Source organism: Homo sapiens, chromosome 2 (genome assembly GCF_000001405.40).
Source record: "Homo sapiens chromosome 2, GRCh38.p14 Primary Assembly".
Classification (NCBI taxonomy): Eukaryota; Metazoa; Chordata; class Mammalia; order Primates; family Hominidae; genus Homo; species Homo sapiens.
In genome coordinates, this window is record NC_000002.12 from 144,383,754 (window position 1) to 145,537,186 (window position 1,153,433).

Here is a 1,153,433-nt window from a genome sequence, read left to right on the forward strand (position 1 = left end):
CACCCACATACACTTTACTTCCCTTTGACTGCTCTGAAAATGGTCAGAACAGGATCATAATGCACAAATCTTTCTCTGAATGTTTCCTTATGTTAGATCAATTCCTTCTGAGTTCTGTGCTTGCCAATGCTAAATTTCCTGCCAGGGCAGTAGTCTATTTTTAACATTTTGGGGGCTTATCCTTCGTTCCAAATCTAACAGGCATATTCCATGGAGTGAAAGAGAGAAAGCTGACTGGGTGCACTTACAAATCAGGATAATCAGGATTTGCAATTTCTGTGGAATCAAAGCTATGAATGAGAAAGACCAATTAGAATACTTAAAAGATCATTTGTCATCACTTTAATCTTCATGTATTTTTTACTCATCATTTTCTTTGACTAAAATTATTAGAATCTTTGTCATATTAATCTCAAGACCAAATCGGAACAGTAGTGTTCATTTTCTATTTTCAGTATTTTGGAGCATTTTAACATGTCATGCTAGATTATAGGTAGTAGGCGACTCGTTTAATAGAGAAAGTTTTAGCTTGTGGCATATTCAGCATCATATTATCTCGGTGCCATTTCTCTGACTAATTCCACATTTCAGATACAAATGAAGACTGAAGGATTTATTTCTGTTATTTAATAGCATTTGTTTAATTCCGAGATTAATATATCATCTTCAACCCTGAAACAGAGGCCCTCTGAAACATCAGACCCAAAAAATTGGACACAGCCTACTAGCCCAAAAAGAACATGTTGCCAATTATCTCCATGTTTATTTAAATATTTTGCTCTAAAGGAAGCAATCATTCCTTTATACTTCTTTAAATTTAGTATTGACATTTTTATTTTGGGAAAGGAGGTCTTTTTTTTTTTTAACATGGATACAGGAAAAGAAAACTCTCCAATAAAAATATTGTCTAAAAAGTTTGTTTTGTCTGCATGATTTACTAAATATGTACAATTTCAATTCACAGCGAAGGTAACAAAGATTTAAACAGCCAACATCACAAATGTCTCAAGTTCTAAAAAAAAATCACTGTGCACAGTTTAACAATTTAATTGAAAAAACCAAAGCTAAGCCTTCAGTCTGAATCTTTTTTTATGATGGGCACAAGCCATGTATTTTCTTCATCTTTGTTACACGATGCATATTTCAGTGACTAAAAGCCCCTTCCCATTTTAGTATATTAGGTTATGTCAGTACATACTTAAGAGAGGCATAAATTGCCTCTTGGTACACCAATATGATTTGTGATGTGTTCACATATATGTCATAATATTTATTAATATATAGAATGATCAGATGAGTCACCTGTGATTTTTCTTAATGTCTTCAAATGTAGGAATGTTTTGTTGCATGTATAAAATTTTTCAGAATTTATAGGAGTGCTTATATAAGCGATAATAATTGGACCAGTGTCCCTTGATGTAAGGTGTCTAGAAAGAACTCTTCTGCTCTTGAAATATAGAGATTTCACATCTCTACACAATACAGGTTTATAAAGTTTGCTATTATATGATCAAGTGAGTGAACCAATTAATCATTAGAAACAAATGTCATTGAATACAGAATAGTTGAGTTACAGTTAAGAAGGGAGCCATAACCTCAGCTGCCCTATAAAATCTATAATAAGGTGGTTTTCATATATATATTTTTTCCCCATGTGAATTCTTTGGTGTTTTTTCCCCCTCTTTTTTTAGTGCTATGATTGATGAACATGCAATGTGAGATTCAAATAATTGCATTGAGCATGTTTATTTGAATAATTGCCCCATTGCACAATAAATAAATCCGCTGAGTGTGTTTGTTTGAATGTTTTTACATGTACATGGGATCACATAGTCAAATAAATGCAGCTGTGTTTATTACAATGTGTGGGGCTCCAGATATACACACACTTGTTTGTGTGTATATCCAGGGCCCTACAGCCCCTGAATGGCCTCACACATCTTGGAGCAAAAGCATGGTTAACAATTTTTCAGTTCAAATACATGTAAACTTATTATTGGGCAGTCTCCTCAAATTTGTGACTAAGATTTGCTTTTATTAAGGCTTACATTATTAGAAAGATAAAAAATGACCTTTTTAAAAGTTATCTGATTGTGAAAAGTATCTAATACATTTATTCATATTTATTCAAATATAGTCCCTTCTTTCCCCTTTCCTCCAAGCCCTCCCACTCCGCCCCCAGTCCAATTCATGCTAAGGAAGATGTATGTTTTGTTTAGCTCTTGCGGAGAAATTCTGATACGCATCTCTCTTCCCAGTTATTTCAGGCCTAAGCTTACAGTGTCATGTGAAGAAAAAAGAAAAGATTGCACAGATATGCTAGAATACAAAAGGCTCTTGGAGAAAATGGGCAGGGGTGTTCAGTTGTTCCAGTGTTTCCTCATCCTCCCCTGCCCCCTATTCGAGGGGGGAAAGGTTAGATTTAGAACTAAGCGTGTGGGAAGAGTAAGTAGTTGATAAAACAGAAGAACACATCTGATGTTACTAAAATGCACATCTCTTGGTTGTGGAGGGGAATTTCTTGTTTGCGACCTTGGAGAAGAATCTTAAGACAAATCAAAAGTTTTTATTTTTCCCTAGAGTTAGAGGATTATGCAGCCCTAATGTGCAATCGTGTCCAGCGGATAAATAGCATTAAAAAAAACTCCTCAGATATGGGACATTGTAGTGATTGTCACAATTCACAAGTGTTATCCTGATATTTTCAGACTCAGGTATTCTGAGCCTGCCTATGAAATGGAGTTAGGAACAAATGACAGAGAAGGGGGTAACAGGAGGGGCAAGGCAGGGTCTGCCCACCCTCCTCTACTTCGTGCACACTTTCTTCTTTCCAAGGAGAAAGAGTTAGGTTGCACATTCATTGTTTGTTGGTCCTATCTCTTGTGGATTGGGACACAGATATGCCCCATGGGCAACAGAGACCTACATTGCTTTAAAAGAGGCCACAGGGATTTATTCTACCCGGACAAAATTTAATGGCTTGATATTTTCAGGTTGAATTAATAAAGTTATCGCCTAGAGCCTTTCAAACCAGAAAAATTTATGTAGTGTATTTATTTGTGCCATTCAAAGAAGGAGAAACGAGGATAGAATTTTCTAAACTTTCCAAATATAAAAACTCTAGGCTGTGGATAACAGGAGGCATAGCATTTTGATGCCACTCCTCCCCCTGCCCCCCCCACCCCCTCTGCCAGAAAGTTTGAAGATAGAGCTAAAAACATGTTTTTCTAAAAAGGTCTGCTCAACTATTACTGTATCTTCATTACATCCTTTCTGTGTATGTGTGTGTGTGTATATATATATATATATACACACACACACATACACACTTTCTATTGAGTTTCAAGTTGCAAAGAATGACTTTTGTGAAATTTAGGAAAGTGGTATTATGGCTAAGGAATAAATATAAATATGTTGTTCTTGCCAACTGGAAATATCATACTCAAAATTTTAGCAAATTTAATAGCAAAATGATGCTTTTCTTCTTTGATTCTAAAGTAGAAAAAATACATGGACAGCTACTATATTATAGTTCTGTATATTCAAGAGCTGTAAATTTGATAAGGTAATCTGTTTTTTCTGTTATTCTTCACTTGGCAATTAGATTTAAGAAGCAGAATCTAGTTTCTTGATAAAAGTCATTATGTAAAACCTACGAATACATTCATATTCTGAATATTAGGGTCATCTTGTAAAAACTGAAAAACTGTCTTAGAAAATCACGGTTATTTTTGTTAGCATTTGCTTTTAGCTTTTCCTCTCCCACCCACGCCTTCTAGTTTCAGATAAACGGTAAACTACTGTCTGCATTTCAAAAAGTGAGATAAACTATCCCAATCCTTTAAAAAAGGTTACATATTATAAATAACACTGAATAATAGCTGTCTTTTTGAAATTAGACTTTTTTTTGAATAAATCACAAAGACCCCTTGGACAGAGAAGTGAATTTTTAACACATAATCTCTAAATACTCGTAATGCAAAAGTAGAAATGTCTGTAAAGTAAATAGACTAAATTTGAATAATATAACCTCACATAAAAATACACAATCTGGAATCAGGATCAGTTGAGAAAAGCTGTAAAATTGCTGTACATAGGTATGGAATTTTAAAAAACAGTTATTGGTACCAGTCAAAATTATTGCTAAACTAAAATTATATGAAAAAAACATAATTAGCATTATTATAAGCATAAAGCATGTTACATGTTAATGGTCATTGAAGGAAAACTCTCTAAAAGTACAGAACTCATTAACTACATTCTTAGTTTGGCTACATTTTTATTCGAGCATGGTCATTTTCAAAAGAAATTACAAATTGAAAATTCAATAATACTTTTACAAAGACAATTCAGGAAAGATTTTTGTCATGGTATCATACATTGTATTTAACAGTCCCTCTTTTTAGCTAAAAAACAAGATGAAGAAAGTGGAATTTTCAGTCGAAAATACAGTGTTTTCACAAGATCGTATCAAAAGTTCCCAAATTTGGAATTTCCAGTAATTGGAAAAAAACAAAAATAAAATAATAAAATTGAAAAATCCCATCTCACAATTAATGTTCCAAAACACAATAAATGCTCTTCTCTTTACGTAAAATTTGCCCAAATGATCAACGTCATGTTCCTTTTTTACTAAAATATATCTATATATTGAAGAACTATAATACTGTACACTACAGTATGAAATAAATAAAATTAGGAAATATAAAATGAGCCACATAAATAAAATGTTATTTGACCTAAAATTAAATGAATGCAAAAAAAATTTTTTTGTTGCAAAAACAGTTTGGTGTAATACTGACAAAATTAATGAACAAAAAAGTACAGAAAATAATTGCACAAACATATGTAAACTAAGGAACTGCTGCCTATTCTTCTAATACTGACATGGGTGCTTCAAAGAACAGGGTGAGCTTAACACTGAAGCTGGTGCAAAGGTAACCCATGTTACCCTCTTAACACTGTACAAGGATGGCACTTGCAGAAACACAGATTAAAAGGTTTGCATATAAGGCTTTTAAAACCACCTTACAAAGGCTTTCTTTATTTCTCATCTTACTTTTTCCTTCACGTCCAGGTCACTTTAAGACTTCGGTATCTTAAATTCACACATGCATCACTTCAAGTTCCTTCACAGAAAAAAAAAAAAATTGAGGCCTAAAATTGTGTGGTTACTTAAGCTGAAAAAAAAAATGGGAAATTGATGAATAGCGAAAGGAAAGTACAGAGGAATCATAATACTGATGCATTGTAGTGCGAGCACATTAAATTAAAAAGGAATAACAATAATAATAATAAAAATACTGATGTATGGTAGTGCGGGCACCTTTTTAAAATGTATTAATATAAATTAGACATAGTTTTTTAAAGTTTGTAGTGATACATAAGTAGAGTGCAATTCTTACAATTTTCTAGTTGTGCTTAAAGTATAAATGCTATTAAACACAGGAATTAGTCTCTGAACCACACAGTTTTTAGGCCTTAACACTGTACAAAATTTTTGCATAATGCAGTTTTTAACAATACCCAGCTCCAACTCCGTCTACATCTGTCTTGGCTGAACCGCCCCTTCTGTCCCTCTCTACAGCTTCCTGGAAGCGTCAGGCACGTGCATGAACAGCTTAACACAGCAGTGTTTTCAAGCAGGTAACAATACTACTGGAAAAAAAAATAGGAAGCTTAAAATGCAGTAGTTTATTACATGCCATCTTCCATATTGTCTTCCTCGTGGTCTGATTTGGTTTCCATTTTCCCATCCTCCGAACTATCGTCCATGGAGTGATCTCCAGTCTCTTCTTCATCTCGTATCGTTTCGGGATCCGTATCCATACTTTTATTTTCACTTTCTTCCTCTTCCTCCTCGAACTCCTCGTCGCCATCCTGTCTGCCCAGCTTCCCGTAGCCATCCTCGCCTTCTTTCTCGTGCTCCTTCTCGCTCTCGCCATCCCTCGGCATACTCTCCCTCTCCTCCGAGTCAGAGTACCCCTGAGGGGTAATGCTCTGCAAGTAAGCCCGGTTCATCAGCAGCTCGGTGGGTTCCAAGTGCCCTTTCTCGCGCGCCTCGCGCTCCGCCGCTTCCCGCTCCTCCGCCTCCCGCTTGCAGTAGGAATACCTGTGATTCATGTGCTGCGAGTACGAGCCCGAGTGTGAGAAGCGCTTGCCACATTTATCACACTGATAGGGCTTCTCGCCCGAGTGAAGCCTTGAGTGCTCGATAAGGTGGTGCTTGTGTTTAAACGCTTTCTTACAAATCTGACACTGATGTGGTCTTTTTCCTGGGAGAAAGAACAAGATGACAGGGTGATTAGTGTCTTTGCATGAAGTCTCTTTCCACTAATTCTGTACGCGAGTCCAGACTCAGGCATAAGCGTGTGTACTTATGCCTGAAAGATCAACACACCCCGGTCTAATCGATGGAGAGTTAGGAAGATGCATTTCCATCCCACAATTTGGTTTTCTAATGCTTGCTGATGCAATGTAGTTAATAAACAAGAAGAACTTAGAAAGCTGCTGGAGGAAAATTCTCAGACAGGAAGCTTTCCATTGCTAATTGTCTCATTTTAAAACTTGGAAAAATGTTCTATTCAACAAGACATTTCTAGTGATCTAGCACATGTTTTCATCAGGTAATTCTCTTCCTTACATTTTTAAAACAAAGACTTGTACAAAAGTGATAAAGATGGCATCATCGCTGGCATTGGCATGTATATCCTCTGCTTGTTATATCATGAGATAGTTGCTTTGAAAGGGGATCTTAGGTCTTAAATGGGAGCAAACTGCCAAGTTAGGAGGGAGTGGAAGAAACAGAGGAAAGAGGATGTCAAGACTGTCTTATCAGTCATAGGAGTCTAAGAATAAAAATCAGAGAAGAAACCATTAGAAAATACAAATTAGGAGGGTGTATATCATGGAGGCTGAACTGATTCCAAATAGTGTTTTCCCTCTAAAGTTTTCCATAAGATGTCAGCCACTTGTTGAGTGTTAAAATACTCTTCAGCTAGGGAATGCTGTATTTCCTTTGGCATTCCAGGCAGTTTCTAACCAGTGTTTGGAACTTAAAGCCAGTGCCAAGCCTAAACACATCTGGTTGATTCCAGGCCACAAATAGCACTGGAATGCCTTCAACACCTTCCATAGCTGCCATACTTGAAAGTTTATTTCCAAAATAGAACTGATAAAAAAAAATTATCAGCCTGATGCTCCAGAGTTAAAGTCAGAAATGTGTCATGTAGAGTGCCATGGATCACTGTAACATATATGAAGTTGTATGCTTTATTTCCTAATACAAACTTGCATTTCAGCAAATTAAATTAAAACCCAACAAAGTAGATCCAATCCCATTTTCGTTTGCTAAGTGTCATGTTATAAGTTTAGGGACCCATTCTATACACTTTAGGTATTCAGTTATATGGTGATATAAAATCTCAATCAGTAATTAAATATCTTTAATAATGTTATTGAATGCCTCCAGGGCATGCCACTATTCGGAAAGTGCTGTAGACTGCTATATGTCATTTCATTAATGGTCTTTATTTAACTGGAATGTCCACTAGAAATTTAGTGATGATAAATGTAGTAAGGTATAATATTAGAGTAGAAAGAAGTTATTTAACTGGAAGAGTGGAAATCAGAAAGATATTTGTTGGTGACTACTAGTTATATGGGAAATAAAGACAGTTCTAATAACCTACTTCAAGGTAGCTCATACTCTGAAGAAAGCAAGTATAATTCAAACCACACAAGAACCATTCCTTAACTTTTGGAAAAGATGTTTTGAATGAGGTAAACTGGATAACAGAGAATCCCAATGGAGTGCCAAGAGTCTGCAAAGATAGCATGCTTTTCCATTTGGAAAGACACCGTGGTAGGAAGGTAATTTAAGAGGAAGCAGACGTGTATTTGGGAAAAAGACAAGAGGTTTTGTCTCCCGGGAAACTTCATGTCATTATGTTATGAATTTGGTCTCACTTGTGTGGACTTGGACCTTAAAGGAAAGGATGCTGTCAGGAGAAAGGATAAGACGTTTCTAGTCGCAGCAATTCATCCATAGGGGCAGTGTTAAATGAATATGATTATCTGGGTTCACATCCATCATTTATGACAGGCTGTGCATTCTCAGGCATGTTAACTTCTCTCAGGATCAGTAGGTAAAAGGAAGATCATTTGGGGACCTAACTCATGGACTGGGCATAAAGAATAAGGAAGACAACTTATATAAAGCATTTAGTACAAGGATTGCACATAGTAGGCAGTCAGTTAATGTTAGATCATGTTATTCTTATTCATTAATACATGTTCAATAATTTCTCAAGTTCTAAGTAGGACGCATGCAGCAGGAGCAGAGTACATGGAAGTAATAAATCTGAATAGAGAGAAGAGAAATTATAGATGAAAATTTTCTTGATGCTCTAGTTGCTACGGCGTGTATGGGCAAACTGTCCTACAACCTCTTTTGGATACTAATGTCTCATTAGCTCAGGAGCACAAAAAGGTCAACTACTTAGGTAACTTCTGGAAGAGACTGTATGAATAATTTTGAATGAACATTATGATATGGCTTTCTTTTCCAAAGCAACAAAACACAGAGCAGTGTCCAGAGAGAGCAAGCATCCTCTGTTATAGGTTTCAAGGCCCGTTAGCAATGCTTCGGGCATGCCCACTAAACTGCAGTCTGTCTTAGAGATATGCCTTGGTTATAGACATTCAATTTTCAGAGAACTCATTCGATAATAAACAGTATGCTTATAATACGCATATATTAATCCTGCATTATGAATTGACAACCTGAAAAAATAAAATGTTCAGTTATGATACCATGCAAAGGATAGAATCTGGGAGCAGGTGAGAGTTTTGACATATACCTTACACTAAATAGTCTACTGATCTCCAGAAGTTTCAGTGGTAAGCATTTAATAAATTCAATTTAAATAGTAACTGACTTGGACATTCATCTCTTTTTAACTTGTTTTGCTGGTTTACCTGATTCAAATCAAGATGTCCTAGAATTAAATTTCCACATGACCAAGATTCAGAACATCCAAATTGATACTGAGTGAATCAAGCTTTCTTAGGGTAAATATTTTCTCTAATATCTAGATTTGTGATTCACCTGACAGCTAGAATGGTAACTGAACTTAATAATAAATGAAAGGTTTGTGGTATGAAAAAAATTACCATATAACTGAGAAACAAGATTGACTGGTAAATTTATTTAAAACTTAGACTTATCTACTCAAAAGTAGAAACATTTGTATTACTTTTCTAAATAAGGTGGGTTTCAAAAGCACCTACCATGATGTCTCAACAGAGAAAGCACTCAATAAAGGTCAGATTTAAATTTTAGAATACAAATGAGTTCTTGACAGTGCCTAACAGGAGTTTCAGAGTTTTTAATTTCACAGTCCTTGTTTGTGACAATTAATTCTGTTGAAGTCAACATTTACATAGTGTTTCCCTCCTCTGTCCCAGTCCCAGGTCCCAGGAAAAGCAAGCAAGCAATAAGCCATTGGTAAGAAAAATGAAGCATGATGACTTTGGTATCTGCCTAGGAAATAAATTGAGGCAAAAAAAGCACTGGGTCTCAAGAATAAGTAGCTCATAATTTCCTTCTTAAGTTAAACGATTCTATATGTAAAATTGTAGACAGACATCACAAACACACTTTACCAAGGACACATTCATAATCAATGCATAATGAAATGATGATTCAATTTTATTTCCCGACCTTAGAATCAGTCAGTCCCAAGACAGTTCTCACTTATAATTTTCATCTTAGTGCATTCTCAAAATATTACTAGTGCTTAATGTAAACAAATGAAAGGCTAGTGGGATAGGAACTATCCCACAGGTTCAATTGGGATAGGAACATGGACTAAATTTCCACATACATCACATCAATAGAAAATCCATGAAGAACTTGATTTGAATAGAACCTAATACACTGACAGTAGTAATGTCATGAGATGTTTGGTCAAGTGACCAAAAAGTTAACATGCTGGAAACTTGACAAGTTGGAAAGCCAACAGGAAGATAATTAATCACAAGTTTAGAGCAACCATTGAATGATTAGCATCTTGTTGCTAGGCAATGTTTCGAGGCAGCAGCTCTCACATCTTGAAGGAGCAGAATAGTTTATTTTTACTTTAAAAAACAAAGTTTGTTTGTTTATTTATTTATTTATTTATTTGAGATGGAGTCTCACACTGTCGGCCAGGCTGGAGTGCAGTGGCCTTATCTTGGCTCACTGCAACCTCCGCCTCCCGGGTTCAAGTGATTCTCCTGCCTTAGCCTCCCAAGTAGCTGGGATTACAGGCATGCACCACCACACCCAGCTAATTTTGTATTTTTAGTAGAGACGGGGTTTCTCCATGTTGGTCAGGCTGGTCTTGAACTCCCGCTCTCAGGTGATCCACCTGCCTCTGCCTCCAAAAGTGCTGGGATTATAGGCATGAGCCACCGCATCAGGCCTGAAGTTTATTTTTCAAATAAATTATGCATATTTGTGTTTGTCAACTTTTGGGCCTCTCAACTATCTACAGACCTATGAAGGTTACAATTCTCTAATTTATAAGAAGTAAATATATTGACTGGATGTCAATGTGTATGACAGCCCTCACTAAAATAAAAGTTGTACACTCACCGTGTAGTAAATGATAGAGTTTGCATATGGTCATATAATAAAACCAATCAGAGAGGGAAAGATGCCTTCAGTGATGTGCCTATTGTAGCTGAATAATGGAATACAAAATATATTTAAGGTTGATTAAAATATTAAAATTAAAGTAAAATTTAGGTATGAAAATATCTTTACTTTGTAAATGCTTAAGTAGCACTTAGTACTAAAGAAAATATCTACACTAAAAGAAAATTTTGATGTTTCAAACATTGAATTATATAACACAAGTATAAAAGCTGTTTGGATTTAGATTGGGTTGTCTTTAAGGTATCATTAAACTTTTAAAATAATAACAATGAATATCAGACAGCTAAAGAAAAAGAAAACTGTATTGGTTGGAGTAAGAACCCTGTTATTTATCAACCTTGTTGCTTCACAAAAACCCTCCCCACACTATCAGGCTGATGCTGGTCACTTGAGCTGCCTCCAGCATGTGCCCAGTGAGGAATAATAGCCGATGATGAGTACGAGTACTTCCCAAGGACAGTTTTCAGTGACAGAAAAGAGTGCCTTGTATCTAGGTAGTCAAAATATGACAGGAAGTATTCACCTTCCCTTCGCTTTTTTTTTTTTTTTTTTTTTTTTGAGATAGGGTCTCACTCTGTTGCTCAGGCTGAGGTGCAGTGGCACAATCATGGCTCACTGCAGCATCGACCTCTTGGGCTCAAGCCATCCTCCTACCTCAGCCTCCCAAGTAGCTGGGACTACAGGCTTGAGCTACCACATCCAGCTAATTTTTAAAAAATATTTTGTAGAGTCAAGGTCTCACTATGTTGTGCAGGCTGGTCTCAAACTCTTGGGCTCAAGCAGTCTTCCTGCCTTGGTCTTTCAAAGTGCTGGGATTACAGGCGTGAGCTGCTGCGCCTGGCTCATATTCCCTTTTCTGTCTTCCTTCTTTTTCTTTTGTGCCTCATCATCGCTTTTCCCCCAAAAAGCTTTCCCCCCAAAGTGCTAGTTTTTTTTCCTCCATATTGAAATGTTTGATACTAGACTTCCTGGTTTAGAATGAGTTGTTTTCCTATACTCCCCTATTTTTTTTGTTCCCTCGTGCCAAAATTTTGACTGAGATCCTACACTTTTTCCCCCCCGATCCAGGGCTAATAGAGCATGCCAAATTTCCAGTGGAGAAGAATTGGAGATGGGCTAGGGGTAGGGATGAGGTTCAGCTACCTTATTGTTCAGGGAGGTGGGGATGGAGCCAGGGAGGAAACACAAGTGGAGCTCAACCATAGAGCTGCAGATCTTGGATTGTGGGAAGTAATATTAAATTACATATGGTACTTCATCTTTCTTTTCAAAAATTAACCCACTATCTCTCTACTCATAGTGAAGAATTAGGCTGTTTTCTTGTCAACTCTTTGTAATTGTTCCTAATTAGTAATGCATGAATTGGAAATATACTAATTAAAATTTAGAAAGTTTTATTTCAATCTTCCAAATATAGGTGGTTTCAAGTAGCTCATCTGATCTATTACTTTTCTTTTATGACACTAATGCCTTTAGTTCTTTCAAAATGTGGCGAATTTAAAAAAAAAAGGCAAACAAAATTACCCCTAAATTATGGCTTTCTTGGTGTTTTGGATGATGAAACTAATGTATTACTGTCTGAATTTCTTATTAGATTTTTACATATATAGGTTCATCTTAAGCTTTGAAACTTAAGAATTTGAAGGTATTTTCAATAACTGGCTGTGTCATGCCATTTCATTGCCCTGGCCATCTGACTGTCCCTTTGACATAATTTCTAAATTTGGTTTACAGAATAACTGGAAAGATATTAAGACAAGCACACTCATAAAGACATGAATGATCCAATAAACAGGCAACAAAAAAGTCCTACTGAGCTCGGCAAAAGCATTATTTCTTCCTTGTTGAAGGTATCAGCATATGTTACATCTTATGTTGCACAAGTGTGCTCATTAAATATTATGAAATGTACAGCAGGACGGGAAGCTCTAACCAGTTAGGCAAAGTCACTCATACCTGTGTGTTCGTATTTATGTCGCAGAAGGGAACTGCTTTTCTGGAATGTCTTGTCACATAAGTCACATGCATACATGCCACTCTCTGTCTTCTTGATCTTTTTGCGAGACAGACAGGAGTCGGAGTCTGTCATATCATCTAGGCCTGACATGTAGTCTTGTGCTCCATCAAGCAATTCTCCCTGCGATAGAATCACACAGTTCAATACAGTGGCTTCTCTTTGTGCTCACACCAAACAACTTCACATAGGGGGACATTTGGAGAACCTCAAAATTGCTTGCTACTAATTGATTGAGTTAAACATTTTTTTTTCCATGAACAATATATGAGGTCTCAATATGCAGTATATGCAACAATATACGCAACAAAAATATAAACTTCTCTGCCCTGGAAGGTAGATCTCACTGTTTTTTAAGGACAGGAAATGGTCAACTCTGAAGGTGAGAGAAACAAATTTTTCTAAAATCCTTCATTTCCTTTATACCAAGAAATACCCATAAGTGAAAATTTAACATTGAAATTTGTGTATTTTCCAGTATGCTTAACTTTAGAAATGATCTGTAGCTGTAGAAACCCGATTTTAATTGAATTTTATATTTAGGTACAAAATGTTATTATTATGCAATCTATTTAAATGTATGTCTACCAACTAAAGGCCTCAAGCTATATTTTTATATTTAATTTTCTAATTTGAAATAGGGAATATTAATAACACTTTTTATCAATGTTCTATGTTAAAACAGCCTTCAGCATTGAACATTAATGAATGTGGATCAGTAAATTATTAAATTTCTTGATATTTATTTTGTCTTGATCCAAAGGAGTGCAAACTTGCATGATAACATACATTTCCATTTGCTAGCCCACAGTTCAGTTTTCTTAGACTATGTTTGTACTAATTAATATTAGAGAAGATTAAATAGGCTTAAATACATTTACAAAGAGGGCAGATGTACTGTAAATTGGAATACTGGAACAGCTGTTACAGAGGTGCACTGCTACTTATGCTCCTATTTTGCAAACAAAGATTATATGCTGCATAATGTTAAAATATAACTGCTTTCCTATTTGATAAAGCATAATTATTAACTACTTTGAAGATTTGGTAAGAAGTCATGTGAAATATGGAAGATATTTTTAAGAATACTCTTCAAAATAAACCATTCTCTGTAAAACAAATGTACCTATTAAAATGTGTATATACATTATTGCAAGTTGTGCACATCTTTATATTTATTTATTTATTTAAGACAGAGTCTTGCTCTGTCTCTCAGGCTGGAGTGCTGTGGCACGATCTCTGCTCAGTGCAACCTCAGCCTCCTGGGTTCAAGTGATTCTTCTGCCTCAGCCTTTCAAGTAGCTGGGATTACAGGCACCCAGCACTACACCCAGCTAATTTTTGTATTTTTAGGACAGATGGTGTTTTACCATGTTGGCCAGGCTGGTCTCAAACTCCTGACCTCAAGTGATCCACCCTCGTTGGCCTCCCAAAGTGCTGGGATTACAGGCATGAGCCATCACACCTGTCCTGTGTACATCTTTAAAAGCACGTGACGGTTATAAACTTTAACTTCTAGCACCTAGGTAAGTCCTACCAAATATTTTCACCAAAGTTTAATTTTAAAAGCAGATGAGTCCATCTAAATACATCTCAAAATAAATATTAATTTCTTCTTTATCCTTTTTGTTTTTAAAGCAAATGTGCTTAGAGTACAGTGATCCACTGTTTCATCCATTGTTCTAGCCCACTGATGGTTTTAGGTTCATGTTAAAGCAAACTCTTCTGTTTCTGCTGAGTTTTTTCACTAAGATTTTTTTTTCCTACATGCACATAATCAAAATAATTGCCACCTCTTTTCTTCATAGCAGAAAAACATTTGTCTCTTTACCTGAAATCCTTGTTTCCGCTGGTACTTTCTCCTTTGCTGCATATCAGCAAAAGTAGCTGCTCCAGTTGGGTAGGTGTAGGCCATATGTGGTAGGAAGCTCATCTGATCCAGTCCTGGGTATGGTCGTAGCCCAGGAATACTGGTCTGGACTGGTGGCATGAAAGTAGCAGGGGGAAATGCGCTTTGAGGTGGAAGAGCTGTGTATAAAGGTTTGGCACTAAATGGGTTCATGCTGAACACTGGGTTAGTGCTTTTGTTGTCCAGATTATTTGAATTTGAAAATTCCTTCTTGATAAAAGTCAAGTTCAGAGGCTCATCTGAGTTTTCAGATGAGGAAGAAACACTGTTATGATCTAAACTGATGCTACTAGCTTTTGTTTTGTTCTTTGTGGCTATAATACTTTTGGGTTCTTTCATTTGTTTTGGTAATGACAAGTCTAAAGGCTCAGCCTGGAGCTCCTCAGAAGAGAAGCTGTTTGGAGTGTATGAACTACTGTGGGAGTTTTTAGAAGATGTGGAGGAAAGATTTAAGGGAGAAGGAGTATTACTCCTGGAGTGGTCCAATTTTTCAACTGGTTTAATATTGGTAAAATGGGAAGGTTTTGTTAGCCTGAGAGGAGGATCACAATTCGTAACACTGTTGTGGAGTTCTGCTATAGATGGTGATGTTATGGAGTCCATAGGTTTTACAGGAGACCTGGGTAATAAAGAGTCTTTTGTGGGAGGGTTACTGTTGGGAGCTAACGGCTTGGAGCTTCTTTCCAGGGATGGGGACCTGGAATTTGAGTACTGGTAGACTTTTCGTTGTTCAAACCATTCCTTCACAAATTCCTGAGGAAGGCCCACAGCAATGGAAATTTTCAGCAGTTCATCGGAGTTGGGCTCCATGTTCATAGCATAGTATGCTTTGAGTACAGACATGTGGTCCTTGTATGGGTTGATGGGGCTTGTCATTCCTTTCTCAGAAAGTACAGATGACAAGAGGAGGGCTTTATTATCAACAAAAACTCCGGCTTTGTTGGGGACTATGTTTTCATGAGGCTGCAGGACCGCCTTGATCTCTTCATTCATCTTACAAAGGTAACGTTCATGCTGATGCAAAGGGATGGGGCCAGGAAAACTTTCTTTACAGAACTGGCATGAAAATGGAGTGGATATGTTGTGGTTCTCAATCATTTTGTCATCAGTGACCAAATCTATTAAAGTACGTAGCTTCTCTTTCTTTATATTACTGATCTGTCTCCTTGAGTCAGTAGTCAAGCTCTGGAGGCAAGCTTTGGCTTCATTGACTTTTTCCAACGTATAGTCAATAATACTTTTAGTGGCACCATTATGACTCACTACCGGAAGACCGACAGGCGGAATATTAGGAGAAGTAACTCCTTGTTCCTCAGGTTGAGAGCATGGATCCTTCATGTGATAACCTTTCAACTTTGAAATTTCTTCAGCCTTGCAGTCCATTTTTTGCCTGGAAACAGTATTGTCCACAATCTGTAGAACCTTTTGTACCTCACTTAAATTACTATTCATGGTGGGAAACCCAAGTAAAGGGGCTTCCATCCCTACACCTAAGTGCTGCATTGGACTCTGAGCAGATGGATGAACTCCTAAAGGGCTGGTGGCTCCAAGCCCACCATTCATAAAGGGACTAGTGCCACTAAACCCGTGTGTAGCCATAAGAACTTTATAGTCATTGAAGTCTAGTGGTTCTGTTTTAATTTTAAGTAAGCCTGTCTGTTCAGACATACTAAGTGGTTTTCCATTCTCCAACTTGTTTCTTAACTGGGTAATGGCTGAATTAGTAGGAGAAGAAGAAACAGAATTAGGGGAAGAACCCGTCTTGATATTGTTTCTCATTCGGCCATTTACAGAGATTAAACCAATACATTTCTTGCTGCTGATGTGCGAACTGTAGGAACCAGAATGGGAGAAACGTTTCTTGCAGTTTGGGCACTCGTAAGGTTTTTCACCTAAAATGATAATTAAAATTACCGTTACATTTCCTTGATTAGATAACAATTGCAATTGTCTACCAAGAGAAGAATCTGTGAAACCAAACAAAAGGAACACAATGGGGTACCTCTACATTCTAGGTACTTAGATTAGAATTATGTGACCATAACCATTTCTGAACTTTATCTGCCCTGGGAGGACATAATTCAAGATGTTCACAGTGGAAGGTAAGGGCTATCTATGCCTTTTTCAGCTGAGATCCCAAATCTTGTCTGCCATCGGCAGCCTCCTATTTAAACAGAGTGTCAGACTAATGTGTGGTCAATAGCACAATAAAGATGTCACAGTATTTAAAGGCAAGTGTAGCCATGGCTTTAATAAACTTTGTGGAGATTCCATTGATTCTACCAATCCAACTAGTCCTTTGAATAGCATCCAACTTGGTAATAAAATGCTTGGCAGAGCTATCAAACTAGTTATAAAGAGGAAATCTCAGTGGTAGGATTCTGTTCTGTGATCCACGGCCCTCAGGAATCAGGGAGTATTTATCATACATAGCTCTTATCCAAAATTCTTCACCCTTTTTTTCATGGGTAGGTCTCAAAAATTAATATCTTTCAGAATTTGCCAGTTGAGTTTCCTCAGGTCAGAAATATTTATTCTGGAGAAGCGGTTTTAAAAGGACAAAAAGGAGCCTCTAGATTTTGTAATAAATCAAAGCATTTGTAATTTTTAAGACATGTAAGCATTCTGCTTCTTTTTATAAGACAGTGCTACTGGTTGTACCATAAGTCTCATGAACACAAATCAGGCACACAGAGTTGATGAAATAAATAGATAGTTCCAAAAAGCTACAAATAGGACTGTGTAAATTTTAAACAATCTTTTAAAACTCCCCTAATTAAGTAAAATGCAAATGCGAGCTCCAGCACCTCTGCTACTCACCACTGTGAATTCGCAGGTGTTCTTTCAGATGGTGTTTATATTTGAAGGCCTTGCCACACTCTGTGCATTTGAACTTGCGATTACCTGCTCCTTGGGTTAGCATTTGGTGCTATAAAAGGAGAAAGACTGACATCAGTTTTGTGCAGGAGGAACAAAGAAAATTTGTTACAAATATTTTTAAAAGGCCTCTGTTTTTCAGACAGGCCAAAAGGTTTGAGTGCATGCTTATTTATCTGCTCAGTCTTTCAGAGTTGCAATAAAAGTGATAATGTTGGTAATAAAATTGGAACAAATAAAAAAAAGTGCTTTCACATGCGCATCCAACACTTGCTTTAGAATTATTTCTGTAGTGTCTTTTCCAAAATGTTTCTTTGAACCTTTGGGGACGAGGAAGTATAACTGTAAAGATATTTGTTGTTTTTCGTGTTTACCACAAATTCTAAAATATGAACATTCTCTGCTAGAATGTGACAATTCTGTCAAGAAAAAAATATTTTCCTGAAAATTCTGAATAGTCTCAAGAAAAACCACCCCCACACAACAAAAGTTATCAATTTTTTTGTATCAGCATAAAAGTATATCTTATACTGAAGCAATCTAAAATTTAAAAAAGAAAAAAAACCCAATCCCAAACCAAAAACACACAAACAAAAAAACCTTGACTATAAATATTTCATTACATGATGAGCATGTTTAAATATCCTATTCATTGTGCTAGTAGCAAATATAAGCCCAGTTTTTCCTGAGGTGTCGCCTATCAGATTTGATTCATTATCAAACGTAAGAGACAACATCTTGGGTTATAGCTGCTTGAGCAGTTTTATCACAGGCCAGTAGGAAAGACTTCAACGACTTTTCATTTTCCTTTTTAGTAGTGTGCTAGGGAGTAGGGACAAAAAAGGAAAAAAAGTTTCCTGAAAAGACAAGTTAAAAGCAGCAAAGATATAATCAAACACAGCTGACCTTTTTGAACAAGGGGAAAAAAGCAGTGTGACTTAGAATTCTGGAAAAAAAATGCAGTCATCCACTCTGGATGCTCAAGGTAGGAGGTCAGCCTTTTTCTAGCAGCAATGACACAAAAGCCTTTTGCAAAAAGACAGCACAGAAACGGTATGACAACTGCTAGGGTGTGCTGAATCTTCCCACATTCCTAGTGAGACAGATGGTGTTACATGGGACACAGGGAGGTTTGTTCAAACAGCAGCAACCTTCAAAGATCAAGCAGAGCCCAGCCCGCCGAGCGCCATTGAGGGACCAGCGCTCATATGTTGCTGAGTTGCATAAACAAACAGCAACAGCTGCTTTGTCTCCCCCCACAGCCCTCAGAGGACTACTATAAACTTTAGTTGTGCCACTGTTAATATGATACAATCATTTTAATTTACTAATTGTAAATGCCATGAGCAAATGAGGGGACTTTTCAACACCAAAGCTACCATTCATAATGCGCCAACACAATCACACTTCTGCATGTGAAATTTAAAGCGGTTATGCTAGATAAATATCTAGGCACTTTTTTTTTCCTTGAGTTTTTGTGCATATAAGCAAGGGGAGATAAACTGTTACATAAGTGCAACTATGCAAGCATATTTTTTATAACTCATCTTTGAAAAGCATTCAGGTGACAAGCCCAATCAGATATAAATGGAATAATTTACATGAGCTGTTCTCCTAAAATAGTAAAATTCCATAATCTAGTCTTATCACCATTATTGACTGTGTTTGCTTATCCTCATTTTCCTTATTCGAAGAAAATGAAGGTTATAAGGAAAACCTAAGAATTTTGAATACAATATCATGTTCAATAATTTTAAAAACAGACATGGTGTCAAGACTTAAATTAAGTGATTCCGGATCTGTAGGGCCAGTTATTGTGACTTAAGGCACACCACTTCTGTCCATGCAAACATATCATAATATCAATTTGCAGAGTCAATCCTCCCAGTGGGAAAGAGGAGTTTTGATGTAACATTTAAGGAACACTGTGAATCAATCCTATTCAGTTGTTTTAAAGATTTAAGAAGCTATACTTAACTGTTGAAGACAGAGTTTTTATTTTTGAGACAAGTAAGCAAAAAGAGGGGGAGTAATTTTAACATTTAGCTACAAATATGTATATTAAGGGATCATTTTTAATGTACATCCAACGTTTTAGTACTAATCCAATTTATTTTATATATTATATATACACAGATAATATATGCCTTTTTGATTTTCCTTAAAACACTTAATCAGATTTCATAAACTAGTAGCAGCTTATAAAAATACTCTAAGTAATTGAAGGTGTTATATGAAAAATGAAAGAAATACACACTTCTTTTTCTATGACTTAGATCCTATATGAAAAGAAAATTTCTAAGTAAAGCGAGGTGAAAAATGGAATTAAAATTGCTGAGATGTTTAATAATGTATAATTAAAATGCTACAATTTCATTCACTTTTTGTGGAACATAAAAATGAAACTAAAGTCAAGTTAAAGTGCAAATAAAATTTCTAAATTAGAAATTAACACACTCATTCGATCGTGAACATAAGACTATTAAATCATATTAGAAGAGACCATCAAAAAATCATTTAGACCTCAATTAAAGCTATTACCATTAAAAGATCTGCATCTTCAAAATGCCATGAAAAATTAATAATGATTGCCAATCAAAGCAATATCGTTTCTCTAAGGGGTTATTATAGAAAGAAATCACTTAAAACCATCCCCCCACCTGATCTGTCCCTGGCTTGTGTGTCACCATATGCCGCTCGAGCTGGGTGCGGTAGGCAAACGTGTAGCTACAGAGAGGGCAGGAAAAGTTCTCTTCATTCTTCTCGTGGCGGTACTTGATGTGCTCCTTCAGTGATGTCAAGCGCTTGTAGCCCCGGTCGCAGTAGGGGCAGGTCAGCAGTTGGGCAAAAGCATCTGGAGTTCCAGGTGGCAGGTCTGTAGCCGAGAGACAGAGAGAGAGAGAAGCGGGCCAAAAGGTCAGTAAATCAATGGCAGCTAATGGGCTGACTGCCCGGGATGGTATGACAGGAATCACTGCAATCTGCTCCACAGAGTGCCATCATTGCACCCGGCCCCCTCGCACACCAGTCCCCTCGCATGCCCAGGACAGACTTGTCGGAATCAGCTCACACTGTGCTCAAAAATTAATTAATTACTTCAGGTTTTTTTTTTTTGGGGGGGTGGGGGGGACTTAAACAGCTGATAAATGAGGAAATTCTCTTTAGGTGACTGACAGTTCCTATGAAACCTGTAGCCACAGATTACTCAGGAACTCACAGTGTGAAGGGGCGTTTCAGGTGTCGGTGGAGAAGAACAAAAGGTGAGGGAGTGTCGGTCTCAACTTTTTTTTCCTCAAAAGTAAAATATTTCAGAAAGATAGGAATACATTTAGATATTTTTATCTCTTAGAAATGGGCTCTAATTGTTCTTGTTCTTTATTGGATGTACAAATGACACAAATTTGCTGACAAAAAAATTTCACAATACCCTAAAATTACAGTTCTAATCTTTGCTCATGAAATTCCATGCCTCTGCAGCTGTTCTTCAAATTTTAAGGTAAACACCCAGGCATGTAGTGCATTTGTAATTGTAACAGCTGCAGAGGTCAGTGCAGTGGCTAAAAATGATTTACAGCCTCACCATTTTCTTCTTGCCCATTGGCCTCTGGCGTGCCAAGGCGAGACAGCTCCTCAGGGGCTTCTGGGTAAATAATGGCTGTGTCACTGCGCTGAAGGTACTCCTCGATGCTGACTGCATGACCATCGCGTTCCTCCAGTTTTCTTTTGGCAAAGTATTCCTCAAAATCTGATGTGCAATTTGCATTCTTCACTGAAATCATAAAAGGAGAAGAAATGTTGTTTCCGGGCCTTCTTCCTAGGATCCCAAGTCCATCTCCATCATAGCCAGTGAGAAATGCTGACTTGCAATAGACTACAAAACCTAGTTTATTTGTAAGAAGTGTTGAAGATGACCGATTATTGACTGAATGCTTATTCTTGCAATATATGCAAGAAGGCGGGCACTTTCCTTCAAGTTAAATAAGCACATTTTATTTTATTTTTTCTTCCTGGAATATTAGTCTGTATATACAAAGAATGAAAGAAATTTAAAATGTTTTTCATAAATTTTTTTTAAAAAGCCAACAACTGCATTCTAAGATCCATAAACATTAAAGATAATATAAGATTAAGCCTATTTTAATAGTCTATCTGAAATTTCATTTTCTTCTAAGAAAGGTATATTTAATTTTTCATTGTCCACTAGACTGAGCGTCCCTAACCACAGATACATCCTGTTGCTAAATATAAGTTTTTAACCCTCCACCCTCTGAATGTCACAGACAGCCAGGACTACATAGTCTGAGACAGATGCAAAAGGAAAGATATTCCTAGACAGATAATAATGCAACTTTGTTAAAAAAAAAAAAGCACCAGAATGTGGCATTTTATCTTTCCCTATAATTTTAATCTTTAGTTCCGTATTTTAAAGCTGCTGAAAATAAAATTAAGCTCACAGCTGATAGAAATAAAATAAAAAGTAACAGAGGGAGTTAAGAAACTGGTGTGTGATTTTGATGTGACTTTAACTTTTGTAATTATGACTCTATTCCTGTGAAATGAATAACAGTTGTAACTCAATTTTAGCAACTTGTGTCATAAGATTTTGTATATTTGAAACCTCTAGATGTGTTTCTGAAATAAGATGTGGCTTAGCTATCATAAATAATATTTTTATGCTAACAAAGTTGGGAGAGTAGCTGTTATATTATTCTTTATCCTAAGTAGGTGAAAAAAGTGCTTTGCTGGTACAATTAATGGTGGAATCCTATTATCATAGTTTTTGAAAGCAGTTAACCTTGGTGCCACGAGATTCTTCACCTTGTCTTCTCTACCATAAACAATATTATAGTATTTGACATACTAATTCTCTTTGGCAACTGTGGCAGGGTGATGCGCAAGCAAGCTAGGCAATTTTTTTTTTTTGCTTTCATGATTATGAACTTGGATTTTTTATGAGGGGAATAGAAAGTGGAACTATCCATTAATTCAACAAGTATTTTCTGAATGCCTAGTGTGTGATAGGCATCATGTCCTGCTCTGGTGAGCAGAAAACAGTTCTAGGCTCATCCTTCGGGAAGCCATGAGAGAGATTAATACAACTGATATTATCTCCAAAGTAAACACATCATTACAAACTCAGATAAGTATTATGAAAGAAAGTTATATGGTGGTATAAAAAAAGTAACACAGGAACCTGATGGCAGCTAGAAGATCAGGAAGGTCTTAACTGAAGAAGCATGAAGTTAACTAAATGTAGAAGCTGGAGAAGAGCAGCATGTGCAATGTGGTGACTGAAACAAGCATGGGACATCTCAGGATGTTAAAAAAAAAGGACAGTGCTGGAGTGCAGAGGATGAAAGGGGAACCACGTGATGTAAGGGTGGAGAGTAAGGCGGGAGCCAGGCCATGCAGCAGGTAAGAGCTTGTTTAAGGATTTGGGTTTTTACTCTAAAAGAAGCAGGAAGCTATTGAAGAGTATTAAGCAAGGAGGATGGCTGGATGAAACTATGATTATTTGCATTTTTAGATGACATCCTTGGCTATAGTATGATAGGGATTGGAGAAAGAGAAAAGTAGGTCCTGGGAATCCGGTTAGGAGGTTCCTGTCCTAGGCCAGGCAAAAGATACTGTTAAGGAATTGATGATGGAGATGAAGGAAGTGTCTGGATTTGAGAAATACCTAAGATCCAAAATTCCTCAGATTCATCTGGGAAAGAATTCAGTTTGTCAAGTTGGGAGATGCTAAGGTACCTCCCTCAGGTTTATACTTTCCAAATTTGATGGATGGTAGGTGACATTCATCAAAGCAAAGAACACTAGAATTCTAAAAAGACTTGAAACTATAAACAAATATATGGGACCAAATAAAAGGAAGTGGGAGAATTACACTATGTGGACCACTAAACTAAGCGCCAGTAATCCTGAATGCTGTGATCTCAAACCTTTCTTTTTTGCCTCTGTAACTTCTAATAAGGTTAACAAGAACAACGGTCTATTCCAAGACCGTATTTCCCTCAAAAATAGATTTGGAATGTACAGTAGTGGATTAAGATTTTATACCTTGAAATTTTGCTTAAATCTGTTATTAGCTGGACTTAATAAAGAATATGGGCTTTAGATAAGATCACTTTCCCCTTGCTGTATGCACAATGTCATGGATGCTTTCCAATGGATACTTATTGGTGGTGACTGTGATGATGTCATTTCACTTGCATCACTGAGCCCCTATGGAGTATGTAGAAACTGTCAACTTGCATAAAGTATTTGCTCATTGTTTTGGATCATCAAAATAACATCAGATCTATCAAAAAATCACCTTTTACTTTTGATGGGAAGAAAGGATAAAAGGGGCAAAATGGCAGAGCCATGATGAATGTCTTTTGAGTAACTTCACTGATTTTATCAGTGACTGACTTCTTTTTCAGTACTATGACAGCACAAAGTAACGTAATAGCTCCTTTCTGAATTCGTATCTACTTGAGGGTTGTCAATGGTTTATGTTAAGGGTTAAGACATGGTTTAAGTTTTTTGAGAATATTGTCCTACTTGATGACCTTAGTGTAACCTAGTAAACATAGATGGATGTACATTTAATATCCTAATTTTATCTTGATATTTCAGCAACTATTTGAATGATCTGGCTATCTTTGCATGAATTTTCATTTGCATATGAATGTTTCCATCAGAAATGTAATCATATGCAAATTCAATTGGATTTGCATTAATAGCCTTTTGGCTTAAAAGGGAGGAAAATTCTGATTTTTCTGGATAGGCAAACAAAACTGCATCTAGATACACTACTGTTGTTTGGAGAGGTAATTCAATTGCTAGATCAAATTTGGCTATGCTAGATTTCTATGTCAAGTGTGATGGGGACAAAATACATCAAATCATGCGCTCTCTTTAAGGATTCATCTTTGATCATCTTTGTATCCTGGGCATTGAATATATTGCCTAGAAATTAGTAGGCTCTCAAGAATCATTTATGGGATGAATGTGGAATAAATTATGTCCTTAACACTAATCTTGGTGTAGAGGTCTTTTGGTAAAAGGAAGCATAAAATAAGATACCTGCAGCTGAGCTAGGAACTTAGACCTAATACTCAGGCAACTGTAGAATAATTATTTGATAAACTGTGTAGTAGTGGTCATAAATACTTGAAAGAGTTTGATAGGGCTCAGATAAGTATTCAAAAAGGGTTTCATGAAGATGTCACTCAATCATTTAAATCCATTTGCTCCATCTGGATATTTCTTCATGCTGTATAGATATTCTGTTGTTTATATATCTCACATACCTAGGGTCACTTAAGTGGGCTAGAGTTAAACCTCCCAGAAACTAGGTATCACCAGCATGAATCTAATGTAGTTTTTCCATGAGGTGCAATAGGTGCTAGTAATATACAGTTTTTCTGCCCAGTACTTCAACATTCACCTTGTCCTAGGAATGCTTCTCCATTTCCTGATTGCCAAGGCTTATGGTACCCAAGGAGCTGCTGTGTTACCATGTGATCCTGCTCCCCTAGCCACAATTGATCTCTGTTGCTCAGGTGAGCCAATCTCAGTCCTCTCTTCTCCAGGCCAACTTGTTGATTGGTCCAGGGTAGCCAATAGATCCAATTAAATTCAATAAATCCCTTCCCTATGATTTTAGGACTTTGTTCCAGAAAAAGCATCAAGGCAGTTTTTTTTTTCTGCCAAGTGACTGTAGCTATAAAATGTGGAATGAAGGAATTGTTATTTTCCATCTAGAAAAAGAAGATTTATGAAGAGAGAATAAAGCAGACATACAGAGAAAAGCAGACAAGATTGCATGTTCTGACAGTTCATTTCTAGCTCTTCTCGTTCCTGAGGCCGAGGTGCACCTTGCAGTGGTTCGGTTGACCACCTTCCTTAAATTCCGTGAGCCAAGAAACTTCCTTTTCTGCTTGAAGGTATGTTGTGTTTCAGTCTCTTAAAACTAAAATCACCCTAACAGTTACAATACTAGGACAAATGATGGGATTCAATTTTGGTTACTCTCAGAATTGTTGGGAAGAATGAAGTTTTGATTGTATCTGAAAGTTTGTATGTTTGTTTTTAGAAAGATTATGCAATAATGTGTACTGGACACAGGAATGAGGTACAAAAGTAGCTGAAAGGTTGTAGAATTCTTCACTGCATTTTTCTAGTGTAAAATCAACCTCATTTTCCTTCTTTCTGTAATCCTCTTCACTCCCTGGTCTCTTTGGAAGAACTGCCAAAACACACTGACAAAGGATATTTGCATGGTATTTATGATCAAACCATAACAAAAATTCACAAGAAGGCTCAAGTAATTTCTTCCCATACCTTCTCCAGAGATTTTGCATTTAGTCCTAAAATTTACCCTAATGTCTTGCAAATATCTCTCAATCTTCTCTAAGGTTAGATAACCTTTTCTCTATCCAAAAAAAGAATATCTAGCTTGGGCAACAAATCTCGTCTCTATAGAAAGTAAAAGAATTAGCCTGGCATGGTGGTGCGTGCCTGTGGTCCCTGCTACTGGGGAGGCAGAGGTAGCAGAAACGCTTGAGCTTGGGAGGTTGAGGCTGCAGAGAGCTGTGATCGCACCACTGCATTCCAGCCTGAGTGACAAAGTGAGACCCCTGTCTCAAAAAAACCAAAAAAAAGTTGTTGTTTTTTTTTTTTTTTTGAGACAGAGTCTTGCTCTGTCGCCCAGGCTAAAGTGCAGTAGTGCAATCTCGGCTCACTGCCAGCTCCGTCTCCCAGGTTCACACTATTCTCCTGCCTCGGCCTCCTGTGTAGCTGGGACTACAGGTGCCTGCCACCACGCCCGGCTAATTTTTCGTATTTTTAGTAGAGACAGGGTTTCACCGTTAGCCAGGATGGTCTCGATCTCCTGACCTCGTGATCCACCCACCTCGGCCTCCCAAAGTGCTGGGATTACAGGCGTGAGCCACCGCGCCCAGCCATAAAAAAGAATGTTAATTAAAAATGTTTCCTCATGACCATGTGTATTTTAATACTGTTAGATTGTTAGGGTGAATTTTCAGGTCCCTTTTTGTCAGGAAAGCCTCAGTTCTCTTGGCAATATGTTGGCCACTCTTACTAATGTTGCTTATTAATGACACTTTTATAGATATCTTTATGGCTGCGTTAGATAGATAATTGATTTTTCAGACAGATAATAATAAATATCAACATAGACTGGCCTTAAAAATTATTGCCTAAAATTCAAGCGATGTTAACAGAACTCTAAATAAAAGAGAAATATTGGTCCCCAAATTAGTCAGCCCCCATAATCAAGTTGCTTTAGAATACTTTCTCAAAGATACTTAAAAGTGGGCTTTGCTTAGTGTTTACAGGTAATGAAATATAGACCAGATACTTATTCTTTATCATTTTCTGTTTCCCTTTGGCATTCATTTTCTTTATTTGTAGCAAGCCTGTGTTCACAGTGGAAGACAGGTACTCTATTATCACTGGTTTAGTGTCCTGCATGCTTTTAATTTTCATAAAAAATGGAAGAAAATTGAATATTATGTTAAGCCATTTAAGTAAACATCAAAATGAATAAATAATTCTTTTTAAAAAGAAAATATCTTGGAAGGTACAGAGGAGTTGCAGCAAGTATATGTAAAAAACTGAGTAGAATCATCCATCCATCCCCTTGTTTAATAACTGTTTATTGAGTGCCTACTAGTGCCAGTGTTCTTGGAAATGAGGACATGAGTGGTAAATTTTTTTCCTACTTCTGTGATTCACCCGTTTGGAGATATATACACATAATGGTTGTGATTCTGCAATATACAGACATGTCTATATATATATATATATATATATATATATATATATATATATATGTATAATAGGGCATCTCATATATACACACACACACACACACACACACACGCTTCCCCAGTGTAATGTAATGTATATAACATAAATTATGTATTTATCATATAATCTGGCTTTTGCTTACTTCACTATGAAAGGCAAAGGGACCTGAAGAAGCAATTACAAATCTAGGTAACTGTATTTATCATCTTTTTGAAAAACAGCCTTTTTGTTAACATCTCAGATGATAAGAAAACACGAAAATTATTTTGAATGTAGTCATTTGTATTGAGTTTTTTAGTTTAAGGAAGCACATATTCAGCATTTGTTGAGGTCTATAGATTCTCATGGCTACTTTGTTTAAAGTTGACTAATTAATAAATGTAAGCTTTTCATCATTAAAAGTGCATGTATGCGTTTTTGCAGAAGGTTTCCAAAAGACATATTGGCACTAGTTACCTAAAAACAACCGTGAGGGAAGAGGATGATCTTTTTCTCATTACACAGCTACATGGGCGGCCTCGCAGAGCCTCCAGCTGGTACAGAGGCATGGATAAAGCCAGGTCGTCAAGAGCAACAGAAAAGTTTTCTGCTCTTCCTGGGAATTAGTACAGCATCTTGGCCGCTCTCTCCACCCCTGCTCTGAACATGGCTTTCTCCAGGGAACACATGTTCAGATGCCAATGAGAGTTTCTCATGTAAGAGAGCTTCAGGAGAGCGAGGTGAAGAGTGGACAAGGAATGGGAATCTGTAGTAGTCTGCAGTATCAAATATCTCCCTAAACAGCAGGAGATCTTACATTAGGGGATTTTGAATATCAAGATGTAGAGACTGCTAACACTCAACGATTTTGATTGCTGTGTATTGGCACAGAATGATAGAGTCCATTACTTTTTTAAAAATTCCCAAGATAGGCCGGGCACGGTGGCTTACGCCTGTAATCCCAGCACTTTGGGAGGCCGAGGTGGGCGGATCACCTGAGGTCAGGAGTTCAAGACCAGCCTGACCAACATGGAGAAACACCATCTCTACTAAAAATACAAAATTAGCCGGGTGTGGTGGCACATGCCTATAATCCCAGCTACTAGGGAGGCTGAGGCAGGAGAATCACTTGAACCTGGGAGGCGGAGGTTGCGGTGAGCCGAGATCGTGCCACTGCACTCCAGCCTGGGCAACAAGAGTGAAACTCCATCTCACACACACAAAGAAAAATTCCCAATATAGACAATATGCACTTGTCTTTCACATTACTGTGTAACCTAAAAATTTGGAATTGGCATATTACCAAAAAGATAGACTAGTTTATTATAATTTAGAGGAGTTGATGAAGTAAGGTGATTTTGCCCAGCAATTCAATGCTCTTTTCTTATGCTTTATGTAGAGACACGTGAAACCTAAGAATGCTCAGGACAGTCAGTGATTTTCAAAAGTCAGTGGCATCCGTATCATCTGGGAGCTTGCTTGAAATGCAAATTATTGGGGCCCATCCAAACCTATGGAACCAGCAATCTGTGTTTTAACAAGTCTTTCACGAAATTCTGACCCTTGTCCAATTTAAGAACTCTACAAATTCAATCCTCTGCCTCGCATGGCTAAATGAGACATTCATAACATGATTTTGGAGAGAAGCACAATTGGTCCCATATTATTATTATTAGGTAGCTTTCCTGACTATCTCAGCCTGAGTTCACATAGACTTCCTTCTTCACTTACTGAATGTCATCTGTGTGTCTCAATCATTGAATTGATCACATCCCATCGTAATCTTTCTCTTACGTGTCTGTGAGCTGATAAAAGAATGAACCATATGTTATTCAGCTTTGTGTCACCAGCACCTAGCATAGTGCCTGGGTCACAGTTATTATGCAATAATTGAATGATTAGGCAAGGTTCAGGGTCCTTGGACTCCTCATTTTGGCTCAGTTATTTCATGTTTTTGAATTTCAATTTCCTCATCTGTAAAATGAGCCAGGGTGTGCTTTCTGGGGTGTCCTCAAAGTTCCAGAATTCCATAATTTCAATTAATTAATTACTTTAATCAGTTTGCTTTTTCTTTACTGGCTAGGCCTAGAGAATTTTATCTGTATTCTTTTCAATTAAAAACTCAAAACAACACAGCTTTCTGATGGGGAAAACAAACATGCAGATTAAGAGAAAATATTTTGGAAGTGCCTGGAAACCCCAGACAACATCACAAGCAAAACAGCGCTTATTAAATATTTGTTGAATGAATGAAGGAGGCACTCAAGAAGCTTGAAATATCAGTTATTTCTTGTGGGAACACTTGCTGTGAAGTGAAGATAGCTGCTCCTAATCGCAAACAAAGCTAATAAAACAACAGCATTCATTAGCCAGGAAGTGAACAGGCTCTTCTTGGCGTTCACTGATTATAGTCTGAAAATCATCCCCCGTCTCACCTGCCAAGCACTACTTCTATTTTTCTCTCCTCCAAACCTATCTCTTTCTCCACCTTATTTTTAAAAACTCAATGTATGAAGTTAACTAAGAAATTAAAAAATAATGACTTCCCTGACAGATGTCTGACTGGCAGACAAAACTCTTCCAACCTATAAAAATGTGATAGATACAACCAAGAAGAATATGACATACTTTGTAATAGTATGATTCCCTCCTTGTTAAGTATTTAGGTACTAACTGAATTATCTGATAAACTGATTTTGTACAATTGATTAACATTATATATCCACTCAACTCTTGCAGAGAAATACGTTATAATCAAACTTGTATCGCTTCTGTTACTGATATAAGAAAGCTAACTAATTTAAAAGTTTTAATTTAAGCTCCATGTTAAGAGGAACAGGAGAAATTGAGAGTTATTAAACCAAGAGGATAGTGAAAGTAAAAAAAGTTCTTCTTTCCCCCACTTTCCCCTATGCTAACGATGCGATGCACAGAATTGATGGTTAAAGAGACTTAATTGCTGGCTAGGCTGCCAACCTTATACTAATATTATCAGTTTAGGGGAGTTACACCTGGCACCACTGTATTTCTTGCTGAGGCAAGATTTTCAGTCTAGATCTGGATCTTTACTTGGGGTTCAATTGCTCTGGAGACACCCAAAGAAGGATCCTGTAAACTTAGACCTAACTGGCATTTCTGTTCAATACTTGAAGCAGTGCCTCTCTGATTCCACCACTTCCCATCCTAGCTTGTACTCTGCTATTCTTCTCATGTATTTTGTGAGACATGAACAGGACTGGCTATATGGTTGGTGGGGCCCAGTGTAAAATGAAAATGTTGGGCCCCTCATTCAAAAATTGTCAAGAGCTTCAAGACAGCAACTGCAGAGCCAACCAAGCAGCCCTTCTCAGTGCTGGGCCCTGTGCGACTGTGCAGGTCCCAGACCCAGGAAGCTGGCCCTGTGTATGTTATCGTGAGGCAGGGCCCCCGAGAGCCTCCCATCCCATGACGGCTAGTGCGGTCCAGTAATTTTTTTGTTCATGCTTCCAGTAAAATTTCATTAGAAGAAAGGGCAGGGTGGGGTGGAGTTCAAAATTTCTAGCCTGATTTCCTCATTTAACAGATGTTACAACTAAGGTACAGTGAGGTTAGTGATTCATACAAAGTTGCACAAGTAATTTCTGGAAGAGCTGTATGTAGGATTTATGTATCCTGACTCTTCACCCACTGCTCTTTCTACTGCACCATAATGACTCAACATGAGAGAAAGAGGCAAGAAAAGAGAGAACCTCATCTTTTTAGTTTTTCATCATGCCTGACTTGGTACCATTTGAACAGGCCCTACATACTGAAACGATCACAATGACATTATAAGCAATTCTAAATAGCAACATTATTACACCATACAATGAATATGGGGGGAAGTCAGTTAAAATGCCCACTTCAGAGTGTATGTGTGTGTGTGTGTGTGTTTGTATATGTGTGTGTAGAAAATTTTTACTTTTTTTCTTTTTTTTTTTTAAATGTCCCCATTCCTCTGAATCCTAGACACTTGTTTTATTCTTACATTTTTTTTTTTAACTGGGTAATCCAGAGCTGGGTCTAGTGGGGCAAAGAGAACACATAAAAGTTTTTCAAATTCTCTGTTCAAGATGCTTATTTAAAATTTCCATTTAATATTTAAGGATTGTATTTCCTAATTTGACTGTTTCTAATTTGTAATCAAGTTTCTAAAGGCGCTCAATAAAGAATAACTTTCCATAGCACCTTGCAAAGGTGAATTTTTATTAGGTATTATTTTAACATCTGTTAAAATAGCAGGTATTAGTTATTAGTTAGCAGATATTAGATATTTTGTGGTTATAGTAAACAAGAAATGCCTCAAGCTTAACTTTGGACTAGAAACCAAAAAAGAACTTTATTCCCGGTTCATTTTGCTTTCCCATTTCACATATTACTCGTTATTTTCCTCCCATGCTTAATTATATCCTCCTACATGTGTTCCACTTCTTCAGACTAAATGAAACTGTGTCATCCCCTGATAATAACCCATCCCTTACAGACCTTTTCCACAGGGCCATTCCTGCTTTCATTTGTTATGACTCACAGAACAAAGAGGAAGGGTCAACAAACTCCTTAATTCACGCTACTGCTTCCAATCAATGTTCCTGTTTCGTCAACTCACTCATCATTTATTTCTTTGTTTATTTATTCATTAATTCAACAAATACCCTGGTTATGAACCATTAACACTGTATAAACCACTGCATCCTCTGAGAGGGATTATGGAGAAGAGCAGACCTAACCTCTACCCTCAAATTGTTTCCACTCTGTAGCTGTAATGGTTTGAAGTCGAAGTCGAAAGTCATCCATTTTCACCGTCATGTTTTAGGACATTGCCTGTATACTGCAAGCAAAATGACGCCTGTCCCATGATTACATTTCCCACAGGATGCCATTGCATTCTGGGAAACTTCATCACTTAATAGATAGTCCATGCAGAACCTGGCTTCACAGTGCTTAGGCTTTCTCTAATCCAGCAACATGGATGGCCACACTTGCTCCTGGGCTAACCCTGGGACAAGAACCAGAACCGCGAACTTTCGCTCTCTGATTTCTACTTTCTCCCCTTGCCTATCATCCAGTTTCTCATTCCCTTGAAACGTGTACTTCAATGTGACAATCAGGCCCTGAAAAGTTTCCTAGTCCCTTTTACCCATTCTGATTTTATTTACCTCAGTTCACCTTGGAACTTGAAATCATCACTTCCATCTCTGTCCCTTACACTTGTATCATTCTTACCCTGCTGAACTACGATCCAGTCCAATTTCTGGAGTATCAAACGTATCTTAAAAAAATCTTAAATAATAGTATAGTCTTGTTGCAGACTATGTTTTCAAAATGGGATATTCCTTCCTAATAATTGAATCTCCACGCATTGTCCACAGCAATTATTCTACATGTCCATGTCTCAAGATTCCAACTGTATTCCTATTCCCTTACTGCTGACTGATAGTCTCTTTTTCCTATTGACTTCAAAGAGTGCAACCCATACAGTGTGTATTCCTTGGATCATCTTAAATTGACTACATTCTCTCCTATCATCATTCTGTCTTCTTCTTCTGATCTTACTGCTAAAAAATAAACATTATTGTGGCTATCATCTAAAATTATTCTCTTACAACTCGTTTGATAACCCACTCCATCTTTCACCCAGTCTCCTTTTACATTTCAGCCTTTCTCTCTTTCTCTCTTGTGCACAGAGGCATACCCAGCAAGTCTTTGTCTTGAAGAAAGTCTTCCCTGAAATTTGCAATTTCTTTAAGGCACCTCTCTTGTCCTATCTCCAATATTTGACCCTATACTGTCAGAAACCCTCTACAATACTGAACACTTTGCATTTGAACTTACATAGCTTGCTGTATTTCAAATAAAACGTCTTAATCCAGATGATATTATAATCAATAATAATGGCTAGAAATGATAGCGCATTTATTATGCGCTAACGTTGCACTAAATATTTTACATGCATTTCGTATTCGTCTACCACTGTTTTATTCACCCGGATGAATGTAGGTCCTTAATGACAGTGACTCTTCTTTTCTCACTGTATCTTTTGTGATGACTAACAAAATGCCTTGCACTTAGTAGGGTCCCAATAAGTGACCATTGAGTTGAATAACTAATGAGGCTATAATTATTTATTTGTAAATTTTCTCTTCTTGTCATTATGATTTTTTTTTATCAACACCCCTAAAATTTTATGTTGCTTAGTGGAAGGAACTCACCCTTCTATTTCCTTAAAGTTTCCTCAAGCCTCAGTTCAAATTCTACATACAACAAACACTCTGAATGTATGTATTTTAGTGGTTGTTAACAATGGGCAAATGCTTCGTTTTTGTTTATTGGTTGTTATCCAGGGTAAGAAGAAAAAAATATATATGATTTTTCTCCACTTCCATGAGAACAGCTTTTTAGATTCCACATATGAGTGAGGTCAAGTGATATTTATGTTTCTGTGCTTGGCTTATTTCACTCAGCATAATGTCCTCCAGGTTTATCCATGTTGCTGCAAATGACATGATTTCATTATTTTTTATGGCTAAATAGTATTCCATTGGGTATATATACCATTCATTATCCATTCATCTGTTGATGGACATTTAGGCTGATTCCAGAAGATGAGGAGAGTAGGGGGAAGGGTGAACAATGAGAGATTTCTCAATGGGTACAAAACTACAGTTAGATAGGAGAAATAGTTATGTTGGTCTATTATGTGACTGGAGCTCACAAAAATGTAGTGCATATTTCAGAATAGCTAGAACGGGGGTTCTCGAATGTCCTTATCACAAAGAAATGATAAATGTTTAAGGAGATGGATATGCTAATCACCTTGATTTGATCATTAATTTATACATGTATCAAAACATCATGTTGCACCTCACGAATATTAATATGTAAAATTGTTATGTGTCAATAATAAATTTTTAAAAAGAATACGATTCCTGATGTGAGTCAGTTGTCAAAGAAAGGAAAAGTCTGACAGCTTTCATCATTATTATACGTAATCATTATAAATACTACTAAATCCTCCTCCTACACAGTTAAAGAAGGGATGCTACATAAAAATGAAATCAGATATAAAACGAAACTAGTTCTTAACCTTCATATTTTAGCCTCAAATGCCAGAGTACTGAAAATAATGTGTCCTACAACTTGTCTGTGTAGTTTTCCAGAATGTCAAAAGAACTTAAATGTCAAAGCCTCTCAAAATTGGTTAGTTCTTTCATTACAAATTTGTTAAAATTGTATTTTTGTTTCCTAGAGAAAAAGTTAAGGAGGAACCAGTATGAATGGAGAAAACCGTTTACGATGTATTCATTTCTTAATGAACAAAAATAGTTTGAAGTTGGCCAGGCCTGGTGGCTCATGCCTGTAATCCCAGCACTTTGGGAGGCTGAGGCGGGGGGACACCTGAGGTCAGGAGTTCAAGATCAGCCTGGCCAACATGACAAAACCCCATCTCTACTAAAAGTACAAAAATTAGCCGGGCGTGGTGGCGCATGCCTGTAATCCCAGCTACTCAGGAGGCTGAGGCAGGAGAATTGCTTGAACCCAGGAGGCGGAGGTTGCAGTGAGCCGAAATTGCACCATTGCACTCCAGCCCGGGCAAAAAGAGCGAGACTCCATCTCAAAAAAAAACAAACAAACAAAAAAAAAAAAAAACTGGCAAAACAAAACAGGGTGAGCATCTAGTCTATGTTAGTTGTTGTACTGGGTGCTTTAAAAATGGCATGCCATGAGAATGACACAATGGACTTTGGGGAAATGGTGGGAGGGTGATGAGGGAAAAAAAACTACACATTGGGCACGGTGTACACTGCTTGGGTGATGGGTGCGCCAAAACCTCAGAAATCACTACTAAAGAGCTTATTCATGTAACCAAACATCACCTGTTCCCCAAAACCTATTGAAATAAAAAAAGAAAGAAAATAAAAATAAAGTTAAAAAATAAATAAATAAAAATGTCATGCCATTTAATCCCTACAGCGAGGCCTTGTACATAAGGAATCATGATTTCCACTTTACCGATGTAGAAATGAAGGCTTATCAATTACACACTCAAGTTAATGTAACTAGTAATTGGTAGAGATAAAATTCAAGTGTAGGTAATTGGTCTCTAGAATCTGGAGCCTCCCAAAACAATTGCCTCTCATATGTGAAATAATTTATGTATTATTCTTAGAATACTGGAAACAAGTTTGACTATAGTTAGAGTCTATAAAGTTAGTTCTTAGACAAGAAATTTATTGTGTTGTGTAAGATTAAGAACTGATGCCTAAATTGGCCTTGCCCAGTTTCTGGATGTAAGGTACCTCTTCCCCCTCTTAGCAAAGGAAGCGCAGATGCAGGTGGTTATTAATAGCCCTTTATAACTAGAGGTACTAGATTGTCTGAGTAAATATAACTTTCACACATTCAAAGAGTAAAACATCAGGGCCCTATTTGGATATTGATATGCACGTGGAACTGCATTAATGCTAATGATCACCATGCACCTAAGATAGCTCCTTGTTACTACTAGCACGTAGGCAAACTCATGTGTATAATGCTTCCAAGTTTTTCCATTTCTCTACTCTTCTTAGAAAATGGTTCATTCACACACTTAAAAATTTTACCTAATAATTTCATTTTGAATTTAAATCCTATTAATATCTGAAAGTTGTAAGGCTCTTTGTTAGAAGATATTCTTTATCTTACGTGTGAAAGCATTACAATTTTGTTCCTTTTTTAAAAAAAAATAAAAACTGGTGAACTTATGCAATGTGGAAAGTTATTAATATAAATCCAGGTTTGCACTGTTTTATGTGTTATAGATCAATTTTGCCATTCAGTTAATCTAACTTTGTTGTTAAAAAAAAAATGTAGTGATACTCTAGGCTATTCTTCTTTGCCTTTAACAAGGCAAAATCCTTCAGGGACTTAGATCCTAGTTTCACTCTCTGAAGATACTTAGTCTCCTCCACAGAGAATGTTTTCCCCTACTGTGGCTTCCTTTATCAGAATCCATTTCTTCTCCACCAAATATTCATTCATTGATTCATTCATTCATTTCACCAGTTGTAATATCTGCCATGTGTGCTCCCTGCTATAACTGGGCTTGTTGAGGCAAATGGAATAGTCCTTTCCTTAGGGCAAACATTTTTTTAGTCACTTACTAATATCGACATATACATTCTGATTATTACTATTTTTGAGATAGGGTCTTGCTCTGTCACCCAGGCTGGAGTGCAGTGGATTATGGCTCACTGTAGCCTCCAACTCCTGGACTGAAGCCATCCTCCAGCCTCGACCTCCTGAGTAGCTGAGATTATGGGCCAGACCACCACAACTGGCTTCATTATTTATTTAATTACCTCAGTAATTATTTATTTAATTACTGGCTAGAGAACAAGGTCAGCCAATGAGGTAGATACCAGGATGATCCACCCTCATTTTTCAGCTGAAGAAACCTCTTGTCTTCATGAAATTGACTACATGAAATAAGGGCAAACAATATAAGGAGGAACGATGAAACATGCTGAAGTTAGCCACATACACCTTAGGGTTGTGGGATTTCAGAACCCCACAAGGGTTCTGAAGAGATTGCTGTCGTTTGGGGTGTTCAGAGATGACCACATTAAGGAAATGGGATGTGACCTGGACTTGAAGAACAGAAGGATGGGGAGAATTTGGATGACTGGAAGAAAGGAGCTGGGGGATTAGGGTCTGAAGGGATAGCATGGGCAGAGATTCAGAGGTTGGTATAAATGTGGTTCTTTTTTGTTGTCACCAAGGGATTTGGTCTGACAAGAATGGAGCGCCATTGGTATACAATGGATGGCACTTATTATCGGACTGAAGAACGTCCTGTAGGTGCTAAGGGGCAATTCAGGATTCTAAGAAGGGAATTTGGACATTGAGGAAACTGTTATAGGAAAGATGTGGGCTGACTAAATAGAGGAGGACATGAGGGACAGAGAACAGTCAAATATAACTAAGGCTTTCAAGTTTGGATGACTGGAATAATGGAGAGATGAAAATGTCTGGTTGGTTACTTCAGGCCAGGGCTCAAAAATATGTTAACCTGAAAATACAAAAGGGAAGTCCAAGTGCTGTTTGTCTCCCATTCACTCGCTCATTTCTTCAGACACACTTTGTGATGGAGACCATTCCAGGATCCATGGCGATAAAGCAGCCCAAACCCCACAGGCTCATTGGAGGGAGACATTCTAGTGTGGAATGGCTAGAGAAGAAATTCAGCCAATAGCAGGAGCTTGATGAGCAAGACTTGGGAGCAGAGGAAGATAGTCTTTTAGATGCAATTTCAACCAGAAAAGATGTATTATTTCTAAAACCACATGTATTTAGCATCCAAAGAGATGTCAGGGAGAAGAAGTGGTAAACTTGTAGCTAGGAAGAAAGAATATGTACTTATTCTCTCAAAGGGCAGAGTTGTAAGCTGAAGATCACTAGTAAATTTCTAATTAACTAAGTCCAGTGTATTTGCTCAGCTTTCTTTCAAGGGTAGTTATTTGAAGCTTTTAACTGAGTTCTCACCTTTACGAAATTCTCTTTCTTTGCTTCTGAATGTTTAATTTTTTTCTCTTGTGTCATAATCTTTTTTTTTTTTTTTCAAAAGAAAATCTTTGTTGATTTTCCTCCCCACCCACCAGGAGCCCTGGCCTCAGCTTTCTACTTGCTTCAACAAATACACTCAGTTGTAAATCTCATAGTCCTGTGTGATCTTGAACATGATCTGAGTATATTTGCATAACTCTCAAATCTCTATCTCCAGCCCTGACTTCTTGGGTTTCAATTCCTCATTTCCAAAGGACATTCCTATATTCCCATATCTATATATCTTTTATATGAAAATACTTGTGTCTAAAGGCTGGTTCAAGATCTTCTCAAAATTAGATCCTTCTTCTGTAAATCTAGAAATAGCAAGTACTGCTATATGCTAAACATGCAGATCTGTAATTTTGAAGCCATTTTGCCTCCATCATTCAGAGAATCAATTGTTTGTTAAGAAGTCATGTTGCTAATTTCATCACTGTCTCCACCTTAGGACAAGATTTTTATCACTTCACACCTGGATAACTACAGTGACTTCCAGTTGGTCTCTCAGAGTCTGGTTTTCACCCACAGAAATCATGGTAGCATAACATGACCCAGACTCTTCTGTCTGGTGCTTTATATTCTCCACCATCTGGCTTTAACTTAAATGTCCAGCTTTATTTCCCAGAAATTGCCTCCTAGGACTCTCTGATTCAGCCAAAACCCTTTACTCACTATCCTCTGAATAGATGTCACACTTTCCCTTCTTGGCTCACAGACTCCTCTTCAATTAGAAAGCCCTTCCTCACTCCTCCATGACTATTGAAAATGTATTTAGTTCGAATTCTACCTCCTTCACAAAACCTGATGTGAATGCCCATTCCATAGACTCTCTCTCACTTCTGTAATTCAAATAATTATAGGCCAGGCGCAGTGGCACATGCCTGTAATCCCGGCACTTCGGGAGGCCGAGGTGGGAGGATCACCTGAGGTCATGAGTTCGAGACCAGCCTGGCCAACATGGTGAAACCCCGTCTCTACTAGAAATACAAAAATTAGCCGGGCATGGTGGTGCATGCCTGAAATCCCAGCTACTAGGGAGGCTGAGGCAGGAGAATCGCTTGAACCTGGGAGGGAGAGGTTGCAGTGAGCCGAGATTGCACCACTGCACTCCAGCCTGGGTGACAAAGTGACACTCTTGTCTCAAACAAAACAAAACAAATCAAAACAAAACAACAAAAAACTAAATAATTATGGCTCCTACCATTTGTTGCAGGTTTATCACATATTTTCACTTATTCTTCATCATTATTTTTTCAGGTGTATTAGTCTCATCTTCCAAATGAAATGATAACCATGTTTTAGTCTTCCTGACCCATCTTCTACCACATATGCACACAGCAGTGACTATATAGAACACACTCAATGAACACTTATTGATTTATTTATTGACTGAATACATATGAACTACAAGGTACAGCAGGTATTATGAGAAAAAAGGGGTGTTTAAAGCCTGGTGAAAAGACATTCAAGATTGATTTTTAAACCTTCTGAATAGAAGCAATTTTTATTAACCTCACTTTAAACTCTAGGTGTATACAACAGCTAGTAAATTGTTACTTTGTGGGGTAAATTTTCTTTTGTGACACTTTAAGTGCTTATAAGGGTAATCAAAATCAGCTTTTATTTATGCTGGAGGCTGAAATTTAACATTTATCTTTAAAAGGAACTTGAAGCCATTTTTGATCCCATGAGTTGGGACATTATAGAAAGTATCTAATTCATGATATCGCTTTATTTTTGTTTTAATATGAAGTTATTTTATCTTGTTTCTATTTTTACATGGTGATAATACCCATGCAACATAAAATATTAAAACTAGAAGTATTATTATCAAGAAACTAGTTGAATCTATTCGTTTTGCAGTTGTGGGAACTGAGTTCCAAAGAGGAAAACTGACTTGCCCAAGGGTTACAATCTAGTCATTGTCAGGGCTGTGTGTAAAAATTAGGATTCTTGGTGCTTGATTCTATACTTTTTCTAGAATCATCTATTGTACAGCTTTATTTTTATACCTTAAATTGACATTATTCGAATGAATAGAATGACAATAGGTTTTTATTATTTCTCTTATTTTATACCCAGGAAAGTGAATTCATGCTTTTAAGTTATTAATAAGCACATTTTAAACAGAAACACAACATGAGCAGTCTATCATGATGTGTATCAACATAAGGGTGATGTAAAATCATCTTAGTTTTTTACATTTCATAAAACTTCAAGTTATTTTTCATGGATGAGTTGAGTAGAAGTAGTTACATTTTTTTTTTGTTTTATTTTGGAAGATAATTTTATGGTGGACACTATGCTAATATTTGTGATGGTAGTGTAGAGGACTGTTTGCAACACCCCTCCCCTCCACAAAATAAATAGTCTCATCTAGGAAAAGAGAGATGGAACATGTAAATTTGTGTTGGTGATGTAAGAATGTGAGAGAAGATGCCATTCAGTGTTTGGGAAAAAACATGGAATATCACAGTTGTCCTGAAACTCCATTCTATTGCAGTAGCAGAGTAAAACAAAACACCACTCAGTATCTTCCCACTGTAATTTTTTAGCTTCATTAAAAATAAGTAAACTTGTCAATTCTTCTCTAAAACTGCCTGGAAAAAATTATTTAAAAGGGCTCAAGGATGCAGAGAATTACAAGTAAAGAAAGGATTAAAAGGAACTGAGATGATTAATTATTGAGAGAAATGTTCGTGGAAATTTGTCTTTCTGAAAAAAAAATTTTACAGTCTAAATTACACCTTATCATTTGAATTCTCAACGACTGATATCAAGTGGTGGCTAGCAGAGGTATATCATATCCTAATTTTAAAATAATTTTTTGCAGTCTTTTAAAATAAAAGTTACTACTAGAAATTCACCCAACTCATGCACTGAAAGGATCCATTCATAGAGTTCAGTATTCTTGAGCGTCACAGGTAAATTAGGGGTGTGAGAATGAAAGATGTATTTGCTTAGTAAAATACCAAAATGTAGGAAATTTTGATTTGAAACAAAACCAGAGACCTGTAAAGTTGACTACTTGTTAAGTCATGGAGATACAAATGGATGTGTCACTGTTTCCTTCCCTGCCTCACTAAACCCACATGACACAGGACAAATGTGATCTGAGCGTGGCCAACATAACTCACCTGTACCATTGTTAATTGCGGTCTGGATCGTGGCTTCTGGCCCCATAGTGTCATAGTCTTCCTTCATTTCTTCTGTGGGGGAAAATTATCTTTAGCATTTGAGAATTGTAGAAAGGCTTACTATACTAAGCATGCCAAGCACAGGAACAAGGAAGATTCTTTTAAAGGAAACAGAGAAAAGGCTTGTTGTAGACCTCTAAACAATAGCTTTGTTCAGGCAATTGAATGAATCCAATAGTGCTAGCTGCACAAGAACTTATTTACTTTAAGCATTACTGCAAGCTGTGAAAAACAGAAGTGCTTATTTGGAGCAAATGAAGGGCTTTTCTTCTGGTGGCAGTTCTAGTGACAAATGGGGGAAAGATATTATTTTTTCAATAAGAGTCAAAAGCAACTAAGTATTTGCACTCATGAAGAGGCATGCTGGCTGCTATGCCTCTGGAAACTCTGGATGCTTAGTGGCAAGTCAGAATTTCACATTTTGTTTTCATGCTTTTCTTTCCCCTTGGGGTGGCTATAATGGTGCTAATCTATGCAAGCATACTTTTTGAAAACCTAATTCTACATATCAAAACTTGGAATGCCCAGTTTGTACAACAAATATCCCAGAAGTAACAACAATACCTGTTTCACTGCTTGATACAAACTTCTAAAACGTACCTGCCTTATTCCTATCCCAACTACTCCATAAATGTCTTGTCCTCATCATGATTTATGCCCCTGTAGGTAATCATAATCATTTTCTGGGGAAACATATATAACAACAGCTCAGTGTTCTGATGAAGGTGAATATATATAATGTTGAAGTTAAAAATTCATAAACAATTAAAGGTCATTGTCAAAAACTGCAATATTTTAAAATAAGGGAGAATTTGAAAAATAGGGGCACTCTCAAATTTTCTGCCTACCAGATTGTAGAGGACGTAGGAGGACAGAGCAGGATAGCTGATAGTTAAAAATCTCTTAAGTAAATTAAACGTGAAGTTTAAAAATTTTTATTTTTACTATGACAATACTAATGAGACCAAATATGCTCCAGGATGAATATCTCTCTGTGATAATCATTTTACTTAAAACAAGGGAAACTTTGTAACTAGGACTCTACGAATTTCCAAATCTGTCCTGGTCATTCTTTGCTTATCATATTCTAATCTACTTTCATGAAAGAACAGGTTCTAGAAAATGTTACAGCAAAAATAAAATAAAATATATTTTACAAGCAGTGCAGCAAATCTCTTTATGGAATCAGAACTGAAAAATCATGATCCTCTTAAGGTAAAATACACAGATATACCTGGATGCTAATTTAATCTCACTCCTCATAATAATCAGATAATTTGAATGATATTTGTTTAAGCTGTACAACCACTTAAATTCATTCCTGAGCAAGGAATTTTCCTTTATTTAAAAAATATTTTCAGAGAGACATTTTACATTAAACATTTAGAAGTTTAATATATAGCAATATTGTATTGTCAATTGTAATCATTGATCATTTGAAAGTCTCCCTCATCTGATATTTTTATCAGTCTCTGCAAGGAATCATATTAAGGTATTTCTGAGAAGTTCAGGGCTAGATATAAATATAGCTTTTGTGTCTTTCTTCCTTGCTCATCTCATGTGATTTCGGGTAGCCAAGAGTCACAAGAATCATAAGTTTTCCATCTGAGAGCACATCAAGTCACTGAGGGGAAAACAGTTAACAGCATTTTTTTTTTTTTTGCATAATAGTGGTAATGTTCAAGATTTCTGCTGCACTTCCTTCCTCATTGTCATTTTCTTATGAAAAAGTAAAGAGAAGTTACAGTAGTTGGTTGCTTCCCAAATTAATAAATGCTGGGTATACAAATGTGTAGTCAGCACATTGTGTAAATTGCATTTTGTAGTATTATTTAGTTATAACCCTTTTTATCCAAAGACTGTGCAACTGAGATCTTTCAGAGACATTGGATGAGATGGTGTCACTTTTACCTAGAAAGTACTTTGCTTTGATTCACTGAGCATCAATCTTTTTCTTTTTTGAATATCAAGCTCAATGTGTGAAAATGAAACACTACTAAGCCTTTTCAGGTATGTATTTGAAATGTTATGTATATGCCTATTTAATTAAGTTTCAAGTGAATCCATATTCAGAAGGACATAATGATACACAGTTTAGGAATATTGCCTCCGAATTAAAGGCAATCTGGCTGTCTTTCTGCCTTATGTCTAACCTTAAACATTCTCTAAGACACCTCTGACTCAGCATACTGTGTCTAAAACCACATAGTATATTTATTTTTAAAACACTTGTAAAAGTTTGCGTCTTCCAGTCACCCCTGGGATGAAGATTTGTAAAAATAAAGAGCACTTTCTTCCTTAAGATGAAGAATCCTTGAATAAGCAGAAAGAGGCCAAGATGCAGGTGATTTATTTAAGTCTGTGTCAATGATAATGATGTCATGGTTTCCAGCACACTGTGTCCACCCCATTGTGGGACGAAAGAATGTCAAGGACAATTCCAAACACAAAACTTTGATTGTGCTGGAACCGGAAAGGCACAGTAAGAACTCCACTGCGCTCTTCAGTTCAAAACCTGCATCCTGCAGACAAACTCCAGAAAGCATGGGAGAAAGAGCAAAGGAGAGAGGGCTTATCTCAGAGTAAAGCTATGTGCTGAGGTATGACTGTAGACAGCCAGGCACCGGGGATAAAACACTACTAAATAAAACTGCACCAGAATTAGAGTTATTGTCTATATTGTGTGTTTTGAACAATAAATAAGAAAAATATTTTATCAGAAGAAAAATGTGTTATCTCAGAGTCAGGATAAACAATGAGTAGCTTTTTAAGACCAATTTCTTTTCATTAGACATCAAGGCACCACATCAGAGCACTTTTAGAACAATAAAAAAAAAGAACAATAAATCATTAGTAATCATTAGAACTAGACAGGTAATAGCCGGGTAAGTTTCTTGGTCCAAATAGCCAAATGAGATTAGGGATTTACATTTTATTTAATTATTGTGACTCCAGAATGCTGGTTTATTTACCATAAAGGTAAGAGCAAAGAACAGCCTGTTCACTTGTATCACAGGCACCATTAACTACAGGTGATAACAGGGTCTGCAATGCATTCATATGGATTACTGTATATTAAAACGTTTAGAATTATGATCCATGACCAACACAAAAAGCTGCCACAATCACAAACTACTACAGCTTGACATTGCTGTTTGGCTGTTTTTCAACTATTGATATTAAATTTTTTAAATTAAACTTTTTTAAAAGAGGTTTGGGGCTGTACATTTGTTACATTGTTATTAATTATTCTTCTAAGGGTGGAAATTCTAGTAATTGGTCCTTACCCTTGATTTCTAGATATTAAAATTTAAAGCATCAGAACATTCATTCTTATAGCCCTGCATATCTAGTTCATTAACAAATATGAATAGCTAACACCAGCTCATTTAAATAGTATGTCTTACATGAGTTCTCGCCACACTCTGTTTCTGTCACACTGCTCCCAAGAATCATTGGCTCTTATTATACATGTAAATGGCTATCATAAAAATAAAAATTTCATTTAAGATTGTTAATGACTTCTGCAGCAGTCAGACTTCCTTTAATGATCATCCTCTGCCCCTAATTAAACGTATTTATCTTTCAAGCATCTTTGGCTGAGTTCTCCCTCATAGTTGAAAATCTAAAACCTTAAGGCTTAATGGATATAACGATAAATGTTTATGTGTGGGATTGCTGAGATTCGAGAAACCTTCACCGAAAGCAAAATTGGAAACGGAAAGAGTAGAAAACTTGGCACAGTATGTTAGGAAAACGAAAAACAAATACACTGTACTCAAATTGCCATCAGTCTTTTTTCTTTTTCTTTCATCTCACATTTAATTTTCTTTCGTAGTGGAAGTGCTTTTATTATCCTCCTTCCAGTATACCAAACAATTATTCTGCCTATGTTTGATGGTTTATAGTCTGCGACATCACAACAGCATATAGGTAGACTCCTTCCCAGCCACTTCACCTATTTATAAAAATGCTTTTGTTGCTTATGTTGTCAAAGAAAAAACAAGGTGGGGTAAACAATGATAACTCTCAGTGGGTCCTGGGAATAGAGATGAAGGTGACATGAGGTCTGAATTAGAGAGGTCATTTAAACAAATTTTCCAGGCCACTTTACCATGTAAAGATGAGCAGAGAAAGTTCACAGGAATAAGATTTCTTGTATTTTGTTAAACATTTCATACCTTAGCGATTCTCCGTCATAAGTGAATTTTAGACCAAGACATTTCCCGTTTGCACAGTGTTGTCGGAAGTTTTAGTTTGAATATAATTTACCTTAGTTTTATTATAGTTGGCCTGGGACCATTTTTACTTCCCTTGAGAGTCCCACCAAACAGCAGGAATCATTATCAAGTACTTAGCTGATAAATAATAAGAAAGCTACCTGACCAGGTAAAAGTGTGAAATCACATTCACACTTAACAAAAGGGAATCATTAAACGATTGAATTCCAATAGGAGGTGTCAGACAGACACTGAAGCTACATTAAACTGACAGTTATTTGGTTTGAAATGCTACATAATTTCCACACAAAATATTTTTATATACATATATATGTTGTGAGTTTTTACATTTGCTTCCATTTCCTATCATGAAAGTATAGATCTTGATCATGTTACATAATTTGCACATTGTAAATGTGGTGCAAATACCTCATGTTATGTGTTGAAAGTGTGGTTCATGTTTGACTTGCATCAAAACTGAAATATAATCCCTTCCTAAGATGTAACTGCCGCAATGTGATAACATTACTATCACTTCATAATCTGTCACCAGCTTTGGTATCTCTATTCTGCAAGGGCTCAATGGAAAGAAATATTTTAATTATTTGGTTGTGGGCGATCTGCTAGGTGGAACAGATTAGTTGAAGATGTGAAGATGGTACAGGAAGAGGCCAAGTGATTTTAGACACTTACCTGGACCATCTACAGAGGCTTGTAGAATCTCGTTGTTGTGCCAGGGGTGTTCCACTCCACCCTCCCTTATTTCATCTTCCTCTTCCTCTCTTGGCAACAGAGCTTGGCTCACGTGTGGGGAGGACTCATGGTTGGGCACACTAGCTGGACTCGTCTCCTGGTCCAGAGGGTTGGCAATACCGTCATCCTCAGCAATATGAAGCTTGTCTTCCTCATCTGTTTCAGAACCTGTGTCCACTACATTGTCATAGTTCACCACTGCAGAAGAAGCACAAAACACACTCTCTAAACACTCTGTTGAGAAACATCAGCCACCCCTAATTGTTTAGTTAAATGGAAAATAATTAATATTTTCATAACTGAATTACTCAACCATGTCAGGAAAATATAATTAATATCCTTCAGGTTTTAGCATTTTTATTCTTTTTCAATTATAGCTGGGTGCTCTTTCTGATTTTAAACAATTTTTTCCTAAAAATGATGGGAAATTCTAAAAAGCAACAGAAACATAGACACACAAACTATGCCTATACTGCATATGTAAAGAGACGTATTGCAATATGTACTTTCGATACTCCACAAAAACTTATAAAATAGATCTACAATAGACAATTTTATTAGCTTAGAGACATGAAGTATTTACTATATAATGTTGTACTATAAATACGAGATGACTTCACTATATTAACTGTGGTTTTTTCCCTAGAAACAGTAGACACACACACACACGTCCATCTATTTACCCAAATACACAAACACATACACAAACCTGCTCCATCTGAATTTTCACTCTTTCTTCTATGTCAACCGTCATGTGCTAAGGCCATTTATATCCTAATCTTTTAAGCAGAAAATGAGGAAAAGCCATATCTTCTGGGCCATTAATACTACTATTGAGATGTCTTCATAGTGTCATAATTACAGAAGATTTCAAAGTGACACAGGCAAGACCAACACAAATGTTAAAATAACTCACAAGAACCGGCGGGCTGCTTTTGCAGCCCTCAGTCCCAGCAATGCTCAGTAGCTTTTCTTAAAATAGACAGCCTGTAAATAAGGTCTGTGAACTCAATTGAAGGTGGCTGTTTCTGAATTAGTCAGCCCTCACAGGCTCTCGGCCTACATGCTAGTACATAAATTGTCCACTTTACCACCAGACAAGAAAGATTAGAGTAATAAACACGGGGCATTAGCTCAGCTAGAGAAACACACCAGCCGTTACGCACACACAGGATTGCCAAGAACTGTTAACCCAACTCTCCAGAAACACACACAAAAAAACAAGTTAGAACCATGACATCATGGGAACAAGAGGGAGAGAGAAAGGGGGAAAAAAGGCTGTGGAAAAAAAAAGCGCAAACAATTTTCAGGTTCATTTTGATTTCTCTGCGCCTAATAAAGCAATCCTCCGCTAAGTTATCAACTGAGCTATCTCAAGTGGCTCTTGCCAGCTATCGGATTATACAAAAGTGGCAGAAAAGGAGGAAAAAAATGAAAAGGATTGTGTGTCAGGTTCATAATGCTTTTGGAGAATTCTGGAAACATGTCTAGTTACAAATTTTAGTCAGTCATATCTGTTTGCTTTGACAGGTTCCCAGGGAGTAAAAAAGGAACAAAAAGAGAGAGATTTTTTTTTTTTGTCATGTGAAGCTGGGGACAAAAAGATTACACCGTGCATATCTGCTCATAATATGATCTTTGTATAATCCGCGGGTCTGCACTTGCCTTCCGAACAACTGCACAACAGGTGCAAATTAAAATGAAAACGGCAGCGGAGCCGGGCAAACAGAATCTGCTGACCTGGTTTGAATACCAATTGACGGGGGAAACAAAACCTTTTCAAGAGGTGTGACCACAAGGGCTTAGGCAAGTTCAGGCTGGGTAATGCCCTCAGATCTACAAAAAGAGAGATATTCTAACATCTCTGCTCTAGCTGTGTGGTCCAGATATACCTTAGTACAATCAATAATGTGCTTCTTTTTTTTTTTCCTGGTGACTGAGATTTAACTATTTCTTAGCAACAAGCAGAAGATTCTTTACAAATTTTCAGAATGCTGGGGGTAGGGGGGAGTGGGAATGGGGGGGCTACAACAAAAGCTCCTAAGGCCTGGGAAGCTTTCAACCCACCTCCTAAAAACTGATCTCTGGGCACAGGAGGAATAAAGAAAGGTCCAGAAGGAGTGAATAAAATTATCTAAGGCTGGACAGGCATTAAAAGGCCTTTATCCTGGAAAAAAAAAAAAAAAAACCCATGCCTTTTAAGGTCTTTTTCTGCATGGACCACAATATCCCGTGTGACACGTGAGTGTTCCTGCAGCAATACAATTGAAATATTTTCTTGTGGAAAAAAAAGAGAGATAAATGATTTATGAACAGCCCTTGAGGAGTCCCAAATATCAGAACAATCTAAACAAGCAATGAAGTCATGTCTCACCATATAGGGTCAGGAGTACAGCATCCATCACCTTCACAGGACAACAATACTTCACAACCTTTAGGGTTTGTGCTCACAAATAGTAGTAAATACTTTTAAACTAAATAAATAACTGCTGTCAAATTCACTTACAGAGGCAGTATGCCATCTTTTCTAGCGCTGTGTTAACTAGGATATGCATTTCCATATGCCATTATGCTGGTGTGCCACTCTCCCAACCCCTTTTTAAATCCAGGTACAACAATTCATAACATAGTTTTTATATCTGAATTCAAATGAGACAATCTCATTCTGCTCTTTCTGGTTGACCATCTGACAATCAAAATTAAATGCACTGAGATGGACTTTGCACTTCCTGATCCCTACCCCATGCCCCGACTTCTAAATCCCAGGATTTTCCTTTAAAATGTTCCCTCACGTCTAGTCAGTGGATTTGCCTAGTACAAGTACTGTGGAAATTTTCACCATAAAATATTCTTACTCTAGAATGGCCAATACTTGATGGGTTTAGCCGCACTTACATTATGAAATAAAAATAAGCTCATTTTCCCATTTGGACCTGTTTTGATGTTTGCCCACCATCATCACCACTGGCAGAAGAGATCTTAATAATGTAGCTTTGTCTCTGCAAAGAAGAGATTCAATTTTGTATAATAACCAACGTATACTGGTTTTAAATGAGGTTCATTGGGCAGAATATATTAGGCCAGTGTCTGTTTTTGAACTTATGATATATATCTTTTTATTCAGCATTTAAAAGCCTGGAAGTTCCCATATAACGTAGCAAAGTTCTATTCAGTCCTTACAGGTCAAATAAGCCACCCTTTGCATGAGTCTCAGCAAAATTTTAGACATGTATTGGAGCTACATGGCTGGCACAAAAACAGACAGTTACTTCAAAACCACAAAGAAGTGGGAGCCCAAAGAATTCCTTTCTGCAATTCAATAAACAAGAGGAAAGATGTACTGTTTGCTGGCTCAAAATAGACACTAATTTTACATCTGTCTCTGAGGCATAGCAAAAAGCCAACTAAAGAGCAGTAATAAATGTCCAAAAACAGCATCAGTATCCAAAACTCTCACAGTAGTCTTCAGAGGAATTAATTACAATTCTGTGTAACAGTTGCATTGGCAAAATGCACCTATAATTATATACAGGTACTGTACTGTATTACAGGGAAATTTGCCATGTGATACTATGTTTACATGATAATTGATGGATAAGATAAAACTATTTGCATATGAAGGGCATAAGAATTACTGGCATGGCTCACCATTTTATGTGGAATCATATTAAAGTTTCATTTTCTCTAAAACTGTATGTATAATATGGGGTTACCAAAGGGCATAAAGCTGATACTTAAATTTGCTTTATAGCAAATGGGCCTGGAAAGATATATCTGCATATGCATTACTAAAAGCCTATATTTAAAAGGCTTTATAGTTTATCTATAATAAGCATTATTTTCACTTCACCAGATTACATTATATTAAATCCTCTCTACTCTTCCTTCCAAGTAAACAATACTCTAAATTATATCACTATGCCAATTAATTTTACAGTCATATGCAAAACAAATAATGGTTTCTCTTCCTTGCCTATACATATAACTTTTATTTTCAGATTTTTGTGTTCTGGTGACATGTAATAGAATAGTAGCAAAATTTGACATTTTTATAACGTCCATACCTGCTGGAAAATTTCAGCATTTGCAAAAATGGCCTATCATAGCATTTAAACATTGCTGATAATTAGCTTGACATTTGAAATAGCAGAACTGTTGTTTTGAAGATGCCCTATACAATGTTACCTTACTAACCCCTTTTCCTACTTATATGCTTTCTCTACATTATTCTGTCAGTTACAGTACAAATAAGATATCAGTTGCTAATGTATTAACATACAGAAGAACTGATGTGAAGGGGCAATACTTCGTCTTCACCAGAAGCAGAAACTCTATTGATGTAAAGGAAAATTACATATGCAGCTTATAGACAGCTAATTGTTAATAAGGCAGCCAATAATGATTTCCTATAACTCTACTCAAGCGTGCCAATAAATCGTTCAATGCCATCATCAAACATTTATTAAATACCCACAATGTGGCAAATCCAGAAGATAGAAGGAAGTGCCATTCTCACCTCAGGAAGCTTACAATTTATTTGGAGAAATATAATCACAAAATTGTAGTTCCAGAAGGACACTTGAAGTCAACTCTTTGACAAAGGAGGTAATACAGGCACAGTGAGGTCAAATGGCTTGTCAAAGGCCGTACAGCTAGTTGGTAGCAAAGCCGGTACCAGAAAGCATGTCTTTAGGTGTACAACAGCCAAACAAAAACATACATGATAATACAAATTCCCAGTGCAGAATGCAATCTAAGTTTAAACCCCACATGACCAGAGTAAGGGATGGAAATCCCTGGGACTTTTTGGGATTTTCATGCCACAAAAATGGAGATTGTTGCTTAATTTTAAATTGTTTTGATGATTGTTACTTTCATGGATCCCCTTAATTTGAGTTATAGAAGCCTACCAATTTGATCAATTACCAGAATCTAACAATACACCCATGTTTCCTGCAATAGTTTGGAAACAATAGAGATAAAGAGGCAGTTCACAGAATTATGAGCTTGAAGACTTGCCTTGTCCCAGAACCAACGTGTAACCAGCTGTGTGGCCTTGGCCTATCATCCAAGGAAGCTTGGTAGAAATGAGTAAAAATCATGATAATGGTTCCCTGTTTATGAGGTTGTCATAGGAGCCTACAAAGTTGTATGTGCAATGGCACTGTGTGATGTATAAAACAGTAACATGGAAATGCAAGGTGATGTAACTGGTATAATCACTGAAATACCATTGTTTCAGTGTCTGTTGTCTTTTCTCTGGTGCTGCAATGTGTGGTGGCTACGAGGAAAAAGGAAGATTTGAACTTGTGCCAGTCACAATTTTTGTGTTGGCCCTTCACTTAGAAATTTATTTGCAAATGCTTCCTCAAGTAGGAAGGCCATGATGAGAGAGACCATGCCTAATCCTTCAGCTTAGACGTGACACAGACATGTAACTTCATTTTAAAAATGTCTCTGCTGGTAATATGACTTCAAATTTAAAATAAGTCCTTTTGGCCAGGTATGGTGGCTCACACCTGTAATCCCAACACTTTGGGAGGCCAAGCAGGGAGAATTTCTTGAGGTCAGGAGTTTGTGATCAGCCTGGGCAAGACCCCATCTCTACAAGAAATAAAAAATCAGTCAGGTATGGTGTTGCATGCCAATAGTCCCAGTCACTCAGGAGGTTGAGGTAGGAGGATTGTTTGAGTTTGGGAGGTCGAGGCTGTAGTGAGCTATGATCACACCACTGCACTCCAGCCTGGGCAACAGAATGAGACCCTGTCTTTAAAAAAAAAAAAAAAAAAGAAGTGTTTTGGAATTTTATGAATCATTTGGTTTCCTAAATCTCTTATGCTTACATGCTTAGAGATCATTTATGTTTGAGCCAGTGGATTAAAGGCCTTGTGGGCCTGCTTTCTTACAACGTCTTTACATGTGGCAAGTGTCGGGAAGACCTTCTAAGACTTTTCTCCTGAACCTTAGCCTTTATTCCTCCTTGTCTTCCCCACAAAATTTCAATTTCCAAGTATGTGCTACTGAGGAGAGGATGCAGCTATTTTTCAATAATTTTTGTCCAGTGACTCTTGCCCATCCGGGGGGATTTATCATTGACTTTTTTTTTTTTTTTAAATCACAGTTACCTTGTTACCTCCGTGCTTGGGTGGGTAAAGATCATAGGACTAAATGCAAGGTTCAATTTCTTATTTAATAATGGAGGCCTAGTGACAAATACGTATTACAAGGCAAAGACAAACTCAAACAGAGATTTTCTTCTGAATTTGAACATCTGTCACTGAAATGCATGAATCTTGATTTCTCCATTTAAAAATGGGAATAACTTTATTACTTGGGGATGCAAGATGAATGAATTAATGCCAGTTAGAAGGGACCATGCCAATTTGAAATATTCAGATGGAATGTGCTATCCAATACAAAATATTGTTATAAATAATTATTGTTAACATACTATAGTCAGCCTTTATACAAACTAGCTTGGCCACTTTAATTTTTTATCCCAGGAACATTCGAAGGCATTAAACCTGCATTATAAATTAATGAGTTGTAAAATGTCAGCTGATAAAACAAAAGCAGTTCTCAGTATAGGGATAAAAATGTTTCCATTTCAGATTAGCTATGTAAAAAAATACGCATATTAAATAAAATGAGAGCAGAATTTCTGCAATGCCATGGTTGCAGTGGAGAGAGGCCAGTTCTGAGGCTCCTCCAACTTCCTGGTTACAGGAGCATCTTGGGAAGATGGCAGCCACTCATTCCCTCTGGAAATATTAGCAGGTTCCCTGGTACCTGGGAGAGGTTTTCAAATTTCAGTATGCTGGTGATTTTCAAAAAGGTTCAAATTTCCATACATTTGTTGAGGTTCTGGATAGGCTCCAACATGCAGGTAATAACATCTTAGATATGTAATTTTCCCCTCCAAACCTCTTCCTTAATATCAAAAATATAAACATAATGGCAAATAAGAATAAAAGCAAGGACCCTCCCTTTGTCAAGCTATCCTAAAAACAGATATTGGTCGAAGAATTTGTAACAGTAAATTCACTTTCTTTCAAGAAGACACGGTATTTCTAGGTCACAGTGTTCTCAGTGAAATTTATGATTTCCCAAAGACTTGACATCTGTTTATTTTTTTACAAAAGTAAACATATTCGGGTTTTCCTGTATATCTAGGACTCATAATGGTTTTGATTACCTTACTTAACTCCTACCAAAGGAAACTAGTCATTGTATTGATGTTTCAAACATACAGGCCCCTGACCGCTCCTTTCATTTAGTGAGTTTTTGTAGTTATTTCTATCCTTTAGAAATTTTTTCAGCTTCACTTTCTGTCAACATCTATAATATGCTTACAATCCAAGGACATAATACTTAGCTATATTCCAGAACACAAGTCAATAATGCCCTTTGATGGCTAAAAAGTCTAACAGCACCTTCATCAGCAAGCCTAGCATGATGGCATGCTGAGGGAAGACCCCCAAAACAACTGCTATACACAAATAATTTCATATATATTGTACATCTACTGCCAATAATTCCACAGACTTTCATAAATACATCAAGTGACTATATGTCTTCCAACAATATGTCAAAAGGAAAAAAAGATTTTAGAAGACTCTCTCTAATTATTGGAATCCACGATCATTCAACAACTTGCTCTATACAAACCATCAGAAGGAAAGTATTAAGGGGCTTTACAGAAAAAATATGCTCACTATCATGCCTGAAGGATATTCAAGAGGAATGTGAAAATAACTGTAATTTATTTAGGACCTGGAAGTATGAAAAAATAAGCTTCTGAGCCATCAAAATTGTTTTGGTATTTTTTTTTATCTGACATGAGGGCAGACCTTGTCTAGCTTTAAGTTTTATAGTAATAAGACCTTGGAAATAAAACCTTGAATAAACGGAATATAAAGAAAGGGGAAATGTGTCCTTGTGTAAATAGATATTGTGTCTATCACCTTCCTCTGAAAAGGTTACACAACTTTCAAAGCCCATAAAAGGTGTAAAGTCAGTAACTGCCAGAGTACGTTGGAATGTGCTGTAAAAAATAAACACGAAATAGAAAAACTATAAAAATTTTCTCTGATTGTTTTAGTTGCCCCACCCTAAACCTTGTCTGTAACTGTACATTTTTCTAAGATACAGATATAACTGAAATACACTTTTAGCTATTGTAGTCCCACGAAATTAAACCACCTCCCCTCAAAAACCTTAGCATGAACCCATACCTTCATCTGAAGTAGCAACAGCTTGTCTCTTAAAGAAATATTTTTCTTGCAAAAGGCATTCCATGCTTCCATGAAAAAGGAGACTGGAGTTCTAGCCTATCCATAAAAATAATTGCTTTCAAATATTTGTCCATCCAACAGACCTATTTGGTGACTTTCTTGGTTTTCTGCAGTTTACTGAAGTCAATAATAATTCTTGAGTCTAAGGAATGTTACATGGAGGTACCGTAATGCTTCTACTCCATCAGCTGAAATAATGGGAAAGAACAGCTCTTCCAGAGGAAAACAATTACCTTCAAGGTAGCAAGAGGTGTGGCTCATCTTAATAGATCTTAGTGGATGGGGAGAAGTGAAATCATTGAGGGGGAAATAGAGTCATAGGTCTTTAGAAGAGATGTGGCTCGAAGTAGGGGGGCTGGAGATCTGCTTGTGGTAGAGGTTTCATCAGTAGCTTTCTCCTGATCGCTGTGGCTTAAAGTATGGGTCGTTACAAACTTGATCACATGCAAAAAATTCTAATCTCAGTCAATCTTGCCTCTTACCCCAAAGAAATGCCTGAAAGGGGATCATGCAATGGAGTCCAATTCTTCATACTGCCCTGACCAGATTTATCTTTGAAATCTCAGTTTTAAGCTACATCTAATACCTGAGAAAGGCATGTAAAGTTCACTTCCCTACCCAAAGGATTTCTCTTAAGGCTTAGCAGTAGATTCAGGTCTATTGGGCTAATGACATTATTTACTGTGTAGTATGTTTAAAACTGCAGCCACCCTACTCACATAGCAACACCCTGACTAGGACCCTGTTTTCAAAACAGCATCATTGCACCTCACAATTGACAAAACCAGACAACGGTGAAAGGGACAGTGACATGGCAGACACAAAAGCTCAACACATTATGGCCACTCTAAACAGAGTACAAAAGGAAGGGAGTCAGTGATGTGTAAACCAAACAATGTGAGGGGAAAAATATTGAATAATTTCTGTCATGAGGCACTGACTACAGCCAGGCTCTAATTGAATTAAACTCCCATTTATTTGCTCAGGCCTAAACAACAGGCTGGGAGGAAGAAAAAAAAAAAAAAAAAAAAACTTAAGGTTTGCTCAACTGTTCTGAGGTACCACCTTTCCTCACCCCTGTATAAATCCACCATCTGTGCTCACAAGCACACATGTTCCCTCTCTCAACAAATGCATGGAGACCCTACCAGGCACAGAAGCCAAAAAAGCACAAGGCACACAAAAGCTCCCCAGGCTGCCCCAGGTCTAAAGGAGCAAAAGGGGTAGAAAAGATCTTTTGCTCATTGCCCAGGTGAGACGGCCTGGTGCGTCCTCTCAGCCTCGACACGCGTCAAGTAAAAGAAAGGTTAAAATTAGAAAATTCAATTTATTTGATAATTTCCCAGAATAATTAGAGTTAATATGGGTTAATTAATATGCAAATCTCTCAGCAGATGTTCTGCAGCAGGGCCTGTGTGAGAAAACAGCCTTTGCTTTCTCCTACGTGATTTTGGCTGTCAGTTATTGGGTATAATTACTGTAACTAACCGAATACACACAAAACCTTTGGAATATAAAATTGTTACAGTTCTAGCTCTGCACAAGCTGCTACTTTTCTGCAATAAAAGCGAACAATTTCTTTCAGAAAATAGGAGCCTTTTTGTTCCTTTCTTGATTTAAAAAGAAGAAATGAATCAAGTAAATGGCTTATCTTTTTCTATGCATAATTAGGTCAGTATTATATGAACATTCCAATGAGCAGTGGTACAAACGTACATATAAAATGATAGCTCAAACCACCTGCAAAATCACATAAAATTGTTTTATTCAGAATCTTTTTTTTCCTTCCCCACCAGAACTTTGAAATGCTGAATGTCTTTCTTTCCAACATTGCCAACATTTTCTAAATTCAAAAGGATCCTACAACTTTATTAATTTTTTTTCTCTTCAAAGACACAAAAGAATAAAGTGGCTAAATGTTTTTAAAGGTACATAAAAGGGTGGACTCTTTTGTAAAAGAACTTGTGTGGAGTTTTAAACTTTTAAAAATGCTTGCACTTTGAATGGCTATTTATTTACATGTTTGGGCTGTTCACCAGCCTATGAAATGCACAAAGGTTCAGGGAGGCTGGAACTCAGACTCATGAGAGATAGGCTGCTTTGCATATGTCAAACTCATGAATACTTCTAAATGTTGTAATCATTTACTTAAGAGACGCTTGGTATATTTCTATACTTTGTACAATTGATCATTTTATTGAAACTGCTTTATCCTCATGTATTTGTAAACTTCTAAAGGTATACTCAAAGGCAGTGGAGAAATTTTAGGCCTGCTCTATACATTTACATTATTTGTTAAATACTTAAATCCATTTTATGGAATTATCCCCGACCAATTGTTCAACCTCAGTACCCAAAAGCAGTATATATATATATATATATATATATATATATTTTTTTTTTTTTTTTTTTTTTTTTTTAACTAGTGGTTAACTTTTGTAAAGTCCAGTAATCACCAAGCATCTATGAAATAAAATTATTCATCCCATTTTTTGGCCAGAACAATTGAGTCACACGCATGGTGTGCCTTGTCCAAATTTTCTACTTTAGTACAGGGAGGGGCAGGAGTGGGTGGCTGGGGGGACCCTTTACCCTTTAAATTTTTAGTTGACTAATTTAGTGTCAAGTCTCATTTTACAAAAGGATCCTGAGGCTTATATTGGTGGTGTAAATTGCCAACAAGGTCAATGAACTAGAGAAAATAATGTCACGATTCAGAGTAAGAGAAAGAAAAATGGATGGATTGATGTCTTAACCTTCAGAATGTTCAAATAATTGGGGGTTGGATGACATGGCATATGGTTAAGTCTTCTTGCAGCTGATGTCACCCAGACTTTCCCCTTTTTTTGCCACCCAAACTGCATGTAAACAAACAGTCCAACAACAAGTGTCCTCAAGCAGGGCGCTCCATGCTTGGAGCAATCTAGTTTGCCGCCACCAGACACGGCTCTGCTTGGACACCACAGCGCCTAACTCCAGACTTGCCCCTAAAGTCGTTCAATGATCACCCTCTTTTCCTTCCTTCTCTTCCTTTAGCTGCACGAGAGAGAGAGAGAGAGAGAGAGAGAGAGAGAGAGAGAGAGAGAACCTCATGCCTCCCTAGTATGCTTCAACTGCTTCTCCCCATGCCTCAATTCCCCTTCCCTGCCGCCTTCTGTCATTTTCAGGTAGTGGAATTTGCTGACCCTGGCCGCTTGGCGGCCTAAGCCTGGACGTGGCAAAAGTCAGATAGTCACAGTGCACTATTGAGTTCATCTGTGTCACAAAAGGGCTTTTGCTTTAGATCTCTAGTTTGGTTCAGTAATTTCCATGGACTTCCTTCCTTCACTGAAAAGAGAGGCCAAATCATATGCTTCTTCCTCATTTTACCTCAAGGAACAGGTTACACAAGTTAAACAATCACACCAGCATTAATTTTCTAAAAAAAAAAAAAAAAAAGGAGTAAATTTTCACTTTCTGAGGTGGCAAGGAAAATTCCTCAAACAAAGAGACCACTCTTTTACTGTAAACAAATGTACTTACAATTTTTTTACTCCCTAATTCTTTGGGAAATAATTTTTTAAGTCCTTCCTAAGTGTTTTAGACTAAGCCACCTTTTTCTCTGTTAGCTTCTTTTTACTCATCAAGATTATCTGTTGGCAGACAGCTGCATGATCTATGACCCACACCCTAAAAAAAGGGAGCAGTTTGAAAGTGACTATAAATTTTATTCATTCTCTGGCCAAAGTTATCTTATGAAGTATTGATAACACATTATCTTACAGAGCAGAATAATACTGCACAAAATGATACTAAGAGGTTTAAGACTCCTGCCTTACTGAAAGTTATTATTCAGAAGTTTACATAGTCTGCAAACACTTATCAGAAGCCCTGGGCAGAAAGAACAGAACCTCCGTTTCATTAAGATACAGTGGAATGTTAGAGGTTTAGGACAGATAAAGGCCAATTCTCAAAAGTTCAAAATCTTCCTTGATGATAAACAACGACATAAATTAAAATGAATGTCTCTTGGAGGTGAAGACCTGAATATGGGTATTCATACATGACTATAAAGTTTTACCAAGACCTGCCTTTCTCAATTTATTATGGTGGAAAATCACAGAATCACTGTACAAATCACTTTTGTATTGAGCCCAAAGAGGTCACACTGTTGCATATATGCTCTTTTAGTGAAGAAATTCCTGATACAAGCAATATCAAAATATTCAGTTAAATTATTTAAAAAATTTAGTTTCATATCATCAGAACTACCCAGAATCTATATAAGTTCATGAATATGCTTTACATAATGTAACTCACTAACATAGGAAAAGAAAGCTATGTACTGTTAGGCTCACTCAATTTTCAAGCCAAGGAACATATTTATTGTTAAGACTTATAAGAATAAGAAATCACTCTTCCCTTATTCTTCAAATATTTTTTGCAAAATAAATTAATCAATACCTACAGGAACACCTAATTTACTATTTTTGAAAGAGGTAAAATAAAGATTTAAGTGATGAGTTTATTCAAAATTTCAAATTGCCTGACAAGTTAAGATATAGTAAACATATATTTTATGAAGACATCTTGATTTTTTTTGGTGAATAATTTACCTTTCCTTACAAAGCATGTATATTTTAATAGAAAGACACTTTAGGTATATTTTTCTCAATACTATTTTTGAACTTACAACACTGATATCAGTTTAAGTTTTTTTAAAAAATCTGCACTCGCCTTTTTTCTGCACATACATTGCGTGGCACAGAAAGCATTTTGGAGTATTGTAACATAGTTGCACTTAGAAATAATGGCAAAATTCTCATGTGCTGTCCCATTTTTACTGGACTTTTCAAAGAGTAAAATTTCATTATTTTTCAATGATATTTAATTTTCACATGACACTTTCTGAAATGTTAATGCAGTCCCTTATCAATGTAGATATTTTTCAAGGCCTGTGTTTTTATTCAAACTTAGATCCTTGGGGAAAAGTAGGCTAATGACAATAGGGAAATAAATATTACAGTTTCAAAAAATAGATCATTGAAATAAGAGTTAAAAAAGTATTTTAAAGAATATAATTTAAAAATAAATCTTAAGAGAAAGAATTATCTTAAAGGGAAGATATATGGCATTTCAAAATGTTTAGAAATGTTTTTAGCTAAAGAATCCACAAAGTTTTTTAGCTAAAGGGCCATATGCCCTATTTTAATAAAAAGGAATCCATAAAAAATAAATTACTTTCACTAAGTATATGCAAATTCCAATGTAAGCAATCAGTGCAAAATTAATTTTGCCAGAACTGATTAAAAGCATTAATAAATCTATATGCAGTATTGCTTCAATCTGATACTGTAAATTTATTATACTTCCTGTAAGATTAATTATAATGCTACAATAACATATTACGATGCCAGAACATATTACTGTACATTCTGTTAATAACAGTTAAGCGTAACCTGAGTTGTAATTATGGACTGTAACAAAGTAATTTGATAGTGATTGTTTTCTTTAACTGTTAATGTTAGATGGGAAATAAAATGTGTATGTGCTTGTGTTCATTATATTTTTCTCTTTAATACAATACCTAATTAAAATCATGAAACACCACAGTATTTGTTCTCACAGATTCCTTTCACTTTTCGCTCCCCACCAAAACTGTCAGGCTGCCTGAGATAAGGGAAGGTTAAAAACAAAGTTATTCAAGGTTGTTGTGCATTCTTGTCCTGAACGAAAGCAAGCTTTCTTGAAAATGTATTTAAAAAAAAAAAAACAGTTTGTACTGTTCAGGACTCATCATTTGAGGTCTTCAGATGACATAGCAATTTTTCCATGTTATTCACACATCCCACAAATAAGTAACAAAATGCTTGAGAGATCATGGTGACAGCAGCCATTCCAGGTAGCAAAACAAAGACGCTGAAAATCCTTTATGAAGAGCAAAAGAGGCCAAACAGAAACTTTTCTTTTTGGTAGCTTCATCCAAACTTTCTATTGTCTTTGCACTCTAACATTCTGACTGCATCTACCACAATACTAAGCTCATCTGATCTGATAGTCGTAGAAACATAAGACTTTGATGACATCTATAACTTATGGTCCTTTCCATTTTGTTGTCCTTTTTCGAAAGCTGAAGCAGCTACGTATGCACATAACTTTAAGAACACAAAATCTGAGGCCCTTTAGAATACTATACACAAACTTCGAGTGGCAAACAGGTTTCTGGAGAAGTACCAAAAGAAATTATTCAAGTTAAGCTTTTTTTGGATATATTCCTGATTAAGCCTGAACACAATGAAAAAAACAGTGTGAAGCACAATTCTGAATGGCATCTGTGCTTGGAGCTTCAGAGGACTGCTGACTGTCATAAAACTCTGTGTGTCACCAGCTGGGGGTCGGGGATTTAAAGATGTCAGGGGGACCTGGCCTCTCAGATGGGATAAAGATCAGAAGGAAAGCTGTCCAGGTGATGCCCAGGCCCCTGAACAGGCCTATCTGCACTTTCATTCAAATGATAATGAGTGTGTAAATCACATCTGTTCCCCCTCTGTGCCTGTATCCTTGTCACCTGAATAGCATCCCCACCAGGTATCAAATGAGCTACAGGAAATAGGTTTTCTTTTTATCCAACTTCACTCTGAAATGAGAAAATGAGCACCCTGACAAGGAAGCCCACAAACCAACAGGGATTCCAAGCCCAGATTTCATCATAATAAAGAATGTTTAATTGTTAGATGAAGGTTCAGTCGGTGAGGGGGAACACCAAGGTTTTGATACAAAGGTAGCTCTCTGGCTCCTCACTGCCCAATTCTTGAATAGCCTCAGAAAAGTAGCCTGATAATTAGTAGTCACTGACTTTTAATGATCTGATCTCATTCTAATGGCACAACCCCAAAATCTCAGGCAAGACCAGCAATTCTCACCTCTCTGTGTTCTTTTAAGTATGGAAACAAGGGCTGATGAGATGGAAGCACTCCTGGAAGCCTGACAGTAAGTAATATTTTGCAATTAAAACATTTGCAAATATTTAATTGTCTAAAACAACAATGGCAAGATGGAGAAGACCCCTTATTTATACTTTCATATGTAAAGGAAATTTTGATCTAAGAATGTATTTCTCCTCTGGGTTCATCATCCCCTGCTTCTATCATTTCTTTCCTCCTCTTTTTTTTTTTTTTTTTTTTTTGATCAGAGGCATGAAAGTGAGTAAGTGTGAATGCTTAGGTACCTGGGGTATGGAAAGGTGGTAATTAGCACAGCGGGATAATTGATGTGTAGATTGCAGCATGAACAAATGCTTTGACTTGTTTGTTCTTCTCACTCTTCCACATTCATTCTCTCTCTCTTCCTCTCACTCTCCCTCTCTCTCTCTTTGAAAACCCTGCCTAGCTAATGAACACCTTACCTGCTTAGTTAAGCTGATTACAGATACACATTTATCTAAAGGAAGCACCCTAGTCTCACAGAAGATGCTTAGGTGGTACCTTTTGCTCTCAGTTGCAAACCAAGAATGCCTTTCCTCCCTCCAGAGCTTCCATTTCACAACCCCTAACTGAGACGCAACAATACCACCCAACCACACACAAAATGACAGAAATGCACCCCTCATTTTTTGGGGGAAAATGGTGAAGATGATCGAAAATTTTAGAAATAGAAATCAGAATCAGAGAAAATTCCTAAAGAATTTTACCTGAACAGCAAATGCACTGTCATTTCAGGCAGTATTCCTAGGACTTTCCACTTTGGGGAATCTCAGAATTATAATTACTAGAAGCTCTGCTGTGTCAATGGTTTCAGTCTCAGACAGTTATTAAATTGAACTCTTTAGAAATAAATTGAAAACGTATCCATACTTTGGCTTTTCAGTCGCATTTGTTGCATCAGCCTTTCAGAAGAGGTAAGACATGTGGGGATACTCTACCTGCAGTGCCGTCTCCCTTCTTCTCTCTCCCCCTTCCTTCCTTCCTTCCCTGAACTTAAGTGCTCAAATTCTAACCTTCATAAGGCAGTTAAACTTGGGAATCCCTAGTTCAGAGTTAGCCCACCTATCTTAAAACATACCTAAATGCACTTGCACTGTGTGGGCAATAACATTTTCAAACATTCATATGATGCTTTCAGGAGACTCCATGCACCATCGTCTACTTCCCCAAATAGGCCATATGTTAGTAGTCAAAGGATATTGAATCATCCTTTCCCCTCTTTCCGTCCTTCCACATCCTTCCTTCCTCCCTTCTTTTCTCCCTCCCTTCCTTGCTTCCTCCCTCTATCCTTCCTTCCTTCTTTCCTTCCTTCCCTCCTTCTTCCCTCTCCACATCCCCTCTGCTCCCCTTTCTCAGCCTAGTAAGTGAGCAATTAAGTCACGTAGTCAATATGGAAAAGATACACCTTTCATCTTCAGGACTCCATTTTCACAAAACATGTTACATGTATATATTATCTTCAGCAAGGTCCAGGCTCTTTAGACCAATTATCTATCCAGTGCCTGGTGCTCTTTACTATGGGTATTCGTAGATCCCAGGCTATTTTTAATAGTCATTAATCAATCTACTCTCATTTTTTTTTCTTCTTTCAAAAACTTCCACATATGAGTTTGATGACTCATGGGCACCGTACCAAAGACTAACAATTGGCTGGACGCGGTGGCTCACACCTGTAATCCCAGCACTTTGGGAGGCTGAGGCAGGCGGATTACCTGAGGTCAGGAGTTCGAGACCAGCCTGGCCAACATGGTGAAACCCCATCTCTACCAAAAATTACAAAAATTAGCCGGGCATGGTGGCCTGCACCTGTAGTCCCAACTACTGGGGAGGCTGAGGTGGGAGAATTGCTTGAACCCAAGAGATGGAGGTTGCAGTGAGCTGAGATCGCGCCACGGCACTCCAGCCTGGGTGACAGAGTGAGACACTGTTTCAAAAAAAAAAAAAAAAAAGAATTAAGTTTAATAACTGTAAATTTCAGTCAACTGATTTTAAAGTTTTTAAAAAGTTGGAGCACTTTAGTACATACCAGTGATCATATTTCTTTAAATGACATATTCTAAGTTCTTCAGATCCCAGTTCTGTTTTACACGCAAGATTTCTCTGGCTGCTAAGTACTTGGTCGGTAATAGCCTTTACTGTATAAATAAGAGGGTTCTGACTGCACTGGCTTCCTCTGCTTTATGCAGTGGTAGCAATGGAAAAATGACTGGGGTAATCAATAAGTAGTTCATAAAAAAGTAGAGAAAATTTGCATAACTGGTTCTTCTTAGCTTACCCATAAAATGTATTATGATATTTCTCATATGTCTAACATGCCTATATATGTTCTTCCTTCCATCACTAGATTTTGTTGAGGGCCTACAAATATGCTCTTTATTATTTATTATTATCCCTTACCACATCCCCCAGTTACTCCCATCTTGTCCATTCATCACAACTACAGGAGAATTTTTGACTAGAAAACAACACATTTTCTCACAACTCTAAATTCTCCCAACTTATCTTCAATTAAAGATAAATTAATGAGCCATAAAAACTGTACCATGGTACTGGACTACCTAAACATGCTGAGGCCATTTCCCCTTTGAAGCATGATGGTCCCTAACTCGTAGCTGAGTAAGGGACTGCAGCTTCGCATGCCCTTCTGACGGGCCCATCTAGCCGCTTTCAGGGCCCAACTTCAAATAGGAAGTGCAAAGAGAGGAAACAACCTTGCCTAGAAGCTGGGGCAGCTCAGCCATGTGAATGCTCCTGCCTGATAGACATTTTATATTTCTGTAGGTTCTGGGATCAGGATGCTTCAATTTGAATCCAGCTGACTAACTTCCTAACTTGTGACTTTTGTTAAGTTATCTAACCTGCCTCCATGTCCTCCTTTATTAAGTGGAGGACAAGAATATCTATCCACTGGGTCAGTGGATGGTTGTGAAGGTTACATGTAAAGCACCTAGAGACCAGCTCCCAGAAAGTGCTTAGTAATAAATGCTAGGTATTATTATAATTATTAGCCAAGTCTAGGGACAGTTTTTTGGTGACAGTGAGTTCCGTATCATTCTTTCACATGCTAATTTTGTGACAATCCTATTGTGACTTACAGTGGTAAGATTTTATTTTTACTCCGTTTCTAAGTTGGATAAAGGGCAATGCAGGGCATTGAAAGGTCATGACATTTAAGCATGAAATATATAATTTAGGAGTTTGGGGGCACCTGCTGTGGAAAGGGGGCATCCCAGACACTAAACTAGGTTCCATGCTGCCACCCTATGAGGTAGGCAGCCGGACTCCATTTTACAGAAGAAAATGCTAAACGTTCAAGATGATAAAGGACTTACTGAAAGTTCACGCAGCTAAGTGGTGAAATTGAGTTTTCCACTTTTCATCTGTCTCACCTCAAAATGCAACATCTCTCTGAACGCTGCATCACACTTTTCAAACTGTGCATGCAAGGTACATGCTAAAAAGGGCCTTTATGGTTTTTGACATTTACGTTGCACACATTCAGAAGAGATAAAAATAGACTCCATGCTGCTGATATAATTACTAGAGGCTATAAAAGCCATGCAAAATCTGGAGAGGGGGCGTGGGAATAGTCAAGGAAAGAACATAAACAAGGGAGCAGTGACATAAACTAGGACTTCATGCCATCCTTAATTCCTTCACAGAGCTCCACACAGTCCTACAGCGTTCCACCATGTAAAATCAGGCCTTCATTTTGAACTTGGAAATCTCCCCACTCGCAGGCAGTGGCAATGCCAGCAAGCCACAGGTGGGCACCACATGAGCAGGTGAGAAATGCCACTAGTAAGGGGAGGTTGAGGATCTGGTGCCTCTAAAAGAGCACATCAATCCTAATTATCCTGCGTGGGTGTACCACTTATGTCGTACTTAGGTACTTATTTTTTTTGTCAGGCAGTTTAAGAGAGTTTTAGGCAAATGAACGTCCGTGCCTTGGAAATCCCTGAGAAGACGTGAAGCAGCCTCAGAAAGAGAAACTGGCTGAGCTTTCAGCCTGCGCACGCTGGGGCAAGGAAGCTGCACTACACTGAGCTGGCATAACTGCCCTTGGCCTGGCCGGCAGCATCTCGTCCTGCAAACTGAGAGAAACCTGAGAATGAACTTCTACACTGCACCTCAGAAGGGAGCAGGCGGGAGAGGAAGCCGGGTTGGGAAGTCAGAGTAGAATCTGAACACAGAAGACAGGGGGAGCTATTCAGGAAAATGTGCTTTGTTATTTCCTTCTGGCACCTTGCTCATTACCATTCTAATTTTTAAAATGCAAACTGAAACCCATACTAACTTTAACATCCTAAATGACAAACTAAAAGCAACACAGCTCCCCCTTCCACTCCAGTAACACCCCTCATCCCTAAAAAACAACAATGCTAACAAAACCCATGAACACCTATAACAAGTACAGCTTTAAAATCCAAATCCTTGCTTTTCTTGGCTTTTAGGTTGAAAGGTAGTGGAAAGTGGCTGAGTAAGACCCCGTCAGATTCAGTGCAAGGTGAAGACTGGTCTTGAAACTTTGTATCTTCCCTTCTTGATTAGAATGAAGGTAGATGCCTTGACTCAGAATTGGTGGCTGTTTTAAAAGCTGGCCTTGCTTTGGACCATTGTTGGGACTGTCTTCTTCAGCAAACAGTGATCATGAAACCAAATTCAGCTTTCTTCAGGAAAAGGACAAAAACTGGGGTGAGATGATTTGCTAGCGGTTACCAACTGAGTCGGGGCAGTGTAAATATTAAAACCTGCAGCCCTTAAGATGTCCAGCTTAGTACAGTATAGGACTCACACAACTCGGATTCAGAAAAGTTGCCAAAACTTTTAATGCTTTAAGAAAGAGGATGAGTGACTTTTGGGTGTTTCAGACATACAGCCTTTCTGATTAGCTATTTTAGATGGCGTGTAATAGACTTGAGTAGTAAGCTATGTTGTATTTATTGTATTAATTCCAGTGGTAGGTATACCTGGAATTAATACATTGTATTACCACTGGAATTGTATTACCACTGGAATTAATACAATAAATACAACATAGCTTAGTACTTAATAAATTGTATTAATTCCAGGTATACCACTGGATCTACTATGGAAAAGTGTTTGAGTGATGCCCACCTAATATAGAAGAACTTGTCATAGCTCTGATGCAGCGACAATTGACCACTTGCTTTTACATAAACACTAGGAAGAAAGGCATGGCATCAAGTGTTTTGAGAGCTGAATTACATCAATATTTCCTTTTCAGAAAATCTAAAATTATTTCAATGCACAAAAGGTACATACTGAATGTAATTATAACTCTTCAAAAAAATCAATCTCTTTCTCTTTTTAAACTTACATAAAAATAAATTATCTGACTATTTTACCTTTGGATTATTCTCTCTAATCAACACTCTGATTTAGAATAATGCAAGAAAGTAACGCCTTAGTGTCTTAGTACCATTTATTAATTCCAGGTATACCACTGGAATTAGTACAACAAACAAATACGAATTCTACTTTCCAATCTTTAAAATAAGAATCATGCAAAGAAGTGTGTGGCTTACAACTGCATGTTACTTATAGCAGCTCTGAGTATGGTGCTTTTTTTGTTTTGTTTTGTTTTTGAGCTGGAGTCTCACTCAGTCACCCAGGCTGGAGTGCAGTGGCATGACCTTGGTTCACTGCAACCTCCGCCTCCCGGGTTCAAGCAATTCTCCTGCCTCAGCTTCCCGAGTAGCTGGGATTACAGGCGCCCACCACCACGCCTGGTTAATTTTTGTATTCTTAGTAGAGATGGGGTTTCACCATGTGTTGGCCAGGCTGGTCTCAAACTCCTGACCTCAGGTGATCCGCCTGCCTTGGCCTCCCAAAGCGCTGGGATTACAGGCATGAGCCACTGTGACCAGCCTGGTTTATTTTTTTTAAAGTTAGCTCCTTCTCTAGGCAGTGCCCCTGGGTCTCCGGAGTGGACAAGTGATTTTAGAAACTGAGAGTGGGGGAGTCATAAAAAAGGAAGAGATTGGGAAAATACGGAGGGATAGAATATGTAAAAGAAAACACATTTAAATTTATTACTACACATGAGATCATATTTCTGGCACTTTGTAGAGGTCCTATAGAAGCTGTTAGTTCCCATATAGAAATACTAGAGTGAATAAATTGGTGTTAAATTTAAATCTACTTAGGAAGTAAAAGTCTATCTCCATTCCTGGTAAGATTCTCTTAGGTAAATCTGGAAAAGAGAGGTCCAGTGCAGAAAAGATTTTTCTAGTATTTCATCCACTGTTTTTTCGGTATAAATGAATTTGTGCTTAGGAAAATAAATATCCAGAAGGGACCTGCACATTGTATTGACTTAGCGTCTCTTAAATTGGTAAGTTAAAGGTGTTATTAGGCCTCATTAAGAAAAATTAGTATTTATTTTTCTTAGGTGTAGAAATGATTTGAAGGTGTACTAGGAAAACTTGGAAATTTTGGTTTTTCCATAGATGAATATTTACATTTTAAAACTTGGAAATCCTAAAGGATAAGCATCTTGAATGATGCAACTTCCCCTTCTGTGGTTCATTTGGGAAGCTAGCAATACTCTTACCTCCCATTGCAGTTTCAACAGTGACACCTGGAAACCTTTGTCCAATCTTTGTTATTTTGCTGTATTGCGAGAAAGTTTATATTCAAATAAGCCTTCTATTTAATTTGGAAAGAAGTTGTTGTCTTTTTGCAGAAACTTTTAACTCTTGGGTTTTCTATTTGTCCATATGGACACATCGGTACGCATGCCTATTACATATGCATTACATGTGCCTGGACCATATTTTACAAGGTCCATGAAGCTCATTTTGATTAATTTCTTTGTCAAGCTTTTTAAACATAACTATTTTTTTTCTCCAAATAACATCTTCCTATGTGTTTGATAGTTGTGGGAGAGATGAGGAAGTTATGAAGACTGCGTGGTCACCTCTCAGCAAACCCCCCTTTGACATATCTGGGGTCCACGGCTAGTTTCTAATGAGCTCCACTCACTCGTACTGTATCTTTGCTGACTAAAGCCTTTTAATGTTATTTATTCACAATCACCTCTGCATTTAGTCAGATTCAGAAACTTCAAATGCCACTTTGGACCTGATATTTTCTTGTGAAAAATGCCTAGACGGGTAGGAAATATGCTTTTGAATGTGCCACAAGTTTCCGATAACTTTTCTGTACCACATGCCACAAATCTGTATGATAATTCTCTCCTATACGCGGCTGAAGTAAGGGGGGAAGCTCTGACTTAATGCCAAGAAGAAGAGGGTGAACCAAGGAAAAGGAAAAAAAAAGTCAAGGGGTGCTTCTAAGGAGAGGAAACAAATAGTGATGCAGCACAGATATTATAGATAAAGTAAATACAGCATCACCACAAAAGGCTAAACACTTGTTAAACTGTCTGGTTTTAGAACATTTCAGCCATACAACATTATTCAACTACTCATCACTGTGAGAACAGGCAATCAGGAAAGCTAATTTCTTAATTAGCTCTGCTCCGGCGGTAATGATTGCAGATCGTGTCAACTAAAATCTGTTTGGATTTCTGTAAATTGGAGTCCGACAAGCCTGCAGTTCCGTCGCCAACCTGATAACTCTCACCCCCCTGTCTTTTGTTTTTCCTTCCAGCCTTTTTCCTGTCGCCATCTCGGTATTTAATCTGACACCGCCAGGCAGCGAGAAGGGCTTACTCTTCCCCTTAAAGAGAAAGAGAGAGAGGAGGAAAAGCAAAACATTTACGTGGGGACAGGGGGGCTGGCTACACAGGAAACCTGGTCCCAACCTAAACTACTGACAAAAGCCTTTAATCTTTCCCACATTCCTCAAGGCATTCTCCTTCTGTAATAAGACATATTCCTTTCAAGTAAATCCTGATAAGGGAATTCATTTTTTTTTACAGGAAATGTATATCCTTGTAAGTCTATCATCTTATTTAGTTTCTATATTATAGGTCCTAACTAATCCAAAACCATTTCCTTATCATCTGGCATGCTAACGGCGCAGTCATCAAAACAAACAATCTGTTAATACAACTAAGGTTAAGCAAAGCCAAGCAGTTCGTGCTATATTTAATACGCATACAACACAGCTTAGCTTTCTTAAACTGCTTGCTGGTCAGAAAGGACCAATTTGTTAGCTACCAAAGGATGTGAGTTGCCTCACAGACTCTGTGAAGCACTCAAGTCTGGATGAAGCACTAAAACATATATGCAAAAGTCCCCATTTGTCTGATCTGGACACTTGTGGCTACCATGAGGCCCACTTGGACCCAGGGCAGGTCTCTGATGATCAAATCATATTCTTTGTCTCCTTTCCCCTTACCTTCTTTTGCAGTGTTTCATCTCAAATAATTTTTCACTGACAGGATTTCAGAGTCAGAAAGTTTTAGCAAACACAAAGGTGGAAAAAGAAATCATTTTTATGCAGACTCATTAGCTTGGAGTCTAGCTTCACTGTCACTTTAAATAAATTAAAATGAGATTTAGAAAAACACAAAGGGCCTGGTCTGTAAATCATTCTATTAGTATGTCTGAGTGCACTTAGGTGATTACCTGATGTCTGTGTGATTAATACTAACCAGAGGTGTGGGTCAAACTCCGGCACCCCCTCACCCCTTTTGTGGCGACAAAGCAAGGAGGAAGGGCAATCAGTGTGGAACTCTAAGTTGACATCACTCAACAAAAAACAAAAGAAGTTTAGGGAGCACAGAACTGTTATTTTCAAAGAACTATTCTTTTTAATAGCTAATGAGAGAGAGGTCCAAAGGTATCTGCCATTTAGGGAATACAACTAAAGAATTTAGCAAAAGTATTGCTCATAATAGTGGTGACATTTAGACAAAAGTCTTGATGACAGCGCAATGCCGTGTTAGAATATATTAGTACATACCTAGGAATGTTGTGCTCACATCTGAAAAATGAAGATTCAGTATTTGTGACTTTTTTACTCTTCGTCAATTACCACAAATCTCTGTTGTTTTAAACTAGGATTTATAAACAAAGTATATTATGTTCATCACAAAATAAGGAGTATTACTAGTATGACCTTAAAGATGGTGTTTCCTCTTTGCAAAGTAAGAGGTCTGGGAATAAAAGATGTTGCTTCGTATTTGGGAAATACAGTTTATTTTACATTGCTGTAATAGGATTAGAAACTATGAAACATTATCCGATAGTAACTTTTTAAAAAACTCACCGACTGCTTAAAAACTAAAAGTTGAACTACTGAAACTCAGGATTTCCAGAGCAATTACAAACTATAAACAGAAGGATAAACCTGATCCTAATTGTGTAGTCACTATTAAGATTCCATCAAAAGCGAACAAGAAGCACAAGATAAACCTGGAATTTCCCATGCCACGTTTTTTGTTTTATCATCCAGAGGACGCTTGCTATCACTAGAACCCCTCCCTATTCAAAATTTACACACAAACCTGGATGAGATCAAGGATTAACTTATTTTACCTAAATCTCTTGCTTTGAATGCAGCTGCCCTTTGATGAATACTTTTGTGAAAACCATGCTCAGTGAGTATCTATTGTGTTTTGATTAATATTGCAGTTCAAACTCTTTTGAAACAGGATGTCCTTATATGAAGGCTCATTATTCTGACACCCACATGACTGTCTCCACTTATAGTTTATTCTAAAAGCTTCAACCCTGCTCAGAATGTAGGGATTTTGTTTGAACCCAGGATTTTCAAAGTTGGGAGAGAATCCATGAAATGATCCCTCGTTCCTGTAAATGTACACACATGGGTGTGCCTGCCTACACCATCAGAGCATCACACACACACACCCTGCACACACATCACCACACACACCCTCTATGCTAAATCTGCCTTCAATTAACCAAAAGCACAATTTTGCCCTGACAGAGAAGATTTCATTTGGTCCACATATGACTAGGGAGCCGATTTCATTTCCTGTAAAAAACCCCCTCAAACGCTGCAAAGTTACCTGACTCAGCTGCTTGTAGAAATCAAATTCAGTCAGAGATAACAGCTAATCATTTGTCACAGTAAGAAGCAATTCCCTGAAATCGGAAGGGAAAACCTGCCGCTTCAATCCGCAGGTCTGTCAGATTGCTAGAAATTACATTCTGCTCTGACTAACCTCTGCACTTGGATTGCTAACAACAAGCAGCCTGCTCTATCAAAAGAGAATATCATACAACCAGGAACCGCTTTTGATTCGTTCTGTTCCAATAACCTGAGAAAAGTTTATGGACATGCCTTGCTGCCTGGACCTCAATTTCCACCAACCTGCACACTGTTTTGAATTTATAGCACTGCAGCTCCATAGTAATGTAGGTAAAATTTACAAGCTGACTATCTGCTACTTCATTGAAAGAAAATTAAGAGTTGATTTTATAACCACACGACTGATATTTGCCTTCTGATACTTTGAGGAAGCATACGGTTTGGAAGCTTCAATTAAAATGCCAAAAGAGAAAAAACAAATTGATTAACTCTCAAAATACAATTTATATTTTTTAGAAATGCTTCCCGGGAGGGAATTAACTTTATACTCTTCTATGTAAACACTATTTGTGCAGCATAAGTTTAATAAAAATGATACATCACCTCTCTGTTAGGTTTATAATTTGCATAGCAATAGTGAATATGGAATTTTGGTCAAAATGTTTCTCTCGTCTCTCTCTCTTTCTCTTTCTCTCCCTCCCCACATCTCTCCTGCAATAGTACAGGATCGTTGGAAATGGGTAAGTTTAATATCTTTCCTAATCCCAAGAAGCCATTATTATTACTTAAAGTATATCTCAAGGTAGGTTATTAACCCCCAAGAAGTTACAGCTTTGAGTTAGAATCACATAATCTTAAAAAAGGACAACATATTTTCCAAGCAGTACTTAACCAAATACTCTTCTTTAACTCTGACTAGATTTATGATGAATACAGATATTGCAACTCTTATAAGAACTTAAAGATGGCGAACTCAGAGATTCAGCATTTAAGAAGGCTGCCTCTAAGACTAAGACTAAATCCATCCCAAGTTTGTTCCATTGTTTTTTTTTTTTAAAGCATTTTATTTTCCACAGTTGGAATCAGCTGAGGATACAGTGTGAGCAGTGACTCTGAATTTCCTTTGCTTTTGTCAAACTGTGTCACAACCATAAAGTTATTTTAACTGAGTTTATTTGCCTAGGCATTTCCTTTCTCTTGTAGTAGTGTAAGAGAAAGGAAAACAACCATTTAAAATGTAAGTACAGTTGAGTGGATATAAGGGACTCTTCCAGCTCCTATCGTAAGCAGACAATTCGATGATAAGTATGTGGGCTTTTTAAGCTTTAAAAAATATTCATAAATCCCTTTTTGGATTCTTTCATTTCAATTTTCTTCAAGCAATGAGAATTAGACAAGTTTATAAATTCTCATTTCTACCTTTCTTGGGCCAGTCCTGATTACTCTTATCATGGTTAATACTGGTTCACATGGGGGACTTCCACAAATTCTTTAATATACTGTGTATCTGGTGTAAAAAAAATTATGTAAAATACAATAATTGATGCTATTAATGTATTTGGTGAGATAATCTAATAGATTTCCTTGAAGTAACTCTAATAAATTTTTCTTCCTTAGTAAAAACAACCCCTTGGTCTTAGATTCTGCTCTTGTACAGTCATCCGTACAGTGGCCAGGGCTTAAGCTCTGGTACTGTATGAGTATGCAAACAAGCAGATTTCACAATCAGATGACACTGAGACTTAGGCTTACTGTGCCAGACTCTCTTTGGTGACTGTTCTCTCATCTTGGGCCAGCCTAGGGATCTGAGAACCTGCTGTAGTTAGAAAGAAGTCACCTGACCTCGAAGTTTCCCTCCTGTCTTTTCTCAATCGTTCCAGCTCTCACACTCAAGAGTCAGAGCTCTCCACCACTGTCCTGGCCAGAGCAGCACCCCCCAAAGGTCTGCATGTACCTCTGGCAAGATAAATGCATATAGAAGACAATGCATTTTTAGTCCCTATAGACTTTCTATAACGTCTACGTTTCCAGAATCTCATGTGTGCCTTAAAAACCCTTTTCTTCTACATTTAAAAGGACAGTTTGATTATATAATAATACCTGGATTTATGCATTAATCCACTGACAGCAGAGCCCGTTAATAGACATTTTTCCACTTGCTCCTCATAACAAACCTTTGAAGGGGGGAGCAATTATTATGAGGATGATTTTATAGATGAGTAAATTGAATCTCAGAAATTTTAACTGACTTTTTCCCACATCACCTCGTGTTAGAATCTGGATCTGATTCCTGACTCCAGAAACTATTTGTCTCTAGATTCTATCTGTGCTCTCTTCATCACCTTGGGTGTACAAATCTAAGTGAGCAAACAAAAGCCAAAATAGGATTTTTAACTATTTAACAGAGTATGGTGGTGTCAGTATGAAATCTTGTTCATCTGGTTTAGTGGACATAACTGTGCCTGGGCAGAAGAGAGAAGGAGGAGAGAAGAACAAAGGCAAGGTCAAGAGCAACTACACTGAAATTGGGAGAAAAAGCAAGTTAGATATAAGGAAGAGGACCTGGTATGTAACAGGTATTAATGGGATCAGTGACATCCATCATTTGTGAATGGAACAGGTTTTATTTTGCTTGGAAGGTTTTTTAAATTTTTATTTTTTCATGAAAACTCAACAAATTTACATGCCAATCTCCCCCCATATTTACTCTCATCTCCCAATTTCTCTGAACATAAAATTCAAATGGATTCTACAAATGAACAGACAGCTGTATACTAAATAACTCACATAAGTACTTTTTTGTTGACATTTTGTCCTGTCCCAATTAATGTTTCTTTCAGGATTTGAGGTTAGGTATTCAATTAAAAATACCATTCTTTTCTTGGTCATAAGAATGTACTTGGAGCATTTATACTAAGGCGAATTTAGAGATCAGATACATAATGTGGTACATTCTGTAATATACATGCCTTATGCTACAGAAACTTGAAATTGGGCCTCAATTGCCTATATTTCTGGGCTGTTTTCATTGCTACTTTAATATTATCTATCTTATACACACACATACACACACAAACACACACACACCCCAACCACCACCACCACCACACAACTTCACACTTTTCTGGTATTTTTATTTGCTGAAGTAAAGGTAAATTTAAAAAGCAAATTAAAAATGTCAACAAAGTTTTCATAACATCTTAAAATTACCTAACTTTCTACTTTTAAAACTGAAATACCAACTCTGGATGACTAGAAATTGAATCGGAAATGCCCCCCAGTCTTTAGGTTGGCACTAGGGAAAGACCTATAACAAGTTGCCTGATTTTCCTAAGAATACATTGAGAGAGGGTTTGCAGTTCTCGCCAGCTGGAGGAGTCTTCCTGGTATTGATTGATTATCACAGTATTCACCTTGGAATGATATAGATATACTGGATATTATGAAGCTTGGAATTTTAAAAAAATTACCATTTTGTAATTTTGTTCACATTCCAACTGACAGAAGACACAAGAGATACTTCAATTTTCTAAGAGAATGAAAAAAAAATCTTGCCCATTCTTCTGAAATTTAAGTAGGCAGCCCTTGAAAGATCACTGGGAAAAGTCTGTATTTTCTCAGGTTTAACTAAATAATTTATGCATACTTTCACTTTGGCATGATGAAGCAATTTTAGCCTTTAAAACCCACAACTACTCAGGAGGGAAAAGGTCTGGTTCCTGCAACTTAAATAATTTAAACATCCAGGTGGAAATGCTTTCAGCAGTTTCCCTTTTTGAGACAAAGGACGAAGACCAGAATTTTGAGATACCAAGAATAAAGAATTGATAAAAGACGTAAGCTCGGATGTATTTAATTTAGAATGGGAATCTTGCAATATTTTTTGAATGATAGAGACCAGAGTGAGGTGTGAGGTGAAACGTCTGCTTGCCTGCTGTTTATAATAAATGAACACATAGAAAATAACATGTCAGTATAGCCCTAAGCCACACATATATGTATTACATATATAAACATAGCATACACAAATAGAAATATCTATAAAGCTACTATAACCCCATAACCCACGTCAGCCCAAGCTTTAAGCATTAGGTAGCTACTGGAGATCTTAGAGGAAGCTGTGTTAAGAAATATTGTGCTTTAATCCCTGGCTTCTTGGGTTATATAAATGTGTATATCTTTTGATATACAACTAAGGAGAGTAAGATAAATGAAAATGGAACAAAATGTCACTTCTGTAGGACACGGGGCTGCAAAAAGGACAGAAGGAACTACTAAAATACTAGAGGAGATTTTGATATGTAGGTACCCAGCACAATCAGCCCTCTCAGTCCATGGCCTCTTAGCCTGAAGTCAGATTTCAGAACTGCCATGGGGAAATTTACCTTCTCACTTGCAGGTCTGTAATGATATACTTGTAAAGGAGTGTGGGACTTGGAACACTGCCCGTGTAAATTTAGAGCACAGCTTATAATCAGAAAGTTTTGAGGGTTAAAAAATTTCCTGCTGTCTTATCAACATACTAAAAAAATGCATAGGGCACTTTGTGTTGTAATTTCTTGTGGGAGAGAAAAACACTTCACAACTCATAAAGCACTGGTCGTTATTATTTCTAAAAAATCTTTGTCACATCCATATCTGATGCTCATGTAAAGATGACAATCAGCTAAGGTACGAAATAAGGTAACAGAGCTAAAGAGAATTGGTTTCCTTTAGAGTTAAGCATAACCAAAATTATACAGGAAGGGTAAAAAGAGATCTTGCTACGTATGTATTCTTTAAAATGAGTGCAGGCTTCATTCTCTCATAGAGGAAAACAGGCTCGTAGATTTTAACACTCCGAAACTTTTGGCCCTGTGCATCATAGGCATGCAACATACTGGGTCCCGTAAGGAGAGATCCTGAAGAAAATATGAAGAAAGGTTACCCTCCGAGCCAACAGGAAAGGTTAAGGTTGGCCAGGGCTGCATAAGACAGGGTTGCTGAAACCCAAAGGTCACATCCTGAACAAGGTTGCTATGTTATGATGATTTCATTCTGAATGCAATTCTGGCTTTGTTTTTGTTGTGGTGCTGTGGGTGAGGGCCACCCAAGTGACGTAGGTTAGAGATGTGGACTGGGGAAGAGTGATTAAACCATGGACACGTCAGTGTTGTTAAGGGATTTAAGAAATATTATTCTTGATCTATGTAAAGAGCTTGAACATCAACGGCTAAGGTATACAATGTGAAGTGAGGCCTAGAAAGAGACTGATATGGGGTGGGTGGTTGTTCTTTCATTTTCTTTTCTTTCTCTCTCTCTCTATTTATTTATTTATTTTTTGGTCATCCATTGACTTTAATTAAGCCCAGCCAGCCTTATAAGCATGGGAAACTTGGAGAACTTTTTTGTTTAAAGTGACCTTGTTCCCAGGATTTGCCCTACAACTTCTCTCAGCTCCACTGCAAGGATGAATATTCACATTGCTGCTCTGAATCTTAGAACGGGGCACCTGGCGTAAAAAAGAAAATTTCAATCTCATCTTAAGTGTAACACTGAGAGCACTGTTTTTTTTTAAGGAAAAAGAAACCTTTCTCCATAATCCTGCTGGTTATACTTCTTAACTGTATTATTTTAAGTCAATTAATTCAAATTTAAAAATAATGAAATTACTAGCAGAGACTCTAAACTTCTTTTAGTATATTAAATTGGGCAGATTGCTTCTCTCCTTCTAATTATGAATGTTGCAGTTACAAAAGAAACTGTCATTTTGATAGAGCAAAAGACAATCTGTCTGCCAAAAATGTCCAACCATAATTCTAAAAAAAAGTCATCGGCATCAAGAACATGCTACTTTGTTTGATGTACTGTCTTATTGGAAACCTGATTTGCTTTCAACCTCTGAGACAACACATAACATAAGTTTGTGTGACTAATTTTTCTTGGAAATATGAGTAATTAGAATTAGGGGCCATTTTCATAGCGGGAGTGGACAGGTTTTCAAAAAATTCAAAGTAAGTGCTATAGTTATTTTCTTTTCTTTTTCTTTTTTTTTTTTATCACACTCCTAAAACCAAGTAGAAGGGGAATGCTGGGCTTTGTACTGGATAATGTGAGTCCCCATGTAAATTGTGAGCGATTGCAAAGTACGGAAAGGTTTATTACCTAAGGTGAGCCCTCCCAGAGCTCCCGGAGTATAAAAGCATTAAGCGCATGTTCTAACAAACTCATAAAAATCAATAAACAGGAACCCCCCACCTGTGCAATGGCCCCAGTGTTAAGTTTTATACGTGTAGTAATAGTGCATATCAATTTTCACCACCCTTCCTACGCTAGCTATTACAGGGCCTACCACCACCGGAGGGACAGCGAGAGCCGCACCATTCATCCATCCCACAGAGTTGTCTACATGCCAGGCCCATTGCATCATTGTCAGTTTTATTCTATCTGCAACTGGACAAGGCTGCAGCCCTAGCTTCTATACACCCACTCAGTACCGCAACAATTGCAACTGTGTGCCTCTGTTTAAAGAGTTTACAAGTCCTTCTGAAAGAAAAACAGAACCGTTGCATATTAATGCCCCCAGGCCCTGGACGATCACACAATGGAAAGAGGAAAGACATGTCACTTCCATCGATATGTGACCTTGTCCAACTGCTGCAGTCTGTGGCTTCTCCACCAAGGTTTAAAAAATAATAATGCATTCTTGATAAGCATCTGGATGACCAGGTTTCTACAGCAACTAGTTATAATCAGAGTGCTCCTTAACAGCCAAAAGATTCGGAGAGCGCAGATCACCGTTTTATTACACACGTGGTAACATATGCTAAAAATTAGGCCTGAAATATGCAGCATTTTCACCAGGTTACAGAAATAACTACTAACATCACACTTATTTCATAATTAAAGGAAATCCTCCACCCACCTCCCCATTTTTACCAATAAAAGCAGAAAATATCACTGAATATGTAACCTTTGTACCACAGCCACTCTTTGCCATCCTTTCCTCTGTACAGGGTAAGGAGGGGGGACAGGCTTATTAAAATCCCAGCACTTGTTAGTAAAGAGGTGCAATAACTTTGGGAGGAATACTTCACTTGAGGCATTCTGGGAAAAAAGAAGAATAAAAGAAAAAAAAGAAGCCTCGTTTTAATTATAATCCAAATATAACTGCTCTGGAGTAATGAGGAGCATTTGAGAAGACAGCCTTCATTCAGACACGGAACTTGGGTGATGTTTTTCTTCCTTTTAAATGGTTCTGTTGGTTATACAGTTTTAACATGCCTGAAAAACAAAAGAAGGCCCTTGGTGATGACTCCGCTTCTCCCCTCCCCAGCAAAAACAAAACAAAAACAAAACAAAAAACAAAAGAAAACAAAAAACCAGGAGTTTTATCCATCTGAGGTTGCCTTTGATAGCACTCACAGCACGGAAGTGCCACTCACGGGTACTTAGAGCTGCGTCATTTAGGAGCATAAAAATAGAATAAAGTTGTGCAGCAAATGAGAAATTATGATATAACTCAAGTGCTATGGCATGAAACCGGCAAAATGAGCCATCTAAACATTTTTCAGAACCAAAAAATTAAAGAAAATGGAAACTGCAACTCTAGCATGATTTCTGTGAAGGTGTGTTTGAAGTCTTACTAACTTCAATGCCCTCCATGAGAATAGTTGCTATGGATATTATGAGAAAATTAGACATTTCTAGCACTGCAAAGAAAGTGAAGCAGTGCAGTTGTGAACAGCTGGCATACAATAGATAATTTAAGGGAAAGTGGCCCTCATGTATAATTTTTAACTGAAGAACTGTCAGGCCCCATTAGTTCCAACAGGGCCTGCCAGGACCAAGATCAGTTTATAGGAGTATTGTATTAGCACAGTTTCTGAAAGAGCAGTGTGAAAACATAATATGGGGATTTGGTAAATTCAGCATTTTAAAAAATTGTACACATTATTTGTTATACTGACACCATTGCTCTCTGCTTATGGGTTCTGAATGCAAACCCCAATAGGGTAGCAACTGCCACGGTAAACAATTTGTGAAAAAGCCCTTCTGAGCAGTTGGACTATGGTCAGAAGTAACCCCCAAAGTTAAAAGGGCAAAGCAAATGGTGGCTATCGTACGCCGTGGTGCTGAATGCTTCTGACTCAAAGGCCTTGAAAGAAATAGGGCAAAGGACAGAAAAACTATATAATATAAACTCAGTCAACCGAAGTTCTTGTTAGAAGTATGGAAATTTTTGGACAGCCTGTGAAGGATGTAACGAGATCTAATTGGGAATATAACATGTATGTTTCAAAACTAATAGCCAAAGCAAATCATAAGAAAAAAAAAGAAAAGAGGTTACCTATTCTCCGTCACATTGGCTATTTAAGCAAATATTGAAGCTTTCTTGGCACCTGGTTATCTCATTTAAACACATGGTGAAATAAAATAATATACACGTGACATGCCATAGTTTCAAATAGCACCATCTTTATTGAAAACATGGGCTGGGTGCAGTGGCTCACACTTGTAATCCCAGCACTTTGGGAGGCTGAGGTGGGAGAATCACTTGAGCCCAGGAATTCAAGACCAGTTTGGGTGACATAGTGAGACCCCGTCTCTACAAAAAATAAAAAAAAAAATTATCTGGGCATGGTGGTGCATGCCTGTGGTCCAAGCTACTTGGGAGGCTAATGCAGGAGGATGGTTTGAGCCTGTGAGGTCAAGGCTGCAGTGAACCATGATTGTGCCACTGCACTCCAGCCTGGGTGCCAGAGTGAGACCCTGTCTCAAAAAACAAAAAACAAAAAACAAAAAACAAAAAAAGAAAGACAGAGAGAGAAAGAAAGAAAGAGCAAGCGAGAGAGAGAGAAAAGAAAGAAAGAAAAGAAAAAGTAAAAGAAAAATGGATTCATGGTACAGGAAAGAGTGGATACTGAGGCTCAGGGAAGGCTTCATGGGGAAAGAGGTCATGGAGGTAATATGGAGCTAATATGTATACAAAACACTTACTTAGTCTAGAACCTTGTAGCTCGATAAATGGCTGTGTTTAGCATCTGGTGGAACACATTGTCCTTAATTTTACTGTGTGATATTGTGCAGTTTAAAATCATGTTTGCCTTACCTCTCTATCCTTAGGGAGAGCTGCTTGATATTGTCTTGTTGGTATTCCTTGGCGTAAATGTTTTGAGGAAATTTCAGACACTTATATCCCAAATTAATGGGATTCTTGGCATCCTCTCTCCCTTTTAATGTTGCACTGATGTGGAATTAATCTCTCTATTTAGGTGGTTTGTCTTTGCTACAAATATTAAATAATCAAGTCAACATCTTTATATATTTAAATCTACCATTTGGTTATTTAGAAAGGCAACTATTCAATTCCATAATTACAGCCACTTAAATCAAAGTCTACTAATTAGATAACATAGCTGGGCTTTACAGGTATTATAGAATATTCTTTACCAGACACTATATTACAAGCAATCATTAGCTCAGCTATAAAAGGGTTTAAATACTAATGGTTTTTTTTAATTTGTTTTATAACCTAAACAAGCAATCAATGTACATTAATAAGCATAATTGTTTTTTTGGCATCTGTCCATTCATTTGGTCCACCTTGACAGCTCTAGCAAATGTGTCAGCAAAACTCAGTACACACAGTACACAAGTAGGAATCACCAGTGACATCTTCTCAAATACATATTATGCATTAAATTATTTTGATATTGAAAGATTAAAACCTCTGCAGTGTCCATGAAATCCCTTTTACATACATTCCAGACAAAGACTGTGACAGGTACTTCTACCTCAAACATGACATCGAAGTGGCCATAAAACAAGCCTTAATGAGGCGATAAATGTGTTTACCTTTGATTAGGTGAGCTTCTTGATAAGATAACATGGAGAAGCACTTTCCAAGAGTAAATATGTACAGAAATTGCTGGCCACTACTGTTCTGTTGAGATTCCACATGCAACAGAAACACCTCACTTGTCCAACTCACCTTTCCGCCAGCTAATTTGGCTTTGGCAATGGAAAGAGTAGCTCGTATAAGAAATCTTTACCCCGTTTGTAGACCCCAACAGTTCTCAGAAAACCCTTTCCTGGATTCTAAACTCTGTGCTATTATACAACTCAATCATAACTCTTTATATGTTGTAGTGTAACTGTTTTCTTATTTGTCTGTTCCTCAGTAAACTATGAGCACTGAGATTTTACTTCCCTCATGTTTGTCTCCTCCAAAGCTAGGATGGTGCCTGGTCCATGGTGGACAGTAACTGGTCTGTTTTGAATGCATGAATTTTCATCGTAGTTTTTGTGATTGTGTTTATGAAGACACTGGAGCAACAATGTTCTGCAATTCTAGAGATCTTGATGTGGTGGCAGCCTTGTATCCAGTCCTATGTATGTACATTTTGATATCTTACTGCCTTTTGCCAAATAGGGCAATAAACACCCCCCAAGAGCGCTATCCAATCATATACTCTGTATTTGTTTCAGGTGAGCTTCCTGCAGGGCAACTTTGGCATATTCTCAGCAAACACAGAGTTGTTGGATTTCACATAAGGAGACTGTTATCATTTGGTCCTTGACAACTTTCATAAACAGTCACTCTTAGCTTAACAAGCAAGTGTGTAACAGTTAAAATTGGAAGAAAAATAAGGCCAAAATGGCAGCTTACTACACAACTTGCATGCATTCTAAAATAAAGGAAATATGAATAAAAGGTAACTTATTCAGTGTCACTCGTACATATTTATAGTTTAAAAATTAGTCAAAGTTTATGTCCTGAGGTTGTACCTACAGGAAGCCAGATGTGCCTTCTGCACGTGACCTAAGACAGGCCTAGAGCAACTACTAGATAATTTCTCGCTCATCCTCTACACCGTCGATTGCGGCGGCTTTCTGAGGTGAGAGAAACTGACAGCACTAACTCTCCAGGGCAGAACTTTCCAGTCAAGTGGATCAACGGACTGAAAATCTCTTATGAATAGTCATTAGGCCTTCACTACAAACCCCTCAAAACCCAGTTCTCTTTTCGCAACCAAATGCCTTTTGTCATCTTCACAAGGTGCATCATTTAATTACCAATTGATTTCTTTATATATGACAACATGTCAGATAGCAAAATACAGTGTATCTCCCTTAGGGGGGAAAAGTCTGTTAACTATCACTATGCCAGATTATGGAATTATCTGAAAAATAGGCATCGTGCATACTGTTTCTTCATTTTCACTACTTTTTCTAACGTCAGAGTTTCTTTTTGTTGAGAAAAGCCAATAAAAGAAAAAGAAGAAAAAAGCTAATGAGAATCATGATGGAGTCCTCCCATACCCTGAAACACTTTTCAAATTAGTGAGAACACATTTTAAGCTTTCTTTATATGAAAAACGAATACTCAACAACATATAGGGAATATAGAGTGAATTCCAAAATGCAACTATATAGAGAACTACCATGGCCCATCTTTCTACATAAAAAAATGTCAAACAATTGTTCTCATTATACCAAGAATTTACTCAGCTTCTGACTTAGCTAATGCACTGAATCTTCCGCTGTGCAACTGCAGCCTGATAATCAAGTCAGTACTGTATTAATAAGCTGAATAATAAGGGAATTTCAAAAATGTACAGGACTATTATACCGTAACAATAAAACCTCAAACGGAGTAAACCAGGGCAGTGCTGAAGGTAGGCGTCAGAAAATAATGAAACCAGTGTTGCAGCAATGCACTCCATTGTGTGGTAGTGTAAATGCCTGCTTCTTTCATACACAGAAGCCACATTACATGAGTCCGAAATGTTCTCAGAGCGTCACTGTGACTGGTTGTGCTAGAACCTGGCACCGACAGGCACTGAAAGCTGACATTATGCTGTAGGATGTGCTGCAGGTGTGCAGGCCTGGGAACGTGCTCTAATTACATATTTTCCTGCCGCGCAACAATTAAGGTCGCCAAAATAATTGCCAGTTTCTTAATCCCTCCCTAACAAGACTGACATAAGGAATGGTTTATTTTTCTCTGGTTGTTTTGAAAGTGTTCCTCAAGATTTTGGTTTTCTATGGAACTGCATAAAACTAATTCTTATGTTCAGATGTGTGATTATACCCATTGTTAAATAAAAAAAAAAAGGCCTGTCTTTGAATTGTGGTAAAACTAAAATAATTTTTAAAATGTGAATTGTATAACCTGGTAGGTGGTTTAAACATTTTTCCTCTTAAAGAAGGTAAATTTTGCCTTTAAAACCCTACGTTTCTACTCTCTGAACTGCTCAAATCATGTGGAATGTTAAAATGGGCTGGGAAAAAAAGCAGACCACATGAAAACATAGACCAAATAGGTGTCTTCACTTATAGCAATGATTCTTCACCTTTTTGGAGGCGGATAGTGGGGAGACATAGAGCCTTTTAAGAATCTGCTTAAACGTATGGACCCACTGCCCAGGAAAAAAATGCATCAATATACTAAATGTTACATACAATTTCTGGTGGTTTGCAGAGTCTTTAAAAAATCCATTAATGAATTCCAGGGAAAGAATCCCAGTCAACTAATAAATATTGCAATTATTGACACACTCTCCTTCATTCATCCACTTCTGCATTCTCTGAGCCATCTGACCACCATATGAAGCATACAGTATCTACCACAGGCATCAGGAACCAAGTTTGTGGGATTTATATTCACAACTAAAACCCATTTCTTTCATTATTATTAGTTGTCAATTTCCCACTTTGGTTGTGCTAATTGGGCAGAGCTGAATCACTCAGAGAATTCTGAGCCAGCTTACTCAGTCTTGCCCCCTTTCCTACAAATCAGAAGATAGCAATGCGTGCTGATTGAGTACTTAGCAGACAAACTGAAGTTATGTCAAGCGCATTACGATTTAACACAGGCTGAATGGTAGGGGCAGCAGATGTAACTAATGGGGTTAGGGAGAGAAGAAACTGGAGCAGTGAGAGAGGGGATGGAAGGGAAACAAAAGTGATTGTATCGGTAATAGAGACTTCAAAGGGGAGTAGTTTGGAAGATCTGGGTTGGGGGGATCTGGCAAATGGAAAAAGAGGCACATCTGCCTATAGAGTAACTGATAGAGGAGACAGGAAGAGCCTGCCGGGAGAGAAAGCAGAGTGGGAAATCAAAGGCAAGAAAATGTATAGCTGCAGAAGAAGGGAAGCTCGATTCCATTTATAGAGGTAATGACACAAGGCCTCCTACAGTTGGAACTGTCCCAAATTGGCCTGTTTTGAGTGTCCCATCCATGACTTGTTGCTAAGTTGGACACAAAAAGCAAACTTTAATAATTTGATAAAACCATTTCATCTTGATGTTTGAAAAATCCTTTCATTACAAGAATAGTGGGTGATTTAAATATTACCTGTTCCTCTTTCCAGTTTTTCTTATGTGTCTGATGCTTAAGGACAATGTTTGGTCAAAAAACTGAGGTCTCATGATAGACAACTCAAATGTGAGTTTTATGGATACAAGTAAGGAACAGGCATGCCATTTCCTTTTTTTAGGAGATGCTTTGATTCTTGAAGGGGTGGACAGTCGAATTCCAACGATGGAGTTAGCACATGTGTGTGTGCATGTGTGTGTACATGCACACACATGTTTGCGTGTATTACAGTACAACAGGGGGTGAGGACAGAAGGGCAAAGACCAAATTCTTAAAGTGGCTTTGAGGCATGCAGGGGTCAGAAATGGGCTGTGCTGCTAAAACTCAGAGCATATTCTGGGATGCTGTTTCTACCACCAGTGGCTCATTCCTGTTCATTATTCACATGCTACATGCCACTCAGGTGTTTTTTTAAGGCCAGCTCAAGCATGTCCTTTCTGACCTGTTCAGGGAGGGAAACTCTTAGTTCCTCCTTGTACATATATCAAATCGAGGACTTACCTTGATCATCCCTCAATTCATTCTATCAGTCACTCAACAAACATTTCTTGAATACTCACAATGTGTCACACTCTTACCCTTGCCAAGCAGTTCTTTCTGACACTAATCTGTAAGGCTCTGTGAGGACTCACTTTTGAACCTTTGGTGCTGGCACATGGTAAGTAGCTAATATTTGTCAAATACAATAAATGAATTGAGTGACTATAAAATAGCTTCCCAAACAAATCAAAGGCAGGCTTATAGTAAAATGTTTCAAAATAGTTGTAAGGTTTTTTAAAAATGATTTTTCTATACAGAAGTACACTTATTAGTAAAATAAATTTTTAAAACATTGCAGTTCAGTTCTTGGTTTAGTCACAATCATAGTACTACTGGTAGCTTTCTCCTGGTCACGGCCAATTCACCAACTAACACACTGCCTTCGTAGAGCACGCAAAGATGTATCCAGCTTCATTTTTGACTGATATAAATACCATCAGCCAGTACTGAGCATTGCACACACTGATCTGAGTGCTACAGACTCCCAATTAGTCACTATTCATACAATTCTACACCTAGCCCATAACAGGCTTTTTTTCCCTTAACCCAATTTCCTTGACCTGTGTTTTCCTTCTAACCAGAGTTCAGAGACAAAGGCAGAGCAGTAAATCATTTTCTTAGAAAAACACCATCAGGCTGCTTTAGTCCTTTGGGCTGTTATTTATATGCTGTACCTGAAAAAGTTATTTTGGGATAGTGTAGCTCACTAAATTATATTTTCCTCATTATCATTATTACTTCAAAATGATCATTAATTTGCTCTTTGGCTTTCTAAGAGGGAAAACATCAAAGAAACAAGAGTTCCCCCTAATTTAACTTTTCTTGAAAGGTAACTGATTTACAAACAAATTACTTGTGCCTTTTAAGGAAGAGCCAAGTGCATCTGCTCATTTGATACATTTTCAAGGGTTACAGTGTGGAAATGAAGCTCTAAGAAGCTCCTGTGTGATCCACAAACAACTTCACGCTGTATTACACGTGCATCAGATACAGAGACCAAACCCTCTGAGTTGCAAGCAACCTGTGATGCAGAATGCTTGCTTGGCAGTGCCTGAAACAGCTTATTTAAATTGCAAACTTTGCAGTCACCACTTACAGGTGATTTTGAAAGTTCATTATATAAACTAAACAGCTTAATCTCCATACTTTGTTTTTAAAATCATACATATATTATCTCTGAAAGATGCTATTTAATCTCTCTCTCTCAAAAACTCATCAACTCTGTTAAGAAATTGCCTTAGAGAGTAAAAATGTATTTAAAACACGCATGAATCTTAAACAAATGTTTCAACTTGAGGGCAAATAATGTTAGAGACACAGGTAGGAATTGCCAGGATGAAGTTTGCCTTGAATAGAGATCACATGAGAAAAAATTTGAAGTCATAACTTTATAGTACAAGATGATCAAAGCCAAGTATTAATACTTTTTTATCAGCTCACCTTCTAAACAATATTTCAGTAGATTTCCTTTCACACAGTGATATTTGTAATAAATGTTCTGCCTTTGTTTTAAAGTCAGTCTGTAGAAAGATGACATCAGCTTAGCAAACAATAAAGTGCCTGTAATATTGTCTCCAGAGGGCTGTTACATTTACTTTGTAGCAGTAAAATTCAATTTTCAAAAAACACTACATGAATGATGTTAGGTTATTAACCCTATCACCACCGTAAAACATCATTATTGTGTGCAGAATGTAGGTCACTATCTAGAAGCCATAAGTTGCTTTTTTGTTAAATAATCCACTTAAGCTTCTTTTCTTTCCTAGAGCCTGGGTTGTGTCCCTTCTTTTGGGAAAAAAATATTCCAGCATCTAGTCAGCAGACTGGAACAAGACCCCTACACTTTTCATTCTAAGGCTCTCTTTCTTTGTTGCCATTCAGTTATGTACCCCAGTTCTGAAGTAACCCTTTGCATTTACTTATTACCAAAGCCTGTTGTTCTTCAATGAAAAATTAGTATATCATCATGTTTTTTCAAGTGGCAGAGTCATAACTCTCACATGTTTCGGTTCTAGGACAAAAAGAAAATAAGGATGTGTCTCATTGCAAAGCCTGAATCACTCTCACATTTGAAGACCTTGAACACAAATGCTTTATTTCTGGACCTTAATATGTTTCACTTGCTATGCCTGCATAACAGCGGTAGTTACCTGATATAAGTGATTAAAATCCTTCCTGTTTAGAAAGAAGAAGAATATTTAGCGACAGGACATCAGCATGCAAAGAGTTAACTAGTTAAACTTCTACAAACCCCCAGAGTAACTTTCCAAAAGCTGACAATAAGTAAAAGAAGTGCTGGTTATCCATTTTTTAAAGGGATGGGATTGGTTTTAGAAGAAAGGGAAAGAGGATCAAACACCTCAATGCAACAAAAGGTTGTGTCAGAGGGCCCTCAATCACAAACCTCCTTCAACAACAGATATTCCAACCTTCCAGAGCAGTTACCCAGGCAGCACAGCTAAAAAGTTCCATGACATGAAAAGAACAAAAACCTAAGGGACAGAGGTAGTTATTGTCATGCACACTCTTCTCTCTCTCTCTCTTTCTTTTTTTTTTTTGGCTTGGGTTTTTCCCTCCCCCACAAAACTTTTGCATAAGCTGTTAGAGAAAAGTAATGGTGTGGCTTTCTAAAAAGAAATCCCCTATTTGTAAGCCACCTCCTAGGTAGTGAGGTAGCCCAGTGGACTTTCTGTAAGAAACACCTGGTAAGTGGAGAGATCATTTACACGAATATTTCAAAAGAGACATCTAAAATTAATAAGCACAATTACAGCCCTGTAAATGTGGTCAACATTCCCTTGAAATCACTTGTGTTTTTTTTTTTTAATTGATGTTATTTTCTTTTCAGACAAATTTTCTTCAGTGCACAGTGGATATATGTTATTTGCATTTTCTGTGTTGGGTCTTAGAGGTATCTTAACAGCTTGTATGAATTTTCCACCAAAACGTAAATTATTAACAAGTCAGAGTTTTCATTTGTTTTATCTCCTGATGTGAGATCTAAATAAGTATGTAGAACACTTAAAATTCTTGCCATTTCTCTGCTTTCTGAAAAATAAATCTCATGCATACTGCACAATATATGTTCTTATGCATAACATGTTTCCATTTAATGGGAAAAAAAAACTAATTTCAGGAGGAATACTGTATGTTTCCTGGACACTTCGTTTTATAAGCAGAGTATTAACCCAAAGAAGCATTTGGTCATGTTTTCTTCATCATCATCATCATCATCATCATCATCATATCATCATCATTCTTATCATAATGTTCTTTATAATCATCCTCAAAAAGCATTTAAAGTCTTCATCTTTACCTGGTTTGATATTAGGTATCTTCGATTAACTTTGCCCTGATTTCTAAGACATAAACTACTGTTAGAACCAGATTTTTAAAACCCAGTTATGTGGTCCTCAAAATTTACATGCAAGGATAATATGGCATACAGCATGATGGTGATTGAAGCGGGGTGTGATTGGGGAGTCCTATGAGATATGATAATAATACTAATAGCAAACATGTTAACAGTGCTTACTGTGTGCCAGCAGTGCTCTAAATAAATGATCTTATTACTCATCACAACAATCCATTTTACAGATGAGGAAGCTGAGGTGAAGTGCTGTCAGGTAACTGCCCAATGTCATAGGTAGCAAGTGGTGGAAATGGAAGTTTTGAACCTGGGCGTGCTCACAAAGAGGACACTTTGCTACATCAGAAAGGAAGCACGGATGGACTACCGAAAGAAAGTGTCAGAATCTGCCCTTGAGTGGTGTGTACCAGGAACATGTATACCATGAGAAGAGTTTCTGAAGAAGTGTGAGAACGATAAAAAAAGAAGTACCAGAAGAGCTTACCTCCAAAAAGAAAGAAAAAAAGATTGGAACAATTAGGAGGTAGCTGGATGAAGAGGTGACATGTATGAAGTGAACATTAGAAGCCAGTCCAGAGAGCAGCTGGCAGTCTCAATGGAGCTCAGAGAGAATGAATGGACCAAAAACATAGACAAGAGAAAAAAAAATTTGTCAGTGTTATTAAATAAAGTAAGCTGGAATTTGATATGTGAATGTGGTGGGAGAGGGGAAAGAAGGCTGCAAAGTCCCCATGGGCCAAGGCCAAAGCCTAGACTAAGACCACAACTATGAGAATGGAAAGGAAAGGGGTGGATTCAGGAAACATTGGCAAAGAAAAAGTAGCAACGGTTGGTAACAGACTGGTTGTGGGGAGTGAGAAAGACAGCAGTGAGACAAAAATAACCATGGGGTTCCTGGTTGGGAGGTCCACGATAGGGTGGTATTTCCCACTGCAATGGAAAACTAGGCAGATAGGGAAAATGAGTAGTTTTATGTCATGGTATTGAATTTGCCAAAGCCAGTGTCATTAAGTTTTGAGGTCTCTTGTGGGAAGAGTGCTATGTGGTCCTAAAACGTGGCTGGCTTAACTGGTGCATACCTTGATTCTTTTTTTGGTAGAGACAGGGTCCCACTATGTTGCTCAGGCTGGTCTTAAATTCTTGGGCTCAAGCCATCCTACCACCCTGGCCTCCCAAAGTGCTGGGATTGCAGGCATGTACAATAGAGGTCAGTAGTCTAGTAGCTGAAATAGCAAGCAAGAGGCTGTCAGGTGTGCAGGAATCTGATGAGGCGGCATGGATAAGGGACTGCTAGAGAACAGGATGTGCACATGAGGAATGCCAAGAAGATGATCTAGAAGCAGAGGTGTAGGGTTGTTACAGAGGTGCAGGGAAATTGAACATGTAGCGTGGAGGAGAGTGAAGTGGCCGAAGAAAATACTTCAGGCTAAGTCATGGTGAATGCCTCACACCCAGGCTTTATCTACTTTGGGTATAACAGCAGACCAATTCATGGTTTAAATTCAAGGCAAGGACATTTTCTTTAAAAAATAAGATGTACGTATGCAAAGTAATGTAGCATCAGTCTTTCGCTTTCTGGGGTCAATTATTTGTCTAATGATTCATCCGGTTTTCTCAAGTACTGTTTCTAGGAGAGCAGAGTTTATAGAGAATTTAAAGAAAGTTTTCTCCAGTGTCTAATCCTGGGTCATCGTTTGCAAATACACAGGCTCATTAATTGGCCTTGTCCGGGCAGTCCTGAGCAGCGCCCCTCCTGAAGACAGCACTGAGGAAAGAAGGGTATTATTTCAGCTGGGAGAGGAGCAGAGCCCTGGGATGAGACTGATTGATTCAGACCAGATGGATGGCCTCACATAGGTGTGACAAAAATAGTAACACATTGCAGACATTCCAGGAACTGTCCTCTTCTCCTGGCCTGGAGGTGGGTCGCCTGTGTTGTCTCCTTATCTACCTCTTATGTGCTTCCGAATCAAAGAATGTCAATGATGCTAACTCTTTTCCATGTTAGCACCTGGTCACAAGGCATCAGACTTGAAGTTCCATTAAAAAAGTCTAATGACCATTGCCCAAGTTTCCCTGTAGGTAAAGCCAAAGCAAATCATTTTGCCTACTGCCTAAATATGTTGTTATTGTTTCAATTTCCTCTTGCACATGAAGAGTTCTAAGGTGTCAGAAACTGATCTCTGCTACCCTAGAAGAGAAGGGTACATTAATAAATGATACCAGTGTTGTAATCATTGATTATAACTTAATTCACGGGTCTTAAAAGAGTACTACGTAATAACTGAGGATTCTGATCTGGTTATAGGCACTTTAACCCTAAATTGTCTGAGCCTGAGGACTCTCTATTAAAAAGAGATAGGACCTTACATTAGATCATCACCATCCATAACCATGACCATTCATTCATTACCCTCGTTATTATTTGATGTTTAAGATTTCTTTTTGAGTATTTCGGTTCTCATTTCAATACATTAGTAAATTTTGACTTTATAAACTAAGGTAAGGGTTTATTAACTTGATAACATTGGAAGAAAGAAATATAACATTTTTATTTATTACAAGAATTACTTTCTTACTTGAAAGGAAACTCAACAAGCATGGGAAATTTTCTGTCATTCAAAGCTGAAGTGCAGAAATTATGCACAAATTTGAATGTTTATCAAAATTAAAGGAAACTCCAAAAGCTTTTTGTAAGATAATATAAAACCTAGAGAAATGGTGAGCATTTAATAACAACCCAGTGACATTTCAACAAGTATGGGAGAGGCTTTGTCATAATAAAAGTATGGTTTTCTCACTCTCTACCTCAAATGTCCTGCCCTGTTTTGTCCCAGCATGAAGTTTTAGTTTATGCGTTCTCACATAGGCCTGAAACTGTTATCTACTTGTTATAAACCATCTCAGATTTCACTGCTGTGGGTTAATCTGTAGGTTCTGATTGACATCCTTGACTGTCTCTCACACTCACTATGCAGCTCACATGTAACTGCCACCTGAAGGGCAAGGTTGACTATTGTTTTCACTTTGATCTCTATTCGCAACTAAAAAAGTAATTCCTTAGATATAATTGTGAACCTATTACACATGGAAGAAATTATTATTCAAGTTTAAAAGCCATATATATACATATACATATGTGCGTGTATATATATATGTATGTATATATGTCATTTTTCTTTCCACAATATTGCTGGCACATTGCTGTCAGGACACCCATCTGGAATTAAGATTCCACAGCAGACTTTTCTCATAGAAGTATTTATTCATTATTGCATGTCATAATTCCTAGAAGTAATGTACTACTGATAGCTCTTGAATTTGCTCTGCCAGTAGACTGCCTCCTTAAAAAAAATTATTCCTGTGCAGGTGGAGATTAGCATATGAAAAATGCTTTTAATTTGTCCACTCTTGGACTTACCTATCTGTCAAACCCATACATGTGACAGCTGTTGGATTCAACTTATCTCTACCACCTCAGTAGCAGGTTTTAAATAGTCCAGGGGCTGTTAATTATTTGTAAGCTGAGTTTATTTAACTCGCTTTCTCAAAAACAAACCAAATAAAATAAATAGACACCAAACTGTTGGTTCCGTTTCTGAATATCAGAAACAAAGATGATCATGTCCAAGGATCTGTAAAAACCTACTTCCTTCTGACATAAGGAAATAAAACAGCCAGTGCAAACTGTTTCTTGATATCTACTTCTCGAGATCTGGTGGTTCTTTCAGTGTGGAACTTAGTTTACTTACTGCTCCTGTGTACTAATATTTTACACTGGCTATTTTTTCTACTACTTATCTTTTTTTTTTCTTGCGAAATTTAACCTGCCTAATTTTGTAGTTCTCATTTGCGCCATTTGATTTCTGCAAACCACAGCACCAAAGGCTTCAGGGAATTAATCGAAATGAGATGCCCCAATGGTGGTATGGCTGTGGATCTATTATGGCTTCATGCTTCACTAAATGACAGGATTCCCACAGGGCAGTACCTATCATGAAGTGGGCCTCAAGGGGTTAACATGGGCTGAGTCTCAAAATAGACTTGAAGCTCAGCACACCTACTCACTTAAAAAGAATGAGCAGTAAATATGTGCATGCAAATTCAATTTCAAAGGACACTTAAGTGATGGTGGAAAGGTAGAATGCTCTTTCTCATCATTCAAACTAGAAGATCAGGAACACTGGGCACCTTGCACTCTTCAAAGGGACTAGCTGAGGGCAGCACCTGAAACAACTTTTCCCTACCACCTACAGCCATGAGATTGGAACAGGAAGAAACTTCTCATAGGAAAATAAACTAGCTCAGGCTTCTCACAAATTAGCTTACTTCTCTATATTTTTATTGTTTCACTAAGTTCCTGGGTGTTCAGCTTTTGCAATTCAGAAGATGCTCCCAAAGTTCTACAATTTTATGTACTGAAAATAAACATTCCTTACTATGTTAATCAGATGCCCTAATGAATGGGCAGGCATGGGGGTTCCATGTTTCATGTATCACTTGCTGATTTCGCACTGCCTTGACATCATCAAAATCCTCCTGTTTTGAACAGTGAGTGGACAACAGCCAAATGCAACTTTCAAACTTAATCTATTCTGATCATTTAAAAACATTCATGGGGCAATGAAACAAAATTTATATATTATCTATTATCTCAAATAAATATTGTTCTTAATAATAAACTGTCTGGTAGATGTATGAAACCTGTTCACTCTCCTATTGATGTTTTACTGGCAATAAGAGCTGAGGCCCTACCCTATTTTAAATTTAACTCTATGAAAATGGGCACTACCCAAGAAAATGCTAGCACAATTCCAGATAAAATATAATGTTGTGAGGCTGAAAAGTGCATGCAAAGCAAGCTGCATTATTAGAATGTTTAAATATTAATTATACCACTGTATAGTAAAGATGATCAAGTATGAGTGTCAACTAATTTTCTAAAAGCTGCAACATTTACTTTCATCTAAACTTCCTTTGTTAAAAGTAAAACTAAAAGCCCAGCAAGTTTAGTCTACTTGAGTGTGTTTATTTTTATTGGTTTCTGCATAATTTTTTTTCTACCATAAACCAACTTTAACCCCTTTACTGTAATCTCTGCCAGTATAACTCCAACAGCACATCATAAAATTCCTATAATTCTTCAAAGCCACGAAGTTGGAAAGGAAAAGCTTGGGTACTTTGTAACAAACACCAGCTATAAGCTTCAGCCAGTTACATTTAACTCTTACAAACCCTCTTTTTGTGTGTGTGGATAAACTTACAGATTGATGCTCTATGGTCACTTTCATTTCCATTGTAAGTATTCTTCAGCTACTTTTGAGTTTGAAGCCTGCTCCATTTCGTGTGAATACCGTGGTGGAGGTAGCACCTAGCTCTAATAGCTCAGGATGCTGGGCTGACAGATGGGGAGACAGATGTACAGAACCATGTAAAATGAGAGAGACTTATTACCTTACAAGGAAGCCTTTGCTGATGGAGATGAGGAGGCCTGAAAAGTGGGCATTTCCAATAATCTCTGGTGATGAAGGGGTTAAGCGGAATCACTGTCACTTTCCCTGTCTCTTTTCCTAGAATCTATTGCTTTTTTTTAATGCTTAAAACAACTACTAGAATCAGGCAGGAACATTCTTAGGTAGAGACAAAGGAAGAGCATGTGTGTGAAGGAGACGCTCGGGTTTCATCCCGTCACCCATGGATGCCCAGCCAGGGTTTCCCACCTGAGACAGATTGCGACACATGTTCGGCTCACTCATGCACAAGAAGCAATACACAAGTTCAGTGTAAAGCCACTTTAAAAGCTCATCGGGTGCATACTTTACTTGTACAAAATACCTTATTCATGACGGAGCAGTGAGGGCCTAGGTAATTACTTGAATCAAGGTGGCCTCAGAAGTGTTTAAATCTACAAGGACACTTAGAGCATGAATAATGCAAAATAATTTGCATCTAAATTTTTTAAGTGTTCTTTATTCAAAAACTAAAATGCAGTTCCGATTAAAGTTTGATGAGTGAAAGCTGAGCACTTCGTACCCACTGTGAAATGTCTCTTATGTGGAAATTATTTCAGACAGTGGTGAAGGGACAAAAGAGTTGTATATGTGTGTGTATGCGTGTGTGTTAAAATCTAAATTGTGATTAAGTTGCACTTCTAAGCCTAACTTTCTTTAGGTTTTGTGGTGGCTACCAAGTTAATTCCTGAGCTTGCTTATCAGGTACAAGTCCAAATTTCAATCCAGCCCTTTAGGAAACACAATGAAAACACTTTCTTAGGTCCAGTAATTTGCCAAACAAAATAGCATTTGTATTCAACGCCAATGCAATGAAACTTTCTTTTTCTCTCACCTACATTTTTAAATTCAAATTATTCTTTCTTTGAAATCATTAGATGCAAAATATCTATGCTCTCTGTTACTGCTAAAGCTTAGAACACTCTATTTCATTTCCTTGATATTATATTTATACTCCTGTGTGAATATACATTATCTACTATGTCACTGGGAAATCTTTAGTGTAAAGCTAAGAAGTATCAATATGTTAGCCCATGTTTTTATGAAAACAAGATTGAAAAGCTAAAAATCAATTGAAGAACCCAAAGGCAACTTTGCTACAGTAACGTATAAAAATGTTTATCATTACCTTTGAATAACTTTTCTTCATCTGGTTTTCTAAAGTAAAACATATTAAAGATTATTCCAAATGAGTGCTACAATAAAATCAAACGTCATTTCCAACTTATACGTGTTTTTGTCAGGGATTGAAAAACAAAGTAAATCATAGTTTAAAAATAATTTTTACTTTTCTTTTGCTAAATTTTTATGATCTATTACCACTTGGGCTGCATTACCATTCCTGGAATTTCACAATGCTTGCATTTCATTTGAACTTGTGAGTATTTGAGAAACCACAATTCAAGAAACTGCCATTGTTTCCCCGGATTCTTTTGCCATGTGTTAAGAGAGTGCTCCTGGCCCTTCTCTTCTACCTGAGATACCAGTAAAGCTCAATTAGAAACTAGGCCTTTCTTGTCTAGTTCACAGGCACCCCTCACGGCTGTGTGGAGGTGGCCTGCTGGAATGCAGGGAGAAAAGGCTGTGCGGGTCCTGCCAGGCTAGCAATAGGCTTGACCTTGCAAGTGAATTTTCAAGGTAGGCCACACTGCAATCCGCAGCACCTAAACTTTAAAGGCCCTTGCAAAGGGAAATTATTCTCCTGCTGTAGCCCTTATAAAGACTCCCAATTTATGGCATGCTCCAAAGCAGGCTTCTGCTTTATTGGAATTTTAGATGAGTGTGTTTGCCATACTCTTAGTGAGTGTGTATGCTACTTTTTTTTGGGGGGGGGGGCGGGGGGTGGACTTTGAACAATGAAAACATTTTTAAACTCATTGAACAAAGATTTCCCCAGCAACAGACCCCCTGCTCAGCAGGTCACCTATCTTTGCGACAGTTTTTCTTTTCCCACGCTAACCCCAGGGCTCATTTGCATAAGGTCTCTGTTGTGACAATTAGTTTCAGGTGAGCTGATTTCTATGCAGCTTGCCCAAGACGATGCACAAGCCCCGGGCCTCCCTGATCCTGGTCCTAATTGCGACTGACTGGCACCAGACACAATCATCCTCTTGATTCAGCAAATTGTCCTGCTAGTAGCTTGTTGTGACCCCGCAAAGCACAAATCATATCATGTCAGTCCAGTCTAGTAAACAACGAATAAAATACACTCTGAATGAGCATGATAATATCTTTTCCGTATTTTAGGCATAGTTGACTAAATAAATGCAAATGAAAGCAATAGTCTTTTATTTGATTTGATTTCTGCTTGGGAGTGATATTATGGCTCCCCATAAAAACTTTTTAGAAAATAGGACGGCCCCCATATTTAAATTCCATGGTTCCATAGCCCCATCACCTGGGAGAAATTCCCCAGGTAAAATAACTGGCTCCTTTCAAATTTCTCTTAGCTTTGTTGTTGTGGAAATAAGTAATATGCTCTTTCATCATCTGTGAAGCTACAGGGTACATCAATATGCACATTAGCAGGGTTCCCAGTAGTCCCTACTAGACAGAAAAGCATTTGGAGCCAATGAAATTTCACATCTCTGCATAGCAACCCAAGTTAGGAAAGAACTTTTCTTAACTCTAGGAAGCAAGTGGGAAACAAAGATGAGTGACTTAGCATTACAAGAATGTTTAAGGACAATTGTTCTTAAAATGTTGCTTGGCCCTACTCTGTTTGCAATTCTTAACTTAGCTCTATTACGCTATAAGTGGCAGCTCCCTTATAAATTCTTTCTGCCCTGATAGGAATGCTGTCTGCCATCCTGTCACCTTACTTAGCCACCTACCTGTCATCTCTATTTTCTCTCTATACTAAAAGTTAAAAAAAAAAAAAAGAAAAAAAAGGACAAGGCTAATAAATGTTCCCAAAGCTATTTGGCTAGTTTCCCTACTCATATAAAATAGGCAATGTCACTACTGTGATAGTTTGTTTCTTTTTTTAAAGGTGATTGCATGTAAGCATCTGCTTTCACGATATGAAAGATACAGTCATTCACATACTCTCTAGAAGTAGAAAAGATTTTCATACAGATAGCTGCTTTTGAGAATTTTTGTATCTTGCTTCAATCTGTTTTTTTCTAATAATTATAGCATTATTTGTTAGTACCACAATACATTGATTTTGTTTTTCTTTCCTGGCATCTACACCTTTGAGTTGAAGATCTTAGACAAAGGCCAGCATTTATAGAGGAAAAGAGAAGAAAGAGGAGAAACGAAGAGGAAAGAAAGGAAGGAGGAAAAGATTAAATTTATTATTGAAGAGAACTAATTGCTTCAGGCGCTTATGAAAAAATGTTTGCATTTGTGGCAGAGGGATTGTCTACCACCTTCAGTAAATTAATCCTCTATGTGCCCTGACCTCAAGTGTGCCCCGGGTTACACAGCCCACTCCGGAGGGCTGCATGCTGTATGTGGCCCGAGCACATGGCCCGGGTGTGACTGAAAGTACACAATTCTCATTTCCTCCTGTTTCTTGTGCCTGTTATGACTTTTAACCCCATTTTTATAGCAACATGGAAATTGTATTTCTAAAGCCATTATATTAACTCAATTGAAAAGGTAGACTAGAAATAGTTGGGGAAGGGAGACTTCTAAATTCTAGAGCCCCAAGGGGTACACTTTTAGAACATTCAGGGCAAGGAAGTATTTTAATCTAGATAAATGAGTATACACAGCATCAAGGTAAAGAATTATTGAGGAGTCTACACATCTTAATTACAAAATAGAATCTACAAAAAATTTTTGATGTGAAAAATCTGTAAATCAAACTTTTTGAAAACTCAAGAGATCTTCAGTATAAGCAATATAAATTAATATCTAGAGTATGTTTTGCCATAAATGTGTGCACGAGTTACTTTATATGCATTATGAATTTGTTGAAAGAACAATTTCAAAACTGATGATTACCTCTGGCCTCATTCTCACATGCCACTATAGTGCGTCACCCTTCAGACAGATAACCATCAAGTTTACCTCCCCTTTTGAAACATTTCTAAAGTAAAAAATTGCTCATCCTTGTACTTTTCCATGTGAATTTATTATAATAGTGTTATAGAAAAATGAGAAATAAGGGAGAGGATCCGGTTTTAGAAAAGGGACGCCAATACCCATATGCTTAAATGAATAATTCCAACAGAATGCCTCATTCCTTTCAATGCTGTACGCTCCATAACTTTGATTTGCTGTTTTCTCTTTCCCCTAGTTTTCCCCCTTCTCCCCGTTCATTTTCTCTTTTTGCAGAATGTAACCTCTTGCTTTCTCACCTTGCTGGGGTGGGTTCCCTCCAAATACATCTTAAGGTTTCTTTTTATTTGCAGGTTCCCTGAAGAATAGCTTCTCCGTCTTCATCACTGCAGTGTGCGGCGGTCCCAGTCATGATCTTCCCTGACGCATTTCATTTTTCACCTCCACCTACCATAGGTTCTCATCTCATTCTACTTTCCACCCATGCCTTCTTTCCTTTTAATATCATTTCTCCTCCTCTCCATTGACATCCAAAGATTTCTCTTACTAATTTTTATTCTTTCGTTCTAACCATGTTAATTTCCTTTCTCATAATCCAAATGTGTTGAGCCTGTCGTCATGGGGTGTTGTGATGAAAATTTACTTTCCTCTCAATGTCTGAATCCCTTAAAACATCCCTTTCAATGTTTCACATTTACCATCATCCTCTCTCAAGTCTTTGCTCAGATTTCTGGCCTGCAGGTTTTTCTTCCACACTTCCTAGTTGTTACTTCCTCTCCAGTGTTTCCCATTTCTCTCCTACCTCTGTCCTAAAAGTTTTCACTTCTTAAATTACTACGGAGTCTTCTTGCTGTTTATTTCTCTTTATATTTCTGATATTTCTTTTTTTTTTCAACGGTTCTATCTTCTACCTTTTTACTTTTACAGTTAGACTCTTCCCTCACCACCTTATTTTTCCAGAAACCTCTACCTGCCTGTTTTATGACTTTTTATTGCCCCTCCTCCATTTGTCTATATCATTATTCCTTGCACTATGCTTCCATGGATTGTGCTTTTATATATGGAGGGTGCTTTTAAATATCTGTTAGCTTCCCTTAATAAAAATCCAGCATTCACTTAAGAATAGCTACCAAAAAAGATTCTTCATTCAACTTAGAAAACATTGAGACAATTCATGAGACAATTCCCATTTAACCTCTCAATTCTTGTTCATGACAGAGAGAGAGAAAAAGTCAGTGTTTAGGTAAGACACACACACACACACACACACACACACACACACACACACACACACATACCCTAAGACACTGGAAGCATACTGATGGCATGGAAAACATTAAATATGGAGCCAAAAGCTGTAGATTTGAATCCCGGCTCTTTTTCACATTAAGCAAGTAATAGGTCAATTTTCCAATAGTCATCCAACTTTTCTGGGTCTCAGACTCCTCATTTGTATTAAATGTCTTCTCTGTCTAGCTCCTACAATTGTTGTAAAGATCAAATGAGATATTTTTGTCAATGCACCTTGTACAATATTAAACACTCTATAACCATGAGTCGCAAATGTTACCTTTTGTGTTTAAAGTGGATACATTTGGAAACATGATTTACAAAAATATAACTTTTAAAATCAATGTAGTTCCTTTACTTTTGAAGAAGATCAAACAGTTCCCAGGCCAATATAATTTGTTTGCAATTACATGAACAGAAAAAGTTCATGATCTCAATATTTATGAAGATGTTAGTTTAGAGTGGGAGATGTGAAAAAATGTTAACTGAAGGGCCTTGTATTATTTGATTTGGGTTTTAAAGAATCTACTTTTGGATAATTTGCAAAATACACAGTTCGCTGTGTAGGTAATAGTGAGTCAGGAGCCAAACCATCTTTCTTGTAACTACCTCAAAGGCTATCTTTGCTGAACTATTCCTGCCTCCCATTATCAAATTTCAAAGTCAGCATTTGTTCTAAATGGGGCTGATTTATTTGGCCTAAGATAGTTCCAACTTTTACCTGATGCTGATTGTATAAACAAATACCTTAGCATTCTGCCGTGAATATAGAAACCACTATGGATTAAGTATATTTCTTATGGTCAAGCAAATCATATTTGGAATTCTAAAACTAGAGCTTCAAAGGAGTCTTGGAGAGAATTGGGGTCCCACACTCAAATGTCTACACAGGCCAAGCAGGTGAGGGAAGTTGATTGATTTTTCTTACGGAACTCAAAGTTGTTCCCACATGGTCTTTCCATGCAGCTATGTGGGCCCGAAACACCAGATCATCTGAGTTCTCCAGGGGAGCTGGAAATCTGGATTTGTGTGTGTGTGTGTGTGTGTGTGTGTGAAATAGCCCAATTTTTAAATATTGGCAACCAATTCAAATGTGTTTAAAATACTGTGTGGGACAAATCAAACATCTGTCAGCCACCAGTTTGCAATCTCTGTCCAGTCCCTGCATTTTATCATTAGGAATGTGAGGCCCAGAGAGGTTAAGGATGTGTCCAAGGCCATGCTGAGATTGGAAGGCAGGGCTGGGTGGGCCAGGAGCCCAAATTTCCTGAATCAAATGTGTAGGACTCTTCTTGTTATACTGAGTCATGATCCCAGATCTTCACAGATCGGTCAGCCCACTCTGATGGAAACTAGTGGAAGACACATGGCCTAATCAGGAATGGCTTCTTCTGTATTTCTCCCACCCAAACCTTTTCCTATTTGCCATGGCCACTGCTTGTGAAGCTAAAGGTGGTGAAGGCAGACACAGGCAATGGGGCCAGGAGCATATGCCTTTCAATTCCTTCCTGGCAACCTTCCTGTCTTCTCCTCCACTGACTCTTCCCTCTCATCACCCTCTCTATGGTGCCAAAATAGGCTTAGTGGAATGCGACTGAAGTGGGAACCCACTTATTGCCAGGGGAATGTCAGTACACGGTGGAACATTTCCTGAACTCTCTGCCCAGCCTGTACAGAAATTATGAAGAAAAAAAAAAGCAACTGTCAAAAAACACAGGAGCAGTAAAACCAAAGAACGTGGAGTTCAGAACATGCAGCTCCATAAGTCTAAAAACTCACCACCCGGGCATACTGAATTTTCTGGTCCTGGGTCCCTTCACTCTTGGCATACATGGCAATTATAACCTGGCCCTTCAGAGTAAAGAGTCACTTAGCATGAAAATAAGACTATGGATCTTGGGGCCACAATATCAAAACCAATAAAAATAATTAACATACAAAACTGCATCTTGTCCCTGATTTGGAGTCAAAAGGCTGGTATTCAAATCCTGGTTCTGTCAGTTCTGTTTCAATTTCTACCCAATGGGAAAAGTCTGTGGATGAGTATAGTTGAAATCCTGGTTCCTTCCAAGTTCTAAAATTACATGAATGCTCTCTAGGGAAAATGATTTAGAAAATTAAATATAAATGCCAGATTATGCAATGATTTTAAAATAGAAAAGGATGTATAGGTAAATGCTAATTAGTATTATCATTTAATTCCAAAAATCAAAATTTTTAGAAATTTGGGTTGGGATATTTTTTATAGAAGCAAAAAATCTGCAGGGATTCTTTTAAAAAATATATTTGGGCTAGATGAAATATGTGTCCTCACTTACCTATGCTAGTGTTTGGATGAGCAGAAACATTTACATACTTGGAAAACTAAGGAGTTGGGGAGTTATTTCTTTATGCCATAAACTGTTTCACGAAGCCATAACATCAGCCATCTAATGCTGCCTTCTCTCTTCCTTTTCTTTTATTTCTTTATTTATTTTTGCATCAGAGTCTCACGCTGTCACCTGAGCTGGGGTGCAACGGCATGATCTCGGCTCACTGCAACCTTCGCCTCTGGGTTCAAGCTGTTCTCCTGCCTCAGCCTCCCAAGTAGCTAGGATTACAGGCACTCGCCACCACGCCCGGCTAATTTTTGTATTTTTAGTAGATACGGGGTTTCACCATGTTGGCCAGACTAGTCTCCAACTCCTGACCTCAGGCAATCCACCTGTCTCGGCCTCCCAAAGTGCTGGGATTACAGGTGTGAGCCACTGCGCCTGGCCTCTCTCTTCCTTTTCTTCTTAGCTTAAGAAAGTAAAAAGGAATCGGTGATTTTAAACCCTCTCCTTGGATATACAAGATATTTTTGAGTTAGTGTTATTTGCCAAAACCTCTGCATTTTTAAGGCTTCAGTGTATTTTATACCAATAGTGACATATATTTTTACCTATGATATGAGTGATACTCTAGATGAATCCAGAAGTCTGATTGTGAAGTGTGAGGTGCCTTACCTGAGTTTACAAAATTTTATATTTGGCTGAAAAGCACTCTTGCAAACAAAAACAAACACATCTTTTCTTGAAAAGATTCCTTCATTGTATTTATATCTCTCTTCTGACTAAATTTTTCACCTTGATCACAAAAATGTGTATTTCTACATTTTTTTGGTCGACCTGAAAAAATAGGTAATTCAACGAACATGGAGAAAGAAAATGTCAAATAAGGTACTAGAAGGTTTTTTTTTTTTTTAAAGAAAGAATATAATGTACTTAACTGTATTTTCATAAAATAAAAGAATGGTCATTCAAGTGGAACTCGGCAATTAATTTTATCCTCTCCTTATTTCCATGTGTATTCTTTTTAAAACTAAGACTACCTTGATCATGGTTTTGATTACAAATCCCGAAAACAATTATGGAAATGATCTTTAATATAATAATATATTTTACTGAAATGTCTCAGCTTTTTCATTCCAACAACTGAAACAGAGACAATTCTTTGCATGTTGAAATGTGTAATTATCATGTATCCAAAAGGGAGGGTGTAATTTTCACATCTGATTACAAGGGAAGGGTGTAAGTGAAGCTGCCTGGGTAAACTTACACTTGTTTACAAAGAGCAGTACCTTTGATATTAAAAACTCAAAACATGCAAAACACTGGGAAAAATCAAGATTAACAAGCACAAAACTAAACAAAAACCTAAGAATTTTTCTTGGCCCCATTACAAAAATAAAGTCAATTCTTCTGAACTGGTATTGGTCTACATATTTCTGATGATTTTGGGGCTCAAACATTATTTTATTTTGCAGGTGTATTGGTGATGGTATTATTAAATGTTAGGAAGCTCAAACACTGTACTTAATTTGATAGGAAACTTCAAATCCTTATTATGCATATAAACTTCCGTGATCAGTTTAAACTAGAAAATGATTTTCATTTCAATAGAACACACTTCTCCCAAATTCAACATCATTGCTTGCAAGATGTACATTTTTGATGTTTTTATCTCTCTGCTTTTTTTTTTAACTTCTGATTTACCTTTGATAAGAACAACTTCTGCTCATGTGAACTTAAGTTTTGGACATGCAGGAAGATATGCTATCAAGGAAAGCCAGTGTTGTGATGGTAGCTATCACTTAGCAAGAAGAGATTAAAGATAGGTACAAAGGCACACAACAGGTAGGAAAAAGAAACTGCCCCAACAGCCAGCACATATCAGGAACAATTTTGAATGATATATACTTATGATTGGTAAGTGATTGTGGTAGATTTTTGAAAAGCTTAAAAAGATTGACACTGAATATTAAGTATGCTTGCCATAAAACAGGCAAAAAAGGAGAAAAAAAGAAGAGAAAAAGGGAAAGGTAAAGAAATTGATTTAGGAATAGAAGATACAAACTTATTCATACTAAAAGGAATCCACTAAAAATATTCAGTTATCTATTTAACTTTACAATTATATAGAAAGCAATGAATTTGTTAGAAAGCTTACTAGGTTTTCAAATGCAGTACCAATGGCAAAGCTGATTTTGGTATACTTTAAAAATCAGGTTGGCTTTTGTTTTTGTTTTTTTGTAATTTGCTAAAACAAACTTGACAAGTAAGATCTCTGAAAAAGAATTCAAGCTACCAAATGATTAAAATTTAAGGATAATTACGGTAAAAAGTTATTCTGTGAAAAAGAACTAGGGCCTGCATTCTTTATTACCTAAAGCATTTCAGCAATACTCAAAGTTGAACTTTTATAAAATCTTAGCTTTTTTTCTTTATATAGGATTTCACTGTGAGCCTTACATGCTGTTTTCCATTAAATCAAAAAGCAAAACACCTGACATGAATCTCCTTCCCCTTCTAATTCAATGGGGGTATCTGAGCTGCTGTCTCCATGAACGGGTGGGAGATCACATGGATGTATCTAAAGCCAGGGGAGCTTTGGAGGAGAGTGGCAGTTTCCAGGTAGTTCAGAGGCCCACCCAGCTTCATATATCTGTGTCCACAGCATACCAATCAATGCTTAGTGCACAGCACATTTTTCACTGTGTTGTTAGAGTACATTTGCTTATATTTTGCACAATTTTAATTTAACCATATTGATCAAACTGAACACTCAATAAGACCCTAGGCACCTTAGGCTTATTAAAATTAGTCAACATGGAGCAAGTGAGCTAAGGAAGTAATGGAAACTGTTTGGAGATTTAAATACAGTGGAACCCACTTAAATAAATACCTGTTAATGAAATAAATCTATTAAATGAATTTATTTTCTCTGAACCAAATCAAAACACATAGAGTAATACTCAAGGGGACCTTTAAATGAATACTGCTTAAATGAATAAGCATCTTAAATGGACATGCTTCTCTTGAAAGGCAAACAGTATTTTCATGTTCTCTAAGTTTAATTAAAGGAAGAAAATCCATGACTTTTTTTTTTGGATGTATTGTCATTCTTTGGAATTAAGCAGGAAAAGTTGCTTAAATAACACTTTAAGTGCTATAAATATTATTTTTCTTAAGGATAATTGCTCGTGTGTGAGTGTGTGTGTGTGTGTGTGTGTGTGTGTGTGTGATGGGCATTGGCTCATGGGAGACAAACTCTTGAAACAACTGAGCTCATCCATTTGTTAGGCATCTTACCTACGGTAAATGAAGTTAGAAAAACATTAAAGTTTCTAAAGTGCCTGCCACAACCCTATGAGACAGAGAAATGGACTGGTTACTTTTAACATATAGTTTATTTGCCTCTTTAGAAAGTGTTGTTCTTTCTCCAGCATGGTTGACTAAAAGCATCAACTCCCTTAATCTAACGATGATTTGTAATAAGAGGCTCCTTTGCACATACTGGGTACTCAAAATAATGTTTTTAAAAAGGCATGAATGTTCTTTTTTATTGTGATAAAACATACAAGATGAAATCTACTCTATTATTGCTAACTATGGGTGTATTGTTGTTCAGCAGATCTCTAGAATTTACACGAGTGCTATTTAACATAAAGTTTATGTTGGGCCACATCTTTAACTGATCAGTCCCTCTTTTCTCAGAAGGGGTGACCTATGGTGGTATGTTATTACAATGAAAGAAAAAATGCAGCACATGTTGAAGTCTTAAAGTAATAATATCTTTTTAAATACAGTGGGCACACAATCCACAGAGATTTTTTCAGACCCCCTTTATTTAGTGTTGCCTTTAGAGGGCCTTGTTTATTCATGTTTCTTTTTCTTTTTTTCCTCTGGCCTAATAAAACATATTAGCTCTTTTCCCTAAGCAAAAACACTCCTATCATGAATCAGGCAACTAGTGGGAGACTGCTGGCCAGGTTTCACCCCACTAAAATTCTAATCTATACTTTGTCTTTTAGAATTAAGGAGAAAATGCATATCAGCAGAATCTCCTCTCTACTTTATTTCATTTATAAATTACTAGAATGATGCTATTATATATTATTAATTTCTGCTGTTCTCCAACTCTGCTGCAGCAGTGAGCTGCGGATGTTGGAACGGTGTAATTATGTTCTAGTAGGGTAGCCATCCGTTTCCTTTCAAAAATTTACAGGATTCTTAATCACGCTGCTCATTTGGGTGCGCAGCAGCGAGGATGGCGAAACACAAACAGGGCACGTTCGTTTACATAGGAACACCTGCTTAGCATGATAGCAGATGTCAGTCAGTAAGCAGAACACAAAAGGAAAAAAAATATCAACAACAGCAAACTCGAACCATTTTGATTTGGTGCAAGGAAATCTTTTCAGGACTGATGGCAACAGTGGACATTCCTTCTGAAACACAAACGGAGGCTCTGAAATTCCCATGTCTTGTTTGTGGTTAACATGTTGTCAGAGAGAAAGGCTGTTTTTGCCTCTTGTTGCTTTCTGGTATTCATTCTGACTCTCTTTATTATTTGGGGGAATTACTAAAATTACCCTGCCTCAGTTTCCTGATCAGTAAGCAGACAATGGGTTGGGATATTCTAATTAAACACCTAGTTCCCTGAAAGTGATGATCATTAGAGGCAATGCAATGGTAAGAGCATGACTCTCCCCAGATATAGTTCAAATCCCACCACTGTCACTTAGTGGTTGCATGACATCAGTCAAGTTATTTAACTTTGCTAAGCCACAGTTTCCTGATTTGTCACATCTGCTGAGAAAATTAAATGAGATAATGTATACAAATGCCTGCCACATAATAATGATACAATAAATGGGAGCTGTACTATTATTATTAATATCACCACTGTCATTTTCATTATTATTTGGATCCTCACAGAACCTTTCCTACTCAACGTATTATTTATTAGAAGTCTAGAATGACTACCAACAGAAATCTCTTGCAGAGATCATGATAAAATGTGGTATTTTTGATGTGCAGAGTTCTATAACGTTATTATAATGACACTTACTACTAACACTACTGTTATTTTACAGTTAGAGATCCTGCCATCATTTCTACTACGTTTTCTAGGATTTACATCTGAGCCATAAAAAAGTTTTCTTGGCTGTACCCTGCCTAAAAAGAGCCTCGATGAAAGTGAAGTGCTTTCTGCAACTTTGACACAATAAAATGAAGCTATGGAAAGGAAAAAATGACAAGTTCATCATCTTCCTATGTCCACTCCACCCTTCCACTTTTCGCACTCATTTTTTAAGGGCTTTTCGGACTATACTGGTATTTCCCATTCTCTTCCTTTTCCCAAAATGGTTAAAATTCAAAATGGAAAACAGCTATCACACATGGGCAATGACTAATTTTCCTAAGGAATTTTAGTATTCGGAATGTGTCTGCTCGTGCAGGCCTCTGCGATAAAGCCTCCCTGAGTAGGCATTGACTTGATACCCAATAATGGCTGCTAAGGAGCCGTTATGTAGTGCCGTGTCAGTGATCCGTGCGTTGAGGACTCCCCGAGTACGCATTGACACGATAGACCGGAACAGCTCAGAAGAAGCTGTTATGGTCTATCATGCCAGTGATGTGCGGATATTGGCAGGGCCTCTGGCCCTTCTGTGGAAATGATGGAGTCTCTGAAGGAGCTGGGGTGGGCGCCATGTGGGCGCCATCAGTTGAGCCTAGCAGCAGCTCCATTTTCCCTTTGCCTTGGGTTTACTTCAGAAGAGTCAGCTCGGAAAAGTTGTCCAATTACTTCAGTGGTCCCAATATTACACCACCAAAACGTGAGCAAAAGTGAAAGATATTCTTGCCACTTCGTCTTTCGTTTCTTCTCAAGAGAAAAAAAAAAAAAAAAACGACCTAATACTGTTAATGAAAAAAGGGGGCACAAAAGTGAAGGTAACAGTTTGTCATGTTTTTATAAGTTTCAGATTATAAATATATCTTTTCTGCTTTAGGAATTTCATCATGTACATGTAGATGGTGCCGGGCAGACTTTTTGTTGTGGTGGTGGTGATTTTCAGAGATTGAAACATTTAATCCATGCAAAGAAAACTACCTTCTTCATATGTCCTCAGTAGTTAAATAGGTACTCAGAACTCAGCATATAGGAAATGGTTCAAAAAACCTTGGGAAGAGAAGTGCAAGTTCAAGAATAAAGTTTGGATTCACACATGCTTTACCAACTTAAGGCAGTAATTAATTCACTTATGGTATTTACATGCCCCTCTTCAGATACTTATGGAGAACATGGGAATTTTAAATTCACAATTCAGTGCAAGATTTAAAATGATCTTCATTAGAATTTGAAGCTATACTCTAAACTGCTTTATATACTACCAACAGGGAGCCTCATTATGTAGTACTATATTTGGACTACCTTCTTTACATTTTGTAGCTGTAGATTTTGAATGTATTTCTGGTATGCTTAAGCAGAATCAAACAAAGTGTTTTAATCAACTCTATTAACTAACCAATCCACACAGTTGTGTGGCAAACGTATAGTCAAGAGACCTTGTGCTTCTTCTTTTCTGATGTCTTCAAAGGATCGGGGGAGAAGAGAGATCTGAGATACCCAAGCACAGAATGATAGCAAAGGATTGCAGAAACACCAAAGTGCTTCACTAAAAAAGATGATGGGAACAAAGAAACCGTCAGATTAAGCGGAAAATAGCTAAAATGATTGTGATTCTAAGTACAGAAGGTACTTCTGCATGCTCATTTCCTTGAGTAGAAAATAGCCCAATTTTCATAATGAAATTTGGAACAGGGGTAAGATATCTACCCATGGTATGTATTAAATGTTGATTGACTTGTTGACGGGCAGAAGGAGCTCACTAAATGCCAACCCAAAGTGAATGCTCAAGTGACAAAGAAGAGTGGAGGAAGGGGACAGAACATTAATCACCTACTATGTGCTTGGCACTTTACCTGTTACCAGTATTTCTTCCCAACTGCCCTATAACATGAGTATTATTATGAGAAGCAGAGATGCAGTTAGACTGAACAACTTGCTACAGGTCTTATGGCTTGTATGAAAGTAGAAACCAAATTTGAGCCCAGATGTCCAAAGCCTACACTCTTCCGAGCACCCACACTGCCTCTCTGCCTCCCTGACTCCCAAGTCTCAAAGGTGTCATTGAGAAAGGCAGAGAGCCAGTTGATTTAAATACAAACTAAAAACAAAAACAAAAACAAAAAGCAAACCCACTCAAGTATTCAAAATAACATAGCTGTCACAAAGTGAATTTCAAAAAGTTATTAATATGGTGGTAGGGAATCTGACATAAAGTTACCCAAAGCTTTTTTCTACATATGATAATGTATACTGAATCTTTAATATACCCGCTGTATTCATTATACCTTTGCTTTAACGAAACAATTTTTGTATGTCATGGCCTGAGCTGAGATGGGCAAGACTGCCCTCAAGCCATTTACACATTTGTGGGGAGACAAATAGGAATCAGATATTTTAAGTGCTGTGACAAAAGTCATCTCAGAATGTATTCTTTTTGGAGGAGATGCTGTTTCTATAAGAAAAAGTACCATGTATATTTCCTGGAAATGTAGAGGTAGAATAGCATGCCAATCACTATGACTATTTCTTTTTTCTTCTTTTTTTAAGTACTCTCCAAAGAGTAAAAAAAAAAGGAACGAATATCTCAGGCTACGGTTATTGTTTCCTCTTTTCAAGAATGTTTCAGCAAGGCCCAGAAACTGAAGTGCCTCCATCGTAGGGTTCCTGGCATCCTGATTAGTCACACCTTGAAACAGTCATAATCAGAATTTAGTGAGCGTTTTCTAGGCTCCAGACACTGTCTTTAGAATTTTGTGTAATACTCCCAAAGATTCTATAAAACAAATACTGCTCCCCATTTTTAAGCATTAAGAACCGAAGTTCAGAGTGGTTAAGAAACGCACCCAGGGGCACATGGCATGGAGAGTAAATGGCAGAATCAGAATGTGGACACAAATTTGTTTGGGTCTGAATCCTGTGTTCTTTTCATTATATCGAGTGTCTGGCCTCCTTGGGGAGGGAGGAGAACTGGGCTCCATTTGTTACAAGTGAATAGATCTAGAGATGTTATTGGAGCAGGAGTCTGGGTGGTGGAGATTGGAACATGAAACAGTGAAGCAGCTCGCCTTGCAGCCTCTAGCAGACAGCACATGCAGAGTATGTGGACCAATTCATAGCTTCTAACTTTCATCCTTAGTTGTGTAACCTCTTTGTGATATTAAAATAGTATCTTAAATTCCCATCCCATTCACCTCTCTTATGGCTGCTGTCCAAATCCTATTATTTAGGAACTTAATAATTTAAAATAGCTTGGTCTTTTTAGATTGTCAAAAACGGCCAGGCGCAGTGGCTCACGCCTGTAATCCCAGCACTTTGGGAGGCCGAGGCGGGCGGATCACGAGGTCAGGAGATCGAGACCGTCCTGGCTAACACAGTGAAACCCTGTCTCTACTAAAAATACAAAAAATTAGCCGGGCGTGGTTGCAGGCACCTGTAGTCCCAGCTACTCGGGAGGCTGAGGCAGGAGAATGGCCTGAACCCGGGAGGCGGAGCTTGCAGTGAGCCGAGATCGCGCCACTCCACTCCAGCCTGGGCGACAGAGCGAGACTCCGTCTCAAAAAAAAAAAAAAAAAAAAAAAAATAGATTGTCAAAAACTCTAATAAAACAGGAATATTTCACACATGCACAGACCCAATTCTGTGGGACACCCAAAGGCTAGCTCTTAAACTATGTCCTATCATCAGTGAAGAGGTAAAATCTAGACTGTTGAAAAGCACAATGCAAATATGAATTCCAATGAATCCTTGACAGTGCAACCTATGTGAAAATCACTATTCTGCTTATTATCTGTATCTATTAATAGACTTCAATTGTAATGATAAGGCAGACATTTCAATCAAATTTTTAGGTTGATAACTGACATAATGTTAAATTGTTGTTCTCTTTGGACAATGTAAATTCATTTCTGAAAAGGTACACATCTCTAAGTTCATTTCCTTAAATTCTAGGGCCTTTAAGAAAGGTAGACAACGTAGGAATATGCAGCTGTAATTTTTTTTAAGGCTACTGTTCCTTTAATGCCCAGCTGGTTCTGAGATGTAATAAAATTGACATATTGATTCCTTTGAATTTACAAATGCCTGTTTCATAAACTCCATCTCCAAAGCCTAGGCATCTTTAGAGCACTGTCATTTTTTTTCTCCAAATGGATCAATTATGTGCCCACGTAATCCTGTTACCTGTGAAATCCATGCATACTTCTCCCATTTGCTGCAGTTCCCAGGCGGACAAACTTGCATTATGTACGCATAAACAAACAGCGCATTTTCCTGATATTAGAGATTGTTTTCAAAGTGAAAGACAATCTCTGGGGTCCTTTACTCAGAAAAAGAAAAGAAAGAAAAAGCAAAAAGAAAGGAAAAAATGCCTATTTCTTCAAGAAGTAACCTCAGTGTATACACACACACATATACTATCTCTTGTCTACATGTGTATTTATGTTGACCACTCTGAATATTTCATTTAAATCACACAGTTTTGCTATGTTCGGTCCTTGAACTGCTCCAAGCAAGGAAATTCTTCATTTTAGTTAAACTAGTCTATGCAGGTTTATCACATTTTTTATTGCTATTTTTTCTCCTTTGTTGATAACTAGTTATTTAAGGGCAAATCATTCCCAAGACACCTTGAAACAATTGAGAAATGAAAACCCAGAGTGAACTGGGTTATAAAGTTTGCAGCTGTCTTATGGAAAGAAAAATCTTCAGTATTTTTCACTGCAGCACTTGACACTCTGGCTCTGAGTCTTCCTTAAACACACACAGAGTCCTTTATTAAAACAATTGTAGAAAACAAAAAGATTCTGCTTCTACTACATTAGGAGGGAAACGCCTCAGTGAACTAGGAGGCCTTTCCCGTGTCTTAAATCAGCAACAGCAAATTGTCTTCTCATATAAGCATGTTTACATGTTCACATGTAGACACACCTACCAGTACAAAATGCAGAAAGAAAGCTTACGTGCAAATATATACGCCTAGACTGTGGCTATAGAATCCCCTGAAAATAACCCACAAGCAAACATGCTTTTGTCTATGTGTGAACTCTCTGTGTGAGCAAAGTACTGTGCATGTTCTGCACAGAGATATGAATTCTTGCTTCATTCTTTCAGCCTGTGCTGTATCTGATTTTCCTCACTTCACTGGGCACCCAGCAGTCCAGTTACACTGCACTTGCACTCTACAATTTGTCTCTAAGAGATTCCCCAAATCACAAAATGTCTTGTCTGCTGTCCAACGTGCTCCCTATATGCAGAAAAGATGGTCTGAAAAATTGGGTTGTGCTTAGAGCCCTGTGGCTTGGCCCACCTCTGCCATTGTGCAGGAGTGGTTTTAAAGATAAATGGCTGCATGTTAACCAGATTTGACATGCTGTACAAAGGCAGGCACCTTTGGTCCCATGACACAGCCAAACAGAAAACACAACAAGCAAGCCTGGCAAAGATGTCCGACCTGAATAAAAGCACAACAATTTGTCACATAGTTGTTACAAAATGTTAGCAGCTTTAGGACTTGCCATGGGATGGCAGAGATAAGGCAGTGTGGAGAATTTAGAAGTTTGAGAATTGGTGAGTCTTAGGCAATGGAAGAGTTAAATCAGAAAAGGGGGAAAATAGTCATCGCAAAAGGATTATTTTCATCTGCTTCCTCATAAGGCCGAGGAAGGCCTTAATGTCATGAATTAGATCAGCAAGAACAGTGTTCCAGGGTTTACCAAATTCCACTGTTTTGAAGGGTTGTATGTTAACTGTCTCTTTCCAAACTCTCAAAGATGTAGCACATTCTAGGATTAGTTTCTTCAGGATCAACAACCATTTTTTATTTTCTTTTTCAAACTGACATAGTAATGAAAGAAAAAATAAATTTTGAGGATGAAACATCCTTACACCCCACTTAGTCTCACTATTCACTCAGAGAAACAGAATCAAACTGCCTCACTCTTTTTCAAACGCTGGGTTTTCTTTTCCAAATGTCCTTCTAGTCAATGATCATTATTGCCTGTGTTGCTTGTAATTCTAGAAATTCCATGATTACAGTAACATGTAACCGTAGACTTTCTTCCTGACTCCAGGCTCATGCCCTTTCTAAACCTTAATTTCCTCATCAGTAAAAATAGTATGAAAATAATAGTACCCATTTCACAGCATTATTGTTGGGGCGAGATCAGATGACATAGGCAAAATTCTTAGCACGGGTCCCAGCACATTGTTAAGTACTCAACAAATGTTAGATGATAATATCTTTCGTACAGTTGCCAGAGACGTGTCACTGAAACGCAAATATAATTATGTCACTCTTCTATAAAACATGGTTCGCAAGCTCACCATCACCTATTTACTGGATACAAGCCAAAAATATGGGATAGGACATTCTTCTGCTCCCTGACCACCTTTGCAGACTCAAATCAAGCCCATCCTCTTTGCTCATGCCCTGTGTTTCAGACATCTCAGTTGGCTGACAATGCCTGCGCTGTTCACCCTTTCTCCTGGCTTGTACATGCCATCCTCTCAGCCCAGCGTGCTGTGCCCTCACTTGCTGGTGAAATCCATGTTATATGACAACAGTCTCCTCAAAAGTCACCTCTGCCATGAAGTGACCCCTCACCACCTTCTCCCAGATCTAGTTGTGCCATCCTCTGTACTCTCTCTGTATTGGGTAGAAAGTTCTTTGTGGCACTTGCCACATTTTCATCATATCTTAAATGCACCCCCATTTCCCACTAGACAGCAAGCTCCTCAGGGGCCCAGGCTCTAGCATCCATTTTTTGATCCACAGACCTCAGCCAGAGCCTGCACATAGTAGGTGTGTAATTAATGCAAAATGAACAAACACTGTAGTTTTCTGCTGACATACCACAGGAAGACCTAGAAAGGACCTGATGACATACTTTTCAATTATTGTACAATGAGAAAATTTTTCTTTTTTTACAATTCAAAGCTCTGATCACTCTCAGGAATAAAGGTGAAAGAAGCCCTCAGTAGAAAAAGAAAATGCGCATTTTTCTTTCATGAATCTGATAACAGCTTCAAAGAGGTGATGCTTGTAATAATAGCAGAATGAACTGAGTTAAGCTCACATGGCAAACTTTGAAACAAAAAAGGACTTAAAAAATACCAATCTAGTGCTGGGACAGGCATGTAGTCCAGGCCTTTTCTGACAATCTTGATGACCCTGTAAGAGTACAGAGATGATACTTGGTGGAGGGAGCTTGTATAAAAAGACACTGTCATTCTCAACATATATATATATATGTCATTCTCAACATATATATATATATGTCATTCTCAACATATATATATATGTCATTCTCAACATATATATTATATATTATATAATATATATTAATATTATATATTATATAATATATATTAATATTATATATTATATAATATATTAATATTATATATTATATAATATATTAATATTATATATTATATAATATATATTAATATTATATATTATATAATATATATTAATATTATATATTATATAATATATATTAATATTATATATTATATAATATATATTAATATTATATATTATATAATATACTATATATATATATGAAACATTGGTGGCATCTCACAAGTAACTCCACATTGCCCTGCTAAGCTCATAGGGCACTACGAACCAAACGTAAAGAGGTAAGATTTCTACTGCAAATATTTCAAGGGGTAGGAAGGTCCTCGCGCTCTATTGACATCTGTGATTCTCTAACCCTTGTGACCCCTTGTAAACTCAGAACCAGTGCAGCCTGGAGCACGTCATAATACCTCCTCCATCCCACCACTCTGCTGAAATTTGAGCCAAGCCCCATGTGGTTGCGGATCTTATGTTCACAGGTCCTGAAGGAAATCCAGGAAGCCATTCTTTGATGAAGTCTGCACCCACCCTCGCTGAAAGTGAACTGACTGCTGGAATATGAAATCGTCATCATCACAGTTAGTGGGAGGCAAGAGCTGGTGAAAGGAGAGGGATCATGGAGTTAACTGGTGACCTTTCAGTTTCCTCCATTTAGAGGTCTCATTTTATTTCTACTTGTAATATTAAATGGGAAACAGATTTAAATATGAGAGAAACGATGGCATGCCACTTGGAACAACCAGCTGAGCTGTCACCTCTAAATTGCACTTTTCATTTGTGTCCTAAAAATGATCAGGAAGGGTCATGAGGGAAGGCCCGAAACTAGGCCTGAAATCAGAGGATAGAAAGATACTCCCAGAGATCCCTTGAGCCCAGGAATCTCAGCTGCTGTGAGCTAGGATGGTGCCACTGCACTCTAGTCTGAACCACAGAGTGAGACCCTGTCTCTAAAAATGAATGAATGAATGAATAAAGATGACACTCCCAGAGATACAGTATTTCTTATTTTTCACCTTTCTCCCGAAAATGTCCGTATTACCACAAAACATAACTTCAGAGTGAAGTGAAATTATTGATTTCTGCCTGAAACAGCAAAAAACACGTAGAATATTTTACATGAGAGAATTTGATCATCAGATTGATCTGCCACAATTAAATAAGCATATTCTTAGGATGAGCTTTATATGGAGAGATCATTTTGCAGAATGCCAAACACAGAAGAGGATGCTTAAAAAGCCCCACAAAGTCTCTTAACTCCAGTGGTATCAAGCCAGATACTCAAACCCCATATTCTCAATTCATTATTAAAATATTTTAAATTCATATTGTTCAGAGGGTCAGAATAAGCACATGAAAGTTAAATTTCTTCCATTAAAAGATTTTAAAAGTCTAGCGGTTTAATAGTAAAAATACAGCGTAAATAGAAATAATTTTTAACCAGTATCTAATCTATAGAATCCACTCATTTGCCAATAGAACGCTTGAAATATAGTAAGTTGATAGCATAATGTTTTGTAGAAAGTTGCATCTTTGTTGAAAGGAAAGATGACATTGAAAAACAGTTAATTTCTGTAAACGCTTTTTCTAGTGATAACTTTATTAACTGGTTTTAGATGTTTCTAGATGGAATAACAAAGTTACGGTTCAAGATTCTAAGAAAAATATCAGCCTTATTATAAATTTTCTGTTTCTTTCTTAAACTTTAAAAATTTAATCTCAAGTATTTATTGGATTGGTTAATAGTCATTCTGTTTGTACCACCTACACCATGGACAGATTTCCCCCCATGTCTCTATTTTATTGATGGGAGCATTTCACAGCCAACCAAATCTCCATTAGTCAGAAGTTCAGGTGTACAATTTTGACCCGTGTAACAATTTTAGGCTTGCAATTTGTGTTGTTATATTTCTTAATCTAGGTCTAAAATATGTGCAGCATTACTTTTAGAAAGTAAAAAACTGATGGATTGTGCCATCTATGGCAGCATTTGTTCAGCATTTGGTACAAATGGGAGAAAAAAGATACAGAATGCATGGATTGATTTTCAAATTACCTCAATATTTTGAAAACATTTTCACCTGCATGCTGAGAATGCTAAGAATGGCAAGGAAGGCAATTGTGCATTTGCACAGCCTCCACTGCATTCATTTATAAATTACCTCATCACTGACTGAAATTAACACTGATTCTTACAGGCAATTTCTCAATTTCCAATGCTAATTACATTTTTTTTACTTTTAAATTCTGTACCACCTGTTTTGGGCAAGACATCTTAGGCAGCGCGACCGCATTTAATCACAATTTTAATTAACCGCCCTGTAGATGTGAAAAAGAAGCAATTATAATGTAGATGAATGATGATTTTTCTGCATTAAATTGTTTTGTTTCCCTGGTATGTTGATTGTAACACAGCACACAAATACAGTAACTGTACAATTTTTTTCTATTGTAATTTAGTAATTGTTTTTGGAAAACCAGTTTGGGAATGAGTGACTTCATCTGTTTACAAATTGATTGATACTGTTCACTCACTGATTGCTGCGGCGTATATTTTGGTATTGCACAGCCTAGCATAAAATATAATTAGAGATGCACAGGCTTTGCAGCACCATTTTGGAATCTGAAAATCAACTGTAACTGAAGTATGTTTTCCTTGAGCATACTAGTATCAGTTGGGGCTGATGAAATGATAATCAAAACAATGGGCTTTCCAATTCCACCACAGTAGAAACCCTTGGTTTCAATCTGATAGTCTAATATGGTAAGTTTATGAATTACTCTGTACTAGGCCTGGGAGCTGGGGGCTGGCAAGTCTGAAGCTTGCACAACTCACTCAGATCTGTATCACAAGGAGCATACAAGTGAGGTAAAGAAACAATGATGAAAAATAAAGAGTTGCTGCTTTGGAAATGGAAGGATTGCTCCCGACACCCAGGCACAATGCACTGGTGTGCTGTAGCGCTAGCCTATCTCATCTCTACACTATGATACAATAAGATCACATTCATGCTCCTGGCTTGCAGATACAGATCATTAAAGCTGTACCTCATTGCAGATAAATTCAAAGATCGTATTTATATGAAGCAGAGCCTGTTCCTCACTCAGCTAGAAATTGGATGGGGGGGTAGCGGGGGGAAAGAGCCATCATTACCTGTTTATGAAACCTTACGCTAACTGATAGCTAGAAGATCTACACTTAATATTCTCACATGAATTAGAGCCCTTCAGGAATACCCTAGCCTAATGTCACACCCACTCCCAATCTCAGGAACTTTCTCCATTAATACACTGCATTGGTATCGTAGGGCTTGTGTCTCCCTCCAATCATCCAATGAGTCATTCTGAAATGTGCTCACTTGAATGAGTCCTGGGCTAGGCCATTTCTGCCAGCCTGGAAAAAAGGGGAAAAGGCCATGTAAGCAATTGTGGATGTTCAAAGGAAACTATTTACGAGACCTCTTCATCTCCTGCTTTGCTTCTTTTTACACTCTATTCCTTAGAAGATCCTAAAGTAGAACAGTTCATTAAAAGGTGAGAAGTCATGTTGGTCCTAGCCATGGACTTGTTACAAAACATAACTAGAATTATGACTTCATTTAGAGTAATTTAAAGATAGAATGTTATAAGCTGACAGGACAAAGCAGTTAATACCAAGATAGGGGTTGGGGGTTGGGGAAGGAGGACTATTTGGATGAACTGCTGTTTGTCTCTTCCATAAACAGTTGCTAACAAAGTATTAATAGGAAACCCCAAACTGATGCCAAAATTCACTTTATATATTAAGTAAGAATCTGCCCTATTAATATATTAAAAGCTCTCTTCTTTTCCAGGTTGGAGATTACATGTCTAAATCTTGTTCACACCTATGGGATTGGACAAAATTTTCTCATGAAACTAAGAGAACAGGCCACAGAGTGTCTTGCAATCTATGCTGTTAGCAAGTGTCTTTCTCATGCCTGATGTTATACAAAAACTAGCAATAAAGGCTTATTCTTTCCTAGCCACCCCGACCTGTATCACTCTTTCTGGCTGTGGGAATTATTTGGCATAAGTGAACATGGAGAAAAACTACCACTGAAAAGAAATGGACAATTCATCTCAGTCACTGCTAAGAAAGCACGCTTAGGGCAGGTAGAAATGTGGATGTGTTTTACCCCGGAGATTCCATTTCAGATTCTTAGTGCAGTCTCACCGGTTATTAGCAGCAGCAATACTTTTAGGCTGCTGAGTATTTTTCTCTCCTTTGCCACCTTCCTCACCTAACTCGTAACAGCTCTCAAGAAAGATGCTGTTTTATGAATGGAGGTAAAAATAACCTTGAATATCTCAAATTATAGCCTCTTTACATAATGAAAAAGGAGTATTCTGGCAGCAGATTTTTTTTTTCATAAAGTTATTCCAGCAATAATGCTTGTTTGGAAGTTTCTAAAAGTGGTAACATCTGTGCTCCTGCTGGCAGATGCCATCCCACCAACCTTTCTATGGGCGGTTTGTCTTTGAGAGAAAATAAAGTACCTGATCCCAGGCCTTAGTCAGTCTTAGCTCCCTGTATCTTCTCACTCTGACCCACTGCGCGTTCCTTCAAGCAGAGAGCTGCCTCCCATGGCTACCTCCTCAATATAAACTTGCTAACTAATCTCTTAGCAAACACTTGAAGAAAACCTGAAGAGTGGAAAGAGAGGCAGAGGGGGAACAAAAACCCAGCGTAGATAAAGCTCAAGACACATTCAACGGGACGCTGGAATCTAAATTTAGTACCAAACTTAAGATTTCTTTAGATAGGCGAGCTGTTGCCTCTGGAACAGGGATTTTCATAACAATTATTTTGTTTTTAAGTCTCAATCTTAATTCTTCTGCTATCTCTTAAATAGGGCTCACTTTAACATAAACTCCCTTGATTTTTTTTTTTCTCTCAGTGGTGATGTGCCTACCCTTATAGGTATTCTTATAGGCTTTCTTTTATTACTGAATATCTCTTTAATAATTTGTCATTTTAAAAAGTCTACTCTGACTGCACTGAGTACACACAAGGTAACTCTTCCTTAGGAATTTATGTGACAATCCAGTGTTGGAAATAAATAATGACTTTCAACCAATGATCAAAGAAAAATAAATCTTTTATCCTAATAAGACTTTTAAAGACTGGAATCCCATTTTTAAATGGATAACAGCTAAGAGGCTACTGGCAATCTATTTATTTCCAAAGCTGTGTTTTAATGTTGGCTACACAGAAACTGGATGAGCAAATGGACCCTAGGGTCCTCAAAGTTAAAGCTTTTAAAATAAAGTTGGTATGTAGTATTTGAAAACATATTGTTCAGAATTTAAGTTTTAATATCTAGGAATAAACAGAGCATTAAATCAAGCAAAACTGTGACAAGGCCAATATGCACATGGATGATGCCAGCAAGGCATCTTCAGCCCTTTGTTCACAGCTTAACAAAACTGTGCCGTCACACCACTTTAGTTCAACAGTGCCTGTCGAATGGGCATCAGCAGATCAGCCAATGCCTGTCATACACAGAGCTAGAAAACGGTTTGAAAGCAAGGGCTTATTCGACCCCCAAGTCTAGTTGGAAAGTAAGGAGGATTTTAAATCATCTAGTAAAAACACCAGCCCCCTCCCACTCCAAAGTTAGAAGAGACGGGGAAGGATGACAATTTTTTTTTTTAAGACATCAAGGAGAAAAAATGTTCTCAGGCAAAGGAAACACTTTTCATATTTGTTTTCTTTGTAAAAGCAATTATACAAGTTTTGCAATCATAGAATTTTTCTTAAAGTGACCTTGTTGAGAGTAAAAGTTGAGTATCTTAGACATCTTAAGGTTTTGCCATGTTTTTTGACCTTTTAAACAACTTAATACGTGTTCTCATATTACCAGGATAGTAGGGCATTATTTGACAGAGAACTTGCAAACCCATGTCATTCAAAGGAGTATCTCTTCAAATATAATTTTTGCTACTTGTACTGGCTTTTTGTTAGCCAAAATGCATTAGCTTTTGAATGGACAGTCCCCTGAGCTCTAGTCTCTGTGAACATTTAATCTACTCAGAAGAGAACCCCCAAGAAAACAAACCTGGTAAAGAGAGGGATTGTTCACTTTCCTACAAGTTAACAATTAGAAAAAAAAAAAAAAACAACAAAAAAAACAAACCACCTTAATTTCCTCCTATAACACTGATCATGAGATTTGGCTTTCAAGCTTTAATAAGTGCTGGGGAGGTGCCTCAGAACTTTCCTTCCGTTTAATTAAGTGTGCCCACTCCTCTTTAGGCATCCAATCAGATTAAGTGAGAGCAAACCCCCGGAGCAAGGCTGGTGAGCCCTAGTGGTAAGAATTAGCTGAAGGTGTTCTGAATCTCAACCTTTCAAGCTCCTTCAGGATATGGTGCTGCTGAGATCAGTACAGGAGGAGCTGAGATTTCCCGCACACTAAAGTTGAAAAGCTCTCGCTCTCAACCTCCCCCCACCCCTCTGTCTTTCACTCTGCTGCTGTCAGTTTGCTGCCTGTACTTTGGCTGTCTCTTTTCCAGTCTCTACCCTGTGAGTTTCTGGCCTGCCAATTTCAACTTGAAGCTTGACTGGGCTGATTTGATGCAAATACCTCCAGGGAAAACCCTGAAACTGATGAACAGTTATGTCAAGTCGATTTTGCACCATCGGGAAAAGGTAACCTCTGCGAGAAAAAAAACAACAAGGTTAAAGAGACAAGGGCTTTTCACGTGTAATACCTCTGCTGCACATCTCGTTCACTGTTTACCATCCCTCAGAAATTGTAACTGTCAGAATTAGTCCTAATTGCAGATGCGAAAGCTGCCATTATAATAAAAACAGAGGCAGTGCAGGCATTAAATGTAGCAGCCTAATTTGTGAGACTACAGAAAAGGTAGAGTAAATGAATATTTCATTACTTTAATTACCAGGGACTACTCTTTTCTTGCTGTCTTATGATAAGTGTTGCTGTAACTAGCAACAGCAAACATCCACTAAAACATAAAGTGCAATAATCGTCCTGCTGTCAGGATCACCACTTTAAAATACGAGCAGGGAAAAAATATAATGGTTTATCTATTTCTTAGAGATTGCAGAAGTAGAAGATGGAAATTCATTTAATGTCAGGGGGAAAAAACGCACACACAAAGGCACCAGTAAACAGGTTTTAGTCAGAGAATAATGGCTCCAAGAGAGAGAAGAAAAAAAAAAAAAGACCAGTTGACTATACATTTGAAATGTTAGCCCTAAAAGAATGCTAGAAAGTGAAAAGTAAGAGGTAATAGTGTTTGGATTTTTTAAGGCAAAATTTTGTCTGTGTTGCACAATGTAATAGCTTGAACATTAGAAAATAAAAAGCGACTGGGGGAAAGACAAGGAAAGCAAGTGGTTTTCAAGTGATTAAGCAAAGGTGGAAAAAGTTCAAGTTGGCAAAAGTTTAGAAGCTCAGTCCAGTTCCATTTAAAAAGACTAGATAAAGCCTGCCAGAAAAAGGACTTTGCCTGCAGTTTCAGAGTACTGATTCATAAGATTTGGGGAGTATCAACAATTACTCACCACTGACACCTTAAAAAATCCTGGGCACCTCTATATAAATGTCAATTTCAGGTAAAGGGGCAAAGTGGAGTGGGAGGTGGCTGGATTGTAGGAGGTAGGAGGTGGGCTGGGAGTGGGGGGTGTGGTTGAGGAGGTTGCTGAGACTGGTTGAAGCCAGCCTGTCTCTGCATTTATCACTCTGTCCCAGAGGAGGTGTTTGTTCAACATAGCAGTTTGACAGCACAAAAACACTGTGGCCAGAAGCCCTATCAAAGAACCTACTGACACGTATCATTTGTGGTCTTGGTTTCACAGGGCAAGGCTACCTCACACTTATCTGCACAAGTATAAAACTCCACACATTTCTAAGTGTTCGGTATGGTTTTAAATCTCCCCCACCCTTTTTTATTCTGTATATTGTAAACACTAGTTTAAAATACCATCTTTATTCAGGACTCCAGAATGCTGTTTTAAAAACCATAATAATTTGCAATCAGTTTAGGATAATCTGTGTTAAGATTGGTAATACTGAAGGAAAATGGGAGAAAACAGTACAAAAGCAGAAAGCTAGTAATTTATCCTAAATAATACACTTAAAGCTTAGATTAATAGGTGTAAGTTTCGTAAGAATCATGTGGCATAGGGAACACATTTCCCCCCTACAATAAATCCTACTAAACAAGAATCTACATTAATTCTTCGCCTCTACTATTTTTGTTTAAGTGTATTTCATTCACAAGCTAGATGACTGTAGTGAAAGTTAAAGAGGAAAATTCTCAGAGTTTGGATCCTAGGGTGCATTTGTGTTTGTGTGCATGTGGGAATGTGTGCACATGGGCTGTATTTAGTTTTCAAATTCCCATCAGCAGAGCAAAGGTGATGGGAAATCTTTAGAGGACAACCATTTTGCTCAGAGATATTTCCCTCTTAATGGGTCTATTTATTATGAAAACACAGCTTACTGAGTTCCTTATATATAAACCTCACCTCTTAAAACTGAGAATTCTCATGATGTGAAACACTTCCATTGATGTGCATGGTGTCTAAAATAGAAACTTAGGTACTTCCAAGAATAGGCAATTGCAATTTCCTTGATTACAGTTACTTGGATATACAAGACAATAAATACTTTCTTAAACTAAGAAACATTGAAAGCAATATATTACATTTATAGATCACTTGGGCACTGAATTCCTTGAAATTTACTCATCCATTTGAGAGAAAGAAAAAAACCTCAGATTTTATATAGCACAATATTTTAATCTGTTCATCTATTACTGATTATTTCATATTTGGGAGGAGGGGGTGGCTATCATCTTGTCAGGAGTACCTTTCCTTGAGTTATTATAAAAAAATAAGAAACAGTATATAAAGAACAAAAATCACTATGTTGTCTATGGGCAACGTAACTATTAAAGAGAAATCCATTACAGTTTTTTTAATGTAGAATACATTTTAGGAAATCATTAATGACAGTTACCTATTCCCAGGAATGTGGTCATCTACCTCTCTCACCTGAGATTATTTTTAAATGTTCCCACCTTAGTTTATCCTGAAGATTTAAAAGTATACCTTCATATATTTGTGATATATAAAGGTGGCCAACTGACCAGTTCTGTGTTTACTGTTTGATTAAAAGAACATCTTCTTTTACACAGGATTTAAAATTTTAACTTCAAAAGATTCAACTGTAGAATTAGACCTCTTCTAGTTTATAGTAAAGTGTTGTGTGGGTTTAAGATGAAATCATACACAGCAAACAAGAAAAATTTACAACTTAAAAATGGATTAGATACAATAGAGTATGACATTTAATCCCACAGATTATAGGAAAAGTTATTTGGAGTCTTAATTTTATAGCAGCGTTAAAAAGAAAGAAAGAATGAAAGGTAACCTGAATATGCACACTAACAGCTCCGTATCGTCTTCTAGTTCTAACCACTACTTCAAATCTCAATCCCTGGACCCAGCTCAGTGATAGAACTAAATTTGTAAATAATCATGAATCATTATGATGATTACATTCCTCAATTGAAAAAATGAAAGCAAAGTACAATCAGACCCTTCTTGAAACGTTTGCTCCCCTTACACTCTTAATGTGTCTGTGCTGCCTGCTCTTCCAAAGTCTGGTTTTTAGAAACCCATATTAATTTCTAACCAAGGCTGCAGCAGCCACTGTAAACGTACATGGCTTTATCAGCTCTCATAGTTTCTTGGGTCACAAATGTACCATATCTGATGACACAGTGATCATCTTCCTTCTCCTTTCTCTTTTCAGATCCTCTAACTTTCCTGTCAGAAGCCTGAAAAAATATGCGCAGTTACTGTTGCTGAGGGGAGACAAAGTTTAACTTCTGGGTTGGCAATCGGAGAATAATTCATGAGCAGATTTCTAGCAAATGATATGATTTGCTAAATTTTGGTCTTTGATTTATATTTATGTACTCCTGCTACTGCTAAGGTTTTGCCAACCTCAATTAGATCATGAATGAGATCATTTTAATTCAGCCCCCAAACTGTGACCTGACCATGGTCTGAAAGTGTTCAAAAAGTAATTTTAAGCCTCCCTTTGATTTGAAAAGGAATACTGCATGCTTGGTCGTTCATACAAATAACATAAAACTTAATTATTGGATGATTTGGCAGAGGACCTTCTTGCCAAACAACAGTCAATGCCAGCTACTGTGATGCTGGCGCTGCCCGGGCCCCCGAGCCCACAGCCTCCTTGTATACGGGCGTTTGTTCATTGTGTCTCAGGGCAAGATGCTTTCAAATAGGATTCACGGATCTGGGAGGCAGGGTGCAACTCGAAGGGTGTACCATATTTATAACTCAAGTTTAAAAATGCTGTCTCACCTAGAAGGGAAGTAGATCTGCGCTGTCAAATCACCAGGAGGCTGTGACAAAGGGAGCTTGCAGCCTGACACACGGTGTAACAACATAGCAAACACCTTTAATTCCGTCATGTCTCATACCCTTTACTTTCTCACACATTTGTGGCTGCTCGAATGTTGACACCTACACTCTTTTTCGAAACTAAATAAGGCAATCTTATTTAAGCCCAAATGCAACACCTGTAAAGTTATTCTTGTGCCCAGCAAAAAATAACCATTAACTCCTTCCTCATAAATGCCTCTCTGCTTGCTTTGGAAAGTCTCAAGTTGGTAACGGCCAGCCTGAGGCCCTGACTCTGAGGTTCACATGACCTCCCAGGTTTGGACAGATAGGCAGTACTTCCCCCTTGAAAAGATGCGAAGGCTGAGATCATATCACTGTCCGAACTGGCCTCTCATAGCTTTTCAAGTTGAAGCCCCTTTCTTCATCACAAACTTCTGGTGTCTTTTATAGGAAGGAGAGAGGCCCCAGCTGCTTCATTCCCTCTAGCTACCGTAGTCTAATATTTTAAAAGCTAGAAATGAAAATAGCTTTTCTAAAGATATTTCCTGGAATTTTTAATGTGCTGCCTTGATTCCTTTTTTCTATCTTTTTTTTTTCCCTTGCCAATTATAAACCACCATTTGGAGGGCTTATGAGCAATGTAAGTCCACCTCATCTAATTAAACCACATTGTTTTAAAAGCTTGAACAGTTTTCATGCCTATAAGACTTGTCTGAATAATAAACTGCTAGAGCCAGAATTCTGAGTGTCTTTGGAGAGCCAGGATTTTATCTGCTGAGCGCAAGGGGCCAGGCACTCAAAGAGTTAAAGAGTGTTCCCGCATTGCTGGGTAGGTTAATATCACAGCTGCCTGGTAAAGCATTATCCCCGTACCTCACTTAACAAAAGCCTCCTTTTGCAAACAGACTCCCACTTTCCCCGCAAGTGTCCAAAGGTGTTTACTGAAGTAAATCTGCCTAAATCCTTCATTGCTTGGGTCATGGGGGTGGATAGGAGGGGTGGAAGGTGTAGGGATAATCTCTTTTTGTAAATTCTGTAAATCTTCTGGGAAAAAGAAAAAAAAATCAGGAATCTGTGTCACATGTTCGCACAACTTCTAATATATCCGTTAGTTTTGCTCTTATAAGTGAAATCTTCCACAAGGGTTATTGGAAAAGCCCCCGTTTCAAATCATTCACTCTGCTGTTGGAAGAGATTGCACTTCCAAAGTTTGTGTGTGTGTTTGTGTGTGTGAATGTGTGTGTGTGTGGTGCATGTGTGTGAGCGCATTGTATCCTTAATCTAATTGTTGGGAGAAAATTATTGGTATCTCAAAAGTGGTTTCAGAAAGGGGAAGAAAAAGACAAGACAGTCTAGGAGCAAGATAATGTCGCTGAAAAGTTGTCACGAGAGGTTTCTGCTCTTGCTGTGGTCTCATTCCAATACCATTAACTGCATGTTACTTTTGCATGTTGAAAATGGTGGCAAATAACACAGTAAAACCTGACAGGTCTGCCTGCGAGGGTTTAAACAGTTCCCAGGAAGGAGGCCTTTAGGCACAAACTTTCTCTCACAAGAGAACGTGAATACCACCAACCCCTCCCCTACAAATCCTGAAGCATCCAGTTTGAGATACAAAAAGGCTGTCATCTCACAAATGTTAAACATACTAAAAAAATCTGAAAAAAAAGTATGGAGAAGGTGTGAAAAACGTGGCACTTTACAGCCCTCAAAGCTTTTTAAAATAGCACAACTTTTCCCCCTAAAATTCTTTTCAGAGAATTTTTTTTTTCCTTTTTGGCTCATTTGAGAGTTTCTTCTTGGCTTTTTTCCCCTTTCATTTGAAAATATGAATTATCATAAAAAGTCAGGGGGAAAAATGGGAAAGTCTTTTCCAGTTTTCCTGAGGATTTATCAGTGTGTTCAGGCTGGGTGTGAGGACCCGTCACTGAAACCAGACCAGGGGCCCAGTCTCCAGCTCGCCCGTCCCTCCCACCCCCAGGGCCCTCACCTCTCTGGTCCGCTGGTAAACAATCAGACTTATTAAAGCCAAATCGTAGGCAGCACTTAAGGGCGGGAAGTCCACACACCTGACCCCAAATCTAACAGGCTTCTGGGGGAGAATTCGATCCCCTCCTGACACTTTTTACCTCAAGTGTTGAGCGGGTGGCCATGAATAGTACAGACATGCCATCTTGTAACACTATATGCCTGTCAGGAGGGACAGGGCCTGGTGGAGCATCAGCTATATAAGGCTGGTAACTAGGGGAAGCCCAACAAACAGCCACAAACACCTAAGTTATTTTACTCAGCTACTACCCTGTGCCTCTCTCTCTCTCTCTCTCTCTCTCTCTCTTTCTCTCTCTCTTTCTTTTCATCTTGGCTTTCTGTGGCAGAATGCAAATGGAGCCTGCCGGCGGTGAAAGGGCTGAATTGTGATTAAGAAGAAGAAGAGCTCCTTTCTTTGTTCTCCCCTCAGGGGATGTTTACTGGGAGAGACACAGCGGATCAGATATGAAAGGCATTCAGGTCAGCATTGATGTGAGCGAAAGTGAAATCATACCTAAGGCATTCAAAAGACCGCCGTGTCAGGGGTTCAGCTAACGGTGCAGCTACTGGGTGTGTGTGTGTCTTCCCGGAGAGGCAAAAATCTTTTCACAGACTGGCAGTTTTTTTCCCCTCTCTAATTTACTACAAAATTATAAAAGTTTTTCCCCCATTTGCCTCCCACCAGATGACACAAGAGTTGGTATTTTCTGTCTTCATGGACCACACGCGAAATCAGACCAACTTCTAATAACTGTTGTTTCCTAAATGAACCAGCAAGGCACCATCTGAACTGTGATTTTCTTTTAAACAGGTGTATTCATGTGGGCTACATATATGCATAATATGTAGGAGAGAACGGAAAGAAGAGAAAAGCCAAAAGATACACGCATGGATGGCTTTTCTTCTTACCTCCTCAGAGGAAACACAAGACAAAACACACACATGCACATACACAGCATAAAAACACTACAGAACACCTTAAAATGAAATCCTTTATTTACTTTGTAACTACTAGTTACACTTTTCCTGAGAGATTTCACTCTGACATGACTGTCACACAAGATAAAAGTATTTGGCACATAGCTATTAAGGCAAAGGCTTCCATGGAGCCTACTGATTATTATCGTTTTCCTTTTAAAAACTGCTTGATGAAGAAATACTTGGATCTTACTTTTTAAAAGTTTACCCTCCCCACAGCCCAAATAGTCATTCAATAGATTTTCCAAGTGGTAAGCTGATGCTGTTGGCATAAACAGAGCTATGTAAATATATACAAAATTCACAAATCACAGCAAACATACAAATAATGAGGAGGTGCCTGGATGTTTCAAGGCTTAAAAATGAAAAGGAAAATTACATTTCATCTTCTGATTGCTAAAGACAGAAAAGAAGTAAAGAGGGGGAATAGGGCTATATTTATTGGTTTAAATCATCCTTCCCTCTGCTCTGAATTATTTTTTTCAACCTTCACATCTTGGCTAAAAAGCATATTTGGGCTTATGTTAACATCTGCTTTTGTGGTGACATTTAATTCTGTATATTTTCAACTAGTGTTTCTGCATCACAGATTTTCCTCCTTTATCTCTTTGCTCTGAAAAGACAACCAAAGAGCAATCAAAAAGGTGTCTGACTTGGCCATTCAGACAATTGCCCCCTTGTGGGAATGCGGGAATGAATGGTACAGTGGACACCCCAGCACCATTGACGTTATAAACATGTAAATGAAACACATTAGGGCAGACAATCAATTGTCTGTGAGCATTGCAAACCTGCACTCCCTCTCTCTGTGACAGGCACAAAATAGTGTCTACCTTGGGAAGCCACGGTGCTGAGAGGAAAAGGACAAAGAATTTCCTTTCACACAGAAGAAAATGCACCTTAAAAGCCTTGGAAGAATGCAGATGACAAAAACTGTTGCAAGGAAAAGAATCTCCCACATCTTAGAATAAACGCGGCACTGCTAGAGGCTAGCAACGCCCTCCTTTCCTACCTTCAGGGTAGACATACATTTTTCCCAGGAAATATTCTTAATATGGCATCAAGGTCTTTAATAACCTCTTGGAATTTTCTTTAAGCAAATTAAGAAGGAAGGGAAACACTGAAACCTATGACATAGCAGTTGAGCAGGGAACTTTAATCTTGGTTTTACCCTATTTGAAAACAAATGGTGGAAGACGTGAATTTATTTGTATCTGGTAACAGAGAAACAATGTAAAGTTTAAAATCCTCAGCCCACCCTTAGTCCTGGTGGACTGTCACTCTATGGACACCAGCAGCCTACTGGCTCTGCTACGAAGGAAAGCATGTTTCTACCCCAATTGGCTTAGTTTTTCCAGACCAAAATAAAACAAATAGATCAGCCTAGATACATAGCCCCCAGCCTTGTGTGTGTGCAGCGTGACAAAACTTGCAGAAGATCTCCACAGAGAAAAAAGGATGGAGATGGATATCTTTGGAGCGCCCTCAGAACTGGTACCTGCCACACAACCTGCCCCAGTGCTTTGAAAGTCAGCAAAACAGGCTCCCTAGAAGCTCATCAACTTTACGAAGAAAGCTACTTGCCAAAGATTTCCACACTTTGCAAAGATAACCAAGTCTGGACTGACAGTGATCCGAAGGAAACTTCCTTGTCTAAGTGTGTATGACTCTCGTTGCCCCATCCCAACTTCACCTCTCAGGGAGGAGAGCTAGGAGGCACCTCCTGGAGAAGGGGTTGACTGCATTTTCTTTCCTTTTCATTTAAGCATCTCTGAAACGGGAGCAACTTCTCCGTCCCTCATTGCCTCTAACCATCACTACCAGCACCTCCACTCCTTTAAGGAAGTGGTAAAGAGTGAGGGCTTATTTTAAACAGGGATAACCATTTCTGCTCTTCTGATTGTTTCTCCTCTAGGATCCAAAGCCCTGAGAACATTCAACTTGATCCCTGTTCTTTGCCACTGAAGTTCAGAGACCAAAGGCATTTGTAAAAAGCTCCCCTTCTCCTTCACACTGTCCCCAACCCTTTAGTGGAAACTCTGGAGAAAAATCAAATTTAACTTTTCCTTTCTTCTCCTATTTCCCTTTTCTCTCCTCCTAATTCAGTTTTTCTTTAAAAGACAACTTCATTTCTTTCTCTGAAACAAGCAGTTTCCGGATTTGATTTTTGCTACAACGTGCATGTCTCTGTGAGATTTTTCAGAGGCTGATGCTGGAAGGTGGCGGGATGGGGAGGCAGACCCTCTTCCCGGGCTCCGTGGGAGGCAGGAGGGAAGCAGGAGCATCCCAGGACCCGCTGCCCGAATCAGGGGCAAAAGCAACAAACTTTGCAAGTTACAAACGGGCCGCACCGGTGGCAAGCAGCAGCAGGGCATCTCCCGCTCCGAGTGCTCATTTCTGACTCCAAGGCTGTGTGGAGATAGTGGGGTATAATCAGGGGAAAGAAAAAGGGGGGCTGGGTTTTCCCCCTCCTCTCCAGCGTCAGTGAAAGTGTTACAAAGTGAGTCAGGCGACTGAGGATCATCTGACTGAACTTTCTTGAAACCGACACACATTCTTGTCTGCGGGCAACTCGCTTTTTGCCTCCTTCCCCCTCACCCCACTCCCTCTTTCCTCCTGCACATCTTATTTTCTGGGAAGAGATTTCATCCTTTCCATGTGGGGGAAAGGAGACTGACTGCCCGCTATGGGTTAACTTGGCCCTGGCACTGCCTCTGCCAGGCATCTTGCTAGCCTGAGAATCTGGAAGGTTGTATTTCAGATACTTGTTTCTCTCTTTGTACATTTATTTTTCTTCAACTGCCTCCTTCTCCTTTGCTTTTTATTAAATGTACATAGCATTGTCTTCTAACTCACGTTCTTGACCAGCCTTTAAAACACACACACTGCTTTACACGTTTTATCTCCTTGTCGCCTTAGTCTATATATACACTGTTGACTTCATTAAAATTATATAAAGTGCCATTCTAGGTTCCTGGATGACCATCTTTTTTTCCCTTCCAGCTTCTACTTATACGATTATTATTGCCATTATTTCTTTCCAGGAATTTCTATATGATTTTGATAAGCATCATCATATTTAGTGTTATCAGCAAAGACACAAGCTCAAAAGTGACATCTTTTCCATGAATCCAGGAAAGAAGAAAAATCCACTCAGTTCAGATAAATCCTAGCAATTCCCAAAGGGAAAGGCATTGGATATGTGTTTGATGAGAAAGAAAATGAAAAAGGGGTGGGGTGGTAGTACTCTTCTACCTGCTTCTCAAAACCAGAACATTGCTCGGTCAGATTAAACCCAGTGAAAAACACTTACAATAACCAGTATACAGCATGTTTTCCCACAGCTTATTTGGAAAAAAAGACAGGTAACAGTCAAAGTTAGAGAAGCTGTAAGCAATGGACAGGCTTGATATTAAGTGTGCAGGATCTGGGCTAAATGCCTTAAAATGTGCAATTCAACTTTCCACTTCTGAATGTGGAGGCTTCTCCCAAGTTAGTGGCTGGGTGGAGGGGAAATACTTGCAGTGTCCATGACTGCGGACATCTCTGGCACTCCATTCCACCTGCGAAGCGCCCAACGGGCCTCCCTCTCTGCCAGGTCTCCTAGGGGTTCCCAGGAAGCCAGGATCCCTCTATTTCCTTAGACCTGGGCTCTGGCCTGACCTCACTGCTAGGGCCAGGCTGGTCAACGGTGGCAAAATCCCGAAGGAGGTGGAAGGAGGAAGGCAAGAAGAAATGCACACTTTAAATAGTCTTCCCTGCAAAAGAACACTTCTGGGAGCCTTGTTTTAAATCTCATTCTCTTTTTCTCTCAAAAAAAAAAAATGACTGTTTAACAGAAGAGGGAAAAAAGCCTCCTTGACACAAAGCTTTTGTTATCCAGTTGATCAGCAACGTGCTTTAGATACTTGTAAGAGGGGGAAAAAAGCCCCACAACAGACATTGATTTTAGAAAATCAATAACCAACATTTAATAAAAGGAACAGAGGAAACACAAGAGAGGAGAGGGGGACATTAGGTGTAATTTTAGTGTCTACTAAATTACTCAGAGATGGGGAAGGGGAGGTCTCCTGTGTAAGGACCACCTTAAATAATGCCAGACACCAGAGTGAAAAAAAAATTAAATTAAGAGAGAGAGAGAGGGAGAAAGAGAGAGGGAGAGACTTAAAAAGAAGCAGCCTGAACTGAATCTTGGGGAAGCAGCTCGGAATATATTATTGTACTTGTTTTTCTGTAATACTAAGCCAAGCAAATAGATCAAAGACAGCACAAAGGGGAAAGGCAGGATAACGTAACGAACAGTTTCTGACTAAAATTCCTCTATCACTCCCCCATATGGCTCGACACCTCCACCACAACAAGCAAAAGACACACACACGCACACACACGCGTACACACACACAAAACCTAGAGAGAGAGAGAGAGAGAGAGAAAAGCATCATTTGTCTCTAATCAAAATTCTCTCGTCTTTGTGTTTTGCTCCTTCCAGCACCTCACACTGCGCCCCCAGCCGCCCCCTCCCCGCGCCGCGCAGCTCTGGGGCAGGCCGGGGGCGCGCACAATTGTCTTCTCTAGAGGAAAGTTGCTCCAAGTGGGCCCGGGCGGTCCCCGCGAGGCGCGGGCTGGGGCTGCGGAGGCCGGGAGGCCGGGTGGGCGCTGCGTCCCAGCGCCTGCCTCGGGAGCGTCTACGCGGCCCCGCGCCGGGTGATCGGGCTGAGAGCGAGGGGAGCGAGAAGTTTCCTTTCCGAGTCTGGGCTGGCGCTCGTTCGCTTGTTTGTTTTCGGGGGTTGGTTTCTTTCTTTTTAAACTCAGTTATCCTCCGTCAGCTCCCCCACCCCCCCCCGGCACCCTCGCTAGTCCCCAGCCCTCTCCCCTCCCCCAGGCGCCTTCCGCGCTCTTGCCAATCACTTTTCTCTTTTATTCCCACGATTTTGTTTGGGGTAATACCTAGGGGGTCTCTCTCTCACTCTCTTCCTCTCTCTCTGTTTCTCTCTGTCCCCCCGCGTCCCTTCTCTGGCTGTCTCCAAAACGGACCTACCAAACTCTCACCCCCCCCTTTAATATCCCACCTCTGATCTGCGTGTGCCCCTCGAACCCCCATCTCCTTTCTCCTTCCTCCTTCCTGACTCAGCCTGGATAACGGGCTCCTCCAGACCATGTAGAAACTGCCGGGAAAAGTCTCGCTGCGCCCTGCGACTCCTTCAGTCCCCGGCCTGGGGGCAGAGCCTGCTGGAGAGGAGTCATCCGTCCCCGAGCCATCATCGACCCCACCGGACCCCGCGCGGGGCCGGCCGACTCCCTCCCACCCCGGGGTCTGGGCGCGATGGGCCGGGCCCCGCTGCCCGCGGACCGTTACTTGGCGCACCGAGAAGCGGCCGGGCGACTCCGGCAAGAAACTTTAAGCCTCGCTGAGGCGCAGACCCGGTTCCCCTCTCCTGCCTTCGCAGTCTCTCTGCCACCCCCGCCCCCGCCCCGGGATCCTGCGCGATCCAGCGCCTGGGCCCCCGCCCTGCCCCAGGCGGACGCTCCCGAAGCCCGGCCGGAGACCCGGCGGGCCGGGCGCGAGCGGAGCGGGAGGCGGAGGCGGAGGGAGGGCGGAGGCAGGGGCTCGAGGGGGGCAGCGGGGCTGGGGGCGCGGGGCCCCGGCCGGACCCCCGCGCTCGGACCCCCGGGTGCCTGACGCTCACTTTGCCCGGCACTTCCCCAACACCCCCCGGTCCAGCCGCCGCGCGCGCCGGGCTCCGGCGCCGGCCGCGGAGGGAGGCTCGCCCTAGAGCCCTGGGCGCCGCCGCCGCCGCCGCCTCGGTTCCTTTTCCCTTTCCCCCTCCTTCTCCCTGGGTCTCGAGCCGCGTAGTGGCCCGGAAAAGTTTGGTTCGGGCTGCTTCTTACCGTTTTTCCTCCTGGGATTGGCTTGTTTGCGCCTCTTGCACCGGGGGCCATCCGCCATGATCGGCTGCTTCATTGATAAGAGCGGATCAGATGGCAGTTCGCATGGACTCGGCGCCCTGCTTCGGCAGCACGCAGGCTCGATCTAGCAACCAAACACAGCGACAATGTGGGCATCGCCCGCGCCCATTGAAACGCGCGCGGGCCGCCCAGGGGAGCCGGGCCAGGGCCCCGGCGAGCACCCATCCGCGCCCCCCAACGCCAAAGCGAAACTTCGGCGGCCCCCTCCCCGCCCCCCACCCCCAGCCTTGGCCCCGAGGCGCTTTGTGTTTGTTACTGTTTGGTGTGTTGCACCCGCGAGGGGATCAGAGAGACAAGAATTACATCTTCAAAATGAGTCATAACTCCTGACCGTATGAGGGAATGCACACGGCGGTACAGTAAGACCGCTTGACTCAGGGCTAGGCGGACCCTTTCCTTCGAAAAGTCCTCAGCCCCCGGCTCGGGAACTTGGGGTGAGGCGAGGTTTTCTTTTCGTTCTCATCTTTTCTCATCCCCCCACCCCCCAATTCCCAGAGGAAACAAACAAACAAACAACGCGAAACAGCCCCTGGATGAAGCACACTCGGGCAAATTGATAATAGTAATTATAGGAAGCCCACTCGCCCAGCGCCCCCTCCCCTCCCCTTTTGGAGTTTATCGAGGCACTGTCTCTTCCTCCCCCCACCCTCGCCCCCAAATTAAGATTTCCCGTTTTACGCCGCAATGATAAATATAATTATAAGCCTCTTTGGACACTGTCCTTTACCCCACCCCCCCTCGCCACTTTGACAATATTTACTTAAGTATTTCCCCCCACCTCACTCACACACATGCTCCCCCACACTGGTTCCCTTAAATAGTTCCAGTAGAATTTTTTTTTTCCCTTAAGAAAGGAAAGAGAAAGTCCAACCACTACGGCAATACTTTTAAGCTCTACTAAATGATCGTATCCTTTCTGGCTTCGAAACTTTTGTACCTAAAAATCGAGAGAGGCGCTGCATTTTTTCAGTTGAAACTGTCAAAACTTGGAGAAGGGGGACCTCGGAGGCAGGCAGGAGAGGAGGAGAATCCTGAAAACTCGGTGGAGGTTGGGAAGATGCTGTGCCTCGAGGATTAGTTTAAACAGGGGGCTATAAAAGATGTAACAGATGCAAACTGTAACACAAGGGCCATTAACCCTTTCTCTGCCGGGCACACTCAGTCCCCACGCCCCACACCTATTGTCTCCTGTGCTAGAAGCTTTGCAGAAAACCTGGAAAGTGAGTATCAGTTTCCACACATTTGCTGAGAGGGGTGAAGGGAGGGGGGCAGAGAGAAGGGGAAGTGGATATTTTAGAAAGCACCTTAAATTTACCTAGGCATACATAGTAGGAGACTTTTAAGTTTGACATATTTTATCATTTCTTTCCTTGTCCTATTGATTTGAAATTGTTAGGGGAAATCCTGAAATAAAGAAATGGTCACACAAGTGTCTGGGATGAAACAGCTGGCCTGTCTATATTCATCCTGAGACACACGACTGCATATAAATACATGTTTAATAAAGTAAGTTGCTAGTTTTATGGGCATGTGTGTGTGTGAGAGAGAGAGACAGGGCATTTGTGCTGTAAACTTTATCTTTGCCTGTTACTCCTAAGTCTGGAGTTAGTAATCTTGCCTTCATCATTACAGGGGGAGCATGTAAAATATATCAGTAGGTGGGAGATAAACACATTCATGTTAGCCGGGCTCATCACTGTTCCTGGGAACTCCTGCTATCTCTCTCTCGACTTTTCAGTGCCAAAGTATGGAATGGGATATATGTGTGTATGTGTCTTCTATTAAATCCATGTCTATATTACTTTGCCACTAAAAATACAATTTTAAAAGTTATCCTAATTTAAAACCCTGATATCCTGACAGCAGTTTTCTTCCCAGCTGTAGTGCCCCCCCCTCCACTTTGGTAAACGACTCAAGTTCCATGAGGACTTTCACTTCTTTATTTATAATCACAGAAGTGAGGTGTTACTTCACACACATACACACACAAAGAATGAAATAAAGAAATGAAACTCGCTAAGCAGACAAAAACAGACAACTTTCTGCTTAGAAAACAGCCTTCTCGGTGGGAGAGGATGAACTGCCATGTCTAAGAGAAAGACTTGCCCCCGAATTTGTAGGTCTGTAACTGACCAAGTTTTGTAATTATTAACAGGTATTTGCCAAGTCCTAATTGCTGAATATAATGAATTGGAACTAGATGCGAAAATAGAGCAGGACCTCTCCCCTTGATGAGTTTTTATTCCAGCCATATAATTCTCAATAAAACTTTTCCTGGGCTGGATAGCAAAGGACACCTTTGGTTACCTGAATGAACAGGTACAGGGGAAATTATTTGGGGGAGGGAAAAAGGAGAGAAAAGCAAGGAGAGAGAGTGTGAGTGTAAGAGAAAGCGAAGAAGCCACTCTTGAGAAAAGCTTGCCATAAAGGAGCTAAACCCACCTGAAATTCCTACCCACGGACACCCCTTCTCACTTCAGACTCACATCCCCACTCAAAATGAGAAAATTAGAAAAGGAGGATGGAGGACGAGCACACCAAAAAGGGATAAAAAGAGAGAAAAGGGGAGGAAAAAAAACCTACCTGCGAAGTCTTGTTTGTAGTTTTGGCCAGAAATGGTGAGAAGAAAAAGCATGAAGAAGCCGCGAAGTGTGGGGGAGAAAAAGGTGGAAGCGAAGAAACAGCTCCCGGAGCAAACTGTACAAAAACCTCGCCAAGAGTGTCGGGAGGCAGGACCGTTATTCCTGCAGAGCAGGTTAGAACTGATCTCTTTCGGCCACTCCAGGAAACACAAACCTGGGGACGGACTGACGTGTTACGCCTCTTCTAATGACATTTTTTTCTTTTTCTTTTCTGTAGGAGAGAGACGAGAGACCCTGAAACACGCGCCACCTATCTTTGTGGGGAGGGATAATTGAAGCGCCCTGAGCGTGAGCATCATGTGAAAACGTGATCGCCAAGTTTCTCTCTGGGAAAGGATCTGGGATAGATTATACCTTGAAGTCTCCGCAAACGCTTTAGTGGAAGAAATGAAATTCCACCTCCCTCCCTTCCTCCTCTCCCTCCCTTTCGCCTTCGCCTCCCTCCCCCCTCCCTCCCTTCTCCCCCCCTCCACCCCCCCCTCCCCGCCCGTCAAGCCTTTGGCATCATTATCCTCATCACTAAATCCTACAGAGTACAGGGCGGAAAACGGTGCACACCATTCACAGAACTGGAGAACTCCAAGGGGCGAAAGTTAAAGGGAAAGATCCCGGGTCCTCAATCCAGATAGTCTCTTCTTATACAGATATCTCTAATGACCAGATTTGAGATGCACATCAAATTGTGTAGGTATCTCAGTACAGCTTCTGGAACAAAGTTCTCTGCCCTTTCTCTTATTGTTATTTTTTTCTTTTTAGGTACCAGAGCCAGAAAAAAAAATGCTGCATGGGAGCTGCATCTTAGGGCATGTGTATTAGGGTGTGTGCATGATGAATTTCTGGACTGGATCCCAATATTAAAAAGTAGTTTGGCATTTTAATAAAGGGTCTCTAAGTAAATTAAAATAGAACACTCGGTTGGCCGATCTCTGAATCTCTCTACACCTCGGGGAGACCTCACTACAAAGTAAGGGAGAGTGTGTAGGGAGGCAGGAGGAGAAACGAGAAAGGCCATAGAGAAACTTAGCAGGGAAGGGAGAGCATGATATTAAACGGCATGGGGTCTAAGTTTTGGAGTATATATTTTTTGATATTACAATTAAAGTAAGATTAAAAAGAAAAGACTCCACCTTTGCTCTGAAGGGATTGGTTATGCAAATATGGAAGGGATTTCCTGGAGAATACAGCTTTCTACTGTATGGTTAATTAAATAATCACTCAAAAGCTTCCAACGTGACGCTTCTGTCGTAATCCAATCAGGTTACATAGGTCCTAAACAAGAAAGATATTTTCCACATCTGGAAGTCAGCAATTTAGCAAGTACTGCACATTATTAACCAATTCAGAGCCCACTTCCCAGGGGAATTTTTTTGAAGTTTAAGTGTTCTTAACCAATGCTCTGCTGTTTTGTTAATCAAAAAGCTGGTTTACACTGCACATAATTGGAACTAATATAGAAGTAAATAAAGACAGCCAAATTTGAGGATGCTGAGCACAGGCATTTATCGGAAAAGGAAGAAATCTCCTATCCTCGGATGGTTCAGGCTCAATTTCTTAAATAACTGTGAGACTTTTTTTTTTTTCCTAAAGAGTGAAAGTGCTTGAGAACCTCAGAGCACAAATAAACTTCTAGCCTCACAGCATTTAGGATTCTTCGGAAAGGTAAAGGTGGAGGTGTTAAGAGGACCAGAGAGCTGCCTCACACCAATTTTTAAGCTTTAATATTGTTAAATATGTTACACCCTCCTGTTTCCAGTCTGATGAAATCTGAAACAAATAATACCCTGATCCAACACTATATTAAGATAAACTGCTTTGAACTGTGCTTTGAATGTGTGCCTAAAGCAAGACTTTGAATGCAAGAGTCACTGGCAATTGCACTCAAAGGAGGGACAAGCCACCACATGGGTTGCCACATCCACACTCCCAGAGGTATACGTCTTTGTATTTTGTATTTTTTTTTGCGGGGCGGGGGAGTGGGGTGGGGGTGGTTAATAGCTACCTAGCACGACCACAGCTAGATCTTGTTCTAGGATGCAAGAAAGTAGATTTTCACAGTTGGTTACTCACCTCTTTCCTAATTTAAGTATTTATTATAATGAAAATAGCTGCTGGATAAATTAACTCTCTCCCCCCACCCCATCACAGATAAAGTGTCTATAGAAGAAAGGCATTCAGGATCTTCAGCTTAAAAATTATTAATAAATAAAATCAAAGATTTTCAACATGGGTCAGGCACATTCTTAATTTTATATTTTACATTTCTTTCATTATTATATATCTATACTAAATATATGTGTGACTTATCAAGTTCCTCTTCTGAGATTTAGCACCACTGTTCATGTCCATTTTTCTTCCTCTTCCTTTTTTTCCTCTTTTTTAATTTAAAAGATTGGAATCCAGCTTTCTCTAGACGTTTGCTTTACAGCCACCCTTCCACCACTCCTAAGGAAGAAGGAGCCCTTTGCATAGAGTTATTACAGGCAAGACTCCTCTTCAGGCACCCAGGTAGCCATTGGAGGCTTACAGACCAGACACACACACAAGCATAACCTCAGGTCAAAGGATCCAATCGAATAGCTAACAAAACACTTGTCTTTATTATGTATATTAAATGTCAGGTTACTTAGGATCTGACTTAAAAAAAAAAAAAAAAACCCTAAGTATTTCCATTAAAAACACCTAATCATCTGATTACCCTGGACTCAGGAATTGCTCAAGTGGCAGGAGGCAGTCCCCAACATTTATCACTGGGAGTTCCGACTAGCCAGTATTTGATTTGGGGTGAAAAAGCAGTCTTCCAGGTTCCCATGAAGGTAGATATTTGGATGGTGGCACGGGAAGGGTCTCCGCGAGGGGTGAGCGCTGCGGCTAGGTTGCCTTGCCCCTGGTTCCTGACTGGCACGCCCCTCCCCAGGCATTTGGCCGAGAGAGTTCCCAACGTGGCAGAGGTGATGGGGTCGGGAGGAAGCCGGAATATAAATTTGTTCCGAACACTCCCTCAGTCCGAGGGCCAGTTCGGGGACAATGGGGATCGTGGGATCAGGAGGATGCAGGAGCACAGGACGCAGAGAAAAGTCGAGAGAGGACTGGGGGCTGCTGGCTTTCGGCTCCTCACACAGCAAAATAAGTCCTGCAAATGAATCTCTCCTTCTCTGTCTTCCCCATTAATAATCCACTTCGAGATTAGCGCAGACGAAAGAGATTAAAACAACAGATACACGGAAATGTGAAATAATATTGCAATCAACATTGAAGGGGGAAAAATAATTCTTTGGGGTTTCCATGGGCAAAACAAACTACCTCCCTCAGGATTCCCTCCACCCAGGCAGGGTGAGAAGGATGCACTTTTGTTTTCCAATTCCCTCCAGCCAGGACCTGGTGCCTGTCCCCCCATTCACCTCTCAGTCTGTCAATTTCCTCAACTTTCACAGCCGCTCCCCCCTCCCCCCGCTCAGCTTGGCGGCCCAGATGCCCGAAGAGATACAATGTTTCTGCCCTTGAACACACAGGCTGTAGAAGGAATTCGAATTTGGCCACAGCTAATGATTTTTTTTAAAGCAAATTCTGTTTATTTTGTACCATGTGGAGAAAATAAAAAAAGGAACCTATTCTCGTTTTGAAATGAAACTGATCTTTCATCTAGAGGAATTATTCGACCTTGTGTTGTGACTCAGGAGGTGGGCAACTTCTTTTGGAGTTGCAAGCAAAGGGTGATAAAGGGGACCCCTGGACTGGGTGTGTGTGGAGGAGGTGGGGGGCGGCAGGGGTCCAAGCCAAGCCAAACGGTTTTCTCACGTGCAGACTCGCAATCCAATCCATTCGGAGTTGAGCCTAGGATAGGAGGGGAAAGTCTATTAAAAAAAAAAAAAATCAGGAGCATCTCTCTGAGAAGCCCTTTCAAACAAAACCAAAACAGGACCAGAGAAGCTCAGACCGTCCCTAACATCCCTGCTGCGAGACCCGCAGGCTGTGGAATCTCGCACGTCACCTGGCCCCAGCAGGGCGGCCAGCTGAGGGGTTGATTTTATTTTATTTTTTTGAAGTAAAGGCTGAATCTCGGCTTCAGGGCTTTTGCCAACGTCTCCACTGACAGGAACCAGCAAACTTCAGGACCCAAATGAGCATCTTAATTTATTGATGCTAAACAGGTCTGGTTGTTGTCCCCAATTTTCCGCGCGCTCTGCCACTCCCCCCCCCACACACCCCGCCCCAACCCCCGCCGCCAGCTTCGGTCCCTGCATTTGATCTCCAGGAAGGGCCCCGCTGCACAGGCGGAGGAGCGCGTCGCGGGGGGGGGCGGTGTTCGGCCCCCTCCCACCAGACCGCCCTCCCCCAGACCTGTCCCCGCCCGGGATCCTGCGACCCCCGCCCGCCGCCCGGTCAGCTGACCTGGCTCGCTCGCCTGCTCCCCGCCCGCCGCCCTGTTTCCGGTCCCCGGGGTCCGCGAGCCGCGCTCCGAGCGGGCGCAGCCGCGGCCGGGAGGTGATGCCGGGGGCTGATTACCATGAGAAAGGCTGTGCCTGGAAAAGCCTCCTCCACGCGACTGTCAATCTCACTAAGGCTTGGGGGGCGGGGAGCGGGGGGGGGGACGGAAAGGGGCCCTGTAGGAGTCACCAGAAAACTTGGAGTAAGTTGGATGCGACGCAGGCCCGAGGAGGTGGCTTTCGCCTCAACTTGGAAGGCTGGGGCGTTGAGGGCGCGGACGCCAGCAGCCTCACCAGGGAATTGAAAACCAAAAATCTCCCTCCTGCTTTTCCTCCCTCTGGCCCTCCTTTCAGCCCTCCCTGCCCTTTATCCTTATTTTCTTGAAATTCTTTCCCAGTTGCATTTCCTACGTTCTCCTTTCTATCTGATATCTCCCTTTTGCAATTTCTTGTTTTGTTTCTTAACATCCACTCTTCTCCCTCGCTGTGATTCTTTTTGTGCCTCTTTTATGTGTCCAGATTTATCATTTCGTTTTGAAAACAGAACGTTTAATGTGTAATTAATCTACCAGCAGGAGGGCAGGGACACCCTGACTAAAATAACTCCCCGGGTCTCAGAGACGACAAGTTCACCAGGTGTCAGTGAAAAGTAAAATAATAATAATAAAAATAAAATAAATCAATATTTCAGTGACCATAATGGTTTATTCTTCTATATTATCACATCAGCTCAGACTGATAATTTTAAAAGACAAGATATAATAGATATAGTCTTCCTGGAAAAAATGCATAATGCTTGGCATAGGGGCATTCTTTAGAATTAAGGCAATGTGAAAAAGTTTGTTTACAGCCATATTTTAGTAGTACTTAATTTGTTAACAGACTTTAGACATTACAATAGGTAATTTTATGAAACTTAAACTGCGCTTTTCTTCTGATGACTATTTGCAAAGGGTAAAAAATTCCCAAAGCACTCCTCCTGAACCCCAACAAAGATTGATCAATTCAGAGAGAAACATCATCATGTCACGTAGTTTGCACATTACTAAGCAAATTCACAACTTGGGTTGTTGGGTTATTTTCTTGACTAGGCTAGGTTACTGTCCGTTACCTAGCAGGTGAGTGAGCATGAGGCGGCATATGTCATGAACATAACTGTTTTTGTTTTGTTTTCTTTATTATTATTTTTTGCTCTTCCCTTCACTTTGGGCATATTTGTTGTTCTCATTAAAATTCAGAGTTTTCACTTGTTTACAATTTGTTTACTTTGTTGAATTTTAAAAACTTGATAGAAGTCAATTGAACATGTATATTTAGCCCTTTTTAGGCCAAGAAAAATAAAGATGTATTAGAAAGATGCCTTTTCTGCTTCATAATTATTAATTGACATTTTATGATGAATAATTAATCATTTGAATAATTTTAGTATCTCTGATCTGAACACATATTTGCATATCTAATGCTTGATTTTAAATGTGTTTTTTAAAAATTCATTCTCTCAGGATGAAGAAACAAAGTCACATTTTAATGCAAAATTTCTCTTCTACACTTGTAAAAGTTTATTTATTGAGCTGTAATATTCTTTCTAGATATCCATAAACTTCTTAACAATTTGTAAACCATTTATGAGGCATTCACATACAAATATGTGGCACACTACAATTAATTAGGAAAAACAATACTCTATGTAAAATCAAGTCACTCTCCTCCCCAAATCCAGAGATGTGCACTAATTATGCACTATGTTTTCTTATTGGAATTTTGTCATTTAAATTTTTAGTTATGTCTATTAATTCAAGTCTAAAAGTGGAAAATTGCAGCAATTGACAAATAACTCAGGCCTGGTATTTAGGATCATTTTTTATCTTTTACTTACTAACATATGGGCTGATTTAAATTATTAAAAATGATTAAGTAAGTGTATCCCTGATATTTTTATTCTCCTGTGCCAGTTAAAGTCCAAAGTATTAATATCTATTTTGAATACTAGCCCTGCAAATGACTACCTGTGTGATTATAAGCAGTCTCCTATAAGCTTGTTTTATTTTTAATCTCCAATGTGGGTACACTAATAATGCTATCCCTTGGGATTTTATTGAGAATTAAATGAAGTAATGCATAAAACTTCACTATATTGTAGCTTTATTATTATAATGAAAGGTTAAACAAATATACAGATCAACTAAAGATGGTACAAATTAATTTTGATTATTAAAAATAACAACTATTTACAGTATATTTTTTATTGAAAAATCAGTGCTGTGTTATTACGTGAAGAAAGAAAATGAAAAGCATTTTAGGATTTATGGCTGGTTTATGATTTTTTCGAACTGTTCAAAGGATGCGTAGCCACAGAAGTGAAAATAAATACAGTATTTCCTTTCTGTTAGTTCAGCAGTTAATTTAGTGTATTCAATATGGTCATAATTTGGTTATAAATATTAGACTGCTTTTGAAAAGGAATTTAGTCCAAATGTATGAACTTGAAGTTTCCCATGCTCTTTAGTAACATATTGTCTTTTAGTGTAAGGGTTAAATGTGCAAAAGCTCAGAAGCGGTCTTGAGTAAGACTTGTGAAAAAAAGGGCAAACTTACAAATTTGAAGACCAGGAATTTGGCTGTCAGAGCACTGTTTGCTTTAAGACCATTCATAATGAACTGAGCATTCCCTTTTGGAATTGTAGCTGTCCTGGGGTTTGCGCTAATTTCAAGTACCTAGAGTGGTGAAGAAAATCAGTGTATTAAGTGGAAAATGAAATTCCCTAGTCTCTTAAATGTCCACAAGGCCAGATTTTCTTTTTGATGTAAAACTGAAAAATCAATGCAAATGCCAGGGGGAAAAACTATCGTGATGTAATACTAACACTGATAGTTTTTGGTTGTTCTTGTTTTCTTTAAGACTTCTCAAAACACTTATATCTGTAGTTCTTAAAGGGTCTGTTAATTGTTTCTATTTTGAAAGCATCCATTCCATGCTCCTTTTAGGTCAAAACTACCAAACCAGACATTTGGACATCAGCGTAGGGGACTGGGTGTGACCTGTACCTTTTTTCTCCCTCTGACAATGGGACTAGAAATGGTTTGCACCTGCAAATTGTCTAGTGACCTGGAAATTACTTCATGCTTGCTTCAAGGTCTTCTTTAATACTCTTTATTCTGTTAAAAGGCTCAAACTATAAACTTTGTTCTGTACTCAGTTTTAATTTTGTACCATTCTAAGGGTGAATTTTTTTTTTCAGGGTTCTTTCAGGTACTTAAATGTAAAAACTTTACTCTCAAAATTTATTATCATCTCCATGGCAATCACAAATATAAAGTAATAATAGCTAAGGAAAAAAAACCCCTGCTTTTCTAGGCTTGGCACTATGCTAAATCCTTTCACGTATCATTTAATTCTGATAGCAGATCTGAAGGGGTTACAACTGGGTCCATTTTATTAGCTGAGAAAATTGTGGCTTAGGGAGAGTCAGTGACTCCCCACAATTCAAGCATCTGGTTCTTGGTGTGCTTTTGAATCTGCCACGTCCACCCCCAGGGCCAACACCATATTCATGTGACATCCAACATCTTTTTACCTTTCCCAGATGTGTTTCTGACCCACTTGTGCCCACCCGCTCTGCACATTGTGACCCATTTCCAGGCCTCCTGGATGCTGTGATTGGCCCTTGTTTTTCCATGTATGGCTTATTTTGCCTTTTGGACCTAACACTTAGGCTCATTTTTCCAGTTACAATATTGGCTCAAGTCCTTGAGCCAAAGTTTCTCTGGCTTTGGTGCCTCTGGCTTCCCAGATAAAGTGTATTTTCTGGTCCAGTCTCTTCTCCCAGGCACCCGACTTAGGAAAAGCTCCCATGGGAGGTTCTTGCTAGCTCAACTGGCTCCAACATTGGGCCCAGGCACAGGACAAGTTAGTGATGAAGGAGACATCATGGTCCAGAGATGTCGTGGAATAGTTTTTATTTCTTATACAACTTCTGTTAGCACTTGTTGACTGGAAACTGGACATTAGTATATTTGACACTAGATCCTCAATGTTAGCATATTATAGTGACAAAGATACAGGTTTTGGAATTAGATAAACTGGATGTGGCTCCCTGCTTGGTAAATACTAATTGTGTATTGAGGACAAGTTATTTTACCCATGTGAAATTATTTTTAAAGTAGGCAAAGGAGCTGGGTGCAGTGGCTCACGCCTGTAATCCCAGCACCTTTGGAAGACCGAGGAGGGTGGATCACCAGGTCGAGAGTTCAAGACCATCCTGGCCAGCATGGTGAAACCCCATCTCTACTAAAAATACAAAAATCAGCCAGCCCGGCGTGGTGGTGCATGCCTATAATCCTAGCTACTCGGGAGGCTGAGGAAGAGAATTGCTTGAACCCAGGAGGCAGAGGTTGCAGTGAGCCGAGATGGTGCCACTGCACTCCATGCACTCCAGCCCGGGCAACAGAGCGAGACCCTGTCTCAAAAAAAAAAAAAAAAAAAAAAAAAATTGGTAAAGGAGTACTTAGATTCAAGCTGGTTGTGGTAAAGAAAATATGACTGTATACAAAATGTCTGGCACAGAGCAGGTGTATCAATAAATAGTAATTCCTACTATCATGAATTACCTGAAAAATACATGAAGTTAAATTATGGAAAACCAGAGTGGATGTAACATGTCTTTTAGGTGTTGTTTATTTTATTTTATTTTTATTTTTTATTTATTTATTTTGAGACGGAGTCTCGCTCTGTCACCCAGGCTGGAGTGCAGTGGCACAGTCTTGGCTCACTGCCAGCTCCGCCTCCCAGGTTCAAGTGATTCTCCTGCCTCAGCCTCCCGAGTAGCTGGGATTACAGGCACCTGCCACCACACCCAGCTAATTTTTTGTATTTTTAGTAGAGACGGAGTTTCACCATGTTGGCCAGGCCGGTCTCGAATTCCTGACCTCAGGTGATCCACCCACCTCGGCCTCCCAAAGTGCTGGGATTACAGGCATGAGCCACTGCACCCGGCCAGAAATTATTTAACTGGTTTCTGCATTATACAGAAATCAGTGTTTACTGATAAAGTTGGAAAAGTAATATGGTCATAGAATTTCTTAAGTTGTAGAAAACCTGGCGTGCTCATGATTATAAATATGATGTCAACAGCTGAGATGAGGACATATGCACACTTTAAAATTTGGTGATCTATTTTATACTTTCATTTGCAATTGTAAGGAAAAAACCTTTCTTCAGCGAATTCTCCCGATATGACTTGCTATAGGAGGAAGCACTCTTGCAGGCAGCTGAGTGTGGTCAAGAAGTGTCAAAGATCCTATTTGTTCAAGGTAAATATAAGAGGGTCTCAATATTGTTCAAAACTCTTTACCTAGTCTTGCCATAACTTCAGAGGTGTGAAGGAGTGGGGAGACATAGAGGGATGGAATAGCACTGAGAAAGTTTGCCTGCACTATCTTTTTCCACCCCCCAACCCCTCTTGCCCCCAGTTGAATGCTGAAACAGCTACTTTAAAAAAGAAAAGAAAAAAGTAAGACTATGTATAGAGTACAGACATTGCTTCACTCTCCTGCCTGCAAATTTGGGAGTAGGGTTGTGTCAGCAGGTCCTGGCATGATCTACTGTGTATGTGACTCTGCTACCCTATGCCCTAGAAAGGAGGGTGTCCGGGGAGGATTGGGCTGTGGACACAGGGAGCATATTGTTCCAATGGTTCTGCTACAGTGCAAACCAGGCTTCTTTCTCTCTCTCTGGAACTAACTTTGCTACACATGCAAAAAAATCTGTTCCTATTAGGTTTTTCCCTGGCCATTGTGGAAGCATAAGTATGGCTCCTGTGGCAAAGGCATAATTTCTCTGTGTTGAGGGAAGCTGGCTTACCTGTTGTTCTTGGCACTCAGCTAGCACCCTTCTAGACAAGAGGGAAAGAACAAAGCTGAAAGTTCACAGAAAATATTTGGTGTTTTAAAACAAGAAGGAAAAATTAAAACCCCATTCTTTTAAAGCTTAATTTATCTATCTTCTAAGAATTTGGAATTTCAGTTTAGAGAAATCAGTATAGTCCTGAGTTATATTATTACCTAATGTCACATAGCTCTATGGGATATTGAAATATTATTTGTTACAGCCTAAAGATGATCTATATTCAAGTTTTGCTTCTCCCAAGGAGGATTCTTGCATGGTTGAAGAAAACATTCAGGGTTAGGTGAAATATGCTTGTGAATGACATTTGAAATCACCTTGGACTTTGAATTTGAGGGACAGTAATGCTTTTATGATATTAACGCAAAGCACCGTCACTTGGAAAATTTTAAACTATTGCTTCATTTATGATCTCCAAATAGTAATTTATTTGACAAAGGAAGGTGATTTATCACGGATGTCTCTTTTGCAACCCCCTGGAACAGTGCCTATTATATAGTAATATTTGTTGCTGTTTGTGGAATCCGTCATTCATTTAGAAGCTTTAGGGAGATACAAACTGATCTCCTACTGAAAACTTACAACTTGAGATAAGAATGAGGACAGATGAGGGTAGCAGGCAGGGACCATGGGTACTTAAGACCCTACACGCTCCTTTTTACAGACTTATGTACTTGATTACATTGTTTAACACAAACTGTTTTATTCCTCTTTTTTTGTGTCACTTTTATACACAGCCTAAAAAAGAATTGAAGGAGCAAAAACAGAGCTGCATGTGTATGTTTGTCTCATTCTTTAAATAGATGACTCAGATGAGCCTTCTTGTAGTTTGTTTTTAAGTAAACACATGAAAATATAATAGGTTTTCTCTGATAAAGGAAAGAAATAATAAGGAGAGAATGGAATGAACTAGAAGAGGTGTGTTGCTTAGGAAGGCAAGGTGAAGTAGTAATTTAGGATAAATGATCCCTTTCCCCTCCAATCCCACACAATAACTAAAGAAGGAAAACAGAGAAGATGAGTTTTGTTTTGTTTTTCCTTCTATAAGTAAATGGACAGGCTCTACAGATAATGGGTTCGATGATTTTCTTGCTAGCAGCTTCATTTTCATGTAGAACAACTGGTTGCCCAAAGGTATTAAGGGGAAAGTTTGAGCCCTGATTTTAATGCTTTCTCCAATACCCTTCCCGCCCTCTTTTTGCTCCCCCCTGTTTTCGGCCTTATTTCTTGGGGCCCTCACCTCTTCTTACCTTTCTTTTGATACTCTGTATTTAGAGGGAATATGCTTTCAATGCTAGGCTTGTTCACAGCCTTCAACATGCTTAGCCTTTAAATAATAAGATATGACCCTAAGATTTGAAAATTTCATTGTGCTACAGAATATTGCCTAGAGGAAATGGAATGTTTACCTGAACTATGTTATGACAAAGGACAGTTCAATACTATTATTACATGCCCAGTACCTACCATAGTGCTTGGTTCATGAGAGGAGCTGTGTAAATGTCTGATGAATGAGTGAATGAATGTACGTATGCATAAATGCTATAAAAAAAGCCAGACTTAAGATAACAGATACCATTTGTTCTACATGGCAAATTAAAGTTAAAAGGTATGAATGCAGGTGCAAGAATCACCTGTGGGTACAAACGGAATTCTGATATTATTTTTGAATTCTGGGTATGATATTTTATTTCCGAAATGAAATACCTAAATCATTTAAAAAGCAATATAGATATATAACAGTTCCTCATTCGCTCACTTGCAAAGGAAATTTTCAATACAAATAAAGTCATACATATTTATACTAGGGTAATTCAAAATAACTTCCTCACATAAGCACTGCTACGTTCAAATAAAATCTTGCCAACACTTCTGAGTACATTGGTTTAAGAAAAAAATGCTCCCCGTAGCGTCCGAACTATTTAAAAATCTCACAGGCTTCTTCAACATACATCAGTTATCTCTCTTCAAATCACTGACAATAATTTAAAAACTGCTTCATCAGAACAAATGCTACCCTTTCTCCTACTCTAGTTAGAACCTGATCTTCTAAAAAGGACCATATTTACAGCTTCTTTTGAAATTTTAAAACCATTTGGCTGATATGTTTTTGCTACATTTTTTCCTGATTTAATTACTGGGACATTTGCATGAAAACAGGAAAATAGGGACATAAGATTTTTGTCTTGTGAGTTCATCTGTTTCTGATGCTTACTCTCCACCTGAGATCCATATCTGTTTTGTTACAACTGGGAGACCAGGAGCTAGATTTGAATTGATAAAGATATTGTTAGAGGTGAAATGAAGTTCAAAACTAGGGACTCAGGAGGCTAAGAGATTGATGGATGATATGATAATTAATTTTCTTCTAGGTTATTTATTTATGAGCAGTCCATATTGTCAGTGACACATGGCATTGCTATTGAAAAGCTTAAAATCCAGGGAATGATACAGAACTAGAGTGTCAAGACTTCTCTGAGAAAACCACACCCAGGTAGTTACTGCTTGTCATGGATTGACAGATGTCGGAGAAAACAGTGAAGGAGCTGAGTCTAGGTCATGTATGAACTCAAGATGGCCACTGAAAGTTGGAAAGAAAAGAAGCAAAATGCCCATCTAATTCTGATTACCTTCCAAATGCCTGTGATTTTTCACTAGGAGAATCAGAGAAGGCTATCAGGATAAATTCTCAGCATCTTCACCTGGAGTTCCATGGCATGTAGAAATTTACATTTTCAAAGCTAAAGTCATAATCTTGTTCTAACTTTTTATTTCTCCAATATACTCCAACTTGTTCAGTGGCACCAGAGTCTCGCCAGTCTTCTAAACTCCAACTCTAGGTTTATCCATGACTCCTCTCTTTTCCTTTACTTCCACATTCAAGCACTCCATATGGCTAAGCAGCATACCTCTGCCTGTTTCTTAAAGCATTGCTGTCCTCCAACACTCCCTACCCTACTTTAGCTACTCATCATTTCTTTCCTGGAAGGCTGTGCCCGCCACCTAACTGGCCTTCCTGTTTTCACTCTTTCCTCCTCACATCTATTCTCCACGCCATCACCAGAGTGAGTGATTGCTCTAAAACAAAGGTCCCTAACCCCCAGGCCACGGACCCGTGAGGAACCAGGCCACACAGCAGGAGGTGAGTGGGAGGCAGGCAAGCGAAGCTTCATCTGTATTTACACCTGCTCCCCAAGGCTCACATTACTGCCTGAGCTCCGCCTCCTGTCAGATCAGCAGTGACAGTAGATTCTCATAGGAGCGTGAACACTATTGTGAACTGCACATGTGAGGGATCTAGGTGGTGAGCTCCTTATGAGAATCTAATGCCTGATGATCTGTCACTATCTCCCATCACCCCCAGATGGGACCATTTAGTTGCAGGAATACCAGCTCAGGGGTCCCACTGATTCTACATTACGGTGAGTTGTATAATTATCTAATTGTATATTACAATGTAATAATAAGAGAAATAAAGTGCACAGTAAATGTAATGCTCTTGAATCATCCCAAAACCATTCCCTCAATCCCTGCATCTGTGGAAACATTGTCTTCCATGAAACTGACCCCTGGTGCCAAAAAGGTTGGGGACCACTGCTCTAAAACATATTTCTGCTCATGCCACTGCTGACAATAAAACCATCAGTGGTTCTCCATTTCATACCTGCTGTGTTTCTCAAATCTTTCCTCAAAGTAACTATAAGGATGGGTATTTTAATGTTTACAAAGATTGTTTTGAATCAATAGTTCTTCAACGTCAACCTTGTTTATCTCCCATACTGTTGGGCAAAATCAAGAATCCAAGAAGCTGGGTCATGTTAATCCTGTTTGTCCCTAGAGTTTGATTTGCACAGTGTGAGAAGCAGAGAGCCAACCGGAGAAACTATAGGTTCTTTAGCAAAGCATATGAGTCACCTCACCTTTTTTTTTTAGCCTTGAAATAGTGTTTTTATAAAATTATTTTTAATGTTTTTCATTTCAATAGTTTTTGGGGTACAGGTGGTTTTTGATTACATGGATTGGCTCTTTGGTGGTGAATTCTGAGATTTTAGTGCACCTGCTACCCAAGCAATGGACATGGTACCCAGTATGTAGTCTTTTATCCCTCACTCACCTCCCAACCTCCCACCCTGCATCCCCAAAGTACATTATATCACTCTGTATGTTTTTGCATCCTTACACCTTAGCTCCCACTTATAAGTGAGAACATACAGTATTTGGTTTTCCATTCCTGAGTTATTTCCTTTAGATTAATGATGAGGCTCTTTTAGGTGGAACATTTTCATTTCTTCAACCTCCTCTCCCACGATTCTTCAAATGGCTTATACGACTTCTGTAATATTGTTTATATTTTTTCATGAACAATGCATGTTGTTTCCAGTGTTAGGGACCTTTCCTATCCTATTTACTCTACCCGGAATGTTCTTTCCTTCTCCCTTCATGTGACTGACTTCTGTTCACTGCTTAACTCAGGTCATATGCCATCTTCCCCTGGTTCCCAGGCTGGCTTTCTGTGTCCAATTATTTGTTTATATATCTTCTTTTTACTAGAATATGACCTTCTCTGAGGATAGAGACATTGTCAGTTTCATCAGTATGCCCCCAATTCCTAGCAAGTATCTGGCACATAGTGGACACTTAAAAACACTTTTTGAACTGAGTATGAATACCATGGTACAAATTAATTTTCATCACTGAACAAGGAACTCCACATGCAGGCATGTTTTACTGACAATGCATTCAGCCACAGGAAGGCTATAGCATTCCCTCACTTCATATTAATAGGAGTACCAAAAGTTGGAACTGTCTCATTGGATTTTTGAATAATTTGCATTTAGTTTAGACATACATTTGCAAAAGTATTGAAATAAAAATACCTTTTACATGTGAAACATTTTAGAATTTCAAAGCTTTTTCACATGCATGATCTCACTTAATCCTTAAAATAAACCCTCAAGGTTGGCAGATATTATTTTGCCCAGTTTGGAAAAAAAGGGGATTTAAGATTTTGATGGAGTAAGACAAAATAATCAAACCCATTTTGGAAGTCTCAAGTATGTTTCAGATGTGGAGGCATCTTTGTGAAACCGATAAAGGGTAAATATTATGGGACAGGTAAGGAAACAGTGCTGAAAGGACTGGATCAGTCATTCGGGGCCACTGTCTAAGTAAAAATTGAACCCAGAGTCCTATGACTCAGTTTAGTCCTGACACAGTTCCTTATGCAGAGAAATCATGTGTGAATACATAATAGAAAGGAAGCCTTGGTTTTAGGAGAGCAACCTGAAGAAATTATTTTTTTTCTTTTCTTTCTCATAACTGGTTTGTTACTTGTCCTAGGTACACAAAGATACCAAACTATAAATAGAGTTGTTCAAGAGAGTAGTTTGGTAGTGAAATTGGAAAACTATTTGGGTTTATTTGGGAATAAGAGAGTAGGGCAGCAGGGATCCTATAGAGACTGAACGTTAAAAAAATAATGTGTCATTTTTGTGATATATTAATTAAATTCTTTTAGGTTTAAGTAAGCATAATGAGACTATCTGAATGCGTTACAGTAATTTTCTTTCTTTCTTTCTTTCTTTCTTTCTTTCTTTCTTTCTTTCTTCTTTCTTTCTTTCTTTCTTTCTTTCTTTCTTTCTTTCTTTCTTTCTTTTTTTTTTTTTTTTGAGACAGAGACTCACTCTGTCGCCCAGGCTAGGGTGCAGTGGCATGATCTCAGCTCACTGCAACCTCTGCCTCCTAGTTCAAGCAATTCTCCTGCCTCAGCCTCCTGAGTAGCTGACATTACAGGCATGTGCCACCATGCCTGGCTAATTTTTGTATTTTTAGTAGAGATGGGGTTTCACTGTGTTAGCCAGCTCAAACTCCTGACCCTGTGATCCGCCCACCTTGGCCTCACAAAGTGCTGGGATTACAGGTGTGGGCCACAGTGCCCGGCCGTTACAGTAATTTTCTGGAATTTTTTCTGATAAATGTTAGTCCCCCCCAAAACATATTTTTTTGTAGTTCTGTTGTTGAATGTAACACTACCCCCAGTAAAAGGCTTTTACTTCACTTTACTCAGAATTTTGTAAAACAAATTTAGCAAATGCTCTTTTGAAGGGAGAAAAATTTCACAGAAGTGAAATAGTAGGTAAAAACATTATTTAACATAATTGTGCTTTAATTCACTCTTGAGAGGGCAGAGATGCAAAATAAATTCTGTATATACTGTAAAGCAACAACTGAATGGAAAGATACTTATAATCTTCTTTTCTATCCCTGGAAGTTGGTTAAACAGTTTTTCAAAATATGCTTCTATGCATAAATATTTTGAAGTTTAAGTAAATGTGTTGGCTAATGCATTGGTATTATCAGCCAATTAATAAATTCAAGTATGTGATGGGACTAACTTTCCCAAGCTAGTGGTTACTTGACAATTGCACATGTGTATCATATATTTATCCATCCAGCAAGAGCTTGTTCATTCCTTTCTATGTGCTGGCTTCCTTGCTGGGAATAGCATAAAACAGTAATCAAGACAGACTGGGTCCTTGCAGGCTAGTAGGGAAGACAGACTGTGTATGATGAATGCTGTTGGGAGTATAGAAGGCAGGCTCATCAGTCAAATGATAGCTACAAAATAAAGTGAAGGTGAGAGTAGATCTTCCTAATGCACAGGAGGTCAGGTCCTTGAAATCCATCAACCACCACTGAAATTAGTTTAAATCACCTGTGATGTGTTATAACCCTTCTAGGCTGGGGTAAAGGCATATTGGGACCTCAGAGTAGGCTGGAAGAGAGAGAGGATAAAGCCTGGTATCAGAGCTACAAGGAGAAAGGCCAATGTTTCAATGATAATAGCTAAAGGGCTTTGGTGAACAAAGCTCTCAAGAAGCTGACCTCAGTACCCAAGGGCTCATATTGGTGGGCAGGAGGCTTGCCAGTATTAGGCAATGTCTTGTATTTGCTGCAGGGCCTCCCTCAGTTGGAATACGACCCCAGTCAGCTGTGGAGGGGGGTCTCATGAACAGGCTGTGACTCTTGATAGAAGATTGGCAAGGACTAGACAGATTATCCGGGGAGCAGCCTCAAACTGGGTGGGGTTCAGGCCAGGGCATAATTCCATGAGAGAATCAGAGTGCAAAATGGGCCCCACAGCAGATACAATGAGTATGTCGGAAGGGATTGGGGGTTTGGGGCTGCTCCTTAGGGGCTTTAGGGTCCCTGACATCTTCTTAGATGTCAGGCTCAGTGCAGCAGTCTCTTTCTCACTCCTCATCCCCCTCTTCCTGCCACCACTGCCCCTCTTTCTATCATGTTCGTATCCTGGTTCTGTTATGCCCAAATATTGAATAAGGCTTCTGTTGGCAACAAGCGCTATTAATAGCTTTTGAATGTGAATTTGACTTTTGTTGGGAGAATATTATTTTCAGTAACTGTCAGCTCATTAAAATATATTATAGGTGGGGTCTGAGTTTCTGCTGTGAAAGGTTATGACGCTTAAAATTAAAATAAACAAATAACTTCAGTATTTTGATTTACTTATTGACTCTAGTATTTGTACATTTTTGTAACCAAAATGCAAAAGTGATAACAGAACTATAAAGAAGTCATTAACTAGTGACTATATTAATTTTTTTCTTAATCATCTTTACTACTTTTTCTTTTTCTTTTTCTTTTTTTTTTTTGAGATAGGGTCTTACTCTGTTGTGCAGGCTGTAGTGCAGTGGTGCAATCACAGTTCACTGCAGCCTTGGCCCCTGGGCTCAAGCGATCCTCCCATCTTCGCCTCTGGAGTAGCTGGGACTACAGGCAAATGCCACCACACCCAGCTAATTTTTGTATTTTTTGTAGAGATCAAGTTTCCCCATGATGCCCAAGCTGGTCTCGAAGACCTGGGCTCAAGCAATCCACTCACCTCAGCCTCCCGAAGTGCTGGGACTATAGGCGTGAGCCACTGTGCCCAGCATCATCTTTACTATTTTCTTTTCTTTTTTTTTTTTTCCGAGACAGAGTCTCACTCTGTCGCCTAGGCTGGAGTGTAGTGGTGCAATCTCGGCTCACTGCAACCTCCGCCCCCCGGGTTCAAGCAATTCTCCTGCCTCAGCTTCCTGAGTAGCTGGGATTACAGGCCCACACCACCATGCCCGGCTAATTTTTGTATTTTTAGTAGAGATGGGGTTTCACCATGTTGGTCAGGCTGGTCTTGAACTCCTGACCTTGTGATCCACCCCCCCCTCGGCCTCCCAAAGTGCTGGGATTACAGGCTTGAGCCACCGCGCCTGGCATCTTTACTATTTTCTTAAAAGAACTAAATAGCATACATGCCTATGTTCTTACTGTGTAATGGATTGGGGGTGTTTCGAAATGGACCTAATAGACATAAGATCATTGTTTACCTTTTTGCCCAACTTTATTTTAAAAAGTCATATAAAAATGGAAATTTATTCACTCTCATATCTGTGTTCTCAGGTGTATTTTAATAAAGATGGAGCCAGGCAGTTTTAACTTGGCCACTTATCACTTGAGCAAGTAAATGTGGCTAAGTCACTTAGCTTCTGTGGGCCTCAGTTTCTAATCTATAAGTAAAAGATAATAGTGCCAACCTAATAGGTTTGTGATTTAGAGCAAATGAGACAGTGGGGATCCAAGTGCTTGTTAGTTGTAAAGTGCTAATGCAGGTGTTGGGTATTTATATTCAGATGCAGGTTATGCCCACATCATATAAATTAAATGTGAATGCGTTCAAAAGCTCAACCAGCTCCTGAGGCAAGAAATGTAAAATGGCAACAACTAAAAGGGTCAGTGAAACTCTTGGCGTCTAACCAGTCCTCTCCAAAATATTTTCTGATGGTATATTTCAAAATATGAGAAAAGATAAAGGAATGAAAAGAACTGACCTTTTTCTCTAACCCTTAAAACATTTTCTCTCTGAAGAAACTCTGCCATAGAAACTTCAGGCCTGACTCAGTACTAAAGGTGACCATTGAAAGGACAGTTTAGAATGTTGTATTTATGCAAGTGAGGTGCCATGAACATGTACTTGTCCGAGGTGGACATGATCAGAACAAGCTTGTTCACAAAGCCCTTCCCTCATCCTTGGCCATGAGTCACAAAAATCTAACATCTGGACATAAAATACTTCCCTGAACAAAAGTTGAAACTTTTGCATATATGTGTTTGTGTATCGAATATATAAAGGAAGAAAAAAATGGAGACAACAGACTCTTTCGTTGACTCAAATTTACGGCCAAATTTTAATAACACAGCTGTCCATATGTGAGACACTAATGAGAACATAAGGAATTCCTGGATAGAAAAGGGATGGTTGGCCCAATGGCCTGTCCCCTTCAAGTTTATTGCAACACACCTCTTTGTGTTGTCAGCATATCTTCCAACCCCTTTTGCCTACATAAACATGTCTAGCTGTCTCTTAAACTCATTTTTACTTTATGTTTCACTCAATGGACTTATTTGGTAATTCACAGTATTTCCCATATGCCTGTAGTTCTCTGGATGAAGTAGTCCTACATTATCACTACTTCTTAATTAATTATGTAGAAATACTTTATAATAAAGTATTTACAGCAGACATAATTAGAAATTTGGAAGTAATTAACTGAGAAAACAAATATACCTACAGTGAATATAGAAACAACTGTTCTTTTGCTAATCTATATTCCAATTTTTCATAAAGATATGAAGAAGTAGGTGGATAGTGATTAAGGTGGGTAAATATAAAAACTTTCCTTTTATGATATTAGTCTTATTAGCACATCTCTTAGCAAGGAGAAAATGCTAAGCCTAATTGATGTAATAAAGAAGATGATCTGATGTTTTTATTTAGGTTGGGTTAAAGCCATATTCCAGAAAATATTTTTATTTCCTTAATCATATCAATGTTGCAGGTTAATGTAAATTTGATGTGAATTATTAAAAAAGAATATAGGAATGATTTTACATGAAAATTTATTTTTAAAAAAACTTTCCAAATGGTGGTGGGCCAGTGGGCTTGGGGTGAGTTCTTAGGTTGACTCTGGGTCCTTCTGATTAAAAAATACACCTGAAAACTTCCTTTAATTTGATTGGCATCAAGGAATTGGAAATAATTAAAGAATGCTAGGGAGAACTGATAAATAATTAATGTATAATTTAGCTGAATATTTTGCATTTTAATTTTTTGAATGGTATTATTTTAAAATTATTTCAATATATATATGGTGATCTGATGTGTGTGATGACATTACACATCAGTTCTCGTCTTTTATTGACAAACACCAAGAGTGACCAACTTGCCCTCTACTCACCCTGAACTTTACCGGTTTTAGCCCCAGGAATCCCATGTCTTGTGAATCTGCTCAGCTCCAGGAAAACAGGTACAAACACATACTTAAAAATACAAATAATTTGCCTCTGAAATGTGCTTGGCTTTTTGGTCTGCATACTCTTCAGACCCTGGGAACACAAACATTGTAAGTGTTACATCAGCATTAAGAATTTTGCTTTGTTGTTCTAAAAGCCCATGTTCGGGTGTCACCACCTTGGTGACTACGGAGAAATATAACCCATGCGTTGTTTTTTTTCTTTTAAATTGTTTCCAAGCTCAGATGCTTGATGGTTTATGTATGTATGTATGTATTTATTTATTTAAAAAAGCTGAAAAAGCTTTGAAAATCAAACCTATTTTCTTCTAAACGTTTTTCTCTCAAGTACTTGCTCTCCAGACACACAGTAAGATACATCCTGAATCTGGCACCTTGAGTGCTCCCCCAAATCTCTGAAGCCTAAGCCATATCTATTGTCCAGTCTATGGTAGAAAAAAAGTGAACTACACTGAGTTATTGTAGTCTTGTTTGTCTCACAATTAGAAGAATTCTGCAGGTATTTTGTTAGTTTTAAATTTGCGGACTGTGACTTCTGAACTCTTTCGAGGAGGAGGTCTCAATAAAGAGCATGCTTCAGTCTACTCCTTAATGATTTTTAGCTTCAATGAAGCAATTTGCAAGACTCCTCTTCCTAACAACTGCTCTGCCAAGCATTGTATAAAATAACATTCTTTATGGTTAGATGATTCCATGGAAGATGACCAAAAGGTTTTAAATACAGAGGAATGTACAGAAAAACACTGTACCCTTTAACTGTCACATCTCCCCTATTCCATCCCTTCATCTCCTTCATACAGGATTTCTGCATTTTTTTCATATGCATGCTACATCTCTGTGGTAGCACCTTGTTCTCTGTGTGTGTGTATGCAGGAATGTGTGTGTGTGCATGAATGTGTGTAAACATGTACTATTTTTAGCTGTAGAACATGACACAAATTTCTTTCCTCATCACCATGATGCATGACTGATCCATTTCATATGATGTGTTTAGTATGGTTCATTGCCCACTGGTCTTATTATTTAACAATTTGCATTAAATTAAATTTTCTGTTTACAGGTGTAAATGGAAATTTTGGCTTCTGAGAATTTATTTACTGGATAGAATGTTCTTGGTTGAATTAGCTCTGCCAATATTGGATTGCTTATACCTGGAATAAAGTCTGGGATATTTAATTAGAATATCATAGCAAGAGAAACTTATTATTTTTATGGCTAAGCTTAAGCTACTGAGGCCAGTATCATTAGTCTAGGAGACATTTACTATAATTCTCCAGAGATTTTTTAAAAAAAAACCACGCGTATGTCTTGACGGATGAGAGGTAGTTAAATTAGTGGTAATGTGTACAAATTACTCAAAAGTTCAAAAAGCTTGAAACCTTTATCATCTGCTATAACATTTTGTTGATAAGTGGAAATTTCTCATTTTAAACTCTTTTGGCTTCCAACAGGCTCAAAGAGCTAATATTTATTGACTGCATACTGTTTGCCAGGTTCTACATTATTTGCTTTACCTGTATTGCTTCATTACATCCTTACAGTGTCTTGTGAGGTGGGTATAATGTTTATTCCCATTTTACAGAGAATATCCATTTATATAATGTCATGAACATATATCCAATGACATAATTTGCCTGCAAATGTACCCAGTGAGTGGCAGAGTCATCCTGAAGCCTGCTTTCCAGGCCCCGCGTATATTCTAGGTAAGTGATTCCAAACTCCATAGTGGCTTGTATCTAGCCTTGTTCTCCTGACATGTTCCCTGTGTTCCAACTTCCTCTCAACTTCTCCATGTCATAGAGGATGTGAAAGCCAAGCACTGCCTCCTAGGCTTTGTGCATAGTTTCCCATTCTTTCCTTTTCTGTCTGTGACACTCCCAGTTTTGTTTTGTTTTCAGCTCTAGCATTGGAGTGGCACTTATGGCCACTATCCATACTGGATCTAGCAGGAGTTTGGCTAAGCTCCTAAGACATTAACTTTATTTATTTATTTATTTTTAATTTCTAGCTTCTCATTTTGAAAAAAAATTTAAAAAAACAGCTTTAATGAGATACAATTTACATACATATAATTCACCTATTCGAAGCCTATAAAGCAATGGTTTTTAATATGTTCACAGATACATGGACAATCATTGACATAATTTTAGAATACTTTCATCACCACAAAGAGAAACACTATACCCTTCAGCTGTCACAACTCCCCTCTTGCATCCCTTCATCTCCTTCAGCTCCAATCAACCACTAATCTACTTTCTGCCTTTGTAAATTTGCCTATTCTGGACATTTTACATAAATGGAATAACATAATACATGATCTTTTATGACTAGCTTCTTTCACTTAACTCAGTGTTCTCAAAGTTCATTCATGTTTTATCATGCCTCAGTACTGCCTTCCTTTTTATGGCTCAAAACTATTCTATTGTATAGATAGACTACCTTTTGTCTATCCACTCATCTGCTGATGGACAGGTGGGTTGTTTCCACCTTTTGGCAATTGTGAATGGTGCTGCTATGAACATTTGTGTGCAAGTTTTTGTTTGAATACCTGCTGTCACTTCTTTTGGGTATATACACAAGAGTGGAATTGCTGGGTCTTAATTCTGCTTCACTTTTTGAGAAACTGCCAACTTGTTTTCCACAGTAGCTGCAATGTTTTTAATTTCCATCAGTAATGTAGAATCAGGGTGGTTCCAATTTCTCCACATTCTTGCCAACACTTGTTATTTGCTGTTTTGTTTTGTTTTATGTTTTGGTTATAACCTTCCTAGAGGGTTAAGTGGCCTAATTAATTTTTTTTTTTTTTTTTGAGACAGAGTTTGACTCTTGTTGCCCAGGCTGGAGTGCAATGGTGTGATCTTGGCTCACTGCAACCTCTGCCTCCCAGGTTCAAGTGATTCTCCTGCCTCAGCCTCCCTAGTAGCTGGGATTACAGGCATGTGCCACCACACCCAGCTAATTTTGTATTTTTAGTAGAGACGGGGTTTCTCCCTGTTGGTCAGGTTGGTCTTGAACTCCCGACCTCAGGTGATCCGCCCACCTCGGCCTCCCAAATTGCTGGGATTACAGGCATGAGCCACCACGCCCGGCCGGCCTAATTAATTTTTAAGATCTTTAAAGACTCTAAAAGAAGGCTTTATTTTTTCCTCTTCTGTGCTCCCAAGCACTGGTTTAAATCTGTCTTGAAGTATTTGTCACCAAATCCTTTAATCTCTCTTTCTCTCTATCTTTCTCCTCTCATCCCTTTCTGGAAACCAGGATGGACATTCTTATTCCTTTTGTGTTCCCAGGACACAGTGCCCAGGGCTCAGTACATTAAATGAATGAAGAGGCATGAGTAGGGAGCTGTGGGGACAAGGAATGTTGGGAATGAACGTTTATTATCCCTCCCATTGTGCCAGGCACTGTGTAGCACTAATATATATTATCTCATTTAATTTTCATAATAGCAGTTAAGAATCAGGTGTTATGGTATTCATTTTGCAGAAGAAGAAATTGAAACCAGAGAAATTCTCTTGGCACCAAACCACTGAGAGTAGAGTCTGGCTTCAAACCAAACTCTCTGAACTCAAAACCTATGTTAATTTCACGACAACATGTGTCAATCAAAGAAAAGATAAGGACCATCACTATTCTTACTACCACTACTAGACTATCCCAACTTATTGGATGTTTTCTGTGTGCTGTACGCCATGACAGCTAGTTTTTGGATGCTATCTAATTTGATCATTTAAAAATTTAGTGAGTCAGACATTATTATTCCAATTATTCAGACAATGAAATAATCCCTGAGAAAAGTAATTTGCCCAAGAACAACAACTAATAAGCAATGAGTTCAAAACCAGGTCTGTTTAATTATAAAATTTCTGTACTCCTATCAATGTGGGAAAATACATTAGAGATCTCAAAGTTTACCTGGTTATCCGACAGTGTGGGGAAGTTTGCCAGGTAACCAGACAACCAGACTGCCCAGCAATTTTTTCCCAAGTACTTTTGCTTTCTCAGCTGCTTCCAGTCATAATTTTGGTAGCATAGATAACTTGGCTAATTCTATATGTTATGAAAAAGGCACACTGTGACCCACAAGAGAAAGAATGTTCTGTTCAACTGGCTTATTGTGTTTCTATTTATTTATTTATTTATTTATTTATTTATTTATTCATTCAGAGACAGGGTCTGACTTTGGAGTGCAATGGCGCGATCTCAGCTCACTGCAACCTCCGCCTCCCAAGCTCCAGCAATTCTCCTGCCTCAGCCTCCAGAGTAGCTGGGACTACAGGCATGTGCCACGGTGCCTGGCTAATTTTTGTATTTTTAGTAGAGACGGAGTTTTGCCATGTTGCCCAGGGTAGTCTTGGACTCCTGAGCTCGGGTGATCCGCCTGTCTCAGCCTTCCAAAGTGCTCGGATTACAGGCATATTGTGTTTTTAATAATTTTACCTATAATATATGTAAAGCATCCTACATCTGACTGGACAACTTTTTAAATACAGTAATTATCTGGTTACCCCTGCTTTTAACAGTTTGGCCATTCATTTGTTAATTTAATATTTATGTCATGAAGCTATCTTTTCTCTTACTACATAAAATCTACCTTAGCACTAAATGAAATGCTGGTAAGAATCCACAATAAAGATAAACAAAAAAATCATAACTAGAATAGAAGATTTTTAAATATATTTCAATTTTATGTTCTGATTTAGATACTCTGATTTTAGAGTATTTTTCCAGCATTTATGGTAGTTTGTTAAATATTGGGAAACCTCAGCATGGCTATGTTTTGGAGGCAGGTATAATGGGAAGGCAGAGGCATCAGATGCCTTTAAACACCAAGTACTTAATCAATATATTTCCTTATTCCTAATATCTGCTTTAGATATTTCATTCTTCTTCTTGTCATGTTTTTCATTGCTCTTCATGCCTTTTTTAGAGGCTTTTTTGTTTTTGGTTTTTTTTTTTTAAATAGAAGCCGATGTTACCATTTGGCATATGTCTCCCTTGGCAGTGACATCTTGAAAATTAAAAAAAATAATACCTCCCTCGCATGCATCCATTCAGGCTGCCTGTAACTGCACTGTACTTCGAAATGTGTCACCTTAGGAAATTCTGCAAATTGTTCATAACATTGTCTCTATAAATGTTTTGGAAGGGCTTTACTGTCAGGTCAGCTTTCTAAGGGCTAGAAATATGTCAAACTGGCAGCTTTACCTTTATTTAAGAGCCAAAATACAAATAAGTAGATTACAAAGCAATCAATCAATATAGCATTGCAGGATGTCATGGTTGGCATTGACCTCAGAGTTCGGCCCTGTCATTTTACAGATGAGTAAACTTGTCCGTAAACTCTGCAGGAGACAGGGTTTTGTCCTGACTCAGTTACAGCCAATCAGGTAACCTTGGACATGCTGCTGTGCCTCAGTTTCCTCATCTGAAACAGATGAGATTTCCCTCTGTTAGATCATCTCTGAGGCATTTTCCCAGATGTCAATTTGTAAGGTGTCATGACAAATTTGATATATTGTATTTGATATATTTCCAGTCCTTAAAAAACTTCTGACCTCACATAAAAGATCGCTCTAATCTTTTATGTGGTCTCCTTATATATTCTTTAAAAGTTGGAAGCACTATCAATTTATAGTTATTGGCAGAATCATAACTTTTATTCACTGTTGAAAGAATAAACAAATGAAGATCTTTTTCCCAGTCAGAGCATTTCTTCACTTTTTTTTCCCTCCCTGGTTTGTTGTTGTAGGGTTGCTTGGGGATATTAGGTTACTGACCTTTGTTTTCCTTTCTACAAGAAGCTTTCACTAAAGTATTTTTGAGGGGGGTCTTATAGGAAACAATGACTCTCACATGCAAGTAATTAAATGGAAAGAAAAAATGGCACACATTTGACTTGATTAATTTTCTTTCTTTCTGTAAACCTGTGGATCCTAACCTGAAAGTTGTGTGCAAGAGTCCACAGTCTCACTGAGATATTTTATCTTTTGCATTACACTAAAGTCTCCAGGTGAATTTAGTACTCCTGTAAGGCCTGGGCAGGCTAGTTTGGCAAACAATGTAATATGACATGATGCACGCTTTTTTACTCAACTGTAAATATCTATTTCATTCAGATATCACCTGCTATTCTTAAGGCAAGTCTTTGGAATAGAGACCCTAAATGTGTCAAAAGTATGTAATGTGTTTGTGATAGAAATAAATAGAGACCAGGGTGACTTAACACACGGGGTTTCACATGTGCGGGCCAGCACTTGCAGAATTCTAAAGTAGGTTATGTTAGCCTTCCCACTTTCAATGCCTTTATGGATGTGGTGTTTATATATCCTAGATTTTCCAGGGCAACTCTGGGTTGTAAATATTCTGTCCTGTTGTTCCCATAAGCACAATCATACTTGTCAAGCTACGTGTCACGAGTTTTGGTTTGGAAAATATGGACTCCGTATGTACATCAGAGCCTGTTTTTTCTGGCCCGATGCCCTGTGCTATTCCTCTACTCTGCCCTACCCCTAGCCCACTTCCCATTCTCATCAAAGCCTTGTTTCTGTTACAGTTCACTTGCTCATGTTGTCTATGCCTAGTGTCTAGGGGGCAAAGTGAACAGTAAACTAATCTGTGCTAACGGGCAAGTGGAGAAAATCGGGGTCAGGAGAATCCGCACATCCAGAGTGCTCTGTCTCCTCTCAGGTAGCATAAGTTGTTCTCTGGAAATAAGGCCGTAGTTTCATTTATCTCTAAGACAAAGAGTCTTTCTATGGTTGGTTGACTGAGGCAGATTTCTTGGAGGAGGCAAGGGTCCTCTGCATTTCATCACAAAGATGGCAATTTCTCCGTCAATACCTTGGACCAGCTTTGCAGATGTGTCCTCGACGTGATTAGTCCCCTGTAGTGGTAGGAAAGGAATAAAAGCCCAGTGTGCCAGCTTTACTCCTCGACCGACAACAATTTCTTCTGGTATGTGTACACTGCTCAAATGCTCTTTTTACAAAGTTGGAAAGCAAGATTGCTTCATGACAATATTTGCTGAGACAGCAAGACAATCTATGCCTCTCCATTGTTAAATCCCTGAGCCCTACCCAATCTGACTTTAAAAAAAATTATTCTTTCATCAGGAGGCTGTGTTTAACATTTGTAAAAAGACGTTTAGGATTATTTGAAATATTTTGTAGATTTCAAGTTCATTGTCTGTCATTTTCCTTTTAGCCTAACCTTGTTATTTCTGTTTATTGTATGTGATTTTATTACATAAACATATACAGATTTCCACTAATTGTTTAAACATCTTGCTTTAAAAATCTCTGCTTAAGCACTTTTATTTGTATCACTTTTTTTCTTGTCTTGATTTGGTTCTTAACTGTGATAAATTTCAATGGAATCTCCTCTAACTCTTTAAGAAATAACTCCTCATTTTTCTGTGTTAAGCAGTTTACCTTTTAGAAATTTAATCAGCATTCCTTTTGGCACTTTGTATTATCTTAAAAAGCAACATTAGTACCTTGGCTTTTCAGTCCTGAGAGCATTTGCTGAACCAGATGGTTTCAATATCGTCTATTATTTTTAATCATACATGGTTAAGTCTCAAGAACCAGTCTCTTGAGACTGTTGACTATTTAGGAAGCTAGAAGAGCAAGCACACATCTTTAGAAACAGGATGTACATTTAGTATCATTATTATCCTAACCAATATCTGAGTAATTGAGCCACCTTATTATCAGATTCAGGCTTTTCTAACAGTCTATTATCAGTTTCTTTTTCTGAACTTTTATGTCTACATTTGGGGAATTTAATGCTATTATAGACTCACTGGTCACTTTTGTAAACTATAATCTCCCATAGCAATAATTGTTTTTAATTCCAGGCATAGTACATACCAAGCATATTAACTTCTAAAATCTTTTTTTTTTTTTTTTTTTGAGCCAGGGTCTCACTCTGTCACCTAGCCTGACTAATTTTAAAAAATTTTGTAGAGATAGGGATCTCACTAAGTTGCCCAGCCTGGTCTGAACTCCTGGGCTCAAGCAATCCCCCTGCCTCAGCATCTCAAATTGCTGAGACTACAGGTGTGAGCCACTGCACTTGGCCAACTTCTAAAATCTTAATGACAAAACAAAAAGATTAGTATTATTATCTCCATTTTACAGATGGGAAAATAGGTTTCAAAAAGGTAAACTATATTTTTTTCCATTTCATGACCAATAAGAATGAGGCTTACATTCAAGTCTAGTCTCTGTCTATTTTGATCATTTCTAAGTCTGTCTGACTTAGAAACCCCCACTTCTAACCACTGTGCCATAGCACTTCCTGCTAACCCTGAATAAAGGTGTCTGTTATGTAAATCAACATATTCATTGACAATGGACTTCCTTTTTGTGTACTGCAATATGCATATATAAAAGCATTCAATATTAGCCTTGTCTGGTTTCTTTTTTATTTGAAAAATACCAACCCCCCCACATAATAATAGTTATAAAATTATATAAAATAAGAAGCCAAAAACTTTCCTGACCCTCCAAGGTCATACTTTAAAAGTTCTCCTAGGCATATCTAGATGTGACTCCATATACATTTTCTTTTTAATTTTTAAAGTCTTATCTTGAGGTTTATTACCAAAATTACTACACCTTATCACTTTCTGCTTGCATAGCGAACATAGAAAAATTTATTTTTCTGGAAAATACTGTGACGTATCTTCATGGTTTTTTACTTTTTTCCCTTTTTTAAAAAATAAGGATTTTGAGAACCAGAGTCTGCAAGCTGTGAAATGGTCAGGCAAATAGTTTGAAAATACTGACTCTCCACTTTTCACCTGATATTTGCCTATTGTTAGACTGCAGGAAGGGGGATTTAGTGAAATAAAATATTTAATATTTCATACTTTTTTTTTCCTATGTGGATGGTTGGAGATTCTTACAGATAATTTCTTCTTTTAGATCAGAAACTCCTGTTAAAAACAGACATTTAGCATAGGCTTTTCTAGGCTTCCGTCTTCTATTAAAAAGTAGGGGCATATTCATAATGAAAAAGTTGGGGAGATGAGAATGAAAGGGCTATAGGAAAGGGCATCATCATTAAAGAAGTTATAGGAACACTTTTTCAGCTCCTTTGAATCGACCAGAGTTGATCTTAGACAAAATTCCATGGAAGGCAGAGTTTACCTTCATTCTTGTCTTCACTGGGGCCACTGCCTTCTCTCCTTCGGGCTCCAACCGAAGCCTATAAATCTATTACATTTCTGTTTACATGGCAGGACCTTTGTTTTGATCTCTGCTGGACTGTAAGCTATGAGGGACCTTGTTTTTGTAACTATCCCAGTGCCTGATTAGTGCTTAAAAGACAGGTATGAGACGAAGACAAACACATTCATGAGTGATTGGATGACAATAATTACTGCTGTTTGGGGTCCTCAGAGTAAATAGTATGCAAATTTTCAATAGGGCATTAACATCAGTGTGAGAGGCAGAATGTACCACTGGATGGAGCACAGGTTTAGGGGTAATTTCTCTCCCAAACCCTCCACTTACTAGGAGTATGATCTTTCTTTGCCAAATTCTGAGGATTTTTTTTTTTTTGGTCTCAGTTGTTCCATCTGTGTTATGGGCATATTATCACTCATGGCCTTGTGCTACTGTCAAGGTTCAATGATAAGGCCGGGGCGCGGTGGCTTACACCTGTTATCCCAGCACTTTGGGAGGCCGAGTTGGGTGGATCACTTGAGGCCAGGAGTTCGAGATCAGCCTGTCCAAAATGGTGAAACCCCGTCTCTACTAAAATAATAATAATAATAATAATAATAATACAAAAATTAGCCTGATGTGGTAGTGCACACCTGTAGTCCCAGAACCTGAGAGGCGGAGGTTGCAATGAGCCAAGATTGCACAACTGCACTCCATCCTGGGCGACAGAGTGAGACTCCGTCTCAAAAACAAACAAACAAAAAGATTCAATGATAAAATGATGCAATGTGCTTAGCTCTGATCTTTAGACTACATAGACTATAGATAGCGATAGTAATACGATTACTACTACTATTAATGAGAATTCAGTAAATGCATAATTATTTGTGGAGCCTTGTTTGTGCCAGACCCCACTCCGGACATTAGTAATTCAGTAGAAGACAAAAACAGACAAAAATCCCTCCTCCCAAAAAGCTTACATTTGAATAAGACATGAAAAATGAATAAGCTAAATATAGAATATATTAGGAATGATAAGTGTGATGGAGATGCCTAAAGTGTAGAAAGAGGATAGTGAGGTGGAAGGGTCTGGAACTTTAGATCGGATGGCCAGGAAAATCCTCACTGAGAAGTGTGTAGAGGCTTGAACAAAGTGGGGGAGCAAGCTTTAGGAGGGAAGAGCAGTCCACAGGACAAGTCACCCTAACCACTTAATTATTAAAATCCTTCTCTGCTGAGGTCACCCTTTGGTAAGCATTCACATGGGACACACATAACTTTACGGTTTTTCCCATTCAGAAAGGCCTATCCTCTTACTCAAATTTCCTTGACACCAATTTTCCAGTCATGTTTCTTCCACATCCCTGACCATCCAGCAAAATCATTGTCTATGGCCCGTAAATTGGTATATCATTGTGGTCTGGCTGTATCTCCTTCTAAGCAAAATGCACAACCAGGTGCATTGTCTAAAGTTTTGCCCACTGGGAGAATTTCCCTTCACCACTGTTTTTCAGGGATGTTTTAGAGAGGGCTTGTGGTGCTGTAGTTGTCCACTTTTGTGTGGTGCCTGAATCTCATACAGAACCACCTGTAAACCAGCCCTGAGTCTTCTATTTTCTGGTAAACTGGTTTGTAGAGAATTCCCTGTGAGGTCACAGGTGCATGCTGGAAGAGAGAAGGTAGAATAGCAGCAGTGGGGGCCATGGACATTCGGGCCATTTCATGTTACTTACTTATGCTTCCAGGGCCTGCTCAGGCCTCATGATGTTGTGTGCCACTTCTATGTGATGATGGAGTGTTGTGGTGCATTCCCAACTTTATGGCTTGATGGCTCAGCTGAAACCCAGTTCGTGATGGGTAGCTCAGGTCTTCTGGTAACTTGATGGCCCAAGGTCTAGCATTCAGTTTCCTTTAAGGCCAAGGGCTCTCTCTCTCAAAGGAGAGTAGTTATCTGCAGATGATGGCAGGGCCTTGCTCCAAAATCCTAAAAGCTTGATCCTTGATTCCCCTATGGGGGTTTGCCAAAGGCTCAAACAGCATCTCTATCTGCCACTGACATTTTAAGTACCATTAGATCTTCCAGATCACATAGTCCAAGTGTCAGAGGAGCTTGAATGGCAGCCTAAATCTCTTGCAGAGCCTTCTCTTATTCTGGGTCTCACTCAACACTACCAGCTTTTCGGGTTACTCAGTAAATGGGCTAGAGTAATAACATACCCAAATGAGAAATCTATTGCCTCCAAAATCCAAATAGGCCCAATAAATGTTGTGCCTTTTTCTCGGTTGTAGTAGGGGCCAGATGCAACAACTTATTCTTTACCTTAGAAGGGATATCTTGGCATGCTCCCTACCACTGGATGCCTAGATATTTCATTAAGGGAGAATGTCCCTGATTTTTAATTGGATTTATTTCCCACCTTCTGAGATGCGAATGTCTTACCAGTAAGTAGTCGTTACTTTTCCCTCACTAGGTCCAGTCAGTGTAATACCATCAATATAGTGGATCAGTGTGCTATCTTGTAGAAGGGAAAGGCAATCAAGATCCCTGTAAACTAAATTCTGATATAGGGCTGGAGAGTTGATATACCAGAATAACATTTACTTAGCATTTGCTATATGCTGAACACTGTGCTAGTTCATGGGACATACAGTTAAATAAAAATGTAATCAGTACTAAGGAACTTGTACTATAGCTGGGAGAGTTCAGACTCTCTTGTGTAGTTCAGGGAAATACTCAAGGCAAATATGCTTGGTGCTCTGGAATTTGTATCAAGTAAGTGTCATCCATTACCTTAAAGGAAGGGTGGCGAGGCAGGAGGATCACTTGAGCCCAGCAGTTTGAGACCAGCCTGGGCAACGCTGGGAGATCTTGTCTCTATAAAAAATTAGCCTGACATGGTGTCATGTGCCTGTGGTCCCAGCTACTTGGGAGGCTGAGGTAGGACAATTGCTAGACCAGGTATTTGAGCCTTCAGTGAGCTATGATTGTGCCAGTGCACACATTCTAGCATGGGTGACAGAGTATAACTCTGAAAAAAAAAAAAGAAAGAAAAGAAAGAAGGAAAAAAAGAAAAAAGAAAAAAGAAAGAAAGGAAGAAAGAGAGAGAGAAAGAAAGAAAGGGAAAAGAAAGGAAGGAAGGAAGGAAAGTAAAGGAAGGAAGGAAGAAAGAAAGAAAAGTAGCCATATAGTTTATCATCCAAATTGGAAGACTTTTGAGCTGGAACAGAGGCATTATTAATTGCTTCAGGTAAAGAGACTCAAATCAAGACTGTCCCAGGCAAACTTGGACCCAAGGTCTTTCTATTCTGAGGTCCACTTCAATAGTAGTTTTGAATACAGGTGGTGAGAAAGGAGAATAACATGTCACCAACTTTTCAATTTTTTGATGAATTATTATGTTTTACCTATCAAAATATGTATTGCCTGAAAATTAGGAATAACATAAAGTCAAAATAAAGGAATATTAATCACAGGAGCAAGATGTTTGTATGTTTAATAAGTAGATGATTTGCCATACGTTATGTGAATGTGCGTCCATGAGTGTTCTTATGAAGAATGTTCTGTTCTGAGTCCCTGTTTGAGGAGCATGATTAAGTGAAATTTGACCTGACGTCTTATACAAAGCATAGAGAAAGCTCCCCATGTCTTTCTTTCCTTGGATGGTTTTATTTTGACTCATCATGTTTTGCTTCTTGGAAAGTGTTTGTTATTCTTACTAAGTGACTTAAGGGTTTTTAGACATCACTCATATTTGGACCAATGAGGCAAAAGCATGTGAAGGATTTACAGCTTGCATGCAAGTTTCATGTGCTGGAGGTACAGTATGTATAGACCCTACCTTTGGAAAGAGACTATTTTCTGCTGGTGAAACAGGCCTGAGGCTTTTTGGTCATTGCAGTGAGAGTGTTAGTGACTAAATACAGATGCATTTTAGTGCACTGTAATGTGATTTTAAAAATTGTTCTAACAATCAATTTACTGTTGTCATCACATCTCCTCTGATTTTCAAGTGCAAATGTAACACCATTGTTCTTATTAACAATTACAAAAAAGTTTTACCCCTTAAGTTTCCATTATAAGGGATGCATTCCTGAAGTCATGGTTACATTAAAATTCTTACTACAAATGAAGCCAGCTAAAAATGTTTACCAACTTGAATTGAGCTCATCATGTTTTGTTTGCTGAATAGTGTTTTGTGATTTTACCAACATAAGAATGAGTCTCCAAACTATTTTTAAAAGTAGAGCTTTTACTCTAAAGAAGTGCTTGCCTCATTTTCTTCGTGCTACTCCAAACAAGATGTTGTTTATTACTTTGAAACACTATATGTAAACCCCAGGAATATGTTAAATATGATTGAAGTCTTGGCTGTCTTTAACAAATTGAAGTTTCCAGAAATTTAGCTGTGTTTAAAAACCAAAGCCATGTTTTCAGGAAAGATTTCTATTTCCAAATATGTGGTTGCCCAAACCTTTTATGTTTTCATGTCAAATTCAGCTGCCAAATAACACACACTGTACCTTAGCTATAATAAAAAAAAAACACAAACCAACACATAGACTTCAGATTTTAAAAAGCACTGCAAGAACAACTATGATCATATTTCTTGAACTTATGCTATTCATATGCATATAAGCATGTTTTAGAGTAAGTTCTGTGAGGCATCGGTCACTTCCACTGGTACAAATTGACATGCACAGCACAAGATTGGCACTATGCAACAGCCGATCTGGGAAAATACAGGAATTCCTAGCCAGACCAAAATATGAGGTCAAGGAAGTTGCTTTTATAATAATAGTGGTTATCTGTTTAATGTGTGATCTGGCAGTGATATGATGTTGACCATAGGCAATTATGCATATTTCTAAACTGGTTGTATGCAAGCCTGGAGTAAGAGAAATCCCCCAGTTTGTGATAAAAGGCTATTTATTGCCCTTTTATTTCCTTCAAATGCTTTACTTAATCATTTATAAAAGACAAATTAGTAGTGAATACCAATTTCATTTTGTGTTTTATTCTGTATTCATTCCTACACGTTTGGGATATCTATTAATATGAGCTCTTAATAGTTTTGGCACAAGTTCAATGTCAACGAATGAATGATGTACACATTTTATAGTCTTCTTAAGGGATAATAATGTGGTTCAGTGACAGTGTGTCTTGATTTCTTTGGGGGCAGGGCACTCTGATATGAGTCATAAGGGATAAAGACTATTAGTTATTTTTCCCTCAGCTAGCGCAGTGATGCAAAATTTTTCTTCCATTATAGAACATTTTCTTAGAATATCAGGTTTAGTGTATAGATTAATGCTTAAGAAACTGGCTGATCACATGGGACTATCTTTTGCTTTATCCTTTCAATGTGACTGAAAATTTATATTCCATATTTTCATATCAATGACAATGTGATGACACGGCAAAGGAGTTATACTGGCTTGTTGCACACATCAAATGTAATATTCTTTTCTTTGCAGAAAAAATATGTTTATTTTGAACAAGAGAAAAGAACTTGAGCATTTCAAGTATCAGGAAAGCTATCTGGGAGAGAATAGTGACTGGCTGCTATTTACCTACTCTGAGGGCAGAACAAAAAGCAATGGGATTGGGTTGTAGTAAAATAGGCTTAAATTAGTCTTGCAGAAGCACATAAATAAAACACTACAATGGGTCACAATAGTTGCCCTTTTTGTTCCCAGGGACTGGGTCTACTGTACTCACCAGGATTCAACAATGGTCCCTGGCACAGACAGGTGCTCAACCAATATTAAATGCATAAAGTGAGAGACTGGATTAGGGAGATGCTTATAGAGGCAAAGCATGAGATCCCAATGTAAGGTATAGATTTTAAGGATTAATGGTGCCATTGCTTTAGAAATTCAGTGTCATCCACAAGGAAATTAGAATTGTAAATATTGAAAAATCTCCATGGAATTTTAAATTATATGCATATGCCGTAATTACTCCCACAATTTTCCAAATTTTCCAGACATTTCACCATTAAAGTGGTACAGTAGAAAGGATGGGAGTCTATAGCATTGGAAGTGGTGGACTAGGAGAGTTCTGGCCCCAGCATAATTCACTACTGGTGGGGATCCAGGGCTACTAGCTGCAGTAGTTGCCTTTGAGAAGCCTCTAAAGACTGAATATGAGATGTTAAGAGCTATGCATTGTATCTATTCTGAAGACTATTTCCTCTGAGTGCTTTGTGTGTGTGTGTGTGTGTGTCTGTGTGTGTGTGTGTGTGTGTGTGTGTATGTGTGAATGAAAGGGAATGTGGTCAGTTACATATTATTCCTCTAATGTCCAACTGGACCTCGAAAGGACTTTATTTAAAAGATGTAAAAAAAAAAATTCCAAACAAGCAGCCAAATGTAGCTACCAGGCATTGAGGAGTTTGGAGGGCTTAGAGAAAGTATCACTTCCATCCGCATGTGGCCCACTTGACAGAAGACTAGCCAGCACCAGATTTCAACCAGAGAAGACAAGGCAGTATTTCACAGTGCCCACCGCTGGGTTGGGTTTTTGGTGGCTCAGTCTCCAGAGACTTTTGGACCAGGTCTCTGGTGAAAATGATATGTGGGGCTGATGTGGGTGGGGCCATGTCATCATTAAGAAGAAAAGCACTCCAGAGTTTATAGGTTTCATGGACTTAGGAAAATATTTAAGACCTGATTATAATTATATTGGTTGCAAATGACAAAAACTACAAAACTCAGATTAACAAATATAAACAAATGCAATGTTGTGTCAGCTTCATTCATTGTCAAAAAGATTGCTCATAAAAATTGTCATTACATTTGAAAACAGTTCAAATGTGCATGTTGATTGCATAGAAATCACAGCTCATTGTAAATTTGGTGTATTACTTGAGGCCTAAGTATTTCAGAAACAAAAAATGGTTTTAAAAACAAAAATTCTTTCCAAAGTTTTTCAGCAAAATGATTGTGTTTAATATGTGATATGGGTGTATTTTAATGTTTGATATAATTGGTCTCCAGGAATAATGATGCCTGGAGAGCATTGAAATAGCCTTGAATCCAGGAAACTAAGTGGGAAGAGGTAAGAGATTAGGCATATTTTAAAGGGTGCTAAAAGAGCATTACACAGGTACCACACTACTTTAGCAAGTGAGGTATCCAATGAGCCCTTTACTTTCTTTGTTTCTTTTTCTTTTTTTGAGACAGTCTTGCTCTGTCACCCAGGCTGTAGTGCAGTGGCGTGATCATAGCTCACTGCACCCTTGAACTCCTGGACTCAAGGAATCCTTTCACCTCAGCGTCCCAAGTAGCTGGGACTATAGTTGTATACCTCTATGCCTGGTAATATTTTAATTTTTGTTTTATTTTACTTTTTTATTTCAATAGATTTTTGAGGAACAGGTGGTGTTTAGTTACATGAATAAGTTCTTTAGTGGTGATTTCTGAGATTTTGGTGCACCTATCACCTAAGCAATGTACACTGTACCCAATGTGTAGTCTTTTATCTCTTGCCACCCCCTCACCCTTTCCCCATAGTCCTCAAAGTCCAATATGTCATTCTTATGCCTTTGCATCCTTATAGCTTAGCTCCCACATATGAATGAGAACATACGATATTTGGTTTTCCATTCCTGAGTTACTTCACTTAGAATAATAGTTTCCAATTCCATCCAGGTTTCTGCAAATGCCATTATTTCATTCTTTTTTATGACTAAGTAGTATTCCATGGTGTGTGTGTGTGTGTGTGTGTGTGTGTGTGTGTGTGTGTGTATAAAAAACATTTTCTGTATCCTCTCATTGATTGATGCACATTTGGGCTGGTTCCATATTTTTGCAATTGCAAATGATGCTGCTAGAAACATGAGTGTGCGAGTATTTTTTTTGTGTAATGACTTCTTTTCCTCTGGGTAGATACCTAGTAGTAGGATTATTTTTTGTGGAGATGGGGTCTTGCTATGGTGCCTGGGCTAGTCTCACACTCCTGGCCCCAAGTGATCCTCCTGCCTTGGCCTCCCAAAGCCCTGGGATTACAGGCATAAGCACCACAACTGGCTCCCCTTTACTTTCAATCAAATTGTTTATGACGTGCAATCAGATAACTTTGAAGATGAAGAATTCCATTCTTAAATATGTAGTGCTTGTTAACCAATCTAGAAAAGGAAAAGGTAAGAATCCGACCTCAGGCAAATAATGCTGTGCAGTGCATCTTGTGATACGTGCTTTATGTAAAAATGCTTAAAATTGGTTTAATCTCTACAGTCACGACAACTGCTCATTGTTTTCAGTTGGCTACGTTTCTTTGGTGTAACAAGAACCAGTGAGTTGGGGAAGGGAGATGATAGTTCCAGTTTCAGTTAAAGAAATTGCAGGTGAAGAAGGCACAACCCTTTCTGGAACAGTTATTTCTTAGCATGCTCTGAACTTCGCTTGATGATGTGAAATGACTATTTTAAATTGTATTTTATTCCTTATACATAAACACATTGTTTGTACATCAACAGGTAAGGGTTCACTGGTGGTTCTATTTTAGCCTACACTTAGTTATGGTTTTAGTATTCTAGAAGGACTATATTTGTAATTTGGTGAGTCCTTCCATGCAAGACATTAAATGTTATTAATTAATATAGTTGTCTAGTATTTAGATAGAATAAATTGCTCATTTTTATTTCATTATCTTGTATTTTTAACATGTTTCTAACTGTGACAGACACTCAGGTACAATTATTATGTGTAATAACTTTAAGGTCCATTTTATCAATGTGCACACTTTTTGGAGATAATACTTCTAGAATGTTTGTAGCTTTCACATCTTACTCTTATTTTTGCTGTCATAAAACACTATGAAGTGTTTGTTTTAGGTATTAGTTTCCTTCTTGATAGACGAAGCAACTGGAAGGCATGGACTATTGAAATGAAGAGCAAGGTCACGGTCTTTAGTTAATCTCTAAAGAAGGGCTGCTCTCCCAATTTCCAGAAAAACTTTCCTATGGCCTTTTATGAAAAAACGGCAGGATCAGCTGGGCGTGGTGGCTCATGCTTCTAATCCCAGCACTTTGGGAGGCCATGGTTGACGGATCACGAGGTCAGGAGATCGAGACCATCCTGGCTAACACGGTGAAAACTCATCTCTACTAAAAACACAAAAACAGCCGGACATGGTGGTGGCCACCTGTAGTCCCAGCTACTCAGGAAGCTGAGGCAGGAGAATTGCTTGAACCAGGGAGGTGGAGGTTGCAGTGAGCCAAGATTGCACCACTGCACTCCAGCCTGGGCGACAGAGCGAGACTCCGTCAAAAATAATAATAATAAAATTTAAAAAAAAAGCAGGATCTCCTTAATCCTTAATTACTTCTCCAGCTCTCTTCTACCTCCTCAAGTTGTCCCAATTAAGAACATCTTCAGGTAAAGGCTCCATTAGGAAAGGGCCACTTGTGTCTTGTCTACCTGTGTATCCCCAGCATGTAACCTTAATACTTACTAAAGTATTTATGGACTCAGTAAATGAGTGAATAAGTGAACGAGTGTAAAGTCTTGTAGCAGAGGTTTGTTTGTGGTCACTGGGGCTCTTTGCTGAGCTTGAGTGGTGGAGCCCCTATCTGACACACTGCACTGTCACCATCTTTGAGCACACTGTTGTTGAAGTGGCTCTCCTGGCCTCACCTTGCCTACTTTGCCCACTTCATCACTTTCCTCAGGTCAATTTGATATTTGGGTTTGGTGCAGGAGCTACTGGTTTTGATCTGTTCCTCCTTGGCATTAGGGGAGATTAGGAAGAGTGAATCCAAACAGGATTGGACAAAGTAAGTGGAAAGAGGCTCAATGACTCATAAACTGAGATGGGTTGGTGGTGTTCTAGTGAAGGTGTTAAGGAGGTTAGCTTAGTGTTGTGTTTGTGTGAGACTTCCACACCGTGTCTATGTTGTTTCAGCATCCTTCCCATTCAACACAGTTCTCTTCCTTCCCGTTCCTGGAGACAACTAGCATGCTGTTCTCCAAGAAGTGCCATTGCTGAATTCTGCCCCAGGGCAAGGCTGCTGCACTAATGAACGGTACAATAAACAGCCCTACACAATGTGTTGTTCTGTGTGCTGTGAGGATATTGTTGAGGCCTCTGTTCTCTGCTTTATACTGTGCCTTCTCAAGGAGGGCCACAGGGACAAATTTCTCTATGGTCTCATAACCAGGAATAATGATGTCTCTCCTGGACAAATGGCTTGTTCTTTGTTTTAGGGATGCTGCAGTTCATGTAATGGATCATGTTTCCCTCTTCATGTAGCCAGTCTGAAAGCTCAGATTCAAATTTATAGCCTACCTCTGGCAAGTGTATCAGGCTTCTTTGCAAGAATTTTGTCTCTTTTACATCACTGCATTTTCTCCTGGACTCATTTTATTTACCTACTTTAAGTTTATTTTATTTTATTGTATTGGATGCATTTAAAAAATAATACTACTTAAACCCTTTTGGGAAAAAAAAGAAGTTATAAAGAAATAAAGTTAAAGACCAGTGTGTTTATGTAACATATTTATTTTAGTTTTTAAAATAAATTCCCTGGGCCTTAATTTCACAACTTCCTCTTCTCTAATCTCAAAATCAGTCCATTGCTGTCTCACTGTCTAGTGTCATAATCCTTCCTGGATTAGCTCCCCTACCCTCCCCTTCCCTCCCCTCTCCTCGCCTCTCCTCCCTTCCCCTCTCCTTCCCTTCCTTTTCCTTTCCTTCCCTTCCCTTCCCTTCCCTTCCCATTTCATTGAAAGTAAGGTGTTAATAGCAGATCTTTGCTACTGACACTTTCTAACTATGTGAACTTTGCTAAATTATTTAATCTGTTTCATTTGTAGAAAGAGTAATAATCTTTATCTTATGTGAAGGTTGTGAGGATTACATGAAATACTGTATGTAAAGTGTCCAGTAAATTATTTGGATTTTTGTTGAAGACAGTCTTATAAGTAGAAATGCACTGTACTTGGAGTTTAAAGTCTCCACTTTTTCACTTGTTGGCTTATGCCCTTGGGCAAACCACTGGACCTCTTTGGACCACATTTTTGTCATATGTAATTTTATGGCATAGTCTAGAGAGTTTTTAGGGTTCCAGTTCCACTATTCTTGGATTCTAAGACTAGCCCCAATAACCTCTTGTGGGTGCGTCCCCACTCTGTATTCATTAGGAAAGGCACAAATATACCCACTTGGGCATAGAAAGGTGTGAGGAAAGGGAAAGGAAGGTCTGAGGCAGGAAAATGGAAAGGCCCATTGTGCTAGTCTTTATGTTCTTCACTGGTGTTGTGGCATTTGCAGTGGGTATTAGTGTCTTCTGGAATACCCTAAATTACTAATGATGATAGCCTTGACTTCAAGGAAATTTCAAAATTCATGCCTTTGTGGATGTTGCTATATGTAGTAAATGGTCTGTAAGCTCGTTGCCTGATGACCACACACCCCATAAAAGTGAGTTATGCACTGGTGCCCGTGAGGTAGCAGTGGAACAAAGGGAGCTGCTGCTGGCAGTCAATGACCATGTTGGTTAATGACCATATTTAGTTCAATCATAGCGTCAATCAAAACAAGTGACTGTGTCCAAGATATCATTTCTATTCAGAAGCTACTGGGCAATAGAATATCCCAAAAGTGAGAGGGAGCTCAGTTATCAAGAAGATAAGTAAAGAAGCGTTTTTAATGGATGAGGTGGAAAAATAATCTACATTGACATGAAGCTACACTTATGACAATTCATCAAGATGCAGCAAAGCTTCGTGGTTAAGAGCATGGCATTTTTTTTAGTGTGCAATTTTGGCCAAGTTATTTAATTTCCTCATATCTCAGAGAGATATAGATACTAAACTCACATGATTGTTCTAAGGAAATGATATAATTGCCTGAGAGATGTTGTCAGAGGTAACTGTTATTATTAAAACTATTAGTATTATTACAAAACTCAAATTCACACCAGCCCTCAAGGTTCTGCTACCCCTAATCTAATAAGCTATGTAGACTGTAAGAATAAATGTTAAAAACAAATGATTAAGTCACAGAATGATTGAAGTGAAGTGGGAATACAGAAAAAAAATTTGTAATAAATTTTTGAATCAGTGTACCATGTCTGTTAGCTTTTATTCTATCATTCTATCCCTGGGATCTTACATTAAAAAGGAAACTATCTGCTTTTGCTGTTGACTGATTTCATTCTGTGTATATGAAGCAGGATTATAAAGACATTAGTTTCCATAAGCTACTCTGGTCCCATTTTGTCTACTTCTTTTGAAGCTTCTGTGTCCTAACTTTGTGTGGGACAAATATAAATTTGATCAGCTTGTTAAAAAAAAAAAGCATTATGACCCTGAATCCTGAAAAGTCTTTATTGTATAATATAACTTTTTAAAAAACTGTAAAAAAATCTATCAAGTTAAAATATTAAAGACAAAAAATCAGCAACCCTAAAGAAAATGAGCGGTAAGGTTCTGTGGAACTTCTGTTACAAAAATGGAGAAACCACTGAAAACTAGTTTGGTTTGAGCTCAAGTATTTTTGTCTCAATGAGCTTCAACTTTTGCTTGGTCCTCTGAAGAGTCAGTGAAATTTTGAGTTTCTAAATGATAATAGTGTATGGTAGTTGCAGCCTTAGAGCAGAGCACCTGGGAGTGGTGGTTTTCTTGTGCTTCACTCTTCGAATCTTTCAGAAGAGAAGTGAAATTGTATAATCGGAGTCTCATTAATTTACTTAGTTTTGACCTGTATTTTTTTTTTTTTTTTTTTTTTTTGAGACGGAGTCTCGCTCTGTTACCAGGCTGGAGTGCAATGGCTCGATCTCTGTTCACTGCACCTCCTCCTCTGGGGTTCAAGCAATTCTCCTGCCTCAGCCTCCCGAGTAGCTGGGACTACAGGCAAGCGCCACCACACCCAGCTGATTTCTGTATTTTTAGTAGAGATAGGGTTTCACCATGTTGGCCAGGATGGTCTCAATCTCTTGACCTTGTGATCCGCCCGCCTCGGCCTGCCAAAGTACTGGGATTACAGGCGTGAGCCACCGCGCCCGGCCTGACCTATATTTTCATGTGCAATTTATCCTACGTCAAGTCAGATGTTAGTTCATTTGGAACTGAAAACTATAGAGACAATTTCCCAGGCAACATTTTTATAGGAAAGAAATTAGGAATGAGACATAGGATCTTGGCTGCCTAACACTTAAAAAACAGGATATGAGTTTTTTTAAAAGCAGTTTGACTACATTATTTAGTTTTTTTATTTAAAAAATTGTGGTTCAAAATACAAAATTTACCATCTTAACCATTTTTTGAGTGTATAGTTTGGTAGAGTTGAGTATGTGCATATTGCTGTGCAAAAGATCTTCAGAACCTTTACATTTTGCAAAGCTGAGACTCCAAAAATTAGACAATAACTCCCTATTTCTTCCTCCTTCCCAGCCTCTGCTTAATTCCATTTAAAGTGAAGGTATGCGTATGTTTTGTGATACAACATGATGAGGACAGAGGCCATTTAGGTTTGCAAACCGTTTAGATTGCAAACCATAGGGATAGTGTGTACTTGCTTGAAATGTATGGACAAGTGGCAGGAACGAGTGCCCATAGTCAGCATTTATATTAGTTGAACTATATGAGGCTTGTTACTGGCACACTTGAAGTACCTGAAAGACAGATATTACTGATAGTTTTGAGTAGTAAGGTTTATAATTAAAATCAAAACCAGAAATGGGATAAGGTGGAAAACCCTGATACTGAAGGAGGATAAACTTTCAAATACATAATTGAGAAAAGTCATAAAATTATTTTCCATTGGGATTTTTTTTTAAGGCAAATATTCGCCTTGATATTGTGGTACTACCAGAATGCTAAAGAATATGCTAAACAGGTCTCAAGCTAGTTCCTTTCCTAGACCTTTCAAAGCTGTGCTTAAGGAATCTGGCTTGCCATAGTACAAGGCAAAATCTAAAAGCAGGAGATGTTGAAACGTGGACTGATATTTTAGAGCCTTTATTTGCTTAAATGAAAGTACATTAAAAATGCTCAGGGTCCTGAACGGGAAATATAAACATCATGGAAAAGATTTATGTGCCAGAGAGAATATAGTAAGTTTCTGACATCCTGGTGCACTTCATTTCCACCCACTTAAAAATACAAGATGATGAGATGTCATCTTATTGGCTACCTACCATTATAATTTTAATAGCTATCCTGTACTAATATGTTGGGTGAAATATGGTATAATAATGATGATGATGTTCACATGGTGGTGGTGACGAGAATGGTGATCACCTGAACTCCTAACTGATCCATCCTTCTATCTGATCTCTTGCCTGGTATGTCGCAAAGTTTGTAAACTTGGTGCCCAATGATACTCCCTAAGCTTTCACAGGGTTTACTTTATTTATAGACCTTATAACCTAGAGTTGCTCGAGAGGTGGTATTATTAGTGTGTTTCAGATACAGTTTACATTAAACTTGTTTTTATGTGTCAATCTGGGAACTTAATGATTATTTATAAATTTGTTTCCTTAGTAAAGGAACAAATTTTGAACACAAATTTTGTATTTTGAACCCGAATCAAATAAATAAAATTTTAAAGAAATGACCCTTTTTAAGTAGGAAATTATTTTGATTTGTACTTGTAATTCTATATCAGCATGTAAGAAAATATTTTAATTTGTTTTTGGAATGAAAACTATAGCTTAATTTTAATAATGGAGAACAGTAGGGCAGCTAAAAAATTAACAATATTGCATATATTAATTTCTTGATATATATTGTTTGAATTAATTAAACACAAAGTCATTTATACTTAGTTATTGTGCTCTATAATGATGTTTCTTCTTTTCTTTTCTTTTTTTTTTTTTGACAGAGTTTCACTCTTGTTGCCCAGGCTAGAGTGCAATGACACAATCTTGGCTCACTACAACCTCCGCCTCCCGGGTTCAAGCAATTCTCCAGACTCAGCCTTCCAAGTAGCTGGGATTACAGGCATGTGCCACCATGCCTAGATAATTTTGGTATTTTTAGTAGAGACAGGGTTTCACCATGTTGGTCAGGCTGGTCTTGAACTGCTGATCTCAGCTGATCCACCCTTCTCAGCCTCCTAAAGTGTTGGGATTACAGACATGAGCCACCGCGCCTAGCCTGATGTTCTTTCTTATTTTGTTTTTAAAGTTAATTTTTATGACTCTGAACTCACATATTTTGTCTACTCTGGATTTATTCTGAGTGGTCGGGAGAGTTAACCTAAAATTAAAATTTTAAATTAAAAAAATTTAAAATATATTTCAAGTATTCTACAAATTAGTTGGCCCAAGCACAGATAATCGGGTATTACATGTTGATAGGTTACCGAAAAATGTGACAGAGAGGAATAAATAGTTGTTGTGAACTATTTAACTAGATCTGGGTTTCTCCTGAGGGTTGTTTATTTTGTTTGTTTTTAAGGTCTTTCCTATCATGGGGTATATAGAGATAACTCCATTATTAATTGTAACATACTGCCATATGAAGAAAAACCATATGTGACATTTCTCTCCATCTCTCGCCTCACTGATTGCCTGGATTGATCAGCTGATTTGGACTCTACGCCTGAGTTCTATTTCCTTTTCACATTCCCATCTGGTTTTCTCCCATGTGGTTGATGAGGACAGCCTTCCTGGCTGGAGGAAGATTGTTTTTAAGACAAGCGCTGCACTCCTCTATGAGGACCAGAGCTAATTCAGTGAGCACACTCTGACCAGAATTGTCATCTACCACTTGGGAACACCAAACAATGTAGAAAGGTCCCAGGGGACAGAAGAAGTGGCACCAGATTAGAGCCCTAGAGATGTGGTGAATGGGTTCAATGAAACCATAATAATTTCATCAATAATTACCAACAGTGAAACATTCTCTATGTGCCAGATGCTTTATGCAGCATCTTGTTTAACTGTCATGAAAACGTATAAGATAAAATCTTATGATTAATCCCATTTCAAAATGAAAAAACAGAGATTTGGAGATGAGAAATCATGTTCCTCAAGCTTATGCAGATGGTAAAATAAACTTGGAATTCACCCAAAGATTATCAGACCCCAACACAAATACGTCACTTATTCACAAATATGTCAGTTATTCTGCTAGTACTTGCCTCAGTTGTGGTGGGGATATGAGACATGGTTGTCATTCTTTGGGTGACCATTTCACCCAGTTTTGCCAATTAGTTAAATGTGAATTATTTAAAATAACTCTCCTTTGTTCTATTTCTTTCTTTTTTTTTTTTCACCTTTGGTTACTTTCTTCCACTTATCATATCAATCTCACATTAGAAGCAAAGGCCATGATTCCTGCCCATTCTCTGCCCTCACCACAAAACCTGGATTAATTAGGACATAACAGCCAGAAATATGATGACCAGTCAGTTACACTTTCTATGCTCTCTAGCCCAGCCATCAGGATGAATTTAGATTAGACATACTCAAGAATATCCATGAGTGATAACTATAAGCTTTGTCACAGATAACTGTATTGGCTGTGCTTAAATGTACAACTCTGTTTTTCTATTATTATGTGATATTTCATGTTGACTTGTCAAACTGAAAAATACCCATATTGATTTTGCAGAAAGCTTCACATGTGAGATAAATGCACTCAAAGATTCCTCACAAGTAGCTCTTTGGAGCTTCAGATGTGAAATGGATCATTCCTCAATCTGTAATAGACCCTTCTGTGAAGCTCTTCAATCAAACCAGAGAATTCAAGGTGAAATTGAGGGGAGGATTGGAAACCCCTACAGGGGGATTTGAGTGAACTAGCTGAGAAAGGAACCTGAGGTATTTGCCACGTGCTGCCTCTTTTTTCAGTTCTTTTCTTTAGCATGGGAAGGCTGTCAATCAATGTGTGACCTTACACGCTGTAGGTGCATAATACCTGGGTACAACAAGACAAGCTGTAAGGGGAGTATCAAATACATCTTTGATTTCTTTCCATTTGTCATTTTTCTGACAACCCTTAGGCTATTTTTAAAGTAGCTATTTTATACAGATTTGTTATTAGATATTTCTCTCTATTGAATTATTAATTATATCGTTATAATTGATAGGATGAAATTATATATCTTTTGAAAAAACATTAGTATTCTTTTTAAAAAGTTAGTGATATATGGTAACTACCTTAGTTAGAAAGAATTGATATATTTTATAAAGTAATGATCCTCATAGTTACATCTTATTTAGGGATTATGTTTGTAGATCATGTAATGAGTTTTAATAAGTTTGTTTCCAGTAAAGCAGTAAGACAGAGTTACCTCTGGTAAGGAAAAAATAAAGAAGATCTATTCTGAAATTAGTTTTTGTGTCACATTTTTAATTGATTTGGTGCCACATTTCCAGTTGGACATTTCTAGGTTAATTTTTTTTTATTATACTTGAAGTTTTAGGGTACACGTGCACAACGTGCAGGTTACATATGTATACATGTGCCATGTTGGTGTGCTGCACCCATTAACTCGTCATTTAACATTAGGTATATCTCTCTAGTTTAATTTTTAAGAAACTCTAGAATTTTCAATGGGCTATTTAGTTTGGAGAAGCAGTGAATCCTGACACCAAACCAAGTAATCAAAACTGTGCTTTAGAATTTATGCTGAAATATGGAGTATGTTTGACAATAGTTTTTGATGCTCAAGCTGCTATGAAATGATTGCTATCCCATAACAGTGTTATAGTTTTCCTAAGCCATGGAGATGGTGTTGTTTGTAAAGCTCAATTATTAGTATAATCTTAAGAGCACATTAATTATGTATTTGTTCTGCACATGTGATTAAAGATCATGGCAGCTTATACAGCATAATTTTAGAGATGACAAAAATGACTATTGTAATACTTGCTACTCTCAGTTTCCTCTACAGCAATGCCCTTACACCTTTCTTTTGCGGGCTTTTTGTAGCATCCTAAACAGAAGGATATTGCAGGGAGCTGATTCTGCTTTGATCCTTGTGCTTGTTGTCAAAGCGCTTGGGATTGAAGAGACTGTTGGCTACAATTGACTGTGACAATTAGGAGATGATCAGAGCCCTAGAGTGGAGCACTTAAAGGGTAATTTACATGTCAGTTTGTCGAATAAAAAAAAAGATATTCAGCTAAGATTTTTTTTCCCCCTCAGAGCCTTGTAAACTGCAATTTGTGCTCTGGTAAGAAAAACCTGGCAGAGGAGTTAGGCTAGCCATTACCATTTGAAAAGAAGCAATCATAAGGCCGCTGCTGAGTCCTTTGTCCACTAAAAATGCTGATTTGCAGGCAGCGAGTGAAAAAGTGGAACCATCACTAAATAAAACCGTGAGCTAGGTAACTACCCTTCACCCCGATCCTTGGTGGCTTTTTAGTGTTGGTTAAAGGTGCTTTTTTTTTTTTAAATGTATCATAAATCCTACATTACTATCATTACAACCCTGTTATTGGTTATGAATGTCTTGTCCTATAAATAAATAACTAAAATGGTCACACTGAGGAAGTGGTGGTGGAATATAAGCCAACAGTCAATTGAAAGGCTAAAGCTGACTATCACTTGTATTAGATTTTTCCTTATTCTTTTTCCTTCTGTACACCATCAAAATTTCCATCCTTTGCACTATGCTATTGTTTTTCTCTGTTGTATCGATGTGTTCCTAGATTTTTTCATTTATATTTATACTCCGATGTTAAAATGGGAACCGTATTTCTAACTTTCATGTGATTGGTTGGCCTATTTGGGTGTACTTGGCTAAAAATGTAACATAGCATTAGTCCATGTGCTATTCACATGTGGTCATCTCTATATTCTTATATTAGCTAATCCATATGTACAAGTAAAAAACATAGCTAGAAAGCTAACAGAAGGTAATTGCCAGTAAATATATGGTGGTAGTAGTTACACATCATCTGTTTAATCATCAAATAGAATAAGAAAAATTAGAATTTATTTCAAAGATCTTTTACGTCTTTTTTCCCTGGAAATCATCACTACTACCTCTACTACTAGGATAAGCTGCAAGATTTTCACTTGTATGGTTGTCTGAAAAAAGTAATGTATCAACACAATCATCTTTGCGAAGATACCTAAATTTGGTGTATACTTAATTCAGGGTTAGGTATTAACCTTCAGTTGCAGGTACATTTTACGTTCCATTTCTTTGATACTTGGCTATGGTAAAGGGCATTTGCAGAGAGGCAGCATAGGTCTCAAGACGAGTTTGTCTTTATCGATAAGAGTGAAGAGTATTTGTGGCCTTCAAAAGCCAGAGGCTCCAACTCTGAGGAGGTATCTGGTCATCGCTGTTCCCCGAGGTCTGTCACCTGGACACTGTGTCTGGGTTTAAAGGCTGCCCTTTCAGTAAATAATTTACTACCTTAGATTTCCAAATAAGAGGGCTTTTATTTCTCTTCATTTGATTCTAATATCTTAATATTTTAACAAACTTTTTTTCCCCAATGAATGCCTTATGAAAGAAGTTGTATTCTATTTTGGGGGGTTTCTGAAAATCATAATAATCAGGTTATGATTAATTGAGGGAAGACAGCAATTCATAGATAGATATTGGTGCCTTCTCTGACTGCTTTGCAGTAAAGTCCTTAGCTTCTTTATAAGGTTTTAAAATTCTAATTTTGTGTGTGTGTATAGGCCTACCTTGCAAAGAAGAGCACACAAGCAATAATAAAATAAGAATGAATAAGGTTATTAAGTGCAAAGAAGATAATGAGAGAGGGAGCCAAAGAAGGTCTGGGTTTCCTTGGCATGTGTGTGTAGGATACAGGCAATTGTAAATCTGTATCAAAAATCAAGCACAGCAGGAGGTGTTCGTCTCCCAGGTAATGGGTAAATGATGAGCAGATGAGCCATCCTTCTATTGATTTAAGCATTTTGTTTCAGCCAGTCACAATTAACTTTGATTTGTTTTTACTTTCCTCTTAAAGGTTTGCATTTAAAACACTCTTGGAGCACTAATTGTATAAAATTCTGGTAACTGCACATTCTCGTTTTAGAGAGGTAATGAGTGAATGAATGAAAAGGCAGGGATTATTTGCTATTCTGAGTGAGGATTGTCAGAGCATTTCTACTTGACTGAAATTGTTTTGGAAGGTGAGCTGGAACAGGAATCTTGCAACTAAAATGATGTGACTCTCCATGTGGTTTTTGGATGTTTCTTTATCAAAGAATTTTGCGGTATGGTTCTGGGACTTACAAGTTGATTAATAACTTTATTTATTTATGAGAGAATATTTAAGTGAATAATATGAAAACATTTTAAGGTATGCTTACTTGACTGAAGTAAATGAGAGTCTCTTGAAAGTTCATTTGAAAGGATTTGAAATGGGATTTTCCTCTTACCATCACAATATTTTTTCAAGATACAAATGGCCATGTTGTGACAAAATACATTATTGAAATGCTTTGAAAAGTTTTTAAAAACATGCCTAAGAAAACAATATGTAGACCATTACAGTTAATTCAGATATCAATTTATTAATATTGCTGCTACTGGAAAGTCCTAAAACGTACGGGACATCATTCCAAAACACTTGGGGTCTGTTTTAATAAGCAGCTCTTTCTCTGTTCTTGTTTGGAAGGGGCACTAGGGTTGCCAGATTTAGTAAACAAAAATAAAGATTGCCCGGTTAAATCTGAATGTCTAATAACTAATGAATTTTTTTAGGATAAGAATGTCCCATGCAATGTTTGTATTTTATCTGGCAACCTTAGGTAGTACTTTGGTTGGATAGAAATTACAGCCATGCATTGAATATGTGACTGAATACTGAGAAATTATTATTTTAAAATGATTTTACCTTTTACTGTCAGACCAGATAGGCCAACCAGCTTGCCCCCTTCAAATAGAAACCAAAAGCTTTTTAGCTCCTTAATGCTGAGTTTAATTTCCCGTATCATGTTCCTAGGGTAAGTTGTGACTTGTCATTTTCAGTATACTGTGACATCAGCCTGACTAATATAGAGACATTAGAGAAGATGGAAGAGTGTAGCTTACATCGATCAGGCTTTGACTAGAATGTTCGGTGATTATAGGTGTAGAGAATTGAATGATGCAATGATATATTATGTTAGTGAAGCCACATCTTTTTTGTGGCAGTATTTTGACTATATAGGTAGCCAAGTTTAAAATCCTTGTGATTCTAACCCTGGTAAGAACTTCTGGGAGGGGAAAGATTCTATGTCCTTGCACTTTTATTTTGTTTCATTTAACTTTGGTTACAATAATCTAGTGGCTAGATTAATAATAATCTAGAAACTAAGCCAAAGCTTCCAGAAAACCAAATATCTGATTTATCTTTGGGGCCAGCATTCACTTTTGCTAGTAGCATTTTTCACTTTCTGATGCTTTCCATGGCTTATCAGGAGGCCTATTTGTAGAAGAGAAGTTTGGAGCCCCATGCCCCCTACTGATTTCACTATAGCTTTAGAGGACAGTTCCTAGGAAACCTAGGCTGGGCCTGGGTGGTCCCACCTCTAGAACACTTTGTGAATCATCCCAATTTCTGCCTCAGAGCCTTCTCCCAGGCTGCAGAAGCCTGCTTCATGATTCCTCCCTCAGGCCTAGCATGGAAATATAGGGGGAATTAACACCTGCCAGGGCAATCTTTGTGATAAGTATTCCCGCCAACGATTTTTTGAACAGGCAATTCTGAAAAGCACTAGGCATTCTCAGAGGTCCTATTTTCAACAGCAGGAATCTTAGGTACCCTTTAGGAACATTATTTGGCTTTTCCTCCAGCCCTTCCTTATTCCCGCTATTCCCGCCCTCTCATTTCTAGGGAAAACTAACATGCATCTTATTCCTTGTTTCAGGCTCTGCTTTTAGTGGAACCCTAGCTAAGATACTCCTGATGCTCTTTTCTCCCCAGCACCACGGTTCTCTCCTTGCTCTAGATCTAGATATTTTGCTTCCTGTGGTTCCATCAAGATTTACATTTTTTTCCCTTATCAGTGGAAGAGAGTTCTGCCACTGTATCTACTGGTACTTCTAAGTCATATTGGTTACCAAATGCATCATGCACATTTTCCTCACCCAAACTCTCCTCTTTATAATGAAAACAATTATTGAATGCCCACTACATGTGAGAATATATGCTAAAGGTTCCATGCAGATTGTTTCATTTTATCCTCATGACGTCACCAAAAAAATAAGTATTTCTACCTTACAGATGAAAAAACTGAGGTTCAGGGTGATTAAGGGATTTTTACCAATATCACAAAGCTAGTAAGTGGCAGAAGCAGCATTGCATTCTGACATATCTGACACCAAAGACCATTGTTTTAACCATGACATCATAAATTCCACCATATAAAGATGTTAGAAATGAGTTTCTTTGTCAAATACTAATATGCATGGCTAAAGAGATAATTGAGTAGAAGGCTGGGATGAGAGAGCTTGTATCAAATACAGCAAACTTTTTTTGTTTTTTAAAAAAAGGTCTTCATATCTGCTTATAATTGAACACAAGTTCTGAAGTATTGGTTCCATCATGAGACCTGGAACTCCATAAACCTATGTCTGTTCTGGTTCACAGTGCCTTATACATGGTAGGACTTAATAAATATGCACTGAATGAACTAATTGGAGTATCACAGAATATAGCTTAAAATGACCTCAGTGAGCTCAAAGTTTCAGTGATTCACTTTATTAAACAATTGACTGTAACCTCTTTCAAGATGATCTGTTACTTGGAAATTTAAAATCCCAGTAGTGTCTTATGTAATGTAAGACAAAGTGTTTAGAACAATGTTATAATGTGGCTCTCAATTAAATATGTTAACTTCAGCTAATTTAAAACTATTGGGAGCAAAGGGAGGCAGAAAGATTCCATCTGATGTTACAATAGGCACATACTTAGAGAGGTCTGGGAGTGCTGGGTGCAGAGGTCAAATGTAGTAAACGTGAACTTCTGTGGAGACAGGGAGAGGCTACCCAGTAGTCAAAAGAAGATCTGGTCTCCACGTGGAAAACAGTGGCAGAGTTAGTAACCCTTCTTTATGATTTAGCTTGGCAAAGTGAGGACCCATGACAGCTCTTTCTGTCTGATTCTCCCTATTTTGACAAAATTAATGTATTTCATAAATATTAAAATTCTGAAGTCCTTAGGAACTGACTGCAGCTACATTTTTAGATCAATTCTCTAAATCTAGCATATTTATCTAATTGCATCCCTTGAAGTAGAGTCAGAGGTTCACCATGCAAATCTTCCCTGACATTTTATTGATAGAACCACTATTCTCTTCAAACTGCCATGATGTTAGAGGTCTGACTCTATGACATCTTCTGAAACTTTCATGAGGTTGTTAGTTTTGAACAATAAAGAAAGATGAGCATATGCAATTTCTACTTGTGCTTTGTGGGTTACTCTTGGGTTTCATAGGCAACTTTAGTAACTAGTTAGCCCCTTAAGAGTGAAAGCAGAAACTGTAGCAGCCCTATGTAATTGTCACTAGAAGAATTGACACCACCAGTGAAAAATAAGAAAGTCAGATGTAACTTGATCTTTTCAGGGTCACCAATAGGAGCTAGGTAACAAACAAAAGTAGGTTTTGTTTGTTGCATTACAAGATAGTAAACGAGAGCTCTGATGGTCTGCAATTCAACATGCTGGATGGGAAAATACTTTTAGGCAGATTCGATATGAACTAAAAAAATCTTAACATGTCTGTAATGCTAAAATTCTACTCAGAGGATTTTTTTTAGTTGGTTGTGCAAGTGAACCAAATTTGTCTTCGCCTACAGATGAAATTATTTTGATTAGCTGAATCCTAATGAATAATTTAAAATGTAAACAATAGAAAATAATACAATTGTTATATGTTTATTTATATAGCAGCTACTATGTATGGATCTTAATTAGGATTAGGATTTATAAATTAGTGCAGCTGAGATGAGAATGAATATAAATTACACAACTGATCCTGCTGGAAAAATTAAGATTCACATATACCTTTACATATCTAATGCTAACAGTGGGAACAGACTCCATTCAGAATGTTTCTCTGATCAAACTTAGAAAAGTCTAGGGCATTTTCTCTCAAAATGCCTGAAATCATATCTAATAGTCAATGCCTTGGTCTGTGTATAAGCTTAAATTACATAAAAATAATAAAATTTATAATCTTAAATTACATAAAAATTATAACTTTAAATTATATAAAATTATAAAAATTCAATTATCTTAAATTATAAACATGCATATGTGAACTAAGACGTATTCAATATCTTCATTAGGCAGACTTTTGTGGCTTTTAACTTTCACTGACGGAAGCATTCTCTTCTTTGTATTAATGCCAAACACCATTTGAACCAGAATTCTTTTTGGTTTTTGGATCCAAAAAGACAGAGTCTGATGAAGCCACATCCTTTTATAGCTGGGAGAAACATATTTTCTTCTTACACATATATTGTCTGTAACTGTTGGCAGGGTTGGAACTACTATCAGAAGTTAGGAATAGAGGTGTTATAGATCCCCATCAGCCACTATTCTAATACCAATGAGGCCTTGGGATATAGCCTGACATACATGTGAGATAGCCATCCCTTCTCACCTTTAAACCTGAGGCTCAGGAAAATTGCTTCAACCCTGTCAAGTAAGGATGACCTTACTTGAGAATATTGGCTCTTCTATCCATTTAGAAGCATATTGAGGCCAGGTGTGGTGGCACACACCTACTGTAATCCCAGCAGTTTGGGAGGCTGAGGTGGGAGGATGGCTTGAGCTCCTGAGGTTGAAGCTTCAATGAGCCCTGATTGTGCCACTGCACTCCAACCTGGGTGACTCAAAACAAACAAACAAACAAACAAACAAACAAACAAACAGAGCATATGGAGAATAGTGGACTCTTTCATGATCTTCAATCTTTATAAACGACTTTTTGTTGCCCTTTTGACTACTTTGCAAGTCAAGATTGACTTTGATGTAGAAAAGTATCCAGCTCTTCCTCATTTGAATGATAAGTGGCATAGTCCTACACATCAATAGGTTCCATTAATTATTTCACAATTTCTGTTATAATTGTCTCTTTCTTTTCAGTTCCACTAACACCACCCATCCTAATTTATTTTTACTGTATAACTGGATGATTTAAATGGTTTTCTGACTGAACTCTCTGCTTCCACTTCCTTTCACTTGCACGGTTAGTTGGATCTTTCTAAACATAAGTTTTGGTTCATCACACCTCTGCTCGAAACTGTCAAAGACTTGCCTTTCCTGAAAGGTATCATTGAAACTTTCTTACTTAGCTCATCAGCTTTCAAAATCTACTCCCAATCTCAGAATGGTAGGAGCATGCATGGTACATTCATAAAAATTATAACATCCATTAAATATAATGATTCTGGCACAGCCATTTATTCAACAAGTATTTATCAAGTTTCTACTGTGCACCTGCCACTGTGCTAGGTGTTCAGAATACCAAGGCTCCTGTCCACAGAGCTTTGAGTCTAGAGAAGGAAATAGTAAAGAAACAATCATATTAATGAATGTGCACTTAAAACAAAAGGAGATAGCAGGTCTGAGAGAAAGGCCTATTGTTCCATAAAAGCGCATAGCAAAGGATTCAGACTTTTGTTTTTTTTGAAACGGAATCTCGCTTTGTTGCCAGGCTGGAGTGCAGTGGCGCGATTTCGGCTCACTGCAACCTCCGCCTCCCAGGTTCAAGTGATTCCCCTGATTCAGCCTCCCGAGTAGCTGGGACTACAGGCGCGTGCCACCACGCCTGGGTAATTTTCTTTTTTTTGTATTTTAGTAGAGATGGGGTTTCACCATGTTGGCCAGGATGATCTCGATCTCCTGACCTCGTGATCTGCCTGCCTCGGCCTCCCAAAGTGCTGGGATTATAGGCGTGAGCCACCGTGCCCGGCCAACACCTCTGAGAAGGTGATTCTTCAAATGGAATTTGAAGGATGAATTGAAGTCACCTAAGCAAAAGGTGGGGAGATGGATAGATGAAGAACATTATCAGACAGACGAAACAGCATGGGCAAACATCTTGTGCAGGACAGAGCAGATAAATTTAGGCTATTTAAAAGGAACCTGTGTGGTTGAAGAAGACAAAGAGCAAGAGGAAGAGTCAAGTCAGACGATGCTAGAGAGGCAGGGAGGGTCCATATTAGCATGCAGGGTCCTGTGTGCTATCCTGTGGATTTTGGTTGTTGGCATAGACCAGTGGTTTTCAACTGGGGGTAATTATGTCCCCCAGGGGACATTTGGCACTGTCTGGAGACATTTTTGATTGTCACAACTGGTGAGGGTCCTATTGGCATCTAGTAGGTAGAGGCTAGTGGTGCTGCTAAACATCCTACAATACACAGGTCAGCTCTCCATAACACATAATTATTTGGTCCATGCCAGGCCCAGTGGCTCGTGCCTGTATTCCCAGAACTTTGGGGTGCTGAGGTGAGAGAATTGCTTGAGGCCAGGAGTTCGAGACCAGCCTGCACAACATGGTGAAATCCTGTCTTTACCAAGAATACAAAAATTAGCCCAGTATGGTGGTGCGCGCCTGTGTTCCCAGCTACTCGGAAGGCCCAGGTGGGAGGATCGCTTTAGCCTGGGAGGCGAAGGTTGCAGTGAGCCGAGATTTTGCCACTGCACTTCAGCCTGGGTGACAGCAAAACCCTGTCTCAAAAAAAAAAAAAAAAAAAAAGAGGAAGAAGAATTATCTGGTCCAAAATGTCACTAGTGCTCAGGTTCGAGAAATTCTGTTATAGACAAATAAAATGTTTTAAGAAGGTGAGAGGGAATGACATAACCAGAGTTGCATTTGAATAGCTCATTTTGGCTGTAATGCAGAAAGTCATCTGGAGAGGTGGTCAGAAGTGAGTTAGTATGGTTTTCGAACAGAGGAGGTGAGAGATGATGGTGGCTTGGACTATTTTGATGGCAAAAAGATGATCTGTTTTTATTGCCAGGGAAAGTAATTCACAATGCATTCTTAGGGAGCAAAAGTCAGATCAAAAGATGCTTTGCATAGCATGACCTCATCTTTGTGATAAAATATTTATGTGTGCATATTTGCACAGGTAAAACTCTGAAAAGCTAGATACTAACATGGTATCATGAGAAGCAAGATTTTAGGTTATATATCTATTTATCTATCTACTTACTTTTTGCTTATCTTTATAATTTTTTCTATAATAAACATGCCACTTTTTAAGATAAAAAATTAAGTAAAAATTTCTGACCCCAATCTACCTCTTCAAAAAAAATTATAGATCAATTCTACAGACAACTGTGATGCTATATACACTTACCATATTTTCCTTCTAACATTTTCGTAATAAATATGACAGACTATAAAAATAGAAACCAGGGAAAGGCTTAAAAAGGAAATCAAGTTTCAAAAGCATGATATGCAGTTGTATTAACTGGTATTTACCCTTTTACTTTGATAGAGGAGTGTGATCTTTTTGTATACCTGCTGATCAGGTAAAATTATCGTTTCTCCAGAGTGACTATTCTTATTCTTGCAATGGTATAATGCCTAACCCCCAAAGTGAAGGGTCTGCTCATTTTTTTCCATAAGATAAATTGGTGTTAGTTATTATAGACTTGACACAAAATCTGCTTGTTAAATAAATGCTGTAATCCTGTACTTCTTGTTTCTAGATATATCTAACTACCTGTTTGATCTTGGCAAATCACTTAATCTCCACAGTTTCTTCATCTGTTTTGGTTCAGAAAGCATACCTTATGATTCTCTAGCTTTAATTTTTAAATATTTGGATGGTAAACAATGTCATAGCAATGATGTAGTTGAATAGCCAGTATGTTAATACTGTAAGGTAGAGCAATATAATTGAGGCAGAAAGTCCCTTTATTTAAGCTCTTCCTTGGTCAACAGCATCTTTACAAGTTACATAATCTCTGCTTGTCAGCAGGGACCCAGTTGTATTATCACATTATTAACTCATTCACTAATAGCCTAATGACCTTAAAGAGGAGACAGACACCTTACATCCAGGCAACATCTTAGGTGCTGGGAGAATCTAGATGATTAACTTTTTTTTATTATTCACTTATCCTTTTAGTGTAATATTCTCCCAACATGATTATTATAATACTGGATATAGTACTTAGAAAATGTGATTAGTGACATAAAATTAGTCCACTATAATCATTACAAAATATTCAAACAGAATGTTCTGAAGCAAGCTTCTGAAAGCAATTTCTGCACTCTTGTTATGTGAACTTGAATATTACCTTTCAGACCTTCTTTCTCTAACATTTAAAATAAGAGAATTGAAACAAATGATCTCTAATTTTTTCCAGCTCTATATTCTATGTATTTATAAAATGATGATTAACAACGTAACTATGTAAGAAGTGCTATAACTGGAAAGCTATATGTTCATTTTTTGACTATTTCAAAGTTTAATACGTTTAAGTAGAGTACTAATATTTTTTGTGAAACTCTAAAACTAAATGAAGGCTTTGACTAAAACTTATTTTTTGATGTATAGGCAAAAAATAATTAAGGATTTCTGAAATGTTTTGGCCTTATTCATATGTGTCAAAAATCCAGTAATAAAAATCAAGACTTGCTTTCTTTGGAGAAGTTTACACAGGCTTTTGTTAGTACCAGGATGATAACAAGGTGTTAGGATCATAGAATGGGGAACCACAGATTGATGTTTGGTACTCTGCCAGAAAACGAAGGGTAGCAAGAACATGCTGATTTATGCATATTGTCAGGATTTTGTTATCCAGTCTCAGGCTGTTTGATCATTTGCCTGGATTCATATTCTATTTTTAATTCTTAACCTCAGACCAGTTCTTAGAATAAAAATATTATTCACTAAAGTCAGCTGTGGAATTCAGTAGGTCATGAATACAGATGGTAAGAAAGGTAAAACTTCAGGAAAAATTAGTTTGTTTGATCAATAGTAAGAAAATAATTAATTTTAATGTTACTATGTTATATCTTATTTGGAACACTTAAAAATATTCACCAAGTATGAAAATGTGTTCAGAATATGTTAAATACTGCACAAATCAAACTATTAATTTTCATATTTCACATCCATACCTTTATTATTTTTTTGATCTGTGTATCTTTGAAGTGGATCACTTTAGTCAATATTTCACATCTGAAGTGGCAAATTAATATTACTGATGTGGCAATAAATTAAGACTTGATGATTCTGATATCTTCTGTTAAGGAAGCAAAGTTTACAAACAATGTTATTAATTATGTTCTTTGGCACTTAAATGTTTTTGATTATCTTATAAATACATATCCTATATATATTGTGCCTTTCCATGTTATCTTAATTCATATTTATAACTATGAAATATTTATCACTATAATGTATCAACAATAAGCCAATAAATAGAATTAATCTAACTTGAAGTGTTTGCATTTTCCAGAGTTTCCAACACCTAAGAGTGGTATTTGGCAAATGGTGGGCCAAAGGAATAAAGAAGGCATGCAAAACTCTTGACAGAAGACATTCAGAAATTGATTTGATATCAGATACAAGGAGAAAATATGCCAGTAAGAAAATGCATTTTTCAAGATTAAATTCGGCATTTGTTACTTAATAGCATTTGTCATATTCCAATTTTTCATATGTAGTAAATTCATTTCAAATCATTTCGCTCTTCCAAGTGCCTTTGTGTATTGTATTTCTTTTTTCACATCCTTTTGGATAACATTTGAGAAAAAAATAAGACTACAACAGTCAATGATTACATTCAGGATGGAAGACGGTTGTAAGACGAAGGAACAGGTGGAGTATGTACGATGGGAATATTCACTTTTTGTGCCACCATTTTGTAGCTCCTCAAAAAAAAAAATTAGCAAATGGTGGATATTGTTTCTTTACAAAAAATGGTTCTGTACTGGATCCATCTGTGAAGTATAAACATGTCATCAGCACTCATTTTCCATCTCCAAAAAACATTCCTCATGTCCATATTTGATTTTCAAGTGCATCTGTGCACGGATGGAAACCCTCCCAACATGCTGCTACACAATTGCAGAACCCACACATTTCTGTCTTTGAATCAAGCTTTCATGAGAGCCTGGCCTCCCCTGGGTAGAAGCTTGTTTCGAGGTTGCAAAGGTCCTCTGGGTGACCCCAATAAAAAGAACTTCAATGCCCATGGTAAGGTTAAGTTATTCCTTTTAGGGAGGTGATATTGTCCATAAAGTTTTTCTACTTCATTCAGAAAATTATGTGTGTGTGTCTTAGAATTTTTCTTTTATTCCCCATGCTACACTTAACTAATTATTATTACTTGTACTGTTAAGTTTCTCAATGACTAGACTCACATTTGAGAAACAAAGTGAAGATCTCGATATTAGGTTATTCAGAAAATTTAAGTAGAAAAAGCAGGGAGTTCATCTCAGAAAGTTGAAAGGGAAGCATCTTGAATTCTAGGAGTTCCTAACATTATTGATAATCACATAGCCTGAAAGAATGTAAAACATTGCTAAAAACAATTTTCATCACTTAGTAAACACACATTCAGAAATGAACTCCGTGGTAAAGGAGGAAATTTCATTTTACCTCATTATTTTCCCTCCACAGTGCCAGAGTTACCTTCACTATAGGGCAAGGAGTAAGCTTTGCCTGTCATTTTTAATCAGGTTGTTGTAGGTAATTTTTGTTATGCCCCTCATTACTGAATTGTTTATCAATAGGTGCAGCAAGTGTCACTAGCTTTTCTCATCAAACCAGGTCTGACAAAGCAGCACAGTGCATGGGAAAGAGGCAGCTAGGTGAAACTAATGCCATAGATGTTTGATTCATTAGGAGCTTATTGTTAACGGGGATGTCTGATTGTAAAGGCTCAGTCAAGCAAAAGAGTGCAGAGTAATCAGTCGGATTTATAGTTTGCAGGGCTCAGAAAAAAAATCAACATAAACCTTTGGATATAGCAGAAACAGAAAAATCCCCTTTGGGCAGCCCTAACCTGGAACCAGCCAAATAAGGTCATGCTACATGAAGGTTTCCTGTTAGGTGATGGGAGATAGGGACGGATTAGAGCCATATGGCATGGCCTATCTTACCTTCTGACTTAAGATAACAAAGCCAAGCTTTGTGCTTAGCTGTTTTTGACTGACATCATCAATTTTATTTTATGTTGGTCACCTCCGGTAACAGGAAAAAATGGCCTAGGGTTGATAACACATGCTTTTTTTTTCTTTTAGTATTAAGATGCCTAGAAGCTAGTTTTGTGCTGTTAAAAATTTCAAAGAATTAGTAGCTTCCTCTTCTATCACCCATCCTCCAGCAACTGTCAGCCCCCCTCCCCCTTGTTTTCAGTTTGTACCTTGCAAATGAGAGGCAGCCTTATTCAGAACCAGATGTAAGGCTCCTAGAGAATGAGCATAAGCTGGTGTACTTTAAGCCTAATGGGAAGTTTTATATGCAAGGGCCTTGAACTGATTAGTATAATTCCCTCTTTAATACAGCTGTCCCTCCAGATTAAGGTAAACCAAATGTTGCAATCAGAGATTAGTGTACCTTGCCAGTTATTAACATCCCCGGGTGCTCAGCAAGCACGTCAGACGCTAATGCTGTGTATTTATTTGCTACTTCCCCACTGTAACTTGAACTTCTGCACCTGTCAAAGCATTCCAGTGAAGAGAGGGGCATTATTGGAAAGCAAAAGTTTTATACCTGTACACCTGTTTTGTTTTGTCACAGCTAAGACTTTCTTTTGGCGTGCCAAGACTGCCAGGTGCTTTAATCTGCTACTTTTCTGGTTTTGTAAAGAAAGACTTTGTGTGCTAAATTGCATTTGTTACTTTCACATGCTTCCTTTTATGCAACTAGAGAGCTGCTCACCTAAACTTTGTGTGTGTGTGTGTGTGTGTGTGTGTGTGTGTGTGTGTGTGTGTGTATGTGTTTTCTTTTACAGAGGAGGTATCTGTAGAGGGTGAGGTTTCTTTGCCAGAAAACGCCTCACCTCTGTCTCTTGTGTTCCTCAGCCTCGGCTGAGTCTTAATCACAAGGTGGGTCTCACAGCTGTAATATATTTGGCAGGATATCCTGCCTTCTTGCAACCCAGATGTCAAGAAAGACAAAGTCCTGGCTATCTTAGAAAGATCTGGCTGCGTTTCTTTCCCTCTGCAGCCCCAACAGAGGCTTGGAATGTAGGCCTGAATCTATGCAACAAGCACACTGGAGAAGTTAGGAATGGCAGTTTGGGTTGTCTTTAGGCACGTCACGTTGGTCCAGGCTCTGCACTCCCTGAGTCCTTCTCATCAGTGTGGCACATGTGCCAACCACTAAGGAAAATAATGGGAAGTTTGAGGACTAGCCCTCACATTTGTAGAATAAAGTGCCTTTGTGATTTTTATCAACATCTTTTATTACTCAGAGATTGAGGATCAAAAGGTGCTTTCTGTGAAAAATGCCTAGTTTGGTAAGTAACCACCAGGGTCACTTCAGGGGCTGATTTTATTTCGCTTTTTAAATATGCAGGTTTAAAGCAGGTAGCTATGCTCTTACAGAGGTTTCACCTGATGCCAGCAGCAGTGGGGCAACACCAGACCCCCGCTCCCTCATTTCGTCACGAACAGGAAAGAGCCACAATTTTCTAGCTGACCTGTGACTCTGCAAGCAGCCACTGGTTCAGGTTGTTATCAATGCTGGGGGAACATTTCTTTTGTTTGCCCTCCTTACCCCAATTCCATCTTGGTATTTGCACATTGATTGCCTGGTGCAGAGTTTCTACATATTATAGCTTAATTGCAGATTTTTAAAAAAGACAAAAATATGTTCATATCTTAGGAATTATGTCTTGCAGCCTACTAAATATGCTAATGCAGCACTAAGCAGGGATAAAGTTCTTGCCATACCCCCCAACAGTTGCGTGGAACCTGCTGCCAAGTGATTGTTAATTGTGAAGCACAAGCAGGCTTTGCAATCCATCTTAATTGTCATACTTACTTCAGGTTTCGTGATAAGGCTCAATGTTCTGTTTAAAGTGACAATGTTGACAAGGGGAAAGGGTGTGGGCCTGAGCCTGTGGTTCTGAAGGGGTTGCGTGCTCTGACCTGCCGAAGGTTGATATGGACGGTCTGCGAGGGGATTTTAGTTGTCATGGGGTCCCCAGGCGGTTGAATGGAGAGACTGTCTGTCCTGCTTTTTCCTGTTAGGATCCTGACACGTGGAGCATTGATGAACTCAGCACAACGTTGAATGGGAGCTTTTTGGCAGCTGAGACACTGGGGCTAAGCTGCAGGTCAGAGATAACACCAGTGCGGATCTCCTCCTGCACAGAGCTCCTAGCATGCTTTCTTCCCTCCTGAGTGCAGGAAATGGCTCATGTTAAATATGTTCACTTTTCAGTTTTCCTTTCTTCTAAAAAGGAGCTTGACAGATTGGACTTTTCAGCTCCCTCTTTTTTCACCACCTCTGCTTTCTACCTCAGAAATACTCTTCAGGAAGCAGGAGTTAATCTTGGTGAGGAAACGATAAGGTGATGCTTGATTTTCACGGCAAAGCAGAAGGATATGGCTGCCTTCTTGCTGTTCATAAACTTAGAGCTCCCCACCTGTGAGGCTTTCCTTAGCTTTTCCCTTCACATCCCTTCAAAATAGGCCAGAAGAGTAAGAGAGTCAAGCGTCTACTGCCCAGACGAATGTAGGAGAGCAACATGTAGCATTATGCAATCTTGAGAAAAGGAATCACCGAGTTGGGAGGTAATGCTGACTTTTAAACAGTGTTTTCTCCAATACTTATGTGGCCCTCTACCCAAAGGGTGCATCACTGCCCACACCAAAATGCTTCTGCTTTGTTTTACGTGCAGCTGAGTTTAGCAGGTTTCCGAGATGTGGAGAACAAAGAGAAACTGCCAGCAAAGAGCTACTCTAATAATCTTTTGCCAACATCCTGTATTCACAAAAGCGATGCAGAAAGAATTCTTTCTAGTTTTAGTGTCTGCCCTAAACATGGGCTGTCAAAGCTCCATTTAAAAGAAAGGTATTTGAAATGGATTCTTGTGTGGTATTGATTAGTGACTGTGAAACTAATACATTGAAACCACTCCCAAACAAGTCAAATTCTGACTTGAGGTACATACATATGGCTTCGGTGAGATATGAATGTTTTCTTTTCACTCTATTGAGTATATGATACCCATATCCTTTGAAGCAAAAGGGATGTGTGTGAGTATGAGAGTGGGGTGTGTGTGTGTGTGTGCGAATGTGTATGTAGGTAGAGGGGATGAGATAGGGAAAGAGAAATGGAATGAAGAAGAGGGGATGGGAATGTGGAAAGTTTTTGGTCGAGGTTCCATAAGCATCAGAAAATAAAAGCATTGTGGGTAGAGATGAGAGTAACAGGACAGTCCCGGGGCTTACACCTTGGAACAAGTAGGGTAATGCTGCCCTTTGATCTCTGTCACCTCTCACCAATTTCATGCACCCTTTCTGTCTCAGGAGGGTATGCAGCAAAGCTGAGAGAAAGAGAGAATGAGCAAGTGATATGTCAAAGAGCCAAATATGGTGAGTCAACAACCCTGAGGAGAATGATTCAGGCTTGGAACTCCATTAGAATTTGCTCTGATGCAAGATAGTGGTGCCAGACCTTCCATAATAAAAATATAATTTTTCAGTTCTCCCCATCCAATTGTACCATGGAGTCTTCATCCTCTTTGAGTGATCAGGACTAGGTAATTCCTGGTCTTAGTCTAGATACCTCTCTGGTTACTATTAGGGGTGGGCGAGGCGGCAGAGATTTCCAAGGACCTCTGAGTTTGCCCAACTTTAACTTCAGGGAGAATAGCTAGAACTAGATAGCCTAAGGACCTCAGAGAAATAAAGGATGTAAAATGTTCAGTACAGTAGTCATCACATAGTAAGTGCTCGGTGAATCCTTACTATTCCTTTCTGAAGATTGAAGCCACTTGAATTTCTTGTTGAATACTTCTTTTGGTTGTGTTTGTCAGGTGTAGCACTGCCTGAGAAAAGAGAAAAGTTTGATAGCAGTTCCTATTCTAAATGTAAGATTTAGATTTTTATTATGTGTTTTCTATCTGCTTGGTGCAGACCCAGTGTGAAAGGGCGAAGGCTTGAATTGGCCTGAACCATTCTAATTCTAGATACATGTGGTCACATGTCCTTGTCATGATATCAAAGGGAGATAGCCACCTATGCAATGAGATTTGAAGAGCCTGGAAAACACCGCATGTCCTCCAAGTGTCTTCTTAATTAACCAAGGCATCTGACATTCTTGACATTTCTGTTGGTAAAGCAATTCCTCTAAGTAAAAGTATGATTTCTTGATATTCCTACTTGTGGTACAATCATGATACTTGAAGGTGGCCATCTTTATTATGTAGATGATGTTTATTTCTTGCTTATTACCCCTGTGACAACTCGGAAGAGAGAAACTGAATGTAAATGGTAGCTAAATGGAAGTTTTTAAAAGTATACAGTACAACTTCTTGACCGTGAAATGCATCAAGGAGGTTGCAGAGTTGGGGTTTGCACACTCCCAAATAATTTTGGATATAACAAAATATATAGACATTAGGAAAGCTTCTAGTTAGCTTTGTGGGACAGAGCTTAAATTGAGGTCTCTTGGTTCTTTTCAAAAAGACTTTTCATTTCTGATCACCCTACCCCAGCCTACAAGAGAAACTGCTTTTGCCCATCTTGTCTTGTGGCAATCCAGGGTCCTTCACCTTGAAGACCCTGGGTTAGGGATTCTCAAATATTTTTCTACCCTAGAATATATATGTTCACACATAGGATACTTCCATGGGTATACCTAAATTATGGTACCCTAGGAATTCTATTATAATCTTTATTTTAAACATGTCTCCTTTTAATAACACACCTCTTCCTGAGATTCTGCAATGTCCTCTTGAGAAGGCAAACCCCTTTGTCCTTTTTCATGTTCTCCATCTTCATATCCCACCATGAGAGTTGCTGCCTTAAGCAATACTCTAATTATCTGGGTGTTTTTTCTTTTGTCTTTTGCCTAGCTTTTGTGCCCTTTGCCCTTTCTCTATGAGGCTTACTTCCTGTAACTATGTGTATGTATGTATGTATGTATCTATCTATCTATCTATCTATATTTATAAAAATGAGAAATAAACCCATTCTATGTGTTTTCTATAGTTTTGGGTCCATGGTTGTTTTAAGCAATGAAGATTGTTAAATTATCCACGAGCCTTCTCTTCTTTGGCTTTATAATCTTAATCCTTTAAGTTTTCTTCATATATCATATGATTTTTACCCTTGGCTCTTTTCTTCGTTTAAAAATTGTGTGTATTATTTTCATTCTGACTGTACTAGTCTTACATACATATTGTACTTGGACATAAAGAAAATTATGGTTGAGAATAAACTTACCTATAATTCCACCATCTAGAGTTAGTTATTGTTTGAATTTGGTTGTATTTTTCTATCTCTTGGCTTATTGTTTTATGTATTGAGACTGCATGGGTCACTTTATAATTTTAAAATTATTTTTGCCTCCCATTTAGCATTTCTCCTCTCCAAGTTCTCCCCATTCCTTTCATGTTGATGGGTCCCAAGTGAGACCAATATAATACTTCAGTATCTAAAGCAAGATTTGGCTTGTGTTCTGGGAAGGCTAGCTCACAGCCTCTACATACTATATTTTGATCTTCTTAATATGCATTTTCCTGCTCTGAATCAGTGATTTATTTTTTTGATCTCTGTTAATACTTCTTTTCAAGCTGGAAACAAAGGAAATTATCTAAAAATAACCGAAGACTATTATCCAAGACTTTAAAGGAGCATGAGCCAATAGGTTGACACCTTTGATCCTTAGGTAAAAAGTTAAAGTTCTTTTGTTGGCTTTCTGCAAAAGGAGGAAGTAGGGGCAAATTACACAGTTGATGCTATTTTATACATGAAGGAACCAACTTTTGACAGCTGGTAAACAAGTTTCAACTTTTTTTGGGTAAGGTAGTTTATTCATTGAACACTTATTTATTGAGCTAACCCCTACTATGTGGCAGGCGCTGTTCTAGGCCTGGGGATTCAGTAGTAAACAAAATACTCTAAAATCTACCTTTGTGGGAGCTTACTATTTAAGAATAAAGTAGTTAAACTTTTTAACTTTCTACTTAAATTTCCATTTTAAAAACTAATTGTACTTTATTTTCTAAATTCTGAATCGGTTTTGAAGTATGTGGGGAAAGATCCCTATTATTGTAATGTTACTTTGGTATCAAATAATGTCTTTATTCTCAGTGACCTCTCTCCCTCATTACTCTCCAAATTGCAGCTTTTGGTAGATAAAAAGGCAAACAAATGCAATGGCCAAGACCAATTTTGATGAATTAAAAATAAATGTCTTCAATTTTAATATACTTTTTTTTAGGAGGAGGAAAAAGAAACAAGGGTAGTAAGAGTGGATATATTCTTATAACTATGTTGAAGAGCAAATACCAGATGCAAAATTGGGAGAGATCCTTTAGTTTCAAATAGAGCTAAACAGTTTTTTTTTTTTTTTTTTTTTTGAGGTTATGGGCTTTGCCACTTAGCTAATTTGAACAGTAATGGAGAAATAAATATCAGTAGCTAAGCAGATAATCTATCCATAAGGCAGAAAGACAAAAACCAAAAATTTATTTAATTCAAACATGTAATTCCTATAGGCTCTACTAGACATGAGGTCACTAAAGGTATAAAGAAGTATGCAGAAATTAAGAAACAGAACAGACAATGGTTATCTCAGTGGTTTTATCACCAACTTGTTTCAGTTTGAGTGTTTGAGGTACTTTGTCAATCAGACATCAAGAAAGATGAATTTTACAGATAGAATTGGACAAGTTTCTTTTTTTTTAATCAAATTTCAGGATATGCCATAGGCGGTTAGATTGTGGCTTGGAAATATTGAACACTTAATAGATGATGCTACATGAAAAATTATCCTGAATTCTTGAGTTGGTTTGTAAGAATGGAGCCTTTGTTACTTTTTTTAGAGGTTGATGAAAAAAGTATGTGTTATAACTCAACCGAGAAAAGAAGAGTGTGTATTGGAGAAAAGAACTTGTGCAGTTAAATAACTCAGTCTGTAGAATTGAATATAGCTGCTGACTACGGCCTGAGGATGTGGACTCTCAGCTATAGGAGTTGACCAAATTATTCACAAATGCTGGACAACTCAGGAGAAGAAGAAGGAAGGGAAGAAATGAAGGTCAGAAGGGCAAAAACAGAGAGAAAAAGCCCAAGTGAACAAAGGAGAGCGACAAAAGATTATATTACATCAAATTATTCTGGAGTTTTGATACCAGTTCATCACTAGAGAAAAATGATATCCTTTAGGCAGAGTTGTATGATTTACATCTATAATTATTTGGGTGTGGGATAACCTAGAAACGAAGAGTATAACAAAATTATATTTAATGGAAATGATAACAAAACCTTTTGAGCTTAAGTGATACTTTGTGAAAAAAAGATGTAGAAAATCCAAGTTTATCTTTTAATCTGGTTTTTTTCCCTATTTTAGCGTGTTGCGTTTAATTAAAAACAAAACGCAAGCTACAATCAACTTTGATTTAGTTTCAAATCTACAGTCTTTTTCTTTATTTCTCCACTAGGTTCTGTCCGTGTCATATCTCAAAGCCAGTCAAGATCTACCTGCTCATTGAAGGTTTCATTTCTTACATGATGAGATACAATATTATTCATAAACCTATAGAAACACGTATGTTTTTTATTATTTATTGTGGTCGTGAACTCTGTTTTTCTCCACATGTAAGAAAGCAGGGATAGTGTCTTCATATTTAAAAAATGTGTGCAAAACACACGGCATAGTGTGCCGCATCCACGCTTTTTCCAATAAATGTTAATTGATGTTGATGAGAGAGCACATGTCACTAACAAGAACCTCCTGCCTAACTCTGGGTTTCAGAGGCCTGAAGATTCTTGTGAGCTGGAATGATGCCCTATTGTTGCAATTCCTTATGTTTAGGATAAATGAAGAGATAGTTTCCCTCTTTAAAAGCAGTTTCATTGGTCAATTTAGCATGATATGTGCATTGCTTGTATTGATTGCTCAAGAGTTACTCAATTCAGAAAATTAAAAATATACACCCTATAGTATACAGTATATACTACATAGATGCTGTGTATACTAAAGATACTGGGTATCCGTAGTATGTAGTATATGTAGTATACACAGTATCTATGTAGTATACACTATGTAGTATATACTACATATACACAGTGTCTATGTACGGTATACACACACTACACACACTACATAGATGCATATTGGGCAATATGGAATTTTAAAACAAGAAACAAAAAGATAGTATTTCTACTTTGAGGAAAACCAACATATTTGTGTAAAAGAAATAAAACTCTTTAAAATTAGCTGTTTTAGATTTGACATTTATTCATCAATAAATATTTACAAAATATCTACCAAATACAGAGATGAAGAAGGCACCATGATGCCCTCCGAGAGCTGTTAATGTAATGGGTTTAAGACAACCACAATAGAATGAAGAACTTTATTTTTCACAAGACAGCCAAAGAATGCTGAAATGAAAATGACAAAAACATCTAACGTTGAAGAGTCCTTCTTACGGGCCAGGTGATATATGGTCTATTTTAGGTGTGTTGCCTCCCGTAATTTGCACAATGACTTCATAAGGCAGGTACTCTTACTTCCTCTGCCTTGTTTCAACCTGGCCTTCCCAGATGAAGCAACCAGGAGCGATAAGTTGTAGTAAGTTGCTGGAGGGCACACAGCTAGCACATGGCAGTGGCGGGCATGTGAATGGGGGCAGTATGACCGTACAGCTGAAGATGCCAACCATTATACTCCACTGCCTCCTAGGGGGTGGGGAAGGAGAAATCATGTTTGATTGGGGAGCGGTCAAAAATGGTTTCTTTTCTTTTTCTTTTCTTCTTCTTCTTCTTTTTTTTTTTTTTTAGACAGAGTTTTGCTCTTGTTGCCCAGGCTAGAGTACACTGGCGCGATCTCGGTTCACTGCAACCTCCGACTCCCGGGTTCAAGCGATTCTCTTGCCTCTGCCTCCTGAGTAGCTGAAATTACAGGCGCCCGCCACCATGCCCGGCTAATTTTTTGTATTTTTAGTAGAGATGGGGTTTCACCATGTTGACCAGGCTGGTTCGAACTCCTGACCTCAGGAGATCTGCCCACCTCGACCTCCAAAAGTGCTAGGATTACAGGCCTGAGCCACCATGCCCGGCCATAAATGGTTTCTTGAGAAGGGGACGTTTCATTCTGGGTCTTAAAGGATTGACAGGAACTTGTGGCAGGTAGAGCTATTGGGAGAGAATGCCAGTTTGGTTGTGCAGGGGCCGAGCTCAGGACTGGGTAAACAGACCTCAGTGGGGCACCGGATATATGCAAGGGGTGCAGTTGGGAGGTGGGGCAGTTAGGGCTGAAAAAGGGAGGGAGGTGCAGGAATTTGGTCTAAATTCAGTAGAAGCAGAATATAAAATAGAGTAAAAGATGTGTAATAAAAAAAAACCTGAAAGATGGATATTAACGAGAACAATCACTATGCAGAGAGTTTCAATTGACAGACTTCTTAGATAAACTGGATTTTGCCGGGCGCGGTGGCTCAAGCCTGGAATCCCAGCACTTTGGGAGGCCGAGGCGGGCGGATCACGAGCTCAGGAAATCGAGACCGTCCTGGCTAACACAGTGAAACCCCGTCTGTACTAAAAATACAAAAAATTAGCCGGGCCTGGTGGCGGGCGCCTATAGTCCCAGCTGCTCAGGAGGCTGAGGCAGAAGAATGGCGTGAACCCGGGAGGCGGAGCTTGCAGTAAGCCGAGATAGTGCCACTGCAGTCCAGCCTGGGCGACAGAGTGAGACTCCGTCTCAAAAAAAAAAAATAAAATAAAAAAATAAACTGGATTTTGAGCTAGGGTTTGAAGTTTATGGGAATGGAATTGAAAAGCACGCAAGCAACCCAGAACACTGTGATTTACACAGGAGACAAGAACATAAGAAAATTGAGGAGCGCTGAAAAAAGGCCATTTTTCATGAGTTCAAGGACTTCTGAGGGATTAGGTGGAATAAGTGAATTTCTAATCCCAGGAGGCTTCTATTCCTCCTAGTCATCTCCATCTCAGCTAATGGCCCACCATCCTCTCAATGTCCAGCTCAAAAACATGACGGTTTTTTTTTATCCCTTTTTCCATCTCATTCTAAAAGATAGCCTGAATCTTCCCTGCTTCAATTCTTCATTAGATCCCCAGCAAGCAGACACTTTGCTATTTGAAAGCCTCAGTCAGATCAAGTTGCTTAATATTCCCCCAAAGGCTGCCCATTGCATTTGGAATAAATTCCAACCTGCAAGTCCCTCAAATTCCCAGCCTAACCTCATTTGGCATTTTCATTATGCATCAGCCTTCCCGCCTCCTTTCTTTTCCGTGGACTCACCAAGCTCATTGTCACCTAAGAGCATTTTTACTAATTTTTTTTGGTCCCTCTCTTCCAATAAAAAATCAGCTGAAATATCCCAGCTTTAGAGAGCCCTTCCCTGGACTAGCAGCCTAAAGCGTTGTGCCCATGAGTATTTTCTCCTCTCATTTGTGAAGAAGCAGGTCACTGTCTTTATATTTATTTTTCAAATCAATCTTTACTCCTCTATCCAATTATATTTCCTTTATAGTTCTTGTACTTTTTTGAAATTATTTTAAAACAATATTATTTGTTATCTTGCTATCTCTCTCTGGGAGAATTTCAGCTCTAGACATTCGGCCTAGAAATTCAGGACTTGCTTTATCTTATCCAGTGCTACAAACTCAGTGATCAGCAAAGTGCTTTGAACATAGTTGGTGCTCAATAAATACCTGTTAAATGGATGAAGATGAATGAAAAGAATGAGGGTGAGGATGGCTTGAGGAATGGGTAGAAGCTTGCATTTTATCTAATACATGACAGAGATTGTAGAATAAATTGGCTATGTTTTTCTACACTCTGTTTCAATAGTCAACTAAGTTGCTTTCTTCTTGCATACCAGCTTATTGATGGTGGGTAGGTGGACTAAAAGCCTTTTGTGTTGCAGGGGGAAAACAAGCCTGAGGTTTAAAGGAAAAAAATGGTCTTAGTGAATCCGCAGGGTGGGTGAGAGCTCAGCCAATATGCTCTTTGGAATCCAGACAATTCAGTGACAGTAACACTAGCGTACAAGTGCTGGGGAGGTCAGATGAGTTGAGTTTGTGACATGTGCAATCACTCTGGATGTGTTTGATTTTCCTACGGTATTTCATGGTGACTTTTAAATTTGAAAGGGAAATGACCTTGTTTCCAGTTCCTTTCCTAGCCAGTATTGCTCCTTCAACAAATTTTGGTATGTTTTATAAGTAGAGTTCTCGAGTATCTTAACAGATGGAGTTTACAAGTTTATTTTCTAGTAGAAATGGTGATTTCAAGACAAGGAAGAAGTTGTAGGAGCTATTTATTTTTACTTTGTAAAAGGAATACCTTCCTGGCAAATATACAAGTCAATAAGCAAGCAGACCCAACAGCTTTCTTGGAAGGAGCCAGCCACTGTAGGTATGGGAGAATTCCTTTGGCTAGCCTTAGCTTCCCTGTGCTTCTCTTGCACTTGTGTTGGCATAGTTGGTGGATGTTATTACTAGCGGTGTGTCCTACACGCCATTCATTCATGGAATATGGCCCTGGGAGAGGAATCTTAATGTGAAAATAAAATTGTCATTGTTTTTCATTGGCTTAGGGGACATCTCACATAATGGAAGCACATCCCTAAATAGAAAGACCTCAATTCAGGAAAAAAAAAAAAATACAAAGAAAAGGTGAGGAGAGAGAGATGTTCTCAGTGCAATCAGCCGGAACTGAAAAATTAAGATTTTGTTTTGTGCAATGCTAGTTGCCTTGCCAGTCTCAAGCTGGCACTGTGGGCTTGCTGGAGCTGCTGAGCCTGAACTGAGGAAAGGAGACAGTTTGCTTCGGGTTTATTACCCAGCCTCACCATGCGTATCAATATGTTTTTGATTTTGTATTTCAAAAATAAGGTGAATGATCTCGAAAGGAAATCATTGCAGGCGATTTTATTTTTTGCTTTTTCTAATGGACAATTAAAAAGCAATCCTGGTCCTATTCCAGAGATTTTCTCATTTCTCAGTACAACTGTAATTTAGGCACACTGAATAGTGTAATGGTGTTATTAGATATTATCGTGTTTATTTTATTCATGAAAATATGTGACACACCTTATTTGTATTCTCCTCCAGGAAATGTCCTGGAATGGGTTTTGTCCTAGTTCCTTTTTGTGCCTGTCATAAGGTGTATGTTAGAGTTTCAGTTCCTAAAAATAAAATAGAATTTCTTTCTTTCTTTCTTTTTTTTTTTTTTTGGAGAGCATAATGATTTTGAGCTTCGAGGAGTTTCAATAGACTATTGTTGTTTGTTTTCTTACAAGGATCCAGCCCACCAAGTCGCACTATGACACACTTCCTATGTCCATGGCAGATATTTATATTTATATTTCAAATTAAAACAAGTATAATTTTCTTCTGAAATTTTTTTGGAATTTTGTTTTTCGTGATCTGTAAGGTAATTGGAGATACCCCAGGCTGTCACAAAACCAGAGCTGGGAATCACTGCTTTAGTGATTAGCACTTTGTAAGCTTTCAAAAAATATTAAAACCAGGATAGGTTGTCTAATTTCTAATGGGTGGATTCACTTTAGTATAATGTAATGTGTTAACAAATGCTCAGAGAGGAGGTTGTGGATCCAGAAAGATGGCTTTTGCAGAAGGCTTTTATCCAAATTAATTCAAAAAATAACAGGAACAGTTGTGTATTGAGGCAGAAGGAATAAGGTGACTCAATTAAATGACAGAGAAATCTCCAGGAAAAAAAACTGTCTTAAGTCAACCCAACCCTAACAGTACAATTTTCATCACTGGAGTCAATAATCCTGTAATAAATGCATAATAACTTTTAAAAAAGGATTCTTTTATTAAGTACTTTTGTATGGTTGGCTATGAACCAAATATTGAAACCAAATATTGCTTTTCTTTACTTTAAAATTGATAAAGCTATCTTCTATGTCTCTAAAGAGAATCTTAAGTGAGAAAGATAAAAAAAGTAATTTGCAAATAAATTCACCTGCTGCATTTGTGCCTGAAGCATCCTATATTTACCTAATTCATTTTTGGCCCTTGCTTAGCTCTAGCCATGGCGACACACTGAGAAATTAATGCCAAGTCCTCCCGGCTTTCTGGAACATTTGCACAGGCAGCAGTGAATAAGCATGGGTACAGAAGCCTTAAGGTTTGGGTCCTACTCAGGAGGGGTCTTCAGAGCTGGTCTTCAGCAGTTTCTGAAGAACCATTGTGCAGTCTGGCTAATTGGTACTGTTAGCCTGTTGCCATTTAGGGAAAGCAATTTGGTCCCTGCCCACATTTAGAGTTGGGCTCAACACACTGGTAGTCCTGGATTGAGAGAGCTCAGAATCTGTCAAGTTGATACTAAAACCTAAATCTGCTTTGTGGGTTTCTGAGACAGATTTTGGAAATTTTTGTGGTGATCATGGATATGCAATTCACAGATCTACTACTGTATACAGAGTTTGAAAAGAAAGTCGAGTAAATTAACAGGTAGACTGAGAGAAGTTATGTTATCCTGAAAACACTTCTGTTTTCTAGTTTGAGCATCTTTTAGTAGGGATGTCTGGTTTGGGTTTCATGAGTTTTTTGCCTGGTGGTCTGCAGGGTAATTTACATTCCAAAAGATAGGCTAGGCTGTCTTCCTCCTGCTCCTGAAAGCTCTGGAAGGTGTTCTCATACCTTCCACATAGTTGTTTCCACAGCCTGTTTTGGGAAGATAATCCTCTATCACTTGATCAGTACAGGTAGCATCTACCTAATACTCCAGTGGTTTTGATTATATTTTTACTATAACTTTTTCCAAGGAATAAAATCGTCTACTGTCTTTAAAAGAGGATATTTAATATTATTTGGAAAACAGTCTCTTTCCTTGTTAACTTTTCCTCATCTTTACCATCTAGATTTGCAGGTACAAACACAAGTGAAGAACCACTTCATACCAGCGGTGATGCTGTGGTCCTGAAGGTGCCAGCTCCTGTATACTTCCCCCTCATTTATTTTTTTTCTTAAAATTAAATTTTCATTTATGTAGTTTACTTCTTAGCTCTCTGCTATTTTTATATTATATCTCACAATTTAGGATTTGCTTGGAATGTAAAATACATTTCAAGCTTGAGGAAGAACAAGACTAGATAAATTCATAACAATTAGCCCTTCTTTTCTTTTCCAGAATGATTGAGAAGGGGAGGAATTGATCCCATTCTACTTGGGGGCAATTAGGCTTTCAGTCTGTGGCTCAGTTCACAAGCATCTGATGCCAGTGGTGCCAAGGTCAAGGGTTTGATCCTCATGTGGGTCAGTTTGCTGCGTGTTTTCTCAACAGATTGTGTGGAAAGTGTGCAGTCACTGGGAAATGCCGGTCATTAAGGGGACTGGTGAACAGATGGGTGGTAGGTGAAAATCTAGCCTCACTCCTGGAAAAACAAAGCCCGTGCCATACTGTCTTTTTTTTTTGTTTTTTTCATCTGGACAGAATGCACCACTTAAAATGTGAGCTTGTTACTCAACCTTCCTTCATCTCTGTTTCCTCATCTGTAGAACGGAGATAAGATTTGCTCCCTTTCTACCTCACCAGGATCTGTGAAGATTAGATAATGGCTGTAAAGTCCTTATACAAAGGTACATACATTACCATAAACAAAGAGATTAGCTGACAAATAAAAAAGAAAATATTGAAAGGACCCCCCAAAGTGTATTGCCTAATACTTTTGCATTAGTATCAGTAGTTTGCAGTGCAATCCATTTGGAGTTTGGTTTGGCTGAAAAAAGTTAGGTGTGAGTTGTATAACCTCTCTATTAGTAAGGATAAAAAAATGGTTTGATAGTGAACATTTGTATTAATAAAAACAAAGTGGGCTTTGAATCTGAAACAGGTTTCATTTGAAAAGGAGGTGAAGGCAAAGGTCTCTAGGAACATATGTGCCACTGAGCAATATTTGCATATATTTGATCTGCAAGCACGCTTCAGTGATTTTCACAGTATACCTTGGAGTTTAGGTTGTAGCAAAGAGCCGTTACCATTGCTCAGCAGCACGATCTACTCTCTCCAGCTTTATTATGGCATACAGCGACAACTTCATTTTTAGTGTTAAAAAAAATCCTCTTCACTTAATTCAGACAGTGACCTGCAGGCCTCATTCTGACTGAAGGAGCCATTCAGAATACTTCCAGACAAAAGCAGGGCTTTTTCCTAGCAACCAGATCAAAGCCAAATCTCCCAGAATAGCTCCCTCCCAGGTTTCCTTTGGCGCATAGGTTCACAAGGATTGTAAGGCTCGTGGTATCCAGTTCAAACTTCTCTTTCACACTGCAATGGAAAGGAAAACTCCTGAGGAATTTTCACAGACTCTGAAAGCTGGCGAGCCTTGCAAAGAGCACTTAATCCTGGGAGAACATGGTGGTCATTGGGAGCATCCCTAACTTTGTTATCGCCTGCATCTGCATGTACATTCTGTCGGACTCTCAGAGAATGAGGTCTCTGTTTCCTTTCTGCCAGTACCTAATATCAGCTATGCCCAGGAGCCGGCTGATGAAGACTTCCTGTTTGTTTTGAGTCACTGTTAGAGTGATAAATATACTTTAGCTTTCTGCTTCGAGAGGAAAGAAACCAGCTGCCCTGAACTGAAGAGAAAAATGCAGAAATTCCACTGAATGGCCCTGTTATCATGGAGTTTCAAGGGCAGCATAAAAATGAAAACTATAAGCCTGGGCAAAATGAATAATTTCCATATTAAAGCATTTTGCTGCATGCATAGACCTAAGTTGTTTGTCTTTAATCATTTAGGCGAACCATGCATTTTTCACTCTTCTAAGACTAACTCAGCGTTTAGAAATTTTTAAAAAATGTAAACTTACACTACAGAGTAATGGTAAGTTATATAAATAAACAATTACAGTTGTGGTTTTTTGATCTGACCACAAGCTTTTAATGCCACTTTTTTTTTTTGCATGAACATATAATGCTTCTGGATAAACAATAATGTTTACATTGTCAGGGCATCTACTGTTGTATTGAGTCATTTACATACATGATTATTTGGATATAGAGTAACCCAAGAACAAAAGAATATTATAAAATTATTTAAAACCAGAATGACAGGAAATCCTTTACAGCTTAAATAGCACTTCTTAAATGAACTCATAGACTTTCTAAGTTGTGTTTATATCTCATTTTTGTCCTTTTATTTTGAATAAAATAAAAGGATGTTGGATTTGATGACCAGTGTCCTTTGAGTGGAAATTACTATGTTAACTCTGACCTGGAAGACAGTGAATTTAGAATGCTTGTTAATGTGAATGTCGTGATCACTGCATTCGGCGGGCTTTTCTTTTTTAGGCTTGGTATAGACTTGACTTCTAGAAGTTGCGAGTTGGAAAACATGGCAACAATTTGCATGTGCTTGGAGTGGGTATGAGTTGCTTATTTCCTCCCAGTAGGTATGGTCTCATTAAAACTATTTCTAATAGTAGAAGATGAGTAATTTGCTAATAATCTATGATAAATCTTTCTGTCCAGGATAAAAGAAATGTTTAATTAGGAAATTCAAAATAAAATTAGCATTAACACTTTCATGCTGTCAAATTAGTGATGTAGACAGGGAGGCAGGATGGTGTGCATCGGCCTTATGTCAATGTATCTGGATGCATTTGTAAATTAAGACTTAAAAATGCACATGATTAGCTGTATGTAAAAAGGTTCCTCAACATACTAAAGTCAATGATTGGGCCATCAACACAGCGGCTTCCTAGATGGGAGAATTCCAGCGCCAAAGGCTTAATGGAGAATGGGTCCTTAGCCTTTAAAATCTCACATCAAAGGAAAATCATGTGAAAGCGGCAACCCATAAAGGAGGACATGCATTTAGAGATGCTCTGCACATTAGTTAAAACAAAGCCAATTATGCTAAATATTGTTTTTACATTATAAATATGTTGTATGTACTGTGTGTCTTTTTTATATTCTCACTTTACTGACAGAGGGAGGAGGAGAAGGAAGTATTTTTAAAACATGACTAAGGATGGAAGGATTAAAGGACCGAATAATATATTTTCTTGTCATAATGGAGACCTGTAAGTACATGAACTTAGAAATAATAGAACCAGAGAATGGATGGTATTAGGAGGAGAGGAAAACAAATAGCAAAGCCAATATTTTCTGTGGGTAGGAAAGAAGGGTATAAAATTTATTAGATAAGTGTATTGCAAAGCCAAGTATGGCAGGGAACAATTTTAGTGGATATATCTGCTTCTGTACTTTTAAGAGGAGGTTAGAATTTGACATAAATAGATGAGATGGGGTTTAGGTGAGGTGTTTTTGGTAAAATCTATCATTTAAAATAAAATGGAACTTTAATTGGGTGGGACCTATCACTTACCAAATGTAAAAAGGTGTGATAAAACCGCGCTTTACTTTTTTCAGCACTAATGAATGTCAAATACCTAGTGCTGAAGTGAAACTATTATGGTCAAATTGACGCTACACATGTCAAATCGTCATTCTTCTCAGCAACAGTAATTGCTTAGATTGTTTAAAACTAGCTTTGGTTGTGATGGTACATTTGTGATCCAGCCTTAAGGAATGAAAAAGCTGTAGGAATTCTCCCCACTTATAACCAACATCCATTTCTACATGATTGAATAAGAACATAATAATCACTTCTTATGTTTGCAGATTACACTACAATTTACGAAATGCTTTCACTTGTAACACTTTGAGTGATCCTTGGTTGTGTCTGGTTCTGGTTGTAAATGGGAACAGTAACAGGTAGTCCTCTGTCCTATGCCAGTGGCCATGATGCCAGCAATGTGGTTCCTTTTTAGGGGGCAGCCATGTCCCCCACCCTGCCTAACAACATTTCAGGAGCATCTTCCTATGAAGCAGATGCTGGAAAATGAGTATTTTTGAGTGTAGTCACTTGTAGAAAAGTGAAATCAAAATGTGTTCCATAGCAATTAACCCCATATTTCCCTAAACTTATCGTGACACCACATTCCTGATCACAAGAGTTTTAGACTGTTCTTTTGAAGAAGGTGAGGAATAGGCAGGGGAATAACGACTACGAGATATTTAGAATCATTTACTGTGTGAGTGAAGGCTTTTAAAAAAGAATTCATTTACTGGAAGTAATGAGGATGAGGAGGGGTTTTTCACACCTGTTTTCACACTTATGAGGTGATAAGTCCAGCCCTCACGAATAAAATGGCAGGTTTCACACTAAACCCACCCAGGCATACTCCTCTAGTCTCCTAACTCATTTATTCTTTGAGAATAAAGAGTCAGAGGCAAGATCGCTTGCTCAAATGAGTGTCGGAGAGTAGTTCCTGTCATTCTTGCTTTGCCATGCTGTCTTCCAGATAGATGTATATGCCATGATCTGCATATCATGTATGGATCTCCAGACCACCATTGCTAGTCTCCAACGACTTTCACTCTAGACCAACAACCTTCTTCTTTGTACTATTACTCTTGATCTTTATATTCAGTGAATTAGACAACTGCATTTATAAATTTTACCAACTGGACTCACACAGTTTTTACATGTCTTGGGTCCTCTTGACCACCATTTCTATCCTGCTTCAGGTACTCATTGACATGAATGTAATTTAATTCACACCATATTTCACCTCTCAAAATGCCTATGTGGTCACAATCTAGAGTCATGGAATGTTTCTTCAAGTGGAATCAACCTCAGAGATTATGTAGGGCAATATCTAAAAACCAACGAACAGAACTCTTGTTTACTGACTCTCAGGCTCATTCTTTAGCATTTTTCATCAGGTCAGGAAATGCCACCCTCATCTACACAGTTGTTGAAAAGAAAAACTCCCAGGACTCCTGCTTGATTCTTATGACCTTCACCACCCTCTATCTAGTCATCAGTCAATCTTATCTTCTTGCTATCTTGAATCTATCCAATTCATTTTCAAGAGCCAGCCATCATCTCTCACCTTGATATGGTAAAAGCTTAAAATGCACCTCCTTGCTGCATATTCTCTCACATTTTCCTGTGTTATTTTCTACATATCACTTTCTGAAACTTTGTTTGTGGATTTGCTTCCTTTGTGATTTTCTGGCTTTGCTACCTCTTAGTAGGATATCAGTTCCAGGAGAGTGGATACACTGAGTATAGAGTGCAACATCAGAGGCACTCAATGAATATTTGTTGAGTAAATGAATTCCTACTACACAGACTAGAAATATGGGTCACAAAGAAGTTAAGTGCATTTCTAAGGCTCACAAGATTAGTTAGTAAATCTACAGCTAGAATTTAGGACTCGATTCTCTGTCTAAAGCTCTTGTCATTTACCATATTGTGGCTACTATTATTATTACCTTGTAAGACTGTATTATATAGATTTAGGAATGCTGTCCTCAGAGCTTCTGGCTTGCACTGTGGGGCTGTCTGGAAAGTGAGTGCAACTAATTATAAGATCAGTAACTAAGTGGCTGGCTAAAGTCCAAGACAGACCTGTTGCAATAAATTCTACTCTTTAGCAAAATTTTAGCATACTGTCCAATGTAGGTAAGTAGCTTTAAAGACCTCTGCAAACTTCAACCTTCTAGGTGATCATCCAATATTATTTTAGTTGTAATGTCACTTTTAAATATAAAACCATTTAATCTTTCTTTCCTTCTTTCTTTTTCCTTTTTTTCTTTCTTTCTTTTTCTCTCCTTCCTTCCTTTCCTCCCTCCCTCCCTTCCTTCCTTTTCTTTATTGATGGAGTCTTGCTATGTTGCCCAGGGTGGAGTGCAGTGGCTATTCACAGGAATGATCTTAGTGTACTACAGTCTCAAATACCAGGCCTCAAGCGATCTTCCTGCCTAAGCCTCCCAAGTGGCTGGGACCACAGGTGCATGCCACCACACCCAGCTATTTAATTTTTAATGTAGTTTTTCCTTCTGTCTCTGGGAAGTACATTTCCACCTTTTAAGGCATATCTTTCTTTCTGTGCTTGTGTTTTGAGTCCAATTTTTCAGCCTCTTTTGAGATTTTGTTTACTCATGCAGTGGTAGCCTCTTTCCTACAACCCTGCCTTTCCCTCTTCACTGCCTTCATTTGTAAGCTACAGTGCATGGGCATTAGAGTCTGGACCTCAGCTGAACCCAGGCTTTCCCACTTACAAGATTTTTGGCAGCGGACAGGTTACTTTATTCTTCTGAACCTTGATTTCCTTGCACATAAAATGGGGATAAGGGAGGGCAATTGTGTCAATTAAGTAAAAAACATGTTAACTTCCTGACATATAATATGCACCTAATGATAGCTATAAACATTATAAAAACAATCAGATTTCGCTTATCTGAAAAAAGCATTAACAGAAATGAAGACAACGCCAACATTCTCTTAGCTCTGTTCTCCCTGATTATTAATGCTTTGCTGCCTATCAATTATGTTCATGGGCAAAATTCTTGACAAATAAGCTCTATATTTATATTTTTCCCTTTCTGTTATCAGATATAACAGATATAATACTGTTATCAGATATAACAGATATAATACTGTTATCAGATATAACAGATATAATACTGTTATATCTGGACAGACTAGAAACATGTGCTGTTCAGTGTCAAATGTAACATTCTTGATTTTTCTAGGCAACCTATGGTTATTATCAGAAATTTCGTATTTCTCATGTGTCTATGTTCTTATGTTGTATTGTGAATCCCAGTCAATTAGGAGAATGAGGCAAAGTTCACTAAGCTAGCCTTGTGGTTCAAGACAGCTGGAATTTTCTACTGCAGGAGAAATATTCCATAGTCTTCTAGAGACCATCAGAAGAACCATGTGGCATCAAGTACCCTGCCTAACTGGGTCGTGGGTTCATGGATAGAGTTCTAGTCAAGATTAACATATTTAAGAATAAAGAAGCCGGCCGCGGTGGCTCACGCCTGTAATCCCAGCACTTTGGGAGGCCAAGGCAGGCGGATCACGAGGTCAGGAGATTGAGACCATCCTGGCTAACACAGTGAAGCCCCATCTCTACTAAAAATACAAAAAATTAGCTGGGTGTGGTGGCGGGTGCCTGTAGTCCCAGTTAATCAAGAGGCTGAGGCAGGAGAATAGCTTGAACCCGGGAGGTGGAGGTTGCAGTGAGCTGAAATTACACCACTGCACTCCAGCCTGGGCAACAGAGCGACACTCCATCTCAGAAAAAAAAAAAAAAGAATAAAGAGAGGTGTGCCATTACTTGGAGGAGATAAAAACAGAAATTTAGAGGGGATTAAATTGCCAATATAGGAAACATGTCTCTTTAGGTGATTCTCCCCAGGGTGATGCACCATTTTTTAGAGATAAACCGCTGGAAGGTGCAGCTGAAGATGGAACTTCATAGGAAGTTAGATAGAACTTTACAGAAATGATGACCCATTCACCATAGCAGATCTACTCTTGGGAAAGGTGAGACGTGAGTGGTATTCTCAGAACTGCCAGAAAAATCTTGTCATAGATTGTGTAGATCTGTCTATGGAGACAGACTTCATCTGAGGATCATGATGAACATTGGGTAGCTGCTCAGTTGGCCTGTAAATAATAATGACTTATTAGGTTATTTGACTTTCTTTTTTCTTTTTCTTTTCTTTTCTTTTCTTTTTTTTTTTTAAATTAAATGTCCTTCTGCTACACAAAGTAACCAGAGTTCTTGCAATTGTAGTTTCCAAGTATCTGCTGTGGGGCTCCAAACCAAAGACATGGAAAGCATCTAGAAAGTTACCTAGGTGTCAGCGCCGCACTCTTCTCTGGAAGAAAAGAGGCTTCTCCTATATAGAACTTGAGCAGCAACCCAGGTTGCACTCATTCTTATTTTTCTGTCCCCTAATGCGCATTACCCTACCTGGCCAAATACAAACTACCGGTTCCATGCTGACCTAACCCATCTTAAGGAATAAAATACCTACCACATATTTTCTCCTAACAGCTAAAATTATTTGAGCCAAGAGTTTCAAATGTTTTATTTTAGTTGGAATACTACAAACAGCCAGTTACTGAAGATTAAATTGGGTCAACCTTAATAGAAATGTGTTATATTCTGGTCTTATGTGAAGTACCATAGGCATTTTGAGGCCTCTGCGGTGCCTCTTCTTATGTGGTCCCTCAAGGGTTTTACTGGCAACAAGGACGAGTTTGCTTGAATAGAGAGCAAATCTATCTCCTTTTATTGTTTTGTATTATATTTATCATCATCTTATCTTCACTGTGTGCCAAACAGTTTTCCATGGAATGATTTATTCTAATAATTAAAGGAAGGCAATATTCTTTTGGTGGATGACTGTTTTGTCTGAGTTATAAAATATAATTTGCCTTTTTCTTTGTACCATTGTTCCAGAAAAGATTCATCTTTAATTAGTTTGAGGTGTACTGTGGCTTACCTTTGTCTCCAAGTAAAAGATTTTTCTTTCTCAAAAACAGATGAATTCTAAGTTGACAAGGTAAAAAATCTGCAGCAAGATTAAAAATGCTAAGATTTCCCATTAAGAAGTTGCTTCTAAGTTGCTACAATTGAGCATTAGGTATTGAACACCTATTAAAGAAATACTTGTTTGCATTATGTTAGATGTAAATTAGGTGACTCATTTTCTTCATCTCTTTCTGTACATTTATTTTTAAACCTATTCTGAAGCAGGAACTAGGACCAAATGAAACTAAAGCATCTTTTCGGTTTGATTGGCCTCATATTCTTCAAAGAGCTGAGTATGACCCAGAGCCTGTCGCCTTTTATTAGTAATTAAAGTGAGACACCAAAAGATTTTATAAGCTCATAATAGCAGATTAAATATCAAGACTATAGCCCACTGAACAACACTGCTATGTTTAAACTGATCCTGTTGAATATTGCCCTCAGACCATTTTAATACTTAATATTATAGGATGGCCACAGAAAAGTAGAGTAATGAAAAACAAGCATTATGTTTTGTTGCTTTCACTTTTGTTGGGAAGGGGTTTTCGCTTTGAATGGAAAAGAACCTGAGATAAATAATGGCCTTATAGCATCTATTGCTTTTGTTGCATTGACAAATGCTCCTGTAGAATGGTGGTGGCCATTCCTTTCTACTGAAAAAATCTACTTTGTTTTTCTCTTAACTAAAGCAATTCATGAACATTACATGAATTTAGGAGGCGCAGATAAATAACATGAAGAAAATTAGAAACCATGCTCAATCTCACAACTTAAAAACATCACCATCGTTAACATTTTGGTGCACATCCTTTTAGATATGTCACCCATGCATGTTTATGCACACATTTAAAAATAGTGCAAATCTTACTGTAACCTTTAAAGTTTCTATTTACATAAGAATGTATGTTGGATACATTTCAGTGTCATTAAATAGTCTTTCATAACGCTCTTTGTCTTGGCCGTGCCATTATTTATTTAATCAGTCCCCTAGTGTTGAGCATTAAGGTTGTTTCCAGTCTTTTCAAGATTATAAATATGGTTGGCATAAGTGTTCCATGTAGCCAAATATTTGCCCACATGCCTGATTATTTCCTTAGAGCATATTTCTAGAAGTGGAATTGCTGAGTCAAACATGTAATGAATTTTAGACTTTTTAGTATCTTTTTCTTTAGAAATATTATATTATTCACATACTAATTTGTTTGTAGCTTATCAGTTTGGTATTTTCAAACCTCATAGTTACTTCTTTTGTAAAATTTAAACATAGTAACTGTGTGGTGCTCCAAACTGGTAATAATAGGGTCCAAAGGAATTGGCTAAATTCTACAATGCCGTGACTCAGTTGTATTAATTTGGCATAATTCTTTTCCTGCCTGCTTTTAGCTAGCTGTATTTGGATCCATCATATGTTTTACTATTCTTCCACAAAAAGTTTCTAAGAAATTGAAAAAGAGAGCCCAAAAGTTGCAGTCTTACATGGAGTATTAACCTTCAATCCAAATTCAGCCAAATGTCATCCATTAATCATAGGCCAATGTAAAAAGGAAGAATCATAATAATATTAACCAGTAAAAGGTTCAAGGATAACTCTGAAGCAGAACATGTAACCCATTCACCCAGGAGGGTATAATACAAATTAATGTGCTCACTACTGACAAACTTTCCCAAGCTCATCCAGGTTTTCTGCTCAGATGACATCTGTAGGAAAAATGCCTAGACATAATTTCATCCTTTAATCTTGCCTTTTCCAAACTGTTATTTTTTTCCTTTGCAAAATTTAATATGGAGTGCGGTAGATATTATGTATTTTTTACACTTTTAGATTTCAAATTGTAAAAAAATTATAATACATTTTGATATTCTCAATTATGTCTATAAACCTCTTTATAAGGTATAAAATCTATTTGTGAGACATGTACCAGCAGAGAAAAACAATTAAAATGTCAACCTCTCAATCAAATCTTTCTCCGCTTCCACCACTAAAAAAGTTTCTAGCCTCAAAAAGGAACTTGATTCTCGGCAATTTCGGCCTAAAATGCTTCTTCAGCTTTTCTTAGACTTTGGCCATCTCAAAACGCAAGTGAAGACAAAATTGGCCCGTAAGATTAATCTTTGGCGAATGAACTTATATCTTAAAAACTAAGCTGTTTCACTTCCTCATGAAAAAGCAAATTTCTTGAAGATAGGTTTCCATTTCATGTTTGTAATCCTGAAGTGCCTAATCTTTGATACATATTTGGGTGGAATGAATGAAAATATCCTACCTCCCCACAAAAGCAAGATATTTTTATTACTGGCTACATATTGTAGTGGAGAGATTGCCTAAGATAGGAAAGGGTCAAAATGTCCAGTTTCTCCTTCCTGTGGTACAAGCTACTAGTCATTAGTCAAGTTACTAAATCTCGCTGAATTTTAGTATTTATAGTTATAAAATGATGAAACAAATAAATTTTCTCCTTAGAGAACAGGTGCTTTGAGATCAAGAACAATGAAATAATAAAATATTGCATAGCCTGGTCAGTACATTACAAATGGAAATTATTATTATTTTGAAGATGTGTTACTGTTTTCTCTATTAAGATTCTTATTTTCCTGTGTTTGGGCTGGAATGATAACCTGTCAACCTTCTTAGTAGATAGTATTTAATTTTATTTTAAATTTAATATCTAAGGATTTTTTTTAAATAGAAGTGGCAATTATATGTGCACACAATTTTAAAACTGCATTTAATTATTTTTCTTTCTTTTGCTTCCCTCTTTTTTTAATGGAAGGGTAATATACTTGCAGAAAAGTGCCCAAATCATTGGTGAAGAAGCTCATATAAACAGCAACTTGATCAAGAGGTCAGCATGTCAGAGATTCCCTCACGCCCTTTCTAATCACTACCCAACTCCCTCCACCTGAGAGGGGACCAGGGTCCGGGCTTCCAATACTATCACTTAGTTTTCCAAAATATCATGTCAAAATGGAGTGGAATCAGGGCATCTGCTAAGATGTGTGACAGCAAATTCGCCTCTGGGCAATTCGTCTCTGGGTTTTAATTGTGTACTTTAAAACTAAGGAGGCTAAACCTTTAAGTTTCTTTTCCATCTCAGCATTTAATGATTCTGCTAAAAGACAATCTGTGTGTTTAAGTTAGCACTATTTTTATACAACATCTACTGTGGTTTTTCATCTCAGGTGGAAGTTCACAGGAGGCATGTGCTAAATGAAAGGTGGCCAGTTAACTGTATCCTCTACCATGAATAAAACCAAACTCCTAATCCAACATGGGCCCAAGAGGAGTAGGTGAATGAGGACTGATGAACTGAGGGAACTGAGGGCATTCCACCTCTCCCACAGTCCTGGAAACATTGCCTCAAAGCACTCTCTTCTGCTTGGTGCCTTGGGCAACAGCACTGTACACAAAGAGCAGAAAATCCCCTGTAATTTGATCATTTTAGATGTAGCATTCAATTGTGGGATGAATATAAACTTCTGCCATTTAGCAATTAAAATACTGTTTGGGTAGCAATGTAGACTACATAAGTAATTAAGATCTCCTTTTTGTCTTACTGGTATCTAGAAGGAACCCATCATTCTATGACTTCTGTCCTCAGAAGCTGAGTGAGATGAGGAAGAACAAATTAGGATAACTTCCTCCAAAAGTCAAAACAATAAGCCCTGCTGCCTTCCTCCAGTCTGTGGCACATGCTGTGCCATGGTTTGAGTTTTCTGTAGTTGTAGGAGTCTTTTTATCATGAGGAATGTATTTAAATGGTTTTACTCTATAATCTCTCCTGAACGATTTCTTCACATGGAAGGATTCATTTTTAAGGTGACCAAAGAGATAAGTGAGTGAGAACCTACTTTCCAATATGCCCAGGACCCCGAGACACTAAGTCCCCAAGGGAAACTACACAAATCTCCAGGACTCGAGGGGACATATTACTCCAATACTTCCTGTTCCGGGCCTGAACCAGGACACGAGTCTTGACCCCTGTCCCAAAGTAATCTCTTCCCCAAGATGTTCATGTGGAGAAGTAGAACTCAAGTCTCTTTTCCTTGGGAAACACTGCATAGAACCGCATGGCCCACGGAAACAACAAAAACTTGATTGCTCCCAGTCGTGGTGCCTCAAAGTCTGTTTTCAGTTCCTGGTCATGGCTGCCCAGGTTGGGGGCATGGTGAACCACAGGTTCACACGATATTATGTGCCACAGCTTGATCCAACGTTAGGAAGGGCAAGAGACACACACATATCCTCCTCTGGTCAGTTATGGAAGGTGTCTTTCCACTCCTGCAGGGGAATCCGTATTCAACTGAGAATGAGCAGTTGTCTCCCCTGTAGCCTTGTTGGTTGAGGAGAATGCTTTCTGCTTACCTTTGTGAAAATTGCTTAAATACAATTACACTCCCAACCAGCATTTCCCCTGTCTCTTCCAATGTCCAACAAGAAACCCAACCCCCAAATCTAAACACCAGACAAGTAGCTAGAAAAATGAAAATAAATGTTCAAATCCAAAAGCTGTGTGCTTCTGTGATTGAAAATCTTTTTCTTAGCGAGTGGGAGTTGCTTTCATCATTGCTGGTCATATGTTTTTGTTTTTCATTTTCTGGTGGAGAAGTTTTCTAGGGTATTTTTCAAACTTTCCAGCTTAGCAAAGCGTTGGCTAAAATTGAAAAGAGAACTAGGCGTCAAGTCGGAGGCAGCATTAGGTTTGTTCTTGTGGGGGGGGCAGGTTGCTGACACAGCGAAAATAAGACAAAACATTTGAAACTTCTGGCTTTGTACTTCTCAAATGCCTCTTTTAGAAATCGCTTAAGTCGTTATTAACATCCACCACCCACCTTCCCTTTTTGGTCCTGACATTGGGTAATAATAGATAATGTTGACATATGTTCCCTGCTGGTCAGAAATACTATACTTCTGTGAAAGGTAACATTTTCAAGCTATGACAAAATGTATTTTACTTGGACAGAACATTAGTTATTGGACTAATCTCAGAATGTGGGCTGTGGGGTAAAAGTTTTAACATTTTAGTTGTGGGAGAAAGTTTGTTGAGAGAGTAAAAGCATCAGTATGGGGTTTGTTTAGCTTTCACCATTTCCAAAGGTATTGGCTTGCTGTCAAACTCTCATGTCCTTAGGAATGTAAAGGAAACATTCTCAGTATGTATGAAGAACAGCTGTCCATGGACGCAGCAACTTTCAAAAATGATTACACCCAACTTTCCTGCAGTATGGATTATGGAATCAAAAAATATTTTTTCACTGTGTACCAAAGAATTCCGTTTTACAGGCCAGTTTTGAAGCTTTTAACTGCATGAGACATATGCTGCAGTTCTGTTGTTTGTTCTCCATGTGATGTACTATGAAATGTGTTTTTTAAAAAGGGGGAGAAAAAGAGGAGAAAGGGAGAGAGTGAGAGAGAGGAAAGTGTGCAAATTCTTCTGATCAAATGTGGTCTTCAAAACTACTTTTGAAACTAATTTAGGGGATGAGTTAGGAAATGCCCCAGCTGGCTTCCATGCTACCGAAGTCTGAACAGCCCTTTGCAAAGCTGGAAAAATTGATTTTGTTTTGAAGGCTCACACAGACTTTAGTGTTGTGGAAGTTGGACAGAGTTTTTATTGAATCTGGTCCTTTGTGTTTTATGACAGTCTGAATGGGTATTAAGATTCCACGAATAAATCCCCTGCCATTTCTGAGATTTCTGATATAAACATGAGCTCCGTCAATTTGTTCTCTGTACAAATGTCTTTCAGAATGTTAACAAACATGGTGCATTGATGAATGGGCTGGCCTATGGAGTGCAGTCTGCTTTACTTGGTAGGGCATGTTGCTATGATTTTTCTTTTGTTTCTCAATGCTATGGCCACCCAGAAATGGGGGCTGTTGAGGGGTGGTGAACTTCAAGACTTGAGGACAGGGGAGAGTTAGCTCAAGGCTGGTTGGAGAAGTGGTGTTAATGGCCTTCAATTGAAAGTCTGGCCAGACACCACATCAAGGGGATTGTGGATTGGCCCTCAGGAAATGTATTAAGTCTTTTCTTAAGTGCCTCAGGTGAATTACTTAGAGGAACACAGGTAGCAAAGAAGAGAATATATTTTTAAGATATAATCTTTCTATATTCTGCATAAGTTTGTATTTTTTCAGTGTACTTTAAACTCAAATGTCAAATTGATAATACCCTAAAATTAGTTTCCAACTAAATACTATAATTTAAAGCAAGCAAGCCAAAAAAATTAAGTCTCAGTTTTTATGATAAAAATTAGGTCATGTATAATATAAACACTTTTGAAGGAGAATTATGATAGAGTTTCAGGAAATGTTATGTTCCACAATTAATGGTAGTAAAAAGTTGTATATTGTATAATTTGAAGTTCTGTAATGTGTAACTATCATTTTAGGTATAATTCTGAACTTAGCATTGGGTTTTCATTTTGAAGCACAAGCCCAAATCTTAGTGGCCTAATCTTATTCTTCAGATATTTAATGCCCAGACGGGAGCTGTAATGGCTCCTAAGAATTTCTTATGTGGTTAAACTGCCCAGCAGTGTCCAGCTCTTTACTTAGCTTTTACATAATTGCCTTCTAGGGTGGTTATCTGGTATATGGAGCCGTTCCCTAGCCATATTCTCCTCTACACATTGCCCTTCCTGGGGACTTAGTACAGAACCTGGGTAATCAGTTTGGGGTTCAATTCACATTCATGATGCAATCGATGCATTAATGGGGATGTTTCATGGGAGATTTTAATACACTCTGTTATTGGCGTTATAAATTGGGCCAGTTAACTTGATGTACTTCTCTTTGTGGTCCAAATTCTGCCCTCTGTTTCTTACTTGAAATTCCCATTGAAGTAGTAATTACCAAGTGGAAGAATACTAAAAATGTTCAGCCAAATTCTGTTCTATGTTGCTATCATGTAACTCCCGATGAAGTTAATTACGACTTAGTCAGAACTAGTGCTACATCTTAAGGGCTTTGGAACTCTGTGATCTGCCATCCAAGACACCAGGCCAGCAGCCTGCCTTTAAATATCTCATTTTAAGAGGTAAATTGACCCTGTTGAAGGTAAGAAATGGCTATTGCCAGTAACTATATGTGTAATGGGGCTTAAATAGTAGAACTTAACATATTTGAACCTCAGGAAGTTTGATCTTTTTGTAGTTTTCCTCTTTGGGGAAGCCTGTTTCACAGAAGCTTTAATTCTCTTTAGTGCACTGAGTCTATTGATATGAGTTACCTCCTGTCCCATTCTCCCAAGCATCCCTTAACTGTAACAGTATATAATTTTTATTTCCATTAATTATATAACATTTGCTTAAGTCATCACTACTTAGCTATTATTTCCTGGAGCTAAACCATTATCTTCCTTAAATACAGATGTTTATATTATGCATAATATAATTTCTTTCATAAGAATTCATTATAACTTTTCAAAATACTTTGGCTCTCATTTAGCCTATGTCTCAGTTTAGCTTTTTTTTTTTTTTTAATGGAAAAAAGGGCCCCATGACCTATTGGATAACGATACAATATGTGCCATACTTGTAGGATTTTGTCATTGTGCAAATAGGGTTTCAGGGGAAAGGGCAGAACATTACCCATGGTTTGGTGTGAGTGCAGCTCACAATTAGGACCATCTGCTGAGTGGTCCCAGAGTAAGACTTTTTTGGAAGTTGGCATGTGGGGCTGCCCAGCCTCTGGGATCCTCTGGTTAAAAAAAATTCTGAGGACACTGGTGGCCCAGAGACTATCTTGATGTATGTATTGGGAACCCAGCAGTTCAGAGATGGTGAAGGATAGTGACTCTTGAGGGAGTTCAAAGTCAGGAGAGATTGGATTCACTTTAAAAGGCTTTCTAGGTCAGTGCCATAAAACAATCAACTCATCGTTGGAGTAGACTGGGTTTGGCAAGGACTGATTTTACTGCCTTGGGGGTTGCCCAAGAGTTCAAAGCTACTTTCCTGTATGCTGCTAACAAAGCTACTGGGGGCGAAAGAGGCTCTGAAAATTCAGTTTCAAAATCAGAAGGATCTCAGGGCTAGGAGGAACTTCTTTTCTTCTCCCTTCTTTCTCTCCTTTCTTTCCTACTATCCTCTCTTGCTCCCTCTTTCCCCTTTTCCTTCTCTACATAAGGATTTATTGACCTCCTAGTATTTTCCAGGCATTGTAATGGCCACCAGGTATAAAAAAGGAAAGACATAGTTCCTGTGCAGGAGGAATTCACATTCTAGTTGAGGTGATTCTCAAGAAAAGCAGCAGTTATAGAGGTGATCTTGCATATGGGAGCACTAAGGAGGGGAGCCAGAGTGTGCAAGATTTTTCAGGCCTTGCCCACTGAAAAGATTATGTTGTTTTCCTTTGTAATTAAACATAAAAACAATGTTAAATCCTAAAGTCAGTGCAATGAAGACCAACAAAGTTTTGGTTTTGCCCCAGATATTTTGTTGTTTTCAAATGTTTTCTTGTTTTCAAAAAAATCTTTTTAGATAAAATGATTTTTTGCATTTGTTTTTGTGTTTTTGAGATGAAGTCTCACACTGTTGCCCAGGATGGAGTGCAATGGCACGATCTTGGCTCACGGCAACCCGTGCCTCCTAAGGCGATTTCTAGTGATTCCCTTGTCTCAGCCTCCGGAGTAGCTGGGATTACAGGTACCTGCCACCACACCTGGCTAATTTTTTTTATTTTTAGTAGAGACAGGGTTTTACCATGTTGGCCAGGCTGGAACTCCTGACCTCAAGTGATCCACCCACCTCGGCTTCCCAAAGTGCTGGGATTATAGGCATGAGCCACTGCACCCAGACCAATGAAATGATTTCAAATTAATTTTTTTCTCAGCTTTTTGATCATTTAGCACTGAAGACCTATTTGATCATCTAGCGTTGAAGACCCCTGATCCACGTTGGGCTTTCGGAGAAGACTTCTAAGAGGCAATGATAGAGTTGAAACTTGCAAAACTTGAGTTATATAGGTCATGATGGAGTTGGTAAAGTGTCCTGGCTGGAGTGGTGGGGAGGGGAGGATTTTGTGGGTGGCGTATGCCATAGGGCAGGTAAAGTTCTCTGTGCAAATGCATTGAGAAAAAAAAAAACTAGTGCCCATGGTTTGGTGTGGTTGTAATATAGAATTGGAATTTATGGAAATTAGGACTTGTTATGACATGTTGAAAGCTTTGGATGCTATCTGCAACAAATGAGAAAACACTGAGAATTTTGAGTAAGATAACAATATTTTAGAATAATAATTCACCTAACAGGGTAGAGAAGAGACTTGGGGATGGAGTTGAGGCTGGTGGTGGCTAGTCCAATTGGGAGGCTATTGTAGCATTCCCAGCAAATAGTGGGAGAGCCTCAACAGGGCATGTGAAATTTAAATGTTGGGGATGAGAGAGGGGAAGGCTCTGAGAATGGCATTTATGTTTCTGACTTTTTGGCTCGGTGGTGAGTGATTTCATTCACTGAAATTTGAAAATTAGGCAAAGAAACATGTCTAGAAGGGACATGGTATATTCTGTGTTTCACATCGTGGATTTGATGTGTTTCTGAGACTTCAAGTGGTGAGCTCTGTTGGCTTAGCCTAAGAGAAACACTGTATGTACATCTTGGAGCCAGGAAGTTGAGGCTGAAGGGGGTTGTGAGGGCTCCTTCTGTGCCATAATAATATATTGGAATTTATTTTTGTCCTCTATTTCATTTATTCATGCCTGACTCAATTTGCTCAGTATTTGCAAATTGTTGCTGATGTATGTGCTTGTGTGTTAGCTAGTGTGAATCACTGTTGACTATGGAATACTCTTTATCAGCCACTAACATTGAGTCTTACATTGAGCCAATCAAATCTTTTAATTTTCTGTGGCAATAATTCACCGTGATCCAAGTCCTCTGCTGTCAGGTGAATACAGAGAAATTCTGCTTTGCCTCTCACCTATGACCTGCTAGGGTAGCAGGGGCTAGAGGTCGGTCAGTTGTGGAAATTGAACCAGGAGCAAATGATAATTTTCTAGGCCAATGCAGGCTCAGCTCTGTGAAATCTCCAGACACTGAACATTTCACTGAAATCAGAAATAGGAGCTTGAGGATATAATATAATGGTGAACTAACCTGTTCTTAAACAACAGGTGCTTAGCTGTGGTCCGTGATCTGCCAGAGCTGGATTGCCTGGTAGGGAATGTTTAAGAACACAGGATCAGCCCTTGGGATCAGTCCACGTTGGAGTCCCAGCTCTAACATTCAGCAGCTGTTAAAAACAAAACAAAACAAACAAACAAAAACTTCCTGCAATGAAATTTCCTTATATGCAAACAGGGATGATAATAATATTCACCTTACAGGGTTGTGGCTTGGATGAAATAAGATGGAGCATGATATAGTGCTTAACAAATGGCTTGGCACTTTGCAGTATGCCATAAAATTAGCTAGCATAAGTTTTATGAATGAATTTCAGGGAGTTTGTGAACACCTGAGTTGTATATATTATTTTGTAAGAATGTGTGGAAGTACATATTATTTTTTCTCTGTGAGAGAATATGGCATATGGCTTTCATTGGAGTCTCAAAGTAGTCTGTAACTTAAAAACAACAACGATAACAAGAATCCCCCACACAAACAACAAAACCAAAAACAAAGTAAAGGTTAATAAGAAAGGCCATCATAGACAAAGTGGTTAAACAGTTGCTTTCTTTTTAATAGACTTAAGATTTTTTTACCATTTTCGGTTTACAGCCAAATTGAAAGGAAAGTATAGAGTTCCCACACACCTTCTGCCCCAAACACTCAGAGCCCTCCCCACTACCTTCATCTCACCCCAGAGTGATACATTTATTATAATCCATGAACCTACATTGACACACCATTATCAGCCAAATTCCAGAGTTTACATTAGGGCTCACTCTTGGAGTAGTACATTCTATGGGCTTGGCAAATGTATAATGATATGTATTCACCTTTGTAGTATCATACAGAATAGTTTCACTGCCTAAAATATTCTCTGTGCTCCTCCTATTCATCCCACCTTCCCCCTTAACTTCTGGCAACAACTGATCTTTCTACTATCTCCAAATATTGGCATTTGCCTTTTCCAGAATGTCATGTAACTGGAATCATACAGTACATAGCCTTTTCATATTGGTTTCTTTCACTTAGTATTATGTATTTAAATTTCCTCCATGGCTTTTCATGGCTTGCTAGCTTATTTCTTTTTAGTGCTGTATAATATTCCATTGTCTGGATGTACCATAGTTTATTCATTCACCTACTTAATGACATCTTGGTTGCTTTTCCAAGTTGTGGCAATTGTGCATAAATGTGCTATAAACATTTTTTTTTTTTGAGACAGGGTTTTACCTGTTGCCCAGGCTGGAGTGCAGTGGCATGGTCACAGCTCACTGCAGCCTTGACGTCCCTGGGCTCAGGTGATCCTCTCCCACCTCAGCCTCCTGAGTAGCTGGGACCACAGGTGTGAGCCACCATGCCTAGCTAATTTTTGTATTTTTTTTTTGTAGAGATGGGGTTTCAACAATTTTTGTATTTTTTGTAGAGATGGGGTTTTGGCATGTTTCCCAGGTTGGTCTCAAACTCTTGGACTCAAGCAATCCACCTTCATTGGCCTCCCAAAGTTCTGGGATTACAGGTGTGAGCTACTGCATCTGGCCTAACATCTTTATGCAGGATTTTGCATGGACATAAGTTTTCAACTCATTTGGGTAAACACCAAGGAGCATGATCAATGTTTTTCTCCCTGTATTTTATAACTCTTTCCAATTATCCTTTCTTCTGCAAACATTCCTCATACCATCTGTCCTGCCTGAATAAGTTTACTTTATGCTATCATCCACCACCAATCTTGCCTGGATAAATTTATGTTAACATCGTTTCATCTTCTCCTTCCTCAACCAGGCGACAGGATCATCCCATTATCCACAGCAGCCTACAGTCTCTACTGGCATCCAATCTCCCTAAGAAAGACTCCACACTGAATACTTTTCATCCTTTATTCTCTACCCAACTCACTTTCTGCCCTAGGTCCTATTCTCTGTAGGCCCAGATTTTTGTTAGGAAATGGAGAAATAAATTCTTCCTACTGAGTTGATGACTGATATTGTTATACCTCCAAGTTACGATATTTACATTTTGACAGGTCAGAACTTTTCAAGGCAATGCTTTAGATGGGGTGGGAAGGTTGGAGTGGAGATTCAGGCCACCTGGCCAACTAATAACGGAGATATTTTTGGGTCTGGAGGCCTTTATATACTGCTGAAATCCCACTTTATGATTGACTGTTTCCTCTAACTTGAATAAGAACTACACCTGTGAATTTTCATCCTCCTACAGCAGCTAAGACTTTAGTAAGCCCCAGGAAAGTCATAAATTTGCTTTACCTCAGTTATTCTTTCGGCAAAATGGGAATGGCATTAGACTTTTGTTGAAGGCACCTGGAAGATGAAAACTGCCAAGTGTTGTGACTTTTGGTATGAGACTTAAAATACAAAATATCATTGCATAATGATAAAACAGATTTTTCAAGAAATCCCTTTGGGAAGTTTATACTTCATTTATACAGTGAAAGTAATATTTATCTTGCCCTTTAATGTTATTTTGTAAAATCTACCTAAAAATAACACAAACAGCAAATATTTCTTCTTTAAGAGGCACTTTTTAAAGGGAGTGAAAACATAGTTGTAACGTTACTTTTTGTGTGGCATGTGAAAAGAAAATCCTGAAAACACATGTTTATTTTTTTCAGTTCCTGACCACTGTGTTTGGAAAAACTGCCAAGTGTGACTTAAAACTAGCAAATACAGTAACTTGCTTTGAAATTTGGACCCATAACGTCTTGGGCTGTTTTTTTGTAGAAAATGAATTGTTATGTTAACTTTGACTTCTTCTGATCACTTTGCTTCCCTGAAATCAGTTGCATGCAGATTAACAACGGATTCCAATGAATGAATACACTAAATGTAACTGACAGTCCTTAATATACAAATACTGAAAGTGGGACATTATCAGTTCTCCAAAGAAGTACTCTTTATGCTTTTATACAAGTGCTTAAGAACAGACTTTGAAAAAGGACGTTGAAAACTTGCCAGAACTTCTTTGTATTTTGAAAGCCCACATCAAGAAGGGGTAGTAAATAGTCGTTGAGTATAGGAAAAAGGAAACTATTAGCATTGTTTTCTTTTAAAGATAAAAAGAGAGTCCCAAGGAAAAGCTTTATAATCTTTGAAATATTTATATGTTGTTTAATCAGTTTAAACAAATGACAACTTAAAATTTATGCTTTTGTATAGCTAGACAAAATAACTAATTACCTGCTAATTAAAAAAAAAAGGGTAACTGACTGTTTTATTGAGGGCATATTTCAGGACAACCATTTCTAATTTACGTCATTTGGCAAATTGCAGGCAGAGTGGGATAGACATTAGTTTTGAATTTTCGAAGTTAAGAAAGAATATATATATATTATATATAGTCTAAATACATCTGTTTGTTTTTCAAAATACAGTAGCCAGTCTGAACTTTTCCTTCTCAGCTCCTTATTTTTATCTCATAGAAACTGGCCTGTTAAGTATTAACATATTAAAAGGTTTTCATCTTATTTCCAGACAGACATCACTGCTGCACATTTTTGACCAGCATGATAATATAAAAATATTTGTAAAATTCTCTGTGATACAGTAATGGCAGTCAATATGCTGAATTTCTAAAACTCAAGGGGTTGCTGATATATAGGCTTTCTCTATGTAACAAGAATGAACTTTAAAAAAATTTATTTTTATTTTAAGTTCTGGGGTACATGTGCAGGATGTGCAGGTTTGTTACATAGGTAAATGTGTGTCATGGTGGTTTGCTGCACCTATTAATCCATCACCTACGTATTAAGCTTAGCAGGCATTAGCTATTTTTTAAATGCTCTCCCTCCCCCCACCACACCCCCTGACAGATTCCAGTGTGTGTTGTTCCCCCCGCGGTGTCCGTGTGTTCTCGTTGTTCAGTTCCCACTTATAAGTGAGACTATACGGTGTTTGGTTTTCTGTTCCTGTGTTAGTTTGCTGAGAATACTGGCTTCCAGGTCCATCCATGCCCCTGCAAAGGACTCAATCTCGTTCCTTTTCATGGCTGCATAGTATTCCATGGTGTATAAGTACCACATTTTCTTTATCCAGTCTATCATTGATGGGCATTTAGGTTGATTCCATGTCTTTGCTATTGTGAATAGTGCTACAAATAATTCTTCATAGTTTACTAAGGACTTTGATGTGTATTACCTCATTGGAGTTTAACAAGAGCCCATATAGTAGATGTTATTATTCCCTTTTTACAGATGAGGAAAGGAAATAAAGAAATTAAGGGAGTAGGTAGAGATTAATTCTCTCTCTCTCCAAGTTCCTGCTGCCTTTAACAAGCAAAACCAAAAACAAACACACAAAAAACAAGCAAATAAACTATATTTTTATTGTTTATTTATTTTAATAGCTTTTGGGAGAACAGGTGGTTTTTGGTTACATGGATAAGTTCTTTAGTGGTCATTTCTGACATTTTAGTGCACTCGTCACTGAGCATTGTACACTGTACCCAATATGTAGTCTTTTATCCGTCACCCCCTTCCCACGTATCCTCCATGAGTCCCTGAAGTCCATTGTATCATTCCTATGCCTTTGTGTCCTCATAGCTTAGCTTCCACTTCTAAGTGAGAATATATATTTTGTTTCCCATTCCTGAGTTACTTCACTTAGAATAATGGCCTTCAACTCCATCCAAGTTGCTGCAAAAGACATTATTTCATTTCTACTTATGGCTGAGTAGTATTCCATGGTGTATGTATACCACATTTTCTTTGTCCACTTATTGGTTGATGGGTACTTAGGTTGGTTCCATATCTTTACAGTTGCTAATTGTGCTGCCATAAACATGCATGTTCACGTGTCTTTTTCGTATAATGACTTCTTTTCCTTTGGGTAGATACCTAGTAGTGGCATTGCTGGATCGAATGGTAGTTCTACTTTTAGTTCTTTCAGAAATCTCCATACTGCAAACTCATATTTTAAATCACCACTTCTGTTCTTTCTTGGGAGATTTCAGAATGAGGAGACTGCCCTGTCTCTTCATATTACTGGCGCCTAATAATGGAAGGAACAGGCATTTGTCTGACTGCTAATATGGCAACTCTGATACCCATTGGTCCACATATCTGTGGTGGGGTTGATGTGTTTAAGTTTATTTGACATGTGTTCTTGAAACTGTAAAATGCTTATGGATCACCTAGGGATCTTATGAAAATGCAGATTGTGATTCAGTAGGTTTGGAATGGGGCCTGAGTTTGCAATTCTAAGAATCTCCCAGGTGCTGATGGTCTCGGTCCAAGGATGACACTTTGAGTAATGAAGTCCTAGTATGTCTTGCATCCTTTTCATAGAGCTGCCCCCTTCATGCAATGTTCTACCTATTTCATCCCTGTATAAAAGGTCTGTGATTTTCTAGGTCCTCTCCCTGTGATGCATTAGGGAGTTGGTTTCAGGGGTGGGTAGTAAGAAAGAGGTAGAGTTCCCATTTTGCCTGGGATGGATGCAGCCTTTAGAGAAAGAAGGCAAACAAATGTATTAGTGCTTCTTTTGATGTCTGATCCCATTTCTCAGTTGGTTCAGAACCGGGAGGGAAGAGGATTGGGTTATAGTCAGACCAGCAGTGTATTTCTCAAGAATCTGATTTTCTGCCCTTGTGGAGTTTACCTTCTAAAAGAGAGACACAAATAGTAAACAAATAAATAAAATATATGATACATTAGATGGGGGGTTTGATTTTTTTTAGGGTGCATAAGGAAAACCTCACTGAGCAAGGGATAACTGAAGAATATGTAAGATAATATGATCGAAAGAGGCTAGTGCCTGATGAAGGGCAGGTGCTGAAAATATAAGTAGTTTTCCTTCCCTCTGCACACCTGAAGGTGTGGCCTGTTTGGTTTTTTTTTTTAAATGTTCAGGTCAGGGAAGAGAGTTTCCCTATTTGTGGGAGCTTTTGTGTGCTGTGTCTCCTAGGTTGTATCTTGGGAGTTCAATGGCAGTTGGGAAAAATCCTGCACTGAGACCTTATCAGGTCCCCTGCCCTTTTAGTTCCTATAGGACACAAGAGTTTCCATATGAGTCTGTCATCAGTGTCACCCAGAAGGAAATTCACCCATTCTGTCAAATAATTAAAAGGAAAATACATGAGGGTATATTGTTAAACAGGTCAGGAAAAAGGCTTCCAGCTCCTTCATTGATAGACATTCTCCTGGACTCCTCGTGTTCTCCAAGTTGAGAGAATGGGTTCTAGAGATTCGTGGATGAGTAATTTGATGGAGTGCATAGCACAGGACGCAGCACATGAAAGGTTCTTAGTAATTATTTTTGAATAAATAGAAGGGTGGATAATTGAATACCAAATAGGCATTCTCTAATGAGCTAGACACTTAAACTTCCTCTCTCATCCTGGGCTAGTCTGTCTAAGGATGTTGTTTAGGAAAATATAGTGCTGGTGCTGCAGGGAAATAGGTTTCCGATTTAAATGAGTGATGTGCAGTTGTTACGATCATCACTGTCAGTATCAGTTTATTAGTGTGTATACCTTAGTCTTAAGTGCAGAGCCTCTTCTCATTTTCTGTAATTGTACACTAGATTAGGCTTCTCACACTTACATGGGAGTTTCACAGAGTCATCAACTAGTCACCAAAGAACTAATTCTGAAAACCGCTGTAATAGCTATTTGTTTTAGGATTGACTCTGCTATTTGAATGTCTTTCACTTTGCTTTCATTATAAATGTATTACACATATTTTTAGGTCAACACTAATCATGTATAACTAACTGAGCTAATTTGGCACCCTGACATATAATGTTCTAAAATGGATGCATTCTGAATTTCTTCTTCCCAGATTTGAAATGTTTTGAACTGAATTTGAACTGAAATTCTATTGACTTTCTCTTTGATTTCTTCACCTATAAACTGGGCATAGTGTTTTATTCTTACAGAGGAGGCTGCAACCATCAATTAGGTATTTGTTGTAAGGGGCTTTGATAGCTTGAAAAAATGACCTTTTATAGAAACAGGATACATTGTATTTATCCTTACAGTATTTTCTTGATTCTAATTATAACTCATTTTTTCTTCTCACCATAGGAGGAGAATGGACAAGGGAAAATGTGAGTACAGAAAGTGGCACTGATTTCCACCACAAAAGAGATTCTACAAAGCTATGGAGGATAGTCACATCACAGCATAGGATGACCCTGGGTGGAGCTTGTATTAAATTTAAATGCTGCCTTGAAGTGAGACAGCAGGAACTCCTTCAGAGTCTTTCTAAAACCAGGGGAAAAAATCAACAGTTGATGTATGATTTTATATTTGTAAACAAAAATCCACAAGTTGTCATAATTAGAAGAGGCTTCATAAATCTTTTACTTTAACCTCATCCTTTCACAGATGAGAAAATGGAGTTTTAAAAGTTTATGTAACTTGCCCCGAGCTATTATTCTCCTGATCTCAGTCTAGTTATCTTCACTTTGTGCATGACAGACTTGATAAATGTCATATTCAAAAGGCCTAATAATATTAAGATAAATTCTAGTAAGCCACCTTAAGACTTTGGGATCTATTTTACTGTGGCATGTGACTATGAGTTGTTTGGTCTCAGTTTCTTTCAGCGAATTTCCATCTGTGTTATCAGTGCTTGGGGTCCCTGTATCTCTCTATGTTCTTGGATTTCAGAAATGGACTCTGGCTAACCTAAATACAAATAAACAAAAATAAATACATACATAAATACAGCAAAGATGTTATTGGAAAGACATAATATGGCCCAAAGAAGAAAAGAAGAAGCTAAACAACCATGGCTCAGAAAGCTCCAGGCCAGCATAGCTACAGGAATTCGTGTAGCAGAACCTAGGGGAGAGCCCACTTACAGTCCCAGGGGTGAATGGAATAGCTCAAGCCATTTATCCTGCATCTTGTCATCCCTGAAAAGCTTCATATTTCAGGGCCAGAACATCTGACTAGTCTAGCTAGGGTAACAGGCCTACACCTTGGCCAGGCATAAAGGTGGGTGGATAGGGAGCAAATGGAACATTTTGATGGACAGACTGCCAAGACTAGATGCATAGAGAAATGGTTATTCCCAAAAGGGAGGAAATTGAGTCACATTTACCAAAAAAGGGAAGCATGAATTTAGGGCAGAAACAAGTATATGTCGTGAAACCTTTGCATTACCATAGATACAGAAGAGTTCCATGTGTACATTTTTTACTTCGTAAAATAACTTTAAAAATTCAGATATGGGCATTCAGTCTTAGTTGATACTTTTTACCTTTTCATTTCTCTAAGTCCAGTTATATTTAGATTTTCGTATCCCATTCAGTTCAATTAGAAAAAATACCACAACTATAATAAGGATTTTGTTCAGTTTGGTTACAAGTGTTCATTCATTCATTCACTTGGACAATTCATTTATTCTACTTTTTTTAAAATTTAACTTTTATTTTAAGTTCAGGGGTACATGTGCAGGTTTGCTATATAGGTAAACTCGTATCGTGGGGGTCTGTTGTACAGATTATTTCATCATCCAGATCATAACCCTATTACCCATTAGTTATTTTTCCTGATCCTCTCCCCACTTCTAGTCTCCACTCTCTGGTAGCCCCCAGTGTGTGTTATTCCCCTCTATGTGTCCATATGTTCTCATCATTTAGCTCCTACTTATAAGTGAGAACAGGTGGTATTTAGTTTTCTGTTTCTGCATTAGTTTGCTGAGGATAATTACCTCTAGCTCCATCCATGTTCCTGCAAAGGACATGATCTCATTCTTTTTATGGCTGCATATTATTCCATGGTCTATATGTACCACATTTTCTTTAGCCAGTCTATCACTGACGGGCATTTAGGTTGAATCCATGTCTTTGCTGTTGCGAATAGTGCTACAGTGAACATACAAATGCTGTGTCTTTATGATAGAACAATTTATATTCTTTTGGGTATATTTCCAGTAAGGGGATTGCTGGGTCAAATGGTAATTCTGCCTTTAGGTCATTAAGGAATTGCCACACCGTCTTCCACAATGATTAAACTAATTTACACTCCTACCAACATTGTGTAAGTGTCCCTTTTTGTGTGTAACTTTGCCACCATCTGATTTTTTTTTCTTTCAATAACAGCCATTCTGACTGGTGTGAGATGATATCTCATTGTGGTTTTGATTTGCATTTCTCTAATGATCAGTGATGATGAGCTTTTTTTCATATGCATGTTGGCCACGTGTAGGTCTTCTTTTGAAAAGTGTCTGTTCATGTCATTTGCCCACTTTTTTATGGGGTTGTCTTTTTTTCCCTCATAAATTTGCTTAAGTTTCTGATAGATGCTGGATCTTAGACCTTTGTCAGATGCATACTTTGCAAAAATTTTCTCCCACTCTGCAGGCTGTCTGTTTACTCTTTTGATAGTTTCTTTTGCTGTGCAGAAGCTCTTTAATTTAATTAGATCCCATTTGTCAATTTTTGCTTTTGTTGCAATTGCTTTTTGCATCTTCATCACGAAATCTTTGCCCATTCCTATTTCCAGAAGGGATTGCCTAGGTTTTCTTCCAGGGTTTTTATAGTTTTGGATTTTACATTTAAGTCTTTAATTCATCTTGAGTTAATTTTTGTATGTGGTGTAAGGGAGGGTCCCAGTTTCAATCTTTTGCATATGGCTAGCCAGTTATCCCAGCACCATTTATTGATTATGGAGTGCTTTTCCCATTGCTTGTTTTTGTGAGGTTTGTGGAAGATTAGATAGTTGTAGGTGTGTGGCTTTATTTCTGGGTTCTCTGTTCTGTTTTATTGGTCTATGTGTCTGTTCTTGTACTAGAACCATGCTGTTTTGGTAACTGTAGCCCTGTAAATAGTTTGAAGTCAGATAGTGTGATGCCTCCAGCTTTGTTCTTTTTGCTTAGGATTGCCTTGCCTATTCGAGCTCTTTTTGGTTCCATATGAATTTTAAAATAGTTTTTTCTAGTTCTGTCAACACATATTTAAAATTGACTTTCTCATAGTATAGAGCTCAATTTCTGACACTCAGTTGGCAGAAGGGAGAAGTAGAGATTTTCTTTTTATTAAAATACATATTTACATGACAGAATAAGCCATTGGCTTTTAAACAGTGCTCTAGAGTGGCTGAGAGTTTCCAGTGGTCTTTGTCAGACAGTGGGTAGGGACTTAGTGGCTGGACTTCAGTTTCTCTGTGCTTCTGCCCCTTCTCACCTGCTTTTCCCTATCTCTCACCTCACCTTCTCCAGCTACTTCAGTCAAAAGAGCTTCACTTTCATTTGTGGGGTTTCTCAGCAAGATTCTGTTTTATGAAAAAAGAGTTTGAAAATTGCTGGCCTCAACAACATGTAAATGTTATATTAACTGTTAGCATACCTGTTTGATTTATTACACCAGTATCTTCTTAGTCCTAACACCAGATAACGGAACATGTCTATCAAGGCAATCTCATCTTCTTGATTAAAAAAAAATGTTTGAACCAATCTGGAATAAACAAATAGAGAATGCTCACTGTGGATGAGGCTCTGTATGCTACATTGTTTGAGGGAATAATAAAACAGATAAAATACAGCTCCTTAGCTTCACTTAGTTGGAAAGATAAAACAAACATATACAATAATGAAAAGTCAACAGAAGAACTGTTTCACTAGGCGGTATCCGATAATCGTGAACTAGATCACTGCATGCCAGTCTAGAAGGAGTTAGAGGAGAGAAAGTTCATGTCTGATCCATCCTCTAGAAGGCAGAGAGGGCCTTCTAGCTGATGGCGCATTATGTTTGGGTTTCAAGTTCTATGAGTCTAAGGATTAAAAAAAAGTCAGAAAGTCCTTTTATGTTATGAATTATTTCTGCATCTTTGAATTATCCAAATTCCTAAGTGCCTTTGTAGAACTTTTGGGAAAATACAAAAAGAGTTTTAAAAATAATCTCATATTCTTTTTCCTCCTTTAATCTGATATCACCAGGTCTGAAACGAAAAGCAAAGTCACAGAATTTTATTTTTGTATGTGGAGGGTAAAATGCTTTTATTTGGACTGTTGCACTAAGCAGATGCGCTGTTAAATTAATACATAACAAGTTGCACAGAAAACTGGAGTTTTTGTGTCTACGTGTTTTACTTTGATTTTGGTCCCTGTCATTGCCTGCTAGGTAAAGTTTGATTCTATGTTTTTCATTATGTCTGGTTTGAAGGCCTTAGTTCTATTCTTCCTTCATGTAAAACACTCTTAAAGCCATTTTTCAGTGAAATCCCACCTGGTGAATTGACTCACATCGAAAGGAATTCCAGAAATAAGAATAGACATGCCCTTTCTGTCATTGATGTAATGGTGTTTTTCAGCATCCTTTAATAGTCATGAGTGGTGTTTTGGAAATCCTAGATATCTGACTGCGTTACGGACCGCTACCTTCTAAGGGGGTCTCAGGGGAAAGAACATTATTTTAGGAATATTATTTATTTTTTAACTTGAGAATGTCATTTGTTACCACAATGGTAATTTAAAAAGTTTAAGATTTTTAAAAGTGTTTCTGAGGAATATAACAAAATATATTCAACACGCTCGTTCTAAAACAGATTCCTGAAAGTAGACTGGTATAAGCATTTTGATAACTCTTCAGCTCATCTTTTTACAGTAGCTTAAAATTGAGGGATTATTAAAATAGTTACCATCTAAAGTGGCAGTGTTAACTTGAAGATCTACACTTACAAATCCACCTTGCTTTTATGTAATTTTTTTCTAGAAATTATTTCTTCCTACAAATTGAGCTAAAACTCTTAATTTTGTTTTGTTTCACATTACAGATGATTTGTATAGCTCTCCCTCTCTTCATTTTGCATACTTTGGAATTCTTCCTAGGAACTCTTTTCATCTAGATGTTTCTTCTAGGTAACATGAAACTAAGTATCTTAGATTATAAACTTACCTATGTTCAGCTCAGTTAATTAACTTAGCTTCTTCCTTAGGCAAAAACTGTCCCTTGGCCTAGAAGTTCAGTAAGCTTCACACGTGGTTGCACGTGAATTGGGTTTGTGTAAAACCAGATTGTTTTAGTTAAAGTAGTCAGTGTACTCAGTGTTCTACCTGGATGTTTGGCAGAATTGGCAAGACAGTCCCCAACATTCCATTCAGAGGCGGAGTCTATGAAGCTGTCAGGTTTTGTTTTGTTTTGTTTTGCCTGTTTGCCTTTGCCACAGTTCTAAATTTCTCTTCATTATTAGGAAATCAACTCTAGTCTTCTAGTTTCATATTTTATGCTAGTTTTAGTTTTAAAATTAGTCTTTTTTGGAAAGTTTTTTTTTTCAAGAGAAACAGACATTAATTATAACTATGGTTTCATTACAATTGATTAAAAGGTGAATAATCCCATTTTTGGTCAGTGTCTAAGCTAAAGTGCTCTACGTATTTTATCAGCCATAAAAACTGAAATACTTGCCCTAGAGGCAGGCAGCAAGTATCTGACCGAGAGTTAAAAGATAGTAATCATCTGAGCAGTAATTACCATAAGGAATGTTAAACTACCTGAAAATAGTCCATTGTCTTGATCAAAAACAAATTACAAGCTCGTTCATAATAGGTCATCGTCAGCTGTTTTTAATGGAGCATAGTGTTTAAAAGCAGAAACTCTGGAGGCAGAAAATTCCGGATCAAATCTCTTACTGCCCCTGACTGGCCATGTGATACTGAAATAGATACTTCAGCTTTTAAAAACCCCAGCTTCCTCATCTAAAATGTAATGATACCTACTTCATAGATGGATTAAAGTATTTAGTGTTATACCTGGTTCGAATCAGAGTTCATTAAATGTCAGCTCTTATTATGACTACATTCAGTTTATTTTGCATTATTATATAAACGTATTTCACCATCTAAAAACCTTTTGTTCAAAAATGCTTTGTCTAATGATCACATCAGTTAAGAACATGGTGGCCATTGCCAGCTGAATATTTTGATATATTAGGAGTTACCCATAAAATGGCTTCTAATTCTATAATCAGAAGTAATCACCATTAACATATTTGCAAATTTCATCTTATTTTTTTCTATGAATATATTATGGATTTATTGTTTGAAGAGGGCGGCTTATATTAGTTTTCAGTGTTATGTTGTGAAAATGATTTCTTTAAATGGTCTTCAAAAACACAATTTTAAGTGACTAAATAATGTTCTATTATATAGAATAATAAGAATGTAACTGATTTAAATATTTCCCTATTGTTGGATATTTAAATTGCTTGCAATTTTATTCATTATGAATAACATTGCCATGAACATCCTTCTACATATGTATTTAAAAGTATAATAAATACATTCTAATATATGAATATTTTAAAGGAATTTGACATATCCTAAAGTGCTTTGCTGGAAATTTGTAGCAATTTATCTATTCTTTAGTACTGCCTCATAGATTTGTGAACCCCAAATGAAGACTATCTTTTTTTCTTTTTCATTTTGATTTGTTACTCCTACGTAATAAATGAGTGAATTTTTGCTAATTTTCCCCAGAGTTAATGCACACACAAAATCTGCCCTAGCTTATTTGACATTTAGCTGCATATCTCAAATCACGTGGAAGTTTCAATAGTTATAATTCATTTCTGAAGGAATTTTAAGTGCAACGGAAAAAGGTATCGAGAAGAGAATTATATTACTGAGTCTAAGAGATACAGGGATTTAAAAATGGCTAATCATTACAAAGAACAGAAAGGCTGGGCTACAGTTATTTGTATTTTCTGTCCCATTTTCAAAGGTGAAGGGCAACCAGAACGAGAAAACGGATGATCATTATTGGTCCAACTGCTTTGTCCTTTGTGTGAGGTATATTTTCTTTGCATTGTAATTCAAAACTATCTTTTCAGCCAAAGTATGTTTACTGGATGTCAGATTTAATGGGCATATGGTCAGTGGAGTTTATATGAGAGTGCACATTACACATATAGCCTGTGTGTGGGATTCAATCATTCATTCTTCAAATATTCACTGAGTACCAACTGGGTGCTGGGCCCCACTGTGAGCACGTCCATGAAATAAAAAGAAAAAAACCTTTGTTCCCCTGGAATTTATATTTTGGTGGAAGAAGACAATAATACACAAAATCAATACATTCTATAGTATGTTTGGAAGTAGTAAGTGCCACAGAGTGAACTAAGACAGAGAAGAGCAATAAGAATCTTGGGGTAGGAGTGGGGGTTAACACTCTTGAATGGGTGGTCAGAAAAGGCTTCCCCGACAAGGTGGTTTTTTGAGCTAAACTTGAAGGAGGTGACGAAATGAGCTATGCAGATGCCTGGGGCAAGTGTTTCCACTGTGTTCACTGCTGGGGGTCCAGGCATGTTTGGTTGGCTGGTGTATCGGCCTCACAAAAGCCTTTTTGAAGCAGGTCCAAGAAATCTGAAAGAAAATGGATGCTAAGAGAAGAAATCTTTACATAAAATGAGGTTGATCCATGTGCCACTGAAGAGGTGGATGAGAAATCCTGATGGTGGCTCTTATTTAAATCTGGTTCTGGATATGTCTAGAAATAACTTTGCTGCCCATGCACCATTAGTGCAGAGTGTATCACAATAGAAGAAGACCCATGTGGCGCTTGAACTGTGGATACTGGTGGGGCTTGATGGATCTTGGGGGATAAGGACCACCACCAGTGATGAACTACTTCTCTGCATGAAGAGAGATGGAGCAGCCAAGTGATTATGGTGGCAGGAATCCTGAGCTAAAGATAGCACATAGCAGAGCACAGTAGGTTCCAAAGGAAGGGAGGACATAGGAAATACCCTTTGGGAACTTGCAGAGATGCATGGGTGTGGGGGCTTTATAGGCATAGAGGTTCTGTCAGGGTAATTTGCATACGAAATTTACTTACACCTAGTATGTCTGCAAATGCAAATACATAGATTATTGGATAATGTCTTAGCCTATTTCAATGTTGAACCAACATTTTGATAATAATAATAATAATTTTTTCTTTCTTTAGCCCAAGGATATTGAAGACCAGCTCACCAAGTTGGCAACAGGAAAGATCAACAGTAAAAACCAGTACTAATCTCCATAGCAGAGGAGTGGTGACTAACAGCACAAATCTGTAACTTAGCAAACTCACTTAGAAAAGCTGAATGTGAATGATCACAGCTCTTATACACTGCAGTTTTTACCTAGTTTTTGAAGACCAGTTCATCAAGAGAGACCTAGGTCAGGGGCAAAAGACTTTGTTGCTAACAGGAGCAAACAGCTGGAGCATTAGCATATTTGATGTCCTATCTCCTCACTCTTCCTGGGTCACCAGGTGATACCTGCATATGCAGTAAGCTGTGTTGCAGGATAGAAATCCTGCACTTAGGGGACCTGAAGATTTCATACAGGACAAGAAGCATGCAGGCCCATTGTCTGAGACAGAGACTCTATCTTCCATGACTGTTCACAACACAAACATCCCCCATGACTGCTTACTATGCAAACATCCTTGCAAAGGTAGTTTGGAACAAAAGCAGTTGATGAGTCTACTTGCAAGATATGCAGAAAAGTGAGAGACAACAATATACCCCACTGATTTTAAGAAAATCAGTCAATTGTGCACAACACACTTTAAAATTTTCTTCTTTTCAAGATTACACCTTGCCTGGAAGAAACTCTGCCACAACAAGTTGCCACATGGCAAATTCTCAATTTGGCATGCCCTTGGGACTGTTAGCTACATATATCAGGGCATTGTGTCTTTTCTGAGACAGCCCCTGTGAGCAAGTATTGCCAAAGTTCTTCAGCTACAGTCATTATAGCCGAACAACTTCTCCTTGTTTATTATTTTCTTTCATATACTCTGCTTCATATTCTGTAGGACTGAAGGCATTTGATCCTAAATAAGTAGATCTAGCTATCTGGTTACCCAGTGTTCTGGGGTAGAGCCTGAGATGAGGAAGAAGAGATTGCTGGAAAGGGCGTCTGACACAATGGCCAAATCATAAACCATAACTCCATTATGTCCTATTTTCATATTGAATAGGCAATGAAATTGTATTACCTGTCTCTACAATGGAAAGAAAAATCAATATTTGCTGTTTTTTCATTTAATGAATGTTCTTCTTGATCCTCCCTGCTGATGCTACCCCCAACACTTTACATTAGCATGATAGGAAACAGTGGAAATTGTGAGATGGGCCTGGGTCTTTAGAAGGTGATTTCTCATATCAGTCAGTGAATATAGTTTTTAAACCAGTCATTTGTCATTATGGCTAAAAAAAAAGTGCATCATCAGGTTAAAGCAACATTATGTTATTGAACAAAGATTTCTTCTACCACCTCCAAGGTTTCTGGGAGTTGTAGTTAAGCATGTATTGTGTAATGGAAAAAGTGCTAGATCTGGAATTCACTTCAGCTCTGCATGAATTACTTACATGGTCTTGATTAAGCCACTTAATGTCTCTGACTGGCAGATGTTGATATTTTAAATAAGGGAAATAATCTTTGTTCTGTTAACCTCACAAATTCATGATGATTGTTAAAATGAACAATAACCTTCTTATATACATAAGAAGGTGCTTTGGTAATCAAGTCAGATATAATTGTAAAATGGTATTACAATTACAGTCATATTTAAACAAAGTAGGACCTTTTCTTAATATTGATATTGAGGAACAGGTTTAATATGTCCTCAAATTTCAGTCTTTTGCAACATAGGAAGCATAATCTGATCCATAAAAGACAAAATCCATGTAAGAATGAGTAGCATTCTAGAGTATGCTAGGAGAATCTAAGTAACAACTGGACAATGTTGCTCTCACTTTTCAATAACATGTTTTTCTTAGTTGCATAATCCCCAAATGTAACCAAGAGTGGTGACTGAATAGTCTTCAAATTTCCTGGAATGTCCTCTGCAGTCTCTTCATCTGAACCTTCTGAGATAATATCACCCCTCAGTTTATGACTCTAATCATAACACTAATGTTTTTTCTTTTTAACAATTGGAAAAGCTTAATAGGAATCAACAAATATACTTGGGGTGGGTTGTAGAAAAAAGGGCTTTGTCTCTCTACATGCAACTAGAACAATTCATGGAAACCATGACCTGCAAAGCAACCTACAATATCTGCTGTTGTTTTAAACTTAAAGATAAAACATACATCCACAGTTGATTCCTTGGATTCTAGTAACTAACACGGAGAATTGGTACTATATACACAAGTACTGATTTTTAAAAAGTAATTAATTCACCACTTACTTATGTAAGTTCTCATCTTGAAACTAGTGATGGCTGACACAGACATATTTCTAGGACCAAAACTGAAAGCAGGTAGATGCCGTGGTTGTGTAACTAAGAATATCAAATCTGCTTGAGTTGAAGATGTGTTGAGGTTGCTGAGATTTGGTTCATTGAACAACTGGGTGAAGTAAATATAGTTTAGATATGACTTCACACTTGGAATTTCTTTCAGCAGCTCAATGGGTGCTGTGTGTGTGTGTGTGTGTGTGTGTGTGCTACATGCCTATTTTATAACTCAGGTGTTAGTTCTTTCCTTGGACACCAGGAACCAGTGGTCTCACTAGAATGGTATTAACTAAATTTGAGGGAACAAGTGAGAATGATACAGAAGGTAAAAGGAAGCTCAGTGAAGCAAATACATTGAGTCCTGTTTCCTGGATAAATTTAGATCAGTCAAAGCATCTCAGCATATCTGGAATGCTGGCTAATATCCAACTTGGGGAGGTCAGAGTCACCTTTTGGACATTATTCAATGCCTAGACTAAGTATTCCCAAGGCCACTAGCTTTCCTGAGTGATGCAAACCCATGATGGAACAGGCATAACTCATTTTATTGTACTCTGATTTATTGTGCCTCACAGATAATGCTTTTTCAAAAAAAAGAAAAAACAAGTTGAAGGTTTGTGGCAACCCTGTGTCACGCAAGTCTATTGGTGCCATTTTCCCAATAGCACATGCTCAGTTTGTGTCTCTGTCACATTTTGGTAACTCTCACACCATTTCAAACTTTTTCATGATTATCATATCTGTTACAGTGATCTGTAATCAGTGATTTTTGATGTTACTATTTTAATTGTTTTGGGGTACCAAAAATCGCAAACTGAATTGATAAATTTTGTATGTGTTCTGATTGCTCCACCAATTGGTTGTTCCACTATCTTACTCCCTCCCTTTGGGCCTCCCTTTACCCTGAGACACAACAATTTTGAAATTAGGCCAATTAATAACCCTACAATGTCCTCCAGGTGTTCAAGTAAAAGCAAGAGTTGTAAGTCTCTCATTTTAAATCAAAAGCTAAAAATGATTAAGCTCAATGAAGAAGGCATTTCAAAAGCCAAGATAGGCCAAAAGCTACGGCTCTAGTAGTAAACAGACAAGTTGTAAATGTAAAGGATAAGTTCTTTAAGGATATTAAAAGTCCTACTCAAGTGAACACACAAATGATAAGAAAGTGAAACAGTCTTCTTGCTGATATGGAGAAAGTCTGAGTGGTCTGGATAGAAGATCAAACTAGCCACAACATTCCTTTAAGCCAAAACCTAATCCAGAGCAAAGTCCTAATGCTCTTCAATTCTATGAAGGCTGAGAGAGGAGAGGAAGCTTCAGAAGAAAAGTTGAAAGCTAGCAGATGTTGGTTCATGAGGTTTAAGGAATGCAGCCATTTCCCTAACATAAAAGTACAAAGTCAAGCAACAAGTGCTAATGTAGAAGCTTCAGAAAATTTTCAAGAAGATTTAGCTGAGATAATTGATGAAGGTGGCTACACTAAACAATAGATTTTCAGTGTAGGCAAAACAGCCTTCTGTTGGAAGAAGAGGACCTTTAGGACTTCCACAGCTAGAGAAGAGAAGTCAATGGCTGGCTTCAAAGCTTCAAAGGACAGGCTGACTCTTTTGTTAGGGACTAATACAGCTGGAGCGAATGCTCATTTACCATTTTAAAAATCTTAGGGCCCTTAAGAATTATGCTAAATCTACTCTGCCTGTACTGTATGAATGGAGCAACAAGGCCTGGATGACAGCTCATCTGTTTACAGCATGGTTTACTAAATATTTTAAGCCTGCTATAGAGACCTACTGCTCAGAAAAAAAAAAAAAAAAAAAAAAGAAAGCATTACTGCTCATTGACAATATACCTAGTCACCCAAGAGCTCTGATGAAGAAATACAGGAAATTAAAGTTGATTTTTATGCCTAACACAGCATCCATTTTGCAGCCCATGAATCAAAGATGAATTTGAATTCCAAGTCTTATTATTTAAGAAATATTAATACATTTCATAAGGCTATACCTGCCATTGATATTGATTCTTCTCATGGATCTGGACAGAGTAAGTTGGAAACCTTCTGGAAAAAATTCACAGTTCTAGTTGCCATTAAGAATATTTGTGATTCATGAGATGAAGTCAAAGTATCAACATTAATGAAAGTTTTTGGAAGAAGTTAATTCCAATCCTCACATATGACTTTGAGGGATTCAAAACTCCAGTGGAGTTTTGAAAACTTGAAAAGGTGAGGAGTTGCTTCTTATGGATGAGAATATAAAGTAGTTTCTTGAGATGGAAACTACTCCTGGTGATGATGTTGTGAACATTGTTGAAGCGAAAAGAGGATTTAGAATATTATGTAAACTTAGTTGGTAAAGCAGTGGCAGGATTTGGGAGGACTGACTGTAATTTTGAAAGAAGTTCTACTGTGGGTAAAATGCTATCAAACAGCGTCATGTGCTACAGAGAAATCTTACATAAGAGGAAGAGTCAATCAATGTGGCAAACTTCATTGTTGTCTTATTTTAAGAAATTGCCACAGCCACTCCAAACTTCAGCAAGCACCACTCTGCCCAGTAGCCATCAGCATCCAAGAAAGACCCTCCACTAATAAGCTTATGACTTGCTAATAGCATTTTTTTCAGCAACAAAGTATTTTCTTTCTTCATTTTTTTATTATGCTTTATGTTCTGGAATACATGTGTAGAATGTGCAGGTTTGTTACATAGGTATACACATGCCATGGTGGTTTGCTGCACCCATCAACCCATCATCTACATTAGGTATGTCTCCTAATGCAATCCCTCCCCTAGCCTCCCACCTTCTGACAGGCCCCAGTGTGTGATGTTCCCCTCCCTGTGTCCATGTGTTCTCATTGTTCAACTCCCACTTATGAGTGAGAACATGCGGTGTTTGGTTTTCTGTCCCTGTGTTAGTTTGCTGAGAATGATGGTTTCCAGCTTCATCCATGTCCCTGCAAAGGACGTTAACTAATCCTTTTGTATGGCTGCATAGTATTCCATGGTGTATACGTGCCACATTCTCTTTATCCAGTCTGTCATTGATGGGCATTTGGGTTGGTTCCAAGTCTTTGCTATTGTGAATAGTGCTGCAATAAACATATGGTTGCATGTGTCTTTATAGTAGAATAATTTATAATCCTTTGGGTACATATCCAGTAATGGGAGTGCTGGGTCAAATGGTATTTTCAGTTCTAGATCCTTGAGGAATAGCCACACTATCTTCCACAATGGCTGAACTAATTTACACTCCCACTAAGAGCATAAAAGCGTTCCTATTTCTCCACATCCTCTCCAGCATCTGTTGTTTCCTGACTTTTTAATGATCACCATTCTAACTGGCATGAGTTGGTATCTCATTGTGGTTTTGATTTGCATTTCTCTAATGACCAGTGATGATGAGCTTTTGTTCATATGTTTGTTGGCCACATAAATGTCTTCTTTTGAGAAGCATCTGTTCATATCTTTCACCCACTTTTTGATGGGGTTGTTTTTTTCTTGTAAATTTGTTTAAGTTCCTTGTAGATTCTGGATATTAGCCCTTTGTCAGATGGATAGATTACAAAAATTTTCTCCCATTCTGTAGGTTACCTGTTCACTCTGATGATAGTTTCTTTTGCTGTGCAGAAGCTCTTTAAGTAGATCCCATTTGTCTATTTTGGCTTTTATTGCCATTTCTTTTGGTGTTTTAGTCATGAAGTCTTTGCCCATGCCTATGTCCTGAATGGTATCACCTAGGTTTTCTTCTAGGGTGTTATAGTTTTAGGTCTTATGTTTAAGTCTTTAATCCATCTTGAGTTAATTTTTGTATAAGGTGTAAGGAAGGGGTCTGGTTTCAGTTTTCTGCATATGTCTAGCCAGTTTTCCAAACACCATTTATTAAATAGGGAATCCTTTCCCCATTGCTTGTTTTTGCCAGGTTTGTCAAAGATCAGATTGTTGTAGATGTGTGGGGATTTTGGGCTAAGATGATGGGGTTTTCTAAATATACAATCATGTCATCTGCAAACAGATACAATTTAGCTTCCTCTCTTCCTATTTGAATACGCTTTATTTCTTTCTCTTGCATGATTGCCCTGGCCAGAACTTCCAATACAATGTTGAAAAGGATTTGTGATAGAGGGCATCCTTTTCTTGTGCTGGTTTTCAAAGGGAATGCTTCCAGCTTTTTCCCATTCAATATGATATTGGCTGTGGGTTTGTCATAAATAGCTCTTATTATTTTGAGATATGTTCCATCAATACCTGGTTTATTGAGAGTTTTTAGCACGAAGGAGTGTTGAATTTTATTGAAGGCCTTTTCTGCATCTATTGAGATAATCATGTGGCTTTTGTCATTGGTTCTGTTTATTTGATGGATTACGTTTATTGATTTGCATATGTTGAACCAGCCTTGCATACCAGGGATGAAGCTGACTTGATCATGGTGGAAAAGCTTTTTGATATGCTGCTGGATTCAGTTTGCCAGTAATTTATTGAGGATTTTCACATCGATGTTCATCAGGAATATTGGCCTGAAATTTTTTTTTGTTGTGTCTCTGGCAGGTTTTGGTATCAGGTTGATGCTGGCCTCTTAAACGAGTTAGGGAGGAGTCCCTCTTTTTCTATTGGTTGGAATAGTTTCAGAAGGAATGGTATCAGCTCCTCTTTTTACCTCTGGTAGAATTTGTCTATGAATCTGTCTGGTCCTGGGCGTTTTTTGGTTGGTAGGCTATTAATTACTGCCTCAATTTCAGAACTTGTTATTGGTCTGTTCAGGGATTTGACTTCTTCCTGGTTTAGTCTTGGGAGGGTGTATGTGTCCAGGAATTTATCTATTTCTTCTAGATTTTCTAGTTTATTTGCATAGAGGAGTTTATAGTATTCTCTGATGGTAGTTTGTATTTCTGTGGGATCAGTGGTGGTATCTGCTTTGTCATTTTTTATTGTGTCTACTTGATTCTTCTCTCCTTTCTTCTTTATTAGTCTGGCTAGCAGTCTGTCTATTTTGTCAATCTTCAAAAAACCAGCTCCTGGATTCATTGATTTTTTGAAGGGTTTTTCATGTCTCTATCTCCTTCAGTTCTGCTCTGATCTTAGTTATTTCTTGTCTTCTGCTAGCTTTTGAGTGTGTTTGCTCTTGCTTCTCTAGTTCTTTTAATTGTGATGTTGGGGTGTCGATTTTAGATCTTTTCTGCTTTCTCCTGTGGGCATTTAGTGCTATAAATTTCCCTCTAAACACTGCTTTAGCTGTGTCTCACAGATTCTGGTAGTTTTATCTTTGTTCTCATTGGTTTCAAAGAACTTACTTATTTCTGACTTAATTTCATTATTTATCCAGTAGTCATTCAGGAGCAGGTTATTCAGTTTCCATGTAGTTGTGCAGTTTTGATCGCGTTTCTTAATCCTGAGTTCTAATTCGATTGCACTGTGGTCTGAGAGAATGTTTGTTATGATTTCTGTTCTTTCCATTTGCTAAGAAGTGTTCCACTTCCAATTATGTGGTCAATTTTAGATAAGTGCAATGTGGTGCTGAGAAGAATGTATATTCTGTTGATTTGAGGTGGAGAGTTCTGTACATGTCTATTAGGTCCGCTTGGTCAAAGGCCGAGTTCAAGTCCTGAATATCTTTGTTAATTTTGTGTCTCGTTGATCTGTCTAATATTGACAGTGTGGTGTTAACATCTCCCACTATTATTGTGTGGGAGTCTAAGTCTCTTTGTAGGTCTCTAAGAACTTGCTTTATGAATCTGGGTGCTCCTGTAGTTGGTGCATATATATTTAGGATAGTTAACTCTTCTTGTTGCATTGACTCCTTTACCATTATGTAATGCCCTTCTTTGTCTTCTTTGATCTTTGTTGGTTTAAAGTCTGTTTTTATCAGAGACTAGGATTGCAACCCCTGCTTTTTTTTTTTTTTTTTTGCATTTCATTTGTCTGGTAAATATTCCTCCATCCCTTTATTTCGAGCCTATGTGTGTCTTTGCCTGTGAGATGGGTCTCCTGAATACAGCACACCAATGGGTCTTGACTCTTTATCCAATTTGCCAGTCTGTGTCTTCTAATTGGGGCATTTAGCCTGTTTACATTTAAGGTTAATATTGTTATGTGTGAATTTTATCCTGTCATGATGATGTTAGCTGGTTATTTTGCCCATTAGTTGATGCAGTTTCTTCATAGTGTCAATGGTCTTGAGAATTTGGTATGTTTTTGCAGTGGTTGGTTCTGGTTTTTCCTTTCCAGATTTATTACTTCCTTCAGGAGCTCTTGTAAGGCAGGCCTTGTGGTGACAAAAATCTCTCAGCATTTGCTTTTCTATAAAGGATTTTATTTCTCCTTCACTTATGAAGCTTAGTTTGGCTGGATATGAAATTCTGGGTTGAAAATTCTTTTCTTTAAGAATGTTGAATATTGGTCCCCAGTCTCTTCTGTGAGAGAAGAAGAGAGGCTTGTAGGGTTTCCACTGTTAGTCTGATGGGTTTCCCTTTGTGGTTAACCTGACTTTTCTCTCTTTCTGCCCTTAACATTTTTTGCCTTCATTTCAACCTTGGTGAATTTGATGATTATGTGTCTTGGGGTTTCTCTTCTCGAGGTGTATCTTTGTGGTGTTCTCTGTATTTCCTGAGTTTGAATATTGGCCTGATTTGCTAGGTTGGGGAAGTTCTCCTGGATAATATCCTGAAGAGTGTTTTCCAACTTGGTTCCATTCTCCCTGTCCCTTTCAGGTACACCAATCAAATGTTGGTTTGGTCTGTTCACATAGTCCCATATTTCTTGGGGGCTTTGTTTGTTTCTTTTCATTCTTTTTTCTCTAATCTTGTCTTCACACTTATTTCATTAAGTTGATCTTCAATCTCTGATATCCTTTCTTTCGTTTGATTGATTCAGTTATTGGTACTTGGGTATGCTTCATGAAGTTCTCATGCTGTGTTTTTCAGCTCCATCAGGTCATTTATGTTCTTCTCTAAACTGGTTATTCTAGTTAGTAAGTCCTGTAACCTTTTATCAATGTTCTTAGCTTCCTCGCATTGGGTTAGAACATGCTCCTTTAGCTCAGAGGAGTTTGTTATTAACCACCTTCCGAAGCCTACTTCTGTCAATATGTCAAACTCATTCTCCGTCCAGTGCTGTTCTCTTGCTGGCGAGGAGTTGTGACCTTTGGAGGAGAAGACACGTTCTGGGTTTTGGAATATTTAGCCTTTTTGTGCTGGTTTTTTTTCATCTGCCTGAATTATCTACCTTTGGTCTTTGATGTTGGTGACCTTTGGATGGGGTTGTTGCATGGACGTTCTTTTTGTTGATGTTGATGCTACTCCTTTCTGTTTGTTAGTTTTCCTTCTAACAGTCAGGCCCCTCTGCTGCAGGTCTCCTGGAGTTTGCTGGAGGTCCACTCCAGAGATTGTTTGCCAGGGCATCACCAGTGGAGGCTGCAGAATAGCAAAGATTGCTGCCTGTTCCTTCCTCTGGAAGTTTTGCCCGAGAGAGACACCTGCCAGATGCCAGCCAGAGCTCTCCTGATTGAGGTGTCTGTTGACCCCTGCTGGGAGATGTCTCCCAGTGAGGAGTCATGGGGGTCAGGGACCCACTTGAGGAGGCAATCTGTCTCTTAGCAGAGCTCAAGTGTTGTTCTGGGAGATTTCTTGGTCTTTTCAGAGTTGGCAGGAAGGATCATTTAAGTCTGCTGAAGCTTGCCCACAGCCACCCCTTCCCCCAGGTGCTCTGTCCCAGGGAGATGGGAGTTCTATCTTAGGCCCCTGACTGGGTCCGCTATCTTTCTTTCAGAGATGCCCTGCCCAGAGAGGAGGAATTTAGAGAGGCAGTCTGGCTGCAGTGGCTTTGAGGAGCTGTGGTGTGCTCCACCCAGTCCGAACTTCCCGTCGGCTTTGTTTACACTGTGAGGGGAAAACCACCTAGTCAAGCCTCAGTTATGATGGACACCCCTCCCCCCACCACCTTGAGCATCCCAGATCAACTTCAGACTGCTGTCCTGGCAGTGAGAATTTCAAGCCAGTGGATCTTAGCTTGCTGGACTCTGTGGGGGTGGGATCCACAGAGTAGACCATTTGGCTGCCTGGCTTCAGCCCCCTTTTCAGGAGAATGAATGGTTCTGTCTCACTGGCATTCCAGGCACCACTGGGGTATGAAAAAAAAAAAAAAAAAAAAACTCCTGCAGCTAGCTCTGTGTCTGCCCAAACAGCCACCCAGTTTTGTGCTTGAAACCATGGGCCCTGGTGGTATAGGCACCAGAGGGAATCTCCTGGTCTGAGGGTTGTGAATACCATGGGAAAAGCATAGTATCTGGGCTGGAATGAACCATTCCTCAAGGCAGAGTCCCTCACGGCTTTCTTTGTCTAGAGGAGGGAGTTCCCGACCCCTTGTACTTGCCGGGTGAGGCGACACCCCACCCTGCTTCTGCTTGCCCTACTTGGACTGCACCCACTGTCTAACCAGTCTCAATGAGATAAGCTGGTACCTCAGTTGGAAATGCAGAAACACCTGCCTTCTGCATTGATCTTGCTGGGAGCTGCAGACCAGAGCTGTTCCTATTCAGCCATCTTGCCAGCCACTTCAGCATTTTCAATTTTACTTTTAATTGGTTTATTTTTAGAAAATGGTATGAGTATTTTTTTTCACTTTTATTGAAGCCCAATTTACACAGAGCAAAATTCACCCATTTTGATATACAGACCTGCAAGTTTTGGCAAAGGAATACAGTTGTTTAACCACCACCACTGCGTTCAAGATATAGTACAGTTCCATCACCCCCAAATATTTCTCATGCCCCTCTTTGTAGTCAATCCTTCCTCCCAACCCTAGACCCTGATAACAACTGATCCGTTTTCTGCTTCAGTAGGTTCATCTCTTCCAGAATGCCATATGAATGAAGTTACTCAGTATACGTAGCCTTTTGAATATAGCATGTTTCACTTAACATGATGCGTCTGAGATTCTGTTGCATGTATCAGCAGTTGCTTTCTTTCTGTTGCTGAACAGAATTTCACTGAATGGAGGTGCCATAATATTTCTGTTCATTCCCCAGTTAAAGGACATATGATTTTTTTCAAGATTTTAGCAATTTTGAATAAAGATACCATAAATATTCACATATAGGTTTTTGTGTGAACATAAATTTTCATTTCACACAGTTAAATATCTAGGAGTTGAATTGCTGGGTCATATGGTTAGTTCATGTTTAATTTTACAAGAAGCTTCCGAACATCTTCCAATGAGATTTATCAATTTGCATTCCCACCAATAATGGATGAAGGATTCCAGTTTCTCTGCATTCTCGCCAGCAACTGGTAATGTTAGTTTTTTAAAAAGCCATTTTAATGCCTGTAATCCCAACACTTTGGGAGGCTGAGGTGGGTGGATCACTTGGGGTCAGGAGTATGAGATCACCCTGGCCAACATGGTACAACCGTGTCTCCACTAAAAAAATACAAAAAATTAGCTGGGCCTGGTGGTGCATGTCTGTAATCCCAGCTACCTGGGAGGCTGAGACAGGAGAATTGCTTGAACCTGGGAGGTGGAGGTTGCAGTGAGCCGAGATCACCCCATTGCACTCCAGGCTGAGCAACAGAGCAAGACTCTGTCAAAAAAAAAAAAAAAAAGCCATTTTAATAGGTGTGTAGTAGTATCTCATTATAAGAGAACTAGACTTTGCAACAAAATATTTTTGCAACAAAGTATTTTAAAATTAAAGTATGTACATTATTGTTTTAGACAAAATACTATTGCATACTTAATAGACCATAGTATAGTGTGAACATAAGTCTTACAGACACCAGAAAACCAAAAAGCAAACCAAAACAAACTACAAAACTGCATGACTCTCTTTATTGCATCGGTCTGGATTAAACCTGCAATATCTCTGAGGTATGCCTGTATATGTGAATGTTCTGATTTAGCATGTATTAGAACCACCTGGAGAGCCTTTAAAACACAGATTGCTTGGCCCATCCAAAGATTTTCTGTTCAGAAGGTCAGGGGCAGAGCCTGAGAATTTGTATTTGTAACAGGTTCCCAGGTGATGCATATATTGCTGATTGGGAGAATCACACTTTGAGATGGAGAGCCCTGAGGCAGGAGTTGGTTGGAGTGGGGAGAGGGAACCAAAATCTCTCTTTCGTTGTATGCAAATTTTGAAACATTTATTTGACATACAAGTGGAGTCATCAAGTAACAGTTGAGTCTAGAATTGTGAGGAATGGTCAGGTTTAGGAGAGAGATTTGGGATTTGTTAGCATCTGGATGGTGCTCTTTTTCCAACAGTGGATGAGCTCACTAGTGAGAGGGCTTAGATAGAGAAGAAGGCTAGGAATGAGCTGGGCACTACCAGGTTTGGAAGCCTGTTAAAAGGAAGAGTCAGCAAATGAGAGTGAACATAGGACATGACAGCCTTGTGTTAGAGAAGCAAAGAGGGGTGTTTTGAAAAAAAAAAAAAGCAATCAGTTGTGCTGAATGGTTCTGAGAAGTTGAGAAAAATAGGAATAGAGAAGAGAATATTGAATTTGGCAACATGAAAGTCAGCAGTGACTGGCCAGAGCAGTATCAAAATGTTGGGAATGGATGCCTTTAAGAGTAGAGAGATTTTGAGGTGAGTACAGACAATGCTTACAGACGAATTTTTCAGCTTCTGGGAGGTAATATAGTTTGGCTTATTTGATTTATGCTCAGAAACCAATGATCTCTCTTGATTTCTCCTTCTGCCATAGCCAAATTCCTAACTCTGTCCTTCCAGATACTTGGAGTACAACGTACAAAAGCTCCTAGCCATTGTCTTTGAGAAGGTCATAATCTAATGACAGAGAGATGCACATAAATAATTACAATGTTCTGATAACTCTATATTAGAATTACAGGGGATTATAGATTGAGAAGAGAGTTAACATTTTTGCTTATGTTATGCTAGGCACATTGCATATGCTACCTGAGTTAATCGTCATTGCATTCCTGAGGTTATCCCAATTTTTCTGATGGGGAAATGGAAGCTCAGGACTCATTGTTGTCAGAACTAGTAAATAATGAAGCTAGAATTTGATCCCATGTTTGCTGACCCCTGTGCCATAACCTTCACTATACTGTAACATTGCTTTTCATGGTTGAAGAGGGGATAAAAATTATGCTTACTAGACTGTGATTGATACTTCACGAATTGCAATATAATTCCTTACTGTATTAATACAGTAGAGTTGTATCTTATTCAGTGTTTAGATTCTAAAGCCAGTTTACAGGTGTAACATTTCAATTGGTGAAAATTATCCTAAAAATTCTGTCATATCACTCATACATCCCTGAGAAATTTTCACACAATTGAGCCACGTAGGAGCTGAGGCCCAAAGAAGAAATGTCAGACTTGTGTCTCCCCTCTCTTTCAGGGAAATACAATCATTAAGGGGACTCATCTGCAATACTATCATTACTATTATTATTTAGTTAACATGTTAAATCAACAGAGCATGAGAATCTAATAATAGCTAACATCAACTGAAAACTTACTGTGTATAGTCAGTGTACCAGGGACATTACATTCATGGCTTTATTCAAATTTTAATCCCTACACTAATCCTGTGAGGGAGGTATTTTTATCCCCATTTTGCTGATGGGAAGCCTGACTCGTCTAAGCTCACAGACCTGGTAAGCTGGAGAATTGCTTTCCCAGTTCCAAATGACTCCACCGTGGGCACTGCCTTTCACTAAGCACATGGTCTTCCTGGCTTGCAATCTCAGGACCAGCCAAGCAGATCCTTCCTGTTAGTTAACTCTCAGGGTTCCTTAACCCTGTGGACTGCCCATTCTTCATCATCACAGCTTTCTCCTTAATCTCTGTCTCATACTTTCCCTCCTTCCTTTACTAAGGCTCCCTGAGGCTTACTTTCCTTCCTAAGACCCTGCTGGATCTCATCAGTATCTGTGGATCAGCTAGGGAATTTGCATAACTGTAAATAGGAAACTAATTCCTACCTCAGAAGCCATTTAGGACCATGTGACCTGTTTTAATGTAAACACAATAAATACATCTCTGTCAAAGTAAAAATTAGCTCTTTACCATTCAAAGTTGTCAGAGCAACTATTTAAAGAGTTTTAATATTTGCAAGTACTACCTAAAAGGCTCAATAAACATACTGCTTAGCTCAGGTCAGATATAATTTGACATTTTTATTAACATATACCCTTTAAAGGTTATTTACCACTTTTTTTGGGTTGTTTTCAATCCTCCTAAATGACTCTGGATAGTGCCCTATTTCTGTAGATGGCTAATGGGCATTTGCTCCTGTGCCTGCTTGGATAATGCAAATCTGAATTTTAGGGTTTTATCGATGGGATTTTCCCCACTCTTTGACTCTGGCCTGCTTTTGAATGTTAATTCTCTCTTTCTGGAAAATGTCTTGAGCCTTATGAGCAACCATTGTCTTCCAAGTCTCTCTCTTGGTGGAAAAGAACAGCCTGTGATATTACTTAATTCACTTCTTTCAAGATTACAGTATAAGACTCAAGGGAGTCAATGATGAAGAGCAAAATCAGAGCTTGGCCGGCAGTCTGGAGTGACTTCTGCATCTTCACTGGCTCCCTGGAAGAAGGCAGTAATGACAATTATATATGGGTGTCCATCTAATGAGATTTGGATTGGAAATTAATTCTTTTTTTTTCTTTTTTTGAGACAGGGTTTTGCTTTGTCACCCCAGCTGGAGTGCAGTGGCACGATCATAGCTCACTGCAGCCTTGAACTCCTGGGTTCAAGTGATCCTCCTGCCTCAGCCTCCTGAGTAGCTAGGACTACAGGCATGAGCCACCATGCCCAGCTAATTTTTTCATTTTTTGTAGAGAGACAGGGTTTCATTATGTTGCCTAGGTCTCGAACTCCTAGCCTCAAGTGATCTCCCTGCCTTGGCCTCTTAAAGCGCTGGGATTACAGGCGTAAACTATCATTCCCTACCCTGGAAATCGATTCTGAGACACTGTGTTAAATCAGATAGGCTAACTAATGTTGTACTAACAAAAAACATGAACATCTCCATGGTTAACCGAAACAGTATATTTTTAGTCATGCAAAGCTTCTGCTGGCCCAGGAATCTCTCCAGGGGTTCTCTGTGTGGGGATCCAGCATTCCAGTTGCTTCCGTCTCATGGCACTTTTCTCTCAGCATGGGGCTTCAGGGTTTGTCTGAGCAGAGCAGGAGCGCATTGAGGATTACATATTGGCTCTTAAGTACTTCCTCACGAAAGTGCCCCAATCCACTGGTCAGACTTAGTCATAGTCTCACCCAACTATGAAGGGGTCTAGGAAATATAGTTTTCTGTGTGTGTAGGAGGGGTTGGAAAACCAAGGTGGGCATTAGTAATGTCTATTACAGACACCTTTGGAAAGTGTTCCTTCCAGCCGTATGTTATTGGACATTCAGATGCCTGGGGTGCATGGTGTATGACTGGAGGTGGAGGAGTATGTAGGGAGAAATGTGAGGCATTTGTTCCATCTTGAAGACAATAACTAATGTCTTTATCTACAAGCCTAGATGATAAACTTCTAAAATGTTTCTTGTATGCCACCTTGGCACAGAGACAACTAAAGGAAAACAGACTAATCTTATAGGCCTGAGTAAATAAATACACTTTTACGAGATATTTTATAAGGTAGCCAAGGACTTTATATTAAGGGCTTAGTTAGATCTGGATACTACTACTAGGTACAAAATAGACAAGTGAAGATTTATATATATTGAAATTCTGCTTCATCCAAGGTTTGTTTTAGGAATTAAAAATTAAAATGGAGTTCAGGCAGCAATGATGAATCAGAAAGGGAATGTAGAAAGCTTGGACACATATGTGATGGATAAACTGTAAATCTGTGAGCCTTCTCTAAGAGACAGGAATGGAATCGTTCATTTAACAGTTTGTTATCCTAGGAGCAAGTTTGGTATCAGTTTCTCATTATGGGAATGGCGATCAGGCCCTACTGGCTTACAAACATCATATATGTGTGTATACAGTCTCACCTCTAAATTTTCAAGGTAGTAGAAAGTAATCTAATTATGTGGATAATTAAAAACAACCAAAGTGCAAGTTTAAAACTTGTACTTTTATGACTGCAAAGCAGGCTATCAAAATGACAGGGTGTCTGGATGGGATCGTAGCACGCACCCAGATTAAATGGGTGCATTAGTTGATTGTTTCTGGTATGAAGATAAGCAGAGAAAAGTATAATAATGCTGGCATTTAAGTGGACCTAATTAGGCTTCAAGTTTAACACTCCATTAAGATGAATGGGAAAGGGTCACCCCCATTCAAGCTGTGGCACTGTCTTAGTGTGTCTGGATATTGCCTCTGAAGACAACAGTCTGTCAGCGCACATTCTCACAGTCACCCCTGTAAAGCAGACTGGAAATTTAATTCTTTTAAAATTAAATCTCAGGTTCTGGAGGCCACAGTAAAATCCATGGGGAGATCTTAAATCCTCAAGTTCTGCAGCTGTATTAGTCAGAAACAACAACAATAATAAGAATAATACATTCCCACGTCCACAGGAACTTTCAAGTACAGACTTCAGTGTTTTTTGAATATGATCTGGTGAAACTAACAAACGCCAGTTTACCACTGAAGGTCCTTGTTCATAGAGGGTGAATGACTTGACTACAGTTACAGAGCATGTCACTGGGAAAGCCAGAAATAACATGGAGGGACTATTCAGTTTTTGTTGCAGTAGTCTGTCATCCCTCAGGGAAAGAGAGTAAAGAATAATGATCTCATCTACTAAACAGAGTGCACATGCATTTGAAAGAAAATCCAAGAATCAAAGGCAGCATGATATAGTAGACATGTTTGCAGAGAGATGACTGGGTAAATCCTGCCATCCTGCCATATGGAAATGTAGCTCAGTAGTGTGTGAGTGGGAAAAGAGTTTAGTTGTGGCAATGGCCAAGGTGCATGGATGTGGCCTTAAAGTTATGTGACTCTGGAACCACATTGACAGTCATCACCCAAAGAGCCACAGGGTCATCCTATGCCTTTTAGGATGAGATTCAGAAACTAGATGTCTGGAGATTGCATAAGGAGACATGTGGTGACTGCATATTGAGAAACCACAAACGGCTTGAAATGAGTGTTTGGATGATGGTTGTCATGATTTTCTGACTCTTTGGAAGGTAATATGGCTACATCTCCAATTGCAGTCTTGGGACTAGTAACTTCTCCAGTTGCCTATTTTTAAAATTAATAAGGTGAAATATGGTATGCTTATCAAAATCCTAGGTTTTGTGACTGTGTTATTCGGCAAGATTGCATAAAGAAAGTTTTGGTGTACAACTGGTGCCGACATAGACTCATTACGATGTCTTGTCCAACTCCTTCCTAAATAGCTCTACTTGTAAAATTATTACAACTTTTAGAACTCCTTGAGTGAGTCCAATTTTGATAAGATAATGCCAGTATTTTTCTTTATTAAAAATAGACCATGTATGAAATCACTGATCTTAGGATTTTGGAGTTAGATGGAAGAAAATGTAGTTCTTGGAGCCAACTTCCTACTAAGTGCTGGGATTCTTATTACAGATCCCTAACTCATGATATACCATAGCTTTTGGAGCATTTCTGATAATGGAGAGTTGAGAATGGGATATTCTTTCTCAGTATGGGTCATATTGGGTTGTTGGTTCTTTTCATTCTGTCTTGTAATATTCTATACCAATTGATATTAAATCTTGATTCTGAGCATGGAATGTCTATTCCTTCTGCTATTTGATAGCCTTTAGATATCTTAAGCAAGTGGTAATGCTAATCCCTTTGTTTTCTCTTTTTCATTCATTATAGGGCATACAGAAGTTTTCAGAAACTTCACTGCTTCAAAGGCTTCCCTCAGGCTTTAAAATTACATGAGAATTCAATTTAGCTTTACAAATGTCCTGTGTCATATCATTTTTATTTACTTATTCCCATTAATTGAGAACAAATAAGTTAGTATTTGGAATGTGTTCTTTTTCACCGTATATTTCACCTTTTAAATTATTTTTGTCTTAGGAAAAACTCAAATTAATTTGGGTTTATTCCAATTAATTTTAATATTTATTTATAGCTTGCTTTATTCTAGAATCAGTCATTGAATGCTACTTTCAATAATACACGGACAAGATAAAAAATATGGAAATGGCAAAGGGAAAAAAGAGGAAGAAAAGATTAAGCTGGGTAAAGTTCATTACATAAAATACATTTATGAGGTTATTACATAGTTATTTGTGGTAAGTCTCAAATTCAATTTGAACTTGCTAGCAGCCAACTCAAAGAGAGAAACAAGATCAGTTACATGTCTAATAGCATCTGAAACATTTTTAAAACCCAATTAATTGGAAGAAATTCAATAATTTTTAATCCTGAGTCCTGAGAGTATTTTTTTCCATAAGTTCTCATAGTGAGGACGCTGTATGACAAAATAAAGAATATCTTCAGTAATATTCTCTATTTAAAATTTTTTATTATTACTGGCTGGGTGTGGTGGCTCATGCCTGTTATCCCAGCACTTTGGGAGGCCAAGGCAGGCAGATCACTTGAGGTCAGTAGTTTAAGACCAGCTTGGCCAACATGGTGAAACCCCGTCTCTACTAAAAATATGAAAAAAAAAAATTAGTGGGTGGTGGTGGAAGCCTGTAATCCCAGCTACTCTGGGGGCTGAGGCACAAATCCCTTCAACCCGAGAGGCAGAGGTTGCAGTGAGCCGAGACAGTGTCACTGCACTGCAGCCTAAGCGACGGAGTGAGACTCTGTCTCAAAAAAACAAAACAAAAACAAAAACAAAAACAAAAAATTATTATTACTTACTTATATTTTTAAAAAATTGATAGATAAGTTCAGCAACATTCTTGTAGTGAATTCCACAGCAGACTTTATGGGATTTTTTTTAAATGAAAAAATGCCCAAGTACAAGTGGCTGATACTTAGTAAGTGCTTGTTGTGAGTTTGTGTCCACCCAAAAGATGTTGGAGTCCTGACCCCTGGTACCTGTGAATGTGACTTAATTCAAAAATCAGGTCATTGCATATGTAATCAGGTTAAGATGAGGTCATAATGAATTAGGGCGTACCCTAATCCAATGTGACTAGTCTAGTGTCTTTATAAAAAGAGGAGACACAGGCAGACACACAGGGAAGACAGGAGACGATGAAGGCCGAGATTGGAGTTATGCTGCCTCATGCTAAGGAATTCCTGGGGCTATCAGAGGCTGGAAGAGACAAGAACGTGTCCTCCCGTAGAGGTTTTGGAGGGAACGGAGACCTGCCAACACACTGATTTTGAATTTCTAGCTTCTGGTAGTGTGAGAGGATAAATTTTTGCCATTTTAAGCCACTCAATTTGTGGTACTTCATTATGGCAGCCCTAGGAAACATATTGCTCAATAAATATCTATTAAGTATATGGATGAATTTTATATACCAATTGACTGGTGAGAAGGGGCTCCTCAGAAATTTACAGACAATGCTGTGATCACTCAAGAAAACAATTGGACATAAATAATCCCACTAGATATATTTATATCCATTTCTATTTTTACCGAAGTCAGTATTTCTGTATGGAAGATTGATTTATTGTGGAGTTTGTAATTACTAACCCATGATCAGGAGGTCTGGTGTGTAGATTCAGCCACTACTATGAACTATTTCCAGTGAAATTCAACTCTTCTAAGAACCTAGTGTAGTAACTAGCCTTTAAGTAGATGTTCAGTAAATGTTTATAGAAATAAGATGTATGGTAAATTCTATTATTACATGATTCACTTATCATGAGGGTAGGGGATGGTCCTGTCTCAAAATGCCATCAGTATAAAGGGGGCACATTACTCTTAACAGATTTTAATTTGCTGTGCCACAGGACTGCCATAATCTTCCCTTGTGAATGTTACATATGAATGTTCCTGCTTCTTTTGCATGAGTCCGGTTCTCAAATACATACCATGACTTCAATCCTGATCATCGGTACTCTCCTTCAATGACTCCTTGAACATGGAGAAGGAAAGAAAACCAAAAATGAGTCAAGAGGAAAAACAGTGTTCTGATTCTGCTTGGAACACAGTCTACCAATGTTGTGGCAAGACCAGTTTCAGCCTCTTCAGTACCGGCTTCCTCTCCTACTCTATCCTCAAGGCAGTCAATTGGTTATGATAAGATAAAGGCAGCAAGTCATGGGTTATATACCCACCACAAATTAGGAAAACCCGAAAGGTCTCCAAACAGATAAATAATCATGCATGATGAGCTGGTTTGGAAAAAAAAATTCATGTTCTTCTCAATAACCTAATATTTTATTTGAACTAATAAAACTTTCAATAATCATTTAACTACTATGAAAGATGAGACCTTCAATTTAAAAAACAGAAATGAAGTCTCTCAGGTATCATTCTGGACCAGAAACGAAAAAGAAAAAAAAACCCAAACTTAAGCAAACAAATTAAACAAACAAAAACCCCGAAGCATGGCCAGCACTCTCTAGCGGACCCACGGAAATATGGAAGGCCTCAGTGTTCACATGTCTGCAAGAAGTTCTGCTCTATTCATCTTTCTTTCCTAGGTTCATCCCACCGGCAGTTCTACCCCTGTCAGAAATATAATGGCTCACAGTTGCGAAGCTGCCCTGTGCTTGTAGGTTCTCTCTCTCCCAAAATTTGAGCTGTGGCACTTTTCCTTTCTAAAGAGCAGCATCTGGCCTCTTCGTGCGCTCATTTGCATGCCAATACTCGATTGCTCTCCCAGCGCACAGCTATTTAATAGTGGTGCTGGTGTCCGAGCTCTGGGAACAAACCAAATGGTTTGGGTGTGCTTTTGTGTGCAGTGCGGGTCGTTGCTACAGTGTGCTTATTAAGAATAGTACACATTCATTATAACAAGATTGCTCTTTTGCTCAGGGGCCATCACAGCGCATTCTGTAAATGAATTAACAGTAGCATGCATTTGTGTATTATGGGCCCAGAAGATGCATTTGTTTATTAAATAAATCTGCAACACAGAAAGTATAGTTGAAAAAATATCTAGAAAATAATCAGAGTGCGCATGTACAGTAGGTATTTTTTTTTCTTTGAAACCTCAACGTCTTGGCGAGTTTTCCTCCTTTGTTTCCTTTAAAATAACCAGAGATCACAGGCCACATTATAGATTAACAGCCTCCAGAAACTGATGTAAAAAAAAAAATAGAAACTGAATTTAAGTTACAGAAGCACAAAACATTTCCAGAAGTGGTATTGTAAATAATCCCATACCTTTAAAATAATTTAATATTATGATTCTTTTGCTTTTCTTTAAATTCTTTTGTTTTTCTTAAAATAGTTTTTCACTAAAAACTGTTCTTATTTTTTTTAATTTAATTTTATTTTTAGCTAAAATTCAGTTTGCATCATATACGTAATTTTTCCCATTGAACTTTGTTTTCTTTTGAAATGCAAGCTTTGCTTTGGGGGCATTCAGCTAATATTGATTCATTTATTTCTAACCTTTTTGTCCAGATATGGCTGGTATGAGAATATTAATAAATGTGAGTCAGTCTGTTGGATTTTATTCTAGTTAACTAATGACTTTTTTAAAGCCCAATGGCAGTTCACAAGTGTACTGAGAACTCAGAACGTGTTGTTAATGTGCCTGTTGTCTATTTCTCTCCATTTATATTTTGTATCTTGCTGTCTTTACGTGTAATCTACTACGTTGAACACAAAGTATAATGGAAAAAAATGGAATATTTTAAAACAGGAAATGCTGAAAGAGTCTAAAGCCATACCAGGGATAGCAGGAAGTCTATTAAAATGAACCAAGGAAACAAGGAAAGAAGAAATAGCACAAAATTTTTGAAATTCTTATGTTATTAACAGAACGAATGATTTTTAAAAAGATAAATTGATTTTGTATTTGATTTCCTGAAATCTTTCTATGAGATCCTGGGGCACTAAGTGAAATCTGCTGAAATATTTTAAAAGAGAAAGCCTGGTAGAATGAGGGGATTAGGACTTCATAGATTTCTAGCTTAGAAAAGATCTATGACACTATTAAAAAATACTCAGCTAATTAGTACGTATACAATATGGAAAAATATGTTTTATAAGAAACATAGCAGGACTTATAAAGATATTCCATATGCAGTAAAAACACATAACTAATCGAAGCAGGATTACACTTTTCTCCCACATAGAATCTCAAATACTCACTGTTTTGTTTTTAAAGAAGTAATATTCAGCTCTGCTATTTATTAAAAAAAAATCACCATGCTACTATCGATTTAATAATTACGGAAAGGAAAAGAAAATATTTAAAATCCCTTTCTTTTCTTTCATCTTTTTTTTTTTTTTGTAAAAAGCTCTATTTTTTCAGAGCATTTTATTTATTCCGCTGCAGCTTTTAGAGAGGCCAGCCAATCAGAAAGTCTGTGAAGGCCCAGGCCCAGGCTCAGTGTTGAGCTCCAAACGCGATTCCAGTCCTGACAGGGGGATTATAGGAAACAGATGACTTACGCTTCTAATTTGTGGCCTTAAATTGCAAACAGAATTTCAGGAGTCGAGCAGAGTAATAAATGGCAATAGAAAAAGCCACACACAGCCAAATCAGTATGTGGTGGTTGTAGGTTAAACTAAATGGGAAGAGACAGGTTATGATGGTTCAGTGTATTACAGAGAAGAAAGTCTTAAATTACTAGTGCTGAGAGGTATTGCTCCATGGCAGACAGTATTGCATTGTGTAGTCCACGGACATCACAAGCAGAACAATAAAAAAGCAGGTTTAACATAGAACCTGTTGCTAGAGGAATTGTGTTTTTTTTCTCTCTGTCTTTTAGAAATGGAAGCGGTGTTTTATGTTTGTTTTGACCTCTGCTGTATACTTGGCCCCTTAACATCTGTTTTCTACCGTTGCCGTTTTTCACACCAAATTAAATGTCGAGGAGTCAGATAAAATAAGTTCAAAATATGTCCAAATTATTTTTGTTGACTTCCAACAAATGTCTCAGTAACTCTTCTCACACGGAATGATACCATTTAAATGCCAACTTGGAAAATTATTTTCCTTTCAAGATCTTAAGAGCTAAAGAAAGGAATTTTGAGGTGTACTTAAACTTGGGAAATATTGTATTGGCCTTTTTGGTAACTTGTATGACTGTTTCAGACTTGCTTTAAGGCTATTCCATTATATAAAGTTCTGTGTATTTGTTAGATAAAAATTCCAGAAAAATTTAACAACCGTATATAAAAAAGCCATTATTCAGAGCTGCTTCATACCATAAATACCAGGTAGACTCAAAAGAGATCCACTGTTTATTAGGTGGAATCCAATATGTATTTCTTTTCCTTTCTAATCTTTATATGTATGTGTTTCTGTGTGCCTGTGTGTGTGTGAAACACACTGTAATTAAGAGATAAGATGATAATGACACAAATTTCCACTGCCATAAGAAATCTAGCCATCATAAGTGTGTGGTATGAAAATTTAAACATGGCATTGCATTTTCAACTTCCTATGCAATAAATGTTTTAGTAAAAACAGTCTTTCCTTGAGAAGAATACTGCCTTCTTTTAAGAGCCAACAGATTTGTGTATCTGGGATTAACAACTAATTCATGATAAAGAATGACTAAAAAATAATTACCCCATCCTGTATTATTTATTGCCAGTATACCAAAATAACACTTTCTTAACAAATGATAGAAACAGGGCTAACTTTAGTCCAGAATGCTGTGCTTGAAGTGGGGCCATCTAGAATCTCCAGTTTTTCTTCTACTTTCTTTATGAACAAGAAATCTCTCACACTAAAATTCAGATCTTCTAAACTACTATGTTAACTTTAAACTTGAACCTTTTGTTTTACACGCTGAGGAAAACCTATTATGTGATGGATAATGCGGGGAAAAATAAATGATTTTCATTGTGATATTAAGCAAGTCTGTTGATAATCATTGAAGATGACTGGCTAAATAGATTTTGATTAATCACTTGCAAAAATTATGCTTGTTAGAACCACTTTATATTCTGTGTCATGGTGATATCAATGTAGGTTATAGCTATTTCTTTGTAGATGGTGCGTTTTTTGTTTTTAAATCACCTGGCAAAAAGAGAAAACAAACCTTAGTTGAAAGCTTTTGTCTCTAACACAGAAACCTCTTTTCATGCCTGTCTTTTTTTTTTTTAAAGAAATGCTCAATTATTATTTGTGTCATAGTGGGAAGACTGGGTCTCTATAGGGCCTGAACCTTTTCAAAGAGGAGATAGCTTTTGTTTTTGTACCCCATCAACACCGATCACCTAATTAAATCTGATATCTCTGGCTGAAGCAAAATGATTTGTAATAGTTCTTTGGAGTTTACTTAATTAGTTTCGATGTCTTTTGTGTGGTAAACATGGTGATATTTTGTAAAATGGGGCTGAAAAAAGAGAAGGAAAAATGTAGTCTTGCAAGGGATGGGAGAGAGGAGAGGTGACAGGGAGGCCAAGCCAGTTTGACCAAACCTTAAAGCAAGGTGTAGTTCCAACGCAAGGGTTTGCAGACCGGAGTCATTCATTAGTTGAGATCATCAAGCAGATCTGAACTGGAAAAAGGCTTCCTGTCAAATGTAGGCCTGGGCGTCTGTCAGGGCCCCAGATTCTACACCTTGATCAGCCCAAGACACTGACACCATTTTCTTTAACAAACACCAACAGCCTTTTTTCTCCTTCATTTTAACATTTCTCAGGGGTTGGATTCCCTTTCTTCTCCCTCTCTGTAGAGAGTAAAAGGAGCTTGTTAACTTGCTTAGATATTTTGACTGTGGATGCTCTTTGGCCACTTGCCTGTGGTAACAATGTCAAAGCATAACTTGGTATAATTGCTATATTTGCAGTCAGAAGAGTGTTCTGTCTTTATGTTCAAGCTGCTGAATAAAAAGGAAGTGTCATTTTGGAAAATTCTGTAAATTATCCTCAAAGTTCAGGCAACATACAATGCAAGACATACCTGGTATGTCTTGTGTTCATTGCCAAGACATGGAAGAGTACAATAATGTGATTTTAACTATGTCAATTAAAACCTGGTAAATTTCTGTGTTTCTTATGCGGAGATTGAATAACAATAAAATAAAATTAAACTTAAAACGAAAGCAGCAGAACTGGGCTCTTTATAATTTAAAAAGTAACTGGAAAGCATTAAAATTTTTAATTATCCATTGTGTCACAATTTATATAAAATATGGATCAGAAATGACCATTTTTGATGGACTTCCATATAACAGAGACATGCATAATTTACAGACATTAGTAATACCCATTCTGCAAGTGGAAATTAAGATTGTAATGGAACTTTATCTTATTGATAGATAATAATATATGGCAACCTAAAATCATGTTCTTTATAAAATACACATTTAATGTGATAGAGTTGTTTCACTGCGTATTTAGTATGTTTTCAAAGAATTGTTATAGCAGGAAAAACCTGCAAAATGGAACTTGTGGCTTTTTTTCCCCCTTAATATATAGCAATATGAAATTTGAGGTGATGAATGACAGAAAACTATGGATATTCCTCTGGCCTTTCCCACGCAAGATGCGTGTGTGCACATCCTCAAGAATGATTTTGACAGAGGGAGTACCAGCTACACGCTACATCACACTGGTGGGCACAGAGCTGCCAATGCTGGCATTCTTTAGTGTGAGAAAAATGATCCTTCCAGTTAAGTAGAGCCTCCCTGTGTCTCACAAACTGTACAAAACTGTGTGCTGCTGGCAGGTAATGACTTGCAATTAGCATGGCAGGCAGGTAATGACTTCAAAGCACCTGCCAATTGTTTCTGAGTGTTTGCTGTGTTTCAAAACTCTGGATGAGGAGGAAAGTCATAAGGGGCAGGGGCTATAAAGATGCAAGCAGAGAAAAGGGCAGGGACACAACCCAGGAATCTCTCAACAGAATGTCTCCCTACTTAGTTCTTATTTTACTCCCAGGTCTTTCCTGAGCAGCTCCAAAGAGGCATTGAGAATTGGCAGGTTGCTTTACCTGCCTGCCACTCCTACTGGGAGAGATGGTGCCTGTTGAGAAATTCTGCATTGTTTTGGAATCAAACCAACCTCCCTAGAGTCAGCCTCTACACTAGGAAATTGGGCTTGAGAGAGCAATCACGGTTCAGCTTATTTTAAAAAAAAAAACCCACGAAAAGCTTAAAGCCAGATTTTACTTCCCTGTTACAACCTACTTCTTTCTCTTTCATGAGCATGCCCCAACTTCAAGCAAAACTGTTGGTGTTGAAGCAAGAAAAATTGGGCAAAAAACCTGTGCAAAACTGAGGCTGGACCGCTTCTCTGAAGATCCCCACAAATGTTTTAGAGTAGTATTCACACACAAAAAGGCATATAGGGGCCAAGTAACATTGAACACACAGACGGTGCCTGACTTTCTATGGTTTAACTTAAGATGTTTCGACTTTACACTGGTGCAAAGACAATCCACATTCCGTAGAAGCCATACTTCGGGGTTTGGAACTTGATCTTTTCCTAGGCTAATGATAGGCAGTGCGACAATACCTCGAGATGCTAGGCGGCGGCCATGAGCCCCAAGTCCCTGTCAGTCAGCCATGCGATCACTAGGGTAAATAACTAATACTCGAGAGTGTACCCAGGCAACCGTTTTGTTTTTCACTTTCAATACAGTATTTGATAAATTACATGAGATATTCAATACTTTGCTATAAAATAGGCTTTGCGTTAGATGATTTTGCCCAACTGTAGGCTAATGTAAGCCTCTTCTGGATATGTTTAATAGGCTAGGCTAAGCTATGATGTTTGGTAGGTTAGGTGTATTAAATACATTTTTTGACTCGTGATATTTTCAATTTATGGGTTTTTTCAGGCCACAGCTCTTTTGTAAGTCAAGGAGCATCTGTATGGGAGGTGGGTAGGGAGGGTGGAAGTAGTGGCCAGCTGGACGGTAGGTGTCCTTTCTAAACTTGAACGACATCTATTCTGCTCCAGGCAATTGCTAGAATATAGGTATAGGGTGGCCAGATTTCCTAAATTCTTGAAATGAACTATAAATATGGAATTTTATGTAAAAATATTCTGATTAGCATTGAAAAGTGATTGAAAAAACATTAAATCTTAGTGTGGGTGAAACAAAACCAGTGGCTTGATTTAGGCTACAGTCTGCTAGAGGATGACAATCTCTCTTTTAAATTGTATTGTTCTATTTTCTCTCACCTTTTCTTTTTGTAATCTTTTTAGACCAGTAAAGAGAAAACAAAAACAAAAACAGAAAAACAAACAAAACAGAGAAAGACTTATACACGTAACAAGTGTTACTGGGCCTTTATGCTTCTTGAGATTGTTATGTCCAAAAGCTTGGAAAAAGATCTCTTAGGAAATTGTCCTCCATAATGTCTGCTTGGCTTTGAGTTTTCCCTAAATACTGAGGGCTTTCTTGGGCCAATATTGTGGGGTCCTTTCAAAACCTACTTTTAAAGAAGAACCTCTCCGGACAGGGACTGATTGAGTCTAACAGGTCATTGTTCAGGGGAATCAGCTGACCTGGGCTTCTCTTAGATTAGCAGTCCCATAGGCTCCAAAGAACACAGTTTAGGAGCCAGAAAGGCCTGGATTTCATTCAATTTGGGTTCTGCCTACTTACTACCACTGTGACCTTGGGCAAGACACTCCATCCAACTAAACCTCCATTTCCTCACTGGTAAAATAAGAGCAATGTACCCATCTTGTAGGTCTGTGACCAGAATTAGAGAAAAATGCTTAAGTTATGTCTTTTATTCATCTTCCATATAACACAGAAGAATAGATTGCAGTCATGGGACTCAATACTCAGATACATACTTTACATTGGTTAAAATCCAAATCATAAATACATTTTATGTTTATGTGAATTCAAACCCTCCTATGCTTTTCCAGAATTATTTGAAATGTTAGTAAGCCTTCTTTGTAAAGCTCATTTTCAGTTTAAACAGCGTCAAATAAAATCGTATTTTGACATCTGGAACACTAACACAACTAGACGATAAGTTTTTAAAAAAATGTTCAAAATTTAAATAGAGAAAAATAAATCTAGCTCCTCAATGTAAAATCTGAAGGGAAAACTTTGCCATCCTCTGATTTTTGGGCTTGGTCTATTGGACAAAATGATGAGAGTAATTTTTTAAATAATCAGGTTATTATTTTTTCACATACAGATAAGAAATCATTTAGCAGATGAAGGTTAGTAGGGGTTAGTCATGCATAAAGGAAATTTCTTAGGTTTGTATGGGAGTGGCAGCAATAAGTGAGGTTGGTCATTCTGCATGTGCCAAGGACTGGAACAAAAAGAATAGATGTCTTCCAGTAAGAGGGCCAAATTTCTAAGGTGGCTTCAAAGCATTCTAAAAAATAATTATGGCTACACTTTAGATTTTCTTTCTATGCAATTACAGCAATTTTAGAGGAGAGGTTTCTAGTTACATTACATCAAACTGAAAAGTTTTTTTTTTTTCTTTTTTCTTTTTTTGAGACGGAGTTTCACTCTTGTCATCCAGGCTGGAGTGCAATGGTGCGATCTTGGCTCATTGCAACCTCCGCCTCCCAGGTTCAAGCGATTCTCCTGCCTCAGCTTCCTAAGTAGCTGGGATTACAGGCGCTCGCCACCATGCCCGGCTAATTTTTGTATTTTTAGTAGAGATGGGGTTTTGCCATGTTGGTCAGACTGGTCTCGAACTTCTGACCTCAGGTGATCTGCCCACCTCAGCCTCCCAAAGTGCTGGGATTACAGGTGTGAGCCACCATGCCCAGTCCATAATTGTTTGTTTTTCCTTAGTTGGCTCACCTCAACCCTCCTCCCCCACCACAGAAGGCAGGTAGTAGAAAAATCAAAAACTGTTCTCTCAAACTGACAGAGAAAATTGAATCTATATGAAGGCAAAGGTGCAACTGGCCAAATTTGTCCTTCTTTCCAAATAAATTTTATGTATAGATGATTAAGCAGTGTATGGACACCTTTATCCTCTTTCTACCTGCCATCAATTTCTTATAATAAATTCTCTCTAAAAATAAGGATATTAAAATCAGTGTTACATTCAGCTGCTGGCTTTCAGTTTTTAGACTTTGATTGTTCAGTTGTATGCTAATTAAGACAAACTTCTAGCCATAAAGTTCTTTGACATATCTTTTCTCAGGGTAAAATGAATGTGGCACCTAAATAGTTTGAAAATCCAGTTTAATTTAGAAAAGGCAAAACCAAACCATAGGTATAGAGAGCTATAAGTATTATCTAGATTTATCAGTTGAATTACTTGTGCTATTTAAAGACCAGAGAAGTTCCGTTTTTAATACATTATTGTTATTTTTCTGAAATATCTGACTGTAACAGAAGGGACTTATAATAATATATTATGATTTGCTCATAGTCTGATGGCTACAGATCCTGAGATATTACTCATCTTCTTCATCTGTTTGCTTTTATGTATGTTCATCTCAGTATTAAATAGAATATTAAATGATAGATTTTTCATAAAGTAGGACTCTAATAGAATTTAAACAGGGAAATCCAAACATACATTATGAATAATTGCATATAAAAATTGCAATTCTTATGTAGTTTATCAGGATGAAAATGAAATAATAGCTCATCATCACTGTGTAAAGCCATCAGGTTTATGTGATGTTAGGAAAAATCCTCTTAAGGTCAGATAATTATTTTGTGAAATAAGCAGAATTCCCTATTATAATTTGTGAAAACTTTAAAACTAGATGAATTGATATTATGCTTCTAAAATATTTTTTTCAATTATTTGCACCCAGAGTCTTATGACTCCTTAGTCAGATTTTGTGCATTTTCTCCAAGTACATTATTTTCTTTTAAAAAGCTAGCCTCAGTGGGGCTGAGAGAACTCAAGAGGCACATACATAAATTGTCTTAATTTCTGAGAAGTGTGGGTCTGACAATCACTTAAAACAATATAGTTGATATGGCTGTCAGGACAGACTCTTTTCAAAAGAATGTTTTTATAGAATATCATCATGACACTTTGCTCAGATGGATGTCTTTAACAGTATTTGATTAATGTAACGTAATAAAAGAGATGCACACCAAAGTGTCTGTACATGTCTTGTTAAGTATGTTTGATTCATTATATGTGGTTCTCAGTTCTTTCCTCTTTCCACAGTTCACTTTTTATCATTTCAATAATATATCTATAAATATGAAAAAGTTGGCCCTTTCAAAGTCTTTGACATATATAGCTATTAATTCATAACTCTAAAAAATCGTATCTTTCAACCTGTCATTTTAAAGCTTGTAGAGTTTATTACAGCAAGTAACCTGTGTTAGAAATTAGATTTTGAACTTTAGCAAGAAGATAAATAAGCTCATGTACCTAAATGTTAAAGAAAAGATACCTAGACATAGTTCTAAGTTAGAATGATATGAAAAGATCACTTATTAAAGATTATAATTTTAAACTCCCTGAAGATAATATTAAAGTTTATATTGTTTACCAGTTTCCCACTTATTTTGTTTTCCATCTCCAGATATCAATCATTGAGCAAGCTTGTTATAAACAAAGCTCTCCAATTACAGTTCCATGATCATCTTTGTTGCAATGAGTTGATGAGTTCAACTTCATGGTTTATATACCAATGACATAGAAGGTTTTAAGTAAAAGTATTCTGATGGCATACTAATAGTAGTACAATTGAGTATCCCTAATTTGAATGTCTGAAATCTGAAATGCTCCAGATTCTGAAACTTTTGAGCACTGATAGGACACTGAAAGGAAATGCTCATTGAAACATTTCAGATTTTCAATTTTTGGATTAGGGATGCTGAACCAGCATAATGCAATAAAGGAAAAAAAAAAAAGGTCCAAAATCTGAAACTCTTCTGGTTCTAAGCATTTTGGATAAGGGATACTCAACCTGCCTTTATTTATATACACATTTTAGGTGTTACTGTTTTAACAGGGGTAAGCCCTGTATGGTAGATGCTCTTTTACTTGCATTTCACTGATGAGGAAGCTGAGGCAGAAATCACATGCCCCAGATCATACAGATGCTAAGGGGCCGAGCTGGGCTTAAAATTCAGCAGTCTGGCTCTGAAGCTCTTGAACTCCTTGAGAGAGCGCTAAACTTGGAATGTTTTCTTCGTGGTGCCTTTGGTCCTGCTTCATATTCTTTAATGCATAGGTAACAGCTTGGCTCCCTCACTTCCCACGCTCCTTTTCTTGGTTCAATTAAGCAAATCATGGCCCAACATCAGGGTAGCAAGCCTGCAGTGTTCCACGTAATGAGCTGTGACTCATGGATGATTTGGGGGTTTTGGGTGCCAGGCTAGCACATCATGTGTGAATAAGCTTGTGGCAGGGGCTGAGGGTGAGGCCTGAGGACATGGTTTATGTTGGAGCCTCGCGGTGTTCTGGGTGACTCATGTACACTCAACCGCAGAGTCATGAACCGCTTGCACACACCCAATGTCAGGTTCACTCCGAGGCTGTTCTCCCACAGCCATTTTACAACTCTATCTGTGAAAAGCACAGAACGTATTTTGACCTTTTCACCGTGGGATCCTGAAGGGGACTTAAAGAACAGCCTTCAGGTCCTGCTGGTCCCTTCCTGGGAAGACTTTTATTCCCTCGGAGCTAAGAAAGACACCTAGATGGTGCCTTCCTCTCTCTTGTGCTGCTTGGAAGGCATGGGCTTTGGGGTCAGCTAGACCCTGGGCTAGCTCTTGGTTATGTTCCCAACACCTCTGAGACCTTGGGCAACTGACTTATTGTTCTTGGACATGGCTTTCTTTGAAAACCATAAAACTTATAGAATGGGATGGGAGCATTTTAAAATACATTTATGGGAAATTAACACAGAAGACCTTGTTTAAACATTATTTTTAGTGGTCAGCCAATGGCTTCAGCTTAGGAATGACTGAGGCAAAAGCACTAATTAAGGATGGTAATTTTATTCATCTTTGTATCTGTTTAGTGTCAAGTTGTAGGAAGAGAGGGTTTAAAATATGAGCTAGTAACCCCCCCACACCCCGAGACTCTTTAAAACTATGAATAAAGTTAAGAAAACTGTGCAAGAACTAAGAGAAGGTCAAAGGAAAAGAAGCGATGGACATTGTAGGTTCGAAGCACACCAGGCACCTTCCAGGAGAGGAGAAAGTTCAGGAATGTGGCCCTCCCTGCACTGCAAATCCCTTTGTGGCCCCTTCAAGCCTCTAAGCTCTTTTACCTCAGCTCATCATTAATGCTGATCTCCCCAGGTAGGGGAGAGGAGGTGGACTTAGGAGGCTTAACTACATTGCTTAGGATTGTATATTTCAGAGACACTGACTGATGTGAGTCACACAATTATAGTTCTGAGTCCTCCTCTGTTCTTGAGTATAGAGATTGGAGAGGAAAGCTGTGTTTGTGATTTTAGAGTGCCCGGGTCAGGCACTTCCTTTTTGTATGTGTTTTGGGCAAGCCCCTTACCTTTTGGAGCCTAACTTACCACCCCTGGGAAGTGAGGGAACTGAACTTAGTGCTCTCTAAGGCCCTGTTTGAGTTTGCATGCCATTGACTCTGGACTTTTCTAAATAAACAAGTAAACTTACAGTTACCATGGAGAATGTCTGTGTCCTTGCTGATCATTGTAAATGTCCCTGATGTCAAAATGCAGGATGATAAAAAGTGAAGTTGAAAAATGAGGAAGGAGTGTGACAGGGAGTGATCTTAATCGTTTTGCAGGGTGTGCACTTTTTAGGCTGCCTAAGGGCAGAATTGAAATATATGCCTTCTGCCAGCATATTTCAGAGTCAGCCGAACTACATTTTGGTTAGGAACTACCTTGTCCAGAAAGAGAGGGGATGATAATCAAAGCAAGGGCAGTCCCAGAGCTCAGATGATCCCTTTTTCCTGGTGAAGGATATCCTTGGATGGTTGATTTTCTATTGAGCCTTTAAAAGAGAACGCTAGGCTTAACAAAGGGTCAAGAGTCCACAGCTGAGGAGGCCGAGAGGAGCCAGGGAAAGGAAGTGGTTTAAAAGACTTACTGCTATTATATTAGTAATAAATTTTTTCGAATTTATTATTGAAATTTATATATATATTTCAAAAATATACCAAAATAGAGTGAAGTGTATGATGGATCTCTACATTCCTATCAAGAGTCAACCATCAATTCATGGCCAATCTAGTCTAACCTGTATCTTCATTTAATCTTGTTTTAACAAAATTCTTTTGAGACAAATCTTGTTCAATTTCATCTGCAAATATTTCCAAAGGTATTTCTAAAATTAAGGGCCTTTTTAATTTAAAAGGCAAATGCAATAATGTTAAAACATCTAAAAATTAACAAAAAATTTTTAATTGTATTCACTAGCAAGTCAATGTTTAAATTTCTCCAATTGCCTCATATACATATTTTTTTAAAAATTTGTCTGAATCTCGATCCTAATAAGGTCCATAGAAAGCTATTGGGGAATATGTGTCTTAAGTCTCTTTTACTCTACAGGTTTCCTTCCATCTTTCTTTCTTTCTTTCTTTCTTTCTTTCTTTCTTTCTTTCTTTCTTTCTTTCTTGTGAAGAAACTAGGCCATTTTTTCCTGTGAATTTTCTGATTTTGATGATTAAATTTCTGTGTTATCTTTTGATATGTTCCTCAGTCTTTTCTATTTCCTGTAAATTGATATCTAAATGTATGATTAGATTCAATGAGTTTTTTTTGGCAAATATATTTCATACATGTGTCATGTATTCTATTAGGAGACAAACAATGCTTGATAGTCTCTTTTTTGTGGTATCAGTAGCCATTATTAATCATTGTCCAGATCCCTTAATTCATTAGAGGCTGCAATACAATATATTCATTCTATGAATATAATTCCTTTTAATCTAGTAGTTGTAATATTTCTAGAAGAAACTTTTCCTGTTTGATTACACTGAGGAAATATATGTTCATTATATTATCTGTATGTAAAACCCAGGCTAAATACTGGATTTAACCCCTCATTTCCAGTTTCAGCCTATTTTGCAGCCTTCTTCAGAAGTGACCAATGATAGCTGTGTGTGTTTTAAATTGTATTTTTTTGAATGCATGGACTTAAAAATATTTAGCCTGGAAATTTTCGAGTCAGATGAATATAGGTTTGAGCTCTGGCCCTGCCTGTTACCTCAGAGAGTCTTTCCCTTTCTTCTCATGGCTAAAGCCTAGTCACTTTGGGCTCTCATGGGTCTTCTGTAGGGAAGCTTTCCTTAACTTTCCTGAGAAGGGCAAATGAATCTCTCTGAGACTCAGTTTTCTCATCTATAAAATAGGGGCCATACTACTGATGCCATCTGACATAGTTGTGAAGATTAAGTGAGATAGTGAGTACAGAACCATCCATTATAGGCATTCAAAGTTCTCCACTTTTATTGTTATTTTGTATCTAACAACTTTGGACACTTAACTCCTGTGGTGAATTGTTTTGCTATTATCTCTATCTTGAAAGTATTGTTGGAGAAACAATCATGAAAAAATATTTTTCTACTTCTGTTTATGAAGATGCAAAGTCACATGGCAAATTATCAATATTTTTTATGAAGATGCAAAGTCACATGGCAAATTATCAATATCTAAAATGTTCTGAAAGGTGGAAGAGAAAGAAACAGTATTCAAGAGTCTTGTCCCAAGGTGTTGTGGGGGAGACAAGGTAATAATTGAGAACTATATATAAAAATAAGTACAAAGAATTATATGAAGCAATTAAATCTGATGGGCTGGATGGACTTACTTACGTTAGGGAAGGGTGTCTAGGTACATTGGATTCAAAAGCGGAGGAAGAAACTACTTTGGAGGAGTCTTTGTGAGTGGAAGGGAAATCCTGAAGTTAGGGTTGGTCTCCTTCTCAAAAAAAGGAAGTTGTTGCTTTAGGAGGGTTGACTAAATACCCTGACAATACTCACTTGACTAAAAATATCTCTTCCATGGGCTTGAAGTCCTAAAGCCAGAACCAGAAGCGTAGCTTGTTCCTGCTGCACACCGTTCTGTGTTCCACCTCCGGAATCTTGCCCAGGCTTATCCTTCCTCGGGAATGTCCTTCTTGTTTGCCTTCTTCACCTGCTTACTCCCACTTATTTTACACGATGCCAGGAGTCAGGGCTTTAGAGGGTCTTTCTCAGTCCCTTCCTTTACTGCACCATTGGGGTAGGGCCTCAGTGACGTTTTCCCATCTTATCCTGTACACGTTCCCATCACAGCATTCATCATACTGCTCATATCCACTGACTTCTCTGGACTCCAAGCACCACAAGGGTAGAGACTCTCTTAATCTTCTCTGTAACCTCAGCACAGTGGCCAGCACATATGTGTGCTTAAGAAATAATAAATACAATAAATTTGTAGCTGGGTGCAGTGGCTCTTGCCTATAATCCCAGCACTTTGGGATACTGAGGCAGGAGGAGTGCTTGAGCTCAGAAGTTTGAGAGCAGCCTGGGCAACATAGCAGGACCCCATCTCTACTAAAAATAAAAAAAAATCAGCTAGGCATTGTGGCCCGTGCCTGTAGTCCCAGCTACTTGGGAGGCTGAGGCAGGAGGATCACTTGAGTCCAGGAGTTGAAGGCTGCAGTGATCTATGATTGTGACACTGTACTCCCCCTGGGCAGCAGAGGGAGACCCTGTCTAAAAAAAGAAAGAAAGAAAGAAAGAAAGAATAAATGGGTGATTGAAGTTTTACCCGTTTATTTGTAAATTTAAATTTGGACAAGTTACCCGGAAGTGTAGACCAGTAATGTGTTAACACATGAACCTAAATGAGTTATCTGGTTGACTCCTTTATAGGAGCAGGAACAGGGTGGTGGTGAGTTAGCATGGGCCAGCAAGCTGGTTTGGGGGCAGGTAGGCAGAACAGGCTGGCTTTCAGTCCTGGCTGAGGCAGGTTTGAAAGAGCAAAGGTGAATGGCCTGGATTGTATTATTCTTATTCTTGTTTTCCTAGTACTGCCCTTGGGTGAAAAGTGGGAGAAAGTAAGAAGTGTTTAGGGAACAGCAATTAGCCTTTTGGATTTTCTTGGCTAGATTGTGGAAACTGAGCAGATGCAAACCATATAGAGGTTAGATGGGCCTGGATGATTGCTGGGGAGCTTTGGAAACACAGCCATGTGACAAGGTTACATGTAGACATGTCCATCTTAGGAATGCATAGTAGTCTGTCCAAGAAAAAGCCATTTGATATTAGTGGGGTGTTTTGTATATTTGCACAGAAAACTTGCTCATTTATCGTTCTTAAAGCACTCAGTTATTTGCCTAAGGAAGATGCCTTTTCACATAAACAACGGTCTACCTGGTATCAGAATTTCTCAACAGATAAGACACCCTTGTGCTCAGGAAGTAACTTCTGCAGGCAGATAGCATACCAAACTTTTATTGTTAATATGGGAAGAAAGGCATGCATCAGAATAACAGGAAAACCTGCTCTTGTGTGTTTGCACCTGAGGAGGGGGAGGGGACACCATTTTTATCAGGCACACTAAAAGCAGCCGTTCATTCTTGCAAGATGGACTGTTCTAGATTTTGTTGCTTTATGAAATTTTTGGTACACAATTTAAGTAAGTTTTTGGCACAATTTAAGTAAAACCCAGGATTATTTCAGACAGTTAGAAATGAACAATAGCATGTTTATCATTAGAATCGGACTCTCCTTGTTATATTTCATAGGGTTTAGCACTTGTCTGTTAATACCCATCTCACTAAATGTCTCCATTCATAACATAGGTTTTCTTCCCCTGGGTGAAGGGATGGGGAGGAGTGAATCTTTTTCTAATTTCTTTTTCTTCCATCATGTTTATATGTATAAAATTTCACAGACCAACATTTTCTAGAACCTCTGTATTCGCGGAACAAGTTCCTTTAAATACAAAGATTTCTAAGTGACATTTTGACTTCTGATTTACATGAATCTTAGTAAGTTATGCCAAATAAACTCTTAAATTATACTGAGTAAGAAGTCTGATTAAGAAGTTTTTCTTCTCAAAAGGAAAATAAATGTTTTCAATTCTTTTTAAAATAAGTTTTTGTGTTTGGCAGTGCCTTGGTCTCACAGCAGTAAAGAGATTAAGTAAAATGCTAACTTGTAGTAACTCTATATTTTTAAATTTCTTATCCTAAAAACTAATACAGAGATAATTCCTGAGAAACCTCATTTCCCTGGCAAGTCAATAGCTTACTTTGCTTCTTGTTATTTGCTTTTAACAGTGACAGGGATTTTTATTCTTTTTTTTTCCTTTTCTTTAATTTGCAGAGTCAATTAAACTGCTTAACCAAATAGATCTTAATAGTGTTGATAGATTCTTATTATATTCCTGTCATAATTATTTTTTAAAACTGGCAGGAAGCCTTCAGTATTCAACATCATTTACGACCTCAGTGAATGGTCATGTAAATGGACAATTTGCAGAAATTCCAGCTGGGGTTAACCTTAGAACAGGGTTGTTCCAATATAAAGCTGCTGGCTTCCTTTACATTATTATGGATTTCTGTTTGTTTTCTTTTTATTTTTGGGCAGGCTTCCCCTGAGAAGTTTAGATGGACGATTTAAGGGAGGTGTGTTTTTAGGAGGACTTAGTGGTGATATTGGAAAAATCTTAGTGAAATGACAGCCGAGGTCATTATAACATGGCCTTGAGTCTCATAACTCGGGAGGAAGTAGGTAGGAGGTGGTGGCAGAAAGGCAAAGATACTGAGGTGTTTCTAACACGGGCACAGGAATATGAGGCAATAATAGAACATTACTAAAGTTCTCCTCTAGAATGAGTCATTGACAAATATAATTTGAGGCTTTAGGCAGCCCCAAGAAAATATCAATTTCTATGATTTTTATAAACTTACACTTTGGAAAGGTTGGCAAATTGATAGACAATGAATAAACGCATTTAGAATTCAAAGTTGACATTCATATTATGGCCTCAATTTAGCTAGGTGAGATATTTAGTGACACTTGGATGTCTTTCCAAGGGTCAGATTTGTTAAAACATTATGCTAAAACAATTTGAGAGATAACTTTAAGTATTCTAGGCTTAACTAGAAAGCAAATTTTGCATTACAGTTCAGGAGTAGATAGTAACTTTGCAAACCCAAATCAAGAAATCTAACCACATTAAAGAAATGGATTTTGTTGTAAAACTAAAATGATTACATACTATATTTCTTAACTTAATGAGGGAGAAATGTACCTCTGGTCTAATAAGCTCCATATTGTTAAATGTCAGTGTTAGCATCTCTCTTCATCAGTGTTATCCAAAATTTAATGCTAATATTATTTTACTGAATCTGTGAAGAGATTGTACTATTTTTCTTTTCTTTCTTTCTATTTTTGGAGGTTGGGGTGTGTGGAGGGATGGTGTTTCAAAGTTTGGTGTTGAGATTGTATGTATTTCCAAAGAGTAATACTGAAATAGGTTGTGAAATTATAACCAGAGTTCTACATCCTCAACTCTTTATATTCAAGAAGTTTTGCCATTTCAAAGAAAGATGAGAAGTTTTAAAAAAAAAAATTATGACAGGACTGTAGTAAGAGTCTATCAACACTATTAATATCTATTTGGGTAAACAGAGAGGCAGATACCTTTTCCCACATGAACTATTTTTTGATCAGTATAAAGTATGATAAAATATGAAAAAAAGCAAAATTCAGGATACTTTTGTAGGTAGACACGTCAGATATTATATAAAATTAGCTTAAATATTCAAACACTGTAAAATGAGAGGCAGATAGGATATCGTCTCCAAAGAGGACATGGTGAAAACGATACTTTGAAATGATAAATAGTCAAATATGGGCATAACTTTTTCATATTAGAGAAAACTTATTGCCTAGACAAATGTAGTAGTAGTGTGTATTTTACTTCTAAGAATTTAGTGACTAAAGTACAATGCCCTCCCCATCATGTTCTCATAATAAAAGCTCATATTCTGTGAACATTTTACACTTTTTTTGAGATGGAGTCTCCCTCTGGCACCCAGACTGGAGTGCAGTTGTGCCATCTCGGCTCGCTGTAACCTCTGCCTGCTGAGTTCAAGCAATTCTCCTGCCTCAGCCTCCTGAGCAGCTGGCATTACAGGCACCTGCCGCCACGCCCAGCTAATTTTTGTATTTTTAGTAGAGACAGGCTTTCACCATGTTGGCCAGGCTGGTCTCAAACTCTTGACCTCAAGTAATCTGCTGGCCTCGGCCTCTCAAAGTGTTGAGATTACAGGCGTGAGCCACTGCGTCTGGCCTACACTTTTTAATTCTCTGATTTCATGAAGAGTTCTTAACTCCCCCCAGCTAATGCTAAAAATGTGTCCTGGTTCTTACACGGCACTGCTAGTAACGTGGCAACCTGAGACTGTTCCCAGGCTCAATTCACAGGAGCCCATGTTCAGCGGTTATTTAATAGCTTTGAAATGCCATTCACCTGTGGCCCATTTCAAGTTTCCCATGATTCTTAGGAAGACCCTGGCCTCCATCTTGAAAACGGAAAATAAAAACAGCAGACCTATGAAGGTCGAAGGGGAAGAAAAGCTGTATCGATTGTTGAGATCTGGCGACTTGTTTAAATTTCATCAGCCTCACTTCTATGAACTCTCAGGTAAGCACTCTATTGATTTGTAATTTTCCTGCAAACTTTATAAAGCAGAGGAAAATGGCCGACATGGCGAAGTGCTTGGTTAGAGTCCAAGCTGCGTGTTGGTAATTAGCTCAGGGAGGGGGGGAAAAGGAGAGTCAGGCAGTTTGCTGGAAGTTTGAGTGCAAATTTGACAAGGCAAGGAAAATGGATTGCACTCCAGTGAGAGCTAGCTTAATACTTGAATTCAGAAAACTCCAGAGTTCCTCCTTGTTGAGTCCTGCAAATAAAGAGGAGGGTAAGAAAGAAGCGATTCTGAAAGGGAGGGGGGTCGGAGAGTAAACTGAAAATTTCCATGGAAATAGCCGGTTTTTTTTTTTTTATGACTTTTTAAAGCCACTTTTAAGCTATTGCTTTCAGTTTACTTCAATGCACTCACTGAAGTAAGCTGAGAAAGAAATCTTTGATATGCCAGATCAACCAAAAGTTTTAAAATATTCTTTTGTGTCTCCATTTATAATGCAAATAGTAAGTTGGTGTTTTGGGTCCATTTCACCATGGTCTCTGAAGTGGGTTAACATACACAGAATGAGGAAGTGGAGGGAGTCCCAAAGAGAGCACATCTTTGATAGTTCAATAATAATAAAAAAATGTATTTAGGTCTTTTCTAAATACCTTTCACCTCCTAAGAATATAAAACATGAGAGGAAGTTCTAAGAAGAATAAATTGTGGTTGCCCTCTATGTTAGCTGAGTGACTAAAGATATCGTATTGTTCTATGAATTATCCACTACTTAAATATTCCTTAAGTCTAGCCTTTATGAGCTCATAAAAAGACTTTGCTTATGTGTCTAGGAAAGCCAGTATCTTTATATGCTGTCAGAACTGAATTTAACATACTGTTTCAATATAACTTTGAAAACCAGCAGATATTTTGTTATAGGAAAGCAAGCTAGGCAAGCACCTTAAACCCATGTTTACATTTTAGTTTTATCAAACATAAATATTTCCTAGTTGGAATAGTTTTAAAAAGTGGTAATCTATGCTTGAGAATGATGGAAGGAGACGGAATTCTGGTTGAAATAGTATTGCCACTGTAGTGTTTTATTCATGAGAATCTCCAATCTTTTTTCATATATGCTAAAAAAGCCAAAATTAATTAATGTCAGAAACACAAATGAGGATTGGCAATGATCATCCATCCATGCTGGGGGAGGCAAGGCTGGGCGTTCTGTATGGTATAAACTCCAGATTCCGCTTCCTCACTGAGCACCTCTGTAAAGCCTCCCGTGCATTTGGAAGCTTCAGAATTTCTTCTGGGCAACCAAAGTCAAATATAATTTTTGACAAATACCAACTCCTCCCTCAATGCAACCAAGAGCAATAATGTTTCAGGAAGCTCCAGCTGAAGTGTTAGTAATAACCATCAAATAAACAGAAGTTTTACCATCTTCTGTTTCATGATTGAGCTTTTTCAAATGTAAACAATTTATAAGGAAAAAAGTGGGCCATGTCGGATATGAGAAACAGAGAAAAGTTTGGTGGGAAAAATCAGAGGCATTCTTTATCAGGAGATAGAGTTAGGACATGCCTATGATTGCACACTGTTTGGGTATATTCTTGTATTCATCCTTCCTCTCGGGTTATAAGTACCACTTTTTCTTCCCCTTCCTTCCCTTCTCATTCTCTCTTGGGCATGGGCATGACTTCTCTTACCTTTGCCTTTCTCTGGGACCTCAGTTGACAGCTCTGTCACACTCACCTTCTCTTCTGCCCAAGCTGCTCCCCCTACCCTTCTCCCACTTGGGCTTGCTGAGGAAACCACTGCTCCCCAGGCGCCCTGAGTGCCTCAGCTTTACCTAGGTACCTCCGGTGTATATTTCTTAATGGCTATATTTTAGGAGCGAAAAAGTTTCCCAGTGACCCCCTTTCATTTGTTGTCTGACCTGAATTAAGCTGCACAACTCTGATTAGAGACAAATCTTTCTTTTTCCACACTGTTGCTCTTTCTGCTGTCTCATTTAACACAGCTGGTATAAAATGCTAGAACTATTTAGCATAACAAGACCTATTTGCAAAAATGATGAGAAAATACCATAAAAAAGGCCAGAAATATATCCCCTGTAGGAGATGCTATTGTTACCCTGCTTAGATACGCTTCAGTGGCTGGTACTTGCTTCCCCCCTGCCTCCTGCCCAAGCTGCTTTGAGTGTGGCTGGTGACCTCATAGCTGCCTTCTTCCCTGGAGACTTGTCCTGTGGCCAATGACTGACAGGGATAGGGGTCAAGGTAGGGGGGAGCTGACAAAATGCTAGCCTCTTTACCTCAAGGTAGACCTAATGCTGTGGTGTGATTTGTGCTCCAGAACTTCCGGATCAACTGATGCTAGCCTCCAGCTGAGCCCACACTTGGTCAACATTCTTTCCCTCTCATCTCCTCCCCTTCTCCTTAGAACACTCCCTCAGTAAATCACTTGAACCAAAATTTTTACCTCGGGCCCTGTTTCTAAGGAATCTCACCCAAGACATATATTTTTTTTAAATTAAAAAGAAAACCTTGGAATTATTTGGCTAAATCTTAATATACATGAAGTGACCAAAGATGGAATTGGTATTGATCCAAAACACTAGATTTGGCAAAAATGGCACAAAAACTTAAGATATTTCATAGCAAAACTTAAGAACTAAAGAGATATTATCTTTTGCCTCATTAGAAAGGGAATACTTTTTGAGGAGTTGCAAATATTTAAAATGTTATTAGCCTGGAGAAAATCCATGAGTAGGACTGCAGCAGTCTCCTTATTACTTACATTATGACTGGTTTTATAGTTTCCAAAGTAAGTTTCAATTTCATGACCCTGAGTCAATCTCATGACAATAATGACAAACAGGGATACTTATTAGCTGCATTTTCCACATATCAAGATTTTGTCCCAGAAAGCTTAAATGGCTTGATTATGTCTCACAGTTATTAAGTACCTAGCCCGTAGTTGGTGCTCAAACCCAGGTTTCTGTGAGAAATATGAGGGAAGATTTGCTGATTAATTTAAACCAAATTCTTACCTTTATCTTAGATGGAGTTTTCATAATTCTGTTATTAAGTCTATTAGGGTTGCACTTGTGATATACCTACTGATCTAGACTTAATCTTGGTCAAAGTTGTCATTTTCCTATTAAATGTGTGTATTAGTTATCCATTGTTGCATAACAAATTATCTTAAAACTTAGCAGTTTAAGACAACGAGCACTTATTATCTCATAATTTCTGTGGGTCCAGAATCAATAGGTAGTTTAAGTGCCTCTATCTCAAGGAATCTCACACAGCTACAATCAAGGTGTTGGCCAGGGTTGTGGTCTCATTTAAAGCCTTAGCTGAGGAGAGACTAGCTTCTAGCTCAGTCAGTCAGTTGTTAGAAGGATTTGATTCCTTGGGAGCTTTTGGACTGCAGGCTCCATTTCCTCACTGGTTACTGGCCAGAGGCCTTCCTCAGTTCCCTGGCATGTGACTCTTTCCATAGGACAGCTCACAGTATGGCAGCTGACATTCTACAGAGTGAGCAGGTGAAGGAAAGAAAGAAAAGGTAAGGTGGAATTCAAAGCGTTTTTGTTACTTGATCTTGGAAGTGAGAGCCCGTCAATTTTGCTGTATTCTCTTGGTAAGAAGTGAGTCACTAGGTCCAGCCCACACTCAATGGGAGCGTATTACACATGGACATGCATACCAGGAGCCAGGGTGTCCTGGGAGCCATTTTAGAGGCTGCCTATTGCAGTGTGTCTCTTGGCTTCCTCATCTACAGGGCCCTGCAACTTGATCCAACCACTGTTTTCTGTATAAGGAAGTACTGGATTATTTTCAATATGTTAATTTCATGGGTTTAGGCATATGTGCTGTAGTTTAATGCGCTTCTCACTTGTTCTTCCTCCCACCCACTCTTCAATTTCTCTTCTCCTTTTGCTCTTCCTTTCTTGCTTCCTCTGTCCTCCTGCTTCTAACTCTACTCACTTCTCTTTCAAGCTCCCTGTTTTCTCTCTCCTCCCTTCTCATGCTCTCATGGTCACCTTCCTTTCAGAATCCAAATTCTCTGTGTCTGTTCCTGCTACCATGGCCCTTGTTGCTCCTCCATCTGCTCACAGGGACCATGGCCAACCGGCAATTTTAGATGCTGGCTCTTAAGTTTCTAAAGAAAATGATTCAATTCAACTCTTGGGTCTAGTCTTTCTACCAAGTTCCTCTAGGAAGATGACACCATGATGAAGTGAGACAAAGTGTTTTTTATAGAACATTGAAAATCCTGTTTTAGAAGTTGGGGGGAGGATTTTTTTTTCTGTATTTCTCTATGCATAATGTCAGATCTGAATTATATCTAGTGTTGTCTTGTGTGTTTTATGTTAAATTATTTTAAAAGATAAGATGATGAGAATGATGATGATGATGCAGGCTAAAGTACACCATCATATCACTTATCTAAAATTAGTTGTTTAATCCTGATGGTAGTGACTGCAACTTTTATCTCTATTTCCAGTATCTAGAATCATCTGAATGAATAAATGAATGAATGAATGAAGCACTATAGCAGAACTAAGTAGATTGGATAGGTTGGCTATTTTAGCCATTGAAGGTAGAGTAGAAATGGTTTTCCCAAATCTTATGTGAAATCCAGGGAAAATATTACTAGTATCTCTATTTGTATTTTTCAGCAATAGAAGATGCTGTCAAAGAAAGAAGACAAATTTGACCCAGCAGAGAGCACATTTCATATGTGGGATTAATGTGCAGTAATTAGCCTGTTTTGGTCTAGGATGACTGATAGTGATTCCATGGCCCATTTTCCTGATATTAGGCAAAGGTTCTTGGGGCAAAAATGTGATTAGAATATGTTCAACTTGATGACATGTATGTTAAAGCTATCGGCACATACCAACCAATTTTATTGCATGACCTATTGCTAGAAAACATCAAAAGTGGAGGTCAAATCATTTGAAGAATAGTTGTTTAGTGAGTTAGAATGAATGAAGTCTTTAGTGAATGCTGGCATCAAATTCTGTCCTAGTTTGTTGCTTGTCATGCCCTATTCTCCATCTGGGATGCCCCAGGCACTCTTTTTGGGGACACTTGACCTACCAGTCATATTTCAGAAACTACTGATTTGGTGCTTGCTGATTGAGTTTAGACTCCAAGGAGTCCGATTGCTGGATTACATACAGACTAATGACCCATCAGTCGCTAAAGGCAAAAGCTTAAAGTGCACTAGTGAATTAAGCCATAGCATTGTCGGAAAGGAAGAATTTATTATGTCATTAAACTTGATTCAGTAAGTTTTGCTTCTTTAGATACACTTCACTGAGGGAAATGTAAGAAATTAATTAGAAACGAGTGTTATCGTTTTTCTTCCACTTTCCCAGGTAAAGGATATTCACGTGAAATTAAGAGACAGAGTATTTCATTGGGATGAAAAGAGAGCCATTAAAAGGAATAATAAATTGTGAAAACTGGGCATGACTGCCCAGCCAGCCATGTACTTGTAAGTTCAGAGACTGTGCGTCAGCTGGTAAACACAGAGGAAAACCAGGCTTGCCTAATTTGATGACACCCTGGGTGAAGTTTTCAGGACTTTGCATACAATCTCAGAGACTCATTGATATAAAGATGTCAGCAGTAATCATGGTTGATGCTTAGAATTAAATGTGAAACTTAGAATGGGCACAAAATGGAGATCACAATGGAGGTTTTCTGCTTCAAATTTAGGAATTATAATGATACACAGAATATTCTCTTAATGTGAAGATTACCATAAGACATAAAAATGTAAGCCATTTGTTGTTGAATCTTTCTACACATACCTCATGGTTGCTTTATAGCAATAGATAAAATGTTTATAAATGGTAACGAGGATAATTGAGAAAATTGTGGAGTGTTTGTACCTTTTGTAATTTATCAGAGTACTCTGACAATCCTCTCAGGCATTCTAAAATGAATCTCTGTTATAGAGGTAAATGGTAAAAAAAAAAAAAAAAGAATACATCATATCTATAGTGTCAGTTCTAATAATGGAGGGACTTTTAGTATTTATATTCTAGGGAACAAAATATACTTTCTGTTAGTAATTATGCAGTGGGATTAAAGAACAGATACTGGTCATTGTTTTAACTGAATACATTCCATAGCATATGACTTATGTCAAATAAAAGAAAATGAACTACAAGGGAGGTCTGTGTCCAAGGGACTATTTTAGTTTCATTAGAATTCTGTCCTATCACAGGATATGCAATATTCTATGCTCCAGATGAACATAGAAACAATAAGCAAAGCAGATTTTTTTTCTTTCATTCACTCCTAAAAGGTGATGGCTTTTTACAATTTTACAAAGTAAGGATTTTAAAGTCCATCTGATTTGGAATTTTCTCTTTTTTTCCTTCTTTCCTGCCTCCCTCTCACCCCATTTTCCTTTCTCCCTCCCACTCTCTTTCGTCCCCCCTCTTGCTTGCTCTCTCATGATGGAGTCACAAAGGTTATTTTTATTTTATTAGTAAAATTATTTTAATCTTGAACCATTACTAAGAATAACAGACCAAAACATCTCCCCTTCTAGTTATTCAATATTCTTAGTAATGCAAAGAATATATATAATATTAGCTTTTCCTTAGGATGTTCCCAAATTTAAGGTAAGACATACTTTGGGAGGAAAGAAAAGCTGAGGCGGAAAATTTGTCTGCTCTTGGTAGAGCTCCAATCTCCCCCAGAGATACTCCTTCACCCTCTCCCCAACCCCCCGCCCTGTGCCATAATTCCAGGATGAACATCTGGCTTGATTTCTGTGTCAACTACTTCTTTGCCAAGAATAGAAGGTTATAAAAAGAGGTTACAGACCAAAGTTACCATGGCTGCCCACAGAGATTTCCTAAAGAACCACTAGGGCCTACTAGGGAGTGTCAAAAAGGAAAACAGTTTCCACTCATAAATACCATTTAAACATCTTCATGTATTAGAGAAACTAGGTTTTAATTCATATGTTTACACTTGTGTTCTTTATACCTACCTCGCTGAATTTATTGTGGGGGTTAATTGCATAAATGCATATAAGCTCTTAGAAGAGTGCAGGGAAAACCACTCTATATTCTCTTTCTTTTTTCCCTTCTCCTTCCCTCCCTTCCTTCCTTTATTCTAAGTTCAGTGCTTCTCAAATTTTAATGTTCATAAGACTGATCTGGGGATCTTGTTAAAATGCAGATATTAAGCCAGTAGGTCTGGGGTGGGCTCCGAGATGCTGGATTTCTAACAAGCACCCAGGAGACCTCACCCATGAATGGCAACCATTTAGGTAGTGACTTACCTGGTGGTTTAGTTACAACAGTGTCATTAAGTCTGTAAGGTTTTAGTTATGATTGGGTTATGGTTGTCTTTTACTAATGGTCTAGAGGCCTATGTACGAAAAGTTGCACAATATTATTTTATATGTTTCTTGACCGTAAACTCATTTGCAATCTTAAGGATTATGTGATGCAGCATAGGAATAACTGTAAAGTGTAATCCATGATGTAAAGTCTACCCCATAACTCCTCCAACCCTCCAGGTGATTCTTATTATCCTTTGGGAACCATTGAGGTACTTGGGAGAAATGGGTGCTCTGTGAGAGTAAAAGTTTGTTTTGTAAATTCAAAAAACATATTCGGTTTTGGCAAATTCAAAAACATATCTGGTTTTATTAAAAGAAAGTGTTCACAATGAAGCCTAATTGGTACCTCTCTGAGAAACCTCTTAAGGATTTTACTGCAGGGAAGGTATTTAGTGAAATCCAGGTGCTCTCCTTGATCAGCAATAGGTAGCTGCTGGAACATTGATTGCACTGTTATTCATCCTGGCACAAGCTGTGACCTGCCAACCAGTGTTGCCTGTACTGTTTATTTCAGGTACTCGGTTGTGAATATTATGCACAAGCCTTTTCCCTTTACAAGATTTTCATCCGTTTTTCTTACTATGTTGCACATATCCTTAGATATCAGTAGGAACTTATCACTCTGATTTAGCATCTTTTCTTGCATTGCACTTTGTCTTTCACTTGATTCTCTGTAGCCCCAGCTTGACTGTACTGGTTGCTAATATAGGGACAACTTAATTTGGAAAAGCAAACCAAATAAAACTTGTGAAACAACAGCATTTTTTGGTCTGATCCTGCCTCTCTAATGATCAGTGACTATAGAGAAAATCCATGTGGAAATTAAGATTTCAGAATGATTCCCTTCTGGAAAAACAAACAAGCAAACAAACTAGCATTGCAAAGATAAAGAGAAAAAATCCATCAGCTCTACTACCTTTTTTCTGAGTGTCATATCCTTAAATTTGCCTTAAGTATATTATTCTATGGCCAATCCCCCTACCAGCTAATTATTTCAAATGACCGTGATGGAGATATGGATTTTCCTATCATCTGTGTATTTTTCACTATGCTAACAGCTCACTTATCCCGGGATGTGGATCAAATATAATCAGAAGATTGTCGTAAATAAGGAAGCAGCTACAATGCATATGTCTCGTGCATGTAATAGACTTACGTACCTCGTTCATTGACAGCAACCATAGACCTTCACTCATTAAGAGTTTAGTTTTCTAGCTTGGGTATCTGGTTTCCTGGCTAACATTATCGTAGAAGCAACAAGTTGGAAGAGAATAAAGATTGCTTTTAGAATAGCTTGCTTTATGAGTAACATGGCAGCTTCTGGGAAGGGAGAAGATTTTTTGAAAAGCCTGCAAAAAGACACAAAAATGGAAAAAGAAATTGTAATCTTAAGTATTTGCTCTGGAGGCAAATGGCTGGCTATATATCGGGGCTATATTACAATGCAGTTCAATCATTAATGGCCATAATAGTGTTCTAGAATAATTAAGACAGGCTAAACTTGTCCATGATTTATTCCTATTTTGGGAACTAGGACATTTACTATATAGTCTTAAAACACTTCTATACAAATTGTTTTTAAAATGTGATAGAGGGTTTATTTTTTAAAGAAATGGATCTTTTTTTGATGCTGCCAGATAAATCAAGCATTAATGTGTTTTTAATTTAAATTTTTTTCAATATAAAGAATAGAATGGATTATGAGTGAAAGACGTTTAGAAGATTCAGTTCCACGAGCGTTTCAGTTTTTTATTTATATTCAAACTTTTGTGGAAAAGTAAATCTTATTCTTATCCTGGGAATGGAGAAAAATGGAATTAGGGAGGAATTCTGACTCAAAGTTGGAGTTTTCAAACCCACACATCAGCAAACCTGACAGGATTTGTGAGTTAATATTTATCCTGCACCTTGATACCTTCGGATGAAAAGTACTACGCAAATACCAAGCCCTGTAGACTCTGTGGAATTTTCAATCCTTACAATTTTCTAACAGCAAACCACCCAAGGGCTTGTTGGAGAGGTGGCTTCTTGTGCAGAATCACAACAGCATTGGTTTATGCTGGTGACAGTTCTTACCTGTTTTCTTTCTCAGACTATAGCTGAAGTTTTAGATCACCAGTGATGTAAACTATTTTTTTTCTTCAGAATATTTTGGCAGAAACTTCAGGTATGAATAGCCTGAGTAAAAAATTATTTGTAGTCAAGTCCCATGAATTCTATAAATAGAGTCTATACCACCTGGCATTGGTTACATAAAACTCAAGGTTTGGTCTTGCCACTAGTGCCTGACTCTAGCAGTAGCTGCCTCTCTGCGGTGGGTCTCTGAGATGTGCACTAGGCCTTTCTTTACCTGTCGAGCTCAGGCAAGGGGAGGCTGCTCTAAAGAATCTTTATAAGCTGGTGCTATTATGGAAAGAGGTGTTTATTTATTTACATTGTTTTTGTTTAACTGGAAGATAATCCATAATATACAAGCGCAGCTCAGAAGGCAAAATAGTACAGAAGAAATCTTTCTTACTTCTGCAACAGTTGCATTAGTTATGGTCTATTATATGTTTTCAGAAATCCAGCATTTTAATGACCACAGTTCAACAGTTTAGGAAGTAGCCCATCAAACACTGAAGCAGTGAATTTTGTTAGCTCTCTCATAGAAATAGGATGTAGAATTACCCACTTCAGTAAGTAAAAAATAAACTAATAACATTCTCTCTTTCTCTGTCTCCCTCACACACACACACAGTCTTACACATTCACAAACATACTGGTTCTTGCCCCAAACTTCCGTAGAAAACAAAGTTTAAAATTCTTATGAGAAGGGACTAATTTTTTAAAAGTTAGATTAAGACAATAATGAGCTGATATTAATAAGTAATTGATAAGTTAATAGTGCTTGCATAGATACAGAGGTTTAAAGACTTTCCCAAAAATGTAAATACCAATTCCAACTGTGTCCCTGTTTCAGGCATTGCACTCTTCTCCCCACCCCATGTCAGAAACAGAATTATTTTCTCCTTCAGACAAAAAGAGTTTCTATACATGTCAAAATACAAGAAATAGATATTGGGAAGCTTCAGGAAACCAGGAAGAATAATTGTTATAACAGTTAACCTAATGTGTAGTATATGGCAAATACTGCCCCAGTCTCCCCCTCACACCTCCTCATCCTGTCCCTCACCCCACCTGGAATCATACACACAAATGCAGAGTATTTTTGTTGTCTTTGCTTGAGGGTACCCACAGATCATGATCCTTTTTCTGACTACAACTTTTGAAGTGTTTTACTTTCTCCCTGAAGATTTTTTTCCCCCAACACTATTTGCATATAGAGCAGTTGGTCTTTCAGGCTGTACTCTATATTGTTGTCTCTGAATCTTTCTAACATTGCAATGCTAGTTGCTGAAGCTTGGAGTTGCCCAGGTGGTAGTTATTAACTGACGTGTCATGGTTCATGGTGAACAAGCTAGGTCAACAAACTTGTTTTTCATCATGGCTGGTTTTAATTTGAAAGGAAGCTTGTTACCTATTTGATAATGCTTCACTGAAGTTCACCTATTTCAGGTAGATTAATAGCTTGTTCAGGGATGAGGAGCCCAGGGGCCCTGTTGTAACCATGTGCTGTAAGTTCAAGGTTCAAACTTCAGAAAGTATAAAAGTCCTTGTTTTTCATCTACCTATTTGCCAGTGCATGCCTCAGTGAACTTTTATACTTGGTAACACTTGAACAATCACAGGTTTGGTACCTTATAGTCATATTAGAAGCTGTGTTATATAATTAAGAAAGAGATGTGCCCTGTTAGTACTTTCCAGATTGGAAGACTTTTCAATTTTGAAGAACATGGAGTTGGTGGGGGTTTAAAAATTATATATATATTCCTGATCATTCACTAGGAAGAAGATTAAATTCTCTCTAAGGTGAAATGTTAAATTCCAGACAAATTTATAAACACTATAGGTAAATATTAGATTGAAGCAAATAGATGAGAAAAGGCTGTTCATGTCTGGGCCAATTCACAATGGTGACAGATCAATAATTCCTAAAAATGAATGTCTATAAAACACATTTATACTACATTTTAAAATTTGTAGTATTTACTGAAAAATTTTCTTCTTTTTAGAAAGGGGAGTTTTATCACATTTGTTTCCTTTAAGTCATTGATGCAATAGATCAGTGGGCATGAAAGGCATATCATCTGGCTCTATCCATCTGAAGAAGAAAAAAATTCAACCTTATAGTGTGATTCTTATGAATTTCAATGTAGCTGAAGTTCCCACTCAGATTTTGCTCCTGAAGCATTTAAATTCAACTCTACTATTTGAAGATTAGACCATTAGACCACAATGGAAATATGATGTCTCTGTACTGAGAGCAGGTTGGCAGTCTTTTAAATTGATAGGTTTCTAAAGAAACTCTCCATTTAAAATAAGGAGCTGATATTTGGATCTCCTAACCAGTCTGAAATGTAGTTTACCTACATAGATTGGCTATCTAGGAGCTTGTAAACAAATTCATAAATTTGTCATGCTGATTATAGTGTTGGCAAACACAATGGCTGATCATGTTATAAATGTTTATCAACACCCGCGCTCACCCACCTGCTAAGAGGTGCTACGCTTTAATGAAATTGTTTGAATATCACGGCTGGTTGCTAAGATACAATGTTCTTGTTACCAGGGATGTGATGCTTGCAGATTTCTGTTATCAAATAATGATTAGAGATTTGCTAACCTCAAGGTGCTCAGTGCAGTGAAAGGTTTACTGAGCTACAAATTAGTAAACTGTCTGCTTGAGCAGGCACTGGCAGAAGAAACATGTGCCTCATCCATACACGACTGGCATTTTAAAAGAAGACAAGAGAGGACAGGGAGTGCGGCCATAAACGATGGATCCTTGAAAGTTTGCCATGGAAATGTTTTACCTACTCCATTGCCCAGCATGATATATCTTTAGCCAACTGGGGAATTTGTTGAAATCCATTGCAAATAACTCCTTTCTTATGAAAAATCTCTTCTTCACATTTCTGTTAATTGGTTGTTATGGAATTATTAACATTAAACGTGTCACATCTTTTCTTGAGAAATAAAAGTAAATAAAAGTGTAATCCCACAGACTGGAAATGTATTTTAACACAAACACATTTTCAAAGATGACACCAGGTTTAAAAAACCTGTTGGTATAACTGTCATCTTTTGTGTGATGCATTCTGCCAATAATGATCATAAAATGTCATGTAATTTTTTATGTTGAGAATTTAGTCCTCCAGAAGATTTAGTATATCAAATATCAATATGTGAGTGTTGGAATGTTTCTTTTTGTTTTCATCTTATCTCAGATAGTACAATGGTGATGACTAAAGCCATATTGCCACATTGGTCTGATAGTTCATCTCATTGAATTAGGACCTGAATTGCAGTATTACACTTATACTGGGAGACTTTGAACACAACACTTTCACATTGAAAAAAATCTATGTGATTTTATGACAGTCCCTGTAATTCCTGAGTGTTCTACTCATAACCAGTAATATTTCAGAAATGTGTGGGTAGCTATACTTCTAGTGTCATGTATAACTTTTGTTACTTTGTAAGAAATTTCAATTACTAGGATCATAGATCTAATGGTTAGTAAATTGACTCTTGAAAGTTCCCCTAATAAAAATGGAAATTGTAGGTATATTTTAAAAATGAAAGTGTTAAAATCGAATGATTTCAGCTGTAACATCTGGCCTTCCAGTAGATCATGAATCTTGGGAAGAGCGGAGACTGAGTCTGTTTTTGCTCATCACTGTCTGGTCATTCCCCAGAAGAATGCCTACACAAAAGAGATGTCCTGTGAATGACTGAATGATACCTACCTCTAGGAAAATTTCACTGATATCCATAGCAGATACTTGGGAGTTTTGTCAGTTAAACTCTCCTGCCTTTTTTATAGAGTATGAAAAGATCTGAAGGAAAATATGACACTATTTTATCTTTATGAAATAGATTTTATATATGTCAATTTTATAGATAAGGAAATTGAAAGAATAAGCTAATGAATTTCACAATAGCACACAACCAAAGTAAGGCAAAGCTGGATGCAAAACTCAGGTCTTTTGCAAGTCTAGTCCTGTTTTCAGGAACCCCACCTGCCTTTCTGTTATTGTCAGAGCTGAGTGGAGAAGATGGGGCTAACAATTATGTAGCCATGGATGAGAACACATTTAAATTCAGCAAACATTGTGTATCTACTTGGTATCAAACACATAGGTAGTCATGTAAAAATTAAAGAGAAATAATTTATAAAGTCTTTGTCCATAAGAAGTTTTCAGTTTATTTGTGGAGATATCATAGGTTGACTTTAAAAGAACCAGTGGACCAAATATGAGTGCTAGGGAAAATACGTTTAGCCTGAACTCAGTGTGGGTGAGGTTAGGTGAAACCAGTTTAAAGGATAGGTATTTGGTTGAAAGATGTGGCTCTGTTACCAGTGAGATCTAGCTTTGAATTCTTGTTCTCCCACACACTGGCTATGTAAATTCAGCCAAATTTCTTAACCCCTGAAAGCTTTTCTCTTTTTGTTACAATTTTCTCATGGATCACATTAGGTCAGGCAGATAATGTGCTTCACACATAGTAAGCAGTCAATACACGTAATTCATTTCTAAGGCACACTCATCGTTTGTGCCTTACAGAATTGAGCTTTCTTACACTTTCTCTAGCCCCAAAATGACTTCTGAAGCTTAAGTTTCTCCTCTTTAATGAGATACTTCATTTGTTTTTATACTGTCCAAAATTGAGTTCGATGGAACAGATTCATATTTATTGATGAATACAAAAGAGACATTGTAAAAATATTTCCATGTTCTTCTTATCATATGACATTTACACTTCAAACAGATTTATGAGCTAGTGCGTGGTTAATTATAGCTATGCAGAGATGGATATGTAAGCGTTGCCTGGGCGGGTTTGTGCTGTCATGGTGGGAGTGACCAGAGCTGGGTGGGGTTATCTGAGAGAGACTTGTTCTTTGCCTACTCATGGAACACTTCTGAGGCTTTAATGAGAAGCTAGATCTAAATGTCAGAAGTGGATCCAAAGTCAAGATAATTCAAGTTACAATGTGACACCCTATTTCAAGGAAGAAGGAATAAGCAAACAAACAACCCAACAAACATCTTAAAGTTTTCAGGACTATTGTGCTTGCCAGTGATGCCACATGTACTGACTTGTCTTGGAAATTAACCATTGTTGATTTTAGCAGCACATTTCTCTACTTTCTCTGATTTCTTGTTTTATCATAATTCAATGGTGTTTTCTTTCTTCTGGGCCTTCTCAGTGCTGTACTTGCAGAGTATTTTATCTTTTGTCTAAATAAGAACACTAAATATTTGGCCCACTGGCTCAGAAGCCAGTTTCTCTAAGCCAAAAATTGTCTCTACTGTCTAATTTTTAAGGCTGTATTTTAAAATGCTTCTTATTCACTAGTGAGAAAATTACAAAATGCACTATTAAAAAAACATGAGGTTTGTGCCACTTAGAGAATGTATTCTATGCACCAAAACACCCATTGTTCATATTTAGAGATGCCCCTAAATATAGATGTACTGAACTACCTACATATAATTCAGATCATGTCAAAGCACAAACCCCTCTCAGTGTGGGGTAGTGTGGGCATTTTGTTATCTACAGCAGCTGTTGCCTCATTTTGAGGGTAAAAAACCTACTCCTGTTTAAATTTATGTTGCATTGAGCAAGTTGTATTGCTTGCGATTATATGTGGCTCAGCTGTGTCACGTGGCGTGACCTGCTATAACCTGCCTTAATGCAGTCCACATGTTGTACTGAATGACACACATTAAAACATTCCACTTCTCCATGGAACTGTGTGAGCAGGTGATTTCTCTAAATGGCAGACACTCGCATGCTTGTATTTTAAACCTCCACCAGTTTAGCTAAAAATATCTTCAAAAGCCCACCCAAAACATTTCCCATGGTTATTTTTGCAAATCGTTGGGTGACTTACAAAGAGCAGGGAGGGATGCATAAGAGGAAGTTTTAAATTATTTACATAATTTGATAGAACGGTGCCTCCTTTAAAAAATCTACTTTGTGGAAGTCACAAAAAAGAACTTTACTTCACATAATCAGAGTCCTAGGGAGGGGACCCAGTCATATGATTATTAGCTTGCTGCTGCTTGGATTCCAGCAAGTTGATGATTATATTTCTCATCAAGCTAAATGTAAAAATAATGAAAAATTACTGTGTCCCAGCAAACAACCCTCATAGGAATGCACACTATTTTTACCAATATTTTTATCCCTCCTGTGTGAGAACAGAGGGCACCATTTGTCCTGAATTCACCTTGAAGTGTTTGGTCATCAGTGATAAAATTTTGTATTGAGCCACTGGTTCATTCGGTGACCAAAGGAACACATTGGTAGCACAATTTGGAGCAGAATTCTTCTTTGTTATTAAGCAAAGTAACCTAAACAAGATCTAACATATATATAGTCCCAGTTTCTCCAGCATCATGCTCTTACCAAGTGAGGCAATTAGCCAGTTGTATGGCATGGAAAAGAGATCTGAGCACCGTGAGCAAGCACAAGTCTGGGAGTTGAGCATACTGCTCAAATCCCAGTTGTAGTTCCAGCATGTAGTAGCTGGGCAACCCGGTGCAAATCACTTAACCTCTCTGAGCTTTCTCCTCTTCTAAAAAATGAAACGATAACATTATGCATACTGTAGGATGGCTGTAAAGAGGAAGTTAGCTAAATTATGTGAAATGCCCTGTAGAATGCTTGATATATAGGAGGCATTCAAAGTGAGTTGCCATTAGCTTTGTTAAGTTCAAATACAGAAAGCTAAAACCAACAACTCCTCTCAAGTAATCTGAGTAAAATAAATCTACACATTTACAAGAGACTCCAAGATCTCCTTTGCTTCTTTTTTTCTAGACATGTTTGAGGCCCCAGTGTATCATTTAAGTCAGTTCTGGGCACTTATTTTCTGAGAAATCTTGTTTTGGGTTTTAGAGCCTTTGTTTCCATTTTCCTTTATTTTTATCTAAAGTATTTGAAAATGTGAAAGACTAGAAGACAAAGTGCTGCAGCAAAGAGAAGAAATAAAGCATTTGCTTACTTGAGACATTAATTTTCACGATGTAACGTATACAGTTTTAGCCTAGTGTTGCCAAGATCTCCAATACTGTTTGGCTCACTGAAGACAAAATACTAGGTTAATTGAGCCTATCAAGAAAGGTAATTATTTCTCAGTAGAGTACCTATTAATGATTAAGTAATTATCATTTGGAAAGTGCATTTGTACCAAGATATGTCCATATTGGGTGGGGCATAGATGTAACACAGCAAAAACACAAATCTGGTGGGTTGGATTTGGTTGATATTTAACATAAAGTTGAATGGGAAAATGGTTACTGTATTGGAAAATTTACTCTTTGCCCCTAAAAAAAAATAAGATATAACTAACTTAACAGTTATGGTTCTTTCCTTCTAGTAAGAGTATAAGAGTAAAGGTGATATGGAATGTTTTTCAGTCATTTCTGAGGCTGTAACTTTATCATTATTACCAACCATTATTTTCTTATGTGCAGATGAAGTTCACATCTTCTCTGCTCTTAGTAGTTTTCTTCTTTTTTCCCTTTGACTTTTGGGGGACTTTTCTCAAGTTAAATATAAGGTTTTTCTGCTTTCTCTCCATATTTACGTTTTCTTTGAGCTGCTTTTTGTTTTTTTGTTTGTTTGTTTGTTTGTTTTTACCTTTTATGTAGTATGTTTTAGAAACAAAATAGTTTACTGCACTTCATCTAATATGACAAAATTGGAACTAAGCAGCTGGCTTGGTAGCTGATTCATAGTAGATATTCAGTAACTTCGTATTGAATGGATGAACGGATGAGAAAATGAAGCAATGAATTAAGGAAAGCAGTATGAAAGAAAAATATGGTTTGTAACGAATGCTGTATGCCATTGTAATTGTTATATTTCTCACAGTTATTGTTATGCTGCTTTTTGAGTTTTTATTGTGACATGTAGCCTTCCATTAATATATGTATTTCCTAGATTAATAATAAACCTGATAAAAGCCTTCACTTAAAAAATTTGAATTTTGCCGGGCATGAGAGCTCACTCCTGTAATCCCAGCACTTTGGGAGGCCGAGGAGAGTGGATCGCTTGAGCCCAGGAGTTCAAGACTAGCCTGGGCAACATGGTAAAACCCTGTCTCTATAAAAAATTAGCTGGCCCAGCACTTTGGGGGGACGAGGTGGGAGGATCACGAGGTCAGGAGTTCGAGACCAGTCTGGCTAACATGGTGAAACCCTGTCTCTACTAAAAGTACAAAAATTAGCTGGATATGGTGGCAGGCGGCTGTAATCCCACCTACATGGGAGGCTGAGGCAGGAAAATTGCTTGAACCCGGGAGGCGGAGGTTGCAGTGAGCCAAGATCACACCTCTGCACTCCAGCCTGGGCAGACAGGGCAAGACTCCATCCTGGGGTGGGGGGGAAGGGGCGGAGAAATTAGCTGGGCATGGTCTTGAATGCCTGTAGTCCCAGCTACCTGGGAGGCTGAGGTGGGAGGATCATCTGAGCCCAGGAGGTCGAGTCTGCAGTGAGCCATGATCGTGCCACTGCATTGCAGATGGAGCAAGACCATATCTCAAAACAAACAAAACAAGAAGGAAAAGGAAAGACAGGATAGTTGGTGAGATGGAAGTGACTGGCCTGAGTTTTACATGTAAACATGTTATTGTACTCCTGGAATGTTATGCACAGGTGGTAGTCTGAGTTTCATAATAGGGAACACTATGATTTTCACTAATAAATCACCTTTACAGAAGCACATGTGTTAAATATATGAGGGTAGGAGGTTGACAGTTTGGTTTGGGAAACTGGCTGTAATTTGAAAAGAGCTTCCTGTTAATGTCTATGTTTTATATAATACATCTACTAGACCTTATCAATGAAGTGGGAGACACAGAGGGGAGAATTGTTTTTGAAGGGGGAAACTTTGGTAAACCTGGCTACAAAAGTGCATGGCTACAATTATAATTTCTTTTTTTCAGAAATGCAATTTAAAATAAATAAGGATAAGCATTCTGTTTATGTATCATCTAGTCTGAGCCCTTTCTTTTACAGGTGAGGAGAGTGAGGTGTAAGGAAGTTCTACTACTTGCCCAAAATAGCACTAATGGTTTATGGCATAAAATGTCAACTGAGGTCTTCTGACTCCCAGTCCAGTGCAACTTTCAGTACATGACATTTCCTCTCAGTTTATTATGAAATAGTCAAATGATAGCATTCTCAATAGCAAGATAGCCTTTGTGCTATACTTATTACTTGTCAACACTGTGAAGAAGGAGGACTGGGAAACTAAAGGAAAACTAAAATAAAAGAATTTATAATGTGACTGAGATTGAAATAATACTCCAGTTAGAAAGCAGTACAAGAAAGGACGTACTCCAAACTAACTTATGTTCACAGAAACCAAATTGTGCAATTCACATTGAGAAAGGAAAGGGCTGGTGGGGAAGTGAGACTTAATGTAGAAAATGGCTTTTGAAGGGACAGTAATGTTTGCATAGTTGGGGAGGAAGAAGGATATCCAATTAGGGGGAAAAACCTGATGTGAAAGTATGTATACTGTAAATGGGCCTATTGCACTGCTGGCTGGGCAGTAGCCAGGGGTTCGGAAAAGGGAAAACAGGTTTTGATGTGTAGAGACAAGTGAGATTGACCTATGTGGTGTGTTGGGAAGATCATAGACTTCAGAGCCAGATACACCTGAGTTTAAAGCTGCATCCATCATTTAACAATTTGGCAACTTTGCACAAGTTACTAAACACTCTGAGCTTTGGTTTCCTCTTCTGTATAATGAACATTATACCCACAGAGCTGTGTCAAGATAACATATAAAGTGTTCAGAGGGCCTCCCGCATAATAGGGGCACAGTAAACATGCCTCTTTACCTTCTCCCTTCCATTGGTTTCTCTCTAATGCATGGCATACAGTTCTAAGAAATATATATCAAATATGAAGTATATATTGAATAATATATATGAGATATATTAACAAATATATGTCAACTATATAAGATGAGACAATCACTATATTGGTTCTGGGACTATTACAGAAACAGTGCAGAGAACTGTCCAAGATCAGAAGTATATTCTGTAGCAGCACTAAAGAGTGAGAATGACTGGGCCATCTAGCTAGAAGTATACAAGCTTCACCAAGTTAATTTTTGGTCCAAAGAACTAGACTAAGTGTTGTGGAGAGAGATGTTTGATTGATCTTTTATTTTAGCCAAAAATCATTTGCAGAGCATGACACAAGTACTTAGCCAAGATCTATCTGCAGAGCATGCCATAAGTACTACATTATGTATCCAGAAGGTGAAATTTAATGATTCCAAGTACATGGATTACTTTTATAGAATAGTCAGCTTTATGAGCACTTAACGTCTATGAAGTATATGTATGAGTATTCTGTGGTTGATATGCTAATTCTTGCTTCTTGCTAATTGGAAAAGTGTGCATAAGGACATATGAATTGTGGGAAGGGTCCTATTTACTCTCAAACTTTAAGGAACTTGTATAGAAAAACACTGATTCAATTCAAATGGATTATGGTAATGGGAACAGTTTTGGGTGAATTTTAGGTTTTCCATAATTCCACAAATTAGCCCAGTCTCTCTTTTTTGGCTGATCAATATCAGTCTGTATTTTATTGTCGACGGCAATTCTGTGGGGACAATCACTGCAAATACGCATTGGTCACATCATACATAATTATAGGACAGTTTAAAGATTTTAAATGACACCTGTGGCTTGTTCATATATATAAAACAGTTTTCCCATGGATCTTGAAAATAGTAGGTTTTAGGTACTTTCACTCATTCTCATCCACGGCTGTGAACCTAGGATTTTTTATAAACCAGGGGCTATTATGGAATCCTCCCCCTATTTGGAATAATGAAAATATTTGAACGAATGTCATCAAATATGTATCAATGCAATTCTGCCAAACTGACTTCTTATATCAAAAGGCCTACATTTAACAAAGGTATAAATGCAACTTACTTAAAAAATATGAGAATTAAGCATTGTAAGAAAAGTAAATTAAAACAAGTAAGAATAATTTCAGTTTAGAAAACCTTAACATGGCGAGTTTCTTTTGTCCCTATTATTCAGTTTTCCCAACATTTTCTGTAACACATGAGTCCCTGAGGGTGAGGCATACCTGTCTGGAGTTCTTTTGGCTCTGTTCTGTGTATACATATTCCATACTTTCCAGAAGTTACAATGTGATTCTGTGTTTGATAATCTGGTATAATAGGCATTGTTGTGGTAAAGAGCTTTCCCTTTATGGAAAGTAATGAGACCACATTTGTTCCTTTTTCACTTTTTCATTTCGACGATGTAAATGCAGGTGGTGCCTGGTGTTCTTGGGGCCATCTCCCTCTGGCTTTATATGTCGAAGAAGTCATATCGGATTTCAGTGTCAACTTTTCAATTTTATTCAAATATTTTGACATTCAGGCACATGGCAGACATATCTTGTCTTTGCAGAGGTTGTTTTTTAAAATAGGGAAGAGGTGAACTGATGAGAAAAAGTGTAAAGAAAAAACAGTTAATAGATGCACTATTGAAATTTATAATTTTTTTCTTTTAAGATTGTGCATGGTGATAATTCCTGATCATGAGGCAGAGAAGAAGTTTACCATTTTTTTTGATGCATACACTTTTTTTTTGCTCAGTAGTGTTTTTAAGATACACATTTTTCATGTTTTTTTCTTTTTCTCAAAACCCTCTGTATATATTTTCTCTTCGCTTTCTAATATATTTTCTACCAGACACCATATGGTTACTTCCCAGACTGTGGGCTTCACAATTTTATTTAGTTTACCTTTACTGCAAAATCATTATAATTAAGAAAAAAAAAAAAACTTAGGGATTTCCTGTGTCCCAGTAAAAGAAGGATCAGCTAGGCTGTGCTGTTTAGCAAAAACCTTCACAGTTCTCATGTCTTAAATTACAAGGTTGGCTGGGCGTGGTGACTCATGCTTGTAATCCCAGCACTTTGGGAGGCCGAGGCAGACAGATCACGAGGTTAGGAGTTCGAGAGTAGCCTGGTCAACATGGTGCAACCCTGTCTCTACTAAAAATACAAAAATTAGCTGGGCGTGGTGGCGTGCCTGTAGTCCCAGCTACTCGGAGGCTGAGGCAGAAGAATCGCTTGAACCCGGGAGGCGGAGGTTGCAGTGAGCTGAGATCATGCCACTGCACTCCAGCCTGGGCGACAGAGCGAGACTCTGTCTCAAAAAAGAAAAAGAAAAAGAAAAACAAAAACAAAAAACAAGGTTTTGTTGTCACTTATGCTCCTTGCCAGTCATAGATCAGCAGAGGTGTTCTGCTCATTGTAATCACTCAGGATCCCATACTCATCCTGAACATTTTCAGGCTTCCTACAAGAGGAAAAAAGAGAATTCTGAGAGGTTCTGAACTAGAAATTATATGGTCCACCCTATAAGTGGCACAGCTCATATTTACAACACATTACACAGAACTACTCACATATTCCTGTATAACTCAGGAGATCCAGGAAGTACAGTTCTGCCATGTGCTTGGATCGGGGTGGGCTGGAACTGCATGAAGTGCTATAGCAGGGAGATTGCTGTGGTACCTTGATGCTACTTAGAGGTCCTGAGTCTCAGATGGAAGCCTAGCGAGAGTCTTGGCTTTGTTCGGCAGCTGTGAAGATGACTGGCATCCGATAGAGTCTACCCTATAGCCAGTGAAGCTCCACCATGCCTTGCACTTGTGGTTTGGACTCCAAGCATGCAGTAGTGTTTTGGCTCCATTCTAAGAGTGGAGATAGCATCACCTAATGATGTTAAATACAGGCTTTTGAGCTAGAGAGTCCTGGATTTGAAGCCTCAAATCTACCATTTACTGTCCAAGTCTTCTTTGGAGGGTTATCTAATTCTCTGAATATTAATTTCTTCATCTTTAAATTGGGGATAATTAGAATATCAATAAATATCATGTTTATTGTTCACTCCTTTCTCCATATTGACAAAAGTGTAAGCTTTATGAAGACAGGGATTTTTGTCTATTTTTGCCACTGATTAATTGCTAAGTTGTTAGAACATTGCCTAATACATAAAAGGTACTTAATTTTTGTTGAATAAATAAATAAAAGCAGAGGGCTTTTATGAGCATCAAATGAGGTCATATATCTGAAATCCATTACAGTGACTGGTACATATTTAGGGATCAATAGATAGTAGCTATTAGTTTTTACAATTCTGGAAGAAAATGAAGAGATAGGTTGAGGTTTGCAGATAATAGGAGAAATCTTTCCTAGGTCTGTTTATAGCAACATATATTGCAGGGAAAAGCCAAAGTTAAGTAAACTGTGTGGTGTGTTTGGAGGTCCAATTTGATTTCAAATTCAAGAAATATATTTGTATCCTAGAGAACTTCCAGAAATCTTGGACATTCTTGTGACTGGCATTGTTTTGCAACTGTCCGGCATAATTTGTTGTTTTTCTTGCTGTCAGGACAAACTGCAACAGAGTCACATCGAGTTGAGACTTCTCCAAGGGCCATGGGGTTGACATCTGTATTCTCAGGTTTGATAACTTCTTCTTAAATCATCTGACCATCCATCTATCCATCCATTGAATTCAATATTCAATAAATATTTATCAAATACCTACATTGTTCCAGGGAGTGAAACTTTCCTCCAAAGTTTCTTCTTATTGTGATTTTATTTTCTGGTAGGATAACAGAGATTTTAACTTTAGTATTTGAAGTAATGACAAAGATCCATAGTTCAGATTACCATAGAACCCTTCTGGCAACCCAAGTGCCCTATTATATGACAGTGCGTTCTTTCCCATAGAATGATTATATATTTTGCACAGCTTTGTGGGTGAACTAAACTGAACTAGAAATCCAGCGAATATTCTAGCAGATTGAGTGATGATGATGCTCACCCTTCTGTTGTCATCACTTGTGGACAAGAGCTCTGCCCTGATTAGCACCACCACTACATTTTTGGTGCTAAGTGTAGTTAAATGTCATATCAAGAGTTTAAAACTTGAGAAATTGTTGGAACACATTTTTATTTTGAGAATTTGTAAATGGTTCAGCATAAATACAAAAAAAATTTATCTGCTGTATTTATTTATGATACTTCTCTGTTGAGAAACAATAATCTTTCTGCTTCTTAATCTAAATTGAACTGCAGTGTACCAATAAAACAAGTCACAACATAAAAGTAAATTTTCTCCATATAAATAATTAACTCTTGAAGATTTATTGGCCTTTCTCTATTTCCCCTTTTCTCTGAGTGGTGTAATCCAAATAAAATGTTGCATTTATTCTTGTCTGATAAAATATTCATAAAAGAAACCACTACCTTTGAATTTGGATTAAGAAACTGTGAAGAAAACATGATTATGAAAGTTGACCCTTGTGGTAACTACTACCTAAAGCCCATTAGCTGAAACCAACTGTCTGCAGGGAATCAACTTTTACTTTACCTTTATTTTTGTTCCTTGGTTCTTATTAAAATTTTTATTGCCTTTAAACTACTACATGATTTTGAAACAAACAAAAGCAAGTGATTAGTTTGTGTTTTCATCATATATAGGCTATAATAAGTAAGCCAGGACTTTGCTAAAAAATCATCTTGAATGATCTGAGTGACTTTGGAAATAATGAAGACAATCAGGAAAGATTTCTCAGTCCCACATAAGCAGATTTTGCTGCTGTTTAAGTAATATTTAGAGTTGAGATTTTGATATTTTATGGTTGTTTGGTGCTCTTTGTCATATGGAGGAAAATGTATCTGAATCGATGCTCAAGGCACACTCGCTGCCCTGCCCGTTGTTTCTTCATGGGTTCATGTTCATGTGTAGAACAGCAGGTTTATCTTGGCTTTAGCTCTTATCCAGGCTAGAGGATTCCAGCAAGACTAATAATATTCTGGTGCCCAGTTAGGAAACTGAGTTTACTGTGAGAAAAGTTCTATTGTTAGCATTCTAAAAACTCCAAAGTCTGTAATGATGGACAGAACACAGTAAGTGTTCTTAAGAAAGGTAGATCTCGATCTATGATGCTGTTTTTGCCCTTTACAAAAGATCTAAAATGGATGATTATATAACCAATCGCTTGATTGTTCTTTGGAGTATGTCGGTTGGAGGAACAAATAATCCTTTGTGCTTTGGCTCGTTTTATAATAAGTTTTTAATTTTATGATAATCCTCAGTTCAAAAATGAAACCACCTTTCACCTGCAAGGGAAAGCCTAGCAGAAGAATCACTGGGTCGCCTCTGTTTGCTGATAACATTTTCAGTGGATAGTGTTACGCCTATGTTTTAGTGTGTGGTTGACACGTTATTTTTCTTGAGAAGCTGAATATTTTGCTTTGAGATCATGCTCTTTTTAATTTTTTTCATATAACAATGTGGTTTCTTTTATAAAATAATGATGAGAATAGAAGGTGGCAAAGTAAAGTTTTTTGCCATGTAGGTCCCTTATTTTTTGCTTGAAATAGGTCAATTCACAAAATTTAAAAGTCTAGGAACCAGTGAACTGAACAACATTAAACCTGGAAAGAGGCCTTCTATTCCAAGTGCAGCCAGATTCCTCCCTTCTAATTTCGGGGGTTGATTGTCGTGGTGAGGCTAAGTATCATCATCTGTCCTATCCCAGCGTAGTCAAATGGTATTGCAAGGGTTAGGGTTCATATGTAGTATTTTAAAGGAAAAAAAGAAAAGAGTTAAATTTGACCAGAACAGCAAGCCCAAAGAGGATCTGAACCAACAGGAACTGACATGGTTTTTGTAGCTGAAGTGTCAGCATTTGACTGCCTTGTTGTAGGGTAGACACATTTTAGTGTTAGTGTCAGGGTTTTGAGTAATTCTTATTTCCTGACGTGAATGAGTCCCTGAGTATTTCAAGACAGTTTTCCTTTACGTATTATCCTGTGGTTGAGTATTATTGGATGAGTTATTTCATTTTACTTATGAAATGATTACACTTACTGCTTAGACTTAATAAACCCTGGAGAAAGATGTAAAACTCTGCATATATATTTGCATTACATATTTTAAATTAGATGTCTAATGAGAAAATTTAGAAACAAGTGAAAAATAAAATGAAGAGTTTACACTCCTATTCCAAGAAATGACAACTGTTAATGTTTTGTTACACACTCTTCTGGTCTACTTTGTGTATCTGTTTAAACACTTGGGATCATACTGTATATAACATTTTGTAATCTGATCTATTTTTGCTATTTAACAACATGTAGTGAATATTGCTTTATATCCTTTATCGATCTCCAGCAACAAGAGTTTTAATGGTTGCATAATATTCTTTCTTGTGTTTCCATCTTTTTGGATATTTAGTTTGTTTCCAGTGTTTCATACTAGCAAATAATGCTTTAATGAGTATCCTCATATTCACACTTGATTTTTTTTCTCTTAGAATGGCTTCCAAGAAGTGTAATGAATATCCTACTTCTGGGTTGAAGGGTATGCATGTTTTAAAGAGCTAGAGAAATCTTTAAACATTTTATGAGAGGGAACAATAAAATTAAGATCCTGTTTTTGAGGCATAAATCACAATCCAGATTAAATGGATGGCCAGAAAACATTTATATTTTCTGCTGGAAATCCTAGGAGTCCAAGAAAAGGAATTATGTGGGGGAAAGAATAAAAAACTGAGCTGTAACATCAGTGTGACGAGATAGGAATGTGGGAGAGCAGAAGAATATTGACTTGCTAGTGCTTGCAGTGAGGTTGGAAAATGTTGACATACACGATCATACTTGGTGGTACTATCTATATTTACAGGATTAAGAACTACTCCAGAATAAATAGAGTAGTCCAACAAAGTGGACACAAGATTAGTTACATAGTATTAATTACATGGCATTAAATTTATCTATGCCTAAGAAATTTCAGGTTGCACCTGCTGAGTTTTTGTGTGTTTCACAGAAAATATGAAGTTTTGTGGTGTTGGTGGAGGCAGTTTTTCACTCTGAGTTCAGTTGATGAGGAAGGCTCTATTAAAAGAGTGGGGATGAAATGCATGTCAAGTATCAGGTTTCAAGTAATTTATGTCTTATTTTGTTGTGTGATTTTGACCTGCAGTTTTTCTACTTATACCTTTGCTGGTGAAACATGATGAGTCAAACATGCTGTGTAAGCACCATTACACCATTTACTGCTCCATGTGCAATCCGATCACACCTCCAGCTCTGTAAGATGTAGCCATGGCTTTCAATTAAATTACCACACTGACATAAATCTGATTTTGGACTGGATTTCATGTGTTTAAAATATTAAAGCACTATTTACCAATCCCTAATGAGAAGTAATCAAATAATTCAAACAGCAGTACAAATACTTATATTTAACTATAGATAGAGCCAAATTAAATAGAAGTACATCTTTCTTTATGAGAAAATATGTTCAAACATACCTCAGAAATACTCACTCTGTTCTATTCAGTTAAAAAGAGGAAAAGTTATAATTTATTTTAGACACCTTTATTTGGGACATTGTCCAATTTGAAAACTAAAGTTATCACTTACATGATACAAACTCCCCCGGAAGAGCGTGTTCTTTTGATGGTTTCCTACATCACAAGGAATAGATAGTCATTCACTTCTCCATCTGGCCTCAGTACCCTATGTGTAGCATTAGCGCTGTTTATCATTTGTTTACTGTCTGCAGGTATTCCTTTCCAATGAGGTTGTGGACTTGGCAAAGTCTGGCTCTGAGTCTTAGCTGTCCCTATTTTCTAAGCTCTTGGTACAAATAGATATTTGAAACTTGCTTATTTAATGCATGCTACATACAGAGGTTTGCAATTTAGTAAACTGTCAAGCTATCTAAATGCACCTGATTTCCCAAAAAATGCTCTGTGGTTATTTAGTTTTTATTTTTAATTTCTTGTCTATTTTCAAAGACGGCAAATACAATACCCCATTTCTCAAAATTTCAATAAGATGCACTACAATTTGTAGGTTAAATGAGAATGTTCCATGCCTGGAACTGAGGAAAGAAAATAATGAATACTACCATTAATAATACTTACTGGAACCTTTTGATGGTGCAGTGCAGTTTGCTCGCCCCTTAACATACAAGTAAGAGAACAGCCCTTAAGGAATGAAGAGTCTAAGAGAAAAAAGTACAGCATTTCCTAAATTGTGTTAAGGGATTGTGCTGTTTTATCTGGTAGCCACATCAACAGCATTATATGTCTTTGGGGGTTGCTGGGGCACAAAAAGGTAGAGCATAGAGATATCAAATAAAGTCTTAACACCCTCATTCTGAAAGTGACATGTTACTTCCACTCATAGCTCATTGGCCAGAAGTGGTCACATGGCTTCAACCAGAGTTAAGTGAGAATGAGAAGTCTTTCATGTGCCAAAGAAGGACGAGTCCTGAAGTTGGTGAACATTAATAACTTCAAAGACTAAAAATGAAAAAATAACTTTAAATGAATTAACAATTTAAATTATGAAAGTGATAAATGGATAAATGATGATGTTAAAAAATTCAAACAGTATAAAAGAGTATAAAGTGATTCATAAAAATCCTTCCCCTAATTCAGATATCCCGAATATAGCTACTTTTAACAGTTTTTATGTATCATTCTGGAAATTTTCTATTTTAATTATGTATAAACACATATTATGCACACATGTATAATCATACTATAGATGATACAAAAATAGAATTATGCCATAGATTTTTTCCGGAACATTCACTATTCAAATAAAGTATAATGAGCATCTTTCTCTATTAGCATATATTGATATGTCTTATTATTTTTTTATGACTCCTAACTGCATGGTTTTCCATTTTTAAAGACATAAAATTATATAGAGAGTATTGGTCTAAAAGTGATGATGATGATAATGATGATGATGTGGAGGAGGAGCAGTTGGAGAAGAAGAAAGCAGGTGATGTCTGATATCAGACCAGTGCTATTGCTGTGGGCCAGGCTCTGTACTAAGCACTTTATGAGCAGTATCCTTTTCACTCCTCACAACTTTAGGATGTGCAAGTTAGGTACTATTATTATCACCATTTCCCAGAGAAGGAAACTGAGGCATAGTGAGGTTAAAAAAATTGCTCAAAATTGCATAGCAAGGAGGTGACAGAACAGGATATGAAAGATATATTTCATCTCCAGGGTATGAGACTTAAGTTTAAAAAAAGCTTTATTTATTTCTAAATATAATTTCAACTTTTATTTTAGATTTAGGGGGTACACATACAGGCTTGTTACATGTATTTCATTTTTATTTATGGCTGTGTAGTAGTCCATGGTATATATACACCAAATTTTCTTTTTCCAGTTCACCACGGATGGGCATCTACATTGATACCATGTCTTTGCTACTGTGAATGGTGCTATGATGATCATGCAAGTGTACGTGTCTTTTTGGTAGAATGATTTGTCTTCTTTTGGATATATATCGAATAAAACATGTCACATAGTATATTGTGTGGTGCTGAGCTTTGGTGTATGATTGATTCCATCACCCAAGTAGTGGGCATAGTACCCAATAGGTAGTTTTTCAGCCCTTGCTGCCTTCCCTCCCTCTTGCCTCTAGTAGTTCCCAGTGTCTGTCATCACCATCTTTATGTCCATGAGTACCCAGTATTTAGCTCTCACTTATAAGTCAGAACATGTGGTATTTGGTTTTCTGTTCCTGTATTAATTTACCTAGGATAATTACCTCCAGCAGCATCCACGTTGCTGCAAAGAATGTGATTTCACTCTTATTCATGGCTGTGTAGTATTCCATGATGTATATGTAATGTACTACATTTTCTTTATCCAATCCACCATTGATGGGCACCTAGATTGATTCCATGTCTTTGCTATTGTGAGTAGTGCTGCAGTGACCGTGCAAGTGCATGTGTCTTTTTGGTAGAATGATTTGCTTTCTTTTGAATACATATCCAGTAATGGGATTGCTGGATCAAATGGCAGTTCCATTTTAATGTCTTCGAGGAATGTCCAAACTGCTTTCCACAATGGCTGCACTAATTTACATTCCCACCAACAGTGTATAAACATTCCCTTGTTTTCCCCCAGCCTCACCAGCATCTATTATTTTTTGACTTTTTAGTTAATAGCCGTTCTGATTGGTGTGAGATGGTATCTCATTGTAGTTTTGATGTGTATTTCTCTGCTGATTAGTGATGTTGAGCATTTTTTTCATATTTCTTAGCTCCTTACATGCCTTCTTTTGAGTAGTGAGACTTTAAATTTTGATGCATATTTCAAAAGTCCTCTCCAAAATTTTGACACCATAATATGATGAAGAGTGCCTGTTTCCCTACACCTTAATCAAACTTGAGGTGGTTTAAACTCTGTCATCTTGACATGTGAAAAATTCTCCTTTTAAATGCTGTGTTGGTTTGTGAGTACCTCCAGAGCTATGAATTGGAACATGAAGCAAGAAAGATGCTAGACACTTCTGGTACATTCTACTTGTTTTACAAGAATTGCTTACATTCATACTAAGGGAAAGGATTTGACAAGGTGATTAATTTGTCTTTTCTCTTACCTAATTGTTCATTTACCACTCATTTGAAGCAGAGTTCCTTTCCAGTGTCAGCATCAACACCATTGTTGACCATTTGGTTATCTTTCGCTTTGAAGATTTAGCAAGGAATAAGAAATATCATTTCCCTGGATTCTGAAAAGTGTTAATTATGAAAGTAGATATTCAGGGTTATGGGTTGCTCTGTGCTGTGGGCTGTATCCTGAAAGCCACACAGCAAAGGCATGATCTATTCATTTCTGTGTGTGTGTGCGGGTGGTTGAGTGGGTGGGTGGATGGTACGGAGGGAGCATTTAAAGAAGAGGATCATGGCAAGGGCCCATCTTAACCAAGTCTGAGGGCAGTGCTGAAGTTAACAATTATTTATTGAGCAACTACTGTATACCAGATCCTATGCTGAACACTAGAAATACAATGAGAACTAAAAGAAGCACTGTCTCTACTCTCACAGAGCTTATAGTTTGATGAAAGGGACAGAACATAATTAAATTAACGTACAAGCAAGTGTCAGCTGAGCCAAGAGACAAGCGGGAATAGTACATGATATTGTAAGAGCCTATGAATAGTCATAAATTTCTTCCACAAGGGAATGATATTTGCATTAAGGCCTGAATGATGAGGAATCCTTAAAAAGTTTCCTTTCAGAGAGGATCACATTTGTTACCCATAGACGACCTGCCTGAAGACATGACAGTTAGTGCTGGGAGTGTTATTGTCATGGTCTGGAGAGAGACAGTAATTGCTGAGGTTCAGGTGTTGGTAATAGAAATAAAGGGGAACACAGTCAAGAAATGTTTAGGAGAGTAAGTCAACAGGACTTGATGGCATTGATTTGGGTGGTAAGGAAAGGAGCAGTGTCAAAGATGACTCCAGGTCCCTGGCCTATATTCTTGGTGGTGCCATTCTCAGTTACGGGATAGAACTGCATTTGGGCGATGGGCATTATGAGTTTGGTTTTGGACAAATTTAACTTTCAGTGTCTTTGAGACACCAAGAAGACAGGAACCTTATCTTGTCACTCAATGCCTAGAGTGGTGTCCTGCATTTCAATAGGTACTAAATTAACACATTTTAAAAGTAATTAAATGAAGATCTTTCTTAATAGCATTTGACATTTTACTCAAGTAGGTTTTACACAGTTCATATTTTTTTTTCTATATTGTTTCATCTCTTTTGTTGATCAAATGGGATTCCACTCCTCATCACATTCTCTAATGGGTTATTATTCATTATTTATTTTAAATTACTGCAATGAGCTACTTAATATTCATATTTTTCTAATGGATTTTCAATCCTCTAGATTCTTACAGATTTCATTATTTGAAAATAAAGATAAACTTGCCTCATTACTTTTTATTAAAAATACTTTTGAACATATATAATTTAATCATTCCCGTGACTAAAGTTCAAACATTCTGATGAACTTCTTTCCCTAGGTAAACCAGCATATAACTTTGTAGTAGAACAAAGTTACATTCCATTTCGTTATAAATTCCTTTAGAAAGACAAGTTTCAAAAATTATTTCTCTCAAAGTGTATCATTGTGACACCACATTAAGAAAAATCAAAGATAAATAATAGGACTATGGATCCTGCAAATTTTGCCAATGCCTGAAGACATATTCATACATTCATTCATTCATAAATATTTATTGAGGGCCTGGTACATACCAGGAACTATTTTCTATGTTCTGGGGATATAGCAGTAAAACAACAACAACAAAAAAACATATAAACTCTCTCCCATGATGGAACTTATATTTTAGTGCGGAAGAACAGAAAATAACTAAGACAAATAAAGAAAACATATGATTTGTTAGATACTGATAGTTGCTAAGGATGAAAAGATAGTAGGGGAGGGGAATATAAATTGTCAGGGAGGAATGACAACATTTTAGATGGGATGGCAAGTGAAGGCCTCAATGAAAAGATAACAGTTTATTTGTTATCTTTGATAACAATGAAAAGATAACAGGTTAGATAAGATGAGGGACACACCATCTGGCCTTCTGGGAGGCAATTCCAGGTAAGGGGGCATGTTCAATGCAATGGCAAGAAGGATCTGGTCTGTTCTAGGAATGTGCTGTGGTCTGTGTGCTTGGAACAGAGAGATGGGTGAGTAATCAAAGAACTCAGAGATGTAATGAATATGGGTGGTGAGGTTGGGGACAGATAATTCAAGGCCTTGGGTCATAGTAAGGACATTGGCCTTTCCTCTGAGTGATATCAAAAGCCATAAGTAGAATTGAAGGAATAATAGGATGTAACTTATGACTGAAGAGGGTCACTCTGCCTGCTGTATTAAGAATGGACTGCAGGAGGGCAAGGATATCTGTTAAGACCTGTTTTAATAGACCAAACAAGAGATAATGGTGGCTCAGGTCAAGTTGGTAGCAGTGGACATGATGAGAAGTGGTTAGACTATATATGTATTTTGAAGGTAGAATCAACAGGATTTCCTAAATGATTAAATATGAAATATGAGAAAAGAAGTTAAGTTAATGATGCACCAAGGTTTTTGGCTTGAGTAACAAAGGATAGAACTGCCCTTAAGCAAGATGGGGTAGACAGTGGGATAAATGGTATTTTTATTTTGGATGGAGGGGTTGGTTATTAAGAGCTCAGTAGTAAAATTAGAGCAGTAGAACTTTAAGGATGGGCAGATGAGTCTTACAGGGGTTTACCACTCCATTCATTCCTCAGTCCTTACCCTTAAGACCCCCATGATGGCAATCCACTGATGACTGGGTAGCATTGAAGGAAAATGTCAAAATGGTCAGGGGAAAGGAAAGACAGCCTAGCCATCTGCTTCTGTGTAAAAGATTTAGCTAAATTTACTTATCATGATGGCATTTGTTGCCGAATTGCAGAATGTGTTATTATTCACAGATAAACCCTTTATAAAGACTAAGCTTTAGTCACCATTTTATTTATTTATACAATAAATGCTTACCAACTATCTAATCTGGGCCAATTTCTGTGCCAGGAATTGGGGTTAACAGAGAAGTATAAGATTTGGTCCTTGGCCTAAAGCAGTTCACAGCCTGGAGGGCAGAGATACATAAATAAAAGATGAGAGGTATTATTACAAGAGCATGGTCCCAAACTATAAGATTAGAGAATAGAGGGCAATGAACTATCAGGTGGGCTGGGCTGTGTATTTCTCCTTTTCTATTTAATTCTGAGATTCTGTTTTATTGGTATTCTTATTTTTCTTTGTGAATCAGAGGTTTAACTACTAAGAGTTTGCAGGGTAATGTATCATAAGACTCTATGTTGCCTGAGCTGAATTTCCTTCAGGACTTGCAAAATCTTGGGTCATGGGATTCCAACCTAAGATTAAAAAAAAGTCCAAAGTTTCTGTTCCTTGTTTGTAATTCTCTTAAATACGATTATCTAACTTCTTCTCTAAGTGCCATGACAAGGCAAACTTTTCTAAAAAAGGGGTACCTATGTGTAACTTGAAGGTACTGTTTGTGTTCTTTGTAACTGGGTACTTGAGAAGTATGACTAGTAATTTGCAGCAGTGAGCAGTTACAAGAACTTTTTCTGTTGGCGAAGAGTTGAAGATACCTGCATATATTGTATTTTGTTGTTTATCCTTTTGAAGGGCTCCATAAGCACCATCATTCATTCTGTGGAGCATGCACTTTGTACCTGTAGCAATTTCCTTTTCTGTTTTTGGTGTAGACTAGACATCCAACAAGGTTCAGCAGACTTGACTGTTGGTTGTTATAGGGTGGTGATAAACTTCTTAGGTTTGGTAGTAAAAGATTCACTGAAAGAGACAGTCCGTCTTTCTGCCTTTAAATTTATACAGCTATAGCAATTGCTTCTGATTCATAAAGGACAGCTTGTAAATTGTCTACTGAGCCTAAGATTGTCTCATCTTTGAGCTATTTTCTTTTCAGAGTCTTCTGATTTCTGAAAAATAGAGTGTAAGGAAAAGAAGGAAATTCATGGGAAAATAAAATGATAAGTGATATTTATTAATTTATTTGTATGATTTTTAAGTAGCTATGCGAGTCATTTTTCATGGTTGATTTGTGGGGACCAACCATTAGGTTTGTGTCTGGGGCAGGTTAAAAGGAGACTTCACCCCACTGAGTTTGTGTTTGGGGAAGTGTGACTTTGCTTCAGTGCTCCACCACCCTTACCAAGCCCACACCCCTGCAGCTACCAAGAATTATAGAAGTAGTGGCTTAGTGTTCTTCCTATCCAAAGTTCTCCTCCCACCACCTCCCCATCTGGAGCTACCCTATGACTTCTGCTCCATTATCCACTCAATCTACCTAGTTTGGCTAGAGTCACATGCTTAAGATTAGTTTGTGATGACTTCTAATGAAATAATTTTGCATTGATAACAAAGAAGCTTCTTTAAACACTGAAGAGAGCAAGAAAAGGTTAGATCAAGAAATCAGGTATTTAAAAATATGTAATGATATTCTTTTTTTTTTCCTGATTGCTTGTGAACCTGGGGTATAGTATAAATTAAACCAGATCATGCTTGCCCCTGGACTATTTTTATAATAAACTCAATTTAAAATCTTCAACTTTTTATTTCCAATTTTGAATTTTAGTTATATTCAGCAAGATGACATGATTGAAACATGGCACTTGTCCTGCAGGAACTCATGCTTCAGTGAAGCACATTGGTGTGCAATGGTAACAACTATCATAGAAGTCACCATGTTTTAGGTTTTCATTAAGTGCCAGGCACTCTACTTGAGTTTTTTTTTTTTTTTGACTTTTAGCCGCTCCTCACAATACTTGTGCAAGGTTGTAAATGGTTTTCAAATTTAAGATGAGAAAACTGAGGTTCATGGAGGTCTAGTCACTGGCTCAAGATGACAGGCAGTAAGTGGCAAATTAGGGTCTAATATTCAGATTATCACATTCCATGTCTTGTGCTCTTGTGACACATTGCTTTCAAATACAAAGAAAATCCGTATTTCTGGAGCAATGTGAAATGGGTTGATGTGCTTTTGTGTTTATTTGGGTGCCATAAATTAGGAAAAAAATTTCTACACAGTATCCTGATTATATTGTTTTGATTGTTGTTTAACACGGGATAAAATAAGTTGAGTTCAGTTTTCTAGGAAACTGAAATAGGAGGGCAAATAATATTATATAATTTTAGCAAGCATCTGAAACTTACCGAAAGATGTCATCTTCTCCAGGGTAGTCATGTTGGGAAAACTACATTTAACCCAGTGATATTTGCCACTGTTCAAAACTTTTTGTCCCTTTTTATTGTAATTTTCTTTGGATTTATTCTTTTATTCTTCACATAACTAAATTTTATTGTTTTGTGATCAAAATTATTTTTATTTAAAAGAAGACTTGGTCGATTTAACATCAAACTTGGCTCTGAATAAACTTTGGATGTTTACAAAAATAAAATCCACCATTTAAAGAGGACTAATGGCTATATTTGACATTTAAAACAACATGAGGAAGGCTCTGATGGCAATTCCATAAAAATTTCTTGAGCAATCAGTAGAATCAATGTAAGGTTTTCCAAAGTCACTACTTGGAAGTGGGCAACACTTGCTTATTGGTTTGCGTTCTTATATTTTCAGTGAGTGATTGATTATATTATGTATCATCCAGGCAGATTTCCTGCAAGGCGGTAACAACTTGAAGTGTTCACAACTGAAGTGTTCTGGTGTGTGTATGTGTGCGTGTATGTGTGTGCTTCTTTCAGTGTCACCTCTCATAATCCTGGTCCAGTAGCACCTTCCAAAAGATCAGGACTCATTACCAAAAAAAAAAAAAAAAAAAAAAAGAAAAAAAGGGAGCAAGTGAGAGCAAGAGCAAGAGAGGGAGAAAGAGAAATCATCAAAATGAGGAAGTAATTCCTCTAATTATCAGAAACAGGAGCAAAGTAACAATGGCTGCAAGTTACCTCCCCACGGGGGAATGAATCATCAAAATAACTGGTGGAAAACAAGGTTGTGCAACCTTGACTAGTGTGTGTCACCGGCTGGTGGAATTTTTAGAAAGGAGCAGTTTGGGTTCATCACTGTGGTTCGTGATTGCACACACCTGTTTGGGGCATGGATTTTGCAACCCCCCAAAAAGGGGAAACTGAACTTGCTGCTCCTCCTGAGCTGTGTAAAAAAGCAGAAAACCACAGCTGCTTGAGCAGTTAACAGATATCAGTAAAATACCCATGTTACATAATTAAGGATAACGTTCTTGAAGCATATGGGCCGGAGGTATTATACTCTCATTAAAACTTTAGGTAACAAACAATTTAGCATATTCTCACACATTTCTAGGGTTGAATTCTATAATAAATGTTTGTAATTAGATATGCTTTAAGCAGTTTATTAAATAATACATGAAGAAAATGGTTGATGAAATATAGACGATTCTGAGGTCTGTGTACAAGTGACATAGAGGCATTGAGATGAGACATAAAAAATTTCTTCTCAATGACTTGATAACTAGTCACTTTGGGCAGCTTAAGTAAGACTCATTCTTCAGGCCAGCCTGTCTGTAATGTTAAATAAATAGGAATTAATGACTTTGGATTTTTTCTTTTCTTTTAAAGTACATTATATGTAGCAGTCTTCTTTGAACTGCTACTCCTAAATAGGAGGAGGTGCTTTTGACCAGAGCGTTACAAAAATCTCATGCACTTTATTCTGGCAGGAATAGATCAGCTTGATAGGGAATAAAAGGGATGGATACAACCAAACATGACCTAAATCGACATTTAAAAAATCATACCTTAGCCAACAGGTTCTGTTATTTATAAGTTTGAGAGGAATAAGGAAGAGAAGTCTCTTGAGAAAAACCAAGGCAGGTGTTTGCTCCCTGGGGAAGTGATAGGAAACAGGCCTCTAAGATGATATTACATGCAGGAAAGAAATTCTTTCAGTTCTGTGTCTCTGTTTGATATTCAAGACAGCTAATAAATGATCAACAATTCTACCTGCATGAGGAGCGTGTGATCTATGGAAAATGAACTTGGATAATCCTAGAAAGTACCCAAGGAAAGAACGCCCATTTCCTTAAGCCATTGAGGTCATCTAGATATTTTGTTTTTCAATGCACACAAATAAAAAAGCCGGTAACAGAACAAACATGAAATTTGGAATGCCTTCTAGAACATACATGGGGAAACTGGCAAGGTTGACATAGCTTTTACTGATTTGTCTGTTTTAGTAGGTAAATGGGGCTGCCAGTCTGGCAGTTTGCATTGGCAATAAATCACCACTAGACATTTTATTTAAAAATTGGCACTGGCTTGGCGGAGGTAAGGGATTGTCAATTTGTTTTTATTTTGAGGCCAGGCACAATCATAACATACACAGGCCACCTGGAAACTTCAGCCCACATGGAGAAGCATGGCTCATGTCTCTGTGGCTATATTTTTGCATGCTTGGAGAGTGCAGAGTTAGATCAGAGTCTGAAGAGTCTAACCAGAAAGATCCTGGCAGACTGGTACAGCCTGGAGACATCCCTGTTGGAAACCAGGTTTGTTCTAGAATTACTATGTAGGAAGGGTATCATAGATATGATATTGGAGAGAACATTTGGTGGTTTTCACTTTTATTGAGTGTGGAGGGAGACCCACAGAGCTCATGCAGAGCACACAATGTGTGCATTCCAAAAATCACTCGAATATTAAAGGATTGGGTAGCTCGCTCTTTTTTTTTTTTTTCCTGACTTATTTTGCTTGGAAGTTCAGATTCAAACTTGTGATAAATTGAGTCATGGTTTTGAGAGGAAAAAATATACTGAAGTAGGGGATGATGCAACCACTGTCCTCATGTAAGCAATGATAGATGTTCTTTCTTTGAAAATCAGTATAATTAAAAGATAGTAAGATGGAGAGAAGAAAAAGATTACCTTAGACACTTGTAACTACTCCAGTGGAAATAGTTGGGAGGAATCCCCTAGTTTTCCTCTGATTCTTGATTTTCTGAATATCCTTCAAGGCTTCACAATATTGTTGAACAATTTTTTTTGTTTATCCATTTTGAAAATATGAGAATTATTGCATCAGGAAAATTATTTTGCAAATATATTGATTTACCGAATTACCAATCTTTTTGTCTCTGTTGACATATATTTATAAATCTTAATTGTACTTTATATTGTTACTATGCAAACTGCTAGAAAGGATCTGGTTAAGATAGAGATGTGCTGACTTAACCAGAGCCTCATGAATAATTAAATTTGCTCACTTTCTGGAAATACCCAATTTGCTCTTGATACACAAATATTTGAATTGGATTCAACTTGTCTCTCAGATTTTTTCCCCCTCCTGGATTTCATATATATAATTTTGATGACACTGTCTATCAAAAAAATAGGAAAAATATACGCTACGGTTTCTGCTTGGTAAAGTCATTCAAAGTGATATAAAATGTCAATAGCAAACAAGGACATCATTCCAATGATATGTCGAGACACCTGGCAGATTTCCTGGTATTTGGGACATGGGAGTATTTAAAGATACGTGGCATTAATTAGTCACAAACAGTTGAAGCATCAAATATCTAACTTAATAAGATTTTTCTTTGTTTGTTTTCAAATATGTAATGTTAGACTCTTTAGCAAATATTTCCAAATTTCTATTGTGAATGCAGTGAGATCTGCATATCTTACACCACAATGTCCCACCAGTTGCCTGCCTGTAATTGACAACATTCATGAAATTAAAAAAAGAAAAGTAGAAAACTGAGAAATCCCCCAAAGCAGTCACTTGAAAAAAATCCCACAATTCTGCCAGTTTGAGCACATTCGATGCCTGTACTAAATGTCGTATCGGCAAATCTTCACTCAAAGAGATCAAGATGCAGCGTATACAAGACTGAGGATGAAGCAAAGTGTTGAAATAGCTTGGGTAGCCTCCAAAGCAATGTAGGTAATTAGCAGGTGTTTATATTTTTCATGTTGATTTGCCCACAGATAATGTTTTGAAAATAGTAATGTAGGGCTGGGCATGGTGGCTCATGCCTGTAATCCTAGCACTTTGGGAAGCTGAGGCGGGCAGATCACGAGGTCAGGAGTTCGAGACCAGCCTGGCCAACATGGTGAAACCCTGTCTCTACTAAAAATACAAAAATTAGCCGGGTGTGGTGGCGCACACTTGTAGTCCCAGCTGTTTGGGAGGCTGAGGCAGGAGAATCGCTTGAACCTGGGAAGTGGAGGTTGCAGTGAGCTGAGATCGTGCCATTGCACTCTAGCCTGGGCGACAGAGCAACACTTTGTCTCAAAAAAAAAAAAAAAAAAAAGTGATGTAAAAGTTTTCATCTTGGCTTGTATTTCTAACATTTGCTTGGATTTAATATACACATTAACTTGGATTGAAGTGTTCTGATCTGGATTTTTCAAACTTTGATAGCCTTTAAAGCTAATATGTGAACATTTACAGGGTCTTGGGGTTTTCAGGTTAACCTGTTGATTTCAGGATATTAAGCTTCTAGTCTTTACCTTGATCTTTTTCTCTTCCTGTGTTATTGTGGGGCAGAAATTGCATGTGTGTGTGTATGTGTGAAGAAAGTGTTAACTCACTTTGTGACTTGTAGTTCTAATCTTATTTTCACTGTTTAGTTAAAAAAAAAATCCCTTTCTTCCTCCAGAAGTTTTGAAGTGGATAACATAGTTTGTTTAAATGAAATTAATGAGATATGAGATATACTAGGGATAAAAATGATTCAGAGGAAAGTAATATATTTTTAAAAAGATATCTTATTCTGCAAGAAAATAAAATGTCACTAACATTCATTGAGTTTTTTAAACACAAAAGGGCACATCCATGCACATACATTCTCGCACTCGCTTGCTCGCTAACTTAAGCAAAAATAGTCTCTGAGGGAAAGAACTGCAAGAATGGTGCCAACTTCCCCAACATACCCAAGACTTACTTTATTTAGAACCTCCCATGTGCTATTTTTTTTTTTTTTTTAAATCTCTGGAATCTCAGGGATTTTCCCATCCCTGTACATGCTTGAGACGTTTCAGAGCATGGTAACCCCCTGTTGGAATCTAACTCTAACTCTTCTGTTTTATTTTTAAAATGTGGGCAGTATTAGTATACAGGGAAGTGACTGTTCCTATGACAAAGGAGGGTGAGATTCCTAGCGTGCATGGGAATACCGCTAAAGATCACTGTCGGGTAGAGAAGCTGACACCGTGACTCACCAAGGCCTCCTTCAAAATCAAGAGATTTTAATCGAGATTTTAAGTCAAGAGCTTTCTGAGAAGGTGGGCAGAGCCATATATCACAGCATCAATAGAAAACTTAGTTCTATTTCATAGAATATTCATAAGTAACAGTAGATCTTTGCCAAGAGCCCAAGATACAATAGATGTCTAGTCTTTTTCTGTCTTTCAAGTTTTAATAGATTCAGCAGACCTGAATTTTGATAATATATTTGTTTTTAACACAAGTAATAGCAACTTGGCTCTTTTTGTGCCAATCTGTGATAATCTCTGAAGCAATTATCCTCGTATTGTTCCTTTGCATTGTATGCATGAAACCAGTAATATATATTTAAAAGAATATCATATTTACATATTGTGTTTCTGATATAGCACACTGCTGCCTTTACAATAAAGCACAATGTGCAATTGCAGAAAACTCCTTTTCACTTATGAACGTCTGAGTCTGAGATTCACACAAACCACACTTTTGTTAGACTCCAAAATGTGGGTGCCAAATGAATCTACTGCACTAGGCTTATGAACACTACTGCAACTGTGCAGCCACTATTTCTCTACTGGGAGAATTGTTTCAGCAGATAAACCATCTGGCTTGAAACACAGCCCTCTTTGAAAATATTCCCCATTATGTTAGCTCCGAAACAATGTGTACAACTATGCTCCAGTGGAGGACATGGTTAACAGAGATTCAATGTCAAACAATATCTGCTCTGTAATCTCTTGCTAAATGTAAAAAAGGAGGTAATCAAAATGCAAGATTTTAATTCTTTAAAGAGTCATTGTGAATGTGGCATAAGATGAAAAAATTCAGGAAAATATTTAATAAGAAACTATAATAGAGTGTTTAATATAGCAACTTTTTCCTTTAAGGATCATCCATGGAAAATGTGGTTCCTTTTGCTATAAATATCATGAAGAAGGCACATTAATGCTTGTGTTCATTAATTTCCTTTTTAGTAAGGGTTTTCAAATATGAGTTGATTTTGTATGGTGAGAGAATTGTTGGGAGCCGGTATTTGTAGTTAGAGATCCTAAGTGAGCTTGGGTGACTTAGTTTGACTTATGAGTCAGGAACATTATTAAAAAACTGAAACAAATGATATCAGGTAGAGAAAATTAGTATGCAGTGGCAACAGGTAATATCTGTAAACCAGCTGAAGACAGTTTGCTAGAATAGATTTTAAGAATCCAAGCCAACAATGTTACTGTTTGGGAAAGGGAAAAGAGAAAAAGGGGTTTAAAAAATACATTATCTAGATTTGAATCTATTTAGAGTGATATTAAAAGAGATTGCTTGAATTAAGTCATAAGAAAGTTATTGCAAAATTGAGCACATCTGAATCTATCAAACCAGAGAAATCCATGGGGGAAGTGTTTGAGCCATTGGCTGGGGTGATTATAGGGAGTAGCATATTACTGAAATGAAATGAAATTTGGTTAAATCCTGGAAATTACTACAAAGTATATATAGTGAGAAAAAGCTAAGAAACTGAGCTACTTAGTCAGTTGATGGGAAAGATTGATGCCATATGATGATAATTCCCATGAGGCAAAAAAGAAAGTGGTAGTACATGGAGAGGAAACACTGAGTTTTTCCTTCATCTCAAAATTGCCTTGTGCATCAACGATTTTCAGTGTTTTGTCTTAATTTTTATTAGATGGAATTTAGTCTTGATTACTTTGTCATTTCTTCACTCTGGGCTTAGCTATGCAAACGCACATTTCATAACAAACATCTCAACTTTAGACTTACAAGGAACTATGCTGTTACTTTTTAGTAGTACTTTTGCAGATGAGAGAACTGAAGTCCATAGAGTTAAATCACTTTTTCTTTCCTTTTATAATTTTATTGTACTGCATAACCAAGAACTTGTATTAATCAAAGGCCTCATTGCACATGCTGTGATTTCTGAGTAATGATGATTCCTGAGTAATGGTTTCCAATATAGGGGCCTGGTGAGCCATGTGAGTTTACTAAAGGACCCAGGAAGATTTCTGTGGAGGCCTCACCTATAAGATGTTGTGTATACAGGGAGGAGAACAGAGGTCTGTCCCTGAGTGGAAGAAAGGCTCTTTTGAGGGTTAGGATAGCAAGCAGGGAAAAACAAACAAACAAATATTGGGTCCTCATAATATAATTAAGTGGTGCATAGTGAGTGGAGTATATGTTAATCTGTCATTATTTATTTCTCACCGCAATAACTTTAGAAAAATTTTCAACTGCCTACCACATTGGTACCAACTCAGTGACTTACAGAAAACAGAACCCACAGAAACTTAGTCCAGTCTGGTTCTACCATTGTTTCCTTGTTGAAAAGGAGGGATACATAGAGTCTCTCTGTATCCTGGGAAATACACTATACAGTCCTGGAAGCTCTGGGATTTTCAGTGCATTGACGGCCATTAGCCAGAGCAGGCACTCTATTAAGTTATATTGTGTCTATGTTTATGACTAGGAAGTGAACTCTGGATTATGTCTCTAGCAGGAAAAGAACAATCAGCAAATTAATGTATTGGACTTCTATGAAGTCTTCTTTGGTAAAGGTTAATTATCACTCTGATACTGTAAGGTCTGCTGCCGTGAGGAGAGTACTTAACACATGAGCTGTGTTTGCATGTCCCAGTTTCTTTTTCCTCACCAGTGAGCGAGACATACTGCCACATGGAAAGGACAGATCTTTGTTGGAGAGGAAATTGAGTTATTGTTAGACATTAAGAGCCATTTAAATTTTTAAAAACTGTCTAACCCTTCTCCTGAAATTTTATAGATTATCTCTATGTATGTGTTTATTAAATGGCCAAGGCTCTGACAAGTTTTAAAGGTTCACCAAAAATATTTAGATATCAAATAGGATTAATCTTTACTTTTTAAAAGATAAACTCCAAGTAATTTTCATTGTAAAACAGAAAGAATGGAGGATGACTAGAATCTGGAGAGACAAATATTTGATGCTACATACATAAAATTGAACTTCTCTATGTTTTGGGTTAGCATTTTGATTGCACAACTTTTAGAATGGACAAGACAGTTATGCCCACTGATCACAGAACCAAGAATGGGATTCTGAGAAAATCTGAGTTCTTTTCCCCATAGAGCTAGGTAAGGGGGCAATGGTGAATGATGTACTTCTTGCTGCCTTGCATATTTCTTCAGGTAGATGGTGTCTCCTGACCCTTCTAAACATGACAAAGAAAAGTCAATGCTGCAGATTCCAGTAGATTACCTCCTATCTTAGATGAAAGAACAAGAAACTCCCTGTAATCTAAAACAGACTGTATAATCTGATGGTTATCACTGTTTATCCAAGTAAATTAAGCAATTGTTGAAGTAAAAAAAAAAAAAAGAAAGAAACAAAAACCGGCCCCACTAACTGCACTGAGGTGCCAGTGTTCAGGGCAGGTAAAGTAGATTAATAACAGGCCACTCCTGAGAAGGTTTAGGCTCTTACTGTCAGATAGTAATAATTAATGATCAACTGTTAATGGAGATACTGGGCTGTTGATGTCATTAATTCAGCTCAGTGGAGCCAGTTCTGCCCAGGACCTGCCACAGCTGTCACTGCATTTGCTTAATTATTCCAGTGCCTTCAGGCTCTTTTTCTTTCATTTTTTTTCCTTTACGCTTTTTTCCCTTACTAACTATAGGACATTATGTTTTCACTGACGCAGAATTATGAAGAGCATGCTGCTTTCTGGGCAGTGCCAAGCCTAAAATACGTGAAAACCCAAAGGCAACAGAGGAGACCGTCACTTTTTACTTAGATGAAATGATGGAAAATGCTGAAGAAAGGCCATCTTTAAATAGCTTGATTGTGCTGATATAATTTTTGAGTTCTTTAAGGATTTGGATGTCGAAAGTGAACTCTGAGCTGTGTAAAATGTCAAAGTGCTCACCCTCTCCCACAATCAAACAAAGAGAATATAGAAAAAGTGGCGCAAGAGTGTTGGTAAAACACAAGGCCGTACAATCATTCATCCAAGAGGGAACCAGAAAGTTAGCTTTGCTGGGAAGATTGAGGCAAGGAAAACCATGGTGAGGGAAATGCCACTACTGTTAAAATTCAGCTGTAGGAGTACATGAATTTGCCTGCTGTGCTTTCAGAACCTTCTTGCATTTCTTTAGCTTTGTGTCTCTTTTATCTATCACACTGCTTTTAGTTTTAAGAAAACCACTCTTTGCTTTGTAAACATCATTTGAATCTTTCTCCCCTGGCTTGACCTGGTAATCACTATACTGTTTTCTAATTGGAATGAGGTGTTTATTTGGCTTTTCAAAGACCACCCCCCCCCAACCCCTGCAGCCCTGCCACCTTTCAAGAACTTAATTTTTAAAAACTAGTTCCTTGGTTTTTAGGTATATATTTCTAGTTCTGATGTGTTAAACTAGTCCAATGTGTCTTGAGCTTCCATGCTGGAATGCTGCTTGACTCTCTTCCAAACTGAAGTGCTTAAAAAATGTGAGGCACTACAACTATTTTAAATCTCTCTCTACGCTGCACATGGTGATTTAAAATAATTGAAGCTCTTCAAATTTTTATATGCTCTCAAATTTGGAAGTGATTGGTTCTGAGCATGTGCAGTACACAATGATTTAAGGTTATTAGAGTCTCTCAAATTTATCATGAGTGTTTCAGCTTGTGAGTGATAGGGGAACCTGGACTTTGGCAGCTAAAAATAATTTAAAAATTATCATTACACTCTGATGTTATAGAGGTGATCAGAATTCTGGACACTTGTGTACATTTTAAAGCTCACTGTTAAAATGACTCCTTTTTTAGATGCAAAAGGTAGTATTAGCCCACCAGAAGATGCATTTAAATAAACCACCTAAAATGCACCATAACAGAATTTTACTTTCACTGACATATTCCCCATTGATGACCTGAATAGGATCATGATTTTAAAGCCAAATGCTCAAATTTGGCAAGAAAAAGAACTGTTGTCTTCTAGCCCAATCATAACAAAGATATGTATTCAGTAAAAATACCTGACACGTTCTGGTGACAACACATAGAACCTATAGTCTGTCCTCATAAATTATACCATTTTTTGCTTTAAAGGACAAGGGGCTTTTGAACTACTACATAAATGATCACTTCTAATACATGGCTAAATTAGTTTTTTATTTAAATATTCCAAATAAAGTGCTTTTATTAAAGGTTATTAAACTTAAAAATGTGTATTTTATCCTCTCTTAGATGAAATATATGTGTTCATTTCTTAAGCCTTCTGTTTGCTTTGGTGGATGTTGAACCAAGCACAAAGAAAGGTACTTACTTATGAAATGTACAAGATAGAATACTCAGATGATTTACTTGGTCACTTGATGGTCACTTAACATTCCTTAGATCTTTTACCAAAGGATATTCTCTGAGCGGGAGCAGGAATATTTAAACTTTTGCTGAGTGCCCTGATGCCAGGATTCTAACATGTAAGGTAGATTTATGGTTCAAAGATAATATTATATAAGAAGAAATCCAGTCATTAAGAAGTCAGCTAAAATTCTTAACATGTTTTGTTTGTACCTTTGAAAGCCACATGGATGCTCTTTTACTTGATTTAAATGAAAGTGACAAAGGTGAAATTCCAGCACATTTCTCAGTCACTTCCCTTCCTCAGTAAATGTTTTCATTTTGATAAAAATTAGGATAAGTTGATTATGGATTTTATTTTTTTTAACCAAAACCTGGAGTTGGAGTTTGAAGTATTCTGGCACATGAAAACCATCTGATCTTATAAACTAGCTTTATAAATCCCCATATTTTTAATAGGGCAGAAATTTAACAGGATTAGAAATAGAAAATGCTAATAATAGAAACTATGTTGTATTTGGGATTTCTGTAACCCTGGGGATTTAGGGCTGTGAACTATGTAAAGTTCCACATTTGGTATAGCAGTCAACCTTTGCCCTCCAATTTATTATTAGTTTTTAAAGTTTGAAAAATTTTCTTATGTTTATGTATTTTTAGTCTCCAGTATTACTTTGCTCGTTTGTGCTGAATTTTGACAGGCAGAAAAACAATCTAGGCGAGCTTGTTCAATTTTTTGTGGCTGTGCTAAATTAAGAACATGTCATGTCAGTGGACTAGCGTTATGCTATTAAATAATTGAATTAATCTTTATTTAGGTCACAGGTAGAATGAGTATAATCTTTGCTGAACACGGAAGAATGCCTGGAAATTGCCTACTCCCAAAACATAGTTACACCAAAACGAAGTTTGTGCTTTTAGCTCTATCAGTTTGAAGTCCTTGGAAATGGGAAAAGTTACTTGGAAAGACTAACCTACGTTTGAGAGTTAGTTCAGTAGACCAATTCAAGTAAACATCTTGTATGTATTGATATGACTTTAAAAATAAAGAATGCCATTATTCCATATTTTAGTATTGCCTGCAGGGATAGCTGTTATAGTTTCTGAAACAATAAGAACATGAGTTACCATTAAAAAAAATAGCACACAGAATACACAACCCTTGGCCTTGAGAGACTGTTAAGGAGGTTTCTCAGGTTAAAACTCAATGTCCTTTTCAATTGCTTTGCAGTTTTATAGAAAGATCAGCTTAGTAAATCTTTTTCTATCACATATAAAATAGATCCCAGGAAGAACAAAAGGGATAATTAAAAACACCCTGAAACATAAAACTCGAAGCATGATATATGTGTTTGTTGTGTAGGTGTAAAAATATTTTTAATTTAAAAATTCTAAGAGAAATGATTAATACATTTGATTTCAAAGCAGTGAAGAGAAAAAGCCACTTCTGTACATCAAAAATAGCAAAATTGAAATACAAACAATAAGAAATATTTCTATAGATATCACAGCTGAGTTAATATCTATAATACAAAAATATCTAAATATATATAAAAGAATTAACACCTTAGTAGATAAAGAGGAAGGGGTAAAAAATGGTGAAAATAAAAATAGTTAAATTTATGAAAATAAGATATAATGAAATGGACTGTATTTAATATAAAATGAATAGGTTGAGATTAATATAATTATAAAATTTCTTAATTACAAGCTGTAAACATTTAAAGAAGGCCGTCATTTATTAGGTACATGTTTTTGAGTCTCTGCCAGGTACTGTACTAGGTTCTGAGGATATAGCTGTGAGCAAGATGTAAATAGTATACAGCCTGGAGAAGCTTGAATCTCTGGTTGGATTACAGAAAGTTAACAGGCAAATACAGGATGGTGTGATGATCACTTTACACCCAATCCAGACTTGGGGAGTCAGAAAAAGCCTCTCAAGGGAAGGAAGACATGGGTCCAAATGATTAGCATCATCCTTGTCTCTGCTTTTTCCCACAACCCTCATCCAAATCCCTCAGCAGACTTCTCATAACTACTTTTGAGATACACCGAGAGTCTGACCACTTTTGCATTCTTTAGTCCTATTATTCTGCCCAAGCTGCCATCACCCCTCTCCTGGATTATTGTTATAGCTTCCCACTTGGTCTCCTGCTTCCATTCTCCCAAACTATTCTGTTTTTGACACAGCCACCACTTCTGCATTCTTTAGTCCTATTATTCTGCCCAAACTGCCCTCACTCTTCTCCTGGAACATTGTTATAGCTTCCCATTTGGTCTCCCTGCTTCCATTCTCCCAAACTATTCTGTTTTTGACACAGCCACCAGGCACTTATAACCTGTGCCTTCTCACAATCCTGCAGAATTTCACAAGAAGACCCAGAGCCTTCTCTGATCTTCTCAACCCTTCATGATCCACCCCAGGAGCTTGTCTTATCTGAACCATGCTATTATCATCCTCTTTCTTCTCTTCCCCAAATGCACTAAGTTATTTTATCACTTCATGAGTTTGTACTTGCTGTCCTCTAGACTAGGAAAGCTTTTCTCTCAAATACGTGTATGACATTGCTTACTCACTCTGTCCATGTTTCTGCCCAAAGATTACATCATCAGAAGCCTTCCTTGACACCCTGTGTAAAATGGCGGTCCATGTCTTGCTCTGTGCTTTCACTTTACTTAGCTTTTCCTTATATTATTTATCACGTCTTGACATATTTACTATTCATTATCTGTCCCTAATGTAAGATTATTGAGATCAGGGACTGTCTCACTGAGGGTTCAACCAAAGAAACAGAATCAATAGGAGTCTGCCTATGTATGTATATATGTATGTATGTATGTATGTATGTATGTATGTATGTATGTATGTTTCTATCATCTATCTATCTATCTATCTATCTATCTATCTATCTATCTAAGAACTGAATTGTATGATTGAGGAAGCTAGTTAAGCAAGTCTAAAATCCAAAGGGCAGCCCTTCTGAAAGAGAAGATTATGGGCTGGCTGAAACTCACAGGCAAAGGCCTATGCTGCTGCCCACAGGCAGAATTTTTTTTCCAGGAAGCTCAGTTTTGCTTTTAAGGCTTTCTGATGAACCACATTGGCCACCCAGATTATCTGAGATGTTTTTTCTTACCTAAATTAAGTGATTATGGATTTTACTTATATCTGCAAACTCCCTTTACATCAGCATCTAAATTAGTGTTAGATCTAGATTAGTGTTGGTTAAATAACTGGAGACTCTATGCTTGCCAAACTGACCCATCAGAAAAACCATCACATTGGAAAAACTTTATCTGCGAATCAATAGAGCCCCAGACACACAGAGGGAATTTAACTTATTCAGAAGCATTTCTGCATAGGTCTCTGCTAGGTGCTCAGAGAATATTTGGGAAAAAGGAAGAGAACTGGAGAGAGTCCCCTCAATGCTTTAGGTGTGAAGGAGGTGATTGGCTGCCAGGAGTAGGGAGATATAAATCTCCTTTCCTGGACACTTTTCTTCTATGAAGAAAAGAACCTGTCAAGGGAAAAGCAGTAAAGCCCCTCTTTCAGGTTCAAGTATTTCTTCTGAGGAGAAGAGGAAGCAAAATTTGTCTGCTTCTTGCGGAGGGGACAGGAGAACGGAGGGATAGGAGATGATCTCTTAGGAAACAAGCAAAATTCCATTGCTGTTAGAAATGATGAGATAGTGGAAACAAACAAACATAAAACATCCTATCCCCAGGAGAGCAGCAGAAACCCGCCTTGGGCTCAGAATCCAGTATATATAACAATCAGAGATCTGCTACTTTTAGGGGAGAGATGGAAAACTCCCACCCAACTACAGATAAAAGGTAGAGTATTGCTGCCATGAATAGGTGGGGCAGTAATGCTGAGAGGGCCCAGGCATGGGCCTAAGACTGAGGCTGGACTGGGACAAGAGAAAACTTCCTTATCCCCATCACAGCTTGGTGCTGAATAACAAGGGACAAAACAGTTTACTACTGAGGGAGGGAACAAGGGCAGGGAGAGAAACCCATATGTGGTGTAGGTCTTCACCATAGGCTGAAAGTTAATGAGAGAACAGAATCACCCAAACTCTAGTCACATCTTGACTAGATTGGCCGAAATTCCCCACACTAATCACTTTGTAGCAGAAGGAGGATGCATGCTTCCAAACATAAACCTTATTAACTACACTCTTTACTATTATTCTTGATACAATGTTTGACATTCAATAAAAAAAAAATTACAGGACACACACAAAAAAGCAAGAAAAAGCAACCCATTGTCAAGAGAGAAAACAATTGACAGAACTGGAATTAGGTATAACACAGATGTTTGAACTATCAGAAAGGGATTTGAAAATAATGACAATATGTCAGAAGCCTTGTAGAAAACATGGAGAATATGCATGAATAGTTGAGAACTTTAGCAGAGAAAATGAAACTATCGAAAATAAGGTCAAATGAGAATGCTAAAAAAAGAGAGCAAAAGAAAACAAAAAAACAAACCAGACACATGGTATTCAAGATGAAAAGTGGCTTTGATGGACTTATCTTTAGACTGGACCTAGCTAAGGGAGGACACACTGAAGTTGAAGAAGGGACAACAGAAGGTATTCAAAATGAAGCATAAAGAGAAAAAGGAATGAATAATAAACTTAGCATCTAAAGTCTGCACAACATCAAGTGGTGTAATGTATGTGTAATTGTAATCTTGGAGAACAGAGAAGGAATGAGGAAGGAGGTATATTTGAAAAGATAATGGCTAAGAATTCTTTTTTAAAAAAGTAAGAGATCAAACCACAAATAGAAAAGCTTAAATAATGCCTAGGAGGGTACATACCAAAACAGAATGAAACTAAACCAAACCACATCCAGACACATTATAGTGAATGTGCCTAAAGCCAAAGAGTAAATCTTGACAGAAGCTAGAGAGAAAAGAAATATTACATTGAGAGGAACAAAGATAAGGATTACACCAGAATATCTGTCAGAAACTATGGAAACCAAAAGCCAATGGATTAACATCTTTAAAGTACTAATTTAAAAACACCCACAAAACTGTCAACCCAGAATTTTATACCCAGAGAAGATATCATTCAAAAATGGAGGTGAAATAAAGACACTTTCAGATAAGATGAAGTTCAGGAATTTATTGCCAACATGCCAGTACTACCAGAAATGTATAGAAGTTCTCTAAGAGTATGATACCAAATGGAAACTTGTGTCTACACAAAAAAATAACAGAAGCAATGATAGAAACCAAGGTAAATTTAAAAGATTTTAAAAATATCTGTTCACTTTAGAAGATAATTGACTGCCTATAGTAATGATTTAAAAATGTATTGTGGATTCATAAGTTATGTAAAAATCAGGTGTCTGACAAATGTAACACAAAGAATGGGAAGGAGGAATTGAAAGTATATTGCCGTAAGTTTCTTACACTAAAAATAAAATGGTATGTTATTACTTAAAAGTAGATAGTGATGAGTTTGAAATTTATATTGATATTCTATGGCAACTCCTAAAAAAGGCATGATAAATAATTTGAGATTAAATAAAATTATGAAAAATAATTTGCTAATACAAAAAAGCAGGAAGAGAGAGAAAAGGGAAACAAAGAACAATTTGGACAAACAATGCAACTAACAAAATGACACTTTTTAAACTAACCATATCAATAATTATATCAAAAGAAAATCCTCTAAGCACTCCATTAAAAGACATTGTTAAAACAGCAGGACTCAGTTATATGCTTTCTATTAGAAACTCACTTTAATTATAAAGACACAAATAATTTAAAAGTTAAAGAATTGAAAAATACTATGAAAAACCCAATCAAAAGAAAGATGCAGTGGCTATAATAATATCAGATAAAGTATTTTTCTCTTTTTTTGTGGTTTTGAACTTCCGTTTATATCTTTTATTTTATTTTATTTTATTATTATTATACTTTAAGTTTTACGGTACATGTGCACATTGTTCAGGTTAGTTACATATGTATACATGTGCCATGCTGGTGTGCTGCACCCATTAACTCGTCATTTAGCATTAGGTATATCTCCTAAAGCTATCCCTCCTCCCTCCCCCAACCCCACAACAGTCCGCAGAGTGTGATGTTCCCATTCCTGTATCCATGTGTTCTCATTGTTCAATTCCCACCTATGAGTGAGAATATGCGGTGTTTGGTTTTTTGTTCTTGCGATAGTTTACTGAGAATGATGATTTCCAATTTCATCCATGTCCCTACAAAGGACAGGAACTCATCATTTTTTTATGGCTGCATAGTATTCCATGGTGTATATGTGCCACATTGTCTTAATCCAGTCTATCATTGTTGGACATTTGGGTTGGTTCCAAGTCTTTGCTATTGTGAATAGTGCCGCAGTAAACATACGTGTGCATGTGTCTTTATAGCAGCATGATTTATAGTCCTTTGGGTATACACCCAGTAATGGGATGGCTGGGTCAAATGGTATTTCTAGTTCTAGATTCCTGAGGAATCGCCACACTGACTTCCACAATGGTTGAACTAGTTTACAGTCCCACCAACAGTGTAAAAGCATTCCTATTTCTCCACATCCTCTCCAGCACCTGTTGTTTCCTGACTTTTTAATGATTGCCATTCTTACTGGTGTGAGATGATATCTCATTGTGGTTTTGATTTGCATTTCTCTGATGGCCAGTGAAGATGAGCATTTTTTCATGTGTCTTTTGGCTGCATAAATGTCTTCTTTTGAGAAGTGTCTGTTCATATCCTTTGCCCACTTTTTGATGGGGTTGTTTTTTTCTTGTAAATTTGAGTTCATTGTAGATTCTGGATATTAGCCCTTTGTCAGATGAGTAGGTTGCGAAAATTTTCTCCCATTTTGTAGGTTGCCTGTTCACTCTGATGGTAGTTTCTTTTGCTGTGCAGAAGCTCTTTAGTTTAATGAGATCCCATTTGTCAATTTTGTCTTTTGTTGCCATTGCTTTTGGTGTTTTAGACATGAAGTCCTTGCTCATGCCTATGTCCTGAATGGTAATGCCTAGGTTTTCTTCTAGGGTTTTTGTGGTTTTAGGTCTAACGTTTAAGTCTTTAATCCATCTTGAATTAATTTGTGTATAAGGTGTAAGGAAGGGATCCAGTTTCAGCTTTCTACATGTGGCTAGCCAGTTTTCCCAGCACCATTTATTAAATAGGGAATCCTTTCCCCATTGCTTGTTTTTCTCAGGTTTGTCAAAGAGCAGATAGTTGTAGATATGTGGCGTTATTTCTGAGGGCTCTGTTCTGTTCCATTGGTCTATATCTCTGTTTTGGTACCAGTACCATGCTGTTTTGGTTACTGTAGACTTGTAGTATAGTTTGAAGTCAGGTAGCATGATGCCTCCAGCTTTGTTCTTTTGGCTTAGGATTGACTTGGTGATGCGGGCTCTTTTTTGGTTCCATATGAACTTTAAAGTAGTTTTTTCCAATTCTGTGAAGAAAGTCCTTGGTAGCTTGATGGGGATGGCATTGAATCTATAAATTACCTTGGGCAGTATGGCCATTTTCATGATATTGATTCTTCCTACCCATGAGCATGGAATGTTCTTCCGTTTGTTTGTATCCTCTTTTATTTCCTTGAGCAGTGGTTTGTAGTTCTCCTTGAAGAGGTCCTTCACGTCCCTTGTCACTTGGATTCCTAGCTATTTTATTCTCTTTGAAGCAATTGTGAATGGGAGTTCACTCATGATTTGGCTTTCTGTTTGTCTGTTATTGGTGTATAAGAATGCTTGTGATTTTTGTACATTGATTTTGTATCCTGAGACTTTGCTGAAGTTGCTTATCAGCTTAAGGAGATTTTGTGCTGAGACAATGGGGTTTTCTAGATATACAATCATGTCATCTGCAAACAGGGACAATTTGACTTCCTCTTTTCCTAATTGAATACCCTTTATTTCCTTCTCCTGCCTAATTGCCCTGGCCAGAACTTCCAACACTATGTTGAATAGGAGTGGTGAGAGAGGGCATCCCTGTCTTGTGCCAGTTTTCAAAGGGAATGCTTCCAGTTTTTGCCCATTCAGTATGATATTGACTGTGGGTTTGTCATAGATAGCTCTTATTATTTTGAGATATGTCCCATCAATACATGGAGGAAGATCTACCAAGCAAATGGAAAACAAAAAAAGGCAGGGGTTGCAATCCTAGTCTCTGATACAACAGACTTTAAACCAACAAAGATCAAAAGAGACAAAGAAGGCCATTACATAATGGTAAAGGGATCAATTCAACAAGGAGAGCTAACTGTCCTAAATATATATGCACCTAATACAGGAGCACCCAGATTCATAAAGCAAGTCCTGAGTGACCTACAAAGAGACTTAGACTCCCACACAATAATAATGGGAGACTTTAACACCCCACTGTCAATATTAGACAGATCAACGAGAAAGAAAGTTAACAAGGATACCCAGGAATTGAACTCAGCTCTGCACTAAGTGGACCTAATAGACATCTACAGAACTCTCCACCCCAAATCAACAGAATATACATTTTTTTAAGCACCACACCACATCTATTCCAAAATTGACCACATACTTGGAAGTAAAGCTCTCCTCAGCAAATGTAAAAGATCAGAAATTATAACAAACTGTCTCTCAGACCACAGTGCAATCAAACTAGAACTCAGGATTAAGAAACTCACTCAAAACTGCTCAACTACATGGAAACTGAACAACCTGATCCTGAATGACTACTGGGTACATAATGAAATGAAGGCAGAAATAAAGATGTTCTTTGAAGCCAACGAGAACAAAGACACAACATACCAGAATCTCTGGGACACATTCAAAGCAGTGTGTAGAGGGAAATTTATAGCACTAAATGCCCACAAGAGAAAGCAGGAAAAATCCAAAATTGACACCCTAACATAACAATTAAAAGAACTAGAAAAGCAAGAGCAAACACATTCAAAAGCTAGCAGAAGGCAAGAAATAACTAAGATCAGAGCAGAACTGAAGGAAATAGAGACACAAAAAACCCTTCAAAAAATTAATGAATCCAGGAGCAGGTTTTTTGAAAGGATCAACAAAATTGATAGACCGCTAGCAAGACTAATAAAGAAGAAAAGATAGAAGACTCAAATAGACACAATAAAAAATGATAAAGGGGATATCACCACCAATCCCACAGAAATACAAACTACCATCAGAGAATACTACAAACACCTCTACACAAATAAACTAGAAAATCTAGAAGAAATGGATAAATTCCTCGACACATACACCCTCCCAAGACTAAACCAGGAAGAAGTTGACTCTCTGAATAGACCAGTAACGGGCTCTGAAATTGTGGCAATAGTCAATAGCTTACCAACCAAAAAGAGTCCAGGACCAGATGGATTCACAGCCGAATTCTACCAGAGGTACAAGAAGGAACTGGCACCATTCCTTCTGAAACTATTCCAATCAATAGAAAAAGAGGGAATCCTCCCTAACTCATTTTATGAGGCCAGCATCATCCTGATACCAAAGCTGGTCAGAGACACAACCAAAAAAGAGAATTTTAGACCAATATCCTTGATGAACATTGATGCAAAAATCCTCAATAAAATACTGTCAAACCGAATCCAGCAGCACATCAAAAAGCTTATCCACCATGATAAAGTGGGCTTCATCCCTGGGATGCAAGGCTGGTTCAATATATGCAAATCAATAAATGTAATCCAGCATATAAACAGAACCAAAGACAAAAACCACATGGTTACCTCAATAGATGCAGAAAAGGCCTTTGACAAAATTCAACAACACTTCATGCTAAAAACTCTTGATAAAGTATTTTTCAAGGCAGGGAATATTATCAGGGATTAAAAGAAACATTGTATAATGGTAAAGGGATCAATTCATTAAGAAGACATCACCATTCTCTATATACATTTACCTAATAGTAGAGCTTCTAAACATATGAAGGAAAAACTGATAGACTTGAAAGGAGAAATAAAAAAATACTCAATTCATTTGGAGATGTCAATACTCTTTCCCCAATAATTGATAGAAAAATAGGGTATCAATAAAGAGAAGACATTAGGAACACTATCAACCAATTTGGCTTAATAGTCATTTTTGAACATTGTACCTAATAACAGCAGAATATGCATTATTTACAACTGGATGTATAGACCATATTGTGGGCCATAAAACAAATTTTAATCCATTTAAAAGAGCTGAAATTACACAGAGTTGATTCTGTGACCACAGTGGAATTAAACTAGAAATCAGCAAGAGAATGTTAGATAGAATATTCCCCAAGTATTTGAAAATTAAACACCACATGTCTAAATAAATGTCTTAAAGAGGAACTCACAAGGGAAATTAGAAAATATTATGAATTGAATGAAAATTAAAACAGAACATGTCAAAATCTGTGGGACAGAACCAAAGCAGTGATAAGAAGGAAACATGGTTTTTAAAGGCTTGGATTAGAGACTAGGAGAAGTTTCATAACAAAAATGTAAGCCTGACCTAAAGAAACTAGGAAGAGAAGAGCAGATTAATCCTAAAGTTAGCAGAAGAAAGAAAATAATAAAGATAAGAACAGAAAAGTAATAAAGAATGCCAATAAACTGAAGAGCTGGTTTTCTGAAAAGGTGAACAAATATTATAAACCTGTAGGCAGACTTATCAAGAAATATAGAGACAAGACAAAAATTACCAATAATAGGAATGAGAGAACATCACTATAGATAATTTAGACTTTAAGAGGACAGCAAGGGATATTATGAACAATTTTATGTCAAGAAGTTTGTTAATTTAAATAAAATGATAAAATGTACAAAGTTTTCAAAGACGTTAACTGCCAAAGTTTACTTGAGAAGAAAGAGATAATTTTGATGTGTCTGTTAACTATTAAAGAAATTAAATTTATTGCTAAAACTACCCCCAAAATAAAATGTCAATTTCTGATAGTTTTGTTGGTGAGGTCTACTGTATTAGTCCATTTTTATTCTGCTATGAAGAAATACCCAAGACTGGGTAATTTACAAAGAAAAAGAGGTTTAATGGACTCAGTTCCACGTGGCTGGGGAGGCCTCATAATCATGGTGGAAGACAAAGGAGGAGCAAAGGCACGTCTTACATGGTGGGAGGCAAGATAGAATATGCAGGGGAACTCCCCTTTATAAAGCATTAGATCTCATGATACTTATTCACTATCATGAAAACAGCATGGGAAAAACCTGCCTCCATGATTCAATTCAAATACCTCCCACTGTGTCCCTCCCATGACATGTGGGGATTATGGGAGCTACAGTTCAAGATGAGATTTGGGTGTGGACACAGCCAAACTATCATCTTCTAAACATTTTAGGAAGACATAATACAATGTTTACTTAAAAATTTTGAGAAAATTTAAGAATGGGAAGACCTCCCAAATCATTTTGTGGGGCCAGCATTATCTTTGACAATAATACTTGAAAAGGACGAAACAAGAAAACACACGACTACAGAATATATCATATATCAACATAAACACAGAAGTCCTTAACAAAACTTGGAAATTAAATCTAGCCACACATAAAAAAGATAATATATCGTGATCCAGTAGGAAGCAAGTTCATTTCACATTTCAAACATCAATCAATTTACCATATCAACAGCCTGAAAAATAGAAACAGTCTGATCATCTCAATAGATACAGATACTTAGATCTCAATAGATACTAAGTTCAACATTTCACACATTATAAAACCCTCAGGAAACTGGGAATAGAATGACATGTCTTCAATCTCTTAAAGAACATCTATGAAAAACTACAGTTAATATAATACCTAATAATGAAAGACTGAATTCTTTACCCTTAAGTTCAGAAATAAGTTAAGGATGCCCATTTTTATTACTCATATTCAACATGGTACTGTAATTCCTAGCCAGTGCAATAAAGCAAGTAAAAGAAATAATATGTAGATTAAATAAGAAGAAATACTGTTCAAATAAAAAAACTCAGTTCTCAATTAGTCTACCAAAAACACTCCCAACCATGAAAACTAATCTGTGAGTTTAGCAAGGTGTCAGAATACAAAAATTTATTGTATTTCTTTATACCCTCAAGAAAAAGTTAGAAATTACAAATTTTAAAAAGCAGTACCATTTACAGTAATGTTGACAACCATGAAAATTTATGGATAAAACTAAAACACATTTATTTGCGTGCTGAAAATTACAATACAGTTGAGAAAATTTAAACAAGATAGAAATAAATGGAGAGTTGTAGCATGCTCATAGATGGAAGGCTTCATATTGTTATCATGTCATTCTCCCCAACTTGCTCTAATGGCTCAATGCAATCCTAATAAAAACCTTAACAGGAATTTGTATAAAGATAACAGGTTGATTCTAAAATGGATATGAAAAGGTAAAGGACTTAGAATAGTCAAAGCAGTTTTGAATAAGTTATGAACTGAATGAAAATGAAAACAACATATCAGAATTTATGGAACAGAACCAAAGCAGTGATAAGAGGGAAATATGTAGCCTTAAATGCTTGGATTAGAAATCAAGAGACATTTCAAAACAAAAATGTAAGCTTCACCTAAAGGAACTAGGAAAAGAAGAGCAAATCAAACCCAAGTTAACAGAAGAAATAGTAAAGATAAGAACAGAGAAACAATAAAGAAAGTCAATAAACCTAAAAGCTGAATAACTCTTACTTCCTCACTTAAAATCTAACTATAATGCTATAGGAATTAGCAAGTATGGTTTTGTTGAAAAGTCAGACATATAGATCAATTGAACACTATGGAGACTCCAGAAATAGGCTCATATATATATATATATATATATATATATATATATATATATATGACCATATATATGTGTGTGTTTGTGTATATATATATATATATACACAAACACACACACACACACACACATATATATATATAGTCAATTGTTTGTAGACATAGGTGTCAAGATAATGCAATGGAGAAAGGATAGTCTTTTTAATACATGGCACTGGAACACCCCATAAAGTGCTGGAAATTAATGTTAACCCATTCCTTACCTCATTTATAGAAATTAACTAGACATGATTCTAGACCTAAGAGCATAATCCAAATTTCTAGAAGAAAACATAGAAAAAAAATCTTTGTGATGCTGGGCAAAGTAAATGTATCTTTTGTACATATATATACTATATATATATATGTATATTTTATATTTATAATGGGGTCTCGCTATGTTGCCCGGGCTGGTCTTGAACTCCTTCCACCTTGGTCTCCCAAAGTGCTTGGGATTACAGACATGAACCACTGCACCCAACCAAATATTTCTTAGACAATACCCAAAAGGCAGAAATCATAAAAGCTAAAAACTTTTGCTGTTCAAAAAATGATGTTAAGGCAGAGGTTTAACATTATAAGAAAATGGAAAAATTTTATAAGAAGCTCCAAAGTGGGTATATGTTAAATGGGTATATGTTAAAATGATGTTAAGAAAATGAAAAGACAAGTCACACATTGAGAAAAAGTTACTTGAAAAACTCTTATTTAGTAATGGGTTTGTATCCAGAACTCTCATGTACAAGAACTCTCACAACTCAATAATTTAAAAATCAACCAAATAAAATAAAAACAGGCAAATGATTTGAACAATTCACCAAAGAAGCAATACAGATGGTAAATGCACATACACATATGAATAGATGTTCAGCATCATTAGTCAATAGGCAAATGCAAAGTAAGACCACAGTGATATACCACTATATGCCTATTAAAGAAGGATAAGAGTTAAAAAATATTATACTGATGCTTACAAGGATGTAGAACAATTGGAACTCTAATACATAGCTTGTAGGAATGCAAAATGTTATACCCAATTTGGAGTTTCTTGTAAAATTTTTGCATTTCTTTATAATGTTAAACCTCTGCCTGTTACTTGACTTAGCAATCCCACTCCAAGGTATTTACCCCAAAGAAACAGAAATATATGTTTACACAAAACTCTATGTGAATATTTAGAGTAGCTTCATTCATAACTCTCCCAAACTGTAAACTACCTAAATGTCTATTAACTGCTGAAGTATGAATAAACTGTGGTACAACCATACAAGGAAATACTGCACAGCGAAAAAGAGAACAAACTGCCAATTCATGCAACAACGTGGATGAATCTCAAAAGCATCATGTCCAGTGAAAAAAGCCAGATCCAAAAGCAAACATACTGTATTATTACACTAACATAATATTCAGGAGAGAAAAATCTGTTGAGACAAATATCACTGAGGGGTATGCTTGGGGTTGGGAACAGAGGAAGACGTTGATTATGAAGGAGGCACAAGGAAACTTATGGGGTAGTGGAAATATTTTATATTTTCAATTCTGTTATAGTTAACATAAGTGTAACTCATAAAAGTTACACCTAAAAACCTTGTTGAAAAACACAACACAGTTGCAAATTTTAAAACCACATGAACCTAAGCAAATTTTAAGGCACTGTCATATCTACAATAACATCTCTTCTCTCTCTTCTCTTCCTTGAAATTCAGATGGTAATGAACTGCCAGTTTTGTAAGAGACAACTTTAGTATGCCTTTCTGATAGAGATGTTGACACATAGAGAAATCCATATTTTCCATTTAAATTTTTTGGAGGACAATCGCATTGGTTTCTGAAACACTGACAGAACTAGGGGTTTAGCTGTGTGCATTTCAGGTAAAAGTAAACATCTGTATACTAACTGTTGAAGGATTGGTCCACCCACAAAATGGGAGCTCAGAGCTCTCCAACAATAAAGATTAGCTTGAACTTGACTTTTTAGTAGGCTGTTTTCTGTATGTGGTTCACAGCCTACTTTCATGAACATAAAGAATTTAGTGATAGCAGAAAAGCAGCAGTATCTGTTATCTTTATAAGAAATACATAAAACAGCAAGAATACCTGGAGTTCAAGCAAAAACTAATCAATTTTAGAAATTTAGTTTTCTTCAATTGTCAGTGTCCAGGTGTCCTTGAAATTGCATCTGTTTGGTTCATTCTGCCAACTTCTCACTTTCTTTGCAGCCATTGATTTGAAAGGGGTAACAAGAGAACAGAAAATAATGTGCATTTTTGTAAGTGACAATTAAAAGTATTCATCAAATGGGACCCCATAATTCAGTTCTTTCTACTGGAGTATAACCTGTTAGAGTCAGCAAAAGAGGATCATTACAATCACTTCTGGCCAAGATGGGAAATTAAAAAAAACCCACATTTTGTTAATCTATACACTATTAATAATAAAACTCTATTATTTCTTGTCAGGTGCTTCGTTCACATTATCTTATTTCTCACAACTACTCTACGTAGTAGGTATTTCTAGCCTGTTTTACAGATGAGGAAATAAAGACTTCAAAGGGATGGTGTGACTTTTAACTGAATCCACAATTTATGTTTTTTTCCATTATATAATGCTTTGATCACTCCCTGTTAGTTGACTATGTTGACCTTTGACACTCTGGTGACATGTCCTGCTCTACTGGCTTTGGTGACTGCTAGCATACCATCCCAGTTCCTAATCACCTTATGCTTGTAATTCTGCAATAACACCCTAGTTCATTATCCTTCTTCAGGTGTTTCTTTACTGTAATCTGTTCCACATACTTGTACCTCTACACTATTCTAAAACATCATTCCATCATAACATTTCTGAACTCAAAACCTGTCATCTTCTTCTGTTACCTTATTTCGTACCTTTTCTACTCAGCTTTCTTTTCTGTAATTTCACCTTTTATTTTAGATTCAGGGGGTACATGTGCAACTTTGCTACATGAGTATATTGTACGGTGCTGAGATTAGGGGTATAAGTGATTCTATCAGGTGGTGAGTATAACACCCAATAGGTCGTTTTTCAGCCCTTGCTCTCCTCTCTCTCTTCTCCCTCTAGTTGTCCCAAGTATCTGTTGTGCCCATCTTTATGTCCCTGTGTACCCAGTGTTTAGCTCCCACTTGTAAGTGAGAACACATGGTATTTGGTTTTCTGTTTCTGCATTAATTCGCTTAGGATAATGGCCTCTAGCTGCATCCATGTTGTTGCAAGGGACATGATTTCATTTTTTAAATGGCTACATAGTATTCCATGGTGTATGTGTACTACTACTACATTTTCTCTGTCCAGTCTACTGTTAATGGGTACCTAGGTTGACTTCATATCTTTGCTATTGTGAATAGTGCTCTGATGATCATATGTGTGCATATACCTTTTTAGTAGAAGGACTTTATTTTCCTTTGGTTATATACCCAGTAATGGGATTGCTAGGTCAAATGATAGTTCTGTTTTAAGTTCTTTGATAAATCTGACAACTACTTTCCTCAGTGGCTGAACTAATTTACATTCCCACCAACAGCGAGTAATCCACTCAGCTTCAAAGACCTTATATAGTCTGCTTACAATTTATTCATCCTTATATCTCACAGATTCCCCAAAAGCACCCTTCACCCTGGTCAGGTTAATCTCTCTCCCCACAGCAAGCTCAATCTTGTGCTTTGATTCTTGTCTTCACACTTTGTCCTGTGTCTTATTTTCTTTTTCATCTTTTTGCCTCTCCAAATCCTACCCATCTCTCAAGGCCTACTCTTCTTGCTGTACATCTTCCTAATCCCACTTGCACTGACCCTTTACTTTATCAGCTACAAATGCATTTAGTATTTGTTTTGGGATTTGACAGTTAGTTGTTTTAAAATATTTTAATGGTGTCAGATTAGGTAAAATGCCAAATTATTTCTAAGGGTTACCCCAAACAATTATTATTGCAGACATACCTTCTGACCTACAAAATGCTTTTTGTGCATGGAAAATTTGATATCCAAGTGTGTTCTAAGTGAAGGTTTGTATTACTGGTCTTTTGTGCTGGGAAGTTATTATGTTTTCTTTGGTTATTGTTTTTTAAATCAGTTTTTGCTGGGTAAACTCTTTGGACCCCATGTTCATGAAAAGAATTCCTGCAGTCACAAGCATTTTGTGGAATGATTGGCACAGAAGTAGGCAAGAGTCCATGGCCTTTTGTTTCTGTATCACTGTTTTTAAACTCCTGAAACTATTTTCTAATAATTACAGATTATTCTAGCAGGATAGGTACATTTAAAATCATTTGGAACACTAGAGAAAGAATTTAACTTTGATTGTAAGTCCGAAGTTCAAAGTCATTTCTGTCACACTGATTATTTCTAAGGGCAAGTCAACTCATAAGAAAAACCATATCTTTATATTAAGATGCTTTTGCTATGATCATTTATTCCTGCAACTCCTGTATTCCCAGGATTTCCCAGTACCTAAGGACATTGTGGATGCAGTCCATGGTTGATCCCAGAGTTCTTTCTTGAATCATAGTGACACTAGATCTGAGGAATGTATACCCACCAGGCTCTAGTAATGAACAGTTTATTAATCCAAAAGGAAGATGTGCCAACACACCCACGTTTTAAGCTCATTAAGAATCTCCAGTTATTTTACAAACGGTTTGTTTCCAATAAAATCCCAAATGCTTTCTATCTCAAGTATTTCTCCTCCCTTAATTATTTTTAAATGATGTCAAGTAAATTTTATCCATATGTACTTGCTTTCAATATATTTATTGGGTCAATTATTATTTGTAAAGTTCATATAATATTGTCCCTTTTCAAAAGCAGGGCCCCAAATGTGCTTTTAAAATGTATTTTCCCCTGTTAAATGGGAAGTTAATTTCTATTCGGGGTAATCTCCCTTGTAAACCAAAGTTTGGGTTATAGTCAAAACTAGCACTTCTGAATTAGCTTTGAGTTTCTTCTTTATTCCTCTGTGTTCCTCTGTGTCATTTCCATCTGGATATATATAAGTATAAAACTAGAAACATGTTCAGATTAGGAATGGCCTTAAGTAACCCACTCCTGATTATTTCACTCTTTCACAAACCAGTTACGAGGTCAATTACAACTGGAGTAAACATTCTCCTAATGTACTCCTTATATTGTCCTTATTCCTGTGCCTTTAAGTTCCCTGAAAGTCCCTATGCACAGTTAGGCCAATATATTGTATAGAATGCATGAGAATGTAAGTAAATTATTTAAAGTTGTTACTCTAGACTTGGAACTCTAAAATATTCTTTTATTTGAACTGTTAAACTCTATCTATTAAGTAGTTATTGTGTGAAATGTAAAAAGGAAGAGGTTTTTACTGTGAAATATGTCTATTTAAAATTATAAATTTATTTAAATATGTCAAAGGAGAAAAAGTTAAGTAGTTCATGTTCATGATAGATAAGGCTTAGTTATCCACTTAAATTATTCTAGGTAAATGAAATCATTTTTATCTTTTTCATCTTCTAAATATTGAAAATGCATTTTTCTTTTGACATTTACATTAATATAATAAAAGGCCTGAAATTATATGTATAGTGGTTTTTGCGTTTCAAGATTGTGGAACTTGTTAAACTTGGTCAAAACTTGCTCTTTAAGCTCAAAACTATCTCAGAAGACAACTGACAGCTGACTAGTGGCCTATAGGGAGACCTTTTATTTAGAACTTTTCCAAGGAAGAGAGCATCCCAGATGTTTTTGCCATGAATGACTAGTGACCTGATACTATAGAAAATTAGAGAATATCTAAAGGTGCTAAATATGATGATGGGTCACTAAAGGAATATCTGATTTTGAAATTGCAATTTGATTTCTGCCTGCACTGAGGAAGGGCTTTGCATAAAGATTTTTGTTATGCCAAAATTTCAAAATATATTCTAAATATCTATACACAAATTATACAGATATTTAGATTGGTGAAATCATTATAACCTACTAGGTAAATAGCATTACTTAGAATATCCAATTTGTATTTTAAAGGCAGATTCTAATATTCCAAAATAAAATATATAAGTATATTTTAAGTATAAACAATTGGATCAATAATATGTTTCAAAGTCCTTGATGAGTATTTGTATGATCTGGATTTCAAAAAGTCCACAAATAAGTATTTACACATCTTTAGAACCTTTACAGTCTATCATCCCATCTTCTTTACACTTCTATGAGGAATTTCTTCCATTAAAAAAAAAATCTGTTATAAAAGGAAATTAACAACTTCTAAATAATACTCTTAGAGAAACCTCCAAAGCTGGGAAACTAAAAGTGAAGGCTAGCACTTAATTCCTCACTTTTTCTGCTTATTCCTATGTGTTGGAGGGATCTCAGATCAGTATGGTACAAGCCATATGTGCTGTAATAACAAGACACAATGGAACAAGTTGTATATGGATTGTGTCAGCTTGCCATCTCCCCTCCCCAGATTCCTCCCTTTCCTCCATTTAGTGCAAACACAGAAGAAAAAGTGCTTCTGAGGTGTATATCTATTGTATTTTCTGGTGCATTACAATCCCAGTTGCCATAGTCATAGTATCAGATGACTTAAAAAGCTCTGCCTACAAAATAAAATACAGCTCATTCATCTGAGGAGTTAGCATGCGATTGCATTACCTGGTTAAACATGTTCAGCTGAATTATTAATTTTATGTCTTGTTAAGTACTGGATTCATGGCTGGAAGTGAAAATGCATGCAATGTAAAAATATGCTGGAAAACAGTTGTAAAACCATCATTAGGTCTCAGTATTGCATGACTTCTTGTGAGACAGAGTGACACATTTCTTAAAACAGGATCAGCTGTCATTTTCACAAGTTTATCCAAATAGTTTATATGGTAAATTATATATTCTAAAAATGTAGGTGACAGAAGGTAAGATAATTATATACCTGAGCCCAATTTTGAGCCTAATATCTCAGAGAAATGAATATTGTAATGGACTATTGGTCAGAGTTGGAGAAATCTTTTCTGACATGGAAAAAGCGTAATAACCATTAGAGTTTATTTTATATCAAGAAATCATGGCTTCAGTTTATTAGTACTTATACAGCTTTACTGTACGGTAGCTCTGCCATAGAAAGTGTAAGAGGTCTATGAAGGTGAGTGTATAAGAAAATAATAATTATTATTTGTGGTGGTTTATTTTATTGGTACATTCTATATTGTTGCAGGATGTTTTGCATTTATATTTTTAGTTTATTTTGGAATATGAAAACATTTATTAGAGTTATGTAAAATAGTCATGATAAATTCACCTTTCCTTTGTAGAAGGTCTATTATGAAAGTTTGTGCAGTCCTATTTTCTACACCAGGAGTACAATTTCTATTTTAATGTTGTTAAAAAATTAAACCTCTTTTATTTGCTGTTGTTGTTTTTCATTTTTTGTTTTGTTTAACCTGAGCAAGAAGTTAGTAATGTTTTTAGAGAGAACACTGTAGCAAGAAAGCAAAAATTTAAGTCAACTGACTACTTTAGTTTTCTGGACACATTGCATTCTAAATTAATACGTTTTCAATTCCAAAAAAGCAAAGTTTCACTTACTGATTATGAGCAACCATGGACTTAACTTATGGAAGTGTTTGTTAATAAGCTTGTTGTTATAAAGCTGGCAATTTTCCCCAAGGGCATTAAATATATAAAGTTTGGCATTATTGGATTGAAAGAAAGTTAGAAATACATTTCTACCTCACAGATAAAAATAATAAAAACATACTTGAGAGGGTCATTACATTTTAATGATAGTAATTGCACACATCACCTTCATCTCTGAATTTTAAAGGGGACAGAAATATTTACTTTTTAGGCTATTATGAGGATTACATTGACACTTAGTCCATGTGTCAAGCAAAGCTCATTGAGTATTAGCTAATATCACCATTATCATAAGCATTATCATTGTCCCTATCTTCACTTTAATTGTTGTCAACATCATTAGCCTCATTGTTTATGAATGTCAGGGTCTATGGTCATCTAAGTAGTAGTTCTTTGGCTGATCAATATTTTCAGTGAGTATCTACATTTAGTAAGAGTTTCCAGAATATGCCATTAATTAATTAATTAATTAATTAATTCTACTGTTGATTTAACACCTATAATAAACTGAAGCAGGAATACCATGGTGAGTAAAATAGACCCTTCAGTGGAACTTATTGCTTGGGTACACAAATCTGATGACTGCATAGATAACTTTCATATTATAACTGTAGTAAGTGCCACAAATTAGAGGTACAGGGAGTTATGAGATCACGTTATGGGGAATTTGGCCTAGTCAGAAAATTCACAGAAGGCTTCTCTGAGGAAGTGACATTGGAGGTGAGATTAGGAAGAACTGATAGAGGCATGAGGGAAAAACTGTTCAACAGAGGGAGCATCATGTGAAGCAAGAGGGAACATGGCATGTTAGAGGAACTAAAAAAAAAGGCAGGCATGGCAGAAGCAGACAGTAGGAGAGGGAACATGCAGGAGACATACTAATGAAGTGTGTAGTGGAGAAACCATGAAAAGCCTTGGTCTTCATCTAAGAGCCAGACTGCTGAAGTGTTTTATGCACTGGGTGATATTAGCACATTTATTTATTTATTTACTTATTTACTTACTTTACTGTGGTTTTAGTGGGGCTTTAGTTTGGATGTTGCAAGTTTTGAAGTGAAAAGCTCAATTTTGAGACTATTTTAATGGTCCATATACCATAAAATAGTAGCTTGAATGAGGGTAGTGACATCAGAGATGAACTGAAATGGATGAATTCAGTGAAAAATTGGGGGAAATCTTATAGGAGTTTCTGATGGATTGATTAAGTAGGGAAAAACTGGTGAAGAGAACGGTTAAAAATGGCTCCTACATTTCTAGCTTGCACAACTGGGTCAATGTGGTGCCATCAGGAAGCATTTGGAGAAAACCAAATTCAGGATTGAGAAAATGAGATCAGTTCTGCATATCTTAAACATGTAATTCTGTAAGATAGCCAAGTGAAAATTTCAAGGCAGTTGGTGACCTGAAATGGGAGGTCTGGACTGAACAGTAAAGTTTGTGATTAATCTTTTTAAAAATTGCAAGAGCTTTGAAGAGATTGTCTAGGAAAAGAATATATAGTAAAAAGAGAAGGTGATGTAACTTTGACACTAATGCCCAGGGAGAAGAGAATCAGCCAGCAAAGAGTGGCCAGAGTAGAAGGGAAACCAAGAAAGTGACGTGTTAGGGAATCCAAGGGAAGTAAATGTTTCAAGAAGAGAATAGTAAAAAGTTGCTTATGGTGTTTTTAGAGGCCAAGTAAGATGAGGACTAAAAATGTGCCAATTATATTTAGTGTCATTTTTCTCATTGATAACCTCAGTGGAAACTGCTTCCACATACTATGTGTGTTTGTGTGTGTGTTGGGGAGGGGAAGAGGGGCTGCAAAAGACAGACTGGGCTGGGCTGATGGCTGAGGAGAGTGAGGTGAGAAAAAAGAAATTACTATTTTATACAATGGTTTAGAGAAATTTAGAGCTGCCTTCAATGTGTATAAGGTTTTGTTTCTTTACTGTTAGATTTAAAAAAAAATTTGAGTTGGAATTTGATTAGTTTTTCTCCCTCTTTTCAAAGACTTTCCTATTGTGAAGCCTACTGTAATAATTTACACTTTAATATTACACTGTAATATTATACTGTAATAATTTGGCAGGATTTTCATTTTTTAAAATTGTGATTGTCTCTAATAATAGATGTCTCTAGGGTTGCCACTGTACTGGCAATGTAATGACTGGCTCAGGGTAATGACTTGGAATTGGTCAAATCAATTACAGTATCTTTACTGGGTACTTTCTTTTAGACACACACAAGAGACTTTCTTACATGTTGATATAGTTTTTATATTTTGCAAAAATCAAACAACAAACAAAAATTATAGAAACACTTGAAATGAATGATGACTCTTTCTTAAAACTTCTATAACCTATTTTTTTTTCAAATTTTGGGCTTTATGAAATTGAGATTTCTATATTTTCAAGTTCATAACACATTTCTCCTCCTAAACTGAGTCATTGTTTTTCAAGAGACATTTAATTTACAAATAGGTTTCTCCCTTGACTAAATAGAAACCTAGGTTATATAAACAATTCATGTTCTTGTTTAAAAGTAATTAATATTCTGCTTCTGGTCTACCAGGCCTACAAGAGGAATAAAATACAAGAACAATGATTTGCTGCTCAAACTTCTGTGGTGCTCAGAGCAAACAGAATGTCAGAGTTTAAACTTAAGAGTAGAACCCATTTTTGAATGGGTTCTCTCCAGCTCCTTCCCCTCCCTGGCAGTGCTAAAATATGATGATGCAGTCTCCAACGCTGTTAAATCAGCAGGGATAATCTGTAGCTAATGGTTAAGCTTTCTTCTTCTACATTTTGCCTAAGTAAATGGGTTATACTGTCAGTTCTAATGAGTTTGGAAAAGACAGGCAAGCTCTTAGTCCTCTCATGAAGTGTTATGTTAGATCTCACCATATGAAACAAATATCTTGATCTGTACTTCAAACCGTGGCAATGCACGCTTGCAAAATTCCAGCAGAAGACCAAAATGTCCCACATATTGTGGCAAATTTCCCATAATGTCCTGCAAATTGCAACAGAGCTATGGGAAAAGTAGGAGGAAATTATCTTCTTGCATAGGGATAGCTCATGTGGGAAGGCTAATCCACAGGTTCCCACAAGAATGGAGGAATACATCTGGTACATTTTTGAAGCACATCACGGAATGGTTATTTTGTATCAGTGTTACACATTGGGAGAAGTATTTGGAACAAATGAATTTCTAATAGATGACTCTAGATTATGTGTTTATACATTGCACCTTTTTGCTATTAAAAAAGTTGCTTCCCAAAAGAATGGATATGGCCTCTGCAATACAGAAATATGGTCATTTTTCCAAACTTTAGGTTCTTAAAGCAATTAGCATTGACATCACAAGTAGATGGCAAGCAAGCCCTGAATGCATCAGCTTTTAAAAGGGCGTTTCCCAACAACTTAATTGGAAAGTATTAGTATAAATTAAAGCATGTGGAGAGGCAGTATGTTTACACTTTCTTCCAAGGCAATAGAGAGTCAAGTATGCTAGCGAGTAAGTGAATTTTCTATGGAATTTTATTATTCCTCCATATACTTCTTTCATACCAGGTGGAAATCAGGTTTCTAAGAGTAGTTTTATTTCTATGCCTGTATAATAACTTTATCATTTTACAAGTAGAATAAATATGATAAGTAATCATTTATCCTTTTTGTGCTTTTCCTTCTCAACAAGGGCAACTGCTCTCCACTGAACATTTTACCCTCCCAAGCGGAGTTTGACATAATTACCACACTGGAGCTAAGATTCATAAGCAGATTGCTAATGTCAATGGAAATGAAAGCTTTCATGAAAAACAAAACCTGTTAAGTATACTCAAGGCTCAGCATCAATCCCACTCATGAGTAATTAAAATATCAATTTATGATGCATTTGTCTTTTACCGGTAAATCTGGAAATCCTATGGTTTTTTTTTCTTCAGACATAGATGCTTGAAGGAGAATAAATTCCAAGGACAGTTAATACAGCTTCAAACTTTGGATCAGAATCCAATTCCAGAAATAATACTTTGGAGTACCTACTATGTGTGAGATAGTCTAAATTAAACTGAAATCATTTTACAGTATTTTAGATTTTCTTAGTCCTAAGTAACAGGAATCTTTGCAATTTACACTGGTTGAATTTTTGTTGATTTTTTTTAACTGTATCTGGGAATATGGTTCAAAGTTTTCCTTAAAGAGGGTAAAAAGCTAGTTTCTTTCGTCCTAGGCTGTGTGCTGTTAACTGTCTACTTACATTGCCTATTTATTCTCTGCACCAACCCTATGGGTAGACATTATTATCTTCATTTTAAAGAAGAACCTCAAAAACATGGAGTGACTTGTCCAACCCACAGAGTCATTCAATAATAGAATGGGGTACACAGGAAAGCACAGACAGGGTCTGTACAATACCTGGTTAGGAAGGAAATAGACTGTACTCAAAGAAATTCACGACCTTGCCAGGTTTTAGCAGTAGGAGATTATGTAGCACATATAAGTAGCTTCAAAAAGTATTGAGTCAAGGAGGAAAAATATAAGATTGTATTGGGATAAATTTATCTATATGTTGCATTTACTTGAGTTTTAGATGTAATGTGTTGGGTCAACCATCTGGGAATGATGTAAAAATAGTGAGTAGAAGACTAGACTCAATGGTCATCTAGAGTCAATGATGAATAAATGCTGGAGCCTCCCTGGAATATTTTAGTGAAAGAAGTCCTAAGATCAGAGAAATATAAACGTTGGGATGCATCTATTACATATAATTCATTCAGCCACCCACTACACATGTCCCTGAGAAGAAACTCCCTTCACCTGAGCATTCAGAAATGTATTGGTTTGGAAAAACAACAGCATTTGCAATGGCTGTTCTTTGCATGCTGAGATGATAGTAGGAGATAATGCATTGGCACTGGAGTCCTAGATTTCAATGGAATAATGGGATCACAGAGTGGTAGAGGCCACATGTCACTGCTTAACCAGCAGAAACAAGATGAGTGCAATTATCTTAATAAGCTGCAATGATGGAGTGGTAATCAGAGTGTTTGACCCACAGGGACTTGTGGCAATGACTCATTGATCATGGAATCCCTACAGATGAAAATGGATGTGCAGTTTAGTGAGGTGTTGCTTCTCATGTGTGGAAAAAGTCTATGTTTAGTGGGCAGAAATCTGACTTGAGTTGCCAAAGTGAGCATTAACGGCCTCATATTCAATTCCTAGACCTAATCCAACTCACAGATCCAGAGTCCCTTATTGAGAGTGGGGCAGCAGATCCCTTGAGGAAGTAACCTGCAATGCTGATATAAGGATATATGGTGAATCTGCCTCTGTATTTTCTTTACTCTGGGAAGTGGGATTGCTATACTACAACATGTGGCATGTGCTTAAATGTTTCCATGAATATGTGGTGCTGTCTTTCTCATAGCCAAAATGTGTGCTTCCAGGAGCCAAGGAGCAGAAGTGGAAATGGTTTCTCTCTCTCTCTCTCTCTCTCTCTCTCTCTCTCTCATACCTAATAAAGTCATTTGAAAAATTTTTGTTCATGATCCATAAACTTGAGCTGGGTAGCTTTGGAGGTCCCAATCCTTATGAAATAAATACTTCTTCCAGGCACCACAGTCATGGTTTCGTTAAGTTAGAAAAAGATTTCTCACTGGCATTTTGGCAAAGAGTGTGTTCACTTTAGTATCAGGGAAGATTGGTCCCGGTTACCCAGAGAAAATCAGGTTGCTGCTGCACAAGAGAGGGAAAAGAGCATCATGTCTGCAACTTAGATGATTCACTGGGATACTTTATGATCCTTCCATGTCCAATAATACTGTTCAATGGGAAATTGTGGCAATTCAGTAAAGAAAACAATACTAAGAACACAGATTATGTCGGAGTTAAGGGTTGGGTCCTCCATCAGGAAAATTCTGGAGTAGTCCAGTTGCTGGCAGAAGGAACAATGGTGGCAAATGAAGGAAGCCGTGATTATCAACTTTGTCACAAGGCTCTGGCAGCAGCTATATTTTTTAAAATTTATTTTTTAGTTTTTAGTTTTTAAAATTTAATTTAATTTAATTTTAAGTTCCAGGATACACTTGCAGGACGTGCAAGTGTGTTACATGGGTAGATGTATGCCTTGGTGGTTTGCTGCACCTATCAACCCGTCACTTAGGTATTAAGCCCTGCATGCATTAGCTATTTATCCTGGTGCTCTCCTTCTCCCCACAACCCTCCCACCCTGACAGGACCCAGTGTGTGTTGTTCCCCTCCCTGTGTCCATGTCTTCTCATTGTTCAGTTCCCACTTGTAAGTGAGAATATGCAGTGTTTGGTTTTCTGTTCTTGCATTAGTTTGCTGAGGATAATGGCTTCCAGCTCCATCCATGTCCCTGCAAAAGATGTGATCTCATTCCTTTTTATGGCTGGATAGTATTCCATGTGTATGTGTACCACATTTTCTTTATCCAGTCTATCATTGATGGGCATTTGGGTTGATTCCATGTCTTTGCTATTGTGAATAGTGCCAGCAGCTATATTTTATATTAATTATTTGTTTATCCCCAACTTTTTCTCTACTGCTATATAAGTTTTAGGTTTTTGTTGGGCATATGGCTGAATTGACATAATCCTCTAATAGTATGGCAATAGATAGGACTTTGTGTGTGGGTCCCCTATGTTAATGAAATGTTTTTCATTTGCACAAAGGACAATAGTGGATGGTGAAGGTCAAACAAGAAGACCTATCCAGTAGGATATTATTTGTCCCTTCATACTCGCTCTTCACCCTTTTTCACCCGCCTTTGTGTCCCAGAAGGCTAAACTCAGTGGGTTGCATGAATAAGGCTCACTCTCTTGCTATGTGACTTCTGGTTGGATTCAGCCAATTTATGGCCAGGAGGAGAGAGGCTGGGAAAATATTCACTTCCCCTGTTCCTTCCTTGCTGATTGTGAACAATGGATATATTCCTCTCTACAGTGTCATGTAGAGGGAGAACTTCTCTTAAAGCAATTGTTCTTTTGGAATTCTAGTAGCCACTTCTTTCTTTTAACAATTTAGTCTCAGGGCTTTGGACTATTATGACTCTACAAATGTTTCTCTATCCTTTGTAGGAAACTTGCTCATATATTTGTAAATAATCCCTGTCAAACTCTCTTCAGTTACTCTTTGTAATGTAACTGATGCATACAACTAGAATCAATCTTAATTAAACTTTTCAGAATTTTTCTGGTAAAGGGTACACATAATAAAGTTCTCCAAATATGCCGATGATAGGAACTTTTTTATTTTATTTTATTTTATTTGAGACAGAGTCTTGCTCTGTCACCCAGGCTGGAGTGCAGTGGTGTGATCTCGGCTCACTGCAAGCTCCGCCTCCTGGCTTCACGCCATTCTCCTGCCTCAGCCTCCCAAGTAGCTGGGACTACAGGTGCCTGCCAGCACGCCCGGCTAATTTTTTGTATTTTTAGTAGAGATGGGGTTTCACTGTGTTAGCCAGGATGGTCTCAATCTCCTGATCTCGTGATCTGCCTGCCTCAGACTCCCAAAGTGCTGGGATTACAGTTGTGAGCCACCACACCCAGCCGATAGGAAACTTTTAAACTGTAGCAGGCTGACTAATGCCCCCACCAAAGATGTTCACATCCTAATTATTGGAACCTGTGAATATGTTACATTATATGCAAAGGAAGGATGATTGAGTTAAAAATCTTGAGACAGGGATATTATCTTGGAATATCTGGTGGACCCAATGTAATCACGAGGTTTCTTGTAGAAAGAAGGCAGAAGGGCAGAAAAGATGAGTCTGTGGAAGCAGAAATTAGGGTGATGTACTTTGAAGATGGAGGTACGGCCCATGAATCAAGGAGTGCAGGCAGCCTCTAGAAGTGAGAAAAAGAAAGGAAATGGGGTTCCCCCTGGAGCTTCCAGAAGGAACCAACCAGCCCTGATGACATTTTGATTTTAGCCCAGTGAGGCTGATTTTGGACTTCTGACCTCCAGAACTTTAAGATGACAAATTGGCATTACGTGAAGCCATTAAGGGTGTAGCAGTTTGTTATAGGAGCAGTAGGACCACACAGTGGCAAAATGCAAAGCTGTAAAGGAAATGGGTGAGAGGCCTTGCTTGGCTGTTTAAGTTGGCAGAAAAGTGACCGATTAATTTCACTGCCCACAAATACAAGGGTGTACATATCATTTAAAACTACAAAATCTCTACCTTGAAAGATGAAATTTGAGCATTCACTTATAATTAAGGATAGGAATTGAGAATTGCTCTATTGCCACTTCTCTGAAAGATGAGTGTAAGCTGTCTGTGCTATAAAAAGCTTAAAAAGGCCGCACGCGGTAGCTCATGCCTGTAATCCCAGCCCTTTGGGAGGCTGAGGTGGGCAGATCATGAGGTCAGGAGATCGAGACCATCCTGGCTAACATGGTGAAACCCCGTCTCTACTAAAAAATACAAAAAAATTAGCTGGGCGTGGTGGCGGGTGCTTGTAGTCCCAGCTACTCGGGAGGCTGAGGCAGGAGAATGGCGTGAACCCAGGAGGTAGAGCTTGTAGTGAGCCAAGATCGCGCCACTGCACTCAAACCTGGGTGATAGAGCAAGACTCTGTCTCGGGGGAAAAAAAAAAAAAAAAAAAAGCTTAAAAAAAGGGCTGCTCTGATTCATAGAAAATAGTGTGGTCCACTAGGGGAAGGGTGTCCTCTTTTTTGCTTTTTTAATTTTTTATTGATTTTATATTTTTTAAAATCAATCCTTACTTCTCCCAAAAGATTAGTCAGTTTCAAGAAGTCAAAACCGATTCTAAGACAGAACCCTAAGGCCATCCCTGGGCAAATATCTGTCATTTTACTTCTCCCATTTTGCAGCTGTTTTTGCAGTTGGAAACCTTCTTTTCTGCCACAAAACAGACAGCTCCCTGGATTTTGTCTTGGCCTAGGAATATTTAGGTGGGTGGCTAAATCTTGGGACAAATACTCTTACTTTTGCTTTCAGAAAAGAAAGCGGGGCTCTGAACCAGCTGGTGTACTCAGGGGTAAAATCTGAGATGTTAGTATGGGTTTAGAAAAAATTGTAGGTCACTCAGTATGCTTTGTTTATGCCTCTATTTTGCTTTTAACTAGGACAAAGGAGTTTTTTTTACTGGTCCAGTCAACTACAGTTCTGGTTCTGCTTAGGTATTGCGACCAAAGTCCAAGTTAATAATGATGGTTAATTTGCCTTGCTCTGACATTTTTATTTATACTTATTTTCCACGGGGATTTTGTGGAGATGAGAGGTGGCTTGGCCAAGACAAGATGTATGTATACTGTCTCTTAATACTGTTTCTTGAAAGCCCTCCTCCCCACAACATCTAGAGATGGTATACAAAATAAAAGTTTTACTTTATCCTTAGTATCTAACGGGAGTACTATGGACTTGATTCTAGCTTGCCCATTTTAAGAAAGAGATAATGAAAGAGAAACCATGTGCACAAACATGGGATAACTTTCAAATTTGCAAATCGAGTCATTTATTGAAAATAGTCCCATAGACGTGAATGGGGCTTTAGTTGGTTTACCACTTAAATATGCTTCTAAGATTAATTCCTAATGAATAGGTATTTCTAATCATTATTTCCTTTATATAAAATTATGAGATGTAGATATATAAACATCTAGATACATTTGATAGCTTCTCATTCATATTTAGGTCAAAACATTTTTTTTCTTTTTCTTTTTTATTTTTTTGAGACAGAGTCTTGCTCTGTCGCCCAGGCTGGAGTGCAGTGGTGTGATCTCGGCTCACTGCAAGCTCCACCTCCTGGGTTCACACCATTCTCCTGCCTCAGCCTCCCGAGTAGCTGAGACTAGAGGCGCCTGCCACCGCACCCGGCTAATTTTTTGTATTTTTAGTAGAGATGGGGTTTCACCGTGTTAGCCAGGATGGTCTCAATCTCCTGACCTCGTGATCTGCCTGCCTCAGCCTCCCAAAGTGCTGGGATTACAGGCGTGAGCCCAGCAAAACTTTTCTTAAAGTTAAAACTCCTCTGCTCTCAGCCTATTGGAATTGAACACAAAAATCTAGGGTGACATTTAATAAATGCAAGCCGCACCCTTGCCCCAAGGTTATGTTTTGCTTTGTTATTCAATTTAGTAACCCCTGATAATTTCTTTCTTTTAGTCTTTGTGGGCACATAGCAGCTCTATATATTTATGGGATTGAGGTATCAAAATAGTCACATCAAAATATCAAAATAATCACATCAGGGTAAATGGGGTACCCATTACTTCAAGCATTTATCCTTTTTGTTACAAACAATCCAATTATACTCTTTTACTTATTTTAAAATGTACAATTAAATTATCATTGACTATAGTCACCCTGTTGTACTATCAAATACTAGATCTCATTCTTTCTTTCTATGTTTTTGTATGCATTAACCATCCCTACTCCCTGCCCTCACTACCCTTCCCAGCCTCTGGTAACCATCCTTCTACTCTCTTATGTCTGTGAGTTCAATTGTTTTCATTTTTAGCTCCCACAAATAAGTGAGAACATGTGAAGCTTGTCTTTCTGTGCCTGGCTTATTTCACTTAACATAATGGCCTCTAGTTCCATTCATGTTGTTGCAAATAACAGGGTGTTGTTCTTTTTTATGGCGGAATAGTACTCCATTGTGTATATGTACCACATTTTCTTTATCTGTTTGTTGATGGACACTTAGGTTGTTTACAAATCTTGGCTATTGTGAATAGTGCTGCAGTAGACATGGGAGTGCAAATATGTCTTTGATATACTGATTTATTTGGGTATATACCTAGCACTGGGATTACTGGATTGTATAGTGGTTCTATTTTTAGTTTTTTGAGAAACCTCCAAACTATCCTCCATAGTGTTTGTGCTAATTTACATTTCCACCAACAGTGGACAAGGGTTCCCTTTTCTCCACATCCTCACCAGCATTTGTTATTGCCTATCTGTTGGATAAAAACCATTTTAACTGGGGTGAGATGATATCTCACTGTAGTTTTGATTTGCATTTGAAATTTACTTCTCGAAAACTTTTTCAAGGAAGGATTTTCCCACCCCAAACCTCAGGGTTTTCAGCACAAACATTTCATTAAATTTTAGCCTTTTTATTTTTTAAAAACAAAAGTTATATTTCTGCCCTACTTGGTGGCAGAAACTATGGTGAAGATTGTGACTTCTACATGTGAACTTAGGAGTACCTTTTCTTCTCCACTTGGTGGCAAAAGTTATGTGAAGAGGAAATGACTTCTACATTTTGGCTTGCTCACAATGGTCTTTTTCCCAGACAAAGGAAACAATTTGTCAAATTTAAAGAAGGTGACTTTGATACGAGAGTGCTGAGAGGGGAATAGCGTGGTTCCTTTAAATGATGTGGAAGGAGGGGAGGGAAGTGCTGGGTAGAGGAAGGCATAGTTTCTGGCTAGGGCTCCATACCCATGGACCTAGGTGAGGACAGGCGCTTCTGCCTTTGTTCCCAAATGTTGCATTTTCCAAGACCACCCTGGCCCACCACACCCTCACCCTCTCTGCCTATAAAAACCCGAGACCCTAGCAGGCACACACACACAAGTGACTGGACGTCGTGAGGAACACATCAGTGGAAGAAGACACAAGTGGCTGGTCATCCAGAGCTTGTGGGAGGAAGAGCACGCTGACAGGCACCAACAGACACTGGCATGCTGGCAGGCTGTCGGTTGGGATGAGGCAGACTTTGGTGGGGCAGTTGGAGGAGAGCCGGGGCCTCCAAGTAGCCCAACTCCAGGGGAAAACCATCTCACTTCTGGCTCCCCCATCAGCAGAGAGCTACTTTCCACTCAATAAAACTTTGCACTCATTCCCAAAGCCCACATGTGGTCTGATTCTTCCAGTACACCAAGGCAAGCACCCAAGATACAGAAAGCCCTCTGTCCTTGCGGCACGGTAGAGAACCTAATTTAGCTGGTTATCACAAGCTGCTTATAGATGGCAAACTAACAGCGCACTCTGTAACTCATGCCCACTAGGGCTTCAGAAGCTGTAAACATTCACCCCTAGACACTGACATGGAGTTGGAGCCCCACAGCCTGCCTGTCTGTATGCTTCCTTAGAGGTTTGAGCAGGGGGGCATGGAGGAAGTGAGCCACACTGCCATCACACACCCTGTGAGGGGGACAATGGAACCTTTCCTGTTTCAACTTTATCTCCCTTCAGTCAGGTGTTTGATATTAATGTCTGATTTTCTATTATTTCTCTCTTCTTCTCTCCCTCTTGGATCCTTTCTTCCTTTTTTCCTACCTCCCTTCCTTCCTTTCCAGTTTCGTTATCTTTCTTGTTTTTTTCACTCTTTCGTTTTTCTTTTTCACCTCTTTCCTTCTCTCTCTTTCTTCTCTTTCTTTCTTGATTCCTTCCTTTTCTGTCTTCCTTCTTTTCTTTTCATTTTTAGAGGCAGAGTGTCACTTTGCCACCCACCTGGCATGCAGTTGTGTGAACACAGCTTACTGCAGCCTCCACCTCCTGGGCTCAAGCAATCCTCCCACCTCAGCCTCCTGAGTGGCTGGGACTATAGGCAGAAGCCACCATGCCCAGCTAATTTTTGTATTTTTTGTAGAGATGGGGTTTTGCCATGTTGCCCAGGCTGGTCTCAAACTCCTGGGTTCAAGTGATCCATCTGCTTCAGCCTCCCAGAGTGCTGGGACTACAGGCCTGAGACAAAGCACCCAGCCCCTTCTTATTTTTTAGTACTCTTTCTTTATTTCTCTTTCACCTCTCTCCTCTCCTTCTTCCTTTCTTTTCTCTTCTTCCTTTTTTTCTTCTTTCCTTTCTCTCTTTCCTTCTTTCTCTCCTTCACTCCATCCCTTTCTTCCTTTCTCTTTTCTTCTTTTCTTTATTAATCTGTTTTTAACACTTATCCAGACAAGCTTTTTATGTAGACTAATTATAAAGTAACAGTGCTATTTATAAGCTTAATTTAAAAAAAACCCACTCAAAGATTCCAGTTCTGGGTAAAATGGGGTAAGTACACTCCAATCTGTCATTCTCACTGAATGCATCTATAAAACCTAATCAGAATGATGGAACAGTTATTTGAGGACTCTTGAGTAGAATTTGAAGTATCACTGAATGGATAGCGCATTTACCATTTTCTGGTGTCTACCCCAGCCTGGGTTCAAGTAGTGCAAAATATGGAAGTAAGCATCAACACAGAGAGACAACTTGGAGAAAAGCCTTTTAGTTCTTGTTCCATGAGCTGTTGCAGGAAGTCAGGGACCCTGAACGGAGGGACTGGCTGAAGCCATGGCAGAAGAACATAAATTGTGAAGATTTCATGGACATTTATTAGTTCCCCAAATTAATACTTTTATAATTTCTTATGCCTGTCTTTACTGCAGTCTCTGAACATAAATTGTGAAGATTTCATGGACACTTATTACTTCCCCAATCAATACTCTTGTGATTTCCTATGCCTGTCTTTACTTTAATCTCTTAATCCTGTCATCTTCGTAAGCTGAAGATGAATGTCGCCTCAGGACCCTGTGATGATTGCGTTAACTGCACAAATTGTTTAAACAATATGAAATCTGGACACCTTGAAAAAAGAACAGGATAACAGTGATGTTCAGGGAACAAGGGAGATAAGCTTAAAGTCTGGCTGCCGGTGGGTCGGGCGGAACAGAGCCGTATTTCTTTTCTTTCAAAAGCAAATAGGAGAAATATCGCTGAATTCTTTTTCTCAGCAAGGAACGTCACTGAGAAGGAGTATGCATTCCCAAGGGGAGGTCTCTATAATGGCCGCTTAGGGCCATTTATGGTTGTCGATAAGGGATGAAACAAACCCTGGTCTCCCGTAGGGCTCCCAGGCTTATTAGGATGAGGAAATTCCTGCCTGATAAATTTTGGTCAGACCGGTTGTCTGCTCTCAAACCCTGTCTCCTGATAAGACGTTATCAATGACAATGCGTGCCTGAAGATCATTAGCAATTTTAATTTCGTCCTCTTCCTGTGATCTCGCCCTGCTTCCATTTGCCTTGTGATATTTTATTACTGTGTGAAGCATGTGATCTCTGTGACCCACACCCTATTCGTACATTCCCCTTTTGAAAATCCCTAATTAAAAACTTGCCGGTTTTGCAGCTTGGGGGGTATCACGGAACCTGCCTACACGTGACGTCTCCCCTGGACACCCAGCTTTAAAATTTCTCTTTTTTACTCTTTCCCTTTATTTCTCAGACTGGCCGACACTTAGGGAAAATAGAAAAGGACCCACGTTGAATACTGGGGGCTGGTTTCCCCCGATAATGAGCAGTAGTATACAGAACTTCTGGTAGCAACAGTTGTGGCAGCAGGAACCTATAATGTGCTTTAAACTTTGAGAAATAAGGACATCTAATGGTTTTTTTTTTTCTTTCTATGTACTCCTTTTGCTTGGTCCTGGATGCATATGCATTCATGGGAAGTGTGTGTCAGGATAGCATAGCTAAAGACCATGCTTTCTGGGGAACTGAAAAGGAAACCAGAAAGGGAGATAATGGAGGCATAGGAACTTGAGAAACCAATTCCATAAAATTGTTTATAAACTCCTGGATTCACCCTTGAGCTGCAAGTGCGTGGATCTAATCCTAAACATATACCATGTATTTTGAGAATGAAACTTTGAGATGGGCTTCAGCCCACTTCCTGGACTACCCACTGGGTGACAAACACACAAGGCAGATGTGAATAGCACTGTAAAGGCATTGAATACTGAAATGTACATCGAAACCACAACCACAGAAGGCTGGTCAGGATGCGGGAACGGAATCCAACTGGGCTGATTGCTAAAGCAAAATATCAACATTTTCTATAGGGTTTAAACAGGACTCATTGTCTCATAAGAAAGTATTCAAAGCATCCAGAAGACAATACGTAGTTAATTGACAAGCAAGAACCAAGGAAAACCTCAACTCATATTGGTAAAGACAAAAAATAAACTCCGATATTGAACTGTTGGAATTATCTGACAAAGATTTAAGCAGTTATTGTAAAAATGTTCGAAGTATGCACACTCTTGAAACAAATGTAAAGAAAATCTAAGCAAATAATTAAAAGATATAAAGAAGTATTAAGTGGAAATTCTATAACTAAAAATATAACTTCTACACTCTCCAAAAATAAGCAAACAAAAAGAAAAACTCTAAGCAAACAAACACAACCTTTACTACTGGATGGACGCAGTAGTATATTGGAGATGAAAGAGAAAAGAGTCAATGAATCTGAGGATAAATTAATGGAAGTTAATCCAAAGAACAGAGAAAAAAGAGACAAAATAAACAGCTTTAGAAACTTCTTGGGCTATACCAACAGGTCTAATTTTCATGGCATGGGAGTCCCAGAAGGTCACAATAAGAGTGTAGTACAGAAAAAAAAAAATGAAGAAATAATAGCTGAAAATTTCTCAAATATGATGAAAGATATAAACCTACAAATTCAAGAAGTTTGGTAGGCCCTAAAAGGATAAACACTTAAATCCCAACTCAGAAATGTCATAATCAAATTACAAACACTAACAACAAAGAAAAAAACCTTAAAAACAACCAGAAAAAAATACGTTTTTAATAGGATATTCAAATAACTGCAGTTTTCTCACCCAAAATCATGGAGGCCAAGTGGTAAAATATTGAGTCTAAGCAGTTAAAAGTTAAATATGTATTATAATGCCTAGAGCAACCACTAAACACCAAACAAGCAAAACATACAAAGAGTAATAGTTCAAAAAATCAATTTCAGTGAAATACTAAAAAATCAAATAATAATTAAGAAAACAGAAAAAGGACAACTGAGAATTAAAAAAACAGAGGGAAGAAAACAGAAAGCAAATAATATAATGGTAGAACCTAAACCTAAATATATCAATAATAAATGTAAAAGCTCTCATATCAATTAAAAGACAGATTTTCAGAATTAATTAAAAATGACACAAATATGTGTTGCATATGAAAAACTCATGTCAAATATAATAATATTGGTATGAGAAAAATAAGAGGGTAAAAACAGATACACTATGCAAACACTAATCAAAAGAAAGAAACCAGGAGTTACTATGTTAATGTCACAAAAAGTAGACTTCAGGGCAAAGAAAATTATCTAGAATAAAGAGGCACAGTGCATGATTATAGAGGGGTAAATCAACATAGAAGACACAACCATCTTAAAATGTGTCGGCAAACAACAGCACTTCAAAAGATAAAGTAAAATTGACAGAACTGAAAGAGAGATAGACAGATCCACACTTGTAGTGGAGTCTCCAACACTCCTTTCTTAGAATCAGAAGTAGTGATAGAATCAGCAACACTAATAGAATCAGCAAGGATTTTTATCATGAATTAACTGGATCTAATTGAAATAAACAGAGCACTCCCCCAAACAACAGAAGAGCACAGTTTCTCTTCAAGTATAACATACAAAATTCACAAAGATAGGCATATCCCGAGTCATAAAACAAACTTTAACAAATTTGAACTAATTGAAATCACACAAAGTATGTTCTCTGAAAACAATGGAATTAAATTAGAAAATTAATAACATAAAAATAACAAGAAAATCTCAACACTTGGAAATTAAACACTACATGCCCATAAAATCTTTTTGTTGAAGAGAAAGTCTCAAGAGAAATTTGTAAATATTTTGAACTCAAGGAAAATAAATATATCATGTTGAAATGTGTGGGATGCACTTAATGCAATGCTCAGAGGAAGATTTATAGCATTAAATGCTTATATTGGAAAACAAAGGTTTCAAATCAACAACATGAGTTTCCATCTTAAGAAAATAGAAAAAGTACAAAGTAGACTGGACCAAATAGAAATAAAAAGCAATAAATATAAGAGCACAAATCAATGAAACTGAAAACAGAAAACAGAAAAATCAATAAAACCAAAAGGCAAAATTATCAAAATGATAAGTAAAACTAATATACCTTTGGCAGAAAAAGAGGGCAGATACAGTGATCAATATCAAGGATAAAAAATGGGTATCACCCCATTCTCTGTAGATATAAAAAGGATAAAATGGATATTATGAATAAATCTATGTATAATACATAATTCAGTAGGTTAGGTGAAATGAACGATTATTCCAAAACCAAAAACCTCTAAAAACTCTTTTAGGGTGAAATAGATAACCTTAATAGTTTAGTAATGATTAAACTTCCTAACCCATTATTGAAATCTTGTGAAAAAGAAATTTCCGGGACTAGATGACCTTAGTGCTAAAATTTACCATACATGTAAAGAAGAAATAAACTCAAGTCTACACCATCTGTTGAAAAGGAGAGAACATTTCATACATCATTTTATGAGATGAGCATTACTGTGACAAGAAGAAAATACCCCAGAACTTCAGATCAATATCACTCATGAACATAAATGCAGAATCATCAAAATACTAGCAAATCGAATCTGGCAATGTATAAAAGAATAGTATAATGTGACCAAGTAGTATTCATCTAATGAGTGAAAGGTTGGCTTAGTATTTGACAATCAATCAATAAAATATAACTGATAGTCTAAAGAAGAAAAATTATATAATATCAATACAAAAAAGTATTTAAAAATATTTAATATTCATACATAATGAAAACTCTCAGCAAATTAGGAATTGAAGGAAAGTTCTTCAGCCTGATAAAGGACATCTACAAGCTAATATAATACTTAATAGTGAAAGATAGTAATATACATTAATTAGAATGGCTATATTGACAATATCAAGTGCTGACAAGGAAGTGGAGCAACTGGAACACTCATACATCACTGATGGCAATACCAAATATGACAGCCATTTTGAAAACAGTTTGGCAGTTTATTGTAAAGCTAAACATGTCCTTATTACATGACCCAGCAATTCCTTTCATGGTATTTTTTTTTTTTTTTTTTTTTTTTTTTTTTTTAGTAAAGTGAAAACCTGTGTTTTCACAAAACCTGTACGTGAATGTTTATAGCATCTTTAATTACATTGGCCCCAAATTGGAAATAACCCAGTGTTTTTCAATAAGTGAATGGAAAAACAAATCATGGTATAACTATACAGTGAAATATTATTCAGTAACACAAAGAAATAAATTATTGATAACAGAACAATTTGGATAATTCTCATAAGTATTATGCCATGTTAAAAAATTCAGTCTCAACAGTTTACATATTGTTTGATTCCGTCTACATGACATTCTCAAAAAGCAAAAGAATAATAACAACAGAACTGTGTGACATTCTCAAAAAGCAAAAGAATAACAAGAACAGAACTGCAGTTATCGGGGATTAGGAGTCAAGGGGAGGGGACTACAAAGAGGAAGCATGGGAGTTTTTTTAAGAGTTGGAACTGTTCTGTATCCTGATTGTGATGGTGTTTACACTAATCTGTTCATGTCTTAATATTCATAGCAATATACATCTCCAAAAAGTCAATTTTAATTTATATTAATTTAAAAAATGAAATAGAGCCAAAAATAAGCACACAAAGTAATAGTCTTAAAAATCAAATGATAGATTGATTTTTTCATCAAGTTGCTGAAATCATAGCATTGGTAGGCAACTCTTCAAATGAACGTAAAATTTTACACAATTTTAAGTGGAACAATAAAAATAAAAAGGGGATTTGACCAAATTGAAAAAAATAATTTGTCAAATCCCAGTACATGAGACACAATGGAGTACTATTCCACCATTTAAAAAAAAAAGTTAGAGTTGTTTGCAGAATTTATTGTGCTCTTTGTTAGTTTTTTTGTGTACTTTTGCTACTAAAAAATTTCTTCAGGTTTTCCTTGTGAATCCATTAAACATTTCCATTTTATCTTGCTTAAAGTCTACTATATTTTTGGAAGTATATAAATATACTAGTTAACATATGAAATAAAGCAGTTGGCAGTGTTTCTTTGACTAATTTGTTGTTTTCTATTAAAAAAGAGAAAATGAGCGAAACAATGCAACAAGATAGCAATTACATGACCCTTGTCCTCCTGTCTCTAGCAAAGAAAAATATTAAGTTTGTTGCATTTTATTTTCTGTAAAGGTATTAGGCCTTTGCCTCAAAGGTGTATGGTCAGAATAACAAGACATCCTCTTTTGACTTAGCTCTGACCTTCTCTGCATTCTACTCATCCTTTACGGCAAGTCAGCTAAATACACTGCTGGATATTGTTCCCCTTTAGGAAATTCTTCCTGGAATCCTGTAGTAAACTTTCAGAGGAAAAAGGCAAATAAAGTTAAATTTCCTTGAGGAATGCTGAATATAAAAAAAAAGTTAGTATCACTTTTGACTTTTTTCCCAGAAGTTTATCATCAACTGATGTAGACAGATTATGCTGTCTTGATTTAAATTGTCAATTGTCTTCAATTATTCCTAGTTTGAGCTGAATAGTTTTAACCAGACTCCTTTAAAACAGAAAGAATGCTCTTATCTCAAGAAGAACTAATTCTAATACCCTTTTAGTTTATTGTCTTTATAGCTGAATTATCAAAGTAATTAGTGATCATAAGTGATTTGATAGTTTATCATGTGATGTTAATAAAAAATAAGCGAAAATGTGAGAGAATAACTTATCTGCCGTTGAGTAGCAATATTTTTGTGCTGTGGTTACAATGTTAAGCAAACTAAAATAAGCAAATCTTCATGCCAGGGTCTTAGTTAATGTCATTTTGCTTGGCTGAGAAAATCTGAAACTTCTCTGAGCAGACATATTTTAAGAGAGCATTAGGACATGCATATTTTAGGATGCTAATAGAGCCTCTCACCCTTTTTGGTTTTAGCTGCCAGAAATTATGATTCATAGTTCTTGATAGCATAGAATAGAAAACATTGTAAAGGGAAAGAAATTCTAACAGATTGCTCAGGAATGATTTCGGAGTGTCAGTTAATCAAACATTTCTCTTTCATCCCTTTAGGAAAATGCACACTTCTGTTTTGAAAAATAGATCTAGAAAAATCTTTACTTTTGCTTTGGAATGGCCCATAATTATTGATGAACTCTTACTGGTATTAGAAAACTGATTGGTGAAAGAATATATAGCATAATAATAACTTGTAACAGCAAAAATGACACAGCTGAAAAGTTGCCCGTGAAGACTGTTTCAAAAGAACAAAGGATGTGCTTTGTCATTGCTGTTTTTAAGATTCTGAAGAATATAGTGATATTATTATATTGTATTACTCTATTTGTGCTATTGTTCTGGAAAGAAAGTTTAGCCACTTAAAGAAGTACCTTTAATAGATTTTTAAAAATTATTAGAATGTAGAATTTTAAAATTCACGATAACATTCTGAAGCAGTTGTATTATTCTAGAAAGCTCTGGCATAATTTAGATTTAAGGTTGAATAGGAGTTACTTTTTATCATTATAGTTAATGGGCAAAGTATTCTGCACTGAATAACAACTCTTGTAGAAATCCAAACGTATACATGGCTTTGATTGTGATAATACATTTTCTGATGATGCTGGTTCTTGATTAATGTTGACTTTCCCACTTGTGACATGGTTTTCTCTCAAATTCTAGTTGTCTCAGCTAGAATTACCTGTTTAGCTCAATAGATTTCTACATCCTGTTTTTCATTAATAATATTTATTTTAAAGATCACTTTTAATTGTAACAAATATAAAGTCATCAGTGTTTTCCGAATTGTCAATAATGCTTTAAGTAAAAAATACATTAGTAAAATGTAAGTTATATTGTATTATAATATCTTCTACAGTTAATACCATGAACATACACACCATATACCAGAAAAGCTTATGCATTATTGGAAGTGAAAAGAAATGTGATATAACTGCTATATTGTCTGATTATAAATTCATGCTTTGGTCAGTTCTCTTCTTCAGGGATGACATTTACTTGTACTTTGTTGTTGAGGAACCTGAATTGGATGTCACAAATTCTGCTGCATTTGCGTGTTAGTGCTATCATGGTTCTCTGTGTACAGGGAAGGTATGATTTCACCAGTTACAAGTGAGACACAGGAAGTGTTGATGGGGGCCATGCTGTCTTTCTACTCTTGGATGTGTCTTGAAGCTCCTTGGCAAATTTCTGAATAGCACTGTGACAGACCAGTTGGATGTCTGATGTTTGCATGTTTCTCTTTTCTACTCCTTTCTGTCAACAGTGCATGATGTAAGGAAGTACCAGAAAGAGGACCAGTAGCTACTGCTGAGGACACAGCCAGTATAATTAAGAAATCCACGTACTTGTCTGCTTTTCAGACAGTCATTTTGAAAAGAGTTTGTACTCTCCATCATCACTAAAATTCCCCCTCCACGAATCACTTCTGGATAGGTGGCCACTTGCTTTGTTTTATCAACCAAATGAATTTTTGCACCAGTCAATGTAAAACGGAATATACAATTTTTTAGCACATGTTATTACAGGCTCCATTTCTTGACTGCATCTCAATGAATTCTATGGATTTTCAACATCTTGTAATCAAGAAGAAAATGGGACATTGGCACCAATCCTGATGAAAATGTCCCCCTTTGGGCCATTAATAGGAAGCAGAACCATGCTGCCCTATCTAGGGCCAATGTGATGTTTATGGCATTCAGTCCTCTGGCCACAGCACATTTTTCTCCACCCTGACAAAGTTTCCAAGAACCTTTCTGGCCAATATTTCTTACACATTTATATTTTTAATGAAGATTTCTGCTTGATATGGCAACAGGAAGTCCTCTGTTGACATTATATTATCCAATTATGCCTTGCAGTCTCAAAGGTGCACCTATTATAGGCAATTATATCAATGGTAGTTGGTTTCTCCACATTTTCAGTTGTTGGAGAGCCATAAGGACTCTCTCACTATATGGTGTTCTTTGGATGAATAGGAGCCATCCAGGTCTTTCTGAATAACCCTTTCAATTTGTTTTAAATGCTTTGGGATCATCACTAATCTCACCAGGTTTTGGTGAGGTGGAAATTTCTCCTAAAATAGTCATTCCAAAGCATACACCAAAAGGACACTTACAGATGTGTATGCATTCTGATCAGAGTGCACCTTAGAGAAAATAATGAATACTGTCATCAAGAATGTGACAACCATCACAGGCTCATCCCGCGTGTCCCCTGAACTTGTCCTATGCAAGCACAGGGGTCTGCAGGGTACCATCACCAGGGCAATTGCATTATTGGGCTGACGAGGCCAGTAGTCCTCAAATCTTCCCTCCCCTCCCTTCTTTCCTCGCAGCTTGGCTAGTTCTACTCTTTTCTTATTAGAGCACATTTTGTTGTACACAGAAATGCAAAGAGAACACAGTTGCCACTGAGAGCTTTGTAGTGTGATGCTTATTTAGCTTTTGAATGGGCTTTCACACAAAAATTCCTGCTTTGTGGAAATTTTCAGGTATGAGAAAACATCTTACAAAGTAATCCCCTGTTATCCAACTGATCAGTCAGTATTAAAAAAATGCATGTGGAGGATATTGCAGATTGAAGTGTGCAAAGCATTTGTGTTTTAATTAAAATCTTAGAGGAAAAACTCATTCACATGAATTAATAGCAACATTTTTAGCAGGTTGCATAAATGGTGACAAAATTTACATCTTTGTATTCAAGAAGAGTATAGAGTTACTTGGTGAAGATCACTACATATGTTAAATCCTTTCAACATGTGCTATAAATAATAGCACATATTAAAGATCTGTGGCTATTAAATTACGTGAGAGCAAATGACTCATGAGTAATTACAAATACCTGTTCTGCTTCTACTTATCACTTATTTTCTAAAAAGCAGCATGGAAATGAAATGCAAATATAACATAAAAGAGTATAACTTCCTGTTAAATGATGCTTTATCATATAATGGAATATTACAGCCTAATTCAATGCAGGACTAAACGAAGATTGGAAGAAAATGAGAACTCTGGAAGCCAGAAGCCTCAGTCTTCAGAAAGCTCCATACTCTGCATGCTGTTTACATATCTCTTTGTGTTTATGTGGGTTTTTTTCCTAACTATTCCTGTGAAATAGCAAAAGACTTTAGATTAAAATGGATTTTACTAATCATAGAAGTCAAAAAAGCAAGTAAATATGAAAAAAATAGCACAAAGTTGTACAGAAACCATCCATATAACTAAGGAATGAAATGAAGCAAATTTAGCTCTGTTAGAGCTTTTATTATCAATCAAATATATCCTTGATAGTCCTCATCTTTTTGTCTTTTGGGGGGTCCCCCTCCCCCCACCTGTTTGCATTTTGACTTTTTCACCTGACATGGATGAACAATGGGTGTGTTCCTTCTAATACCCTGTCAAAGGGAAAAACCACCGTCTAGGTCTTTGGGCACACAGTCACTTTGTTCCCCAGAAGTGATTGTGTAGCAGCCACAGCATCTTACAATGTTGGAAAGGAAGAGACTGTGTTGCTTGGAGTCTTAAGATACTCTCTGAGGGTCCTTGGAACTCCAGGCTTCCCAATAGGTATCTCGGTGTGAGTGGGTTTTACATATTGACCTTCCAACTCAGATAGCATCTGGAGAAAGGATGTCACTTCTGAGAAAAAGACTGAAGATATCTAACTGAAATAGTGCCTGGAAGTTTGAATGACCTAGGGAAGGGCAGCAAGATGCTCAAGTGCCTCAGACTTCCCAAGGTACACAAAGTGGGAAGCAGCACTGGTAAACTCTTTAGGAAGAATACAACTCACACCTTTTACAGTTTCCATCACATTTCCTTTTAATGATCATTCGTGATCCCTAGCAGGGATTCAGCCATTCCCCAGAATCACACAGCACATGAGTGGTGGGACCAGAAGAGATTTCTGGTCATTTTAAAGTTTAATTTAATTTTTAACTTTTATTTTTGGTTCAGGGGTACATGTGCAGGTGCAAGTTTGTTATATAAGTAAATTACCTGCCATGGGGGTTTGATGTGCAGATTATTTTACCATCAGGTAATAAACACAGTACCTGATAGGTAGTTTTTTGATAATCACCCTCCTTCTTCCCCACACCCTGAAGTCGGCTCTGGTGTCTGTTGTTCCCTTCATTGTGTCCATATATACTTAATGTTTGCTCCCACTTACGAGTGAGAACATGTGGTATTTGCTTTTCTGTTCCTGTGTCAGTTCACTTAGGATAATGGCCTCCAGCTCTATCCACATTGCTGCAAAGGACAGCTCTCATTCTTGTTTATGGCTGCATAGTATTCTGTGGTGTATATGTACCATGTTTTCTTTATCCAGTCTACTGTTGATGGGCATTTAGGTTGATTCTATGTCTTTGCTATTGTGAATAGTGCTGTGATGAAGCTATGTCTTGTGTGCCTGTGTCTTTATGATAGAATGATTTGTATTCCTTTGGGTATATACCCAGTAATGGGATTGCTGGGTTGAATGGAAATTTTGCTGTGAGTTCTTTGAGAAATTGCCAAACTGCTTTTCACAATGACTGAACCAATTTACATTCCCACCAGCAGTGTATAAGCATTCTCTTTTCTCCACAACCTCTCCAGCATCTGTTATTTTTTGACTTTTTTAGTAATGGCCATTCTGACTGGTGTGAGATGGTATCTCATTGTGGTTTTGGTTTGCATTTCTTTAATGATTAGTGATGTTGAGCATTTTTCCATATGCTTGTTGGCCACATGTATGTCTTCTTTTGAAGTGTCTGTACATGTCCTTTGCCCACTTTTTAATGGGACTGTATCTTTTTTTGCTTTTGTATTTGCTTAAGTTCCTTATAGACTCTGGATATTAGACCTTTGTCAGATGCATAGTTTGCAAATATTTTCTCCCATTCTGTAGGTTGTCTGTTTACTTTGTTGATAGTTTTATTTTGCTATGCAGAAGTTCTGTAGTTGAATTAGGTCCCATTTGTCAATTTTCATTGCTATTGCAATTGCTTTTGGGATCTTCATCATGAAATCTTTGCCAGGCCATATGTCCAGATGATATTTCATAAGTTATCTTCCAGGGTTTTTGTTGTTTTTGGTTTTACATTTAAGTCTTTAATCCATCTTGAGTTAGGGTTAGGGTTAGAGTTATTTTGAATCTTGGTTCTCATTCATTGCTGCTCCCAGTAAGCAGAGTGCAGCATATTCACAACTATCCCTGGAGCAGGAGCAAGCTCCCTTCTGTGGTGTCACAAGGATCTGACCTTCATTGGTACTTTTTTCCCAACTGAATGGAGCAAAATTATAAGATGCTCAGCAGCGGGATTCTCTGCTTCCTTGTTCCCCTTGGGCTAGTACAAGAATCCTGGGTAGGCTGGTCTCATTTTAAAACCTATACTTTTCCTCCACTGGACTTTGCTAAGGCTAGAATGGGGGAGGCAAGAAAGGTAGTGGGTAGGGTATGTTAGGTAGCCTTTGACCACAGATCTTGAGGCCTTGTTTTCAAATCAACCTTACCTATTCCAGGATAGCTGTCTTTTTTGGGAGGTGGTGGTCGTGGTGCTGGGGTTTATTTTTTAATTGGTTCTAAACCAAGGGGGACAAAGAGCAACTGCTTATTTAACTGTATAGAAACCTCAAATTAATATTATTTCAGCATGATAAGAATGGGAAAGAGTCCTTAAAGAACTAGGCAATGCCAGTACTACCCCAATCTGCTTTTCAAGTTTATGGCCTATTTCTGGCCTATTTCTGAAGGTGACAGGAACTCAAACTAGGAATATTTCTATTAAGAGAAACCAGCTTTTTACTGGTTTGCCCAATCAAGTACAATGTGTTTGGGTCTACCTAAGCGAAGACCTGCAGGTGTCCCTTCAACCCTTGCATGGTTCAAATCTGATACCTGGGTTGGGGGGGTCATTCCTGCCATTGCTGACTTCCTCATCCTTACACCTAATTGAATAACCAACTCCTGTTAATTCTGTCTTCAAAAGAGCTTTGGAACCCATCTGTATCTCTCCATCATCACCACTATTACTCTATGCTAATCAGTTATCTTTTTTTTTTTCTCCTGTGGAGTTTATCACCACTGGGATAAATTCCTATTGGTCTTCCTGTTTATTGTCTCCTCATAAATTCATTCCTCACATAGCAGCCACAGTGATTAAATCATGTTTGTCTCCTGCTTAAATTCTTTCAGTGGTTTCTTATCATGCAGACAGTAAAATCTAAGCCCCTTGCCATGGTCCATATGGCCTTTTATGCTGTGACACCTATCCATATCCTCCTACTGCATCTTGACCACTCTCATCAATGACTACACCTCATCCATCCTGCTTGTCTTTTAATTCCCTGATGACCTATACTAAGTTCCTTGACTGGGCTGAGTTTTTGCCTGCGTTAGAACCTTCTTACATCTCTCCTGTCTAGAATTTTTTTCCTCCTGCTCTTCCTTTGAGCTTTTATTAAAGACCAACTCTGTTCTAGGCACCATGTGATAGGCATTAAAATATAATGCTGATCCAAGAAAAGTGAAACAAAACATGTCTCCTTGGCAGAAGGAGAGAGTTGAGCTTTACTTTTTAGTAAAAATTTTTATATCTTTGTAAAAGATGTATTAAAACCTTATATCACTAAAAGTTTCAAAATGAGAAAAATAATGCTTATGATTAATAGTGTCTTTTTCCCCAAGTTGTCTCAACAGTAAGTAAGTCCTTGGTGAATTGAACATAGTCTAGCTGGGTCCTCATCTTCCCGCTCTCAGAAGTTTGATTTCAATTGTATACCAAGAGTGAATCCATTTTTCAGTGTGACTGATGTGGACAGTTATAATGCCATTTTATTAATTTAGAGTAAAAAATGCAACTCATAGTCTGATAAACACATTCACTCACTCTGGCCAGATCATACACAGGCACCTAATTTATTAACAGAAGTATGCTTGGTGATCCTAGAATAAGAAGAGGAATATGATGAATCAAATAGTAAATGGGTTGAGGTTGTTGTATCCACCTTCACAATAGAAATGTGATCACCACATAAACAGAATTAAAAACAAAAATCACATTATCATCTCAATAGATGCAGAAAAAGCATTCAACAAAATCCAGCGTTCCTTTATGATTAAAACTCTCAGCAAAATAGGCATACAAGGGACATACCTTAATGTAATAAAAGCCATCTATGACAAACCCATAGCCAAAATTATACTGAATGGGGAAAAGTTGAAAGCATTCCCTCTGAGAACTGGAACAAGACGAGGATGCCCACTCTCACCACTCCTCTTCAACATAATACTGGAACTCCTAGCCAGAGCAATGAGACAAGAGAAAGAAATGAGGGGCATCCAAAACAGTAGGAAGTGAAACTGTCACTGCTTGCCGACAATATGATCATTTACCTTGAAAACCCTTAGGACTCCTCTAGAAAGCTCCTAGAGCTGATAAAATAATTCAGCAAAGTTTCCAAATACAAGATTAATGTACACAAATCAGTAGCTCTTCTATACATCAACAGCAACCAAGCAGAGAATCAAATCAAGAACTCAACCTCTTTTACAATAGCTGCAAAAAAATAAAATACTTAGAAATATATCAAACAAAGGAATCTACAAGGAAAACTACAAAGCACTGCTGAAAGAAGTCATAGATGACACAAACAAATGGAAACACATCTCATGCTCATGGATGGGTAGAATCAGTATTGTGAAAATGACCATACTGCCAAAAGCAACCTGCAAATTCAATACTATCCCCATCAGAATCCATCAGAATACCACTGTCATTCTTCATAGAATAAGAAAAAAGTTCTAAAATTCATATGGAGCCAAAAAAGACTAGCATAGACAAAGCAAGACCAAGCAAAAAGAACAAACCTGGAGGCACCACTTAACCTGATTTCAAACTATGCTATAAGGTCATAGTCACCAAAACAATGTGGTATTGATATAAAACTAGGCACATAGACCAATGGAACACAGTAGAGAACCCAGAAATAAACCCAAATACAGCCAACTGATCTTCAACAAAGCAAACAAAAACATAAAGTGGGGAAAGAACACCCTTTTCAAAAAATGGTACTGGGATAATTGGCTAGCCACATGTAGGAGAATGAAACTGGATCCTCATCCCTCACCTTATACAAAAGTCAACTCAAGATGAATTAAGGACTTAAGACCTGAAACTATAAAAATTCTAGAAGATTACATTGGAAAAACTTTTTTTGACATTGCCTTAGGCAAGGATTTCATGACCAAGAACCCAAAAGCAAATGCAGTAAAAACAAAGATAAGATTGTGGTTCCAAGATGGCTGAATAATAACAGCTCCAGTCTACAGCTCCCAGCATGAGCGACGCAGAAGATGGGTGATTTCTCTATTTCCAACTGAGCTTTGAAGAGAGTAGTGATTCTCCCAGCATGGAGTTTGAGATCTGAGAACGGACAGACTGCCTCCTCAAGTGGGTCCCTGACCCCCGAGTAGCCTAACTGGGAGGCACCCCCCAGTAGGGGCAGAGTCGGTTAGCTCTACTAATATGTGTCTTTGTGACTTTTTTCTTTAAATCATTCAGTGGCTCATTTTTGAATGCACGCATGTTTTTTTAAATTTATTTCTGTTAATACAGTTATTTCAAGACAATCAAATCTTGCAGAACTTGAAAGAACATTTCTTCTTTTAGATGACTATATATGTCTTCTCTCATACACTGTGTGATTAATTAAATTTCTCAAAACGAAATCTGCATTTCAAATATTGAAAATAATTTGCTTAAAAATACTGCATGAATCAACATTCAATTATTCTTTGTAGGCTAGCTCGCTAAAATTGCATTTCAGCCAATCACAGAAGTAAGGAATGTTGGGAGTAACAACTGGGATAGAAGAAAAAGCGTAGAGAGAACTCTAAACATAAATACCATTCTGAAGGTGCCTCTATTTGAGGCACATTGATGCTTGTTGGCTTGATTCCTATTTAGTGTGGACAGTAGAGAGGGTCTGCAATTATTTGAACATTTATGCCCTATCCAAAATTCACAATAAAACTTAAATCCCCTATGCAGTAGTATTAAGAGGTGGGGTCTTTGGGAAATAATTAGACCCTGAGGGTTCTGCCCTCATGGATGGAATTGGTGCCTTATAAAAGGGTTAGAGGGAATTAGCCCTTTTTGCCCTTCCAGCTTTCCACAAGATATGGAGCAGAGTTTGTCCCTTCCAGAGGACCCAGTAACAAGGTGCCATTGTGGAAGCAGAGAGCAAGCCCTTACCAGACTCCAAACCTGCTGGTACCTTGATCTTGGATTTCCTAGCCTTCAGAACTGTGAAAAATAAAGTTTTGTTTTTCATAAATTACCCAGTCTCAGATACTTTTTTATAGCAGCACAAATGGACAAAGACAAGGTCTTTGTTTACTAAAAAATTTTAAACCTGGGCTACTCTTTTTCCAGGTGAAGTGTCTTACTACAAAGCCTTTGATTTGGATTTCAAATAAAAAATTTTAAATTGACTGATTCAATTTTAATTTTAATTATGTATTTATTCATAATTTTTGTGTTGCAGCTAGCTAAAGCACCTTAAATTCAAATATTATTTATTTTTGATTGCATAGTTCTTTCTTTTGCCTATTCAGGGTCCTCGTAAGAACTTCCATTTTATGTTCTTGTCTTCTCATCAGTTTGAGTTGTGTCTTTAACATTGGAGAGAAAAACAACTTGCAAGATTTTCTTTCAGTATGAACCATTCTGAGGTCCTTCAATTCTTTGTAAGTGGTTTCAGAGAAGTTAAAGTTCAAGATCACCATGAATATGGGGCATTGAAAATTCGGGGACATTCTCTTGTGTGTTTGCACCGTCATCCCCTGAAATGCATCTATGGGTTTGTGATTATGATTGAAAAAGAGCAGAAAGAGATCAATTAAGAAAGAAATATTTAGTAACAGACCAATAAAGCTATATTTTCTCTTTACCAAAGATGAGAGTACTGTTAATAAAAAATGGAAATAAATTTAAAAAGGAAATAAATGAAAAACTAAAATAAAAAGTTGATTTACAATTAAGTTAGTTAATTTACAGTTAACTTAAAATCTGTAGTTGGATGTTCTCAATTTTTTAAATGAAATCAGATGACTGGTTTCCAGACTTTTGAAATAAAGTATTTGCTTTGGAATAAACAATCTGAATGTCATTGTAATAACAGAAAACAGGATCATTGGGTAATTTTACAGATATCCTGCCCAGTTTGGGAAGAAAATTTCTTTATGTAGTACTAAATTTATCTCAATCGTGGTAGATCAGTCTTACAATGTAGTGACTTTAGAAAATGAATAAGATAATTTTTATTCCTATTGTCCTGAATATCGAGTAATAAATGTTTTTATAAGATAAAAGCATTTTGCCATACTTTAGCTAAATCTATAAAATCACATACGATATGGAAAACTGTAAGCTTACAAGACTGGCAGGCTGTAAGTTCTTTTTCTGATTCACAGGAATCAGGTTCTTTGAGTTGCTGCCTAAGCTTTTACTTGAAACAAAGGAACATAACTGTGACTTCATATACATTGTAATATTTGAGAAAAGCAACTGTTTTACTGTTTGCCAATGTTATTGCAAGCTCTGGTAGAACTGTGAGTTCTAAACTGGATGGAGAAATACTCCTTCCAGATTTGTCATGAATATGCTAGTTGCCCTTTAAAAGGACCAGAAGGGAACCTCTGCCCAGGTATGAATGAGATTACAGGCAGAATTTTTTGGGAAACTAGGCAAGAGTCTAGATGAATACCATCAGAACAGTGGCTCCAGAGTACCAGTCAGTGGACACAGGCCGATCTGTGATGACATTTTCACTGGATTGAAGTGAAGTGAGATATTCAAGAAAATGATACAAATTTCATTAAGTATACTATTTTTACTGAATTATCCTTTATTGACAGATTCTATACTTCCTACTCTTTTAGTGTTATATGATATAATGATGTAATGGCAATAGTGGATCTGGTTTTATTCTTACCATTTAATGTCCTTCCTTGGCAATTTTTTTTTAAATGGTAACTTTTGTTTTACTTTCTAACATTTTTGGAGATGTTTTACTGGTTCGTAAAATCCCAAAGCATAGAGAGTCCGGGATTAAAAGAATGTTAGCCTACAGTATACACACGTTCTTATTCATCTTTTTGCTTAATGTGACATTATGATCATTAAAATTGATAACTCTGGCCTGATTTAATCTGAGATTAGAAACCAGATACAAGGGAAGTTATAAAGCTATTTAACGTTACCCGAAGCTTCAGATTTTTTCTTTTTTTTGGAAAATTTGGCCAATATAGTTATGGCCTAAATATTGTTAACAGAGGGCCACTGTCAGATTCTGGAAGTGTCTCATAAACAAGTATTACATTTTATACTGGCACAATTTGTTTGTTTGTACATTGTTTATGCTTAACTCTGACAAGTGATAGAAACAGTGGATTCTGCACCTTTAGAAAACATGTTGCCCAGTTAACAAGAACATTTTTGTAGTTTATATGCCAGAGCTAATCTGGGTTTCCATACCTTGTAAGCATACCTCTAAAGACTAAGCCCAGCCCTTCCTTCTTTCGGTAGCTGTCCTGCATACAGCACAAGCCTAGCTTAGCCACTGCTGCCTAAATTGTGTGAATGCACTCAAAAACAGTGACTTGTGCTGCTTACTAAGATGGCTGAAAGGGAAACATAGTTATGAAATTATTGACAATTTAGGTGAAGGAGACTTTAGAGTTCCTTTAAGTCAACATTGCTTGTATTTCAAATTCCTAGACTATCTAAGTTCTCTACAATAGACCCCAAGCATGGGCTAGAAGAGAAAAAAGAGGATGTGGGTGGGAGGGAGCAGCTGGAATAAAAATTTTGCCTCATTATTCTGATCCAAGCTCTATCTGTCTATAAAGACCTTGCTATATTTCTAGGTGGCTCATTTTATTATTAAGCATTAAAAAATCTTCTATATTTTATTCAAAAATAGATATTATCAAACCCTAAATATCTACCTTTATTTTTAAAAGACTTTAAAGCTATAGCTATAGATTATTATAATAAATTATTGACAATGATTTATCGAAAACAAAACATTGCTGAGAATTTTTTTTTACTAAGGGATGATTGGCACATAACTCATAATCATATGTCTAAATATATATTTATTACTTATGACCATGGCTGCATGTTAGTATCAAATGGGGAGTTTGAAACCATACTGATGCTTGGGCTCACCCCAGAGGTTTTAGTTTAATTGGTCTGCTTTGGGCCTGTACCTGACAGTTTTTTTAAAGCTCCCCAGGTGATTCTAATGACCCCGCAAATATACATGTTCTATCTTAAAGCAGGTGCTTTGGAAAAAAAAGTAACTTTACAATGAAACAGCTTTCTTATGTATTATTTGTCCTTATGAAATTTCATTCTAAAGATTAAATTTTAGGTGTGTTTGTTTCTAGAGGATTGAGTTTTAGTGAAAGAAATATTAGAAAGAAGATAACTTTGAAGGGAATCTTGTTCCTTAGTTTTTACCACATCTTTACAATTTCGTCTTCATATATCATCTTTTATTTACTTCCTTCCATCTCTTCTAGAGCTGATTACCAACTCCTACCACTGTTAACCCTCATCCAGGAACAAGCTTATGTCTTTAACATTCTGAGTGGGCTTCAGCATCCTTGCATATGTTCAATTCTTAAAAACCTGTTGAAATAAAAGATCAGGAGACATAGGAAGGATGCCAGAAGAGAGCGTGGTAAGTGGGGGAGAATCTTTCCCCAAGGGATTGGAGGTATTTCAGGATTAGACTATGTATATCTATAAGCATGCATATATATTTATGCCTGTGGTACACATGCGTACCATGTATGTTGTGTTGTGTTCCAGGAATGTGGGAAAAAACACTGCACTGCGTGCTGCTTAAGATTAGGGATCTTGATGTCTTGTTTTGTATACTCATCTTCACACAATGGCAGCATATTGATGCTCAGTAAATGTCAATAAAACAAATGCATGTTAAAAAGAGTAAAGGATGAAGAAAGGTAGAAAGATGTAATTAAGTTGGTTTTCCACATGACAGGACAGAGAGGAAGTAGTTTAGATGTTTTCAGTTGTGCTAGTAACTATCCTCTGCACAGGTAGGGGAATGCTTGGCAGGGTCAGGAAGGTGAGAAAGGAAGCAGTTCAGCAGAAACTGGCCCTTGAGGTTGCATACATAAAGCCTATCTCTATATGACCCATGACCTGGGATCCCTTGTGTCTCCAAAGGAGCCTCGCCCATTGACATAGGAGGCAAGGAAGGCTGAATCATGAATGGACAATAGAAATCTAGATCTCAGCCTCACTGTTGTGGAAATAGGTTTTCAGTGTCTCTCATTCCCCACCAACTAGAAAATGGTACTTCTATATTTCTAGGCGTCTTCTTCCTAAGATTGTTTAGAAGGTAGGGTGAGAAATAGCAGTTTGTCCGAAGAAAAAGGCTTTGTCTCTAAAATGGTCCAGAGAGCGGTTAGATTCAGGGGATCCATGGATTCTAGCTTCTAAGGGTTAACACATTTTCCAGGGCTGCATTGCAGAGTACAATAGGAAAATAAAAAGAACCGTGCCTCAATCCTTTTTTTCCCCTTGGTTACCTGTCTCTCCTCTCCCCCTCTCCCCCTTTTTTCCTCCTCATTCTCTTACTTTTCCTCATATATTATAATACCTTAACTGGATAGATTCTATTTCTCAATAGTAGAGAAATTGAGGCTGATTGCACAGTGTTCAAAGTTATCTATAATTTTATGTATTCTTATATTTTATTATAATTTTGTATATCTTAATAGTTTTATAATTTGATTTCTATTTTTCTTTTGAAAATAATTCAGTATATGGGTGTATACATATGCATTTTTTAAAATCCCAGAGTATTGTCAAATGTTCTATCTGAAAAATACACCTTTTTTTGTTTGTTTGTTTGTTTTCTGTTAAGGTTATTAACATTTTATAAAATGTTAATCAATGTGTCTTCTCCACTATTAAATATTAAAAGCTCTGTACTGGTTATCTTATGACTGCACTTCCAGTCCACTCTCTGCCAGGGAGACTGATTCCAGGTACTGCCCTCTGCTTTCTGATTGGTCTCTGTCAAGACTGACAATGGTAGAGCAGAGGGTTCTGTGAAGAGAGTGGGATTGGGATGTTGATTCCTCGATTCTCTCTCTGGTGAGTGGCTGTAGGGTGGCTGGGGTGCTCTAGCAAAGCCACAGTCCCTATTGAGTAAGTCATCCTCTGCACACACACTCTCAGGGATATGGTAACCATTCTTTCCTTTGACCCTTCAGGCCTCACGTGTACCAGCTCTCTGCTCTCCTTTGCCTTGGGACGTTCCATCCCTGGAAGTTTCCCTGCCCACATCTTTGTAGAGAGTCCATTCTCCAAGCTTCAGTGTGTCATCTGTGAGGACCGTGACCCACCTGGTACATCGCCTCAGGGCATTCATTTCAGGCTCCTTCTAAATGGCCAAGGTACAGTTGACTAAATACCGTACTTCATTTCTGGTATGTTTGGAGAGACATCTGTTTTTTGCATTTGGTCTTTCACTCTTTGTTTTTCTCCGGGAGGATTATACTTTGTTTGTTCCTCTCAAACTTTACCCAACTGAGAGTGCTATAGAGTGCTGTGATTTAAATATCAACAGATTTCTAGGGACATATGCACTCTCAGAAATATGTGCGTTCTCAGACCTGAGTACCCTGGTGTGGGCTTCGTGGTATTTTAGGAAGCATGAATTGAGATCTGAGGGCACTAGGTTTATCTTGAAAGCAGATGTAGGTAAATTGTCTCGGCTCTGCTGTGATCTCTAAGATTATGAAGGTATCTGGAACTCAGGGGAAAAAACATCTATTTTATCACATCATTGAAAGTAGTTTCTTACCATTTATTAAACATTGGCTTAAAATAATGATTTTGCCATTTTTTTCCTGTCACATTGCAAATGCTTATCTATTGCTTTGACTAAGTTTGCATGCCTGCATTTCACCCTTGAAAAAGTAAAGTGTTCAGTTTTTTCTTTTTGTAGATAGTATTTAGATCACCTTTATCAATCTTAAAATAAGAAACCTAATAAAAATAACTCCAAATTGCAAGGCATCTCTTTAATACATAGATACTTTGTATCTTCATTTTAGTTGAAAAGTTAAAATTATCTGTAGAGAAAGCATAAGACTAGATGATACCTTTTAATCTATTGTGAGAGATATGTAACATGTCAGCAGATGACAAAAGTAGGAACTGTTTTATAAACCTCCAATCATCAAATAAGTGACATGTTTGAGTCAATCAATTTAAGAGGTTCCCAGTCCACTGATGAAACCATTTGAAGAAAATGTGCTGTTTGATGTTACAGAAGCCAAAAGCTGTATAAATGTGTCATCTGTTTTTCATTTTAATTCACTGTTTCAGAAGTATTTACTGTGTATTAAAAAATCTTTTTACCCTTTCAAATCTTTTGGACAACCTGGAAAAATTGAGAACAGTTTAAGATCTATCCATAAAAGCACATTCTCAGCTGAGTTATCTTGTTCCTATGTGGTGATATTAATCATATTACATATGAACTTTTAAAATCAAGTAAGAAGGCTGTCATTTGACTAAGTAGCTGCTGATTTTTAAACAGAATCTGTAAATATATATCTATATGCTGAAAGCTTTTAGTTCAATCAAAAATTAAAGGTTTTTTTAATACAGTATAAATCTGAAAGGTATTTCTAGGTTCAGACAAAAATATCTGGAAGGATGTTGCCTTTAAAAATAAAGCCTTTTTTGTAGGACAATCTCTGTTTTAAGAAATGAGATTATTTCATATTGTTGTCCATGAGAAAATATTACTAGACTGAGAGATTCTTCTTATTTAATTCTCCCTCCAACGCCATCCTTCCCTTGCAATGAACGCCCAATCACCGTTACTTTTTTTCTCACTATTTAAAAACCTCTCTCTTGCCCACAGAGTTGCTTTTTTAAAAGATCCCTCTCTTTTCCTAGATGCTCTTCTTTCCTCTTTTCTCTGCCCTCACCCTGGCCACACCCTCCTGCCTGGGTCCATCCGGTCCTACCTCTTGACAATGCTAATTTCCTCTTCTCAGTTTGGCTACTAAATTTTACACTATGCCATAAACAGGCTACTTGTGATGCCTCTGGTTATTCGTAATGCATAGCCAAAAATACACTAAGTGCCACCACTCCTTAATTCACTGATTTCTAGCCAGAAGCAGGGAGAGAGGAAAAATATCAGTGCTTTACTTTAAAGCCATTGTCTTCCATTGGTTTTCATTAAAGGGACAGGAGAATTATATGTAAAATGTAATAATCTTCAGGTTTTCCTGAGCGTTTTAACAAGCCACGTTCAGGCAGTAGGGTTGGAAAGTGATGAGGGAAAACGACAAGGGTGTTGAAAGTCCCTAAACGGGATCCTGTAATTTCTAGAAAAGAAATGGTTCTGCAAACAGGAGACATGATTACATAGGCTTAATTAACAGTTCAAAGTATTGGGGAGGACTTATCATGGTAGCACGCATGTTTCTCGTTCTTTAATGAGTAAATGACCCATTTGAGTGCATGAGCACATATCAGAAGCACATGGCGATGAAGAAGTGTGGTGGTGGTAGATCTGATCAAAGGTTTTCAAAACTGACTCCAAGTATTTGATGAAGAAGATTAACATGGAGACAATTTACCAAACAAATACAGCATAAAGAGCCAAGAGACCTTCTAAGGGACTTCAAGGCTCCAGCTTGCCCACATAAAGAATATCATTAAACAGAAAGAAAACAAAGACCAGAATAAATATCTTGTATACTGAGTCCATAGAGTAACAGAACTGTCGATTGATGATTTTTTTTTTGCTTTATTTTTTAATATACACACTAGAGGATGTTTTCAGTTTTTAAATGCAAAACAAAGCAATGCAGTTGACCTGGGTTCTAACTGGGTAACTCTCTTAAGTGTTCTAAAAGATTTCTGGACCAGAATTGGTTAATTAGTGCTTTGTGTTGCACTGTGTTACATATGACCTAACCAGAGATAAAAAGGTTTAAAGGTCTCTTGTAACCCTGCAATGCCATTTGTAACACAAAAATAACCCCTTTTCATTACTGGCATGCCACTGTAGCACGCAGGTTATTTTTTCCCTTCACTGCAATAAGGGCAGCTTTCGCATCAGAAGAATTCTTGGCAAATTAATGCGCTACCTCTTGGGCTAATTAAATTAGAAAGGATCAAAAATACAGAGCGGCTTTTGTGGTGGACACAATGTCGTGCTTCATGCATCTTGCTCAGAGAGGAATTTCTGCCATTTAGCCCCCTTTTGCCTCTAGCAGTGTTCTGGACTCTCTAACACAGTCAAGTTCCTAATTTGCCTCAATGAGAGAAAATTATTAACTGATAATAAGAAAAGGAGCATTCACAGCTTCAGGCTGGGCTATGTGGAAAAGGGTGATCTACCCAGCACCTGAAGCGCATGCAATTTTTATTAATTCCTGCCTAAAACAATGCATTCAGGAGTAAAATTGCTGTGCAGATGACAAAAACAATTACGCCTTTGATTCGTTCATTCTAAAAATGTGAACTACTTTAGCTCAAATATAACCAGATTAAACAACTAAAGCAGTTGCTCACCTCTCTTTAAATCCAGTTTGGATTGCAGCAAGTGTGTTTTATGTTGAGAAGTTGCCACTGCCACTTAAACTGATTGTTCCTATTGAAATCACTGAGTGCACAAGTGATTTTGACAATAATTAATATTGTTCTCTCTATACTGTGGTCCTTTGTTTGAAGATGACACTGATGATGGTGTTGCTATCTTTATGGGCATTAATCCCAGAAAGAGAGATGGAAGCTCCTGCAGTAAATCCTTGCATGACTATTTGCTTCCGTAGACTTTCTGTGATTTGCTGCTGTTCATAGAGTTTTTAGTTTACAGGTCTGTCTCTTTGCGTTTTAGATATCATGGTAGCTTTGATCAAAACAAGATACCTTCATTTCTACGTTCTGCAACATCACTAATGGCCTGTTGCTTCCCAGATAGTGTTAGTTCACAACAACTAGAGATTCTTCGGTTGTTGTTTGCTGAGTTTCTTCTACTGTTTTTTTTGGGGGGATAACTATAGTTATCGCAAATTAGTGAATTAGTTGGTTATGCCGTTTTCCAAGTTCCATATGTTCGCAGTTAATAGAGTTTGGACTAACTTATATCTGTAACAACGTGAAGTTGAGTGTATTTATTGATGTATTAATATGAGTGACAAATATGTGTTTCTAAAAAAAGATGTAAAAAGTGTTGTCGATTGTACTATGTCAAACTTCTTATGTCGATCATCAAGTTGGTCATAATTTTTATTTTGCATTTCAAAATGAAAAAAATCCTCATAATGTGGTTGTTTTGTGTGTGTTTTATTAATTTCTGAGTTTCCTTTCAATGTAATAGGAATTAGTGGTTGTTTTGGATATTCTGTTAGGATCTTTGTTTTTTTCTGAGATTTTCTTAGTATATACAAATGCATGATCTTGATCTGCTTTGAAACTTCCAGGTTAAATTTCAATCTTTGCACTATGATCAGAAATCCTTTCCCTGTGTGTAGGTTGGACTAGAACCCAATTCACTGGTGAAAAATTCAAGGGCCATTGTTGATATATGCAAAGTGTCAAACCAGTGGTTTCCCTGAAAGCTCTCTGGAGTCTATTCTAATGTCATTTTCAAAATGTCCTGTTTGAATTCCAAAACATAATGGACATCCAATTTGTTATATTTGAATATGTCACTCTGCTTTTTAAAAATCATTATTTGGGTGCTAAACATTGTTCTAAGCTAGGATTGTCTATTTTGCGCTCATTGGTCATTTAACCATGCAGCTGTAACTTTAACCTGGAACTTCATTCATTCTATGTAATCCATACCTCCTCTTTAAATATTCATCTCAAGCACCACCCACATAAATTTTTCTCAGATTATTTCATATCACACTCATAACATTTTCCCTTCATCCTTCTAGAATTTGATTCATGGAATAGAAAGATTCATGATTGTTATGTACTAAAAAAATCTTGGTCTGGTCTCTGCAATTTTATACATGCATGATCTTTTAATTACTTGAGGATTGATATCATGTAGTTAGTTTTCTTTTATTGCCCATAGCATCTAGCTTGGCATACTGTAGATACTCATTAAAGTCTTTTTGTTTTGCCAATTGCTTTCTTTAATGGGTACCAGGGATCGGTTCTCTTGGCAATGTTAAATGTTTGTGTAAAAAAAAAAGATGTATAGAGGCACTTATATTATATATATGGCTGGGACCTAATTTCTAAAGTCTGGATACAAGAAGAAAATTGTATTTAGACAAAATTACCTTAAGAATCCTTCCTTAGAAAGCTGTCACATTGGAGACCATGGATTCTATTTCCTTAATACGCCCAAAACAGCAAGGTTTTCTCCCAATATTGGAATAGATTGGTGTTTTTTGCTTTAATGTAAATAAAGTAATTAGGCTTGCAGTTAGGGTCATGCGGTAGAAAAGAATGGTTACCTCTATACACTAGACTCATCCTCAGTGCTGGAAACTGTTTAATATATGAGAGGTACATGAGAACCGGGACTGACTGAATGAAGAGTGGCTTCATGTCTCTTATTTCAGGCTAATTCTGTAGAAATATCTGGCAGAATTGCCTTGATACATACATAGTTTTTTTCTGTTTATTTATTTATCTTTTTGGCCAAGTTATGTATAGTTGTGATCATATAACTTAAATGTACATTATGACATGTCTTCATTGTTCAATTGCTTCTTGTTCCAGGAAAATTCTCTCTGCTACATTTTGAACAAGATGTATTCAGTGCATGAACTTCACTTGTAAATGCAGCCTTGGGGGTCTTCTTTTAACCTGGCACCTACTTTGCACTCTTTTGTCTTCATTATGACTGTTTCATGTGTTGGTCAAGACACATCTGACATATAATCCTTTATATGGAAAGGATGTCACTCCTTTAAATTCCAATGTTGTCAAGGAAAGCGCACTTTAGGGAGATGGATATCTGCCAGATTGGGAAAAACCATTAATAACCTTTCTTGCTGCCCCCACTGAATCCTGTAGGATTTTCTCATTGTTCTGCAGGACACATACACACACACACACACACACACACACACACACACACACACACACACACGAGCCAGGTATGTGCTCAACCTCCTTGTTGCATGCTGAACTTTCAGCTTTGCTGTTATGATTTGCCTGAATTTTTCATTAGAAAGCTGACATCTTAAAAGTTTGGAAAAGACTTGCAGTGGGAGGGGCTATTAGTCCTTACTTGGCAGTTCCTTATCTTTAGAAAACGGACTTTCAGGTTAGATTTGCAGGATTTATGGCAGTCTTTACCTTGAAGATCATTTCCTATAACTTAGGGTTGGCTTAAACATAAGATTATATTGATATTAATAAACAGGTCAAACTATTCAGTACTTTTTCTTTGAAAAAGGGTTTTTTTTTTTATCATAACATAGTTTTAGATGGTTGAGATTTGTCTACAACCTCTCATCCTCACATAGTGATTGGATGATTGTAAAAAGTGTTTCACATCCAATCCACTTTTAACAATGGAATGCACATGCTGTCATAAACTTTCATATTAGGAAGGACTGCATAAAAGATGTTATTTCTTTTCTAAATGACAGTTGCAACACCTTAAAGTAGTTCTACAATCTCTTCTTGGTCCTCGCTACTTTTAAGCTTGTATTTTCCCTGAACGTGTATTGGACCCAGAGAAACAGAACATGCCTGACTACTTTCCTTCTGGTATGAGAATGCTGTGCTTAAAAATATCATCTGTATGTGCTTTATTTTTATTTCAACCATACGTGCTTTTATAAGTATTTGAAAAGAAAATATTTTAAAGATTTGAAATAGAAGGAAGGGCTATATGTGAATTACAGCAGCCTCAGGGTAACAGTATCTCACACACTAATGATTCACATGGAGTTTATGTGTCTATTTATGTTGTCATTTATTTAGGGGAGGGGTGGCTAGAGAAAGAAAGCAGTATATAGCATATTACCTAAATACCAGTGGTTTCTGAAAAAAGTAAAAAGAACACCCTGAACATTATCCTCATTTAATTAGAAGCAATCATTACATAATTATTCATATTAATTCAGTTTCTTACAACAGTGTTACATTTATTGGCACTTCCTCTTTTTTTTCTTCTTTGTTCTAAAAGAAGGGAGAATTGTTCTTTATTATTTGAAAGGGAAAAGGAAAGTGGTTTTATTTCCTGATAAAGCATTTACAAAAATGTCCACATTTGATGTGGCTCCTGGGGTCACATGGTGTCTGAATGTTCAACATGATCCTGGATCTTTCTGTAATTATTTCAGACTCATTAATAATGGTATCTTTATAGGAACCAGGAAACTTGAACTCATATCTTTGTCATGAATGCAGGATTTATGTTACCAGAGTCTAGTTTCTGACCTTGAGGAAAGGGCTGAAGCATCTAAGCTGTAAGTGATGACATAAAATTAAAAGTGCATAGGGGAACATAGTTAGTGTAGCCTATTATTGATGAGCAAAAGGTGGTATAAATGGGTGAAATATTATTGTCAGCATACCAGGTAGATATTTTTGCCCAGATTACTTATTCACATAGTTTGTTCAAAAACTTAGCTTCCTCAGAGAAGTTATAGGAAATAAAAGAGTTGTCTTCATTTTCATGTGTCTTAATACAGTCCAGATAATTATTATTGCTTAGTGTTAAGCACATAGATTCATTTTTGCCATCATCACAAGCCTGAAAGAAAGGGCAGATGAGTCTGAACAAATTTTCTGAGGTCACTTGTGTGTGTGTATGAATGTGAGATATCCAAAGGAGTAAAGAGTAAAAGTTGGGGAAATTAATTGAAAAATTATTAGTTCTTAAAATGCAGAGGCAAGAATAAATTAAAGCAGATGCACGTTGGGAACTTTCCTTTCTGCTTTACCCACACATCCATTTTTTGTGTGTGTTTTGCAAATGAATAGAAAAGAAGGAGAAAACTATTTCCAGGTGTCTTCACTCAGTCTCTCAGTTTCAGAAATATTGATATATGACTTTACTACTGACAGAGAACAGAGAAAGAGAAGCTCATCTCTTTGACTGCTGTGTTACAAATATAGTTACAAAATGTTGTAGAATAGTCCTTTTGAGTTTCAGATTTGCGACTACAAAAATTAGGCATTTCTTTCTTTCTCCCTTTGCTTGAAAATCAAGTCCACCCTGTCTCGACCACATAAATAGAACAATTTTCCTCTGTGAACTGCTTGATGAGGCTGTGGCCAGATTCATATAAATGTCATAAAAACAGAGTACAGAATGGATTATTTTATGATTAAGATCTGTATGGATCTTTGTATGAATGCAACGTGCTTTGGCAGGGTTCTGCTGCACGCACACTAGTTTTAGTGTGTGTGGTGGAAAAAATGGCCTGCCACATTGTCACTTTAATATCTTTCTGAAAAGCAACAAAAATCACTGGGCTCCACCAAAGGTTACAGCATCGTACAAAGGTTTGGTCTGCTAACCAGTACAGTGTGTTCTATTTCTCATTGAAATAATAACGAGAGTAAGATTCAGTAAAATGCCACAATATTTCTCAGCACTGTCATTAAATGACATGTTGATATCTAATTGTAATCATAGGTGAAACTTTCCTGTTCTCTAATTTATGTAATAAGATTCAATTTTCTTTCTGTATCTTTGATTGTGTCTATGAGCTGAAATCTTTCTCCCTATGTATCTTTCTCTTTCTTTCTTCGGTTCAGGTCTTTTGGGGGAAAGAGATGCTTCATTTAGATTTATTTTTTTGAGACACCAGACAAGCTGCTATCAGTACATGGGTGCCAAGATGGTCCTTTAATAAAGAATTGTGGTTTAAGAATTTCAACCAAAGGATTAATGTATTAAACTGAATAATAGCATCCAGACAGTAGCAAAGATGATGATCAGAGTTGGTGAAAGAAAGATTATTGATCATCTGGCTCTATCAGTCACAAACAGGGAAGAAGAAAACAAAAAGGAGGAAAAGGAGATTAAAGAAACAAAAAATAGTTTAGTAATGCCAGCTGATTCTGTTGCTAATTATAAATCTTTGGCAAGAAGCCTTAGCTATACAGTAACTCTCCAGTTATCTGGTGGTCAGATTTCCAGCAATCTTTACCACTCAGAACACAGATGAGATCCTGGAATTGTATCTCTCATAGCCCTGGCTGCATAGGAACAACTTTCTTTTCTGGATGCATTCAGCTATTCCCTGGAAGGTTTATTAAACTGATTATGCATATACATTTAAGATTGCTTATTTAATATATCTGTTTGTCTGGATTTTTAAAGCCCCTTTAAGTTCTTCTCCAGGTTATGGAGGGAAGTGGAAATAGGGAGGGGGTAAAATGCACTGGGGATGGGGGAAGGACGTGCAGGTTAGCAGGCTATAAAATAAATAAAATAGACATGAATAACTATTATTTTGCAGACAATGAGTATTCAAGAGAGAGATTGCTCAATTGTCTTGATACTTAGAAGAAGGAAAGATAGCTCTTAGCTGTGGAATCCAAGAAAGTCTTCATGGAGAGGGGACATTGTTGTCGGGCCTAGGGGTTATCTAGGATTGAAAAAGGTGGGAACTGGGAGATGGACATTCGAGAAGCCTTGGGGTAATGACCCAGGGATAATAATATTAGGAATCATTAATGAAGTGCTGAAAATTTGGTTGAAGCATAAGGTGAATCTATGAGAGTCATGGAAAATATGGCTGAAGTAGAAATAAAGACCAGGCTATGGAGACTTTTGAACGCCAAACTCAAGTTTTCAGACTTCATTGTAGGCCATTAGAGCTACTGAAAGCATTTGATCAGGGGAGTTGGGATGCTAGGGTTGTTTTGCCAGGGTTGGGACAAGCATATTGGGAGAGTGGAGACAGTAGAGTGGGCAATGTACTACTTGAACTTAGGAGCATTCAGCAGATGACTAGCCCATTGTGGGGGATCACAGGAGAGGCTGGAGAGAGATTTGGAGTCAACTAAGTAGGGGCTAAAAGCAATAGTTAAATTCAAAGATCAGATGAGATTATTGAGGGAAAGAATGTAAATAATGAAAGAACGAGGAATGACAGATCCTTGGAATCTCTATTAGAACAGTACTGGAGGAGTTTGAGAAGTTATATATAGAGAGTATAACAATTAGGAAGGAGGAACATAGACTGCAGTGTTGTAGAAAAGGAAGAGTAGAAGAGGAAGGAGCAAAGAACTAACACACATTGAGTATCAACTCTATATCCAGATCCAGATGTATGCAATGTTATTTAATCTTTCCATGCATCCTATTAGAGATATATTCTTACCCTAATTTTACAAAGGAAGAAATTGATGTTCAGAGGGGTTAGGTTACATGTCCAAAGCCACCAAATAGCAAGTAGCTGAACTGTGATTTATGCTCAAGTTTATTTGATTCCAAAGCCTATGCTTTTGCACTGTTAAATGCTGCCAACAGGTTGAAGCATCTAAGAGAAGAGAAAGGGTTGTTTGACTGGTTTACCTCAGGAGAGTTGTGAGAGCAGAAGCCATATTTCACAATAATAAGAGATAAATGGGTGATGGATTCAATTTAGTTCACATACTGTTTATTGGGCATCTGATGTGTAATGAGGAAATTTTCCAGCTACTGGAAGTCCAAAAACCAATAGAGCTGAGTCCTTGCTCTCAAGGAGTATGAAATTTGGGAGGGACAAAACACACACATAGATCATTTCAATATAATATGGTGTCTGCTTTGAGAACACAGTTTGTCCTTTCAAGAAACAGAATAAAAATTTAATAAAAAGAGCAGAGTAAAGAGTTTTTACATTTTTAAGATAATGTGAACTTGAAGATGTTTGTAGATTGATTGGATGGTGCATTGGTGAAGGGGCCAGTGAAGATGTTAAAATAAGAGCAGATAAGAGGAGAATGGCAGACATATGGGATTGGGAGGGTGGGCAGTAGACTTGAGAAAAAAACAGAATAATCTGATAATATTCATGGATATATTTAATAGATGCCCATTACTATCTTTGCATATTCTATGGAAAAGTAACTGACCTGAGAACATTAACTTAATATTTTGTTTTGGATCAATATTGTTTGTTAGGCAGGCTACTCTGCCACCTTTGGCCACCCTTGGTGTTCCATTTATAGCGGGCATAAACTCTGAGCAGTCAAGTTCAAGGTCGAAAAAGTCCTTTTAATGTATTTGTGCTTAGGAAGCAAAAGTTGAAAACCACATCTGGGGCAGATAGAAGAGTCTAAAGATGATTATATGAGTTTCAAATTCTGGCCAATTTTTAAACATAAGGCAAACAAACAGATACACAAATTATATAGAAGTATCTATTTTGTTTAATCATTCTAATTTTAAAGGGTAAATAATTAAAGTACATTTCAATACTGTGATTAGAGGCCACAAAAACTTTGTCCAAAAAACAGTGCTTATTTCTCATCAGAAACATCTAAGAGGAAAAGAAAATGTTGTGTTCTTATATTAGAACAGCTTTGCTTAAATGATATGGTTGTCATCTCATTGTTTAATGGGAATAGAAAGTAACCAGAAATCTTGTGTTCATAGTGTTCCCTATAAGCTGTTTGCCTTTTTGAGTTGTAGTGTCTTTTCCCTATGTTCCTATGTATTTACAATTTTTCTTGCAGAATTCAGGATATGATCTATGATGATGTAGCCTCTCCCTGCCCCCACCCCTCATCTCTCTCTTTCTCTCTATATATTTTCATACATTATTATTTCTTATTAGCAACTGTAGTTCTGAAAATAAAATTTAATAATGTATTTTGCTAGAGCAATAAATGCCATTATGTGCTTAAAATGGAAAGATGGATGTGAAACTCAATGATACCCTAGTATTAATACAAAAAAGGCACCTAGAAAGAATGATCTGTGTCTGCTAATGTTTGACACAGCAGATATTAAATAAATCATTTCTGCTTCTCAAGAGTAAAAGTTTTTTAAATCATTTCAATTCTGGTAACAATGCAAAAATACTTGAACAGTTCTTTTTTTTAAACCATACAATAATAGTCATATGGTCTGTAATACCAATAATCACAAGTTTGTTAATTTACTAGAAACAATTATGACTTTCTTTAGAGCAATGTTAAGTGGAGTAAGCTCTGGACTTGATGAGCGTAATTTAGTTGTTCAACTCTCAGTAGCACTACTGGGACTCTGTGATGGAAGATTCCCTCATGGAATTGAGACGAAAAGCATCCATAAATCTGGTGTCAAGAGAAAAGTCTGCTATTGTGTAAGAGATATAACAGTATCTTTGTTACCTCAGGATTATGAAGATTATAATCTTTGATCATTCATGTTATTGTCTTTCTTTATCACCAGCAGTATCTTAACTATATCGATCAATGCTATATGGATTTGCTTCTGGATATATGGAAAAAAGAGACTAAGAGACCACCACTGATTTTCAAAAGCAACAATAATCTAACAGCAAATTTCAAAAATAGCAATAACATTTTATTTAGTTTTTGAAATGTATGTTTTATAATGCTTTCTATTTCAATTTCTAATAAGGTTAAAGCCCTAACCCAGCCCAAAATGACCTACAGCCCACAAGTTTTATCTCATGTTTTGAGAATCTCATAATGACTTTGGTCTTTTTTACTGAATCGTAAAACTGTGGTCCACTCACATTTTATCCTAGTATTATAATGCTATAATTCAACAGGATGCTATAGTATTCTATAATCTTATATCATATATAATAGTTTTCTTCCTTCCTTTTCAGTTTCAGGGTTGTTTATGTAATTGGGATTTTTTCTCTCATTTTCTTTTTTTCAGTTTTCTCCACAGTCTTATCAAATTACCTCTTTTTAAGTCTCTTTTTCTTTTTTTTTTAAAAAAAGCCATTTCTTTCACCCCTATTTATTCATATTATGTTCTTTAATGACATTTTATTTTATACTGATCTAGGAATACCGTAATCATGGGGCAGTTCTCAAAGGGATTCGAGAGAATACGCATAAAAATCACTTGTCTACTACTGTATTGGTTGCTGGTGCTAAAATTTTTACCCTCATTGTTTATAAGTATCTGTTCCTAGGTGAAGACAAATATCTCAAAATAAACTGTTTCTTTTCAGAGGTGATTAGAACTCTAACAAATGTTTCAGGACCATACTAAGAGGCTGTAACCATTGACTGTGGTGGACGTATCAGATTGAAGCCCTGGGGCATGGCCACATCATTATGACAATAGTTTAAGTTGTTAAGAAGCTCAAGGACCAACAAGTGAGAATGTAATTCTCTATCAAGATTGCCAGCTGTTTTTAAGTGTTTGGAGACCAAGATGAAGACCACAAGAATCAGTGGCAGATTGTCAAAGCAATGATGCAGAAGCCTACCATTACCATTATGAGCCACAAGAGGTACAATTGTGTTTTCTGCGATGATGAAATCCTCGTTGAGCTCATTGAAAGCCTGGGTATAATTAGTTTGTAAACATTTCTGGAATTCAAAACTTTTTTTTTTTTTTAAGGAAAAGAATGATCTGAATATATAGCAAATGAAATAGTGCCTATGTTTGTGAGAGGAAACTGGGAAAGAAAGTCATTTGCACAGTTATTTTACTGACTTAAACATTCTTAATTAGATTTGTGGATTTTATATGAGAATGTGTAAAGGGGCATACTGCTAAACTTTTGCTCTAAAAGCTTTTTTTGGAGCTCAATGTAGATATATGCTTTTCTACTGGGAAAATGTAACGAGAGAAACATCTATCAGAATTCTTGTATTTAAATCTACCTCCATTCAAGACAGTTTCAAAGATTATAACAATAATCTGGAACTTGAAATATATGCAAATCTAGGTTTGGAATAGTTATGCTAATTCTGGGAGGGAGATGATATCACTTTTATTCATCTTCCTTTTAGTGTCTTTTAGTGAATTAGTCCCCTTTTATTAAATAATAAAACTCTTACTTTCAACATGACAGATAGAATCCTGGCTTCAGGGTGATGGCTATTAAAATAACCCACGCCTAAACCCAGAATTACACATATTCCTTCCTACTTTATGCTTCGAAAATAGCCTTTCTGTATGCTAGTAGAGGACCCAATATATGGCCTCAACAGGTGTGTTATACATAAGGCAGTATTTAAGACTATAGATTTAGACAGAAATTGGATCAAATAATGAGACCTTAGAAAAAGTGTATGGTCATCTTCTTATGCAAAATATGAGTAATGTTATCTAATATCTAGGATTATTGAGAAAATTACACATGATAATACCCATACATTTATTGACACACTACCTGACATTTCATAAATATTCAACAAATAATAGCTATCACAGTTAGAATTGTCTTAAATTATCCTGGCCCCCCATGGTTCACACAAAGTCTTTTTTTTAACCACACATTTACCACTTGGTGAGGTCGAGGCAATTTGGTATACCTCTCTTTGAAGTGGTTGGTTAAATTTACCATGAATAGTTAAACATAGTAGGTTTAAAATGGCTATCATTGTGCAACATTAGATAGTGATCCATTTAGAATGTGTAATTATGTTTTTCATATGATATAATCCTTTTTTAGATTTTTTTAATAAGCTGTTTGCAGTCAGCGTTTACTGTATTTGGTAGTCAGTGTTTACCGTAGTTTGGAAAGCATATTGTACGTGGTAGAAAGACATACTGGTGTAAGAATAGGATTGAATATAAGTGATGAGTTGGATGTTTTCACTTGGGACATACAGGATCAGCTTGTACAAACTTCTTGTTTAGTAGGTGATATAACTGAGGTTCAGGGGAGTAAAATGATTTGCTAAAATAGCTAGAGCCATAACTGGAACCCAAGGCTCTTGACTTCTGGTACTGTGGTACACTGCTTCTCTTTACAATTCTTACTTATTTGAAGAATGCTTAGCACATCTATTTAAATATGCCCCATATAAGATTTTTCTTATATCAAATACTATTTTCAAATAGTGTATGCACTCTAGTCTTATTTGAGGCCCTTTAGAAAATGTTCACAGGTATTAGAAACAAGTTTTAGACTCTATAAATTCATATCCAGATGAGGTTTAATGCTTAGTAATGAATAATAATGAAGAGTCTTTCCCACAGCCTTGATGCTGCTATCTCAATTTTTCATGACTTATTTGTCTCGTTTCAGCTTACCTTTTAAATAATTCTTGGTTACTCATTACTTAGGGCATGGTAAATGTCTTGAGGGTACCATTCAAGTATGGTTCCAGCAGTATAGCTACAGGTGGTCCAAAACCCCAGCCCACTATGAAAATACCATTACATTATCGCCCAGGCTCTATCTCCCTAGCATAAATAGTGAACTTCAGTTTCTGTTACTGGATGTGTAGTGCCTAAAATGAATTAAGACACCTTTCTTATTCCTAGAGTTGAAAAGTGATGGAAAAAAACATTAAGTTGTCAGATGCTGAAAACAAGAGGTCTATACTTAGGCTGAATACACATTTCTGGAATTTTGCTAGAAGTTATGCAATCAATTTTGGCTTCAGTTATATTCTTTCATGGTGATGTGATATCAAAAAGATTGGGTTGATTAAGTGAAAAATATAAATCAGTATACCTATTTACCCAGGGAATATAACTGTGAGTAGCATGCTGCATGGTTATGTAATACAAAATGTTGAAACCACACAGATGATTTAAGTTGGATTAATATCTTGAAACTACATTTTTTGGTCACATATTGGGAACATGAATTATTTTGCGCATCTTAGTGATCTGCAAGATTATCAGCAACTATGACAGTAAAATGGGAACATTTCTTTGTTAAGATTGTAGAAAATGAGTTAAATTATTTTAGTTCTATTGATGTCAATAACTTTTGAGTCTTTATGTATATTGTCAAGTAGGTTTGCATTACTTCATATTAGCTGAGATTTTGGAATGTTTTCAGTGCTGCACAGGTTTCACATGGCACATTGCATTCAACGAAAATGTGTCTCTCCATTTCAGGACCAAGAAGTCGACATAAAAGCTCCATTATTCATAGAAAAAACTGTTGTAAGCAGTCTCACAGTGGCTTAGGTATTATTCATGATACTGAGTTTTATTATTTGAGGCCCTTCAAGTCCTTACTTCTTCCAGGAAAAGGCACTGTCATATATTGTCATCAACACTTCAAATATAGGCATACTTTTTAGAGCTATTGCTTGTTTGGTTCCAGACCACTGCAATAAAGCAAATTTCACAATAAAGCCAGTCATGAATGTTTTGGTTTCTCAATGCATATAAAAGTTGTGTTTACACTATACTGTGGTCTATTAAGTGTGCAACAGCATTGTGTCTAAAAACAATGTACATACCTTAATTAAAAGATACTTTATTGCCAGAAAAACTGCTAATAATCATCCAAGCCTTCAGTGAGTAATAATCTTTTTTTTGCTGGTGGAGGGTCTTGCCTTGATATAGATGGCTGCTGACTGATCAGGGTAGTGGTTGCTGAAGGTTAGGATGGCTGTGGCAGCTTCTTAAAATAAGACAATGAAGTTTGCACATCAGTTGACTCTTCCTTTCACCAAAGATGTCTCTGTAGTACATGATGCAGCTTGCCAGTATTTTACTCACAGTAGAACTTCTTTCAAAACTGTAGTCAATCCTTTCAAACCCTGCTCTGCTTTATCAACTAAGTGTATGAAATATTCTAAATCCTTTATTGTCATTTTAACAGTGTGCACAGCATCTTCACTTGGAATAGATTCCATCTCAAGAAACCACTTTCTTTGCTCATCAATAAGAAGTAACCCCTAATCTGTTCAAGTTTGATTATGAGATTACAGCAATTCAGTCACATCTTCAGGCTCCACTTCTAATTCTATTTCTCCTACTGTTTCTACCACATATGCAATTACTTCCCCCACTGAGGACTTGAACCCCCCAAGTCATTCACGAGTATTGGAATCAACTTCTTCCAAGCTCCTGTTAATGTTGACATCTTGACCTACTACCACAAATTACAAATGTCCTTAATGGCATCTAGAATGGTGAATTCTTTCGAGAAGATTTTCAATTGAGTTTGCTCAGATCCATCAGAGGAATCACTATTTATGGTAGCTATAGCCTTATAAAATATATTTCTTAAATAATAAGACTTGAGGATGTGGCTGATAAGATGGCTAAATAGGAACAGCTCGGGTCTGCAGCTCCCAGAGAGATCAGTGCAGAAGGTGGGTGATTTCTGCATTTCTAGCTGAGGTACCCAGCTCATCTTATTGGGACTGGTTAGACAGTGGGTGCAGCCCAGGGAGAGTGAGCTGAAGCAGGGTGGGATGTCGCCTCACCCTGGAATCACAAGGGGTCAGGGAACTCCCTCCCCTAGCCAAGGGAAGCCATGAGGGATGGTGCTGTGAGGAATGGTGCATTCTGGACCAGATAATATGTTTTTTTCCGCTGTCTTCACAACCTCCAGACCAGGAGATACCCTTGGGTGCCTACGGCACCAGGGCACTGGGTTTCAAGCATAAAACTGGGCGGCCATTTGGGCAAACACCAAGCTAGCTGCAGGAGTTTTTGTTCATACCCCAGTGGTGCCTGGAATGCCAGTGAGACAGAACTGTTTGCTCCCCTGGAAAGGGGGCCGAAGCCAGGGAGCCAAGTGGTCTAGCTCAGCAGATCCAATCCCCATGGAGCCCAGCAGGCTAAAATCCACTGGCTTGAAATTCTTGGTGCCAGCACAGCAGTCTGAAGTTGACCTGGGATGCTCAGGCTTGCTGGAGGGAGGGGCGTCCACCATTACTGAGGCTTGAGTAGGCAGTTTTCCCCTCACAGTGTAAACAAAGCTGCTGGGAAGTTTGAACTGGACAGAGCCCACCAAAATTCCGCAAAGCCACTGTACCCAGACTTCCTCTCTAGATTTCTCCTCTCTGGGCAGGGCATCTCTGAAAGAAAGGCAGCAGCCCCAATCCGGGGCTTATAGATAAAACTCCCATCTCCCTAGGACAGAGCACCTGGGGAAAGGGTCAGCATGTGGCGCAGCTTCAGCAGACTTAAACATTTCTGTATGCCAGCTCTGAACAGAGCCATGGATCTCCCAGCATGTGCTCGAGCACTGCTAAGGGACAGACTGCCTCCCCAAGTGGGTCCTGGACTCCCATGCCTCCTGACTGGGAGACACCTCCCAGCAAGGGTTGACAGACACCTCATACAGGAGAGCTCTGGTTGGAATCTGGCAAGTGCCCCTCTGGGATGAAGCTTCCAGAGGAAGGAATAGGCAGCAATCTTTGCTGTTCTGCAGCAACCACTGGTGATACCCAGGCAAACAGGGTCTGGAGTGGACCTCCAGCAAACTCCAGGAGATGTGCAGCAGAGGGGCCTGACTGTTAGAAGGAAAACTAACAAACAGGAATAGCATCAACATCAACAAAAAGGATGTCCGCACAACAACCCCATCTGAGGTCACCAACAACAAAGACCAAAGGTAGGTAAATCCACAAAGATGAGGAAAAACCAGCACAAAAAGGCTGAAAGTTACAAAAACCAGAATGCCTCTTCTCCAAAGGATCACAACTCCTTGCCAGCAAGGGAACAAAACTGGATGGAGAATGAGTTTGACGAATTGACAGAAGTAGGCTTCAGAAGGTGGGTAATAACAAACTCCTCTGGGCTAGAGGAACATGTCCTAACCACTGCAAGGAAGCTAAGAACCTTGAAAAAAGCTTAGAGGAATTGCTAACTAGAATAACCAGTTTAGAGAAGAACATAAATGACCTGATGGAGCCGAAAAACATAGCACAAGAACTTCGTGAAGCATACACAAGTATCAATAGCCGAATCGATCAAGTGGAAGAAAGGATATCAGAGGTTGAAGATCAACTTAATGAAATAAAGTGTGAAGACAAGATTAGAGAAAAAAGAATGAGAAGGAACAAACAGAGCCTCCAAGAAATATGGGATTGTGTGAAAAGACCAAATCTATGTTTGATTGGTGTACCTGAAAGTGATGGGGAGAATGGAACCAAGTTGGAAAACACTCTTCAGGATATTATCCAGGAGAACTTCCCCAACCTAGCATGACAGGCCAACATTCAAATTCAGGAAATACAGAGAACACCACAAAGATACTCCTCAAGAAGAGCAACCCCAAGACACATAACTGTCAGATTCACCAAGGTTGAAATGAAGGAAAAAATGTTAAGGGCAGAAAGAGAGAAAGGTCGAGTTACCCACAAAGGGAAGCCCGTCAGACTAACAGTGGATCTCTCTGCAGAAACCCTATAAGCCAGAAGAGAGTGGGGGCCAATATCCAACATTCTTAAAGAATTTTCAACCCAGAATTTCATATCCAGCCAAACTAAACTTCGTAAGTGAAGGAGAAATAAAATCCTTTACAGACAAGCAAATGCTGAGAGATTTTGTCACCACCAGTCCTGCCCTAAAAGAGCTCCTGAAGGAAGCACTAAACATGGAAAGAAACAACCAGTACCAGCCACTACAAAAACATACCAAATTGTATAGGCCATCGACACTATGAAGAAACTGCATCAACTAATGGACTAAATAACCAGCTAGCATCATAATGACAGGATCAAATTCACACATAACAATATTAACCTTAAATGTAAATGGGCTAAGTGGCCCAATTAAAAGACACAGATTGGAAAATTGGATAAAGAGTCAAGACCCATCAGTGTGCTGTATTCAGGAGACCCATCTTACATGCAAAGATACACATAGGCTCAAAATAAAGGGATGGAGGAATATTTACCAAGCAAATTGAAAGCAGAAAAGAAAAAGCAGGGGTTGCAATCGTAGTCTCGGATAAAACAGACTTTAAACCAACGAAGATCAAAAGAGACAAAGAAGGGCATTACATAATGGTAAAGGGATCAATGCAACAAGAGCTAACTATCCTAAATATATATGCAACCACTACAGGAGCACCCACATTCATAAAGCAAGTTCTTAGAGACCTACAAAGAGACTTAGACTCCCACACAATAGTAGTGGGAGACTTTAACACCCAACTGTCAATATTAGATCAACAAGACAGAAGGTTAACAAGGATATTCAGGACTTGAACTCAGCTCTTGACCAAGCAGACATCTACAGAACTCTCTACCCCAGATTAACAGAATATACATTTTTCTCAGCACCACATCGCACTTATTCTAAAATTGACCACATAATTGGAAGTAAAACAATACTCAGCAAATGCAAAATAATGTAAATCATAACAAATAGTCTCCCAGACCACAGTGCAATCAAATTAGAACTCAGGATTAAAAAACTCAATCAAAACCACACAACTACATGGAAACTGAACAACCTGTTCCTGAATGACTACTGGGTAAATAACAAAATTAAGGGAGAAATAAACAAGTTCTTTGATACCAGTGAGAACAAAGATACAATGTACCAGACACAGCTAAAGCCCTGTTTAAAGGGAAACCTATAGCACTAAATGCCCACAGGAGAAAGCAGGAAAGATGTAAAATTGACACCCTAACATCACAATTAAAAGAATTAGAGAAGCAAGAGCAAACAAATTCAAAAGCAAGCAGAAGGTAAGAAATAACTAAAATCAGAGCAGAACTGAATGAGATAGAGACACAAAAAAACCCTTAAAAAATCAGTGAATCCAGGAGCTGCTTTTTGAAAAGATTAACAAAATATATAGACCACTAGGCAGACTAATAAAGAAGAAAAGAGAGAAGAATCAAATAGACACAATGAAAAATGATAAAGGGAATATCACCACTGATCCCACAGAAATATAAACTACCATCAGAGACTACTATAAACACCTCTATGCAAATAAACTAGAAAATTCAGAAGAAATGTATAAATTCCTGGACACATACACCCACCTGAGACTAAACCAGGAAGAAGTTGAATCCCTGAATAGACCAATAACAAGTTCTGAAATTGAGGCAGTAATTAATAGTCTAACAACCAAAAAAAGCCCAGGACCAGATGGATTCACAGCCAAATTCTACCAGAGGTACAAAGAGGAGCTGGTACCATTCCTTCTGAAACTATTCAAACAATAGAAAAAGAGGGACTCCTCCCTAACTCATCTTATGAGCCCAGCATCATCCTGAAACCAAAAGCTGGCAGAGATACAACAAAAAAAGAAAATTTCAGGTCAATATCCCTGATGAACATCAGTGCAAAAATCCTCAATAAAATACTGGCAAACTGAATCCAGCAGCACATCAAAAAGTTTATCCACCACGATCAAGTCAGCTTCATCCCTGGGATGCAAGGCTGGTTCAACATATGCAAATCAATAAACATAATCTATCATATAAACAGAACCAATGACAAAAATCACATGATTATCTCAATAGATGCAGAAAAGACCTTCGATAAAATTCAACACCCCCTTCATACTAAAAACTCTCAATAGACTAGGTATTGATGGAACATATCTCAAAATAATTAGAGCCGTTTATGACAAACCCACAGCCAATATCATACTGAATGGGCAAAATCTGGAAGCATTCCCTTTGACAACTGGCATAAGACATGGATGCCCTATCTCACCCCTCCAATTCAACATAGTATTGGAAGTTCTGGCCAGGACAATCAGGCAAGAGAAAAAAATAAAGGGTATTCAAATAGGAAGAAAGGAAGTCAAATTGTCTCTCTTTGCAGATGACATGATTGTGTATTTAGAAAACCCCATCATCTCAGCCCCAAAACTCCTTAAGCTGATAAGCAACTTCAGCAAAGTCTCAGGATACAAAATCAATGTGCAAAAATTACAAGTACTCCTCTACACCAATAATAGACAAACAGAGAGCCAAATCATGAGTGAACTCCCATTCACAATTGCTACAAAGAGAATAAAATACCTAGGAATACAACTTACAAGGGATGTGAAGGACCTCTTCAAGGAGAACTACACACCACTTCTCAAGGAAATAAGAAAAGACACAAACAAATTGAAAAACATTCCATGCTCATGTATAGGAAGAATCAATATTGTGAAAATGGCCATATTGCCCAAGGTAATTTATAGATTCAATGCTATCCCCATCAAGCTACCATTGACTTTCTTCACAGAATTAGAAAAATCTACTTTAAATTTCATGTGGAACCAAAAAAAGCCTGTATAGCCAAGACAATCCTAAGCAAAAGAACAAAGCTGGAGGCATCATGCTACTTTACTTCAAACTACACTACAAGGCTACAGTAATCAAAACAGCATGGTACTGGTACCAAAACAGATATATAGACCAATGGAACAGGGCAGAGGCCTCAAAAATAATGCCACACATCTACAACCATCTGACCTTTCACAAACCTGACAAAAACTAGCAACGAGGAAAGGATTCCCTATTTAATAAATGGCATTGAGTAATTGGCTAGCCTTATGCAGAAAACTGAAACTGGACCCCTTCCTTACACCTTATACAAAAATTGACTCAAGATGGATTAAAGACTTAAACGTAAGACCTAAAACCATAAAATCCCTAGAAGAAAACCTAGGCAATACCATTCAGGACATAGGCATGGGCAAAGACTTCATGACTAAAACACCAAAAAGCAGTGGCAACAAAAGCCACAATTGACAAATGGGATCTAATTAAACTAAAGAGCTTCTGCACAGCAAAAGAAACTATCATCTGAGTGAACAGGCAACCTACAGAATGGGAGAAAGTTTTTGCAATCTATCCATCTGACAAAGGGCTAATATCCAGAATCTACAAGGAACTTAAACAAATTTACAAGAAAAAAACACCATCAAAAAGTGGGCAAAGGATATGAACAGACTCTTATCAAAAGAAGACATTTATGTGGCCAACAAACATATGAATAAAAGCTCATCATCACTGGTCATTAGAGAAATGCAAATCAAACTCACAATGAGATATCAATTTACACCAGTTACTAGAGAGGATGTGGGGACATAGGAACGCTTTTACATTGTTGGTAGGAGAGTCTAGCTATGAAAGTCCTAGATGACATCTTCTAATAGAAGACTATTTAATCTACATTGGAAATCTGTTGTTTAGGGTAACCACCTTCATCAGTAATCTTAGCTAGATCTTCTGGATAACTTCTCCATCAGCTCTTGCTGCTTCACCTTGCACTTTTATGTTATAGAGACTGCTTCTTTCCTTCAACCTCATGAACCAACCTCTGATAGGTACTGACTTTTCTTCTGCTGTTTCTTTGAGAGCCTCATAGAATTGAAGAGTGTTAGGGGCTTGCTTTAGCTTATGAGTATGTTGTGGCTGGTTTAATCTTCCCAGATCACTAAAACTTTCACCATGTCACCAATAAGGCTGTTTTGCTTTTTTTGTAATTCACCTGTTTATTGGAATAGCACTTTAGTTGCCTTTAAGAGCTTTACCTTTAAATACAGAACTTGGCTGTTTGGTGCAAGAAGCCAGTTTAGCCTCTCTCAGCTTTCGACATACCTTTCTCACTAAGCTTAAACATTTGTAGCTTTTGATTTAAAGTGAGAAATATGTGACTCTTCCTTTCACTTGAACACTTAGAGGCAATTGTAGAATTATTAATTGGCCTAATTTTAATAATGTTGTGTCTCGGGGAATAGGGAGGCCCAAGGAGAGGGAGAGAGGTGGGGGAATGGCTGTTTAGTAGACCAGTCAGAACATACACAAAATTTGTGGATTAAGTTTGCCGTCTTACATTGGTGTGGTTCATGGTCCCCACGACAATTAAAATAGTAACTTTAGAGATCACTGATACCAGATCACCATACCAGATATCATAATGAAAAATTTGAAATATTGTGAGAACTGCCAAAATATGACACAGAGACAAGAGCTCATGCTATTGAAAAAAATGGCTCTGATAGACTTGGCTTGATGCAGGGTTGCACAAAACCTTCAATTTGTAAGAGACATGGTTATCTGTGAAGCTCAATAAAGCACAATACAATAAAACAAGGTATGCCTGTATGAATTCCTTTAATATAATCCTCATAATAATCTAACAAGGTAGACATTATGCCCATTTGATAGAACTAGGAAATTGAGGCATAACAAGGTTAAGCAAATTGCACAAAATCACTTGCTTTGTAAACGGCATGATCAGGAACCAAACTAGGCCAGCCTGATGCCAAAACTTGTTCTTAATGCACTAAATTGATTGGTTTCAAGACTTAACTCCTGCTGCATTTAAAAGTCTTCCTATCTCATTGGTTCCCTTTATTCTCACTTCTAATGGGCATTTTGGGCAAACTTTCACGATTTAGCTTCCTTGAAATAGCAGGTAGATTTCTTACCTTTGAGCCTCGCTCTGACCCCTTCCCGGTAGAAGACTCATGAACCATAGGTTGAAGGTGCCTTCTACTTGCAGGGTATTTTGGTTTAGCTGGATGGGGGAGGGATGTTGATCCCTTTTTTGATTGATTTACATTTGGTGGCTCAGCATGATAAAGTAGAAAGAGTATTGATGGAGTAAGATTCAGTAGATCCAAATCCCAGATCCAGTGCTTGCAGCAGCATCACTTCAGGAAAACTTGAAGAGTTTTTCTGAGTCTTCCTATCACAGATTATAGGATTTCTATAAATATTTAGTTGGAATATATAACAAAATAATTAGGAAAGTTAGTTTTCTTTCTACTTAATTGGCTTAAAGCAATTCTGTAATTTTATTCTTATCAGTTTAAAAATATCTCCTCCGCTATTTAACATTTGATATTATATTACTTCTAGCACTAAATGCATAATCAATGTTGTGGTGTGTTTGAACCAGGGAATTTATCAGTTTCTGAGGATGTTAGAAATTTAAGTGCCTAATGTAAGAACCATGCCCAGTTTGGCAGAGAAATTTTCAGTTCAGAGACAATTCAAGTACCCTCCCACATTTCCCACTCCTCTAGAAGTTAGGCAATCCCGTCTAACTACTTCTGGCCAGTGGGCTGAGATGGGAAGTAATGTGAGTCTCTTCCAGGCAAAATGCATTTATGAGCTGGTGTGTGGTGCTTCAGCTCTCTTTTTCCCTAATGCAGCAACCTTGAAGTTGAATATTCCTGTTGACATAGTTAGAAGATATAAGTAGTCTGAATCCCTGTGACATCACTTGGAAGCCAGCAAACCCACAGAGGACTTTGCATGAGCAATCACTAAATCTTTATGAATTATACTGTGATTTGGGGGATTTGTTTGTTATTGTATTATAGCCTAATCTAACTTGACTAATATACATAGCCTTTGGAGGTGTGTGGTTTTTGCTTGGTAAGGATATAGGTAACTAAAAAATACTAAGAAGAGTTGCAGCAGACACCCAAATCTAAGTAGACTCCTAATCAAAAGGTCATTGTTACCAATAACTAGTTCTGTGGTTCTATAGATAGAGAAAAATTTTTTTCGTAACATTTTCAAAGCAAACATTTTGTCACACACAATTTTCTTGGCGAATTAGACGTTTATTCAGACCAGCCTATGCACAATATAAAACCCTTCAATATGAATGACAACAAAAACAAAAAAGTAATCATGACATACCAGGTTAAATTAATGCTATCTTAGCTAAGATTTACCTCTCTTGTATCAAAAATAAATATTTTGAAGCAAGAGTGGAAACTCCAGAGTAGAACTGTTCACTATATGACAATTGTCTATAAAGATAATTCAATTTATTAAAAAACTATAGAAGTTTCACAATTCACTTATTTTACTTAATATAATGACAAAATCAGATCATTGACCCTGCAATCCAATCAGCATCACAGTATCTTAGTAAATGTTCTGTAATTGGTTGGATAACTTGCATGGCTATTATGACAAATAGGCCAGTTACAAGACTGGAATGCCTTTACCTCCACAGACTTCATTTACTGATCTGCTGAAAATATTTGTATTTGGCACATTGGAGACACAGAAGTGAACTGAAGTTTTGATTTCATGATCTGTATGACTTGATTTAGCATTTTGGTTAATGAGCAATTGATATTTAAAATATATATGAGATCCTTATTGATTATGTTAAATTGATAAAGTTTTTGTTTTAACTGGAAAGGCAAAAAAATGATATTTCAAAAATGATTCTTTAATCATGCATTGCTATGCCTGGAGCTGTAGTTTTTTTTTTGTTAGTGATTGCATGATAAATGAGTGGATCATGGCAAGACTGGCCAGAATGCCTGTTTGGCTGGAAATCAGGAGTTCTGTGGTTGACTCAAGGTTTTATTACAAATGCATTGGTTACCTGAGTGACCCTGGGCTGGTCACAGAACTATTTAGGGCTTTACTTTTCTTACCTGTAGAGTGAAGATACCAATACCTTTCAGTGGTTAAAGCATTGGTATAAGAATCAGATGAGCTAAAAAGCATGTGAAAATGGCTTAATGACACACAATGTTATATATATTTATTTAAACTTATGGATAGATATGTGAACAAATAATGTTTTATTTGGCCAAGCCTATTCTCTTGGTTCTTTGTCTTCCAACTTGAAACACTAAGTCTGTCCCCAGTCTCCTGTGGAGACATTTCCTGACCTTTCACCCTATGCCTAAATCTTGGCCAAATGCTCCTTATCTATGTTCCAGAGAACCTCTGCATAACTGCATTATAGTGCTTACCAAATTACATTGATAGAATTTGTCTCTGCCTGTCTCCTCCATTAGACAGTGAGCTTCTTGAGAGCAGTGGCAATATAGTTTTTATTTTTGTATCTGCCATTTCCAGCATAATGCTTGGCACATTGTAGATGCTCCTAAATGTTTACCAGACTGATCATAAAGCTTGGAGACACTATGGTGACTACTGTATTTTAAAACAAATATCCCCATTTAAAAATATTCCACTTGGCTGGGTTGACAATATACAATAAATATGACTTTGCAATTTCTAATCGCAAACCTTTTAATTTCTTAATTAGCTGCCTATAATTTGTTACATCCAATAGAAAGCAATAAGAGAGTAATTATTTTTTCTGCTTCTAATATTACTAGGAATATTTTTGCAAAACACAAAAATTTTTTGCAACTTTTTCCCTTTAAAGTTCTACTGAGCAGTTTACGGAATGGCACCCTGCCAAATGGTGATCCATTTTCTCAAAACATCGTTTGAGACCACGTTAACCATGCACACTAAGCTTATCTACTGCATCATAGTACAGTCACATACTTCATGCAAAATTATGTTTGACATTAAGTTATAAACCCTTAACGTAATAATAAAAAAATAAATAACCCTAAAAGCAAATTAAAAATATGTTTTCACTGGAGCAGGTTATTAGCGCACTGGAAACTTGATCTGTAGTAGTCAATCCATGGGCATGCTTCCATTTCTGGAGGGGTTTGAAATTTCTCTCTGTGCAGAGAAAAATCCCTAATTCATGAGAGGAAAATTAGCTAATAAAATAATTTTTTCCTCCTGAACTGCTCTGTTGATGAAAACATGTCCACTGCAATCATAGAAATGAGTGACTTTTCAAATAAAGTAGTTGGTGTTGCCATAAACAGAAGGATGGTAAGCCATTGCTTTTCTTTGCCAAGGGAAAGAGTAGCCAGCTGTGTCTAGCTTTTTTTTTCTACTGCAATATTTATATAAATAGGCATTTTTTTGGGACTGGAGTAGTCCAAATGAGAGGCCATCTAAGAGAGTCTGAGTTTCCTCTGAGTTTGTGCATTCTGAAGCCTCAGTCCTTAGTAAAAAATTTTCTAAAAATCCAGGAAAACAAAAAAGAAAACCCTTAAAATGATGAAAAAAAAAACAACTTCTACTTGATTACACCTGGTATTTCAACCATTGTGACTATTACCATGTCCCAAGTAGTTTTCTCATTTGTTGACACACCTGCAAATTATAGAGTTAGATTGTGATGGTGTTTAGTGAGTCCTAGGTTCTGATATGCAAATCCAGAAATTTATATTCTGGTTAAAGCACATTAATTCATTGCAGTCCTGGCTGCCCTTAAGCTGAGATTAAATTATTGCATAGGTATCTCCCATGATGAACCACAGTAACAACCATGCAATAATGACAAAATTTACGTCCAACTTATTTATTTACATGATTTTTCATTTGTTTTCATATGAGCAAAATGTTTGTCCTAGCTTACTTGTAGTAAAAATTAGTATTACTGTTCTCATAGTTAAAATATATTTTAATATCTATATAAATGTTGTATTCTTTTATAATGGGTATATTTAATGTAATGATAAGTAAAGTCCACGAATCAGACAGACTGGGTCTGTGAGGCAGATACAAGAGTACATTTTACCCAAGATAACATTTCAAAATGATTGCCAGGTAACCTGCAAAATTGTAATGTGTTGTGCTGCCAAATTCATTTTAGCATTGGGAATTAATTTTCTAACGTGTTTTTGGAAGAGGTGAATTAATTATTGCAGGCAATGTGATATCTTTGGAAGTTTGAAGTTAGACAGTGATTCAGATGAACATGGAATCAGTAATATAATTGGACTCAGTTCCTTTATCTTTCAAGGGCTCTTTTACATGACAACACAATATACACACTGCTCCAAGGGATACCTTTGGCACTTCTACAATTCCAATTTCTTTCCACACTCTCATTCATTGTTGATTCTTGGAACCTATGCAGGATAGAGGGGGATGGAGCACAGCTCTGTGTCCGTCTGCCTTCTTCAAGCAAGCTTCAAAGTCTCTTGTTTGTTCAAAGAACATTTGGAAAAGTTTTTCCAGAGAGAGCAATTGCTCTTCTTAGCTGGGAATGAAAAGCTTTGCTAGGCATTTCAGTGGGATTCCTGGCCCAAAAGGGGTCTGAAGGTGAACGGTACTCACCGGCGTGCTGGGATTGATCACGCACAGTCTCGTGGAGGAGTTGCACATTTAGGCTTGCCATGTGCCACGACATTCAACCAGGAGCTTGAGGCAGAATCAGGGGGTTTAAATCTGCTCTCACAGATGAGTTTAGAATGCTGTCAAGTAATACATGTTTGCTCTTGATATCAGAGATCCAAAAGACTATTTCAGCGGTGGAAAGAAGTCTCAGGCCCCTAGAAAAGAATAAAATGACATTAGCTTGTAAGGCAGTGTTAATCTGTCTCTGCTGGCAGTTACATTTCCTCAGTGTTTCCCTCCTTGCCTCAGTTTTTTCGTGTTTTTTTCCCACTAACAAATTATTTTCAGAGCAGAACTAGATCAGTAAACATATCGTATTAAAGTTTATCTGGTAATAATTGCTAAGAGGTTCACATTCTGTCATAAGTTTCTTTTTGTTTCCTCCTCTTTTCATATTAATGGGTGTAAAAGGAACTTCAGCTGGTAAGGCAGTGATCACAAAAAAAAAAGTAGTAGCTTAAATAGTGCAGATGGTTTTTTTGTGGGGGTCAACAGGCTTCCTCAGCTGCAAGTCCACGCTGTCAAAGGCTCATTGGTTATGAGTTAGCTGCGCTTATATTTTGGCCTTGGAGTTCCAGATTGAACATCTCTCCTCTGGCTGAGTTTTATTACCATGTAATAAAATAAAATCCAAGGTACTTAAACTCTTTTTAATGAGGACTACCAAAATATTTTTAAAGTTATCCTGTGGCTCTCCCTTTGTCCTGTCCATATTTTAATGAGACATGGAGAAAAAAAGAAAGAACGTTTCGACAAAGTCTATGTAACATTAATATAATGATGGGGGCATAAAAATTCCAGTAGACAGTCATTTTGTTTGTTTGAATGTGAAAGAAAATGACCAGGATTTTCTTTTTTCCTGCTGAATTGATTAGATTAACTAGGAAACACCTAGGCAAACAGCCTCAGAATTAAGGCAGTTACAGCTGGTTTCAAAAAGAAAACAAGATGACTTGCGTGCCACTTCTCTAGTTGCCCTTTTCTTTTCATTTACCTTAACTGTTTGTTTATTTTAATCTTGAATGTGGACCCCAACATTCTGTTAAAACAATAAGCAAACAACAAACCCAAATTGGCGCTTCTATTATAGTATTTTTTTTAAAGATTGTTTTTTTCAAACTGAGGAACTGACATTTTAAAGTGTAAGACTAAATTTATCTAGAACACAAGGTTCGAATGTGTTTTGCTGATATACTGACAAAACTATTGAATATATGTACAGAGAACCATAATGCTCATTTAAAAAGGACTGTAAGCAGCAAGTTTCTTTTTTGTTTATATCACTTTGACTATTTGACTACGTGGTTAATATTCTGTTGTAGTCTTCCTTTCTGCTATGAAAATAAAATAGACAACTAGAGCAATACCATGGCTAAATCACGGTAAAATTACTGCAACTGAATTGTTGAAGTGAATTTTTTTTTAATGACTTACTCTTGACTTTTTCAATGAGAAGCAATATGGTCTTCTCTTCAGGCATTCTGCATGTAGTTATTTGAAGTTGCACTAATTCTGTATCAGATAAAGAAAATTACACATATCTTCCCTAACCAACACACACAGCAGAGCACACTGGCTATGTCTCTTGCTAGCATATGGTGTTCATCATTAGCAGTAGCGGCAGCAGCCACCTCTTTTAGTTCACTGGTGGAAAATAGAGCTCCAACTCAAATCTCTGTCTGCTCGCCATAGCTCTTTCCAGTTAAATTGGTACCACAATCTGTATGGTTTCACCACTCCATTGGCAGTTTAATATAAACATCTGTTTCCAGTCTTTTATATCCTATCTGAGACTTATTCAGTCCCTCTGAGTTATCTGTCCTTTTCTCCTTCCCCATTTATTTCCCTTGACTTAGAAATGATATTATATTTTCCAATATTTCCTTGATCTTTTGCTCAGATGTGTGAATCATTAAATGTATTTAATTATCTTTTTTCTTTTCTTCTAAGCCTGTACTGTTTGTTTATAATCTCTTCTAGCCTTATGCATTATTAAGCTCTTTACCCTCACAGTTCAACTTTCCTTGAAAAAAGTAATGCGACTCCAGGTTTCTACGATGGAGGTCATTATTTCATTGTGATTGGCATCAAGATCAAACTGTGAAGAATCTGATTCAAGTTAATTGATTTTGTCTACTCTCCATCCATATTTTGCATTTACCACTGTAAAATGCAAAGATCTGAAGATTCTGGTGCTCAGGATTCATATTATTCTACTTTCTCTTTCATTAAATTTGTAATGTTGGAAAGTAAGGGTATTTCCTGAGAGGTAATAATCTCTGGTAGAAGCAGAGACCCTGAATCAAAGACAGTGGAGTCTTTTAATTCAACTGTTGGTTAAATGTCAGGAAATGTCCGGCCCAGAGGTCATTATTATTAAGTCAAATAGAACACTTTTATTTTCCTATCTCCTTTTTATTTTGGAAGCTGTTCATAAAGATTGATGCTGTGTAAGTCGCTAACTACAGGGAAATGGTGGAATTCTGTAAACAATTGGCAAGCAGAACTTTGTTCTTATTGTCCCATTAAGCTTAATATGAGGTGTTAAATTTAATGAAATGTGGTGAGTGAAGTGTTATTTTCCTATTGGTTACTGTAACAGTCATTAACAAGTAGGACACGACTAGTACTGAAAATAGAATACTGTATCCATGACAACATAGAGTTCAGCTTTTCCGTTTTCAGCAAATAGGGCAGCAATTACTTAATATTTCCTTGATTTATTAATTTCCTTATAAGTGGGAGTAACAAGAAGACTCTTGAACTGGGGATTTAATAATCCAAATTAGCCAAAGTTTTTTTGCTACATCATGTATGTAATTAGTCAATCATTTACATGTTCCCATGAACATTTGTTGAGATTCTAATGTATGGTAGACACTAAACATACAGAAATAAGTGAGACGTAGTTCCTGCCTACAAGTTGTTCATGGTCTAATTTATGCTGTGGTTTGCAAAGTGGTATCACCAGACAAGCAGCATGGGCATCACTGGGAGCTTGAGAGAAGTGCAGGTTTTCTGAGCCCATTCTGGACCTGCTCCATCAGACACATCGGGGTGAGGCCCACTGACCTGTGTTTGAGAACCACCAGTTGAGTGGAGAAATTAAACTCTTTTCAACTAATATCTTGCTTAATGTTCAAAATGAATATAAAAGAAGATACTTTCATTTAAGAGAGTTGTAATTCTTTCAGAGGTTCCACAGATATTTATTCTTTAGGTTTTTGGGCAAGAAACATAGGCCATGGACTAACTACACATGATTTACTAAAGCTTAAGGAAATAAAAATATTCCTAATGGAACCCTTACAAATTCCATGAGTCTTTGTTTTATCTCCTTAGTGAACGCATTGTCTCATGAATAGTAAAGAACCATCCTTAAAATAGAATTGCATAAGATACTTGAAGGAAGGACCACTGTTCTATTTATTTTACAGTCCTCGGTCTACCACAATGCTAGACAGATAAATGTTCCATAAATGCCCAGCCCACATATGGATTTAAACCCTGAAAAAGATTATTTAACCTCTCCACTTATATTTTTTCTTTTACAAAATGAGAGTGGAATTAAACATTGGGAGATAGGATGCTATCTCATGTCTCTTCCAATCTGAATATTTTATTATTCTATCTTTGGAAGTCTGTGTTTATTAATAAAGAGCTCTCTCTCTCTCTCACACACACGTGTATATAACTGATTTTACCTCATGTATTTATCCCCCCTATTGCTTATTAAATCTTGATTCTTAGTACAATTATATCTTGGTTTTTCAGTACACTCATGGCCTTGAATCTTCATCCACTCAGAGCTCCATGTGTATTCTTCCAAGCCATTGCTCTATACCCGGAACCGCCTTTTCTTGAACACACCACAGGATACCTCACCCATCTGTTCTGTGAAGCATTCCAATGACAATAACCACCTACCATTTTGTGCTATTATACAGTTATCTCCTTCCCCTTCATCCTGTTGGTATTGTGTATATTACTTAAGATGAGCACTCTAGTTCTTTATTTGCTTGTAAATTATAAGTGGTGGTGTGGTTTATAAACTCATGAAAATTATATTTCACTTGGGATGAAACTGGTAGAACCATTTATAATAACATCATGTTGTTATGTGGTATATATATTATATATAGGTATATATATACACCAATATGAAGAGTGAATTACATTGTAGGTAGGGTAATAGATTAGCTCAATTGTTTAGTATAACGTCAAGCTATTTGTGGTTCAGGTGTGAGCCCCATAGGACTAGTTACCTTACTATTTGCTATAGTTGAAAACTATAGCTCTACAATAAGCGGCTGTTTTAAGATGAAGATGGTGTTACACGTAGTATGGCAGAGACAGAGTGATATACTCTAAGGAACATTGTTCAGCTAATCAGACCTGGGTTCAAATTCCATCACCACTGTTTACTTGCTGTGTGCTTCCAAACAAACCCTGTAAATCTGTTTTCTAAAATAAAAAGTTATGAACACATAATCTCATGTTTTGGGATTGCTATGAAGGTTAAATAAAGTAAGGAATATTCGGGACAATCTATCACAGGGCCTGACACAAACTAGTTCAACATATGTCTTTGTCTGTAATCTAAATCTCTACCAAGAAATTTAAAAACTCGAATTGCTCCATGTGAATTTTACCCCAAGCTCTTGGTTTCAACATGCTGAAAAATTAACTCATTTTCCTCCCAAACCTCTTTCTCCTGTATTCTGTCATTGGATGAATGGCATTTCTACTCACACATTACATATCCAACCAAGCATTAATACCAAATGGTTTTTGCCTCTCATATTCATCCCTACAGTTAATTCCTTAATGAAGACTCAAAACACCTGCTTGGATCACAGTATAGTCTCTAAATCAGCCTCCCAGTTCTCACTCTAGGATGATGCAATTCATATTTCTTACACTGCTACCAGGGGTTGTTTTAAAATAAGAATCTTGATTGTATTATTCTCCTGTTTTAAACCATTCAGTGGTTATAACATTTTTAGATAAAAATGCGAACTTTCTGGCATGATATTATACACAATGCTCTCTTTAGTTTCAAAGATAACTATCCTTTCTCATACACTCTGACCTCTCTTGTTACTACCAAATATTTTACTATAGTTACCCTGAATAAATTACGTTTTGTCTTAATTTGGATTCTACTGAAAGCAGAGCCTGAGGCAAGGACTTGGTGGCAGGGAGTACATTTGGGTGGGTATATAAGGAAGTAGGACCAGAGATACAGGGTGTGTTTTTGTTAGCATGTGTTTTTGAAGTCCCTATAATGGGCAATAAGCCGTCATTCCTTGAAACATCTGAGAAACCTATAATACTCCCAGAATTGTCAGAAGGACAGAGGGCTGAGTCATTGATCCACCATTTCCTGTGCCTCACTGGTTGGTTGAAGAATGCCTTTGGCTGCATTTGTGCAGGAGCTAAATGGGCTTCCTGAGAAGTCCTTGAAATGGGAAATGCTTGAAGGGGATGCTAGCTCTGAGTTTGCACAGTACTGTGCAGCTATAGCAGAAATCACAGATGAGCCAAGGAACATGACACTGGGGGTCAGAGAGGGGGCTCCATTGTGCTCTGCCGCTGTGCTTTTGCATGAATAATTCTCATGTACCTAAAAAGTCTTCATTGCTGCTTCTTTTTCAAGTTTATATCGTTTACTCATACTTATCCTTCTCCTGGGATTTTTTTCCCCTGATCACAAGTATTATCTGAAAGTAATTCTTCTCTACATCCACATTATTTAGGATGCAGTGCTGCACCATCCACATATCACAATAAATGGCACTTGTTGTCTTACTTTTGTCCCTAGAATAAAAAGCACATTGAGTATGGGAAATGCTTGTCTTTCCTCTGGTTCATAGGACAATCAATGCCTGGATATTCTAGGACTCGAATCAGTGTTTGTTGGATAAATGAGGGCATACATGAATAGGAGAAAAATCTCCCAGTAATCATTTTAAAATGACATTTTTTATCATGTCATCTCTCTCATCAAAATTATCACTGACTCTACCCTCTCTACATGTAATGGCTAAATTATTTAACTTGGCTTCTCATGTCTATGATATAATCCCAAACTGCTTTTCTAACCTGACTGACCATTTCTCTCATTTTTTAATCTTTCACTCCAGCCATGCCACTCATTGTCCTTTACGTAGTCTCCTAAGTCTCCATCCTCATGTCTTGGCCACACTCTTCTGTATTTTAAAAAAATGTATATCTGATTCTTACACATATTTTGAGGTGTAGTTGTTAAATCATCTTTTCCTAAAAGGAAAAAAAAAAAACATTTCTCTGACAATTAGCCTGTAGTGGTCATTTTCTCTTCTTTGAATTCCTGCATATTTTATTGTTTCAATGGGTATGAATGGCAGTGCCATGTGTATGGTGTATGTTTTCTGCATGCATTACCTCTCTTCAGTTAGACTCTTATGTTCTTTGAGATCAGGTTCTCTGTCTTGTACATACTTTCGGATGAGGTTGTAATTCTTAGTGTCTAATCTAGTGCCCAGATGGATTCTGGCATACATTGCAAGCTCAGTGTTTTTTCTTTATGGACAAACTGTTTAGATGTTTACTTTCATATCAGTGATTTCAACACCACCTGTGATTCTGGATACCAGAGTAGAACTGCATGTTATAAAGAACAACAGCATTGACCTGACTGATTGGGGCAAAGCAGATAAACATTTGCTTAAAACTTGAGCAAGGGGAGAGGAAGAATTGTTTAGAAGTGGAAGTGTTAAAAAAAAAAAAAAGGAAATTATAGAGAGGGATTATCGATTATCTAACAAAGCAATTCAAGAATATCTACTAGAACAATGGAAATTTGCCAAATATAAAAATAACCAGAGAATGTAAGTTCACTTTTGAAACAATTAAAACCACACTGATATTCCTAATCTGATCTTTATTTTTTATAAACATTTGTTTGACTTTATAATGTTTTAGTGAGGGAAAGTGAGGTATGGTTGAATGATCTTAAATATACCTAGCTATTAATTATGACTATTTCATTTTATAAATTACTAATATTTAAAAGATGTGGCTGTTCTTTTCCATTTATTTGTCGAAAGTCTTGAGCTTCAAGAGATATGGCCTTTTAATTTGGGAAGAATTTAAAAAATTGGAAAGAGGGACTTTTTTATTTTTGTTTTTTGTAGAGGAGAACTGGGAGGCTGAGGATTGGAGATGGGATGCAGATTTTCACTGTAGTACCTTTTCTAAAAAACATTAAAAACCCACTACTATGTATTATTTAATAAAAAATACAAAATATTGAAAAATATCTTCCTTGATTTTAATTCTTTCAATAAATGAAGCATGAATATGGAGCATGACAATATTGGCACGTTAACTTTTTGCTCTGTGTGAGTATCATTTAATATTGGACCAATTACAAAATACGGAAATTATACACGTTTAAATAGACATTGGTTAAATCAATCAATGAAGCTGAACTAAGAGACTACATTGAATGATAGGAAAATCATTTGTTAACATTTAATGAATTGAACAGATAGACCTTTGTTTAAGTGATATTTATAAGCTTTGATTATAATAGAATTCAGACTTCCCAGCACAATATTGTTTTCAGGTTAATTCTGTGGGTTTACTTTTTAAAAATGTGATTAATTTAAGCAGGAGGTTTGCTTATTGTGTGATAGAAAAAGAAAAAAGAAAGGATTAAGAACAGTCTCTCCCTCCCCCCACTTGGCTACCTTCCTTCTAATTCTTCCAACATTAATACAATGTTGCTGACGATGTTATGTTGTTACTAGGTTGTGTCAAATCAAGAGAATAATTGGACATTAAGATTCATCTCTGAATACATTAATTAGATGATTTCTTTATTTCTGTCTTAAGTTACTAATGATTTCCTCTCCATAACTGGGGAAACTCTGTAAGAACTCATTATCCTTTTGGGATTCTATAGCTACTTTAAGATGATTTTTGGTAACAGTAGACTGTATATTAAGTTCCCAAAATTAAAATTTCAAATAGCAAGGGTACTATTTAGATCTAAAATGTGTGCCCTTCAGGGAGTTATTTCTTTTCAGATGAAATATGTTCTATGACAATGGTACCTATGGAGAGACATGAGGACCCCATGAATACTAATATGTTCATCAAGATGATTGTTGATAAGGCACATTTTCTCTAAATGCTGAGATTCTGCAAATATCTCCTCTACAAGTGGAAAACATGGCCATAATTCTCAGCTCAGAGATGATGTGCCTTACTGCACTAGCAACTCATTGCGAGTAGGTTATCAATTTTTCTGTGTTCCTAGTGCCTTGCCTAGTGCAGATTATAAGAGACACTCAGTAAATATGTTATTAGCTAATTAATAAAATAACCAAACCTCTCAGAGTACACAGATGCTAAGCTAGAAATTATCTGAGGATTACTCCTGTTGTAATATTCTGTGAACTTTGCATAGGTATGATTTTGTAGGTGGTAAAACTTTACAAAATATTTCATCAAAATATCTCAAATTGTTATAATTTGATGACATATTCCATAAAGTTACACTTCAAAATGATAAGAAATTAATCAGATACTTTATATTCTTCAATACATCAATACATATGGCTAAAATTCACCAAATCTTAATGCCAGGGAACATGAATGGGGGTGATGAGTTAAAGAATTACCAATATGGAGTTCAGGGCTGGTAATGCCGGGGAGGAACTCCAAAGAAAAACTCAGCTTCATTCACTATTTAGTCCTTAAAGCACTATTTTTCCCTGCCACCTTTTGCCCAGTATGCTTCGGTGCCATCTTCTCTTTGACACAATGGATATTATTCCAAAATCTTTAGTGTAAATCAAATTTTTATAAATTAGACCACAGCATTCAGTAGAGTTGCTGTACTATAGCACATACTGTGTTCCAGGCTATGCAGGTAGGGCCAGATCTTGTCCTCACAGATCTATAATCCAGTGAGAGAAACACACAGACACATAAATGATAATAACATGAGACAGAGTACCACTGAGAGGAAGAGAAGAAGCATTCTGCCTGGGCCTAGCATGGAATGCTGTAGGTAAAGGTGCCCTGTGAAATGCCCTAGGGCTCAACAACAAAATGAAGTAGGTTACGAATGCTCTTCAAAGTTCTTTTGTTTTCAAATAATACATCCTGAAATGTATCAGTAATGTATTTAAGTTTTCTATATGCTTACTTTTTTTTTTTGGGTAATAGGTTTTGCCAAAGAACTGAAATCAAATGACTCTTTAAAATTGGTAACGCGGTAAGTTCTTTTACTGCCTCCACTCGCTGCTGCCCACATAGAATTGTTTGTGCTCCTGAAAGCTGCCAAATGTACTTTCAATTTTTATATAACTGTTATAGGTAAAGGCAGGATTATGGATTTCTTTCAGTGCCTTCCTTGAATTGACAATCAGTATCCCTCTTTGGCAAGGAGATGGAGTTGTTGCTTTTCTGTTCATTGTAAGTTACAACCTTATAAGTGTTACAGTGATTTGTTAACAAGCAGAAGCGATTCTAATATTTTGATTTTAATCTTGCTCCATTCTGTTGTTTTACCTGCTTAGTTTGGCTAATGAAAATGACATGCTACAATAACTCAAGGCAGGCTAAAATTGAACTACTGGATGAATTCTTTTGACAAAATTGTTGACTATATATTATATTCTAGGCCTTATGTAGAACTCTGAAAATAGAGATAAGGACCAAAACAAACTCAGTTCCTGCTCTAAGAATGAGGTTTAAGGTCTGTTAGGGAAGACACACGTTAATCAGATAATCACACAATAAATGTAGACTGACAGATTTAGGTAGTAATAATAATAGCACTAGAGCCATAAAACTCAATTGAATGGTTTTAGGTGTGTGTGTGTGTGTGTGTGTGTGTGTGTGTGTGTATGTGTGTTCTCATGTGATCATATTAACTTTTATGAAGGATTCTGTCTGCGGTGTAATTGGTATTGCCAACAGTGGATACGAGCAAACCAGTCAGGAAGTCCAGAAAAGACAGCAATGCTATTTTATACTAAACAGTAGTGACGATGAGAGAAGTAGACAGATGACCCAATTACTACTTCAGTAAAGGATTTAGAGGAATTTAAGCATTAATATTTATCAAGTGCCTATAATGTGCCAAATATTCTTTTAGGTACTAAGCATACAAAAATGAATACATTAAAAATCCCTTTCCTTAGGAAGCTCTCTGTCTACTCTGACATTCCCAAGAATGGTCAACTATGCATTCATGTAAGAGAAGAGTAACACAAAGCAACTGATGTCAGGGGATTCGTATTCACTTACCCTTTTGACTTTGGGGTATAATATGTGACTTTTTGCTTTTAGAAATCCTTAAGAATCAACAGAAACAATGCATTTGAAAATACTCAAAATATAAACACAAATAGAATGTCATATTAATTTTCTTCTTTATAGCTTTCCAATTATACCTAGCATAGGCTAATATTTAAATAGATTTTTGTTACTTGAGCACACAGAAATTGAGGAAGCCTCCAGAGCATGCTAACCAGTGACAAAACGATGTCCATTGAAATTTGCTTTTGGTAACAAGAAGGTGATAGAAAAGCATTTGGATTACCAAATAACTTGTAGCAGTATCACCACTGCGGTACCTGCACTGCCTCTGTCCCCATCCCTCACAACTGAAATCAAACTAAAATGGATATATTAGATTAGTAGATTGCATCAACTAAGTTAGAAACAAATTAGAGTTGCTATTATTTTATGTGTTTGAATTCAGGATTTTTGAAACCATCAAATCATTATTTATTGTTTATTATAAAAAATTTTAAACATAAACAAATGTGGGCAGAATAGTAATAATAATGATTGCCCTATTCCCATAATCACTTTCAACAATGATCAGGAGTTTAACCATCTGATTTCATTTATTTCACACTTTTTTATTTTTTGGTTTTGCTGCAGTATTTTTAAACTATTCCAGGTAAAATAATGTCATTTAATCCATTAAACTTCAGTATGAATTTTACCCAATAAGACTTTTTTTTTTTTTTTTTTTTTTTTTTGACAGTGTCTGGCTCTGTTGCCCAGGCTGGAGTGCAGTGGCATGATCTTGGCTCACTGCAGCCCGGACCTACCTCCTGGGGTCAAGCCATCCTCCCACCTCTGCCTCCTGAGTAGCTGGACTACAGACCTGCACCCCCACATACACCTAATTTTTTAATGTTTTGTAGATATGGGGTCTCCCTGTGTTGCCCAGGCTGGTCTCAAGCACTTGGGCTCAAGTGATCCTCCCATCTCTGCCTCCCGAAGTGCTGGGATTACAGGCATGAGCCACTGTGCCCAGCCTAGTTTCAGGTTTTTGCTTTAAATTTTTCAGGTTAGAACATTTCATAAGTGATTCTGTGTATGCTTTTTGTACAAGGCATGCTCGAATGGTGATGTCAGCGTTTAATGTTCCCTAACAAATTTTCAACTACTGACTTTACATTCATTTCATGTCTATGTTCATCATTTCTTTCAGGATTACAAAATGGTGATTTTTTTTTCTAATTCCACCATCCTTTATGTATTTAGTAGTTGGCATTCTTCTAAAAGAAAATTTTTCTTTCATTAACTACTTAGTTGCCTTAAAATGTAGTTTATATGGAACTGACAGGATAAATTCTTGATACTTTTCTCTCTAACTCCTTTAAAATTCAATTTTCGGGATAATGAATTGCTGCCCTGACCACCTCCAAGGCAATTCATGGAATCTTATTAGCTTCTTCTAAACAATAGGACAGCATTACCATGCTATTAAAAATAGTGGTGGGATGGGGAATATTTTTGTTGTTGTTGATGTTCACATTATTAACAAATTATCAGGCTCTCATATTAGTAAAGGGGAATATTGGCAGAGCAGGATGAGTAGATAATTCAGCAGCAGGCAGGAGACAAAGCAAAAATCAGCCTGATTGTAGTGCAAAGTGGGTCAATGGAGTATGGCAGGTGATGGTCTCTATATTGGCAAAATCACAAAAGAGTTACTTGCATAGATTAAGAGATTTGAAACCCCAGATTTATGCTACATAGGTGCATTTTAGAGCTCTTAATTTTCAAAATGGGAACCTGGTCCTTTTTAGTCCTATTTTCCAAAAATGTGTTATTAGAAATGTTTAAGCCTGTGGTGCCAAATTAAGTTGCAAGCTAACCAGCTAATTTGTCTCACAGCTAACTAGTGGGACCTGCCCACTCCAGTTAGCCTGGGACTTTCCAGTTTGAATACTAACAGTCCTGAATCCTGGGAACCCCTTCAAATCTTGAGCAAAATGAATGATTGATCACCTTAGCTAAGAGAAATTTTTTACTTACAAGATACTCATACCCAATGTTCAGTTCTACAATTGAAAAGTATATGTACAATTTGCTTTGTTTGCTGGCCCATCCAATCATTTCATTCCCGTTTGTGACCACCTGCCCATGTTTACAAGAGGCTATGAAGGAAAGGCTACATTCAAGGAACTGAGAAAGTGAGGTCACCAGGCCATATGAGAATCAAAACGTTGCTGTTGGTTTTACTATCACCTGTTTTAAGTTTATCTGAAAATGAGGGTTGGAAATAATGATTTCTGCATAATTGTTTTTGTAGTTTTGTTAGTTACATCTTGCTTGGAAAAAGTAATCTGAAAAATTATTATTACTATTTTTGTAGTTTTGAAATGGAATTGCCAGCATGCTAAAGATACACCATTCAGTTCTCATCCCACTTTGCATAGCTTGGAATCTATGATCCTGCAAATATCTTTTAACTGCATTTTGGTAAATATTTTATTCTATAATATTTTTATATAATTAGGTAGCCCCAATTGGTGAGGGTCAATTATTCATGTGTATACAAATTTTTATCTCACCCTCTGAATACCTATTTATGGGATCAAAGTTCTATTTCATATTCTCAAAATACATTTTATCTAGTTATTCTCCTCTATGCTGTTGTCCTACTCCAATATAGTGTAACCAGACAGATGTATTGCTATCCATTGAAACTAGCCAAATGTTGGGATTTTATTCCCATCAGATCAAGCATATCCACAGATGGGATGAAGAGAATGATTCAGCTGCTTCTCAAAATCCCTACCTCATTGGCAAGGACTTTTCAACTGTGGCTGCGCCTAAGACAATTTTAGCAAAAACCATGTGGGAAAAATGTAGGAAATTGTTAGTGCCCAATATACAGACGATAGCAATACAAGGTGCAATCTAAAAAGGAAGATAATTAACAGCCATATGGGTAACTTCAGTTCATATTTTTGCAAAGAACTTTGGGAATATTGACTCATGGAAATGGAGCCTGTGTAAGACACAAATGATACTTTTGAACATCTGCCAGCAAGTATGTCAACTACCTGTCCAAGAAAATAAAGAACTATTGTTGCTCCAGCTCAAGTCTTTGTCTTCATTTGTATTTCTTTTTTGATGGCACAAATATAAATAATGCCATTTAAAAATGTCAGAGTTGTTTCCAATTTGGACTAAGGAGAGTTTAGATTCTTAGCCTGGGGAGCCAGGGGCAAAACAAAAAACAAAAAACACTCCTCTGAACCTGGGCATCGTCATCTTTAAATGGGTGACAGCGATGAATCTTCAGTCTACCTCACAATCTCCTTATCAGAATAAAAGGAGATAATGTAGGAAAAAGTGATTTTAAAATAATATACCCCAGTTAAATGTTAGTTATAATTATAGAACTATGTTTTTCTAGTATTTGAGAGGGTACTTTCTATTTATTGATATATTTCTTATAAAAATTTCAAAAGTTAAAACATGCTCAACAGCATATTATGTAATGATTGGTACCTACTAGACATTCATAAATATATTCTTTCTTAATTTATTGGATCAGACAGCATCATGTGTATTTCATTCTAGAAAGAAACTTATTAAGATTTGTCTCGCGTTTTTCCTCATCTGCACTTCAACTCTGGCTGGGGTTTTCAAATGCTCTATCTATAGATATTCTTTTATTTCATACTCAGCTATTTTAGGAGAGAAAAGAGACCTTGTTTATTTCTAATAATACAAGTTTTACTGCATAAAATATATCCCAGTTACTGTCTTTACTGTTTTAAACATTTTCCCAGGGAAAAAATTTTCATCGTGTATTAAACTAGATGTCTAACTGGATTGATTCTCACCCTGAAGTCACTGAAACAACATTTTAATGCCACTTTCAAAATATAAATTTTGATGTAGTTTTCAAAGGTGAAATGAATAAAAATTTTGAAGCTAAAAATAAATAAAAGAATGTGACAGTCATCTTACCACCAAAAATACAGGCATCAGCACTCCATTTGCTCTTTTCTAATTTAAATAATTAGAAAAGACATCAACAATATATTTTTGTCAGGTTTTATTGTGCAGAAGACAATTATCAGACTCTTTTGGAATGGCCATTTAAGGCCTTCTGATATATCTCCTTAAATTTGCTGTAAGTGCTCCCAGTCATATTTGATTTCTTTAATTTTACAGGATCAGAGGGAAACAGACCATTTTCTATTGTGACAAAGAGAGAACCCAGGAAAGGGGCAGTGTTTTTCCCCTCACAGGTGATGGAGTTTTTATAAAGAATGCAGCGGATAATGGCAGGCTTGTCCTCTGAACAGATGGTGATGGTCTTGTTGCTAGGATGAGGCCTCAAGAATTTAGTTTTTAATTCCACATTATTTGCCTCAGTGCCATGAATATCCCTAGGTTTCCTGAGGCAAAAATACAGAAAAAAAATCCACAGAAAGAGTGACACACAGAGAGAGAAAGAGCAAGAGATGGGGCAACTGAGCAGAGACTGGAGCCCGGTCAAGAGAGGCTTTGGGGAAAATGCCTGCTCAGCTGTCTGCAATCACCTGGGTTTAAAGCAGGCAGGAAGGAAGATTGGTTTGGCAGGAGAACTGGCCCTTTGATGCCTTCGATACCACAGAGAAAAATTCCCATTTCTTCCCATTAGAAGTCTGTTTACTTTCCTAATTAAGATAAACATGTTTCTGAAGGAGTTAGCTCTTATAGCATGACATTTATAAAATCAACTATATATACACACAAGAATGTTTGCCAGGAATTTGGGCTGATGGTGATTGTATGAAGCATTTTATAGAAATATTTTTAAATAGTTGCCTTATTTAAAAATGAGCGACTTTCATTCCCTCCAGTCAATTAAATATCTAATTTCAACTCTCGGAGATAATAACTGAAGTAGTTTTTTTAATAAATGAATGAACAGTTAGAAAACTGTTAAACACATAGCCCTGAAGCATGAAAAATATATTCGTTGAACAGCTTTATTCTTTTATTGTTAATTTACTTCAGAGAATATCCACTCGTGTAATTTTCAATAAAGTACTCTTATTTTGAAGTCTCCTTTATTGAATATAAGAGTGATGTATGTGATTATAGGCCAGTAGGCTAAAGAAGTTAGAGATTCTGAACACAAGGGTGAATGAGGGTGTAACTAGGTATCAGAACAGGATTACCTACCAGAATTGTCAGACCACCTGCCTGAATTAGTCACTTGAGTCAAACAATTACGTTCCATGCCACCCCTCCAACACATACACCGTAACTGACATTAATCACTTGTCTCAGAATTATCTGAATGCAACTTTAATAATTCAGTAATTGACCACCTGAATTTTTTGGCATAATGTGACTGATGGCATTGTACACAAGTCTCACACTTAAGCTGTGTCTCACTGTAAAATGTTCACGTGTTTGCCGAGTCTTACACTATGGTTCAGACGAAGATCAGGTACCTGCTAGTGATGAGAAATCTATCCCTCGCTCAAAATGGTTATTAGTAATTCACAGTGGAGAGCTGTCACTGAAGCCTGTATTATTTAGCCTAGAAGCATAAATCACCTACTATTACTGTGTTTCAAAAGCTGTCAGTCACACTCAGGTTTTATATTAGTTGGTTTGGAGGGAAATGATGCCATAGGTTTTCATTCCTCCACGTCTCCTCTAACCGTATATGGATGACTCTCCACAATTCTTCCTCCCCTGACTAACTGTCCAGTGTTTTAGGGGTCCTTCTTGCAAAATGACCCAACATTTGTGTTTTTTAAATGCCTACTGTCATCAAAATTACCTGTTTGCTATTATACACACCTTGGGCTCTTAAGAAAACTGTATGGTCTGATTGATTTAATTCCAGGTAAGGTGCTAATGACTTATTAATGGCTTCCTAGGTAACGTGTTTGCTTTTTGGTAAAGATTTTTAATGATGTGAAAAAAAATAATGACTAGTGATTAGAATTCTAAATGCTACAAGAAAAATGATAATACACACCTGGGGAATGTCATGGGGAATGGGACAGATATTTTTGGCAAGGACACTCTCCAGTGTTTCTCAATGCACATCTACTAAATATCTATTAAATATCTGACCAGCCCTGTTTTAGAGAATTTTTGCCATATTCAACTGTGTATGCATCTGAAGATGTGACAGACGCTGTAATCTGGCTCTTTATTTCTACTGAAACATGCTATAAAATGTGTCCTCCAAAAAAGTAGACTTGATTTATAAGCAATTATTTTAAAAATGCTCAATTACTAAACTATTCATTTAGCCAAATTTATTTTAAAACATTATTTCCAAACTTAATTTGCAAGGATATTCAGTCATATTTTATCTTAAATTAATTCAAGCTTTCTACCATAAAACATTGGATAAGCATTCATCGAAAAAATGCATGCATGAGTTTTACCTAATTGTGTAAGTCACAAGTGATTTTGATATATTCCTCTGCTTTTTGGTATTGTGTCCAACTTTAATAAATTGACAAGCATTACTTTATAATTTTATATAAAGAAAACCTCAAATATTTTCAGATAAAAATACTGTACTTATATGTCCTTTAAATTTAAATGGTTTACATTTTAGGATATTTTACTTTGAAAGTATCTCACTTTATGTTTGTTATTGCCAATATTTAAGGGCATATATGTATATCTGCATCTGCTTTATATTTGGATGGCCAGATTAAAAAACAAACAAACAAAAAAAACACACCATATTTCAGAGTTACCAGATTACCAGAGAGCTGAATTTAATAACTGTGAAGCCCTGTTGAGTGTGGTCTTAAATTCTGCGCCCCCCACCTCCTTTTAAATATGGAGTGTTCGTGCTGGTAGCAGACTTTAAAATGATGATTTATGACTACTCCCACTTAACACTTTCATGATTTGAATGACCATTCAGTCAGCTTTGAAACCAAAAAGAAAAAGTGAAAGGTCATGGCTGAGTTAAGAAATCATATTGGGTTTTGTGGGTCCCGTTACTTCTGACTGAGACATTTTCACTGGCCAAGCTCATCAGAGACCATTAGGTGATGAATTTTGTTAAGAGATCTGGGAGGAAGAGGAAAAATATTATGGATGGAAAAAATAATCATGTGCTTTTTAAAAACAAAACCAAACCTTGTTTTCTTCACATGAACCCCCTGTATTTGTTGATTTTTAGTGTTGTGTATTTATTTCCTGACAAATCACAAAAGCTATGTGATAAGGAGAGAAATGCAATTGTATTATTGGTTGATTTCCTGTGGTAGCACTTCAGGGGCTCCGGGCATTCACTACAAAGTTCAGTAATTGTACTATCTAGCTTGGTGGGTAAGTTATACAAAAGGGAACAAACTGTGAAAATGGTGTGTGCTATTTTTCAGTGAGGATGTTATCAATCTGTTTAAGTAAACTTTGGTATTACCCAGAAGATTGTTCTCTGCTTATTACATTGCTTATGCTGTGTTCAAATTGTGTGATTGTTCTGTCTTAAATGAACTCCACTGCATGTAGATTTTGCAGGGATCTCTAAACAGTGGGTAGTTTCATTACACATGACAGCTATGGATATTTTACATGCAGCCAAATGCGTTAAAGACAAAAGTTATTTTTTAGCATTATTTATTTGTTCAGAGGCCATTACAGTTTAACGAAAGGAGTATATTTGTATACAAATGTGAAATGTATAGAGAAAAAGTGAGGTATTGTATGGTTTTATATCTGAATGTAAAATCACCCTGGTGCTTTATGTCTTGGCAATCCCAAAAGAGCTTACCCTGTGTAGAGTAGACTCGATATTTGCCAAATAAAATAAATGAATGATTGATATGATGGATAGTAGTGAGTTACATACAATTAGAGTCCAACTCTATGTTTCAAGTTTGAAAAATAAAGGGAGTAGGTTTAGGAAAATTGTTTGCGAAGAATTTAGGATTAGAATAAAAGCAGGAAGCCCAATTAAGAAAGCATTTTATTCCACATCAAAATTCCAATTTGTGGGAGGTGGACTAGCTGAAGAGAAAGAATGAACAGAGATAAGGTGAAGGAACATGTTGTTTGTTTCTGGAGTCTGGAATTCATTGACTTAGATAGGATTTGAGAGTAATTGAGAGAGTCATTTGCACCTAAGCAGAACTTTTGAGATTATAAATAAGTAAGCTGGATTCTGTATTTGAAGCTTCTCCCTGAAGTTGTGAAAAAGGAGTAGTTCTTCCAATTGTCCAAATTGACAATTTCTTTGGTACATAGGGAATCTGGCTCAATACAGTACAGGCAGTACACGCCCTTCCTGAAAAGTTATCTGAACTATATGTTCCCTACTATTCTCGGTACTATTTTTGAAGGTTACAGAGATTGATTCACCCTCTATCTTGTAATGCTTTTATCTTATTTTTGGAAAAATTCATGTATTGCTAAGTATATATGTTACTATATTCTGCATGTAAAAATATAAGATCATTTTTAATGCTTTAAGAGGATGGATTATTTTTATTTCAATATCTGCAGACCATTTTTTGTGACATGCTCTTTCTATTTCATTTCAACAAATGATTTTGCTCTTTACCCTGAGTTCAATACCATAGAGTTAAGAATGAGGGAAGTGGCAAAATAGAAAGGAAATACACACATATGTACCTTCTAGAAGAATACACTTAAGATTCTAAACGTATTATCCATGTTGATGTAAAGCCTGATTTACTCAAATGAGAGCCAGCCTTATTCAGTGCTCTTTCTCTAAGTCTTAGAATTTGGCTATGAAGATTACGATATTTGGTAACTCATTTCAATAATACCCAAAGGGGCTTTTTATACTTCGTTCTTTTTGCAGAGAGCAAAGGTGGACAAATGTGAGAAGGAAATAACATTTAGCACATAGTTATTTGCCAGGCACTGTCATAAGTACTTTTTAATGTCTTTTCTTTTTCTGTAAAATTTAATTTTTACAGAAGCTGTCCAAAATAGCTACCATGATCCTGATTTATCATGTAAGAAAACAGATTCAGGGATAATAAATAACCTGCCCAAGTTCACAAATGGCAGGGACATGTCTGTCTTTTCTCTCTCTCTCTCTCTCTCTCTGTCACTCCTCTCCTCTCCCTCTCTCACTCCTCTCCTCTCCCTCTCTCACTCCTCTCCTCTCCCTCTCTCACTCCTCCCCTCTGTGTGCCTAGCAGGGGCTGGCACTTCACTAGTGCTCATTAAGCATATGTTTCAGTTGACATTGAATCTGGTTCCAAAGCCAGTGCTTTTCTCACTATTATTACAGCATCCATACTATGAAATAAACTAAAAGCAATTACCGAATTGTGTTAGCTTTGGCTGTATATTATGTATAGTTGGTGCTATATGTTCGTATACTTCAGTTAGCCAATGTGGTTTTGGTGATAGCTATAAGACATTCCTCATTAGAAAATTGATGAAACCTTTATCCAATAATTGTCTCTGTGGCTCATATCCAAGCTCCATTCCATCTGTTCAAAATAAACCACCATCCAAGCCTAGGCTACCCCTCAACACCACAGGATCAAGAGAATATGGTCAGCAGATCAGAAAATACTTTGGCTGGCCACTTTGACATCCATTCTCAATATTTCCCCCACATCTCCATTACTCAACACAGGTCAGTATGGGTGTCAGTTCCCCAAATTTTCCTAAGAAGGAGCTAGGCTACCCAGCTATTCTTCATATTCTGAGATCTCTTATGTACACAAAGTTTATTCATTTTTTCCTTTTCATTAGCCTCTGAATTTCTTACCAGCAACAATCATATTAGAATTATTTATTACTGATTGGCAGCATCTAACACAGCACCCAGTCTGTAGTGTTCTGGATGAATGGGTAAATGCCTTTCTCACTGGCTACTGTTTACTGATGGAAAATTCTGAGTATGTCCTGTTACTTCATTTAAACTTAACAGTTATATGTTACCACTCTTCTCGTATGTATTTGTTTGCTTGGGCTGCCGTAACAAAATACCACAGGTAGCTTAAACAACAGAAATTTATTTTCTTCCAGTTTTAGAGGCTAGAAGTCCAAGATCAAGGGCTTGGTTTGGTTTCTTCTGAAGGCTTTCTCTTTGGCTTGCTTTCTCACTGTGGGTAGCTGCTTTCTCACTGTGTATTCACATGGTCATCCCTTGGTCTGCGGCCTAATCTCCTTTTCCTAAGGCTTCCAGTCATAGTGGATTAGGGTCCATCCATATGACCTCACTTTACCCTAATTACCTGTATTTCTAAATACAGTCAAATGCTGAGGTACTGGGAGTTAGGGCTTCAACGTATGATTTTTTGTGGGACATGACTTAGCTCAAAACATCATAGGACAGTGTGAGGAGCAGAGAGAACTGAAAATGCCCTCTCCCCTATTAATTTTCTTTTCTAGGGAGTGGAGTGGAAATTCCTCCCCATGTAAAAATATGAGAATTGAGGAACCAGTATATGTCCCCCCAAATCTTACTTATCACAAATGTATGAAATGCAAAGCCTCCAGCAAATGAATCTCCCTTTTGATGTTAGTATGTTCTATAAATGCCCCTCACAACATACCTGCAACTTCCCTATGAAAAGATGTTATTAGTCAAATAATGATTTGTCCCTGCAAATGCCCACAAAATCTATAAATCTAAGATGAAGAGCTTTTATGGACATTCCTACTTTTAAGTACGACAAAAATATATTCTAAGTTGTTTGTTGCATGAATTATATCCTGGATGTCACTCATAAAGTAAACTTTTTTGAATTTTGTATTAGGTTGGGCATGAGTACCCTACTAATTTCATCACTGGCCGGTAATATCATATGAGCAAGAAATAAAATTTAATTGGGTTTATTTGTTTTTACTGTTTGCCTCACCTAATTAAAATTGAAATAAGTATCTTGAAGTATATTGCTTTCACATCAAAAATTTAAAATGTGGGGCATTGACTTCTAGTGGTTGGCAGGAGGAAGCAAGGAAACAAATATTGGGGGGTGAAAATATATTGGAGATCTATATTATATAGTGATAAAGATTTGGTAAAACTATTGTGTACAACAACCTGAAAGGCAATAATACTGAGCCTGCCAGTCTAGGAAAAGTTGTTAGAAAGAGCCAGAATAACTTGGAACCAACCCAAATGCTTGTCAATGATAGACTGTATAAAGAAAATGTGGCACATATACACCATGGAATACTATGCCGCCACAAAAAAGAATGAGTTCATGTCCTTTGCAGGGACATGGATGAAGCTGGAAGCCATCATTCTCAGCAAACCAACACAGGAACAGAAAACCAGACACCACATGTTCTCACTCATAAGTGGGAGTTGAACAGTGAGAACACATGGACACAGGGAGGGGAACATCACACACTGGGGCCTGTCGGAGGGTGGGAGGCAAGGGGAGGGAAAGCATTAGGATAAATGCCTAATGCATGCGGGGCTTAAAAGCTAGATGATGGGTTGATAGGTGCAGTAAACCACTGTGGCACATGTATACCTATGTAACAAAGCTGCACGTTCTGAACATGTATCCCAGAACTTAAAGTAAAATAGAAAAATAAAAGAAAGAACCAGAATATTCGTGTATTGCTCTCTGTTGCAATTAGCCAGATATTACAAGAATGAGATAATTTCAAGAACGAGTATGCTGATTTGTGAGTACAAATTCCTTTCTAGAAATGTAAAGGCTATTGCTTCTGTACACCAAAGAGTAGGCAAAAAGGCTGAAAAAACCTTTGACTGCCAAAGTCCCAAGAAAACTCCTCAATTAAAGAAACTAACTCAACAATATAGCAAAGATAAAATTAAGGGAGTTGGGAGTTCTACTTCTGGAGTGATAGTATGAGGAGTTCTGCAGGCCTCCTCCTCATTTAAACTGGTAAACTTTTTTTTTTTTTTTTTAAAGTAAGGTCTCTGAAAGAAGCCCTATGGACATACAGCACAAGAATAAATATTTAAACATTTACTAAAATTAGGCAAGGAATGGGAAAGTCTGTGGTATTTGAACCTCAGTTCAATAGAGACCTGGATTCTCCCTCCCCCTCTTAGCTTAGGGAGACAGAAATTCCACTCCAAATGGGCTTAACCAAAAACACAGGGCTCCCTTTTTCTTTCAGCTCCCAGTTGGTGGGCTCTCTTCCTGGTAGGGGCAGGACATCAGTATTCCTCATCCTGTCTCAGCTACTTATTGTTGAGTCTAAATTCTGGGGAAGTATGGCTAATTGAGTCTTCTTCTACTCAGCTCCCACTCATGGGAAAGAGCTCTGCCTTGAGTGTGGCATTGCTGAGAGTATTGGGGCCTTGGTTGCCCTTGCTCCAGATCAACGGCTAGGAATTCCACACTGAGAGAAGCAAAATGAGGAGACCTGGGGCTAATGACCTCCTTGCTCCCTCCACAATCTACTGAGGGCTAAGCTTCTGAAGTGGGGTTATCACTCAGGGAGAAATGTGCCATTGTCCTTGCCTCTCCTAGCTATGGCTCAGAGATTTTTCTGGGGTTGGCAGCAGAAAGAGAAGAGGAGGTAGGCCAATGGACTAATATGAACCTATATATCCAAATTTCTCCTCAAAGTAACTTATTTTATTTGCAAGAGTGTGAAGAAGTTCAAGGCTAAGGGCACTCTCAAAAAGAGTAGCAGTTGTGGTGAAAGGAATTTGATAGAGAAGTGGAAATGGACACAGTTGGGAAGAGACCTCCTGGAGTCAGGGGCAAATCTCAAATACTTCTCTAGAAACTGTCCCTGAAGAAGCCTGACCTTGATTGGATTAGTCTGTGAAGCAAATTATGCCCCAAGGTATTGGTGAAAACAGCAGAGCAAAAAAAGCCCTGTCCAAACCACTGTCATCCCATGGGTATACACAATATACTCAAGGCTGTACCTCCTGAAGAGCAACAATAGAGGGTTTATGCTGTGGGGGTGGGGGTAGGAGAATAGACTTCACTAAAATAATCCAGCCAGTCACTAAACAAGTAAATAAGAAACAACAACAAGAGTTTCTGGAATATATTATCTAAAATGTACAGTTACTGACAAAAATGATAAGTAAGTCATGCAAAGAAACAAGAAACTATGATGCATACACCAGAAAAAAGCAGGTGATAGAAACTGTAAGAACAAAATGTTGAATTTAATAGACAAATATTTCAAAATAGTTATTAAAAATATGTTCAAAGAATTAAGGAAACTTTAAAAAGTAAAAGATGCTGCATCAAATACAGAATATAAATAAAGAGATAGAAATGATGAAAAGGACCAAATTTAAATTCTGGAATTGAAAAGTGTAATAACTGAGAAATTAAAAAAATTACTAGAGGGACTCAGTGGTAGATTTGAACTGGCAGAAGAAATAATTTGCAAACTTTAAGATACATTGATAGAGATTATGCAATCCAAAGAATAGTAAAATATCAAAAAATAAAAAAAAGTAGTGCCTCAGAGAAGTGTAAAACACCATTAGTGCAACAGCATAAACCAGTGGAAGCATCAGATGGAGCAGGGAAGGAGATGGAGAGAGAAGCAGAAAAATATTCAAAGAAATACTGGCTGAAAACTTCCAAAATTTATTGGCAGATATGAACCTAATGATGAAGGAAGTTCAAAGAACTCTAATTATGATAAACACAGAGAAATAACTACTAGCAGACACATTACACTAAAAATGCCGAAAGGCAAAGACAAGGAAAACATCTTGTAAGCTTCAAGACAAAAATGACTCATGACTTACAGAGAACACCAATAAGATTTACAGCTGACTTCTCATAAGAAAATATAGATGCCAAAAAGGGTGAAACAACATATTTTAAGTGCTCAACCTCCTGAGTAGCTGCGATTACAGGCACCCACCACCACTCCTGGCTAATTTTTGTATTTTTAGTAGAGATGGGGTGTCACCATGTTGGCCAGGCTGGTCTCAAACTGACCACAGGTGATCTGTCCGCCTTGGCCTCCCAAAATGCTGAGATTACAGGTGTGAGCCACTGCACCTGGCCTTATTTGTCTGTTTTCATGTCAGTACCATGCTGTTTTGGTTACTACAGCTTTGTGGTATAATTGACGTCAGATAATGTGATGCCTCCAGCTTTGTTCTTTTCTATCAGGATTGCTTTGGCTATTCTGAGTCTTTTGTGGTTCCATACAAATTTTAGGATTTTTTTCTCTACTTCTGTGAGGAATGTCATTGATATTTTGATAGTGATTACATTGAATCTGAAGATCACTTAAATAAGACATAAAAATGGTCAACAGTTATATAAAAATGGTCAATCACTATCAGAGAATGCAGTTATATAAAATGGTGCAATCAGAGAAATGCACATCAAAACCATAGCGTGATATCAACTCAATCTAGTTGAAATGGCTTTTACCAAAGAAACAAAAAGTAATGGATGCTGGCAAGATTGTGGAGAAAGGGAAATGCTCATGCACTATTTGTAGGAATGTAGATTAGTACAGCCACTGTGGAAAATGGTATGAAGGTTCCTCAAAACACTAAAAATAGAATTATTATATAACCCAGCAATCCCATTGCTTAGTATATATACAAAAGAAAGGAAATCACTATATTGAAGGGATAGCTGCACTCCCGTATTTATTGCAGCACTATTCACAGTAGCCAAGGTATGGAATCGATATGTGTTCATCAACAAATGAATGGATAAAGAAAATGAGGTATGTATACACAGTGGAATATTATTCAGCTATTAAAAAGAATGGAATTCCATCATTTGCAACAACATGGATGGAACAAGAGGACATTATGTAAAGTGAAATGATCCAGGCACAAAAAGACAAACATTGCATGTTCCCATTCATATGTGAGAGCTAAAAAAATTGATCTCATGGAGATAGAGAGTAGCATGGTGGTTACCAAAGGCTTGGAAGGATAGTAGAAGGGGTGATAAAGAGGGGTTAATGGGTACAGAGATGCAGTTAGATAGAAGGAATAAGATCTAGTGTTTAGTGGCATAATAGGGCAACTATAGTTAACAATGAATATTGTATATTTCAGAATAACCAGAGGCATGAAATTTGAATATTCCTAACACAAAGAAATGATAAATGTTTGAGGTCATATACCAATTACCCTGATTTGATCATTACACATTATGTGCTTATATCAAAACATCACATGTATCCCATACATATGTACAACTATTGTGTATCCATAAAAATTAATACAAAAAGAAACAGTATTTGGGAAACTTAAAAATATGTAAAAATTAAACACTCACACTCCTAAGTAATCACAGGGTAAAAAAAGAAATAAAAAGGAAAATTAGAAAATATTTTAAGATGAATGACTGTTAGACACAAAATACCAAAACTTATGGATTGCAGGTAATGCAGTCCTTAGAGGGAACTTTATAGCTTGTAAGTACCTATATTTATATAGAAGTAAGTTCTCAAATTAAGCATGTAACCTTGTACCATAAGACAATGGAAAAAGAAGAGCAACTACACAAGGATAATAAAGACTCAAGTGGAAATTAATAGAAAAGAGATTATCAATAGAGAAAATCAGTAAAATGAAAACCTGGTTATTGGAAAAGACTAAAAAATTGGCAAACCTTTGCTAGATCAAGAGGAAAAAAAGAGCAAAATTACATGAATCACAAATGGAAGAGGGCACATTACTACTGACCTTAGAGAAATAAAAAGGATTATAAAGGAATACTATGAACAATTGAATGCCAACAAATTATACAACTTTGATGAAATGGACAAATTCCAAGGAAAACCCAAACTACCAAAGCAACTAAAAAAGAAATAGATAATCTGAATAGACCCATTAGCAGGAAGAGAGATTGAATATTTACATAAGAATACCAAATCTTCACAAATTCATTAAAAACATAAAAAAGTGGGAACAATTTTCAGCTCATTCCATGAGGCCAATATTACCCTGCTAACAAAACTAAACAAAGCCATAACAAGAAAACTACAGACCAATATCTCTTATGAACATCAATACAAAAATCTTCAACAAAAAACTAGCAAACTGAATCCAGCAGTGTATAAAAGAATTATAACGTAAACAAGTGAGACATTGTAGGAACAATGTTGGTTTAACATCTGAAAATCAATTAATGTATTATATCATATCAATTTAATAAAAAACCAAAAAGCCCCACATGAAGATCTCAATAGATGCAGGAAAAGCATTTGACAAATTCAACACCATTTCATGGTAAACACACTCAACCTACTAGAAATAGAATGAAACTTCCTTAATCTGATGAAGGGCATCTGTAAAAAATTCACAGCTGACATCATACTTTATGGAGAAAGACAATACTTTCCCTCTAAAATCAGGAACAACACAAAGATACCCACTCTCACTATTTTTATTTAACAGGTTTTAGCTAGGGCAATTAGTCAACAAATAAAAGGTATCCAAATTGGAAAGGAAGAGGTAAAACTGTATTCACAGAATACATGATCTTATATGTAGAAAATCTTAAAGAGTTGACTAAAAAACTATTAGAATGAAGAAATGCATTCAACAAAGTTGTGAAAACACAAAATCAATACTCAAATATTGTATTTCTATACACTGTCCATAAATAGTATAAAATAAAAATTTTAAAAAATTTTATTTACAATAGCATCAAAAAGAATGAAGTATTTACGAATAAACACAACAAAGTAGAAAACTTACACTCTTAAACCTAAAATACGTTACTTAAAGAAATTAAAGAACATACAAGTAAATTGAAGAATACTCATGTTTTGCATCGGTAGACTTAATATTGTTAAGATACCTGTAATCTCCTAATCGCTCTACAGATTCAATGCAATCCTTGTCAGAATAGCAGCTGGCTTCTTTGTAGAAATTAAAAGTCTGATCCTAAAATCTGTATTGAATTTTGAAACACCAATATAAAACAATCTTTAAAAAGGAGAACAAAGTTGGAGGACTCACACTTCCCAATTTTGAAACAGAATATAAAACAAAAGTAATCAAGAAAGTGTGATACTAGCATCAAGATAGACATATACATCTATGGGGCAGGATAAAGAGTCCAGAAATAAACACATGGCTTCTATGGTTTACTGACTTTTGGCAAGGGTATTGAGGCTATCCAATGGGAAAAGAATACTTTGTTTAACAAATAGTGGTGGAACAACTGGATAGCCATAGGCAATACAATAAAATTACACTTTTACTTCATACTTTATTCAAAAATTAACTCAAAATTAGTCAAACATCTAACTGCTAAAACCATAAAACTCTTAGAAGAAAGCATAGAGGTAAATGGCCATGACTTAGATTTAGCAATGAATTTTTAGATATGACACCAAAAGCATAAGCAAAGGCAAAAATAATTGATAAATTAGACTTCATAAAAATTCACATTCAAGAAAGTGAAAAGACAAAGCCCAGAATAGGAAAAAATATTTGTAAATCATATATTTGTTAAGGGACTCATATCCAGAATATATAAAGAATCGTTACAACTCAATAATAAAAAGACCCAATTGACAAATGGTTAAAGAGGCTTAACAGATATTTCTCCAAAGAAGATATACAAATGGCCAATAAGCACATGAAACTTTCTTGACATCATTTGTCATCAGGGAAGTGAAAATCAAAACCACAATGAAATACCACTTCACACCCAGTAGGATGGCTATAATAAAAAAGTCAGATAATGGCATTGGTTGGTGAGGATGTGCAGAAACTGGAATTCTCATACACTGCTGGCAGTAATGTAAATTATTGCCACTAGTATGAAAAACAGTCTGGTGATTCTTCAAATGATTAAACATATAGTTACCATATAACTCAACAATTTCACATTTAGATATGTATCCAAGACAAATGGAAACATGTTTCTAGAAAAAAATGGGCATGAATGTTTACAGTAGCATTATTCATAATAGCCAAAAGGTAGAAAAGTCTCAAATACTTATTCTCTGATGAATGGAGAAACAAAATGTGGTATATCGATGCAATGGAATATGATTCAGCCATTGAAAGCAATGAATGCAGTGCTGATACATGCTTTAACATGAATGAACTTTGAAAACATGCTGAGTGACAGAAGTCAGTTACAAAAGATCCCTTGTTTTATGATTCAGTTTTTCTGAAGTGTCCAGAAAAGGCAACTCTGTAGAGATGGAAAGTAGTAGATTGCCCACGTTGGGAGGATGGAGAAGTAGATATGTGGTAGGTAAAGGTCGCAGGGTTCCTTGTGATGTGATGAAAATGTTCTAAAATTGACTGTGATGGTGACTGCAAATATCTGTAAATGTACTAAAAACCATCGAATTGCGGACTTTAAATGGGTGAATTGTATGTTATGTAAGTTATATCCCAAAGTCGACACAAAAAATGAAGTGGGTTACCTTCCCACCCAAGTCTATTGTTTTAGATGACCTAAAGTAGCTACCATTAGGTTGAGAGAGGTACATGAGCTCTAGAAAGCAAAAGATAATAAACAGACAATTAAACAAGCCAATGCAAGAGGTGTAAGTTTTAAATCTGAAAAAAGAATTTAGTAGATGATTACTGACTCGAGGAACTGAGTGGAAACAAATAGATCAGAAGCTATGAGTTTAAGGGAAGCACATTTCCAGTAAAATAATAATTGCAGTTTTACAAAACTCCGTGATTATGAAACACCCCTTGGTTCCCCAAACTTACATAGGCAGAAAATGGACAGCAATGGTTTTGATATCTGAAAGTTGTCGCTGAAAGTGTGCTCACTGAAAAATGTACTTACTTCAGATATGGTCATGTAGGATAATGGACAAGAAAAAAAAAACAAAACAAACCTTTTAACCAAAACAGCATCCCAGAGGGTAGAGTCAGAGCAATGGAGAAGAATGGACATAGTAGATTCTCCTGAAGAGTTGAATCAGGGACTTAGAACTTGCTGAACTCTGATGAATTGGGGTTTCACTCTTCCTGCCTAGCAGGATTTCATAATTGGAATGGATCTATGATTGCTGTATGTCTACCCTTTTCCTCTTTTCACAGTTGGGAACTTTGTGAGAGTTATCTTGTTTCTGCTTTACCATTGATGTAGAAGTATACATAGAGGAGGGAAAGAACTTGTCTTCTTAGTTCACAGGTCATGGGATCACAAGAAGCCACCTCAAGCTTGAATAGAAAGAAATAGAATAACTCTGTGACCCATGGTCTTTGAGCCAGATGCAATAAGTAGACTGTCTCTTTTTAGGATATTCTTAAATGTGTTCTATGTGTGGGAAGAAATAACATGATTATGGTGGCCAATAGGGCAGACAGTGGCAGAGACTGATACCCATTAAAAAAAGAATCCAGTCTTGTCTTCTTCATGATCACACAACTACATTTCCCAGCCTCTCTCACATTTACTTGTGGTCATGTGACAAGGTCCAACTAATAGAATGTGAGAAGAGATGTATATCACATCCAGGCCTGGCTCATTAAAACCCACTGCAAGCACTTCTCCATTTTCTTCTCTCTTACTTGCTGTCTTGGAAAGAGCCAATCTCCACGGTGACTATGAAAGCCATGTGTTGAATATGGCAGAGCCTGCATTAGCCTCACTCGAGTGACTACATGGAGGAAGGTCTATCAACATGTTTATCCACTCAGTACCATTATTTAAATAGCAAAAATTCTCTTTCATTTGCACCATTACCCATTATTTTCAGTCTGGTATTTTTTTAAAAAGCAATTAGCCGCCCCTAACTAATATAACTCTTATCATTGAATGCCTTTCTTGTGCCCACTGAGTTTAATAAATTGTTCTCACTGGGTATTTTTATCTTTTTTTCCTCTGATTTATGTACACTCTAGGAGGTGGTTTCAATGACTACTTAGGCTACTTACATTCTCTATAAAGTGATTTTTTCCCCTCTTGAGTTTTGTATCTTTCTCCTTGTTGGTAGTTTCCTTCCTATAATTCTAGTTTTATGCATGATATATCTGTAATATGATTTGAAATAAAATGGGAAACATAAGGAATTTTACCCCAGAAAATTAAAACAGAGTGAATATAGACTGGATAAACACATATTATGGCCTTTCCGCTTGTCTTCCCCACTCTGTACACCGGAAAGATAAGATTTTAAAAAATATTACATTAGGGGTAAAATAGTTCTGGGGTGTGAAGAAGATAAATGTAGGTCCGGAACAATCAGTCTAGACTTTTAGACCTTTTTAACAGCTAATTTGGATTACTATTCAATAAATTTGGTTGATGACTGTGCAAGCAATGTATACTATGACCCAACAGTTTGGATGGACTATGATTGTGCTATACACATCTTTTAATTTGGTTCTTGTTTCATCTTGATAGTATACTATGTTTTTTTCATCCTTTTCAACTTGCAATGCTGAAAAAAATTTCTAGAAAGTAGCATATTAAAAAAAGCCAGAGTGTTACTCATTTAAATAATTTATTTTTCAATCAGGGACATCAGTTTGATGATTAATACTCTGCATTCGTTTTCTCCTTTTAAGAAACCTGAAACAAACAGGCTTGCGCAGTGTATATATAATTCATTTAGGTGTTGAAGTCTGAGCCTACATTTGTAAGAGAAAATTTCAAACGAGCCATAATTAATATGTCACTTTAGGAGGAGCAGTGGGATGAGGGGGTGGAAGTAAATGGATCTACCTGATGTTCTTGCAGTGTATGCGTGGAAAGGAGAAATTAAAGTTAATGCACAAAGAAAGGATCAGCTTTGCAAGCTCATTTCTTTGAGTTCATGCCAAAGTAAATAGGTATATCTGTGGTATCTCCTTCTGGAGGTGTGGAAAGTGTAGGTTAAGTGTGATGGACTGCAGCACATTTCAGGAGAGGAAGCTTGAACAGTGTATTAATCTAGAAGGCCAACCTTGTTTTTTTCTTAGCTCCACTGCCATTTACTGGGTGAAATGTAAAAAAGCTATTTAGCAACTCCAGCTCCCAATTCTTTCTTGAATAAAGAAAACCAACAGATCTTTTTCTACCTCATCTGTTAATATGAAGTGAAAAATTGAAGCAGAGATGCATTATAAACATATATCACACTATTTGCTTATGTACATCTTCCTTGAAATTTTGATTCCGTCATCACTGGGATAGAAATTTGGTATGTCAATCCAGGTAAAAAGATTCTCTGGCAGTCCTTTAAGATGAATCTTCAAGTATTTCCAGTGAAATTTGGTGAATTCAATTCTTTTCCCCATAGATAGGGTGAGGAAGGGCTTCTGTTCTATCACTGTGATGAAATTTGTCTGGGCCACTCCAGACAGAAAACACCACTTCTTTCTTTATTTCTGGTTGATTTCAAGACCATCACTCAAGGATTGTGAATATGGCAAGTGATACATCTTCTAGCTAATCTTAGAATGTGACTGACATGTCTTTACACATAATGTTAGAACTTTGAGATGAAAGAGATTGGAGCTAAGAATCAGGAGACTTACTATTCTTGGTGATCAAATCCTTATGGAGGGTTGTGCCTAGTTAAGATCCTCTTGGAAGAGATGTCCTTCCTTAAGAAATCTCTTAAAGTCCCCTTAAGGAGATCCTTGGAAGACCAGTGGGCCCAGGGGAAGAAGAAAAGACAGTGAGCGAACTTGCAAGAACAGTGAGTCCCCTGTTTTTTGAGGAACTGTGGTTGGAAATGAGGATGTTTAGTCTGGAAATGAGATGCTTTATGGGAGCCATGATAGCACAGTTATAGTGTATTCTTCCAGAGAAGAAAAACAAAAATCAGAAGATGAAGAAAACCAACACAGAACTGGTAGTATACATTACAGAATTAAAATTCAGTTGAATGTAATGGAAATAAACATTCTAATAACTGTTGTTGTTAAATAATGGTAGTGAGGTTCATATCACTGACATTGTTTTAATAGATATTAGTACTACATTTATTAAATGTGTTGGCAAACTTTGGGAAATAAGTTATATCATTTGAATTTCAAAGTATAGGGTTAGGATAAGAGTGTAGACACAGAAATCAGATGAATTGAAATTTCATCCTGGATTCTGTCATTTACTATGTGGATGTCTTTGATATTTTATATCTTCAAGCCTAATTTTCTCTTCTATGAAATACAAATGATCACAGTATTTATCTGATTGGGTTGCTGTCTGTATTAAATAAGACAATATATTTAAAGCATTCAATACAGTTCTGGAATACAGGAGGTGATCAACAAATGAATAGTATTTATTCATTATTATTATTATTACTACTCTATGACTTTCAACCTGAAGAATTGTGTATGATGTGTTCTTAAATCATTGTAACAGATATTTTTCTGTGGAAGAATATCTTAATATAGCTAATACTTCAATTTTTTACCCATAGTTAGAAATATTGCAAAAAGTGTTATTAAGAAATCATTAAAATTTGCGTCTTATTCATAAGATTGCTGTTAATATTATGCCACATTCTGTGTTTGTGTGGAAAGTCCATATAACCCTTCCTTAATAAAAAGGACATTCACAAAGTAAGTGCTACTGATGAGCAAAATGGAGACTATCTGGAGGAAAATCAAGTAACTTTTCTACCTTTTTATAATATATCTGATATTTGCATATAGATTGAGATTTCCCTTACCCTACACTCCAAGTTTCTCTCTGCTGTTGTAGGAAAATTTTATGACAGTGGCTTTTTGGAAATTAATTATGTCATCAGTTACTTGTTCATTAATAAGTCATGGAGAGTTTGAGGAAGAAATGAAATGAACACAGGTTTTTATTGTTGTCTTTGGGGTTGTGAAGGTTTATATCCCATCTTGTCAAAAATTAGAACAAGTAGCTAGAGAATTTAGACAAAAAATTATCCAGGGGAAATTCACATTAATAGCCTTAAGTGTCTAATTAATTTAATGCTATTTCTTGCATTTACATAAACAGGTTTAATTTTATAGGAGTTTGCAATCTGTGATATAGGAGTTGCAATTTCTGTGAGCTCCTTGAAAACTCTTTCTATGTTCTCATCTATTCTCCTCTCCTTTCATAAATTTTGGTGTTAGAAAACTGTTAGTCATAAAAAGGCATTTATAGTTCAATATAATTTTCCTTCTTTTTCTTTTATTTTCTTTAAAATGCAGTTTTAAAAGTAATAAAATCCTTCCTTCTGTAAATCTTCAATCTTTTTTTCCTAAGGGAAGATTAATTTGTAAATATGCTAATGGATTTGTATAATATTAAACTTTCCCAAGAAAAATTACATTACTTCATATGAATGAACACATCTATCTTATTCAATTTATAAACTAATGGCTGAAAACCCCAAAACTGTTTCCTACTATGTGTCTTATAACTAAAATGACTGCAGGCACAGCCACAAACTTGGCATTTCACAGCAAATTTATTGGATGAATTTTTTTTTCAGCCCCTTTATTGAGTTTTCCTCATTTAGCTGTATTTGGATTGTAACTAATAAAATGCAATTCCCCTTACAAAAAGGTGAAAAAGTAAACATGCCGCTTAAAATAGAAGCGATTTCTAAACAGGAAGTAGACTAAAAAGAACAAATGCGTAGTTTAAAAGTGCTATCAGGAGTCGGGATGCTGTGATGGAGATGTTCCCACAGCTAACTTTCATTAAAACAGCAGAGTGACTGCCTGGGTTAGGCAGTGAGCTAAGGACCTGGTGGTTCAGTTAGGTAGCTCTTCAGATATTGTGCATGAGAAACTTAACCCCTCCTCATCTTGGTTGTTTCTTTATTACTTATTTTCACCAGCTAGATCCTTCCATTGCATAAATTATTTCCTGGAGTCAGGAATTAATACCTTGGTGCCCTGCTAGTATCCTGAGATGACCTTAAGATACTCCAAATTCTGAGGTGACGTTTGCATTACTTATGCATCTCCCTCTGAGGGACACAGTGAGAGCTGGCTGGACTCATAGGAGAAATATGCAGGAGGAGAAGGGGCTCTAAATTGAGAATTAACACGAATAGTTCCATAGCAGATCTAGAAAGGAACTTCTTGGAATTCTGAGAATTCTTCCCAATAATTAGATACTCTGTTTTCATAAAGGCTCTTTGCTAGTCACTTGAAATAATCTTCATTCGAGGGAAGATTGCAGTGAAGGGCAATTATGATGGTCATCTCACTTCTTGTATTTTACAGAAGAGCATATTAGGAGGCTCCCGTGCAATGGTGAAGAGAAACAGGGTCTGGTGAGCAGTCCCCACAAAGGTCAAGGAATAGTTGTAGAAAATAATTTATAATGATGTGACTCTTCAACTTATTTTTTTCTTTAAAACTGGGCCTTTGCTTTCTGTATTTTTGTTGACTTTTGTGACATGATTTAGGGAACGTGATTTAAGTTCTTCTTGCGTGGGTTTTGTTAAATGGGACCCACTGACTTCCTCCATGCATGCCAGTGGTGTGGATTGCATTTGCCAGGTTGTTCTGATTGCTTATAATAGAAATCCAACTTAAACTAGTTTAAGCTGGGTGGTGGGTGGAAAGGAAGAATGTATTGGCTTGGCTAATTGAAAGTCTCAGGAATATAGCTAGAATCAGACATCGTTGCATCCTGGGGCTCACATTATGCCACTAGGGGCTGGTTGGCTTCCATCTCCCAACTCAACTTCCCTTGGTTTGGTTTTATTTTTAGTCAATTACCTGTGGCCACCAACTTGTCCAGTCATACATTGAGTTTCTCTTTTGCACCGATCCTAGAAAATCCTAGGGCTGTCACTATCCATCTTCAACCATGTGCCCACCCTTGGAGCTAGCCTGTGAGGGTCAGTTTCTCTCTACTCACAAAGAGTCTGAGTGGGAGAATAATTCTTCAGAGCAAAGTAGAACAACTCATTCTAGATACAGGAGGAATGTGTGCTGTGCAGTCAAAAAGGACATGTCTCTACCACCATTATGAATGAATGAAGAGGCATGACATAATAAACAGCTAGGAAAAGGGACCCAAATGACAAGACCATAACAAAAGGGACATCTTGCTATCACATGAAGACTGCCTAGGTCATTCTTTGTTGGGCTCATGCCATTCAAAGTGATGTGGTTGATTGAAATGTTATCTAAGCGGGTCTAGATGTAGCTGGGAAATAAGGCATATCCTTGGCTTATGAGCAGCTTTATAATGTTCTGTGTTTTGTGTCTTCCAACTAGAATACAACTTTTCCAAAAACAGGCACTGTATTATACTCTACTGTACTTCTCTAAGAACATAGCACAGTGCTGGCCACAGAGCAAACATTAAGTACAGACTTCTGATGGATTCATTTCAGCTGTTTGTAATGCTTATCACACAAGGATTTCTCTCAAAAACCATCCTCACTGACAGCTACTTTTGCTTCCCATTTTTCCATATTACTTGAGGAGTCTGAATATGTCCTTTTAATGTGCCTCCAGGTTTCTGTGCTTTCTCTCACACCACCAACGCTCTGTCTGGCAGAAGCTGAGACCACGGCTGCTGTCTTTCTTCCCATACTGAAAGGCTGTGCTGCACAAAGTATTGCTTCATGCTGCTTTCCTGATCCACTTTGCATAACTGCCTCGAAGAAAGCACTTTTATGGATAATCCAAAGAGGGAAATATATTGAACATTACTTTACTTTAGCATATTTTATGGGTTAAATCCATTAAAAATACTATTACAGTGAAATTCTCTATAGAGCAAGCATTTCTCCAATTCTAACAGTGTTCAACTAGTTTTAAAGCATATTTCATACCTTGTAATTAGAAAACAACCAAATCATTAAGATAGTTTCCTAAGAACATAGATTGTAGAGGTCTGTCAGAGTTCTTGATTCAGTTTATGGAAGGGGCCTTAGAGATAATATAATCCTGGATAAGAAATAGATTCATCTTGTGTGCCAGATTTGATCAGTTGATGGTGGCTGCCTGGAGAGCTGTGTTAAGAAATAATATATGGCTAAGTCCAGACTCAGTGGAAAAAAGTGCCGGGGTTGATTTTTTTAAATGTCTACCACAGTTAAAGAAGGGAAGAGTAGCACCATATGTACCACCTATTTGCCGACTGGGCACAGTCTCTTATTTTACAAAATTAGAGAAATTAGTCCAAGATTACATTACTAGTTAGTAGCAGAGCCCAGTCTTTTTAGCTCAGTCTCTCAATATTCCCTCAAAGGCTCTTTTCAAATGTGTTAACTGAGAGAGGCCTGCAAAAGTAGTCAAATGGAGCTTGGTATATCATCTAACTCCTGTAACTATTAGCTAAATGTGACATTTAATTAAATTATATATTCCTTTATTAACCAAAGAATTAACAAATATTTATTGACCACATACTATGTACAAAGCAGACATGGTGCTTGGCACAGTTGATGAAGATGACATCTCAATTTGTTCTTCAGTGGTTGATCATTTTTTATACCAGAAAGGAGGAGCTAGATTGTGTCATGATTCATCTCTGGCTATGTTGTTTTGCTTTCATTCAGTACTAATTTGGTTCCCTCTTTGAATCTTGTAGTCTACCACCCATAGATAAAGGAGAAGTGTTTCACTAATATCCTGTGTATATTGTCTACTTTGCTAAAAAAGTACTACCCTTTGGACTCTATGATAAATCTTGTAAAAATGGAATTATATTCAAGGGAATTAGCAGCACATTGTGGACCTAGTTTTTAATAACAGGTGTCTAATGTGTGCATGTGACATGCAAAATACGCTGATGCAAATGGATGATTGCATGTGCAAAAATATGCAGATTAATGTGCAAACAGATGTTCAAATAATTTCCCATTATTGCATGCCATTACCCTTTTTGAATGCACAACTGCATATTTTGTATACAGATATGTTTGCATTGTTTATATTTCATGTGTGCAATTTATACACATCTTTTCAAGGACTAGTCTCCATCATGTCCCTAATTGGGAAGCCTTAACCTTCCAATGCATTTTCCATTCCCTGAGAGAGTTCTCCGCACAAAAAGGAAAATACTATGATTTACCATTAGAAAGCTCAATATTACCAGAAGATAAATGCTAATTTTTATCTGTCTCTCTTTGTTAGAAATGTGGTCCTTTCCTATCAATACAGCTTTTGATGTCAGTGTAATAAAATGTAAAATCTGTGCAGATTCTCAAACTGTCAAAACAACAGTATGCACTTAACGAAACTTATCTAGCTCTTGGTAAGTATTTAATTTTTTTTTTGTTTTGTTAGTTTTTCTTACATCTTCATTCCTGCAGTTATCAGTGCTCAGAGATAGCCCCATGAAATATATCTTTGATTTTGAGGTAAAAGAAATCTTGGCTTACGATGGACTCTTTTAGGGATTATTTTTCTGGACAATTTTAGATATGAGATCAAAAAATGGAAAATAAAATAAGGTTATAATCTCATTTTTATGCCAAGCATTTTAGATGATTGGCTGTAAATAGCTATATTTCATTACTAAGTTGGTTTAGTGCAATTCATATATATCATTTGAAAACTAAAATCACAGAGGCTTTATATCTTTCTCTGGTAGTTGTTCCTAACATGATATTTTCAAATACTCCAAAGTATATATTTCTAGAATATTTCACCATATCACCGTTTTCGTCAAGCTGAGTTTTGGCATTAATTGATTCAACATTTTCATGTATTACTTCATTAATAGGACACTTTATTCTGCTATCATTTTTTTTCAAATTATCCCCTCCTCAAAACGCTGAAACGCATACTGCCCCACCCCCACCAGAATGGAGAGGTATCCATATCTATGTTTAAACAGCACTTAAATAATAGTTCAGGCAAGTTGGGGGAGGTAGTGGTGGGGGAGTGGAAAGAAGAAAACACAGATGATTCTATAGAGAATTACTCCTCTGTTTTATAAAGAAAAATTATGGTGAATCATCTATTATTATGCAACTGGTAAGGTAACTATTAAAATACAGTCTCATATATTGCTACAATTTAAAAAAGTAAATGTGGTGGGGGAATTCAGTATGGTTGTTATTACTCTAAATATAGACATAGAGGTTGTGTTGGAAAGTAATATTTAAGATATAGCATCTCATTCGTGATCTCTGAAGAAAAAGTTGAACATGTTTTCCACGCTGAAACCCGAAGCAAAGCGGAGACAAGAGTTAAATGTTTGTTGGCTTTTGAGGTGCCCCTCCTCCGATGCCACTTATTATTATGAGTTCTGAGGCATTAAATCTAAAGGCCCATCAACTCACATCTTCCAGCCCTGACTGTCTGTGGACAGGACCCTGTCTGTCTGTTTCCTCTATTGCACTATTTTGTTTGTACTACTGTAATCATTTTGCTGGCCCAGATCTGTGTGGGTGTGCTGGCAGCTTTACAACAAAGTTACATGGGAACAGAGTTAAGGTTGAATATTTATTAGAAGAAGCCATCTGGCGTCAGGCTGTCTGTACAGGGGGGCTCGTTTCTTTAGTAGGCTCTCCTCTTTCTCTAGAGCTCTTCCTCCCTTTCTCTGTCCCGTGCTCTCTCCCCCTGCTCCTCATTTCACAGTTCTGAAGAAGTTGAATGTGCCTCTCTAACCCATTAATTTTGTCCTTTGCATTTATGCTCTTACAAAAAAATCGCCAGATCGTTCTGTTTCTTTTAAATTTGTTCTTGTTTCTTGGAGGCAGCTTGTTGCTTGTTTCCATGCTGACAGTGCCCACTGAGGGACACCAATAGAAGGCAGCAGGTCCCCAACAGCAGAATAGTGGCTTCACAGGTGGGCTTACAAGTTGCCCTAAACATCCATTTTCTGTTTCTGGTTTTCTTTTCCTTTTTTCTTTTTCTTTCTTTTCTTTTTTTTTTTTCCTTTTTTTCCTCAAGTGGGCAAACTGTATAAAAGCATCTCTCTCTGGAGCCAGGTTAATGTCCACACAGGCAATAAGATGCATTCCTAGAGGATAAGTCATTTCCTCAGCCTTTGCCATCTTGCTGCACCTCAGCATCTTAATTGATTACCAACTTGTCTTTGAGGTGTTTAGTTCCTTCATTTACCATTTTTGTATGAGTCAGTTGTTTGTTTTCCTTTTCTGTGAATGTTCCTTTCTTTCCTTTTTTTTTTTGTTGTAGCTACAACTCCCTCTGCCTCTGTGTGTTCTTCACCACTCCCCCAACAGCATCTGCTGAGAGCCTTCCTCAGCTCATGTAGCTTGTCCCATAGCTGTAAGTGTGCTTCACAAGATGCCATTATCACCAACTTGATTGAGTGATGCCTATTTTAAAATACACAGGGTATGTAACTCATGCAGCCAGACAGAGGGAGGCTCATGAGCCCAGCATCACCACTACACTTGAAAATCCATTCAGATGTGGCAATAAGTATTTTGTGAATGCAAAGGGGGCCTGTCATTCCTGTTTTGCTTCTTGTGGGATGACAGCCAAATTCTAGGTTAGCTTCAGTTACGTCCCCGTAAGTGAACTTCTCCCCCCTTACTCTGCATTGTGGGAAACCGCCCAGAGAGAGATTCCATGGGGAGACTGCACTATGGAAAAGACGATTTCTGTAAGATCTGGTAAATCTGTAGTAATGCATTTATTCTGGTATTGGAAGAGTGGCGATTTGTTTACTCAGTTCTTTATCTTTTCCAGAGTATAGGAGTTATCACAGCAATCAGAGGGGAGAAATTAAAAGATTAGTGCAGCACTGAAAACCTCCAGTGCGGATGGGCTATTAGGAATCTAAAGAGTTCAACAAGCCTAAATCTAAGTCAGCTTCGTAACTGCTGTCTCTGCTTCATTGTAGGGCTGGATTTTTTTTTTCTTTTCCTGAGCACAGTTTTTCATCATTTTCTCAGGTGGGCTATGGACTAGCCAGTCACTTGAGTAGAGAGCCCTTATTTCAGGCAGCTTCAAATGCCTCATCATTTCTCAATGAGTTCCAGCTCCAGGAGATTTCAGTGCTGGAAGAATTGCAATAAGCTATGAAACTTTATCCCTTCTCAAGACTCTTCCGAGTCACTGGGGAACTCTGGCTTCCACGGGTAATGGTAATCGCTCCACTCACTTAGAGAAGGAAGGTACCACCTCGGGGGTCACATGACAATACCAAAGAGGTTAAATCAACTTCCAGCTGAGGTTTTACAGATACTTTTGGGATCTTGGAATGATATTACCATATTATTGTGCTTTTACTCTTGTTTCTTTTGGCTCAGGACTGAGGGAATAGTCTTGTGTAATAGATTTACCCAGGGAAGGCTTCACCTGATGCAGGCAAGACTGGCCTCTGGCGTCACCCCGTTTTGGTTTAACAAATAAGAAGGGTCTCAAAGAGAAATGTTGTTGGTACTCTGAGACTTGTATTTATCTTTAATTTCTGGAAGACTTAGGATAAGAATGCAACACAGTATCTCTGGGGAGATGAGTATGGGATGAGAGTAATAGCTATTAAAATAAGAGAGGCGTTCAGGGAAATGACTGGTCATTTGATGCTTTTTTTTTTTCCCTTCAAAAATCTGCCTAAAAGAGTTACCTGATTCATATACCACTGAGATATCTAATTGTGCCTATTTTTAAGAACTTATGCATCTACCTATGTTTTCCTGCAAAGACTTAATTGGATAAAGAAATAGCTTTAACCCTAATGGTCACACTAATCATCAAGATTGAATTATGGGTTAATCACTGACAACCATAAGGAAAAAATAACTTTTTAAAAATTCTATATACCTCCTTCTAAAGAAAACAAGGCAAGGGTATAATACCTGGTGAAATTTTTTTCTATATAGCAGATTTTCTAGACTTTCTTAAAGAATGGATTATCTATTATTAAGGATGAATAAGATTCCTGTTCTGAAGGATTTAACAATCTTACACAGGAGACCAGCAAACCAATTACTAGCAGAAATACATAAATACAATAATGACCAAAAAGTATTAGTTTTCTGCCTGTAAATTTATCGATGCATTTTTCAGTATCTGGATATTGGAAATATGCCACATACTATCCTGTGTATTCTAAGCTAATTTAATACAGCCTTTCTCCTCCAGGACCTTACAGTATAGCTTGGGAGAAGGGCATTTTCATTCCTTTTAACCAATAGAATAGAGTAATTGCCATAAAGGTGAGGAAAATAAGAAGCTAGAGGGCATGGCCAGGGAGGGCTCCACTGTTAGGTGATAATTACTCCGGGTGTTTTAGGGAGGCTTTTTTTTTTAAATCAGTTTCCAAAAGGGCAGCCCATATATAGAACATGATCCATCTTAGAGCGTAAGACACCTTACAGTAGTAGAAAAAAAAAGAAGGCCAGGACTGGATTGCAGAGGATCTCGAATGCTAAGGTAAAGAGCATTTACTTAATTTGAGGGATATTGGGCATATTTGAGTAGATAGTGATGAAATCATAGTCGTGTTGCACCACTAGTGGCCAGGATTTGGGCATCAGGACAGTGTGAAAGAAGTTAAACCAGAGTTTTATGTCTTTAGAAGCAGATTAAGGTAGGGGTAGTTATATAACAGTTGGAAAGAATGAGAAAGGAAATGAAAGCCCATATATAAAAAAAAGATTGACCAACCTCAGACAGCTTACTGGATGAGGAGGGAAAATACAAAGATGCAGTCTAGAATTCTGAGTCTGGCAAGCATTAAAGCTTTGGGAAAATTAAATAGATATCAGGAAGTCACATGAGGAAAGAAATTGCAAGGGTAAGTTGAATATTTTGATTTTAGAAGTATTGAGCTTGAGATGTCTGGCCATTATTCAGGTGGCCAGACATCCCAAGCAAACTCAACCCACACAGCTGAAGAAAAGGAGGGGATATAGTTCAAGAGAGAATCAGCATGAAAACCAGAGATTTATGAGTTAAATGCATCCAGGTAATAGTTAAAGATGTGAAAGTATGTGAAAGTTTCAAGGAAAAGAATATAGGACATCAGAAGAGAGGGTGGCTCAGGATAGTATATGCAGAAAAACATTGATTTAAAGAATGAGAGGAAAAAAAACAACAACAAACGAAGTAAGTATTGATTAAAAAATGATGAAAAGATGACCAAAGTCAAACAACACAGACAAAGCAAGAGTATAGCAAGGATGAAGAAAATAAAAAATAAATGAATTTATCACTTATCCGAGATAGAGCAGGCTCAGTCATTGGTGAAAAGTATTCAAGTAAAAAGCCATTCTGAAAAAGATGCATGGATGGTGACAAAGTGAGAAAGGAAAGGTTGACTGTTTGTTCAAGAAATCTGGCAGCAACAACAGGTAGGAAATATATGCCCAGCTCAAGGGAACAGGAGAAAGTAATTTTTAAATTAGAGAAGCCTAAGCCAATTTGTTAGTAGAAGAAAGATTAAAAATCCAAGAGAGAAGATATAATGATAGAGCAATGTCCAAAAGCTGCCTTTGAGGCCTTTGCGTATTTTCAGGGGAATAATGTCTTTCCTTATTATTTCATAGGATTTAAAAATAGTATTTCTTTTGATGATAAAAGTAACACATTTCTCAGTGAAAGCAATACAGAAAAGAAAATAAGAACAACTTTTAATTTTCCATCCAGTGATAACCCATCTTAATCTTTGAGGGATGTATGTTTGTGTGTGTGTGTGTTTGTGTGTGTGTGTATCACAAAATTATGATTATACTATATGCAGTATGCAATCCCATTATTTTCAGGTTCTTAAAATTTATTGAAACATTTGATTTTCATGAAGAATGTATATACAATGAATCTATGTAGAGGTAAACATTTATTTAGTCATTCTTAATTTGGGGCTTTTAGGTGAGTCTGAACTTTGTGGTATTAAAATTATGATAAATATCTTTTTACATGTATATTTTTGCTCACCATTGCTTATTTCTTTAGGATAATAATTGGTAGAAGTAATTTCAGGAATAAAAAAGATAAACATTTAGAAAACGTTTGATATAAAATTTTCAGTTAAAAAACTTCTTACAAAAAGTAAATGCTCATAAAATATTTGCCAAATGGATAGATAAGTGAACAAATAAGAACACGTACTAACTTACCCTCTAAACAGCAGCGTATTCATTTAAACCCCAACAAACATGGAATATTATATTACACTATTTCTTTCTAATTTTGACAGAGTATCTTACAGTTCTTTTTCTTTTGTAATTAATAAATCTGCACATTGTTTTTCACATTCTTATTACCACTTTGTACTCCTATTGTAACTTGATTATGTAATTAGGCTTTTAGGCTTTACTTAGTGATTTGCGTGAGGGATTTACATGCTAGGACTATAATAAATCTGTAAAATATTTTCATGGCCTATTGCTTGCATTTTAATCGTGTTATTTGATGTGAGAATTTCCTTTTAATATTTTGCAGTCAAGTTTTTATAGGATAGACATGTAATTTAGTTTTAAAAGTTCTAAATAGTGAATTAATTATTAACTAATATTTCCCACTAATAGATTAGGTCACTTTTCTTACATTTGATACTTTTATGTATGAATTATGATTTGTTCCTGAGGTATTTATTGTATTCCATTTTCTGTCTGCTGATTTGAGGAAAGTTCCATGCTATTTTAATTATTGTGCTTCTATGATGCCTTTTAATATGTGATAGGAAAAGTTTCCCATCACATGCTTGTACTTTTCAGACTTCCACATCTATTCTCACCTATATATTCTTTCAGATACATTGTGTCATTGTTTTTAAGTTCAAAACAAATCCCATTGGGGATTTGTTCTGAATTCAGTATATTCTGGATATTACAATATTCAGGAAAAGGGCCTACATTTTAATTTATTCTAAACTTTATATCCTTTGGCAAACCTTAATTTCTTTCTTTATATACATTCAATATTTTCCTTGTCAAATTTTTCCTTTGTGTTTTACATTTTTTTGGTGATTATGAATGAAATCTCTTTATCTCTAAATCGTCATTACATAACATAGAAACACTGGATTTTTGTAAATATAATTGTACTTAGGCTATCAGTTTCTATTAATTATAATTTAAAATTTATTATAAAACTGGACTTTCCAGTTATACAATAATAAAATCTGCATGAAGGGATAAATATTACTGTTCAATTAAAATAGTTATACCACTTATTTTTATTCCATATTATGTTGCATTAATTGAACCTTCAGGAAGTTAAATATATATATATATATATGTATGTATATGTATGTATATATACTTCATAACAACACTTTTCAGCTATATACCTTTAGAATCTGCCATTTTGCTAGCCGTAAAGCTTATTATATACTTAAGCACAGTGTTAGATGCTTAATCTGCCATTTCTTATTTCATCTTCAAACTAGTACATGAAGAAGGTATTCCTCATTTTACAGCTGAGCAAACTGAATGGCAGAAAGATTAAGAAACTTGACTGTGCTTGGGTAGCTAGAAAATGACAGATCAGGTATTATAACCTACCTCTCACTTTAAACTACATGTAATACATGTATACTCAGTAGGTATTTGTTGACTGACCAAGCAAGCAAATGACTGAATGAATGGACGACTGAATGAACAAAAGATGTGGGATCAAATAGGACAAAGCACAAGAGATAGAAGTAAATTTTAGAAATCTCTTATACTTTTTCCCCTAAAAATGAAGGGATGGAAGCAAGCGAGAAAGTTTGTCCTAGCAGTAGTTTTGAGATGGAGGAAATGGAATTTAAGGACAAATATCACATGACTTTATTCTTCTCAGTGAACAAAGAAATGAAGTTGGAGTAAGGAGAATGAAGTGATTTGATGAGGGGTTGAAGACTAAAGACAGGAGAGATTGTTTGGAAAGCTACCATGGGAATGTTATTAGCAGTAAAGAAGAGATTAATAGAAGGATATCTGAATAGATGTGAGGATCCAGCAGGTGAAGTTTCAGAGTCTTATTCAGTCTGGGGATCAGTTGGTGGTGCTTTGTCAATGAGCCAAAAATCACATGTTGACTAAGGAGCTAGGCAAAGGTTCAAAGATATTAAGAGGAGAAAATAACATGAAATATGGAGTGCCTATATTATACATCCCTGAATCTGGGAACATATGCTTTGCTCCATTTTAAGCCCTATTTATCTTTTTCTTTTCTTTTTTCTTTTTAAGAAAGGAATAGAAAAATTTGCCTAATGGACCATAAATAGTATAAAACAAACTATACCCTTAGTTATTTAATATATATGACAAATAACTAGATATATATATTTATACATATGATATATAAAAAACATATCTTCCCTTGTTTACCCTTTTCAGGGAAAAGTAATATATAACTTTTCCCCATAGTCAATATGATATCTCAATCATTGGCTAGTTACCTTTCAACAGGATTATTACTTATCTTGTCTGTCAGTCATTACTTAATATGTCTGCTAGTTATTTAAGTTAGATTATAATCCAGTAACATGGAAAACATTTTAAAATTAAGTAGTGGTATAAAATTTTATTAGTATCAATTTACATTTTAATAGCAGTGATAGTCTATAATGCCTATATTATTTTAATCATTAGTATAAATGTATATCTAGTCTTTTATTCAATCTTTTTATTCTCTCTCCCTTGATTTCAGTTTTTGTCTTAAAGCAGGCTATTATGTTCTGCAAACAACAGAAAGGGTAATAGCAAAACCTCAAATTAAGAAAAGTTAAAGCAGATGACTAGGTTTTATGAAGCAGCCCCACATAGGCTATTGTTAGGACAGAAGCCACATGCCCAATGACACAATATGGCAGGATAAAGAATCATTGGTTGGGCGATATGGACACTGAGAATGTTCTGATATTTCTGAGCGAATAGCATAGTGTCTGTTTAGAAAATTCTGGGAATGTGTCAATTAAGTGAATTAGCCACTTACTCAATTTTCTCCCCTGATGTATGCCTAGGAAAGATGATTCTGAAGCTGTCAGCGTGATGACTATCCAATGGTCAATTGGGAAGACTACCATGAAACTGCAGTTGCAAAATTTAATACGAATTGACTCTTTCTTGTTTCAGGAGGTTAAAATGTGTCAATCAAAGAGTGTGATGAGTGGTTCCTGTGTGTATGTTGTGCTATTATTTTTGGTCCTCAGTTCACAACAGAGATTATAATTTGCTTCTTGGTTTCATTAGAATTTTGCACATATACTAACTTCTAATGCATGTACATGTTATACAAACCATCTATATTTTGAGGTATTTCATGTTAACTAGCATTGTTCTTTACCAGTTGTTTTATAAAATATTCACCAGTATTGCCAAAAATGGCATGTTGAAGATATGATGCATGCATTAGAAGGATTTAAGTTGATTCCTCAACTACTCAGAAAAATATTCCAGCTGTTTAAATCAGACAGAATCAAACCTAATTTACAAATTAGTGCATCATTTAAACCAAACCATTTTTGGTGTTTTTTACTCAAACAAAATATTTTTGTTTTTCTTGACTTTTTCTTCTAAGCACTAATTTCTTCAGGCTGTTGTTAGTTCACCCAGAAGGCAAACAACTTGCTTTAGCAGGAATTTCAGTAAACAATGAGCAGATACTTTAATGTCTAATGATAAAAATGCTCAAGTATTTTATAATGATATTATATGTGATTAAGATCATTGGAATAAAGTAAATAATACTTATATTATGATGCATTTAAAATTATTAAATGGGCTTAAGCATTAAGAATTGAGAACTAATTTGATACTTATATCAGTTATTCTGTAGAAATTGCATCTATATTCATTTTTCACAAAATATGGCTGTATTTTAATAAAATATGGATGCCTTGCTGTTTTAGGTTTATGTTCGGAAATTATGAATATTTCCTATTTCTTTTGAGGCTGTTACTAGCACTTAGAAACATAATAAATTATCAATTATTTGGAAGTAATAATTTAAGAAAAAAGTCTTATAAAGCTATAATTAGCTAAGATAAAAATATGTTACTTTTGTTTTTGAATAATATAAAATGGACTTAAATTTGATAATAAAAGCTTGATTCTGTAACATTTGTATATTGAGAGTATATTTGGTTCAAACTGATAATGATGATCTTCCATATCTTTGAAAATACATTGTTACATTTTCATAATATAGCAATTTTGTTACTCTTCAATAAGAGAAAAAATATCTCCTTCAATAATTTTTCAAGATAATATAGGTTTTTGTCCGTTTGGATCATATAAAGCAAAAAAAAAAAAAAAAGAAAAGAAAAAAAGAATGGGGGTGGAGGATTTCTTTGACTTTGAATTTGAAAATAAATAGGGCAATACTTGATTAAAGACAAAATTTTGGTGATTCAGAATGTCCCAGGAATGATACCATGATGTTTGTGGGCTTTATCATTTGCATACGATGTGTGCTCTGGTTGGGCTTCATGGCCTGTTTTTACTTTTAGCTTTTGCATTCCACAGGACTAAAACGTCAGCAGGGACAGTGCTAATTAATTTATAATGTTGTTTTGTGTTTCTGAACAAGGTACCTCAGTAATTAAGTGAAATATTTATGGTGAATATAAAACAAAGCAAATTTATTTGTTTGCCTGAAAGCTAACTTGTTATTTATTTAGATTGATCTTTTGAAGGATTCTTTAAATTGAATCATAGAATGAGGATGCATGATATTTAAAACAGAGATGGAGATAATGCTATGGATTAATGCATTAGAATATATTATGTTACACTGTAAGTCAGACAAAGGGTAATCACAAAAACTTTGACCAAATTGATAAGTTCTTAGTTTCGCTTGAGGAAGAGAATAAACTATAGTGAGAGTGGATCAATAATAAATTGCAAAAGGAAAATGTATAACTTACATATACTCTATAGTGCTCAGCACAGTCCCGTGGTTTAAAATTGTGTGTGTGACATTATAGAAGTATAGAAAAGTCATAGCTCTGTGTGCTGTTTTGTAATAAACTGTGTGACCATTTTTCTTTATACAATATATACTTAATCTGGACTTATCTCAGTCTATATTAAATGACAAGGCTGCTCTACTTTTAATGACAGCAACTAAACTATACTTATTCTCCCAGAGGGAGAATTTCATTATTCAATAAAATATCTTCATAATCACAGGTAGAGGATTGAAACACTTACTTTCCTTGGAAACAAGGCCACATTTTTCTCATCTTTCAAGAAACAACTTTAAATGAACATTTGCAAACTTAAAAAATTTAGTTAATACCACTCTTTTTTTTTATGATAATGATCATCAAAGTTGCAATGGAAATATTGCAAAACCAAAAGAAAACAATAAAAACTTTTATGTCAAACTGGAGGAAGAAAAAGTTGTTCCAGCCAATGGGTTGCCGGTTTTCAAAGAAAAAAAAAATCCTCTGGAGCTGCTAGGTAGGAAATGCACTAGTCATACTGACTACATTATTCTTCGTTATGGGATTATTATACAGTTTCTCACATTATGATACCTGGTATTGGAGATTGTATGTTGACAATGAATAGCATGGTATTAGAGATTATATGCTCGCAAATAATAATTACAGCTAACATTTATTATGTGTCAGGCATAAATCCTCATCATAATCCTATAGGAGTAACTACTTTAACTTTGCCAATGGGAAAATTGAGGCAAAGAAAAGTTAAGTACAAAGTCCAATCTCAAATCCCTTCCAAATGAAGAAGCCAGATATATTAGTCTATTCTCATGATTCCAATAAAGACATACCAGAGAGTCGGTAATTTATAAAGAAAAGAGGTTTAATGGACTCACAGTTCCACATGGCTGGGGAGGCCTCACAATCATGGTGGAAAACAAAGAAGGAACAAAGTCATGTCTCACATAGAGGCAAGCAAAGAGAGCACGTGCAGGGGAACTCTATTTTATAATACCATCAGATCTCGTGACACTTATTCACCATCATGAGAACAGCATGGGAAAGACCTGCCCCCATGATTCAATTACCCCCTACTGGTTCCCTCCCATGACATGTAGGAATTATGGGAGCTACAATTCAAGATGAGATTTGGGTGGGGACATAGCCAAACCATACCTCCAGATTAGAATCCAAGTAATATGCCCCATAGCTTTATTATCTGTCACAAGACATCATTTGAAAAAATAAATCTGTTTCAGGACTATATCAAAACAAAGTAATGGGACAATTGCTAGCCTAGGCCTACCTGGTAACCTCTAGCCACACAAGGCTATTTAAGCTTAAATTTGTGTTAATTAAAAAGAAATAAAATTAAACAGTTGTTTTCTTAATCACACTAGCCAAAGTTCAAGTTCTTAATAGCCACATATGAGCAATGACTACTTTTTTGGATAATACAGATATAGAACATTTCTAACAATGCAGAAATTTCTACTGGACAGCACTAGCTGAGGCTAAGGACTTTGAAATTTACTTAAAAAGTATGTTTTCTTTGGTGAGATGTAAAAGAGTTCATGCAACTTTCTAAGACTGATTGTTGAACAATTTATCACATCTTTTGAGACTTTTAGCTTGTTAAATATTAAAACAACCCATTATTAATCCATTCCTATTAAAATTATTTGTTATTATGAGAAATCTGATCCTGTTTGACCATGAAGAATATCAAGATAGTATTAGTCTCCCATTTAGTCAGTGGTTGAATTGACAATTTTCTATTGTGTAACTCCATTGTATAAGTACATTTTCTGCTGTATATAGCCCATTTTCAATATGCCTCCCAATACCCCACTCCTGGTATTGATACCTTTGTACATACCACTCTCCCATTGTACCAGTATTGGTCTGACCAATAGAATACCACAGAAGTGATGGAAGTGACTTTTGAAATTAAGTTAAAAACACATTGGAGTTTCTATCTTGTTCTCTCTCAGAGAATCTGTTTTCTCTCTTGGGCCACTCACTCTGGGAGAAATAATTTTCTAAGTTACGGGATGCTATACAGTGAGGCCCACAGAGAAACTAACTGAGGTCTCCAGTGAAAAGCCAACAAGAAACTCAAGGTTCCACAAGCATCCAGGTAGATAAACTTGGCAGCAGATCCTTTAGGCCTCCTCACACCTTCCAAAGACTGTAGTCCTGCCCACAGTTTTCATGAGTGATGGAATCAGAAATACTAGTTAAGTTGCTCCCATAATTCGTATCCTCAGAAATTTTATGAGATAAGACATTTTTGTGGTTTAAAGTCTGAGTTTTGGGGTAATTTGCTATATAGAAATAGATAACCAATAAAATTCCTGATCAGAAGTTATAATGTAATAAATTATAATTTTTCAGATACATTATTGGTAACTTGCAGAGGGTATGATAATGGGGAAAAACAACCCCTGTCATCAAGGTACTTACCAATGATTATAGTACAAGTATAATAAGGTAAGTAACGTAAGTGAAGGGAAAGATTTTTGAGTATTTCCAGTATGTATGTGGGATAGGGGATTACCTCTAGAGGAGTGGAGAAAGAAAGCCATCCTTAGGTGGGTAGTCACTAAGTCTTGAAGGAAGAGTAGGATATTTCCAGGTGGTGTAAGAATATAAGATGCAAGCATTCCACTCGTTGGGGACAGTGTTTAAAAAGGTCTGAGCTGAGAAATTGCAGGTGTGTTTGGTAACAGCACATGGTTCAAATGGATGAATAAAAGTGAAATTGATCCAAAGAAGGTGGCTGAGACCATTTTGGAGAACACTTAGAATATTTGGTGAGGAGTTAATTTTAACCAGAGTCCACTGGGGATTTCAAACTCATCTAGTAGGAAGCTGGGCTTCTAGCCTCAGCAATAGGCAGGTTCTTTTCCTGCCTTGTTTTCTTTATGGGCATCTCGTGACTAGGACTTCTTCACACACACACACACACACACACACACACACAATTGACAGTTCAAGTCCTGGGAGTCATCAAAGTTTAAACTTTGACTGGCCCCTGTGCGAATAATGGATTCAAGGAAGAGAGATAAGTATCCAAGTGATCTATCAGAAGATTATGCTAGACATCCAGAGAGAGAAAGCCTGAACTAATGCCAGTATTAACAATATGACAGAGAGAGACAGAGAGAGAAAATGGGAGAGGGAGAGGGAGGGTGAGGGGAGAGGGAGGGGAAAGAGGAGGGGGAGAGGAAGGGAGAGAGGGAGAGAGAGGGGAGGGGGAGGGGGAGAGAGAAAAGGAGAAGGAGAGGATCCAATATTAAGGACCTTGCAGAGGAAAAGTGTGACTTAGCATCATCATTAAATTGAATGATGTTCAGGGGGAAAACACAGCCTTCTAAAGCAGAGATATGGTTCTATCAATTTTTTACTTAAACGGTTGTCATCTATCACCGTAAACATGGTCAAAATTCCTTTGCATTTCCTGCAAGAGCCTTCACCCCATCCCTGTCTTTTTGGCCTTGACTTCATTCTCTCTGTTCTGAATATAGCGGGATATTTTACAATTTCTGGGACTTGCCAAGCTTTCTCATACTCTGCTTTTAGTTCTTCCACTTAGATTTTTCTTTTCTGCCTGGCAGACTCTTCCTCTGCTTGAAGACCCGCCTAAAATGTGACCCTCTATTCATAGTCATATTTATTGCATCTTTATTTGTCGCACACTGTATTCATATTTTCTCTGTCAAATTTTGTGTTGCTTTGCAATTGTTATTTTATTAAGGTTTATTGTCTCTTTCCCTTGCCCGACTGTGAAGAGCTGAGAGATCTTAGTGCTTAGCACAAAGTAAGCACTCAAATATTGTTCAATTGCACTGAAACAGGAATAAAAAATACCTGAGAATTGAAACCTGCAGATTGAAAAACAAAGTTGACAATGAATCCTGTTGCTGATGTTCCCTGATGCTTCCTCTTTTATTGCCCTTCCATGAAATACCTCTGTCTGTCTGAGGGCTCCATCCTTAATCTCCCTCTGTGTTTTATTGTTAAGTGCCACATGAGATAAGCCAGGGACCGCAGGCTTGTCTGAGTTCAAAGCCAGGGTTTGTAACCACCGGACTCCACCACTGTATCTCTAGCTTGCCACCACTTGACTTGAACTTGGTTGGAACTGACCTATTCTAAGTCTGCTCACCAACCTATCAGCTATGTACATTAAGGGGTGAATGCTGGTGATTAAAATGAGGTTACATTGTGGTTCTGTAGCCACTGCTCATTTGTCTTCTACTTTCTCCCCTGAGATCTTGAATTATAAAAGTCATTTTGTTTAACTTGACAGTAGCCCTTAGTCATAAAAATGACATTGTGCGTCTAAAGCACTGTCCCATTTAGGTGAGACCTGGGTTGGGTTTGTAATACTGAGAACAGGAAAAAAAATCCATAGGATAAATCATTTTAAGATTATAGTTTATTTAGGAAATATTTTTACAGAGAAGGATTTCTGGAAACGTTTTACAGATTTAGTTAGGAAGGAACAATTAAGAAGATTTTTTGGGCGGTAGGTATAGGTTAATGAACTAAAATGCCTAATCTACTTAGAACTCTGAATTTGGTGTTGGGTAGAAGTCTTTGCTTTTGCTATATATTTTTTTCTTTTCTTATTGTTGTTCTCATGTCAGATATAGCTAAAAAGAAATGAGAACCTCTTGATGCAAAGTTGAGAGTAGCTTCACAATTCACCAGCTTCTTTGAGCGGGAACTAGGTACCAAGCTCTAGTCCAAGTGCTATTGAGAGGGACCTCCAAATAGGAGTAAAATAAGATTCCTGCTTTGGCTAAACTTACAGCCTGTTGAGGGAGCCGTTCTTTCCCTGAATCTTAAAACAACAAATAATTGTGAGGGCATGCATATAGCTTAAATGAAACCAATATTTATTCTTTAACTTTAGTCTTTACCATATGCTAAAATTTTAAAGAGGAGGTCACACTGTGGGGATGTGGCTAAAAGAACTAGAAACAGGACTTAATACTTGCAAGGACTCTCACCAGAGAAGAGAATGCTAATTGAGAATGACACAGGGTATTCTGTTCTCTTTTTGTTTGTTCATTTTATTTTTAACCGAGATTCTCTTGCCAGCACCCCACATGTTTAGACGTAGGGAGCAGGTAAAAAGATGACTGTGAATTTGGGGATGGCAGTTTTACATGTGCAATGCTCCAAAAAAGCTTTTATTCCCTTGCTTTATGCTTACAGATATGGATGTCCATCAGTTTTCAATTAGTCAATATGCAAACCTCTGCCAAGTGGACCAAAGTTCACAGTGTGCTCTGATGTAGTGTTACTAGGCAGGCCAGATTCCGCCCATCATGGGCAAAGGTGCCCCACATCTCAGGAGCAAGAGCAGCAAAATAGCACTGTGTATTCTGGGAAAGGTTGCAGCCTGCTTTGCATTCAGAAATTGAAGCTTTGCACTTGGGGGAAAAGATTCAAAGGAAACAAAACAGAATGAAATGGAAGCAAAATGTTGGCAAAACTCAAATTGCATTGGATTTATACTTATTGGATTTTTGAAGTAAGCTGACAAGAAAAATTACCTTCATTGCAAATCACTGAAGGGCTTTTCTATAGAATAAACACACTCACAGAGAAGAGCTAATTCAAAGGAAGCTTCAATATGTTAATATAATAATTAAGCAGTAAGGCACAACAGGCGGCCCATTTCCAAGGAGCGCAGCCTGCCTCAGGTGGAGTATAAGGTACCAGGCTGAAGGCTAAATGACTTTAACCACCTGAGATTGCCTATAATCATTTTAAAATATGATATGAGGTGTTGGAAGGTATTTACCCATGCAAATAAGGGGAAAGAACCAAATTCTCTGTATATTGTGGGTAGTCTTTAGGAGTTGAATTATTGGAATCAGCCTGAAAACTTGGAAACTTAAGTGCCTTTAATTGGAGTCTACATTTTCCCATGTTCTTGGTGGTCTTTTTTCTTTTCTGTGTATCTCATTCTCTCATCCTTTTATTTGAAACTTCCTCAGGCCAAAATTATATTTTGTTTGAAAAACTTGTGCAATGCCATTTGGTTTATTAGTTGTGTGTGTGCATTTAAAGTGTTTTTTTTTTTTTTTTTCCTTAAGTAGCTAATCAGCCTAGTACTTGGGTAGCTTCATTTATCATGAAGTAGATTAGAACCATCTTTCACAAACTTTACTAGGCACAGAATCGTCTGGGATCTTGTTAAGATGCAGACTGATTCAGTAAGTCTGGGGTGGAGCCTGAGATCTTGCATTTCTAAAAAGCTCCCAGGAGATTACAACGTAAACAGCAAAGTCTATTGTGTCTTTTAAATATCAGGGAGCCCTGTAATGATAGGAATAGGGCTGTTAGATAGGAACAGAAGGGAGGTGAAAAGACCAATGTTTTCAAGCAGTTGACTTTATTTTCTGCTTTTTGATGATTGATCTTATAAGGAAGAAATGACAGAACATGAACCATGACCTTGCTGGGGATTTATAGATAAACATATTTGTCTTATTTTGGGTCTAGTTGATATAGTTGAAGACAAGAGAATTCCATTTTGATACACATGTCATCAGAGTGTCATAAGCCAGTGGTGTATTATTGCTTTGGAGCTTTGTTGGCAGTTCAAGTTTTGTTCAGGTAAGTGTTGATTAGAAATAGATCAAGAGAAAGTGAAACCTCTGGTTTTAACTAAATGGGCAGAATGGATTTTGTGCATGGCTGGTGTCTGTAGACACCTGATGCTCTCCTCCTGCATTGTGGTGCTCTGTTATAGCTGTGGATTTCTTTGGACTCTAAAGGTAATGTGAACGTGAGTTCTAGAAATCCATAGTAAATGAAACTGGTAAGAAAAACAAGACAAATACTACTTTCCTGAATTCCTCGTAAATGGAAACAAATGATGTTTCCCTTTGTCAGTTTATTTTGTCTTGTTTTTGTTTTTCCAAATAAGAAATGTCCGGGAGGGGAAGTGCTAAGTATCCTGAGCCCTCAATGGGAAGCACACTGCATCTCCAGCTTCTTACTGCAGCAATGTGGAATCCTGAATATTTAGCACTAATAATGGGCTTGTCAACGTAAAGTCCTAAGGAGGAATGATTCTTTCCTGAGATGCTTTTAAAAATTTAATTGGCTTCTATTTTCAAGTTGACTCCAACTCAATTGTGTTTCCTTAAAGCAGCAACAAGTATCTGAGAAACTAAAGTGTGGTCTCCCATAAATTTGCTAACTGACTCAGAAATATTTCTAGGTGCTGGTACCTGCTCTTCATCCTCTTTGCATCTGCTTGGTTAAGTTCCTTGTTATTTTTCCTCCTGTGGGCTATTGTCCTCGCAAGTGGTGGAGAATTCCATGGAATGTTGTTCCCACAGTAGTCCATGAAAATGGCACTCTCATGGAATTGTGCAGTGCACAGCCTCTGTAGCCCTACACAAGGGCACTCTCTCTAATGGTGGCCTTTGCCCCTTTAGGAGTGACCCTTGAACACTTTCCCCAAAGTTGTTATTATAAAAATTACATAAATTAATGCTTAATTAGCTCTCTATTCCCTTCAGGCCAAAACCTTCACATCACAGGCCATCCTAGTCCTAATTACACCTGCAGTTTCATCTTCTGTCACCCTACCCAAGTCTAAGGCACTGGTTGTCTAACCTGGCCCACACCTCTTCCTTTGCAAGTCGTTTCTCCTGCCTGGAACTTTAATCAGATGTCTCTTCCTCTAGGATCTTTCTCTAATGTTGTTGAACAAATTTAGTTGCCCATTTTGTTAGTTCTTCCATACTCTCACCTATTTATACCTATATGTCTGATTACATTGTGTTGAAGTTATATTTGTGGCTATTATCCCTACAAAACAGTTCTATCTTTAATTTCTTATTTGTATAGCCCCAGAAGACAATTTGGCTTTGATATCTGACTTCTGAAGGTTGACTTCACTAATCCTGCCAGTTAGGGTGGTGTCCCCTTCCTTACTTGACACTTCTGCATGTGACATTCTCTTATCCTGCATGATGGGGTGCTGATGGCAGCTTTCTCAGAGAGAGGACAAAAAACAGGATACAGGACTGCCGTGACCCATTAACACAGCCTCCCCCTAAATCTTTCAAATCCTCAAGTGTCATGTGACTTGGTACATTCCACATAATCACTATTATTGATTATTTTTACAAGAATAAAAATGCTAACACTTACTGAAGATAAGTTGTTAATACCAGGTGTTAAGTATTTTTATGCATGATCTTCTTTAATCCTCATCCATCCCCAGAGGCAGATATACCATGAAGCTAATGAAGTTTAAATTTCAAGGCTATTTACTTACAAGGACCCCTCCCAATGCTGTTTTTTAAGTTCTCATTAAGAAAAAAAGAAATGTAATTCTGTTTCTCATTCTAAATGAGCATTCTCTTCCATACCTAATTTCCTATTAATAATTTTGTATATACCTGTATTTTTTTCCTAAAAAGGCCCCCCAAATTGCATAAGCCCCAAGTCCTACAAAACCAGATTTACCTTGCTTGGCTCTGTATACAGAGGTCCCCAAACCCCAGGCCATGGGCTAGTACCAGTCTGTGGCCTGGTAGGAAGCAGGCTGCACAGCAGGAGGTGACCAGAGGTGGGTAGGCATTACCGCCTGAGCTCCACCTCATGTCAGACCGCGGCTGCATTAGATTCTCATAGAAGTGCAAACCCTATTGTGAACTGCACATGTGAGGAATCTAGGGTACACATTCCTTATGAGAATCTAATGTCTGATGATCTTCTGAGGTGGAACAGTGTCATCCTGAAATCATCCTCCCTGGTCCATGGAAAAATCATCTTCTACGAAACTGTCCCTGGTGCCAAAATGGTTGGGGACCACTGCTCTATGAGGTAGGTACTGTAAAACACCTCTAAAATACCAAAAGTGTGTCTAGAAAAATTAATCACAGAAAATGCAGGGTTGTATTATTGCAAAATCAATGAAAATAATGTTTTTTACTTGGCCTATTCTATCACAAAAAGCACAAAACTTGAGATGTTGAGATTTATATTAGAACAAGTGACCATATACTGACCTGAAAGAGTCCCACATGACGACAAGCAATCACTTATGCAACCCCAATCCTGTTTGGCCAGCCTTCATTTGAGGATGGGAACTGGGTGAAGACTGATAGCTAGTCACCTACAAACGTAATCAAATATGATTTTTCATTTTACCAGGGTTTTACTTAGTATGTGTGCTTATTTCATATATAATAACTAAGAATCAGAGAAGTTAACTAACTTATCAAAAATTACATAGTGATTGAGCTCAGATAAACACATATCTCTGGCATCCAAATTGAAGTCTATCTCTATGTTTGCAGGTTGATTTAATATCTAAAATACAAGTGAATAGAGAACATAATGATTGACTTCCTTCCAATCCCTTTTGTTGCTCCCTCTAGAATGTCCTTATGTGAACTTTTTCCCCATGGCCCCAGAGAGGAGTGAGGCCTGTTGAAGGTCATGATGAAAATGTTGAGGCCTGTCCTGCTTCTTTTTTTTACTCCTGAAATCCTGTTTTTGACTGCCATTAAGACTTTGGAATTGGTCTGGCTCATTTATTTAATTATTGTAAGTCGAATTTCCAAAATTTCTTAAAAATAAGACTTTGACCCATCTGGACTCCGGCCTCCCCTGTTCTGACTCTTGATTATTTTGCTTTCTATTGTTTAGTTTGGGACCTTTGGTCCTTTCTGTTTCCCTCTTCTACTTTTCACCCTAGCTTGGCTTTGTAGGTTCTTTCCACAAGTAATTTATTTGACCTGGGCTCTGGAATATGACCCTGAAACCTCTTCTTACCCAGACACACATCACTCTCTGGTATCCTCATGGATATCCCTTAACAGGCAGGAACTAGCAGAATTCATCTTATGTAAGATCTGTGACACAAATTAGGCACACATCGTAATATATAGGATTTTACCAGGGATAAGGCATTCCCTTTATTGGTTTCTTTTCTAAACTATAAATGAAACAGCCACCAGTGAAATAAAATATTCCTACTCAACCTTGTCTTGGAAAATCTAACATGTATGTCAGCACAGAGGCATTTTTTCAGACAAACATTAGTTGTCTTGAATTTGGAAAATTTGATCTTCTGATGGAAATAATCCTCAAATGTTATTTCTTTTCTGTCTTCTTTGATGTGCTACACTGAAGAAACTCTTCTAACGATTTCCTGGTGACTCGGGATCATCATAGTCAACATCAGCTATCTTGTTTGGCAAAAACTTCGTGATACCCTCACTAAAGGCATCTCTATTTAATGCAGAACAAAATATTTGTCACTCATATTTATTGTAGTGGTGTTCACACTTAGGCTAGTGATTGAAGCTCCTACACTAAATGACCCTAGAATGCTATGCAACTGATTGTTATCACTATTTTGTTTCATTTCTTCGTCTTTTCTGAAGCTGTCAGCTATTGTTTCTTGCTTTCTTCTGTAAGCCAGCCTTTAACAAAGGTTAGTGCTCTGCATCTAGAACAACAGTTAACAGGAGCAATTTTGCCCCTCAGGGCACACTTCGTAAGTATGGAGACATTTTTAATTGTCACTATTTAACAGCGGGGAGGACATTACTGGCATCTAGTGGGTGGAGGTCAGGAATGTTGCTAAACCTCTTATAATGCACAAGATAGACCTCCACAACAAAGATTATCTGGGTCAAAATGACAGTATTGTCCAGGTTGAGAAATGCCGTTCTAGGATTGTGGAAAAGTAAGTAAGTTCTAAAGGCAGACCCAAGAGGTTTGTTTAATGCTATTTTTAAAAAGTGTATAATGGTGGCCCATGGTCATTGTTAAGGTCAGGGTCTAGCTTCATTTACTTCTTAAGAACAAACATGTCCTTGTGGATTGAGGTCCTTTGACCTCCAGCTGAGTGAACCATTAGTATTTGCCCTTAAGTTAACATATTCAATACCTGTGTGCGCACACAAACTACTTTCCTTTAAAGAAGAGTAGTTTGCTTTTTTTTTTCTCTTCTGTAGTTAGGTGGCTCAAATGTCATTGCTACATTAAAAAATATATCATTCCAGTTTAAACACCATAGTGTGTATATAGTATATTTTAAATATCTATTTAAAACTACTTTTATGCTGACAGCAACCTAATTGTTTAAATCATAAGTTTTTTTTTTCTGCTGTGATTTGATAGTATTACAAAAATTGGTGGACTACTGACCAAATCCTCCCTACTTTTTTATTTTTTACTTTATTTATTTATTTATTTTTTTGGAGATGGGGTCTCGCTCTGTCGTCCAGGCTGGAATGCAGCGGCACGATCTCGGCTCACTGTGAGCTCTACTTCCCAGGTTCACGCCATTCTCCTGCCTCAGCCTCCCGAGTAGATGGGACTACAGGCGCCCGCCACCACGCCCGGCTAATTTTTTGTATTTTTAGTAGAGACGGGGTTTCACCATGTTAGCCAGGATGGTCTCGATCTCCTGACCTCGTGATCCACCCGCCTTGGCCTCACAAAGTGCTGGGATTACAGGCGTAAGCCACTGTGTCCGGCCAATCCTCCCTACTTTTTTAAACCACATTCTTTGGGAAACATTATTTTGACCCACAAAAGTGTAAAATGTCTATAGTGACATAGCTATTTTTAAAGTTTATTCAAATGAAAGTTAATTGGTTGTAATCTTTTTATTCTTCATCCTTTCTCATAGCTTTTCCAATAGTTAGAGGTCACTGACCCCAAGGAGAATCTTGCCACCTAGGGTTTGGGCCTGCCTGAACCCTACAAAGTGCACGAGTTCTGACCTGCTCACTTAATGGTGCTCAACTTAGGACATCATTTTTTTCTTTTCAGTTGTAGAATAAAGACAAATTGCATTTTCTCAACTCCAGTCTAAACTCAGTGAAGGTTTATTCTGCTTTACTAGATTGGGAAGTATAATTATTTTATTTAAATTATTTTACACAGATATGTAAATCATTTTCTATAATAATATATAGCATATATCTTACCAGATATCAATATATAGCAACGCATAAGATAGGGAAATACTTTTTTTTAACAATGCATATTTGGCTAATTTGACTTAATTCCCATGCATTTTATCAATTATGTACATTTATTTAGTGCATGAAAAGTGTAACAATTAATATTGAAGTGTAAATGAGTATGCATGTTCTTCCACTGTTTTATTCAAATGTGATGTGTCAAAATCAATTTGATATGAAAATCAGAGTGATAGATGAGAGTGATAAATTTAAGGGATGCACAGTACAATATGGAATTTTGTCAATCTCTAAGTAGCATTTCAAAAGAAAAAGTATTACTTTTAATTATAGCGATTTCTTTCTGATCTTGATGCACATGAAATTGATCAGATATATAAATGGGGGTGATACATTCAGAGAGAAAACTTAACCTATATAAACTGTGACTTTTGTGCAAATATTCATGCCATTTTTCTTGTTCATATAAAATTTAAAGAAATTCTGAAAGTAAAGTGATCCAATAAAACTTCAAATAATTTTTGAGAATTCTTGCTAGTTTTTAAAAGTTGCTGTTTCATAAGCATATTTTCTAAGTTTTTATTTTCCTTTGGAAAGTTACCATAAAATTTTGCTCATGTTTAAGATTTTTAAAGGCTGCCTCAGTATTTTTGCATATTGTTTATTGTCATTTTTAAATGAAAAGTATTCTTTATGTGTCTGTTGTGACATTTGTAATTTTAAAATAAGAAAAAAATTATGTTTCTTGAGGTCTTAGAAATCATACTGTTAAATATAATAATCCCATTGTTGAGTCCTCCAAGAACTAAGCAAAAGTAGGGAAAGGGCACAAGATCGTTCAGTATGATCTGTCCTCTGCTTTACAGGTCAACTTGCAGTTGCATATTAATACAGTATTTTTAACTTAGAAAATATAAAGGTTTTACTTAAAAAGAAAAATGTCATTGTTGTCTGCTGAAAATATTTCTGAAGATGAAGTTTTCAGAAAAGATTAAAGAAGGATAAAAATAATTGATGATTCTCTTATTCATTTTTGGAGAAAAAATACATAGTTATTGTCTCACATAAAAGTTTTTCTTAGAAAACTGCACTTACATCTCAAAAATTATTGTCGTATGGAAACATTAACATATGAAGTATTAATACATGTAAAGTTTTCTTGTAGTTGGAAAGCTAAGTCTATTTTAAATAACTTTTCTTAACATCCCTCCCATCTTTATATATACATTTTTAAACAGTCATAAACAAGGCAATATTTCCTGGAACAAAGCTAGAATACAGCTAGTTAAACACAGCTCATATTGTGAATTAGACTTCTTCCTAAAGTGTCAAAATACAAAGTGCTGATATTTTAATGTGATGGTCAAAACCTTCAATAATCATTTGGCTTTTATATTCCCTTTTTCCTGATACATGTCTCTTTAACCACATATTTTACCAGTTTTTACACAGGAAAAAAAAAGTTGTTTTTACTAACCCTTCACTGTCACCAAGAAAGATGTACCTAAATTTAACATAGTTAGAAAATATTGATATCAAATTAAAATACCATATTCTCTATGCATTCAAGTGATTTAGAACTTTCTCATTTTCTCGTTACACTTAGATTTCATATCAGATCGATGGAGAAGTCAATCTCTTTTAATTGTTCCCTTCAGTACTATGAGACGCAGATTCTCTGATAAGTTTTGAGCATGTGTTTTCACACAGGGCTTACCAAAAGTTTAAGATTCAGCCTAAAGAGTACAAATTTAGATGCCCTTATTCACTGTAGCTGCAAATTGCACTATGTAAAGTGAGTGCATTGCACATCTAGAAAAATCTGCTCTGAGCTTCCCTAAGACGATGCTGAAATGCTGCATTATAAATTCTAAAATGAATTAATGAAGAACAACACTGGAGATGAAATGTATATGTGTGTGTATCACAGCTAACATGGCAACTGGAATACAAAGCCTTTTTTTCTCACATTTTGCCAGCCGTAGCATAAGCTTCCCACAGAGGATGGGGATTAACAGCCTGTCTCCTCTGAGGTGGAGGAAGTTTTGAGTCGAATAAAATGTAGAATCTGCAAATGGAGCTCTGAAATGATGTAGTTAACGTTACATATGTAGTCTATTATGGTAACTGGGAACATGTGTGTCATAATGTTGGGCAAACCTATTCTAAAAATGGCAGAGAACAGAACAAAAACTGACCCCCAAATTCTGCTCAAGACCCATCATCCGAATGAGACACACTTTTAGGAAAGATTTGATGGAGCACCATTTTCCCCCTGTCCACCAAGCTTATCCCTACCTTTTCTACCCATCCTCACTTACCCCTCCTATTTTTTAGGTATATTTTTCATTTTTCAATTTGAATGACTAATTTTCCCTATCATGCTGGAGTGCCAGTGTGTCTTTAAGTACTAGGCATTTCTGAACCCACGGATATCTTTAAATATCATGAACTTGAAATATCTCCCAAGAAAAAATAAAGGAAATGTTCTGACACAAGGACCTGAAAGAATCTAGGGGACTGGCAGACGTCAAGGCTTTTAGACTTAAGGAGACCCCGACCATGCATTTGGCACCTTGATCACTTATATCACTGGTTAAAACCTCTGATGCTGTTTGTGCTCAGGTATTTGTAGGCCTTTCTGAAATCATTTGAAAGAGAACATAATGAGAAAAGGGGAGTAAGTACAAATGTGGAAATGATAGCTCGATTGCATCTAAGGAATGAGTAAGTGCAGAGTAGAAAATAAGTGCTGAAAAATTAGAGCATATAAAATAATTAGACCAAGTACCAAGAAAAGGAAAGAAGCAAACATTTTAAAATGTGAGTGGGATAAAACATGGCAGATTGTACAGATTCTGAGTACAGATGCATTGATGTAATAAAGTTAATTTGAAATTTGTCCAAATTTTTTGATTCTTTTGGGGTCTTCTATTTTTTCTTCTCATTGTTTTGATGACTTTTGCTTGTTTAGACTTTTATTGATTTCTATTTATTATTCATCCTAGGATGTGAACCTGTCTTGATACAATATACTTAAAAAAATTGTCAGTAACCTCTTATTGGTGCTTTTGTAAATAGCTGTGTTTTAACCTCAGTTTTTGGGTACACCACCCCTATTCATTTTCTAGGGATTCCAGAATGCTGGCTCATCAGCAGAGATGTTTTTGAATTGAGAGGAGTGGGGTGGCAAAAATATAATCTGTAGTCAGTGTATAGGTAGAAATTTAGGTGGAGGGTGAGCACATGATACTCGGGGATTGTTCACGCTGTCACATGCTCCTCAAAAAGATAGACAAGAATAGGCAAATCACTACCTCCCCTCCTTCCTTACATTGCTACCCCAATAGCTCTAACAGACATGGAAATTTACAGGATAAATGCCAGGTAATACTTGCCAAGGGAAAAAATAGAATTTCTAACTTTAAATCCAACTGGTTACTATGCCTTGCCAATCGTTTCTCTGAAATATCTTTACAGCATTCTTTATCTCTGTCATTCTTGTAGCTAAGTGCAGTCCTCCTTTCTACTTGCCATTTCCACTGCTTCTTTCTGCTACGTTTTCTTTGCTGCTTTTGTCCCTTCTCATTTCAATTCACTTTATGAACATTTGCCAATTTAATATTCCCATGAAACCTCTCCTGCAATGTAAAATGTCATATCCTTTCTCAAAAATTTCAGAAACTTTAACCAAACGTCTTTAGTGGATACTCTCAATGCACTCTCCTGATATGGTTCTACTTTTTCTTTTTCTTTTTTTTTAAACAAACTTGCCTCCTAATGCGTAGTTTTAGGTTCCCTTCCTCTAGTCAAATGGTCCCACTCTTGTCCAAACTCAATTCATAGTGTGCCTCTCTCCCGCCTTTGCTTTTTCTGGTCCTGGGCCTAATAAACCTGCCTCCTCCACTGTCTTGCATTCCGTGGGGCCATGATGTTCCATGACCGTTTATTCCATGTAGTCTTCCCTGATCCTTCCACTGAAATAATATTGAAATTTTTATATTTGCACTTTTTTTTTTTTTTTTTTTTGAGGCAAGGTCTCACTCTGTCATCCAGGCTGAAGTGCAGTGGTGCGATTATGGCTCACTGCATTCCTGACCTACAGGGCTCAAGTCATCCTCCCACGTAGCTGAGACCACAGTGTTGTGCTACCATGCCTGGCTAATTTTTAAATTTTGTTTAGAGACAAAGTCTTCCTATATTGCTCAGGCTAGTCTCAAACTCATGGATTCAAGCATTCCTCCCGCCTCGGCCTCTCAAAGTGATGGGATTTCAGGATGAGCCTCTGTGCCCAGCCTGAACTCCTATCTTATAGCATAGTTCACATATACAGCTATGTGTGAGTCTGCATCTTTATCTGCATCTATATCTGATGCGTCTTTCTTAGCTCCGTTATTCAATCCATGATCCTTAAGTGCATGGTCTGGCTAATATTTATCCTTATATTCATATAGCTCCTAGCACACCGTGTGACTCATAAAAACACTCAAATATCTGTAGCATGGATTAATAAATATGCTTAAGGGTTGTCATCAATTGTTAGAGGTGAAATTAATTTGTTACTTGCAGTTGTATGTAAGAATAAGAGAAACAACTTGTCATTTTGATATCATGTAGATGAAAAAATTAAAAAAGTAAAGAAAGTATTTATACCATGTAATCACACAAGATATTTATAGCTAGTAGGTACTCAAATAATTGTGGACCAATGAATTTTGGCTTGAGTTAGCTGACTTAACACCACTCTTCTCTTCTTATATAAACTGAGACTAAAATTTTCATTCGTAATTTTTATAAATTGTAATCATTTTGTCCTATTGAAAACATATTTGAGTCTATGCTTGTCAAAATGAATGTTTGAAAAATGTTTTTAAAAATGAGGCAATGATGTCTTTTTTTTTTTTTTTTTTTTTTTTTGAGATGGAGTCTTGCTCTGTCGCCCAGGCTGGAGTGCAGTGGTGTGATCTTGGCTCACTGCAACATCCTCCTCCAGGTTTCAAGTGATTCTCCTGCCTCAGCCTCCCGAGTAGGTGGGATTACAGGTGCCCGCCACCAAGCCCAGCTAATTTTTGTATTTTTAGTAGAGACAGGGTTTCTCCATATTAGCCAGGATGGTCTCCATCTCCTGACCTCATGATCCACCCGCCTCGGCCTCCCAAACTGCTGGGATTACAAGCGTGAGCCATTGTGCTCGGCCCGGCAATGATATCTTTCACATAAATACATGTCAAAAAACTGATTTGGCCAATTTTGTGATCTATTTCATAGCTTCAAAACTATTTTCATGTACATTTGTTGATTAATTTTTTCAATTAACCCCATGAGATGAGTGAAATTAATTTATTTTACAAGCCGAGTACAGTGGTTCACACCTGTAATCCCAGCACTTTAGGAGGCTGAGGTGGGTTGATCACCTGAGGTCAGGAGTTTGAGACTAGCCTGGCCAATATGGTGAAACCCTGTCTCTACTAAAAATACAAAAAATTAGCCAGGCGTGGTGGTAGGCACCTGTAATCCCAGCTACTCAAGAGACTGAAGCAGGAGAATTACTGGAACTTGGGAGGCGGAGGTGAGTATAATCTTTTAGAAAGTGGATGTATCTAGCACAGAGTTATATTTCATGAGTGAATAGCAGTAGACTAAATTATGTTATGATTATGTAGACTCTGACTCTCAAAATAAAATGTAGAATTACCTAAAGGCTTTTCTTCATACAAATCTTGTATTCTGTATGACATTCTTTTGAATGATTCTGATACAGGTCCCTATTGGACCCGATAATCTTTATAGATCTTTTTACTTCTAATATTGAGAATATGCTATTGAAATGATGGTTAGAGTTGTTATAGGTATATGACTGATAAATTCATAAATTTTCTAAGATAAATTTGAACGATAACACTGCAGCGGTAACACTCTAACGGTAACACTGAAGTAATTAATGATTCCTGATTTGCTGTCAATTATGTGATAATTTGTTAATCTTCATATCTAAATGATTCCCTTACTCTTTTGTGTATGTTTAATTTTAAAATAGCAGTGAAAACACTCTGGGCTATGCATTTCGGCATGTTTATTACACCTCACAGGTGGTTAAATCTACTTTAACTGCCTTTATCTCTGGATTCCATAGCTTACCCACAGTTTTGACCATGTTAACTTTTAAATTCAGGGGTTTTATTGAATTTTAATTAAGGGCAATGTTAAGATATTGCTGCTCTAAATTTAGCAAACTAGAATGACATTCATGTTTTAACAAAATAATTAAAAACATCTCTGGAGGGTAGCACAGAATGCAGGTCACAAACTGAACATTTATTTACAAATATTGATTAAATTTCTAGTATGTTTCAGGAGCTGAACTCTGAGTGGAAAGCCAAGAAGCAGTTTTCAGTTATGTGTATGATTTTATTTTCTCTTAAAACCAGGAAAAATAGTCATTCAGTGTCTTGGATTTCATATTTACAAAAGGGAAATAACTAAGTAGGTGAGTTTTAAGCACATGGTGTATTTTATAGGTGTTGTAACACTTTTCTATTAATAGGCATATATAACTACTTTTTCCCTTGCTTAGAAGTACATTTCATTCATTAAGTTTGTGAAAACTCTTTAGTTTTATAGGTATTAGCATTTTTAAGAATGAAGCTCTCTTTCCAATATAACAAAATTTTCTAGGTCATAACGTGTTGATAGTTGTACTTCTGTTATCTGTTGATTGAAATAATCCATAGTAGTAAAAGACGATTATCATTTACTAGTAGTGAATTTATATTTTATCAAACCTAACACATTCTGCATATATTTGAAAAATAGCTAATATGTATGAGTGCTATACCATTTATTTTATCCATAGTGTTTTGTTCCCAGCAGCCCACTGAAATAATGGGCTTTTCAATGGAGGTGAATATGCTGATTGTCACTACTGTAGGAAATATAGTTCATTGTCTCACTTTTTGGGAGGATTAAAGCTCTTTTGGTTGAAAACAGTTTGGCCTGAAGGTCACATTGGAATCACACAAACCTGGGTTCTGGTTTTGGTCAAGCAGTTACTGGCTGCATAATAAATGACAAGTAATTTAACTTCCCTAAGTCTCAATTTTCTCATCTGTAAATTGGGAATATTGACAACACCTACTTCAGAGGGTTGATGCGAAGGTCAAGTTATGTTATAAATGTGTAAAATAATGTGTATGCTTCCCGGCGCAGACTATGCATTTAGGGATGTTATTGTTGTTATTATTATTATTGCTGTTCTTGTGTTATTCAAGACATAAACTCCACTATACAATAGTGTTGTCCTACTATGATAAGGGTTGGTATATATACTAGTTATTCAATGAGATTGTATGCCTATAATATGCTGAAAACATGAAAAGGTGTATAATTCAGTTAGTTAAAGTGTTTACTGAGCTCCCTTTGTGCTTTTTTTATTATGCAGTTTTCAAGATTGTTTTGGCTCTAGCAAAACAAGTTGGAACATTCACATCATCCAGTAAGTTAGAATTCATTCAACATTTTTAAGCATATGCCATATGATAATTTTAGGAAAGAACAATAGTGCATCTAAAATTAACCTAGCAGTGAAAGACTGAAGTCTTTTCTGAGAACATTAGAGAGTGCATATTTAAGAGATATTAACCAACCTATAGATTATTTTCCCTCACTGAATTGATACATTTCTCAAAGGCTACTGCTTATAGAGTTATAAGGTTTATACTTTTAAATTATATTAAGTTGGTCTAAAGTAGTATTTGTGCCTTTTTATATATATGCCTAGCTTGCCATGGAGCTGGATGAGCCAAATAGGACTCAGATGGAAACAATTAATTCTACAAATAACTGTGGAAGTGGCCTAATTAACTCTGGACCAATGTCCTTCATTTTACAATTGATGAAACTCAGCATATACAGTGTCCGTAGGATAACTTTAATGGTGGTTTTGAAGGAGAGCTGATATTTCTGGGTCTATAGCGTGTTTTGGCCATGCTTTCAAGTGTAGGAAATAAGGGGGCTTGTATCCTGTCTGCTGTGGCTGTGCTGACATAAACCCATCAGGAGAACACAGGAAAGCACCAAGTCCAGCATTAGGAAACATGTTGATTTGATAAATTAATAATGGTGACCACAAAAATTGGAATTCTCATACACTGCTGGTGGGCATGCGAAATGAGACAGCCACTTTGGAAACTGGCTGGTAGTTTCTCAAAAGGTTTAACATAGAGCTACCATAGGACCCGGCAATTATCTATGTAACACTCTTAGGTGTATACACAAAAGAAATGGAAACATATGTCTGCAGAAAAACTAGTGCACAAATGTTCATGGCAGCATTATTCATCATAGCCAAAAATGGAAACAACACAAATGTTCATCAAACGATGAATGAATGAATTAAATGTGATATATTCATACAGTGGAATATTATATAGTCATAAAAACAAATGAAGTGATGATACATACTACCATGTAGATAAACCTTAAAATATTATTCCAAGTGAAAGAAGCCAGTCACAAGAGACCATATACTGTATGGTTCCATTTATGTGAAATATCCAGAATAAGTAAACTCATAAAGACAGAAAACAAATTAGACATTACCTAGGGCTGGGATAGGATGAGGTGGGAGGAAATGGAGAATGACTTCTGGTGGATACAGAGTTTCTTTTTGGGATGATGGAAAAGTTCTAAAACTGATGTAGTGCTGGTTTCACAACTCCGTGAATATACTAAAAAACATTGAATTATGTGCTTTAAATGGCTAAATTGTATTATAAGTAAATTGGATTTCAATAAGGCTGTTATATGAGAAGACAGTGAGTATCCCATCTTGTTTGCCCACAAATCTTATGATCAGTTTCATAAACCAGACTATCCTGAGTATTTTTCAGGTTTCAAGTTCAGAATAGTCGAAACAGGCCTTTTCAAGAACAGTATTCATTGAAATGCATCAAAGCGTAAGTGCAGTCCCTTAAGAAACACTTTAACTCATGAGCTTAAATAATAACCGAATTTAATTCATTCCAGGTACAGTCTCATTAAAGAAACTGCTGGCCAAAATGTTGAAATAAACATTTAGCTACTAAGCGAACAAATTAAACTCCTTTATGATTTAATTGCACCAGTGAGTATTTCTTTTTGGAATGTGTTTCTGCTTTGATACATTGCAATACACATCATGAATTATGTTGAATGATGGCATTTCAGAATGTGTGTGAGTATGTATATGCATATGTATTTTCAAAATGCATCTAAAATGTTATTTAAAATATGTATGCATGTGTACATATGAACATTCCAATTTCTATGTTTATGTGTATGTATACAATACAGAAAGACATATTCCCGTAAGTCCCAAGCAATGTAGTCATATTGTGGGGTATATATTTGCCAACTAGTTGCAAGCATTAACAGAAATATTCTCTCTGCCTCCTCTTCTCTCTACTCTATATACATATGTGAATGTACAATATGTGAATGTACAAATATTTGATAATGTTTATTTATCATGTGATAGACCCACAGTATTTATAGGTGGATATTTTGATCATCATGCATATTTTGAACCACTGGAGCTATTTCGAGGAATTTTTAGAGCTTTGAAAATATACAGCATTTCACTGGTAGATGCATGCAGATTCATGGCAGTGATTATAGAAAGGAATGACTATAAAAAAAAAAACAAAACAAAACAGAATTCAGCCCAAATCTTTTCATACTCCTTCAAATCTCAGTGCTATGCTTTTCAGCTAGTAGCTTCTTTCTCACTGAATTCTTTCATAGTGTTAATTTGAAAAGTCAAACATTTCTCCTCTCCTGTTGATAATCTAATGAGAAATGAGAATTTTCCTTCCAAAAGAGTATTTACTTGAAAAGTATCTGAAGTATTAAAAATTTATTTTCTTTGTGGACTCACACACACACACACACACACACACACACACACAGAATAGTACCTCTATATTTTTTTTTCTTAGCTGATTTTAGCCCTAACCAACCTGGCGGTATATTTATTAACTATATTAAAAATGGTCTGAAGACTCATATCGCCACCTCTTTTTCCTATAGTTGAAAATCACCATTTTGATTATTTTCCTCTCTTACCTCTCCTGAAACAGCACTTACCTCTGCTACTCACAAACCACTCAGAGATAATTATTGTAATTATTCACTTTCCCACAAACGTGTGCATGCATCACTTTCCTATACCTTTGAGTAGGACATGACTATAATTGTGAAATGGTAAAAGATGCTGCTGAAATATGCAGTGAGGTAGGATTTTTTAAATAGCGTTTAAGCAGAAATGTGGTGGCAGTCCTCTTTCTGGCTCATAGGAGTTCTGTTTTCAGCTCAGTTTGTGCCACACAGAGCACAAAGAGACAAAATGCAGATTAGAAAAAAAGAGAGTCTACCTTGTCAAAGGGAGGCACAGAAAGTCAGCCTGAGCAAGTAGGTACATTACACAGACTCCAAGCTGAGGAGCCACAGGTGGTTCAAAGAGAAGGACGCTGTCCTGGGAGCCAATTAATTTACAGAATGTATTGGAGGAAAGTTGAGCTCATTAAATACACCATGGTGGACTTGGTATTTAATAAAATGTGACCACTAGAAAGTATACAAATTTCCTATAAATAACAACAAATGATACACAAGAACAATGCATACTAGTGAGGGTCAAGAATAGTAGCCAGTGGCAGGGCGCAGTGGCTCATGCCTGTAATCACAGCACTTTGGGAGGCTGAGGTGCTGAGGTGGGCGGATCACTTGAGGCCAGGAGTTCGAGACCAGCCTGACCAACATGGTGAAACCCTGTCTCTACTAAAAATACAAAAATTAGCCGGGTATGGCAGCACAGGCCTGTAGTCCCAGCTACTTGGGAGGCTGAGGAAGTAGAATTGCTTGAACCCAGGAGTCGGAGGTTGCCATGAGCTGAGATTGCACCATGCCACTGCACTGCAGCCTGGGTGACATAGGGAGACTCTGTCTTAAAAAAAAAAATGTAGCAGGCTCATAGAGGAGGATCCACAATGGTTGAATCTGGAGAAGCAGAGATGTCCAGCTTGGAAGAGCAATGAGTCTCACAGCTTTCATGCCCAACACTCAGACTATCACTTAGAGATTGCTGAATAGAACTATGATTGGGAGAATTGTATATATTTTTCTGGTTACATAGAGTTGCTTCAGTCTTTTTCATCTGCTATGTTATGGTCTTCATAAAGTGCTGCAACTCCTCATGGAATGATATCGGGCCTTAAATTGGTCGTATATAATTATCTCTTGTTAAGTTTTTGGTTCCTGGGGTGAACAAAATCAGAAAACATGATACTGCCAAATATTGTTTGTGCTACACCATTTGTAGTACAATAGGATGTCTTTTTGCACTTCTCCTACCTGAAAAACTTGTATTCATTTCCTTAAGCTCAAGTGAAATGCCACTTCCTTTATGAAGTCTTCTTTGATGCTTTAGCTGAATTAACTTTGTCTTCCACCATGAACCTGTAACTCTGTAATTCTCTGAAAGCAGTTAACACTGTTTCATAGATATTTAGTAGGACCTGAGATTCATTAAAGGGGCCTCATAGTATTTAGTTTGATATCTGTAGTCATTAGTGAACTTCCTGAACATGGTACATAGACATGGAACCAATAAGTAGAATCTGCTGATTGTTCTGTTTGAGCTTAGGATACAGTGTTCCTTGAGAAATTGCCTAGATTTGCCCAATTCATTTAGTCCCAACTAGTGCTCATTTTGCCATCACTTCTGATCTTTACTTAGAACAGAATATGAGGACATAGCACCTGAAAGTCTAAGGATTCATCCAATAACAAATATTGATATCTTAGAGAAAACTAATAATGTCAGAACTCCCTTTCACTTTTGACATAGGTCAGAGAGAATTACTTACACATCCCTTGTTGTGACCCTTGCTGCTTCCTAGTCTTCTCCATTCACAGGGGAGTTCTCTCATATCTTAAAATCAGCGGTTGTGAGGCATATTTAGCTCATACTTACCTTTTTGTGGTACATTCTTCATGACATTGCCTATGAGATACCCGTCAACTGACAAGTTTTCCAGAAATTTCCCTCCACTCACTCCCTCTCTTCCACATGGCTGCAGCTCAATAGTGGACTAGTCCAGGGATAAGAACTTGTAGTAAGAAATCCCCATCTGGAGATTTGGATTTGGAGCCTCGGGTGGCTGGACCACTATGGCATACGATTCCTCCATTGTCATAAAGGTAGACCATATGGTCTAGGAAGCAGAGGACAGCTCAGAAACAGAGAAGAACTGAACATATGTGCAAAGAAGAGAGGAGAGATGGGACAGAGAAGACAGACCTCATCTTTATAAGTTCTTGATTGCATCTTTTCCCTGAGACCTGGCCACATCCCTAGCCCTAGACTTCATGAGACAGCCCAGTATCTTTAAAATAAATTTTCTTTCTGCACAATGTCACTAAGTTTATATTTCTAGTAGTTGATTATAATGATTTAACTAATTTGCCTTTGTGTAACTTAATGAAGTGGTTAGGAAATGATCATACCTTTCCTTTTCAATCTATCCAGTATGCATATCCCATACTTCTGTGACTGTTTTCTTAGTATAGTCACTCAAAAGCTCTGAGAAATCTGGTTACCACTGCTCAGTGTGCCTGGTCTCTTGATGTCTTATAGGAGACTTAGACTTTGTGACCAATGTCCAGAAGCAGATGAGCATCTAACTGGCATGTACCATGAGCTGACAGCATTATTTCAGTGTTAAAGGGAGTGAGCAATAGATGTATCGTGTATATAAATGTCATCCTCTTTATTCTAAGAGAGATAGCAGTTGGGGTAATTAGTGATATCTTCACTACTGGCACATACCATGGAAGTTTTACCTTAGGGAGTTGGAGACGTTATTTAGGCCCAGAAGAGCTATGGAAGTACCTGAAGACAGAAGTGAGGAAAGAAAGCCAGTGAAGTAATATGGGCTCTGGTAAGGAAGGTGACATATGATACAGGTGTAGCAAAAGGTCAAAATCACAGGAGTGAGTGGTTGAGCAGAAGCTGATAAGTGTGTGCTTGAGAGGAGAAGACCTTGGACTAAGGCAAAGACATTTATCAAGTGTTTTCCTAGCACTGTGATATGTACAGGATAAGAAGTGTGTTTTTATTTCCTGTTATAAGTAAACAACTGTGAACATTTGTCATTTTAACTATTTATTTGTTCAGGGTGTTTTATGAGTACCTGCTGTATACTGGGCCCTGTCTTAACACTATTGTAGAAACACACACAATCCTAACTCCTGTGAGGCTCAGTCTAGTAGGTGATAAATAACGAGTAGAAGTACTGGAGGAAACAAATATTTGATCACACATTATGATGACTGCTGTGAGCACGTGTCTTGAGTCCCCCACATCATAATGCCATCCACTGTTTCCTTTTGGAGTCAAGTATTTTCAGTTCAGAGATGAGATTAAATACTTTGTAAAGAACACCCGGTATCAGTTCACAAAGTTCAAAAGATAACTTCTAAAATAATGTGCATCACTTTTCCTAATAAGTAAACCCAGTAAGACTTCATATATTCACTTGCTTCTGAGTGATTCAGGTTGAAGGGGACAAGAGATACCCTCTGGGTGCAGGAGTGAGCTGGTCTGGCCAATATAAAGAGGATCAGGGACTTGACTCCTGCCTTCTAGAAGTTCAGGCATCTCAGCAATGTCAGAAAGAGGAGAGGGTATTGTGCCTGTCAGGACTGGCCATTTTAAGAAACCCGTATTAGAATGTGATGTCATAAGTTATGTCAAGTCTTATGGCTTAATTTTCCCAGTGGGGATTAATGGGAATGGAGAGACGAATTATTCTGAAGTTAGGGGTTTCAGGTGGGAGGCAAGGACAAAGTGTGTCACTTCCACCGTTGCCCCAGTCCCGACCCTCACCTTTGGCACCAGCACAGTCCTGCAATTACCATCCTAGATTCACCAGGATGGACTTCACATCCTGCAAGATGCTTTCTCAGAAAATTTTTTCTGTAAAGGGCCAGATAATAAATGTTTTAGTTTTTTCAAGCTGTATAATCTTTGTGCCAATGACTCAACTTTGTTATTGGGATACAAAAAAAGTCAAAGATAATATGTAAATAAATGGGTGTGGCTGTCTCCAATAAAACTTTATTTATGGTTACTAAAATTTGAATTTCAAATAATTTTTATGTTTCACAGAATGTTAGTCTTCTTTTGTTTTTTTGCAACCATTTTAAAACATAAAAAACTGTTCTTGGTTCACAAGCCATATAAAAATAGTCAGTGGGCCAGATTTGGCTAGTGGGCCATAGTCTGCTGATCTCTGCCCTAAGCAGTCAATACACATGGTTGTCTGGTTGACTGGCTAGATAATTGTGAGAAATTAGTTGCTATTTAGGCTGAACACATGATGAGGGTATGCATGTGATAAAATAAAAGCCTGTGTAATGACATTCAATTTCCAATATAGAAATAATTATAAAGGACAGAAAAAGTACTTCTAAGGTAGTAATTAATAGGCAAAGCCAAAATGACGCAGAACTACATAATTAATATCAAACTAAAAGATTTCTGAATAAATTCATAGTGCATGTAGACTCACACAATATAAACCATAGCAGTCTGTCCTCACCAAATGGCAGGGACTTTGGTGGCCTGTTAGCTGCTTCTGTGATATCTTGCTCTCCATCCTGATTGATCTGGCTTTGGGAAACAAGGAGCTTCTATTCCCATGTCTGGTTCTCACTCTCTGCTCCCCCACCCAGGCTCATATCCAATTATTTAATTATTTGAGCACATTGGCTGCTATGCTTTCATGTGACTCTTTAGGCAGATGGGATGTCTTTTGCAAATAATTGTATTGTGCTCTGGCATTTTTCATGTTACTATTTTAGGGTTGAAAGAAATTTTTAGCTTGTGATGAGAAAGCATCTTGCAGGACGTGAAGTCATCCTGGTGAATCTAGGATGGTAATTGCAGGACTGTGCTGGTGCCAAAGGTGAGCATCGGGACTGGGGCAATGGTGGAAGTGACACACTTTGTCCTTGCCTCCCACCTGAAACCCCTAATTTCAGAACAAATCATCTCTCCATTCCCATTAATCTCCACTGAGAAAATTAAGCCATAAGACTTGACTTTACTTATGACATCACATTCTAATACGGGTTTCTTAAAATGGCCAGTCCTGACAGGCACAATACCCTCTCCTCTTTCTGACATTGCTGAGATGCCTGAACTTCTAGAAGGCAAGAGTCAAGTCCCTGATCCTCTTCATATTGGCCAGACCAGCTCACTCCTGCACCCAGAGGGTATCTCTTGTCCCCTTCAACCTGAATCACTCAGAAGCAAGTGAATATATGAAGTCTTATTGGGTTTACTTATTAGGAAAAGTGATGCACATTATTTTAGAAGTTATCTTTTGAACTTTGTGAACTGATACCGGGTGTTCTTTACAAAGTATTTAATCTCATCTCTGAACTGAAAATACGTGACTCCAAAAGGAAACAGTGGATGGCATTATGATGTGGGGGACTCAAGACACGTGCTCACAGCAGTCATCATAATGTGTGATCAAATATTTGTTTCCTCCAGTTCTTCTACTTGTTATTTATCACCTACTAGACTGAGCCTCACAGGAGTTAGGATTGTGTGTGTTTCTACAATAGTGTAAGACAGGGCCCAGTATACAGCAGGTACTCATAAAACACCCTGAACAAATAAATAGTCAAAATGACAAATGTTCATAGTTGTTTACTTATAACAGGAAATAAAAACACACTTCTTATCCTGTACATAGCACAGTGCTAGGAAAACACTCGATAAATGTCTCTGCCTTAGTCCACGGTCTTCTCCTCTCAAGCACACACTTATCAGCTTCTGCTCAACTACTCACTCCTGTGATTTTGACCTTTTGCTACACCTGTATCATATGTCACCTTCCTTAACCGGAGCCCATATTACTTCACTGGCTTTCTTTCCTCACTTCTGTCTTCAGGTACTTCCATAGCTCTTCTGGGCCTAAATAATGTCTCCAGTTCCCTAAGGTAATGCTCAGAACGATATGCTTATATCTGGGGATAGAGAGAAAAATGGCAGAAGCCTTGCCACTCAGCAACTCACAGATTAGTACTCTGAATGGCATGATCTCAAAGTGCTACGGGATCCAAAACCCAAATTGGAAGGATCATGGAAAACTCTCAGGATCAAAGGACATATCTGAAAGATGCACAATTCATTGATACCCATTTGGAAGTGCATTTGTTTGTTTCCCAGAAAAAAAAATCTTTTAAACTTCCCCAACTGTATCTTTGGTCATATCTTGGTAGAGTTTTAATATAGTCTTGGATTATTAGTTGAAAGATTGAACATAAAGATTTTTTTTGTTCTCACTGAGCTACTATTTAAACGTTTTATTATTGATGCTTGTGGAAAATGGCAGCAATGGAAAAGCTTGTTCTGATGCCATTCAATCAGTGTCGGGTGGTTCATTTTGAATCAAAATTGAATCAAACCAATAATGATACTAATGAGGGGGATATCAATAGTTCAGATCACATAATTCCTAGTGGTGTTAATACTTTATTTGGGTAGCCAACATGAAAAGGTTTTCAAAACATCTGCAGCTCCCTTTCTGTTTGAATCTTCTATATAGAGCAGTGGTTAGAAAAGTGACCTTTAGAGTCACACAGACCTAGATTCTAGTTCTTACTTGTTCATCACTTGCTGTCTGACCATTGTACATTACTCCCTAACAAAAAATGTCTTCATCTCTGAAGAGGAAAGAATACATTTTCTTCTGTTTTGTAGGATTGTTGGGATACAAGCGTACAAGGTGGTTAGCTTAGTGCCTGGCATACAGTAACATTGAGTATGTATTAGCCATAGTTATTAATAAAAATAGCCAACATTAAAAAAAGACAAAGATGTAAATGAAATATAAAGAATACTTATGTATCCTAATGTCCAGTCCCCCAACAGGAACTTTCTGCATAAAGTCCACTAATCTGCAGTTTCCCTCAAATCTGGCTGCTTATAGAAACCAACTAGACATTTAAAAAAAAACACAGATTCTCTACCTTTATTCTGATCTTTTGAATACGAAACCTTGGCAGTGGCTCTGGGAATTTTCATTAAAAAAAACCCACCAACAACAAAGAAATACCTCCCCAGGTGTGGAAATCACTAAAGTCCTTAGAAATGAGACGATGGTGAAATCTCTCAAAGCATATATAAAACATTTGTCCTTCAGAACATAACACTATTTTGGAAAATGTGGGAAATATATAATATGAACAGAATAAATAAAGGTATTCATGGTAAGGCAACACTTCAGAAAATAGTCTTGTGGTGCCTCTATGTAATTTATGTAAGGCAAGCCTCTCAGTACATAGTCTATATTATCTTTCTTCTGATTAAAACCAGAATTAACCTTTCAACATATTATAATAGGGTTTTGTTTTAGTCAAAATTGTAATTTCTTTTTATGCTTTTCTCAAGTGTTCTATTTTTCCCTCATCAAAGCATCCGCTTTTATTTTACTTTAGACATAAGTCCCAATGTTTCATAGACATGAGCTAAGAACAGTCTTATTGAGAAGAGAGAAACATTGAGAATAATAGGAGTTGTTACACACACAGTAACAAATGAAATACATCTTTTGTAAATAACTCCCACCAGAAATCTTATATTTCCAGGCATCTATGCATATACCTTCATATAACAACTTTTGCGTTCGTAAAACATTCATGGAAGGCAGCTCTGCAGTTTTATAGAAAAACAACGTGCCAGGGATGCAAGAATCTTGCCAGTTCTGTGAAAAATGACACCAATTAAAGCTTAAATTGCTTGTTTTCTCATAAGGTACATATTTTCATAACTTTGAAATCAAATAATTGCTGCTTTTATATTAAATACAATAAAACAAAAAGGATGCTAGTTTAGAGGAACTGCTACAAGCATTTTAATATAATTTTCCCACCATTTAAAGTCACAAAATATGGAAAACAAGTCAAGTATGCAAAGTTCCAAGGAGATAGAGAAACTCCTTCAGATTATTACATCATTTGTCTTTTGTGTCAGGAAATGTGTATATGATTTCATTGTTTGATTAAATGCCAAAAAAAGGCACATTGCTCTTATCTAACTGATTACAGATTTTATTCATATGAAAAAGTATTTGTTAATGCTTTACCATTAGAAGATGTTTTTATTTTTTTTTCTTTCTTAAGTTCTAAACATGCATTTCCAAAAAAAATAATCTTCTAACTTCCCAGGCTTTATTTCTTTATTTTGCGTTAACAGTACATGATACTCAAATTTCCCGTAGTGAAATCCAGTCCCTAATGATTTCATATCTGCAAACTGAACAAACAGTTCCTTTCTGACTGGGTAGAGTGAGTGTGTCTGCATGTATGTGTGTGTGTGTGTGTGTGTGTGTGTGTGTGTGTGCAAGCTCTGAAATATGTCAATTTTAAAAAACATTAGAGAAAATAGTTTTAACATATTGAGGTACCTAAAAATAAAAGGTTTTTGATATGTGTGTCTGGGGCATTACTCTGGGGCATAGTCAGAGAGACAAATACGATTTAAAATCTAAATCAAGTGTTGTAATATGTTTTAATACTTTTATATAGTAATTTTTAAATATACATATGTAAAGCTGCCATTGAGCAGATGAATTATAATTTTCTTAGGCAACATAAAATACTGATTACTAAACTTGTGATATTTAGTAAAAATATGTAAAAGTGTAAAACTGTTGTCACATTGATGGCTTTTATTTGAATCTGCGGGTGCCTGAGTGACAGCTATGGTTTTGGAGAGAGAGATACCATGTGCTTTTCATGGTATAAACTAGCTGTCTGCATTAATAATAAGCTTGTGCTGAAGCCAATTTGAGGCTACATCGAGGGATTTCAAGGTCATTTGCCAATGGCCTGGCCTCCATTAACTTCTTCAGTAAAAGTCCCAATGATCCTTATTTTGGCCTTGAGTGTGGGTTATCAAAATCATCCCTCTTAATATTTCCACATAAATAGCTTGTTTCCTTAAATAGTCATTATGTTCAGTGGGGACAGTTTCTGAAAGCTTCTCAGTTCAATAGAAAAATGCATTTGGAAAAATCTGTTATATTAAAGTATATCTGTATTTGGAGAAAGAAGACTTTAAGAATGCTTTGTGTATTTAATTAGAAGACATTAAGGACAGCTAAATGTTCCCCTTGTCATGGAGAGCATGAAGTGATATAAAACAGTGAGATTTCCAAAATACTGGGACTGTCAGTTTGCTAAAAGACAGGAAAGTGGGGCAAGTAATTATGTAACATTTACATACATATGTTTTTTTTAAAAAAGTATTTCGATTGCTTAACATGTTAAGTACTGAATTTTGATATTAACCCCTTGAGCTTCTTCCTTTACCATGCTCTTTTGGGAGTCTCTGCACCCCTCCAAAAAAGTTGTCATTTACATTAGAATGTGTAGACAATGAAGCACTTTAACAAAGAGGTCTTGGAAGAGATTAGTAAGAAAGACTAAAGAGAAATCGAGTTCTTATTTATTGTGTTATTTAAACCTGAGTTACATTACACCATCTTCCATTTAAGAGGCAGCCTGCTAATGCAAGCAAGGGTGTCTCCTGCAACGAGACAAAGATTAATGCCATGTGTACTGATGATGCTCTACCACAATTCAGAATTCTGTGGCGCCATGACGCCCCTGTTTTATATGGTGGTTTGCCAAGAGAAAATTACTTAAACCAATTGTGAATGCATTCCTTTTTTACTTTTTATACAACCACATTTATGTAAGTAAATAGTAGAATGAATATTTTTGAAATGATCCATCATTTTGAATTCACCTAGTTTGTATAAAATGCAATGTACAGTTTTTTTTTTCTCTTGAAAGAAAGACTTTCACATGGGAATGTTCAATTATTCCCCCTATGAAAAAGATTTCTCATAGACAACCAACCACAACTGGAATAGATTCTTTTAAACATATTGTAATGTGAGAATTTTCTTCAGCTGGAGGGTGTTTTATTCTTTAAATTGAAAGCCGTTGTTCCTCAGAACTGGTATGACATGGTAATGCATGATGTGCTAGTCACTCTTTATATGCAGAAATTGATATGCTTAGAATACATATTAAATATTGAAATGTTATGTGATATTTGAAACTCCTTCAGTGTTTCAGGTTTGTGGACTCTGTAACTGGAGTTACCTGTTGCACATAAATGTGGGGATTGCAAAGTGTGTACAGCACTGCACATTGAGAACCATATCTGTTTCTTCTAGATTCAGCCTAACCTGTTGGTTAAAGATGATGAATTTAACAACTAATAATTTTGGGGCAGTAATATATATATCATAAAATCATCACTTCTCACATTCAACAATTAGCCCAATTTATTCATGAACAGCACCAAAAGACAGTGAATGTTGAAAGTAAAGCTTATTTCATTTCTCCTTGGAGAGTAGTTTCTTCCAAAACAGACCTGAGATCATTTATAGGAGGTTTTGGTGAAACAATTTTCTGGATTCGTTCATTATATTTTTCCAAAGGGGGATTTAGTTTTATCATCCAATGGAAATGTGTATACATGTGCAAACATGCACGCACATTCCTAAAGTAAGCACGTTGCTGGTTGTGATTTCTGGTGAAAGTGTTAAATTAATATGTCAACATTTGAAGGAGGATTTAATTTCTGGTGCTTTTTATCTCTGACCCAAGCAACACTTTGTTTCACTTTTTTCTGTTTCTTTTGAATGATTTGCTTTTTACACTTACTGCTCTGTTTTCTTATCTGTAGAATAAATACTAGTATCTAATTTATAGGGTTGTTTGTAGAATCAAATAAGACTTTTGTATAAAGGACCTAGTGCAGTGCTTAACATAGTAAGTCCTCCATGAAGTTGTTTTCACTCATTTTATTCTTCTTCATCACTCACCCCTTGTTCTAGATATATAAATGATGAATGATGACTTCATATTGGGTCTGAGCCATATGGATTATGCTGTTCCTCTCATGGGTCATGGCCAAACTACCTGATATTCGAGGTCCTTTGTACTTACCATTTTGCCCTAGAGAGAAACTAACAACTAATTCATTAACCCATTAAACAGATATTTAAAGGGTGCTATGTGTACTCATGATTCTAGGTCCTGGAGACAGTGGTGTGCATAGAGACATAGCTCAGGATTTTTGCCCTTCCATTTCTTAGTTTTCAATTAGTTTTTTGTTGATTTTCCAAAACTTCAAGCATATTTCAAATAAGAAATGAGTAAGAAAAAGGTTACATTTCACTACCCTGTGGTTTTCAGTTTCTAAAGACTTCATTCCAAAATTAGAAACAAAGATTAAAAAGACATTTAGTTACTGATACACAGTGACCCCAAATGAAGCTACCTATTCTGTTCACGGGACATAATTTTAAAGTTTTCAAGAGTATAATTATTTAGGAAGAAACCTGAATACTTCCTGAGCACTAGGTTATCATATGGTCTACCCGGTGTCAGAGGCATCCAAATGTATGGCGAGTTACTGTGATTCTCCGACAGCCTCTGCATCCTGAAAGACTCAACGCTGAATCAGCGAATAGTACTGCAAAGGAAATGAGAAAGAGAGCAGTACTAAATATTTGTTTCGTGGCCCTTCTGTATCTGCCCTCCATCTTTTAAAATTCCGCTCTGTGCCTTGGGAAGTGACAAGTGTGAATGGTGTCAACAAACTCCTTGGCTTCACAGCTTCTGATTGAATTTACCAGCAGAGTATATCAAAGACCAGAGAGTGAGACTAAGGTATTTATTCCTGTATCCACTGCGTGATTCCAGATGGCTGAGCATTGATTGTGTTCTTCTACTGCACACATCTCTGGTGTCTACAAATATGCCTGGGACATAGTAGGCTCTCAATAATTATATGTATCCACTTGTCAATCACTCCCTACTTCTTCCTTCTCTTTATCCACACAAATGTATGCCCTCATTCATACCTTCTTCACCACGCATATACATCTTTCAGATGATTGATAACCCCTTTTTAATATCTATTTTTTTACAGGCTGCATGGGGTGCTTTTTAATTGGATGACATATAGAAACAATTGTTGGCATGGGGCTTTGGGCACACTGTCTGATTGCCCTATTACCTAGGCCCTTCAGGTTCCCTTGAAATATTCCTTGACTAAGGCAATGCATCAATAAATTATGTCACTAACATGAAGTGCTTCATTCCCAAGGAGGGAACTGGGCATTGGGGAGAAATGGTCTCAATCACTGATTTATTCAGCCTATTTTTATTTCTTTAAATAAAAAGTGGTACATCAATAGAAAGTTTAGGGCTAATGATAGAACACTTAATATTAAGTGAAAGAAAAACCAAGGAGATGTGGATGAGATTTGAAATGCTTTGAAGTCCGGATGAGGCGGGATTTGGTCTTTTGCCTTCTACCTAGAATACATAATTAAGATGACTTTGGCTCCAGCGGGACACATGGGGACTGTGGATGGATTGAGCATTTTAAGGATTTAGAACATGTCTACAGTTGTCTCTGCCTTAATTACATCAGGGGAAAGCTTTTATTTTAACTTTGGCCAAGGAAACCCTAGTCTTGAAACTGTTTTCATTTGACGAAATGTTTATTCTCACAGGAAAGAGGCAGGGCTGTGCACAGTTGACGAGCCAACACTGATGTGGTTATAAATGAGGGGAGGGAGAGATCCAAGGAATGGGCATGGAAAAGTTGCCAAAATTATCATGACATTGGGTTCATAGATCTAACCCATGACCTTCTTGCAAATCTTGGGAAATTTGTGTTTACAAAATGCATGGCACCATCATGAAACTTCTAAAGACATTCTTCAAACAGTCATGTATTCCAAACTGCTAAATTGTATATCACCATGAATAAAATGTTAATATTTCAAAGACTTTAAAAGCAAACATTCTCATATATGCAAATTTCAGTTATAGAGAAACCCTTTTTCTAAATCAACTGTGCATACCTTTTCTTTGCACAAATATAGCCAAACTGCCAGGCAGCTGAAAGATAAAGACAAACACTGAGAACAAAGCACAACACTAGAGTTAAGAGAGATTTGATTCATGTTCTAAGGGTCCATGCTACTTCTGACTGCCATGAGATGTTTACTGCTCATTGATTATGAGCTCACTTGAAAGTCTCTCATACCCAGTAAACTGTGTTGCATTTAGGAGGTCTGGTAAGGAATGGCTGAGACCATCCCGTCAGAACGACTGATCTGGAAGTTCTGACATAATCCTGCCTAGCCCCAGAGATTATTACTTGATCAATAAAAACTTCATTTTGCAATGCTAGAATGATGAAGATAAATAATACATGCACAATTAATAACTGTGGCAGGGGTCTGGAATTCAGCAGCCTTGAAGACTAGTCTCAGTCCCTCCACTGTTTTACTGTGAAATCAAGGGGATTGAGCTCTTCTTCCTTCTCTGACTCAATTCCATTTACCTACTGTGTACAAGCCACTCTACTAGAAGATGGGAGATCCCAAGATGAATAAGAAATTTTACATGCAATAAAGATTCTAGCCTGGTCACAGTAAGATAAATTAATACCTACAGCATGGAAGACATTAGGATTAAAAAGTCATGAATGTAAAGAGTCACAAAGTAGAGCTGTGTGAAAACAAACAATTCATATATACAAATCTGTGTTGAGCTCATGGATGATAGTATAAATTAGAATATATATTATTTTACTTTTGATTTGTATTTGTTGATTGCTCACATACGCTTGACACTTTAGTGAAGGCTCAGTTTTCATCATTATACCAATTTAATTCTAACTAGGACTCAACTTGGATTTTGATGACATGCAAACTACACCAATTCTGCATAAAAAAAATGGTTCAGGGACGAAATTGTGAAATTGTATAGCAAACAGCATTCTTATGCAACCTTGTCAATTGCTACCATGGCATGGCAGTCAGAGATTTACATTGATGTATTAAGAATGTCTAGGCTGGGTGCGGTGGCTCACGCCTGTAATCCCAGCACTTTGGGAGGCTGAGGTGGGTGGCTTACGGGGTCAGGAGTTCAAGACCAGCCTGGCCAAAATGGTGAAACCCCGTCTCTACTAAAAATACAAAAATTAGCCTGGTGTGATGGCGGGCACCTGTAATCCCAGCTACTCTGGAGGCTGAGGCAGGAGAATTACTTGAACCCGAGAGGCGGAGGTTGCAGTGAGCTGAGATTGCACCACTATACTCTAGCCTGGGTGACAGAGCAAGACTCCATTTCAAAAAAGAAAAAAAATGTCTAGCAGTGAAAACCAAATATGCTGGATGCTCAGAAAACCTTTTCAGCATTGTTGGATTCTCCTATGAACCTACATCCACCAGTGTAATCTCTGGTTAAAATGAAAGCAAGAAAAGGTGTTAAATTAAGTCAAAAGAATACTGATGAACAGGGAAGGGGAAATTAATTAAATTAAGACATTATTTTCTTCTCAAATTCCATTTTGGATTGAGCCTCATGGGGGGGTACGTCCATTCATTTAATAATGCTCTGATGCCTACTCAGCAGCAAAACATACAAAGGAAGAGTGGATTAATCTGATCAGGCTGCCATAGCAAAATACCACAGACCAGTGGCTTAAACAATAGAAATTTGTTTTCTCACAGTTCTGGAGGGTAGAAGTCCAAGATCGTGATGCTGTCAGAATTTGGTTCTGGTAAGCCTTCTCTTCCTGACTCTTCCTGACTTGTGGAAGGCCACCTTCTGGCTGTAATTTCACATGGACTTTCCTCAGTGAGTATGGAGGGATAGAGATGAGAAAGAGAGGGAAGAGTCACTCTGGTGACTCTTCCTCTTCTTATAAGGACACCAATGCTATCCGATGATTTGGGCCCCATGCTATATGATTTCATTTCACCTTAATTACCTCCCCAAAGGCTGTGTCTCCACATTGGGGGTTAGGTCTTCCGCATAAGAATTTCAGGGAGATGCGTTTCAGTCTCTGACAAAAAAGAATCCTGTTTTAGTTAACACTAGGGCTAAGTAACTAGGGCTTAGGCCTGTCATAACAAAACACTGCAGAGTGAGTGACTTAAACAACAAAATTATTTTCTCACAGTACCAGAGGCTGGAAGTCCAAAATCAAGCTGTCCGAAGGATTGCTTCTTCTGAGGCCTGTCTCCTTGACCTGTAAATAGCTGTTTTCTTTCAGTGTTTTCACATGGTGCCTCTTTATGTTGTCTATATTCTCATTTTCTATTCTTGTAAGAACACTAGTCATATTAGATTAGGGCCCACCTTAATAATCCCATTGTAATGTAACTATTTCTATAAAGGTCTTATCTCCAAATGGTCACATTTTCAGGTACGGGGTGTTAAGGCTTCAATATATGATTTTGGGGCTATAGAACTCAGTCTGTAGCAAACACTATAGGACACATCTGTTGAAAGAATATTTCAAATTGGAATTTGAGAAGGATCATGATTTTGACCATCCCACCACCATATTTGTTGAAAGCCACAGGCAAGGAAAGGAAGTGAGGTACAGAAAAAAAGAACCCACTTGGCACCAACATTCCACCTACGCTGTTGCTCCAGAGCAACAGCTTCTAATTCCTTGATCATTGAACAGCAGCAGTCCAGCTTCTCCACCTTCCCACCCTCCACACTTTCAACTTTGTGCAACTTACTATTTCAACTTTTGGTTTGCTGTGAACAATAAAACATGGAAAATGGTTACACTATGAGACTTTCTCATATCTGGCTGGACTCACTCAGCCATTTGACTTCAGCCTCAGCAAACTACCACTAAATCTTGGTGAGGTTAGTGCACTGAGGGAGGTTTAAAAACCAACCAACCAAATAATTCGCTACAAAAAAGTTGGACTTAATTTGTGTCAGCAGGAAATGTGACTACTTTTCAAGAATGGGTTCCCAGTGGTGCCATTAAATGATTACATAGTTAACAGTTCAAGGCTTATTTTGGGAAGGTATGGTGTTATACCTGATGGAGCATGCTTTCTACATTTTGGTAGGAGGGGGCACTCATTTTCAGTATTTATTGTGATTGAATGAAAATCTTCCTGCCAAAATGTGTTTAAAGAACCGTTTATCACAACTGGTCAGAGAACAACAGTGTGAAGTATGTTGGAAAATGACTAACAACTGGCTCTCTTGTGGGGGAGGGGGTGATTTTTAGCTTTTGCCAATTTCCGTGGTGTAAATACTCCTGTCATGGATGATTTCAAGCTACCACCATGACGTTGCTGGTTTCAGGTTTGGGAAGAAATTACATTAGCTCTGGCAAATGGATCAAGCCAACTGCAGCATACTACTGACGGTAGGTGGGACCAAGATGCAGAACCGTCCAATTAAAGATACACTTTATTCATTCTAGGTGTCACCACAGGCACAAGCAATCTGCATAGCATATTCAGGGCAGTTTAGTCCTATGTAGAATTTTGCTGATGACTACTGCAATAATGCAATTGATAAAAGCCATTCATTGGGCAAATGAATGAAGACAGGAGAAGGATTTTTTTTTTTTTTTTAAGTAACAATGCTAACTTAAGGAAAGGAGCAAATTATATGGTATAAAAACTGAGCAACATAGTGAAAGGATTCATACTAGTCTGGTCAAAAATGTTTTGCTAGTCACAAAATATTTTTTTCTTCTTTCTTTTTTGGAGAGGCAGGGGAAGAGGCATTGGTTTTTTAATTTTTTTTGTGAACAGACAATGGGATCAGAACCCACTCTGTGTTCTTTGAAGTGTGTAAGTATGTATAGTTAACTATGTACCTTTCTCATTACAGGGGTGGGCCTGATTATTCCCAGCAAGCCATTTTCTTATCTAGATATAAAGAGTCCATCTGGATGATGTTGAATAAGGCTACTTGGATCAAATTGACTCTGCCTGCCTGCAAAGGCAAAGCAAAACTAAAGCCACTCCTGACTCCTAGTAGCCTCATTTGAAATGCTTTTTCCTTGTCAGCTTGTATTACATATAGTATTGGAAAGTCCCGTCCTCTGAGTTACTAAATACCGGAAGCCATCATTTTTCCAGTTTATTATGAGCATGACCCTTTGGAAGTCCTTGATGGAGAGGCTTGGATACAGCGGTGGTGGTTCTGCATGGGAAGACAGATGGCTGCTCTCGGTACTTCTTTTGCAGCTCAAGCCCCCCTCCCACGTGTCTATTGTGTGCTCTGCCACATGGACTGGCTTCAGTGATGGGCTTCAAGGATATGCCTCTGCCTCGATTTCTCATAGTACCTGCTGCTGCCTCTACCCACTGACTTCTAGCAGATGACAATTTGTCATCTAGAGTAATTATTTTTATTCATTTATTCAGTTCCATTTTAAATAATAAGATTCAAATCAGTAAAGTAAGTGTCATAGACAGTAATAAACATGTTTTAACTTCCGCTCTATAAATCCCAAACTGCTAGGATGCTATATAATATCTTCAGAAACTTGATTAAACTGAATTTCTTGTTAAAATAGATATATACTTTTTGTGCTGAAACATATATATATATATAAAACTATATTTGTATAGTTTTTACAGATTATAAAGTATTTACAGATATGTTAGATTATTTTATCAAAACAATAACCTGGGGATATTGATAGAGATCTTTCCATTCATCCCATTTGTTGATTAAAAAATTAAATTTCAGAAAAATTAAGTAATTTTTCTAAGTAAGTGAGAGAATAGAAACTTGAACCTGTATCTTCTGACTGTAAATCATGGTAATCCATGTTATTTTTAAAATATACAAGGGATTAACATATTTGACTTGAAACATCTCTCAGAATTTTTACTTTAGTATTTTAGTCAGAGACCCTTTAAAATCTCATTTATTCTGTGTGTTTTTCGTCTTCTGATGTTTTTTATGTATATCTATCTACTAAGAAGAAAGTTGATTATTTCTCAAAAATGTCTGCTTAAGCCTTGACCCAGGCTGGTATTCTTTTCAAGAAAAAAAAAGTCTTGAGGTGTTAGAATTGTACAAAACACTTAAAAAACACTAAAATGGTTATTTGCTTCCTAGTTAGAAGTTTTTATCATTTTCAGATTATGAAACAACTCACCTACAATGTGTTTTTAGTGCTTTACTCCCTTCTTTCTCCCTCTTTTCCTACCTTTTTTAGGATTATTGATCCATTTTGAATTATCTGGTACTTGCTGTACCTAAAGTATGGATCTAGTATTTTGTTTTAGATGGTTATTCAGGGGTCCCAAGATGTTTATAAAATAATTTACCTTTCTCCACTGATTTGGGATGACATCCTTATTGTACACAAAATTTCTGTTTATATTAGACACACTTTTGGATTTGTTATAATATTTTATTAGTCTATTGGTATTAATGTGATATTAACATACTATTAATTATTACGAATTTAGAATAAATTTTAATATGTTAGAGCCAATCTACCTCTATTGCTTTTCTATATCAGGGTTTTCTTGGATATTATTGTAGGTATGTTTTTTTTCCATACAAATTTTTCAATTATCTTGTCTAGTTCTTAAAATGAGAAAAAGCAAAATAAACAAAAACAACACAAAAACTCATTGTAATTTTTGGGAGGGCTGTATAAAAAATGTATGAGATAATTTCAAACAAATTGTCCTCTTTATGATGTTGGGTCTTCTAGTCCGAGGTAGGTTTTCCCATTAATTCAAGTCTTCATTTTTGTCCTTCAGTAGCATTTACAATGGTTTCTTCACATGGGTCTTGCACTTTTTTTTTTTGTTTTAGTTATGCCTAGGTACGTTTTTAACTCTCATTTTCATTCTCTTATATTTCTCTTGGTTAGTACCTTTTATATAATGTTAACAATAGTGTTGGCATTGGACATTCTTCTTTTTTCTTACATCCAGTGTATTCCAAATAAGTATGATGCTAGATCTGGGAATGAGAGAGATATTTTTTCATCATATTGAGGTGCTCATATGTTTTTATTTTATTGATCTTTTAAAAGCCAAAACCATATTAATAAATTTGACTCATGAAAAGCTAAGAAAAAATTGTGTATGGCCAAAAACTATATAAAAGTCAAAAGATAAACCAAAATCTGGGAAAATTCCTCACAACTCATACTTTATAAAAAGTTCTAATGTAATAAAAATCTTCTAGAAATCAATAATTTAAAAAGACCGATAATTAAAAAAATATATAGACAAAAGTTTTAAAAAGATAACATACCTTTGGCTCTTAAATACATGAAAACAGGCACAGTAATACCCTTAGTTAGAGAAACATTAATTGAACTATATCATAATACCATAGTTTTTTACTTAAAGATTGTGAAAAGTCAAGAAGTTAAATAAAATTCTTAGGCTGTGGGGAAGTAGAAATTAGTATGACACTATGAAAGCCATTTAGATATATCCATTAAAATTATAAATGCAGTACATTCTACTTCATCAATTTAACTTCTGGCAATTTTTCCTACATATATACTGCATATGTGCAAAATGGAATATTACCAGGTTATTCATTGCCACATTATTTGTAACAGTAAAAGACTCAAAACAACCTAAGTGTCTATGTTAAATGACTGGTTAAATAAGTACACATATGCAATGGAATACTATTCAACTCTAAAAGACAGGAGAAATCTCTGCACATAGTTAGATGGGAAAATACAGGGTTCAGAGCAGTGTGCTACATTTTGCTTAAAAAGGGGAGAAACGAGAACATATTTCTGTGTGTGCTTATATGCTCATTATAAAATTCTGAAGGAATGGCAAGAAATTGATGACAATAATTACATTCATGGGTTGTGGGTATGGTACTAAACTGAAGTGGGACTGACCTAGGAATGAAAGTTTCACTGTTTGCTTTTGAAATATACTTTTAAAATTGTTGAGCCATGTTAATGATGTGTGCTCTATTTAAAATTATATTTAAAGAGATAAATCTACTTTTGCTACATTTATTTCTGAGACTATAGCTTTAGTAAAGGTTTCCTTTCTTACCTAGGTTGTTCTTAGGCTCTTTTGGCTACATGAAAGATAAAAAGAAAAAAATCTACACATTATTATCAAAGTTTCTCGGAAGAGGGTAAATGAAGGAAGACATTGTAAGATATTATAGGAAAGCATTCAAGATAGAATTCAGGATTTTTTATTTTTAAGATTCTTTGAGAGAAATCTAATTGAATTTGAAGTTATTAGATTTTCTCATTGATTTTAATTGAATGTGACAATTATTTCTATACATGTAGGAATTTTAATAAATGCATAAATAGTACATACAGTTTTATTTGTTTTAAGTCATCACTTGGGAGTTAATATGCTTTCAATGGGATTCTTGTTGTGTTTTCCAAAGCAAAGGTCCTATAAAGGCAGAGGAAATCCTCAGGTTTCCCATTCCTACCTTGTAGACTGTGTTCCTCTGGGAGTGCAAGCCCATGGGCAGAGAATGCCTCTGAAGGATGCAGGGCCTGGGGGAGGACCTCGGGTTCAGCAGCAGTTCTGGGGCTTGTTCTGATGTGCTAATCCTGTGACTGATTCTTGGCTTTGCCCATGGCCTTGGCTCCAACTCTTGGCTTAGATCTTGGGCCTTGGCTTGGTTAACTCTGTGACTTCTGGTTCTGAACACTGGCTGTGACCCCAGAATAAATACTTGCAGCAAACTCATTAGAACTTCTGGTCTGCGGTTCGATCCTGGTTTCCTGGCCCTAGGCTGCTTCTCTAAAGCCAGCTCACAGACTGAAGACTTTGTCCAGAGCTGTATGAAAAAGAATTTTAAGTAAACTATGATGAGCTATATAAATGTATAAGATTAGTAATATTATTTTAATATTACATTAATAATATTCAACCTTCTGGCAAAGGCAGTAATAAGGAATGCTAGTGTACAGTGATAAGGGGAAAAGACATGCAAAGCCTTTGATTATACATATCAAAGACTGAACTAGAGACTCTTTACTCCTGGGTTCATATTTGAAAGAATTAGCTTCATATATGTACAATGTATTCATCCCATTGAGGAAAATATTATCTCTGAAATTAATCTACTGTAATTGCTTCTCTCTTGTGTTTCAGACCCATATAGCCAACTTCCCTCTGGGCCCCTCCCTGTGGGTGCCCAGCAGGCAACACAGGTAAAGCATGGGTAGAACTGAGCTCATCCTATTCTTTCTCCAGCTCTGGTTCCTCAGCCTGCTCCTTCTTCTGTGCTTCCCAGCTCAAGGAATGGTAACACCATGTCCGAGGTGGATACCTTGGCAGCAGCCTCAGTTCTCCTGGCCTCATTCCTAACTAACAATAATTCTGTTAATCTCTTTCGATTTCTTCTGTTTCTCCTCTGTTGTGGCCAACATCACCTCTTGAAGGTACAACTGCTATTGTCTTCTGGTTGGTCTCCTTGCTTCTAATCCAGCCCTCATTGAAGTACTTTATGAAAAAGAGTGGTATTTTGAAAACACACATCTGAGTGTGTTGCTTTTTGGATGCTATTTCTTTGAATAATCATTCTTCCATATCCCAGTAAGTTGATAGCCCCTCGCTCTTCACATTCAAGCCTAGATATCAAAACCTCCAGGAGTGTTTCCTCAAGAACCAACTCTTTTAGGACTAACTTACATGTCTCTTCTTTTTATTCTCACAGAACTCTTCTGTGATCAAAGCATTTATCACATTCTATTATCATTGGCAGGTTACCTGTCTATTTTCTCCAAAAACTGTAAGGCATGTGGGGTAGGGGCAGCATATGTTTTGTTAATTGTCATATTCTTAGTACCTAACATGATCCAGGAATACAGTAAGTATTCAGTATTTGTATTTTAAGTAATTAATTGAATGCATGAACATTTAACATGAAATGTAAAATAATTCAATTACTAAAGCCAGAAAAATACCTGTTTAGTTATTCAGAATGGCCAATTGAGTGAAAGAGACAGCTAAAGAACAACAAGAAAATACTCAGAGTAAAACACAAAGAGATTAACAAATATAAAGACAAAGATGAGAACTTTGCTAGTTCTACTAGGTAATGCAGAAAATGAGATACAGAGAGAAGGATGTGACCTCCACCTATATTCTCCGAGACACAAGGTGGGGGGGAGGGAAGAGAGAGAGAGAGAGAGAGAGAGACAGACAGATACCAATACACAAAGATAAATAGATTTTTTAGACTTACCAACTCCCACATGGCAAAGAGGATGCAATAGATATCCTTGAAACTTATTACTATACTTCTTTGAATCTCTGATAGGCACAAAGAATGAATGTTTTACTAAAGTTTTGCAGTACTTTTCATAAGTGGAGTGTTGACTTTTAGCACTCTCTCCATGGGTTACCTACAATTAGGTTGTTCATGGGAGGTTTCCCAAACACTAGCCCTCTAATAAAGGAGATTTTACCATCAAACAAATGCTAGCTTGTATTAAACTACTGAGCACGGCATTTTCAAACTAGACCTTGGAATACTGGCAAGAAGGCTAGGATGCAAACTTTCAATAATTCTGCTTTATTATGATTCATCCTTATCTGGTTAAAAATTCTTATACATGAACTGGGTATTTTTTATTTATTTGAAATATATTATAAATTTACTATGTACAAAGTTATTGGATATTATTTTTCTACTCAAGACCCTTGAGCAAAGAGAATTTTGGTCTTAGCCGGTCTTAACTGATCTCAAGCTGTGAAGTAGCCATGGTAGTTATTGGGGTTTCAGAAATGCCATGGCGGTATAAATATAGCTTTTCTAAACTTAATCTCACCTACTATTATATTCTTTATTTCTTTTAATGAGGAAGTTGTTAATTCTACTCTAAGAAAATAATGGAAACAACTATTTATACCTTCATCCACAAAAGTATGCTCAACAACAAAAGTCTTCCAACAACCCCCTTATGTAGTTTTTGTCCTATGTCTACATCTAAAGTCATATTGTTTAGTTAGATACAAATAGTGAAACTGTTGCCTTTCAAAACAGTGGGAAAGAAAAACCACTATTAAGAAATTTGTATTAAAATTACTCTTCACTCTCTGACTCACGCACTACTGTGTAGGGCAGGGTCTCTCAGTCCAGGCATGATCGATGTTTGAGACTGGATAATTATTTGTGGTGGAGGCTGTCCTGTGCGTTATAAGATGTTTAGCATCATTCTTTGCCTCTACCCAGTAGATACCAGCAGCACCTTGCCCCCCGCCCGCCAACTATGACAAATAAAACTGTGTTTAGACTTTGCTAAATGTCCCCTGGGAGGTGAAATTGACCCTCATTGAGGACCACTGCCCTGGGTTTTGTAGTTTGTTTCTGTTTTATACATACAGTCCACGCTATATTGTGGCTACTCAAAACTGTCTTTTTAAATGAATAAATAAAAGCCGTCTATCCTCCTTCTGTTCTAAATAGGTGTCGACCACAACAACAAAAGTTTCAGGAGACTTACTATGTGCTCAACATTGTATTAGGTATTATGGTTGACCCTAAAGAAGCATCAGCTTGGCTTTGCACCAAAGAAGTTTTTAGTCAAGTTGGAGAGAGATCACTACTCAAAGAACGCAAGAGACTAATGGAAGACAGAATATATTGGCAGCAGACTAAAAGGCAGAATGGTCACACTTCAAAATGTTTGGTACAAGCTATGGTGATGTTATTGATCTTCTGATTTGATGTTCCTGTGAAGGTTCTATGACCTATTTTGATATGTAGACAGTGGTAAAATGCTCAAAGCTCTTTGCTACGATATGTAATAACAAAGGGAACAGTAAAAAATATTCTGTTTAAATAAGCCAGATCACTTTTACATGTGATGGCCAAGCCATGCAGGGGAGGAGGTGCTGAGCCTGGTTCTGTTAGTAACTGAGTGGTAGCTGAAGAAGACAAATCTAACCAGGCATGGCAAGTCCGTGGATGCCATGAGAGCCTGTGCATTTAGAACTAGGGCACACTAACAGAGATCAAACTAAGTTTTTCCACTAACATCAGACCTTTGCAATTTAATGATTATAAAACTTTCCTAACATTTGCAAGTTTCTAAACATTTATTTTCTTTTATTCTGTGCAATTCCTATTACCATTGAAATTATTTAGGTCACATATTTTTGTGTTATTTAAGTAACACTCAAAGACAAAACCAAGAAATTCTTTTTCTACTTTTAACCATCCTGATTGGATAGTTTATATTTATATCAAGTTCTAATCTCCTAAAATTTTTAGTGTGTTTAATAATGAATCTTTGAAGAATATGATACACTTGTGTAATAGCTTTTTCATATAATAAAATTTTCCAAAGTAAATAACCTGACAAATTAAAAAAAACTCATACATTAAATGTAAAGTACTATTTTGTTATAATCATAGAATTTAATAAATTAAAAGGATTTTAGAGAATATTAAGTTGATGGAAGTTACTATAACTCACAAATATTTTGGTACTCCCACCTTCTGGGCTTATAGCAGAATTGCACTTCTATACTGACTTGAAGCCAGGTGTGGACATATGACATGCTTTAGCCAATTAAACATGATCGTGTGTTATTACCAGGCAAAAGCTTTAAGAAGCAGTGGGTGGTTTTCCTGTGTCATTGTGACCAGTGATATTCCAGGCAGTGGTAGCTCTGTTATCTTGAATCTTGGAGTGAGGATGATGACAAAGCAGGAACATGATCCCAGCTGACCTGCATAGAACATCTAGAGGGAAGGAGAAATAAAATTTTTGGTTTAAACTACAAATACAGTCAGCAAACACAAATACAGTCAGTAAGATTTGGTGATTGTAACCACAGCCTAACTTAGATCACCCTGTTTGATACAAAATCCACATTCCCCATTGTCAAATAGTTATTTAAGGCACAGAGAAATTGCAGCACTTGACTGTGGTTGCAAATGAGGTTGACAAAATCTTTTCCAGAATCAATATCTGCTGCCTAGAGTAGTATATTTTTCCACTTTACCAATGTTCTCCCAAATTTTGCATGTGTACCAACATTGAATATGAGGTGATTTTGTGATATAAATATTACTTTAAATGATAATGTATCACTTGGGCAGAAAGTTAATGTCTCTTCAGTTGTCTTTCACTCTTTCCGATTAATGAAAGGAAGAATTCTCTATTTGGTGTTAGCATGTCTATAACTGTGGATATTTAGCTGCCTTCTAACCATTCCTTTAAAAAAAAAAAAAAAAAGAATGAGAGAACAGGACTCAGGCTCTGAGCCTTCCTTAGGCACCAGACAGAATTCAATAAGTGTTTGATTTTCACTGAGATAAATTTTACAGTTACTTTTTGTTGTTGTTGTTGTGGAGACAGAATCTCTCTCTGTCGCCCAGGCTGGAGTGCAGTGGCGTGATCTCGGCTCACTGCAAGCTTCACCTCCCAGGATCAAGTGATTCTCCTGTCTCAGCCTCCTGAGTAGCTGGGACTACAGGCACATGCCACCACACCCAGCTAATTTTTGTATTTTTAGTAAAGACAGGTTTTCTCCATGCTGGCCCGACTGGTCTCAAACTCCTGACCTCAGGTGATCCGCCCACCTTGGCCTCCCAAAGTTCTGGGATTATAGGCATGAGCCCCTGTTCCTGGCCACAGTCACTTCTTTTATAAGGTTTTCCATTTTCGTAGTGACATAACATTTACCTTAAAGATATATTTGTTCAAGAACCAAAAGTTAAAGAAAAATATTAGCTAAATTACAAGGCAGATGCTATGCAGATATGGCAGAAATTGCAAGAGTAATTAATACACAGTGGTGAGTGGTGAGGTGAAAATAACTGGTGCTGGGTAAAGAAATTCTACCATGTCGAAGTACTGACATCAGATCCTCTCTTTTCATAAAAAACAGAAAAATAGGGAAATATATATTCATTTATTCTATGAGTTTCTATTCAATTCTGTTAGCAAAACCCATTCCTTTGACATCTACCAAAGAGAATTTGCTAGGTCCTTGGTGGCACAAAGATGTGTACAGTCTTTTCTCTAATCCTCAAAGACTGAATGTCACATATAACTGGAAAAAAACTCTTTTAATATAAGAAAACAAAAAAATCAGCAATTTTACTCACCTTCTGTGATCACATTTGAATCTTGTCTACACTTGTAGGCTTAATAATCTATTTAAATAATGCTTATATAAATTGATTTCAAAAGTACTTTCTATTGTTATTGTTTTTTAATTTCAGATCTCTAAATAGTGTCCCTAACTGACATTTCTTTTGTATGTGGGTAGGTAAAATTGATTTTGTCTCAATTAGATAGCACCTATCTCTTTGTTGGCCTGGTCAGGGTGAGGAGCAAGTGAATGCTTTCTATATTTAGAATAACAGTGGAGAATGACATAATTAACAAAAAGTAAGCAACATAGAAGGAAGAGCAGGTTTCAAAACAGTATACTGGGTACAGTTTTGAACAGTGATTCCATTAAACTTACAGCGAGCAGAGAAGCCACAATATTGAGCTACGTTAATCAACTTTCAACAGAATCTCAAAATTAAGATTTAGCAAATTTCAATATCATGTAGGACCATGGGAATCACCTATTTTTTACTAGATGCATGGCTGTGGTATAATTTATTAGACGCATATGTGTGCATATCAGTTTTTAGTATCCAGGGTCAAACTCCATTTAAAGCCACAATGGCCTTACAATGTCTTTGTTTTATACTGTTCTACACTTTACTCTCTGCTACCTTAGCAGTCAAAGACTATATTATCAGAGTGGTATATTGCAATGGCTCCTCTGGCATTTTCACCAAACAACATGTGTTGAATGCTATTATATTAAATGCGGTTGGAGAAAGGGCTTCCAGGTATGCTACTGAATAGTCGTTGCTCTTAAGAAATTTAAATTTAGATAAAACAGATTTTTTTAAGGGTGTAAGAATCATGCAAACTGTACCAGGATGATTCTGTATTGATCAGCCTGAGATTTATATTGTATTTCTATTTCATTGTGTTGGAAGATGATAGAGACAGCCTTGCTGTGATGCTCACATTGAAAATATGAATTTGTTCCAATGTGACTATCAGGGAGCAATTTGCATAACATAAATTTTGCACTTGTTTATGTACAATTGTGTCTGGAGAAATGCAAGATGAACATACAAAACTGCACTCAGTAGAACTGCACTACTTAGGAATATACAAAATGCACACGTGCACATACTTCAAACATCTACCAGCTACCCTGTTCACGGTATGTGTTATGAGCCACACCTATCCACATCTGGTATTACAGCTTGCTGTATAATTTCATGTAGCCCTCCATCCACCCCTGTACATTAACTTACGAGCTTTTATCTTGCTGAGGCTCACTTCCACAAGCACACTTCAGGTCTTTTTCAAGGTAAGGTGACACGTTCTGTAGCATTTATGCAATTCTTAACCATTTATCGTTATGTAAAACTATGCTATGATTTTTATTAGGTATCTAGCTTTTTTTAATGAGTCACTGACAAAGTTTTTGAGTGTTGCATCCCAACACCATTTTTTTCCCACAAGCCCTGTTGTTTTATTTCATGATTTTGCATATCTAATTATTGCAGATATATATGCAATATGTATCTGCATACTGACTGTACATATGTCTGCTTATTTTGGTCCAGTATTAATAGAGCTAATAACTGGCAGTGTTAAATCTATGACACTGTGGGAGTTGTATAGAAACTTAAAACTATAGCAGGATCCTGTATTTCAATCTGGTACAGAAATCTCTAGAATTTTTGAAACATTGCACTTGCCTCATATAAAAAAAATTTAGACACATCTGTAACTATGATAGTATCTGTTGCAAGAAGCAATTGTTTCCCAAATATATGGCAACTATCTCATCTGGCAAAGATAGGTCTTCTTGGATTATCAGTAGGTTCTCAGTTTAACAGGGCCAATTATTTCCCTTTCAGCAAACAGGGGAATAGGGAATGAGGCCCAGTTTCCCAATGTATTCCTTTATCGATATTTTTGGCAAAATTTTATTGAGCAACTACTGTGTATTAGACATAGTGGATATTGTGGTAAGATAAACCAAATCCTTGCCCTCAACTTACATTTGCTATCAAAATTATAGATATGCAATCACATGAGTAATCAAAGAGAATTAATAGTAGCTTTCTTCTGTTTTTAGTTTTAAAATGAGTTTGTGAGTAGCAATCCTTCAGATTAATTTTTAGTTTCAACTGGTCTCTGACAAATTAGATTTAGGTAGTCATTCTCTCAGAAGGGAAGGCCAAAGACAAATATGCTAGAAAACATGCTCTCCAAAAGAAATCGCTTGCTATTAGAATGATCAACAACCTTGAGCAGGCCAGGTTGTGAATGTGTGGCCTGGTGCTATGTCCCAGGGGTGGGTATGTGGTAGAAAGTTGCAAGAAAGACTGGTTTGGCTTCCAGTGGTTTCTAAATTGAATTAGCCAAGCAAACATTTCAACTATTCACTACCAGTTGGAAACATTAACTATTCACATTAGACTATTACAATTTTTGACTATGTTTTAGTTTTGAATATAAAATTTAGTAGAACTCATTTAGTCTCATAGGAAGAGGGTTAACTTCTCTGGTTTCTTCTAAATATAAACTTGCTTCCTTAGTCCAGGACCCTCCCCAGTTCTTCTGGCTCGCCCTCTCTCTTCCTGATCACCTTTTGTTTTGCAGAGGACTCCCTGCCTTGGGTGAGGCTCTGAACTACAATGCTGGAGGATGGGGGCCTTTGTGGTCTGTTTCGAGCCCTGCGAAAATGCATCGGACAAGTTTTACTTTCTTAGAGTGCTATACAATGATTTTTTTTAAATGTGTCTAAGAAATGGAAACATTTTGTCTCATATAAAAAAGAAATATTTTTATACTGTGCTCCACTCACAGACCACATCAGAGGTATTCTAAGAATAGAATAGATCAAATATATTTTATGGAAATATAATGAGAAAAGGATGTGTTCCCAAAACTCACTCTGAACAAAGGAATGCAGCATAGTCAGGAATACTTTAATGCTCCTAACAATTTTCTCATGTGAAAGGCTGAGGAACGGCCCTGGTTTGAAGAAATCTCCCACTTCTCCCCAGGCTCCGTGAACTTGAAATCAGAACTAGGAAATCTATACATTGAAAAAAAGAAAACGTGTGGAAAAAGTGACTTAGGGCATTAACCAAAAAGGCATTTTTGGAAGAAGAAAACATCAATATGAAACATTTTGTCATATTTCATTTCATTGATCATATATTTATTTTATGTATTCCAGAGTACTGAAGCTTAGAAGTAACTGAATTTCTGGGGATTCGTATTAGATTTGTCAGTCTGTGTTTGAGGGAACTTACTGGGAAACAAAATATATTGCAATCATTCACTTTTATCATGCTGTTCTGTCATGTATACAAAGAACAGTAAGACTAAATACACTGAACGTATATCTTTTCTGAAAAACAAAGTACATCAGGGACTGAATATATCATCAAATAATATTCTTTTCACAATTATAACTTACAGGTATTCAAAACACTGCATGTGCTGGCTTATTGAAATCACTTGACTAGAGGTAGATTTTCTTCTAATCGTATTACATAATGCATCTTAGCAATATGTTTGCTTTTTTGACTTTTAAATTTTAGCTGTTACACGAATGCATAAGTGTGATTTTCTTGCTTTTTCAAGACTCTGTGTTCCAGTTTATATACTCATGTTGATTCTTCTGCTGGATTCAATGTTGCCACCAAATGTCCGATTGTCTTCCTGAGTGTATTTGGCTTAATAATTTTACATTTTGAAATATTCTACATTAGGCAATAATATTCAGCTCCCTTCAATTCTATTTTGTGTTTTCTCAAAAAAATATATGCATTCTCAATAGATTACTGTTTATTTACTGTATATGCTGTAATAAAGTCTGAAGGGACTACAGAGTCCCATGAAAGGAAAATCATCATAATATTTATGCATTAAACACACATATTCATGCACATATATCTATTTTTTGAAAAACCCAAAATGCATATGCTATCATGGCCCCCAAGGTAGCAATAACATATGCAGAGAAAATTTATGCAGTTCCAGGCTGTGAACAGGATTTCTAAGAGCTACTTCCAGAAAACATTACCCCCCTCCTCGTTCTTCAATCTGTCCACTTACTTCACTCTGAAGACCTCCTTCTTTTTCTAAATTGACTAGTGAGCTGGGTGAGTTAGTCTAATCATTTAGGTTTGCTGTTTTGTGACTTTTGCAGGGTAACAAAAACATTTTTAGATGTGTGTGTTTGTGTGTGTGTATGTGTGTGTGTGTATGTTACCATGTTTTTTCCCCCTTATAAAGAATTTGCAGGATAGATAGGCTCCTTAAACATAGGGAATAGTTTTATTTTAAAAAGTCAAAATAGTATTGAGGTTGCATTTTTGTCAGCTCGAATTCTCCTTCGTATTTTCAACTAGAAAAATGGATGGTAATTGTGTGGCTCTTAAAAATAATTTTTAAACTTTTCAGTAGATAAATCTAAAAATGTTTACATTTAAAAATTCCCTCAATGAGGAATGAATATATGCCCTGGAAATCTTACTGCTTTCACTATTGAACAGGAAATGTTGATGGAGGGTTAAAAACTGTCAAAAGCAAAATCATGCTCAGTTTTGAATGACATACATTCACAATGTCTGTGATATAACATTTAAAATACTATGTTTTGTATTCATTTACTTTATAGTTTTGAATATGTAGTCTATAGTTTATATGTTATACTTAATATAATATAATTGTGTATTTTTAATAAATTAAAACATTATGTATCATAAATATGAACTATAACTACAATTTTGTTATTTGGAAACTGTTTCTCTAGGTTTTGACAGGACATGAGGCTCATCATTAGAATTCTGTATTAGAATATAATAAAATGAAAAGGACTTATGAAATCTTGAAATCTCATTTCATTTGCATTTTTTATTTTCTGCCTCTCTTTTTCTATAAAGAAATTGGACATGGCTTATGGATGTATATTCAAGGTACCTTTCATAGTTATAAATTAGGATCAGGTGGCCCATTCTATATTTCAGTTGATGTTAATCCCTGGTAATATTATTAATATAGAGTCAAATTTTGCCTCTTAAAATATTCTTTTTTTTTTTTCTGCGTCAAATGAGCAGCTTCTTCTTTTTTTTTTATTATACTTTAAGATTTAGGGTACATGTGCACATTGTGCAGGTTAGTTGCATATGTATACATGTGCCATGCTGGTGCACTGCACCCACTAACTCGTCATCTAGCATTAGGTATATCTCCCAATGCTGTCCCTCCCCCCTCCCCCCACCCCACAACAGTCCCCAGAGTGTGATATTCCCCGTCCTGTGTCCATGTGATCTCATTGTTCAATTCCCACATATGAGTGAGGATATGCGGTGTTTGTTTTTTTGTTCTTGCAATAGTTTACTGAGAATGATGTTTTCCAATTTCATCCATGTCCCTACAAAGGACATGAACTCATCATTTTTATGGCTGCATAGTATTCCATGGTGTATATGAGCCACATTTTCTTAATCCAGTCTATCATTGTTGGACATTTGGGTTGGTTCCAAGTCTTTGCTATTGTGAATAATGCCTCAATAAACATACGTGTGCATGTGTCTTTATAGCAGCATGGTTTATAGTCCTTTGGGTATATACCCAGTAATGGGATGGCTGGGTCAAATGGTATTTCTAGTTCTAGATCCCTGAGGAATCGCCACACTGACTTCCACAATGGTCGAACTAGTTTACAGTCCCACCAACAGTGTAAAAGTGTTCCTATTTCTCCACATCCTCTCCAGCACCTGTTGTTTCCTGACTTTTTAATGATTGCCATTCTAACTGGTGTGAGATGGTATCTCATTGTGGTTTTGATTTGCATTTCTCTGATGGCCAGTGATGATGAGCATTTATTCATGTGTTTTTTGGCTGCATAAATGTCTTCTTTTGAGAAGTGTCTGTTCATGTCCTTCGCCCACTTTTTGATGGGGTTGTTTGTTTTTGTCTTGTAAATTTGTTTGAGTTCATTGTAGATTCTGGATATTAGCCGTCAGATGAGTAGGTTGTGAAAATTTTCTCCCATTTTGTAGGTTGCCTGTTCACTCTGATGGTAGTTTCTTTTGCTGTGCAGAAGCTCTTTAGTTTAATGAGATCCCATTTGTCAATTTTGTCTTTTGTTGCCATTGCTTTTGGTGTTTTAGACATGAAGTCCTTGCCCATGCCTGTGTCCTGAATGGTAATGCCTAGGTTTTCTTCTAGGGTTTTTATGGTTTTAGGTCTAACGTTTAAGTCTTTAATCCATCTTGAATTGATTTTTGTATAAGGTGTAAGGAAGGGATCCAGTTTCAGCTTTCTACATATGGCTAGCCAGTTTTCCCAGCACTATTTATTAATTAGGGAATCCTTTCCCCATTGCTTGTTTTTCTCAGGTTTGTCAAAGATCAGATAGTTGTAGATATGCGGCGTTATTTCTGAGGGCTCTGTTCTGTTCCATTGATCTATTATCTCTGTTTTGGTACCAGTACCATGCTGTTTTGGTTACTGTAGCCTTGTAGTATAGTTTGAAGTCAGGTAGTGTGATGCCTCCAGCTTTGTTCTTTTGGCTTCGGATTGACTTGGCGATGCAGGCTCTTTTTTGGTTCCATATGAACTTTAAAGTAGTTTTTTCCAATTCTGTGAAGAAAGTCATTGGTAGCTTGATGGGGATGGCATTGAATCTGTAAATTACCTTGGGCAGTATGGCCATTTTCACGATATTGATTCTTCCTACCCATGAGCATGGAATGTTCTTCCATTTGTTTGTATCCTCTTTTATTTCCTTGAGCAGTGGTTTGTAGTTCTCCTTGAAGAGGTCCTTCACATCCCTTGTAAGTTGGATTCCTAGGTATTTTATTCTTTTTGAAGCAATTGTGAATGGGAGTTCACTCATGATTTGGCTCTCTGTTTGTCTGTTGTTGGTGTATAAGAATGCTTGTGATTTTTGTACATTGATTTTGTATCCTGAGACTTTGCTGAAGTTGCTTATCAGCTTAAGGAGATTTTGGGCTGAGACAGTGGGGTTTTCTAGATATACAATCATGTCGTCTGCAAACAGGGACAATTTGACTTCCTCTTTTCCTAATTGAATACCCTTTATTTCCTTCTCCTGCCTAATTGCCCTGGCCAGAACTTCCAACACTATGTTGAATAGGAGTGGTGAGAGAGGGCATCCCTGTCTTGTGCCAGTTTTCAAAGGGAATGCTTCCAGTTTTTGCCCGTTTAGTATGATATTGGCTGTGGGTTTGTCATAGATAGCCCTTATTATTTTGAAATATGTCCCATCAATACCTAATTTATTGAGAGTTTTTAGCATGAAGGGTTGTTGAATTTTGTCAAAGGCTTTTTCTGCATCTATTGAGATAATCATGTGGTTTTTGTCTTTGGCTCTGTTTATATGCTGGATTACATTTATTGATTTGCGTATTATTGAACCAGCCTTGCATCCCAGGGATGAAGCCCACTTGATCATGGTGGATAAGCTTTTTGATGTGCTGCTGGATTCGTTTTGCCAGTATTTTATTGAGGATTTTTGCATCAATGTTCATCAAGGATATTGGTCTAAAATTCTCTTTTTTTGTTGTGTCTCTGCCTAGCTTTGGTATCAGAATGATGCTGGCCTCATAAAATGAGTTAGGGAGGATTCCCTCTTTTTCTATTGACCGGAATAGTTTCAGAAGGAATGGTACCAGTTCCTCCTTGTACCTCTGGTAGAATTCAGCTGTGAATCCATCTGGTCCTGGACTCTTTTTGGTTGGTAAGCTATTGAGTATTGCCACAATTTCAGCTCCTGTTATTGGTCTATTCAGAGATTCAACTTCTTCCTGGTTTAGTCTTGGGAGAGTGTATGTGTCGAGGAATTTATCCATTTCTTCTAGATTTTCTAGTTTATTTGCATAGAGGTGTTTGTAGTATTTATTCTCTGATGGTAATTTGTATTTCTGTGGGATCGGTGGAGATATCCCCTTTATCAGTTTTTATTGCGTCTATTAGATTCTTCTCTCTTTTTTTCTTTATTAGTCTTGCTAGCAGTCTATCAATTTTGTTGATCCTTTCAAAAAACCAGCTCCTGGATTCATTAATTTTTTGAAGGGTTTTTTGTGTCTCTATTTCCTTCAGTTCTGCTCTGATTTTAGTTATTTCTTGCCTTCTGCTAGCTTTTGAATGTGTTTGCTCTTGCCTTTCTAGTTCTTTTAATTGTGATGTTAGGGTGTCAATTTTGTATCTTTCCTGCTTTCTCTTGTGGGCATTTAGTGCTATAAATTTCCCTCTACACTGCTTTGAATGCGTCCCAGAGATTCTGGTATGTTGTGTCTTTGTTCTCATTGGTTTCAAAGAACATCTTTATTTCTGCCTTCATTTCGTTATGTACCCAGTAGTCATTCAGGAGCAGGTTGTTCAGTTTCCATTTGGTTGAGCGGTTTTGAGTGAGATTCTTAATCCTGAGTTCTAGTTTGATTGCACTGTGGTCTGAGAGATAGTTTGTTATAATTTCTGTTCTTTTACATTTGCTGAGGAGAGCTTTACTTCCAAATATGTGGTCGATTTTGGAATAGGTTTGGTGCTAAAAAAAAATGTATATTCTGTTGATTTGGGGTGGAGAGTTCTGTAGATGTCTATTAGGTCTGCTTGGTGCAGAGCTGAGTTCAATTCCTGGGTATCCTTGTTAACTTTCTGTCTCGTTGATCTGTCTAATGTTGACAGTGGGGTGTTAAAGTCTCTCATTATTAATGTGTGGGAGTCTAAGTCTCTTTGCAGGTCACTCAGGACTTGCTTTATGAATCTTGATGCTCCTGTATTGGGTGCATATATATTTAGGTTAGTTAGCTCTTCTTGTTGAACTGATCCCTTTACCATTATGTAATGGCCTTCTTTGTCTCTTTTGATCTTTGTTGGTTTAAAGTCTGTTTTATCAGAGACTAGTATTGCAACCCCTGCCTTTTTTTATTTTCCATTTGCTTGGTAGATCTTCCTCCATCCTTTTATTTTGAGCCTATGTGTGTCTCTGCACGTGAGATGGGTTTCCTGAATACAGCACACTGATGGGTCTTGACTCTTTATCCAATTTGCCAGTCTGTGTCTTTTAATTGGAGCATTTAGTCCATTTACATTTAATATTGTTATGTGTGAATTTGATCCTGTCATTATGATGTTAGCTGGTTATTTTGCTCGTTAGTTGATGCAGTTTCTTACTAGTCTTGATGGTCTTTACATTTTGGCATGATTTTGCAGCGGCTGGTACCGGTTGTTCCTTTCCATGTTTAGTGCTTCCTTCAGGAGCTCTTTTAGGGCAGGCCTGGTGGTGACAAAATCTCTCAGCATATGCTTGTCTGTAAAGTATTTTATTTCTCCTTCGCTTATGAAGCTTAGTTTGGCTGGATATGAAATTCTGGGTTGAAAATTCTTGTCTTAAGAATGTTGAATATTGGCCCCCACTCTCTTCTGGCTTGTGGGGTTTCTGCCGAGAGATCCGCTGTTAGTCTGATGGGCTTCCCTTTGAGGGTAACCCGACCTTTCTCTCTGGCTGCCCTTAACATTTTTTCCTTCATTTCAACTTTGGTGAATCTGACAATTATGTGTCTTGGAGTTGCTCTTCTCGAGGAGTATCTTTGTGGCGTTCTCTATATTTACTGAATCTGAACGTTGGCCTGCCTTGCTAGATTGGGGAAGTTCTCCTGGATAATATTCTGCAGAGTGTTTTCCAACTTGGTTCCATTCTCCCCATCACTTTCAGGTACACCAATCAGACGTAGATTTGGTCTTTTCACATAGTCCCATATTTCTTGGAGGTGTAGCTCATTTCTTTTTATTCTTTTTTCTCTAAACTTCCCTTCTCGCTTCATTTCATTCATTTCATCTTCCATTGCTGATACCCTTTCTTCCAGTTGATCGCATCGGCTCCTGAGGCTTCTGCATTCTTCACGTAGTTCTTGAGCTTTGGTTTTCAGCTCCGTCAGCTCCTTTAAGCACTTCTCTGTATTGGTTATTCTAGTTATACATTCTTCTAAAATTTTTTCAAAGTTTTCAACTTCTTTGCCTTTGGTTTGAATGTCCTCCCGTAGCTCAGAGTAATTTGATCGTCTGAAGCCTTCTCTCAGCTCGTCAAAGTCATTCTCCATCCAGCTTTGTTCCGTTGCTGGTGAGGAACTGCGTTCCTTTGGAGGAGGAGAGGTGCTCTGCTTTTTAGAGTTTTCAGTTTTTCTGTTCTGTTTTTTCCCCATCTTTGTGGTTTTATCTACTTTTGGTCTTTGATGATGGTGATGTACAGATGGGTTTTATGTGTGGATGTCCTTTCTGTTTGTTAGTTTTCCTTCTAACAGACAGGACCCTCAGCTGCAGGTCTGTTGTAGTACTGGGCCCTGTGAGTTGTCAGTCTGCCCCTGCTGGGGGGTGCCTCCCAGTTAGGCTGCTCGGGGGTCAGGGGTCAGGGACCCACTTGAGGAGGCAGTCTGCTGGTTCTCAGATCTCCAGCTGTGTGCTGAGAGAACCACTGCTCTCTTCAAAGCTGTCAGACAGGGACATTTAAGTCTGCAGAGGTTACTGCTGTCTTTTTTTTGTCTGTGCCCTGCCCCCAGAGGTGGAGCCTACAGAGGCAGGCAGGCCTCCTTGAGCTGAGGTGGGCTCCACCCAGTTCGAGCTTCCCGGCTGCTTTGTTTACCTAAGCAAGCCTGGGCAATGGCGGGCGCCCCTCCCCCAGCCTCGCTGCAGCCTTGCAGTTTGATCACAGACTGCTGTGCTAGCAATTAGTGAGACTCCGTGGGCGTAGGACCCTCTGAGCCAGGTGTGGGATATAATCTCGTGGTGCCGTTTTTTAAGCTCGTCGGAAAAGCGCAGTATTCGGTTGGGAGTGGTCCGATTTTCCAGGTGCCATCCGTCACCCCTTTCTTTGACTCGGAAAGGGAACTCCCTGACCCCTTGCGCTTCCCAAGTGAGGCAATGCCTCGCCCTGCTTCGGCTCGTGCACGGTGCGCGCACCCACTGACCTGCGCCCACTGTCTGGCACTCCCTAGTGAGATGAACCCGGTACCTCAGATGGAAATGCAGAAATCACCGTCTTCTGCGTCGCTCACGCTGGGAGCTGTAGACCGGAGCTGTTCCTATTCGGCCATCTTGGCCAATTTTCTACTCTTTGGATCATACCGATTTTAATGCAGCCTCATCTACTTACTCATTTTAGAGACAACACCAACATTTTTGTAATGGCCTGCAAGGCCTTCCGAGATCTACCTCCTGCAACTCAGCTTCTCCTGTGCTCTCCTTCTGGACTCACTCTGCCTCAGCAACACTGGTCCCTGTTGCCCCACCAATATGCCAGGTAATCTCTATCCTGTGGTAGTGTATTTGCTTTAGTGTTTTCTCTGCCTAGAACATTCTTCTCCTGATATCCAGTTGATTGATTCCCTTATTCCCTTCCATTCTTTGATCCCTTCAATAAGGTCAACCTCATCACAGTATTAACCCTGCAACTAATCACCTCACCCTCTTCCCGGCACCCCAGATCCTCTTTTGATTGTTCAACATTTTTTTCCATATTTATTATTTATTATTACCTTCTAATGTTCTACATGGTTTACTTATTTATTATAATATTATCTGTTATTCTTTAAAGAATGTAAGGTACATGAGACAGGTATCATTGTCTATTTTATTTGCTGATATTCCCAAGTGTCCACGTTTGTGCCAGGTATAATACACTCAGTCATACTCAATAAATGGATTGAATGTGTGAAGGAATGAATACAATATAGCTGTTTTCAGTGATTGTAACAGTTTACCAATTCCCCTCATTCTAATATCTGTTCTCTGAGTATTCTCCAATGTATTGGCATTCCTGTAAAAGTAGTATCCCACAGTTTTCTTGATATAGTTGGATCAATTTGAAGTATAAAGGGGAAGGCATTGCAGTGATTTGGGGCACTATACTCAAGTGTTTCTGTCTTGAGGCAGTCATGCTGTTGACTCACCTGGAAATTGTAATTAACTAAAATTCTGAAGTACACTTTTATATGAGCTGCCCTTAAGCTTCATGCTCCCCATTCTGCACATGGGTAGTTGGTTTTATGGATATAAATGTTGGAATTTGCACTTATTCATTTTACATTAGATTTTGTTATATTTGACATAATTATTACAGGTTATTGAGATCTTCACCCTTTCATTCATTTAGACGTTGAGTAAGTATTACTTAAATGTCTACCATGCACTAGGCATGGATGTGGAATGACGAACAAGAAAACAAGTATGCTGGCAGCTCTTCTGTAACTTACAACCTTGGAGGAGGGGATAGACATTAACACATAATCACAACACACATTAGGAGCTGCCACAGGAGGCTCTCCCACCATAAGAACTTGTAACAGGGGACTTGATCTGTCTCTAAGAAATGACATCTGTGTTGAGAGCTGAAAGATGATTTCACTAATAAAAAGGTGAAGGCAGAAGTTTCCAACAGAGATAACAGAGTAGAGAAAGTGCTTGTGCATAAAGCGGCATGATATACATAAGTGTCTGAAAGAACACCAAGGTGTCAAAGTCAAGGACGTGTAGGGAAATGGGGTGAAGTGGGATGCAGGTAAGTAGGGGCCTGATCTCGTAGGGTCAGGAAGCTTGGGTCTCTTAGCTGCCTGATATTTAGAGGTTCTCAGATGCAAAAGAGATTTTGTCCACTCTATCAAAGAATTGTACTAATGTGGAGTGGTTGTGTTTTAGCTACCTTGGAGAACTACAATATTCCATATAAGATTTATTTCAGTTAAGATGCAATCACAGTCTTCAAGTATATGGAGCCAGGGGAATAAGAATATGGAGGTTGAGGAAAGTTCGGTAATAAACAGTTCTTCTTTATCACCTCTGAGGATAGCACAGTTGGGAGTAGTTTTAAAATACAGCACAAAGTTGTGTAGAGCCTGGAGGCAGCACATGGATTCCTTGCTGTCTTGGCTTAGATTTATAGGGTCAGGGAGAAGACTTGTTATAAACCTTCTTCTATTTAGAATTGGTTTATCAAATGTATACGATAAATCTTTGTAAATTCAGAGTTCTAGCATCTTTTAAAAAAAATCTCATCCTGAACATAAAGGGCAAATATAAAAATTGTTAAACAAATGACAAAATACTAACTAGATATTCGTTTAATGCAAACTGAATGTCCTTCTTTAATATCTCAGAGTACAAAGCTGGCAATAATTTCCTTATTTCAGCGCATCACTCCACCCGCACATTTGCTTATTAGCAGGAAGTCTACTACAGGGAGAAGTCTCCTCCTTACTCTAGAATTGTTCTGAGACTCCAGAAGCTTGGCTAATATGAACGTAGTGTAGGTAGGTGTCCTGCTTTCCAGAGTTTGTTGTTCAGAGAGCTGGAAATTCTAAGGCTTTTCCCTGCTATTTCTTGAGCCCCCTGTTTGTCCGAGCCCTGCACAGCTCACAGAGGGGCTGAATGCTGGGATTCAGAGCTATAGCTATCTTACTTCACATGTGTGTATACAGCCATTGCTCCCCAAGGCAAAACTCCATATTATGGGAGCTGGAACGTGAAGAGCTTTGTTTGCTCTACACACTCTGTCAGAATCAGTTCTTCCCACAATACTGGTGGTCTTCTCACAGAGATTCAAATCCAGTTGACCCAAACTTCTACATTGTTCCTGGTGACATCACTCTTGTTTACTGATGTCACTTTCTGTCTGTAAACTTTGGTCCTGGCCACCTTGTTCTCACTGCCAAATTTCTTTAGCCCTAAGCCTTTAGTAACTAGAGTCAGGGTTTTTCATTCAGAAGACCGTTGATCTCCTTCTGCCACTCACTCCACTCCTCCAGTAGACAGGGATCTACTGTCTTTAAGTCACTTGAAGAAAGCAAGTTCTTTCTTATACATTTCTCATACATTTCAGAATGAAGAGAAGCCCTTTAAATGACCTTGAAAAGCTTAAAATCCACTTCATGATGACACTGTTCTACTAACTGGAAGTGAGAATTTTTGGCTTGCTTATTTGACCAACGCAGAGGAAATAATTGCCAATCAGAAATTGGGTTGCAGGATGGCAGGATTTGTATCTGTTCCATATACTGCTATATCTTCAGAACCTAAGCATGGTATACAGAGGGTGTACATGTACTTATGGAATTAGTAACTGAATGGTTATCATTTCTGGTACAGTTGATAAGTTTATGATAGAACTGTGGGCACAAAGTGCCTCACCAAGAACAATGTGGATATGACTGTCTGAAAGTTAAAATTTAAATCTATTTTATACATATTTGGAATAGGAAATAAATGGAGATGATATGATGATAAGGCTGGGGTGTGAGACTGCGTAAAATGACTAAACTGTTTTTCAGAAGCATATTGCAATAAAAATTTTACCTTTATAAATTACTTAATTCTGTAATAATGTCATGTTAGTAAGGAAATAAAGTTTTCATGTTAACATGAAGCAAATAGTTTTTTCCTCCATTCTTCATACCCATGCAAACATTCTTATTACACAAACACGCCACTCCTATTACATGTCTTTCATATTAAAATATATTCTTAAATTAAATTAGATTAAAATTAATAATAAAAAGTAAAATTTGATAAAACCACACCCCGAATGTTACTATTTATCCTTTTATGAAAAATAAAGCAGGAATATTCAGGATAACCACTTATGTACTCCATAGGTTTTATATATGTGATTTTATTACACAAAGTGTATGACTTATTAGGTAATTTGTATCCTAACCTCCAAAGAAGGCATTCTGGTTTCTTGGCTACATAAGGGAGGATTAAAAAACAAAAAACAAAAAAACAAAAAAACAAAAAACAAAAAAAAAACCCTTCCTAATCATGTAATTATCTATCAAACCAACATGTTGGGAACTTAATATAAACCACTAAGGTTTCTCATTTAAATGATTGCATCCTCCAATATTACATTCTAATACCTTTGTTTCCTTCAGTTGAAAGCCATATTTACTTATGTAATAAAGGGGAAAGGTACAAACATGTAAATTCACTTATGTCTGTCACCTAAACTTAAATTCCATCATGTAATTAACTTAGGAAAAGATTGAATGAGATGACACTGTTTTTTGTTTGTTTGTTTGTTTGTTTGGAGACGGAGTCTTGCACTGTCTCCCAGTCTGGAGTACAGTGGCACCATCTCAGCTCACTGCAAGCTCCGCCTCCCGGGTTCACGCCATTCTCCTGCCTCAGCCTCCAGAGTAGCTGGGAGCCTGCCACCATGCCTGGCTAATTTTTGTATTTTTAGTAGAGACAAGGTTTCACCGTGTTGGTCAGGATGGTCTCAATCTCCTGACTTTGTGATCTGCCTGCCTCAGCCTCCCAAAGTGCTGGGATTACAGGCATCAGCCACCATGCCCGGCCGAGATGACACTGTTTTAAAATTCGATATACATCTGACATTCCTTTGTCTCAGATCATTCATTCTTTATTTTCTTCCTGAAGTAATATCTAATGTCTACATTAACTTTGAATTTCTTGTTTTGTAGTCTCATTAAAAGAATCTGCTCTTAAATTAATTTTTATTTACATAATTTAAAGTCACTTTTTTTCAAAGAACAATTCTTGTTCTAATTCCCAGTTAAAATGTCTGGTTTTCTCTTGTTTGAACGACAACTTTAACTTCAGTTCTGCATAATTTCTAGGAGTTTCTTCTCATCTAAGTGATTCCCAAGTATGAACTGTGATGTTTCTTAGTAGGAAAAGAATTACAATTATGATGTTTTTCTTAGGAAATTTATAGTGTAGAAACACCATAATCACAAGTTAGGATTATCTTGAAATGAAATTCTGAAAATATAATACCATTTGATCCAGAACAGCAGAGGAAATTAAAAATTATATTAGCCCATATGCAGTTTTTACTTGCAGGCATTTGGGAAAAAAGTGTTCTAGATCAAGTAAGATACTTCTTAAAAAGCTACCTGAAAGCCAAGAAAATAAGGTAGCATTGGCCTGGCGTGGTGGCTCATGCCTGTAATTCCAGCACTTTCGGAGGCCGAGGTGGGCGGATCACCTGAGGTCAGGAGACCAGCCTGGCCAACATGATGAAACCCTGTCTCTACTAAAAATACAAAAATTAGCTGGGCATGGTGTTGGGCGCCTGTAATCCCAGCTATTCTGGAGGTTGAGGCAGGAGAATCACTTGAATCTGGAAGGCGGAGGTAGCAGTGAGTCAAGATCGCACCATCGCATTCCAGCCTCGGCGACAGAACGACTCCGTCTCAAAAAAAAAAAAAAAAAAAAAAAAAAAAGAAAAGAAAAGAAGGTAGCATTTTTTTTAAATACCCAAAAGTTATTTATTTTTTGTTATAGATAGACAAGTTATAATTGTATAAAGTTATGGGGTAAAAAGTGATGTTATAATTTGTGTACATAATACGAAATAATTACATAAAGCTCATTAACGTTATCTATCACTTCAAATACTTAACTTTTTTGAGGGGGAAACATTTGAAATTTGCTCTTTCCAATTTTGAAATGTATAATCCTCTATTATTGACTGTATTCATCATACTGTGTAATAAAACTAAAACCCATATTACTCCTAAGATTTTGTAACTTTGGACCATTATCTCTTCATTCCCCCACTTTCCAGTCTTTGTAACCGTCATTCTACTCTCTGCTCCTATGAGTTTGATTGTTCTCATTTCCGCAGATAAGACAGAATATGCAATATTTGTCTTTCTGTGCCTGACTTATTTTAGCATAATGTTCTCCAGTTCCATCTATGTTGTCGCAAATGACAGAATTTCTTTCTTTTTAAAGGCTGAATAGTATTCCATTGTGTGCATATACTGTATCTGTCAGAATGGCTTTTATCAAAAAGACAAAAGGTGACAAGTGTTGGCAAGATGTGGAGAAAAGGAAGCCATTGTACACTATTGGTAGGAATGTAAATTAGTGCAGCCATATGCAGAATACTATGAAGGCTTCTCAAAAAACTAAAAATAGAACTACCATATGATCCGGAAATCTCACTTCTGGGGATGTACCCAAAAATCTTGAAATTTGTTTGTCAGAGAGCTATCTGCACCCCCATATTTATTGCAGCAGTTTTCACAATAGCCACATTATAAAATCAACCTGTGTACATCAACAGATAAATGGATAAAGAATGTTCTTTAGAAATATTTATGGACAACTTTCTTGATTGCATATACATGGTTCATCAAAGTAACCAATCTATTTGGCTTACTAAGTGCCATTTAGCACAGTAGCCAGTATGGCGTTTCTCTTGTCTAAAGATGATCAGAACCACCATGATTGGTTGAAAATATTGGCTAAATTTTGACTCAGAGGAAATCAGAATATTTAAATCTCAAGCGACTTTCTCAATTTTTACTTTGGAACAGTAATTAGACACTCAAATTCCAGCCATTGCCTGAGTTATCTTTTAAGGATAATTTGCTTAATCTGCTCAAATTGTGAGCATTTTGGTAGCAGGTTTTGCGCATTGTATATCTTTGGATCCCTTAATAGCAGTACATACTGTGGTTAAGAACATCTGTATTAAAGCAGATGAAAATAGACTTAACTCCTGACCTTGTCTCTTACTAGCTTTGGGACTGTGGGCAAGTTCGTCAACCTCTCTAAGCCTCTAAAATGGAAATACTAGCAGTGTGCGGTTGTAGGTAGGATTAAATGAGATAATAAACTTATGAAAGTGCCTGGCATATTGTAAGTAGCAGATGTTATTAGTAAAAAAAATTATGTATTGATATAATAATTATTGTTTTCTACTTAATAGAATACCATGTTTTGCTGGCACTCTATAAATGTTTGAATGGTTGGTTATGATGCTTACTCAGGCAAATACAAGATTTGGAATGTAAAGTGAGAAAGGAACCATAGTCATCACTACACTAAATTATTTTATTCCTATATCCTGGAAATAAGAGATACTAGCAGGATATTATATAAATAGTATATAGATATGGCTGAACCATTCAGTTCTTGTCCTATTCCCATTTTGAAGGAGGCTTCAGCCCATCACTGCATCCATCCCAAACTAAGTTATATTCTACAGTGCTTTGGGATGAAATATGGAATTTTACTGATGATTTCATGGTGGGTGGGGGGGTTGGAAAGATGATTTTTATCTGACAGCATCAGGCAGCGTGTGAAAAAAAATGCACAGTAGACATGTATGTTCTTCCCAGAAAGATAGCTTCCCTGTCTCCTTTCAGCATTGAACCTCCGTTTCTCTCAAATCTCCTTTCTCGTGAGAAATTCATCTCTTTCTTCAAGTTTGCTTGCCTGCCACCCACAAAGCCTGCAATGAAAAGAACCTACCCGCCTTAGAAAGCAGTTTATAGATTATCTGTTGCTTTTCCAAATATGCCCCCTTGTGGGTCTCACAATTCTCTTATGGACGCCTCATCCCAATTAGCTCAGCAAAGTATTCCCTCCACTAAGATTGGGCTCTTCTTGTAAGGAGATTCTGATATTAAGAAAATTGAAATTTCCTCCACGTCATTACCTATTCAGGATATTAAGTCTGAAAATATTTAATTCATTTCAATTTATCTAATATTTATTGAGCACTTACTCTGTAACAAGCACTGGGTAGGTGAAGTGGGAGGACAGGAAGAGGACCAACGTCTGTGTCCTTCTGTCTGAGGAGAGACAGACACATGACTAAGTAGTAACACCGACAAAGGGTAGATTTCACTAACTACATTAACAGAACTTTGGGCTGATATGTGGATGCAGAAGACAGAGAAATGAATTTTAACTGGGTGGTACCACAGTAATTCTGATGGAAATTTTATCTCCATCTTTACAAGATGGATCAAATTTTGATTGGTGAATATTAGAATAAAAGTTTATTAAAATAACTAATAACGAGAGTGCTATTTAAGAAAAGGCAAGGTGTGGGTAAGGAGTTGTGTCAGAGGAACTGCAGGGGTATTGGCTTGTGGCTGGTAGACTGGAGAAATGAGAGAGGGTAAAATGGGAAAGTAGATCTGGAAAAAACTTGAGATGAACTCATGGAAGCTTGAGGAAACTGAGTCCTTAAGAGAAGTCATGAAAAGTTTTTGAACAGGGACTGCTTTATAGCAAATGGTTGGGGAAGAATCTAGGGTCAAAAATTCAGCTTAATAATATAATAATCACTTTTTGGCTGAATAATTACTGTGTTATTTAAACTTTTTTTGTAGATTTTGGGGGTACAAGTACCATTTTATTGCTTGGATATATCACGTAGTGGTGAAGTCTGGACTTTTCATGTACCCATTGCCCAAACAGTCAATGTCTTACCTAATGGATACTTTTTCAACCCTCACTCCCCTTCTACCCTCCCACCTTTTGGAGTCTCCAGTGTCTATTCATCCACTCTGTATGCCCATGTGTTCCCATTGTTTCTAAGTGAGAATATGCAGTACTTGACTTTCTGTTTTTGAGTTATTTCACTTAGGATAATGGCCTTTAGTTCCATCCACTGCTGCAAAAAACATGATTTCATTTTTTTAAATGAGTAGTATTTATGTGTGTGTGTGTGTGTTATATGCATGTGATATATATGTATATATAACACATTTTTAATCCAATCATCTGTTTATGGACACTTAGGTTGATTCCATGACTTTGCTACTGTGAATAGTGCTGCAATAATCATACAGGTACAGATGTCTTTTTCATATAGTGATTTCTTTTCCTTTGGGTACATACCCAGTAGTTGGACTGCTGGGTCACATGGTAGCTCTACTTTTAGTTCTTTGAGAAACCTCCATACTGTTTTCCATAGAGGTTGTACAAATTACATTTCCATCAATGGTGTATACGTGTTTCCTTTTCTCCACATCCTCTCCAACATCTGTTGGTTTTGGACTTTTTTAGTAGTAGCCAATGAGATAGTATCTCATTGTGGTTTTATTTGCATTTCTCTAATGCTTGGTGATGTTAAGCATTTTTTTCATGTTTCTTGATCACTTGTGTGTGTTCTTTTGAAAAATGTCTGTTCATGTCCTTTGTCCACTTTTTAATAAGGTTATTTGTCTTTTTTTCTTGTTGAGTTTCTTGTAGATTCCAGATATTAGCCTTTTGTTCGATGCATAGTTGGCAAATATTTTCTCCCATTCTGTGGGTTGTCTGTTTACCCTGTTGATTATTTCTTTTGCTATGCAGAAGTATTTTAGTTCAAGTCCCATTTGTTAGTTTTAATTTTTGTTGCATTTGCTTTTGAGGACTTAGTTATAAACTATTTGCCTGGGCCAATGTCCAGAAGAAATTTTTCTAGGTTTTCTTCTAGGATTTTTATAGTTTCAGGTCTCAAGTTTAAATCTTTAATATACCTTGAGTTAATTTTTGTATATGGTGAGAGACATGGGTCTGGTTTTATTCTTTTGCATATGGCTGTTTAATTTTCCCAGCACCATTTATTGAATAGGTAATATTCCCCTATTTATAGGGGAATTCCCCTTTCTGCACTTTATGTTTTTGTTGACTTTGTCAAAGATCAGTGGCTTGTCAGTATGTGGCTTTATTTCTGGGTTCTCTATTCTGTTCCATTGATCTATGTATTTATTTATATACCAGTACCATGCTGTTTTGGTTACTGTAGCCTTGTAACATAATTTGAAGTCAGGAAATGTGATGCCGCCAGCTTTGTTCTTTTTGTTTAGGATTACTTTTGCTATCTGGGCTCTTTTTTGGTTCCATATAAATATAAGGACAGTTTTTTCTAATTCTGTGAAAAATGTTCTTGGTATTCTGATAGGAATTGCATCGAACCTGTAGATTGCTTTGGGCAGTATGGCCATTTAAACAATATTGATTCTTCCAATCCATGAGCATGAGATGTTTTTCCATTTGTTTGTGTCATCAGTGGTTTTTATTATCAGTGTTTTGTAGTTCTCGTTGTAGAGATCTTTCGCCTCCTTGGTTAAATATGTTTCAAGGTATTTTATTTGTAGTTTTTTTTTATGCTATTATAAATTGGATTGAGTTCCTGGTTTGGCATTATGGTGTTACTATACCATACCTATGATTTTATTTCATCTTCACAATAGCACTGTATTATTTTTTCACATTACTGAAAAGAAAAGTGAGGTGTAGGAAGATAAAGTAATTTGCTCCGGAGCACATGGTAAGTGCCTGAGCTATAGTTCAAATTTGGGGCCTTCTAACTCTAATTTCTGTGTTATTAATTTTTCCCTTATTGCAAAGGAATTGCAATTAATGAGGCAGAAGTAATGTGATTCTTCATTTGGACAACTGAAATCAGAAAGGACAGGGAGAACGATTTTTAAAATAGCGTAAAAGGAAATTCGATGTTTTCACAAGATTGGCTAGATGGAAAGGGCACGAGAAAGACAGAGGTCTATGGACAGAAGGGACAAGCGGTAGAGCTACATTTCCATGTGTGCCCCAAATCAGGAGGAACATCTTGGCTAGAAATATAAACCTGGAATTCATCCTTAGGAGGGGAAGATTTAAATGATTTGAGTGAATAATGTCATAGGATGAAACTACATGAGAAGAATGCATGGAGGAAGAGAATTAACAGAAGGAGAAGGAGACAGCACCTCTTAGAGCTAGAAACAAAACCAAGTAAGATAGGCAGAGGCAAGAACACATCTAGGAAGAAATGAAAATAGAAAATATACAAAATGCTGCAAGGTGGCCAGTTCTTACTAACTGGACAACCACAGGAAAATCATTTCTTGAACCTGCTATTTCTTTTAAGTTGCTGTTAAAAAATTGTTGTTAAAGGAAAATGTTGTGAGAATGAATGTGCTAACACATGCAAAATGCTTGGCCCAATGCCAGGCATATAGTTTGTGCTCAGTAAAGTCAGCTATCAGAATGATTGCTATTATTATCATCATCATCATTATCATTGGTAAGCGTTGAAAGAGGCCCTTGGATTTGATGACTCATAGGTTTTTATTGACATTTATGTAATTAGTTACAATACTTTTGTGGGGCAGGAACAGATAACAAGAGAGTGAGAGATGTCAAAGAAGTAGGGAAAGATAACCTAAAATATTTTTCAAAAAGCTTGGCAGTACTTGGAAGGGCAGAGGGCAGTAATTCAAGAAGGATTAGTCTGGGGTTGAGTATATTTTTACTCTGAGAGGACAGGACAGAGGTGGTAGAAAGGGAGAAGGTGGGAATGACTGGCAGAGGAATAGTTTTCAAATGGATGTGCAGGAAGTGGTCCAGGAATATGCTTTCAAATGAACATGCAGGAAGTGGTTCTTTTGAAGGCCTGTCAAATTTAGCAACCTCATAATAAAATTATCTGACAATATGTGTTTTTCATGCACAGGTGGAATGAGTTACAGAGAGGATTATGGTGGGGCGTAGCCTCATTCAGTGATTCATTTGTACAACTCAATTCCCATCGTGAAAATTATTTGAGAGTAAGTTCCACAACTAAAGCTGTGACTGCAGTTTTTCCATTCTTTAAATATTAGTGATGCTGAGGCTGGATCTCAAGGAATGCAATTTAGACTCCTGATGGATCTTGCAGGAACATCACTGATTTTACTGTTAGAGAGAAAGAGTGAGTGAGAGAGAGAGAGAGAGAGAGAGAGAAGAAACATCTCATTTTTCCTTTTGTGCCAAAGGACATAAGAATGAGTAAATCTTCACAGGGTATGAGATTGCAATAAAGATGTGTGCAAATTTAGATGGAAATTAGGCATGTTCCCAGGGCTCCTGGAAAATTGCCAGCATAGTGCTCAAGACATTGCCTTTATAGACTATGTATATATTTATTTCTTTGTAAATCCAGTCTATAGAGTTTTCTGTTTATTATTGTTCCCAAGGACATTCTTTCTCCAAGCATTTCTCTCAGCAGAAACTAACTCAAAGCCAGTTTTTCAACCCTATCAAATGTAACCAGCATTTTCTGTGAAATTCTCTCTCATTGATATTACTGTTCTGCTCCTTACAATTTCTGTTGTGAAACAATCATAGTGAAAACTTATCAAAGATGCATAGGGGTGTGTGTGTGTATGAAGGACAGTCCCAAACATAGGGAATTAACAGTATTAATTATTATTTCTCATGCCCTTTAAACACACTTTGAATATATATTTGAAATATTTTCTGTTTTGTAATACAGTTTAATTCCTAAAAGTCCTCCACAGCTTGTTTTTGTAAATCATAATATGATAGTGTAAGTTGAAAAGTAGGATATCAATTGCTGAAAAAAATTAAAGCTATTAATTTGAAATAGCTGATTGGTGCAAAGTAATGTGGTTTTTACTATTATAGCAAAAACCGCATTACTTTTGCACCAACCTAATACTTAATCATGTCGATTTTTCTTATGTTTTCATTTTACTAATTTCAAAAAGCATGTGCTAAGGTAAAGAATATGAAACCATTCTGAGTTAAAGAAGTCTAACATGAATTATAGTTTCCGTGAAAGACACACATATGCTTAAATCAGTGGCTTATGTGCTTTTCTATCTTTATGCATAATTTGAAGTTTCTTTAAAGTAATGCAGTTCTGAATATAAAGATTTATTATCCAGAAAAGAAATCATTCAAAGACTCAATAGTTGTAAAATGAGAAAATATATATTGTTGGACGTATATTTAAACTCTCATAACTTTACTAAATAAATGAAGTGAAATACAGGACCCACTTAATCGATGATTTTTTTTCTTCTTTGCACTTCGATAATACTCAGAATGAAATCTGAGTGGAAATGGTACAGTTATTTACTAATTTTTATTTCGTGTTGATTTTGTTAATATTTATACTACTATTAATCTTATAGCTTTTCATAAAATAAAACAGATGTCCTTCACAAGCATTTTATTTTTATTTTTAGAATTAATCTATTAATTTTATTAATTGACACACTTTAATTGTACCTATTTATGGGGTACAGTCTGATGTTTTGATACATACATGTTGCTTAATGACCAATCAGAGTATTTAGTGTATCCATCACCCCATGCATTTACCATTTCTTGGTGGTGAGAACATTCAAAAGCCTCTCTTCTAGCAATTTTTAAATACACAATACCTTTATGTTAACCAATGTCACCTTACTGTGCAATAGAACACCAGAACTTATTCCTCCTATCTAACTTTGTACCTGTTGACCAACCTCTCCCCATCCTCCTCACCTCAACCTCTGGTAACATCTGTTCTGCTCCGCGCAAATGTTTTATATTGCTGTTTTCTGAGCTTGCAGCACACTTTTGAGAATAAAGAAAGAATCGTGGTTGAAGATTTGGAGAAAGGCCTATTTTTGATCCAGGGGATCTATTTTGGGATGGAAGTCAGACTGTTGGTTCTTCATCTGGCTCCCATGACCAGCCAAGGGCCTCAGGCAAGGCTGGGAAACCATCTCGAGGTGGGCAGAGGAATGTCTGATCCTATCCTCAATTTCAAAGGATTGCCCTCGGAACTCAGCAAGACTTGACAAAAGTAATACATACATTTCTTTTTTACTCAAATAACATTTTCTTGTGTTTTTCTAATTATGCTTTTGAAATAGTGCCATTACTTCAATTTTCTAGATATTTTTCTAGATATTTTTCTAGATATTTTTCAATTTTCTAGATATTTTTAAATGAAGATTAGGCCCACCTACACTGAAGAAAACAAACCACTTCCAGCTTCTGAGATATTAGAGCTACCTTCTTCTCTCAAGAACAAGGTTTGAGGCTTTTTAGATCCAAACTGTAATGAGCTGGATTTCTATTTCACTATTTTTTGGTACGAATTTAACCAAGCAATTTGTTAGCCATTATATGCAGTTTAAAGGCAGAGAATTCAGTAAGAGTTGTAATAATAGATATTTTAAATGGATGCCTTAGAACCTGTTCATGGTTCCCATTGTAGCACATGGAGGTACGTTGAGATGACTCCTGGTGTTAAAGTTATGTTGTTAAGAGATTTAGAAGGTGGCTGGCGACAAAATTTGGCTTAATAAAAAACCTAAAACTGAAGAAAATAGGGGTTATTGAAAAAGCAAACAGAAGCAAAGACTTAGATTAGCATTTTGGCAGTTGGGTTGGTGCATCTCTGCTGGCATGACTTCCTTTCTTCTGTTCCTCAGGGGTACTCTTTCTCTTCCTTGAAAACTCAAGTCAACAACGTTCTTCCTGAGGGTGGCTTTCCTTTCCCATGTCTTTTACTCTCTGATTTTTATTTCCATTTGTGATACATAGGTGTATATAATTTAAAGCATCAAATAGTTCAAATTTGCTAAGGATGTTTTGGCCCACTTCTCTAATTTCTTCTCCTAGAAGCAATGACTTTCAACTCTATCATCTCTGTATTCTAAACATGGATGTATTTCTATCTTGAAAATGTTTAGCTCTAGGTGCTAGCTCTTCAGTGACTTCTGGAAATAGGATTTAGTTCTCTTTCTGACCTGTCTTTTCTTTCCTGTCACACAAAAACCTTGGTCCTTCCTAGCTCCTTATTCTCGAATTTTATAATATTTTGGGTCAGCTCAGTATATATTATAGTGTTTATATGATTATGGTTATGCAAACACTACCCACATCTGAGCCGCATTTTTATATTATATCTTTTATGTATACATATATATAAGTTTTCATTTTCTGCACAGATTATATTTTCTCTTCTTTTTCTTCTGCTGAGTTATTTATTTATTTTTCTAATAAGTGTTTATCACTTTTTCTATCCAAACTTACCTCCAGTTGATGAAATCTCTTCCCAATATATTGGAAGAATCAGGTGTATTATTAGTGTCATTTCTTAGAGGCTTCTAACCTTTTCCAGTCTGGACAGGTTGCCCTCTGTGCCTGGTGCAGAGGTGTTAGTCTTTGCTCATCTCATTGTGTCTATTTTCTCTTTTCAGTGCCCATGTCATTTTTTTGTGTTTTGAGACAGGGTCTCACTCTGTCGCCCAGACTGGAGTGTGGTGGCAGGAACATGGCTCACTGCAGCCTCGACCTCCTGAGCCCAAGCGATCCTCCTGCCTCAGCCTTCCATGCAGCTGAGACCACAGTTGCATGCTACCACATCGGGCTAATTATTTTACTTTTTGGTAGAGACAGGGTCTCACTTTGTTGCCCAGGCTGGTCTCAAACTCCTGAGCTCAAGCAATCCCCCTGCCTTAGCTTTCCAAAGTGCTAGAATTACAGGCATGAGCCACCACACCTGGCCTACCCATGTCTTTCTCTGTCAATGTATTTCTTCATTTTGTTGGAGCCAGCCACTAAGAACTTTCTGAGAAAAAAATGCAAGGGAGGAGATGGTGTTTGAGACTAATCATGTATAAAAATGTCTTTATGTGAGTAATATTTTGATATAAAATTCCACCTTGGAAAGTCATTTTCTTCTATCTTCTAGTGTCGCTATTGATCCAAAGTCATTTTAAGCTGCTTTGTTTTTTCCTTTTAGAAGCTTGTAAGAACTCCCTTTGCTCTCCATATGCTGATACTTCACAGTGGTTTGCCTTACTGTATATTTAATGACATTCACTATAGTGGGTGCTTAGTGGATTCTTTCAACTTGGAAGTTCATGTCTTCCATTGCTGAAAATTTTCTTAAGTTATTTTGTAAATGATTTCCTTTTCTTTATTCTAGTCCCCCCACCCCCCCGCATCTGTCGCCGAAGATACTTGGATAGTGGACATCCTGGACTGACTCTCTAGTTTTCTTATTTTTCTCTCCTATTTTCTGTTTTTTATTTTTCTCTATTTTTCTGAGAAATTTTCTTAACATTATCTTCTAAATTATTTTGAGTTTTTATTTCTGTTAGCATATTTTTAATTTTCAAGAGAACTGTTTTTCTCTGAATGTTCCTTTATAATAGTTACTTATTCTTGTTTAATGAATATAATGTCTACTTTTATCTCTTTAAAAATATTTATTAGCTCTTCTTTCTTTGGATGTTTTTCCCCCTCCTTCATGAAATCTGTTTCCTCAAGTATTTCCACCTACCTCCTCTTCAGCTATTTTGGACTTTATTTCTCATGTTAGACTCTTTCTTTACACGCTCAAATATCCTTAATTATCTGCTACCATCTAAGTGTGGGGCACTAAAAAGTTTCTAGGAGACTATGAGCACATGAATAGGACTTGTTGACTGTGGTACCCTCTGTAACATTATCTAACAAGGATATTTCATTGGATAACCTTTGAGTCTTCTCATGGGTTGGCATATTTCCCAGAGATATAATTTCTAGTCTCCTGCCTGGAGATTCTAGGAGTGACTGCCAGCATTTAGGGAAGCAGAAAGCCTACAAAAAGTAAAAGAAAAAAGCAGTTTGTCATTTTACTCAAATCACCTCTTTTTCTCTGTTGTCCCTTAATAGCATTATAATTCTCCCAATCATCCAGGCTAAAAACCTTGAATCACTCTTAAAATATGTATTAATCTTTTATTCATAAATCCAAATTAATAGCCACATCTTATCTTCCTACTATACTGCAAGATATTTGTTCATGGGACCCAAGAGTCAAAGCAACATGGTAGAATGGTTCAGTGCGTAGAATGCAGGCCTGAGCTTGAATCTTGATTCTGTCATTTGCAAGCTGAATGACATTTGCATTTACAAGGCTCAGGTTTCAGTAACTCCCAGGATTTCTTCAAACCCCAAATTAACATCACAGTATTTTTCTGCACAGGGAACTTTTTCGCTATAATATTACAATTTTTTTATATATCTGATTCCTATTATTATATTTTAAAATGTAGTCAGATTTTTTTGTGTGTGTGTGACGGAGTTTCACTTGTCACCCAGGCTACGGTGCAATGGCACAATCTTGGCCCATTGCAACCCCTGCCTCCTGGGTTCAAGCAATTCTCCTGCCTCAGCCTCCCGAGCAGCTGGGATTACAGGCGTGTGCCACCGCACCCGGCTAATTTTTGTATTATTAGTAGAGATGGGGTTTCAAAGCCAGGCTGGTCTCAAACTCCTGACCTCAGGTGATCCACCTGCCTCGACCTCCCAAAGTGCTGGGATTACAGGCACGAGCCACCGTGCCCAGCCAAAATCTAGTCAGTTTTATAAACAAAGCATAATTTAGAAATTTATCTTCCATTTTGATGTGCCACAAATTGTTTTTCCTCCTCAGTACTTGCACTTAACAATACTTTTTAAAAAAAAATTTGGAATTTACAGTCTGTCTCCCTTCATGAATTACTCAGCCTTTGCTTCTATATATCCTAATCACTGATGGATATTTCTCTGAGTTTCCAGGGTCTTTATGAACTACTCATCTTTCCATTCACTTTGAAAATGTTTTTCTTTGGGCTGCATTTATCTCCTAGAACTTTTCTTTTATTAGTGACCTACATAATGGAGTTTTTTACATGGTCAATACTTATTCATTTTACTCTTCCTTAACAACTCTGAAAACCTTCCTGATGAATGGATGTGTAGGAAGTGGTGTCTAGTATGCATATAAATTTTAGCTGTTCCATTCATCAGCAGTGTAAAGTAACAGTAATTAGAGTGAAATTGCAGGCTATGGGAAAGTGTTAGGTGTGGCCCGTCATTAATGAAGGCAGTATGATGTAGTGTCAAGTGTGAGGGAAGCTGTGTAGAGAGAATGTTATGTGTCTGGGAAAGATTGAAGAACTGGTTACCATGCTCTATTTCTATTGTAAATAGGCCATATTGAAAGAAGATAGCATAATGTAAAAGCATTTAAGAGCAGACTGCTCAAGAATGAATTGAGGCTGAGGGATTGCTTCCACAATAGCACAAGTAAAAAGGCCCTTTTCATTTGAGTAAATGGGAGTTTGAAATATGTTAAGACAAATCTTCCTTTTTAATGGCAAGTTGGACACTATAATATTATTTGTTTCTTGGTGTTTTACAGCATTATGGGAGTTGGTGGTTTTAAAAGCCTCTCTCCAAAGATAGCTAAGATGATCTGGATTTGACTGTGGTCAGGGAAAGTTTTCTGAGGTTATGTTACTATTTAAAAATATCCTTTCAGCTTTATTTAAAAAAACTTCCACTTGCTTTGTAAATAAGTTTTTGGAATTATATCTTAAGTGCTTTAAAATTCATTTGCTAATTGACGCTGTCTATGGAAACATAGGACTTTAGCTCTTTTTTACTTACGGTTAAAATGTGAAGAGCTTATGCTCAATAGTACAGATAATTTGGTTCCTCTTACCTGTGATTTAAAAACATTTTGCTTTTCCAGAGACAAAGCAACCATCACATATTTGAAAGCTCTTCATTTTGTGTTGTCATTTCTTGTTTGCCTAAGCATACATTTTCTAGCTCTAGCAATTTTCCTATGCATCAAATGTGCTTTACTCTAAAAATCATATTGACATAAAATGACAGAGGCTATCACTTCATAAACCAAAACACATTGGAGTGATTTAGCATAAATAAATACAAGAAATTATGGGGAACAATTGTCTGGCAAAAGTGTAACGTGCTCAGTTGTGCCACAGGTCTCTCACCCATATTACTTGGAGATGATTCTGTCCCTCAGTAAGTTCTAGGCTCAATGCCATGCACTCATGGGATTTATGGTTTGTGTCTTTCTGTTTAAGAGAGTTCCTCACTAGGAATAGCCGCAGGACTGACAAGAGTGGTAGGAACAGTGACTTTTTTTATTTTAGGTTCAGGAGGCTTATCATAATACGTTTTTGTTTTATTTTGGTCCATCTTTTCATATATCTCTATGTGTGTATACATATGGACACAAATATAGGTAGACATAGGCAGGTAAATGGCTCTATGTAACTACGTATATCTACATATTGAAAATGATATCCATGTCTCTCCATTTTTTACAGGTACACTTTGTTTACTGCATTAAGTAGTGCATTTTTTTTTTTTAAACAAATTGAAGGTTTGTGCCAATCCTGTACCAAATGGGTCTATTCGTGCCAACAGCACGTGCTCACATGTCACATTCTGGTGATTCTTGCAACATTTCAAACTTTTCACTATTCTAATATCTGTTGTGGTGATCCATGATCAGTCAATTATTGTAATTGTTTTGGGGACCCACAAACCCCACCCATAATTAATAAATTTTGTGTATGTTCTGACTGTTCCACCGACCATTCCCAAATCTCTCTCACTCTTCTTGGGAATACCTATTCCCTTAAAAAGAACAATATTGAAATTAGGTCAATCAGTAACCTTACAATGGCTGTTAAGTTCTCAAGTGAAATGAAGAGTCACATATCTTTCACTTTAAATCAAAAGCTAGAAATGATTAAGCTCAGCGAGGAAGGCTTGTCAAAAGCCAAGACAGGCCAAAAGCTAAGCTTCTTGCATCAAGCAGTTAGTCAAATTGTGAATACAAAGGAAAAGTTCTGGAAGGAAATTAAAAGTGCTACTCCAGTGAAAACACAGATGATCAGAAACGAAAACAGCCTTCTTGGTCATATGGGCAAAGTTTTAGTGGTCTGCATAAAAGATCAAACCAGCCACAACATTCACTTAAGCCAAAGCCTAATTAAGAGCAAAGCCCTAACTTTCTTTAATTCTATGAAGGCTGAGAGAGGTGAAGGAGCTGCAGAAAAAGGTTTGAAGCTAGCAGAAGTTGGTTCATGAAGTTGTGGAAAAGAAGCTCTCTCTATAACATAAAAGTGCAAGATGAAGCAGGAAGTGCTGATGGGGAAGTTGCAGTAAGTTACTCAGAAGATCTAGCTAAGATCATTGATGAAGGTAGCTACACTAAACAACAGATTTTTAATGTAGACAGAACACCGTTATATAGGAAGAAGATGTCATCTGGAACTTCCATAGCTAAAGAGGAGAAGTCATTTCTTGAATTAAAACTTCAAAGGACAGGCTGACTCTCTTATTGGGGCTAATGCAGCTGGTGACTTGAAGTTGAAGCCAGTGCTCATTTACCATTTTGAAAATTCCAGGTACCTTCCTGATTATGGTATATCTACTTAGCCTGTGCTCTGTAAGTGTAACAGCAAAGCCTGGATAACAACATGTCTAATTACAGCATAATTCACTAAATATTTTAAGCCTGTTTTTGAGACCTACTGCATAGAAAAAGAAATTTCTTTCAAAATACTCCTACTTGTTGACAATGTGCCTTGTCACCCAAGAATTCTGGAAGAAATGTACAAGGAGATTCATGTTGTTTTCGTGCCTGACAACACAACATCCATTTTGCAGCCCATGGATTAAAGAAAAATTTTGACTTTCTAGCCTTATTATTTAAAAAAATACATTTGTAAGGTTATCACCGTCATAGATAGTGATTCATCTGATGGATCTTGACAAAGTCAATTGAAAACCTTCTGGAAAGGATTCACCATTCTAGATGCCATGAAGAACATTCATGATTCATGGGAGGAGGTCAAAATATCAATACTAAAAGGAGTTTGGAAGAAGTTAATTCCACGCCTCATAACTTGAAGGTGTTCAAGATTTTAGTGGATGAAGTAACTGCACATAGAGTGGAAAGAGAACTAGAATTAGAAGGGGAGCCTGAGGATGTGACTGAATTGCTAAAACCTCATGATCATACTTAAATGAACGAGGAGCTGCTTCTTATGAAAGAGTAAAGAAAGTGGTCTCTTGAGATGGAATCTATTCCTGGTTAAGATGTTATGAACATTGTTGGAGTGACTGCATAGGATTTAGAATACTTTATAAACTTAGTTAATAAAGCAGAGTCAAGTTTTGAGAGGATCGACTCCAATTTTGAAAGAAGTTCTACTCTGGGTAAATTGCTATAAAAACAGCATTGCTACAGAGAAATCTTTTCTAAAAGGAAGAGTCAATCAATATGACAAACTTCATTGTTGTTTTATTTTAAGGGATTTCCCCAGCCACCCAACCTTCAGCAACCACCACTCTGATCAGTTAGTGGCCATCAACATCAAGACCCTCCATCAGTAAATACATTATTACTTGCTGAAGACTCAGATTAACATTAGCATTTTTAAGCAATTAAGTGTTTAAATTAAGGTATATGTACTTTTTTTTAGACATAATGCTATTGCACACTTAATAGACTATTTGAAAAACCAAAAGATTTATGACTTACTTTATTCTGCTATATGCTTTATTATGATGCTCTGGAACCAGGCCCACAATATCTCTGAGGTATGGTTCAGGCATATCTTGTTTTATTGTGTTTCACTTTATCGCACTTTGGAAATATTGTGTATTATTATTATTATTTACAAATTGAAGGTTTGTGGCAACTCTGTGTCCAGCAAGTCTATTGGCACCATTTTTCTTATAGCATGTGCTTACTTTGTGTCTCTGTGTCAGCATTTTTAACGTCTTTGACATTAATTTATATACATGGTTTTCTAGATATAATGCCATTGCACACTTAATAAACTACGGTATATTGTAAACATTAACTTTTGTATGAGCTGGGAAGCAAAAAAAAAGTGACTTTATTGTAATGCTTGCTTTCTTGTGATGGTGTGGAACTGAACCCACAATATCTCTGAGGTATGCCTGTACAGACATGATGGGATGTTACATCTGAGATTAGGTTACAAAAAGGCTCAGGTTTTCTACTTGGGTGCCCTCTCTTGCTCACTGGTATTGTTCACCCTGTGAGCAGTCAGCTGCAGTGTCATGAGGCAGCTCTGTGAAGAGGCCCATGAATGAGGAATTGAAGCCTGCCAAAATCCATGTGAGTGAACTTGGAAGTAGATCTCCCATCCCTAATTGAGACTTCCTGAGTCTGTGGAGGATGACAGATTTATTGCAATTTTATGAGAGATCTAGAGCAAGAGAAACCTAGCCAAGGCACTCCTGAATACCTGACCCACAGAAATTGTGAGAAAATATATGTTTGTTATTATAATCTTCTAAATTTTGGGGATAAAGTTGCATTGTCTTAAAGCAATAGATAATTACTGCATATAGGTTTCTTAGATTTTTCTCATCAGTTTGTGACTGCTACATTATGATTCTCTACCTACTAACTTTCATATTCTTGGCAGCTATTTTTCCAACTCTAATATTTTAATAATGACTTTACAATAACTTCTGCAATGTAATTCAAAATAAGTTTGTACAGTCAAATATTTTATTTTTTTCCATTTCAAAACTTTCAGCTTAACACTAAAGACATAATTTTCTAATTTTTTTTTGATTTTTATTGTTTCATATTTTATACTTAACTCTCTAATTCATACGGAATTCATTTTATAAGGCTTAGTATGTTTTACCTTCTGAAGAAGTCCTCTAGTTTTTTCACTTTTTCTTTCTGATTTCCATGTGTGCCTTTTTGCTCTGTGTTTTGAGATATTTCTTCTACTTAATCTCTCAGGATATTTATTCAGATCTCATCAGCAATATACTTGCTTTCAAGTTCTATATTGAACTTTGAAACTCAATAGCTATGTTTCCTAGTTAGATTTTTTTCTTCCTAGTTAGGTATTTTTTTTAACCAATGTTGTCATTGAAAAATTTTCAATGCCACTTCAAGTTCGGTTTTTGGTAGATAAAGTCATTAGTCTCCATATGCAATTCTGCTTTACAAGGAGCTGAATACTCTGAGTGTTCTGCTTGCTCTCTTCTTCTAGCTGCCGATTTCTAAGGGGCTCTTCCCTGCTCCCAACCCCCATCCCCTTATCTTATTGTTCTCTTAACTTTTTGGTGCCAGCTAAACTTCTGTCTGGCTGTGCAATGAAAATTCCCCACGTGGTGGAAGACATCGTGGTTCACATCTGCAAGCTTGTGGTATTCTGCTGGTGAATGCTGGTCTCCTTTAGGGCAGTGAATGGAAGCCTCTTCATTCCTAGTGTTCTATGTAGCGAAAGTTTGAACTTTTAATCTCAGTGGTAGGGAGAACTTAGTTTACCAGCTCTTGGCTTCTGTTTGTCATGGACAATGACCAGCTTGCCATAAAAGACTTTTTTTCCCTAGAGTACAAGATCTCGTATACCTGCAGAAGTGATAAGCCTGCTGGGCCCAGCAGCTACTCAGCTCCAGAGAAGTAGTTGATAATGTGATTAGAGTTGGGGAAAGACCACAACAAAAATGCATGCTGTGTGTCTTCAGCTTTTCTCCCCACCTCAGTTCTAATTCACGTAATATAATTCTCATGTAGTTTTAGATGTATAGTCAGTATTAATTACTGAGGTGTCCAAAGTTCTAAAACAGATGTTTAAGATAAGCATAAAAACTGATGAAGACATGTAATTTGCCAGCCATTGAATGTGGAAAACTAAAATGCCAAGTGTATGGTCTATTGAACTGGAGAAGGAAGCCTAGATTTGGTAATTAGAACTAAAAAACATAGCCTTCTTTCACAAATGTAAATTATGATATCAACTGAAAGAATGTTTGGTGTGTGTTTTTTTTGTTTGGTTCTTATTGGTTTTAATTTATTGATTAGTTTTAGTCATTGGGAAGAGCTTTTAGTGAGTATGCTTAAAGAGAAGAAACAGTGAAACCACATGTAAGGTAATTTTTCCAAGAAGTTTAAGGAAAATCCAATAGAACGTGAACAAATCTATTAAAGATGACAATGAATAATAAAGCAAATTTAACTGCATAAAGCAAAATTTAACTGAAGGTGAACTTCACTGAAAATAATTTTTACTTATCCTCTCAACTGGCAATTCATCTGAATTGGAATTTTTCAGCAACAACCGAATTTTATCTTCTATTTTATTTATATTTGATTCATATTAATCTACTTGTTTGAATTCTGCTAACAAGTATAGGATGATGCCGAACTAATGATACTCAATATTTGTATGTAGGTTTATGATTATCAATGCAATTAAGTGTAAAAAGATCATAATTAATAAATGTAACAAATTTTATGGCATGTTTTCCACTTGAAACACTTTTGAAACAACCCAGGAATATCATGAATCAAAAAAATCCAGGTCGTCAAAGTCAATCTGCGTTTTGGGCGTATTTACTTACCCAATTCGTAATACTCTAGGGTAGAAAATTATGTGGGGCTGGGTGATGTCTCTGTCTGTGGAAAAAATTGGGACTTGAGACTCAACAAACAAACAAAAAACAAAACAAAACAGAGATGCTGCTATTATAAATAGTCCTCCTTTTGCAGAACTACACAAAAGCATAGCCACCTGAGCTCTCTTTTGATTACTATTTGTATAGAATATCTTTTTTCATCCTGTTACTTTCAACCTATTGGTGTCTTTGTATTTAAAGTGAATCTCTTAGAAAATAACTGGAACATGCTTTTAAAAAATTCATTATGCCAACCTCTGCCTTTTAATTGGTTAGTTTAATCCATTTACATTTAAAGTAATTATATGAAAGGATTTGCTTCTGCCATTTTGCTGTTTTCTACATGTCTTGTATCTTTTTTCTTCTTCAATTCCTACATTACTGCTTTCTTTTCTGTTTAGTGGGTTTTTTCTAGTATAGTGTTTGATTCCCTCCTCACTTCCTTTTCTGTATTTCTTTTCGTTATGGTCTTAGCAGTTACCCTTGGGATTACAGTTAACATTTTAAATGTATAACAATCTGTTTGAATTGATACCAACTTAGCTTCAATAGTATACAAAAACTCTGTTTCTATACAGTCATTTCCCCCATCCTTTTATGTTACTGTTGTCATCACAAAGTATATCTTTATGTATTATGTGTTCATTAATATAGATTTATAATAATTGTTTTATATATTTTTCTTTTAAGTCATATATGAAAAAAGGAGGTATTAGAAACCAAAAATGTAATAATACTGGCTTTTATATTTACTTACACAGTTAGATTTACTGGCATTTTTACAGTTGTATTTACTGGTATTTTTACTGCTTTGAGTTTTTGTCTAATGTTCTTTAATTTCAGCCTGAGGGACCTCCTTTAGCGTTTCTTATAGTGAATATATACTAGTGAACAGCTCTTTCAGTTTCTGTCTACCTGAGAATATCTTAATTTCTTCTTCAGTTTTGAAGAATTGTTTTGCTAGACAGAGAATTCTTGGTTGATAGACTTTTTTTTTCATCCCTTTGCCCTCTGACCTCCATGGTTTTTGATGAGAAATTAACTGTTAATCTTAATAAAGATTCCTTGTACATGATGCATTACATCTCTCTTGCTGCTTTGAAGATTCTTTGTCTTTAAATAGTTCGATTAGAATGTGTTTCAAGGCATAGATCTCTTTGAGTTTCTTTTATTTCGAGTTAGTGGAGCTTTTTGGATGTTAAGATTCATGTTTTTCATCAAACTAGAGATATTTTCAACCATTATTTCCTTAAATATTCTTTCTGCCTCTTTATTTCCTTCTCTTTCTCAGGCTTCTATATTGGATATATCAATATGCCTTATGGTAACCCACTGCAATTTAGAATCTGATAAATTTTTCTTCATTCCTTTTTCTTTCTGTTTCTAAGACTGTATAATTTCAATGGACATATCTTTAATTTCATACCTTCAATTTCAGCAGGATGAAATTCTTTATCCTGCTTAAATCTGTATTGAACTCCTCTAGTGAATTTTCATTTTTGTGATTTTACTTTTCAGCTCTAAAATTTCTATTTGGATTCTTTCTATGATCTCGATCATCAATTTACTGATACTCTGTATTTGTTGAGGCTTCTTTCACCTGATTTCCTTTAGCCATTTGTTTTTGAGTTCCTTTAGCTTTCTGAGCATATTTAATGTGGTTGATTTAAAATGTTTGTCTAGTATTTCTACTAATGGCTGGACTCTCTTGGGTATAATTTCTGTCATTTTTTCCCTATAAATATGCCATACTTTCATGTTTCTTTCTTTTTTTTTTTTTTTTTTTTTTGGTGGAGTCTCACTCTGTCACCCAGGCTAGAGCTCAGTGGCACAATGTCGGCTCACTCACTGCAACCTCCGCCTCCCGGGTTCAAGTGATTCTTCTGCCTCGGCCTCCTGAGTAGCTGGGACTACAGGCATGCACCACCACTCCTGGCTAATTTTTTATATTTTTAGTAGAGACAGGGTTTCACCATGTTGGCCAGGATGGTCTCAAACTCCTGACCTCGTGATCCACCCTCCTCAGCCTCCCGAAGTGCTGGGATTACAGGCGTGAGCCATTGCACCCAGTGTCACTCTGTTGCCCAGGCTGGAGTGCAGTGGTGCGATCTCAGCTCACTGCAACCTTCTGCCTCCCGGGTTCAAGTGATTCTCCTGCCTCAGCCGCCTGAGTAGCTGAGATTACAGGCGCGTACGACCACACCAAGCTAGTTTTTGTATTTTTAGTAGAGATGGGGTTTCACCATGTTGGTCAGGCTGGTCTCGAACTCCTGACCTCGTGACCCTCCTGCCTCGGCCTCCCAAAGTGCTGGGATTACAGGTGTGAGCCACTGCGCCCGGCCCTCCTGTTTCTTTTCATGTCTCATATTTTTTGTTGAAAACTGAACATTTCGATTATTATATTATGATAACTCTGGAAACCAAATATGTCACCTTCCCCAAACTTTGCTGTTGCCACTTTTTGTGGTTGCAGTTGTCTATATGTTTGTGACTTTTCCAAATTATTCTTATAGACTGTAATTTTTGTCATGCATGGCCACTGAAGTCTCTGTTGAATTCTACCAGCAGTCAGCCAGTGGCCTGACAGATTTTCTTAAAAATGCCAAAATTTAGCAGACTATTTTCTTATTAAACATTCCCCTGTTGGTGTTAAGCCATTGATTAGTTTCCAGAGTTCCAAAACAGTTGATTTTGCCAGCTTAATGGTTGCTTCAGCAGAGAGACCAGATCTATGAAGCTCCCTGCTCTGCCATTTTGTTGATGTCACTCCTTGTCAATAGTTATTTTTATTCACTTTGTGGGAAAATAAATTAGGTGCAGGGATTTTTTTTTTTTTTTTTACTCGTATCTATCTATCTGTGTATCTATCTACCTACCTACCAGTTTTTTTGAGATGGAGTTTCACTCTTGTTGCTCAGGCTAGAGTGCATTGGTGCGATCTCAGCTCACTGCTACCTCCGCCTCCCAGGTTCAAGCAATTCTCCTGCCTCAGCCTCCTGAGTAGCTGGGATTAGAGGTGCCTGCCATCACGCCTGGCTAATTTTTTTGTATTTTTATTTTTTATTTTTTTTAGTAGAGACGGGGTTTCATCATGTTGGCCAGGCTGGTTTCAAACTCCCGACCTCAGCTGATCCACTCACCTCGGCCTCCCAAAGTGCTGGGATTATAGGTGTGAGCCACCACACCTGGCCTACTTCTATATTTTTTTGTTTCTTCCTGTATAAGTCTTCAGAAACTTTGTCTCTTATGATTTCCATAAACATAGGCTCAGAACCAACATTTAGATGATAAATAAATACTTTGAATTCTGTAAAGTTATTGTTCTTTCTAAAGACTCTATATTTAAGTGTATTAGAAATGAGGTAGCAGAAACTGACTCAAGGTTAAAAGTGTTTTGTCTTCCATTAACAAAGACATAATTTGGAATCATATATGGGAAAAGATCTTAGGATCAATTTTTTTCTGCTTATTGTTTTGAAAAATTTATAGTCTTATAGTTTTAGGCTAGTTTTATTGAACTCTTCATTTACCTATCAAATTGGTTTATTTACAATAATTGAGCTAAGTAATATAAATTTTGTTGTTGATGTTTCAATAGTCTTAATAATTATGTAGTTAAATATTTTCTATACACTGTAGTTCTATAATTTATGAAACTAAAGAAATTGACTAACATGATTGTCAAAATTAAAGGAAGAGCTTTGCAAAATGTCTCATGGAAATTGTGAGGTTTATGATATAATAGTTCTTTTTCTAAAAATGTTCAAATATAATACATAATATGCACATTTCTTAGTGTATAAAAACTGATGACAAACTTATTTTTAAACAAAAATCTATCAAATTATTTTATAATATTTAAAATTAAAATAAGGAACACTTTTTATATATATTTTTCCCAGCTTTATTGAAGTATATACGTGACAAATAAAAATTGTATATATTTAAGGTATACAATGTAATGTTTTGATATATGTGTACATTGTGAACTTATTACCCCAAGCTAATTATTACCCCAAGATAATTAACATATATACATAACCTCACAAAGTCATGATTTTTTGTGTATGTTGAGAGCACTTAAGATTAATCTTCTTAGGAAATTTTAAGTATATGGCACAGTATTAGTAACTTTAGTCACCATGTTATATATTAGATCTCCAGCAGTTATTCATCCCACATAACTGAACCCTCAGACACTTTGACCATCATCTCCCTATATTCACCCCTAACCTCAGCCCCTGGCAATCACTATTCCATTCTCTGCTTTTGGGAGTGGCTGCTTTAGATTTCACATGTAAGTGAGATCATGCAGTATTTCTCTGTGTCTGGCTTATTTTGCATAGCTTAATGTCTTCCGCATTCATCTACATTGTTGCAAATGGTGGGATTTCCTTCTTTTTAAAGGCTGAATAATATTCTGTTGTATATCTGTATCCATTTATCCACCAATGAACACATAGGTTGTTCTTATACCTTGGTTATTGTAAATAATGCTGCAGTGAATATGGTATTATGGATATCTCTTGAAAACATGTAATATTTATAAAAAGTGAGTTTAAATCAGTAAAAGAAAATAAAGAAATCTTTTTATTTATTGTCTACCATAAAATCCCTTAGGGGAAGTTAATTTAATTTCAAATAGTTGAATTTATTTTATTTTTATACACATCAATGATGTTATAGTTAAATATGGAAATATGGTAATGATGAATAAACTGGCATGAAATACTCTGCCTGTGCTTCTGAATAGTATGTCTTTAATGTGGCTACTCTTAACAGTTAAGGAAACTTTGACAGTTAAGTAATCCCTTCACCACTTAAGTACAACAGGGTTTTATTATTAAGTACACTGCCTGGAAATGGTGTGCTTTTTTCATTCACACTATAAACAGTTTTGTTAGATTGGTAATCCTGCTTGTCAGATTTGTTCACTGTTTGATATTAATCAGTAGGTTTATAAAAGGTGCAGCACTGGACAGAAATGAACAGAAAATACATTATAAATAAGGTTTCCATAAATCACAGAGGGCCATGCATCTCCAACTCTGAGGTGTACAGAATATTTTGACATTCTGTGGGTGGTTTGATAGCTTGCTACTAGCCCAAAAGTTTAACAGCAGAAGCTACTGTCCATTTCATTACATGTACATAGAATTGGCTCTCCCAGTGTAAATTTGTTAAAAGTTCATGGAACTTTTTTTTTTTGGTATTTTAATACTTAATTTTCTTTAAAGACTTCATTTTTTTTTAAAGAGCAGTTTTGGGTTCAGAGCAATCTCCCCACACATATGCATGGCCTCCTCAATTGTCGACACCCCCCACCAGAGTGGTACATTTGTTCAATTTTATGAATGTGCACTGACACATTATCACCCAAAGTCCATAATTTACATTAGGGTTCATTCTTGGTGTTGCACATTCTATGGGTTTAAGCAAATGTATAATGACACGTATCCACCATTATAGTATCACACCCAGTATTTTCACCGCCCTAAAAATCCTCTGTGCTCTGCCTATTCATCTCTTCCCTCTTCCCAACCCCTGGCAACCACTGATCTCTTTATTGTCTCCTCAGCTTTATCTTTTTTGAGTGTCATATAATTGGAATCATACAGTATGTAGCCTTTTCAGACTGGCTTTCTTCACTTAGTAATGTGCATCTAAGTTTCCATCATGTCTTTTTCTGGCTTGATAGTTTACTTGTTTTTAGCACTGAATAATATTCCATTGTCTGGATGTACCGGTCTTTTTTATCCATTCACCTACTGAAGGACATCTTGGTTGCCTCCAAGTTTTGGCAATTATGAATAAAGCTGCTATAAACATCTATGTGTAGCTTTTTGTGTGGACATAAGTTTTCAACTCCTTTGCATAAACACCAAGGAGTACGATTGCTGGATTGTATGGCAAAAGTATGTTTAGTTTTGTACAAAATTGCCAAATTGTCTTCCAAAGTGACTAGCATTTTGCATTCCCACCAGCATGAATATGCGTTCCTGTTGTTGCACATCCTCTCAGCATTCGTTGTTGTCAGTGTTCTGAATTATGGGCACTCTAATAGGTGTATAGTGGTATCTTACTGTTAATGCTTAAATTGTAAGTCTTGCATTCTTCTAGAATATGCACAAAAAATGCTGTGATTACACCATGAATTATAGAATTCAAAGTCATGAGCAATTGTGTTGCATGTGTCTTCATCTTCTTTACAGATGCTCCTATATTTTGGAAAACATTCATGTATTACTTTACTTAAATACTCCATTATGTAATCAGCAGTTTATCCACCCAAATATGAATTGTTTCTCTAACTTGGAAATGTTGGAATTGATTTGGAAGTGGGTTTTAAATTATTTTAGAAACTCCAGGGTTTACAATATGTATCCAAGGATCTGTTACATAAGTCATTAAAGTAACAACTAGGTTAGCATAAGATGTTGTAAAGTGACTCGTGATCATCAGGTGTAATTCCTGGATGAACATATAGGTATCTTTGTTAGTTTTGTGAATAGTTGTTCATCTTCAAAATGTATGATTACAGAAATGAATATGTAGGTATTGTCCAAAAGTGATTCAGCCTAAAATGTGTTACCCTAACAGTGTTCAATGGGCTGTTTCCAAGTCTTTCCGCTTTCAGTTTTAAGGTGATAGTAAATTTTAAACATTTTCCATGCTAAGTCAGTGTTTCCAAATTGTACACGAGTATTTTTCTCTCCTATTCACTCCCTCACTGTTTCCTTCTTTGGCCCCTACGTCTTGATATTTTCCTTTCTTGATTATTTTCCTCCCTGATGAGGCTTTGCTGTGCATTGGCCACATCTCAGAAATTGCCAGAGGGTTGTGGGAAACCCAGAGAGACAAGGAGAACAAGATAAGAAATAATTCTGTCCTTTTATAACAGGAGAAGAAAGTAGTTAGTCCTGAATCTACAGCAGGACTGAATTCCTTCAAATCTATTGTTTAATGTTCATTATAATCCTTACGTTACTAGCATATAGGTAGGAATGAAACGTAGCCTTTCAGGACTTCCATATTCCAACCATTTCATTACCTACTGACAGACAACTGAAGACATTTTTTAAATAAACCTGTTTTCATTGTATTTTCCTGGCTTTTCTTTTTATGAGTGTGTAATTACTCATAAAAATGAAGCCAAGCAACAGGTATTTCAGTCTGTTCAGAAAAGGCAGTTGCACAAAGATGTGAACTCAGAGTCCATGGGTGGAGAGGCCTGCATTGCAGGGTGCACTGGGCCATGACAGCAGTTTACATCCTCACATTCATTGTGGAGCCATCACATATATGATGAACTGTGGGCCGGAGCACCTCTCTTCTAGTCATGGTTGCACCATTACTTACCTACAGGACTCCACAAGTTTCTAAAACCTCTGAGCTTCAATTTCTTTATTATTAAAAAATGGTTGCTCTCCATCGTTTCTCAAGTCCCTTTCTTCTTTAATAGCTATGATGATACTGAATGCGGTATGTCTTCATGATAGATGCCAATAAAAGGAAAAGTTAAACTGAAATGAGGAGAGGAGGAGGGAAGCAACTATTCTTTTATCGAAAAAACATACCACATATTATGCATAATGATAGAAAGGGGAATAAAGAAAATAATAGGGCAATTACTTTTCTTAGTGAACAAATGTTTGCAGTTTTTAAGTTTATTCCTGAGTAAAATAAAGAAGTAAAATTCCAGGACTTCTTTTTTAGGCTTTATGCATGACATGAAACTCTTTAGAAATTTGATGATTTAGTTTGCCTTTCCTTGGGGATTTTTTTTTTTAAGATCAAGACTGTTATTGATATTAATCCATTACTGGACATTTTTATTCAAAGGTTTAAAAAGTATACTGAAGCATTATCTGGGGTAGACTTGTTTTTAGGAGAAAACATAAACACGGAGAAACCATAATCCTGGTGTAATGTAGGAAACTAATTGAGACTAATGAGGCAACATTAAATTTAATGTATGATGCATTTTATATGTCTCACCATTAGAGCTGCAGCAAGCTGTTCGTCAGAGTCATCTTTGGTGACTATCTGCCTACAGGCATTCCTTTGCACTCTGGGTGTAGCCCTCAGTGCTGGGCTTACAAAGAAGACGACACAAAAGCAACCATGAAAAGTAAGTAGAGTTGCAGTCATTTACTGGCGAACTCAGCTGGCCAATAAACCCAAACATGTTTATGCGGCAGAAAAGTTTCTCTTAGATTACAAAGCCTGGCTTTTGAATTTAGGGACACCAAGGCTGATAGTCAGTGACCAAAGAAATTAGTCCCATCGAGAAGAGAAACAGGACAGAGCAAGTAGCAGAGAGATGAACAGGAGATGATGGCTTTACTGGATTACTAAAAAGATTTAGGGCCATTATGATGAGGAGGAATTAGGGAAGACCTGAAGAAATAAAACTCATACTGGAATTTGTAACAGAGTTTAGCTGATGTGGGTATAGGCACAAGAAAAGAGGAACTGGTCACTAGGAATCAGGAATTAAGAAGGTTACACATGACATGATAAACCTCTGCAATGATATCTACCACAACAAATTACAACAGTTAATGTTTATTGTGGGTTTTGTGTGTGCTAGTCAGTGATTTAGGGACTCAATGCTTACTATATCACTTAGTCCTTAAAATAACCCCATGAGGTAATTGAGATTATTATCCCCATTTCACGTGAAAGAAACGGAAGCACAGAAAGATAAACTAAGCAGTTGCACAGTTAGCCAGCAGTACAGTAGAATTAGAACACAGAAATCTGAATTGCAGCTAGCACCCCTAAGACTAGAGAGATGGGCTTATATTTTCTCAGGAGTCTGAGAGGCTGTGAATCCACATGGACTAAAATCAGACCTATACCCTATGTTGCAAAAATGACAACTCCTTTGCTTATTTTAAATTTTAAAATTAATGATGGGTTGATAGGTGCAGCAAACCACCATGGCACACGTTTACCTATATAACAAGCCTGCACGTCATGCACATGTATCCCGGAACGTAAAATAAAATAAAAATTTAAATCAAATGTCTATTGTGATTTGGTGCTTTAAATAGAAACCTGAAGTCCTCTGAGCTTGGGTCATGCTGCCCCAAAACTTTTATAAATGGCTTCTAAAATTACAACCTTTCTAGATGTGGAATGTTCCTGCTTTAAAGAGTGATGGTTCATCCTTGCTAATTATTTCTGTTTGTTGACATACATGCTTTGTGCAAAGTTTCTGAAAGTTTGAATTCACAGTCTCCTGGATCTTGCTGCTCCCAGGAGACAGTGATTCAGATTTGATGGTTCAGGGAGAGGACAAGCCATGTATGTCCATAGAAGGCCACCGCCAAAACTCACTCATTCACGAACTAAATAATTCACTCACGAACTAAATAACTCACTCACTAACTAACTGGAGTTCAGCATTGCGGGAATTATAGGGTTGGCACCCAAAGGAGGAAGAGAAAACACTTCTTGTTGCTTTCAATCATTCCTTGTCTATATGCTTTATTTTTCTCTTGCCTTAGTCTAGTCACAAAAACTACAACTTTGAATTAGTAAGGAGCAGAGCTGTGAGTTAAACCTATGCAGTGTGGCTTACGGTACCCACATTCTTAACTACTCACTCTAGAGCCTGTGAACCTGAGAGAGTTACTTTCTTTTGGTAAACTTCAAAAAAATTCCATCTCAATTGCTTTGGCAACTATTAACCTGAAACTTTCTTACATGCAAGGCAAGTTGAAAAATGTGGTTAGCTTTAAGGTAAAGGGATCTTTTCAGGACAAAACTACACATTGATGGAGTTCTAGGTCACAGTTTTCAATGATATGCATATATACAGATAAGATCCAACCCTTAAGTGGCTGTGAATTATGGATTAGCTCAAGCATGTGCAATTCTATTTAAGATCTATAACAAAAGATCTTTTCTTTATGACTTATGTAGCTGGAGGCATTTGCACACTGTAGTGAGACAGTGTGGAATCAGTTGGTCCAAATCAGTTGGTCAATTCACTTTGAGCATGCTAATGCAGAACTAGAAAGATGCACCACTTTGCTTAAAAAACCCCAATGTCTAAAGCATCTCTTGACAATTAGGGGTGGGTTACCTGCCTGCCCTTTCAAAGCAGTGCTTACGTAAGTGACTGTCCAGTGATTTTACAAAGGTTTCTTAGATGACATCTATCTCCCTCCTTTCTTGGATTGATAATTTCATTAAAAGCCATTCTACTATTGTCATTTTGCTATCTCCACTTTAATGTGGTCTGTGGTGTTCATTAGATCCAGCATGTTAATGGCATCAGCTGGGTTTAGGTTTGATTGCAGCTGAACCTCACCCTTGCTAATCACTTAGCTAACATATGCCAATATCATGGTACCTAATGACTCCTTCAGCAGAGACTCCTTTATATTCCTGTATCTGCGCCTCTAAAAGACCAGAGTAACATGGATTATCCGTGTGAACTGCAGGATGGGGAGAGTACCGATGGCTTTCTCTCTTTTGGATAACAACATGTGTACTGGGTTCAGAATCTTTTAGCTTGGTTGGCCTTTTTCAGGGATCCTTTTAAATCTCTTCCTTTTCCTTAATGAGGTTGTCACATGCGGCAAAAATCACAGGCTTGCAAGTCCAAAAGAGGAGAGACTTTTTCATTTTGCTGCTTAATTTGTGAATCCATTTCTAGGCCTTAAAGTGGAATATCTCAGAGTAATCTTCGTTTGCTTTCTGCAATCTCATTGTTCCCTGGGGACACAGAGTGAGTCCAAGAGCCAGTGGGAAAACATTGCAGATCTACTGAGAACAGTACACTGCTCTTTCGAATCGTTGGTATTCTGAGATAATTTTGAGTTTTATATCTTGTTTTTGGTTTCCTTTGATATCTGAGACCTGAATAAAAGGCACTGTTCGATCTCTTTCTTTCTCCCTTTTCCCCAAATGTCATTACAGAGGGAAAGATGAGGGCCTAATATTGAGGGCCTGCTGGCTTGGGGAGTGTGGGGGAACAGCAGAGTGTGATGGCAGAGAGTAATTCTGCTTCAGGGAGGATACTGCCCAATTTTTTAAACTTAATAGGATTAGTCATGGGAACTATTTTTAGCAGAAGTTCAACTTTATCCATGTATTTTAATGTGGGAAAATTGTGTCCTTTTCCCTCTGCTAATGTTTGATGTATTCCAGCCCTCCTGTGAGCATGTTTGAGTATCTTAGGGGATCTGGAGTGGAGGAGAACTTCCTCTCGGATTCTCTCTGTTTTCTTTCGTGAAAATGACATTCCAAAGCTGTTTCACTTTCTGACAGGAAATGGAGCCTTGCCAAAAATGATTAAAGTCCAAGAAAGCATAACAGTTCCAAAGCTACAGCAGTTCTTTAGGAGTCCTGAGTTTGACATTGTGTCAAACAAATGTGAAATATTGTTTAATAAATTTGAATAATACAGAGATAGGAAAAAATCATTCTTGGCTTATAGCAGTAGTGGTTTGTATTAAGTATGGAAAAGACTACCTACATCTAATAAGTTGAAATACATACGTAAATATACTTGTATAAGGTTAACTCAGCTTATGACTTTATTCCACTGTATACTAGATATATGTGTGAGACAAAAGTCTTATTTGAAATACATGTAAGTTTAAAAATATGTGTGTTTCTCAAATGTTGAAGGTAAACAACCTCTGGTTATGTGATCTAACCCATTCATAATAGATTACTATTTTTAAATATTTCACAATGAATTCAATAAATTCATCAGTAAAGTCACTTAGACCCAAATAGTTTTATTTAAAAGGGTGAAACAATAATTGAAAACTTTAGTCAATACTGAAATCATAAGCTTAAAAGGCTTTTTATATGAAAAGAGTCTCAATTATTTCACTGACAAACCCAGTTGTTTTTATTTTTCCACCAGAGAATTATGCATTTATGTAGATAATTATGTACCCTTCAGCAAAATAAAACTGGACAAGAAAAAAATCTCTCTCCAATCAATAAAATATAGCACTTCTCTGAAAAAAAATCTTTGCGTGAAACACTTTTAAAATTTTGTTTTTAAAACACCTTTAAAAATTATTTAAACAAACCAATTTCATCACTCATTTCTCTCACTTTTTTGGTCTATATTTGGAATATATGTTTTTAGTACAAGAAGTTCAATCTTTTTTGTATTCACTGACATTTGATGAATACCACAATTCATGACCACTTTTTAGACAAGTTAAATTGATTAGAGAAGTCATTCATTGTCACTGAGTACCATTTGTCACTTCATAAACAGCTACAATCTGCTGCCTACAAATGCAGAGAGACCGCCAAATAAATCACATCAAACGGTGGGAGTAGATACTATCCCTTCATCTGTAATTGGTACAGCCCTCTCCTGTCACATTTGTTCATTCTTGTGATTCTGGTGTGGATTGACACTGACACAGACCGGGCAGCCACTGTCTCAGACGATAGAGAGTCTGTGCTTTGGTGATGTACATGCTAATAGATACCCATCAGAATATTACATTAACATCACCAGTGTATCAAACGTACAACTTAACCATCTAGATATCTGATGAGATGCCCATATAGACCTATTCTAACAGGAGATAAGCTCTGTGGCTTTGAAAAGAAATTGATAGATGCCAAAGGAAACACATGATTAACAGATATGCAAGAAAACAAACAAGCGTAGTTTGCATGTCTGTTTCATTGGACAAAATTGTCAAGCTCTAAAGTTTAATTTCAGTCACATTTTTATAAAATATGATAAATATATACACCGTGGTTTTGCTAATTTCAGAACATCTTTCATTTTAAGAATTATTTTTATTTCCATATCGAACAAAAATGGCACTGTTACAGTTAACACTTGATATTATCTTCTAGATTGAAGCTTTAATGAAAATCTGCTTTCTTAGGGTCAGGACTCTTTCACCCTGCATATTTGTGCTTGTGAACGTGTGTGTGTTTACACAAGTTTCCCTATATATTATAGCATATGCAACACTAACATTAAAAATTAACATAAATTAATGAAGACAATATACTTCCATAATGTCAAATCTTTAAACACTGTAGACTCCAGGGAAATGGAAATGGACTTCAGTTGTTGCTGAAACGTCTCTAATATATTGTATTCCACTCTGCAGAGATAATGGCCATGTCTACATGACAAACTGCAAAATTCAGTATCATATCAGATCTAGATTTTTTAATGGATTTTTTACTAGTTGCCAGAAATTTTGCATATATTATCTCATTCCACTTTTGCAGCAAGTGAGAGAGGTGGGTATTTTATTCCCATTTCATAGATGAGGAAATAAGGCACCAAGAAGATAAATGATGTGCACAGAATCACCCAGAAAGAAAAAGAACTAAGATCCTGAGCTCAGGACTGTCTGGCTCTAAACCCCTTTATGTTATGATATGTTCTCAAAACAAATATTTGAGAAGTGAACACAAGAATAATGACAACCAAGCCAATAATAGCTCCTCTGAAAATGTTTCCCCTTCTCTGAAATATGGTATTACAGGATCTTGGAAGCAGAGGGATCTGCAGAAGTGCTTGCAACACTTTCAGCCTTAACCAGCATCAGAGACAAAAATCCTTTCTGGAATGAGGTGGGTAGGCATGGGACTGTTGGAGGGGCACATGAAGATTCTATTCACCGCAGGTACACAAACAAGTCAGTCATGGAGATGAAAGGTTCAAATCTTACTATTTAGCCAAAATCTACCATAATTTTTTGACCTTTGTGTTAGTCCATTCTCATGGTGCTATAAGGGCATACCCAAACTGGGTAATTCATAAAGGAAAGAAGTTTAATTGACTCACAGTTCCGCAGGGCTAGGGAGACCTTAGGAAACATAATCATGGCAGAAAGGGAAGCAAACACATCCTTCTTCACGTGATGTCAGCAAGGAGAAGAACGAGTACTCAGTGAAGGGGGATGTCCCTGATAAAACCATCAGATTTCATGAGAACTAACTCACTATCATGAGAACAGGATGGGGGAAAACGCCCTGATTCTATTATCTCCACCTGATCCCTTCCATGACCTGTCGGGAGACTACAATTCAAGATGAGATTTGGGTGGGGACACAGCCAAACCATATCACCTTCTATAAAGAAAATAAGCCCTAGGAAAAAATGCAGGAATATTTCTTTTACTGATGAATGGAACTTATAAACAACATCTAGAAGAACTTTTCAAAGAGTCTGCTACACCCTTCTTGGGATCTTATTCCCTAGAAAAAGTCGGATTCAATTGGGGATATGGAGATGTGCAAAGCATTAGAAACAAGTGACTGCAACTTTTTCCAAAAGATTCATAAATAGTAAATGACATTTTTTTCTGTAGGTTGACTCATTTAAGTTCTACCTGATATGTGTTTGTTAACATGGAGTATGCTTTAAAAAGGTGCAGTAAACCTATTGTTCTTTCCTATTAGATAGTTAAAAGGAAACATACATGAATTCATTTGAAAATAGGTTTAGGTAAATACATGGCACAAAGTAATTCTAGTTATTTGATCTAAGTTATGAAAAATGGTATGCTCCTACTGACAACACAGAATTGACCAATATCCAAAGCAGGCAGCTTTCATGGGACTGTGCTCATTGTCAACAAATGTTGGGAAAAGGTCAATGGTTAATTAAATAATCCATCACCTCAGGATAGAGAGTAGTTCTCAACTCTGACAATCAGTGACAGAAATATTAAAAGGTCAAAAAATGAGTTACAATATATTCTTGTTTGTTATTATGTATTATAAAGATGTGGCTCGATGCAAGAAGTAGAGGATACCAAAGGTTCACATCATTCTAGAAACAGGCTTCCAAGTAAATGCAGTTTGGATTATTTACTGGTATGAACAGCGTGAATTCCTCTGGAGCCATAGGCTTCTTTTGATTTGCACACTTTTTGAATAATACGCTTATGGACAAAGAACGTTTTGTCTCCATACTTGAGAAACCATGTGATGAGGGTGGAGTGGGGGTTCAGGGGAGAAGCTTCTTTTTTTGAGAATTGCTTTCCCTGGGGTCTGGTGATTTCAAGTTGCTATTTGCACTGTAAAAGAAGGTCTTTGCAAACGTGGTAGCTTTCATCTGCTGAGTGTACTTTCTTCTTATACTGTATAACTCTGTCATTCTCAGAGCATAGTAACATCTCCAGTTTCCTTACATCAAGTCCAGAATAACCCTTCTGTGAATTAAAAGCGCCATGCAAACTTGATATATTGATTTGACCTAATTTCCTTTTCCCAGCATTGGTTTATTCATTATGCTTTCCAGACTTTAGCTTTTGTTTTGTTTTTTATTCAATGGGAATTATTATTTAATTTGGGCTGCCTTATCTAGCAAAAATTCTTTCTCTATTACCCTCCCTCATTCCTTCTTCCTGCCCCAGAGTGCCGGTGATTCATTCTGAGTTTTTCAGTCTCAAGTGGAAGCATTTTTTTTCTTCTGTGCTATAGGTTGACTAAAAGAAATACCACTCACTTTGGGCTTCCTACTCTCCTTTCTCTTTTACCTTTTGGGTCCAAAATATGGAACACGGTCAATGAAAAGAGGTGGCCCAGAATAACTGCTTTCCAGGAAGCCATAAATCATGTGTGATTAAAGTAATTGGCAACAATAGAAAGAAAACATGTTCCTGCTTTGACTCTTTCATTTGCACATGAGAGGAAGCTGGTCACCATTTGAGATCACCATAGGTTTATGAGAGATAATGCTTTATTTGAATAGAAAAATGAAGCCTCTTACTTGTCCCTTGAGAATGTGGGGCTCAGCAAGTGATATTATATGGCCACGTCACCCTGCTGAAATGTTCGTTTATATGGCTTCTAAACGAGGGGTGCTTCGCCAGGGACTTTGACCCATGACTGTGCACATAGCTTTACCCCCTTGCCGTCTGGGTGATTGTGGCTATTTCCAATATGGGCAAGTGTTATATGATTATTTTATCTCTTACTGTAAAGCGTTTTGAGAGCCTTTGTATGAGAGGCAATATAAAAATAAATTGAATTGAACTATGGCTTCACCTCCTCACTTTTTAGTGCAGAAACCTTTAGAGCAAAAAGTGCAGAGCTGTGACAAAGGACAAGATTAAGACGATGTCAGGAAAATGGTTAGCTCTGGAGAGCCCTGACCCTGCAGGAGGAGTTTGAGACAGAGAGAGACAGAGAGAGACAGACAGAAAGAGAGAGAGAGAGTGAGAGAGTGTGTTTGTGTGTTTGTCACACTTTGGCTATGTGTTATTTAATGTCTCTGCACAACTAGAGAAAATCACATTTGTATTTTTATTAAGTTAGTCATTTTGAATCATGAGAGATACAGAATCTACCTGAAGCTAATGCATTTCTACTAAGACAAGGCTTGTTAATTATACAAATATATCTTTTACATAACATATTACGGTGCATTAAAAGCTGCCTGGTTAGTCTCTGAAGGGCCAAGGTCGGAACCACATCATCTAACTTTCAGAATCGACAACTGTAATAATTTTTCTTTTAAAATAAAATAATCTTGGCTTAGGGTAATAGGTTTTTCCTGCAGAAATATGATTTTGTGTTTTATGACACTGCATCAATACATTATTTTAATAAATGGCTCTTGGTTCACCAGAAGTGCTGTATTTTGACAATATCAGCCAACCTTTTCATTTGTTTAAGCAGGAAAAGTAGGGTGCCAAAATAAAGCTACTCCAGAAGAACATCTCAAGAATGTTTATGAAAACTGTTACAGCTACACTTATTAGAGTTAAAGCATAGTTCTAATTTGTCATGCAGAATTCCAGGGAAGTGAGTAATTTCTATATTTCTCTAAATGCCAGTGTTTCATATTTTGAGGTAACAATTTTGCTTGTAAATATGAAACTAGCAACATAGACTGCAATGTGACAAAATATATCAGAGATTCGTCATTATCTGGCAATAGTTGTTGGATGTGTTTGCTGCCATGCCACGAGGTTTCTTAGGAAAGTAAGTTGGGGAATGGAAAGATTTATCACCCCAAGTTATCTGACAATAGGCTTAATTTTAAAAAATTATTCAAATTATAATATTTCTCAGTGGTTAGGTCTTTGGGGGATGGCTTCCCCCACCCACTCCTCACAACCCAGAGCCTTCTCTAGCTTTCCTTGTTCCTGTCTCCATGGAGGCATTCTGAGACTCTGTAGCATTTTCATCCATAGAAGTTCAGGCTGATTTCAAGATTGTAACCACACTGACTGTTAAATTACCAAAATACAGAGAGAAAATATCTTCCTGTACCCGGAGTCTTGCTTACAACATTGCAGAGGGTGCTTTCCTCTGTAGATTTGTTGTTTATTACTCCTTTTTATCTAAAGCTCTCATCAATATTTTTGCATAGTGAGTCAGATTCTCCCAGGTATCCTGGGGATACATGGGAACATTATTATCTCCAGGCAGTAAATGGTCCCTCTGGGGCCTGAAACAATGAATACCCCTTCAAAGGTGCTTATTATCTTAGGATGGCATGGAGACACTAACAGTCATTCATTTTTGTGTCCATTCTGCTTTGTGGAACAATATGCTCTGGTTCAGAGAAGGGATGCTTCCCCACCCCAGAAAAAAGACAACAGATGAGTGTGTGTATATAATAGAATATATATATATGCATTTCTTTTTCAAGTGACTCATTTTTATACAGAATGCAGTTTAAACACAGAAGCAGGCAAAGAGCTCAGGAATGAGACGGGGGAGCGGCGTATTTTGCAATTTACTAAGTTATAGGTCCTAACAAGGCATTTGTATTTCCTCCCCCAGAATTGTATTTATTTCCTCTGTAGACCATGACTCCATTTCTTTCTTTCTTTTTTTTTTTTTTTGAGACAGAGTTCTTGCTCTGTCGCCCAGACTAGGGTGCAGAGGTGCGAACTCGGCTCACTGCAACCTCTGCTTCCCAGGTTCAAGCGATTCTCCTGCCTCAGCCTCCCGAATAGCTGGGATTACACGTCACCACACCTGGCTAATTTTTGTATTTTTAGTAGAGGCAGAGTTTCACAGTGTTAGCTAGGATGGTCTCGAGCTCCTGACCTTGTGATCCGCCTACCTCGGCCTCCCAAAGTGCTGGTATTACAGGTGTGAGCCACCGCGCCCGGCCCATGACTCCATTTCTAAATGCGTTGATCCACAGGTAAAGTTATAGTCTGAGGCTTTGCTCTATCACCTTTGTTCTCTTTCCTCCTCCTCTGCACTTACCCAGTGACTTCCTACTACCATGCTCACACCTCCTAGGTACCAGGCACATGACCATTTACTTTTGCTCAAATATGCCAGGTGTTTTCATGCCTTTGGGTCTCTGTTCATGCTGATCTCTAGGACTGAAATCACTTTAATCATCTCCGAGTATTGAAAACTCACTCATCTTCAAGTCTTTCCCCATTCAAAGTAGCAGAAATGAGCCTCAGGTTTCCATTTGCAAAATGGGAAATATATAATATCCCCTTCCTACAGTGGCTATGACAATAAAATGAAAGCGTGTGTTTGACACTGTCTAGTAAAATGCCCTGGTGTTCTTTTAATAAATCACTGCTTCCCTGAGAACCAGGAGCACTTTGTACTTAAAACGCTTTTCCTCTGCGTACACAGACAGATGGAAATATCTTTTTCTATCCCTTGTAGGCCTCGAGGAAACACTAGCATTATTTATCTATAAGTAAATAATACTTATATATTTGAGCATATAGACCTGTGGGAACTTAGTAAATATTTGATAAAATGTTCAGTGTCACAACTATCCCAAATGTTCCAGTGTATATTCTTGGGCAATTTAAATCAGTACCAATTGAACTTGAAGTTAGTCCAAGTCACTAAGTTTGTTCTTACCCCAATGACTGTTCTTTGAACAGACTCTGACAGAGAGGCATGGTATATGACATACACCTGTGCAATTTTTTGCTGCTGCATGATTTTCTCACAGAAACACAGCTCAGTGATGAATTGTTGTATGCCTAGAAATGGAACTTCACTTACAGGATCTTCTGGTATTGTGGGCCCCACCTTTACTGCTTCATTTGTGGCAGTCTTTGAGCTGGTCTGACTATATTTTCAGATAGCAGTGCCATGAGCAAAAGGTTAAAGCTGCATAGTGTGAGTGGCCCTTTACTTCAAGTAGCTTCCCTGCATGTAATAATTACGACACAGAGGAAGAAGGCAGCAATTAAAACAGGTCACTTTAGTATTGCCACATGGCAGCTGGCTGAGCATAACATGATATGCACACATGCACAAGACTTCCAGAGGTGTGGTAGGCTCCTTTAACAGAATTTCAAGACTGGTCAGTATAACTGTCTTTGCTCATTAATGGAGCCATCTGATCCATTCACAAAGATGAGGCCCAGAGACTCAGGTTTTTCTCCATGTTACTTAAGCATCCTGTGTGATATCAACTGACCAGCTGGTGGAACACAAAAAACAAAACAAAACAAAAAAGATTTCTGTCTTTCAAAAATCTGTCTAAAAACACCTCTTGATTTGTTTTCTAAATTTTGCATATTTATAAACACCCTTGTTCTTCCCCCCCTCAGGGGAGCTGACTTCTTCAAAATGTGTGTGGAAAGCTCAATTTTTGTATTGGCAGCTTCATGTCCAGCCCAAAAACCACATCCCACAAACCATTGAGAGAGGCAGGATAACCCTCAGGATGCCGTCTTTAGATTGAGATCACCTGGCTCTGAAAAAGCCTGCTCTGGACCTAGTCATTTTAGGTTTAAACCTTGCGAAACTCAGTTTCCCCAAATTGCACATACCCGTATCTCTCACCTCTGCCAATCAAACCCACAAATTTAAAAAGGGTTTGAAGGAAGGAAAAGACCACCAAATCCTTCCAAAGATCCATGGGAGTGAGTCTGTCTGTCTTTCTTTCTTTGTCTTTCTTTCTTTCTTTCCTCCTTTCCTTTCTCCTTCCTTCCTTCCTTCCTTCCTTCCTTTCCTTTCCCTTCCCTTCCCTTCCTTTCCTTTCCGTTTCCTTCCTTCCTTCCTTCCTTCCTTCCTTCCTTCCTTCCTTCCTCCTTTCCTTCCTTCTTTCTTTTTTTCTCTTTCTTTCTTTCTTTCTTTCTTTCTTTCTTTCTTTCTTTCTTTCTTTCTTTCTTTCTTTTTCTTTCTTTCAAAATAAAACAAAACAAACATTGAATTACAGTTAGATTCCCAGGCCAGGGGTTTTCAAGTTCTCACATGTCTCAATGAAAGTCAGCCTAATTGGTATAAATCGGACTTTTGTATTATAGATATCCAAGTATGATGAGTTATATTATGATACATTTCAGTGAGTCAGATACACTCTATTCAATGGTATGTTTAAGAAAAAAATAAACCTGCTTCATTTCTTCATTAGAGGATGCTTATTTATAGTGCAATATATATCTACCTCCACTGTAACATTAACGTTTTGACTGCTTTTTAACTATAAAATTTGATATTGTTGTGGCAGCTGCACTATTCAAATGATAGCTGTAGTACAGCTGTTATCAGTGAGGGAAATTTATAGCTTCCTTACACAGATAAAGATATGTGCATATTTACTTTTAGTTTTACTGCTGGTGTCCTATATTTTAATGACACGAGGTGAGATAAAAGAATATTATAATGAAGAAGTTCTTTAATTCTGCAAATACAAACTCCACACTTCATATGAAACCCTGTTGTAACTTTCTATAAATTCCCAGTCTTTTCCTTCAGTGAAACAGCCTATATCCATAAAGATCTTATATCCCGTAAGTTTACAAAGTTTGTTTTTGGCATTTCTTTTACATCAAAGGCTGGATAGAAGAAAAAGGGAAGGAGAAGGAGAGAAAAAAGTGGAGAGAGAAAGAGGGAAATGAGTGAGTAACCTAAAAGCAGTTACAACAGTTTTTAAATTTTGGTACCTAATTCCTCAAGGAAGTTAGTTGATTTGAAATTTTAGATTCAACTTCAAGTCAGTTTGGAAGCATACAGCTTGCCATTCAGTAGACAGTAAAGAAAAGGAGCAGAAAGTTGAAAACATTGTTTTCTCCAACTGACTATGTCTCTTGTTCTGTGTCTTACTATTGTCTTGAACCAATAACCTCATGACAGATGGGCAGAATCAAGAGCTCTTGGCAGTTTGGATCAGATCTGATAAGCATTCAGGTCTGTTTGGTATTGAAACAGAGTTGGAAATCACATGAAGACAGGCGTTCTCAGAAAAGTCCCATTACTGGGTATTTTCTGAAGGGTTGAAAGTATTGCTAGAAGGGTCTTTGGAGTATTTGGGGTTTCATGATTGATATCAGGCAATACATAGGTGCCCAGTGCACTTTCAAAAGTATTAATCACACTCTTTAAAACAGAGGAAAGTTTGATCTGTTATTTCATTATCTCAAAGCCCAGAAGTATCGCATATACTCATACCCTCCTCTCAGTTTTCTGTTCAGACTTGTGGCTTTAAAATGCATTATTTCTATTTACATATGAATAAACCTGTGAACTTAGCAAATACCAGTGCCCTATGGCATATGGGGTTTAAGGGAACATATCTAAATCTCCCAATTACCAGATAAGTATTTTACAGCTCTCAAAATTTCATCACATACATATTAGAAAATAAATTGGCAATTCAAAAGTTATTCAGTAAGCAGATCAGGTAATTTTACCTGTATTTATAGAAAATGAAAGCAGAAATCCTCATTATCTGTTCCTTCTATGGCTCAGTAATTGGATGGAAGCTTTGTTAGTATTTTAAGCTAATTTAATGTAGTAGGGATTGACTTTTGCACTAGAGTCTTATCTAGTTATTGTTCTTCATTCTTCAGTCATATGCAAACCACATTTCTACTAAATATGTATCAAACTGCAACTTCTAAAAAGTTCATAGGTGTCTTCTTAATAAAGTCCAAATTGCTGCCTTTCTGAATTAGACAAGACAGTTCTGGTATATGAATTATCGTTCCTGTAATAATTGCCTGCAACTGAGTAACACATGGAGAACATCTTCAGTAAATATAGAAATATCTGAGTTTGCTAAATAGTCTTTGCACTGTTTCATGATAAAGCTATGCCAGTCAATTAATTCAGCTCTCGGGGATGTGAACACATAGTACAGCATATACTGAAACGAGGGAATTGGGATCTGCAACTTAGAACAAATTAGACATCTTTAGGAGTCAAGCAGATATTCAATTGCCATCTTATTTCTCCACGCAATAAATGTCTTGGTTTAAAAATATTTATCAAGAATATGAATAAAACTTCAAGATAAGTATTTTTTACCACCCCAAACCCCACCATCTTGCTTCACCATTCCCCACTTCCCACCAATATGGCCTGGCAACCTGTGTCAAAGGTTTTTTTTTTTTTTTTTTGAGACAGAGTCTCGCTCTGTCACCCAGGCTGGAGTGCGGTGGCATGATCTCTGCTCACCACAAGCTCCGCCTCCCGGGTTCACACTGTTCTCCTGCCTCAGCCTCCCTAGTAGCTGGGACCCGCCACCAAGCCCGGCTAATTTTTGTATTTTTAGTAGAGACAGGGTTTCATCATGTTAACCAGGATGGTCTCGATCTCCTAACCTCGTGAACCGCCCGCCTCGGCCTCCCAAAGGGGTTTTTGGTTTTAATTAATATTTTACCAGAGTCCATTTTAAAGACTATGGACATATGGGTTCTATTTTCAGGTGTTTTCTAAATAAATTTTCAGTGTGTATGGGTGCTTATGGTAATTTAGTTTTCTTGTTTATGTGAAAAAACCCTATAAAAATGCCAAATATCACACATTTCTATCCCAAATTTTAATATCAAACCTTAGAACTGACAGCACTTATCAAAAGTATGAAATTTTCCTTAGAGTAATACAGATGAGAAAACTTCTGGTGAAGAAAAAATCACCACATGAATAAGATCATAAATATATTTAAATTATTTTTGTCAGGTGCTTAACTGTATTTCATCCTAAAATGAGTCCTGTCAATGGATTAAAAGTAATGACATCTTTGCTGTTATAAATCCAACATGAAACATACAATCATGTAGGTTTATTTAGAATTTGAGTTTAACAATTTGAGTGCTAATTTATTTGCTTTTATTTTTATTTATTTGTTTATTTTTTTGAGATGGAGTTTTGCTTTTGTTGCCCAGGCTGGAGTGCAGTGGCACGATCTCGGCTCACTGCAACCTCTGCCTCCTGGGTTCAAGTGATTCTCCCACATCAGCCTCTCGAGTAGCTGGGATTACAGGCATGCGCCACCACGCCCAGCTAGTTTTGTATTTTTAGTAGAGATGGGGTTTCTTCATGCTGGTCAGGCTGGTCTCAAACTCCTGACCTCAGGTGATCTGCCCGCATCAGCCTCCCAAAGTGCTGGGGTAATAGGCGTGAGCCACCGTGCTCGGCCTTGTTTTTATTTTCTAGAAATTCTACTGCCTAAAGTTCTGCAAGTACTTGATTGATTGATTGATTTCAATGTAATCTATACTTTCTCCACTCAGTTGGGTCAATCTTTTTTTTTTCTTTTTTCTTTTTCTTTTCTTTTTTTTTTTTTTTTTTGAGACGGAGTCTCAATCTGTTGCCCAGTCTGGAGTGCAGTGGTGCAATCTTGGCTACTGCAACCTCCACCTCCTGGGTTCTAGCCATTCGCCTGTCTCAGCCTCCTGAGTAGCTGGGATTACAGGTGCCCACCACCATGCCTGGCTAATTTTTGTATTTTTAGTAGAGACATAGTTTCACCATGTTGGCCAGACTGGTTTGGAACACCTCACCTCAGGCGATCTGCCTGCCTCAGCCTTCCAAAGTGCTGGGGTTACAGGCATGAGCCACTATGCCCGGCCAATCATTTTTAATTGGATCATCTGATCACTGGCTATTTATTAACTGCAACTTAAGTAAACTAGCATTTATCCAATTTCAATGTTTGAAGGAGTTTGTAAATGGTCTCCATATAAAGCAGGCAGGAAAAGTTGAAGGATTGACATTTTTTCAAATGCATTTTCAGTTAGAGTGAGTTGTCTCTTTTCTCACAAAGAATGGCTGCATTATTCTTTGCTTCCAGGTTGTGACTGCATTTGAGGATGAGTCAGTGGGGAGTGGTGGTGTGAAAAGATCATTGAGAAACCCTGGTTCTCTCCTGGGAATTTGAAAGCATCATAGTATGCAATTCCTACAGCAAGCCTAGAAAATAGTAGAATTGGGCATGCTGGGTAACTAAAGATTAGAGAAGCTAGGTAATTTTATGTATTGCTATCTAGCTTATAAGATACACAGTGAAAATTCAGGAGCTACCAGAGATTCATTGAGACTTTAGAGAAATGCTCTCTGGTAGACAGATGTCAGCCACAAATACAAGCGAGCCAAATATGTAATGTTAAGTTTTCTAGTCACATTCAAAAGAGTAAAGGGAATCAGGTGAAATTAATTTTGATACTATACTTTATTGAATATACCTACTTTTAATTTCAACATATAAGAATAAAAATTATTAATGAGATATTTCTATTATTTTTTTCATGCTAAGTCTTCATAGTTCAGTGTGTATTTTCACTTATAGCATATCTTGGTTTCGAGCCAGTCACATGTCAAGTGCTCAATGTGGCTAGTGGCCCTCGTATCAGACAGCATAACCTTAGAGTCCTTGAGAGGCCAAAAGTAGCACAGATAGTATTGTTATTGATTGACTAGTGATCATTGTACTAAATAGCCAAGAATTCCAGAGAAAAATGGACCTACTGGCATAGGCATTCCCTTTGGGCTATGTAGTGAAGGGCTGGTCTTATTAGGGAAGAAAATAAGTGTTCTAAGGGAACATGCTACTTAAATAAATTGGAGCAAGGTAAGCACAGAAAGAGTATACAAGTTTGCTGGCTGCTGGTGCTTGGGAGACATAGTTTCCCAGCTTCATAATCTTATTAATGTATTCAACAAACATTGTTAAGTGCTATTGTGCCTGAACTGTACTATATACTGGAAATAAAATATAGTGCCTGTCTAGCCCATTGGCCCAAGAGACCTGTCTCCTAGTCCATAATGTACCATCATGCACATTCAGAGATAGAATGACAAGTTGCTATAAAACTGGAGATCAACAACTATACTATGGGACTGATAGACCATACCAGCTATACAAGCTAGCTCTATTCCAGAGATACTACATATACATATGTTACATGTATATATCACACACACACACACACACACACACACACACACACACACACACACACAGAGCATTCAATTCAGCAAGGAAAAGAAAAACAGTAAAAATATTGACCAGGACCACTTGGCTTCCATAGCTGGGGAGATTTTAGACACCGAGAAGAGGGACTGACAGTAAAATATGTTCACACTTGTGGAGGATATAGGTATTTTATGGCTAGTGTAATTAATTAGTAACTCTGCATATAATTTAACCATAGTGGTTTTTAACTTCTCTTCCAATAATTTGTTTTTTAAGGCTTTCCTCACCAATAAAATGAAATAAGATGCACCTACCTCCTAGGGTTGCTGTAAAAATAAATGAATTAAGAGCACACCTCTGGTGTCTAACAGCCGGGGTTCAAACCCTGGATCTGCCTCTTATTCTCTATCTTATTTGGGTCAAGTTACTGGGGGTTCAAATCCTGAATCTGCCTCTTATTCTCTATGTTATTTGGGTCAAATTACTGGCCCTCTGTGTTCTTGAGTTACATCTACTGTGAAATGAGGATAATGATGCTTCTTACTCACAGGTTTTAGTGAGGATTAAATTAATGGATATTTTCAGAGGGATTAGAACATTGCCTAGCTCTTAGTTTCAATGGATATTAGTTATTATCATTAAAGTTACCTGGGGGAACTTTTAAATAATACACACCTTAATTCTTTCTTATATCTCCTGAATTAGCCTCTCAGGAACCTCTAGTGTTTGTGAAGTTCCTCAGGAAATCTGAGGACAAGTGAGTTTGGAAATGACACTGAGGGATGGGGAAACAGGACTGCTGATGAAGCTGACCATCCTCAAGGTGAGCTGTCAATCATAACAGCAGTGGCTCTCATTTGAGCCCCACACTAGTATCATCTGGGAATTTTAAACATCTGGTTGCCCAGGCAGCACCCGGACCAATTAAATCAGAATAGTTGGAGGTGGCTCCCAGGCATCAGCATTTTAAAAACTATCCACGTGGTAGCTGTGTGTAAATAAGGTAGAACACCTCTGATCTGAAGTATGTTTAAATTCTACATCCTAACATTTTTTTTAAAGAAAAATGCTTCTAAGGTTTTAGATGATGGCAAATTGACATAAAAATAGCACATTAAGAAGAACATTGTGAAAAGGGTGCTTAACTGACCCAGTGTTATCTTTCCCTGCCCTTTTTTATATGGATGAATAAAGACAGATAGTAGTTAATTGCTCTTCAGCTAGACCAAGGTCAGTCTTTTGTACTGCAGTCTTAGAACTAGGTTAAACAGGAAGGTATTACTTGTATCACTGTACTTAACCTTGACTTGGGTCATTTAATGCAGTTTTCTAAACTTGCGCATCAGAATCACCTGGAGAGCAATTTAAAACAGATTTCTCAGCCTTGCCTTCGAGGATTTTGATTTGGTGAGTTTAAGATGGGATCCGGAAATCTGAGTCACTTGAAAACTTTTCAAGTAATCCTAATGGCATAATTATAATTTGCTATTTGCATCTAGTCAAGGTACTAATTGTGGCAAAACTGATGCTAATGTTAGTAATCAGAAAATATTGACATAATAAAGTAAAAACAATGGTTAATTGTTTCATTTCTGGCGTGTAATAAGCTAAATAGACTTGCCCAGTCCATGACTTACATAGAAGATGACTTTATCCTATAGCATTTGGTGCTTAGTAACCAGTGGCATTAAATATCATGAATGACGTATTAACAACAAAGATAGTCTTTTATTGAGCAATTTCTAGGCACCTTGATGGAGAATTAATCCTCCTAACAATCCTGTGGGATAAAAATTATTACTTCTGTCTTACAAATTAGGAAACAGAAGCCTCAAGTGGTTAAATAACTTAGTTACGTTCACACAACGGGTAAAAACAATGGGAGCTGAATTAGAAGCCAGGTCTATGCCACTTCAAATCTAAGCTCATACCATTAGCAACCCTCAAAATTCCAGTGAATGCTGCTTTTAGCAAGAATCAGTCGCAGACAAAAACACCTTGACCAAGTGCAAATGTCTTGATATGTGTTTATTTTAAGAAATGAAACGTCATTTTCCTATTATGTATGAACTCTGAGTGGTAAAAAAAAATAATTAAAACAATTTTTTTCTAAGTAGTTTGGTTTGAGAAGCTCTTTAGACTGATTCCCATAATTTCATGCATGTATAATGAATAGGATCATCACAGGAAACCAAGACAAACCTCTGTGGTGAAGATCTGACTTCTTTAATAAGGTGCTCCAAATGACTATTGTATAAGTCCTTGAGGAACAGTCATTTAAACCCTCAGGCCAGTTGGCATTAATCTTAGAGAACACAGAAGGAAAATATCTAAAAGACCCTTAACATGCCTGTAAACTTAAGACAACCTAGACCAACTTTGATGTACCAATGAAGTTCAAAGGGCAAAATGTTCTCCAAGTGACAGTGAGAAGGAATGGTATTGAAAGTTTTGTGATGTGATTTTTTTTTTCTTTTTACTTAATGTTTGTTTCTTTGGACACTTTGAGTCTAATTAGGCATAAATTTGGTTTGTGGCCCCGGGATTCACTCTTCCTGTGGTGCGTCAGATCCTTCTTCTTTGTGCCCCAAACAGAAACTTGCACATTGGCTGGTTGTGACACTCACTACTTTCTACCATCAGTGTTGGCCTGTAATTGTGCATTTTCTGTCTAGGCCTGGTCATTTTCATCTGTGTCTAGATTGGAAGCTGACATCTGGTTGGTTCTCAGTAAGTGTTTCTTAGAATAATTAATTGATAGAATTAGTGGAATGAGGAGCTTGGATGTATGAAACTGAGCCATTAGTTTAAAATATAATTATTTACTCAGCATAAAAGGAGTTATTTGAACCTTGCTTCCAATCACCTAGTAGCTCATGGAATTACTACAACCTATCATAACGCCTCTTTTTTTTTTTTTTCCTCAGAAGTGTATTCAAATGCTCTCAGGTGAATGAAATTATGGCTAGGCCTGAAAATACTTTCAGTCAAAAATATATATCTATTACTCTGGCTTTTGATAAGAAGTTAAAAACATACCAAAACAGAATACTGCAGTTGAAGTCACCGTAAACAGTTTAAGTAGGGAAATGCAGGATTTTGCATCAGAGCACAGCATTGCTACTTCATGGGCTAAAAATTGAAGAGCAATAGTGGCATATGATGTATTAAAAAAGATTTAAAAATTGTATTTTTTTCCACTAAATGGTATAAATTAAGGTAAGCTGTCAAACTGACAGTACAATAATGCTGTCTTCACAGTAGCACATACTGTACCACAATGAAAATTGTATCAGTTTCATAGAAAAATTAGAGATGAGATCTGAGGAAAAATAGCTCAAAATGCTATTCTTTGCAATTTAGAATCATCATTACTTGCTAGAATCCACTCCAAACATAACCACAAGAATAACCATAATAAATCATGATAATTTATATCACAGCTTATTTTGGGGAAGTAGAATCAGATACACTTCATTCTGCTCAAACTATAATTATTTTCATTAAACTATAAAATTGCTTACAGCAGATTTACTCTAAACACATAAAATCATATCCTTAACAATGAGCACAACTAGACCACAAGTGTTCAAAATAACTGAAGTCAAGTATAAAATAGCAGTCCTTGATTTATACTTTTTTAAATTACATATCTTTGTAGACACAATCAATGTACTTTTGTGGGTTTATAATATATTCCTTTTTATTTTGTTGAAACATCCGACAGGCTTATTCAGGCTCTATCCTGTTGATTAAAAGGTAGTGTCAAAAGAAACTTGTGAAAATGATGTCAGGTGCCTATTAACACAAACTCCCAAGTAGTTGGTGTCTGTCAAGAGTAAAGATTATTCCACAAATGAGGGATCTGGGAGAAAAGTTAATGGGTTTTGTGTTTTTTGAAATGGGAGGTGATAAGAAAGGTGGCTGAATAATCATAAAGAATAGAGGATACTTAAACTATTGATCTGCAATGAGTGATATATTTCACACTACGTGGGAAAAAAGGTAGGATACTGAAAGCAGTCCATTTGAAATTGTATACTTTCCAATATTTTTGCTATTACCAAACAAATGTTTAACAGATATCTCAATGTCTTTATTTTTTTGTTTACTTCTACCTTTGCCTATCCAAAAAATGTTTATCTTTGAATACTTGGTGCCACACTAGGATATCCAAGAATTTCATTTAAGGAATGTAGAACTGGAATCCATGTATTATTTCAACACTTCAGGGGTCTTCACAAAGCTTGTGACTATTGACAACACCAAACATGTATCTGTTTTCCTAGTTGAATATGGTTTTATTGTCTTAAATGCAGATATGAGATTGTTTACAAATATAACAAATTATTTATTTAAATATTTGGAACATGAAAGAAGATTTTAATCTTGTAACGGTTATAGGTTTTAGTGAGATTCTTACTAATACTTTGATTAGTTACCTGTGTATACATCCTCCAGAAATGTAGAGAACAAACTTTTAAAAAATTTTACTCAGATTTAATTATTTAGTTTGGCTGTATTTTAAAATTCATATTAATGTAGCAAATCTCCACTTATCTCGTTTCTATATAGATACTACCCAAATCCAAATCAGTGTAGCATTAGAAAAACCTATCATGATATAGTAATTAAGGAAATACTAGTCCAGTTTTTTTTTTTTTTAATTCAGGGCAAGAAGTGTCTCTCATATCCAAACACTGAACAAAAATCTTTTTTATTTTATTTATTTATTTATTTTTTGAGATGGAGTCTCGCACTGTCACCCAGGCTGGTGTGCAGTGGCATGGTCTCGGCTAACTGCAACCTCCGCCTCCCGGGTACAAGCAATTCTCCTGCCTCAGCTTCCTGAGTAGCTGGCATTACAGGTGCGTGCCACCACACCTGACTAATTTTTTGTATGTTTAGTAGAGACAGCGTTTCTCCATGTTGGCCAGGCTGGTCTCCAACTCCTGACCTCATGATCCACCCGCCTCAGCCTCCCAAAGTGCTGGGATTACAGGCGTGAGCCACTGTGTCTGGCCAAAAATCTTAAGTTTACTCCGATTGAATCAAGCAAGACACCTGCCCCCAGTAACAGGTCACTGGGAGCAGAGAAGTCTGCATCCTTGAATGGCTGAGATGGGTTCCAGTGACTTCTGAGCTCTACCTGTGGGAAGCAGGGAGAGTGGTTTCAGTTATACTACTGGGTTCAGGCTAATCAGGACCCACCGCTAGAATTGAGGTTTGGTATGCTGGCATCCAAATTGCATAACTGGAAAATTCTGAATCTTAGAAAACAAGACAGTTGTTGTTGTTTGATAATCTTAACACAGAGGCTATAAGCAAAAGCCTTTAATTATAACAGGAAAGCTAATCTACTCATTTAAAGTGTTCAAAATTACCTGTGGTGTGTTTTTTGACTTGAGAAGAATGTAATAATTGATGGCAAGAAAAATGATGTTTCTTGGAGAAATGCTTATGTCAGTTGGCTATTTTTGCTGAGAATCCTACTCATTGCTTTGTACTTTGATATATATATTGATTCTCAATTTAAAAGAGTATCAGGCTTATTAGAATAATTTTAAACCATTCATGTTAAATTGGTTTGTTCCTTGGTCACAATGTGTCCCTTATTTGAAAGCTACGATTTCCAATGCATTCTTTCTAAGGAATGGACATCAAATTCAGAAAAAAAAAAAACTCTGTTAGTGCAACTCTAATGGATGCATAAAAATTAACATTAATGTAGCTTAAATATCAAGGGCACAGCAATTTTCTTCACTAATGGTGGTGATGAAATCTATGCAAGTTAAGTATGAATAAGAAACAGTAGTACATTTGTATACATTTGGTAAATTTTGGGGAGAATTTGATGATATATCTAGCCTTTTTTGACAGATATTGGCTATTTTGACATTTTAGATTATATTTTACATAATATAATAATTCCAGTTTATTTTATATTATTTAATATAATTTAATTTGGATTTGTATGACTTTAACGTGACTCATTGTGTATAATTCTATCTTGAAAGATACAAAAGGTCAGTCTGGATCATGAGTGACTTTCCAATCATACCCATGAAATCAGTATCAGATTATAATGCTTAACATGTCTCAGATTAGCCAGATAAATTGATTTTCAGAAAGAACAATTGTGATATTTGAGTATTCTGATTACAACTCTCACTTAAAAATTTAGAGATTTTTTAAAAAGGCATTACTACTCTATCCCTGTATGTGAGCTTCATTTGCTGGAGTGTAAAATTCAGAGAAATAACTATTTGAATAAAATTTTGCTTTCTGCCCCTTCCCCCACTTATGTTATTCTCACTCTTAATAGAATAAAGGGAACAGTGCTGCATGGATATGACACAGGTATTAAATTCATCTGAGTCAGATGTTTTCAGGTATTTGGGTAAAATAGAATGTCTCAGTCTAAAATTTTGCCAGAAATGCATTATCATAAGAGTACAATAAATTCCCACTATAGATAGCAATGATATTGTAGGCCCTAGGAGTGACTATAGAGTGACTATAGAGACTAAGTCAATCAGTAGTATCTTTTTATGTAGTCACCTGGAGATGTACATGAGTAAAACTCTTTCTGCAAGTGACAGAGTGGAATCCATTTACTCTCATAACCAAAAAGTCCGGAGTACATTTGGCTTCAAGTTTTATTTTGATCCGGGTGTTCAAACCAATTTCTAGGACCTACTATCTCTTAATCCCTTACTTAGCCCTTGCTAGTCTCTGTGTTATGATTTCATGTACAGGTTCCATTTTGCAGCAAGCTGGTGCTTCCAGCCATAATCTCACTACCTCACAATTCCGTGTTCTGTGAAAACAGCATCTCTTGTCTGAAAGTGCTTACAAGAGTACCAAGGCTGATTCACTCTGGTTGGACAAGCTTTAGTCATGTGTCCATCTCTGAACCAGTCACTGTGGCCATCGAATGAGTGCGTCAGTCACTTAGTGCTTGGTCGCATGCCCATCACATGGTCCTAGCAAGAGCTTCACTCAGATCACATCAAGCTCGGTGTCCCTAAGAGAAAACAGAGCATGTTGCTGGAAGAAAAAAAAGGAAATGCTTAGGAAGGGAATGTTTGCTATGGGAGTCTATTTAGGCATTATGGGATGTTAACTCAAGATGTTTTGGGAACTGTTGCCTTAGTATGGAAAGCTTATGACTCACTCCCCACAAAATAGTCTAATTATTTTATATCTCCAGTAAACTTTTTATTGGATATGGTTTTACAAAATTTACTTAGCCATCTTACTTAGCCCTGCAATAACTGACTTTTGACTGGTTCCAAAACAGAAATTGTCTTCATAGGAAAAGGATTTGCTCTTGTTGTGAATATTTCAAAGAGTGCTCTAGATATGCTCATGTAAATTCCAGAACCTCAGGTCTAAAAATATTCTGGAAAAATACCCGATCATTGGCATAAATGTGTAATATCCTAAGATGACTGATTTGAAAGAGTGTACACTCATTTGGGTGTATAAATTCTGGTTTATTTGTGCACAAAACATCCCTCTACAGGAAGGTAATTATGATCGTAAGCTTTGGAGCTTGACTACCTGGGCTTGAATCTCAGGTAGTCACCATGCTACCTTGAAAAAGTTATTTAAGTCTTTTCTGTCTCAGAAACTTAATATGTAAAATTATAATGATGGTTGTAATAGTACCTATTTCATTGGATTGAGATGCAAGTGTATTAATATACATTTCCTAATAAATGATAGTTCTTATTAATATTATTTAAAAATGCATCTAAAATTACTATTTTATATGTGAGGAAATAAGTACACTATAAGTCAGCTTGAGAGAACTATCAAGCCTATGGTTAATCAAAAGTACGAAATATGATATAGGTACAGGTAGCACGGAAACAAATGGAGAGCCAGGGAAACTAGGTTTTGACCCTGATTTTTCCCCAAGTAATGATAATCATGGGCATATATACATCTGTGGGCCTTTTATAGCAATGAAATTAAATAATTCTATAGGTAAACATGAAATCCACAATCAAAGAGTAATCAGAATTGGCTTGGAGTTAATTATGTCTTGCTTAATTAATACTTCAAAACTATGTTGCAAATATATGTCTACTAGGATAGCAATATATGTCTACTGGGATAGTAGACATATATTTGCAACACAGTTTCGAAGTATATTAGAGGACAAGATTAGCGGAGAAAAAAGAAAATAATAAGAGGCCTTATTTGGGTGAGGGTAAGTAGAGGACTGCAGCAGTTGAAGCATAGAGGTAGAGCTTATCAAACAATTTGGAAGGACTATAATTTGCTTTGGTTAGTGTGTAGGAGCACATGGGTGAAATAATAATAGTTAAATACACAGAGGCAAGAAGCAGTCATTTAATACACAGTATTTAGGGCTAAGCTTAAGTTTTTTAAGCATTAAGAAGTTATCTTAAATTCCTGAGTAGGGAAGCATGTGGTATTTGAGAAAATGACAAACATTTTGAAACAAGGCCTAGTGCAGCAAGTTACACATAGTAGTATTTCAAGAAATGTGTGTTGCTTTGAAATTCACTGACAGCTTAAAAATAGACACTTCTGGTTGGAGCACTAAGCTACATGGTCCTCATGGTGTTCTCTTTATAAACCATTTTATTTTAATCATACGAATCTGCAAAAGTTGTCCATCTCCCATACTTGAACTGAATCCTAGGAGGCACATGTACTTCTCTTAAAGTGTTATCAACTTATTCTCTTTTAGAAGATGTTGTCTTCTATTGGAGAAGGACAGACTTAGACACAATTTAATTACCAATAGGCCCTAGCATAATAAGATAGCTCAGTAAATATCCAGGGAATTAAGGGGACCCTTTATTATACTATGCTCTCATCTATAGGATTCACAAGAAATGAGGTTACTTCTAGCTGAACAGAGGTTTTCCCTGGATATTAACATTTTTCTTTCAGAATCCTTTTTGTTTGTTTTCTTTTAATCTCTTCTCAAGGAAGTAGGTGCCCATTACTTATTCCAATGCAAATTCCTCTATTCGATTTGTTCCCGTCTATAACAAGTGAGATCTATGAACTTAAGAGTCCAACTTCTGCTGTGCCTCTCCACCAGTCTCTTAAAGAAAGATCACCTTCCTTAAAGAAAACCAACATTTCTATCAGACAGTAATTGATATTAAGACATGATGGTAATTCCAGTTAAGACGTTAATTGTATAAGATGTATAACTGAAAATTCAGGCAAATTGCAGCATGTTTTTAAGTAGTCAGTAGAATATAAAAGAGGAAATCTAATTCCTGTGAGCAGCACAGGACAGTAGGTAGTGGAGAGAAGTTTAAGAAACACAGAAAATACTAACTGTAGTGCACTACTTCGCTCTATAGTGTAAAATATTTATATACTCGTATTAGTAAGGAGGTAGGTGATGCTATAGTAACAAATACACCCCAAATTTCAGAGGGTGGAAAGAAGTTTTCTTTCTCACTCACACTGAATATGATTTCCAAAGTTGATGGAGCCTCAGCTCTGTGTGGTCCTCACTCTGGTGGCCCAGATAAGAGAGAACAGCCATTCTCTGAAACAGTCTTGTTAGGGAGAAATATGGAGAACACATTACTTATCTTGCTCTGGCTCTTAAAGCTTCCACATGTTACTTCCATTCTCATTTTGTAATTCAAAGAAATTGACATGGCCATGTCAATTCCAAGGTGGGAGAGAAATGCAACTTTACTTTCTGCCTAGAAAGGCACTGCAAGTATTTGGTGAAAAACAACAATGTAACAAGTTCATAAAAAAGCAAAATAATTTTCAAAACTTTTTTAAAATTACTTTTCAGCTTTAAGAATCGACTTATAAGTAAAGCATGGAAGACAATTTTGGAATGTAAATGTTAGCATTGCCAAAAATGCTAAATCAAAAAACCTTTGTTTCTATCCCATAGCCTCTTAAATAAGATTCCATTTCCATAGAAACTGGCACCTCCCTACAGCCTTTTTGTCACTACCCTCCTATACAAATATTATCGTAAAATGGTGCTGAATGGAACTTCTCTCAACGCTTCAGAATTTTGACTGAAGATCCAAAGCTGAGGGGAACAGGCAACAGGTGGCTTATATTCCATAAAAAGACATGCTCCCCCACCTCATCCAGCTGATGTAAGCAGAAAACTAGAACATATTTGAATGCATTGAATGAGTGAGCTGCAGGCATAGAGGGAGAGTGTTTTGCATTCTTTCTTCTCTCTCCTTTCAAGCCTACCAAGAAGGACTGTCAGAGAATTATTCATATACATTGGAGTATGTATTGAAAAGGAAGACTGGCATCTTCCTATACTGAGGAAATCTTACTGAGCCATAGGAGTTCATTAGCCCCATGCTGGTCCAGACAGCAGAGTAGAAGAAGACAGGACAGCTCTAGGGAGAGTTTCACATATATCTCAAGGAGTTCGTTTGGAGTTATGCAAACATGGGGACTGGTCCCTCTTCTCTCTGAGTGAGAAATAGCTGGAGCATCTGCGACACAGAGCAAGATGACACAGTAGTAGTGGCACAGCCTACAACATCCACATTTTGTATGACAAAGATATGTGAGTGTTTTGTGGATCAAATGGAAGCCTTGGAAGCCTCCCGTGTCATGGGAACTGCACCCCTAAGAAACTGTTGAGTAGTCAGCCAGGGGTGGGAGATGAGAGAGAGGAGAGGTCAGCTGTAGAAGGCACCATCCATCTCAGAAAGCCTCCGGGAGATGGGGGCCTCTGAGGAGCCCATAAAAAGTGCAGAATCAGCATTTGGATGACTGCCACACAGACTTTCACCCCACCCCAGCCCCTTTGAGAGCCCAAAAATGCTGAGACCCAAGGGAAACCCAGAATAGCAGAAAGAAAGGCAGAGAGGGAGTGACAGGGCAAAAGAAAGAAAAAGGAATAAGTAAAGCAAAGCATGCCTCACTTCCACATTGCAGGACCCAAGCCACAAGCCAAGGTTCAGATGGAAAAAGAGGAGATACTTTAATTTTCATGTGAAATTAATGTTTTGTTCTAGACTAGATTTTAAATGCTGAGGATAAAAAAATCTGTGGAATTTGTCTTCAAAGAACAGGGAAAGGAAGAATTGCAGAGTACATTAGATGAGCCAATTAATGCAACAAAATAAAGAATGTTCACGTTGGGACCATTCCTAAATACATTTGTCTATTTCTCATGTCCTTCTTTCTCCTACAATGTTTGAAGAATATGGATCTGGGCAGAGGGGCTGAGCAACATGGGCCTGACATGAATGGCACTGAGCTGACCTTCAGGCAAGGAGCCCAGACTCCAGGTGATCTAATAGACTATTTTCGTGGATGGAACCAAAATTGAAAGCCTGGCAAGCAGTCTAATGGAAGCGTCAATCCAAAGGAGACAGAGACAGAGTCTAACTGGAGGGCACAGGATAAGAAATGGGAACATTGATCTGGCAGAAATTCAGAGAGAAGACATGAGATAGGTCATGGAGATATTTCTGGTTATTGGAGCGCTGTTTCAGGCACATTTTACACTGAGTCCAACTGGCTTTACTGTTCTGAACCATGTTAGATACCACCTAGAAAACCTTCTTTCTATTTCTGGCATTGAAATTCTACCCATTCTGCTAGGATACCTATAAAGCCACCATCTTCACAAGATATGCTTACCTGCCCTTTCTGTACTACCTAGCTGGAAATCATCTCCCTGCCCCTAGATTCCAATATAATGGTGATATTTTCTCTTACATATAATTGTGTCCCTATGTCCACCAATACTGGATGTGAAAATCAGGCAAGATATCAGTTATTTATACACAGGACATATTTAGGAAGTATTTGTTAGATGAATGTTGCTGTGAAAATAAATTCACAACTTAAAATAAATTTGAGTCTTAATAAGGTTTGGCTGTGTCCCCACTAAAATCTTATCTTGAATTGTAGTTCCCATAATCCCCATGTGTCAAGGGCAGGACTAGGTGGAGATAACTGAATCATTGTGGTGGTTATCTCCATGCTGTTCTCATGATAGTGAGTGAGTTCTCAGGGGATCTGATGGATTTATAAAGGGCTTTTCCCCTTTTGCTCATTCTTCTCCTTCCTGCTGCCATGTGAAGAAAGACATGTTTGCTTCCCCTTCTGGGATGTTTTTAAGTTTCCTGAACCTGCCCCAGCCAGGCTGAACTGTGAGTCAATTAAATCTCTTTCCTTTACAAATTACCCAGTCTCAGTATGTCTTTATTAGCAGCGTGAGAACAGACAAATTCAGTAAATTGGTACCAGATAGTGGGGTGCTGCTGTAAAGATACCCTAGAGTGTGGAAGCAACTTTGGAACTGGGAAATAGGCAGAAGTTGAAACAGCTTGGAAGGCTCAGAAGAAGATAGGAAACGTGGGAAAGTTTGAAACTTCCTAGAGACTTGGAGGGTTCAGAGACAGGAAGATGTAAGAAAATTTGGAACTTCCCAAAGACTTGTTAAATGGCTTTGACCAAAATGCTAATAGTGATAGGGACAATAAAGTCCAGGCTGAGGTGGCCTCAGATGGAGAAAAGGAACTTTTTGGGAACCGGAATAAAGGTCACTCTTGCTATACAGAGACTGGTGGCATTTTGCCCCTGCCCTAGAGATATGTGGAACTTTGTACTTTAGAGAGATGATTTAGGTTACCTGGTAGAAGACATTTCTAAGTGGAAAAGCATTCAAGAGGAAGCAGAGCATAAAAGTTTGGAAAATTTGCAGCCTGATCATGTGATAGAAAAGAAATTCACATTTTCTGGGAGAAATTCAAGCCTGCTGCAGCAATTTGCATAAGTAACAAGGAGCCAAATGTTAATCACAAAGACAATGAGGGGAGTGTCTCCAGGGCACGTCAGAGGCTTTCACGGCAGCCCCTCCCATCACAGGCCTGGAGGCCCAGGAAGCAAAAATGGTTTTCTGAGCTGGGCTGAGGGCCCCCCTGCTCTACATAGCCTTTGGAGCATCCCAGCTGCTTCAGCTCCAGCTGTGGCTAAAAGGGGCCAATATACAGCTCAGGCCATTGCTTCAGAGAGAACAAGCCCCAAGTCTTGGCGGCTTTCATGTGGTATTGAAGTTAAGAATTGATGTTTGGAAACCTTCGCCTAGATTTTAGAGGATGTATGGAAATGTCTGGATGTCCAGACAGAAGTATGCTTTAGGGGCAGACCCTTCATGGATAACCTCTGCTAGGGCAGTGCAGAAGGGAAATGTGGGGACAGACCTCCACACAGAGCCCCCCTGGGACACTGCTTAGAGAAGCTGTGAGAAGAGGGCCACTGTCCTCCAGACCCCAGAATGGTAGATCCACCGATAGTTTGCTCCATGCACCTGGGAAAGCCATACACACTCAATGCCAGCCCACAAAAGCAGCTGGGACGGGGTCTGTACCCTGAAAAGCCACAGCCACAGGGGCTGAGCTGGCCAATGCTGTGGGTGCCCACTTCTTACAGCAACATAACCTGGATGTGAGACATGGAGTCAAGGAATATTATTTTGCAGCTTTAAGATTACTGCCTTGTTGCATTTCTTGCATGGGGCCTGTAGCCTCCCTTTTTTGGCCAATTTCTCCCATTTAAAACAGGTGTATTTACCCCGTGCCTGTACTCCCATTGTATCTAGGATGTAACCAACTTGCTTTTGATTTTACAGGCTCATAGGCAAAAGGGACTTGCCTTGTCTTAGATGAGACTTTGGACTTGGACTTTGAGTTAATGCTGGAATGAATTAAGACTTTGGAGGACGTTGGAAAGGCATGATTATGTTTTGAAATGTGAGGACATGAGATTTGGGAGGGGCCGGGGTGGAATGATATGGTTAGCCTTTGTGTCCCCACCCAAATCTCAACTTGAATTGTAGTTCCCATAATCCCCATGTGTCATGGATGAGACCTGGTGGGAGGTAATTGAGTCATGTGGGTGGTTACCTCCATGCTGTTCTCATGATAGTGAGTGAGTTCTTAGGCAATCTGATGGTTTTATAAGGGGCTTTTCCCCCTTTTACTCATTCTTCTCCTTCCTGCTACCATGTGAAGAAAGACATGTTTGCTTCCCCTTCTGCCATAATTGTAAGTTTTCTGAGGCCTTCCCAGCCATGCTGGACTGTGAGTCAATTAAATCCCTTTCCTTTATAAATTACTCAGTCTCAGTTATGTCTTTGTTAGCAGCAAAAGAAAGGACTAATACAAGCCTGATTTTTAAGTTGCAAAGGAAGTTGCAGATGAAGTCAACATCAATAAGTGGTATTTTTTAAGCAATCACATTTACATATTGATGTGATAAGCAGCATGCCAAATCAATTAAATAAATTGATCTCTACTTTCTGAGACAAACTTACAACCTTATGATTTTGTGACATCTACAAAAGTCTTGACTAGAAAGACGTGGAATTCTGTGAAGCCAAAAAAATAGTTTACAAGAGGAGCAGAATATTTGATGTGTCCAACAGTTAGGGGAAGATAAGATGATGGGTAGTAATAAAATAATTGATGGGATTATACATAAAAAATTATCATTTTTTCTTTTGGAACTACCACAAAACAGATAGTATTGAACTTGCAGGTAGAAGACATACTAGTCTTTTTCATGTTCTAATCTTATGAGTGTTGAATTTAGGCAAGTCCGTAACTTCTTTGAGTTTTCTTTTTTTCCTGGAAAATGAAAGTATTGAACTAGATGAGTGGGCTTCAATTATTTTTAAAATCAGTAAACATTTTTCCCAAATGGTTGTAGAGAATTGCAATGTAAAAAAGTATTTGGATTCTGTATTTTGCAATGGAAATTTTCTTACCTGCAGAGAGGAAAATATACTTCTCAATGAATTTTCTCAGTTAATGATTTTTTTTTTTTTTTAAAGAAGAAGATTAAGGCAAGTGTAATTCCTGGTCTAAAGATGTAGAAACCAAGGCATGGAAAGGTTCAGGGTATAAGCTGGCCCATTCACCATCCTGGATTTGTAAATAACTATACTACCTTACATTCCAGGGTTCATTTTGCCTGCTGAAACTTCCTGAGGATTTTATAAACTTTTCTTTTCCTTTTGGCTATATATTTATATAATGCTGAAACCTTAGAGACTTAGTGTTTAAAAATGGAAACATATAAGCCTTATGAGTATATATGCATTCTCAGGGATTCATATAAGCTATAAGAACAGCCAACAACTGTGTGTAGATCTACAATGTAGAGGAGAAAATGAGCAAATACTATTTAAAGTTAAGACACTGGGGTTCATTAGAGAAACTGAAGTGACCTCCTAGCTTACTCTCAAGAACTTTTGTACTGGAATGTAATAAGATTTTTACACAGGGCCTTTCATGCTCCAAAATGTTTGTTCCACTGTAAAACACCTAGTTATTCAAAAGAAAGGGCAAATAATGTGAGTAAAAGTCTTATTTGAAAAGATGGCCCATGCCTCCATTTGCTCAGGCTCTCAAGGAGAAGAATTTTAGAATCTTTAGAGCAGAAGAATGAACATGGACATTAATGCACTTCTCCCAAAGCAACCATTTGGAAAATCCTCAGTTTTGATTGACTACCACCAAAGACCATGCTTCTTCCTTCATGTTATTTTTCAAACACGACAGATCCCAGCTTTATGAAACCAAACACAGAAGAATAATACTTGTTCTCAAGCCAATTGGAGGAGGGTGTTCAAGTCATCACAAGTATTATCATAAACAGAAAAATAACACCATTTGCAACATCATTTGATCTTTGTGCCAAGGGTGAAATTGATGTCATATGCTCACCCTGATGGATCACTGAAAGTAAGTTTGCACAAAACATGCCTAAAAGCAATGGTATCTTCTTCTACTTATATTTTCCCTTATGACAAGTTGAGCAGCCCTCGTAAACATGCCTGTCTCCTTGAGGATTGAGAATAGAAGTCAGGAAGCTAAAAAATTAGTTTCATCTAGACATATTTTGTTCTTCCTTGAAAAACAAAGAGAGGAACAAACATAAACAAAACCTTTCAGAGATACGAATATTTTCAGTAGGCAAAAGCTTCTCTCATTCTCCCTGTATTAGTCTGTTTTCATGCTGCTGATAAAGACATACCTGAGACTGGACAATTTACAAAAGAAAGAGGTTTAATGGACTTACAGTTCCTCATAGCTGAGGAGGCTTCACAATCATGGTGTAAGGCAAGCAGGAGCAAGTCACATCTTACATGGAGCAGCAGGGAAAGAGACAGGATGAGTGCCAAGTGAAAGGGGTTTCCCCCTATAAAACCATCAGATCTCCTGAGACTTATTCGCTACCTACCACTCGAACATTATGGGAGAAACTGCCCCCATGATTCAATTATCTCTCATTGGATCCCTCCCACAACACATGGGAATTATGGGAGTAGAATTCGAGATTTGGTGGGGACATAGAGCCAAACCGTTTCATTTTGCCCCGGCCCCTTCCAAATCTAATTTCCTCACATTTCAAAACACAGTCATGCCTTCTCAATAGTCTCCCAAAGTCTTAACTCATTTTAGCATTATCTCAAAAGTCCACAGTTCAAAGTCTCATATGAGACAAGGCAAGTCCCTTTTGCCTATGAGCCTGTAAAAACAAAAGCAAGTTAGTTACTTCCTAGATATAATGGGGGTACGGACTTTGGATAAATACAGCCATTCCAAATGGGAGAAATTACCCAAAACAAAGGGGCTACAGGGCCCCATGCAAGTCCAAAATCCAGCAGGGCAGTCAAATCTTAAAGCTCCAAAATGATCTCCTTTGACTCCATGTCTCACATCCGGGACATGCTGATGCAAGACGTAGGTTCCCATGGTCTTGGGCAGCTCGGCTCCTGTGGCTTTGCAGGGTACAGCTTCCTCCCAGCTGCTTTCACAGGCTGGCATTGAGTGTCCATGGCTTTTTCAGGCATACAGTGCAAGCAGTTAGTGGATCTACCATTCTGGGGTAAGGAAGATGGTGGCCCTCTTGTCACAGCTCCACTAGGTGGTGCCCCAGTAGGGACTCTGTGTGGGAGCTCCAAGCCCACATTTCCCTTCTGCACTCCTCTATCAGAGGTTCTCCATGAGGGCCCCACCCCTGCAGCAAACATCTGCTTGGGCATCCAGGTGTTTCCATACAACCTCTGAAATCTAGGTGGAGGTTCCCAAACCCCAGTTGTTGACTTCTGTGCACACACAGGCTCAACACCACATGGAAGCTGCCAAGGCTTGGGGCTTGTACCTTCTGAAGCCACAGCCTGAGCTCTATGTTGACCCCCTTCAGCCACAGCTGGAGCGACTGGGACACAGGACACCAAGTCCCTAGGCTGCAAACAGCACAGGGACCCTGGGCCTGGCCCATGAAACCATTTGTTCCTCCTAGGGCTCTGGGCCTATGATGAGAGGGGCTGCCATGATGGCCTCTGACATGCCCTGGAGACATTTTCCCCATTGTCTTGGGGATTAACATTTGGCTCCTTGTTACTTATGCAAATTTCTGCAGCCAGTTGAATTTCTCCTCAGAAAATTGGATTTTCTTTTCTATCACATTGTCAGGCTGCAAATTTTCCAAACTTTTATGCTCTTCTTCTCTTATAAAACTGAATGCCTTTAACAGCACCCAAGTCACTCCTTGAATACTTTGCTGCTTAGAAATTTCTTCTGCCAGATACCCTAAATCATCTCTCTCAGGTTCAAAATTCCACAAATCTCTAGGGCAGGGGCAAAATGTCACCAGTTTCTTTGCTGAAACATAACAAGAGTCACCTTTGCTCCAGTTCCCAGCAAGTTCCTCATCTCCATCTGAGACCACCTCAGCCTGGACCTCATTGTCCATATTGCTGTCAGCATTTTTGGGCAAAGCCATTCAATAAGTCTCTAGGAAGTTCCAAACTTTCCCATATTTTCCTGTCTTCTTCTGAGCCCTCCAAACTGTTCCAACCCCTGCCTGCTACCTAGTTCCAAAGTTGCTTCCACATTTTCGAGTATCTTTTCAGCAGTGCCCTACTCTACTGGTACCAATTTGCTATATTAGTCCATTTTCATGCTGCTGATAAAGACATACTTGAGACTGGGAATAAAAGTAGGTTTAATGGACTTAAAGTTTCACATGGCTAGGGAGGCATCATGATCATGGCAGAAGGCAAGGAGGAGCAAGTCATGTCTTACATGGATGGCAGCAGGCAAAGAGAGAGAATGAGTGCCAAGTGAAAGGGGTGTCCTCTAATAAAACCATCAGATCTCGTGAGACTTACTCACTACCATGAGAACAGTATGGGAGAAACTGCTCCCATTATTCCATTATCTCCCACCAGGACCCTCCCACAACACATGGAAATTATGGGAGTATAATTCAAGATGAGATTTGGGTGGGGACACAGAGCCAAACCATATCACTCCAATCTCATGTGTCTCTCCCAACATCTACGTGAACTTATTTCATGTAGATGCTGGGAAAATATATTATGAGATGGGTCCTCAGAGGTTGGTCAGATCCAATACTGGAAAATGCTTACCGTTCTCAATCTGGGTGACTGTGCATTCATTATTGTCTTAGTGAAACTTCTCTACTTTTGGCTTGTTGGTTTGTTGTCCTTTAATACAGAGTTTAGTACCAAATTAACATACATACTTTTCCAGGTTATACATCTCCCCTTTAACTTGCATCTCATCAGCTCACCCAAAGACAAATAAAAGAGGTGTCGTGCGCTCCCAGGTTGGTTCAGCAAAGGCACACATACAGCTAAGTAAGATTTGCACATGTGAGCTTTTGATTTCATGTTTGCTTCCTGGCCAGGTAGAAGCCAAATTTGAGAGAGGAATCATTCATATTTCCATTTGAGAGAGCATGAGAAAAAGGAGGTGCTACACAATGTTATGGAGGTGTTGAGACTGTCAATGGAAAAATATATACCTGGGAATTTGTAAGAACCAGTGCTGATCAATCAAAAGGATGATTTATAGTGATTCATTATTGAGTTGGGTGGAAAGAGTTTTCTTCCAAGAGGCTTCGGTTATTTGTTTATTTGAAAACTAATCAGCCTGAATTTGAAAAATCGAGTGCCACTTTATGTCTAGCTATGGTGAATGTAAACTGATGAATTACATGACTGGGCTTGCATTTTATTTGTACTATGCATTAAAATAAGACTTCTCCTTACCTTTTTGAAGCATTTTATTATCTAATTCTAAAGTTATAAATTTTGTCATTTAAAAAATTTAATTGGTCACATTATTACAAAGGTGGTCTTTAGAAAAAAACAACAAATACCACTTTGGCAGTCCATGAGTTAGGACTGATAACCAAAGTTCTTTAATATGGCTCTCCATAAACATTGGCAGAGATTAGGAAGTTTTTGGAGTTGGAGGAATATCACTGGAGGCTTTGGGAGTTTCTTCTGAAGTCATTCTGAATTAGCAGCTAATGGGGAGCTTTCTTTGATAGTGCTATTATAATTAAATGCAGCTGGATCAAAATCAACCACAAAGGGAACTCGTTTGTTTATCATTACTTCTGACTTTGTTAGCAGATGTTTTTGAAGCACCATAGTAGCCAGCTTAATTTGTCTCTGTGTAATGTGAAGCAGGTAAACTTTGATTAATAAACTGACAAGTACACTCCTAATTTCTTTTCTGAAGTTTCCTTCTGTGACTCTTATATAGCACATATGTCAAATCCGGAAAGCACACGAATAAACATTCAGTTTCTTTCTATATATGTCAGGCCAGCTGAAATGGAGGTGTCAGTCGGCGGTGAGCTGGCTTGTCAAATGTTCATCTTGAAAGCTGCTGTAGTAGTATCGCATGGAAGTAGGCTAGTGAAAAAGATAAACACATATGGCATATAAGTCCCAGGCTGTAGAACAACAGCTCTTTAAGTTGTAATCACTATTGGTTTTCCATAAGGGACTCAATAATTTTCAGTAAATTGGATCCTTTATGAGTTTAAACATTAATTCAGCTATTTAAAAAGGGTAATTTTGACATATCCTTTGCTTATAATAAATGCCTCCTCCACTTCTTAACAGGCAGACTTCCTCACCACCCACTTTGTTCAATACACTCTAACTCCCGCCTGCATCTTCCTTCAGACTGCACTTTCTACCTGTCTTCCTTTCCAGTATTCCACCCTGTACCTCCCCCATCATTTGAAGAACTCTGGAAAATCACCACTGCCCCCACTCCCACCAAATCATTCCCCCATACCTGGAAAGAATGTGTTGTTGTTGTTGTTTTAAGTTGGCTCAACCAAGTTTAAGTATGCAGCATCCACAATTCACACTGCATCCATCAGTAATATACAAAATCCTGTGTCCTGTGAGTCTTTGTACCTTCAAAAACATAGTATTTGCTCAAGATAAAGTTGCACATGTGTCTGTATGTCCTTTTACTTTTGTGCCCATGTCTGTTACCGTTTCACATTGTGATATCTACATCTGTTTTTAATTGCCATAATGCCTAGCACAGTCCTGAATACTTATTATGCACTCGAAACTCAGATTTTGATTTTTGATGCTATCACATTGGCTATTCAGTTATTTAGTACTTCTGCAAATTTATTTCTAGACATATGTGTTGGAATGTGTGTATTTATGTCTACGTTAATGGTCTCACCTGTTTGCTGCACAGAATTCAACTGGGCTCAAGTTGGCAAAATATATGAAAAAAAAAAAAACTATGGTGAACTCTTAAGGTCTCTTTAGATAAGCCTGGGGAAATGTAATCTTTGGCACCATCCTACTTTCCTTTCTTTAAAGGTCTAATGGACTTTTTAAAGTGTTCTTCATGTAAGCAGAGGGAAATAGGAGGAGTGTGAACTTTGTGATTTCACAGATCTGGGTCTGGAAAGCAGTGCTCTTTAGCCTCAACTTTCTCATCTGTAAAATTAGGGACAATAATACCACCTTTTGAGAATTAGAATACATCTAAAGATCCTGGTACGTTATAGATCCTCCATATATATCAGCTAATATTATTAGAAATAAGTACTATGCTATTTTAGTAAATGAGAAAAAACTCAAAAATGGTCCCTCTTCTATGGAACAGTGTAAGTGGCCCTCTGTGCTGGTCTTCATGGATGATGTTCACAGTATGTACTAGCACAACAATTTAGGCATTATTACATGCCAAACTAACTTAAAACATTAAACTATAATGAAAAGATGATTGAAATTCATTAATGCCTGTAGAGTATTTCTTATAAAAAAAGAGGACACCTACCTGTGACCAGTTCCCAACTATCAATTGTCATTCGATTAAAAATAATCCATCTCTAGCAGGTCCTCTTCTAATTGGGGAGCTATGCAAGGAAGCTTCATTAAATGCCTACTTTCTGAAAAATATTTGGAAATAATTGCTCATATTAGAAGTGTCAGGATAATTAGTGAAATCACAATGTTACACTGCTATGTATCGAGGACCAAACGTATGTTGGCACCTTTATGTCACTTTAGAATATTGGAGAATTTTGCCTGGACTTTTCTAGCCTTTTAAGCTTTTTCTCTAATGGGAATCTATCTTTACTTTCTTTCTTTTGGGGTAAAGAGAGCAGGGTGAGAGTCGTGGTGTTTTAATAGAACTGCAGATAGCTAATTTTGAAAAAAAAATGCTTGTTAAGATGATTGCCCTTGAGGAAAATCCTTCATGTGTGAGTAACTATTCTTACTATTTCATCTACTTTGCTGCAGAATAGAATTACCTGATGTATTATTCTGTTCTCATGCTGTTATGATGAGATACCTGAGACTGGATAATTTATAAAGAAAAGAGTTTTGATTGACTCACAGTTCCACATGGTTGGGAGGGCCTCAGGCAACTTACAATCATGGTGGAAAGGGAAGCAAACACATCCTTCTTCACAAAGTGGCAGGAGAGGAAAGTGCTGAGCAAAGGGGGAAAAGCCCCTTATAAAATCATCAGATCTCATGAGAACTCACTCCCTATCATGAGAACAACAGGATGGGGGTAACCGCCCCCATGATTAATTACTTTCCACTGGGTCCCTCCCTCGACACATGGGGATTATGGAAACTACAATTCAAGATGAGATTTGAGTGGGGACACAGCCAAACCATATCACATGACAACATTTCAAAGGAGGATACCAGCTATGAAGAAGTGTGGCTCACAAACAATCTGTCATCTGCTTTCTAAGAAAGTTTGCATGATGAGAGGTCAGAGACAAGCATAGTAGTCAATCCATGTTACCCTTCTGCATTTTATCTCTTAAGATGACCACATTCATAGACTACATAAAAATAATATATCCAGTATCCACTTTATAGAATGCGGATAAGGAGTCCACAAGGTATTTTCCTTCACTTGAAAATAGCTGAGATTAAATCACTTGTGTCTTTCATGGACATCTATTGTGCTAGGGTGTGGGCTTTTTCTGAAATCTAGGGAAATCATGCCACATCTTGAAAACATTTACAAATAGTTTTCCATGTTCATTTGGATAGTGTGGGAGAAAATAAGACTCTATGATGTCAGGTAATTTGTGGGTATGATTGCTGAAATAATGCTACTTGAGCAGTTGAAGATAAAGTAGCATTATTTAAGCTGGATGACTGTTTTACTGTCACTGCATTGCTCCTTGATGAATTGTGAGATTAAGAATAGATATTACAGTTTCAGAGACCGTGTCATTTTTGTGTTGTGTGTTGAGTCGCTCAGGATAGTGTTACTTGGAATGTGCTTAGGGAGGCTTTGTAAGTAAAAGAAGTGAGATATCTAAAAATGTTGGTATAAGGAGAGCTAAGGCCAGGCATACAGTAGATTTCAAGGATCTTAGGAAAAGTCATATGCTATTTGTAATTAAGAAGAAGGTCTACCAGGCATAAGACATAAGAAGTAGATATCTTATGTCCATGATGTTTATTGTAATGTCTAGAATATGATGGGCTACTGGGCATGAATTAAGGAGAATTAGGGCAAGATGAATAGCAGTGTAGAAGTTGAGGTCTGCAAAGATGATAGGGATTCTGAGGAAGGTATTTGTTCAGTTCAGGCAAATCTGGCTGCAGGATGCTGTTGGAATGTGTACAACTCATTTTTTTGCGTTCAAGAGCAAAAAAAAAAAAGTGTCCAAATGTAAGGAGACCAATACAAAAACATATGTGAGTAGTGCTAGCTGTAATACTTCTGGTGATATGTGTCGGCTTTTATGTTTCCAGAAGCCCTGACCCTGACTTCAGTCCTAGCAGCTTATCTCTTAAGCTGTTTCGGGGTCTTCATTCTTTTGCTCCGAGCCTGCAGCACTCCAGGATACTCAGGCTGTGGTGAATCTGGCAGTGACCTTGTTGATACCTGAGAGTCCCACCTCTCTGCTGCTGAATAATCTGTCAAAGGACAGACCCTCCTAAGAACTACATCCCTTCTTGCAATTAAAGGGAGAGAAGGAGCTAATTTGAAGGATTGTTTCCCAGACTTTTAACTATTTCTGATTTTTACCCAGCATCTTTTGTGAAAAGTTCTATAGCAAGAGTCTGCAAAAGAAATAGAACAGATGATGGAAACTGATGACTAAAGTCAGCTGTTCCCTAAAAGCAGCAATAATGTCAGAGTGCTAACTGGATAATCTGTTCTGTTTTGGGCTGTCTCTATTTTTCTTCTATCTGAATTGTCACTGGTTGTCTCTTGTTTATACTGCAATGAATGGTTCACAATGTGTGTGTGTGTAGACATGTGAAAAGTAGCTGTATTGTAATATTTATCATTAAAGAGCTGCCTTTGTTTCATCTTACAAGCATCACATTGATGATTTGAATAATAAAGCTGACTAGCTTACTCACCGAAGGTTGCTTCCATAATGGAACAAATTTATGTACCGAGGTTCTCGTTTTCTTTATTAGGTAATTGGACAAAATGCTGAGAAACTGCTACTAATTGAGCACTCATTCCAGCTTTTGTCTATATTGAGGCTGGGCAGGTTTTCTGATGTTTGAAAAAGAATTAAATAGCCCCCAAACCTTGCAACAGCTTCTCTTATCCTGATATGTTTTCATTAACTTTAACTGAGTCCCTGGGCTTAAATGTGGTTTATCCCCGAATTTTAACATTCACCTTTTATAAGAATCACATATTGGAGGATGTTTTCATTTTAGGAAAAAAGTGTGATCAAAGACAGGTCATGTGTTTCCTGCTTTGAGGCAGCAGGGGCAAATGGGCAAGGTTCAGATCAAATGTTTTTGCTAGCATGACATTCAATAGGTAACAGTTGCCCTGAAGCAGGGCATGAAAGAGTTAGGGGAAAGAATAATAGAAACTGAAAAACCTTTGAAAATCCATATAATATTAGGTATTTTGAGAATCAGAAGTTGAAAAAATTTCATTTATAGGAACGCACAGTAAGGCATAAAATATGCTATTTCAATTGACCCCTTCCTTCCCCCTCCCACTGCTGCTGCTGCTCTGCTTTGAGTCCTAATAGTAGCTGTGTTTTAGGGTCGCTCCTTTAAATGATTCCGCCTCCACAAACTCTCACACTTCAAGTCCACCTTTCAGAGGACTTTCAGGTCAGTTAGCTTGAAGTACATTTCTGTTCCTGTTACTGTTATGTTAGAAAAATCAACAATTCACCAAATCTAAAATAATAAAGCTCTAACTTGTCAGCATAACGTTGTTGAAACCTGACCTACTTCAAAGACTTGTTTTCTGATATTTGTTATGCATTCATGTTTCCACCAGGCTGGAGTAACTTCTTGCTCTTCTCAAGCAAACCTCTATGTTTCTTTCCTCACTTCTGCATATAGGCTTATTCTTTTCCTGAAACCTGCACCCTCCAACTCTTTGTATTTCTATCAGCTGAGATTCTACCTACCCTTCAAGACAAATTGTGGGGCGTGGCCTCTGAGATGGCCCCAGTGATCTTACCTCTTGGTATTCATACCTTGTGTAATCCCTGCTCTTTGTCTGTAGGCTTTACAGAGTGCTCCTTCCTAATATATGCTGTACATAGTATGGCAAAAGGGATGGATGTCGCTCCTGAGATTAGATGCCATAAAGACTGTGACTTAGATCTTGTTCATGCGCACTTTCTTCTTTCTCTCTGAGGGAAGCCAGCTGCCATATTGGGAGCCATCCTTCAGAAAGGCCTACTTGGCCAGCAACTGAGGGAAGCTTCAAGCCAGTGGCCAATGAGAAACTAAGGCCCTCATGCCAACAGCTTGAGGATAATTGAATCCTGCCAGCCACCATATGAGAGACTTAGAAGTGGATCCTTCCCGGTAGCGCCTTCAGAAGACACTGCAACCTTGTGGGAAATCTCAGGCAGAGACATCCATCTAAGCTGCACCTGGATATGCATGTGACAGAAGATAATATGACAAATGTTGTTAAAGCCACTAAAATTTTAGAGTTATTTGTTGTGCAATAATAGATAACTTATACAGCTGTGGTGCCAGGAGTTGGGTTTGAAACCCCTGAAACTTTCTATATTTTCTACATTAAGAAGTAATATCTCTTACATGAGTTGAGAGTGCTTATTTGTTCCTATGATGCATTCTGTGTACTACTGTTTTGGCACTTTTCAAATTCTGCATTCTTTTATATCCACTTGTAGATAGCTTTTCTCCCCTATAAAATTGCAAAGTTCCCTGAGGTCAGATGCTATACCATATTAGACTTTGAACCCTTTCCCTGCCTCCAGGGTAGTTGATGATAGAATTTTTTTTTTTTTGAGATGGTGTCTCACTCTATTGCCAGGCTGGAGTGCAGTGGCACAATCTAAGCTTACTACAACCTCTGCCGCCCTGGTTCAAGCCATTCTCCTGCCTCAGCCTCCTGAATAGCTGGGATTACAGGCACGTGCCACCATGCCCAGCTAATTTTTGTATTTTTAGTAGAGACAGGGTTTCACCATGTTGGCAAAGATGGTCTCGATCTCTTGACCATGGCCTCCCAAAGTGCTGGGATTACAGGGCATGAGCCACCATGCCTGTCCTGATGATAGGTTTTATGTAGTAGGTGCTCAATACATATTTGTTGAATGAATTCACTAAATATATTTAATCATACTTCAATAAAACCAAGGTTGGTAAATGAGAACAATAGGCTAATCATGTCTAAAGATTGTACGGTTCTTCAGTTTTGTCAAGAATTACTGGGTACAAACTCTGGCGATATTTTGAGGGACATCTTACCAAATGTTTCATGATACCTAACATTATTTCTTATTTGGGGAGGAAGGGAATTAAAGGAAAAATGTGACTTTAATGACCTTCCTATTGATTTAAGTAATATTTCCCAAGGTTAAAATTTGATTAATCTTGAATTTTGTTATATGGTAGCAACTACTGGCATATCATAATTGTGAGGGTGTCTTAGACTGAAACACGACAGCCAGCTGAGTAACTTCCAGAATCCATTTCTCTTTAGGAGTTCTGTGTTCTTTACTAAATGGTCCAGTGTGGACATTGGCTGGCTACTCTATATAGTCATTGAGAACTCACAAATTCTTTGGAAATTTGGTACTGCCATACAGTAAAAAGAGAGATCGTTTTGGTTTGAAATTAAATTTTGGCTGAGCAACTTATTTGCTCTTTGACCTGGGGCAAGTTACTTCATCTCTCTGAGTATTTCGTTTGTGTTTAATGGAACAGTAAACCTCAGATTATGGGTTTTGAGAAATATTTAAAATTATATATATATAGTTTACTACAGTGTATGACAATTAGAAATTATTAAGTAAATGGTAGCTGAGTACTAGGCTATCTAGTTAATAATATCAAATAATCTCCTCCATCTATAATTTATATTCTCATGGAATTCAGGCATTCCTTCTCCTGTCTTTTGGTTAAGCTGACCCAAAGACTGAGGAAAGTCTCTGTCATCATATCTGTGATTTTACTAACTTACCATTGTTGTGAATGCATTTAATCTTTCCCTTTGTTTGGTCATTAATTCAACAAATATTATTGGGTTTCTACAAGAATGAAGGGACCCAGTATTATCATTTTCTCTGAATTCCTGGTGGATTTAATTACTTGAAGCAATCGCTCAGTATGTGCCATCTACTAGCCTTTACTCTTAGATATCACTTAAGGTGGAGGAAGATTGGCTATAAGCAGTCACTTTGTAGCTATACAATCACTTTGTAGCTATAAAATCTTGATTCAGTTTCCTGCTCCTTCCCTTGCTAGCTATGTGAGATTGGGTGAGTGACTTAATTTGATTGATTATCAGTTTCCTCAACCGTAAAATGGGGAAATAATGGTACTTCCTGGGGCTGCTGTATTGGTTAGATATAATTCATGGAACACACTGAGCACATTGTCTGGCATAGAGTGTTCATCAAAATTTAGCTAGAATACAAGTATCTTATGTATATATCCAGTTTTACCAGTTTCGCGTATTGAAAATAACATATATAAATATGCACCATAAATTTCAAATCTCTTTACAAGTGTGAGTGGTTATTTTTAATAGTATTCAGGATGGTCATTTTTTCTAATTCACAGGTCTAGGAAAAAAGCTGTGTAATCAATAGGCGATCAATGAAGGTTTGCTGTTGCATATGATAACGTGTTGATAAGACACCAGGCAAACCTCATTTAGCGCTGAACAAGGTAATTTCTTAAGGTATGAGTCAGCCAATAAAATACTCAATTACCCTCTTGGCCAATGAGCACTAGCCTCCCATAGCATTTGCTTTCCTTTGTTTATTTCTTCATGGCCTCTTGTTATACCAATAATATCCAATTTTGCCACCCAAGATCTTTTGATTTCCAACAAAGAGTTTGATTTTTTTCAGAAGGACAAACAAACACAAGATCCGTTTTATGATTAAAACATATATCAGACATTAAAGCAGATCAAGAGATCTAGCCTTAGATGGACGGGAGGATCATGGTGTAGGCCTACTCACTTCCAATTAGGGGAACTATAAAGTATGCTAAGATACTGTAAAGATATCATTCCACAGACCCTTGTCTCATGTTGATTTTATTTTATTATTTCTTTCTTTCTTTCTTTCTTTAAGAGATGATGTCTCTCTCTGTTGCCTAGGCTGGAGTGCAGAGGCAAAATCATGGCTCATTGCAGCCTTGTACTCCTGGGCTAAAGCTATCTTCTCCCCTCATCCTCCATAGTAGCTGAGACTACAGGTATGCACCACCATGCCTGGCCATGTTGATTTTAGATGTGACAGCCATGGAGATGCACAGTTCAGATCTCTTTCAGGGGAACCTGGAGCAGAGGTCTAGCAGCCCAGCTGGTTCCTCTGTGAACTTCCAGGCCACACTTCCCCTGGCTGCTCCCCGAATTCCTGAGATGGTGAGGGAACTAGAGTCAGCCTGCTTCTGTAAGACTCATGACTGCTCCCTTTAGCCTGACTGAGGGTTTCTCAGAACTGCACCATGGTCTGAAGTTCTTCCTTCCCAAATCTCCTTTTTCTCTATCTTCTTACAGGTATCAGACCAGACTTGTGATCTAAAAGCTGTTTCTGCCTACTCCTGTTCCCTTCCCTTTTACCCATAGAAAAGTTTAACTCCCCAGATCTCACATGTCAAACCCTGGTTTGGCATCTGCTTCTCAACGTCTGTGCTGACACACTTGGTATTAGGTTACCATATTGGAAGTACAGCTCCATTCAGAAAAGATGCCCAATATGATGCTATTCTATGCCATGCCCTTATGTCCAGGATTCCATGCCCTTGTATGGAACAGAATATGCCTGTAGTGTCTTTGGTGGAAGAACCTATACATTTATAGAGGAAAGAAGATGAACTTCTCACATTTCTTAATATAATCATGTACCATTTTATATGCTCAATTCAGACTTATAATTTGTATATTTGCATATGTTTATTTAATATGTCTACATGTTTGTATATACTAATTCTCTAATTAGCCTATTATCTCTCTGAAGGTAGTAGCTGTCTCCAATTTGTATCAATTTTTGTACTTTCATCTCTGACATTAAGTGTCTCTGGCTAGGTGTGGTGGCTCATGCCTGTAATCCCCAGCACTTTGGGAGGCCAAGGCGGGTGGATCACCTGAAGTCAGGAGTTAGAGACCAGCCTGGCCAACATGGTGAAACCCTGTCTGTACTAAAAATACAAAAATTAGCCAGGCACAGTGGTGGGCACCTGTAATCCCAGCTACTAGGGAGGCTGAGGCAGGAGAATCACCTGAACCTGAGAGGCAGAGGTTCCAGTGAGCCAAGATCATGCCATTGCACTCCAGCCTGGGCAACAGAGTGAGACTCCGTCTCAAAATAGAATAGAATAGAATAGAATAGAATAGAACAAAATAAAATCTTCAATACATATCAAGTAATATGTACAAAATTAATAATTCCATAATGGACCCAATAATGATCTTTCAACACTCAGATTTAGGTTTAAATCCCAAGTGTGCTGCATCTCAAGTGACACCTTGGCCATGTTACTTTTAACCTTTTTGAGCCTCAATTTTCTCATCTGCACAATGACTTTTGTGTAGATAAAGTGAGAAAGGATTGTGAATTTAGTTTTTTTATGCATAATTAACCACCTATACATGGTGTCAAGAGTTAATACACCTCATAGAAAATCAGTGCTATTTCTGTACATTGCAAGTTCTCCCGTAAGTATAGTGAACGATTCAAATTTATCAAATACAAATTTATTTAAATAACTTTTCAGAATTACAACTTTTAGGAAAACTAAATTAACCTCTGTACTGAACTCTGCCCCCTAGGTGCTTAATTTGCATGGTTATTCTACTAAAATAATATCAAAAGGAATTAGCATGATCTTGGATTATTTCAAAATACAAACAAGGTATAAGAAAGCTGTGTTCTCAGTTAAGTTTCTATAATATCAACATACATCTTTATAAATGCTTGCTTATCTTGATAGTCTTTGTAGACTTGGGTTAACCTGAGTGAAGAGTTCACAGTGATTTTCCCAAGGTCTGTTCTTGTGACTGTTACGAATCAGGAGGCAAAGCTTTTCCTTGGCTTACCTATCCCCATATCTTATCTTCTCAAGGCTGTGCCTCTCTGCCTTCCAAGGCTACAACTGGCTGATTGGAATATGTTATCCATGATGATACGTTAAAGGATAAGATTGAAGGCAGTTCCCAAGGTCTTTGTTGACTTACAGGGTAACATACAGTTTAGCAATGACCTCCAGAAGATGAGGACCTTGCTTTTGTTTTCTAACCAAAATATCCTAGGTAGCGAGAATTTTCACTCACGTAAGAGAAAACCTTTGGGGAATGTATTTGGGGTGTGTGACTACTTTTGTTAGCCCTGAATCATAGCAGAGGCAGCTACCTCTACTAGTCAGAACAGAGTGAGCCTGTAGTTTCTACCCTGATGATATCAAAGCATTTAATATTGCTAGGAAACATATCCAAACTCCTACAGAAACTGGGGCTTTTGATAACTGGATCAAAAGGTATGTGTGATTTCTGCCAAATATCCAGTCCTCTATTCTGCAATAGTGGAAATATGTTCTTCCTAAGTATCTATCATCTTTAACTTCTTCTGGTATATAAGCCTGAATTATCAAAGAATTAATTAAGATGTCCATGAGTGATAAGCCATAGCAAGGAAGATTCTGATTTAGGGGGTATTAAACCCACCATGTAAACATTTTGACAGCTGAGAAAAACACCAAACCAAGAGAAGTTGTTCCTGTATGTTCCCTGCATGGACACAGGATGAACCTTTAAACTACAGCAAACACAAATGATGACCTTCTCTGTTAACACATAGTTTTTAACAGCAACTATTAACAAAGTTCTTTCTGTTAGCTAACCTAACTACTTTATGGTACAGTTCAAGACCATTTTTCCTGTTTCAATACATTTTAAAGTACTTTTGATTTACAGCAGAAAGTATTTCATGATCTTTTACCAGCTGCTTTTAATTTGCTACTAGAATCTCTCTGCCTTCCGCTGATCGAATTCCACTCTCACAGAGCTGCTTTCCTCTGCCTCACCTCACAACCCTAGATTAACTTGTAGCTTTGCTTTCTGATACAGAAATGTTCATATGCATATGCTTGATAACTCTAACCATTCTGTCCAAACAACCATCAAACATTGATGATATAAACTCCTAGGTATTTTAAAATTCTGTCTGTATTTCTCCATCAGCAAAATCATTGCCCTAGAACATAGTTTTGTCACTCTTACCCAGAACAGTGGGATTTTTTTAGATTTTGTCAGTATCTGCATTGATAAACATTTATAAATGAACTGCTGTATTAGTTTGCTTTTTATTTATTTATTTATTTATTTTTTTGAGATTAGGTCTCACTCTGTCACCCAGGCTGGAGTGCAGTGGTGTGATCTCTGCTCACTGCAACCTTTGCTTCCCAGCCTCAAACGATCCTCCCACCTCAGCCTCCAGAGTATCTGGGACCACTGGCATGCTCCACCATAGCCAGCTAATTTTTTTGTATTTTTGGTAGAGATGGGGTTTGCCATGTTGCCCAGGATGGTCTCGAACTCCTGAGCTCAGATGATCCACCTGCCTTGGCCTCCCAAAGTACTGGGATTACAGGCATGAGCTGCCGTGCTTGGCCTGCTGTGTTAATTGATTATGTATATTATAAAAGGTATGGCAAAAGTTGAGAATTTTTGAAAGATGATATTAAACTAACTAGAAAGAGAATTTCAATTCCTTTTCTCTCCAAGTGAATTCCTTCTATTCTCCTTGGGAGAAATATATCCTATGCACCCTCTGAGGCAATAAAATATAATACTATTGCCACAGATACGGCAATAATATTTTAACTCATTTCCTTTCCTTTTAATTTGTTTCCTTAAATTCATCTGCACTTAGCTGCCAAGGTGATTTATATAAAATGTGTACTTGATTCTGCTACTCCCATGAATAAAATGATGCAAGAGTGGCCCCTCCCAGGATTAAGTTGCAGCCTTCCCATACAAAGCTTTTCACATCCTTTCCTCTAGCTGCCTTTTCTTCTTCATTTCTCTCTATTTTTTGCCTCATACATTCCATTTTTGTAACACAAAATAGCTTGTAGTATAGCTGTGGACATCTTGCTTTTGCATCACTTTATGCCTTTGCTCATTCTGTTCCTTTTGCATGGAATAACTCTTGCTCTTCTTGACTTGCTGTGTAGTGGCTAATCTTTCAAAAGCCATGCAAAACAGGTTCTCTAAAAATCCTTCCCTAAATATGTGTCACATATTTATTACATGCTTTACATCATGAGATCCCTATCCAAATATGTATTACATATTTTATTTAAAAAATAAACCTCAACAAAAAAATGTATGTAATACATTTCAACTACATTTATAAACATATTATAAAGCATTAAGTAGAACTTATTCATAAAACCTCAAGCATTATATACATCCTTACTCCAGTATAGCAGACTAGATTGATATAACAAAGTATTATTTTAAAATAACAAAATATACAAATAAAGAAAATTTAATGACACTATGAATAGTTATATGATCTTTTAAAAATAATCACTCTTACAGGATAAGATGTGTCATTCCTTGAGTTGCAAGTGTGTTTTTGTAAAAATTTTTTCAGTGGCTGAAAAAATTTTTCTGAATCTATACCAGTTGGAAAAATATGGAAGAAGTTGAAATAAACTAAAACCAATAATCCTCTGATTATTTCATTTCCAAATAATATCATTTCTTGTTTGATAAATTTAAGAGAACACTATGAACATTTTTTTTCCTGGAACTTCATCCAATTCTTTCATTGTTGGCTATGTGTATTTTTGTTTCAAAGAAAGCATTTATAGTTCATCTTTATTTTCAGTGTTTTCATCACATACAAATGGAGAATTCAATGTAGGGTTTCTGTATCAATGTCTATACTGGCATGCCCAAGTTTCATTCATTAAAGAAATTTTTTGTGTTAGAATAAGAATTATTTTGCATTAGCAGCTTTGCTTTGCCAACTCTCGTTTTCTGCCTCCTATGGAGTTTATGAGAGTTTAGAAGAATAGGTTTAAGTGAGAGCACCTTTATATGATTTGTAAAATTATATGCTGTATATAACCTCTGGGTAGTGATGATATTCATTCAGCAAGTGGTTTCATTGCACACTTGCAAGTTGTTATTGATCTTTATCTCAAGAGAGTTTTTTTATTTGTACACTTAACTACTAGAGAACTTTATATTTTTGTATGGCTTTGAATTACTGTCTAGCATCCTTTCATTTCAACTTGAAGGACTCCCTTTAGTGTTTATTGTAGGATTGGTCTAGTGATAATGAACTCTCTCAACTTTTGTGCATCTGGAAATATCTTAATTTCTCCCTCACTTTTGAAAGACAGTTTTGCCAGATATAGAATTCTTGGTTCACATTTTTTTTTCCAACACTTTAAATATGTCATCTCATTGTCTTCTGGCATGTGAGGTTTCTGCTGAGAAATCTGCTAACAGTTTTATTGAGGATCACTTTTATGCGATGAGTTGTTTTTATCTTGCTGCTTTCAAGGTTCTCTCTTTGTCATTGTCTTTTGAAATAGAATACATTTTTGTGTAGTCTCCTTAAATTTTCCTACTTGGAGTCCATTGAAGTTCTTGTATTTGTATATCAATATTTTTCCACCAATTTGGGAAGTTTTTGTCCATTATTTCGTTAAACAAATTTCTTTCCCTTTCTTCTCCTTCTAGAATTCCACAACTTCTATATTGGTTAGCTTGAGGATGTCCCATAAGTCCTTTGTCTCTGTTTACTTTTCTTCATCTTTTTTTTTTTTCTTTTCACTCTCAGGCTTATCTCAAATGGCATGTCTTTGCATGCAGTGATTCTTTCTTCTGCCTATTTGAGTCTGCTGTTGAACCCCTATCATGAATTTTTCAATTAAGTTATTCTATTTTTCAGATCCAGAATTTCTGTTTGGTGTTTCTAAAAAAGATGTAATTTCTGTCTCATTATTTTTATTCTCATTTTGTTCAAATATCATTTCCCTGATTCCCTTTAGTTTTTTCTGGTGTTTTCCTTTACATGTTTCAACATATTTAAGAAATTTTTAAAAGGTATTTGTCTAGTAGGTCTGAAGCCTGTGTTTCTTCAGGGGCAGTTTCTGAAGGTTTAGTTTGATCCTTCAAGTGGACAATATTTACTGTTTCTTTGTATGGCTTGTGGTCTTTTGTAGAAATTTGAGCATTTGAAAAAACATCCACTTCTCCCATTGTTTGCAGACTGGCTCCATGTTGAAGGAAAGACCTCACTAATAAGCTCAGAGTGAAGACTGAAAACCTTCTTAGGCATTTTCTTGATATGCATTTTCTTTGGGCTTGTCCTAGTGCTTTCTTCCCAATTTCCCAGTATACATGGATGCTTTCAAATGCCTTAATTTCACAAGGAGTCTCATCTCTGCTGCTTCTTAGAGCTTTAACTGTTCTATTGTATTCTCTTGTGCTTAATCTCTTGCACCCAGGCATCTTTGGGTCTGTAGTGCCCTTGTAGTTTTCACAGGCCATGCCCACTACTTTCCACAGTTTTTTCTAGTTTGAGGTCTGAGCCACTTTTGTCTATCTGAGCTCTGGGTTGTGTGATACATAGACTAGACCCTCGAGTAGTCCACAGACAGATAAGCAAATGGAAAATTTGACCCGCCCTGTTCTCCTTAGTTCATGAAAGGGACCTGGAGACTGACCAGGCTCCTGCTTCCCCTAAACTGAGTGAGGCAAGGGTAACTAAAAATGCATGAAATTTCCCACCATTTCAGATGTGGTTTTGTCTTGGTTGTTTGCTTGATTGTTATAGATCTTTCATTGATTTTCAGAGCTCCTATAGAATTATTTCAGTCAGGTTCTAGTTATTTATTTAGTGTTTCCATAGGAGAATGAGGGCCCAGAGCTTCCTAGTCTGCCATCCTGCTGATGTTTCTGCTTTCAGAATTAAATAAAATAACTTAATAGAGACTTCCTTGGCATACCACTGGTCTGGTTTCTCTGGCCTCTACTGGTATAGCTGCTTCCTTGATCTTGAATATCTTTTAGACCACTGCATGGCTGACTTCTTTGCTGTGGATTTTGATCCTGACTGAGTGAGGATTCAATAACTTCCTTCCATGCTTGACTCCTCTGACAGAAAATTTCAGGACAATTAAATTTTGGAACCTCCTCTCCTCTGACCAGAGTCTGTCTTGAGGCATTTTTATTTATCTTTTTGCAAAATGGAGAATGATGAACCTGTTCAAGCAGAAATCCACCTGCTTCAGATAATTCTTCCCTCCTGTTTGCCTCTTTTCTTTTGGAGTGGGGGTCAAGTGGGAGGAGTTGGGTGGGTGACAAAGTGAGGGGAGGAATTGCAGGAACAGAATAGGAAAAGTGTCCAAGTGGTCTTTAGTTGAAAGTTTTAGGGGTGGGGAATTGGGAAGAGTAGGGAAAAAGAAAAGATGAGCAAAGTCATTGATTTATGTTCAAAGTAATGTTATTTCCCCTATTCTCATCTCATATTAATATATAAAATAATCTGTTCTACCAAAATTACTGGACATTACTATGACATTTCTATGACTAGTACTGAACATGACTATACATATTAGTATGACTGCACATTTCCGATACTAGATGGCTGGTATCTAATTTATATTTGTAGTCCAAGCATCCACCAGTGTAATCAAGGACATAATTGGTGCTGAATACATTTTGTACTGATGCAACAATTACCTGGTCTTAAAAGAATGCTTCTGAATGTAGATCTTATAAAAAACTAGAGTTTTTAATTCCCAAATAGTGTCACATGAGGTGTCCTTACAAAAAATGACAACTATTTAAAGTTGAAGCATATAAAAATATTTAATCATATATGCTACTTTTAGCTCTGTGAAGTCTTGAAGGAGTTTATGCAGATAATGAATAAAATTTTTTCCTTGATATAAAATTTTCTAATTCTTCTCCTATTTTCTTTCTCTTTTTCTGAACCAATCAACTGGTTGTATTCATGATGTGTTGTTTGCTGAGGACTTTGCAAGGTGCTTTAAGACATATTTTAAGATGTCATAGTTTCTGGTTTTAGAAGAGCAATACAATACACCTGCTCTCCTCTTTCCACTCTCATTTGGCATTGAGTTCACTTCTTCTGTGCAGGGCTTTCTATTTTCTTCTATCTTCTGCCCGATTTTATTTCAGCTCTTTCTGAGTGAGCTGTGGAAGGAGATGGAACAATAACTTAATTTAATTTTCTTTTGAGAAATAGTGTTGTATATGGGAATACACCTTGGACTTGGCAGCAGATGTGAGTTCTAGGCTTCACTCTTTCACCTTTTACTAATGAGCCATTCATTGTTTAAAGAAATTTAACCTTTATTTCCTTCTCTATAAAATGAGGATACCATAGTGGCCTTACATAACCAACAGGATTTCCTTGGTGGGGGTGGGGAGGTCCATATGGGGCATGTGAGAAGCTGCTAGAAAATGTGAACTGTATTAGTGTTCTTTCCTTTGACCCTCTCTATTGTAGCACTGTCTTTGTTGGAGGAAATGGGACTTCAAGGACTGGAGGGTAGAAATTGGCAGTAACAAATGCTCAAGGAGAGAATGGGCTGCCAAACATCTTTGTGTTTTGGAAACAGGAACACAGGCATGTTTGGGGAGCATATGTGCATATGTGTGTGTGTGTGTGTGTGTGTGTGTGTGTGTGTGTGTGTGTGAGAGAGAGAGAGAGAGATTAGATCATGTCCTTTCCCTGCTCACAATCCCCCAGGGGCTTAACATAAAATTTAGCATAACATCTGATGTTCTTCCTATGGCTTTCAAGACCCTTTTCCTTGCTTCAAACTTATTTCCTTTCACACCTTTCTATTCCTACATCTTTGCTTTCTTACAAACACTCCAAGCCCATATCCTGCTCAGGAACTATGTATTTCTGTTTCTTTTCCTATAAGGCTCTCAATCCTGATAATTGCATGACTCCTACTCGCTCTTTATCCGGGTTTCTACTAAAAGGCCACTTCTTCTCAGAGGTCTTCCTTGATCATCTATTTAAAATAGTATTCTCTGTATCTCCTAGTCCCACAACTCCACTTTATTTTTTTCACCATACTTAATGCTACCTATCTTTGTTTTTTATATGCAATTTTAATTATGTGTACCCATCATGCCCCACTAGAATATAAACTCCAGGAAGGCAGGGGCTTTGCCTATTATATTTCCAGCTATCTGTTTAGTGACTAGCACATTATAGATTCTCAATAAATACTTATCGAAATAATAAATGACTGAGTAAATGAATAAACACAAGTATACATTCCATGAATTCTAAATAAAAATTGTAGCCAAGTCTATATCTGGGAATGTGTTATCTGTTGTAGATTAAACACCTGATCACAGTTAATAGCACTTAGCTTTTCTCACTTTTTATAGTAGCCCACTCTTTTGCTCTTACTTCAAAAGCTTGAATGGATCCTTTTAAGCCATTGCTTTGAAGGCATTTGTGTATTTTTCTAAAGATGTTTAATGAGTTGGAAATAACCATGCATGAAGCACTCTTAGTGTAACCTTTACAAAGTTAGCTTTTGCAATTTAGAATTCTTGTGAGATAACTTGCTGGAGGAAAGTGTATTCATTTCTATTAGATTGTTTCTGTCTCAGATGATTTCGAAGCTACTTTACAAGTAATTTAAAATATGAGGTTGTAGCAAAGTGAAGAGACACAGACCCTGGAAGACAGAAATCCAAACCGGGCTCATATGGAACTCTATGGACAGTTTTGCTGGCAACATCAGCAGGAGGCAGTTCAAGGCAGCTCTGGCTAAATGTGCAAACCAGTGGCTTGGCTGCTGGCACAGCTGCTTAGGTTGAGGAAAGCAAAACTAATTATAATTAGTGAGATTTCAAATTTTAATGTCCTAAACACTTATGAGGGTAGCTGCCCTATAAGCAGAGAAAAAAATAGAGAAAATAGGGAATTACAGAGACCTTAGCACAGTGTGTTAACTCTGACTTTGCTACCACAGCGGTGCTGAGTTTTGTATTACTGCAGTAATTTTTAGCTATAGGATGTGGCAAAGTGCTGAGATGCAAGGGTGAGGAACAAAGGAGATAAGTTTGTAATTCTTTAGTAGGTAGAGACTGAGTGTTCATAAAAATGCAGTTAAACAGATGCAACTGTGTTTGTTCCTTAGTTAAAAGTAAAACTATAGCACTGGCATCTGGAGCTTTTATAAAGGGTGAAATCACCTTCAAAATTATATTAAAATAGTGTGCAGAGTAAAAGCAGATGTATCATGCAAATAAATTTCTTTGTAATCTCTTTTACCATCTTCTTATAATTGACAAGTACAGTTTTCTCTCAGGTTTGGCTAGGAAAACATTTTACCCTAATTTTCTTTATTTCCTTATTTTAAAAAGGACAAAAAACTTGAAAAGGAACATTGGCCTGATACGCTAGGAAGTTACTTGCTGAGCACTGGTATGACAATGGAGAGCTTTGCTGTGAGCCAGTCAGGTGCTGCCTGTGGAGATGTTTTTGTTTGCAGCATTTTCACACATATTTATTCAATAAAGCTTTTGTTTTACTGACATTGGAAAACAGCATACTGCATTATGCTGTGATTTTGAAGTGACAGTGCCAGTGGGACTAGGCTAAAAGATTTGAAGTGAATTGAGGCTGAAAACTAAAGCTTTGTTTTTGTTTAGTTAAGAAGGAAAGTTAAATTTAAGACTTTTTTTTCAACTCCTGCTCCCATCACTGGAAAAACAATAACAGCAAAAACAGCAAGAACGATAATAAGAACAACAACCAAACCAAACCTGTGACATCCTTGCACTATTATTAGTGCGAGAATGTCATTCCAAATATATTTCTCTATATTTCTGGGGGGAAATACAATTGTTACAATTTCTTCTTATGATAGGCAATACATATTTAATACTCATTAAGTAATACAACTTTAGTTATAACTTGGCCTTCTGAAAAGTGTCTGTTTAGGATAAAATGATACTGTATTCGTCTGTTTTCGCACTGCTATAAAGAAATACCCAAGACTGGGTAATTTATAAAGGAAAGAGGTTTAATTGACTCACAGATCTGCATGGCTGAGGAGGTCTCAGGAAACTTACAGTCATGGTGGAAGGGGAAGCAGGCATGTCTTACAGGGTGGCAGGTGAGAAAGAGCCCGGGAAGGAGGAAACCATCAGATCTTGTGAGAACTCACTATCGTGAGAACAGCATGAGGGAACACCCCCTTCCAACCATGATCCAATGACCTCCCACTAGGTTCCTCCCTCAGCATGTGGGGATTATGGAGATTACAATTAGAGCTGAGATTTGGGTGGGGACACAGAGGTAAACCGTATCAGATACATATTAGTGAAAACTGTGTCTGTTATCAGGGTTCCTGCAAAAAATGCAAATCATAATAGATTTCTTTCTCACAGATGAATTTGATACTTAAAACTTAGATGTTGAAAGAGTATGATGACAAACCAATTGTCGTGCAAATGTGCTCTATCTCTGCCCCCAGTGTTCTGATTGACTTTGGTATTCCAGGGAACCTCTTCAGGCCTTTAATTTCTTCATCTAATAGAATGATGTCAATTGCAATATTTCTTGTGTGTTCTAACACCTCCATAATCACTTTGTTTCAGATAATATGTAATGAAATTTTGTTTCTCATGTTTTATTTTTGTGCAAATAGACTATAACCTGAAAGTTATTATTCAGTAAATTTGAGTGAAAACATTACTGACTTTTGTATTCATGGAAGGATGAATGAAAGTAGTTTTAACAATGCTTCCATAGTTCTGTGTTTTTCTATCATAACACTCATGTTATCTGCTGATCATTTTATATGCCGTTGTCCTTCTCTAAATTCTACTGATTGCTTCTATTAACAATATGTTAAAGTTTCTTCAATCTTTATAAATAATTGACACACAATAATCATCATCTTCTTTCACTATTTCCTTTCAAATCCAAGAGTAATATTTCATAGTGCTGCTTCACTTACCTTTCATATTTTTCTAATTATTAATCAATAGTCACTATTCATTTTCCAAAAATACTTCTTAATGGCATTTGACCTTGTCAACTATAACCTCCTACCTTCTTGAAATTTGTTCTCCATCATTTCATTCTCAGTATTCTTTGTTGGCTCCTCATCTTCCACTAAACATAAGACTTCAGTGTTTTAAGGAGTTGAGGCTGGTCCTATATGCTTTCTCCCAGGCTTCTCATTCATACACTTGAGTTCCGTAACTATCAGGTAACTTATATGGCCCAAATCATTACCTGTAATCAAATCATTGCTCCTAAGTCGTATCTGTCTTCTAGTCAACTCTACTCAGACCCCACACTGGCACTTCAGTCTTAACGTGTTTAAAACAGAACCCATAGTATCTCTTCCCCAACTTTGCAAGTTAGATATCTATAAGCTTCTCAAACTTTTATCTCCATATTACATGCCTAACCAAGTCACTAGCTGCTACTCTATTTCAACTCTTAGAATTTACCCTTTTCCCTCTCTTAACTTATTGATATTGCTTTAGTGTAGACTGATCACTCCTCACTGGAACTATTATATGGGCGTTTAATCAGGTTTCTGTATACAGTATTTCTCCTTTTATCTATTTATCACAATGCAGTGGGAGAAATTATTAAAAACTACAGATCTGATCATGTATTTTCTCTACTTAACTAAAACCTTTTAATGTTTCCTGTTACCTTCCAGGTAAGTCCAAAAAACAGGTCATGAAAGATCTTTTTCTCTCCCTACCTACTTTTCTAAATTTATCTATTGAACTTCCCCCACCTGCCCACAGAAGCATCACTGCAAGCCTACACAATATTTATAATTCTCTAGTCAGTAGGCATCCTGTTTTAGATCTCTATCCCTACACTGTTTCCTTTACCTTTAGTATTCTTCATCCATGATCAGCCCAATTAACTCCTATTCATCCTGCAAGCCCCAACTACATGAATCTTTTAATAATACTCCCATAAGCACAAATCATTGTTTTTTTCTTTGCATTTCCAGTGCGTGTTCCATGCTACCTTGTTTAGAACTTGTTTATCTTCTGTTATCAAACATCTTTTATTTCTGCCTCAATCCTTAGTGCCAAATACTGTTCCTGATAAACAGTAGCTATTCAATACATGTTGGGTAATCAACGTACCACAGAAGCATTCCAGCAAATAGTTGAGAAGTATGATTATTAATGCCACAATGTTTGCTGAGGATTTTGTGATCTTACCTTGTGGCCCTTTCTTCCTATAAAAACAATCTTTGAAGAAAATCAAATAGAAATAGATTGGTATTAAAATCCTGAGGGATGGCCGGACGCAGTGGCTCACGCTTGTAATCCCAGCACTTTGGGAGGCTGAGGCGGGCAGATTACGAGGTCAGGAGTGCAAGACCAGCCTGACCAACACGGTGAAACCCTGTCTCTACTAAAAATACAAAAAAATTGCCAGGCATGGTGGCGTACACCTGTAATCCCAGCTACTCAGGAGGCTGAGGCAGGAGAATTGTTTGAACCCGGAAGGCAGAGGTTGCAGTGAGCCGAGATCATGTCACTGCACTCCAGCCTGGGCGATGGAATGAGACTCCGTCTCAAAAAAAAAAAAAAAAGTCCCGAGGGATTACGTGGCTGTTGATGGGAAAAGATCAAGAGGAGGAAGCTGGAGTATTTTGGGTACTTCTAAAGGGGAGATGGAGACCATCTGGAGAGGAGGATGCTCAGGAGTGAGTGCCAGGACAGAGATAAAAGTGAATGGAAAGGAAATGGTGGCTGAACAACATCAAAGAGGCATCCCTACTGCAAAACTGAGCAAATAACTGTGTACTTGCTCTGGCAGAGATACAAGTAGGTGGCATTGGATAATCTATTCTGATGGGTATGACAAGGACTAAACAAAGAGGTCATAATTTGATATAAGACAGCTTCCTTCAGTGTAGCAGGGCTTATGTGCTTAGGAAAAGGTAACATAAACCAACAGGTTATTTTCTGAGTTTCAGTTTTTCTTTATGTGCAAACGTATTGAAGTTTGAGTTTCCTAGCTTAAAAAACACTAACAAACTATTAATGTAAAATAGCCCTCCCTGATTAACAAGTTTCACTCTTTACTTTTTCAGAAAGATCTGTCTAACTAATACAAGGACACCAAGAGCATTATCTAGGTGATATTTCCCCCTTTCTGAAAGCAATCATTTTTGTCTTCTGCCACAGATTTTTCTTAGCAAAGCTCAGGTAGACCTGCGTGTGGACAGGAAATTCATGTGATCAAAACAAGATACTGTATCTGTTTGGCTCAGGGAAAAAAAAAACATACATACAAACATGCTCTTCAACCATTTGTTTATAATTAATTGCTAATGATAAGTTGAAAGCTTTGAGAGCAACAGGAAGTGTAAATAATATAGGAAGAAAAAAGAAAAGAATAGTGTTAATAATAACAGTTGCAGATGGTTAGAGTTTTCCTTGGAAAAGTATTGGTTTAAATTTCTGTTAAATCTTGCCAGATTTCGGGAGATTGTTTGATCTTAAGTAGAACATGTTGCCACTATTTCAATGATAGAAAATGCTGCTGAAACATTTGCAAAATAAAGATCAATACGCTGGAAATGTATGAGCTTATATGTTTAGGTGATAAATCCCTAAGTGCCATAAAGAAGTTACTTTTGTGTGGCTACATTTTCAGAAAATTAAGTTGCATCCTTCAAAGTATTCATACAACATCCATGGTTTAAACTGTAAATCTTCTTGGATGGAATAAGCCTTAGGAATAAAGATTTTCAAAATGCATGTAGACATGTATATTTTCTCTTACATACCTGCAACTAATTCTTTCCCTTATTCTTTTCTTTTCTTTTTTTTTTTTTTTTGGAGACAGAGTCTTGCTCTGTCACCCAGGCTGGAGTGCAGTGGTGCGATCTCGGCTCACTGCAACCTCCGCCTCCCAGGTTCACGCCATCCTCCTGCCTCAGCCTCCCGAGTAGCTGGGACTACAGGCGCACACTGCCACGCCTGGCTAATTTTTTGTATTTTTAGTAGAGACGGGGTTTCACTGTGTTAGCCCGGATGGTCTTGATCTCCTGACCTTGTGATCTGCCCACCTCACCCTCCCAAAGTGCTGGGATTACAGGCATGAGCCACCACACCCGGCCTTTTCCCCTTATTCTTTAAACAATAAAAACAAAACCACAAAATGCAAGTCAGTAATTAATATTGGTAGTGATCTAGATAATGAGAGTTTTTTAGTATAGTTACAAACGAAATATTTGAGTATGCTCTGTAGATGCTTCGTTGGTTTATAGCTTGTTGTTTCACATAATTGTGAAATAGTGAAACATTTATCATTGTGTTAAAGTTAGAGCTATTTGGCTATTTAAGAAATTTTAGAAAATGATGAAATAACTGTCTCATTCCAACTTGAGAAGCAGTTACTCAATGAGAATATGATACTGAAACCAATGAAAGTTAATGTGTGAGTGGTGAGATAACAAAAAAAAAGAAAAAGAAAAAACACAAGCCGAACAACAACAAAATATTATCCAATAATGTTTTAGCTACCAATATAGATTTTTCTATTGATATGAGTAGAGGGTGGGCATTTAAAGTCACTTTCACTTTCAGATCAATCCTATTTTGGTTTATTTCCAAATCCAAATAAAAACAATAAGGTTCACCTATTGGCCAGTGATTTATTAAAGAATCTGACGATGTATCTAGAACAACTTAGAAGGCTGTTTTATAGGGAGTTATTCTAAAGAAATTATTTGGAAGTTGTCCGTCTTGAATTTACAGCCAAAATTTTTATTCCCTTTGTGATCTAAGTGGAATAGATCCATCTTCTGCTCCAATTACTGGTCAATATGTCAGTCAGATCAAATGCCACTAATAAGATGCTAAAAAGTGCTTTTGAGGAACATAGGGATTTCTTTAATAAGGCGTGAAGTATTTTTTAATCCGTTTCTTCCTTGTTAAAAGCCTATGATTCTCACAGATTGTTCTGTCATGATGTGGTTTTGATCCTTTATGAGAAGGAAAAACACATGGTGGAATTCTGAAATATAAAGTTAAAAATTGAGTCCAGGTAGCCTCCTCAATAGCAGCCCTACTTGAAATCTTGCGTAATAACACGATCCCTTCTGGAAGTACTGTGACGAGCAAAATGGGGAAGATTTTTAAGGAAGCCTGTGAAAATATGTGGAAAACTCTTTTCTTTATGAATTAAATTTTCAGTACTTGCTTTTGACTTATAAAGAATTAGGTTTCTCATATTCTGAATAAAGTCCACAAACTCCAGAATACCAAACCAATGAGTAATCATGGGAACTCTATAAAAAAACAAAGATAATGTTGCCCTGGAGAAGAAACTGCCTTTTTTAAAAAAATTTATTTAATGTGAAATATCATTGCTTCAGGGCATAAAAGCAAAATGACCAATCTCTGAATATTTCCAGTTCCCTCATTTATCTCATTATTTATCAGTCTTTCTTCCCATCTGAGCACAGCAATTAAAATAAATTTAATTCCATCATAGCTAAATGGAATAGGTACAACAGTGAGAAACATCCTAAGAGCAATAGCAAGGGATAGAGATAGGTAGTGGGTGGTGACAAGATCATAGCCATCTGCCCGCTGCATGGAAAATGAATTGGAGAAGGGTTGGGGTGGGGGGGTGAAACTAGAACAGATAATGTACTATCACGGGCCTCTACATGTGGCACAGTGGTGGCTTGGATTAGGGTGGTAGAATTGGTGATAGAATTGAAATTGAAAAATACTTCATGAGTAAAGGTGTAAGGCATTATGTTGGGTTGGATATAGGGCCGGAAGTCATGAGCATTGCTTTATATTCTTCAGTAGATGGGAGATAATACTGGAAGCAGGTCAGGTTGGAGTGAAGAAGATATAGGGATAATAATAACAAGCTGGTTTGGGACATTTGGAGCATACTAAATCTTTTTCTCCTTTCTGTTCCATATTCCATCCACATTGTCATGTCCCCATAAAAGGTAAATAAAGAACCACCGAGGGTGTGACCCATATCACTCTATTTAATCTCAGACTGGCAGAAATATTAAAATTATATTTCCTTTATGTGTGTATGTGTCTATAACACACAGATAGACACACCTAGCTATGTACATCCCTATTCTGTCTGTGTAGCATCATGATGAAAACAAAACAAAACAAAATTCCGTATTTCTCAACATCCCATCACTGTTATGTTAAAGCATTGAAAAATTTCATCGTGGTGCTTTTCTCAATTAATATTTATAGAGTTGATTTTATGACTCTCTCAACAAAGTGACCAAAATATTAGTTATATTTACAATAGTTATAAATAAGTGCTTAGATCCAAAATCACACAGGAAAAGTCTTTGTCTTATTTTGTGTCATATTCTCCTTCCTCCTTGTCATTAAATAAAAATCTCAATAACTGTCATTTAACTAATGGTTTATATAGGGAGCCTTCTTCTTAGAATTGCCAATAGTCAAATAGATCTTGATAGCACTTAATTTTGAGTATTTGGGTGCAAGAAGTTCCACAAATGGCTTTTCTACTCATATTTTTAAGGGTTTCCTTCTCTCTTCCAGAGACTGTTTCTTCTGCGTGAACTGTAAAAGGACCTCTTATGCTTTATCTTCAAGCCCAGCAATGAATGTAAGGTTCAGAAAATTTGACAGATATCCCCCTCCACGACTTATCTTTTAAATGAAAAATAAATTTAAGAGCAATACCAAATGATTTTGACCAAGTTTGGAAAAAAATGTACTTGTTTAGATCTGTCTTTGCTGGCAAAATGATGGAAATTTGTGGTAAATATTTGAATACCATTAAGAAAACCTAATTTGAAGATTCAGGCTCTCATTGTCTACTATATGATGTGCCTGCTCCTTGGCAGAGCATTTAAAGTGTTCCATAGCATACCACCAGGCTACTCTTCTATCTTTATCCTTGTCCATGAGACAAATGAAACTGCTTGTCATTCTCTACTTTTCCTAATTATGTTCTCTAGACCTGAAATCTTTTGCTGTCTTACCAGATCACTTTCTTTCTCACCTTTCGTTCAAAACTCTCGTATTCAACACTCTCCAAATTTTGATGACTTTTCTTTCAAGGCCTGTCTCAAATGCTATTTCCACCATAACAGTGTTTTGCTATTTTTCTTAAGGCATTTTTCATAATTTGCTACTTTAACTTTGTAAAACTCATGCTTATTCCTGTATTTGTTACTCTGCTTATTGTAGTGACTTGCACATGTCATGCAATCAGTAAATATTTTTTGAATTAAGTTGAATCACCCCTGCTGACAACTCCTATTTACGTAAGACATTGGGAAATTATTCAAATCACAGAATCATCTTGTTTGCATCGACAAAGGTAGTCTACCGGGCTCTCTCCATTATATTGCCTCATTAGGCCTCATTCACCAAACATGAGTTGAACACCTACTAATTGCAGCATGCTGTGTTGCTCTGTCCTGTAAACAGGACCACGTATAATTACATAATCATACATCAGGAAAAATATATAATTATGTGCATCTCACATATTCAAAATAACTTTCTAAAATAAAATAATTAGACTAACTTGATATCAATTAAATCTTGTCCAAATAAAGACTGAATATTCAGCTTTGTTCAATCTCTTGTGAATGCTGATAAAGAGAGTCAATCTTTCCACTTGAGAAAAACAATTATCACATATCTAACCCAGGCACTCATTTATTCAATAATTTTCTCTACCAAAATTCATACGTAAAGAAAAATGTGTTTCATCTCAGCACCTTGGTTGGTTTTCAAAGACGCTTATTAGGATTTGGTTTCACAGTCTCTGATTTTAGATAGGTCTCTTAGGATTGGTTATAAGAGCTGAAGCCTCGGAGGCAGCAAACAATTGTGGAAAATCTGTGAAGTAATGTTGTCCTTGCAACATTTTCCGGCCTACTTTTCAGGACCCATGGGATTCAGATAAGCACTAAGTGTGTGTCCAAAAAAAACCACTGAGGTTTTTAAGCCACTGTCCATCCTTAGTATAACTTTTTCATGAAAAATTAACTTAATAGAATACACTCTTTTTCCATGATTAAAAAACTTAAGAGATCAGGGACTACCTGGGCATGTGTGATCTGACAATTCACTGTTTTAATTTAAAATGTCCAGGCAGTATTGCATTCATAAAATGACCGCACTGATATGTAAGCCAAAAAGCATAAGAAGTGCATTATGGGTAAGAAGTTTATTTTTGTTATTCTTTTGAAATCTTCAGCTGGTATTAAAAACAGATCTTTTGAGCTAGAACAACAGTCGTACAGGTAGACTTCCTACTTTTGGAAAAGATCTGGTCTTTAGCTTATGGGAACCGAGCCGAAGCAGATGTGAAAAGTTCAACTAAAGGAAGAACAGATTAAATGCACTTTTGTGGTTGAAAAACCAAAACAGATGTTATTATTAAACCACAGAAACCTGGGTGCATTTAAGTAACACTAGGTGTCTGAATTTTACATTTGTATTTAAAATAATTAAGGCATTTTAAAGCCACAGAGGCTATTGTGTGCTATCAAACTCTTAATGTTCAAATCAAAAAGTTTGCATATTAAAAAACTCTCAGAAATATTGAGTGTCTGCCATTGTGTTTGTCATCATCTGAAAATGAGAAAGAAAGCATCTGACAATTAAAAACAAAACCTTTTGGTGATGTTTACATTATTTTTCAAAAGCATTTTGAAACCATTCATTTGTGTACTTTTGTTTTTTACATCTTTAGATAGCAAGCAACCCTGAAATGTCTAGATTACTGTTTTTACAATGTAAATCTTAGAGAGATTAAGTCACAGAACAGAATTAAGATGTTGCCAATATATGAATTCACAGGCCGTTGTTCCACTAACTGGAATACTTCCCTACTCATGACAGCCTCTACCATGGGATACAAAATGGTGTGGGAAAGCAAATACAAATCAAAATTGTCCCACACATTCATGCCTACACTTTGATATTTAATTTTGAATTTCTCCATAAATTTTGTTCTAATATGCCCTCTCTCTACTTCAATCCAAAGAGGTTAAAAGTCCAAATCAAAAGCTGTTGTCCTGTGAAAAATCCTGTACTAGAGAAAAGCCAACAGAGAGAGAGGGGGGGTGGAAAAAGGAAAGGTAATAGTGATTCATTTCATAGTTAGATGCCCTCAATCATTAATCTAGATATGTTCTACACACTGGGCCAAAAGGGATGCATTTAGATAAAATGGACCTTAAGGATGTAATCTTTTACCTCTATTTGGAAAAATAAGTGTTGCATAATGTGGGATGATTTATGAAAGAGCTGGGAGGATGCCAAGCTTCTATATTATGTAGTCTTTGAGTATTGGAAGTGGAAGAATTTTTATTAATTATCCATTCCCATTGGAAGAATTCTCTTTTCCACTCTGGATCTCAAATTAGGAAGGAAATGAGGGTGACTTATAAATTGTTTTGGATTTTTTTTTTTTTCAAATCACACATGCTTTTTATCTCTACATGCTCTTTTAGAAAGTTCTCTGAGATGATCCTGACTCCCACCCCTGGTTCTCGCATTCTGCCACCCCCTCCTTGAGAATCCCAGCTTTTTAACATTCAAGGTGGGACTGACTACTTCTTCAGCTGATCACTCTAAGCTATTAATGATATGGCCAGACTGCTACAACCCCCATAATTTATACAAGACTTTGTATCATCATTTTGGTTACATGTTGAACTCATAATATTTTAGATAAAATTTTGTTAATTAAATGTGCTCTCATAATTTCATGTTTCTTTTACATTTTAAAAATGTGACTACTAGAAAATTTAAAATGACTTATTTGGCTTACATTTGTGGCTTGTATTATATTTCTGTTGGACACCTCTGCTGTATCTGGTAAAGAAAAGGATAGTGAGAGAAATATGTGACTTCTAGGGGAAAATGATATAATGCATCACTTTACTCTGAGCCACACTCCACCATTGGTGGCAACAGTTTTTAATATGTGTGGAAAGCATTTAAAAACAAGTTAGGTAGTTAGCAATTCTTGGAAGAAATAATGGACAAGATCCCAGAGCAAGCATCTTTCAGTTGATCGGGCTAATCGTGATGGAGAGGAGAGATGGCAGTTCAGCAGGGATGCTGTGAGGGGAAGCCCCTGCCGGGCATCAGCACTGTGTGTAGGGACTAGTTACCTATGGATGGAGTAAGCTGCACCCCCCAAGGAAGGTGCATTCTAGTTAAGACTTAGATGTGGATAATCCAGTGTATGGAGTTCTTTTGAGAAACTGTAAAAGGGAGAAACAAGAATACAGGGGAGAGGTGAAACTTTCTAACAATTAGAAATCATTTATTAATGTTTAAATTTCATAAATATCCATTTAACCTCTTTTGAGGTCTATTTAAGCCTTTTTCTAGTCTGGGGAGGGAACAAGAGGGAAAATAAAAACTTCTCTCTATATCCATGATGTTTGCATTTAAAGAAAATAGAAAGATGGTAACAAGCAGACAAATTATGTCAGGTTTTTTTTTGTTTGTTTGTTTTGTTTTTGTAAAGAAAATAGAACAAAAAGATAAAGAGTGAGGGCATGTTGATTTGGAAAAGGTGGTTAGGAACCCCTTTTTGAGGCAGTGACCGTTAAGCACAGACCTGATGGAAGTGATAGAACAAATCAAGCAGATAACTGTGGAAGATATTCCTGGCAGGAGAGCAGCCACTCAAAGCCCCTGAAGCAGGAAACTGCCCTGAGTGTGTTTGAGGAATAACAAGGGACCAGTGATGCTATAGAGCAGTGAGTGACTGAGAGAGTGCCAGGAGGTGAGACTGCAGAGAGAATTGGGAATCTGACTTATCCTTGGAGAGATCGGGTCTCCAAGGATAAGCGATGGCCAGCCTCTGTAGGGCTTTGAGCATAGTACTGATATTATCTGGCTATGTTTGAAAGGATCCCTCTGACATTTAAGTGGAAACACAGATTCTAGGGAAGCAAGGGGGAAGAAGCACTGGTGAGGAAGCTGTTTGAATAGGCTCGGTGAAAGCTGGTCATAGTTTAGAGGGCTAGGAGTGGAGGTGGTTAGAAGTGGTTAAATTTAAAATAAAGGCGTTTCCGACTTACCATTGTTTGACTTACAATTTGCAAACTTTACGATGGTATAAAAGTGATACACATTCAGTAGAAACAGTATTTTTGAATTTTGATCTTCTCCCAGGCTAGAGAATGCAGTACTACACTCTCTTGCAAACCCACAGTTCCCAGTAAGCCATGTGATCACCAGGGGAAACAACTGATACTCTATAATGTGGAGATGCTCCTCAACTTACAATGGGGTTACATCCCAATAAACCCATCCTAAGTTGAAAATATCATAAGTTGAAAATGCATTTGATAAACCTAACCTACCGAGCATCACAGCTTAGCCTAGCCTACCTTAAATGTGCTCAGAACACTTATATTAGCCTATAGTTGGGCAAAACCATCAGGCAACACAGTGCACTCTAGAGTATCTGTTATTTACCCTAGTGGCCACATGGCTAGGAGCTGTGGCTCCCTGTTGCTGCCCAGCATCATGACAGAGTATTGCACTGAATTTTGCTAGTCTTGAAAAAGGTCAAAATTCAAAATTTAAAGTTCAGTTTCTGTTGAATGCCTATTGCTTTTGTACCACCATAATGTTGAAAAACCATTATAAGTCATGTACCATCTCTACTGCCAGATGATTTTTCCCAACTATAGGCTAATGTAAGTGTTCTGAGCACTTTTAAGGTAGGTTAGGCTAAGCTATGATAGTTTAGGTATACTAGGTACATTGTTGACTTACAATATTTTCAACTTAAGATGGATATCAAGACATAACCCCACTGTAAGTCAAGGAGCATCTGTATTTCATGAATTTGAGCCAAAGGCTTTTCTTGATGGGTTGCATTTATAGACGAGGGAATGAAAATAATCAAGAATAAACCCCAAATTTGGGCCTCTATAGCTATAAAAATGGAATCACCATTTATAAAGACAGAGAAATATGTAATAGATAGTAATAAACCAAAGATGCATATTGTAAATCACAGGATATTTGCTAAAGGGATAGCTAAAGAATGAATAGCTAAGAAGTTAATAAAGGAGAATACCAAACGATGAAAAATATTTGATTAATCAAAAAGAAAAAGCAAAAATGAGAAAAAGTCTAAAACAGGTGGATTAAATACAATAGAAAACAATATGGTACAGACTTAAATCCAAATATATGCAATTCCTTTAAATGGACAAAATATTCCATTTTAAAAATCTAAGCTGACAGAATGACTTCAAAATATAAATTGAGAAGGAAACTGTGGAGTAGGAACAGGTATAGATGAATGAAAACGAGTGTTCAGTTTGGAATGTATCAAGTGGAGAGGATTCCTTGACTGTGGAATATTGAATTCTGGAGTTCAAGAGAGAGGTCAAGGTTAAAAATGTCAATTTGAATCCCCAGAATTTTTGAACAGTTAAGAGTCAGCCTCTCGAATTTGTGTTTAGATAAACAGTGACTAGGTGACAAGTTAAATAACTATTTGGAAGACATGTTTCAAAACATTACTATTACTCGTATTAGCAAACTTGTCCAATTTCTTTCATTTTAAGATTCTATAAACGATCAAACAAGTATTTCACTGAGAGAGAATTCAGACCAGTTGGTGACTCCAGTTGTTGCCAAATTTGTAGTCTACCATTATAAGATGAGTCCATGATCCTTCCCGGTGAACTATCTCATTTCTTCAGAATAAAAATTTCTTTATTTTGTTTCATCTAAATCATATGAAACAACTCTAAAGCCTATTAGCCTTCAGCTCCTTTCAAGGGGCTCCAAATTGCCCTCAGACTCATTCATTTACTTTACTAAATGCCACTGAGACAGTCACTGATAAATTTTATTTTGTTAAGATTTTACTTTTGTTAAAAATATTTTAAGAGTTTTAAATATATATTATATATAAATATATAGTGTGTGTTTGTGTGTGAATAAACAAGGGGATTCAAATTTTTTAATCCCTGCCTTTTGTTTCTTCCTGATCACTATCTTTCTAAATGTATCATTAAAAGTAAAATGCGAAAATATTTTTCTACTGTGAAGTTGTTTTTGATTAGCATATGGATTATTATTATTATTCTAACATAGAGTTCTCACCACTATAGCTCTTGCTTTTTAATTCATATCCAACAGGTAGTCTTTTTTAAAAAACTTATTTAGGTATTTGCCCCTCTGAATGAACTAATATTTCAGACATAATTCTGCAACTTTTTACTTGACTCTATTAAATGTCATCTTCATTTGCAGCCACAATTCTAGATTCTCGAGATGTTTGTATATTAACTCTATATTCTGAAGCAATAGCTCTCTTTTAAGCTTTATGTTATGAAAAATAAATATGCTTCCTTCTGCATCTCTTAATCCAAGCCATTTACAAAAACTCTGTGCAGAAATGAGAGAACGGAAGCCCACATCATACCATATCAAGTATGCTTCTTCTCTAGTACACATTGATCAAATGTCTCTAGGTGCATTTCATTGGAGACACATTTATCTTACATGAATCACATCATGTATTCTCTGCAAATAGGAGCTGGAGAATTGAGAGAGGTAGAGAATAGGAGAGGACACTGTAAATAATAGAGGCTATTCTTCCCTACATTCTATTCAATTGATGCTTACCTTGTGATTTGGTTCTCATGAAATTACTATTTTTATATCGTTCTTAGTTTGATCATTTTGTCAAGCTGAGTGTGATTTTAGTTAAAATTTTTTTTGATATGCAATATAGCTCATAAACATGAGCCAAACTTCTTCATATAATGCTCAATCATAGAAAAAATGATTAGTTTCATAGCTGGAGGAAAAACTGCCTGTATTGTTCTTATTGGGACACATTAAAAACAATTTCAAGGGCAATTTTGACTGCACATTACTACTATGCTACAAATAAGATATGAAACCTTTAAGATATGACTCGTCTTAACTGTCCCATAATTTAACCTACAATCTCTATCTTATCAATAAAGATAGGATGTGTAATTTCTGATGGGAATCAAGAAGTATTATTTTGCTTTTTCTTAATCTCCCAAACTAGAAACATTCCTTTAAAATGAAGTTAGTGAAATGTTACTTGTTATCTGTAGTAACAGATAGCCTATCCTTTTCTATTTCTATGTGATCACAAATTTTATTTTGTAACCCATCTATCTTTTAATATATTCTAGAATTCCCTTAACATTGTGTAGATTTTCCCATGTTCAGATATTCTGGCTTGAATTCAGGGGGCAATAATAGATACTCCTTAAGTGTGGTTTTAGTTCTTATCCTGCAAAGTGCTTAGCACCAGTCTTTCCAATTTCTGCTCCTGCAGCTTCTCCTCTTCATAAACCAAATTTCATAGTGCCTTCAAGGTCCAGGCAAAGATTCAGCATTTTCATAACGTTTTCTCTGAATAGTAATGCCCTATGGTAAGAATTTCCTCTCATAATGTACTCATCATGTGTAAAATAATCATTCACTATTAAAACAAATGTTGTTTTATAATTGTTCCTGTATTTATTCAGTAAATATGCAGTGAACATTTACTATAATCCAAGCATGTTAGGTACTGTGATAGAACAGTAGCAAAATAAAGTCTCTTACAGTCTAGTCTAATTGTAATGGTAGTACATTTAAAATGTATCCACAGTCAAGTAAAGTGTGGTTTAATATAGAGAAGGCCTGGATTCCATAAGAGCATGCATATTGTTTTCTTTGATTCTACATTGGAATCACCCTAAAACGTTTTAAAACACACCAGTGCCTTGGTCTAATGTATGTATTCTTATTTACTTGGTGTAGAACAGACCTGAGACATGAGTATGATGAAGGTGCCCTAGGTAATTCTAATATACAGCTAGAGTTGAGAGCTACTGGGCCTCACTTCTGCTGAAGCCTGCTGCAGAGGCTTAGTTTACTGGATGCTCACACGTGCCCCTCTGGCCAACCATCAGTACCTTATTGGGCTTATTGGGCTTTTCCACCTTTCAGCAAAAATGGTAATAGTCAACGCCTTTTTTTTTTTTTTTTTTTTTTTTTTTTAAGATGGCTTGCTTTTATCCTCATTTTTTTGGTAGGATCTTTGGTACTACCAGTAAGGAATAAACCTGTGGATGCTCTGCTTCATAGCTGCCAGGAATAGCAGCCTTTGGAATTCTTCATTTATAAGTCATCTAATCAATTGAAGATCAGGCATCTGTAATCTTCATCCTCAGATAATGAATAACATCCATTTTATTTCTTTTACCAGCCCCTTTCAGTGTGATATGTTGGCCGTTAAGCTTTGTCTCCAGCTTTTCTCTAATTTTAAAGATGGTTTTCTGAGTCCAGCAATAATTTTTAATTTTTTTGAGTAAAAAATAAGAAATTCTGTGTGTATGATAGATAGAAAAGGATGAATAGTGTTGCTAATTAACCAGATCCACGCTACCAAAGAAAAAATTGGAGGCATTTATGCCAAGTCAGGCCAAAAATAATATTGTTTAAGGTACACAAGTAATTGAAGAATCAAGTTTTTCCTCCATCTGCCATGTATCTGGGTAATTGCCTTATTTCCCCACCATTTATCACACTTTCCTTTTAATTTTGCTGCATAAACATCATGGCCTTACCTTTTGTAGTATTGTTTTTTTCTTTAACTACATACTGATCAAAGGTTTAAAAAAACATGACTATAATCAGCATCATTACTTAAAAGGTAAAATTATTAAAATATAGTAATTCACTAGATAGGACAACGCAATTCAAAGCACCAAAAAGATAACAGGTTTAGCAAAACGGGCATATGTTAGTGATTATGCAATCATTTATTTCCCACAGATGTCTTTTTATAGGAAACTTCGGAAAATCCCAGAAGAACTGACCGAGTCATTTAAACCACAACAGGTTTCTTTCAACATCAAAACCATGGGTACGAGTGGGCGAGGAATTTTTTTTTTTTAAGGCAGGGACAGCCTGGTTCTGACCGTGCAAAGCTGTGGCTTTGCCTCCTATGGGCGCCTTGTGAGCAGCAGATCCGACTTCCTCCTCAAACCAAGTTATCCTGAAAACACCCAAGCAGAGGAAGCATTTTTTCACCATGACATGGGAAAGGGCCACAGGGATCCAAATGGAAACGGACATTTCATGTGAGTGACTGTGTCTACCCCACCTTGGCTTCTTGCCTAATGCAACAGACACTTAGGTGGCTGAAGAGGGAAATTTTTGTTAAAGTGAATCCAGCTCTGAGTTGGACACACAGCTTTTTGACTGGCGGCCGAGTTCCTTGTGCTAGCTGGCAAAATTAGCAAATTTTTCTTTTAGTTGTTGTTACTGGGTTTTTGAAAATGCCTCATTTCCTGGTAGCAGTTTTCTTTCTCTAGGAGATAAAGGGAAAGATCTCTTCTATCTACACCACATTAACACTTCTATCATCTTATAAACTATTTTCTCAACCAGGCATCCCCTGAAGACTCACTCTGGCAGTCCATGGCCTCGTGACAGCTGGCTTATAGCCATATGGTCTCAGAAAAGTCCTCCCTTCCTTGAGTGTGTGTGTTGATGGGAGTCTGTTTGCCATCATCAGAAGGTTCATTGTATGTGTATGACTATGGGGCTGTATGTGTGTGTATGTGTGTGTGTGTGCATAAGGGGTGTGCAGAGTGCCTAGTTGTAAGCTTTAAAGCATTCTCAAATAATACAATAGAGAAAACTAGACACTACAGTGACACTACTTCCCCTGTTGCTTCCTAGGGAGTAACATGTAATCTCTTGTGATGGGCCAACTATTATATTGATGTCATACACATCACTGTGTTAATATGAAATAGGCAGTCTTTTACACTGGTGGCAGAGTGAATTTACACAATCTTTCTGGATGGCATTGTAGTACTACAAGTCAAGAACTTTAAAATTGTCATATTAGGAATTGATTTTAAGGTCATGTTCGTAGGTGTACACTAAGATTCATTAGGTAAGATTTTTGTTGCCAGAGAAAAAGTGAAAACAACTTAAATGTCCAACAGCAGGAGAACAGTTAATCAGCTACAGCATGTTCATCTAATTAAAGATTTTGCAGTTGTGTTTTTAAAGAATATCCAATGATATGGGGATAAGGTTTTAACTAATGTAGAGTGAAGGGAAAAAAGAATAAGAAACTAACACAGTTTTGTGGCAACTTCCTTTAAATATATATGTATTCTTCTATAGAGTAAATCACTAACAGCAAATATACTAAAGTTGTAGCAGTGATTTTCTCTATAGATTGGCATTCCATGTAGGATGGACGGATAGATAGATAGATGACAGATAGGCTAGATAGATAGATATTATATAGAGAAAACTTTTTCTTGTAATGAGGAAAATGCAATTTATTAGACATATAAAAGAAAAATGTTTACCCAATCTATAAATATTTCAAAGTATGAACATATCTAATGTTAAAATATATTTAATAAAACATTTTTCTTTCATAGGTCTAACCACCACAGAAGAGAAATTGTTTAAACCCCAATAAGAAATCCTAGATAGGGCAGGCCAGGTGCAGTGGCTCACGCCTGTAATCCCAGCACTTTGGGAGGCTGAGGCCGGTGGATCACGAGATCAGGAGATCGAGACCATCCTGGCTAACACGGTGAAACCTCGTCTCTACTAAAAATACAAAAAATTAGCCTGGTGTGGTGGTGGGCGCCTGTAGTCCCAGCTACTCGGGAGGCTGAGTCAGGAGAGTGGTGTGAAGCCGGGAGGCGGAGCTTGCAGTGAGCTGAGATCACACCACTGCACTCCAGCTTGGGCTACAGAGTGAGACTCCATCTCAAAAAAAAAAAAAAAAAAAAAAAAAGAAATCCTAGGCAGGGCAGAGGTTTAGAGACCAACTAGTCACGCTCACTACTTTCACAGTAAAGAAACAAGAAGCACAGAGAGGTGATATTTCGTCTATTGTAGTTGTAGCTGGTTTATGATAAAGTCAGAACATGTCCTAGCACAAGTCCATTCCAAGAAACTGAATGCATATAATTCTTAATGTTGTTCTTTGTTTACATTAAGTCATTGATTTTGACTTGAGTTTTGATAATTTGGTTGGCATATTTACCCACCAAATGCTCAACTGTCTCTTGTATTGTGGTTCATTTAATCTTCTGAATTCAAAAAGATTAACACAACATTGACAGTAGCCTTACACTTTATGCGGACAATGTCTGACCAGCCTTGATATGTAGCAGGAGTTTCTGTGTTTGAACCTGTAGCTATTTATGCATTTGCGTTTTAACATGGATGATGTTGAATTACAGACTGCTTAATCAAAAATGCAAGGAAAATAAACCAAAATAAATGATTTTCGATCCAGTAAGACAAGTTCTTTTAGTAAGGTATTTTTTTTTCCTACACGAAGTACAGAACCTTGTAAGAATTCAATAAATACTTGTTGACTGCATTAATAAATGCATGATGTTTGGAAGCACTTCCCTGGTGGTATAGAATTATAATAGTTAGAATTGGCTGCAACATTTAAATAATTCTTTAAATTGATGGAATTGAGATGTCCTGAATTACAAGAATAGATTATTTTGGTTTAAACTCTTCTATTTCACAATATGTAGGTCTTATGTTACAAATATTAACTATGAAAACATTACATAATATTACCTGGTATTCCAACCTTCTCACAATTGAGACAGTGAATATTTACAATTTCTAAGTAGAGAATATTTAAGGTAATAAGTTCTGAATAATATTTATTAACTATATTTAAATGATCCATCTGTTTATTAAAAACTTAAGTCTTTTGGAAATCACTTTATAAATGCAATTTTAATTCTTTACCATATCCATAGACCACTGCTTTCTTAAGAAAAGAGATTAAATGATTCAGGTTTAGAGAAACAAATTACTGTGCTAATCTTCAGGTATTTCTCTTCTTGATGCAGCCGCTAATGTCTAATCGGAGCAGCACAGGCCCTATCACAGTAGTTTTTTCATTAGTGCTCCACTGACTTATTTGTACAGGATTTCAAATCTGGTGTAAGAGACATACTAACCTTTAGCATTCATACAAAGCTTTCAGAAACCCACTGGCTCTTCTAAAATAACCCACAGAATCGGCCTTCTGCAGACTTAGGTGGTGCCACCATTCAGAAAGACTCCAAATGTAATACTGGAGCGAATGGTGGCATTTATAGACTTGTTTTTAAGGTTCCTAGAAATAAAGAGCCAGGTTTCCCTATGACATGAACTATTGAGAAGCCCGGAGGAGGATGGGTGGATCTGTCCCACAGTGGTAAGGTGTTTAGCTCGACCTGATTTTTTTTTTCTTACAAAATTGGTAAGTATAACTTAAAAGCCAGGTTTCCAGCTTTCTTTGATAGTTGGAGATCTGACAAAACTGGGTTCTCTTCCTCTCTTGGCACTAACCTGCTCGTGCTGGGTAGAGGCTGCCTCTAGATGAGGCAGGTGCCCTTTAATTTGCCACACTCTGCCTCTGCCCTTGCCTGCTTCATGCATCTATTAATACATTTCCTGCTCTGTCAGTATGGACATTATTTTTTAACCTCTGTCAAAGAACGAAAGCATTGTTGGTGCTTCCTTCTGCTCTAGGTGTGTTTCATAACTTGACTCAACATTTAATTCCATATTGCATTAGAAAGTACACTGAAATTTCAATAGGTAAATTTCTTTTATATCTTTTTAAGTCTGAATTATTATAAATGTTCTGCATTTATTTTATATATTTTTTTCTGCTTTTAAGGAAACGATGAAAGTCTTCCTAACCAGTCTTTCTCGCTATTGCAGTCTTCGTTGCTCTCCCTGTTTTCTGAACTCTTATAGCATTTATTCTCTCTACCTAATAATTTAGCTCTTAAGATTGGCTCTATGATGTTCTAAAATTCTATTGAATGTGTTAAACCTTTTTCTCCATGACGGGCAGAGATAATGCCTTTTACTTTCCTGCTGTCGTAGAGCCTAGCAAAGTTCTGATACACAGCAGATCTGAAGTATGCTTATTGGTTAAGTATTTTCCAATTTCATACGATTTAACCTAAAACATTAATTTTCTTTAGCACAAAAATCATGTATATGGCAAGTCAAATAATACCAATTTCTTTTTCATGTCTTTAAAAAAGAAGTATTTCTAACAAATGCATAATGTAAAAATCTAAGTTCTTGCCCTGAATTTCTATTGCCTTATACATTTCTTCTTATCACTACTGAGGCAGTGTTGTCCTCTTTTAATTTCTCTATTAACTTTAATTAGGCTCATGAGTTTGCTGGCCAGGTGGGTTTTCCCCAAACAGTCACAACTCCATATTCCAGGCTAGCAATAGACTTACATTAAGCTGCAGATTTGAAGCAGAATCTAACATTATAAGCTGTAGAAGGTGCCAGTGCCACCACAGCTCATTTTGTCCACTGAGGATTTCAGCAGGCAGCACTTTTAATAAGCCAGGCTCGGCATTTTTCAAGGAATACTTTGGGATCCATTTTTGAAAGCAATATTGGTTATGATTCCATTGCTGGAAGATTTCCGAGAAAATAACGTTTGTCCTCTTGAAAGTATGCTTGGTTCATACAGCATGAAGAATACAAACAGTTCTGAGCAACGGGTTCTAAATTTTACCATAACATATCTCTCACAGGTAATTTTCCAACCGCATTGTAATGGGAGCATGATAGAGTAGTAAGAATTAGTTCCATTTTAATCTTTTATTTTATTTTATTTTGTCTTTTAAGAAACATATACTTGCCTACGTCACTTATATATTTTAGTGCATTAACATAGATGTTGTTTGTAAGTTTCTTATGAAAAATAGTTACAAAGAAACAAAACAGAACTGAAAAGCTTCCTGTGATTCTACAGGGCATTAGATCGTCTCAGGTACTGGCTGCTGGTTTAATAAAAGGATAGGATTTCCATTTACTCCAGGCAGGCTTAATGTATTGTTCTCGGAGTGAGACAGTCAGAATGAGTCAGGAGCCAAAGAATACACTTTATAGACACAAATAATCGTAAATTCAGAATGTCACCTTTAGGCAGAGGCATTTTTATTATTGTTAGTGGAGCTGCTGAGTAGGTTTGATGTTTTATTCTCTTGAGGACTCAATGTTCCCGAGTCCTGGAGCCCTGTCTTTATCAGGCTCGCAAGGAGGGAGCCCAGCCAAACTTGCTTCCTATACTTCTCTATGATTGATAGCAGATGGCATGCTTTAAAATAAACCTATCCATTAGCAGTCCTCAGTGTTTTTACTCAAGGCATTTACAACTGTCTCAAGCAGAAAACACATTCACTCCATGAGCTAGTTTCAGTCCACAACAGCTGTACAGGTGCAAATCTCTCATTAACTCTTAAATAGTAGTAAAATAAACAATGGCTTTTCTCTTACTTTCTTTAAGGGAGTATACTTCAAAGCTGCCGTGGAATTACTCTCCTCCACAATGGAGCTTCAATGGATGGAGGTTTATTAAAACTGAGCTATATTATGCAATGATATGCTTGTCCCAGGAATTCATATCTTATGTGCGTGTTACAGTTTAAAAGTTTCTTTCTATGCTCACAGATTTAGTGGTAAATTACCATTCTCACAGGGGTGTTTCTGAAGAGGCAGAAAAGAAAGGAAAACTCAGCAAGTGTCCCCAGCAGGGCTCAGGTGCCTGGTTTCATGCCTCTGAACTCAACATGTCATGGTGTCATCCTCCTCACCTCCCTCTTCCTGCTCGCAAAGAGAGTGTTCATGCTGAGCTTTTACCAGTATGATGAGTTAATGGTTTATTTTTAGGCAGCCAGTGGATTTCCTTGCATATTGGTAATTAGACAAAAGCAAAGTCATTTTCAAAATTAATTTTTTACCGATACTGAACACAGGTGAGAGGGTTGGCCTCAGGACTTTGATTTGCACTCAAGGGGAGGAAAAAAAGCTTTGTCATTTGAAGAGTATAATTGTTCAAACAGAACTTACCTTGTGCCAGGTGTTGTTCTACAGGCTTACAAAAGTTAACTTATTTAATTTTATCAATAACTCTTGAAGAAACTAGTGATAATCCTAGTTTTACAGTTGAGTAAGCCACTGTGTGCTGTTATCTTTGTTATAATAAAAAGTGAGACCCTAATCAGAGTATTTCCTGAAAGGGGGACTTAAGAGACTGGATTCAGAGGCTTTAGTGCTGGTTTTCAAATTCTTGCTTCAGCAGTTACTCCGTATGACTGTGACATAATAGCATAATATTGGACTGCCCTCTCTCTCAGGGTCCTCAGTTATTATTTTATAACCTTACTTTGGCCTAGAATTGGCCCTAATATGGCTGTTGTGATGATTGGATAAATTAGTGTTTGTATAATGCTTAGAACAGTACCTGGTACTCAGAATGTGCTATGTAAGTTTTAGCTTTTGTGTCATCATCACCATTATTATTCAAGATATTAGATTGACATTAAACACTTGGTGTAAATTAGTCTTGTCTGAAATTATCTTCTATGTCTGGGACTGTATGTTTTGAAAAAAATTAATGTCCAAACAAAACAATTCATTTGTTTTTATTTCACACTTTATTAATCAGACACATACATAGTTGCCAATCAGAGACTCTGATCAGCATGAGGTAATAAGAGTCTTCATAGGAAATTGATAAGATTTTGCCCCAAAGCAAAGTAATTTGACATTCTAGCTTTAGTAGCCTTATTATTGGTGAATGTGCTATTCCCTTAGGCCTTCTGAAATAATGAAACTGGTTAATGGAACCCCTCATTACAGCCTTCCATGGGTCCCCATGGGCCCATGCTGCCATGATAGGTAAACCTGAGCCAAAATATCTCTTCAATGGGCAGCTGGAGAGGCAAAGCCATAAAAGTCATAAAATATGTCTCATGACTGCCCTTCCCCATGCTATTTTTAAAAAGGTAGTCTGTGTTAAAACATTTTCAACAAAGACTCACATAATAGAGGCATGCCATTGATTTCCCAATGAAGAGTATAAATAGTTCTGGGAAATATGATGGAAGAATCCAAGTACGCATGAGGTACTTCCATTGTAATGATTGTCATGGTTCTCATGTGTTTCCTCATCAGAAACCTTTTTGTAGAGACAGTTGCTTTCTTATCTTGCAAATAAGTTTCAGAATAAATATATCTGAATAAAAGGTGAAAAAGGGTTAAGTGACAAGGGGAAATAATAGGTAAAGAATAACATCTATTAGGACTGGGATATTTTATATTGGATATCTAGTATAGATACTAGATATCCAGTGATTACAATTGCAACAACTACTTGGTTACCCGAAATATTTCATTTGGATTTCTAAAAAGTAATTCTGTATTGGTTGTGGTTATAGAAGGTAAATGCTGGGCCAATGGGTATTCCATACTTCTTGTAAGCTTCAAGGGAATGTGGCTAGTGATTTGAGATTACTCAAGGGCATTTTGGTGTGCAGTTTTAGGGGAAGTCGGTACATTAATGGTTCCTCTACACTTCATTACTAGTTTTAGTATTACACTGAATGGGATTAAGTCAGTTAGATTTCTAAACTCTCTAAACAGAAAGAGAGAAGCCTAAGGAAGGGGGCCTACGAAAAAGAGTATACTTGCAGAAGTAAATGTCCTACAGAGAGAAATTAAGTTTTAAGAAATGTTTTTTTTATTTTTTTTCAGAAAGGTAGATATTAGAAGCTTGCATCGATTTATGAATATGTTTAAACACTAAGAGGTTTTTGGTAGAACGAATTGATTCATTCCATCTAGGACCATATTATTGTCGAAGTGAACTGTGTTTTCAGTACATTCATTAGTTACACAGTTAGTTTTATTTTGTAAAATTTAAAATAATTAGTATTTGGAGAGCAATGGGGGAAAGAAAATGCAGGGAACTGAGTATCAAGATACCCGCATTCTACAAAAAAAGCAACTTTGCATCTGTCTACTCTTCAGCCAAGTCCTCTCTCTCTTTATTTCTAAGAGTAAGCTCCCTATGTCTCAATTCCTCAACTGTAGACTGAGAAAGATGGACTGAATCAGAAAATCAAATGACTGGCAGTTGGGCTTATACCCCTCTCCCTCCCTCTACCCTGGTCATGACAGGCAGCAATCACAGACCACAGACTCTCCCTGCTGAGCCAGTGTGAGGCCTCCGAATTCCCACTGCAGTGACCCAAGCAGCCTTCCTATGGTCCTCATCACTCAAACTGAACTTGAAACGAGACATGTTGGCTAGCCCCTAGTCTCTAAAATTCAAATGTTCTAAATAGTCCCACTTTGAGGTGATAGCTAGGTTTAATTGGGCAGATGTGTTAAATGGATAAATAGATAAATAGATAATTCATATTCTGGTAAATATGGCATAAATGTTGGTGTCTTTATATTGCCTTCAGTGACTGCATTCCTAGGAGGAATGCTTCCTAGTAGGAAAATTTTGACATTTTTCCGCATGAGTTGACGTATTTACTATTACATCTTTAGAAATGCTGAGCCTATTGTTTTCTTTGTGTTAGTCACTTGGCCTCTTATCCAAAATAACCTTAAAATACTTTCTGCTGGTTTGTACCCAGTCTGTGTTCTTCAAGTTTGATCAAAAAATTGTGTTGTCAATGTTCTCTTCAATAGCTATTTATCCCTTGAGCCCCTTTCTAGAAACCATTTGTTCTAGTTTTGTTAAAAACTTGAAATTACACATTTCTGAGTAGTGCATATCTGTCTCTATTCCTTTCCAGGCCCTGTTTCATTGGAAAGTTTTAGAAGTTGCAGTGTATTCCCGACTATGGGCCACAGTTGGGTTCCTGTGCATTGTTAGTCCTATGTCAGTATAGGCAAGAGTTACCCAGAGCTTTCTAATGTGAACAGCAGCCTTTTTAAAATCATAAAATTATATTTAGCTTATGAAATGTCACTGATAAATGTTTAACCTATTGAATTATCTAAAATGATAGCAATTTCTTAAACACATATTGAGTTTACCACCACTCCTTGCAATCATCCCTTTTAAATAGAGGAGCAGATGGAGAAAACCAACAAATCCACTTCTTCTTCTTTTTTTTTTTTTTTTTTTTCAGACAGAGTCCTGCTCTGTCACCCAGGCTGGAGTGCAGTGGCATGATCCTGTCTCATTGCAACCTCTGCCTCCCGGATTCAAGCGATTCTCGTGCGTCAGCCTCCCAAGTAGCTGGGATTACAGGCGTGAGCCCCTGTGCCCGCCCCCCCCACTTCTGGTATACCTTTGAATAACACTTTACATTTTGTGGGGTGCTTTTCTGTTCCAGTTGCCAGCATTAAGAAAATGTGGTCTTGTGAATATGATTGTGAGTTGGAACTTAGTAGACAGATTTTGGCTCTTCCCTGATTCTATCTCTATGACTTGAGTAACAATGACCAGTGGCCACAATCAAGGTTTCAACTCTGTAAAACAGGTGTGATGTTGCTAATTTTGTTTGTGTGTGTGGTAAAAATCAGTATTATCTCAGGCTATTTGCCTTAAGCTTTTTATAAGAAGAAAGCCATAAGTAGCATGCAAGAAGCTACTGGTGATGATCATCTAGGATGTTTGTTTCTCACTCTCATGTTCCCTGACTAACAAAGAAATAATGAAATTGTCCTTGAGCCAGAGGAATGGCTGGATGGTGGCCAAGGATTTGGGTTGAATCCCCAGTCATGTTTGACATTTGTGTTAATCAGTTGGGTTTCTTGTCACCTAGAGTAATGTTGACTTGGATATGTATTGTTCAGCACAATGAAACAAGTAAACATTTTTAAAATGTTGAACATTTAGCAAACTGACAGTTATAGGTCTTCATATCCAAAGGCAATGAAGCATTGTTATATGATTAAAAATAAACATAATTTGCATTGACAATAAATAAATATATACTTTAACTCATGGGAAATGTGAGTAAATCGATTAGCAGTAATTAACACATAGTACTTTAAATAATATTTTGATTGTTTAAAAAGCTAATTTTTCTATTGGACATTTACAGTGGGGCAACCAGGGCATTAATGAACCAGGTTCTGGATGGCTATCAGTTTTGATAAAAATCAGGTCAAAAGGCTTGCTCATACAATTTCCTCTTTGAGAAATTTCCTTGTGACTAATCCCAGGAAGATTAAAAAGGAAAAAAAAAACTTTTATAATAAACAAAATAGCAATATAACTTTATATGGAACCTTTATTTTCAAGGGATCCCAGAATGCTCATAAACTGTTATTCAAACCATGCACAGGACCACTGAAGCACAACCACACTTTGGAGCCAGAAGAGGAGCTGAAATGTCAATTGGAGAGGACTTTCCTGCTCTAAAAGGTGTGTGGTCTGCATGACCTAGTAGGGCTTTCCTGGCTCTGATTTCTGCACGGATCTGTGGGTAGAATGCCTCTGCTTTGGAGCTGCACAGGGCTAGGCTGTATTCCTGTGGAAGATGAAAAGTGAAGCAGAATATAATAGTGGAAAGAGGAGGCATGGAATAAGGACTGTTGATGTTCCAGTCACCAAATGGCAGTGACTACACCATAGTCAACAGTGGTTTGGGCTCCTTGCCCCTGAGGTAGAACAACTCTGGACCAGGTGCTATTTGAGCCAATTTCTCTTACGGAAATTTTTGCAGGAAAAAATGTAATGCCTGTAATAACAGATTAGACTAGTTCACGCATAGGACCCTAGAATGTTACAGAGGATGGAGCTTAGAGATTATTCAGTCAAAAACCTTCATTTTGTCTTTGAGTAAATTAGAATGCTCTGAGGGAAAGTGAGAGCTACCTTAGATCAGTATCAGAATCTTCTACAAAAAATTAGCTGGGCACGGTGGCACGCACCTGTAGTCCTAGCTACTTGGGAAGCAGAGGCAGGAGAATCGCTTGAACCTGGGAGGCGGAGGTTGCAGTGAGCCGAGATCATGCCACTGTACTCCAGGCTGGGCGACAGAGCGAGACTCTGTCTCAAAAAAAAAAAAAAAAAAAAAAGAACTTAGTGAGTCACTAGTTACATCTCCTGTGCAATTGGAGAATGAATTCTAAAATCTTTCTAAGAGTTCTTTCAGCAATTCTGTTGACTATGAGAGATTTATGCCCTCAAAAAGCAACTTGTCTTATTGTTGGAGGTCTCCCCTTAGGAACATTCTTCAGACTATTTATTCTTTCATTGCTTTAATATACATTTATTGAGTGTCAATTATTTGCCAGGAATTAAGCAAGGTGTTGAAACACAAAGGAGGATAAAAATAAAACAATAGCACCTCGCAGTTATTGACATCACATACACGTCAGTTAGTAGGTGCTTTACATATATTAATTCATTTACTCCTACAAGAAGTCTATGAAGTGGAAACTATTGTTTTTCCCATTACAGGTGAGGAAGACAGCACAAGTAACTTGCCAAAGATAAGTGGCTAATAAGTGGCAGAGCGAGGGTTTAAAGCAGGCATGAAGGTGCTGCAGCCCATGCACTTAGCCCCAACATCATGCTGCTCTCTGACTCACCAGCTAACCAAGTAAATAAACGACAGTGATGAGGTAAATAAACAGGATGAGGTAAATAAAGAGGCTTACACAGTGCTCTAAAAGGATGCTTTGAAGGAAGGGAAGATCCCAACGAACCAGCCATGAGAAGAACCCTTTACAGAGGGAATAACAAGTGGCAAAGCTTCCCAAGTGAGGGTGGGGAAGAACCTGATGGGTTTTGGAACTCAAAGTTTCTTCCTCTAACGTTCACCAATTTAATCTTTCCCTACATAGAGTAAATTGAGTTCCCCTGCTATTAACATTTGTTTTGTGGATAAGTTAGTCTTTTTCTTTTTAAGAGTATTATTTAAACCATTGATCACTAATTTCATAAGCAAACCTTTGCCTTTTAATAAAGCCTTTTGTAAAGACTATGAGTTTCGTCCTTCATCTCTGCTTCTTTTATTTTATTTTCTGTCACCTCAACTGATGCCTTCCTCTTTCAAATAATCATGTTTGCTAAAAATTATCACCACTGATTCTTGGCAAATTAAAGGAGAGAATGAAAATATATTTAGTGTCTACTATGTGTCAAGCATCATGGAGAACATTCTAATACTTTATCTCATTTAATTCTCACACTTAAGTAAGTTGTATCACTAAATCATTTTACACATGGAGGCCCTGAGGCCTAGGGAACTTAAATTTGCCTGAGGCCACCCAGCTGGTTAGTAGCTAACCCAAGATTTGAAAAATAGGGGTCAGGTCCAGTGGCTCACAACTGTAATCCCAGCACTTTGGGAGGCCGAGGCAGGCGGATCACCAGGTTAAGAGATCGAGACCATTCTGGACAACATGGTGAAACCCCGTATCTACTAAAAATACAAAACTTAGCTGGGTGTGGTGGCGTGTGCCTGTAGTCCTAGCTACTCAAGACACTGAGGCAGGAGAATTGCTTGAAACCGAGAGGTGGAGGTTGCAGTGAGCCGAGATTGCACCATTGCACTCCAGTCTGGCTACGGAGTGAGACTCCATCTTTAAAAAAGAAAAAAAAAAATTGTTTGCTTGATTGCAAAAATTGCTCAATTCTTTTCTATCTATAACTCACTTGAGACGATGTGTGATCTTACCTATGGCAGTGGTTTCCTAAGACAGGGCAGGATCCTCAGTGGAGTTGAGGGCCTGAGGAAGAGGCACACTTCTTCCTCAAGGACAATCCGTACGAAAAAACAGAGAATAGAAGTTTGAAAAGGTACCCCACTTTTCACAATCCCTGTCTCTCTTTTTCCAGTTGCGAATCACTGAACGCTACCACATTTCCTTATGATACTCAGTGTTTAAGCATTTATAACAGTAACAGCAAAAATTATATAGCTGCTAATATTTATTGAGGACCTCCTGTGTGTCTGGTGTGTTGGTTTTATTCAGTTATCCCAGAAACTCTATACCAGATGTTATTATATTCCTTAATTTACCAATAAACAATAAAGCACATAGGAGTTTGTTGAATTTTATGGTTCCTGCTTTTTCTCCCCGTATCTGTATCTATCTATCTTTATCTATCTATCTATCTATCTATCTATCTATCTATCTATCTATCTATCTATCTATCTATCCATCCATTCATCTCTGATATCAGGATATTTCCTACAATTAATGGCATCTTATAATCTCAGTCATAGCTTAGTTGTCATTGCCTATAGATGCATGCACTTGGTCATAGGTGATTGCAACATTTTACTTCAATTGTGTTATACATGCGTTGTTAGAACTATGTATGTTGAGTGTAATTACCTTTTAAAATATTTTTCTAATTGTTGTTTCAAAATTTTGTTGACTCGTTGTGATCAAAAAACGTAAAATCAAAACTTACAGAATAAATTTCTAATAATTTGGCTAAAAAATCCAACCTAGAGCCAATGGCATAGTACTCAAAGAAATGAAATGGCATCAGTGTTCTTGTTGGCACTCAGAATGATATTGTGTTAAAGAAAGCGAAGTGATAAGCAAGCATCATGTTATTATTTAATTAGCATTGCTTTTACTTCCTTACAAGTACATCAAATAAGCCTCAATGTTAGGATCGATGACATCTTAAATCTGACGAAATATGATGAACAACTTGACCAAATAAACATAGAAGATAACTGGTAATGCCTACAATCACAAGACTTGTGAAGGGTACACTAAGAGTTTAAACCTTGGTGATTCATGTCTCAGGCTCTTGATTACTGAACTATCCTGACTTTTAGTAGAGCAGTGAGAATTTTTTTTCTGTCACACATATCACAGATGGACCAACTTATTAAAATTATCAAAAATAAAAATATTTATCATGCATTACACCTAGACAAATACTATATAACTTAGAATATGGCATAATAAAAATACAAATTTTATCACAGTTGATTATGGTCTCAGAATAAGATAATATGCTTTCAAATAGTAATATTGATTTGACCTATTGTTAGTCTTCAAGGACAGTGATTAAAGATGGTTGCCATTTAAAAACAAAACAATGTGTCCATTCTACATGCTAGGTTCCCCTAACATTGTATTTCTTTTCCTAAGGGATGAAACTGGTGGTCCATCAGGTAGACATACCTAGGTTTGGCACATAAAAAGTAAGCCAAAATACTCCATTATCTTATAACAAGAACAAAAAATAGCAAACAAAACTACTTAAGGAAGAGATAAAGAGTTTTCTGATGGAGGACTAGCCTTGAAATTAAATATTTCCCTATGCAAGTTGACATTTAAGTTGTATGACTTAAGAGAGATAAGAAGAAATTGTGTGAAACATAACCTTAAATATTTTGGATCACATTTTTGTGAATTATGCAGCATTTGGCACAAGTTTTAGGAAACAGAAACACTCTGGGGTAATGATGAGTATTTGCACACACTTTATGTGAACATGTATGCACACTAACACGGTTATATTTATGGCATAATGCACCAGATATACAGAATATGTCTATGTAAAATTGTTTTATTTGTAACATTTCCATCCTGGGACTAAATGTTGGCTCTTTAAAATTTGTTTTTATGTATGCTTCCATGCCGAACTTACAGAATATAGTTGTTGTATAGCACAAATGTTCTAACTTTTCATGGGCACTCAAAAATGTCCTTTGAGAAGTCACCCTAGAGCATCCTTAGAAATGGCATGTTGTAGTCTGGACAGAACAAAGCAGCAAAAAGAAATAAGATGAAACTATGTTATCATTGGCTCTCCTTTAAACATACGAAAAACTCTCAGAAGAGATAATGTGCTGTAGGGAAAAGCTCTGTGTGGGCACAGGGTGTGCACAGTGACCTAATGGGCCTTTTCCATCTCTAATTCCTGTGATACTGCAGATCTAAGAGATGGAGCTGGTAATTGCTTACAACATAACAGATATGTAGAGATATGTACATATATTTTTTCCTCTTCCTCTCCTTCCCCCCACCTTCCCTGGAGTTCAGCTGAGAGTCTCTTTAAACAAACAAAAACTGTGAGAAACTAAGAGAAGTCAGAGACTGGCCTGCTTTTTAGAGGCAGAATGTGGAAAGTATGAAGATGCTAATTTGACTGCAAAGGCTGGAAAGCAAAGGGACCTGAGCCATTTATACTACAGGCAGTAGTTAAAAAGAGGGAAAAAAAAAAACCTTGAAAAAAATGGGTGTAACCCTGGGCTTTGATACAACTGGCCTTTCGGCCCCCACTTGAGATTTGCACATCCCCAAGGGAAGCTGTGGTTTGGAATAAGATGGTGCATTTAATTTCACTCAGAGAACTTATTGGACTTGGCACCAAAAGAAAGAATTTGAAGTATATTTTTTGTCATGATTAGTGGCCCCCTCACCACAACATTTGATTATTTTGGAAAGGGAAAAGTTAAATCCTTGTAAAGTTGTGATTTACAATTTGCAAGCATCCAGGTAGGGAGTTTGACTTCTGCCAGCTTGATCATGGGATCCACATTTGATTCTAGCTCATTGATGTTTACAAAACAGTTCTGTGGGGGGAAATAGAGTTGGAATTATATCCCTTGATTATCCTGGGTGATTTTCTCTCCACACTACATCTTTTCTCATTCACGATGATTTTGGTCTCTTCTGGAACTCATTGCAAGAAACTGGCATGTGGCTGGTTTGCTTTTTGTTTCTAATCTGCAGTATCTGGTATTTTTATCATGTGATTCCTTTGCCCTCACAGTTATGTAAATCTTGAGGCAAAGGAGTTAAAAGGAGTTTCTAATTTTATACCTGAAAATAGCTTTCACTGGATGTTTTTTCTCAAGCTTTATAATTAAGATTGGAGATCTCGTGGGTATTTTAATACGTACTCAAATATGTCCAAACAGCCAGAGGGGAAGTGAATGACCAACTGGGTAGGCTGATGAATATTTTCCTGGTAAATGCATAACTTTCCCCACAACTGTGATGCTTTATCCTTTGACATTAAGAATGCTGTTTGCAGAAGTAACATTCCTTTGAACACTCAGCTTTCTGAAATGGTGTCCCACCGCAAGGACTGGAGAAGGGTGAGTTTGAGCTCAACGCTGGAGTAACAGCCAGGCAAATTAGGTTCTGTCCTAATGTCTAACATGGAAGTATGGTCAGTCAGGTCTTGAAATAAATCTTAAGGTAGACTTAAAAATAATAAATTCCACCTTTTCTACTACTTTTGAATTTTTTGGGTCTATTTCTAGTTGAATTTGGGCTTGTTGGAAAACTGTCTCGAGTATTTGGGCAGTGAGTTTTCACCACGCTTCCTAAGTGAAAGCAGTTTGCTGAATAATGTCAATATAGCAATGTTAGTGGTATTGCTGGCAGAGGAAAAATGCTTTTTACTCTCATTCTGGACTTGAGCAGGAGATAAAGATAAATTCAAAAGTTTTATTGGTACTTCGGAAGTGCTATACTTGTCCTGATTTGAGCATGGTGGTCAGGCATGGATGATTGATGGCAAAGAGGCTAGGTTCCAGTCCCAGCTGGTGGTGAAACCTTGGGCAAATGATTGATCTTCCCTAAGCCTCAGTTTTCTCATCTGTAAGATGGAGTAAGTCTTCTGCAAGATGGAGTAAGTACTTCATTTAGTTGTTGAGGGAATGTAAATATATTATTAACTGTTGGCACATAGTACAGATTCAATAATTATTAGCTATTATTGCTGTTTGTTATTGACCTCATCAGCAGCATGTTTCCTGGCTATCTGTTCTGGTAAATTTAGATTCATATTCTCTGTGGAGGTGAAATATGAAATCAGCTTTCTCTTTCTACTCTCACTGAGTTAATGACAGTAAATCAACGACAGCTTTCTTATTCAACCCTACCTTTGCAAAGCTATTGAAAAATTTGAATTAAAAGCCAATTAATCCTGTATTAATGAGGTCTCTTTCAATTGACGGAGATAAAAAGTCAACTCAATCTCTCTTTTATATTTTCTTATGTTTCCAGGAATTCTGTCCTGTGGACTCTTTTCTTCCCTTGCCACATCTCTCCTCCCCTTGCTCGTTTTCCTCTCTCTCTCTCTCTCACACAGACACACACACACACACACACACACACACACACACACACACACACATATTTTTAATCTCTCTCCCTCCCTTTTCCAGGACTTACTTTCCTGTATGATGGATTCATTTTAAACAAGCTGTCTCCACATGATGGCAAATATCATGATGGCAAATATGATGCTGAATATCTGTAATGGATATACATTAACAGGTTACTACTGTGCCCTATTTTTTTCTACATGTACTATTCTTTATATGGGAATAATTTTTTTTTCCCAGTGAATATCTTTATTACTATTTTTCTTTATTTCTTGTAAAAAATGGGATACATGTGCAGAACATGCAGGTTTGTTACGTAGGTATACGTGTGCCATGGTGGTTTGCTGCACCTATTGACCCGTCCTCTAAGTTCCCTCCCCTCATCCCCCATCCCCCTGGTGTGTGATGTTCCCTTCCCTGTGTCCATGTGTTCTCAATGTTCAACTCCCACTTATGAGTGAGAATATGCAGTTTTTGATTTTCTATTTCTGTGTTAGATTACTGAGGATAATGGCTTCCAGCTTCATCCATGTCCCTGCAAAGGACATGATCTCATTCATTTTTATCGCTGCATGGTATTCCATGGAGTATATGTACCACATTTTCTTCATTCAATCTATCATTGATGGGCATTTGGGTTGGTTCCACGTCTTTGCGATTGTAAATAGTGCTGCAATAAATATATCTGTGCATGTGTCTTTATAGTAGAATGATTTATAATCCTTTGGGTATATACCCAGTAATGGGATTGCTGGGTCAAATGGTATTTCACATTCTAGATCCTTGAGGAATCACCATACTGTCTTCCACAGTGGTTGAAGTAATTTACATTTTATATGGGAATAATTTTGTAATGCACTTGCCTAAAATAATGTGACACTCCTGTCTCCTATAAACATATTTACCCCTTCCAAAGGAGAAATAAAGCTAAATCTTGCCCTGTTACTGCTTCTCAGGTGTATCTTCAGGATCTTTGAGGGGTATATATTTGCCTTGAGTTTGATTCTGATGTGGAAATTCCATGGTTCACTCACTGAGTGCTTAATGGTATTTTCTAGTATCCCCTCCATAGATGATAGAGCAGGAAGGAGAGGATAAATTTATTAAAACTACCATTTAGAAAAAGAGAGAAAGGGAAACAACTTACAATGGTCTGGAGTTTTTGGCATATATCATATTCTTTTGGACTGGAGTAGCAGGACTGCTCTCTTCCGGTAGTAGAGAGCTTTCCATGGTCCCCCAGTCTGGCTGCCCTAAGATCTGCTTTCTGAAAGATGTCTCTTGTCCATTGTGTCATAGCCTTATCTGAGAGGGACAAAGGTCCTTGTGCCATGACAAAGTGGCTTTAGCAGCTCATGTCATCCTCATAGGAGCCAGTAACTAGGGGACTGACTCAGGGGTTGGCAATTCCTAGCTCTTTGCCAGTTTTGAGTTTCTTTGATAAATACCTTTAAAAACCTAAGGAGTCTTCCTGCCTATTTTTTTTAACTTTAAGGGCTTCTACATATTATTGATTCTAAGACGCACATTTTCTTTTTTAAAAATTTATTTTTTATTCCAATAGGATTTTAGGGAGAAGGTGGTGTTTGGTTATATGCGTAAGTTCTCTAGTGGTGATTTCTGAGATTTTGGTGCACCCATCACCCAAGCAGTGTACACTGTACCCAAGTAGTGTTTTATTTCTCACCCACCTCCCACCCTTTGTCACGAGTCCCCAAAGTCCGTTGTATAAGATGTACATTTTCTTTTCACCTTTTAACATTTCTGAACTTGGGAAGTGTGTTACAATCAGTAGTGGCTTAGATAAGAAAAAGTAAATTAGTTCCTAAATCTAGTGAATGCTGGTGTCAAGGGCTAGATTCTAGACCCTGGTCTAGGTGTACCTTCTTTCAGTAAGAGCCTTGACATTTTGCTCACACCTTCCCTACCACCCGTGCTGGCAATGAATGCACTAAAAAGGGCAAAAGCCACTTGTATAAAATTCATTGGTTAGAGTGGCTAAGAAGTGGGTGGGACATGATAGGCAAAGTGAAACACATTAACGTACCTATGAATTACCTTCATGATATTTCATATTTAACTATTTACTGTTGTAAGTATTTCTGATATTCATCAATATCATTTACATTAGTATTGACATCATGTAGCATATTGGCTACATTCTCTTTCAAAACATCTCTTGATACCGCTCACATAAATACAATGAAGCTTGTATTCGATTCACGTGGTTATGATGGAACCTGACATTTGAAAAATTTCCACGTGCTAGTAAATTCACCAGTGTGGTCTCTCTTTATTTATAATCTCTATGGAAGTATTGTCATTTCTGTGTTTTTTTATTGTGTGTGCATTTGTTTTTGTTTTCTTTTAGTTAACATCAGCAAAATCCATGTAGTCTTTTGCAGATTCAGTCTATTCTCAGATGACTGTTGGATTTAGTATATCTCCAAAGCGCAGAGTTTAGACACGTTGCTGACAAAGGCAGCATCACATCAGTCTTCTTTTCATCCAGCCCTCTCAGTTCTGTATCTATTTACTGTGCCCACTTCCTTTCCAGTCTGCACTTCAGTAACTCAGTACCTTTCCATTCCTTAAAGGACACCGCTATCAAAACCCTCATCAAGAAGTAGGCCTGGCACTCATTACTGTCACTTTGAAATGAATTAATGTCAAGTCTAGTTGTGCTTTCATTTTACACTAAGACATTTAGGAAAACTATTTCTCAGTGAACAGATTGAAGGAGTAGACTTCACCCTTTTCCCCGGAAGTATGTCTAGTGAAAATACTACTTACACCGATTAAAAATAAAGTTGATCTTAGAAGATGGGTTAGGTGAAGACATAGATCAGTGCTTAGCAAGCTTAATCGTGAAAATTATCTTGAGCATTTAAAAAATGTAGTTTCCTGGGCCCAGTTCCAGACTCATCGGGTCAGCCTCTCAGGAATAAGGTCTTGAGAATGGTATTTTTAATGAGCTCCCCAGGCAGTTCTTGTGACCAGGCAAGTTGTTATAAAATAAGCCAATAACAGGAGAGGATGTAAACATAAGAGAACACAGTGGATGTCACAAGATACGACATGGCATGCAAAAGGGTAAAACTTTGATCTATGTTTTTCAAGCACATATATAGTTCGTATAATCACTGAAATTGTATTGCTTCTCTTAGAATTTATCTTTCCTATATCGTAAAACTTTAATACATCCAAGAGGTAGAAGGTTGCATGCATGCTGTTTGAAACCAGGGAGAATAAATAAGACTAAATCCCACAAGCTACAAATACAGAGATTCTATGGAATCCAGATATGCTGCTACATCCAGATACATAAACAAAATCCATTGACCTTGTTTTTCTCCTGCATAGTAACTTGACTCCAAATTTAGCATTTCTTTCCTTTCTTCATTTACTTGGGTCTTTCTAATATGAAGTTATTCCACAAGTGATTTTATTACTTTAGGGAAGGGCACTTTTATAGGTAAAATGATGAAAATCATAATCTCTAATAACTTTGTACTATTTAATATTTCTGTATTTAGGAACTAAATTAAAAGTGTTCCAACATCAATTTTTAAATTAAATTACCATCTATCCAGGTGATATTGAAATGATTAAAATGTATTTCTTTACACAATTTAGACAGTGCTGAGTTGCAAATATCTTGGCAGAGGGATAAAACTAGGATAATCAAAGGTGTTGACAAAAGATTTATTCTAAAGTATGATGGTCCCTTTTTAAACGAAACCTTTTTATGGCAAGTATTCATAACACTTGTCATTCATTCAACATTTCTGATGTAATTACTTAATTTGTTTTTAAATGTACACTAAGCTTAGGGGCATAAATTTTATATTCCATTTAGTCTCTGGTTTATAAATCTGTGGCCAGTTACTAGTGGCATTTTTGTTAGCCTGAAAAAAGAGACTGAACTGCTCAAGGTCTGAGATCATCTGTCCTATGGTTTTCCAGATCTCCTCGTGTAAGGATTTGTGAACCCAGCAAAGAGAAAGAGTTAAGCCTATTCTCCTAGTTGGCAGAAACTTTGTAGTTTAAAATTACATACTGACTCTGGTGTAGAGACACAAGAAATTATAGAGCAGACACTGTCCAGGACAACGTATAATTTAAAATGTACTAAGGAATGTATGCCGCATGGCAAAGTAAGTGAAGTGCTTCTTCAGATATAAGTGTTTTGCATAGAAAGGCAGTAATTATCCACTCCTAGGGAAATGTTTGCATTCATTCTAAATCAATATTTACTATTCATTTCTTGTGTTCAACAGAACAGGGATTTAACTTTTTTTAAATTTTAATGAAGCACTAAGACTGCAATAATTCTACAATGTAATTGTCTTGATATGAAATATTGCTAAATGGTGTTGCTATTTCGGGAAAGAGCAGTGTGAAATGGAAGGGTATCCCTGTTTGTGAAATGTTACTTTAGGAACATTCAATTCAAACTCAGCCGAGCAGGGCGACTCACCCGTTTTCAAAGATAACTTAAGCTGTCTCCTTGGTAAGGCCCTAAACTAGGTTCATTTAGATGAGTCTTTGCCTTTATATATATATTTTTTCTCCTAACACACTCTTTCCTCGTAATGATTCTGTTTCAATTCAACTGTTCCCTTTTGGGTGTGTGTGTGTGTGTGAGAGAGAAACTCCTCTATAAATTGGAACTTTTATTTTTTTTTTCCTGCAGAAAGAAAATATTTCTTGCCCCCTTCCCCTCCAAATTCCCCCTGGCTTTTTAGTTCAAAAGGACCTTAAAGAAAATGTTGGAGGAAAATATAAGAAAATAGGGCACATGAATACATATTCTGAGACAAGACTCAAGGTCTCCAGCACATTTTTATTTATGGAGCTTATGATCTGATCATTCTATGACTTTTCCTTAGAAAATGACTATAATTTTTTATTATGGAGTCCGAAAAAGAACTGGACAATATAACAATATGTTATATTACAACATGAATACTCCTTTTCTTGGCCACAGAAACAATAACGGCTTTGCCACTGAGTTTCAGTCAGGACAGAGCCCATCGTGCACGCTATTACATTACCAAATGCCACATAAATGCTCAGGTTTCTGTGAGCAAATATTTTTGTCTTCTACTTTTATGTGTAATTTTGAACTCATCGTTTTCTGTTCTTTTTCCTTTGCTTTTTCATTCCTGTTTTGGGTAAGGTCAAGGAAATGTCTCTTTGAAAATCTCACCATTCCCATGAGGTTTTTCAGATTTTTATATTGATCATCTATTTGATATTACAATTTAATACAAATTATATATTTTCAGATTCACAGATTCTATAGTGTCTCAATGTTAAAATGAGATTGAGAGTAGAGAAGGAGCCAAAAGTAAATGATATACCTTTACAATTTTATCACATAGTTCCTTTGGCTGCTCTGACTTTAAAATATTCGTAGAACAGCAGTGCAGATGGGTCTGCACTAACATTCCCTCTCTTTGCCTTCCTGCCATTCATAATTCATGTGAGCTCTTTGAGTGAATTACTCTTTGGTATGCACTCTGGGGACAAATAGTATCATTTATGTATTGTGATTGCTACTCTATTTTATCTTCCTTTTTATTGACAAGAAACAAGGGTGTTGCTTATAGTTATGAAAGTAAATTGGGTGCAGAAATTGTCCTTCTCTTTCTGAGAGAGGCACCTTCTTTCTGCAGGAAGTGCTATTGTAAACTGTACTGTTATAAATGGTGTGTTAGTTCTCAAGATATTCCTATCTCAGTGTATGAAGCAACAAAGTGTTGCTTTAGCATTCAGTAGAGAGAGCCAATGGAAAAGCAGGCCGTTAAGGACACGTTCCTAAAGTCTGGAAAATCAATGGGACACTAAAAAGGGAACTGAAGTGGACCGGAAGGAACCTCTTGAGGGTCATTTAAAGAACCAGAAACTGATTATGAACACAGCTTTTAACCAGGGAACTGGAGGGGGCCAGCAAACCCATTCTTCTGCACTCCAGTTAAATATCTAATAGTTGAGATGTTTTCTGCACAGCCCATAAAGGATAATGAGGAAGGCTTTGATAGCCTTAAAGAAAGTCACTCTGTGGCCTCTCACAAAAACATGATCTGAGTATGAGTGGCAAATGCATGCAGACCCCAAAATAAACAGAGGCAATACCAGCTAGGTAAGATAGTTACTTTGTTGATTTCATAGGAGAGGGGTCCTAATAGAACTTTGTGCCTGAAGAAAAATAAAAGTAAGGAATGTCAGAATGTAAAATCTGAGATCTCACTTACTTAAGCAGAGACCTTCTAGAGACCTTGAAATTTTCAGTAATTTTACCTCTACATGGTGACTATTTCATGTAGGTTAAATTAAGGATTAACCTGCATTCTTTATTTTATTATACTGTATTTTTGGGGTGAAGAATTATCCCTTATATTAAGGGATTAAATAATATTGGGGTTAAAATATTTTTATATTAGTCCTCTCAAATTGCAATCAGTTCTGAGTTAATCTTCTATAATTCCTATCTTTACCCTCTAGTTCCAGCAAAGATAGACTTTGTGAATAATTTTTTAAAAAGAAGAACATTTGTGTTGACACATTTATATTCTTTGATAATGAAAAAAATAGTTTTGTTAACTGTTCTTTTTATGATGCCTTTGCTACTCTTAGCAAAAGTCTATTAAAAAGAGAAACCTTAACATCCTCTCCTATGGCACTGAAGACACTTGCACTGACCTTGTATTCACTCTTTCAGAATGAGACATTTACATTGAATAAGAAAATAGTTGAATACTTTCATTCACAGATACAGTTTGTTACATTGTTAGTGGGCTAGTCCACCTAGAATGAAGCAATGCTGTCTCCTGGACTCCAGGCCATAATTGATCAGTCAGTCAATTACTTAACAGACATTGCACACCTTCTTGGCATGGCATTCCAAACAACTATTGAGAGTTAGCTGAAGCAGGACAGCTTCAAACAGAATAGAGAACCATCCGTGCTCCAAGACTCTCCTTATTTAACTCACACTTGACCAAAATCTACTGCATTATAGTGTTATGTCTGAAAATGTGGCCTTCCATAAGAATCAAATAATTATACTCTTTGAATAGATTCTGTAAGAAAGAAAAGGGCTCTGAAAGTGCAAGGAGTATCCTCAACTAATCATCGAAAGCCTAGTGCTTACATTTACATGAGTATACAGGCTGTGTATCCTGGTGCTGCAATCCTGGAAGACTGACACGCATATGGCAGGGAGGGTTACCAAATCAAACCTGGTCATCACTCACACCTGGGCATGTTTCAGTCCCCAGTGGGGTCCAGTGCAGTATCATTCATGGTTAGGTGCCTCCTTTTACAATTACTTCACTGTTTATGTCAGCACTTCTCAAACTTTTTGCTTTCAAGATCCTGTTACACTAAAAAGTTATTGAGAACATGTAATAATTATGTGTTATAGCTATCAATATTACCCTACTAGAAATTAAAACTGACATTGTAAACATTTACTTATTAATATATTCTCAAAATATCTCTTCCATGTTAACATAAGTGTGGTTTTATTTGATTAAAAAATAACCACATTTTTTCCAAGCCAAAAGTATTTAGTGAGAAGAGTAGCACTGTATTTATATAGTACTATTTTATAATGAGATTTTAGTAAATCTTATTAATTGTCTGGGTTCTTATATCTGCTTCTTCATTCAATTTATTGTCATATTGAATAGTATCTTGCGTCTGGAAAAACCTCCTTTGTACACCCATGGGAAAGTGAGGATGAAATAAACAAAATCATCTTAATATTACTATGCAAATAGTTCTGATCCTGCAGAATCTCCACAATGCTAATTTTATAAAACATTGAATCCACGTGCCTATCTACACTCCCCTGTATGATGGGTTCAGCATAACCTGACACTTAATAGGTACTTTCATGTAGAACTGTGTGATTATGGAGAACATTCTGTCACCCTGGATCTCTTCTCAGGACCACTTCTCTTTACCTTCAAAGAAGTTTAAGAAAGAAAAGAAGATAATAAAAATGAAAAAAATAGACTCGTGGGATCCTTATGAGGAACAAAATTATATTCCTGGGACTCTGGATTTCTGTAATCCTTCTGAAGTAGTCAACCTTAGTAGGTTCTAAAATGATTTCAGAAACATGTTAGTTTCAAAGAAAATAGGATATTGAAAGTGTGTTGTGTGGCATGGATGGGGCACGGCTAAACAACATATCTAGATCCTGCTGATGTTTTATCATATGATCATGGATGCAATATAGCACAGCTTATTAACGTAAGTGCCATAATTTTCAGATAGGTATAACTATCTGTGAATAGCCAAATTAATCTATTCAAAGTATTGTAAGCCTTGAAAAAGCAACAGAAGTATTTTCACAGTTTGAAATTGGTTTTTTGATAATGCGAGTTTAAGATCGACATTTCTCATCTATTTGTTTAGCTAATGCTTGTTGATCACCTACTGTGTAGTGTGGGAAAAACATACAAGGAGATATATCTTCTGCCTTCAAATATCTTACAGTCTAGTGAAATCTACCAGTAAAACACAACAGTTAATAATACAGAGTAATAAATGTTAGGGAGACCAAGATGACTTAAGAATGCATAAAAGAGGATATGGCCCAGTCTTGTAGGAAGAGTGAGGTTTCCTAGGAAAAGTAAAGGTATCTTAAGAATGAATGGAATTGGTCTGGTTGGAATTCATATGGAACAGGGAAGATATGCCGAGTAGCAGGCAAGTTGAGAGAGCATGCAATTTGTTTGCTGATGTGAGAGAATTTCTGATGGCTAGAGTGAGGAGCATGTGGGTCAATAAGAGAGGGATTAAAATGTGAAAAAAGAGAAGGGAAGTGACTTGAAAAAAGTTTGGACTTATTTTTGAGATAATTATGGAGTCCTCGAAGGGTTTTAATGAAAAGATAATCACAAATAAGCTTGCATTTTATCAAATTCACTTTGGCTTCAATTTAGACATAGAAGCCAAGACTAGTTAACAGACTGTTGTGCTGACCCTAGAAAAAGGGGTTGGAGGCCTACTTAGGGAAGCAGTTGAACTGATCATGGAAAGTGGAAAAATTCTAAATATATTGAGAAAGGTGAATAAACAGGCTTTAATGATTGGTACAGATGTGAGGACAGGGTGAAGAGCAATACTTAGTGTTTTCAGTAGGTTGCTGACGTAGCAATTGAATACTTTCATTGAAATAGGGAGTCCAGTAGGAGGAATATATTGGTGCAGGTGTGGGAGATAGGAAATGAATTCAGTACTTTTGAGATATCCAAGTTGATATCTCATGTTGAGTATTGCATGGCATCTGTGGAGTCCACTAGAATATGAAATCCATCAGATTGATGACTCATGACATTATGGAGTTCACAAAATTATGGAATCCACTTGACTAACTTCCATAAAATGGAAAACCTTATCACTTTGCTTCTTATTCTTATCTGTGTGTGTGTGTGTGTGTGTGTGTGTGTGTATCTGTATGTGTATCCTACTGTATTAGTCCATGCTGCTATAAAGACATACATAAGACTGGGAAGGAAAAGAGGTTTACTTGGACTTACAGTTCCATATGGCTGGGGAGGCCTCAGAACCATGGCAGGAGGCAAAAGGCACTTCTTACATGGCGGCAGCAAGAGAAAATGAGAAAGATGCAAAAGCGGAAACCCCTGATAAAACCATCAGATCTCGTGAGGCTTATTCACTACCACGAGAACAGTATGGGGGACACTGGCCCCATGATTCAAATTATCTCCCACCAGGTCCCTCCCACAACACATGGGAATTCTGTGTACAATTCAAGATGATATTTCAGTGGGGACACAGCCAAACCATATCTCCTACTATATATCTGATGAATAGTTAAAATTCAATAAATATTTATATAATAAATTAATTAAAAATAGCATCAATAAAAAATCTGAAGATCAGAGGAGAGACTTAGAATGACTTTATAGATTTGGAAGTCGTTAGCATATGGATGAGATTGAGGTCAAGGGAGTAGCTGCAATAAGCACAGGTAGATAATGTGGAGTGAAATGAGAAGGGACATTAAAAAGTATCTGGGGGAGTTGCAACTTATTAGTAGATAAGGAATAGACAGAGGAAACTTAAAAGTAACTTAAGAAACAGAGGAAAATGAACCTATAAACACTACAGAAAACAAGAGCCAGAAATAAATTATATCAATCAATGTTTTTATAAGAAACAGTGGCTGAGTATCTTATACAAATATAACTTTACTGAAGAATATCCGGAGATAACAGAAATAATGAGGATATGGAGAACTAGGTTTGGAAAATGGGTATGAATAAACCAAGCTCTGGAGAACTGGATAGCATAAAAGACAATAAATGCAATGCAGAAGGAATTGGGAGAGGGTTGTCACTGCCAGTAAATGAAAATGGTCTCTAACTATCCCTACATCTGGACTTGATCAAGCTTCAAGCCCTAGGAGAAAGTATCTGATTAACTGAGCCTTGCTTACAGCACTGCACCTTGTTCTAGGGAAAAGAGAAGGTTTTGTCCCTTCAGTTTCCATAAATGAGAAGCAACTGTCACCCACCAAAACTCCATACCAATGGAGCATTCCCCAAAAGGTAAGTAGAAATGACAATAGGAGGGGGAGGGTAGAGGTTGAGTTGAACAACAACAACAAAATGACAAAGGTCTTTATGAGACAAAAGATAGAAAACTGTGGCAATCTGGTAAATACAGATAAATTTGGGTAAGAGATAAAAGCAAATACTTATTCATTGGCAGTAGCAACAAGAGGATTATCGGTAACTTAGGTAAGTGCAGTACGAGTAGAGTGCTGGAAACCAGTAGTGCTAGAAACCAGGGAAGAATAAGTTGAGGTGTGAGAGTTGAGTGAGAGAGTAGAAATAAGGTAGACAACTCTTTTAAGAATTTTAGTTTGCAGTAAAACAAAACTTAATTTGTTTTATGTTTTGGAAAATTCAGAATGGTAGGGAAAACAATTCACTCTTAGGTAGGGATTTTTTAATTCTGATGGTCAGGGTAGGAGTTTTAAAGCTTGCAGGACCATAGATGGATACATTTCTGTATCTGGGCATTTGTCTATACACTGGAATCCTTTGCTCTTTTTGTAGGACACCAATAAGTTGCAGAACTCTTTAAGTGCCTTTGCCTTTGCCTCTTAAGGTCTTGGCTAATGATTTACCACTTTAATGCCTTAATGTACAGTGCTGTTATGCTTAATGTTGGTGTCTTCATAGTTAGAACCTACTAGCGTTGGCTACTTAAGAAGAATTAAAGAAGTCCAGAGCTCCAGCTACATAATTTTGTTTCTCATAAGGATCCCAAGAACTAGGATTTCAAGCACATTGAGGACAGGAGCTATTCCTCACAGTACTGACCACAGTATTGAGCACAAAATAGTGCCCATGCTTAGGAAATACTGATTGATTAGTTTATTGATTTTTGAGAACATTGACTAAAGTGACATTTACCTACAAATTTTCACAGAAGTTATTTTTGTTTTCTTTTTTGAAGTTTCATTTGATATATTTTTTACTCCCTTTATCAGCTCCCCTATGCAAAGCTGTTATGAAAAAGCATGATAAGGTGTGCATTTTTGCACTTTAAGAATAAATTTTTAGATTGGAAACATTGAAAACAAACTGAAACCAATGAAAAGTGTATTTTACTGACTTATATCTAAAAATGGCACTGCCCAATTTAAGCTATTTTTAAAACCTGTATATTCATGCAGCTTGCATACCAAAATGAAAATTGGTGAGCTATAAACCCTTGAAAAACAGGGTTTATAATGGAAACAGTAATTGACCCTTAAGTACAACATCAAAAATACAATACTATATAATACAAAGCCCAGGGCTTGGGATCCCATCTCTGTTCTAACCTCAGACTGGCACACTAACCCAACACCACAAAGCCAACTAATAGTTATATTTTGAGATGTTTTCTTCTTACATGGCAGAGAAAATGGATAAGCGATCCAATAGCCACATGCAGCTAAGTTTCACAGAACCAGCACCCTAAATATCTTTAATAAACTCACAACTCTTTTTCAGAGCCAATACCCAGTAAAATAATTGGACTTACTTGGAAAAACAATTTATTTATTGTTTTTAAATGGAAACTCCTACTCCTGAAGTCGTGCCATGTTGCATCATGGTCTTTGGGTATGTGACATTATACCACAGGATGCGGTGAAGCTAGAATGACCAGTTGTCAGGAAAGCTCATGGAATCACGGAACATACTCAGAATATTTAGAGTTGTCTTCAACTTTGCTCTAGTTCATAGTTGGTCCAGTTTTCCCATTTTCTAAACCACAACTACCCATTTTTATCAAGAGAAAATGTGATCTAAACTAAAGAGAAAAATGCAAGTATTAAACTTGATTAATGAGATCTGAAGGGTATATTCAGATTCCGGGTTTCAATTTCAACTTGGCTCTAGGCAAAGAGGGGTGTGTGCACACATACAAAGAATCTTAGCCGATACTCTTTTGTTGTTGCTGTTATGGTGTGGAGGGGAAGGGGTTAAGGGAGTTTATTGCTAAAGAAGGAAAGTTCAGAGATTCCTTTCATTTTAAGGTTGAAATATGTGAGCATTGCCAGCTTATTTTTTTAAGAAGCTTCCAAAGAATTTGTCAGCTGAAAATAGTCAAGATTTTGCCTTCTAAAATGTCATCTATTTACACAAATCGAGCAGGACTATTTGGTGTTTCCTTCTTGGGCATTCTGTTTCTGTTGCATGTATAACTTATGAACTTGTAAAATGAGTGAAATATTATTGATTTCATTTATCTACATAAAACCTCTTCGTCTATTCTGTGACCAAGACACTAACTGAGCTTTGGAGTAAGGACCGTGGGAGAGGTTGGAACTGGGACAGAGAAGGGTATTTTCTTTGTGAGAGTGTTCAGAGGATTTTAGAAGCGATGGTGTCTTTTCTAGGATTTAGCAGTTTTGCTAATTGTAATTAAAATGTTGTCTTTGTATGGTGATATGAATAGCTAATATGCATCTTAAAATTTCAGTGCTTAAAAATAAATACAAATCAATTCTGATGTTACAACAGAGCACTTTTATGGCATTTTTCATGCCTTTCTTTAAGTACTAAGATCTGTCTCAGATAACTTCAGGATATTATGATTTCTATTATTTACTGAATGTTAGATTTTTTTAAGCGCCCCCCACACACATATTTGAACACAAATACATACCTTCTTCCCTATTTTCTCTCTTATTCCCTATGTCCTTCCTTATAATTCATTCATATACTGTATTTGCTTCATCCTAATTTCTACTCTTCGTGAATTCTGTATTTTCTTTCAAGGCTTATTACGACTACACATAAATAATTATGTAGTGGGTTACGGTTTTGAAATGTTAGCTGATACATTACCTTTTATATCCTTATACCCTTAGTTCTTCCCCTAAAATTCAGGAAAGTAATAACGTGGTAAAATGCTAAGTAAAAATTGGTAAAGTCTTAGCTTTTGAGTTTCGAAAGCCTATTTTTCTGGGGAAGTAGAAAAACTCAGGGCATAGACAAAACATTTGAAAAACTACCCAATACATTCAGAGCCAAGCTGCCTTATTGCCATTAGTTAAAACCTTCTCAGCCTGGGGAGGTGTACAGAAAGTTGGAAAATAAACATTGAAAATTTAGAATGGGTGGGTCCCTGAGAAAAGAACAAGACCCTGCGTCCTTCTCTTTGGTTAGTCCTTGATGGGTGGGAAGAAGGATGTGTAAGGGAGAGGGAAAGTGGGGCAACAGTCACCCAAAACAGGATATGTCAAAGCACCGGGTCTCACGCAGAGCCAAGGCTTCAGGCAAGGACATCAAGTGTCAAGGTCACAGCCTGAATGGGAACCTCTGAGATGTCTGGTGTCCTGGTCTTCACCCACTAGTCCACACGGGCTGCTTCTGGATCCTGCCTGGCAAAACGGTTCAGGACTGGTGGTTTTTTCTTTTTCTCTTCCTTTCCAGGCCCCCTCTTGCATCTCTGAGCAAAATTCTGCCAGTCTCATGGTCTGCTGGGGTCACAGGAATCTCTGAGAGGCCTTTTGTCATATTTTTGGCTACGCTTAAGCACATGGGCATTATGCTACTGTCATGAGATGCAAACACTCTCTGAGCCAACTCAGATCCACCAGGCCTGACAGCCTGCAGCCTGCTGCTCCCACCCCCAAGTCTCCACGTGGGAAAGGAGCACCAGTCTCCTCACACTCAGCCAGCCAATCTAAGATTTCTATTTTTCCCTTGCCTGAACCTGACTAGGTAGAAGAGGAAGCAGATAGCCAGAAATCTTTCTTCAGGACTCACTCAACATGTACCCTATCATCCTCTAGGAAACTGAATACTTTATCTTGAAATATGATATCTTGGTTCTAACTCACTGATTAATACATTTTTTACAACCTGAGGTTTATTTCTTTGCTTCCTTTTGAGGACTAAGCTAAGAATAGACTTGTTTGTTTGAATTTTTTTTTTTAATTTAAGTTGTGGCATATTCCTTTCCTGAGGCAAAAGCATAGAAGATATTAATTGGCTAAATAAAGAAAGTCTAAGAAAATATATAGAAAATATATGAATTCACATTTCAAAATATCACCCTACCACAATTATTTGTGCAGTTATTCATTTAATACACATCTCTCCTGCTAAAATATAAGCTCTTTTGAAGGCAGTATCATTTTTGTGTTCATCACTCTATGCTCAGCAACTTGTACCATTGCCTGAAACATAGTAAGTGCTCAATAAATATTTATTGAATAAATGAATAATAACATAGTAAAAAAATGCCTAAAGCAATTCTTGTTACTACTAGGTGTTACTTCATCCATCCATAATGCAAAATTAGAATGAGGTAAGATACAGTGAGCCTTTTTGTTTTTTAACCATTGTTGATCTGAGTGAGATTTGAATAATCTGTTGAGAGAAAAATCATCATTTAGATTAATGTAGAATTTCTAGCAAATTGATTAACTTAGAGTAGTTAAAAATTCTTTTTAAGTATAACTCTGCAAGGTACACAAGGTTATAATGAGGAACACAAGACTCATGAAAACTTTGTTCCTAGTTCTGAGTATTAGTTATAAAGTAATTTTCCTTTTTAAAAAGAATGCTGTAAGGTTTTTATTTTATTCTTGGCTCAAAGCAAAATTTCAGGTGAATTCATCTTTGATTCTTTTTTGAGGTGCTCTCTAAAACTCTATTTCAATAACAATTACCTGCTAAAAATTCCTACTCCCTAGGCTGTTGTATCTGAATGTAGTTCTCATTGACCTAAATGGAGAGGAAAAGTGTGTTGCCGAAGGGAGATACTCCAGAGATTCTCTCTTCTGTTGTGTCACAGAAGTGTGTGTGTGTATTTGTGCACATATGTGCTCAAGAGTCACTAACCTACATGTTTTCACCCATGCAAGAAAAAAGAATTCAATTCTGGGAATTAAAAACTAGACTTAATGTATACTTCCAACTGTATAGAACATACAGATTAACAGAGGAGAATATTCCTATTCTACTCAATGATTCCATAGAGATAGACCTGGAAGTTTCTTAAACATTGTTGTGTATGTGTTTGTGTGTGTTTGTGTGTGTGTGTGTGTGTGTGCGCGCTAATCTGTGGGCAATGTGCATGATTAGAATGAATCAAAATATTATAGATAGTAGCAAAATGGAGAGGTCCATTTCCCATAGATCATCTATTGATGGATGGCTGTTTGCTCTGCTTTACTCTGGATCTAATTCATACATTCTTCCCTAGTCATTCAAGCCAACCTTCATTCAATAATGTAAAATGCAACTTTGAAAACACACAATACATATAGAACACACAATAGATAAAACTATAGCTAGTCAGCATGTATTAAGTACTTATGAACGCAGCATATTCTCACTTTTCTTTTTGACAGTTCCTTCATTTAGTTAAAAGTTTTTGTTCTAGAGAGAGAATCAGGTGGAATATGGGAAAGTGAGCTAATAAATTTAATTGGTTGAGGAAATCAATCAAGATGATTTGTCATTTGTAAAATAATTAATGTCTTCACTTCAGCCTAAGGAGATCAACAGAATTACCTTTCTAAATCTTTCTATTGATGTTTATATGTTAAAGATAATTCCGGAGACTTCTTCTTGGTGTTGAGAAAAGTCCATTTTGTTTGTTTTAAATTTTGTATTTTTTTCACATTGATCACTCAAAAGGGAAAAAGATACTAAATATTCATTCATATTTGGAATTTTTTAAATTGTAGAAGCAATCAGCAGTAGTTTAGTAAAAGAAATAAAAATGGATCTACGAATACCACTTCAGTCTTGTGCAATAGAGGAAAGTTTGAGTGATAAAGTTTGAATCTGTTGTGGACTGACATTTCTAAAGCAGTCACCATGAAGCATGACTCAAAAAGCAGATTTTAGCATAGACCACAAAATACATATTTATATTGTAGTTTTTTAAAAAACTATTTCTTATTGTTATGGGAACTTGTCCTGCCTTTGAAATTTTGAAAGAGAAAAAGTAGGAAGAAAGCAATCTTTTTTGAGGCATGTATTTTAGGTGTATGCAGAATTTTTTTTCTTAAATAAGGCTTGTTCCTTTCCTTCTTATATTTCTTTCTTTCATATTAATGTCTATAAGAGTCTTATTATTTCAGGAGTACAACAGAAACTTTTATTTTTTATTTTTAATTAATATATTTTTTTAAATTTTTATCTTTGAAACAGAGTCTTGCTCTGTCCCCCAGGCTGGAGTGCAGTGGTATGATCTTGGCTCACTACAACCTCTGCCTCCTGGGTTCAAGAGACTCTTCTGCCACAGCCTCCTGAGTAGCTAGGACTGCAGGTGCACACCACCACACTGGGCTAATTTTTATTTATTTATTTTTTTAATAAAAACGGGTTTTCACCATGTTGGCTAGGCTGGTCTTGAACTCCTGACCTCAAATCATCTCTCCATCTCGGCCTCCCAGAGTGCTGGGGTTACAGGCATGAGCTACCATGCCAAGCCCAATGGCAACTTTTATCACGACCTGAAAATTGTCACACTGTGGACTGGCTTTGTGAAAAATTAAGAAGATAGTGAATGAACTGGGCTCCTAGTCTTTCCCTTTTTCAGGACATAGGCCTTATCTCTGGAGGGGAACCTTGTCCAATGTTGCCATCAAGATCTGGTATGTCCAATGCTGCTAGTGGATTGAAATCTTGACCAGATTATTCATTACCTTGTTTTTTTCTTTCTACAACTTTTCCTTCTTCTTTCTTTCCTCATCTCTCCCCACCACACTTTCCTCTCCGATTCTACAGGTCTGCAACAACCAGAAACTTAGTCTTCACTAATTATGGCTCCAGGATTCTTGTGATTATTTTACTTTCCATTTAAATAGGATATAATTAATACCATTGAATATTCTGAGCATGTGGCTACTAATGGGTTTCTTTTTGCTCTTGAGAGAGAAACAAATATTGAAACCAGAAGCTGTTGGAGAGATTTGATCTTTTGAAAAAGATATAAAATTTGCTTACTCATATTTATAATTGTGACAAGACCTCTAGGAATCCATGCATTATGTCTTTTATGTGAGGAAAGCAGAGAATGTTTGTTTTGACTGCATTATAACCAAACACTATTAAACAAAGTTGAGTATATTCCTAGCTTCCCTATGCCAGACTAGGTAGTATCTTGTGGCCACTTGAAGGAATTTGGCCTTCACTTGAATGCAGTGGAAGTCACTGACATTTTACTGAGGAGAAGGGGGAAAAGACACAAGTGGTGAATATAGCTAGAATTTTCATTTTGGAAAGAGCAATCTGGATATGGTATGGAAAACCACATTGAATGTGAATGGCTACCTTTGATAGGAGGTTGCTGCAGTAGTCTAAGACAGAGAGGATGAGAGCTTGGACTGGGATGTCGGTAGAGGAAAGAAAAGAACAGAAAGGTGTCAATAAATGTTTTTCTATTATGGAATGGATATGGAGGAGTTTAAGAGAAGGCATGTGCAGAATGCCCCTGGCAACTGACTTGTGCATTGGTGTCCTGAGATGCCCTTCAATGGCGAAGGAGAGTGTTGCTGAGGAAGAAGGCCAGGATAGAAGGAAAACTGTGTGTTTCATTTTGACCTATTGCTTTTGAAATATCCAAGTGAAAGTATCCAGAGAGAAGTGGGATACAAGGCCTGGTGCTCAGAGGAGAGATCTAGACCACAGATATACAACAGTGAAACTTTGTGTGTGGTTCGTCATGGGGAATGAATAAGGCTGCCTAAGAAGAAGATAAAAGGAGGAGAAAAAAGCAACACAACCTGCCCAGGAAAATACAACATTGAAATGATGAAGAAGAAACAAATGTTGAAAAACGAAACCAATGGTCAGGGAGGCGGGAGGAAAAGAAGAAAGTATAATAGTATAAAAGTGGAGGAAAGAGAAGTTACAAGATGGAGGAAAATGAAAATAAAATGTATTACAGGCTCTGCTATCCTGAGGCAAAACTGATTTATATTTTTTGTTTCTTTGTGGGCTTTGTTAGAAGGACTTGCATATGCTACAAAAGCAAAAACAAAAAGCGAAAAAACTAAAATAAAAAAAACTAATGACATTATTCTAACGAGACAGATAAACAGAACTTGGTAGTGGAATCCAATGAGTAAGGCTTGTTCAGTGATTATTAGGTAATTGTGTCACAAATTAGCACCATGGATTTTTCCTTCAAAGCATTTAACATCAGTTGTAACTATAAATTTGCCTTCCTTTCTTCTTTCTCTCTTTTCCCCCTTCCCCTCCCCATGTTTTCTTTCATTGCAGGGACCTTGTCTGGTTTCTACCACTGTGTCCCCAGCATCTAGCATAGTGCCTGCAAAAGTATCCAGAAGGCATTCAATATTTGTAGAGAAACACACAAATGAATCTCAAATATGCAATAAAAAGAGAGAAGCTCTGGATTAGGGGGGAAAAAACAAAAACCTTATACTTCATCCTGCTCCGGATCATTTGGTTTTAAAATATCTAGGGCCTCTCTTTCTTAATACATAAAAGCATATGTCTTGACCAGAAGTATTCCAAGATAACTTCTGGATCCAAAGTTCCATGAGTCTATTTACCTAACTCTGCTAAAATGTTGGGGCAGATCTCTCTGAAAAAAGCTTCTTCTAAAAACATGTTGCCATCCAGGTTGGCTTTATGCTGTGCCAGCGATATTTGAAGAAGGCCAACCCCTTAGAGACATTGCATGATCTCATCCTCTGGCAGCTCACCTATTGGCCATTGCCCTGCCTTGAAGCCAGGAGCCGGTGAGCCTGATAATGTCCCACATCAGCTGTCTTGTTTCCTTTGCTTTTTGCCCCAGGCTTCTGTGCAGCTGCAGAATAAAAGGCCGGGCATGTGCCCCACTGGAAGTGTCTGGAATCCATGGCTTCAATAGACCTTTGACGAGTGGGAAGTTGGAACCATGATGAAATACTGCCCTCTAGACTGATCTCAGGAGGACAATTCTGGGGTGAATTCTATACGGTTTCTCAGAGGGTCCCCGGTAGCACTGAGCCCCCATTTCCACAGTCATATTCAGTTCAATAATATTTTTCCTCCTTTCCTGTTTTGCTTTCTCCAGCGCCCATTGCTAGTTGCTTCCTGGAGGAATTTCCCAAAATAAAAGTGCCTATCCACAAATCCTTCTCCTGAGGCTGCTTTTTTGGAGAATTCAAGTTAAGGAAGATTTCTATTGGATCAGTATATGTACATGAAGTTCACTTTACTCTTCATTCCCAGTGAAAATGCTTTGGCAATTTTGAGTACAATTTAAATATTTTCTTCATTATTTTGCATTTCAGTTTTAGACATGCTTTATCTTTATTCTGTTATAAAACTTTAATTAAGACTTCCAACTCTTATATACTACCTCAGATATCTTCTAGCTTTTATACCAGAGAGATGATAATCTGTAAATAAATATTTAAATGTACTAGAAATTCAGCTATTAAAGGACTATTATGAAGACGTAATCCTTTTGCTGGTAAAAGCAAACTTACTTACTGGCTAGTATATGTATTTTCATGTATTTTAACTCAGATTTTATTTGTGTTATTTCAGGTTTGTATGGATTTTAATCCCTATTGCTGGTGCACTTCACTTGGGCTTGGAAGCTTTTTTCCCATTTTCGTAGTAATGATCCATAAATACTTTGAATAGTATGTACACATAGATATTTCTCTTTTTATTGGGAAAAAAGAAAGTATTTTTCTTGCTGTTCCTGCAACTCATTAATCACAATGCTATATATGCTATTAATTATGCTTAAATGTAGTTTGCTTGTTTAATTTGTGAACCTCCAATAACTCAAGACTTTCAAATTATTTGTCTTCCATGTTGACATTTTGATTACTAAAACATTCCTAAAGCTAGAAGAAGGACTAATAATGTAGGATTAAAACTATGAATCACCTTTTGATTAAACACTCAGCAATCTTTGTTGCTAAATCTTCACTCAGAGACTAACTCTAAGTCTCATTTGAACTTATAGATGTTAATTCCATATTGATCACCATAGCCTGGTAGATGCAATGCATATTCACTCAGCTCATAGTTTTAATTTAAAGTGGATATTGATGCTTTGTAATGAGAACAGTGATCTCTAATCATGCAGCTTCAATAAATAAAGCTGAGGGAACAGTGGGCAGCATTGGTGACAGTGGCATTTGGTGACAATCTGTTCTAAATGTTGAATGTAACATATCTCTTGAGTTCACATGTTCACTCAACTCCATCTCTACTGAAGTAACCTAGACTTCCGTTTATATAGTCTTGATAGTGGTAATAATATATGTGTAAATATAAAGATGTTTATTTTGTAAAATAACTCACACATCTCATCTAATTTGACTTGAAAAATTATCTTTTGATGTGTATGAAACAGTTATAGATATTTCCATTTAGCGTCAGATAAATTGTGTTACTGGTGACCAAATTACAATAACTAACAAATGGGGAATGCAGAAACCAGGTGCTCTGGTTCCTGGGCCAGTGATATTCTAGATTTCCACTGTTCTCTGCTTTATGTTCTCACTACGCATTGTCTCCTCAACTAGTGTCTTCCATACACAAACTCACTCTCTCTCTCACATTCTTCCCTCCTCCACCTGTTTCAATAAATAGTAAGATACACACTGGGAACTAGAACAGCTGAATCTTTTGTATTTTTAGTCAACCTGAATTTTGGATATAATCTTGCTGTGATGGTTAATTTTATGTGTCAGCTTGGTGAGGCTATAGGACCCAGTTATTTAATCAAACATGGAGTGAGGCATTGTCAGATCATGGGTAACATCTATAATCAGTTGACTTTAAGTAAAGGAGACTACCGTGCATAACGTGGTTGGGTCTCATCCAATCATCTGAAGGCCCTAAAAAACCAAACACCACATGTTCTCACTCATAGGTAGGAATTGAACAATGAGAACACATGGACACAGGAAGGGGAATATCACACACCGGGGCCTGTTGTGGGGTGGGGGGAGGGGGGAGGGATAGCATTAGGAGATATACCTAATGTTAAATGACAAGTTAATAGGTGCAGCACACCAACATGGCACATGTATACATATGTAACAAATCTGCACATTGTGCACGTGTACCCTAAAACTTAAAGTATAATATTAAATAAAAAAGAGCAAAAACTGAAGTTTTCCAAAGAAGAAGACATTCTGCCTCAAGACAGTAACAGCAACTCGTGCCTGACTTTCCAACCTGTCAGCCTGCCCTATGGCTTTCAGACTTGCCGGCCTGCCAGCCTCTACAATCCTGTAAGCCAATTCCTTAAAATAAAGCTCCTGATATAACATAGGGTATATATATCCTATTGGTTCTGTTTCCCTGGAGAACTCTGACTGATGCACTTGCCTTACGTTTTCTGAGAATATCAATATAATACAATTTGTACACCACTGACATTGTTATGTTCCTTAAAGGGTCTCTGTACATCTGCTCTTGCCCCTTTCTACTGTCCTTACTCCTTGCCAAAATTTCAATTTTCAATTGTAGTTTTGATACTATAAATTCTCTTCATTTCTTGCATCCTGTCTTAGCAATATTTTCTGTCTTGAAAGTCTTTCTATTTTCTCTATTTTATCTCTAAATTAGTGAGCATGATCTTAATGGATAGAACAAAAAAAAAACTGCCATCAACTGGCTCCCTTCAATCTTCCTATTAATAAACTAAGTAGCACTTTACTTTATACTCAAAATATCTTACATTAGTCACACACACATACACACACACACACAAATACACATAAATGCACGTACACACTGAATTCTAAGGAATATATCTTATTTTTTCATTTGTATAGTGCAACCTATTTATAGTTTCACAGCAGAAGGCTGAGGAGCAAGGAATCACCTACTATAAACTCAATCACAAATACTGATGTTCATTATTAGGGTTTGAATACTTTGATACTTATGGCCTTTGCCTGCTAGTAATGAGGTAGTGAGGCATTTTGGTTGCCTACTGGAATTCTCCTGGATATTCTACATAGAACTGAAATTAAACCTGGTCAAAATTAACTCCCAACTTCTTTTTCCAAACTCTTTTTCTCTTTTATTGTATTCCCCATTGGGTTATTGGTAATATCATCCACTGTTTTCAGTGACTCTTGATTCTACATTTTTCTTCACTATATGTCTCCAATGGGACCCCAAATTCTGCTAATTCCATTCCCTGCTAAATGCACCATGATCTGTTCAGCTTCTATAACTTTTCACACTGATTCATTCAATTAATAAATGTTTATTGAATGTGTACTTTATGTCAGGCATGGTTGTAGGTGCCCACAATACATTAGGGAATAAGGCAAGGAAGTGTACCTTTGTGGAGTTTACGTGTCAAAAGGGTAAGACAGACAATTGACAGTTAATATAATTAATAAATTAATTATGTATGATAGAAGATTTTTTTTCATTAAAGAAAACAGAACAGGGCAAACACCCTGTGAACTGGCTGACTCAATATGTATTTAATAAACATTTTAAAAGTAACAGATTGACTGAAAGCATAGTGTGTTAACCTCTAGGTGTCTTGTGTTCAGTGTCCTAGAAGAAACAAGTTATACTTAAATAAGAACTTAAGTTCATTTATTTGCTTTGGGTGGGTGAAAGTTTTGTTTTGATTTGTTTGCTTTTTGTTTGTCTTTGGTAGAATAGATGAGCAGTCTCAGAAGATGCTGAAAGCATAAAATACCAACTGAGTTGTCTAAATAAGCACAATATTTTGCTTTAATCCTTCCTTCCTTCCTTCCTTCCTTCCTTCCTTCCTTCCTTCCTTCCTTCCTTCCTTCCTTCCTTCCATCCTTCCTTCCCTCCAATTTAGCAAGACTATGTGATTCCTACTGTGATACAGGAACTATGCCTGGCACTGGAGATACAAGGCTTATGAATAAAGAGCCACTGAACTTTAGGCTTTCACAGTCAGGTGGGGAAGCATGCATGTTAAGTCAATGGAAGTCATTAGAGCTCAGTGAGTGGGAGCTAGGGCCCTGGAACTATACTCTCAGGCTCAATTCTAAGTTACTCTGTTTCTGTGGGCCTCATGCTACTTTTCTGCAAAAAAGAAATAATAATAGGACCTACATTCGAAGGTTGTGTTAGGAATAAATTAGTTACAATTTATCAACTGCATAGAAAATACCTGGCATACAGTAATTATTTAATAAATTTTTCAATCTTTTTATTATAAATATAATAACATGAGGAATGTTCAGAGAGAGAAAAACATGCTTGGAGAATATGGAAGCCTATATATGGTTGAACTAAAAGTTAAAAGGTGATTTTATATTATCTTTAAAGGAAGAAGTGAAATCAGATTTCCAGAGTTGAGATGGGGATCAGGTTATTTATGGACTCAAAGATACAGTGAGTTTGGGAAGAGCCCTTGGTGATGAATAGAAGCAAGACATGTTGAAGAGCAAGAACTATGTTTGAAATTTCAAGATAAAACATATTAGAGAATAGAGACAAGGTGGAACTACCTGGGAAATATACATGGCAGGAAAACCAACTCTTTGTAAAGCCATAGAAAGATAGTTGAGTTTGGGCCAGGTGTGGTGGCTCATGCCTGTAATCCCAGCGCTTTGGGAGGCTGAGGGAGGTGGATCCACTTGAGGCCAGGAGTTCAGGATAAGCCTGGCCAACATGGCAAAACCCCATCTCTACTAAAGGTACAAAACATTAGCCAAGCATGGTGGCACACATCTGTCGTCTTAGCTACTCAGGAGGCTGAGGCAGGAGAATTGCTTGAACCTAGGAAGTGGAGGTTGCGGTGAGCCAAGATTGCACCACTTAACTCCTGCCTAGGTGACAGAGCAAGACTCTGTCTTAAAAAAAAGAAAGAAAGAAAGAAAGAAAAAAGTTGAGTTTTTACTTTAGTAGTTAAGCTAGAACTTCAGTATTAGTGGATTATTTTTGGCAAATAGTTGTTGTTTGCATCTTAAATTGTAACTGTTAACTTCAAAGTGCTAGTCATTGTTTGGGACTTGAGAAACTTGAAACTTTGTAATTTAAAAATTACACCATCCTTAGCAGATTTTTATGTTTATTCTATGTCCTATGTTTCCCTAAATATAAAATGAACTTGAGTACTATGAAATCATTTATATTCTCATCATTTTAATCTTCTTTCTAGTTAATATTTTAAACTACAGAATTTCATATGTTATGATTTTTGCTTGGCAGATTTTTTTTCAGGTTATACCTAAATATGAGTTCATGAACACTTTTATGTGATGTATACATGTTAACACTAATTTCAATTAGATAATATATTACATTGCTTCTCATTGTTAATGTGTAATGGAAAGATAATATTTTTTCCTAAAAATAAAAAGAATAGCAATTTACTTCCTGACATAAAGTAATCTTAATATATACTCATACACAAAGTCCATGAAGGTGTGTATTTATCTTCAAAGAAAAAAATGACTTAGAAAAAAGGGCAAACTTGCTTTAAAATATTGATTTTAAATCAATATTGCATGACATCTTTTTATCTACTGTCTGGAAGAAATAACACATTAAACTTTTTATTAAAAGTAAGTTAGAGTAACTGAGAACATTTTCAATTGCATAATAAAGATTTGTGTCAGACATAAACAATCACTTTCTGTGAGCTCTGCTCTGACATTGAACAAATTCAGAATGACATTCACTATCCAACAAGATTTTTCCTTCTGAAAACACAGCCCACTAAGAATCTCCAAACCACTCCGCCTCCTTGGTTTCTGTATAAAGCACCAGGCAAACTTGAAAAAAAATAAACTGACTGGCTAGGGCTTGGTAAGGAAGCCTGAACAATGGGGAGGCTTAAGCAGAATTTTCCGAGAAGCCTATAGCTGCCAAACCAGGCCTTCAGAACCTGCCCTTTTCTGGCCAGGATGGAGTAGCAGAGGAAGAGGATAATCCTAGAGCAAGCAGACCACATCCCCAAGCTCTACATAGTAGTGTAACAACATTCATTCACTCATTCATTCCACTTATGCAACAAATCTTTGCATGCTAGGCATTGTTCTTGGTGCTAGAATACGATGGTGTTCCTGCCCTCAGTCTAGCTCAGAAGACAGATAAAATAACTAATAAATACGTGACAAGTCAGGTAGCAATGTATCCTGTGGAAAAAGCTAAAATAGAAGGAGAAAAGGGAACATTGGGGTGGGTTTAGACTTGCCAGGTAAAATACAGGACACCCAGTTAAATCTGAATTCCAAATAAATCCAGGTAATTTTTTTAGTGTAAGTATGTCCAAAACATTATTTGGAGCATTCTTATATAAAAAATGGCATATTTGTTGTCCATCTGAAATTCAAATATAACTGGGCACCCTTCCTCCCACCCAGGACCCTACATCTGTGAATCTTATTTGGGTTAGAAGAGGGAGAAGGATTTTTATCTTTATATTGAGTAGTCAATGAGGTCTTCTGATGATATGATCAAAAGAAGGTACCTAAAATAAGTAAGGGAGTGATCCATGCAAATATTTGGAGGAGGAATATTCAGTAGAGGGAAAAGCATGCGAGTGAAAACACCCTGAAGCCTTGCAAGTTACAATTATAATTTAAGTTGTATTCACAGTTGTGTTCCCAAACAAAGCATGCATAAAGTCCGATTGTCAAACATCTAGTGTGGAGTCTAGATGTGGCTAAAGAGTTGATTTTTAGACCCATCAAGTCACCCAGAAATCCCCTTCTGATTCTGCAGAGTGTCTGTTCTTTAGCGAGAGGAACCACTGATGCTTGCAACTGACTTCTGAGTAACTACTCAGAGAAACTACTCAATGGAGTAGTTCTCAATGGAGTCCAGGCAAAAGGACTTTGCGAACTGTAAAAATACCACCTGTGTTGAGCCTGAAGACCTTTAGTGTCTGGGTTTTATTTTTTAAAAAAAGTCTGATGCTGAGTTGCTTATCTGTTTCTTTCCAAATGCCCAGAACCTCACAAGTTAGTCGGCAAAATTGGACGGAAAATTTGGCCAGAATTCTAGAACATCCAATCCTGGTGCTTGCCAGAAATATCAAAAGAGTAGTCTTTCTTGTGGTACTTAGGATCTTCTGACTTCAGGTCCAGTTAAATACCAGGCACTTTCTTTTTCCTTTCTGGGTGGGAGAGTATGAAAGGGTATGAAAAAACGCAATACCTAAGGTAGGTTCTGAGAAGAAAATATATCTCAGCATTTAAAATTTTTCCTATTTTTAGATCCTTGATTGAAAGTAATGTAAACTAATGAGTTTGAATGTTTTTCTTTTGAAGTAAAAAGAGCTGCATAGAAAAGAAAGTGGTGCCTATCTCTGTGCCAAGACCAAAGAGTAATTTTGTGTCCTGGCCATTCAAGTTGTGGGTTGCTTTTCCACAACTATGCCTCCACTGCTATTACTTAGTCTGCTCAGAGCTCTATGCTGACTGGTGCCCACATAATCTAATAATGATCCAGATGCTCCTGCCGTGTATGTACTCTTAGATGGTGACTTTGGAGGAGATTTAACTCTTTCATGATCCTAGGAGGCAATGGCATGGAAAAGACTAGACAGTTACCTAACATCCGGAAATTAATTCAGCTTGCAAACTACTCTATGTGCAAAAAGGAACGGAGTTAACAATAACAGAAAACCAAGAAAGAGTAGTGGCTTAGAAAGATTTCTTTTTTTAATGTTTTGGGGTACTGAAAATTATATTCAAATTATCAGGGATTTATTGGAGACCGTTAATTAAATAAAGACAACACAGTTTGTCAGAGATAAGATATCTCCATGTTGTGTGGAGTGATATGTATTCAGAGTTCAGTATCTAGTAGGAAATGTCACTTGGCTAGATGATGGCCCCAGGAACAAGGTTTTGCCTTTCGATTTTGAAGAATCTAAAAGGTATCCAAAATGATGTGTAACTAGACAATTCCTCTTTAACCAGACATCTGTGGACACCTCAGGAATAATAAGTATTCCAGAAATATAGAGAATGAATTATGCTTCAGGATTTTGCTCCAGATATGTCTTCTTAGGGTGTCAATGTTGGTTGAGCTTGTTTAATCATCACTCTTTGTGGAATCCAACTCATAATTATAGAAGGGAGAGTAGAAAGCTTCACTGTGAAAGATGGCAGATCCTTAGTTTGACAATTTACTTATTTGCTTATTTAAAATAGATTTTTATAATTTTAACAAAATATATGGAAATATTAGTGAGTATCCCTAAAATATATAGAATAAAATAAAAATGTATTCCCATTAACTATAGGTGACAACATTACTGATGTTTTTTAAGTTTTTTCTATCTTTTTAAAAAAACTGTACCTATATATTAATTAGTGCTTCATTTTCCTATAAAATTGCATAATCCTCTACATATAGTTTTGCTTTCTGCTCTTTTGCACTTCACGTTATACTTTGCATGGATTTCATGCTATTAAGTGTTCTTAAAAACCTGTTTTTCAGAGGTTACACATTATTCTGTTATATGATAAACCATAATTTATTAAATCATTTTATATTTCAGGTAGTAATGATGACTCCAAATTTCTACTATTATAAATGACTATTCAGCAAACAACATTATACATAAAATTTTACATAAATTTCTTGAAATTTATTTTAGAAGTTTTTTTTCTGATGTAATTCTCAGATCAAAATATGTAGTCAATTTTAAGATTTGTGCTACATATTGACAAATTGCTTTCCAGGAACATTTGTTCATTGCAAGATTTTATAGCAAGTAATCGTGTGTGTGCATTTTAAGCCTTTTTTCTAGTCTGTTTTCTTTGCTTTTTTCTTGTTGGGACTTTGATGTTTTATAAGGTTTGTATTTGTCTTCCAGTGATTAGCTTTAAAATTATGCCTCACTGTAAGACCCTTAGTCCCCTGTTCTTTTAGATGACATAGTGTGTACATATTTTTTATATACATTACTATGGATGCTCTGTTGTCCATTGATGCCTAAAAAGCGATCCTAAAACTTAGTGTCATAGAACAACAATATTTTATATCTCACAATTTAGGGAGTAAGAATTCAGATAGGGCTCAGCTGGGCAATTCTTCAGCTCCATATTTCATTAACTTATCACTTGTTGGTGTTCAGCTGCTAGCTTGGCTGGTCCAAAGGTTTCAAAATAGTTTAACTTGTATGTTGGTGGCTTGGTGGGGGCGGGCCAATAAATTAAGCTCAGCTGGGACCCTCTTCCTTCCCATGTGGTCTCAGGGCCTTTCCAGGTGGTATCTTCAGCAGGGTATTCAACCTTACCATATGGCAGCTCATGGCTCAAAAAGGGGTATTACAAGGAGACTGGGTGAGCTCTAAGGGGCTTCTTATGACCTAGCCTCAGCCTCAGAAGTAGTTGAATTTACTTGCATTTGATTCAGTAAGCAAACACTAGGGTCAGCCCTGATTTAAGTGGAGAGGAATTATACTTGAAAGAGAAGTCTAGAAAATAATTTGTGGCTATCTTTAATCTACACCTTCCATCTTCTGGCCATGAATTGTTTACTTTCTCTAACATATAAAATACTTTCATCTCCTCCCAAAGTCTGCAAAAGTTTCATTCTCTTATGGCATCAGCTGGTAGTCCAGAATTTTGTCAATTAAATCAGGACCATGTACTCTCTGCACTCTTGCTTCCCCCTGCCACAATATGCAGGGTTGGGATAGAGATAGAGTTATTACAACAAATAATCCAGTTGTATAAGGTTCACAGCAATTTCTGAAATCCAGCATGGTTTGGGGCTTGTTGACTCCCTAAAAATGATTCTCCATGAGTCTTGGCTATACCCTCTGGGTTCCTGATTCTTCCCTTTGAGTTATCCTTTCTTTTCCAATAGAAATTACCAATATTTACATCTACATGTTAATAGCTTTCTCAACCAGCTCTGTAGCTGTAGAAGTTTTGAGGTTCAAAGCCCTCTTATTTTGTACAATTTCTGTCCATTTTAGTCTAACCCAATGTAATTAATTTAAAAAGTTTTTGATTTTTTTTCTTTTTTAATTTTTTTGAAACAGGGTCTTGCCATATTGCCCAGGCTGGTCTTGAACTTGTGGCCTCAAGCAATTCTCCCACCTCAGCTTCTTGAGTAGCTGGGATTACAGGCCTCAGCTCCTGTTCCTGGCTCAGTTTTTGGTTTCTTAGTTATCACTGAATAATATACTCCTTTAGAGAAAAGCCATGTCTACAAATCTCTTTGAGATTAACCCTTTATCTTAGGCTCCCTATGAGACTGCTGAGTGAAAACACCCTAAAACCTCTTAGAAACTTCACTGTCTACTGATGAACGTTTTCTTAGTATGACCCCTTCTGTAGCCCATGCTTTCCTCAGAACCTAATCCACTACATCAGTGCTTTTACATTCATTCCCATGCTCTGTAGTGTCCTCATGGCCACTATCACCAAAGAATACATAGTTCCTATATAGAAGGTGTACATTTTTTTTCTGGCACTTGCTAAGTTTCCCTACCACTAGCTATAACCCCCAACATGCCACCCCATTTTTCATAGTCTACTGCTGCTTCTGTTGCCTCTTTCCGCAGGGATTTCTGAAAGGCTTTGTCAGCCTCAGCTGCTTTAATCAACACTTACACAATTTGAAATTTATCTTGCTATTTCCCTGGAAATGGAGTTCACGAATTTTGTTGTTGCTGTTTTCCTTACTGCGTAGAGTCCAAGAGAGGAGAGAAGACTCAGATCTAACCTGCTACCATCTTACTACCAGAATTAAAATGAAATTATTTTAATATTCTTATATATTTTTTAAAATGATCCCTCTTAGGGATGTGTGTCAGAATGATAAGGGGTAAAAAAGAACATTTTGAAACAGCCGATTTGATATTACCTTAATTTGTATGAACACAATTTATTGAGGCCACTTGGGTATCACAATTTTTATTAACAAGTAATATGTCAAATGAGACACCCCATCGTTCATTTCAGTAATGAGTTCAGATGGGGGTGAGAGTTAGAGATAAGATGAGAAAGTATATTGCATATATTAATGAGTAAAGTGGAAAGGAGGAAAAGGAGATTGGCTAAGAGGAGGGGAACAATGTCTAACAGCTAGTTTATAAGAAGTGACAAAATGAACTGAAGTCAAAGCAACTAAATGGAGAAGGCTGTCTGAATGGACTTCTCAATGAATATGACATTAATGTCGGAGGAAAAGTCCACAGTGTATTTACACTGAAAGAAGCATGCATGTATTATAAAATCCAACATAAAAGTTAAATGAAGTTTTAAGTCAAAATAAAAGATTCTATCTGGAATTCTCTTCAACCTGATCACATAGCTGGCTCTCATCATTCAATTCTCAGGTTAAATGTCACCTGTTGAGGAAAGACTCTGAATTCCCAACCCAAAGTACTCCCTAAATCTCCACCTCATTAGCCCATTTTATTCATAATAGCACATTTCACTCCGTTTTCAGTTTATTTACTTTTCATTTTTATGATCCTTTGTTCCATTCATCCCAATCAATTATCAGCTCCATTACAATGATATCTTCCAGATCTTTTCAACGCTATTTTCTCTACATCTGGACAGATCCTGGTGCCTAGTAGGACCACAATAACATTTTGTTTGTGAATAATAGAGACGGCATGGAAATTTCAGCCTGTCAACAGCATGCCACAGGGGTTTCCACTTGCAGGGATCTAGTCCTTCTTTTCTGCTCTTAGGCATACTTAGATGCAGGTGGGAGTTTGTTCCAACAAATTGGTTATTTATAATATATAAGAAGCTAAAGACTGTATCATTTTTCTGTTGCATTGGATCATCTCATCAGCACTCATTAATTTTGAGTTTGTAAGGTATGTATTTTGTTTCCAGTGTGGTCTAGTCATAGAGAGTTTTATCTCCTACTTTCCAAATGTTGTTTGTTTCTTATAAATGGTTTCACTGGCTGTTTAATTAGCCAGGGCCTTCCTAACATTATTATGCAGTGATAATGGTGAAAGAGAATTCTTTCACCATTGGTGATGAGAATGGTGATGAGAATTCTTCCCTTGTTCCTGAATTTAATGAGAATATCTCTAGTAATTTCACAATAAGGTGAGGCTGATGAATGATTTAAGAGCTCTTCTATGTCATGGTTAATGAGTAATAGGATTTCATTTTATCCAATCAGATGTTTTCATAATAGTGCTGGTATTTGGTGATTTCACATCTATGTAACTGAGATAAATGCATAATTTCCTTATTTTCTTGTTATACTTATCAAATTTTGATACCATATATTTAATTTTTAAAATTAAAAAACTAGCCAGGCGGGTTGTTGAAGCCTGTAATCCCAGCACTTTGAGGCTAAGGTGGGCAGATGGGTTGAGTCCAAGAGTTTGAGACCAACCTGGGCAACATGGCAAAACTCCGTCTTTACAAAAAACACAAAAATTAGCTGGGCTTGGGGGCACATGCCTGCAGCCCCAGCTACTTGGGAGGCTAAGGTGAGACCACCGGTTGAGCTCAGGAGTTTGAGGCTGCAGTGAGCCATGATTGCACCACTGCACTCCAGCCTGGGCAACAAAGAACCACCCTGTCTCAAAGAATGAATAAGTAAAAATTCACTTTAATTTAATTTAAAAACTACTGTTTATTATTTTTAGATCCTAGAATAAGTAATATAAGGCCGGTAATTTTGTTCGTTGAACACTTAAAAGCAAAAGCTCATTAGTTAAAATAAAATACCATTTTGGCTTAGAGCCATGTTTGGAGATAATTTTTTTTTGTAACATATCCAATTAATTCAATGTTTACTTGTATATATGGATTGTCTAATTAAACTTGGTACAATTGATAAATGTATATTTTATCAGAAAATTGCCCAATTCATCCAACTTATCAAACTAATTAGAATTAGGCATTTTAATCTTCCATGACCATCTTTATCAAATGATTATGTTAAAAAGTGTAGTTGTTAGGAGCACAGGTTTTGGAGTAAGGGTGAGAGGACTCTTCTTTGAAATTCCAGCACTGATACATAAGAAGCTTTGCTGTAATGGCAAGTGAAACCCCCAATTTCAGTGACCACATTTATTAAAAAAAAAAAAAAGAAAGAAACACTTTAGAGTTTTGTTTTAAGGATTAACTGAAATAATAGGCAATGCTTAAGTGTAGTGTCTGCTACAGAAAAAGTACACAATACATCACAGGTATTTATCATTATAATTTGAATCATTGTTTCTTTCTGGGTTTTATTTGCCGGGAATTTTTCTCTTCTTTTATACTTCTTGAATTTATTTAATATTTACATTATCTTTTTCTTTTATAATAAATCATTTTCTACTTTTATCTTCACTATTATCTTTCTTCTATTTCCCTTAAGTGGGTTTTCTTTTTCTAACTTCTTGAATTGAACTCTTGGTTTATTTTCATTTTTTTCTTATTTAATTGCAAAAATATTACAAGGCTGTGATTTTGTCTCTTCATACCACCTTGGCTGCATCTCATAAAAGTTAAAATGTAATATACTAATTTTTATTATTTTCTAAATTATCTTTAACTGTTAACTTTTATTTCTTTTTTGGTCTGAACAAAGTTATTTAGAAAAATTATAGCAACTTTTCTAATGGTTAGAGTTTTTGCTTGTTTTGTTTCTTTAGCCTTTTATTATTATTTCTTATATTATTTTATGTTAGTCAGACAATGTACCCTAAATAATTTCTGCATTGTGGAATATACTAAAATATTTTCCAAAACTCTACATGCCTATTTTTTCTGCATGTTTTATAAATATGATATATTCTATATTCTTTGTAGAGTTTATAGTGAAAGTACATTTTTAAATTTAATTTAATTATATATATATATATATATATATATATATATATATTTTTTTTTTTTTTTTTTTTTTTTTTTCCTTGAGACAGGGTCTTCCTCTGCCACCCAGGCTGGAGTGTGCAGCAGCATGACCGTGGCTTACTGCAGCTTCAACCTCTCAGGATTAGGTAATCCTCTTACTTTGGCCTCCCAAGTAGCAGGGACTACACATGTGTATTACCATGCATGGCTAATTTTTTGCCTTTTTTGTAGATATAGGATATTGCCATGTTGTTCGGCTGCTCTCAAGCTCCTGGGTGCAAGCAATCCATTTACCTTGGCCTCCCAAAGTGCTGAGATTACAGGTGTGAGCCACTGTGCCCAGTTGAAAGTATATTTGTTAATTTAACTGTATTAGTTAATTTTCAAATGGTCTCCATTTTTCTCTTGATCTACTAGAGGCATCAATAACAGAACAGTGTTAGTCCTCTATAAAAAACTGTTTCTGTACATTTTTAACATTATGTATTTGATTCCATTTTCTTAGCCTATAAAGATTTGTGGTGACCTTTTCACTACTTTATTTGAAAGTATACTTTTTCTGTATAAATGGCTTTTTGTAATTGGATTGCTTTTCCTGCAATATGCTTTTGGTTTAAATTAATATTTTCATCTCTACAATTGAACAAATGGACAACTTTTTCTGGGTAAAAATAAAAGATATCTGAAGAGACAGGAAAGATCAAAGTCCATCATGATACATTTAGAGCAGAGTAACTGCCCTTGTTCTCTTCTGAAGGGAACATCTTTGCCTAAAGAATTTTCTGCTGACATGCAGTTGATAACATGCAACATTAGCATGAAAAGTTGTGAGAAGGAAGGATTTGCTCTTGACTAGTTAAGAAATAGGCTTAACAATTCACAAATTTCTTATGAGATTAGACTTTAATACCTAATAGTCACCTTTGTCAAGGAAAATATATTTGACACTGTGGGAAATAATTGCAATTTATGGAAATGTTTTGAACCAAGGAAAGAAAAATAAAAAAGATTGCTAATCAGAGAATGGTTAATATGAAGTTGACTCACTGTACTGGAGGGAAGAGGGATCTTGACCAGCTCATCCTCTGGTCTTTCTCTCAGACAAGACTTTGTTTGGCTCCCTAAAGTCATACTTCATCATCACAATTAAAATTCTTTTTACATAACACTTTAAAAGAGAGACTGCAGTTCATCCCACAGATACCTTTTCACAACTATCATTTTTAGATATCTAACTACATTTACGAATCCTTGCTTAATGCTTTTTTATTTGTTCCTATCTTCTTTTTCCAGTCACAGATGGTAGAGGACAGGACTGTCTTGAGTTTAGTTTGCTGTGTAGTAGGCTTAGCACAGAAACATGCTGTAAAGTCTATCATGATGTGTTGCTGTCTCCTTTTACAAATATTATCCTTCCATAACTCTTCTCACTTTTCCTCCCAAAATGAGCAGAATAATTGATGGTAGTCCAAGTGTTAGGTAAAAAGGTAACCTATAAAGGACAGAGAAGTTTTCACTTTTCCTTTAAATCTTCAATCCTGAGCCAAAATTATTTAAAAACTGTATTTGACAAGGCCATAATATAAATATAGTTTGAAATATTTTCATAAAATTTGCAATTGCATAGTTAATTGGGCGAGAGGGAGTAGCAGACAGTTAGGTTAGATGTAAGTTGCTGTATCATCTCATCAAAGAAATCTAAGTAGCCTCTTTGTCTCAATCTATCCATTAATTTTCAAATACATTTCAACCACTTCAGAATCTACTGATTACTGAATGAGCTATTATCTATGTAGTCTGATTTTGGTGGGGGTGGGGAGGGCGCTTAAAAGGAAAATTGTCTTGAACATGCAGTACCTGGTAGAGGTTTGAATAAAACAAGGCCAAAATATACTGGCTCTATCTCAGGACATCCAGGATCCCTGAATAGTCTGTAATTAAGGAGGAGTTGGAGGAGTGGTGCTTGCATTATGTAAAGGAGGGATACATAATTGAATTAAGCAGTGGAGGAAGGGGAAGAAAACAAAGATCAAAGCCAAGTAACATCAGTTCCTGTTCTTGGCAATGACATTTATGATGAAAAAATTTCTTTTGTTATTTTGCATATTATACCACTCTTCTTCAAATGAATACACTACTGCAAAATTTGTAATTTACACAAAGTTCTTTTGAATATTTGAATGTTAAAGGAAAGCTTTACCAGGTTTAGCTTTAGGAGGTCTAGAAATCTCTCCTAATACTTCCTGTGTGGGCCTTTATGTTGGAACATGAAAGCAGCTGACAATGTAAAGAGAAAGAAAACCCTTAAGATTGAACATAGTTACTGGTGTCCCACACATAAACCGTGCAGTTGGGAGTAGCCTCTGGGGGCCATTTCCAGGGAAAGCCTCACCTGGAGAGGTCAGAACCTCAGGATTTTAAAAGCAAGGGGCATGCTTCATTACAATGTGGGCTGGAGGTGAGCAAACATCCCATCACTCTGTAGAGAGGCTGTTTCAAGGCTCACCCAAGTGTTCAGACATAAATACACAAGCAGGAGGCCCTTTAGAAAGAGTTCAGACAAGTTATATACTACCTGAATGTGAGCCAGGCCAAACTGCTCGGGCCTGAATTAAAAGGAAACAGTTTATAGGCTGTAGGGCCACTTACCAATCCATCTTTTTCACTGGGGAGAAAAAAAATCCCTTTTGCAGAGGTGATGAAAACCTGTATTAAAAGGTGACACAGAAAGAAAAAAAAGGGCTAAGCCAATTGGTTAAGTATTTCAAAAAATGAGAAAAAAAAAACAACAACAACATGATTTTTAAACTATTTAAGTGGAAAGGGCAAAAAGGGAAGAATAATTATGGTACATTCTATGATTAGTAGTTCCAGGCCAAATAATAATGACAGCAAAGAACACTTAGAAAAATTTAAGAATTATGTTATTTTTAAGTAGACATCTGTTTTTATGATAGCTACATATATGAATATGTTGATGAACCCTTTACAATAGCGTGAGATGTGAGGTTTGTAAAATTCAAACGCAGCCAATTAAGTAGGCCCATAGCTAAAGCCAATGCTCTTGAAAAGTCTAGAAAGGAGAAGTCTAGCCAAAGCACAATTTATGAATTGGTAATTGCTCTGTTCTATTATGGATATTAGTCTGTAAATGACCTTTGACATACTTCAGGCTCTCTTATGCACACAAGCCCATGGGCACTTGCAGATACATGCACACCTCAATGTAGATCATAAATGTTTATTACCATTGCCCATTATAGATTGAAAATAGAATGCACAATAATACACATAGAGTATCATATTAGTGGTCTTTGAAAAGTGCCCATAAAGGACATATCTTATTCTTTTGCATTAATGTAAAACATATAAGAGGAATTGCTACATGGTGCTGTGACCAGAAGGGATGGAAATGTGTCACCCCGATCCCCCTACAAGATAGGACTTGTTGACTCAATTGCTGGAAGACAGCCTCCATTAGTCAGCTCCTCCAGGGTTTCCAAAGTTTTATGTGAGCTGCGTGTTCCAAGACATGTTCTTGCCCCACCCTACTCCTTGCCCTGATACAATGATTGATTGAGGCGGATGTAAATATCCATCATATTCTGCCTAAGGCAGGAGAACTCTGAAGGGCTCTATATGCACCTGAGCTTTTGGCCAAGGTTTTATTAGACCTCCATGGGTGTTCAATTTCTCCCTCTGACCAATGCTACCTCTTATTCTGATGTACTTGACTTATCAAAATCATTCTTAGTGCCTTCTTCCAAGAAACCTGGAATATGGTCCTGGAAATAAGACCATATTAAAAGGATTTCAGTAAGTATTTTGTGCATCAAATTTATTTTATAAGTTGGGCAATGAAATTACAAAAGGAAGACAACCTGCTTAGGTTGAATAGTGTGTGACACATTAGGTATCAGGGCTATTTTCTAGTCTTTTGATTACCACTCACTCTTTTGATTGTGAGACTTATCAGGGACATTCGATGAGAATGCATAACATTGTAAGTTGTATTCAATTAGCAAGTGAAAATCTAGGCTATCAAGTAACTATAGTTGCATATTAAAATTATAGACAGGGTAACTAATAAACTAGAACATAGAGGCATATTAAATAACTTGAGTCACCACTGGCTCTATCTTTCTCTACATTTTCAGTAGCATTATGTAGCTAGAAGGGATCTTGGAGAACATGTAGCTCAAGTCTTTCAATGGTACACAAGCAGAACCTGAAAGTGTATGATCTCAGAGTTAAACATGAAAAGTAGACAAGATACTTTGATAAGAAATAGATAAACCCAAAGACAGTCAATGCATTACCTGGTATTTGGGGGGTAGGTATGGAGTTAAGGACAATACAAGGTATTACCTTCAGGTGGGTTCATCAGTTTTTTAGATAACGATTGAATACACATTTACTTCCCTTAACATGGAAAAAGGGCAGATGAAACTACATGACATGTCCTGTTGTTATCTTAGTTTCATGTATTTCAAACCTTTAAATTGAGTCAAATATAATCATTGAGATCATGGATGTTTATTTGGTATCCAGTATGTGCTAGGAAATGTTCTAGGTGCTGGGAATACGGTGATAAGTAAACTCCTAAAGTCTCTGACCTCATGGAGCTTATATTCTGATAGAAGATACATGATAATTAAGTAAGCAAGTAAGTAAATAAATGTAGCTCATATATATTAAAATGTCAAGTATGTTTTAGCAATAAAAATGAAGTAAGGTAAAAGGATAGTGTATTAGTGAAGGTTCTCTAGAGAAGCAGAACCAATGGGAAATGTAGATAGATGGATAAATGGATACATAGATGGATAGATGGATGGAAGGATGGGGTGGATGGATGGATAGACAGATAGATGATAGATAAATGGATGGATGTACACACACAGATATATAGAAAGAGATTTATTATCAATGAAGGATTAGCTCAGAAGCCTATAGAGGCTGAGAAATCCTATGATCTGCTGTCTGCAAGCTGGAGGCCCAGGAAAGCCAGTGGTGCAGTTCCAGTTCAAGCCTAGAGGCCTGAGAACCGAGAGAGCCAAGAGATATAGGTTCCAGTCTAAATTCAAAGGCCTGAGAACTGGGGGCCAATGATATAAGTCCCAGTCAGGTTCTGAAGGCCCAAGAACCAGGGTTGCTAATATCCAAGGGCAGAAGGAAATGGATGTCCCAGTTTGAGCAAAGAGAAAAAATTTGTCCTGTCTCCACTTTTTTGTTCTACTGGGGCCCTCCACAGAATGGACGATGCCCATACCCATTGGTGAGGGTGATCTTCCTTACTCAGTTTACCAAATCAAAAGCCACTCTCTTTGGGAAACACCCTCAAAGACACACCCAGAATTAATGTTTTATGAGCTTCTTGGCATCCCTTAGATCACTCAAGTTGATACATGCAATTTACCATTACAGCCAGGTGTGGTGGCTCACACCTGTAGTCCCAGCACTTTGGGAGGCCAAGGCAGGAGGATTGCTGAAACCCAGGACGTTGAGGCTGCAATGAACCAGGATCGTGCCAAGGCACTCCAGCCTGAGTGACAGAGCAAGACTGTCTCCACCTCCAAAAAAATACTTAACCATTACAGACATTGACATGGCAGAATATTCTAGGTGGGATTGTTAAAAGTTATACTCTGGAAGATTAAATTTGGGTAGAAAGGTGGTTGAGGAAAGAAAGTGAGCCATGCAAATATCTGGAATACAAGTATTCCAAACAGAAAGTAAAAGCCCTGATATAGGAAGGGTTTTGGGGTGTAGAGGAATTTGAAGGCAAGGGTTGTTGGAGTGCAGTGAGTGAGTTGAAGTATGATAGGAAATTAAGTCAGAGTGGTTGTCAGAATCTCATGACTTAGAAGCCATGATAAGGATTTCAAATTTTATTCTAAGTATAATGGGAAGGCATTGGAAGGTTGAGGGTAGGAACATGATATAATGTATCTTTTAGAAAGATCACAGACAACTGTGTGGAGGCCAAATTATAGAGAGTAAAAATATCATAGAAGCAAGTAGTATGAGGAGTACTGAGAGACTATTGCAGTAGCACAGAAAAATGATGGTACTGGCTTTGCTTATGGTGATAGCCACGGAGATGATAAGTTGTTGAATTTTAAATATGTTTTGATTAGGAACTGACAGTTTTGCTGTTGATTTGGATTTGGGGTGTGAGAGAAGGAGAGCAGTCAACGATGACTCTCAGGTTGTTTTTTTTTTTTCTGAGCAACTGAGTAGATGATTGTTCATTTACTTAGATGGTGGCCACTATGGGAAGAAATCAATTGGTGCCATAAGTAAGCATTGAACTATTGCCAATGGTTCATCTGTGGCATGATTATGTTTTCAGATCTCTCCTGATCCAGTTATGGCTCTACTTTTGCTTATTAGTGCTCCACCATTTAGTTGGGGTCAAAACAAGTACAAAACAAGAATCTGACATGCCAGAGTGCCAAAAGAGAGAGAGAAAAAAGGAGAACTGGAAAGCATAAGATTGTAGGATTGAGAAGCAATGATTATGGTGTTTGTCTTTTTTTTTTTCTGGAATAGTTGCAACAAAGCATACGAGATGTTCTGCCCTTCTATAAGGAATGTAGAAAATATAATACAAGGGTTCTTTTAAATTCTATAATGTTCCCCATTTTTATTGATATTTTCCTAAAATGAAATAGAAATGAATAATGCAAATAACTTTTCTGATTGCAATTTTCATTTCTATTCCTCAAAATACAGTGCTTCACCCACAGCTGTATAATATTCATTGGCAAAATAAACAAATATAAGAAAATTTTCTGATTACCCTCTTCTCCTCACAGCATTTCCCTGATGTCTTTGGTAAAGGACTGCTTTATCTATGGCTTCATGTATGTTTGTGAGAAGGAATGTTGGTTGCAAGTATTTGAAAGTTGTGTGTTTACATTTAAATTTCCTTCGAAATTTCAGTCACACTACTTATGCTAGTTTATCTCAAAAAATACTCATAAGGTCACAGATATTGCCTCAGCTAAGATCCTCTGAGAATTTGAAGCCTCACTGGGTCTCAATGCCAAGAGAGTAATATTTGAATAGTTGATGTTGACTAATTCTACTACCTACCATACCATCTTTCATCCAACCAGCAACAAATTCCTAAAAAATACATTCTTTGCCAGTTCTGCCAAGATAAATATGCTTTTGCCTTAGGAAAGTTTTGCCAAAAGCAGGACATGTTGGTGAGAAGCCCTTATCAAAATCATCATCCCATTATTATAATCATTATCATCATCACATTATCATTGTCATCATGTCATTATCTTGGGGTGGGAGGCAAGAAAAGCTTGTGATAAGATGATACATTTCTTAGACACACAGAGTATTTCTACTCTGTTTTCCACACGTCTCATAGACTCTGTGCCTTGAGATCTTTTAATATGCATGTTCAGAGACTTGTGGTTATAATAAAGCGAAACTTAATTGATGTGCTGCAGTAATATGTAGCTCCAACTAACTCTTATAAAGTGACAGCCCATCTACAGAGAAAAATTCCAATCCTTAATTATTATTAATATAGCTATCTACGTGATTTAGCTCTGAAGCCATTTCAATGGGCATTGCATTTTCAATATAGGTCAATTAATTTCGTATTAGTTGCTGTTATTATGTTGCCCCAATTGACCTATTTCATATTTGCAAGGCTCCACTGTAGAGGAGAAAAAGACAACAGAGCAAACCTTTCCTTTTAAGCTGCTGTAATGTCCCATCTTTCTGGAATTGCATTCAGAGTAAGGATTTTGCATGAAAGGGTTTCAGGAAGTTACAAAACTCCTTTACATGGCCTGTTGGATCTGTGTACAATTTCTAGCACTACCCAGAATAAATACCAGGAGACTGGTGTGGTTTATAGAAGAGTTTATAGAGAAAAAAAATCCACCCACCAGCTCCCAAGCTGAGGATTACAACCAGGTCCCTGCTGCCAAGTTCTGTGTTTAGGTAAAGCATGAGAAAATCTGCCATTTTTTTTTAAATCACAAAAGGGTTTCTATAGATGGAGCGGTAAGAAGCTGACAGCTTTTTATGCATAAAAGGCAGCTGTTCCTTCTCAGGTAATATTATTAATAAACCCTAAGGTAATGTTTGCTCTGAAATATGTCTAATTGAAATAATTTACTCTGACCCTTGGAGGATTATGAAACTGTTTTCATCATGTTCACACACAGCAAAATAATTATGAGATGCCATATGGAAAAGCCATCATGTGGTAGATGTCTTTCTGAATCTATATTTTTGAAATGTTTCTCACAGATAAATCATATAGCTAATTTACAAAGTAGAGGTGAGCAGTCCCTTTTCCATGTGGAGATCTGATGTGAAATGTTTGCAGACCCAGAATATTAACAGGGGCGTTGACATCAGTAATTACTATAGTTACGAGACATTTTTCACAAAGTATTATGAGAGCAATACTTAGTTATACAGGGAGAAAAAAGCATGGGACTTTTTACATCGTGTATGAAATATGTAGGTACCGACAGTCTCAGAAAACAGTGTGGGCACATTGGTGACTGAGGTGCTTTTTGCCTGTAGCATAAAATCTGTCTGGAAAGTTCCAGCAATTTCCACTGAGATAGCACATTTGGCAAGATGAGGCTGAGTGTGGTATGTAAGGACTTTCGGGAAAACTTGTCAGCTTTCACAGGGAAAGGTCCAAGTGTTTATGGGAACTATGAAGTGGTGTTGGGTGGCTCTCAAAGGGATCTGTGGGGTCACTGGGGACAGACGTTTGAAAGCTTTTTGATGGAAGCTCTTCTGAACTTATCAAAATGGTTAAAAGTCTGGCAGTGAGTCTCATGAGAGCAGACTTTCTTGTGAAATTTCTGGTATGGTACTTTCCTGCCGGGGTGAGAACATCTTAGGAGGACAGACTTTCTCATCATATTTTAATTCTTGGGATCTGTGTCCCTGCTAAACCCAGGAAATGGAGAATCACAGGAAACGGCATTACTTTTCAACCTCTGGGAAGTTAAGATCAGATTTCTCTAGATTTTCAACTGTTTAAGTAAATCAGCTTGCCTAACTTCCTGGCCATCCCCCCTCCCACCAACATAAAAAAGGTGGGGCACAAGAAAAAAAGGGAAAGACAAAAAAGAGGATTTTTGAAAAGTGTAATTTACTTTTCCATAAGTTCCCAGTTTCTACAGACTTCCATCAAACAAGAAAATCAACAAGGTAGTAAATTATAGCTTGTTAACCCTGTTGTACTTAAAACAGGGTTAACCCTGCCTGCTTTTTCTTACCGCTCCCTCAGGGGTATCAGAAGCCTCTTTGACCCTTTGTGTTGTCAGTTATGTGAGGGATCTCCAGCTGCCCATTATTGGATTTCAGAGAACTTGGTCACAGTTGCAACAAATGAGCATTTTCTTCTTCTAACAGCTCTTTTGAGGCAGACACTGGGATGTGGATCATGAGTCCGGTCAGTCAGTGTCATCTCACAATTAGCTAATAGTTGGCACATGGAAAGCCTAGTTCCAATCCCCATGGGTCCTTGCGGGAGCCTCCCATTTGTTTACAGCCTCATTTTACTTCCATTCTCAGCATTCAGTTATCCTTAAACTTTCAAAGAAAAACAAATTTACATAAAAGCTCATGTATGTGTATATGATCTACAAATATTTACAAGGTTACTTTAGAAATGCATGACAGAAATTTTTTCAGTTTTCCAAAATTGCAGTCTACCTTCCAAAACAGAACATGGGATTTAAAAAAGAAATAGTGAAATGCAAAACTGGAAACCTGACAAAACTATGAAACTGCTGCTATTTTCTAATATATTTCAGGTCAAATCCTTGTACTTCCCATTTTTAAACAACTGCCAAATCTTCATTTTTGTATCTACTAGACATCTGTGCTATTGGTTAGCACTATTTCTAGCTATTGTCTGTCCTAAAATAAAGGTAACATATTTTCTGTGATTTATAGTCTATCATTATCATAGTGCAGCCTCTGAATGCATGAACTAGAGATTTATTGCACACTCATGTCTTATACCAGACTCATGTAATAGAGGAAAGGTAAAATGTCTTGGCTTGTTGAGGGCTCCCTTCTTCAAGTAGTTGTCTTTTTGGTGAGGGGTGTGCAGCTTGATTAAACTACGTCACGAAGGTCATTGACCAAACGTTGTCTTTAATAGTTTCCCATAACGTGTATTCCTCATAGGGAGCTTTTCTCAGCTCAGGTTATTTCCACCAATGTTCTCAAACCAAAAGAATGGTCTTTGCAGTAAACCGACAAATTCCCACATTTCATCCTTTATCTCACACGTAAGTGATGACAGCATTTATATTTCTTCTGCTGTCTGGGCCAAGAACAACTGGATTAATGAGCCTATCTCTTTTTCATAAGTGCATTATACTCTCTCTTTGACCTTCTAAGCATGGGAATTTTTGATTTTATAAGACTGATTAAAGAGGAGAATTCCCCATCCCCATGCCACTGTTCTTCTCTTCACATTTCCCCCCCTAAATGGCCAGCCATCAACGAGGATGTATTCAGTAAATATACACACAGACATATACACTCTATGCACACTTTCACATCAACTGGAATGTAGTGTCTATAGCAAAGGTATAAAGCAAAATTTGCTGTAGGATTGCTTTCTTATGTTATAGCACACTCCACAACACTTTTTGAAAGACACTATCACAAAAAGATAAACTGCACAAGTATTTCAAGAAATATATTAGCTAACACTAAATGTATAAAATTTAGGAAAGATAATCTGACACCCAATTTCCTTTTCAGAAATATATTGGTGATATTTTCATGTGTTCTTACCCATTATTGTTTATTAATATTGTAGTTCCTGAATCCTGATTATATTTTTATATGTGAATGGCTGATAACTATGTAGGAACAGAAACATGAGAATATGGCTAAATTCACAAAGCCAGAAGCAAACTACTGCTTCTTTCATATCCTTCATTCAGGCACCGCACTGCTTATAAATTTTTATTTTGGACTCAAGAATCTCATTATGAGGTCAGTATTTTCCTCCTATTTTTATTCCAGTGAAATTTAGCTGATGCTAAGGCAATGAATTGATTATGTCCTAAAAGAGAATGTTGCCAGAGGGCAGTTTCTCAAGACATTGCTAAGTGCACTTGGCTGTTGAGTAATTAGGCTTCCTGTTCTCAGAGCATCAGAACAAGCAAATGAGAGTTGCCTTAAGGTTTCCTTGTTTAGAACATCACTTATTTTGGCCATTTCAGAATCAGGTAAAATCCTTTCTGGTAAAACTTAAACAGTCAGGCAAATTCGTTTATTCTATTAGAGTATCATTTAAATGAAAATATCCCTAGAAATTTCATTTTTCCTCATTTTTTCTCCATTTGACAAGAACAGAAAAAGGAGCTGGTATCTAACCACTCATAAGTTAATTGCAAATGAAAAAGAGGACTTGGAACTGAAGTATCAAGAAGGAGGCTGGGTCTTTTCCCAAATCCCTAGTTTTACTAAGAATCTGTCAAATAGGGAAATCCCATTTTGCTATCCTACAGGGATCTCATAATGAACACATATAAAGAGGAATTTTAAAATTCTTGTCTCCAAACTGTTTCTTCCTTTATCTAGTGCATTTCAATAAATTATGCCATGATCTATGAAGTTGCTTAAAATAAAAAAAAAAACAAGTACTCTCCTTGATTCCTCCCTTTCTTCAACACCTACAATATATATAGCACGTCCTCTGCTCTGTTTAAATCTCTTGGTACCTACTGCTAACACCCTAGCACCTCAGTTTAAATCACCATTATCTTTCACCTAAACTACTGAAATAACTGTGATCAGTCAGAGTCAAATGAGAAAACAGAGTCAATGCTTGGGAGTATGTAAGAAGCCTAAAATATATGACAAAGGAATTAGAAGGCTGAAAAGCCAACCAAGGATGGTGTGCCAACCCACACAAGTGTTGCCATTCCTGCACCTGGAGGGCAGAGGGAGAATATGATATTACCAGGATATTACCAGAGCGTAGGAACCAGGGCCAGTCAGCTGGAGGTGAAACCACAGTGAGAGGGGCTGTTTAGATCCCTGATTAGAATTAGAACCATGAGGAGATGAGGCCATTACTAGAGATTCTACCAGAAGCAGTGGGAGGGTTGGAATTGGGGGCTTAATTTATCCCTTCCTGCAGCCTAAACTCATAATTAGGGCTTCCCATTTACCCCACCTAGCTAGAAAGCAGTTGATAAAAAACCTTGAACATGTTTGTAAAAGCCAATTTCTGGCAAGCAGAATAAGCATGGGAAATGAATCTGTGAGCAGTAAGGAAGTAGGAAGTAAGGAAGTAGCACAGTCCACCCCTTTTTCTGTGCGGCATGCATTTTTGCTAACTATACATCATTTATTCCCATGAAACAATGACTTCATTCTTCTACCTAATAAAATGCAACCCAAAACACAAATGAAGATGCTGTCACACCTCTCCACAAAAGGGACACAAAAAGTCTCATCTTCACTTTTCATTCTCAAAGTTGAAGGTGGTCAAGTGATACAATGTCCTCTTCATCAGGTCTTGATGCAGTTTCTCAGAGTGCAGTGATTTGTGAGTCACTATGAAAATCTATGCATCATGAACACTCCCTCATAGATCATATGAATAGAGAAAGAGGAAAGGGCAAAATAGAAATAATTTGTTAATATATACATAACAAAAGCAGGCAGAGCTAGCATCACCCTCATCATTGTCTCTAATCATGAGTGTGCTGCCTTCCTTCATTCTTTTATGTTCCTCTTGCCCTCAACCAGAACCTCAATTGGTCAGGGTTATTTATCTGGCTGGTGAACCAAGACTTCCTTCCTGAAGGGTTGGAACCCTTAGTGATTTTGGCTTTACTGGATAGTTGCCTTTTGATTTTTACTACTAAGCTTGAAAGTATTAAGGGAAGATGAGAGTAAATCCCATCATGTTTCAGCAAAACAATTTTCAGTTGTTAGGATCAATCCCCACAACCCCTTTCTTTGGCTGATGGTTCAATGGCAGGAGAAGCCCAAAGTATATCAAGGTGGGGGTTTCAATTATATTTCAAAGGGACAATTCTTGTGTTATTAATGTAAGTATTTCTTTTTTGGGAACTAAGATCTCTAAATCTGCTGAGTATGAAGTTATAAAGACAGCAAAAATGATACAAGTATAGTTATTTAGAGTATTAACAAAAATGGTAATTCCATTTACCCATTTGTTCCAAACCTTTATATTCAGGCCATGAGAGAAGCAGTACCTTATAATGGTTCCTTGTTCAAAGCACTCAATATTCCTAGGATGTGGTCTCCCAGCTGACTTCATAACTGAATCATCAGTAATTAATTTCATTGTTCTATTAGGTAAGTTTTCTTCAGACAATAGGGTACACTGCAAGACAAGTGAATTTCATGGGTATAAATTCCTTGCTGCACATTTTGCTGTGAAATGAGCTTCAACATGTTGTGGGATTCTATGAAGATTAACAGTATATTTTTATAAGTTCATGAAATGATAGTACTGGCAAGAAGCATAGCAAATCCATGTATAGAATAGATATCCATCTAATGAAGCCAAATTTCTGCCCCTTCCAAAATGGTTCACTGTTGATTACAGAGGACCACTGTAATCAACCTGCCACCTGAAAGCTGCTAATCCCTTTGATAATGATGCTCTGTCAGGTATTAAATATTGGTCACTGAGGTTGTACTTAGAAACCATGTTATGGTGATAAAGTGGAGGTGAAGACCATGCAGTTGAGGCCTTGCATTGCCTCTGTCTGTCATGATGGCATCTTTGTACAGGGACCCATTGGATAAGCACTGGGGAGGGATGCTGCCTGATAGCCTTTGTATGAATTATTTTGACAATATGATTGCTGAGAACTTCCTCAAGAGTGGATGTTCTCAACAATCATAGAGCATTTTGCACAGGATACAAACATCTTCATGCTTTGTGCCCAGTTTTGGTACATTCACATAACTTTTTTCCCAGACAGTGCTCACCAATCTTCTCACACTCTTCTTCCATTTCCTGGCCAACTAGCCACCCAACAGTGACTGCCTCTAAATCAGTCTGAACCTCAGGCCATTTCTCTTCCCAGGCATACTAAATAGCAAGACTTCCTGCTCCAAGTTTTGCCCACGAGAGAGGCTATCTCTTCATCACTTTTCTTTAGGTCCACCTTTGGGTGAGGCTGCAGTAGAATAGCAATCCATGGCTGGCCAGTACCAGCATATGATGTGACCCAGGTCAGTTTTTCTTTCTCAGCCAAATGGTCATAGGAACTCCCTTGTAGGTCACATGGGTGAATTGAGAGAGGCAGTGATAGTCCCAGCTATTTCACCTGAAAATGAAATCAATTATATTGCACCCTTTCAAAAGGCTGCCTCTCTCTTCTAGTCCCTGGAATTACCTACTTGTCACTCTTCTCAGTCATCACATCTTAGGGGGTGTTAGGAAATCCTCCATTTGGAATATCTTTAGCCCTTCACGTGGGTGCTGTTTTCAGGGGCTGGGAATTGCTTTACTAAGTTTCCACTTTGAACTCCTCAGTAGGCCTGCATTTTTTTTTTTTTTTTTGACTGCACAGACTTGTAACTTGTGGAGTCCTAATTTTTGAATCTGGATCTTCACCTTGAAATATAATTTCTCCGAAGAGTTCTTTTCCATGGGGATAATTGTTACCCTCTCTGGTCAAAGCACACATAGGCACGCGTCTGGAGGTGGGACTTGGGAAATCCAGCCTCCAGCAGTTTCCTCATTTCTTCCTTATTTCCACTTTTATCACAGTAAACTTCCAGTGTCTCTGCTATTGCTCAAAAATTTATCTTGGGGAAGAGAATTAGTATTTGATAATTCCAGAAATCATGAGAATAACTGATGCTGGACATTTTTCTACAGATGACCTCAACCTCTTGGCCATTTGCTCTGTGTTTCACACAGGACTTTACTGAAGACTCTAAGGAGGACCTGTATCTGTTGGGATCCTCAGGGCAAGCCACAGAAACAAGCTTTGGATACTAGAAGCAGAAAATGGAGATATTGAAGACTATTGTGGAGTTTACTGTGAGCCAGAGAACCAGGCTGGGGGGCTGTATCACTTAGAATGAGATCCAAACTCACACCATAGTTCCATCCTTGAGGTTGCCATGTTGCTGCCACCCCTCCTGCCACCCCACCACTGAAGCTTTGGATGCTGGATTCTGGGCACAGCAGGGAGAAGTGTTGCTTATTACCATTTTAGTATGTTTTCTTTCAAGACCTTTTCAAAATATACATACGTATTTTTATTTCTATTCAAAATGGGATACATTTTTGAAGGTTAGCAATATATTGTGAACATTTTCTTTCCATGCTCAGAAACATTTTTCTATAATGTAATTTATAGTGATATAAACTATCTCATAGACCTACCATAGTTTACCTAACAAATCCCAAATCATTTGTGCCATTTCTAAATTTTTATTATTTTATGTAATGCTTTAATGAACATCCTTGCATTTATATTTTATACAATTTTAGAAGTGGAATTACTGGTTCAAAATACATGGTGATTTTTAATTCTTCTGTTGAATATTGACAAATTGCAATCCTGAGAGTTATCTTGAAGGATAGAGTACATGCCCAGGGTTCTTTTTTAAGAAATAATTTGTAATGTGAAACAGAATAGGCTAAATGTTTTTTATTCTCTTAGTCCTACTCTGTCATTCTGCAGAGTTTCACTTATTTGGATTCAAATTCTAATTCCAGCCTACCTCTCTTTTTATATAATTGTTAGGAGGATTAAATTAGATGCATAAAATTGCTGCTTACTACATACATTGCACAAACTAAAAACTTTTCAAAGGTTAACTGTTTTTCTGGTTTATTTTTAAGACACAGGTTCTTGCTCTGTTGCCCAGGCTGGAGTGCAGTGGTGTGATCACGGCTCACTATAGCCTCATCCTGCTGCACTGAAGTGATCCTCTTGCCTCAGCCTCCTGAGTAGCTAGGACTACAGGCACGTGCCACCATACCCAGCTATTTTTTTAAAAATACATTTTTGTTGAGGCTGGGTCCCCTTTGTTGTCCAGGCTGGTCTTAAGCTCCTGGCCTCAAGCAATCCTTCCACTTCTACCTCCCAAAGTGTTGAGATTAGAGGTGTGAGCCACTCCACCTGACCCAAAGGTTAACTATTATTATTGTTATTATTAGTCTGTTTTTTTCCATTCATTTCCTCATTAGTCAACTTTTATTGTTTCAATGTTATTTTATTGTTTTTCAAAGACTCCTTATAGTCACAATATGTACATAATAAATTTTACCCTTTAAGGACACTGAGGTTCCAAATGAAAATGATATTTTTAAGGTGAAACAATTATAGATAGAAAAACAACTTTTTTTTCTGTGAGTACTAGATTTCATATTATCCTTAATGTCTTTCTAGGTAGTAACCAAGTGATTTCTCATAAACTGGAAAACATTATTCCCACTGATATTCTTAAAAACATTTAGGATTAAAAAATGTATTTTAAATTCTTCTTGACAGAAATCATTTATTGCAATTACATTGCCAATTCATATATATATTACATATATGTCACCTTGACTTATAGTAACCTGAAGGGGAAATTTGTAGGTTTAGCAAATCCCTTCGAGTAACACCCACAGAACTGAAATCTTATTCCATTTCTTGGTGGTCTTCTACCAATCCAGTCCTCCTGAGGACCATAAAAACTATTGGTTCCTCTCCTAAACTGCTGTAAAATATATCCTGTGAGACCCAGGGGAAAATCTTTCTGAGGTTGAGCATTCCATGGAGACTCAATATTCCAGATTTTGAAATGTAGCTAGAAGTGGAAATGGATTTATTTCTCAGGATCTCTTTGTTCATAATTAAGGATATAAAAAATAGAGTTCAGAATGTGAGTGAAATGTAACTGAAAAGGAAAGCCTTGATTTTACATATAAAATATCTTTACCAGATGGGTGAAGTAAGGTAACTTAAGACAATACTTAAAATTCAATAACAATGATGAAACTATGAAATACAAAACTTCTGGCACCCATAAGCTAGTTCCTAGAAAGAAGGTTATCATATATTGTTAATGTGTTCACACACTTAACAAATATTAATGTGTTCATTACATTTAAGGCATGAGAACTTACACATCATTCAATGGTGATATTAATAATAATTCAGTAATCATTAATGATGTACATGCTGTTAATAACCACAGGGCAAGTTTATTTTTCTGTTTTCTCTGAGTTCACTTGACTTTCCCTAATTTCTGAAGAATTCATTCTTTTCTTTGTGTGCTAAGAAAGAAAGGCATTAATATTTATTTAATTTTAGTCATTCATTTAAATATAGTCTATCTTGTTCTAAAATGTATTTATGGCCAACATGTTTCTATTTGTTGTCAAGAATTCTTTAATAATTTGTGTATTTTTCTAGCAGTATTGTCTTCCATTTTTCCCTCCACTCATTGGGAAAAATTGCTGATTTCTTTCTTTCCCTTCCTCAAAGTCATCAAATATAGAACACAATCCCTTGTGTGCTCAATAAAATATCCCTATGGAATTCAAAGTCTTTGATAACATTTAAATTTGGTCTTGGGTTGCAGTGACATAGACTTAGTTATCACATTGGCACTCGCTTAATTAAACCTTTCTGCATGATTGAAAACCCTGGTTCCAATGTCTTGAGTTCTGAGATCTGTTTCAGCAGAAAAAGCCCATTTTTTTGTTATGCATTCAAGGCTTGTGTTCTTTAACTGTATTCTGGAGAGAAGGGAAGGCATTCACAGTTTTTGAGTATCTACCATATGAATTATTTTTTTTCTTAGTAATCCTCACAGTCACCTTTTGTTTTATTACCTTGTCCATTTTAAGAATGTGTAAAAAAGTGTAATGCTAATTAGTAAAGCTGAGATTCAAATCCAGCTTCACCTTCATTTTTTCAAACAGCAAACATGTATCATATGCCTTATTGTATAAGAAAAGTTGTCCTAAGTTGTCCTAAGTTATAGAAGTGCTATAGTGGTAGAATTGATTGCAAAGTTGCTTCATATTCTGCAATACTGTTGCTGAAACTATTTTAGGTATGTCCTTGGTATTTCTCAAATATTAGAATTCTAATGTAGTAAAATCAAATTTAATTTGCAACTGAATCATGCACAAACTAAACAGCAGCAAACAAAAATACACTGATCGTGTCTACACTGGCATGGTCATTAACAGTGACAAGGTCTTCATGTAGTCTGGTTTAGTCTGAGAATCTGCAGCCTGGAATATTCATCTGGACTCAAAGCAAATACTCAGCTGGTATGTTCCAGTACACCCATAGCCAGAGGTAGATTTTCATGAAACTGATCATATGAAACTTATTTATACTTAGGATCCTGGTAGAGGCCCTAGTAATAATCTTTTTTCCTGTTTTTTTCTTTTCTTTATTTGTGAAAGTAAGACAATTTGTATTTATTTTCTTCATGGACATATTCCAAATTGTATAAATGTTAGTCTGAACAAATCATTTATCCATGTCTAGTTGTATTAATTTTAAAAATATTGACCTACTTATATAACTGGTTAATTAGTCCTCAGGCATTATCCCTACACTCTAGCTCCAAGGGCTTCTCCTTAGAAATCATCTGGATATCTTTATGATCCAGCAACGGAAAGATCATATCAGCACAGCAGGGAGACTGCAGGACTGTGCCCCAGGTCCAAGGGTGGCATCTGTTTGGATTGGTTGTTACATGTGCTGTTATCAGTGGTTAAATATTTTGAATATCACCCCAAGTAAACCTGAAAATCTAACTAAATTTCAAAACTCTCATAGCTATTGAAGGACACTCTTAAAGCAACTCCAACTATTTTGTCAGGATATATTATTCATATGTAGAATAGCTGTATATGTGTGCATATATACAGCATGTTTGTGTGTGTGCATGTGTGTGTGTGTGTGTGTGTATGAGTAGAATAGTCCTAAAGGAATGTTCAACATTAAACATAAAATGCCAAGGAATCTTCTGAGGTATTGGTATTTTCTGTTTCTTATCTGTGTGCTGATTATAGAGGTATGTTAAGTTTGTGAAAATTCAGAGAGCTATACAATTATGTGCAATTTTGGCATTACATTATCATTAAATACAAAGTTTAAAAAAATGGAGTAATAGTTTTCCAAAGAGATTGTACTAATTTATATTCCCACCAGCAATGTATTTAACGTAGGCCTTTAAAGGAAATTCTAAAAGAAAATACAAACATATCCGTAATTTTACCAACAAAATACATCTCTTTTTAATTTTTATGTATCCCTTACCATTTTGGCAATTTTTAAAAATAATCCTTTTTTGAGCTAAGAAGAGAGAATGAGGACAAGTTAGATACAATCGCAGCTCATTGTCATGTGTCTACAAATAATATTTACTAATAGAATACTAGATTAAATTTTGCCTGTTAACCATATCATATAAAAATGGCTGGGTACATTTTTACAAAACTTGGAGTTTACGTTTAAGATGGCTTGACCTAAAAGTGTAGTTTACCTAGCATACAAAGAATTTCTCTTGTAAGTCACGCAATTTTGCAAAGACATATGTAATTATTATCCAGAGCAGCTGATGTAAGGCTAATTGGGAGAAAAAAAGACGTATAAAAGCAGGTGCTACTGACAGAAAGAACAAGCTGTGTTTTCAGCACAACCTCCAATTGGAACGACCCAAGGTGGACACTTAGAATGGAAGGCTGCTCCTCACAATGGCATCGACAACTAGGACATCCTTCCTGACTCTTCCCTTGAGTCCTTGAGTTCTTCACACTCCGCTGCTTTCCTCCTACCTCATCTTTCTTTCTTTCTTTCTTTTTTTTAGTTTGTTTTTCTGTCTCCTTCTTGTCCTATTTGTAATTCTCCCCTGTTCCTCTGTGCTGTCCTGGGCTTCTTCTCTTCTTCCTACCTTCTCCTTCTCTAAGCGAACTTTTTCAGTCCTGTTTTTCAAACGCTCTTTTTGGGGGATGACTCCCAAATCACCTTCTTCCAACAAATCTCTCCTGAGCTCCAGACCTTCTACCAGCTGCTGATCTGACACCTCCACTTTCACACCTCAGGAGCAGTTGAAACTTAAAATCTATTGATTCCTACTCTTCTTCAATCAAGTCCTGCTTTATTTTTTTTATTTTTATGTTTTGGTAAGTGATACCATCATCCACCTAGTTGTTTATTCTATTTATTTATTTATTTAGAGACAGAGTCTCACTCTGTTGCCCAGGCTGGAGTGTAGTGGCATGATCTCAGCTCACTGCAGCCTCCGCCTCCTGGGTTCAAGCCATTTACCAGCCTCAGCCTCCTGAGTAGCTGGGACTACAGGTGTGTACCACCAGGCCCGATGTATTTTTAGTAGAGATGAGCTTTTGCCATGTTGGCCAGGCTGATCTCAAGCTCCTGACCTCAAGTGATCTGCCCACCTCAGTCTCCCAAAGTGCCGGGATTACAGAAATGAGCCACTGTGCCCAGCCTACCTAGTTCAAGCCAGAAGCTGCCATATTACTTTTGATTTTTTTCTGTCTCAAGCTCCATATCAAATCCACCATAACGTCCTAAAGATTTAATTTTGCAAATGTACCTCCGGCTTGCCCATCTCTTTCCATGTCCTCTGTTGTCATCTGCCCTAGTTCATGATTGGGTCATTTTTGGCCTGGATTAATAAAATATGTTTCTCCCTGGTCTCCTTACTTCTTCATTTGTTCTTTCTAATCCATTATTCACCCTGCAGCTAGAATGGTTCTTTTAAAGGGTAAATCTGATCATGCCACTTCCTGGTTCAAAACCCTAAACGGCCTGCTAGTTCATGCAGCATAGAAGTTCAAAATCCTCATTGTGAACCATAGGGATCTACATGATCAGGCTGCTGCTACACTTTCCAGCGTCTCCTTCCATCTCTCGCATATTTATTACTGTCCTATCACACTGGTCTTATTTCAGTTCTTCAAACTAGCCTGCATTTTCATCTTCCCAAGATGTTTTTATTCGCATTTCTTTAGATAGTTCTAACTCACTCTTTGGGCCTAAAAGGAAGTGTCAGTTTCCCAGAAAACTTTTCCTCACCTCATTCCCTCATCTACATCAAATCCCCTGACAGACTGTCTTATAGTGTCTTGTGCTTTTCCTTCACAGCACCCAACACTGGTTGTGGTTATACTCATATTTCTGAGATCATTGTCTTAATGTCACTTTCTCTTGGGACATTAAGAAAAAATTTTGGAAATATACATGCTACTTGAGGGCGAGGGACAGTGACGTTTTTTCAACCTGGCCTGGACTAGATGTTTATGAAAATTTACTGAATAAATGAATGCATCAATTAAATATTTATTGGGTATCTTCTGTTCAGCACACTAATTGTCTTGAAGGAAGAAAAAACAGATTCACTCAAAATAAGTTGAAACTTCTAAACTACCAGACCTCTAAACAATTAGAGGATAAAGGATGACAGTAGGCAATTAAGTGCTAAAATGTGTGGTACAGAGTGAAACTGCTAGAGGAATGCTAGGGAGGAAGAGATCATCTGGGGTTCCAACCACTAGGCGAGTCTTCCCTGAATAGGTGGGGCTTCCATGCACATAGAATTTGGTCACTTCAAACAACAAATATAATTTTTTACTCTCCCATAGCCAAGCCTTAATTATAACAATTATTGATTTTTTTTACAGCAGTTCTTTTGTGGTTGTAAAAGGCTTCATAAATATGTTATTATTTAAAATTCCTTTTTCATCTTGACATAGTCATATGTTTCTTTGCTTTTTGTACCACTGGTTTGAGTGACATCAGGAAATACTGCTTTTGCTCTAGAGAGACTGTCCTAAATTGGAGCCTTCAGAAGGAATGGCGTTCATGGCACCAAAGTGACACCCCCTTCCCACCCCCAGCAGCAGATGAAATATTTCAAAGGGGACATCTGCCACCACCAGTGAGATTTTACGGAGTACCCACACATGTAGACTCACTAAAGTGGGCATGACAGCTGAAAAATATTAAAAGTGTGTGTGTTTTTAAAAACAACTTATGGTTAGGAATTAAGAAATGACTTTTAAATAAGAACAGAATTTTTTTTTTTTTTGCAAGTGTATACTTTTTTTTTCTTTTTTCTTTTTTTTCTTTTTTTTTTTGTTGAAGACCCCACACTTGCAAAACCTTTTAGGTCATGTGTTTGCTTTACGAAACATTTGGCAAGTAATAGGTGCCATGGGAATATATCCACTCCATCTGGAATCAGCAGATCCTCCTGGTTTCACTGTACCTGAATTACCACCAGTCCCCATGGCTTACAAATGTTTTTGTTTTCTGTCTTTAATAAATTTTGGATGCAATAATTAAATGGAGGAGTCTTAGTAAAGTCAGTTCTTCCTTAACATTTTGTAAGGCAAATCTTAGGGAAGAAAGCAAATGCATATTTGCCAATTTGATGTTTACAAAAATGAAACCTGCATGGAATGGAATTACTTATTTTCTCAGAAGAGCATTTCCTTTCATAAAATGAAGCCCAGTGAATACACGTTATTTTTGACCTAGTTCCCCCCCACCCCACCCTAGTAGAAAACTTTTTAAAGGCATTTAATTTTATTTGGATAATCACAAGTTATGGGTCATGTTGTCCTAACTTTTATGTTCCTTTTAAAAATTGAACAGATATTGAAACTGGAAAGAGGATTTCGTTATCTGATCCATTTATGGTCAGAGCAAGATTGTTTCTTGCTATATATTTTTGGATTTTTAATTTTTGTCATCAACTGAGGATGGTTATATCACTTCACAAATAGCTTTCTAGATTTCCACTGCTTTAATCATTTTGTTTTGCTTTGCCTTGCTTTATTTTGCTTTATTTTATTTTATTTTATTTTATTTTATTTTATTTTATTTTATTTTAAGGGGGAGGTCATGTACAAAATCAGGCTTATAATCTCACAAATACAGCATCCCTTGTTTGATATTTGGATCTTTCTTCTTTCATTTTGGCAAGAAATACTGTGGGAATAAGTGTTTCTGCCAAGTATCAGTTATTTAAATATTTCATTATCTCACAAAATAAAAAAGAAGATGGAAAAAAATAGCTTCTTTAAGACAATTGGACAAAGACAAATTCCTGATCTATCTGAAGCCCGAGTTCTTGCCCTTTCTTTAGAACACTAGACTTTTTAGAAAGTCCCTTTTAAAAGTTTTGAAAGTATTCATACTATTAAATCCAGTTATGACAATTGAAGATAGTTTTCTAAGAAACAAATCTTGGTGTCAAAGAAAGAGCTTTCTTCCTATGTAAGCAAAAGCAAAACAAAATGGAATAGCAACAACCAAGAAAAATATAATAATAAAGTATTAACCTTAATACATTATTATTAGGAGGAAGAAAACACCGCACACACACACACACACACACACACACACACACACACACACAGGCACAATTTTTCATTGATCTTCAATAGCTCCTCTTTCTTATTACACATATCTTACTATACTTATATGTCTAATTGAAAAGACTCAAAAGACCAATAGTGATAAGAAGAACTGGGATTGTGTGTGTGTGAGAGAGAGAGAGAAAGAGAGAGCAAGCAAAAGAGAGAGAAAGCAGACTGCACAAAACCAAATATCCCGTATGGAAATTAACTATTTTTATGTGCTAAAACTTTTTGCTTAATTGCTGCAAAATACAACTTTGTATTTGGTGATGAGCTTATAAACCTGAAGATTTTGGCTGCTAAAGATAGTAAAAATCTAAGTATATCTAAATAGGTCTAGTTTTACTATTAACAATATATTATCTGATGTATCTGGCAAGAAACATTTCAGCCAGTTGTGGTGGCTCAGCCCAGAAATCCCAGCACTTTGGGAGGCCGAGTTGGGCAGATCGCCTGAGGTCAGGAGTTTGAGACCAACCTGGCCAACATGGTGAAACCCTGTCTATACTAAAAATGCAAAAATTAGCTGGGCGTGGTGGCGGGCACCTGTAATCCCTACTACTCAGGAGGTTGAGGTAGGAGAATTGCTTGAACCCAGGAGATGGAGGTTGCAGCGAGCCAAGAATGCGCCACTGCACTCCAGCCTGGGCAACAGGGCAAGACTCCATCTCAAAAAAAAAAACAAAAAAAACAAATCATTTTTAATAAAACACATTTATAGTTTGTATTTATTTCATGTACCACTTTACAATTGTGGCATCTATATCTTTATCTACAGGCTTGCCAAAACATAACTTAAAAAAAAAGTAAAAGAAAGAATACATTTTGCAAATGGAATCTTATAAGAATATTGCCTATAATGGTGAGGCATTTAAGATTGCTTCTTTTGGATCGAATTCCAGGGACTAATTATTGATAGTTTCAGAATGTCCTTGCTTTTAATCCATGTCAGCCATCTGACAAATCCTTAACGTGTATATAAAGGAAGCATATTGTCAATTTCCAGTATATTATTATTTAATTATATTTTAATTTCCTAATGACAGATGGAATCCCTTTATATGCCAGCCTGTTGCTCTATGCTTCAGCTTAAATTCCTATGTTAAAATAAAGTGAATTCTTCTATTTCAGTCTAGAACAATAGTTTTCTGAACGAAGGGGATTGAGCCTGAGAAGCTGGAAATATTCAAAACACTTCTGCACAAAATTCCGTATATGCCATTGGATATAATTTGAATATCAGTAACTTACACATCAGAGCTATGTCAAATATAAAGCTCTAATTTTAGGCCAGGTGCGGTGGCTTATGCCTGTAATCCCAGCACTTTGGGAGGCCAAGGCAGGAGGATTACCTGAGGTCAGGAGTTCAAGACCAGCCTGGCCAAGATGGTGAAACCCTGTCTCTACTAAAAATACAAAAATCAGCCAGGCATGTTGGTGGGTGCCTGTGATCCCAGCTACTTGAGAGGCTGAGGCAGAGAATTGCTTGAACCCAGGAGGCAGTGGTTGCAGTGAGCCAAGATCACGCCATGCACTCTAGCCTGGGGGACAGAGCTAGACTTCATCTCAAAAAAAAAAAAAAAAAGGTCTAATTTTAGTGGTTGGAAAATCATATTTTAGACATTGTTTTTTAGACATTTTTATTTAAAAGCTTTCAATAGCTTACCCTTTCAATAGCTTACCCTTTTACTTTTTATATAACATGTCTCTATTTTTAAAATATAAAAGGAATACTCTTTTTTCTTGTCTTTGAAAACAAATTAAGGAATAAAAGATTCCTTTCGGCATAAATACGCATTATTAGACTTAGGAGAAAAATGTAAGGTTAAGTATAGTACCAAATTTTTAGTTCAAGATGTTTTGTTTGTTTGAGACAGGATCTCGCTCTGTTGCCGAGGCTGGAGTGCAGTGGTGTGATCACAGCTCACTGCAGCCTCGACCTCCTGGGCTCAAGTGATCCTCCGGCCTTAGCCCAGCAAGTAGCTGAAACAAGAGGTGTGTACCACCATGCCTGGTTAATTTTTATAGAGACAGTTTCACCGTGTTGTCCAGGCTGGTCTTGAATTCCTGGTCTCAAGCAATCTACCCTCCTCGACTTCCTAAAGTGCTGGGACTACAAGAGTCAGCCACCATGATCACTTTTCATACCTGAAAAGATTTTGCTTATTAGACCGCCTGTTATGCATATAACTTTATTCAGTAGCAATTTTTTTACTTTTATTATTATTTTTAGTGGACATATAATGATTCTATGTATTTATGGGGTACAGTGTGATATTTCAATACATGTATGCAATATGTAAGCTCAAATCAGGGTAATTAGCATAGCCATCACCTCAAACATTATTATTTCTTTGTTTTCTTGGAAACACTTGAAACCTACTCTTCTAGGTATTTGAAAATATACAATAAATTGTTGATTATAGTGACCCGATAGTCCCATAAAACATTAGCACGTATTCCTCCTATCCAGCTGGAGCTCCTCATCGGTTAACCAATCTCTGGCTATCCCTCTCTTTCCTCTACTTTTGCCTGCCTCTGATAACTACTATTCTACTGTCTACTTCTATGGAATCTACATTTTTAGCTTCTGCATATGAGTGAGAACATGTGTTGCTTCTAAAGATGAAAAAAATGCGAGTATATTAGAGATTATAGAACAGACTCAACCCTTATAATACCTGTGACTTTAGCTTATACTTACAGGATTTTCTTCTCAACAATTATTTATGGGGACAATCCTATGAAACCCAGTTATGGTAAAACTCCAGTTTGTACGTTTTCATATGCTAAGGATCAGGGGAAACCTTGGGCAAGATTACACTCCACAAATCTTAGATGACACAAAATATTAAGTTATGAAAATTATATATATATGTTATATATGTTATATATCTTATATATACATATGTTATATATACATGTTATATATATATAAAAGTGCATCTGACTTTATTCATAAAACAGGTTTAGTTATTTGTAAATCTTTAAAAATAGCTTATTCTCTGGTATTATGACCCAGAAGATCTTCCATGAAATAAGTAAATTTTGAGACATTCTCCTTCTATGAGTTATGGTTTTAGTAACTAATGAATTATCTCCTTGTCTGGGATGTCTTAGTTTAGTCACACACACACACACACACAGACACACACACACACACACAAACTTGGTATCTTTTTAAAAAAATTTATGTTGGTCAAGGCATTTAAAATGTGGGATATGGGAAGAGATGGATATAACATTTTGAGGCCTGAAAAGTATGAAGTTTTGGAACCTCCCCCTCCCCTGAGAAGAAGAATGCAAAATTATAAATATAAAAATAGGTACAGGATCTTGGAGGCTATCTTTGCTAGTGAGGTGCCGAGATGCTGAAGCTTAAAGATTAAGGCCTTTCCGTGAAGCTTCAGATTCTTTTCTCATCTCCTTTTTTCCTCCTGCACTTTATTCCCAAGGGGAAGAATTAACGTTGATGGTCAAAGACATTTATAATGCTAATGTGTTAATGTACTAGTCTATCTATCTGTGTCTCACTCCCTCTCTCTCATCATTTCTCACTCACTCTCTTGCTCTCCCTCAAACTCAGTTGTCTTTTTGTAGATTTTTAAAAATCATACCTTCCTTTTCCTGCAGTTTTAGGTTGGGATATATCTTGAGAAGACCTGGGGTGGGACAACTATGGTTTTTATTGAATAAGAAACTTTTACTTTCCCCTTTCTCCCTTGAGGTACTTTTCTTTGTACTCATTATTCCTTGTCATTGGGGTTTTTAGATATAGGAGACTAAGACTCTTTTAGGTATAGAGTTTAGGTCAAATGTCTCAAACCCAAAGCCAGGAGTGTGATGAGAATGCAGAAAATAGACCTGGAGTAAGAGAAAAAATGAGCGACAGAGGCTGGAATGTTTGCCTTCTGGTCAGAGCAGCCCAGATGTTCCCCGATAGGCAGTTGATTCTAGCGGTGCAGATCTTTGTTTTCTGTCCCCAGAAAAAGAAGCAGTGAGGCTTTGAAAATAAGAGACCAGCTAATTTTTAATGTTTGCAAGCAATTTAGTACGTCTAACAATACACTGACAGCCAAAACCTATATGAGCCTGTTGCAGTGAATGGTCATCAATTTGTAATCTAAAATCTATAGGCAAAGGGGAAAATGGGATTGTCAGTGGATTTGGGCTGCTTAATTCTGTCTATAGCTTAGGGAAAAGGAATCTCCTTATGGCCAGCATAGGTGTTCAGGGCTTTTGTCTACTACTTCTGAGGAATGAAGAACATGTATTCGCTTAGCCACAGCCACTGCACATATATATCTTCTGGAGAGATCTCAGGTGAAGTGAAGATGGAGATAGGACTGAGAGGAAGTGGCTGGTGGTAGGACAATATTCAGGCATTCATGATCTTAGATTTCTAATAAAATACCATTTCAATTCTACCTTACAGGGTATTAACTGCCTGTACTTTCTCTTTAGGAGATTTCTGCAGCTTATTCTTGGGATTTAATTTATAGAAACTATTTCTTAACCCTGTAGCTGAGGGATTTTATGGTTTCCAGTACATCCAGGACTGCCATGCTATTGAGGATTTTCATATTCCCACATTAAATGTAGAGAGGAGCCCGATTATACAGAATGCTTTTCCTGTCATTTGGCCTCTTGACATTTCCCGTATGTTCTATAACTGAGCCTGGCAGGGATTTTGTACGTAGTTTAAATCACTTAAAAAAAAGCAGGTCTGGAATCTCATTTCCTTTTTTCTCTAGGGAACATCCATGTTCTAAATTGACATCAACACATGATAGAAATTGGTCACTCCCTGATATAGTCTTTCAGGAATTTTTGCTATTTTAAGGCCTATTATTATTTCCAGCAGTTGCTACTTCATAATTCAGCAAAATACAGTCATCCAGAACTGTCTGACATATCAGTAGTTCTGTTCCTGGCCTTAACTCCCTGGTAGCTAGCCCTGCCACTTAACACAGACATGATAGGGGGCAAGAGCTTATGGGCTTTGAGTCTAAGAAAAAATGTAGTCCAATCTGTTTCCACTCCTCTCTCTTTACTTTTCCTAGGAATCTAGGTTTGTTTGGTAACTCTCAGCAGCCTTATCTGAATGGAGTCAATCAAGTTTTTAGACTGCATCCTGCCTCTGCCAGTCTAACTGCATCTGCAACAATTTTTTTGTGTGTGCAAAATGAGGGGTGAGAACAGTGAAGACAGTGAAGAAGAGAACAGACAAAGAAAACTCACAGGGTTTTTTGCAAGATACAAAATAATAACAGAGAATATAGGCAAGAGACACATATGAGACTATAAGAAGAAATCAATAGGGAGGAGTTAGAAAAAAATGTATGCTCAATTACAATATTTTTGCTCCTTCCTAACTTCTAAAGAGCATTTGAGTGTTTTGCAGAATTTCTTCAATTCTACATGAGGGTACTTAGTGGAATAAGTTTTGTTTGTTTGTTTGTTTGTTTGTTTTTGAGATGGAGTGTGGCTCTTGTTGCCCAGGCTGGAGTGCAATGGCATGATCTCGGCTCACTGTAACCTCCGTCTCCTGGGTTCAAGCAATTCTTCTGCCTCAGCCTCCTGAGTAGCTGGAATTACAGGTGCCCACCATCACCTTTCTTTAGAAAGAATTTAAATTTTTAAATTCTTAAAATTTTGTATTTTTAGTGGAGACTGAGTTTTGCCATGTTGGCCAGGCTGGTCTCGAACCCCTAACTTCACATGATCTGCCTGCCTCGGCCTCCCAAAGTGCTGGGATTACAGACATGAGCCACTGCGCCCCGCCTGAGTATTTTTTTTATTACTTATTTATGTTCATTATGCTAGTTCACTATAAGATTTTACATCCACCTGGTTGCTAAATTAATGCTTCATAGGACAGAATACTTACTGACAACCCAATCTTACATTCTTCCTATAAATGCTTTTGTTTTGTTTTCGAGGTTTTTGAATCTCTGAGGTTTCAAAACATGGATAACTGAAGATTCATTAACTTAGGCACTAATGAGTTTCTAAATAAAGGTTTGCATGGATGCAGCCTTATGTACTTAAAAATTTAGCCAACTTCAGAGAATAAATCAACCGAGCATGGCAGGAAAGAGCATGCGAGGACTCTGCAGCTGCAAGGACTTTTTAAAAAAGTAATTGAAAAGAGGTCATTTTCAACCATAGTTTATAGCATATCAGTTTGTAGTAGGTGGTGGGGACTGATTCTGAGCTGTTGTTTGCTTAGATGACTAAGTTGTCATTTTTAATTAGCTTTATGCTTTTCTTAAAGGCTAATTGCTTTTTTTTAAAAAATCAGGATTGCTTGATTGCTAATGACAAGGGTGCTATGGTTACATATTTTTTACAGAAAATTCTCCAACCTACCAGGTTGTACAGAACTATATGTCTTTTGGGTTTCTTTTACAATAATGTACATGTTTTTAAAACCAGAAAAATACATATTTACTAATAATATTAGTAAAATAAAACATCTTGTTTTTGGCAAGAGGATCACTGCTAACATATTTAACAAAACATAAACAAACATTCATGGTCCTATTTGGAGTTAAAATATATTTTATATCTCCATTTCCTTACAACTAGCATAATTTTCTGGACAAATACACTGCAACAGCCAAATAAGTATGCTGAATATAGAAGTCATTTTACTGATACCCCCTGTTGGGAGGTATATGCTATAGGGGGTTTTCTTATCCAACTCCTATTCTGAATCATACTGTGTCATCCACATTTTCTTATTGCTGTGACTTACTGTGTACAAGGTTTAGGTGAAAGGATAGCATCAGAGTGTTGTTTTTGACTGTAGGAGAGAGATTTTACTTCTGCAGAGCTAATTGGTTCCTCAATTAACAGGTAATGTTGTTTGTTACCTCTCTAGGAAGCAGCCAGGTGAGTTAAACACCTCAGATTAATAATGTTCAAATTTTCATGGAGTACTCTCAGGTTGCACATTTTCTGATCACCTACTACATGGCAGGCACTGTTCATGCCACTGAACAAAACAGATGAAAACCCCTGTCCACAGGGAACTTAGAATCTAGTGGGAGAAAACAGATGATAAATAAAATGAGTAGGTAAATGAAGTGGAACATGAGAAGGCAATAAGTGTTATGAGGAAAAAAATGACATAGGGAAGGGAGAGGTGCCGGTGAGAGTAGGAGAATTGCAATGTCAACGGGGAGGCCAAAGATGGATTCATTTAGAAGGTGATATTTAAACACAGATTTGAAGGAAGTGAGCTCAGGGATATGTGGGAGAGCAGTGCAGATAAAGACAACTGCACGTGCAGAAGCCCAGGGGTGGGAGTGCCTGGTATGTTCATGGAAGAGCAAGGTTGCTGTAGCATGAGAGAGCAACAAGGAAGATACACAGGAGATTAGGTGAGAGTGATAAGGTGGGATGAATCTTACGCAGCCTCAGAGACCCTCAGAAGGATTTTGGGTTTCATGGTTCAGGAGAGGGGAAGGAGGGTGCTGAGTGAGGGAATGCCAGGATCTCATTTAGGATCTAACAAGAGTACTCTCCTGAAGAGAGAACAAATGGAGGACGACAAGGCTATAGGCTGAGGGATCATTTCTGAAGCTAGTGCAATAGTCCAGGCAGAGAAAGTGAATTTTGTTCTATCTTTAATGTTTCTCCAGTTATCACAGTAGAAAACATTAGTTCATTACCCTCACAGAGAAAATTGTGGTGAAGCATTGAGAAGTCACTAGAAGCTCTGAACGTGACTCCATTCTTCACACTTTCTCCAGTCATAGAATTCACCACAGGGAAAGCCTTCCATCGAACCTGTGATATTTTGGTAAATATGTAATTATACATGCAGCATCTTCATATGTTCTTTTCAGCAAACAATTAATATAAACCAGATGTGTGGTGAGTCAGAATCCTCTCTGGAGGCTGTCCTGAGAAAGTAAAGACATATTGATTTAGAGGCCACACCTGCAGTTCTTGCTGCTGTTTGCTGCTTCTGCTGCAGCTTTGACATCAGCTGCTTAAGGAAAGCCTCTGCTTCCAAAATCCTCTCTTCTTGATTAAGTGGAGGAACTCTGGGTCAAGAAGATTCTTTAATCACTTCATTGCAAAGCACAGAGCATCAAGAAATGACATCGTCTTATAGGAGCTCACTAAACCCCACCTGATATTTAACATGATCTGCTTGCTTTATAGTGAGCTCAAAGCAATCACTTCTAAAGTTATCTGTGAAAATAAAGACTCAGAAAATGTAAGAACAGGTAGGAGTATTTGAAAGGTTTCGAGTAAATATAAAACCTTGCACTGTTTTCCTGATAAACCAAGAAATACGGACTTTCACTGTAAGCAAGACTGTACACTTAAGATATTTAAAAGAGGGGGGGGCGGAAATGGCTTTATTAAGTGGACAAGTAGTCAAGGAAAAGGTTGGGAATATTGGGAATTAAATTATTTATTATAGTAATCCAAAATCATAGCCAAACAAAGCTCTAGACATGACTCAGATGTAAACATTTTTTTTCTTTTAATTTCTCTTTTTGGTCATTTAAGTGATGAGTGAAACTTTAAGATTGATGAAAAGTACAGTGTTATAATAGTTTTCATAAAGAGTAAAAGTCTGATAATTTTTCAGGGTAATGGCAGTAACCATCCCACTTTGGGCATTGACTTTTTTTTTCAGATTTTAGTTATGTTGACCCAAATCATCACATCCAGATTATAATGTGAAGTCTCTACTTGTAATAATATTTTATTAATAAAGGTTATTAACCCATCACTAAATTTTTATCATGATTGGATCTTCACTTTTACAAAGAAATCCTGATTTCTTATTAACCATTCATGTTCAAGGTGGAGTAATTTGTGTACCTACTAAGGTAGGCAATTTGGATTGTTTTTCTCTTGGTCCAGATGAACTTACACTTCCTCTTTTAATCAATAGTCCAAGAGTATTTTGTCAATGGAAGTGATAGGTCCAAGCAAGAGCTTAGTATTTCAGGCTAGGGGAGCAAATGTACTAATATGGGAAAAAGTTATAAATGGGGATTATAAAATAAGCACTCTCTTAGGGCTATCATCTGAATATTGGTATCCATCCCCAAATTCATATGTTGAACTCCTACCTACCAAAGTAATGGTATGAGGAGGTGGGGTGTTTGGGGGATGATTAGATCATGAGAACTGAAACCTCATGATTTGGATTAGTGCTCTTATACAAGAGACCCCAGAGAGCTAATTGGCCCCTTTAACCATGTGAGGACACAGTAAAATGATTTCATCCGTAAGCCCGAGATCAGGCTCTTACCAGACACTGTATCTGCCAATGCCTTGATATTGGACTTCTCAGCCTCCAGAACGATAAGAAATAAATTTCTGTTGTTTATAAACTACCCAGTTTATGGTATTTTATAATAGCAGCCCAAACAGACTAAGGCCAAGAAAAAAAAACAAACTGGTATTTAGAAATTGATGTGCTGTGGTAACAAATACATAAATTGTGGAAGCGACCTTGAAACTGGGTAATGGGTAGAGACTGGGAGAATTTGGAGGAGCATGCCAGTACAAACCTTTATTGCTATGAGTGGACTTTTAAGGGTGGTTCTAGTGAGGACTCGAACCTAGTGGTTCTAGTGAGGAGCTGCAGAGAAAGCCTTAGTCCTCTTAGAGAATACCTAAGTGGTTGTTGTTCAGAATGTTGATGGAAATATGGGAAGTAATGGCCATTCTGATAAGGTGTCAGATGGAAATGAAGAACATGTTTTTGGAAACTGGAGGAAAAAAGATCCTTGTTATAAGAGGCAAAGAACTTGACTGAATTGTGTTTTTGTCCTAGTATTTTGCAGAAGGTAGAACTTGTGAACAATGTGGCTGTTTAGCTGAAGCTATTTTCAAGCAAAGTGTTGAAGGTGAGGCTTTGCTTCTCTTGACTGCCTATTGTAAAATGCAAGAGAGAGAAATGACATAAAGACAGAAGTGTTAATCAAAGAGGAAGCAGAACTTAAACACTTGAAAAATTCTCAGCCTGTCTGCATCATCAAAATGAAAACAAAAACAAAAACAAAAACAAAAATGTGTTCAGGAGAGAAGATGGGTGTGGCTAAAGCAGATTAGGGTGAATCAGCCATCTTAATGGAAGCTAGGACCTATTGTTTTAAAGATTGGAAAGTTGGACATCTCTTCAGTGTTGTCCTCTACTACTTGTGGTGTAGCACTAGGGTCTGAGAATACTCAGCACTGCCAAATTTCTCTACTTCCCCTACAAATTACTTGAACTTTTTGTTCTTCCATTTTCTCTCCCAATAAAAATTTATAATAGATTATTCCACAAATATGAAGGGTGATAGAAATGATAATGCTTTCTTTTTTTAATCTCTGGACAAGATAAATGACTCAAGGGTAAGGAAATGCCTATTTGTTCTTCTTCTTCATTTTTTTTTTTTAGGAAAGAAGAATAAATTAATTTCATTTGAAGAAACCCAGATGTCCTTAAAATAAGCTGTGACTGCCAAAAGAGTTCTTTAGAAATTCTCTGATGAGTCAAAATTCCAAGGTTCTTTCCCATGTTGGCTTGTGTGGTTCCCTAATATTGCTTTGGGTTAGGTCAGACTGATAAGGGATCTCTCACTAAAATGTTCCTACAATCCTCTCAGTTGTCAACCGGTTTTTTGAATTCAGGATTTCTCCAAAATCTTATCCCATCAGGTCATTTTTCATTTCTCACTGATCCCTGAGCTGAGCTGCACGTTAAACAATAAAGGGAACAGTATTTATACAAATGTTGATTGATTCAAATACTAATTGGCAATATATGTGTGCAGTAGTTTCCTTCAATATATGTTATAATATTCATAACTAGTCTCATGTCCAGGATAGCAGACATTATGTATTTGGACACTATTTGTTATACTTCATTTAATTATCTCTCATAGATTATCAATAGAGCATTTTAAAAAAATGAATAAGTGCATGCAGAGTGCTTCTCCATAACCAAATGGGTGTGTGTAATTTTTTCTTTGGTAAAATTTCCCAGAGACCCTTCTCTGAGATAGTCATTTAAATGATAGTGATCTTTGGATGATTTTGTTAGGATTAGATAATAAGGGTATGACTCATAAACATGTCATTTCAATCTGGGAACAAGTAACTATAACCCACTCTCTCTAGCCAAAAACCTCTCATTTTCATGGCTTTCCCACCCCCACATAAATGGCATACACCTCCAGTCTTTACACTGGCAGGTTTTCTTAGAAAAATGACCCATTCCATGATGAAGAATACCTAAATCCCACAAGTAAAAGAAGCAGCCTGTTATTACTCTTCCTGTTCAGTACATGAAAAGCAAAGTATGTGAGAACCAGGCACAACCTGTAATTTGGTAGCCAAACAACAGATCTGTGCTGTAACAGGAAAAATAAAAATATAGTTCTACTTTGGTATTCTTGGATGGCCTGCCCTGGAGGAGTGAAACTGCTTGATTTTCTCACTTTCAGAACAATGTTCTTGTCTGCCACTAGATCCAACTGAAGAAGATCCCGCACATGGGAAGTTCTGTGTTTGTTTCCATTCCAAGGACTGAGATTCAGGAATATATGCTTTTTATTTCCTCTGCCACATATAAGGCCTTCCTCTACTGACACACATACTTTTCTCCTAAATGCATTTTAGGGTTGAACTGTTTTAGGCTGCATTTTCTTCTCTTTAAGCAAGGAACACTGTTGTCTCACTATCGGAGTGATCAGAATTCCTTCTATCTATGATTGACTGTAACTTGCCCTTGGCAGAACGGTTCTTCCTGCTTCAGTCTATAAGGCAATACAAAAAGATTGATAATGGGCCTTGTTCTATCAATACCAATGACATATGTTGACCTTTTTGACATATGTTGACCTACATATTTAGGTCTATAATTTTTAAGCACATGCATGTACATATATACCTATACCTATATATATATATATATATACACACATATATATATACACACATACACACAAATATATACTTGTATATATACACACATGAATATAGATATATACATATACTGTATTAGTCAGGGTTCTCTAGAGAGACAGAACTAATAGGACATACATATATATAAAGGGGAGTTTATTAAGGAGCATCAACTCACACGATCACAAGGTCCCACAATAGACCATCTGCAAGCTGAAGAGCAAGGTCCCAAAGCTGTAGAACTTGGAGTCCAATGTTCGAGGGCAGGAAGCATCCAGCACAAAAGAAAGATGTAGGCTGGGAGGCTAAGCCAGTCTAGTCTTTTCACGTTTTTCTGCCAGCTTTATATTCTGGCCGTGCTGGCAGCTGATAGATGGTGCCCATCCAGATTAAGGGTGGGTCATATGTTGACCTACATATTTAGATCTATAGTTTTTAAACACATGCATGTACATACATACCTATACCTATGCCTCTACTGGGGATGGGGAAGCTATTTCTCCTGGCAAAGAAAGGTTCATTAGATTTACAAACTCAGTGTCCTCAGCTTCATCAGTGTCCTCCCACACATCCCCATTCCAAGTTGCAGGGTCCCATTCTTTCCCAATCAATGCCCTTACTTTAACAGTGGACACCCGGCAAGGCTGTGCATGCAGCTTTCATTGGAGGTCAGCTACTGGCATTACAAGAACTCATGTCTGATTTTCCACCATATCAGCTCTTTCTCTATGGGTGATAAGACTCTCACTCAGGGCAATCTTAGCAGATTTGAGGCTCAATATCTGCTTCTGAAGCTGGGAGTTAGAATCTCTGAGTTCATTTTCTTTCATCACTTTTTCCAGTGATTTTAGGAGCAACCAACCAACTTCATTGTGTTCTTTGGTTCTCCACATATGGTCAAGGTATTATGTATAGAGTCACTAAACTCCTCGCCTCTCATGAGTGGTGAATCAGGAGTGTCAAATGGATTTATTGTGTATAACTCTCTAAACAGTTCATGCCAAGGACTATCAGTGTTCTCCATGCCATTAGAAATAGAGTCCTTAGCATTTTGGGGTTTAATAATATTAAGCAGCCAACTCCAGAAACCCCAAAACCAATGAAAGAACTCCATCCTTAATATTCTCCATCCTCTAGAACCACTCCTGGTACCAAAATCTGTATTAGTTAGGGTTCTCTGAAAGGACAGAACTAATATCACACACACACACACACACACACACACACACACACACACATATATATATGAGTTATTAGGGAGTATTAACTCCCATGATCCCAGCCCACTGACTCAAATATTAATCTCTTTTGGCAACACCCTCACAGACACACCCAGGAGCAATACTTTGCATCCTTCAATCCAATCAAGTTGACACTCAGTATTAAACATCATATATGCCTATATAGTTTAATTGGGAAAATTCATATTTGCCTTGGTTCTTATAATAGCAACAAAAATGATGAAAACATTGTTATTATTGTATAACTCTCACTGAGGACAACATTTTTTAAAATAGATAATGGGAATTTGACACAGTTGCAAGAGAAATAGCTTTTAATCCAAGGAATCCCCAAAGCACAAATCATTCTATGAAAATGTTAGGAATCTGAGGCTCAAAGAAGAGACTTGAAGCCTTGCCAATAGTCCTTTATCTAGAAAGCAATCTGGAGCCTAACCAGGGATTTGACTTTCAGACCAGTGAGTTCCTTTTTCCAGGTTGCTTTTAACCTGAAGTGTTTAGATCACAAGTGTTACTGGTTCTTTACTTCCTTAGCATTCAGTCCCACTGAACTTTTTATTGAGTAGTGTGTATATCATAACAAAATCTCAGCACTCTAAAAAATTGCAAAATTCTTTCTATTGTTAAACAGAATTGTATCAGCATCATGATACAATTTGATGGGGGAGTATGCATTCATAAGACAGTATCACGAGACAGATAATAAAGTATTTTCCTGGTAGATGGAAAATCTAAAGAATCTTCTGGTGGGTTGATATGTCATGAGAAGAAATAAAATGTAACTAATTCCAGCAAACCTTTGTATTAACACATGTAACAAGAGGAGACAAAAACTAGGTTTGTCCATCATTTCCCTTGGCTTTATTCTAAATTGGCGCAGTTAACCTCTGTGTTTCTGAAGGGCTAAATTGCTGTTACTTCTCCTATTCCCTCTGGGCCTAGGAAAGGCAGATCAATGAGGACAAAAAATACTTTTGTGTTTCAGGAACACGAGGGGGATCAATTAAGGTGCCAAAGCTGAGCTAATGCTTTGAGTTGAGGAGGCGGTATTATAAGGGCGTTTAGAGAAGAGAGGTGTTCTGAAAGTGTTGTAGGTCTTTCTGAGGCTAGAAGGCACCATCAGTCTCTCCAGTGGGAGATATTCTTGACCCTAAGATGCCAATATCATTCATGAGGTAGTCTAGGGATTCTAGAGGTGGGGACTTAACATTAGTAACTATGGCCATAAGGGTCACAGTGAACAATATCCATCCCGGCAAAGAAGACTCCTGAGGGCCCCATCTGAGAAATAGTAACAGCAAAGTCCTGTGTGGACCAATGACCAGAGTGCCCTGCTCCAAATGTTCTGGAGTGACCCAAGAAGAACTCGAGCCTAAACAAAACTTCCTTCCAGAAATATAGGAGGGAACTCGGAGCAGATTCATGATTAAGATAAATTTAAAAAGAACTTGGGAACTCAATTTCATTCAACTAACCAAAAGCCTTGCCCACTCAGATCAATTCTATTTTCCTTTTTTTGTCTTCGTGCATATCCTCCATCTAAACTTTGTTTGAGGTGAGAAAGATAGGTTGAGGAAAAAACCATGAAAGTTATTTCCTGGCATCTCACCCAGGAATGAGTGATGAACAGAGCCTGGAAACAACTTTAAAAGCCAATTTCTTTGCTCATATGAGGTCATGAGGTTGCTCTTTGCAACTCTCTGGGCACCAGAATGAATGAAAGTGGCACAAAACACACCCAAGGTTTATCATTGATTTACAGTGATTGATGGCTGGTCTTGTCTGATTGTGCTACATTGGCAAACCATCCATCATCCCAAACAAACTCTGTACTCCATAGTCCAATATACAGTTACATGTGGCCAAAGGGTTTAGGATTTTTCTTTCTCTTTCTTTCTTTCTTCTTCTTTTTTTTTCCCCCAGAGAGCAGTTGGTGGTGGGGTGGGAGGAGAAAGAGAACAAGTTGCTTCCTTTTACAAAACTGCAAAGTAGTTGTCTGTTAAGAAGAAAGTACTCTGATGACACATGCTGAATTCCTGTTAAGTTTATGTAGGAGTTTATTCATTTCCATTAAGCAAACCACATTTTCGACATTTCCCACACTTTCCTTAGGCTGGGTCTTCCTCAAGATTTTTTTTTTTATAAGGCCTAATATTTGTCCTTCTCAGAGAATCAGTCATTCCTAATTCCCAGACCAATCGTGGATGGAGACAGGAAGTTCATTTTTGTAAGATACCTAGAAATGATTATTGAAGTACTCATTACTCAAAACATAGAAGATAATGTATAAGGAAAGAGATGTAACACGCAATCCCTTCTTAACTTTAAGATCCCTACATCTCAAAGAGTAACCTCACTCTTTCCTTCCCCTATGTTTCCTAGGAGTTGATATTCATAAGTAGTTAGCTGTAATTACATCTTTTACCCATTTAATATAAAAGTAAGATCATGCTGTGTATGAGGTTGCCCATTTTTCCCCACATAAGATTATATTTTGAGTGTTTCAACCAGGTCATTGCAAAATCTTCAAATGCCTGATTCTTCAGGATGACCAGGAATGTATTAGCATCTTCTGACTGACTCAGCTGGGTTAAGTGGACTGCTTGGGGTGTGCCACTGCAGCACTGAGGTTGAGTCCACCCATTCTGAATCACCAGTGCTGTTATCTCACCCATGACATGACTTCTCCTGCTCACCTCTGAGCTCTAGGGGTCAGTTCAGGATCTAGCTCACTCCTCACACCCTGCAGTGCCTCTAGTCACAGAATCTCAGGTCCAACTTTGCTGCAGGTGCCATAGTTCCTAGAACTTGGCTTTTTCCTCAGTCATCATTCAGGCCCCTGTTTTTAGACAGTCATGAGGACCAGGCTTTGCTCTGTCCATGTGTGGTACCTCTCCACATCTCTTTTCTATACATCCATCCTTTTAGAATGCCAAGAGAGATGCTGTTCTGGCTTGACGTTGGAGTATCACTTTCTTAGATCTCCCCTTATTCTTCCTCGCCTCCCCGATGCTGCATTCTGACAATCTCTTAGCAAGTTCCACTGTGCCCTGGACCCTGGTATTATGCCAGTGTCATGATTGTGTGTAGCTCTATTACATGGATACACTCCTTTTTCCTAGCTATTAACCTCAGTCCTGCCTTCTACCATCATCAACTCCTAATTCCTACATAAACAAATTTACTGTGGCTTCAGTAGCTGTAAGCTAGTTGGTTGAAGGAATTGCACCAGGTTCGTTGATACCCAGATTCTCCCTCTTTGGGTAGTTCTATCAAAGTGACATATCATCTGGATGCCTTTTATGACTTCTAGTGTTAACATCTCCCCAGAGGCTTCCTCTTGGCTCATTGACTTAAACTACGGGAATTTTTCCCCACTGGGGACATTTGGCAATGTCTGGAGACATTTTTGGTTGTCACACCTAGAGGAACGCTGCTGGAATCTGGTGAGTAGAGGCCAATGATGCTGCTAAACATTATACAAGGCACAGAACTAGCCCGCACAATGAAGAATTAAGTGGCTCAAAATGTTGGTGGATATGGTTAGCTAGATCATGTTGAGTTTTTCCTTTATATTTATAAGAGATGTTGTTCTGTATCTTTCTTCACTTGTGATGTCTGTGTCTGGTTTTGGCATCAGGGTAATTCTGGCCTCTTAGAATGAGTTGGGAAGTAGTTGGTAAGTGTTCTCTCCTATTTTAATTTTTGGAAGAGTGCATAAAAGTTGGTACTGATTCTTCTTTATATGTTAGGTAGAATTTATTAGTGATGCCGTCTGGGGTGGGGATTATATTTGTGAGAAGTCTTTAAATTCCAAACTCAATCTCTTTACTTGTTATATGTTGTCCCAAACTGTATTTTTGTAGTTCTAAAAGTGGATGCATTTCCCTCTTATTTGAGAAAGCCAAAACTCATTGAAATATTATCTTTGGTATCTTGGTGAGGGAGAGGAAATAGAATAATTTCTCCAAATGCAGAAATCCTGCCTTAAGCTGTACACACCATAGCCCATGAGCATATGATGCCACACTTACCTCTGGCTCAAGGCACACTGTACCTCCCCTTTCTCTGTGATTCTCAGGGACACATTCAACACTCCTTCCTCCACCTGCCTAACTCAATAATAGTGGATAGATGTACTACCACACCTTGGATCCTCTTTATTAAAAATGAATGGCGAGGCCTCACCAAAGAATCTTGAACTTTGTATCACTCTATGAATGACACTAAGCAAGGCACTGTGAATAAGATACCAGATCCTTCATGCTCTGGTACTTTTAGGCTAACATGGAAAATAAAATATGTTCACATATGACTTCTTAATATCCATATCAGTGCACTCTGACATGAATCTGTCCAAGTAATTAATTTCATGGAATGTGGCTACTCCTGGCCTCTTCCCACCCTCCTAAGTCCCAGTCTTCAATTCTGGATAGGCACTCTAACAAAAAAAATCTGAATAAAACTAAATTAACATCCAAAAATGATGTATAAAATACGCCAAGCCAGTAATTTCATAAGGAAGCCAAATTCCTTGTGCTGCCAAAATTCTTATCTGGTGATATCCTTCACTTCACCTAATAATTTATATGTTCTAATGAATGAGAAAATGAAACAATTTGGTTCCTTTTTAGTGAAATATATTTTTACTCTCCATTACCATGAGCTTCCTCTCTGCTCTTGGTTTTTCCTTTGCTTTTCTACGTAGCTGAAATCAGAGACACTTGTCTTCCCAGTTAGCTCTCAGCTTGTCTCTCTATTTTCCCTGATATCCTTTTAATCTCACCTCTCTCTGGTATTTTTTCTATATTGAGTAGAATGATGGAAGTTGTTAGCTGGTTATATACAAGCTACAATGGGAGTAGGGAGGAGGGGATTTCACGTCCATCTGGGATTTAGTGTACCTATGGAGGAGGTGGCACTGGGCAGAAGGACTCTCTAGTACAAGGGACAAGCATGGGGAAAGGCATCCTTGCAAGGAAGTCCACGACATGCTCTCAAACAGAAAAGGATAAGTTTTGATTGGAATGTAGTGGGTGTGAGAAGGATCAGTGAGTAGAAAGGCTAGAAATGTAGATCTGAGACAGATAATTGAAGGCTTTGACTTCTAAGCCTGAGAATTTAGACATTATAAGCAATAAGGACTCACTGAAGAGAGTGTGTTATAATCTAAGCTGCACTACAGCAGGGTTATTTTAGCAGCAGCTTGAAAGATAAGGGGCAGCATGGACTTCAGACTCAGAAGACTAAATCTGTATGCTAGCACTGCCATGTACTAGCTGAGTGAACCAGGAGAGGTCATCAAAATGGGGTTGGCAATACATACCCAGCAGTGCTTTGCCATGGAGTGGAGAGAATGGGTTTCAAAAACCAGAGCTGAGCCTGGCAGGTGTAAGCACTCAGTAAGTGTTCACTGGGAAAAGGCAATATTGGAGGCAGAAATATTTAAGAATGTTTCTCAATAGTATGAGTAAAAGCTGTGAGGGACTGAGGAAAAAGGAAGGATTGTGAAAGATAATGTAAAGGAAGAATCTCTAGATCTTGAAAAAAGTGAAAAGGAAAAAAATAGATGATGACTGATGTGTTGATAATTGGTGACAGGAAGATGTAATTATCAGAGATAGAAACAGCAGATAAGGAAAATATTTGGTAATTTTAATAAGAATCATACATAACAATTTGGTTTCTTGGCTAGTTATTTCTGGAAATAATATCAATTATAATAGTAGCTAAAGAGTAAATAGCACTTAATTCTCATATAAATTTTCATGGTAGGCACTACATTAGGTATTATATATTGACCCTACTTTAAAAAATTAAGCAACTGAGGCGCAGATAGGCTAAATAAATTGCTCATGCTCAAATAACTATCTGAATCAGGCATTAATCGCAGGCACTCTGATTTCAGAATCAGGAAGCTTAATCTCTGCTTAATCTCTATGTTACACTGAAAAGGATTGAAAGCCTAGAATAAGTTCTAAAATACTCAGCTTTTCTGAAGGAGTGGTCAGGCCTCCCTAGCCTACTATGGAGAACTATGTAAGTTGTACTATGTTACTGACTTTTCAATGAAACAGATATAAATTATAATTAACAAATGAAGATTTTAAGAATTACTCTGTATCTTTATTTTATTGAAATGAATTCAAATCCAACCAAGACTCCATTCTATTAAGATGTAAAGAGACTTTCAGATGTTAGTGCTACTCTTGACAGAGCTATGGTAAAATCATTGGTCTTAGGTAGAGCAAGACCTAAGACTCTGTTGGGGAACTTCTATAGTCATTAGTCATAAATCCACATTACATACTGCTGAGGCTCCATTTATATCAGCCTACATAGACATGTTCAGGCCTGGTTTCTCTGCAGTTCCCAGGGTCCCTACTGGCAGGGAAAAGTTGGAGATCATGGGAATCCAAACATTATGTCCATTGACCTTTTTTGCATCACGTCCCTTCTATAACATCCTTGTCCCTTCCACAGAACTATGCCAGTGACTGATACACCTTATATCTCTCCAGTGCAGAAAAGTCTCTCCTTCTCCTTTCTTGTTGATGCATTTGGAGATATTCTCCTTTTTATCCTCCACATCACCAAGACATCAAAGATAATATTTCAATGAGTTTTGGCTTTTTCAAATAAGAGGGAAATGCATCTGCTTTTAGAACTACAAAAATACAGTTTGGAACAACATGTAACAAGTAAAGAGATTGAGTTGGGAATTTAAAGACTTCCCACAAATATAATCCCCACCCCAGATGCCATTTCTGATGAATTCTACCTAACATATAAAGAAGAATCAGTACCGACTCTTTATGCATTCTTCCAAAAATCAGAATAGGAGAGAACATTTTCTAACTAATTTTAAGAGGCATAGTATTACTCTGATACCAAAACCAGACAAAGACACCACAAGTCAAGAAAGCGAACAATATCTCATATAGACCAAAAAACCCTGAATATAATACTAGCTAACCATATCCACCAACATATACCAAGGATCATACACCACAACCAAGTGGGATTTATCCCAGGAATACCGGGTTGGTTTAGCATCTGAAAATTAATTAATGGAATAGATGCAGAAAAAGCATTTGTCAAGATCCAATACCATTTCATAGCAAAAGCACTCAATAAATTGAGGATTGAAGGGAACTTTATCAACCTGCTAAAAGTCATCCACAAAAATCCCACAGCTAACCTCATATGTAATGGTGAATGACTGAAAGCTTTACCCCCAAGATCAGGAAGAAGACAAGGACATCACTCTCGCCACTTACATTCAACATTTTACTGGTGGTTCTAGCAAGAGTAATTAGGCAAGAAAAATAAATAAAAGACATCCTGATTGGAAAAATGAAATTAAACTGTTTGTATTTGTAGAAGTCATGGTTTTGTACACAGAAAATCCTAAAGAATCTATGAAAACCTTAGAGAAAATAAATGAGTTCAGTATGCAGGACACAATAACATCATACAAAGGTCAATTATATTTCCATATACTAGCAATGAATGACCTGATAATGAAATTTTAAAAAAAGTCATGAAAAAGACTAAAATGCTTAGGAATAAAGTGAACAAAAGAAGTATAAAATATATACCTTAAAATTACAAAATATTGTTGAAAAAAGCTAACAAGACAATTTAAATAATTGGAAAGACATCTGATATTCATGGATCAGAAGATTTAATGTTGTTAAGGTGGCAATGCTCTCCAAAGTATCTACAGAGTCAATACAATCCTTATCAATATCTCACTTGGGTTTTGTGCAGAATTTCACAAGCTGGTCCTGAAACTCATAAGAAAATCCAAGGAACCAAGAGCAGTCAAAATAATCTTGAAAAGGAACAAAGTTGAGGGGTTCATACTTCTCAATTTAAAAACCTACCACAGAGCTATATGAATCAAGACATTTTGGTACTCACATAAAAACAGATTCATAATGTGTTAGTCCATTTGCATTCCTATGAAGAAATATGAAGAAAAGATGTTTAACTGGCTCATAGTTCTGCAGGCTGTACAAGCATGGCACTGGTAACTGCCTGGCTTCTGGTGGGGCCTCAGGGAGATTTTAATTATGATGAAAGTTGAAGCAGGAACAGGAGCATCACATGGTGAGAGAAGGAACGAGAGAGAGAGAGAGAGGGAGGAGGTGCCACACTCTTTTAAACAACCAGCTCTTGCATTAATTCAGAATGAGAACTCACTCATTACAAGGAGGATGGTACCAAATCATTCATGAGGGACCCACTCCCATGACCCAAATACCTCTCACCAGGCCTTGCTTCCAATACTGAGGATTACATTTCAATATGAGATTTGGAGAGGACAAACATCCAAACTATATGATCTAGATAAATGGGATACAATGGAAATTCTAGAAATAAATCTTTATGTTTATAATTAATTGATTTTCAATAAGGATGCTAAGACAATTCAATAAGGAAACATAGTCTTTCAACTGCGACCACTGAAGATCCACATTCAAAAGAAAGAAGTTGCACTCTGCCTCCCATCGCATACAAAAATTAACTCAAAATGGATCACAGTTGTAAATGTAAGAACTAAAATTATAGAAATCTTTGGAAAAAATATAGAAACACATCTTAATTGTCTTGAATTAGGCAAAGACTTCTTAGAGATGAGACTAACAACACAAGTGACAAAAGAAAAATGGTTTGGGCTTCATCAAAACTGAAAGCTTTTGAACTTCAAAGGATGCAATCCAGAAAGTGAAAGGCAGCCTAGAATATGGAAGCAAATATTTACAAATCACATATCTGAAAAGGAACTTGTATCTAGACTATGTAAATATTTCTTACAACTTAATGATACAAATGCAAATATTCCAACTGAAATTTGGCAAAGGGTGTGAATAGAAGCTCCTTCAAAGAAGACATGCAAAGGACCGATAAGCTCATGAAAAGGTGCTCCACATCATTAGCCATGAAGGAGGTGAATATCAAAACATGAGATACCGCTTCACATCTACAGGACAATGGTAATAAGGAAGACAGATAATAACAAGTGAGGGCAAGAAAGTGGGAAAATTGAAACCCTCCTACAGTACTGGTGGGAATGTAAAATAGTGCAGACATTTTGAAAAACAGGTGGCAATTTCTCAGAGGCTAAACATAGACTTTTCATATGACCAGCAATTCCACTCCTAGGTATATACCCAAGAAAAATAAAAGACATCTGTTCTCGCAAAAAAATCCTTGCACATGATGTTTATAGCAGCATTAATAATAATAGCTAGAAAGTGTGAGGTCAAATGTACATTAACTAATGAATGGATAAATAAAATGTGGTGTAGCAATATAATGGAATATTATTCAACCATAAAAAGGAACTACATAGTTGACACACGCTACAACATGTATAAAGCTTGAAAACATCATGCTAAGTAAAAGAAGCTATTCACAAAAGGCCACATATCATAGAATACCAGTATAGATATGTCTATAAAGACAGAAAGTAAATTAATGGTTGCCTAGGGCAGGGGTGTTTGGGGGGTGATGAAAATATTCTAAAATTGATTATTGGGTTTAGATGCACACTCTGTGATTCTACTAAAAGTCATTGAATAGTACACTTAAAATGGGCGAATGATGAATGGTACATGAGTTACAGCTCAATAAAGCTGTTATATACAATAATACTTGATGCAACAAAAATGCTAGCAGCTTTGGGAAGAAGGATGAGGGAAAAACAGAGTAAAACCCAAATTTATATCTTCAGAGAAATAACTGAATATACATTATCTGTCTCTTCTGCCATAATATTTTTTTCATGATCCCCTATGAAATTATTTTGGAATGAATGGTATCGAATGGAATAAATATATTCCAACTGAACTTTGGCAATAGAATGTTCTTGTCACTGCAGAGAAAACAATCAGGATTTCTCTTCTCCCCTCCACCGGATCATTCCCCATCCAGCTTCCCCACCCCCAGGCCCATGGTTGGCCACCTGGTCAGCTCTCTGGAAAGGACAAACACTAGCTGATTTAAATATACATTGAGGTATAAACTATTCGTATTTCAAACTTTTCCTGAAGCTCATAGGTCCTTGGAAGTTTAGTGTGCCAGAGTATCCCAAAGGAATATCTGCAACCTCTGAAGACAGATTCAGCCAACTTACCATGTTACCCAGGATTAGAATTTATGGCAAGGGGGGCAATTTGGTAAGAGAAACTGCCTAAGCTTTAATAATAAAAGCGTGGCTGGGCCATTAAAATTACTATAAAGTAGCAACTGTTTTAAATTGTCTTTTGAACTGGAACCAGAGATTACTGTTATAGGAGAGTTGGGAGGATTTAGTTAAGGTTTAGGAAGATGTGTGGAATGTTCAGAGGGATCAAATTGGAGAGAATATTAATAAGAAAGAAATGGCCTTTTTAAAGAAATTATCAGTAGGAAAATGAGGTGGATTGCTGCTGTTTTAGAGGGGACAAGGAGGGGACAAAACGAAACCAATAATTAATCTTATATGAGACTGAAGGAAATTAAAGTATAATGGATATGAGTGACTTGAGTTTGTTTTGGACTAGAGAACCTATTTAATAATGAGGCAACTGCCCAGACTGAAAAGAAATGTTTGGGAAGAGATGAAGACAAGCTTATGAAGACCAAATTTACTGAGCTCTTAAAATATGATCATGTTGGAGTGAATTTCAAAAGTTATGATTATTAAAACTACTTACTACTTCTCTTCATTTTTATCTTGCCAAATCCTACCAGTTAAAGAGCACACAACTTAAAACTGCTGCAATGGAACTGAGAGAATTCGCAAAACTTCATTAAAGGTCCCGAATAAACATGCAGAATCTAACAAAAATCAGCTTGTCTTGGCTTTCAAATGTTGCTTTCCTCTCAAAGTGTCCATAAACCATACATAAAGTTGTAATGGAAGAAATGCTGGTAAGTTGCAAATGTTCTGGAAATATAGTGATATTTATCTGCTATCAGCATGTATTTCTCACTATGTTTCTCTCTCCCCTCAATAATATAGCAAATACAGGTGATATGTGCTATGGGACTAGAAAGTCCCAATAAAACCATGATTTAAATATCTAATCATAACTCTTTTAAAAAACAAAGTCCGAAACAGTTATGTTTCCTCTTTAAAGAAAAAAAATGCAAGCAGATGAATTTTAGATTCTGGATATAAACATTAATGAGACTATCCAAGCTGGGTGGTAAGAGTTGGGGTGAGAGAGAAGGAAAGATAGAAGGAGGAGGCAGTGTCACTGGAAATACATTGATGGATTAACAATGAAAAGCGCAACCAGAAGGAAACTGCCTACACATTTTTACGAGAGAAGGTTAATCTAAAATGACACCAGTCCTGAAAAGGTTAGCTGTCACATTTAACAGCAGGGGCATACAGTGGTCACTGGCTACCTAAGGGAAGAAGTTGGTAAATGACTTTCTTCAGTTCACATACTTTCTGGAGTGAGCAGCTCTGCATTGACTTTGGCTGGCCTGCATTAGGAAGGCTTGCCATTCCGTGCAACGTTTTGTTAACCTAGCTCAGCAGCAGGTCCTGATTGGTCATGGGAGAATCTGGGCTAAATGGTATACATTTCCGATGATGTAAAAGTAAATTAGAGAACAGGGCAAGTTATTACACCAGAGAATGTGGGGCAATGGGGAATAATAAAAATCAGGCTACTCTAATTTCCTTTGAACAACTAAATATATACAGGTCATTATTTCCTGTAATCCGCAGGCCTCCCAATGCAAGTCCCGGCCTTGTGTTAAAGCCTCTGAGACAAAAACAACAAAATGCAGTGTGGAGAGAAATGAAAAAGGCTGTAATGCTATCTAAAGAATGGATTAAGTACAGTTTACAGATGCTGGTTTTCTTCCCATTTTGGAATGTTAAATTAGACAACCAAGGAGGAAAACTCACCTGGTTTGAAAAATTCAGATGTTTTCCTAACAGTAATTTCATTCATGTTCCCTGCAGTGTTTGTTCCGCTACATCGCGGAGGTGGCTGAGCCACAGTTTAACCACATTTTCTTTGCCAAGGCTGGATCATAAAGGGAATCACAAATTCTTCTTGAATGGGGTTTAGGCTGCACTTAACATTATTTCTCTGGAGACTGATCTTAGTCCTTAATTTCAAGTCTATGCCAAACTCGGTCTATTTTTACGACACATACAGCATGCCACTTTTATAAGAATGAGGAAGCCTCTTCCAATAGGTACGTAGGTCTGTACACCCCTCCCAACCTCCCAACATATGACAACTTCTAGGCACTAAGAAAAGGTTGCATATATGCCTATGACATCCTCTGTGTTGGCAAGAGAATGACTAAGAATGACTCAGTAAGATGAAGCTTTTACCTGTGTTTTTGGTTGCATAAACCTCTTAAATTCAAATGGCCAGATGCACCTATTAAGCGTTCTGATTCTTGCGCATCTAATCAAGCTTGCTGAGGGGTAGAACTTAAAGTCCATTTTAAATAAGGGCCCCAGAGATTCCTATACATACTAAAGTTTGAAAACCATTGCTAGCCATTCTTCACCTTTTCACAAAACTTCTCCAAAGGAGTGCTAGGGATCTTTTTTATTATTATTTTGTGTCTGGGGACCTGTAGAACGATTAATAAATTCATCATGGCTGTACCAGATTTTTGCTCTATACACTGTAATATTGTGGAGAATTGGATTTTCTTCCTATGATACTAAATACTTGTACTACTAAGTCAGCTTATGATAAAGTCCTGTTGCATTTTCACATGTCCTTATTGTTTCACCCATGGAACGATGCATAATTGACAGTGCTTTCTTCGTGTGGGGAGTCTTGGCTCTCTGGTAGCTAGACCAGGACAGGGAAGCTGAGGAATGGAAGAGAGCCCTCTCTTTTGGACACTAGACTAGAGACACTAAATTCTTACCTGGTCCCAGTACATCAATCTGGAAAGGCTGGAAAATATCTGGTGATGGCAAGGGTTAAAATAAGACCCTAGGAATCTGGGAATGTGGATCCAGCAGGTAAGGCTGAAGGGATGGGAGCTTTATGTGAAAGATACAAAGGGTAGTCTGCCTGGAAAAATGACAAGACACTGCCATCTCATATATGTCTGAACATGAATTTCTTTACTATCAAGCATTATCCCATTTTATTTGGAATATTTCTGACTTAGGCTTCTTGTCTCATTGAAATCATTAATTTCTCCTCTTTCACTCTCAAAGGTATTCCAGTTTAGATTAAAAATGATATGCACATATACAGGAACATCTAGTCCTCCCATTATCTTTGCTGATCTTAAAAATGTGCCACATATCCACATTCTATTATTAAAAGATTATCAATTCCCTTTAAGCCCCTGTCATTTCTTAGCCTTAGAGTAAGTGTTAATCAGGTGATTTGAGATTGAGAAGACAGTAATATTGAGTGAGATAAATAATACTAATAGGTCCCACCGGTACTAGATGTGCAGTGCAGGATGGGTGGCATCAAAGAGAATGGTACAGAAAGGGAAGACTGGAAACGAGAAAGGCAAGTCATATCAACTTTACAAGTTTGCTTGAGGTCATCCCTGGTACTACCCAAAATCCTGTTACTTCTAATTGTTATTTTTCTTAAAAATATTTATGTTTGTAATTTAGAGCACCTAAACTAAAATGTTTAGAAATTATCTTTTTATCCAACCATTGAACGTATTTATTTTTCCAACTTTGCTTAATTATTAATTTGACAAATCTATTTTAAAATTATACCTTTACTCTGATTTACCAACTATCAACATTTCTAGCAACTTTTTTTCAGGTTTTCCCCCTATCACCGTCTCTGGTAATAGTCTAAATATTATTAATGATATTTTAGGGGAAAAAACGATTCCAGATGTTGGTGTTCTAGAATCATACAAAATTGGACATCTCTATTTAAAGACAGAAATTGCCATAGGTTTTATTAGGTTTGAAAGGCAGAGAAAAAAGTCAAGCAAAACCGGGGGCTGATATTTAGAATTTAAAGATTTTGAGGAAAAAAATGTCACTTTCATAGAACTAAGTTCCGTTGCCATTGCCAGAGAGTGTCCCTGAGAAAATAAACATATGCACCCCCTCCAAAAAGGAAAAAAAAAGTGAGAACAGTTTTTTTTTTTTTTTTTTCACTTAATTTGCTGTTTGTTTCTAAAAAAAAATCCACCCCCACATAGGTCACTTGGAATTCATTTTGTCTACATCCTGGACTGCACGTAGGGAGGCAAAAAAAAAAAAAAAAAAAAAAAAAAAAAGGGAAAAAATGCCTGGGATCTGAAAAGAGGAATGTGGTAGGGCATGGGAATTGCAATGTCGTGGTGGTCACCAGAGCATATTTTGGCTTGTCTTAAAACAAGCAAGCACCGTTGGACCTCTGGAATACTAACAAATTAGTCCTGCTATCAGGCTACCTATCGGAGACTGGATGCCTGAGAAAAAGTGTGTGGGTTTGTAGCTGCAGCCCCAGGCGTTGGCAGGCCCTTCTGTCAGCCCCTGCCCGCTTTCTCACTTCCAGTCGTGCTCAGTGACCTTTGCCCCTATCCGGTGTACCGTTACAGTTCATTTCAATAATTAAACAGTTCGAAGATGGCAAGACTTTTTGTGTTGTCAAGAGAAAATCAGGGCAGTGGCTTTTTCTTAATACTGAAATCAGGAGTGTTTGGGTTTAATTATATTAGCTAGTGCCTGTTCATTAATTTTCCCAATCATTGGGAGACATGTTTGCTGGAAAGATTGGCAATGGGTTAGAGCGGTTATCAAGGCAGGGCATTTCAAAGGAAAGGTATCCGAACTCTGACAAAATCAGATGTCTGAAATTTCAGTCAAGGGCCCCGGGTTTCAGTGGCAGCTTACTCCACGAAATAAGGCAGCTACTCTCCCATCTGGAGTCCCAAGTTGTTCAGGCAACCCAGCTAAGGCATTGGACGTCAGCTCCAAATATGCTGATTTTCCAATGCCAGAAAAATAAACCACTCCTTCTGAACTCCAAGTAATTGGCTGCTGTGCCACTTTTGAAGTCTCTTACATCCTCACTCACTACGGCTCAGTGAAGCCTTACCACCTCCCCACTTCAAGAGAAGAAAAAAAAGGCAATATAATGTACTTAGTGAAACCAGCAAATTTGCCATTTTTGCTGCTTTAGCAAAAATGTTAATACTTCAAATTTGTTAGGGATGCCTTGGAAATTCTGCTTATTTTTCCCTCTTTGGAGAGTTTAATGTGTACCTTAATGCCCCCTTTCATTATCGGCCTGGCCTTCTTCCTAGCTCTTCCCTGCTGACTCCGGACCTATCCTGGTTATTTTGTGGTTGTGGCTGGCTCTTGGTCATTCAGACATGTTTGTGGCTTATAATGTATCAAATTAGATGCTACAGTCTCCTAGGTCTCCTCCCTATTCCCTGACAAAATTTGTCTTGCTCACAAATCTCCACTGGCCTCCCTGTACTCCTTAATCGACTATCTCCTTTGTGAACCTGAGAAATACCCAACGCCTGTCTGTACTCACAATGAAAATGGCCAAATCATAATAATTCAAAGGTGTCCTAATAACGTTTTTTAATCCTTAAGGATACAGTTCACCAATGAGTGTCCTTAATGTTTAAACGTTCAACCAGTCATGTTGTTTACAGTGAGGCTCTAGCGAATGAAGTTATGGCTATCATAATCCTGTGATACCAGTCATAGGTAAATCCTATTTACCAAGTGAAGTAATCGGTGGGATAATAGCAAATTAGTCCTGCTGTCAGGCTACCTATCAGAGGTTGGACACCTGAGGTGAACAGCTATATTTCTTTCTTGACTAGCCAAAAATTCAAACATAGATGACTATTAAAATCTGGTGATAGGTTAGCTATGACACCTGTGGGTTCTTGAGTCAGGAAAACAGGTTTTGGAGCTAGTAAATTAGGCTTACATTCTAATCCTGTTTATTTCTATCTGCAGAATTTTGGGCAAGTTACTTATGGTCTATCACCATTTCCTCCTCTGTAAAATGGACCTGATAATAGTACCTACCTCAGAGCATTGCTGGAAGGATTACATAAATAAATATACCTATGGAACAATGTCTTATCTCAAAGTAATGTCAGTCTTGCTATTGTAGCACCACGAGCTGATTTCTATTATAGCATTTAAGACCCAGATTTATAAATTTTATTTACCTGCTTTCATTTCTTTGTAAGCTCTTTGAGAATAAACACTTGAGCACCCTTCATCTCTGTGTCCTTAGTGTATCACTGCAGTGCATTGTACAAAACTACTCAATAAACATTTGTTAAATGAATGAATAAATAGATGATGAATGGATGAGTGGAAGGATAGCTGGATATATGGATGGGTATATGCATATATAGCACTGTGTTTGATCATAAGCAATCATTTTAAGATCATGAAGTTATCCCTAGTGACATCTCTCTTTTTATCAGTTCCTTCAGATTGTGTTGCCTTTCCAAGCTTGGACAAGCTCCTTGCCTTGTTTTCCTCCCATTTTCTATCAATCTTTTCTCTCTTTAATCCTTCTAAATGACTGCTTATCTAATTTGATCTATTAGTGAAAGGGGCTTTATGTACTACAACTTTTGGATAGCTTGCATATTTTATCAGATTTTTTTCCCCTCACTACTTCATTCCAAGGAAGTGACTAATGTGGGAATTTCAGTAAGGCTATTAGGAAAAGTATTTTCTGTAAAAGACTGTGGACTTTCTTTAAATCATACCCCATGAACATCTGCCTCCTCTACCTGGGGCTAAACCTGACCCTGAACAGTACTTGTTCCAATACATAAACAGTTACATAAACTCATTTTGGGTGAAAAGATAGGGAGTAAATATTGCAAGACTAAGATGCCACAGTAAACCCCTTATAGCATATACTGAGTTACAGTTTAGTGATAGGTTGAACACATGCAGTTCAGCCTGCCTCCCCCACCCCTGAGGAAGTGAAGCCAGAGTAGTAACATGAAATATTCACGTCTCACATTTTCCAGGTGTACACAAGCCAAATCTCCCAGTGATGTTGGCGACTTCTCAGAGTTGCAAAATAATGGAGAAATTTTCAAGTGAATGATTCTCTGGCTATCTTAAGAATATCCTTTATTCCTACTTGTTCTTTCAAATTTGATATTTCAACAGCAGTGCAGGGTCAAAGTAGAATTCAGACAAGTGTCACGTATCTTGCTGAGGTAACAGGTGTATAATGAAGAATTTCTAAAGCTAGAAAATACAATAGATAAAGAAGAATTCAATAAAAACTCTAAAGTTTAATATTTACACTGAAGGGCATTTATTAATAAAGTTGGAAATATGTCTTAAGCAGTTTTCCAAATGCCTGGTTAATAGCTGTTAGTTACTGAAAGCATATATGGAGCACAGTTGAAAGAGTCCTTAAACTGCAGAGGAAGAAAATGTAGGAGGAACAAGGATGCCACTGGCATCACCTTTCTTTATAAGCAAACCCTATTCATTGTGGGTGCTCTGAAAAAAGCTTGTAAAAGATGTAAAGGAGAAGACCTCAAGGTTACACGTGATGAAAGAGAAAGGACAATAGTGTAAGGGAAAATTAGCATAGGAGAAAAGAAAAGAACAACCACAGAGGAGAGAGAAAACTCCAAGAATTTAATTCTACAGATGCAGGGGACAGAAAGAATGATCAGTGGAGAGTATAACTTGCAGAAAGATGCAACAGTGTGAGAAATAAGGAACGGAGGGAGAATGTGTTTGTTATTCACAACTATATATTCTCAGCAGAGCTAGGCCCTGTTTTATCATACCAAGAATCCTTGAATACAGGTATTTTTGGTCCCCATTTCATAAAAGAAGAATTTGGGGCTCACAGAGGGAAAGCCACATGCCTCAGGTCAATGTTAAGTAAAAACAGGTCCAGGATTCCAATGCCGTTGTCTGTCCCCATCTACATTTTCCTCTATGCCTTCGGCACTTTTACTCTGCACTGTCTGTCTCTCAGTATGGGCAATTGATTTCATGTTCCGTCATTTCCTAGGAAAGAATGGAGACTCCAGAGAGAGTAGTATGGTCTGGTGAAAAGGAAGCTGTCATAGGAGGGATGGATCCCTTAGTTTCAGTACAAGCTTTGTCACTAACTAGCTATGTGCTTTTTAACTGCTGGTCGAAGTTCCTTTCCTCCTCATCTGTGAAATGAGGGGCTAGGGACTCAATGTTGTCTTAAGGTAGCTTTTGGCTCCAATATTATATGATTCAATTGAATTAAATGAATGTGAACATAAGTAGTGAGGGCTGGGTTCTAGAGATGGTACAGAAATATACTCCCAGCAAGTAAGAGTTGTTAAGGTCATTAGGAGAAATGCTTTAAATTTACATTGCATCAAGTCAATGAAAAAAGAAACTACATGGGGATACTGAACAAATGTGAAAATCAGAAGACAGATATTTCAAAACTTTTTGGAGAGCATCTGAAAGGAATACAGGAGGGAAGTCAGTAGGAGAAAGGTTGAATCAAAGTTTTCCCCCCTTTGGGGAAACAGCTGCACTGCTGATGTCCCTTGCCTTGTAACAGAGTTGTGTACTGATTTCAGAATATGGAACCACTTGTAGTATTTTTTCTCTCTACTGATTCCAATGAGTATATTATATTCCTAGATAGGTAATTTTGTATTCTCTCTTTATTTTATAACTTGCTGCCAGTTAGCTCTGGGTGCTAATGTAAACTTCACTATTCATTTAACCTCTTTGAAACTTTTTCTTCATTTGTAAAATGTGGTTGGTTACCTATAACTTGAAGGCGGTTGTTCAAAAGAAATAAGCTTATCTCTTTAAAATAAATTTAAAATTATATAGTATATACATACTATTTATCTTATTATGAATATAGAGCCAAATCTTCAATTATCTATATTTTTGTCATATAGCAATAGCACAAATAATTTATAAAATCTCAAATTTATTCATGATTTATTTTAATTTTAGTATATTTTATTTTAAGTAATTAGAGATATAACAAGCCATAATATCATAAGGAAAATACACATTTAAAATTAATCCTGCCTCTTTGTTTCTAGATCTTGCTTTCTTTTGTATGTTTGCAAAGAATATATAGTACACTTCCTTGATCTGTGGTTCCTAAAGTGTGATTCCCAACAAGCAGCATCAGGATCATCTGGAAACTTGATAGAAATGTAAATTCTACAGTCCCTCCTTGGAGCTACAGATTCAGAAATTCTGAAGTTTAAGTCCAGCAGTTGGTTATAATAAGCTCTCTAGGTGATTCTGACTTGCACCAAGGTTGGTGGACCAATGCCTTAGATTAGTAAAAAGCACTGTCATAGAGTAAGCACTGCCAAATCCACAGATATTCATTGAATGGCTACCAGACATAAGATACTATGTACACTGATTAGAAAAGTAAATACATAAAGCAGATCTCATGATGCTTGCTTCTGCTTTTCACTGTGTTTAAGAGAGAAATAGGGAAGGAGAAAGGACTATGTCAAGTTGTACAAACATTAACAAACATTAAGTTTTAATCCAGCACATCTGGGTGAGAAATGGCAAATGATTCAATTCAGGAGAGAAGAATTTCTTTGTTATATACTATCTGAGACATATCCCATATCCCCTGCCCAGACATACTAAAAATTGCTTTAATTTCTTCTAAAGAGATAAAAGGAAAGGGGAATGGGGGAGGGAGGGAGGGAGAGAGTTGGGGAGAGAGAGAGAGAGAGAGAGAGAGAGAGAGAGAGAGAGAATAGTGCCAAGCTTTCTCTCTGAAGTGAAAGAGATAAAGAGATATGTTCTGCTTAGCACCCTGAACAAAGATAAGTTTGAAGAGACATGGTGGAAGAAAGGGAAAGGCCACAAGAAGGAGACAGAAATATTGGTACTACCTGCAAAGTAGATTTAAAAATCTAATAACAACCCTCAATCACTGCTCAGGGCAGTGGCATTACTTTGGGGATGAGGAGTCAATAACTGTGGAGGAGGAGTCAATTACTGTGGAGAGGAGAAAGCTGTCACTCTCTTGGGCACATTCCCCAAATGTATGTTATCAGACAGCTGTTTAGTTGGAGACTTCCAACAATTTTCAAGCCATAAAATAAGTAGGTCACACCCTCACAGTATCTATTTATTTATGTGTTTTTAATAACTCTCATAAATGTACAATAAATAAAACCCAGACAATAATATTTAGAGGATAAAAACAAATAAATACCATTTTTAGTAGTTCGTTAGCACAAATCACTGGTCTGCTTTGCTCACCCACTTTGAAAATCATTAGTTGAGACTAAGGTGTAAAGGCATTTGAGTTGCAGTGAGAGAGGAAAGATAGATCTGGGTTTTATATCCTCAAGCATCATTGACTCAGATAGACAAGTAAAGACAGCGGTTTTTGATGGTGAATGTGTATTTTAATCTGCTGGATCCTCCATCAACTAATAAGCACAAGACCCATTCTTCTCCTCTCCCACAAAGTTGACTCTAACACTTTCTCATTAGGTTCCTTCAGAACCCAGCAAAGCTTCTCTGAGTGGTAGAGTGGTCACCACAGCTTACAAGGAGAGGAATATCCAAAGAGTAATTTAAACTTAATTTGGCTGCACACAATCTCCTTTTCCCATGACTCATAAACCCACAGTTCTCTAATTAAACAAAACACAAAATTAGCAATGTGTTTGTGGGTGCTTTGGGCAGGTGGAAGGCTAAAGGGAAAAGAGTTTGAAGAGCCCAAGGCAGGTTTAAAGATATAGCTTTAAACAGCAATTCAATGAGCACGAATTCAGAAGATGCCAGAAATTGGAGGGAGAAATGACTCATAATAATTTGAAAAGAAGTTGGGCAGGCCAGGCTTTTGGATTAAGTTTTGTTTCTGTTAAATGATGTTTTCGTGTGTGTGTGTGTGTGTGTGTGTGTGTGTGTGTTTAGCATAGGTCAGAAACATTGAGGAGGTGGTTTTGTTGGAGAGAAAACAATGGGAAAAATGTTAACTTATTTTGATCTAGATAAAAAGAGCCAGGAACCCTAGACTGACCTCTTAGTTTCTTTAGGCTGGGAACCTGAGCTACCAGGGAGAGCGTATAGCTCAACAATACTGTATTTAAAATCATGAAACACAAGTTAGCAAATTAAGAGCCTTTCCTAGGTATTTGTTTTCAGACTGGAGTGATCTCTTCAAATAATAAATTGCTTCAATTAACTACCTGTTATATATCTTCGTTTATGGCCAGGATCAAGACATTAAAATTCTTCAACCCATGCTCTCCCACACATACCTTGCACAGACTCACCTTAATTTGACATTGTCATATTGATTGTGAGTCTGTGGCCAAGATCAGGATCACTAAGTCCTTGAATTTAACTACCTATCTCCATTGCATGATTTCAAGGAGTATATGTGGAAGAGAGAATACACTAGATAAATATACCCTTATTAGTGATTTCATAGGGAAACCAATGTGCAATGTAGCCCGTTAATGGTAAAGAAAGCTGGCCCATATGTGGGCCCCTGGGATTCCTAGTGACTGTGTTAAATTAGAAGGAAGAAGACCTCAAATCCCACTAGGATTATGGGAGGGAAGAGTGAAACAAGGTGTGAGTCAATAGACAAGCCACCCAAAAGAGTACTTTCTAGATAGAAGTAACAGCTTTTAAAAATGTCTTACCTCTCAGAAAGATGAAACCAAACTCTCCAGTTAACACTAGTGCAGGCAGTGAGGCTGGAATGAGAGTTTGGAGAAGAAAGGGCAAATGCAATGATTATATTCTATTCTATAGTTTACAAATGAATATAGTGCATTTTAAAAATTTGTCTGAAAATGACTTTAAAAAATCAGTGGGAATTCTCAAATACTAAATCTCTGTGTATCTGGTGACTAAAAGCTAAGCCTAATGGAAGATAAAATGTTGCCTTCTACAATTATTTGGAACTGAGAATCAATTTTACCATTACTATTGGACCAAACATAGATATATATATATTCTTCCCCAAATTCATGATCAAATAAGTATTTTGGGAGCCCTCCCAATTCCTAAGTTTTCACATTCCTGAGCCAGGATGTGAAAATTTATTTCATCTTACTTTTCAACTCTGCTCTCATGATGATGACTTCCTGGAACACATATTAAAAATGATTCATATACCTTAAGATTTCCATGATTAATTTGCAATGTCTCACATTGGTATGGGGAAAAGCAGTGGTAGTATGTATTCTCTCTTTTTTTTTTTTTTTAAGTTGGAGTCTCGCTCTTGTCCCCAGGCTGGAGTCCAATGGTGCGATGTCTGCTTACTGCAACCTCTGCCTCCCGGGTTCAAGCGATTCTCCTGTCTCAGCCTCCTGAGGAGATGGGACTACAGGTGTGCACCACCATGCACAGCGAATTTTTGTATTTTTAGTAGAGATGGGGTTTCACTATGTTGGCCAGGATGGTCTCGATTCCTTGACCTCGTGACCCACCTGCCTCAGCCTCCCAAAGTGCTGGGATTACAGGCGTGAGCCACTGTGCCCGGCCAGTAGTATGTATTCTTGTATTTGACATTCAAGAATAATAGGAAAATATGTACAGAAAGTGAAAAGGAAAGAGAATATTTGGATATCTGTGGTGTGTACAGAAAGTATAATGAGGCAAGAATACCATACGAAGAAATGGAAGATTCTCAAGGAGAGGGTAAGGCTTATGTCTCAAGATAACATGACAAGATTGTATCAGACATTTGATACATATCAGACATTTGATATGTATCTGATACATTCTAAAACAATTTTAATATTTTAGTACCAAAAAAAAAAAAACCCCTCCAAATCTATGCATACTTGGAAGGCACAAAGCACGAGCTCAAACAAGAACAATCTTTTGGTTCTCTGATGTAGGGGAAATTCCAGAAGGAGCCACTGAGCCTTATGAGTGCATTTTCCCAAAGGATTATAAAAGCACACAGTGCTGGGCCAGTGCACATTCCTTCTGATGTTCTCGTTTACCTTTTCCCTGCTTTTTTTCTCATTTCTCTTGTTATTCCTAAATGCTTAACATTTAGGAGTTCTTCCTTTTAACAAGTTCTTTAGCCTTTGACTTGCCTGTCACCACGGAGTTTTATGCTTTTGTTATAAGGCAGTGAGCTTGCTCCACACACAGTCCAAACTGAGCAAAAAACCCTTCAAAAGCCCCCCAAATGATGGCCTTGTCTTTTTTAATGTATGCTCAAAAAAATGAAACAATCTGCTTGATTCCTTGTGTTAGAACAGCTGGAATGAAATGAATAGAGGGGGGTGAGCAGTTCTGCAAAATCTTTGATAATAGAGAAATGCAAGTGTTCCCCGTCAGCAGTAGGATGACAATTTCTCTGGTATGAATGATGTAACCAAATGGTTGTATATCGCTGCCCCATTCTTTCTTGTCCCAAGGCACCCTTGGAAATGCAATGCTACATCTCAATGGGATTTTCCAGTACAAAGATTCTTTTCAAATAACATAATTGTGGATACACACCACTCCTACAGTGGTAAGTATACTGAAGATGTGCCAAAACATTAGGGCAAAAATTCAGTTCCCATGGCATACAAGCAGGAACCCAACCATTTGCAGCAATAAATAAAATTTTTGTAGACTACGAGATTATAAAGTATGCATTCTCTGTTAGAATCAAATTGCCTGTTTGTTTGTTTTGGAGTAAAACAACCTGATAAATGAAAGAAGAAAGAAAAGCATATATGAATGCAGAATTTGCGAATATTTTTGTTTCATAGCTGAAACTGGTATATTTTATTGCTCTCAAATATGAAGCCAATAGATGATAAGTGATCATATAAAGAGATAACAATTCTTTACTTAATATTGGTTGAACTCTTACTTCCTTGACTTCCTGAGACTGTGTAAACAAAATGAACAGGTAAGCAAATTAAAAACAACAATGAAAAATCTTGCCATCTAAGGTTCAACCAAAATAGAGTTCAGGTATAAAGAATAGCATAACAGAGGGAGGAAAAAAATGAGCATAAATAAATCATTGGGCATCACATTTCTGGAAGCCATGACATATTCACAGTAGTTGAATAAACTTGCTTTAAAAATGTGAAGATGTGTGTAGAACACATAATAGACAGATTTGGATGGCTTCATCGGATGAATTAGAACCAATGGGTAAACTATAGAAGGGCAAATCAGATACCAGCTAAAAATAAGAAAGAAAATCTTAGCTACATTTACTGTATTAGTCCATTCTCACACTGCTAATAAAAAGATACCCAAGACTGGGTAATTTATAAAGAAAAGAGGTTTAATTGACTCACAGATCAGCATGGCTGGGGAGGCCTCAGGAAACTTGCAACCATGGCGGAATGGAAAGCACACACGTGCTTCTTTACATGGTGGCAGCAAGGAGAAGTGCCAAGCAAAGGAGGGAAATGCCCCTTATAAAACCATCAGATCTCATGAGAACTCCCTCATAATCATGAGAACAGCATGAGGGTAACCACCACCATTATTAAATTACCTCCCACTCGGTCCCTCCCATGACACATGGGGATTATGGGAACTACAATTCAAGATGAGATTTGGGTGGGGACACAGCCAAATTATACCCAACAGTAATAACAGTAATAACAAACACTATGACTGGAAACTTTTGAGATGAAATTGCAGTGAATAAGACCCAGGGACTCCTTGCCATAATTCCAGAATTTCCCAGGCTATGATAGTGAAGCAATGACAGGTACAGTGCGTACTTGAGGAAGTTTATTCCTTTAGGAGCGTCGTGAAGAACAAAATATAAGACTCTTGTGTTAGGGAGTAGGAGGTAAGAAAGGGTCTGGACTGTGAGTCACTGCTCAAAACTGTAGGCTTCACTAGACACTCATTTTAATCTAGCATTCATTCTCTCTCTCTCTTTTTTTTTTTTTTTTTTGGCTGAAGTCACTCTAATTTTCCTAGGAAAACCAATTCTTCCCTACTCATAACTCATTTAGTTGAGGTTCACATCACCCAGTTAGTTCTAAGGAAAATATTGTGACTTGCATCTGCTAAAAAAAAAAAAAACATTACATCCCATGGCCACAGTGATTGGTTAAACAATAAGTGTGTGACCCACAATCAGCCAGTTGGAGCCAAAGAAACCCAGTGAGAAGGAGTCTCCATGCTAGTGTTGTTGAGTGGTCTCAACAAAAGCCTAGAGCTTTTGGAGGTCATCTTGTCATCATAGAAGAAGAGCCTATGTGAAATAAAGTTAACCCAGAATAAAGCAGAACTGAGAAAGGGTGCCGAGTAAAAAGGAGTATGAATTTATGTGTGCTTGCAACCAGTCATACATAAAACTAACCTAAACTTTTCACTCTTTGAGCCTCCCTCACCTCAATCATTGTTTCATTATGTCTGTTTGAGTTGATTTTCTGTCACATGCAACCAAAATGTTCTGATTAATATATGGATGTCAAGTGAGAACCATGGTGTGAAGTTCCTGGACAGTCAGCAGTTCCCAAGAGCCAGGAGAAAGGCAATGGAAAATGTGACTGCCCCATGACTTTTTAGAAGCTAGCGCTGAGTACTACACACCATTGACCTTAACCACATTCTCTATTCATATCATTGATTGAATCTTAATTTTATTTTCTCTCAACCTCTGCTAAATAATTTCATTTCCTCATAGCCTTTTCAAACCCATCCCATCTTATTTCAGGCATTCTAGACTTCAGACCACCATAATTTTTACATGCCCAAATACACAGGTATAATTTGGTGCAATGGGAAAAAAATGACAACTAAATTGATTTAAATGCTCGCCTGTTATTGTCGTACTGGGTTCTACCCTTCTTAATTCCTTTATTCTTGTATTGTGTTGTATATTGTTATTTATTGAGTTATGTATTGTCTTTGTGTTTCATTTGAATGCTCTAGAGAGGGAATAAATTTATAAATGCTTAGAATGATGTAGTTTTCATACAATTATTTTATTTCTATTGTGAAATTGTATTTGTAATTTTAAATGTTTCCTTAAAATACTTTAGTCAGGTTCCTGGCACACATTGTTTTTATTTGCAAATAAATGTAATACAATTTGATGAGAAGCAATGTTTAGTACATAATGAATCCTTAAGCAATTGTTTTTCAATTTTGTTTATGATAGATTATGCCTTGCAATGACAGAAGATAGCATGTTAATAAACTTAGGAGAAGTAGGAAAAGTTGAATAGGATGCCGGCATCTTAAGATAGGAATTTTTTTAATCTCTTATTTTAATTGTTGAAAAAAATTAAGCTTAGGAACTCCTACTTTTAGAAAAAAAAGGAGACCAGTACTTCCTTCCCACCAATTGCAGTGCTTTTTAATTTTTTAGATGATAAGATATATATATCTTATCATATATATGTGTATATATACATATATATGTATAAATATAAATATATATAAATAATATATGTATATATATTTTATATATATATATGTATATATATATAAAAGTAGTACATATTCTGTATCCTGGAGCTTAAAGAACAAATTTCTGGCAAGCTGAGGTGACTGGCCCAGTGTCGCAGCTCCTCTAGTCTCATCTGACTACTGTTCCAGCAGAAGGCAGCGATGTCCTGAGCTTACCTGTAGCTTATAACCTTCACCAAAGCTAATCATTCTGAAGCATGGTCACTTCTACAAGCAAATTTAACCAGCAAATGGCTCCAAAGGGAAAAGAGCTGTTACTTTTTTTTTTTTCATTTACTCAATTCCATTTAGATGCCTTTGAATAAAAAAAGGAGAGAACATCATTTTAGTTATTCTAGCCTGCTTTCTGAGATAAGCATAGGTTTGTTCATATGGGATTATATCATTTATGTTTTTTTTTTATTCCTTTAAGGATAGCTACCCCATATAATTCAATGGTTTAGATTCTTGTTCCCAAAAGCTTTGAACATGAGTCTCTTCTTGCCTTATGTAATCTTCTGTCAAATACAAACTCAGCTAGTAGGACCTCTAACTTTGTATAAGAATGCACTAAGCCGAGAAGTTAATAATTGAGGGTTATGACTGCAAGAATATAAAGGTGTTTCTTTTATTTCAGGAATTATACAGATTATGTACATGAAAGCTATAAATAAACAAGCAGAAATCTTTCCCTTGTGGTCTTACCCAGGGTATTTCACCCATTCTCCAACAATATTTTACAAAACCAAAGAGCCAAAATAAAATTCAAATTGTGGTTTCAATAGTAGAATTGCTTACATTTATGTAGTTTGAGGAAGTCTAATTTAGAATTCACAGGCCATGGATTTAGTCCCTGCTCTGCCGCTATACACTATTCTCTGACAATAGGCAGCCTAGACCAAGGATTCTTAGACTTGAGTGAGTGTTGGAATCATGGGTAGAGCTTCTTTAAAATGCAGATTCCTAGGTGGACCCTACCAGCAGAGATTCTGATTCTGCAGGTCCAGGGTGAGGCTCATGCATTTGCATTCTAAGTGAGGCTGATGCAATGATGATCTTTGAAAAATCAGTAGTTTAGACCTTAATTATTCTGTTTATAATGTAGCTATCCAATTAGGCCCATCAATTATAAACCTAAAAAGGAAAGCATGACAAAAATTTTTACCACCAAATGAAAAGGTATTTGTTTAAAAATTCCATACTTTAAAATATTAATGAAAGAGTAACAGACTCACAAACACATTGTGGAAAATGTGGAATGTATATTGGCACCATAGTCCAGGTGTGGGAATAGAAGCAGCAGATATCTGTGAGTCTAAAATTATTCACCTGGATAACAAGAGAGTGTTAAGACGAATCTTCTCTCTCTACTTCAGAGTCCAATTTTCTTTTGTTTATCCTTCACAGTTTTTTAATAAGTGAACAATAGCCTCCATATAGCCTGTAAAGATTTATGGTATTTAGGAAAGAGATTCTGTCTTCCCTAGGTCACACATGTGTCTTGAACCTGGTTTTGTAGCACAGGCCAGTAATAATTTAAAAAACAAAGAAAAAATTTAAAAAATAGTGTTTTCTGGAACAAGTCACATTTCATTTTTGAAGGTATCAAGAGTGCTAACAAGACTCTGGACTTGTAACAGTCTGGACTCTTATGCAAGAAGCCTCAACCTTTATACACTCTTGCAGTGTAATCTTTTTCCCACTAATTGAGATGAGACACTAGTTACGAACAGATTTAGTTAACACTGCAGTTCTGTACCTTCTATCTGAACCTAATTACTGTCCCACACCACCAAATGTTTGCTCATACCTCACCTTCAGTATTTCAGCTGCTGAAAAGTAAATCCCCAAACATTCCCTGATTAAGTTCTTGTTTCATGCTTGTAAGTTAATATTGAGATGCTAAGCCAGAAGGTGGAGGCATTGTTAGTGACAACTAAAATTAAAAACAAAGTGAGAATTAGTTTGTTTCTATAGCTGTCAATGGGGGCTCTGAGGGAATGCCGGTGTGTAACTCCAGTTGCTGTAGTATGCTTAGAAGGATTGTATTCAGTCACTCACTTTCAATAAATACCAGACATTTGACATATAATGGGATTTCAGGCCATCCAACAGGTTGGGTCTCATGATTACTTTGTTTTATTTTTTGTTTCAGATATATTTTTATATACTTTCACATAGTAGTTATATACTTTCACATAGTAGTTTTGCTTCTCTTAATTGTGAAAACAACTCACAAATGATATTACTTGACTTGTATTTTCTCAGCTGTATCTTTTAGTTGATTGTCTTTCATTTTGAATTTGGCAAATGAATTTTGAAATATGTCTCTAAACATTATACAAGGCCAAATAAATGGCAATGCATATTTTGCAAAGTAGTTCCCCGACTTATATTTTATGGACCAGCAAAATCACACAAAACAATGGAGACTGACATAGAGTTAACAATTTTCTATTTAATAAAAAGAGCATTGAAAATATAATACCTCCTATTATACTTTCCTCATTTATCAATAGTTTAGGTTTTTGAAAAGTAAGAAAATAGACAAATAATAATGTCAATTTTTAAAAATTAGCTTAAAAATACAATACAATATCTTGCCTGTTTTTTTTTTTTTCAAGATGCACCCCTGAAAATGTTATTGACAGCCTAGAAATACTAAGAACCACTGTGGGAAAGAGAGAGAGTTAATTATCTGCTCAGTTGAGGAGAGGGGTACATGATGGGCATACTGAAGGAGTGATTTTCTGACTAAGCACACAGTCCTTTAGAGAACATGGGAAAAAGTAATACGCACAGGGACTAAGGCTACTAGAAATCTCAGTGCTACTCTTGACCCTAGCTAACTAGTGTGTGTAGGTCTGGCTAATAGCTCTATCCTTTCCTCATCAATACTTGAAAGGGTTGTAAGTATTTCATTAACATGAATATTTTGAGGACTTCCTGCCCGTTTTATTATCATAACATCAGTAGGAAAACAAGACTCGTTTTAAAGAAATTTACTTTGCTGCACATGTTTACTAGTGTTCTGTCATGCAAGATGTATCAGAAGAGAAGATGGCATGTTTCTTATTGTGTATAGATTTTGGCATAAAAATTTACATAATCTGGTCAAAGTCTAAATGGACAGTGCAACATAAACTGCTGGTTAGCCTCAGTCTGGGCAGGCTCAGAGTAGCTGGACTTCCTGGACAGTTGCCCCCAAGCCAACATCATAGACCTTAAGCTGCTGTGTCAAGCTGGGTCTGACAGTGACGCCTTGCAGATGGCCTGCTGGATGAGTAATGCCTAGTATTTGCTGCTTTACTAATGATGCTCCAGGCTCTGCCATGAAGCGGGTGGACAACTGCTTTAGTGGCCAGGTGCAGAATTCATTGTGTTCATTTTGAACAAAGATCTTTTAGAGCTTCTGGAGGAGGAGTCCTTTTTCAGGGTATCAGAGAGAAGGCTGTGTAGTCTAAATTGTGATTTTGCCTGGGGTGGGAATTGGGTGGGTTGAGTGGCAACAAGGTGGACATCCTAAGTAGACAGAGCCGTGCAGGTGGACCTACATCATTACTTTACGTATACCAAGATCAACTATCTTATGTAGACTGTGGTGGTTAATACTGAGTGTCAACTTGATTGGATTGAAGGATGCAAAGTATTGTTCCTGGGTGTGTCTGCGAGTGTGTTGCCAAAGGAGATTAACGTTTGAGTCAGTGGATTGGGAGAGGCAGGCCCACCCTCAATCTGGTTGGACACTGTTTAATCAGCTACCAACACAGCTTGATAAATAGCATATACAAGAAGCCTAAAGATAATTTTATACTTGGGGAACAATTGAATGCCTTTCCCTGATATTGAAAACAAGGCAAAGGCTATCTGCCCTCACCACTCTTATTCAATATGGTGCTAGAATTCCTATCCTGTGTAATAAGAAAAGGAGAAATAAACACCAAACAGATTAGAAAGGAAGAAGTAAAACTGTCCCTATTTGAAGATGACATGATTGTATACATAGAAAATCCTAAGGATTCAACCAAAAGCTACTATAACTAAGTGAATTTAACAAGCTTTTAGGATACAAAAATGAATGCCCAAAATAAATTGTATTTCTACAGGCTAACAATGAATACATGGTCAGCAAAATTTAAAATCAATACAATATCATTTAAAATTTCTCAAAAAAGATATATACTTAAGCACAAACATCAAACAATGTATACAGGACTTATATGCTGAAAACATGTTGCTGAAAAAATCAAAGAAGATCTAAATAAACAGACATACTGTGTTCATATGTTGGAAGACTCAACATAGTAAAGATATCTATTTTCACCAGATTGATACACAAGTTTAATGCAATTCCTACTAAAATGCCAACAAAATTCTTTGGTAGATATAGAGAACATTATTGTAAAATTTATATGGAACAGCAGAGAAACTAAAATAGCTAGCACAATTTTGAGAAAGAGAAATGGAAGAGGAGAAATAGGTATACCTAATTTTAAAACTTATTATTATAACTACTGTATTCAAGATTGTGTGACGGTGGTGAGACAGGTACATAGATCAATAGAACACGATGGAGAGCCCATTATTAGATGAACACAAATATACTCAACTAATTTTTGACAAAGATGCAAAAGCAATTCAATAAAGATAGCCTTTTTCCCCAAAAGATGGTGTAACAATTGGATATCCATAGGCAAAAAATAAATAAATAAATAAAACTTGACCTAAGTCTCACATCTTAAATTAAAAAAAAATGCATCATGGACTTAAATGTAAAACACAGAATTATGAAACATTTAGAAAAAATAATAGTAGAAAATCTTTGAGATCTGAAAGCATAATTCATAGAAGAAAAAATAGATTAATTGGACTTCATCACAATTAAAAACTTTTGCTTTGTAAAAGATGCTATTAAAAATATGAAAAGAGGAGCTACAGACTTGGAGAAAATATTTGCAAACCATATATCTTCCAAGAGAGTAGTATTTAGAACATATAAAGAACTCTCAGAATTCAACAATAAAAAGCAAAGCAATGCAATTTTACTGAACAGACATTTTACTGAAGGGATATATTGGCAACCACACAACTTCAGTGATATTCAACCTAATTATCCATTAGAAAAACATAAACTAAAATGAGGAAATATAACTACATACCTATCAGAATGGCTAAAATAAAAAAAATAGTGCTAATACCAAATGCTTGCAACAATTAGTAGAAAGTGGATCCCTTCTACATTGCTGGTGAAAATTTAAAATAGTATAGGCACTTTGGAAAATAGTTGGGCAGTTTTTTAAAGAAATGAAATATGCAGACATCATATAACCCAGTAATTGCACTTCTGGACATTTATATCAGAGAAATAAAAAACTTACACCCACACAAAAACCTGTATGTAAGTGTTTATAGAATCTTTATTCACAATAACCAGATACTGGGACTAATCTAGGTGTCCTTTGGTGTATGAATGGCTAAAAAACCTGTAGTACATGGAATACTATTCAGCAATAAAAAGAACTGAACTATCGATACACATGACCACTGGATGAATTTCCAGGGAATTACACTGAGTGAAAAGAAAAGGCAATCTCCAAAAGTTACACGCTGTATGATTTTATTTATATATCATTGGCAAAATGACAAAATTATACAAATGGAGAACAGATTAGTGATTGCCATAGTTTAAGAATGGGTGGGGAGCCTATGAAAGGAAACGTGTGATTCTTACAGTGATGGAAATGTCACCTTGGCTATATCAATGTCAATATTCTTGTCATGATCATGGTATCACATGATCACATGGTATCACATGGTATGGTTTTGCAAAGTGATACTATAAAAGATAACTGGGCAAAGGGAACATGGTGTCATTATGTATTTTTCTTATAATTTCATATTATCTACAATTTTCTTAAAATCAAAAAACTTTTATTTTTAAAAGTTATAGAAGCAAACTCAACTTCTTTATAAATCTTGTATAAGATTTTATTTAAAAGTTTAAAATGACTATTATTTACTAAATCTCCTAATATTTTTGATTTGCTCTTATCACAGGCAAATAACAAAGAAAAATGATTCAATATTTTCACCAATATAGATTCCCTCCAGGTCTGTTTCCGTTTATCCCATTGTATGTTTCAAAGTAATTCACCTTGTCATCATAAGAGGGAAACATTCCGTACGAAAAAAATAGAATATTTAAAGTCACTTTTTTGCAACCTTCAATAAGATAATTACCTATGTAATATCTACATCAAAACTTACATGAATATATTGATAAGGAATTTTGTAATGGTTGTGTCAGGCTGACAACACCTGGGTCCATTGATAATTTCAGTAAACATCAATTTCAAAAAGCCAGTTCAAATGGATAATCAGATATTACGTAGATCCTGATGTAATACAACAAGGAACACATAGCAGCAGCCATGAAGTGTCTTTCCTCCACAAACACCTCCCAAATATACTACTCTGAATGAACTCAAAACTCTAACTCTGTCTACTAGTTTACAAGAAACCTAGAGGATGGAGACAGGTCAATGACAATATAGTGAAGAATAAGTGAAATTCAACTTGAAAAAGGACCTAACTCATTCAACAAAAAAGGGTCAATTGTTAAAGGTTAAATAAAATTTAAGAAATGTATAAATCAAATCAAAGTGTGGATTTTGTTTGTATTCTGATTTGAGCACACCATCTAAGAAAAAGTTAGCGGAAATTTAAGTGTGGGCTGGACAATGATGATGTTAAGTATTTGCTTAATGATTTAGATGTTTGATGACATTGTGGTTATGCTTAAAATGGCCCTTACTTTTTAGAAATACATATTGAATCACTTATGGGTAAAATGATATGATGTCTGGAATTTGCTTTAAAACACTCCAGCTAAATAAAATTATTGATGACCAAAGTCAGAGAATAGAGATTTATGGAATAATATTGACTCATATTTGGGAATTGTTAAATTTGGACAATGGCTATATATAAATTAGTATATCACCCTATTTACTTTAGCATTTGTTTGAAAAATTTTCACTAAAATAAACAATTTTTGCTAAGCGAAATCAAGTAGAGATTTCACAGATGATTGTCAGCTTTTCATATAGTATTTTGAAAGACCTCAAGCAATGTATTCTTGGATCATTATATTATTCAGACTCTAAATCAGATTGTATCAATAACTGGAATTGAATGCCCCTCTATGTGTTCTAATAGTCTTTTATAATGGCATTACTCATTCAGTGGCCAAGATTTTAACATACTTTTAGATTTCTCACTGTAGCAGCCCTTGAGCACTCTAATGCATACCTACCCTGTGCAAGATCCTGCCTTAAGTTTAGTTTTTAGTTTTGTGTGTGTGTGGTTTTTTTTTTTTTGGGGGGGGTTTGGTTTAGGGGTAACACAGTTTAAGGTATTGCTACAAAGGTCCTTATGGTCAAAACATGATAAGTAAATGCAAGGGAGGAGAAACATTCTTTGCTTTGGCTTTCTCCTTCCTGCCCCCCGCCTCGTTTTTCTCATTCATTCATTCATTCATTCATTATCTTTTCTTTATTTCTGTATTTATTCATTCCTCTTTTATTTTTACCTTTTTCTTAGGGATTCCCTTGCTATTAGTTGTATGATGTACTTTTGGAAGACGGTGGTTACTCACGAAAAATACCTTTTACACTTGAGAAAAACAAAACAATTTCTTTTAAGTACAGTACATTATCCTGCTGAGCTGTCATATGAGAACAGAAAAGTATTCTTGTTCAAACTCATGAAGTTGGAAAAAAACATGCAAATTAAGTGTGAAGCATAAATTGTTCTGAAAACAAACAAAAACAACAACATTAAAAAGAACAAAGTCATCAAGGGAAATTCAAATTCAGGACACAGCTGTGCACAACCTTACAAAGCAGAGAGTGGCAAAGCTCACATAAAGAAAGGAAAGATTACATTAAAAGAGAATGCTCAGTGAAACAAGACATGGGCTAAGTCTACTTTTATTTAGAGGAGATCATTGTAAGATATTTTAATTACTGCTTAGAAACACCTTTAAGGAACAATTTCCTTTTATATTAATAATGAAATTAACTTTTGTTTCAATTTTGTTCGGTTTTCTTCATAGCAGTGGGACTTATAAAGTGAATAGGTTGTCATCAAATATGCTTAAGAGATCACTCGTTCACTTGTTTACTAATTCAGTAATCTTTTATTGCTCCCCTCCTATGTGATGGGCATTCATGTTTCACAATTAGGAGGTACAGTCCTGAAGTTTCATGTACTTTAACATCCTGCACAGGATACTCAATGTCAAATATAAACACAATGATTACAGTAAAATGTGTTGATGGAGGTATATCCAGAGTTCAAAGTGGCACACAAAAAGACCCTTCAGTCATATTAGGGGCATAAAGGTTAAGTTGTGTGTGCGTGTGTGTTGTTGGCTCACTGTAACCTCTGCTCATGGTTTTAAGCGATCCTTTCACCTTGGCCTCTCCAGTAGCTGAGACTACAGGCACACACCACCACACCTGGCTAATTTTTGCATTTTGGGGAAAGATGGGGTTTTGGCATGTTGCCCAGGCTGGTCTTGAACTCCTGAGCTCAAGCAATCCACCCACATTGGCCTCCCAAAGTGCTGGGATTACAGATGTGAGCCACCATGCCTGGTGGTGGCTGTAATAGGGTGAGCAAGGGGAGGTTTCTGGCATTTCAAGCAAAGAGGCCCATGTGAGACACAGTGGTCTACAATAGTTTGAAGCAATCTAAAGCTACAGGTGGTTAACTGATGGTGGAGCAGAGGGTATATCTTGACACCAGAGGGAGGTGCTAGAGACTTCTTCTGTGATGAACTCAAGATTTACAATCCACCCTTGAACAACATGGGCTTGAACTGCCTGGGTTTACTTATATGCATATTTTTTCAATAAAAGTTACTCCAAGTGTGCCTGCCTCTCCTGCTTCCCCTCCAACCTCCTCCACCTCTGCCACCTCTGAGACAGCAAGACCAACCCTTCCTCTGCCTCCTCCTCCTCAGCCTGCTCAACGTGAAGATGACGGGGATGAAGACCTTTATGATCCACTTCCACTTAATGAAGAGTAAAAATATTTTCTTACTAACATTTTCTTTTCTCTAGTTTACATTGTTGTAAGAATATAGTATATAATACATATAACCTAAAAATATGTGTTAACCGTTTATGTTATCAGTAAGGCTTCTGGTCAACTATAGGCTATCAGTGGCTAAGTTTTGGGGGAGTCCAAAGTTATACATAGATTTTGGGCTGTTTGGTGTCCCTAACCACTGCATTGTTCAAGGTTCAACTGCACAATATAAAGAATGAGAATGAATTGAAGGATGTTACAATGGGAAAGATGGCATGATCAGATCTGCATTTCAGAACGATATCCCTGGTATCATGCAGAATGGTGAGTGGGCCTTAAAGTGCCAAACAGATGGTAAGGAAATCAGTGAAGATGTTATTTCAGTAATATTCTTTTGTGTTCAATACCTGTGGCTAACAAAAAGTTAACTTTTTAGCCAAATTGTGCCAGTCCTTCTCATATCCATTTTGTGCCTTTCTTCTGCTCTGCCTTATAGTTAAAGTGGCCAATCTCTGCAAACTACATTTCCCAAGTCCCTGTGTCCACAGGGCTTCCATCAAGGTTTGGCCAATGGAGTTATTGGTGGGAGATTGGAGGACAGGAAAAGGGGAGAAGCTAGGGTATTTCTCCAAATGCCCTAGATTTAATTTTACCATAGTTTAAAGCCAACATGCTTCTTCTTTTTTTTTTTTTTTTTAAAGTAGGGTTCCAATAATAGTTAAGTAGTGGATAAGAAATCTTCAAAAATAGCCATACTGACAGGATAGAATTTGGTAAATTTTCAAATAAAAGTACAAAATGTTCTTAGAGCTCAGGTAGGGAGATAGAGCTACCAGCTAGTCAGAAAAAAAAGACATGGGTTTTATACACTGCTTGGTTGGAATTCTCTAAAATCATAATCTAGTCTATTTTGAGGGCTACACCAGAAAGCACCTCTGAGTTATGTACTCATCAAATCACTGACTATCTTGAGATTGCTAGTCTCCTGGTATTTCCCTCTGTATGTCTACTATGGCACCAATTTTTGTGCTTCTGGTTTGGGCCCTTATCTGATAGAAAAGGAGCTTATAGTGTAGCTGTTTGGACAAAGGCATGCAGGTATCAGGTGACAAGAGAGGCAGCCAGGGGACTTGATATTTATGTGGATTGAGGGCAGCATAATATCTTTGGGATTAGGGGCTACTTATTAATTTCTAGATCCAGAAAACAAAGCACTTAGACAGCATATTGCCAACATATATGAATTAGAAAACCGCAGACCCCATATAGACGGGGAAGAGAAAGAGCTTTTAGGAGATGGAACTGAGGAAGGCATGTGCAATAATTCCTTGTCAAATTATAATATTTTTAAAAAATTAGTCTTCTGTTAAGTATCTATGTAATTGCTTTTTGTTCTGTTTTGTTTTTGATTTTGGATTATGCTCAATTATGAGTGTCAGAAAAATACTATAACAATCAGATATAACAGAGGTAAAGGACCTGGACAGAGTACCCATTTCGGCTACCTGGGCAAAAAGAAAATCAACTATTTGACTGAAACAATAACACCAGCAACAATGAAAACAGCACCTGGAACAACACAACCCTCCTTCTTTTTAAAACTTGGAGACTCTTAGTTCCTGGCACTTGCAATGAATATTAGTGTTCAATAAACAATAGATTAATGAATGAATGGTTATAAAAATGACAAAGTACTTTTTTTACAGCCTTTGGATGAAAACATGATTATTAAGACTTGCTGCTGGAAAAAAATAAATCATTCTTTTATTTATCTTCAAATCCAAGTAGTTTCCAACATGTACACCCAAATCAAAATTATGAGTATTATTTTTAATAGATTCTTTTTTCTTCTTGAGTTTAAACAATGAGTCAAATTTTATAGGCACCCCAAAGCTATCCAAAAAAAATCTGCCCTTGAAATGCTGAAGACCTTCAGTGTGAACTACCAGTCAAATTGCAATCGTATTTTGAAATCTTAATTTCCTTCCCAAGATAGGACTTTAAGCCTTTTTCTATTTTGATGATGAAATATTGGATTTATAGTATAGAAGGGTAAACTTGAATTTTCATAATAGTAAAAAAAATACAAAGTATCATTGGCAAAACCACTATACCCTCACAAAAAATGAAGCACTATAAATAGAATATTCCAATGGGCAGATGTTAGCTTAAAGTGTGCATTGTTTGGAAAAGGAGTTAATTAACAACTTATTAATTGGATAGAAAATCTGAAACTGTTGTACTTCTAGCAAATACATAATTTTCTTCAAGTATTATTAAAGCATTTTTGTTGTACCTATTAAAGATTCTTGTCTCTAAGTTAATTTCATTATGCTAATAAGCTATCATCGTTACAGAACCTAAGCTTTGATCCATGTTAATTGTCGTGATCTTCAAAGACAAAGTCACCACTTACTTTAAATGAATTTTACATCTTTTTAAAGAATCATACGGAAATTAGGGGAAGTAATTAATTTTTTATTATGTGTCTCAATATTTTTAAGGGAGGAAGTCAATGGTATTGGCTAGAATTCATTTTAACATTTAACTAGGGAAAACAGCATGAAGCAAAAAAAACTGTTCAGATGCAAAAGATTAAAGAAAATTTGAAACTGGGACCTAATTTGTCTTGATAAACTTTGGTGTTTAATATGCTTCTTTTGTTCTCAGTGTGAAACTGCAGGGTTTTGATTTGTGAAAACTTTTTGAAGAATTAATTCTTTCTAATTTTTCTTCATTTCTTTGCCTTTCTTTTACAGTAAGACAGACAAGTTGACCTTCAAACCATAACTCTTTTAAATATCTATGAACTTACAAGGTTAAATCTATTAGTGGTTTGATATTAGCTATTGTACGCTAACAGAGTAGTGTCTTCTGAAACGGATAAGACTTATTTGTTCCTATATAACAACTGGTTGTTTGAACCTTAACAAGTATAAGCAAATAATGTTATTAAACTATTTGCATGTCTCATTGTAAAACAGACAAGGTTAAGTATAAAAATATTAACTCTATTTTATGAAGTTAATATTTTATGAAATTTTTTTTGTGTGAAGATAAAATATACTTTAAGGACATACCTGAAGTGGATAATTATTGGTTGTATATTCGTTATAACCAGAGTGACATGCAGGTTAAAGGCATTCTTTAAACCGCCCATCAAAGTAGATCAAACACGAGATCATAAATGAGAAAAGCAGAAGCATCATATGGTATATTTTTTCTTAAACATTCAGAGACAAGGGATTAACAGCCAAAATTATAATTTTGTAATTATTTATACTGTATTAAGCTTTCTGAACGATTTTTTTGGAACGATATGGCATATGAAAGAGATATTACAGTTAAACATACATTAAAAACAGGAAATCACTAACTGTGGTAAATAAATGCTTCACAGGAAATAGAGATGTATCAAATAGATTTTTAGAGAAAATCTGGTGGCTGTAATATAATTGTTAGCAAATAAGAACATCTTCATACAGCAAACAACCTAATAGTGAAATTCCACTTTACTGTGAAGAATTTCTAAGACCCACTGGAGAAGTGTTGAACTCATTATAATGATTTCTTTATATGTAAACTGTTAGTTCTCAATTCTTTGTCTATAAGAAAATAACCTGGTGATAATAAAAATGAATTTTAGCATGGTGCCCAAGGGTTTATGTTTTTAACAAATATTGCCAGTTGCTTTTAATGCAGATGATTAATGGACTACAGGACTTAAACGTTGATAACATCAGTAACAAACTCAAATTTTGTCTGTCCTTCAACTTTATGCATTTCACTTCTTATAATTCTTTACCAGCCAAACAAGCTAATAGTAAAATCCACTGATGTATCAAGAAAATAGCCATAGAAATGAATATATTGGATTAATAATTTTAGTATTAGCATTGTTCGTGTTATATTAGAATGACTAAAAGCAATCAAATGAACTAATTTCATTAATTAAGGTATGATGAAACATAATACATTTTCAAATTAATAGTGTTCTTTTCAACACTGTGAACCTATATACCTTCTATGGTTTGGTTGTCATTTTGGATTGTTTCCTTTGCATTAGATAGGCACTTAATGCATGTCTGTTACATGAAAATACTAGATTTTAGTCTTTTATTTTGTAACTCAGTGTATGGCCCAATTTAAGGTTATCTGTTTTGTTCACCAGGTGTGGGTATTTTTTTTTAATCATAACCATAGACACAAGATAAGCATTTTCTGCCATTGAGATTATTTGAAAAGCTGTACTGGGGTTTCTGAAGATATTTACATGAGTTTTTTTCTTTTAAAACTAAGTTCTGTAATAGCATATGAACATTTATTGTATGTGCCATCTTACAAATTTTCATAGACAAAATCACACATTTTCATGTGTATGAATGTGTAATTTCTCTCAGAACTGCCTGGTGGCAGTGGGGGGCTGGAGGCTGTCTACATTATATTTTGAGATTGAATGTAATTCAATTATATTCACCTAAATTATATTTCCCATTATATTTTGAGATTGTTTCAATTGTATTTTGTTTTGTATTTTGAGATTGTTTCAATACTGTTTTAATCTCAAAATAGAATGGGAACAATCTCAAAATATAATGGGAAATATAACTTAGGGTGAAAAGACTCATAAAAGGAAATTATTTACATTAAAAAATATATAACTCCCAAATCCTAAGCAACTCTTATCCATAACATCTCCCTCAAACATATTAAATCATACTTCAAATGTATTATAGAGATAATAGTAATAAATTTGTGAAATTATTCTCTTATTGAAAATGTTCACTTTAGGCTACAATGAAAAATCTGGGGACATGATAAAAGTGACAAAGAACTCAAAGTTTACTCTTGAGAGGATTGTGTTAGACTTGGGTTGAGGAGGGAAGAGGAATACCATTCACATCCAGCTCTACCAGTTTCTTCCTAAGCTGTCAGAGGGCCCTGCTGTAGGTAGGAGGGAGAAGAAAAACTTGTAGAAAGTGGATGAACAACAGCCTTTTGTTTTTCCACTTTTGTGATTGTAAGGAAAGAATGAAGTGTGGACTGCTTTCCTTGACAGATCTTAACACAGAAATTCATAGATTCACATACCTCCTTTTGTCCCAAGCAAAGCCCTCTGGTCACTAAGCTAAGAGGTCACTGCTAGATATGACTGTTTAGAGCAACATGTGCCATGTACAAGTGGCAAATCCTATGGAGGCTCAGACCCTCTATGTATAGCTTTAATCAATTTAAAGTTTTAGACCAGCTGACATATGATGAAAATTATGAATAAACAACTTTAAGGTTAGGAGATAAGAGGTTTACGAAGCTAAAATTGTTAGATAGTTTAATCAAAGGTGGAATTTATTGAATATAAAACTTTGTTTTAAGACTTTTTATTAAACTATTAGAACAACACTGCAATGGCTTCAAATAAGTTTACAATCAAAGGTGTAGCAAATCCTTTCTTTAGGAACCATAGCCCAGACTTTGTCAAATGCTATAAGCATTGAAGAGCAATAACTTTTAATAACATCTGATTTATTTTAAAAGAGGCATAACTTTCCATTCAAAGAAATATAATATTTATTCAAGGAATAGTTATTTTCCCTGATTGTACTTGAATTAGCCAATTATTAATATTTTTTATTTATTGTACTTTATGCACAGGCTGCATAATGGCACTCTAGCCCTAATTTGTGGCCTGCACAATATTTTATACATTTCAAAGTTAGTTTTTAACACCTAAAATACAAGTATCTGGATTTCTAGCTTAAATTTAAAAAACATTCACTCTCTGAAAATATCGGGCATTTTGATCTACATAGCAAAGATGAGATCAAGGCAAGCAGAAATTTCCTTTTTTACAGTTGAGCACTGTGTTCACCTCAGCACTTAGCTAGCTGCCTTCACTTATGTAAATAACTTGTCCAAACCCAAAAGACACTTGGGTTTGCCCCAGTTGATGAAAACATCGTGGTCTACTAGAAATGAATGTCAACCCTATATCCATGATTGCGGAGCCATCTATGTGAAAATCACTGGGATACGTTGAAATTCAAAACAATAATACTAAGGAAAACATTATAAGGAATGAAAAGTGAAAACACGAGAGCAGGATGAACTGTTATCTTAAGAGACACAAGACAGATGGGTTCATGCTCCAAACTACCATTCTCAGCACTTTAGGGAGCCTTAGGTGAATCATTGAGTATTTGGCAAGTCTAAGATTGAGAAGTAAAATGTTAGAATTTGGTGGAAATTACCTTAGTTTCCATGTACAGTAAGTAATATTCTAACTTAAAAATGCTAAAATACCTCCGACTGAAGATGGTTATAAGATGCTCAGGGTTAACTGTGTTAGATGCTTTCCTCTTCTAAAGACCTTTGCTTTTAACTAAATGCTTGCTTATCTTTCTAATTTAACATAGTCCCACATTCTTCTTTGTAGTAATTTTGGGCTATCAGATAACATATAATGGAAAACATGTTTATGCCTTCCACCAGTTCTTGTTGCATATTTCAAATGCTTAGAACAACAATTTTCAGAAGCTTTCATTAAGGTTAATTTAAAAACTACATTAAATACAAACAGATTTTCTCACAAACAAAATGCAATGTGTACTTAACAGACTTCTGTATGTTATATTTGATAAACTACCTCATATAAATGCAAATTTTGACTTTCTGCCAGAACCAGGTGGTATGGAAAATATTTCTATTAAACAAATAATGCTGGAAGAGCAAACTTCAAGCACTGGTATGTTACATAAGGAAAGAGGATGTTTCATTCAGGTTTGATGTATATTTCAGGTTGACCTTTATGCATACAAAATAAAAGAAACATACTGAAGAATAATATGTGGTGAGCGGTTGTCTTTGGCGTGCAAGAGGATTCAGGAAAATATACCTGGGGAGGGATTTTTACATATTCAGAAAAATAAGCTAAAAATATTGTCTTCTGTTTTGCATGGTTATTTGCTTGCGTTATCTTACCCACTGTGGTAGTTATCTGGATAGCTTTCATCTTAATCACTAAGTAAAATTGAACAAGGAGAGCTAAATAAATCAGGATGATCCCATATATCGCCTCACACAGAAAGGCTTCTTTGAACTCTCAGCTAGACAAAATACAATAAGAACACTCATGTAAACAGGAGACCTCCTCAAAAATAATAACCTTAATGTAACTATGAAAAAAACATTAGACAAGCCTAAATTAAAGGATATCCTACAAAATGTATGATCAGTACACCTCAAAATTGTCAAGGTCATCAAAAGCAAAGAATGTCTTGAACACTCATACATCAGAAGACACTAAGAAGATGTGATAACTACATGTAATGTAGTATTCTGGATGAGATCTTGAAACAGGAAAAGGATGTGAAAAAACTGGTGACATTCAAATAAAGCATGTAGTTTAGTTTAATTAATAGTTATATACCAGTGTTGACTCAATTCTGACAAATACACCACAGTAATGTAAGTTGTTAACAATAGGGGAAACTGATACAATGTACACTGGAACTCTCTGTAAAATCTTTGTAACTTTTCTGTAAATCTAAAACCATTCTCCCAAAAGTTTATTTAAATTAAAAGAATAAACAGAAGATAAATGGAGAAAATAGTATTTGGCCCGAAGGTATATGTTCAGGCTTATGAGGATACTTCTATTCATTCCTAATAGGATAACTCCTTGGAATTGCTATGTCGGAGATGGTGATGATTATATTCAAATTATATCTGCTTTCTTGCTTAGTCACTGTGATGAATCATGCATGGTGTCCACCTGATGACTAGGTGTTCATTGCAAAGACAGTTGTTGCCTACATGAAGTGCAATGGGAAAACCTGTGACCTTGAACGCATTGGTACTGGGTCCTAAAAATTAGGCCTAACAAACTTGATCCTCGCTGTAGACATAGGCTATATTTGTGAGGTGTTTTTATGAGACAGGCTGAAGACTCCAGAGAAATGTTTGATTTAGGACATGGTAGTCATATTTAAGAATGTTGCAAATCGTTACAAAATACTATAATGATAATTTGCAATATGGGAATAATGCCTAATATAAAAATATACAAAATTGGGAATAACTATTAGGTTTGAGGTGATAGGTTAATTATCTAAAAGTAAAACCCCAACTTTAAAGAAAAAATATTTTATACATAAACACACACACAAACACACACACAGAAAACCCCACGAAGATGCTGATGATAATGATAGCTTCTTCATGGGGACTTCTGTTCTAACCACTGCACATAGAGCTTTATATACTCTCTCCAAGGTTGCTATCACCACTTCTGTTTTATAGTAAAGTCAATAAGACTCAGAAAGAATAAGTAACTTGCCAAAGTACCCACATCTTGTAAGTAATACAGTAACTTTCCTCTAATCAATTTCTCACAACAGCACCTATTACCATCCTTGCCAAACTTTCTCTCCTATCAAGTCTCTCAGGTCTTTATCTGCTTGGCATTATTTCTTGACTGTCTTTTTAGATTAATGACTCATGTTCATGTCTCAGAGACCATAAATGATAAGGCTGGCATTCTAACCCAAGTCCATCTAACCCCAAAGTCTATGTACTTGAAACAGTGAATTAACATGCCCGCAATACAATATTGTCTACATAATGCTCTTGATCTCAAATAATTCTAGAATGGCTAGTAGGCTCAATTATTCAACTATTTGAATTATTATATTTACCTTTGGGGTATGAATAAATTAACACATTTTATGTACATTTGAAAATGTTAAAAAAAAAACCTCTCTGATCAAAATATTCACTACCAAAAATATAGTTTTAAAAAGAATATGGAATTACATTTTTCTCTTTGCAAAATATCTGTTAACTTCAATATGTAAATGTTATGTATATTAAAGTCACAATGTAAAACTGTATAGGAATTATAAAAGTGAATTGAGAACAAAGGAGAAAGCCTGGGGTTGGAACACTGAGAAACTTTGTAGGGTCTTAATGAAAAGTTTCTAGAGAGAGAAGAGTAGACTTTATTGATGTTGTTCTTGCTTAATATAAGACCTTAGGTTTTCATCCCTTTATGTAGGGTATTCCTCCTGCTAGAGAAGATAGAGTGGGCTAGCTGAGATTTCTGGAGATCTGTTTAGACTTCTGATCTAATGTGTTATTTCTGCTAATCTGAGAGTAACATTACTGACTCATAGGAAACAATTTAATTGTCTCTAATGATAATATCTGACTGAGCCTATAACTCTTAAGAGCCAACTAGTTTTACTAAAATAATTTTCATTTATATCATAACATACTTAAATTTCTTTCGTTTTAGGATCAAAATGTAGCCAAGGCTTTAGAGTTCATGAACTTTCAAAAAGAGATCTTTTCTTTCCCGTTGAAATGGGAATAGCAGTCATTGTGTGCTTCCTAAGAAATCCTTGTCTTTACAGAGCTAATAAGTTATAGTATACATATATTCAGCACAACCAGTATTCTATTCCAAAGGGAAGTAAAATTGGAAAATTATAGTTGTTTTTATTAATTCTATATAATAAACGTTTTTCTGAATCCTTGAGAGAATTCGAAAGTCAGAAAAAAATTGATTATATAAAGTATGATTTTAGTAGTGGGTTAATAAAATCATGTGTACTCTTAACATATTTAATGTGAGGAAGCCTGACAAATGGCATTGACTTTATGACAAAATCAATATTTGTTTTGCTATGCTGGGTAAATTTATTTCTCATAGCATCAAAAGAACAAAATTCAAAGAATATGCAAAACCAGAGACTTTCAAAATTGAATATGAAGTGAAATATTATCAAAACCTATGTTAAGCTGCTCTAGATTAGTTATTATTTAAAGCAGATAGTCAAAAGTATTCAACTTTTAAAGTGAAACTCTGATGTATTTAAATATGAGTGACTTCAATTTAATACTATTATTATTTCTTTATACATTTTTTCCAGGGAAAATTTCAGATTTTGAGCCAAGTATAGAATTATATGGTTGGAGGTTACATAATGCAGGCCTACAGTGTTTTATATTATGTCTAGGAGATAGAGCATTAGATTTCACAGAGAAAGTCATAGAGATGTCACATTGTTGAAATTTCTGATCTAGTTGCGATGCATAGGTTTGAATGACAAACCCAAGGGCCAAATTCACAAAACAATTACATTTGCTTTTTGCACCCTTGATGCCCAAAATACTGGGATTTGCACTTTTAAACAGACAAAATAAATTATCTCTTTCCTCCTTATAAAACTTTAAATTTACAAATGTTTCTTACCTAACTTTAAGAACTCTCCTTAGGGGCTTAGCAGACCTGGAAAAAAACAGGACAACCAACAAAAAAGGTGTTCCCAGCTCAGCCATCCTGTTTATCTATCTGTTTAGCTCTAGTTCATTGTAAACCACAGGCACATAAAGATTTCTTCCCAGGGCATCTCTAAAATATGTAGCATCACTTTAAAAAGTAGTTTATGTCATTTTTTAACATATTACATTTATTTCCAAAAGAAAAGAATAATGTCACCAATCAGCCCCTATTTCTCTTTACTGTTGAATAGCAGATTCTGTCCCTTTAAAGCTCATTTCTTGCCATCATTGTCAGAAAGATAAATGCACAAATTATATATAATTTATGCCCATTAAATGTATATCAAAATTCCTAGGTATTTAAAAAAATTCTTGATATTATGACTTTTTAAATGTTGGAAATCTACTTATTATCCAAATAAAAGTTATTAATTAGCAATATGAAAAAATGGATTTTCATTTTAATCAAAAATAAACAAAAATACCCTTAGAATTGTTACAATACTGATATTTATCAGTGCAGATGGATACCCTTAAAGATTCTCTTTTTTGTCGGCCCACAGCCACTTATTGTAAGTACTACAATAACCTTCCTTTCATTGATTGCTCCTAACAACACCTAGTACCATGTCAAACTTTGCCACTTGTGTAGTTTCCCAAGGCTTCATCCTCTTTGCATTGTTTCCTGACTCCTTCTTTATGGTGAGGACTCAAGTTCATGGTCTCCCGGACATTTACTTGTGCTTGTCCCAAGAAAGTTCTTCAGATTGAATCTGATGCTGCAAAACACTTCTGCCTTGATGAAGGAATCTTCCATGATTCGAATAACTTTGTATTAATTACGGCCTTTAAGTATTCCAGTGCTGAAATTACCAATACATAGGGCAACTCCACATCCTGGTTTGCCCAGACAGTTCTGTTTTCTGCCTGTTATCATCAGTTAATTATTAGCAGCACTCACTCATACTCTTAAAATTGTTCCTATTTGATCACCATTTCAATAGCCAATTTTTAAAAGACAAGTTGAATGAGAATAAACTCATGAGACACGAGTGACAGAATTGCTACTTTAGGAAGGAACACTATTTGAGTTATGTATAATGAATATTACTGTACTTCTGATGATAAATGCATAAAAATCAAGCTGTAGTGCAAAGGGTCTTTTATTAAAATTCTAGAACCAGGCCTCAGAGAAGGTAAATAATGGAGAGTTTTCTACCCAAAGGCTTAGTGACCATGTGCAAGAAATTATCATTTGTAAGTTTATACACACATACCAATTTAGTCTTAGTAATAAGATTTGGTTAACAGTGAATAATAAAAGACCTAGGTATTTTAAAATAATGTAATGTAATGTAATATAATATAATATAATATAATATAATATAATATAATATAATTTTATTATTCATAGTATTCTTGTGAGTTACCTCAAATAGCAGCCTGGATTGAAAAAGGAAAATAGCACCTACTGAGGGACTACAATGTGTCAGGCATTGAGATGGGTATTATAATTAGGCAATGGGATTGTAAATACAGATATGTTAACACACATGGTCAGAGGGCCTCCTGGAAGATCTTGGTAATGAAAGACAAGTTAATCTCTTGGGATAAATAAAAAACTAGGGGAGAAAAAATAAATGAGACAGATACTAATAGGATACAATAGCTTGCCCTTCTACATGGACAATGGAGAGGTTCAACTAGGTTGTTGTCTCAGGTGATGGCTATTGTGGAAAGCTCATATTATCTTTGAAGGTGGGAAGGGAAATGTCTGCAAGCAAGGATCAGGGATCAGCACTGGGAGTGCAGAGAGACAACGATTTCCGGAAGACCTGAGAAGGAATTTCTGGCCATTCCTAAGTAGTAATAGATGCTAGAGAACTGAGGACTGAACCCAGCCATAAGGGGACTCTCATCTCAGCACATACACAGCTGAAAGCAGAAAGAAAGAGTGTGGATTTGAAAAAGGTTTTGCAGATTGAGGATTTCCTCAAATTCTCAGGGTAAAAAGTGTATTGATTTAATACTAATGTGCATTTTCTCTAATTTTTTTGGTCTGTATAACTTTATGGCAAGAGTTAATATGTGAACGGCAGTGTACTCTAAACTTACTATTTGAGGTTGTCCATGAACAATTGCATGAATGTAGGGGTGAATGTACCTCACACATGCTATTACATTTCATTCTCACCACAACTTTGGGAAGTAGATATTATCATCCCCACGTGACAGATGGGGACACAGTATACACAGATTGAGTAACATCCAAGATTATACAATTAGTGGCAGAGCAGCTCTAACTCCAAAGTCCATTTATTTTCCAGCATATTATTAAGATTGTAAAGCACTGCTTTTCAAAGTTAAATGTTTGTAGTGATCATCTGGTTTTTGTTTTTATTTTTTAATGCATACTCTGAATCAGGTGGTCTAGGATGGGTCTGAGATGTCACATTTCTAACAAATTCCTAGGTAAGTGATGACAATGCTGTGGGTCCACAGACCACACTTTGAGTAACATGAGTATATTGCCTTTATTCTTGAGTTTTCAGGATTATAGATGCACCATTTGTTAAAAGTTATTTACATACTTATTTGCATCAATTTCTTTTGCATTTACTTATTGTTTGAAAAATTCAAAATTATGATGTATGTCATTGATCACCATTTGTAATTTCTAATCAAGTGAAATATTCTGTGGGATAGATAATTGCGGATGCACTTTTTGTGAGTTAATGATATGTTCTCATAATGAAACAGGATCATGAGGCTAGGTTGATGTGATGTCATATTTCTCTGCAGTCTACAGTATGCTTCCACGTTTACTGTCATATCTCCTATTAGCAACATTTTGTTCCTCTACAGGTAATATACAAAAATATCTCCTACCTATGAAAATTTAAATTTTAGCTCAACTGTTTCATGTTTATTATAAAAGAAAATAAAAAATAAGTAAATACATACAAAGCAGTAAAACAATAACAAATACCCCCAAATTAAAGAAGTTCAACCTGCTATCACCAATATGGTTTCAGGAGACTGTTTTCATGATATGGAGACTGAGCTGAAAGGATTTCCTCCTCTATGTTCATCATAGCTTTTAATTTAATTTTACTCACCTTACTTTGGCTCGAGACCCTCAGTCACCTCTGTTCAGGAGGCAGAGCAGTTCTTTACCATCAATTGTGATAGGCACGGGGAACCAGGCTGAGAGAATGAAGTGCCTCCTACAGCTACTTTGAAAAGTAAGTATCTTAGAACTTGATTATTTAAAATAATAGTAATTTTAAATACTTTGATGTTGATTTTAATATCCCTTTCTTACAATATATGTTCCAATATTTTATTATCTAAATATTCATATTATATAAATTATACTTATAATTACTGTATAAATAATTAATGTTCATTAACAGCAAACTTTTTATTATGGCAAAATCTAATAACGACTCTTGCCAACACATTAAGTTGTAGTCATTCTATTTTTAAGTAGCTATTAAATTCTTTAAAAAAGATTTTTTAATAAAGGAGAGCTCTAAAAGTTTATATTAACTTAATTTTAACCAATACAAAAGATAACTTTGTAAAAAAAGAAAAAGTCCTCTAAAAAGAAAACAATCTGGCAAAGTGATTCTAAAGTTCATATGAAGAGGAAAAAGACCCAGAATATCCAACACAATATTGAGGGAGAAGGATTACATGAATTTGAAAAATTCACACTGACATCAAGACTTACTATAAAGCTACAATAATCAAGAGAGTGTGTTACTGGCAAACTGATAAACAAATAGATAAATGGAAAAAGATAGAGATCCCAGAAATAGACCCACACAAATATAGTCAACTGATATTTAACAAAGTAGCAAAGGCATTTCAATTAAGAACAGATAGCCTTTGCAACAAATGGCGCAGGAACTACTGGACATCTACGTGCAAAAAAAAAAATTAATCGAGATATTAACCTTATACCCTTTGCCAAAATTAACTCAAATAGATTACAGACATAAAATGCAAAACTATAAACCTCATAGAAGATAGCACAGCAGAAAATATAGATGAAATCTTGGGTTTAGTGCTGACATTTTAAATTAAAAGGGAAAATTCATTAAAAAAAGGATGGATACAATGGACTTCATTAAAATTAAAAACTTCCCCTCTGTAAAAAGGACTATCAAAATTTCAGCACTTTGGGAAGCTGAGGCAGGAGTATTGCTTGAGGCCAAGAGTTGTAGACTAGCCTGGACAAGGTAGTAAAACACTGTTTATAAAAACAAAAATTTAAAACTGGGCATGGCGGCACATGCCTGTAATCCCAGCTACTTAGGAGACTGAGGCAAGAGCTGAGCTCAGGAGACTGACACTGTAGTAAGCTATGACTGCGTCACTGCACTCAGGCCTGGTGACAGAGTGAGACTCTGTCTCTCAGAGAAAAAAAAAAAATGTCAATGAGAATACAAGTAACAGTCTAGTAGAAAATATTTGCAGAGACATACCTAATAAAGAACTGTTATTCAAAATAGACAAGAACTTTTAAACTCGACAATTAAGAAATGAGCAACTCAATTAAAAAAGGAACAAGAGAGCTGAACAGACACCTCACCAAAGATGATATACAGATGGCAAATAAACATATGAAAAGAAGCTTGACATCATAGTCATTAGGGAATTGCAAATTAAAATAACAATGAGATATCACTATACAGCATTTTAAATGGGTAAAATCCAAAACATTGACAACATCAAATGCTGATGAGGGGGCAGAGCAATAGGAACTCTCATTCACTGTTGGTGGGAAGGCAAAATGGTAAAGCAACTTTGAAAGACAGTTTTGGGAATTTCTTACAAAACTAAACATACTCTTACTATCTGATCCATCAATTCTACTCCTTGGTGTTTACTCAAAAGAGTTAAAAACACGTCCACACAACAACTTGCACACAAATGTTTATACCAGATTTATAATTGCCAAAACGTGAAAGCAACTAAGATGCCCTTCAGCAAGTGCATATATAAATAGTTACATCTAGACAATGGAATATTATTCAGTGTTAAAAAGAAATGAGATATCAAACCATGCAAAGATATGAAGACATTTTGAATGAATATTATGTGAAAGGAACCAATATGAAAAGTCTCCACACTGTAAAATTTCAAATATATAACATTCTAGAAAAGGCAAAACTGTGGAGACTAAAAAAATCTGTGGCTGTCAGAGATTTGCAGACAGAAAGGGGTGAATAGGTGAAACAGGTAATGTTTAGGGCAGAATAACTGTTCTGTATGATACTACAATGGTGGCTACATGTCTGTATACATTTGTCAATATCCATAGATTGTACCACATTAAGAGTGAATACTAATGTAAATTAAGGGCTTTAGTTGATAACGTCAATGTGGTTCTTCTGTTGTAACAAACATACTGCACTGATTAGGTAGGTTTATGGTGGGGGTGTCAATGTGTGTGAGAGCAGGGAGGGAGCAAATGGGAATTCCCTATACTTTGTGCTCAATTTTGTTGTAAAGCTGAAACTGTTCTTAAAAAAACACTATTAATTAAAACAAAGAAAGTTATCAATTTAACGTTACATTATGCAGTCACTCAAGGAATGTATAATATTAATATTTCATTTTTGTTTTTATTGTCCTTATACAAGAGAGTTCTTCTAACCTCCATCCCCAATACACACACACACACAAACACATTTCCTGTATATGTTTAAAGCTTATCTCACAAAAGATTATTTTTCTTTACTTGGTAGATGATATTATGGAATGATGTCTTATGTCAAATTGTTATAAATTTCAGGTCTAAGGCATTGACATTTTATGGCCTGAGGCAGGCCAGTGGATGTGATGACATAGAGTAGAACTGGACTATCTTAATGAGTGAATCAATTAGGGGATCAAACATATTTTAAATCTTATTATGGACCCATAATCTAGAAGGGATTTCATAGTAAAATTTCTTAAGTATTAAAAACTAAACTGATGTGACAGTTACTTAAGATCAAATAATAAGCCTTTGCTTTCACAGTATTTGTCAAATAATTTTTTAATTAAAATAAGAAGGTGATGAAAATAAGAAGGCTATGGTAAAGAGAATACCTTAAGCTATTGAGTTCACTTAGAGTACACTTGCGAGGATGTGGATGGATTCTTGGGCACCGAAGCTTCAGATTTATTTTAAAAGCTCATTAATAAATCAAAATTTTGTCCTTTTCTGCAGCAATGTGTATGCATTAACCTTTTACAAAGAAAATGCAACAGCAATGTTTTTATTTCTTACATTATTTTCTGCAAACTTTAAAATTTAACATTTGTGTTAGTTATATTTGTAAGATTATAAGCTTGTATTTCAGGCATATTTTTAAAAACACAGGGATATATGCAATATGTACGAAGTCATCTCTGGTGCTTTGCACTTTAACCAATTCATTCACCATTTAAAAACAATTAAAAAATTAATTAAGCTGGATTCTGCCCTTGGATACACACAACAAAACCCCCATTGAAGTCAATGGAAATTGTGCATGCATATCCAGGGGCAGAATTTGGCCCGCTGTGTTTAATTCACTCTGATCATTCCTATTAATTCAATATTAATATTTCCGTTCATTTATTCAATTAGTTCTGTGGTATTCAAAATTCGTTGTATGTAATACATTGCGATCAGTCAATCATTACGTTTCCAGTCCACTTTCTAACAATCAATATTTGAAGTTAGTCAAGGCAAAATGCACTTAAAAACCAAACAGAAAAAGAATTAGTCCCTCTGCAGAGATATCTCCCACTTTGTTGCCTGGTTTCTTGGGCCCAACCTCTCCCTGTGGATTTAGTCAGTGTGAGAGACATTAATAAATGTGGGGCAGAGTTGGCCCTTAGATCAAATGCTACTTTGTAGGGTAGCCAAGTAGGGCTATCTAATAACAGCCAGATGTGAAAGACTAAGCTCATGAAATACCCACCACTTAATTAGGTCACACAATACCATTTGGATTCTAACCAAATTTGGGTTATCTCTTTTCTGAGTGGAGGGATCTCTTCTGTCTTCCAAAAACAGATCAAAACCAACACAGTGTGTTAATATTGCAGTATAAACATTGCATGCATGAATAAGTAGGGCTAAATTCAAGAAGTGCAATGATCCCCATGCTCCAAATTCATTAAAATATGACTTCTGTAGGCAGGAAAATGTAACCTTCTTATATAATTTTTACATCTGTTACAGGTATCCAGACTATGCAAGATTATCTGCAAATTTATAGAGGGAAAGTCTGTGGAAATTTACAGTTCATATTTAAGTATTCATTGAACATTCTAAAAATAATTATATTTTGTTTCTTAATAGCTTTATGAGTTCTAATTGTAATATAATAAACCACATGTTTAAAATCTACAATTTGATAAATTTTGATGTACATATACACCTGTGATATTGACATTACACTCAAGATATTGAACCTATTTATCACTCCAGAAAGTTTCCTCTTGTCTCTTTTGTAATCCCTACCTTTGATTCCCTACCCATGTCTCCCTTCAGGTAACCACTGATTTACTTTCTGTTATTAGAGATTAGTTTGAATATTTCACAATTTTAAATAATAAGAAATATACTATTTTGTGTCTGGCTTTTTCACTCAGCAAAAATAATCTGAGATTAAATCATGTTGTGTGTATCAATAGTTCATTCCTCTCTATTGCTGAGTAGTATTCCATTGTATAGATATATAGTAATTGATTTATGCATTGCCCTGAGGGTGGACATTTGGGTTGTTTCTGGTTTGAGGTTACTAAAAGTAAAGCTGCTGTGAACATTGTTGTACCAATCTTTGTATACACGTACCTTTTCTTTTCCCTTAAGTAACTAAGTAGAAGTGGAATGGCTGGGTAATATCATATGTGTATATTTAACTTTTCAAGAAACTGCCACATTATTTCCAAAGTGGTGTGCCATTTTATATTTACATCAGTATCATCACATGAGAGTTCTAGTTCCTCCAAATCCTTATCAACATTTGGTATGGTCAGTCTTTTTAATTTTAGCCATTCTCATAAGTGTGTAATAATATCTATCATTGATTTATTTTGCATTTCTCTAGTAATTATGTTTAATATCTTTGTATGTGCTTATATGCCATCTGCTTATCTCCTTTGGTGAAGTGTCTATTCAAATCTTTTGTCCATTTTTAATTGGGCTATTTGTTTTCTTTTCCTTTTTTTTTTTTTTTTTTTTGAGACAAGAGTCTCACTCTGTCACCTAGACTGGAGTGCAATGGCATGATCTCAGCTCACTGCAACCTCCGACTCCCAGGCTCAATCAATTCTCCTGCCTCAGCCTCCTGAGTAGCTGGGATTACAGGTGTGTGCCACCAGGCCCGGCTAATTTTTGTATTTTTACTAGAGACGGAGTTTCACCATTTTGGCCAGGCTGGTCACAAACTCCTGACCTCAAATGATCCACCTGCCTTGGCCTCCCCAAGTGCTGGCATTACATGTGTGAGCCACCACGCCTGGCCTGTTTGTTTTTTTATTGCTGAGCTTTAAGAGATATTTATTTTTTTCTGAATAAAAGTCCTTTCTCAGATATATGTTTGATACATATTTTCCCTCAGTCTACACATTGCCTTCGATTATCTTAACACTGTTTATTTAAAGAACTGATTTTTAATTGATAGTCAATAGATTTATTTTTAAAAAATTTTATTTTTAGAAAAATGCTATTAGTGTTATATTTTAAAAGTATTTATGCCTAGTCAAATGTCACAAAGATTTTCTTTTAGAAGTTTTATGGTATTATATTTTGCATTTAAGTCTGTATTATCCAGTTGAATTAATTTTCAAATACGGTTCAAAGTAAGGATCAAAGTTTGTTTTTCTTTGAATATTAATATTCGATTGTTTCAGAACCATTTGTTAAATAGCATAAGCTTTCTCCACTGAATGAGCTTCACACTTGTCAAAAGTAAGTTATCCATATCTATTCTTCTGTCTTTATGCCAATACCATTCTTTCTTGATTGTTGTCACATTATGCTAGTCTTGAAATCAAGTAGTTTCAGCCCTCAAATATGTTCTTCTTTCATAATATTGTTTTGGCTATTCTAGATCCTTTCCTTTTCCATATAATTTTTGGAATCAACTTGTCTTTCTCCAGACACCCTTCTGGGATTTTGTTTGAGACTGTATTAAATCTGTAGAAAAATTTGGAGAAAATTGGTAAATTAACTCTATTGACTTTCCCAACCAATGGGCATGGCGAATTTTAGATTTATTTACTTTTTCTTTAATTTATTTCAACAATATTTTATAGTTCCCAGTGTGCAAATATTGAGGATTTTTTATCATACTTACTTCTAAGAATTTTGTTTTTTATACTATTGTGGATAGTATTTTTAAAATATCAATTGCAGATTGTTTGTTGGTAGCAGACGATAATTTTATATCAGAATTATATTCTGCAGTCTTAACCAACGAACTTATTAGGGTTAGGAGGTTTTTCTGTAAGTTCTATGGGATTTTCTGCATAGGAAATCATGTCATCTGAGATTAGGACAGTTTTAGTTCCTTGCTTCTAATTTGAATTTTTTTTCCTATTAGTTTATTGAAATGTCTAAAATCTCCAGTACATTGTAGAACAAAAGTGGTGAACGCAAAAATTTTTGTCTTTTTCTTGATCTAAGAGAGAAAAACTTCAGTCTTTCATCACCATAAGTATGGTATCAGCTGTATATTTTCCCTTGATGGACTTTGTCAGGCTTTGGAAATTGCCATCTATTTCTTGTTTACTAAGATTTCTATCAAGAATGAATATTGAATTTTGCCACATACTTGCATGTGTGTGTATTTGTATTAACATGATCATATGGTTCTCCTTTAATAGTTTATTAATATAGTGAATTACATGGTTTGATTTTTGAAAACTGAATCAGCCATGCATCACTCAGATAAACCCCAGTTTGTCAGGATGAAGTATTACCCTGCTTGTATATTGTTGTATTTGACTTCCTTATATTTCACTGAGAATTTCTGTATGCATGGCATGAGGGAGACAGGTCTGTAGTTTTCTTGCAGTGAGGTAGTTTGGTGTTCATATCAGGCTAATGTTTTCCTTATAGTATGAGTAGGGACATTTTTCCTCTTCCTGAATTTCTGAATGAATTTGCATAAAATTGGTACAATTTTTTTTCTTAAATGTATGGTAGAATTCACTACTGAAACCATCTGGGATGAAAGAATTTTTTGGAATGTTTTTAAATTAAAAATTCAACTTATTTAAAATAGATAGGGCTATTCATATGATCTCTTAAGTGATCATTCAATTGTTTCTCTGCTATTTCCATAATTTCTGCTCTGTCTTTTATGATTTTATTTTCTTATTACTTTAGATTTATTTTGTGCTATTACTAGTATTTTATCGAAGACCCTAAAGTCATTGCTTTAAGACTTAAAACATTTATTTAACTAGTCATTTGGTGGTATAACTTTTCCTGCTTATCATGGTTTGTACTGCGTTGGCAGCATCCTACACATTTTGATATGCTGTGTTTTCATTTGCATTTCTAATGACTTTCTAATTACTCTTTTGATTTATTTTTCTGACCAGTGGATTACTTAGAAATGTGTTCTACAATTTCTAAATATTTATAGATTTTCCAGAGATTTTTCTGTTATTTGTTTCTAATTTAATTTCATTGTAGTCAGAGACCATATTTGTTTTGCTTTTGAATATATTGGGACTTGTTTTATGGACAAAAAATAGGATATATTAATAAATGTTTCCTGTGCACTTAAAATAATGTATATTCTATTGTTGAGTGGCATGTTCAATGAGTCAAATTGGTTGATAGTACTTTTTTTTTTTTAGTTCTTCTATATCCTTATTTTCTATTTCTTCTATCAATTGTTGAAATGGGGTACTGAAACCTCCGACTGTAATAATGCATTTATTTTTTTCTTGTGGTTCTGTCAGTTCTTACTTTATGTTTTGAAACCTTCTTTTTAAAAACATCAAAGTTTAGGAATGCCATATCCTCTTGCCAAATTTATGCAATTATTACTATGAAATGACCAGCTTATCCTTTGATTAGTGTTAGTATGGTAAATCTTTTGTCCTTTTAATGTTAAACAATTTTTCTATATTTAACATGCATTTCTTGTAGGCAGTCTATAGTAAGATCTTGCTTTTTAATCTAATATGATAATCTCTGACTTTTAATTGGAATTTTTACCTTATTTCTGTTTAATATGATTGTTATTATTAGGTTCAATCCTATCATCTACTATTTATTTTATATTTGATCTTTGTTCCCATTCTGCTGTATTTTTCTGCCTTTTTTGAGTTAATATTAGGTTAGTGCAAATGTAATTATAGCTTTTGCATTGTTAGAATTTGCTGTTTGACATTGGAATACGTTCTTAAATAAATGTGGTTAGGTTATACATCATTTTAATGGGCATTGCTTGCTTTATGGGTTTTTTTTTTTTACTAATGACTTATTATTTGCTGTTTATTTTTGACTATGGAAATGATGTTAGACACAAAGCAAATTCGAGCGATTTTCTTATTTGAGTTCAAAATGGGCTGTAAAGCAGTGGAGACAACTCGCAACATCAACAATCCATTTGGCCCAGGAACTGCTAATGAATGTACAGTGGAGTGGTGGTTCAAGAAGTCTGGCAAAGGAGATGAGAGCCTTGAAGATGAGGAGTGTAGTGGCTGACCATTGGAAATTGACAACAACCAATTAAGAGCGGTCATCAAAGCTGATCCTCTTACAATGACACAAGAAGTTGCCAAAGAACTCAATGTTGACCATTCTTTGGTCATTCAGCATTTGAAGCAAATTGGGAAGGTGAAAAAGCTTGATGAGTGGGTGCCTCATGAGCTGAGCGAAAATTTTTTTAAAAATCATTGTTTTGAAGCGTTGTCTTCTCTTATTCTACGCAACAACAGTGAACCATTTCTCTATCAGATTGTGATGTGCAAGGAAAAGTGGATTTTATATGACAATTGGTGATGCCCAGCTCAGTGGTTGGACAGAGAAGAAACTCCAAAGCACTTCCCAAAACCAAACTTGCACCAAAAAAAGGTCATGGTCACCATTTGGTGGTCTGCTGCCGGTGTAATCGACTACAGCTTTCTGAACCCCAGCAAATCATTACGTCTGAAAAGTATGCTCAGCAAATTGATGAGATGTACTGAAAACTGCAATGCCTGCAGCCGGCATTGGTCAACAGAAAGGGCCCAACTCTTTACAACAACTCTCGACCACATGTCGCACAACCAACACTTCAAAAGTTGAATGAATTGGGCTATGAAGTTTTGACTTATCTGTCATTCACCTGACCTCCTGCCAACTGACTACCACATCTTCAATCATCTCGACAGATTTTTGCAGGGAAAAAGCTTCTACGATCATCAGGATGCAGAAAATGCTTTCCAAGAGTTCATCAAATCCCAAAGCATGGATTTTTATGTTACAGGAATAAACAAACTTATTTCTCATTGGTAAAAATATGTTGATTGTAATGGTTCCTATTTTGATTAATAAAGATGTGTTTGAGCCTAATAATGATTTAAAATTCATAGTCCAAAATCGCAATTACTTTCCCACCAACCTAATATATTGTATTATTCCATTTTATGTTTTGTTGGTGTATTCACTATTAGTCCTTGATTTATTACTTTAATGATTATCTTATAGTTTGTAGCATATATCTTTAACTTATCACAGTCCTGTATAAGAACTTTACCATAGTATTCTTCTATCACCATTCTCCTAGAAATGAACTGCTGCTGTTTTAAATTCTAATTACATGTATGCTACAAACCCCACAACATATTTTTATCGTTTTTGTTTAAACAGTCCATTATGTTTTAAAGAGATTTAATACTAAGAAAACAATTTGTTCACTCATGTAATTACCTTTTCTGATGTCATTTATTCGTGTAGATGCATATTTTCATTTATTATTACTCAGCCTGAAGGAATTCTTTTAACATTTCTTATGTTACCTACCTGTTAGTAACAAATTCTGTCAGCTTTTGTATACATGCAAAAGTTTTAGTTTACTTTTGCTTTTGAAAGATGTCTTTGCTGGGTATAGAATTCTAATTCAACAGATTTATTCATTCAGTGCTTTAGAAATGATACTCCATTGTCTTCCTGTTTTTATTGGTTTAACAAGAAATCTGTCATATCTTTTTCTTTGCTTCTTTATCCTTATCTTTGCTTCTTTTTTTTTTTTTTTCTGGGCACTTTTAAGAGTTTCTCTTTATCCCTCGTTTTGAGCAATGTGATTATAATGTAATCTGGTGAGGTTTTCTTTGTATTTTTGTGCTTAAGTTTGTTTGAATTTCCTGGATCTATAGGTTTACAGTTTTCATCAAATTAAGAAAGTTGTCAGTCATAATTTCTCCAAATTATTTTTATGTCCATCCTCTTTAACTCTTTCAGGGACACCAATGACACAAATATTATGCCATTTAAAGTGGTTCCACAACTCCCTAATTCTCTGTTTACTTTTTTTAAATAAATATTTTAAAAAATATTTTCTGTTCATTTTAAAAGATAAATATTTTATTTTTGTTTTTCTATTGCTATGTCTTCAAATTTATTAATTTTTTTCTGCAGCATCTTACCTGCAACTTATCTCATCCAATGTATTTCATCTTAGACATTGTAGATTTCATCTTCACAAGTTTGATTTTGGTATTAAAAACATTATCTCTTCCTTTACCTCTTACAATGCAATTATAAATTCTATCTTAACATCCTTATCTGTTAATTCTAACATCTGTGGAAGTTCTATGTGGATTTGCTTGATTTTTATTCTTATCATGGGTTGTATTTTCCTACTTCTTGTCATGTCTGGTAATATTTGATTAGATGACGGTATCATACATTTTATTTTATTGAGTGTATAAATAGTCTAGAGCTATATTCTGGCACACAGTTAAATCATATGAACATAGTTTGATTCTTTTGGATCTCCCTTTTAAGATTTGTAAGTTGGGTCTGGAGCAAAGCTCAGTCTAGGACTAATTATTCCCTACCACCCAGGCAAGATTCTGTTGAGTACTTTACCCAGTGCTCCATTAATCATGAGGTTTTCCAATCTGGCTGGTAAGTATAGACACTACTCCCACTGTGGGTGATCACTGGAAATTGTAACATCTAACATTTTTGGATCCTTCTTTCCCTGGTTTGGGGTAGTTTCTTAATGATCTTCAGTGTTACTTCTCAGTTGAAAGTGGAAGTCTTAAGTTCATCAGGTAATCATAATTTTTGTGCCATGGCCTCATCATTGCATCTCAAACAGGGCACAGAAAAGGGCAGGTTATGGTCCTCTTCCACAATAAGCCATCTAAATTTTCACAACATGAAGAACTTGGAGAAGTGGCAATTATCTGGTTAACTGACTAACTGTAGATCATAGGCATCATTTGTTGTAAACATTATTTAGGGTTCAGAATAATTCAGTTTGGGGAAATAAAATCTAGTTTGAATTCAATGACAGATTTTCATGTGACTCTGCTCTTTGTGTCACTGGGTAGATGCATGCGATTCCAATCATCACATAGTAGCTTAGCAGAATGGAGACTAGTAACTAGCTCATTCAATTTAGCCTTCTCTTTGGGGGTATTACGGCCTACTGAGTACAGAGTGAATGAATGATTCTGATGATTATAAAGGCCATTGAAGATCTCTACTAGTCAATTTTTCATTTGCCTTTTAAAAAATTGTAGTTTCAGCTTTACTTTTATAGCTCCAGGAACATCCAGTTACATTTTTCTTTATTATTTTTTCTTTAAAGATAAGATCATCAATAAGACGATTGTCTTGCTCATTTAAAAATATTCTTTTTCTCTTCCCACATCCCAAAAATTACATAAACTTTTCCATTCTTAATTCAATGACTTAAACAACTGTTGTGAATTCATAAATGGAAGCATTTGACTACAGGTGGGGATTAATAATTTGGAAGGGCAGGAAAACTGTTGAAAACAAAGAGCTAGTGTCCAAGTAAATATCTCTTGAGAAATTAGGAAGTACAAGTTACACTGCATGAGAAGAATTGTTACTGAGTGTAATGGTTTAAAGAATTCCAGGTGGTCTGCGTGGGTCATAATGCTAGCATTTCATCTTGGAATAATCTTTATTCTTTTCTTTCCTTTTTTTTTTTTTTTTTTTTTTTTTTTAAGAACTAGGGCTGCTCCTGCAAAGTGCTAGAAAGTTTGTTCCTATAGGCTCTTTAAGTCTGTAGCTACATTAATACAAAATAAAATGTGAAAGAATAATCTGTTAGGAAAGTGTTTCTTTTGTACTAACTATAGAGATAAAAAAAGGCAAGATAACTTTTGAGGTGATGATGGGTGAAGGAGGTATGCATAATCTGGATCGATGCCTAATTCACCACTTCACTTTCCTCGTGGGAGTATAGCTCTAGTGTCCACAGGTTGAAACCTCAAGGATTTTCTATTTTTTTGTTGTTGTTGGAGGAGAGAGATAGAGATTAAAGTCTTTTTTCTTTGGTAGATAAGGAGATCTATGCTGGTAAATCATGAACAGAAGAGAAGGTGGGGTAGATGGTAAGGAATGATGAAGCAGAAACAATTGGCTTGGACCTCATGAGCTGCCATCTTTTCCTCACTGCCAAGATGGCCCTTATAATTCACTCTACAACAGAATGTAGCAATTCCCACTGAAAATAGCCTGTTCTTGTCTTCAAGGCAAATGAGCAAGTTTTACTTATCTTTTTATAGCCGATTATTTCACACTCTATATTAATCCTTCATTCTTCCCATTGCCTTAAGAGTAAACTCCTTGGCATGGCTTCTTCTACAATCTAGTCCCAACTTATCACTGCATTCGTATCTGATGTCACATACCTCCAGTCACACCATACAGTGACATTTCCCCAAGCATCATGCAGTTTTAAGCCTCTTCACAAAGATCTTTTCTCTACCTGGAATGCTTTACTTCTTTCTTACTCACCAAGTGCATCCTGTTCCTTTTTCAAGACCCACCTCAAATGTCTTATTCTCTTTGAAGCCGTTTTCAACTTTCTTAGGAAGAGTCATGGCTTCCCCTATTCGTATAACACTTATCATTAACTATCACCCCTAGAAGCAATACACTGTATCTCCACCCTAATAATTAACTCATCACTGCCACAAGGTAGGCCTTAAGTAAATTAGTATATGAAAAAAATTAAATGAATGAGCAAATCGATAGTTTATTCACACATAGGGATGTCATTCAGAGCCCACAGTGTTCAGTTTTCTCTTCTCTTTTCACATGGGTAAGTGATGCACTGACCTCATCAGTGGGAATTGTTCTAGTTTATTTTTAAAAGGATTTTGCTGCATCGGGCAGTCAGTGCCATCAAAGAAACCTTGATATGCTTGTGCCTTTTGGGGTTGGATAGGGAAAGTGAAACCAAAGGTCAACTACAGAAGCAGAGGCCACTGATGGCTGGATAATGAATGGCCACTGACTTGATACTACAAACAGAAGAAAAAAGTGGCAAAGCAATGGAACTGTCAGGAACAAGGTAGTCATGAGCCTATTTATTGACTTGATCCTTAGTCAAAAACTTTGTAAAATTGTTTTAGCAGTAATCTCCCAGTTTTTAGTAGCGGGACTGCAGCTAAAACAATTTCACTTAATAGCAGTTAGATATTATAACTACAACCACCTGGAACTGTAATTCTCTCACTACCTTCCTTCAATATTTCCACTGTCACAGCTCCTCAACGAAAATAATCTCTTCTTATAGTGGAATTACTGAAATTGATCTATCAGTTTATATCCATGAATCAGCAACAAATACATTTTTAAGAAATAATTTCTGTTCTCAACTTAATAGTTTGTTTAAATAACTGACATCTACTTTTGTTGTTATGGGTATTAGTACATCAAAATCGTGCTTGTTTAGCCTAGTAAGTAAATTATACAATCGTGGTTCATATTTGTTTGTTTCCAAGGATAAAAGAAACAAATACAGTAAGTTTGGAACGTACTAGGCCCACAGTTGATGGAGTGGCCAAATGAATAAAGGTCTGCTTCCTTCTTTTACTTATGTCTGCACTCTAGCTGAAACAAAGGGTGAATTTAAGGTAAATCACATGACTTAGTAAAGCTCCTTAGCCCTTTAAAGGCACCTTACAGATCCATGCTCTAACTTCTGGCTTGGCCCTTTTAGACTATTGCCACCTCTCACATGCCCCCTTTAAGTAGAAAAAAGAGCAAAAAAATGCCTGAGACAACTGTGAAATATTTTGCAAGATTTTAATATTAACTGAAGCAAACTTTCATTCCCTTTGTTTAGCAGCCAGCTGTAGCTGACACAAATGTATGTTGCTAGCTGTGAGCCTGCCCTGAGCATGAGATTTTATAGAAGGGTTTATTTATGGCTAATTTCTTTATCTTTATATTGAATATAATACTTGCTAGTATCTTTCAGCTTGTAATTATTTTGCTTCACATCAAAGAACAACATTAGAAATTAAAGTCCATTCACTGTCATGTATGATTCATAGCCTATGTTATAGATCTTATGAAAGAGGCTCATTTTTCTTTCTTTCCCAGACCTCCTCCCCTCTTCCCTCTGTTCCCTGCAGCCTAATACCCCCACTTCACATTGTTCAGTTCTTTGGGGATTAGTAAGATATACTAATATTTATTTATCACCAATATATAAATGTCAAGGAAAGAAACTTTTTCCTGCCCACTAGCCTGATCCATAATCCAAGGGAACCTTAGTGTCTTTGGCCTCAGCATAATCTTTTACTATGAGATTGTTTATGTTGACTTCCTGAGGCCCTTGCTGAATAAGAACAACATACTTGGTACCAAGATGTTTCACTTTCTACTCCTTAGAGTGGAATCCTATAGCACTGTGGAACTTATAAATAATTGAGTTATTTTTAAACCACTGGATGTTTTCCAGTCACTCTATTTCACACTGGATTAATTATGTAAGAAAACTGAATTGTTCCTCATCAGTGTTACAACTTTTAAAAACAACATGCTGTTTAAATTCGGGTTTGGCAACTCTGGCCTGAGCCCCCTCAAATTTATGGCACCACACCCATAACATAATAAAACCTTTAGTGGTCCTTTGTCTTTTAGCTTTCCTTCTATTTTTTCTCAAGGGTGTTTTATGCTGGAAGATGCAAAAAAAAGTTGTCCAGATGTTATTTGTATCAGAGCAGGATTTCAGTCCAGCTATCTGCGGTTGCAAATGTTTATTTTAATGGGTTATTGTGCAATCCTTGCTGTGTAGACCTTCATGGCCTTATATGCATGTTCTCAGCAATGCCAGGACATTGTTTTTTAAAATATATCATTTTAGTCCAGTTGAATGATTAGTAGTCACTAGGGGAGCAAAAAATATAACACCTGTAGAAACACAGATAATATTTTTGTCAATGCCCCTATGTTGACATTGTGCAAAACTGCCTGATTATGAAATCATGACCAATGGGCTTTAGGTAAGCAGGAGGAAGGTGTGGTCCAAGCCCTAGCAACAGCCCCAGCCCTCTGAGACTAAGTTACATGGCTGCAGTAAACATGCCAAGGGTGTCGGAAAGAAGCCCAGCTGCTGCCCCATGCAGTTTGATGGAATGAAGGAAGAGCTTAGCTAAGTCACCATGGTGTGAGCAGCAAGTTTATTTTAGCTATTACAACAAGCACAGGGCTGGGCTTATTATTCATTTTTAGAATTCTAATAAAATCTTAACTATGTTTCCTTGATACTAAAGTAAATTGTTTACTCTGTATCTAAAAACAAATATTATACCCAATGTACCAATTAGCAGTGAAGAATTTCTAGTCCTTAAAATTAATTTTGAAAAGAAATTACATCATGTAGAAATGGATTTGATTTTTAAGAAAGTGCTAAATTTTAGAGTTATTAGTTTTCTCTGAGAACTTATTTAAAATCAAAGGTTGCTTAGAGTAATCATGTAGTGGACTCATTTATTGCTGTAAAAGAAAAACCAACAAAACAACAAAAAGGCAAATTTAAAAGCCCTTAAAATTTAAACTTGCAGTTAGAAAGGATCCCTAAGAAGAAGATTATTCTAGACATTTAACATCAAGGACTAATAAAGCCTCACACTAAAAGTTTTATTAAGCATTTTTGATAGACATGGTAAGCGGATGCTAAAATATTTAGTTCAAAATACATGTTGGAGACAGTCTTTTATTAATCAGTTTTGAAGTCAATTAAATATTGGTATAGTTTTCATAGGTATAAGCAGCCCTAATAAGATTTGGTGATTCAGAAATTAGAGTTTATTATAAGGAAAAGTTTTTTTTCATATTTTAGAAACAGATTTTAGGTTATTTCATATGATATCATGTGTATGCCATTCATCATTATAATAATAGCACTGCCCTATATTTGTCTAATAGTTTATAGTATAGAAAGTATTTTAAAATTAACTCATGTCTTTATAGCATTGCATATCTTATGGTGTCATACTTTTATCACTCCCCAGAGTTAGAAATATCCTCGAACCATGCTTGTTCTTCACAGGTGTGGATACAATGCTATTTCTGTGAGATTTTCCCCCATGCACTCACATTGTTTATTGCTCCTACAGATCAAGGGCTAGAACAGAGCCAACACATAAGCTACTCATATGTTGCATTCATATTCTGAATTATAGGACTTGTGTAAACTATTAAATAATCTCTTTAATTTGTCTACTAAGATTGCATGTAAAAACAGTTAAATATGGCAAATTTGGCTAAAGAGAACACCAGAAGAGAAGAAATGCATGCTGTCGCTTTCTCTTTCTGCCTAGGAGGATCTAACTATCACTGTAGTTGAAGCCCTGTGAATGCAAATGCTTGGTGTCTTAGTTTGGGTTTCCCCAGAAGCTGAACTAGACATAAGGGCACGAGGGCAAGCAGTTTATTTGGGAGGTGCAGGAAACACTAGTTGAGGGTGGTAGGGGAGAGGCCCAGGGCAGTGAAGTCATCCATTAAAGAGTGCTTTATTAAGCTAGCTATCACTGTGTGTGGCTGGAGCTTAATCCTGCAGGGGACCTCTGGAATATAGTAGAAAACACACACCTCAGAATGACCCCATCTGAGAGGTGAGAAAGTTGAGATATTTACATACCACCTCCTGAGACTCACTGTATGAAGACTTATTGGATAGGGGTGGGGGAAGAGAGTGGCAGTGGTGATGGTGTGTTCATGTTTGGTATTTCTGAGCTGACATGTGTGCACAGAGTAGCTTTCTTTGGTCCAGAAATGAAAACCCCAGGCACATAGATGCAAATGATGGCAGGTGGACACCAGTCAGATCACAGAACCAACTCTGCAGATTAAGGGTAGGGCACTTTATGGCATTTGCTGTGTTTGAGAAATAAGATATTCTAGGATTTAGAGTTTCTAAAGATTCAACGAAATGTGTGCTTTGATTCATGTTGCTAAAATTATTCAAAATATTATTTTTTTAAATGTTCTCAAGTGAATTGTCTGGGGAATATAAAATATATCCTTCTCTGCAAGTTCAAGGTCAAATGATCCTTTGGTCCTCATTGTAACCATAATTTCTCAAGGAAGAATATCACCCATATAGATGGCCAAAGATGATGCACTAACCTCAGAGAAATATTTTAGCACTTTGTTCAATTTCGACAGAAAATGTAAAGTCAAACTTGTTTCCTGGGATTTGCTGCATTCCATTACAAATAAATTATAGTAAAAAATGAAAAGAAATATAATCAGTTGAAGGTTGTGTTATATTAATTTTTGTTAGTCAAGGTTTTATTGTGGCTGCCTAAAAGAAAGCAGAGCCATTATTCAAGCAATAATTTATTTAACCAACAAGTTTTATATACTATTTACCTTTTATTAGATGACTATAAAATAAATAACATGAAGGTGACCCAGGCCAATGGTGAAGGTCTTTGGAGTAGTGGAGGGCTGATTCTGAAAATCAGCTCTGCCACTTTCTAGCTAGGAGGCCTCAAGCAGGTTACCTCAGTTTCACAAGTCTCAATTTCCTCATCTAGAAAATATGAGTAGGGGACTTAAGGGATTTAATGAGATTATACATGAAAAGCACTTAAGTGCCTGGCATGTATTAAGCACTAGTTATATGTCATTTTTATAATGGTGGTGATAGGAATGCTAACATGGCTACCATTAAAGTCTTTGCAATCTGCTAAAGGGGGCAGCTAGAAACACATACATAATGCAGAGCAAATCATGCCTTGCTCTCTGTGATCAGAGGATGAGCGTGATTAAAGACATATTCTTTGAGGAGGTGGGATGGATAGGTGAATCTTGGAAGAGAGAAAGGTTTCCAATAGGCGGTGATAGTGTTCAGTACAGGAGGGGTAGGTAAATCAAGGCATAGAGTTCTAAATACAGCTGGTGGACCTGGAACAGTTGACTACCAAGTGCCCGAGACAGAGCACATATAGCTGATCTCTTAGTATTGAATATTCCCATGTCTCTGCCCTTGGATTCTTCCCTTCCTATCTACCCTTACGTAGATAGTTAGGTAAACTTATCTAAGTTCCACGTTCCGTGGCTTTAATACTAGCAATTCACCATTGTACCCAAAATTTAGTTTGAAGAACCCAAATTGAGGTTTCCAGGTAAGCTCTTGTCAATGGACTTCAGTCTGCATTTATATGTATCTACTTGGATATCTAATGAGTATCTTTTGCAGTTGACATGTACATAAATCAATTATTTATATTTCCTTCTAAAAGTTATCTATTTCCCCATAGTCTTCCCCAGCTCAGTTCCTCGCAACTCCATCTTTCCAATTGCTCAAGCACCAGATTGTCTGTTCTCCTTCATTATTCTCTATCTCTCAAACCTCACATCCATTTCCTCATCAGATCTGTTATTTCAGATTTCAAAATATGTCCACTATCTCTATTGTTACCATCCTGGTGTACTTCCTGGATTACTGCAATAACCTCCAAATATGTCTCATGGCTTCCACTTGAGAACATGAAAAGTCTCTTCCTGTATTAGTTCATTCTCATGCTGCTAATAAAGACATACCCGAGACTGGATAATTTATAAAATAAAGAGGTTTAATTGACTTACAGTTCAGCATGGCCAGGGAGGCCTCAGGAAATTTACAATCATGACAGAAGTGGAAACAAACAAGTCCTTCTTCACATGGTGGCAGGAAGAAGAATGAGCCAAACAGAGAAAAGCCCCCTATAAAACCATCATATCTCGTGAGAGCTTACTATCATGAGGATAGAACAATGGTAACTGCCCCCATGATTAAATTACTTCCCACCAGGTCCCTCCCATGATACACAGGGATTATGGGAACTACAATTCAAAATCAGATTTGGGTGGGGTCACAGCCAAACCACATCACTTCATAAGCAGCAGCCAGCTTAATTTTATTTGAGTAAGTTGTAGCATACTACTCCTCTTCAAAACACTGTAGGCCCCACCCTGCCCTGCTATTTCATCCAGAGTAAAAGCCAAGTTCTCATAATGTCTAGAAAGCCACCCACAATCTCACCTATTGCCTAGGACCTCACTTCTTTACTTATTTCCTTCTTGATTATGTCATTTTAGTCATACCGAGTTCTTTGTCATTCAACAGATGTGGCTTCACACTCCCAACCTAATGCCTTTCTTCTGCCTATTTCCTCTCCCAGGAACATTACACATCCACACATTTTACTTACCATCTTAAGTCCTTGCTTAAAATTCATCTTTCTCTGTCACATCCTGGTCACAATGACTCTACTATTTCTTTTTCCATATCTCTTACTTCCCAGTAATACAATATAATATTAGTAATTTTATTTCATGTTTATCTCTTCCCGAACCCACTAGGGTATAGCTCCATGAGGGCTGGTGTCATTGTATGTTCTGCTCATATGTTTACTGAAGGAGTGATCAGCACTTGTAGATGCTCAATACATAAAGAACAAGATAATTAATGTTCTTTCCTCTTTCTCTTGAAATTTGCTCTTACTCTGTTGGCAGAAATAGCCCTCTGAATCCACAGTGCCCAGGATTCCTTATTATTTGAAGGGTTTTGTATACAATTTCCATATTCTTTGAAGGTTCTCTCCATTGAGAAATGGAGTGTGGTATGAAATAAAGAATTGTTATTTAGTCTACACTTTGAAAGACACCTTTTATTTCTGGAAAATTACTAAAGTTAGATCCATATTCAAAAAAAATCTAATAACATATTGAGTAACTCCAATATGGCAAGTATTGTATGTATTATTTCATTCAAATTTACAGTAATACTGAGTGAGCATCATATCTGCTTTAATGATTTGAAAATTAGAGGCCAGAGAATTTGGTAATTTGCCAAAATTCACACAGAAAATGAACTGTTCTGGAGTTGGAGCCTAGGTTTTTTCTGACTCCATATCACCTATTGATCAGCCACCTTGATAAGATAAATTATTAATAGTATATACTATGTGGATATGTATCATGTGGATGTGAGAAAAATTGAAAATGCACAAAGTCTCTGAATCTAACGAGTAAAGAATAAATACTATTTAAAGAAAATATACCTTTATCTAAGACACTTTATCACATTTCTAACTTACCTTGCTTGTAGGCCACCCCACACGGAATATCTTCATAGCTGTAGAGGAGCCTTTGTTAAAGATAAATGAGATCATGGGAATTGAACATTCATATGCAAAAAACCAATTAGTGAATTATACTTACTAATTTATGCCAAAGATGTATGGACTATAACAACTTTAGAGTTCAATATACCAACATTTTCAAAGTGCTGTTCAAAGTAGCATCTCATGATGTTTGCTGTCTGAAAGTAATCTTTGGAATATTTTATTGCTGGTTTAGATGCTTATTTAAAATTCATTCAAAACTTTGATTTGAACTTCCCAAGAACATTTTATTCCTGTGCCCTTTTTTAAAACCAAATATTGGCTTTTTTTGTGTGATGCCTTTCCCATTCTCTTGTAACTAACAATGATGTTCTTAAATGTTTCTTTCACTCCTTTCTTCATGCATATCAGCTGGATTAGGAGGAAGACGCATCTGCTTACACTTCTATCAACTAATTTTATGTTGTATACTTCAAGTCCAGATTACCAACTTGTGTCATTTCCTTTCTTCTTTCCCAGTCTCATTTTCCTTTTTCGATGCAATTAAGTAATTATTCAGGAGGGGGAATTTCAAGTTCACTTAAGAAAAATACATTTTGTTTCTTCACTTCTTTTTTCCCCAGTCTTCTGCCAGCCTAACAAGCATAGCAAGAAGATATAGCCCCACAACCACTTTATGCACAAAGTTAGAAGCATAAAATCTCATGGAAGGAGACCGATTATCTACAGAAGAGGTTGTCTTGCCATTTCTCTCATGTTAGAGGTGAGAAAGTGAGATCCAAAGAGTTTAAAGGGCTTTCCTAAAGGCATACCACTAGAAAGTGACCGAGCCAGATGAGTAGATTGCAAAAATTTTCTCCCAACCTGCACATTGTGCACATGTACCTTAAAACTTGAAGTATAATAATAATAATAATAATAATAATAATAATAATAAAAGAAAGTGACTGAGCCAAGATGAGCAACTCTCCATTCTCATGCATTCTATCTTATGAGTTAGGTTATTTTATTTTTAGAAATTAGGGAACTGATGCGACTTGACTTCTTACTACTACTATGCCCACAGAAGTGTAGGGGTATCAATTATTATTAAGGGCTTATTGATGCTTCCCCACATGGGCATGTTAGCACATTACAATTTGGAGAAGCAAAAATATTTGCCTCTGAAACTTCAGATTTATTTGAGAAAGCTAACATCTGAAAAGAGAAATCCATGTCTCAATTTCCAAGAGTCAATGTAACACTCTCTGTGGGTTTTCTTGTCTCTTTAAAAAATCCGTATATGTAGTAAACAAAACCGAGAGTTAGCTTCATATGCTTTCCTTTTTAAACCATACTGTAGAAAATAGGTTAGAAAAATCAAATTAGATAGGAAGATTTCCAGTGAGATACCTTTGCTCATCTTTAGTTTATCTTCTGCAACTGAGTGTGCATGAAACAGTTCACCCACTGCTCTAGCTGTCATGGTTTAGTGCAGTTCCACAGAGTGATCCTGTTTTAACCTAACCTTCAATTTGCTGGGGTTTGAACTCTGAATAATAGCTTGTGAACATAGTTTAACAGCCAGTACAAGGGCTTCCTTTGAATTTTTAATCATATGAATTAAATATTGCTAGAGATGCTTTTTAAGATGTTCTCCTAAAAATGATCTAATGTATAGAAAGTCAAGTATGGATCAGCCTAAGGAGACTGAAACGCAAAGGTAGCAGGACTGGGGACACCCATAGGCTACACACTTTGCTCATCAAATTGAGATAGCAACTGCAAAGCATTCATTAAAAATTACATCTTAAGCAATCTTCACATTATATACTATTATGCTGTTCAAATGTATAACATATATTGTATAGTCGTCTTCAGATTGTCATTACTCAAATAGAGGTAAGCGTAGCTTCAAAAGATCCATTATGTCAAAACCTTAAATTGGCACAGAAACAAATCAGATGGCAATTAACATACTAAAGGACTATTTGATTATGACTATAGAATTTCTTAAAAACTGCAAGTTCTCTTAATGCAGTGTTTTTCAAATGATAACATTTTTGTGAAATTTAGTGAATGCTGAAATTAATTTAATAGAATTCAACCAACACTTTTTAAGGGACAAAACAGAATAGAACAGAAAATGTCCGAATGTGTCTGATATCATACAGTTAAATTATTTTGTGGAATTTTGTTTTAGCTATATATGTGTGTGTTTTTGTCCTGGGTAATGTTGCATTTTTTTTTCAAATTCTGTTTAGAAATAGTTTGAAAAATATTGGCTCAGAATATATGAATTACATTTGTATTACCAAAATTCTTACTATTCTAATTTATTTTCTTAGGGATATATCTAGCACATATAATGAGTCATGTAGAGAATAATAATATTGAGACATAGCAAAGTTCAGTTTTTTAACAACTTCCAGAAAAATTCCCAGACTAGGTAAAGTGCTTTGTAGTGAGAAAATATATTTCGCCTTAGCATTGGTTGGTTTTTCAACTATAAACATGTGTGAGTATGAGCATTTTACTAAAACCTTTTCTTTATTATTTATTCTAGCATGAGTTTTCTTACATACTAAAATTTATGGGGAATAAATTCAGTACACCTGGATATATTCTTGCTTTACCATGTGAGCAGACTGCTGCTTTGGGGTGTAGGATGATGCTTTTTTTTTTTTAACTTATATCTGGCTTAACACACTTCATAAAGTATAAAAACAACTATTAACTAGTTAGAATCATTTGACCAAAAAACAGAGAAAAGAGAAGTTAAACAAGAAACACACACACAAAATCAGGGCATTTGGTGCAATAAGTCATGAGCCTCTCTAATTTATAATTCTGTGACTTCTGTAATGGGTTAATCCCCTAGTATACATGATGCAGTGTACTGCTGGTTGTCTGGATTTGCACAGTCAAGCTTTCTTCTCATAAACAGAAAGATGCATGTGTTCCTTTTGCCCCCCTCCACCTCCTCTTTCTAAGGATGAATATCTGTGAGTAGTGTGGATCATGTACTAATGATTTCAAAGGTTGAAGAAAAAAATAGTGATATATTTAATTCTTAAGAAATAGTACAGCTCTTCATTCCATAAATACATGACTTACTTATTCCCCTTTCTGACATTGAATCTTAACAAGACTATTGAGAACAAAACTTTACCTTTGTTTGTGGCTCAGTATAGGCTGTATTTGTTTTAATTTTTAAAAACAATTTGATTAACTGCATAAAACCAGGTAAGTACAGAGAAAGAAATGAAGACAGTTCCATTCATTGAAAGGGCTCTGGACTGGCCATAGGACAAGAAAATGCACTGAGACAATGGATTCAATAAACTGATATGGCTCATTGTGGTGAGGCAATAAGGCAAGAAGTAACAGAGGAGAACAGATTTTGGATAGCTTTTGAATACTTTTCTTGCCATGTGATGAAATGGTTGCTTAAAGCAGCTGGCTGCATTTAATTATTTTTATTTCAATTTTGTTTTTTAAAATGTGGTTACTTCATAGACACATTTATTTTCCAACATCAGCTCCTTAGTAGTATAATATAGAATGCCTCATTAGCAATGGAAAATGGGCTTAAGTTTGTAGCAGGAATGTCCTGAATAATGTTTTTAGATGTGGAAGAAGTTAGCAAGGGAGATTATAGAACCTCTCACTTCCCCCTGGAGATCTTTAAAACAAGTAAATCTTTTTATTTAATCCACAAATTTTACATCAGATCTATCCTCATTTACTGGTGCTGCCTTTGCTTTACTAAGTTCTCTTCCTTTGTTCTTCCTCATGCTGCCTTTGCTTGGAGAAGCTTCATGAAAGAAGAGAAATAAGCCTTGGCTTGAAGGAGGCTATGGGTATTGCTCTAGCAAATAGAATGCCTACATTGCAACCCATTTCTCTCTAGGTTCCAATCTAGTTTTCTCATTTATCATTTAAGGGAGTTGGATTAGTGCATCAGTTTTCAAAATGTAGTCTCTGGACCAGCAGTATTAGAAGCACCTGAGAGCTTGTTAAAAATAGAAATGTTCAGGTCCCATACCAAATTAACTGAATGAGAAACCATGGGAGTTCAAGGGAATGTTGAACTGCTGTACACTCAGATATGGCATGTTCTATCACAATTGAAAGACCTGAGCCATTCAATCAAATACATGAAAAACACAGTGAAAACAACAATAGAATACTACATGAGCAGACAAAATTCCTTACCTGGCAGTGTCCACTGCCCAGTAAGACCCAAATGTTTGCACGTTGAGTGTTTGCTCACACTTATTTAAACCAAAAGGATTATTTGTCCTAGATGGCTCAGACACAGTTCATCTATGGTCAACAAACTCAGTCAAAAATATTCATTGAGTACCTTGCATGTGCTGTGCACTGTGCTGGGCACAGAGGATACACTGGGAAGATGGTAGGCACCGGACAACTTCACCCTGTCCTCTGCAGAGATGAAAAAAAAAGCATTTCAAGAGCTGAATCAGGCACTTTGGCTGCTGATGCCACCAAAAAAGACAACAACAAGAACAAAAAAACTTTTTTATTTTTCCAGTAGTTTCTACCCTGCAGGTGGAAGAGCCTTTCCTACCAGAGAGGATGCTTATATCCCCCCGATGAAATTTCCTCAGCCTAACAGTATGTTTACTAAGAATGCTATCTTTAGGGCATTCTAAAGAAAGGCAAACTACAGTACCAGAAAGTGCCGCAGCTGAGATGTTTGCATGCGCCTCTAACTCAAGTCTGAAGGGTGAAGCTGAAGCATCGGCCGCAGCTGGAAGAATGGGGAGCAGAACACTGGCAGTGGGCAAAATGGTTATTCATTTCCTCTCTTGTGATCTTTCATCTTTCATTTTTGTGAATCTCAATGCATAGTTGAGACTTTTCCCAGATTCACAATCAACTCTGATTATCTGCCTCCTCTCTCCACTTTTCCCTTTTTAGTTTCTTGGATGCTGTTAGAGGAAAAAGATAAAAACTATCTGGCATGGAACATTCTTGCCTTTCTTCCTTTTTTTTTAGGTCACTTAGTATTTGTCTAAGATTTGAGAAAAAGAAGACAGTGAGACCAAAGGATAAAGAGAGGCAGAAAGTGTTGTTTCTCTTCAAATATGTTTTTCATCTCTGACCTCAGATAAAAACTTTGTAGTGCTTCCAGACATAATATTTACATAATTTTAAGCAGGTAGTGATTCTTTTGGTGACAAAATTATTATACAGTGTATATCCCTGCTTATGCTCTTATGGTTTCATAGCCTTTTATTTTCCTTGAGATTTAATATATGTGGACGATTTGGTCTGAGTGAACAGCCTAGCAACAGTTTGATTGCTTTAAGCTACTCATAAATTTTTGCTTACCTGAGCATCAACTCTTAAAGTCTCCATAATTATTCTAATCCTCTGTACGAAACAACAAGATTCACATAGTTGTTGAGGATTTCCTAAGTGCAGTATACTGAGAGGCACAGCTTGGGCTGCAGCCTCAGAGCTCCATAATCCTTGAGGCTAGTTTCTTCTTCATCCTGCACAGAGGTTTCCGATGGTCTGCTTCAAGTCTTACTCAGGGAAGAGATTTACCAATAAATGAAATATACATGGAAAGTTATGTGGCTAGATTTTGAAAAAAATAAAAAAGCTTCAAATTAGAGGGAGAGTGGATATATAAAATGATAGAATCACAATCCCTGCTGCCTTCAGCCCCCCAACTACAGATACTAAAAGGTACTGAGAAATGATAAACCACCAGGATGACCAGGCTAGCTCTAATATAAATACATGTGATGGGAATAATGTAAGATCCTACACCTGAATTCAAAACCAAAATGCACAAAGAACTGGGGGGGATATGACTTAGCAACAGCATGTGTGAAAGTGTCTTAGGCATTTAGTTGACAATCAACTCAGTGGGAGTTAACAGTAATGTGGCTGCCAAAAAAGGCTGATGGGCCCCGAGGCTGCATTAATAGAAGTGTTGTGCAAGAATAAGGGAGATAATGGTGCCACTCTGCCTGATGCTTTACACACAACACTTGAAGGGTGCAGTCAGCCCTATGGGCTCCACATGGACCCATTTGCAAGGAATAGTGACAGTTAAAGACAGTGTGCACTATAGCACAGCACGTAAGGAACAGTTGAGGGAACTGAGAAGGCTTACCTTTAGAAAAGTCTTGAGAAGGACATGGTGCCTTGAATAACAGACTTGGCAAAAAAAAAAAAAGGGGGGGTTAGAGTTACTCTGCATGATCAAGAAGAAAGAGAACCACATTGTAGAATCCTTGGAGGGATAAACTAGAAAAATAATATAGGCATGGATGTCAGACAGATCTAACATGGAACTCTGGCTTATAAAGCTACTCTATGAGTTTGAATAAGTTTATTTTCCTCTTCTTCACCTCTATTTTCATTTTAATAATATGAGGAAGATCTCTATAGTTTTGATATCAGGATTAGAAAAATGCACGAAAAATACATAGCTTAGTGCTTGTTGGAGTACATACTCAGAATCTACAACAGCTGTGATAAGAATCAGAGATATCTAGAGCATAATGGACAACATTGGGAAGAAATGAATGAAATTATCCTCACTAGAAATGTTGGTAATACTAATGGACCAAAGGACATATACAGTGTTGGAGGTGGATAGGTGATTAAATAGATGATGTATAGGGTTTTTGTTGTTGTTTTGTTTCTGTATCCTGAGAACTGATGAACATTTATTATGTAGTTGGATACATAGAAAAAGAACACATTAAAAGTAAAATGAAAACAAAGAGCAGTCAATCTATGAAGAAAATTATTTTTCCTCTTACATGTTTTGTAAATATTTAGAAAGATGATGATATTTTCTTTTAAAAACAGAAATCTTCGCTGGTCATGGTGGCTCACGCCTGTAATCCCAGCACTTTGAGAGGCTGAGGCAGGTGGATCACGAGGTCAGGAGATTGAGACCATCCTGGCTAACATGGTGAAACCCCATCTCTACTAAAAATACAAAAGTTAGCCAGGTGTGGTGGCTGGTGCCTGTAGTCCCAGCTACTTGGGAGGCTGAGGCAGGAGAATGGCTTGAACCAGGGAGGTGGAGGTTGAAGTGAGCCGAGATCATGCCACTGCACTCCAGCCTAGGCTACAGAGAGAGATTCCATCTCAAAAAATAAATAAATAAATGTAAATAAATAAATAAAAATAAAAAAAAAACAAATTTCTTGAAAGGACCGCGTTAGAAGGTATTAAAAGCATCATTGAGTAGGGAATGGTGTGGAGAGAGATGGGTTAAAATTATCCTGAATATTACAAAAGATTTTTTCTAAATTACCTGAATAGGCAATTTATTTTATAGTTCAAAAATGAGCTGGTCATCTAGTTGGAATCCTAATTATTTAATACTGAGGATAGAATTATTTGAGCTATGCTGAGAAGATTGTAAACATTGTTTTCTTTCATATAGCCTTGAGTCAGGTGACATGTAATAGGGCTTACACCATCACTGTCTACTTCCTCTCTTTATAATTAAGAACTTGAGCATGTATCTGGAGTAAAGTATATTTCAAGTACAGTCTCTTAAATTATGATTAAACACTACTTGTGGTATTAAAGTTTTCTCAGTTGATTTGTTGCAATTCTGATTACATCAAAATAAACTGTCCCACCAAACCCACTGCTATTCAGGAACACAATCTAGGCTCTGCAAATGACCTTCCTCAATGTTGAAGGCTAGTCATTAGGTAGAAACTGAAAATCTGAACCTAAGCCCTAATCACGGGCTCTCCTTCTTCTTTTTTTTTTTTTTTTTTTTTTTTTTTTTTTGTGAGACAGTGTCTTGCTCTGTTGCCCAGGGTGGAGTGCAGTGGCGTGACCTCATCTCACTGCAGCCTCCCCTTCCTGGGCTCAAGCGATCCTCCCATCTCAGCCTCCTGAGTAGCTGGGATTACAGGCATGTGCCACCATGGCTGGCTAATTTTTCTTCTTCTTCTTTTTTTAAATTGTTGTAAAGACGGGGTTTTGCCATGTTGCCCAGGCTGGTCTGAAACCCCTGGGCTCAAGCAATCCTCCTGCCAAAGTGCTGTGATTACAGGTGTGAGCCACCGCACCCAGCCTGGGCTCTCTATTTTTTTATGGTTTCTTTAAATATTAAAGAAATGTACATTCATAAGGACATATTTTGTATCTCTTTTGGTCATAAGTATATCCTAATAAATATTCATAGTAGGGCACATTAAATCTTCGTTTAATGTACCTAATCTTCCTTCCCCCGAAACAACTGTTTTGAAGTTAGGCTAAAGTGGTGTAAGTACTGGTGTTGGGGAACATTCATTCTAGATGACCTCACCTTCGGGTAGCTGAATACTCAGGCTTTGTGCTGTGTCAGTGAAGGAACCAGCGAAGATGAGGGGTCATACCAGAGCAATGAGTGCTGTAATGTGTCCATCACTGTGAGTATTGATTACCATTTCCTTTTCTGGATTCCAGGTAAACCTCAGGTTCTCCTCCTGCCTTTTGCTAAGTATATGTCTTGATGACAAGCCTTCTGCTGATGAGCTGTGTTTCTGGACCGATCATGGTAGAAGTCAATTAACGTGTCCCTCACTTGGGGTTTCTCAAGGGTATGTTACCACAAAGACTCTCATACACCCTTTTTTCTGATCTCCCTTTCCCATTCTACACTTGTGTGCTGAATCTGTTTAGCATTATAGTTAGTACACTTACACGTCCACTAAAAAGTGGAAATTAATTTAATTACCAATGAAGTAACAAGAATTTAGTTTGGCAATGGATTTCTTCTATAATCCAAAGCCAAGTTACCTTTCCACTCATGGTTCTAAAGATTACTCAACTGTGTAAATCATCTGTGCCACATGGAATAACTCAAAGTAAGTTCTTTCACCCCCTACTCATTCTAAGTACACCAAATAAAACTCTGCCTCTTTTGGAGAGTTCATACACTGTTCAGAGAAGGCTGTGAGGTATTTATGATATCTAATCCAGAAGGAACTCAAGTGATGTTTGTTTTAGAAATAGAAAGCAAAGAATGATTATGCTGCAAATATTATCATGAAGACATTTATAAATATATTACAAATGCATGTTTCCCGCCAAATAATTGACAAAACACTATTACTTGCCTTAAAAATAATGCACAATTAATGAATGCAAGAAATTAAACCTCCGTACCATGATTTTTATATTCAAATAATTTGCTTTTACCTGAAAATGAACATATTTGATGAATTACTGTAGAGGTGATGGAATCACTGTATAAACTTACTGCAAAAAGAAGATACTTTTCTCCTTCCATCTTTAACCTCTTAAAAAAATTCCTCTGGTGCAATGATTATAACATAAAATGAAACACTAATGAAAGCAAAAGAGCAGAAACCTAAACCAAGCAAGTTAATTCAAATATTTGCTTCACTTCAGTAACATAACATATCATTTATTGGGTCATGGTTTCACTTATGTAAAATGATGAGCATAGTGAAGATATATGTATGTGTGTATATATATATATACACACACAATTATTTAATATATGTATATACGTACTTATTTAATAAATAATGAGATAAATTTTAAAAATGTTGGAATAAAATAATACATAATGTATTTTAATTATATCTTTTTGGTTTTTAAATAAAACTGCAGATCTTTCAATATATTTTTTGATGTAAAATGTGAATAGAAATGTTCAAAAGATCATATCTGTATCTCCAGTGTGGGCAAGTTTCACTACTGGAAATGAGATTGTTGACTGAGAAAAAAAGAATGCTATTTCCCTTTCTGTAAACATATGATGCTGATATTTGATCATTACATTTTATTATTTTATAATAAAATAAAAATATTGAGTGATAATGATTTTTGTTATATTTTAAACTGATATATTCAGGTTTCATTCAAAGTAATGCACAAACATATTGCTACCATTTTTATTTAAATCCAATCTTTGAGCAGAATATATATATTGTTTTTCAAAGGCATTTGTTAATAGAGAGTAGAAAGACGATGTTATATATTGTTAAAAGTTTTTCCTAAGCTTGATTTTTAGAAAAGAGGAAGAAGAGAGGAGAAAAAAAAGAAGGAAAACAAACAGAAGAAGAAAATGAAGGCCGTAATTCTGCAACCTTGTACTACCCATACATTTGCTAATTTTTTTTGTTTCTGTTTCATGTGCTTTCCTCTTTGCTAATGGTCACATGCATTCATTGAACCCTTCAAAACTGCCACAAATATGATCTCAAGTTAAAGGAAATTTAAGTGCCTATTGGCTAATGAGTAGGGTTGAATTTTGTATGATGTCGCCATGTGTCTGGTATTCTGATGTGCCATAGTGAAATCTGATCCAGGTTGTTGCCTTTTAAATCAACACGTTGGACAATGACTGTTATATCCTCAAGGAACAGGAGTGTTAATGGCTAAGTACCACGGTAATTGCAGCACATACGGATAGAAGTTAGGCCTGGTGGAATTTAGGACTCATGGAATAGTGCTTTTAATAGGACTTAAAGTACAACTTGGAATATGGGAAGAACATATTCTATATTGTACATTGCAAATAATTAGGGATAAAGAGTATCATACTGCCGAACCCATTTTATCTTTAATTTTTTTTTTAAATTTTTTACAAAAAATTAGCCGGGTGTGGTGGCGGGCGCCTGTAGTCTCAGCTACTCAGAGACTGAGGCAGGAGAATGGCGTGAACCCGGGAGGAGGAGCTTGCAGTAAGCGGAGATCGCGCCACTGCACTACAGCCTGGGTGACAGAGTGAGACTCCGTCTCAAAAAAAAAAAAAAAAAAAAATTGTAATTTTTATGGGTATATAGTAGATGTATATATTTCTGGGGTATATGAGATATTTTCATACAGGCATGCAATGCATAACAATTACATCAGGATAAATGGGGTATTTATCACCTCGAGCATTTATCATTTTCTGTGTTACAAATATTCCAGTTATACTCTTTTAGTTATTTTTATATGTACAATAAGTTATTGTTGATTGTAGTCTCCCTGTTTTGCTATCAAATATTAGATCTTATTTATTCTAAGTGGTTTTTTTTGTACCCATTGACTGTACCCATTCTCCTCACCCCCCGTCTCCGACTATCTTTCCCAGCCTCTGCTAACCATAATTCTACTCTCTATGTCCAAGAGTTCAATTGTTTTAATTTCTAGCTCCTACAAGTTAAGAACATGCGAAGTTTGTTTTCTGTGCCTGGCTTATTTCACTTATCATGTCTTCTACTTTTATCCATGTTGTTACAAATAATAGAATCTCATTCCTTTTTTTTTTTTTGGCTGAATAGTACTCTATCGTGTATATGTACTGTATTTTTTTTTTTTTTTTTTTTTTTTTTTGAGAAGGAGTCTCACTCTGTCGTCCAGGCTGGAGTGCAGTGGCACAATCTCGGCTCACTGCAAGCTCTGCCTCCCAGGTTCACGCCATTCTCCTGCCTCAGTCTCCCAAGTAGGTGGGTAGGTGGGATTACAGGCACACGCCACTACGCCCAGCTAATTTTTTTTTTTTTTTTTTTAGTGGAGACAGGGCTTCATCGTGTTAGCCAGGATGGTCTCGATCTCCTGACCTTGTGATCCACCCGCCTTGGCCTCCCAAGGTGCTGGTATTACAGGCATGAGTCACCGCGCCCGGCCTGTATTTTCTTTATCCATTTGCCTGTTGATGGACACTTAGGTTGTTTCTAAATCTTGGCTATTTTGAGTAGTGCTGCAATAAACATGGGAGTGCAGATATCTCTTTGATGCACTAATTTCCTTTCTTTTGGGGTATATATCTAGCAGTGGGATTGCTGGATCATGTGGTAGTTTTATTTTTAGTTTTTTGAGAACCTTCTGTACTGTTCTCTATGGTGGCTGTTGTAATTTGGATTCCCACCAACAGTGTATGAGAGTTCCATTTCTCCACATCCTTGCCAGTATTCATTATTGTCTGTCTTTTGGATCAAAGCCATTTTACCTTGAGTGAGATGATATCTTCTTGTTTTGATTTGCGTTTCTCTGATGATCAATGAGGTTGAGCACCTTTTCATGTATCTTTTTGCCATTTGTATGTCTTCTTCTGAAAACTCTCTTTTCAAATCTTTTGCCCATATTTAAATAGGATTATTATAATTTTTTCCTATTGAGTTGTTTGAGCTCCCTATATATTCTGATTATTAATCCCTGGTCAGACGGATAGTTTGCAGACATTTTCTCCCATTCTATGGATTGTCTCTTTTTGTTGATTGTTTCCATTGCTGTGCATAAGATTTTTAACTTGATGTGATCCCATTTGTCTATTTTTGCTTTGGTTGCCTGTGCTTGTGAAGTATTACTTAAGAAATTTTTTCCCAATCCAATGTCCTAGAGAGTTTCTCCAGTGTTTTCTTTTCATAGTTTCCTAGTTTATGATTTCAGATTAAGTCTTTTAATCCATCTTGATTTGATTTATGTAGATGGGAAAATAGGGGTCTTAGTTTCATTCTTCTGCATATGGATATCCACTTTTCCCAGTATCATTCATTGAAGAGACTGTCCTTCCCCAATGTATTTCTTGGCGTATTTGTTGAAAATGAGTTTGTTGTAGTTGTATGGATTTATTTCTGGTTTCTCTATTCTGTTCCATTGGTGCTCAGCCCTTTTTCTTATAAATAAATGCCTTAAAACCCATCAAACGAAAAAGAAACCCTTTAAGTGTATACAACTATCTATCAACCATATAAGGAGCATAGCTGGAGAGGAAAACAAATCATGACACAATCCCTCTCCACAAAAGGTTTACAGTTTACTAGGGAAAAAGAAGAAAAAAATAAACTCTCTGCCTCTCTCTCTCTCTCTCTCTCTATATATATATATATAAAATATATGATATATATATGTGTGTACATATATGTATGTACATAAATATGTGTGTATATATATGTATATATGTATATGTACATCTCTCTATATACAATACACACATGTAAAATCAGTTTATGTGATATGATATAGGCAATACGTTTTATTAGAACTTAACATTGAATCATGTGCAGTGAAATACAGGTGATCCCTAACATTAAATCATGTGCATTGAAATGCAGATGATCCCTAATTTATGATGATTTGACACACCATTTTTCAACTTTATGATGGTGCAAAAGCCATATACATCTAGTAGAAATCATAATTCGGTACAGTATTCAATATATTTCATAAGATATTCAATACTTTATTATAAAATAGGCTTCGTGTTATATTATTTTGGCCAACTGTAGGCTAATGCTCATGTTCTGAGCACATTTAAAATAGGGTAGGCTATGATGTTAGGTAGACTAGCTGTATTAAATGCATTTTAAACTTATGCTATTTTCAATTTATTATGGGTTTTTTGGGACATAGCCCTATTGTAAGTCAAGGAGCAACTGCAGTTCTGTTGAAGAGGTAGATTTGCAACCAGATCTTTGGAGAGGAATAGAATTCAAATAGGAGAAAGAGGAAGAGAAGGAAAGTAATAAACATTACTATCGGAGCACCACCAATACAGTATAAAATAGAGCCATAGGCCTTTTTGGAAAAGGATGAAGCATAGATCTGGCCATGATTACCTATGGAACTATGCTTGGCAGGAGGGTAACAGGGAGGATTTATGCTGGTGGAATTAAGAGGGATAAAGACAGAATTCTGAAAAAAACATCCCTGAATACACTCTAGCCCTTGATCAGGAATAATAGGTATAGATCCTACTCTGTTTTCCCATCTTTTTAGTACGGGAAGGCAAAGTAATATTTTCCTATCCAAGAACAACTGCATTCACATTTAAAAGTGCTTCTTGTTTAGGTATCATCTTACCTTTATGAGATTTCACATCGTTATGATAGATTTTGGATAATGAAGTTAGGAAAAGAGATGTCATTTTAAAGTAGAAGTGTTTATGTCAGTCAGCGCTGCACGTACTGTATTATTACATGTGTATAACAAAGTTCTCAGTAGCAACTGTAACAGTTCAGGTTGCTATTCATAGATACATTCACTTTATTTCACCAGCTTTTAGCTTTCTTCAAATGTTTACATGAAGGTGGGGTAGGAGACAGGAGAATAATGTGGCTGTGATTATGAGGCTTTCTGCAACATAATAAACCAAAACAGTAATGCAGAAATGATTTGAAAACAAATCCCTGGGTTTAAACCTACGCACCAGAAGAAAGAAGAGGGTCTGGTGATCTGAAAACAAAAATACCCAGCATAGAAATATAGACCACAGACATATCCCCTAAAGCAAAGAACTCAAGAGGACATTTGCTTGGTGGTTACAGCTTTGGAGCCAAACGGCCTGGATGTAGATCCTGGGGTCATCATTTGCTATCTGTGCAACTTGGGAAAATTGCTTCACTTCTACAGGCCCCAATTTTCCCATCATAACCTGCCTCATAAAGTTGAAATGAGGGATGAAAGAGTTACCATTTGTTAAAATCTGAGAACAGTGCTCAGCAGGTGTCACTCAAATAGTGGGAGCATGTACAGATGCTCCTTGACTTACGATGGGGTTATGCACCAATAGACCCATTGTGAGTTGAAAATATGGTAAGTCAAAATGCACTTAATAACACCTAATGTACCACCTAATGTATCACAGCTTAACCTAGTCTACCTTAAACCTGCTCAGAACACTTACATTAGCTTGCAGTTAAACAAAATTATCTAACACAAAGCCTATTTTATAATAAAGTGTTGAATATCTCATGTAATTTTAAAAATACTGAGCTGAAGGTGAAAAATTGAATGATTATATGGTACTTAAAGTATGTGTATCACAAAAGTGATGCATGTTCAGTAGAAATGAATGTGTAAAGTCATAGAAATCATAAAGTCGAAAAATTATGCATCAAACCATCATACATATGGGACTGTCTGTAATGTATCATCCAAAGCAGAACACTTTTAATAGAAAAAGGGGGTGCTAAAAGCATTAAAGTTTATATGATATTTTGAAATGTTTATTTATTGATCACAAAAGGTCTATGTATAAACTAATATTAGCTTATTCAAAAAATATTTTCAAAAGGAAAACTTTTTAAATATAATATATATTCATAACCATTAAAACAAAATATTTTATTTATTGAATATTATGAAGAAATAAAAATAGAACAATCATTTCTGGTATATTTTCATGAACCTTAGTCCATTTTCTTTTTTAAACTTTTATTTTAGTCTCTCTCTGTCACTCAGGCTGGAGTGCAATCACACAATCATGGCTCATTGCAGCCTCAAACTCTTGGGCTCAAGCAATCCTCGCTCTTCAGCCTCTAAGCAGCTGGGACTATAAGCATGCACCACCACGCCTGGCTAAGTTGTTTTATTATTTTTGTACAGACAAGGTCTTATTATGTTGCCCAGACTAGTCTCCAACTCCTGGCCTCAAGTGATCTCCCTGTCTCAGCCTCCCAAAGTGCTGGGATTAAAGGTGTGAGCTACCATGCCTGGCTAATTATTTTTTTGTTTGTTTGTTTGTGTCTGTGTCTAATATTGTGTTACTGGTTTTGGTCCCTAAAACAAAAAAACTCTGTTTCTCTGTGTTTTTATTTTTAATCTTTTTGAAACAACTTTATTAGGGTATAATTTATGTGCCCTAAAATTTACCCATTTTAGTATACAAATTAATGTTTTTAAATAGATTTACAAAGTCGTGCTAACATCTTCATAAAGGCTTTCATTTTTTTAAGTTTTTCATAAAATTGCCTGCAAAGTTCTTCCAAGTTTCTTTTCATGGTTAGTTAACTTGAACATATTAATACCTTTAACTGACTCTTCTTTATGGGCCATAATATTTTAAATGAGGAAATTATCAGTTAACAGGTAATGAAGTGCTTGGTAAGTAGAATTTAGTAGCAAATTCTGCTAAAGAGTGGATATTCTGACTTCTAATTTTCTTAAGTATAAAAATATGCACATAAAAGCAGGACAAAGAGTGAGTAGTGAATTGTGGGGTTGGCAGGCAGGATGTAGTATTAAAGTAGTGTCAATTTTAAAAATCAAGTAACACATAACCACTAAACTGGTTCTATGCCAGCATCAGTTTATAACACTGTAATGCCACATATCTAATTTTAAATTTTTTAGTAGCCACATTAAAAATATAAAATTAAGCAAAAAATAGTAAAAATATGAATGTGATTCCACCTAAATATTTTCACAGGTACTGACTTTTTGCTTCATTTGCATTCACTTTTGCCAATGCATAACTATTTTTATAAGATGCCACTTTTCAGGAAAACAAAGTTGTCATGATTAAATTTTCAAGATCTTTTACAGGACAATTTTAGAATTTAAAAGGTAAATATTGAACACTATTTGAGCATTCATTGTTTAAATTTCTCAGTTTTCCCTTTGTCATTACAAGTATAAATTTTAATTCTTTTTTGTTTGCGAGGCTTGTTTTTCATTATCCTATATTACAAAACTGATCATTCAAAATGACAATTTCTGGGGCCTCATTTAAAAAAATACTTTAGGGAGGACTTCCAAATGATTACTAAGAGTAATATAAAATTATAAAAGTTTTAATACTATTTTAGAATATTTAGGTTTTCTTATAAAGCAGCTTTTCAAAGGCTCAAACATTTTTAAAATCGATTTGTTGATGGACAATGAAAAAAATTTATTGCTATTTTTTATATAAAATTATCGTTACTCATCTGCTTCATCCAAAAAATTCTGTATTTTAGTTAGTCCTGAGGTGTAGAAATTTTTAAAAATTATAAATTCTGACTACAGATACTTCTATTTCAATTGGAGATTTTCATAGTTTGGAAACAAAATTATAAATTATGTATGCAACCTAGCCAATTCAAGTGTATTTCTGTTCCAAATGTTTCTTAATTTAGTAAGAGTATTTTTTAAATGATAATTTCCTTTACCAATATTTATATTTATGTTATAATTACAGAACAATTTTATTTTTAATTTTAACTTTTAATTTTAATTTTTAATTTTGATTCATTTTAGCAAAGCGAACTACTCTAAACTTCCCTTTGATTTTATAAATTGGATGAAAATACTGATTATGGGAATTAACTTGTCCTTTTGAAGGATCTTTCTTCATATATATACATACATAATATTTTCCTACTGTAGTGCTTGTTGAATTTATTACCCATGTACTATATTTAAGGCATTCTAAAAATGCTTGTCCCAAAGGCAGTCAAAGATGGCTTTTTAGAGGATGCAATGCCTAAGCTAAGTCTTTTTTTGTTTCTCTGAAGGATCTAATCAAAAGAATACAAAACTACCATCATTTCACCATTTACAAAGTTCTTCTGTTAATAGAGCCAATACATCAGCAGATATCATTTCCACTTTTGTATGTACATAAGAAAATTTGGTCTGAAACCTGAGCAAAATTAATGAAAAATATTAATTTGAACTAAATGGAAATCATTGCTTTTATAATGATATGCAAACCTGTCTTCTTTAGTTATATTTGTTAAATTTTTGTCTTTGGCACAGTCATCTATGAACTGACTCTGTCTCAAAAAAAAAAAGAAAAAAAAGAAAAGAAAGAATGAAAAAAAAAACTAGGACATGGCTAACAGGAATGGGGACAAAGAATGTAAGTTTGGCATCCCCAAGCAAATCTGATAATATAATCCCCCCTACATAAAAGTCACTATTTTTTCTTACTGTCTGTGCATAGATTAACTGAAACATGCATGGGTCAATCTAAGGAAAGAAAGAGCACAGTCTGGGTGTGGTAGCACACGCCTGTAATCCCAGCACTTTGGGAGGCTGAGGTGAGACAAGAGGATTTCTTGAACCCAGGAGTTTGAGACCAGCCTGGGCAACATAGGATGACCCCATCTCTTAAAAAAAAAAAAAAAAAAGAAAAAGAAAAAAAGAAATTATCCGGGCATGTTAGTGTGGCCCTGTGGTTCTATGTACTCGATGGGGTGAGGTGGGAGAATCACTTTAGCCTGGAGGCTGAGGCTGCAGTGAGCTATGATCACACCACTGTACTCCAGCCTGGGTGACAGAGCAAGACTACCTAGACAAAAGAAAAAAGAATGATCACAAATTACATTAATCATGCATGCATTTTCATGTAACATATTTTAATGCTGGTTTGCCTGTGTGTGGGCAAATACCAAATTTGGGGCTGGCATGACTCTCTCCACATAGTCTAACCTGTCTCCTTCCCTAGCCACTTACTCTTCTTCATTCCATTAGCTGAGAATGCAATTAAGCATTAAGTCTGAATATTTTGTGGTTTTTAAGCATGCCTATTTAGAAGAGACCTAAGAGCTCTACCTTTTTGCTATCTGATGCTACATATAGGGGAAAACAAGCAGATGTTGCTGACAGTGTCAATTAAGGAGTTAATAAGCAAGGAAAGTCCGTCTGTGGCAAATCTGGGTTGAACATCATAGGATCACATTAAGTAATATTTGTTGAGCACTGCTATAAATGAGGCATTATCCAGTTGTTCTGATACAGTGGCCCTGGGTCAGTCCTGTCATCTCTTCAACTGCATTTTCTCTTCTCTTAGACATGCAAGGTCCTCATGATTGTCTCAAAACTATATAGAATTGAGAAGGTGAGCAGACATGAGTACATTTAGAGAAAAACATGGCTTGGTCCTAATAAATGTTTAGTGAGCTTGACCATTAATATCTTTAACATTTTTTTCTTTCTTTTTATTCCCAGCTGCACTGATGAGGAAACTGAAACAGAAAATCCAGAGTAAATTCCACCAGGCCACACAGCAAGGTCTGATAGAGCCAGGAGAGACTTTATGAAATCCAGACTCTCACACTAATGCTCTATCAGCTAGACCTCCATGTGAGTCTCCCCAATGTAGGTAGGAAGTGCTTTCCCTAAAATGCTCATAAAGCAAATCAGAGCAATGCTGCATTCCATGTGATTTCTAATTTGAAATGCAAACAATTGCCAATTTGTTTGACTTGTATTTATAATTATTTCCTTGTGAATTACTCATCACTAAATGCTTTATAAATATTTTCTCTTTTTTTCCTCAATGTCTATGGAATGATCACAGCATAGAAAATGTTGGCTTTCAAGGATTTATTAATATCTCCTTTTGAAATAACATGTATTTGTAAGACAGAATAAAATCACTTTAAAGAAACAAATCTTGAATTTGATTTCCCGTTCAGACAATGACTTATTTGATGTCCTTAATAAGATGAACTACATAGTGACTTTTATTTAAAGGATCCATTATATAAGAAGTAGAAAAGTAAATATGCACACTTAGATGAGCACGGCCTTGCCAACAGCTCCTTCTGATAGATTTTTAGACTTTACTAAGTTTGTGTAAGCCGAAGGCATCACACTGTATGCATTACTGAATCTAATTTCACTTTTGCCAATAACAAAAAAAAACAAGCTAGTGGCATAATATGGCAGTATGCATCATATGCTTACCATAATCTCAAAATTTAACTCTTTGTAAAGAACTGAGCCAATTATTTCTGTCTTTTTGAGCATGAAACCTAATTTAAAGCATTTTTCTAGATGATAAAATAAATACTCCTTTACTCAGAAACTTAACAAATCCAGAATAGAATACAGAACTCAGTAGCTAGATTCAGAATATTGTTCATACTATTTGCTTGGAATCACATCAATATCACGTGATTTTCAAGGAAGAAAAATAAACAGTAGTTCCCCGCTTTTTTGGTCCTGGTTGCTCCCAACTGGCAATAGCGTATGTGTGTTTTAGTCTGTGCTTTGCAAAACTTGATGTGAATTCAAACCAGCACAAATATTAAAAAGTGCAATTTCCACTTTTGAAAACAAAATTTAGAAATTGTTAAATATTAGCAATTTGTTTAAGCAAGGGAGGAAAAGGAACCATTAGAAGAAATTCAGAGGCATTAAAAGGGTCACAAGGATTGACTTATGAGATCAAACAAACAAAAAAAAACACACAATGCTAGATCTGTTGCTGGACAAAACCATGGTAAGCCAAAGCTCTAATAGTGATATATACAGTCTGGGGAAAGCAACTTCACATTTTGGTGTAATTGAGGGAGGAAAATGACCCAGTTCTACTTGCTAATAATAAGTATCATTAGGTAAAGGATATAGTAATTGAAAGGCAACTCCTCAGATTTAAATATTATTTAAAGTATCTTTAAGCAAGTAGATAAGTATAGCAACAATCAAAAATGCTTATTCAACTCAATTCCTACTTTCCCTTCCCAAATCTTAAAATTGATAAAAAACAAACACACAAACAAAAACAAAACAAAACAAAACAAAAACAAAAACCAGAGAAAGAGAGAGCTAGTTGGATACCAATGTCTGAACTCCATACCCCAACAGGGACCTCGTTTTGTATGACTGCCACAGAAACGAGCACAGAGAGGGGCAAGATAATGTAAGGAACAGGGTAGGGGAGGAAAAAATGGCCGTTTTAAAAGGAATGACAAGGTTGGGTGAAACATAAAAAGCCACTCCATAGCCAAGAGAGATTAAAAAGAGCTCAAGAGGGTCATGTTGCTTCCCATTTCCCCTTACCTGATTCTTGCTGCCACTCCATTGGTTAAGTTTTACAGGTTGCAGTAACTGGCAAGGAAGAGGTGTGCCTCTCAGCTGTTCACAATGCAGAATCTTGAAAAGGTCAACATAGTAGCAGTATGACAGGCCATGTAAGTCATTATGTGCTTTATAATTCATTTGTAAGTAGAATGAGAACTGGAGCAAATTAAATGTAAACTCTGCCATAGGACCTCTAAAAACATGTTAGTCATATGGAAAGCTAGGTTTTGTTTTCTATCTAGAAAGACAAACAAATATTTCTTCACAAATGTGTTACTTTCCTGAGGAGAGCAGAAATGGGAGATAAATCCATTTGCTGCAAAGTGGTTTAAAGAAAATATATTGGCAGCAGGAGGAAGGTGGTTTAGGGAGATGATATGTAATAGAATACATATACAAGTACTATGAGCGTTGAGATTCAGGTTAGTGCTAATTAGACATTTCCTGATCAGTGAAAATCGTAAGACTTTCAAAGTCCTGTATTTTAAGAAATAGTAAAATCTATCAGGTAAGATAATATATTTATGACTTACCGCAGTATTTTTGTGATGGTTCTGTTCTTTGTGAAGCCTTATTTTGCATTGAAATTGGCACAATTTTACACCGTTAACCAAATTTTCTTTTAATGGAAACTCACACACACATAGCACATTCTTTAGTACTAAGATGCTAAAGTTGCTGAACATGCTACAGGTGATTATGAGGCAGTAGTGAAAGAGTTAATTATCCATCATTCCTCCCCCCTACCCTAGACATCCCACTGTGCCTCTGTTATAGACTTAGGCACAGTTCCTAATGGCAAAATCTATTAGAATGCACAATATTCTCCCAAGGGAGCTGGTGGAAGTTCTGTCACTTGAGACATTTAAAACTACACTGGGTAAAGCACTAGAGAGCTGTGAGTGCATGTGTTCCAACCCTCAGGACAGAAATCATGACCTAATGGGTGATTTCTATCCCTTAATGTCTCTGATTCGCTGGGTGTTTTAATAGCTCCCTCATATTTAAGTAGATGACCAACGGTCTATTTTTTTTTAATGGAACTTGAGTTTGGTCTGTAAAGTGTCAAGACAGAGGTGACAAAACAAACCACAGGGGAATGGAGGAAGCCTCGTGGAAATTTAGTTGGTTTGAAGGAGGGTTGAGCAAACACAACAGTGTATTCGGGTTTAGCAAATGCCTTGACTTCTTTTTTTTTTTTTTTCAAATGTTTTCAGTTCAAGGAAACCCAAAACACATTTGGCTAAACAGTTTTTCCTTAATTTTCAAACCCATGTGTATTTCAAGGGAAATTTAATCCATGTGTTTCTGATTCATTTACACTTAGCTCATCAAAATGTGGTTTCATAAGACCCATTTGATGTCTAAGAAGCCTTGTGAGCTTTTTTTTTTACAAGCTTTTTTTCTTTGAACCAGGAAGTTACATTTTGCCAAGAGTCAATGGAACTTCAACCAGAAAAGAATCAGTTTTGTTTGGGATCTTGGAATCCTCAAAGTTGGTGGGAGCTAATGAGCCGGGAGGGGAGGGGAGGAGAAGCTGATTCAGAGAGCAGGAACCTTCCCATTTCTAATATGTTATCTGTTCAGATAACTTGAAAATCTAATTTTCTCTCAGTTTATAGTAGAAAATTCATCTTCAATTTTTGAAAATCTTGTGGAAAACATGAGCATGAATTTTATTACAGGGTCCAATGCTGTCACATGATCTGATAATCATCCACTAGTGAGTCTGTGGGTGATGAGTATCAGAGCAGTAATGACATACTTATCTTAGAGGCAATTATTAAGAAGTGACTCACAAAAGTGTTTAGATTGGCCATTTTTTTAATATTTAAAAAAGCTTCCTCTGCCTGGTTGTTGTCGCTCTGTGCACAACACTACTGGTTATTTAAGAAACAAGACAAATAAGACTCAGTGAATGTGCTGATTCAGGTGCACACAATCCCCTATCTCATTGCTGGTGTTGCTAAAGAGCATCTGGGGTAAGGAAACATGCATCCGGTCCATCCGTCAAGAGTCCATGAGAAAGCCAACAATGTTTGCACCTGCAGGATGAATTACATCTTTGGTGAGTGTGGGAAGCTACATAATGAGACAGCTGAGTGGCTGACATTTCTTTTTTCTTGCTCCTTCTGCACCTTCTTTTTGCACTACCTTCATTTTTCCCACTTCCTCTCCCTTTTCCCCACCTTTATACAATCACCACCAATAATGGAGCAAATGTGGCACATCCATCCAAGGATGGGTTGACATGGTTTACACATTGCTTTCATTTGGTTGTTCTTTGGATGAATTCTTCCTTGAGAACAAGATAATGAAAACCATACGGTCATTGAGCACACAATCTGCCTTCACTTTGGCTGTTCCCTCGCAGCCCGTTTCATTTTATAAAGCCTGGTCCCTGAGTTTACGCCAGTAGAAGATCCCAAGCAGGTGGAATCCTGCCCCCTATGGGCTTGCAGAATTCAGCAAACACTGTCAGTTTAGCTCTTGCCTGTCACCCATACATCAGAGAACTTATTTGAATGGAACATCTCTTGCTAGTCTGGTAAAGGTTTAGAAACTTGGCCTTCTAAGTATTCATGTAAGTTCTGTTCTGGGACCTTCATTGTAGGAACTGAAAATGAAAGAACCAAAATAGATATCAACAGATAATTAAAGGAACGTTTGGAAGTTTTTTACCTCATGCAAACCTCAAACTCTGAACCACTACTGCCTAAAGGAAATAAATACTGTGTTATGGTGAGTGAAGGTAAAGGTGTACTTTATTTCTTGGATGAGTTTTGACAGTGTAAAACAAAATGATAAGTTTTTAACTATGGCAGAAAGTTCAGACAACAGGTGTGAGGGAAAAGAATTATTCATTGATTCAAAGTCCCATACAAGTGAGTGAAATGGCTAAAAGCAATAAAATTACAGATGACGTCTTTGGAATTTAAACAAAAGAAGTTTATTTTCACTTTCTAATTTGTAGCTTGCTTTTATAGACACCAAAGAAACATCACAGAAATATTAAATTATTCTCTGAAAATACAAAGATAAAAACTATTGAGGTTTAAGATAGAAGATATTTTCTCTTAAAATTGGCTATGATACTTCTACACTGATAGAACTTATGAAAATAGCCAATCTATTATGACTAATTTAATTTTCTTTCCCAAAGATACATAATTCAGAATAAAAACCGTAATCAATGCCCAAAACACAAATCTCATACATCTTGCTAATGCTGGAGAAATAGTGTCAAGTTCTTTTTCAGTACAAATATATGCAGTACTTTTACTATGTTTTGTTTTTAATTCTCAGAAATCCTTATTATTAATCAAGCAAAACAAGCTTTTTATAATATAGAATTATCCTTCCGCTGTAAGAGTAGAAGCAAAGTAATTCAAAGTAAAATATGAAAAGTGCTATAATTTAGTAAGAGATGGAAAGAAATTTAGAATAATTTTGTTCAAACTCATAATTTTATGATTGAAGAAACAAAAATCCAGAGTGTTTAGGAGTTTGTTCAAAGTTCAAAACCTGGAATCTCTAAGGTTGGATATCAGAAGTCAGCTCTAAATACAAGTTCAGTGCTATTTTAACAATCAATAAAATTTCTAAGAGCAATATATTCCTGAGATGGAACACATCAGAAAAGACTATAGGGATTCTTTGAATTTGGAAAGTTCTTACTAGGTAGAAATTCCAATAAATACAACAGATTAAAATGGAACTCATTCACTGAGGTGGAGTTGGAAACCCTAGGGTCTCATTTGTTAGCTCCTCTCACCCACTCCTTCTGAGGGCCCTCTGAATACCTTGTAAAAACTCCAAGAGTTTCTTAGGACACTGTCTTAAAACCACCAATAATATTCCCAGTTGTGGTGAGTAGACTCAAAAGTGACCCCAATGACCCTACAAAGTACCACAGACTGGGTGGCTGAAACAACAGACATTTATTTTCTCATGAGTCTGGAGGTTAGAAGTTTGAGATCAAGGTGTCAGCAGAGTTGGCTTCTGAGGCCTCTCTCCTTGGCTTGTTGATGGCCATCTTCTCTCTGTGTCTTCACATGGTCTTCCTTCTGCACTTGTCTGTCTCTTAATTTCTTCTTGTAAGAACACCCATCATTGCATTAGGGCCTGCCCTAGTGACCCCATTTTAACTTAATTATCTGTTTAAAGACTTTATGTCTGAGTTTAATTAAGCTAATACAACAAAATACCTTAGACTGGGTAATTTATAAACATCAGAAACTTATTGCTCATAATTCTAGACACTGGGAAGTCCAAAATGAAGGCACCAGCAGAGTCAGTGTCTGGTGATGGCTCACTCTGCTTCAAAGATGATGCCTTCTCAAGTGTCCTCACAAGGTGAAAGGGTGAGGCATCTCTCTGGGGTCTCTTTTATCAGGACAGCAATCTCATTCACAACAGCAGAGCCCTCATGACCTAATCATCTCCCAAAGGTCCCACCCCCTAATATCATCACCTTGGTGAGTAGGTTTCAATATATGAATGTTGTGGGTATGCAAACATTCAGATGATAGTACCTTATCTCTAAATACAGTTACATTCTGGGGTACAGTGGGCTTTGACATATAAATTTGTGGGTTGTGGGGAAGCGGGCATTTTTCAGCTCCTAACACTCACCTTTCTATATTATCCCTTTGTATCATACCCTCCCCTTGGGTGGGAAATTTGACTTGATTCTAATCTATAGAATATGACAAAAGTGATAGGAGTCACTTTATCACTTCATGATTATGTCACATGATAAAATAACCTGTCTTGTTCTAGAGATTTTCTGTCTCTCTTATAGACTTTGAAAAAGTGAAGTGGCCATGTTAGGAGGCCCAGATGGTAAGGAGCTGAGGGAGGCCTCCAGGAAATGGCCAGCAAGAAGCCGGCTCCCTCAGCCTTGTAGCTACAAGAAAATGAATTCTGCCAGCAATCTGAGTGAACTTGGAAGCTGATTCTTCCTCTGTCAAGCCTCCAGATGAGAATCTCAGTCACAGCCAACACCTTGACTGCAGTCCTTAGCAGAGGACTCTGCCAAGCTGTGCCAGGACTCCTGACCTGCAGAAATTGTGAGGTAAGACATATGCATTGTTTTAGGACACTAAGGTTGTGATAATTTGTTACTAGTATGGAAAACTAATACCTAAACTCTCAGAGTGGTTTTGGAACCAGGCTGTGGGTGCAGGCAGGGGAAATTTTGAGAAACACGATAGAAAATGCCTAGATAGGGCTGGGCGCAGTGGCTCACGACTGTAATCCCAGCACTTTAGGAGGCGGAGGTGGGCGGATTGCCTGAGCTCAGGAATTTGAGACCAGCCTGACCAACCCAGTGAAACCCCGTTTCTACTAAAATACAAAAAATTAGCCGGGAGTGGCAGTGTGCGCCTCTAGTCCCAGCTACTCGGGAGGCTGCAGCAGGAGAATTGCTTGAACCCTGGAGGCGGAGGTTGCAGTGAGCCGAGATTGCACCACTGCACTCCAGCCTGGGAGACAGAGCAAGACTCTGTCTCAAAAAAAAAAAAAATGATAATAATAATAAAATAAATAATAAATAAAAATAAAAAAATAAAGTAAAAAGAAAATGCCTAGTCTTGATAAGATTGTTAGCAGAAACCTGGATATTAAGGACACTGTCAATGAGAGCTGAAAAATGAAGTGATGAGCATGTTATTGAAAATTGGAGGAAGAAGGATCTTTGTCATAGAGTGGCAGAAAAATTAGCAAAATTGTCTCCTACGGTTACACGGAAAGCAGAACTTGTTAGTGATGCATGTGGTCATATAGCTGATTTCCAAGCTAAGTGTTGAAGGTGCTGCCTTGTTTATTCTTGCTGATTATAGTAAAATGTGAGAGAAGAGAGATAAATTGAGGACAGAACTACTAAAAAAAGGAACCAGGACTTGATGATTTTGAAAATTCTCAGTCTCTCCAGATGGCAAAAAAAAAAAAAAAAATTAAAATTAAGGGATTTGCTGTCAAGAAAGCTTGCTCTGGAGAGAAAGCAGAGGATGTGACTCTACAGTCTTTTACTAAAGCCTCGGAAAGATTAAAAGGTTAGGGTATTCAGTAACGCAAAGGGCTCTTTCAAGAGATTAAGGCTGTGCCTCACAGATTCTCCCAGTCAAACCGTAAAGGTTCCACTGAGTAAATGGTGGTGTGCTTTAGTCATTTTAGCAGGATGCCAAAGAAGAGAAGGGATTTACTCAAAAAGATCTGTGGGCCTGGCTTTTGTCTAATGGAATGAACCCCTTTAAAATCCACAGGAGACCCACAAAGTACTTAAGATAATTGTTTCAATGAAGGTGCTACCAGCTTGGACTAAAAAGGACAGAGTACATGTGAAAGGAGGCTGTCAAACTCCCAAAATTCTACTGGCAGGAAATACTGATAAAACTACTCAGCTGCTACCTTTTATGAAAAAGGAAGGGTGACTCAGAAAGCAGAACCAAGAACTAAGAAGGCGGAGCCTAGAGCCGCATGGAATTATCCTTATGTCTTGAAACCTCTTCCAGAAATCAAACCTTTGCCTGGCTGGATATCACGGCTGCCATGGAGCAGTGACTTCCTTTTATCTTTCATTTCCCCCCTTTTTGAACTGGACTGTCTATAGATGTTATTTTTGGTCTGTCCCACGAATTTATATTGAGTTTGTTGAAGGCAGATAACTTGTGTCTTTAGTTTCACAGGATCACAGATGGAGAGGAATCGTGCCTCAGGAGCTAGCTATACTTAACAGATTATCGCCAGAAACCTCATTTTTACCTAGACCTGATTTAAATGATGAGATTTTGAATGTTGAGCTGGTTCTATAATGGGATGAGACTCAGGAAATTTGGGAGGGGGTGAATTTATTTTGCATGTGAGAGAGACATTAATCGTTGGTGGCTGGAGAGTAGACTGCAGTAGACAGAAGCTAAAATGGCCCTGAAGGTCTTCACTTTCATGCCCCTGTATAATCCCTTCCCTTAGAGTGTGGGTAGGGCCTGTAATTTGCTTCTAATTAATAGAATATATACAAGGTTATAGAACATCACTCCCAAGATAATGTTACATTATATAGGAACTGTCTTGCTGGAAATCTCTCTATGATGCTGATTTTGCATAAACACGCTGCCGTGAGTCTTAGAGTCACATGAAAATGAATTCTTTCAACATCTTCAATCAAGTTCTACGTGGGCCTGTCCTCAGGCAAGCCTCTAGATTAGAAATACCTGTTTGTTTGTTAATCTCTTTTTGTGTCCTCTCACCTATACATGGACATGTTGTCTTCAAGGTCAAGAGTTTGTAAGCTTCTGAAATTAGAGGTTATGGCAGTCATCTCTACTGTCTCCTGACACTTCCTGGGGTAGGACTGGTACTCAGATGCATGAGTAAATGAAAGTCAGGGTTAACTTCTTCAAAAACCCAAATCTTTTTTCTCTACTAAGCAAGTTAGTTTATTCTTTACACTGGCTCTTTTCAAGCTTATAAGATGGGTGCCCTAGATCCAGATATACAATAAAGATAAAATGATGTAGAGCAGAAAATGAGAAACTATTTCTATTTACTGTTTCTTTTTATCAGTAAGGAAACATTTCCCAGAGACCCCTAAGATAATCCTTTCATATATCTCATTGGCCAGTCCTGGGTCACATGCCCACCATATAATTATTCCCTGGCAAGCAGATTGGTAAAACAATCGCAACCTGCTAAGACCAGCGATGATTTTTCTGAGTTGCTGGGGAAGAAGTGGACACACGTTAACAAAATTTAGATCTAACAACATGAGGAAAAAGGGGAATTTGCTGTTGCTTGGACAAACAATAGTATCTTCTTCAAGAACATAGCACAATTTTACAAATAATTGTATTATAAAATCACTGAAAAATCCATAAATATTTATTGAGCAACTCCTATGGGTAGTATTCTGGGAGCTAGAGGTGCAATAGTGAAAAGTAGAGTTTCTTTTTCCTACTTCAAATGAGTAATGTCACATGCTGATAGTATAAAAGATAAAATTCATAATGGTAAAGAGTGACTTGGTGAGGGTGTGGCAGGGCTGTTTTATGTACCCTGGCTATGTGTACATCCATGGAAGAATTGCAGGTAACACAACTGACCTGAATTCACACTTAACTAAATAAAGAGATACCCCATTGTGCCCCTGTGGCCAATCCCTTGTTACACTAGTTCTGAATCTCTCTTTCTTTCCCCGTATCTCTAGCCTTTTTTGGCCACTTTGCATAAGGACTAAAACATACCAAAGTTCTCTTTCAAAGTTTCATTATTTTGAAAATGAATAAATAATAGCAGTGCCACCTTATAAAGTTCCACTGTCTGTGCACTGCACAACTCCAGAGACAGTCAGACACAGACTATGCTGTAAGTAGTTGTAGCGTGGTGTCCCTGAACACTTGTCTCCATCCACCTCAGATCTCTGTTCTAGCTACAGCCTTATCTCTCTGTTCTCCCCCTCACTGCAAAAACTCTTTAAAATAATTCTCTGCCCTGGTTGCCTTTTCATTTTCTTCTTCTATTTATTTCTAAAGTCACTGCAATCTGGCTCCCACTCTACCAGGCCTGCAGCATCAACAATGACATCTTTTTACTCAACCAAAGCCTCTTTTTAGTTGACATTTGTTTGACATTTTGACAGCCTTGGATTCTCTTTCTCGAAATATTCTCTTCCCTTTTCACATTCTCCTAAGTTCATTCAACCTCGCTGACTCTTCCCTCTCGGTCTTTATGGGGATTCTTACAATTCTGTGCTGCTCTATATTCTGCATTAGGCTACCTTCTCTTCTCACTCATAAGATGCAGACAGATCAATAGAGACTTGGACAACCAAAATCCTGTTGGCCATTTTGTATTGGTATAAAGTTATGGGCATCTTTTGGATATTTTGATGCATCTAAACCATGTACAGGTATAATCCAATTGTAGACTTTGATGTTATATTTTTGAAATGAGATAGATATAGCTCTATGTACCAACCAAGGGATATCTCACCTAAAACACTGTGATATGTTGTCTACCTGATACATATTAGGTGTTCAATAAGTAATTGTTGAATACATTAATGAATATAATTTTTAAAGGAAGAGTAAATATAAAATCATGGTAACAAATTCTAAAAGATAGATATATAAAATAAAATGTCTATGAAGTGTGACTCAATGATTTATATTCCACTCAGAAATATTTAATTAAGTTTGGAAGACTAAAATTTTATATCCAATATGATACAGATTATTTATCTGGTTCAGACTTGAGGTCAAAGGCCAAATACTTTTGGTATTTTGTGGCATGTCCATAGTCACAATAATAAGAAGGAAAATGTAAAAGCAAATAAAGTAGGGGGGTTTGATTATCTGGGCATATGAATATAACATTTTAAGTCAATATAAGATACAAATTACTTAAGGATAAATGTAGATTATTTGGTTTATGATTTATGAGTGAGAATGATAATTCAAATTTACCAAAATATAAAAAAAATGAAACTGAAGAAATTACATTCTTATAGTATTTTAGTATAAAGAAGAAGAAAAATGATTCAGACTTCTAAACTTCCAGCCAAGCTTCCCAAGGGTCAGTTAGACATTTTTATTAAAAGGAAAAAAAATACAATATAATAAATCCATTATTCTTTCATTTTGCAAAATGTCAAACTCCATGTGATCCTTTTCATTTCTCTGGGTGTTCTAAACAGATCGTATTTAGAGATGGAGCTAATACACAGCATGGCAAGTATAGATCAGAATATGCGTAAAAGGCATCACAACTTGCACACACACCCCACACACATACACTCACACGGAGTATCAAAAACCCTTTAATCTGACAGATGTAATAAAGCAAAAGTTCTCTGTTGAATTTCCCCTAACATCTATTTATGACCCACTTTTGTCTCATGAAAATGATTTTTTTTGTCTAAAGGATATGGACATCATGATGCATCTATGCTACTCTTTAACCTCCTGGAGCTGAGTAAAGGTCATGAACAGTGCACTACTTATTTCCTGAGTAGCCAAATTGGTATTACTTTCTCAAGTTGTTTATGGGAATAAGACAAGATGATGGCAAGATTGGATAATTTCATACGAAACATGCAGTTTCCTTTCTCTCCCTCTCTGTTTGCCCAATTCTGAAAGTCACTTATTTATGTTCACCCTAACATTTGAGAATTTGAGCAATTATTAGATGCAGGAAGTAGACTAATCAAATGTATGTGTTTAAAAGCAAATAAACTTTATTCCACCTTTGTAGAAGATAAAGCTAATGACTTCTATGTGCAAAAGCCGTTTTTTCTTCTTTGCTTATCAAAAACCAGATGGACTTCCTGTTCTATCATTCTTTAAGTCTACCTAGAGTGGTCTTAAGGTGAAATGCCTACATATTAAACCATAATCAATCATTGTACACACACAAATTACTTTCTGTCCTCCCCTTTCCTTGTTATCGTGGTCCAAAGCAGGTTTTTGAGACAGAGTACATTTATCTGAGCTGTTAGCTGCTTCACGCCACTGCATCCTTGTGTATGATCTGCCTGGTCCCAGACCCCTGGAGAAAATTTGTGCTTGCATACTGTATGTGAACTTTAGATAAATAAATAAACACGCGAAACAGCTTCCAGATAATTGAAAGTGAATGAAGGAGGGAGCAAAAAGAAAACAATTTCTCTGGGGGTAAGCAGCTAAGGTGGCAGGTATGATTAAAATCCATATGATTTATGGGTAGGTGGATTACTAACATGACAACCCTGTTAGTGTTTGTTTGTTTGGGAGCATTTGACAATAAAGTTTTCTTGTTGTTGTTGTGCTTGCTGTGGGTTTTGCTCCGGACTTAGCCACTCAGGAATTCCTAGTGCCTGACTGAGCAGTCATTTAGCAAGCTCTCTTGTGCTCTTTTCCTGTCAGCATTAACATGTCAATTCATTTTAATAGTCTGGGCATGCTCAGTGGGCATGCATTTTCTCAGTAGGTATCCCATGAGCCCACCCCGTGGTGCAGAAATGTGTTATATCTTGTTTCAGACCTCAGAGACTTCAGCAGGTTTATTTTCATTATGGCCAAGTGTATTTGTTAAAACAAAGCCAAAATAATATATAAAATCAAGACCCTAACAAATGAAATAGGTTATGTATATTTGATTGGTAATTTAAGCTCTTTCAAAGATTAGGTTGTACCATATTTCGTTACACAAAATTATTACCATAGTGGAGCTTAAAAAAATGTGTGCTGTTACTTCCTCTAGTTTTTGGAAGTTAAATGATATTCTGTCACAATGGGAGTTTTCTGTAATCATGATTAATAGTTGAAGTGGCTTTTATATTAAAGGAGAATTTGCTCACCATCTTTCTCATTAAAGTATTTTCAAATGGATTTTTATCTAATGTTCTATCCATAAGTAAATGAATAAATGAAGAAATAAGTAAATAAGTACATAAATAAATAAACACTCAAATCAAACTACCAATTAGGAGTATTGGTGGTTCATAAATCTGTCTCTCAATTGTCACACTAGGTCTCAATTTACATCCAAAATTTAGATGTGTTAGGGAATACCTTGTCAGACAGAAAGGAAGTAAAAGAAGAAAAGACAGAGAAGGAACCTAAATTTCACAACCAAAACAAAATTTGGTTCAAGATCACAGAAGGGTTGACAATTTATGCCATGTATACAAATTACTGCTTTAAAAAAGCAAGCTTTTGAGGGTGTACTTTAAAGCAGCTTAATAAAGTATGTTATATTGTTGACACATTTGGGATCTCAGAATTTCTAAAATGGCTGAGTAGTTCTGTAATATCACAAGTAAAGGTAAAAGTTTAGAGAAAGGTATCAGAGTTGTGAATTACATCAGCTTTTCCTTTGACTGCTCCATTTTCTTTTTTCCTTTTCATCTATTTTTTTAAAACCTTTAGTGACGAGCTTTGTCTATTTGCTTATGTTGACTGTGTATAGGCTCATAAAATTTTTCTGCTGTACACAGTTGTTGGAAATGATCAGGCATTTGTGATTCATTATATGATAGAGCACAATTCTGGTTAAAATTTAGCATTTGATGGGATGATATCTTATACCTCAAGTATACACTTGTATCCCACTAAACATTCTTTAGAATAATTTTAAAAAGATTTTTTTCTAAATTATTTCATACATAGAACATTTTATAAATTCTTGGCACAAACTGTTAGTTCTCTCTTAATGCTTTAAATCATCAGTGATTGGAAATATAGATCTGAGATGTGTAAGTAGTAGGAACTTAGTCCTAAATAATTTTGATAATATTTTAACTAATATCATCATTCATAGTCAGAAAGTTACAATAACAGTGCTTTTAAAGGTCTAAAAATATTCACTGACCTCAGGAAGTAGCTTCTCGTGAATGCTTATTCAGGTCAGGGAAAATGTTTTCCATACTCTGTATCTAAAGGGTAAAGTGGAAAGATAGAGGATAATAGGAAGGGATACAGAAGAGATTAGATGGGTGTGAAGGCAGAGGTCAGAAAAGATGGAGTGGCTCCCCTTCCTGACAAGATATCCTGTGGGTTTTCTCTCACTTTGCCCAGTTCAGCAACCTCTGGAGCCTTCCAGCCTCTCCTCATCTGACTCTGCACAGGAGCATATCTCTGGGCGCGCACCTATCCGTATGCCTGCACATTCACCTTAAGGGGAGTAGAGAATGGAGAAATGAAGGGGCAAAAAGTCTTGTCTTTTGAGTCTCAAATTACACTACGCTTGAGATTCTTCTGCAGTTTGCACATTGGGAAAAATTGAGTAGCCTTTATTCTTTTTGCTGAAATGAAAAATAATACTTTTGTCCTAAAATAGTGAATATATCTTAATTCATGAAAACTTTGCTCATGTAAAATACAGCAGAAAAAAAGCGCTTCATCTATAAAGTGCTTTCAGATCTTCAGTGAGAAGTACTCTATTTTTATGATCTAGTCTCCTTACACATTCATTAATATTATTATGGGAAAATAATTATCATTTTCATAAAACAAATTATAGAATATATTCTGTCATCTACCCTATGTGTTCAATATACAATGAATTACCTGCCAGCAGTATTTTTTCTGGCTTGAGTTTCTACTCAGATATAGCACTTTCAATGGTTTCTTAAATGATATTTTTGCATAGTATGATTTACATAATCTGTGATTAATAATGTTTATTAATAGAACACCAAATCTCTCTCTCTTGTCTCTCTGACATACACATAAACTCACACACACAATATACCCACAAACACACACAAACGATACACACATACACACTCTCTCTCTCCCTTCAGGGCTCATTCCTATCTTATAAGGATTATTTTTAGGGCATTCCAATGTAATGTTTCAAATTTATATTCTAGACTCCTTGTTCTTCTCTTTCAGATAAAGGAGAGTTCCAAGAACAATTATGGAAGTCTTTTTTACTTAAATATTAAAACAATAGAAAAAGAATTAGATGTGAAATATTCAGGACAATTTCTTGGAGTTCTGAATGAATCCTCCTAACATTCACAGTGTTTACATAATTTGTGTATGACTAGAATAATGGAAGCTATAGAGAATATCACATTTTAATCAATTTTTGGAATTATTTTGAATAGCAATTTAACTTTAGAACTAATAAAAATTCAGCCCATAAATGTTCAGTAGCCAAAATATACTACCTAATCATTTGCTTTTTATGGAGGTAGGGGTGGGAATGGTAAAATTATTATTTCCTTTAAATATCTTTGTCAATTTCTTTTAATCTTTGGATTTATGGCTAGCTTTTTACAGTGAATCTAGTTTTCAAAGAATTACTTATTCCTGAAAAACTTTATAAAGGCATCCAACATGATTCATTTTCATAGTATTTATACCAAACGTGTAAATCAAGTACCAATGATAGTAGCATCTTTGTAGTTCTTCTTAAATATGGATGAAAGATGAGTTTTCTTCCAAGGTACAAAACATCATTATGGGCTCAGGTGGTTAAAATCAACATGAAAAATACATGCTGCATTTTCTTCCCTTAAATGCGATAATGTAATCAGATTTCAAGTCATCCTACCTACCTCACTTACAGCTTTATGGAGATTAATTAGTTTTTAGATCCGCGTCACATGATCTTTTCTGACTGTCATTTAGCTGGCTGACTAGACCTGTAAGCTGTCTCCTGCCCCAAAGGAGAGATTAAATTTTAGTATTGTTTGTCTTCATTCTTTGATTTAAAGGTGGATTTTTAAAGTTATAGTTTAATTGTATTTTGCTTTAATTAGAAATATATTGTAAACTTATTTGTTAGGAAGGTAAATATTTAAATAAATAAGTAAAATGAGGTGTTTCCCCTAGTTTGCTAAAAAGACTGTTACTATACTGACACCTACAAGCTAATTTTTAAAATTATTTATGATATAGATGCTACATTCATTAAAATGAATTTCCTACAATAAAGCTTTATTGCAGAGGAGTTTACACAGGTGCCCCAAGTTAAGATCACTGGTAATTGGTGGTTCAAGGACAAGTTTTCAAGATCAAAATGAATGTGGAATTAAAAAAGATCTGGAAATTTACTAACAAATAAAAAAGGGTTTAATTTGTTTCAGTGGCATGATTTCTGTTAAAAAAACATAAAAACACAGAAACAAAAGACAATAAAAAACAATTATGAAATTGCTGATTCTTAATAACATATTTTCTATAATAACTGTTACCATTTATTTCTCTGACTGAGAATTGCTGACTGAGCTAAGGATTAAAACTGAAAAACCACAGCGTTAGTGTTTATGTTAATCTATTTGGCTATAGATTCTCAATCGGGAGAAAAACAAAAGAAGAAAACATTGATAAACTACTTCAATCTGCTTTACAATATGTGATTAAAGAAAGAAAAGAAACCTTGTCTGCTACAGTTGTTCAAACACTGATATTTCTAGCTGGGGTCCTAATTAAGGTGTAATGAGAGATTTGAAGTGCACTAAATTCCCTTCATTCACGTCACTAAACCAGTGAACCACAACTACACGTAGAATTTCAGGGAGACATAGGACCCAGTGAATTAGTTATCATATAACTCCTGAGCAGTTGGTTCAGAGCTGGAGCCACTGGGGCATAGATCCACAGTGAACGTGTGACTGCTTGGCTGCTATTTGACTGCAGCTTTCCGTTCATGGATACTTAACAATAAACAGTCACTCCACTTAGGAGAGAACTTGATTCCACAAACACGTGGAATTTCCTGGCTCTTGAATGAAGACGCCACAGGATTTTCACTGCTCAGGTGTTACTGGATGCAATGCTGATTCAGGAACCGAAATAGATTATCTGTTTCCCTTGCCTGTGTAGTTGGATCATTGCCCTTGGCAGTAACCCCAGACTCCTGCAAATGATGAAGACGTCCCTCTATGCCTATGTAGAAAATAGGGCCAACATAGATGCCATTAGAGAGGCTCAACTGAGCTTATGCTGGGAAAATTGTGGCATCCATACCTTGCATAAGGAGGGAATGTTGAGAACACCAGAATAGGTTGAAGCCCATTCCCTTGAATGGGAATCACTGGGTTGTTCAAAATCTCACTGATACAGTATTCCCTGGCTCTTTTTCCTTCCAACACACTGTTCATCAACTGGTGCTTCCTGGCTGACTTTGGCAATGAGAAAGTAATCACTTGACTCTCTGCCTACCTTCAAAGGTTTTTTAATAATTAGTGCAGAGATAAATTATATGAAAGAATTCAATACTCATCCTTGAGCATTTGTATAAATCATAGATTTGGTAAGCTTTATATTCATTTTCTTTATAATGACCTTTGGAGAATAAACTCCATTTCAAATTCTCAATTTGTAACGAACAAAAACCCAAGGCATGAGATGAGTAACAGGATAACCAAAATCTTCTATATGGATCCCATCAGTCTCTTGGTTTCTCTTGGGAAATGTGTCACTTATGTTTGGGGTTCATTGCCAGAAAGCATCAATTCCATACCCCATGGCATTCTTTTAGTCTTGTGCAGAGATTTTGTGCATACCATTACCCTATGTTTAGTTAAGAATGATAGAAAAAAATTTCTCTCATTCCAAGGTAAATAATACACTTCTAATTGGTTTTACAACTTTAGAGTTATAACTGCATAATTAGGTTCTTTATTGGCATTTGGGAGTTGCCCCTCTTTACATCCACAAAACAAGCCAATTCCAGTGCTGGGCGGGGGTAGACGGTAAGCACCCTCCCCTCATACACAGAAATTATCATAAATAAACAAATGCCTGAATATATCCATTTCTGTCACCAGCAGGCAGCATTCCAAGCCAGGCATGTTGATCCTGGGTTTCTGTTCCATTGATAAAAGGGAATATGCCATTTTTGTTCCAGCCCAGGGCTGTCCAATGTGCCCTTGTAAGGCAAGTTTCCATGTTAAGTGAATAAGGATCATTGTTTCCTTTATAATGAGCCTCCCCCTCCTTTGGCTCTCAGTGAAAGGCTGCCACCACACTGGCTAAGAAATAGTTCTGTTTAACCGCCAAGTGTCTGCTGAACACAGTGCGGTAATGGGAATGATTTTCTTATCCATCATTACATGACTGGCACGTGAATAATTTTGCCCACCAGGTCATCATGTCACATCAGCCATGGCAACTTGGCTCAGTCAAATGTAAAAACTATATTACTCCCACAAAATGATCATTTTCATAAGGAAAGTAAAGAACATTCTTTGTTTCTACTCCCCTCCCTTTCTATATATTGAAGATACTCATTTCAAAGATACCCTGGTTAAGAAAAGCCAACAAAGTACATTGACTAAATTCATATTATAATTTAGAATACATATGTTTTCAAGTGGTACATCTGTTTTGTACCTGTTTCTGGCTGGCATAGCCAAACTAAGGATCTAGACATTAATAATAGATCAGTTCACTAATATTTATTGCTCCAAATCCAATCTATATTAGCATGTCAGCCCTGTATCAAAGCAGAAGACAGCAGTATTTATGATTATTAGTACAATATTGAATCATCCTGAACCAATTACTGATCCAATTACTGTGTCATTATTATCTTCTGAATAGGGCTTGATTTGTCTGTGATAAATATGATGCAATTAAACCACCTTTTTACATAATAAAACACTGCAGGTGTTTATTCTTAAGAGTTCACAGATACTAACAACCAATAGATTTAATTAAAAAAAATCCTTGATAAAATGTGAATTTCATTAAATTATTCTAACTTTAATATATATTTAAAGTGTATCTTATTGAGTGATACAATTGTATAATCTTTTGTCTGGCTATTGTTTAGAAACTATACTGTCAAACCAAACAAAAATTAACAGGGTCGTTTAATATTCTGATTTAAAATGTCATTTGTTCAAAGCATACAAACATTAACTGAATTACAAAAAATAAGTTTCTGAAAGTAGGTACATTACAAAAAGACTGATAATTACAAAAATTATATGTATACAATTTTAAAATATTTTTGTCACTACATATTTTAAGAGCCCATATTATTTGAATAATCCATGCTTCAAGCAATCTGAGCGTTAATAACTCTAAAAATTATCATAAAAACAAAAATAACAGAGAGCAATGTTTAGTTAGTATTGTGTTTAACTTTAAAGATAACCCAGGAAATTGCTTTAGTTCTTGATGTATGTCTTCTCTTTACCTCCTCCACCCCCAAATTTAAAATCAACATTATAATTAAAGGACTGGAAAGGAATAATAAGTATCAGTTTTATACTTTTTATTTTACAAAAAATATCTTGAATATTGTAATAATCAATCTGTTTGATTATATTTTAAAGCCCCAAAATTCAAGTTAAATTGGAGATTTTTTAAAGAGATAAACAACATTGACTAGTCAGCTTTCTGAGACATTAACATAAATACAAAGAAATTTCATGATTTTATAAAAATGTTTTATTAAAAATAGATTCCTAAACAAACTGACTTTAACAGTTTCAATTTATTGTCACATGGAACTATTATAATATTTCTATTCTGCGTTTTTATTGATATCTTTTAGGGAAAATAAATTTGATGTAAATCTTAATCTACCACTCAGGCTAGTATTTGTTTAACTAATTTCACTCAGCATTGAAACAGTGGTTGGACACCAACACCTTTCATAATGTTTTTTGTAGGTGTGGCTATATAACACCTATCAGCATTCACTGACAATTATTGCAGTCGGCCAAGGATTTCAAAGTGGTTGATAACATATAGCATTTATCACACACCTTGCTGTTGGCCTGTGCAGGTAATTAAGGAAAGTTTGTTTTGCTTTAAGGCTGTAACTGTAAATACAAATTACAGTTTTTATCTGTTTTCATTCTCTCTCTCTCTTCTTTTTCTCTCTCCTCCTCTCTTATTTTCTCTCTTTCTTTCTCCTTTCTCTCTCCCTCTCTCCCTTTTCAATGAGTTCTGAATAGGAAGGACTGTCTTTTTCTTTTCTTTCTTTCTTTTATTATTATTATTATTTTTTTTGAGACGGAGTTTTGCTCTTGTTGCTCAGGCTGGAGTACAACGGCATGATCTCGGCTTACCACAACCTCTGCCTCCCGGTTTCAAGTGATTCTCCTTCCTCAGCCTCCCCAGTAGCTGAGATTACAGGCATGCACCACCATGCCTGGCTAATTTTTTATATTTTTAGTAGAGATGGGATTTCTCCATTTTGGTCAGGCTGGTCTCAAACTCCCGACCTCAGGTGATCTGCCTGCCTCGGCCTCCCAAAATGCTGAGATACAGGCATGAACCACCATGCCCTGCTGGACTTTCCATTTTTATTGCCAGCATTTCAAAAATTATAGATGTGTTCCTGTAGAAATCAATTGATAATTCTGAACACGTACCAACGTGCAATTTTCTTCATATTTTTAAAAGGCAAGAATAAACTCAAATCCATTCCAAGTAGATTAAGGAAAATGTACTCTGTTTTTTCATCCATGTTGTATACAGCAGGGGTGAGGGGAGGAGGCTATTGTGCTTCATGTAAAGGAGTAGTAAAGATGAAAATGAACATTTTCATTGGTGCAGACTAAAATTTACTCTCTTAACCACAGAAATTCAATATAAATTCAGAGTTTGTGAAAAATTGAAAATGGGTACTAGATTCCAGACAATATTTAATTTAAACTAAGTGTTAAAATAAAAGCAATAACACTGAGAATAAATTAATAAACTACAATTAATTATATTTACCATAAGTGGTTTGGGTTTGAAACACCTACTCTCTACACCGATAAAATAAAACCTGCATCCTGCAGCAGCTAAAGTAAGTTAAATGAAGATGCTTTTAACAAGGTTATTACTTAAGCAATGACAGGTTTACAGATTTTAGCACCACTGGGTTTTCACAGGAGCCACAGCAAGTGCTAAAATAACACACACCTTCAGGTTCATTAAATTCACCAGTGTGATGGAATAACTGATATTTTGCTATATTACTGTAGTCCTTCAAAGAACCATCTATAAATAAGAGACACTAATAACAACTGTTTGTGCTGGTAAAACAATGAAATAATTCTTCTGAGTTTATCTGCAAGGGAAAAATTGTGTTTAAGCAAAACCATTCACATAGTTAGCTCTTGTCATTTGGATTTCTTTGGAGTCACATATTTATTTATTTACTTAAAATAGGTGCATTCTGTAAAGGGTTTTGCCATGAGGCTGCACTCAGAAGGAAACTTGTAAAAAGGTGGTGTATATTAAAAGGAAATAAACTGAATCTCACCCCCAAATATTTACTTTATTGTCTGATGTTTACTAGGATATTTATGGAGGCTGTTTTATTTAAAGAACTTATAAAATTCTAATAACTGACAGAAACAGCAGCATCTCTGATAAATCCTTTACTGTAGTCTGCTGTGAGATGAGCCAAAAGCATAAATAGTGGGTTTCTAATAAATCAATGGAGTCTGGCCTTTGGAGACCTGGAAGACATATGGACAGTAATAGAGTATCTCAGGTTGTCTCATGAGTGATTCCATCTGGATGAAGTCTTGGTGTTATTCACAGCCTACTTCTCCCCTAAAACACCTTCAATCTTATCCACAGCCTCCATCTCAAATGTCAGACCACCTGGGATATGCAGCTGTCAGGCTGAAAGGGGAGCTGCCTGGGACTGGCCCCAGCCTGCTCATCAAGGAGACGCTGTCACTAGCCAGCAGGCAATGCTAGGTGCACAGGGGTGACAGCACTACCAAAAGCCAGGACATGCGCCAGGCTCTGGATCTAAGATTTTAAGGAAAATATAAAGAACTTAGCTGGAACTATGAATATCTCCACAATAGACCTGCCTCTGATGTGATATTCTCCTTCAAGATATTTACATTTTTCTTGTCAATATTCATGCACACATCTACGTATTTTGATTATTAATAAGTAAAAAGTGTACAACATTCCTTACACAAGAATATTTCTATATACTTCATAGCATTCTCATGTTTTTTGACATATGTTCTCTTACATTGGTGTTTATATTTTCTATTATTAAACAAATTTAGCTTGATCAGTACAAGTCCTCTGAGAGAAACATTTCTTTGTTATAACTGAGCTTGTTGGTTTCTTTTCTCTTCTCTTCTGCCTCCTGACCTCCTTCCAAGTGTGCTGATGTTTGTGGCGCACACTGAAGATAGCAGCACCCTCTTATAAATAGATAGCAGCACCCTATTATAGAGAGTCATTTTAGTCTGACAGATGAATAATAAGAATCCAGTACATTTCATATTTACTGTTCTCGTCTTCCTTTTTTTTTTTTTTTTTTTTTTTTTTGAGATGGAGTATCACTCTGTTGCCCAGGCTGGAATGCAGTGGTGTGATCTCGGCTCACTGCAGTCTCTGCCCCCCAGGTTCCAGTGATTCTCCTGCCTCAGCCTCCTGGGTAGCTTGGATTACAGGTGCCCGCCATCACGCCCAGCTTATTTTTGTATTTTTAGTAGAGACGGGTTTTCACCATGTTGGCCCGGCTGGTCTCGAACTTCTGACCTCAGGTGATCTGCCTGCCTTGGCCCCCCAAAGTGCCAGGATTACAGGCGTGAGCCACTGCACCTGACCTCTCTTCTTCATTTTTGTAAACCCCCATTAAAAATTAACAGACACAAAATTTGGGATTGAATTATATTTCTGTAATTTTGAATTATTTCCTAGAAATACAGAAGGTCTCGGCCGGACGGGGTGGCTCATGCCTGTAATCCCAGCACTTTGGGAGGCCAAGGCAGGCTGATCATGAGGTCAGGAGATTGAGACCATCATAGCTAACACGGTGAAACTCCATCTCTACTAAAAATACAAAAGTTAGCTGGGCATGGTGGCAGGCGCCTGTAGTCCCAGCTACTTGGGCAAGACTCCGCCTCAAAAAAAAAAAAAAAAGGAAAAAAGAAATACAGAGGGTCTCTTAACCCCACTGAAAATAGTCCTGGTTAATCAGAGTGTGATTGTAATTGGTTAATCACAATCACAAAGAATGGGTTCTCCAAGAGGGCAGATGCCATATCTACCTTAGTCTCATATATTTCTAGTTTTAGCAGTGGTTGTTGGCACTCTAAAATATTTCTCAAATGAATGAGTGAATTCGTATTTTTCCATCTTCCTATGTAGCAGAAGTTGTTTTCATGGATAATCAAAATTCACTGTGAGATTTTGTCTTAAATTTTTTCCCTAAATTTCTTGCCCATGTACACTTGTTACCATGTTCATATTCCACCTTTAGTTTCTTGTCCAATGTAATGTTGTGCTTAGTTCACGCTTTTTGCTTCTCTTTTCTAAGATTTAAATTCCTAGGCCTGAAATCCACTATATCTGACTTTAAGATAGTGTCTGATAGGTAAATAAGTTATTTGTTGGTTGGTTGTCTGTTTTTATGATAAATGAAGTATAATTTTTTTTCAGACAGGCAACATGGCATAGTAGTTAAAAGCATGGAGTTAGATGGAAACAGTTTCAGAAGCAGTCCTGCAAGGCATGGCCAGCATGGTACTGGGCAGCACTGCAGGGTGTACTCAGGTTCTTCCTCACAAGACCATGGGTTAGGGGGTAGAATTCATGGGGATAAGTGTATGAGTACATAGAGCCAGGCGTGTCACGTCAGGCAGTGCTACCATTGAATGCCTGTTCTTTGCTCAACAACTTGCTCTGCAAATTATAATCCCCACTTGACTCCGAGAAAACTAAGTCATGGAAGAGTTATGTAATTTGCTTGATATCACATCAAGACGGGGTTGAAGTCTTCCAGTGTCTTTATTTATTCTTGCCAGTTGCTCAGCAGCCAACCTTCAGGCCTCTTTTTTGTTTCATACCCCTTATACAATTGGTCAGGAAAGATGACCGGCTGCCTTTTCAAAACAGGTCCAGAATCTGACATCTTCATTCCACCTCCACTGCTACCATCCCAGTCTCAGTCTCTATCATCTCTTGCCTGGAATTTTCTATCGGCCTCTTATCAGTTCTTTCTATTTTGATCCTTACTCCATACACTCTCCTGTCAACATAGCAGCCTGTATTAGTCTATTCACACGCTGCTAATAAAGACATATCCAAGACTGAGTAATTTATACAGGAAAGAGGTTTAATTGACTCATGGTTCAGCATGGCTGGGGCGGCCTCAGGAAACTTACAATCATGGCAGAAGGGGAAGCAAACGTGTCCTTTTTTACAGAGCAGCAGGAGAGAGAAGAATGAGTGTCCAGCAAAGAGGGAAGCCCCTTATGAAACCATCAGATCTCATGAGAACTAACTCACTATCATGAGAACAGGAAGTGGGAAACTGCCTCATGATTCAATTACCTCCACCTGGTCCCTCCCAGGACATGTGGGGATTATGGGAACTACAATTCAAGATGAGATTTAGGTGGGATACAGCCAAACCATATCACAGCCCAAGCAATCTTTTGAAAGTATATGACCTATCATGCTTTCTTCTGCTGAAAATCCCAGACTGAAACTTCATTTCACTGAAACTAAGAACCAAAGTTCTTGCAATGCCTAACAATTTCTTATACCAAATGTCAGCATATTGTCTCCCAATCATGATTTAATAGCCCATGAGCTAAGGATGACATTGCATTTTTAAATGGTTGAAAAAGAATTTTGCAAATGTATGATATGTGAAAATTATATGAAATTTAACTTTCAGTGTCCATAAATAAAGTTAATTGGAACATAGCCACTCACATTCATTTGTGCATTATTACCTGTGGCTACTTTCACACTACGTAGGCAATTGAATAGTTACTACAAACATCTTGTGTGTTGCAAAACCTAAAACAGTTACTATTGGACTCTTCTCAGAAAAGTGTATTGAACTGTAACCTAAAATATCTGGTTCCTGTGACGTCTGTGACCTCATCTATTGCTCCCTTCCTCTCACTCTGCTGCAGCTGCCTTGGCTTTGTTGCTCCTGTTTTGGGGCCTTTGCACTAACTCTTCTCCCTAGATTGCCCTTTTCCTAGATCTCCACATTGCTAATTCTCTTTACTTCTTTCAGATGTCACCTGCTGAATGGGGTGACCTACACTGAGTATGTCATACTGTAATACACACCCTACACTTTATAGTCTCATTCCCTCGTAACTTGCTCTTCTTTTTCTCCTTTATTCATAGCACAACCTTCTAACAGATTATACAATTTGCTGACTTTTAATGTTAAATAAAATTTTCTTTTTTTGCTGTAAAGCAAATTCCCTGTGTTCTGGCTACCACTTCATCCCATGCTTCATGGGCTGCAATTTATGCTACTTGCATGAGTCTGGTGAGACAGTACAATCACATGACAAGTTAAGCAAAGCAACTTTATCACTCATCAATAGGCAGCAAGGGACTGTGGAAACCTAGGATTCATGGCGGGCCGGTTTCCAGGGCTCAGGAAAGCTGCCTCATTTAATGGAATCTCATCTGTATATGCCCTACATCACACCACAGCTGAGGTACCCCAAAAGCAGTCCACCCTGGGCTTTCGACCTAGGGGGTCAAATGACATGTGGCTAAAGCATGGAAGGATATCCTGTTCTAGGAGGGACAGGAATAGAGCCCCAGATGTTCTGGTCAGTTTTGCCTTATCTTAGGATGCAGCATTCTCAGCACATTCTATAGTTTTCCTTGAGAAAGACAAGTGAGAAATGGGGGAGAACTGGTTTGGTCCAAGGCCACTCAGATGACTGTCCTGTACTTGCTAGAATATAAATCCCATGAGGTCAGAGATTTTTGTCTGTTTTGTGCCCCAAAAACAATTGCATTCAATACATATTACTTCACTGTTGAATGTGATACAGGTTGGACATCCCAAATCTGAAATTCTGAAACTTTTTGAGTGCTAACATGACACTCAATGGAAATGCTCAGTGGAGGGTTTTGGATTTTGGATTTTCAGATTTGGGACACTCAACTGGTAACTATAATGTAAATATTTCAAAATTTGCAAAAAAAATATGATATATGAAATCCTAAATACTTCCATCTCAAGCATTTTGGATAAGGGATACTCAGCATGTATTATATTGCTTCTAACGAAATAAGGTATTTTAATATTTGACCTTTGGTACCTCACTAGAGCTGCTATTTTGATTTATTATTTGTCCTCAAGGTCGTTAAACACAAAGAAAAATGTACTTCGTTATGTAGTTACTGAGTAATTTAGTTATGGTATTATTAAACACCATTCTCACTGTCCCAAGAATAAACTCATCTACCCATTGCCTTACTCCAAAAAAGCAATTAAACAATGTTGAATTATTAAAAATACAAATGTGCCTGATAATAAATGCCTATTATAATTTTGAGTTGTAGGCTGGGCATGGTGACTCATGCCTGTAATACCAGCACTTTGAGAGGCCAAGGCAGGAGGATCACCTGAGGGCAGGAGTTCGAGACCAGCCTGGCCAAGATAGTGAAACTCCATCTCTACTAAAAATACAAAAATTAGCTGTGTGTGGTGGCACGCGCCTGTAGCCCCAATTACTCAGGAGGCTGAGGCAGGAGAATGGATTGAATCTGGGAGGTGGAGGTTGCAGTGAGCCGACATTGCGCCACTGCACTCTAGCCTGAGTGACAGAGTGAGACTCTGTCTTAAAAAAAAAAATTAAATAAATAAAATAAAAAATAATATTTTTGAGTTGTATATACTGTTACTTAACTGTTTTTATGTGAGAAATAAGTGTGTCTGAAATGTTTAAATAATGAAAGTATTTCTTTATAGGAATATTATTAAAAATTATGTATATATATTTTTGAATAGTATTGTAGGTACCCATATTTAAACTTGTTTTGAAAAACTCTGATGAATAATGGCAAAATAATGTATGACTAATTTTTTTATTATACTTTAAGTTCTGGGATACATGTGCAGAATGTGCAAGTTTGTTACATAGGTATACACGAGCCATGGTGATTTGCTGCACCCATCAAACCATCATCTACATTAGGTATTTCTCCTCATGCTGTCCCTCCCCTAGCTTTCCACCCACTGACAGGCCTCGGTGTGTGATATTCCCCTCTTTGTGTCAATGTGTTCTCATTGTTCAACTCCCACTTATGAATGAGAACATGCGGTGTTTGATTTTCTGTTCCTGTTTTAGTTTGCTGAGAATGATGGTTTCCAGCTTCATTCATGTCCCTGCAAAGGACATGAACTCATCCATTTTTATGGCTGCATATTATTCTATGGTGTATATGTGCTACATTTTCTTTATCCAGTCTATCATTGATGGGCATGTGACTTGGTGCCATGTCTTTACTATTGTGAATAGTGCTGCAATAAACATACATGAGCATGTGTCTTTATAGTAGAATGATTTATAATCCTTTGAGTATATACCCAGTAATGCGATTGCTGGGTCAAATGGTATTTCTGGTTCTAGATCCTTGAGGAATTGCCACACTGTCTTCCACAATGGTTGAACTAATTTACACTCCCACCAACAGTGTAAAATCATTCCTATTTGTCCACATCCTCTCCAGGATCTGTTTCCTGACTGTTTAATGATCGCCATTCTAACTGGCATGAGATGGTATCTCACAGTGGTTTTGATTTGCATTTCTCTAATGACCAGTGATGATGAGCTTTTTTTCATGTGTTTCTTGGCCACATAAATGTCTTCTTTTCAGAAGTGTCTGTTCATCTTCTTCGCCCACTTTCTGACGTGGTTGTTTGTTTTTTTTTTCTTGTAAATTTGTTTAAGTTCCATGTAGATTCTCAATATTAGCCCTTTGTCAGATGGATAGATGGAAAAAAATTTCTCCCATTCTGTAGGTTGCCTGTTCACTCTGATGATAGTTTCTTTTTCTGTGAAGAAGCTCTTTAGTTTAATTAGATACTATTTGTCAATTTTGGCTTTTGTTGCCATTGCTTTTGCTGTTATAGTCATGAAGTCTTTGCCCATGCCTATGTCTTGAATGGTATTGCCTAGGTTTTCTTCCAGGGTTTTTATGGTTTTAGGACTTATGTGTAAGTCTTTAATCCATCTTGAGTTAATTTTTGTATTAAGATGTAAGGAAGGGGTCCAGTATCAGTTTTCTGCATGTGGCTACCCAGTTTTCCCAACACCATTTATTAAATAGGGAATCCTTTCCCCATTGCTTGTTTTTGTCAGGTTTGCCAAAGATCAGGTGGTTGTAGATGTGTGACATTACTTCTGAGGCCTCTGTTCTGTTCCATAGATCTATATATCTGTTTTGGTACCAGTACCATACTGTTTTGGTTACCGTAGCCTTGTAGTATAGTTTGAAGTCAGGTAGCGTGATGCCTCCAGCTTTGTTCTTTTTCCTTAGGATTGTCTTGGCTATATGGGCTCTTTTTTTAATGTAGTAGTCTAATTCTGTGAAGAAACCCACTGGTAGCTTGATGTGGATAGCATTGAATCTATAAATTATATTGAGCAGGATGGCCATTTTCATGATATTGATTATTTCTATCCATGAGCATAGAATGTTTTTGCATTCATTTGTGTCCTCTCTTATTTCCTTGAGCAGTGATTTGTAGTTCTCCTTGAAGAAGTCCTTCACATCCCTTGTGAGTTGTATTCCTATGTATTTTATTCTTTTTGTAGCAATTGTGAATGGAAGTTCACTCATGATTTGGCTCTCTGTTTGTCCATTATTGGTGTGTAGGAATGCTTGTGATTTTTGCACATTGATTTTGTATCCTGAGACTTTGCTGAAGTTGCTTATCAGCTTAAGGAGATTTGGGGCTGAGATGATGGGGGTTTCTAAATATACAATCATGTAATCTGCAAACAGAGACAATTTGACTTCCTCTCTTACTATTTGAATACCATTTATTTCTTTCTCTTGCCTGATTGCCCCAGCCACAACTCCCAATACCATGTTGAATAGAAGTGGTGAGAGAGGGCATCCTTTTCTTGTGCTGGGTTTCAAAGGGAAATGCTCCCAGCTTTTGCCCATTCAGTGTGATATTGGCTGTGGGTTTGTCATAAATAGCTCTTATTATTTTGAGCTCATCAATATCTAGTTTGTTGAGAGTTTTTACCATGAAGTGGTGCTGAATTTTATTGACGGCCTTTTCTGCATCTATTGAGATAATCATGTGGTTTTTGTCATTGGTTCTGTTTATGTGATGAATTACATTTATTGATTTGCAGATGTTGAACCAGCCTTGCATCCCAGGGATGAAGCCAACTCGATTGTGGTGGATAAGCTTTTTGATATGCTGCTGGATTCAGTTTCCTAGTATTTCATTGAGGATTTTCGCATTGATGTTCATCAGGAATATAGGCCTGAAATTTTCTTTTTGTTGTTGTTGTTGTTGTGTCTCTGCCAGGTTTTGGTATCAGGATGATGCTGGCCTCATAAAATGAGTTATGTGTGAATTTGATCCTGTTATTATGATGCTAGCTGGATATTTTGCCCGATAGTTGATGCAGTTTCTTCAGAGTGTCGACGGTCTTTACAATTTGGTGTGTTTTTGCAGTGGCTGGAACCGGTTTTTTCTTTTCATATTTAATGCTTCCTTCAGGAGCTCTTGTAAGGCAGGCGTGGTGGTGACAAAATCTCTCAGCATTTGCTTGCCTGTAAAGCATTTTATTTATCCTTCACTTATGAAATTTAGTTTGGCTGGATATGAAATTCCAGGTTGAAAATTCTTTTCTTTAAGGATGTAGAACATTGGCCCCCACTTTCTTCTGGTTTGTAGGGTTTCTGCAGAGAGATCCGCTGTGAGTCTGATGGGCTTCCTTTTGTGGGTAACCTGACCTTTCTCTGGCTGCCCTTAACATTTTGTCCTTCATTTCAGCCTTGGTGAAGCTGACGATTATATATCTTGGGGTTGCTCTTCTCAAGGAGTATCTTTGTGGTGTTCTCTGTATTTCTTGAATTTGAATGTTGGCCTGTTATGCTAGGTTGGGGAAGTTCTCCTGGATAACATCCTGAAGAGTGTTTTCCAACTTGCTTCCATTCTCCCATTAACTTTCAAGTACACCAATCAAAGGTAGGTTTGGTGTTTTCCCATAGTCCCGTATTTCTTGGAGGTTTTGTTCATTCCTTTTCATTCTTTCTTCTCTAATCTTGTCTTCACACTTAATTTCATTAAGTTGATCTTCAATCTCTGATATCCTTTCTCCCACTTGATCAATTCGGCTATTGATACTTGTGTATGCTTCACGAAGTTCTTGTGCTGTGTTTTTCAGCTCCATCAGGTCATTTATATTCTTCTCTAAACTAGTTATTCAAGTTAGCAATTCGTCTAACCTTTTTCAAGGTTCTTAGCTTCCTTGCACTGTGTTGGAACATGCTCCTTTAGCTCAGAGGAGCTTGTTATTTATTACCCACCTTCTGAAGCCTACTTCTGTCAACTCGTCAAACTCATTCTCCATCCAGTTTTGTTCCCTTGCTGGCTAGGAGTTGTGATGCTTTGGAAGAGAAGAGGCGTTCTCGTTTTTGGAATTTTCAGGCTTTTTGCGCTGGTTTGTCCTCATCTTCGTGGATTTGTCTACCTTTGGTCTTTGATGTTGGTGACCTTCGGACGGGGTTTTTGTGTGGAGGTCCTTTTGATGTTGATGCTATTCCTTTCTGTTTGTTAGTTTTGCTTCAAACAGGCCCCTCTGCTGCAGGTCTCCTGGAGTTTGCTGCAGGTCCCCTCCAGACTCTGTTTGCCTGAGTATCACCAGTGGAGGCTGCAGAACAGCAAAGATTGCTGCCTGTTCCTTCCTCTGGAAGGTTCGTCCCAGAGGGGCACCCACCAGATGCCAGCCGGAGCTCTCTTGTATGAGGTGTCTGTCGACCTCTGCTGGGAAGTGTCTCCCAGTCAGGAGGCACGGGGGCCAGGGACCACTTGAGGAGGTAGTCTGTCCCTTAGCAGAACGCGAGCAGTGTGCTGGGAGTTCTGCTGCTCTCTTCAGAGCTGGCAGGCAGGAATGTTTAAGTCTGCTGAAGCTGCACCACAACTGCCCCTTCCTCCAGGTGCTCTGCTCCAGGGAGATGAGAATTTTATCTATAAGCCCCTGACTGGGGCTGCTGCCTTTCTTTCAGAGATGCCCTGCCAAGAGAGGAGGGATCTAGAGAGGCAGTCTGGCTCCAGCGGCTTTGCGGAGTTGTGGTGGGCTCTGCCCAGTTCGAACTTCCTGGCAGCTTTGTTTCCACTGTGACGGGAAAACTCCCTACTCAACCCCAGTAATGGTGGACCCCCTTTCCCCCACCAAGCTCAAGCATCCCAGGTTGACTTCAGACTGCTGTGCTGGCAGCAAGAATTTGAAGGCAGTGGATCTTACTTTGCTGGACTCCGTAGGGGTGGTATCTGCTGAGCTGGACTACTTGGTTCCCTGGCTTTAGCCCCCTTCCCAGGGGAGTGTCTCGCTTGTGTTTCAGGCATCACTGGGGTATGAAAAATACACTCCTGCAGCTAGCTCAGTGTCTGCCCAAAGGCTGCCCAGTTTTGTGCTTGAAACCTAGGGCCCTGGTGGTGTAGGCACCCATGGGAATCTCCTGGTCTGTGGGTTGTGAAGACCTTGGGAAAAGCATAGTACCTGGGCCAGAGTGCACCATTCCTCAAGGCACAGTCACTCACGGCTTCCCTTGGGTAGGGGAGGGAGTTCCGTGACCCCTTGCGCTTCCCAGGTGAGGCGATGCCACACACTGCTTCTGCCTGCCCTTCGTGGGCTGCACCCACTGTCTAACCAGTCCCATTGAGATGAGCCAGGTATCTCAGTTGGAAATGCAGAAATCACCCACCTTCTGCGCTGATCTCACTGGGAGCTGCAGACTAGAGTTGTTCCTATTTGACCATTTGGCCAGCCATCCCACAATAAGAGGATTTATGATTAATATTAAATGAAACTTTAAAAAGCCCTTTGGTAAAAGAAAGATTTCCCAAAATAACATTGTGTTTATTGCCTCTACAAATAAATATTTTAAATTTAATTTTGGCCTGATTGACTTTAAAAACGATGCAATAAAAAAGAAGTGAATTTAAGTAAAAATCTTAGCTTTTTTCTATAAATTTAATTCGTTTGACTAATTTTTATTGGATGCTGCCAAATGTAATCCAATATGAGCAGAGAAGTTACATGTACCTATAGCAAAAATGAGTAACTGCTAATGAAAACATGTTTTATTTAATAACTTGAACAATTTTTTGAGCAAGGAATCTTTGGACAGAATATACAAATTATACTCCTGTAATTATTTTCTAAAATGTTAAAAGCAGAAAAGTATAATTATGGCATTCTACCAAGTGAAAAATTTCTTTAACCTCATGTCTGCCCATATGTAATACAATGAGATTTGATATTCAAAATGATAACTCTGAAGAATTTCAAAACCTTAAAAGACCATATGAATCAACTTGTTAAACTTCATTTTCATCATGTTGGTAAATTTCATTTTATTCTCTTCAGTTGAAAATTCGCCATCTACTTTGAAATAAATATAAATGCTTTAGGCAAAATCTCTATTAATATGAGTGTATTAGACCCTTCTCACATGGCTATAAATAAATACCTTAGACTGGGTAATTTATTAAAAAAAAAGAGAGAGAGAGAAATTTAATTGGATCATGGTTCTGCAGGCTGTACAGGAAACATGGCTGGGGAGGCCTCAGGAAACTAACAATCCTGACAGAAGATGAAGGGGAAGCAGGCATGTCTTACTTAGATGACCAGAGCAGGAGGAAGAGAGAGAAGGGGGAGGTGCTACATACTTCTTTTGTTTTTTTTTTGAGATGGAGTCTCACTCTGTCACCCAGGCTGGAGTGCAGTAGCGTAATCTCAGCTCACTGAAACTTCTGCCTCCCGGGTTCAAGTGATTCTTCTGCCTCAACCTCCCATGTTGCTTGGATTACAGGTGTCCACCACCACACCAGGCTAATTTTTGTATTTTTAGTAGAGATGGGGTTTCACCATGTTGGCCAGGTTGGTCTTGAACTCCTGACCTCAAGTGATCTGCCTGCCTCGGCCTCCCAAAGTGCTGGGATAACAGGTGTGAGCCACCGCACCCAGCCCTGCTACACACTTTTAAATAGCCAGATCTCACAATAATTCACTCACTCACTATCACGAGAACAGCACCAAAGGGATGGTGATAACCATGGGGGAACTCCGCCCCCATGATCCAATCACCTCCCATCAGGCTGCACCTTCCAACATTGGGGATTATATTTCAACATGACATTTGGGTGGGGACAGTGGTCCAAACCATATCAATGAGTAAAATAAAGAATTTGTTCATATTACACTGATTCTATCAAACTCTTACCACTTGCTTGTGGGTTGATAATAATTTATTCTTGCTTCCACTCAAATGGTCCATTGTAAGTGATCAAATTACCTGTGAAGAGTAAACTGGTACCTTACATCTAGGTATTATGTAAATGACAGATAGGGGAAGGAGAGTGAGGCATTCAGTAAATTGGACAGAAATTGGAACTTTGAAGAAATGGACCAGATAATTAATACTGTAGTTAGCGTGCATTTAACTGCAAACATTAGTTATAATTTGAGTGGATATGTTGTCCTAGGTCATTGGCTTTCTGGTTAATGCTGAAAATCTGTGGTCTGGAGTTTATTTTGGTTTACAGATAGGTTTTTGCCAATCCCTTAACCTGAAGAAAGTAAACTTCTCCAAAAAGTTGGAAAATTGATTTACTCAGAACTTAAAGGGGCTAAAAATAGGTTTTAAGGGAATACTAATTCTTATGAAAATAAATAAAAGAAAAATGGCAGAAAAATGTTGATTTTGTTTAGCAGTCCAAGATATTTCTGTATGGCTAATTTAGAAAAGACCATGACCCTACATCTGTAAAACAAAATCAAAAACTGTAGCACATATAAATAAAAGAAATAACTCAGTTTCAGCAGTACAACTTAATGGATACCCATTCTATACAATTCTAAAGCTCCTAAGTTTGGGGAAACTGAGTCATGGGGGAGGTAATAGGAAATGCCATATGTGGAAATGACAGAATTAATGAAACAGGAGCTCTGTGAAGGCTTAGCCTCACAGCCTGGTAGCAGAGGGGAGGCGTTCTCAACTTTGGAAGCTCATGGAATCTATGTTGGTTTACAAGGGGAAGAAGTCAGAAATGAACCCAATGTTACAACTGCTGTGAGTTAAAGAGACACTTCATGTCTTGAGAAAGGGTGACCATGTAAGTAATAAGAAGGACGTCAACAGCTCATGTCTATATCAATCCGGGCACTATCACCAACTTCTATTTCCCCAAAATGTGTTTAATTATAAAATACTCCCTTTAATATCATTTTATAAAGAACAGCTATACTTCATAATTTTGTTTCCAAATATTGTATGCACTTTCTAGTAGGCTTGTAAGAAAATTTTACTTGGGGGCAGAGTTCTATTAAAATCAAGATAGTTCTTGCTGTTAACAAAGGTCTCCTTTGGGAACAGACCTCTTGGTAAATGGTGATATGGTTTGGTGATATGTCCCCACCCAAATCTCATCTCGAATTGTAATCCCCAGGTGTTGAGGGAGAGACCCAGTGGAGGTGATTGGATGACGGGAGTGGTTTTACCCATGCTGTTCTCATGATAGTGAATGAGTTCTAAAGAGATTTAATGGTTTCATAAGGGTCTCTTCCCACTTCACTCTCTTTCTTTCCTGCCACCTTGTGAAGAAGTCGCTTGCTTCCCTTTGCCTTCTGCCATGATTGTAAATTTCCTGAGGCCTTCCCTGCCATGTAGCACTGTGAGTAAATTTGTTCATAAATTACCAATCTCAGGTATTCTTTATAGCCGTGTGAAAGTGGATTAATACAGATGGATTTTGGGAAAAGTTGTTTTTATGTAATTTGCTGACATATTTTGGCTCTAGAGTGTGTGATTGAGTTGAGATTAAAATTGTATTATTTCCCTATGTCTATGCGTATTTATCTTATTTCCTCCAATACTCTGTCTATAGTATTTTTTAGAAAAAGAAAGTCATATAATTTTCTAAGCTGAGACTTACATTTGAATACTAGTTTTCTTCTAATGAAACAGAGATTGATGTCTATTACATCGATATTCACTTCTCAAGATCATTTGGCTCTTTCTTCCTCCTGTCACTTTTTACTTCCATGGAGGCAGGTATCCTTGAGACTCCTTAAGGTGGGCTAGCAGGAAAGGAAATGTAGCAAACAGGGGACTATTTTGCAAGTTATTTTTAATTTCTGATAAAAAGGGTGATTAGTGGAGGATGGAAATTACCTTCCAATCTTTGAAGACTAGGTATTTTGTGGGAGCTGCTAACCACAATCCTTCCTGTCTCCAAATAGATTCTGGGACATTAATTTTTTTGAAAATGAAACAGATCATTAGTGTTTCATTATAATGTTTCACTTATTTATCTGTTCCAGCTAATACCATGCAATGTCTAATAAAAAAAAATTTCATCCTTGAGCTTCTATTCTTTTGTTTTGCTCTCAGTGTAATTTCTTTTCTGTATATTTGGCAGAATTCAGTAAGAACTCAGTCAACTGCCCTGGAGAGGGCTCAGTCTTGATATGTCTGCACAGATTCATTCTGAACATATATATGTTTGTATATATATGAATGTAAATGATAGAATGATGAAATGATTATAGAGTAGAAAACTTCAGGACAAATTCAGGGAACAGGTAAATGAAGTTATATTGCAAAACTTGCAAAAAATACCAGTAATGAACTGTTGTTAAGATCATAGTGTAGCTATTTGTTGGTGGTGACATTTTTATCTTGTGTTGTATTGAATTTCCATTTTACTGAAGCTCCATTTTCTCATAAGCTTCTTTGACTTGTTTTATCTATTCTACTTTGCTTCTGAGTAAATTTTGCAATTTTATAAGTTAAAAAATCCTTGCATTTTACATTATTATTGTAGATTTTTAAAAATTATATAATAATGAATGCTTGCATTTCATTTTCTTCCACTTGTATTGCTACCAACTATAAGTCATATGCAATGTTATTTATATTTATATTAAAATGTATGTTACTCCAGAGAAAGCATACTCTTGTATTCTTACATTGAGGTAGCAAAACACTAAATATATATTTTCATGTGAAAGAACAAAAATGGATTATTGATAAGGATGTAGTATAGATAGATAAACTTGAATACATATACATAAATACACATGTATTTAAGAAAGAGTGGTTCTGTATCTAGGGTAATATTTGCTTTGATAACTTTATTGGAAATGCTTTTTTAAATGCCTTGTTTAGAACCAGCTTGTGTTTCTTCTATCAGTGACCACATAGGGATATTATGGAGTGTTATATCAAATTTATATCCTACTCCACAGCTCCTGAAGAGTTAAAAACTCTAACAAGCTAAAGTAGGCTGACCTGGGGAAGAACTTGAAACCAAGTTTAACAATAGATTTTATATTATCAGCCTTTGGTAGGTCTACATTTTGTAACATACTCAAATAATAAAAATGGTAAAGGTAACAATAGTGCATGTAATATTTGTGTGGGTGTGTGGTACAATATTAAAAAAAATGTGTAAAGCATTTAATGATTTAATGCCATTTTTGGCCCATGATAGGCACTTAAGAAATGGTGGTAATAGTGATTTGTTATGATTATTATTCACAGATGGTGATAGATCTTAATTAACATACAACTAATAGTTAAAATAATTTGTAACAAGAAAATATCGATAACTAATATATAAGTAGGATAAATATAATAGATATGAAAAAATGGGATTGATTTGTTTAATATAGACTGCAACATACATTTCATTCTCACTGTACTTGTGATATAGGTAAAACTCAAGAGAAAGTTATGACTATCCATACAGCAAATCATCAGTAATAAGGTGAAAATACAAGAAAACACAAAGGGTTAATTTTTTGACTTTAAAAATCTATTGCAGTAGCTTAAATAATGTAAATACTTTAGCTAGTAAAATAAACGTAATAGAATTTTTCCTTCACTAATTTCAGGATATTTTCATTGGAAAGAATATCACATGTCTAATCTAAATAATGGCCATGTCTACATAGAGCCAACTACCTTTAGAATAGGAGAAAGCCATCTTCCAGGTCTTTGTTGTACATGAATAATGTAAGGTGTCTGGATACTTGAAAGAGATAAATACAATATTTGTATGATGGAAAACATTGTTCTCTTTACCAAGATGTATTTGGACATTTTAGAGTTTACCTATATTATCTATGATATAATGTGTATCATGTCAAAAATATCCATTGTTGTTGGTGTGATCCAGAGTTTGTTTGCCTGGTATGGCAGTCACTAAAGTATTTGAGATATATGCATGCCCAAACCTTCAACTATGTCAGCAGAATGGACTTCTAATTTTACTCTGGCAGGCTAACTCACTGTCAACCCATGGCTAAAAGAGTCACAAGGATTTGTAGAGAAGGATAGCATTGATGGGATGCCATAGAAATTCATGCTGCACCTGTTCTCAAAAATAGAGCTTCCTGTCTTTCCAGCTTTCAATATAGCACCTTCCACTGATACTAAATTTGTTGATTATTAAAAAAAGGAAGAACTATACAAACAGACAGGGAAATAAGGTGCCTGTAACACCCCCTGTTGAAAGCTGCATTACTTATTCCGCTTGAATGAATTTATATTGGATAAATCTAGTACGAAGTGAAAACCCTATTTCCAGCTGAGACTTAAAGATGTTTTACTAAAACATGCTTAAGCAAATGCATTTTGATGCCTCACAAGGAGGATACACACAGAGCTGTCTTTGGGGAAGTTCAATAAAGTGTGTATCGGCAGCTAAAGAAAGATGTTCTCTATCTGATTTGCACTCATAGATTTGCATCAACTTAATTTAAAATTCCTTGTATGCACAGGAGAAATGGTTAAATATGACTTTCGGATGATACCTAACAAGGGAAAGTAACTTTTCCATTTCCGTTCAGTAGTTAGTCATGCTGCTGAAACCCCGAATGCTCACCCAGAAGAGTTCCTTTGCAGTGAAAGCCTAAGTGAGATTGCACCTTCAACTGGCATCACTCCACCTTACAGGATCCTGAAAGCTTTCAAATCCACCTCAAGCCCAGGCAGTGTCAAAGAAGGAGAGGAATTGAAGAAGCAAAAATAAATATTAAAGTACATAAGAATTAAATATTACCTTTTTAAATAGCAATTATGCAGTTGAAAACAAGATCATCACACCTGTACAAGAAAAGGCATGCAAGCCCAAAACATCTGCTTGGATCCACCTGCCAGGCACCTGTTTTGCTGTTTCAATGCCATTTGATTGCTGGAGATGTAGAGGCTCTTGTGAGGTAATGAGTGATTTTACATTATGCATGATTGAAAACAGGTGTTCTAATGCTGCACAATTCTATGCATGAATAATTCAGTTTGTTTAGAGCAAGATCTTTAAAAGAAGTACTGCATGGGCTTTATTATTTCTATAAACACGAAGGTTATTTTTTTTAAAGTATGACGATTGTTCCTTTGCAGCCAGCTTGTTTATGGCAATTTTTGTGTAATTTTATGGATGAGGAATAATATCCTGAAAGGTAAAATTGATCACACTTAAAATATGTAAGAAGTAAAATTGAAAGGTCTGTTAGCAAGAGGAAAACAGTATTAAAATTCAATGTTCTAAGTAAAAATGTCTGATTATTTCCTTCCTGCTTTGCCTGCTTTCTCATGGTAACAAAACATTCGTCTGAGGGCTATAATTAGGGAGGGGTGAACTATCTGGGAAAATAGAGAAATTGTTTTGTATCTCAGCCCTAACACTAAGCAGAGCCCAGACTTCCTTAAAGATAGAACTGATATTAGTCAGCAGCCTTTCTCTCCTTAGTTATCATGAGTTCACACCCTCTTGTAATCCACTATCAGGACATCACTGATGGAGACAATCCCTTTTGCTCTGATTCCCACTTAACGTTTTGTCTACCCTGGCTTCATAGGGTCAGAAGTGTTATTATCAGAGTGTTGTGTTTCAAATAACATGTAATGTCCATAAATTCTCAATGTTAATAGCTAGAACCTCACTTAAAAGACAAAAGGAGTTATCTTAGAGACCAAAGACACTATTGTCTTGAACCACATATGATTAAATATTTAAAATGTCTAAGGTGTGAGAGATAGAAAACTTATGTAGTTCAATTAATACTGTTTAAGTAATAGAAGACAAAGGAGAGCTATAGTCATGTTGCTGTTACTAGTTTATATTTGTTGAGTGTTTCATACCACATAAACCATAGTATGAGAGAGTTATTGACACATACTAATCCCTTCCTAAAATATACCAACTCAGCAAGTAGTCAGCTCTGAGCTTTGAGGTTTGGCTACCTTCCCTCACTTTAAGAGTTATGGGTTCCTTCACAGGGGATCTATTATTGAAAAGCTTTCCAGTTAGAAGTAAATTGTAAGACAGGTCCTTCATGTGGGGAGCAACACTGGGAAAGTCACAAAGAAAAATAGAAGATTTGGTAAGAAGGAGAGCGCTTTTATTGCTATTGACACAGTGAATTGACCTTATTCCCTCCCAAGGGGATAAGGTTGGAGAGAAGGTCTTTACAAGTCTTCGCCAAATCCAAGCATTGGCCTCATTAACTCAGAGAATCAATGCCAGGAAGGGATTCAGGAATCTGGACTAAGGGACATAAGTAACCAGAAGATAGACATGTTGGTCTGGCAATCCTGACCTAGCATAAAATGTTCACTTTTTCTCAAAGTTAAGATTTCAAAGCTTTCTTTCTGAATTTGCTAAACATTAATATAAAATATTTTTAAAATATACATCTCAATGCTGATGGATACCTGAAGTATTAAGTTGAATCATACAAAATTGAAAATCATCCTACAAATTTTTGTTAGTCAATGATGGTTAAATATTAGATCTTTCATATGGTTCAGTCTCTCTCTGCTAAGAGTTCCTTAATTTGAGGAATCATGTTTTCTTGAATACTATAAACCATACCCTTTCATTGCATGAAATACATAACTAGTAAGAAAAGCAATGCTCTCTGATAGAATTAAATGCAGTGACAGAGTGAAGCACATGTTCAGCAACCACTTATAAAGAGAAGGCTTAGCAACCATGCTAGAGTTTGGAAAATACTTCACCTCATATTAGGAGGTGGAATTAATTACTATCCCCGTGAATCTAACCTGTTCTTAATGAATTGTGTCACCAATAGATTGAAGCAGAGCTTTGCAACTTCTGAGTGGGTCTCTCATAAGGATCCTGTTAGGACCCTTTCGCTAAGAACTCAGCCATCATGATGTAGGAATCTACATGGTGAGATTGTGTATAGGATAGGCACCCTGGTCAACAGCCTCATCTGTGCTCTCAGCTAATTGCCAACATCAGCTTTCAGTCCTATGAGGGAGCCAATTCAGATGTCCCTCCCAGTCTTTGAATGACTCCAGTCCCACCCACCTTCTGAGTGCCAATGCTTGGTTGGTTAAATATGGCTGCAAATACTTTGACACTCTTCCCATTGAGAGATGGGGTCTATTTTCCCTCTTGGTGAATTTTGTATGGGTTTTGACTTTTTGGACCATAGAATATGGCAAAAGTGATGCTGTGCTAGCTGTAGGTGTACTTTCAAAGGACTGTCAGTTTCTGTTCCTTTTGTTTATAAATAGTTGTTCTTAAAGGTAAACTTCCATGTAAGAAGTGAGAACATCTTAAATTCACTGTGCTGTAAGGAGCCCATCCACTCTAAGATGCTCTAAAGCAGGGGTGTCCAATCTTTTGCTTTTCTGGACCACAATGGAAGAATTGTCTTGGGGCACAAGTAAAATACACTAACAGTAATGATAGCTTATGGGCTAAAATAAAAATCACACAAAAACGCATGTTTTAAAAAAGTTTATGAATTTGTGTTGGGCCACATTCAAAGCCATCCTGGGACCCATGTGGCCCATGGGCTATGGGTTGGACAAGCTTGCTCTAGATAATGAAACACAAAGTGAAGTGTGGGTAAGGGAAATGTGAAAGGGAGGGACATGAAATTTGGGAGAGGCCAGGGGCAGAATGATATGGTTAGGCTTTGTGTTCCCACCCAAACCTCATCTTGAACTGTAATCCCCATAATCCCCATAATCTCTACATGTCAAAGGAGAGAGCAGGTAGAGGTAATTTATTCATGGGGATGGTTCCCCCATGCTGTTCTTATGATAGTGAGTGAGTTCTCACAAGATCGGATGGTTTTATATAGGGCTCTTCCCCCTTCACTTAGCACTCCTCCTTCCTGCTGCCTTGTGAAGAAAGTACCTTGCCTTCTCTTCACTTTTAGTCATGATTGTAAGTTTCCTGAGGCCTTCCTTAGCTATGCTGAACTGTGAGTCAATTAAAGATATTTCCTTTATAAATTACCCCATCTCAGGCAGTTCTTTTAAGCAATTATTTATGTAAACAGACTAATACAGTAAAGAAGCCATCTTGGAAGTAGATTCTCCAGCCCCTGCAGCTCCAGTTGATGCCATGTGGATCAGAGATGATCCATTCAATCAAGCCCTTTTGAGTTCCTGACTCATCAATCTATGAGTAAAATAAAATGGTTGTCTGAGATCAATAAGTTTTATGGACATTTGTCATGAAGCAATAGATAGAAGAAACAGAATAAAACTTTAAGATATAATCAAGCTTCAGTTACTAAATATGTTTGCGGATTTGAAAAATTAGTTAACATTTCAGCCTTAATTTTATCATCTCAAAAATGGAATAGTGATCTCATCCATATCTAAGGGTTGTTGGGAAAATGAAAACATGTTGATATGGTTTGGTTCTATGTCCCCACCCAAATCTCACCTTGAATTGTACTCTCATAATTCCCATGTGTTGTGGGAGGGACCCGGTGGGAGATAATTGAATCATGGGAGCAGTTTATCCCATAGTGTTCTAGTGGTAGTGAATAAGTCCCATGAGATCTTATAGTTTATTGAGGGGAAACCCATTTCACTTGGCTTTCATTCTCTGTCTTTGCTTCCTGTCATCCATGTAAGACTTGACTTTCTCCTCCTTGCCTTCTGCCATGATTGTGAGGCTTCCCCAGCCACATGGAATTATAAGTCCAGTTAAAACTCTTTATTTTGTAAACTTCCCAGTCTTGGGTATATCTTTTTTTTTTTTTTTTTTTTTTTTTTTTTTTTTTTAACGACAGAGTCTCACTCTGTCGCCCAGGCTAGAGTGCAGTGGCGCGATCTCGGCTCACTGCAAGCTCCGCCTTCTGGGTTCATGCCATTCTCCTGCCTCAGCCTCCTGAGTAGCTGGGACTACAGGGGCCCGCCACCATGCCTGGCTAACTTTTTGTATTTTTAGTAGAGAGGGGTTTCACCATATTAGCCAGGATGGTCTCGATCTCCTGCCCTTGTGATCCACCCGCCTCGGCCTCCCAAAGTGCTAGGATTACAGGCGTGAGCCACCTCATCCAGCCTACTTAATCCCTTTTGCCTTTATTTTTCTTTATCTAGTACCAACTCACTGAGCTTTTATGAGGATGAACCGAATTAATATCTGCAAAGTGCTTAGAATACAACCTGGCACACAGCAAATACATGTAAGTGTTTGCAAAATAAATATTCTAGTTATAACTTTTAATATAAATATTAATTTGTTTTGAAGATGACAAAATTTGAGTCTAAACAAGTTAAATGTCTTACAGACTCTTCAGAGCTAGGTCACAATAGGACAACATTTAGAAGAGAAAAGAAAAATACAAAAATTATTCAAATCATATGGATATAATAAAAATGAAGTTTTATATGAGGGGTTAAGGATTACATATAAGTTTTTAAGGTCATTAAAATTGCCATCCTACTTTGGAATAGATTAGTATATAAAAAGATAAGATTCAGAAAATTTAGAGTTGTACAAAGTTACGGTTATTTGAAATAATGATTCAAATTAGGTTGGATCCTCGATATTGGCACAAATGGTACTGTTTCTGGAATTTCAAACCAAATCAAACTACCTGACAATTATTTCCAAGTTTAGAAAACTTAAATGAAGTAAACAAAATGGAAAGCTGCAAATAAATATTATTGAATTAAATTATATTAGAAGAGGTTTTATAGTACTGTGTGAGGCACTGCAAATAGTTAAGAAGAAGTTAAGCAAAATGCTGGCTTCTGAAATCTCAGGGTTCAGTTAAGGAATGAAGATCTGAATAATTTAATCACCGAAGGATAGGAGAGGCTGACCAGTCCAAGTGAGAAGTGGAATAATTGTCTGGAGAAAACAAATGGAAAGAAAAGAGTGTCCAGTAGTCATACACAGAGGGAAGGGGTGACAAATAAACAAGCGCATTTGTTTGCAGATTAATTTGAAAAACAAATGTGAGTACAGAGGTATAAAATTACTATTGTCCACCTATGAGAAATACCTGCGCATCTGGTAAGACTTGGTCTTGCCCTCCAGGTCGGTCTTACTAACTGCTTCTGACCTAATGGCTTCACCTACTCTCCTCCCATTAGTTGCTTTCCTTAAAATCTATCTCAGAGTATACTTTTTTGATTTGCTCATACATTGCAGACAGGAAAAACTAACAAAACAATAACACTTAGATGTCAACTAGGCATGAATGTCAAGTCATAAATTTAGGTACAAAGGACTTTAATTTTATATTCATATAACTGAATTTATTTTATCTTTTGAGCTTCCTTTTGCCATGTATTGAAAATTAAATTGCTGCTGAATGGTCACTCATCCCTAAACTCAGTCCTTGAGAAAGGAGGACCTAGTGTTAAAACTATATGGGCAAGAGATAGGTGGAGGTCGGGCAGGGCAAAAGGAATCTGGTCCAGGTTGACAGCATTCGTCCACACTGACACCTGTTGAGACTTAGATCACACCACCTGATCTCTACTTCTGAATATGTGCACATCGCCACTATTTTTTCTTTATTGCAAACTCATGGTCTCTCCAGGTCAGCTCTCTCATAGGAAATATTGTTCTTTCCTCAGGCAGCAAGACAAGTTTACCTGCTTCCACCCTAACATTCTTGGAAATGTGCTGCAACTAGTCTTTTTATCTAGATGATCCATGATACGATTTGTATGCTGCTACCCTTTCCAGTGCTGAATAGTGAGAAACTCCATATCTTGCCCTGGACTTTATCTGGATTTGGGGGTACATTTCCTTTTTCTCTTAGACACCCCACCCTATCCAAGGTTTCTGTCATCCTTGCTTTTTTCCCTGCCCTTCCCATCAACCTGTGGAATGATTTTGTATTATCTGTGGAGACCTTCTCTTATTTATGAGGAATTAATCTAAGCCTTTTCTTTTGTGTCACAAGTAATTTAGTGCTTAGAAACACAATAATCTGAGAGTTCTTGCAATTCCAAAGCCCTTTTAAAGCTCAAGATATTTTCTGCTTCCGATTTATCAACCTTTCTTGAGACAACTGATGGATCATGGCCCAGAAGATAAAAGAAAGGTCATTGAATAACAGGAGATAACAGGGAAAATTTATATCAGTTAATATTAATGCTTATCCAGCTTTTTATAAATCAGCAAATCATATTTCTGTACCTGGTTATAGCCAACTTCAAAAATTTCTCCTATGTGTTTCCTCATAAGTTTAAGTCTCTGAAGACAAATCTTTTTTTAGGCCTTTGTGCATTCAACTCACATGGCTTCTTCTGCCTCAATCTGCCACTTTCTTCCTCTTTCCTGGGTAATTCCACATTGTAGTAGATCATCTTGGGAAAGAGGGTGGTTTCTGGGTTTAGACCTTGTTGGTTCAGCTCTACCACTTACTCCATGGGAGGTATCGGGCAAATTATTTAAACTCACTCTGCCCCTACTTTCATCATCTGCAAAATGGGAATAGTCAGAGTCCATTCCTCAAGGGTTTATCATGAGGATTAAATAAAATAATATGGATAAAGTACTTAAATGGTGTCTGGTGTGTAGAAAGCACTCAGTAAGCATTATCTATTTTCACTCACCTTTAAAGGCTCACTCAATTCTGCTGTTTCCAGATAATAGCCTTTCTTTCCTTTTTTCTTTTTTTTTTGTTGTTGTTGTTTTGTTTTTTTGAGATGGAGTCTCGCTCTGTCGCCCAGGCTGGAGTGCAGTGGTACAATCTTGGCTCATCGCAACCTCTGCCTCTCAAGTTCAAATGATTCTCCTACCTCGGCCTCCCGAGTAGCTGGGATTACAGGCATGTGCCCCCATGCCAAGCTAATTTTTTTGTATTTTTAGTAGAGACAGGTTTTCACCATGTTGGTCAGGCTGGTCTCAAACTCCTGACCTCAGGTAATCTGCCTGCCTTGGCCTCCCATAGTGCTGGTATTACAGGCGTGAGCCACTGCCTGGCCCAGATAGCCTTTCTAAATAACCTTGGCTTTGGGCTCAGGGTCTGTATTCTCAGGTCCCACAGCTTCCCACGCTTACCCCAATCCTCTACCCCCATTCTGCTGCCCCAGGTGGTCATCAGAGTCAGAGGCCAAAAGTATCTGTGAGGGTGGAGAAAGAAGGGGGCAAAGACACTGACTGGAATGGCTTAGAGTGCATTTTCTCCAGGGAGAGCAGGGTTTTACACTTGGGGAGTAATGTCTTGCTAATATATTTCTCGCAGCTTTTAGTGTTTTCTTTTCCAACCCTCTGTAATATTATAAACCCCTCTTCTGCACCCAAGAGGTGTGGTGGGGGAGAAAATATGGAAGGAAGAAGAAAATATTTGTACCAAAATATTGGTAAAACTAGTATTCCTACCCCTACTTTTTCAAATAAAGAAAAGAAGGTTAATGGAGACAGAGTGACATACGCAAGGTCATAGGTCACATGGTGTATAGTTAAATCATGACTCAGATCAACTCCTAAGACTTCTATCATCTTGGTGTTTAGAAAAGGTAATTATATTTCTTATGAGAGTGAGCCATTTCTGAGGAATACATTATAAGTGATATCTGGACACCAAATACAGCAAAGATATTGGCTCTAGAAAGTCAACTCTGGTTTCTCATTGCTCTGCAGGACCCGCCTGGCTTGTTTGGGTTGTAATCCCAGTTTCTTAAAGCCTTACTATTAAACTTATTGACTTGACTCTTGTTCCAGTGTCTCAAGTTTCTTGCCACAGATCACAAATACAGTTTTGTTTTTTTTTTTTTTTTAAGCAAATCCTTCATTTTCTTTGTCTGGACAGAGTTCCAGGGCCTGGATATCATCTAGTCTTTGGGTAACATCTTCCAGATTTGTTTTAAGCTGATTACATGTTGCTGAACAATCAGATTTTCTGCCCTAAGCAGCACAAAACCAAGTGATGACAGTCCTGGCTCCTGGCCACCGGCAATGTGATGAGGCAGCATCGGTCTTTGATAGCCATGATTTGATCTTGGGTGTTCTCAAATGGCTACACACCCTGAAAAAATGGGAAGGGAGTCTCACGGTGTGACTAACAGAGATGAGGAAGCTTCTCTGTGTCAAGGCCTGTTCCGCCCTCTTTTTCATACTCAGTCTCCCTTTTCGCATTCTTCATGCACAAGCCCTTACATTTTAATACACATTCATATTTCTAATTGAGGCACATTAGGTGTTTTAGAGAGACTATTTTAAGAAGTGAAATGGCAGCAAAGGGCATATTCTGTTTGGAAGTGTAGGCGGAACTTGGCATATCTGTTTAAGAATCAATCCTAATGTGAAAAATCTTGAGTTGGACTTTTGTTTTTCTGTTTAAATGTCTCATTCAAGTTTTTCTGTCAGTTATGTTGCTAGCCTCTCATCTCCTGAGCTGCAGTTACTGATACCCTGGATCCCAGATGCTAATGCATGATGGTGATTCCTGTAATTTGGTTTTGTCTTTTGACCTGCCACAACAGAGGATATCTGTTGAGGCAGAAATATGTACCTAGGACACACGATCTGATTTATTTAGCGTCTCTGTACCTGAATGCTGCAAGCAGAATTCCGGGAATGTCACAATGGCTTTGACCTTTATAGAACAGAGCACTACAAACTTGAAGAAAACACAGGGGATGAGAAAATGACAATTAAGCAAAGAGGTCACTTAGCTTTTCTAAATGCTTACCAGGAGTAGAGTTCTGGGCTAGAAAATGCAAAGGATACCAAATACAAAACAAAGCCCCTGACTTTCACAATTTTGATCAACTTGAGGAAAGTGGCATAATGAATATTAACTGGCAATACTGAGTGGGACATTCAAAGTATCCACTTAGATCTAGAGGAAACCAGTTCTTTGGAAGAGTAGAAAAGAAGATGAGCATCATTGTGGCTTGAAGTGATCAGGGGATGGTTAAAATTTTTGGAACCTAAACTGGTCTACGAAGAGATAGTAGAAACCATATTTCAGAATCAGGAAGATGGGCATTCCAGGTAGGAGAGAGATTTAAGCAAGATTTCCAGCTAGGGAAGATTAAGGCATGAGTGTGGGGAAATTGAAATTAAGTTTGGCTAAAGGGCTTACATGGTTGTAAAGCAGGATGGCTGGGCTGGCTACCCAGAAGAAATTCAAGAAACATTTGCGAATCACATAAGAAAAAATTAAAATGATAGGTTGATACCAAATTATGGTACATGGCTTTTTTTCTTTTTCTTTCTTTTTTTTTTTTAATCTAGTTGGTAAAAGGATATAGGTAATAATGTGATTAAGGTCAAAGGTAGACTCTTAATTGAGGCCTCCTAATAATGTAGGCTAAACCTGGATCTTCAGCAAGCATCTACAGAAAATGTGTTAAAATCACAATGGGAACTGAGTAAGACAAGGCAAATGGGTGAGATTAGAGGCATCTGCGTTGTTTGAAAAGAACCCAAGGTGTGTAACATCTAGAACATCTGCCTTTAAATGAACCCTGAAACTCAGCCCTCTGGGAGTGGCACCTTTTTCCAGTTTAGCTAGTGAGTATGCCCGTGTTTTGACTGCAAGAGTCAGTGGGGGCACCCTGCATTCTTCTGGCCTGCTTATTTGATGTGTTCTCCATCAGATTATAAACTCTCCAGGGTAGGAACTGGCCTCTTTAACATTCATTGCTTACTTGGTATCGATTGCCTGAACTCATTGATGAAAACATCTGAAGTGTTTTTTTAATTCAAAATTTCATCAACTTAATAAAAAGATGAACTGAAATGAATTGAATGTATACAATGAATATAGATAGATTACATATAACATAAATGTAGCTATAAACAACTGTAATTGGATGATTGACAGTTGTCACCAATTCCTCTTCAGTATAATTAAGAGAATGGTACCTAGTTTGGGTAGATCTGAATTCCTCCACTTAGTGCGTTTTTCAGGGATTGCTGATTCTCAGTTTCTGGTTCAGGAAGTGGTTACTCCCCAACGTTCGCAAATTTTCCAGAGATTTGTAATTGCACAAAGTTTATTTTTACAACCATCCTGAAATTCCAGGGCATTTTGTTCTCTCCAATGCTCTATAATGAGATTTTTATTAATCCCTTATTGCCTGGGAAATGACAACTTTGTTCCTCCAGAACTACAGCCTCCACCTGGAATCTGTGTAATTATATCATTCCTGTTTTTGCTGTAGTACTAGGAAGGATTAGTTATATCTTGATCCTTTTCGTGACAAAACAATTTCCTGATTGGAGTTTTAAAAATGAAATTTAACCTACTTTGGCAATTGTCTAAGTGTGCTATAAAAAGCATGTAAAAAATTGAATGAGTGAAACAAAAAAAAAACCCTGCAAATATATTTTTATATTTAAGATGTGTCCATTATTTTGAAAAAATGATACATATTATAATAAATTCAGAAAACGAAGAATAGGAAAAGAAAAGCATACCTAAAATCAATATCCAGAAGTGGCCATTATTAGATAAAAAGGCACATTTGTTCCACAGAAATATAACTAGGTTAAATTAGAAACAAAATTTAAAAGAAGGAAGAATATTACAAACATGAAAGTTTATATGTATATATCCACAAAAGGGCAAATGTAATTTTACTTATGTTTAAAAAAAGAAAAAAAACTTGAAATAATGTTAAAGAAATTACTGACATCCAAATACATTTTAAATAACTTCTAGACATGGTTACTAAAACAATTTCTCTCAGTTCAAGAAAAAAGATTATTACAAAAGTTAAAAGGCTAAGGTCAATATGTTTTAGCTATACTATTAAATGAAGAAAATGAAGAGACATTTTTCCATCTATGTTTTCTGAGTCTTAATATTTTAAAATAATAAAGAATTATATGATGTCAAGATTTTTAACAAGTTCATAATAAAATTCTCATAGTTATTTAAAACTAAGTTTATATTTAAACTTATTAAGTACTTACTCCTTGTTCTTTTACCATGGTCTCTGTACTTGAGTTATTTATTTGGAGTTACCTCTTGGTTTGCTAGAACCAAGAAGAGTTCACAGATTCTGTATTTCCTAAGCATTTTCATGTTTAAAAATGTCTGTTCTTTCATGTTATATTTAAACAGTATTGGGTCTGCATTTATATTCTCAGGTCTTTTACACATTGTTCCATTGTCTTCTGGCATTGAATTAATGAGAAGGCAAACTCCATGAGGGAAGTGCTTTGTCTGTTTCTTTCTATTGTTATTGTTGCAGCTGACACGAAGACTTGGACATAAGGGGTGCCCTTAAAACATCTGTGGAATGATCAAATGAATATTGTATAAACAATCCTAATACTAGCCTGGATTTACTCCTGTTGAGGTGATGAAAAAAATTCTTTCATAATCCTCAAGATTCAATAGCTTAACCAGGATATGAACTGGCATTGACTTTTCTTTTCTTTTTTTTTTGAGATGGAGTCTCGCTCTGTCACCCAGGCTGGAGTGCGGTGGCGCCATCTTGGCTCACTGCATGCTCAGCCTCCCGGGTTCAGGCCATTCTCCTGCCTCAGCCTCCCAAGTAGCTGGGACTACAGGCGCCTGCCACTGAGCCCGGCTAATTTTTTGTATTTTTAGTAGAGATGGGGTCCCACCATGTTAGCCAGGATGGTCTCAATCTCCTGACCTCATGATCCACCCGTCTTGGCCTCCCAAAGTGCTGGGATTACAGGCATGAGCCACCGCGCCGGCCTACACTGACTTTTCTTACACAGTTATTATTGCAGCATAAATCGGTCTTGCTGTATGTAGACTTATTTTTTTAAATATTCCATTTTTTGTTAAAAATATCTAAGTTAGACCAGTTCCCCTGTAACAATGCATAGAGTAATGGTATCTACTATAACTTTTTGTGTAAAACAAGTTGCACATTACACAGACATATTAAGCATCATATAAGTGTTGATGTTGCCATCATTGTTATTTAATCTGACTTGCCCTCTTGATATGGTTTTATCTCAGATTTTGTATTCATTTTACTATGTAAATGTTACTTACAAAAGATCCATGAGGAGACTATAATTACTTTTCCTATCTTGAACAACTTGTACTTTACTCTGGGGTTATTATCTTGCTATTTCTTTGCTTAGTTATACTTGTACTAATTACTAATTCTCTAAAACCTTACTTAATGGGAGCTTCATTTCAATATTTCCAAATACATCAGTGGTCCACCAATTGTATAATCCTGGGGACCTGCCTCTCTGAGCCTGCTCACCTGGTCTAATCTGGACTGGATGTTGTGTATACCTGTTACACAGCTGTCATGTCAATGTCCCCTTCACCATCTGCCTTTGTTTTCAATGTGCTTCTATTTTTTTCTTAGATTATATGTCTGTGTTTTTCTTGGATCATTCTTATTTGCTCACCTTCTAGTAACTTCCTGAGAAGGGTAAACAGTAGTTTAATAATTTGAGAGTTTATATGTCTGGGAAATATATTAAATTTATTTCCCTGTTGTTCTAATACATTTTCCTTTCTGTTATATGTCTAATTTCTAAAATCTCGAGGTTATGTTTGTCTGCTTGTTCTTTCAATATTTATTTTTAAATAGCATATTGTTCTTGTTTCATGGATGTAATACCTGCTGTGACTGTTCAAATGGCCTTTTTTTCACCTTATGATTCCTTTTTTTCTCTTTGTCCTCAATGTTTTATGCTTGTAAATGTTTTAGTTGTAGCTGTGTATAGTTATATATAATCTATGGGAGTGGTAAGCTACCTATATCCATTTAATGCATTTAATTTGTCTCAGTCCATCTTTTCATTGAGTTGATAAAACTGAGAACATGAGGTGTATCCCTATGTATCGACACAGAAGCTTCTATCAAGTAATTGATCACTTTTTTCAATATGTTCGGATCTTTACCAAATATTGTTATATTGTCTATATGTTCCTGATTTTGTCATCATTAATTTCTTTAATATCTTTATCACTTTTATTTGCAGTCACTAAGATTTAGCCAAGCCTATCTCACTGCCTTAATCTGTTTATGCTGCTATGACAGAATACCACAGACCAGGTAATTTACAATGAACAGGAATTTGTCGGCTCACAGTTCTGGAGGCTACACAGTCCTAGATCTAGAGGCTGGCATCTTGTAAGGGCCATCTTGGTGCCTCATAACATGGTGGAGGGCATAATGTGGCAGGAGGGCAAAGAGAGGACTAGAGAGAATTTAAGCCCACTCCTAAGATAACAGCAATAATCCATTAATGAGTGTGCTGCCCTTATGACCCAAGAACCTCCCATAAGGCCCCACCTTCCACCACCATCACAACTGCAATTAAATTCCAACAAGTTTTGAAGGGGACAGACATTGGAACCATAGCACTCACTGTTGGCAATATGGTTCTTGTACATATTATTTTTTTCATGTGTATTTGTAGTGATGTTCTTTTAGCTAGGCAATCTCCATTTTCAACTAAATCTTTGTTTTAAATCACTTATCTCTGAGCCTTAATGCTATTGCAATTTAAATTCCTGCATAGTGTGAATCGCTTTTAGAAAATATTTTGATCCCTGGGTTACATTTTCTTTCTGACTGTGGTCTTCATCTGCTTTTTGCATGCTTTATTCCTTTTCTGTTTTTCTCTAAAGTGTGTCTGTATGCTTTTCTTTTTATTTTTGCTTGAGCATAATGTGGGGTCTGTATTTAAACTTTTGTTTTGTTCTAGTACAATATGGGTGAATTATCCTGTACTCTTTTTCTACCTTCTTAAAGATAAGTTGTCTTCACCTCAGAAGGGCAAAGTGAGTGTTGTGATCTGCTTTCTCTATAGTCTGAGGTAGTGGGAAGAGCTCTGTGTGTGTGTATGTGTGTGTGTGTGTAGCAGGGTCAGCAGGGAAGTGAAGGGCAAAGGGGAGAGATCCATTGGCAAATTTGCTGTCTTTGCTGGAGACTGTGAATTCTGATGTCTTTTCTGAAATTTTGGCACAGCAATAGTTGGGAGCATGAAAGCAATGATCTAGGACTCTTTATCAATTGAATAATTTTTCTCTCTCTTTTTCTGGCAAATCTAAAATCTATTTTTCTATCATGGAGTCAGATCCACTTGTTAATTTCTTCTCTTTCCTTGCTCCTCAAAGTATTTTGTGGACCAGCAGTACAAGCATTGCATGGGAGCCTCTTAGAAATGCAAAATCTCAGGCCTCACCCCAGAGTCCCTGGATCAGAATCTGCATTAAACTAGGGGACATATTAAGCCACCTGTGGCCCCAGTGTTGATACTTGGGAAGGAACAGTTTTGTGTCCTTCTGCTTGTTTTTCTTCTGAAGACATTGTCTTGTTTACTTTCTCTTTGTATTCAATTCTAATAAGTTCCATTTTATTACCTGAGATATTTAACTACATTTGATTTTGATGATTGGCCCCTACCTCTCTGTTTCTACCACCTCTTCCCAAACTGAGTCTTTATAATGGGGACAGCCCAGGTGGTTCTATCTTTTCCCTTAGACCTTGCCACAGTAGATATAGCCTTCTCCCAATAGCCTTTCTGCAATTCACCCCCCAGGCAATTATTCACTTCCTCAGTATGCTTCTCTCTCAGTCAATGGTTTTCTTTAAATTATGCTCATACACATTATATCTCCAGCAATCTACCTATGTGTATTAGGCTGTTCTTGCATTGCTATAAAGAAATACCTGGCTTTAGGTAATTTATAAAGAAAAAAGGTTTAACTGGTTAATGGTTCTGCTGGCTGTACAGGAAGTGTAGTGCCAACATCGCTGGGCTTCTGGGGAGGACTCCAGGAGTTTTACTCATGTCAGAAGGTGAAAAGGGAACTTGCACATCACATGGCAAAAGCAGGAGGGAGAGAGGAACAAGGCATGTGTATGGCAGGGGTGTGCAGGGGGAGGTGCCACACACTTTTAAACAACCAGATCTCACAAGAACTCAGAGCAAGAGCTCTCTCATCACCAAGGGGATAGCCCAAGCTATTCATGAGGGATCCTCCGCCCCCAGGATCCAACACCTCCCTTCAGGCCCCAACTCTGACTCTGGGGATTACATCTCAACGTGAGATCTGGGTAGGGACAAATACACAAGCTATATCACTAGGTAAAGAGAGGGAAGGCTTAGCACCCTAGAAAAAATACAAACCACACCAGACTCTTCTGTTTCTGTTCTTGGCCACCATGTTGCTGCTTACCTGTTTATATTACTGTTGAGGTAGTCGTGGTGGCTGTGTTTTTCTTCTTTCTTTCTTGGGGCAAGAGGGAGGTATAAAACAGATACTGTATTTCACTTTTACTCTGCTGTCTTTACCTCAGGTCCCATCTAAACTTATTTTAGAATTAATGAGGTTTTTAGGAAAGCACAATCTTATTAAGAAAAATGAATGTTTGTAAATGTTCTCTTTCCAAGGAACGTTGAAATATAAGCAAGAAAAGATGCATTCTGACTTTTAAATCTAAGTGGTTAATCTTACAATACTTTAGCGATTGGATAATGCTTGCATTTTTAAGGCCTGTGTATTATGGCACTTCCTCAGTATGGGTTTTACAGGTAAGCATTTTTTTACTTACATCTGCTTACTAGCTTCCTTTCAGTCTACTCCTCAAAAATGCCCATCAATTTGCCTTTACTGAAGTTGTGTTGTATTCACAGTCTGGTAAGCTGTGAGGAGCATTATTAGTGTGAGCTTCCATGTATTTATTTCAACCTTTACAAGGAAGGGCAAGCCTCCCAGGTTGAGAGATAATTCTGTTTTTATGATCACTCCTGCTGAATTGTGCTGTGTTATGTGTGATCTGACTGGAATGGTGCAAGTCAGTAATTTGCCAATATACTTCTAATAGGAAGTAACAGAGAACATAAGAACAAACAAAAAATTAATGTTATTTATAGAATGAAAGACCCAGGGGCTGTACACTGTAGACCTAGCATATATGCAGAACTGTAGCAATTCAGGATAACATCACATAGTTAGTAGATTTCATGTTTCTAGTCAACCAATTAGGAATACAAGACACATCAAAATATAAATTAAAAAAAGGATGACAGGAAAGGGGGCTCTGTATAAAAGGAAATTAGCAAAGGAAGCCCTGCATTTTTCAAAGTTGATTTGATTGAAATGATCATAGTCTATTTGAGACTGGCAATAAACTTATGCAAAATTTACATTCTGGAATCAGAAAATGTTTTTATACTTGTTACCTCTATGGAATAAGTTCAATTTATCAAACACTGAATTTTAATTCTAAAATTACAAGAGACATTTTGATAACATTGATCCCTCTCAAGAATATTTCAAATGAAAAGTACTTCCTCACTTTGTCAGAATGGATATTTAGGCATTAAATAGTTTGGATCTTTCTTCATGTTATAAACTTCCTAATAAAATAATATCTTTCAAGTAGAAGAAGAGTCATAAATTTTCCTACATATCTAATAAAGCAGGCAAAAAGTGGAGGTACACAGAAGAGGCTTTTAGTAGATTTTATGTAAAGTCAGAAACTGTTTAGATTTAACCTTGACTTTCCCTTTGCACTCATCTTCCAAATTCTTTTCCTCCCTAAACTGAAGAGTAACTATCTATTGACAGACCATATAACTCAATTTTACCAAGCCACTTTTATTAAAAAGATAGGTCATTCAAGAAAAAAAAATATCATGGGAGCAGTGATTTTACTGACCAACCTTCCCCAATTACCAATATTTTAGAGCTGAGCTTACAGTCAAATAACTCTACTTGCTTAGGAAAATGGTGGAGTTGAAGAAAAGGAACTTTCCTCATGTCTCAGAAAAAACAGCACTGCATCACCTAGAAATAAACATAGAAGGTAGTCCCCCCAAAACAGTGGGAAGTATTTTATTCTTTCACATTACAAACATTTACTAAACACCTTTTAGCTATTTTGTATTTGCCTTTATTTTTTTTTTCTCCCATTTTGTGGATTTCTGTTTTCTTTTTTTTTTTTTTTTAAGTAAAAAATAATCTTGCAATGCAAGAGGTAGAAAGAGCCATGGTGATTATCTGATCTAGCCTCTTCACATTACAAACTGACAAATAGACCGAAAGTGGTTAAAAGATGATACCACCTAGGGAGACAGGAGTGGAAAAGGCTTCCTTGAGCCCTGGAGCATTCTAGGAATCAGTCAATCAGAGAAGAAAGTGCTAGAAGATGAAACTGACAAGGAGTAGCCAGTGAGAAGGTAAGAAGACAGTCCGTAGACTATTCAGGTTTCATTTGTTAAATCTGCAAGCTCTGTATGCTGTCTTTTCTCAACCTTGCTGGCTTACTTATAATACTTATCTATGCCTCTAACTTAGGGTTTCTCAATCACAAAGCTATTGACAATTTGGACTCATTCTTTGTTATGAGGGGATTGTTCCATGCACTGCAGGATAGGATATCTAGCAGCATCCCTTGTTTCTACCTACTAGATGCCAGCAACAACTCCCAGTTTTGATAACCAAAAATGTCTCCCAATATTGCCAAATATCCCCTGGGAACAAAATCACCCTGGTTAAGAATCACTGTTCTTAATTTAAATAATCTGTAGAAGTTTCATTTTCTACTAGCTAAAGGGATGTAAGAACCTGGAAATAGGTGTGCAGTCTCATAACAAATTTTACTGAATTATTATGGAAATATTTTATAGCTTATTACTGTTTTTATCAACAATGTGACACATATTTTCTATAGCATAAGCATCTGCATTAGCGAAAAATTCTATCAGCTCATGCAGGATTTTTGGAACACAGCAAAATAAAACTCTCTCTCTTTTTTTTTTTTTTGGCTGCAACTTTTTTTTTTTTTTTTTTTTTTAAAACTTATTTAGTCAGAGAAAGTATTTCTCAGTTACTAGAGGAAGCACCAGCAGGCCCATTTCCTTTCTGGGCATTCACTGGTAATGAGAGTCCTCTGGTAGCTTCAATTTACAAGCCCAGTCTCAATTCGGAAAATTGATCTAGCTTTAAATCTTCTCCCTTTCCCTAGGCCAGGGTCTACTTGGGCAGTAGGAGAAAGCAGAGCAGTGGGAGAGGGCAGGGCAGTATGGACTTCCTTGTAGATTTCATCTGCTGTCCATTTCTTCTCCATACGACATGTGGAAAGTACCAGTATATATCGGCATTAAGACCCTCTGGCTGGCAGACTTATAAAGCCGACTAATCTCACAGGCACTGTTATGAATTCTTCCTGCCCTGATGAGTCCTTCTGACACAATTCCATGGCATGGATGCCACTACTCCTCAGTCCCTGGTTTTGCTGTGGTCAAATCCTCCCAGGCTCTTTTTATTGGAGTCCATTTTGCCCTGTCAGGAAGTCGTCTTCAGCATGAATCCAAAAGGTTGCAGGTGGGCTGTCTTCATTTGGCCCACATCTGGCACATGGGGCTTAGTTACATCCTTTATCCAGTCAACCCTAGAAGTATGAGTCCAATCCCAAACAGCCACCCCTTCTTATGGCTGAAAGCGAATGCAATCACTCAGCAGACATAACGTTCTTTGTTCTTTCCTGGGGTCAAAGCCCTCTTTAATGTCATCAGCAATGGGCCAGACATCAGTGTCTGGGTCTTCCAAAGGAATAATCTTCATTTAAATAAGCTCTTCTTACTAGGCATGAGGCAGCACATTCAACCCAATTCCTGTAACAGAGTAAGAGCAGTTCAGTAGCTCTCCTAATAAAAGCACTGTAAAATACTCTCTAAATTTTGAACTCCTGTTTTGAATCTCAATGAGAAGGTGAGTAAGGTAATTGGGTCCTGGATATCCACTTTAAAGGTTTTTCCAGAGTGGCCAATCTCACATTCAATTTGGTACTTGATATCATTAAGTCTATGTGTCTTCCATCAAACTGTTCTTTTAAATTCCTGATCTGGCCATGTAACTAAAGTTTTTGTTTTCATCTGAATTATTATACTAAAATATAGACCATTTACTCCATAAAAATAATGTGTGAATGTACTAATTCCCCAGGACTTTCAACAATCCACTAAACCTGTCTGGGGCCCTCTGTTTACAAAACAATTGAGTGGCACCAGATTATATTTAGGTTCAAGTAAGATTTTAAAATTCTGAGATGCTATATGCTGTAATTCCTAGAATAAGCCTGTATGAAAAAACATCTGATTTCATTTTTCTTACTTTTCATTAATTTATATTCCTTATTTGTTAGGACAGGAATTGCATTTTCTTGATAGTAGGCCCCTTGAGGCATTTGAAAGCATGGGTGATAGTTCACTTAATAAATCAGTACTTACTGGGTACCTACCATGGACCATGACCTGTGCTGTTAGATCATGTGCATGGCCTTGGACGGCTTAATTTACCTCTTTCAATCTTCCTTTAAAAATCTATCAATTTCTACAACATTTCGCTATATGTAGCAGAATAAATTGCCCTAATCTTAAAGCACCTTGCACCAGTAGGAGACATCCCAGTGAAAGCACCATGATCATGTTGCCAAAATCCTCTATAAATCTTTAGGACACACATACAGTTGCATTCTTTATTAACTAGAGCTGTCACTGGTTGTTGCTGATTCTTTCTTTAGCTGTCTCTTGAATTTATAAGTTTCCTATGAACTTACAAGGATTTTTCACCAACTCAAAGGATATCTCGAGGAAGTACTTTTCTAATTTCCCCAATTTTATTTTAATGCTCCATATTTTTTCTTGCCATGATACACAATAAGGTGAACCTAATGATGAAACTAATGGCTTGAATGGATTTATTCAGAGTTTGCTGAAAATGAATTCTATCTCTAATCTCATCCCAGGAATATGACTAATTCAGACATCTTATCTTCTAAAACAGTCGTATACCAGTTAAATTCACCTCTTTCTTTTGACTTACAAAGCAAGCTAAAGAGAATATGACCATTTTATGACATTTCAAACATTCTCAATTTGCCATTCTGATGTATTTTTGGAAGATAGAGAAAAATGGGTTGCCTATGGGAGAGAAAAAGAAGAAAACACATGTTTTAAAATTTTAACATACTGATCCACATGAAATTCCTACTACCATGTAGCTATGTCTACACATTTCACAAATAAAATCTGTAACGACAGCTAATCTGTATTAAATGCTTAATGCTTTATGTGTTAATTCTTATGATAACATTTTAAGGTAAGTATTGCTCTAAGTTTAATTCCATATTGTCTTTCATCTTTAACTCATTCATGTTTTATTATTTTCATGTCACATTTACACAACCCGACCAGTATGTTTGGCAAAGCAATCAGCATAGCATTAGGCTGTAAGACTGTAACTAATCTTACCGTCACTGAAAAATTGCTTCTATGGATTCTGTTGGGTTCTCTAGATTGAAGCAAATTGTGGCAGCCAGGAACTGTTGATCAAGAAATATGTAAAAAGATATGTGATACAGCAGGAGATAGGACTATTGAAGCCTCGGTTGGCCCTGTGGAATCCTATACATGGAGAGAACCTAAAATAGATGCATAAAGAAAATAATAATCTCACGTTTGCTAGATTTGGCTTGTTATTTTATATTAAAATCCTTGTTTTGACCTCAGATGGAATTATAGTTACAAAGGACAAGGAGACCCAAATAACAAAAGTATCAACTTATTTGTATAACTTTGTTGATAGTTTAGACATTCACTGATTTCACAGGGACTTGCTTGGTCTACCCTTCATGTGGTCGGGTTATAAGTATTATTTTTTTCATTGCCATTTGTTGTCTGTTGTACAGTGGCATTGACCTAATGGTGATGCTGTCATGCCACATCCACCAAGCCTGAGTTATAGGCTGGGAGATTACATGAGAACCCTGTCAGTAAAGGAGTGCGTTTACTTTATTTCCATGAACAAATAAGGGAAAGGGGTAGGATGTCGACTGGAGAGAAAGAGAAAGAAAAGACAACCCTGGGTTCATGACAATTTAATTTTGGCATACTGATCATCAGAATTTCCCCAGTTTTCATCTCACAACCTGTTCCTCCTCCATCCTTTCAGCTTTATTATTATGACTCACTTTTGTTTTCACCTAGATTTTGCTTCTTTTTCCATTAAGCCTCTTCTCTTCCCTGCTCCCATTTTTCTAATACAGACAGTATAATTTATTTGTACATGTTCTCTCCCCCGCCGTTTTCTTTCTAAACTCTCCCTCTGCAATAGATGGAGTCCCTTTCCTTAAAGAGTAGGCCAGCTTTAAGCAGACATGGAGAAGAGTGGCTCTACTCTTTGAGGGCAGGTAAGCTGCTTAACTTGGCTGCTGAATAAGTAGTCACTCATGATCTTCTTTGCTCTGAATAGGGCTTTCTTCCAGGAATTTGGGGTAGAGAACTCTTCCCCACCATTCCATGGAAGTAATCATTCAGATACGGGAATGATAAATACAGTTTTTTTTTGTTTGTTTGGTTGAGACCTGGTCTTGTTCTGTCGCCTAGGCTGCAGTGCAGTGGTGCAATCTCAGTTCACTGCAGCCTCGACCTCCCTGGCTTAGGTGATCCTCCCACTTCAGCCTCCCAAGTAGTTGAAACTATAGGTGAGTGCCACCACGCGTGGCTAATTTTTATATTTTTAGTAGAGACAAACCAGGCTGGTCTTAAACTCCTGGGCTCAACCAATCTGCCCACCTTGGACTTCCAAATTGTTGAAATTACAGGCATGAGCCACCATGCCTGGCTGATAAATACATGTCTTAATTTATTGGTTATGAAATAAATAAAAGCTTTCTGCAGCAGAGATTTTGGTTCCTCTTTAGTACAGCTTTAATGCCTGTGGCAGAGGTATTCATTCTCCATCCTGGGTTCAGTGGCGAGATTAATACTTAAATGTAAATTGTTAGAAAAATAGACCACATGTAAGAAACAAGTTAAAAAACACATTTGCAAAGCAACAAACCAGCATATTGAAATCAATCCGACATAGTACAAATTGAGTACAAAACTGCCCCTTACTTGCATTATTCAACACTAAATGGTTATTTTGAATCAGTATAGTAAGGATTGCAACAGTTGCATTGGTTAGGGTTAATGTCTACTGAATTTGGCAACATAAGTGTTGTGATCAAATCCTGTTTCTCTATGACAACTTTGCTAAATTACTTAAATTCCAATCTCATAATCTGTGAAATGAGACTAATAACATGGTGATACAAATAATGTAAACTTTGTGATATTTGTTAATGCCTGATATGGAATGTAGTAAGTAACTTTAAAACATTGGCTCAATGACTGAGAAGTAAATAGACATCAACTAAGAGCAATACCAAACTTTCATTCTTTACTTATTTGATGTATATTTAAGATATTTTAATGTTAATCGCCTTTAAAAATAACTTTGCAAAATTTGAGATGTATATTTACCCACATCATATAGAAAAACTTACCTAAAAATGTGGTTAAATATTTGTTTGATTCTGTGAAGTAAAAAAGTTACATTCACTAGGAATTAATATTTTATAATAAAGAATCATATGGTGAGATAGACTAAAAGTGCCTACTGTTTATTTCTTTCTTATGCTTTTGTTTTTATGGATCAACTTTTCTCCAAGTCATTGCAGAGCTAATATTGCAACACCTATAAACAGCGTTCACAATAATAAAAAAGTAACTACCAATTTGCCACAGCATAGGCTCTTGTTTTAAAGGAAATGGGTTAAGTAATTTTAAGTAGCATAAAAAGATAGCCATGTATCATAACTCTTTCCAACATTTCTATTCCATTGGCTTCAAATCTTTCCAGAGAATGTTCAGACTTGAAGATAACGAATAAAATTGGCATATTGGCTGGGCGCGGTGGCTCATGCCTGTAATCCCAGCATTTTGGGAGGCTGAGGTGGGTGGATCACAACGTCAGGAGTTCAAGACCAGCCTGGCCAATATGGTGAAACACTGTCTCTACTAAAAAAAAAAAAAAAAAAAAAAAATTAGCCAGGCGTGGTGGCGCATGCATGTAATCACAGCTACTCTGGAGGCTGAGGCAGGAGAATTGCTTGAACCCAGGAGGCGAAGGTTACAGTGAGCTGAGATCATGCCACTGCACTCCAGCTTGGGTGACAGAGAGAGACTCCATTTCAAAAAAAAAAAAAAAAAAAGACATCTTACATGAGAAAACGGGGGGGAAAGTCTACTTAAAATAATTGTCGAACACTGGGAGAAGGGCATGAATGCAAATCTTCAGATAACCGTGTTTAAATGTAGCTAAAATGATCACTGCATATTTAGGGTGAAGGTGGCTTCCACTAGATCTGTAGCAACACAATACTATACTGTAGTGGCAAATAACAACTTGATCTAGTTTCTTTCTTAAGCATCTCAACTTAAAATAGTACCATATGTTGCATGCACAATTCCTACACCCAGTGTCTTTTCTTGATGCAGTGCTCAGGGAAACCGGAAATTTTTTAAATATATTTTTTAGGAAGACAGAATAAAGTTGTGGTTAAAAGGAAAGGAGGTGTACCAAGGCCTTTACAATTATAGATACTGAATTTGTATTCTGCACTGTGTGGAAAGTATTTTGTAGCATTTCTTCTCAATAGTATAATTTCCTTTGAGATCTAGTTTAAGAGCCATAAAAAGGGCTTGTAATTGAGGAACTATGAGGATGTCATTTGTAACTAAGACATTCGTGTTTATAACAACATGTGTCCTTTTAAATGTTGCCAGGTGTTGAAGCTATTACGCATGGTAGACTATAATTTTTAGTATGTAAGTTTTCAGAAAAAATGCTGATATAAATCTCTTTTTAAAAAGTTTAATGAAATAAATAGTTACGGTCAGGCAATCTGCTTAGAACATTTTTGTGCTAATCCTGAAAAGGGGTTGTATTTTCCATGAGATTAGTACTATCACATTGGTAGTATGAGTTGTCCAAGATTATATGATGTCAATTCATGTTTCTTTCGTTTCAAGGTGCTTTGCCTATGTAGAATGAAGTCCCTGGTGCAATACATTCTGGAAAGATTATAATACACAATAAACAGGGAACATTTTGATCTAGAATGCATCACCTTTATATTTCTTGTAATCCCCTGAGCATTTTTACATGATCAATGTTCTGGCCTTTAAGTTAGTTGCGGGGAAAATTATATGACCAAAATAGACTTTACAGCACATGTCACTGTGTCTGCTTTATTGTAACAAGTTAACAGAATAGGGTCATTTGCTGTTTGCCTTTGAGGACCTCTGTCCATCTGGGTCTTTTGCACTCTCACGGAAACTCGTTCCAAAGGGTCAGATGCTCAGCACTCAGACCGATGGCATGAACCAGGTGTTAAATATGGAGGCTGCATGTGTAGTTGAGCGCTTGACACGAAGGCTATTTCTGTCAGCTTCTGTGATTGACTATGCTGCTTGTTTAAGTTGTTCTTTCCCAGAAGGCTCCTTGAGGATTACTTTGTGGTCCTTATTGACACCTTTAAACTTTAGATAGCCATTATACTTACACTTTTTTTATCCTGTCATAATATTTTCCATCAGAATTATATTGATTTCCTTTTGTGAAAAATATAATAATCCTCATAGTGACTGAATTTTTCTATTTTTGCCAGAAAGAAAACTATTAAAATGCTTGCACGTCTCCCTCAAACTGATACTATGCATTTAAAATACTTTTGTAACAATAAATACCACACAGGCATATGTATCCAGTAAAGGGTTTCCATTTTTATGACACTTGCTTCTCAAGAACAGACATATTCTTTAAAGGAAAATAAAAAGTTGCCAGCTCTGAATTGATTGACATTTGTTTACTTAACTCTCTCCTTTTGAAAGCCTGCACACCTATTTCAACCTTGAACAGTTTCCAACTGTGGTATACTGGAACATTTTTTCATTTATTAAGTTCAGTGTTGCCAACCCAAACAAAGTATAATCAGCGATGATCCGAGCAGACCAAGCTGTCTAGCACCATACAATGTATCTGCATACTAATTTCCAAATTCCCTCACATTTCCAGAGAACTAATGGGATCATTTTCATTCTGTTACAGCAACTCAACAGTTACTGAATCACCATCTGTGTTTTCGTTAACCTGAATCAGATATGAATTCTGTTATTGCAAGGTAGAGCAGCTTGTTTAATGATTCTTAATCTTTTCTTTAATTAAATCATGCAGCCAACCTGAAAAATCTATCTTAATGCAAATTAGGAGCTTTTTTGGCATTCGCTTACAGTAATGCACTAATAAGGTTAATTTATGAAGGTTCTCTTCCAGTCTGTACAGATGATATTTGTTCACTGCATATTTTTAGCATATTGTCCCTTTTTGTAATATTTTAAGTAATAAAAACATAGTTATTTTTCACTTACACAAATGAGAGATACTGTAAGCAGCACTCTCTGTTAACCAAAACTAAGTACAAAAAATATAAAGAATTCTAAGTAAGAGGGGAATTCATTTCACTGAATTTCAAATGCCATTTCTCTGGAAATAACTGTCTCTCTCTCTAACGATGTTTAGGTTCTTAGATGTATGAGAGAGAAGGCACTGAATAATTAGATGAAGCATATCCTTGGACTATTTTTAGCCCTTTGGACATGAGGTAGTAGTACGAAAGGTAAACCAAATATCATAAAGTCCAATCAGAATTTATCAATACATAATTATTATGAAATGCATTTTGATCATCTCAAAATACCTTGTTTTCTAAATAAATTCTTTATTTCAGGTAGGTGCATTATGATAAATATTTCTTGTGGTGCTAAATTCAGTGATAAACACACAATCATGGAGCTTGAATAGATAAGAAATAGTATGGGCTAAGAAGAAATGGCGAGTTGTGAGAATAGTGAGATTAAAATTTAATGAACAAAAAAACCAATTCTAACCTTATAATTCTAATACTTACTTATATGGGCTCTTCACTATGAGCCTGATTTCCCATATTATGTTGCAAAGAATGTCATTTCATGATCAAGACATAGTTAACTACTGTATTTACTAAGACTCTTTAATCTAGAGTTAATATTTGATTAAATAACACCAAGTTAAGGTAGAATAAAAATCATTGGCATAAATTTGTTATGGTAAGCATAAGAATTTATTGAGAGCCACATATATGTGAGGCATATTACTCATGCCCATGTGTAAGTATGTGAATATAAACAATATATGAGATCTGCCCTTTAAATCTTTAGAATTTATTGGAAGGATTATCAGCTTTGCACCCATAAGGTTTGCTAATGTGATTTCAAGTGAGGTGTCAGTATTTCCTTAAGTATTTGTATCTTCCTTGTATGGTTTGGCCAATTTGCACAATTTGTCTACACCTAGGTTAGACTCAGCTAGCCTAGGCAAGGATGAAACATTTAATAAGATTATTGATAACATGTGTCTCACATTATACTTTGAAATGTACTATAGTAGGATGCTTTTAACTGGTGAAAAAAGTGAATAACTTTTTATTTTTATTTTGAGCTCATCGGCTATTCTCATGATATTTACACTCAATCTCTAAACAGCTATCTGATTAAATACACTTTAATATTAACATTACAATCAATTTCTTTAGACCATAACTGCATATCAGTTATTTTCAAAACTCATTTTCCAAACACAATTTTTACTTGTTACTTACATGGAAAATCTAAGTTTTTAAAAAAGCATTTTGCAAAATTTTATTATGGAGCTCTGAAGTATGAGTATTTCATCTATCCCCAAAAGCACTGGGAAATAGTATAAGTAAAAAATGAGTGCTGTGGCCTTAACAAAGTAATAAATTGTAGAGCATATTGCATTGGTTATTACTAGGCCCCTAAGCCTAACTCGTTTATCCATAGTACAAATATATGCAATCTTGACCTATGGTTTTATATCTACTAGACTCTGAAAAGATAAAAACAAGCTAATAAGTGAAGTAACAAATGTATTATTGCCTTTAACTTCTCAAGTCCAGTATAGCTGTTGACTATATTTATTATATCTCCAGGTAAAATTCAGTCCAAGGGGAACTAAGCCCAACAGAAAGCATCAGTCATTTAGAACATAATTATGCAGCTTAATTATAATTAGAATCAAAGCAAGAGACTAGTGTTCAATTGCCACCAGCAAATGGAATAAAGTATTTCAAATACTTTGCGTCAGAGATTAGAAGATATATAGGCATTAAAGTAGCGATGTTCTTTGGCATGAGTAGAATCCTTATATTTGAATCCAAATGGCACAGAAATAGTTTTATCTAATTGGCAAGTTGCATTGCCTTTTTATTTCTTTGAGGCAGAAACTATAAAATACTGAATTATTACCTTACAGCAAAACTGCTATTTTAAGAATTTTAAACTAATATTGGCTGCTGTCAGATCAGTTTCTAGATTTATTGAATTAAGAAGTAGATATAAACTGAGGTGAAGGCAAGGTCATGTCAATATTTATCTTGTGAATCAATAAATGTTGATACTAACAAAAAGTAAAGCTCAGCGAATGTATATGGTTGATAGGAAGAGGTAAAATCTGATCAAAACGTTTGTAATTTTCAAATTTCCCTAGCAAATTTAATGTATCAGTTTCAAATATTTTTTGATAATATTTACCCTAAGGGTATAAAGGAAAATATTTTTAAATAATATTCCTAAGAACATAGGCTATGTAATATACATATACATTGTCCCTGTCTTCAAAAGACAAATGTTTTTCAATCGCATTGCATTATTCCTTATTAAGATTCTTTCCTCATTTTAGCTTTTATTTATCTGCCTCGGAAGGGAGAGAAACAAATTAGAGAATATTTGGTGCTGAATTGGAATCTTGCTCAATTTTCAATCCAATGTCACTGGAAATGTAGTTCCTGAGAACGAACTATAATTACTTGGCTTACATGTGTGTTATTCATCTTTAAAGCTCCCGTGTGAAACAAGGTACCTGACATGCTATAGACATCCACTTATTTTATTAAGGAAAAAATTTGTTTTCCCATAGTTCCTGATTTCAGATTCTTGAGACTCCTTCATCCCTCAAGTCACTTCCAGATAATTGAAAGTTGGTCAGCTATGGGTAGGGAAGTATATAAAAAGGCCAGCTATGGGTAGGGAAATACATTAAGGCCAGTTATGAAGGCCTTGATGGGTCCAGCTATGAAGGCCTGCTATGGATAGGGAAATATACAAGAAAAATCCACAAAATCCCTGGTCTGTGTTACCCACATTTTTGCTTCAGCTAATATAAGATGACAGAACACACCTGACACTAAATAGTGTTTAGAAAGCATTGTGTAGGTAAATAGAAATTGGCATATTGCAAAATACATGCATGAAACCTAGAGATAGAAACTGTGGTCACATCTGAGGAGGTTTCTGAAATCCTGAGTAAAATGTATTCCTGAATAGGGGGTTCCTATGTTTCAGTCTGTCAAATTAACAAACAACCCAAGAAGACAGAGAAGAGAAGAACACGTTCTTCATCAGAACACTTCTAAGAGTAAATATTTTGAACAGAAAATTGATGTTCACATAAAAATATATGCAGATAAATCTATAGGCTTTTATTTTTAAAGTTTAAGCTAGAATATGATTACCGATATTATAGTATGTCACACTTATCTTTTCCCAGCCAATAGGAAAATTGCCTTTGTCTCAAATCTTACATCATATGTAAAAACTGTTCTTTTTACATATGCCGCTTTCTACCTTCTATATTATATACCATATCTCTAGGTTTCTGAGGGCAGGAAGCATAATTTATGTGATCTTTCTACTCTCTTCATTGCCAAGAAAAGTGGTTTGCACATAGTAGGTCCTCATTCAACAAATGTGGGTTGAATGAAACATTTGTATAATACATCACTACAGTCTTTAACTGGAATGGGTTGTTAATGTATTCTTTGGTAAGATGTTCCATCACCTAGATATTTATGAAAAAAGACACTACTTCATTTGTTAGAATGAAAATTAAATGAGTTAACAATCTTCTTGTGTGTTCTCATAGCATTTTGCCTATTATTCTATTATAATGTGCATTACAATTTAAAGAAATGTTTACCTGTCTATGTCTTATACTAAATTATGGTCTTCTCAAGGAAATAGACCGTGTTTTCTTTTCTTTGTTTCTTCAGAGCCCAACATTTACCTTCCATGTAGTGAGGACTCAATGGTTGATAAAATAGAATCCTCAAAAATCTGTGACAAATGAGTTATTGTAATGAAACATTCTATTCAATGAGAAGGGAAAACATTTAGGACTGCTTCCCTTTGCTGGGAAGACACCTACTTAATTTGTGAAAAGTGGGAGGGAAAGATAGAAGACTACAAATTCTCTGCTTTTAATATGTCCTCTTTTATTTTGCTCCCATTGACAGACTTATCAGAGTCTTTTGCACACAGCTGATTCACTTTGCAGTAAACAAATTTCTATAGGTTTACAGGTTCAGTGAAAAACTATACTTTAGTGTGAATGCTAGGAACTTTGAAGTACACATTTGAATAATCCAAATGCAAACTAATAGGGTTTGAATACATTTAAAATAAAAAAGAATGCAGCAAACTTGACACTTGTATCACCATGGGAAGGGGAGGAGAGGAAGAAGACAACCATTTCATAGTGCAAAAGTTTATTGTTAACCTGACATCCAGTTCTAGTACACACATCAAAACACTTCTTTCAAACTCTGCTTTTATGCTTCACTGAGAAGCAAAGATTATGTGTTCTTCAAAGTGTGGTCTATGAGTAAAGCAACCATCTTATTTATCATCTAAACTAAAACACTTTCAAGAGTTAAAGGGGGCACTCTTACTAATAGTATATTTACTATTGGTATTAGAAGCAATGCTGGGACTATCTAGTCAAGCCAGGACAGTTGATAACCCTGTGTGGACCACTCGTGTTAAAATTGTCTGGGTGCTTATTTGGAAATGTGAATTTGGGGCTCCAAACTAGTCTCACTGAATCAGAATCTCTAAAATTGGACTGGGACTTTGCATTTGAACAAGCACCTCAGGTGGTACTAATGTACATTGATATTGGGGAAGCTGGAGTTAAAACAACAGACCAAAAAAGAGTATGCACAGGCCTGACATGGTAGCTCGTGCTTATAATTTCCAGTTCTTTGCGAGGCCAAGGCAAGAGGATTGCTTGAGGTCAGGTGTTCAAGACCACTGGGCAACATAGTGAGACCCTGTCTCAAAAAGAGAAAATTAGCCAGGCATAATAGCGTGCACATGTAGTCCTAACTATGCGGGAGGATCCCTTGAGCCTGGAAGTTTGAAGTTACAGTGAGCTATGATCACACTACTGCACTCCAGCCTGAGTGAAAGAGTAAGACCCTTTCTCTCAACATAAAAATAAAAATAAAAATAAGCGAACTCAGAATGAAGAGGCAGATTGTAACATTTCATACTTACCCATAAAACACACTTTTACTTCTTACCATACCTGAATATGTTGGACTTATGATTCAGGAAGATTTGCCAGATTTACGATACAGAATGTTATGGTGGGACCTTGAATATCCTTTGATATATTACAAATTCCCTATTTTATACAGATTGTTCATAAACTCAGGCTGAGTGAAGATGAGAACTTGGGCCTTAATATAAGCAGCAATGCTTTGCTCTATACTACCATAATCTCCTGCTAACTCACCCAAGAAAAAATTATGGGAATGAAACAGGAAGGATTTAAATAAATGGGTTTATTATAACTCCCACTCCCAATCCTGGGACCCCAAAAACAATATCTATAATTAAAGAGACAAAGATTCTGTCAAAGAATGAAGAAAAATATAAAGACTTTTGAAAGCAGGTGTTTTAAGCTCACATTTTTAAAACTGAAAATAAACACTTAAGAACACATTATTTTAACTTAAAATATATTTAAATGAATTCAAGGAAATATATTATTCAGAAAAAAAATGTTCCGCGTCTCTGACTATTGTACCCATCAGTCCGATGACATACTTACAATGAATTGTAGCCTAGAAAAGGTGCAAGTATAACATCAGCCAGAATGAAAGGCATCATTTCATTTATATTTAACTTTTCCAAAACATGACTTTTCTTGTTTTTTCTGAAGAAAGCTTATCTGCCAAGGAATGAGCAAGGGTAGGAACAATCTACTGTAACAAAAAGAAGGTTGTTTTCTTAGCATCAATTGTGATGTATGCATATTTTTATATTTAAAATGAAAGCATTAAAATTATAGCTTAAATGATTAAATATTAGTTGACCCAAAATAAAAGAAATAAATTCACCAATTGTAGTTTCTCAAAGCTGAGAGGACTATTTCTCATCCAGAACAAAAAAAGGCACCATTTGTTTGATATCATTTTGATGAATTATTAATTTTATCACAGCTAAGATGACAGCTAATATTAGAACATTGAATTATTAATTTTCAAATGTGCAATAAAAAAGCAGAATAAACATAAACTGAGATGTGTTTTACGTAAGGGTTACATTGCTTACTTATTCTATTTAAGAAAAATACCAAAGGAAACCGATGAATTAAAAATCTTGTCAACACTGCTGATGAATTCTTTTACTCATTACTTTACATGCCATTTTAAAATATGAAGCACAAATAACATTATGTATTACCTGATAATAAATGTGATTATTGAGCATTAAAGATATATATTATCCATATTACAAATCATCTTTGTGTGGTTGCTAGTATGATAGTGAATTACAGAGCCATAATAATAGTGAGAAACATCTGTGGCCTTAAAGGATTCACCTCTAATCCTCTCAGGATTATTTTACTGAGAGAGGCAAACTATTTCTTCAGAATAGCTTTGAGTTATTTTTTAGCAATTTTTTTTATCATGACAGTTATTTCTGTTACCTCACAGTCTAATGCTCAGAGAGGTCCCAGTCTTCTTCAAATGTATAGTGTTGGTGAAGTTTCAGTCCTAAAATAAGGACAGACTCTCTACAGTTCCATTGCACTAGGGGCCATTGCTGATTGTTCTGTCAAATAGCGCCTCATAAACATCCCCTAGACTCTTGAGCCTTCAAAGCCTTAACACTTGATTCCTAAATATGAAAATATTTCCATAGCGTTGGCATCATAGGCACTCAAGCAATGCAGAACAGAGCCACTGCTCAGAGCACAGGGACAGTTAGAGGAGATGGAGAGGAGGCTGTAAGGCAAACAGACTGGTGGATAATTTTAGGACATAATTCCCTGGTGGGAGAAATAAAGCTCTCATTCATCCCAGAGTTCACAAGGATTTAATCCAGATATAAGGTGAATTCACTTCCATCAAAAAATGTATTCCCTTATTATGACATTTTCTACTTAGGTAGAAGGATCAGAGAGTATGAAAAAGAGGGAGTTTCACAGTAGAAAGACTTTTTTTTCTTTTCACTGGAGCAAGACCCCAAACAGGAAATGATATGATTTATACCTCATCTAATTTAGACAAGAATGATTTGAGCCATAAATGCATTTGTGATAATAATATTTAAGGCAATGATGTTTAGTCACTAGTTTTACACACCACCATTGCCACATGTGCCCTCACTGAGGGTTCTGTGTAAGCTGTCATAAGACTTATTAATAAATTATAATATGCTATTTAATAATTAAAACATATGTTTTATATGTTAGAATACCCATCATCAAGTAACAAATTTCCTAATAAGCCAACTCACAAATGAAACAAGAAGATCTGGTCTTTTGTTCTAGGTCCTTCTATTCCCATAAGTTCTGTAAAATAGATTTTATATATGTAACTATTTTTTTTGAGAGATTAAGTAACTTGCCCAATATTACATCACTAGTAAGAATTCAAATGCATTTCTGTGTTAATACAAATCTCATTTTTCAGGTAATACACCTCCTTCTTGAAAATATACAATGTATTTTAGGCCATTAAAATGTCTGAGAACTTTTATGATATTGTATATATTTATATAACTAACTAATAGAGTTCTCCCAACAGTCCTATGTGCTATGTACTATTATTATCTCACTTTTACTTGCATGAAGGCTGAGACATAAGAAGTTAAATACATTTCTGGTTACTAAAAGGGCTAGACTTTGGACTCAAGGTATTTGACTCTCTCAAACAAGGTGTTATATTACATTTGTGTAATGGAGTAGATTATGTTAATATAGGTATGTATAACCCAACACACTAAACCGAAAGTGTTGAAAAATTAGAAGCAAAAGAGACAAACAGGTTCTGTGACTCCTGGATTCATCAGGAAGAAGAGATTTGAGTTGCTTTCTTTAAACAGAGAAGAGTTGAGTCAGCTTTCTTTTAGAATGTGGTGGGTTCTCTCTACTTTTCTTATGCTTAATTTCCATTAATTGGCTCCCAACCTCTCCTCCTCTTCCTGGCCTTCCACAGAATGGAGTCTATAAGTAGCCCAGAACACTGAGTGCTCCTGGAAAGACGTGCAGCCCTTCGTTACCCTCACGCTGATAGGCTCAACACAACTTTATGCCTTGAGACCATGAGGATCAATCTACTCATGCTCTTTATTGATGTTTATGTCCGTTACCATGATAAACCCAAATTCTAATTCCCTGCCTTCTATTCCACACATCTCTGTGTGTCTGCTCCTATTTCTACCCCTTCCTGACGCCTAAACACTCTTCCACCTTGCCCTCTTTGACTCATAGCAAGTCTTCCGTGCACCTCCCCATAGATCAATCCTAATCTTCTTCTTTGAATATTCCCCTCACCTTATTGTTCTAAAAAAAATTCCCTTTATAATTCTCACCTGTAGGTACTTTCTTCTCTTCAGCTCTCTCAATTGGTGCCTGATTTTGCTCCCACTCTTCTCCTATTATTGAGTAGGAAGGTTGAGTACATGTTTTCCTTGCTCAACTACTACATCATTTTCCTCCGAGAAAACACCCAGCTTTCAGCTTCAAATCATCAGACAACCCCACCCACTCCTCCTCCAACTCGCAGCCCTTTACACAGATGTGCTGGGCCACTCTCATTGCTTAAAGGTTTAATTTCTAAGTTTGCTGATATTTTCTCCAGGAATACTCCTAACATAGTTCCTGAGGAATTTGATATCTGCAGATTCATAGATGATCTTTCTGATTCCCTGGCCTCTTCATTCCTTGGCCTCTGCCTTTCCTCAGACACTCACTCTCAAGGTAATACCCTAGACCTTACCGTTACTAGTAACTCAATTTCTTCCAGAATATCATTTTAAGCCTTTCACTCTTGCAGAACCATGGCCTTTCCTTACAACTGGTTTCTCAGTATCAGCAGTGCCTCAGATATGCACACACACATACATATTCCACTCTTTGTCTCACTTTATAGAGGCACAACCTCAGCTTCCTTCCTTTAATGCAGAGCTTCTCTTCCATTATCTATCATGTTCTGCTCATCTTATCACAGCAGTTTCCATGCAGTATTATACAATAGCCTGTTTATATTCCCAACTATACTTACTTTCCTTAAGAGAAGGGGGCATTCCTGTATTGTTCATTCTTGAATCTCTACAATCACAGTTTGCAGTCCATACAGTAATAATTAATGAAACTTTTTTGGGTTCACAGATTTCAAGAACACTTTTGCTTTAGATTGGCAACTTTGTGATTTTTGATAGTCATATGGATTATAGTTTCACAGTAAGAGGATCGAAGGGAAAAAGCCATAAATTATTCAGAGAAGAGAAGAAACTGTTCCCTTTATATGTATATGGCTTGAGGCATGAACCAAGGATGTTTTTCTGGCACTTAGTGTTTATAGAGAGGTGAGGAGAATATGGGCCAAGGACCTTATGGAGAGATGATACTCCCCTTTTCTGCCTAAACAAAACAACCCTAAGTATATGTATCTATACCTCTTAAAGGCAAATTGAACCAATATCTAGCCGCTGGAAACAATCATCTTGGTACTTTTACTTTGGAAATTCAGTTAGTTATCCATGAGTTTGTTCATCTAGTTATTCAAATTCATTTTCAGCATGTATTCACTCCTTACTTATCAATACCACCCTTCTCCCACCCCTAACTTATTTCCATGGTCTCATGGTAAGCAGAATGTACTTTCCCAATCTTTGACTTGTTTTGAAAAATTAGATAATCGGCGAATGTATGGGAGCCTTGAGACCGGGCTTGCATTGTTGGGCTTGTATTCTTACCCCTCTGCATTTTGGTAGGAAAAAAACATGTTTTAAGTATATATATACTTTTGGTCCAAAGAGGATCAGAGACATGTGGAACAGAGCTGAGCCAAACATACCCTTGAAACCAAATCACACCAAGTCTAGCCAAGATCAGCCCAACCATAAAGACCTGTAGGCTGTGCCTGAGAAATAGCTGTCATAAGACATTGTGTTTGGGGATGGTTTTAATACACAATTATTGTTAAGAGAACTAACTGCCCTTTTTCCCTCTCTCCTTCTCAAAAATTTTGAAAAGAATTGGGGCTTGGTCAGAGAAGGAATTTTATTACTTCTATGTTCCTAATGTATACCCTAAAAGTAGTACTGTCCTTATTGCTATACAACTACAAAATGGGAAAATATTGGGATAAGACACCTATTGAGTCTTTAGTTTGTGTACAAGCCTATTAGATATTCCTTCTGTGAAATTATAATCTGTACATAGGTTAAAACAGCCAATGAGGCTTCCACTTCAAATAGAGACTCAAATTATTCCACTTGTCACCAAACTCCACATGGATCCTTTGGAACTGGAGATCAAGGGAGTGAAAACACTCAGTTGGGACTTATAAACATTGCCAGTTCCTGAAGCTGCTTGCTACACTCTGGGAGTTCAGGAATATTTCAGGATAATAGCTAACTGCATAGAAATCTAAAGGTAAAGACTAAACTCCTCTGGAACATCATGCAGTCTTTGCAAGGGCAGCCTATCATGTATTTCCTCAAACACATTTGGTACAACTTTCTTGAAGCCGTGCAACCTTTGGCCATGCAAAGCAGGATGTTATTATTTTTTTTTTTTTTGTATCTGCTGCCAGAGGCCTGGAAGACCAACAGCCTTAAAGGAAGTGTAAACATTTTTTATTTAGCTAAATAAAGTGTGAACTAAAGTTGCTATATTAAAGATAGAGCCAAGATAGGCACACATACAAAAACACCCAGCCATCCTCTGGTGCTCTGAGCTTGAAAGCTTAGAAGACTTAAGTTGACAATTGCATCAGCCTGTCTTATTGTACCATATAAGGCATACATTAGTGGAATTTACCGTTGCTGTGTGACTATTGTATTTTTAAATAGCAAACACACATTTACATAGCTCTTGTTCTATGTGAGATACTGTTCTAAGCATTTTATTAAGATAAATTCCTTTTCAAAACTGCTCTATAATATCCACCCAACAACAATTAAATATGCATTCTATCAAGCGTACATAAAACATTCTCCAGAATGGATCACATGTGAGGCCCCCAAACAAGTTTTAATACATTTAAGGAAGTCAAAGTAATATCACATATCTTTTTCAGTTACAATGGTAAAAAGCTAGACATTAATAACAGGAGGAATCTTGGAAACTTCAAAATAACACCAAGGGAAGTAATCTTATTATCCTCATGTAACTTATGATGTAACTGAGATCCAAAGAACTTAAGTGATTTGCCCAACATCATGCAGTAAATGGTGAAAGCAAGATTTGATTCCACAATCTGTATTCAAGAAACTGAAAATCTTTGCACAATATATCAATGCAAAAATAAAGCTGTAATTTTTTAAATGTGATTTACTTCAGAATTATGATTTTAGGTCTCACTGTGTACACAGCTTGGTAAAAACAAAATAATTAAAATGTTAGGATTATTTTATCCATCTTCATTGATTATTCAGTCTTATTTAAGCCTAATTAGAGAAACCATTTACCTTTTACCATGCATATCTTAGTTACCTATTATGCATTCATCATACACATATAGAATGCTTTCATGTATGAAGAGGAGTTAGTGTAAGGCAGGGGAGAGAAGAAGAGTTAGTGTAAAGCAGGGGAGTAAAGAGGAAAAAATGCTACTCCAATTAAGAAAACTAAATTATACAATTGTTATTTTAAAAATAGATCAATTTTTAACTACTATAAAGTCACATGGAAGATGGGAGACAAGATGAATTCAGTTAGGCTTTAGCAATAATTGCTATTATCTTCAGGTCATTTTGGAGGCTTAGCTCTATATAGTACAAGAGCATCCTGTAAGTAATCCATTTATAGGTGGTGGAACATTCAGTATTTCAGAAGTTTTAACTATTTGTCACATGATAGGTAGTTCAAAGAAAAAGCTACATAGTTTGGAATATTCCGGATGTATTTATTTCTTTGAGGTCTGATCTCCTATCCCATATTGGATGAATAGATAGCTATTAAAATGCCATGATGATTTGAGGAATGTCAGAAAACAATAATTAATAGCTAAGATTTATTGAAAGCTATTTTGTGCTGAGCACTGTTGCCAGCATGTTGCCTGTATTTTCTCACTCTTTACAACCACCCAACAAGGTAAGTGCTGTTATTATTGTACCCATTTTATAGGTAAGAAGGTTGAGGTCAGATGGAAGATAACATGATCCTACAGTTAGTAAGGATATATACCCAACCAATCTTGTTCCAGAAACTGTGGTATTAAGCTTTTCCTTCCTTGTTCCTTTCCCCAAACTTTTTTAACCCCCTGTTCCTTGCTAGAGGAGCTTCATTTTTCAGTGACATTGCTTTAAAACTATGGCAGAGAGGTCTATGTGAGATGCAAATATTTCAGCTGGGAGAAGGATGAATAAGAAGCGGGGCATGCTATAGTAGAGGACTGACTTGGTATAAGGCACCAGGGCCACCAGAACCATGGAGCAGGTAGAAAAATCATGGTAAACCCAGGGCCCAGCTGAGAAAGAAATGAAGCACAAATGAGAACAATTGATAAAGGCAACTCTATCTATAATTCCTTCCATGCTGTCCTTAACAGCACTGAAGTCCTTTCAGGCAATATGCTTTGGCTTAACTGGGTTCTAAGCCACAGTTCTCAGCTAGTCTGGTAGTTGATTGTAGCCTCATCTCTATTACCTGAGGTGGACAGGAGTTTTCAGCCCTTAGCACATTAGTTACACCTGTGGGGAATTCAGGACACCTGTCAGCCAAGGGAACTGGTTGTTCACCTGAAACTACTCTCTGACCAGGCTTACACATTCTTTATGACACTACATTTCCCCCGATTCACAACCATATTCCAGCAAGCTCGTCCCTGTGGAAATGAAGCATTGCTTTGAACACTACATTGCTTATTTGAGCCAGACATCTTTCAAAGAGTAACATTGTCTTTGTTTGCTGTCTCATCTCTTTGCACAGCTAAGCAGCTACCAGAAATCTGCTCCGATCTTCCTCCAAACAAACCACCTCAAAACATGAGATCACCTCACACCTAAAATTCTGAGCACTGCTACTACTTAACAAATATTATTGTCTTGCTTTACCTACCAGATCACTCCCCTTGGAAAATAAACTACCTAGCATGTCATCTGGGTTCTTCAAGAATATCTGAACATGTGTTACAGGGAACGGCCATGTGGGTTGTCCTATTTTCTGGATACTGATTGCTCTATTCCATTTTCATTTCCCATACCTCTCCTAGGCCTTTGTTTGGGTCACAGAATATCTTGAATGCAGAGCTCACACAGGTTGTGATAGGCTTTACTTCTATCACTAACTGGAAACAAAGAAAATCTACACTGAAGGAAACCTTTTCAAGTCGAACTTCTGTCAAGCAATTGGAGGAGCATGTGGTTTTGTGGTAAGATTTGTCAGAGAGAGTTGTGGAAGTGGCTAAGTGTTGCAAGTGGTAAATGACTACTTCAATGCCCACATACTGTGTGAGTGGTGCCTGCTCTTTACCCCATCAGTTTCTGATCTCCGCTGAAGCTCAGAAAGAGATCGTCACTTGTTAAACACAACCATATCACAAGCCATTTTTAATGTTTTAAAAATTTATTGCTACATGTGGAATAAATATGCCATGAGCTATTAAAAACTTTAATTTTCCATTAAAAAGTATTGAAGAAAAGCTTATTCATTTGACCAGCCCAGAAATTTTTAGTATAGGATCTCAAGTGCAATTATTCTTTCTCTTACAGGTGCATTCAATAAATATGGACCAGTTCTGTGCTAGGAGTTTAGGATACATGTTGGTTTATAGTCTAGCTGGGACAAAAAAAAAAAAAAAACCACAGAGTAAGTTTTCTGATAAGCAAGTTAAATCACACATGACAAGCAGGCAGAGGAGAAAACCTGTGTGAGAAAGTCTGGCAAATCGGAACAATTGAAAGAAATTCAATATGGCGGTGGAAGAGTGGCAAGTGATGACATGATGATCCGAGAGAGAGAGAGAGAGAGGTCAGATGACACAAGTCCATAATAAGCTCTAAATATTTTCCTTGTCATTAAGAAATTATTGTAAGACTTCAAGCAGTAGCATGAAATTATAACATTTATGTTTATTTTCAAAGGATTATACTGGTTTCAGTAAGAGAATAAACAGGAGAAATTAGGAGACAGATATGGTAGTTTTGATTAGGTTAGTGACAGGGGGTAGAGAGAGAGTTAAATAGTGTGAACTGGAAAATTGGACAGAATTGGCAACTGTTCAGGAAGTTAAATATCTTAAATACAATAGCTCTCCATTCTCATTATCTGACTAAACATACCTCACCAGCTTCAGCTAAAAGCCATGTGCCCCCTCACTCTTTATGCTTCAACCACAATGACCTACAGTTCCTCAACCTCAAAAACCCTTTGCTATGTCTTTTTTAATACATACTCCTTTTGGCTAAGAATGCCCTCTCCACTGGTCCCTACAATTTCAGGTCTTCCTTCAGGACCTATCCTGAGCCCCTAATCTAGGGGCTGTTATATCTAGGGGCTCTTCCTGTTATGTATTCCCATTGCCTACTGCTTTCTTTTTTGGGGTGGTGGTGGGGTGGTGGGGAGGGTAGTAGTCCCTTCAATCACACTAGAATACTTTGGTATGAGGTGGAATAATCTCTCTTTTATTATAGTAGGGACTTTGACTAACTTTCTCTTTGCTGTATTCCCATTGCCAGGACACTGCCTACACATACTAGGCACTCAATATATATTTGCTAAAAAAATTAGCAGACTCAGATGATGAATCTTACTAAGTCTGCCTTAAAAATATGCACATCCTTGTAGAGTCAGTATGACTAAAATATTTAGTCTCCTTAGGTTTCTGCTGGAAACCCAACGATGACTATCTACTGCTTATAGGTGACACTTATGACCACCAAATTGGTAGCATAGACAATTCGGTCTAATTCCAGTGGTATACACAGTACCATAATTTGGGTAGCTTTTAAGAGTACTGATGCCCACCTCCTATACTAGAACAATTGAATCAGAATCTCTGAGGTTTGAGGTAGGCACTGGTATTTTTAGATTATCCAAATGACTAAAATATGCATGAGAGATTATTACAGTGTGATGTTTACTCAGCTCTACCAGCTAAAATACCGTAGATGTACAGATCTGATGTTCAAATACGTTTCTATAGTCTATTAAACTCACTAAACCAGGGACTGCATCATTATGAACTTTGCAATTCATTTGTTCAATTTCCCAGAAGCATTTATTGCGTACCTGTTATGTGCCATTTTTACATTAAGTGACAGAGATGCAGACATTTTTAGGACTGAGGGTCTTTAGAAATAGTATTTATTTCCTACCTGAAAAAAAGCTATGGCTCCCAGATCCATAAAATATCTGACTTGTATGTACAAAATCACTTGTTATCAATATTTTCATTGACTTGACTTTGAAAACCCTTGTTTTTATGTTTTATCTTCTAAATCAGTTATGCTCATGTTTATTTTTTCTGCTTACATATGTTCTGCCACATTTCCACTGAGCAGTAGAAGATACTACTTTTTAAATGTTATTACAGCTTTTTAAGGGTTATATTAGACATAGTCATGGAATAAAAGAATGTCTGCTAAGATTCATCAGCCTGCTCCTATGAATTTTCTCCTTATTCATATTACAGTGGATGATACATATTAATTACTAGACACAGGTGTTTTACAGGAGGAAAAAATGTTTTATGCTTCTTCACAGAAACTGTGTCTATTAGAATGTGAAGAAGAAACAATTTACCATCATTTTGGATGTCTTTCTCGCACTGCTATGTAGAATTGAGAGGCACTTCCTCACCTTTCCCAATTATTTGCTTGTGATTTCACCCTGTTGGAGAAATTCTCAGGTCTGTTTATCATTCAAAATCTAAGTCTCATTTCTTCAAACCTTTTTTTCTTCTTTAGGTCATGTGGATTCGCTATATGGAATATGATTGAAGGATGATTATAATTACAGAAATTATAGGTACTAACTTTCCATATTTTTGGGCTTTATACAAATTTCTGCAAAGTTCCAGAGAATTGCCTTTACCAATGAATGTTTCCTAAAATGTGTTGTCTATTCATTATCTCTTCCTTTCTTCTCTACATCTACTATTAGTAAGAGTTCTAATATAAGAGTGCTGCAATGATGATATATAAATGACAACTCAATTGAACAAAACTATTCAATAAAATGAATTTGCATTTAAATATCATATTTTAAGAGATAAAAAAGTTTATGATAATAAAATGGGAATGCAGTCTACTACAGGGAAAATAACTAGGACTTAGAATCTGTAACAACCAGAGACTGAATCCTGCCAATTACTTTATCAGAGGCTTTGGGCTAATTACCTCAACTTTCTTTCCTGAACCTCAGGTTAGTCATCTGTAAAAAAACAAAAATAAAAAAATTTTAATAACGACATGCAATATTTTCAATATGCAAAATTATAAGTTTAGGAAAAAATTGATTTGAATTGTTTAGGAAGATCTATTTTTCTACAATTGTGGTAAAACAATTTAAATAAGACAAGAGCATATGTATGACATAGGTGTAATAATGCATATCCCAAAAATTCATTTGAAAAATATTTGATGAACCATTTGTATGTATAACACACTCTTCTTAAAATCTAGAGATATGACAGAGCAAGATATGGTCCCTGACTCATGGATCTTACATTAGTATTGGAAAGAAGCCTATTAAACTCTCCATCCTATCAGCTTCAATTTCAGCTATTAGCTTTACTTTCTACTGTCTTTTTCAAGTCAAGATCAAATGGAGAGCAAAGGGAGTGCACCTTTCCTCTGCAGTTCCATCACTGTTCAACATAATCATCTCTACCTACATTTCAGAACAATTCTGAATATTAATAAGACAATGTCTATGAGATGAGCTCATCTGGGAAAGCATAATATAAGTGTAAGCCATTATAATTTATTGCTTCTCAAATGTTATATAAGATATTCAACTGGATATGTTATTAATAAAAAATTATAATAAAGAGAAATTTAGAATGAGAAAACATTTGGAATTCTTCATTACTTGATATGAATAGTCTATAATCTTTTTAAGTCATTCTGGCTTTATGAGGCACTTTGTCTATTGAGATAGATGGAGCATCTAGAAAGGAAAAACTTTGACATGCATTTTGAGGCTCTTTTGAAGCAAAAGAAGAACAGAAAGTCTTTTGAGGTTTTTGGATGTACTAGATTGAACCATATGTAATTACTGAGACAATATTTTTTGTTCTCCAAAATGACATTCCATATGATTCACTGTAGTTTGTACTTTAAAAATTGTTTCCTTGATTTGCCTTTTTGTTCATTGAGAAAAAATTATCGAGCCAACCTGATATTGTGTCATAAAGAATTTGTATTAGTTGTAAGAAATAACAACTTACTTTTGTATTTGTTTTTTTCTTTTTCTATTTGGTTTATAGGTAAAGTTATTTTTATAAATTGGTGTGGATTCCCGAAATATATTATGAAACTATCCATTTCTGAAAGGTGTTAACTTGAATATATCCTTAGTTCATAGTGTTCATGGATTTCATTCTAAGTTTATGTCAAAGTGTAGTATCTGAGAAGACCAAACCAAGGTAAGGAGGTCTGCTTGAGAAGAGAAGCTTCGCTGACCATCCTGTGAAGTCAGTGACAGAAAGTGCAAATTTCTTTAAAATATTTATGAATCTAAGTGCCATAACTATGGAAAGTTCACAATTGAAATTCTTACCATATCTGAATACAGTGACTAAAAGGAATAGATGATTTCAGGAGATTTTTCAAATTAGATGCTGGGTGTCAGAATTGAGTGGATCAGAACTCCAGTTAGCACGCTTAAATTCCAATTATATATATATTTTAAAACAAGGATATCCCTGGAACATGTAATAAGTAGTCCAGAAATTGGTGCAGCTAATTAGCAAGAGGTTGTGGTCTTCTCTTGAGACCACTGCCAAGAATGAGGACATAATCTTTGATTCTTCTGAGATACCTCACAGAGAAGATAAATTAAGAGATAAAAAAGAGTTTTCTAGAATTTTTAGCTTATAGTTGAATAATAAGGACATTTTTATGACAACTGGAACTAAATTCTCAAAATTAACTTTTAAAGAAATTACTTCATGTTCTTTATCTTCGTAATAGCCATAGGAGATAAGACCACATATCACTATTTTATAGAGAGGACAATCATGACTGAAAGGAAGATTTTTCCTGCAATTGACAGACTGCAAATAGCAAATTCAGATATTCATATTCTGTATATAAATATCAAACCTGGTGGTTATTACTGTCTATCACATTTTATTTCTGTATTTCACAGCATTTGCTATAATGAGTACTTGGACATCAAAAATATTTTCTTATTCAACCACTATTCAAAATCTCATAAAAAGGAATAAAAAATTGTCTGCATCTTTCTTAATCTACTACCTCATAGTAAGATCACTATCTTTTCACTGCTTTTCCCTTTACCTATTTTACATGATCATTAACCTAAGATTATCATACGAACTAAAGCCCTGTGTTGTCACAATAGAGAAATCTTTTGCTATTTTCTGTTTTCCTCTGTCGTTGCTTTTGCCATTTTACAGCATTTCGTGTAAGGTGAAAGCCTTCCCTGTCTATACAGCGTCTTTCAAATTTTAATCAATATTGTGCACATTTAGTTCTTGGTACCATATTTAAAGAGGAGAGAATAAGGATAACCAAAATTTGTCCTGAATAAAGTAGGTCAGCTGATTAGAGGGACAGAAACAGTGTCATATAAAATTTGTCATTGTATCCCATATAACACAGCACCTAGGAAAACTTAGCACTGGGAAGGAAACAAGAACTTAGCCCCTATGCTGGATCTGAGAAGGTCAATGGTACCTCCTTAAGTTCTGCCTATTCCCAGGGCCTTGGGTTCTCATGATTACCTTTGGATTGAATCCAGTCGTGAAATCTGTCAACTCTCATTTTCCTACACATGTCCATTCCCATAGTTTATCTCCATTGTCTACCAGATGCTACAATCTAAGCATGGAATTTAGCCCCCTTTGCTGGATTTTCCTTTATACAATCCACATTGATCATTCATATATAAAGAAGCCTTTATTAAAGGTTTTGGAAGATGGTGGAGAGAAATATAAGTCACAAAAATGCAATATATATATATATATTTAAGTCTTTTGACTCCACACCAACACCACTGACTACATTTCTTTATGAACTTTAGATTCTGACATTATTGCCATCTTCCCCCTCTCATTTTTCTCCTACTATTTTCCATCCCGAATTTCTCTTCCGACACAGGCAATATAACCTCTCTCTTTCTTCTCACAAACCATGACATTTGGGTATCACCTTCTGAATCAAAGTAATATGCATTCTCCCTCTAAAAGGCACCATGGTACAATAACATGTTTTCATTGGCTATTTAAGTTTGGCCTACAAAGTGTGTGTGTGTGCATGCATGCATGCATGTGTGTGTGTGTGCGTGTGTGTGTGTGTGCACGTGTGTGTGTGTGCATGCGTGCATGTGTGCGTGTGTGTGTGTGTGTACATTTTTAAATAAATTATCAATCTATGAGCTATGGAGATTTTTATTAAAATCTAGATTTTTATGAAATCTCGATTTTTAACTTCTTTTGAAAATAGAAGCTCTGGTAACACTAATCTCCCATATTTGTATGAAGAGTTAAATTAAGCTGAATCATCATGGCCGCTGTGAGATGGGGCTGAAGCCCCACCATTTTCTGTCTTCCAGAAGGAATCCATATTCTCAGTTATACACTTGGCCTTTATAGGCTTATCAATTTGCATCTCCTGGTTTATGACCACTAAGGAAAAGGACACACCTATAAAAAGTTTGTAATATATGCTATCAATAAATTCTCTAACAAATATGGCAAACATTTTGAATAGAAGATAAACGAGAAAATGAGTGATGCTAGTTAAAACTTCAGATACTTCTTATATCAAGAACACAATCTATACGATTGAAAGGCAGAAGCAGAATGATCTGGGAAGCTTTTAAGATATACCAGCTTCTTAAATTGAACCTGTAGAAATGCCACATTTAGAACGTTTTGACTGAAACCTTAGAATTAGACTTTCAAAAATGCTCATCAGCTGATTCATTGATATGTAGCCCAGAAACAGAGCACAGACCATAGGCTTATAGTACCAAAGGTTTCAAGTATCTATTAAGCATTGTCCCTGATATCAGTCTTAACTATGCTGTCTGCTAAGTCCACAGATTCTTCTAAATAAAGCTTCCACATCCAAATGCCATACTAAATAATGATTCTGCCCTGTGATCCACAGGCAGTGGGTCAATAGAATGGTAGAAATCTCACGGTGATCTGGTGCAAGATGATTAACTAGATCAATTAGATTCTTCACTCTGGCATAAAAATTATCAAATGTGGAGAGAATGATGGGAGAGATTCAGCAGTGGTAAAAGTTGAAATGTCATAAGGGAGACACTGGAGAGGCTCTGATGAGGCCACATGCAGTTGGAATTTATGAGAGAATGGAAATTACAATTAAGTTCAAAAAGCTATTAGATGAAGGAGGAAACACACACATACACACACATGCACACTAAGCATCAGGTAAGGAAATAAATAGAAGAATGATTTGAAGAGCAGACACAAACATACAAATAGTTACAGAGTAATTGGAGGTAGTTGGGATCCTAGAGAGAAGATCCAGGATCCCTAATGGCTGAGGCTTCTAGTGCTGGTTTTAATTCAGAACGACACTCATATTTCTGGTCTGAGCATTTGGTTTTTAGCTTTCATTTGGATCCTACATATATGTATCCTTGGAATAAACGATATAGTGTAAGTGTGTCCTTGTTCTTTACAACCGATTATCACTAACATGTGTTCCTTATCTACACAGATAAGAAAATGGTGAAAATTTTAGGATAAATAGCTTATCATTCACATTAGACCCTCAGCAATTTTATTATTTCTTAACACCTATACAACCTTATAGCTGAGAATACTTTCCAGGTGATGGGTGAAAATTAGTAATGCATTCTTTGTTTTTTGCCTGTGTAATTATGCAATTAAATTTAGTAAATTAGTTTTGAGTGGTAATAAAATACCTGGCATTATGCTAATATTTATTGGAGTTGTCTCACTTTATTCCAGAGTTCCATCATGGGTGAAGGTATGAAATGGCATGGGCGATGATGTCCTGAGAATTCAGTAAAGGAGGGGACAGACTTGGGCTTGGAATAAGACCCAGGAATAAGCTTAGTTCAAGGAGAGGAGAAGATGAGCCATGGGGTTAGATTCCTTGTTAGGTATGTTGCTTGCAAAGACCTTTTGGAAATATTCTAATGGCCCCTTCCCAGCTAGTTTAACCAAAATGACCATATTGAAATGTCATGTACTCAAAGTATTTAAAAAGCCAACATCCAAGGACATATTCAACTAGAGAGGAGAAATGTCCACTTTTCTCTCATCACCCCCCTTTTCCTTCACAGCTAAATTTTAAAAATCATGCTTTACATTTACCACCTCCTTTTTGTACCTGTTGGTCTCTTTGTCCTCTCTCTGCTCCTTATTCCAGAAAACAGTTCTTAGTAAAGGTAATAGTAATCTCACAGTCACTCAATGCAGTGTACATTTTTTAGCATTCCTTTTCCTTGACACTTGTAGTTCTGGAAACATATTTTTGCTTTGACTTCATGACCCAATCTTTCTGAGAGATGCTCTCAGTGTGTTTTTCAGATTCACTCAGCCATGAAAATTTGAAGTTCTTCCTGGTTTAGTACCAGACCTCCTTATCCTTTTTCTTTTTATCTTCTCCTATAGTATCTCTTCCCTGCCTATGGTTCCACTGACCATCTCCATATACTGATGCTTCTCAGTATATCAGCCTGATCTCTCCTCTTACACAAAATGTCACAGTACTTCAAATTCAACATTTCTAATTGCTAAGTCGTGAATGTTCCTCCACCTCCCCCACTTCAACACACATTTTTCTCAAACCTGGTAAACTTCAGGATATCTCAGTAAGAACTACCATCCTATATTTTGTTGCTCTAGCCAGAAACCTTGGAGTCATTTACAATATCAGCCTTTCCTTTATTTCTATACAAAAATCATCACCAAGTCCTTTTGATTCTTCTAAATATCTTTTCATTCCCCCTTTCATACTACAAGGTTTAAGTGGAAACCAGCATCACTGTTTGACTGGCAGGGTACTAAAATTGCCAACTAGTTTGTCCACCACATCCAATCTGGTACCTTACCAATTCCTTCTCAACACTACAGCCAGAATAATATCTTAAAAATACTAAACTGATTAGGTGACACCAAGTCACTAATTAAAATTCTTCTATGATATGCCATCATTCTTAAGATAAAATCCAAATTTTCGAAAACACTGCGTGATCTCTACAGTGATAGCTTGCATTGTCTGTGCTTATTCTTTGCTCAAGGCTGTTTTGCCTGTCCTTAGTTCCCATATCATTCAGATTTCCTTATGCCATAGGAAATTTTGTATGAGCTTCCCTTTTTTTCTTAAAACATGTCGAAGCTCCTGCCCTTCTCTAAAAATCCATGCTTACTCTTTCTTAACATCTCAGCTGAAGTGTCATTTACTCTTGGAGGCCTTTCCTGATCCCAGTTCTACATCAATTTTCTCTGTATAAACACTCACAAAAAGATGCTCTCTTTTTGGAGACCTTATCTCCATTCAATATTATATATTAATATACTACAATACATTTGTAAGACTCTCCTCACTAAATTTCAACTTCAAAAGATAAGGAACTGGCTTTTTTTGGTCAACATTATTATCTTAGGTTTGGAAGTATGCCTTGCACCCAGTAGGGACTCATTTAAAATACTATTGAATGAATGCTCAGTGAATGTAAGTAATTATTGAAAGTGTTATGGTAACAGTAAACATGGTAACAAGAGTACAGGCAAGAGAAATATGAGGAGAGATTTTCTAACAATGCCCTTAGTCAGTGCCTTAAACTGTGAGGAACAGTACCTGGCTACAAATATAAACCAGCTCAATCAACAAGGCTGGGGAGAGTTAGCACATATAACAGGATTACATGGAGTCTAAGACCAGGAAGCATATCTGTGTTCTCCAACGTACTTAAACAGAGACTGGAAAATTAGAAATAGAAACCAACCTCTCCGTCTTTCTGGGGTTGCATAATTTCACATGTCTTTTTGTCTCTGTGCTTCTGTTTTGTCTCTGTACTTCTGTTTCACTCTTATTTTAAACAATACTGGCTATTTCTTCTTTAGGCTCAATTTGGATATCTGGCAAAGTGTAATATCTCCTCATTCCAGTGAGGACACTGATTGATGGAACTTCTATGTGGGTTACTTCGCATTCTTAAGAAAATTTTTATTGGTGGAGCTTGAGTGTTGTAACTATACCTGGTCCAATAAGCTATTGCCAGAGGGCTAAGATCACAAACATGGCTATTTCTCCACCTTCCAGAAAAGACTGGAATAATTCTCAAAGAGTTGTGGATTTGGCAAGTAACACCCAGGAATCTGCTATGCTATCACTGGCAACAGAATGGGTATGAGAGATGCTAGATAGTTGAGAAGTAGAAGATGAGTCTAGCATCAACAGGCTCAGTGGTTAGCAAAATTATAATGGTATTGGTGGAACTAGGGAGTTAATTGGAAGAACTAGATTGGAAAAAAAAGGTTGAGAATAAGATATTGCTGTTGTATTATTAGAGATACTTTGTGGATGTAGTTTGAAGAAAATTGAGACATTTATCATTGGGTGGTGAGGGTTTTTCCCTTGATGCATGAGAAATTTACACGAATAAGGCTTTCTCTAAATAAAATACCCCTCATATCATGATTCCTCAATCTAACAGACCAACCCCTTTCCTTTTCTCCAGAATTTATGTATACAAACTAGATAAACATTTTTTCAGGCTATTCCCTTAGGCATAATTTCTGAAGTTCACTGATTGGCATTTGAAATTGAACAACAGATATTGTTGTGGATATTTAAATATAATATGAATAGTGTTAAAGCAATTCTCTGAAAAGGAAAATGATAACTTAATAAACTCAGTACTTATACTAATGGTAAGATTATGCCTATGCATCACACTTCTAAACTTATGATGGGCTCGACAATTCACTCTGAATTGAGGACAGTTGAACCATAGTATGAAACATATACTTTTTACTTGAAAACATTTTTCACTAGTAATTTATAGATAGGTGCCAAAAATGTTTCACTTGGCAGTCAAACTGTATAGACTATGGACAGCTGGACTGAATGGCTCCTGCTTGCAGTTATATGAACTTTAAATAATATTTTTTATAAGTGTGATGGCAATTGACTTTGAGAAAAAGTGAGACAATATATGATAGGGAAGTACCAAATATTACTGTCGCACACTTTTTACTTTTTATGGGGCTGCTTAACAGTATGCAGTATTTATATTCAAAATAAGAGAGCTTCAGTTGTATTTATGTTTTAAAACTACCAAGGCAAAAAACAAATCAAAGAATTTATCACAGAATTCAATAATATGACAAAGTATATCAAAATTTGAGATATGAGAATTATACACAATAGCATGTTTTGTGGGCAGTGATAGCCCACAGAAATCTAATTTAATCAAATATTTAAAGAGGTAATAATTAATTTTTAACGAATTGAAGTGAACCATAACTGGGAAGAAATGTTATTGTTTATTTTTAATGCCAGAAGAGTACTCCTGATACAATTTTAATATTTCATTAAGGCAGTAACTTTCATATTGTGGGTTTCAGCCCAGGTTTTTATGTTTGATGATATATTTTCTCCTCTTGAAAAAAGTTGGAATTTTATTGTCTAGCAGTAGTGGATAATGGGAAGTGCTCTTTTTCTGTCAATTCGATTATGTTCTATCCTCACTACATTGCTAGGGATTAATCAAACAAATTATGGAATGTATATTGGCTTATGTTAGAACCAGAACTTATTATCATGCACAGTGCTTTATATTTTATGGAAATTATGCAGAAATATTTCACTAGATGCTTTTCTTCAAAAGTTTTCCTATGCTGGATAGCTCTTAGAATATGTTACAATGTATAAGGTCTTTTCAAATTTGTCTTGCATTTTTCATTAATTTAAAAACAGTGTATTTTTTATACTTAGATTATTTGTCTCTGAATTTGGGGAAAGTCATTTAAATCTTTCTCACTTCAGTCATAGTTTAAAGTGTGAATTACTAAAATTGAAAGGATATATACACATTAACATGGCTGTAAGAACAGTATTTGGCAGAAGGATGTATGGTAAATGAATGTTTGAAAAAAAAGCATTTAAGATAAAAAAGTAGAAAAAAAAAGAAAAAAGACTCAAGTTTGATAGATGAAAGACAATATATGTTCAGTTTTAATTTGTGAGATGCAAAAGGTTGTGTACACAGAATTATGCTCATTTTAAAGATTTAACTTTTTTTTTTTAATATTCTACCATGACTCCAACTTGTGGTTTTTCATCAGTGAGTAGAACATTTATATTCTGTCAGACTTGAATATTTAGTCATCTGTGACTCTTCTTGCTGCTTTGAATTCTGTTACCAATAAATTGTGAATCTCCTTATTTTATTCAAAGAGATGTTCTTTTTTCATAGGGTTTTGGTGGAATTCTGAGAATAGTCTTGCCTCAGTAGTGGGGCATAGTTAGTCCTAGACTGAATACTGTTATGGTCCTGAAAAACAAACCTTAAACAGAAAACTAAAAAGCTTCGAGTTATGTCTAAGAAATCTAACTGTATATCAGAATGTATTTCAAGAATATTTGTGGGAATATAACAAATATCTGGCATCCAGAAAATTAAATTACTATGTACAGCATCCAATTTAAAAAACAGATATGCAAAGAATCAGGAATATACAAATCACATGGTGATAAACCAATCAATTGAAACTTATGCAAAGCTCACACAGATGGTAAATTAGCAAAGACATTACAACCATTCCTACAAATGTATTCAAATGTTTAAAACGTTGAATTGACACATAAAGGAATGAAAGATATAAAGCAGACCCAAATTGGATTTCTGTATGAAAACTACAATGTCTGAGGTGGAAAACACATGGATACAATTGAATATATATTATACATAGCCAGAGAAAAAGTTAGTAAAAGAAGGTATAGCAATAGAAAATCTAAAATGAAATAGACAGAAAGAAATAATTAGAAAAAATAAACAAAGCATCAGAAATCTGTGGTATTTAAAGTGGGCTAATCTATAATTAATTGGAATTCCTGAAGGAGAGTATGAAAGTATATTTGAAGAAAAATTGGCGAAATGTTTTCAAATATTCATATGATATAAGAGTACTCTACAGATCCAAGAAGTTCAATGAACATCATACACACAGGAAACAACATAAAACATCAGAGCCAAACTGCTCAAAAATAAAGAAAATATCTTAGAATAAATAGAAAGAAAAAATATATTATGGACAAATTTAAGTGTAGAATATTTCTCAACAGCACAAGGCAAGTGAAAAGACAGCAGAACAAAATGATTGAAATATGAAAAACAAAAACCCCTATCAACTTAGAATTCTATACCCAGCAAAAGCAACTTTCAAAAACAGTGGCAAATATCTATTTCAATTCATAAAAATTTATTACCAGCAAATCCACATTCTAAGAAATATTAAAGAATGTTTATCTGACAGAATGAAAGGAATACAAGATGGAATCGGCATCCATAGAAAAGAAATAAGAGCACCAAGAATGGTAACTAGGAAAGATCTATAATATAAACCTTAAAACCACCATTAAATACCAAAACAGAGTATAGCTAATAAGCCAAATAAAAATAAAATAAAATCATAAAAAATCAGTTAATCATAAAAGTTTGTTAAATCAATACATATTCTTTAATATATTCATCACAAGGGCTTACTCAAAGACTTAATTAAATAAAACAGAAACAAAACAAAAGCAATACCACTGCTTACCATAGCGTCCTATAGAGAAATTAATAAAAGGAAACAAACAGACAGCACAAGGAGGGGAGTGTCGGTCAGGAATCTTGGCTGGAGTTCTACTTTTATTTTTATTTATTTATTTTTTGAGACAGAGTCTTGCTCTGTCACCCATCCTGGAGTGCAGTGATGCAAACATGGCTCACTGCAGCCCTGACCTCTCAGGCTCAAGTGATCCTTGTACCTCAGCTTCCCATGTGGCTGGGGCCATAGGTACACACCACATGCCCAGCTAATTTTTAAAAATATTTTGTAGAGGAAGGATCTCCCTATGTTGCCCAAGTTGTTCTTGAAGTCCTGGGCTCAAGTGATCCTCCCACCTGTGCCTCCAAATGTACTGGGATTACAGGGATAAGCCACTGCGCTCAACCTGAGTAGGTTTCTTGAAGGCACTTCTTAAAGTTTGTGGGGTTGGTTGGTTGGTTTCATATATCAGATAGGAATGGCAGAAAACACATCAACAAGATGTTTATGTCAATATCATATTAAATATAAATGATCCTATATCCCAATAAAAAGCCATATATGGCAAACAGACAAACAAAAAAACCCTAAAACGCAAGTACATGTTGCCCATAAGAAATACACCTTAAACACAGAGTCAAGCCTAGGATAAAAATAATGCAAAAATACATGCTAAAATAATACTAAGACATTTGGAGTAACTGTTAGACCAAGCAGATTTAAAAACTGGTTTGAATACTCTAACTTAATAATAAAGGAGTCAGTTGGTGAAGAGACATAACAAATATTTATGTACCTTTATTACTCTGTATTGTGTTTTTATAAAGAAATACCCAAGGCTAGGAAATTTATAAAGAAAAGAGGCTTATTGGGCTCACAGTTCTGCAGGCTATACAAGACGTATGGTGTCAGCATCTGTTTCTAGTGAGGCCTCAGGAAGCTTATACTCATGGCAGAAGGCAAAGGGGAGCCAGTATGCCACATCGAAAGAGAGGGAGGAAGAGAGGGGAAGCAGGAGAGAGGGGAGAAGGCACCTAGCTGTCTAAACAACCAGCTCTCACATGAACTAATAGAGTGAGAACTCACTCATTACCACCAGTGATGACACCAAGATGACTCATTAAGATAACAAGCCATTCATGAGGGATCTGCCCACATGACCCAAACACCTTCCACTGGGCCCCACCTCCAACACTGGAAGTCACATTTCAATATGAGATTTGGAGATAAGAAACAACTGCATCTAGGATATTTTCCAAGATAAAACAATATTCAATCATTTTTAAAAGATTTTTGCCATACAAACTATGTTTTCTCTTATCTCAATGAAATTAAATTTTTAAAAGTCAGTACTGAAATTTGGGGATTTTTGAGGCATCTATTTGTAAACAAAGTTATATGTGATTAAATAATCTCTTAGTCTTAGAGGAAATCAAAAAATAAAATTACAAAGCATTAAATCTAAACAAAAATGAAAATGCTATATATTCAAATGTACGGGATGCTGCAAAAGCAGTACTTAGGGGCGCATTTATAACATTAGAAAGAAGAATGTTTGTGAATAATTATGTTCCATATTAAGAAACTAGATTAAACCCAATGTAAATAAAAAAGGAAATGATAAAGACCACACCAGAAATCAACAAAATAGAAAACAGAACCATAGAGTAAGTAAATAGAACCAAAAACTGTATCTCATATAAGTTCCATAAGATTGATAAAACTTTAGCCAAATGGACAGGAAACAAAGAAAGAAGACACAAACTACCAATATCAGAAGTGAGAGAGATGGCATCACTATGTATTCTATAACTTTTAAAAATGTAAATAAATATTATGGACAACTTTATGTCAATAAATTCAACAAGTTAGATAAAATGTAAAATTCCTTAATAGACACAAATATCAGATCTCACAAAAAGAAACAAACAACCTGTATATCATGTCTATTAAATAAGTAGAATTTTTAGTTAAATACCTTCTCACAAAGAAAATTTTAGGCCCAAATGTCTTTGCTGGAAATAAAACTTTCAAACATTAAAAAAAGACACTAATTATCCATAAATTCTTTCACACAATTGAAAAGAATGAAGTGCTTTTCAACTCATTTTTGAGATTAATACTACTCTGATACCAAAACAAATATAATATTAAAAATTAAAAAGAAAACTACAGACCACTATCCTTTTGATAACCAATATAAAAGTTCTAAACAAAATTTTAATATGTCCAACTTAACATTAAAGGAAAGAAGGATGCCTCATGGCCAGTTTACCTTCATCTCAGCAATGCAAGAGAGGCTCAATACTGAAAATATGTCAACGTAATTCATCATATTAATGAACTAAAAAGAGAAAAAGGATATGATATAGTTGGAGTCTCTGTCTCCTCCCAAATCTGATGTCAAATTGTAATCCCCCATGTTGGAGGTGGGGCCTGGTGGAAGGTGATTGGATCATGGGGGCGGATTTTCCCTTTGGTGCTGTTCTCATTATAGTGAGTGAATTATTGTGAGATTTGGTTGTTTAAAATTGTGTAGCACCTCCCCCTTCTCTCTCTTCCTCCTGTTCTGGCCACGTAAGAAAGACTACCTGCTTCCCCTTTGCCTTCTGCCATGAGTGTAAGCTTTCTGAGACCTTTCCAGCCATGCTTCCTATACACTCTGCAGAAGCATGAGCCAATTAAACCACTTTTCTTTATAAATTACCCAGTTTCAGGTACTTCTTTATATAAGTGTGAGAATGGACTAATACAGGATGTTATCAATAGATGCAAAAAAATTAAATAAATTATCTATTCCTAAGTAAAATTTTAAGCAAGCTAGGAATAGAGGGAAACTGCCTCAACCTGACAGCAAATCTAAATGACATCTACATAAAATCTACAGTTAACATTAATGATGAATGACTATATGCTTTCCCCATAAAATCAGAAAAACAAAAACAAACAAAACAAACCAAGAATGTCCATTTCCACTACTTTCATTCTATATGGTATGGTATTGGAGGTTTTATCTAACATGGTAATACAGCAAGTGGACAATATCCAGATTAGAAAGAAAAAAGTAAAATGGACTTATTGACAGATTACATGAATCTCTATGAAGACATGGAATCAATCTAAATGCACATCAATGGTGGACAGGGTAAAGTAAATGTGTTGCGTATACACCATGAAATACTACGCCACCATAAAATTGAGATTACATCCTTTGCAGAAATATGGATGGAGCTAGAGGCAATTATCCTAAGTGAATTAACATAGGAACAGAAAAGCAAGGAAAGGGAAAAAAAGCATATGTTCATACAAAGTTTTTTAGGAATGTTAATATCTACCTATTCATAATAACCAAAACCTGAAAACAACCCCTAAAATCCACCAATAGGTGAATGGATAAACCAGCAACAAAAAGTAAACTATTAAAGCATACTACTACACGGGTGACTCTCTAAAGAATTACAGTGAATAAAAGAATCCAGACAAAAAAAGTACCTAATTTATGATACCATGTATTAAAAAAGTATAGAACATGCAACCTGATGTACTGACTGGAAGTACAGCAGTGTTTGCCAAATTTGGTGTGCATTTGAGAGGGGAATGGGAGGAGTAGGAGGGAGGGATTAGGAAAGGCTAAAGTGAAAATTTGATGTGTAGTGGAATATATTCATTGTCTTGACTGTGGTGATGATTTCATGGTGCTACATGCACATGTCCAAACTTAAAAAGTTATACACTTTATAAATGTGAAGTGTAGTGTATATCAATCAATTATACCTCAATAATACTGTTAAACAGTAGAAAACTTACTTGAAATAGACATACTGTACTCGAAGTCTCCAGGGAAATAGATAAGCTCCAAAGTATTCCTACCCTATCCTTGTCCCTCTTCTTTTGATTCAAACTCAGGGAGAGGGAGAGGGAGAGAGGGAGGGAGGGAGAGAGGGAGAGAGAGAGAGAGAGAGAGAGACCAACCTGTTGTTCTTACTTGAGTCACATTCCTACCATTTATGTAGGTTTGAAGTCTGTGCACATTGAAGATAATTTCTCAGAAAAGTTTGAGATGCTATTCTGAAAAGAAAGAGAAAAAATTACCAAACTAAACATATTATCTTAAGTATATTTATTCCAATTCACTTAACATTCAACAAATATTTAGTTATTGCCTACTACATCCATGAATGACATGGTGCCAGGGTTTGATATTTCACTGGTGAAAAGACAGAGCCATCCTTGGAAAGTGGTACAATGGGAGAAATGTATATACAAAGAAATAATGAGAGTAGTGATACAGATTCTTATTCTCTGAGTCTCCGGTCCTGCTCAAATCCATGAAATTATCTCACAGTTCAATCTAGCACACAGACATAAGGAGCAAATGAAACGTTTTAGGGCCATTAAAAATAAAAAGAGTAGTTGTTCCAGGAGTGATGAATAACAAGTAGCAGGCATTTGGAGAAGAGGATTGGAGAAAAGCAAACTCCTTTAAGTGCAGTTTGAAAACAAAAGAGTGAGCAAGTGCACACCAGAAGTTTATAAACTTGCAGCAAATAGTAAAAGAGAGAAAACAAACAAACCCTTCCTACAGCTAAAGCAGACTAGCCAGGTGAATTCAAGATCAGCAGAAACTGTGCAGCACTATTGCAACAGATCAGAGCTCATGTCAAGAGTTTCTACCAGTTCACTGAATAGTCAGAACTGTGAAATCGATCAGCACATAATATCTGTAGGTGGAAAGACCTAAGCTGACAAACTCCTCTACTGCTTATGGATGAAAATTCATCCTGACAGTTAAGTTCTTTTTCGTATTCTGATCTGTTCAAAGTTGATAATATTAGTTGATAATATTAGTTGATAATATCTGTTCAAAGCAGCCACCTCATATGTGCATTAGGAAGCATACATGAAAGAATGTGCTTAAATTCCTTAACAGAATACCTGCCTCAAGGTATGGTAGAAATGGTTTAGAAATTTTTGGAGATTCACGCTATATTGCCTATAATTTATTAATTCTAATTATATTCATATTAGCTATATAGTATCTTGTATATATTCTTTTCTTCTATTCATTAAAATCTCTAAAGAATCTCCCTAGTTACAGTCATTGCTAGGTATCTATTCTATACACAACAGAGTATCTCACTTATTCACTCCTTACTTCTTCTCTTCAGTACCCAGCAGAATGAGTAACACATATTTGATGAATTACAGGAATGAATTGGGAGAATTCTGTCTAAATATAGTAGCCAAAGGTCTTGTGGTCAGATTAACAAAAGAAATTAGTTCTACAGCAGCAGAAAGAATATTACCTACTTACCTGAACAACTTGCTTCTAATTGAATTTAATACTGAGAAAGGCCTCTAGGATCTCTAATATTTGAAGTCTACAGGCTTAAAGTTGCTCTTCCTGGTTTCAGATATGATGTTGCCCCCTTTGCTTTAATAACGTGTTTTTGAAGAACAATTTTCCTCCTATGCCTTATAATTGTAGGTGGAAATGTATAATTGCATATATATATATACATATATAAATATATATTTCAATTTATCTTACAATGAGTCAGTAAAAAAAAAAAAACATGAACCAGCCAATCACCAATTTGTTTTTCTTTAACCCTGAAAGTTTTCTCCCCATGATAGATACAATAAACTAAAATTTGTCTTTGTGCAAGTAAATGTGCATGCAATTCAGGATATGCTCATTAATAATTAAGTAAATGCCACTCATATTTATTAAAAATTTCTTTATATATTTTTTTGGAAAATTATTTTTTACAAAATCATATACCAAGTTAATGTTCTGATTATTGCTTATTAGCGACATAGTATCTTATATATATTTGTATTAATTGTACATAATATTAATTGCAGTTTCAAATGTAATGATGCAAACATTGAAGAAAAGGCCTTGCTGGCTAACATTTTTCTCCATAGATTTTATGAAGGACTGACTCTCTAATCAGGATTTTGAGCTCTTTGATTGCTGAACTAGCAAACAGTTTGTAAGTTACATATGGTGCTAGCTGAAAATGCAGACTTTGCAAGACTTTCTAAGAATTTCAGAAATGGCACAAAAGGAAATATTAAGTGTACACAGTAGTAAAGGTATGATGAGGAAGACACATTCAATGACAAAGTAAATTCGTTCAGAAAAAGAGCAGCACAGGCAATCAAGATAACCAGTTTTGCCACATTGCCCTTGAGAAAGGTATTGAGAATTCTGGCCTCCATCTTTGCTAGAGATAAACTCATCACTTTACAGCTGAAGCTATCCAAAATAGAAAATGCTTTATTCTTACTCTCTTATAAATTGGTGAAATGACAAACCAAGCAAAGGAAATATTTTTCAATGATCGGAAAAGCCACCTTATACCTTCTCTTGCCAGCTTCTCTCAGAAATCCCTCAAACCAATCCATGTGCCATATGAAATTAGTTGCATTAAATTTATTTTACAAGATCCTAATAGCTTTGGACCAACAACTTAGCAAACTAATGAAAGCAACTTCTGACTTGGAAACATTTCTTTCCATTTGGAAATACTGCAGCCAAGGAAAAATTTTTTGAAAAAAAATATAGAAGGCAAATAATAATCTGTAATAATAGAACTGAATTGTGAATAAAATAGCATACTGATGAAGAAGAAAGATGCATAACTGCCCTCTCCAAGGCCTATGTAGCGGGCCCTTTTTGGAAGTTAGGATTGATTGGATTGGCCAGAGTCTGTTTTGTTGTGCATAGAGCTTCCTGTTGGCTGGCCTGATACAACACGCTATTAACTAATTTGGGCTGGAGCATCATTATTCTCCATGAAGAATTTAAAGAAGATCTTGACTTGAGCTGATTGCAAGAGAAGTCATGCTGCGCCATGCAGTATAAAAATATCATCAGTCTTATGCCACTGGCACATTCAGACACCTAGTGGGATAAGCCAGGCATCAATGTTCAAGGTTTTATATAAGGTAACAGCTGCTTTGGTCAGACAGTTAATTAAATATGTTAATTTCCCATACAACCAACAGTAGCGACAGCAGATCAAAGAGGGATTTTATGACATTTCTGGGTTCTCTCCTATGCCCAGGACGATGGATTGTGCCCACATCATCTCCCAATGTCTTTTGTGAAATGGTGCTGCCTTTCCCCTTTGGAAATGGCCCTGTTCTATGACATTGCAAATATCGTACATGTTTTGGTACTACATTAACCACTGCCAATTGTCACCACTCCAGTCTTAAAAGGCTATTTGGGTCTGATCCCATTTGTAGTGTTTGGTTAGTCAGTAAATATCACAAATCATGCTGAACGCAGGGAATGGGATCTTTCTCCATTTGCTTCATTCTAGGTTGGCATTTATGTTTTGTCTTCATGGAACTGATAGGACACAGATTGTAAATCACTGTATGAACAATGACAAGATTCCATCCTAGGCATGCAGAAGCATCAAAAGATTGTTCTAGATTGTGTTACAAGTTAATCACATGGAGTACACAGAACTCAGAATACATGTTTACACATAATACTCAAATGTACTTTGTGGCAATATATGACACTATGTGAGGAGAAAAATGTTCTCAATTCATGAGAAATGCTAGTCATACTATCTAGCAGTTATAAATATAACAGTGACGTGGAGCCATTTATAACACTTTTTGGATCATACAGGACTCTGAGGATGGCTAGGGAGATTGTACTCTCTTTGTGATGACAATTGCTTCTCTTTCCTTAAACAAAAGATTCAGAGAAACTGTACTCTCAAAGAGCAATTGGAGCTGGTCCGGATTTGGTAATTAGCATTTTGATAGAAAAATTTATTAGACTACAAATTTCTTGGGGAACTTCAAAATGCTCATAGTTGCTGATTAGGTAATCACCACTATAATGCATATATTCTCAGGACTAATGTAACTTTTTAAAGAGGGGTGATGATTATATAGCACATGTATTAGTGACATTGCTTAAAAATGTCTATTCTCCATGCCATTATATCTGAAAGCAAAGTGATGTGGTACAAAAGAATAATGAACCAGCATTTCTGTCATAATTGCCATCATGTCTCTATTTTCTCATTTGGAAAATAAGAGACTTGAGGAAATAAACTTTGAGATGACACCCATTTCTAATTTTCTATTGAAGGCAATGTGATAATATAAAAACATTCTGGCCCATCACTAACCAGCTGGCAATCATATAAAATGCTCAATTAACACCACAAAAGGCAGAAGAGTGGAAGACAAAAATAGGAACTAAGAACAAGGGCAACAAACAGAAAACAGTAACAAATTTAGTAGATATTAATCCAACTATACCGGTATTCACTTTTAACATCAATGGTCTAAATACACTAACTAAAAGACAGAGATTGTCAGAGTGGATCAAGAAACAAGACCCAACTATATATTGTCTATGAGAAACCCACTTTAAATTTAAAGACACATACAGATAAAAAGCAGATGCATGGTGAAAGATATCAGGCTAACACTAATCAAAAGAAAGCAGGAGTAGCTGTGTTAATTTCAGATGAAACAGACTTCAGACCAAGGTGTTTACCCCTGTATCAGGGACAAAGAGAGGCATTACGTATTGATAAAGGGGTCACTTCTCTGAGAAGACATATCCTTGATGTGTACATACCCAATAACACAGCATTAAATAACTGGAGCAAAAACTGATAGAACTTCAAGGAGAAATAGATGCAGCTATTATTGTAGTTGGATGCTTTAACATACCTCTATCAGAAACGGACAGGTTAATCAGACAGGAAATCAGTAAGGATGTAGTTGAATTCTACAATACCAATCAGCTGAATAAAATGGACATCTATAGATTGCTTTATCCAACAATAACAGGGTATACATTCTTTTCAAGCTCACATGGAACACTCACCAAAATCAACCAAATTCTAGGTTAAGAAACATAACAAATGTAAAAGAATAGAAGTCATAAAATGTCTGCTGTCAGACCACAGTACAATTAAACTAGAAATCAATAACAGAAAGATAGCTGAGAATATTGAAAATAATTACAGATTAAACAACACGTGAGTCAAAGAAGAAATGAAGATAAATTTTAAAATACTTTCAACTAATTGAAAATGAAAATAAAACTTATCAAAATCTGTGGAATAAAGCAAAAGCAGTTCTTAGCCAGATATTTATGGCATTGAATGCATCTACTAGAAAAGAAAAAATATAAAATAATCACTTATACTTCTATCCCAGGAAACTAGAAAGAGAGCAAATTAAATCCAAACTAAGCAGAAGAAAAAGAATAGTAAGTATTAGAGCAGAAAACAATAAAATTGCAAACAGGAAATCAATAAATCCAAAAGCTGTTTATTTTTTAAATATCAAAGGTCTTTTCCCTTGAAAAATCCAGAGGTCAATACACCTTTAACCATGCTAAGGAAAAGAGAGAATACAAATTACTAATATCAAAAATGAAAGAGGGGACATCACTACAGATCTCATGGACATTAAAAAGATAAAGTATTTGACATATAGCAAGTTTTCTAATATGACCAATTCATAAAGGACATTTTAAAAAGATAGTTGTAAACATATAATCAAAGATGGACACCAAAGCCTAGCACAGGTCTATAAAACTTGCTGAAGAAAAAAAAAAGCCATTTTTGGAATAAAAACATGATTTAATTAGGAAAAGGACATCTGTTTGTCAGAAAATGAGACACTAACATGTAGCATAGATGAGGCATCACTATTAACTATCTTTCTTCAAGTACTGTCATCTAGGAAATTAGTGAGAATTGAACCAGGAGAGAGCAGAATCAATATCACAAGGAGGAGGAAGATTTTCAGAGCAAGAGAAAAGAGAAATCCAGTAGCCAGTGGTTTTATTTCATTTCAGATCTCTAGGTCCATTGGAGTTTCCTCCTGAGGTAACAAATGTAGATTCTAACTATGACTGCAGAACACATGAAATACCTTAGAGGTTGAGAGAATGAGAGTGGGGTGATTACTGAAATTATAAAATTATAATTTTAGAGTCAATGTTCAGCATATTAAATATGAATTGTAAGTCATTTTAAAAATAACAGTGATAGTTGATATGAAACTGTCTGCTCTTCCCTGAATGGGCAGTTGGAGGATGGAAGTGATGTGCAGACAGCAGTTTCCCAGGGCCTCAGTTAGGCAATATGAATCCAGGGCACAATGACCAAAACAAGCATCTTGGGATTTCCAGGTCAGTGACAAGATAACCAATGATGAGCTAGCTGGTTTTCCAAATGCAAAGATATCTAATGAAATAAAGGTTACAAAATAAAAAAGGACAAAGATTGCACAGCTGCCAAATCATGAGATTTCAGTTCACGAGTAAGAATTTGCACAGATGTCAAACATTTGCTCTGGTTTATATGCAGTGACTGCTACCTCTGCTGTAGGTCTCTAAGGCAAGAGTTAAAAGAACAGATGAAACTTGTGGATTTCCTCAGAAGCAGCATGATCTACCCACCTCATTTGCATATTGAGATATTTATTGTTAGAAAAATGCCACACAAAGCATTCCCTGATTTTACTCTGACACTGCACATTATCTCACAGAATTGAAATTAGCATAATCTTTCTTGAAAGAGAGTTGAAGTTTTATTATTTTCTTATCCCTTTTCTTTCTGCTTTCTTTACATTTCCATTTTTTAAAGTTATCATGTACCTGGCACTGGTCTACATACTAATGTTATCTCTGAGAAACTTTACACCAATTCCATAAGGAAAGTACCTTTCCTTGTGAGGGAGGAGTATTTTACACATGATAATAAAGTAACTTGCCCAAGTCTGTCAGCCAGATGGTGGCTGAGGATTCCAACCCATATTTATTTGGCTTTTCAGTCTGAGTTCTTAATGTTCCACCTCTCAGCTTCCTAAGGTAGAAGCTGGAGTACTCAAAAGCATACCTGGAAGAAAAGGAGGTTACATAAAATTATTATAACATTAGGCTGGAACCTTAGATATAATGAATCCAACAGTCTCTTATTGCTCTTGTAAAACACGAGAGAAATATGGCAGGGCTGTCCAGAGAACAACTCACCCAAAGAGAATGGTGTAATGAATATGAAGAGAGGTCTCTAGTGAGAAGTTAAAGAACTCAGTCTTTTGTCCCAATTTACTCATTAAAAAAAAGCGCGGTATTGATTAGTTGTAATTCCACATTATAGTTGAATATTGTTTTATAGCTTATAGAGCACTTTAAAATAAGTTATCTCATGCAATTTGATCTTTACAGAAGCTCTATTACCTATAGCAAGGGGGGAATGTTACATTCTTAATTTTATAAATAAGAAAGCTAAGATTTGAGTTACAAAACTATCTTGAAATTGTATAACTAGCAGATCTATATCAAAAGACAAGCTTTTTTTGTTGGGTTGGTTGTATTGATTTTTAGCTGCAAATGTGTTGTTCTATCACATTATCCTTTCTGAAATGACATAGTCACCAAATTTTGTGTTTTGTAACAAATACAAAAAGTTTGATAGATTAATAATTATCCTAAAAGTGTTGAACTCAGGTCTGACACAATGGCAATTAATTTCAATTAAAATAAATAAATGTAAAGGTTGTATTTATATTTTAAAAAGAACTGCCCTGAATTAAGAGAACGTCCTTGTCACGAGCCTGTTGTGAATCAATCTTGCAATAAAATTTTTCATGAAAACAAGACGGAATTAGGAGAAATACATTCTTCTAGGGAACAGGAGTGACAGCTTTGTCTTTTCTGCATCAGTCACAACGCAACCAGAGTTTTAAATTCAGTAATTGATAGCACATTTAAGAGTGATGTTGGCAAGCTGAAGTCCAGAGGAGGTGACTAAGTGGTGAGATGAAGTTGGAAAAGGGCCTGGCTCATGGGTCGGGCATTGCCCAGTGCCACAGGCAGAGTTCTAAAGATCTGAAATTTATCATTTCCTTTTATCGTTATAACAAACTTAGACAATAGAAACTAGCATTATTCCTATCCCACAGTTAAATGAACAGTCATCTTTCTAATACTGAGAATAATCATCGTTAAACATTCATTTTGCGAAAGACTTATCAAGGAGCACAATTAGAATGATGCAGTTATGCTAGAGAAACTCTAACATCCTATAAGGTTCTAGATTTATTTACTCTTTGATGTTCTTCTAATCTTCATCCCCCTAGACCCCTTGGGTCTCAAAATTCAATTAAAGCTAAAGTTTACTTATGTTGGTGAGCATAAACATGAATAATGATGTTAACATAAACTTTACCTACACCATAACCTTACCTATACCATTATATATAATATAGATCAAATGTAGATAACTATAAATTTATATTGACTCTCACTTCACCATACACTTTATATATGCCATGAAATTAAAAAAAAAACTAAATATTTCAGCACCTTAATAAAGTGTTGTTTTACTTTGTTACTTTAAATAACTGAATCCCTTCTTAGCTATTCCTCTATATTTTTTCTATTTTTTCCAATGTTTAATTATTTACTTAAAAAAATTGAACCAGTAGGTAAAAAAAGACAGGGGAAAAATACAGAAAAAGTTCCATCTATCACTGCTCTGACACCAATTCTGTGACATCAATTAGATGTCCTGAATTTAACTGAATTCCAACACTCACTACCTGGTGTCAGCACCTGATTCCACAAGTCAAAGGCAAAGTTCCCCAAAAGCCTATCCTTACTTCAGACATCAGTCACAAACGTTGGGGGCCACTTCTGACAGACCAACTATACATTTGGGGATTCCCACCACACTCTCAAGTTTGATAATTTGTGAGAACAACTCACAGAACTCACTGAAAGCATTTTCCTTGATTGAGGTTTTGTTATAAAGGATACAAATCAGGAGCAACCCAAGCAGAGACATGTAGTGTGAGGTCTGAGTGTGAGCTCTTCATGCACAGCTTCTGCACACTCCCCTCCTGGAAGGTGGGCACAGCATCTTCCCAGCACTGCAACATATTTGCCAACCAAAAGATCCACTGAACCTCACATTCCAGAATTTTCACTGGGTTGTCATTAGACAGACATGGTTGAGTAAATCACTGGCAACCTGATGGAACTCAGTCTCCAGCCTCCCTCTTCTCTTCCAGCTGACTCAAAATGCCAACCCTCTAATTACATGATAGGTCTTTCTGGTTAGAAACCCCTTTCCTGAAACTATCTCCACCCCTACCTACTCACCAGTAGTCACTTCATTAGCACAACAAAGATACTCCTAAAACTTGAAAATGCCAAGGGGTTTGTCAGGACCCAGGAACAAAGACTAAATATATGTTTTATTATACCATGTTATCTATTTACCTATCTAACTGCTTAATGTAGTTTACTATAAAAATGACAGATCCTTTCTATACAACCACATTTAAACTTTGAGAAAATATCTAGTTGATTTGAATGAGTTATATTCAAACATCAGAAAAATTCATGTTTTAAGAACATTTGCCACTTTGGTAATGAGTAATGAGGAAATGCAGAGAGAGATTTTATTGATTAGCCATGCCCAGAATGATTCTGAGGACCACTCACATTCTGCTCTTTAAAGTAGTTATCCTAGGTTAAGGATCAACCTGGTCATGTTGGAGTGAATCTAAATTGCATGACTGGAAAGAGTTTGCAATGTTTTCCCCTTCCCTTTTGTCAATGAAGCAGGATATGTCTATCAAAGGCAGAGAAAATGAAGGGGTGGGAAAAGAAACTGCGTAGCAGCAGCGTTTCTGTGTGTGTCTAGCAGAGCATGAGAAAATGAGGATGATGCTGGTTTAGTTTCCATTCTATTCATCCCTGAAGTTGCGTAGATAACATAATAAATGAATACTGTAGTTCCTTTAATTCGACATAATGCACACGCACTCTGTGAGGTTTATAGCTTTCCTAAGGTTTTGTGGCAATGTTTGTAGAAACTTTAGAACAACTGTGAGGTCTACAGGGGATAAAGTCCCTGAGAAATGGAGTGCTTTGTTAGATGGAGTGGAGACGAAGGGCATACATCCTGCTTATCATGCACACTCAAGGCTTGATGCAATGCTGACTTGACAGGTAGAGAGCAGAGAATTACCGTGTCTGTTCACAGTCCCTGAAATGACATCCTCTGGATACAGCTTCCTGCCAGGGGAGAAACAGACTATCTGGTATTTTGACAAAGAAGAGTTTATAAACACTCGAGAAAACTTGGACCTTTGGCAAAAGAGAGATTACGGGAGGGGGCAGGGATGCAGCGTCAAATCAAGAATGTCTGGATGAAAGTCAGCCAGTACTAAACAACATTGCTGAAGAATCTAATGATGTGTGTTTTAGTTGCAGAGAAGGCTGAGTAGCAGTTTGGGACATCTATTACTTATTTTTCTTATTGTGCCATAAAACATATAAACTTCTAATAAAAATCATTCTGAATAATTTCTAATTAAGTTGGGGCAGAAAAAGAGTGTGAGACTTAAATGTAGATCTTTATATCTTGGGAATGAAATATTTTCACACCCACAAGATGGACTTGAGTGATTTAAGCTACCCTCCTAGTTATAGAATTTCTATAACTGTTGCTCATCAGGTGAGAGAGGAATATGACAAGGTTTCTGTTTGAGCCTTAGGAAGGCTACAAAAGAGGCAAAGCTACCTTGGTTACAGTTGCAGTTTTTTATATTGACAAATTCTTATTTAATTAGCTGCATGTCTTTCTGTCACTATAGCTACTGCAAAGGTTTCATTATTCATTAAATAAGCAATGAATATAGACAAAAATTGCAGCCACATGGGCTGCACAAACGCATTTTCATATTATTAACATGTTGCCAACTTGCAACTCTTCGAAGTCTGAGTAAATGTTTTGACAAGAAGAGACAGCAAGGACAAATAAGAAGTAGCGGTCTTGAAGAAATTCAGCCCCAGTTCTAACAGCTTTAAAGTCTTAAGAGTGTTTTTGCTGGGGCAGTACCAGATAAATTGCTCTTATATGTGCATGTAAGAGACTAAAATTCCTTTGAAAGTTTATAATTTCTCATGGGAAAACACAACATAAAAGTAACTTTTACTCATAGAAAAACAAAACCATATTTTCCTGTCAACCTTTGCTGTTGGGAATTTCAAACTTTTTGCATTTTTTTCCTGTGATATTTAGCTGGCCCAAGGGACAGGCGTTTACAACATAATTTACTTTCAACGTGTCTCTGTAAATCATTGTAATACTCTCTATTGCTTGTGGAGAGAAGAAAGAAAAAAAAAACCCAACAGGGTTTTATGTCCCACTTTCCTTAGACTCCAACAGGCTAAACTCAAGCAGAAACTTTCCCTTTTAATGTCCACATGCAAAGACACACACACACACACACACACACACACACACACACACACACACACAAGAAATACGTACAATGAGTACAGGTAAACTTAGAACTATGGGCAGGCTCCAAGGGAAAATTTGTATTTTAGGGTTAATTGGGAGAGCTGAGAGTTGTCTTAGGTGATGTGAAAATTGCAGAACTATTCAAATCGTTGCAGAGTAGGTGGGTCACCTTCAGCCAAATGACTTAAAATCTTTTTTTCATAAAAATCCTAAGGACCTGTTAACACACTTTTGCCAAGCTATTAATATCAAGGATCATTCAGTTTTATATGAGAATTTGATGACTATACACTGGTTGAACCTTCACCTTTTACAACCTTAATGGGGATTTATTAGCTATTTCACAGTGTGTAAATTTGAATCTAGGTCAGATGAGGAAGAAAAATAGGGCATATCGAGACCTAAAGAGTAACCTGAAAAATAATACATCAGAGAAAAAAAAAGGAAAGAAAGAAAAGGTGCAAAATTAAACAGATGACTAGAAGTTTCTTAAGCAATCTGAGATTTGAAGACAGAACCTGTGAAATTAGGATTCAGTGTAGACCATTTGAGCTCAAATGCAGGTGACTAGTGAATTTGGTTCCTAAACAGTGCTGCAGATTAAGGAGTTAAAATAGCTTATTAACCTGCTTCGGCTAACTGTCTATAACAGGAAATGTGACCCAGGTGGGTTTGATATTCACAAGATTAAAGCTTATGTCTACCATCAAATGGTGACCACATTAAAGCTGTTTTAATGAGGCCAGGGGAGATAATGAATGAATGTTGCTTATTCACTGCAGAGGAGACAGCCTGACCTTATTCTAACCTCTTTGCTGCCAGGTATCTAAAGCAACATGTTAGTCCTGCTTAAAGCCAAAATGGGATGGTCCAGAAGATAAAAACAAGCCAAATGCTTAGGAGAATGATTTTGCTGGTGTTAAAGCCAAAAAAAATAAAAAAACAAAAAACAAAAACTATTCTCCCTAGAATCCTTATAAAAAGGACAGTGTGTAACAGGATGGTAATCATCCTCACTGTCACCTTTATCACAGACACAGCCATCAGTTTCATCAGGCAGTTTCCTATGGTGCCCCTCAATATTGTCCAGTTGCAACACCCAAGGAAAATAACCTACGTAAAGGAATGGGTGGAGGACTCTTATTTAAGGATCTAACTCTCTGCTGGTTTAACTTAATCCTGAGTAAATTTTGGAGGATCTAGAGGGACTGCTTATCTTTCAGGTAAGCCTTCATAAATACCAAACATTTGATAGATTTAAGACAGCAGTGTATTAGAGATTGCACTTGCTAGAAAATAGGCAGAGTACAGCAAATTCTATTGCCAATTTATTTTGTTTCCACTTGTTTTGCCAGTCAGCAGGAGTAGGGGGTAGGTCTTTGTGGAAACTGAGGGCCTAGTGATGGTTTTTCCCAAATAAAATGTAATTTGTCTTCTGCTAAAAGGTGAACTAAAGCAACCATAATTAGAAAAGGTGGGAAAGGCATGAAATACTCTGTCACATATTTTGGTCATTGAGTACAAAAACTATCAAGTAAGGGAAAATTAATACAAGTGAGAATATATTTTAAGACTTGATCAACATATATACAGTAAGTAATTTAAGTTACAATAGCTTCAAAATCTTTTTGGAAAGAAAAGAAATGCATTAGATGTAAATGATGGAGTTTACATGAACTTTGTATTGGAATGCTGTTTCTCTTCAATAAGTTTATCAAGAAAGTTAATAGATGTGATAAATGAATACTGTAATTGTCTACATGTGCACAGCCTCGGCTTCTTAAGGATGGATATCGTTAGCTTAAAATACTGAAGAAAACTTAAGCCAGAGGGGGAAATCCTTAAAATTACTTTCCAGGCCAGATTTATTTTGGCAGTCACATTCAGGAAGATATGCAGTGTACCAAGTTTTGAGTATTGTATTTGGACACTGATCCGTAATTTTAGTCATCAGTTTACTGGCAACTATCTGCTTGGACATTACTCCCACCTTCTAATAAGTAACGTTAAATTAAAATGGTAACCCCCAACAAATGGCAACAGACAATTTTGGCAACAAAAGTAAAAATGATAATAGGACCCTTAAACTCACACAAAATTGTGTCAAGTAGTGATCCCATTTCATCATTATCTAAACACATTTAGATAAAGTTATCAATGCTTTTCATCACAACCAAGATCCTTGAAAAGATGATCTGCATCTATCTTTGCTTCTTTATCTGTCACTTCTCTACCCACAGCAATGAGTCCCAGTAGTCAAGTCAAATGGAAAGTTGTCTGTTATCTTACATTAACTGAGCCATTTAATGTTATGGAAGTAAGATAATGGTTCAATAAGTGTTGGATGACTCTACCTTTGTTGGTGTTTTCTTAGCATAGCTACCATATATATCCTGATGGCTCTCCAATATCCATGTCTAGTCATCTTGCAGCAGGTTCAAAAGCTATATAATTAATGACTTACAAGGTGTTTCTGTTTAAGTGTTTCACAGACATATTCAAATAAAAATGCTTGATTAAAACAAACAAAGACTGCAGGTGGGGTTTTTAAAAAATAAATAAAAATTTAAAAAGAGAAAAAAATGCTCAAAACCAAACATGGTTTTCCACTCCTCTTACCTCCGATGCAACATTCACCAAACCTGCCCTTCTATCTCAAGTTTTGTCAAAATCTCAGGGAAAAGAATCACTCAAAAACCTAGAGTCATCACTGATTTCTTCTTCTCCCTTCTTTTTCATAAACCAGTTAGTCACAATGTCCTGCAGATTAGGTTGTAAATAAATGATAATAAATAAAGATTTGCCTAAAACAAAACAAAATCATTGTCTTATTTACCTGCAAACTTCAGGCTTAATTGGTTCTCTGGCTGAAATTCTGCCTCTGGACCATCTGCATTGTTTTGATTGTTGGTAGATTTCCAATCATGGTGGCCAGATGGCTGCCAATAGTTCATATTCCGTCTTCCAGAAAATCCAGCTGAAAGAAAGAACTCCTTCCACACAAGTTTCAAACAACATCTGTAAATCTAATCGTATTGTCTATGCTTGGCCTGAATTAGATCAAGTGCTTATCCCTGATCTAAGCAGTGCAGGTAAGAAGAGGCAGCCACCTGACTGGTCAGGTCTGAATTGCCCATCCACACCTCTCTAGACCCAGGCTAATGTCACCTAAGACACAAGATTTAGAATGGTGGTAGGTTTAAAGTCCAGAAATTAGGAGAGAAGTTAGTAGTATATTTCAAGAATGTATTTTTTATCTTTTTTTCCTAAAAATGAGGGAGACAAATACAGAAACAAAAATAAAAATGTGAATATTTTAAAGCATACCCATGCTATAACTTTATGAATTAGGAATTGGGTAAAAGTAGGAGTATTTTGGAAGTCATCTGGGTAGGTCTGGTTACTAGGAGGTCCCCTTGGAAAGCTTCTGTCTATCTTCTAAGCAGGCAACAATGTTTATACATAGTAAGTCTTAATGCTTTTATTCTTTCAAAACAAGTTCTGTATTTTAAAAAAGTAATTAATTTTGCTTTTTCTAACTTGAATAGTAGAATAATAGTTCAAGGGACAGAATGGAAATACGAAGAGAAAGTTGGTTTTTTTTTTGTTTTTTTTTTTTTTTTTGGTTTGAGGAAAACTCAGGAATGACTTAAATCATGGAGATTAAGTACATAAAGATATTTCATACTAATTTTATCCACCAGCTGTTTCTTTCCACTGCAAATTAAACAAAGGGAAAAGCTTAAAATTTGCAGAAAGAGGATTTAGATTAGGCATAGGAATCTAATGTTTCCATGCATATTGAATGCACCTGTAGCAAGAGCAGACTGACCCTCAGGTAGCTTTGGCATGAAGTTGTGCTTCATCTTGCTACAACAGCATAATGATGGTTTCTCCCCTCCCTCCGCCGCCCCCACCCCCATGCTCCTCTGATCCTTTCTGATTAAGGAAGCAGAAAAGCTCTCAGGGTTGGTGGGTACTAAAATACATTCACCATGGGAAGGAGGTCTATGTCTTTCTCTTCTGCTACATTTCCAATAAGCTGTGAGAGATGCTATCTGCCCAGAATGGTTTATACCTGTGATTCACCTAGAGGGCTTGTTAAAACACAAATGGCTGGGCCCCTCCTTCCAGAGATTCTAACTCAGCAGGTCTAGGGTGTGTCTGGGAATTTTCATTTCTAAAAAGTTTTCCAGGTGATACTGAAGCTGCTGCTCTGGACAGCCTACTTTAAGAATCAATAGTTTCAATATTACCCTGTTGTAGCAAAAAAAAAATTGGGGATAATTTTATAATTAGGTGACTGAAATGCAGGTTCCCAGGTAGTTTCATGTATTTAATAAATTAATTGTAAGCCTCTATAAGTAGTATTTTCCTAGAATCCCTTTTATCAAATAGGGCTCATATGGAAATTTTCTCAATATTCCTTAAAATTTAAGAGGACTGAAAATCTTACTTTTAGAGAACTCTGGCTTGTGACCTCCCCAAGTGATTGAACATTTTCCTATAGGCCCAGGTCCACTCTATTTCCTACCCAGTCTTCAGCCAGCATATTTTCCAGCCTCAACTAAAGAACAGAGATTAAATCAGAACTGAGAGAATAAGGCCTGGGTCTTTATATTTTTACATGACCCCCCACCCAGTGGAAATGAAATGCCCGGCTGTCCTAATGTTTTTCCACTGGCTTTTTGCAGTTTAGTATAAATACCTTGTAACAGTATTATACACAGATTCAAAAGTGCTGCAACTGAAGCAACTTAGATTGCAGTGGAGATGGGATGCTTTGGAAAACTCAGTTTATTTGAAAAGTGATTCATGTTATGAAGAAGGCACTGCTATCAAAGAATTACATGGGGAATCTGAATAAAATTGTCAAACTTGTGAGTAGGGAATAAAACCAATATTTTTAAGTGAACAAATTTTACAGAAAAGGTGATGTAGGTATGCCTGAATAATAATATTATAAATAAATTAGATGTCACAATGAGAGGACAAATTTCTCTATGTGATCTTTCCTTTTCTGTTGAACGAACTGGCCCTTTGACTACCTAGAGTAGCTCTCTCATGAACTACTCAAGCCAGGGCATGAATCTCAAGGCACAGTTTATATTCCAGTTGGGTTTGAGAAAAAACTAAATCATTATAATTTTTCCTTTCCTTTTTTTGTTTGATATGGAAAATTAAGGGTACAGAGGACAGAAGCTCCTTGAGAGATTTATTTTTTTTCTCTTCTATTCCCTAACCTTGGAAGTTCCAGGGACCTGGTTTTATTGATAACACTTTAGTGTCATCAGAAAAATCTGCCATCATTATAAAATTAGTCCATTTAAATTGGCAGAAAGAGATGTCTCACCACCCATTTTATGTATGTATGAAATTACGACTGAGAAAAATCATTGAGATAATGCACAAAAAAACAAGGCTCTCTTACAGAGATTTAGTTGTGAATTATTAATACTTTGAATCTGTTGTTTTACAAGCTTCCTTTACCCAACCCCTGAATCTTTTAGGGACGTGGGGGTAGGCAGATACTAGTTTTGATCCTACCTTCCACCAAGTGATTCAGCCTGAAATATCTCTTTCAGTGAATGCTTAGAGCTTCCAGTGAGGAGAAATGAAGACATCCTCCAGAGTATCCCAGCCTAAAATGGAGCACAGGAGCTGTCCTTTAGGAAGTGGTATAGTTTACCAATTCCTTTTACTCTACAAATTGTATCCATTATGTGGGCATTCCTGATTCTCACTGTGGTCAAAAACACATTTTGAAAAAAAAAAATAACCCAAACTTCAGATTTTTTTTTTTTTGCATATAATTCTCTCAAATTCATTTTAAAATAAAAGAAAAGGAAAGGCAACTACTGGGTGAGAGATGAATCCAGTAATCATAAATCTTTCCAAAGGTGAGTTTTGAAGACTCAAGAGGTTGATACATTTTGGAAGGGATCACAATTGACTTATGGAACACCTTTATGTTTTAACTCCATATGAACACCCATTGAGGACAGACCTTCGGGGAAAGTTGGTCCTTGAGGAGTCCTCATTCTGGCTGGTCTCACATAGGGTGAATGTATTAAGGCTCCCTTTAGTTTGCTTGTTCATGGTTCCATGTCTGTTGTTTGCTATGCAGAACCCTTTGAAGGCTTTGAATAATTCTGAAGAAATTAGATATTCTATAAATTGTTGTTAAGATCTATCTTGAATTGAGTGTGTGGTTCAAATGCCACCATGAAATAAAAATGGGAAAAATTATTTTCATAGAAGTATGTTTTCTGTAATTCTGGAGACTTGGATAAAGACACTCATAAGTAGATGTAAGTGATAGGATTAACTGAAGTCTTCATATTTATGTCATGGTGATGTTTGTGGTAGTATTTCCAAAATGAATAATAGATTTAAGATGTGTTAAAGCTCAGTAATATCCCATTAATGTTTCATCAAAGTAGTATAATTTTTTCTTCCCCATTCATGGAGCATATTTGCCAGTGGTTTATCTCTGTCAGTTAGCTTATTAAGCTTCACAGACAGAACCATTGATATTATGTGATATATGTGTATATATGAAGGATATGAATTAACTTTATATTAGTCTGGGTTCTCCAGAGAAACATATGTGTTTCTTCATATATATATATATATGTATAAATATGTTCACTTGTTATAACACGTGTATATATATATGAATAACAACGTGTGTATGTGTCTGTATGTGTGTATATACATATTATATAAGGACTATGTTATGTCACAATGAGAAGACAAACTTCTCTATGTGATCTTTCCTTTTCTGTTGAATGAACTGTTATAATATATAACATATTATATGTTATAAGCAATCAACTCACATGGTTATGAGGGCTGAGAAGCCCCAATATCTACAATAGGCATGCTGGAGACCCAGGAAAGGTGATGGTAGAGTTCCAGTCTTGAATCTCAGCTTGAAGGCGGGAGGAGAGCATGATCAATATCTCAGCTTGAAGATAGGCAGAGAGAGCAAATTCTCCCCTACTCTGCCTTTTGTTCTATTTAAACCTTCAACAGGTTAGATGAAGCCTACCCCTATTAGGGAAACGCAACCTGTTTTACTCAGTCTACTGATTCAAATGTTAATCATACCCAGAAACACCCTCACAGACATGCCCAAAATAATGTTTAACCAAATATCTGGACACCTTGTGGCCCGGTCAGGGTTAGCCCTTTTCTCCTTATTTTCTTTTCTTTTTTTTTTTTTTAATAACTTAAATGTGTGTCTTTATTGGTACACGAGCACTGTTTTAACCCAACTAAAATCTGAAGTGAAATGACATTCTTCTGGCTTTTGTCTGAACTTTGTACGTTTTGATTTTTTTGCCTAATGATCATATACTTTCTAAGTTTTAAAATACAGAAATACTCTTGTGTGTATTTTGCATTAAATGACAAAGATCTTTTACATAGGTCATACTCTAAGCCTGAGAGTTGACCATTAGTTACTAAGCAATAATATTTACACCATATATCTTTTATTTATAATACATAAATGTTTTATATTGTGTGGAGCTGTGTGTATAGCTGTTTCCTGGTTTATCTCTATGATTAAATTTTCTGCATGGAATTGTAGAGTATGGAGTATGGCACAACTCACATGAGTAGAAACAGTTATCTAAGTCATGAATCCTATCCCACCTCAACCCACTTATTGTAATATTTCTCTTCAAGAAACTCCTTATATATCATTAAATAATTAAAGAGAAGAATTGATTTATTTTGCTTTCCTTTATCTATAATGACCTTAAAAGAGGAAGGCGAGAAGGGAAACAGAATGTTGATGCTGTTAATAACTATATGTAATGTTTTACCATGGTTTGCTGGAGTAAGAGAACAAGCAAGCTCAATTTTCTTCTTCCTTAGCAGGCCCCTTGGGGTGGGGATAGCACTCCAGATTGGTCCTATAAAGGATCCTCTTGTTCTCAGCAGGTGCCAGACTGTTCTGGCATGTTGCCCATGTCCATATATATGGATACGTGTGTGTGTGTGTGTGCATGTGTCATATATAAATCATATGTCTCCATAGAGAAACCAAAGATCAGGTAAGCCTTGGAAGGGAAGTCAGATCACACCACCCTATCTTGAAAGGTAAACATTCTTTCTTTCAGAGAGCACATAATTACACACATCCTACCTGTCTCATATTATTCTAGTATTAAGAATCTCTCTAGTATTCAAAACCATTATGTATTCTGAGTTATTATATGTTATAAAATTTAAAAATAATTAACAGTGTATAATTAGGTTACAGTATGACTGAATATTGATAACATGTTTCATACCTTGTGTATTTTCACTTGGTTCCAAAGATTGTAAAATTGTTTTAAACATTTTTTTTCCTACTCAGAATTTTACAAAATCACCATGTTTGGAGAAATGTTATTTTTCTTTGATTTGGCCTTGTGCAAAAATGAGCTGTTATTCATGACAAAGGGTATCCAAAATTCTACCTCCTCTCTGAAATGTTATTGGATTTCACTTGTTCATTCACTTGTTCATTTGGCAAGTATTTATGAAGTATTCTAGCATGTACTCTGTCTGTTCTCGGTGAAGAGCTTGGACTTCTGCTTCCTTCTTCTTCCCTTGGTGTGTATTATCATCCTTGCCCCTTTTATCAGCAGAAGCACTGGAAAAAAGCAAACAGACAAACAAAGAAAAGCTCAACATTCCATTTGTTGATTTTTATACCATTACCCTACAAAGCAATGTCGCTGTCTGCTTCTACCCCAAATTATGGTTCTTAAATTGCTCCTTTGGGTGTCTCCCACACTATTAACATATGCCGCTCAAAGCTCATGGATGGGGTCCATTTAAAGCCTTAGGTTACCAGTTTGCACTGCTTTTTAATGCCTGTCTCTCTGGAAAGTGGACCCAGAAGCCCCTAATGATGAAAACCTTCTGTATTTATTTACTAGGGCTGCCCTAATAAAGTACCACAAACTGGGTGGGTTAAAACAATAGAAATGTATTGTCTCACAGTCCAGAGGCTAGAAGTCTGAGATTAAGGTGTTGGCAGGGTTGGGTTCTTCTGAGGACTATGAGAGATAATCTGTTCCAAGCCTTCCCCCAAGCTTCTGGTGGTTTGTTGGCAAGCATTGTCATTTTGTGGCTTGTGGACACATCATCCCCATCTCTGTCTTCAGGTTCGCATGGCATTCTTCCTGTGTGTATATCTTTCTCCAAATTTCACCCGTTTATAAGGACCCCAGTCATATTGGATTCGGGGCTCACGTTACTCCAGTATGACTTTATCTTAATAAATTACTTCTGCAACTACATTATTTCTAAATAAAGTAAAATTCTGAGATTCTAAGAGTTAGGACTTCAACGTATAACTTTTGGGAGTGGCACAACTCAACTCATGATACCACATTATCTACTAGGAATTACAGAAAATGGAGGAGGGAAGTGATTGAGAAGATGACATCTGTGTTTGCTATTTATCATCTCTTCCCAATCATCTTCTATAACCAACTGGGTCTTGTCAGGAATAAAGTTTCTTCACAATTTTGAAGAGAGGCACAAGAATATACTCCATTAGGAGGGAAGGTGATTTGAGATTATATTTTGTTTGAAGGGAGATAGTGCTGCTTGGGAAAGATTGTAATGTTACTATATGTGTGTCACTTTTATAATTTATGTTTTAATGACTGAAATTTCTGTCATAAAATTTTTATTGTTTTGATTGCTCAAGTGGTTACATATAGAAGCTTCCAGAAATTTGGTAGTAGTCCTCAAATTCCATGCTTACAGGGTCATTATTTTTGCCTAATGCATGTGATCCTAGAAGCTGCAGGATGGGGAGGAATATTTAGAAACTCAAGGTCACCTCTGCCTTAGTGGCCTTTTGGAATTACTATTTGGAATTGGAGCTGTTTGGAATTACTTATTGAGACAACAAAAACAATTACAAATGATTACTTTTTGTTTTTCTTAACATTATATGAAAACTGAATTATATTGTGCGTTACTATCCAATTAAGTTTAGATATTTATTTTCTTTGAGTTCCTTGTGGATTCTACACTCTAAAATAAGCAGTAATTAAATAAAAAATTACCTTTATTTTATTCATATAGGCACTTGTATCCCCATTGACTCCACTATCAGCTGAACATATAATACCAGCTGATTTTTAAGAGCCTCTAAGAAGTGGAAATAATTTTACACGACTTTTAAAAGTTTGGACTTATATGGATCACCACTGACTGTGTGTACATGTGTGGTGTCTGTGTGTGTGTGAGAGAGAGAGACAGAGAGAGATAGGGAGAGAGAGAAAGAGAATAATTTTACATGGCTCTTCTTTGAGACATACTAACATCGTAAAGGAGGATGCTTCTGTATAGATTCTTTGGCACACATTTTAAGTTCAGTGGATTTGGGAATCCTGGATTACCTGTGTCCACCCACGACTATACAATGTCTAGTTGTGCCAGTCTTTACCCTCATCATGATCTTCCCATAAAAAGAAAAAGAAATACACTGCACTCACACGAATGAAGTTACAGTATGGGGAATTGTTTCTTGCTTTTCTGTAAACCAATGGTTGAAAATCTGTCTGACTGGAAACATTTCAATGGAAAACCAGACTGGGTTTTTGGAAACAAGTCCGCACGCAGTACCTGATGCTTGGTGGGTAAAATAGTGTGTTAGGTGAGTGTGTTAGAAGGTGTGTATGTTTCTGTAAGCAGTTGGACAGTTCTTTCAAAATCTTCCAGACAGATTGGCTTCACTATGTTTTTACAGTTCGAACGATTTTTTTCAAGATAAGACGGTACCACAGTCTAATACCTTTTTGGCAGTCAGTTATACATGTCTTTTCAAGGGCTTTGGAATCTGTTATTGTGTACCTTAAGTTGGATTAACATGGAGTGCAAGAATTAGGAGAACTAGGGAATACATTTTCCAATATTTCAAAAGGTCTTCTGGAAGCCTAAGAAGGCTAAGAAAATAGTCTTGTTAAACTTGTCCCTTCTGACCCAAAACTCCCTATCCCTTCCCAGGTAAGATAAACAATAGATTCTGAACTAAGCCTGAGATTTCCCATTATATTTTCAGCTTTTAAGATTTGCATAGTAAAATCTCTGATTCGAACAGTGGAAATACACTCTTGATATCTTTATTTCTTTGTTTGTTTGCTGGATTTATATAGCACTTCTGACCCAAGGTCCAGGGCACTTTCTTAGGTCAGCTCCGTCCTCACCTTTTTAAAATTGATCACTAGAGATGTAATCTGTGAATCACCCCGGTGACTTCCCGTAAGCTACCACTGGCAGCACGCACTGGCTGCTCGTGTCAGAACCACAGAAAACTACAGCGTGTCAGATCCATGCAACGCCAGCTCTCCGCAGAGAAAGACATTCGTCAATGTCTTATTGCAACTGATGCCCACTTTGGGAATTCTGTTGTTGTAAAACTGTGGCCACGAGACTAATAAAAAAAATCTGCACATATACAAAAAAGTGCAATTGGTTGTTATTTTTGTTCCTTTTATTTCCATCAAACCATAATATCTTAACAGAATATGTGCATTGTGTTACCTCTCAAATGCTAGTGCTAAAAGCCACACAAATCTTCAAGGAGAAAGCTGATCCAGCTGAAAGCAAGTGAGAAGAGACAAATCAAGGGTCTGGGAAGAGGAGCACAATGGCAAAGCGAGTGCAGGTCTCCTTTTCGGTTCAAAGCTACTTTTCTGATGATGAGGCTTTTCTCCGAAGCCCCTCAGTTTAAAAAAGGGAGGATGATGGAAAATGCCTTAGTTAATTGTCAGCTCACACCTTTCTTTAATGAGTTTCCTAGAAGTTTATGGTTAAGTTACCCTGGCGACTCAGGTGGGGTTTCCTTCAACTCCAGCTGAGACTGTCAGAATAGGAAAATGGGGGTCCATTTTCTGATTAATGAAAATAATAATTATGTACAGATGAAAGCAAAGAGAGAAAGCAAAGAGCTTCCATGTTACTTTAAACAAAGAAGAGTTAAGGCCTTATCTTAACTATGCATTGGCACCGCAATGCGAAATGGTCATGCAAAATTAATTTTTAATGTGTTCAATTTATATTAAAAATTTCTGCAAGTGTGTGAATTTTTTTTCCAAGGCTGGAGTGCTACTTCATTTACAATATTCCCTGAAGGTGTTTTTTTTTAAAGAGACTCTTAAACTGAAGCCATTTTAAGGGTTTTATGAGACATTATGTGAGCTTTCATATGCAAGTTAGTCGTTAAGTACCAGATATTATATTCTGTAATATGCTTAAGTGATATTAGAGGCTGTATATAGCCTGCAGTAATGGCTATTGCTGCTTTTTTAATTTATCAGGAAAATGTTGCTTAAATAAGGAGCAAATCAATGCTGGGTTGTACAAAATATAAATGTAAGGAAGTAACAGTATTTTTTATAAACTTGCTTCTTCTAGCTTCACTGGAAGGGAAAATACAGCTTAAATTTATGAACTGTATTGACAGAAATTGTAAGAAAGATAAATAAAATGTAAAATAAAATGGTATTTCCAATTCGAGAACTGCTAAGACTACCCAGAATGACATTGAACAATGGATACTCATTGTTTCACAGTGCATCTTGGAGAGTATAAAGATGAATTTTATGCCCTTGATAATTATTTTTTTGTATGCTTTCTGGCATTTAGACAAAGTAAAATCTCTTACTTGGACTTAAACCAGTTAAGGCTTTGACTATTCTGCCTACAAAGAGAAATATTTGTACTAAGCTAGATTCATTGGTCAAGCTTTGAAAAACATGAATAAAGCCCCCACCTGGTGAATGAAATTGACTTAAAAACGTAAAGAGAGATTCTTTTTCTTCTTCCTCTTTTTTTAAAATTTCCAACTTTTATTTTAAGTTCAGGGGCACATGTGTATGATGTGCAGGTTTGTTAAATAGGTACACGTGTGCCATGGTGGTTTGCTGCACAGATCATCCCATCACCTAGATATTGAGCCCTGCATCCATTAGCTGTTTTTCCTGATGCTCTCTCCCCTCCCACACCCCCCGACAGGCCCCAGTGTGTGTGTTTTCCCCCCACTCTGGCCATGTGTTCTTCTTGTGAAATGATCCTCCCAGCCTGCAACCCAACCATCACCACCACTAACTATTTCATAATGTGAATAATTGTGCAGTGCTCAGTTTTTTTTTAACATGGTTTCCAATTAAAGTTTGGCAAGAAATAAGACATGACTAGTTATTGATAAGTTATATATTGTATTCAGGGGATTGTCATTATTAACATAGGTGTCGGGCCTAAAACTAATCCATTTCTCATTTTAAAAAATTATCTTAAAGTAATAAATAACACTAAGCAAAATGAATTTGACAGTATGAAATTTATTTATTTCTTACTTACATTTTCATGTTAAAAGCAAATGATTCTTTAGCTGCAATTATGACTTAAATTTAGATTTGAGATATAAATTACTCCATAAAAATATTGGCTGATTTTGGCTTCCCATTCTGAAAAATACGATGTAAGAAATCCATCCATGTTTTGTTTATTAGTGATTACAAGGATCTGGGATCTGTAATCAAGTTTCAAACTTTAGGCTGGGTACAGAGGCTCATGCCTGTAATCCCAGCACTTTGGGGATACTAAGGCAGGAGGGTCTCTATAAATAAAAAAAGTCAAACTTTAAAATAAACAAACAATTAACTTTCTCAGTGGAAGAGTAGAAAGAGTTGCAATCCATTATTTGGTAGCCATCTTTTCTCCACTATGGGCATCATCAACATACACACATATATATCTACATATGTGTGCATACATATACACGCACACATAAATGCACATATATAGGTACATATGTATGCACATGTGTATACACACATATGTATGCACATATATAATTGTTTTTCTTGGGGGTTTAAGGGGAGACTTCTTAAACAGCATCTTAAATATCAACAACGGCTTGTGGGAGGTTCACACGTTAAAATCACATTTACTCAGAAGACAAAAAAAGAAAGTTTAATTGGATTTTTCTTGACACTGTGTTTTGTGAGACAAATCACAAGAAAATAAGCCAATATACAAAGCAACTTTCAGAGTATATTATAGGCTCAATACATGTTTAGAACCTCCATATCTAAAATGAGTTAATAATTGTTTATTGATTAATTTTTATGTTTATTCCACAAACATTTACCAAGCTCAAAGTATATTTCTGACATAATGTTCTCAGATTCTGTGAGCTCCTAAACTGCCTTCAAAATCACCAACAAAAGAGTAAATTATGTTCACTACCATTTTAATGGCCAATATATTTTTGGTTTCCTAATTCTTAAAGGATGATCATAAAAATCTTTCACGTAATAGAGATAACTATCAGATAACCAAAGTGCTTGTTTATATTAGACCACTCTATCAACAACACTTTTCGGAGTTTTTGCTGTTATTTTCAATCTTGGAAAGAATTCCACTCTAGGAACTATCCTTATTATCATTACTATTTTTTTATGTCAACACTAGCAGACAGAGTTTTCTATACGCAGCCCCCAAACTGTAGGAACTCTATGAACAACACTTTTCTGAGTTTTCTGCTGTTATTTTCAATCTTGGAAAGAATTCTGCTCTAGGAACTATCCTTATTATCATTACTATTTTTTTTGTGTCAACACTAGCAGACAGTTTTCTATATGCAACCCCCAAACTGTAGGATCTTTCTATGTATTCACAAGTTTCTGGTCCCCCTGGGTCCCAGGAATCCAAAGCTGCATATGTAAGATGAAGACAATACTCCAACCTAGAATCCTGCCTTCCTAAGGCCAGCTGCAGATCCCTCTCTCTCCTTCATTCTCTATTCTGCATTATGATTAAATACATTTAAAATCAAAATCATCTTTTCCACTTGCCTCCCTCTCCCAGCTGCTGATTCCCACCCGATCCTTCTTTTGGAGTCAGATTTAATACGAATATTTAAAATCAAAATCATCTTCTGTTTCTTTGCCCTAGCTGAGCAGCTGCAGATTTCTACTCCCAGTACTGTTCTCAGCCTGTAGCTCACCAAACATTTCTCAGAAAAAGAATATGACATTTTATTTCTTCCAAAACTGCTAGTATTTTCATGGCCCTCCTTTTGACCTATTTTCTTTTATAAGGATCATGAACATGACCATGCCAGAAGTTAAGTGTGTCAAATAGTGGTATGTATGTTGGGGGTTAAGATTGCTTTAAATTAATTAACATTGGTATAAAATTGCATGTCGGGTCGGCTGTACCATTTATTCCTATAGAACATATTCAAACAAATACGTACTTATTGTATTTTTTTTGTTAATACAGGAAAAGAAAACTGAATAGAACTCAGCTCTACCAGATTTTAAAATAAACATTCAGAAGAAATAAGGAGAAATAAGCAAATAAAGTTTTTTTGGCAGAGAGTTTATTTATTTAGCAACAGCGATACAGTTGCTTACACTTTCTACAAATGTTTTATCTCTTTTTTCCGTAGCACCTGTCCCTGAGTGAATAGGCCCACATCTGTCTCATCTTGGCATAACAAGTACACATCTACATCTGTGAATGATGATTCCATTTTTGAAGGAAACTGTACACTTTTGCACTCCTGCAGTCTGGTGAAAAAAAATGCACAATGGGTTTTGTGTCTTGCAGGAAGGCTTCTAAATAGTAAATAGAAAGTTTGGAACTAGTACAAAAATATTGAATTTGCAATTTTGGAAAACTATGAATTTTATCTCTATCTGTGTATGCATATTGTACATGTAAATGTATATATTTTTATTAACACAAATTATCAGATAAAAGATTTAAGTGAATCCTTAATAGAAGGTATCATTTAGAAAAGAAAATGCTGTAGCGAATATTGTTTTACAAACTCATATGATACTAGTAATTTGCATATTTTTCAGAAATATTTCCTAAAGGAACAAGATTAATTTTAGGTAAGGAAGAATTTGGGACCTAATTGATAGCAATTAGAGTTACTGATTGTGATAATTTAGGGCATTTTGTATTTTGCACACATGGATTTTAATGCCAATAACCAGTGTCTATTGCAGAATCCTCTAATTAATGTACAGCATGAGGGGAGGTGGTGGATCTTGGAAGCCATAACTTGGGATCCAAGGCAGAAGATACAGTCCTGAAAATACAAACATTTTTCTTTCCTCCAAACTTATACTAGCTGCGGTGGTCTCTATTTGAAACTAGAAATGTGGACATCATCCTTTCTTTTTTTTTCCCCTCTCTGTTCCTCACGTTCTAATCTCTTGATTCTAGTTCATTTTGCTCCATTATTCTACAATCTTGTTGGAATTCACCATTATCTCCTATCTGAATTTTGCAAATGCCTCCGAACTGACCTGCCAGCCCCAAGACTAGATTTTTCTCTAACATCTCCTCCCACTGCAACCAGGAAGAACATTCTTGAGCTCACCTTTGACCTCAGATTTCCCTGATTAAAACTCTTCAATGGCTTCCTATTGCCCCCAGGAGAAAGCCCAAACTCAACCCCTCATTGTTCTTTAAAAGGGGCTCAAGAATTGAACTGTCTTTGTGAGGTGAGGCAGTTTCACTTGTTTTCACCTCCCTCTGTCCCGCCACAATGCCTCCAGCCACTGATGGATTATTTCAGTTCTTGAAACACTTCCCGTTATTGCTCTCTCTCTCTCTCTCTCACACACACACACACACGCATGCGTGCGTGCACACACACACAAAACTCTGAGCTTTTTAATATATTATTTCTTGTACCTGAAACAGTTTCCCATTCCACCCCTTCCGTGGCAGCCCTCCACATTACTTTATCACATAGTAGCAAATGGGGATGGATGAAGCTACATAACAAAAGTGAAGCAAGTGGCTGCAGGAATTATGAACTCAAACTTCATGGCCTTGTTATTTTTTTCTAGATGCTTGTTTATTATGTGTAGAACATGGTCTTAGGCACTGTGAGATTATTTTCTAAATGCTGCTCAAAAGTTTGGCAATGCTCTTAGGAAAACGGCACTGATACAAGCAGAATGTGCTGATCGATATACAAGATAGGAGTGGCACAAGGGTGTACAAGAAGCAGAAAATTATTTTGATGTTCAATGCAAAGGGTGAAGACAATTCCTTTGACATATTATTATTCTTTGATATGCCATTATCTCATATTAATTTTTGTCTACAAATAAAATAGCTAAGTTTTTGATAATGCTGATATAATGATTTGAAGCTTTCCAAGATAATCCTTTAGGTGATTCCATAATCTCCCTCGATATGATTCCCAGAACTTCACTGGTCTTGCATTTATGATCTCTGCTTTATTCCTTTATTCTTTATTCTGGAAGTCAATTTATTTTTTCTTGATCACTCCATAGTGAGAAGGAAGAGCAGCTGCTTTCCAAGGCTGTGTCTGTTCATATTGCTAAAGAGTTCTGTATCTCACCTGTCTTTCAAATAGCACTAGGTTCTCCAAGGAAAAACTGTGGCTGCAAACTTAGCTGAGTTTTGATTTTATTTCAGGGACACTGGTGGTCTCAGGGCGCTAGCTGCACTGTTGCATTACCCTCTCCTAACTTCCCATGAGAACCTTCCAACTGCTCTCAAATCTATACTTACTTTGTTCCTTGGGTTAGAACTGCCGTCACATGGCTGCAGTGCTGACCATTGGCAGGCATCTTCCTACGTACTTTTTTTTTATTTCTTTTTTTTTTCATCTGAAGGTGAGAAGATCAAACTGCATAATTTACCAGCACTTCCTGGGTGGTCACACCTTCCTTTTCTCTCCTGCTTGGTCTAACCCAGCTGCCATCTGTTCTCCTAAGCACCCCAGGCTGTCCTGGGCTTGACAATACACTGTGGTGTTACAGGCAGAAAAATGAGCTGTGATACAAATCTGAAATTCTTTCTCCATCTAAAGTGTGTCCAATTTCCTGTGTTTTGTTAGTTGCAGCCAGTTTGTATATATACACTTACAAATTTTCTTTTGCTTATTTTTATTCCAAAGAAAGAATTTTTTTTTTAAATCAACCAAGAGGGTTATTGGTGCATAATATTTAGTGATAACACTCTGGACTTTTAGATAAATATGTAAGTAGTCAGTTTTTGCTGGTTTTTTTTTTTTTTTTTTGAAAGGAGTCTCACTCTCACCCAGGCTGGAGTGCAATGGTGATGTCTCAGCTCACTGCAAGCTCCACCTCCAAGGTTCAAGTGTTTCTCCTGCTTCAGCCTCCTAAATAGCTAGGATTACAGGTGTGTGCCACCACAGCCGGCTAATTTTTATATATTAGTAGAGATGGGGTTTCACCATGTTGGCCAGGCTGGTCTCGAACTCCTGACCTGGTGATCTGCCCACCTCAGCTTCCCAAAGTGCTGGGATTACAGGCATGAGCCACCACGCCCAGCCTAGCAGTCAGTTTTTTAAAAACATATATTATACACCCAAGAGAATAAAAGGAGTTGTTTCAGTCTAGTGAGAAAATTATATAAATATTTTTCAAAATATATTACTTCATCAGTTTTACTGCTTAATTTGGGTGTGAATTTATATATTTTTAAAACACACATTTAAAAGAATATAGACACAAAGGATTTTTATCTGCCAGATATAAATTTTTTTCTAATTTTAAACATGCCTATCATTTACAAATTCCTCAGATTTCTCAGCTAATCCTTACTATTATGTTCAGAGTTAACATTACTATTTAAAAAATAAATCTTCAATAAAATACTCAGTGAACAATGAACATTTAAGAGTTGGAATAGAAACTTTGGCTTATTTTCTTAATGGTCAGTATAATTGTACTTCTGAGGAGAAAAGAAGCATTGGTGCCAGTAGACACCACATAAATGTCTACCCTGCTTAGTGATTTTTAACCCCAAGTACACTTACTTCAATTGCGGTAACTCAAAATTACCATTTATCTTCAAACAAAATTGTTCTATCAAATTTTATTTAATAAATCTTAAGTTTAGTAGATATCTTTCTTTCTTGACGATTTGAAAAACCAGTAATAATTTGGAGTAATTGCCATTCAAGATCTAGATTCAAAAATGTAACAAAAACATAATATTTGGCCCAGCATGTTTTTCCTTTTCAGTGAAGCTAAGATTGTAATTTTGAAAGTTTAAATATATATTTACATTAGTTGTCTCTAACCTGAGGAACAGAAAATAATGAGAATGAGAATTAGTATTCTTAGTTAAAGCTTGAAAATATTAAAAATCACTAAAAATAATGTAAGTAAAATCCTTCTAATTACCTGTGGCCATGAAATCATCTTCATTTAATATTATATCTGCCAGGTGGAAATAGTATATATCTATGAGTATATCCAATAAGGCATTTATAAAGTAGTTGACACTACAGTGATATTTCCAGTTAGAGGTAAGTATATAACATTTATTAGAAATTGTCTATATTTATCTCCTGTTAACGTTGATTCTCAGATTTACCTGCAATTAGTTTACTCCTGGTTAACTAGTGTCAACATGGTTAGCTGAAGTCCCCTGACTCTAGGTGTGTAAGTTGGGCGGATTTTCTTAACTTCTCTTAGTTTCCTCCTCTGAACATGGAAATTATACTAGTTCTACTTTTATCAAATTAAGGGTCAGCAAACTATAGCCCAAATGCCAAATCCAGTCTGCAGCCTGTTTTGGGGCAGGACAGAAGCTAAGAATAGTTTTACATTTATAATGGGCTGTAAAAACAAAACAAATCAACAGCAACAAAAGCCAAGAAGACTACACAAGAGAGCACTTCTATGGCCTGCAAACCTAAATATTCAGATTCTGGCCATTATAGATCAGTTTTCCAACCCCTAAAGTATATCGTAACATAATTTTAAAGACTAAATGAGATAATACATACAAAGTGGTTGATAATAAGCCAGGAATATGGGAAGGGCTCAATGAATGTCACTTCTTATTGCTTTTGGTAATACCAGGAAGATAATAATATTACTATTCTGAAGTGGGTCCATCAATTGGTGATATCCCAATTAATGTATTATCTCATATTCTGTCTTATTGTACATACAGCCATTCATCTCATAGTGATTTTCCAGTTTACATTCAACCACATATGTGATGGTGGTCTCATAATATTATAATGGAGCTGAATCCCTACCACCCAGAGATGTCATAGTTGGTATAAAGTTGTAGTGAAACACATTACAAACGTGCTTATAGGTGATGCTTGTATAAATAAATCTACTGCATTGCCAGTTGTATAAAAGTAAATAGTACAGTTATGACTGTCACTGGTTTATGTATTTATTATACATATTTTTTTTTTTGAGACAGAGTCTTGCTCTGTTCCCCAGGCTGCAGTGGAGTGGTACAATCTCGGCTCACTGCAGCCTCTGCCTCTCAGGTTCAAGTGATTCTCCTGCCTCAGCCTCCTGAGTAGCTGGGATTACAAGTGTGTGTCACCACACCTGGCTAATTTTGTATTTTTAGTAGACACGGGCTTTCACCATGTTGGCCGGGCTTGTCTTGAACTCCTGACCTCAAGTGATCTGCCTGCCTCTGCCTCCCAAAGTGCTGGGATTACAGGCATGAGCCACTGCACCTGGCCCTATGCTGTACTTTTAAATTGTTATTTTAGAATGTACTCCTACTTATGTTAAAAAAAAAAAGTTAACTGTAAAACAGCCTCAGGCAGGTCCTTCAGGCATTGCTATCATAGGAGATGACAGCTCCCTGCGTGTTATTGCCCCTGAAGATTGGCCAGTAGGACAAGATGTGGAGGTGGAATATAGTGATATTTTTATGATATTGATGTTGTGCATGCCTGGGCTAATGTGTGTGTTTGTGTCTTAGTTTTTAATGAAGAAGTTTAAAAAGTAAAAAAATAAAATAAAAACACACACACAAAACTTATAGAATGAGGAGGTAAAGAAAAAAGATATTGTATAGCTATACAATGTGTTTGTGCTTTAAACTGTTATTATGAATGTTAAAAAGTTAAAAAGAATTAGATATTGTTTGGCTGTGTCTCCAACAAAATTTCATCTTGAATTCCCATGTGTTGTGAGAGGCATCCCATGGGAGGTGACTGAATCATGGGGCAGGTCCTTCCTGTGCTATTCTCTTTATAGTGAATAAGTCTCACGAGATCTGATGGTTGAAAAAAGGGGAGTTTCCCTGCACAATCTCCCTTCTCTTGTCTGCCACCATGTGAGATGTGCCTTTCACCTTCCGCCATGATTATGAGGGCTCCCCAGCCATGTGGAACTGTAAGTCCAATAAACCTCTTTCTTTTGTAAATTGCCCAATCTCAGATACGTCTTTATCAGCAGCATGAAAATGGACTAATACATAGTTAAAAATTTACAAAGCAAAACAGAGTGAGCTAAGGTTAATTTGTTATTTGTTATTAAGGAAAGAAAATATTTCTTATAAATTTATTGTAGTTTAAACATGCAGTATTTATAAAGTTTACATTAGTGTACAATAATGTCTAGCCCTTCACATTCACTTACCACTCACTGACTCAACCAAAGCAACTTCCAGTCCTGTGAACTCCATTTATGGTAAGTGCCTTATACAGGTGTACCTTTCTTTTGTCTTTTATACTGTATTTTTACTGTGCCTTTTCTATGTTTAGATACACAAATACTTACCATTGTGTTACAATTGCCTATAGTATTCAGTACAGTAATATATTGTAGCCTAGGAGTGACAGACTATACCGTATAGCCTAGGCGTGTAAATGGCTAGACCATCTAGGTTTGTGGAAGTACACTCTATGATGTTTGCACAACAATGAAGTTGCCAAAGATGCATTTTTCAGAATATATCCCTGTCACTAAGCGACACACTACTGTAACCATCTTGTGCTAGAAAAATTAAAAGACATTCTTTATTTGGAAGGATGCTAAAGATTCTACTTTTTAAAGAAAGCTTAATAATGTATACTTCCTGATTTATTTGTATTAGTTAATTAATTAAATTGTTAGATTTTTAATACAACTCTAATGTAAGAATCTGTCTTGGGAGAAGGAAAGTCTGAAGATAGGTTCATAAAAATCATGTCAAAGACCACTGGAAAGGAAATAACTCGGTGTTCTTTCTCTTTGTGTGTGTTATTCTTATGTCTCTTGCAAAAGAAAGAATTTTAGTCACTTGACTTTTTTCTTTCCTTTTTTGAAGAGAGGCTTCAATTTGGAAAGAGTGATTTTTCTTCCCAAAGGAGGAAGAGTGCTGAAGAGAAGATATGAAAGGAAAATAAGTTTGTTGTTTTGTTTTGTTTTACAAATGTGTTTGGAGAACACAGAACATTAAATCTCATGCTTTCTGAATGACCTGGCAATCTTAAATAATCCTACCATACAGGCAAACATCACTCCATTCTTTAAGTGTTAGATTTAAATGAATTTTTAAAATAAGCCTTTGTTAGAAGTCCTGGTGGTAGAATCCTGTGGATTCCAGCCAGTGGGTCCATGGGAATGCTATAGTGAGGGGCTCAGCCAGCTGGGGAACAGAGCAGTGGAACCTGCTCAGGTCACAGTCCTGTTTGAACTCAATCTTGAATCCAGTTAAATGCATGGGAAGAAAAAGCTAAGGGTCCACTCCTTCTATCCTCCCACAACTGCACACACACAATTAAATAAACAAAAAGTAGGAAAACCAGCAGGGGTTCAAGTTAAAAGGAACAGCCTTAAAAACAGACCTGATTTGCTGCTTTGGTCAAGCAGTAGCGGGATTTGTGAGGGGTATGGCTGGGTAGAAATGAAATAGGACATGAATTCCCCACCAAATTCCTTTGCAAATAGGATTTCAGCGTTCTTGCTAGGGCCTTCCCTGTTCCTCTGCATCCTGATGGCCAAGCCACATGATCCTAAAGCCCTTACTTAAAAAAGTGTCACAAATCTGTTAATACGCTGAACCTGTGCTTAATACTAAAAGTCATCAGTCAGACCACTTTTAAAGCATTAATCCATAAACACTTTTGTTACAAGCTGTATTAGTCTGTTTTCATGCTGCTGATAAAGACATACCCAAGACTGGGCAATTTATAAAAGAAAGAGGCTTATTGGACTTACAGTTCCATGTGGCTGGGGAGGCCTCATAATCATGATGGAAGGTGAAAGGCAAGGGGGAGCAAATCACATCTTACATGTATGGTGGCAGGCAAAGAGAGAGCTTGTGCAGAGAGTCTCTCATTTTTAAAACCATCAGTTTCGTGAGGCTCATTCACCATCATGAGAACAGCACAGGAAAGATCCGCTTCCACGATTCAGTCATCTCCCACTGTTTTCCTCCCACGACGTGGGAATTGTGGAAGCTACAATTCAAGATGAGATTTGGGTGGGGACAGAGAAAAACCATACCATTTCACCCCGACCCCTCCCAAATCTCATGTCCTTACATTTCAAAACCAATCATGCCTTCCCAACAGTCCCCAAAATCATAACTCATTTCAGCACTAACTCAAAAGTCCACAGTCCAACATCTCATCTGAGACAAGGCAAGTCCCTTCTCCCTATGAGTTGTAAAATCAAAAGCAGGTTAGTTACCTCCTAGCTACAATGGGGGTACAGACATTGGGTAAATACAGCCATTCCAAATGGGAGAAAGTGGCCAAACAAAGGGGATACAGGCTCCATGCAAGACCAAAATTCAGCAAAGCAGTCAAATCTTTAAGTTTCAAAATGATCTCCTTTGACTCCATGTCTCACATCCGGGTCACATGGATGCAAGAGATGGGTTCCCATGGTCTTCAGAAGATCCACCCCTGTGGCTTTGAAGGGTGCACCCTCCCTCCTGGCTGCTTTCGCAGGCTGGGGTTGAGTGTCTGTGGCTTTACCCGGTACATGGTGCAAGCTCTCAGTGGATCTACCATTCTGTGGTCTGGAGGATGGTTGCCCTCTTCTTACAGCTTCCCTAGGTGGTGACCCAGTAGGGACTCTGCGTGGGGGTTCCAACACCACATTTTTCTTCTGAACTGCCCTAGCAGAGGTTCTCCATGATAGCCCAGCCCCTACACCAAACTTCTGCCTGGACATCCAGGCATTTGCATACATCTTCTGAAATCTAGGCAGAGGTTCCCAAACCTTGATTCTTGACTTCTGTGCACTTGCAGGTTCAACACCACATAGAAGCTGCCAAGGCTTGAGGATTTCATCCTCTGAAGTCACAGCCCAAACTCTATGTTGGCCCCTTTCAGCCACAGCTGGAGCAACTGGGATGCAGAGCAGCAAATCCCTAGACTTCCCCTAGCACAGGGACCCTGGGCCTGATCCACGAGACCATTTTTCCCTCCTAGGCCTCCAAGCCTAGGGAGGGGCGGCTGCAAAAATCTCTTTCATGCCTTGGAGACATTTTCTCCCTTGCCTTGGTGATTAACATTCGGCTTTTTGTTGATTATGCAAATTTCTGCAGCCAGCTTCAATTTCTCCTCAGAAAATGAGATTTTCTTTTCTATCAGATTGTCAGGCTGCAACTTTTCCAAACTTTTATGCTCTGTTTCCTTTTTAAAACTGAACGCCTTTAGCAGCACCCAAGTCACTTCTTGAATGTTTTGCTGCTTAGAAATTTCTTCCACCACATACCCTAAATCATCTCTCTGAAGTTCAAAGTTCCACAAATCTCTAAGGCAGGGGCATAATACTGCCAGTCTCTTTGCTAAAACATAATAAGAGTCACCTTTGCTCCAGTTCCCAACAAGTTATTGATCTCCATCTGAGACCACCTCAGACTGGACTTTATTGTCCATATGTCTGTCAACATTTTGGTCAAAGCCATTCAACAAGTCTCTAGGAAGTTCCAAACTTTCCCACATTTTCCTGTCTTCTTCTGAGCCTTCCAAACAGTTTTAACCTTTGCCTCTTAACCAGTTCCAAAGTCACTTCCACATTTTTGGGTATCATTTCAGCAACACCCTACTCTCGGTACGAATTTATTGTATTATTGTCCCTTTTCATGCTGCTGATAAACACATACCTGAGACTGGGCAATTTCCAAAAAAAAAAAAAAAAAAAAAAGAGGTTTATTGCACTTACAGTTCCACCTGGCTGGGGAGACCTCACAGTCATGGTGGAAAGTGAAAGGCAAGGAGGAGCAAGTCATATCTTACATGGATGGCAGCAGGCAAACAAAGCTTGTGCAGGGGAACCCCCATTTTTAAAACCATCAGATCTCATGAGACTCATTCACTGTCACAAGAACAAGGCAGGAAACACCTGCCCCCATAATTCAGTCACATCCCACTGGGTTCCACCCACAAAAGTTGGAAATTGTGGGAGTTACAATTCAAGATGAGATTTGGGTGGGGACACAGCCAAACCATATCACAAGCTTTCTCACAGAAAGAAAGAAAAAATGATGATGGATTATCTAAGTTCTCAATAAGATGGAAAAAAAAATAATCCATACCTTTCCATGATTTGGCTATTTGACCATTTTGGAAAATGTAACATGACCAGTCTCTTTAAGGTCAACCTTAGGTGGAGGACAAACTAGATGACATCAAATTGAGTCACATCAGTAAAGACCAAGTCCCAGAAGAAGGGAAGCAGACAGAAGACTGAGATGATTATGGTGGGGTATATAGAGTTTCTACCAGAAGTACTGTGGGAAGATCTGCTAATAACTTTGCTAGATAAGGTCAGTCTTCATCTTTAACATCTGACTTTGAAATGACAAACAGATATTCCTCAAATTGCTGCTGCATCTATACCATTAGCTGCACCCTAGCTACTGGCACTGTGACATAAACTAAACTTAAGAACAGGTGTGAATTTCAAGACTTTGGTGAGGACGTTGCTCATCACTGAATCTGACTTGAGCTTATAGGATGATTCTTAAAAACTCTTCTCATTCAAAACTAGCACTCTTAGAAATATTTTAAGATAGCTTTGCTGGTCAACTTGGAAACAGTTTTACTTAGTTTTTGAACAATGAAGTTGGTAGATCAGCTAAAGTGCAATTGCAGGTGAAACACTGTTCTGTGCTCTTACTTTGCATCCTGAATCCTAACTTTTAACTTTATTTTGCAATTCCAGCTATGCTGGACCCACCCCATGACATGGAGATTCTGACCCTAGGGTTTCACATTTTAGGACACACGAGCTGCTTCTCTTGTTATAAACATGCGAATGGGTGCAGAGTATGGGCCCTGAGGAGAAATTGGCAAGTCTCCCCACCCTAAAACTGGAAGCTGTGCCCTTTGAAGTGGGAGCATTCAAGATTCATTCCAAACCTACTGGTGATCACTAAAGGCATCTATGTATGTCATCTCTATATAAAGAGAATTCCAGAGAGAGGCTAGATGCATGTTAAGTAAGTAGCACAACATATTTCCTACTAATCCCCTCCTTGAGAGTCTGAACTGTGCCTCCAGAAAAACATAAGAGCCTTTTCCATAGGAAATATTATCCTCGGGATACATCCTTAAATTGTTTTTATAAGTATATGAATGCTGAAATATAACCAAACTGTAAAATGCTAAATACTGTGGAGTTTTTTGTTTTTTGGGTTTTTTTTGTTTGCTTGTTTTTGCTTTTAAATGTCCACATTTCCTACCACCTCAAAGAGGGAAAAAAGGTAAGGCACTGTGAAACGGTCATATTGGCCAAAACACTTGAGAAATAGTTGCTCATTTCTGATGAAAGTCCTTGAGCTGCAACAACACACAGAGCTAGCAGCAGGCACTGTCCCAAAGCAGTCAACAAGGCTCGTCAATGCTCAGAGCTGCCTTTGTGTACTGTGTGTGTAGTTAGTAAATGCCAGGCCAGGTCTGGTGCAGTCTGTCAGCATCTCTTTTTCTGTTTTTTCTTTTCTTTTTTCTTTTTTCTCTTTTTCACTTTCTCCCATGCTTCCTGCTTCTCTCTGTAACCTTTATCTTCTTGATAAAATTTTCTGGGATTTGGAAGGTTAAAATAAGCCTTAGAGATTTGAAATTGGGCAAAGATTGCATTTTGTTGACTTTGATTTTCTAATACGTTTGGTGTGATGTACTGGTCTATGAGTTTGTAAGGGAGTGTTGAAGTAGGTGAGAAACAAATGAAGAGAGAAAATGAACGTTTATTACTCATTGGCTGTGTGCCAGGAACTGAGTATATCACTCCATACACATTATCACACTTAATGATCATACTGATTCTGTGAAGTATCATTTTACTTATTAAATAAAAGAGAAGTTTTAAAATTACAAATAAGCCCAAGATCAGGCAGTTTGTAAGTAGCGGAACTGGACATGAATCCAAGACTGTCCAACTCCAAAGTTTATGCTCTTTCAGGTAAAAATTCATAGAAAATTTGGGCTTGCAGACAAAAATATTGTAGGGAAACTTCATGAAATATATTACTTATTTCTTAGTATAATAAACATCTGAAATGGCTGCTATTTGCCAGGCTCTGTGCTAAATATTATGAATGCGATGTAGGATAAGACAAAGTCCCTGTTCTCTAGCAGCTTATGTTCTAGTAGGGCAGGTAAAGAATGAATAATTAGGTAATAAATAAATTAGACAAAGTGAGATGCCAGACAGTAACTAGGAGAAGGGGATAATCTACTTACATTAAGCGGCCCAGGGAAGGCCTCTCTAAGGAAGTAACATTTTTGGAAGGTTGAAAAGGAGGTGAACTTGACAAGAGTTGATAGATGGGTGTTCCAGGCAGACAGAACAGAAGGGCAGGGTAAAAGGAATATAGGGAATGGGGAAAAAGTTAATTGGTGGGAGACTGACGATGCTGAAATGAATGTGTCCCTTAGTGTATTGGTATTTATTTTAAGTGCAGTGGAAAGCTATTGAAGGGTTTGATGCAGAGGAGTGATACGATATTATCTGAACTTAAAAAAAAAAATCCTATCTGGCTGTTGAATGCCTCTCTCCATCTAGTATTCTAGGAGGTAAAAATGTGCCTTACAGCTCCGTGTTATGACATCTGAGAGGATTGAAGCCGATTCAGTGTTAGTGTTCTTTCCTTATTCCAAATAGGTTATCTGGTTTAAATGCCATTGCTTTTCTCTTATCTGTATGACAATAGATAAGCAAGTTATGACATCTGAGATTACAAAACAAATATTTAGCTCAAAACACCATTGCCTCTGCCTTACCAGTGTCTTACCTCTGTCCTTATGTGTGAGGGAATGGATGAACAACAGTGATCACCTTCCCATTGGTCAGCGCCTCTGCATGATCTATGCGAAAGGACCATTGGGGTTGTTTAGTGCCATGGTACTGCCAATGGCATCTTTTACTTATTAAAACATGATATGGCATAGCTGGTAGGAGAATGCTTCTGGAACCACACTTATATGTTGAATCCTGGCTTTGTCAATTACCAGTCTGGAATCCCTGGGTGAGTTATTTCTCTCTGTCTTAGGTTTCTCACCTTTCATGTGGAGATGATAATAATGTCTACCTCATGTGATTATTGTGAGAACTAAATGAATTAAAACTTATGTAATGCTTGGAACAGAGCCTGGAACATAGTAATCAATGAATAAGTGCTAGTTGTATCTCAAATTGTTGGATTAGGCTACTCTTTGAATAGCATGCCAAAACTTGTTGTATCCATCCCTTTGCAGGGAAACAGGAAGGTACTCACTCCTTTTCCAATAACACGGTGTTTGTAGGTCAATGAGATTGGATATTGGGAAAACTACTGGAAAGAAAGAGAATGGAAAACAATAACCACAGGACTATAGAGAACATCAATATTTAAGAAAAGGAAGGAGGGAAGTAAAAATAGGTCAGCAGAAAGAATGTTCTAAAAAGGTAGAAGGACAACCAGATGAAAATAGGGTTAGAGTAACAAGTGGTAACAGACCACAGGTGGCAAATGCAAAGAGATCAGTAGAATGGCAGGTAAAAATAGATCACATTGATTGTAACATTAGGAAAATTTGACTTTGTTTAGATGGTGTTAGGGCATACTTGGGACAATAAGTTGATTTGTAGCCAGTGGTTAAAACCTAAATATGAGGTGAAGAGTTACAAACAACAATTCTGATAGGAAAATGGAAAGCGAGGGAAGAAGTGGTTGCTTTGCAAGGAAGTTGGAATTATGTGTGAGGGAGTGTGTGTGTATACATTAAAAATATACTGGGAAAATAAGAACATGTTTATAAGATGGGAATGTATTGCAATGGAAAAGATAATGTAAACATTTAAAATTAAAGATAATGGGTTTTTTCAAGGAAGATGTATGAGACTCTGGGTGGAAAAGGGGCAGTTACGAGCACTCTGCATGGGTTTGGATCCTATCTTCAGCGCTTGCTAGCTGTGGCCATTGGCATGTTTTCAAAGATTTCTGTGCCTCAGTTTCCATATCTGTAAAACTGGAATAATAGTAGGACCTATCTCAGAGGGTGGTGACAGGATGTTATGCTGAGGCAGGCCTCAAGTGTACATCAAGCTACTGATGTACAGAAAGGGAAATGACATTTGCAATAGGGAGGTATGTCAGCAAAGGAGTAACTTAGTTGTGAAACATAGAGGATGGAATTTGCGAAAATTCTTAACTTAAACTCTCTGCTTTCTCAACAAATAAGAGGACATTTTTCTGACAATAAGGAGGGCAAACATGGAGTCTGAAATTTAGAGAAAGTATAAGATTTGGGCATGGGATCTGGAAATGACAAAGAGAGAAGAAATAGAGGATTAAGATGGACTAACAGCTCAGCCGAGGGTGATATGAGCACACTTACTTAAAAGCCAATGTGCATGCTTGTGAGATTTTTTCTCTACCAGATTTTTTCAGTTAAGGAGCCTCAGAGAATGATACAGGGTGGTGTATTAGCCAGGATATGTGATGTTATGCTGCAGTGACCACCCTATTAGGTCTATGCAAATCTGAAGGAGAGGTAGGAGTGGGATTGGTGAGGTATCTGCTTCTCACAGTCATTTAGGAAACCATTCTCTCAGGGATGCTACAACTTTTTTAAACTTTCATTTTTAAACATTTTTCTTGTGTTAAGATATATATAAACATATAATTTAACTATTTTCAAGTGTACAATTCAGTGGCGTGAACTATATTGATATTGTTGTGCTACGATCACTACTAAGCATTTCTGGAACTTTTTGATTATACCAAACTGACACTCTGTATCATTAAACAATAACTTCTCATTATACCCTCCTCTAGGCCTTGGTAACCACTGTTGTACTTTCTGTCTGTATGAATTTAAGTATTCTATGTATGTCACATAAGTGAAATCATACAATAGCTTTTTTCCCCTTTTTTTGTCTAGCTTATCTCACTTAGCATACTGTTTTCAAGATTCATCCTAGTTGTAGCATGTGTCAGAATTTCATTTTTAAGGCTGAATAATACTCCTCTGTATATACACACCATATTTTAGCTATTCATCTGTCCATGGACATATGGATTTTTCCACCTTTTGGTTATTGTGAATAATGCTACTATGAATGCTGGTGAACAGACATTTCTTTCAGTCCCTGCTTTCAATTCTTTTGACTATCTACCAAGAAGTGGAATTGCTGGGTCATATGGTATTTCTGTATTTAAAATGTTAAGGAACTATCAGAACCATGATACTGTTTTTTACAAAAAAAAATGCAGTACTTACATTCCCACCAGCAGTGATTTTGTATATGTGTGTACATACATACACACACACACAAACACACACACATCCATCCATCAAGACTAAGTGGGCTTTATTTTAGGAATGCAAGCTTGGTTTAGTAGCCAAAAATCAATCAAGTCATTTCATCATGTTGACACACTATAAAAACAAATGAAAGAGTATGATCCTCTCAAAAGATGCAGAAAACACATTTGACAAAATTTATAACCCATTTATGATTTAAAAAGTAAGTCTCAGGAAACTAGGAACAGAAAGAAACTTCTTCAACTGAATAAATAGCATACATCTAAAAGCCACCAAAATATTTTTTATTGGTAAAGTATTGAATGCTTTTCTGCTAAAATGTGTAACAATAAGGCAATGATCTTAAACGAACAACTTCTATTCGGTAATTTATTAGATATTCTAAGTGCACCAGGTCAAGAAAATAAATAAAACTGTGTGTAGCCGGGCACAGTGACTCATACCTGTAATCCCAGCACTTTGGGAGGCCAAGGCGGGCAGATCACCTAAGGTCGGGAGTTCGAGACCAGCCTGACCAACATGGAGAAAAGCTGTCTCTACTAAAAATACAAAATTAGCCGGTCATGGTGGCACATACCTGTAATCCCAGCTACTCGGTAGGCTGAGGCAGAAGAATCGCTTGAACCCGGGAGGTGGAGGTTGCAGTGAGCCAAGATCACGCCATTGCACTCCAGCCTGGGCAACAAGAGCTAAACTCCATCTCAAACAAACAAACACCACAAAAAAATACAACAACAACAAAAAAACCAGTGTGATGATTTCAAGGGAAAAGTAAAACTGCCTTTCTGTGCAGATAATGACTATGTATGTCACCAAAAATGTTGGTTCTATAAAATACTACTAGAAATAATAATTGATTTTAACAAGGCTAATGATACAAGGTCCTAAGATAAACCAATTATATTTTTACAAGAAATGTAATTTTAAAATTCTAACACATAATTGTAAAAACATAGTTTTTGTTAGTAATAATAAACTTGGTAATAAAATTATCAAAACATATGTAAAACCTTTACACTAAGGTCTCCAAAATGTTGCTGGGAAATTTAAAAGTACTGAAAATATGAAAAGATATCCTGTGTTCGTGGATTAGAAAACTCAATGTTATTAAGAAGCTGCTTTTCCTCAAATGATTTATAGATTTGATGCAACGCCAATCAAAATTTCAGCAGGCTATTTTGTAGAAATTAACTAGATGATTCTAAATTTTGTGGGGAAATACAAAAGACCTAACTAGATTAAACAATTTCGAAAAAGCAGAACAACGTGGTACCTTTTATACTAACTGATCTTAAAAATTATTTGAAAGCTAAGCTAATGAAGATTATGTGGAATTGGCATGAAAAGAGATATATAAATCAATTGAACAATATATAGAGTGCAGGAATAAATCTGTTTATACATGGTCAATTGATTTTAGACAAAGGTGTAAAGGCAATTCAATGGAGAAAAAGTTACTCTTTTTCAACAAATGGCTCTATAGCTATTGCATTAACATGTGAAGTATTAATGAAATTATCCCCAACCCCTACCTCACAATATGCACAAAAACTTAGAGATGGATCATACACCTAAACGTAAAAGCTAAAACCATACATTTCAAAAAAGTAATTATTAGAGAATTTCTTTATGACCTTTTGATATGGAAAGATATTTTAGCAAAAAACAAACAGCAACAACCATAAGAAAAATTAAGTTTAGAAAGTGGACCTCACCAAAGTGATTTTTTAAAAAACTGCCCATCAAAAGTTATTATTAAGAAAATAAAAAGGCAAGACACAGAATGAAGAAAATATAATACCAAAATTTTAAAAAGGAGCTATATCCAGAATACGCAAAGAATCTACAAATCATTAATGAAGAGTAAACTAGTCAATACAAATGGCAAGATAATTGAACAGCCACTTATCAAAATATATGGCAGGCCAGTAAGTCCGCTGAACAGTCCTTCATTAGGACCAAGTACTGACTCTATGCCCATTTGAAGAACAAAATTAAGACTGACAACACTAAATATTTTTGATGATATGGGAGCCACTAGAACTTTCATTCATTACTTATGGGGCTACAAATTATTACAGCCCCTTTGAAAAAGACTCCTTGGCTATTTCTTCAAAGTTAAACAAACTCCATCAATCTACCGCCCAGGTATTTACAAGAGAAATGTATCATATGCCCACAAATAGCAATTTACCAAAATGTTTATAGCAACTTACTCACAGTAGTCCCTAACTGGAAGTAACTCAAATATCCTTAAGAGAAAAACAGAAATTCTAATATATTCATATGATGTAGTACTACTCAGCATTAGGCAAGAATAAACTTTTGGAAGATGAACAGAAATATTGAAGAATTAACTAAAAACATTTGATTAAATTAAAGAATCAAAACAAAAGAGTACTTACTGTGTGATACAATATGTGTATACTTCAAATACAGTCAAAAGTTAGTCTCTATTGATTAAGGTCAGAGTATTGGCTGCCTAAGGAATCTGTGGAATTCCTGTATGGAAACAGAAGGGAAACTTTGTAGCACGATGGAAATATCCTGTATGTTGGGTACATGGGTATGTATATTTGTCAAAATCATTAAATTGTACACTTAAAATATGCATATTTCATTGTATATAAATTAGTTTAAAAATTGTGCAAGCTTGGCTAATAAGTAACAACAACACGTAGAGGAAGAAGTGGTACTGATTTCAGTCATGTTGGCTTTTTGGTGTTTCTTTTACACTGACCTCTTTCACACTCCTTTCTATCCTCTTCTCAGCTCTAAATGGCTCTTGACAACATTTGACCTCCCCACTTTTGCATGCATCTCCTTTCATGACAGTCTCTCCTCTTCATTTTTTCCTTCAAATACCTCTCATTCTTTCCTTTCTCATATCCCTTATTCCAATTCCTTTGTCACTGAGAGCAATGAACAATATGCTAAACTGTTGCCTTTTATCAATAAAATAAAATCAAATATTGATAGAGACAGGGTCTCACTCTGTTGCCCAGGCTGGAGTGCAACGGTGTGATCACAGATCACTGCAGTCTTGACGTCTCAGGCTCTAGCAGTCCTCCCACTTTAGCCTCCTGAGTAGCTGGGACTACAAATGCATGCCACCACTCTTGGCTAATTAAAAAACTTTTTTTTTGTTTTGTTTTTTCAGACAGACAGGGCCTCACTATGTTGCCCAGGCTGTTTCAAACTCCTGGGCTCAAGTGATCCTCTCAACTCGGCCTCTCAAAGTGTTGGGATTACAGTCATGAGCTACTATGCCTGACCCATTTTTTTTATATGTATAAAATTTTAGAGCTCACAGAGAATAAATTAGCTTAAAAATACTTTGTGTCATCAAAATTGGAAAATTTTAATTTTACCTTGTATTTTAAAAATCAGTTTCACAGCTAATACTTCAGAGAGTTTCACGGGCCTGAAGATACACTGAAGAGCTTTTAATCTGGGGTGACAGGGGTAGACCTTAATTAAATAATGATGTAATGAATGTATGTAAACAAAATGACTTCTATCTCTGAGGGAAGGCAAGTCTTCTAAAGACTCTTTCCTCTCCCTTTTTATTTAAATCTCCCACACATTTTACCATGTATTCTATCCTTGAAAAGTCACTTCAGTGTGTCTCCTCAATTCCGTACCTTGTCCATTGATCCTGCTCCAGTGCCTCCTGTTTCTCACTTGCACCGAGATGGCTCTTTACCTGTCTCTGTGATTCCAACTGGGTCCATCTCTTCTCTTGCCACTTTTCCTTTCCACTTGCATCTTCACCTTCTAACTCATTCTCTCCTAACCTTTTGTGTATACACTTTTACGTTTCTGTATCTTAACACCGGCCATGCCCTTCTTCAGGAAAGGCTATACCCAGGCCCTGACTCCATCAATATCCAGTGGTTACTGAACTAGTAATTTTTGGGAAGCCTTATCTGCTGTCTCTTGTCCATGCTTCTCTTTGATTACTTTTGTTTATTATTATATGTACCATTTTGTCTTTTCACCTGCTGGATTGTAAACTCTTTGAAAAAGAGATTCTATCTTATAACCTAAGTATTTCCAGCCCAATGCCTGACCCATTGTAAGCATTTAATAAATATTAGTTGATTGAATGTTTCATGAGAAATATTTTAAAAGGTAACCAGCCTTAACTCCAAGGAATTTTTTTGTGTATGTGTGTTTGCCTCATTTTTATTTATTTATTTTTAAATTTTTGATCTCATTCTTTTATTTACAAACATATTCACACATGGAAAATGATAAACAAAATTTATTGCAGGAAAGTGCAAAAAGAAATAACATATCTAGGTGCTTTCTCTAAAGCTGAACATTTTTGCCTCTTATTTTTTATGAAATAGATTTTGAAACAACAGTCTTCATTGTTAAGAAATTAACAAAGTAAAAACTGGCTTTAAAATCATCTTCTAAAAAAGTATATTAACACTTCTTTCTATTTTTCTTATTTTTAAAGAAAAGTAGAAAGAGGAGTTAATATTCTTTTAAGAAGATGATTTTCTTTATTCAGTAGATGAGTGTGCACATCACTGGCCCACTTTTAACATGATGAGGATAATAGGTAGGTTTAGGTTGGTGATCAAAATTAAAGTCTGAAATCTGCATCTAAATTATGAGTTGCTTGCTTGTGAGAAATTTCCTAACTGGGACTGCTTCCAAAAGCACTTCACTGAAGCTTCATGGAATTTTCTCAACTGCTTTATTTGTTCCTTCTCCACACTTCTTTCCTGGTGCATAGAGGTACATCTGTCTGTTTTCTGCCTTATCAAGCACGAATCTACATCTGAGGGGATAACTCCACTTCCTTAGCTAAAAACCTGTATCTGATTGTGGTGATAAAGCTCTACTTCCTCAGTTCAAAACATACATCAGACAAGACCAATTACTCCAAATGACTCACAGTAACAGGCACAGCAATAGTCATCTTTTCACAGCCTTTGAACTTCTACTGCTTCAAAGGTGTACTAAAATGTGGTTATGAGGCGATTGTCTAAAATTGCCAAATTACCAGTTTCCAAGCTTTGACATTTGTTATTTTGCATAACTTGACAAAGGAAATCAGCAAGATTACCTACCAGGAGGAAAAGAGACAAAAAAAAAAAATAAAAGACGGACCAAAAAAGTCTCTATGACATAGGTGGGACTGGTGGTATGATGCCTCTTAGGCAAAGTGGAGAAAAAGGCTTCAATTATTGTTATAATTAGGATATGAAGATAAACAAGCAGACATTTTTTATTCTTATTCTTGCTCTGAAAAGTATAAACAATACATTACTCTCTGAATGGTCAACCAATAAAATTTTTCTTTAAAGGAAGTCGCTGTCTGGAAGCACTGCCTGATTCTTTGAATTCTGTCAAAGAAGTTGCTGAAGTTCACGTGTGTATCCAAAGGGCCAACAGTGGTGAACAGTCGCCAAAACTCATAATTGCCTCGCAGCTGTTTAGAAACTTGCGTCAATTAAATTTGTGGTCATACCTGTTTCTGTCCTTTCTCCAAGAGTAAATTTAGCAGTGACTGTCTTCGAGGGAAATATTTTCTGTACATTTATCACATTTCTGTCATACTTGTTCATTAGCATAAAAGGCTTTTAATTTTATCTCTTATAAACATCTTTGAAATAACTACCTTCTTTATAAAACCTCTTTCTAAGAACTGTAGGTTATACGGAGAAGGGGCAACAGAGTGCTGCCTTTGTAAGCATGTTCTGTAGAGCCCAATGCCTAGATTCAAATCCTGGCCCATCCATGTGTCCCGCTAGATGACTTCAGGCAAATTACTTAATTTCTGTCTTAGTTTCTGCATCTAGGAAATGTGAATAAAATGATGCTACTTACCTCATGGGTGGCTGTGAACATTAAATACATTAATATTCATAAAGCATTTCAAATGGTACCTGGCACCTTGTAAGCAGTATGTGTTTTGTAAATTTTTAAAAAAGATGAAGAGTATGTACATTTAAAATGTACTTTTTAGAGCTTGATTACATTGGTGGCAAAATGTTCTGTGTTTAAAAAAGGAAGAAAAACTAATGAGGAAAAATTTTGAAGCCCATTTCCTGAGTCTGAGGTGAAGTAGTTGGTAACCCACATTAGCCAGCTTCTTCTGTAATGTACACCACACTGAGCCACTAAAGGTTTCCCATAGCGGAAAGTCCAGAGAGCTTTACTAAATCTACTAAACTAAGCTTTGCCCAAAATGCCTTTGCTTACTTTCTTAGACTGTCACTCCTGTTAAAAGAAGGAGCAAAAAAATCCCAGCCCTTGAAAATATACTCTTTCTCACCAATAAATGAGCCATTGTAATAGAGTGATATTATTCACACTTTACAAGTACCTAGCACACAGTCCTGGTGCTACCACCGACTGGTGAAAATTTAGATCAGGAGAGACACTTTAGGCTATTTGGTTCAAACTTTTCAGTTTACAGAAGAAAGAGACTTCAATGAAACAGATGTCAGATGAGTATTCTAAGATTACAGTCAGTTAGCAATGGATTTGGGCCACACCGGTGAAGAGCATGCCTTGTGGAGTCAGACAGCAACAAGTTCAATTTCCAGTTCTCTTAATTTCTTACCTCTGAACACGTCTTAATTCCATGTTTCCTCACCCTTAAAAAAGATAATTAGTTAATATTTATAGATGAGATAATAATTGTAAAACAATTAGCACATTGGCTGGCTTGTAACAAACTCTCAATAAAGGGTACCTTCAAAGTCTGTACACCATGATGTGGTTCGAAATGTATAGTTGGCACCTTAATTTGTTGGGCAAATGATGACTGAGTCAAACGTTCATACTCATATTTAAATATAGCTCATATCCTGTAAATAAACCTGCAGAGTCAAGTTTTATCTTGTCCACTCTGTGTTACCCAGATCTTGTACAGGAAATGGAGTGTATTTAATATTGATGACTCTGTATGTGTCATTTAATTGTCTCTATTGATTGGATTTCATCAGAGTGTGGGGCTTGGACAGAGCTTTGATTAGACTGTAAGGATTCTTTGCCGTTTTCTTTTTTCCGACACCATATCAATGTACCTTCTGGTGTGATATCACTTTCACAATCAATATCTGAAAAAAGCTCTGCACACAGGCCTGCAGGAAAAGAGAGAAGGCACTGCCTCTAAGTCCCCTTATACACATAGATTTAACCTCTCCAATTGAAAAAGGTTTATTGCATGTTTTAGAGCAGGATGGAGTGGGAAAAAAGACCTGAAGGAGTCTCCATAGATTTCTTGTGTAATTTGCACATCATTTTTTATTTAAAAGTGTCAAATTCTCCCTTTTAATGTTGGTTGACATTTGAGAATGGATCATTTTTATCAGTGAAATTTTACAGTTTCAATCTAGCGGTTTTTTTTTCTAGATGTAATAATAGTCTATAAATATATTATTTGGGCAAATTGATATCTTAGACAGACTATTCTTGTCCAAATTCATTTTGCATGGATTTTACTGCTGTGAAATGTCCACTGGGCCTCCCTGACTAATCTTCCACTGAGGCAAAGTTTATTTTTCTATTTGCCAAAGTTGTTTCACCAAGAATCCACAGAGCTCAGGCTCCAGATTTAAATAACACAAACTAAGTGGCGTTATGCAAAAATGTGTATTTTTATACTAGGTTCATGAAGTTTGTGGTGGTGTCTTAATGCTGACTGGGAAAGGGGCTGGGAAAAATGCTTATTTATCTCTCCTCTGAAACATGGAATTTTCTCCAAGGTCAGTTGCTGGGATCTTGTTGGTCAGAATTGCACTGAAACTTTTGGAAATAGATGAGGCAAGTCCAATAATGTTAGACTATTTTAAGTATCAAACTCTGGGGTTTGGAAAGAATATATCCTATCATATAAAATGTAAATCTCCAATAAAACAATTGTCTAGCATCAACGTAGTTAGTGTTATCTCCTGAAATGGAAGTTTTCTGCCATAGAGTGGTAGGAACAAATGGGTAAAGAACAGGAAATCTATTCTTTACTCCAACTGTCCTCTTTTTTGCAGTACTTCTCACTTTCTGTAACTTCGGCATCTCCTCCTGCAGGTTCTTTTATCCTTGTGTTGTGTTCTTCCTTTTGTCATATGTTACATTAGAAAGTGCTTGGCAAACCAAGGACCACGAGCCAAATTCTGCTGTCTGTTGTGAAAATAAAGCTTTACTGGAATACAGCCACACCCATTTGTTTGAGTATTGTCTATGGTTGCTTTCCAAGTACAATGGCAGAAATGAATAGTTGTGATGGGAACCATGTGGCAGGCAAAGTCTAAAACATTTGTTATCTGGCCCTTTACAGGAAAGGTTTGTAGACCCTTGCTTTAGAACAAGTTTACATTGTGAAAGAACAAGTTTTATATGAGAAAAGTTGGAGGAGAACTGGAGCTAAGTGCTCCACAAAATACCAACCTGCTCTCTGGCAATAATTCTAATTTCTGCATATTTTCTATATCCCATTTTAAAAGATACAAGTATTTGAGTGTCATTTCTATGTACATTTTTACACAACATTCTTAATACAAGGAGGTATTAAGTGGCTGAAGATGCAGGTCTACACAGTTTGCTGTTGCACATTCCCTGATGACATTATAAACTAATCTTTTAAAAATATCTCTTCTGACTTATCTCACCTCCATAAAAATAGTTTAAATGTGTGGTTGCCTCTGAACAATGAGAGCATATATATTTTTATTCCTTTATTGATATTTGAATTAAAAAAATCATGGGCACAAATATATTTATTTAAAACATACGTTAAAATTAATATTTCCCGAAGAGTTTATTACATATCTGGTAATTATATTATACAAGGAATAGGCATTTTTTCATTTAATAAGATAGAATGTCATGTAAAAATAAGTTTGTAACACAGTATTTTTCACATTGCATTAGCCTATTTTGTGTTGATCTAAAGGAATACCCAAGGCTGGGTAATTTATGAAGAAAAGATGTTTATTTGGCTCACTGTTCTGCAGACTATACATGAAGCATGGTGGCAACATCTGCTTCTGGTGAGGACCTCAGGAAGGTTTTCCTCATGGTGGAAGGGGAAGGGGAAGCAGGAGTGTCACACGGTGAGAGAGGGAGCAAGAGACGGTCCGGGCTGTTTTAAGCAATCAGCTCTTGCATGAACTAGGAGTGCAAACTCACTCATAACAACAGGGAGGGCACCAAGCCCTTCATGAGGGATCTGCCACCGAGACCCAAACACCTTCCACCAGACCCCGCCTCCAATAGTAGGGATCACATTTCAATATCAGATTTGGAGGGGACAAATATCCAAAATATATCACACATAAATTTTATTTACATTTTTCTATACTTATAATCAATGAACTTTAGGTAAGAAAATTATAGCTCTGTTTAACTAAAGTGAAGACTCTCAAGCATGACCTTTCCAAACTGTTCTAAAACATAACAGAAGTAACTACTATTTATCGAGTACTTAGTAAGTATCTATTTTTTTAGGTAAAACATTTTAGTGATACTCTCTAACAGCTCTGGAGGAGGTTATAGGTGAAGTGATAGAGGCTCAGAATTTAGCCCACTAGGGAAGCATAGGAAGGTAGGTGTGTCTGGGTCTGTAGCTCAGGTTTTTTACAATACCAGTTGCTTCTGACTAAAGGCAGTTCTCTGTGGCATGCAGACTTTAAATGCACTTGGCGGCCAGTTTCAGTAGAGACCCTGGGACAGGTGAGACTTGAGGTGGGAAATAAGTTCTTGCTTGGATATATTGGGTCTCAAGCTCACTCTTGTTTATGTACTAATCAAATGCATCACCATTTTTAGGTACAGGTTAGTGGGGCCTGGTGCATGTACAGTCAAATCAAATGAACAGTAAATATACCATCCTACATTTCCCATCACTGAGCCTTTGCTCCCGCATTCCCTCCTTCTTGCTTATCATCTGATCTTCTTCAATTTATCTGCATCTGATGAAAACAACCTGTCCTAAGAAGTCTGGCTCAACTGATCATAAAATCTGAAAACCTTCCTAGACTTCCTCAGTCATAAATAGTCTTTCTTTTTGAAGCATTTTGTCTTTACTTCTCTTTATGGCTCTTCACTGTAATCACCTAGAAGTGTATCTTCCTTCATAGGCATCTAGACTAGCCTCTTTTGTCTAAGTAGATGAGGAAGTCACTCAGGTTATTGTAAATTTTGTGGGTTTCTGTTTGCTTATTAGTGTTTTATAAGGGCAAAAGTGCACATGTAATTCTCAAGAGAAGCGAGACACAGCCCTATAACTGAGCTTCCCAGATGGAAAGCGTATTGGGAAACTAATGGAACCCATGCACCTTGTGGGTACAGCAGTCATCCTCCTTGGCCTTCCCAGTCTAACATCATACAGACCCTGCAGGAAGGAACCACGGCCCATTCATCTTTGCATGGTAGCAAGTGTACTACCTCGTATATCGGAAGCATTGAGATCCTGGAGGACAGAGGGATGGAGGTTTGCCGGGGTCGTGGAATGAATATTTTCCTTGGAGGAGGATCTCATTCCAATAGCAGACTGAGTGAACTTGATTACCCATATATTAAAAATTTCTTTTTTCCTCTCCATTCTTCTCTCCATAGCCAAAATCCTTCTGCTGAAACTGTCATTATGCACCATGACAATGCTCAGTTTCCAGACTGTCATACTCCAATTTCCATCTCACTCTCTGTGAGTTCATTACAGCAAGGCCATGACACATAGAAGACTTTCAATAAATGTTGACTGAATAGGTGGCTAGCAACCAGCCGTAATATCATTCTGTGCACACATCATGTGTGAGATACAAGGGTCTGAGGAATTCTCCTCACGTAGTTTGTATTTTCACTAAGAGGAGGGAGTTATTATATTTAGATGCACAAGTTCTTCATTTTGTATATGGGCTAATTGCCTGTTCAGAAAAACAACTACATACTTGTAGTGAAAATGCATCTCTGTGGCTTATGAGAGCTACTTTATTATTTAATGAAATTTATTTATGCAGAAGAAAGTAAAGATTAAAAAATATATATTCAAATACTAAATAAATACTTTAAATGATATCAAAGTTGAGGGAAAAATATGAAAGCTCTGCATCTGGGGTCTGGATAAGGGTTGAGAGAAGGCTTGTTATCTTTAGCCGAGGAAATGGATAAAAATAGGGAGAAAGTGATAAGTTGTAAGGAATAATTCTGAATTGGCACAAGCAGGAAAGGTAGGATTTGCCGGCTACTTTGAGCCTATCCTTCATGTTCATTATACTTACTGTAGACCATTAAGCTATTTTATGGGCAAGAGAGAAGTTCAAGTACAGCACAAGTTGCCAAAAGGATTATGAAGTTCATTTTGATTGATCAATAATTAACTGTACCTTGTGAACTTATAGGCTTGACTAACTGTGGAATGTATTGTAGTGAACAGCCCAAGCTGCCAGAAAGAACAGAGAAGACAGAAGAAAAAGCAATGGAAACTGGAACATCTGTCCCCTTCATGCTGCAAAAGCTAGTAACCAAGATCTCACTGTTTCCTTCTCTATCTGAAGGACAAACAGCATAAAGCAGGGATTGGATTGATATGGGACACTACAGAAGATGTTTGCTTATAATTATTTCTAGCACTTTTTCTGAAGCTCAGGGATAAAACATTTCCAATTATTCATCAAGCTCTTGGAACTCACAGGCATCTGTAACAGGGATTTAGCAGAACAACAAATAGCATGCAAGAATACAGATGAAAGGAAGGAATGTGAAGAGATTATTACCATATAAAGCAAATGACTATTTGATGAAATTGCAACAATACGGAGAGTCATAGAGATACAGAAAAGTAATGCTAATTAATAAATATATAGTTGTTTAGCATTGATTTGAATTATGTCATAACTATGAAATGAGTATTACCTGTCACTTTCTTTTCACAGGTGAATATCAAAGGAAGACAGACGGACCTTCTGAAAGATAATTATTGTAGACTTTGTATTATTTCAGTAGCTGTCTTGGAAAAGCTGCCTACCTGAGACCATTGACAGCTCAAATTTTTAAAATATTTGTGTAAATACCTTTTAGTAGTATCTGACAGCCTTAGTCTACCCAAATACATGATGATTTTTATTACTTATTTGTGGATTACACCCTGTCTACTTCTAAACAGATTTTGAGCGTCGTTTAACATAGACTATCTTAAATCTAAAACAAAGCATGAGGGCTATCTCTGCTCCTGTTCTATAATTCCTCTGCATCCTGTTCCTCCTTTGCTAGTACGGAGAAAATTTAAATTATCTATAGATAATGACAATTATAGCAGAGATATGCTTTAAAAACTTGCATTTGGCAGATTTTTAAATACTGAGTGCTGTCAAAGTGGAAGGGAGGGAAGGCAAAATTGCTTTCTAGCCACATATAGCTGGGCCATCCTTCCAACAGTATACGTCAGTCCAGGAAATAGATTGCTGTTCAAAAATACATTGAATTTAGTTTTTTCAGTTACCTTTGAGTAGATGACACATTTCTATTTATTTTTAAATAAAATACAATATTTTAAGGAAAAGGTAACAAAGAAATTCAAATTAAGTGGCAGGATGGTATCTCAAAGTCTCTTCTATTGTCCCAAACTGTAAGAAGCTGCCATTGGCTAAACCTTTCAGTAATGACATTGAAGAGCTCAGTGGTCCATTCTGTCAAGAGCCCTGTTAGCCCCAGCACCTCCTTCAGAGGGCACAGAGCTGTTTAGGGGACTTGGCAGTTAAGGTCTTTGAGGTTTTGTGTAGTTTGTATTTTTTTTTTCTGTAAACAACTAAAATTTCTGTTTTATAGGCATAAAATACTTGTTGGAGTAACCAAGCATGTGACTCACGATGGCATAGCCTAATAAAGTAAATCAATTTGCTACCTGTTAATGTTGTGTTTTAAAGGAATTAGGAAGTGAAATTTGCAGTTTGGAAAGGTTCACATTTATAAATTAAGCTACATCTGCCACCTATATAACGTTAATAACTATTAGCTCTACAAACCTGCATATCGCAGTTCTAAACAGAAGATCACTTCCTGGTCAGCTTGTGGGTGAAGAGGTAATAAAAGAAGTCAAATGTTCTAGGACCTTTAAAGAACTAGAACTTCGACAATACCAGTTAGGCAAATAAATACATGTGTATGAAATAGGATTCCACTTATTTTTGAACAGGAAGAGAATTTAAAGAGAAGGGGAGAAATAAAGAAAGAAAAGGTATCTAGTCATTTTCTATGCATAGTCTCCTGAAATTGAGAATAGGAAAAATATTTCAGTTTTATACTGATTTTCTTATAGCTTTTGGAAGTTATTTATTTACATGACACTAAAATACCACAATAAAGTTTTTGTTTACTATGATTTAAAGTAAAGTAAATGTTTTATGACCAGGATTTAAAGTTACATTTGTGACTGCAAGTAATTCTTTGGAATGAATATTTCCCAGTTTTACTCTTATGCTAAACAAATCTGCAGCGTGTTACTTTAAAAATGAAATAAAGCTTGTGTTCTTAGTGACAGTCAATAACACTACAGCATAATAATCAATTGCTATTTGTAGCAGCAGGACTAGCAGTGGGGGCAGATCAGTGCAAATTACTGTCACTGTGTGCTGTCAGTATGCAGCCAGCCTGTAGAACCCAAGACAAATGATGCCCTACGCAATAGAAAGAGACAGTACTTAGTCATACCTGCACAACAGCAAAGCCACGCATGCCGGCATCAAATGTAACAGGAAAGTGGATATAAATTTGAAACATTGATGGGTAGGAAAAATAAATTAATCCAGCTAAGAGTTCTGGTCCCGAGATTTAAAGTTAAATGCTTATCCTTTTTTTTCTATGAGCTGGAAATAGGTGGATTACAGGTGTCTGGGGATCCACAAAAAGGTTAGATGGCTTTTTAGTGAACATCAGAGAAGTCTGCGCTGTACTTTACTCCAGTGTTGCAGAGATGACTCTAAAACCAGATATTGAGTGTAAATCACTTGCTATGGCCAATTCTAGTGACAAATCGGAATCATCATTTATTTCACATACAAATAAGAAACAACCTGTAAGAGGAGAAAAAACCATGGTTATCAGTATCTTTAATCATTAAACTATTTTTAAAAATTGTTTTCAGTTTTATATTTAATTTGAAGAAAGAAAGAATGCCTCTGGTCTGACATTGGGAAACCCTTAAATCTTTTAACAAACCAAGCAGGTTATTTTGAAGCTACACCTGATGACTCTCTACCTGGGTCTCTTTGACTAATGAATCCGGCCAGATTGTCTGCTCTTTGCAGGGAGGTAATACAGAGTAATGGGAAGGAAACAAACCTGGTTTCCTCATTCAAATCCGCACATGCCTATATTTGCAAAACCAAGTTCAGCAAATTGATGGTACACTAATCCCTCTATTTCTAACATTCCTCAGTAGTTAATTAAATCTGCAGAGAAGTATATTAACTCATTCAGGAGAAACATGCTTCAAATGTTAGCTTGAACAGGATCAGAACTGGCTACGTAATTTACTCCACAGTCTGCAAAATAAATCTATTTTGAACCTTTGTTCAAAAATAGTAAAGAATTTCAACATGGCAACAACAGAACATTAAGCCAAACGTAGGGCCTTTCTATGTCAGGAACCCCTTATGACTGCACGGGTTGTACCTCCATGAAGCCAGCCCTCAATAGGAGAGTTTATCTTTCTTCTCTTCAACCTCATAGCAAACATTGGCCTAGTTTGGCTTAAGTTACTTAATCAACCCTTGACAGGCTGATTCTGAAGACAGGGGTTGCAGACTCATAGGCTTCAGGCTGAAGTTGGCCCAGAGACATATTTTGTTTAACCTGATGGGTGAAAATTATGGGTGAAGACTAAGTAACAGCTCTTCTCTTTGGATGAGACTTGCTCACTTCAGGTTTTCACAGTCCCTATTATTCTTTATTGATTTACAATGAGCCGTTTTTGCCCTTTACCTGCTTAGCCCCTATTGACTCTTGAGTTTGCCACCTATTACATGGAAATGAAAATCTTTGGCCAGCGTTTTATGCTCCTAAAACCAGCACAAATAATAGCAGTAAAAGCTTCATGCTGATAAAACTATATATACATATATTTGCTAAAGCAGAAATGAGGTAATAGTATTGATGAAATATATACTCAGTAAACTATTCTCTCAGTAAAAATGACACTAATTCAGTACCCTATCTAATAGAAACCTGTTGGGACCAAATGTCATTTTCTATTTCACCCTGTTTACTTCACTGATCTAAATGGAAAAACTTCAAGAATTCATTTACCAATATGCTGAGCCATTTACAATTCTGAAATCATATTATAAGCAACTAACAAACACCAAGGGTAGAGTTGGGGGGACACTTAAGTATAATTAAAATAAATTGAAGTGACCCTCAAAAGGAAACTGCAATCAATGAAAAATATCAACTCTCTTCCAAAGTATAATGACTGTATCAAACATGTGTAAGATATATACATTATTGGAAATGTGACAATTCATCTCATTATTAAACATCTTGGTGACAAACTGTAATTTCTCAAAAGGGAACAAATAACCTGAAAATTAATGCACCTAAGATTAAAAAAAATCCTGCCAAATATGACAATGCCTTGAGTTCAATACGGTGGTTTCCTCATTGATAGTTCATGTTATTAACGTCTTAAAAGAATGACCCCGTCTTATAACTCCATCACTGGTTGACTCCAACTGCAAACCCAATTCAAATTTCTACTGGTTTCAATTTCCTAGATTTATTCCAAGATAGAAAGTTTATGCCAATTTAATTGTGATTAGTCTTAACTTTTGGCCTAAGCTCACATATGGGAAGATGAACAAATTCCAGAATATTTTTCTTAATTTTTGCAAATGATCACATTTCAGTACGCTTTCAGGCTCCCAAGTAATAAAATGAAGAATTTAGCATAAACTTCTGGTCTTTGCTGTATTTTACTGATAAAATCTTCTGCCTTGTTTGAAAAATAAGGCATTTGAAAAATAAAAAAGAATGCAAGTGGTAATACACTTGAATCAACATCATGCCGTGGTCAGCCACTCTGTCTATGACATCATGTTTATATAACTTCATATTATAGGATTTTTTCTTTGTTCTGCTTCCATATCCCAAATTATAATTTCATTCAAAGAAATATTTGTCATGTAACTCAGCATGGATTAGAACTATCTTCAGGAGACTGATTTAAAAATATTATTGATGCTTACTTGGTAGAGAAAAGACATGACTACTGCTAACATTACTACCATTTTCCTAAAGATGTCCCTTTTTAATATCTCTTTTAATGCTGGAGATTATCTAAAGGCTTTCAATCTTTCTGTTTAAAATATTCACCACCGAGCTTAAACTAGGTGTATAAGAAATTATTTGTTTAGAACAAAGTCAAGGTGGAGTAACATGTGTTACAGAAAATGTTTTCCATGCAAGAATCTATCTCATGAGGGTGTGAGTTATTTGAACCAGGAAGGCTACAAAGCTAGCACCACTAGCCCATATTTCTGGGCTGTTTGCTTTTCATGAGGTAGTCTAGGTATATCTACTTTCCTCTCTTGATTGTCACTTTTCTACATGAATCTCCTTTTACAATTGGCAAATTCCATTTCATGTTTTGTGTAATGTCTACATTTCGTGAGTAAGAAAGCTGGCTCACAGGAACATGAATAAAACTTTGACTTGATAAGAATGAAATAGCACTAAATGGAAACGCGTTTTTTTTATTGTATAGAACCATCTAGAACCAAATGGCCAGGGATGAGGCTGACTTTGCAACTCTGTGGTTGATTTAACCTGCACAAATTCACATGTCTAATAAATGTCACGACGAAGATCTGCACCTATGCTCAGAGGCCCCAGCTCTTTCCGTTCTGCCATGTTGTCTTTCTGGAGGCCGTGTGGGTGCTAGGGCTCGGTCCCTTAAAAGCCTCATCAGTAAATGACCCAGATGATACCTTTGAGTGTTTTTTAGCTTTTGTTGGTTACAAAGTTTATAGAACTGAAAATTCAAAAGAAAAATGTTTCCCCTTCCCTCATGACTCCAAAACAAATTTAAAACTGGTATTATTGAATTATAGATTCTCAAGAAAGACGCAATAACAGATTTTTTTTGTTTGCTTGCTTTAGAGACTGGTTTTGCTGTATTGCCCAAGCTGGTCTGGAGTTCCCAGCCTCAAGTGATCCTCCTGCATCAGCCTCCTGAGTAGCTGGGAGTAGATACTCAAGCCACTACTCCCAGCAGGAGATTTTTTTTTGAAGTGCTTTTCTCAAGGTATCAAAGAATCTGTGCATATTGCATGTAATTGCCTAAAATGAAAATTTAGTAGAGTCTTCTAAATTATAAGACAAATTTATTAATCTCTATTCTTTATATATTCAGTGTTAAGTGTAATTATTTGAAAATCTGTTTTCATTCATCAAATTTTTGTTGAAGGGATAGTATACATGCAACAATGAATGACACATTGTCCTCTCCTTAGTTTGCTTATAGTGATCGATAAAGTACCTGTGTAACTTTTTTCAGTTAACCAAAATACTAATTATATCTTTCTTCTGGATACATGGTAGCATATAGCATGTAAGAGACCACATATAGAGAAAAAAGACTCAGACATTCAGGTATTGCAGGTACAAATATCAGTCTCATGACTATCTCATATATGTAGATCCTTTTTGTGTATGTACTTAAAAAGTAAAATGCAAACTCAGTGTTATAATAACTTTGTCAATTAACTAATTTTACAATCTGTAATTTCATCACAAACTTTCGAAGTACTATAAACACTAGTTATTTTTGATGCCCTTTCTGTTTTCTGCAAACTCCCATGTGAAATAAATAGCAGTGCATTCAACTCCATCACTCATTGGTAATCCTGTTCTTTATAAATAGAGAGAAAAAAGGAATCCTAGAAAAGCCCATTTATTTTATGTAGCATGTATATGATAAAGAACCTATCAAGATTTTTATTAAAATAGAAAGTCACATTGACTGTTTGCTTGCAATGCTGACAGTATGCTCACAACTGTTGGTTCCAAAAAGCATTGTGAAGAATTTTAATGATCTAAATTGTAATAAATGCATTAACATTAAGTAAAGGTGGTGAAGAATCTCTAGTTCTAATTTGCAAACTCCTTTTTTTATCACATCCTTTTCTTACTTTGGGTTTTGTCATATGAATAGGTATAGCCGTATGGGCAGATATAAGATTGATTGGATAGCAGCAACTTAAAATAATGTGAATGGATCTAAAATTCAAGATTTTGTTGAATAAAATATGTTTAACTTGTATTTTTTCCTCAGAAGAAAAAAATCTTGAAAGTTATTTGATTAATATTATACTATTTAAATTTCTAATTATTCACATTTACAAGAAGAAAGGAAAAAGACACAAAAGTGTATTGTGTTTCACATCTTGCAAGATGCTGGTGAAAAGGCCGAGAAACCAGACACTAAGAAAAAGAAACCTGAAGTAAAGAAAGATGCTGCCAGTGGCAAGGTGAAGAAAAAGCACCCCAGGGCCAAAAATGCCCAATAAGGGAAAGCCCCGCTGCAGCTGAAACCCTGTCTTGGAAGGATCAACAGATATTCCTAATCCGAGGAGTGCCCTGTGGAAGAGGAAGTGTTCAGCAGCTAAATGCAGGATTGAAAAGAAGAAAGGAGACGGTTCTTGCCACTTTCACAAAGCCAGTTTGTGGTAACAAGAATGGTGATCCCCCAGTGTGTAAGCTTGGCCGTATGCCTACTTATTATCCTACTGAACATGTGCCTCAAAAGCCATTGAGCCTTTACAAGAAACTGTTTCATCAGCATGTGAGAAAACAGAGATTGTGTCACTTCCAGGTCCCCTCTGTTTTCCCTCATTTGTCACCAAAGAAGCCAAAGGATAGCTTTCCTGAGGCAACTGAGCCACTTGTTCATTGTGATTGGACCTCTGGTCCTCAATTGAGCTTCTCTGTGTTGAACACAACAGAAATTTGTCACTGCTACCTCCAGCAAAATTAGTGTAAAAATCCCAATGTTTCTCACCGATGCCTACTTGAAGAAGAAGCTGCATAAAGCCAGAGACCAAGAAGGTGAGATCTCTGACATAGAGAAAGGGAAATACAAGGTTACAGAGCAGCGCACGATCCATCAGAGCATGCTGGGCTCTCAACTGATGCCAAAACTCAAAGCTGTTCCTCAGCTCCATGGCTGTCCGTGTTCCATGTTCTTTCTCGCGAGTGGAGATTATCCTTACAAATTGGTGCTCTAAATTTCTAACAAAGAACTCTAATTAAAACAAATGAAACATTTTTAAAAAGCACAGTAATCCTTCATTATCTGTTAGTTACAATTTGCATATAGAATCAAACTTGTCAATGACAAAAATGTTATCTAATTTTAAAAGAAAAGATTTTGAAAAATTGGCTATTGTGAATATTTTATTTTTGGTTAAATGTAAATTTGCTGTATGTACCAGAATCTCAAGAAAAAAGAATTGAACTGAAAATAAATGCTTGCATGCATGGCTTTTAAAGAGATAGAGTATTACTTTTACTATTCAATACAAATAAACACTATTTGTTTTATCAGAAATAAGGTTGAAATTTACTTTTAGTAAAATGCTACCTAGTTAAAATCATAATTCTGTTGGCATACACGAAGTTTTGGATAAACCTGGATTTTTATTTATTTCTCACATTATATGATCTATTTATAGATTATAAGAATAGACACCAATAGATAAAATCTATATGTTCCACATAGGAGATTCATATTATGTTATTTAATGAATAATAATGAATATCAAATTTTGCTTAGTTTGGGGAAAAACCTAAATTTCATAGAACACAGATATAGTACTTGAAGAAAGAGTAATGCCTGGCTAACAAAGGACCCTGAGAGAGAAGGACCTGTCTGATATCTAGAAAGTTATTGGAACTAGCACATGGTTAGTTTATCAGTGTTGCAATTTAAAAAATTAACAACTCGGTATAAAACTCAGCAAAATTGACAACCAATAATACTACCACTAGAAATGTCACTTGTTTTTTCAAAGGTGTCCAGTGAGATATTTTGCAGCACTTAGGATTCATCAAAGTGTAGCATATGTAATATGGGAAAGTAGCTTTCAATAATTGCCCAACCCTTAAAATGGTGGCAATTGCTGAGGGCCTAATATGATTTGGCAAAAAGTGCCTTATGTCCTTCAATCAAGAGCTGATTTAATCTTACTACAAAAATGATAGTGGTTTTATTTAAGTCCTATCTAGTCTCTATTGGTCTAGTCATGTAGATGGAAAATTACTTCCTATCTTTGTTCTTTTAACTTAAGATATTTTGGAAAAGGAAATTAAAATTTAAGTTATCAAGGTAATGTTGTAGTTGATGCTAACGGCAAAAAAACTTTGAAATTCAAGGAGATTAGTTGGGGAAATGAAATGAGGCTTCTGTGGAGTGCTTAGATGCTTCATGCCAGTTATAATGGGGGCACCTTTTACCCAGAGATAGGAAAATAGTATTTGCTTTATATTATCTTTGAAATCTCCAGAAAGCTACCCTTCTGCTCACAATAGCATAATTCATATAGCACCACGGTGCCACATAAGTTGTACAGACCTATTTGAGAGGTTGGCAAGCAAAAATAAATAACTTTGATACACATTTATATTCTAAGCTGAAAAATATGTTAATTAAAGTCTACATATAATGCATATGGAGCAAAAGATTTAGAGATAAAATACAAAGTTAATTGTAGTTGAATGTCAAGAGAGGGGGAATTTAAAGATTTCCATGAGTGGTTATTTCTTAGTTATTATCCCTTTGTGCAATAAGAGGCACTGGAGAAATTACTGAACAATAGAAAAGATCCTGGTGAGGTTAGACGACCCTGAACACAGTCTTTCGATCCTCAGGGTTGCCTTGCTCAGCTCCCAACATCAGTCACAAAACTGGCCTAGTGTCTGGAACAAATCTGGCTCCTAGGAGGAAAAATATAATGCCTCAACATCAAATAAGTCTTGTTTATATTGAGAATATTTAGCTCCCATGACTAGGCTCAAAACTTTTCCTTAAAATTAGGTCCATGTGTTATATTTCACTTTTAAGGAACTTAGAACTTGCAAGAGTTCCCAGGGCCGTATTCCCTCTGTGACAGAAATAATTTTCTCCTTTGCCCAAATCTCTTATCTTAGAGACATGTTTTTAAATATTAGTCTTTGTGACTGGATATCTGTTACTCATCCTTGGCTCTATTAATTCTAACAAGATCTTTACCTAGAATTCTGTCTATTTCATGAGAAATCCTCTGGCTTTTATCATTGAATCACTCAAACACTATTAACCACCTAAAATTTATTTACTTATTGAATACTGAATAGGTTCCAGGAATTTTCTTAAGTGTAGGGATTGAGTAGTGGAAAACAAAAAGTGTTTTGTGTATTTTCCTGGTGTTTACAAGCAGATGGGGAGGGCTGGCATTACATTTTTGAACAAAAGAGTGATGGGTGTTTTTAGGGACCATGAAAAGGGGTGTGGAAGTGTATATCCAGCTATCTCTCCTGGGCTGGATGATCAAGGAATTGCTTCTGGTGAAAGAATATTTAAACTGAGACCAGAAATAGGAATTAGCCAGGTGAACATGGGCAGAAGAACATTTAAGTAGCAGGAAACCTATATGAAAATCTGGCATCAAAAAAATAATGGTAGATTAATTAAAGAAAATAAAAATTAAGAAGACAGGACTGTAAATGGGATATGTGTCTGAATTTTTTTCTATTGCCCAGAACTTGCCATGATCACCTGTCCTGCCTTCTTTCCAGTTACACCCAATCCACTCTTCCTTCTTACATTGGTGTCTGAGATCTTGATCTGAATATAAAGTAACTTTGAGGATAAACAGCAGAGAAACTGCAGAAAAAAGCAGAGTCTGGTGAGAGTCTAAATTAGATGTTCAGAGTAAACATGGCTCAGTGGGTTAGCTGTGCTATGGGATATACAGTATGGAAGACTTAGCAGTGGCTCCTTACTTGGAGGGACACAAAGAGGAATAATAAGGCCCTTGGGAGATTTGGCCACTCATGAGTTGAAACCCTACCAGCTGAAGCAGTTAGAAAAATAAAACAACAAGTAAAAATAGCTATTTCCAGTCACATCTACCTTGGAATAGAATGTTCATATTTAAGTTGTTTAATATTTAAATTTCAAAAACTATTCTTATGTCACATATATATGTAACATATATATGTATACACATGACATGATAATAATTTTAGAAATTTAACTACCTAAAATTAATTTATTTATTGAATACTGAATAGGTTCCAGGAACTTGGCTTAGTGTAAGGATCCAGTAGTGAAAAACTAAAAGTGTTTTCTCTATCTTCCTGGGGTTTACAAGCTAATGGAGAGGGCTGGCATTAAACTTGTGAACAGAAGAGTGATGGGTGTTTTCATTTCAGATGACTCTCCAGAGAATTATGCTATAATTATTTTATATGTAGAGAGAGATAAATAAAATATATAGATGTAAAATAATTACAGCATATATATGAATCTCCAGAGAATTATAATTCTCTATATAATTCTGCAATCATTTTATTTATATGTATATATATATAAATGTATAGATGTCATCATGTTAGGCTTGATCACATAATACTATTTGGGCATTCCTTCTTTTATGATCATTGATATTTGTGGTTGAAATTTCCTTCAGATTTTTGTTATCCTATTTAGATTAACACTTAGGCTGTACTTAGTACAGTTGACACTAATTTGACTCAATTTTTACTCGTCTTCCTTGTCTAGGAAGCACAAAACATCACTATGTGCTTGTACATTTACTGGCTTCAAATCACCAAAAAATACATGTGGGAGGCAAGTGTGAAACTGCTGTTTCATGTCCTCTCCAGGATTAGCTAGGATGGGGCAGATCTGCCTAAGGCAGATGGTGTGATTCAAAGTGTTACCCAGGACAAAGAGAGTTGAGATAGGCTGGAAGAAGAGTCATAATAAGAAGGGGGAGTAAATTTGTCTCTGCCAAAGCCAGTCTCCCATTTTGAAGGCTTTGTGGCAATTTGATGTGTGTGATCATTTCAGCCTGGCTCAGATGTGTCCTATATTTGAAGAGACCCAACTTCAGCGTTCAAATCAGAAAGTTTAAGAGTGAGGTCAAATACCATATTCAGGAATGTTGAATTCATCAAAGTATTTCCAAAAAAATGGATTTTTTCAATAACAGAAGCAATCTGGTCCTGCTGGATTACATTTTAGGGCTGTTTTATAAAAGTTTGCTTATCTGAGAGAAATACAGATACAACTTCATGTACCTTGAAAGGGTAGCAAGGAGATGTCTTAGCCTCTAAAATGACCCCCAATGATTCCTGCCTTTGCCATGCATGCCATATATACCCCTTTGTAAGAAACTATCTTGGAGTGTAGGTTAGACCTAGTGACTCATTTCTAACAAAAAGAATATTGCAAAAATGATGGGAGGTTTCTTATAAGACTAAACATGCAATTATTCAGCAATTGCACTGCTGTGCATTTTTCCCAGGGATACAAGAACTTGTGATCACCCCAAAACTTGTGCATAAATGTTCATAGCAACTTCATTCATAATAGTTAAAAATTAACATCACCCCAGATGTCCTTCAACAGGTAAATGATTAAATAAACAGTGCCACATACCTGCTGTGGAAAACAACTCAGCAATAAACAGGAATTTTTGATACACACAACTTAGATGAATCTCCAGAGATCTATGCTAAGTGAAAAAGTCAGTCCAAAAAGTTGCATACTGTATGATTCCATTTATATAATGTTTTGAAATAACATTTACAGAAATGAATGGATTGGTGGTTACCAGAAGTTATGGGCAGGAGAGGATGGAGAGAAAGAAGTGGCAGTAATTATCAAAGCGGAAGGTGAGAAATAATTGTGTTGATGAAACAATTAGGTACCTTGACTCTGGTAGTGGACACACAAACTTACACATGCGATAATATTGTAAGGGATTAAATACACACACGTATACAACAAAGTAAAAGTGAAACTGAAGAAATTGGAATAAGATGGATGGAATGTATCAATGGCAATATCCTGGATGTGATATTTTACTACTGTTTTGCAAGATATTACCATTGGTGGGAGCTGGGTAAAAGGTACATGGGATTTCTTTGTATACTTTCTTCCAACTGCAGATGACTGTATAATTGTCTCAGTAAAAACGTCAACAATTTGATATAGCCTGGCTCGGTGTCCACCCCCCCAAATCTCATCTTGAATTTTAATCCCCATGTGTTTGGGGAGAGATCTTGTGGGAGGTGATTAGGTCACGGGGGTGGTTCCCCCATGCTATTCTTATGATAATGAATAAGTTCTCATGAGATCTGAAGGTTTTATAAGGGGCTTTTCCCCCTTCACTCTACACTTCTCTCTCCTGCTGCCATGTGAAGATGGACATGTTTGCTTCCCATTCCATTATGATTGTAAGTTTCCTGAGGCATCCCCAGCCATGTTGAACTGTGAGTCAATTAAACCTATTTTCTTTATAAATTACTCAGTCTTGCCCCTTTCTTTCCCCTGCTCTGGGGGAAAACCTGCTGCCATGTTGTAAGTAGCACTATTTCAAGGCTCAGGAATTAAACAAACAAACAAACAAACAAAAAACATAAGCCAAAACAAAACTAAAAAAAAAATGATGTCATCAAACAATAGCCAGCAAGGAACAGGAGTCTCATGGTTAGCTATGTGAATTGTCTTAGAAATGGTATCTTTAGCCACTGGGTGAGCTTGAAGGCAGATTCTCCCCCAGTCAAGTCTTCAGATGACTGCAACTATGCCCATCCCTTGTGAGAGGCCCCGAGCTAGAGGTGCCCCGATAAGCCAGACTAGAATTCATGACCTCCAGAATCTGTGAGATAGTAAATATTTGCTATTTTAAGTTGCTGAGTTTTGAGGTAATTTGTAAGACAGCAGTAGATGACTTTCAGAAGGACCACACAACTGACAATGATACAACCTAAAAAACGTCTCCATTCAGTGCCTCACAGGGTCTCACGGGGTGGCAGTGTCCCCATTCTCTCTCCTTCTTTTAACCTTTCCCTATTCAAATAAACAAACAAACAAAGTTCCAGCCCCATGGCATATCTGTATGCCCCTGTCATACTCTGCCTGCTGTAAGCTGCAAGGCTGAAAGCTGTAGCTAAAACGGGTATGGACAGGTGTGGATCTCCCATTTTCTGGCTTCTTTTGGGTTGGATGAATGGGAAATAATCTTGGAGAACAGTGAAGTTAAGATTTACATTTCCTGGCTATCTTCTTGTAAGGTCACCTGAAGGAAGCTGTATGACTGTATCCATTGAGAGAAGGTTCTGACCCTCTCAAAGCAGCTTGTGGCCCTGGACTCCAGACTCTCATTCTTCTGTTCATCTCCTCAGGTCCAGGGCTAGACAACATCTCTAACATTCTTAGCTCTGAGTTCTCTGAGTCACTGTGGTTCCTCTACACTCCAACCACAGTTTGCAGAGTCTCTGGAAAATTACCCCACTATGCTTCCTATTCAGATTCAATGATTTTAAATCTTACTCTTCTCTTCTCTCACACTTTTTCTAACTTCACACCTTTTCCTTCCACCAACACAACTAACTTGCTTACCTTCCATCCCTACCTTCCCTTCCTTCCTTCCTTCTTTCCTACCTTCCTTCTTTCCTTCCTTCCTTCTTCCTTTTCTTTCTTTCTCCTTTCCTTCTTCCTTTTCTTTATCTCTATTTCCTTCCTTCCTTCCTTCCTTCCTTTCTTTCTCTCTTTCTCTCTTTCTTTCTTTTTCTTTCATTTCTTCTCTTCCCTTTCTTTCTCTCTTTCTTTTTCTTAGGTCACCTTGATGCCCTTTCTAATGATAATAAATTTAGCTCTTCTAATTCTCTCTCAGGACCTATAACTGAGCACCACAAACAGTGTTACTTAGAAGACAGAAATTGGACGCTATTGTGAAGATGTTGCTATTTTGGTTCATGACTATTTTGATCATGCTATTTTGGTTCACTGTGTAAAGTTGTGCAAGTTTTGCATGTGACAACAACTTTCAATCAGAGGGAGCAAATGAAGGCTGAAGTCCAGATGAGACCATACTCCACTTGTCACACATTGGAGCTGCGCATAGGACAGACACTGAATCAATAGAACAGCACATATATTTTCTTCTATAGGCCCCTTCTGCTAACCAAGTCATGCTCCTAGAAGGGTTCCTCTGCTGCCTGGAGGGGACCCTCTTTCTAAGTAGTACCAAGGTCATTCTCTTCTCTCTGAGGTTTTGTTTTGTCTGTCACATTAGGATTATTATTTATATTGTCCCCTAAAAGTGCACTAGCACAGAAACCCTTCAAACAAACAGGAAGAATTTTTGGACCAAAATGTGTAATTTTAGAGTAGAAAATCACAGAGGATATCTGTAGTCTGCTTAGGTAACCATAACCATCGTGTTTCCCTTTATTTGGCAAAGTTTCCTTCATTTATCATTTATCAGATTTCTGTAGCCCATTGAATGGTAGTCAACATGACTGGGCTTCAATGAAAACATAAAATTAAGCCATAATGTAAGATATTTTTGAAGCTACTTTGGCATCTCAGTTTCACCAAGGCCCTATGTGTTCTGAGATCCTCTCAGCCTATGATGCATCCTCACGAGTTATCTATAGAGCAAAATTTGAATGCAAGTGACAAACACACACACAGTCTAAGCATAAGCATGGGATACCATTTTTTAAAAGTGTTCAGGAATTTGGATAAAAGCTGATCTGTGAATTATCTGAAAACTGAACATGTCCTATTCACTAATTATTTAATTTAATCATGGGATGGTCTCTGTGTCTTAGGGTGTCTTGTGCTTTGAGGTTCCTGGGTCTATATAAAGGAATCTAGTTACTTCTGCACTGGATTTGCAGTGCATTGCATAGAATAATGACAGTCATTCTCAGGAAACAAAGCCTTACTTCCATGAAATGGCACTTCCTAAAGCTGCCCTGTGGTATGACTCTTTTACTGGAGTTGAACCTTTTCCTATGCAGCTTAACAAAAAGGTATTGCTAGAAGTTCTGGGCAGTAATTTAATTTGGTATGATAGTGTGATGATTAAATGGATCTATGTCACCTTTCCTTTACTTAATGTATGGAACAGTTTTAATTTTAATAAATATTTTCTATGTAAACATTTAATTCGTTGGAGTTCTTAATGCTAAATGTTGAACTCATTCTCATTAAAATTGCACTTTAAAATCATCTCCACTATGTCCTAATAAATCTGTTATTAAAATATTGGGTTTTGTGAAGATTGTTTTCCTCTGTGATGCATATTACTTCAAAGATTTCACTTGTAAAGCAGGTAATGAGAAGATGCTCTTTTGGATTTTACTGTAATTTAAGTAACTCTTTTTATTAAAAAGAAAGGTAAATACAAATGGGAAATGGGATAAACATTGAGAGCAAAATGTTTCTCAGACATGACAGAATATAATAAAGCTCCTTCCAAATATGTGGTTTTATGCTTCTAAGCTAAAAAACATATTCTCTCTTATAAACATCTAGCTTTTTAAAATAAAATAATATAGTAGGCAGAATAAAAGAATTTTGTGCCCATAGAGCTTTCAAGGTTTTTATGAGCATTTATTAATAAATATATGCAAATATTCCTTTTTCTATATTTTCTCCTTGTTGGCCAACTGCAAACTGATCACTTACAATTGTACTTGAGTGTTTAGTGACCAGAAAATTTACAAATGCTGCTGCCGCTAGAGAAACTGAAAGTGCACAAGCAGATTGAAGGAAATACTACAGGCAAAAATTAGCCATCGTTAGTTACCGCGGCTAATATTGCAGAAAATTGAAATGCTTGCCTCACTGAGAATTGGAAAACATTTCTGAAGTTATTTGGAGCAATCCAAAAGACTCTTATATATACATAGATATAATCATTCTACGACATTGTGTTGTTATATTTTGCAACTATATTTTAAAATTCATTTGTACTTAATTAGATCTAAGATATTTTTAAAAATATAATTCCAAGCTCTTCGTTTGCATTTTATGACTGTATATTTAAAAATCTCATAAGAAGACAAAACTTTTAGGATATGCATGCTGTAATTTATTATTAGTTTTTTCCACTAGTTCTTCACTAATATAACTGTCATATTGATATTCCAGGGTTACTTTTACAAAATTACCTCACATTAAGATTTTTTCCTCTGAACATGTCCTTACTAAATCACCACTAAACCATTAGGTAATCAGTGTTTTCTTGGCTGACTGATAGGACTTGAAATTACAATTTAAGATTCAGTTGGAAAATATATTCATTGAAGACATACTATGTTCAATGACACTCATTTAGATCTTACAAAAAATTTAGAAATAAGGAAGAAGAATTATATTATTTAGTGAGGAACACATATATATCAACAATCAAAATACCGGGCAGAATGTTCTAAATGTTTTAGTAGAGGTAAATGCATGCTACCCCATTAAGAAAACAATTTTTTTTCACTGCTACATGTATTTCCTTTGTTTTTACAGGATTTATTTATTTATTTATTTTTTCCATGTAATGACCTCTCTCTGTCTCTCTCTTTCTTAAATATATTGGCATATTCAAGAGCTCTTAGTCTTTCTCTATATTTCAGAAAGAATGAGAGGGGTTAACAGAGAGAGAGTGAGAGTGAGTGAGAGAGAGAGAAAGAAAGAATTGTGAGGTAAAATTTTAGGATACTTTAAAAATACATATTCATATGTATGTGTTTAGTTTTTGCTTTTAAGGGACATCATAATTGATTTCTCCTATATATAGCCTTTTTCCCCTCTCATGCAACTAATGGCTATTGATATTTTCAATGTTAATGTTCACAGATGACCTTACTGTGAATATCTCTGTCAAGTACATTTCCCTGACACCTGTTATAAACTGCTACAGGCTTCCATGCACATGTGACACCATATTGGAATGATCCAGTTCATTTGGCATAATGCAAATAGGTAGAGTACATGTTGCCTAACATATTTAAGCAGCATTATATTTTGATCAAGGGAGACTTTGGGAAGATTTTAGATGGTGTAATGTATAAAGATTCTTTCAGAGTGCTTATTATTAAAACCACCAACCAAATAAATGCCATTGAAAAACATGCCATTCTTGGTTAAAGATAATGTTGAGACATATGATAAAATATGTGTAATTAAATTAGAATTTTCACGAAGTCATCATACATATGGCCATAAGTAAAAGTGTGTAGGCATATTATTTTTTAAAGCATTTGCACTTTTATTTGACTCTAAATCTTTCCTGAAGGATTTTTTGACTCGTAAGTTTTCTTAAATGGATTAAAATGATCAAATGGAAGAAGTTCTGTGGGAATTCTCGGTTTTGAAGCATGTCCTATATACTGAGGAACCATGAAGCATTTAGCACCATTAGTATGGAACTGATAAAAAGTTCTATCTGCCATTGATTTCTCACACTGTTAGTATGGAACAGGGTTAGCATAATACAGAATAAAAATAAATTTTAAGATTAACTAAATGACTTCTTTCATTTAATAAAAAATTTTTATGTGCCTACTAGGTGCAATGTCTTTGTGCTTGGTTTATTGATTTATAACTGAATACAATCCAATTCCTGTCTTCAAAGAATTTTTATTACCCACACACACACAGATTCTCAGACATGGTGTGTACAGCCTAGCAAAGATTTTCTCTCAGTTCAGGCATAAAGTAGTGGCCTGAAGGAGGACATAGTTATTTGATAATACAAAGTTACAAACCAAACAAGAAACTGCAAAGTAATGTCATTTTTCATTTCTTTTAGGACCGTAATTGCAGATCCCTTTTCCTTAAGAGGAATGAAAGTCCAGGAGACAGGTGAGATGGTCACGTACAGAGGCAGATGTGCCCAATACAAGGGGCAGGCAATGAGAATCAGACTGGTAGGTATACAAATGTCTATTTTTTTTTGCAAGCTACTAAGGTAAGTACTTAGCACCCTATCACTGTCAGATAGACAGTGAAGGTAATGATCGCCAACCTTAAGAAAGACCATATGACAAACATATGCTTCACCATAAATGTTATATGTTTCCTGAGTGTAAAGTCATGATTCTTTTACTTCCTTTTAAAGCCATAATGCATGCATTCTATTATGGTATAGTAAGTGTTTACTTTGTATGTGACTAGATTTTATTTTATTTTCTTCATCTTCTTCCTGGAATAGCCTAACTTTCATTTTGTGTTCCTAAAACTTATGCCTTCATTTTGTGATATATTACTTCTAATTGCTATTTAAAAAATAAAATTTAAAAATTTACTTAGTTTAATAAATGTTTCTACCTATATAACTTATTTCTTAAATTATAGGTTTCTGGTGTCAAGAATTTCTCATTTTCTTATTCGCAGGAGTCAACCCAAGTAGATAGTCAACACATGTTTGTTTTCAAATTATTTTTGAATAAGTGTGTCATACAACCAAGTAATTAGAAGGAAAAGGAAACCCAAAATCTACTAGAAATGCACAGCTCCACTGTAATACGACACGTTTCCAAAGCATGGTTAGTCTTAGTTCTTTAGTCTTTAGGACTTAGTAAAAATGCAATCATAAACTTAATACACATCAAATAACAAATTGAGTAGACAGAAACATAAATAATATTGGATTCATAAGCTGCACTGCTATAGTTGTTTATACACAGGGCTTAGGTTTGATTAGGTGGCATGGGATGATGCAAATGGCATTACAAATCTCTATTAATTGGGAAAGATTTCCCAAAGGATGTAGATTTTAAATTTCCCTCTAAAGGAGTTGAGTAAAACAGAATGTTAGAGAAGGGACTATTCTATGTGTGATAGCTTGTTTCCATTAATAGGTAAGAAAATATTAGGTATATTGGAGAGGAAATGCACTTTGGTAGTTTTGTGGGAGACCCTGAAATTCATAAGCATGATTGCTATGTACATACTGTGGTCAGTGATGGATTAAGTTAGGGTTGGGGACACACAAGGTGACTGCTGTGAAGGCGGCATTATGTAGAGGGAGCAATTTGAAACAGAAAGCCCAATGAGATGATGATAAAGATCATCATGAAGATGATAAATACACACCTCCATATATATATTTGGGGGTGTGTGGCTATTTGTGAGAGATCTCAGTTTATAAAATTTTTCCTATCTTTTTTGCTTTTAATGTTCACAAAATTGTTTAAGGCAAGTGTAATACCTTTAAAGGATGAAGAAATATGAAGTGACTTATGTCAAAAGTTCAGAAATATGGAATAGAGAAGGGAACTGAATCCAGGTTTTTCTATATCCAGTCCAAAGCTCTTTGGAGAGGAAGTAGCAGTGCTTGCTGAGGCGGCCGGGTAAGAGGACTTTTCCAAGGGTGGTGATTCATTCATTCCTGGATAATGTGACTCTATCAGCCACAAAAGGCCTTGCTCTCTTTCAGGCTGCTTCGTATTTCAAATTTGTCTATTTAGAAATATGACTAGAGAAGAACAAGGAATATTTTCACTTTTTTCTTGAAAGGAAACCCTGGTAATTACCAAGTTTTTTACTTCATGAAGTTGTTTTTGCCCACTGATATAAGAACTACTACAAAATTCCACGTTGTATGGTTTTCACCAACGAAAGCTTCTTAAATAGTATAATAACCACCTAATTTTGTTAAGCATTGCTGCCAATGGGAAAGATGCATGAGCGAAGACTGGAGGATCAGACCTAAGCTCTTGGGTGCAGTGGCCATAATAGCTCAGGAGTGGCAGGGAATTATTGATGGCTTCAGAGTCCTAAATATATCACCATTTTCAGTAAATTGAAAAAATATACCTTGAGTTGTAGTTAAATATATGGTCACTTGATACTGTCTATATGTAGCTTCATTGGGTATATAAAAAAAGAGATTGCCATTGAAAATATGCTAACCAACAGTTCTTACCCAGAGCAATCTTAATTTTATTTTTAGCTCATGATTTTATCATCAGAATAACTGATAACTGTGTTTGTAGACCCATCCATTCAAGAGAATAACGTTCTTACTGATTAGGATGGTTGTATAGAGGAGATTCGTTGTTGTCTATTCTGTGAGTGTGAGCTACGCTAATCTTGAAATATTTGGTGTAGCAAGAACAGTGCATAGTTTATGGGCTCATTCTAATGGTATGTTCCTGCATCCCTCATTTTTCATTGATGGTTATACTATTAAAGAATCAGTTCACAAGCACCAAATTAAAAGAAGTCAACTTGAATCCACAGCGCATATAAACTGCTTTGGTTCCAACTACAGTGCACTCAAATGGCTAAAAATCAAGTTTAATTTGATAACTGGTAGAGGAAATGCTATCTCAGAACTTTAGTCCAGTAAATATCATCTTCACTTTTTGGCAGACACTGTCTGCAACAATGTCCAAATGAGAAAAATTCCCCTAGTCAATCACACATTTACCAAAGATATTATAGCAAGTGAGGAGTTCTTAGTATGGATTCACCTTCAGAAGTCCAAAATAAGACTGAGATTTGTGCTGAGAAATAAAAAATGAACTAATTATTCAGCATAGAATGACCAAAAATATTGCAGAAGCATTTCTTGCAATTCCAGAATTTAATAGGGCGTATTGTTTATTATAAAAGATCATTGTTCTGAGTAACTTTTCCCAAGTTGTATAAGCTTGAGGATATTTGTGTTCAAAATCACAGTCCTTCTGTTGGCCACCATGAGTTTAATTTTACGCCACTCTTTTGGAACTTTGTCATTTATCACGAAGTAATCAGTTAATAATTTATATGTTGGTGTATTAGATCCTAAAACCCCTTTTTTGCTGATTATGCAAGCGATATTTAGGAGAACTAGAAAGGGAAATAGAATACGAGCTGAACAAAAGACAATTCAAAAAATAAGCTGATGTAAATGATAGCATTTTTTAATCCATCTCATTGATATTGTTTAAAGATATTTCTGTAGTTACTCAGATGCTTGCATGTCCTTATGCATAGTCAAAGCTGTTTATTTCACACTAAAGTATGAGCTCAGATGATTTTTCAACTTGTTTTTTTCCCCTAGACATTTAACAAAACCTGGTCACAAATAAGCTTTGGAGGAGAGTATTTTTCTTATTGGTGATTTAGATTGGATCTGAGGAAACAAAGGGTAATTTATAACTTTAATTTACTAAAAGCATGTGAATTGAATATGCTAGGATTCAATATCGGTACTGTGATGCTTAACTCCAGCTGTATCTGTCTTTGTGAATGGTGATTAAAAAAGGCAAATTTGCTTACATCTTTCCTTGCTGACACTGAGGTCATTGCTTTATGGGTTTGCTTTCATTTGCTCATCCATAGTAATTTCTATTTTTGGCTACTCTTGCAAAAAATTAGATCCCCTGGATCAAAACAGATATTCTCACAGTGCAATTGTAGCACCAGGCAAAAGCTACTGTATATGGAAAAAAAAGAAGAGGAAGAGGAATATGGCTGGTTTCATCATAAAATATAACCAATAACATTATGATACTTAACATGGAGAAAACATTTCACACGCTGCTCTTTGTTACCACATAAAAATGCCTTCATAATTGTTGTTCCTTGACACAAGGTCTTTATAAAAGAAATAATTTATTGTCCTACCTGTGACTGAAATAATGACTAAATCATTAAAGGAAAAGTCTACTAGCTCTTTCAGAGTAAATCTTCCACAACTTGCTATAGTGCTAATCGTAAGCATGTTATACAGTAAGTTAGCCCGAAGCTAAGTTAAGCAGACAGATTAGGACTGTAATATAGTATCAGGACTCATAAATCAAGCTTGCTTGCAGATTTCCTTTCACTTACTGCTCCTTCTTACAGTTCAGACAAGTCATAATTACACATCAGTAGGCACTGTGAACCGAGGAATGAGCTACAACATAACGCACAATAAACCCTGTCATATAAAAGCAAACTGGATAAAATAACAGAAGCAATACTCCATTTTACAACATCACACTAAAGAATTACACCGTGCCATTGTGTATTATTCTGATCAATCATGAATCCATCCACAATTGACAGCTCAGTGGGATAAAATTTACCATTGAAGAATGGTTCCCAGTTTTATTATTTTCTTGTTTGATTATACACATTAAGCACAAGACTGTGTGTGATTCTGAAAAGCCACAGGTACATAATATAACACTGCCCTGCACGCATTGCAATTAAATAAATTCTGCTAATGCTCTTTTAAAGCTTTCTTTTATTAGACATGCTTAAAATAATTCATACCGGATGAACTGTAAGTGGTTCTTTATTCATGTTTTATTAGTATTATAATTTTGAGTAATTATTCAGGTATTCTTGTTACCTTAGACCAAAGAGATGTTGACTCTGAAGTCTTTTCTGTTATTTTCAGGCTTAGATGATATTACCACTAAGCTCAAAGGACCCTCCTTTATCACTAGGTTTGAGCTGAACATTGAAAATGGGATTTAATGAAACATGAGCAAATATTGGTTGTTTCAATTCTAATAAAACATTTAAAAGAACTAATAAATGTTAGGTAATTGTTGAATGCTAATCTAAAATTGCTACTACCAGTTTTATTTTATAGTTGGAACTCAGCAGGAGGGGGTATATATTTTTTACATTATTTATCAAATATTGTTATGAGAGGCATGAAGGTGTTTTACCTACTGCACATTCATAAGAATGTAATTATAGTTAATATATTAATGATACTAGAAATATAAAGAAAATAATTTTAGAGCCAGAGAGCAAATTATATGGTACTCTGGAATTTCCTTCCAGATGTTACTGGCTTCACATTTTAACTATTATTCCTATGTACATGAAGGAAACCCTATTGAGAAATGAGAAGCTCACATAATGACTTTTATTTTAATTCTGATTCTTTTAATTTTTTCCCCCATAGGATACTGTTATGTAGATATTAGGATTTAGAGAGAAATGGGTAAATATAAGTTTGCAAAGGCTAATGGGGTGAGTGTGACCCAGTCCTATTTTATGCAAACAGTGACTTTGGAACCAAAAGACCTAAGTTGAGGCTTGAATTGGTCTAAATTCTACCATGTCCTTAAGAATCAGGGCCATGTTTTTGATGTCTGTCCACAAAACTTAATACTGTGTTTGGGGCATAGTTTTTATTTCATCCAGAAAAGAATGCCCTGATACCTCTCTGCTTCCAGAAGATTCTGCTCTAATCTCTAATGCAGCAATTAATTTGCTGCATATACTCATAATTAATATGAATACTCATATAGTGAATATATATATATATAATGGATTAAGTCTCATTTAATCTTCAGAAAAAGTGAACATATGTGTGTGTGTACATATATATATACATATATATATACACATATATATATGTATATATATATACACATATATATATACATATATATATATAAACTATTATTATTACAATTCTTACATTGGCAATTGCTTAAGGTCACACAGCTAGTAAATGGAGAGCCCAGGATCTGAAGCCAGGCAGTACAAGTAAGTCTGTAGGTCCCTGTAGTCACCATGGCCCACTGCCTGTTATCTTGGGTCAACCCTTTCACCCTTCCCAGTCATAGTAAATGTAATTCTCCTCTCCATGAAGAAGTTCCTGTCTAAATGGTTGAGGTCAAAGTCTGATGCCAGGCTAAGTCTCACACTGGCCAGGGTAGAATGCCATGGGACCTTAAACTGAGAACATTCTCCTAGAGGGACTTGGCCAGAGAGATCTGCTGGAGTATCTCTTTTAGGATTTGCTTGCATTTGTCCTTCCTGGTACTGTGACTTTATGGGTTTGCTTTCATTTGTTCATAATTTGGATTTTTTTTAAATGTGTTTGGTTTTTTGTTTGCTTGTTTTGTTTTGTTTTTGTCCAAACCTTTTGAAAGTCAGAGCTAGCCTTTTAAAAGGCTATTAACTATTTCTCCATTACAGAGAGATGAGTGCTTTCTGAATACCATAGTTGAAGACTACAATATTTTTTGGTAGAATTAGGCCAGAATAATTTCCTACATTATGGCTTGCTTTATTGAAAACATGGACATGCATGTGCGTTTTCTATTTTACGGCTACCCCAAATAATATTTAATTGAGATTGAATCAACTAGTCTATTTAGGCTCCATCACTCCAATATGTGAAGATAATGGTGAAAAATTAGTGACGTGGCACTGTGTCTAAATTAAAACACCTGGTTGATCAAATATTTGACATTCTATCTCTCAGTTTCTTATTGTTGCAGTGTGTCCTTAAGAAACTGAGGGAAGTCTATGAAAGCAAAGGACAGGCCTAGCTTCAGGAGAGGTAGAAGCCTTCATACAATTCTGAATAGAAACTGTTTGTATATAACCAAAATTATTCAGAGTCCTAACATTTTATTTTAGCAAAGAAATTTTGTCTCTCTCTTGTTGTGAAGCTTTGATGTCAGCTGCTAGTAAATACTGCAAGCAACTGTTAACTTTGCTATAATAAATGCAAGGGTTTTTTTTCTTTTATTCATTGCCTTAGTGAATTTAACAAAAGGTGAGTAGAAAATGGCAATAAAGGGAAGGACAAAAAGGCCAATGGCCTAAAAACTGAGAGGACAACACCTAAATAATTAAGATGCCTCTGTCTCTCTTGAGACCCATGCCCACAGTTAATTTATTAGAAATTGCATTTAATACCAGGATTGGCAACTTAAGTTGTGAACTCTTTAACTCCTCTCCAGTAAAGTGTAAATCAAGTCAACAATTCATGAAATAGTTCCTTTAAAATGACAGCAGATAAGGCTTTTCCTAATAATGAAATAGAGAATGTTAAGAAGTTCTAAAAAGTTTCAAATGGAGAAGCTAAGTAAAAAAGGATTAGTGGCTCTGTCAATCTGAGAGGTGGTGGAGGGTAATTTTGTCTTAAGCTGGAAATGTTGCTAACATCAGGAAAATTGGTATACAAAATACTATATGAGACATCTGTTAACTTGGTCAGCCAAATTAGAAAAAAAATCTTTAAAATTTCTAAATAGTCATCGCTTTTCAATGGGTATCTGTGTGGACAGCAAAATTCTATAAAATACAGTTGAAGTTCAACTGTATGAAAAGGACATTTTGGCAATAGAAAATATCTGTTGGAAAATATGGATTCTGAAATAATGAGTAATTCATAGTTGATTTGCAGTTTGGAGATTATATAAGTATATGCAGCCGTAGGGTTAAAAAGGCTTTTTCTTCCTCATTTATTTTCTTAGAAAGTGTTATTATCCAGCCTGTTGAAATAGCAACTATGCAAATTTCTCATGCTTTATAAATGTTTTACCAAAGAATTCTCAACCAATCAATTAATTCTATTTATTTATTTTTCCTGATGGTCAGCAGATGAGTATCTAGTGAGAATGGTTCTTTTCTTCTAAGTTGGTTTGTAAAGACTGTAAATTCATTTCCTGTAGAAGTCTTTTGGAAAGGGAGAAAATAGTGAATCACATAAAAGGAATTGTTTTCTCCCCCCAAAATGTTCTTTCTCTTCTTCATAGCTGGAATCTGGAGGAGAGAAAAATATAGAATAGCTTTGGAATGAAAATTTATTTAATAAAAATTGCTTAGTAGGTATTGAAAGTATTTAGCATGCATTTGTGTTAATATTCATCTTAAACTGTCTCCAACTTTTTTTTTTTTTTTGTGAGATGGAGTTAAGCTCTTCTTACCCACGCTGGAGTGCAGTGGCATGATCTTGGCTCACTGGAGCCTCTGCCTCCTAGGTTCAAGCAATTCTCCTGCCTCAGCCTCCCGAGTAGCTGCGATTACAGGCACCTGCCACCAGGCCTGGCTAATTTTTTGTATTTTTAATAGAGATGGGGTTTCACCATGTTGGCCAGGCTGGTCTTGAACTCCTGACCTCAGGTGATCCACCCGCCTCGGCCTCCCAAAATGCTGGGATTACAGGCATGAGCCACCGTGCCCGGCCCTCCAACTTTTATTTATATAAATATCTGCAGGTGTAGGAAGCTGAGATAAAGTCTTTGAAACATAGAATCTCAATTTTAGAAGGAACATTTGAGAGTCATCAACATATAGATGACCTTTAAAGTTAAGGAAAATGGATATATGTAGCAAAAATAACACACACAAAGTTCTATGGCATCCACCACTACAAGGTTGGGAAGAGGAAGAACAGCTAAAAAAGCATCTGAAAAAAGCAAGTAGGGAGGTGGGAGGAAACTGAAAACAGCGTGGCATCCTGGAAGCTAAGTGAGAAAAGTGCTCTCAGATCAAACATGATAGAAACTGAGAGTTCGGCACTGGATTTAGCAATATGGAGACAATGGGTGATTCGAAGAAAGGCAGCGTCAGCGATGTTTCTAGTAAAATGTCCATACAAGTAGGCTTGAGAGAGAATGAGAGTAGAAAAATTGGTGACAGGAAATTTGAACAACCCTTATGAGGAACGTTGCTGGAAAAGGGAGTGGAGTGAGGGGGCAGTAGATGGAAAGGGAAGGAGAGTATATAGAGAGATTAAGATGGAATAAATAGCATGCTTATACAAAGGCAGGAGTGAGCAGAGAGAAAAACAGATGTTGTAAGGAAAGGATAATTGACGGGATGATACATGAGGGTGAGAGAAGACTGAGTCTAGTATATAAATGGAGAGGTTGAATTTAGACAGAAACGCTGGTTTAAAATACAGCTATGCCTATGCCTATCTGTATCTCTATCACTCTAACTATCTACATGTTAACGTCCATCACACATACATACATTAATAGTAACTAAGGGCAAACTATATGATTTCAGTTGTTGGTAGGTGAGTGGATGTGATAATCGGAATTTGTCTCTTCTTACTGCTTCAGGTTTCTCAATGAAACGGGAAGCCCAACGATTAGCTAAGTGTAGGATCAGGGAATAAATGTTGGAGTATTGTATAGAGAGAAGGATACAATAATCTGGGAGGGTGGGATGAGATAAACAGAGCACGTTTGCCTGATAACATTGAGGTTAGATGTGTTGTTTATGAACTTAAGGCAAGAACAAGTAGCAGGTTATATGTTTCTCTCAAGCCCTAGGAAGGCATAGAGTAGGAAAAGAATTGGATTGATGCACTCTTGTGGTTTTCCAGAGAGTATAATAAAGCAGCAAGCGGGGCAAGGGAGTTGGGATTGTAAACAAGGAAATGATTACACTGATTGACCTTGGAAATCAAGCTGGTAAGGACTGATGTGATCCCCTGAAACATTTTCCAAAATGGTCTCCTTGACTGCTTCCTCCTCTTCCTCTCTATCCTCTATGCTGCCATAAATTATCTGTTCTATATAGTGCAGAATATATCATCCCTCTCTTTTTCTTAGGAGATACTGTAAACTTCTTAGCATTACATTAAATTCCAGCTTCAGCTCGCACCTTGCTTATATCTCAGTCTAGTCTCATCATTACCCAATCATGGCATGTCCTTTTAAACATGTTATTTTGTTATATTGTTCTCTTTACTGAAAAGTTTCTAGCCCATATTCATCCTGAAAAATCCAAAAGGAATTTATCACTTTGAACAAATTTTCTCAATTTTTTTTTTCAAGGCACAGATTATTCTTCTTCCTTTATGCCCATTGCATCTGGTAAATATATTTTAAGACACTTTAACACTGCATAGTAAACATCTAGTGACATGTCTGAATCATTAGATTTAAAGCTGCAGACTGGATATTATTCATATGTTTTATTCCTGTGGCTCCAAAAATTCTTGGCTTATAATTATCAGTAGGTATTTTTAATGAATAAATACTTAAAGAAGCAGACTAAAATGGAGCCATATGGTGTTGTCTAGTGACCTTCAGCCTTGGGTAAAAAATGGAGGAGTTCTGATTTAATATGATAGATATAGATCTTAACTCAAAAAAGAAACTATGAAATATAAGGTACAAATATGGCAGCTCTGCTTTGGAAGTATTGTGCCATACTGTCTAACAGGGAGAAGTAGGAGGGTGTCAATTCTAAAGGCAACTACAATAGACCTGAGAAGTTATTGGAGAACTATGTCTGTGGCCTAACGAATACAAACACACACATCATCCTTGCAGCTATGATCACTGTAAGTTGCTGTCATCCCCTCATTCAATGGGATTTGTGCTTTTCCCTAGATTGCATTAGCATTAGGGTACGTTGTTGCCCTTTAGCATTTGTGTATATGATTGTCTGCTTACTTGGTGAAATGCACAGTTTCTTTTGGTGAAGTGTCTCCCGTCTACTGTGCCTCAGTTTCCCTTGACAAAAAGTGGTGGTGATGATTTTTAGTTCTGTCTACTTACAAATGCTGGGAAATATAAGTCAACAGATGGATATGAATGTCTTTGAAAGTGCCAAAAATACAAGGAATTATTGTCTGAAACAAGAAAGAAAATCTGAAATATTCGTTGTGTTGTGAGAAATGGAGAGTTAGGAACACACTGCCTTCATCTACTTAATAAATAAATGCTAATTTAATAAACAAAGCAAATAGTTATGTCAAATCTTTTACATTAGTCCAAAAAATACACTCAAAGGGAAAATGAATAACTTTAAGCTTTAGCTATTGAATAACTATGGAGAATCTGGCAACAGCACTAATGATTGGAATGTTCCCACAATATCAGTCATGGTGTTTTTATTTTTAATTTAATTTTTTCATGGTATATGAAGCAGTGAGCTAACAACATAGTGAAGGTTTTTCTCAAATAAGGGAGAGTTTTTAGGCTTTGAAAGAAATTAGATTACCACACAGAGTTTAAATAACCTAGGCAAAACTTAAATCAGAGAGAAAGGAAGCAAAGTTCAGAGAGGGTAAATGGATGTTTTCAAAAGCTGGAGAATTGATAAGAAAAGGGAGTAACACAAATGCGCTAAATTACCCAAGCAAATTCATTCAGCATTCTAGGCCTGAAAGGTCTAAAAGAAAACATAGCTATCTGAAAAGCAACCAGTGTGTCCGGGTGGCTTCTGTCACTAGGCTCATCATTAGGGTGTTATGTGTGGTAATTGCAGGCTAAACTTTTGTGTGCTAGTTGAAAGAGCTGTGACCAACTATAGTTTTCAACCTATAGTATAGTTGTTTGGGGACTTCTCACTATGTCTGACATGTATTTGAGTGAAGTCCTTGATTATGTGTCTGGCATGTTGCATTTTCAATCTCGTCTTCTAATTCGCCTTTTATATTGGTATATATCTGAAAAAAGTAAGAGGTAAAGCAAGGAAGAGGAAGGAGTGCTTTCTTCTCTAAACTAAATAAAATGTTTAATACAGATAAGAAAAGACACCTAGCAAAATAAATATCTAAGGGGGTTGGTTCTAATTAGGAAATGATGTTTGGAGGTTATTGTAAATAAAAACATTAAGTTGGAAATCATATAGACACATGATTTAAAAAATACACTCATTTTCCTGTGTAAAAGCTTCAGAGAATTTGATGTCATTTGATGTAAGAGGAGGGAGAATTTATAAACTGCAGGGATTTTCAATTACAAACCTGAGGAATTCTACCTCCCACATGCTGTAACTCTATATCGTAAAAGAGATTACGCCTAAATTACTAACTAAATGCTCGTGTGCCAAAGATGGCCTACAAGCATGGCACATTTGATAATTACAGTGTCTTAAAAAATGTTGAGTGGATTGCCAAGACTTAAAAGTTGAGAGATTTTACATTTAAAACAAATCTAAATTTCCAGAAAAAAAAAAAAGAGATCTCAAGAGCTGGCAACACCGACCACACATTGCTCCCGGGCAGCAAGTAAGTGGATTTCATAATAGTTGATCCTTTACATGAGGCATCCATTTCCTTGATCTCTTAGATTGTCCTCATTCCCTCTTTGTCTTATAAGGTGCTGACTTCGCTCATTTAAGTTCCCAGACTGGCACCTGTTAGCATCTGAGATTGAAACCTTGTCCTTAATGGGATCATGACCTCCTTTGACAAAACTTGACTTTAAATCACATGCTGCTATGTTAAAACTTGTAGCGTATAATGAGGGGCCTGTGCAGCTGCAGAAATAAAAGCAAGATGTTACGTGTCAATTGTAATTGACACCTGCCAAAAAAGTGTGACTTAGTTTTTTAATCATATCAATTGAGTTATTCCTTAGGTAGAAATGAGGAGGTTAATACAGATTATTTAATGAAAAATTGTTTGTATTGATTAAAACAAAGGCTAACTTGAAAGTAGATCAGCATTTTGTAGTAAGAAAGATGATCATTTAGACATAAGGATTGGGAAGCTAATAGAAATGGTTATATGTAAACAAAGAAAACAGAAAAATAAATTTTTAAAAGCACCTACATCAAAACCTAGACACAATGGTTTCAAACAAAAGACATAGATTTAAAAACTGCCACAATACTATTTCTAAATAAAATCAAGCCGATTTTTAGAAATATAAAATGATCATATGTTATTTTTCCCATTTGAACCAGATTTCTCGGATTAAATTGCTATTTAAGTTGAATTTGATAAAGATAAAATCCATAAATGCATGCAGAATATATTCATAACAATATTGCACCTTGAGGATAAAGTAGATGAAGTAGATAATATGATATTTTTTATTGGACCAATAAATAAAAGACAATTCTCGAGCCCCAGAGTCTCAAGTACATTTTCACTTTAAATGAACACACTCATGAAGCATTTTATTGCAACAATTTCTTGTGGGAATATATAGGTAAACGGCTGCAAGAATGTGAAAGTGCATTGTAAATTGTAAAGCTCTATTTAAATATTCTTCATGTTTTTAGCATAGAACTGGACCTTGTTATGTCTTCTCTGTGCCCAGATTAACCTCTATTTTACAGAATTAAAATAAACTGCAAGAGAAAGGACCGGTAAATATTCCATCACATGGAGATTAGACTTACAGTATGACAAAATCGTTGATTTAGCAGCAATATGAATAAATATAATTATATACTCATAATGGCAATTTGCATAATTATTATACAGTTATACTTTCAATTACATGATTGTAATACTAATAGCTAACATGTATTGAGTGCTTACTATGTGCCAGTAAGGACTTTGCCTGTATTAACTAATTTAATCTTCACACCAATCCTAAGAGTTTGAAACCATTATTATTTGCATTTAAAGAAGGGGAAATTGAGACAGGGAGGTTAAGTAAATTCTTTGAGATCACACAGTTAGAAGTTGGCAGAGTTGGGATTTGAACCTAACCAATCTGGTTCCAGAGCCTGTGCTCAATTAGATGGAAAATTTCAGGGCAAGGGGCAAAGACTTAACACTATGATTAATTTGTGTTCAGTCTCACTCAAGGATTATAACTTTGAAAAACTCCTTAATTTATCTGCATCAGGGTTGTGTCTTCAGTGATAATAAAAGCAAGTTCTTAGGTATGCAATAAATGTTAATTAAATTACATAGAAAACATGTAACTCTATATATGAATCTGTATGTCCAAGAATAGGGGGTCAGATATTGTTACTATTATAGCTTATTAACAATGTTCACATGGTTATTAATAATAATAATTGGTTGGCATCTAGCATAGTGATTTACAAATGAAAAGGTAATTAACTTTCACAAAAAAATTGTAGGAAAGGAGAGGTTAAATGTCCTTCTTATCTGTAAGATCTGGCCAAAAGTTATCATAGTGTTATAGAGTCTAAATAAAATGCTGGCTAACACCTTTTATGGTAGTTGGGCAAAATGTGGTTACTTGCCCAACTGTACATGAAGGTAATGGCCTTGCAGATTTTGCCCATGCCACAAAAGTAGCAGAGCAGCACAGTGTGGATCACTTGGTGGATACTGTGGGTAGAAGTGTCTGGTGACATCCACAGAGAATAGGGCAATCTTCCCCATGTCCCCATACAGGTATAGAAATTGAAGGAGGCATGGAGGGAGAGAGAAAGACACAGAGAGAGAGAGAGAGAGAGAGAGAGAGAGCCTTAGCCCAAAGATATATCAAATTTATCATGAGAGAAGGCACACACAGTTTTGTAGTATGCACCAAGTGATCAAGGACAAAGGGAGTATGGAACATTTGAGTAAAAACTAGAGCACCAGTGAATGAGGAATGGGGATTTCAAAAGGTGTCAGCAGAAAACAAATGCCTCAGCCCAAGGTCTGCCCTCTAATTGATGCCATATGAGATCCTCTGAACAATACGTGCTATAGTAGAGGAAGGGGAATACAACATGATTTGGATGCATTCTAACCTAAACGAAAAGAGAACGAACACTGACGTTATTGGATTTACCAGAAACTGATTAGGTTACAGGGTCTGTCATCAGGTTTCATGGAATCTTCAACATTTAATTCTTGACATACGTAATGGTAAATCCCTTGGAAATTATAGATACGGTAGGTATAATAGTATAGGTCTAATTAGAAAATCTGAGTAAATCAGCATGAAATGATTAGATCTAAAAATAAGAATGTTGTGCATGACACATTATAAAAGTAAATATAATTTGTACAAAGCAAGGAAAAATATAGAAACACATTAATATTAACAAAAATATATAACATATATATATGTTGTATATCCGTAGGTATAACATATCCCTAGGGATATATATGTTATAAAACTAATCAAGAACACAGGATCCATATGAAGATAACTACTGCATTTTTATTGAGAGATTGAAAATTAAGTATATGAAAAAGATGTCTATGCTTTTATAAGGAAAGACCATGATATCAAATCTTGTTAGTTTTGAATCAATTCATTTCAATTAAAAATAATTTATATTGGCCAGGTGTGGTGGCTCACACTTATAATCCCAGCACTTTGGGAAGCCAAGACAGAAGGATCGTTTGAGGCCAGGAATTTGAGACCATTCTGGGCAACATGGCAAAACATTGTCTCTATAAAAAATACAAAAAAATTAGCCAGATGTGGTGGCACGTTCCTGTACTTCCAGGTACTGGAGAGCTGAGGTGGGAGGATCACCTGAGCCCAGGGAGGTTGAGGCTCCAGTGAGCCATGACTATGCCACTGCACTGCAGCCTGGGTGACAGAGTGAGACCTTGTCTAAAATAAAGAAACAAACCAACACTTTTATCTATTGGCGAAAATGTCCCCAATTTTATTTAAAAATAATGAGTAGGCCGGACATGGTGGCTCACACCTGTAATCCCAGCACTTTGGGAGGCTGAGGCCGGGGGATCACCTGAGGTCAGGAGTTCAAGATCAGCCTGGCCAACATGGTAAAACCCCGTCTCTACTAAAAATACAAAAATTAGCCGGGCGTAGTGGCGGGCACCTGTAATCTCAGCTACTCGGGACATGGAGGCAGGAGAAGGGCTTGGGCCGGGGAGGCGGAGGTTTCAGTGAGCTGAGATCCAGCCAGTGCACTCCAACCTGGGAGACTGGGCGAGTCTCTGTCTCAAAAATAAATAAATAAATAAATAAAAATAATTGGGTAATATAAACAATGGAATTCTGAAGATAAAAGATAATTAGTACAGGAATCTTATTACAAACTACTAAAATATATACTAAATGATAACAATAATTATCACAGTGAAGAAGTGGTTCTGGAACAAAAAAAAAGAATGTCTATAGAATAGAGAAGAAAGGTCAGAAACACAAACTCACGTACGTATGTGTGCATATGTGTGTGTGGGTATGTGGGTATACACCATTTATATACATAATATATGTCTGTATTCGTAGATGACAATATTATTCCAAAGTAGTGGTACAAAAATATATTTCATAAATAGTACTGAGATAATGATTAATTATCTGAAAAAATTGGATCCTTACTTTATTCCTTGAATCACAGTAATTTTGAGTTGGTTATGAGAGTTAAATATCAAAGAGTAATGCCCAGAAGAAGTAAAAAAAAAAAAAAAAGGTTGGTGTTTTTGAAGGTAAAAAGATTATCTTACAGTATGGTATTACAAATGAATAGATTGATTTATTTGACCATATAAAAATTATTCTTGTTCTGATGAACAAAGGAAAATTTCCACCATGAACAAAGAGAAAGGCAAATGACCTAATGGGGGAAATATTTGCTACGTATGTATTATATTTGGATGATATCTTTAATGTATAAAGAAGTTCTGCAACTAAGTAATGACAAAATGAATGCAATAATAGAAAAGTAGGAAAATGCATAGAAAAAAGTTCAACTTTCTTAGTAAGCAATATATTGGTTTTTGCTTTATCAAATTAACAATATTTTATGATAACATCTATTTTGGCTAAGGATAAGAAAGGTCACTCTAATACATTGCCAGGAGCAAGGTAAATTAATACATGCTTTCTAGAGGATAATGTGGTAATATTTTTTATAAGGCCAAAAAGAACATAGTCATTGACCCAATAATTCCATTATTTTTAAGGAACTAATCAGACAGTTATATAAATGATTTTCATTAAAATGTTGTTTATAATAGTAAGAAAACATGAAACAATCTAAACGTCCAGTAATAGTAAAACAAATTTTAGTAAAATTTGCACAATGGAATATCACCAAAATGAATATTGATCTTTTGACATGGAAATAAGTGTACGTGTGTGAGTGTGCAAATGTATGTGTGTGGTATAGATGTAATTTTGTTAAGTTGATTTTAAGTAATACTGCATCACACACATACACACACATACATACACATACAGAAACACACAGAGAATATAAATACACATATACATGTGTTCATTTGCATATAATTTACATATATCACATACGAGACATTTAAATATCACATACACAAATCACTATATATAAATATACATATATACACATATATATATACATACATATACATATATATACACATACATACTATAGCTGTACACACAAACATACTATAGCTGTACTCTTTTATTTGCCATGTATCCATATATTGGTATCTATGCATACATATATATATATATATATATCCTCAAATGATATAATCCATAGATATTAACCATGATTATGCTTGTGTAAGAGGAATAGTTATGACTTTTACATTTTCTTTATGCTTATTTATGTCTTTAAACTTTTCTACGATAGGCTATGTAGAATATTGCTATATAATTAAATAAATAATGTGAATAATTTTTTATAATGAGTTAGTAAGTAACATCTTGGTTCTTTCACATGTGTGATCAGTGCAATTCTGATTACATTTTGTGCTTGGATGAAAATAAAAACTTCATTTCTCATTTTAATCAACCCCTGCATTAATCTCTGGCAGTAGTTGGGTATACTGAACTGTTCTTTCAATGATAATCTTGTGAAAGGTAACTGTTTTCCCAAAAATGCATCACCCTAATGAACCACCCATTGATACAGGACTGTTACTCATTAGCCGCCTTCTATACACTAAGATTTGAAAACCAGGGAAGGAGAGTTTAAAACTGACACAAATTCCCAGTAATGAAGTGCACTAAGATTTCTTTCCCCCAAATTACAATGAGGAGACCTCTTTGGATTTATTGTAAATTCTCAGTGAATATTCTCCATTAACAACATACCATTTTTCTTTGACTGCAGTGCATGTCATCCTTGCCTAGTGGGAACCCTAATTTGCTTTAAATTGCCAAAGTGCTCATTATGGAATGCTTAGTAGCTAGAGTTTGTACATAATATTTGAAAATCAACCTTAATTTTTCTGCCTGAGATGAACACTTGGATTCCACAGTAAACATAATCAGAGATTTACAGAAACCTAGTGAACTCTGTTTATTATACTTGTCTGGAATAGCTACAGAAAAGGTCAGAGGTCCAACATCTTCATGCAGAGACAGATCATGTTCTAGCTGGTTCTGAGGAGAAAAAAACAGTAGGTGATGCTTTAATGAATGGCTTATCATGTGAAACACACTATGTGATAATAGCAGTGTTGGTAAGACAAGAAGGAAGTTTTTTCTTTCCTTCTTTGTAAGGGCTTAGTTTTACATTGCTTTAATGCTAACATTTCAATAGTACCATATAAAACAGTTCACTGAGAAACTTAAATTCTGCAATGAGTCAAGTGATTGATTTCATAAACTAAATTAGAAACTTTTAAATTTTATTTTATTTTGGCAAAAGCTGGCCTTTTATAAAATGTAAGCATCTGGGCTAGAAACTTTTTGATTTCTTGAATTTATGATTTTCTTTTATGCTTCCCTAGGCCTTAAGTGAAGAAAACAGGAAAGAGGCCTCCCAGAGGTGGAAGTTGTATTGTAAAAAGTGGTCTTATGTTTTAAGATAACTTGTGGGAATGATAGGAAGGATGTGAATAGGCATCCCTTGTTTTTGTGAGTTCGTTTTTTCAGAATGCAATGAACCAATTAGGACATTTAGCTTACCAGATTCTCCTGACTTCAAACTACTCTCCTCCCCTCATTCAGCCAGCAAAACAAGAATAGGCTCAATGTCTAAAAGAAATTGTTGCATACCAATCAGTTCCTCTCTAACTTTTATTTTATACATTTTTATTTTAAATTCAGGGTACATGTGCAGGTTTGTTACATAGGTAAACATGTGCCATAGTGGTTGCTGCACCTATCAACCCATCACCTAGGTATTAAGCCCAGCATAAATTAGCTATTTTTCCTAATTCTCTGCCTCCCCGCTACCAAACTCCCCAACAGGCCCCAGTGTGTGTTGTTCCCCTCCCTGTGTCCATGTGTTCTCATTGTTCAGCTTCCACTTATACATGAGAACATGCGGTGTTTGGTTTTCTGTTCCTGTGTTAGTTTTCTGAGAATAATGGCTTCCAGCTCTATCCATGTCCCTGCAAAGTATGTGATCTTGTTCCTTTTCATGGCTGCATAGTATTCCATGGTGTATACGTACCACATTTTCTTTACCCAGCCTATTATTGATGGGTATTTGGGTTGTTTCCATGTCTTTGCTACTGTGAATAGTGTTGCAATGAACATATGCATGCATGTATTTAACTTTGATATGCATAGGAATAATGTAGAGACCATTATTGTGCAGGTCTGCGATTGATTCTTCATTTCTAACATGCTTCTGTGAGGGTGATGCTGCCTGTCAGCAGACCATTCTTTGTGTAGAAAGATTGTACACAGGTTAACAAAAAAAAACAGTAATTGAAAGAATAATTCCATGTGTCAATAGATCAATAGAACAGAATGGAGTGATGAAAAAGGGGTCCTAATATAATGAGAACTTAGTAAATAATAAAGGTAGATATTTTCATCAATGAGGAAAGAAGGATTTAGCCCACCATTAGTGTTGAGGAAATGGATCAGATCTTTGATGCAAAGAATATCATCTTCCTCTTTCACATCAATACTAAAGTCATTGCCAGGCATATTGCAAAATCTTGTGTAAAGTTCAATACTATAAAAAAGTCAAAGCATAAAACTATAAAATAAGCATAAACTCAGAATGGGGCGTAATTTAAAGTATAAAACAAAGGCAAAACTACAAAGGATAACAATTGATATATCTGACAAAATACACATAAACTTTTTTATGTTAAAATAATTGTGAGGTAAATAAGTTATGAACATATTTACAGAGTGTAACATTTCTAGTAAAAAATTGATTATTGAAAGTTTCTATCATATGACTCAGTAATTCTACTTATTTTAGCAAAATATTCCAAGATGTGTATAAAGGTATTTTCATATAGATATGAACCATAGCATAAATGAGTATATTAAAAACAGAAAATATCCAAATTAAATAATTGGGAATGAGCTAAAATGTCTAGACTGTGAAATACTAGGAAAATATATTGAGTGATAGTTTAAACGAGTATTTAAAATTATATGGAATTTTCATGGTTATTTTTAAGTGTGAAGTAGATTATCAAATTATATTAAATGTCTGTATATATACAAGTATGCATATAATACATATAAGATATTATGCATATGCATGTGTTTACATATACCAATGATGATTAATGGATTGATAGATAGATAGATAATAGTAGGTAGATAGATATACCCACATATATATATATCCACACAGAGGAGAAAACATTAGGAAAAGACATATTTTAACAAACATTTGCTCTGTTTAGTGGGATTACAGGTGATGCTATTTTATTCTTTACATTGTTCTATATATCCAAATTTTCTGTAACAAAATGCATTATTTTTATAATCATAATAGGGACTATAGTAGTTCTTTTTTAATAAGTAAGAACTACGAGCCTAGAAAATATATGTTTTTCATAACGCAACAATTTTAGTCTGGATAAAACCAAAATCAAAGAAGGCCCAGAGCATTCTCTGCCCTAATAGTAGAACCTCTCACCCCTAAATAATGCAAAAGGGACTCCAAGGGACAAGAATCCAGATTTTCCTTAATTTTTGATTTGTCAATCATAAGCCATTATTAAACATCTACGATATGTCTAGCACTCTGTAAATGCATCTGTTTGTAAGACTATTGTAATGAGTTAACATGACAAAATATACATACTTGGAAATCAAAAGATTTTTTTGTTACAGTTAAGGACACATTTCCACTTTGAGATTTTTCTGATTTGCCTATTTTAAAACACAGTTGTGTCAGGAAAAGAAATACCTTTGATTTAGTGAGACCACAGATGTGATGACCACTGTGCATATGTTATATATAAATACATAATCTTTTGCAAAGTAGATATTATCATCGTCATGTTGCAGATTCAGTAATTGAGATTTGTTTAACATCTCAGAAGAAAGAACCCCATCCGTCTAGGACTATAGCCAGTGTTCTTTCCTTTATGCTAAGTTGCCTATTGTTAGAATTTTTACTTAATAAACAAGGAAAAGCAAGAAAAAAAAAAAAGAAACGTCCTATGCTATTGAGTGTTATGGATTTGTTACCAGGTGCTAGGTCTGTACAGCTTCTGGGGATAGTCTGTCCTGATTTCTTAGCCTAACAGTCCTCTGTCTGTCCAGGAGCAGGGATCAGGCATTAATTGAGTTATTTCGAGTCTGTTTTGTGACTATAGATGTCCTCTAGGAAAAGTGCCGAATGTGTTCTTTGAGGATCAGTCATTTATTAAACTTCTCACACACTTTAGAGAACTAGTAAACAAATGGGAGCAAATTGTGACTAAAGAGACAAACCTTACGGTGTCTTAATTATTAATATTTATAAAGAGGCTAAAGAGGTCATGGAAATGTCTTCTCTGATGGACCAGTACTTCTGCTCCAGGTTATAAGGGAACAGGTGTGTGGCAGTAGCTCAAATATCTTGAACATATTTTTCTCCCTGCTGCCAAATACTTTTCACCAAAAAATAGGAAATTAATTTTTAACATGTTGCTTAATAAAAGAACCAACATGTATTTTAACGTGGAAAAAAGTCACTGTTGAAAATTGGCACTGAAAGAGTTAAGATGGGTCTAATGCAGGCCCTCCAGCAACCTACGGGAGAGTAACTTTGCCACTTCCTTCAGTGCACACTCAGAACAATTGGGTGTCCTTTGTTGCTGTTCTGGAATCATATGACCAGTCTTGGTTCTGCCCAACTGCTTCAGCAAGAACATGTTCTGTGGGTCTAGGGTGCTCTTAGGCCAATTATGTGCTTTATTTTCAATCTCAACCTTTATTTTCAAGCTCAATCTAAACCTGCAAATTCCACTTGTTTTCACTGATTTATGACTAACTTCTCTGAATTCATTAAACCCTTCCACCCAGTTCCACTCATTTACACAAAGAACATTTGACACACTGATTTGGATATCTTGCACATGGAAGGGAAAATTATCTTTCTGAGAACATTCTAGTTTTGCAGTTTTCTTATTTCAAAAAATATTAAAGTGAATATTTTACTAAATTGTATTACTATTAACAATATATTATAAATAGATGCATAATAAAGATTTATGAGGTATATAATAATATATATTATATAATATATAACATACTATAGATTAATTTAATACTGTCTAATATATTTTATTAATATTAAAGTAATTTATATCATGCCCAGAATGGGACAGTAGGTATAAGTTTAGGGAAATTAGTATAGTTTGGTGGATAAGATGGTGAGTTCTGGAGCTAGAAACATAATTTTAAAATTCTAATCTGCCATTTATTTTTCAGCGTGACTTGGGCAAATTACCTAACTTCCTCTATTGCTTTGTTTACTTAGCTTATAAATGGACATAATGATGGTACCTATCTCAAAGTTTTGAAAGAAGGATTAAATAAAAATAATGCAGTGCTTGGAATATAATAGTCTCTCAAGCAAAGTTAGCTACTATTAATATTCTCTGAATTCTCATGGATTATACTACATTTTGGAGGATACACACATAAACACAGAAAGACATGGACTCCTACTTAGGAAAACTTAAATTCTATCCGAGGACACAAAAAGATAAACAAATTGCTTCATCACAATATGGCAAGTGCTATGCTAGATGCACGACCTGGGTCTATGGGAGCACAGAGAATTCACATTGGCCCTGACTCTGGTCGGGGGAGGATTCCTAGAGGGGACAGCATTTCCCAAGACTTGAAGGAAAACCAGGCATTATTGAGGTAAGTAAAATACTTTGGAACATAAAAAGGCATATGAATGAAATGTACAGGATTTGGGAATTGATGTGGGACAGTTTCTGGATTTGCCTATCATATGGTCCTGGCAGTACCCACTGCCAGATGTAGGGCTACTGGAGGATATTTATGATGGGGAAATTAAATCTATCTACAGTTTGGGACATGTTAATTTAGTTCCGCTTGTGACACAGTCAATTAAATGTATCTGGTGGGCATTTAGAGTCAAAATATCAGGGTCAGTACTGTCACAGTAAATTTGAAAATCTTCAGAATATAGGTGGTAGTTGAAACCACAGAGCAGATGAGATTTTGTTGTTGTTGTTGTTAGGTAAAAGAAATGGATGAGGAATAAAATTTTGGGTAGAAATCAGCTTCAGATATCAAATAGAGGAGAATTTCTCAACCTCACCCCTAATGATGTCTTGCACTGAATAACGTTTTGTTGTTGTTGCGGGAGGCTGTCCTATGCAATACAGGATACCTGGCAGTTTCCTTGGGCCTCTTCTCACTAGAATCTAGGATCATTCCCTGCCTTCTCTGGTTATAGGCATGTGTCTCCACACATTGCCAAATATCCCCCAGAGGACAAAGTCACCTCTAGTTTGGAACTGATGAAACAGAAGAAGGGAAATTGTGAAGTAGAAGAAGAGGGATTTTCAGCATGGTAGGAAGAAAACAGCATTTTAATATTCTTGAAAACCACAAGGACAAATACTTTCAAAACACAGAATATTCATTGGTTTTTAAAGACAGGTAGTTTTAATCTTGGACAATGAAAACCGTTACTTAGATGTGTCAATATGAATGTCTGTGATTGAATTTGCCAGAGTAAATTCAGATGCATATGGAAGCCAGTTTATAATGGGTCAAGAGATGGCTGGATTGAAAGAGAGAACATAGAGACAATAAAAGTAGAAGAATCTTTTATGAAGTGTAGCTGAGATGGAACAGTAGAAAATAAGGCACTTGTGAGTGAGGTTACACGCACAGGGTGGAATTCATTTTGGTAAGAGAGGGAATGGGGAAGTTGAGAGTGAAAAGGAAAGAGAAGAAAACTGATGCAGCAAATCAGGCAAGGTGTGAGATCAAGAGATTAGGGGAGAGGCTGATTGGGAGCACTTCATTCTTTCAGCCTAGAGGAAAGAATAGCTTAAGTTTAGTTATCTTTTGCTTCATAACAAATTATCCCCAAACTTAATGGTTTGAAGTGACAATACTACTATCTCTCAGCTTCAGCACATCGAGAACTCAGATGCATCTTTGCTGAGTTCTCTGCTTCAGTTCTCTCACAGGCTCTAGCAAAGTTGTGGGCTAGGACCTAAGCCATCAAAGATCTACCTGAAAGGATATCCTTTCAAGATCACACAGCTGGTTCCTGGCAGGGTTTAGTTCCCTGTGAGATCTTGGACCCAAAACCTTAATTCCTTGCTGGTTACTGGAGGCTACCCTCAGTCCTTTGCCCTGCTGCTCTCTCTAGGCAGCTTATAACATGGCAATGTTCTTCATCGAAGTGAGCAAGCCAAGGAGAGTGACATAGAGAGACAAAGAAAGCGAGAGCAAAACAGAATTCTGTTTTCTGTAATCTAATATCCAAAAAGATATCCCATCACTTTTGTCATATTCTGTTCCTTAGAGGCAAGTCACTAGGTCCATGCCATACAGGAGAGGTAGGGATTACACAAGGGCCTGAAGACCAGCCGTTGTTAGACTCCGTTTCAGGAATGGTATCCCACAGTACGGAAACAGGAGCATATTTGTAAAAGAGGGGCACATAAAGCTGAGAGATTTCACACAGGATGGCCTCAAATTTCTCAAATATGTCTCTCTGAAGGTGAAGGGGAAAGTGCTGACTAGAAGGCTGAGGAATAACATGAAGATTTGTAATATCTGCTGAATGAAACAGAAAAACTCGACCAAGAGCAAGAACAAGTAAAGAGTCTTGAAAGAGCTAACAGATCAGATATGGTCAAGGTCAATTAAGATTTTTGGCATCAATTTATAATTTGGGGGTTTCCTGTAGCAGGAATCACCATCCAGGTACAGAAAGAAGAAAATGCTGATTTTTGGAACTCATTTATGACTGGAATTTATTCAGTGGTCACTGTAGAAGAATAGGTAGCCAGCATATTGAAAGACAGTGAGAGGCTATCCGCAGTTTGGCATCATAAACTCTAGGCAGGAAAAGAGTGGAGGAGAGGAATGAAATGACAGAAACCAGAGACTTTAGGGCTCTATATAATAAAAAAGAGATTATTGGAGAAATTGGAATGAGAGAGAACATAGTGGGTGAAAGTTCATGGTCAAAGATAAAAATGCAGGATTTCCAGACATTTGATATGGAGCAATTCTAGGTTACAGCAAGGTCCCTCTGCCACCACAGCTAAAATCTGCAGTAAAGTGGTACTGAAAATCAGTGGTGGGTGGAGGCCCAGGAAATGTGATTGCATCGAAAGAATCAGATTGATCGAAATACAAGATGTCAGCGTAGAGAACATCTTAGGAAACTTGGGAAATACAGATTATTTTTGTAACTGAGAATCAATATGATAAAGTGGAAGGTATCAAACAGACCGATTGATGTACTCTTAATAAAGATGTTGATAACTGGGGCTGATATTTTTACTAACAACTGGGAGTTAGTTATCATAGGAGTCACCATACATTTCTGGAGCCTATTCTGGTTTCATGTCTTACCAAACCCGATTTTGCTAAGTCATGTAACCTAACACCCATTTTACTTACCTATATAATGGGAATTGTACTTATTTCATAGAATGATGGTGATCACATGAGATCATGCCTGTAAATCACCTAGAAGATGGTAGACAATCAACTCATGGTGAGATCATCCTTCTTACTTATTTACTGGCCATTTTGAGTTAGGGTAAAAAATCCCAAGCATAGAGTTGGAAATCTACTTGAATATAAAATAATATATTACAAAAAATAATGTAGTCTTGTGTGATGTTACTACTTCTCTCTGTTGGATGTAGAAATGAGCACTCCTTGTCTCAAGTCTTCTCCTAAGTGTTTACAGACTGTCAGTTTGCTCATTCAGGTTGAAGTGCCCTTAGACTTGAACCAGCTGTCTGTGGATCCAGTTAACAAACTGAGGAAGACTCACTGGTGAAGGAAGGAAATTGCTCATGCTGACAATTTGAAGTAGTATACACCCTTACCCTTCAGTATCAAACCCATCTCAGATAAATTTACTGCCTTTGGTCAGCTTTGCTTTTTGAAAGATAAAGCACTGTATGAAGCCCTGATTTTTTTTCAGCTTTTAATATCTTCCTCTGCACAAAGTTATGTAGATCTATGATCTGCATATGGAGGATCAATCCTTCAAATACAGGCTTACCTGGAGGAGGGTAGAAAGTAATAAGACAAAACTACTAGAGTTATTTTTATCATTCTTTTTTATTTACACTCATCTGGCTCATTAAAAAAAAGTTATTGAAAAGAGCTAACAGCAGTATATGAAGTTAAGTTATCTATGATGACACACCCAAAGGAAAAAAAAATAGATCACTTGGAATGGTCCACAACTGAACTGATGCATCTGTCATCAGCATTACTTTAGAGTTGATAAACTTGCCACATTTTTTTATTCATTTGGGAAAACAGGGTCATACACAAAGAGGATTCCTTTATTAACAACATGTACAGATATGCTTTCCAAATACATTCATCTTAGCTCATTTATATGAAAAGTGGGAATATACTAATCAAGATAAAGACTTAGCTGGCGTAAAAAATAAACTCAAAATTACAATAACTTTATAGACAAAAGTTTCCCCTCTTACATAATAGCATCTGCGTGAAAAGTTCCGTTTGGTGGCATAGCTCTGATCCACACTGCCTTTCAAAGCCCAGGGTTTCTTACATCTTCCTGTTCATCCACCTCTAATTATTTTCCTCATCTGCCTAACTCAAGCTGGCATCAGTTTGTTAGTGTTTGTGGGAAAGGTGAAAAGAGTGTGTAGAGGATATATAGTTACTGTTTCTAGGCCCACACCTGGAAGTGGCACACATTACTTCTCACATTCTGTTTATGAGGATTTCATCTTATGGATACATAGAGCTGCAAGGGTGTCTGGAAATGTAATAATCCCTATCTGGGGAGGTAGGGTATATGTTTCTAATACTGTGAAGAAGGAACAGGGACTTTAGTAAACAAGTAGCAATCTGTGTCAAAAGGAGTAAATTAAACAAAATCAATATTATCCAGATAGCAATTCCAAATAAATGCAGTGATTCCTTTACAAAGTATACAAATAAAAGGCTATTTCTTAGGCTTTCCTAGGCTGCATAATGAAAAGCATAGTTATCAAAAATGTAAAGCCAAGAAATATTTTATTTTCCTTTTTGGAAGAAATTTCTGATTTTATTTGGTTCAAACTGTTCTGTAGCATTTCCTAAGGAGATATATTAAAGTTAGAAGAAAACCAAGCAAGCTCATTAGGAGAACATACGGAAGACTATTGCAATTATTTTGAGTCGTCAATTTTATCCATGCTTAACATGCAAGTGATGCCAGCTCAAGTAATACCAAAGATAACTGGACAACGAAGAGTTGTTGTCAAAGTCTTCTCTATATTTTTAAACAAGGTATTAGTTGTAAAAATAATATTTATAAAATGAGTGAATGACTTGCTTGCACTTCTACTATGTATAAAAATTAAACTTTTAATTTTAAGAGGGATATAAGATTAATAGGAGGGAGATGCACAGCTATGAAAGGATCTTTTTCTCTCAATGTTTCACACAGATAATATAATCTATGTTTTCATACTAAAGTTGAGGGTGTCAAACTGAATAGAGAGTTAGTGATATGTGAATATAGAGATCTGTAAGTATATCTCCAGTGTAACTCACTTCACCAGCTTGAGGAATAATTAAAGACTCATTTCTTTTCAATATTTAAATAAATTTTCCAAGTAACTGGAAAGGCACCCATTACATTTTAGTGTGTTTCCTCTCTTAAAAAGTTCATGAACACCTAGAGCTTATTTAGTCTGAAGAAACCTGTCCTGCTTTCATATGTGAAGGAGAAAGACAACTGGAGAAACTGATCTGCCACCCATGGGCCCAGTTTTCTGTGTTCTGCTATGTCTATTTTGATCATAACATACACATCCCTAATGAAAACTGGTCCAACACAATTTGAAGTGCCCTTGTTCACCGCTATAGTGATGCTTTACCAGATGTAGGGAGGTTGATTCCACCACCTCATGATTTCTGCACTTTGGATTAATCAAGAAATATCCAGATTTGGGATTCCAAGCTTATAGAAGTTTACAGATGTTAGCTGACTTCTGTTGCCCTTTTATCGTTTCCATAGTTGACTTCTGGCTTCAGCTGTATACTAGATGGTAACATCTGAATCTACAGGTGGATTCTGATTGGCTTATAAAGTGTTAGTGTATAGAGTGGACACCGTTTAAAAAATCAAAAGAGTTGGCTGGGTGTGGTGGCTCATACCTGTAATCCCAGCACTTTGGGAGGCCAAGGCGGGCAGATCACCTGAGGTCAGGAGTTTGAGACCAGTCTGACCAACATAGAGAAACCCCATCTATGCTAAAAATACAAAATTAGCCGGGCATGGTGGTGCATGCCTGTAATCCCAGATACTCGGAAGGCTGAGGCAGGAGAATCGCTTGAACCCGGGAGGAGGAGTTTGGGGTGAGCTGAGATTGTGCCATTGCACTCCAGCCTGGGCAACCAGAGCCAAACTCCATCCAAAAAAAAAAAAATTCCAAAGAGTTCACATAAAAATCCAAGTTTCTGGTTTATCTTTAAAAGGGAGATCAGACAACCTTTCATTTACATTCCTACAAGGGGGTGGGGGAGCAGCTGCTTTCTCGCCAGGGTCTTGCCACACTCACTCCCTTCACTTGTTTTTGTTACCTAGGCACTTGTGATTGCAGCTCATCTGGCGCTTGGTGTTGAATGTAGGTCTTTAAGTCGTGCTGTCCTTTCCCTCACGTCAGTAATTCTCAAAGTGTGACTGGGGAGTTTGGAAATCCTAAGATTCTTTCAGAGATATCTATGAGATCAAAAGTATTTTCATAATAATAATAAAAGATATTACTCAACTTTTTCATTTTCATTCTCTCACAAAAAAGCACAGTTTAAATTTTGTACTGTGTATTTGAAAGATCTGCATAATTCAGTGGACCAATATTTTTCAAATCATCAACGCATGATTTTACAAAATCATGCATAGTTAAAAGATTTATTCAAAATGTGTGATAGACTAATTGGTATTGATGCAAATGAGTATAACAAATCCATCGATATTGTTTTAGGTTCCATATTGGAATCTAACTCATCTTAAAGAAACTACCACTTGTCAAGTTTTGGTATATTAAATAATATAAAAACTATGTTGAAGAAAGTTTAAACTATCCCTCCATTTTTCAACTACCTATCTGTGTGAGATTGAGTTTTCTTTACATACTTCACCCAAAATAACACATCTTAACAGACTGAATGCAGAAACAGATATAAGAATCCAGTCTTTTTTTACTGTCAGATGTTAATTTGTAAAATGTAAAGAATATTTTTTACTTTAAACAATATAGTCTTAATAAAATATGCAATTTATATAAATAAGGATTAAGGATAAGCATTATTTTATTTAGTACATATTTTAAAAATATCTGTATTTTTATTATTAATGTGATAAATGTTGAAAGATATAATTCATATAATCAACAGCTCTTGAGGGGGCATTGATAATTTTAAGAGTGTAAATGGGTCCTGAGGCCACATATGTGAGAATCAGTGCCAGAACTCCTTCGGAATTCAGTCATTGTCACTGCATTTAATCAGGAGGATGGAGGCAGAGCCCCACGGACACCTTCTCTCAGGAGTCCTGGATTTACACAAATATGTCCATTTTTGATGGACTGGCTCTGTGAGGGGTATTAGGATCCAGTCACAAATGGCTCTTTTATGACATATCTTTCCCACCTGGGGGTGCCTGCTTAATGTGCTTTTATTTGCATAAGCAAGATGTCACAAGTAAGGGAGTGATATTTGGAGACAAAAATATCGTGTCCTAAATAGAAAATACTTAAAAGGTAGCTTCTTTCCATGAAGTTCCACCTGACTGGGCTCCCTGCTGCTCATCAAACTTGCTAATGGCAACATAAGCTACTAAGAAAAACTGAACCAAAATCAAAATTACTGACTTCAGGTCAGCAAAGAAAATATCGCTTACAGCTGGCAATGTTAATGCCTATGTGGGCAAATACTAATTTCTCAAATATATATTGATGAATTGTCAACTATTAACTCAAGGCAATCATTTGTACTATGCAAATTATAGATATGTTCACATTTCCATTTATGCAAGCATATCTAAAATTACATATATGAATATCTCTCATAATTTACAGAACTACTTAGGAAGATAAAATTTTTGTGTATTTGATTATATGATTTTTATTATTTGACAGTATAAATTATATATATTTAACTTATGTGTTTATATATAATATTTTATAAAACTGACTTTAAATATCATAAACTTTCTTATTGCTCTGACTTAAGATATAGCATTAAAAAATACTTGCCAAACAAAAAGCTTTATATTTTATTGATACATCACAATTATATACCCAGAGTTCTGATTGAAAGGGAATCTTAAAACTTGTTTTCACAAAGCAAAAATTGGGTAAAGAAAATATAATCTGCTGTTAATAGTTATAACTTTGCCCTAAGCACTAGCTAATTTTTGTGTCATATGTATGATTTAAGGTTAGATTGCAAGTTTAGTTGCTTGTGAAGTTCCCTGTGTTCAGAATCTCTTTCTAGTTTGTTTATTACTTTACATATCTGTTCATTTAGATAATTATCTGACACCTGCTCATGGCAGATTGTTTTGACAGATTTTATTGGCTGAGATCAGTTTGTCACCTGCCATCTGTCCAGTAAAGGTGAGTTCAACAAGCTGGTAATTTTTGGACCATTATAAAATATCATTTCTTATGAGTTATATTTTATAATTTTTTCCTAGTCTTAAGAAGGTGTTGAACAGAAAAAAAGTTATTGACACATATTATGAGATACAGTATCTTTAGTCTTTATCAGATATATTTCTTTGTCAGAAATGGCGACTTCAACATTATTTGGATTTAATCAGAAATATTTGATATTGAAAGAAAATGTTGTTTTAAATTAGGTATTTAATTTGGTTTGGCATCCTGAACAGTTTTAAATAGCATTATTTCCTTTTCCCTTTTGGTTGTATTTTTGACACTTTAGCAATCTAGAAATACCTCAAATTAAAGTGAATCTTTTAAAGCACATATACAATATTGTTTATATAATAATGGAATTAGAGTATCTCTATTATTATAGACTTTTTGAATCCATACAAAGCAAACAACATTCAATGAGAGGAAGGAGAATAAGTAACTCAGTGTCTGATTGCAATAAAGAAAACCGTTTTTAAGCAGCAGTGATAATTATTTGAGGTTATTTTTGAAATGAGAATTTAAAGAAAACTTGAAAGCCAATTATAAAATTCATGTAAAATAAATAAAAAAATCAATAGGTTCTGTTTCTTAGAGTGGGCCAATATTCCTATTTTTTTAATCAAAAGAGTAATTAATTCTAGTGGAAGAAACAATGGTAAATTTACTTTCTTTTTTTTTCTACTTTTGTAATTATTTAACTACCATTACCTGAACACTTACCATATGTCAGGCGCTGAGGATATGGTATTCAGCAAGATAGATCTAGCCTTAGCCCTTCTCAGACCGTGTAAGGTCTAGCTTATATAGTTGTCCTAAAGTAGCCTGGCTATGTATGTCCTCTCACCCACGCCTCTAACGATTGCTATTTGAAAATGCACCTTCTTTGTAACCACATGAATTGACCAACAGCAATGTGAAACCCGTGTTGGAAGCAAAATTAGAACATCTTGAGACACTTAAAAATGTATCCAGTGGCTTGCGAAGTGACCTGTACTTTGGATGTATATTTATTAGAGGGGAGAGGGCCAGGGTTTTTGCTACCCTTGTAAATTCTCCCTAGTTATCTGGCATGATAGGAATTTTTAACAGACTGCTCTGAGAAATGAGTCCAACACTGGTTTAGAGTATGCTATTGGACTTTGGGGAGTTTAAAAAAAAAAAAAGAAGGAACAGGGCAAGGCAAGTCCTTACAGACCTTCTGGGATAATGGGAAGACAGCACCAACATAAATATATGGATATAAACACAAGTGACTCCAAGAAATAAATATACACAATCAACCGCTGGACCAAAGGCTTTCTCAAGGGCCTCTTTGTGCTATATGATCTCATGATTTGTTGAAGCATTGCTTTCTAGAGGAATATACAAAAATCTTAGAGCTCCAAGAGGCATGAAGTTTGAATAACTGGGAATCCTCAGAGCCTCTGTGGAAAGGCTTCATCAAAGAATTAAGCCTTAGGTCATACGTATCAGACACACAGCATCACACTCATCAGAAGCACAGCCAAATTGCCACCATGTCGACATGCTGCCAAAGTATTTAGCCGAAGAATGAGAAATACAACCAACTGGGCCATTGTCTACATGGCATGGAAGAATTGCTTAACTAATTTTTTTGATTGATGTGACCAGTTGTTTTGGCACCATGTCAAGACTGCATCATACACAAGTGCCCTGCATGAGTCATTGCAGATTCCAAAGATGCTCAGATTCCAATCTGGCTACATTCTGAAAACTAGGATTAGAGATATTTTTCCAATAAATCTGTTAACTTATTTCTGATCTAGCCAATAACAAGAATTTTGTTTCTTTATTTTAAGAGATGATTTATCTTTAAAATGTAAGCCGCAACCTCATTGCTTATTTTACAACTATATATGGAAGAAAAATTGCAGAAAATTTTGTGCTGTACACTAAAAAGTAATTTTATCAGAATAAACTGTTATTTTTTCTAATAAACAACATGATGTAAAATAAGTTGAATGATGGCAAATTCTCCTTGAAGTAACACTTGGGGACCATGAGGGGAACTGAGTGTGGGAATAGCTATACCACATGAAACAGAGGTCATAAATACAAGTACATACCATAAGTAACTTCAGTTCACTTTAAATGGCACACATTTGAAGTAAACTCAGAAAACAAAGGTAATTTTAATCTTCATGTCTAAAGAGTTCAAATAGAAAGAAATAAGTAGATACAAACATGAGAATCATGCCTGTTAGGAAAGCCAGACAAGTTAGAATAAGAGAATTCAAGTGCAGGAACAGAAGATGATTTGCAGAGGAAGGCAGCCTCAGTTGGTCACGTTTACCTTGGCCTTAGGTGAGGGTAGAGGTGTTAACCACACCAAACTGACTTAGAAGGAAAGGAGTATATTTGGTGTGTACTAAACGTAGTCTTTAATTGGAGGGGAGCACGTTCTTCTGATCTCCAATAATTGCTCCATAAAAAAGATATTGGTGATAAAGAAAACATATTAATCAGCGGTATACATGCTAAAATTTTTAACATAGTAGACTATCTATGGAAATGAGATTAGGAAATCTGACTTAATGTCAGATTTGTCCGTTGAGGAACCTAAGTTGATCATTCAGTGCACTTCTGTCATTGTTTACCTGGGAAAACTGAGACTCAGGGAGACCAATGATCTTGTCTACCTTCACATGATGGCAGAGGGAGGAAAGGGCATAAGACTCTAGGGATCTGGCCAAGTGCTCTTTCTGTTAGTTACATGCAAACATGCTAACAGTCAAAGTGGACTTTCAACTGTTGATTTTTGGCATTAGAATAACAGAGAATTTTAGGTTCTGTATTCTGTATGTAAGGCACCACTTTCTTTGGTCATTTTTTGCTATTAATTTTAAACACTCTTGGAATTTCTGGGTTTCTTGTATAAACTTGGAAGTTTATATTAGACAGGATTTGAAAATAGGTGTAAAGAAGATCTTTCAAAATGAAGCATAGCATCTCTTTATTTAGACTGACACTGGTTCTAGCACTAACAACGGGTTCTTAGTAGTGAATTACCTAGTTCTCCCTTCTTTCAGTTAATTTCTAAAAGGCTTTCTCTTGTTCACTGTTTTTTCCTCACTCAGATTGCTGTTCTTCCAATGCCTTCCCCTCTTTGCCATACATAAGTTCAAACAGCAGGCTGGCTAAATTTTAATGATGGTACAGCCACCAATCTACAAAAAGAGGATATATGACCAAGAAGGTCTCTTCATTAACTTCCGAAAACATCAAAGCCATAGTTTAATAGTTTATTTTTCCAGTTTGAAGGCAAAAAACTGATAAAGACAGAGACGTTCCTTCCCATAAGTAACTATTTTGTAAACGGAGATAACACTGAACTATCCTAACGCCTATAGGTGGATGAAAATTCTGCCAGGTTCAATAATATAAGACAATCTGAAGTGATCAAGAAAGGTAGTTCCACAGTAGTGGAAATAGCTGGATTTTGTACTAATGCCAGATATTTTCTGATTTTTTTCTTGAGAATAAAAGTATAAATGACCTAAAACACCTTAATACTAATTATTCAGAACATATCTAATATAATTACCAGAGTTGGGTTTTTATACTGCATGATCCATGGAGAGTTACATCTTTTTTTCTGCCTGGGACTCCTCTTTTCTCACTTTTAGTTACTGCTCTGCCAATTGTTACTTCTTTGGGTGCAATATAAAGACCTGATTTTCAACGTTTCCACTCAATCCTTGACTTAGGGAATTGAAGTATTTTAAATTGTGTTGGTTTCTTTGCTGTTTGCTTTTAATATTTCCTTACAAAGTGACAAATTCTCTACGTTGGAAATGCAAATATGTATTTTAAAATAATATGTTACATAAACATCTTGTGACTAAAAACTAAAAATAATGCGTTATGGTAACGTTTGTTTAGTAGGAAACATAATTGGTAGGAAGAGGGAAGTCATGTACATGGTAAATATCAAGTAAATGATATTTAAGAGTTTGTGTTAGTATATATATATATATACACATATTATATATATATATAAATATATATATACACATATTATATATATATATAAATATATATATACACATATTATATATATATAAAAATATATATATATATATACTGGTAAAAAAAGAATTGATTTTGTTTTTATTTAAAGTTTCAAAAACCTGATTTCACTATATTTTATGTTCCCATTATGACCATTATTTTATTCCATTTATTCAGAAGCATTTGGGATACCTCGTGGGCACAGGGTGCTATACTGGGTGCTATAAGGATATGTCATTGAAATTAACTTACAGTTTACTCAAGACCAGAATAAGACAGACAGGGCAAGTGCTGCATGTAAAGGGCAGATTTTCATCATTCAGTCGGATAAAAACTTGGCCTCTTGACTCACATTCTTCCCTAGGTGAAGAGAGTTGATTTATCTCAATAGTGAATTGGAAATTGGAAAGAAGCTACAACATACCTTAATTCCAATTGTTTCTTTATTTATTTTGGAATTTAGGCATTTCACTGGAGAAAGCACCTACTGGGAGAAGGGTGGTGGGGGAGGAAAAAGCTTGTAAATGTGATACAGTGAATTTAATACAGAGGTGAAGTAATAAGCCCACCAGCATTGTTCTCTGCAATCACCTGTAATTAGTAATATAGATGACAATTTCAGGTTTATTTGGCTGAACCCCCAAAATTATAAAAATAATATAAAATAAGAGGGAAAGTTATTAGTGAGGTTAAAGGAACTTAAATAAAAGATTATAGTGACAGGAAAAGACAGTGTACTTCTGATGGAGATGCTCATAAGAACTTCATGGAGGGAGTAGCCTATGACTTGAACTTGGAAGAGTCAATAAAATTTAGACATGAAGATTAGAGAATGATAAGGGTGAAAATACAGAAGTGAGGAAGTATGAAAAGTATGCAGGAAATACCAGAAAAACAAGCAAAGAAATTTGACAAGCGCACTGTGTTTGTAAAATTATTTGAACAAACTTCAGCAGTTTTGGTCTCTTAGGAAATGGCAACTCCATCCTTCCAGTTGCTCAGGTCAAAAAAAAGGAGTCATCTTTGACTTCTTTTTTTCTCATATAACCCACATCCAACCTGTCAGCAAATCTGTTCATTCTAACTTCAAAACAGACCCAGAATCCAATTTTTTCTCAATCTCTCTATTGGCCTACAACCCAAAGGCTTCTCTTTTCAATCAGAGAAAAAGCTAAAGGCCTTTTAATGATCTCTCAAACTCTGTACAATCTGGATCCTGTTTTTAGCTTCCTTTCATCTTTGGCAAATCTCCATCCCTGTTTGAATTCTGTCCACACTGTCCTCTTTCTTTATGTCAACTGGGATATGGCCTAGGGAACTTTACATTGTGGCTCTCTCTGCTTATAACACTCTTCCTCCAGGTGTCTCCATGACTGCTGTCTTAGCCACTTTAGGCTTGTGCTCAGAGAACACCTTACCAGTGAGGTTGTCTCTGACAACCCTATTTAAATCAGCAGCTCTGGCCCCCATCCCAACTCCAGACTCCTTTATTCCTCTTTCCACTTAGCTTGATAGCACTTACCACTAGCTGTTTCAAACAGGTTAAATTAAGTTCTGCTGGGGCAGTTAGTGACCCTCAAACCCCAGCCTCTTATAACATTCTATATATCCAGATGGGTCAGCTGTGGCTCAGCTGTATATAATTTTCTCCCTTGGTCCCAGGACAATAAATAACCTCTCTATGGAACACCACTGGTTGTTTCCACAAAGAAAAATAAAACATTGTTGAACCACAAGCTGGCTCTTAAAGCTTTTTCCTGGAAGTGACAAATATCTTTTCCACATACACTTTGTAGTGTTCAAAATGAGAAATACAGTTTGACCTGATGCTAATCAAGTGGTAAAACAGAATTCTTATGCACCATAGTGAGGGGTATTGAAATATTTGGCAACCAGTAATAAAATCCACCACTTTATATGCCATAAAATAGTTATTATTTACTTGGATATTATCTGTCTTGCTTTATATCTTGGATGAGCTTCCTGGAAACATACTCTGAGATAGAGGTTGTGTGCAGAAAGAGAGTGCCCTTTGGAAATTCACATGTATGGAAGTGAGGAAGACAGGATTAGACAAAGGGAGATGCTGACTTTTAATGTGGTTGCAAACAAAGACTCAATCTACCCTACAGAAAGCTCTGGAGCTTGGCGGACCTTCAGAGTTGTCCAAAATTGAGGTCAGCACGGCAGGCCTTTGTATTTTCATATCTAATAGCCATTGGTTCCAAGCATCTTCCTAAAACAGGGTGGAAATTTGCCCAGGGAGTTCCCTGCTGTAGAGGACACCGCCATTAAGGGTAGAGGAATGAACAGTTAGCCATCCAAAAGTCTCAGCAACTGGGGAGGGCAGGGGTAAGTTGAGTGTGTGTGCTTGGACCAGAATATCTTGGTAGAGCATCAGAGCACCAATTGCCTCCACCAGAATGAGATGCCCAAGAAGGTTGGGGCTTGCACTTACTTGGTTTATTGCTATAGCCACCATGCCTTGAAAAGCTCCTGACAAGAGATATGTTCAATATTTGTTGAATGAATAAACGATTAAATGAATAGTTTGGGTGAAATTTTAGGTTAGAAAGGGAGAAACAATACAAGCAAAGAGGGTCTTCAATAACTACAGAGTTTAAACTTGCAAATAATTTAAATGCTTTGAAATATGTTTCAGGAGTATGGATCAAATGGAAGTGTGAGCAGTGGATTGAATGTGAGGAGGGATGCTAGGAATGGCTATCAGAAAGCTAGTGTCATACTTCAGGTGGATGAAATGTGAAACTCATGGCATGAGATTGAAGGTGGGCAAGGGTGGTCCATGACAGCAGAAGAATGTCTAACAGGAAGACAAATTTGGCAATATGGGAGAGCAGAAAAAGAGAACAAAAGTTGAAAGATGTCTTGGAAGGTTATGGTCTAGGAAATGAAACAAACAAAGCAAACAAACAAAAAATAAGGAAAAAAGTCCCCCGAGAGGGGAAATGAAGGGCATACTCTAGTTAACTCTTGGGAAAAAGACACTTGGCAACAGACTTGAGGACAAACTACAAGGTTTGGGGGCAGAAATACATACAATATTGGGGACAGAAATATGTCCTTTGATTTATGTAGCAGGTAATTTCATATTTTTCTGATTAATAGTATAAGAAATGAATTGTTTTCATCATTTGATTTGTTTGTAGAAAACTAGCTGTCTTAATTATACCAGTCTTTGGTATCAGATACATACTGCAGAATTTGATTATGATACGGACAGGAGGCAGTGAAAACTAGGCAGGAAAGGGTGGGGTTCCTGGTGAAGCGCCACTTTCAGGCCTGGACGCACAGTCTAAAGTGGGAACATGCATTCCTGTTTTCCTGCCCAAATGTTGCCTTTTCCAAAACCACCCTGTTCCCCCCTGCCCCCGCCCCCATCCTATACCCTTAAAAACCCCAGGCCCTACCAGTGGAGAGGCAGAGTGGCAGAGAAGGAGAGAATAAGCAGCTCAATGTCAGAGAGAAGCAGCTTAACTTCAGGGGGATGGCTTGATAGTGGGACTTCAGAGAAGAGTTTGGCTGGTAACAGCCGAACTCCAGGGGAAGACCACCTTCCCATTCTATCCTCTTTCCAGCTCCCCATCCTGCTGAGAGCCACTTCTATTGCTCAGTAAAATCCTCCACATTCACCACTCTTCAATTCATTCATGTGACCTGACTCTTCCTGGATGCTGGACAAGAACTTGGGTACCAAAAGGGTGGGTGCAAAAGGCTGTCACCCTGACCTTCCACTGAGCTGTTAAACACTTAAGCTGTCCATAGACAGCAAAGCTAAAAGAATACACTGTAACCCTTGCCCTCTGGGGCTCCAGGGGTCATGGGTACCCCCCAGCCCAGACACTGGCACGAGGCCACATGGAGTTCTCCTGCCAGCAGCCAGAAGCACTTGTCCCAGCCCCTGCACCCACTCACCTGCATGCTCCCCATCCCATGAGGGGTTGAGAGCTGTGGGCAGAGTAAGCAAGCCGCCTCTTCACGAGTACCATGAAGAGGTCAAGGGAACTATTCCATTTAATTTGTTTGAAATATAAATACATGAAGCATCTCGATTACTTAGAAATTATCAATTACCACTGGCTGGCAATCTAATGAGACAGTACATATTGTTGAGGGGATCTGACCATGGCTTTCATATATAAAATCAATTCTTTTTTTTTCTTTTTTTTTTCTTTTGAAAACTTTATTTCAACTTAACTGTGCTTACTAGAAATGCCCTCATATTGGTTAATAGAATGTGATTTAAGTTTAATTTATCTTACACAATTTGAACCAAAAACTTGGTACGTGGTGTAGGATTTTTAAAAAGGATTTGCAATCTGGTTTATTTTTATCTATTACAAATATATAAGAGATCCTTCCTCAAATGCTGCTAAAGAAGGCAGCAAGAACCTTGAGAAATTTACCACTGGTTTGCCTCAGAAAACTAATACATGTTGCACTGCGTAAGTTTATAAAATTGGTGCAACAAAACATTGTTGTAATATTTCAATGCCAGTTTAGAAAGTTTAATAACTAATGGATATGGAAGCGGCTGAGAAGGAGCCTATGTACACATGTGAAACTATAAAAGTTATGTGATTTAATGTTGCATGTAGATTGTACATTCATACAAACCAAGATTCAGATAATTTTTTATATCTGAATTAACACTATTTGTTCACTTCACCTGCTGAGGTCAACGAGGAAACTGGACCTACTAGCTATAAGTTTTTCTGACTTATGCAAAAAAGAAAAGTTAGTTTATTTCTTAGTCTTTCAGTCCAGAAGTGACAGTCCACTACAGGCAAGGTATTCCTTCCATTGTCGATATGTATAGGGTGACATGCAATGAGGTTTACTTGTGTTTTAATTTGTATCTACACTCATATGCAAATCAGTCTCCAAAGTTAATGACCACATGACTTAATATTTATTTATTTATTTATTTATATTGAGATGGAGTCTCCTTTTGTTACCCAGGCTGGAGTGCAATGGTGCCATCTTGGCTCACTGCAACCTCTGCCACCTGGGTTCCAGCGATTCTCCTGCCTCAGCCTCCTGAGTAGCTGGGATTACAGGTGCCCGCCACCAGGCCCAGCTAAATTTTGTATTTTTAGTAGAGATGGGGTTTCACCATATTGACCAGGCTGGTCTCGAACCCCTGACCCCAAGTGATCTGCCCACCTTGGCTTCCTAAAGTGCTGGGATTACAGGTGTGAGCCCCTGTGCCCGGCCAATGACCACATGACTTAAGAAGTGACTCTGATGCTAGATGATGAGTTAGTGGGTGCAGTGCACCAGCATGGCACATGTATACATATGTAACTAACCTGCACAATGTGCACATGTACCCTAAAACTTAAAGTATAATTAAAAAAAAAAAAAAAAAGAAGTGACTCTGAAAAGTAAAATGGCCCTTTTTAGAAGACTGGAGTGAAATATCCAGTCATAGGTATAAGCCTTGTCAAAAAAAAAAATGCAGCCCCTTTCTAAGTGTTATTTAAGGATTCAATGAAGTGTTATATGATAAGTCCATTATCTAGCTAAGAGATAGTGCCATTTCCATCAAACTAGATGACTGAGAACAAATTTACTATAGATGTTCTCCATAGTCAGTGAATGATGCATATGCAATAAACAAACTATAATAAAGGAATTTTTAAATATGAGACTTGTATTTTAATATTCACATTCTTGTTCCTTTTTTTAACTTTTAAGTTCAGTGGCACATGTGTAGGTTTCTTACATAGGTAACTGTGTGTCAAGGGGGAGTTGTTGTACATATTATTTTATCACTCAGGTGTTAAACCTAGTACTCATTAGTTATTTTTCCTGATCCTCTCCCTCCTCCCACCCTCCACTCCCAATAGGCCTCAGTGTGTTGCTCCCCTCCATGTGTCCATGTGCTCTCATCATTTAGCTCCCACTCATAAGTGAGAAAATACAGTATTTGGTTTTCTGTTCCTGCGTTAGTTTACTAAGGAAAATGGCTTCTAGCTCCATTCATGTCCCTTCAAGGACATAATCTCATTCATTTTTTTATGGTTGCATATTATTCTATGGTGTATATGTACCACATTTTTTTAATCCACTTTATCATTGATGGACATTAGGTTGACTTCATGTCTTTGCTATTGTGAATAGTGCTGCAATGAACATACAAATGCATGCATCTTTATATTAGAGTGATTTATATTCCTTTGGGTATATACCCAGTAATGGGATTGCTGTGCTGAATGGTATTTCTGTCTTTAGGTCTTTGAGGAATCACCACACTGTCTCCCACAACAGTTGAACTAATTTACACTCCCACCAACAGTGTACAAGCATTCTTTTTTCTCTACAACCTCACCAGCATCTGTTATTTTTTAACTTTTAATACCAGCCATCCTGACTGGTATGAGGTGGTATCTCATTGTGGTTTTGATTTGCATTTCTCTAATGACCAGTGATGTTGAGCTTTTTTTTCATATGATTGTTAGCCGCATATGTGTCTTCTTTTGAGAATTGTCTGTTCAAGTCCTTTGCTTCCATTTTAATGGAGTTGCTTGTTATTTGCTTGTTGATCGATTTAGTTTCTTATAGATGCTGGATATTAGACCTTTGTCAGATGCCTAGTTTGCGAATATTTTCTCCCATTCTATAGGTTGTCTGTTTACTTTGTTTATAGTTTCTTTTGCTGTGCAAAAGCTCCTTAGCTTAATTACATCCTATTCATCAATTTTTGCTTTTGTTGCAGTTGCTTTTGGCATCTATATAATGAAATCTTTGCCCTTACCTATGTCCTGAATGGTATTGCCTAGGTTGTCTTCCAGGGTTTTTATAGTTTTAGGTTTTACATTTATGTCTTTAATCCATCTTAATTTTTGTATATGGTGTGAGGAAGGGGTCCAGTTTCAATTTTCTGTGTATGGCTAGCCAGAAAATTTAATAAATGTTCAGAATAATACTTACTGTATTATTTCTCTACTGGCCAGAAGATACTAATGTCAAATGTGGTACAAAGATATACAAAAATGTGAACAGTGTTTGCCATATAGTGGGTACTCAACAAATGGTAGAAATACTGCTTTAGTCCATTTTAATCTATGATAGTTTAGAAAAGCATGCTTGACTAAATATTTCTGTTATTCTATATAACCTATATGGCTTACCAATTATATGGCTTACCAAATTCCCATGACTAGAATACAATAAAAATGCTTAACACTATAATTAAGAGTTTGATTAATTAGTTTCTATATTTTCAAATAAAAATTACATGTTCATTATTTTAAGTTTTAAGTAAAGTCATCTCATTCTCAATCCTCAGGTATTATGTCTCATAGGATCTATCAAATAATAAAATACCAAGATTATTAGGACTTAATCTCACGTGAAAAGCACATATTTCTGGTACTAGCATAGAACCTTATGCAAAAGATATTCAAAAATGGTTGGATTAATTAATTAACCATGCATGCACATAGGCACTTCAGTAAATTTGCAGGTAGGCAAGATTTGCAGGTGACCAACATATGCTCTGTTTTATTTTATTTAAAATATTTGTTTCTAAATATATATTTGCAGCATAAAATAGCATTTATTTATTGCTACCAACACTAATGCCATATCTTACATTGATTTTTTTAGGGCTAAACAAATAATTTCAAGTTCTTTCTAGCCTATGGCTATATCAGAATATGATGCATTTCAAAACATCCACATACCTTTAAAGTATGGCTAAGGAATCTCTCAAGGCACTAAAACAAAAATAAATAAAAAATAAAGAATTATTTTAAAAGTATTTTGCTCACCTTTCTTTAAAACAATGGGAGGGACTAAGAAACTTGGGGCTTATCGAATCAAGCAAAGCCTCAATCCCATAGTAACTTATTCAGGGGTGATATTGATCAATAGAGTCAAAGACATAAGAATCTAACTAAATAAACACTATCTTTCTTATTCTCAGTGGGTTCTTCCTGAGTATCCTGTAAGTAAGAACACAAATGATTTTCCTTTAGAGATATTCTGTTTATTCCTATTAAACATGCCTCAGGAATTCTCTAACACCAGTAAAGTCCACAGTGCATTCAATGTATTGGTTGCTTTTCCTAAGAATTGTTGAGGGTATGGCAGTTTCAGGAAACCAATTGGCTAGAAGTCTAAATAATTAGTAACAACTTTTTGATAGAAAAATATTAAACATATTTATGTACATTTCTTTTAATAAAGATTTAACAGATACTTTTAAAATGTAATTTTTATTTTAAAACTTCAATCATAAGGACTATTCATGATTATATGATGTTTGTCTATATTAGAAGTTATTTGACCTCAGCAATTATATACAACATTCGATGATTTTAACTTTGTGTATCATTTGTAAATGCAGTAGTAAGATTCTATAGTTTCTTTGAATTTAATCTTTTTTTGGAATCATGTGCCCATTACCTGCTTGTCTTGCTCTTTTGGAGCTTGGTATATTTTTGTTCTTCTTTCGTCTTTTCTAATTTCCTCACTCTCCTTGTATTCTGTTTCATATTTTCAAATTTTTCCTGCTTAAGTTTTTCTGTGAAGACTATGGAACTCTTTGGTGGCAAAGAGACACAGGCATTAGAAAAAAGATATGTTTGGGCATCCTCAGGCCCATATTTAACTTGAATCTTCGTCTGGTATCCCAGAGTCAATATAAATATGGAAGTCAGAAAACACAAAACAGTTCAGAACAGTTTGGCTTCACATAATTAAAAATAAAATAAAACTAATTTTTGATAATTCGGAGTTTTTTTGTGGTATAGGTGCTACCTTCTGTAGGTCTCTTGACCTGTCGGCCAGCATTAATGTTTGATCTAGCAAAGAAGTCAAAATTAGTCCCCAAAGCCTTCCTCTCAATACATGGTTAATGTTTCCTTCTTCCACTTCAATTATGCCATCTTCATTATGCTTCCTTCCTCACTATCACAGTTGTTAAAATGAAGAGCCTCTTTCTGAGAGCCACAGCTCCATTATGCAGGCCTATACCTGTGCTGGCAGCAGGCTCTTCTTCTCACCTCATATTGCCTTTTGCTTGGGGAGGAGATCCCTGCCGTGCATCTCAAACTGAAAACTGAAAGAAAATTAAGTTGCTGTTTGGAGTTTGAGTGAATTATGGAAAACGGGCCCTTTTTTTGTCTACCAGGCATGCTGGTATAAGCTATTACCCACCTTCTCCCCCAGTCCCTACAGTGGTAGCTGTCAGTGTGGAAATCTCATCTAAACTTCTTATCCGTTTATACCTTGGGCAAGGACACACACATACAAACTTGGCATAGCCACCAAATGGTTGATCTGCCTACTCTAGCCATCTTAAGAGCTGACTTGAGGCTCTGAGTTGATTGAATTCTAAAGCCAGACAATGCAATAATAACCAGTTTCTAATCCAGAAAAATTAAGAAACAAAATCAATTATTCAATAGCAAAACGTGAGCAGAGACTAAATATGAACCTGCCTTCAAATAATCCAGAGTCCATTGTAGAAAAAGCACATTATTTGATCATTCACATTGTGTTTGTATATTTTATTCTTTCAATTTCTGATATCTTTATAGATTTGTGAGAGAATATCAAAATATACACACACTCAGACACAGTTGAAGCTGTAGGTCTTAAGCAGTAAGGACCTAAGCCAGTTGGGAAGCTGAGATGCCTTTAATTCTGGTGGCAACCAAAATCAAAGCAAGTAGGGACATGAATGGGTGAATGCTGGTCTTTGGGAAAGTTAGCTTGGTGGTGTAAACTACCAAAAACAATAGATAGTCCCAGAACAATCTTATGGCTGATGTGTTTGCTTAAAGTAGTATTACAGTGGTACTATTTGCAATGTGAAGTAGGTAGAAAAATGCTATCTATGTATTATGTTTTAAAAATCTTCTATTAAGGAAAATCCCTCCAAAGGCATTCCCAAAATTTTTATGCCTGAGGCCAAGGCAATGAGAGCCTCTGTTAAGATAAAAATATTATTGGGGAGGACAGCACATCAAGCCATTTTTCACCATGAACATCTAATTTGATCTAGTTGCTGGAAGCTCTGCCTCAGAATTGCAAGCTCAGGAGAATTAAATTTCAATATCTTTGATGAGGAAATTGGGAATCTGAAAAGTTACACAACTGGTGCATTGCTATAGAGAATTACAATTATTCTTTACTAAATCATTAGGGTACTTTCAGGAAATAGGAATCTGAAACATTGGGACTAAGCAGAAAAAATGGGCAAAATCAAAAAAGAAATGTATTCAATTTACTACACCAGGGTTATCCAAACTGTTTCATCTCATGGCAACATATACTCAAATAATTAAATATTTAAAATAATGTGCATAATTTAGGATACAATATAATAACTGATTTTACATTTACATTTTTAATTTTAGATCAATATATTTTTAAGAAGCATTGTAAATATAACTTAAAGACCAATTTTAATTGTATTTATGATGTATTAAAGACATTTTAAATCATTCTACAAACTAACATGTTCCATACACAATTAAATTAATTTTAAATTAATCTTATAACTAGATGCATGATTGCTGGAAACTATATTAAAATGATGTATTGGTCTGGTTTTAGGACTGAATAGTAGAGTAAAATGTAGACTGAAATTTAACTCTGTGTTACATCTTTGTCAAAAACAAAAGCCTTTAATGAGCAGATATTCAGAATTCTGACTTGCTTTAAAATTAATGATTTATTTCATTGCTTTAAGTATAATAATCATGTTTTTATATGGCTAAATACATATTTGAAGGATTTCACAGATTATAAGTGTGTAATTCAATGAGTTAATGATGTACTCAATTGTACAACTCAGAGGGTTAGTGGATGAATGTATCTACCCACTTAGCCATCACTCCAATCAAGACAGAGAATTTTTCAACACCCCAGGGTATTCTCTCATGCCTCTTCCCGTCAATTCCCATCTCCTAAGCAACAATAGTTCTGACTTCTCTCACCATAAATTAGCTTTGCTTAACCTTGAACCTTATATAAATGAAAAAATATAGTATGTTGTCTAATCTATGGCTCTTTTCACTTAACTTATATTTGAAATCCACTCATGTTATTGTGCACATAAACATATGTTGTTTTTATTGCTGAGTAGTAGTATTTGATTGCATGAATTTACCCTGATTTGTGTATCTGTTCTCCTCTTGGTGGGCATTTTCATTGTTTTCAGTTTGGATCTATTAAAAAGCTGCTATAAACCATTCTTGTAGACATTTATTAGAAGGCGTATGCTTATATTTCTCTTGGTAAATGTAAGATGACTTGTTGGTTCATAGAGCAGATACACGTTTAATTTTATGAGAAACTGCACACACATTTTCTAACTGGTTGTACCATTTCACTCTCTAATTAATAACATATGAAAGCTTCAATCCTTACCAGTCCTTACCAATCTTCAGTGTCATCAGTCTTTTATATTGTAACCATTCTAGCCAGTATGAAATGGTATTGCATTTTTACTTTTATTAACATTGTTTTGCTGAAGTATGAAAGATGGCATTACATGTGCTAGAGGAATTTTAATCAAATTAATGTAAATAGCAAATATGGAATAGAAAGTTTTAGGCATTTTAAGAGTATCAGAATATATATTCCCTTTATCATTAGAAAAATTTCAACTTAATGTTTCCTTTTTTATTATTAGGAGTTTCCTATAGTTCTGAATTAGATAATAAATCACCAAGATTAAAAACAATTTTAACTATATATCCAGGCAAAACCATCATGCCACTAGTGATACTATACCAAGCAATGTGAAACTGAACATTATTTTCAGCTTGTTCAAACCCTTAAATCAAGAACACATTAATATTAGAGCTAGTATTTGATAGCATAACAAGGTGACTTATAGTTAAAAATAATTAAATTCTACATTTAAAAATAACTAAAAGTGTATAATTGGACTGTTCGTAACACAAAGGATAAATGCTTGAGGGGATGGGTACCCCATTTTACATGATGTGATTATTACACATTGCATGCCTGTATCAAAACATCCCATATTCCTCATAAATATACACACCTGCTATTTAAAAATGAATACAAAAATTAAAATAAAATAAAAAATTGAAAAAAATATAAAGAAGACATTAATATTGATGCTAGTCAGAAGATCTAAAGGCAGTGGTATGAAATATGTAATTATCAGTATACCTTCTGGTTTCTGTATGCTGTGCTTTTAGGCTGAGAGCAGTGGCTCATGCTTATAATTCCAGCTACTCAAGAAGCTGAGGCAGAATGATTGCTTAAGTCTAGGAGTTTGAGACCAACCTGGGCAACACAGCGAGACCCTGTGTCTAAAAATAAAAATAAAGAATAAAAAAATTAACTGCTCTGGTTTTAAATAATGTGCCATTTTACTATTAATGATGATGCCAACTTTTTAATACTATAATGAATGAAGTATACAACAAGAAAAGAAGAAAGAATAGACAATTACATGGTAATTAATGTTAATTTTTTTAAAGCAGTAGTCCCTTCAAGTAGTCATTTTTGTCTCAGACCTGGAATTATGTCCTAATTCTAATCCTTTCAGAACACTATCTCTAATGTTAGACTTTCTGAGTACCTTGGTAAGCTGCCACTGTTTAAGACAAGTCTATCAAAATTATTTCAAAAGTGAAATATTCAGTCAGAAGATAGTACAGGTATCAATGTGGCCACATAGTTATAAAGAACCAATTTAACTGTTTTTTTTCTTCTGCCGAAATGAAAGGTTAGAATAATTGTTTGGTTGTTTGTTTGGGTATAGCTACATCTTCTAAGAACTTTACCTACTAATTAGGTCTGAGTTGACATCTGACTCTGGAGATTTTAAAGATTATAAGTTATTTCCCCACTGGTACCAGAAGAATTAAGTCCAATTTAGGAAGACTTTGACTTTGTATGGAGAAGTTAAGAGATTTCAGTAAAAATTTTAAAACTGTGTAAAAATAATAAAGCAGTAATCACAGGACATAAAAGTCTATCTGAATTCTTTAAACCGTTGTGAGTAATTTCCCTTGAATAAACAAGTTATTCTGAAAGGGTTCTAAAGTAATTTAGAGGGAAAGCCGGGAGAGCATATGAAAACCCACATGGCAAGCAGGATCACTTTTTTAAAAAGTTTGTCAATCTAATGAGCACTTAATTAAAGTCAACAGAGTCTCTAAGTCTCCAAGTAATTTTCAAAAAGAGCTTTTGGGAAAGGGAAAATTTTTCTCCCTGCTTGTCCTCTTTTTCTCTCATTCTCTATTTGTCTGATAACCATGGAAAGCCTTTATAATATTATCTTTGGGGTTTTATTCATATTAACTCTTTCTTCTCATTCTGCAGCTCAGTTGGAGACCATCAAATATAACCCCCCCTTTTTTTTGCTCCTATTAAAACAACAATACAGTGGTTTTACAAAAAAATATGGTTTTATCATATTGTTTGGTTGGCCTCTAAATTTTGAGTCTCTTGATGATGCATATATATTGATATGTGTATGTGCACACATACTTCTGCACATACACATATATATGGAAAAATCTCAGTTTAGCTATTTCAGACACAGTTTTGATCTGCTCACTTCTCATCAAAAATGGCCAAGAGAAGTAAGAGGAATAAGGAGAGGCAGAGGCATCCAGATGTTAGAAGAACGGAAAGATAATATTAATCATTTAATACCTTGTTAGGAAAAAAATAAATTATTAGTCAACTATATGACCATTTTAGGAGGCTTGGGGAATATAAAAATGCCTAATCTCTAATAATCTCATAATAAAGAAAGAATTGCTGTTTTCTCTTTGAACTATTTGTTCAGTTCCTCTTCTGTGTATCAACCAGGATTATAGTCGTGAGCCTAGAAATGACTCCTCTTCCTTCTGCCCCTTGGCTCTCTTCCTCTTCCTCAACCTATTGACATTGGCTGGTTTAAAAGGGGAGTTAAGAAGTCTCCTGAGAAAATAATTAAAACATTTTTTAATTTCTGAGGCTCAGATATATATCTGTATCTCTAATGAAATTGTGGAAACCAAGATGAATGGATGAAAAGATTATGGGATCACTAAGAGAAAATCCATCCTGAAACTAGGGGAGGGAAGCAATCGGGCCTGAGGAATGGAGAAAAATGAAGTTGCCAGGTAAGCTGTGGCTGTTACTAGAACGGCACAAAATTAGGCACACTAGACATTTGTGTAGAAAATGAATACGAGCATAAAGAAAAAGTACGTAGAATATTTGGTGCTATCAATGATTTTCTAAAATTAATTGCAGCTTTTATGTACTTTCAGCTGATAACTGCGTCTTACAATGATGAAATATTAGGAGGATGGAGGGTATAACTATAATTGTTACTTGTACCTCTCTTTCACTACATAGGCAGTTAGAGGAGTTAAGGATCATCAGATTGATCCAGGACCAGAATTTGGACCTAAGATGTCTGACTTCCAAAGTCCTTACTTTTAATCACTATATGATTTTGCCCCTCATAAAAAAAGCAATAGGCAAACCATTAAATATTATTGGTTGTAATTGTCCTTACTTATTATTATTTCAATTTATTTTATATTTAATTAGAAGAAAATTATAAAATTATTAATTTTAGAACACTTCAAATATTTTATTTTTTCTTTTGTTTTATTTTTGTTCAGGAACTAATACTACAAGACCACACACAGGACAATTTTCTTTCAATGCTTATGATAAAAGTCTATATGCTTACAAGGAGAGGTTCATCAGGGCCTTTACAAAAACAAGTCGAAAAGAATTGTTCTTTATTACCAGTGTATGCACTGACAATCCATAGAGGAAAATGCTCCTCAAAGGTTCTAATGTAATTGTGTTTACACTGTGTTTGTTTTCATACAACCTGTAAAAAGTTAAGCTTTAGTCCAACCCGCCTAATTATTATTAATTTTGCATTAACACCCACCCAAATTTAGTGAAGTCATACTGTACAAAAATTAATATTCTGAAATTCCTCCTAGTTGATCTTGAGAAGAGAGTTAGTGCAAATTAACTTGTTCCTATTTACCACAGATTTAGTGAGTCAAATTCTTCTTTCAAAGACTGACTACATAATAGCACAGACTATCTCTTGTAATGAAGAAATATTAGGAAGATTGAGGGTACAACCGTAGTGGTTACTTGCACCTATCCGTCACTACATGGGTACTTAGGGGAGTTAAAAATCATCAGATTGAGCCAGCATGTCATCTGTTGGCCTGTACCCATCCTCTCTTAATTACCAATAGAAACAAAAAGGGTGGAGTGTGCCACTTTTTGGTCCCAAAACAGAATTTCTTACCTAGGGTAAACCCGAAGGGCTTAGAGTAGGGCCCTGTGAATGAATGCCTTATAGATAACTCTACATCAAGAAATAGCAGAAAACTAATTTCCACTGCTAAGGAAAATACACCAAGGACAAAGCCAGAATAAAACAGCACAAGGCCACTGTCTGCATGTGGCTATATTCAGTACAACAAAGATACTTAGTTAAAATAAAAAAGAACCACTGGGAATCTCCCATCGCTCAGTAGCTCATGGGTCTAAGTCTCCAAGAAATAAGGAAAATTAGACAAAAACTGCAATCTTCAAACTTTTTTACTTAGGTACCTCATAAAATAAATTTGAAATTTATGTACTCCTCTTTGCATATTCACAAGCTGACACGTGAAAGATTTTGTTATAGGTTTAAATAAGGCTATTTTTGGATAATAGAAAGTTAAAATATTGCACAATTTTGGAAAATGAAATATGATGAGGTTTGACTATAATTAGAACAAAAATTTTATATATTGATAAAATAGATTTTAACTATCTTATTAAATAAAGTACACTAAGTCTGAAAGAAATCATGTAAAACTTTTATATCTTTGGCTTTATTCAATATTACCTGGAAAAAAATTGTTTTGGAAAACACTCTGGTTACATTTGGAATAATCAATATCGCTAACTTACATTACTTGGGAAGTTTGAATTTGGGACATTCCAACACTGACCAATCTTTTTTTTAATGCCAATCTTCATTTTTAGTGGAAATATGTGTAAGACAAGGAAAGGCAGAAAGTCTTGATTAATCTGTAAAGGAAGGTGCCTCACACCCAGTGTTTTGATTTTCCCTTTGACTGGTACTAGAAGATTTTTATATATCTGGAAAATGCACCATCTTAAAATTTGGGATAGATGAGAGATGATTATTTCCTCTGTAAAATGGGTAAAGGGACTATTTTGAAGAGGGTCATTCTCAGGCAATTTGATTTTCTGGAAGAAACTTTAGATGGAATTTGAATAGCTAGAAGTTGATCCCCTAAAACTACCTATGTCTGTGTGCTACTAAAAAATCCCATAACCTAAAAGGTAGTCATACCTCTTCTTGAACTGCTGGGTTGAGAAAGCACTTCCATCTTAAAGTTATCAACCTTCCCATAAGAGGAATAACCTAAGGCATCTGTTAGTGGCAGTGTGTGAGACAGCAGGGGACAAAGCAAGTGAAGGGAAGGCAAATACAAGCTTCTTGGTTTGGATACTCCAGAATCCTGGGGAGGGCAGATTACTTACTCGAAGTGTAGAATAAACGAGTATTCTACTTGGAGTTAAGGGCAGAGGTCTAAAATTCCCTGAATTCAGTTATCAATAAGAGATTAATTCATTGTTCTTTCTAACTGAAGGGGATGTTGAAATCATATGTCTTGCATTTTCTCTTGAAATCTTTATCCCTGCACTACACATATTTTAGATATCTCTTCCCAGGACCATTGACAAGGGGGTTCTTAGGATTAGTGGCCACTGTGGTCAGCAGGACCTGTACTGGACAGGGTGTTGCTAAGATCTCAGAGTCAAGACCTCCTACCACACTCTGGGCCTCTCAGCCAGCCCCTTCACAGCAGTTTGAATGTGTATACGGGCACTCATGCGCATGCACGCATGTGCACACACATACATGCACTCACGTGTGCATGAATATATGGATGTCATTGGATATCAGCAATGGATGTCAGCTGACACCCTCTGGAAGTCTAGACAATTTATTTAGATAGATATACTCCTTCTAGGCTCTGGTAGACTCTGAAGAAGAAATCCAAGTGCCTTGCCTCACTCACATCCATCAGGGGCTTCTTTACAGGCAACTAAGTGGCCAGTTCAAACACATTACCTTTCATTCAGCTATCGACTTGGATATTTACCATCTATCCCCCAGCTTTCTGCTCTCCAGCCACACAACATCATCCTATTCCTTCTCCTAAAACTTTACTTTATGTCTGCCAGACTCCCCATTTAAGAATCAACAAGCACAGCTCCAACCTCAGTCTCCCTATGCAACAGTCTCCCATGTTCTCTCATATCAGAAATCTGGTACTCCTCCAAGAAAACTCTCTACTTCTCTTGAGTAAAACCTTCTCATCCTTCTGAATTCCATGTGCATTCATGGAGTGTTCTTTCTCCCAAGGTGACCTTCAGAGCACAAAAAAGGATACAAATGTGTCGTAACCAAGGGGATCTGGGCAGAAAATCCATGTTACACACTACAGCTGTTAATCCTTTTGCTTCATGAAGTCTCTTCTCAGTCCCTTCTGCCTTTCCTCACTGAGGTGGGTTAAAGATGGCAGCACATTTCTTTGTCACTCCTCCCAACCAGAGGATTCCACATCCTCTCTATTTGAATCATGGCAGGTTCAGTGACTGCTTGACCAAAAGAATAAAGCAAAAATGATACCATGTCACTATCTGGGCTCAGGCCTTAAGAGCCCATCCACTTTCACCTCCTGCCTCTTGAGATAGGTGTTTCCGGAGCCAGCCAGCATGCTCTGAGAAAGCACAAAGCAGCTCCTTGAGGGACCCATATGGAGGAAAATTGGGCTGCTTCTTGTCAGCTCCAGCAAAGCTCCCAGGTAGCAGCCAGCACTGACTTCTCAGCACTACCTTGTAAGTGAGCTATCTTACAAGTGGATTCTTCAGTTCCAATAGATTCTCCAGGTGATGATCTGTGAAACTGATGAACTCTTTCAAACTCCAGATTTGTGAACATGTTGTTTTAAGCTGCTAACTATTGGGGTAGTATATTACACAGCGATATATAAAACCAGAATATTTGCTTACCTATCTAGCGTAAAGTGGCATATTCCATTACTTCAATTCTTACAAATAGTCCTATCTTCAAGTCTCATTCATCTTTTCCTGACCCCTCTGGAAAAAATGTTTACCATGAATCAACTCATCTGTCTGACTGCACCCTATCTACCTCATGTTGCTGATCACAACTATAATTCCACAGTTTCCAAGTTCAGATGGTCGTACATGCTGCTTAGAAATCAAGGATTTCCTTATCCACGCTCTCTTATTTTCCACAAATGTTTTAAGCCTACTCTCCTCTTCTCAATCCTTTGACTGAGAAACCTAATCCCTCTTTCAGCAGATCAACTTGACTACCAGTTCAGAGCAAAAATAGAAGCCACCAGATGGAAACTCCTCCCACACCCTGCCAATTATTCTAGCGGCTTCCCTCCCCTCTTTCCTTCATCTTTAGCTCCTTCTCCTTTTCTGTGTTCTTCCAAGTAGCACTTAACTATGGTCAAACATTTCCCATATTAAAATAAAATCCAAAGACACTTTATTCCCCCATTATCCTGCAGCCTTGATTCATAGATCTCCTAACAACCCAAACATCACCAAAGCACTCTTAGATGCACTGCTTCCATTGCTTCCCATTTTATTTCCTTTGTACCCACTCTAGCTCTTACCTTCCCCATGGCTAAAATTGATCACAGTGTGGTGGCTACATATTCCCTTATTAATGCATCCTCCAGATAACCTTTACCCCTTATTCAACTTGATTTCTCAGCAACCCTTGATTTTGTTGCCCACTACTCTTCTGAAATGTTCTGTTCCTTTGGCCACTGTTATTTATTCTCCAAATTCTTTTCCTAGCTTTCTGGGTGCTCCTTGAAGCCCTCTTTGCTGCATCTTATACCTTTCCTTGCTCATTAAACTTGGTATCATTACCAGTTATATAGAGGCAGGAAGACCTATTTCACATATTTTTACTGGATGACCTCATGTGATCACATAATTTCAAAATTCGTACTGCCAGCTGAGATGTTTTTCATGAGATCTAGGTATATATATCAATATGCCTACATACTACTAACAGATTTACCCCCAAAAAACTTGCCAGAAGAAAATATATCATCTTGAACACTAAATATACTTATTTTCCTTTTTTCTCAAGTAAATGGTAAGACCATTCTCTCAATCACTACAGAAACCCAGGCATCATTTTGACTCTTCTCTCTTCCCTCATCCTACACACCTGACCAATGACTAGTCTTATGAGTTATACATTTGAACTGTTTCTTAAATCCCTAAATTTCTTTCCATCCCCAGTTTAGTGAGGAATTACCCGTTTAAATTAATATCATAGCTTGCAAGTTGTTTCTACATTGTTACATTGTATTTCTAAAATCAAAATATGATCATGTAATTGTCTCCATTAGGAAAACTTTTCTCAGTGACTCTTCCTTTCAAGGACCTGCTTATCTCTCCTGCTTCATCCTCTAGGTCATCAGTGCTCTCTTCCCAGCATTCAAGCTGTGTTTGTCCCAGCCATGTTAATGAACCTTTACACAATTTTTCATTATATGACATGAATCACATAATATGACTAACGCTAACAATCGTGTTCCCCTTACTCACCCACCAGAGCAATCCTGGTTACCTCTTTGGCCTCAGATTAAACTTCACTTCTTCCAGGAAGCTTTTCTTAAACTCTAAAGTCCAGGTTGTACATCCATCATATGTGATCTTCTAACACATGGCTTGCCACTCCAGATAGTACTGATGACATCATCTTGCAATTTCCTACCTTATCCTCAGTAGATCCCACTAGACTGTAAGCTCTGTGAGAACAGACAGTGTGTTACTCTTGTTTTGAGTTGTATCCTCAGTGCATGGCCTAATACCTGGCACATATTCAACAAATATTTTTTAATAAATAAATGAATGACCTTCCCATTTCTTTTCTGATGTAAAAATTAAGGCCATCAGAGCAAATTAAAAGATATTACACAGTAGATTTTAGGTGTCCTTCCTCTGTCAGTAATTCAAAGCCTCATTTGATGAGGGTTGTTCTGAATGTAAAGTTTTGCACTTACACAGAGTACAGGCATTGCTAAACTTTGACCAGAGTGTGGGATCCAGGTCCCATTTTCTAACCTGTATCTCAGATTCCTAATACTTTATACACAGTCAGGGCCAGAAGACAAGCATTCTCTTTCTTACTTTTTAAAAAATGCTGTTCATGCAATAAGCTATTTTCTTTGGTATTTAAATAATTAAATATAGATTACAAATTTTTTTGGTGAATATTACACCATCTATATGAACTGTTCATCAGTTCTTTGAAACATCTCTGAGGCTGTAGTTGCTGCAGTAGCTACTTCTTGACAACTGAAATAAGTGAAAATTTGAACATTTGTTCAGTTCTGTTGATAGTCTTAATCATTGAACCTCAACACAACCCATCCACTAGAATTTGAACTCCTGGTGGACCATGACTGTTTGTTATTAATCTTTGCAATTCTAGCAAATGTAGTATTTAGTAAAAGGAGGGTAGTTAATACCTGTAAGATGTGTGCATAGTTTTAAAGCTGCTCAATTTATTGTGAAAGTAGTAAATAAAAAAGAAAAATTAAATCCATTATTTTACAATCTGCTTATATAATTCAGGCCTACTTTCTAGATATACTAGGAGTATGAAAGCTGGTTAACTTTTCTGAAAAATAGAAAGATACCATGAAGAATTAAGGAAAGATGTTTTTTCTGTTTGCAAATATATTCTATACATAAAACTTACCATTATTATTCCTGTAAAAGAAACATCATCAGAAACATAAACTCAGAGGTTGTTCAGTCTGCATTTTATTACTGTAAAGATGTCTATTCACACAACTGCCAATTGCTTTGCTTTTGATAAAGCTACTGTAATTACTTTTAATTCCAATATAAATTCCCTTTGTTGCAAGAAAACACTTAACCTTAGTTATGTTAGAAAGGCAAACAACATAAAAACTGACTATATACATATTTAAAATCATAAGCATAAAAATACTAATTAAGATAGAACATTATACCACAGCCCCTATAATAAACACAAATTAATAATCCAATCAGGAATGTGAGCACCTTCAGAAAATTATGACATGACTTATATAATTTTACAAAAAATTAAGCAAAATGATGTGGAATTTGGTTAATGACCTAGTTAATTTTTGACACCTTTGAGGATTTCTTTTCAGACTACAAAAACAAAATCTTCATCTGTTAATAAAGTAGGTTAAAAAAAATAGTTCTATACTTTGTGGTTCCCAAAACAATCAAGATATGGAGGGATTTATTTAAAAACTGTCAACCAGAAGAAACTAGAGAATACAAACAAAATTACACTGACTATTCTTTAAATAAAATTCTGAGATAAAGACAGACATGAGGCATTTCTGACAGACTCTTGGAGATTTAAAAAGAGAAAATGTAGTTACCACAGTAGTGGCTCCACTATAATGAGTGCTGTGTGGTGCTACCCACGGGACTAAGGCATTGATTTCTCCAGCTGCAAAGTGTTGGTGGCTGACAGCTCTCAGATGAGTCCCTCTTCTGGAATGGCTTTTGTTGTGACTACATCAAATTCCTCTTTTCCCTGTGCCTAGTTCTATGTCCTTCAACCCACCCCACAAGGCTGATCTAGAGAGCATCCCAGATGAACAAGCTGCACACAAATCTCAGACTCAGAATCTGTTTCCTAGAGAGCTCAACCTAGGATGGACACTCAGACTGAAAAACAAAACAAAATCAATACGTAGGCTGTGTGTTTTATAAGAGTAATACAATTATTTGAAAGTAAGAAATCTGCCTCAACCTTGTTTACACCTTGGAAGGTACCCGGCCATCTGCAGATGGATTTGCTTGCATGATTTTACTAGGTGTTCTCTATGTAGACAAAGCATTAAAGACACACCTAAGTACATACACAATCTGCCTAATGCTTTTCATTGCTTCATCATACCAATGTTACCATTTTCCTATTTCTTCCTATTCCTTATATTTGGCATTTACTTATTTTGCTACAACTAAATATACTCAAAATTTACAAAAACAAAAACACTATATTTTATGTAAACTGACTTTTTTTTTTTTTTTTTTACATCACAAACATGTGGAGTCAGCCCTTGCCTGATTGCCCAAATCAGCAACTTCCCAAACTTATATAGTCATGAGAAACTGGGACATTTTTAAAAACACAGATATTCTGATTAAGTCATTCTGAGATAGGTCTGATAGGCTTAACAGTCCCAGGTGAATCTAATAATATGAACTGGAAAAAAACAATAGTATGGAGAGTAACCAATAGCTTAATATTCCATTTTCTAGTGCTTCTCTACATTAATGTGTATATGAATCAATGGTTATCATATTAAAATGCAAGTTTTAACTCATGAGCTTTGGACTAGAGCTTGAGACTCTACATTTCAAGCAAGCACATAGGTAATACTGATTGCCCATAAATGCTTTTGAGTAATAAAAGTGTAGCCTATTCAGAGCAGCTGGAAGAGAAAATATTTCACAGGTGTGTCTTAGGTGTGTTGGAAAATCTTTTTTCTTTGAAAAAAGGATTCTATGAATATTTAGTGCTTTACGTAGGAGCTGACCTACTTTCCCATTCTCTTTGTTATTGTCTTGGGATTTATACCTGCAGAAGGGATAGTTCACATGAACATAGAACTATGCTTTGGTTTGATGACGATCACTCTCTAGATGTTGGAGATGTCTGTGACTCTCACTCTGTAAACACAGCTTCCTGACTCAAACTCTCTGTGTTGACTCAAATATTCCCAAATTGATCATCTGCTTTTCATGTCCTTTAGTTCAGCCTGATGAATGGATTTTTAAGGGACTCAGGAAGTATCCTCCAGGAAAAGATTTCTGTAACATGTTGGATGACATATAGTGTAAAACTAGCCAGTCGATTGGTTTGTTGTCTTTCAATTTAAAGAAAAAATGACTATTTGGCCAGTATATGAATTGGTAGCTCAAGGTTGGTGATAAACATTAAATGAATGTTGTGAAAGTTCATTTATCGAAACCAGGTTCTTGTCCAGTTTTGCTGTATTGTCTGGTCCTTTTACTTTGGGTGGTTGCAAATGTAAAATGGCTGCATTTCAGACAGCAAAGCCCTTTATGTTGAAATTGAACTTGGTGGTCATATTGTGCCTATATATATATATATGTAGTCTATCTATCTATCTATCTATCTATCTATCTATCTATCATCTATCTATCTATCTATCTGTCATCTATCATTCCTGATTAAAACACTATGCTGTGACTACTTAATGTCTTTATTTTGGGGACTATCTACAGTTAAAACTAATTCTAATATAATTTAGTTAAATCAAATAACAACTAAGGTGTCAGATAGCTTTAGTCAAGGTCTCCATAGAGTAGGGAAAGTGTCTTCTTGGAATTTTCTTGTTCTCACTTTGATTGCACTCATTTGAATTGGGTAAAATTTTCTTTCAAAGCTTCATGATGATTGCTAGTCTTTTTCTCCAATTTCAAGACACTGATTAATATTTTTGCAAGACTTTCCCTCTTATGGTTAATTCCCTTACTTTTGGACATGGATTTGAGAAATGATTTAGTTGCAAAAATGTCTGTATATTTTAAAATAATTTTCAGACAATTCTTACACTATAGGGTTTTAATGTTCATTTTTAAGAAACATAAAATACTTCCAAAGCCCAGATGAGTTGGCTTGTTCATTTTCACATTAGTATAATGGAGTTTTCCTTGGTGAGAACTAGTTTACCACCCTTTCATTAGATGCTATTGTTAATTACTACAAGTCTCCCATATGGCTTCTAGGACTGCATTACAGATGGACAATTCAGAGTCTAAGTCGGAACTGGTCACTGAGCTACTTAAAGCAAAAGTACGAATCAATACTAAAGATGATTTTCAAAATTTATCTTCATAAAACTTGCTCTCACGTTTTTGCAATCTGAAGAGTTCTAAGAGAAGCAGGAGAGGCAAGCAAACACATTTTCATCTTCCGTGGCTGCCATATCCTTTTAAGTAAAATTTACTCTTTGTCTATGCCTTCTCCTAGTTATCTGTTCTCAAGCTTTAATATGCTTTAGAATTCCCTGGAGGCCTTATTTTACAAAACTAAAACAACAATAACAACAAAAAAACAAAACAGGTTCCTGGTATCTACCTCCTGAGTTTGTAATTCATTCAGCCTGGGGTGAGACCCAAGAATGTACCTCTCTAACAAGTTTTCAGTGGTGTTGATGCTGATGCTACTGGTCCAGAGTACCTCTTTTGAGACCCACCATGCATCTCTGTTTTCAAGTTTCCCCTCTATACTCTTCATGTCTTCTCTTCCCACATCAAATGCTATCTGAGTACTCAACGATTACAAAATAGTGACAAACTACCTTTACATGCAATCATGTTAACAAATCTCAGAAGTGTTATGCTGAGCTAAAGCCAGACACAAGCATGCATGTACTGTACAATTATGTTTATATAAAGGCAAAGCTAACCCAGAAAGATTGAAATTTGAATAGGGGTTATTCCTGAACGTGTGGGAAAAGCAAAGAGAAAGGCACATAGGGGAAGGTTATGAGGTGATGCAAATGTTCTGTACCTTGGTTTGATTAGCAGTAAGGTGGTATACATTTTTAAGACTTAGCCAGTTATACAACAATGATCTGTAGTATTTTATACATGTAAATTTTACCTCAATGAATAAAAAATTATGATTACAAAAATAAGTATGGCTGTTGGTTGAAAAAATGTCTGTTAAACCAATTCAGACTAAAGTTAAGAGGACTGACTTAATATGGTTCTTCTCCTCAAGAGCATTTGAATTTTAGTGGAATAACAAAACAGAAAAAAAATTCGTTTAATAGTGGATTTTGAGATATTTGCTAGACTCAGGGTAGACTGTTCTGGGAGCAGGGATGATTCCTTGAGACTGCTCTCAGCACCATTTCTCCATTTCCTGATTGGATAATCAAGACATGTTGAATTTTGATTTATTTTTATTTTCTTAGAAAGGTTAAGCATCCTCACAGAGGACTTTCTCACCCTCCACAATAATGTAGGCCTCTCTACAACCCAATAACTGTTTATCACATTATCACATTTTATAGCGTCTTTCCACTCTGAAATTGTCTTGTTTATTCATGCTTCCTTGGCTATTTTTTTATTCCACTCAACCATAATGTTCACAGTATATCTCTAGCACCTAGAATAGTACATTGAACATATTAAAAACTCAATAAATATTTATGGGATGAATAAAAGAATGGATAAGTCTGATTCTTAACACTTCATAGAGTAAAGTAAACATTCTGGCCAATTCTATATCTGTCTCACTTTTATTTGGCCACTAAGACCAAAGATGAATTATGTCAGGCCACTTCCAAGATTGTAGGGAGGCTCACTGAGAGAGGTGGACAACACATGCCTATACAATCCCACATGTTATGAATTGCTTAAAAGCAATCTTTGATCCAGGGATATGGATATCTACCCAAGGATCGTCCTGGAATATAATTCAGACACAGATATCCAGCTGCGTTGTCCAGGAGTTCACAATGCTGAACTGTGGGTGGCAATGGGGAAGAGCAGGTTAGTTGTTGGGCAATGATAACATGAAAGGTATTTTATAACATTGTCTTTTGTTATTTTTTGGCATTTTCATACATACTAAAATTTAAATATGCAGCTTTTTTTTATGTTTCTAAATTTATGTAAAGTAAAAGGCATCTCTGTGTTAAAAGAAGTACTACCTTCCCTCTGGAAATTTTCAATGACTACATACACATATGTTCACCTTGGAAACTAGGAAAAACATAGTCATGACTCATGAGAAATGTAGAGGCAGAAAATTCCATAAAGGCACCTCTTGGCCACCTCTTGATAATGGCAGAAAGTGAATGAACTGCTCAAAATGATAGCTCTTTAAATTTCCTTTGCCAGGACTGCTATCTGAAAGATACATTGGTATACAAATTACACATAGAGAGTGTGGTTCTCAAAGTTCAAAAAATTTCCTATTTCTAGGTTTTGCCACTAAAATCTTGCATGTCCTTGGACACAAGTGACCTTTAAAATGGGAATAATTATTTTGGACCCATCAACCATATAAAGCTAGTCTGTGCAATAATGGGTGTAAAATACTGTTAAAAAATCAAAATATGTTATTTGAATGTGAAGTAATAGTTCATTTTTATTAAAATTAAACAATGTTTTCTTATATGAGTAGTGGCAGTAATAATATTATGAACATACAAGTAACACAACAAGTATTTTAAGCACAATTTAAAAGTAAAGTACATGCTTTTAAACTCTGGAAGTGTATTTTTCAGTATGTGCTATGAAATTATTTTCAAATGATGCAATAATAAAATTTAGTGAAAAGATCTCAGGATTATTTTATTATCTTGTCATTGTACAATTAAAGAAAGTTGGAGGTATAAAAACTAAGTGACTTACTCTAGATGTCAAAATTGCTTATTTACAAGATTGAGACCAGAATCCAGAGATCTTTACATGCCATCCAAGGAGTAAAAATGATTCAGATAGTGAATTTTTCCTGCTTATTTGGTATGTAAAGACTGGTATTTTAAATATTAAATTTCATGTCATGACCTCCTTAGCACATCACTCTCCTAGAGTAACTTACCATGGACAATGGATTGTAAAAATCAATGAAAAACATGAAGATAACTGGTAGAACACAGGTTACACAGCCATTCTTACACAAGTGAAAATGATTTGTTTATAGCTTACTCCTTGGTTTCTTGGAATTTTCTTTTTAAAAAGGCAACAAGTATTTGTACTATCAGTTAGACTTAAAAAAACATTCTTCAGAAAGAGAAAATGTATTTGTGAAATCCATTTAGTAAAGTTGAGTGTTTTGAAGGATGTTGCTGTCATCACTATGGGCCATTTGCTAATTCCCAAGAATGTGTATATAGCAAAATGTCTCTGCCTGAGGCAGTCCCTCCTAATGTTGGAGCCAAATCAGTGGAATGGATTGGATACACATAAATGTTTTGTCACCTTTCTAGTACCGGAGAGCTTAAATTGCTGAATCTTTCATTCCCTTTCGTGGCTGAGAAATGTGTGTTCTTTATTATGAAGGGTTTAGGGATTGCATACTGTGTAATAGCTCAGATGAGTGAAAACAAATTTAAATATCAGCAATGCACTGACTTATACTTTACATGTTGCAAATACTCTTAGAAACAGTATGGGGCCTTATTAAGTTTGAACCTCAGGTCTTTCAACTTCCCTGAGAAAAGAGAACAAATGGTAACTGCATGAGAAAATAAGTAACTAACGTTTGTGATTTCCCACTTCAGCTCAAGCCCAGATATTTTTGTCAGTTGTTAATTACAGTCATATTTCTCTAAAGCATTTTCTTTTTTAAGGATTAAAAAAAGGAGAGAAGAATTTCAAGAAGAAAGGCTACACCATGCGATACAGGTTCACATTTCTCTGAGTGGAGAGGAACGCATTGGGGTGAAGGTGATAGGCAGGGCCACTTGCTGGAGAACGGGGAGCTAGCACTTAGATAGAGTTGATAGAAGTGGAAATCAGACTGGGATAAAGTCAAGAGGTAGGGCTAGATCAAGATTCAAAGCAGAAAATGGCAAGAACTCTGGCTTGACAGTAGGGATGTCACAGGGGAGAGATGAGATGAAAACATGGTGGGATGCAGTTATGTTCATTAGGCCAAGAAAACGTGTTCAATATCAAATTCAGTGCTCTTCTCTTTTTCCAGATACTTGTATACGATTGTTTATTAATTCCCTGTGTCTCTAATATTGTGGATCTTCTTCCTGTAACTCATACAACTAGCAGATTTCTGGCTTAAAGACAGAAAGGAAGGGTAGCATTTTTACATGAGGAGGGATTAAGGCAGAGAGAAGTAAATTAATTGAAGTTCCTATAATTAAATTACTAATGGTATCTGCATTAGGGTCACATTTCCTACCCCTTCATCCTGTATTATTTCTAGAATCTTTACACTGGAATTGACCACAGAGCATTGCACTGGATTTGACCACAGAGGTCATTTAGTCCAGAATTTTATCATTTGGTCCACCTTTCCTTGGAGATTAAACTAATGAGCTGGCATTGCACCCACCCACCTTGGCTTTATCCTGATAATTCCTCTCAGGGTGAGTGGTAGTTCCCATGGAGAACACTAAGCAGGTGGTTTTGTTGCACAGTGAGCCCTGGGCTTCCCTGAAATGCCCTGAAGTGTCAGTTACTGTTTTGATTGCTTTTTCATTTTTCTATCCAGACACTTGTTGACAGGAAACTCTGTGGCCACCATTCATTGCATTTAAGAAATCAAACAACCACAAACTGTCACTGTCACTTTCATTTCCTGTCATCATTCATTTTCTTGAGCTGCTGCTAGTTTATCAGTGTAGCTGGATGTCCCGTGCTCCTGGGCATTGGGGAGGAAAGACTGTAGGTATGTGCAGGTGCTGAAAAAAGATGTGAGAGGAACGCAATAAACACTTGCAGCCTCGCTCCTGGCTTTCCGTTTATGTCATTCACCTGTGGGTTTAGAAACGTTTTCTGTTTCTAGGATCAAATGGAAATCCCAGCCTTATTGCTGTAGGATTTTCTTAATCCTTCCACAGTAGTTAAAGACTCTCCCTAGCTTCACTTTGTTTGTTGTAGCTTGTGTAGGAGTGATGCAAGGCAGGCTTAACTGCTTCCATCAGCAGCTCCAGGAGGAAGTTTTGTGATGGTAAGAATTGGATTTTGTTGTCCTTCACAAGGACCTTTCTCCCAGCTGTTTCTATATAAATGTACGTCTCTATAGCTCAGAGAACTATCAGGAAACAGGTGTTTTTCCATTAATAGCCAAGATGCATCAAAGGAAGGAGAAGGTACAGCAGTATGTGAAAATCAGGTGGTCCACGGTTGAATACTTTGTACACAATAACTAATCACTCAAAGCTTATATCTATTTATAATAAAGTCTATAATTACAAGCCAGGTGGCTGTGGTTAGGAGATTGTGGGGTTTTTGAACAGGTTACTTGACTCGCCATTACAGCTTTAGAGGAGATATGTCCACCTGGGTAGTGGGTGATGTGGCACGTGTTTGCCTATAAACAGCACACATGTGCTCTGCCTTAGCTTCTTTTCAGCTGTCTTCCGAGTCTGTGTGCATCAAAGTTGTATTCTACAAATCTCCTTGCTTACTGGCAAATATAATAGCCAGAAAATTTTACAAAAGTTCTATGGGCTTTGAGTTCAGAAGTTTTGCTATACTTTTTCCTGAAGAATATTATGTACAACTGATATAAATTGGAGTTTGCTGATGCAGTATTTTGAAGTCTAAGATGTCATCTGGCCAGTTGACTCTAACTATGGAGTCTTCATTTTTTCCTTACCATGTGCTTCAGAATTCATAAGAGATGATTTGAATAGTGATATAATGACCATGACATATTGTAAAAGTGAAGTTATGAGTAATTTGTTAATTATTTATTGAGTATCTCTTATAACCAGTGACACTTTTAAGGGCTGTGGGGTATATAAATAAGTGTAGGAGATGGTTCCTCTACTGAAAGAACTCTTTTCTCAACTGGGAAGATATGATTCAAAGAGAAAACGTTGCCGCTACTACGTATTCTATCACTTGCTCAGACAATATGTGCTAAAGGTAGTAAGATATGTGGGATTATTATGCAAGGAGATTGTATTTAAAGCTTCATGAAGAAGGTGAGATTAGAAAGATGAAATTAACAGGTAAAAAGAACAATAAAGGGCATTTGGGTGTGGTGATTGTCTTAGTTTTTTATGGCTGCATAACAAATTATCACAAACTTTGCTGATTAAGATAACACATATTTATTCCTTCTCATTTCTGTAGGTCTGGAGTCTGGCTTCACTGGGACCTCTCCTCCATGCCTCCCAAGGCTGCAAACAAAGTGTCATTTAGGCAGCATTACTCTTTGTAACTCAGGATTCTCTTCCAAACTCACATGGTTGTTGGCAGAATTCAACTCCTTGCAGCTCTATGACTGAAGCTCTTGTTTTCTTGCCAGCTGATGTCCAGGGAGCACTCTCAGCTGCCAGAGGCCTCTCTCAGGTCCTTGCCATATGGCACCCTCCATAGACCTCTTACAACATGGCAACTTCCTTCTTTCAGGCAAGCAGGAGAGTGTCTGCTGCTTTAAACCTTCCTCTTCAGGAAGGACCTAGTCTCTCTTTTAAAGGCTTACCATATTTAAGTCCAGTCCACCAATGGTAATTGTTCTTTCAATTAACTCAAATTCGACAGATTAGTCAACCCAATTAGTATTGGGAGTAAAATTCAATCATTTTTACAAATTATGCACACATTCAATTGGATGGGATTGCACAGGGGGTGCGTGTACAAAAGGAAGTAGAAATCTCAGGGACCATCTTAGAATTTGCATATCATAGTGACAGAAACAATGCAACATGGAGTGGTTTCACATAGTGTGTTGGGAACATGGTTAGTTGCACAACATAACTGAAGAAATCAATTGTGAAATAATTTTGGAAATGCCAGTTTGGAAAACACAAACAGACACACACAGACACACACAGACACACACACACACACACACACACACACACACAAAAATAAGTACCTCAAATCTTTAAGCCATTGTAATGGGTTATATTGTCTTAGCATTTAAAATGAGAGTGCAAGGGACCTACTGTCCAATAGACTTAATAATCTTGAGACATCTTGTCAACTCTTCCTAAAAACTCTGATAATGACTATAGTTTACCTGTAGCTAGGAATTTTTCATTATATTGTAAAGGGTTGTGAAAAACAAAAAAGAAAAGAAGAATAAGAAAAGAAGAAGGAGAAGAAGAAAATAGGAAGAAGAAGAAGAAGAAGAAGACGGAGAAGAAGAAGAAGATAAAGAGGAGGATGCAGTGTGGTGAAAAGATGAGGAGGAGAAGGAGGACAAAGTAACTATGCATGATCCTCCAAACCTAAAATATTTATTATGTGGCTGTTTATGGAAAAAGATGCTGTCGCCTGACTCTAACTTCTAAGCACAAAACCCAAAGGCAGTCTTCAACTTGGACATTTTAGAGGATGAGTGCTAAAGAAATTACCTCAAAGTTTGTGTTAAAATGCAAACTTTATGTATTGAAAGTTTATATTAAAATCCTCAGGTCTCACTTTAAACTACAGCACTCCGAAGGGTCTTGGAAACTGTGTATGTATGAGGAAGGATGTGTGTGGCAGAACTAATGAATTCTCACTTCTCTGGATAGATATTTAACTACCCAAGCACTAGTCTGAGGCTTAGTGTATGACTTGGTCATTGTTTCAGCTCCTCTGGCAAAATTCTGTGGTCCAAAATGATAGCTGATATTACTTTGTCTGAACTGAAATTTTACAACAATTGCTTTGTTGTGTTTATATTTGTATTTATTTATTTAGAATTCGCTGGGTCTTTTTTATCTGAATATGTATGTTTTCCCAGTTCTGAGAAATTATCTTCTATTAATGTTTTGATAATTTCAATTCTTCTGTTTTCTTTATTCTCCTTTTTAAAAATTCCACTTATTGGTACACTTTTATTTATCTTTGATATTGTGTATATTTTTATTTTTCTTTACTTTATGTGCCACATCTGTGACTCAAATGTCTCCAGATGTTGGTAAGAATCATCACCCATCTTAGCTACATCCTTCGTCCTGTGACCCAGAGTTTCCTCCTTCCTAATTTATCACTTATCGTTTCTCCACTAACTTTTCATTTTCTAATACATTGCCAAATGTCTTTGTTTCTCTAATGAACCTTTTCTTAGCCTGTCTGTTGTAGTGTATTTATGTTCTTTTTATTCCTTTGCATTATTTTATTTAATTTGCAGGAAGGAGAAGTGGTAAACATGTGTAGCCAATCAGACTTAACTGAAAGCCAAAATTATGCTTTTGTGAATATTTTGGTTGTGTGGACTCTTCTTTTAGCATTTGAAAGTAAGTCATTCCATTGTCTTCTGGCTTTCATGACTCCAGAAGAGCAGTCTGTGGGATTCTTACCTTCATCCTTCAGGATGTAATGTCCCTTTTTTCTCTGGCTGCCATCAAGATGTTTTCTTTGTATTTTTTTTTTCAGCATGTTGAATTTGACATGGCTAGACTTTTAAAAACTCTTTTTGTATTCTTCTTGGTATCTCTGAGCTTCTTGGACATGTGACTCGACAACTTGGTATGGTATCATAACTCTTAAAGGCTCTGTTCTGTATGTTTTTGTGTGTGTGTTTTTCCATTATACTTCTCTTTGTTTTTCCATCTGTAATTTCTATGCAATTATTTTCTGGTTTGCTTATTATTTTCACAACCATGCCACATCTATTGATGAGTTCCTCAAAAGTATTCATCTTTGTTACTGTGTTTATAATTTCTGGCATGATAATTTGATTCTCTTTTTAGTTTCGATTGCTCTGCTGAAATTACCCATTACATATTGCACATTGTCAGACTTTCCCATTAGATTGTGAACACATTAATCAGAGTTACTTTAAATTATATGTCTGATAATTTAACATCTATATCATATCCGAGTCTAGTTATAATGATGGCTTTGTCTCTTAGAAGCTTGCCCAATCACCACTGGACTTTTTATATGTTATACTTCGTTTAAAGATAGACATTTTATATAGGATAGTAGAGACTGAGGTAGTAGGTTTTATGTACATGTTCATTCTGTTAGGCCTTGGGTGAGAGAGTGAGTTGAGTTAATCTAATTGAAAGTGGAGCTGAGTACGAATTTTATAGTTGTTGTGGTTACCTCAGGACAGCAAAAGCTTCAACATCCTCTTTTCTAGCAATATGTTGCATTCATGATGGAGGCTGGTGTGTCAGAATGCTTTTTTTTTTTTCAGTTTTTACTCTACCAACAACTTTATTATCTTTTTTCTCTAAATGTCAGAGAGGGTCTCAGTCTTTCAGGTTACTTGTGACATGATACATACCAGCTTGGTAGTGGACTGTGGGGGAGTATTCACTGTTATTCCAATTAAGCCTCAGTGTTAGACATCTTACACAATCATTGTCTTTGAGTTCCATAAATGTTGCCTTTTCAGTATTCCTTCTTTCCCCGAAATCTATATTCTGACCCTGGCATATGTTCTTGCTCCCTCCTCAGAGATACAAGGTTTTGTTCTTGTTTCTTTTCCAAGTTTCAATAAGTTTCCATAGGTACTCAAAAGGGGGCAGTGTCATTGCCCTTCCCCCACAAATTAAGTCATGGTCTTATAGAGGAGATAAGGAAAAAGATCTCAGTGGAGTTTGATGCCCCTTTCTTAATAGCTATAGCTTTCTCCCTCAGTTACCGGCCATGAGAGGGACTTTCTCAGTTCTCTTCCAGTATTTTCTATGAGCATGAAGTGGGGCGTGTGAAGGAAAATCTCAAAATAAGATAGAAATTTGAGGCTCTCAAGTACCTGACCCTCTTTTCCCTCCACCAACTCATGAGTCATCACAGTTGAACTCTACAGCTCATGTCTTATCTTTCCCTTCAGGCACTTGGCTCTGACTTTGGGCCAGTTGGTGACCCTAAAACCTGAAGAATTCAGTGTGTTTAAGAAAAAAAAGCACATGTTTTCTATTTGCCCTAATATTTTTTTTGTGTGAGATTTTATGGGATGCTCTTTCCAGCTCTCTACATTTCTAAGGAGAAGCAATGTCAAGATTCTTCTAATATTAGCTGCACTTATGTAAATTGCATCGCTGCATTAGATTTATCAACTGTATGTAACTACTTATGTTACATATTTTTCAAGGTACATTTATTTACCCCTTAGAATTCATTCAGGTATATAGAAACTATCATTTTCAGTTCAGTGATTAGAAAAAGTGGCAAAGAAATATATTCAATAAAACAAATCAATTTAAGAACAATGCTAGAACTTTAATATCCGTTCTCTTCCTGTCTGATATGCCTTTATTGTCACTGAAACAATTTAATTTTCCTTTTCATAAAGTGGGGGGACCTTAATAGTTCTTTAGTCACCTGCAGAATGCCCACCACTGTTTGCTGCCCAATTCAGGCCTTTGGTATTTTCAGCACTTCAAACAAATTTTATTATGGAATAGTTATTTCAAAACAGGTTAAAATTTAACCAGAAGAAACCCTGTTTTCCTGGAAAGCTTAAAAGTATTACTACATTTTTCTGGATGGACAGTCTAGAGAATTTAATGCAAATACCTATGACAAATGGCAGGTCTCATTCACCTTCCATTTTGAGGCAGCAACCTAGTTGCAAAAAAGATATAAAGAACCTTAAAGTGTTAAGCAATAAAATATTACTTAAATCTGTAAGTTGTGCTATGCCTTTTCCTTTATCATTTAAATTTCTCTAACTTTATTTTCTTTGTTTGATAGGCTTACTGATGTCATAAATATACTTTATAATTATAAAATATATGTTACACAAGTAGTGATTTTGTAAATATTTAGTGGTTTAGCTTAACTGAACATTAATTGAATTTTGTAGGGGCAGATTCCATTTTTCAGAAGCTTCTGATTTCTCCCTCAAGTAGGTATTAGAAAAAAATATATCTTTGAATGGTTTGCTCTTTGCATTTTGTAGTTGCTTTTGTGCCTTTTTGTGTTTAAATTTCTCAAGTTATGGGTTCCTCATGAGAGCTGACACAACATAGTAAAAGATCTAGATGGATTGGTAGTAAATTCGTGGGTAGTTTTCTTTTTAATAAAGTCTTTGTAAGGTTTGTAAATGCCTCAGGCAACTTATTCTTCTTCTTCACCCTTGTCATAAGGGCAGGTTATGAACAAAAAAGAACAAATATTTCTTACAAGAGTAGTTTATGTGTGAACAAAGCAGTGCATTTCAAGTAGCCTTTTGTTGAAAAAAAACACTTAAACTTTTTTTCTGCTTCTAGTTACTGTATATTAAAGAAAATAAAAAACCAAGACCCATAGTATACCCTTATGGGTTTATACACTTCCGAATGTTATGAAACATAGAGAAATTTAGCCACAGAATCTGAAGCAAAGTTCGCCAATGATGTCCTGGGATTTGATCATTTTCTAATATTTTATATGGTCTGAGCAAGCAGTGTACCAGTTAAAAAATAAAAGTGTGTGCTAATATTGGCATTATGGCATCTCTTCCGAAAGCATCACTCTACAGTGCCAATGATGCCTTAATATTTCCTATCTTTGAAAGAAGTTATGTGATTTCTCTTTTAAAGCTACAGCCACTTTGGCAAATTACTTGCTCCTCCTGCTCCAAATACTAACCTATAGCAACAGATGTTTCACTGGTAAATATAAAGACATAGCCATTGTATGCTGTTTTAATTATTTTAACGTCTGAAATTTTGAACTTTAAGGTATTTGTTTAAGAAGCCTTCTCTAAATTCTAACCCATCCTAGTCTGCAGCTATTCATTGACATAACAAGCTAATTATGTAAATTAAAAATAAAAATAAAATTTTAAAAAAATTCACTCATTTCCAATGGTCATAATAGGCCACAGGCCTCTGTAATTTGGTTTCAGGAATACAGAGCATCTTCCACTCAAAGGAAAGGATCAAAAAGTGTCTGGAATCCTACCATTCTATTTAATTAAACTCTTCCCATTTTGTTTCGATCTGTTTAAAAATACAAACATCCCAGAAGAAGAGGTCAAAAGCACAGGCTGGTATAATTACTCCAGTCTTTCCTATGAAATAAGAAATATGCAAAAAGGAAGATAATCTCATGTAGCATCCTGGAACAAGTGACATCAGCAAGATGGTGGATAAGAGTTTTCTGTCATGATCTCCAAAGTGCGCTGATTTTGACAATGACCCATGGACCAGAATACATTTGTAGGAATATGCAGGTTTAGCAAAGAAGATTCAGCACACCACTGAAGCAAAAATTCCACCAGCAAACACGCAAAAGAGGATAAAAATAATAGCTTTACTTTGCCCATTTTGCCACTCCTGCAAGTCTACACAGCTGAGTGCCAAGAGAGACCCCTTGGCCCATGATTTTTCTTACAGGAAAAAATGAGAGCATAATGAACTGGTGCTCAGGTCCCCCAGCGTATTAGCCTGTTTTCACACTGCTATAAAGAACTTCCCAAGACTGGGTAATTTATAAAAGAAAGAGGTTTAATTGATTCACAGTTCTGCACGGCTGGCAAGCCCTCAGAAAGCTTACAATCATGGCAGAAGGTGAAGGGAAAGCAAGGCACCTTCTTCACAAGGAGGCAGGAAGCAGAATAATTGCAGGAGGAACTACCAAACACTTATAAAAGCATCAGATCTCAAGGGAACTCACCCACTGTCATGAGAACAGTGTGAGGGAAACCACCACCGTGATTCAATTACCTCCACCTGGTCTCCCTTTTGACACGTGGGAATTAGAAAAACTACAATCCAAGATAAAACTTTGGGTGGTGACAGAGCCACACCATGTTATTCTGCCCCGGCTCATCCCAAATCTCATGTCCTCACATTTCAAAATACAATCATGCCTTTCCAACAGTTACCCCAAAGTCTTAACTTATTGCAGCATTAACTCAAAGGTCCACAGTCCAATGTCTCATTGGAGACAAGGGAAGTCTCTTCCACCTAGGAGCCTGTAAAATCAAAACAAGTTAGTTACTTCCAAGGTACAATGAGGGTGAAGGCATTGGGCAAATGTTCCCATTCCAAGTGGGAACAATTAACCAAAACAAAGGCTACAGGTCTCACACAATTCAAAATCTGGCTGGGCAGTCATTAAATCTTAAAGTTCCAAAATGATCTCCTTTGACTCTATGTCTCACATCCAGGTCATGCTGATACAAGAGGTGGGTTCCCACAGCCTTAGGAAGCTCCACTGATGTGGCTTTGCAAGGTCTGGTCCCACTCCCAGTTGCTTTCATGGACTGGCATTGATTGTCTGCAGCTTTTCCAGGAAAACTGTGCAAGTTGTTGGTGGATCTACCTTTCTGGGGTCTGGAGGATGGTGGCCTTCTTTTGACAACTCCACTAGGAAGTGCCCCAGTGGGGACTTGTATGTGTCTCCAACCCCACATTTCCTTTACACACTGCCCTAGCAGAGGTTCTCCATGAAGGCTCTACCCTTGCAGCAAACTTATGCCTGAACATCCAGGCATTTCCACACATCCTCTGAAATCCAGGTGGAGGTTCCCAGACCTCAGTTCTTCACTTCTGTGTACCCACAAGCCCAAAACCATGTGTAAGCCACCAAGGCTTGAGGCTTTAACCCTCTGAATCAAAGGCTTCAGCTGCATGTTGGCCTCTTTTAGCTGTAGCTGGGACACAGAGCACCAAGTCCCAAGACTGTGAAGCAGCAAGGCCCTGGGCCCAGCCCATGAAACCATGTCTCTCTTCTAGGCCTCTGGGCCTGTGATGGGAGGAGCTGCTGGTGGTAAGACCTCTGGCATGCCTTGGAGACATTTTCCCCCATAGTCGTGGTAATTAACATTTGGCTGCTCAATACTTATGTAAATTTCTGCAGCAGGCTTTAATTTCTCCCCAGAAAATGGGTTTTTCTTTTCAATCACATCATCAGGCTGCAAATTTTCCAAACTTTTATGCCATGCTTCCCTTTTAAACATAAGTTCCAATTTCAAGCCATCTCTTTGTGAATGCATAAAACCAAACATTTTTAAGAGCACCCAGGTCACATGTTGAGCACTTTGCTATTTAGAAATTTCTTCTACCAGATACCCTAAATCATCTCTCTCAAGTTGAATGTTCCACAGATCTCTAAGACAGGGCCAAAATGCTGCCAGTCTCTTTGCTAAAGCATAGCAAGAGTCACCTTTGCTCCAGTTCCCAAGAAGTTCCTCACCTCCATCTGAGACCATCTCAGTGTGGACTTCGTTGTCCATATCACTATCAGCATTTTGGTCAAAACCATTCAACAAGTCTCTAGGAAGTTCCAAACTTTCCCATATATTTGTATCTTCTTCTGATCTCTCCAAACTGTTCCAACCTCTGCCCATTATCCAGTTCTAAAGTCACTTCCACATTTTCAGGTATCTTTATAGCAATGACCCACTCCCAGTACCAATTTACTATATTAGTTCATTTTCACACTGGTATAAAGAACTGCCCAAGACCGGAAAATTTATAAAGGAAAGAAGTTTAATTGAATCACCATTCTCCATGGCTGGGGAGGCTTCAGGAAATTTACAATCATGGTGGAAGGCAAAAGGTAAGCAAGGAACCATCTTCACAAGGTGACAGGAAGGAGAATGAGCACGGGAGGAACCACCAATCACTTATAAAACCATCAGATTTTGTGAGAACTCATTGTTATGAGAACAGTATAGGGGAAACCAACTCCATGATTCAATTGCCTCCACCTGGTCTCTCCCTTGACATATGGGGATTATGAAGATTATGGGGATTACAATTCAAGATGAGATTTTGGGGTGGGAGACAGCCAAACCATATCACCCATCTATGTGGGAAGCTGCCTAAGAGGCTCACTTCTTTCTTTTACCACCAAGAATATTGTGGGTATTAACACAGCTAAATGTCTAGGAGAGGCTGAGAGCAGGGAAGAGAGTCAGATTTTTATAGCAGCCAAAATTTGAAACTCAATAGAGGACTACATATACTGCTAACCTCTTCTTAGACTTCATCAGAGGTCCAACCATGAGTCACATGGGACTCCTTGTCTGTGGGCTCCAGCCAACTGGCCTGTGGGTTCCCCCAGCATTCCAAGGGCCTTATCCACAACCCTCTACCATCCCATGGCTGGCTCTCCACATCCACATGTGCACCCTAGATGGTGAGTACAAGCCTTTGTAGACAGATAGTGAGCCTGTGCAGACAATTAGCTAGATTCAGTGGGATTGGGAAAAGGCATACAAACTTTATCATTTCAGGTCACCACCCGAGGCAAAATGAACAGAAGACTGTCAGCACACAGCCTTGTTTTGGGATATTGAGAGAAGGCATATAATTTTAAGAATCCCACCCAAGAGGGAACAAAAAAGGTAGAGTGGACAAATATATAGAAAGCACTGAGAGAGTCTCAGATTCTTTAGCCATGTTGAGTGGTAAAGGTGTTTCTTTTCTGAGCCAATCAGTAAAGACTGGAAGAGGTGAGTGTTTCTTTAAATGTGAAGGCAGCAATGCAAAATGTCAAGAAACATTTAAAAAGAAAAGGAAACATGTTACCATCAAACAAACAAACAAACAAACAAAACAAACACACAAATTTCCAGAAACTAATCCCAAAGAAATGGAGATCTGGGAACTGCCTGACAGAGAATACAAAATAATTGTTTTAAGAAAGATCAATGAGCTAAAAGAGAATACAGACAGACAACTCAATGAAATGAAGAAAAAAAATCACATGAACAAAATTAGAATTTCAACAAAGAGATAGAAATTATTTCTTAAAATAGCAGGAAAGTTTGGAGCTAAAGAATACAATGAATGCAATATAAATGCAATAGAGAGCTCCAACAGCTGACTTGACAAGCAGGATAAAATAATCTGCAAACTCAAACACAGGTCATTTGAAATCATCCAGTCAGGGGAGAAAAAAAAAGGAAAAATAAAATCTTATGGGATTTATGGGAACCATCAAGGAATACGATATGTACATTATGGGAGTTCCACAAGCAGAAGGGAGACAGATAAAATAAGTTTATTTAAAAAATGGCTACAATGTTTCCCTGTCTTGGGAAAGATATTGTCATCCAGGAGCACAAGGTTCAAAGGTTTCTAAATAAGATCAACCAAAAGAGGACTTTACTAAGATGCCTTATAATCAAATTGTCAAAAATTAAAGACAAAGAAAATTTTTGAAAGCAGAAAGAGACATGTCACATATAAAGGACCCACCCCCTCCAAATTCAACAACAATGATTTCTCAGTAGAAAATTTGCAGGCCATGAGGGAGCAGAATAATATATTCAAAACACTGAAAAAGAAAGATGCCAACAAATAATATGTTACCCAGAGAAACTATCCTTCAGAAATGGAGGGAGAAAGATACTTTCCAGAAAAACAGTAGCTAAAAGAGTTTATTGCCGCTAGACTTGACTTATAAAAAATGCTAAAGAGAGGTCTTCAAGCTGAAATAAAAGAATGTTAATTAGCCACATGAACACATATGAAAGTACAAAATGCACTTGTCAAGTATATAGTCAACTTCAGAACATTTTAATACTGTAATGGTGGTATATAATATATTTTTAACTCTAGTATAAAAGTTAAAAGATAAAAGTATTAAAAATAACTATAGCTACAATGATTTATCAAATTATATACAATATAAAAAGAAGTAAACTATGACAAAGTAAATATAAAATATTGGGAGAGGAAGTAAAAGTTTAGAGCTTTCATATGTGATCAAAATTAAGTTATTGTCATCCTGGAATAGGCTGCTATAGCAATAAGATGTTTTACGTCAGGTTCACGGTAAGAATAAAGCAACAAGCTATAACAGCTACACAAAAGATAAGGTATACTACCATAGTAGATCATCAAATCACAAAGAAAGACAGCCAGAGAGAAAGGGTCAAAAGAAATAGAAAGTAGCCAAAAAACAATTAACAACATGTCGATAGTAAGTCCTTACCTATCAAATGTAAATGGAAATAAACTAAACTTTCCAATAAAAAATAGGGTGGCTAAAGGATATAAAAAATAAGACAACAATATGCTGACTACAAGAAATTCACTTTCACTTTAAGGACACATAAACTAAAAATTAAGGGAAGGAAATAAGTAATCCATGCAAGTAGAAACAAAAAGGGAACAGGGATAGCTTCACTTATATCAGAAAAATGGATTTTAAGCAAAAAGCTGTCAATGAGACAAAGAGAGTCACTAGACAGTGACTAAACTAGACAGTGATAAATGGGTCAGTGCATCAGGAGGATATAACTATATGTATATATATGTATACAGATGTAAAGGGAGAAATAGACAGCAATACAGTAATAGTAGGGGAATTCAATATGACACTGGCAACAATGGATCATCCAGAAAAAATTAATAAGAAAATATTGGACATTAACCACACTTTGAACCAAATGGACTTAACTGATATATACAGAACATTACCTCTATTGCAGTGAAATACACATTCTTCTCAAGCACACACAAAACATTACCCAGGATGCAACATATATTAGACCACAGAACAAGTCTTATCAACTTTAAGAAGACTGAAGTCATAACAAGTATCTTTTCAAACCACAATGGCATAAAACTAGATGTCAATAACAGGAAGAAATCTGGACAATTCAAAAACATGTTGAAATTATGCAATATACTTCTGAACAGCCAATAGATCAAAAAATAAATCAAAAGGAGAATAAAAAAAATCTTGGGGAAAATGAAAATGGAAATAGAATATAATAAAACTTACGTGATGCAGCAAAGCAATTCTAAGCAGGAAGTTTATAGCAATAAATACCTATGTGAAGAAAAAAGAAAAGATCTCAAATTTTAAAACAACTTTAAACCTCAAGGAGCTAGAAAAAGAAGAATAAACTAAACACAAATTTAGGAGAAGGAAAGAAATAACAAAGATTAGAGCAGAGATAATAAAATAGAAACTAGGGAAAAAAATTAAATCTCCAACATGGTGAAACCACAATTCTAGCAAAAAATACAAAATTAGCCGGGCCCAGTGGCACACACCTGTAGTCCCAGCTACTCAGGAGGCTGAGGCAGGAGAATTGCTTAAGCCTGGGAGGGGGAAGTAGAAGTGAGCAGAGATTGTGCCACTGAACTCCAGCCTGGGGGACAAAGCAAGACTCCATCTCAAACAAACAAACAAATAACAATTAAAAAATCCACAATATTAAGATTTGTTTGGTTGAAAAGATAAAATTAACATTTTAGCTAGACTAATAAAGAAAAAAATGCAAATAAGCAAACTCCTAAATAAGAGAGAGACATTACAACTGATACCATAGAAATAAAGAAATATAAAAGACTATTAACAACTATGCACAAGCAAATTGAATAACCTAGAATAAATGGATAAATTCTTAGGAATAAATTATCTGGTGAAGTAAAAGATTTGTATACTAAAAACTAAAAAACATTGATGAAAGAAATTGAAGAAGACACAAACAAATGGAAAGATAGCCTGTGTTAATGATTGAAATAATTAATGTTGTTCAAATGTCCACCTTACCTGAAGTGATCTGCAAATTCAAAGCATGGCATTTTTTTACTTAAATAAGAAAAAATAATCCTAAAATTTGTAGAGAACCACAAAAGACCCCAAATAGCTAAAACAATCTGGAACAAAATAATTAAAGCCAGAGGCATCATATTTCCTTATTTTAAATTATCCTAATATGCTATAGTAATCAAAACAGTATAGTATTGGCATATAGATAAACATATAGACCAATGAAACAGAATAGAGTGTAGAAATAAACCCATACATATAGTCAACTAAACTTTGACAAAAGCAGCAATGATACACCATGGGGAAAGGATGATCTCTTTATTAAATGGTGTTGGGAAAACATGCGAAATAATACATTTTGACCCTTATCTTGCACCATACGCAATAATCAACTCAAAACTAATTAAAGGCTTAAATGTAAGACCTTAAACCATAAAACTCCTGTAAGAAAACATAGGGGAAAAGCTCCTTCACATTGCTTTGGCAATAATTTTGTGGATAAGACACCAAAAACCCAGACAACAAAAGCACAGACAAGCAAGTGGGACATCAAATTTGAATGCTTCTGCACAGCAAAGGAAACAATCAACAAAATGAAAAGGCAACCTATGGAATGGGAGAAAATATTTGTGAACATATGTCATATGAGTGATTAATATTCAAAATATATAAGGAACTCATACAACTCAATAGCAAAAAACAAACAAGAACAAAAACAACACACGCAAAAACAAATAATCCAACTTAAAAATGGGCAAAAGACCTGATTGGACATTTTCCCAAAGAATACATATGAAGAGGTATATGAAAAGCTACTCAACATCACTAATCATCAAAGCTACAAGAAGATATCACCTCACACCTTGAGGAAAGCCTACTATAAAAAAGGCAAATGATAACAAGTGTTGAAAAGGAGATGGAGAAAAGAGAATTCTTACATGTTATTGGTGGGAATGTAAAATGGTGCAGCCATTACGGAAAACAGTTTGGAAGTTTCTTAAGCAATAAAAAATACAACACCATATGATCCAGCAATCCCACTTTAGGGTATATATTCCAAAGAAATGAAATCAGTTATGTCAAAAAGATATCTGCAGTTCCATGTTCATTGCAGCATTATTCACAATAGTTAAGATATGGAAACAATCTCAGTGCCCACTGATGGATGAATGGATAAGGAAAATGTGGTATATAGGTATAGATATGCATACAGACATATGCACACTATATGTATGTGTGTGTGCGTGTGCATATACATATACCCATACACACAGTGGAACATTATTCAGACTTAAAGAAAGGAATCCTGCCATTTGCAACACCATGGATGAAGGACATTATTTTAAGTTAAGTAAGTCAGGCAGAGAAAGACAAATACCGCATGATATTAAAAAGTTAAACTCATGCAAACATAGCAAAATAACGGATACCAGAAGCCTGGTTATAGTGGTGTTAGGGAGATACTGGCCAAAGTTTGCAAACATAAGTTTATAAGATGCACTTTGGGAGGTCTAATGTACAGCATGGTAACTATAGTTAATAATACTGTATTGTATACTTGAATTTGCTAAGGCAATAAGTCATAATATTCTCACAAAAAAGGGGGGCATGACTATGTGAAGTGATGGGTATGTTAATTAGGTAATTATTTCACAATGTCTATGTGTGCCACATCATCCAGCTGTACATCTGAAACATGTACAATTGAGAGTTGTCAATCTTACTCAATAAAGCTGGAAAAAATAAATATAAAAATCAGGCATTTCTCTTAGTTTTCTGAGTGTTCAGGTCTTACTTGTGAATCTTAAGACCGATATTTTACTGAAAAATGAAGAGTCATATATAGAAGTAGGTAAATGCAATCATACAAAATGTATTTCACAACCATGGTCTCTCCATGTCAATCCATGATGGTTGACTAACTCAAGTTCAGAAGTAATTTCCCTGGAAGGAGCAAATGGCTACTAGGGCAAGCCAAGATTTAGTATGTTTGTTGTTTGCTTAATGTTTTCCATTCAACCAGAGGTAGCAAACTCCCATGTTTATAGAGGTCAGGCAGCTCACATCAACCAGTGAGGCTGGCTGAGGGGGCTATGACTGACTGGAGGTGACTGCTCTGCCTAATGGGTCAGCTGTGCTTCATCTCCAACTGACTTGTCCATGCTGAAACGTGGCCTCAGTTATGTCTAATTTTCCTGTTTTTCAACAAAAGCCAGAAATCTAGATTTTAAAAAATCCGATATTTCATGTATCAATTTTTATTATTACTACGATTTGTGGTCAGAAAATTGACAACATCAAGGCCAGACTTACCCTTCGCGATCAGTCTGTAAACATTGCACAAGTCTATGCACGCAGTGAAAATGGAACTTCATCTGCAGTTCACTGTGGGTCCACAGTGAAAACCGACTGATGCATGATAGACCCTCCATTGTTACTGAAAGAATGAAAAGTTTTAGTAACTTATTAAATATATTCTGTTTCTCCTAATCTTATGCTTAGCATGAATTCAAAAGTGAGACTCAAAACAGTGGGAAAAACAACGATGAACGGATGAATTCAATAAAGTCATGGGCTTCAGAAAGTTAATACCAGAGCTGTTTGATTATATGAAGTTTTTTAAAAGTAGCCCAAGGTTTAAAAAGTTGTCCTGTAGTCCAATTTTATTTGGCTGTCACAATATTTTAAAACACGCAGGCATAAATATAAAATATATAAATAAGAAAGTATCATATAAATTCCTAGATATCAGAATTTTCTTCAAAATAGACAGATCTGAAATAATTGGGTCTATATTTACACATTGCAAGGCTTTCTGTATCTGGGAAGTGACTTCTTCCTGGGACACATGCTTTTCAATTAGGACAGTACCCACTAATACTTATTGTTCCATCACACCAAGTGTCACTTGCCAGTTTTTGTGGCATTCATGTTGTTCATTTTTAATAGTAAAGATATTTTTTTCTGAGTCTCTGTCTCTACCAAAATTGAGAAAAAGAAAATTGAAAGTTTCTATTAACACAAACACCTGTACACAAATGTTTATAGTAGCTTAATTTGTGGTAGCCAAACACTAAAACAACACAGCCCTTCGATTAACGGATGGTTAAGCAAACTGCTACACCATGGAATACTACTAAACAATAAAAAGGAATAATCCTTGGTCCACACAACAACTTCGATGAATTTCAAAAGACTTATACTAAGTAAAATAAAGCTCAGTACCAAAAGGTTATATACTGCATAATTCCTTTTGTATAGCATTCTTGTAATCACAAAATTATAGAGATAAACAACAGATTAGCGGTTGCTAGAAATTAGGGAAAAAAGGAAAAGGTGGGGTATAGGATCCAGACAGATGTGGTTATAAGGGGGCAACATGAGGGATTTTTTTTTTAAACTTTTAAGTTCAGAGGTACAAGTGCAGGCTTGTTATATAGATAAACTTGTGTCATGGGGGTTTGTTGTACAGGTTATTTCATCACCCAGGTATTGAGCCTAGTACCCATTAGTTGTTTTTCCTGATCCTCTCCCTCCTCCCATCCTCCACCCTCCAATTGGTCCCAGTGTATGTTTTTCCCCTCTATGGGTCCATGTGTTCTCATCATTTAGTTCTGATTTATAAGTGAGAACATGCAGTATTTGGTTTTCTGTTCCTGTGTTAGTTAGCTAAGGATAATGGCCTCCAGCTCCATCCATGTCCCTGCAAAGAACATGATCTCATTCTTTTTTATGGCCACATGGTATTCCATGGTGTATATGTACCACATTTGCTTTATCCAGTCTATCATTGATAGACATTTAGGTTGATTCTATGTCTTTGCTATTGTGAACAGTGCTACCATGAACATATGCGTGTATGTGTCTTTATAATATAGTGATTTATATTCCTTTGGGTATATACCCAGTAATGGAATTGCTGGGTCAAATGGTATTTCTGTTTGTAGGTCTTTGAGGAATCACCACAATGTCTTCCACAATGGCTGAACTGATTTACACTCTTACCTACAGTGTATAAGCATTCCTTTTTCTCCTCAACCTAGCCAGCATCTGTTATTTTTTGACATTTTAATAGTATTTATTCTGACTGGTGTTAGATGGTATCTCATTGTAATTTTGATTTGCACCTCTCTAAAGATCAGTGATGTTGAGCCCTTTTTCTTCATATGATTGTTGGCTGCATGTATATCTTCTTTGGAAAAGTGTCTGTTTTGTCCTTTGCTCACTTTATAATAGGGCTGTTTGTTTTTCTCTTGTAAATTTGTTTAAGTTCCTTATAGATGCTGGATATTAGACCTTTGTTGGATGCATAGTTTGCAAAAATTTTCTCCCTTTCTATAGGTTATCTGTTTACTCTGTTGATAGTTTCTTCTGTTATGCAGAAATGCTTTCATTTAATTATATGTCAAGATAAGGGATATTTGGGTTTTGTGAACAGTTTTGCGTCTTAACTGTGGTTGTAGATACACACATTTACACATGTGATAAAATTGCATAGACATACAATTACATAGAAACTGGGGAAATGTGAATAAGGATGACAGATTTTCAACCTCAATGTGCTGGTTATGTTATGTACAGTTTTGCAATACGTTACTGCTGGGGAAAAGTGGTGAAAAGGTACATGTGATTTCTCTGGATTACTTCTTATATCTGCATGAGAATCAACAAATATCTCAAAAATTTTAATTTAAAAAAGTGGGAAAATTGCCTTTACAAGATTACACAATGATGCCACAACTTGCCCACTTTACCTACCCATGTCACCTGCCTGGTGCTTGTAGGATTTTGAGCGTGTAACTTCTGACTTATGTGTGCATGCCTACGGTTTACAAGGGATCCTTTCAGAGAGAGTTCTGAAGATTTGGAGCTAGACATAGAACAGAATCAAAGGAAGCACAAACCAGTGGTCAAAATAAAGCACATAAAAGCGGACTACAGGCCAGGCGCTATGGCTCACTCCTGTAATCCCAGCACTTTGGGAGGCCAAGGCAGACAGACCATGAGGTCAGGAGGTCAAGACGATCCTGGCTAACACGGTGAAACCCCGTCTCTACTAAAAATACAAAAAATTATCCAGGCGTGGTGGCACGTACCTGTAGTCCCAGCTACTTGGGAGGCTGAGGCAGGAGAATCGCTTGAAACCAGGAGGTGGAGGTTGCAGTGAGCCGAGATCGCACCACTGCACTCCAGCTTGGGCGACAGAGTGAGACTCCGTCTCAAAAAACAAAGCAAAACAAAACAAAACAAAACAAAACAAAAAAATCAGACTACAAAATTTCTCCAGAGATAAATGTCTTTGATGTTTTCTAATGACAAAAGAGTTGGCAAAGCCAGAACACACAATAATATTGCTAATTGTTGTTATCTTTGCAGGTGCATTCCTGCCCGAAGAGTACAGTGGACCCACACATTTTCTGCTCAGTTTCTTCTTTCCCCTATGAACTTGGAGAATGACGTTCAGGGTAAAATCTGGTTTGGTCCGGCCTCACAGAAGTGCATCGTAATAGAATATGCTCTGTAAGTATCCTACCATCTACTCAAATATATTTGCCCAGTAATTAGCACATATACTAAGCAAGGAGGTTGCCCAAATAATGAATATGATAGAGAAGTAGAAAATACCTTTAAAGCGCCCATTTTGATCCATGGTCTTAATTTGTTATGATATTAAAAAGATGCCAAATAATTAAATAAAATACTAATTTGAAGGGCAAAAAAAAAAAAAAAAAACAACCCCACCCATTTATCTTCTCAAATTTGAACAAATGCCAAATGAGGGCCAGATCCTGCTGTCTACTTGTGCTTCCTTTGCTTCCTGAATCCAGGAAGGAGAAAAGAGAAGTCAGGAATGTGATGTGTTTTCCACGCCTCAGGTCTGCCTCCATGTGTCAGCGACGTGTAGGCTTCCAAAGTCTCAGCATTTAAAAGGGTTGACTTCAGAGCTCTGAGGGAGGGGACAAAGCTCTATTTGTTTATAGTCTTTAGCTCTAATTACATAATTACATTGGAAGGGGGACTGACTTCTGAGGAATAGCAACAAAGCAAACAAGGTAAAATTGTAATAGGTCAGTCCAGTTATTATCTTTCTAGCCCTCCAGTGTGTGTGTGTGAGCACGCGCATGTGTGTGTCACACACGTGCACACCGGCATATGGTATTAACAGATAAAGCCAGCCGTGTGTATGCAAGGCTATCATTTTACCTTTAGTGCACTGTGACACCCTGATTATCTCATTGAAATTGGAAGGTAAACGGGATGTTGTAGAAACAGAGGCTCTCATGGCAGGTAATAGAGCAGATCTAATTAGCCTCAAGTACCTGTAATCCTAGGAGATATACTTGGAGATAAAAGCTAGGGAGAGTCCCTCAGGTATGACTAATAGGTCCCCAGCCAGGTTGGCTCTGGATCAGGTGTAGTGGGACAGCTGTGCTGAATGTGCCCTATTGATCTGAGAAAGGCTACACTTTCTGCCACAAATTGAATTCAAATTGCTTAAGAGAGGAAGGCATCAGGTGCTACTTGCTTCATATTTCAAAATAATTTTCTTCCATACCAGTTTGGTAGTAGATTGTTTAGTCTTCTGTAAAAATCTGTCTTTTAAAACATATCCTCTGAAATCTTATATACGATTTCCTTTAAAACCATTTTTTAATGCCATGGACAAGTGCATTCTAGACACGTTTCATATTTTTGAAAACTGAAGAGTTTTCTTAAAGATTATGGCCCATGCCTACTAGGTGATATTTTATAAAAGGAAATTTTGTTATTCACTTTAAGGAGAAGAAAGATATGTTTCCCTGTTTATTAATTAATTATAAGAACTTAATTAGAAACACAGAAAACAAAACACAGGATTTTAAACAGGGGATAATCTAAAATAATGTTTTCCAAGTACCTGTCATCCTAGAAGATGTACTGGGTTTGAATACAAGTAACATTTTTTACTTAAAGAAAATGTTATGTTAACCCCTCCCCCCAACACACACACACACACACACACACACACACACACACACACACACACACTTCCCTGGGCCCCCAACAACATAATCAGAAGCTGATAAAAGGAGGACCCTTGGCATGAAGCCAGGGTAAAACCCAAGCCCCATCCATTTGCTCCCCCCTAGGCATGTTGCCTCTTACTGAGGTCTTTGAGGCCTTGGAGCCTCTCAAAAGAATCTAAAAATCACTGAACTGGGCAATGTTTGGTTTTTAAGTGGGGCCATATTTAAACAATTTCAGAAGATTGACAGTCGAAGTTGTTTTAAAAATCTATTTCTGAATGAGATATCATAATATCTCCTAAGTCAATTAAGTATACATCACAGCCAGAAAATTCTTCGTAAGCACTGTAGCTTGTTATTCTGTTCAGACATTGGTGATTATCTCATTCATTCAACAAATATTCATTGATTATCTACTATATACCAGACACATTTCTAGATACTGAAGAGACGTAAGTGAACAAAACAGAAAAAAACTACACTTAATAAGGAGTTTATGCATTCCAGTAGAGAAGACATAGACAGTATGTAATTAGCAACATAAAAATAAAATTTTCGGTAATTGAAGACACAAGTGTGATGAAAATAATAGAACCATCATAAAAGGAGTTGAAAGTACTGAAAGGGCTAGAAGAAATTTTAAATGGGATACTTAAGGTAAGCTTAATTTAGAAAGTCATATTTGAATAGAGACATTGATGAGGGGAAAGAGATAGCCACATAGATCTCTAGAGACAAATACATATTTAACAGTATTTTGCATATAGTAAACACTCAAATGCTGTAGATTATGTTTATTCTTGAGTTAGCCAAAAAATTCTGGATCATACTTCAGGGAGCCAATACAAGGTTACTATCCTCAAATATAAAGAGGGGCAATATAATAAACGTAAAAATGTTTGTAAAATGTAAAAAATACAAATAAAATAAATTTAAAATAAAATGTGTTGTAGCTATTGTTTAGCTACGTAGTATAGGGTAAAAGAGAAGGCAAGCCAGCATTTCATAGCATTTTTCATTTAAGGTTTTCCATGTGTTTCACAGTGCTACATTCCCATTTCTCAGTATAAACCTGGAGTAGGAAAGTTAAGTTGGCAAGTTAACTAGTGGTGAATTACAACCAGTGCATATCAGTGCACAAAAGCTGATGGTGTGCATCTCTTCCTGATGCCCCTTAGTAACTTCATGTTGACATATAAAAATCAGCCATGAGTAGGTACACTCATACCATAGAAATTGAAAAACACCACAAATCTGGCCTGTCCTCATCCCAAGAGCTGGCTATTAAACATTCACCAGCACATCGCAGAAAATAACTTACCGAGTCAATTTTAAATAGCCTCAACCTACTGCTTTTGTCTTAAAATGTATGCCAATTTTCTCAAGAATTCTTCATTAACAGTCTTATTAGATCAGTTGCCAGGTTTTTTTAATACAATGTGCATATGTATGTGTGTGTTTACTCTAAGTAATTTGACCCACTTAGTGTCCTGTTTATTCCTAGTCAGCATGACCAGAAGAAACTACCCCTGATTATATAAAGTTAGAGCACAACACTTCTTGTAATGTTCATTTTAAATGAGGACTTGATCTATCGTTTGGAATTCTTCTGTTGTATGTGGAGGACAATTAGAATATTAAATGGAAGTAAAAGTGACACATTGAAGCATAAAAATAGTCTGATTACAAAAATTACACAGTGCAAAACAGAACAAATTTTAAGAGGAATGGTGTAGTTTGTAGAAGACCAAATATTTTGCAGACAATGTGTGAAACTTACAAATAATCAAAATAACTGAAGAAATACCATTTGGAGGGGTATGAATTGTCTACTTTACCTATATTTACCTTTGACTCAGCAATTCAGAGTCCACAACTAATTCATATGAGCATTTTCTGTCATCCAAAAATACATCTGTTTCCAATCCACTTTCAGGATTTAGAAGACATTTTTGAGCCTGAGCATATAGGAAAGATTGATAATATATGAGAGAATTTCTCAAATTCTCAAGATTTGATGTTTCAATGTTTGATCTTCCTTAGTGAATGTTTGTCATTAAATCAACAATGTTTCTAAGATAAGTTGAAAGGCTGTTAGGCTTATTACTATAATACACCTACAGGGGCTTAAAATTGGATCAGGTTTGTTTGAAAAGGATGCAAGATAAAAACTAGACAGCTGCTTTTTTCTCACTCATTTCACTCTATTACTGGTTAACTTAGTGGAAAAGTGTAAATTTTCCAGGGGTTTTAGGTTGAAGGTATCTCAGCCAATGTAGATGTGTGCTTAACTTGAGGTCTAATTTAACTCCCATGTAGTATTGATCGGTGTAGACCACCGAGGACACTTACAAACTTCCTTTGCCAAAGGTAGGCAATGGTGTAAGAGTAAAGTGTAATAAATGCCCCTGTCCAGTTCTGTGTCGATATCCAGCTGCATTTTGTGTGAGTGTGTGTGCCATTTTGAGTGCATCAGTATTTCACGTTTATTGTAGTGTGATGAAACACCTTTCAAAATGGCCAGAGGGACATTCAGCAGTAAGCATTTAGGCAGTACAAATTGGAGTGAACAGGAGGACAGTTAGCAGGGAATATTTCTGAGGTCAAAGTAGTCTGGGTAGGAGCTGAATCAGCTAAATGCAGAGTTAAGAGCTACAGTACCTGCCGCAAAGTAAATATAGATTACCTTCTTGATGACAAATTGATCCACTAGACAAGGATCTTTCAGACAAAGAGACAAGTGCAAAAAACTAAGTAATTCACACTGACCAATCTTTTTTAACCCTTTTCTCTGCAACCATCCTATCTCCCGGTAACTTTCTACTTCAGATCATTTCAGTCTAAACTAATCTTTTGAACAAATAAATACCTATGTAAACTTAAAATTCTAACCTATTGAGAGCCGAGTTGTTAACCCACTTATACTGGACGTTGCAATTTTTTGAATTTTTGCAATCAGACCTTGGCAATGACCTTGAGCAGTAGGATATAAATAACTCCCACATGCTTAGCATTCCAATAATGGAACACTAGGCATAAATGGGTTAATTCCTCCTCATTTAACTTATGATTCTATACAATCACTACATCAATGGTAACTTCTAAATCTCAAGAGTTTAGTGAGCCTTATTATGCAATTGTTCTGAGAATCACATCTGAAAAACTTATACGTGGGTGGAAAATCAGCCTAATGGAGAAGTTCCATTTTGAATTAATTCACCAAGTGTTGTTGAGCCTCTACTATGTGCCTGCCTGCTGTAAGTTTATTTAGATAGTGGCTACCTTCAAAAGATCTATTTTTCCGATTTATTAAGATGGACAAAATTTCATTGGAAAGGAATTGGGCAACAAGGTGGATAATGCCTTCATTCACTTAGTTAGCTAACATTTATTGAATGACTATTCCAAACAAGGATCAATGGCAGATGATGGGATATTAGCCTCAAATACTTAATTTCTTCCTACAAGGAGTTCTAGGTTTATTTGGGGAAAATAAGCTGTCAAATATTCAAAATAGAGTATGGTAGATGATACAAAAAGGATCTTAGAAAGAAGGTAGGTGGTCAAGTTACCCAAAATGGTGGGTGAGAAGAGATCACAGAAGGTTTTCTAGAAAAGATCGTAAAATGAGAAAGTAGAAGCTGATAGGGTTAAGAAGGGAAAAGACAGAGTTAAGAAGGGAGGATGAGGTAAGGGGAAAATATTCAGAGAAAGCGGTGGCACATATAATGCATCAACAGGGCACGTTCAGGAATGTAGAAATCGTTTGGCATTGCTACAAACAAGCACAAATAAACAATAGCAACTAAGGGTGGGTGAAGGGGAGCACATGAAAGAGTAGTATAACCAACTGATATCCCTACTGGAAGTTGGCAGCATAGAAATTATATAAAATTAGAAACAACAAGCTAATGAAATCACTCCCTGTCTTAAGGAAGGTTAAGATCTAGCATCACACTGTGGTAATTGAGATGACTTTAAAAAGAAATAAACGTGAGCTGGACAACTTGCAGAAAGTTTCTCCACAAACTACTAGAAATGTAAATGTTCCACTGCATCTAAGAAATCATAGTGGTAAGGTTTTAAATAGACCCATACTGGGAAGTACAATTTTTCAGACAGTTTCTTAAAGTCAAATTGTGAATATTACTGATACAATTTTACTTTTCATTTGGAAATGAATTCACTGTAAGTAACATTTTTTCAGATGCTAATTGTTGTTGGATGTTGATGGTCACCTGTATGGAATCAAATATGCCAAGGGAATTGAAAGAACAGTCCAAAGAATGAATCCTCTATGTTTTACAAACACGGATTCCTAGTAGATCCAAAGATACATCCAAGAAGATGCAGAATTTCCTCTTCAGACAGTACAGATTGTATTAAATGTGTGTTAGTTGCTCACTGTGATTACAAACCTAGTATTTCATAGGCTATACTTACAAGAGAATACAGACTTACATTGGAGATACCATGGGTTCACTTCCAAACCACCACAATAAGGTGAATATAGCAATAAAATGAGTTGCCCAAATTTTTTGGCTTCCAGGTGGATACAAAAGTTATGCTTGCACTATACTGTAGTCTATTAAGTGCACAATAGCACTATGTTTAAATTCACAATGTACATGTCTTAATTAAAAATACTTTATTGTGGCTGTGTGTGGTGGCTCTCACCTGTAATCCCAGAACTTTGGGAAGCCGAGGCAGGAAGATCACTTGAGCTCAGGAGTTTGAGACCAGCTTGGCCAACATGGTGAAACCCCATCTCTACTAAAAATACAAAAATTAGCCAGACGTGGTGGCACACGCCTGTAATCCCAGCTACTAGGGAGTCTGAGGCAGGAGAATCACTTGAACCCAGGAGGCAGAGGCTGTAGTGAGCCCAGATCATGCCACTATGCCACTGCACTCCAGCCTAGGCAACAGGACAAGACTCCATCTCAAAAAGAAAAACAAAAGAGAAAAAAAAAACTTTATTGCTAAAAAATGCCAACAATCACCTGAGCCTTTGGAGTCCTAATTTTATCACTGGTGGAAGGTTTTACTTCAATGTTGATGGCTGCTGACTGATCAGGTTGGTGGTTGCTGGAGGTTGAAGTGGCTGCGGCAATTTCTGAAAATAAGACAACTATGAAGTTTGCCACATAACTGACTCATCTTTTCACTAAAGATTTATCTGTAGTATATGATGTTATGTGATAGCATTTTACCCACTAAATAAAACTTCTTTCAAAATTGGAATGAATCCTCTCAAACCCTGTTGCTCCTTTATCAACTAAGTTTATGAAATATTCTAAATCCTTTGTTGTCACTTCAACAATGTTCATAGCATCTTCACCAGGAGTAGATTCCATTTCAAGAAATCACTTTTCTTTGTAGCTCCTCATTTCTTCATTTAATCACGAGACTGCAACAATCCATTCGTGTTCAGGCTCGACTTCGAATTCCAGTTCGCTTGCTGTTTCTACCACATTTGCAGTTACATTCTCTACTGCAGTCTTGAATCTCCCAAGTCATCCATGAGGATTGGAATCAACTTCTTCTAAACTCCTGTTAACATTGATATTGTGACCTCCTCTCATAAATCATGAATGTTCTTCATGGCATTTAGAATGATGAATTCTTTCCAGAAGATTTTCAGGTGACTGCCCAGATTCATGAGAGGGACCACTATCTATTGCAGCCAGACCTTTACAAAATGTTTCTCTTAAACAATAAGACTTGAAATTAGAAATTACTGTTTGATTCCTGGGCTGCAGAATGGATGTTGTTTTAGCAGGCATGAAAACATTAACCTCATTGTACATCACAATCAGAGCTCTTGGGTGATCAGGCGCATTGACGATGAGCACTAATATTTTAACGAAATCTCTTTTTTTGAGCAGTAGATTTCAACGGTGGGCACAAAATACTCAGTAAACCATGTTTTATACAGAAGTGCTGTTCTCCAAGATTTGTTCATTCATTTATAGAGCACAGGGAGAGTATATTTATCATAATTCTTAAGGGTCCTAACATCTTTGGAATGGTAAACAAACATTACCTTCAACTTAAAACCACTAGCTGCATTAGCCTCTAACCAGAAAATCAGACTGTTGTTTGAGCTTTGAAGCCAGGCGTTGACTTCTCCTTTCTAGCTGTGAATGCCCTAGATGGCATCTTTTTCCAATATAAGGCTGTTTTTTTTTTTTTTCTACAGTAAAAATCTGTTGTTTAGATAGCCACCTTTATCAATGATCTCAGCTAGATCCTCTGGATAACAAGCTGCAGCTTCTCCATCAGTATTTGCGGTTTCACCTTGCACTTTTATGTTATGGAGATGGCTTCTTTCCTTCATCCTCAAGAACCCATCTCTGATAGCTGCAAACTCTTCTGCAGCTTCCTCCCCTCTCTCAGTCTTCATAGAATCAGAAAGAATTAGGTCTTTGCTTTGGATTAGGCTTTGGCTAATGGGTACCTTGTGACTAATCTGATCTTCTATCCAGATCATTAAAACTTTCAGCAATAAGGCTGTTTGACTTTCTTATCATTTGTGTGTTCATTGGAGTAACACTTTTAACATTGTTCAGTAACTTTTCCTTTGCCTCCACAACTTGGCTACCTGGTGCAAGAGGCCTAGCTTTTGGCCTATCTCAGATTTCCACTTGCCTTCCTCACTAAACTTAATCTTTTCTAACTTTTGATTTAAAATGAGAGACTTGCAACTCTTCCTGTCACTTGAACACTTAGAAGCCATACTAATATTATTAATTGGCATAATTTTAACATTGTTCTATTTCAGGGAATAGAGAGACTGGAGGAGAGGGAAGGAGGGGAATGGACAGTTGGTGGAGAAGTCAGAACATACAATATTTATTGATTAAATTCACCATGTGGGTGCAGTTTGTGGTGCCCTAAAATAGTTACAAAGTAACATCAAAGATTACTGATCGCAGATCACAATGAAAATACAATATTAACGACAAAATTTGAAATATTTTGAAAACTACCAAAATGTGACACAGAGACACGAAGTAAGCTCATGCTGTTGGAAAAAAATGACACTAATAGATTTGCTTGATGCAGGGCTGCCAGAAATCTTCCATTTGTAAAAAAATAAAATATCTTTTCAAAAAACCAGCTCCTGGATTCATTGATTTTTTGAAGGGTTTTTTAATGTCTCTATCTCCTTCCGTTCTTCTCTGATCTTAGTTATTTCTTGCCTTCTGCTAGCTTTTGAATGTGTTTGTTCTTGCTTCTCTAGTTCTTTTAATTGTGACGTTAGGGTGTCAATTTTAGATCTTTCCTGCTTTCTCTTGTGGGCATTTAGTGCTATAAATTTCCCTCTACATACAGATCAACAAAACTCATAGACAACTAGCAAGACTAATAAAGAAGAAAAGAGAGAAGAATCAAATAGATGCAACAAAAAATGATAAAGGGGATATCACCACTGATCCTACAGAAATACAAACTACCATCAGAGAATAATATAAACACCTCTATGCAAATAAACTAGAAAATCTAGAAGAAATGGATAAATTCCTGGACACATATACACTGCCAAGACTAAACCAGGAAGAAGTTGAATCCCTGAAGAGACTAATAACAGGCTCTGAAATTGAGGCAATAATTAGTAGCCTACCAAACAAAAAAAGTCCAGAACCAGATGGATTCACAGCCGAATTCTACCAGAGGTACAAGGAGGAGCTGGTACCATTCCTTCTGAAACTATTCCAATCAATAGAAAAAGAAGGAATCCTCCCTAACTCATTTTATGAGGCCAGCATCATCCGGATACCAAAGCCTGGCAGAGACACAACAAAAAAAGAGAATTTTAGACCAATATCCCTGATGAACATAGATGCAAAAATCCTCAATAAAATACTGGCAAACCGAATCCAGCAGCAAATCAAAAAGCTTATCCACATGATCAAGTGGGCTTCATCCCTGGGATGCAAGGCTGGTTCAACACATGCAAATCAATAAAGGTAATCCAGCATATAAACAGAACCAAAGACAAAAACTACATGATTATCTCAATAGATGCAGAAAAGGCTTTTGACAAAATTCAACAGCCCTTCATGCTAAAAACTCTCAATAAATTAGGTATTCAAGGGACGTATCTCAAAATAATAAGAGCTGTTTATGACAAACCCATAGCAAATATCATACTGAATGGGCAAAAACTGGAAGCATTCCCTTTGAAAACTGGCACAAGACAGGGATGCCCTCTCTCACCACTCCTATTCAACATGGTGTTGGAAGCTCTGGCCAGGGCAATCAGGCAGGAGAAAGAAATAAAGGATATTCAAACAGGAAAAGAGGAAGTCAAATTGTCCCTGTTTGCAGATGACATGATTGTATATCTAGAAAACCCCATCGTCTCAGCCCAAAATCTCCTTAAGCTGATAAGCAACTTCAGCAAAATCTCAGGATACAAAATCAATGTGCAAAAATCACAAGCATTCTTATGCACCAATAACAGATAAACAGAGAGCCAAATCATGAGTGAACTCCCATTCACAATTGCTTCAAAGAGAATAAAATACCTAGGAATCCAATTTACAAGGGATGTGAAGGACCTCTTCAAGGAGAACTACAAACCACTGCTCAATAAAATAAAAGAAGATACAAACAAATGGAAGAACATCCCATGCTCATGGGTAGGAAGAATCAATATCGTGAAAATGGCCATATGGCCCAAGGTAATTTATAGATTCAATGTCATCCCCATCAAGCTACCAATGACTTTCTTCACAGAATTGGAAAAAACTACTTTAAAGTTCATATGGAACCAAAAAAGAGCCCACATTGCCAAGACAATCTTAAGCCAAAAGAACAAAGCTGGAGGCATCACACTACCTGACTTCAAACTATACTACAAGGCTACAGTAACCAAAACAGCATGGTACTGGTACCAAAACAGAGATATAGATCAATGGAACAGAACAGAGCCCTCAGAAATAATACCACACATCTACAACCATCCGATCTTTGACAAACCTGCCAAAAACAAGAAATGAGGAAAGGTTTCCCTATTTAATAAATGGTGCTGTGAAAACTGGCTAGCCATATGTAGAAAGCTGAAACTGTATCCCTTCCTTACACCTTGTGCAAAAATTAATTCGAGATGGATTAAAGACTTACATGTTAGACCTAAAACCATAAAAACCCTAGAAGAAAACCTAGGCAATACCATTCAGGACATAGGCATGGGCAAGGACTTCATGTCTACAACACCAAAAGCAATGGCAACAAAAGCCAAAATTGACAAATGGGATCTCATTAAACTAAAGAGCTTCTGCATAGCAAAAGAAACTACCCTCAGAGTGAACAGGCAACCTACAGAATGGGAGAAAATTTTTGCAACCTACCCATCTGACAAAGGGCTAATATCCAGAATCTACAATGAACTCAAACAAATTTACAAGAAATAAACAGACAACCCCATCAAAAAGTGGGCGAAGGATACGAACAGACACTTCTCAAAAGAAGACATTTATGCAGCCAAAAGACACAAGAAAAAATGCTCATCATCACTGGCCATCAGAGAAATGCAAATCAAAACCACAATGAAATACCATCTCACACCAGTTAGAATGGTGATCATTAAAAAGTCAGGAAACAACAGGTGCTGGAGAGGATGTGGAGAAATATGAACACTTTTACACTGTTGGTGGGACTGTAAACTAGTTCAACCATTGTGGAAGACAGTGTGGCGATTCCTCAAGGATCTAGAACTAGAAATACCATTTGACCCAGCCATCCCATTACTGGGTATATACCCAAAGGATTATAAATCATGCTGCTATAAAGGCACATGCACAAGTATGTTTATTGTGGCACTATTCACAATAGCAAAGACTTGGAACCAACCCAAATGTCCATCAATGATAGACTGGATTAAGAAAATGTGGCACCTATACACCATGGAATACTATGCAGCCATAAAAAATGGTGAGTTCATGTCCTTTGTAGGGACATGGAGCTGGAAACTATCATTCTCAGCAAACTATTGCAAGAACAAAACAACAAACACTGCATGTTCTCACTCACAGGTGGGAATTGAACAATGAGAACACAGGGACACAGGAAGGGGAACATCACACACCGGGGCCTGTTGTGGGGGTGGGGGGAGGGGGGAGGGAAAGCATTAGGAGATATACCCAATGCTAAATGACGAGTTAATGGGTGCAGCACACCCACATGACACATGTATACATATGTAACAAACCTGCAGGTTGTGCACATGTACCCTAGAACTTAAAGTATAATAAAAAAAAATCTGCAAAACACAATGAAGCAAAGTGCAATAAAACAAGGTATGCTTGTATCCACTTTGATTAAATAAACTAAGATAACAAGAATTTACTTATTTGCCTAAAATTGATTTCTCTGTTTTAAGGCTAGTTACCCTTGTTTAGGGGACACATCTAATATACCACACATAGCAGGTGACCACCCCCTTCAAACTCATCAAATTAGAAATATTCAAATTTATTCTGATGGGACTCTGTCCTAGCTACTTTTTGTCAACGCTCAGGTAGGAAAAGAAAATGAAGAGAACCACTGAAGTCAGAACACAGTCCTGGATTTTCTTCACGAACTGAAGATGGAATTTGTATCTTGTAATTAGCTAGTGCCTAGAGACATTTTGGAATTATGTCCTAGGGGTTAACGGCATGCTCAATATTTTAGCCAATCAAGTAATTAAATGATTAAAGTTATTGCATATCATAAAGTAATATTTGTAATTAATATTTTAAATATTAGCAAGAAATGTGTAAATAAATACATGATATGAATGAATAAATCAATTAAAAACTTTGCCAATAGAAGGGGCTCACATATATCCACATAAACAACTTATTTTTAGTAGAATGCCAAAATTTGTGAACTTAGAAGTATGATCTCAGTATCTGAAATATCACTTCAAATTCTCTGTTACTTTAATCTTATACTAACTTGCAGAGAAATTTGAGGATAATAAAATTTCCTTCTGTTGGTAAGAAAGGAGCGAGAGAGAGAGGGAGAAAGAGAGAGAAATGAAAGAGACATGGAGAGAGAGATGATGAGAGAGAGGGACAGAGTGGGAGAGTCATTGCTAAGAAAAAGATAGCTACCCATCCATTTTATGTCAATGAAAGAAATATTACAAGCTGCCTGGCTCTAATTTCTACTAATAAGCAAAATATCAGAAGAATTTGCTGCATGCTTTTTTTAAAAATCATGTTTTCATGTACGTAATCACATCTGTGAACATATTAGGGGGATAGAGTTACTAGCATATGTTTCCAAGTGTGTTCCATTATATTCCTACTGCAATTTTCTGAACACTAATTTACAACTGTACTTCAAGCTTCCTCTAGCTACACTGATGTAAATACTGTATATATTTCAGGAATTCTGTACTAAATTATATATTTGATAGCAGAGTGACTGCTAGCTCAGTAAACATTGCATAGCTGCATTGTATTCATCGTGGTGCCCCATGATTTCTGCACAGCAGGCACACAGAGGAGGGGAATTTGTATACATTAATATTTTGAAGTCAAATCCTTGAATACCCTGTCAATCATTTCACATCCTAATTGGAGAAGCTCCAGCATCCCCTACTATCATGAGTACGGGGAGAAAGGCCCATTTTAGAGATGAACTGATTGAGGTAATGATAAATAGAAATGATTTATTAAAATAACATCAAATCAAGAGCATGAAGAGGAAGGGAAGATAAATCGCAGCTTATTGATTGTAGTAGCTTCAACCCAGGCCTCCCAGTGAGTGTCAAAGGTATAGAGCCTCCTAGAGAAAATGGCTGCTAACTAGGAGGCAATGACTAGGCCGGTATGAGGCAATACAGCCATCTCACCTCTGAGCATCCTATACTTCACCTTTGATGCCAGAGATGCTCATTTCTTCCCACTCTATTTTCTTTGCTCCAGGCAATGGCTAAAGAAAAAAGAGCTGTTCACAGGTCTCTAACGTATCTGGGCATCTGTATACACTGATGGAAAATATTTTCAGTTCAATCACTTTGAAAGCCTGGATTATAGAAGAGCAGGAGGACTTGTAGCATTGACAACAAAGTTTGTTGTTGTTGTTTTCTTTTATCAACATGAAGCTCAGTTAGCAATTGCACCAAGCATTGATTTCACTGGCCTGCTTGTTGGCACTACAAGGGTCTTTTTAGCTGTACAACACATACATATGCTGAACAGCCTTTGATTTTCTTTTTCTTAGAAGTTTGTTTTACAGGATAGGTCATTGCCAGCATGTGTTGCTCCAGTCATTATATAAGATCTATATTATCACTTCGTATTTAAAAATCACCTGTTCCTACCCTTTCGTTTATCTCATCTTCTGCCAATCCTTGGGCATTTGCTGGTTTTTCCCAACACCAGTCTTAGAAGTTCTGAGTTTCATGCGCAGAGCTACTATAAAAACGTATCAGTAAACAATTCTCCTGGGAACTCTCCTCTCACTGCTTCTTGGGCATGCTGTGGAACACTCATTATTGTGAAGGGAGTTATGCACGTGCTTCAAGCAGAGAACAGAACCCTTAGTGTAAACTTTTTGACAGGAGTCTCTGAAACAACTTTTCAAAACCCGTGTCTCGTTTATTTTCCTCTTTTTTCCTCCTGGTTTGATGTCAGTCATCAATCGAGCAGGAGACAACTCATTTCATTTCTGTGACACACCATGATGAACTTGTGTTGCAACCCTGACTTATTTTGAGAACTTCAATTTCTCAAGCTGAAAGCTTGAATGTCCCATGGTTGGAAGAGCTATTGATCCGATGTAGAAGGACGGCTCAAGAGGAACTGATACATTCCTTACAGCACTTTCTTTTTCCCTTGCCTCTCTGGCTGCTACATAACATAGTCTTTCTCAGAGTTTGTTGTCATCTACAAACTTTGATTCTAGTATCACGTATATATTCTCTTTTTACACCATTTTTTTTCACTATAAGCTTGTCTTCCTGTGGTAATGCTCCATTTCATTTCAGATGAATTTTCTATTAACTTATGAATTAGTTATTCTTGGTCTCTTTTACAACTTGCTGTAGAAAATCTAGGCATCAAGACTAAGCGATATTTTCAATGTGCTTTCCTAGTCATTTTAGAAGAATGTATAATATTTCTCTCAAGTACAATATGCTAATATGCCAATAAAAATTTTAAAAATTTAAGCTATTATTTAAAACAGCAACTAAAAAATCTGAAAATAACCCCAAATGGGTATCAAGAAGCAGATTTTTTTTTTTTTTTGAGATGGAGTCTCTCTCTGTTGCCCAGGCTGGAGTGCAGTGGCATGATCTACGCTCACTGCAACATCTACCACCCAGGTTCATGCCATTCTCCTGCCTCAGCCTCCCAAGTAACTGGGACTACAGGTGCCCGTCACCACGCCTGGCTAATTTTTTTTTATTTTGTATTTTTAGTAGAGACGGGATTTCACCGTGTTAGCCAGGATGTTCTCCATCTCCTGACCTTGTGATCCACCCGCCTCGGCCTCCCAAAGTGCTGGGATTACAGGTGTGAGCCACTGCGCCCAGCCAAGAAGTAGATTTTTTAAAACGTGATATACAAAATTACTGGTAGAAATATTATGCTTCATGCTCTTTTTGATAGGGGAAGGTGGCTACACTCTGCCTGAAATTCCAGAGAATTGGACTACCTTAGCCTGAAATTTCTTTCTTCAGTTAAAAACAACATTGGTTTAGTGCTGGATGATAGTATTAGCACTCAATCTGTACCCACTTGTGACAACAAAAGAGAATATAAGCATTTTACTTAGCAGACTTCATGGAAATTAATTTTCTTCCTAACATTTATTGCAATGACAATGAAGTGTTAAGCTCTGTGCAAAGAATTTTGATGCATTTGTTCATCTAGTCTTCATAGGTCCTCTATAAAGTACATCTTATTATGATATATATTTTACAGGTGGAGATACTTGAATTCATAACTTATTCAAGCTCCATAGGTAACGGGGTAAAGCAACTATTGAAATGAACTCTATCTGACTTTGGAACATATAGGGTCCCATAAGGAAACAGGATTCATCTTAAATAAAGATTTTGATAAAGGAACCACCTATATACCTGTGGCCAAGTTTAAGAGAACCACAAAGATATGGAGGTGTGTAGAGATGATCAAGAATGCATGTCATTAACATCCCTGGGGCTAAGTGGGTAAGAGGATCAAAGATCATAGTTACTGGAGAGTAGTAAGAGCTGGAGCTAGGAGAAGCATCCAGAAAGATCTACTTCAGAGACAGAGGCATGGCACCTAGACCTCTCTCTTTCTCCACCCTCTCACCTCCTCCTGCCTGCATTCTCCATGGGCTGCACCCTACTAGAAGCCAGCCCACAAAGGAGCCTGGGTGATGCAATTTCCAGAACCAGTATTTTAGATCTCAAAATAGGGCAAAGAAGGGAAGAGCAAGAATGGGGGGCAGGTGGCAGAGGTGACAAACAAATACATACACTAACCAATTGGCTCTCTGCATAGCAAGAATGTCCCAGCTTTCAAATGGAGGTTCAGCCTTTGCCTCCTGTGGTCCATTTCTGGGAGATAATTCACCTTGCAAAGAAAAGGCAATATCCCCCAAAAATATCTGACAAACCCTATTAAAAAATAAAATATTTTCATGTGCATGCACCCCAGTTTTGTGGTGTTTTTTTTTTTCATTCTTGAAATAAACTAAGCATGTATTATATAACATTTCATTTAAATAGGGTTTAACTTAACATGTTCCTGGGAACTTTAGTTTTATTATGTATAAAATGTGTTTAAAAAGTACAAATAATTTTGAACTATAACTATATAACTAATGACTAAAATACGTGCCTGGAAACTTTTTATTTCTTTATTTTTTCACAAACTAGTAACTTACAATGTTCTCTCAATTGATCATATTATAATATGTTGTCATGGTCTTAATTTAGTTATTGGCCTCTCTTAAGCTATGGATAAATAATGATTAAACTACATAAAGATAAGGAACAATCACTGAATGACTTAACCTGTCATTCCCAACTCTTTGTATTCACACTCTAGCCTTTCCTTTCTCCCTTGTCCTTTAGGATTCTTCACCATCCTATGTGGGAGCCAGCTTTAGTTCCTCCTGCACGAGGCCAGGGATGTGTATTCTGTGCTTTTGCACCCTCGTTGCTCCAGTTTGAATGCCTATTCTGCATAGTCAGAACTGCTTTCCAACTAGTTTTCCTGTAAATAGTCTCCCTATATTTAATACTGCCTACCCCCCACTGCTGACAGGGTTATCTTAATAAAAAGCAAATATGATTACACTCTTTGTCCTCCTAATAGCCTATTCTGACTCTCAAATGCCCACAGGATAAAAAATCTAAGCTTCTTAACTTGGCAAACAACTAATTTGCAGTCATTTTCAAACTCACTTCTCTGGCCTCATTTTCTCCAGCATTGTCTCCCGCACACTCTATGCCCATCCAAAGCAAGGCCATAGGCTATTATTTCCTTCTGGCTTTGTCTATAATGTGCCTGGAGATCTCTTCTTTTCCTTAATCCCTTTGACAAACTCCATTCACCCATCTATCCATTTATACATCCATCCATCCACCCATCCATCTATCTGTCCATTTCCTTATCCATCTGTCTTTCTATTCATCTATTAATCCATTCAGTCTCTGATTAATTCATTCATTCCCCCAATTTAATTATCAATTAACCCCTAATTTTGATCAAGGAATCTTCTAGGAGCTGGAGATTCAATGGTGGACAGAGCCAGACAGCCCATGTCAGCATGAGGTTTGGTCTAGCTGATGGTGATAGATATATATTAAACAACCTCATCACTGTGATTACAAACAAAGATAAATATTGTTATGAAGAAAAAAAAAGTCCCATGAGAGGACTTAGCAAGGCCATCTGCCTTTGACTAATGCTGATAGTTAGAGGGGTCCACACAAGAAATCTCTCCTGAGAAAATGATTCTTAAGCTAAGATATGAAGATGGGAAGGAGATAACTTGGCTAGAATGGGAAGAGAAAAGAGAAACATATCAAGTAGAGAGAATGCATAGGCAAAAACCTCGTAGCAGACAAGAACATGACACATTTGAGAAGAAGAGTAAACAATGGACCAGAGACAGCTAAAAGGGAAGATGTACAAGAATTAAATGAAGAGAAGAGATAAACAGATACGAGGCCATGCAAGAAATCGTGAACTCTGGGGAGGACGCTTTGGCTTTATCCAAATACCCATGTAAAGCTATTGTCTGTGGAAGGAAGAAAGGTGAGGTGATCAGGTTTCCACTTTATCACTTTGGTTACCGTCAGAAAACTGGAGAAGCATCAGGGTGGAAGCAAGACAAACAGTAAGAGGTTATTTCCATAGTCCAGTGAGAGAGGACAGTGACTTGAACATTGATGGGGTAGAAGAAATAGAGAAAAGAGAGCAGAATTATAAGATAATTGGGAAGAAATAGGCAAGATAAGATGAAGAAGATGGACTCAAGGACTACTTCAGGGTTTTGGACTTGGGCAGCTGGTAGATCCATTCACTGAGGCAAATATTTATTACGTGGCCCAGCTTAAATGTCATCTACATAAAATTTTCCTTGATTTTAATAGAGCAAATTTAAATGTTTTAATAGAGCAAATTTAATGTTTCTTCCCTATTCCCTGTGGCTACCACAAAGACTTATCCATAACTTATTGCTTATATGCTTCTTCCTTTTACTTGCACCTAGCATATAGTAGGGGCTCAATAATAATGAATGGATGCATAAACTTCTTTTATAGTTTATATAAAGAAGCTACTCTTCTAAAGTAAAGATACACACATTCAAATTACTGAATATGGGTGAAATCTAAGAGATTCTTTGGGCTAAGCCTGTTCTTTCTAAATAAAGTAATGGATGCCCTGGGATCTTAATTAATTTGTTTAGTTTTAAATATTTAGAAAATGTAGAGCTAGTCTAGGGCCCTTCTTCCCCTCTTCTTGTATGATGACTATTCTGCTTCTGTACTTGTCTCCTCTGGTGTTTCTTCCTGATGGTAAAGATAAGTCTACCTCCTCTGACTTTAATTATGGTTTTCCTCTAGGGTTAGTGACTTCTGTGCATTCTGGCTTGAGCATGACTGAACCACAGCATTTATACCCTATCTATAATTGTTTACAGATCAAGTCAACAAATAGGTACAGAAAAATAAAGGAGAATAAAATAGATATATTTAAGAAGCATAACGAGGAGTGAATTGATTTCTGTTACTGGGTATTTTATTAATTATAATTTAATATATAATGACAATCACAATTACATAGTGATGTCTATTTGAAGTGACTTTACAGATTACGTTTTGAAGGTATATTATGGGCATGATCTGGCAACTTTATTGCAATCTAAATTGAATTTTCTCTGCTGTCTCCTTCCCTCTATTCATCCCTGCCCCGTTTAACAGGTCTGGAATAGGATATCTGAAGTACAGTGACACATAAAAAGAGAAGAGAAGAAAGGTTATATACTTTCTTGTATTTGAACTAACCTTCATATTAGTCCTTTTTGTCTCCATATTCATGTTTGTAGATATAAAAATGTGCATTTCTCAATAGTGTGACAAAGTATTTCTAAATGTTATATATATGTTTTATATGTATAGACTTGTGTATATATGTATGTCTTAGCCAATCAAAGGCACAAAAAGTGTTATCCTCTCTCTAATTTTCTTACATCACCAAAAAGTAAACAAATCTTTCTTCTTGAAATCTAACATAATCAGAGGAAACACTGAGTACAGAAAGCAAGCCCTGCTCTAAGAGGGTAGTTGTTTAATAAAGGGGTGAGAACATGGAAGCTGTGTCTTGTAGCTTTTTCACAGGGTATTACACTGATGACAATAATGATTATGAATATCACAGTTACTGTTTATAATTTTTTTTACATATCTGGCATATGCCTCATTTTATTAATTCTCACTTAGGTGTACATATGATTTGTATCCTTGTTTAATGTATGAGGTAACTAAGATCTAAAAGAGAGAATCAAGTTACTTACTCAAGTTTTACAATCTAGAAGAGGTTGAATATTGATTTGGAAACCTCTCTCTAAGCTCCCAGAATCTGAAATCTTAGCAAGCCAATTCTCTATTAGTTATTCTTGAAATTCCAACTCAATGGTCCCAAGTAGTTTTCTGTTCACTTTTGTTTGATTTTCTTACTTGAAAAAATGTAAGGGTTTAAAATAACAAAGTCGTGACCATCTTTAGCTTGTCCACCCAGCACCTGATTCTCTGTGAATTGCCCTTCAGGGCTTCAGTGAACATGATCTCTGTGTTCTGTTTCTACAGTGGGCCCTTGCCTTCTAGGTGCAGGGCTGAACATTTGCTCCAAGACTGGTCAGCACATCTCCTTCCAAGGAATTTGAGAGAGAGAAAGAGCAGTATCTCTCTGATGCTGAAACATATGTCATGCAAAATTTGTCCATGCCCTTCCTCTGCCACCTGAAGAAGTAGCGAGTAGAGCACAGACTATAAGGGGAGGCTCTGTTCCAGTTATGACTGAATTCACAAAAACTTCTGTCCTACTTTATTTTATTTTTTGAGACATCTCAAGATCCTTATGATAAATTGCCTTTTCATTTTAGCTACTTCAAATTTGGTATCTTTAACTTTGAACCCAAGGGAAAATCTCAGCATACCTACTGTAGTCCTGAGCTAGTCTTCAAATTTTTGACTCTCATCATAATTAAATAAAAAGTCCTCTATCATCCATTATTAATTCATTATCAAATATGATCAAATATCTACTCTTTGACAGCATACTAAATATTGGGAATATAAATATAAAGAAAAAACAGTCCCTGCCTGAAAGAAATTGCCAGGAGATTGGGCTGGGTTGGGGGTTAGATTTTCTTACCTGACTCAGACCAGTCTTATTTGGGGAGCAGGCAGTCACTCTATTTGCTGGCATAGCGGCCTTTCTTTCTTTTGTGAAACAAGTTCACAATTAAGGCTGGCCTTAGACAGAGTCATGAAGCAGGCAAAATTTTAGGGTCTTTCAACATCCACTTTACAGTAACTTTTTTTCAACTGACCCCAAGGCTATGATTGCAAGGCCCTTATGGTTTTCTTTGAATACCAAGTCCACTCAGTTGATATCTCCAGGAGGCCTCTATGTTCCTAATAATCTGTACTTCCAGTAGCAAAAGATTCCAGGTCTGGGTCTTATTCACTTGGTGTTTGATTTTAACTTGATGAAGGCTAGCTAATATGATGAACCAACACATGGAAAAGTATCAGTGGAAATGATTGAATCGGTGTAGTTTTTGGTAAGCTATAAATCAGAAGAACAAATAATGTTGGGGGTTTGGACTCACAGACAAGCTATTTGTTAAGGCACTTTTTAGTAGATGAGAGCAGTGAGGCTTTTCAAGCATAGCTGAAGATATGCATTTATACATTGAAATTTCTTTCGGTAAATAGAGATGTTTACAGTTTGTATGTAATAAATCCTTGATCATATAAAATCTGTGTTATCTATGCTGTTAACAATTAGATCTCTTTAGAGACTAGCATTTCTGACAATATCCAGGACAAACCTTCAGTTCAAACATGGATTAATTATAGGGTTAAAAAGTTTGAAAGAATTTTTTTAAGGCTAGAAGCTTTAAAATGTTTCTGTTGCTATTAGCTATGCAATATATCCAGAAGAAAAAGAAAATAACTCCTCCAAATTCCACTTATTGAAAAGCAGAAAGCTTCAGACAGATGTTCCAAATGACAGGAGTTTCCTTTCAAAAGTGTAGTCTGATTAGGAATATAAGAAGTTAGAGCTGATAGGAGAGCAGTAACGATGTATTTGCACATAAAAGAGCAGAGATAAAATCTTACAAATCTGAAATTACCTCTAGGTCACTTGGCTAAGAGACGAAACTTGACAATATACTACTGCATATCCAAATTGTACTTTTAGAGTTTTTTTTTTTTTTTAAGTTTATGATGTTTTTGAGAAACCATAGTTAAATATTTTAAAGCCTTAGTATTTTGTATTTCTACTCTTTAGCCCTTTTTCTCCAAAGTTCATCCATGATGTATTGGCTCTTGTATCTCCATCCTAGGAACAGGAAGGATTTTGACACTCTTCCTAATTCAACAAGTAATCCGCTTCAACTTGAAACTTGTATTTTTAGAATCGACCTCTCTAAACGTGACTACTTTAAGTACTACTTTTCAATTGCCTTATGATACTACTTTTCAATTGCCTTATGATAATTCATGTAGGAAATGACATTCAATTGGTAAATATAATTCTTAGTCAACCAAAATTTTTGACTAATTTGCATGTAGCTCACCCACCGTGCAAGATCTATTATGCTGTTTTCTTTTGAGATACAGTAAAAAAAAAAAAAAAAAAAAAAAGTCACAGTTTTCAACTGGTGCACGCAAGCCTTATTATCCTGATCATTAGTTTGAGTACAAAGTGAGCTAAAAGTGAGTACCTATTGACATCTTACCTTCCTCATGATTGGCTCATTGTCCTACTTTTTTTTTAAATGAGTCATATTCTAGGTTACAAATGGGCTTGCATTTATCATTCATTTGCATTTTAATTTATATTCATTTTTTAAGTGGGAAGCAAATCAACAACTTCAAGTTCCATTGATATGATTGACAATATAGCAATATCCTGTTTTTATTTAGTGACCATCTGTTTTCAGATTGTCAAGAATCCAATTAATTGAATCTTCATATGATTCCTTAAATGTACATTAAGGGACAGGTTGTCTTTTGGTTTCATTTGGAGAACTGATCAGTTTTACTTTTTTGTTTAAGGTTAGAGATAAATGGAATGAAATAGAGATGAAGAGAGGCAGAGACAGAGTTCAGTTGCTCTATTACCCACGCAGAACACTGTGAATGAAGCAGAACATTTGTCATTGAGGTAGAGAATTAGAAAGCATGCCACTTAAGACAGAATGAACATCAGGTTACTGTTTTTCATGAGAAGTTAAGAAATGTTAACTCAATTTGAAAAGAGAAATGTGATAAATATGCATTTTGACTTCTAACATAATATCCTACTTTCTGTGTTTCTACAACTGTCCAAAAAGGCCAGGCCACTGCATACTTGGCATATCTGATACCCAGGTGGATACAACTCCCTCTTCTCTGTAATAAAATTGATTTCAGTAATACTAATGGAACAATAGGTAATAATCATTATTTCCTTTATTCATCTTTAGGTTTGAAACAATTGACATTTAAAAGAAGATAGATATTGACCGTAACAATGTCATCCTAGTTGTGATAGTATACGGTTTTGTAAGGTATTATCGTTGAGGGAACTTGGTAAGATATACACAGGATCTCTCTGTATTATTTCTTATGGCATGTGAACCTGCAATAATCACGAAATAATATTTTTAATTACAAAACAGATAAACTGCAAACATATGTGACACAAGCATTGACTTCATGTTTTTTTCTATTTCCCTCTCATTCATATACATAACCATATACAGTATATGTTTACTCATTTGCCATCACTGTGTACAATTTTACACTGTTTACTTTTTTATCATTAATAAATGACCTCTTTTACCTATTACGTAGTCCTAATAGTAGTAATTACTATTGATGAGCACACAGTCATGCTGATAGACCATAATTACCCCTTTTTGAAATCAAAATATCCACCTTTCATTCTAGAGTAGAATTTGAATGATAATTGATATAGTTTGGGTGCTGTCTCCTCTACATCTCATATTGAAATATAATCCCCAATGTTGGAGTTGCTACCTGGTGGAAAGTATTTGGGTCATGAGGTGGATCCCTTAATAGCTTGGTACTGTCCTAGCGATCGTGAATGAGTTCTCTTGCAATCTGGTTGTTCAAAAGTGTGTGGAGTCTTCTCCCTACCAACCTCCCCCCACGACTCTTTCTGTTGCTCCTGCTTTTGCCATGTGAGGTGCCTGCTTTGGCTTTGCCTTCTGCCATGAGTAAAAGCTCTCTGAGGCCTCCCCAGAAGCCAAGTAGATGCCTGCCATACTTGTGCACCCTGCAGAACCATGAGCCAATTAAACCTCCTTTCTTTAAAAACTACCCAGTCTCAGGTAATTCTTTATAGCAATGCAAGAATGGCATAACACAATAGTAAAATAAATAAATTATATAAGAAAAGTACATTAAAGACCTAAACTTCCTTAAGGCAGGAGGTAACAAAGGCCAGGGAATTTTATTGTCTAAAAGCTATGAAATCTTATAATTTGATTTTTCAACAGACTTCTATCAAATATGCTATAGTTAATATACTTATTTTTAAATTTATGAAAATTAAAAAGAATTTGCCTGTGATGAGCACATGGAATTTCATTATGCTATTATATACTTCTGTTTATATTTAATCTTCCAATATTCAAAAGATTTTTTTAAATAAAGAATTTGCTGTAAAAGATTTTTTCAATATCCTTGGGAAGAGCTTGAAATATCTCTTGGTCAGCAGGCCACCATTAGTCCACACAGCCACATTTGTGATAATTTTTTGAAAGTATCTTTTCCTGACTGTCATAGGCAAGGATACAGGAGGACTAAAGGTAATGCTCTGTTTTGGATGGGACCCTGGAACAAAAAAGGACCTTAGGTAAAAATCAAGAAAATCTGAATAAACTATAAGTTTAGTTAATAATCATGTATTGGTATTGGTTAATTAATTGTAATAAACGTACCATTATAATGTAAGATGTTAGTAATAAGAGAAACTAAAAATTTATTTTAAAAAGAAGGGGAAATGTCATATGAATGATGTCTAAATTCAGTAATGTATTTCATGGATACATTAAAATTTGCACTTACCAAATGAAAATATTGCATCCCACGGTTCAAATTTTTTCTGTCTTAAATAGTAAACACACATAAAAATCCCAAGTGGCCACATACAATGGCAGAAGTAAAGTCACTTAGGTTCTGTTTCCATTTTTTTTTAATAACCACTTTTCAAATGCAGGAATATAAAGCAGCCCTGAATTTGGTGACAGAAACTGAATCTGAAGGAAACTTCATTAATTCTAAACCTTAGTAAGCTTGCTGTCTTAAACACATGTAGCTGGTCCTCATTTTTTTTTTTTCTTTTGAGTCATGAGCCAATTGGAACCAGGAATTCTGAGAATTATCTTCAATTATATAAGTTATATGATATTTAATTTAAATAATACTATATTTATTAAAGAAAAAATAAAATAATGAAGTAAAAAAAACAAACTTTTAGCTATGCGAAATACTTATTAGCAACAATTCTTTAGAACTTACACCAAAATAGTTTTTAGAGGGTGATTTTAGAGGCTATTTTATTATTCAAATCACTTACTATTGCTGGTATATGGTGAAAAGCAAATCAATTTGTAGGTAGTTTATTTTTTGTTTAAAATTCTCTTATGGTTTCCCTTCCTTTCTTGCATCCTGGGCTCATGGTTTCTTCCACCCTACCCTTCGTATGCCATTGAGGCAGACATAATTTTAGATACTGGAGATACAGCAATTTTCTTCTCTCCTGAAGCTTACATTTAAGTGAAAGACTTATATGATAAGTAAGCAAATTATTAAATAAAGAGATAATTTAACATATTGTTAAGTTCTGGATGGAATATGCTAACACAAGAATCCCAAAAAGCCTGCCAGGCACTGTGCCTTCTTCTTTGTAGTTGAGGATACAAGATGCATCAGTTTTTCTTTCACTCTAGGAGGAATATCCAAGCACATCCTTTGCCCATAAGCACCTTAAAACCATTCCTGAACCAACAGGTTCCTAAGTCCTCTTAGGATTTGTCTCCTACTCTTTGGAGTGATTGTGTTCTTACCAAATCATCCCAGTCATCTGCTAGTTACCTCTTGCTTGCCTTGTCCAATCAACATGATGCCACTAATGTAATGGGTCAGTGTAAGTCATCAGTCAAAGGGATGATCAGGATGGCCAGATTTTTTCAGATTCTATTATGACAGAAGGAAGAGAGCTAATGTATTCCTAATGTAAAATTGCAAGTGGATATTTTTGTTGTTTCTGATCCTTCTTTTTCATTGGGATTGAAAAGAATGCATTTTCTAGCTCACAGGCCTTATGTCAGATACTTGAAGTTTTATTTATCTGGTTTAGTAATGATACCACATCCAGCTCAGTAGATGGAAAGGACTCCTACATGGTTAGGCCTGAGACCATAAGTACTTTTTCTCCAGTTTCTACAGGGGCCAGAACAGTGACCTAAGTGGAAATATGGTAGATCCACCACATCTTCATCCTCTGGGTCTTCGATGGTGATTCTAATTTCTGCCATCTCCTACCTGTCTACACTGAGAATGCAATATGTTTTGAATTACATTACTATCTTGGCCAGGAGTGGGAGGCAGTTTTGGAGGTTTCCACTCAACCTTTCCCACAGGAAGGATCCAACATGGAATTTTTTCTCATTGCCAATATATCTGTTCCAGTTTTATTGGGAATAAGACCACTGGGGGCCACTCTAAGCTGAACTTTAGTCAGGATTTCTTTTACTACTCAGCCCCTGTAAGACTCTAGTCTAACGAGGGAAGCCATGATGATATTTTGTCTCTGGGTATCAGTGTCAACTTAGACACTGTGTCCTGGAGTTTTCCTAATGCCTGGGTATTTCCTTTCCTCAGTGTATGGTCACCTTAATAAAAATGGATCAGTGCAATGTTGAGGGGGAATGATTATGCCCCTATGGAAGAGCAATGAGGGAAATCATCATAATCTATAATGCTGCTAGGTGTCCTAAGGGCTTCTGCTTCAGCCAGTGGCTTCTGAATCTGAAAATTGACTTGGATCTGGAACTGAACAATATATCATGACTTTTTATTGAGTGACTATACACTTCCAGTTGTCTGATTATAGATATTAAACAGCAACTTGTTGGCTATTCTCTTGGAAATTTTGGCCCTAGGAACACTATGGTCTATTAATCATCTCCAGAACTCCCCATAGGCCTTGGCCAAACCCCTGCTTTACCAACTGTTATGGTAGTCATATCCCCTGACACCTGAAAGTTAAGTATGACCACCTGGCCTCTTTCACTTGGTATCCCTTCATACCGATGGATATTATGAGCTATCCCTGACTCTCCAATCTCCAGCTCTGGCTGGTGGAACAGAGCCACCAGTGAAATTAGGGTGGCCCTCTCTCATCAGTGCATTCCTGTCGGCCTTGGTTAAAGGCCTGTCCTTCTGTGGGACATAATCTTCTGGTGGATTTCCTGGTCTCATATTATATATATGTATATATATTCTAGCATGCCAACTTTATTCAGTCTCTTTACTCTTTCCTCTACCATCTTCTAGGCCAGCTTGGGTATCTCTACTGCATTAATCATTGGCCATCACTTTTCTCAGGCCTCTAAATGTCACCCTAAGAGAGTTTTCCCTATCCTAGGGGTAGATGCCAGAATATTAAATCTTATATCCTGAGAAAGTATCCCTAAGTCGTTGAAGTTATGCTTTTCAAATCTTATATTCCAGCTTCCTTCATCAAGCACTCTCAAAAGCCAGTCCCAGTGTTGCTCCTCTGACTCCTGCCAGGTTATGTTTGCTCATATTTGCGGTTCTACATCTCTTTTCTCCCTTTCAAGGCCCAGAACATCTTAAGGATGGAATTTAACCTTAGTTTCTGTCTTGCAGTCAGGAGAGGAGGTGAGAATGTCTGAGCAGACAACCTGTTGCCTTGCAGAGGAGGGGTTTCAGAGCTTTTTTCCAGCATATAATAAATGCTAATTCTGAAAAAGTTTGGATAATTTCTGCAAATTCTGAGGCTTCTAGAAAGTCTCAGAAGCCAACATCATCATAGGCATCCATGTAACTTTCCCTATCTCATTTTTCATGTTCCAAGGATTTCCAACCATGGATCCATGCATAGCAGATCTGCTTTGACTAAGTACTTAGACATTTGGGGGGCTCTGCATCTCTAGGTATTAAATCATCTGTGTCTGTTCTTCTACTTAGTCTTTGCTTGTTAACTTCCCTCAGTTTCTCATCATCCTTCTGCAGGGCATCGTTAAAACCTAGTAGAAAGCAGCCATCTCTCCTGTTTTTATAGGCATTGTTCCCTTGTAATTTTCATATTTTTGAATCATTATACCTGCAAGAGCTTTCTCCTCCACTGGGATATTTTTCACCCAGGTCACCTCAGTGAAATATTTGGAAATTGGAACATTACTGTGTACAATGTGAACTTAGAATTAAAGTCTTCCTCTTTGCCAACCAGTTGGTGGGTGAGCCTGTTCCAATATAAGTACAATACTACTTATATCAGTTTGAGCTTTCCAAGAAGCAGACAACGAGATGGGATTAGAAGTTCAACAGGTTTATTGGACAGAATATGGAGGAAGTTGTTTCTCTTAAAAAGCCAAGTGAGATTTAAAGGCAGACATTCCAGGGTCCTGTGGTAGAGACCGATAATCAGTGGAGCTGGTGAGAACAAGGGTAGCAAAAAAAAAAAAAAAAAAAGAGGGGCTTTTTCCAAAAGAAGCAACACTGTCCCCCCGCCATGACAAGTAGGAGCATAGGGAGAATAGGCAGAATTTGTGTGAGTGGCAAAGCTAAAATGTGGGCAGCTGTGGCAATCAGCGAGGCTTAACTGGAATTGACAGAGACTCTCTTGAAGGCAGCATGAGCACGTGTAGGCTTTCTTAATAAGCTGATTAGTATATGCTTTGGTTTGCAGAAAAGCAGGGATACATAGAAACAGAAAGGAAAAAAAATGTTTTGAAACAGATAGTTGGGGAAAAAATCGTATTAAGTGGAAAATCATAACTGTTCAAATTCCTTAGTCTTAGTATGAGGTTCAGTCTATTTTAAATTACATATGGTGGGAAAGGGAGGATGTCCATTGTAGTTATTGCTTAATAGCATGATTCTGGAATCTTAGTCAAAGGAATAAGATAAGAAAAAATATAATATTAGAAATAAAATATCTTGTTTCACATAATTATCCACTAAAACAACTCAAAATGAGCAATGGGAAATATAACTAAATTCAGTTTCAAAATGCTTAGTATTTATATATAAATACATATTACTAAAAATCATTACAATAATTGGATTACATGAATATGTTCCTGAACATATAATTTCCATAGTACTACTATAGGCATTTTTCTCAAATTAAGTTGTACATTCCATGAAATTCAAATTTCTATTTTAATGCAGTATTTTTAATAATTTGTCAACATATTTTGAAATTCATATAAAAATAAAGGAACAAACATAGCATATTAAAAGTAAAAATAAGAGGGATACTTCTATTCCTACATATTACAACATATTATAAAGTCAGAGGTACTCAGGAAGTACAGTCTTATTCCTAATGCAGACTTATAGATAAATGAATGAGAATAGATAGCATAAAACTGGTCTTTAGGTTTATTGTTTATTTTTCTTTGCTAATAAAGACGGCATCCAAAATTAGTGGGGAAAATATAACATCAATGAATCATACTGTGAAACACAACTTTATGGACTTAGGAACAATTGTTATTCAGAGTATCATTTAAAATGACTTAACATGACTATCATGTTAAGAGTGTAGTTAATATCCTTATTCTAGGAGTATCCTGTTTTCTGAGAGCTGAAGATGTTGCTGGGATGTGGGACTTTCTGGTTTAAAAGTGGGACAATTTTGGTCATCCTAGATAATGCCAAAGTAGGAATTTGAAGGTCATGGTGTAAAGAACTGATGAGATAGTTTATAAGATAATCAGTAGATAAGAGGAGAATTTCCTGTTGAAGTTCTAGGGTCAGAGGGTGAGTAGGCAGTTAAATTATGCAGGACCTTGTGGGATGAGGAAAGAATATTGGAGTTTGATTCAAGTGATTGGCCCCCAGCGAGGGTTTTTCAATGGGGAGTGACTCATGTGTTTCCATATGGTACCAAGAATTTTTCCAGCTGTCATGAAGAGAATAGAGGTGCCCACTTCTTCCTAGACAACAGATTGGGAGGAACTGCACCAAAACATTTCTATGGCTATTTTTGAATGGTGAGACTTGTTTTCTTTGTTTTTAAATATTACTTTTTTGAATGAATATTTTTACTGTCATGCATTACTGTTTTTAACAATTCTTTTATTTAAAAGTAAGTTTAGTAATATGATCTGAAGATAGAAAAAGATAATAAATGAACACATGTTCCCACTTAATTAAATATGTCTAATAAAATGGGACTTTTTATCAAAGTTTATAATTTACTTAAGCCAACTGAATAAAGTTCAAAACCACCCTCCCTTACCCACACATTTTTCCTAAGAGGCCAAACTCCAGACTTGGATCTGGAATTCAAAGTCCATTCATCTGAATATAATGAAAAAGGACAATTTAGATGTAAAAGCAACAAAAATCAATTTGCCTGTATCAGCAAAGAAATGGTAGCTATATAGTTTTACTTCAAAGGTTTAGAAATATGTCAGTAATGCTGAGATTAAAATTACATAGACCTGGACAAATAACAGATTCGACTCTTCTCTACTGTGGACATTAACAAATTCTAAAGTTCTAGTTCAGATTAAAAATAAAAATAAAACAATATCCTTTCTCAAGAACAGCAGTACAGCCTTCTTATCCTTTTGCTAATGTCTCATGGAGACTCATGAAGACTATCATAGATTCAGTATTTTGAAGTAATATTATTAAACATTTAATCTAATGACATATTTGATATTTCTAACGAGGTACTTTGTAGGGTTCAGCACTGGAACATCAATAGCAATGATTACATACACACGCATGCACACACACAGTTAATTTGTGAAATTTACTACATCGAAAAGAGCTTCTCAGTAAAAACGAACCATAAGTGTTTTCAATGTTAATGACCACTGAGTTTTTTCTTTTTTTTTTTCTTATCCTTACTCATGGATAATGATAGTGTCAGTTGTATCACTTGAAATTATGAAAGATAATGGTTAGGTAATTACTTGTTTTTCTGCACGCCCATGTCATTACAAATTAGTGAAGTCCACCTCAAATTGTCAGCATCCAGCTCCATTGATCTCTTGGTTAGTTTCTAAAAGCAGGAAGTTACAGCGATGTGCAGTTAATGCTGGCGGCTGCAAATAGACTGCCTACAGGTCTGTTTTTGTAAAGAAAATTTTCAATTAGTGAAAGCCATGGGCATCAGCTTTCAAAAAAAGGAAAAAGAACTTCCCTATACATCTTTGATCTTTTCTGCTACATCATGTTTTTTCATGAAAGAGAGTTACAGTGCTCCTGCTTTAAAAGCTTCTACAAAATAATTTCGTTTTCCAGCCAGCAAGATTAAAGACTCAGAACCCTTTATTTAAATAATGGTGCAGGAACAAAATGTTAAATTTAGATCGTGTTTCTAAGAGATTCACTAGATTAAAATTAGCTAAGAAGTAATAAAGTAAGCGAAAGAACTTATTTCATTCACTTTTTTTTAATTGATAGTATCAATATTTCATAGATTGGCTGATCGTTTCTTCCTGATCTTTCTCTGCCTTGCCATCACTTTATGAAACTATTGTTGCTTTTAGAGGTTTCCTTGATTCATGAAATCTCCTTTAAAAATGTTGTTTTCAATCTCTGTTCTTTATCTAATGGGGGAAAAATTTGTGACAGCAGAGAAGAAGCTCTGGATCTTGTCCCTGTTTCCATCAGCCATGCATTCCCATATACCCTTATATTTTGTTTTTCACTTCCTCATTAAGGAAAATGCAGTGGTTTCTGTCAGGTGTAGGTTGTACAGAATGTAGACACTTAGAAGGTCCACACTTAGATGTTAGACTCTCATGAGAGAAAAGTAATCTCAGGTGAATCATAGCCCTGACAAGGTATCAAAAGGACATGGACATAGCCTGGAATTGGGGAAAATTGTTTGTTTTTTTAAATTATTTAATATTAAGTTCTGGGATACATGTGCAGGATGCGCAGGTTTGTTATATAAGTATACATGTGCCATGGTGGTTTGCTGAACCTATCAAACCATCACATAGGTATTAAGCCCCACATGCATTAGCTATTTATCCTGATGCTCTTCCTCCCCTTGGCCCCCTAACAGGTCCCAGTGTGTGTTGTTCCCTTCCATGTGTCCATGCGTTCTCATTGTTTAGCTCCCACTTATAAGTGAGAATGTGTAGTTTTTGATTTTCTGTTCTTGTTGTAGTTTGCTGAGGATAATGGCTTCCAGCTCCATCCATGTCCCTGCAAAGGACATGATCTTGTTCTTTTTATGGCTGCATAGTATTCCATGGTGTATATGTACCACATTTCCTTTATCCAGTCTATCACTGAAGGGCATTTAGAGATTTCTTAGAGCACTTTGAGTTGTAAGTTTCTAGCACAGAGCTCTGTGAAGAAGAGGCACTCTGTATGTGTGATTGTATTAGGTTGTATAAGAGAGTTTTACTATCTATTAAAAATAAATATCATCTTTATTAAAAATGAAAAGCAGTCAATATCTCTATCCATCACAGGCTTTTAATAATAAGTTCCATCCTCCCTGGTGTCTAAACAATAGTTTAGTTCCTCAGTCAATCCTTCACATGGAGATTATTAGGATGGGTAGTCTTGCAGGACTCACTATGTACGCAGTATCCTAGGGAAATAAACGAATGCCAATAGATTTACTTTGTACAAGTGTGAGAAAATTTACAAATGCAAATAGTTAATAATGGTTAGGAAAATCTACTAGTAACATTTTTATAAGTAATGGATAATAAGAGAAAAGAAAGCTTTAAAATTTGTAGGATAATGTAATGGTAATTTTAATTAAGTGATTAAAATTGTGTATAATTTATGCTGAATTCTGAAGAATAATAATTATTATTACTTAAATTTCAAATTAGCATTGTTCAGTTTTCTTTGATTTGAACAATATATCACCTGTACAGGTTCAGTATTTCTGCTTTGTCTTTCTGTAATGTGATTGAATCATATATTATAAACAATTAGAGAAAATATTGGCTCAGAAAATGTCTATGGAAAGACAATAAGAAAAAGTCTATATGGTTTTCATGAAAAAAAAACTATGATTTAACGCGCTTTCATGTCTACTCTTGGTATTCTCTATTTTCGCCTATTCAAACAAAAAAAAAATCTTGGATAAGCTTTGTTATATAACACAAAAAAGATGGAAAAGAAAATTTTCTTGAAGTTCAAATTAAGAACAAATTACATCCTAAATGGAGGAGCTTTAGGCTTAGCCAACATTTCTCTGTGTGCATTCTGCAGAAGAGAGTCTGCTACAAGTAACTCTGTTAAAAGCCTTCCATGGTCAAATACATGAAGGAAATTTCACTCTTAATATAGTTAAATATGTTTATGTTAATATTCTAATCTGAAAGTCTAAAAAAGGGATATATCTTGCAGAATTTCCCAAACTTACTTAAATGCAGTAGCTTTTTCTATTGTATGGCATCCTTGGTTGCTCTGTGGAACAAAATTGTGAAACATTTTTTCAGGTAATAATAGGTAATGCAGAAGTAAAAATGCAAGATTAGAATTATTTTTGTTTTCTCTTGTTTTTTAAAATCCTATCCATCTCATACCTGAATTGCTTTTTTTGTCTAACACTTTTGTTTAACTTACTAATGTTTTAGGACATTTTGTTCCAGTTATTGCTTCGAGGAAAGAAACAAGGTGATCTAAATGCTTTTTTAATAATTGTGTGGGTCCCTAAAAGCTTGTCTTCATTGTCCTGTCTGGATCCTGTCTTGCCACATCAAATATTTTATTGTGCTTCACAATAAGTCACCTTAATTTAAAATAACTTAATCTTTATATTTTAAGTTTATGTTTAGATTAACTATTTTATAAGGACCTGTTCTTGAGAGTTTAAGGTTATGTTTCTAATGTTGTTTGAGCATTTAATATATAGAAAACTTTTACCTGAAAAAATAAGTGATTAAAAAATAAGTGATTTGATATTTTTCCTCTATGTAGGAAACCTGATTAAATGCTAAGTCTTTCCAGTTCTACTGTTTTATGAATTGATCAAATGTTATAATCTTTAACAGGTTTTCTAATGATACTAGCTATTTATTCATCTCAGCTATAGAAATATTTACTGGTTATTCTTTTTATTTGAGGATCTATCCTTTAGCCTCTATTTTTATTCATCTTTAAAATGGAGTGCATCCTTACTCTGTTAACCTTTAAAATGTATGGCTCTAAGTGAAAATACAAAAGTAATTATATTGTTGATAAAATATAAAAATGTTTCTGTAGCAAACTACACATTTTTTTCACAAAACACTTGCATTTTGAAAGAATTTTTGACAGGGTTCCACATCAGCAGTTAATGGCAGAGTACTTGGTATGGGAGTCTTTGGAGAAGGGGAAAATTGGCTCTACAAATTAGAGACCGAGAGCAAGAAACCAAAAAATACAGTCATAGATGGGTGACACTACATTGGCAGCAAAGGTGAATATGTGGAGACTGACAGCCAGAAGTATATAGATTTAGATCATCTTAAGACGACTAGATAAAAAAAGAAAATAGTCAAGACAGTTACATTAGAGTTGTATCACACTAGCTGTCTGTTGGCATTCCTATTACAGAACATTCTTTCGTTTTCTGGGTATACCAATGACTGACAAAATGAACTAACTACAAGCCAATACTTGGTGGGCTAGGCCTCAAGCCAGTAGCAATGTTTATTTTTCAAACCATGAAATGCATTTGGCCTTCTTTAGTTACCAGGAAAAGAAGAAGAAAGAAGGAAAACTCGATTGGCACAAAGTGGCTTCATTTAGAAAATACAAATGATTATTCTGCCAAAACCTCATCCTACTGAGTTGGGGCCTCAGTAAGGGGAGAATTCTTAAAGAACATTTTTGGGTACCTATATTAGTTTGTGTGCTTCATGTAAAATCATATTTCCAACAGTATAGCACACAATGCTTTCCATGTGAAATCAGATAATGGGTGTTATGTATTTTTTAGAATTGATAAGGCCCATTGCAATTCACTTTTTATAAAATGTGAATGTTGAGTTCTATACTATTAGGGATATAATATGCCTCGACCAAGAAACTTTCCAAATACAGTTTGAGCCAATATACCAGGATTGTAGCAAAGATTTGCTGGATTTATAATATATTTTCTCAAAAACAGTTTAACCACATATATGCAAATTCTCCTTTGAAGCTATTCTCTATTCATTGCTAAATATTTCATTATTGTAGTTGCTCTCAGTACATATAAAAAGATGGGCAGTCCAGAAACATGACAAACATAATGCTCTTTAGTAATTTTAAAAAGCTAATGAAGGGCTGGGCACGGTGGCTCACGCTCGTAATCCCAGCACATTGGGAGGCCGAGGTGGGAGGATCATTTGACGTCAGGAGTTTGAGACCACCCTGGTCAATATAGTGAAGCCCCGTCTCTACTAAAAATACAAAAATATTAGCCAGGCATGGTGGCACATGCCTGTAATCCCAGCTATGCAGGAGAATGAGGCAGGAGAATCACTTGAGCCCGGGAGGAGGAGGTTGCACTGAGCCAAGATTGCTCCACTGCACTCCAGCCTGGGTGACAGAGCAAGACTCCATCAAATAAATAAATAAATAAATAAATAAATAAATAAATAATAAATAAATACCAAAAAGCTAATGAAGATATTCCTTACAAAATATTTTACTTCATTTACTTCTAGTCCTTCCCAAATACATGAGTTTTAACAAGGAACAATGATTGCAGGCTGTAAAAAAATAAACTGCATTCAGAAACATTTTCATTAAAGTTGGCAAATACTCTTTAGTCTTAAAGTTATACAATTCATATTTGATATATCTAAGCCACTAAATAATTTCTCAAAAATTTCAAATGTCTAGATAGTACCCAGAATAAAATGAATTTTATAGAAGTACATATTTATTCTACACTTTTAGAAATATCCAGATATTGACTAAATTAGTTAGATGTGAGGGGCCCGGTGAGTATGGTATTCTAGGAGATATTTCTTCTGATACTAAAGTATTTTTTAAACTATGTTAACTGCATTTTTTTCAGTAGCCATGTGATCATAAGTTGCGCTCATGTTATTTAATATATTACAAATAAAAACATAATTTTATTTTTTAAGCACAATGTTTTTATTTAGTGGATGACTATTAGGAACCTGCAATGTGATAAGTGCTTTTATGTGCATCTCCAAGGCTTGACAATCACCCTGGAAAATGAGCAGCCTCGTACCATAGAAATGAAGAGTGAAAAAGGTTAAATAATTTTTTACTTAGCTGTAGAATAAAAATTTAAATTTAGTACCTGATGATTCTAAAGTCTACATTACTCATTTTGTATACTATCTTGCAATTTTATTAAAATACTAATAAAGAAATATACTTCTTATGGAACCATGTAGCAAAAGTGGTGGCTATGTGACTGGTACTAGACTTTCTACTACATGTTTCATTGGTTTGCCCTCCTCTTTCTTTCCCTTATCCCTGCATGATTTGGACAATAGTTCATATATCTAATACTTAAGGTTGTCTACATTTTATTTTGTTATCAGTATTGGTTAATTTGAACTTTATAAAGTTAACTGAGAATCAATGATCTAACACTATAGAATAACATCTACATAGGGCTAGACACAATGGCTCATGCCTGTTATCCCAACACTTTGGAAGGCTGAGGCAGGCAGATCGCCTGACGTTAGGAGTTCGAGACCAGCATGGCCAACATGGTGGAACCCCGTCTCTACTAAAAATACAAAAAAAAAATCGCTGGGCATGGTGGTGCGTGCCTGTAATCCCAGCTACTTAGGAGGCTGAGGCATGAGAATTGCTTGAACCCGGGAGGTGGAGATTGCAGTGAGCCAAGATCACCCCACTGCACTCCAGCCTGGGCGACAGAGAAAGACTCCATCTCAGAAAAAAAAAATTTATAGAATAATTATACACTTATGATATGCATAATTATGAACAAAGAATCTAGAAGTGCCAGAGAGTTATCTTTTGATGTTAACTTTCAAGCCTTCCAACCATGGATATAGCAAATGATAAAATGAAACTAAAAATCCAAACCATTATCTCTGCCTAAACTCAGCGTTCTGAAGTTTTATGACCTATATTCTGCTAATCTTACACACTGGAAGAATCCTGATCTTGTCTATACTATGATGCTAAGTTTTTAAAATCAAGGTAGTCCTTGTTAATTGAAAAGAATTACATATTCACTGAATTGTGATTGTCCAAAGGAATTCATTTTCTTAAGTGCAGATGCTCCTTTATTTATGATAAAGTTAAATCTTTATTCACAAAAGTTAATCTGCTTTTGAATGGAATCTTGTACTCTCTAATTGTTTAGAGAACAGTTAGAGAATTCTGTCATCTCAGAGAATCTCTGAGTTTCTTTCAAAAAGTTTACCAAGGCCCTAACATCAATCCGTGGAAGGTGCCAGACTGTGTTTGGCCTTAGGTGGTGGATCAGATGTAAATGCCCCAGGGCCTCTTTGACAGTTCATTTCATTTCAAAGTGGTCAGGAATTTGGATCCCACATTCATACAAATAATTGTCTTTCTTTTCAGTTTTTTAAAGTCCTCAATATTTTAGTGGAAAGACAAGGAAAAATAAGAGTTCCAGGTGAAGCCATCCTCTGGTCGCTCCTGCAGAGGTGACAGACTAGAAGGTATCCTGACTCAAGGTTGTGATAGAATGACTTAAGATGAGCTTCGCTGGCCTTGTTTCTCATTCCTTCCACAACCTGCCTGCTCTACCAGTGCATGTCTGATTTAAAGATATGGATGCTAGCCAACTGTTCCATGATCAATCTACACAGGAAAAAGGTGATATTGCAATTTAAAAGGAGAGGCCGATGTGATTTAGGAACACTTGAAGAGAATTGTTTGCCCTTAAACCACAGAGGTTCTTAATCTTGAGATGTTACTAAATCATCAGTACCTAGAATCAGATTTAGGAAAATTTTAGCTATGAGTTATAGGACAACACTGAATTAAAAATGGGACCATCAATGTGTGCTATATTAAACCATGATGACATGAGCATATGAGCAAATTCATTAATCTTTTAGGAAGTAAACAAATCCAGTATGAAGAATTTTATTAAAATCATTTCATAATATAGAACAAAAAAGCTTGATCTAAGGACTGGGGAGATTTCCCTTCAATAACAAGCAAACTATATATATATATGTATAGGCATCTACTAGAAAGTGGCTTTTAATGCTGAGCAAATGGGTATTGACTCTACTTTCACAGCGAATAGAATCAAGGCCTACACTACCCAATAGAACTTTCTGCAGTGACGAAATGCTTTGTATTTGCAGTGTCTGATACAATCATAAGTAGTCAATGTGGCTATTGAACACTTGAAAAGTGGATAGATTGATTGAAGAACAAATTTTTTTAAATGTCTAAGTAAATTTATATAGCCTTATGTGACTACTGGCTACTTTATTGACAGCACAAATCCGGACAGCCAATCTAACAACCAAGAAAGTATTTAACTACTAATTATAAGTGTTCTGAAAGAAAAATAATGTGAATGATAAAGCTAAGCTGGGGGACCTTACTAGCCTGGGACATAATGGTCAGAAACGAGTTTCCTGAGGAAGTCATCCCTCAGCTAATATCTGAAAAGTGAGTAGGAATTACTGGAGGAGGAAGATGAGGGTGGGGTGGAAGCAAAGGGAGCAACTTACACCCAACAATGAGGAAAGCGGAGTGTTCTCCACGTAGAAACAAAGGTATTACTTTGCCTGAATCACCTGGACATCTGAACTCAAAAGAGAGAGGAATTAGCAGAAAAACAGGCACAGTTAAGTTCATGCAGAACCTTCTGGACCATGATAAATATTTTTGTCTTGGTAATTAAAAAAATTAAAAGCTATTGAGTTTTGAATAGAAAAATGATCATACTTGCATTTTTGCAAGATCATGCTAGCTACAGTGGTGAGAGAGGATTAGAGGATAAGGGTGGATATGGAGAGGAAAATCTGAAGGCTGTGGAAGCAGTCCAAGCAGGACTGATAGTAGCTGCATGTGATGGTTAATATTGAGTGTCAACTTGATCAGATTAAAGAATGCAAAATATCGTTCCTGGGTGTGTCTGTGAGGGTGTTGCCAAAGGAGATTAACATTTGAGTCAGTGGACTGGAGGGAGGCAGACCCACCCTCAACCTGGGTGGGTGCCATTCAATCAGCTGCCAGGTAGGCAAGAATAAAACAGGCAGGATAAGATGAAAGAGCAGAATTGCTGAGTCTTCTGGCCTTCCTCTTTCTCCGATGCTGGATGCTTCCTGCCCTCGAACATCAGACTCCAAGTTCTTGAGCTTTTGGACTCTTGGACTTACACCAGTGGTTTACCAGGGGCTCTTGGGCCTTTGGCCACAGAGTGAAGTTTGCACTGTCAGCTTCCCTACTTTCGAGGCTTTGGGACTTGGACTGATCCACCATTGGCTTCCTTGCTCTCAACTTGCAGACAGCCTGTTGTGGTACTTTACCTTGGGATCCTGTGAGTCAATTCTTAATAAACTCCCTCTCCTATATGCAAAGATCCTATTAGTTGTGTCCTTCTAGAAACCCTTGATAATACACTGCACTAGGAAAATGGCAATGGAGAGGAAGAGAAGTGGATGTTTGCAGAGGTTTTAGTGCATAAAACAGATAGGACCTTATAAATATCAGATCTAGAGTGAGGAAATATTAAGTGTCACAAATAACTCATGGATTTCTCAGTCACAGAACTGGATGGATGGCTGGGACATTTGCCAATAAAGGAAAGTGGAAGGAAATCCAATCTTGCTGAGAAAATCATCATTTCAATTATGGACTCAGTGAGAATTCAGTGTCTTTGTGACATTTAAAAGTGACATAGTCAAGTGAATATACAGGTACAGAAATAAAAAGATTTCTGGCTAAGAATATAAACCTGAGGGTTAGTGGCATGTCAATTAAACATGGGCAAGAAAGCGGTTTCATGGAGTGAGAGAAGAGAGTAAGAAAAAAGAGGGCCTACAACTGAGCCATCCATAATTCCAATGTTTTATTTATTTTCAGTATTGACTTCATGTTTTATATCTGTAATCTCCAGGTCATCTCAATTTATCTTAGATGATACATTTCAAATATCCAGTTTTCTGGGTTCTATTTACTATGACTCAGTTACTCCTAAGTAGGAACATGTAGGAAGTGTTTAACCTAGGGTATCTTTACTTATGTAGATACAATGTTTCCACATATTTGTCTCTCCTGTCTTCTCCCTAAACTTCTAGTCAAAATTTCCATTTTCTCAAATTGCAGAATGTAGCAATTTTAATCAAAGAAATTTAGAGAGAGAGATGTAGCAAAGTTTTTTTTTTTTCAAAAAATACTTAAGCCAAATACATCTGAAGCTATTTCAATACACGGAAGCACATTCTTCCCACTAACTCATCTAGAAGGAGAAATGTCAACCTGAGCATCTCTAAGGGCTCTGCTCCTCCCACCACCCCAACATTTTTCCCCACTGTGTTATTCTTTTTATAGCCATGTAGCACATTGTGCATCATCTGGAGCTCTGAGAGCAACAGTGACCAACCCCTGGGTACCTCCTTTAAACAGTCCATTCTCCACGTACCAACACATCCAATAGCAGTTTCACATAGTCAGCAAAAGAAATACTAGTCATTTATCTCTTCTATTTTGGGAGTGGGGGGTGTTTGGAAGAAACTTTTCCTGGTAAGTTGCTAGAAGAAAGTAAATGGAGAACTCTGGGCTCATGTTAAAATTCACAGCTGGGCACAGTGGCTCACGTCTGTAATCCCAGCTCTTTGGGAGGCCCAGGCAGGCAGATCACCTGAAGTCAGGACTTCAACACCAGCCTGACCAACATGGTGAAACCCCATCTCTACAAAAATACAAAAATTGGCTGGGCGTGGTGGCAGGTGCCTGTAATCCCAGCTACACGGGAGGCTGAGGCAAGAGAATCACTTGAACCCGGGAGGCAGAGGTTGCAGTGAGCCGAGATCATGCCACTGCACTCCAGCCTGGCAACAGAGCAAGACTCAGTCTCAAAAAAAAAAAAGAAAAAAAAAAAAAGACCTATATGGCTATATACATGTATGTTCATATAAGATAATGAATATATAAAACCTATAACGGACCCACATGAACATATATATTTCAATAAAAATATAATTATATATGTATATACATACTTGTATGTGTATGGATTTATATAGAATCCAGTTCGCTTTTTAAAGAAATGTTTTATTTTTAATTTTTATAGGGACATAATAGGTGTATATATTTATGGACTACATGAGATATTCCAATACAAGCACGCAGTGCATAATAATCATATCATAGATACTGGAATATCCGTCCCCTCAAGCATTTATCTTTTGTATTATAAACAGTCCAATTATACTTTTTCAGTCATTTTTAAATGTCCAATTAATTTATTATTGACCATAATCATACTGTGGTGCTATCAAATACTAGGTCTTATTCATTTTTCCATTTTTTTGTACCCATTAACCATCCCAACCTCCCTCCTCCCACTCACTACCCTACCCAGCCTCTGGGAACCATTCTTCTACTCTCTATCTACATGAGTTCAATTGTTTCGATTTTCAGATCCCACAAGTGTGTGAGAACATGTGTTGTCTTTCTTTGCCTGGCTTATTTCGTTTCATATAATGACCTCCTGTTTCATCCATATTGTTGCAAACGACAGAATCTCATTTTTTCTTTTGGGTGAATAGTACTTCATTGTGTATATGTACCACGTTTTCTTTATCCATCCATTTGTCGATGGACTTTTAGGTTGCTTTCAAGTCTTGACTATTGTGAACAGTGCTGCAACAAACATGGGAGTGAAGATATTTCTTCAATGTGCTGATTTCCTCTCTTTTGGATATATATCTAGAAGTGGGATAGCTGAATCATATGGAAGCTCTATTTTCAGTTTTTTTGAGGAATCTCCAAACTGTTCTCCATAGTGGTTGAATTAATTTACATTCCTACGAACAGTGAACAAGGATTCCCTTTTCTCCACATCCTCACCAGCATTTGTTATTGCCTGTCTTTTGGATAAAAGCCATTTTAACTAAGGTGAGATGAGATCTCCTTGTAGTTTTGATTTGCATTTCTCTGATGATCAGTGATGTGCACATTTTCATATGCCTATTTACCATTTGTATGTTTTCTTTTGAGAAATGTTTGTTCAAATTTTTGCCCATTTTTAAATCGGATTACTATGTTTTTTTCTATAGAGTTGTTTGAGCTTCTGATATATTCTGGCTATTAATTCTTTATCAGATGGGTAATTGGCAAATATTTTATACAATTCTGTGGGTTCTCTCTTCATTTTTTTATTGTTTCCTTTGTTGTGCAGAAGCTTTCTAACTTGATGTGATCTGATTTATCAATTTTTGCTTTGGTTACCTGTGCTTGTGGTGTATTACTAAAAAGTTTTATGCCCAGACAAATGATCTGGATAATTTCCCCAGTGTTTTCTTGTAGTAATTTCATAGCTTGAGGTCTTAAAATTAAGACTTTAACCCATTTTTGATTTGATTTTTGTATATGGCAAGAGATAAGGGTCTAGTTTCATTGTTCTGCATATGAATATCTAGTTTTCCCAGCACTATTTATTGGAAAGACTATTTTTTCCTCAATGGATGTTTCTTGGTACCCTTGTCAAAAATGAATTTACTGTAGGTATGTGAATGTATTTCTGGGTTCTCTATTCTGTTCCATTGGTTTATGTGTCTATTTTTATGCCAGTACCATGCTTTTTTGGTTATTATAGCTCTGTAATATAATTTGAAGTTAGATAATGTTATTCCTCCTGTTTTGTTCTTTCTGCTTAGGATAGCTTTGGCTACTATGGGTCTTTTGTGGTTCCATATAAATTTTAGGGTTTTTTTTTTCTATTTCTGTGAATAATGTCATTGGTATTTTGACAGAGATTGCATTCAATCTGTAGATTTCTTTGGATTGTACGGATTAACAATATTGATTTAATGAATATGAAATATCTTTCATTTTTGTGTCATCTTCAATTTCTTTCATCAGTGTTTTATACTTTCATTATAGAGATCTTTCAGTTTTTTGGTTAATTCCTAGGTATTTAATTTTATTTGTGGATATTGTAAATTACGTTACTTAAAACGTTTTTTCTCAGAATGGTTACTATTAGTATATAACAATGCTATTAAATTTTGTATGTTAATTTTCTGTCCTGCAACTTTACTGAATTTATAAATTCTAATACATTTTTGGTGGAATCTGTAGGTTTTTCCAAATATAGGATCTTATCACCTGCAAATAACAATAATTTGGCATCTTCCTTTCCAATTTGGATGCCCTTTATTTTTTTCTTTTGTCTAGTTGCTCTAGTTAGGACTTTAGTACTATGTTGAGTAACAGTGGTGACAGTGGGCATTCTTGTCATATTCCAGGCCTTAGAGGAAAGGCTTTCAGTTTTTCCCCATTCAGTAAGATACTAGTTGTATGTCTGTTATATATAGCTTTTTGTTATGTTGAGATATGTTCCTTCTATACCCACTTTTTGAGAGTTTTTGTCATGAAGGCATGTTGAATTTCATCAAATGCTTTCTCAGCATCAATTGAAAAAATCATATGATTTTTGTCTGTCATTCTGTTGATATCATATATCACATTGATTGATTTGCATATGTTGAACCAGCCTTGCTTCCCAGGGTAAATCCCACTGGATTAACATGAATGATCTTTGTAATGTATTGTTGAATTTGGTTTGCCAGTATTTTGTTGAGGACTTTGCATCAATATTTATCAGTGATACTGACCTGTAGTTTTCATTTTTTGATGTGTCTTTGTCTGGTTTTGGTATTGGTGTAACAGTGGCTTTATAGAATAAGTTTGGAAATATTCCCTCTTCCTCTATTTTTCAGAATAGTTTGAGTAAGATTGGTTTTAGTTCTTCTTTAAACGTTTGTTAGAATTCAGCAGTGAAGCCATCATGTACCAGTCTTTCTTGGACTGAGAGACTTTTTATTATGGCTTCAATCTCGTTACTTGTTATTGGACTTGTTCAAGTTTTGGATTTCTTCATGGTTCAATCTTGGTAAGTTTATGTGTCTAGGAATTTATCCATTTCTTCTAGATTTTCCAATTTACTGGCATATAGTTGTTCTCAGTAGCCACTAGGGACCTTGAATTTCTGTGGTATCAGTTGTAATGTCTCCTTTATATCTTTGACTTTATTTATTTGGGTCTTCTCTCTTTTCTTCCTGTAACTTGTTGCATGAAATGTTCCATACATATCTATTGGGTTTATTTGGTCTATTATACGGATTTAGTCTTATGTTTCTTTGTTGATTTTTTCCTCTGGGAGACCTGTCCAGTGCAGAAAGTGCAGTGTTGAAGTCTCCAGCCGTTATTGCATTGGGATCTATCTCTCTCTTTAGCTCTAATAATATTTGCTTTATATATCTGAGTGCTCCTGTGTTGGGTGCATATATATTTATGATCATTATATCCTTTTGTTGAATTGACCTTTTTCTCATTAGATAATTACCTCCTTTGTCTCTTCTTAGAGTTTTTGTTTTGAAATATATTTTGTCTGATATAAGTATTGCTATTCTTGCTGTTTTTTTATTTCCTCTGGCATGGAATATCTTTTTCTATCCCATTATTTTCAGTATTTATAGGTGTAGTTTATTTATTGTAGGCAACAGATAATTGGATCTTGCTTTTTTATGTCCGTTTGGACAGTCTATGTCATTTGATTGAAGAGTTTAGTTTGTTTACATTAAATGTTATTAATGATAAGTAGGGAGTTACTGCCATTTTGTTATTTGTTTTCTGGTTGTTTTTGATCTTCTCTTCCTTCCTGTCTTCCTTTCAGTGAAGGTGTTGTTTTATTTTATTTTATTTTTTTTCTGGTGGTATGCTTTAATTTCTTGATTTTTAATTTTTGTGTATTTGTTGTATGTTTTTTGCTTTGGGGTTACCATAAGGCTTGAAAGCACTACCTTATAACCCATTATTTTAAAGTGATGTCAACTTAATACTGATTGCATAAACAAACACATAAAAACAAAACTAATAAAAACTCTACACTTTAACTTTGTCCCCTCACATTTTTTTTCTTTTTTTTGAGATGGAGTTTCACTCTTGTTGCCCAGGCTGGAGTAAAATGGCACGATCTTGGCTCACTGCAACCTCCGCCTCCTGGTTCAAGCAATTCTCCTGCCTCAGCCTCCAGAGTAGCAGGAATTACAGGCATGTGCCACCGCACCCAGCTAATTTTGTATTTTTAGTAGAGATGGGGTTTCTCCATGTTGGTCAGGCTGGTCTTGAAATCCTGACTTCAGGTGATCCACTTGCCTCAGCCTCCCAAAATGCTGGGATTACAGGCATGGGCCACTGCACCCGGCCTGTCCCCCAACTTTTTAACTTTTTGTTGTTTCTCTTCATGTCTTATTCTGCCTATGTCTTGAAAAGTTCTTGTAGTTGTTATTTTTGCGTGGTTCATTACTAAGTCTTTCTACTTAAGATAACACTAGTTTACACACTGCAATTACAGTGTCATGCTATTCTGGGATTTTCTGCGTGCTTACATTACCAGTGATTTTCTTTTTTTTTTCTTTTTTTTCACCATCAGATGATTTATTCTTGCATGTTAACATCCTTTTCTTTCAACTGAAGACGTCCCTTTAACATTTCTTATAGGACTGGTCTGGTGTTAATGAAATCCCTCAGCTTTCGTTTGTCTGAAAAGGTCTTTATTTCTTCTTCATACTTTGAAGGAAATTTTGGTTGGATCCAGTATTTTAGGGTAGAAGTTTTTTCCTTCAGGACTTAAAATATGTCATGCCACTTTCTCTTGGCCTATAAGATTTCCACTGAAAAGTCTGTTGCCAGACATATTGGAGCTCCATTGTATGCTATTTGTTTCTTTTCTCTTGCTGTTTTTTTGGATCCTTTCTTTATCCTTGTCCTTTGGGAGTCTGATTATTAAATGCCTTGAGGTAGTCTTCTTTGAGTTAAATCTGCTTGGTGTTCTATCACCTTCTTGTACTTGAAAGTTAATATCATTCTCTAGGTTTGGGAAGTTCTCTGATATTATTCTTTTGAATAAACTTTTTATCCCTATCTCTTTCTCTGACTCCTCTTCAAGGCCAATAATTCACTATTTGCCCTTTTGGGGCTATTTTCTAGATCTTGTAGGCATGCTTCATTACTTTTTTATTCTTTTCTCTTTTGTCTCCTCTGACTATGTATTTTCAAGTAGCTTGTCTTCAGGCTTACTAATTCTTTCTTCTGGTTGATAATTTCTGTTATTAAGGGACTTGATGCATTCTTGACTATATAAATTGTATTTTTCAACTGTAGAATTTCTTCTTGATTATTTTTAATTATTTTAATCTCTTTGTTACATTTCTCTGATATAATTCTGAATTCCTTCTCTGTGTTACCTTGAATTTCTTTGGGTTTTCTCAAAACAGCTATTTTCAGTTCTCTGTCTCAAAGGCCACAGATCTGTTTCTTCAAGACTTGTTCCTTGTGTCTTATTTAGTTTATTTGGTGAGGTCATGTTTTCTCAGATGATCTTGATGATTGTTTATGTTTGTCGGTGTCGTGGCATTGAAAAATTAAATTTTTATTGTAGTCTTCACAGGCGTAGCTTATTGTGCCCATCCTTTTTGCGAAGGTTTTCCACATATTCCAAGGGACTTGGGCCTAAAGCCCAAAAATGCTGTAGTCTTTGCAGACTCATGGAGGTACTACCATGGTGGTCTTATATAAGATCTGGAAGAATTCTCTGAATTACCAGGCAGAGACTTGTTCTTTTCACTTACTTTCTCCCAAGCAAATGGAATCTCTTACTCTGTGCTGAGCTGCCTGGAACTAGGGGCATGCAAGCACCTCTGTGAACACCACCACTGGGACTGTACTGGGTCGGACCTGAAACCAGCTCAGTACTGGGTCCCACCCAAGGACTACTGTCATCACTACTTGGCTACCACCTATGTTAACTCAAGTCCCTAGGGCTCTACAGTCAACAGGTGGTGAAGCCAACCTGGTTTGTGTCCTTCTTTTTAGGGCAACGAGTTCTCTCTGGCCCTGGGTTGATCTGGATATGCTGTCTGGAAGTCAGAGATTAGAGTCAAAATTCTTAGAAGTTTAATTGATGTTCTATTCTACTGTGGCTAAGTTGGCACTCAAACCACAATCTGAAGTCCTTTCCACTTGTATCTCCCCTTTTCACAGGCAGCAGAGCCTCTCCCTGTGGCCACCACCACTGCCAGCCCATGAATTCATGAAGGAAACTAGTCAAACAAACTTTTTGGCAAAATGTGATAGTTTAATGAAGAAGTAGAATCATATGTATTTATCCAGAGAATCTTATTCTATAATGGAAACCACTGTATAAGTCTTTGGAAATGTTTTAAAACATTGGCCTGGTAGCTTTTTCAGAGCCTTGTATGTATAGGCTTTCATTTTATTAAAAAATAAGATGTCATGATATTACTTGGAAGGCTGGTGGGTAGATCAGCTAAATATTATACAGTTCGACTTTTTAAATTTCATTTTAAGGAAATTTTACCAATTATCCTAATAAACAAAATGTCAACATGGGTTATATTACTTTAGGCAAGAAACTACCTATGGAAATATATATTTAAACATAAACTCAACATACAGTATGTGACTGCACTTCGTTTGTTTTTTTGCCTTTGGTATGAACCACTGGGGCTCACCATTACTATCACATGCCAGAATTCTGCCCGACCACCACCAGTGTTTACAAAGAGCCCAAGGGCTATCAGTCAGCTTGTGTTGAATCCTGCCAGGCCTAGACTCAACCTTCAGGGAAATGGGCTCTCCTCTGTCCCAGAGCAGGTCCAGAAATGCAGTCCAGGAGCCTAGGTCTGGACTCAGGGACCAGAAGAGCCTGCTTGTTTCTCTACGCCACTATGGCTAAGCTAACACCTAAGCTGCAAGACAAATCCCCTTTACTTTTACCTCTGCATTTCTGAAATAAGATTTCTTTCACCATAGCCACCATAGCTAAGAATGTCCTGGATCACACCTGAAGTTAGCATGTCTCAGAGCCCAAGGCCTGTGGCATACTACCTGGGTATTGCTGCTGGTTATTCAGGGCCCAAGAGCTCTTCAGTCAGGAGGTGATGCATCCTGCCAGGACCTTCCCTTTAAGGCAGTGGGTTCTCTATGGCCCAGAGTGTGTCTAGAAATCTCATCCATGAGCTAGGGCCTGGAATGGGGGCCTCATGACTCTGCCTTACACTATTATGGCTGAGCTGGTATCAAAGATGCAAGACAAAGACCTCTTTGCTTTTCACTTTCCTCTCCTAAGCAGAAGGAAGGATTCACTTTTGTTTCTGTGAGCTGCACTGCCTGTAGTTGGGGTGGGAGTGGCATAAGCACTCCCTTAGCCACCCTATCTGGTGTCTCCCTAGGTCACGTGCTACGCTAGTCCATTGGCTCTGAGCCTAGCCCCGCACTAGGAGTTGCCCAGGAATTGCAGTCTTTGTGTCTTAGACCACCTTTCAAGTTTACATAGGACCCCAGAGCACATTGGCCCATGTAGGCCAGGCTTGCTGAGAAACTTGAGTTCCAGCCATGGGGATGGGTGACTCCCCCCTGGCTAGGTCTGGTCCAAATGCTCTCTCCATGCATGAGTGCTAGTTGAACTCAGCATGGCTTTGCTCTTCGCTGTGACAGGACTGGACTGAGTATAGTGTAAAGACCCTTAGTCACTGCAGTCTTCCTCTCCTATGTGCACAGTCTCTCTATGCCATATGGCTGCTGCCAGGGGATAGGGGAGGGGTGGCATCGGCAATTTAAGACTGTCTCTCCTACCCTCTTCAATGCTCTTTCAGCAATATAAACTTAAAGCCAGGGACTGTGATCACTCACCTGATTTTTGGTTCTTGTGATGGTGTTTTTATGCTGAGTTTTGCTGGATATTTGTACTGAGTTTTGCTGGATATTTTTCTAGTCTCTTCAGGGCTCACTCATGCCTCTTCCATAAGGCTGCAAGTTGGATGATTGTCAGCTTGGGCAACATGGCTCTCCTGTTTTATCAGACAAGAGGATATCCCTGGCTTGTTCACTTGGTTGCAATATTAGGGGTCCCCAGAGCAGGAGGAAGCATGGAAGGTTTCTCAAAGCTCAGACTTACAACTTGTACAACTTTGGTTCCCCAACATTATGTTCTTCATAGAGTCACTAGGCTAACTCAAATTCAATGAGTGGAAAAATACAGGAGAAAAGGAAGAAACTGTCCATTTTCTAAAATGAACACTTTTTAAAAACATTTGTACATTTTAAAAATATTCGTACATTTTAAAAATAAATATTTTTAATGGTTGCTTGCTAACATTTTTTTATATATTCATTTCATTGTGGTTTCTGTTCTCTCCCTTCAACCCTTATGTAAGTTAAATGTTACTTCCATGAGGGAGAGACCATATCTGTGTAGTTCTCATTATATGATTAGCAGAATACATATGTGTCATGGGCTATTGCCTTCAAAAACTTCCATAATATGCTGTATGAATTTTTAACATTATTATCATACACCTGTTTCACTGTTTGTTATAGACTCTCTTGGTCTTCTGTAACTTTTTGAGGGCAGTGACTTTATCTTACTCATATTTATAACCCTTGCACTGGGAACTGTGCCTAAATATAGTAAACTATTAATAATTCTTAATGATTACATGAATGATTGAATAAATTAATGTTCTCAAGCTTAATAAATACTTCTAAATAGGGAATCAAATTTAAAGTCAAGGAATGAACTCACCTATTTCACTAGAAATTTTAAGATTTTATTGCTTTATTTAATTCAAAGGCAACATTTTAAAAGAGAAAAAGCATAAATGTAACCTATTTTCTCATCTATGTCTCTCCCCTAAGGCCTGGTGAACTTATGTTGACCCACCTAGTTTTTCCCCTGAACTGTGCATATTTTTCAGTAATTAAACTAGCTTTTAGTTGAAACCATGGAACTTTCTTTGGTAGAATCATGAGATAATTAAGTGACCATATACCCAATTTGCCTGAGACATACCCAGTTTTGTGCTTGCTTTTTTGGTGTATTAATAATGCCCTCTTCTACTTCCAAAATTGTTGTGGCCAGGACCATAAATTACATGATTACCCTAAATACAGTCCATGCTTTGAATATGATGCCAATGGTAGCCTGAAGTTTAAAAATTCCTATCGTACTGTGAGTATACGTAACTATTTCAACTGGACCAAGTCACCTAATCTTACTGTCCCATTTTTTCACTATTATTCAACATTTTTGCATTACAGACATCAGAGAGAACTAGAAAGTACACCTCAACTAAAGGTCACCAGCGAATGGCTTGTGTATAAACAAATTCTTTTGTGCTATAGTTACCATAACCAATAAATAATTAATTAAGTAAATGGGAAGATTCCCCAGAGATTATGACAAAGTCATTGGGTTAAAATGCATGATAAAAATGGCACTGAACCTTTTACCTAGGGAGAGGAGACTTCCTTAGCCTTTCTGCACTTGTGCCTTCTTCTCTTTCACAGCTGACCTAGAGTGACAAAGAGTCTATGTCTTCTAATGGAGTTGGGCTCTGGGAATATGCTACTTAATTCTGTCCTGTGATAGCAATTGTGAGTCCCAGTGGTTCATACTAAAGGCAAAAGAATAAATGAAGTGCAGTCACATAGTGTGTGTTGAGTTCATGTTTAAATATATATTTCTATAGGTCGTTTCTTGCCTAAAGTAATATAACCCATGTTGCTATTTTAGTTATAGAGTAATTAGTAAAATTTCCTCAAAATAAAATTTAAAAAGTCAGACTGTACTATATTTAGCTGATGCACCCATCAGTCTTCCAAGTAAAATCATGATATCTTATTTTTTAATAAAATGAAAGTCTGTACATACAGGGCTCTGAAAGAGCTACCAGGCCAATGCTTTATAACATTTCCAAAGACTCATGCAGTGGATTCCATTATAGACTAAGATTCTCTGTATAAAAACATGAGATGCTACTTCTTCATTAAACTATCATATTTTGCCAAAAAGTTTGTTTGACTAGTTTCCTTCATGAACTCATGGCTTTTATGGTTGCTAATTTTTAAACCAACCTTCCTCCCTCCCTCCCTCCCTCCCTCCCTCCCTCCCTCCCTCCCTCCTTCCCTTCCTTCCTTCCTTCTTTCCTTTCTTCCTTCCTTCCCTTCCTTCCTTCTTTCCTTCCTTCCTTCCTTGCTTCCTTCCTTCCTTTTTTCTGTCTCTCCCCCTATATTTTGCTCTCTCTCTCCCTTATCTCCCTGTCTTTCTCTCCTTCCTCTCCTCCAGATTTTAAGTGAGTCTATTCAGGAAACAAACTCACAGTGCCAGAATAAGATATAGCTACAGATTCTCTGTGAGGAAAAATATGCTATGTGAGGATTTATATCCCATAATAATGAAATGCAGCACTGTAGCATGGCATGCTTTCACACAAAACCTTCACCATAAAATGCATGACTTTGGCGTTCAGAAAAATATGCAGATATCCATAGCCTATAGGTAGAGAAGCATATCAATATTTTAGCTTCTCTAATGCTTTTGAATAAAGACTTTATATTCGCTGTTTTCATTCCAAGCTTTTTCTCTTTATTTATTTTTGCTTTTCCCCGGAGAAGCACCATGAAGGGACTTCATGGCCTCACGCCTCTGGACTAGACATCATTTAAAGCTAAAGATAAAGAAAAAATAAGAACTGAACAACACAAAAAAGAATGAATTGATTTTTTCCTCAGCCATAATAATTACTCCTTACTTTTTAAAACACACAAAATAATTTTCCTTTTGTTTGTGATGGCCTTGATAATGAGCTTTTCACCACAATGGTTTAAAAAGTGACATTCATAGATAATACTTGGAAACTTTAAATAAAAGAAACTGTCGAGAACTGAAAAGAATAGAGTTTCATTCTGCTCCTGATCTTTGCTTTTTTTTTTCCATTTCTATCAATGCCTGTCCAGTGATACTTACCCGTCTTATCTAATGGCTGAGTCACTATCAGAAATAATAAAATCCACTCACACGAGGAAATATAAAAATGTGCGTTGTCATATTTGCTATTTTATAAATTTGAACTGCATGGCGCCCTTGTATTTGGTAACTGTCACTTGTCTCTAGACTCTGCTTTGAGTCAAAGAAAATTCAAGTCTCCATAATTTAGAATGGAAAAGGTAGCATAGCTTTGAAAATAGTTCAAAAACAATCATCTTAGGGAGCTATCCATCAGCTGTCATTTTCCTCTGAAATACCTGTATTTCCTCCTTGCTCTTGTGTCTGTTTGCCAGTAGGAGAACAATACAGTAGCCTGTATTTTTACTTATCAATAAATGTGAAACTGGATGCACATGATGTCTGTGTATTTTTCCCTTTTCATTTTTAATATCAGTTAACAAACTCTATGTGAGTGTTTAGTTGAAGAAGGATTGAAGAACATGGCAGTCAGGTAACATAACATTGAACACTAGATTTAGTTCATCATTATATTTTAAACTAAGTTTCCTTAGTCCCACACTTATTTGTAATAAACCCTAAGAAGTGGGGGAATAAAGGATACCTTTCTTTTCCTTCCCACAGGGAAGCAACTATTTTCTTATAAGCCATCAGAAGGGAGAAAAGCTGAATGAGATGAATCGAATTCCACTATCTTCATTTATGTATTTATTATTTTAATCCCTCATTCATTGAATCACATATTTATTTAATAAATATGGTCTAACCATGGTAGACTAATTTTTATTTTTTAAATTTTATTTATATATTTATTTTTGAGACAGAGTCTTGCTCTGTCGCCCAGGCCAGAGTGCGGTGGCGCGGTCTCAGCTCACTGCAAGCTCCACTTCCCGGGTTCACGCCATTCTCCTGCCTCAGCCTCCGGAGTAGCTGGGACTACAGGCGCCACGCCCGGCTAATTTTTTGTATTTTTAGTACAGACGGGGTTTCACCGTGTTAGCCAGGATGGTCTCGATCTCCCTACCTCGTGATCCGCCAGTCTCAGCCTCCCAAAGTGCTAGGATTACAGGCGTGAGCCACCGCGCCCGGCCCTAGACTAATTTTTAAAAAATTAGTTTAAAAAATTATGATAAGCTAAATTGTCTAGTGTACAATATTATGTTATGCACTGAAAAAGAGACATGGGACTTACCATTTAGGGTGACGGACAATAAACACTTAATCGAATATACCTGGAGTAGGTACTATTAGAACACAGATTTGTGGACCAGCAGGGCAGGGGCAGGCAGAATTGGCATTAGTTTAGATAAGATGGCTGAGAAAGCACACTTTGTGGAGGTAGCTTTGAGTTAATGCTTGATAAAGAAAGAGCAGGTGGTGGCTACATAAAGACTTGGAGAAAATGCCTTTTGAGAAGCAGGGAGAGCTGAGGTGATGGCACTTAGACTGGATGAAGCTTGGTCTGTTCAAGAAAGTGCAAGGATGCTGTGTGACTGGAAAATTGTCACTTCGGGGTCATGGAGGGAATGGAGACAAATGTTGAACAGGGGCTTTCTCGTGTAGCATCTTAAAGCTGTGACACTTCACTGGAAGCTATTACAGGATTTTATTAGCACAATGACAAGAAAATTCATCTATAGTTTAAAAGAATATTCTAGCTGTCAACTGGAGAGAACCTGTGCAGAGGCAAAGATTTCTTAAAGGAAGAATTCAGTCATAATGGTTTACTTATTTCACTTGAGATATGACTATAATTTGACAGATTTTTAAAAAACATATGTGAAATGTATATATTCAAAGATGCGTGGTGTTGTGAATCACAACCCTAAGAATATATTCTTATAACTCTAACAATATCACTTTTGAAAATAACAGATTTAAACATACTTTTGGGAGGAGTTCAGAGCCTGTACCTTTACCTAGAATGACGGCATGTTTTGTAACTTTGATTAGTGAATCTGATTTTTAAGAACAGAATAAAAACATTTGGAGTCTTATCTAGTGAACAGCATGGGTTAATAAAAAGGGTGATGTGTACTTTGGTGAGAACATGACTAACATTTTGTTTTTATTGTAAAAACATTTTCAAAGTTCAAGTTGCAAAAAAGTTTTAAGCAATTGCAATATCTTTGGAATAGGTGATCTCTTCTGCCCCCAGATGGTGATGGTTTTTCTCACCTCTAAGCTTCCAGTACAATTTAACCTTTATCTCCCATAAGAAATGAATCACTTGGGTGTGGTGTCTTACAAGCACTCTCATATTGTCTTCCTGGCAACACTGGAAACTATTGAGAGTGGAATCATGCTTTTTGCATTATTTATCTTTCTTGGTCCAGTGCAACTGGTACTTAGATGATCATCTTTACCTACCCAAGTCCCAACTCAGCTAACCTGAATAATTGTGCCATTTTCAAACTCAACTTTGCCCAGCCTTAGAATTCAGCAAAGCCTGGTCTGGTGACACTAGGACTCTCTGTTCACTAACTAGTGGAACTTGGAGAAAATCTCCATTGGAATGTGCAAGTTGATGGGACTAGAAAGACTAGAAGTAATTTCTTTGCCTTTCCTCTATATGTATTACTTTCTTTTACACATTTCTAATTTATTTTGTTTTCATTCTCTTGATTGCTTTTGTTTTCCAAAGTCTCTTGCCATAACTATATTTTCAGTCAAATCTAATTTTCCATGGGCACCTAATAATCTGATCTATGTTTCTGAGATAATTATGTCTTTTTCTTGGAATTTTTCATGATTTTAGTCAACTCTTATGTTATACATTTAGTTTTATCATTATTTCTCTTCTGATTTGGCATGGACTTTCATATCTGCCAAATAATGTTTGTTTAATTTATATTGTAGTATTGAGTTGCAGTTTTATTCTGTTTTCCAGTTTAGGTTTCTGTTAACACCTTAATCAATTGAATAATTTTGATTGCCACTTTCTGTTTTGTTTAGTTTTTTATGTGTCACTTTGCATGAGTTGTTCCTGCCATTTTGTTGTTATTCATTTTTAAATGTGATAGAGTTTTCAGGGCAAGCAATAAAAGGTGAAATATGGAAGGCTTGAGTAGTTACTAGACTTCTTAGTTTAGTAGAATTCTCTTTTATTGATATAGAGCAGTTTGATTTCTTTAACTAACTCTACATATTGGGAATGGGTTGGTGCATCTTCTGATTCTACAATCTATTTTTGTTTTGTTTTGTTTTATGGACCACTAAAGGATTGCTTGCTTTCTTCTTTTCTCTTCTTCCCAAATCTTCAAACTATTCCATTTCCTTCCAAATTGCTTCAATCTGCTCTAGAGTTTTACCTTCTCAGAATTGCCACCTCTAATCCCATGCACTTTCAAGCCAATTCCTTTTGAAGCCGTTAGAGTTCTAATCCATAAGGTGTCAAACCTGCTCCTGCTTTCCGTACATTTTCCCATCAGGATGGGATTGAATAATTCTGAGGGTTAGGTTTACTGAGTTGCATGACCTGCTGGTACTCTCCTCTTTTTTTGTGGAAGCTAAGACTGACTCAGCTTTCTGCCAGGGTGTCAGAGATTACTGCTAATTTCAGGTGTTTATTCTTGCACTTACATACAAATAGAAGTTTTTGTATTGTTTTCCCTGCTATGTTGTATTTGTGGGTTATAGGTGGATTTATCTGATATCCTTATTAAACGGTATTCTTTTTGGAAGATTTGTGGCTATGTGTGCTGTTACTTGGATTCAATTATCATGAAGAGCAGCAGTACAGTAACATTTAGAGCTATGTTATGAACTATTCTATTATTTATTTCATATTCACTTTAGAATACCTAACTTGACTATTTCACATGCTTGGACATACAGAAGATTTCCTTAGTTTTTTCCCTTTATTTGCAAAATACCTGATTCTATACTTATACACAGGTATTAATTTAACAATCACCTTCAAGAGGGCACTAATTATTTCAGCTAATTTTTCATGGCTCAATACATGTGTTAGATCCCAGCACAAAATGTACTCTAATAGATTTTGGACAGAAAAGTCATGCATTTGAGCCAATTATCTATGTTAGAAAACTCTTCTAAGTGGGTTTAAGCCAATGATACCTACTGAAAAATAACTCCATTGGGTCATGTGCCATCACCATTACTAAGCAACTATAAGAACCAACTATAATAACGTAATGCAGAAATTCACGGTCTAAGAAGGCAACCACTGTGTGGCAGACAGAACATGAACTTTGACATCAAATTGAATTATTTCATTTTAGATTTGCCACTTATTAGGCCCGTTCAAAATTAGTTATTCTGTCTCAGTTTTTAATTTTAATTGTAAAATAGATGTAATAATACCTGCTTCATAGAATCCTTGTTATATATAAATGAGATAATATATTGAAAACACTTAGCAAATTATTAGGTAGAAAATATACATTCAAAATTTTTTTTGTATCTTCCCCCTTGGAGAAATGGTAACTGCGTAAAAGATCATGGTTCTGCCATCACTTTCTAGTTCTTACAATCTTTTAATTTATAGAATTATTAATTTCTCTGATATGAGAATAAGTGATCACCATATTTTAAGTGGTTTATTAATAATTCACAAACAAGAATATTGTAGTAATTGACTATTTGATGTTAAGGATTCTAATTGTTACAAATTATGCATATGATATCCAATATCTACAAGGAACTCAAACTAATAAAAAAAAATTAAAAAGCGGGCAGAGGACATGAATAGACATTTCTAAAAAGAAGATATACAATGGCCAATAAATATATGAAAAAATGCCCAACATCACTAATCATCAGGGAAATGCTAATTAAAACTGCAATGAGATACCACCCTACCCCTGCCAGAATGGCCATTATTAAAAAGTCAAAAACGGTAGATATTGGTGTGGGTATGGTGTACACTGCTAGTGGGAATGTAAATTAGTGCAACCTCTTTGGAAAACAGCATGGAGATTTCTCAGAGAACTAAAAGTAGATCTACTATTCAATCTAGCAATCTGAATACTGGTATCTTCTCAAAGGAAAAAAAGTCACGATATCAAAAAACACCTGCGCGCATATGTTTATCACAGCACAGTTCACAAATGCAAAGATATATAATCAACCTAAGTGCCCATTAACCAGAATGGATAAAGAAACTGTGGTATATATACACCATGGAATACTATTCAGCCTCAGAAAACAAAGTAACTTTTTTTTTTTTTTTTTTTTTTGCAGCAACTTGGATGGAACTGGAGGCCATTATTCTAAATGAAGTAACTCTGGAATCAAACACCAGATATTGCATCTTCTCTTATAAGTGGGAGCTAAATTATGGGTGCATAAAGGCATACAGAGTACTATAATGGACATTGGACATGTAGAAGCGGGGAGAGTGGGAAGGGGGTGAGCGATGAAAAACTACCTAGTTGGTACAATGTACACTACTCAGGTGATGAGTACCATAACACAATTCATCCGTGTAATCAAAAACAACTTGTACCCCTAAAGCTATTGAAATTAAATAGTAATAAAATAAAATAAAAAGGATTGTGATTTCCAACCTCAAACTGGGGAAACATAGTAAAAAGGATTTGCTCCCAACTCTAGTTGCTGGGGGAATTCCAATTACTTTGTTCTCTACCAATTAAATTAAATCTTTATACATCAAAAAGGTATTTTCTAAAAGTTTCTCATCACATGTGCAAAGGTATAATACCTTAAATGAAGTAATTTTGAATTAAACAAATGAATAGAGCTGTTAGTGGGATTTATAGTACCCAAGAATCATCTCAGAATGTACTTCACAGATTGCTTCCTTATATTACAGAATGAATACGATTTTATATCTGAAGAAACAAATCTGCACATTAAGTAATCAATGTTTCTCATGATACACACTTGGTATTATTTCTGGGAATACTAAAGCTGGCATAACCTAGTTAAAATAGTACAATTTATTTAACTACATGCAAGTCCTTTTGGAGTAAAAACTGCTGCTTACTACATGTGAAGAGAAACAATGACCTTCCTGCTTTGGGAATTCTCAAAGGTATTTAACAAAATTTTTATTTAAAATTACTTTTTGCTCTACTCCCCCTCAAAGCCCTGTTACATAATTCCTCTGTCTACTTGAATGCCTCTTAGATTTGAAAAACAAAAAGTGGGGAAAGGGTGAAAGGAGAAGAGGGATATAAAGGCACATTCAGTCACAGAATCTGTACAGAAAAATCCTCAACAAGCAGAATGGATTGAAAAATTCAAGCATGACTAAAAAGTACATTCCCCACTAGTCAGTAGATTTTGCTTCCTATTTGTCACTGCCACCTTGGAGAGCGGGGAGCATTAATAATGCATGGGTGCTAGGAATGTATTAGCAACTAACCTTGCGAAGAAAATCAGCTGGGGACCCAGTGTGTGTGTGTGTGTGAAAGAGAGAGACAGAGAGAGAAAGGCAGAGTGAATGTGCACACATACTCTAGAGTATCCTTATTTATTGAAAAGATCTGGAGAGCAGTGTCAGGTTCATACGCAACTATGTATCATTGTAAAGGAAAGCTGGAAATCCTTGGAATGGGGCCATAATTGAGTTCATTGATCACACTCATGAATTTCTATCAGGGCACTGTATTGCCTACTCTTTATGTAACACAAAGAAATTTCCTTGGGAAGGTAAATGTATTTATACATTTAGGCAAATACAAAGTTTTAGTACGTTATGTCTTATGTATCTGTCTTACAGAAACCTGAGCAAGTGTATTTCTTAAATATGTTCTGTGCGATTTGAAATCTACTTTAGGATGTAGTATCTACCACAGATATATTTATTGTGATATGTGGATGTCAATTCTGATTCTAGAATTCCCACTTAAAAAAAATAAACAAGCAAATGAACAAACATCCAAAAACTTACTAGCTCAGAATAGTGAGGTTGCTCCTGCCCTTAAAATAAACCTTATTTTTTAAAATGCATTTGAAAATCTTTTTCTAGCTACTTCGAACTGAAACCAACTCAGTTTCTGTGAAGTTACAACTTGTCTGTGAAGATGCCACCATATGACTGCTTAGCCCTGCTGACTCTGGGCTTCAGCCTAATGTGGGGCTTCTCCCCAGAGAATGCGCCATGCTCTGTCCCTAGCACTCCCCCTTAACCGCATCATCTCACCCAGTATCAATGACTTATCAAACTATTGAATTGATTGTGGAAGAAGATAGATAATAATGAACCAAAGGAATACATTTGTAAAATATTTATATTTTAAGCCAACAGCCTTCAATTCAAAATATTAAATTATTACACAGGGGTTTGAATTTTCATATCTAAAGATTTTTTACTAAAAATATTTGTTAATATGAAAATATGTGAACATGGAATGTTTTAATTTATTTACTATTGGGTTTTTATTATGATTTTTTGAAACTTTATTTATGGCAAAATGTCAAACATACTGAAAAGTTGAAATATTTTTCATGTATTTCAATATATTTCATATATTCATTGGGTAGTTTGTACAATTAACATGTTACTCTACTTGCTTAATCACGTGTCTAATCATCCCTTTCCCATTCATCTATTTTAATATTTTTTTACATGTCAAAGTAAGTAGCAGATACTACTATACTTCCTCCTGGATTGTTTGGCATTCACATCATTTGCTAGAATTCAATATTTGTTTATACTTCTTTTGATAAAAAATTTATATACAGTGAAATACCCAAGTCATAAACATATGTCAATAGGCTCTATGAAATGCATACAATTGTGTAACATAAATCTCTTCCAAGATAGAGTATTATCAACTTATTATTTTCTTAGCTTCTTGACACTATTTAATTTTGAAGAAAAAGTTAAGCCCAAATACTACAGCTAATAGATTTGCCCACAAAAAGTATTTAATCATTATTTAAGAAGACCGGATTTTGGCATCCTAAGAGGATCATGTGATTAAGATATGAAGATTGGAAAAGAATTGCTTCCCTACCACTTTCTCATATTCATTGCAATTGCTCTCTTGAGATATGAGCAATTTCACCCTATTATTTTCTTTTTTTTTTTTTTTTTTTTTTTTTTTTGAGACGGAGTCTCGCTCTGTCGCCCAGGCTGGAGTGCAGTGGCGCGATCTCGGCTCACTGCAAGCTCCGCCTCCCGGGTTCACGCCATTCTCCTGCCTCAGCCTCCCGAGTAGCTGGGACTACAGGCGCCCGCTACCACGCCCGGCTAATTTTTTGTATTTTTAGTAGAGACGGGGTTTCACCGTGTTAGCCAGGATGGTCTCGATCTCCTGACCTCGTGATCCGCCCACCTCGGCCTCCCAAAGTGCTGGGATTACAGGCGTGAGCCACCCATTATTTTCTTAACAGTTTCTGTTGAACTTAATTAAAGTTTTATCAATTCTTCTTTAATTATTATCATTATCATTATTATTATTTCCCTTAATTTCTCATTTGGGAAAGCATCCCAGAACAATTTCATTTTTTTTTAACCAACTTCCCCTTAACTATTTTTCCTCCTCCCTCCCCTTAACCCTATATGCACATATACATTCAAAGAAAGCCTAATGGAATAGTTACCAAATTAATTCATGTTACTTAAAGCATACACAATACATACAAAATAAATCTTTTTACACAAGGAAGTTCTGAGATGAATGAATAAATGGTACAGAAATTACTTGAGTCACATTTATTTGTGTTAGTTGATATTCTTTGAAGCAAATTACAAAATACTAGATTGAGCTGTGTTTTCAGAAATGCATTTCAAGATTTACTATCAACTGTTTCATGTGGGAAAATATGTATATTTCCCTAAGTAAAAAAAATAATTTTTTAATAAAAAAATTCCTGAAAGCATTTATAAGCACCCACTCATATAAAGACACATAAACACACAATACTGAGACTTCTTATTCCTCAGAAAAGAACACTTTAAAGATTTAGAAACCATCTAATATGTACCCATTGAAACAAATGATCTTTATTAAAACCTCCATCATGTGCCCATTCAAACCGGATTCTCTACAACGTAGCTAATGTATTTTTTGAAAAGAAAGTAACCATTGGAAATAACTGATAGCCTGCACATTTTGTTAACATCTTCCAATATTTTAACAGAAATTCAATTTCTTTGACTTTAAGTGAGAAATTGTAATTAATTCATTCTTCCCATGGGGGACAGAAATGTATGGAACCTGGCCTTACTTTCCCTGCTAGGTGATTTTAGCTGATAGGTTGAGATTTCTTTATTGCTGACTTAAAAATACGAATACTTTGGGGTTTTCCATGTAATCCCATTAGGATATTATCCAATTTCTCTTCACATTTTTGTTTTTAATTGCTGAACTGATGTAATCCCAGTATTTCTTTTTGGGATACATTTCAGCAATTTATTTAAACAAGAAAACTAGCATCCAAAAGAAGTATTAACCAGAAAAGTTCAATTCAAAAAATCTTTATGGCAAAATCATGAGCCACCTGGAAGCTGAAAGATGTGCAATTAATAGGAACAAGAGCTACAGTTCTCCTAGCAGCTAAATTCCAAGGTGATCCACTTATTCCCTCCTTAGAGTGTGCTACCGTGCAAAGGTCCTAACAAGTTTTCTTGCTTCACAAAATTGTGGGTTAATAAGCTGTTAATTTTTCATTAAAATTATTCTAGTAGTAAAATTGGTAGCTAAGACATTTGTCAGTCCATTAAAATGTATATTAATTCAAAAATGTAAAAAATCAAATTCATTTTGCAAAAGATGGTGCACGAAATATAAAATTTAAGCAGAACAAGAGGAATATGGAGTGCTGGGAAGGGATATGGGTTGCAGTTTTAAAGAGGGTAGAATATCATCTTGATTGAAAAGCTAACATCTGAGTAACAACTAGAAGGAAGTAAGAGACTGAACTATATTGATATTGGGGAAAGTTCTTCTGAACAAAATCTCTAAGCACCTCTGGTCCCCAAATTAATGGGACTGCCAGCGGGCTTACAAGCGATATATGGGGGTTAATTATACATGGTAAACTCTACTTGTCAATATCCCCACAATAACACTTTCTCCTTAATATGCACACACACATTCACAAAAACACACAGAGAGAGTGAAAGTGTCGCAGGCTATAATATATATCCAGGCAAACAACTAAATATTTATCTTTGAAATGAATAAGACAAGAATTCCAGGGATAGCCAAAAAATGCTCTACTCCATTTCAATGCCTTAAAATAAAGCCCCTTTTATTTTGACAGATGTTGGATTGCAGCCCCAAAGCCTGCACAAAAGACCACTGCTGAACACAAAGCAAAAAAGGGAGAGTGAATCCATTCATGGCTTCCACTCAGAATCACTACCAAGAGAAGAGACCTAGCAAAAATCAAATGCATTAACAAGAGTATTGGGGCTATAGTGCATCCAGAAAACACAAATGTAATTGTAGAAAGAAATGTTGTTAGACAAATAAAACCTCTTAGAGATTTTTTTTAAAAGGGCTGTTAAAAAATTCAACATGATTATAAATAGAGAAATAATTCAAAAACAAAAGAATTAGAAAATATGAAACACAAACACATGAAACTAGATGTTTATTTGTTCCACAAATGAAAAAAGGGATGTGAGAAGACATGTTCAGCAACATAAAAGGTCTCCATGATTACTCTGCTCAATGAGGATGAAAGGATTAATGAATATACATATTATGGCAAAATGTCAAAACATTAACGATAAACAGAATACCTTAAAAACTTGTAGAGAAGAAAAAAGTTATAAAAAACAAAATACATATAAAAAATAGAATTATTCTAGCATAATAAATTTTTTCAAAGCCAATGGATGCTCGATGAAAAAGGTACAATGCTTTTAAAATTTTATACCCAGAAAAACTGTCATTCAAGTAAAATAAAATCATGAAGATTTTCAACATGCAAGGCCACATAACATTTATCGTTCATACATTTCTCTTAGGGGAATACTGGAAGATAAATTACAGTCAAAGGAGAGAATAAATCCCAAAAGAGGAAGGCAAGTAGTCCAGGAAACAATGACTACAAGTCTGCAAACTTTGAAGAATAGCCTGAAAGAAGCCTCTGTAACACATTAGAAGGCAATTGTTCCCAATTGGAGAAGGCTTATAGCCTTCAGTGAAAAGGTTGCTAAGGAAAAGGGAGCCTTGAAGAAGGAGAAATTGTGATTGAAAGGTTAGGATAATTTGTGAATAGGAAAATGTCAGATGACAGATAAAAAGAAAATTAGAAAAGCCCAGGTAAACAACATGCAATAAAAATATAGAAGAAAGTCATGGTCCAAGTATAAAGCAAATTAAAATGAAGTATGCTTTAAAACAATTGAGAGCTAAAATAAGAAGAACACATTTTAATTTTAAATATTTGTTCATTTATATCCAATTGGCTCAAGAAAATAACACTGTGCACGTAACAAATGAGAAGTATCTTAATAGAGAACTTAGCCCCTTGTTTAACAATATTTACTACTTCCTATTATTATTGAAAGTGCTATTTATAGGTAAGAGAGCCAATCTACTGTCAAGGTATGGGAGACTAGGTTGTGATTGCAAGATGAAAATAATATGTTTCAACTTATACCTTCTATACCTAACACAGAGTCCATAATAAATATGACTCCTCATTAATATTTGAAGAATAAATAAATACATAAACTTCAACGGTGGAGAAGTACAATTGAGAGAAGATAAGATGTAACAAAACGGAAGAAAGGAAGAGGAAAATGTAGTCTCCAATTTACAAAATGTGGAGTCAGAAACTATTGAAAGAGGAACAAAAAATATGGCTTTTAATATATCATTTAAATTACAATAGCAACTAATGAAAAACTAAGAATAATAAAGTCACTCAAACAATAGAATGCAAAGGGGAAATTGTTAATATAGAGTAAATACTCTTATTCCATATCATGAAGTCAATAGATATTTTTCTGGAAGAGGTGTAAGTATATTATCAAAAATTATAAGAATTCCTTTCAGAAAAATGAAAGTTATAAGTATTAGATTATACCAAGTGAAAGAAGCCAGGCACAGAATGCCAAATATTGTATGATTCCATTTATATAAAATATCCAGAATAGGTAAATCTATAGAGACAGAATGTGATTTGGTGGTTGCCAAGACTGGAGTAAGGGACAGTGTGAGCAGCAGTTTAATGGGTGTGGGGCTTCATTTAGGAGTGATGAAATTTTGGGGGGATCTAGAGGGAGGTGGTGATTGCACAATACTGAGAAGGTACTAAATGCCACTGACACGTTCATTTGAAAATGGTGAGTTTTATGTTATATGAATTTCACCTCAAAAAAAATTCTAACTACTAAAAAAAAAAATGAGTGTAGGACTGGGGAGGTAAGCAAAGAAGCCAGAGACTGTTGATTATCACCATGTATTTATTTATACTATGGAATGTTATCTTATGCATGCATTATTTTAATAATTTTTTTAAAAAAATGTTTTAAATAATACAAATCCAGCCCAGAACAGGGGGATAAAGTTTTCTTTCTTAAGAGAATAGAGGAAATGAAACAGTAAAATGTTGTCCAGTTTATTAGATTGTAAATTGATGCAAATATGCTTGCAAGATAATCTTTTTACTTTCAGAAGATATAAATGGATTTCAGCTATTTTTTTCGATTATATGCTTATGGAATTAAATGAATGCATATATATTTCAGATAAGTATGATAAGAAATCTATAAAATGAGCATCAAATGTACTTCTTTAATTCACCATAATCCAACTGTAATCTGCACTCAAAGCTTTGTGTGTTAATTATGAAGTGATATGAATCTCTGCATTTCCTTTATACTTGCCTTTTAATAGTGACTTGGTAATATCTGCTAATGGGCTTTGTTGTCTGATGAACTGAATTACTGTGTTCTCTGCAAAGGACTCTGCTAAATGGTCCAAGATATTTGTGAAATTAACCTCCATTTAAACATTAGAATTGGGGAAAGAGCATGAAAAGATTACCTCTGTTGGCAAAGAAAAATCAATGTTTTATAATTTTCAAGAAAATAAAGCAGTTCTAAGTTTTTCATTCCTTATTTTATTTGCACTTAAAGCAAAACTAGAAAAGCAATTTCATGATTTTAAAAAAGAAAAAATAATATTATCTGGCTCTAACTCTTTGAATCTAGTTATTTCTTTTAAAATTAAAATTTTGCCTTCAAAGTGTCGCTATTTCAACCTGTGCAAGTAAAGTTACTCATAAACACACTGTAGAATATTATTTTTTTCAAGGAAGCAAATTTTGTCCTAATTTACAGTAGTGAAATCATCTAAATATGCACATTTCCAAATTCTCAAGATTCGTAAGAGGAACTTAATGAAATGGAAATCTCATTGGTAATTATACTCAGCTCAGCCTGGGAGTTCATGGTGCTGTCAGCCTGTGTGGTCATGGGTAGCTAAGCAACACAGCCAACTAGCACCTTTGTGGAGGATATTTTTAGCTTCATTGCACATTTTTCATTTATCTATTGGAGATTGATTTGTTTTGCAATTTATTTTGAAATTCCATTGCTTAAAATGAAAAGTATCCCATCGCACCAGAAGGAAACATACAAGTGGGAATAAAAAAAGACAAATAATCTCCATGATTTGATATACAAACAATATAAATACTGTAGGAGAGTCAAACATTACACTAAAAAAATACTTTTGAGGCTTTGGAAATACTTTCTTATCAATAAATAAGAGTTGAGTTTTCCGTTCATGGGTGAAGGCACTGACATCAAGAGCTAGATAGCTTAATTTGTTTCTAAACTCAAATTAGTATCTTAGTGACAAGTCCATGATTGCTTAGTAAATAGAGTATGAATGAGACTTTAGGATTATGTTCCTTTGGCAAACAGCATTTCCAGGGGAGACAAGAAAGGTAACAAGTTGTCACAAATCTTAAATGTCAGAGTAGCAATGGGCAGAAAGCTTTTTGGAGTAGTTAATGGCATTTCCAGACCCTTGTGCTCCTGTGCAGCACCTGGAAGAGTGCTGATGGCCACAAAGCACTTTTACTCCATCAGGTCACACTTGTCCATTTCCACCCACTAGGTCTGATTGGGAGAGTTCTCCTTAAGGTAACCTGTTATTCACATAACCCTGATAGGAAACTGCATGGCTTCGAGAGAAAACAAACACCCAAGCCACCAATCAACCAGACCTGATATCTAGAATTGACAATAATGGAGAGTTCAAGTACCAGCTCCATGGATGAATATCCCTATGTTCCTGAATTAGATGCTTACTGTCTCTCTAGTTTGAATCTTCACCGGTAATGGAATGATATTTTTACCCTTTAGAGAGCTTCGAGAAATTAATGAAGTGCCTAAAATATCTAGCACACATTAAGCAACTTAATGTGGTCCAACTTTGTCCCCACCCTTTGTAACCATACATAGTAATTGAGTACTAATGATTTAGATATTTGTTATGTCTTACCTGTTTTCATTAATCCAACCTTGGGTGCTACCAACTCTTGAGCATTAGCTATATTTTCTTAAGAAGAACAATACATTTTCCAGTAGGAAAACTTGCTATTTCTATATAAAATTGAAAGTTGACTTGGGCTACTGAATATAAGTAAGGGTTTTATAAGCTTCTATCTCTCATCATTTAAAATCTATTGATCATTTTAAATTTTAAAATATTTCTAAAATACATTCTCTGTTTCATTTAAATATGATTATCATTTGCTTGATAGAGTAAAATACTCTTTTAAAGGATCCCATTTATAAGGATTTCCTATGTGTTTGATTTGAAGGCCTAGAATCATGACCCATTTTCCTGGGTTGTGTTCTTGGTAGTATTCAGTGTGCTCTTTGCATAATATCTTAATGGGTGGGAGATGTTCCCTACATAAATTGGACAACTCCATGGTTCTCTGTGTGAATTGATAGTGGAGACAGTGATTTTCCACCAGCATTTGTGGTTGGTGAATGTGAGCATATAGGAACCCTGGGATGGTCATGTAAAGTCTCTGGCCTCTATTAGCATATAAGTGAAGTGAAGTGAAGTGAAGTGGGAGAAGCCTGGTTGAACTGGGAGCAGTGAAATGAGGAGGCAATGAGTATTTTTAGCTTGATTTACTCTTGTTTGTGTTCCTTTCCAGTGTATGCTGAATAAAGTAGAATTTGACCCCTGCTATTGGAGGACAACAAAGGAAGGAAGTAAAATAATACACTCCCTTTAATTCTGGAGTGGAGATAAGATTACACAATAGTAATGCTTCTCACTACTGACATAAAAATAAATTAAAAACATTAGGGGGAATGCCACCAATTCAGAGCTTCCCAATCACACTCCCTATAGAGACGCCCGTTTCCTGGTACAATGGAGACTTTTGAATGAAAGGGTCAACATACAAGGATGTAACTATTATTCCTATAGCATGAGTTGTAGGTGGAGGAAAAGCTAGCAGAACATCAATTTATACAAAAAAAATTATTGATGATATTGGGAAATTAGAAACATTTAAAATCTATAATTTTTTCCTATTATTTTTTCCTATTTTAATGTTTTATATTATTTAATAACGGTTCTCAATATATATGAATATGATTATATGCTAAATACACACTGAACAGAATAGGAGAAAGGTCATATAACTTTGAGAGGTTGTCCACAAAATGTATCAGCATATAGCATATAGAAAATATAAACATTAGTATCAAACATATGCAGGGATTATGAACACCTTACTATTATGTACACACTCTTCATTTTTATTATTGAGTTTATACTACTCTCTTTAAGATAACACCTTTATCTTTGATTGATTTCTTTTAGAGTCTATTCAGTTTTTTTTGTGTTTATTATTTATTATTTTCCCATGACATATTACTGGGCTTAAAGACCATCTTCTAATTTCAAAACTTTTTTTTGGGGGGGGTCATCTTCCACTACTCTAATTATTTGTTCTTGATGTGTTTTCTTTTAAAAATCACTTTATTCTTTTAAAAGCTTAAATTTTGACCCATAAAATAATGCACAAATAATCCTCTAATCGTTTTAAAAGGACCTGTTGTTTACTTTGAAATGATATTAATGCTTTTAAAATTTTAAGTCAATTTTTTCCCTTCACTTCAGAATGCTATTCATGTTTAGATAGCTAATCTTACACAAATAAAATAAAGAGTCTGCCCTGACAGGAACCTCTTTTACTTCATTTTTTCTTTTTCTTTTCTTTCTTTCCTTTTTTCTTTTCTTCTCTCTCTCTCTCTTTTTCTTTCTTTCTTTCTTTCTTTTTTTCTTTCTTAGCAGGATTTACTTTATTAAAACAATTATACACTTATTCTCTAATATCTCTATATATAGCTAATTATTTTCTTTCTTCTCTATTTTTGACAGATTTTAATGGCTAACTTAAATATTAGCTATACTGTCTGTCAGTAATCTAAATTATGATTGACACAATTTCTGAAGAAAGCCTAAGATTTTATTTTAAATTTATCTATTGTTTATGTTTTAGAATTGACTCCAGGAAACTGTTTTTACCCCTACCTTCTGTTTTACAGCTTTAAAAACAAATAAATAAACCCATGCTCTAGTGTAGTTAGGCATTTGTTATTTAATAGGTTATATTATATGAGAATACTTTTCCATGTTAAATATAACATGATTTGAGGCAACATAGAGTAGAGTGAGATTGTATAATTTGATATTCAGAATGTAAAGTCTGACAAGACACTAAATACCACTGGACCTCAGTTTCTTATCTCTGAATGGACATAACTGTATAAACGCTTGAGAGTTGTGAGACATAAATGAATATTGCATGTAAATCGCCTAAGATATGGTTTGGTATACCATGGATATTCAAGAAATAGTAGCTATTATCATTAAATATATGCTGGACTTGACTCTACATTTTTTATTATTTGCCAATAGAAGGCTTTTCAGGAAATAAAAGCAAAGATGTTTATAATGTATCACTAACAGCTTGTTCTTTATTTTTTTCTAAGATATTTTACAACTTAATAAAACTATAAAGTTTAGAGTTTAAAACAGGTATGGAGCTTTTTTCTAAAATGGATTAATTAAATTTTGTTATTTCAAACTCTGTGGTTATCTTCACAAAATCTTGATTTTGGAAAAATATGCATGTGGTTTTTAAATATTTGACTATTTCCTTCACTAAATGCGGGTGGCCTCAGCTTAAAGATTTATACACGGAAGCGGGAGACATTATCCAGAATATATATCAAGGAATTTAAATAGGGATATCCAATTAATTAACATCTGTATTCATTTATGCCTAGCTTTACATTGGATAGATTCTATAGTCTATATCCTGCCATGGTTCAGAGCACGAAACTCTAACTAGAGACATGTATGTAAAATAATCAGTGCAAGAAAGATTGTTCACTTTACCTCCAAAAAAACCTTTTGGCTTTTTAAATGTTGAACAATAGACATTTACTTAATTGGCACTTGTAAAGTCCATAAATAACTTAAGGGGATAAGGGCAAATCTATAAACACTGTAAAATATTCTAGGTTAGGAAAGAACTTTTGATACTTCAGTGTTGCCATATGGTATGTATGATCTCATGAATGTGAGGCAAAAGGAAACAATTGAAATTAGTAACCTCACTGCCTTTTTTCCTATCTGAGTGATGCTGTGATGTAGCCACTGAATCACATTGAGAGAAATTTGGGCTTGGGGCTGTATTTTTTAATACATGGAAATGTCATAATTTAATAGTACTCTAATACTAATTACCTCTCGTGATTTTTTTTTCCTGAAGTCTCTTTACACAGACCTAAATTGAACTAGATTACTTCCCTTTCTCTCTTTTCTTGTAAAGAAACCTCATTTAAACTTGAACCAGGTATGAGATGAAAGTGCCTAGTTTCCTCATTGATGCTCTATAATGAATATATTATTCCAGGAACCTTCTTGGCTTACCTTTTGCTGTTGAATAACACCACATTTTATTAAAGATCTGTGAAATGTTCCCTGAGATGTTATATAGCCTGTTCTCTTTAGACAGTAAGTTTTGCAAAATCTTCTTGGCTTTGTATAGGTGATAACAGGAAACAAGAATAATGAGATAAAACCTCTTCTTTCAGGTTTTTTAATTGAGGAACAAATTATTTCATCGTTTCTCATTAGTTATTCCCATGGATTCTAATGACAAGGTGCCAACTTTCACACTTTAAACAGGTTAATTAATCAGGTAGTAATGAAGTTGGGTGATACCTGAGTGTTGGTGTGCAGAATAATCACAGTTCCTAATAATGTGCTTAAATGTCTGTAAACCTGAGAGGATAAGTTGAAACTCAGATCTTCTGAGTTATGCATAAATAAACATATTCTGGCTAATGTGAAAACTAATTTTAATTTATTACACTAGGTATAATCTTTAATTCAGAGATACATATATATATAAATGAATATACAAATTGAATATGCATATTTATACTCACAATTATATATATTGTTCTTTTCATTTGAGAGCGTAAGCATGATGATGTTTTAACCTTCATATCTGCACTATTCTTACTTTGTTTAGCCAGTCCATACAATTATATATTTTAAATCTTATTGTTTGATTGTAGTTTTAGTTACAAAACCTGGTAAGAGTGAAATAATAGGCGAAATCCCACTATATGACAACAGCACGTGAGTATGTCAAAGGAGAGATCATTACCAAGAAGAAATCACTATGATGTAAATCATCTTGGGTATCCTGGGCATCCACTCAGCAGGATATGCTGGAGAGGTCTCAGGTTTTTGTTAGTCAAACTTCCTTCCTCAAAAACTAGAGGAAAAATCAAGTGAACAAATACATATCTGATACATTATTACCGCATTTATAATCATGGAAGGAAATTATAATAAATGTTTAAGGAACAGACATATTATTTCTATTTTTGATAAAGGTATTGCAAAGAAGTCTATCCCTAAGAAAACAGGAAGCTTGGGATACAAAGCATTATGCTTTCTATCACCAGCAAGCACTTCATCCTTGTGAAATCAGCAATAAAGAATCAGAAACCTGCTTCATATGTGCAGTATGTGGAGTGTCTCCACTGCCCTGGTAACAAGGAAAATACCAATGAGATGGTAACATGTAAAATTGCCTATTGACTAATTAGGATTTAAAAATTGAGGATGGGTCAGGGAAGAAAGAGTGTATTCAAATCAATATGAAAACAATTCTATTGACTGGGCACGGTGGCTGGTTGCTCAGACGTGTAATCCCAACACTTTGGGAGGCTGAGGTGGGAGGATCACTTGAGTCCAGGAGTCTGAGAGCAGCCTGGACAACATAAGGAGACCTCCTCTCTACAAAAAGTAAAATATTAGATGAGTTAGTGGTATATGCCTGTCGTCCCAGCTACTTAGGAGCCTGAGGTGGGAGGATCACTGGAGCCTGGAAGGTCTAGGCTGCAGTGAACCGTGATCATGCCACCGCAGTCCAGCCTGGGAGACAGGGCCAGACCCTGGTCTCAAAAACACAAAAGCACATACACAAAAAAAAACAAAACAAAAAAATAATTCTACTGTCAAATTTTGATTATCAAAAATGAATTAATTATGGTTAGGAAGGAGTAAGGAACTTGAAATATCTGACACTTGAAATATCAGGATGATGGATGCTCCATAACAGGCAGTTAGGGATGAGGACATGATCACTGCACCCTCAGAGTTGGAGCCAAGCAGCCGCCCCACCATGCTGGGTCACTAAGATTGGGGGCAGGCTGTCAGGAAGAGACAGACATGGGAGATGGGACACGGGGCTCCCACTGGCAAATCATGAGGAGGCTGCAGACCTGGGATCACACCTGTACCTCATGGAGATGTGGCAATCCAAACCTCAATGGGTACTTTCCTAAGACTTTCTTCTGGGAGGGAGGCAGTTGGCTTGCTCTCGCTGCTATCTTAAGTTCAATCTCTAAGCCAGTTAGATGGCTGCCTTTGAATAATTCAGAATTCTCACATTCTACATACTCATCTACACCTGTGTACATATCTATTTTTAGGTCGATATGTGTGTGTGTATATATATATATATATATACACACACACACACATATATGCAGGCTGAAGGTGTGCATATGTAGCAAATACATCTGCATACTTACCTATACTAAGCTGTTTTACTTGAAGTGTTTTGTTTTTGTTTTTGTTTTTGTTTTTACTTTGTTTGTGGGTTTGTTTTGTGGAGGGAGTGGTTTTTATTTGTTCTTTTTGTGCTCCTCTCCCTGAATGGCTGCATCTCTCAATCACTCCCTGTCTAATCTTGCAATACAGTCTTGGGAAGAGGGTCTGGTTACCCACTTCCCAAGAGTACAGCATAAACCAATTAATTAACCTTTAATTTAAATGATGCAGCAGGTGAAATTTAGCAAATTAGAACAATTAATTTATTGCATTAGTGAGTATTAATTGTAATGATATATAATCATGCACCTCAAGATTTCAAAATTCTTCTATTTTAAAACACGAAAGCAGTGATAGTTTTTTTTTTTTTAATTAGACTGAAGTTTATACCAAAGTTTTCTAGACCCTATGTGGTCTAACAATTAGATTTTACTCTGCTGGGATATAATGAATGGTGTTTCAACTACTTAAGTACCTACATATTTTTCTTCTTATTTACACATTACAATTACAAGCCATGATCTTTATTCACAGTTTATTATGGGTGAGTGTCAATAATACTCATTGATGGAAGGATAATATGAAGAAAACAAAACAAAATCTTTCATGATATTTGAAAGTCATGTAATGTTATGCACTTTACCTTCTTCTCCTCGAAGCTGACTATGGACAAACCAAAACCTCAAAATACCCTTAAAGCTTTTGTTTCAAAATGACATGGTTCTGCTAAGTTGTTGTCGAAAAGGAGAAAAAAATACAGAAGTGTGTGTATCATTAGCACAACTGCATTCCATTATTTTCTTTTTCAAAATAAATTACATAAATGGGGTTTGTATTGTTTGCTGTACTTCACCCAGAGATTGGAATAATTAAGCTTCAAGAACTGAGATGCTTTAAAACACATTTAATTTAGTAAAATTGGTAAGGAAGCTACTGCAATTAAAAAAATAAACAAAAAAGGACAAAAGTTTTCTTAAGTCTTACTGGGTAATTTGGGGTGAATTTAGTCTATGGCATTAGAAGTACAAAAGGTAACTAAAAATGCCGTTAAATGAAATGTTCCAAGTCCAAGCAATTTCCTTCTTAACAGAAAGCAAAATGCAAACAGAGATTACAAAAACCCTGCTGTGTTTAATTTAAGTGTATGTAAGCCTTTTACTCGCAGTCATTTTGTCTGGAGATAATCACGGCCATCCACAGTGGTCAGGGCTGGGAAGCATGGGTTGTGAAAAGTTGCTCACTCTTTCATTCCACCTTGCTTGTGTCAGCCATGGCTCAGATGAGGCAAGTCCAGCTTATTCATCTTCTGTCAGGGTGGGATTCTCCTACTTCTACATCCACCAATTTGTTCTTGTCACTTCCAGACCACTTGCAGCAACATGAAGTGGTATGTGTAACTGCATGTCTGTCATTGCAAAGTGACATGACATTATTTATTTGTGGATTATTTATATATATGCTTGGTTTATTTAATATAAAATTTCAAATGATAAAGTTTGTAAATATCAAGTCAACATTTTTACAGTATTCAAACTGCTAGAAGTATTTTGTATGGAATTCATTTTGAAAAGTAAGCAAAATCTTGGTAGCGTTTCTTAGTGGTAAAGAAGAAGGTCTGGATAATGACTATTTCTATTAGAATAGTAATTTTTTATAATATTTTAAATATATATTATATAATTTGGGATAGGACTATTTTGAAGACCAAAGGATGCCTTTTAGGGGATAGATGACAATAACATTTTTTTCTTTCATATTCAACTTCTAGTTGCTAGAAATTTCTAGGAAGAGGAGAAAACTTGCCATTATTTTAATTTCAAAACTGAACATTTGGTATTTATTGAGCACCTAAGTGTGCATGAATCCCTGATGCAAGATTATATGTGTAAATAAAAGGGCCATGAATAAAAAAAATGTATTTTCTGTCTCCGAGGTAGAACATGAAGAATCATAAAATTTCCAGAATATATATAAAAGAATTATAAACCACCAGAATATATATATATATATATATACACACACACACACACAGACACACGCACAAATATATATATATAGTCCAACTTTTAATGGAAATAGGAATGATTCTTAGACATTAGTATAAGTCCTTTCTTAACATGTGCAGCACTTGTGAAATGTCACAATGAGCTAAAAACCACATGATTATCTCAATAGATGCAGAAAAGGCCTTTGACAAAGTTCAACAACGCTTCATGCTAAAAACTCTCAATAAATTAGGTATTGATGGGATGTATCTCAAAATAATAAGAGCTATCTATGACAAACCCACAGCCAATATCATACTGAATGGACAAAAACTGGAAGCATTCCCTTTGAAAACTGGCACAAGACAGGGATGCCCTCTCTCACCACTCCTATTCAACATAGTGTTGGAAGTTCTGGCCAGGGCAATCAGGCAGGAGAAGGAAATAAAGGGCATTCAATTAGGAAAAGAGGAAGTCAAATTGCCCCTGTTTGCAGATGACATGATTGTGTATCTAGAAAACCCCATTGTCTCAGCCCAAAATCTCCTTAAGCTGATAAGCAACTTCAGCAAAGTCTCAGGATACAAAATCAACGTGCAAAAATCACAAGCATTCTTATACACCAATAACAGACAAACAGAGAGCCAAATCATGAGTGAACTCCCATTCACAATTGCTCAAAGAGAATAAAATACCTAGGAATCCAACTTACAAGGGATGTGAAAGACCTCTTCAAGGAGAACTACAAACCACTGCTCAAGGAAATAAAAGAGGATACAAACAAATGGAAGAACATTCCATGCTCATGGGTAGGAAGAATCAATATCGTGAAAATGGCCATACTGCCCAAGGTAATTTATAGATTCAATGCCATCCCCATCAAGCTACCAAGGACTTTCTTCACAGAATTGGAAAAAACTACTTTAAAGTTCATATGGAACCAAAAAAGAGCCTGCATTGCTAAGTCAATCCTAAGCCAAAGGAACAAAGCTGGAGGCATCATGCTACCTGACTCCAAACTATACTACAAGGCTACAGTAACCAAAACAGCATGGTACGGGTACCAAAACAGAGATATAGACCAATGGAACAGAACAGAGCCCTCAGAAATAATGCTGCATATCTACAACTGTCTGATCTTTGATGAACCTGACAAAAACAAGCAATGGGGAAAGGATTCCCTATTTAACAAATGATGCTGGGAAAACTGGCTAGCCATATGTAGAAAGCTGAAACTTGATCCCTTCCTTACACCTTATACAAAAATTAATTCAAGATGGATTAAAGACTTATGTGTTAGACCTAAAACCATAAAAACCCTAGAAGAAAACCTAGGCGATACCATTCAGGACATAGGCATGGACAAGGACTTCATGTCTAAAGTGTTTCAGACTTTATTTTAACTATTTAAAAAGCAATGGCAACAAAAGCCAAAATTGACGAATGGGATCTCATTAAACTAAAGAGCTTCTGCACATCAAAAGAAACCACCATCAGAGTGAACAGGCAACCTACAGAATGGGAGAAAATTTTTGCAACCTACTCATCTGACAAAGGGCTAATATCCAGAATCTACAATGAACTCAAACAAATTTACAAGAAAAAAACAATCAACCCCATCAAAAAGAGGGCAAAGGATATGAACAGACACTCCTCAAAATAAGACATTTATGCAGCCAAAAAACACATGAAAAAATGCTCACCATCACTGGCCATCAGAGAAATGCAAATCAAAACCACAATGAGATACCATCTCACACCAGTTAGAATGGCTATCATTAAAAAGTCAGGAAACAACAGGTGCTGGAGAGGATGTGGAGAAATATGAACACTTTTACACTGTTGGTGGGACGGTAAACTAGTTCAACCATTGTGGAAGTCAGTGTGGCGATTCCTCAGGGATCTAGAACTAGAAATACCGTTTGACCCAGCCATCCCATTACTGGGTATATACCCAAAGGATTATAAATCATGCTGCTATAAAGACACATGCACACGTATGTTTATTGCAGCACTATTCACAATAGCAAAGACTTGGGACCAACCCAAATGCCCAACAATGATAGACTGGATTAAGAAAATGTGGCACATATACACCATGGAATACTATGCAGCCATAAAAAATGATGAGTTCATGTCCTTTGTAGGGACATGGATGAAGCTGGAAACCATCGTTCTCAGCAAACTATTGCAAAGACAAAAAACCAAACAGCGCATGTTCTCACTCATACGTGGGAATTGAACAATGAGAACACGTGGACACAGGAAGGGGAACATCACACACCGGGGACTGTCGTGGGGTGGGGGGAGGGGGGAGGGACAGCATTAGGAGATTTACCTAATGCTAAATGACGAGTTACTGGGTGCAGCACACCAACATGGCACATGTATACATATGTAACAAACCTGCACGTTGTTCACATGTACCCTAAAACTTAAAGTATAATAATAATAAAACAAAAAAATTAAAAATTTTCATGATGGCATAACTATTGGCCTCTAAAACATTCACTGTGAGCCAGAGCTGGTGTAAAGGAATTCTGGAAAAGTTATTAAACAGGGTAATCCAACAGGTATGAACCAGATAGTATGGTCACCTGAATATACAATGCAGAACTGTGGAACTAGTCTTTGCCACATAACAGACAACAGTACCAAATGGAATGTTGTATGATCTTTGAACTTACAACAGCATAGGATTTATCAGCAAGCCTGGGCTGTGGCCCATAATAAGCAGTTTACATATGATATTCACTATATATATAAACAAATGATATGCATTATATACCATTTATATTATAATGCTGTTACATTATAAATCTATACCTATATATGTGTGAGTGTGTGTTTGTACATATATATATATATTTGTAACTCCTGTATTCTGTTTTAAAATTTTTATGGGTACAAAGTAGGTATGTATATTTATGGAGTACATGAAATGTTTTGATACAGGTGTAAAATGCATAATAATTACATTATGGAAACTTGGGTATCCATCCCATACAGCATTTATCCTCCATGTTACAAACAATCCAATTATACTGTTTTAGTTATTTTAAAGTGTACAATTAAATTATTATTGACTACAGTCACCTTGTTGTGCTATCAAATACTAAGCCTCATTCATTCTTTCTAATTATGTATCTTCTGTACTCATTAATCATCCCCCTCACCCCCAACCCCCACTATACTTCCCAGCTTCTGATAACCATCCTCCTACTCTCTATGTCCATAGGTTCAATTGTTTTGATTTTTTAGATCCCATAAATGAGAGCATGTTTTGTTTGTCTTCCTTTGCCTGGCTTATTTTACTTAACATAATGACCTCCAGTTCCAACCATGTTGTTGCAAATGACAAGATCTCATTTTCTTTAATGGCTGAATAGTACTCATTGTATCACATTTCTTTATCCACTGATCTGTTGATTAACTCCTAGGTTGCTTCCAAATCTTGGGTACTGTGCACAGTGCTGCAACAAACAATGCAAGTGCAGATATCTCTTCAATACACTGATTTATTTTCTTTTGGGTATATACCAAGCAGTGGGATTGCTGGATCATATGGTAGCTCTGTTTTTAGTGAGGAACCTCCAAACTATTGCTTGCGGTTATACTAGTTTACACTTCCACCAATAATGTATGAGGGTTACCTTTTCTCCACATCCTCTCCAGTATTTGTTATTACCTATATATTAGATAAAAGCAATTTTAACTAGGGTAAGATGATATCTCATTGCAGTTTTGATTTGCATTTCTCTGATGATCAGTGATGTTGAACACCTTTTCATAGCCCATGTGCCATTTTTATGTCTTCTTTTGAGAAATTTATATTCAAATATTTTGCCCATTTTTAATAGGATTGTTAGATTTTTTTCTATAGAGTTGTTTGAGCTCCTTGTATATTCTAATTATTAATCCTTGTCAAACGGGTAGTTGGCAAATATTTTCTCCTATTCTGTGGGTTGTCTCTTTATTTTTTAAATTGTTTCCTTTGCTGTGCAGAAGACCTGATATGATCCCAATCATCCATTTTTACTTTGGTTGCCTAAGCTTGTGGGGAATTACTCAAGAAACGTTTGTCCAGACCAATGTTCTGGAAAGTTTCCCCCATGTTTTCTTGTAGTAGCTTTATAGTCTGAGGTCTTATATTTGAGTCTTTAATTCATTTTGATTTAATTTTTGTATATGGTGAAAGATAGGGTTCTAGCCTTCTTCTTTTGCATATGGAATCCAGTTTTTACAACACCAGTTATTGAAAGAGACTGTCTTTTCCCAGTGTGTGTTCTTTAGATGTTTGTGAAAAATGAATTTACTGTATGTGCGTGAATTTATTTCTGGGTTCTCTATTCTGTTACATTGGTCTATGCATCAATATTTATACCAGTACTATGCTGTTTTCATTACTGCAGCTTTGTAGTATAGTTTGAAGTCTCACCTGAAGCCAGCAAGTCAGAATCTTACCCAAGGCCCTATAACCTGGGTATCGCTGCTGGTTATTCAGGGCCTAAGGACTCCTCAGTTAGCAAGTGATGAAGCCTGCTAAGACTGGGTTCTTCCCTTCAAGGCATCATATCACTGATAGAGGCACTGAGGAGATAGAAAAAACAGTCTTGAATTGCTGTCACCACCCTTCCTCTATCCCCCAGGGAATCATCTTAGGAAGTTCCCCAAAATTCCACAGGTGCATTATCACAGTGATTGCCATACAGAGCACTAGACGGGAGGGGTGTCATAGTGTAGGTAGGGGCTGTCTATTATATATTATATTATCTCATATTATGTTCCAGAGGTTGGCACTTGATATTTCTGGGTCCCTTACTGCCCCAGAGTGTGTATAGAAATGTCATTTGAGAGCTAAAGCCTTGAAAGGGGGCCTCATGATTCTGACCAGCACCCAATCCTGCTGTGTCTGAGCTGATATCCAAGATGCAAGACAAAGTCCTTTCCACTTTCCCTCTGCTCTCCTCAAGTGGAAGGAAGGGGTGTCTTTTGGAACTGCAAGCTGCGCAGTCTGAGGTCAGAGGAGGGGTATATCAGCACTCACATAGCTGTCCTGCCTGGTGTCTCAGTAGATCTTGCATCCCCCTAGTCCTCTGGCTCTGGGCCCAGTTCAGCACTAGGATTTGCCTAGGAGTTCCCATCCTTGGGTCCTAAACTGCATTTCAAGTATATTTAGGTCTCCAGAACCTTTATCCTGTGGTGGCAAGAGTTGCAGGAACTCAAATTCTGACCTCTGAGCTTGGTGATTCCCTCCTGACTAGGCCTGGTTTAAATGTTCTCTCCATGGGTGGGCATCAGCTGAGTTTGGTGTGGTTTTTCTTTCTGCTATTACAGGGCAGCAATGAGTTGAGTGCCTCACAATTGTTGAGTTCTCCCTCTCCCCAGTGCCCAGGAACAGTCTTTGAACCATGCCACTGCTGCTGGAATATAAGGGAAGGGTGGTGTCAGCAATTCAAGACTGTTTTTTCTATCTCTTCAGTGCCTCTATTAGTGATATAAAGTTAAAACGAGGTACTATGAGTGCTCACCTGATTTTTGGTTCATATGAAGGTGCTTTTGTTGTGTAGATAGCTGTTAAATTGTTGTCCTTCACACGGGGATGATCAGTGGAGCCTTCTATTCAGTCATCTTGATCTACTTTAATCGTAACTCCTATATTCTTTTGCATCTTTTGCTTCTTACTAACCAATATGTTATTATATTCATTTACTGTTACAGGTAATCATTTTTCTATTTAACTTTCTCTGTTCAAAATAGTGTATGTCTTTTCTTTCCTCATTTAACCTAGATTGTTATAAAGTTTTACTATTATAATTTACAGCCCCAAAAGCAATATATGATTTTTTGTGTTCTCTTATTCTTGAGACTGTTGAGTATTATGTTTTAAATATTTTATGCTTTAATCATTTTGATAAAGTGAAAATATAGTATTTAGCTTTTCTAATTAAAGCTTTAAATGCTGGTGAAATTAAATAATTTTATTTATCATTGACCATTTATATTGTGTGTGTGTGGTGAACTATTTGTTAATAGCATTATTCCCTTTCTATTGTAGTTAAATTATATTTTAAAAATTGTGGTAATTCTTTATATATTTAAAATACATGTCCTGTATCTGATATATGTTGCAACTATTTATTTCTTTAGTTATCCAACTCTCATGTTTCTTTTGGCTTTATATATAAATATATAAATACATATATATGCTATCTGTTTCATATGTGTATATATAAATGTGTAGATGTGTATATATAAATATATACACATAAGTTTTAACGCTTTAAAATTTTCAAGTTATGTTTTTATTTCAACATAATTTCTACCTTTCATATTTTGTATGAAAACTCATTTCCAACTTCACGTTTTATATAAATAATCACCTCTAATTTTAAATTTATATTATTCAAAGTTTGTATTGCATTTAACTCTTTAATCCCATGGAATTAAGTAAGTTTATTGTGTAATCAATGCGTACTTTTTCCACAAATTGGCTAGACAGTCAATGTCCTCTGTAGTATATATTGAAAAATTCATTTTTTTTAATTAATTAAAATTCCACATTCATTAAATTCTAAATTATTTGCATTCTTTATATTTCATTAACTGTTCATATATTTCTGGGCCAATTCACTTGTCTTTGATTACTATAAGTATCTCCATAATAAAATAAAATATATATTAAAATGTAATATTTGTTATGGTGAGGGTTCTTTGTATAGATCTTTAAATTTGCTAGAAAGTTTTGTTAAAATTTGTTATCATCTGTTTTTTTTCCAGATGAACATCAGTGCCATGATCTAAGATTTGCTTCTATTTTATCTTTACTGTAAATTGTAATTTCATCAAAATAAAACTTTTTTGTTATTTTGATATGTTCCTCTTAAATCTTTTATAAATTCAAGCATGCTATTGAACATGGTTTTCCAGTCAATTTAATATTCATGTTTTGATAATATGATTGATATTTCTATGTATTGTTATAATGAATAAGGTTGGTCCTAGACCTGCCATAAGTGTTTTATGATTTCAATATTTTTTCTACTTGTTTCTTTATAGTTTATTTTCTGCTACATGGAATCAGTTTTTAAAATTGTTTTTAATTTTCTTTTCTTTTCACTTATATGTCTTGTTTTTATTATTATTATTTTTAATTTACTTTAACACTTACATGTCTTAAAATATTTATTTATAGTTTTCTAAATTCTGCTGCTGGTTTTGCTGAAATTTCTCAAAGCATTTTAACCCAATAATTCTTATATGGACCCACTACTCAGTAAAGTGCACATGCCCTCACATTTTGCATATCATTTTAGGAGAGATAAAGGCCTTTGATACAATCCAGTCTTAGAAATTTAAGATTTTTTCTTTCTGAGGCTATTTACTTAGGTAGTTTACTAAGGTAATGAGTAACATGAGGTCATGTCTCCTAACGGATAAACTAGAAAAAACAAAAACAGGTTGTACTAAAAAAAAAAAAAAGTTTTTAAAGCATCGGATGCAGAAGCAAAGGGAACTATACAAAATGTCCTGAGAAGGAGGAACCTCTTTGGGAGTTTTTTACCCTGAAGGGATTTGCTGCTATGTCTAGGCCAAAGACTCTACTATGGGAAAGTAAAAACAGAGGAACCTTTGATGATCACATGTGATGGCATGACATGCTAAAATGTTGAATGCTCCAAATGTAGAGCCATATTTGCTCATGGGACATTTACTGAAAGCCGTATTGACACAGAAATATGGAAGTGTATGCAAGAAAGGAAGAGTGAAATCACTGACTTAGAGCTTCTACGATTCTTTAATACACAATATATGTTGTATAATATACAATGCATACAATGAAATATTATAGGACAAGTGTGAAGTGGCAGGTAAATGTGATAAGTAGTAAAGGGGAAAATCGAGAATCAGATAATCCTAATGTTGAAATTAGAATACAGGAGTTTAAAATGCCTATTCAACCCCAAACCTTGGCATTGCACAACATTCCCAGGTAACAAACCTGCAAAGTTGCACATGTATCCCCTCATTCTAAAATAAAAGTTGAAAAAATCCCTTAGACTATGAAAATAAAATAAAATATCTCTTCATATATTAAATATAATTGAAAATGAATAAAAGTTGAATATTTCTATAAAAATTGATTTTAAAAATTAAATAGACATTAGGATTAACTTAAAGATATATCAATAGAAAATAAAAATACATCAAAACTGAAGCTGAGAAGCAAGAGTAAAATAAACAACAAGACAGAACTTAAGAGACATGGACCATGGTTGAATAGCCTAGACTAAGTGTAATTGGAGTACCAAAAGGAGAAAAATGAGAGAATGAGAAAAACAATATTTGAAGAGATAATTATCAAACATTTTCCATAATTGATTAAAAATATGTAAACCTAAGTTTTAAGAAACTTGGTTTATAATAGCCATCTTTACTCTAGTCTAAATTTATTTCCTTTCTCTCTTTTAAATAAAGTATTAGAAGAACTTCTTAAAAGGTGAAGTAAGAAATTTTAAAAATACGATCCTCCACATTGAACAATGTCTACACTGAAAACTGTCGATGATGAAAAGTGAAAAGAAATCTGAAGACTAAGACAGATTTGATTTCAGGAATTGCCAAATCACATTAGTTAAAATGTCCAATTTAAAGCAAACGAAAACAAGTATAAAGAAACAGGCAATATAGTCCCGTATACAAGAAGAAAAAAGCTAATAAAAACTGTCTCTGAGGAAGCCCAGATGACGGGATTACTATACAAAGACTTGAATAAGCTCTTAAAAATATGTTCAAGAATTGTCCAAAAAGGATGAGAATGATGTCTCACCAAATTAAGAATATCAATAAAGTGATAGAAATTTTAAAAATGAAATAGAAATTCTAAAATGGAAGGGGTTAATCTGGTGGAAGAAATAATTAGCAAACTCTAAGATAGTTCATTTATATTATTCAGTTCAAGAAACAAAGAGGAAATAAATGAAGAAAAGTCTATAAAGCTTCAGAAACCAATGGAACTCCATAAATTTTATGAATAATGGGGGTCTCAGAAAAGGAAAGAAAAGGTAAAAAGAATATTTGAAAAAATAGTAGATGATAACTTCCCAAATTGGATAAAACACATTTATCTATGTATCTAATTAACTCAACAAACTATGTAGGATAAACTAAAAGTATTGCACACATAGGTAAAACTCAAACTGTCAAAATCCAAAGTCAAAGAGAGAAACTTGAAAACAGCAAGAAGAAAACAATTTGCTGCATACAAGGGCTCTTCAAGTTAAATAGCTTACTCCTCAACAGGAGCCACAAGGCCAATGGGCCATGGAATAACATGTCCAAAGTGGTGAAAGCAAAATAAACCTTTCACTCAAGAAGTCTATGTCCAGCAAATTATATATCTACATCTTTCAAAAGCTGAAGAAATTAAAAGATTTCCAGATAAAGAAAACTGAGAGAATCTTTATCAGCTCTTCCCTAAAAGAAATGCTAAAGGGAGATATTTGAGCTGAAATGAAAGGATATTAAATGACAATTTGAATTCCTATGAAAGCACTAAAAATAGATGACGCCATAGGTCAATATAAAATCAGTCTAAATATATGGTTCTTTATAATTCTTTCTTTCATTATATAATTTAAAAGACAATGACAATGCAATATTTGGAAAGTTGTATTGATGGGTGTATAATGAAGAAGGTTTAATTTGTATGACAACAGGAGCACAAAGGAGGAGAAGGGAAATGGAACTGTTCAGACACAATTTTTGTGTACATTACAAATTAAATTTACTACAAATTAAATTATTTTAAGTTAGCATGCATATCTAAGACTCAGAGAAACCATTAGAAAAATAAAATAAAATGAAATATAAATAGCAAAATAATTTAAAAAGTACACTGAAAATTATTTAAGACAATAATAAGGCAGTAATAGAGAAAGAATCACAGAGTATATATGACACATTAAAATAGCAAAATGACAAATGTGCACCTTGTTTTACCAGAGCAACACTAAATATGAATAGATTAAGTACCTGCAATCAAAGGCAGATATTGACAGAATTGATGAAGAAAATATTATCTTACTATACACTGTCTACAAGAGACACATTTTATTTGATGACAAAAATAGGTTTGAAGTGAGAAAATGGAAGTAGATACATTATGCAGCAAAGAGAGCTGGAGTAGCTATATTATTGTTAGACAAAATAGATGCTAAGAGAAAAATTGCATTAGATATGAACGATACTTTATAACGGCAAAAGGATCAATACATCAGGATGTTATCTCAAATAGATAAAGCAAAAGCTGACAGAAATAAAGAGAAAAATAGACAATTCAACAATAGAAGTTAGAGAATTTAATACTCCTGAGCTTACAGAAATAAAAGGATTATAAAAATACTATTAATAATTGTATACCAACTAATTAAATAAACGAGATGAAGTGGACAATTTCCTAGAGAAACAAACACTACTTAAAATGACCCAAGAAGAAATAGAATATATAAATAAGCTTGTAACAAGTAAAAAGATTGAATTAGTAATTAATTAAAAAGCCCAGGATGAGATAGCTTCACTGGTGAATCCTACTAAAACTTCATAAAGAATTAATATGAATTCTTCACGAATTCTTTCAAATAATAGAAGACAACAGTAATTCCCAACTCATTCTATCCTAATACCATATCACTCTGACACCAAACTCAGACTAAGATGTCATAAGAAAACTATAGACACGTTATTCTTATGAACATTAATGTAAAAATTATTAATACTAGCAAATTGGACCCAGTAACATATAAATAAAAAGCTTATAAAGCATGACTAGTTGGGATTTATCCCAGCAATGCAAGTTTGGCTCTACATATGAAAATCAATCAATGTGATACACTATATTAATACAATAAAAGAAAAAAATTCAAATAATCATATCAATGGATACAGAAAAAGTATTTAAAAGATCCAAAACCTTTTCTGATTAAAAAAAGACCAACAAACTAGAAATACAAGGTATTTTTTTTCAACCTGATAAAAGACATCTACAAAAATCCCATAGCTTAATACTGAAAGACTTAATGCTTGCCACTTTTATTCAACATTGCATTGACAATTCTGGCCAGAGCAATTAGGCAAGAAAATGGAATAATAGGCATCCAGACTAGAAAGGAAAAAGTAAACCTTTTTCTACTTTCAGGTTGTATGTAATCTTTTTTTTTTTTTTTTTTTTTTTTTTTTAGACGGAGTCTCGCTCTGTTGCCAGGCTGGACTGCAGTGACGCGACCTAGGCTCACTGCAACTTCCACTTCCTGGGCTCTTGGGTTCAAGTGATTCTCCTGCCTCAGCCTCCTGAGTAGCTAGCACTACAGGTGTGTGTCACCATGCCAAGCTAAATTTTCTTTTTGTATTTTTAGTAGAGATGGCATTTCACTATGTTGGCCAGGATGGTCTCGATCTCTTGACCTCGTGATCCGCCTGCCTGGGCCTCCCAAAGTGCTGGCATTACAGGTGTGAGCCTCCACACCTGGCCTGTAGTGTTATATAGGGAAAAATCTAAGGAATTCACAAAAAGAAGTATAAGAACTAGTAAATGGGTTCAACACACTTGCAGTATATAAGATCAAAATACAAAATCAATTGTATTTTTATGTGCTAACAGTAAGTGTGCAAAAATAAAATTAAGGAAATAATTTAATTGTATTTTTATACACTAAAAATAGCATACAAAAATAAAATAAGGAAAATAATTTAATTTATACAAACATAAAAATAAACTACTTAGGAATAAATTTATTTAAGGAAATGCAAGGCTGGGCACGGTGGTTCACACCTGTAATCCCAGCACTTTGGGAGGCTGAGGCAGGCAGATCACAAGGTCAGGAGTTCGAGACCAGCATGGCCAACATAGTGAAACCTGGTCTCTACTAAAAATACAAAAATTAGCCGGGCATGGTGGCGCACACCTGTAGTCCCAGGTTCTCAGGAGGCTGAGGCAGGAGAATCACTTGAACCCGGGAGGCAGAGGTTGTGGTGAGCCAAGATTGTGCCACTGCACTCAAGCCTGGGCAACAGAGTGAGACTCTGTCAAAAAAAAAAAAAAAAGAAGAAATGCAAAACTTATACTTTGAAAGCTACGAGATATTTGCGAGATAAAGAATATCTAAATAAATGGAAAAACACCCCATGCTCATGGGTAATTAGACTTAGTATTGTTAAGATGGCAATAATATCAGAATTTATTTATAAGTTTAATGTAATTCCTTTCAAAATCCCAGCCGATTTTTTTACAGAAATTGACAAATGGATCCTAAAATTCATATAAAAATATAAGAAACTCAGAATAGCCAAAACAACTTTACAAAGGAAAAAAAATGTTGGAAGACTCACATTTTTAGATTTCAAGATTTACCAAGGCTTACACTTCCAGATTTCAAGACTTATTACAAAGCTATAGTAACCAATATAAGGTAATACTTCATAAAAACATACATATACATCAACAACATAAAACCACAAGTCCCAGAAATAAATCTTCATATTTATCATCAATTTACTCTTGACAATGATGCTGAGGCCATTCAATAGTGAAAGAATAGTCCTTTTAATAAATGGTGCTGGAATTGGATATCCATATGAATCCATACGCAAAAGAAGATAGCTGAAGCACCACCTCACACCAGATACAAAATGTAACTCCAGCTGCATCATAGATCTCATATTCTAGCTAAAACTATGAAGATGTTAGAAGACGTACTTAAATTTTTATAACCTTGGGTTTTCAATGGTTTCTTAGAGATGATATCAAAAGCATAAGTGACAAAGAAAAAAACAAGTAAATTAATTTGATCAAAATTTTTCTTCAAAGGAAAGCATCAAGCAAAGAAAAAGGCAACTGATAAGATAAAAGATTCACAAATTATACATCTGATAAGAAAATTTTACACAGACTATATAAGGAATTTGTACAACTCAACAATAAAACTCAATCGATTTAACAATGGGCAATGTTTAATCGCTATTTCTCCAAAAAAGATATATGAGTGGTCAGTAAACACACGAATATATGCTTAACATCATGAGCCATTAGGAAATGCAAAACAAAAGCAAAATGAGCTGTTGCTTTATGCTCACTAGAATGGTTAAAATAAAAAAAGATAGTCAACAACAAATGCTGATGAGAATGCAGAAATTTTGAAATCCTCATTCATTGCTGTTGAGATTGTAAAATGGTGCAGTCACTTTAGACAACAGTGTTTCAAAACCTCAAAGTGTTAAACATAAACCATATGTCACTGCAATTATACTTCTAGGTACATACCCAAGAGAAATGAATCCATGTATCTCTGCAAAAAAATTGTTCAAAAATGTTCATCATGCATTGTAGCCAAAAGTGGAAAAAAAAGTTCATCAGCTGATAAATGGATAAACAAAAATGTATATTTATATAAGAAATATTATTTGACGATAAAAATAAATGAAGTACTAATACATCCTACAGAATAAATGAAATGTGAAAGTACTATACTAAGTGAAAGAAGCCAGTCACAGAAGAATATATATTATATGAATGCACTGATATAAAATTTCCAGAATAGGCAGTTCCATAGGGAGAGAAAGCAGATTAGCAATTGCCAGGGACTGGAGGGAAGACAGAGTGGGGGTGTCTGCCAATGAGTATGGGACTCCTTTGTGGGGTGATGAAAATATTCTAAACTTTGATAGTGGCAATGGATGATTGCATAACTCTGTGAATATACTAAAAACCACTGAGTTATACATTTTTAAATGGCAGATTTTATGATACAAAAATTATGCTGCAAAAAGCCATTATAAAAGTGTTATAAAAAATAAAAAGAGTGGAATGTTAAAAAATATATAGTGCATGAACCTTTTATTTACCCTCATGTTATTTGCCCCAACTTCTTTGATCTAAAAATTACAAGATGGTGTTATGAATTCAGAATATTATTAATAAATTTATTCTTTACAATAAGTGCTTATATTTCTATTAAAATATTTGTAAATTTAATGTATTTTATAATCAGATGTCTCCAGCTCAAGTTTTCTAAAAAGCAGGAACTAAGACAAGGATTATGATAGTGACATATTATTTGAGTAGCATAAGCTCTGGTGTGCAAGGGTAAGGAATAGGTAAGAAAGATGCAAATCAAAACAATAGCATATCCTACTACAGTGGGGGTTTGGAATTATCTGCTAGATAATCGCAAATGGAGCTTGACCTTACCTTTGTGAAGATGTATTTAATGGTTGTATTGGTGGAATTTGGATTAAAATTAAAGAGAAAACAGAGATAAAATTCATAAAGTCAAATGTGCATATTGCAATAGGATGAACACATAGAAAGAATCCATAATAAATTATATGTTAAACAAATTTTTAAAAATATTTATTTTGTTTGAATATATAGAAATTGTCTGGTGGTACGAGGAACTTGCTTATACTGGTTCAAGGTTACATTTGCACATTTTCAGGAATTTTGCAAGACATCTGTTCAAACATTGGTAATTTGAAGTAAGCCATAGGAGGAGCATTTACGCCATAAAAATTATCAAGCCACACATCACAGCTCTTCCTTTCCCCATGAAAGTCAGTTGCTAAATATATATTTTTTAAATTATACTTTAAGTTCTATAGTACTTGTGCACAATGTGCAGGTTTCATACATAGGTATACACGTGCCATGTTGGTTTGCTGTGCCCATCAACTTGTCATTTACATTAGGTATTTCTCCTAATGCTATCCCTCCCCCAGCCTCCCACTCCCAGACAGGCCCCAGTGTGTGATGTTCCCCGTGCTGTGTCAAAGTGATCTTGTTGTTCAATTCCCAACTATGAGTGAGAACATGCAGTGTTTGGTTTTCTGTCCTTGCGATAGTTTACTAAGAATGACGGTTTCCAGCTTCATCCATGTCCCTACAAAGGACACGAACACATCCCTTTTCATGGCTGCATAGTATTCCATGGCGTATGTGTGCCACATTTTCTTTATCCAGTCTATCATTGATGGACTTTTGGGTTGGTTCCAAGTCTTTGCTATTGTGAATAGTGCCACAATAAACATACATGTGCATGTGCCTTTATAGCAGCATGATTTATAAACCTTTGGGTATATACCCAGTAATGGGATGGCTGGGTCAAATGGTGTTTCTAGTTCTAGATCCTTGAGGAATCACCACACTGTCTTCCACAATGGTTGAACTAGTTTACAGTCCCACCAACAGTGTAAAAGTGTTCCTATTTCTCCACATCCTCTCCAGCACCTGTTGTTTCCTGACTTTTTAATGATCACCATTCTAACTGGTGTGAGATGATATCTCATTGTGGTTTTGATTTGCATTTATCTGATGACCAGTGATGAGCATTTTTTCATGTGTCTGTTGGCTGCATAGATATCTTCTACTGAGAAGTGTCTGTTCATATCCTTCGCCCACTTTTTGATGGGGTTGCTTGTTTTTTCTTGTAAATTTGTTTGAGTTCTTTGTAGATTCTGGATATTAGCTCTTTGTCAGATGGGTAGATTGCAAAAGTTTTCTCCCATTCTGTAGGTTGCCTGTTCACTCTGATGGTAGTTTCTTTTGCTGTGCAGAAGCTGTTTGGTTTAATTAGATTCCATTTGTCTATTTTGGCTTTTATTGCCATTGCTTTTGGTGTTTTAGTCATGAAGTCCTTGCCCATGCCTATGTCCTGAATGGTATTGCCTAGGTTTTCTTCTAGGGTTTTTATGGTTTTAGATAGAACATTTAAGTCTTTAATCCATCTTGAATTAATTTTTGTATAAGGTGTAAGGAAGGGATCCAGTTTCAGCTTTCTACAAGTGGCTTGTCAGTTTTCCCAGTACTATTTATTAAATAGGGGATCCTTTCCCCATTTCCTGTTTTTATTTTTTATTTTTTTATTTTTATTTATTTATTTTTTTGAGACGGAGTCTTGCTCTGTTGCCCAGGCTGGAGTGCAGTGGCGCGATCTCGGCTCACTGCAAACTCCGCCTCCCAGGTTCACGCCATTCTCCTGCCTCAGCCCCCTGAGCAGCTGGGACTACAGGTGCCCACCACCACGCCCAGCTAATTTGTTGTATTTTTAGTAGAGACTGGGTTTCACCGTGTTAGCTAGGATTGTCTCAATCTCCTGACCTTGTGATCCGCCCGCCTTGGCTTCCCAAAGTGCTGGGATTACAGACTTTAGCCACCGTGCCCGGCCTCCCATTTCTTGTTTTTGTCAGGTTTGTCAAAGATCAGATGGTTGTAGATGTGTGGTGCTATTTCTGAGGCCTCTGTTCTGTTCCATTTATCTATATATCTGTTTTGGTACCAGTACCATGCTGTTTTGGTTACTGTAGCCTGGTGGTATAGTTTTAAGTCAGGTAGCATGATGCCTCCAGCTTTGTTCTTTTTGCTTAAGATTGTCTTGGCAATTCAGGCTCTTTTTTGGTCCCATATGAACTTTAAAGTAGTTTTCTCCAATTCTGAGAAGAAAGTCATTGGTAGCTTGATGGGGATGGCATTGAATCTATAAATTACCTTGGGCAGTATGACCATTTTCACAATATTGATTCTTCCTATCCATGAGCATGGCATGTTCTTCCATTTATTTGTGTTCTCTTTTATCTTGTTGAGCAGTGGTTTGTAGTTCTCCTTGAAGAGGTCCTTCACATCCCTTGTAAGTTGGATTCCTAGGTATTTTATTCCCTTTGTAGCAATTGTGAATGGGAGTTCACTCATGATTTGGCTCTCTGTTTGTCTGTTATTGGTGTATAGGAATGCTTGTGACTTTTGCACATTGATTTTGTATCCTGAGACTTTGCTGAAGTTGCTTATCAGAACTCAGGATTAAGAAACTCACTCAAAAACACACAATTACATGGAAACTGAACAATTTGCTCCTGAATGACTGCTGGGTAAATAACATAATGAAGGAAGAAATAAAGATGTTCTTTGAAACCAATGAGAACAAAGACACAAAGTTCCAGAATCTCTGGGACACATTTAAAGCAGTGTGTAGAGGGAAAATTATAGCACTAAATGCCCACAAGAGAAAGCAGGAAAGATCTAAAATCAACACCCTAACATCACAATTAAAAGAACTAGAGAAGCAAGAGCAAACAAATTCAAAAGCTGGCAGAAGGCAAGAAATAACTAAGATCAGAGCAGAACTAAAAGAGATAGAGACACAAAAAAACCCTTCAAAAAATTAATGAATCCAGGAGCTGGTTTTCCAAAAAGACCAGCAAAATTGATAGACCGCTAGCAAGACTAATAAAGAAGAAAAGAGAGAAGAATCAAATAGATGCAATGAAAAAATGATAAAGGGGATATCTTCACCAATCCCATAGAAATACAAACTACCATCAGAGAGAACTATAAACACCTGTACGCAAATAAACAAGAAAATCTAGAAGAGATGGATAAATTCCTGGACACATACACCCTCCGAAGACTAAACAAGGAAGAAGTTGAATCTCTCAATAGACCAATAACAGGATCTGAAATTGAGGCAATAATTAATAGCCTACCAACCAAAAAAAATCCAGGACCAGATGGATTCACAGCTCAATTCCACCAGAGGTACAAAGAAGAGCTCGTACCATTACTTCTGAAACTATTCCAATCAACAGAAAAAGAGGGAATCCTCCTTAACTCATGTTATGAGGCCAGCATCATCCTGATACCAAAGCCTGGCAGAGACACAACAAAAAAAGAGAATTTTAGACCAATGTCCCCAATGAACATCGATGCAATAATCCTCAATAAAATACTGGCAAACTGAATCCAGCAGCACATCAAAAAGCTTATCCGCAACAATCAGGTAGCCTTCTCCCTGGGATGCAAGGCTGGTTCAGCATATGCAAATCAATAAACATAATCCATCACATAAACAGAACCAACGACAAAAACCACATGATTATCTCAGTAGATGCAGAAAAGGCCTTCGACAAAATTCAACAGCCCTTCATGCTAAAAACTCTCAATAAACTAGGTATTGATGGAATGTATCTCAAAATAATAAGAGCTATTTATGACAAGCCCACAGCCAATAGCACACCGAATGGGCAAAAACTGGAAGCATTCCCTTTGAAAACTGGCACAAGACAAGGATACCCTCTCTCACCACTCCTATTCAACATAGTGTTGGAAGTTCTGGCCAGGGCAATCAGGCAAGAGAAAGAAATAAAGGGCATTCAAATAGGAAAAGAGGAAGTCAAATTGTCCCTGTTTGCAGATGACATGATTGTATATTTAGAAAACCCCATCGTCTTAGTTGCTAAATATTTACCAGCAAACCACAAAGAGTAACTTTCCAAGTGAAATGCAAATAAATAATATTTAAGATTTATTTTCTTAAAAGAGTGGCTGACAGTGAAAATTTATTGACTGATTTATAGGCCAAGATTAAGGATGAGATTGATACTAAATGATGGCAAATTACTAAAATAGCATTAGAAGTTCTTATTATATGGGTATTTTCATTACATGCGCAGGTGTTAATATTTTTTCAGTATACCTATTTGCGAAAATTTACTAGATATAAAAGAAAAAATAGATTTTATCTGTAAATCTTGTTTACAATGTCTCTCTTATCCTTTATATCCATTTTTAGAAAGGCAGTAGTATAGAAATTACAATGTTAGTCAAATTATATTATTACCTGATATGCAGAATGATTTATGTATTTTGTCCCCCCCAAACAGTAATTATTGTAAATCTTCACTGTCTACCCTGCCAACAATCACCTCATTAGATGGTGCAAAATGTTCCAGGCCTTTTCTAACTCAAAATAAAGTCATGCCAGAGTTATCACAGCAATCTTATCCATCCATTGATTTCTCGTCAGCTGAAGGATTGACTTCAAGGCATCTTCTAGTTCTTCGGGGTTTTATTTGGATTATAAGATTGAAGGCTTTGTTTCTTTGTATTTCATGAAAGTAATTACTACTGATTCTTCATTCTTGGGACATAGTGTTACTAGAGTTGTCAAATTTCAGTTGGTGATCATATGAATAAAAGTGCTTTTGTTATATGGTTCTATCTTCAGGAATCCATTAATAAATCTTTTTCTATTTTCAATATTTTATCTAAAATCTGTTTTAAAATCATTTAAACATTGCTTTTTACATTATCGATTTTTCCTTTTAGGTGGTTGGTGTATTTCACTTAAAAATATGATAAAAATTAAGTGTATTGGAAAGTGCCTACATAAAAGTGCTTTATAAAATATATGTTGTTACACTCTTAACAACTTCCAGCAAACAATTGGGAATAAATGATTTTTAAAGACTGTGTCAGCTATATATGGGATAGAAAATAATATTTTTTATGTTAATGCAATTTCATTAAGTGGAAACTAAAAAATATTTCATGTTTTATATGAAATAAAGGTAACAATAGCTGCTTTAATCTTATATATCAAAATCTTTTGGAATCTTTATCTTTTAAAAACAAGGAACTCTAAATGTTAAAATATAATTTATTATTATTATTATTTGAGATGGGGTCTCTTTTTGTTGCCCAGGCTGGAATGCAGTGGCGCATCGCAGCTCACTACAGCCTCAATCTCCCAGGCTCAAGCAAATCTCTTACTTTAGGCTCCGAAGTAGCCGGGATTGCAGGCACATGCCACCACACCTGGCTATTTTATTAAAACAAAAAATTAAGTCTCATTATGTTGTCCAGGACGGTCTTTAATTCCTGGGCTAAAGCAGTCTTCCTGCCTCGGCCTCCCAAAATGCTGGGATTATAGGCATTAGCTACTGCACCCAGGTAAAATCTAACAGATTTTATTATAGCACTGGAAACCTAGTTGAAATTGAGTATTTGTGACTTTATCAGATTACTACGTTTTTGCATATATCGTGTTTTTTTCCAGTTAAGCTTGAGAGTTATGAATTTTGTTTATTTTTGGAAGACAAATACGTGAGTAACAGGGAATAAAGTATTCCCCTCCTTCGAAAGTGTTTTCTGCCACTTCACCATGAGTGTGTATAAATGTACTGTATAACCATATAGGAGATCTTGAAACTGCCAGGTTCCTTCTGAACTTAATATAATTTTGTTTAATAGAGGCACTTGTTGCTGAGATACTTTGAATCCTGGAGAGAGAAACAAAACGAAACTGAAGGCGATGAAATCATAACCAAATTTAAATGTAGAAAGTAGAATCCCTCATTGAGGAGAGTCCCATATATGCCTTAGCCTCACTCTTACAAAAGTGGACAAAATTTCCTCTCAGAGCTGAAGAGCAATCACTGGTACCAGTTTTAAAGAGACAGAAACCTTTCTCAGGGCTAAAACGCAGCAGGAGTAGTAATAATATCAGTTGGAACCTTGATACACATCAAAGGAAATGAAACCCTATGGCTGAAAAAATTACATGGATATCATAGACCAATAATTTTAAATATTAAAAGGCTCTTTTTAAGCTAAGAACAATTTGTAGTTATAAGCAGACAGCCCAAGGTTAGCTAGTACTGAGAAAAAATCAGTCCCTTGAATCCAAGATTTTTTTTTAACCTTCAAGCCTCCTAAGAATTAAAATGACTCATCTAATCCTTACTGATTAGTGTAATATTTTTCTACCATTTTCCTGTATGCGTGTGCTTTCACATCAACTTGTGTACATATATTTAAAATAAAATTTCATCCATCCATTTTTATATTATATATTAGAGAGCAGTGCCAATTTTTTAATAGAAATAGAAATGCATTGTTGATTAGAGGTGTCTCTAGCCTATTTCAAGCCTCATATTTAAGTTGATACTCAAATTTGAAGTCTCATTTTCTTTCTTAATAAATGCTCTCTCATTTAGCTACCAGTCTATGCTTTTGTTGTGTCAACCTGATAATATAAGCAGATAGTTAGAGGTTCTGATTTATGATGGTTCTTCTTGAAAGATGGCTTGCATGTAACTCCTCAGTCTAGAACATTTGCTTGCTTGGTTTCTAACAAAGCCTCATTAAAATGACTGAAACTAATATAAAACTTACCTTGAAACAGTTCCCTGGCTGAACTCTACTCTCAAAGGATTTTCTAATTTGCAATTTTTATTTAAGACTTTGACCAAGATATTAAAAAGAAATAACACGTAGTACTCTCTGCAAATAGTTGATTCCACTTTCAAAAGTGGAATAGATTCATGGTACTTGGATTATTAAGACATTTGTGTTTATTTAATTTATTCATAAAAGAAAATAATTCAGGATAGGCGCAGTGGCTCACGCCTGTAATCCCAGCACTTTGGGAGGCCAAGATGGGCGGATCACCTGAGGTCGGGAGTTCAAGACCAGCCTGACCAACATGGAGAAACCCCATCTCTCCTAAAAATACAAAATTAGCAGGGCATGGTGGTGCACGCCTATAATACCAGCTACTCAGGAGGCTGAGGCAGGAGAATCGCTTGAACCCAGGAGGCGGAGGTTGTGGTGAGCCTAGATCACGCCATTGCACTCCAGCCTGGGCAACAAGTGAGAAACTCCGACTCAAAAAAAAAAAAAAAAAAAAAAAAAAAAAAAAAGAGAGAGAGAAAAGAAAAAGAATTCAACATGTTTTATCACTAATTAAATGGCATTCTGAAAATTATGATTCAGTAAATATTTGCTACTTCCAAATATTGGGGCAATCTGGTACATAGATTTGAATAATAAACTAGATTTTGAAACCAGGTGATGTTTGGACATATGCATAAAACTTTGCAAGTTTCCCTTTTCTAATATGATTGTTTGATGTGAACAAATTAAGCTCCTTGACTATGTTTTTGGCTTCTATTTTCTCTCATTTTGACACAGAGTACAGTTTAAGCATATATTTATTATTTTCTTCTGTCTGAGGTTTAAGAAATGAAGTAAAATCCCAGTAAACACACTTCTTAGTGTCTGAGTTGTATTTCAATTAACTGAGTTTCTGATCAAATTAGGGTGATGATAAGAATAGATTTTAATTTGTAAAAATGTTTCTAAAATATATTTGTCATTTTTTCTATCTTAATATACTGAATTTAACATTTTTGTGTAAATTATTGTTTTTTACTGTACCTCAGGGTCGTCAACTTGAACATGAATTATAATTTTTCAAAGCTAGATGGAAAATATTAGGCTATTAATGCTGTAACTTCAGGATGTACATGAGAAGCTGCCTCATGAACAAATTACTGAATCAGCTTGTTTTCCTGGATTATTGGCTTCCTCCTCAGAAATAGTATAGAAAAGTTTTCTTTAAATATTATTGTTTAAGGAGGATTTCTATTGATTGGAATTCACTTAAAGTTTTATTAAAAAATATAGGTAACCCCCAAAAGAATACATTATGGTTAAAAACAGTGACTCTCTGGGTTCTTGACTTAACTTTTTTAAAAGACAAGAGATGTGGCTCATTTCACGGTTTCTTAGGAAAACAGGCGACTAGAGGTTTTGCAATAGCTTGTTATTGCCAACTCCATCTGATTACGGATCCATAAGTGATTTGACACACCAAGGGAGTCACCTAAATCACATTTTGATAATGGACCTATGTACAATAAATTGTTTCCCACTTTTACTTTTGTGTGCTGGTTAATAGGGAAATCTGTGTGTAAACTGAGCATGTAAGTGACCCTGCTCAGCTACCTAAGTATGTATCTATGGCTGAACTGTCCTAAGTAGAGTTCACCAATGCTTTAACCAAAAACATCTAATATGACTAGGTCGCCACTGCACTAATAGAAGTTTTATCCCGGGGTAGCTCAGACCACACGTGTAGTATAGCAAAAGTGCCATCTGGAAGTAATTCACTGTTATTGCTTCTTATCAGGACTGCTGAGAACTTTCTTAAAAATTCAAGTATAAATGAATCATATAATAGACTGATGTATGCTCATTAAACTATAAAAACTTGTCAGGTGATCATCTTCACCATGCAAAATAGAAGTCTAATAGAAGTAAGCTAGATCATGTGAGCCCATAGGATGAGCGTGACATGTGATGGGAGAAATCGACTGCAATCTGTCTGCGTTATACCAGGAAATTACATATTCTACTTAAAGTAAAATAAACACTTGACAAAGCTGTTAATCATCCCTAGTGGAAAGGATTTACAGATTCAATATTAAGATGACGAGCTTCCCACTGGTCTTAGAAGCACTGTAGTCAAATGAATCCATTTTCCTCTGAAATCATTTAGATAAAAATTATATTCGCATTGAAGAATATGGATGACTTGAATGCTAAAATGTCACTTTAAAAATGCATTGTCCCTTCTGTGGGCTCCTATTGGATTTCAGTTAATATTTGGTTAAGAAAGAAAGACATCTAAAATCAATCTACTTTCTTGAATGGAGAAATAACTAGCCTATATATTTTCTGTGTAAAAGAGAATGATACTAGGACTGACAACAGAGGCAAGTACATACATAGCTCAAATTCACTTCATATTTATGCGTGTAACTCAGCCATAAAAGAATACACAGTTTCATCTTTAGATTACTTCATAAAGCCTCCCTCTTACATTTTAGGGTAAATTGAAATAATCTTTCACTGATAACATATTTGGAAATTTACCTGCAGTGATATTGTAGCTGGTAACTCTTATAAAAACAAACAATCTTTAGAAGTTATCCATTCACAAAGAGATTATAGAATTTAGTGATTAAGGATGTGTGCAGTGCAGTATAAGTGCATTTGTTTCCTAGGAAACAAACTAGTACTGTGCCACTGAAGAAATTTGTAAGCATTAAAATATTCTGTAATCAGGCCCCAGGAGAACATATTAAATTTTTTGAAAGGAATAAATATTTGACGTCCTAACCATTTTTTAAATATAATTGTAGATGAGGCCTGCTGTCAAGGGGCCATGTTTTTAGGGTGGGAAAAAATAACATTTTTTAGGTGAGTCAAGAACATGCTTTGACATGGCTAATCCAAGTGACAGGATTAATCCAGATACAGCCTGAAAGATTAAAGTCATTCAAAACCATACAGTGGGAATGACAACTACAATAAAGCAAAGGTAAACTAATTTTGGAATAAACACTCAGAGGCAGGGATGGAAGGATATCAATTTAAAACACACCTTGTTTAAATAAAGAGGGAACAATGAAAGAAAAAATTACGCTATTATCAGGAGGTGCTATTACAAGTGGCCATTCTAAGCAAGGAGACATCTAAATGATACTATCTGCTGCGTAATGAAAGACAAAACAGTTCCAAAATACTTTTGCATGCCTATCATGGTGCCTGAAATCTTTACTACCCAGTGATAGCTACGAGAGGTCTTCTGGATCTTTCTAACTTTGATGAATGAGGCTAAAATAGCTTCATAGGGGGTTATATTATAGAGGAATAGAGAAGACCAAAGATTTGGATGTAGCCTCAGTGTTTTCATCTGTAAAATAGAGATTATGATATCTACCTCACAGGGTTGTTGAAGGATATGTTATTTTAAGATCCGATAGATGATATAAAATAAATGTCTTGTACATCATAGGCACTCAATACATGGTAATAACTTTTATCTTTATCACTGAAAAAAGAGCCAAACATTATTAAGAATTACTTACATTTAAGAAATTACTATGCATGCTGTCTTCATTCTAAAAGTGAGCTTTTGAAAAGATTAGATGGAAAATATAAACAAATGCATATATGGTATATAACACATCTAATTTTTCCTCTGAAGAAAAGAATAGAAAAAAATCAGGGAGAGATAGAAGATTCCACTTTATATATGATGAACAGAGGAAGACATTATCTTCATACAATATTTGAGAAGAGACCTAAAAGTGAAGGGGTAAGCATTCCAATGACTGGCAGAAGAGTATTACAGGTAGAAAAAGCCAGTGCAAAGCCATTGAGGGTTGAGCATGGTTGCTTGAGCAAGAAGCAAAAGGAACAATGCATGGTTAAAAACAAAAGTAGAGATAAAACCAGAAGGAAACAAAGTTAGGAGGTACTTAGAAGCCAGCAACTATTAGGGTTTTGAGTCCATAGTAAGGTCTTTGGATGATGTTTTATGTGTGATGAGAGGTTATTAGAATATTTTGTTCAGATAATAATGTTAGCTGACTTGTCTTTGATCCATGGGGTATAGAGTAGGATGTTTAATTAATGAATGGAGTTGTAAAGCCAAGGAAAGGATTTTACCACTGTCTACATGCAGATAGTCAGGAAATGGAATAAGTAGCTGGTGTGAGAAGCTATATGCCTTTTACTGCTTGAGGATAATGGGTACTTCTGAGTAGCAGACATTGAAAGGGACTGGAAGAGTTTTTTAAATCCTGAGTGTTACACTTTATGGACAATATATGTATCTTCAGGACACAACCTCTAGATATGACAATAGCATTATGTATAAAGGTGGATCTTACATCTATTTCATGTAGACTTTGCACCATTGCTGGAAATACCATTTGCCTTTTTCCCCAATAATCTTGTGTGGCCACAAACACTGGTAGTCACACATGCTCCTCATTAAAGAAAAAGAAATATTCAGAGGTCAACTTTTGTCGTTATCATCTCTGCAACATACAGATGGAGAACAGCATGGTGTATGTGGGGAAACAAAATATTTAAAATTTGAGACTAGAGCAGGAATTGGGGTTTGTTTTCATTTGGGAAATTGTGAGATATTTTGTTTTATAATCTCGTCTTGTTGAGAAGGCCTCTCAGCCAAGAGAGAAAATTATTAAAATTGATCTAAGCAAATACTTTCCAGTGGCAAAGCCCCATGAATATTCAGACACAAGTACTTGTTTATTTAATAAGCAAGATATAAAAATATATAATCACAGCTCAAAAAGAGACTGTATATATCAGAGAATCGAGTTGAGTAGGATAGTATAAGAAAAAGATTTAAAAATAGATGGCAGATATAAAATACATGTATTTACACGGAAAATCAAAGAAAATAGGTGGGCATTTCATCATGAAATGATATATAAATACCTACCTCAGGCAAGTTAGAACTGTAAATATCATGAAGAGAAATTTTGAATTATTTTTGAAAACTCAAATGTAATTTCTGGTTATCTCATCTACATAAAATACCTAGAGTTTGCAGAGCATCTGTATTGGATCTTCGGCATTCACTTTGGCATCATACCTTGTTTTTGGCAGTCTACTCAGGAGAGGTCAAGGAATGGCACTAAGGCTGGTGGCATGTTAAGCTCTAGCTGTTCTAGCAGAAATGCATGGTGAGGTTGGAACAGCACCTGATGACTCAGATCCTCTGGTCCCTGATCAGTGAGTTTCATCAAATATATTTATGAAGACCAACACCCTGCAGAATAAAGAAAGAAAAAAATCATAGTTAACAAATTGAAAGTAAAAGTCCCAGCAGGTGTTAGAACTGCACTGTCCAACAGTAGCCACTAGTCACAGGTGACCATGCCATGCTTGAAATGTGGCTGGTCTGAATTGAGATGTTTTGTAAGTGCAAAATACACATTTGATATAGAAGATTACATGCAAAAAAAAGAATGTAATATATCTCATTAATAATTTTATATTGATTACACATGAAATGATAATATGAAAACTTTTATTTCAGCAAAATATGATTTTAAAATTAAATTCAACTGTTTCTGTTTACTTTTTAAAAATAACTACTGGAAAATTTAACATTGCATTATAGCTAGTACTTGTGGTTTGCATCATACTTCTATTGGACCATGTTGTATTACAACTTTATTGGTTTTGGCCAGGCATGGTGGCTCACGTCTGTAATCCTAGGACTTTGGGAGGCCGAGGTGGGTAGGTTACTTGAGGTCAGAGTTCAAGACCAGCCTGGCCAACATGGTGAAACCCCGTCTCTACTGAAAGTACAAAAAATTAGCCAGGCGTGTTAGTGGGCACCTGTAATCCCAGCTACTCTGGAAGCCGAGGCAGGAGAATTGCTTGAACCTGGGAGCAGAGGTTGCTTTGAGCCGAGATTGTGCCATTGCACTCTAGCCTGGTAGAAAGAGTGAGGCTCTATCTCAAAAAAATAAAAAATAAAAAAAGAACTTAATTGAGCTGGGCTTTAGTTTGGCTGATGAAGTATACAGGGGGACAAAAAAGTGTGTTAGCTAGGATGAAAGAAGTATTACTTTGGTGTCAAATCTGAGTCTAAGTGTATAAAAGCTATATACAGACAGTCCTTGACTTAATGATGGTTTGATTTAACAATTTTCTGACTTTACATGGTGCAAAACGAATCACATTCAGTAGAATTTGTGCTTTGAGTACTCATAAAAACTTCTGTTTTTCACTTTAAGTAGTGTTTAATACATTACATGAGCTATTCACTGCTATTATAAACTAGGTTTTTTGTTAGATGATTTTGCCCAATTGTGGGCTAACTTAAGTGTTCTGAGAATATTTAAGGTAGGGTAGGCTGAGTTATGATGTTCTTTAGACTAAGTGTACTACATGCATTTTTGACTTATGATATTTTCAACTTATGATTTCCTTATCAGGAGATAACTCCATCTTTAAGTTAAGGAGCAATTGTACTTTAATACTTATGTCATCATGGATCTTTTATTTAATTTATCTGATGCTCAGGGACTTTCAATCTATGAATGAAATTAATAATATTGGAGGCTTAAGGTTATGAAAATGTACATAGCACAGTCCCTGTTTCATCATAAGGCAATTTTGTTTCTTCTTGTAAGACTAGCAAAGAGAAAACGAAACTCAGAACACCCTCCCTCTAATAGCTAGTATTATGTTGGCAGACATATCTGTTAGTTTCTCTTGGCTTCAATTAATTAAGATATAAAAGGGGGATAATAATCTTATAATTGTTTTGAATATAGATGTCTTTGCACATGGATTTTCTGAGTTCTTTTTACTCCAAATGTTCAAATATTAATTATTATATTTCAAATGACTCAAATATTTAAAATATTACAAAAAATTTCCCAGGAATCCTGGGATTTTCTTCAGGATTTGAACTTTTAAAAATGTAAGTAAAATCTGGCAAAAATTATCTACTCAATAAGAATGATATACATTTGACATCATTAAAATAGTGACTAGCATATTTTATCTTCAATCTTTTTTATTAAAATTAAAAGATCTACTACTCTTTAATTTTTAAAGCTTTTGTGATATGGCAAATTTTCTCTGCATTTGAGAAAAATTTTGCGAAATGTTTCCTCTCATAAAGCCATAGATACGTCTCTTTGAGAAGCTGTTTTTCTCCTTTTTAAAAGTAAATTTTTTTTTCATTAAATACATTTAACGCTTTCATAGCAACACTGGCTCTAATTTGAAGAGCAAAATTTTCCTGATGCCAAAGGAACTTACTTAGCGGACACTCGTGCTAACAATTTAAAGATGAGTTCTCCCCTTTATTTTTTAATAAGAAGATAAATGGTTATTTCCAAAATATGTATAGATTGTTCTGCCTTCTTTCCTTTGTAAAGCATTGTTACCTAAATATGGAGAGGAAGAAGTTTGGGCAGCTGACCTATGTTCCATTTTATCCCCATTTATGGAGGTAAAGGGAGAGTTCACAGGCTAAAAGAAAAAAGAAGGAACGTGACCTGGACCCATGGGCAAATAGACTAACAGCATCTACTAGAAAAAAAATCCTTACCTATTAAACGCTTTGAGTAGGGTGTTCCTGGTTGAGGGCTGTGTAGGCTGCGTATGGCAAAAACAACAGCAGTAACCATCAGCCTAAATCTACGTAATTATGGCTCCCTAAATGTCGTATAAGCTATATAATATTAAGGTATACAACAGAATTAAGATGAAGATGTTTCATAACTTAAATATTCCCTGCTGTGTAAGGTATCCAGTATCTATTACAGACATCATATTTTAATATATATATATGTGTGTGTGTGTGTGTGTGTGTGTGTGCATATATATATATATGTTATTTGTACAGGGACCTCAGATATCATTCTGAGACAGAGAGTGCATTCCAATGTAGATAGAAAGACCCTTAAATAGCCACACTGGTTGTCCCAGATCTCTCCTCACTTTGCTTGTGCTTCTTTATTAATTAATTCTTTTATTTTTTTTTATAAAGATGAGATCTTACTACATTGCCTAGGCTGGCCTTGAACTCCTGAGCTCAAGTGATCCTCCCACCTCAGCCTCCCAAAGTGCTAGGATTACAGCCATGAGACATAGCACCCAGCCTATTAATTAAATTTTAAAATCATTAGTAACATTTGATACTGGCTAAGATTCAGGTTTCAGGTAACATTGATTTAATAATCCCCTCCTTTGTTTAGTTCAGAATACATCATGAAGAAGGCCTTACTTCCATTATGACGGCTTTTTGTATATGAGTTAAAAAGAGAAAAGTGAATCCTTTCAGTGGGCTAAATCAGATCAGCATTGGATATTAATGATGCTTAATTTCTATTTTTCTATCTACACAACATGTAAGCAATTAGTACTCACTTTCTGCCCTCATTCAAAGCTGATATGTGGAAGCCCTTAGGATTGAAATATTAGATAAGCAAATGTATGTAATTCAATAATTTTTCAGATTTTCAATGTAAAAGAATTTGTAACTAGAATTTTAGATATTAACAATTACAAAGGTAATGTGATGAACTAATCCACATCTAGGGAACCACCAGTTTCCCTACTAGTTCTCTTTCACCTATATAGACTGGTAAAGTAGTGAGCTTTCTATTCTTAAAACATCTCCCTGTTCTTAAATGGCTATAAGTGCATACCTGGAGTATATATACCTTTCTAGAGCATATTAATAGCTTTTATAGATAAAAATAAGATCTATAATTTGTATATAGAGCTGCACTGCTTGGATACTAAGCAAGGAAATATTTAGGGTTAGTGGGGAAGGAGGAAAGGATAGGACTCATCAACATGAAACATGACTAACACCTAAGAAGACTAGAGAGGCAATGAGCATAGTGGTTCTTTCTTTTTACCTTTTTTCCTTAATTCCTTCCTAAGTTAATAACTTGTAAAAACAGGCTTTGGAGACTATTGAATTTTTATCTCATTTATAGTTTATTTATGATGGTCAAGCTCATTGCTATCAAGTGTTTTGTTTAAATCTGTACAGCCTTTGTATTTCCTCTCAAATATATTTTGAATAACAATTAAATGTTCTCATATTAATTTTTAAGAGCTTCACTTTGCTTATAAACACTAGATACAGCTCCATCTCTGAGTCTCATCTGTCCCACTCTCTGCTTATTGTTCCCCTTAACTTGAAATATTTTCTTTCATTCCTTATCCAAATCCTATGCTTTCTTTAAAGCTTAACTCTTATGCTACTAGCATGGAGTTTTCCCTGACCATTTAGTCTATATATATATATTTTTTCATATATATACATATAAATATATACATAGTAAATATATATATGTATACACATATGTACATACACGAAAGGCTTTATTGAAAATGACATCTCACAATCTGTTATGATAACTCAATTTAGTTTGCTGTAAGTAACACATGCAAAACTGTATACATCATCAATACAGGTATTTTTACTATCTTTTTCATCTCTGTATTCCCAGTACCCAAAACAATCCTAGCATATAGAAGAGGCTTAAAAATGTTGTTTATTTATTTAAAATAAATAAGGAATGAAGGACTAAAATTAATTAAAGAGATTATAGAGATGATTCCTATATTCACCTGTCTGTCTTATGTTGTACATTGGAGAAATGGTTGGTGGTGATATTTAACCCACATTGCTATAAAAGAATAGCAACTATTTTCAGAATCCTTTTCTTATAGTGCCATTTTATTCTTTTGCTATTTGGAGATACCATGCTATGATGTCAGCTCTTTGCTTTGGAGCCTCTCATTACTAGGCTTAGATTTTATATTAGCAATTGCTTGAAATGTGCTTTATTGCTGCCTTTCAGGAAAAGCTTTGCTCCCATTTAATATGGCATTCAAATTGATCATGTAATGCTATAATTCTAATTTTTCAGAATAAGAAATTACCTGCAACAGCATTTGTGTTATCATCAGATCCAGAATTATTTTGTACCCTGGGAAAGAGAACACTTTAGAAACAAGAACCACTTCCTTCTTGGAGTGATTCTTGAAAATAGACCTTTCCTTAAACAGCACATGCCACTTCTGGTTCAACTCCATGAAATATGGGTTCTGACTCAATGGTGTTATATAAACCCAGACACATGTGCCTGTCATGCCACACATTATATATGAACATACTATATCATACATGAACATAGAAAGCACAGAAAAAGTGCCGATGAACTGGCTGATTTTCAATCTGAAAATGTAAATCTGATCATATCACTCCCTTGCTTAAAACCTTCATGATCTGCCCCTACCCTTCCATCAAAAGCAAAACTCATTACCTGGCCTTTCAAGGCCCTACATGGCCCCCTCCAGAGCCTGTTTCTTGCTCACCTGTCCATGCTCAGCTCCTCCAAGTACCCTCTGCCTTGCTGAGTCTGCAACAGTCATGTTGGGCTTCTCTACACAGAACTTTGAAAATGCCTGAGAATTTCCACCTCAGGATCTCAGCCTTTACATTTTTTATTTATCGGCTTGTAATTCTCTTTGCAAGATTGTTTTTTTCTCCTCATTTACACCAAACTTTGCTCTTTGAAGAGGACTTTCTCTGCATCAATCTACATGGCATTTCTATGATTACTTCTAATACTGTTTTGGTTTTCCTTACTTTATAGAATTTATGTCTGATATTATCTTTGTTTGCTTTTTGATTACCTGTATTCCTCATTAAAATAGAAGTGCCATTCAGTTAGACACCTTAACTTTAACAATCATATCCAGCTCTGCTCCAAGACTGAATCCAGTGATATTTATGCATTAATCATTAAACTATTGTCTCTCAGCATGACGTCTCCCTTCTACATTCTGCTTTCTGATCCTGGGAGCTAGCAAATCAGATGTCTGCTTTGCTGGGTGGATGTACATTAGAGGCTGCCAATAGAGAGAGAGTGAGAAGCCAGAGGTGTTGATGGCACCTAACACTCAGGTAGGCTCCTGGTTGGCTCCCCCTCTGCTTTCTTCCTATGGGAGGATCCCAGAAACACTTGTTCACTATGATATAGCAGCTTCTTCCCATAGCAGCAGTTGAATCTGCAGGGTTTATTTTATTTTTGGCACTTGCAAAATTAGCATTACCACATCCCCTTAGAGACACCAGCAACCACTAGATAGCGAACCCTCCGGAATTCTAGTTTCCAGGACCACAGGAACCATCCTCCTGGCCAGAGACTCAAATGCCAGGCAGCTAACCACTCCTCTCAGGTGTCTGAAGCCAGTTCTAAGAAGTCCCTACTCCAAGCTCCCAAGTTTTAAAAAGTGCATCCTTTTTCCTTGTCCTTCATTCCTCCAGGACTGCAGGTGGTAGCTCCTCCAGTTGTTGCCATCTTCGTACCTTCATGTTCTTTTTTTGGAATTTTCAATTATCTGGTTAACTTTATGGCTAGTTAACAATTCTTTATATACAAAATTATTAAAATAATTGATGTAATTTCTGTCTCACAACTGGACTCTGACTAATTTATATAGAGATATATAAAATTCCATGGATGTTTACATAAATTCCCTAGCTGGATTACTTGACATCTAGCTCTTCCTTAGAATGTTTTATTATTTTTAAGGCATCTTCAGCTTTGATTAGTCAATGGTATTCTATTGTAAGTTAGTTTCCTTATAGGAGAGGAATGATACTGGTTTTTCAAATACTCTGTTGCCTTTA

At 36.6% G+C, this 1,153,433-nt stretch overlaps 1 protein-coding gene, 7 long non-coding RNA genes and 2 pseudogenes across 10 annotated transcripts, besides 18 other annotated features; 6 read left to right on the forward strand and 4 right to left on the reverse strand.

Moving 5' to 3' along the window:
* Window positions 328–136,366, reverse strand: ZEB2 (zinc finger E-box binding homeobox 2). Of its 3 annotated transcripts, NM_014795.4 has the most exons (10): window positions 136,186–136,366; window positions 133,525–133,666; window positions 46,016–46,273; window positions 41,043–41,114; window positions 21,083–21,271; window positions 20,163–20,377; window positions 17,446–17,554; window positions 14,548–16,517; window positions 12,659–12,839; window positions 328–6,275 (listed from the first exon to the last, which is right to left on the reverse strand). In NM_014795.4, the coding sequence occupies exons 2-10, from the start codon at window positions 133,595–133,597 to the stop codon at window positions 5,698–5,700; spliced, it is 3,645 nt and encodes a 1,214-aa protein (NP_055610.1). In that variant the 5' UTR covers window positions 133,598–133,666; window positions 136,186–136,366; the 3' UTR covers window positions 328–5,697. The 3 variants fall into 3 exon arrangements, 2 of the variants coding, with proteins under 2 accessions (NP_055610.1, NP_001165124.1); NM_001171653.2 differs by lacking the exon at window positions 41,043–41,114; NR_033258.2 differs by lacking the exons at window positions 328–6,275; window positions 12,659–12,839; window positions 14,548–16,517; ... (3 more) ...; window positions 41,043–41,114; window positions 46,016–46,273 and adding an exon at window positions 127,632–130,044.
* Window positions 20,743–21,180: an enhancer, noted in NCBI's record as "ENSG00000169554_2:144878533-144878970 (NCBI36/hg18 genome assembly) insert fragment". NCBI's record gives its function as "drives selective reporter gene expression in differentiated C2C12 myotubes {active_cell/tissue: C2C12}" and the evidence as "EXISTENCE:reporter gene assay evidence [ECO:0000049][PMID:22144875]".
* Window positions 43,409–43,703: an enhancer, noted in NCBI's record as "tiled region #3137; HepG2 Activating DNase matched - State 8:EnhW". NCBI's record gives its function as "activates a minimal TATA promoter and a strong SV40 promoter by Sharpr-MPRA in HepG2 cells {active_cell/tissue: HepG2}" and the evidence as "EXISTENCE:reporter gene assay evidence [ECO:0000049][PMID:27701403]".
* Window positions 46,779–48,492: an enhancer, noted in NCBI's record as "VISTA enhancer hs407". NCBI's record gives its function as "enhancer in: hindbrain (rhombencephalon)[4/9] | midbrain (mesencephalon)[3/9] | dorsal root ganglion[4/9]" and the evidence as "EXISTENCE:transgenic organism evidence [ECO:0001131][PMID:17130149]".
* Window positions 95,224–95,936: an enhancer, noted in NCBI's record as "NANOG-H3K27ac hESC enhancer chr2:145236544-145237256 (GRCh37/hg19 assembly coordinates)". NCBI's record gives its function as "activates a minimal SCP1, AML or CMV promoter by ChIP-STARR-seq in naive H9 embryonic stem cells {active_cell/tissue: H9 hESC(naive)}" and the evidence as "EXISTENCE:reporter gene assay evidence [ECO:0000049][PMID:30033119]".
* Window positions 126,539–127,454: an enhancer, noted in NCBI's record as "OCT4-NANOG-H3K27ac-H3K4me1 hESC enhancer chr2:145267859-145268774 (GRCh37/hg19 assembly coordinates)". NCBI's record gives its function as "activates a minimal SCP1, AML or CMV promoter by ChIP-STARR-seq in naive and primed H9 embryonic stem cells {active_cell/tissue: H9 hESC(naive and primed)}" and the evidence as "EXISTENCE:reporter gene assay evidence [ECO:0000049][PMID:30033119]".
* Window positions 127,102–127,171: an enhancer, noted in NCBI's record as "active region_16604". NCBI's record gives its function as "activates an Ori minimal core promoter by ATAC-STARR-seq in GM12878 lymphoblastoid cells {active_cell/tissue: GM12878}" and the evidence as "EXISTENCE:reporter gene assay evidence [ECO:0000049][PMID:35858748]".
* Window positions 127,202–127,251: an enhancer, noted in NCBI's record as "active region_16605". NCBI's record gives its function as "activates an Ori minimal core promoter by ATAC-STARR-seq in GM12878 lymphoblastoid cells {active_cell/tissue: GM12878}" and the evidence as "EXISTENCE:reporter gene assay evidence [ECO:0000049][PMID:35858748]".
* Window positions 133,595–134,096: an enhancer, noted in NCBI's record as "H3K27ac hESC enhancer chr2:145274915-145275416 (GRCh37/hg19 assembly coordinates)". NCBI's record gives its function as "activates a minimal SCP1, AML or CMV promoter by ChIP-STARR-seq in primed H9 embryonic stem cells {active_cell/tissue: H9 hESC(primed)}" and the evidence as "EXISTENCE:reporter gene assay evidence [ECO:0000049][PMID:30033119]".
* On the forward strand, window positions 135,861–137,146 carry ZEB2-AS1 (ZEB2 antisense RNA 1). The gene is made up of 4 exons (NR_040248.2): window positions 135,861–135,921; window positions 136,206–136,357; window positions 136,462–136,532; window positions 137,001–137,146. It is a non-coding gene; the product is annotated as a ZEB2 antisense RNA 1 (long non-coding RNA).
* Window positions 138,115–195,681, forward strand: LINC01412 (long intergenic non-protein coding RNA 1412). The gene is made up of 3 exons (NR_110570.1): window positions 138,115–138,173; window positions 182,680–182,817; window positions 195,456–195,681. It is a non-coding gene; the product is annotated as a long intergenic non-protein coding RNA 1412 (long non-coding RNA).
* On the reverse strand, window positions 139,791–140,691 carry LINC02993 (long intergenic non-protein coding RNA 2993). The gene is made up of 2 exons (NR_136320.1): window positions 140,634–140,691; window positions 139,791–140,075 (listed from the first exon to the last, which is right to left on the reverse strand). It is a non-coding gene; the product is annotated as a long intergenic non-protein coding RNA 2993 (long non-coding RNA).
* Window positions 183,658–184,164: an enhancer, noted in NCBI's record as "OCT4-NANOG hESC enhancer chr2:145324978-145325484 (GRCh37/hg19 assembly coordinates)". NCBI's record gives its function as "activates a minimal SCP1, AML or CMV promoter by ChIP-STARR-seq in primed H9 embryonic stem cells {active_cell/tissue: H9 hESC(primed)}" and the evidence as "EXISTENCE:reporter gene assay evidence [ECO:0000049][PMID:30033119]".
* Window positions 184,165–184,671: an enhancer, noted in NCBI's record as "OCT4-NANOG hESC enhancer chr2:145325485-145325991 (GRCh37/hg19 assembly coordinates)". NCBI's record gives its function as "activates a minimal SCP1, AML or CMV promoter by ChIP-STARR-seq in naive and primed H9 embryonic stem cells {active_cell/tissue: H9 hESC(naive and primed)}" and the evidence as "EXISTENCE:reporter gene assay evidence [ECO:0000049][PMID:30033119]".
* Window positions 198,282–200,210: an enhancer, noted in NCBI's record as "VISTA enhancer hs1802". NCBI's record gives its function as "enhancer in: midbrain (mesencephalon)[8/8]" and the evidence as "EXISTENCE:transgenic organism evidence [ECO:0001131][PMID:17130149]".
* Window positions 198,834–199,497: a transcriptional cis regulatory region, noted in NCBI's record as "candidate enhancer chr2.4993 targeted for multiplex CRISPR interference". NCBI's record gives its function as "positively regulates ZEB2 gene expression with high confidence in K562 cells {active_cell/tissue: K562}" and the evidence as "EXISTENCE:mutant phenotype evidence [ECO:0000015][PMID:30612741]".
* Window positions 225,268–225,769: an enhancer, noted in NCBI's record as "NANOG hESC enhancer chr2:145366588-145367089 (GRCh37/hg19 assembly coordinates)". NCBI's record gives its function as "activates a minimal SCP1, AML or CMV promoter by ChIP-STARR-seq in naive H9 embryonic stem cells {active_cell/tissue: H9 hESC(naive)}" and the evidence as "EXISTENCE:reporter gene assay evidence [ECO:0000049][PMID:30033119]".
* On the forward strand, window positions 284,214–692,976 carry TEX41 (testis expressed 41). Its single transcript, NR_033870.2, has 5 exons — window positions 284,214–284,355; window positions 384,345–384,527; window positions 519,913–520,050; window positions 687,067–687,188; window positions 688,771–692,976. It is a non-coding gene; the product is annotated as a testis expressed 41 (long non-coding RNA).
* Window positions 328,248–328,898: an enhancer, noted in NCBI's record as "OCT4-NANOG hESC enhancer chr2:145469568-145470218 (GRCh37/hg19 assembly coordinates)". NCBI's record gives its function as "activates a minimal SCP1, AML or CMV promoter by ChIP-STARR-seq in primed H9 embryonic stem cells {active_cell/tissue: H9 hESC(primed)}" and the evidence as "EXISTENCE:reporter gene assay evidence [ECO:0000049][PMID:30033119]".
* On the reverse strand, window positions 370,756–372,351 carry SGCEP1 (SGCE pseudogene 1; annotated as a pseudogene).
* Window positions 422,303–426,384, forward strand: LOC105373663 (uncharacterized). Its single transcript, XR_923413.2, has 3 exons — window positions 422,303–422,346; window positions 425,555–425,661; window positions 425,921–426,384. It is a non-coding gene; the product is annotated as an uncharacterized LOC105373663 (long non-coding RNA).
* On the reverse strand, window positions 494,111–498,160 carry LINC01966 (long intergenic non-protein coding RNA 1966). Its single transcript, XR_923412.3, has 3 exons — window positions 497,877–498,160; window positions 495,763–495,799; window positions 494,111–494,360 (listed from the first exon to the last, which is right to left on the reverse strand). It is a non-coding gene; the product is annotated as a long intergenic non-protein coding RNA 1966 (long non-coding RNA).
* LOC100505498 (uncharacterized) lies at window positions 622,648–880,357 on the forward strand. The gene is made up of 8 exons (XR_923410.3): window positions 622,648–623,731; window positions 633,779–633,858; window positions 634,900–639,520; window positions 788,245–788,378; window positions 798,451–803,052; window positions 805,115–805,387; window positions 875,433–875,591; window positions 878,128–880,357. It is a non-coding gene; the product is annotated as an uncharacterized LOC100505498 (long non-coding RNA).
* Window positions 623,083–624,282: an enhancer, noted in NCBI's record as "CDK7 strongly-dependent group 2 enhancer chr2:145764403-145765602 (GRCh37/hg19 assembly coordinates)". NCBI's record gives its function as "activates an origin of replication core promoter dependent on BRD2, BRD4, P300/CBP, MED14 and CDK7 cofactors, with strong dependence on CDK7, by STARR-seq in HCT116 cells {active_cell/tissue: HCT116}" and the evidence as "EXISTENCE:reporter gene assay evidence [ECO:0000049][PMID:35650434]".
* Window positions 735,625–735,694: an enhancer, noted in NCBI's record as "active region_16606". NCBI's record gives its function as "activates an Ori minimal core promoter by ATAC-STARR-seq in GM12878 lymphoblastoid cells {active_cell/tissue: GM12878}" and the evidence as "EXISTENCE:reporter gene assay evidence [ECO:0000049][PMID:35858748]".
* On the forward strand, window positions 953,480–954,310 carry RPL6P5 (ribosomal protein L6 pseudogene 5; annotated as a pseudogene).
* Window positions 1,028,487–1,028,646: an enhancer, noted in NCBI's record as "active region_16607". NCBI's record gives its function as "activates an Ori minimal core promoter by ATAC-STARR-seq in GM12878 lymphoblastoid cells {active_cell/tissue: GM12878}" and the evidence as "EXISTENCE:reporter gene assay evidence [ECO:0000049][PMID:35858748]".
* Window positions 1,106,901–1,107,048: a silencer, noted in NCBI's record as "fragment chr2:146248222-146248369 (GRCh37/hg19 assembly coordinates)". NCBI's record gives its function as "represses an EF-1alpha promoter that drives an FKBP-Casp9 reporter gene in an ReSE screen in K562 erythroleukemia cells {active_cell/tissue: K562}" and the evidence as "EXISTENCE:reporter gene assay evidence [ECO:0000049][PMID:32094911]".

Excerpts from the sequence above, each read along its gene's own strand:
- ZEB2 (NM_014795.4), bottom strand. The coding sequence starts at position 133,597 with ATGAAGCAGCCGATCATGGCGGATGGCCCCCGGTGCAAGAGGCGCAAA. Across the intron at positions 46,274-133,524 it reads CAATCCCAGGAGGAAAAACG|TGGTGAACTATGACAATGTA; the intron begins GTAAGAAGCAGC and ends CTTCTTCTGCAG. Across the intron at positions 6,276-12,658 it reads ACATAAATACGAACACACAG|GAAAAAGACCACATCAGTGT; the intron begins GTATGAGTGACT and ends TCTTTCTCCCAG.